General features: G+C 42.5%; 19 protein-coding genes across 38 annotated transcripts; 9 read left to right on the forward strand and 10 right to left on the reverse strand.

Annotated features, from left to right (window-relative positions):
* Nucleotides 1-737: 737 nt before the first annotated feature.
* SLC39A9 (solute carrier family 39 member 9) lies at nt 738-19,417 on the reverse strand. Its single transcript, XM_069858171.1, has 7 exons — nt 18,948-19,417; nt 14,578-14,686; nt 11,645-11,836; nt 9,758-9,826; nt 8,555-8,640; nt 6,527-6,661; nt 738-5,039 (listed from the first exon to the last, which is right to left on the reverse strand). The coding sequence occupies exons 1-7, from the start codon at nt 19,041-19,043 to the stop codon at nt 4,809-4,811; spliced, it is 918 nt and encodes a 305-aa protein (XP_069714272.1). The 5' UTR covers nt 19,044-19,417; the 3' UTR covers nt 738-4,808.
* A 243-nt stretch (nt 19,418-19,660) lies between these two features.
* Nucleotides 19,661-30,105, forward strand: ERH (ERH mRNA splicing and mitosis factor). Its single transcript, XM_069858172.1, has 4 exons — nt 19,661-19,794; nt 23,096-23,183; nt 24,238-24,358; nt 29,608-30,105. Exons 1-4 carry the CDS (start codon nt 19,792-19,794, stop codon nt 29,708-29,710), a joined length of 315 nt encoding a protein of 104 aa, XP_069714273.1. The 5' UTR covers nt 19,661-19,791; the 3' UTR covers nt 29,711-30,105.
* A 21,770-nt stretch (nt 30,106-51,875) lies between these two features.
* On the reverse strand, nt 51,876-129,553 carry GALNT16 (polypeptide N-acetylgalactosaminyltransferase 16). The gene is made up of 15 exons (XM_069858266.1): nt 129,380-129,553; nt 91,974-92,149; nt 88,861-88,959; nt 82,047-82,114; nt 79,560-79,625; nt 78,314-78,435; nt 75,688-75,775; nt 74,643-74,727; nt 73,498-73,601; nt 69,176-69,302; nt 68,139-68,231; nt 66,070-66,153; nt 64,923-65,064; nt 63,167-63,283; nt 51,876-55,628 (listed from the first exon to the last, which is right to left on the reverse strand). Exons 1-15 carry the CDS (start codon nt 129,551-129,553, stop codon nt 55,491-55,493), a joined length of 1,683 nt encoding a protein of 560 aa, XP_069714367.1. The 3' UTR covers nt 51,876-55,490.
* Nucleotides 129,554-151,343: 21,790 nt separating this feature from the next.
* Nucleotides 151,344-162,782, reverse strand: EXD2 (exonuclease 3'-5' domain containing 2). Of its 2 annotated transcripts, none has more exons than XM_069858264.1 (8): nt 162,293-162,782; nt 161,164-161,420; nt 159,993-160,119; nt 158,899-159,224; nt 156,902-157,008; nt 156,046-156,181; nt 155,090-155,296; nt 151,344-153,832 (listed from the first exon to the last, which is right to left on the reverse strand). In XM_069858264.1, exons 1-8 carry the CDS (start codon nt 162,632-162,634, stop codon nt 153,616-153,618), a joined length of 1,719 nt encoding a protein of 572 aa, XP_069714365.1. In that variant the 5' UTR covers nt 162,635-162,782; the 3' UTR covers nt 151,344-153,615. The 2 variants fall into 2 exon arrangements, with proteins under 2 accessions (XP_069714365.1, XP_069714364.1); XM_069858263.1 differs by having other exon boundaries at nt 154,940-155,296.
* Nucleotides 162,783-175,167: 12,385 nt separating this feature from the next.
* Nucleotides 175,168-243,178, forward strand: DCAF5 (DDB1 and CUL4 associated factor 5). Its single transcript, XM_069858173.1, has 9 exons — nt 175,168-175,392; nt 185,376-185,519; nt 189,794-189,830; nt 192,230-192,369; nt 195,680-195,809; nt 211,533-211,746; nt 224,867-224,933; nt 234,975-235,102; nt 241,118-243,178. Exons 1-9 carry the CDS (start codon nt 175,194-175,196, stop codon nt 242,924-242,926), a joined length of 2,868 nt encoding a protein of 955 aa, XP_069714274.1. The 5' UTR covers nt 175,168-175,193; the 3' UTR covers nt 242,927-243,178.
* A 34,310-nt stretch (nt 243,179-277,488) lies between these two features.
* On the forward strand, nt 277,489-370,938 carry ACTN1 (actinin alpha 1). 6 transcript variants are annotated; one of them, XM_069858229.1, is made up of 22 exons: nt 277,489-277,692; nt 323,501-323,615; nt 328,677-328,796; nt 335,856-335,942; nt 336,528-336,615; nt 337,512-337,590; nt 344,719-344,800; nt 347,856-347,941; nt 353,091-353,183; nt 353,852-354,082; nt 354,563-354,710; nt 355,306-355,456; nt 357,851-357,959; nt 358,444-358,584; nt 360,523-360,705; nt 361,413-361,547; nt 362,395-362,574; nt 363,492-363,638; nt 366,150-366,230; nt 366,768-366,833; nt 368,181-368,339; nt 370,164-370,938. In XM_069858229.1, the coding sequence occupies exons 1-22, from the start codon at nt 277,588-277,590 to the stop codon at nt 370,320-370,322; spliced, it is 2,745 nt and encodes a 914-aa protein (XP_069714330.1). In that variant the 5' UTR covers nt 277,489-277,587; the 3' UTR covers nt 370,323-370,938. The 6 variants fall into 6 exon arrangements, with proteins under 6 accessions (XP_069714330.1, XP_069714329.1, XP_069714331.1 ...); XM_069858228.1 differs by lacking the exon at nt 347,856-347,941 and adding an exon at nt 346,426-346,511 and having other exon boundaries at nt 277,490-277,692; XM_069858230.1 differs by lacking the exons at nt 347,856-347,941; nt 366,768-366,833 and adding an exon at nt 346,426-346,511 and having other exon boundaries at nt 277,490-277,692.
* Nucleotides 370,939-378,082: 7,144 nt separating this feature from the next.
* LOC138721270 (serine/arginine-rich splicing factor 5-like) lies at nt 378,083-395,216 on the forward strand. Of its 2 annotated transcripts, none has more exons than XM_069858174.1 (8): nt 378,083-378,217; nt 380,164-380,302; nt 384,693-384,763; nt 385,559-385,639; nt 387,717-387,789; nt 391,640-391,713; nt 392,625-392,735; nt 393,698-395,216. In XM_069858174.1, exons 2-8 carry the CDS (start codon nt 380,177-380,179, stop codon nt 393,987-393,989), a joined length of 828 nt encoding a protein of 275 aa, XP_069714275.1. In that variant the 5' UTR covers nt 378,083-378,217; nt 380,164-380,176; the 3' UTR covers nt 393,990-395,216. The 2 variants fall into 2 exon arrangements, with proteins under 2 accessions (XP_069714275.1, XP_069714276.1); XM_069858175.1 differs by having other exon boundaries at nt 387,720-387,789.
* A 28,638-nt stretch (nt 395,217-423,854) lies between these two features.
* On the forward strand, nt 423,855-426,791 carry ZFP36L1 (ZFP36 ring finger protein like 1). The gene is made up of 2 exons (XM_069858177.1): nt 423,855-423,974; nt 424,224-426,791. The coding sequence occupies exons 1-2, from the start codon at nt 423,918-423,920 to the stop codon at nt 425,172-425,174; spliced, it is 1,008 nt and encodes a 335-aa protein (XP_069714278.1). The 5' UTR covers nt 423,855-423,917; the 3' UTR covers nt 425,175-426,791.
* Nucleotides 426,792-451,740: 24,949 nt separating this feature from the next.
* Nucleotides 451,741-474,213, reverse strand: LOC138721361 (uncharacterized). The gene is made up of 6 exons (XM_069858396.1): nt 474,171-474,213; nt 472,190-472,218; nt 470,845-471,003; nt 453,469-453,590; nt 452,109-452,182; nt 451,741-451,940 (listed from the first exon to the last, which is right to left on the reverse strand). The coding sequence occupies exons 1-6, from the start codon at nt 474,211-474,213 to the stop codon at nt 451,741-451,743; spliced, it is 627 nt and encodes a 208-aa protein (XP_069714497.1).
* A 7,654-nt stretch (nt 474,214-481,867) lies between these two features.
* Nucleotides 481,868-929,654, reverse strand: RAD51B (RAD51 paralog B). Of its 6 annotated transcripts, none has more exons than XM_069858280.1 (12): nt 929,110-929,654; nt 919,728-919,897; nt 876,505-876,601; nt 875,600-875,713; nt 874,484-874,600; nt 868,455-868,591; nt 863,412-863,531; nt 862,530-862,713; nt 705,461-705,557; nt 641,470-641,582; nt 613,738-613,816; nt 481,868-482,712 (listed from the first exon to the last, which is right to left on the reverse strand). In XM_069858280.1, the coding sequence occupies exons 1-12, from the start codon at nt 929,143-929,145 to the stop codon at nt 482,561-482,563; spliced, it is 1,416 nt and encodes a 471-aa protein (XP_069714381.1). In that variant the 5' UTR covers nt 929,146-929,654; the 3' UTR covers nt 481,868-482,560. The 6 variants fall into 6 exon arrangements, with proteins under 6 accessions (XP_069714381.1, XP_069714380.1, XP_069714379.1 ...); XM_069858279.1 differs by lacking the exon at nt 929,110-929,654 and adding an exon at nt 925,034-925,486 and having other exon boundaries at nt 876,505-876,598; XM_069858278.1 differs by lacking the exon at nt 929,110-929,654 and adding an exon at nt 925,034-925,486.
* Nucleotides 897,723-919,864, reverse strand: TMEM229B (transmembrane protein 229B). The gene is made up of 2 exons (XM_069858325.1): nt 919,728-919,864; nt 897,723-900,615 (listed from the first exon to the last, which is right to left on the reverse strand). Exon 2 carries the CDS (start codon nt 900,586-900,588, stop codon nt 900,085-900,087), a length of 504 nt encoding a protein of 167 aa, XP_069714426.1. The 5' UTR covers nt 900,589-900,615; nt 919,728-919,864; the 3' UTR covers nt 897,723-900,084.
* Nucleotides 929,655-952,233: 22,579 nt separating the features above from the next.
* On the forward strand, nt 952,234-1,015,363 carry PLEKHH1 (pleckstrin homology, MyTH4 and FERM domain containing H1). 4 transcript variants are annotated; one of them, XR_011337532.1, is made up of 29 exons: nt 952,237-952,537; nt 962,044-962,219; nt 967,769-967,831; nt 972,454-972,603; nt 980,298-980,381; nt 981,918-981,999; nt 985,733-986,745; nt 989,502-989,580; nt 990,200-990,288; nt 990,826-990,976; nt 991,964-992,103; nt 992,868-992,978; nt 994,422-994,508; nt 995,938-996,099; nt 997,070-997,150; nt 998,134-998,313; nt 998,445-998,553; nt 999,482-999,594; nt 1,000,250-1,000,426; nt 1,001,240-1,001,337; nt 1,003,857-1,004,034; nt 1,004,431-1,004,586; nt 1,007,109-1,007,209; nt 1,009,003-1,009,144; nt 1,010,018-1,010,160; nt 1,011,194-1,011,323; nt 1,012,908-1,012,994; nt 1,013,041-1,013,194; nt 1,013,525-1,013,655. XR_011337532.1 is itself a non-coding variant. In XM_069858206.1 (29 exons), the coding sequence occupies exons 1-29, from the start codon at nt 952,384-952,386 to the stop codon at nt 1,014,165-1,014,167; spliced, it is 4,560 nt and encodes a 1,519-aa protein (XP_069714307.1). In that variant the 5' UTR covers nt 952,240-952,383; the 3' UTR covers nt 1,014,168-1,015,363. The 4 variants fall into 4 exon arrangements, 3 of the variants coding, with proteins under 3 accessions (XP_069714309.1, XP_069714308.1, XP_069714307.1); XM_069858206.1 differs by lacking the exon at nt 1,013,041-1,013,194 and adding an exon at nt 1,013,991-1,015,363 and having other exon boundaries at nt 952,240-952,537; nt 1,013,525-1,013,671; XM_069858207.1 differs by lacking the exon at nt 1,013,041-1,013,194 and having other exon boundaries at nt 1,013,490-1,013,665.
* A 1,516-nt stretch (nt 1,015,364-1,016,879) lies between these two features.
* PIGH (phosphatidylinositol glycan anchor biosynthesis class H) lies at nt 1,016,880-1,023,304 on the reverse strand. Its single transcript, XM_069858323.1, has 4 exons — nt 1,023,124-1,023,304; nt 1,022,259-1,022,468; nt 1,021,550-1,021,633; nt 1,016,880-1,019,551 (listed from the first exon to the last, which is right to left on the reverse strand). The coding sequence occupies exons 1-4, from the start codon at nt 1,023,298-1,023,300 to the stop codon at nt 1,019,450-1,019,452; spliced, it is 573 nt and encodes a 190-aa protein (XP_069714424.1). The 5' UTR covers nt 1,023,301-1,023,304; the 3' UTR covers nt 1,016,880-1,019,449.
* A 3,346-nt stretch (nt 1,023,305-1,026,650) lies between these two features.
* On the forward strand, nt 1,026,651-1,048,714 carry ARG2 (arginase 2). Its single transcript, XM_069858306.1, has 8 exons — nt 1,026,651-1,026,775; nt 1,026,876-1,026,948; nt 1,039,991-1,040,168; nt 1,041,012-1,041,171; nt 1,045,574-1,045,668; nt 1,045,798-1,045,902; nt 1,047,270-1,047,406; nt 1,048,327-1,048,714. The coding sequence occupies exons 1-8, from the start codon at nt 1,026,656-1,026,658 to the stop codon at nt 1,048,530-1,048,532; spliced, it is 1,074 nt and encodes a 357-aa protein (XP_069714407.1). The 5' UTR covers nt 1,026,651-1,026,655; the 3' UTR covers nt 1,048,533-1,048,714.
* A 41-nt stretch (nt 1,048,715-1,048,755) lies between these two features.
* Nucleotides 1,048,756-1,060,160, reverse strand: VTI1B (vesicle transport through interaction with t-SNAREs 1B). The gene is made up of 6 exons (XM_069858322.1): nt 1,060,014-1,060,160; nt 1,055,389-1,055,447; nt 1,053,543-1,053,734; nt 1,052,094-1,052,267; nt 1,050,113-1,050,174; nt 1,048,756-1,049,034 (listed from the first exon to the last, which is right to left on the reverse strand). The coding sequence occupies exons 1-6, from the start codon at nt 1,060,126-1,060,128 to the stop codon at nt 1,048,938-1,048,940; spliced, it is 699 nt and encodes a 232-aa protein (XP_069714423.1). The 5' UTR covers nt 1,060,129-1,060,160; the 3' UTR covers nt 1,048,756-1,048,937.
* Nucleotides 1,060,161-1,061,996: 1,836 nt separating this feature from the next.
* Nucleotides 1,061,997-1,067,317, forward strand: LOC138721328 (retinol dehydrogenase 12-like). The gene is made up of 7 exons (XM_069858334.1): nt 1,061,997-1,062,104; nt 1,062,195-1,062,313; nt 1,063,010-1,063,165; nt 1,063,332-1,063,436; nt 1,063,831-1,064,040; nt 1,064,871-1,065,060; nt 1,066,945-1,067,317. The coding sequence occupies exons 1-7, from the start codon at nt 1,062,007-1,062,009 to the stop codon at nt 1,067,045-1,067,047; spliced, it is 981 nt and encodes a 326-aa protein (XP_069714435.1). The 5' UTR covers nt 1,061,997-1,062,006; the 3' UTR covers nt 1,067,048-1,067,317.
* Nucleotides 1,067,318-1,071,092: 3,775 nt separating this feature from the next.
* On the reverse strand, nt 1,071,093-1,119,120 carry ZFYVE26 (zinc finger FYVE-type containing 26). Of its 4 annotated transcripts, none has more exons than XM_069858190.1 (42): nt 1,119,052-1,119,120; nt 1,118,736-1,118,942; nt 1,116,468-1,116,546; nt 1,115,655-1,115,744; nt 1,114,526-1,115,075; nt 1,114,044-1,114,174; nt 1,113,214-1,113,378; nt 1,110,665-1,110,753; nt 1,110,256-1,110,416; nt 1,106,941-1,107,123; nt 1,105,699-1,106,352; nt 1,104,208-1,104,297; nt 1,103,421-1,103,489; nt 1,102,717-1,102,868; nt 1,101,042-1,101,240; nt 1,100,452-1,100,715; nt 1,100,163-1,100,282; nt 1,097,798-1,097,962; nt 1,096,778-1,097,005; nt 1,095,259-1,095,364; nt 1,093,729-1,094,468; nt 1,092,980-1,093,176; nt 1,092,079-1,092,183; nt 1,091,432-1,091,554; nt 1,090,528-1,090,704; nt 1,089,124-1,089,370; nt 1,087,906-1,088,004; nt 1,086,369-1,086,526; nt 1,084,942-1,085,111; nt 1,083,568-1,083,593; nt 1,081,434-1,081,555; nt 1,081,124-1,081,344; nt 1,080,349-1,080,496; nt 1,079,075-1,079,284; nt 1,078,032-1,078,244; nt 1,077,227-1,077,424; nt 1,076,710-1,076,912; nt 1,075,732-1,075,873; nt 1,075,141-1,075,200; nt 1,074,205-1,074,387; nt 1,072,650-1,072,694; nt 1,071,093-1,071,648 (listed from the first exon to the last, which is right to left on the reverse strand). In XM_069858190.1, the coding sequence occupies exons 2-42, from the start codon at nt 1,118,918-1,118,920 to the stop codon at nt 1,071,439-1,071,441; spliced, it is 7,677 nt and encodes a 2,558-aa protein (XP_069714291.1). In that variant the 5' UTR covers nt 1,118,921-1,118,942; nt 1,119,052-1,119,120; the 3' UTR covers nt 1,071,093-1,071,438. The 4 variants fall into 4 exon arrangements, with proteins under 4 accessions (XP_069714291.1, XP_069714289.1, XP_069714292.1 ...); XM_069858188.1 differs by having other exon boundaries at nt 1,083,568-1,083,596; XM_069858191.1 differs by lacking the exon at nt 1,103,421-1,103,489 and having other exon boundaries at nt 1,083,568-1,083,596.
* A 1,584-nt stretch (nt 1,119,121-1,120,704) lies between these two features.
* On the forward strand, nt 1,120,705-1,125,777 carry LOC138721323 (galectin-related protein A-like). 2 transcript variants are annotated; one of them, XM_069858326.1, is made up of 5 exons: nt 1,120,705-1,120,844; nt 1,122,937-1,123,025; nt 1,123,770-1,123,944; nt 1,124,313-1,124,498; nt 1,125,021-1,125,777. In XM_069858326.1, exons 1-4 carry the CDS (start codon nt 1,120,821-1,120,823, stop codon nt 1,124,454-1,124,456), a joined length of 432 nt encoding a protein of 143 aa, XP_069714427.1. In that variant the 5' UTR covers nt 1,120,705-1,120,820; the 3' UTR covers nt 1,124,457-1,124,498; nt 1,125,021-1,125,777. The 2 variants fall into 2 exon arrangements, with proteins under 2 accessions (XP_069714427.1, XP_069714429.1); XM_069858328.1 differs by having other exon boundaries at nt 1,124,313-1,124,492.
* Nucleotides 1,125,778-1,126,280: 503 nt separating this feature from the next.
* Nucleotides 1,126,281-1,136,954, reverse strand: PLEK2 (pleckstrin 2). Its single transcript, XM_069858324.1, has 9 exons — nt 1,136,892-1,136,954; nt 1,134,112-1,134,276; nt 1,132,470-1,132,651; nt 1,131,641-1,131,732; nt 1,131,121-1,131,308; nt 1,130,510-1,130,611; nt 1,129,004-1,129,087; nt 1,127,858-1,127,936; nt 1,126,281-1,126,797 (listed from the first exon to the last, which is right to left on the reverse strand). Exons 1-9 carry the CDS (start codon nt 1,136,937-1,136,939, stop codon nt 1,126,670-1,126,672), a joined length of 1,068 nt encoding a protein of 355 aa, XP_069714425.1. The 5' UTR covers nt 1,136,940-1,136,954; the 3' UTR covers nt 1,126,281-1,126,669.
* Nucleotides 1,136,955-1,138,723: the final 1,769 nt, after the last annotated feature.

The raw sequence follows: 1,138,723 nt of genomic DNA on the forward strand, positions 1-1,138,723 counted from the left end.
AAGCCACAAGACAAGGGTAAGAGATTTCACCAGCAGTTTTCCCCCACAGTACAGGAACAAAAAGCAGGCTAGCATTTTCTTCACATCTTTTCAAGTACACTTAAAATTGATTGTAATCCAAATCACACAGTAGCATGTATCTACAGGAAAGGCTACTTTTGTCACAGTCTCCAAAAGAGAATGGAGGGACTTAGTGTTTACATGCTGGGCTTGGGGCTGACAGAATTGTTTTCACCCCATCCTGTACTCTCATTTTCCTTTATCCTCAACTGTCCTCCAGCCTTTTAACGGTGGCCTGAGGCAATCCTGAGCCAATTTTGTTCTTATGGCTCTTTAAAGCGGTCCCTGCCTTGTAAACTTCAGATATTTCACTGGGGCTAGAGGAAGAGATTTTATACCTTCAGGGCAATGTCAACCCCTAAACGCTCTTGTGGGAGACAGTAGTTGTCAAATGCCCCTCTAAAGCAGAGCTGTTAAATATTTTCTGTATTTATACCTCTAAACCCATTCATTCCCAAGTCCGAATCAACCTGCTAGACCGCCTCTTTCAGCCTGCTAGACTGCACTTTCACACTTCAGGTTTCCAGGAGGTGCTCAGACACCACAAAAAGCAGCAAACATCTATACAAAAATAAAATGTACTGTCTACGCCGCTTGCATCCCATTCAAGACTGTCATTTCTCTTTGTTAGAACCATCACAAAACCCCACCCAGTAAATGACAAGCCAACTCCAAAGCACTGCACCTAGTAAAAATTTAATATAATAAAACAAATTGAAAACATTATTTTAACCATTCACAATTAAAGTCGAAAAATTATAAGGCAGCCATTCATGGAATGATTTTGTGTACAAATGGTTTGGGAAGACAGACATTAAAATTATAGTTCCGTATATGGAGTCCGGTAAACAGCAATGACCATACAATGTTTTTCCCTGGAAAGCCAAGGCTGCTAAAGGATGTAATTAAAGGACAGTAAGAAAAAAAGATTTATTTAATTTTTAGAAGTGAGACGAACAGGAAATCTGAAATTCATCATAAACTTTCCCACTATACCTCAACCCCTCCTCCTCCTTCTGCCCCCAAAGAATACAAATACACTTCCCTCTTCTTCCCAAGTCCCAGCAGACAACAGGAAGGCAGCAGTAGTAACATTTGTTCCACAGCATCTCTCTTATTCTGTATAAGGCCGATACCACATGGACACATCTGCTGCTGCAAAAAGCTCCTTGAAGGCTCTGAAGCAGTTCCTGAATAAACACAGTAATTTTCCTGGGTCTCTGGGATAACATTAGGTTTTTACACAAACCACCTGGAAACGGTTCTTTGAAGTCAGCAGTGGGTGTCTGTGTTAATACCCAGCCATCTGATACACCATAACTTTCAAAAAGTTCCTATCTTGGTGGACAGCTCTGCCATCTTCACTTAAGTTAATATCAGTGCAGCTTCTGCAGCTGTCACGAAGTGCTGAAAAAGAAATATTTCCCTTTTTTATGTAAGTAACAATAAGAGAATTAGATCAGTACCTAAACACGCTGGGATCAATGGAAACAGCTTTAGTCTGATTCCTATAGTGATTAAGAAATCATTAACTGAAAAAACAGCTGATGAGAAGATTATATATTTCCTAGACAGATATACAGAAGAAATGGGGACATGCCTGTCACTTCGTTAAAGCATTACCTGCTAGACCTTCTCCTCACAGTAGAAAACACAGGCAGAGATTGCTATTACAGAGAGAGTACAAGGAATTTGTTTGCACCAGGGTCCCCTGAGGAGTAGAAAATGATACCAGATGGCCCTGACTTCACGCAGTGCTTGGATTTACTGTGACAGATGGGGAGAGAGGTAGAAAAAGGGGACATTATAAAATGGGCCATTTTATTTAATTCATTAAAACACTCTGCCTCAAGAAAATAATCCTCCATGTGGAACTAACAATTTGAAAATGTTTGATAATTTAAAATTTTATCCTCTCTTCATCACACAACCAAAACCTTCCTTATTTACTCTAGTTTCACCTACAGACTTGAAAATAATAGTTCAACACAGAAATAACAGAGGCAGCCAAAAGAAAATGCTGTTGCTACTTCTAAATGGGCAGGGAAAAATTAAATCACAGAAGTGCATCACTTAACCAAGCACTGAAATGAAAAGTATGTGTTATCAGAATTTTTGTGTTAATTTTAAGTTGCCAATGTTTCCATTTAAGCATTTGCTGCTATAACTTGGACGTTACAGTCCATGAAACATTAAACTGATTACAACCATTTCTGGTGGCTGCCCCTGAAACTAGAAACATGATCTGACGGACAGGAGAAAAAGACCACAAGACCTCTCAGCAGCAGCACCTCGCCAGAGGTTATGTCAGCAATGAAAAGACTGGCTGGCACATCTTCATCCATACACTCATCTATCTAAGAAGGTACTATCCACATGGATATCCAACACCGGCACAAAAAGGGTGAAACGGGCCCTTACCTAAATACCAATCTAGCCTTTTCCTCTTGTTATATACAAAACAAAGTTGAAGTGGAACACAGTCATGATGCCTGCTGAACCAGGGGTTTGGATGTACCTGCAAGTGACAGGTGACAGTTTAAAGCAAAAAAACCTTACTGTTCTCCAAAACATAAGCATCTGATGCTTCACTAAGCTACCTCCAGCTGTGGAAAACAGTTACGTCGAAAGATTAAGCAAGGTAAAATAATGAGATTATCAAGGAAGAAGGTAATTAAGAGAAATCAGAAAGAGCACTGGAGCTCTGGTATAAATATCCCTGTATACCGTTCACATGCACTGGTAACCTGTATCACTAAACTTTCTAAGCTGGGAACTTACTGGTTGCAGGTGTAAAAACAAAAGGCTTAAGAATGCGCTGGAGAAGATCTCATCCATGTCACTAATTTTGCAACGGCTTTTCAGAACAGAACTAGCTTCCTACGGCCTAATATAAAGCATGATTGTTTAGGCCTGATACACTAATTCTATCTGAAAATACTGTCTTGTAGGAAAAGATGACTTCTAATAATTTTGCACTGATTTTATATAGTAAAATACCATGAACAAGCACTCCTGGAAATAAACACAAGGTTCAATCCTGGGATACACCTGTATTGTTACAAAGCTAACAGACAAAGCAATCGCCAGCCCAAGAGCCAGGCCATACCCCTTATTGAACTAGTACACAAACAGGACAATAACAAAAATGTAAAGTTAAGAGGCACAATGGCCTGGTAGTGGAAGCAATAAATGTCATGAAAAACAGACAAGCTCATTCATGGAAAGAAGAAGCACTTCAGTTAAGATAGTTCAAGTCTGGAAAATCTATGTTGAACAAAAAAAAATAATCAAAATAGAACTATATTTGGCAATGCTATCTTCAAAAAGTGCAGACAGAGCACAGCTTGAAAAGGGTACGGCATAAAAGGTTTTCCCCTAAAGAAATAATTTGATGTTGAGTTTGCACATGTCAAGCATTCCTGACTTTTCAATGCACTAGTTAACAGTACAATTTGTTTTGCATAAAGGAAATGGTGCCTGACAAGAGAAGGCTGTGCCTTGGAAAGGGAGGGATCTTTCAGCACTCTTCTGCAGTGAGTGGCATCAGCAGTTGGCAGTAAGCCCTCCAGTAGATTCACAAAAACTAACATTTATCAGTAAGTGGTGAATGCACAATTCCCAGAGGAAAAGCAGAATGCCTAACAAGTCCACTGGGAACCCACCAGCTTGGTTTTTTGTTCAGAACTGCTTTAGAAACACTTTATAGTCTATCTGTAGTATAAATATTTAACTAAACAACTGTTTTGTTAATATTAATACCTTTTATTTAATAAAATCCCCACACCCGCCACTGATTTCAGCAGTTCACCTTTGAAAATGAGATGGTAAAGTTCTCTGGTCCTCAACAGCTTCTCCATCACATTTCTACTCCTCAGAGCCCAGAACAGCTCGATTTTAAAGGACACGGGATCTCTCTCAACAGTAGCAGTAGTATGACAGTACCAAATACCTAATTCCTGCTTACATTTTTGGTGCCTACACTTTGCTGACTTGGCAGAAGACCACCTCCTAAGAAGTACTGTCTTTTTAAAAAAATTATTAACAATTGCATAAACAATCAAAATAATATTCTCCTTATTTCCATTCTTTGTCTCAAATAATGGAAGACACTGCAAGATTCGTTTACACTTTCTTAACCAGCTGATTTCCTACCCTCATAGTACACTCTCTCTACATCATTCCTTTACTATCAGTGACACTTCTGTGCCAATAGCAGCACTGTCCAGAATTCCAAGTGTAGCCCATTTTTACAATACAATTAGTGACAAACATTACAAGGACCAGTCGCGTTGTCAGGACAACACAAAACCACTGGGGGAGAACCTCTTTCTTCATTAGTAAGACTTCAACCTCACACAAGGCACCCATACTTTGTTTTTGCTCTCAGCCGCGCAAGCTAAATTGCAGGATACTTTGGTGATTGCAATTTCATGATGAGTCGCTATGTTCTTCCCCTCTCACCTTCCTTAAACTCCAAATTCCATCTTCCCTGAGAATAGGGCCAGAAGAAAGAATTAAAATAGCAAATGTCTTCAGAAAAGGAAGTTACACAGAATTTATGTCCGGCTGCCAAAGTACATTTTGCTACACTAAAAACTTTCTCAGTATTCTTCATTTTGCAATCAAGGTTCCCTCTGAACTCCACAGAGAGGATGGGATGGATGATAGGTAAGAGACAACGATAAAAGGAGCAGCTGACATTTACTGCTCATGTCAGATCGAGGGGAACAGTGAAATTCATGTGTTTAATGATGGTGTCCAATAGACAAAACTAGAGGAATCAGGCATCCTAATACTAGGGCTGCCACCTCCAGACGACTGAGTCCTTTTCCTCCAGTTGACTCAGGTTTGTGGCTATGAGCAATTCCTCCTACTTCTGGGAGGACGTGAACTGTGGCAACATACAGAAAAGTCCCAGCAGAAAACAGCATAGCAACTCCGGTGGCATTGACTTCTGAAAGGGCTTCTTTGCTGCTCTGAAATGGAAAAATAAAATAAAGAACAAAAAAAATGAGGATAAGCAGTTGTTCTTCAATCAACAATAAAAAAATTCTGTAAGAGTCCAGGTGCATTAAGATTTCTACTAACTTATTCGCTCACAATAACAATAGTTCAATGTGTTGGTTTGTGTCTTGCACCTTATGTATAATAACTGACATGCAGAAGTTGACACTGGGGACAGAAAGACTTACTCATCCTATGTAGTTCACTTCAGATTTCTAGAATCCCTTACAGAAGAAAAAGAAGTCAGTCTGTCCAGAAGTACCTTGTTTGACCCAGTCAAATGAATATACAAAGTATCAAAATGACAAAATGTGCTTAAAAAAAATTCAGATGATATAGCCACGAATTTTAGGAAAGACACTCAAGGTTGACTTTTTTTTTTCTTTATTTCTAAACAGAGTTCATATAACATGCCAGCCTTTAAATACCCAGTCCCCTGCTGGTTAGAGCAAGATTTCCTAGATTCATGTCCCAAATGATCACTCTTTCAATTTCTCATTTGTTTATACAACTAAACACACAAGTTCTCCAGAACTTCCATGCAAACTTCATTAAGAAATGCAACTTCAGCATCAAAAATGAGCACATCTTCACATTCATACTAGAATTAAGATAATGCTATACATCATCAAATACAATTAAAGGCAAAACCACTCATATCAGCTACAAAATGCTTCTTGAACAATTTCCAACTCAAGTGTGATGTTAGTTCTCAGCTACACTCAGGTAAATTTTCCAACGAGCAGAGATACACCTTCTGCTCTGGAACTACATAATCACTGTGACAGCCCTGGTCTCCTAACAATTCTCTGTCCTTTCTGAAGTGCTAAGTGCAAAACCAATTCTTGGTGAGCCTACATCAAAAGAATGCTCAAACAGCATTCTTACTTCTATTTACATACCAAACTCTTTCCGTTGTCCCCAGTACTGCAATATCAAACATACTCCTTTCCAGCAGGTAAAGGGATTAGCCCAGATTATTTACTTCAATTTTCCTCTCCCACCTTGAGTTTCATGAACACATTGGATTCTTTACGACACAACACCATGGTGTGTCACCAGCACGGTCCACTGCAGTGAGAAATATAAGAGTGCCCTGGGAAATGCTATGAGAAGCAGAAGTGTTTAATCTGGACAGAGATGATAAACTCATGCTCAGTAGCCCACTTCACAGGCTATTTGTTGTATAAAGCCAGGACACTACTAGGGTTTCAGAAGCAAAAAAGGCAACATATAAGACCAGTTCTGGGATGGTGGGGGAAACTAGCAATTTTCTACCCACATATTAAAATAAGAATGCAAGCAGCAACACTCAAATTGCTACCTTTTAATTTTTTTTTTACTTCTTTCCAAGCAGCTTGGAATCACATTCTATGAAACTCATGATATTCCTTCCCCCAAACTCCACCACTAAGCCACATTCCAGGCAGGAAAAGAACCAAAAACACCACAGACCTACCTTGCTTAGCCCCAAGTATGTCACCATTGACATAACAGGCGCTGCTAATGCAAAGACTAGCAAGTGTTTTCTAATTCGATTCCGTTCCAGCCCAGCATGCATCAGAAAGGAAACCAGGCCAAAGGCAGCCGGTGCCTGCAAGAAACAATATTCACTAGTAACATTATCCCTTGTACAATCCCCTGAAATCTGAGATAAAGTTGAAATACAACGCACTACACTGAAATGCACTGAATCAGAAGAAATTCAGGGAAAGCACTAGCATGTTGCAGTTAACCCAAATCAACAGAATTCTGTAGACTTACCCCTACCTTAATAATAGTGCCTAATCAAAACTCACATTCTGGCTATCAGAGTACACATTTGTGTTGTCATTATAAAGTTCATTCTGACTTGAGTCATTGTTATAATCCCTAAGATTCCAGTAACTGATATAATTTCTTTTGCCATCTGACAGTACTCTACATCCTTAGAAGGACGGTTTCTTTACCTACAGCAGAAAAATTCTACAATTAACATAGCAGAAGAAAATAATCACAAAAATAGATAACTGTCAGCTTCCACATGAACAAAGACTTAAGATCTCTTTGATGACTTCATCATTCAGTTTCACTTCTGTTCCCACTGGAAAGCAAACAAATACAACTACATTTCCCTGTGCTGGCATCCAGCTTCATATCCACAAGGCTGTCCTGATACTCACAGAATTTGCTATATTTTTGCTCACACAAAGACAACAGCAGTCCACCCTGACATTTTTTGAGATAACACAAACAAAAATACATTGGGCATTTTTTAGACACAGATTCTTTTTTCTTTTTTAAAAACCTAGAAAGAAACCATGAGTGAAGGAAAAAACATGAGAGGCAAAAGCATCAATCAGGATCAGAAAACTAGAAAAATAAAAGACACCAGAGAAGAAATAAATTCCTTTTTCAATATCAAGTATTTATTGATAACCTTTCACAGGAGAAATTTTTCTCTTCTAAAGTTGTACAATTTCAGAAGTCAGTTCATTTGAACATTAAGAATAACAAAATCAAGTTTCACTTCGCAATAGCCATAAACTGAGCTTCACAGCCAAGATGTGACATTGATGTTGTCACCTTTGAAGACTTATGTAAACCACAGTTTATTGAACGAACAGTGAAGACAAGAAATAGCAGATGTGGATTTCTTAACATTTTGAACATGCAATTAGGCAAGCAAGAATTCACATGAAGATATGACCAATATGCATGTGCTACCGTAAATCAAATACACATCTGCACATATGTTTAGAACATATATAGCTGAGATCTTCCACAGTCATTGTTTGCTTGCTATCATCAAAAAAAAGTTGGGGTTTTTTTTATAGCAGAAATTGCACATGAGCAATATTGAAGCTACTATAATAACAGAGGCAACCAAAAGTTGTGATTTAGTACACCGATATTAAGTGTTTTCAAAAAATTAACACTTTAAACACTACATTTATTCCTAATAATTATCCTTCTCATTTGGATAAGAACATTACAGAACCAAAAAACTGCTGTAATTAGCATGAAACTGCTTTTCCTCCTTGAATACTCAAGTATATAGTTCTGTGCTTCACACTCTAGAACTTCTCTGAATAAATCTCAAAGCAGTAACAATCTTGGGGGGCACTGTTTGTTCTGCAGTTTGTGTGTTTTTTTTAAAAAAAAGACACCACCGCAGTAGCTTCAGAAAAAGTAAGTGTGAAGGTGCCACATTTCTCCATGAGCTTTTTTTCTCTCCCTACACTTTAGAGGCTTTTCCCAACCACTGCAACCGAGATAGGCGGTCAAAATTCTCTCTTACTGGTACCCCATTCAGACTTAGCATCCATCACCGGCTATTCTGTCATTCATCATATCAGCGCTTGAAGCTGTACTACTAACTTTCCCTTTCAATGGTATTACACATTTCCAGATTACATCATTTAGGAAACTTAACATCTTCAGTAATTTCTGTATGTTTTAATAGTCTTTTAAAGAACAAACAAGATTTTTTTGGATAATGACATACCTTGTGCAACATAATTGCAACAAACACTATCAACTGGACACTAGTCTGAGAAGTAGAAGCTGCTGCACCCAACGCAACACCATCAGCTGAAACAGGAATGCAAATTAATGGATTATTCCTCCACATCAGTTTCAGTTTTCCCACCCCATCAATGGCAGACCATACAAAACACATTGATTTGGAAGTCCTGTTAGTCAAAATGCCATAAACAACACCAATCGCTCCCCTTTGTTTCTTAAGCCACAATTTCAGACAACCCTCAACAAGAGCTGTCTCTATTTCCCAAGACCATACAAAACATACTGATAATCTATTCAGTATCGACAGATTCTGACTAACTAGACTAGGTAGCAGGTTTACTTATTTCAGTCTTCTGTAGTAGAAGTGGCTTCCTTTCAAAATTAAAAAATTCTTCTAAGCACTAGAAGAATTTTAATTATTTCCCTTTAAATGAATTTTCAAATATAAATACTATCTTAAATATTATTTCTTATCATTTAACATATATTGTCTAAATGAAATATGAAATAAAATATTCAACCTTTATCTATAGGATTCACTTAGCTTCATAAAAAAATATCTTTTTTATCAACATCTTATGACTTATCTAGACAATAACTTCCAGCAGGAGAGATTAAAAAGCATCATTGCTGTAATACACACATATAGTGAAGAATTACAACATGAAAATGGGTTCACTGCAATACGTATGTAACTTTTATAGTCTTTACAAGTCAGCCCAAATGTATTTCAGACAAATCTTTGTGCCCAGTCCTATAATGTCCTTTTTGCCACAAGACACATTTTAAAAAAAAAAATTTTTTAAACACAGGTCAACAGACAAGGGAACCTAAAGGTGTTTCATACTACTTATCAAATGTGTTAGCACATACTGAAATTTAGCAGCTGAAGCAGCCGAAGGAGTTGAAGAGACGGAGAACGGGCATCACATAACTTTTCAGGAAAAAAAAAAGGAGTGAAAGTACCATACCAAATAAAACTCCATGGAATATGCTGAGCACTAGAGTATGGTTTCCCAGTAAGTTTTGGGGAAAACCTTTAGCTCTGCCCACCCTGCCTTTTTATTTTTTTTAATAAAAAGCCACCTTCAAAATCAAAACCCAAGTGTTTCTACCACATCTAAAGATAAGACATGCCACAACAGAAGTCCTTGTCAAGTGCTAACAATAGGCCCCACATTACCTGCAGCGTGGACTACTAGTCCCAGTGTCGTGGTGATTTTGGAGTTGCCTGATCTTGCAGCTTCTGGATCTGAAAAAGCAATGAGGGTAGTTAGGATCAGAAGAACAAATAACATAATGCTGGAAGAAAAATTCTAAGTACTGCTGCACATATCTTTACCAGCTCTTTAGGCAGTTCAATTCAAAACTATCAGCTTTTATATTTCCTGATTAGATATACTATTAAATAGTCTGATACCAAACACCCTCAAAGCATCTGAAGTTCTGCTATCAAACACGTGACAGAATCATAAACAATTCTTTGCAATTTACAGGATCACTGATGTAGGCAGAAGTAGTTGTTTTTCTTAACCTCCTAAGAGGTCAGCTAGCTGACTGCAAGCACATTTACACAGCTACTTTAATAAGTCTGCGCAACTGCTATAACAGAGTCCAGTATTGTTCATTTCCTCCTGCCTGTCCTTCCGCCCTCCAGTCTCTCTCTTCATACCCAGGTGCCCACATAGTTGCCCAGTGAGTCAAATCAGGGAAGTGAGCTGGCTAAAAGCCCATGTATTCTCTTTGATCAGATTGATCTCCTGAATCAAGTGAGCCTATTTGAGCAAATTACAGTATGCTCATGGAGAGGCTCACAAAGAATATTTCCTTTAAATTTGTTTTGGATTGACCTCAAAGAGTGAGCCTACAATTGATTTCATACCTCCACACTGGCCTACAGAATTTTTCTAGTTTAGACAAAGTGGGAGATAAAAAAGTACCTGTGATGGGTACAGACTAGATAAAACCTTATAAACTACAAATAGCATAAGTATCTAACACAGATTGTAGTCAATTTCCTCCAGTATCTTCTCTGATGAGACACATACGAAAGGGTCATACACCTGTACAGACCAAGGATTCTCCCAGCAGTTGCTCACCTGCATCCCCTTAGTCATCCTCACTGCCATTGCTTCCTTTGAAAAACTCTGAAAATCAGCTAGCCATGGCTGTGGTTCCATTTATGCTTTATTCAGGAGCACAAAGGTGACACAGCCCCTGCACTGGCCTCCCATCTGTCCCACCACACTAACCCCACCCAAGCAATTGCGCAGGAGCATTGCAAATTGCCATGAATCCAACTAAAACATATTCCACCACCCCCTCACCCACCCCCCATGTGTGTGTTTTGTTTTTCCTTCAAGATCAATTCCTCAATTTTTGAGGGCCAAATTCCGCCATCAGAGGTACTTTTGTGGGAGATAAGCGAGCAGCCAAAGGCAATAAAATACCTTTTCAGATGACAAAACACCTTTGACAAACTTCAAGCTACAGTTTGAGCGTTAGGCCACAGGCAGGAAACAAAGGCAACCGTAGGCATTTTGAGAGTCTTGTAATGAAGTTGAGAAATCTTTGGACTAAGCAGGACGTATTTTGAAGTACGTGAGGTTCTAAACTACTGTGGGAGTCCAGTGCAGTTACACTAAAGGACCAGAGCTTTCATCTAGTCATTTCTGCAGACTTACTTAAGATAAATTTTTGGGGGTTTTGCGAATTTTACCTACATGTAAGACAGTTAAGCAGGAAAACCAAGTAAAGATAAGACTAACCTGAAGTTTTTTTTCTAAAGCCAAAGAAACCCCCTATAGGTGTTATTGTAAACAAATAATAACTCAAGTGTCAAGTCACTCTGCACCTCAACACCATGCGTGCTTGTACCGTTATTTCATGTTAGCAAAGCAAGCCCTCAAATTACATTGAATTTCAGGATAAAACTTTTCACACAGACCTTGCTTTCTACTTGAAAAGCACCTACTAGAATTCTGGCATGACTGGTCAAATTAAATCCCAGCAGCATTTAAAACAATTGCAACTAGCTAATTAAGACTAATTGAAGCGAATCTTTACTTACCATCTGTAGAGTGCACACGAGAGCTACCTATCTGGTCCACCAACAGCATGAAGACAAAGCCGAGGACAAGGGATACACCAATGTAGGCATGCAGCCTGGAATGGTCATGGCCGTACTCATGTACAACCGCAATTTCCGCTACCTTCTCAGACTCAATTACATGCTGCATCTCACTCGCTGGATGATGCTTCCCTGTGGCAGGCAAGCAAACAGATTAGGACACAGGGGACTAAACATGGCATGGACACTTCTCCTTTGCTGAAAGTGTTTCTCACTTGTTCTTGGACAATATATAAAAGTTCTCTTCTAAAATCAGTTTTAGGTCATTTACTTAGGGAAGCGCACATTTGTCTGTCTGGCCTCTCTTTGCACATCTTTAGCATGAGAAAAACAAAGAAAGCATTAATATTTGATAAGCCAGGCTACTTTGTTTAAACACTGCATTTTAAAAACAAATTTGATTTATAAAAATTGCTGATAATTGCTTTTTTAATTTAAGTTGCCACTTTTGTCACCTTCAGAGATACTGTCAAGGAGTTAAGTCATTATCTTCATTTAAGTGAGAAAAAAAAGGATGAGGAGATAAAATAAGTTCCATCCACTATGAGATCTAATGAAATCCAAGATTAACTTTGTATCTCAAAGTATCAGTCTCTAGTTCAACAAGTTAGCATCGCTATACTCCACTGACACAGACACACTGGAACAACATTGAAGTTATGCTGTCCTACAATATCAGTACCATCCTAGAAACTCAAACTCCAATTGGTGGTCGTTCCCCTCCCTTACACAAATTTTAATGCAATCCCCTCTCCCTCCCCAATAACTTTCACCTTGTCTCACTGAGCTACCCTGAAATTAGGTGAGCTCTGAACGACTCTAGAATCTAAGGAGAAAGACAAAAGCTGGACAGGTCTTTAGCTAAGTTTCTATGGTATCAAATGCTTTATTTGGTGCACAGGTCATAATTAAAAATATTTTCAGATACTTCATAGATAAGTGACAAACTTCTCTACCAACAATGACTATCAGAAAGGAGAGCCTTTATAGGCTGCCATTAAGCCAGCATGTGTGATCTTTATCACAAGCAAATACTCAACATACACATAATTCTCATCAATTTCAACAGAAATTATATCAGTCTCACTCTAAATGTACGCAGGCTTAAAGAGAAAGAAGGTGTTTTTTCCAGAACACGCACCTAACATTTCCAGTAGTCTTTGGCCTAGTGGCTCCCCAGACAGATCCATGAGATCCTCCAACCTTGCTCATGACCACAGGAAATTACTGCTTCTGCGATCACATCTAACACAGAGGGCAAATAATGTCCAGAAATATATAGCTTTTTCAGTACTAGGCACCATTGAGTTGCAAGAGTTGCTTTAATATGTTTATGTACTAAGGGCCTACAAGAAAGTTAGGGAGGGACTTTAAAGCATGGAGTGATAGGACAAGGGAGAATGACTATAAATTGGAGGGGGAAATATTTGGACTAGACACACATGAGGGTGGTGAGGCACTGACATGGGTTGCCTGGGGAAGCTGTGGCTGCCCCATCCCAGGAGGTGTTCAAGGCCAGGTTGGATGGGGCCTTGAGCAGCCTGATCTAGTGGGAGGTGCCTCTGTCTGTGGGAGGGGGGGTTGGAATTAGATGATCCTTAATGTCCCTTCCAACACCATTCTATCACTCTGTGTGAAAGACATTTAATAAAGGTATTTTTTAGCAAAATTCTTGGTGTGATTTTCAGCTGATAAGCAAAAGATCATGTCTAAGCCTTCTTCTACCAACAGTACACAGAGTTAGAAAGGTCCAAGCCAAGATCAGGAATAGGGAACTTTTAATTAGGTTCTCAACTACTATATAGAGCACAGTAAGCATTTGACCTCCTGGTTTCAGACTCTGTGTTCACCTAAATCATATATTCTTTATTTTTCTTTTTTTTTCCTTTGGTTTTTTTTTTTTTTTTTCTATATTTCCCTTTACAGCCTTTGGCAGAGACAAGACATCAGGCTAGAAAGCCCTTTGAGTGATGTGTAAGAGGCATTTAATGCTCCTTGGCATACATGTTATTATAAATAATTGTACTTCCACAGCAGATAAGGTGCTTTACGCACAGTATTATAATACTCATGTGTTTCCAATAAGAGAACAGGCATAGTTTTTTCCATATCTGCTACCTTTGGGTATAAAGCGTGCTTCACATTCACATCCCTACAAGACAACTAATGTTAGATTTGAGCTATTCATTACAGGATTTGAGGTTTTGAAGAGTGGCAACGGCAGACTAGAACTAAATGCTTGAACTTGGAACCACATGCAAATATCTGTGTAATGGACATCACCAACCAAGAAAGAAATGCCTCGAACTCTGTGAATTAGCTCTATATGAGCACAGTTTTCAGGCACATGTATTACAGTAAATTAATTCAAAGATGCTCTTCAGCTTCAAAGGAAGGAATTCTGATGAGGGTGTGGATCTCTGAAACACTTTCAGCATGTGCTGAGAAGCAAACTAAAAAAAAGCAACAGCAAGTAGCCCACAATTTTATTCTCTGCCAAAGGCATCCTTACACCTCCTTTTAAGTTTCAGTGAAAGTTAAACCCTTAACTCTCCCTAGAATAAGAAACACTACATATGACATAGCATAAAAGGCTCTGATTCCAAGAACAGTACAGTACCTGGACCTGCTAACTGTTGGATCTCTCAGCCAGAGTCATCCAATCCAAAGCCTGATGATATTTCTTTGTCAAATCACCATATACAAACAATATCATGCCTATGGCAGCTTTGTGGTAACATGCCAGCTTGTGTCACATTGCTCTGAAACCCCTCCCACCAATCTCATGTTAAAAGCCCAAGAAATGAGCCTTGGTGTATCATAACACCATGACCTTGAACAAGGCCATCTACAGACATGGGTTTGGTTCTCACCCTCCAAAATGTCTTCATAAAGTGCATGTACTCCTTCTGGCACAATGACAGCCAAGGCAGTTCCACACAGCAGCCCAGCACCCAGAACAGTCACCAACTTTAATCTCTCCTGCAAAGCAAGTACAAAACAAGTATCACCTTTATGATAGAAAATGCTTTCCTTACTCTCCTTCATTAACAGAGATTGGGGTAGAGAGGTGGGGGGGAGGAAAGTGATCTGCAAAACTTCTCACTGATTTTTATCCAGGAGCCTAAATTGGATAGTCTGACACCTGTAACTATTAGCTTTCTCAAAAATGAACATAGGCAGCGTCTGATGCAATCAACTGAAGAAGGAAATGAAAGTTAAAGATGACCCATTCGACTGTTAACATCAGACAAGAAATCAAACATAGCACACCTGAAAACAGCAAGAGTTGCTATATTTGGCACTGATTATTTCTGTTAAACTCACCCCCTAGGGTCACTAATTCTAAGGCCAGCAGAGACAAAGAAAGACTGAAAGACCCTGAATTTTGAAGCATGTTTCTCACTCTACATTTTATCTTCATTCTCAGTTTGCTTTCAAGTATGTATTTCTGACTAGAAATCATACATATACATGGAAATTCCCTAAAATCTCTACTAGGTTCGGCACAGTGCAAGATAGATTGGCTTTTTGGGGAACAGGCAATTTAAATAGTAAAAGAAAATTCAAGGAAGAAAACTAAACTACCAAAACAAAACCAGAAAGATAAGAGAACAAACCATGCATCTACAGATACAAATACGCTGGTGACACAGGAGTATAAAGCTCTAAGTCAGCTATATTTATATAACACAGAAAACGGATTAATAAAAGTTTTAGAACTACAGAAAGAGAGAAGGACAATTTCAGAGAAAAAAAATTGCAGCAGTAGCTCCACTTCCTCCTACAGGTTTAGAAACAGAAGAAATGAAGTTAAGCTACTATGAGATTGTTAGATGATAGATGAAATATATTTCAGCCCCTAAACCAGACAGCCACTCTTGTGCAGCAGCTTGTCCTTAAAAGTGCCATACTTTAATTGATTTCTATTTAAAAGGGTAAAGTTGAAGAATGGATTTTCTTTAAAAACATAAAATTGGGGATAAAAATTAATTTAAGAGAAAGATTTTTGTACTTGAGAGATCTGATGATGTGTTCCAGATATTAAAACAAATAAAGTGTCAGGTGAAGTTTTAGAACGACAGTACCGCAGTATTTGCAGGATGTCAGGTAGCTACAGAACACAGCAGAAAGGACTGAATCCCCAGAATGGGTCCAAAACCAGAATTATAAAAAACAATTTAAGAAGGCTTACTCAAATGAGTCTGAATGAGGAAACTGCACCAAGAAAACTGCTAATGGTGCTAATACACATTTCATAGCCATCTTTTTTTCTCTTTAATTTGATCAGGAGATGAATAAAAGCAGAACAGTGCTTATTGTTTTCACAATCATTTCTAAGCCTTCCAGGGGCATTTTAAAAGGAGCTAAAGACTGTACAGGCATTTAGGGCAATACTAAATTACATTCTCCTCTCCGCATAATTACAGACCATGGCAATCCCCTTTTTTTCCTCTCCACAAAGACAGGTTTTAAAACAGATTTTTTTTACATAATTATTGCAAATGTGCAATTAAACCCTAATGAAATTCACAAACTTAATGGGTTTATGGTATAGTAAAGAAAAATAGTTTAATTCATATTTCAGGAATAATTTCTACAAGATTAAAAGTCACACATGAAGGGTTTATGAGTACTTGCTACCAGTTATATTCTAATATGGGATAAAAAGCTTAGAACTCTATCACCCCTCCCAAACCAACTAAATTCTGTTTTAACAGTATAAGAACAGTTTATTATTACTTTTGCTTCCTTGTGACTACAACACTGACAGGCCAAAGTCAAAGCCGTGTTCTGAAAGTCCAATTATATAAGCATCTAATACAACAATGTGCAGAAGTTGTTTCTCAGTTTCTGTAACTGTTCTTATTATAACACCTGTAGCAAACATGGGAGTTTAGATCCTCATAACAACTGCGTAGCATACACTTTGTGGCAGAACCACCATCATCTTCCATGCACAATGAGATGATGTTTGGGAGCTACTGAAATACTACTGTTAGCCACTGAGGACCTGGAGACAGGTACAGTTACCACTGTAACTCTTTTTTTAACGTTTTGCATTTAGGCTGTAAATTGAGGAATAGCCTCAAGAATAGCACAGTGCTCTTTCCAGCCCAAAGTTAGCCCAACAGAGTACCAAAAATCACCACTAGCCTGGAAAGGTACATCTGCATACAGAAATAAATTGAAGCTCTGTTCACCCTGTAACATTTTACAACCAATCTTTAGTCATACCTGGCTTTGCTAGAGTTCCATACTTTCAAGAACATCCAGATCTAATTAAAAGAACCAGTATGAAATCAGAACACAACCAATAGGTTTCATGGCAAAAAAACTTATCTGAAGAAATGTATTAGCACTAATGAATAATTTTATCGTTTTCCATCATTTGGGGTTTATTATGTAAAGCATTCATTTTTGTTTTCTACTTCACCGTTATAAGTGGTCAGTGGGAGGAGGCATTTCTCCTCCTCAAGGCCACATGCAAAACTTCTGCAAACCACAGAAAGCATAGTCAAAACAGTAATTTCAGTTTGGAAGTGTTCACGTTGCACCGGCCTAAGCAATTATTTTAAAGAAAACAATTCTATACTCTAATGAGAAATCTTCAGGATTAGCTGCGTATAATTTGCAAAGATTTTGCTCCTCTTTTAAACAAGCATAGCATGTGGATCCTTAAGAGATTTAATTTAAAACAAGTGTAAAACCAAGCCAATAATTTCTGAAAGTTTACGGTATCAGATTGTGCATACGTGTACCGTCAGTAAAATACAGCACACACAAAAGTCTAGTAAGTATGTGATTACTGCTTATGCAGAGTGCTATGGATCCTCCACTCATCTGTATCCCTGCAGCTGCTGGGAGCCCACTGATTCAACTATATAAATATGAACAAGCCACAAACTCAGATCAAGGACTTCAAACACTGTCAAGTACAAAGTCAGAGATAGCAGATTACTATCAAGCACGTACATGAGGAACTGCAAAATTAAATTAAGAAAGAGACAATATTAGCATGCCAGGCAGAGTTCTCAGCAAGTTTGTGAGAAAATCCTTTGTAGGCTTCGAGGCTAAAATGATTTTTGAAGAACAGGACAGCGAAAGTAACAGCCTTGAAATCATATGAGGGAAGGTCCACCCAAAGTACTGGCAAAAAAGAACTGTGTTAATGTTTATGTAAAGACCTTGGAATACACGGCCACATTGCAATCTATTCGGCAAAAATGTACCGTTATCAAAATGAATGGTCTATCCTTCCACATTGTTCAGAGTCCAGTACTGCCAAAGCCTCCTTTGCACTAGTAACAACAAGACTGAAGGACAGGGGCAACCAGCACTGTGACCTGATGGAAGACCAAGTCACATCTCTCTTCCAGCACTTTGCTTTCCAAAAGTGACACTACTCCCACTAGAAACAGGAAACCTCTTGAAAGAGAGCCCCCACTACCTCAGAAAAAATAAAGTCTCAACACCAAACTTGTATACAACAATCATCATCTAGAAAGAAAAAAGAAACATGGGCATCAGAGGATATTAGGAGATCTCCAGGCACTGTAACAATCATTATTGCCTCAACAATCCTCTCCTAGAAGCACCCAAACACATTTACTCATGATCTCCTCTACTGTTTGGAAACTCATTCAATCCATAAAAAAATCACCCCCTCCTTTAATAACACCTTACATACTAAATATATTTTTCCAAAAGAATGCCTTAAGTTCCACAGGATAGGAGCACAATTTGAAGTTGTGTTGTAATCAAAGAGTTAAGGTTTAACTTTGCAGCAGCACAAGTTATGAACAAAACTGTGAACCAAACAAATTTTCTGAGAACATTCTCTGAATTGCTTACAGAAGCCCTAACTTGAGCAGCCCATAGACACATAATACTAACCTTTAACTTCCTAAGTCTATGACACAAGCTTCTAAAAATAACTATAACCAGCCACTACTGTGTCCTTCCACTACATGCTGAGTCTTTGCTTGATCTGCAGCTGAGATGTTTGGATCATGTTTGAGCCATTTAAATGGCTTTCATACACTCTGTAGAATAAGCACAGTTTTACATTGCAAGTTTGAATGAAAATTAATAACGCATTCAGAACTTCCTTAAAAAAGGCGTGTAAGGTTATCACACAATCCACAACAGCACTGCCACATTCAAAAGGCGAGAGCTCTAACTCTCTTCCTCTGGTTTCTCCCATTAGCAACCAACGAGAAGTTCAGCTAAGCCATCTTACCTCGGAAAAATTAACTGCCAAGGGTATAATCCCTGCCACATAGCAGGCGACCAGCATGGCCAGAGACAGGAGGCAGATGGAGCGGAAGTCATCCATTTCGCCGCTTTCTGTCCGGTCCTTTAAAGCGAAATTAATTCAACAGCAACTTTTCCACCTCGCCCCACGCGTCCTAACCCGTGCAGACACCGAGCTCCCAGCAGAGGCTTTCATCCATGTCCGTCTCCCCCGGTGGCGGCCCCTCCGGGCCCGGCGTGCGGCGGTCGCTATCCCGTCGGGGCAGGTAAGGAGACTCAGGGAATCGCAGGGCGGAGGGCGGCCAGTCCCTCACCTGAGGCAGCGATACCTCTCCCTACACCCCACTGCCCTAGGGAGAGTGGCGGGGGAAGCTCCGAGCGGAGGGGCGACCTATGGCCTCCACAGGGAGGCGGCGCGGGGGAACCTGCGGGACGAGGACGCGGCCCCCCCTCCCCACCTTCGCCACCGCCGCCGCCAAGTGGCACAGCCGCGACCCAGCGCTTCCTCTTCCGGGACACCACACGCACCCCACAATCCCTCGCGCCCATCACGGGATTCCCGGCTTCAAGATGGCGGTGCACCCGGCCCCACACCCCAGGTTCCCGGCACACCCCGCGCCGCGGCCAGAAGGAGCACGCTCCCTCATCAAAGATGGCGGCGGGCCCCCGTCTCCCCTCATCCAGGTTCCCGACACGCCCCGCGCCGCGCTCTGTGGCGCCCCGGCCCTACGCGGGCGGCCGTTGGCGCAGCGCTTCCGGCGGGCGCGGGGGATTGTGGGGGATTGGCGCGCGCCTCTTCTCCGCGGCGGTGCTGAGGAGTGGGAGCTGTGATGGTGAGCGCGGCCTGGGGCGGGCGCCGCGGCCTCTGGGGGCCGCGGACCGGAGTGGGGCTGGGCCCGCTTTCTTCTCTTTCCGCTGGGGCGGGGGCCGGGTGGGAAGGCGCGGCGGGGGGAGGCCGCGGGCCTGCCGGGCGGCAGCACGTGCTGCTGAGGCCGCCCCAGCACAAAGGCTTGTGGGGGGTGAGGTGCCAGGCCCCTTCCCGGGGCAGCCCCGGCAGCGCAGCGCGGCCTCGCCGGCCCCCGCGTCTCCCTGGTTCCTTGAAGGTGTTTCTGCCCGCGCCGCTTCCCGGTGCCCGCGCTGGGGCTCCTCGAACCGCGCGCTAAAGCACAAAGGCCAACGCGTCACGGAAATCTTTTTTGCGCTTTTCGCTGATAAATTAGACGGGGTTGCAGTGAGTTGCTGCCACGGCTGCTTCTGAGTCTGCAGCAAAGTTCTCTGTGTGCCTGGCGCTTGTTCAAAAGCAATCGGCTTTGCTCGAGGGAGCGGCTCTGTCCCTGTCGTCTCAAGTGAGAAACGACACTTTAACCGCACACTTTCTCTGCCCAGCAGGAGAAACAAAGACATCTAGGTGTGGGTGTGTGGTATGCTGCTTTTATCTTACTCTTTTTGGTTTGGATTTTTGATTTTTTTTTTCTTTATTGGGTAGACTCCCCAGTTGTGGTAGCCTCTTTGGGCAGATGCTGTCTCTCTCCTGTCTCTCTCCTGAGTCCTGCTGTTTTGGCTTTCTCAAATGCTCTTTAGAAGTTCAAAATTGGTGTAATATAATCTGTACGATATTTTGTTCAGCCAGTACAACTGTGCTTTTAAAGAAAAAGCAAGAATATCCAATATATGCCTCATAATAATAAAAATCCATATTGGACTCTACCAGTTAACTTAGTCCTAATGCCAAGGCTTGTGAGTCTTCCCTTATTTTGATTTTCTTTTTCCTAATAATAAGATTTATACCTATAGAAAAACATAGGTTATTAATTATATTGATTTTTTTTTTGTCTGGTCACCTAAGCATGTTTCCAGTAGTGCAAGCAATAGTTCGAGAAAAATTTTCTTGTGCTTCTGAACTTGTCACTTTTTTGCACTGCTATGGTAGGAGGGGAGGAGCAATTTTATCAAGTCATGCAATTTTTTTTTCCCTTAAGTAATTAAGTAATGTGAAGCTCCCAAGGGAATGTTTGAGATGTAACACATTAATTCTACAATAGATACGGTTTCAATGGCATTCGTTTTACTAAATTCCAGGCCAGTTTCTGCTGTGGGCATTTTAGAGCGTTTGAAGTGATAAATGCTTAAAGTCAGAAGCCCAAATAATTTCTTTCTCAAAGAACTGGTTTACGTGACTGATTCACTAACCTATTTTTCTGTAATGTGATTATTGGGGTAATTTCAGAATGTTTACGTTCATTTAACGCTCAAGGAATGGGAGGGATAGCTGGGATATTTATAGGCAAGAAAGCCTAAAGTGATTAGCCAGCAAGATTCTGGGAGACTGGATGCTGAATTCACTCCATTGTGATACAGTTGTGTAACTCCTGGCCAGTTCATCGATATCTCTGCTCTCTTAGGTTTTGTCTAAGAGACCAAACTTCCTTAAGACTGCATTTAGGGGGAAGAGACAAATACAGATATGTAGTCAGACAGTATAAATGTAGTTTGCAAAACATTCTGATGCTCATGTAACACAGCTTTTCATGGAACACGCTGACTGGACTGGCTGATGCACCTTGTCCATTGTTGTTAATATGCGATCCTTAGCCAAAGACTTCGGGGAAATTAGAGTTGCAAATCATGGAACCAAGCCTTGTAATTGGTGACCAGCAAATAAAAATGATAGTGCTGGGAAAAGTGCTTCATAATAGAGTTTGGCAGAGTCATTTGGACTCCCTGGTAAGACGTGCCTGTTGAAGCACAATGCACTTAAGAACAACCAGATACCAGCCCCATTTGGGGAATTAGTTTCAAACCCAGCATCCTCTGGCATACATGTAAGTGGACTTAAATGGTCTTGTCATCTTTATATGATTTTTGTTAGCGCGTAGCTCTGAATTCCCCTCTTTTTCCATTTCTGATTGGTAAATGTCTTGCTGCTTTTGTTTTCCAGTGCAACTTTTTTTCTGGACCTCTCTGAATCTCCTTCTGCTATGTTATTTGAGACAGATTTTAAAGAACTGAGAACTATCTCCCAGTCAGTGTCAGTCATGGTGTGAAAATTTGTACTGTTTTCTTGTATGTTCCTTGTAAATCCTAATATTTGCCGCTTTTCTGTCACTGCAGTTGAATACTGAACTGGTGTCTTCACTGTTATGGCCAAAGTGCGGGTCAGGATTTTTCTGTCAGCAGCTGATCAGTTTAAGCCAAATAATATGCTTTGGTATTTGTTTCCAATGTGACTTACTCTGCAGTCACCTCCATGAATATTACGTGTTGTGTGCTCACTTCATATATTAGCATTGAAAATATTGGATCTAGTTAGCAGCACTGGAAATGGTGTTTTGTACTGTGCTTGCAGACTTTCTGTGCATGTAACCTGTTAATTAGATCACAGATTGTGTACGCTTCAGAAATCTTGCTTGTTGATTGCTCAAACTACTTGCCAAGTGAAAAATATTAGAGAAATAGTGCAAGCCACAGACTGCACAATCATCCAAGTCTTCAAAACAGAAGAACAAGCTTAAGGACTCTTAACATTTGGAATAGTTATCTGTGCCATAATTACTGTTTCAGTAGATTCACTGAAGTATGAAAAATCAGTGCATCTGTTTTGCAGGAAATAATCTTGAATACGAAATGTGGATTTGTTTTATAATTTGTGTTTCCTTGAAGTTGAATAACTCAAAATAGCTGTTTGTGGTAAAATCTTTAAGGTGAGACTGACAGGGTGGTTAAGTTGGACTTCCTCCTTGCTCTTTAGTTGGAATACTTAAAATCATAGTAAGAGTTTGCATTTGGAATAAAAAAAGTAAATACACTAATGTGCATAGCTTTTATACATTGACTTTATTGCTTTGCTTTCCTGTTTAAATAGAAAATACTATTTGGGGGGAGGGGCATTCAACACAATAGCTGCTTTATTGGTGATTATACACATTTTAACTGTACATAAGTATTCATAGAACTGACTAGAAACAACAATTATTAATGAGGATTACATTAATAGAAAGTACTATTTGGAAAATATCTGTCTCCTTGATTGGTGGTTCAGTGTTTTAATATTATACTTCAGAGAAATAATTTGAACAAAATGTCATTCAAATTTTGCAAGTAATCCGTTTTCTTTGTGTTTGTTTTGTTTTTCAGTCGCATACAATTCTACTTGTCCAGCCTACGAAGAGGCCAGAAGGCAGAACATATGCCGATTATGAATCGGTAAATGAGTGCATGGAAGGTGGGTGCAGACACAGTAAACAAGAATTGTTAAACCCCCATTTTTGACATATTCCCAAACTTGGTAAGAAGATGAGTTGCTGTTCATGTTTTCCCAAGGTAATTCACAAAAAAAAAAAGCAAAAATCTGTCATGTTTATAGTTTACTAATGTTTTGGCAGACTAAAAATAGCTAGTCTTTGTTTCTAAAACTTCCTTTTTACATGAAATGTCTCTTTTATTTAACTAGATATAACCACATTCAGTTTTAAGAGCAGGCTGTATTCTTGGTGGGGCAATGTAGCAGACTTGCCTGAAGACATTTCATTGCAGGATCAGAGCCTATCTATCTCACCAGTTTTTGTGCTAGCCGTGTAAAGGGAAGATTGCTACAGGAAATAAATATATAAAGTATGTGTGTAATTGATACATAATTTGCAGCCTCATGGCATGTGTGCCAGAGAAAAAAATCTTGCATGACTCGGAAACACACAGTGAGCTTGGAAAGAAGATTGAGATTCTACCTCTAGCCTCTGTGCTTACTTTATTATATTCTTCTCAAATGTATCTGATTTATTTGTAGACTAACTTAAATAAAACCAATTTCAATTCCTGTACACATTTACCTTAGTAGCCCTGCTTCACTCTCATAAAGAATGAGCTCTTATGAGCCTTGAGGAACTTTATTTAACATTAGTTGTTATATTTCTCAGGTGCTTGTACAGTAGGAATATATGTCGCAATTTCTGTCTTAAAATTATTGGAAGAATTTTCTGGTTTCCATTGGAGTTTACTGCAAAGAAAGTTTTATCTTTGACAGAACTAAAATTTTTTTCTCTAGAAGATGATAATGCTTCTTTCTGTGCATCTTACCTGATTTTATAGTATTATATTTCAATGCAAATATGTAGAACAAAAGCATTTAAACTCTGCAAAATCTGAGTAATAAGTTTGTCTGTTTTCGTGGCAGTCATTTCTAAACTTTACTGAAATCTGTGATTGAGTATCTGAAGAATTTTCAGCAAATATAGTTGTTGGGTTTTCAATGTTGCGTTGTTAATCTTGTTTTTCTGCAGGAGTCTGTAAAATGTATGAAGAACATCTGAAGAGAATGAATCCCAACAGTCCATCCATTACATATGATATCAGCCAATTGTTTGACTTCATTGATGACTTGGCAGACCTCAGCTGTCTTGTGTAAGTTCAGTTGTACTTGTACATTTCAATGACCTGGAGAGGTCAGTAGTATCCCATGTGAAGTCTTACGTGTTTTGTGTGAAATATGTTAAAGTTCTGGGGTTTTTTTTCAATAATTGTGTTAGTAAGACAGCAGTATTGCAGGTGGCATGCCATGTTGTCCTTTTCAATTTAACTGCATTGGAAGAAAGTATATCTAAAAAAAGCTTAGAAACTGATTACTCCACCTGCATTTTAGTCATGTTGAAGCTCCTAGCATTTCAGATACTGAAGTCCAATAGTTTTATACAACTACATATTCTATTAATGCTAGAATCTGTTTAAATTGGGGCTGTATTGGGGCCTTTGTGTGGTTTGTCTGATTCTTAAGGAGGCAAAATGATTACGGAATTTTATTCAGCTGGGGGCTGTACTAGTGGTATGGTAGAAATACGTAAAAGTGCATTGCAGACAACTGTTTCTTTTTATCAAAGTACAGCCAGATGGAAGTTACTGTAAATCCTAATGAATTGATTGAGGAACAGATCAGTCCCCCAAAGAGCTTTGCTAATTGTTTAACTGTTCTTGTGAATACATGTCTGGTTCTCACCTGTGTGTTGAAGTGGTGGGCAAGCAAAAGTGGCCTTGTGTATTTCCATTTTGATTGCACTGTGAAATCAAATGTTAAATTTCACTATTCAGAATTATAGAATCATAGAATGGTTTGAGTTGGGGGGGACCTTAAAGATCATCTAATTTCATCCCCCCTGCCATGGTCAGGGGTATCTCCCACCAGACCAGGCTGCTCAGGGCCCCATCCAACTTGGCCATGAACCCCTCCAGGGATGGGGCATCAACACAACCTGTTCCAGTGCCTCACCACTCTCATTGTGAAGAATTTCCTCCTAATGTCTAGTCTAAATCTTCCCCTCTTCAATTTATAGTCATTGCCCCTCGTTCTATCAATACATGCCTTTGTAAAAAGTCCCTCCCAGCTATCTTATAGACCCCCTGCAGGTACCGGAAGGTCGCTATAAGGTCTCCTCAGAGCCTTCTCTTCTCCAGACTAAACAACCCCACCTCTTACAGCCTGTACTTGTATGGGAGGTGCTTCAGCTGTCTGATCATCTTCATGGCCCTCCTCTGGACCCATGCCAACAGTTCCATATCATTCTTAATGTTGAGGATTGCAGGACTGGACACAATACTCCAGGTGGGATCTCACAAGAGCGGAGTAGAGGGGCAGAATCACCTCCTTTGTCTTGCTGGCCACGATTCTTTCGATGCAACCCAGGATACGGTTGGCCTTCTGGGCTCTGAGCACGCAGTGCTGGCTCATTTTGAGCTTCTCATCAATCCCAAGTCCTTCTCTGCAGGGCTGCTCTCAGTCACATCATCCCCCACCCTGTATTGATACTGTGGATTGCCCCAAACCCAATGTAGGACCTTGCCCTTGTTGAACCTCATGAGATTCACACAGGCCCACTTCTCTAGCCCATCCAAGTCCCTCTGGATGATATCCTGTCCTTCCACTGTGGCAACTGCACCACTCAGCTTGGTGTCGTCTGCAAACTTGCTGATGGTGCACTTGATCTCACTGTCTATATCATTGATGAAGGTATTAAACAGCACTGGTACCAGTACGGACCTCTGAGGGACACCACTTGTGACAGATCTCCATCTGGACATTGAGCCATTGACCACAACTGTCTGAATACGACCATCCAACCAATTTCTTATCCACCAAACAGTCCACCTGTCAAATCCACGTGTCTCTGATTTGGAGAAGGATGTTGTGGGGACCATGTTAAAGGACTTACAGAAGTCCAGATAGATTAGTTACCTTGGTTTTCCCTGTGTCCACTGATGTGGTTACCCCATCGTAGAAAGCTACTAGGTTGGTCAGACAGGATTTGCCATTGGTGAAGTCATGCTGGCTGCCACTAATCATCTCCCCATTCTCTGTGTCCTTTAGCATGTCTTCTAGGAGGATCTGTTCCATGACCTTCTTGGGCACAGAAGTGAGGCTGACAGGTTGATAGTTCTGGGTCATCTTTTCTACCCTTTTTAAAAATGGGCACATTGTTACTGAATCGCTAGGTTGGAAAAGACCATTGAGTCCATTCATTCCTGTCAACCACTAAACCATATTCCTGAGCACCTCATCCACCTATCTTATAATACCTCCAGGGATGGGAACTCAACAACCTCTCTGAGCAGCCTGTTCCAGTGTGCAGTCACCCTTTCCATGAAAATTTTTTTCCTAATGTTCAGCCTAAACCTTGCCTGGCGGAGCTTGAGGCCATTCCCCCTTGTCCTGTCCCCTGTCACTTGGGAGAAGAGGCAAGCACCCTCCTCTCCACAACTTCCTCTTAGGTAGTTGTAGAGAGCAACTCTCAACCCTTCACCAACTTTGTTGCTCTTCTCTGGACTCGCTCCAGAGCCTCAACATCCTTCTTGTGGTGAGGGGCCCAGAACTGAACAAAGTATTCGAGGAGCGGTCTCACCAGTGCTGAGTACAGAGGGAGAATATCCTCCCTGGACCCGCTGGCCATGCCATTTCTGATACCAGCCAAGATGCCATTGGCCTTCTTGGCCACCTGGGCACACTGCTGGCTCATGTTCAGTCGGCTGTCAACCAACACCCCCAGGTCCCTCTCCTCCAGGCAGCTTTCTAGCCAGACTTCTCCTAGTCTGTAGCACTGCATAGGGTTGTTGTACCCCAAGTGCAGGACCCGGCATTTGGCCTTGTTAAACTTCATGCTATTGGTCTCAGCCCAGCAGTCCAGCCTGTTCAGATCCCTTTGCAGAGCCTCCGTGCCTTCTAGCAGATCAACACTTCCACCCAGCTTAGTATCATCTGCAAACTTACTTAGGGTCATTCGATCCCCTCATCCACGTCATTGATAAAGACATTGAACCAGGCTGGACCCAGCATTGAGCCCTGGGGAACACCCTTCTTCCAGTCACCAGGGACTTCTCTTGACTGCCTGACTTTTCAAATTTTGTGGAGAGTGGCTTGGCAAGCACATTGGCGAATTCCTTCAGGACTCTGGGATGCATCTTATCAGGTCCCATAGACTTAAATATGTTCAGGTTCCTCAGGTGATCACAAACCTGGTCCTCCCCTACAATGGGAGGGGCTTTATCCCCCTGGTCCCTGTGTTATTGTCCCATGACCCAGGAAGGTCGATGGAGGGTTGAGTGGAGCAGAGTGAAGACTGAGGTAAAAAAGTTAAGTACCTCAGCTTTCTCTGTCTGTTGATACGAGGTCACCAGTTTCAGCCGTCAGCGGGGTTACGCTTTCTTTAACCTTCCTTTTCTTACTGACATACCTGTAGAAGCCAATATAACTTTACATCTTAAGTGAGTCACTTAGTCCAGGTGATGAGTATTTTCCATACCATAAATTTCAAGGTAATGGTTTGATATGATTGGTATTGACTTTGCAGAAATTCTGTGGGAATTAAGATAAAAATCTCATTTTCAACAAATGACGTAGTGTCTGGCTTTCTAAGCTCAAAATTCCAGAAACTCTTTTTTAAGCCGGTGAATGTGTGGTGTTGACATCCCTGCAGCTAGCTGTACTGCCCGGTCTGAAATCCCAGTGCAAGTATTTGTGCAGATGCACAGTGAGCAACCTTTGCCATGTTATTTTGCCAGTTCATTCCAGTTTAAAATTAAAACCTGTTTTTAAGAACCTAAGCATCAGATTGCATTCCTTTGTGTTCTGGTGTACATACAGAACCTATGTCAACAATAGTGACTTATTAGAAATGGCATCTACTAATGTTTTCAGTAGAATAAGTAAAGCAGGGTTACACTTTCTGCAGAATTACCATGCTCCTAGACATTGTTCCACCTTTGGTCTTCAGGTGTTAGTACTGGGCTGGTGCAGTTTGAAAGATAAACTTTGTTTTAGTTTATCTAACAGACTGAAGCTAGTCACTTGATTTGGGAAATAGAAACTGTTTTCTACTACAGCCTTGTGTCTTTCTTAATTAGACTTACAAAGTCAGTGTCATGCCAAATTCTACTTCAGCTTACAGTTTTCCACCAGATGGCACACCTAGTGCATCAAACAAGTCATAGAGATTCCTAAAGTACTCGGCTATTTGGTCTCATGGTGTAACATTATGAATGGATTGGGGTGGAAATAAGTAACTTTTCCCAAAACTAATATTTCTTATGCTGTACTAGAACTGTTATGATATCAAGACATATTGTAAGTATTTCTATGGCCTTAAACCAGTTGTGTTGGGTTTTAAATAACAATAACTTAGAGTATGCTTAGGTGGTTTTGCTTAGTTATGAACTGTAAATTATTCTGGATTGAGTTAATGCTAAATTTTTACTTAGCTTCTTACCAATGACCATCCTGCCCTACCTATATGATTAGAAATATGTGTACCAGGTTTTAAAGACTGGGACTTCAGAAGTTCTTGAAGCATTCACTGGAAGTGCCATTGTCATCAAAAAAGCATTCAACTTTAATGACTAAGAGGAAGAAGAAGGCATGAACGTACACAGATAACTTTACAAAATTTGCTTTCATTTTTCAGTCTAATTCTGCTTCAATTCAACAATGTTTTGAGTAACTGAGTTCTCTGGCCCTGGCAAGAAGTCTTGCTAGTGGACTATTTTTATCAGCTGTCCCCAGGTAGTGAAGAAAATACATCTGTGGGTTCTTGATTTCAGTTTGCTTTTTATGAAGTGTCCTTGTTTGTTAGATGTAAGTTTTCCGTCGCTGCCTGCTGGCAGGAATCCTTTATCATCCATCTAAGAGTCTACCTTTGTCCTTGGAAAATTCTAAACAGCAGTGGAATACTTGAAAACTCACCTGAGCGCTTGTTTATTGTACTGTTGAAGAAGTGTTTGGCCCATTAAGACAAACTAGATTGTTTCTTGGTGTAACTGTTGTTCTTCATTCTGAGCTCCAGAATATTAAGATGCTGCATTTGTTGTCTCCCATAAGTAATTATATTCATGAATTAAAATGTGAACACACTGTGATCCAGTCACTCAGTAAATCTTGGAGCATCAATTTATATTTCAGTTTCTTATGGATCAGCTAGGTAATTGGTTTTCAGAGAATGGGATAGATCTCTTTGGTAAGTGGCAGTTCCCATCTACTTCTGATACTACTCGCGTTCTCTACACAACTTTCTGCCTCATACGTGTGAGGATGCTTAATTGTTTCTGAAGCTTTTCTGGTAGATGTACTATAGGACAGACTGATATTGCATCAATTCTTTTTTTGTTTTCTCTAGTTACCGTGCTGATACTCAGACATACCAACCATACAATAAAGACTGGATAAAGGAGAAGATCTACGTCCTCCTCCGCAGGCAGGCCCAGCAAGCAAGCAAATAATGGGGGCACCATCATTTACATGGGTTTGGGGGAGGGCTTGGACAACAGGTGTGTACAGAGTGTTGTAGTGAACGTTTTGTATTATAGTCATCCTGTTGCCATCTTGTTAAACTCTCTAGCCAGGATTGAATGTATTGTTAGAGATGCAAGGATTTTGTTGGATTTGTCTTTTTTTCAGTGTAAATGGAGAAGAAAGTGCAACATCTTCAACACAGTTTTAATTTGGGTTTTTTCCTCTGGTTAGCTAATGGTCTTGCCTTGTTTGAACCACTGGGGCTGTTCACATTGTACTTCACCACATTCACTGTATGTGCCCTTCTGTGGGGTTTCCAACACTTAGTTATGTCCTTGAGACGGTCTTAATGGGGGAATAAAAATACTAATCTTTAGTTAAACTTGAGTGTTGGGTTTTATGTTTTTTGCCAAACAATAAATTAAATCCTTCTTGCCTGTTTGCCAGAGAACAAGGTTTGAAAGGTTATGTGGACAGAACCAACAGCTGTTTACTGTATTACAGAATGGCTCAAATTCTGGCCTGCCAAGTTACTGCCAAGTTAACTTCTTTGGCCTAGTCTTGGCTACTGTCTTTCCTGGGGATCTTTGGAAAACACAGGAATCCTCTTCAAATCTAAACTCGATCTTTCTACTAGGCAGTTATATTCAGGTAAGTGTGTCTGCTCTGAACCAGGTGATGGGTAACAGCAGACTGAATGTATCCCATCACACACTCCACCAACCTTCCTCTGGTGAGGAAATAAGCAAAGCTACTTGTTCTGATGAGTACCTGCCCCAAACTGCATTTTCAGTTTACAAAGTGTAAGAATTCAACTGCTTGCACACACTGTAAAATTATGTGTGCCCCTGGATATCTTGAACACTGATGTCTCTGTAATTTTGCTGTACTGAAAAAGTTTGGATTGGGGGATGCATTAGACAAAAAAAATACAGCAAGTAGAAAAACCTAGTACTTTGTGCCTTTGCATTAGTCTAGAGTTTGTCTGCTATAGGTACAGATTTGAATCTTAGACTGTACAGGCATACTCAACTACTTCATACACTTCAGTCATTTCTGATAGACCTCACAGCAAATGGATTGGCTTAAAAGAATGTGAGGTCAAATTTTCTATAGTAAAGCTTTAATGAAAAGACCTTCACTGAGGTGACAAGTAATAGCTGCTGAAGACTAGGAATCAAAATACTGAAGAGACCAGAATTCTTGGAAAGGTATTGGAAGGGGCTGGTAAACACTTTTTCCCAACACAAATACAAATTGGAGATTAGATCTACTAGCTCTGCTGTTGTAGTGACCAGGAATTGATTCAATATGTTAATGTCTAAAGGTGCTTCCTTTATAGTAAATAGTGATTTTCAAAACATAATAGGTCAGAAGTACATTAATCCACCTAAGGTTACTTAAATCTGCAAGTACTTCTGTGTGGAAGTTTTATATTGAAATGTAGCTTGACACAGTAAGAAAACTTGCAAAATTCACTCTTGCACCACATAACAACATTCAGGCTTTATATAAGCGTAGTTACTTTAGCAGCTTGCATAGCTTAACTTCTGGTAAATGTTTACAAAGATTTTGTTAAAATTCCAGTATTCTCATGGTGGGTCATTCAAGATGCTAAGTGGGATGCAATTCTGCAGTCTTTAATTGAAGACAAATAAGAACCCCCTCAACCATTAAAAATATTGATATAATATTTACCTCATTCTGTGAGCTTGTTTTCAGTTTAAGGGAAAGCAGTCATGTAGGATCTTTCCTGATCATGAAAAGTGCAAGTACTAGAGATCTCTAGTAATCAGTAATTTGGAACGTAACACCACCAGTCGTTCAAAGATAACCTATAATTTGGTCTAATGAAAAAAATCTTCCTCTCCCTTGTTTTTTTGTTCTGGCATCATAACTGTACAGACTAAGGCCAGTAAACAAATACAATAAAACATGAATTTTTAATTTCTCATGTTAGAGCTGAAAGTAGGAAGAAGGTGCTTTAAAGGTACAGTAATAAATGTTTCTCTATGGAAAGGACTTTGTGAAGGTATGTTTTTTTGGAAAGTAAAAGATAAACAGGCTTTAACTTCAAGGTTAACTCAATTCTTTATACTTGAAGTTCTGGGTTTGTCTTGGTAACTGAAGTCTTCATGGAATTGGAAAATGTAAGTAAAAGTCCATTTTTATACCTCTGGAGCCAGGCTCTACCTTCTGCTGAGACAGGTATTGTCTGTAGACATAGGTATTGTCTGTGCATAGTCCTTGACCTGCTGTCCTCCACGTTCCTTTAGAGTTGCCTTTCACTTTACTTACTACTTGTGAAACAACAGGTTTGTTGCTTAGCAGAGCAGCTGACCAATTACACTGGAAGGAATAATGTGCTGCAGCATCTACCTGATGTACAGCTGATTAGCCAGAAGCATCAGGAAATCTGGCTCCGACTAGTCACTTCCTTAAGAAATATAGTAAAGAGGGTTATGAGCATTTGGAAGCATACAGCAGAATCACAGAATCAATAGGTTGGAAAAGACCCTGGGATCATCAAGTCCAACCATTCCTATCAACCACTAAACCATGTCCCTGAGCACCTCATCCACCCATCTTAACACCTCCAGGGAAGGTGATTCAACCACCTGCTGGGCAGCCTGTTCCAGTGCCCAATGACCCTTTCCGTGAAGAATTTTTTTCTGATGTCCAGCCTGAACCTCCCTTGGTGCAGCTTGAGGCCATTCCCCCTCATCCTGTCCCCTGTCACTTGGGAGAAGAGGCCAGCACCCTCCTCTCCACAACTTCCTCTTAGGTAGTTGTAGAGAGCAATGAGGTCTCCCCTCAGCATCCTATTCTCCAGGCTAAACAACCCCAGCTCTCTCAGCCACTCCTCATAAGACTCGTTCTCCAGCCCCTTCACTAGCTTCATTGCTCTTCTCTGGACTCGCTCCAGAGCTTCAACATCCTTCTTGTGGTGAGGGGCCCAGAACTGAACAAAGTATTTGAGGAGCGGTCTCACCAGTGCTGAGTACAGAGGGAGAATATCCTCCCTGGACCCGCTGATCATGCCATTTCTGATACAAACCAAGATGCCTTTGGCCTTCTTGGCTACCTGGGCACACTGCTTGCTCATGTTCAATCGGCTGTCAACCAACACCCCCAGGTCTTTCTCCTCCAGGCAGCTTTCTAGACAGACTTCTCGTAGTCTGTAGCACTGCACAGTGTTGTTGTGCCCCAAGTGCAGGACCCAGCCTTTGGCCTTGTTAAACCTCATGCCATTGGACTCAGCCCAGCGGTCCAGCCTGTTCAGATCCCTTTGCAGAGCCTCCCTACCCTCCAGCAGATCAACACTTCTACTGAGCCCTGGGGAACACCACTTGTAACTGGCCTCCAGCTGGAGTTAACTCCATTTACCACCCGTCTCTGGGCCCAGCCATCCAACCAGTTTTCCACACAGGAGAATGTTCTCCTGTCTAGTCCAGAGGCTGCCAACACGCCAGTAGACATGTTACTGGCACTTTAGTAATGTAGTCTGCTCTAGAAGGCTCAGTGAAAAGTTACTCTCCAGGTTGCTTCATGGCTCCTTTCCAGTAAAGGGTGGCAGCAGCGTGTTCAGGACTGTCTCCAGTTGCACTTGTCCTTATAGGCATAAGACAGCACTTCTACTAAGATATATCAAACACTTGCCTGAGTTCAGCTACTTTAAAAATGAGGTTTGTCGGCAGCATTTTGCAAGTAAAGCCATAAACAAATTTTATGACTACAGAAAGTGTATCAGAAAATAATGTTGTCATTCCATGTGTGCTTTGCCTGTGGCAAATCATCTGGTGCTTCCTGCATAAAAGATGGGCACAAGTACCTGTGTTGGTTATAACCTGCTACACTGTGGAGTAAGTGATATACTAAATTATAATGGCTGTTTCTGCAAGAGAGTGGTACAGTATTGTTAAACAGATGTAAAGAATGGAATTTAGACACCTAGTATTTCTGAGTGTGGAAATACTTAATTTTTTTTTCAAAGCAAGTCCATTAAGCAGGCCTAGCCTCAGCGCAACGAGACATATGAGCCCTTATCGATCACCGTGAGTACAGAGCAACTGAGGTCCTTGCCTGACTTCAGCTTTGCTTGTAGAGCCATGAAACATCCTGCGTCTTTTCTAATCATGGAATATATGAGTCCTTATGCAGTCTATAGACTGTCTGCTACTGATTTCAGGTTGAGGCATGACCAGAATGGTACAACTGATCTCTTGGCATGACTATTTGCCAAGTAAATAGTAAGGTTCTGTGAGAAGGCCAAGCTGATCTAATGGTTCATTGCTATTGAAAGGCATAATGCTGCTCCCATGCTACATACAGAAGAGGCATTGACAGTGGGACTGCGGCTACCTTCAGCAAGTATGATGATGATGGTGATGGATGAGAAGTTCAATGTGAGCCGGCAATGCATGCTTGCAACCGAGAAAGCCAATCCTATCCTGGGCTGCATCAAAAGAAGTGTGACCAGTAGACTGAGGGTGGTGATTCTTCACTCTGCTCTCATGAGACCTCACCTGGAGCACTGCATTCACTTCTGGAGTCCTCAGCACTAAAAGGACATGGATTTGTTGAAGTGAGTCCAGAGAGAGCCGCAAAGATGATCAGAGGGCTGGAGTACCTCCCCTAAAAGGAAAGGTTGAGAGAGTTGGGCTTGTTCAGCCTAGGAAAGAGAAGGCTCCAGGGAGACCTTATAGCAGCCTTCCAGTACTTAAAGGGGGCTACAGGACAGCTGTGGAGGGGCTCTTTATCAGGAAATGTAGTGACAGGACAAGGGTTTTAAGCTGAAAGATGGGAGATTTAGATTAGATATTAGGAAGAATTTTTTTTTTGTCCTGTGAGGGTAGTGAGGCACTGGAACAGGTTGCCCAGAGAAGTTATGAAGTCCCATCCTTGGAGGTGTTCAAGGTCGGGTTGGATGAGGCTTTGGGCGACCTGGTCTGGTTGAAGCAACCCCTCTCCTGGGCACCAGGGTTGGAACTGGATGATTTTTGAGCTCCCTTCCAACCCGCACCGCTGATTCTATGACTAGGTGTTGTGAAGAAGAGGAGAACAGGACTGCTGATCAGCATCAACAAGCATAGTAGCCAGTCACTTAAACAAAAACCAAAATCTCATCAAAGGCTTTGAGAACGAGGTCAAGCAGGGTAGATGCTGTTGCAGGAAATGGTAGATAAGTTGTCATGTATGTATAAAAAAACACCCCCAGTTTATCTCCCATTGCATGCTTCTCCCAATCAGTACTGCACTGGGGCAGGTGGAGGATGCCTGACACTATTCTAATGCTTTAATCAGCCCTTCAAGTACAGGCCAAGATCTTGCAGCCAGTTCAAGGACCTAGGTTGGATATAACCCCGCTACAGTTTGAGTTGTATTTGATACCACGATAACAACAAAACCACCCTTTTGCAGGAACTGCACTCTGTAGCCTCCTTCAGTATGCTGAAGGGATGGTTAAAAGAAAAATTGAGCTTGTGTCCCTACTTTGAGGGTGAAATAAGCTAGGCAGTTAAAATCCTTGTCTACGGTTTCTTCCATTGTCATGTTCTTTTAAAATAGACTGAAATCATGACATCCATCACAACACATCATAAACACAGCAAGAAAGTAGCATCCCTGTCATTACATCAGTCTGTCCTCATGCTTACCACCACTGTCACATACAGCATGAAAAAGAGTCAATAGTAGCCAAGATCAGCTTGTTATCTTTGTTAGTAACTAATATGTGTACTTTAGAAAAATCTGTTCACAACAAGACCACTTGTAATATTTTTATAGGCTGGAAGAACTGCCAGATTTTTCATTTGTATCAGAAAGAGGTAAGAAAGTTTTAAAGTTGCTGGTTGTGATCTCCTTACCGCTAGCCAATGAGCAGGTTCATGATGCACTGAAAGCAAGGATCCTTCTTAAGACAACTTACTCTCAGAGGTAGGGGTGTGCTCCAGCTACTTTGCTTTAAGAGTGCATAAACAGTTACGCATATTTGCAAGTCCCACCAAGTAACAGCTTAATGGTATTGCACTCCGCTACACTGGAAACTTAAAACCATCCATCAAGAAACCTAACAAACAGTGAAAAATCAAGGGTGGCTGGATGACAAGTACAAAGTAATTTTAAGCTCCTGGTTTTCACCTGCTATGAAACTGTTAAGTGTCTGCTAGACCCTGAAGAGTATTAAAGCAAACAAATTATAAATTCTCTGTCTTACCACCGTCATGCAGTGGGGAGTATTTGCATGGCCAGGGAACATAATTTGGCACTTCTCCAGCAGGAGATGGGGTACGGTTGACATTAGTAACCGAGTCCAAGATACTCAGCCTTGCTGAACATCTGAACCACTCACCTTAGGTACCCACTTCTCCTAGAGCACTCCTAGGAGTGCTTACTTCAGTATTCATCTCAAGATAAAATAATAAATAATTTGTACTAGCTATGCATAAACTGCAAGAGTAAATCTGTTGAAATAGAAAATTATTTTAAAGCTCTGCCATATTACTCAATTCTCTGAGGCTTTCTACACTCTCTCATCTGCTATAACGTTACTTAGCATTGGCTGAATATAGCATATTATTCACAGAAACAGCAGGGGAATGAATTTGCCACTGAATACGCTGAATGGAGGCATTTGGGTTTTTGTAGTACAAGGCAGCTCCCTATTCTGACCCATTAATATGTTGGAATATTAAAGGACTTTCTCATGGAAAACGGGCATGTGAACAATCCGGCCAATGAGTCGATAGACTAAAAGTTACAAACCAAGGACAACTGAAGAGTGATACCCGTGAGAAATAAGGGAGTACAAGAACGAGATAAACAACTCCCTGATGCTGCAAAGAGGAACTTTGGGCCTGTGTATACGTGGCATACGTGCAAAGCTGTTCAGCTAGCAATTATTCTTGCTGAGGATACTAACCAATCAGACAATCAGTGTATTCGCATGGACACCTTATATTAACCAATGACAAAGAAAAGATTTACATACTGGTCACGTGTAATATTGCCTTTTCTATAAAAGCTTCGTGCAGGCTGTAATAAATTGAACATTCGCTGATCATATTGATCTCTGCGTTTGATTCTGTGATGCTCCCGTCAACAGGTGGCGCCCGAACAAGGACCCTCGGATTACCTGCCGAAGTTGCTCAAAACGACTGAAGACGCAGTAGAGGGTGGAAAGACCTGCTGAAAATTCCAACGCTACCCCAGTGCTGAAGATTGAGGCAGATGAAAGGGCGTGCATCCAAGTAAGGAAGTTAGAAAACTCCGGAGTTAAGGATCCGCTACAGGCAAGTGTACACAGCTGTCGGGGAGGAATGGGGTCCACACTCTCTAAAGATGAAGAGGCAGAGGTCAAACTCCTCCAACATATCCTCTCCAAGAGAGAGATTAAGTATGACAAGAATTGTCTAATTGAACTACTGAAATGGAACAGAGATAGGGGATTTATTCCTATGATGTCGGTTTAGCGTTTCACCAAACTACTTGGAAAGACATAGGGGTTCAACTATGGGATAAAGCGACTCGGTCAGATAAAACAGCTACTAAGTTGCTTGGTCCCTGGCGGAAAGTTTTTGAAGTGTTAAAGGTGCATGTTGGCTCTAAAAAGCAGAGCGATAACTCCAAGCCTAGTGCATGATTGTCAACAACTGCACTAACCCTCCACCCCCCTAAACTGGCTGCACTTGCCTCTGCACCCCCCAACGGGGGGGCCGACAATCCCTTCGATCCGGGTCCGATAGACACCGACAAGGAGCCCGATCCACCTCCCCCCTGTCCCTCAGACCAAGGGGCACAAGCCAGGAGGGAGGCGCAGCGGCGCGGGGAGGTTGAAATATTGCAAGCTTTGATCTGTGCGCGGGACGGTGGTCCGCACTGTGAACTAATCAGTCACGAAGCGATAAAGGAGATTCCAAAAGCTGCAAAAGACAACGTACTAACTGCTCTGGAGCCAAGCTGCCTGGCCGAGGGGTTCCGCCCTCCCCCCAGCGATTTACAGTGCCCACAGGAGGGTTCTTTGGGACCGAAGGGCTGCAAGAATCAGAAAGTTTAACTGCCTTCTAAGAACAGAAATGCGTCACACTGCAGTTCAGCTCATCCTTACGGCAATTAAGGGCCCCTTAGGAAGCGGACTTAGAGCACTGTTAATTAGACTTTTTAGCTCAACTGACCAGTCCGTGATTCTATGAATGCAGAAACTATAAAAATCATGAACTTGCAAAGTACGGCACTCACAGAGCAAAGAAGAACAATGTATTACCATAAGTGAAATATTTGTTAGACAATCAATATAAGCCTTATTAGATAATGCATGTACATATTTTAAGCGTTGTTATGTTCCTGGTACCGTGTGTAGTTTAAATATCCATAGCATGGAAAAATTGTGGATCCAATAGTGATAACCAACATTGAATGCTAGCTTTGAAATGAGTGGTCGTTTGTCTGTGTGTGTGTGTGTTTGAAGAGCTTCAAACATTTGTAAGACTTACAAATTGGTTTTAATTAATCTTAAAAATATATCTCTGAGAATTTTCAGTCTCAAATGTCCACTAAGCCGGCAAACAGGTAGATTTACCTGGGGATCTTTGGAATGAAAAGCTTCAGAAGGAAAAAATTTAAAATACCTAGCAAAACAAAAAAAACCCAACCAACCAAACCAAAAAAGATAAAGCCCAGCCTTGCAGATGTATGTGTGTGAGTGCTCTCCCTTCTCCTTCCATTCTAAGTTGTTTTTTTTCTTTCAACTTTGAAGAAGTCCAGAGGAGTTAACGGTGTTATCTCTCTAGGGGAATGCCAATTTGTGAGAACACTCTGCATTCCAGTGTCACTCATCAGCAACTGCGGGGTCCTAGTGCAAACAACCTTTAGAGAGAATTGAGCCAATGATAGAGGAAAATTCAAAAGATTCATTACAAATTATTGAGTGGATATTTTACCACATAAACCTTAAAAACAAACAAAAAAACAGTCACTAGATTTGAAATGATTACAATGATAATCACCAAGAGAAAAAAAAAAGAAGTGTTCAGTTATTAGGCCAAGACTCGACAATCATTTATATCCCAATAACAAAAGAATATGCTAAGTGGTGCATGGCAAATATTTTGAATTTACAAGTAGATCTAACAGATTATCCAAGAAGTATTGATATCCATTTACCAAGTCACGTCATTATTGAACGTACCCATCAAGTAGTAAAAACGTTGTTAGCAAAACAAAAAAGGGGGGAATCAGGACTGACACCACAAAACAGATTGATGAAGGTGCAATATATAATGAATTTTTTGCAATTAGCAGAAGATGATCAAATTGTGCCAATGTTGAAGCATATACAAACCATGTCGTCAAAATTAGAGCAAGTACAAGACAATGTGAAAGTGCTATTGAAAAACAGAGAAGGGCAATGGACAGGTCTGTACAAGTTACTAACATGGGGACGAGGTTAGGCTTGTGTTTAACAGATACAGGACCAGTCTGGGCACCTGCGAGGTGTTGCTGTGTGACAACTGTTAAGCCCCAACCACGAAAGCAGTCAACAAGAATGAAGAGGATGTTAACATTATGGATACTCTTAATCCTATGGGTGATAGTTAAAGGAGGTCCCTGGGTGATCGATTCTCGAAAGAATGTGTGGATAACAAGATGGGTATGAGAACTGTTGGTCAAGGGAAGAATGTTATTTTTAACGGTGTTAATTGCTTTAACAATTATCCTGTGTGTTACAGTGTATACAACGTCAAGTCAATCATATGTTTCACCTGAACGCTTTAGTCAAAAAACAAAAAGGGGGAATTGTAGGAACATTTTACAGAGAAGAAGGCCTGGATGCTGTGAGGCTGATTGATACTGAGCAATTCTAATAAGGTCTTGAAACAGAGAACTGAAAGATAAACAAAGGCCAGCTGAAAGGAAGCCAAGAGCTAGTTCAGTGGGAACAAGTACCAACTGAAAGGAAAACAAAGGAAGAGAACTATCAACATAGTAAATTTTAGTGTAACTTGGTTTCTTAGCATGTGCAGTAGTGTAACCAATAATATGTTAGTAATAGCTTTATGGACAGCTACCTTTAGTCAATAATACACTGTAGATACCCTCGTGGGCACCCAGTTATGTAACCAAAAAGGATTTATAAAGAAACAGCTAAGCTCAATAAAATGAATTGTTCTACTATACAAGGGTTACAACCTTATAATGGCTCTGGAGCAATAACGTTTGGTGATACCTTTACCATAAGAAAAGAAAGAGAACACCCGGGTCATTACTATATTGGATGGCAAAATATTACAGGATTACCTCTGTGGCCAGACGATAGAGCGGTGGAGCTAGATGTACACACAAATGGAGGTTTAATGTTGCCTCCAGGTTTATTTCTAATTTGCGGTGACAGAGCTTGGAATGGTATCCCCTATAAACCAGTAAGTGAAACATGCTATATAGGCAAGCTCACAATGTTCACCCCATCTATGCGTCAACTCTACGCAGTAAACAATGCTACCTTACAACGCAGATGAAAAAGGGAGCTTAAAGAATTTGATGCTTCCTGCGTAGATGAAGTACAGTTTTGGTCTACTTCAGCTTTTACTGCTTTAGCTTTTTTTGTGCCTGGTAAGGCTGCAAGAATTAATTATGATAGACCAAAAAATTTTGCTTGCTGATTGTTGAAGCAATTTAACCTCACCTCGCTTATGATCTCTGAGTTACTAACTGATGTAAATAGTATTACACACTCATTATTACAAAATCGAGCTGCCATCGATTTCTTGTTGTTAGCTCAAGGGCATGGATGTGAAAAGTTTGAAGGAATGTGTTGTTTGTACCTTAGTAATCATTCCGAATCAATACATAAGCAGCTAGATGATCTAAGGAATAATATGAAGAAGGTTACATACAACAAGAATCATTTTCACAATTAGTTGCAATCCCTTAATTTACCTGCTTGGTTAAAAGGAATCCTTAAACAACTTATTTCAATGCTTATAGTATTATTGATTGTGATAATAGCTTTTGTTTGCTTTTGGAAATGTATAATGGCTACAATTTCTAAGATCTTTCAACAGGCCTGGATTGTTCAAAAACAAAAAGAGGGATCTGTTGGAATATTAAAGGACTTTCTCATGGAAAACGGGCATGTGAACAATCCGGCCTATGAGTCGATAGACTAAAAGTTACAAACCAAGGACAACTGAAGAGCGATACCCGTGAGAAATAAGGGAGTACAAGAACGAGATAAACAACTCCCTGATGCTGCAAAGAGGAACTTTGGGCTTGTGTATACGTGGCGTACGCGCAAAGCTGTTCAGCTAGCAATTATTCTTGCTGAGGATACTAGCCAATCAGACAATCAGTGTATTCGCATGGACACCTTATATTAACCAATGATAAAGAAAAGATTTACATACTGGTCACGTGTAATATTGCCTTTTCTATAAACGCTTCATGCAGGCTGTAATAAATTGAACATTCGCTGATCATATTGATCTCTGCGTTTGCTTCCATGATGCTCCTGTCAACATTAATAAATTCTCCATCCTCACTATGTCTGAAAAGGACTGAAGTAAAACCCATCTGGTTTGTTACAGGTAAACATCGTTTTCTAGCGATTAGTTTTTTCATTACTGTAATCTGAACTATGCCTGTATGAACATTTTATCTGGATGAGGTTTGAACACAGCTCCAATTTATAGGTATTACTCCTACTATTTGTGCTTAATTTCCACAGGACATGTAAGTAAAACTTTCATGCTGCACATCCCAGCTCGGCACTCTCCCTTGTTGAGCTTTAGCAAGGGTTTTATTAATTTTGTACACATCCTAGTCGACCTGCTGCTGCAGCCTCTGCAATATCTCCATAGTCTTTCTGACTAAAACTGTTGCTGTGCAGTTGTCCTTGCACCAGCCGTCAGTGACATGCACACAACTTCTGGAACTCTTTTGTAGCTGCTGAGTATGTCACAAAGCCCGGGAGAAGAGAAAAAATTGGGCTGTGTACTTAGAGGCTATGTTTCTGGATTCTGCCACTGGCTAATAAGACACTTGCATGGCCCAGATCTCTAATGCACTAGTTCTTCCATGTGGTGTATTTAATTCTTGTTTGGAGAGCTTCTGCATCATTCCATTGACTGTATAGGAAATGGGCTCCTCGGTTTAAACTGTCACCTTCTTAGTTACTGGAGGGTTGGGTTTCACACACTCCCAACACAAACCTGTCGCCCTGAGAGGTTGCAGAATATACATTCCTGGGGATGTTCAAGACCTGACTGGACACAGCACTGAGCAAACTGGTTTGCTTAGACCTGCTTTGAGCAAGATTTGACTAGAACACTTCCGGAGCTTTCTTCCAACCTAAATCAAAAACATCATTCTGTTGGAATCACTATTGGAACATCCCACATAATGAAAAATGGGAAACCTAAGCTTTGAATCCCTACTCTGACCAATCTCATGCAGGCATTTAACCTCAGCACTCCCCACACCACCTAGGACAGTGCTGCAAATGGCAGGCTACGAAGTAGTTGTGAATGGGTTTGTGTGACACATGGAAGTATCCACAGGGCTACAGAAAGTGCAGCTAATCCCCAATGACAAAGACAAGAAGAAGTGCAGTCAGATTTGATCTTGTTGTGATATTCTCTTTGATAGAAGGTTCACATGGGACACTAAAAATGCCTCGTTGTGGAGATTTAGTCCTGCAAAGTCATCAGACCTGCCACCCAGATGCAAGCCCCTGACCCCCCCCCCACACTCACACATCTCCACAAGCCTTTTCAGCCCTCAACAAATTAAAAAAAAAAAAATCCGTGTAAGAGATAGAAGGCCTCAAACCTGTGATCTACTGACAGGAAAAGCTCAAGGATGTTGCAAAATGTCAAGGGAAGGTATGAAACAGGCTATGCCTGACAATGGGGGAAAAAAGCAATCGATCACACTTGTGTCCCTGCCTCCTCTCCAACACCACTTGCTAATCTCATTGGGAGGCAGAAGTGTTCATATTCAGTAATTTACTTGAGTGGGGAGGAGGAAAGTCAACACTACTAGGACTAGAAATAAACCTTGGTCCACATTTCATTTTTAGCTATGCCTGCTCTCAGGTTCTGAGCAGGAAGGGAATGGTGGGGTGGAGGGAGAAGTCTCTCTCAATTCATGAGCTTGATGTTGAGGGGCATTCTTACCTTGTACATCTATTCCGCTGTAACACTGGAAAGAAGCAGAAGCACCAGGAGTATAGCAAGCAGAGTCAGCATTTAAGTCTTCTCTTTGAAGCAGCAGTGCATACCTCAAATCCAGAATTGTTTCCTTTCCATCCCCATCATCTCCAGATATTTAGCCAGTGCCAAACCAATGCAGCTTTCCTTGCCTGGCTTGTAATACTGTTCTGGAACTGGCTTTTCATGTCATTAGTTTCCTTCTAGGCTCTGGATCAAGGGAATTCAATTTCAATTTCTATCCAATTTGTGCTAGCAATATCTTTTCATCTTCTTTCTACAACCATTTCTCCCCTCAATTCCCAGGGAAAGAAATCATTCCCTTTCTCAATTCTGCTAAATTAGTAACCTGTGATTAGTAGTTTCTTCTCGTACAACAGGTTGCTTTGTCTTCTGCTCACCCTAGCAGTTTTCTGCATCTCTCCCTGTGTAAGTCTGTCTTAAATTGAACATAGTTATCATTCTGGGCACCTGCAGCTCTAAATGAAGTTTACCAGTCTTTCATACTGTGGTGATGATATCTTAGTCTTAACCAAGAATGAATTGTGCCTCCTAGAACTGCACATGTTGTTTCTGTGTTTACAACATGCTTAATTGCTCAGTGATCACTCAGTGCACCCTCCCTCCCTTTCCTCCATCACGTCTGAGTAAAAGCATTCATTTTTCATACAACGTGAAACAACTTCACCTAGAAAGTTTGAGAGAGAGAGGCGGGAGACTTTTAATGAGGACATGCACCTAGGATATTCCAGAGGACCCAAACCCCATCTGAAATGAGCAGAGCAGGGACTATGTTAACCACAGAGCAGTATTGTTCTGTTTCTTGGCAGTAAGGCACCCAAATCAGGTCAGCCATAGCTCCAGGAAGTATTTCCATTTCCCTTCTGAAAATACCAAGCAAAAAAAGGCACCCCTTTCTAGCTTAATTAATAGACTAATCTTCTTGCTAGCATATTGCATAATGTAGTCAGCTCTCTGCTCAGCACACTGGCTTCTGTCTGTCTCACTCCTCAGTCCCAATTCTCTATTCTCCTCAACTATGGGAAGCCCAGGCATCTCATTTAGAGCCCCGTATTCCTCCCACCGGTAACAGCAACCAGTAGAATTTTTACCAACCTCTCCCAAGACACCTCAGATAAAGCATTGTAAGTGCCAGAAATCCAAGTTCTCCATATAAACTGTTTCTGTAAAAAATTCATTACTACCTCCTGGCATGCTGTTGCCAGAAGTTAGACATTACTTAAATCTAGTTGCAGGGAGAATGGGGATCCAGCATCAAAGGTGTTTGACAAGAAATGCAGATTGAAAAACCTACCAGCGTGACTTGCCCAGGCTCCCTTCTAGCTCCTGGAGTAATATAACAGTAAAATGCAGGTCCTAGCCCAATACCAGCTAAGTCAGCTTCCAGCTGAGCAGCTGGAGTTCCCTTTCCCTCTTTCACACATACATTAACCTAAATGACATCTCTTGCCCTGCTTTCCATTAAATGCTGACACTCGCCTTAACTAGCAATAAGTAGTGCTAATTAGTTAATGCAGAAGAGAATCGAAACCCAGCCCTCTTTTTGCTTATTTAGACAAGCCCTATAAAGAGAAAGCCATCAATTGTTTTTAAATGCAAGGAGGCCAGCCTTGGCTCAGGATATCAATGCCTCAGAAGTTACTGAAAGCCCTGAGAGGGTTTTGGGAAAGTAGTACCATGTAATTGCCCTTGTTACATTTTTCCCCTAGACACTTGGTTTGGGTCACTGACAGAAACAGCCTAATGGATTAGGTGGCACTTTTATCTGACCAGATACACATAAGCATTCTATGTAAGGGTTATTTTGTTGGGTAGTTTGATTTTGGGTTCTTTTCCTACTTGACTAATGTTTTCTACAGATGTTTTTGCAGGGAAGTTTAAAGTGTCTATGCAGACCTAAAGTAGATAAGGAGGTGCAATAGGCAGCATCCTTCTTCACTGTACATTTTGTGCATTGTTTCCACTAGTCTGGTGTTTAGGGCACGGTGTCATGAGTCTGAGGGAACTGGAGATGATGTAACTTTAGCTGATATAGTTACTGTTTAAGAGCTGTTTACTCTTGGGCTTCATGGAGGCCCAGAAAATACTTGCCCCAGAATACATGTGGTACTACAAATTAGTTGAAATACCTGTTTTATGGTACTGAGTGGTTTTTAAAGTGACTCTTAACATGGCAGATAACTTTTTTTGCAAACTCAAATGCAATTAATAATACTGATTTAGCCACGTTCATGTTTCTTTGAAGTCTAATGCTTCAGCACTCTTGCAATTACTTCTCCATATGACTTCTGTGGGCCTTGCAATTGCTTTCTGCTGCTATTTTAATCCTATGCCCTAGGAATATAAACTCAGTTATAGAAACTCCATCTGCGTTCATTTAATGAACTACATGAGTCAGAGCCCTGCAATAAAGCCCAATTAGAAATGAGAGCACAGAAATTATTTATCTCCTTGAAACCTTTGTCAGGTCTCAGGATCTGCTTGGTCACTCATCGCTATAGGAGGCACCGAGCCTTTCCTGCCAGTTCCTTTTCAATAGCTTGCTGAGATTATGTTCAGATTAAGATGCGATTGAACAGATCAGCTGGTGTGGGCCCTGGGGTATGAGGGAGAGCCACCAAAAAACCCTCCTCACACATGCTCACAGTCCTCTGGGTCAGGTTTTATTACTATCTAATTCAAAGGAAATTTCTACAGCAGTGCTTGCTTCTCCTCTGAGCAACACCAAAAAACCTTTGGAGATTCTGTAATATTTTGCTAATGGATGTGGTGTCTGGAGGCTCAGAGTTCACATGGGTCACAGATGATAGCATCACCATACACAGCACCCCCATGCCATAGACTTCAACTCAAAACCTTCGGCCTCGTTCACAGTATATTACAGGATAAAGACCCCCTGTGGTAACGAAGCACATGTTGTTCAAATGAGACACTTGAATAAGAACCCTAAGTGTGCATCAAGAGGGATGTATGGCGTTCTAGCCGTACATAGGGCTCAAAGTCAGATGATTTCAGACTCTTTACACACTGTACCCCACATGTTGTATGGTGTCCAGAAACCTAGATCTTAATAGTTAGATCTTACACTGGAATCCAGAAAGTCTGTGTTTGGCTGTTGTTCAAAACTGGATTCACCTCAAACATGTACATCTCAGTCTTCACAATTCAGGATTTGCTCTGGAAGTGCTTAAGCCTCAGCTGTGTTCAGAACATCTCTGTAAGTAAGTGGCTAAGGGAACTCATAAACGAGGTGTTCCTCCATTTGCTTGGATTTGGTAAGCCCTCCCAGAGCACAGCCATTGTGAATAAACACAAAAGTAAAAGAATAGTTACTACTTCCTCTACTTCACCAGGTCATATAGAACTGTCTGTGGATGGCAGAAGGGATTAGAGGGCAAAACACTGAATATGTTACAGTGAGGCTTTTCTGAAATCCTTGATACGGAATATCTGAGGATGACCTGCACCAGAGATAAAATAATTGCAGTTTTCTAGCAGTGCCTAGGGCATTTGCATGGCAGGAAGATTCTGCATTCCAGGCACTGATCCAAAGCTGTTTATGAACTTGAAATTAAATGGTTACAGAATAAAAATGCAATGTAATTCCTGAAGCACTCTCAGGCTTGAAGCCTTGCTCCAGAGATGGAAAGCTCTTGAACTGCTGGGTTAGAATTATACATCCTTCATCAAAATTAAGCTTTATTATCATGTGAGGCGTAAAGTAGAGCAGCTTTAGCAGGCAGAGCTAAGAACAGCTCCACCTCGAGCAACCCCAGTTTTCCAGAGTCTGTTCCTTCATTAAAACATTGTCTTGTTACAAGTGTGGCAGTGATTCTGGACACCCATATGAGGTGCAGTGACCAGACCCATCCTATGGATTTCCCCTAGCAGGAGGCTCCATTTGCTATGAGAAAGCCATTATAGCAGCCCTGTGGCAGCCCCTTGGGCTTCATAGATCAGTGTGTGCAAAATATGCTCCTGCACAAAGGGGCTGCAGCCACGCTGGCAGTGCTGATAGTGGCAAGGGCTCTTGGACACTGGCCACCAGCGACCCAGATGTGTCCTATTCTGACCTGGGAAAGAGGTCAACCTCAACCTGGGAAAGAAACCTGCTGCAAAGACAGGTTCAAGCCAGCTTTTCAACCACCTTGCCCCTCACAAACTTGGTGCTAAGCTCATTTCTGATGTGGGGACCCAGCTCAGGCTGGTGCCATGTTACTGTCATTCACTGACACTATTTACTTTTAATAGAACCAAATTAAAACTGGGAGAAGGGAAAACCTGAGGAGTTTCACAGAAATCTAGAGCTCTTCCCTCTCAGGACTAAGGATTTGTCCTCAAGAAGCTTCCCCAAGCTCTTCAAGCACAGGCTCAGCACTTGAGACACCTGTCAAACTTCTGCACAAAAAGTTTAGAGTAAACAGAGATGACTTTGTTAATGAGCATCAGGTGTTTGCAGGGGAAAATGGCTCCTCACTTTAGATACAGTAATTATTTTAAAGATCTATTTAGCATTTAGATTGCTTAGGGGTAAAAGAGCTTGGAGCAGCTGATTGCCTTGAAAAATGCTCCAGTATTAAGTGGGTCTCTGAACATTGCTTTCATCCACTCACACAGAAAGCAGAGGTGACATTTCAGCTTGGGATAATTACAAGGACTTTGACATCATTTGGTTGTCCTTGTCAACAGCATTATAACACGTAGCCTTGTTAAAAAAAGCGCACACAACAAATCTCATACAATAGTGTTTAAGAGAGTTAAAATACAAATGATAAAACGTGCTGCACTGAAGCCTTGAGAGGAGCCCTGAAAGAACGAGCCTGAACAGTCGTACTCCATAATTTAACCCCCTTTGGAATGCTCTTAGACTTAGCTACATCTGTCGCATTCTTAATGCCCATTTTCCTCAACAGATATTTACAGATACAGCATCATCAGCTCTCACAGGCTGAGTGATTTAGACTGAACAAAACTCTTGAGGTGAGGCTCCCATGAAACCTCCAGATATGGCAGAAGGTAAAAGAATTGCTGAGTGAGGGACCCCTCTCTCTGCTGGCAGCTGAGTATCTCAGTACAGTCAGGCTGCACTGTGCTAGCTTGTGCCGGTGAGCACGGTCTTCGCGATGGTTCAAAACTATTCAGGACTGGACAAAAGGACAAAGCAGCCTGCAAGCCTAATATACCAGGCTGAGCAAATACAGACATTTGGAATCTCAAATGTCTGCTACTGGCAATTTGCTGCTTTTCCTCAAAAATCTGAGAAATGACCTAGAAAAAATTACTTCTGCCTCAAAGAGGTCCCTCCACGTCAAAGTTGCTGAAACACCATTTACTTGCTTCCTGCCCTGCAGCGCATGCACCAGCAGAGCAATCCAGATGATATTATAAAGTTCATAGTCAAGCCTTCATCTACACAGAAGCTGTCATTAAGCTGATATTAACAGGGAGAAGTATCAGTGTATTAAGCAGCATCAGAGATGAACAAACTGAGATAGGTAATGTGTTTCAAAGGGGAAGGAGAGGTGATGCCAGGCACCAAGGGAGGATCTGTACAGAGCATCCCCTGACCAGTGCCAATACAGAAAACAGGTCTGCTGCAGCCATTACCTGCATTTCTCTCCCTCCTTATAACCATTTCAAGATTTAAATGTTATATTACTGTGTCTGTTGCTGAAGAAAAAACAAGTAGGATAACCACCAAGCTTCCCCCTAACTCTCAGTCTCTCCTACCTGAGGCTGGTTCTCTACTGCTGCCTCCACCACAAAAGCAGTGACTGCTGACTGGCAGCATTCTCCCAGCCACTCACGTTATTTAAAGCCAACAGTATTAAAATTCACAATCAGAAATTTAATCCAAGTGGAAACAATTAATTAGATTTAGTCTGTTTCCCAAACCTGACAAGTGTGTGCACTAAGAAATAACAGCCCCACTGCCCCCACCCTGTAAAAAGAGGTGGAAAATGCAGCAGTAAGGAGAAAGCCCACCATCAATTCCTACTAAGAAAAAGGTTTCTGTCTTCTGTCTCATCATCCATAAAATCTGTTTTAAAACCAGTAAGGAGAAAAGCAGATGTAAGTGAAGATGATGGCAAACCTCACAAAAATTGAAGAGCAAGACTTTCACCATTGTCTTTCTGTCTGTCTGGGAAGGCAAGGTAGGACACGTAGGTGCACACACCAGCTGGAGGGTAGTGGCTGCTGCAGACAGACCAGCAAGGAGGTCACACGAGGGGAACAAAGTGTTGTGGTGGGTAAAGAAATTCACATAAACTCTGGTGAAACATAAAAAGATGTCACCTCTTCAAATAAGCAGTTTTCTGTACTTGGTATGCAGCCACCCCAATTCTTTGAAAGCTTTGTGTTCAATTCTGGGCCCCCCACCACAAGAAGGATGTTGAGGCTCTGGAGTGAGTCCAGAGAAGCTGGTGAGGGGGCTGGAGAACAGGCCTTATGAGGAACAGCTGAGAGAGCTGGGATTATTTAGCCTGGAGAAGAAGAGGCTGAGGGGAGACCTCATTGCTCTCTACAACTACCTGAAAGGAGGTTGTAGAGAGGAGGGTGCTGGCCTCTTCTCCCAGGTGACAGGGAACAGGACAAGAGGCAATGGCCTCAAGCTGCACCAGGGGAGGAAGGAAGGAATTAGGAAAAATTTTTTCACTGAAAGGGTCATTGGGCACTGGCAGAGACTGCCCAGGGAGGTGCCCAGCCTGCTAAACAGAAGCCAATATGGAGATTCACACATCAGCTGAGACCCAAGACAGGGAGAAAACAAAGAAGGCCTGGGCACTGACCACAAAATTCAGGAGAAGAGCCTTTGGGGAAAGAAATTGAGATGGATCAGAATGTGGGGAGGGCCCCATGGGTGGCTTCTCGGGTCAGTGACCCCATTTTGTTCAGTTCATGCTCACGAATTTGAGCAACCCTCTAGGCACCGGCCAGGTCATCACCCAGTGCACCACTGCTATGAACTGCTAAGCTCAGCCCCTCTGCGGTCAGTGGTAAGCAGCATTGCTGTACTAGTTTCCATGGAAATAAAACCCAGCAAAGCTGGTTTCCACCAAAATCACATTAAAACACAATTTTGTCCCAAGTGGATTTTTTTGTTATCTTTTTTTCTCATTCTTCCTTTCACACCATGCGGTACAGGCAAAGCTGGTTTTATTTTAATGACTCAGATTTGTAAAGCACAAGTTTCATTGATATATCAAGCAAAAGCTGCTATTTCCATTTGGATGGGACGTTCCCTCACTCAAAAACAGTCAGGTTACAGCACTTACCCAGTGCCATTTTCGTCACAGAAATACTACTTCTTTCTGGCCTGGTTTTATTATGGTCAGTCACTGATGAGATTTAAGCAATATTTCTCAGACTCAGGTCAGGTAAAAAAAGCAAAGATTGTTTTGAGAATGAAGAGACACTAATTTAAGGCCTCTGTAGCAATTAAAGCCCTTTTAATAGACAGCAGAAAGAAGAGAACTCCTAGTACCTAACTCTCTTACTGAACATAGGCTGCAGAACATCTTTGTTTCTAAAGAAATAATCTGCTTTGTGAGTTCTGAAACGAACTATTTAAGTATTTAAAAAAACCCAAACACAACAAATCTGAACAATACTTGATGTGCTTTTTGGAAGAAAGTACATACCAAATTTCTTTGACCCAACTACACAAGTGGTGCTTCTCTATTTAAGTATTTAAAAAACCCAAACACAACAAATCTGAACAACACTTGATGTGCTTTTTGGAAGAAAGTACATACCAAATTTCTTTGACCCAACTACACAAGTGGTGCTTCTCTTTCAAAAAAATTACTCCCTTATAGTTTTCCCCACATTTGGTTCTAGCCCCCTTTGATAAAATTGTTTCTACTCCAAACTCTTCTCTACCTCATTTATGTGCCAGATCACTGCCTATTTGACACTATCCTCCTCAGAGAGGAACCCATCCCTCGCTCATTTCTTCCCCTTACCCCCTCCCGTCATTGGGCTCTTTAGAAGATCAATATTTCATTTTCTCAGACAGGACTAAGTGTGCCCAGCCATCATTACAGAGAATCTCCTTGTTTCTAGGGCACTAGAGCTGTCAATACACAGGGTGTGCATGGCAGGACTCCAGGGACACAAACCAACTGATGTCCTGCTACAGAAACAGCACCAAGAAAGAAAGCCTCAACTCTTTTCCTTGTAATTAAGTTCTCACAGCACTCAAACACCAGACACGTTACTAAACAGGATGGAAAAACACTGATTCTCCTAACTTCCAGCACACCCTCACCCTCCTTTCAAGACAGAGGCTTCAGCACAGCTGCTTTCTGTAGAGGCAGACCCAGCTGACCATAGTTTGTAAAAGGCTCTGGGGTGAACTCACAGGCAGTTTGCCCTGATTTTAACCTCAATGCCTCCACGCTGTTGTTGCTGGGTGGGCTTTTTTCCTTCTTCCTATTTTTAAGGTGAGATTAGGAAAACTTACTAGCCTACTTTGGCAGACACAGTAGTTGAGGCTCAGCAAGGCACACTAGCTAGCAGGCATCTGTGGGTTGTGATGCTTCCCTGCCCTCAAGCTAGAGGCCAAATAAAGACCTCTGGTAGGCTTAGTAAGGAATAGGCAGCCTGATAGCCTAAGGAAAAGATTAAGGAGGGAGTTACAGGAAGAATTAGTTTCCCCCCACCCCCAGGTATTTCTTTCAGAATGTAAAAGCTAGCCCATTAACTGCTCTTCACTTATTCCAGAAAGGATACTTTCCTGTCCAGCCAGCAGAGGAGTGTTTCTTTAGTTGTTTTCAACTGATATGCTATTGTATCCCACAAATCTTTCTGCTAAGTCTGTCTGGGGATGCAAACCCTGTGAGAAACGGAGGCAGGGACCAGGCAAGAAAGGATGAAGGCCCTTTTCCAGTGGAGAAGTAAGGAATGAGAACAGGCTGTAACACTTGTTTCAAAGTGGATTTTATTCCAGGCATTAAACAGATTCTGGCACATGCTTTCTTCAAGAAAAGGGAAAACAAATCTGGGGTCCGCATAGATTACATCTGGCAAAGTGCAACTTACAACTGAGTGGGGAAAATAAACCTTTTGAAATAGATTTCTGTACAATAGTAGTTTCAGCTACTCTTAAATGAACCCCCATTGGTTCGCAGCACACAAAATTACATTGGATGATCTGATAAAATAACAGCTTCTCAAAGGGTATTACCAATGCAAATGCTCTGTCTTGATAGTCTAGAGGGCTGTTTAAAGTAAACAGGAAAACAAGGGTGAGCAGCTGCTTGTTTTGACTCTTAAAGAAACAAATCGCTGGACCAAATTTGAGGGCTCTAGCAGCTTGCTCAAAAACCCCACCGGAGTCCTGTTCCAAAATGTGGCACTGTGCGGACCCTGGGGACAAAAAGCACAGATAACAATGCTCATCTTCCCTTCAGTGCAAGGGAAATGGAAAGTATGCTAATGATGTGCTGGACAAGGTCTTTGTGTATTCTGAGGAGACGTTTAGTTTGCCCACACTGGAAAGCAGCCTCTTGTAATGCACCTCCTTTTCAGCAACTGAAAAAATCCATTGGAAACCAATGGCTCCCAGAAGGTAATGTGGGGGTTTCTCCGCATTAGGCCTACAGAAAGGTCCTGTGAGCAGTGCTTTAAGTGGTGGGGACGTGACCTCTGGAGAAAACATCCAAAATCAGGTAGAGTTAGGGCACTGATAGCTCCTAACTCCAGGGGCAATTTAAGTTATTGACATCTAGCGTACGTCTGTCTTTTCCCCTTTTCTCCTCCAGGCTGGGGCACCCGAAGGAGAGTGTCCAATGTTCAGCTGCCCCAGCTCCCAGCCCCAGATGGATGCCAGTTCACACTCTGCCAGGTGGTAACCCATAGGAAGAGAGGCACAAATCAACATGGCTAGTCCAGGTACCTCTGCTCTGGGAGCAGTCAGTAACCTTTAGCATTGCAGCCAAGTACAGTCAAAGGCAGTAGCCAGTGTGCTGACAAGAGCCCTTGGACGCAGGGCTGGCCCAGGGCTTGGAGACTATGTAAGCAGGGCTCCTGTGCTCAGCAGCAGTCAGGAGAATTGTTTGTAGAGGAGCTGGGTCCTAGTCCCAGTACAGTTATGAAGGAGGAACTGCAAGCAAGCTGCACACACACAGTGGAAGCACAAAGGAAGGAAGCAGTACTTGGTGGATCAGCGAACAGGCTGTTAGCTGCAGCCCTTAAGCTGCTGGAGAGTGAAATGAGGCAAGCTCGGATGGTCCACTTAGGATGCATTTTTTAATGAAAATACGTAATCCTTTACACCTCATTGTATACAGAGCTTATGTACAGTACGTGCTCAATGACCTTTTGTCTGTCTTTGCATCAGCTTTTTTCAAGCCAGATATGTGAGAACTTGATTGTTCCTGTCTCCTGCTGCCAAATGATGAGGTTCTGGAAGTAGCACCTCCTGCATATCCTCATTTAAAAAAGCGATTGCTCGTAGGATGGTGTATCTCTCCTCTGACGGGCCTGTCTGTCCTACCCTCTTTCTGTTCCTAGGTTATTTTCTTTTCTTATTTGCTCTTTCCTTTCCTCAGTGGTTCAGGACCAAAGAATCTCTACACAGGGAAAGAGAAATCACTATAGTTAGTGCCCCCATTCCCATACAGAAGTGTGGCTGCACCATGTTGTAAGCTCCGAACCAAAGGTAACTGCCTCCTGAGTTCTCACAGTGCAGGCTGGTCATTCATGAGCTGATGTCAAAGTGAAGGGGAAAACAGGAAAAGACCTCCTGCCACATGACTGATTTTATTTTTTAAATAAAAGAACCAAGAACAGAAAGCAAACAATCTAGTTCTCACACGAGCCTTCTGACCACATGCAACATATGAAGAACAGTATCTGTTCTTTTGTCAACTGTTTGGGTTAATACTAAGGTAAAAGAAAGAATTAAAGAGAGATAAACATGATCAAAAGCAGCCAGCTGTTCAGAATCCAAATGAACATCCTATTTCTTCTACACCAGATCAGAAAGGATCCAGGCAAGCGATTGCTTACTGAAGCTGGCCCCACTGTCCAGTTCCCCTGTAGGCTCTTGGAGAGGAGGGTTGGTTTACAAAACCTAGCTCCAAGAGAAAAATTTAACAGATCTATTAGGAAAGGGTAAGGTGTGGTTTTTCTCGGGTTTTTGTGTTGTTTATTTTTAAACAGCTAAGCTTCCCCTGTCAGGTCTGAAAACCCACACTCAGTGGATTGGTAGGTGGGAGCAGGACTGGGATGCTACCTAGGGACACTAGTTTTCTTCAGTATTTCCAGAACACAAAGGAGCAATCTCTTAAAGCAAGCCTGTACTGTGGCAGCATTTGTACAGAGGACAGTTCCAGCTTCACCAACTAACCTTCTCAAGGTGCCCACCAGGAGGGAAGCTGGGCATTACAAGTGGTGCAACCCAAGGCCTTTTCACCTCCTCTTTCTGAGAGAGGCAGAAAAGCAGCTAGACAGAGGGGTTGGGTGGCTTGTTAGGCTGGGCTGTGTCCATAAAAGCCCTGCAGAGCCAGAGAGCCAGTGAGAGGGCAGTGGTCCTGCCTAGCCAACAGCAGGAAGCCTGCTATGACCTAGGGGCTGCCCACTCTGCCTCTCGCAGCAGGGAATTGGCACTGTCCCCACAGCTCTGTGCATCACCTTCTGTGTGCGGTGCAGCAGGCGGTGTCTGGTAGTACTAGGCAGAGCTGTCAGAGAACGGTCCCGCCTTTCCTGGCATCCCAAACTGTCAGCACCTGTCTCTGACCAGCTCTGCAGGAGTGAGATACCCTGAACACGGTCCAGCTGGGCTGCCTGCAGGCTTGGATCACTCATGGAAGCAGGACTGGCCTTCCACCTGTAAAAAACTCGAAGCAGGAATTCAACAGGGAATAGACCCCAAAACAATCCCTGGTTGTACTGTCCCTTTTCCAGCTCTCTTGTCAGCACTGTGCCAACTTCAGCCCATTTGGCTGCAGGGCAGCTTCTGTGGTCAGAGGAAGGCCCACCACAAAGAGATTACACAGGTGCCCTGGGGTTCTGCTAGTTCTTTCCCAAGTCCTTGGACTCATCGCATGAGTCAGTCCTCACTGAGAGACACACATGCATGAGTGATGCATGATGTTAGATCGAAAAGCGAGGGAAGCCAAAGAGCTAACAATGTTTGTACAAGCATCGTCTAAGCTGTTGTACTGAAGGTCATGGACTCTGGATGCAGAGAAAGGAACAGACGGGGAGCACTGCAAGGAAGTTCTAGTCACTCCAAGTATTGGGCTGGGTCCTTCCTCCTCTCTGGGTGCAGCTGTGCACAGACATCATCTACAAAGGAGAACTTAAGACAACAGATGGGAAGATTTCAACGACTCCCCTCATCCCTCTCTTCACCCCCAGCTTCTTCTCTGAAAAGCTCAAAACCGCCAAGTGCTCCGCTGAAATGATGGTTTGCTGATGGGCACAATGAAAACATTTAGGGTCAGACATACAAAACCATACCTCCCTTCCCAATCTCCCACTGTTCCCAAAGTCTCATGCACAAAGAAACATGGAGATCTCTGTGCTACCATCATGTTGCTTGTAGCAGCTCCCACTGTTGGCCAGATACATCTGCTTGGCAAGGGTTGGTTACCACTCTCCCAGTCTGGTTTTCCAGGCAGAGACCGCTGACAAAGTGTTGAATGAAACTGCCTTTCATCTTCCACTTCTGTGAGAAGACAGGGAAGAAACATGCTTTTACTTCCATTACACCAGGGAACTATGCCTCCGAGCTGAAGGAGAAAAGTTGAGCATAAACCTCAGGTAAACCCCAGCAACTGAGGAGACTGAAAATCTGGGCATGAGCAGCATCTCCAAAGCACTGGTTTCCTGTTATAACAATACCCAGAGTTTGAGTTTAGCTGAATTATACGGCTAGATATTCAGAAGCATCTAGAAGGCAAACAACACAAAAATCAGCAAGTAGTGGCATTTTCAAAAACATATTATATACAAATTTTCCTTGCCATTCTTTGGCCTGCATCTATAGGCATCCAGATATTTGTCAAAACCTGAAACTCTTCTATGGTTTCCTTCCAATCCATAGAATGCAAAGCACTGAAAGCTGTCCTAGTGTGGAAAGCAATCCATCCACAGAAAGCAAAAATCACACTTCTCACTGCTTGACTAGATTGCATCCCTCGCTCTTCCACGTCCCCTCATCTCTCCTCTCATCAAATTCAAGATTTTTATCAGCACTACACTGAAAGCTCTTCATAGCTCTGCACTCTTCACAGCTAGCTCTTCATAATCTTATCTGCCCTGCCAACATTTTGGTTTCTAAGTGCCCGTTTGACAGCTTCTCAGGACAGACAGCAGTGCTGTCCTCTGCGTCTGCTCCCCTCAGAGCATACCCACAAGGTTCCACATGCAACCCCTTCCTGAAGGTCCGCTATGTTTGTTCTGCTTTCCAGGAAACAAAACATATGTCCTAACCTTGAACTGCAAATTCTGCTGGGAAAGGGCTGTACATTCCTTCCCTGCTAGAAAGAACTGGGACCATCGTGGCTGATAGTAAAGAGAAAAAAAGTAGAAATGAGACTGTGGACTAGGGATCCCTCTCTCCCAGGTGAGGCTGCACCATCGCCCTCCAGCAGGGCTAAGGTCAGCAGGTTATTGGATTGAGTGGTCCAGGCTCCTAGGACTTTCTCATCACAAGAATTAGAATCTGGGTACTGAGCCAGTAAACAGTTTAGGAATATTATGAAGATGTTTTGTCTAATCCATAAGCCTCATGAAGAAGAAAATGGCTTGACAGCACTGAGGGACCTCAAGGCTGTTGCAGAAACGATATGCAAAGGGAATAAAAAAATTCCTGCAATATCCAGACAATGTCAAAACCTACTAACATTTTAATTCTTGGATAACACAGCAAACAGATTGCCACATGCTGTGTGGTTTAAAACATCCAGTTATGTTCACATATTGCTGGCATTTCTCCTCCAAATCTGTGTCCTGGTTATGATTCCTTGCAGGGCAGGGCAGTGGCAAAGCCCAGGGTAATCTGTTGCTCCTGTATCACACATTCCTTCAAAACTAAATACCAGAGGGAAGATCACTTTGCCAGCAGTGCTAGCCCTGACTGACAGGATATCACTAAAAGAGTGCTGTTTGTGCCGCAGGAATAAGCTGGTTTTAATAGGCAAGGGAGCACAGGAATGTAGTTTTGCTGGAGAGGAAAATATAATGCAGTCTGTCCACCGCAATGCCCTCACCAGCTGCTGCAATCCTATGCCTGAAAAGGTGCCAGAACCATCTGGCTCTCATCTGTCAGAAGTCTTCCTGCAAACATCTGACAAAGAGTTAATATCATAAAGCAACAGCTGTAATGATGGAGTGGAAAGCAGCATGTCTTCACCCCTGGAAAGCAGCACGCTATGCCTAGCTGCCGTAGCCTTTGCACAATGGTCTCCCCACCACTGTTTCCCAGGGTCTCAGACACCTCAGTGAAGAGCCTCTTGACCCTCTCCAAAGTACATCTACTGTACAAGAGGAAACTCTTCCTTGCCCTCCACCCTCCCCCTGCTTCTCTGCAGTTGTGAATCCCCAGCCTCCTCCTTTGCCCTCCTCTGTGTATGTGCTACAGAATGCCCACCAGCTATCTGTCCCACACACCCCTTGGCTCACCAGAAGACTCTGCTATATAGAACTATGTTGTTATGAAATTTGAGATGGAGGACAAGTGCAATTGCCAAGAGACATTGGTTTTCTTCTTTCCTCCTAGCTGTTCAGGAGACGACTAGCACCACTGGGAGGCTCACTTGTTATTCCTCCAGATGAGAGACCCACAGTCACGTCATCTCTCCATGCCAAGCAGGTGCCCACTGTGATGTCTACAGGGAGAGTTTACAGCAACAGACACCAGCAAACAGCAGTACACCAGCAAACACTCACCAGAACACATTTTCTGCTGCTAACAAACTACACTGAATCAATTAGCTTCTCAGGGAAACCTAACACTACTGGAAAGCACAGCATTTCAAGTCACCCTGGATCTTTATGTTCAGAAGAAAATAGGGCAAGAATGGGGAAGAGAGAGGTAAAATGCTGAAAAGATGACAGAGAGTTGAATATAAGGCTCATCCGAGCAGCAGGGATGTGCCATGCATTGTTATAGTGTAGAGACATTAAAAGCCAAAGCAGCGCACCTCATGGAAGTGGTATTTTCAGAATGATGGATTCTACCCTTCTTGGTCAGAAGCTATGCTTTGTTGCCTGCTGTGAGATACCTGAATGACACACCTGACTTCAGTGAGCCTTTCACAAGACTCCCCTGCCTTACTACCAGAGCACAAGATTACCAAGGACAGACTTAACACCTAGTCTTGCAGGGACACGCCCAATTTCACACCTTTGAGGGGGGTGAGCATTAGGACTAGGTGGTAACAGGAGACAGGATGCTCATCTCCCACCATCAGCCACTTCAGAGCTGAGCAACTTAAGTCTAAACTAGTCCCCTTAGGGAGGGGTCCAAGGTACAAACACCTTCTGGGAGGGCCCAGTTTTCTTCACAGACCACAAGGGGAGCTCGGACAGCTATCTTTTAAATGACAGTGATGATTCCCATATTAAGAAAAAACAAACAAACAGAGCAGACATCTCCTGCACACAGCAAAACATTACAGGGAGTCAAATCCTCTCCTACACCCAGACATTATGACTGGCCTGTACTTGGAAGGAAAGCTTATGGAAGATAGAAGCATTGCACAACCTGAAAAATTTTGGATTGAAAATCTTCCTTGGTCTCCCTTTCTTCTGCAGATGGAAATAATATAGTTTACTAGTCACAGCAGGTTTGGAGTGGCGATGGAAAAATAAGAATCCATATTTTCCTTGAAATATTGTATCATGACCCTCTTCCCCAGGGCTGACAAATAATTTCCCCATTCCTTTCTAAAGCTCCATCTTTATCACCTATAATTGTAAAGCAAATAAGGTAGCTGGACAGAAGCACTCCATGTGCAATTACTATGACAAAAGTCAGAAATAGCCAGTCGTCAGCTGAAAGTGTTTACACTAGTGTAATTTTTCAGGGTAATGAAGAGTATCATTTTAACCCCCAGTAACCAGTGTAGGGTTTCTCTCAAGATCCTACCAGCAGCCTTGTAACCCTGAAAATACAGTGGAGTTGGCCAAGCTCAGGAAATACAGCTGAGAAGACCAGATTTTGTTGATTAGGACTGAAAGACTTTGGACAGAAATGTAAGGAGTGCTGATAACTGGAATAGCCAAGGATGTTGCAAGTTGTAACTGAATGTTTTATTCGCAGAGACATTGTCAACCTGAAGCTGGTGTTCAAGATGATGAACACTAAGTTTTAAATATACCAGCAGAGTATGATGCAAAAGCTCACACCACCATCCAGCAAGAACTGTCTCCCTTTGAGCACTTAAATTTGTAAAACTACGAATCAGAACTAAGAGAAACTCTTGTCTCCTAGAAATTGCTTTCAAGCTGTGGCATACTGCCAGTACTACTCTACCTGCTTATTATCACGGAGATGCTGAGTCAGGTGCTTCCAAAACAGGCAGGTTTTCACTCCTTCTCTTTTCTGATAGTCTATATAAAGTTGCTTTTCTCTGCACTTCAAGTAATATGACACACTGAAAAACAAGGTGGGAAAAATATTTCCCAATCACGTCCAAAGGCACACAAGACTTCAAATACTGTTTACTTCATAAGAAAACTTCATGTCCTCATTTTCAGACTGGGGCCACACTCCCTCATCACATTTTAATAAAATATGACTGTTTAATAGGATTTCTCAGCATGCTTCTTGTTCTGTTGAGAAATAATGTGCCAATGTTTCTCATTTTCATTTTCTTGTTTTAGTGTCTGACTCTCACTTTGCCTTCTATCTGTCCTCACTATAATACAAATTAAAATGCCACTCCCACCATCAGCTGGAGCCAAAACCAAAGCTAGAGGCAATAATTTACTGTGCATTCAACTAAAAAATGCTATTCTCCAAATAACATTATGGATAACATCCATCTGGTTTGAAATCTAGTTCCAATTATGCAGAATAGCTCTTGGCTGGTCTGCTGCTAGCCGTGCCAGCTGTTGCTGTTGAATGATCAATGGGATCATGGTGCCAAATAGAGTTTGATCCTGGTTCCTTTGAACCCAAGGGCTAATGGTCTGATAGAACCAAAAATCATCTAAATTTTGAGCATTGTCTCATATCCTCTTACTTGAAAGCTCTAGACTTATTTTGACATAATACTCTAGATACAGCTTATAATACTATAAAGCCTCTGCTACAGTGTTATATTTATGTTATATGGACTGTTGTTAGCCTTCAAAAATAACAACAAAATTATCTGCCCCATGGACAGACTTAATGCACAAAAGCTATGTATTATGGGTACAGATTCAGTATGTCCAAAAGCAAATTTAAGAGCTGTATGGTGCTGTTGTAAGGATCTAACCAATCTCTTTTGGTGACACTAAAAGCCAATGCCATTACATGCTCCATATTTTGTTAGAAATCTTACTTTTGCATCACTCCTCCATAGACACGAAGTCCAGATCCAGAAAAGTCCAAGTATCTTCCACCACAGACCTCTAACAACAGTGACACCAAAGATGTTCAAAGCTGGGCTTTCATCATGCCATCATCTCTTCTTATGATATTCTATGTCTGGTGCATCTGGCCCAGGCTCACCTCTTTCCACTCAGTCTACTCACTCGTAGCTCTCACTTGCCACCTCCACCTTTCTGAGGTAGCTCAGCTTCCCTTCCTCCACTCCCACTCAACTCCTCTGACTGTTAGAGAAGGCCACCTGAACTGAGGAGTGGCCACATCGATGTGTAGTTTGAAAACACCTCTCCCTAAGTACTCACATTTCAGGCTATGAATACCCATGAGGAGACAGGCAAGCTGTAGGGCAGTAGGGGATTTTGTTGCCTCTAGTTTTGCTCTTTCATTTTGCACTTTAAAGATCAGAAACAGCAGTGGATGACTCCTTGAAACTCAGCCTCCCAAATATCAGCAGCTAGGCTTGGGAGACATCTGAAGCAGGGGGTTCTGCAAGCTGCCAACATAGGAAGAAAGAGATTCCTCTCTGTCTTGGCTCTCTGTTGCCAGAAAAGCACCATGTCAGTCCAGACATATGCTCTCAGGTGACCCCCATAAAAGTTGTTAGCTTCACTTTCCATCCTAGCTAGGACCTGGCACAGAAAAAGTTTGTTCCCAAAATAAGCAGAAAGCATTGCATTAGATGCAGATGGTCCCTCTAGAAAAGAGATGGAGGAGAGAGAATGGGATAGTTTGCAAAGATGACTGACTTTGAGCTAATTAAAATCCAACGTCAGTATTAACAATTACTGTTGTGTTTATGGGTGGAACATAACAACATAACAACATTGCCCAAGAACATAGCACTTAGAACTTAAGCACTGCAAGCAGAACTGGCTTTTACAAGTAGAAGTCTGAAAAGGGAGTTTTGGACTTAAAGAGGAACCCCAGCATTTCAGAGCATTTCAACCCAAACTAGGTTAAAAATTCAAATGCATTTCTCCCAGCTCATACCCACCTCATCTGTTCAGCTGCAAGGTGGTTTGGAACAACAGCTGTGATTCACATCAGTTTCTAATTATTTGAAATGCTTAAACAAAATCCTTGCTTACAGTTAGTTTTCTAAATCATCTGCTAGGTTAAGTCCTTGATTTAAATGCAGTTTGTTCACATAAGGTAATGGAAAACAACAGCTCATATCCTTAATTGTGTGCATCTCTTTAAATTGAGCCTGTATATAATCAACACACCAAGGCTCAATAAATCCTGTTCCAGCAGCAGAATAAGCCTGCTTGTGTTAGCGTGGATTAATCTCTCTTCTGGCTAATAGGGCTTGCATCCACCCGCCCCTCCAGCCCCCGTCAGGGGACCCTTGTCTTTCCCATAACAAGGGAGGCGGGAAAAGACAGCTGATTTTGGCAGCTGCTAGAGTGCTCTCTGCTGCCAGGGAGGAAAATGCTGCAAGGCACCTAAAGGGAAACAAAGTGACCTAATTACACAGCAAGGGGGTGAGTGATTACCAACAAGAAAAAGGAGCAAGCAAGCACAGTCCACCTGGGATATCCTTGCAAGGCGAATCTGAACTCAAGAGTTTTCCAGTGTATTTATGGTGACAACTCTTCAAGACATTTCTGCATTAACCAGTCCTCCAGAGGAAAGTCTACACAGGCTTTCCATAAATGGGCAGAACTGGGTTTCAGTGCTTTCTTTCAGGAAGAACTAAATTCAGAGATTCATATAGCACCATAAAGTAGTGACAAAAGACAATACTGATGAAGACTGGTAGCAAGCTGAGCATCTCCTACCTCTGGGCTACCAAAACAATAAATGTGTCATAAAACACAGAGCCAGCATAGCCTTATATGACAGAAGATACATTCTCTCTCAGTGTAGATGGAAAAACAGGATCGAGGGGTGAAACAAGCCAATCCACTGTTTGCCAGTGCTGTATTGTCACCTGTTGTGTTTTGCCCAGTTGTGATAAAAAGGCACCCTGGCAATCACAGAGGCCATCTCCTACCTTGTGCTGTAAGGCAAAATAACTTATGTGTCCTGACAGACCAGGGATATACATCTTGGAAACAGCGTGAGAATAACAGCACTGCGTTTTGTTGGGAACATTGCTGCTGTGTATTTTTCCTCAGAGAGCAGCTTGGGTGGAACATAAGGTGCTTTATGTCAGTTGGTATTTCTCAAATACGTTGCATGCACTTAGTTTTACAGGTCTGTTCACAAGTTCAAAGACAGCACAAAGAACACAGTTCTCTCACTTTTAAATAAGTAAACAAATGATAGCACACACCACCCCTTCCTTGGGTATCTCAAAGTATTTGCTGCTTATCTGCCCCCCTCAGATGCCGTGCTCCATCCATGCACCAATCCAGCTGAACATAAATGTATGGAAGAAGCAAGGTTGGGATGATACTGAGCTGGAGCTAACCATGCTGCCGAGGGTCCAGGCAGAGTGGACACCCACACACTACTGTGCTTTGTGCTCCTTGCTTTGGTCGCAGGCAACGTCATACATCCGAGCTTATGAAAGACATCACAGAGGGAGATGCAGAAGACGGAAGGAACACTTATACACTTTGATAGTACTAGATTTGCCTCCGCAGGCTGCATTGATGCAGCAATTGCCACTGGTATGTGGCAATGGAATGGTTAAAAACAGGTGTGCAGTTACCTACCTGTCTGCCGTCTTTTTGATTGCAGGCTTCCAGTGTGATTTGAGAGCCAGTAATGAAGGAGGTAATGGAAAGACACTTTTCTTGCTGTCTAATTAAAGGGTCATTGAATACCCACTCCTTTAACATAAGAAAAAGAAAGGTTCTATTAGGATCATAACAGTGATCAGATGAGAGATAAAGAGCTTTTTCTATCAGATATTTCAAAAACTTCTGTCTTTGTTCAACTCTTACCAAAGGTTCCCTGGGAAGACTGTGGCAGTAGTCTTATCTGATCAGAAGTTTATGGTCAAGTTTGGTGCGTGATGACTATTTCAAAGCCTGCAGCTGGCTCCCCTCAACATCTGAGCTGTCTGAGTAACTTTGAATCCTCTGCAACACCCTGCTCTGCAGCTCTACAGAGTTAGGCCTACACAGCAGGGAGGAGCCTGACCCTGATTTACACGATATGCAACTGCTTCTGCATATTTTACATAGCAGACATGTTCTGTAACAGGTATCTGGGACCTATAAACTGTCAAGTGAGGCACAACATATGCAAGCGTATCCATGGGCTAACATGTATCACCAGCACATATGAAGCACAAGCCACTTCATTTTCCCTCCTCTCACTACATGGATAATCAATCCAATCAACTATTATTAGTATTATACTTTCCCCAAGGAAGAAATCCAAAATGCACTAAGTTTTAGAGATTTCCAACAGTAATGATATGGAACAGTGAGTAAGATTAAATGTCACATTGAACACTGGCTGCAGACTGGTTTCCAACATTTAACAGATGTGAATATGTATTTTCTGGCACAAAATATAGAATCATAGAATAACCAGGTTGGAAGAGACCCACAGCATCATCGAGTCCAACCGTTCCTATCAAACACTAAACCATGCCCCTTAGCACTTCGTCCACCCGTGCCTTAAACACCTCCAGGGAAGGTGAATCAACCACCTCCCTGGGCAGCCTGTTCCAGTGCCCAATGACCCTTTCTGTGAAGAATTTTTTCCTAATGTCCAGCCTAAATGTCCCCTGGTGGAGCTTGAGGCCATTCCCTCTTGTCCTGTCCCCCATCACTTGGGAGAAGAGGCCAGCACCCTCCTCTCTACAACCTCCTTTCAGGTTTCAAGCTGCTTCCCTGCTGTTTTCAGTCACCAAAGAGGCTGGGTGCAGATCCTCAGCTTATACAAGCCAGCACAGCTTCACTGCAGTTAGGAGAGCTGCACCCAATCACTCCAGTTGGGGTCCAGACTATTTAAACTATTTGGGCTTTATACTGAAATGCATTTGTAAAACAGCACAATTCAAGCCATCTGCAGCCACAGCTGAACTGGCAGACCAAGGAATGTTTCTGAACCTAGGAAAACCTCTTATCTACACATCAGGATACTAGCCAAGCACACCCCATGACCAGATCTCGTGTCTTGGATGATGAAACAAAGTACAGCCAAGCAATGGTCTGAGTGGGTCACTTGCCTACTGCACAGACTAGTCACAGCCTTGAGCGTTCAAGCGCTACCTGTTGCCTTTGAGTGATGAAAATTTTCCTACTCTATGCCTGACTTCTTGGTCTGTTGAGCCAACATAGCTGTAGGGGATGGGCATAGCTTCTTTTTCTGCTTACTACTAAAATCATTAACATGGCCAAATTCTTCCTTCATTCACCTCTGTACAAACCCACCAAGGTCAGAGATGCCTTTTCATTCACCAGTACTAGAAATGGCAGAAGCAGGAGCAAAGCACCAAACTGAAGCCTGCCTTACCTGCGTGACAGGTGGATTGTTCACTGTTCCTTTACATATTCCCATGCCAGCCAACGTATTCCCTGTAGTATCCTGTGCCCGAGACTCCAGGCAATTTCCTCCTTGTTTAATTATTCCTGGAATCAGCTCCTTTTCAGGAACCCTTGAAGTAAAATGACAGTCGCATGGCATTTCATACACAGAAATGTCCAAAGCAACTACACATTTATAAGGGAATAACTGGCCCTTACTGAAACACAGTCCCCTTTATTTGACAGAAAATGAGCAATATGCTAGCTATCCACTGCAAATACCTGTAGGAGGCAAAAATCAATTGAGAACTTGGTCAGAGAGCTGGTTCCCTTTTGTTTCAGAAGGCAGAAGGTGCTTTAGGTGCACCTCAAGCAGCTTAGTGCGACGTGTCTTCTGAAAGAAGCCATTACCAGTAAAAAGCCAGATCCACACTGATTTTTCCAGCTTCTGCCTCCCCCTTTTCCAAAGCTCTCCCACAGTGTTAGCACATATTCACTGTCTCATTAGTAGAAATACAGGAAAAATCTGTCAAGGCCAAACTACAGCTGGATGTTCTAGGCTTGACCCACGTTAGCTACAGACTTTGCTTGACTGAGATGTAAAGATGCATTGCAAGGTGTGTTAGCTAGCAAGTGCTAACAACACAGCTCTGCCCAGGCTGCCTCCCAGTACAGCAATGCCACAAGACTACTGCACCCTAACCCGGGCCAGAGGAAATCACAGGCATGGTTGGTATTCACTGGGGTTTTCTCTGAACCACCCCAGACCTCTGCACTGAGGCTGTCTTGGCTCAGCTACCTCCAGGCAGAGAGCAAGTCTTAACTGGGAAGGATGTAGTTCTCTGGCACTTCTCTACACCCCACAGCTTTGAAAACACCACTGTTGCACATTTCTGAGGGACAGCTACATGAGGCAAAGCAGAGGGCTCCCACAGGCAGAAGCAACAAACCTTTTGCAGAGTTGTTGTGATGATACAAGTCAGGAAATCACAGGAGGTTTTTCACAAAAAAAAGAACAGAGGAAAATCTTTTCCAAGCATAAGTCTTTTTTGCTCACTGCTGCCAAGGTGCAGCTTCATTTTGTGACCTGCCTCCCAGATCCTTCAGAGGTTTCTACAAGTGGAGAACTGACTCACTTGAGCTCAGGGTAGACGTTCTCCAGATACCACTGGAAGGATTTACAGTTCAATTTGCGTCGCTGCTCCACTCGATCTGCAACACTAGAAGCACAGGCAGGTTGTTGAAGATAAGGTAGTGAACAGGAAGGATTGGAACAATGAAGACAGGCCAGGAGGTTTGAGGGACAGTATATGACTTTTCCCCCTTACTCATTCTCCCACCTAGTTGATACTGGGTTCAGAGCATTAGCAGTGGCCGGAGGTGACAAGGAGAGAGGCAAGTAGCAGGAAATAGAAAATGAAGGCTTAAACACTTTTGGGGAGCAATTCTTGCACCTTCTTTGCCTCAGAATGGGGGCAGGGCCCAGGTCCTGCAGTATTAGATAGTACATTGCAGTAAAACTACTGTAGGACAATGAAAGTGTTTCTGCCTCTGAGTGGCCCTGTAGAGGTAAACTTATACAACCATCAATTCCTGAAAAGCCCTAGAAAGTGTTTTGCTCAGGTGCATACCAACAGTTAACTTGTGTGTGTTAGAGGTTAGGTAACATGGAGGTAGCTCTAGGCTCAGGTTGTTTTTCAGACTTAAAGAACGTAATTATTTGTTCTAAAGCAGTTTTGGGAAAGGGGAAGAGTATACTAGGAAATCAACTCAACCTCTCAGTAGCTGTCTGCTGCAGCAGTCTTCCCCCTGCTGACTTGCTTGGCTTTTGCCGGCTGAAGAGGACCTTCCCTCAAGCAATCCTACTGAGCAGTGACACTAGAGACTCTCCTCTTCAAGCTACACCATTATATTTTTGTGTGGGTAGGACTTCCAACCATGCTCCTTGTCATCCTCAGCCCATAGAAGCCACTGTAGTGTCCATAGCTCAGAATAATGTATGTAGATCCTGTATTCATGTCAAAATTTAGGGAAGAAGGGTCCATTTTAGGTCCATAATGTCAGAGGCATTTGTGTTCTAAAATCTAGATTTAATGTAGGTTCACAGGGCTGTTACTACAGGTGAAGAAATTGCCCGAAATCAAATCCTACAGCTCTGTTCCAGCTCCTATTCAGCAACACTGCCAGTAAAGCCATTAGGAAGCCTGTGTGAACAAGAACTTTAGGCTTTGGCCCTAAAACACATTAGCAATAAATCCATGTCCAATATGCAATAGTCCTGTTTCCTTCACAGGCATCAGGGCTACTTGCTATTTGGCCCCAGCTCAGATGCTGCAGCCAGCTCAAAGACAGATAATTAAGTAGGCAAAGCTATTTGCATAAATATATGTAATGCATCATAACAAAGCACGATGTACAGTGATGTACAACAAAAAAAAGGGGAGGGGGGGTGTCAGACCAAACCTGCTTGTTATTGGATAAGCAGAAGATGCATCATTACCAAGTGCACGTAGCTACACATTTTAGAGACAATCAGTCCTTCAGCTGATGCAAGGATAGTCACTTGTTCACAGGCAGATACAGCCCACAGATGTACACCACTCCTGGAATTTTTCAGATTTATTTAGGACTCATAGGGGTTTATTAGCACAGGGAGCAAGCTCTCCCCTCACCCTAGGTTTTTGTGTCCATCACTGATTTCTAGGTTACAAAGAACCCTTAAGCCCATAACTGTGAGTCTCATGTGGCCTGAAGATGGCTTTAGCAAAGGCTGTAACGAGCACAATTCCGCACAGGTGCAAGCTACCCCATGCCAGCTAGCTGTGCCTGCCCCAGATTCTGCATCCACACAGGAACTTTGGATCATGCTCTAGTAACTGTACAGCTTGTACTTCTAGAGCAGCTGCATGCTGCTTTAGAAATTATTCCTATCTATCAATTTTAAAAGTCTAGCCTTTTAATTTCATTACAGATCTCTTCAGCCTTCTGCTAACAAATGATTTACGCAGGGTTACTGGGGGAAAAAAAAAGCAAATTAGAAGCAAACCTCGTTAACCAGACACTTGATCTGCAACCCCTCTGGCAAGCCAGCCATTTGGAGCATCTTTATTTCTGTTTCCCACACTCAGCCCCAGAGAAGATCCAAAACCCCTTGCTAGCAAGGGGCTTTCCAGAGCCCTCCTGTCAAGGTCTGGGGGCATCTTACCTCCCAAATGACTTGCCAATGGCAGATGGCCGGGCCTCATAGTAGTACTGCTTGTATTCATCCATCCAAACTTCTGCTGTGCGCTTGGTGTTCCTGCATGGCAATGAGGAAATGCTTTGCAAGTGCTGCTGGAAAACCGTGCCTCCTAATGAGCAGGCAGTGGGTGGGGAGACCCAAGGCCTGTCTGCCAGGAGGGAGTGGAGGCCAGTCCCAAACATAAAACACAGTGAGCAATATGGATAGATATAGATTGAATGTGTAAAATCTACAAATCCTTGCAAGGACATTCCAGTTCAGAAGTTTTAACAACCACAGTTCACCACTATTTCTTTCACACATGCCCCCTCTGTAGAGATATCTAGACTGACTGACCCTGCTTTACAAGTACCCCTTTCCCCAGATTAGAATAACACCATGGAATAATTCAGTTTGGAAAGCACTTCTAGGTGCCACCTGGTCCAGCCTCCCGCCCAGAGCAGACTAGCTTCAGGTCAGGTAATGTTGTTCCTGGTCTTGCGTGGTTGAGTTTTGAAATCCCCACACGTGGAGATTTCACCACCTCTCTGGGACCCTGTGCCAGTGCTTAATGACTCTTACTGTGAAGCACTTTGTCTCATCTTTTTTCTTTTCCCATCTGTCCTGCAGTGGAAGTTGTCCTTAGGGCTCGTCTCAGAGCACCTATAGCTCAATAGGTTCTCTGGATCAAAAGCAGCTCAGAGACACTAGAGATGACTAAGGATTGCTGATATCCAAGCACATGTCACAGGGCAGCATCCACAAATGGCCTGGGGCTCTCTCTGGGGTACTGCTCCCACCTCCATTGCAGACTGAGGAAGAACAAGATGCAATAACACAAACAACAGAGAAGGGAACAGGTTTTGTTCATAGAAAACAGCAACTCATCCTTCCCTTGAGAACAGATGCTCGGCCACAAGCTGTTCTCTTCTGTCATAAGGCAGAAACACAACAATGAATTCAAGTTTATTTAGACATGCCCAAGGTGAACTGGCTGTTACCAGGAACTACCTCACACCTACTTGATATAAGTCAGCGCATTGCCCTCAGGGAAGTCATAGGGATGGCGCTTCCTGAACACGTGTCCCACTCGACTGCAGGGAACGATCTCCAAGCTGCCACCACACATCCACACCCGGAAAGAGAGCTCTGGAAGAGACCACAAGAGTAATACAGCTGCAGCCAGACTGGCAGCATTTCCAAGAGCAGCTTCAGCAGTGTGTCTGAAATCCTTGCCCCTCTGCACTAGATGTATTGCCTGTAACAGCAAAAACATAGTGAGAGCGAAAAAAATGTCCTGTCTCTTTTAAAATGGAAGCAACCTTAGTGGCTCAGAGATTTCCTAACCTTCTCCAGTTCTGTTCCTATCTTTGGTCCCCTAAGAATTATCAGTGAGACACCTTTCACTTCAACCAGGTCCTTGTGGTTGCTCTCAGGCCTTCAGGATAGCATTCGGCCACAGACCCATCTAGGTTTGGGCTGCTATAACTATGAGCCCTGCATATGGATGGAAGGAAAAAGAGAATTTCACATGTAAACCAAGTCATGTGAGGCAGAAAAGGAGTTTAGGAGACAAGGAGACAGAAGCGAACAAGATGAGGGCATAGGAAGTGAGCTGATGTCTAGAGCAGAGTCCTTTGTCCTCTCCCTTGTACCTCCATGTTATCCACCCTACAATCTTGTTGCTCCTGTTCTGCTTGGCTCTGTTAATAAAAAAAAAAGGTTGAGGACTGGGTTACAGTTTGCCACCAGTTGCCTCTGCTGCTGAGAGCAGAAACCAGTCTAATAGTGTGACTATAAAAATATGGAGAGAACCCTGCTACTTGAAGAAATCCAGCTGGTCCTGAACCTAAATTCAACACTTTGTTAAAGGATTAGAAGAAAATGAGGCTTTGATGTACAGGCACTTATTTGCATCACAGAAGATATGTGACCTCACTCAAGCTTACAGGGCTGTCCTCATGAATTTAATCACTACCACACTGGAGGGTTTTTCCACTTGCATTTCATGTCGTGGCAAGGAGAGACGAAGGGAAAACAAAAAAGAAAATTAGCTGGGTAGCTTGGTAGTCCTAACCAAAAAAGGCATCAGATTGTGTAGACTGATTACTTCAAAAACTTTACTCAGCTGGGATCTCCTTCCAGTAATGCCTGAATTATGGGGTTCTGATGTTTAGAAATTAAAAAGAAATTATGTATCCAGATCTAATGGCTGTTTCAAAGCATGTTAACCCACTAACATCTTCTCAAACTTTATCTTTCTCCACAGCTTTTCTCTCTCACTCCTGGAAAAGGTTGTTTAAACAGTGTGGGTTTGGGAGGGAAGATGGTGTATTTAATCTAGCTTCTAAGTAAAAAAAATATTTTACTAGACTCCATTTTGTGGCATTTCTTACTAGCTCTTTCCTCTCCCTGACTCCCTCCTAGAGCTTATTATTTTCAGTCACTTCAACAGAGTTCCAGCTTCGAAGAGAGGAAGGGCTCTAAAAACAATAAAAAAGGCCAAGACATAAGTTTCTGTCTGGCAGTGTGTCCAGCTGGCGTCTGCTTCCCTGAAATGAGGTTCTGACTCACTCTGGCCCATAATGAAAACAAAATTCTCAATCTAGCATGTTTAACTTAAAGCAATCTCCGTTTCCCAAGGAAGGGTTCCACATGTCACATTGGTATCTTAGGCACACAGACAGATGGCACATCCAGTTTTGTAAATGATGGAATTGTTTAAAGAAGGGGTGAAAGAATGCACATTTTGGGCAAAGATGAGAAAATGGAAATCAAACAGAACTTATTAACATTTTTCATCCATCCTCTTACGGAAAGCATAGGCGAACTTTTTGCTGTACGTTTTCCAGGACATGATCTAGTCCATTTGTGTTTGAAATGACATAACCACTGTGGCTTTTCCCCATCACAGTGGAAAAGAAGAGTTTACCAGCTCACACCCAGCTGGAAGGATATTTAGGCACCTGGTAATTGCTACCTGATCACTCCCAGGTACCTGCTATGTGTGTAGAGCTTGTCTGGTTCTGTGCCCTTCCCATACATCCCCTTATCCTGCTTTCTCACAAGAAAAAAGTTTCAAAGAAGTTGTTTATTAAAAACAGCTTTCATGGGCAGAGAAGGGCCCATTTTAGCCCCCCCAAATTAGTCAGAGCCAGTCTCCTACCTCATCTGCAAAGAATGACCTTATCTAGTTCCTTTCCATTCAACACTCTTAACTGTGGTAAAAGCAGTGTTTCAGTACATCACCAACACTTTTTCTTGATCATAAAATGTGATTTTCAATTAAGTATGGAAACCCATGTTTTTTAAGGCTGTAAATTAACCATTCTGAATACTACTTTAAGGAAAACCAACACTTTTTGTTGACAAATTCAGGTTGGTTTCTACCCCTCTGCCACGCAACAGCGACAGGCTCGATACAGAAGCCACTGGCTGATTTGTTGCCTCATATGTTGAAGAGCTAAACAAAAGTTAGCTTTAAAAAAAGAGAAGTAGTCTGTTTTGGCTTTACAGTAGCTTCCCATTGTCATCATGGCAGTAGTGGTATGGCCATGAGGCACAGGGACAGACCTCACTCCTCTAAAGTGAAGTGTGGAGGTGCAGGATAAGAGACAAGTGGTGGGAGACAAAAAATTTACAGGGAAATCACGTAACAAGGCAAAGCTAGCAAGCCATGTGCACATGGCCCAGTCCCACACAGCCTGGCCCAGCCACTGCCAAGCTCTACAAGAGCAATTTGACGGAGAATGAAACAATTATGCACATGGATCAGCTCTATGTGCAAGAAGGGCTGTGGGTGTGCAGGTAATTTACTGCCACTTATGGTAGAGCGCCCTGCTTAGCATCAAGCTACTGATATACACACCAAACAACAACACTGGGCTCCCAGGTGGGCAGAAGCAGAAAACCAAAAGCTTAAAGAAGTATTCTTTCTTCATCTTTGGGGTTTACAGTTGCAGGTCAGAGGCTGGTAGGTTGGACAAGTGGCTGGCTCCACAGCTGGAGCAGGACCAGCGACAGCAAGTAGCTGAGTTTGGCTGTGTAGAAGAGTCAGAGGGACAAAGGACAGGGGATCTTCATGCCTGGGTAAAGGCTGCCTGTTACTTGTGCTTAGCTGATGTTACTAGCACTGCTGAGATCCCATTGCAAGGCCTATTCAATAACTCTTTTTAGTATCATGAATATTGTAAAACTGAAGCAAGACCTTGGAAAACAGAGTACGAGCCCTCATTAGTAGGTATTTAATTTTAAAAAGTGGTACCTTGATATTCTGCTATCAGCCAAAAATATTATTTCCTGGTTTCAGAGAGCATTTCAGAAAGAGGCAACTCTCCCAGCTGTGTTCAGAGAAACAAAAGCCTCTTCCCAACTGTTTTTTTCTTTCTAATTAGTCCATGATGTGCTAGAAAACACCATATATGTTCTTTAAAGGGATTGATTTACAAATCTTTAACATTTATGGAAACTGCAGAATCAGAATATTTTCGGCAGCATTAGCCACAGAGAAGTCAATTTAAGTTGACTGCAAAACAGAGTAAGGCTTTTATCTCTTCAGCTCCACCTGCACCATATCTAAATGAATGCCCCAAATACTTGAGGTCTCTGTGAACCTCTTTTGAATACTCTTCTTCCTTTTGTCACTAACCCTTGCTGATGTTGTAGCATCCCTTCACATGACAATGTAGAGAGAGATGCCAGGAATATCTGTGCTATCAGTAAGTGCAAGGAGATGGGTTTAAACACCATCCCCTACTATGATAAAAGCACTTGAGTAGACAGACTACCCTGGGCACCTGAGTTCCTCAGATGATCATGATACCCAAGTTTGCTTCTAAATGTTTGCATTCTGAATCTATTTGTACCCAAATTCCACTTATAAAGAGGTTTGTTTTATTAGGAAGAATGTCCTTCTCACCTGTCAGTCTGGAAGAGCAACTCAGACTTATTTGGGAAATAGCAACAGGTATAAAAGAATGTAGGAGTGACAGTCTACTTCACAGCTGTGGCAACACGGACTGTCACGTGAAGGATGAGAGAGGTATTTTCCATATCCAAGAAACAATTTATATATCAGGAGGTTCCTTTCTCACTAGTACTGCGGAAGCATCTGTCTAATAGTGCCTGTAAGAGAGTGACAGCTCTGATCTCAAAAGATATCCATTTACTTTGCACAAATCTGACAGCAATTCAATTCTGATCAACATGGGGATTACCTGACTATGTCCATAGCCTTATATTAGCATGTAAATCAGATTCCTCAAACAAAGAGTTCTAGTAGGCAATGAAGATCGCAAAGTGATTATCTATTACTGCATCATTCCCCTGAAACACCTAAACTTACCAAAATTTTCTCCTCCCCAGATGTCCATTTGAGTATCATATTTTCCCAGGTGGTTAAACCAGGACTTGTTGATCACAAAGATGCCTCCTGCTATGACGGGGGTTCTGGAAAAGAAAACACAACCCCACAAACAAATCAAAAATAATCATATGTATATGTAGCACCACTACCTTCATTTTAGAAGGGAGACAACTTGTCCAGGCCTGACAAATTGTATTGAAAGAGCAAAATAGAAGATCCAGGACATGAACCTGTAGCAGGCTTCTGAGATCCCCCTCACTAGATCATCCTCCTGCCTTTGTTAGATGGTCTAGCTAGCATAAACATGACTAATGTTGTATCTTTGGCATTTATATAAATACAAACAACATGAAGGAATGACACTGAATGGCACTGTCTGATGACTGTGTTCACCAACTAGATGTGGTGTGAGAGACTTGGCTGCATGTACTGCTCTGCTGTTAGTAAGCGGATTGCTTCTCGAGTACAAAACAGGCTCACAAATCACACAGAGCAAGAACTGAACAATACTTTTGTGTTACAAACAGGAAGCTGTCTGTCTATACCAACAAGCGCTGTAACTTTTTGTACCAGGTTTTGTCACATTCTATATTCCTCAGAGCCAGCACACAGCTGTGAGTCTGGCAATAACTGCTCCAGATAACAGTCTCATTTTGTCCATGGACACACATCTTTAGGAGGGGAGGATAATTCTGTGCCCAAATTACTAAGCAAGATTCAGCTCCCAGGTCTTCCTTACACTTCCTAGGTGACTGTTTAGCTCCTTAATTCCTCACCTGGAAGATGAAGGAAATTAAAAAAAACCCAAAGGGATTTCTGAGGCATTGAGAGTGTTAAGTGAGACTACAAAAACAAACATATAGAAGAGGTGGCTTCTAGAGGTGGCAATGCCTACGAGCCTATAATAGCATATAATTACTATTCTTACAATATTCAAGGAGTAATAGTCTCAGAATTAGGGTACAGACCTCAATGCATTCAAGGAAATAACATGAGTTTGTCATCAAGTGAATACTGTGCCATTTTGCCCTCAGCAAGGCACTCCCTGTGTACTCCTTGCCATACAGGTGAAAGCTTAGTAAAGGTATTTGGAGAACTGTACATAGTCCATCAGAGACAGCTACCTTATAGATTGAGTTGGGTCTGTCCTGGACATCTTCTGCTCTATAGGAATCTGCTCCCACTTAAAGTGAAGGCTCCAGTCAAACCCTGAGAAGGAAAAAAAACCAAGTCAAGTAAGTTTCATTGTTATTTTTCTACTTGTTTCAGTGATAAGACTCCACCTTTACATCACAGGCTATCCCTGCTTTCTTTTCCAGACCTCCCTCATGGTCTGCTCAGTATAGCAAGAGTCTATCCTGATGTAGCTAAGAAGTCACCAGCTTCTGTCTTGCATTCCTCATCCCTTAGCATTACAGACCTCTGCTCAGTTCCACTCCATATCTTCAGGATACTGTTGCCAGCATGAGATGGAATTGGTTTTTTGGCCAGTCTGTCCTACGCTTCCCTGCCTGCCAAAGTTATAAGACTTTAATCAAAGGACTTTGTGGAATTTGATGTACTCTGGGAACAAAGTCCTGAAGATCATTGTAACCATCACCTCTTTCAAGATTACTGTTTGTTTACAGTTGACCTGTGGTGGATAGTTCAGCACAGCACACTCACCAACTTTGTGCCATTGTCAAGGGTAGCCACAGAACAAGTGGCAAGCAGCTCACCAGTGAACCCCAGACACAGAAGAAGGAAAAGAGCACCAGGCTCTGTGGGTGACCACAGGGAGAACTGCAAAGGAGTTCAGCTGACAGGAGTAAGGTGAAAAAGTTTTTTAGAAGATGCCATGAGATACCCTGGCAGATAGAAGCAGCAGCTGGAAGTGCCTGTCAGACTCCAGTGTACATGTAGCATAGGGTGGACATGGGCGTATGTTTAATCAGTTAAGTAAAGTAAGCCCTGAAATTGAAGAACATTGTGACAGTGATGCCAGCTCAAGAGGAAAACACTATTTGGGTTTTGGTTTAACTGTGCAAATGATCTGACTTTGCAAGTTGCAGGAAAATGAGGATAGATAGGACAGACCATCACACTATTTTATTGGAAAGTTGAAGAGAACATAATTTTTCATGCACTGTCCCTCAGACATGACTTATATAAGCCATTCATTATACCCACCTCCCCTCAGATCTGCTGATGCTGCCAGGTAGGCAAAATTATCCAGGCTGATAACATCAATAATAGGACTAACAACTCGGGTATAATCCTGAGAGAGAGAGAGAAAGGCAAAAAAAGGCTTTTACTGAGATCAGAAGACAGAAAGCTGCACATACAAATCTTTGCCTGGCTTCTCCAATACCATTCTGGTAGTTGAGCAAGCCATCCGTGGCTACTTAATCTAAACATAGAGATGATGGGTATTAGAAAACCACACATGGAAATGCAGAATGGAGCCTAGGACCTTAACACCCAGAATGGCTGCTAAGAAACAGCTCTTTATTTCCTGCTCAAGTCACAGGACATGAATCACTGTCCCAAACATTTTCGTTTCAATATTCACTGACAGCATACCTTTTGCTCAGCCATCCTTGAATTAACTCATTATCAACAGTGTAGAAATGATCAATCTACAAACAAGGCATCTTCTTAACAAGATGATAAATCAAGACCCCACACTTAAGAATCACAGTGAAAACCAAAAACCCCCATAATATTGTAATATTTAGATATTTGTGATACTTTATTGCCATTATGGGGTATAGAAATTTACAGTTTTCCTTTGCAATCCTTTTACTAAGTAAAAGTTCACATTATAACAATTTTCCAACATCATGAGACAGGGCATTAAAGACAGTCTTGTGCCAGCTGAAATACATGATAAAACTGAGAGAGCTGGCAGTACTACAAACAGCAGCTTGTTATCAGACAATTGCCAACCTTTGTGCCTTTCCTATCAAACCTCCATTCTGTGCCATGCCACAGGTTGTCCTGTTGTGGCCCAGCTGGCCAGGATGGCACATCCTAGGTGAGAGGAAATCACCCATGCATATTCCCCTGGGTGCTGCGGTGGCCGCACAGCCTGAGCGACCCCAGCACCCATCTGGCAGCCTGGTGCTCCAGCCACTACTCCAACCAGCCAGCACTAGGACTGGTAGGTGTTGGGAACTGAAGTAATCTTAAATAGGACTGTTTGAATCCTGTGCTTTGGTTAGCGTTAGTAACTGACTTACTCAGCCTGAGTGGCTGGATTGTTGAGCTTTACATGACTGATATATTGTGACTTAACTAACATAACGACACTGTATAAGTAATATTAATGAAGATTATATGCTTATCAACATGAAATTGGAGTGACCATTACAATTAAAACAAATGGAACCATAATTCTTGGAGATGATGGAAGAGACCATTCTACTTGGAGTCAGCAGAAGACTGATGGGATCCAGGTGTAGATAAAAAAAAAAAGGATTGTGAAGCTGTGTAGAAGCATCCGCACCAAAACCCAATCATCAAAGAGGACAAGGTGTTAAACAATTTGATTGCACAAAAGACACACATTTGCCATGTGAACAGGTGATGTAATAGACTGTGAGGCTTTACAAAGTATAAGAAAATTACTGGGGGAGTCCTTTGGAAGCACACAGCTTGACCTGTAGTAAACCAGCTCTGTGACAGAACTTAGGAGTTTAAACTTTCCTTTAACAGTAGGATAAGTTTGAAATCTGAACCAGGATGCACATCAGAAATACAGGAAATGGGTCTGAAACAGGCTGACTTGAAATCTGCTCAGTAAATAATACTGGAGTCAGCACCCAAGATTCTGCAACTTGGATTCTTCCCTAATGGAACTAGCAAGGCCCTTTCTGCTTAGGGACCCCTATGCCGCTGCTGCAGCTTGACTAAAAGAGTAGCAGTAAAGTAAACGTTTATGGGCTTCTGAGATGCAGGATTCATGGTGGAATAAAAAGCAGAAGCTTTTAAGTCATCAATCCTGAAGTTTCACCTTCTTCCACTCCTTCATATTGAGCCAAGTAGACATGAATATAAGGCAGAATTAGAGCTTCCACCTCTTCTCCTGGAGGCCATTTCTCCATGGGATCCTTTCTTTCAGAGGTGATCAATCCCAACCACTTGCAGGCACAGCTCTGACTCCTTTCATCAACTCTGCCCAGTTTGCTCTTACAGCAGAGCTCTCTCCAGCCCTACAGTGTAGACAGCTGCTAATATTCCAGTCTCTTTTTCACTCTTGCAGCCTTACGTCCATCCTTTCCCACATGAACCAGCAAAGGGACATCCCTGCACTCACAAGCAGCTCTTCTGTGCTAGGAAGCCATCTGCACGCAGGTGGTGTGTGTTGGCAGCTTGGCAGAAGCATTAATGGGAAGAAAATTTTGGCAGTGACAAGGCAGAGGGGAGGGTCCATCAGCAAGAGGGGCAAAGGCAACCATGGGAAAGTTGCCCCATGTGTGCTACTGAAGCAGCTATCCTATGTACACGCAGACAGGACTAGGAAGCACAGCATCTGCAGGAGACCTGACGTACAAGTTAGTGGTTCAAGCATTCACCACTGCATCCCATCACTGAACACCTCTTGCCCTGGCACACTAGCAGAAGCATGCAGAAGCCCATCAGGGAAGTCTTGACCATCTAGCTCAGGCTGTAATTTCCTCTGTGACAGCATGCTTGAGGAGTATCTGTGAATACTCTGTCTTCACATGCACTGCTGGTGGCATGCGAGGGCAAAGGATCCACCAGCACAAGACAGGTCAGGCCCATCCATTCCAGAGGGGGAGATGGTGCTCACCTCTTTCACTCTCTGAAGCATTGGCTGCAGCCACTCACTGTTGACTTCACAGTGACTGTCCAAGAAGGTGAGGACGTCAGCGGTAGCCACTTCAGCTCCTCGAACCCGAGAGCGAATCAGCCCTACAATGAGGAGGGGACAGCAGAGGAGCTTGAAGGTTAGGAAGAGAAACAGCTGAACCTCCTTCAGAAATAAAATTTGTGAAATGCCACAAATGTGAAATTTTGTGAAAATTTTGTGAAAGGCCACACTTCGTGTGTGGCCTTTACAGGGGAAGAGCAGGTGGTTCTCCTGTATCACACCTCCATCAGGAGCAGAGAACAGCTTCAGTAGTGCATCCACTAATGGACACACTGCCAGCTGGGCCCTCCCAGCACACAAAGAATAACCTCATCCGTCACTTTGTCCATGCTACTGAGCTTGCACCTGGTTCCTGCCTTTATGATGTCCAGCCTTCCCCACAGTTACTTTGCTGCTGCCTGCTCAGCGCCTCTCCCATCAGAGCACCCAGCTGCATTTCTCACTGCTTCGATGGGACCAAGCTCTACTCTCTGCTTGTTGCCTTTCTTACTACTCATCTGCTTTATTTCCATTTGTACTTTACTCTGCCCTGTAGTCAGAGATGTCAACCTGGCTCTCAGATGTATTCATACTTTCTTACAGACCATCCGATTACCTGGCATGCCCTTTGTGAACTGAGCAGTGACTTCCATCTCCCCTTTCAGATCCTTGCTCCAGGCCTGCTGTGTACTGACAGGTTTAGAGATAAGCCAGCCCACGTGAGTCAAACTGAGGAGCAGCTGGGAAAGTCAGCATTACCATTTATGCACATAGGAGATATATAAGAAATAACTTTCCTTAATTGTATCTATTTATGATAGATAGATGATTGTTTTCCCTTTCCCACATCTCCTAGATGGCTTGTTATCTTGCAGTCTGAGTTTAAAAAGACAAGACTTACATCCGCATCTATATTCATAAAGATCTTAAAATGCAGTCCTTGTTCTAGCCAAGGCCTCTGGACACCATTTCTCAGTATTTATAGCATTAAATGAGACCCCTGAAGCCTGAAAGTTGATGAACCATGTTCTCCCTCTGCAGAGCCTCCCAACTAGGACAGCAAACTCTTATACTGAAAAAACCAAACTGTAACCATAAGAAACAACACACAAGCAGCTGGCAAGCAAACAGGGCCATGTGGGAAAATCTGCAAAAATCTTTGTACCTACAAATTTTCCACACTCACCTTCTCGCCTGGTGTTTCGTAGACACTTGACCTTCTGGATCTTGGTAAGGAGCTGGCAGTCCTCAGCTTAAGGAAGGCAAAGAAACATTTAACATACATGCATGAATTACTTGGCTTCAGCAAAGAGCTCCAATTAACTGTCCTGCTTCTCCATGGGAGGGGAAATTCTGTTTTTACTTAACACATTAATCAGTCTGACGGTCTTCATGCTGTTGTTAAAGAGTACCCAAAAGAGCACTGCTTGTACGCTGTCCTCCTTGGACAGCTGACCCCATTTTCCTGATACTCTGAGTAGGAGGCCTTTGCCCTCCTGCACTCAGCATTTCACAAGAACAACAGGGCATGTGCTGGCAACATGGCACCAAGCACTGACGAGATGGAGGGACCGCAAGGAGCCAGGACTGTAAATCACCAAAGGGCCAAGAAAAAGAAAGTCCTGTCATACAAAGAGATCTCACTTTCTCTCTTTGCCTTCAGCAGCTCATCTGGGTATTTCCCACCATTTGTTCTCAGGTTAGTTTCTTCTTGGTTTTATTTAATAAAGGCCACAGGGATGTGACCTGCTTCCTTGGAGACACCATCACATTAACACATGGATGCCTAACTGAGGGCTTTGCTGGCAGATTGTCAGAAGCTTGTGCCATCTCTCACTTACTTTGTCCAGGAAAGATGAAAGGAACAGCTACTGGCTCCAGCCTATCTGTACCAATGAGCATTGGGTTTTTAGTTCTCTGTTATCCTCTGTCTATTCCTGCCCTAGCCGAAGCTACAGGAATAATTTCTAACTTTCTATTTTCTCTTGCTCCACCAAGTTCACTCCAGTCTCCATGTTTATTTCACATTCCTTCTCATGTCTCACACCTCCCTTTTACCACTGTCACCCTCCCGCAGACTCTGGGGACAAGGCAAAAGCCATTAGCCAAAATGCACCTCTTGGCAGGTTCCTGCAGGAGCATTTCCACCCTCAAAGATACAGGCCATCTGAAATAGCACTCGTGTGGCCACTTTGGCAGCTGCTGCATCATCCAAGTGAAGCGGCAGGTGCTCTTAATTACAAAGTACCAAGATTTTGCTGGACATCTGTAACAAGGGAAGGCAGCACTCTCATCTTGGCCAAGTCACAGCTTCAGGTGTAACAATCCCTATTAAGTCGTTCATTCTTCGAGAATGGAGCACATCATTCTGACTGTAACTACTTGCCAGAGCTGACAGACTCTTGGTATCTTTGGAGAAACCAAGGCAGATATTAAATCAAAGCATCAGATGTGTGCTAAAGTGCCTCCATGCAGCTGCCTCAGGCAAGTAGCTGCATCCACAAATATCCAGCTGCCAGTGGGAAAAAAGGAGAGCTGTCATAGGATGAGGCCTTTTAAAAATCTTGCCATTTACCTCAGAGTCTAAATGGGAGTTTTGGGCTGAGCCCTGTGCTGCTCAGGTCCCAGAGATTCACTAGTGTTGATCTGGTACACTTTGGCCATTGAGAACTGAATTTCTAGATGCCAAATATGGGATACTCAGGATACTTTGTTGGAGGTGCTCATGAACACCCAACTGCAACAGCCAGGAATAGTTCAGTCCTTATCCAAATCACACACTAAGGCCACCAGAAAGTTAAATCCCTAATCTAAGCATCCACCTTTAAAATTTTTTTAGTCAAAGCTGCATTAAGTATTTAGTTGCAAAATCAAAAGAGCAATACTTCCTTACCTCAGCAGGCCAAGGTGGGCATTCTCAGCTATCTGTAAATTGTTCTGAAGGAGTAATTATCAATTATTATAAGTGGCACACAACTAGATTGTCCTCGAATCTAGCACACAACACAGCAGAAGCAAGAAGTCTTCTGTCACCGCCACCTCACCACTACTACACAACAGTCAGAAGCAAGAGCAACTGTACAGATGGAAAGAGTCCATAGCCTCTTGTCTGCAGGTCTGGTGGGACTCATGCAAGAGATACTCTATCCCTGTGCCAAGTGGCAGAAGAAGATACTGCTGTGCAAAGTATTAACCCTTCTACAGCCTCCCACAGGGACACATGGGATCCCAAACACATGGAGGCAGGCAGACAGTCTCACCCCAGTCTGCTTGCAGGACCCCAGGGAACAATCTTCTGTTGCATCCACATGCTCTCTCTTAGTTTGTAATTACCCACTCTGCTCACGTGCACCCTTGCTACGTACACATCTGTGATAAACAGTTCACAAAATGGTTCATAATGAAACTAGACAGAGATCTCTGGCAACCTGGCCAAAACTGCCAAGCTGACAGAAAGGGAAGGCCCAATGGGAAAAAAAAAAAATCAGGAAGAAGTTCTGCCCTCTCCTATGCATGGACACAAACTAAACACAGAAAAATTTCCTCCCTTTCCTTTTTCTCTTGCACAAAGACAAAAGGGAATCTCTGTGAAGGACGGGACTGAACAGAGCAAACAAAAAAGAGAGAAAACAGAAGGAAGAAAGAAGTGCAAGGGAAATAGGTCCACACTTACGATCTGAGCTGAAGTCATCTACCAAAATGATCTCCTGGATGAGGCTGGGAGGGGTGCGGTTCAGGACGCTGCAGGGACCCAGGGAGGAAAAAGACAATCTCTGTGAGCTGCCATAATAAGGACAATGGTAGGACTGATACAAATTTGTTACGCTATGTGTTACAGCAGGAATACCAAACTCCAGCACTATGGAAGAGGTAACTTTGCACTTGTACCAGGGTTCATTGGCAGGAGCAAAACTGCAAGCAGGTAAACCCCAGAGAGTTATGGCATCCAATCAGATCTTACGGAGACCGACAGCCAGGAAGCTGATGGTGAGACTTCCCTGAAAGCAGCTAGCAAAGGATGCTGCGGCATGCTTTCTGCCTCTAAACACAGAGATGAAGAGGAGAGCACCCCTGGCACGAGGCAGCCAGGAGGCTGTTCTTAGCTGCTAGGCTCTGGGCAAAGCTCATCATTGCCAGGGAGCGGAAAGAGAGCTGACAATCACTCCAGCAAGCAGCTGTCTCAACACCACAGATGAGGTCTGCTTGGACTTTCTGACCAATTCCTTCTTTAAGAGGAATGCAGTTTATTTTGGCAATATTCTGGATTTGGGTTCTTTACCTCTTTTGCTTGTTACACGTCTTTCTGTCAAACCAGTCCTCACACTTGCTGAGAGCACCCCCATTTCCTTGGGCTGGTCACACCATATCCCATGTTACCCTCAAGACTGCACTAGGTTTGCATCCGCAGGACACAGGGGCTTTTACATGCAAGGAGGGGAGATAAAAGCTTCTGCCCACCTCAGAAGTACTGGAACCCTGGAGTCAGAGCAGTCTGATTCTGGACTAATTTGTCCCTCTCATTTAAGACACTTGAACTAATTTTCCATGACTGCTTCAAGTTCCTCCCCTGTGATGAGTGATGAGAACAGCAATGCAAACTCTAGTATTAAAAACCCCAATTCTTTTTTGTTATAGCAATGTCTCTTACTTCAGCAGCATCTGCTGTTCTGATTTTGATACGTTTTGCAGGAAGATTGGTGGCTTTTTTTTTGTTTCTGTTTGTTTGTTTGTTTTATACAGGAAACAGACCACAAGAGTAATCCCATACTCCCAGGAAAGGAGCTGTAGAGCAATAAATTACCATCTTGCTACATAGCATCACTGACGGCTTTGCATACAGAGCCAAAGTTTCCTCAGTTTGGGAGTTTTCTGCTGCCTTACACAGCAAAATCGTGACTGCTCTGCTACTCAGTATCACATCCCACTCTATTTATGCTACTTCGTATGTCTCAGAGTATTTGTATTTTGAGCTTACATGTCCCTAGATGACTGAGCTTGCAAATTTCAAAGCTGAATCTCATTTGCTTCTCTTGGTTCATACCTTTCTGGATCCTCTTGCATGGTGGGGTGGGAGGTGGAGGATGTTCCTCTCTGCATTTGTAAATGCAGCTTCTCCAATTATAGCCATCATCTGCATATTCTGCAGACAAGGTTGTCCTGTGCTGAAATTCTTGTCTGTGCAAACTCAATGCAAAACATAACCAATCCAGACAGGCTGCATCCTGCAGTATAATGGTTGTAAAATGCTGTTTTACACCTCCCAGTAGCCTGACTGTTAGCAATGCTCACATTTTCTCCACAGGTTTCAGGTCTTCCAACTCAACATAATTGAGGAGAAAAAAAAAGCAAACACTTTGTTGCTTCTTCCTCACCTGTCCGCTGATTCCCAGTGAGAAAACACTCCTCGAGGAGCTCACGGCTCATTGTTCAATGCCCAATTTTGCTCTCAGCTCTGCAATAATTTGCTGCAGATCCTTGGGAAAGGTACTTGATGTTTTTGCACTTTGTCTTCCGTGTCTTTTTAGCAAGGAACACAACAATACCAGTTTTTCCCTTCAGTGAGGTGCAAAGATTGGTATAAAAATCAATTAATTTTAGGCACAAAATGTATTATTAGGATCCCAAAAGGCAATTTACAATTGCTTTTTACAGCAGAAACACAGACTGTTCTCTCATCGCATGGGTTCCCTACCTCCTTTGTCTTTTCTCACAGGTTTCTTCTTTCAGTATCGGTGTCTTTACTCTGTTGCATGACACATCAGCATTGCTCTCATCTCTGCTGATTTGTCCATCCCTCATCAGTTCATGGATAATTTAATTTATTCCAGATGTTAGAAGAGTAGTATCTCTTTTTTTAGCCTTTGCTCTAAAATATTCTCCTCTTTTGCCATTACTTACATTGTCATTGTAATGAATTGTTATATCAAATACTCTAGCATTATGACAGCATCCTTTAAATCAGAATTTATACAGGCTCTCTGCATAGGCACCAAACTAGATAGCTATTCAAGTCCACTGACTTAAAGCCTGACTGTTCACATTTACATATCCACCAAAATCAAACAATACTTGCAATACTGACTGAAACCAGAAATAAAGAGAAAGAAAGGGACCAGTCAACAAAGTGACTGATTTTCCCTTCTGTAAGAATGGTAACCTCAGCAGAAGTAATGGTACTGCTTAATGACTAATCAGGCATAGCCATCAATCATACAAAATGCCTTTTGAATGACGGTTATTTCTGAAAGAGAAAGAGATGTGAAACAAGTAACTGGTTGGAGAGTGACAGCTATGTCCTGCCCAGGAAAAGCTGTCGTACAGGCAAGCAGCTCTTGACTGACGCACATCTCCTGCAGGACTAAGGATGCCAGCAACAAGCCATTTGAACTGGCATGTTCACAGGTTCTGGTGGATATTCGATTTCCTAACTCTTTTCTTCACTCCCCTTCTTAGTCTCTTGCTGGATATTTTTAACCACTTGTCCTCCTCTATGCCGAAAATGAATCAACAAAGTTCATCTGAAGGACTGGCCTGCATTGGACAGCCAGAAATTGGGTCAGCATTGCCTACTGATGTGCCAGCCTAGTTCCCCTAGCAGCTCACAGGCTGGGCAGCAGGTCCAGTTGCCTGCTGCCTTTACCTAGGGCAGAGGGGAAAAAAGAGCAGCGGGCAGCCTACATTGCCTCTGAGAACAGGGAGGGACAAGTGACAGGGTGCTGGAGGGAAAATATTAATTGTCCTCACAGTCATTCATTCCTCTATTTCCCCCTCTCCCTCATACAAAGACATTTCTCCCACCATGAAGTGGTAACAACAGCACATCACTCCTATTGCTTCCACCTGGCAGCAGAGGTGCTGGGTCAGCGGCAGCAGGGAGAGCTTGGCAGCTGCCAAGCTGCCAGAGATGCTTGTGTGAGTCCTCATGCACACACATTCAGATGTGGTTAGCAAGAATGGTCTACAGATCAGGATCCGGGCCCTGCAGTTACTATGCTTAGATCAGCCTGAAACCATACTGCAGGAGTCTCACCCATGAGTCATTTCCCAAAACCTTTTGGTACCAGCATTGCCACTTTTAACTTGCAGAGCTGTCAGAATAACACAATGAGATGGTGTCTGGCTCAGGGAAGCACAATTAGGCTCCCTCTAGTTTTAATTTAAGATTAGTCCAGCCCCAGTACCCTTTTCATATATTTCTTTCTAGAATTTCCCGAAGTTTTACAGCTGATTTTTGAGTGCTCAAATTCAGGCACTTACTAGCCAGGCTTACAAAGACCCCAGGTACAAAAACTTCAACTGGTAGTACATATTCTACTCACCTCTAAAGACTGGGCTTCTGAAAAAGTTTTCAGCCATAGAAAATGTTGCTCTTAGTGCTGCACATTTCCATTAGCTGTCATCTTCCACCTCCACTTCTCTTATAGCATCCCCACAGTGTAATTATGATAACTAAATTTGGGAAAAGGCCAATAATAACAGAGGAATCATATTCAACTTTCACCAGCTGCATCTCAAATGCTTACTTCTAATTATCTAAATAATTCTGCTCTACCTGGCTTAAGAAACGTCTTATGGATACAGAAATAATGAAAGGTTGGAAGCCTGACTAGTAAGCAGCTAAGCGGGCAGTGCAATTTCATGCCTCCTGTTGCTTAATATCACTGTGGTCCTCTGCAGACTCACAGCCAGATCATAAACCAAACAGAACAGAACAGTCTTGTCCCTTCTTACTTGACATCCCAAAGTGCTGCAAAGTAATTACATACTATTTGGTGCACTGACTGCATATGCGAACTGAGTGACAATTACACTCACAGCAGTAACTCAGCCTGGCATATTCAGATGTGTTTTGCTGAAAGACAGGACTCTCCATTTACAGAAAAGGCCTTGAAGAGCACCATGAAACCTTCAACTCCCTCTGTAACATCAGTATCAACCTGCAAGTGGGACTCAAGACCCATACCTCTTCTAACAGTGCAGCCATAACCAGAGCTTTCACCTCTGTGTATGGTTCTCAAACCTCTCATGCCTCAAAGACCAGGCTACCAGCCAAAGCTTGGTTGTGTGGCACTGAAAATACTATAGAGCCCAATAAGAATCCAGCTTTGGGGATCCCTCATCAGACAGAGATCAGTCATGGACACTTCTGACATTTGATGCAACATGTGTACTGGCTATAAACTATCTGGCAATGGTCTAGAGGTCTGGGACCAGCTAGAGGTCTGGGAAGCAATGCCATCCACCCCACCATTCACAGCAGAGTCCAGCCACACCATCACAAGAGCACTCCTCCAGTGGCAGCAGGACTGCAGGGCATACAAGAAAGCTGGAGTGGGACTTTTTACAAAGGCATGGGGTGATAGGACTAGGAGCAATGGCTACAAATTGGAGAGGAGAAGATTTAGACTAGATGTAAGGAGGAAATTCTTCACAACGAGGGTGGCAAGGCACTGGAGTAGGTTGGCCAGGGAAGCTGTGGCTGCCCCATCCCTGGAAGTGTTCAGGGGCAGGATAGACGGGGCCTTGAGCAGCCTGGTCTAGTGGGAAATGTCCCCGTCCATGGCAGGGGGGGTTGGAATTAGATGATCTTTAAGGTCCCTCCCAACTCAAACCATTCTATAATTCTATGAATTTGAACAGATGAGTCACTAGTTTTTCCAAGGTCTTTGTTGGGGGACCTGAGTTTCAGGAGACCATATCTGAGAGACTGGTAATACCACATCTTGAGTGCTGTGTCCAGTTCTGGGCTTCTCAGGACAAGAAAAAGAGGGACATGCTGAAGCAGGTCCAGTGAGGGGCCACTAAGATAATTATGGGGCTGGAGCATCAATTGTATGAGATGAGGTTGAAAGAGCTGGGATTGTTTAGCGCTGAGAGAGAAGGCTCAGAATGGCTGCAGAGTTTCCATCCTTGGAAATACTAAAATCTGACCAATAGCCCTGTCAGTTAACCTTGCTTTGAGTCAGCCTGGCCTGTTAATGCAGCACTCATCTGCTCATTAGTACATACCATCTCCATAGGATCTGGATATAAATTTCTCTTTCTATGTGTTACTGATGCTCTGTATGTCATCTTCTCTTCATTTGAATTATCACGGCATCTGGCTATTTGATTGGCTGTCTTGAGATTTTCTTAAGGATGGTTAAGAAACCATGGTTTCTGAGCACCTAACCATTTACTGTCTGACCTATGAAGTAATTGGCAGAAATCTCCCGTTGCTCTAGCAGCACCATAGCTCCAAACAAATAGGCTCATTTTCTGAACAGTGGCTCTGTAGAATTCATTTTATAGTCCTAATGAAAAGGAAATGATAAAGGTAAAGAGGCAAAATGTGTTAATGCTATATATACAGGTCTCTGGAAACACATGAGCACCAAACCTGGCAGACAGAACCCCAGCCTTCTAGCCATGAAGTCAATTTGAAAAAGCCTCTTATTTATTCACACACACATTTCTCTAAGCCCACAGGATCTGACAGGGGAAGTGGTAATGATGAATAATGCATTCCTGTTAGTGATACCATCAGCTCAACCTTCTACCCAGACCAGTCACTCTTTCCTCAGACTCCCGAGGCTGTTACCAGACCTGCTTGCAGGCTTCAGAAACACTTTGAGAAATGACTTGCTAAGTCAGAGAGGACAGAGGGCATTTTTTGAGCAAAACCTGAAAGGAAAAGAGTCTTATGGGTTCTCCGAGGGTGGCAGGGAAGGGAAGGAGCGGCTGGAACATTGGTTTGTGGTACAGTTAATTGCATGCTCCCATCTGCTTGGGGATGCTGGCAGGCCCTATGCCACCTATTTACTTGGTTAGATTTGGCCAATGCTGATAGTCATATTAAGGAGACACTGGTACAAGAGTGTCCTGCAGGTTCAGCAGGGTCTGTGCGCAAAGACCCAGGAACAATCTGGTGGGCCGTTAGGTTGACTAACTATTTACCAGCAAGTGACCCCAAGCACCTGCTCTGACTGCAAGGGCTTGGTCTCTGCAAGACTTCCAAGTTCATTGCTTTCTGCTTGATAGGCTTGCGAGCTGTGCACCCTGCCCTCCCTGAGCCAGCCTCAGCCCTTGTCACTTGCGTCCTAGCAGGAGGCTGTCTCCTTATTCCCATTTATGGAACACAGTCCCTCCCAAGCCCCTTCCCTCAGCTGCACCAAGCAACACACAGTGTCCCCTTTGGTCCTCCCTCACTCTTCCAAACCAAGCTCACACAGACTGTTCCCACATGTGGATGCAGGCTCAGCAGCCCCTTTTCTGTTGTTAATGATACAGGGGCTACATAGTGGCTCTGCATGTAGGCTCTGTCTTTGAAGATACACCCACACTGTCAATCCAAGACCCTGACCCATCCTAGTGGGCCAACTTGAGGGCAGATCACAAGCTCTTGGGGACTGCAGCTTGCCTATTTGCTGGAAAATGCCTTAACCCTCCACCAGTGCCCTTCCAGGCACCATCATGTAGGCAGGGCCGCCACCACTTGCTGAACTCACCTTTTCACTGTGCGCAGCAGGGTGGAGCGCGCTTCATTGTGGAAGGTGATGATGAGGCTGGTAGCTGGCAAATCTGCGTCATAGCGTACAGAAGTGCACCTGCAACACGGAAAAGCAGAAACATTGTCCAGCAGCAGCCACTGCAGCAACATACTTAACATTTCTAAAGTAAAAAGAGAATAACATGCTAAAATCACTTGAGCTGCAGCAAGACAGGCCTCAGAAGCCCCCGCATCAGAGCGGGACAGCAGAGCTTAAGAAGTTTTGAGCCTGTAATAGTTAAACTCATGATGCTGCATGCTGAGGAGAACATGTGGGTTTCATGGAGATCAGGAAATCAATATTGTGGACTCTAGTCCCTGGATTCACCTGTGACTCATGTAAAATATTGCTTACTCATGCATGGGAATCACAGAATCACTAGGTTGGAAAAGACACACTGGATCATCGAGTCCAATCATTCCTATCAATCACTAAACCATGCCCCTCAGCACCTCATCCACCTGTCCTTTAAACACCTCCAGGGAAGGTGAATCAACCACCTCCCTGGGCAGCCTCCGCCAGTGCCCAATGACCCCTTCTGTGAAAAATTTTTTCCTAATGTTCAGCCTGAACCTCCCCTGGTGGAGCTTGAGGCCATTCCCTCTTGTCCTGCCCCCTGTCACTTGGGAGAAGAGGCCAGCTCCCTCCCCTCTACAACCTCCTTTCAGGTAGTTGCAGAGAGCAATAAGGTCTCTCTCAGACTTCTCTTCTCCAGGCTAAACAACCCCGGCTCCCTCAGCCACTTCCCGTAAGACTCGTTCTCCAGCCCCTTCACCGGCTTCGTCGCCTTTCTCTGGACACGCTCCATAGCCTCAACATCCTTCTAGTGGCAAGGGGCCCAGGACCAAACACAGTATTCGAGGTGCAGGATGTGTACATGTTAAGAATGTGTGGAGCTAGTACATCCAGGCATCACTATGTAAAGCACTTCAAATTCTTTGGACAAAGAGCTTTACAGAAAGGGAAAAAACTATTCAGTACTGTGATCTGCATCAGGGAGTTGATGAGGTTCAACACTAATTCATCAGCTGGCAAAGGAAAGCAATTCTACCCATCTTCTCATCTGACTTTGTAATGTTACATGCATACATTCATTCTCATACTCAGAATTAAGATTTAACTCAGGGTCAGCTTGCACCAGGTCTGCTCATAACTTGTGGAGAACAAGGATCCTTGGAGAACAACTCACAGATGTGGATTCTGGATCCAGTTCTGGCAGACACTAGGAATAGCAGATTTGGGCTGACCTGCACTTGCAGAGCGTCCACTTTCTTAACTTCCAGACAGTGTCAAATAGCAGTCAGTCTGCACTGATTCCCTGGCCCATGAAGAGCTCACACCTGAAATTGTGGCCTAGTGTTTCTAACGACTCAAGGCCACATGTAGACTGAATCCATCCTGGCAGGGAATGCAACTCACTTCTTATAGCTGCTACTTGTACTACCACATTTACTTACTATTCTTTTATGGCTGTTACTAAACCGCTACTGTTTTTATCATCATATTCAATCCTAATGGTTTATGACTTTTTCATTTTGATATTTTATTAAGGGGGCAGTAGGTTCTTAGAGCAATTTTCAAACATATAAAGAAGCCTTGATAAAGACTGAAGTGGAAAACCCGAGACTAGACTGAAGACATACCACACTCATTATTGCTTCAAAATAACTCCACGATGTAATGCATATAGAATGTATTAAGGCATCAGGAGTGGAAAATCAGAAGAGATTGGTACATATGTTATTTAGAAAAGTCTTCTCAAGATCTCAGCATTATTACAGCAGAACCACAACAAGGATGAAGCTAGTGCTTGAAAGTTGGCCCTCTCTTGCTTTGGATCAAAAAACCAGCTACATGCTAGGTCAGAAGGAGCTTGTAGGATGTGGAGGCAAATATGCCCAAACTCTGCTTGAGTGCCTGAAGAAAAAGTGACATGTTAGCCGCTTTTGAATTGAGCAGTTTTTAGGCTAGAATATGACACCAGATTAACAGAAAATGGCAATTCTGCATGACAGGAAGACTCACCAGTAACACAGAGCACGGCATCGTTGCCTCTGAGTTACTAGGAAGTCAATCCTGAGTACTGTGCAGAGGAACAGTACTACAAGACTTTCACCTCACAGCCAAGGTCCCAACTGCTTGCATTCACAAAGCACCCTGACAGCTGTCATTGCTGGCAGGCTCACAAAGCTCCATGTCTTCTGACATCCCTTTCACAGTTTCAGTCAAGCTAGATGCCTCGTTTTCCATTCTCAGCAGCAGTGAAGTGTTGCTTTACAACCCTAGGTAGGGTCTAGGTCCCAGCCCAGAGAGATAAGCATTTCATACATGCTTAGTTTACTTCTATTTTTAATTCATTGAAGCAGGGGGGTTTACACTACACTATCACTATCAGACCTTCAGGTTTCAAGGTACAACTTCCATCTTTTTGTACTCCAGAAAATATAAAATAATCACCTGAGCACTACACACAATTTAAGGATGAGTTTAGTTAGTAGAATAAATTCAGCCCTACTGAAATAAGGATAGAAAGATGAGCATTTGCAATCCATTAAGTATTCACTGATTTCACTCATTAGTTTCATTACCACCCCAGCAGCATTCACCCAAACCCTAATGCTCGGGTGGGAAAGAAGCCACCAAACCAGCATCAGAGAGCCAGGGCATAGCAGGTAAGGAGCACCAGAGTAAAGCAAGGCTGCAACAAGAGCATACCTTGCAGCCAGGACAGAGGGTCATTCAGAGAAGCCATGAGTGTGAGGGGACTTGTGCAAAAAACAGCTGCCAGATTAGCAATTTGAGCTGCAGTGGAGGGCATGTGCTGAAACCCAAAAGAGAAGGTATGGACCTGGGAGAAGAGATGCTGAAAAAGCAACAAACTGGGGCCGAATTAGTTAGAGGTCTCTGTGCATTTGAGACCTTTCCAGATTAACCACGAAATACAGTGAAGTAACAGCCTAACCATGGTGAAATAAAAACATCCTTTGCCAGCACTGCAGAACAACTCAGGAGGGCAGTGGACCCCACACACCAAGAAGCAACTGAGGCTTGGAGGAAGAGCTGCACAGTACCTGTAGTGCCTGGTGTCCCGAATAGGCCGATCACTGCTGAGTTTGTCACTCTCTAGCTGATTAAAAGCATGCTGGCGATAGGGGTCTTCTCCAGCCTTCAGCAGCTTGGAGGACAAGTAAGCCTTTTCATCAAAACCCCTCCGGCTGTTCTTCTCTCCTTGGGGAGCCCTTGTCATCTAGAGCGGAGACAAGCATCACAGCATCAGGTAGAGCAGCTGGCTCATGTTTAGACAAAGGTAATAAGTTCAGACACGTCTACGCTAAAGCAGGCCATTTGCCACGTATCTGGAAGTGGCTCAGCTATGGTGGAAGATATGACAGTCAAGAGCTTTGAAAGGAAAGCAGAAAACACTCACAGATGTAGTGTTAAAAACTGCTTTCTCTGAGGAAAATCAAAGGCCTCGTTACCCTTACCAACTGAGCTTGGGATGAAAACTGCTTTCCTGATAGCACAGGCAGAGCCAAATTCCCATTAGCACTTGTTACACAGGACATGTGAGACTTCAGGCATTTGGAAACCCTTCTAGGCAACGCGGGTTTGCGAGCAGCCTCCAGCCAATGTGGCTGAAACACAGTATTTTGAGGAAGGACAGTTTCAGCTTTTTGTCAAACACTATTACATACAAACAAAGAGGTAGTTGATTTAACACGTTCCCTGTTGTGCTTGTCCAGCTTTGCCCAGTCTCACAGATGTCTGTGATAAAGCTGGAAACCGCATGTGAACTGTTCCCAGTCCCAGACCACAGCTAAAACACCTGGGCCATCCCTCTCCTCTCCTAATTTTCCTCTAGCTTTCTGAGGCAACGGTGTCAAAGCAATGACAGCATCTGAAGACCATTTACTAGAGCCAGTGAGAGGGAGAACAGGCACAGTCCTAGCCTGTGCTGAACTCCTGGAGCCTAGATTTCAGTTGGAAACAACATAGAAACTCTAATGTTGTATTTATAACACACTTGGGATTATTTATACAATAAAAGTAGTTCAACAAATTGTCTGTGGTAGATCAAATCATGAAGAATGCATAAAACACCCCCAGATTGGTACAAAGGAGTGCTAGAGCTCCCTAAAACTGTTGGAAAAGGCAGATTGTAGCACACTCACATCTTAACCGAAGTGCTGGACAGTCCCCAGATCTTGTGATCCTTCTGTGTTAAACAGTTTGTATATCTCCAATCCTAGGCTTGATTATGTTTCTCCCTTTGCTGTAAGGCTACCTCTAAGAGTTTTAGAGGGCAAAAGACCAGGGACTGGTCACCAGTATCACACAGCGTTTTGGTTGAGCCAGCTTAGCGGTTTGGGAAACAAGAGACCCAGCACCACACAAAATTCCTAAAGCAGCAGAACACTCAGAAGAACAAACATCTCTGCACCTTTCTCCAAGAAAGGCTACCCTGCAGTGCAGACAACCCTAAGAAAATCAGACAGTTAGGTAAGATGATGGCAAATTAAATTCAGTGTAGACAAGTACAAGATAATGAGCATTAGACGAAACAAATTGAACCACTCATGCAAACTGATGGATTTTAAATGAACCATGACCACCAAGGCTACAAATCTGAGCATCCCTGTGGACAGCTCAATGAAACCCCGCACTCAGTCCACGAAGATGGGAAATACAGCAAATCAAACGCACTGCAAATGGGACAGAGAAAACTGAAACCATCATGAATGCTATTATATAAAATCAGCTCAGCAGCCATGGCAAGAGTGCAAGTTTTGTCAAACTAGTCTCTGGAAGGGAGCTGCTGGGGAATGAAGAGAATTTAAAGGTTAAGACTATTTGATTCGGAGATAAGATGAATAAAGGGAGAAAAAAATTGAAGAACGCCCATAAAATCACGCCTAATAAAGCCAAGGTCAGCCTGACGTTCAGGTTTCCCTTTCTTACCATACAAGAAGCAGGCAAATGTCTTTTCATAGGGAAAAAAAAAGCACCACTATTTTCAACATGAAGAAAAGTATCCAACCACTGCCCAACCAAGCTGCTGCATATGGATTTACTTTAGTGCAGGGCTCACATAGGCACACTTTGGCAGACACTCTGCCCTCCTTTCCACCACTCCAGGCAGTGAGCACCTTGCCTGGTTGTCCCTCTGCAAAGGATGCCATCCTTCAGCCTCCACTCACAGTGCCCACCACCACAGCTCCGGCTGTGCACATTGCTGAGTTAGGGCAATGGCTCAGTAAACTGTATGGCTGGTTTCACAGGCTGCTGCCTAGACTCCCCCTTGAAATTATATTTTCAGTATGAGAAGGAAAGTAATTACTGTAGTACCTCTAGGAATTTAAATGTTTTCCTCCTTTAATTCATTCTAGGCATTTTGTCAAACTTAGCTTCCATTTTTTTTCTCCTCTTCCTAGAAAATGACACTGATTTGTAGCAAAATCCCAGCTTATCACATGCCTCTAAATATTTTGAGGTCACTTGCTTGCCCTTTACTATTTCCCTCTTCTCCCCAAGCTCTGGAAAAACAACAGCTGTTTTTGGTTTACATTTCCATGAACATTGTACAAAAAGCTGGGAGCAGCAACAAGTCTTCTGGGGGCATTTTGTCAGAGCACCACAAGGGCTGGGGTTCCTCATGGTAGGGCTCAGGGCAGGGTTTGGCAGCCAGGAGCAGGACAGACAGAGGCATTGGGGTGGCCCCAGCCCAGAGCACAGGGCATGTCTTTGGCAGAGCCCATGGTCAGGCAGAACAGGGCTGTGGGGAGCTGGAGATGCGTCCTGCTGCAGCATCACTGGGGCTGACAGCCCTGGGGTCCTGGGCCATGGGCAGGGTGTAGGGAGCTTAAGGGGCTGAAATGGGGTCCCAAGCCATGGGCAAGATCAGAGAGGACTGGAGGAGTTGGGAAGGAATAGAGAGGTTCATTAGCACACTCAGGACCAGGACACATTTAAAGTATTCCTCTAGATACTGTGGTTCACACATACACATCAAATTTAAGAAGTGGTAAAAGAGCACTGGGAATTAATTGTCGGTTAAGAACATTTCTCATTTCTACCTCAGCCAGTATCTCTTTGTCCTCTCTTCAAACAGGGAAAAGGGAGGACTGGGGGATGACAGCTCAGAGAGCCTAGCTTCAGCCTCAAGACAGACGGATAATCAAGAGGTAATCGACAAGTAATCAAACAACCCATCCATGAGTACCAAGAAGATAACAAGGTAATAAATAAGAGCCAATTGAGATTTGTCAAGACCACATCATGTCAGAACATCCTAATTTTCTCCTGTGATGGAGTAATCAGTCTTAAGGGTGTGGAGAAATAGATCAATACATCACTACTTTGGTAGGTCTTATAGGTTTGTTCTGGATCTAGTGCTATTCAGTATTTTCATAAGCAACTTGGATATTGAGTCAGGTATGTTTATCAAATCCATAAGAAATCCAGCAAAAATGTCAGACACATTGGGGAACAGGATTAGAATACAAAATTATCTCAACACTTGGAAAAAAAGTCTGAAAACAATAAATGAAGTTCAGTAAGGGCATCACAGACCTCTACAGCTCCTCAGGTCTGTTCTAATACAAAAGATGGCAGAAACAGGAAGGTAGCAGCTCCTCAGAAAAGCTTTAGACATTATAGCTTATTACAAACCACTCAACAGCAAAGCCAGATTAAGAGAGGAGAGCTAACACCACCCTGAGTGAAGCAAGAGAGCTACAAAAGGCACTGGCAAGGTAAATGGAAGGCTCATCTTTAAGCATTGACTTGCTTTATCACATCCTTTCCTTTAAAGATAGATGTTTGTCTACAGGACATTATCACTGTTAATTGAAAACATACTTGACAGGAGCAGCACAGGTTCTCTATGGAACAAGTAGTCAGTCCCTTGACAAACTCTCTTCTGCCTTCACATTAGCACCTCTCACTTCAGGAAGAAGTCAATAAATGCACATAGGATCTTCAGATATACTAAAGGAACAGTACGTACAGCTGAGTGCAGAGTCAAGACTTTCACCATGCCAACAGCACAGTTCATACCAATCAGTTCACTATGTAGTTACATACCTCGTATTCCCATGCTCAAAGCTAGAGGTACAAGTAGGATTTATAGGAGCAGAAGAGTCCAGTTCCTTCTGACTGATGGTCTGTGACAGACCACAAAAAATGTCCTAGATGAAATCAGAAATAAAGACGAATAGGCACTGAAAATCTGAGTATCTAGACTGGCGATTAGCAAAGTAGTTTGCACATACTAAGGAGGAGGTGGAGAGGAGACCTTATTACCCTCTATAACCACATAAATGAGGTTGTAGAGAGGTGGGTGTTGGTCTCTTCACCAAAGTGATACGTTATAGGACAAGAGGAAATGGCCTTAAGCTGCATCAGGGGAAGTTTAGATTGGACATTAGGAAAAATTTCTTCACTGAAAGGTCGCCCGGGGAAGTGGTTGAGTCACCATCCCTGGAGGTGTTTAAAACGTGGGTACATGAGTTGCACGGGGACATGATTTAGTAGTGGACAGGTCTTTTCCAACCTAGTGACTCTGTAATTCCACAAAAGCACATTCTTTGTGTTTTGACATGGTTCAAGAGACCGGAAACTGCTTAACTAGTGAAATTAACTTTGTAAGCAAGGAATAGAGGAAAAGGAATTAATGTCATGCACATCTATGAAAACTTGAGAGCCTTATTTCTCAAACAGCACAGTTATATTCCTCTAGGCCCAATCCCTTGTGAAATAGCAAGTGCCAGTCACCTCCATGCATTGTCACTGTCTGCCAGCTCCAACACCACGCAAACAGCCACTCATATTAGAGGAACTGAGGACTTCAGGGTCCCATGATATTTTTTTGCAACAGCAGCCTTGGCCAAATTCAAAAAGGATAACCATACTCCAGGGGTCATGAGGAATTATTACTTAACTAGAGTAAGGTATGCAAAACTCAAAGGTAAGTGCAACTGATCACTTTACAGTTACTGTGAAATTAGTCTAACAGCAGTTTTATATGACAGGACGTACGCTTTGCAGCTTTTGCATATCTTTTTTACAAGTGTTTAGCATTAGTTCAACAAATGGAGCAAGAGTCTACCATACTTTTCATTTGTTTCAAGCTCATTTTGATGAATGTTTCAACTCTGTCAAATCTCAGAACAGAAAAGCATCAAGCCAGCTCCACCAGTGTCTTTCCGTGGAAGAACTCGCTTACTAGGAAGGTCTAACTGATGAATATAGACACAAAGTAAGCCAGAGAGTAACAACCTCACCAAATCTACTTTCCTCCCTCTCAAGGCCGCTTCTTTGATTTATCACACACTGCCACTGCCATGACCCCCAGCCCTGACAGCATTCCCTCCCCAACAGCCATGCAGGTCCAACCCTCCCCTCAGCCCAGTCTTCCCCTCTGAACTGGTTTAATGACACCTTCAGTCCATTGGGTTGAGATACAGCCTTGCTTGCTGAGCCATTCCTCTTCCCTCAGAGGAGACCAGGAACAAGTCACCTCAGTAAACCACAGTGGAGCTACTGGGTCCCACATGGTGTGAAATTTTTCTCTGTGGGCTCCACTTGCTCCATATGTTCTCCCAGTGACCTGAAGCCAAGCACTAGAGAAGACAGGACAGCACAGCACCAGCAGCAGCACTCAGATGCTGGAGAGCACAGCAGTTCTTGGGGATGCTACAGAGAAAGGTGCTGCTCAGCTCTGTAACCCCTATGATGGCACAAGGACTGAGAGCTGCAACAACTCTCAAGAAATTTCCAGGGAGCAATCTACTCTTGATGGACTGAACCCGCAAGATAGCATCTCTTGAATGCTTGTTGCCAAGAGCATTTGTTTTAGAGGGATGTTGCACTTCCAGTTGAGTTTAGGAATCCCAGTGTGCACATGGCTCTTGTTATGTCTCATGAAATAAATTGTATACTTCTCTGAAAAACTGCTCAAATAGTTTAAGAAAAAAAGCTGCGCCTGACAGCACAGGGCCTATTTCATTAATGCTTTGTTCAACTGTGTAAAGCATTTTAAATGTGGTTTAGGAACCATGCTCTTATGGAACTTCTGTAATGAAATGTTAATAAAAATTACCACACTTAAATAGAATCAACTCTGTTCTTCCAGAAGCGCAAGTGCTGACAGAGGAATTCAACAGACTGATCTGAATGTTTTGTTTGTAACTTGCACAAACTGGAGTAATACAATGGAATCAGTAAAGCAACTGGAACTGATCAGCTCCCAGAGCAGCTAATTAGTCAGGAGATTTTCTACTGCCATCAACACTGGTCAATCTTGAGGCCTGCTGCCACTTCCAAACTGGGCTGGAGACACCAGTGGTGGATCTCCAGCAGAGGCTATTTTCAGTGCCCTCTGAGAAGAGGTCATGGTTGCCAGCTCACAGGGTTTCTCCAGGCCCTCTGCCAGAGCTGTAGTTGCCAAGGGATAGTGGGACTAAGAAGCAGGGAAAAGCTTCTGGGGCTTGCTTTCCAGCACTTCTGCTTGCCCAAAGTGCCTCTCCAGCTCCTATTATTTTTTGCTGTCTCCTGGTGTTTATTGCCTTCTGTGCATGCAGAGGGAATTCTCTGCCAGCTCTGCAAGATTGCATCTCTGCTCTATTCTGCTTTAGCCCTGAGAAACCTTTTGTCCCTCTCCCTGCTTCATGGCTAGGAAGTCATGGGATTCCACCAAACATTTATTTGTTGTTCTCTTCTTCACTCATAGTTTTGCCAGACATTGAGCTTTTGACAAGGAAAGTGTCTTCAAGAATCTGGCCTGAAAAGGTGGAAATCCTGTATAAGGCAATAAAGGGGACGCAATTATTTTTCTGTGCTTCGTTTCCACAGCAATGTTCTTCCCACACCCATCAATTTTTGGATGCTACTTTCAAAGCCTGCTCCAAGAGACACTGAAGATGGCATAGCATTTTCCACATTATTGCCTACAGCTTGGATGAGGTGAATATCTCCTATGGTGTCTGTCACAAGCAGTCATAGGTTGTTAGTGTGAAGAGTTTAGAAACAGGATATTCCTGACCTACAGGTCACAACAGTGTGTTGATACGACAAGGCCTGGCCACTACCGTTCAAGCAGATTTGATAGAGTTAAACAAGCTCGTCTTTTTGGGCAGCTTTAGGGAAGAAAGTAGGCAACACAAGAGAAGAAAACAGCATGGGGAAAATTTACAGGGGGAGCAGCAGAAAAACCCCAAGAGCAATTAAATTACTACTTCTGTCTCTTACAAGTGATGGTTCTCCGACAGGTTCAAACATCACTACCCTCACTCAACCTCTCAGCATATGGAAAGGTGCTGTTGTCTTACCACAGTCCCAAGTCCTTGATTTCATGTCTAAGAACTCATAACTTTGCTTCTGAGGCAGCCATGTAGCCTCCCCCTAACAATCCCATCTCTTAGTGACTCCAGGGAGAAGCAACCTTCTTGTGATATTTCATCCTGATCCTGCATGTCCTTGTCTACAGAAGGGAAGAAATGCTTTCAGGAAGCACATTTGGATTACTTTGACAAGGTCCCAAAGGTATACAAAGCAGCATGGGTCGACAACTGGAGGATAACAAAAGTAACACACAGTGCACAAATGCCAGCACTACAGCACACACCAGTCTCGTTCATATTGCAGACACCGCCCCTGAAGAGTACAGGGTACTCACTGACACTCACTGACACACTAGTTAAATAAACTCAGCATCATACTGCATGCAGACAAGTCACTTCCACATGCAGTGACTGGCGTCAGCACAAACTAACCTCTCTTCTCCCTCATGTAGATTAGAAATCTATGCATAAATCATGCCAACTTGGATTCCCCTCTGAATACAGCCCTGATATATATTCATTGTAGAACAGTAACCTGAGAAGCCGGAATTTATTATACATCCTCAGGTGTGACAGGTGCATGATACTATTGCTTATCATGCTCAACGCTGGCTAAGACAGATATGGCATATATAGAAATAACATATAACAGAAGATAGCTTCCATAAAGCATGACCATCTTTGACCCAGCTATGTAATTCTTAACAGATCTTGAGCAGTTATCAAGGGCTGGAACCTATAAAATTTTCTGTCCCAGCTGCCCAGAGGCAGGAAGGCCTGGAGGCATAACTGGAGGGGGAGGACACGATGCCCTGGGGCATCCTTCTAGTCTTTTGTTAGGAGTGTTGAATAAAGCAAAGCATTGGAAGTCAAAAGGGCTTCAAAGATAGATGCCGGAGGGCGCTCTCCTCCAAACAGCTCTGAGGAAATGAGGCTGCTCAAAACGGTGGAAATCCAGACCCCAGATGAGGTGAAGCAGTTGCCAAGGTCTATTTCTTCCCCCAGTTTGAAGTTTAATGTGCACAGATGTCCATTATGCAAAAGTGAAAAAAATTATACTGCGATTGTCTTTCTTAATATATTTATGACATTCACAGACATCAATTTTGTATAAACATCCACATGTCCAGACACACATATACCTGGCTTCTATGTTCATTTGATCTCCATCTCATTTCCAGCAGTAAAGCCATTTTGTCCCTGTTTGGCAAATTTGTTGCAACATGAACACTGCTATTTTTTTGCTGATAGAAGCCTTTATGCTCTTATATTTCTCTCCAGGAGGAAAAAAATGCGGAATAACCCCTGAAAAATAGTGAGGGGATGGTCTTAAAAATTGCTGAGTACCAGCATGAGAGAGGTGTGAAGTCTATGGAATTGTTCTTCCCTGAAACAGCACTTGTTTTCCAAGCACATCTCTCTCTATCCATAAATATCCACGAGGACGTCTGGTGTCACGGAGAAGACAGACATGACAGCACATTCTTTGAATACCTAAGGGACTAGGCAGCTTACACTGGCACCCTCACCAAAATGAGAGTGGACTAGGTCTTGATTAAATGTATTGGGCACATAAATTGTGCCTCTCTATGCCCACTCCCCCACCTATGCTGTCTGCACAGATGCAGCGCGTTTATGTGCCTGCTATGCTGATGTACTAATCTATTCCCTTTGAACTCAAGTGACCTACATTCAACTTCTCTTTCCAGTGAATCACAACTGTCTAGAGTGACAGATGTTGCCACAGATATTTTTGCAGAGAAGAAAAAAGCAACTTTAGAACTCATAAGCTGCTAACATAGACAGCAGCAAACTAGCTACCTAACAGACAAGCAGAAGTCAGCTAGCACCGAGGAGCCAGCACTGCTCATCGAAAGCATTAAAATATTTCATTATACTAAGCTTCAGGCTCATTTGCTTTGCCTTCAAGGTCACACTGCAAGGGGTTTTTGCTAAGGCAAGAGAAAAGAAGTTGAAGTACCTTCTTAATCATTCATCCTCAAGAGTCAGTGCTTTAAATGGAGATTAGATGATTAAGGATGAAATAGTGAGGTTTTGCAACTAGTCAACATTTGCACTAGGCAGAAATACTATATACACACACGGCTGAGTCAGGAAGACAAGGGGACATTTCACACCTCCACCAGGAACAATCCTAACTGTAGAGCAGGAGGTGGGAATTACTCCCCATCTTCCATCAAGGAAAGAACTTCCCCTAACACGTTTTTTAGCAGGTCTTGTTCATTCATGATTTTGAGTATTATCCAATTCCGCACCAATTCTCCCTTCCTCCCAGGTTAAATCAATCACCAGATAGATCCTGTTACAGGTTCTCATGCAGGTGGGAAGCATGCATGGCACATCCTGTAGACCAAGGCAGGTGATAGACTGGTCTCAGGGAGCCACAGTCCTGTCTCTGTGCTGTCCTAGAGGCTGGCCCACAGCTCCAGAGCCTGCACTGAGCTTGGCTTCCCAGGAAATAACACCTGGGTAAGACATGACCTTGATATGTCAAGTCATTCAGCACAATGCTCCACACAGCTCTTCCTTAGACTAGCATTTGAACATCACATAGAACAGGTTGTGGCAGGAACTGCTGGTTGGGAGCTAGCCAGGCACAATATTAAAATGCAGCTTGTCTGTAAACCAACATGAACGCTGGTGTTTAACAAAAAGACATAACATAGGTCCTTATGCCATCAATGAATCATGACGCGGTTTGTTAGAGGAGCTCAAGAATGACCTTCAGCTCACAAAGCAGACTTGTATTTCAGAGGTTCAAAGCCATAAGATCTATCCCCAGGGACTGTATTAGTACTTCTTCTATAGTGACAATGGTGATGGTGCACATACATCCACAATTTATTACAAAAAAAAGTCCCTTTGAACAAGATCCATTTCACCCAGCTATGTTCTCTGCTCTGTATTCAGCCTCTGCTCTGTATTCAGCCCTGCAGCATGCAACATTATCTTCTAATAGTGGAAAAACTCATTGTCTATTTGTCAGTAAAGATTTGAGAATATCGCCCTGTTGGCATTTTGTTTAGGAGCCAAATGATATTCCATTTTAATTGATTAATTTTTCAGTTACTGCATTGTTCCAATTCCAGGACTCAGCAATCAATTTGAACTGACAAGACCCTTAGAGCCATGCTCTGCTCCTGCTTGTGTCTCCATTTGCAAAGACATTAAATTCACCTCCCCAGTAGCAAATTTAATCAAAGATGGTGCACACCAATGAATAATCATGCAATGGGCTCATATTTGCCTGTCAAATATGAAAAACCTCTGTGTTACGCTATGCAGGCCTCTGTCGTTCTAGACTTCAATCACATTATTACTAGAAGCCTCTTCAACAGCCTCTCTGCTCTGCCATTTAATCACTGTCAACCAGGAAAGAGCCAGGCATATAAAAAAGAGTAAAATCATTGTAGTAGCAGGCATCACAAAAATACACTCAGGACAGGTAAGGCCAAAACCACTGCTCTTGGAAATACAGTTCTCCCCATGCACAGAACACTACAGTCCCTCACACAGCCACTTGTTTCATTCTGCAGGTGCAAACTGCAACAAAATAAAGTCAATGATTGTGATCACCAGGGAGGATCTTTAAAATCCATTACTCTGTCAGCCCCTACTCAATAGAGAGGGCACCCACTACCTGACCCACACAGCGCTCACAGTTTGTTGCGAGTCTCATCGTGTAAGATCATCTTGAAAAGTTGTGACTTCTAACTTGTGTTGTTAGAACTCTCAGCTTTTCTTTTGAAAGGATAATTTTTTGCCTTCATAGTTGCAGAAGAGATAAAAGCAATTCAAAATCCAGAAAGTAAAGATAAAAGACATAAAACTTGATTTTCAAATCAAGTAACGTTTGAATGTTTGTAGTCAGCAACAATACCACTACAGATCCCTTGGACTACAGCTGGCTTTTGGCCTGGCTAAACCATAGGTCTGATCAGGCAGATTTTGGGAGCTGCAGGTTCTGAGTTAATTTATCAAAAGAGATGTCTGGCATTTTTCTCCATAGATTCAACTAGTGAGTTTTTGCCCAAATCTCATTTTCAGAAAGCTCCCAAAGCCCTGCAGTCCAGTCCCGCTTTCCTCACACCAGGCAAAGATTGCACTCCTGATAGCCTACTCCCATCACAGCTGGCTGGCTCACAACCCAGCCACCAGCTCAGCAGTCTCCATTCTGCAAGCGAGTTTCCAAACTAAAAGGTCATGCATATGTCATAAGAAAAATATGGGTGCCTGTTTCTGATAACTAGAGCTGTGCCTCTAACCTTTTGCTTCCCAGAGGAGCGTTGTGTGAGTATAAATGATGCTGTCAAGGAAGACTGTTTTCCCTTCTCAATGTCTATTGGATAATAATAGATAATAGATTCTAAAAATTCTCTTCTTCTAAAGCACGACAGCAGAATATAAGCAGTAGAACCCTAATCACATCTCTGGGCAGCAGAATAGCCCGGCTACCTCCCACTGTCGAGGAGCACTGGAGAGGTATTTTTCACCATACGGATTTATTTCACCAATGAGAGAGCACAGCTCCAAAAAGCCACCAGTTCTGTAATGGCCAAAGAATCTTGCCTGGGCCTTCAGCAGCCCTCCTGACTATGAATTAAAAATAAAAGCTACTTACATCTAGTCCTGTCACAGCTCCATGCAAACCACAGGAATGGTCACAAGGATGAGCTCTGCTTGCTCCTCTCTGCAGAGATCAGCACGAAGCACGGAGGCGGTTTGCGTTCAGAAGAAAACAATATAAAAATCCAAGGGTGCTGTAAATTACTAGTGAAATCCTGTGGCAAAATTCCCAGTGACATCACCAGGACAGGATTTCAGCCACAACAAAAATATAAATAGAGAAACAAACATACACAGAGTACTCATGAAGACTTCAGTTTTCCACTATCTTTCAGTTGTTCACACTCATGGTTTTAGTACAATGTATGGAAACATGTAACTGTTTAACACACTGAAATTCCCCATCTTACAAATTGTTATTAGCCCTGGAAAACGGCTTTTGTTTAGAAACCATTCTAACAAATAAGTTGTAAATAGCCTTCATTACTCAGAAGACAAACAACATATAACTTTAGCTGGAGGTTGTGGTGGTGAGGTAAAGGTTAAATGCAATACAGATTGTTAGAGACACAGAGTCTGTAACACAATTCATTTTCTCCCAAATAGAAAAAGATGTTGAGAAATTTTTCACATTTCTGGCTCACTCTTGTTGGCTTTCAGCATTTCTGGCTCCAGAAGGAAATACAGAGATGAACAAAGATGAAGAAAGGAAATGTGCCGACAGGTTCATTCAAAGTAGGTTTCAAAAGATTCACAAAACCAAAAGCAAAGCTGTAGCAGCAAACACCAGAATGGACAGCACCAAAGATATCACAAAATAAACCTAAAAAAAAGAAACCCAACAAAAAACTAACCACCAAAACCCCAGTAAGAACTGTTAGAGAGGGAACAAGATGTGGGAGACCTGCTCTTAAATGACCAAAGGCGTATGTGAAAGAATTATTATAACTTGTAACTCTGCATTACACAGTCTGGAATAAGCATTTCTTAACTGTAGCTGGTTGGATGTAAAAGATATTCTGTAGTATGAGTCTGAACACGGCAGGCCTATGGAACAGCAGCACACAGGCAGGTTATTCACTTGTATGCCCTGTATAGTGGCAGCCCATCCCTGCCACTGCTGAAGGTGCTCTGACCAGCAATACCAGAGCAGCACCTCCTACTGAATAAAATGCAGTTTACAGTTTATATTTTATTTTTGATTATCACACAATCAGCTCCCACTGAGACCTCTGTGGCCACAGGCTGTGAGCCAGAGCACGCCCAGCAGCTCTCATGCCCACTGAGTAACGTTCACTGCTCAGGATCAAGCTAGTTGCCAGGAGGCATTTTTCAATCTTTCTCTGTAATTAACAAATGTTTAAGCAACATGAGTTGCTCTGGCTCCCTAAAACCAGTGATAACATGTGCTGAACTTCTACAGGAGCACATCCTTAAGGATTTTATCTACCTTAGTTGGAGGGTACTTCATTGTCTGTCAATGTGTATCTGTGCTGGTTTTGGCTGAGATAAGAGTTCATTTTCTTCGTAGTAGCTGGTACGGGGCTCTATGTTTTGGATTTGCGCTGGAAACTGTTGATAACACAGGAATGTTTTAGCTACTGCCGAGCAGTGCTCAGACCCAACTTTTCTACCTTTCCCGTCACCACACCAGTAAGTAGGTTGGGGGTGCACAAGGACCTGGGAGGTGAAGTAGCTGGGACAGCGGACCACAGCTGACCAGATGGGTATTCCACACCATATGATGTCAGGTTCAGCATAAAAAGCTGGAGAAAGAAGAAGGAAGGGGGATGTTTGGTGTTATGGTGTTTGTCTTCCCAAGCACTGATGGAGCCTTGCTTTCCTGGAGAAGCTGGAACACCTGCCTGCTGATGGGAAACAGTGAATAAATTCTTTGTTTTGCTTTGCTCGCATGCACAGCTTTTGCTTTACTTATGAAACTGTACTTATCTCAACCCATCAGTTTTTTTACTTTTACCCTTCTGATTCTCTCCCACCAGGGAGGACGTGAGTGAGCAGCTGTGCGGTGCTTGGTTGCTGACTAGGGTTAAACCATGACAACGTATAATATTACTTCATCCAGCTCTCCCCCTTGTCTCCTCCACTCCAAACCAATATTAAAAGGCATATTTAAGGTTATAGAAGTAAGCACTTAGCACAGAAGGCGATCCAAAATTACAAGTGTCAGTTCGAAGTCCTTCCCGTGCTTCCCTGCAATCATGTGCAAAGCAGAACAGAAACAAGTGGCATGCTAAAAGTGATCAAATCAAGTACTCAGTGATATCTCACACTCAATAGCTTCAACTAACGAAAAGCCAGAAATGGTATCCAGGAAGAAGCAACCTGTAACTTGGTCCCAAGGAGAACCAGAAGAGCAGCAAGCCAGAGAAATCCTTGCATTACAAAAGGCAGTTTCCTTTTCACTTCCCAAATATCTTTCAGGATCATCCCTCAAGGAGGGCTGCAGGGAAACAAGATCTCTTTTAGGAGGCAGCATTTTGAGGTCTTTCTTCCCTTCTTCAAAGCTAGGCCTTCTCCTAACAGCTTCATGATTAGAGAGGGGTCCCCTACACCTCTGTAATTGCCCTGATGGAACTTCTTTCCATTTTTCTGCTGCCCTATTACCCAGTCCCACTATATTTTTGGGGAGGCACTTTTGGAGGGCAAGACGGCTATCTGAGTAACAAGGACACCCCATGGTTTACTGATGCTTCGGAACAACCTGCTCCATCTCAGCCAGAAACCCAAAGTTCCCTGCTGCTGGCACCTCCTCTCCTTCTTCACTGATTTTAACATTGTCCATAACAGATTGAAAATGGAATACAAGAATGAAAACAAAGCAAAACTCAGAACTGCTGCACTCACAACTAAACACCGTGCCAAAGAAGAAGCTGAGCTCCCTTTGTCTTCTCTCAGGCCTGTCACTGAATGTGCTGGTGGAAGCTGCAAATGATAAACTACATGCAAAATCAATTAGTCTTTTCCAGCTAGTCAAGCCCCCACAAAATCTGATGAGGCCAATGTATTCTTAAACTCAAAATGCAGAATATTCAAATGCCAGTCTCCTAATCAGCCATTTCTGCTCAGCCATAATAACGCCGTGAAGTGCATTTGGCCCCTCATTTCCCATTGCCTGGATAGGCAGTGGGCAGACAATGACAGATGCATACAAACAGCCTGCAACAGCTCCTCTCTGCCTCAGAGAGAGCAGTAGGTCCATATTTGGAAAGATCTCAAGGTATCATAAACCTGCTGCTATTTTCCCTTTACAGAATCATTTTTGTCTCTGATTGTATATGTAACCACCAGGGCACAGGCTATAAAGCCCCAGCCTGCAGCTGATATACAGCTCTGTCTGCATTTCTAGATGTTTGTTACTATAGCAATACCATAGTAATTTTTAGTTTGTTTTGTTGCCTCTGTTTGGTTTTTTTTAAGCTAGCTTCTTATTCTGTGTAAACAGAGCCAGTTCCCAGTTATGTGAGAAGCAAATGAGTACTCACAGTGTGCTGCAGACACAGCAGGGCCTGCTACGTGGAAGCAGGGTGCTGAAATGAGATGCTCAGCACCTGCCTCACACTCCCACTGCAATTGCAGGGCTCTGCCCACTTCATTCACCAAAGCCATTACTGATGCCTTTACCCAGTACAGTGTTGCTACCTATCCATGCTGATGAGTATCAAGCTACTGTGCCTCCTTGCCTCCTCAGGAAGCTCTTGTGATTAACTTTTCTCAGAACAACTGTCAGATTGTTGTAAGCATCCACTTTCAGCTTCTCCCCTAATCAGCTCAGCCAAAAGCAGCTAACAAAACCAGCACAAATAATGCAGAGCCAACTTTAGACTCCTTTCCTAGACTCTACTTCCATAGTCTGATAATCACCCACAGAAGCCTTAATACAGCTATAATAGGGGTGTTTACTGCCATATCAACATACATTGGTCAAGAACCTGGTTTTTGACATGTCATTCATGAGATACTCCAAATGCTCTGCAAAAGATGAAACAAGTTGATTGCCAGACGTTCACTCTCCACAAGGAAGTATAAATAACTGTGCTTGTGTTCAAAGCTATGGATATCCAAGGGATAATCCTTACAGAAGCAAAAAAAAAAAAAAAAAATCCTTTTGCAAGAAGCTTAAAATACCCAAGCTCTTGGTACATTTGGGTAATTTGGGAAAGCTGACCCTTTAGAAACCAATGTCCCAACTAGGCAGAGCAGAAGAGCTTGGCACTCTTCATTAGAAATAAGCAGTTAAATTAAACAATAGAAAACTGTCTCTCAGCATCAAATCTTTGTAAAGGACATACATCATAAAATGGAGCAATTTTTGCAAACCTACCCTCCTGATTTGCTAGGACTGCACACCACCCATTTCTGTATGCTGGTTCATAGAGGATAACTGGCTGGTACTGTTCCTGCAAATAAATAATCAGTCTTTAAATGCAGGCAGCAGCAGTTTGCGCTGTGATGTTAAAGGTCTGTGATTGATATGTATTTGTCAGTCATACAGAACAACTGAACAAATAATTTTGCTAAAGGAAAGGAATCTTTTGAAAGTCCACTGATCTTTGATCATAGATTAGGGAAGAAAACCTGTTTCTTTTTGTAGAAATTAAGTGATCCTCCTCACCAGAAGTATAATGGCACTGTGATGGACTGCTTAAAAAATGAGTGCCTTGGAGAGAAACAATTGACACAGACCACACACTGTGACAAAGGCACTGACATAGCAATTTATATCTCTGCATTAGCCAGTGTCACACAGTTCAAATCCTACCGTGCCAGGTCTGAGACATGATGATAGGTTTCAAGAGAAAAGGAATACCTATCTCAAGGAGGCTCATTAACTTGGGAACACTGAAACATCAAACAAAATCTCGTGGGTTGTGGTACGACAACTTCACTTAGCCATCACAAGTGAATGCTCATTTATTGCTATTTTAATTAACGGAGTTGAAGGGGCTTCACTAGTTTTCGCTGCTGGAGACTTTGCTGCAAGGCTCAGACATCACCACCAGCTAAAGAGGGCTCTCCCTGCTCCAAGTCACTTCTGCTTTTGCAACCTCATCAGAGGATGCGTGCATGAGTCATCCAGTCTTGGGCAAGCCCACCCTCACACAGGAGCACAGGAGAGGAGTGTAACCTGGCTTGTCACCAGCTCTTGGATGCCTCAAGTCTTGCTTAGGGATGCCTCAGACAAAATAAACCCAAAAGGAAGGAATGAAGCTGCATCCTGGAGGTTCCTACTACCAGTCCTCTACGCAGGAAGGCTTTGGGGCTTTTAAATTAAGGGTGTGTAAGATGGATCTCTGCTTGGTGGGGACAGAAGCTGGTAGACAAACAGAGGCATCCCTCCAATGGTTTTCTCAGGAGATCAAATGGGTTGTTACTATTTCATTTGTACCACTCAGAGCAGTAGAAGAAACACTAAATCTGAATAACTACTTTAAATAAAGCGGGAAAATAAGTACAGAGATGGTGAAATTCCTCTGTACAGAAAAACAGTCTCCAGAAATTACCACCATTAAAATATCGTTACAATATGCATTTGTAGCTGGTTTGCCACATGAACCTCAAGGATGTCAATATACATCCACACAAATAACACTTACACATCTCCCAGAGACTGTGTACGTAGCCACACCTCGTATTTCCTACAAAAAAAAATATTGTGCCTTTATTTTCTCTTGTGGAAGTAAGGAAAGTCTACAGAGATGTTTAAATAGATGCTGTTCTCTGCAGTCCAGAGTGCAGAGAAAAAAGCACAAAACCAAAGTCGGTCCTGTCTTGCCACATGGCAATACACTTCTCCTCCAAATTAACTTTCTTTATCCATCCTGCCTGCCCCCCATAAGCTCTCCCCATTCCATATCACTTAAACACACTGAGTCAGAAGCTGTAAGACTTTTCTGTCTCTAGGTTCTTATTCACTCTCTGGGTTATGGAGCCAGCATTTAGGCTAGTGGCTCAAACTGCAATGATATTTTCCACAAGGCTGCTCCAGCAGCCCTTGGAGCTGAACTGTGGGTTGTAAGTACAAATGCCACCTTGCCTCCCAGATCCTCCACTCAGTGCTGAACTGGAGCTGGGCATACAGCAACCACCCCATCAAACAAGCATCTTTAACCTGGTACCATCTTAACAGATGACAGCTCATACAAGTACTCCAGCACCCATCAGATACACCTTTAACAGACTACTTCATTTATAACATGAAGACCAATATGCCAGAACCAATTCCCAAATTACTGATAAACTTTGGAGACAGGCAGCAAGTGGGAAAAGTACATACAGAGAATCTATTCCCATCCTCTGTTTTCCCACACACATTGACCCTTTTGATCCCTTCCCAGAGCACTATGTCGGCCTGTGTGAAGCAACAAGTTTTAAGCCAAGTGGGAAAGAAACTCTCTCCATTTCTTTTAGTTGATAATAACTTAATATCACCCTTCACTGCGCATTTCCATGATACCAGGCAAGTGACAGTAGTCATCCCTCTCACAGCCGCTGGTTAATACCAAGCTAAGAACAAGAATTCCCTTTGCAGTCACCCCATCTGAAGCAAAACGTTCTCAGACTGGTGTTTCACCTCCACTCAAGTGCTTTAACCTTGAGTATAAACACCAGTGACAACAGAGCAAAAATGCTTTTCCTCGGGGACCACAACCAGCATCTGGAGGAGATCAACTTGGCTTTCATTCTTCCTGTTTCCTCCCATATTCTGTCCAAATACACCTCACATCCCTCAGCATCTTTTTAGTCCAGTTATTGGAAGATGATTCCCCTGCCCCCAGGCCTCTCATGACCTAATAGAACCCCCATCCTGCTGGTATGGAGCCTCTGCTTCCTTCATGGCCCAAAAGGGAGGCACTACCCAGGGACAAGGAAAAACAAGCATTGTTTGCCAACAGAAGGATGTCTTGGTAAGACTAGTTCCTCTTGTGTCTCTTAACCTCACAAGCAGTCCCTTCTGTCTGTCAGCAAAATCTGGAGGAATAGCACAGTTTTTCATGGTAACCTGTAGAGAAAATATAAAATTAGCACTGTAACAGAACAAAAGGAACAGTAATAAGTGCTTACAGGCTCTTAAATAAAATATTCTTGCGTCTTTCAGCAAGCTACCACAGCTGTCTATCCCTTCTTCCAGCTGCATGGCCCCAGCAAGATCTTTTGGAGGACACAATCAATGATGTTCACAAGATAGTAGCAATGTCTCTCAGAGCCCTTGAGAAGTGATTAACACCTCCTTTCCATCTCAGCTCAAAGGGAGAACTGCAAAGCAGGAAGCAGCTTCATGGAACACCTCCTTTCAGGTCTACCCAAGTCCTTCATCTCAAAGACCTTGCAAATCTCAAACCCGAAGTGTTTATTTTAATTAACTGCTTCCATTCACCATAAGGATACAAAAGACTTGGATCCACTTCCCCCCGCCCCCAGGAAAATATTGTCCTATAATGAAAAGCAGACAACAATACACTCTGCCTGGCAACAGCCACTTTAAACTCCTAATTTTATGCTTTTTTGAGCCAGTAAGGCAATTTTACATTACTTACATCTTAGAATACAATTTCTTAGAGAAGCGTTTAATCAATTAATCCTCAGTGCTGTACATGAGATTTTACACGGAGGAATCCAATAATCTATGGATTGTCAGTAAATTCTTATCTATTTTTAACTGAATTCTTATCTGTTCTAAGGGTCTGTAACACTTGTCCCCAGACATGTGACAGATCACTCATGTCTGGGCCCCATCATGGTAATCTAGACATTTTTAGAACTGCACAGAAACTATTCCAGTAGGGTTTCTGGACAGAGAAAGCACCACAGCCCACAGGTCAGGGACTCTTCAAGCATCTTAATTCCACAACAGTCTGTTCTTCTTCCAAGAGTCACAGGCACTGTACACTTGAGAACAAGAACAGGCAGAAATGCTTGTTTCACATTCCTTCATTTCGCGATATTTCTTTGAAGTCCAACTTAATATCCAATTAAACTTGAAAAACCTCATACACAAACAAATAAATCTTCCAGGCAAGACCTGCCATCAGATTGCATTTGGCAGAGGAGGCACTTTAATCCCTAACTCATGACATGAGAATACAGAAGACAAGGGGATGAAGAAATTTCTTTACCAAAAAAGTAGTCAAACACTGGAACAAGCTGCCCAGGGAAGCAGTGACTCTCCTTGGTTGGAGGTGTTCAAAAAACATGTAGGCGTGGCACTTTGGGACATGGTTTAGTAGCTATGATGGTGTTGGGAGAATGGTTGGACTGAATGATCTTAGAGGTCTTTTCCAACCTTAATGATTCTATGATTCTATAAGAAAAGTTCTTATCACTTTAATCTCAAAAGAAAAATGCAAGTAGTGTACAGAGAGCACCTGCAATAAAGTACTCACTGAAGAGCAGATCTTAATTAAACACATGGACACTCATCTCCCCTCTAGTAATACCATGGATCTCCTCACTTTTGTGCTCAGAGGACAGAAGCAGCTGAAAATCACAAATTTTAACTAGTGTGAGAGTCAAAGTGGAATTTGGCCCAGCACACTGTGTACCCAACTGTTACAACACCGATCTCTTCAAAACACACTTCAAATGCTCTTTGTCCATTCCTCCTGTAAACTATCTACATGAGCTTCCCTTTCTGCCTCTGTCTGCCACACTGGCATTGTTTTCCTGGGGTGAGAGCAAAGTCTTTGCCAAGTTAAAAGAAGCCTCAAAACTCGTCTCCATGAAGCAGCTTCCATATGTTCACTTCATTTTTAGGCAGGGAAATGAAACATATCTCCTTAACAATCTGTTTATACCATGATTGCCATATAAGGAGGACAAAAGGAGAAAAACCAGCTAAAAGAAAGTATCCCTGAGGACAGGGATGGGGACTATTGGCCAAAACAACCCACCAAAACCAACTCTCCAGTGGTTTAATTGTTCCCACTAGTTTCAGAGAGCCCTGCTGCACCCCACGGGCAAGGATTTCAAATCATGCTTATGTGCTTTGGAGCCAGCAAGGCTTTCTTGCATGGACCCTTCAAAACCTGAATGTAAGCAGTTAATCCTTGGCACTGGAAGCTATGTGTTTCATATAGAAGAATAAGCAATTTTAATCTCTAGTTCTTGAGTTCTGCATAGCTAGTGGAGTTCACACGCATTCAAAATGGCATCCCTTGGACAGCTGAACTGGAGGAGGCAGGAAGATAGAGGGGAACAGAAAGAGAGGATGCACCAAACTAATAACTTTGAAATCATCATTGTATATTACCACCTTGCACTCTAGCAGTTCCTTTGCTAGTGGCAGTATGGGAGAGAAGAACACAGATATTTTAGAAGAGGGCTGCTATTAAAAATGTAAACATGCCATGATTTTCCCCTTTATCACTGCAGATCCAGAAATTTTTGAATATGTAAGTTCTAAGCACCTCCTAAGCATCAGCAGATAGCAAGCCTTGTGCAGCTAACTCAACTCAGAAGTCAGTAATGCATCAAATAATTAAAAGAATAGTGGCAACACAGCAATATCACGTAGAATCTCATGTCTGTCTGCACACACCAATAACTATCACATTTCATAGGAATAGCAAACAACAATAGATACATTTCTGTTGATGTAATTAATCTCTATCCATTGCCATATTAACAAGAGAAAGATGCCTGTGTTTATGATGAATTCTTCTAATTAAGAATCTAATGCAAATGGCATGTGTCTCACTCAAGGGATCTTATCTTAAACAGGAACACAGTTCAAGGATAAAATTCAGTGCACAGTTGTGTAAGCACAAATCACAGTGACATATTTCCTTCTTCTTGGCAGGAGCCAATGAGCCATCCTTGGGCAACTCATTAATGTGTGCTTCACTCAAGTTGTTCATTACAAGGGCCTTCACCTTACAGCACTGCAAGATATCATACTTGCAAACATGAGCACTCTTGATACCTTATCCCAAAAACACCCCGAGAGAAGAAGCATCATCATGCGCTAAGCATGCCAGCAGTCCATCAGCGGGGATATATTCACCTTCCTTTTCCTTGATCCACCTGCCCTCCCTGCAAAATAGCTGTGACCATTTGCTCACGCACTGAATCTCTAAGGAAAGGGATGTCAGTCAAATACACAGTGGAAAATGTATTCAAAGAGAAAGTCAATGGAGCCTGAACAATCACTGTAAATCAATACCTTATTTTTTCTGAACCTCCCTCAGACTCTCAATCTGTAAATGAAGACGCTTAAGCACTTTCTGCATTTCTGAAGAGTCAAGTGCACCAGATGTGTCAATGAAAGTACCAATTGACCAAGTTTCTCAATCTTACTGTCTCTAGACTGTTTCCCCTATAAAAATCATTAGGCAGAAGAGACACCACTACAAATCTGTTTAACACAGAAATACAGATTCACTTTCAGCCTGTAAGTCTTCAATAGCTAAGTCCTACCTAATCTGACACTAGAAACTAAGTAATAACTATAGCAGCCAGTACTCCAATTTCTGGTGCACCAAACAGCAGTTTCTGTTTATTGACCAGCAGAGAGAATTCTGGCTGCTGAGCAGCTGAATCAGATGGCAGCAGCCCCTTTCCCACACAGCAAAGAAAACGTTCAAGGAAAATCATCCTCTATCCACTGCTCTCTGCAGTAACACCATTAGGCCATGACATACAGCCAAGTTAGTCAACATACTAGGAAAAATTCCGCTGATAGCATTTCCCTTGCCTGAATGGGAGGCAGGCTCTTAAATTACCTCTGGAGGAGCAGACAGGCTTCTCTTAGAGCAGTCCTCTCCTCCCAGATCATCAAAGGAGAGGATGTGGCTGAGCTCCTTCTACACATGGAATATCCAGCTCCACCCCAGTAATATTGGATTCCTCCCTATAATCTCAGCATCCTTAGATAATATTTCCTTCTGGTTTCAGACCTTGAACATTTAGTCTAGCTCAGACTAAAACAACAGCATTGTGCATCCTGCATGTTATATTGTCAACCTATTTAATGGGATGGAGGGAAGGAAGAGCTACTGGATGGTTTCCGTACCTCCCCAAACAAGCAAGAGGCTCCAAGAGATAGAGTGGACCATTGCTACAGGAGGCAGTCAGCATTTGCAGGGAGGCTATCTGGATGATAGAGATATTTTAACATCTCCGCTTTCCATGACTGATGGAAACAACATCATTTGTGTAAAGAGGAAACGCACCACCCCCACACCCCACCTTTTTTCCTAACTGAAATGAACTGAAAATATTAAGATTCCACATTTCAGCAAACATTCAAATATTTTCAATACATTTGAATACTTCCACATCCACCCTACACTAGGAGCATATAATAAAGATAAAAGTTCTTGCACCCCAGCTTTCTTCATACATCTTTCTCATCCACATAGAGCATGAAGGAATCTTCTCCAAGTTCATGGAAACTGGTTCAGCAAACCAAGGAGCATATTGCTGTTCACCTTCATACACTCAGAAATTTATCAAATCAACTTAATTAAAAGATAAGAGATTTTTTTCAAAATAACAGGTTTTTGAGAAGTGCACAGTGACAAGTTCTTATAGGTCAACAATAAAGCACAATATAAATACCTTTCTTCCTTGATTCAGTGTCCGTCCACAGGACAGACAGTTGAGCTGCCCTCTGAATGACAGTGAAGACGTTCCCATGTAGTTGTTTTTCATACGTGCTTTGGTAATGCTGGAGATACTGAACTGGCAGGATTACAATTAGTTCTTTTGGAAGCACAACCTATAGGGAGCCTAAGTGGTTGTACCAAATAGGTGAGGTTTTTTCACTCACTCATCTCAGAAGCAAAGGTATTTCCTTTATATCATCATGGGTTTCAGGCTATTTTGGCCATTTTTCACCCTCAAGTACCTCCAAATAGCCCATTTCTGCTTACAGCACAGAGCCTCTCTGCAGATCCATTTCTGTCCCTGTCCCATAGCACCATATGGAGAGGTTCATGAAGTAATAGCAAGTACATGTCAAACAGGACAGACTTCCCTAGGGTCTGAGAGTTGCTTGCAGCTGTTAGGAGCCTCCTTGAGGTGGCATATTGCTGCTGCCCCAGAAACATCTTCAGTGTGCCTCACAGAATCGGTTATCCAGCTATACTCAAGGGCCCTCACACCTTAGACGGCTACGTTGCCTGTGCCCATATTACAGAATTACTAGTAACAAATGTTACCCAACATCACTTGCCAAAACAATGGGGGTAAAGGACTAGTCATCCATTTGTAACTTTTCATCATTCAATTGATGTTGTCCAGGCTGCTGGGGTCTGATCTAGCAACCTCCCCCTTCTTGCCATCCACAGCAGTAGATGTCCTATATTCAGACTCCTGTTTTGGGGAAAATGAGTGAAACAAGCTGAATTCATCCTTGTAAAATTCTGTTCCTACAAAAGTAGATGATGCTCCTCATGTTTGCATTTGACTATTAATTGCTTGTGGCAAAAAGGCCATATGCCCAGTCAGATAGTATTGCCCATTACAACTTGTGCTATGTTCCACTGGACAGGAATATAAACAATTCAGCATGCAGGCACTTATGTTGCTGTTAGCTTTCTGCTTTCAGAGTTTGGTAGCAAGATTAAAAATGAATATATACTACTAATGCCAGGATTGTATTCCCAGATGCAAACAGTCTTTATCTGTAGAGGGAATGATTAAAGTGCCTATAGCGTATTTTTTTCCCAACAAGAGCAGCTCGCACAGGCTACTGGTCTGAGCAGAGAACTAGAATCCACTGGTTGCGGATGTCACTGGGTATTAAAAACAATATCACATGGAAAACCTCTCTTTACCCTGATAAATTTGAGAATTTAACTCTCCAAAGACAGAGTTAAGACTGAAGCAGCAGCAGCCCCAGGGAGGCCCACTGCCACACAGGTTGCCATCAAAGCCCACTAAGGACTGTTTAAAGATCATTCAGTATAAGGGCTGAGGTGGGAGAGGCTGAAGTCCAGCTCCTAGAGTTCAACAAACACCATGACATTTATTCCTGTTCAGCCTGGAGGAGCAACTTATCATGACAAGAAGTCACGCTGTTAAGTGGGAACAGGTTTAATTATTTACATTTGCATATACAGGAATCATTTAGAAGCTTTTCCTAACCTGTCTCCCCATTCCCACTGCCAGTGGCTTATCCTCATATTCTGCTTCTTCCCCTACATTAATATGCAGAAAAAAATGCACACCAAAACCTAGGCAGGCACTCAGGGTAAACAAGGGGATGGAAAGTTCCTGACCTCCACAAATATGAGCCAAATTTATTCCCCCCAAGATATTCCAGCACCCTCAGGTTATGCAAAGCACCAAAGTGGGTTTTTAAGTGGCCACCCATCACTGACCACGTAGAAATTACAGAGGGTAGGGAAGTGATCCTAATTACCAAAGCAGGTGAAGTCCTCACAAGAATAAGGCACAGCCAGTTACAACAGTAGCTACCTCAGGACAAACTGAGTTGTCATTGCTTCTGGGTAGTAGCTTGAATCCAGTACCAAGTTCTTTGAATTCATGTTGGTACGCAGGTAATACTGGTATTTTAATCAGAGTTAATAATGAGAGGTTAGCAGACCTGAAAATAGAACATAAATTATTTTTTCTCGTTTTTCATTTCACAGAATCACAGAATAACCAGGTTGGAAGAGACCCACCGGATCATCGAGTCCAAGCATTCCTATCAAACACTAAACCATGCCCCTTAGCACCTCGTCCACCCGTGCCTTAAACACCTCCAGGGAAGGTGACTCAACCACCTCCCTGGGTAGCCTGTTTCAGTGCCCAATGACCCCTTCTGTGAAAAATTTTTTCCTAATGTCCAGCCTAAATCTCCCCTGGCGGAGCTTGAGGCCATTCCCTCTTGTCCTGTCCCCTGTCACTTGGGAGAAGAGGCCATCGCCCTCCTCTCTACAACCTCCTTTCAGGTAGTTATAGAGAGCAATAAGGTCTCCCCTCAATGAGGTCTCCCCTCATTGACCTCAATGAGGTCTCCTCTTCTCCAGGCTTAACAACCCCAGCTCTCTCAGCCGTTCCTCATAAGGCCTGTTCTCCAGCCCCTTCACCAGCTTCGTTGCTCTTCTCTGGACTTGCTCCAGAGCCTCAACATCCTTCTTGTGGTGAGGGGCCCAGAACTGAACACAGGATTCAAGGAGCGGTCTCACCAGTGCCAAGTACAGAGGGAGAATAACCTCCCTGGACCTGCTGGTCACACCGTTTCTGATACAAGCCAAGATGCCATTGGCCTTCTTTTCAGGAGAGACTGAGTCTTAATCTCAGCTCTACATCAGAGGGAAATGGGTAGGGAAGAATGTTTTCTCTCCCCAACCATTTATCTTACCCATCTGTGAAGGTTATAAACTCCCTGGGACAGAAACTGTCTTTTCAGTTCACATTTTACTTTGTACAGAAGAGCTCCCCATCTGGATATCCAAACACCTCTGTGAGGAGGGATCTGCAGACTATCAGACCCAGCAGCACAGTCTGCACATTGGGTAGAGGTTAGGAGCAAGACCTATGGGAGATCTCAGGCTGTGTAACTTTGATGTGCAAATCACTCAGAAAAGGATGGCAAGGAAACGGGTAACTCCAGGCAGGTTTGGGGCAGCCCCTAACAGTTTATTATTCAACAAGTCACCTGCCTCACTCTCCCATTCCAGAAGAGCCCCAAACCAAATCCCTCATGTACAAGAAGAGTCTGCTGCAGAAATACACATCCAGCTATGAGCCAGGCTATGCACTCCCCTGGCATACAGAGTTACAGCCAAGGCAGGGGAAAGGCTGGCAGCTGCTGGAGCCTGCTGAATTTTAACAAGGAACACCTTCTCTCCACGTCTCTACTTTTGCACCTGAGCCCTCAGCACACTGCCAGCAGTCACCTAGCTCTTGCCAAGCAGACCCAGATAAAGGCCGGAGCCACCTCAATGGAAACCAAATGCAGATCTGAAGCCTGCGTTGCACAGGTGCTGAGCCCACTCCATGCTAAGCAGCATCTGACACTCAAAAGGCCATTAACTGATAGGCAATGACTAAAATGCATCTGTATTTACCCACAACAGATATGAGCCAATGACAATGATATGGGAGTTTACCTTAGGCAGAACAATATTAGATTGATAACTTAAAGCAAATTCTGATCTAGACAGAATTATTTTCCATTCAGATTCCACTCACCTACTCAAGACTGAGAAGATATGCATTGCCTTTAATGATCCAAAATAACCTTCTGGCAACATGCTTCGCAGCTTTCCTTGCCACAGAGACTTAAAGCTTCACACTGGGCCAGAAAGTTAAATAAAGCAGGGAGAGGTTCCATTTCTAGTGGAATTCTAAAATTAACATCAAGTTAGATTGATTAACAACAAAATAGATAATGTAACACAGAACCTCAAAATGTACTTAGTCTTAATGAATCTGTCAGAAGATTCAGTTTAGCAAATTCCTAGACATCCAATAAATGTCATGCACTGCATTATTTCCTAATTTCTTAAATTTATTGCTACATAAACTAGGCAGTTCAAATGGTCACCATGCATTTCTGCTTTCTAACGCTTTGAAGTATTCTTCCATGGTGAACAGCACCATCCACTCACGTCTTCCAAAAGGTCAAAATATTTAATTTAAACTTTAGGTGCTAACAGCTTTGGATTCTGCTGAAGCCCCGGTGGAAGAACAGAGTGCATACTGGCCTTTCTGAACACGTAACTCACAGGCAGCAACAAGTTCTTTTGGCACGCTTGTGAGCTGGGGAATTAGAGTAACACCTTGCAGGGCACCTAAGCTACAGGAAGCACAGAAGAATAAGAAGAGGATTCCCTCATATAGCCAGTTCCCATCAGCATTCTCCCCTCCGGCAGCTGCTGCTCCTGCCCAGCTGACTGCCCTGAGTCCCTGCTCCTGCATCCCAGGCAATATGGGGATTGTGTCAGGGAGCTGCCACAGCTCAGGAGGTCACAGAGCATCCAGTGCAGACCCTGCAAAAAGGCAGATGCAAAAGGTTAGCAAGAATTCTCTCATCCCTTCTTCAGCACTTGCAGCAACGCTGTTTATCCATTCCTGACCCTTCTTTATGATGCCTCTTAGGAGATACTGGGAAAGGCAGAAGAAAGATACAGAGCATTCCAATCCCCTTTAAACTCAATGTGACAATTATAATCCTCTAGCTATTATAAAAAGAAAGAGCAGGAAAAATGAGATGGGCTGTGACAGGTTGGGAGGACTAAATCCCCATTAACTAGGGCACCAAGATTTAAAGGGCTCAGCTAGGCGCAAATCATATGCCTTTGAAGGTCCCCACAGTGCACTGTCCACACTAGTTCCTCAGTAAGTGCAAGTGAGAGCTGGTAAGACCCATTGCCCCAAGGACGAGAGCAGCTCACGAGAAGACTCTACTGCCAGAGCATTGCCATGCTGAGACTAATGTGTCCAAAACCAGCGGGGTGGTTGGAGAACACAGGTAGTTCCCTTGACTCATAGGTGCAAGCAGCAGCAAAGGTCAGAATAGTACTAAGCACACAGGGCTGAGCTGCACAATTCATGGCTGAAGAGCAGCAGAAAGGAGAAAATACCAAATTCATATTAGCTGAGCACAATCATTTATATCACCCTGCCATGCTTCCCTTCAACTTCAGCACATTTTTCCTGAAGGTGAGAATTTGGGCCTAAGAAAATCAGTGAGTAAGTAATTTACAGTTAATTATTTTTAATAATGCTGTAGGCTAAGTGATGAAAGAAAATCAGCAGATTTTTCCCTGCTGTCTGATGTGACTCAATCTATATCCTGTGCTCTAAGGACAATGTTGTTTACTTTCACTGTAAACCACCTCCTCCTGGCTCATCTAACATGTAGCATGAGGCCTGTGCCTGTTCAAGAACTAGACCCGAGCTGTCAATCCATCCACTGACTTAAAATTCTTTCACGCTTGACTCAAGGGGGCTTTTGATAGGCGCTTGTGCAACCTCTCCAAGGCCAGTTCTCATTTGACTGCACCTCATCACTGCCTGACCCGACAGACCCCCTGTGTCGACCACAGCTAGTTCTGAAGAAACACCAATTTCTCAGCCCTTCACAGAATTTCTTTGGGGAGTACCCAACCAATGGGGTCCAGTTTTGCCAGCAAAGACTGGAAATGCCCCACAGGGCTGCTCAGCTAGCAGGCATGGCACAGCAATGGCACATCCCAGGGCATGGCACAACCAGACTTAGACCACCCAAAAGCAGAGAGTGTGCAAACAGATGTAAGTTAGCTCAGATTTGCTGCAGCAGGTTTTTTGGAAGTGTTACATCATTGCAGAGCATCCATCCTTCTGCTGCCAATCCAAGTTCCGTATAAATATCACGCTGCACTCTGAGCAAGGGGAGTAACACAGCTATGTTCACTCCGGTCTGCACCTAGTGCTGCTGGGAGAGCTGGCTCTGCTGTTCCTCAACACAAAATCAAGAGCTTTAGCATCACAGAAGCAAATGTAGCACCAGTGAAGATGTGGCAACTCAGTGTCCCTATGCTGGGGACAGGGTTATGCCCTACCTGTTTGAAACTGCCCCATCCATAGATCGCTTTGAGGGGCTGTGCCCTATATTCTGGTGTAAACCAGGTACTTCAGCCAAACTGAGACATCTCAGGTTAGGAAATAAACACCAGCACCCTGGTGTAGCTGGTAACTCCTGCCACACAACTGGATCCAAAAAAATCTCCTAGAAAAGTATAAAGGGGGAAAAAAAAATCACATGCATATTATAGCACTTGGGAATTACAGCATAATCACATCACTGAGCACCCGAAATCTGCAGTGAGCACTTGTAGCATTCACATTTCCCTCTGATATTTTGCTATTCACTTTTATAATTTAATACTACTTTGGGGCAGGTCTCTGCAGTAGCCAAAAGAAAGCGGATCCTAAGGGAACATACCGCTGCCTATCAAAAAAAAAAAAAAAAATCCAGTTCTACCAACACTGAGAAATTACCTCCACACTCAAAGCACATCACAACATGGGTAATTTCTCTAGAAAGATAGGACCCAGGAGACCACTTTTTTTACCTTTTTTATTGTTTTTAAGTGTACTCCTATGTATCTCACTGTCTCTATGGCCACAAGCACAACTGGGACCTGGAAATCTGATGCGGACAGTGCACTTCCTGTCATTTATCACTTTTATTAGTTGCAAGAATATGTGCTTATAAAAATACATGAAAGATAAAAAAAGGTAGGACACAGCCTTTCCTCATAAATTCTGTTGTTCACTGCACAGAACTCACTGTGCTGTGCCTTTAACATATTCCACTTGCAGCAGATCATCCCTGACCTGCTGCATTTCTGCTAATCCCATTCTTGTTCAAAGGCATACAAAGGGGAAACTCAGCCAAATGTTTTGCTAAGGTTGTCTCATCTCCAGCCCTTTACAAAATTTGCAAGCTAAACCTCCCAAAAACCCTGTGAAGCAGATAACCCATTTCAGACTTTGGGGAAACTGAGGAACAGCACCCTGTCAGGAGGATGAGTTTGCAGTTTAGTCAGTAAGCCAGCTCGACTCCCCAGTCCATGGGTCTCACTTTAGTCATGTTTTTACCTTAATCTGATAGTGTGGGACGTGTTATGGATTGTGGCCTCTGCACTAGGCACTGTACAGACAGAAGAGCAGTGACAATTGACACCACGAGTCCCAAAGAGCTTACAGCCCTGCTATAGGAGCTGGCAAATAAAGCTAAAGGAGCACAAGGGTATGCCACCAAAACCAGAAAGAATGAGGTCCTGTGACTATAACTGCAATGCCATGGGACAGAACAACCAGCTGGCACCCTGAGAAGAGCCAAGGAAGAGCAGGAAATCTCGCCTGGCATTGCACTGCGCAAAGACCTTCCTTGCAGAAGGGAGTCAATGTATGGTACAGACGAGCCCGGGTCCCCTACTGACCCACATGCTTCATCCCCACCACGTTTACCTCTGTTTATTTCATTGCCTTTGGGCTATGCTGCATGCTTTTCTAACAGGAATAATTAAATCATTTCTCAGCGCTCCGACATGGGCAGTCCCACATTGGTGCCACTGAAAGAAAAACAGATCTTCTCCTCTTGCCTTTCAAGTGACTCCTGACCTACCAGCCTCAGGATGAAGCACCTGGGCCAAGTTTCACCACGGCAAAGAGCAACCTGAGATGTCTCTCAAAGCCTTCTGTTTCCAGCAAACACTGCTAAATATCTAGCTTTTAAATCTTAGGGCAGTTTTGTATATACAAAGACAAATCTAACTGGGGAAGCAGCTGCATACTGAAAGAATACTTCAGCTCACTAAAACTTGCAGCTGCTTCACATACTCATTTAATAGAAAGGTGCTGGTAAAAAAAATTCTCTCCAGGAGCACTGCACTTTTACCACCACATATGTCTACACACCCTCCCAGGCAGCCCAGACCACCACACTCTCAAAGGCGCAGACCACGCTGCAGATATCTTGTCACTTTGATTAACACCTAAGGCCAGCACCGCCAATTGGATTTTACTAATATTATTATTGTGAACCATTTATTGTATTTTTATTTTATTTTCATAGAAGCATAGAATAACCAGGTTGGAAGAGACCCACCGGATCATCGAGTCCAACCATTCCTATCAAAATTTTTTAATGTACCATAAGGGCCACTGGGACAAATCAAATATAGAATGGTTTTCTGCCGTTTAGGCAGATGGCATTCATTCCCACATTTTTAAAACATAAACATCATAAATAAAACCTCAAGCTGTCGAACTGTCATTGAGTCTTCCTCCTGCAGTAATAACCCTGGAGAGATAGTTACCAAGTCATCCTTTCCCAGGGAAATGGCACAGACCTCTCTCATCTGCCACAACAGAGATCCTACAGAGATCAAAAAAAAAATCAGTGTTGCAGGAGTCTAGCCACAGCAGGAACAGCTGTCACAGATCCCCAAGCATTAAGGGCTGTCCCCCTCCACCCTAAAATAAAATGGGAAGAGCAGCAGCCATGGAGGTGCAGGGAAGAGCTAGGCAGGTGCTGGATTTTGGCAAGGGAGCTGGACAGACTGAATGGCAGAAAAACCCAGTGTTTGGAGGGGCACCTTCTCCCTGCAAAAGCACTGGCACTATGACCCAGAGCTTCTTTTCCATCTTGTTTCCAGCACCCCAGACACCTGCGGAGCCACGGTGAATAGAGCTGCTGCGCAGGCTGGCAGGATGGAGAGCCCAAGCCTCCTTCACTTTAACTTGAAGGGAAGAAGATGCTTTTAGAAAACAAGAGCATTTCATAGACTGCTGAACATGGCGACTTCACCAGCTTGCTCACCATGCCTCCCCAGACTCAAGTTCCCAATGCCTGCATCGAAGGCGGTTTGGCTTACAGGCAGCACAGCAGCTTCGAGGAGACTGTACAGCCACCTGTGCTGTGCTCACACAGTGCAAACATGTGGTCAACCAGCCTAAGAGCAGAGAGAAACCTCTACAGCCACATTCCTGAACTTTGCTCCAAACAGCAGAAGACTCAAAGAGTGACAATGTAGTAAGAACATATGGTAAGGAGGCTGCTGAAACAAGCTGTGGCATCTCATTAAATATTAGGCCTTGTCTCTCCATGGCACAGCAGGACATGAAATCAAACCTGTACTTCACAAGCCTGACAACGTGCCAATGCAAGGAATTAGTGTTCTTCTGCCTCTTGTTGTTGGTTGTGGGGTTTTTTTCCTTTTATTTAGGATCCACCTTCACTCCTAGAGTTACATTCCTGAGGGTACAAGAACTGCCTCCAGGCAGGCATACATGCAGGAGCCCTGTGGGACACAAATCCCTGAAAAATGGTATCGCTTATTGATCCACAAATGCTGAAGCTTATCTCAGTTGTGAGGGAAATGGCATCCCCTGAAAGCTGCACACAGAGGGAATGTGATGAAGGGCTGGGAATAAAATCTTTCACGAATGAATGGTGAATATCAACTAGCAGCTGCTCCATGGGATTCAGATACCCACAGTGACAGGCAACAGAAAACAAAGGCAGCACGTTGTTTGGTCAAGTTCGTTAAGTCTACAAGGGTCTTCGAAGAGCATACATCAAGATGTACTTAAATGTTGGCAAATATATTTGGCTGAAGTCACCAATTTGGCTACTCAGAGAAGCAGGTAAACCCCTGCCAGCGCCTGGCTAAACGAGAGGGGGAAATCAAACAGTCAACATCTTCCCTCGCCAACTTGCTCGATGTCTACAGACACCTGTTCTCAGCAGCACATCCCAGAGGAGTCTCCTACTCCCTGTCTCACCACAGACTGGTGACACTCAGTTCATCAATGTTTGCACTTAGTAATCCTTTGCTACAAGGAAAAAGCATGCCTTGATCTCATCTCCCTGGTGCTCATTTTACATGGCTGAGCACAGAGGTAAGGAGCAGCCAGGAGAGCTGAGCCCAAGCAATGTGAGCCAGTATTAAAATACTGAGTCTCTTAGCCATCAAACTGCCTCAAGTGGGGTCACAGAAGAGCTACACAGCTCACAAAAGTTGGCACGACAAAGGTAAGAGACAATATATCAGCTCTAAAGAGCAATTGGGCACCAGCTTAACGTGACCCAAAGCATATAACTAACAATACTCTTCTGTCTCCATCTTCCAGACACATTGCTTCTTTCCTGCCACCCCAGAGAATTCAGCAAGGTGGAGAAGCCCACGGGCAGCCTCACATCCAGCTTTTGACTGGGAGAGGGGAGCAAATACTTCAATCTTCAGCTCACAGTCAACCAAAAGCAGAATTCCGCCTACGAGCCACCCCCCTGACTACCAAGTTTTGCCCACGCAACAGTGATGGCATTGCTCTCCTCAGTGGGACACGGGTACGCTGGGCAAGCTTCCCACACTGCAGCCTTCAGAGGCAGGAGGACAGAGTTCAGGACTCTGCCCATCAGCACCACGCTAATGCAGACAAACAGCACTCGGTGAATTATTAACCGCCTGTATGTAGGGTGGAATTGATGCCAAAGCCCCTCCAAAAGAAACATTGCACAGCTTCTGCCTCCAGGAAATTTCGAAGGAGTAGGAGGTAACATCCTGCCTGGGAGGGACAGAAAAGAGCCCAGAGAAGAAGTCCACCCTCCAAAAATAAACAGCGCACAAACCAACTGCCGGAGGTCCTAATTGGTATGAAACTATGCCATGCTCCAAAGAAAAATGCATTCCTAGGACTGTGATACTCATTCATGTTTCTGCCCTCTGTGGTGGGTAGAAGTGGAAGTATGCATGGGCTCTGCATGCCAGTGAGTGCGCCCTGCCCCTTTATCAATTTCTGCATTTATATTTCAAGCATCTGTAGGATCTATTTTGGGAAAAGCTGTTACAGAAAGCCTACATGTCCCTACATGTCAAAATTTCTGGCTATAAAGCAGAGTTCTGGAGGATCACCATTAATGCAGGAGCTACTTCTGAGGCACTGATCTCTGACAGCTTCCCCCAAGTTTAATATCCAAAGATTTCCCTTGCTGACCCTAAGAGTCAGACATCCACATTTTAAGTTTATACTTGTGCTAATAAGCATGACGTCAACAAATAACAAACCAGTTTCAAGCTGAGACTTGCAATCCATTACATTTTGTTCTTGAGGCGATTTTTAGTCTTCGCATTAGGAGAGAATAAAGAAGAAAATTACAAGCCCAGAAAGCACTTCAGTTTTAAAAACCCATGCAATTCACCTTAATTTGCCCAGGATTTGAAATGTCACAGCATAGACACAAGAGCAGAACCCTTGGACTCGCTCATCCAGAAGACTAGATTTCTTTATCCCAGACAGAAAAGCAGCCAATTTTAGAAAATTTCGCAAATATTTTCCAGAGGCCCATAAGTCACATGAATCACCCTTTTTTGCACATGAGCCCAAATCTGAACTCCAACGCCATCACTCAGACAGAGCAGAGGAAACCAACAGCTGGATCAAAATAGGCAGCTTGTCTCAGTGGCTCTGCAGAAGGCCAAGGGACACAGGAAGCATGCAGAGCAGAAGCACATCTTCATGCAAGACTGACATTATATATTAAGTCAAGTAATCGATCTTCATGGGGAATGAACTCAGGACTGAGGGCACTGCTCTGCAAAAAGACAGCTGTTTCTCTAAATTTGTCATTTCTCCAGCGGGGTGGTTGAAATGTGACTTTTTCCGCACTGGCTGTCTGGGAGAGGGCAGTGGGCAGTGCCACAGCCCACACATCATGCACCCAGGAGCCAGAGTAAGGATGTGCTGAGGACTACTTGCACAGCTATAGTCCCTGCATAAAAACCTTGCAGGCTCACATGGGGAACTCTGCTCATGACACCCCTGGCTCAAACCCCCAGCTAGATGCCACCTTCTGCAGGGGGATGCCGACCCCAGTCCCCCGATGACCTTCCTGCCTTGTGCTGGCCTGCAGTCACTTTCCTGCTTCCACCCCAGCAGCACAGGCAGAGGCTGTGGCTGGGTCAGCTCCATCGCAGCAAAGCCCGTTAGGCTCTCCCCTAGCCATGCCACTGCATAGTTACAGCAGTATATATATTGCATTTTACCAGCTCACCTCTTATGGCAGCCCATTGAACCCTTGGAAAACCGCTGTGCACACATGAGGCGAAGCCCAGACACCACAAAAATCTTCCAGTTTCCCAACTCTATGCAAACGGATCATGCCGCTGCCTGCCAGGTGGACCAGGACTTAACTCGCAGGGGCTGGCCCATCGTGGGACCCCAGTTACAGAGGGACAGGAGAGGCAAAGGATTATTATTTTCCTCCCTGCTAAGGGATTTCAGGTGTGGAGCAGAGCTGGGATGCTTTAAATCGTACTAAGAGCAGGACCAGACTTGGAGCGGCTGTTGCATGGTCCTATGGCTTGTAATGACAGGCTTTGTGGTTAGCCATGAGCATATACCACTTCCCCCCAAACAGGAGCAATGTAACAACATGTGGCACTGCCACAGCATCCTCCTCCTGAGAATTTTAAGGTGCTTGGCAGATGATACGGATTCACGTAACTTCACAAGTCCTCTGAGAGGGAGTAAAGTAAATGCAATAAAAACTGGAAGGGATAAGCGGGGGAATGGAGAAACAAAACTGCAAGGGCAGCATGTTCAAGCATGCGCAAAGAATCAGGGGCTCAGACGCAGCTCTCCCCACTGCTAAAGTGGAATCTGACAGCCAACAGTGCTCCAAATCCTGTTTGTTCAAGTCTGCCCTGGCCAGCCTGAGAGTGCTTCCCAGCAATAGCAGCACTCGCACAGAGCTTCTCGCCTCTGAGGCACTGTATTCATTTCCACAGTCAAGCTCCATAGAGGGTCACACAGTAAAGCAGCCTGAACTGCTGCCAGCTCCTGGCTCTAATGAGCAGTAAATAACGTCCTCACTCTGCCTGAGAGCCTCGGGTTTGACTTTTGAGTTTCAGCAGCTGCAAGCAATGGCTGAGGGGCTTGGCTGAAGGGTTTCCACCCTGCTGCCCGAGGGCTGGGGCTGCTCTGACAGCGTTTTCCAAAGACTCACCCTCTCACCTGCCACCCCCACTTCACCGGTGGGGAAAAAGAGAGACACAGGCCAAAAACCCCAGTGCTAGTGGAGGAGGGAGGCAGAGAGCCCCGGCTCTGACTCCAACCAGGCTTTTGTTTGCTTCCATGTGTGCGTAACCGGCTGATAAATGGATTTGCAACCTAAGAGTGACACATAGTGCAGTTCCCGAACTGCTTCGACTGGATCACTCCTGAAAGTGGTTATTGCTGGACGACTTTTGCGCCAGGTGCTGGTTTATCTTTTATGAAGCTACTGCCTAGAGTTGGGAGAGCTTTATTGATGCTATTATACAGGCTGAACGATGGCAAACCTCCTCCGTGGATGAAGCAGAAAGATCCTAATCATCTTTAAGTCAGGAGCTCGATTTTATCACCGTACCGAGCCCACAAGTACCCAAGACAAATTCGAAGTAACACATCAGACCACGGCTACCACCTCTTGGGTTCCCGAGGAGCCTGAAGGGCCGCCCCCATCTCCCACCCTGCCCAAACCCCAGCCCGAGCCTGACCTGCAGCCTCTGCCTGAAAACATCCAAAACTCGAGAGCCGAACCCAGGTTGCCCGTTTGGGAGGAAAGCGGAGGGAGCCGAGGCAGAGGCTGGTAGGAGCTTCACGGTCCCCATGGCTAGTGCCGCTCCCGGCCCCGGCCCGCGCCCGGCCGCCCCGGGGAAGGGCTCGGGAGAGCTCACGGCTCTCGTCTGGTCCTGGTGGGAGAACACTGCGATCGCCTACATACGTGCGCGTATATATGTACCTACGTGTACCTACGTATACAAGCGGCTCTCGAAGGCGAACCGAAAGCCTCCCAGCTGTTCACCCCGCCCGTTCCTCAGCCGAGGGCTGCCGCTCTCAGCCGGGGGAGCGGAGCCCGGGGGAACAACTCGCGGACACTTTCCCCACGGCATCGCTCCCTTCCCCCGGGGTCCGCCCGCCCCGCTCCCCGAGCCCGGCCGCTGCCATGGTGACAAGCGCGAATGCTAAAATAAATACAAAGCAACCCGAAGGCGAAGCGAAGCCCCGCGGCTCCCCCCGAGCATCCCCGGGTGGCTCACCAGGAGGGGGACGGTCCTCTCCTCCCGGCGCATCTCCAGCCTGCCGGCCGCCCTCTGCCCGCCGCTACCGCCGGCCGCCGAGCGGGGCTTGTTGTCCTGCCATAAGTAGTAGAAAGTGCCCAGGATCCAGGCGACGGTCAGGATGGCGATGGCATTGGCCCTGATCCTCCTCATGCTCCCCCGCTCCCCGCCGGCTCCCAGCGCCTCGCCGCCCCGCTCCGCCGCAGGGGGCGGAGGGCTCCGCACCGCCTCCTCCTCCTCCTTCTCCTCCTCCTCCTCGCCGAGGATGCTCCCGGCGCTCGGTGGCGGCTCCTGCCCTCCCGCCCCGCTAGCCCAGCTCCCTGCCCCCCTCCATCCTCGGGCAGCTCGCCCTGCAGCTGGGAGAGCTCCCCCGGGCGTTCCTACAGTCCAGCTCCACCGAGGGTCTCACGGCAAAGCACCTGAACCGCTGCCGGCTCCAAGAGGCAGCAAATAACCTTCCTCGCTCTGCCCTAGAGCCTCTGGTTTGACTTTTGAGTTTCAGCAGCTGCAAGCAGTGGCTGAGGGGCTTGGCCGAAGGGTTTCCACCCCGCTGCCCGAGGGCTGGAGCTGCTCTCACAGCATTTTCCAAACGTTCGTGAGGCTTCCCAAACACCCACTGGCACACCTGCCACCCCTGCTTCACAGGTGGAGAAGAGAGACACAGGACAAAAACTCCAGTGCCAGTGGAGGAGGGAGGCAGAGAGCCCCAGCATCTGGCCTCTGCTTCGACTCCAGCCAGGCTGCTGCTTTTGCTTCCATGTGCGCAGGGTCTCCTGCGCTGATGATGGAGCTTCCCTAGCACCTGCCGCTGTCACCGCTTCACAAACCCACCCACGGTCACACAAGAGCTGGGCACCTGGGCGAGCACTACAGCCACGAGGCCTTTTAAGAACTGCGGGAAGGGTAGCGCAGCAGCAGAGGGGCAGCAGTGGTACAATTCCGCGTTACAAGGCATCGCCAAAGATGTAGCAGTAAAAACCACACTGAATCCAGCCCTGTGGGCAGCTTAGACAAGGGCATCCAGCTTGATGAAACCAAGCTACGTTTTGGCACAGTGTAGCTGCTGGACAACTGGGGCCTAAGGGTTTGAGAGAGCAGGTGGAGGTACTGAGAAGACTCTACTAGTGAAGATGCATGCTTAGAGAATGTGGGTGCCTCCAAGGCACCTGACATGGGGATTAGAGGCAGCAGGGCTCCTGAATGACTTTTTGCCTACCTTGCTTCTGGACAAATCCTTCTAAATGTTATTACAACCTGCCCTGATAAATTGCCATTTCAGGTTTACCTGCAAATTACTTGTTTCCTGAAGCAGAGCACAGTCTGGAATTATCTGTCAGATTTCTACTGTGCTAGTACTTGAGGCAGAAAGCTCTTTGAAGGACCACAACCTCCCAGGGCTGCAGCATGGTTTCACACCAACCTCTCGGCAAAGCACACTGCACTCTGTTGAAAAATGTTAGAAAGCATCTTGCATCCTACTAGGTACCTTTCCCAGTAACCCATCAACCACCTGCAGTGTAGCCAGTGGCAAGGGAAAGTTCCAGACACTCAGGGCAAAAACAAAGTCCTCCAAGGGATCAGCAAAAACATAAGTAATCCAAGCTGCTCAGTCCACTTCTGTCCTAGTGGCACAAGTAACCTGTAGAAGGTGGGTTCTCATTGTTTTCAGTTTCTTTCTCTTTCACAGTCCTAAAAAAAAAAAAAAAAAAAAGAGCAGCTTCTCTCCTGTGTGAATTTGCATCCAGCAGCTGCCTGGGTCGCAGAGAGACATAAAGAGAAGCAGAGGAGCTGTATCCAGGATTCACAATAGGGAACTACATGGGAGAGATACGTGTTCATGTCCCTGTGATGGCAGAGCCAGCCCCATATGCTGTCTTCTCTTTCACAACTGTGCAGGTCATACCAGACCTTGCTCACTTCCTTCTTAGTCTTTTCGCACTGTCTTGTGAGATTCACTACAGAAAGGCAAGTTACTGAAACAATAATGGAGATACGTGTGTGAACAAGGGAGATACGTGTGTGAACAAGGAGAAAACAATCTGCCCCAACACTTGAACTAAATAGATCACCTCCTTCTGCCTTTCCAAGCAGGCAGCGTCCCCCTTTCACCACAGCCATTCATGTTCTTCCTCCATTGCCCTCCCTGCTTGTGCACCTTAATTGTCTCCATTGCCTTCCCACACTACGTTTCACCACTTCCAATTATTCTGACGGTGGTCCCCACCCCACAAACATCTCTGCCACCAACAGCTGAGAAGTACTCTGTAAGATCAGCCAAGCATCTCCTCTTTTCTGCTGAAGAGATATCCAGCTCCTTGAATTTTCAGCTTCTCCAGGGAGAATATAATTTTAAGCACTCTGTGCTTTCTAGAGCGGACACCACCTTTTGGGCAAAGACGCCTCATGCTTTATTCTCTAGCCAGGACAAGGGCCAGAAGAACCCTATATTTTCACAACATCATCACTTCACTTTTGCGGTCTTAACATTCGCCATCTGCCAATAAATCCCAGCACTTTATCCAGAGTACAGTACAAGTTCACACTCCTAATGTTGACCCCAAGCTTCTCCCTGCCTAGAGCAGCCATCAATCCCTATGCTAAGTGAGTGTAAAGCACTGCCAGATGAGCAAGGGAGCACAGTCCTTGCTGTTTCAGAGCTGCAGTGGCTGCCCAGGGAACATGTCAGCAGAGAGCTCTGACTGTGTTGGCACTTAAGCTCCATGCATGCATGCAGGGAGCCATGCAGAGCAGGGCAGTGCTGCCCAGGGCAGGGTTCAGCAGGCAGCTGGCCCTCATCTCTGGAGGCACCTTACACGCAAGCCTTGAAAGCTGACCCTGTGCCAGTGGGTGCTCAGTGTCATTAGTGAGCTCATGCTCTTGGAGAGGAGGCTCTCCAGCTCTCAGCAGTGCTTTCTTGTGCCTGTAAAACACACTGCCAAGCCCTCTTTGCTATTCTGTCCCCATTACATCCTGTTATTCCCAGAGCATTGCCAGCAGTTCAGAAAACAGCACAGAAAAAGCCCCAAAACTTTGAATTTATTTGTACTACCTTGGTAATGTGACCTGCTGGCAACTGACACAAGCAACAGTAACCCCCTTGTGCAGAATGACTACTTTCCTTCATTAAATCATTTCATTAACTATTAGAAAAACACAAGCCAGATAATTTAACCCTTTCATTTGAAGACCCCAAATTCCTTTCACTGGATGGCCTGTAGGTAAGTGTCAGAAACAAGCAGAGAGCTCTGCAGTCAAGCTTCAGCAGAGCCCGAAACAGAAGGTAGATCTGATATAGGAAGGACAAGCTGAGGTTCAAGGGGTCTTTCTCCTAGGAGAAAGCCATTTTTACTCTTCTCTCCCTCCAGGAGTCAGCCCTGGAATGCATGCGTTGTCACTGCAGAAATGCAGCCAAAGCGTGGGGTAGGAAAGCTCTGCTCTAGCCCACCACCCCAGCAAAAGTGCCAAGTTATCTACCCTCAGAGCTGTTGGCAGAAAAGCTCATGCTTGCCTACAGGTAGTCAATTCAGCACAGATAAGCCAGATTCATAGAGATGCATTATTTACATTTCTTATGCTTTGGGACCTGTTTGAGCTGGAAAGGGCTAGGGATCAGAGCTGGCTGATCTGAGAGGGACAGGACCTTCAGCACAGCTCTGTGTACTTTTGCAGCGCTCAGCTTCCACGTGCTTTAAAAGTGTCCTCACAGCCAAGTTTCATCTTCAGAGCCTAAATACCTCACTGCAGGATGACTAGCTCCCAGGTCCAAGCTATTGGTACCCTAAGTCCTGTGCTCCACAGCCAGAATTTGCAATGATTTCACACCTGACTGCAGAGTTTTGCTCCAGAACCTTATCTTTCTTTTAAAAGACAGTACATTTCTGGCCTTATGTATCTACAGGGATCTCTGACAATAAAAATTATTCAAGTATAGCTATACTGTAAGCTGCAATGTTGCATACAGATATTGGAACCAACCCCATCAGAGATAACAAGAGTACAAGCAGCGGTTTGGCACAGAGATCTCTACTAGACACAGCCTGCAATGTAGGCATACAATGAATATTAACAGTGATAATACTTCACTGCTGATCTTTGCAAAAAGCATCAGCTAATTCAATAAATACCTTAAGGGATGGGACCTGAGAAACATAATAAACTAATTGAAACAAGATTATACAAACCTCACAGCAGAATTATGGGGTCTTATGTCACACTTCTTCTTTTTCAGTTTCTTCTGTAGCTGTTAGTTCCAAGTTAGAGATACTAAGTCTTTTCTTACTTTGTGAAAAATTTCGTACAGTTTTGAACAGTGGAATAATATAAAGGACCCCTTGACAATCCAGGTGGCTGATTCTTTAACATAAGCATAGGCTAAGCATTTGGTGGGTAATCAGATACAGAAATGGGAGGGAGGAATATGACCAGTTACACGGAAGAATTTTGTGTAGGGGAATAAGAATATTATTTTCTTTATAATCAACAAGTCCTTAATCTGCATCATCCTTGATAGAATTAGATCTCCTAGAATGACGAATATTGAATGTGCATTCGAGAAACCAGGTTCGCATCTTGGCTGACAGTTTTGGTAACAACACCTAGGAGAACAGATCTGGTGTCCCAAATTGCCCAGGTAATATTAAGATGATGTTTATTGCAGAGGAAGCTAAGGCAAGCATTTTCCAGATTTGCTGTCCAAAAATTGAAGTGTGGCTATTTTATAGTTAGAGCAAGACAAAGTGTGTGCTTTTGCAATCATCTGACACAAAATGTAGCTGAGCTTTCAACTATAAAACATCTGGAGAATACAGAAAGGTTTATCTTAGTGCTACTCTAGTCTGAGAAATCAGGTCTGCTGTATTTGTGGCCTCCAGGCATAGAAGTGCATAGAAGTGCCATCTGAAACATGAACAGAAGGTCTGTCTAGACTCTGGAAACAGTTTGAAGAAAGTCATCCAGAGTTTAGCTAAGAACATTTAAAGAAAAATTGCATTAGGGTTCAGGGGCTGGAGCCATGCTCCAGAGAGAAAGGAGAGTGGCATATTATCCTGCTGGGACAAAAGGACTTGCTCTGCTCCGCTTGCCTTCAGCTGGTGGGAGCTGAGCTCCACCTTGCATGAAAGTCCTGCACATCTGGCTGGGCTCCTGTCTGCACACTGCATGTGCTGTGGACTGAAGATCCAGGATATTATGTATTTTAAAGCCATGAGGGACAAGGAAATAAGCATGGCTGAGCCCCCTGTAACAGCTAACAGGTCTTCTGTTATTTCTCACTCCAAAGCCCACCCATAAACACAGCTGAGACAGCTCTCGTACTTTGCTTAGCTAGACCTCTGTCATGACTCCTAGATAAGTTGTACAAGTGAAAGACTCCTCAGTTCAGGGATTTTTCACAAGTGACCACTCGTCAGAGAGCTCCTTCTGCACTGGCAGAACAGGATGGCTGGCAGAAGGTGAGGCATCTCAGGACGGTTTCCCCTGAACTTGCTGCCACCAGGTGGCTCCTTCCTCCTCCTCTGGCCCATCCCTGGGCTAGATACTCACCCTTCCTCTGCTTCCAGGACAGGAATAGGTGTGTAGGAGTAGGTGAAAGCACTTCGCCTCTTGAAAGGCAAGCTCATTCCTGGTTTCAGTGCAGAAAACTGTAGGAAAAGGATGGAGCAAGGGAAATGTTTGTCGCAATGGGCAGAAAGAGCTGAAGTCCTTTCTCCATAGTTGATGAAAGGCCCTCTGATGACCATAACATCTATCTCAACACGCTTTTCATTCAGATCCAAATCATACTCTTGTAAACCTCTGAGACACGTTCACCCATACTGTAATATCAAGATGGCAAAGTGTGTGCTACTGTCCTCCATGGTGTGGTAGTTGAAAAGAAAATGAAAAATATCTACATCACTCATCTATTTTGGCCAAATGCCTCAACTGCCTGAAATGCTCTCTTTGCCTGAAAAATCATCCTCATGCTGGTCAGAGGGTGAGGGTATGAGTGTGCGTTTCTAAAATATCCATGTCACTTTGCTTCAGGTCATATATCACCCTCCACATCCTTGGCCTTAGTCACCACTGGGAAACTCCAGCTGTCCAACAGCTTGTGTTGCTCATCCCCTGCCTAGAGCTAGTTACTGCTCGGGCAGCCTCCAGCCCTTCACCACCAACTGCATGTCCACAGGCACCACAGAAAGCCCAAACAGACAGATCACTCCCCTGGGAGTAGCTCCATCCCCGAAATATCCTGATGCCCAATTGGAATATGCACAGAGGGCAGATACTGATTATTTCTGCATTTAACAGAAGATAAGCTGCCTAGGGTGGCGTATGTGTTGACGAGGACAGAAACACCTTCTGGGTCATTGTTTCTAGTCCATGTCCAAACAACAGGTGGTGAAGGGGAGCAACTCAGGGACATATTAAGGCAAATAGCATATAGTTAACTGGAAACTAAGATTTCAGTTGCTTTAAATTTTACAGTTAAACATTGTCTTAAGTGCTATTTCAGGTCACTGTAAACGTAATGTTATTTTCATGAGCATGTTTCTTAATGGAAACGAGAGCAGAGAAGAATTCCCAATAAGCTGTAATTATGAGTTCCACAAGTTGCATTTATGCTTTTCAAATATGAAGAAAAAAACATCTCCTGAAAGGCAAAGAATGGCAAGATGAGTCTCCTTAACAGTAAAGAGGAGAATCAGTATGGGGCAGAATCAGGCAGGAGCTATCAACAGCACTGAAAAATGCTCTAAATTCATGTACCCATCATGCAATGTTTTAAAAATGTAGAAAAAAAGATTCTTGAGTAGTAATAATTACATATTAATACAACTTATGAACTAAAGATCGACTTATAATCAACCTGATTCACTTTATGAGCTTGATATAAATTTTTGCTCTCCCTCCTACCACTTTTCTTATCCCCTTTTCTTACCCCTAATAATTTATTTCTCTTCCTTGCTGCATCTTTTCTAGGACACAGATTTATTTCCCACATTTATGGTAAAGCACATAGCACTTTTTCTGGTGCTCAGAATTAATTAACAATAAAATCTTTTTATTATAACATGATGACAATTTGCTCTCTTTTATTGGCAGCCCATCACAGCATAGACTGTGACATGAACTGCAATTTAATTTTCTTAGAAATTCAATGTTATACAGCTCAAGGTGTCTATCAGGTTGGTGCTCGTAAAAATCTTCTTGGCTGCAAAGCAGAAGCAGCTTAAAATGCTCATCTGGCAAAATGATTAAACTCCTGTCTTCCACTACAGAGGAATTCCATATGAAAACATAACAATCTGGGAAATAACCTGTGAAAAATATCCTACCCAGTTTCTTATACATCCCATAAAAGGGCCTTGCACCCTGCACAGCAGTCTGGGCTTGAGTCAAATGCAACAAAAAATGTTTAACTTTACTAAAAGTTGTGGAAATGTATTTATTTTTGGAGTTCTATCACTCAAAATAGCCTAGAAAATTAATGGAAAACTTTCCAAAACATTTCAGCCCTGGCACTAAGTGTGAGAAACTCCAGGCTGAGGGGAGTGCAGAATTAGGAGCCGTGGATCTGTCAGCTCCAGAGGCACTGCAGGGCTCCTGCAGCGAGGCTGATCCCATAATCTCCGCCTGCTGGTATTGAGATTTGAGTCCAGGTGGCAACTGAAGAGTGTAAAGAAGCCAGGGAAGATATGGGAGTCCAGAAGATATCAGCCAACCCTGTAATGTCAGGAGCAAGACCCAGGCAGATCAAAACAATGCTAAAGATTTTTCAGGTTCTACCTCTTCCATCTGCATAACGCTGGAACATCTTTATTCTCAGGGAGGTGGGAGCAGGAGACTTCAAGGATGACAAGAATGTTTGTTGAAATGATAGCCCCAGTGGAACTCCAGCCAATAAAAGCTGCTGACCAGCTGCAGGTCAGCAAGCAGTTAAGTCAGTCTGGAAAACACCAGGGTGCTCTGTGGAGCAATGCACAAACAGCTCCATTATATGGCACCATTTCTGATTTAAGAATGAGGCGCACAGTCTGAGCCTGGCAGTGCCCCTTTCTGTTGCAATGGCTTTAAATAACGCTCCAGGTATTGCTAAGCTTCCACAAATGTGCTGCTAACTTCTTTTGTATCTCTTGCAGAAACGGAGCTGCCGTTCTCTCATGATTTTATTAAGTCATGCATCCTGGGAACCCCTTGCACTGCGATCATGCAGGTCCAGTTGTTTTGGATGAGGAACTCTCAGCAGTGACAGCTCTGCCTGGCAAGACTTGGTGACTAAACCCCTGCACAACTCCAGCCTCTGCCAGCAGTGGGATGGGTCATCAGCCTGTGCATGACATACCCACCCCTCCTCACTCAGCCCTCCTCACTCTTTTTAGGGGCTTTCAGTATTAGCATTCAGTGCATCTCTCCCAAGTTGGGGTTAAGCACCAAGGCAGTACAGGAGGCTGAGAAACCCAGGCTGACCTGTGCTGTATTGCAACACAGAATTAACGAAGCAAGAAAAGTACGGTAGCTGGGGTGGCAAGAGACGCATGGGCAGGAACCACTTCCCTAAGGCACCTGGGATCCCAGTGGAGGTTCGTATAAACTTCTTGGCAGCAGGCCTGGCTTTGATGTTGCTCAGTCCTGGATGCACTTGGCTCTGGCTGAAGGTGATGAGGGTATGTGTGTGTTGGTTTTAGGGAACTGAATTCACATCATCCCTGTTTGCTATCTCTACACTTGCTGGCCCTTTCCAGCCCTGAGTCCCGTAGCAGGCCCGTGGGCACCCTGATTTGCTGATCAGGTCCTACAGATTAAAAGGAGATTCGGAGGTATAAGCCTGAGGGCACATCTCCCCAGTGCTCATGCTTGCTCTGACAGCCTCACCATGAACGTACCTGACACCAACGACTATCTACTACAAACCATCCCAAAGCACTGCTAAAAAAATAGCATTTGGGACACAGCAAGAACATCAGCTAAGCTTTACTGAGTGAAACAAGTGGTTCTTTTTGCCCTATCATTCTATCCCCAGCAGCGGTCAGAAGAGATGCTGTCTAGAGAGAGCTCAGAAACTGGCACCTTCCTGCAGTCCACGCCTCAGGTATCCCTGGGATACCTGCCCCTCTTGTGCAGGATACTGGAGGGTACAGCCCTGCTGTTCACTCTGGGATCTGTAGACTTATGTAATTACCTTCTTAAGCCGTTAGCTGCATCTGTTTCCACCTTATCCTGTGACAGCAAGGTCCAATACTTCACTACTCACTGTGCAACGATGCTTTATCTTTTACCTGTTGGAAAAGAACCTGCTACATGCTCCACCAAGTGCCCCCTGGTCCTAGAGCAGTGGGACTTGATGCATGACAGTTCTTCATCCTCCCTATCCATTACCTCCACAATTTTTCCTCTCAGCCAGCCTTCCCCATCCCCAGATGGAGGAGTCCCAGAAATTTAAATTTTTCACAGAAAGGGTCATTGGACACTGAAACAGGCTGCCCAGGGAGGTGGTTGATTCACATTCCCTGGAGGTGTTTAAGGTGCGGGTGGATGAGGTACTGAGGGACGTGGGTTAGTGTTTGATAGGAATGGTTGGACTCAATGATCCGGTGGGTCTCTTCCAACCCGGTTATTCTATGATTCTGTGATTCTATGATTTTGTCTCTCCTTGAAACGCAGGGTGCTTCATCGTTAGGAAGCCATTTTTATAATGTGCATTGTATAATAAAGAAATGTAACAGAGATTACATTTGTACTAGTATTCGGGAAAGTCATATTTCTTAAATATTAACATTTTAGGACAAATATTTCCTCCCCTATAAGGGTGAATGCTTTAGAAGTGATGAACAAAATTACCTCCACCACTTTTGCATAAGAGAGGGGATAAGAATTATAACGTAAAAAATTCTATTATTTAAAAAATGACCCTTCATTTTTTGCTCACATTAACTCTAATACCTGAATGTAAGGCTTGGCAGTGAAGAGCTGTCACTGTGGGCACACAGCAGACAAAAAAAAAAAAATGGAGTGAGAAATGGGAGAAACTGCTTAACCCACTGTGAGCAGAAGTGGTACATTTTCATTTAAACACTTTCACGTCTGCAGAGATGCTTAGCACATCACTGTAGCATTTACAGATGCAGAGATACATCCTTGCATGCATATAAGTGTGTGAATGTGTTTCACACACTTAGATTACTTCCAAATCTAACTTGAGTTTACCGCAGGCACTACTTTCTCTGTTACTGGCTGAAGACCAGGAAAATATTCCCACAGGAGCTAAGAGCCATCGCAAGTCTGACCACTTCTGTTTGAAGGTCACAGCAAGATGAAAGAAGTGTGCCATCTTTAGCAAATACATGGCTACTTGTGCCTGTAATTCTTCTGCAAATGTGAATGCTGCAACTTATTTTTCTCTGCAGACAGGATGAAAAAGCCACTGTGCAACAATTATAGTCATATTGCTTAATGGCATATTGAAGAACACTTACAGGTTGTTTTAGCGTGGTAAAAATCTATATAGACAAAAATAGCTGTACCAATTGGCTGAAGTTTTAAAGCGCCATGTACAGCTGGGTGGAATCTCCGCCCACAGATGGTTAAAATACTGGCCTTTCATGCTCCGTAGTCTGGCTTTTTACTGCTCCAAGCATCCATCTCAGCCAGGCAGGTTCTGTCCCAGCTCCAGCGCAGGGCAAGCTCAGGTCACACCATTGCAGCACTTCAAACACACACTGGGCTCTCACACACCACGTTGCTGCCCCGGCTGGGCAGCAGCAGCCCCTGTTCCTGTATCTCTAGGGATGAGAGGCAGCTCTTCCCTACCTGGCAGCCCCAGGGGCAGCTGAGGGGAGCAGGCACAGAGCAAGGTGGGAAGGAAGCACTTAGGTTCCCTTCATCATCAGGTCCAGGGCAGAGCTTGCTGAGAAGACAGCTGTGTCTAGTAGCGTCATTCGGTCCCTGCCAGCTGCTGAAGGAGAGGTTTGCTTTGACAGATTTCCAGCCCTCAGTGACTTCTGCAATCCCTAAATATAATCCAGGATAAAGTACATTAAAATAGACTCTATTTTATTTTTTATTATCTCTTCTGGTCTCATCACATCCTCGCTCATCTCTGAAGGCTGTTGTACAAGCAGCCTCATTGTATTTGGGATTTACTCTGTCCAGTGATGAGTGGCTGCTCCAGCCTCAGTGGTGGTGGCTGTGCCCTCCAAGCTCTGGCCCACCCGAGGCCACTTTCATCATACCCTGGAAGTCAGCTTTGAAGCCTAACTTAAAAATCCAGCTCCTGTATCTAGGCTTTACAGTGTCTCCCAGGGTGTTTCTTTCTCTTGCAGTGTTTGCAGTGAGACCAAGATCCAGATTTAAGATGGCTTGTTGTTCAGGAGCAAAGATCCAATGTCACAGAATCACAGAATCACTAGGTTGGAAAAGACCCACAGGATCATTGAGTCCAACCATTCCAATTAATCACTAAATCATGCCCCTCAGCAACTCAATGTCACTAGACTCTGCTCTGAGCAGGGCTGCCAAGGAAAGGAGCCACATTCCATACCTCTCAGCTGGGGGAGAGCATGCTGCAGCTAATGATTTTCAAGAAATGCCTTGAGATTAAGCCCTTCTGGTATTTGCAAGGAGAAACCTGCTTCTCAATCTTGGAATGTATAAATAACAAAGTTTGTTGAGTAGGAAAAATAGGAAGAGATGGAATAAAAAATGAAATTTGGACATTTCCCGTGGATGGGAAAGGAAGTTTGTTCTGTTTCTCAGATGCCATCCTTGTAAATTGTCATTTTGGAGGTGCTTTACAGTAAAAGCATCTGTAAATCAAAGCCAGCTGCTCTCCTCTCCTTTGCCAGGTCTTCTTGCAGAGAAGCAAACACACTAAAGCTGGGTCTGCCAGGTATAAATTTATCAGGGCATCGTTGGGGTTTGGAACTGAAGAGGGTATGGTTTCGCTCAGTACAGAGGTAGGGGTCAGATATGAAGGTAGAACTGAGATTTCAAAGAGTCAAAGCTTTCCTTCATGTGAGGAATGTGGAGGGATGGTCAGGCCTGGGGTGTCAGCACCTGCGAGTCCCTCTGATTTGGGAGCATACCTGTACCTTTCCTGTGGACGTTACCTCACTGGAAAGGAGAAGCTCAGCCAGCTGTCCCCAGGGTGTTTCATAGACAGACCAGTTCCTGTATTTTAGTCCAGTCATCCCATCCCATACAAAAGTTTACCATGAACCCTCTCAGGCCTGGCTCTTTACACATCCAAAGGGATGGAAAATGCTTGCATAATGACAAAGAAGGACTGTGCATTACCACAACACAAAACACGGGAACCAGATTGAAATATTGGGCTTTGTCCCCAGCCAGCCTCAGCCTCCTCAGTCTCTCTTTTTGCAAAGATCAGCCTTCAAGCAGGCGAAAGTTCCCTTTGAAAACATGTAAATAAATAAAGGGATTTACGTGAAAGGATGCTCTCAGCCATGTACAGATGAAGGCTATCTCATTAATGCAGGCAGGACCTCGACCTCAGCCCAGACCCTCTGCGTGATCACTCTCCCCTCTGGCAGGAGAAGCCTATGTCCCCAGGGTGGGAAGGACAGCAGTTGTCAGCCTGGGCTAGGCCACGATACCTTCTCAGTAGCTCCTAGCCAGGTCCTCTGCAGGAGCATCCCAAAATGGTTTTTTTGCCTGTTCCTGTGGTGCTTCAGGATCTGGACCCTGCACTGTGCACCAAAAATTGCCCTGGCTTTCGCTGCCTGGCTTTAGCTGCAAATGGCTCACCAAGTGAGAAAACAGAGCTGGAGGGACAGGGTGAGCAGGCTGATGGTGGCTGCTGTTCAGCACAGCCAATGACCTGCTCTAGCGCAGCCGTGACAGTTTCTGTGCAGCTGCTCCTCCCGACCTGGGCTGAATGCCATTTTCCCCACAACAGCTTAAAGGAAAAATTAAGTTAATTCAAGCCTCTTACTTTGAGCTATGATTTAAAATTATTTGAAAGCATCAAACAAAACCAGCTTAAAATCTGCCCCATGACTCAAATGAGTTTGTGTGGCTGTGATATCACCACTGCCCTTGCAGCCTTAGCATTCACCTGAACCTGGAGGTGGCCTTCGTCGATCTGTGACCAGCTCACACAGTGATGAAGCACAAAATTATACAGGACAAATCTGTATTGTGCATCCCCCTGCAGAGTAGAGGTGGGATGCTGTCAGAAACACTCGGGTTTTCTTCAGCAGTTTGTCTGTACACCAGCATGGGAGAGCAGTGAGGAGGGAGCGAAACACACCAGGGGAAGATGGACTGAGTTAGAAAGAAACAGATGGAGAAGGACAGGGATTTGGAGAACAAGACAGGACAATCACCACACTCAGGAAAGAAAAAAAAACAACAATCCTTAATGGGCAAGGAAAAGAAAATACTCCACTTCTTCCCATCTCCCTCCTCCTGCCTTCTCCTCCTTCAGATTCTGCCTGGATCAAAAAAAAAAAAGAGCTCAGAATAAGCAATGTGAGTGTATAATCAGCAGTGAAGGAAGAGAAGTGTTTTCTGCTCACTAGTGGAAAGCCAGCCCTGTCATTAAGTAACACAGGTTGACAGTCTTATGTGGTGTGAGGAAGTGAGAAATGAAAGGTATGAGCCAGTAAAGCTGAGAATGACAAACAGGAATCACAATGAATAATGTCTGGTGGATCTGGAAATGAAAGTCCAACCTCCTGGAGCCTAAAAGGAGCCGCAGTGAAAGACAGCTCACCGGAGGAGCAATTTTGGGGAATGCTAGGGATTCCTCAGCTGGCTGCCTGATGCATCAAAAGAAAAAGCCAGGAAGCTGTTCCATTCATGGGCATGCTCAGCACTGCCCTGATCACTTTGGGACATGCCTGCTGGGAAAAAAAAGAACACAAATACCAAAATGAGAGAAAGTAGTTGCATGGTGAGGGAGAAGGTGGATTGCTCATACTGCAGAGGAGGCTGGTAAATCTGGGATGCCATGACAGAGGAATAAGGATGACAAAAGATCTGTCTGTTATCTGGGGTGCAACTAGCACTGTGTCCATCTAAATGTAAAGTTGTTTTAAATCATCTGCAACAGAAATTATTTGTGATGGCGTCAGACCATTAGGCCATTGCCCATTCATCATGGACAGGGACTCACCCAGATTTCCATGCATAGTTAGGCCATTGGCCACTACAGTATAAGTAACCAAAATTGCAGCTCATTTTTGGCTCAGATGCATTTCTTTCACTAATAAAACATTGTAACAAGCAACTTGGCACTGGTGTCCATGGACTGAATTGAGGCAGACTCTGCACATGCACCCAAGTGTCCATTTTTTGCCCCTAGACTCAATAAGAGTCAAAAAATGAGCTAGAGCCAGCATGTCGAGATTTAGAAGGTTTGCAGGTACTTTTGATTCTTGTGCCTCCACTGATTTTGTCATTTCTTGACCTCAGCCCGTGTGTCATGTTTTACTGTGGATTTATTGAAGTCAGGAGTTCACAGCTTCAAGCAAAATTCAGAAGATAGTTTACGGATGTCAGAGAGGTCAGAAATGAAGAACTGGGACAGACACACCTTAAGGAAAGCACTTTCCTCCCATTTCTGAAAGCTCATAGACTGCAGATCTGAAAATCTTGTTCAGCAGCTTGGCTTCCTTAAAATGCCCTGATCTCACCCTATTTTCGTGGGATTTCCCCCCCAGAAACTATTTTGCTGCATTTGGGAATGATTTTTTCCAGCATTGCTACACAATTCCCGGTTACACTGCACTTGCAGGGCAATGCCCTACCACCACCCTATCTGCCGAAACAGGAGTTCAGCGACTGGGGCACCAGCAGCCCTTTCTAGGGATTTGAGATTTTAGAAATGACAAGAGCAGACTTCCCCATGGGAGCTGTCTGAAGGAGCAGAGACGCATCTCCTACATTCGTCATGTGTGGTTTGCGTCTCCTTGGTGTGAAATTAACAGGGAACAGGAGCAAAAGGCAAAATCATGAGGTCCATAATGACTAATAGGAGAACTAGAGGAGCTTCATTCCTCAGGATTGCCTCTTACTCCTTTGCTCCTGAGGCAGGCTGAGCCCAGTGTTATAACAACCTTCCATCTCAGTTCAATGGCACTCCAGCATCCAATTCCTCAGCAGTTTCCTTTATATAAGCCTGCTGGGTTGCAACAGGAGTCCAAACCGCCAGCAGTGCTTATATGCACTCAGGAAGAGCCAACTCTCCACGGGGAGCCATTAGAGTTAGGCTTAGGCTTAGAGACATCCTGCGTAGAGTTGTACCCATGGAGAATTGTCCCTGTGGAGAGTTGTCAGACAGAGAGTTGACCTCAGAGAGTTGTCCTAGACCCAAACACACCTAGCCAGGACCCTGAGGTGAGGACACACAGATTTAACACCATTTATTCTCTGTCTTTGGAAAAAAATGTTTTCATAGTTAAAAGAAAGAAGAGCTCACCAATACACAAAAAATACTGCTTTCGTATACTGACAGCATTAAGCCAGTGCAGCTCCCTCAGGATGGACACAGCTGCTGGATTAGAGGTGTTTATAGCACTGCATTGCCCAGGAAATGAGCTATAACCACATAACAGACTTATAACACCCTCCTTGACAAAACCAGATCAAATTTTGGTCAGATAAACAAACAAAAAGAACATCCAAAAATCTACCTTGAATCAAAATAATAATTGACAGCTTGTAACTAAGATCTAAATTTCTGGCTACCACAGCAGAGAAAGACGCATTCATAGGGTCTTCCTCAGGCAATCTGTAGCTTAAGAGAATGAGTCACTTGATGCATCACAGTGGACATTGTTAGACATAGCTAGTAAGGACCATCAACATTTAAGAACTTCCCTGCTGAAGAGACAGCTATGGTGGCCCTCAAGCCTGAGCAGGGGGTATCTGCTCACCTGTCTCCTTGCCACTATAATCTGCGTCCCCAGCTCACTTTACAAGGGTTTTGTTTGCATGGTGCAGATGTTGATTGGCAAGCAGTTTCTAGAGAGACAATAAAGACAACAAAAGCAACTTGCATCCCTTCATTGCCCCCTCAACATCAAATCCACAGGGCAACAAGGCTAGCACATATGTGTAGAGGAAGTTTCTACTCCTCTGTAACAGATTTTAACTGGGAAGTCAGATTAAGTATCTCTGACAGAGTTCCCCAACATCCTTTTTATGTCACTATCACCACAATCCACTAGTAAATGGAAAAAGGGTGGAGAAGCCTTTTTTTTTTTTTTTTTTGCCTATCAAACCAGCACAGCTAGAACATTGAAGTCTTTAGGGTTAAAACATGCAAAATGTCTTGCGTAGCTTTACGACCAAATCTGCCTGAACACCAGCACTTCATTCCACAGATTCCTTTACTATGTTTACCATTAGTCCCTGCATCTCACAACCTTAAAAGAGAATAAAAGTCAGCTAGAGAACAGAGCACTTCAGAGATCAATCTTCATGAAGACTTTCAAGTTCTTCTTTGTAAAGTGCCCTGTTAACTAACTGACTGTCCTTCCACGCAGGAGCCTTTCTGCCAAGCAAATTGAAGCAGAGTTGTATCAATCGGGGTGTTTTTCCCCACTCTTCAAACCCTAAATACAGTTTGGGAACTCACATTGATAGAAACACATGCAGCCACATTAGCTGCCATTTTTCAGACAGCCGACTCCCTGAGAGTCTACTCATTGCCTGGTGTTTAGAGAAAGGTGAAATCAAACCCTGCTGACCATACACCTCGTCCCCAGCAAGGCAGGCACTGCCACACGTCTTGGTGACTGGAGACTTGCTAGAAAAATTCTGCCTAGCTTTCCTCAAACTACCACAAGAAACTTCAATCAGTTTTCACTCTGAAAAGAAGAAGCGTGAAAAACAAACCATCTAGGGAGAACCACACTGTCACAACTGACCACTAAGGTTGGAGAAGTTCTCTTGAACTAACTAGATTTTGGCTTCAGTCCAGCACAGAAAGTCCTACACCCCCATCCTTGACCTCATGGATCATTTTGGGGTATCCATTTGTAGTGTGCCTAGCACACAGCACCTCATGGCTTTTGGAATCCCCTTCAGCCTCCACGTGGTTGTGTTTTCCAGGCTTTCTCCTTCATCTTTGGTCAGGATACAAGTATGTCCATATAAGGATAGAAGTGAGAAAATCATGCTGGTTTTACTGGAGTACATTGCCCGCCTTGGCTCCAGAACAATTTGTTTCCTTGTCCAGCAGTTCCCTGTTGACTTCCCAGGAAAAAACCCAGCAACAACAAAACAGCAAAAACAAACCCCCAACAAACTCAGAGGGATTCATAAGGTTGGTGAGGATACCACTTTTATTATCTCCACTGAGTGAAGTTCTGAGATTTAAATAAATGAGTGTTCATTTAGCAAGAGAAGGATCATTTAGATGTGATGGTCTGTTTTTATATTTCTTCTCAAGGGAGCAGGATTTTTTTGGAAAGCTACAAATTTGCATTTTTAAAAAAAAAAATCCTTCATTTGGCTCATGTGTCTTTTTTTGAAGCATTTAACTGGAAGACAAAAGCATGATGCAGGGATTGAAAGGGAGGGAACACGTACCAAGGTCACCTCCTCAGCGGTAGCAAGGGCAAGCTTCACAGCAGTAATATAAAACCTCCCTCTGATACAAGATACCACTCACAGCTACTTTTTAAGAGCTATAAAAATCCAGAGCAGGCACACATTAACTAAAGCCGTTCAGAGAGAAGCGCTGCATGTCAGTCTTGGCAGCGGGTGGCTGAAGGGCACATAGCACGGACTGGAGCAGAATGCCCATGGACAGAGCTAGCTAAAGTATTTCAGTTTTTATCACCTCCAGGTTTGTCAGCAGGCAGCACAGATGGTTTGCAGCTGGAGAGCCAGTCATCACGCTTGTAAGAAAGCAATGTGACCTGTGTCATGAAGCGATGCATACCATAAGGAAGCTTTTCTTCTCAACTAACCCCAGTCTCCTTCATTGACATTTAGGTCCATAACCTCCTGTCCTAGGTAGACTAAAAAGCAGAGCATGAAAATCCACCCCCACCCCGCATCACACTATTTTTCTTATTTATCTCCTTGTCCCTCTGTTCTTTGTTTCCCCTAAGCTACACAAACTCAGTTCTTCTGGGCTTTGCTCATAAGCCACTGGTGTCCCTGCAGAGCACAGGACTTACCTTCCACAATGGCAGGTCCTGAACAAAAAAGACAGTGAGAGGACAAGGACCCATTCAGGCTTCCCTTAGCATCTTTCACTCCGAGCTTAGGGCAAGGCAGGCTAAGACAGCTGGGGTTGTTATCCAAGTGCAACCTGCTAGCAACTGCAATTTTCCCTTGTCTCCTACTGCAACCTGTTACGAAAAATCAGCTTTTGCTATGAAACCACTAATGAGTCACTGTTGGCAGTGAAATGCATTCAACCAAAGGATGCTGACTACCAGGAAGTCTTTCTATTTTTAATTGGTCATTATTCCAGTTGAGTAAAATAAAGATAACCTGGTTTTTTAGTTCTTTCATCTATCTACCTGTACTTACCCCTCCTCCTGGTTTCTTGTTCCAAAGTTGTAGCAGGGTTTCTACACTGCTAGTAGCAAAAGCACCCTCCAATATTTCACTACAAACTGGAAAACTTGATAGCAGTGGAGCAGAACTGGGGACGTGAAGCCAGTGGGGCCACAAGAGCTCAGTGGCATTAAGAGTTCAAATATCCATTTACCAGGTAGAGAAAAGAAAAGATACTTGGGTGTTTTGAGGGGTCTATTTACTCAACACCATCTCACGGTTGTCACCTTGGCTATCATGCACAGAACGTGCACTTGAAGGTCTGATGAATTTATGTTTTGTCCCCCGTAATCAATTTGTTAAGAGATGGGCAGTCAAATCTGATTTTTTTTAGGGCTCTGTAAGGGTTTTTTAAGTTCTAATTTTACTGCTTGGAGGGACTTCTTTCTAGTGTAGGGAAAATATCTGTAAATAAGAGCTGATCTTTCAGGCATCAGCACAGCACTTCAAGATGTGCAGCTGAATAAAGTCTAGTGTCACTACCCACATATCACAGGAGAACCAGGGAGGGAAAGACGAGGGTGCAACACTTTTAAAACATATGGAAAATGTTATCCTAATAGCAAAAATCGACACGAAACTAGGCACATATACTTACAGCACACTTTGGGGCTCTCCATAGCCCTTGCTAGACAGCTAAGGATAATGATTTTTTGTTTACAGTGCATTGAACGGAGGTCTCACTCTCATTTTCACTACTTGACACCAGCAGTAAGCCTCTATGCTTTTATTTATGGCTAAAAGTCCTGGACAGAGTCAGGGCACAGAGGAAAAAGGGAAGAGCAGTTGGCAGATCTCAGCTGATGTAAATTACTATATGGTATTTTTCAAAGGACAGTCAATTGGAAAGGACTTGCTGTTAATCAATGTGAAACAGATACACATCAGATCTTCACAGAGCACACCACAATGTGAAATAGCTTCTTAGAGCAGCAGTTTTTTGTGGAGAGGGTTTGGACAGGCAGTTGTTCTCTTAAGCCTGCATTTCTGACAGCTGCCTAGCATCTTTTCCCCAGACTTGTCACATTTGTGCTGAGATATTTTAAATGTCTCCTGTTTTTTGCTCCTTAACCGCTACGGGATCTTTCAATCTTTTAAGCATAGGAAGACAGAAGCCATATTTTATTTGATCTATAGCTGAAGCTAGAGATTTTCCTACAGAAGAAAACGGTTCCTTGCTTTCTGAAGATGACATCTCTATTTTACAATAAAAGCTTCCATCATTTTTTTTTTCCCAATTCTCTTTCCTCCTCTAATCTCAGAAACAGGACTTATCCAACAGCTTTGAATGAAAAACAATAACAGGAAGATGGGTTTTCTGTTTCCTGGTGACCAACACCACAGACACCCCAGGTAGTGTCACACTGGCTAATTCAAGACAGAAACAAGCACTGTGATAGTTAAGTGGGAGGAGAGGATGCAGAACTAACCTCAGTGCAGAAAATCCTTGCCACAGCTGTCTGCTGTTCATGATGGAATTTACAGCAACAATGGAACCTGTTTTGAATATGAGAAATTATGTGCCATGCACGTCTATCTGGCTTTTAGTTTTGTTTTGCTTTTTTCTCTTGCTGAGCTTAACCATCTTGTCTCTCTCGCATTACCCTCTCTACCTGTAAAAGCATTTAACAAAACTCTCTGGATGCAGGGCTAATACAAGAAGACACCTTGTGGCTCCTTTAATAATCCACAGGGAAAACTGAATGCGTCTTTGTTGCACTTATCTCAATCTGCCTCTCCCTTTCTCCAGAACAATATGCCTCTGAGAGCGGGGAAAAGCCCTGATGCTAGTCACACAGAACTACATAAAAATGAGAGAAAGGGATTTAAAATGGTCCTTATTCCCAAGAACATCAAGGGGATGACAGTTTGTCAGACTGTGGGAATGAAGAAGGTAGTATAGGCCTGGACTACTGCGGAGGCCTGAAGAGAGATATCAAGGAGCAGTGATGGGAACTGACTTACTGCTTCAGACTGGAGGTGCCTCTTAAATCAGTGGAGAGCCCTGTACGCTGGTGAGTGCTCCTGGTGTCTCCTTATTACAGAGGCTCTTTCTGCACATGCAAAAGGCCCCGTTCCTCAAAAGCATTTAGGCACAGGGGCAGGACAATGAGGTACTTCTCAAGTCTAACCACATTGCCATCACTGAAAAAAGAACATCAAAAAGATGTTACAAATAGTGTGGGAGCCAGAGCAATAGAGATGCAACAGGACAATAGCTTCTCATCCCTGCAATTACAGAATGACAGAATGGTCAGGGTTGGAAGGGACCTCTGGAGATCATCTAGTCCAACCCCCTTGCTAAAGCAGGTTCGCCTGCAGCAGATTGCACAGTCATGCATCCAGGTGGGGTCTGAATATCTCCGGAAAAGGAGACTCCACAACCTCTCTGGGAAGCCTGTTCCCATGCTCTGCCACCCTCATAGTAAAGAAGTTTTTCCTCATGCTCATTAGTGAATGTCAAAAAGCAAAAAATGCAAGAAGCCCACAGGGGTATGTTGTCTTCAGTCTTGTCAGTCATGGATGTGACAGCTGGGACCTTTAAGTCAAAGGAGGAAAACCAAGGCACTCCAAATGGCAAGCCTGTCAGCAGCATAATCAACATGTCACGCATGGTCTGCTCAGAAATGCAGCACTTACTGTATCTCCAACTGCCAGGCTATCAAAAATGCTGCTCGGCTCGTAATTCCTGCATTGCAATAACATCTAAGTTACTGCAAAGCCAAGGAAAAGGCAAATTGTAGTGTTTGGGAAGAAATCAGTTTGTACCCCATGGGGAAAGGCAAGCCAACCTACCCCAGGGGCCACCGGTACTACTACTCCAGAAGAGCGCCTCTGGAAACATGTATTCAGTCATATTCTTAGAAAAGCACATTGGTTTGTGTGGGCAAAAACACCTGAAGCAAAAAGGACAGAGGCAAGTTGTGCAGGGAAAGAAAAATCCCATACTGTGAAAGTCAGCTCACACAGAGAGGCAATTCTGCCCCTTCACAGAAAAAAACGATGTGCGTGGTTTAGTGCAGGAGGGTCCCAGTTTAGGCAAGATACTTGGGGCAACCTAGATGAATGCTCAGGCTGAGCAAAATCTAAGTTTTGATTCAAAAAAAGGTAGATCTGTAGTCATCATGACTGACCAACATGACCAGGCCAAGGACAGCAAAGCACCAGAACAACAATTCAAGTACAACCTGCACAAACTTGCTATGGCATTGCTTAGAAGTACAGTATCGCTGCAAGCACGTGCTCTTCCACGGCTGATCCCTGACAGACAGATTAGGGAAGGTACTGGGAGAGGGCAACTCAGAAGGCGAAGGCTGGGTGTTACTGTAAGGAACGAAGGACTCCAAGGGGCAGGGTGAGACACAAGGACAGAAGAGAAAGAGCAGGCATGCGGTAAAGGAAAAAAGACCTTCAATAACAGTAAGCCTGGTAAAAGAGCAACTTTTTACTGAATGTAACAATTAGCAATGAAGACATACACAGTAGTTTTATCTATAGACTGCCAGAAAATTTAAAATCATAACATATAAAAATAATCTATTTTTGCACAGTAAATATACCACTTCCCCTCCTCTCTCAGGTTGACTTAAAAGGATGCAAGTTAAGGATATCTTACAAACAAGAAAGAATTGTAATTAGAAAAATATTTATGAAGTCTTCCTTGCAAATTTCTACTTCTGAACAAGTGATTTGGAAAAAAACAAAACAAAAAAACCTCTTCAGTGATACCATTGACTCCCTAAATTTAGGACTTGTATCCAAATCTTGTCTCAACATCATTTTCCTGTCTCAACAAACTGAAAAAACAGAGTCCTGTGGTCAGCCCACCAGAACAAAGGGAGAAATACCAAAGCAGAATGAAGAAGTGAGATGGACGCCTTGTACTCCTGATCATTGAAGATGAGTTTCTGAGCCATGCAAAGTGCTCTGGCCCCCCTGATCAGATGATGCTAAAGATAGGACAGCAGTATCTGAACACACGCTCAAAATCCTATGGAGATAAATAGTTACATCCAAGCTGCTGCCCTAGACAGGAGGTTCTTGCTGAGATTACAATCAGCTCTGTGAATGAGCACAGAGACAGAACACATTTGGCTAGATCAGTTTTTGATTAAAATCTGTCAGTGGTACAGAAAAGGAATAAAATTGCCCTTATAATGAAAATGGTCTCATTTGCAGCTCTGTGATAAGTAAGATTTATCATGAATCTTTGATTCCTTGGGCTGCTACTACAGCTCCTCTGGGGTGGCATTAATGTATCATTTCTCCACTGCTCCTACTTATCTCAAACAGTGTCTGCTACAAACAGCTTTATCACCCCTGGCCTGTGAAATTTCTTGAATTATCTGATAAGGGAGAGTTTCAGCCACAATCACAGCAGGTCCACGATTTTGCCCAAATGTTATAATAAAATATGGGTCAGCTGCACTACAGTAGTGTGAAGTATGATTTGGGGGTTTTAGAGAGACCTATAAAAGTTAAGCACAGCTTCATCATTCTGGACAAGCACACTCATCTCATGCAATCAAAATCATCAAAAGCGATTTCACAGAAAGGCAGAGGTATTTTTTTAAAAGTTATATCTAACTAAGGTCTAGCAATAGGCAAAACCCATGAACATTTAAGAAAGTTAGCAGCACATTTTAAAAAACAACAATAATAATTAGCACACACTAGCTTGTATTTTCAACGCATTTTACAAAACACGTATTAATTAAGCCTCACAACAGCCTTGTGAGATAGGCAAGTATTATTAGTCTCATTTTAGAGACAGGAAAACAGGCATGGAGAGAGTATGACCTGCTCACCAGCACACATCAAATCTAGGAACAGAAGACCAAATTTTCCAGTTTTCTGCCGCACGTGGTCTGACCTCCTAAAAGATGCTGGTCTTTAAACAAAATTTGTTTCCTCTCATCCCTTTTAAGACATCTGACCCTATTTCAGTCCAATATAAAAAGGTACCCACCAAGAACTATTAATGATAAAGAAGTGGAAGTAGGCAATAACATCTCTTATAGACTGCGTGTTGCTGGAAACTGTTTACAAAAAGACTTTACATGGGTGTTTCCACACTGCCAGAGTCAAGGAGTGTCACTTCTCAACAGGCACCTGCCACCTGGAAGCTCAGAGGCCTATCTGCAATGCTCAGAATCTTCAAAAAACTCAGAATCTTCAAAAAAAAGGCAAGGTTTCTTTGCCACTTCCAAACAAAGAATCTCTCTCTGGCAGGGAGTCTTACCTGAGAAGAACTTGTATGAGTACAACTGCACTGAAAGCAAAAACTTTTAACAGGACACTCTCAAGGTGCAGCTAAGCATGCTGCATTTGTATTTGTTGGAAAAACTGGAAATGTTCATTTATTGTGCTCTGTGTTAAGAGAGATTATTTGGAGCCATCAGCCATCCTGGGGGCTAGAATATAACTCTCTATAGCCACTTTGAGAAGACATGTTCCCTTAGCACATAACTCTTGCCCTGAACTAGTCAGTGACAGACCAAGATTAAAAATTCCAAACGACCTGAAAATTCAAGTCAACAGATTTAACTCTATAAAATGCCAAATCTGGCAGATCCACTGCTACCTGTTTGCAAACCCAGGCCCAGATGTTAGTGGAGACATAGAAATAAAAGCAATCCTTCCACCTTCAGTTACGCATGTCCGTTAGGTGCTATCTAGAGTTCAGGAAGTTAGTTTCATGACAACTTGATCTGAAGATCCTCCCCATACTTTCGGATCAGCTTCATGTGGTTATGGTCCACCGACCATTGCTCTGGGAGGTGCTTGGGCTGCATGCTGTCCAAGAAATGCTGCCGCCAGCGTCTTTCCAACTGCATAAGGGAGCGCAGACCTCCTTTAGCAAAACACTGCACCACCTTGAGTCCATGTGGCATGTAGCTCTCATTGCAGATCCTGCCAGAACACAAGCAAGAGTTTATTTTCACCCAAGTCCACTGTGAGACACTAGACCTGTCTACAAGGAGCAGCAAGACACCAAAGATACTTTCAGCTGTAGAGTTTAATTACAGACACATGATAATCAAACCAAGAGGGAGAGTTTTAAAGCTTTGCTTCAACACTAGGCTGCTTTCTGGAACACAGTTACACTGGGAAGATGGTTTCTTTGAACTGAGAAAAAGTGTTCTTCTTTTGCAGCAATACTAAACAAAGCTTTCAAGGTCCATTACAAGCTCCTCAAGAGACAGACTGCAAACTTATGAAGGCAAAAAACCATATAATGCTCCAGAGACCTTATCCTGCCACCGAATTCCCTCTCTGGATAGGTTCAAAGTTATATATAACACTGTCACACTGCAAACAACTGTGCATGTAACAAGGAGAAAATACTGACTTCATGCAGACAGAGCCCAGATACTAGTTAAGAAAACTTGGGGAGGTTTAAGAAAGGGAGGAGAGAAGACTTCTAATATGATTGTTTTTCAGTCTTCCTCCTTGATTTGTCCTTCTTTTAAAAGAAGCATAAAATAGTGTAGGGGAAGATGGAGAGCAAGAACAGGAGATATCTGGAAGAAGAAAGGAAAAGAGAGGAAGAAACAAGAGCTACAGTTCATAGACTGCTGCTGGGTTGAGGGGAGAAGAGGGTAAATAAAAGCACAGTATGAATGCAGACTGTGATTGTCTGCTTAGAGCCTTAGGGTACAACACAAACAATTATCTTCTTCCTATCACTGCTTTTTAGTTCAATATATTAAACTACTATAAATCCAGATGCTGCAGATCAGCTCGTAGTAGTCTCAAATTCAGACACTCCTTAACTTGACACCATTATTTTAGGGAAGATACATCAATATCCCAAGGAGACTGGCAATGGGTTTTATTTTCCTTAAAAAGCTTTGAGGAGGAGAAAAGCCAGCATGTGTGATTCTCAACCCTGCAAACCCTGCTAGATTTTCTTTTATTTTGCTGCAGTAACACTTACCCAAGTGCACAATTTCTTCTTGAACTTATGTGCCAACATAAATGACTACAATATTACACCTATTGCCGGGCTTCTTATACCTGGTTTCCAGACTAGCTGCTTCCTGAAGCATCTCTGGGGTGACTGCCTCTGTGTTAAAGAAGTTCTTGATGATTTGCAGAAGTACTGCCCTTCGAGGGTCAGGCAGGCTGTCTGCATTCAGCAGGGCTCGGGCCCCCGAGCGCACTTGCCTGCGCAGAGGGTCCTCCAGGAGACGCACACCTTCCTCAGAGCCGATGGGGGCATGAAACTCCTCAGCCAGCTGCTGCTTCAGGTGATTGTCATAGTAATTGGAGATGGCATGGCAGGATGTGCAGAGTAGGAGGACATCATGGGAGTTGTGGTCCTTCATCTGGATAGGGAAGTGCCTTCGGTACTCATGAGGAACAATGTTCTTCCTAGGGAGACAAACCAGCCAGCTCATCACATTTGCCTGGAGCTGCTACTCCCTAGTTCCTCCTCTTCCTGGCCCACAAAGGGTCAACTAATACTAAAAGTCCGGGAAAACAATGATCACCAGGGTCAGGACCCTGCAGCAATAACCTCTTTTTATTTGTACTTCTCTCTACAGGTTTTCTGCATTTCTCCTTTTTAATCCCCTTCCAAAAATACATTGCTTTCAATTGAAAAAAAAAAAAAAAGATTTACACTGTAAAAGAAAAATAAAATACAGCAATGCTCTATGAGAGGTATACCTCTCAGCCCAACAATAGCAGCTGCAAAGGCAAAATTCCACCCCCTTTGCGACCTCATGGGCTTCAGGCCCACCTAAACTTTTCAAAAATGTAAGGATTAAGTAGTGGAAGGAATAGTACAGATATTTTCAGAAGGGGATGCCATCATAACAGTTTGTGCTGGCATATTGCTGCCCCCTGTCACCGAAATGCAGCACGTACATGTTCCATACACTGTGTTCTCTCCAAGGACTGATACCTCCTGCCTCTGTAAAAAGAGGGATAGCTGGCCTGTTCAGTGCCAAACTTACCGTGACACATACAACCGCAAATCCAATAGTGGTAGCCCATCCAGGATGTGAACAAGCACAATGTTTCAGGCCACTGTCCAAGCTTCTGGATGCCAAACTAGAGGCAGACCTCAGTCCTGTTTTAAAAGACACATTTTTCTCCTATCTCACTAAGTCACTCACCGGATATAGGACTCTCGTTTGCCACATACAACACACAGGTTCTCTTTGACTGTCAGATAATAATCAACTTGAGACTCGGGACGTCCTGAAGGCTCAAACCGCAGCTTCACAACAAATGGGTCTGTGCTAACTAGTTCTGAAAGGATAAAGGAAAACAGAAAATACTCAGGAGAAGTTTGTATTTGAAAGCTAAAATAACAATGCTAAACCACAGGAATCTTCCTAGTGAATCCCAAATAGTATTTCTAGTAAGAAAGGATACACTGCACTGGTGAGACTGCACCTCGAATACTGTGTTCAGTTCTGGACCCCTCACCACAAGAAGGATGTTGAGGCTCTGGAGTGAGTCCAGAGAAGAACAACAAAGCTGGTGAAGGGGCTGGAGAACAATTCTTACGAGGAGCGACTGAGGGAGCTGGGGTTGTTTAGCCTGGAGAAGAGAAGGCTGAGGGGAGACCTTATTGCTCTCTACAACTACCTGAAGGGACTACAGGTATTGCTCTCTACAACTACCAGGGGACAGGACAAGAGGGAATGGCCTCAAGCTCCACCAGGGGAGGTTCAGGCTCGACATAAGGAAAAAATTCTTCACAGAAAGGGTCATTAGGCAATGGAACAGTCTGCCCAGGGAGGTGGTTGATTCACCTTCCCTGGAGGTGTTTAAGGTGCGGGTGGATGAGGTACTGAGGGGCATGGTTTAGAGATTGGTGGGAATGGTTGGACTCGATGATCCGGTGGGTCTCTTCCAACCTGGTGATTCTATGAAAAAAATTTATGCCCAGTTATCAAGAAACAAGGCAAAAAAACCAGAAAAGCACTGTATTTCAAATACCAACAGGAAAATCAGTGTGCTCACCTCCAATCCCCTTGTCCAGATACCACTGAGCCTTTTTGCGATCACAAGTGCACAAGGGCTGTCCATCTGGTGCATGCAGGAAGCAGTTGTCATAGAGTGGTGATTTTCTAAGAAAGAAGAGCAGCATTACAGCAACCATAACAGCATACCAAAAAAACTGCACTTTCTATAGCCATGCATTCCACACTGCAATTCATGTAGCCTCCTCCAAATCACAGGAGTGTCTCTAAACACTCTTAAGGCTACTGAGCGCTGCACAGGCTGCTGCTAAGGGAAGCAGAACATCTGAAAACTAATCTGAGGTTCACTATAAGGTATCTTTACTCTCCTGCTGCCAATAGAATTGTAATTCTGAATCCCAGTTTTCAGGAGATGCCATTAATGATGACAGTGGGTTTCTTTAAAAAAAATACATTAGAAAACAAAAGAGAGTTGAAGACAAGGATGATGACCTGAGTAAGCTAAAAGAGAGTGTCAACTTACAGGCATGGCAATTTCAAAGATCAGCTGCCTAAGCCTATATTTTAATTTTATAATAAGGTAACTTTTGTAAAGCTTAGCATGAACAGCAATTCCTTCATTAATGCAGGAGAGAAATGCCACAAAAAAAGCTCATGGAGGACTAGGAACCCAGACACAGGGGCTCAGGGGAATAACGAAGCAGAGCTGATGCCCTCTGAAAGACAGGCACCCAACCTCAGTGAGTGGGGAAAAGTCCTGTCTTGAGTGGGCTCTGATGGCTTGTGGCAATGTGTCAAAGGGGTCTATTTTGCAGAAAAATGTTTCCTTACTCTGTCAACGTCCTTCAAAGAAAACTATTTTATTTAAATTTTAATCCTCCAATGTGGCGCAGCCTTCCTGTTTTGTATGACAGAGGCTCCAACTAAAAAAACCATAAAATCTGAAGGGACTTGCTGTGTACAACACAGAACTGTTAATGACTCCTAATGAAATCAATATTATTGACTACATTAAAATGTCTCCATTGCCAATCCAATAAACTTGAAAAGGAGCAAATAAATACTAAAATGCTTAATTTTCTTTCCAAATAGCAATAACAGGCAATTTTAGATCCTGGACAGCTGGACGAGGCGCTGAGGGGCATGGTTTAGTGTTTGACAGGAATGGTTTAACTCGATGATCCCATGGGTCTTTTCCAACCTGGTAATTCTATGATAATCACAGATATGATTAATTTTATTAGATTGTATACAAACAAAACCAAACACAGAAGATCTCTACATCTTCCACTGCATTGAGCTTAAAGAGACTTCTTCAACTTATTTTAATTTAAAACCAATTGAACTTTCACTAGCAAAAAACCATAAGCATTTAGGATTTGCTCCACAAAAATCACCTGCATGACAGGCACCCTGAATCCAGCCTCTGCAAGGCCAAAGTAGTGCCATTCCCTCCTCTTGCTCCCTGGCCAAGAGAGAAACACAGGGCTTTGATGCTTCCACAGACTGTTCCTTCCTGGGCTCCCTAGCACCTGACTTAAGGTGTCTCAGCCCTCCTAGCCTTAGCTTTCAGCTCTGCTCAGCACCCTGATATATCTGTGGCCATAGTGCCCTGGGACAGCATAGTACAAACAAGGCAGACCCTGCTTACAGGACAAGCTCTATGTAGTTGCCACCTTCTACATGGAGGACACAGGGCGCAGCTGTCTGGGCAGTAAATTCCATGGAGGCAGCCAACCACCTCCTGCTGGGACTCTGCTCTCCAGCTACTGCCTCCACAGAAGAAGGAAAGGCAAAACCCAAGCCAACCCCTCAACCTGTTCATGACCTAGTACAGATCCAAGTGCTGCCCTTAGTTTCAATACCACCTAGAGGAAAGTAAGGAAACCACAAACACGATTTGTCTCACACGACTGCTAGGACCTCTGTTTTCTTTCATAGCTCATGTATTCCACTTCGCTTAATGAACAGAGCAGGAGGCATTATTCAGAGTTTTCCATCTGCAGTGCAAGGAATAAAATGTACTCATAGATTTACCGTGCAGAATATCCCACGCCCAGAGGCTTTCGCTTCTGCCTCCGTGGATCTTTCACTTGCTGACTGCCAGAGGGCTGGCCATTCACCAAAGATCTCCGATTCCTTGTTTTCTGTGGTGAGCGACCCTCTCCACTCTTCTCCTCTCCTGTGCTGTCACTCTTTCTTCCTCTAAATGGGATGTCTACCAAGCCCCGGCATTTAGCCAGTGCTCTCTCCCAAGCAGTGGCAGAGTCTTCAATTTCAGATATATCAGGGAGGCTGGCAAAACCCAGCAAATGGCAGAACAGAGCCACTGAGACCTGGGCATCCCTAGCAGCATAGAGAACCTGCAAAAAAGCATAGACATCACAATATTGACAAATAGCAAACAATTCCAAATATTACCAGTCTTTTAACACTTGGTACATTAAAGCCAGAAGCTGGATTTATTTCCTTTTGAAGCTCATGCAAAGTTCTGGCATTGGAGCGACACTTTCATAACATCATCATCACCATCCCGCATTTTTAAGGCCAGTTCGACTTGAAATTCTCATGGATGCCCCCAAGAACCACACAGAACTGAAAAAAAAAAGTCATGTCAGCCAGGCCTTGAACATCTTTTGCCCCTCCAAATCCTCTCTAACTAATGAAAAGCTCTTTTTTGACACACTGTCTATAAATATTCAATGCGGTTATTTATCCTTTCACTCCCTCTATCGGCCACTGATTTTGTAGACATCCACAGCATGACTGTAAAGAAAGTGAGCAATCAAGGAATAATGTCCTAAAAGGTCTCTCTCCAATACTGCACTGAATGCTATAGATTGGGGGAAAGATAAATAAAAATGCAAAGACTTCTTCAAGGGATCTCACCTTATAGAACTTTCAGGGCTAAAGAAAAACAAGAGTCAAGAATCTAAGGAGAACAGCTGAAAATTATCTTCACAGAAAAGGAGGGAAATGCAGGCACAGACTGCGAAATTAATTTCTGACCACAGTTACACAATTTTGAGGCAGAACCTGAAGCAGGCTCAGACCTCGCTGTAGTAATGCCTCTTCCTCTACTAGAAGGTTGCTTTTCCTCTCAAAACACTAAGTTGAAAAGGAAGACACACCTGATCTTGTGTCAGTTCTTCTGCCTCCCAGTTGCTGCAACGCACATGAAGAGACTTGTCAAGTGGGCAGTTCAGGACTTTTTCAGCTAAAGACTTAAGGCTAAGGCAGTTGTCAAGTAGATCCTTCCTTCAGTTTAACAAAGAAAATAAAATAAACATATTAACAACAAATCTATACACCCCGCAAACATGGACAGCCTCACACACCCTGAACCTGCCAGAATACAATGCACATGATGTATGACTCCCACTCAAAGAGCAAACAGCTGCCCATCCTTTCCTTCCCTTCTGCTAAAATATCCATTCGAGATTTAATAATTACCAAGTGCTTGTGATATCCAAAACAGGCAATGATGGGAGCTGGTAACATTTAAGGCTGAAGTATTTAGCTCTGAACTACACTCTTTTGAAACAAAGGGGTCTATCACAGAGCGATGGACCGCCTGCCCCGGCGACCCATAAGGAACAAAAGAGCCAGGAACGACTCGGAGGAATCCTGCCAACTAGAGACAAGAAGTCAATCCTCAGTGCTAAAAAGTTCACACATCAGGTCAGCAAATCTGTGCCCCAGATCACTATAACAACACGCCCAGTCACACATACTCTGTACATGAAGAATATTCCCAAGTAAAACACTTCACTCTAGGAAGCATGAAGGATGAGAAAATGGCACCAATATTGTAGCGTTTTAATGGAAACATATGGAAATATTGTTATTAAAAGAGAAAATTTGAGCTGGTTTATCTTAGCTATTTTTTCAAATCATTCTGTAATGTTCTGCTTACAACAGTTCTGCTTACATGCCCCTGGCATGTTTACCCCATACTTCTAGGCAGTGTATTCAAACATCTGCTGACATGGTGATGACTCTCACTGTCTTGCATCACAATGCCTGGACTTCTTAAAAGCTGAAGCACGATACTCAGAAAATTCTCTGTAAGTATTGCATAAGAAGTCTAACAGACACAATTACCATGAAGATTTCCATTAAGACCATCAAATAGAAGCATGATGTTCTTAGGTTGCAGCTGTCCATGTCCCTACTCTAAAACCACCCTGAGAACTCCAGATCTACCTGCCTGGCATCATTCAGCATTTGCAAATTACTTTTAAAGTATTTCTAAATTGAATTATGCCTCCAACACAGCTGCTTCTGTCTTCAGACACTCACCGCTGTCTCATGGCTAAATACCGGAGATCCATGCTCCCTTTGACTGGAAGACTATAATCATGAAGTAACTTGCAAGCATCTTCCCAGCATCCTACCCCAACTTTCAATACGGCACTATCTGCCATGACGTCCAACAGGGTCTTTGGAATACTCTGTCCACTGGCAACAAGTTTGGGCAACCGAACAAGAATACAGAGGCCACTGCATGAAGCCATTTGTAGGAGGGATACAGGATTTGCTTTTCCCTCCACAGATACCTGAAATAAAGACAAAAATCAGAGTCTAGGTTACAGTACAATAAGTAATGCTGAAGCTGGAACAAATTGCAAAAGAGACCACTGAAAACAGGAATTACCTCTCAGTTTATACAGTCAAGTATTGTTACACGTCTCTCAAATTTTACTGCAAATGTCACCTCTTTCATAGGAATGCGGTCCCCCTGCTACTTATTGTCCCATTGCTACAAAGTAAACTTTCCCTCTTTCACCCTTCCCCCTCACAGTTGAACTGGTAGAAGAAATTAGACACTCAAAGCCACCCATTACATAAACGTTTACGGCAAAAACATTGCTTAACTGTGGCTAACCGTGAGGCGAATAAATTTCCAGTCAAAATACTGGCAAAGCCAGGCTCTATAAATTATTCAAAGCCTGTTTTGAGAGTTCACACAAGCAGAAGTTCTTTGCTCTCTGATAGTCACGGTGAATTCTATCTACATATCTGTATTATCCTCCTTTTTGGTTTTATTATTCTTAGGATTTTTTTCCTGGAATGTAGTTAGATTTAAACAGTGTAAATGCGAGCTACTTCCAGTAAATCACCTTTTAAGAGATTATACAAAACACATAATGCTATATTTAGCCATACAATTATCACTATGTTTAGTATAGTCAATTTATCACAGGAGTTCAGCAAATTAATACAACTAGTGGATTAAAAACTTAGAGAGCATACTTAAATGTGAGAACAATCAAAATTAGCAGTTACTTCACTGCTGTCATGACAGATAATCACCCAGGGAGTTTCAATAGTTAGTCCTATTGTATCCATTTAAACAACGGAATCACTCTGTTCCAAACGATTTCCCATTACAATTTGCAATCTAAAGGAGAGGTCTTCGATCACTCACCCACTCACAATCAATTCCAAGCACTGGCCGCTTCTCCAGCTCCTTCTTCAGCAAAGGTTCAACACGATGCCACTCCTCCTGCTTGGAAACTATCACTATGTCTGTACCAAGGGACCCTTCCCTTGGTAAGGAAAAGGTGGGAGATCTGAAGAAGGAAAGCACCTCTTCGTCTTCTGCCTTAATCAGTTTCTTATCTCCCGAGTCTACAACTGCCTCCTCCTGCTGACTACTACCACGTGATTTTCCTTTCCGACGCTGGCTTGCCTTCCACAAAGCCAGTCCCCCTACTGCAAGACCCAGCAGGGTCGCCAAAGTAATCGTCACTGCAGTTTGCTTGGGCATTTTTTTTTATCCCCGTTCTCCCCTCTTCACTTCACCCGATTAGAACGGCATTGTAGGATTTCACTATGGCCTGCAAAGAGAAAGGGGACAGGTGGAAATTAAAGATAACTTAATTAAACGTGTTTAGAGGTATTAAATATGCCCACTAGTATTATAAAAAGGTTCCAGCCACAATATCCTGACAGAAGGAGGATTGGGCCTCGCTTTGACAGCCTCGTGGTCAGGGAAAAGCTGCAGCGGTGGTTGCCTGGTTAGTAAGAAGAGACTGAATGCTGCTGTTGATCACCACCAGGAACTTTCATGGGAATCCATTGGTTTATACTTGTGCAACTAGATGCTTCCGATGATACTGAAAATGCCAGCAAATAAAACTCTCTAAGACTCGTTCTGGAGTTTTAGAAAGCAAGCAAGCTTTATCAGGCCTAGGCAAGGAGAGTACATAATTTCCATCAATCATATGCAATGAGAGAAGAGCTGGGGACAGAATGGATTTCCCACTTACATGCACATGGATAAATTTTTCCAGAAATCTTATGCATATTCTATTACTTTCCAAGGACTAATTTTAATACGAACTTCACAACCGTCAAATCTCTTGCTAATTTGGAGCTGGTTCCCGCTCTCTGCTTGACTTTGCACTTTAGAGCGAAAGACTGCAGAGGGGATCACAGAAGCAGACACATCTGCTCAGCACAGATCACACAGCACACAAGATGTTATCCTTTTCAAAGAATGGACAGTATCTGGAAAAAAACACCGTTTTAAAGAAAACACACTATCATAGGTACAGTCTGACTAACTTTCAAAGAACACAATTATTCAGATGAAAGTTAACTTCATCTTAAATAAGAAAATATTCCACTTGTTGTGGGATACTTCTTGTACCGCTATAGACTCTCCCATTTTCAAACAAACATCCAGGGCTATTAGCAATGCTTTGCCTGGAACCAGACCAGCAGAAACAAGGACAAGAGCAGAATAAACGCCTCCCTTGATGCGGTACCAAACAAAAGGCATTGTCTGCTACACCCACATCGGTTCCAAGCCGCAAAAAAACACCAATAAGGCAGTTTTCTCTCTGTCACAGCTCCAGAAACCTGGAATCATCCCCATCCCCCCCACCAGCCCGGTGCCCCGTCCCTGCCCGCTCTCACCCCGCGGGGCCCCGCGGGATGAGAGCGGGCAGGGACGGGGCACCGGGAGGATCTCGCTGCCCGCTTGAGGCCGGCCCGGAGCTTCAAGACGAGGAAAAACTCCCCGCGCCGCCATCCCGGCCCGCGGCCGCCCCGCGCCCGCTACCTGCGTCCCCGCGGAACGGCTGCGTCCGGCGGCGGGAACGCCCCGGTGGGGTTATTGCCGCGCACACCCGGGAGGCTTAGAGGGGAGGACGCTTCCTCCCTCTATATGAACAGAGGGGCGAGCGCGTGGCGGGCGCCGCCATGTCGTACGGCAGCTCCCGCAACCCGTGGCGGTAGCGAAAATGCCGGTGAATAAAGCTCTCGAAAGCTGGGTTTGGAGTTTTAGAAAGCAAGCAGCCGTTGTCAGGCCTGGGCAACGCGGCGGAGCGATTTCCATCAGTGGTGTGACAAGTGCTGGGGACAGGAGGGATTTCCCACTTAGAAATTTTCACAGAAATCTTACGCAGAGTCTGTTACTTTCCCGAGGACTAAATGTTGTTATGAACTTCACAACAGGCAGATCTCTTGCTGATTTGGAGCTGGCTGCTTGCTGCTTGACCTTGCAGTTGTGAGAAATACCTATTCACCAGTAAAGTACTGAAAAGGACAAAGTCTTCAAAGCAAAACGAATAATATTTTTATTTTACAATTCAGTGATGAATCCGATGCCCCAAAAGAGGCATCCCATCTTAAAAAAGAAGTAGAGCTATATACTAGTTTTAGCCAAACGTGTAAGTCCTCAAAAGGACATTTGTTTCATGTCTGAAGATTCCCTTCAAGTTATCTCCTGACTCAAGACAACTATATCTCACAAATCAATTAAGCACATCAATAAATTCTCACAGCCCTAAGACAGGTTATTTCTTGACCTAAATCAGCTACATCTTACGAGACAATTAAGCATATCAATGTATTCTTGCAACTCTAAGAGAGTGTTTGTTCTTTAAGATTATTTATCCATTTCTGGAGATTATCTGCATATTATCTCTTGATACAAGACAGATTTATATTACAAGATAAATAAACATACAAACCAGCTGTAGCAAAACTTACCAATTAATTCTCACACACCTGAGAGAGGGAAAGGCTGTAGAGGTGATCACAGAAGCAGACATATCTGTTCAGCACAGATCAGCCTGCACACAAGACATTATCATCTCCAAAAAATGGACTGTGCCTGGAAAAAAAACGCCATTTTAAAGAAAACATGCTATCAGAGGGACCGTCTGACTAACTTTCAAAAAAAAAATACAATTACTTAGATGAAACTTAACTCTACTTTAGCTTAAATAAAAAATATCCCACTTTTTATAATAGCAACTACTCCTCATATCAAGGGCTCACAGGAGTGGCCAGGCAGACTCTCGCAGTCCCATGTGGGAGCAGTGCAGGTCAGTGGGGCCAGGGTAACTGCAGCCAAGTGTGGGAGGAGCAGCTGGTGAGTGTGCAGGCACAAGTGTTGCCCCATAAACAATAGGAATAAAACCAGAGGAAAATGAGCTCTTCTCAGAAGTTTTTGAAGTGAGGAGATAAGCTTGTAGCTTGGAATTAGGAAGGGGTTAATAAGCCAAGAACGCAGGCAGACCGGAGTATAAAAAACAAATGTAGCTGTCTCCAAAGTGGCAAACTGGAAAAAAACAAAAAGGGGAAAATTGAGTGGAAAGGATTAAGTCTAACAGAGGTACAATTATGGCAAAGCTGGTATTTGGGGAAGAGCTAGGAAGGTTGGAACCATGACAGTACACCACGTGGACAATGACCAGCCAGCTGCCATGTTCAGGGCTGTTGTCACATCTTGAAGCCAAGATAGTCAAACCAAAACCAAGTTTCCAGCCCAAATTCCACTGCAACAGAAAGGAATCTGAACATCTAATTTCTTCCAATTCCTTTGCAATTCCCAATGTTTCCCAATGCTGTTGGAATCCAAGCTGGCTACATTTGTTCAAAGGAGATACTGAAACCACAGGAAATACTGCTTTAAAGTATTTTGGCAGCCAGTGTCAAACTTCATTTTGTTCTAACTTTGCCACTTGCAATGTCATAATCAGGGTAGGAGGTTCTCCCTAGCAGCGACTTGGCATTTAGCAGACAGATTGTTCAAGGGGTGCAACAAAGCAGCTAATGGCTGTCATCAGGCAAAATCTCTATGGAAGCAGTATTTTTTTCTGTCTATAGGTGCACACTCGCTTACAATACTCCACCACCCCTTTTCCTTTAACTGTGGAATGAGGTAAGGCCCAACGGGTAGCAAACAGTTGATTTCTAGGAGAACACTTCTCAGAGCAAATAAGGCCCTCTCCCTGTCAGAAATAAGATGAACAGGCAGTTCAAGCTTAAACAGCTGTTTGTTCTAAAGACCTGATCTAAGCCCAGGGTGGTGCACTTACGTGAGGTCTCACCAGTGGTGGGGTCACATCAGGAAACTGTTTTTTATTGATTAGTGTCCGTATTTTAATGTAAAAATGCTTTATACCTGAGGTTCACATCTCCTGTACAGCAAGTCTTTCTGCACAGCCCCTCAGTCTTGCTCTACAGTGAAGAAATGTTTTGTTTTTTTATATTTATCGACTGTGGGCTACGAAGCAGTGCACTCCGCCCCGCTGTAGTGACTCACATATCTTAGCTCTGGTTCATTCTCCTCTACAAGAAAAGGCTGCATCTCCCTTACAGCGACAACCTGGCCACAACTTCTCCATCCATCCCCTATGCTCCTGTGCACTTGACACAGCCGACCAGTTGAAATGGAGGTCACGGAGCAGGCACCAGTGCAATTCTGAAGCTCGTCATATGACTCATGCTTAGGGGAAAAGTGCATCAGTTCTTCAGGAGAAAAAGTCTGGATACAACAGAGTTCCAACAGTCAGATGGACATGTTCCCCCTCTCACCCTGCCATGTATAATGTTTTTGGTTTTTTTTTTCCCACAGGCACTGTAATCCAACATAAACCTGGTGTGCCACCTGGAAGGGCAGTCCCACCTTTCTTGTTCAACCTGATTGACTGCTCCCTCTCTGCTCCTTTACTCCAGCACCAGCATTTCTGTAATGACAGGGTCAGAGAACTGGGGAACTGATCCAGCTGTAAACTAGTTCAAGGAAAAAAGTTAACATCTGGGGACACAACAGACTTATTTCAAGGTCTGAGTGACTGGAAGGAGACTGAAGAAAGTGATATGCCTGGGCTCCTGCATCCAGCTGCCTTGGTATGGGGTAGGCAAGGCATTTGTAAGAGAATTCTATCAGAGCTCAAGGTGAACTCAGAATAGCAACAAAATCTGAACAAAACTGCAACATTTGTTCATAGTTGGACCCATTTGTAATAAACTGTCATCCACCCAGAAATCGGAAATAGGCCAGTTTTACAAATTGTTTATTTCAGTTTCTAAGGTAATAGGAGCTTAAGTGTAAAGTTACAAAAGAAAATAATAAAATAACACAGCATTTATTACACAGTGGAAGCCTCAAAGAAAAGATGCTATACAATAGAATCCCCAAGTCTAACTTTTCTCCAGTAACAGGACTGGATCCTTGGCTGCATCTAAAACCTTTATTTTTCATGGCATCACTGACAAAGAGTCCTGTAAACCATAAGTCTCTAACAGCTTGTCTTACTACCTACGTTGCCATTTATTCAAGTATAAAGGTTAAATTAAAAATAAATGAAAGCAACTGATGCATGAGTGCACTCTGTCAAAAAAAAAGCAAATTCCCAAAGCCTGATGGGGACATTGCTGAAGATAGAAAGGTAACCAAGTGAGTGGACATCAACTGCTGCTGGCTTACCCTTACTTAAGAGAAATCTGTTGCAGCAGGTAACTGGAAGCCTTTACATGGTAAAGAACAAGATTTACTTCTCTCTCTGGAGCCTGATCTGAAATCTCTGCAGAGGCCTCTGTCAAAAGGCTCCTTTTTAGCTTGATTTCCTAAGGAAAGAAGGCTTATGCAATTACACTGTTGATGTTTCTGCCTGTGGGCCTCCTCTCTTCCCCCCTTCCTTGCCTAGAAAGCTCGTTTAAGCCATTGTCCAATCTCATCTAAATTTGTACAGAGGTAGCTTCTGTGAAATGCAAACCAAACAGATGAAACAAATCCTAATAAATCCGTCACTCAAAAAATGGCAAGCGATGAGCAGACACTGCTTAATATACATACAGAACCCACACAGCAGCGCCACATCAGGTCAAGTCCATAGGAAACCAGGCTTCACTTCTGACGATCACAGAAAAAAAATTATTTTTCTATTAGATTAGCTCATCCTTTAACAGGGAGAAGACCAGTGTAAATGACTTGGCGTTCAAAGGAAAATCAATGACGATGGAATATCAAAGGAAAGTCTCCAGTCAGGACTCAAATTGCTGTTAGCAGACAATGAGCAGAGCACTGCATGTAGTCCCCACTAGCTCATTAATAACACTTCTTGAGCCCCCATCCCAAGCTGCAGAAGAAAGCCAAAACTCCCATTTCAACTCCTAATGTGATTTATCGTCCTCTGTCAATGCTAGTAACCCCATGACTACATATTAAAACAAGTAATTTTGAGCAGGGTTTGTTTTAACAGGGCTGATATCAGGGAGGCAGTAGAACAGCTTCTTTCATCAAAAAAGTCAGAATGAGATCAGTTTCAATCAACTGTGAAGGCACATCCTAGAGGTGGGGTTTCACACTGCAACAAGGTGGGTAGAAGGTTTAGCTCCTGTTGAAAACTGAAAAGGCTTCTCCCTTCTACTGAGGCACGTTTTTACCGCCTCACTTCTTCAAACACTGGTGCCAGTTTGATTCAAGGAATTAAGCGAGCAGAAAGCTAGCAAACAAAAAATTACAGTTTTCTTCTGTTTTAACACCTTGAACTAGCTTACCATAGAACCATATCTCAGTGAAACTCCATCCCAAGCCAAAAGATGAATCAGTGGTAACTCACCGCAGTAATCTGCTAGAGTCCGCAGGTTTTGCAAAGAATCTGAAAAAACTGCTCTCAGAGGTCTGAGCTGCCAGATTGATCCCATGAGGATGAGTTCACCATCAATGTATTTCTTCATTAATTGCCAACTTTTTCATTGCTTATGTAGAGAGAAATTTTACAATTCTGTTCCTTGAAGAGCTGCTTAACTCACCCCAGTGGTTCAGTTCCAGAAGACATGCTAAGTTGGCCTCACAGTTAACTGCTGCTGAGAAGGTGATACTCCCCATCTCCAGAACCTGCTCCGAACTTGGCACTCCTGACTAGCCTGTGCCGATTTTGGCACCCGATACAACACTTCCATGAGCCAAATTAACTCAGTAAAGTGGCAAACAGGTCCAATGAGTTGATGCATCAGTACACAGAAATGGACAGAACACGCCCATGAAGAATAAAGCCAACTTTCAGTGGCTACAAGTCATTAGATTGGCTCAACTGTGTGATAAAGCTACAGCTTTAGATTAAAAGCCCTGAGGGGCAACATTTGAGAGAACAACACTTGTTTTTTCTACCTTTCTGGTCTGTGAAATTAGTAAGCAAAAGAGGAAAAGCCCAGAAACCATCTGATTCTTACTAGAGGTAATAAACTCCACAAGCAAAAATATTAAGAAAAAGGGATATGGCTAAAATATGACATCATTTTCCTGCTTCAACCTCTGCTTCAATTTCCCCTCAAAAATAGAAAACAGTACAAATAAATAGAAGCCTTGACCTACTCCCACTTTCCTCTCTAATAACTGGCCTCTCTTATTTCACCCTTAGATTCACTCCCTACATATCTAACTATCAGAGCCCAAACTTCTCTGTTTCCACTCTGGATTAACTGAGCTAAAAAACCCTGTATTTAAACCTCATCCTCTGACCTGACACAATCAACCATGAATCACTTCCTATCTTTTCTTCTTACCTATTTAAGCCTTCCTTCCAAGTATTCCTTGACAGACTGACCTCATGTTTTCTCACAGAGTGGTCTTCTAAGACTAATCCTTGGTCTTCTCCTTTTATTCTCCCACATCATCTCCAAGTTCTCATCAGAAATACAACTGACATCTCCCTGCAGATGATTTGCAAATCTATTTCTTTCCCCAGATCTGTCTCCCTTTATCCAAACTCAAATCACAGCCTTTCCTCCTTTTCTTTGGATGATTAACAGGAAATTAAAGCTCAGCAGAGCTTTTTCTTTCTCTTCTCTGAAAGTCCTCTTACTTTCTTGCTTGTGCATATCTGTGGATACATCACTGCCCTACCTGCCACTCGATCTTGTATATCTATTGCCAGCTCTATCTGAAACCTCTTTGTAGATCCTAGCACCTGGGGTACATCTTAATTTTAGACTTCTTCTATATAGCATCTTTAAGACACGGTCATTTGATCCATCCATGCAACTAAGACCCCTGTTTAGGTTTCTTGCTTCCATGCCTAGACGGCCCCCTCAGTGCATCTCCCTTCAGCATTAACTAATATGGCTCGTAACACAACAGTCATTAACTGCTGCAAATGCCATGATCTGACAATCAAGTCAACTGTAGGCCTCCTATTAATGATCAAATACACCACAGGCATCAAATGCAAACCACTAATGCAACTTAACTCATTCTGTTGATTCAAATTTGTTCAGAAAAAATTGTTGGAAGGAGAACTTTGTACCAGCAGACATTAAAGCCAGATAAGTTATTGTCAGTTCTTCCAGAAGCAGATCAAAAACTCCGTAGCATGGGCAGAAGCTAATGCAAGAGCAGTGTGACACCATGGCCATACCTGATCCAGATCAATTTAGTACAGCTGGGAGACTGGGCTGTGCACAGCCCTGGAATTAGCAGGACTAAAACTACAACCCAAGATTGTTTACATAAATAGTTACTTCAACCACATCACTTCTCTCTTTGAAGCTTCATGCTAGTTCCCTCTTCTGTAGTGCAAACATTACTTACACATCTTCATTTCCAAAAGCCTCTAGCAAAAGTCACAGCCTTCTTCATTATTTCCTATTTCCTTTACAGTTGACTCCTCCCCTCCATTGCTGACTTGTTGAATTTCCAGTGAAAAGTTGTTGTGCTTTATTTCATGATTGTGAGGCATAGAGGAGACTATAAACACTCTACAGAATTAAGCTGCTCACGCAGTGCTTACAAAGAGACCCTGACTTACTCCACTCATTGAACCTGGCCAGGCTCAATCCAGTTTGCTTTGTGACGTTCAGTCTCAGTACAGCACCCTGTGTGCTAATGTGTCCAATGGAACAGAAACTTGATGAAGTCCATTATCACAGAATCATAGAATCATAGAATAACCAGGTTGGAAGAGACCCACCGGATCATCGAGTCCAACCATTCCTATCAAACACTAAACCCTGCCCCTTAGCACCTCGTCCACCCGTGCCTTAAACACTTCCAGGGAAGGTGACTCAACCACCTCCCTGGGCAGCCTGTTCCAGTGCCCAATGACCCTTCCTGTGAAAAATTTTTTCCTAATTTTTTCCTAATGTCCAGCCTAAACCTCCCCTGGTGGAGCTTGAGGCCATTCCCTCTTGTCCTGTCCGCTGTCACTTGGGAGAAGAGGCCAGCACCCTCCTCTCTACAACCTCCTTTCAGGTAGCTGTAGAGAGCAATGAGGTCTCCCCTCAGCCTTCTCTTCTCCAGGCTAAACAACCCCAGCTCTCTCAGCCGCTCCTCGTAAGACCTGTTCTCCAGCCCCTTCACCAGCTTTGTTGCTCTTCTCTGGACTCGCTCCAGAGCCTCAACATCCTTCTTGTGGTGAGGGGCCCAGAACTGAACACAGGATTCGAGGAGCGGTCTCACCAGTGCCGAGTACAGAGGGAGAATAACCTCCCTGGACCTGCTGGTCACACCGTTTCTGATACAAGCCAAGATGCCATTGGCCTTCTTGGCCACCTGGGCACACTGCTGGCTCATGTTCAGTTGGCTGTCAACCAACACCCCCAGGTCCCTCTCCTCCAGGCAGCTTTCTAGACAGACTTCTCCTAGTCTGTAGCACTGCATAGGGTTGTTGTGCCCCAAGTGCAGGACCCGGCATTTGGCCTTGTTAAACCTCATGCCGTTGGACTCTGCCCAGCGGTCCAGCCTGTTCAGATCCCTTTGCAGACCCTCCCTACCCTCCAGCAGATCGACACTTCTACCCAGCTTAGTGTCATCCACAAACTTGCTAAGGGTGCACTCGATGCCTTCATCCAGGTCATTGATAAAGACATTGAACAGGGCTGGACCCAGCACTGAGCCCTGGGGAACCCCACTTGTCACTGGCCTCCAGCTGCATTTTGCACCATTTACCACCACTCTCTGGGCCCGGCCATCCAACCAGTTTTCCACCCAGGAGAGTGTGCGCCTGTTTGACTAAGTGCCATCCATATTACAATTCCATTTGAAGCTGCAGAAATTTCCTGTTAAAGCAGAAAAGGATGCTCCGTGGATGCTACTCCAGCATGACTCAAGCCGATAGTGTATTTGTTTTGAAGAGATTACAGCACCCGGGTATTAACACAGCAGCACATTACTTTCAAAAGAAAATGTTACCAGCATAGGTCATGATCATTTTCCTAGGTGTTACATATTTTCAAAATTAATTCAAACAAAGGCACCAGAGAGCAAAAAGAATGCTTACCAACACTTTTTTTTTTAAATCTATACAGTCATATGAGAAAATACTGCCTTTAGCAGAAGAGATTGTTAGTCTTCTATAATTTTTCTTTCAAATTCTGACAACATAGTATCTTCTTTCTGACTGCTTACAAGCGCGCTTTAAAAGAACCTCATTTAAATCTTTCCTGAAAATCCTAGCACTGGAGGATTAGGAAATAATTTAATTTCTATTTATCTGTCCACAGACCTTTCCTAGAGACTGGATCTAGAACATGAAGAAAAAGCACTGGAGATTTTATTGTGTTGCATTTCAAATAGAAGGCTCCTACACTTATTCATCTCAATACAGAAAACAAAGATATCCAATCTGAGCAATACTTTAGGAAATAGGGAAAAAAATGAATCGTGATAAAATTGACAGCTGCAGTGTGCAAAGTAAGGCTGGATGAGGCTTTGAACAACCTGACCTAGTGGAAGGTCTCCCAGCCCATGGCAGCGGGGTTGGAACTGGATGATCATTAAGTTCCCTTCTAACTCAAACTATTCTATGATTTTGCAATTCCGTAACCTTTTTCTGGAAGGCTCTCAGGTCATATGGTGATGTGAACTGTATGAAAATTATAGAGGAGAAATGGAATACAAACTAACAGACTCAGTTTAGAGTCTATAGATAGAAAAATGTAATGCCATTTGCCTATGCTGGCAATTCAGAAGTGAGAAACGGTTTCTGATACAGTTGTAATAATGCAGAATTTCATGGCATGCAAGCAAAAAAGCTATAAAATATGATTTATAACAGTACAATTTACCTGTGTTTGAAGCTAAGGTAATAAACACAAATCATGATAAACAGGGTCTTCGCCTCTCTATGCTGAAGCTTGCTAGACATGTTACATCGCAATAGTTGGCCATCAACAACTGTAACTAGGAAAAAATCTGCATATAGCTCAGATGAAAAAGAGATTAAGTGTACTTCAACATTAACATTGTTAATTATCATTATAACAGCAAACAGTTCACAGACTGTGCCTGGATTTTCCTCTTAAATTATTATTATTATACCTTTAATTAAGTTCTGATACTTAACATCCATTGATAACCTGTGGAAAAAGGTTATATACAATGTTGAACTGTAAAAGTGTTATTACTTTCTTAGATTTTCTTACATTCTTTATATTCTGATTAGAAATGAACAGTTCATCATTTGCTTTCATTAAAAGTAAGGCTATAGTGTTGTCAACTAAAAAACGTGGTTTATAGGATTCCATGTTCTTTCTGTGATCTTAGACAAGAAGGATCCCGAAGCACTTAACATTATAATGAAAACACTTCAGTTTATACTGAAGAGCTGTCATTGGAGCATGGCAGCGATCTAAGGATACGCAGTAATGCTGCCACACCACAGTTTATACCAGAGGAGTTTATTTGTTTGTTTTAATGTTTGGAGACTCCTAATGCCTAGCAGGTGCAGTCCCGGACAATAAAGGCAAATACTGTCAGGTTAATTCCTCACCTTCTGAAAACTGTATCTTCCCTAGGTACCAGTGCCAGTTCACCTGCATCTGTGGAGAAATTCAGGCCTGAAAGTTTCAGGCTGTAGGTCTGGGACTACTCACCTTGTGCATAGGGAGTTCCTGGCCAGGCACAGGGACATGGAGCAACAGGCTGTGCCTTGTGGGTGTTGTCTTACATGGTATCAGGCATTACACACAAGGGACAGTGTCCTGTGAGAGACAAAAGACATTCTCCCCCCAAATACACATGTCACAGTGTCATAAAACAGTGAAGACCAACACAGATCAGTTCCACCGGCTTAGCCAGCTGCCTCGTGCGGGTTTATTGATAGCAAAAGGCAAGAAGAGAAGAAAATTCACCTGTATTTCTGACAGTCTCCTGGGGCCAAGCGCAAGAGGCATCAACTTATTGAAGTGACAACCCTCCCGTTTACAGCATTGCTCAAGCAGGAGATTGAGCAAGAAAATCTCAGAGAGCCCCACAGAAACTGTCATAAAGAAGAAACCAGGGCACAGTCTTTGGAGATGTCTCAGGGGACAAGCCCCAGGACAGAGGGCATGCAGTGGGGGCATCACTTTCCTAGAATCATAGATTAGAATCATAGAATAGTTTGAGTTGGAAGGGACCTTAAAGATCATCCAGTTCCAATCCCCCAAAAAAAGATCAAATAGTTCCACCCCCCAAAAAAATCTTCTAGTTCCAACCACCCAAAAAAGATCAAATAGTTCCAACCCCCCCCAAAACATCATCTAGTTCCAACACCCCCCAAAAAGATCATCTGTTTCCAACCCCTTCAAAAAGATAATCTAGCTCCAACCCCCCAAAAGAGATCATCTGGTTCCAACCCCTTAAAATAGATCAAATAGTTCCAACCCCCCAAAAAAGATCAAATAGTTCCAACCCCCCTAAAAAGATCAGCTGGTTCCAGCCTCTCTCTCCCCGCGGTGAAGGCAGGGGAGAGGTCCCTGTCCCCTCTCCTCCCCTCGCTCGCAGCCCGCTCGCGGCAGCACCTGCCCGGCCGCTCGGGTGGTTGCGGGCGGAGGGCAGCGAGCCCCCCGGGGGCGGCGGGAGCCCAGATTCACCCGTCGCCGCGGGGGCGAGTTGAAAAAGCGCCGCGGCGGCCGCTGTGTGGCCGGGGCGGGCGTCGCGGCCGGAGCCGCGGGAGGGGAGCGGGGCGGAGCCAGCGGGATCAGGAAGCGGCGGAGTGTCTAACACCTCTCTGCCATGGCTGGCTAAAGAAAAAGAATCTTCATAACCATAACAAGGAGGGGAGAGGGGGGGCGAGCGGGGGAGGGGAGGAAGGGGCGGCGGCGGCATGAAGCGTCGCGGCATGCGGTCCGTGGTGGGGTTCCTGTCCCGGCGGGGCGTGGAGGGGGACCCCCTGCTCACCCACGACTTCCAGCGGAGACGCCTGCGGGGATGCAGGAACCTCTACAAGAAGGACCTCCTGGGCCACTTCGGCTGTGTCAATGCCATTGAATTCTCCAACAATGGAGGGCAGTGGCTGGTCTCAGGTAAAAAAAAAGCGGGCGCTCCTTGTCCCTCGCCCCCCTCCACGGAAAGCATCTTCCTTCTCCTCCTCCTGGCGCGGGGGGAGGGCAGCCGCGGCGGCTCTCGGAGTCATTCCTCCACCCCGCCGGTGCCCGGGAATAACGTTTCCCAAGTACAGATCTAAAATGGTTGACAGGTTTTAAATTCTGCTGTTATTGGGGTGGGAGAGGAGAGGGAGCTCCGAACAAAGTTTGAACGGGAGCGTTTCCAGGGCGGGAGGTGGGAGCAGGGCTGACCCCTTATTTGCTGCTCGCCTGCTTTTCCCCCCACCTTAAAAAGGGATTTTAGTTCCCAGGGGGTAGTAGTAGGGGGGACTGTCCCCTTATTTGGTGCTCGCCTGTTTTTCCCCCACCTTGAAGGGGGATTTTAGTGCGTGGGGGTGGGTGGGAGCGGTGCTGCCCCCTTATTTGCTGCTGGCCTCTTTCCCCCCCACCTTAAAGGGGGGGTTTAGTGTCGGGAGGGGGCGGTGGGAGGCGGCCCCGAAGGTTGCATTGTGGTGACATTTCCCATCACGGGGTTCTTTTTTTGGGGGGAAGTGGTGTGTCGATTGAGGCTCCGGTCACTTCGGGGCCACCCCCCGTTCTCTCCTGGGGGAGGGTTTTGTTTTATTCCTCACTCTCGCGTTGCAGAGGGGGATACGTGTGTTTTGGTGTCGGTGTTTTGGGTTTTTTTTTTGGGGGGGGGGGGCTCCATCCCCCTCCCTGCTGTCAGGTGGGAGGCACGGGCTCGGCTGCGACAGCGGGGCTGCCTTCACACCCTTTCCCCCTCACCTCAGCGGGGAAGGGGCTGTGGCCGCCCTTGCTTCCCCCCGCCCTTCCCGGCGGCGCAGGTGCCTGTTTCCCTCCGGGCCCGGCGGTGGAAGGCGGCCACGCGAGGCCGGGGCCTGTCCGGGCGCTGCAGGCCGCGGGCGGAGGAACCGCGGGGCTCCGGCACCGCCGTGCCCGCCGCGGCTTTGTTGGGGGCCGGGTCCCTCCCGGGGCGGGGGAGAGGGTGGCCGAGAGGGGCAGGGGCAGCTCTGGCCCGCGGGGATGGGTTGTAGCTCGAGAAACGACGCGAGGGGTCGGTAAAAAAAGTTGTTAAGGCCGTTTGGTTACCTGTAAGAGAGGGCAGAATGGAAACGCCGCAGAAACGTAGAAGGGAGGTGGTGCACCGAGACCTTCCCAAATTTAACTTTCTTGCCTGAAGAAACTTGAAAGTCTGGTGATTGCTGGAATAAGCGTACATGGAGGATCTCGGTGTTATTGTCAGGCATTATTTCATCTTCTCTACACAACTTTTGAGATATGCATCCATTTATCCTGTGAATATACATATATTCATACACGCACATATATACATGTATATTTGTTTTGGAAGGGAATGCAGATTCATCTGTTCTGAAGACCTGAGACATGCTAGGGTTGGCATGCTGGTTTGTACTAGTCCTTTTCCGCTACTAAGTACAGCTTTCTATTTCTACTTACATAGTGCTAGAGAGGGCTGAAGCGCACCTATTGTTGATTTTTTTGTTTTCCGTAATAAGTGATGGAAACACCATCACTGCTTTCTGTTCGTGCTCAAGAAAGCCTCGGGAGACGCTTCAGGTCTTATCGTGTCATTGATGCACTTACCTATGCTGACGTCCTCTCTTCAGGTAGAAGCATAAAGTGTTGAGGGCTATTAGGGACATTTGAGAATTTCATCCAAACTGCCTAAGTCCAGGTAGCTGCAGTGAGTGAATGGAGGCAGATTTCCCATCAAGTGGACATGTAACAAAGCATATATAAAGGGAACACCTTCAAGCCATGTCCAGTTTTCAATTTGCTAACTTCTCATAAAGCTACAGAATGCTTAAAGGGGACAAGCTTTTCCTCTGTATGTAGCACACAAATGGTACTAGAGCTCTACTCTCCTAAATTTCATGTGATAATTAGGAAGCAAGTTAAAAAAAAAAAAAAAAGAGGCGGAGGTTGGGAGGGGATACTTAAGTTATGTGTATTAGCAGTGCACAAACTGCAGATAATTAAGAACAGACTGCCTTAAATCTGATCTTGTACTGATGACCTGAGAAAATAAAGAGCTCTAATTCTGATAACTGCTTTTAACAAAGTTTTATGTTGACTGTGAGAAAGACTAAGTGAAGACGATTTTTAAGAAGTTAAAATTGCTTAAACAGGGTTTATATTACAGTTCCAGACAGTTTTCCCATTAGGATTTTGGAGAGAACTTCAGTGTTGACCGCCCTCAGCAGGCTTTTTGAAAGCATGTTTGAAACTTTTTGGCATCTGAACTTCTTTAAATCTTGCTGTGGAGGTTACACATTTAATGCTGATTAGTTTTGTTACAAACCATATTTCCAAGTAAAAAAGTTGAGGTCAACAAGCTGGGCTGGGGGGCAATCCTGAGGCTTTTGCTGTACCTGTGTGGAACTCAATAGTGTCACTTTAGAGAGGGGGAGAAAGAGAGAGACACACACACTAATGTTTTGGGGCAGGAGTGCTACAAGAAGGGATGAGCATAAGGACAAGAATTAAAGAAAACTGAGAGAGATGGAAGGAAGAGTCTGATACTCAGGAGAAGATGGAATGTGACAGGTGGAAAAGACCTCTGTCTGCAGAATGACATGAGGGAAGCTTAACATATAAGAACTGTGTAAGCGGGCTAATATCAGTTAAAACTGGCTGCTGGATGGAGTTGAAAGATTTAGTTGAACAAAATGTATCTTTGCAACATTTTTTATACTAGGTAGGGTAGTCTTCTGTTAACAGTTTGAGAGACACAAGACTGTCCGTGCATGGAAATTAAATTCACCATGCAGTGATGTGCAGCTGACTTCTTCCCTCAGATATGCTAAGCATCTGTGTAATAGGCTTTCTTTCTCCCATCATCAAGTTTAGTGGACATGTTTTCCTGTTTATCTGACTGTCATTTTTCATGCCTGCTATCCCTTATAAACATGAGTATCGTTATCAGAACCTCCCTCTTTTTTTTTTTTTTTTTTTTTCCTACTTTAAACTGCACTTTTGAGATAACTTCTGGGGAGTACTGTAATCTGAAGTTTACTTAATCCATGCATATGTACTTTTTCTCATGGCTTCTTTTTTCCTCACCAGATAATGCAAAGCCTAATAGCTCTTCTGCGATCATAAATTTGTAGAGATTGAAGAAAGTACTGGAAATATATCTGTCATTTGGTTACCTTATAAATCTGAAGAAGCATGAGCCTAAAATAGGGCTGTGGGGTGACTTTAGCAAAGGTAGAAAAAATATTTCTTCTGATGTAAGTGGAGTATGTATCAAGTATGTTTATGTCTTGATCTTAGTCTGCTCATATCAAGCAGAGTTCTATGAGGAGGGATCTTGGGTCCAGTTACTACACGATGCTTTCATTAACATCTGAGAAATTATAAGATTTAAAGGTGGTACCAGAAAAGGCACCAATAATTTCAGAGGATAGGAGTTGAATTTTAAGTTAATTAAGAATCATTACCTGGAAAAGTGTCATGTGGTTTGATAGGGACAAGTGCAATCTACAGCATGTGAGTAAAAATGGTCACCTCTTCAAATACACTATAGAAACTAGACTGTAATCTGAATGTTATAATAGGTCACAAAATAAATATCATTAGACATGAAAAAGCATGTGACATAATCTTGCACCCCAATATAGTGCTGTTGGGGACTCAAATGGAGTGCAGTGCTCAATTTTCACCACTGCTTTGAGAAAGATTTGGCTGAACTAGAGAAAGTTCTGGAAAGGGGACAAAGAATGATCAGAGATCTAGAAAAGTAAAAGCCTGAAAGAAAGGGATCCATTTAGTCTGCAGAAAGAATAGCTGAGTAGAGATTCAAGTCTTAAGCTGCATAAAAGTGTTTTTAATTATTATTACATGAAGTTGTCAACTCTGTCCACTGGGAATAGGGCAAAGAAATGGTCTTAAATTATAGGAAGAAAGGTTTTGGGATGCTGTCGGATCTTACACTTCTGCTTCATCCTGTAGGTCATCCGCTTATTTCTTCTCTCTGTTTGTAGAGTGGCACTTCTATAGCTTGAAGTCATTGACTGGTATGAAGCATCTGAACAGGGGGAAGGAATAGGGAGGGAGATGTTGTTTTCCTGACAGTTGATTTTCTGTCAGGCCAATTTCTGTAACCTACTCACCCTCTGGCTGCATCACCACCAAAATGGGAGGGAAGAGAGTAGGAGCACATGGCAAGGGGGAGTGGGATTATATGAAAGGTCAAACTGCACCCTTAGGCTACATATTAGGATAATCTGCCTAATGGCAAGGATAATGAAGCACTGAAATAGGCTACCTAAGGAGGGTGTGAAATCTACCTCAGCGCTGTTTCTTTTAAGAACAAACTAGGGACACATATACTGGGAGTAATTCTGACACAGTCTGAATTACACAGGGTCAATTAAGTGATCAACTTTTTGGAATATCATCCGATCCCACACTCTGTGCTTCCTGCAACTCCTTGAGCAATTAATCTTGTTGACAAGAATAATCTTTTATGTTATGGTTTGGAAATGTTGCCCAATTGCCAAGTAGGTTCTTCAGTGACTAGTCCCAGTACCTGGGAGACAAAGAGGACTAGTGGTCTTTCTTGAGCTTTGTCCACAATCAGCAGGGTTGATGCACCTTAAAACTGCAGGTTGTAAGTCCCAACTGGTATAGTTTTGAAGTGCTTCTGTCAGCACACAAGAACTCAAGTGTGTTTCATGAGCTATGCAGATACTGTTTAGACTGGCTTTGGTTTTGGCAAGGGTATATTCTGGCCCTCTTTGAACCATCTTAGGACTAATAGGAACAGGCTTATACCACAGATAGACAGACCACTGTTAATACAAGATAGAGTCTTCTTCCAAATTTGATTGTATATAAATTTCGTGATTACCTATTTAGAAGGTAACCAAATCAGGAAACTTTTTTTTGGGAAGAACTAGTCCAAAAGGAGGGCAAAACTACAATGTTTTGATTCAGGAACTGTGGAGGCAGTGAGCTGTTTGTGCAGAAATGTGTGCCATGCTGAGTCATTTGGGACTTGCTCAGTTACCTATAATAGGCATATCATACCTATAGTGTTTGTCTGTGCTACTTGGGAAAAAAAAAAAGATAAAAAGAAAAACCCTAAGCCAAAACACAATAAAATAATTTCCTTCCTTCCCCCCCCTCCCCAGTTTTGGGGTATGTAGTATGCACAAACCATTCTGAAGCAGGCAAACTGCAAAGAAGAAAAGGCACTTTTAATTCTTCTGGGAGATCCACTTCGGGGGCAGAGGGACTAGAAGATTGTCAAGAGTGAAAACAAAGTGTTTGTGTACTCAAGAATATATTTCAGGATAACTACCCCAAGATTTGAAATTCAAGCTTTAATTTTAGGTGTGTTTTGTTATGTATCTTCTGGGTAGAATTCCTTAATCCTACCTGCGTTTCTTATCATCGTTAGTTGGAAGGCCCAAAACATTAACAAAGTATTCCAGTGACCTGGGGCAGAGAAGAAATGCATGTGTATGTATTTTATGTTCATATGTGCTTGTAAAAAACCCCAAACAACTGGATACTCTTTTTTTTTAAATTTTTTTTTATCAAGAGTAATATGGGAAGTTGATAAACTTCTCGCCTCTCTGATCACAAGTACTTCTGTGGTCTGACTTCTTTTCCTCTCTCACTTTGGTTTTGAATGTAGAAGCAGGTTTGACCCATAATGAACACTGAAGTATCTGACTCATTAAGTCTTTTAAAATGTGTTTCCTTTCTGAAGGGTATCTGTGGAATGGCATTGTACGATTCTTAGCTTGGTCATGCAAACTTTTGCTTTTGTAATTGTCAGTCATGCAGCCCTAAACAGAATCAGCAAAATAAGAAATAAGTGAAGATACTTTGCAGATGTCAGATTTATTACTTATGACACCATGAACTGAAAAATTCCAAGCTCAAAACTTTGTGAGGCTTCACTTTCTAGGAGATCCATGTGTGGAGCCTTGGCGTCTAAGGTATTTTTATATGAGGCCGTGTATCCAGGCTTCCTAGATACGTAGTAAACCTGTTGCTGTTGGTATGTACTCTATCATGTCAAGAACATACCCTTGCCATACATAGTTATTCTCTTTTGGGAAGTGTTGTGGAATTATCACATTTGTGCAGTGGGTACAGCGTCTTTTGAAAAGTTTTGAAGGCTTCACACATTGTAGAAGGTTGTACACGTTGTGTATGTGCACAAGTAAATCCACTGTAAATCAAAAGCATCTTAATCTGCATTCACTTGATGAACTGTATAGAATGAATGCTATAGGCCTGGAGATACCTCTCATTCTCAGGCCTGTAGCTTATGTTGCATAATGTGCATGCAGTTTGTGTCTGATGAATCGCAGTTCCTTTCTACAGAATGTAAAAGCTCTATGTGCTTGCCTTTTCTTTGCTGTCTACCTGTATACCTTCCCCTACCCGTGTGCCTCCCTCCGTTCTTCCCTCTTAGAATAAGAGTCAGATTTTGGTAGCAGAGATTGCATTTCCTGGTTTGTACTTCTCCTGGTTTCAATCACAAGATTTGCATTTTCTTGGGTATATTTGCCTGCGACTTAACACTTGTTGCTTTCTTGTATGAGGATGCAGAGACTGGTAAAGTGTTGTTCTGCCACATCCTCCCATGACTGGACACATTGGTAAGGGTTTTTCTTTCTGGTGGAAATGGCCTTAAGTCAGAAGTATTTCTGGAATAGTTGAGTTGGAGTTAGAAGGAAACGCGTTTCCAACCCAGTTAACATTTTTGTTTTGTTAAACTTGTCTGTTGCAGTGGCGCATAAGTGGAATAAAACTGAGGCATGAAACAAGGCTGTAGACATTCTCAAAGACAAGTATGTGCAAGACAATAGGTATATATAGATGTATAAATAGATCGCAGAATCACAGAATGGTTTGGGTTGGAAGGGACCTTAAAGATCATCCAATTCAACTCCCCTGCCATAGGCAGGGACACCTCCCACTGGATCAGATTGTTCAAAGCCCAATCCAATCTGACCTTGAACAACTCCAGGGATTGGGTATAACCTTATGTATAAAATATAAAATGTATGTAACACTGTATATGAGATGCATATGCATAGATATACAATAGTTGGAGAAGGGACAGAATTGCATGAGTGTAGGGAATCTTTAAAAGTTCCTAAGGTGAGGAACATGCCAACACGCAGGCAAACATAGTTCTCAGGCTGTTGTAGTGTTGGATACTCGATTGTGAGGCCTTTTGTACTAAAGTCCCACGGGGATCTAGATTTTGGGGGAGAGACAGACATTTGGGTTCAGGAGGAATAGTTGTTTCTAAGCTAGAGGAAGAGGAAACTGGCATTCAAGTATGGGAACTTAGAAAAAAGAAGGTAGTGGCAACTTCTAATGCTGTCGCAGGGTCTTCTGCACAAATTGCAGTCTGTCTCATTCCTACCATACTGTGTATGTGCTGGAAACCACAGTAATGTTTGTTGTCTTTGGATATCTTCATATTTTTGTTTGTATCTGGACTAGATGGGTAGGGGAAACTAGTGAGTTTCCTGTTAAAGTGAGACACCTGAATGGCTGTGCTCTCAGGTAGGAGGATGTGTAGACATTGCAGTGTTGTTGCAAATTGGTTTGCTATGGTAACAGTCGACAACAGTGTGTTATTATGTATTGCCCTGAAACATGTTTTACAGAAGTTTTGAAAGACAATAAATGTAGACTGATAGAAGCAGTGCTGGTGTTCACCAGCCTTAAATGTTGCTTAAATTGTTTGCCAGTTAGTGATGACGTTAAGACCTGGCTGTTGGCAGCTTTGGAAAATAACAACATTAAGTGTGACAATTACTTCTTGATTTTAGCATGACTAATGTCCTGTGTTTCAACGGTCATGTATTTCTATGTCTCCTTACCTGCAATCACTAGGGGGCAGATACAACTTTCTCTCCTGTTTCTGGACAGAAAGGAATCTTAGGTGCCCATCAGTTTAGCTGACTATAAATTACTCTGAGTTTTTTTGGACCCATCACATTTGACTCTTATTCCTAGTACTTATCAAATATATCACAGATCTTTTTATCATGTGTTCTTGTTTGCTCTGTGAAGTACAAAATCAGGAGGAGGAATACACAATTAATTTCATGGAGCATGGGTAAGCATAACATGCAGCCGTACTGTTTATCAAAGTGATTGCCATAAAATCTGTTAGGGGACTTAAAGGCTGAGGGACTGTTAACTTAAAGGATGTTTGGCATAACTCAGTTCCATGGGAAAACTTATTAATATGGTGTGAAAAGTTTTAAGAAATCTGATTAACAGTAGTCATGAATTCTATTTATGCATTTACCTCTTCTTGAAGCAAACGACAGACCACTTAATTTCAATTTCCTTTTTTCTCTGTTTCGTGCCTTTTTCCTTCTGGAAAGAAGGCACTTAGTTTATGCTTTTGATTGTGTGAAGAAGCAGTAAAATGTTTTAACTGAAATCAGCATGTTTCTAATGGCACTTTTGATTTGTGATGCCTTTCTCTTGCATTTGTTATTAAAGACAGATACCAAAACTATTTTGAGTCTGACTTGAAGCCTTTATTCAGATTTTTATAGGCATCCAAAATGGATGTTGAGAGTCCTGGTCCAATACAAACAGTATCTTGAATTTTTTCTTCTCTTCCTAATCAACAAGTCTAATGTAATTCAAGCATGAACAGAGTCTACTATTTACTTTATCTGACTGTTCACCAGTCAGGGAAGGAGGTGTAAAGCTCTAAACTGAGAACTGTGCTTTGTCAAGCAATTGGAAACACAGCAAGCTATAAAGCAAAAGTTGAACTTCTTTTCCCCAGTTCTATTTTTCAGTAGTTCACCTCAGAAATGTCAGTCTTAACCTTTACACATCTAGAAGCATGACGTAACTGTGCATGCTGAAGACTTCTGAATGTTTCAGTAACATCTTTTAATGGCCACGTGTCAGTCCTGTAGCCAACCTGCACTATGAAGACTTTGCGAAGACTGCTAGAGGAGATAAAGTTGTTGGTGAAAGGGGGAAAAAAAGTTCCTGTTTTGTAAATAACCTAAGTGATGCTGGTCACAAGGAGTTGGTGTAGAAGTGTTTTGCCAACATGCATATGTTAATTTGGCATATAATTCATCTGCAGCTTGCCACAGAATTTTATCTACTAGTAAAATTCTGAGTCTCCAGATTGCTATAGTTTGTCACTATGTAGAATCATAGAATCATAGAATAACCAGGTTGGAAGAGACCTACCAGATCATCGAGTCCAACCATTCCTATCAAACACTAAACCATGCCCCTTAGCACCTCGTCCACCCGTGCCTTAAACACTTCCAGGGAAGGTGAATCAACCACCTCCCTGGGCAGCCTGTTCCAGTGCCCAGTGACCCTTCCTGTGAAAAATTTTTTCCTAATGTCCAGCCTAAATCTCCCCTGGTGGAGCTTGAGGCCATTCCCTCTTGTCCTGTCCCTCGTCACTTGGGAGAAGAGGCCAGCACCCTCCTCTCTACAACCTCCTTTCAGGTAGTTGTAGAGAGCAATGAGGTCTCCCCTCAGCCTCCTCTTCTCCAGGCTAAACAACCCCAGCTCTCTCAGCCGCTCCTCGTAAGACCTGTTCTCCAGCCCCTTCACCAGCTTTGTTGCTCTTCTCTGGACTCACTCCAGAGCCTCAACATCCTTCTTGTGGTGAGGGGCCCAGAACTGAACACAGTATTCGAGGATGTGTTCACAGAATGGCAGCTGTTTAATCCAAACTTTTCCTGCTGATTCCTCTGTTTTTGTTAATATTGAGTACCTGACTGCATGGCATGTTAAGGTAAATATGTGTCCATATATCCAAACCCTTGCAAGGTATATACTTTTCTAATGTTGATTAGGGTTTCAGCAGAGCCTTGTATGAATAATTGCTGAGTTAAATAACTTGTCTGTCATCAGTTGACGCGTTTCCTTCTTTCTTCTAGGAGGGGATGACCGCCGGGTCTTACTTTGGCATATGGAAGAAGCCATCCATTCAAGAGTCAAACCAGTCCAGCTGAAAGGAGAGCATCACTCTAATATCTTCTGCCTGGCTTTCAACAGTGGCAATACTAAAGTGTTCTCTGGAGGTAAGGATGAAGAGTACCCTGATTTCACAGAAACATTGTGAATGTCTTAGAGTAGAAGCCATAAACAAAATCCTGCCCCACATGAAAAGTCTTTTCCATAGTCCCCTAAGGGTCTGGAAGATGTCCTTAATCAGCAGATGAAGGTTCTTCAGGAACAAGATGTTCTTTAGCTATCATAACGCTTCCAGTTTCGTCATGCTTCTCCTTTTCCCAAATGCTGGTGTCACCTCATTGTGTCTCGAGATGTCATGAGAATCCTGGATCCAGTCTGCCCCTGCTTGTGCTACAGCCTGTGGAACATGGTCTTTGTTATTCACTCTTAGCTCTACGGAGAGCAGACCCTCTATCCTCTCTGGCATTCAAGCACGATGCTTGAAAATCTCTGCTGCTACTCCCTGATTTTACTGCACCCTTAGATTGCTAATGAAGGACTATTTCCTTCTATTGGGGGATCGCTTTTTCTGACATCATTTTAGTCCTCACTAAATAAGTGCCTTTCTTTTAGAACTGTTGGTGCATTGGGCTCTAATTTGCCTTGCTATTATTCATTTTCCTTAATATAAATCCACTTTTAACAGAAAGTTTAATGCAGTCTTAAAATTAATATAAGGAAAGTGGACATGTACTTGTTCTGGGGTAATAATCCACAGAATTTTTTTTCCTTTCATTACTTAGTTTTTGAAGTGCTGAGGTACAGAGGAAAATTGAATTGAGAAGAAAAAGGCCTGAGACTGTCAAAATGCCATCAGTGCCATTTTCTGCTGTACTTTGTTTCCCCTATCTGACATGAGAATAGAATGGACAGGAATTTGTAACTTTCATCAGTATATCTGTTAACATACAACTAGATTTATTTTAGGATATTTTGAGACTACTTGATCAGAGCCTTTCACTACATTTGTGAACTGCAAATCAATGCTGTAAATTGATTCTCAGCATGTGAATGGTGGAAGCTTCCCGTCCTCAGTGCTGTGTTAAAACGACAACATTGCTTAGAAAAAAAAGACATGACAAATCTTAAGGTGGTTTCAGACTTTAAGGATGAAATTATTCAGATATACTTCTCAGGTGGAGAAAACCTGAAAAATTAAATTAGTGATTCCTATCTTCTGATTCAGGGCACTGCTGTTTTTTTATGAGAGACAGCTGTCCACACTGTCTTAAAATGAATATATCTGCATGACCGATTCCATTGAAAATTTGGGCTGGAGTCTGTTTTACTTTAGTTTGAATTCAGACAAATGGAACCTTACATGAATATTCAAGGAATGAACTGTGCCAAATCTTGCTGGAGGAGCTGTAACAGTATTTTCTCATTTCCAGCTCAGCCCTTTGTACATTGCACTCTCAGTGGCTACTGTTTTCACAGGAAGGGCAGCAGAGTGGTTTGCCTATACCTTGCCACTGCAGTTAACATAGAATTATAGAATGATTTGGGTTGGAAGGGACCTTAAAGATCATGCAGTTCCAACCCCTCCGCCGTAACATCTACAGTTAAAGATTTATATCGCCGATTATGGTGCATTTTTGCTAAGATGCCAGGTTAGATGAGCTGTGGCAGGCGATGCACAGACAAACTGGCCGTTCTCATCTTTTTCCTCCTCCAGGCTGCATAAACACACTGTGCTCTGCCAGAAATTATTTCCAACGGAGGAGTCAGGGACTTTTTCAGCTACTCCACCAAGATTCACAGAGCTCATCTGTAAGGGCTGTGAGTCTGACTCTTGAATTCTTTGTAAAGAGTCATTTTACTGCATGTCCTAGATGCACCATCTGTTTTATCTCTGTTCATAAAATTGGACTAACTATATTTATTCCCCCAGCAGTGTTCTGGGAGATTCTTTAAAGGTCTGAAAGAACTGTGGGTCCTAAGATCTATTGGTCATCATCTCCCCCTGTACTGATATTGGAGTTGTATTCAAATCACAGGAGTCAGAATCCTTAAAGAAAAAAAAAAAGAAAAAACCCCCACAAAACTCTAAAAAAAATACTGTATGGAAACCGGCAGAAGACACACAGAACTCAACTGGTTCTTTAAAAAAAGCTGGCAGTGACTGATGTCTTAAGATCTGATGTCCCTTCCCTAAAGCAGATTTTGATAGCAGAGGAGAAAGGGTTTTCCACTTCAGTACGAACTGAATTGCATCCAAGGACTTTCAAAGCTCTTTGCTTTGAAGGAGCACAGGTGTAACATGCACTACATGTAGCCATTATGAAAGTGGAAGGCAGGAACTGAGTGGGCAGTGTTTTGTATGTCACCTCTGGAGAAAAAACTGTCTCAAGATACTAAAAAGTTCCCATCCCTGGAGAATACTGTTGCCCTTCTCTGTCCACATGTGCTGAGAGCAGAGCTGCATTTGAAATGAAAGATCCCCTCTTAGTAAACTGCATGAAATTTATGTTTAATGTTAGGTATGTGAAAAACTGAAATAAACTTGCAAGGTACTGCATTTATTTCTGTAGGAGACTAATGTGACACACAGGCCACCCTAACTGTGCTCCTCTGTATGTGCTCTGTAGTATTTTGTCCTTGCAGGTATAATTGAAGGGAATTGCAGATACTTCTTGTATTTCTGATTGTTCTAACTGCAATTGTCAAAACAAGAGAGGTTATAAAAGGAGAGTTGCGTATACAAGTACAACCCAGTTATTCTCAATGAAGGATGAACTCTCCTATGTCAAAGTAAAACACTATAAGTGGGAACCCTACTGGGCTGAATAGCCGTGATGTTTTCTTCAAGGAAGAACCAAGCAGTTCATGTTTAGATTTTCATTACCACCTTCTCATCCCACACACAAAAGGGGTTTTTCCACGCGCACCCTCCTTTCATTCTTTCTTTCCCATTTTGGAGCTTGTGATGGAAGGTAAGGTTGATCCCATGATGACTAGAGGCCTGAATCCAGGCATCTAGGAATGATTCTTTTGTTCGCACTGTGTAGAGGGTGAGGAGCAGAAGTATTTGCTGGAAGAAATTTTGTCAGTGGAGAAAGTAGGATACATTTTTCACTACTGAAATATACAGGCACTAGAGGAGTTTTACTAGGTGTAAACTTTGCCTGTAATGTATAAGGGGCAGTTTCCATTGCAATTAATGATCAAAGGACACTTGCATGTAATTGTCTTGCTTATTGTACCATGGAAAAGATGAGCTACTGCAATAATCTGAGGCTGGCGCAATTTAAATAGGAGACTGTGCAGAGAGCAAGTGGATGTAGAAAAATCTCACACCTCGTTAGTCAAAGAGAAACTTTCTAATACTTCTTCTGTAGGGACAGAATACAAATTGAAATGTGCATGGGATAAATGAAAACTGAGTCAACTGAACAGTTGAGAATAATAACATGAAATCTTGCTCCTTCTGAACCCCTGGCTTTGATATACATTAGGAAAGCTTTACTACTTGATATCACAACTACAAAGACGTAATGAGCATAACATTATGACTTTGTGGGCTTTCTGTGCTTTTCTTCTGAATTAAATATAAATGTCTCTAAATATTTCTCAAGAGAAGGTGCCAAATTAGATAAATTAATATTCAGTGCAGAGACAAAAAAAAATAAATTCTGTTGTTACAGTTGAAAAACACTGCATGAGGCAGCGGAATTACTTTGTAGCTGTGACCCTCTTAGTCTGCCTGCATGTGGTTAGTTTCCATTGTATTCAATGGAAGTGATCAAAGAAAAGTGACATAATGATTGTTTGGTTACTTGGTTTGGTTTTTGTTAATACAAAAGAAATTACACTGGCTGTCGTGTTCATGCCTTCTCAGTGGTTAGAAAACCTTGAATGCTGACAGTGTGAACTGGTGGCTTTTGAACTGGGAGCCCAGTGCATTCTGCTTATGGCATCTCTTTTTACCTTCTATTGTCTTTTTATGGAGCATCCTCTGAGCAGGAAGAAAGTTGTATTTGCATGAAAGTCAAAAGTGTTCTGCTGCTTCGTGTAATGTTCTCTTTATTGCAGTTGTCTCGAAACTGAAGCTCAGTCTGAACAAAGAATGATCATTAACACAGTTGAATAGAATTATTTGTTGAGCAGTAGCAGATGGAATGGATTAGTGCATTTGATCATGACTGGAGATGTCACATGGAGCCTTTGACATAACTGAGCAGAGGGCTGACCACTTGGCAACTGAATTGGTCTTCTCTGCTTCAGTTTTGTTTTCAAAATAGAAAATTTTAAAAAATAGTAATTGTTTTGTGATTTTTTTTTTCAGTGTAATGCTTTTTAGCCACTGGAATATGATGTTAAGTGTTTATATTTTTCTTTATAGGAAATGATGAGCAAGTTATACTCCATGATGTTGAAAGGTAAATACACAGTTTGTTTCCACTGATTCAAGAGCCTCTTTAATGTTAAGTCACTGGAGACACTTTGTTTTACATTAATCGTCTGAGAGAAGAGCATAGTGTTTTAATCCTGAAACATGCTTTTTATTTAAATTGTACTCCCCATCACCCCAATTTTTAAGCACTTGTGTTCTGCATCATTTTGGCCTTGGGGAAGAGACTGGTTACTAGATGTATATGCCCTCCTGCCGCTAGCATAGTAGATTCTAAGTAAATTCAGAGACAGATTATTCTGGTACATATACAAGTATTGTGGCACATGCAGGCTTTTTTTTGTTCTGTTTTTCAAAACGCTCACCTGACTTGATTTAAAAGAGCTAGTGCTTGGCCTACCTGACTGCCTTTTAAAACTTAGGCTGCAGCTACCTGATTCTCCAAACTAGTGTAAAGTTTATTAATTTTGATACTTACTTTTTACCAAAACTGCAAAGCAGTTGGGAATTAGGCTTTGTTGTGCTACATCAGCATTAGACTGTTGGTGAAAAATATAATTAATACAGTAGTGGTAATTTATTAGATTGGGCTTCTCCTAGATAGCATGTAATTCTTTTGAGCTTACTGCTTTTGAAGTAGAAAAACTATAAAATTAAAATTTTGGTCTGTACTAATAACTTCTACAGATTTAAGCAATGACTGTTTATATAACATGAACTCAAAAAATCAAGTTTAAAGAAAATGCTGGAAGAAATATATGCAAGAATGGAGAAATATAAAACCTTAAATCTTTGAGTTGCCTGAATCCTGGGTAACATAATTGGGATATATTTCTTGCTAGGTTTTTCCAAAGCATTTTGCATTGAACCGATCCATGTACACTGCCTTCCAACATAGTTTATATCTACTTATTGTGTAAATCTTACATAGGAGCTGGGCAAGAGTAACTTCCCCTTAGTCCCCTAATGCTTTCTCAGGAATATTATGTTATTTTGTTGTGGGTTTTGTGGGTTTGTTATTTTGTTGTGGGTTTTGATTTGGCTTTTTGTTTCTTAATTTCTGGGGTGTGTGGGTTTTGTGCATTTTTTGTTTGGTTTGGGGCATGTTTGGTTTTGGGAGGGTTGTTTTTTGTTTGGTGTTTTGTTTTTTGTTGTTATTTTTTTAATTATCAGTGGACATGTCAAAATTTCAGATGCTGGTGTTTGTTGTGTTCTGACTTGCCAAGCTTCTACAAGATCTTTGTCCTTGACAATTTTCTGTAGAAAACACATTTTACTGCCATCTCTTGCTTGCGTATTCTAGCAATGTCTTTTTGATACGTATGTATTTTTAATATGCTTTTGTCATCAGGAGATTTTTGTAGCTATGCTAAGTCCAGTTGTAATGCATTCAGAATTCATTCCTTTAAGGATATTTGTGTGATCTTCTGAAAGAAACGTTACTAGTCTAACACAATGAATTCTGATTCATTTCTATAGAAAGTTACTCTGTTTTCTTGGATGATAACACTTAGCCTATCAACTGCTTTTTCATACTTTTAAATGGATTTTTCTGTTACTGTTTTCTTGGCCTTAATGAGACAGAACTAGTAGATCACAACCGCGATGTGTGCAAAACACTTAATTTTACATGGAATCTCTTTGTTGGAGCTTCTGTCAGGTATAGGGATTGTATGCAAACTATATTCTCTACAGAAATAATGGGGTTTTGCCAAAGAAATAAAATAATCGCAGCATTTTCTGTCTTAGTAGTTTAGCTTTTGGCCTCCCAGTGCCCTTATGTCCTAGTTTTTAAACGATCTAAAATATTGGAAAAAGAATCAAAGAATGGGCTTTTTTTTATATAACTGCAGAATGGCTGAAATCTAGGTACTTTTGGGGGAGTTATTTTTATTTTGTTCTTTTTTTCTGCTTTTCTCCATGGAAAAAAATACAGGTCTGGTCTGCTGCAGAGAACCAAGAAAACTTATTTTAAAATGACAGCTGGAATGTTGGTCTCTTGTTATTTTCGACTGAGCTTTTGGGCGATACAGAAACCTATATTAAAGAACATATTTCTATCTTGCTTTCCCTTTTACATTAAGTAGTGAAAATTCAGCCCACGCATCCCGATTCTTTTTTCCCTTTCCCATTACTTCCTCCCAAGTTTAATCTAATACAACATGATTTCCATAGTATCTTGCCGTTTCTGAAGTTTTTAATTTGTGGGGTTTGGTCTGAGGTTTTTTTCTTCTTCCTCATAGCATGACATCTTGGTCACTCTACATGGGCTTTTAGTCTGTTTTTTACTCTAATTAAAGAGAAGGGTAATTTTATGCAGTTACATAAACGTTGTCACAAAGTATTACTAGTTAAAGCTGTAAGTATTTTGCTTTTTAAAACAATAGCAAGAGAAGGAAGAATGATAGTACTGTGTGTCTTTTCCAGCACTGAGACCTTGGATGTGTTTGCCCATGAAGATGCAGTGTATGGCCTTTCAGTGAGCCCAGTAAATGACAACATCTTTGCCAGTTCATCAGACGATGGCCGTGTTCTTATTTGGGACATCCGAGAGTCTTCCCATGGAGGTGAGTTCTGTAGATGGAAAAGATCGTTAATTTAGGAAGAATTTGGGAAAGGCAGGGAAAGGAAAAGTTATGTTTATCTGGGATAATTTAAACAGGGGATGTTGGAAAAGAATGAAATTGAGGTGTAGTTCTTGTGGCCAGTGATAGGCAAGCCCTGATCTTTACAGTTCAGTGTTACTGTCTTAAATGGCTTCATAAAGTACCAGCATATCATTCAGGTTAGCATAGAACTTGGTATTAATAATTTTTAACTTGCCTAAAGCAGCAGTGGAGGACACATTTCTTTAATAAAAACATCTTGCTAAATTCAAAATCAGTTAGGAATGTGAAATTTTTTTTTTTGTCTGCAGCCTGGGTTAAAAAAAAAATTGGATGTTTAGGAAGCTGTTACTTTGACTTGAATAATTTTCCGGAGCTATTTACATACTTCTCTGTGACACTATAGTCTATATTATGCATAATGTTTTCTGATTACATGGAAACTTAGAGCTCCTCCGTGGTAGGAGAGAAGTTGAATTCTCACTGAATTCAATCTTTGTTTTCTAAACCAAACTGACTACCGTTGTTTTATGTAACAAACCTGCAGCTTCTCAAAACACTGCAATCCCTATTTTTGCGGCTGCCGCTTTAAGGCTGAGGAATCTCTATTTGGAACTGTGGTTACATAAATTAGGAGGGGAATGTTTCAATAATTGAATTTCTGTACATGAATACCTAAGTAATACTTCTAAATGAAGTTGTGAGTTTACCTCATGCTAAAGAACACAAGGCTGAGGCTTTTAAACTGAGCAGTCTGCAGTCTGCAAGGCTGAGAGATGACCTTATTGCTCTCTGCAACTACCTGAAAGGAGGTTGCGGAGAGGAGGGAGCTGGTCTCTTCTCCCAAGTGACGGGCAACAGGACAAGGGGGAATGGCCTCAAGCTGTACCAGGGGAGGTTCAGGCTGGATATCAGAAAGAAATTTTTCATGGAAAGGGTCACTGGGCACTGGAAGAGGCTGGCCAGGGGGGTGGTTGAGTCACCAGTGAAAACAGAGTGAAGTAGTATTAGCTGTGGTACATTTGGGGCTTTTTTGGAGCAGTCTTAGGTTCTCTGAATTTTAAGTAAAGGGCTTTTGCATGCTTAGGTAGGAGTCATGAGTCAGCATTTATATGTGAGCTCTGCTAATGTTTACTACAATATGATGCTTGTCATTGAGTAATCCTCTTTTCTGCAGTGGTATTGTTATAGGAATAGGCACTGTGCCTGCTCAGTGTTAAGCTTCCCTGAATGACCAGCACATTAAAATCCGGCAAATAACCTCCTAGTTTGAGATTAAGTGCATTAAAAGAAGCTAGGAAATGAGCTCTGTTCCCTTTCTGTTTCTCCCTGTCTTTCACTGCTGAGTGATTTATGTAGTAATTTTTATAAACTCACTTAATTTTTGTTCGGGACGGTGTTGAGTTTCTCACTTGAGAAACATTTTCATACTCCAGTGTATAAAAGCTACAGTTGTGAATGAGCATAAAGAGCAAGAAAAAAGAAATTTCCCTACTTTTCATTAAAGTGACTTAATGTCTCATTAGTTTAGCTCCTGTAATCTCTCTTTAATTTGACAGGCCTAAAGGCAATTTTTGATATCTTAGAAGATAACTGTGGTACCAGGCTAGGCTATTTATTATAAAGGGGTGAAGGAAAACACCAGTAATTGGTGACAATGAATGGGCTAAACAAATGTACACAAATTACATGTTTACTAAAAAAACCCAAACTCCTTTATTTGGCAATCTGATGTAGTTCTTCCTTCCGCTCAGCTAATGCTGGCCATTGCTTCTCAGTGGGGGCTGCCATTTTAGCAACACAGCCTTTTATGTCCCAGCAGCAATCCAATTGGGTGGTGCAGATGCAGAAGGTCAGCTCTTCTGTTAAACCTTATTTGGAACTGCCAGCAGACCCACAGCAGTCTCTAAAGCCTTGGGGCAGGCTGGCAGAACAAAGATTTGCTCCTGTTCTTCCCTTTACCTTTGCCTCCTGTGGCAGTTAATAGCACCAGGGAACTTCAGCCATGGTGAGAGACCTTTGGTTTGATCACTGCTAAACAAATGGTAGAAAGGGAGGACCCAGTCAAGCAGCTTGTAATGAATACAGATGGGGCAGGACAGCCAAAGGTTAACTCTGTCTCAATTGCTTGATGGGCAGTAGTATCAGAAGATATTGGGAATTGAGGAGGAATCTGTTTAGCCATGTTTCACGTGCCTTAATGAGGGATACGAGGAAAGAAAACAAAGTACCTTTGGAGGTGCTTGTGGGTCTAAAGGTGTTTGCACACAGTGGCTCAAATATGGACGGTAAGAGTCTTCCAAGCATTTGAGTAGCACAGTGGCTGCATCAAAGCAAACGGTGAGTGGAAAATTCTGATATAATCACTGGCTCAAAACAGCCATTGATTCTAGTTTATTAGTTGAGTGTAAGAGTGACAGCATGCTACAGAAGATACACACAACAAAGAGAATTAGACTGTGTCTAAAGCCTTAAGGCTAGCAGAAAGATGCAGAGGAGGATGACAGACTCGAGGCTTTTTCCCAGTCTTCATGAATGCAGCATTTTGATGGAATAAATAGGGCAGAGTAGCAGGCCACCATCTTGTTACACTAATCAAGATGAGAGGCAGAGTCTGGATGAGCATGTTTTTAACTGTGTGTGAACAGCAAAAGCTAACTGTGAACGTTTTTATGCAAGAGGAACACCCTTCTTGTCTACTTGTACAGCTGTTTGTATGGCACTTAAGAGGTGGCAGGCTTCTCTTTCCCAATGTTGGTGTAGCTTGCTTTGAGCAGTTCCATACAAAGTTATCTTGCTATTTGTTATATTATTCTCTCATATAAGCAATTGCTGCTATGTTTACAATTTGGGTGATCATCAATGGCTGTGGAAGCTTCCAGGTATGAATTGCTAGGAATCTTTTGGAAGCCCTGTGGTGTGTATTCCTTATTAGATAACAATTTTTTTAAAGAACCTTAAGAAGAATCAAATGCTTAAAGATCAAGTGGCTAGTTTTAAACTCTGGGAACCTTCCATAAGCAAAATGGTATGTTGAAATCCAGTTTGTGTCCTTTTCCATACTTTGGCAAAGTTAATGTGCACGTGGGTGGATTTTAAAACCTCAGTTTTTATATTGCTTTGGATGTGTCATCTTGAGAAATGGTTTGAACGTGTCTTCATATCTTCAGATCTTGTAATGCTGTTTCCATATTAAGCTTCCAAACCCACTTCGTTGAACAGTTGCATGCACTATTTGTTCTTATGTCTGAAATATCAACTTTTTTAACAGAGCCCTTCTGCCTGGCACACTACCCATCAGCCTTTCACAGTGTGATGTTTAATCCAGTAGAACCCAGATTACTGGCGACTGCCAACTCTAAGGAAGGTGTGGGACTCTGGGATATTCGTAAGCCTCAGAGGTAAGATCTAGCTGTCCTCGTCTTATGCTGTGCTGTTTCTTTCTCTTGAAAGGTGATGGCATAACATTCTTTTTTTAAAGCTGGGCTGTACAATGGTAAGAAAAGATGTGGAACAAAGTTCACAGCTATGTTAGTAATGCTGAATTAAGTTATTTTGCATAGTTAACATTCTTCATATGTGCAATCTGATTTGAAACGTGGCTAGTTCTTCAATGCTAAGTTAAGTGATTTCTTGGAAGCCTGCTTGGTTTCACCAGTCTAGATTAACTTGGATTGTTGTGTCAAGTTCATATCATTATATTTAGTACTGGCTTGCTAATACTGGAGGAAGCTGTGTTGGGCACTGGCTGGTTTACAGTTTGTTTTTTCTACCCAGCTCAGTTTTCAGTGGCTGACTAGAGACTGTGGTTAGGGTAGTTTTTTGCTTAACACTGAGGAGAGAGATTAAGTTTCTGTTGAGTTCTTTTTCAATCTTTCAGATTTTGAAAGTAATTTCCTTTTTTAATCATAATAAACAGAAAAAAAAATATTGAGCATTCAAGTAAATGTGTCTCCCTTCCCCCCAACTTTGATATTTCCATGTTTCCAGTTACAGGTATGAGTGCAGAAAGGAAAATTTTAAAAAAGTGAAGAGAGGGGAAAACAGGTGATACTTGTTTTACAGTGCGATAGTCCCAGCTGTTTAAAATCTTACATATCATACATTTGACTTTTCCCTTGCTGAATTTCTTTTAAGTATCTAGAAGTGCATCTCACTAAAAGTCTTCCTGGGTTTGTACTATACAGAGAGAAAAAGTGATTTATATGCAGTTAAATATAACTGGCTTAAAAGAAATTCTAAAATATTTACATATGCATTACAACAGCAAGAAAATTATGGTTTCAGGAGAGTTTATTATTCTTAAATTGCAAACATTAATGGTTTGAATTTCTTTTTATTTTTAAGCTTGAATCAGAATTTGCATGCTGGTGCTGGTGGCTCTAGAGCTCGTTCACGTTTATAGTTTGCCAGAGCCTTTATTGGCAGCTGTTGTACAGTCTGCTATGAAATCTAGGTTTGATAAAATTTAACTGAAAGGGAGTTAGGAAGTTCCCTAAACAATCTTCTCTTATCCTTGTCAAACTCTTTATGTCTAGGTCTTAGTATGTTACTTTCTAACATCAAACTAACTTCAACTGGATAGAGGGAGAAAAATACAAGTCCTTTTACAAGCAAAATACAAGTATTTTGCTCTTACCAAACATCAAGCCAGGTGGTCTCATACTGGTTTTGCAGGATTCTTTGATTTTCAGCTTCTACCTCATTTTGTGATTTTAAGAACTTCTGCAAGTTGAGTTCATCTTGGTTTTGTGTATGAGATAATAGTCACACATTTGAAGACACACATTTTTCACTGTCTTGTGTCATTGTTGTTTCTAATGACAAATATACAATAGCTACAACAGAATTTAATAAGTAGTGCTTTTTGGCAAGTAATTCTTTCTCCAGATATAGCAACAGTAGTTAATGACTTTTGACAAATCTGAATTTTGCAGTCTTTTTTTTTTTTTTTTTTTAATATGATGAAAGGTGAGGGGAAAGGGTGCCTTATGTTATAACCTCAGGGTCATCTTGTAATCTAAAAGTTAAATGTGGGATCTGAGCACACTGTTTAAACATCCCCAACTACAGTGCTGAAATCCCTAGGTGAATAGATCACGTCCTTTTTTTCCACGTGTAGGGGAATGTGTGTAACCCTTATTGTACAGCTGGACAAATACTGTGTATACCATGCAGCTGCTCCCTTGAGTACCGAAGTTAAAGTATTTACACCTACAAGGTGTGGTGTATTGTGTAAAATAGGCACATGCTTCCTGCCTCCAGCCTGCTTGTCCCAGAGGACACGAGAGTGAATAATAAGAGACTGCTCCTTGCAGAGTAAGTGCTGCTGACTGATATTTAGAGCCTCAGATTTGGGCTGAGCAAGCTGTAACTTAAATGAATGCAGATCATAAGTCTGCTTTCAGCTGCCATTTTTCTAGGACAGCCATCAGCTTTCATCCTTTACTTGATCAGAGATGTGCCCAAAACATGACGAGAGGGATACGCTTAGCTGAGGGAAAGCAAATGGCCGGAAGTACTCTGCTGACACTGGAGTTTGTTCCCAGGAAACTCTCAGGGAAGAGAGCTCTTCTGTGTGAGCTCTGTCCTGCTAGTGACCTGCCAAAGCTGGAGTCCCTCATATTTAAATAAACAAGGCTGGATTTTTAATCTTTATTAAAGTAACAGAGCATTTGCCAAAACTCCCACTGATCTCTGCAGGTCTAATTTGCAAATTTAGAGTCATGGAACTTGACTTTAGCGTATTTTATTAATTTGTAGATCAGTCAAGATATAATCCTCACTCCAGTGAGGAAGTGGATGCCAGAATTTAAATTTTTACCTGTGGGTTTTAGTTTGTTACAGTCTCTTTTGGGGGAAGATAGATGATGAACTTAATTATCAGGGGAAAAAAAAAGAAGTTTTTTGTTAAGGATAAAGTAATCCCCCTAATGCTGTAAGTACTTGTGATAGACTTTATACAGAACTGAAGTTGTTACGTGAACGAGTTTGTGGACATTTTCCATGTTCTTCATAGTAATAAAGGACACAAACTATGGTTTCAGGTAAGATGAGTGCCAAAAGTATGTTTGCTGATGAGTTTTTTAGGTGGAATGGGTTAAACAGCCCGGAAGATATCTATAATCTAGGGATAAACAAGAAGCTGCCTGTGTCATGTGCGTGCAAGTGTAGTAGCACAACAAAGAAGAGCTACTGCCTTGGCCGCTTTTCTCATTGTCGAAAACATATGCCAATGGTGGAAATCCTTGCTTCTCTACAGATTTGTAGTTCTCTTTTATACTGTTGTCGATATCCAAGATGTAGCATTGCCTGAAGTGTAGGAAGAATGAGGGAACAGAGGCTTTTGGGGGAAACGTAAGTATTAACTTTCTGAGGCTGTTGAATAGCACAATATATAACCATAGCATAAAATTGTTAGATCAGTCTATCCCTTCCCTAGCCTACCTTTATATTGTCATTGCTGCACATGAAGTTTACGTGTGAGGGACTTTATTTTATGCCATAAGCTCTCGAGGGAGAGCTTTCTTGCAGTGTAATCCTTTGTAATACTGTAGCCTTTGTGGGAATTTTGCAGTCCTATATCATGCAACCTGTGGTGCTAACAGAAATTACTAGATCAGGTAAACTTTAACTGTCTTGTCACAATGTGTGGTAGTGAGGTTTTGATTAGGGGTTGTGAATGGGTAGAAAGATGATGTCCAGATACTTTCTAGTTATTTGCTGTAAATTACCAAAATAATAACTTCTAGCGGGTTAAAGCAGGGTTGCACCACTCCTCCAGTACAGGAAAGGTGAAATGGTCAGATGTAGTTAGTAATTGGCAGCTAGCATAACACTTCATGTAAAATTAATTTTCCCCAACTATTGTCCTGTTCTCTATCAGTTCTCATGTGGAAGCAGAGTTACTGATGCAGCCACTGCTTGATTTGCTTCATAACTGGAGACTATTCCAGATAATCTTGCTGCTGCTCTCCTGCAGAATCCAGAAAGGTATTCAGCTGGCCTTCACTCATTTGAAGGGGATCAGGTTTAATGCTGAATTTCTGGTTTTAATCAGCAGAGGCTCCTCAGATGAGGTGTAGTTTTTTCTTTAACTTTGCTGAGCTTGATGGTGCACTGTCAGAAAAGGGGTGATTAGCTGTTAGCCCCAAAACTTGTATGGTAGTCAGTGCAATATGGTTAATCATACACTTTTAAACTCGTAGCTCTTAGTAAAATCTTTTAAATCTTTTAAACTCGTAGCTCATAGTAAAATCTTGAGTAGAATAGCAATATCCTAGTAGGTTAGAGAATTCAGATACAGATTCCAATGCTTGTCAGAAACAGGTGAGCTGCATCTTATTTATCCAGAAAATCTGAGGAGTTTTACACCAGAATGTTTTTCTCCCAAATAGACAGCTCTTCTCCAATTGGGTTATATGAGGGTTTGTGTTCTAGCTTGTTATTAAATGCCTCCAGTCACAGGAGTTTGTTTTACCCACTGCTTTAGTCAGGCAGCACAAAACAAATATACAAATTAAAAAGTAAAATATTTTTAGGATTAGGAAAAAAGTCCTGATTATGGGTGGATTTTATTCATATACTGTAAAATTGGTTAACTTTCTGGTGGGAACCTGGGAGTGCTTTATACTCTGCTGCTACAGCGAAGAAGATAATTAAAAAGCCAGTATTTCTTGGCACGCATGGGGAAATTTAGAGACAGTTGCGCAGCTCTGAATCGTGAAAGTTTAGCTCAATTCAGATAGTCATAATTTGATTAGTCTTGCTGACTGAGTCAGGAGGCAAATTCATTTTGCTTTTTCCCAAAGTTCATTCACAGCTTGTTATGTCATCTGTCTTAGATTTAGTACAGTAGTTGAGATTCCCTACTTCTCACTACACTAGTAAGATTTGAGTGTGGTGGGCTGGCTGCTCAAAAATAGCATATGAAGCACTGTTGAAATAGAACTTAAATTTAAGTCCAGCATGATTACAAGTTGACTGGTGATTCTGGAGATCTTCTTTTTCTATTTTCAGAACGTGTGAGTATTGCCGTTCTTTCAAGGTGGACGTTAAACTGAAACCAACTGTATTGTGTCTTTTTTTAAAGAGTGCATTGAAAAGCTTAAGTGTGGTCTTGATTAAAGACGCTGTTGTAAGGCACTCGCACCACTAGATGGGGTCTGGAAGCTGTGCCTTTTTTAAGAAAATCAAAAAAGGCAAGTCTGTGCATCTTAAACTGTTTACAACAAAATATATATTGCAAATATATATTGTTGAAGAATTCCTGGGGGCAGCTCAATAGGTCAGTTTACATATGTATTCCAATCAACGACTATGTAGCTCCAGCTAGTTTTAGGTACTCACGGTCTCCCTTCTTCCCGTTTTCCACACAGCCTCATGTCCATCTCCTTTTTACTGAAATCAAAAGGCTGTTGTTTTCACTATGAAAACAAGATAATTATCCCCTTAATTCTTTCTTTTCCTATGTTTCCCCCTGCCACCCCAACACTTACATCACCTAATCTGGAAGAATTTGAGATCAAAATGATTATTGGCTTGTTCTGTTAATGACCATCACATACTTTTAAAGTGGGTTTCATACTACAAAAAGGCTGTTGTCAGAAGTGTTTTCTGCTTGTAATGGGAGTGCTGACCCTGTGCTTTTTACACAGTGGGATCCATTTGCGTGTCCACTTCAAGGGTTAAAATGCTGCCTTGGGTTAATACTAGAAGTACGTAACTCAGGGCAATTTTGTGAGCTTGGGAGGGCTTATCTAAAAGTTCTCAGAACCTCATTCCTACTATGTCCATTGCACTAGTTCTGTGGTTGACCTGTTTTTCAAGCCAGCTCATCATGCTTAGAACTTAGAAAACTAATCTGGAAAAGCTGTGTAGCTTTCTTATGGCCTAGCAGGTTGAACTGGGTTCATGGAACACTGAATAGCATAGGTGATGGAGAAGAACAGGCTGAGGACAGGAGATAAGGAGGGAAACAAGACTTTCCTCAGTTGAGGAGCAGTAAACTATTAGAAATGTTCAGCTGTTTGTGGCATTACTGTTTTACTTGCTTCAGTTTCTTCTGCTACACTAACCTTCCCCTTTCTTGTCTCACCAGCATGTTCCTCACAAGCATTCCTAGTGGCTTTTTACAAACTAGAAGAGGTGAGACATAACTAAAGTTGGCGGTGATTGACCTTCCAAGGCTCCCTGTTTTGTGAGAATAAACTATAAGCAGAGAGTGGTCCCGCTTGACACTTGACTTTTTATGTTCCTGCAGTACAACATAGTGTTCCAGGACACCGGTCTTGAGTGTTGCGTTCTGGGAACTCATTTGTCCCCAGAACTCAAGTACTGGATTCAAGCTCTGAGTGAGGTAGAAGTGCTTACATGCAATAGACATTTTTAAGATTCTTCTGGAAGTTCCGGTGCTGTCTGTGTAGTTACAAGTCAGTGTACTCAAAAAACCCAAGCATGACTTAAAAAAAAATCCTTGAACACCAGAACAGTCCCCTGGTGCCTGTAAATATTGTAGCATATCTTAAAAGCTAACTTGATCATACAAGTCCTAATAAGCCTAAGTTAAAGGAGTGTCAGTTTCAGTGTTTTCCATCAATGCACAACAGACAAAGCTAAACAGGAACATTAATTCAGCTTTGATTTCTTTCTTTCTCTTGGCTGAGGAGTAACTGCAGTTCAGAGCCTTTTTAAGCAAACTTGTTAAACTCATGTTTTAAGTTAATATTCATGTCAAAGAAACCACCAATCAAGAAGGCTCTCTTAATGGAATTAAAACCCCTGCACTAAGTATTCAGAGGAAGCAAACTTCCAAGCTGAACACGAGGAATACCTGTTGTTAGGTATCAGTGAATCACCTAGTGATCAGCTTATTAAATAGTAAGCAAAATGTAGAGGTGGAAATTTCTTCCCTGGGATAGACTAATTAGATTCAGAGGGATCTTGAGGGAGGACTCTTCTTAGCATGTTTATTAATGTTGAGGTACATTGATTTTGCCGGTGTGTGGAGGACTTTGAAGGATGTGGCTGTGCTGCACTGCTGGTCTCCAACTGACAGTGTGTTCTCCCAAGTCTTTGTCTTGAATAGAGCTTTTTCTGCGAAGGGCTGTTTACTAGGTGTTCAGCTTAATCGTAGCAAGCACAGACCAACTTTTAAAGCAATGCACGGAGTGCATAACTTCTAGTCCAAATCTGTTGGAAATCACAGATACTCAGAACTTCTGAAAATCTAGTTCTTGACTTCTGTGTGCTTTGCCTTATAGTTTCGCTTGTTTCGTTTAGTTCACAGCCTATAAAAGAGCTGATGAGTATTAGCTTCTTGTTCGTGGATCAGTGTAGTGGTCTGTGATGACAAGAAGAAAACACTCTGTGTACTACATGACTTCTTTCTATGGAGGGATGTGGAATATCGCTATATGCTTATAATCTAAGGACATAGGGGTCTTACGGGTGGTTTGTGTTAGATTGACATGCTGAAAAGCTACGTTTTGGGTTCAGAAGTCCTTTTGTCAGTTTTGAAATAGAAGTGGTAGCTGCCAGAGCTGCAAGCAATTTGAGACCAGTTCTTCAGAGATTAGTTAGTTGCATGTCAAATAGACCATATTTGCAAGAGAGGGCTAAGTGTTACCTTTGAATAGAGGCATGGCTTACCTTCTTCAGGGTTTTTTGTTGGTGGTTGTGAGGGTAAGGAAGAGGGAGGAAAGGAAGATGATGAGAATTTGCAGTATTTGTACCACAGGTGATATTTATAGTCTGTTGCACAGAGAGGACTTGAGAAAACATCTGTATGGTGATGCAGAAGGTATTCTAAGGTCATAAAACCAGCATCATAACTGAGTCCAACTCCATAGATTTAAATCTCCAGTGGCTGGCAATTTTTATTTTGATGCTTATACCTCCAAGGTCTTTGATCCTTAAAGATCATACCAATCAGAGACAGCAGTTATTTTCTGAGAAATGTTCATCTGCGTGATGAGTTTTATCCTAGCTATTGCCTGGTTTTATCTGTGTGTAACCAAGATGTCTGTTATGTTGGCTGAAATACTGAGCTTCTGGAAGTGCAAGTGTGGGATCCGGTATTGTTGATGATCATGTAGCAGGGGATGTTATCAATCCAGGGGTAACCATAGGATTTGCTTCTGATAATGTTTAATGGGATTCCGGGCTCTTTAAAGGATAGAACTAGTGGATTGGTAATTTTCTCAAAGTAGCGTCTTTGGTTGTAATTGTTTATTAAGATGTTACTGATGCCCACAGGAGTCCATGGCAAGAATAGTGTGCGAACATCTAAGGTTTTCCTTTTGACTGTTTTACATTTTGACCCTGCACATAAAGGAAAGAAGCTTATGATTCTTATCATTTCTAGTGTGTGTGCGCTTTGGGATTGTCAAAGACCCTGCAGATGCCAGAGTCCTCTACATCATTGAATCGTTGGCAACTACTCATTTAAATTATTTCAGTGCAGTAAAAGTGTGCTGCATGTTTCTGTTCAGAGGCCTTTGTCAGTCGTACTCAGAACAAAGCACGGTATTAATGAGTGCAGGAAAAGTGTGTGTATCTTGGAAATGGCTTTTTCATTGTCAAGCTTATCAGTTCATTTCTTTCCCTTCCCAGCTGAACCATTTGTTGTCATTTTTTCTTATGCTGCCTAAAGTAATTAATTTAGCTAAGTTAAAATGTAAAGAGGTTTAAATGCCATTTAGGTACTCACCAGTGTGGACCAACCACGTCGCCTCAAATAGTTCAAGTAACTATTTGTCTTCCCCTCTAGTTTGGGAAATACAGTTCATCCCACAAATGTGCCATGTACCATCCTCATCTGTTTTGCTTCTGTGCTACTGAGGCAGCTCAACTGATCTGTGTGTCTCAACCTAGAATTTTAATCTCCCCTGACAAGGTCCAGCTGGGCGTATTTGCCCCAAATAACACAGAATCTAAACTTAGATATTTTTTTTTACCACTATTTGTTCTCCATTATTTTTTAAAAAATCCTTTAATGTCATAGAAAGTGAGCCGATTGTTGCCTAAGTTCATGTGGATTTAATTTTTATTGTCTGGAAATCTTCGGGTAATGTTAAAGGAACTTTTGAATGGTAATGGCATCTGGGTTGTGTGTGGTATGTTTGGGTTGTTTTTTCGGCTTTGTTTTCTCCATTATGTCCATAAATAAATCTCTAAGCTGTTTGTCTCGGGCTTAGCCAAAATTGAATGATTTCTTTAGTGATAGAAATATCTAAGGTGGTCTCTGCCTTTCTAGTAGGAGGCCACTGAAGAAAAAAGGGAGTAGTTGCAAATAAACCTTTTAGACTTAATGATTGTCACCTTCTCGCTTTGCTTTAAGGCTTTAGTCATGATAATGGATTAAATGGTATTTCTGCTGGGAAGAACACTTCCCTGCAGATGGGCTCCTTTTTTTGGATTGCCGCTTTCGGCAAGTTAGTTTCTTTCTTTATTTCCTTCTTTTCCTTTTCTCCTTTCAAGACAGAAGTGCTGTGCAAAAGTTGCAATGTAAATCACTGAATTTATTGCTAGGTATTTTTTAGTCTGAAACAAATGATCTTTTCTGTTGCTGGTATGAGCACCGAATAATAAGATAGTCTAGAAATACTTAGTAAGTGAGCAAGTCTGCTGAATACTGCCTGGTATTTAAATGTGTGAAGCAGATGCTGTAGTCTTTTTCCCATCTTTGCATTGTCCTTATTTATTACTTACATTACAGTAACACCTAGGTAATTCAAGCAGAATTTGAGAATAGGACACACTTGTGCCTGCTGAACTTCAGAGCTGTAGCGGGGGCAATCCTAGGATAGTGAGAATGTTTCGGAACAGGTTTGTAATAAGACCAAAACAAACCTTGAACATAGCTGGAGGAGGATAGGCATTTTTGTTGTTGTTTTAATTTGCTATTGTTTAATCACCATAATAACAGAGGTAAGCCCTTAAGTCCTAAAAGGATAAAAACAATACAGATAAGGGCAAGAGTGTAGTATACTTAATGCCTCTGCTTTTGCCATCTTCCTCAAAATACTGAAATTCTGTAGTTTTTCCCCTGTGAATGAAGGCAGAATGAAGGAAAATGATACTTTCTGGAGAACTGCCTCAGGTCGCTGATGTAGCAACATTAGCATTCAGTCATTCAATTAGATCTTAAGGGCCAAACCATGCAAGCCTTTCCTGTTACAAGGCCTGGCTGCTCTGGATACGTAAATCTGGTGATGTTTGACGTTCTTTAGATTCCAAATTCTGAACTCTGGATAAGAATCTCTCTTATTAAAAAAATTAATAAGTTATTGCTCTTTTGGTTTGGAGGGAAAGGTGAAGCTACTTTTCACCTTGAAGATTGCCATGCATGAGAGTTTGTTAATGAAGGATTCCGTTTTGTATGAGCTTACATGTTCCTGACCCTAACAGTAAACAGCAGAAGGAATAGCACATTCTTGAACACACAGAATCTTCACCCTAAATTCTTTGCTTTTCCAGTTTTGGTGGATGCAGCTGATTTTGTATATTTTTGAAAGAAAGCAAGGGCGTTCAGGTTGGCTAACAATACACAGCCTTCATTTTATTTGGTTATTCTTTAAAGTCCAAGCAAATACCTCTTGCTTCCTGTTACAGATTCTGGGGGGTGTAGTTCTTGAAGGGAATTCTTGTAAAGAATAATAGAATGAGATAATCAGAAGTAGCGATGCTGGAATTTAGGAAAATGAGCACGTTGCTGAAAAATAACTAAATCCTAGGTGTGACTTGTGTACCTTCTTCATCTTAAGACACTGATGGACTACCTTCACATTCATTGACACTTCTGAATACATATAGAGGAACTCCATACACTTTGACGTGACTTACCTGCTTTTCAAAAAAAAAGCCATCTTGAGGTTTCTGTGAGACTTGTAATCTACTTTAAAAACAAAAATGTATGCATGTTAATTGATCTTGTGCTTGCTTTTTCTGTTGTTGGTTGATTTGGCTCTTTCTAAGTATTTGCTTTGGACTAAATAAGAATTGTGTGTGTCTTTACACACACAGAGTAACCCTCCCAGATAAAATTCCAAACCTTTCTGTAGTTTTCCAGGCCAAGATTTCTCTTGCCAAGTTTCATTCCAGTTCCTTTTGCGCAGTTGGAAGTTCCTCAATTTTGTGATTACAGAAATGCTGACAAACACAGCTGTATGCAATGTTGTGTATTAGTTACGAGCATTCAATTATCTTTTTCCTTTTAAGGCCATTCTTTCATTAAGTTAGTTTCACACGCTGCTGTTTATGATATCAACACTTTCTCCCTTCCTTCCTTCCTTCTCCCTCTGGAATGACCTTCATTTCTGAAAGACAGTGTCTTTACTGTGATCATTGTCAGATTTGTAGTTTATCAAGAGAAGCTATACAGTGGTTTTATTTAATGGTTCTATTTAATCCTGTCATGCATGCTGCTTTTACTTTATTTCTACCGAGACACTGATCTACTCTCAGTTTTAATGGCCACTGTCTGTTACCAAGCTAACTTTTGAATAGCCTGAGTTAAGGTTATGTTACCACTCAGGCAATCAGTTTTTCAAAAAATAATGAAACAACTTCTTTGTTTAGAAAAGGGGCAAGAGGAGGAGAGAGAAACACTTGTTTCAGGTATAGCTTTTTTTCCTGCAGATTCTGAGTGCCATGAGACTGCTTCTTCTCTCACTCCACTAGCTGCCTGTAGAAATGGATTTATTTACATTACTGTTGCTACCCTTGGATTGAAAGCCTTCCATTGTTTGGCTGAGCTGGCATTTAGTTAACACTTGAGTGCTGCCTGTGTGTAGCATATCCAACTACGGAAATTACCATATTGCACATAACTGTCCACTCTCTCCCCCCCTCAACCGCCGTCCAGCTCCAGCATGTGTGTTTGGATTGTAATGTTCCGTCTGTGGAATAAATATTTCTCTTAATCATACAAGATGACTTTCTCAAAAACTCAGAAGTGCGTGTGTCTCTCTCTCTATTGCTTCCAGAGCTGGTAGGCAACGTCAGCATTCCACAGCTGGCTGGATGAGCCAAATTTGGAAGTAGACTAAATCCCCAGAGTAGTCTAGGTCTGGATTCATAAAGATAACGCCTCTGGCAGAATAAGCACCCATCTTATTTGTTCAGAGGTGCCCTTTTAGCACCTTCAGATATCTCACTAGCTGTCATGGTCTGTGTCTTTCAGATGGAGTATTGTTTTAGTCTGATACATCAGTAAACCTTTTAGTAACTGCAAGGTGTTGCCTCTGAAATTCCTTTGCTGGAGCACGCAATAAGAAGCAGGCAGAAGTGGCAGTTCAAACATGAGCAATGTATCCAAGCATGTCTGTGCTGCCCCACATAATCCTGTGTGAAAAAATTCCAGAGTGGCACTGACTAGAGGTATAGAGCAGCACTGTGATGCAACCAGGAGAGTGGAGGTGATCGTTTGAACACGAAACATGCTTAAACACAGGTTTCCCCTTGTCTCCTCCCCACCTCAAAAAAAAAAAAAAAAAAAAGAGTAAATGCTCTGGTCCTGATTAGTTTCAAGGTCTTTAGAGATTCTTGATTCAGACATCTTCTTTAGTACTAATGAGTATTAGTACTCATTTAATAATGTAAAAACTAACATAACTTTCCCCCAGCTTCTTTCTTGTAGATGGCTGGCTGTGCTTTTTTTTTCCTGCAGTTTTGGTGGAGGTGGAATACTTTGGACAGTTAATATTTTTTCCTAAAGCCAGCATGGTCATTCTGTAATCAACTAAATTTTATAATGGAAGATACTGAAGTCTTAGGATTCCTTAGTTCCACGTAATGCTGCCATAGGCCTGCCTGCGGCTGCAGACAAAGAAAGAGAGATTTCTCAAATTCTGTATGTCCTCAGTTTCTGAACTAGATTCCTAGCTTTTATGCCAAGATGGAGCCGTGAGTTGCACTCCCTCCATACCCCTCAACCATATTTCTGACCATAACATCTCTCAGACTTTATCTTGTAGGAATAGGAAGAAAACATATTTCTTCTCCATTTGGGTCAGGAAATGGATGTTTGGGAGGAGTTGGTGTCAGTTTGTCTCCCTTTGTCTCCACCTAACTACTGATGCCTCTTTTCATGGATTGTTAAATTAACTGCACGCTGTTTTCCTTTAACAAACCCTTTCAAAGAGACAGAGAGGAAGCAAGCGGGACACAGCAGGTGGAGGAGACAGAAAAACACTGTCTTGTGATGAGTGCAACAAAATGTTGTGCTTGGAACTATGGAGTGATTTTTGGGGATAGAATTGAGGCAAATGGGGAAAGTCATCAGTCTGTCACTCTTTAATATTAATGTGTGACGAATGGCTATTTTATCATTTCTTTCTCTACCATCCAAACTTAGCTCACGGCTTTTTTTAATAGTGTGGGAATTGGTTTTGTGGAGTTTTTCTTGTTTTCTTTTTTTTTTTTCGTTTGAGCGGAATGTTCAAGGAACTGCAGCACAAACTGTTTCTGTTACACCTGTGGCTGAATTGTATAGAGTGAGGTACTAGGTAAGCAAAACTGTGGATCTTCTGAGGGGCCTTAGCTGTGCAGCTCCTTAATTATAGACTTCTTATGTGTGTTTATGGTCATAATTTCTGAAGTTCTAGCCTTTCTTACTTCATCTAATTTCTGAAGTAAAATATTCTTTTAGTGATTGGTTACACTAAAGTTACTGAAACACAATACAAAATTCAGCTCCAAGAGGTGTTTTCATTGATAGCTTTGACTGCTATCGGAGCTTAATGAAAACATCTGTAAGCAGAATGGAAGCTAGTTTAATATTACACTAGTATTACTATAAAATATAATCTCAAAATATTTCAGGCCAGACATAATAATAGCAAGCGTGGAAATTTTGTTTGAAGATTTAAAAGATGGGGCATCTATTAGACAGGCTTGCTCACTTGCAGGTGGGAGAGAATTCCAGATGCAGTTTAGACTGAGAAGGATAACTAGTAATAGAAGTGGAAATGAGAAGAGGGGCTTAGTCTTTATGCAGTGGTGGCCTCACCTTAACATTGTGCAGTTGTTGCATATGTGTTATGGTGTTCTTATCTGAGGTAGATAACTCATCTATTTTTTTAGAAAAATTGACCTTTCTTAGCCAAAAATATCTGGATTTATTTCTTCTGTGGGTTTTTGGGGTTCAGGTTTTGGCTGGTTTTGTTCAGGTTTTTTTTTTGTTTTGTTTAATTTTTGTTGTGGTTTTGGTGTCTGGTTTGATTTTTGTATTTTTTTTTAAAGGAAGGAAAAAGTTCCGTAGAAAATTTTTTCCACTTCCATAAACCTATCAGGAGAGGGGGAGAAGGGAGGGGGGAAAATAGTAATGTGTGTGTGTTTTGATTTTTTGGGTGTTGTTTTTTTGGGGGTTTTTTTTTGATGCCTGACTGAGCATTTTGAGTTGGCCAAGTACTTTATTGATCTTGATGAACAGAAACTAGGACTGATAGAGGGGAAGCTAAATCTTTGTCTCTAAGGTTATGGTTTATAGCGTTAAATTTTCTCGTGTTTTTATTAAAAAACATTAACATTATTAAGAGAAGCTCAACAGCTTTGCCTGGGAGGAGAAGAATTGAACACACCTGTGAGAGAGCAGGATTTTCCATGCTCGTACAGGTGTACAGAATTTTTGGCGCCCAGCTTGAAGCTCTTACAAGTTGGTTGTAAAAATGTGACTTCTGTTTCCTTTGTGACACCATGGCCTTGACTATTCGGTTCACAAAGTGCGTATGGGCAGTAGCAGTGTATTTCTAGTGCATTCATTATGTGGAGTCTTCTATTTTGTTTTTGGTTTTGTTTAACTCTGGCTTAGGAACAATAGTTTTTTTAATTTTACAGTATCTCAAGTAGCGATACATGCTTCAGCCTGCATGGAGTGTGGCTTCCAGTCCATGGGGAGTGACTCATTTTTCACAAACGTTGGAGCAGAATGCTACATCAGAAAGTATAATGCATTAAAATCTATGAATAAACTTCCATCTGGTATTTGCAAATTCTGTGCTGGCATGTCTTGTCTGGCCCAGAAGGTGCATGAAAGTCCCAGGTCTTAATGAGATATGATAGGGATTGCTCAAAACCTGTTAGTGAAAGGCTGAGGTGTGGTACTACTGTTTTTAAGGAGTTTTCAGTGGTCACTGACAAAAAGGGATAAAATTTCTTCCTCCTTTGTCTCCCTTTCTATAAACACAGTCATTTCAAGTACAGGGATTGAATTAAGTTTTTTCTAAAAAACAGAGAACCCATACAATGCAAGCTGAATTTCAGGTATGCTTTGATTATCTTTAGGTTCCTAGATGGAACAAATTCCAAATTCTGTTATTGTTTTAAATAGAGAGCCTGGAAACTTGTGATACTTTCTTTTGTCTTGTGTATGTAAAAAAATACTGATATAAGTACTCTGCCTTTCATCATACAACCTTGTATGGTACAAGGAAACTGACTAATTCAACCATGTGAGAGTTTTAGGTAGTAGTGTCATATGGTAGCATTGTTGTCTTGCCTAATTGACAGTATTTTTAGATGAAGTAAGTTTGACATTAGCCAAGTGACTTATTTTAGCTTTTCTTACAATAATTTATTAGTTTATTAGGCCTTTGTTTAAGACAACTGGAATTGCTGACAGTAGGGCTTGGGCATCTGCTGATGCCCTGTAGAAATGTAAATAGAAACAGAAGTGAGATAAGGTCAGAGTATCTACAATTGGAGAAAATGTTGTCCAGTGCCAGAGCAGAGGAAAAAAAGTTTGGGCTGGCTGGATTCAGGCACCAGCTGAACAAAAAGAGCTGAGTACTGGTAGGGTCAGTCTAAAACGCAGACATCCCAGATGTACAAGAATAGCCTTTTAAGACTAAGGCTGCTCTGTGAGACTTTGCTTCTAGGCAGGAAATGCATTTGTTATTAATAAAGCTACTCACAGTCTTTAACATTACTCTTCTAAAGACTTTGTAGTCTTAATATTTTGATAGTTTGTAATTCAGGTTTTGAATCAAGTTTGTTCAGAAACTAAATAAGACTATAGTTTACTGGGCTTGTTTGAAATGATTCAAAGTTAGAGTGTTCCATCGTCAAGTAGTTCAGTTTATATGTGTGGCCAAACTCACTTAGCTTGCTCTGTCTTTTCTCAGTTCGCTGCTCCGCTATGGTGGAAACCTCTCCCTTCAGAGCGCCATGAGTGTCCGGTTCAACAGCAATGGAACCCAGCTGCTGGCACTGCGTCGGCGCCTTCCCCCAGTCCTCTATGACATCCACTGTCGGCTGCCTGTCTTCCAGTTTGACAACCAAGGATATTTCAACTCATGTACTATGAAGAGCTGCTGTTTTGCAGGTGATCGTGATCAGGTAATAAGCAAGCAGTGCTGTCCTGAGTCTCCCCGGTTTCCATGACTATTTGAAACTGCCTCTGTAAGGTTGGGTTTTTTTTTCTGATCCAGGAGGTAAAACAGGAGGCAGGACATGTGTAGGCTTACTTCAGAACTATTTTGCAATGTAGGCTCTGAAGAAAGTAAAACATATTCCAAAGCACATGATAAGTTTTACCTCTTGTTTGGTGTGATCTAATACTTACTTGGAAGGTGATATTCACAAGAAATATACTTGCAGAGGCTTTTTAGGTTTAATTATTATGATTTTAGAACCATGAGTAGACAATACTCCCTTCATATGATAAGGATGCACGTTCCTTTCATTTCAACGTTGTTACTGAGTGCAGCAGAGGCAATCCCACAAAACATAAATATTGTGAATTTATGGAGTTACTGATTCTTATTTCAAATTATAATGTTTTTACTTTAATACTGTACTACTGGATCAGATTATGGGTCTTTATAGTTCAGTGTTAGGTAGGTGGTGATGGCAGATTGTTAGGAAAGATTAGTTTTACTTAACTGATGCAGAACTCTGTCCCTACTACTAATCATGAAGAAACAGGTCACGCATAAAGTGACTAACATCAGTTTGCATGATTCTAGATCTGGATATTGTCTTTGGGCAGCTGTATTTAATAACCACTAGTACTGTTTTGGGGCAAAAAGCATATTTTCGAGCCATAATACTGTAGAACTAAGAGCTGAAAATTTCTTTGCTGTTATCAATAAAATTCTAGCAGTCACAACTTGGTCATTAATTCTGTTGCTGCTGCTGCAGGACGCAGAGTTGAGCTTCTTTAAGATTGCAAGTAGGAAATACCTGTACATCACTGAACTTGAGTGGTGTTTGCATTTTACATAGTTTTTGTCGGAAGAAGTGAGAAAATGCAATAATGAAACCATCTTTAAAAAAACAGAGCCGTTTATTATAAAGAATGGGCAAACACATGTATTTAAGAAGGAAACTGATGATGATTTGTGGTCCATTATTTAGTCAGCCTAAAGATGACATTCTTATCTGAAAGTAAGAACGGACTTGTGTACACTCTGACATATAGTCTAGCTTCTTTTCTATTACTGAAGATCTAGATAAAAACCTTAGCGTCTGTTTTGCTTTCTAAGCCATTTTCTTCTGGATAAGGTATTGTTTTAATGGGAAGAATTTGGCTATTCTGTATCAGGTTGATGCAATGCTTCAGAAGCCTGCATTTTTTAAAGAACTTCATATTCTTTTGACATTGAACCCAATTCCAGTTCCAGGGGTCTGAAGAATTTAGAAAAGGAGAATTTACAATGCTTTTTGAGTTTTACCCTTCTATACGACCAGTATGCTTTTGCGTTTTGGCGAATTTTGTGAGTATGAAGTAATGCATAAAAGACTCCCTTGCAAATCAGAATTCACCAAAAAAAGAAAGAAATCTGTTTCAAATTTAATCGCCTCAATAAAGAATGTCTTTCGTTCAAGATCCATACAAAGTGAGCTTCGCAGAATTCCTTGCTTGTATTTCCTTGTAGGATGAAAACTTTGTGTGGGCCAAGGCTTCCTTGAAAGTTTCTAAGGAAATTGTGTTCAAATTATGAGTGTCACTTGTGGTAGGAAGGCTTCTTCGGAATATTTCTCTCATCGCACCTCTGATTTTCTGTCTTCAATTTTCTCCACCTTTATTAAACTGATGAGACAACCTTTTTTCCTCTTTTATGCTGTCTTTAAATAGTTAAGGTTTAGTACTTCATACAGAGCCTAGCAATTTATAAATGTGACTTTCCTGTTTTAAACCTAACGAGAAAGGGATATCCATAACTCAGCAGTGCTTAGAATGCAATTGCATTGAAAAAGTGCACTACTGAAAGGGGACAGCCTTTCTTAGCCAGCAGAGATGAGGCAAGACCTTTCACTGAATCAACTTCCTAACCTGCTGGGAGCATTTACTTCTTTTTTTGGGTGGTTATTGACTTACATTGACACTCAGAGGTCTTCAGCAAGCATTTGAGTGCAGTATAAGGAGAGGATCAGAGGGTACATGAGAGATGGAGAGATGGCCTTTCAGCATTGTGAGGCTCATCTCTTCATAAAACTACAGCCTTTGCTAATCTTTCTGTGAAGTTTGTACATGGAAAATGGTTTACACACCAGAGAGTTTTCCTGTAAGTCATGACCCATCAGGATTTAAAAACCCACAAGTGTTAGTATCTTAATAGTTGCCTTTAGAAGTTTGCTGTAACACAGTGGTGAAAATATACTGAGTAGGAAAATATGGAGCTGTTGGATTCTATTATGGCAAAAATGAACAGAATCTGAGCTGCAGCCACAGAACTTATGAGTTCTTTTAGAGATCACCCTTGTATTTTATGAAATCAACTACTTAAATTCCCATAGTGATCAGATGTGTTATTCTTACTTTGATGAGGTATGTGTCTTAAAGTAAGATAACTTCTTTGCACAAATAAAACACAGACTACTGATTGGGGAACGGTTTGAGTGGTTTGTTGATGGCAGTTAGGCTCCCTATACTATTTTTTCTTGGTATTGTCTCTTTATGGCTCACAGATTGTGATATGTACTCAACAGGACTCGGATCCCAAACTCCTGCTTTATGGCTCTAGAGGGGAGCCTGCTGCCAGCAGGAGTACAGTGAACTGCATACCGCTTTGTTTTATTGGAGCATCTGTGATGCAAGTAGACTGAAACCTCTTAGCCAAGAATGAAATGCTATTAATGCTTGAAGAAGAAAATTCAGAAAGATTCACCTGTTAACCTGGTGATTTTTATTTTTTTTTAAAGTTTAAAAAGACCCACATTCTGTTGCAGGTATTTTGGGTGTGTGGGTGTTAGCACACACTAAGTGATGGGGATCTTGGAGGATGAAGAGCTTTTGCTTCTTTTTGTGTTATTGCAAACTGTTGTTTCCTTTGAAAGCATTATTGCCCTAGTCCTTGTGAACCTGACTGGAAAGTCAGCAACTGATACACTTAAGCATTTTTCCTAGAAATGTCAGTCAGACTTTCTTAAAACTACCAAAGCTTGAGAGGCAATGTTTAGCTGGTAATTTATTTGCACCCATTTATAAGTGCCTTCACTTACTCCTCTCAGAACTATGTCCATTTCATGAGTTTAATGACTTCATTCCTGTGACACCGATTTTTCTTTTCTTTGTAGGACAGCTCTGATGTTGGTAGATAAACACATTCCAGATTGTATGTCATTTGTGTTATCCAGGAGCTCACCTGAGTCACAGAGCTGTAGACAGAAGGAAGGATGAGATAGGCTAGACGAATCAAGCATGAGTCTCAGCTGCCTGCTACCTCAGTTGGCTGTAGAGATTTAAGTGAAAACAAAATCCATCCCTCTGTTACAGGCCTCCAGGCCCAGAATTTTAAAGGCAATTTATTTATGTACCAAACTCCCACTGACATTACCCTCCTGTGCACAAGTGTTTGTTTGCATACAGGTCATAAAATGTGTGAGAATCTCAAGTTGTGTCAGGGTATGGGTGAGTTTCTATTATTCTTGTCAGCACTAGAATTTGGGAGATGTTGTTTTAAATAATAAGGATTGTTTGTTGCTAGGCTAGTATGGGAAATCTTTTCTGGGATCTGAGGATACAGAGGAAGCATTGAAGGACTTCAGGTACCCAAGTGCATTTTTAAATGTAGGAGCCTCAGAGGCCATGGTGATGGGCAGCGGCTAAAAAAGACCCACAAAACCGTACAAAACACGTGCGCTCCCCCTCTGAAGTAAAAGAGACCAAAAGCTTTTCTTGCTTGAGCATTGTTGCCTGTGTCGGTGATGAATGCTATCAGCTCATTCTTTTTTTTTCCACTGTGCAGATAATATGAGGCTCTTGTTGAAGGCTTGTAGCTGTAAAACGAACTGCTTACTGCCCAATTTAAAAGGGGCGGGGGTGGGGGAAATAACTTGTACCCTGTGAATCAAACAAAAAGTGTCTTGACTCTGGCATGCCCTCAGACATTACATCACCACCCAGCCTTTTCTGTTGACATTACACTGGTATAGGAGAGTTTCAGGAATGCACCACTCTCCGTACTTCAGACTTCTCCCAACTCCCTATAAAGTTACAGCCTTCATTATGTTGAAGTCTGTGTGCTAAATAGCCCTGGTTAGGGACAACCCAGTTTTTAGCAAGACAGAATTATTACATGAATGTAACCATTCCAAGAACAGGATTAGCTGTATAGGTGCCAGGGGTCTTATATGGTGGTGTGTTGCCTTTGTAAAGAAATACAACTTTTCGTCTGCATTTTTTGTGTCATCTAACTAAAAGGCCATTTATCTCAGGAAGTAGTACTTACTAATGTCTAGCTTGAAAAATTAAAATGAATAAAGGGAATACATTGTGAGTTTCCTGTGCACTGAAGACTTCATAATGAACAATAGCTTATTGCAGTCAGCATTTCTTAATGTATGAGAAGTGTTCAGTGTGCAAATAATGTTGCTGTGCTTGGATGAAAAGAAAATTGATATCTTGCACTCTGCCTTTAATTGACTTATTCCAAGAATTACTGATGAAGTTGTGTTTTGTTCTTTAGTTTATATAAAGGGTACTTTAAACCCCAGCTATATGCATAATATCACATACATACAAAATACAGACATGAGTGAGTTATTTGGCTGTGAAATTATTTATTTCACCCCTAGGGGCAATAGGTATAAACTGGAGAGGGGCAGATTTAGACTAGATATAAGGAAGAATTTCTTCACCACGAGATGGGGCTGTGGCTGCCTCATCCCTGGAGGTGTTCAAGGCTGGGTTGGATGGGGCCTTGGGCAGCCTGATCTAGTGGGAGGTGTCCCTGCCTATGGCAGAGGGGTTGGAACTGGGTGATCTTTAAGGTCCCTTCCAACCCAAACTATTCTATGATTCGATGATCCCCGTCACTTTTGATATGGGAGGGTTATACTGAAAATGTCTCCTCGGAGTTAGCATCTTGACAGAAAGGAGTGGGAGTTCTCTTCCACCCTTCTTACTGGAATCAGTTCTTACCCCATTCCATGGGGCATCCCGCCAGCACCATTTCCTATGTCCCTTTTCTTCTGCATTCCTGTAAGCCCTTGGGGGAGGTATTTAGACCTCTGGGTCTAATGCAGTAGCCCAAAGGGACCCATACTGAAGCTAAATTCTAGTGGAGTTGAACCCTGACTTGGGAGACTGAGGTTTGCAGGCTTTGTGTTCCTCATAGTGCATCACAGGAGATCTGCAATGTAGTAGCATCCCTTGTGTGGGGGGGGAAAGGGAAGAGAACGAAGAGTGAGCAGGAATGCACTGCTAAAAATGGCATACAGTGGGTACTGCACCAACAGTGTTTCTTGTTGAACTGTGAGAACTATGCCTTGTCTAGGTGCTGAAAAAGTGACTGAATTCTGGAGGTTTTGACTAATAGAATATTTGATTTAATGTGTGTCTCTAAAGTAACAGATGGCTGACAATGAGAGCAGTTTGGGTATGTGCGGCTTTAGTCACGTATAGAAGAGTCCTCTTCATACACTCAGATAAACTTGTTGCTGTCTTTGGAACATAATAGGAATATTTTCCCTGCCACAGATATCCACAATGAGGGTTTCTAAGTTGCTTTTGTTCATGAATAAAATTATTGTTATGGCCTTTCTGCATGGCAAAAAGGCAGCTGTAAAACTGCCCCACACTGAGTTGGCTGCTTATAAGATTAGGGATTTAGGGAGTGAGAATACAAATGTTTGGTTTTGAATTTTATGTACTAGAAGCAATTTGTGTTTCTCCAGTCTGCTGTGTCACAGCTTTTCTTTTTCTGTTCATAAGGTAGGCATGCTTCTAACTGAGGAACAAAGTTTCTGTTGTAAAAAGCCTTTGGACTTACCTGCTTGATTCTCAGCCTGAAATGGAAAACTTTTAAGCTCTCTTTTGTGCCAGTTTCAACCTTCCTGAAAAACAGTCTCAAATGTTTGCAAGCTGCTCCCCTGGCTAGCATGAAGAAAGATGTGTTTCTTAATGCCAGAATTCTGTGAACCCCAGTCATAGATCACCCTTTAAATTTGTTAAGTACTGCACAAAATACATGATTTGCCCCTCGGAATTTGTTACAAAGAGGAAGATAAAAGAATATATAGCTGTCCTTTCTTGTAGCTAAATGATTTCTCTGACCAAGCTTTCCAAAACACATTACAGAAAAAGCTTTCCCAGTTATGTCTCCGCTTACTTTAGATTTCTTTTCACTGTGATACAACAGCAAGAGATAACAGACTGCACGGGTGACTGCTCTTTCAGACCCTACACCCTGGTTAACTGGCTTGGGGAGAGGAAATTCTTGGTAACAGTGAGATCTTCTAAAAGGAGAAGTGGCAGCCAGTCTGAGGTTGCAGTCCAAAGGTACAGACAAGGCAGGATGCTACTTAGAGGGTAGATCCTGTACTTGGCTTGGGCTGTACTGGCAGTCACCTGACCCCTACAGAAGCTGGTTGACATTCATAAATGAGAAGAAATATGCAGAAAGACTGACTGCAATTTGTATGGGATTTTACTTTTCTAGATACTGAACTAGACCATTACTGTGTCACTGGCGCTGATGGTGGCCCAAGGAATGTAGGTAGGAACATACCTCAGGAGGAGGTCGGCAGATGATCAGTAGAGCAACTTTTTGAGCTGTGCTTAGTGGGAACTCTATACTAAAATCCTAGAGTAATCAGCATAAAGGTAGTGGCCCACAGAAAGATCAGGAATCACAAAGAGATGGAAGTACTTGACCCAACTGACTGTTGTTTATTTTTTAATTGTTTAAGGAAAGGAGGCAGTGCACTGCTCCCTGGGAGATCCTGGTGGTTTTTTTGCTTTTGTTTCTCTGGTACTGCCCACCTTAAACAAGCTGTATTATCTTGCTTATTTCTTGTTTGTTTGCTTCTTGTTGCCTTTTGAATCAGAAAAAGTCTTTTCCTCCTCTATAGATATGTCCTTACCTTGTTTCCCCTCTGGTCAGAGGCTACTCTAAAAATAGAAAGATGATTTGGAAACAAACCTTTGGGGTTGCTACCTGCAGCAAATGCAGACTTAACACTAAATTCTGATCAAATGGTAAATTAAGTATCAGTCGCTTTTTTCAAATGGCAAAAAAAGACAAAGTCTCTCGTTTTTAAGGAAGATGTGTAGAGCAGTTTTGGCATCACAACAGGCCCAGGAGGAGCTATTAAAAAAAGAATTTTGGTTGTGTTCAAACATTTTTCATGTAAACTACATAATGTATAGCAAAACCTGTGTTCATGATTGCGATATTTTTTATAGATACATACATACAAGCACACGCAAATACATGCATGTGTACATGTGGTGACCTTTCTTACTTTTTGCTTTTGTTTATGGCTTGCTTTCTTACGCCCTTTAAAATAGTTCCATAGAAGCAGATTGTCGTGATATCATTGGGATTTTGTTGGGCTCAAGGATGAGTTCCCGTTCAGTTTCCTTATGGTTAGTACAGGGGTATAATTATGGTACTGCTTTGCTCTCAGTGGCTACTTACAGAGTCCCTCTGTCCTTTGTGTGGCTGCCTGTTTGTAAATGAATATTTCTAGGCAGCCCATAATTCTGGAACCATCTGGTCCTCTACCAAATTTGAAATTGGCCATTAGGCTTAAAAGCTCTTGGAGGTGGAGAGATGCCACAAAGAAAGAAATAGCATAAGCCCTGTTTCCTCAGGAAACCTTTCCTCCCTGGAAAGATACACAGTTTTTACATTCTTCATGTAAATGGATTCCTTCTCCAAAGTGCTGATTGCTATGATTTTCAGTCTCTTTTGGACAAATAATTGATGTCTTTCTGATTTCAGTGATGTTTCATGTCAAACAGTGGTTTCCTCAGTGCATATCGCACCACAGAGAGGATGTGCAAGGCAGCTCTTCTCACGTGTTCTAGTGGAGTTAAGACTTTGACTTATCAGACCGCCACAAATCCAGATTCTTAATCTGTTGTCATAGGAAAAAAAGCAAAGTCTACACCCAGCCCATGAGTTATATTATGTTACATGCAATACATAGAGGGACTATACATACTATCTCTCAATGAAGCTGTACAAAGCACCACCAGAACTGTTTCAAATTTGGATGCCTCTGTGCTCTTTCCCCTCTGTCTGGGTTTTGCATTACTTCAGGAAGCTCGAGGACAGCTCACTAAAAGCCCAAGGAAAAAAATCTGTCTACTCTGATCTTTTCTGCCCCAAGTTTCATTGGCCTCTCTGAAGAGAGGACAGATGTGCTTAAGTGAGTGGGAATTAACTGAGATTTAAGAAGTTCAGTCTCTTTCAAAACTGACTTGTTAGTAAAGCTGTAAGTAGTGGCATGGAATTTAAGTGTCTCTAACAAGCATTTTCCTGTTAGTAGCTTAGCAGCAGTCACTTTTCAGATGGTTATCCATGATCTCATTCATCCATTTAAAGTTATGCAGTGATAGTGCTTTTAGTTTTGTGTTTTTAAGACAAATTCTCTAACATTCTTCTTATTCTCCCCTCTGTTAGTAGGATCATTCAAAAGGCTTGCTGGTACTTTTTTGGAAAATTATCCACGTCTGCTGGTCCCTTGTCTGTAGAACCCAAAGCTTAAAAATGTCTCAGATATATGTCATAAGTAAGAGGATGTTCTATAGGAAAAGGAAATGTGGATGTTGGAAACTGCAAAATGATGTTTGAATTAGATACAATTCTGTTGAAGTACTCCATATTCAGTAGCACCTGAGGAAACGTAGCTTGTGGGATTTTGAAAGCTTTTAGAGTGGCAGTGGTAAGACCAAAAATAAATTCCCCGGAGTCGTAGTACTTTGTGAAATGCAATGCTAATGCTACTGTTACGAGGCTGTAGAAGAAGCAGATTAAATTTCTATTTATATCAGCTGCTGTAATTTCCTTGGGGAGAGAGAAAAGGAGAAGAATAACAGTGGATTGAGTGGAGGAGTGCTAGTCCAAAGTAATTCTGCCAGATTCCTGATGATAGTTCATTTTAAGAATTTTATGTCTACTTCAAGCTCAGACTGAATTTCTGTTTTCTCAGACTCAAACCGCGCCTGAGTTTTCTTCCATCTAAGGCAAACTTCTGAATCAGCAGCTTGTAGTCATCTGGAAGCCTTTTCCTGTCATTGTTTCTAACAGCTAGACATAGAAGCTGATTCTTCCCTTCTGAAAAAAATGCAGTATTAATTATTAGCAACTGTTTTTCTGTCTAATCTCATGTTCATGTGAATATTGTGAATGTTGATTTCCAACATCTTGGTCAGATACAGCAGCAAAAATACAGACAATGAAACAGGAGGTTTTAATATTGGTCTTTTCCCCCCAGACATCTGAGCTCCTTGCGCAGCGTCTGATCCCATTCAGTATTCGGCACTGCACTATTTTTTAGGTTATGTTCCACTTGGAGTCTTTTGGATGGGAGGGTAGAAGAGGGAGAGTGCACGCTGTCTCTGCCATTTACTTGTCTCTCTGTATACTCATATGCTTGCCCCTTAGCAGCTTGCCTCAGTGATTTGATTATCTGGGCTTTTGTTCTTAAAATGAGTAAGTAGAAGGTACTCTGCTAGGAATTATAATTTTGCACATCTTGGGACCAAAAATCCTTGGCCACAATTAAAATGGAGTCTAAACATATACAGCATGACATTCTCTCACCTACCCCACCTCGACTCTTTCTTTTTCTTTCCTTTCTATTCTCCCCTTTTAAAAATTCTACTCTATTCCTTCAGTATTTCAGCCTTATTAGCTAAAGCTCGGTGCACTTTGTAGCAATAATTTCTTAATTTTCTAGTAGTATGGACTGACTTTTGTGTTTTCTCAATACTTAGTCTCCAGCTTTCAACTAGTGTGGAAAACTATTGTCTTATTTTTATACTAATAATGAATGCATCAAAGAAAAATCCCAAATGATCATCTAAATGTCCTAGTAATGTCGGTCCAGCTATGCTCTTCAAAGGCCTTGAGTTCCTATTGTCTTGTGTAGAGAGTACTAATTGGAGTTTCCTTTTAAAATGTCATAGAAGAGACGTGTTTCTGTCTTTAGCAGCTTGGGTGCCTGCTCTTGGAGATTCATCTGGCATATCTTTCTTGCGATAGCTGCAGTCATGAAATTGTGTTTCTGGCAGTCTCTTGGTATCTGTCTGAAAAGCCATATTCTACTTCTCAGACCCCTGTCACTTGGTCTTACAGCAAAGGACCAAAGGAATGCACTGGGGAAATCAATTCTGTGTTGTCTGAACAGCAGGGAGACATGTACCCCAGAGATATCGTAACAAGGAAAGAGAGTGGAAGACAATGCTGGCTGCTACAATGGCAGCAGCGGAATTGCAGAGATACCAAGTGGTTGGATATTCTGTGGAATAAGATCCATTTCTGATAATTATTGGCAGAGCTAACTATTGGAATAATATCTAAACTTTTTATATAAGTTTGCAACTTGCAGCCTGTTGCTCACAACATCAAACTTGTGTAAATGAATTTATCATTTAATGCTTTTGGCACTAACTGATGGCAGTCTCAGTTGTAAGATTAAACCCATAAGTACTTCTTCAGAACAGCTCAGATCCTGAACTGAGCTTGACTAGAATCATAGAATTATAGAATCACCAGGTTGGAAAAGACTGCTTGGATCATCTGCTTCACAGAGCAGAGCATCTTCCAAGTTGGATGAGGTTTCTCAGGGCATTGTCCAGGTAAATTTTGGATTTGCAAGGGTGAAGATTCTACTACCTTTCTGGGGCCTGACCTACTGGTTACGCTCTTGGTAGTGCAGTCAAGTTGCCATTAGTCCGTATCACTCTACGGGCCTCTAAATTTTTCTGTCTCCGAAGTAAAAGTATCCTTGAATCGGTGGTCTTTGCAGGTAGTATGTTTGGTGGGAAATGATATACTGGATTTCCAAAACAATTGGTCATTCAGTCTTAGAAGATACGCAGTGTGTTCTGTAGTGTATCGCTTTGGAAGCCGCTTTAAAGAGTCTCACAGACACTTCATTGCCTGCACGTATGTAATGTGTTTTTTCTGTGTTGTGTGCAGGGTATCTGAAATCTTTCATTTTGGGACCTGTCATTGTTGGTTTGATTTGTTTGATTTATTATGGAAAGTGGTAGATGACTCTCATATTGAGGAGTTGTTAGAGCTTGTTTGCTTTAAAAGGAAAAGGGATGTTATAGTCATAAATTTAAGGTACTGAGCTTTCTAGCTGGTTTAGAAGTCTCCATTTTTTTCCATGTGTCCCAGGCAAAGCATTTGCTACTTCAACCATGCAGTTTGGTAGTAAATGCTAAAAATTTGCAACATCTTTATAACTTTAAATAAGACTTTTTTTTTTTCCATGTAGCATTTCTTTTGTAACAAAACATACCAAAAGTGCTTTCTTTCTGATTGCTAGGAGGCTTATACGAGCCCTAATTTGTGTAGTTTTGGTAGTGACTCAGCCTGCTGTGGGCTAACATTTATGAGCAGTCAAATGAAAGGGGAGTGCATGTTCCTGGCACCATCGGGTCAGTTTGGCAGAGGTAAGCTGCCTAAGTGCCTGAACATGTTGGTTTGTAGAAATAACTTTCTGGCTTGGAAAGAATGGGTCTGAGTGATGCAGAACTAGCGTGCACAAGTTTTTAAAGGAACTTTTGTTCTCTCAATGCTTCTTATCTGTCAGAAAATGAGTAGAATTGCATTCGTAAGTGCTTACTCACATCCTACATCCTTAAAAATAAGAAAAAAAAAGAAAGGTGGATCGTGATAGTAGGAAGCCAGGGAAGGAATTTTAGTGGTTGGTTATTGCATTTTTGTGGGTGGAAACATGCAAACGCTGCACAGACGTAATTAGCATTGCAAACAGAATGTATGCGAATTCATAACAGTTTTCTCTGTGTTAGTGTATGCTTTTTCTTTATTCGCTACTCAGTCCTGTGTTATTCCAGGACTTCTGTTCAGTGCTTGATATTACTTTGTCTGATGAGTTTATGTATCTCTGGAGAATGAAAGACGAAAATATTTGAGCCAAACAAAACAGAATTTGTCTCCTACCAAAGGTTAGAAAGGGGACAAACTTGCTAATTTTCTTTCTTTTTCTCCCTTCCCTCTGCCCTAGTAACAACAAAACAAAAGCCCCAATTTATTGACTGTATTGATTAAGCAGAAGCCTTAAGTCAGTTGAGGGCTAGAGATTTACACTGTCTGTGGCAGTATAACTGGAATTGGAATCTGCCCTTGGTTCCACTACTTGCCATCTCATCTCTAATTTGGGAAAGAAATAAATGACAGGGTGTACAGTTTATTGCAGAAGAGGTATTTAGAGACAAGGCACAGTTTGTGGCCTCTTATAACCAAGAGGCGTAAGCTTTTTACCGTATCAAATGTCACCTGTCATTTCAGTGCATGTTTGTAGCATATTAAGCTACTTCCAATTGCATATTGCCTAAACATCTGTACAATAAGGAGATTGCTTATCATTCATGCACTGTTGAAAAAGGGCAGCCTTCAATCTCTTCAGAGTAACTACAGTCAGGAAAAATTTGAACAGTATCATAAATGTGGGGGCTTTAAACTGCTTGAAGCTTGCTGACAGTGAACGTTTAACTATGTTGTTGTTCAGTGTTCAAAGATTATCTTCAGTGACTGACTTTTGATGGTCTTAGTTGACTGATAAGCCAGACATGTCGTGCTTGTGTGTAATGGACATGCCAGCTCTCTTCTTAGGAATGTGTTTGATGAAGCTTTCTGTGGTTCTGGAGATGAGAAAAAAGAATGAAATAACTTGACGTTAACAAAAGACCAGATTTGCAGGCTGTGGGATATGAGAATTTGATTTAGACGTGCTTGTATTAAAGCCAGCCAAAATCCATAGTCTTATTTAGCAAAGAATACGTACACTTTGGGCAGCAGGCATTAGATAAGTAAAGCATGGGTTTGAATTTTGGTGTGTTTTTATGTATGCAACACTTTTGTGCTGCTGTCTCACCCCCATTTAAGGATAAGTTTATCGGGGAGGTGCAAAGAATGATACAAATAATATCTTTTTCCTCACTTTTGGTTTGGAGAAACTAGATTAACAATAAAATACTTCAGGTGATACTTTTGTGGTAAACTGCTTTTATTTTTATTCCTAACAGTACATCCTTTCAGGCTCTGATGACTTCAATTTGTATATGTGGAGGATTCCTCCAGATCCAGAAGCAGGTAAGTTTTGTTGTTTTGGAATCTGGGGTGGCAGGGGCATTGTCTGAAAAACAGAAGTTTGATTTTTTTTATTTTTTTTTTTTTAATTGCAATTCCCACTCAGCTTCTGAATCTCGAGTTATTCTGGTGAAAGCTGGATGGGGAGAGTTTACAAATGCCTAATCCAGTCTCTGGATAACAGTGGACAATGCCATTTGAATATTTTATCATAATGATTTTAATTATCTTCTCATATAACATTCTCAGATAAATCTTCTAGATGAACTTATGAAGAGAAGGAGCTGGAGCAGGGTCTGTCGTTCCTTCCTCCTGTCTACCGGCTCCTCTATTTCTAAGCTGATCTGAGTTCACTGGAGAACTTGGGATCTGTTACTAAGAATTTCAGCTAATGAAGCTTACAGCATGAAGTAGGGCTGAGTTCACAGACTGCTCCTTACAGCTCCAGTGCATTGGCCTATCTTCCCCTCTTTCCTTCCTCTTACACCAAAACTCTCCCTGTGAATTCTAATACAAAGCAGTTATGCTCTTTTACTTTCTGGGGGAAGGAGCACTATCAGCTGCTGGAAATGACCACTTTTGACTAATTTCTGACCCTTTCCCATACTGGGGCAGACATGCTAAGCAAGTAGACTTAGCTCAACTCTGTGAAAGTGTAGGGGAAGGTGTTGGAGTAAAGAAAAGCAGCAATATGCATGGGATATAGTGGTAGTATTGTAGGTGCCACAGCTAGTCAGTGCCTCGTTTGATACTGTCTAGTGTTGTGTAAGGTTTGGCAATGTGACACTCTAAGGGATACAATGTCAGGATAGCTCTTCTGTTGAAACAAATCGCCATGGTCTTTTAGAAGGAAGTTGAATCTTGATTGAAAGACTCGAGACCTGAGGAAATGTATTACCTTTTCTGTTTTTAATGGCTCTGACAGTTTAAACTGTACATTTTAGTGGTATTAAGTACAACTCGGGTCTATCCTGTGGTCTCAGGTGCTTTAGCAATAGTGAGAGCAAATTGCAAGCTGTGTTGGAGGTAAAATGAAAATATCTTGTTTAATTTCAGAGGCTGTTAATTACATCTGTCTAATCCACAGGTGAGAGACTGGCTAGCCTCTAAAAGGTTTGGTTAATGGCAGAGGTTTGAGGAAAATGCCATTCTGATTTTGGACTGCTTGTTTAACCAATATTTGATGTTGCAGTCCAGAAGTCCTGAAGATGGCCCTGCTAAGTATACCAGTACTTTAGCCTTTTAGAGTTTATATTAGAGACGTCTGCTTTTCTTTTAATTTGTATTATTTCCATTTACATTCAGCGTTGTTTTACTACTACTTGTGGAATTTCCTCTTAGTTAAAACAAAGATTGCATGCATTTAAGTTAGTTATTTATATGTAAATTTTTATATGTGGATTGTAGAATTACATTTTAGTTTTGTTACTAAACTTGTTTTGACTCCATTTGTAAATTCTGGATTTGGGATTTTGTGTTTATCTGGCTCTGATGCTCTTGAAAACTTTTTTGCCAGGCAACTGCAGGTTAGAAATTTTGTATATGGGACCTTTGCACAAAGAGTTATCACTAGAACTACCACAAAACAGTGTCACATGTGTTTTGATCAGCTTTCTTGTTTCTGGTTCTTGCAACTTGAGGAAGGGTGGCAGTGAACTTATGACACTTCAGTTACAAAATAATTACTTAGTGTCACTTGCCCTCAGTAGTTGCTTAATAGGATCAGAAGCTCCTGTAGTAGGAATGTGTACGTCTTGGTCTCCTGTAACTTGAGCAGTCCTCTTATTGATACTTCCTAGTGAAACTCCTCAGCTTTGTTTTGTTAGACCTAAAGATCTGGCTTCTGTGGCAAATAACTCATTGGTCGTCCAGATCACCTGTGACAGGCTTATTGAAGCTCTTTTCTTCATTCACCTCTTCTTGAAGGGTTATGCCTGTTTTAAGTGTGATGAAACATGCTTTCTTAAATCTTATCCTGTGGTTCAGAATAATTGTTCGGCTAGAGGTGCGCATCCTTCTTGGAGAAAGTCTTGCTGTAGGAATGTGGAGGCCTTGGAAAGCTTCTGCTTCAGTGGACAACTTCTTGTTCTCATGTTCTAGCTTAAAATAGGAGTGTCTTTGGGTTTGTGATCTGAGGTAGTAAAATGTGGTTTTTATTTTTAGATATTGCACACACTGCACAGGATGATGTAATGTCCTGTACTGTGGCTTGGTATTTTAAATAAAAATATCTCTCTAACGGATTTCTACCTTCCGGTTGAATTCTGGCATTGTGTTGCTATAAATATTTATGATACAACTGCTTTAAATTATATGAGCTATTTGTAAATAGCAACTTCTTGCAAGCCTGAATATTTTAATAGAGCTACATCCTTAATAATAACTCTGAAATACAAGATCTTGCTCAAGTGCAGGTGCAGCAATTACTAACAACAGTACTACACAAAAGATGAAATGGGAAGGAACACCCCAGTCAGACAATTGCAAATATATTTCAAGTTGGAGGAATGTGGTTACCTGTGCTGGTATTTTGCCAGGAAAATAGAACAGATTCTGCTGTTTTTTGCAAAAAGTCATGTTGTAGAGGTGTCCTCCCAATAGGTTGCATTCAGTGATTCCCTCTCAGCTGGAAACTCTACCAGTAGTTTTGTTCGGTCCAGTTATTAGACAGGACTTATTTCAAGGCCAGGAGGTCTGTGAAAAAAGGTATTTCCTAAATAGCTTAGGAAGCTATTCTGTTGAGGAGTTTCATTGTCTATCTCCCTCCACAATCTTCGATTACTCCGAATAGGCCAGGATTTCCTATGCCAGAAGGTTGGTTGCTTTATAACTGCCTTTTTTCCTTTCTCAGAGATGGAATAGTTCGCTCATTTTTTCACTTTCTTCTCCATCCAAGTGCTACCCAGCTTTCCACTGTGCTTTAGTAGTAATTGCCGATTGTTTGGTGAATTTGTTAGCCAATTTCCTCTTTAAAGCAGAATTTCTAGAAAAATAAATAACTTAGCCTGGCAGAAGAAAAGCAGTCCTGAGCTTCCACTGTTTTTATTTGGCTCCAAGGCAAGCTAGAAGTGGGAGGAGTCACCAGCCCTACACGACCTGCCCAGCAAGACTGCACTTCTGGCAGTATTTAAACCTGACTACTATAAACGTGGTTTCTTAGCTGGTAAAGAATCCGTGTTCAAGACAGAACCTGACATGTCTTGTGGGGTAATAGAGGCTTTAGTAGACCAAATATTTTGCAAAATGGAATTTACATTCCTCACCCACTACTCTGAATCATCTTTGCAACTCGGAGCTTGTCTCTTGCTTTTGAATTATGGCTCCAAGATGCTATGTGAGGGATATGATATTTATTTGCGATTGAGAAGACAGTTTGGAATCCTTCAGTTTACGTGAGCAGGCTGTCACTGGACTTAGGAAAAGCTTCACTAAATCAGAGCAGCAGACTGCATTTCAAAACTTCTCTTTAATTCTGTCTTTTACTGTAACTGCTAACAAGAAAGAGCCTGTCATTGTGATCCAGTTACTAAAGTAATTGCACCAATTTTCAACAGAACTGGTGTAATTTTTCTTCCATTTTTTTTCTGCTCTTTGGTCATTGTAAATGCAGATGCCTCTTTAGGCTTGAAGAATTCAGCAACAGACCTTTTTACAACCTTTAGACAGTGTTATCTCATTGGAGACAGCTTGTGTTTTAAGTTCTCAAAGTTAGAGTCTGATAAGTGAAGATGAATAATAGATGATTAAGTGTTTCCTAATGTCTTTAGCTATTTTTGAGATTTCTATATATTTTATATATAAATTTATATATATTTATATATTTTTATATATGTGCAAGCATGCATATATACATACTGGTTGGATTGGGGCAGGGGAAGCCATCTGGCCCAACAGGGAACAAGCTCTGGAAGGTTTGTATTTTTAAAGAAAATATGCAGCTTTCTGCATGTTGTTTAGATGTCTAGATATTAATTTTTTCTTTGGCTTTTGGAACCTCTGCAGAGGTAGAAGACCACCACAGGTAAGCTAGGCAAAGTGGGTGATTGCCTGGAAGAGAGCAGATTGCCTGAGGCAGGTGTTGACCCCAGCCCTCTGCTCCCTGGGCTTACTAAAGCTCTGCCAGACCACACCAATCCTTTCACCTGGCCTGGGAGGTGGAGGGTGGGTTCAAAGGTGATGGAGGAAACAGTCTGCAGATGGAGTTGTAGGTGCTTTCTCATGGGGAGACACTCCTTTTTTCTTTCTCGTGTAGAGGCAGTTGTACAAAGCTGGAGTCCCCTGGTGCCTCTCCAAACTCTCTCCTCTTAACCATGCCAGGAAGAGAAAGGGTCTTGGCCAGCTGTTCTCACCCCATATTTAATGTGACCAAAGTCAGTTTTGCCTGTGCTGCTGAGAAATCTTGAAGTTGCTCTGGCTGGAATGAGATTCCTGGTCTCATTAGACGGAATGCTGCCGGGCTCTGTGCAACCAGGGAGAGTGTTAGTGTTTAAATCTAGCTTCACTCTAGCTGGGTGAAGGAGGAGCAAAGCCATCTGCTGGTATGCATTGTGCAAAACAAATACAGGTATGTGAGTGATCAGAGAGAGACATTTTAAGGACTCTAAATATAATCTGCTGCACTGAAAGCAGACACCCTGTGTGCTGCACGTATTTGCTTGCATTGTGTGCATTTGCTTTCCACACTATGGTATCTCTCTTCTGTTAGCACATCATGACCTCATAGAATTCAAATGCAAGATAGCATCCTGTGGTGTAAATGTGTCCTGGATTATTATTAATGAAAACTACATTAATTTAAAATGAGCTTTCTACTGTAGTGCCAAGTACTACAGTGGAATGGTATGCTATGGTACACTGGCAGCAGCTGCAAATTTCTGGTTCTTCTCAGGAGTTTTCAGCACTTCGAGTAATTCACAAGGCTAGTATGAAGTTATGCTAGTCTGTGGAACGTCTTTCTACCTTATATGAACATAGGACTTCTTTTTCAGTGTATAGATAGAAAGGACTTCTTAATGAGGTCATTTAATTCCTCTATTACAGAGCCAGTGGAGGATTGTTCCTTATCCCAGCAAGTTCTCTGGTACTTTGACGGTTTTTTCAAATGTTTGGAACAATGCAGCTTCCATTAGTTTAGAGACCGTTCTGCATTCTTACAGGATTTCTACACTAGCACACTTTTCCTAATAATCTGTCACTTTCCTTATCCTTCAAATAATTCATTCTTCTGTGGTTTTTTTTTAAATGCTGCTATGTGTTCTGGAACTTGTGCATAGGAGGCCAGATTGCTATCTCACTTTCTCATTATAATTTACTAGTGTTTTTTGAAATGGTATGTACCATCCAGCATGTTCTCAATATGTGAAATGTCAACTCATTTGCATAAATATTTACCAACCCACATGATTAACAAGGATTTCATTAGCATAATACTAAAACCAAAATAATAAAGCAAACCAAGAAGTAATCACTTTGGCAACTTATTAGACATCTACTACTTCAAAGCAAGTTATTCCTTCCTTCTGTCTTTTATACGTTATTTCTTCCAGCTGGTCGGATGTCATATTAAGATATTATTTAAAGGAATTTTTTTACTTTTTGTTGTTATTCTTTGCAGCGTTTATTTGCTGGGTGTTGAGGAAGAGGGATTTTCTTGACATTTCACTTTGTGTACCGAGAAAAAGCAGACCAAGAAAACATTGACCAGCACAGCTACAACACTCAACCAGACTCAGAACTGTTTTAAGCATAGCAATTTTTGGAAAGAATTGTAAACCAGCTAGTATATCTTCATCCCCTCCCTCTAGTAGTTAGAGGTTAGAAAGTTAGAAACCGCCTAAAATTGGCATAATTGGCCTCTGAAGACTTTAAGACTTTATTTATAAAACTTCTTTATAAGCAGCGCTTATACACATGGTAACCATCTAAGAATATAGAAGTTTCCATGTTAAACCAGTTGCAGGATCTGTGCACGCCATGAAATTCAAAAGCAAACAAACTACACCTCCATCCCCTAAATAGCAGAAGTGAATTCTGGTGAAACAATACCAGTAAAAACACCAGTTCAAGTGAAGGCAGCAAAAAGAAATTGGAATTATTACATGCAAAAAAAGGGAAGATGGCCTCAGGAATTTGAGCAGTTTATGACCACCACTTAACGTATAGAGGCACTTTATTTTTTTGGCCAGCAGACATGAGCAAACTTAACTCACACTGTGAGACAGCTACAAGCTGTATGGCTGCAGCTAAGCCTCTGCTGAGAGGCAGGGGGAGTCCAGACACGTCTGGACACAGGCATACGTCTGCCATGTAGATACTCATGTAACATGATACCAGCTTTGGGCTACTGTAAAATGATGGGACCACTATCAGGATAAGGATGTAGAAGGCTCTGCATTAAGGGCTGGCTTAATGATGTTGCTTAAGCACATAGGAGTTGGTAGACTAAAATTGCATTAGGTGAGGTTGTCCAAAAATTAAGTTCTGGGGCAGTTTATTACATTTGACGCAAAGATTATCAGAGTGTTGCTGGAGTCAATACTTTTTGTATTAAAGATTAAAACCTCTTGTACTGGAAGAAGCTGACTGCTAGGATTTGTGATGGTAGTAATCTGCTCCTAAGTGACTTTTCCTGTAGCTAGGCAGTTAGTTGTTTTAAGGGGCTTTGAAGGAAGGTTCATATTCGCTCTAAGAGGAGTGAAGATGTTCTAGTGCTATGCTTCCTCTGATTTTACTGTTAACAGCTTAAAAGGAATTTAGGGAACTTCAGTATTAAAGCAGAAAGCTTTGGAATTCCATCATGGAACCACAGAATGGTTTGATTTGGAAAGGACCATTAAAGGTCATCTAGTCCAACCCTCCTGCAATAAGCAATGATGTTTTCCACTAGGTCAGGTTGCTTAAAGCCCCATCCAACCTGACCTTAGGCATTTCCAGAGATGGGGTATCTACAGCTTCTCTCAGCAGCCTGTTCCAATGTCTCACCACCCTCATTGTAAAAAATGTCTCCCTTATATCCAATATAAATCTATGCTTTTTCAGCTTAAAACTGTTGCTTCTTCTCCTGTCACTACAGGCCTTAGTAAAAAGTCTCTCTCTGTCTTTCTTACAAGCCCCCTTTATTGAAAGATTACTATAAGGTCTCCTAGAGCCTTGTCTTCTCCAGGCGGAACACCCCCAACTCCCTAAGCCTTTCCTCATAGGAGAGGTGTTCCATCCCTCCTTATCCTTTTTGTGGCCTTCCTGGACCCACTCTAGCATGTCCATGCCTTTTGGTGTGCTGGGGACCCCAGAGCTGGACACAGTACTCACAGACAGATGGGGTCTATGCAGAATAAAGGGGCAGAATGCCTTTCCTTGACATGCTGACCACATATCGTTTGATGCAGCCTAGGTTTTGCCTTCTGGGCTTCAGACACTGCCCGAATTTGACTAGAGGCTGGGGACAGCTGTGTTCTAGACATGGCTTGCTGTGCACTTTTCATCATATGCTCTTAGTGTATTGATAGACCTTTATTAAAGTTTAATGCCAGAAGACTGTTCTGGCATTAAAAACCTGGTTTCACTGTTTTACTAGGAAAATAACCATGGGTTAATTCACACTGGTGACAGTACCACAAAAAGCCAATGACCGATTTGGAAATCCAGCCCAAGATATTGGTGCCCTAAATTTGTATTTAATCTCCACTACAATTCTTTCTTTGCTGATTGTATCTCTTAACTTCTGACTCTTTTGTAAGTGTTTCATAGGGCCTATTTCTTATTTTGCGCTGAATTCACGTAGCTTGAATGTGTGGGTAGTTAAAACGTGTTTGAGACATTACTTATAGAGTTGAAACACTTCTTAAACGAATTGTCACTTCATTCCTGAGGCCTTCTTTCCTGGAACATTTGTCTGCTAGGTCAAGATAACTGCGCTGAGAACTGATCTTGGTGTAACCATCTGCCATTAACTTGATAGATGCAGTTGGATTGACAACTGTAGTGTGGCTGGAAGGAATGCTGTAGGAGTAGGGCAACTTGCCATAAGCCATAAATGTGGTCATGGATGTCTAGCAGGGTAAGCAGAATGAAAGGATGTGAGGAATCTCATAAGATGTAGAAGAGAATCAAAAGACCCCGATTTGGCATTTAATGAGCCTGCTCTTCAGTCAGTTACTTCATCAGTCAACTTTTCTTACACGGGTGAAATGTTGCTAAAGGCAGAACTTATCTCTGAACTTATACAGAAAACACAAGTGTACCCAAATAAGAGAACCATGCCAGGTAGTTCAGTCTTAGTGCAGATTCGATGAACATACTTAGAAGTTAACTGGAGTGTCCATTTCAAGTTATCTTAATTTTAAATGAGTCTTCTTTCTATACAAATTCTTTAAAACGGGCGTGTCTTTTGGTCCATAAGTTACTGGCCATCTCTTTTCCTTTCTTCAGGCACATATCTTCTGTCCCAAAGTGCAATGAGACTGCAGTTTGGTCTGCAAAAATTGATTTGTGCGAACAGAACGCTTTCCAGAAGCAGTAAAAAGATCTGATCATGGATTTTTAGGAGTTGGATGACTCCTCTTTTCTAGGTCCTTGCCATGGTTTGTACACCATAAACACATCAATCTGGTCTTCTGAGTGTAATTAAAATGAGTGGAAGGAATAGAATACTTCCTCTGAGAGGGACTGAACACAAGCGCACTAGCTGTGGTTCTCTATCAAACCAAACAAATGGAAGGTGATACAGGAATACCTTTTTTCCTTTTTTTTTTTCCCCTTGGCCTTTCTATCTTGCTACTCTGTGGTGTTAATGCCAGTTTTTCTTTAGGAAATGTGTACTGCAGAGAGAACTCTGACTATGTTTTAGAAGACAAGTTGTACAACATTGGGCTTAGGGCTTTAACCCAGTAGCTGTTTCAGTTGAAAGAGCTCCTGTTGAGACCAAAGGAGGATAGCAAACAGGTTCAGCAAGGAGAACATAAAGTTTACTTGTTTGGTATTAAGATGGCACTATAAGTAGCACCAAAGCTAATGACTTTATTTTGGTTTTCTGTATGGTGCACTAACTGCTGCTGAAGTTGTGAATAGCAAGAATGTTTTCCTCCAGGGTGGTTTTCAGTTTTAACTTTGCCTCTTCTAAAAGCTTTGGTTTCTTTCATTGAAAATGTAACCATAGCATGTTGGTTGACACTTATTTATGCAGATACACAGGTACACTTTCTAACAAATTTATGGTTTTAATTCTGTGAATCTATGAATATAAAAAATGGCTATGTGACAGTTTCTTGCTTTGGTCTTAGTAAATATATATAGACTTAGTAAATAGTGACCAAGCAGAAAAGCTGTCTGGCTTCTGTTTTGAGTTTTACCACTAGCACAAAAGTATTTCACTTCACCCAATTCCCTGCCTTGTGACAAGGAATAATGTAACCCACTGATCAGATGTGTTATTTCAGGTCCCTTTTAAGATTGATTCACAGAAATACGAGTTATTTTAGATCTAGGGAAGGCTATACTAAATGCAGCTGTAATGTAGTAACACGGGTTAGTAGCCTTGACGATTGGCTCTGTTAGAGCTCCTGCCCATCAGACTAGAGTCAACAGTGACAGTAATGAATTGCTGATTTAAAAAAATATTTCTTTAATAAAAGAGTATAACTATTATAAAAGTCAACCTCTTTATTTGTCTCTGCTTCAAATTTGCGAACGGTGTGTAGTGTCATGCCTTAACAGTGTGGTTTCACTTGTGACTTCATTAAGTATGTATGTTGATCTTATTCACATACTTGTCATATTAGGGCAAAACCCTTCGTTGTTTATTTAGATAATTGAGCTAAAGCTAGCCTCCAAGTCTTAAGCTGCAGGAAGGATGCTTGTCATCAAACTTGCAGCTTTTCATAAGGGCATTGCTCATAATATTGGAATTCTACAGCCAACACAGGCCTTAAAATATTGCAAAATAAAGTTGAAGCTCGTTGTCATATATAATATGACTTTAAATTGTTATGAATTAAAGCAATAGGAAGATTTAATTATTCATTTAATGTGTGCTTCTTTTTCCTCTAGGTGGCATTGGCAGGGTCGTCAATGGTGCTTTTATGGTATTGAAAGGTCATCGGTCAATTGTAAACCAAGTCCGGTTTAATCCTCACACTTATATGATCTGTTCTTCTGGTGTTGAAAAGATTATAAAGGTAAGATTAATTATCAGAAAGTGTGTTCTTTTTCAGAAAGAAATGCTTTGTTTTGCTCAGCATCATTCTTTTCCACACCCATCCTATCTTCTCATCTTATTCTTTTGTAAAGTGGTACATCTCACTTGCTGGCTATAAAATTATGCAAATTTTAACTGGGCATTTCAACTTTAAGCTCTATTTCAATTTTAAAGGTTTTAGAGATGAGGGATAAGGTCAGAATTTCTGGGATTTGTACCACAAAGAAGGAATTCTGTTGCATTTTGATTCTGTACATAACTAAAATATCATGTCCTTCTTGGAAGAGTTTGGTCACAGCTGTAACATGATCTCCTAAGATTTCTGATACTTCAGGCTGAAATTTAATAAAAATGTTTCCAGAGAGTATTGTTGAGCCTTAATCTAGCTTGGCGTAGCTGAATTTGGCCCAAATAATGTCTCACGAGCCGTTCTATATTTTTTTTACACATTTCTGCATTGAATCAATTCAACACACCTCTCTGTGGCTTCTAGAGGAAACAGGACTCAATACCTTCTGCAATATGGGGGGGGGGGGAGTCTGAATCCTCTAACAATGTACAGTATTTTTCGGAAGTTTTGTGCCTTTTTTGTATGGAATGTAAAGAGATAACAGTCTCTGTCAGGTTCTGAAACTTTCTTTCCTTAAGGATAAGACTACCAATATTGTGGGAGCAAGGTAGAAACCTTTTTGGCATTTCTAATAGCAGAGGTTGAGGGTGGGGAGGCAGAGGATTATGCTATACTAATGCACTTGGCATTCTGCTGCCATAGAAATTTTGCTGTAATTTAGGTCCATCAACAAGATGAAAAAAACCAGAAAGATATAACTTTTAAGTAGGATAATGAGAATGGTTGCTGCTTCTAATTGCTTCGTGAGTGACTTCGTAAAAATCTTACCTGCATGAGGCTGTAAGTGAGGTTGGTTTGGGTATTAGTAAATGGTTTGGCAAACTAAAAGCTTATGGAATGAATTTGTACTGTAAGGGAATGTTTTAGTGGTCTGCAACTTATCGACCAGGACTAGCCCAAAAACCTGGTACCATGGTCCAATGCACAGCTGCCTCCTTTGCATTACAGCTATCAGCATTTGGGTTCTGGGTGTAATTCAGCTTTTCTTCTCTTCTGTCTTCCACTGGTAGTTTAATTTGCTTTCCTACTTCTTTCTTTATCTGTGTCCCTCTGACAGGTTTGATTGCAAATCTGTCCAATACAGGCTTTGAACAAAAGTGCATTGAACAGTCTTAGCAGCTCAGCAATTTTTCAATTTCCAGTCAAACTGCCACTGTTTAACAACAGTTTTGCCAGAGGCTTCCCCCCAGCCCCCCCACCCCCGCTTTGGAACTTGATTCACGCAGCCTGAATTCTCCCTTTTGGATTTTAGATCTGCTGACCCTTCACCCTGTGAATCCTTCCTGCATGAGTGTGCTTAAGCTGTTGGATTAGCATTGGTATAAACATCCCCTGCGTTGCTTTTGTGTACTTCTGCTAGGGTTTGGGGTTGGGGAGGCACCTAGTGATTAAAAGGTTAGTTTGATTAAGACCCCAGTCACAGGTTGTGTAACACTTTCAAAGACACCTCTGCTTGAATGCTCCCTTAGAAGAGAACGCCTGTTGTGTCCCAGTGTGTGCAAGGGAACTTGTGTAGCTTGCTTTGAAGGAACGGAATTCCCCAAACATTGCGAGCTGGAAACAAATTAAGAGAAAGATGTTTAAAGTTTATTAGCAAGCCAGAACTTCTTACCCTTTTGTTGTGTGTCTCAGCTTGTAATGTGCCTTGTGTGGAGATCAGGTTGTTTTAAGGCTTGTATCTTGTCTGATCTGCATGACTTCACCTTTAAAGGGCACTGTCTTAGTGAACAGTGGTTTGTGGGTGACCACACAATGGTGGTTTCTTTTTCATTCCAGCCACTTCTACAGGTAGGTTGCAGGCTATTAACTGCCACTAGCAGAAGGACAAAACAGGAAAAACACCACCAGCAGTTCTGAGGGGCTATTTACTGCATTAAAACCAGCTAAGAACACAAGTCCTTTCCCTTGCATGACTATCTATCTTTTCCCCATATAAACATTTTATGTACTTGCTCAAAGAAGTTGAGAGTACAAGAGGAAGAGCCATAAATGAGAATTATAGTTAGGGGTTTTCATGTTTTCTTGTTTTGTTGGGTTTTGTTTGTTTGTTTTAGTCAGTTCCTTAAGAAGTGTTCTTCCTTGTACTGTCCTTCTAGTGTCTTCTAAAAATCTTTCTGGAATTAAATCACAGGCAATAACTTCATTGCAGTTGGCTGGTATTCTGTTCCCTCAATTGCAGAAACTCTGTGATGAATTAAAAATGTAGGTGCAAGCAGTTATTTGTCTGAGCCTTTAATTTTTAGACTAGCGGGCCTAAATTTAGTACTTCTAGAAGTGAGGAACTGATCGCACCAGCATCAAGGCGTGATACAGACAAACCATTCAATAATTCCATGTGCTTCTGCCAACACATTTGCTATTTTAATGCTGATTGCAAATGAGATACAAATTCATCTCTGGCCTAGCCCTGCTGAAATGAATAGCTTTCACAAGAATGATTTTGACCTTTATGATTATGAGTTTTTTGCTTTAGTTTTATTTTGTTGTAAAGCACCTCTGAGAATGTAATCAGGAGCTCAGTGGTTTATGGTTTGATTTCTGCTAGGACTGAGAATATAAAGGGTAAGATGGGGAGTCGTGTAAATATTCGAGTAAGGAGGTTTCAGAAACCAAAAATAAGACTCAACAGGTTCTTTAATAAAGGATGCTAGAAGCCTTGACTCCAGACACTGTGTGCTGGACACACCAACCCAAGTGAAGTGCTCGTTGTCCTGCATTTCAGAAACCTGAACATGAGCGAAATCATATGGAAAAGCACAGCTGTTAACTAAAATTATCATTGTAGTAGGCATTCACCACAAGGGCTCAGGCAATGAAAAACAGAAAAATACCACTTTCTCCACAGTTAAGTGTGTGACTTTGGGATGTGCTAGCAGGCAAATGAATTGCATTGCAGGAGAAATAAATGAGGCATTCCCTCTGATGTGTGGGGCTTAGAGGAGTGCCACAGAGAATTATGCAATTAGAAGACAGTTCCAGAAAAGGTAAAATAAATAAATTGCATAAGGGTTTTTCAGAAAGAAATACTGTTTTGTACTGGAAACAGAATACTGTGTAACTGAGCACAACTGTTGTAGGGCCCATTTGCTGAAAAATCATCAGTATATCAAAGATAGCAAAGTCTGTTTGCCCGTGTTGCTATGGTGACAGATTAATGTCGTTGTGGCTAGCTGCCTCTGCCTAATCAGATAATCTAATATAGCTGATTTTAATTATTCTCACACTATGGGCATAACCACTTTTTTGTTTTCAAATTTGGGGTTTGCCCAAACCAGTTTCGTACTCTCCTTTTCTGTCATTGTTCCTATTTTTATATCTGCACTCGGGGCATCAGTGAGTAATACTCAACTCCTTAATCCTCTGACAGAGAAAGAACTTCTTGATATATTGTTGCTTCAGAGGAGTGATTTGCCAACTTTTTTTCTCCAATTTGCTCACATTCTTCCTCAGCATGGCATCAGTCAGAGGATGAGAAAAAGGCAGAGGCATTCCATTTACAAAGAAGGACATTTCGGGTGCCATGAAGAGCACCGGACCAGTTGTTGCCAGTTTAAAGACTTCCTGAGAGTTTTCCAATTCTCTTGCTTAAAAACCAAGTTTTATAAAACTTAGTGATCAATATAACACTGCTAAGACAATATGAGGAGGGGCATGCCAGACAGCTTGTCCAGGCATGAGGTATGAAGCTTTTACAAGAAGTTGTATGCTTCTTGAGTACAAAAAGATCTGGTCTACTTGCTGAAATGCTAAATAGTGTGGCAAAGAAGGGGAAAGATCTCATAAATTATGAGAGAAAGTACTGAACATGTGTTGGTTAAATCATCAAGAAGGCAGCAGCTCGGAAAAGTTCTGTGAGCAAGTAGAGTTCTATTTTGCTGTTCAAAAACTTGGTGGATCCTGAAACTCTCCTCTCATGCATGCAGTGAGAGAAAGCTCTTTCTACCTTGTCTTTAGGAAGTGGAGCATGGGAAATAATTAGAGGATGAAGAGCAATTCTTTCATTCTCTTGAATAATTCAAAAAGTTTCAGTATGGATGGTGGAAGTCATAATGGGCTTAGGTTGAGTTTTGTTATCTTTATCCAAACCTCATGCTTGTCCTTTGAGCTACATGTCTAGTAGGTTCAGTGCTTGAATTGAGGAATGGAGACGGCCTTCATTCTGTTTTCAAGTGTTTTATTAATGAACTGTACTGGAAGATAATTTAAGTACTACAAATAATAAAAATAGCAATTAAATACAAATAGCGGATACACCTTGATATTGAGACATGTTTCTAGGAACAGGCTAATATGCAATGTTTGGTTCCTTTACCCTTGCTGTGAAAGGCAGCTTGGTGATAGCCATACAGAAAGAGGTATATGTCCAGCCCAGCTCAATTTTAGAATAGAGTCTGTTTTATCTACATAGTCAGGTCATATGTGGAAGGTTTGTTAGCCATAACTTAGAGAGGATGCGAAATAAAGGCAAGTTGGGGAGAATTCCAGAATAGAGTTTACCTGTACATCTTCAATTTGGCTGTGCTGAGCAAGTAATAGCAATTGATTTTTTTTTCTCTACTTCTAATATTAAAAGTTTAAGGTCTTACTGTACACTGAAAATCTCTGTGAATACAGAATTGCTGTCATTCTCATGAGCTTTTTTTTGAAGTGATTGTTGTGGTAGTATCAGATTATGTTGCATGTGTCAAGTAAGCATCTGAGATGAGTGCTGATTATCCCATTAACACATGCAAAACACTTTGTTCGCAGTTTTCTCTGCTTGAAACAAAGCTTAACTAATTTCTCTGGGGAAAAGAGATGTTTTTGCCAAAGTCTATCCCAAAAGGCCAACCTGGTAAGACAGCTGACAGAATTCTTTTCCCCGAGGTTGTTAGCATGGTAAAACCAAAGCATGACTGAAATTAAGTGTTTTATAAGCAGAACGTTAAGGCAGCATTGTGGATAAGCCACATGCTGTCTCTGCTTACAGTGAATGCTGTGCAGCACGTTAATTATCAGTCTTGAACAAATTGATAGTGATTGTCCAGTGAGTGCCTCAGTCATATTGCCCCAAATCTGTGAGTAAAGCTGAGAAAGGTGAGGAGATCCAACTGTTATGTTTTCAGTGGATTACTGGGAGTTTGTTAGAGGTAGTGGTGGATCTTCTTTGAGGCTTTTATTTTTCCTCTTCCCCTCCACGCCAGGAAAACTGATGGACAGCACAGTCAAGGCTGTTGCTATTGGTTAAATCATTAAACTTTGTAACATCACGATCTCTCTACACTTCAAAAATAACCTTTAGCGAAAATCTTCACCTTTCCCTGCTATCTGCAAAACTGTTGCTGTGTCTTGAGAGAATGTTGGGTGCTTGCTTTCCTTTACAAGTGTTGCCTAAAGGGCGTAGTGTAGGTCTGCTATTCAGCTCCCTGCCTGCTGATCAGATATGACTGACTGTGCAGCTGGATGAAATATTACTCTGCATCACTGGCACAAGCAACTCTAGTTTCCTGGGAAACAAGTACCTTCATTAGTGCTAAGACTGTATGGTAGGCAACAAACTATTCTTACCATTAGTGAGTAAGCGTCCCCTTTTATGTAAAAATAGAGCCTTGCAATTTGGGAGAAATAATTGCACACTGAAATATTGAAATTACGGATAATCTGCAGCATGAGAGCTTTTAAGTTCTGGGTGGGTGAGGTTAGATGCAGGAAAAATACATTTGTAAAGTGGGAGAGAAAAACGCCACATCTCTGGAATCCTTGTAAGAAAGGATCTGAGGGGTAAAAATTAATAAAAGTGATGTGCAATTTGCAATTGTTCTGGATATTTTCACTACTGTTCTATGAATTCAAAGACATATGTATTTTTTTTGTTTGCTGTTACAGATCTGGAGTCCTTACAAACAGCCTGACTGCACAGGGGATCTGGATGGTAGAATTGAGGATGATTCACGTTGCCTCTACACTCATGAGGAGTACATCAGTCTTGTGTTGAACAGCGGTAGTGGCTTGTCCCATGATTACGCCAACCAGTCAGTCCAGGAAGATCCACGGATGATGGCCTTTTTTGACTCCCTGGTGCGCCGGGAAATCGAGGGCTGGAGTTCTGACTCAGACAGCGACCTCAGTGAGAGCACAATCCTGCAGCTCCATGCAGGAGTAAGTGAACGCTCTGCTTACAGCGAGTCGGAGTCCTCTGCCTCTTTGCATCACTCTCCACCACATGTGGCTGAAGAGTCTGATGAAACTGCCTATAACTTAAGGGCCTTAAGATCAACTGAATCCCCCTCAGCCAGAGAAGATGTGGCTTCCCGTCAGCAAAGGCTCTCTGCACTGAGAAAGTATCAAGATAAACGTCTCCTGGCCCTTTCCAATGAGTCCGATTCTGATGAGAATACCTGTGAGGCAGAACTAGATACAGACCTTTTCCCACGGCCACCGTCCCCAAGTCCTGAGGAGAACGAATCCAGCAGTTCCAGCAGCAGCAGCAGTACAGAAGAGGAAGAGGAACTGAATGAACGACGCACATCTATGAGGCAACGCAATGCACTGAGGTGCCGACAGAAGATGCAAAGGGAAGAAAGGACTAGTACTAACACAGAGAATGTGACTCCCTACATAGGTGAGGATATCTATGATTACCCCCAGATCAAGGTAGATGATCTGTCTTCTTCTCCAGCTTCTTCGCCAGAAAGGGGTTCGGCCAACAAAGAAGTTCTCAAAGAAAGGACTTCTTCTTGTTCAGACAGTGAATCAGTGGAGAGAAAGATTTACAAAGCTTACAAATGGCTTCATTATTCTTATATATCGTATTCAGCTAGTAAAGATGGTGAGTCCTCCATAGGAGATGGGGAGAATGACGAAGGAAAACCAGGAACGAGTGGGAGGCACAATACGGCACACTTGCTAAATAAAGAAGATACTAGGAATTTGAGTTCAGGAGTTCCTCAAGGTTCCCCAGCTCTTTCTACCGAAAGCCACAACAATGAAACTTTAAAAGAATGTGGCTTGATAGAAAATTCTAGTAATGGCCAAGCTCATGAATGTGACAATCAGCGACGAATGGATGGTCAAGAAAACAGATCTGAAGACACTAGCAGTGGAGGTATAGAGCATTCTTTTGAAACTAAAAAGCTCAATGGAAAGGCTAACTGCAAAGGGCTAAATAGTTGTACTGAAGATCCGTGCATTCAGACTGCCGGACTTGTGGAACAGAAGAATAGTCAGAACTGTCAACCAGCATCAAGCCATCACTCATTGGTCCCTCCGTTCTCCACTGTTGCCATCTGTAGCATGTCAGGTCACTGCTCCAGAAACCAGACTGATGACAGTGAGGAGAGAAGCCTTGACACCTCCTGTGTTAACCACAATAATGGCCACTTACATCTTCGCCCCTCATGCTTCAATAATGGACAGAGTTTTGGAGAGCAGGGGACCATGACACAAGGACTACAGATGCACTCAAATGCTGATAATGGCAACCTTGTACAGATGGGTGTGACCTTGCACAAAGACTGCTGCCTGTCTGAAATGGACTCAAACAGCTACAGTGTGGGCACAAGAGAGGATACCGCAGACTTGCATCCTACGGGCAGTGAGAGTACTCAGTCTCTTGGAGGACTGAAAAGACACAGAGTGGAGCTGGAAGATGCAGATTCAGAGAGTTCACCCTTAGAAAAGAAGTTAAAAACATGATAAACGCAAATGTCTGTTGTAGTGTGCACTCTCTCAGAAAAAAAAGGAAAAAGAAAGTATTAAAGGCACATAGAGCTTGGGTCTGAAACATTGCGTTTGATTCTCCATTCCATTCTTCAGTGGGTCTGTTTTAGATTGCCAGTGGTTCATGCTGTATAAAAATCCAACTTACTACTTAATGAGACTGAGTCTAGTGTACCCATACAAGGTTCTGTTTAAAGTAAATCCTTATTAAGATGGTTGACTGAATAATTCCTGTGTGAACATGTGTCGTTTGTTCAACCAGCCAACCAGGGTGGTTGCTTTAAGCCTTAATTGTTCATCTAAGAAGGAATCTTTGCATACTCACTTCTTACATGTTACGTGCTGAAGAATGATTGAGTTAGATCACACTGGTGGTAGATTGGAATGTGTTTCTTGTTGAGAAAAATGGGGAAGAAACCTTTCTGGTCCCTCTGTTCTGCTTCAGAAACTAAAGAAATGCAGCCATTAGGGTGGATATTTTCAGAATGGAATGGTATTGTTAGAGGTGATACTTCATAAAGCACTTGCTTCTGATACAGTTCAGTGACATTATTTTTATACCAACAGAAAAGCTATAGGCAATGAACCTCTTTCCAAAATCAACTTTAGACTGTTCCCATGGTGACATTCAATTTTGTGGGTTTTCTTAAAGAAAAGAACTGAATAACACAGTGTCATCACTGTACTAAAATGTGATTGTTTGGCAAGAGGAAGGTATTATGCTGTAGGCCTCCCTCTAACTAAGGGCTGTTAAAAATCAGGCATTGAAACATACCTTTCTGTAAGCTTAACACGTAGATATTCATTGTTATTGTTTTGTTATTAATTAAGAAAATGGCTCTGAGTGTTGGGACATATCTTGGCTCTGCCCTCCCCCATTTGCTTGCTTTTGGGATGCAGTTGGCCAAAGAGAAGATAGCGGAAAGATGGATAATGTAATTGATGCATGTTAACAGCAACACTTGGTAAAGTGTAAGAACTGCTTTTTTAGAAGTTTTTTTAGCCCGAAGCTCAAAATAGGTTCGTATAGGAGATCAGGGTTGGTTTCCTACCACTGCACTGCAAACATTTAAAACTGCAGATGGGTCAATGGATTCAACTGAGTTGTGTGTGTATGGGAGAGCTTCAGAGAAACATCCACATGTGTGAGGAAGCTGGGACTCCAAGTCTGGTAAAATAGAGCCTGAGCAAGAGCACAGCTCTGCCTGCCGGCTGTCGTGAACTGGCATACCATTCCGGTGGATGGAGTTTTTTTCTTGTCCGGGTTCTGTTTTTAATGGAGAGTCTAGTGAGTCCCCTCAGTCTAGCGTGCTGGAATTGGTGGGACTGCCCTTTGTTCCCTAGCAACAAGGTAAGAGGAGTCCATGTGTTGAAGGGAAAAGAAACCACCTATAAATGATATGAAAACTGTGTGCACCTTGCGGTGTTAACAGAAAAAGAGGCTTCTTTTGACTCCAGTAATGTCACAGGCTTTCAGGCTTGGACTGAGGAAGGGCAGGATTATTTTAAGGAATAGGAGATTTTTGCTTTTGATATGACTCTAGCGATACAGTGCTGTAGGGCACTGCTCTCAGGATCGTCACCTCGTACGCACAGCTGCCTGGCACCTGGGGAAAGAAGGAAGGTGCCCTGTTAAAACATGGAAGTGAAGGAGTGATTCAGAGCTGGGAAGGAAAGGTATGGGAGGGAGAGTGAAGAACGCGAGCTGAAAAATATTGTTACAACTGCCGTGTACCATAGGCTGTTTGCTTATGCTTGGTTAGCTTTGCTAAGTGAGAACTCGGGATGAGATATGATGTATTTAAGAAGTGTGTAAGAGGACTGAAAGGGAAAAGGATGTTTTCAAGCACTTGAAAGTGGCTATAAGAACAAGTGGATACATTGTTACCTTGTTGAAAAAAGAAAGTTCTGTGTTGAGTATATTTGAGATCAATGCAATCAAGATCACTATAGGAGTGTTTGTCTTGTTGTATAACCACCCTACTGTAAATGCTGGGGTTTAGCTTAAATCTTGAAGTTGCTTTTTATTAGTATTTTTTTTTAAAAAGTTCTTTCCATTGCAAAATATTCTCAGCTGTGACTTCTGCCCTCATCTGCAGAATGCCTAGATTGCTGGTCAATGAGCATCTCCACTCTCCTTTGAGATGGTCATCTTTTTTCTCTGTGTTATCGAACGCCTCGTGCTCTCACTTTCTGGTGCTTTTGTTTTCAAAAGCAATATAAAAGCTCCTGGGTTTGGTGTTAATGCTCCTCTGCAGACTCTGGTCATAGACATGTGCTGTGGTTTCCCCAAAGTCTGCCTCCCATGCTGTCTGCACACTTGTTATTCCTAGTTTCTGTCAAGCCAGAGGAGGAAGGTAGGCTGTGATCTTATCCTTTTGTTCACAGGAAATCTCGGTGTGCACAAGAACTGTAGCTTCGCAGTCAGTGGGTTCACCTTCTCACATAAATAAATGTTATCAGCACTAGGCAGCTGCATTATTTGTAAAAGACCAAAAAAAGCAAGCACACAGCAGCATGTCTGCGGCAGGGAGCAGCTCTTTGTAAGGCTGCTTTGCTCTGTCATTGATATGGTGCGTCTCCTCTCTCCCTGCTAGGCTGTGTTGGTAGTCGTGCTGGGTGTGAGTGTTGCTGCATGTTTGGGATTGTCACTTTCTCTTTCTGGGGAAAGACAGTAAGCTGTTCAGTGGGAAAACTTACAAGGTTATCTGAAGACATTTCACCTTTATTAATGATTTTTGCCGTGTACTTAGAAACAAAAAGGTTGTGTATACTGAACTGCTTCGGTAGTTGGCCACTGTTTGCTTATCATACAGCTTGTTAGGGCAGGAAATTTGCTGGGCCAGGTTTTATAGTTAATCTCCAGAAAACCTGGCTCAGTGGGAAAGAAAAACTCCCCCTTAGGTCTTTTTGTAACACTTTGGACAGAGAAAGATTGGTCTTTAAAGAATTTCTATTGGATATTCCTACAAGCTCACAAGCCATGTATTTGCTTCTTTCAGTTTTCTCTGTTCGAAGCATTAATGTCAAACCAGGCTGCTGGGGAGTGAGTTATGGGTGACTTCTCTGAAGCTTTTCTGGGCTGGGGTATTGGCTGCTTTCAGAGGTGCAGGAGTACATGAGATCTATTGGCCAAAGTTCTGCTGGGGTTTTTCCAGTTCTCAAGTGATTCTCTTACCAAAGCTGAAGAGTGTTCTCCAAGGTGAGCGTGTGCCTCAATGAAGATCACTGTCTTTCTGTGGAGCAGCCACTCTCTCGCAGATAAAGCACAGGCAGAAAAATCCAGCTGCCTCAAGAAGGTAAGAGCACAGGGTTTTGATCAAAGACTTAGCAGCTGATTGCAGGGCGTTCTGAAATCTAGCCTGTCTCAGCAGGAGTGATGATTGGGAAGAACAACTCATTTCAGAACCTTTTCTTCTCAAAAAATTGCAGTGGATTTTTTTTTTTCCTCCAAATGTTTTTGCCAACCCTGGGAAGCTCAGTGCTCTCTGCAGGGTCTGTGGAATGCCAGAGCCATGCAAATAGTGGCAGCAACGGAGTACTATGCGCATATGCACACAGTTCTTCAGGAATTCTTTAATAAGCTAATTGTAGCACATCCATAATTTATAAAACAGATCAGCACACTCCCCGCAGCCTTGTCGGGGTGCACTAATTGGCCTAGCTACTGCAATACTAGTATGAACAAGAACTCTTTTTCAAACACCTACTGAGAAAACCGATTCTTCGGGGGCAAAAAAACCCACCAAAACCCCCAATTGAAAAAACCCACTGGTTACAGCAGGCGCTGCATTTGCCAAATTTTTCTTTGGCAGTTGTGCAGGTCAAAAGTGGCAAAATCTCAAAGGAGTTGGCAGTGTGTGGTGGAAATAAGCAATTTGAATTATAGGAAAATTATAGGAAATAAGCAATCTGAATTTGACGTTTCTCTGCCTGTTTAAAGTCAAGGGACTTGAACTTGGGCCTTTCAGTTGAGTGTCCTGAGCATCATAAGCATCAGCCTATCATATTATTCAGGAGTGGGCTTTGTTCTTCTTTGAAATGCAAAGGGGAAAGGAAATGGGAAGGCTCTCACAAATACTGGAGAGGGCCTTGAGCCCAGCTCTGTCAGTTTATTGTTTACTGAGAAAATGCCAGAGGATTCTTTCTCCCTTTCCCACCTGCTGTGATCTTTGGTCCAGAGAGCAAGGGGGAGATGCTGACCCTGCCTTGTATGCATCCCATTTGTCTTAAACATGGGAGAATTGTCCTCTCCAAATTGGGCAGAGTGTGTATGATTTTTTTGTATAAATTATTTTCCTGTAGACGTTTAATACCAACCTCCTAAATGAGAGCCCAAGGCAGTGAGCTGTTTCTCAGGGGTATGGCTGGCAGGCTCAGCTTTCCTGTCTCATGAATATTTTTCTGCTCAATTCTAGTCTCGACGATGGGCCAGCACCTCTGGAGCACTGGAGCTGCTGCACAGGTGCCGGTTGGCATCGCTGCTGCTTTTGGAGCCGATCAGAATCGTCCCTTTGCTGGAAGCTGCTTTTTTGCAAGCTGGCTGTTTGGAAGTAGGTGGTATTCCTTGTAGATAGGCAAAACCTGCCTGAATTTGTACTTTTGATGGGACACCAGGTTGTTCACAGACAGGCAATGCCTCTGGCTATATACCCAGCACTTTGGTGATGAGATGCTACAGAGATGCTCGGTTCTAGGTAAAATCTACCCTGGGACCACATTTGTATGAGTGGTTTGCAGCATCGTACTTCACAAACCATGGGTGCTTATAGCAGCATTAACAGCTGAAACCACCAGTACTTACAGGTTTTGCATTCTGGTCACTTCAAAATGGTCAAACCATATGCTCTTTGGGAAAGTCTTGTGTCTAAGTGAACTCTTCCAGAACACAGACTAAAAGGATCAAGCCCTGCTTTTTCTGAAGCAAAACCTGCTTCAAAGAAATCCTGATGCATCTTTTAAAAGTGCTTTGGCTTTAGGGCAGTGTTTAAGGTTAAATACTTAAGAGGTACATTTTGAACTCTGAAATGTGGCTGTACAGCAGAAAGAGGAACAGCATGATCTTCACAGCTGAATTCTGTCAGAGAAGGAGAAAGGAGTTGAAATTTATTTAAAAACAAGCGAAAAACCAGAAAAAACCCAAAACCCACCTCCATACCCTAAAATACCAATTAGGCTCTGAATAAAAGTTCATCACCTGCTTCTAATTCTAGCTGCTAAAAGCCTAAGCAGTCTGTTAAGAGAAGTGACTTATCACATTTGAGCTTGGACAGTTGAAGGTCACTGATCAGTAGCAGCTGAGAAGCCACAGCTGTTCCTCTACACACTACGGATGTGTGTGTGTTATCTTGTAGGGATGGTTTCTTTAGTCAGCAGCCTCTGGAGAACGAAACAAATACTTTTTAGCAGCAGCGTTGCCCCAGATTCAGTCCAGATGATTCTGTTTTCTTTTTTTTTTTTGTACAGCTGTCTGGTTTAGCTTCATATTATGTGGGACTTGCTAAGAAAGATCCCTAGAGATGGAAAGCACTCTGGTTTTAGTTCATGTTTGCCTTTGAGTGTTGGAGGGAAGTTCTGGGGCTACGTTTCAGGGTGAACATTATGCAGCCTATTAAAATGAGGAAAGAAAATGAACGCAGCCTTGCAGGAGGGTCAGAGAGCTCCAAGGCAGGCACCTCGTCTAACTCGCTTTTCCTATTCCTGAGGTTTCTATGTCTTCTCGAGGAGCCCTGTACATATTTATTTCCTCTGGGATCTAGAGAGACTTGCAGTGTTGGGTGCCTAGAAAGTAAAAATGATACCGTCCCTGTTTCAGGATGCTGCAGAGCTCTTTGCTTCACTGATTTTTCCAGTACGCTATGGCCAGATCTGGCATTTCCTGGCCTGAATTATATACTCAAATACAATTTTCTCCAAAGCATGAGAAAAAGTCTGTTTCCCACCTATTAACCTGTGGAAGGAGAGAAAGGAAAGATTATATAGGCTTTTACGGTCTTGGAATGAAAGGAAAAGCAAAATTCAAGCTGTTTACAAGCCCTCTTTCAACTCCCACTTGCATTTCCAAGGTCTGCGTTTCACACATCCCAGTTGTGATGTGATGCACTTACCTGCACGCAGGGACGAGAGCAGCAGCGGTCCTGGCATGAGAAGTGAGAATTGATTCAGTGTGTCCTACAGGGCAGGTCTCTAGCCTTCCCATAAAGAAGATTTTTTTAGCTCGTACCTGTTTCTGATGATGTGGAAGACTTATTTTTAAGCTGGGAAAGTCTGTTGCAATATTTTGAATTCCTAAATGGCTGACCAACTAGGATAATCTGTCAGAGGAACAGTGGAAGCAATTACAGCCTTAGATGGAGATTTTTTTGTTTACTTACGCATACTTTTAAAGTCAAAACTTTTGCAGTTTGTCACCTGACACAAGGACTCCACCTTTCATCTTCCGTGCATTTGGCCAGGAAGAGCTGCTTTCTCATTCCCTTCACTAACGATGCAGATACAGGAGATGCAGATCTTTGTAGCCCAACTTCTCAGCAGTTAATGAACACTTTGAGACAGTAGATCATTCCTAGAGATGCACAAATTGCAGCAAACAGCAGGAGTAATGGCTCATTAATCACTTTGCTATGCTCTGAAGTTGAAAATCTGCACAAACATGGAAAGGTTTCAGTCTGAGTGACACATCTTGAGGTCTCCTGCTGCCAGGCCTGAAATACCTTTAATATTTCTACAATTTTATCCTGTGCTTTCCAGGATAGTGTTTGTTTTCAGCTGTAGGGTATGTCTGGTTTAGACTTACTCTTGCCAGGTGAAGATTATTACAGAAGTTAAAGCGAGCATATTGCTATGTTGATTTCATTTGTGAAGTTTAAACCATATGAAATCCTCAGCTGATCATACTGTACAACAATTATACTGCCTAAAAGGTAGGATTTCATCCGTGTACAGCTGGTGAAAAAAAACACATCAACATTTCAAGCTGCTAGCTCCCAGAAGGCTGATGCCTTCGTGAGCAGCTGAGATCTGCTAGCATGAAACTGCTGCAGAGGAGAAACCTCTTCCCCAGGATGGAGGCACATGCTGTGCAGTCCTGCGCTTTCCATGGGCTTCCAGCTCAGTTTCCAAAGCTGGTAGAGCTGATGGGTTTCTCCTGGGTTAGCATGCTTGTTTGCTTGCAAGGAAAAACCCAGGAGGAGCAGCAGGAGCTCTGCCTCCTGTCATCAGTGGGAAGTGGGGAGGCTCTTCCCCAAAAGCGATGCCCTGTGGAGGAGCGATTCACTGAGGGGGGAGAGCAGTCGCTAGGACTGCTTTTCCCTCCTTCACTGATACCACTTGGTGTGGCAGCCTTGCTTTTGGTTTCAGGACATGGAAACTCAGCTGCTGCCGGTAGCAGGACTAAACCCAGCTGCCAGGGTAGCTGTGGCTTCTGTCCCTCCAGCCCCAACTCAAAATGGTTTTTAGGACATTTTCCTACGAAGTCCAAAAGCCACACCAAGAGATCTGGATACTGGTGGTTTGCAAATAAGCTTGGGTTCAGGGGTTGTAAATGAAGTAATGAAATACATATTTATAACCAGCAAAGAGTGAAAAGGGGAAGTTCACTGCAAAAAATACAAATTAGAAATGCGGAAATGTGGGCAGCTAATGAGGGAAACAAAGGGGAAAGAAAGAATGAAATAAAGGGCAAGAAGGGAATGTTCGGTTTAACCCAGATCAGAGGGAACCTGTTGTTTGCTGAAGATCAACTGCAAATTCAGTTTGTCTGCAGTAAGGTGCAGTGTGTGGTGGCTGAGTGGGACCCCTAGCTCAGAAGCCACCAGCGGCTCCACTCCAGCAGGCAGGAAAGCCAGAATGCAGCTGCTGCTCTTGCTGGGTGTTTCCAAACCACCAGGAGAGGATGATAATTTGCACTCGGGAGTTGTCAGCTAACTACAGGGAGAGGTCTCTGAAACACTAATATAGCGGGGGCAGTTTATTAATAAGTCTAGGAGCTTAGGGGAGCTCTCGGGCACTGGGAAGCAGCCACAGAAATGAGATGACCTAATTCCAGTCCTGTCAGCTTCCGTTCAGGGCTAGGAGAACGATGAAAGGCTTGATATGGGACAAAAGCTAAAAAAGAAGCAAAAAAAATCATCATGGGTAATTAATAGTGTGAACTCATAGGGAAATGGAATAGAAAATGGACAGTGAGCAAAGCATATTTTATGAGCCTTCAGGTTCAGCTGATAAATGTAGAAGTTGCAATAATGCTTGGGCTCCTGGAGAGGTGTTTTCAGTGTTGAAGGGCCCAAGCATTGTCTATTAAACCAGAACAATGTGCATTAAATTGACTTAGGGACAGGTTTCTGATTTTAACCCCAAGCAGGGAATTATTAGAGACACTTCTAGTTGACGACAAATCATGAAATAGGTTCTGAAAGATGCGATATATGGTTATTTTGACTACAGAATCATTGAATCATAGAATGGTTCGGGTTGGAAGGGACCTTAAAGATCATGCAGTTCCAACCCCCCTGCCGTGGGCAGGGACACCTTTCACTAGATGAGGCTGCCCAAGGCCCCATCCAACCTGGCCTTGAACACCTCCAGGAAGGGGTCATCCACAATTTCCCTGGGCAACCTGTGCCAGTGCCTCACCACACTCATTGGGGAGAATTTCCTCCTAATGTCTAATCTAAATTTTCCCCTTTCCAACTTACAGTCATTCCCCCTTGTCATATCACTACATGCCCTTGTAAAAAGTCCTCCCAAGTTTTCTCGTAAACCCCCTGCAGGTACTGGACACTCATTATAAGATTTCCTCAGAACCTTCTCCAGGCTGAACAACCCCAACTCTCTCAGCCTGTCCTTGTATGGGAGGTGCTCCAGCCCTCTGAGCATCCTTGTAGCCCTCCTCTGGAACTGTTCTAATAGCTCCATGTCCTTCTTATGTCAAGGATTCCAGAGCTGGACATAATACTCCAGGTGGGATCTCACAAGAGCTGAATAGAGGGGCAGAATCCCCTCCCTCAACCTGCTGGCCACACTTCTTTTGATGCAGCCCAGGACACAGTTGGCCTTCTGGGCTGCGAGCACACATAGCTGGCTCGTATCAAGCTTCACATCAATCAGCACCCCCACGTCCTTCTCCACAGGGCTGCTCTCAATCACATCACCCCCCATCCTCTATTGAAACTGTGAATTGCCCTGACCCAGGTGTAGGACTTTGCACTTGGCCTTGTTAAACCTCATGAGGTTCTCACAGGCCAACTTCTACAGCTCGCCCAGGTCCCTCTGGGTGACATCCTGTCCTTCTGGTGTGGCAATTGTACCATTCAGCTTGGTGTCATCTGCAAACTCGCTGAGGGTGCACTCAATCTTTCCATCCGTATCATTGATGAAGATGTTAAGCAGCACTGGTCCCAGTACGGACCCCTGAGGGACACCACCTGTCATGGATCTCTGTCTGGACACGGAGTCGTTGACCACTACTCTCTGAATGCAACCATGCAACCCAATAACCAAATCCTTATCTGCTGAACAGTCCACTCATCAAATCCATCTCTCTCCAATTGAGAGAGAAGGATGTTTTGGTGGCCCATGGCAAAGGCTTTGCAGAAGTTCAGATAGATCACATCCGCTGGTTTTCCCGAGTCCACTGCTGTGGTCAGTCCATCGTGCAACTTGCACAGTAATAATCAAATCTTTGAAACATAGTAAACTAATTTGCTAAGCAGTCATGGTGATGCTCACTGAGTTTATTATACACTTTATGTCAGTTCTTTGAGAAGTAGAAGCTTAAGAATATTTTTCAAAAAATCTGGATTTTGTTTAGGGCAATACTTGACTACCTTCAGCAAACTGAACTGATTTAAGTTCTCTTCTCATGAGAAGTATGATGGGGAAGCTGATTTAATCAGTCGGAGAAGTCATCATTGCATAAACAGAGGAAGAGGCTGAAGTAGCATTAGTGAGAGATATATGAATGTTCCTGGAGAAATGTTATTACTTTAAACTCAAAGAGCTGATTGTGGGGCCTGGCTTAGCTCTGTAACATTTCCCAGTGGAGCGCTCCATGATGAATAACAACTCAGTTGTTGTTCTTTTCTTGAATAAATCTAATCTTTTTCCATGCAGGAAATGGAATCGAATTATAGGTATCACTCATTCCTCTTTTTATAATTCATGTAATATTAATAAGACAATGTCATGTTGGTGAAGAAAGCAGCATGCTTGGCCCTGGACAGTCAGTTAGAAGAACTGATCTGATCAAATTACTCAGCTTCCCAAAGGAATTATTTTTAGATAATGATGACAATTACCTACTACTTGCCCTATTCTGTCCAGGTCGTTCCTAGCCATGGAAGATCACAGTGCCAGAGGAGCTACGCGGAACGGGGGGGACATGGCTGGTGCTGAGCACAAGGATGCCACCGAGGCAGTGGGCTGGGATAACCTGTCAAAGTAAGTACTTGGTAATCTCATACATATCTCGAATTCTTCTATAGAGCTTAAAGCATGTCATCACATCCATCTTGAATTATGTATAAACAGCTGATTGGACATAGTGTATCTGTGTAACTACTGTGTTATCCATCTGCCTAAGAGCTGTCGGCTCCACCAGATGGGAAATGTCTGCTCCTGCACGGCCCATCTGGGGTCTGGGTCTTCCTGCTGCATCAGAGATCCCAATTGCTGCCAAACTGGAGTGACCTCTGTCCCAGCAGAGGAGCCATCCCTGTAGCAGGAGGAGGAAAACCTCAGGTATGAGCATCCCATGGGGGAGAAAGGGCTCTCATCCCTTCCTCCATCCCTGGCCAGCCTCCGCCAGTGTTTAATAACGTGCTGGCCCTGGGGGCAGGCGGCACCCCCAGAGCAGCAAGGAGCCACGGCACAGCGCATCTTGTACCACTGCGGTGACAGGTAGCTGCGAAGGATGGCTCCTGATTCTCTTTCACAGCAGGGTTCTGGCAGCTGCTTACACTTTTACGCAGCTCCAGTAGTTAAAGGAGGAAGAGATGCAAACACCAGTAGGGCTGCTGGTGGCAGGGTAGGTAGGGTCAGCCTGTGCCATTCCAGCCTGTGTGCAGTGCTGGGGTAGGTGGGCAATGGGTCATAGAATCATTGAATTGTTTGTGTTGGAAAGGACCTTAAAGATCATCTAGTTCCAACCCCCTTGCCATGGGCAGGGACACGTCCCACTAGAGGCAGATGAAGAGGCTCTTGTCCCTGACAGTTGTGTCAGGCAGGGCATGTCACCAGCACAGGGGCTCAGCACCTCCTTCCTGAAGCAGGGGGCTCTTCTTTTGTTGTCCCTGGCCCCAGGGAACTGACCCCGTCTGGCCCTAGCTTTCTGTTTATTTCAAGTTTTATAGCTTTAGAAAGATTCCTATCTGATGATCTAGACCTACTTACACCCCACTGTGGTATAGTAAAATTCCACCAGTGCTAAGCAATATTTCAAGCAGGGACCAAACTTCTTGTCCAAGTTCAGCAGCTCTTCACTGTCACAGAAGCAGATATCTTAAAACCTCTCTCAAATATTTGTCTTTCACATTGTGTCCAGCAAATTACATGATCTGGATTTTTTTGGATTAGAAAAGTGTGAAAGCCCCTGCCTCTTTCCCTGGCCATCTTCTCCATCTGGGGATAAACTCTCTACCAGTGTCCCTGGCAGCTCTGGAAAGACTTGGTGGTGGTGGTGATGGCAAAGTGTTGAGGGTTTGCAGCAGGGAAACCATTTGAAGGTAGCTCTGTGGATCTGCTAAGAAAAGGGAGGGAATGGGGCTCCTGGTCTTTTGGGAGCCAGCTCCGAGTTGTTCCCATCTCTAACTGCTTTTGCAGGTACTTTGGTGTCTCACCTCAGCCTCTGCTGGACAAATTTCTCCAGTTCTGGTATAAGAAGGATCTTCCTTGTTATATGGGGGGAAAGAACGAAAAATCTGAGATCGATAACCTTGGAAGAAGATTTAATACAACATAGGTCACGGTTGCTTGAGCTTCAGCATTTGAGATTCAGGAAACCTCACAAAAGGCCAAGACTGACTTAAAGTAAGTGACGGTCTCGTGTCTGCCTGACCAAAAGATTCTCCAGTTCCCTCTGAACCTCCTCACTGGGGCTGCTGGTGGGGAAGGTAGACCTCAGGCTTCAATCAACATGGCAATTCCCTTGTCCCTTCTGCTAATTGTTTCCCACAGCCCTCCCAGCTCCCCGGCTGTCAGCATTATTGAAGAGGACAGGCTGGACAGGCTTCAAGCGCAGAGCCTGGTTCCCTGGCTGCTGGTCCTCCCCCACCTCTGCCATCGTGGCTTCTCAGTGACGCGATGTGAATGAAGGCTGAACTCAGGCCCCTTCCTAGCTAAAGGGAAAATGTTTTTCTCCATAGCAAGCTCTGATGTCTCTTGTCAGCAGCAATTTCGAGTTCACCAGATAGCAACAAAAAAAACCCAAAGCCACACCTGAAGTGCAGCCCTGTTTCATGTGTTCTGGTGCAGGGTTGAGTCCCTGGGTTTGGCCCTGCAGCTGGAGGAGGGCGGCGCGTGTCCCTGTGGGGTGTATGTGGCTGCTGCCCCCCCAGCCTCGCTGCAGCCACGTCCCCCTGCACTGCTCTGCCCTGGCCCTGGGCGAGCTGCCACCTCATTCCTCAGTTTCCCACTGTGGGATGGGAGCGAGGGAACCACAGAGGCTTTCTGTGACGTGCGCCTGAAAGCTCTTTCCCTGTCTGATGTTGCTTCCTAATAGGACTTGGCTGGTTGACACCAACTGGCGTGCATGGGGTGAGAGCATTTTTAAATGGGTGTTGAAAACACTTTTGTGGAGAATTTCCAGCCTGCTCACTGCTCCAGGTGGGAGAGGCCTGGAAGAAAGCCACGTGTGTGCAACAGTCTAGACATGTTTGATTTCTTTTTGGAATTAAAGAACAGAAGTCCCATAATACCCTTTTTTTTCCAGGATTCATACAAGTAGCCAATATAAACAATTCTCTCACTGCCCTGAAATTTGGAGTTGCTCACAGGATGAAGCAGTGACCTACTGAACCTCTGGGAAGAGTAATATTAGCCTCTGTCTGGTCTGCTGCCTTCTTGGCTTGGGTCGAGCGACTGCAGTCCAGCTGCCCAAGGAGCAGCGCAGGCGCTGTGGTGCAGTGTGCAGCCAGGGTGCGTGTGGGGCTGCTGCTCCCATAAAAGGAGAAGAGATGCACAACGGAAGCACTGAAGCTGAGGATCCTCCCCTGCATTTAGACACCTAACAAACTGACTACTTCTCAGATGCAGCAGATTCCTGAGCTTCCTGCCAATCCACCTGAGGACTAATCATACAATTGTAGGATGATAGAATGGTTTGAGTTGGAAGGGACTTAAAGATCATCTAATTCCCAACCCCCTGCCACGGGCAGGGACACCTCCCTCTAGACCAGGCTGCCCAAGGCCCCATCCAACCTGACCTTGAACACCTCCAGGGATGGGGCAGCCACAGCTTCCCTGGGCAGCCTGTGCCAGTGCCTCACCACTCTCACTGTGAAGACTTTCCTCCTGATGTCTAGTCTAAATGTTCCCCTCTCCAATTTAAAGCCATCCCTCCCTCATCCTATCACTACACGCCCTTGTAAAAATTCCTCCCCAGCTTTCTTGTAGGCCCCCTTCAGCTACTGGAAGGTTGCTATAACATTTCTTCGGAGCCTTCTCTTCTCCAGGCTGAACAACCCCAAGTCTCTCAGCCTGTCCTCATAGCAGAGGTGCTCCAGCCCTCTGTTCATATTCATGTCCCGTCTCTGGACCCGTTCCAACAGTTCCATATCCACCCATTAAATCCATATCTCTCCAGTTTAGACAGAAGGATGTTGTGGGGGGCCATGTCAAAGGCTTTACAGAAGTTCAGATAGATCACATCCATTGGTTTACCCCCATCCACTGATGTGATTACCCCATCATAGAAAGCCATTAGTCCTGCAATCTGCAACCATCATTAAATCCCATGAAAGTGAACAGAGAACATTTTCCATCACACCCAAGAGCACAGGATGGGTTTCAAAGTGCCACCAGACACATGCTCATGACAGAAAACCTCCAGGCTGACTCACAGGCAGATGACTGCTACTTAATCAGAGATCGCTTCCAAGGTCACCAGCACCCTCAGTGCAGACTGGCTGTCATGCAGGAGTGATGGAGTTCCTTGTCACAAAATGAAATATTAGGCTAAGTGTCAAGGAGGCCAGATAAGTCATGCGCTTGCTCTCAAGTGAAGATGGGGGCTGCTGGTCCCTCTCATGTTAGTAGTGTTGCTCCATCAGTCTTCTCTAAACCTTCTTTCCAGTGTATTATTTGCCTGGGGTACTGCTGCTGTCACTTCCCCAGTTTGTTTTATGCAACTGGATTTTCTTTTCTGGGATTTCTACACCTTCAGCTTTGGTTCTGCCTGCACACTGAAAATGGCTGGAATTGCAATGAAGACACAACCAACAAAGAAGAATATGGAGCAGATGCTCATAGATCCTGCTTGGCTTTGAGTGCTGTAGAGGAGAGGATAGCTGCCCAGGTTGGACTCCTGAGCACGGAAATGGCCCATAAAAGGCCAAAAACATACTAAGCGAAAAGCTATCTGGTCAGAAGTCAGCCTCCCCAGCAGTGCAGGGAGGAAAGCTAGACGCCGGGAGATGTGTAATGGCTGTATAAGCCACCCTGTGCAATGACGAGACTTATTTTTGATGAACAATTGCAATAGAGAGATCGGAAGAGTCCTTAACTTCCCTATAGCAGTAGGGTGAGTTGGGGGAACCTGAAGAATTGTGAAATGGGGTGAAGGGATTGTTGCCTTTCAGCTAAGCTCTTGTCCTTGCCTCTTAGGACTTCAAGATAAAGACCAGGCCTTTGGATCTAATCAGGACTTACAGAAACAGCCAGGCTGATAACACATTTCAAGGCTTTCAAGACCTCTGGATTCATTTTGGTCTAATCTGTGTGTTGTTAATTTTACTTCCCAAAGCCATTTTACAGGCTCTATCACAGGTTCTGTTCTTACTTGTGTCCCACCTCAGGCATACGTGGTGCTGGTGGGTAACCTTGCAGAGGTGCTGCATCCCACCACAAGTGCCTAGATCCATCAACTCTCCTGTGTGTCATGGGCTCAGAGAGACAACTCGAGGGTCCCCTGGCTCAAAGGTGCAACCCCAATATGAGCAGTTGCTGCTGTTATCAGGGCTGAAAATTCCTTAGGTATCTCTCATAGAACTTTATTTCCTGCCTCACTCTGACAAAGCTTCCCGTTTCCATGGTGATGATTTATTCCTTTAAATAGTTCTCATTCAAGAACAATATCATGGGTCCTTCTCTGTTGTTGGTTTAATTAAAAATAAGTTACTCTTCTCCTGGCTTTGGTCTTGGCTGAAGCAGTTGGAGTTGGACACTAGCCACCAACCTCTCCGGTCTGCTCTCACTTCCACCCAGAGACAACTCTCCTGCCCCTCCACAGCTTGGTGTAACTTCTGAGGTCTGTCCTTGGCCCTTCCCGACTCTCCTACAGAGAAGCTTCACGCAGATGGGCCTGGAAGGAAAACACAGAGAGGAGAAAAAAAGGAGGAAACAGTTGAGCTCTCAAAGGACAGTGCTGCATAGTCCAATGTCCATCCAGGGCTGGCAGAGGAGCCTGATGCCCTCCACAGCTCTGCCCTTGAGCTTTCATTGCCATGAGCAGGGAGGCTTGTGAGAAACAGGAAGCCTTGTGTGAACAGAATGGCCTGTGATGAAACCGTCTGTAGTGCATCAGGCACCATTGCAGCCCAGATTTTGAAATAAGCTGCCAACAGGGTGCTTTTCCCATCTTCCCCTGTTCTTGGTTTCCAAACCAGATATTTTTTTTCTATGAGTGGAGCAAGGACTTCTAACCTGAAAACTAGAAACGAAACAAAAAAAAATAAATTGAAAGGCTGAACTGCATATTTAGTGTATTTTAAAATGTCTATTTTATTACATAGAAGTCTGAACAGACAGCCTGGTGTCCATACAACAGGATCCATTCAGTGTTTCTTGGGGCACTTACTTCTTGCTTTGAATAAAGAGGGAGAGAGAGCATCTGTTTTCTCTGCTCCGTTTTAAATGCCAGTGCTTATTTTGTTAATGCATTTACATTCCAATTTTCCTCACACATAGTAAAAAAGGAACGCCTTGGGGTTCTTCTAGATACAAGCACATTAGCTTGCTTGTTTTTCAAACAGCAGTAGCAAACATGTGCTGAGAGCCTGGAGTTCAACCAGCAGCGAGGAGAGTGGACTTTGGGGAAAGTGAATTCCCATCTATGAAACCAATTTCTGATTTGTTGCATAGTTTTCTGACTCACTGCATTAACTGCAGCCAGCACTGGTTTAGGCTGGGAGAAAAATAAAAGTGTATGATGTAGCCTCCCAAATGCTTTTTGCTAAAGCATGCAAAACAGCATCTCAGCAATGCTAGGATGCTAATCCAGAAGTGTGGGTACAGGGTACATTTCATTCTGCAACACTCGGGATGAGAAATCTTTTAAAGGAGTTTTAAAGCAGTTGCAGAATGAGCAGTGAAACTCGCCCTTATAAGGTGGAAAAGCTCCATGATCTGCTGTTAGAAGATTGGAATGCAAGCATGGCAAGGGTAGCTTTACGTGAGCCCCTTATCTGAAAGACGGGTGATAAAATTGAAGAAGTTCACGTGTCACAAGAAGAATTTCTTCCTTATCCGAAGGAAGCCGGAGATGTGCAAGTCAGAGGTACAACACACAGGATGAGTTATGAGGAGGAAATGATGTAAAGGGGCCAGACAGTTTGGAAATCTGCCTGCTTGCTCAAGTTTGTCCTATTTTCTGTTTCAGAGGATTGTATTGACATGAATACAACATCAGTTTTATGAACACTTGACTGGAAACTTGAATCTGCTGACTGTAGGGCAAAGTGGCAAAACCCAAAGTCTTTAGGGACCCTCAGATTGTGTCAGCCCTAGTTTTGACCTCTCTTTGATGTTTGGTTGGGAGAAAGTGAGGGAGGATTTTAACATAAGCCTTTCAATCTATCAGTTATTTGTCATTTCCCTCAGGCGATTTTTCCTGGAAGCAGCAACCTCAATGCCTCTCAAAATACAGTGGGGGAAGATGCTGTGATGTCAAAGCAATTCATTTGCCTCTTACCAGACACCCACAAAGTTTGCCCAGAAGAGATTTTTCTGTCATTTAAACCTTTGTTTTAAGACTACTTTTTTCCTTTACAATCAAAGAGGAAAATGCTACTTCTTGGTAAGAAACATAGGCACACCAAGTGTTAAATTCTAGGTATTTCCTCTATACCCTTTCCAAAGCCTGGCTAGAAACTTCTTGTGCAGTTGCAAGAAGTCTGTGTGGTCATCAGCTTCTCTCAACGCATCATAGACTCATAGAATCATAGAATAACCAGGTTGGAAGAGACCCACCGGATCATCGAGTCCAACCATTCCTATCAAACACTAAACCATGCCCCTTAGCACCTCGTCCATCCGTGCCTTAAACACCTCCAGGGAAGGCGAATGAACCACCTCCCTGGACAGCCTGTTCCAGTGCCCAATGACCCTTTCTGTGAAGAATTTTTTCCTAATGTCCAGCCTAAATCTCCCCTGGTGGAGCTTGAGGCCATTCCCTCTTGTCCTGTCCCTCATCACTTGGGAGAAGAGGCCAGCACTCTCCTCTCTACAACCTCCTTTCAGGTAGTTGTAGAGAGCAATGAGGTCTCCCCTCAACCTCTACTTCTCCAGGCTAAACAACCCCAGCATCACTTCAGACAGTGTCTCTCCGTGTGCTCCCAGGTTAATCTTCCCATTAAAACCCTCCTACTTCCATACCTTACACCACTGCTTCTGTGTATTTCCCATTTTACCTCTTTACTGTGGTGTGGGGCAAGGGCAGTGGGCAGCCCCATGTGCCACCAGATCCTTTCTTTGCCCAGTCTGCCACCAGTCTTGCAGTGGTGGGAGATATTGTCCAACTTTTGGGGCATTCAGGGGAAAGACCATGGTCCTACTCATGACATTGAGGGCAAGAAACTTCCTTTTGAGGAGAGCAGAGGTTTTCCACATAGTCGTAAGTTTCCATGGAGGAGGCAGGAGTAGATTTGTAATACCAGACAGACCCAAACACTGCTAAGTTTTCCATTTGGAGCATATGACCTGATGGCCCTGATATGTCCTTCCTCCATTCCTTTTTCTGGTTCTTTATAGCCCCTCCTTCTCCACATTTCCTTGTACCTTGTCTCAGTGCTTGGCTGAAATCCTGCTTCCCACACCCAGCACTGCATGACAGACAGACAGACATCACATCTTCCCTTGCCCAGTCCATGGACTTCAGCAAAAGTGGCTACAAGACACAGGACTCCTGGTGAAACCAGAGGGCTGCAAGGTTTTACCTGGTCTCTGAGCAGCACAGACCTATCACATTCTGTGGCCAGGAGATCTCCAAGGCAAAACCCCGGTACCACAAGGAGACATCACTAGCAGTATTTCAGCTGTGGTGCTATGAGGTCATGCTATGGGAGATACTGTCTTTCAGATGTGATTTTTATCAAAAGACCTTGTCCTTCATGAGGAGCCCAGAGCATTTTTTCTAAAGAATAACCCTGGGTTATTTTTATCAAAGACAATGTGGCCACTAGAAGTAGCATAATGGGGCTCAGCATGACTTGCTTTTTTTCCAGTACAATGGTGATTATTCTGGTGAAGCTGAGGACAGCTTGGGCTCTCACCAACTGCCATTTTTATATAAACCAGGAGAATAAAAAAAAAAATGGAACCTGGCTCCTTAGTTGGGCAGAGCTACAGTGGTTTCTGCATTGCTAGTGTGACTAAAATACAATAAAAACACCATCCAGTCTCTCCAGCCAGCATATAGAATGAGTAAGAAAGTGTTATTGGAATCATGCTTTTTTGGACTGAGTAACTGAAACAAAACTGACCCTACTCTTAGAAGGCAATTAGACCAGATGTCCTCTGGGGGTCTTTTCCAACCTGAATTATCCAAAGGTACTCAAAAATGAGAGAGTCCCACTGAAAAATTTGTCTTGAACTTTCACAGACGTTAAATCAGAATGAGATTCAAGCTCCCAATGTCTTTTTACGTTCTAAACCAGGACTTGATGTGGTTTTCTGGTTTTGTTTTTAAGCAAACCACGTGGAAGCACCGAGGGCCTCCCCTGCTGCAGAGCTCCCCACCAACCAGTCCTCCCCAACCCAGCCTTGCAGCTCAGCCGGTTCCTCCCGTCTGATGGCCCATGCATGTGCATGTCCTCCCCGAGGGCAACACCCCGCAGTGCTGGCTCTTTCCGAGCCTTCCCACTGGAGTTATAAGGGGCAAGAGACATGTCTGTAACGAGATATTAATATGCAAAACCTGTGTTTTCTTCTCAGCAGGACCGAGTGTAGAGTGAATGCTGCCTCTGCTCTTCCAGGTGAGGTGGAAGGCAGATACTGGTCCTGTTCCTTGTTTGGGGCATCCATCCCAGGCTTATCAGAAAACAGAGAGCTATGCTGGGACCAGGCTGATCTGAATGTCATTGTGTGCAAAGGGGGATGGTACAACTGTGAGGATGCTAGCACCTGCAGAGTGAGTCTGTGCTCAACAGACACCACATTCTTGCTTTCAAAAATCTGCATCAATGGTGTCCACGGAGTGCTGTGGGTCTCTGGACTGCTTGTGCAGGTAGAGACCAGAGGGAAACAGACCTGCTGTCAGGAGGGACAAGTTTGCTGCAAGGAGGCTGGCACTTCTGCTGAACAAAGCTGGAGAACAGTGGCAGGAATTTTTCAGCTGTTTGCACCCGTCTCTAATTTCTCCCACCAAAGCTCTGGCACAGCTGATGTCTATTGATGTTTAAGAAGCTCTTGGAACTGGTTTCTTCTCTCAGGGTGTTCTAGATATACGCAATACGCTGTGACTACGGTCCCAGAAACCTGTTGGATGGGCTGAATTTTGTAAATATAAATGTTAAGTCAAGATAAATGAACTAAGCAGATAAGCAGGTACAAGAGAAAATGCTACTGTAAATCCAAGGTGTGCCTCTTCTGTAGCTTTATTTGGGAATCAGGAAGACGCCAGCACTAGGTCCTATTCAAGGTAATGATAGTTTTGCTATTGGGCACACACAATTTGGACTGGGCCCAGACCTTTACTCACTCTCTCTTTTTTTAATTGCTCTTCCATAATAACCACTATTGTTGTGTGTAGGTGTTTTTTTTTCCCTTGTGAAAGTTTTCATTACTTGAGTGCAAAAGCTATGATGCAAATGGGAGTCACTCCCAGAGAGTGCCCAAGGGCTGAGCTGGAACTGCAGTGCTGAGACAGGTCGTGCTGCAAAATAAGAAGGGTCAGTGGACTTGTTCCAGACCAGCTGGCATCAGCAAAGATGTTGTGCCATCGCTGTGCTGCAAAAGAAGTGCAAGCGCTGCCAGCCTTGGTCATGCCCTAGAAAAACCTGCATAGCTGGGCTGGGACTCACCTCTCCTCTGTGATGCTCATACTGAAGGGGTTGGGCTTTCTCTCCTGGAGCTATTCAAAAGGTCTGGCAAACAAGAAAACTGGCCCTGGAGAGGAAACCCAGCAATTGCACAGTGCTGACAAATGTTCAGAGACAAACTACAGAAGTATGGAGAAAATGGGGAGCCTTGTGCCATCCTCTTTGTTTTCACTTGTAGGGATCTCTGGTGTCATGCAAAGAGGCATGACATCTACAAAGAGGCCAGACATCTGCAGACAACCCTGTGATATTTGCATTTTATTTTTAGCTAAAGCAATGTAACTTATGGCTAATTTGCTAGTTTATGAAAACAGAATTAGAGAGGAGTGAGGTTATTTATGTGTTTCTGCAATACCCGCACAGCCTGTTCCAGCAGCTCTACAGTCACAGACCAAGCTCCTGGGCAGAGGGGATGTGTGTGTAGATGCCACCAATGCTGGGAGCTGTGCTTAGCTCAGCTGTTAGCAGATGCCATTTAAGGATGTCATAAAGTCATATCCCAATAACCTTAAGCCCATATATACTCTGCTTTCCTCTCACTCAAGCAACAGTGCTAAACTGAACTCAGCATGAGGGAGATTCAGGTGCCTTTCAAAATCCAAAATGGAGCTTTACTTGAGTCAAGTGATACAGAAGTATTTACATTTCTTTTCTACCATGCTAATTGTGTAATTTTTTGCACTGCCTGTCATTCAAAGAATGACAATTTGGGAATCCAGGGACACGGAGGGGGTTGTTTGGTTACTTTTTTGCTTTAGGAGAAAATCATCCTTGAATAAAGAGCCTGGAAACTTGATTAATCCCACTGCAGAATGTTTCAGAAATTATGAGTATGTGGAAGAGAGTCTATGCACAGACCTATGATGGAACTTGTTCCACAATTTTGTCTGCTAAGAATCACAGGGTGCTGTCAGGATAGAACTTAGCCAGAACTTCCCAGCAAAAACTCTTCATCAACCAAGTTAGTCTTTGTGTAGTGCTAGGGCTAAATTTGGCACTGCCTTGGCAGCAGTTGCAAATGGATGATTTGCATGTAAGTTTCCTTAAGCTCTTAGTCAAATATTCACAAGTTTTTGGTTTTGATTTCTACTATTCTTCAAAGTACCAGTTACTTGAGGTATCTTAGGTGCACGTAGATACATTTGTATTGGAAAGAAACAGAGAGAGGGGTTAAAATATGCTTCATCACCTGTGGGTGAAGGTCTATCAGCAGAGAGCTAGAGTTGTTTCTTTGAGGGCATATTTCTGCCTTTGGACCCGAGATGGCCATGAGCATTAGGAAACACAGAACTGTGCCTACTAGTAGTTGTAATGATTTGCAGTAGAAATTAATATTTTCCCCTATATTTCACAAACAAATATCGTCAATTTATTTTACACAAGTGGCAGCCTTCTTAATATTTTCCACATTTTTCCCTCAAAAAACTACTTACTACTCAAAAAAGAATGATCCACCTTTATAAACAGACAGGCAGACAATGTCACAAGGGTTTTTCTTTTATGTGAGTGTTGCTATAGAGAAAGACAGACTATAATCTAGGGCGATAGCCCATGAGGTGTATCAAGAACCATTTAAGTTTATCTATAACAGCAGAGGATCTGGAACAAGACCTCATAAGAAATTGTCAGGATGTTTCACAAAATCTTAGTATCTTGGCATTTCCAATTCCTCTCTGACAGATTGCAGTGCTGTGAACAGCGTGCTCAAGAGACGTCTGGTGGCAGAGGGGAGTTCAGAAGAACAGAATAGTGTCATAAATCTACCTCAGCCCCAGAGGTCACTTTCTTTTTCTTCCCAGGATTCTGTTTTTATCACTACTTTGCAAAATCCTGTCTGATGCAGTACCTGAGAGATGGTCTTTTTAGCTCACCCTGACAAGGGAGGGTAGAGAGTGCTTGTGGCTCTTCACCACATCAGTACAGGGAACATTTCCAAGGCTTGTGCTTCATTAGCCCAGCTTCTCCAGCCATAACACTTTGTGTACAATGTACATAACCTGTGCAATGATTACTGCAAGAGAAGAGTCCTTAATGCCCTTTTCTGCTTCAGGGTCTGTGCTGCCATCAGCCATGAGAGACTTTCTGCTGGCCCCATCCATAACTCTGTTTCCAAATACCTGCAAGTTCAGTTATCACAGGAATTACTGCAGTAAAAATATCCTAAGTGATGATGTCATTTTTTTAAAAAAAGCTAGAGATGAGTGATTAGGAGAAAGAGGCCAGCACTCTGGCTTTGTGGCTCATTCTTTTAATCTTTCTTTTCCTCAGACAGGAATGTCCTCACTTCTTGTCCAACGACTTTGAGGCCGTGGTGTATGGTTGGGGTCAGCTTCTTACAGCTGTGAGTCGAAAACAAGAACTAGCAGGCTGCATACTGACAGAAGGCTAAGATGGAGGAGGAGACCACAGTAACAAGCATCTTGGATTGATAACTGACCTTGAATGAGTGGAAAAATGCTCCAGTCAGGTATCAGATAAGGTTGCAGATAAGGCTGGCTCTCTTCTTCCAAAGGACAGGCAGCAGCTGCCATCATCAGACTGAAGGAAAACAAGCCCTTTTGCTCTGCTGCTCTGCCCTTGTAAGGTTCATTCATCTGGATGGTATGACTCCCAGGAGGTAGCGCATTGCTGGCTGGGACTGGGGGGATTATGCGGGGTGTATGCTTTAGCGAGCCTGGGCCTTTTTCAGCCACTTTTCATGGAAATAGATTTCAGGTTGTCCCTGAAAATGGAAGAAAAGCAGATGTTCACCATCCTGTGTGCTTTGGGCCAAGGCTTGTGTAAGACAGATAAGATGGGGCTAGTGATTCAGTGACAGAGGAGCTGTGCTAGGCATGTGCCAAGGCTGCAACAACTGCTTCCTAAGGGCCTCCCTCACATAGAGCAAGGAAACAGTGGATTCCACTGCATCAGCCCCAAGGCCAGAACCCTTCTGCCTGTGATGGGGCTCCTACCACATCCCTAAAGCCGCCAAGCCTTCCTATAATACTGCTCTCACCAAATATATTCCTAAATATATAGGGTCAGAGACCTGCTGCCCTGGCCTCTAGTGCACAGGTGACAGAAACCTGAAGTGCAGCAGTTCTGATGCTTAAAAGCCACTATTTTGTATCTATAGCAGCATGAATGGCTATGAGTTTGCAGATGGCCATGACAGGGTTTTTCTCCCACTTGAATGCTCCTTTGCTCTGTGCTTCCAAGAGCCTGTTGCCCCATAAACTGCTTCCCAGTCAGCTGGAAGCGCAAGTGCTGAAACCCAATCCACTACTGCTCTGTGAAGAGGATGGAGTAGGGATTTTTTTTTGGCCAGGAATAGTGATAGTGAGTTTGCTGCTGTTCATTACACAAGAGAAAACTGCATCTTCCCTTATATTAACCTCTCCTTTTTCCCCTGGGAAGACCCGGGGAAGCTATAAGAGCATCTTTTGCTTTCCAGAAAGGAAAGCACCACTGCTTTCTGCCTATGTGCTGGAGGGCAATATAAAACAGCACATCTTTACCTAGGCAGTTATTTAAACAGCACAGACATTTGGAGCAATCAGACCACCCAACTCTCCACTCAGTATTTCTTCCTCTTGTCCCCAGCTTGAGTTACGTTCTCCATTTCTCAGCTTTAGCCCTAACAGCCTCCTGCTGTGGCTGGAGGGAGAGTGTGAGGGGACCATGGATGAGCTAGGCACTGCGGGAGGGAGGGAGGGCAAGAGGAGCTGCCCAGGGGAACCATCATCAAGCAGGCAGCACAGGCCTGGGACTCCCCAGCCAGCAGGATCGCAACTTCCCCGCTGCTACTTGGCTGCCGCTGCACTTCATAGAAAACTGGAAGGTTTCCACCTTTCCTTCCCTGTGGCTAGGCTGCAGGGGAGCGAGCTGACACGTGGGAGCCAGCCTTACCACAGATGGCTGGGAAAACCTTCAGGGTCCTGGCCAGGCACCTAGGGGCCAGGCACAGCCCAGGGTGCGGGGTAGAATGCCCCACTAGGATGATTGTGGGCATTCAGCTCTTGTTGTCATATCAGGTGCCAGCCACTGCTAGAGTCAGGGAGTGACAGAGTGGGTAATGGTGACTCCAGTCCATGCGTGCTGTGGTGACCCAGCCTGCGTACATTGCTTATCCAGGGGCAGGCATTCAGGCCACCGACTGTGGGGCTGGACTGCAATCACACTAACCCCCTGTTTAAAGCTTCAAATGCTGTCATGTAAAAGCCTATGGTTTGATTTCCAGGCATCCCTTGACACCCCTGTCCTCATGACAGGTACACAACTGCAGGGAAGGTGCTGCCAAAAAAAAAAAAAAATAAATAAACCCAAAGCAGCATTTTATAGATTTTTTTTCTGATCTCCTGAGGTCAGAAAAGAAACATGTAGCCACAGGGGTTAATTAGTTGGTCCAGTGAAAGACATGAGAGAGTGATGTCTTGACAGGTGGACTTAATGTGAGGTCTGCTCCACCACTTCACATTAATTATTCCTCAGTACCTTCATCTCCCTCTCTGCTATTGAGAAAATAGCTGAGGCTTTCTCAGAAAAGAAAAAATACAGTAAAATGCAGAATACATAAATGGAGACCCTGAGAGGAGCTGTTAGGGATGTGAGAGGACCTGGGTATGGGACAAAGTCTGTAAAGAGTCACAGAATCACAGAATCACAAGGTTGGAAAAGACCTCTTGGATCATCGAGTCCAACCATTCCTATCAACCACTAACCATGTTCCTCAGCACCTCATCTACCCATCTTTTAAATACCTCCACGGATGGTGACTCAACCACCTCCCCGGGCAGTTTGTTCCAGTGCCTGATGACCCCTTCCATGAAAAATTTCTTTCTGATATCTATTCTGAACCTCCCCTCATCAAGATGACTTCTGAGCCCCTGCCCTGACTGCTGGGCTACAGCCACAGAGAGCATGGTGGGGCATGCATACAGTCAGCAACCAAGACGGAATGTGGTGGTGGCTGGACTGCCTTGAGAGCCTTCTTTCTTTGGTCTGTCAGTGCTACTCTGAATTTCTCATATCCCTCTTTACTTGCTGTGTTTAAAAACTAGTTTTATCGTAGGCTTAGAGGGAAAGCACAATCTGGTTGTCATGGCTCAGAAGAAAACAGCAAAGGCAAAATACTGCAGGGGAGTCCAGGGCTTGCACTGCTGGTTTGGAATCTCTTTGTACAGGTGTAATCACAGGTGTTCTCTATGTGAGAAGAAGGGTAGGAGGGGGAAACCCTACTAGAGAAGAGATTAAAGGAAGCTGGGGAGAGCAGCTTACCTAGTTTGCTTGCTTAGTTACTTCCCTGCTTGTGCACTCTTGCCTACCAGTGCTTCCTCATTTGTGGTGTGTCTTCTCCAAACTCTATTTTACAGCACATTGCTCCAAAATTTTCACCTTCCTGACAGCGGAGCTACTGCAAACATAAGGCTATGAGATTTGCTGCTGCTTCCCAAATAAGAAGCTTCCTGTTGTAGGAAGTAATTTTGCACTGCCCAGTTTGATTGGAGGTAGCTGTTCCCATTTGTTCCCACTGTACAGATTAAAAACAGCAAGGCGAATGAGCCAGTTAGGAGAAAAGCATAATGAACACAAGACGATTTTCTGTGCAAAAGTATGCATAACCCATAGCTGCTGCACAAGTGTTTAACCTGCTCTGTGGAGGCAGGCAGGCTGCCGACCACCCAGGCATTCCCTGTACCAGCCAGAGAAGCGGGATGAAGGGGCTTTTTCAAGCAAAGCCCTTAGCTGTCCCTCCTTGTATGATGGACAACTTCAGGCTACAGCAAGTATGCTTCAGGAAGGCAAGTTAATGGAGTGGTGCTTTACGCTCAGCGTGTGGTCCTGCTCCTCTTCTGAGACAAGTCTGAATTTGGATCCCAGCCTCACTGGCCCAGCATTGTGTTCCCCACTCACTGCTGGGCCACTATGTGCTGAGGAAAAGCTGCATCCCTGGAAGGCTGTTCGTGTGCCAGCTGTACCAACTACTTTTCTGAAAGGAGTGAGCTCTTCCTCCACACCACACTGTACCAAGCTGGGCCACCTCTGCTCCTTGTGGAGGTGGGTGGCTTGGCAATGGTACAGAAGACACCAAAAATGTGCAGCTCAGCTGTTTCTCCCTGAACTCCAAGGGCAGTCTTTGGAGCGCGAGGTAGTATTACAGGGGCCTCAATTAGCATCCTGAAGATGACAGCTAACAGGAAAGAAATAACTCACTCCTTTCCCTCTAATTTTAAGAACGCCTCTGTCCTGTTGGTGCGGTAAAGATGAGGATGGGCCTCCATTCAGACACATGAATCCGCATTTTCTTAGCCCTTTATGAACTATCTGTTACCATGGCCTCATACAGAAACATGGATTGTGAATATTATTTGCAGTCTGATATTACTGTGACCTGTCTCGCCACTGAAATAAACAATCGATGCTAAAAGCATGAAGAGGTGGAGAGGCCATGAAAGTAACATTTAGAGGTCAAAACTGGGAGTAAAGCATTTGGAGTACTGATGGTGAATTTTGCTGGTAGCTGTAACAAAAGAGAACTGCCACTTCCTTTATGAGAGAGCTGCAAGTGGATTTAAAGCAGGTTTTGTCCATGTAAATGTGTGGTTATATCTTTTCCCACAGCCTCTTTCACCTTAGTCACCTCTCTCAGCTGAGTCAAGTTCCTGCCGCAGTCGTGCTGCGATATACTTTACACATGGGCATCTGATGGGACCGCCTAGGTCTGGTTCCATATGTCTGATTTTACGTTTTTACATGCCTGTTGCTGTAAATGCTTTTCTTCCATTGTCAGTCTCTTTACAACCATGTTATTTTGCTTCATGGTAGCGTCTTTTCCTCTGCAGCTGGTTGTATTGCAGGGCCATGAAACAGAACTGGAAGGGATCCCAAAAGATGACACAGGGTTCATTCTCCAGGCTTGTCATGGGATCAGTTTTTTCTTGAAGTTTAGCCTTTCTTGTAGCTGTCCTGCTTGTTCGCTGAAGCTTCCAGTAGTGGAGATTCAGCAGCTTCCTTTGGTGGCCTACTTGAGTGCTTTGGTATCCCGACTGCTCACAGATTCTCTGGAAGCTACAGCAAATGGTGTACTGTCTTCCACCTTGCAGTGAACTTCTACATATTTGAGGTCTGCTACTGTGTCTCACTTCAGTTTTTTCTTCTCTAGACTAAACAAGCCTGCTTCTTTCAGTCTTCCCTCAAAGGTCAGGTTTTCTAGACCTCTGAGCGTTTTTGTTACTTCTCCTCTGGACTCTCTCCAGCTGATGTGTGTCTTTCTTAAAAACTGGCACCCGAGCACGCCATCCACAGCCTTACGAATGCCAAGAGGAACAGAAGGTTTTGTTCTCATGTCCTACAAATGACACTGCCGTGTATGTGCACTTCTAGGGATGAATTTCATGGGGAAGGCTTGAGGGAGCTGCAGTTCTGGCATTACATTGGCCTGCACAGCATACATGCCTTGCCATGCTGCTGCAATTGCACAGCATTCCCTGGCTGCTTACAGTACAGCCTGCTATACGTCTGGTGATATCTGTGATTCTCTGTTTGCTCTGCATATATAACTAACATAGACTCAAAAGTAATGCAATGCAAAGTTACGCCATCTCACACCATGAACTCCTCCATCTAGAATCAAAAAGTGCAGTAGCCACCTGGCCTGTTTGTATCGGATTTTGCATTGTATCAGATTTCTACCATCCACCACCCTCCTTTGTTCCCCCTGTGGGATCATCCTGAGCCTGCATAGTGCACGGAGTAAAAATTGTGAGCAAATGGACTTCATGCATAATCAGGTCCTACACCAGCTCTCTGCAGCCACTGCATAAGCAGCCTGCGAGGGACAGAGTGGCCACATGACCAGAGCACCGAGCTCTATGGTAATCCATTTCTGAGCCATTATCCTTGGCAGGCCCCATGTACACTGCAGCAGAGCCATGGCTGCTTTGCATACCCTGCAGATGTCCCCAAGAATGGTTCCCTATTGCAAAACCGCACCATGGATGGAGCCTGGAGTCTCCAGCTGGTATCTCAGACCACTGAGACAGCTGTAAAAGCTCAAGCAAGATTCCCCAGGTTGCCTTGTTGTAAGCACACCTGAGCTCAGTAGTGGTTCAGCATGGATTGCTGACACACTACTGCAACAAGTGTAACCTGCTGTTGCATGCCTTAAGTGTGTGAGCCGTAATTGTAAAACTCCCATCATGTCCCAGAGCAGTGACAGATGGCACAGCAATGACTATTGCTGCTCTGGCCAACGTTAGGCTTGCAGGTTAGTGGCGTAGCCACTGCACGAAGGAAGCCAGTGCAGTACGCTGTCGCTGAAGTACAATGAGGAAGCTGCCCTGCTCAGAAGAAATGAAATGTTTGTTGGCTCGCTCTTGGGAACGTCATTCCAAGCTGTGGCCAGAAAGGGGTTTTGCTTGAAAACAGCCTGGGGATACCACTGTACCAGTGATACTTGGAGATGAGAGAGGACTGGATTTTTTAAAGCACTGTGCTAGAAAATCAGAGAGTTGCAATTATGGAAAACATCAAAGTGAAGGGAAGGGATTTTAAGTGAAGTTTTTAAGCTGGGGCTAAATAATGACAGGTCTGAAAGTTCAGTGACTCTCTCATAAGAAACGATTTTCTGTGCAGGCAAGGGTGGAGCTGAAAAGATACTAATCCCCGTGCCTGCCTTCCTGCTACCACCTTGCTGCTATTCCCTTTCCAGAAAGCCTTCACAACACTTACCTCCAAAGCTTGTCACACTTTCTCCATGACCAGTTTTGGTGCCTGGGAAGTGAGAGAGGCAACAAGTTCAGCCTCTTGCATCTGCATGCCATGAGTACATCATCTGGCAAACTCCACTCAGCCAGAGGGTGAGAACGAGAGACTCAAACTTGAGCCTCCCTCTTAGTGGCACAAGGAATGAGCCAGCTTGGATTTCATCTGCAGTTTTCAGAAGTAAACAGGCTTTTCTGCTTTCTTGCTACCTTGGCCGTGTGGAAGACATAGGTTGGATATGCCTTTCATGGCTCTGTTCGTGGAAGTGGGTGCCCGCTGCAGCCCCTGCTGCACCATGGCTTCCCCTGTGCCTTGGGGCTGCCTCTCCATCCTTCAGCTTCTTCCACCAGAAAGGACTGAACTGAGCATAGCCTGGATCAGGCATTTGGTTAGAGCATGGATATAACACCAGCTATCAGGAAGTTACGACCTTACGGTCTCCAGTTTGAAGAGTGCTCTCTTCTACACTTTCATGCATTCCATCTCTTGCAGGAACACGTAAAATGCTGTTGTCTTCAGCGTCTCTGGTCCCTGAGCCTCCTTATTGTTTGGACCAGGTGGAAGTACTGTACCAGGGTCAGGAATGGGATGCCTTTTAAAAACCAACACAGAAAACCAAAAGGGCTGATCAAACCAGCCCACAAAGACCTGCACCTCAGTACAGGACAACCCGCAGGTAAAACATGAAAATGAGAAGACCTCACCATCGGTGACTGAAGAACTCTGTGCCCATGCCATAGACTAAGGATGCTAACCCTATAGAGGTCGTTGTCTCACCGTACAGTGTCTTTCATGGGCATCTAACATGACTTTGTAGGCTGGCTACCATTGGATGATTTTATCCTCTACACCTCTCTGCAGAACCAGCCCAGCAACTACCCAAGTGGAGCCTGCTTCACTCACATGTAGTGTTCCTGTGCACTTCTGAGCTGCAAACACCTTTCTCTTCAGGGGTGAAAGGAGGGAGCAAAGGAAGGGATACGGGCAATGTTGGTCAAGTACTCAATTTGCCTTGCAGGATGAAAGTAGATCCAGTGGGTACGTGTTAACAGGGATACAAGACTGGTTGTGTAATTCTTGATCCTATGATTGTTGAAGTGACACTGTGTAAGCAAAGGGAGAAATATAGGGCATATTCTGCTAGAAAAGTAAAATCAATGTTTTTTACAGGAGGAAAAAATATCATTTTCCAAAATGACACACTTCAAACAATATTAGCAGATGCTTGCTTACTCTGTGAAGACAGCCCTATAAGTCACTTTGACCCTAAAGCTCGTGCTCTGCACAAGCATAGCTGACCCTTAGTCAGCAGGAGGAGATAACAACTTCTTTAGGTACTTGTGCAGTCCCAGAACTCGCATTAATTCCAGGGTACAGGGCTGGGGAGGCACCTTTGGAAGTTCAGGTAAATGGGAAGGAAAGTGAAGGGAAAGAGGACTTAGGATGGTGAGGGTAGGGTGGAAGAGGAATACAACCCAGGTGACGAGGGCCTGAAGGAGAGGGAAGATGTATTGTACCCGGGAGCTTTAGTCAGGCCCCTTCTTGCTTTGTTGCTTTGGGGTTTTTTGCCTCACTTCCAGTCTGGATGACCAAAGCACTTATTCTATGGCGCTTTTTAAAAGCATAAGTTGTACCCAGTTTCTGGGCACAGGACAGCCCACTCCTCAGTCTTCCATGAAGTATGGTATTCCTCACTGATCATCACCAAATTAATGTCTGCATTCCAGAGGTGCTGTGTTTTTACCAGTATTGTGTCCCAGACTGGGCAAGTGCAAATGATGAAAATGAGCATAACTTGGTGAATTTTTTACTATAAGAGCCCAACATGCCGCTCAAATTTAAGTGCTAAATCCCAAAGCTACAAAGTTTTTGTGTATCTGCAGAATATAAGCGCTGAAACTTGGCTGTGAGACTTCCCAAAACAAATGTCAAGGGCCACTTCAACACAGCCTCATTCATTGTTTTGCAATGACCAAGCTCACCTGCTGGGCCTCATTACAGAAGGTTATGGATGTTCTTGGCAAGAAAACAGATATCTCCCCAGGGAACCTCATGACCTGTAGCTAATATGCTAAGAACAAAGAGAAAGAGTAACAAACAGTAACTAGAAATACCCCAATGCCCTCAGGCTCCTTCCTCTTTTCATCTGCTGCAAGATGAAGAAGTAGGATGTATGTCCAACCATTGCTGTGGAGGCTCCGCCTGATGCCTGCAGAACAAAACAACACTCTCCATGGGATCAGAAAGACCTTGTTGGTCCAGCAAGGTCTGAATAATACCTGAGGAAATCAGCAGCAATCTTGTATGGAAAAGAATAGAACTCTAGGAGACTAAATAAGGAAAACCAGAGTACTGCTGTAGTTACAGGCATCTCTTTCATCACCAGCACTGGCTTCGGTAGCTCCTGTTGCTTCTGTGCTTCCCTCTCCTATTGTGAGCTCATTTCTTCCCCTTCATGGTGCTGGTACAAGTCTTCACAAGGGCAAGGGTCAAGTGGATCTGGAAACTATCCCAAATTTAGAAAAAAACATCTTTTTCCCTCCTGCACTGCTGCCTGTGTCATGAAACTCTGGCCAAGAACATTCACTTGCTTTTGTTATGGAACCCTGGGAATGCTAAGAATAGGTGTGAGGTTTAGGAGTGAAAAATTAAGGTATTTCCCAGAAACACAGGCAAGAATTTTAAGAAGTGAGGATCATGGAGTTAGAAACACAAATAGAAGGGACAGTTAGGAGAGAGGCTCTAATACACCAGCAACCTCACAGTTGTTGTTGATTTCATTACATTTTAATGCACTGATGTTGTACATAAATAATCTTATCCATCCTCTACCCTGTGCAAGAAGAGATAGGTAAATGAATGGGATTGCTTATACCAGCAGTTAATAACATTTTTCTGTTTACAGAATGACCAGCTTCTGTACGCCTAGGGATCACTAGGTGTATTCTATACAGGTAAGAAGAATAACAACCTATGATTATGGGGCTAGTTGCTTTGTAACTCAACTCCGAGGAACCAAAGAGACATCATCCAGAAGATTCAGCCTCACAGAAACCTATCACATCCTGGGACTTGGATCTCTGTGGGGAGGTATGAAAAATGGCTGTCAATAATAGGATCTTAAATTAAAAGGCTGGGGAAGTAATACAATAGGACCACTGCCTTAAAATACAAAGCCCAAGACTTCTCTCACGTCTTTCTTTCCCCAGATCTTGCCAATTCCCATATTCTTCCAGATTCCTCAGGCTGGAAGTGTCCTGAAAAATAAGAAAAACAAGAAGGTAGGGAAATTTTCAGACATGTTTGTTGCTTCTGAACTATCATGTGATCGGGCTGTTGGTTCATAACTTCTGTTGCTGAGTATTCATCAAATTGTTATAAGAATTAAAAATTGCGCTTTTGTTTTCAGACCCTGATGATTTACATATTTTTCCAAAGTAAATTCTTCCACTGTACTTTTCAAAAAACAGCCATCATCATCTGTACCTCTCTGCAGTACCGAACAGTGAAGTTTCCTTCAAGACCACTACCATCTCTACAGAGTGATAGGACTATTTTGCGCTCTCCAACATTTTTCATCATGAAGCACACCTAGGAGGATTTCCAAGGTACCTGGTAGACTTGGATTCCTCGGATCTGGCTCCCTTGAGCTGGGATTCTTTGGGCAACCTGGTTTCCTCAAATTATCTCAAAATGGAAACCTTCTGCATTGCTTTAGAAAATCATGCAAATTACTGTTTCTATACATTTCAATAATCTTTCTACCCTGAGCAAGTTGTGGCAGGGTAAATATAGCAGTCTGAACAGGGCAGAGCAACCTTGATGTTTATGAAGTCTGAAAGTGTACACAAGGAGCATTATGTACCCATGATGACAGAGAACCGTAAGGAACATCTGTCCATTATGTTTTATGCAGTTATTTATGCCAAGAAGTGGAAGAAGATATCCAATTTCACCTCCAGTGAAGAAGCAGAAAAAATTCTCTCTTTTGGAAGAGAAGCTCACAAGTGCAAATCAAGGCTAAATCCTTGATGCTGAGCATTTCTACTCAATTAATCCTGATGCTTTGCAGCATCCATCTGTCCATTCTCAGTATCCCTCTTTCCCACATTCCCAGGTCACAAACTTTCCTCAGATTCTGGACGAATTGGGACATGGGCTCACTCTACCCTGGATGGTGTTGTAGAGCGGCATGTCTTTGGGCTTCCTCTCACTTTTGTGAGAGATAGACACCATCCTGCTACTCAGTGAGACTACCAAGGGAAAAGAATAAAAGGAATAATGCTGTTGTCATTTTTTTCCCTCCATGTGTTTAACTGACAGAAACCCATGCTCAGCATTTGTATACCAGTACACTCCTTAATGTTTTGTGTTTCTCTCCCAGGAAGCTGTTAGAAGAGCCAAATGTACTTTAGTACGGTGTTTTCTTGTTGAACAGGATATCCGTGGGCAGAGCGCGGCCTATGTGTCTGGGAGGCCTGGCACAGCTCAGGGCATGCAGGGTCAGGCGGGGCGGCCATGTGGCTGCCGACTGCAGGCACCAAGACTCGGCTGCCACTGCTGGCAGCCCCAACCTTGACCAGCAGCTACCACGCCAGGAGCAAGAGAAAAGGGACGTGCTACGAGGGTGATCTGAGGGCTGGAGCAGCTCCCATACGAGGACAGGCTGAGAGAGCTGGGCTTGTTCATCTTGGAGAAGAGAAGGCTCCAGGAAGACCTTATAGCAACCTTCCAGTACCTGAAGGGGCTACAAGAAGGCTGGGGAAGGGTGTTTACAAAGGGTTGTAGTGATAGCACTAGGGGGAGATGGCTTTAAATTGGAGAGGGGCAGATTTAGACTAGGTGTAAGGAGAAAAGTCTTCACAGTAAGGGCGGTGAGGCACTAGTGCAGGTTGCCCAGGGAAGCTTTGGCTGCCCCATCCCTGGAGGTGTTCAAGGCCAGTTTGGATGGGGCTTTCAGCAGCCTGATCTAGCGGGAGATGTCCCTGCTCGTGGCACGGGGGTTGGAACGAGATGATCTTTAAGGTCCCTTCCAACCCAAATCATTGTATGATTCTGTGATTTAGTAGTGGGCAGGTATGGTTGGGCTCGATGATCTCAAAGGCCCTTTCCAGGCTCGGGATGCCATGGAAGCGGCCCTTCCGTGCCCCCGCAGGCGGCCCAGCAGCAGGGCGGCCGTCCCCGGCCCGCACGCAGACACCTTCCCGGCGGGGAGGGGAGCGCCCGGCACCGCCCCATCCCCGCAGCCACGGCGTGGGAGGTGGGGCGGGGCGGGGCGGGGGAGGAGGAAGAGAAGGAGGAGGAGGAGGAGCGGGTGCTGCTGCCGCCTGCTTGGGCGCCGGGCGAGCAGGCAGAGCCCAGCGGGGCCGGAGGGCTGCGGGGACGGGTGGCCGCGCAGCAGCAGCAGCAGTAGCCGCCGCCATGGATCACTACGACCCGCAGCAGAACAACGACTACATGCAGCCGGAGGAGGACTGGGATCGGGACCTGCTTCTCGACCCGGCGTGGGAGAAGCAGCAGCGGAAGGTGGGAGCTCCTCGCCGGGGAGGGGGGCGGGGGACGGTCCCCGCGGCCCCGGCTCGCAGGTGCCCCGGGGGCGGCTCTTTCCCCCGCCGCCCGTTCCCGGGACGGTGCCCGGGGCTGCGGTGTGCACGGTGCGGGTGAGGGCAGGGCTTGCGCCGAGCTCATGTCCAAAAATGGTAACATTCGGCCCTTTTTTTAAACCGAGAGGGTGGCGGTGGGGAGGGGAGCCCGGGAGGAGCTCCAGCCTCGCCGCGCTTTAGTCCCGTGTCCCGTCCTCCCCCCCTCTTTTCTCCTTTCAACCAAAAGCATCGTGCATTAGATCACTCTGGAATCCTAATCCCCCGAACGTTTCCGTTTTAGTCCCTCCGTCAGGCAGCGATAAAAGCAGGACTGGAAGCGGCGCTCGTGCTAACATGGCAGGGGCACCTCGGGGTGGCGCGGGCGTTTCCCAGCCTCGCCCCGCCCCGCCGGGAGCATCCCCGGACCCCCCGTGCCACGGGAGGCCGCCCCTTACCCAGTATCGCAGGGGGATTGGGACTGGATGATCTTTAAGGTCCCTTCCAACCCGAACTGTTCATAACGTAGGTGCGGGGCTTGTGGTAAGGAGCAACCGGGAGAAGACTCTTATTCCTCTTTAGCCCCCTCCTTCCCTCCTCCTCTGCTTCCAGATGAAGGTTTTTTTTCAGGTTCTCCTGTTCACAGCTGTCTGAAATGGTGCCGCTGAGCAGTCTTGCCCCTGGAGTCTGATGAGTTAATTGAAGGTGATACCTACAGAGCCGCTGTCAGCGGTTTCCTGGCTCGCTCGGGATTTGGCTGGTGAGAGGAGAGGGCAGGAGAAGTAAAGCACGCAGACCAGGGCGTTTAATGGAGATAAAGCTGATGGCTCTGAGTTTACACTTCTGAAAGGAGAAAGAGAGGAATGCGATCTCAATCTGGGGTGTGGTTGCTGGATGGCTTATCTGAAGACCGGGCTCTGCTCTCCTTGAGAAGGGAATTTTCTTCACTTTCAAAAGACCTGCCTGGCTGCGATCCAGTCACACAGCAGTCATACACCAGCATCTGGCCAATACAGCTAGGAACAATCACTGGGGAGAGGTGGGCAGTGTTGTTCATGGGCTGTGAGGGGCAATGATTGTCATACCGTGGGGGTTCTTGCCTTTCATAGTGAAAGGAAATATTTTGTGTAGTGGGGCACTGATTTGATTGTCAGAAGCAGGAGTTAAATCTTTGATTTAAAAAGAAGTCCCAAACCCCAAGCTGTGACACGTGCCCTGAAGGCCATCCTCTTTTGATATTACCTCCCTCGAGAAGCTTTTAAATCCTCTTGATCCTATCACAAGAGGGTGACAGAGAGCTACTCTGTTAACTTGGGTTACTTGTGCAGAGGAGAGGAGAAGCCAAGAGGGAGTTTCAAGGAATTAACACATCTGCTTCAAAATAATCCAAGCCTATTCCTTTTGATGGTGAACTCCTACCAGTTGAATTTGATGTGCTGGGTCTCGCTCTCTGAATGAGAGAGCTCTGTATAATCTTCTGTGCTTCTGTGTTGGTGGAGTCACTTTGTTGTTTCTCTTCCTGCTGATGGACAGCTGAAGCTGTTCCCTTCTGCAGTGGGTGAATGCTCATAGTTTTATCGTGGCCTACCCCTCTGATGTCTTTAGGTAGGAAGATCAGATCTGGGAGTGATGGCTGTTCCCAGCCTGAGCAGGCTGTGCAGATTCTGAGTGACAGTCTTGTTCCCCTCCCTGGGGTATGAATGTGACCAAAAGCCCTCTTGGGGTCTTGGGGCTTGCTTCCTTCAGAGATGGGGGGGATGATGGTATCCACCATCGTCTGGATGTATGCTGTGATAAAAATGTCACCCCTTCTTACCTGTGAAATGAAATCTTTGCAGTAATTACAGTTAAATCTTAATTACTGTACACATTAGTCAATAGCTTACGGAGTCGAACGGGAGAGATTCGGGCCTGCCAGATATTCCTGTAGGCTCTCTTCATGCTTAGTCTGGCCTGGTTGAGTCATGTGTTTTAGGCTTTCCTTCACTGAAGGAATAGCTGAAGAATTTCTGACAGAGATCTATCTCATTTAGTACTTCAGTTAGACAGTACTAAATCTGATTGAAGTATAGTGACAGTAATTCAGTAATATTTATAGCGCTGAGGCCAGCCAGTGAGGCAGACTTGAAACTTTCTGGGCCTTCTCTGGGAGGGGAGACAGCGTGTCTAAAGCGGTGATGTGGCCAATAATCGAGTGAACAAATGTCTGCAAAAGGTGGCCGTGTCTTGCAGGTTGTTTCCAACCCAGCCCCTCATGTCGTGGCTCAGTAAAAGGCCCTGCTGGCTGGGGATAGCTGTGCCACAGTACTGTCCTGCATGGCTTTGCACAGCTGGGACTAATTGAGGCTTGGGAAGCAAACAGTCTAGAGATGTTGCTCAAAGATTAATTGAATCCAGCTTCCCTTTTCCTGGCTGCATAGGCTCAGCAGAGCTCATGGCAGATGTTCAAGCAAGATGATCTGCTCATTTTTAGTAATGGCCTGAACAGTATGGGAAGTTTATTGAGTTTCTGGGAGCTGGTTCACAGGTTTCCCCTCTGTATTGAGGGATAGATAATGACAGCCTTCACTGTGTTCAGTGGTGCTTGAGATATGATCTCACAAGCCGCTTTGAGATTCGTAAGTAGGTGAGCTGCAGAGTGAATTTTGTATTTGGAAAGTGAAGCTTGGCCTCTTGAATGTGATGTGGAGGAGGCATTCTGGTCTCACAGCTCTTCCCACCTGCCCTTTTCTGGGGAGTTACTGTTTTACGATATAAGGATAAAGTGACAGTTCCTGGGAGGGAAGCAGCTTTCCACGCAAAGCCTGATTTTCATGTCTATCAGACTTTAAGAGGTTTTAAAGAGCTCATTGCAGCATTACTACTCATAAGCAGCAAAAAATACAACGTGCAGAACAAATCCAGGTACTTGTCACTTGATATAAGCCTCTGCTCTGCCTTTTCACGGAATCATAGAATCACTAGGTTGGAAAAGACCCACAGGATCATCAAGTCCAGCCATTCCTATCAATCACTAAACCATACCCCTCAGCACCTCATCCACTGTCTTTTAAACACCTCCAGGGAAGGTGACTCAACCACCTCCCTGGGCAGCCTGTGGCAGTGCCCAATGACCCTTTCCGTGAAAAAAAAATTTTGCTGATGTACAGCTTGAACCTCCCCTGGCAGAGCTTGAGGCCATTCCCTCTTGTCCTGTCCCCTGTCACTTGGGAGAAGAGGCCAGCACAAAAATGGCATGTCCAGCAGGTCCAGGGAGGTCTCTTCCACAGGTTAAAATAATTTCTCCTTTGCACTGTTGAACTCATCTTGGTAGCTTCTAATAGGCTTTTCTTTCCTCTCACTTCTCTCTTCTTTCCTATCTGGCGTCAGGCCTCGAAGTAGCACTAGCCAAGGCATAATAAGATTCGTCCTGCTATCTCCCAGTGTTGCAAAGCAAATCTTGCCGAAAGCCATTGCGATGATCTCGCCTAGCTGTCAAGATAATAAAGTTCGCTATCTAAAAAGTATATACACAGATATTTACTGGCCAAGGGATTGTCACTTGTGCCTACAAGGACGTTTATCCCTCTTGATGACAAATGGCCAGCTTTGGTGTTCAATTTTTTCCTTAGATGGGGAATTTGGTGAAAGAGCTGGAGTTGGCCTTGAGGAACTGAGCAAGCCACTTGGTGTTCAGCACGCCTGGTTTGACCTCTCAGGTGAGGCAAAGGGTAATAGTAAGAAGGGCAACCTTCTGCTACCTTCTCTTGAGAGTCCCAGGGAAGTCAGGAATGACACTGAGGTGAAGCTGGTGCTGCTGTGGGGTGCTGGTGTAGATCAGCCCTTGGGCCCTGCATGCCTTGGACTGTCGTGTTGGCCACCCTCATTTCATAAACTGGTTGCTCAAAGTGCACCTCATTTAGGGTTTATTTTAAAATCTGTCCTGAAGCAACTTGTCCAAACTATAGATCTGGGGAGAGACCTTGAAATGCTGAATTACCTTTCTGACCTGACAGCTGCTGTCTTGACAATATGAATAGGAAGCGGTGTGTAGAAGTGTGCAGCGTGTAGAAGACAGCCATATACAACTTAAATGCTGTAAATAACAATAGTAATGCTTTTCTTTAAAAAAAAAAAAAAAAGAATTAAATAAGTCTGCCTTGTCTTTATCTAGTGCTGTTCTGCTTCACCAGGTTGTAATTTCTGTGGCAACATGGCAGTAGATGATATCTCTGTCTGAGAAAGCTGCGCTGTTCAGATTTATGGTGCTGCTGAAGCAGTGATAGCACAGGCTTTGGGAGCACCTTTTCTGCCCTAAAGAGATACTTACTAAGTGTAGTTATTCATGAACTGACAGAAATTCCCTGTAGAAATGGCAGTCTCCCAGAACCTCTCTTGCCACTCTGTGACATGCACTGCATGTAAAAGATACACATAAATACAAGGGTGATCCCGTAACCTAAAAAGCCATGGCTCTTGTGGCCCTGCTGTGTCTGCATCCAACAGGTCTTACTGCTCTTGTTATGATTTCAATTTTGCTGTGCTAATCACCTCTCTGTTTGAGGTGGGGTTGTTAATGATAGAAAGTACCCATTAAACGGAGCTAAGTCCCTAATGGAAACACCCCACCTCCAAGCCTGCTGGTAGTGTGCTCAGATCAGGTGATACGAGTGTGACTAATCTCTAACAAAATGTAGAAGTCACAACCACAGCTTTCTTTTTGCTTTTATTGAGTATCCCCTTGTCCAGATAAGGTCTGTTTTGACCCAGACAGGGTGCCTAGATTTCTGGAAGGCTAAAGTTGTGGTAGTCGCTGTGGACCCACAAGGAGGTGCAGTACCACACTTAATCTGTAGTTTGCTAGAATTTCTTTCAGTACCATTCAGCCATTACCATGTTGTTGGTGCATGCATGGCATTGGTTCTCTTTGCTTCCACTGCGATACTGTGTTATACTCGATGGGGCATAGCAAGGGATGGTCTTTGCATGGTCTTTGTTCACACTGTCAGTGAGCTGTAGGAAGAGTGTCCCTGATGCACCCAAGGATCCTCTGTCCTTCATTTCGCACCAGACCAGTATCAGTACAGAAGCAGAATGGTGAAGTTTGTAAAGCTGCTTGCTAAGCTGCTCTTTTACAGTCAAACAGACAGGCAATATAGGTCACCAGATATCCCTTATCTTTCAGATCAAGGTTTTGTTGCTTAACACAAGTATCTTATTGCCGGATACTCACTCTTCAAAACATTAAATTCAAAAGTTGTTGTAGGGGGCTCTGGAAATATCTGGCTTTGTAGATCAGCTGTTTGTCCTTGAGTGTGGGAGCTGCTTCATACTTTCTCTGATCAGGTTTTGTCAGGATATGCGTTTGTGGGTTTTTTATTGAGAACATGATTATTCATTGTAACCTCTTGGTTCATGATGAATGAGGCATGTGCACTTTGTAGAGACTTACCTGCCTATTCAGCATCCTATTTAAAGGGAGAAACTGAGGAGAAGGTGGACATGGGTGAGAGTAGACTGCACATTCTTTGAGGGGCTCTATAACAATTCTCAAGGATCAACTAATGAGAACATCTTACTTGCCAGACTGGATTGAACTGTTCATTCTCTTAATCCTAGGGAAGGGTGAAACACCTCAAAGGCATCCAGCTACCAGCCCAGTGATGTAAAGTCTGTGTCTGTCTGGGGAATTTCTTGCTGACTGCTTCAGGCAACCCATTTTAATTCTTGTGCATGTGATTTGGAAATGACATATTTGCTGTGCATAAGTGCAAAGGCTAGAGAGGATAACTTTGTTTGCCTCCCTGACCACTGGCAGTGCTTGGTGGTATAGTTTGGGGCATCTAGTGTGGACGTAAGGGCATCTTTAAGCAGAAGCTGATTGGAAACTTCAGTTTTCTTGGCTGTCTGGTGAGAACCTGTCGCTTTGGAGGGAAGTGGGTGCATTTCTATTAGGTGATATTGTCTGGCTGTGAAATTGAAGTGTAAATGGATGGTAGTTGTGGGCCTGTAAACCTGCTCAGTAGAAGTGTTCAGGAACACTGGGATCACGGTTTTAGAAGCTCTGTGTGTTACAGTGGAGGCCCACAGAATGGTACCTGCTCTTCCCAGCACTGAGGTGACAACTGTGCATGGTAGTAACACGCTCCCCAGCAGCTCCTGCTGTAGCCCACCTTGCTTTTCTCATGTGTGCTGTGTGAGAGTTGCAGTTCTACAACCTGTCTCATGCATTTTTAACTGAAGGAGGAGCAGGGCTCAGTTGGCCTCTCAGCCAGGTCATGAGCCTGTGCACTCTCCTGTGCTGTCTCACTGGGATCCACTTCAGACTTTGGCCTGCAATTCTCAAGGGTGGCACAAGCAGCAGTGACAGAGATAGTGAAAACTTGCATGGCTGTGCTCAGAAAGGATTGAATGTTTTCCAGCTGCCTGTGGATTATTGCTGTTGTGCCTGACAGGCTGTTCTTTGGGATTCACTTTGGCTGGGAGAGGGTGGCTGTGCTGTTTCTGATGATGCGGTGCAGAAAGCTGTCACTGTAGAAAAGAGGCTGGAGAGCTGTCTGGGAAAATGCTGGGAAGCTGCTAAAATACGACACGTACAGTGGATTGGTCTCACTTTAATGTGTTGAGCCTGCCCCAAAGGCTTGCTGGATGTGTTGCTGTGATTTTTAAAGGTATTATTTTACAGTCTAAGCAGGTTTTTTTGAGGAGGATATGGGACAGTGCAACAGTTTATGCTCTTATACAAAAGAAGAGTAAAACTGAGTTCTTCCCATGTGAGACTGTTGGAAACATGATGGTTAGCATAAGGAATGTGCTTTGCATGACTTCTACAAATCTTGTGTAGCAATGTAAAACCCTCTCATCCCCTCAAAGATGTGCGTGAACTGTGTGTGTAGAGGGGAAACCTTGAGAGTATGCTTGGCAGCTGCTAGGCGGGAAAGTGCAAGAAAGACAGTCGTCTTTTCTTCATAGAGGTATAAGTTTTCCTCTGACTCTGGGATTTGAATGCTGAAGCATGTTATGTGGAACTTGGATCTGTTGGGATGAGTTGGTGCAGAGTGGCGAGATAGGCTTGTCAGCAGCAAGACCTTCTGTCTGATGCTAGCCATGCCAGGAAAGTTTATTTTATTGAAGGCTGTGGAGCCACCTGCCACTTTTTTTATCCCGGTGTGTGAGACTGACATACAGGCTCTCGAGAGTCACCCAGATTTGTGAGACAGAACTGGGGACTTCTTGGGCCAACCCAGCAGATGCATAAGTAAGCAAATCCGCTAGCGTTAATATGATTAGCAAATAAGGCTAACTTCCTGTTCCCCTCCTGCCGTTACCTCCCCTGTTTTCATTCTTTCACTGCATGAGACCAGAACTTGGTCATAGGATGTTTGTGGTGTGGCCTGGTGCCAGTTTAGCCTCTTGGCTCCCTATTAGGCAGTAAAGCAGAACCATTTTTTTCCCTATGTTGGTTTCCTGTCGTTGTGTCTTTCCTGCTCAGCTGGCAGTGTGTGTGTATCCTTTTGGTAAGGGCTGGGTCAGGCCTCTGCAAGCCACCCCTTGTACCAGTACTGCAGCTGGCTGACCTCGGGCTTTTACCTGCCATTGTCCCCTCTACCAAATCTGTTGCTGCTTTGAAGCACTACAACATGAACAAGTCTCTGCGGAGCCTTTCTCCACTGAAGCAGCTCCCATTTCAGGACTGGGATATGTGTGAATAAACAGAAGGGGTTTTGGTCTCTCATCCAGATGAATCTTCGATTTGTCTTTCTATCTACGTAGACTGAAAGCCTCCTGGAAATGTGTTCATCCCTGTGGTGTAGGAAATGACAGCAAAGCTGGCCTTTCCATGGTATTAGAGCCAAGATGGGATGTGCTGGCATGTGAAAAGGCCGTGTCTTTGCTATTAACACTCACTACAGTGGACACCGCTGACGTGAGTCTTCATTTTTAGGAAAAAATTCTTTACAGAAAGGGTCATTGGGCACTGGAACAGGCTGCCCAGGGAGGTGGTTGAGTCACCTTCCCTGGAGGTGTTTAAGGCACGGGTGGATGAGGTGCTGAGGGATATTGTTTAGTGTTTGATGGGAACGGTTGGACTCGATGATCCGGTGGGTCTCTTCCAACCTGGTTATTCTGTGATTCTGTGATATATCACCTATCTGTTGCTCAGATTGGAGTAGTTTCAAGTAGGTCTCTGCGTGCTAGCAATCCCGGGCTTCTGGGCAATCTTACAGAAACACACCAGTGTGGATAGGTCATAGGCAGATGAGGCTGCAGGGCAGAGTTCTTAAGAACTTGTTCTGCATCCTCTTAAATGGCTTACACGATCAATGGCAAGGCAGGAATGACTTGATGTATGAGATGGTTACTTCTTTGGCAGTCTGCTTCACTTTGCAGTGACCGTGCATTACAGCAGTGTGGGTCCTTGCTCCAGGGTAGTGTGTGTCCTGTGCGTGGCCCTCATTTTCAGAGGGACCCTTGTGAAATCTTGTATCTCTGTGCCACACAGCACAGTGTGGATAGGCAGTCTATTCACTCCACTCCTTCCATGAGCACAGTGCTGTATGGCTAGAGAAGTTTCGTGCAGAATACTCATGCTTCGTTCTTCAGTGCTGACAACTCTCCCGTCCTACAGAGGTGCTGCACCAAATCCACTTCGTGGCAGAGGAAAGGCTTCTGCTTTCTATGGTCTTTGGATCAGGGCATTTGCTGCTCCTTGCTGCAGCATATGATGCTAAGCGCTCAAACTTAACCACTGCTGTAAATGGAAGTTGGGCTGTTATATCTTCACCACAGGAGCCAGCCCATAAAGGCTGCAGAGAGATGAGGGAGACAACCATGTATGGTCTTTGCATCCCAGCGGAGTGCTATTTTCTTCATCATGGAAAGTGATGTGTATGTCCTAGAGCCCTGTTTCCTGGCCAGATTCCTTGGCTCTGTAGCGGCCAAGATTAAGTTTTTACTGCTACTCAGTGTATTTACCTGTGATCCCTCTCAGCTTATTTAATTCTACCCTTCAGCACATGAGTGAGTTCTGCTACCTAAATATATTATCCCCAAGAAAACTTTAAAATTTGGCTCCACAGGTAAAATAAGGCAAGTTAATTTAATTTCTTAACTGCCAAACAATGTCAAAGAAAGCACACTGTTTTAAACTGTTTAGACCTTGTCTATGCCAGGGTTTGTCACGATGGAAAGTACTTCATTTCCTAAGGAAAACTTTGGTTGCAGCCAAAAGCAGTTTCAGCTTTTTAAGCCTTCAAGTGAGTTTCCTACACGTCTTATCTGGTTTGGGAGATGTGGAGATCTCCCTTCTTTGAGGAGCAGAGAGTAGTTCACATACAAGGGTGTGGTGGGAAGAGGAGTGTCAGGGTACGATTGTTCAAGCCTTTGCTTTCTTTCTAGCTCTGCTCATTGTGTTACTATGTAGGAGGAGCATCTCCAGAGGAAGCATCTGTCTTGGCCACACCTGGCTCCACAGACAAAGTGGGACCTTGTGCTTTGTCAGTGCTTGCTCATCAAGCGCCTTTTGGCACTGGCACTTGTAGGCGGCTGTGCTGTACAGAGAAGGCTGCACGGGGACACTGTGGGGTATGTTCTTGAACACAAACCAGTCTGTTTCAAAATGGCTAACTCCTGGAAACTTGCTGTTTCTCAAGGGTTTTGTTGGGCCGTTGGGGAACTCTGGCCAGGGAAGAGACTATTTCCAGCTGTAGTGAGCCAAGTGTGAACTCACTCTTGGCAAGATGCCCAGTTCCACTGGTTTTCTCCTGCCAGAAATCCTTACCCTCCAGCCAGTGATACCAAACCCAATTTCTGCCAGTCTTCAGCTGAAGACCTCTGAAAGGAGATGAGAACAAGGAGACCAAGCAGAACAATGTAATGCTGAGGAGGGGTTGAGGGGAGATGCTGAAGAGATTGTGCAGAGGGCGCAAGGGTGGAGTGTCATCACCGAGGGGTGGCAGTTGTGGGTGGGTTCTGATGAGGGATGTAGGAACCTGCTTTTCCTAGGGCAAGTGGAGAGAGGAAAAAGTGGATGGTGGAGGTTGGCTTTCTTTGGTTAGGCAGAGCTTTCCAACCCGCAGGGATGTACTGCTGTCAGGACCACCAGGGTAGTCATCTGGGAATGAGTATTATTCCTTTCATCGTGGTTTCAGTACACAATTTCTGTAAAAGAGGAAAGGAATATCTTGTGAAAGAGAGTCTACCTACTGCAGGGTAGAAAGTGCCCTTCAAGAGGGAGGCTGTGAATCTGGGACCTCTGGCCCTCCACAGAAAAGTCACGACCATGAATGACTTCATCTTCTAGAGGTGGTAGTCCTTGTTGAAGTCTCTGTGCATTGGAATAGGACTTCTTGCAGGGACCCATTGGTCCAGCTGCTGTTCTGAGAACAGCTGTGCAGTCAGATGCTGCAGAAGAACAAGGAGAGGTGTGAGAATCAGGTGTGCAGGGAGCCTCCCTGCATGTTTCTTTCTAGCAGCTGGAGGGACTAGGGGATTAATGCCTGATACTGTGATCCTTCCAGTGCTGGCAACAATTGCTAGTGAAAGGAAATTTCTAGCTGCTCTTTCTGGTGAGTGCCTTTGCCTTCTGATGCTGTGGGTGTTTGCATTTGACTGGTTGATTTGAGCTAGCATGACTCTTGTAGAGTTTCCAAGAAGCCTGTAGTCACAACTCCTTGCATGCTGAAACACAGCATCATGAGCCTGATACTGTGTCAGAAACTTAGCATGCACACACCTGCCTGCAGCATGTCTTCTGGGTCCAGTCATGCAGAGGTGTTGGAGCTGACGGGGCCAGTGTGAACAGGAGACCTTATGTTCTTGCAAGCGCACCTACTCCAACACTGATAATTTTCATGTGCCAGTGTATCTTTTAGTGATGTATTACACTGCTCCTTGCTGTTGCAGCCTGTTGCAAATGGTCTGATCCAGTCAGTTACAGACAGCCTCTAAGAAACTGCTGAAAGCTGTTTCCGTGCTAGGGAGTATTTCCCTCCCCCTCCTTTAATGGCTTGTTTCTTTAAAGCTGTTAACTGGTCTTAATCCAATCATTACTACTGTAATTAGTGAACTGCTTGCAGTAACTAAAACATTTGAAGCGTAGTGTCCTCTGTGTCCATAGAACTTGGAGAAACTCTTTCATGTGGTCCTGTGAGAGGCAATTGCTGATGATGATCCAGGGGTGGGTGCAGGGGATACAGGGCAAGCCTGGCACAGGTCATGCTGCCTCTTGCACTAAGCCCTGTATGGTGCCATGTGAGTTTCCTGCAGCAGGAAGAAGCTCAGGAACCCCATGGAGGTGAGCCAGTATGCCAAGTTCACGGTGATCTCCCGCTGTCCCTTTGTCTGAAAGGAGCCCTCTCTTTACAAGCTGTGTCAAAGGATGCTGGTGTTGAGTGGAACTTGCAGGGCAGCTGGTGGCATTGGAGGTGTGATGTAGTAGTACTTAACATTTAGTACTTGGCAGAAAATCACAGAATCACTAGGTTGGAAAAGACCCACAGGATCATCAAATCCAACCATTCCTATCAACCATTAAATCATGCTCCTCAGTACCTCATCCACTCATCTTTTAAACACCTCCAGGAGGGGTGACTCAACCACTTCCCTGGGCAGCCTGTTCCGGTGCCCAATGACCCTTTCCATGAAAAAATTTTTCCTGATGTCCAGCTTGAATCTCCCCTGGTGGAGCTTGAGGCCGTTCCCTCTTGTCCTGTCCCCTGACACTTGGGAGAAGAGGCCAGCTCCCTCCTCTCCACAACCTCCTTTCAGGTAGTTGTAGAGAGCAATGAGGTCTCCCCTCAGCCTCCTCTTCTCCAGGCTAAACAATCCCAGCTCTCTCAGCCGTTCCTCGTAAGGCCTGTTCTCCAGCCCCTTCACCAGCTTTGTCGCTCTTCTCTGGACACGCTCCAGAGCCTCAACATCCTTCTTGTGGTGAGGGGCCCAGAACTGAACACAGGATTCGAGGAGCGGTCTCACCAGTGCCGAGTACAGAGGGAGAATAACCTCCCTGGACCTCCTGGTCACGCTGTTTCTGATACAAGCCAAGATGCCGTTGGCCTTCTTGGCCACCTGGGCACACTGCTGGCTCATGTTCAGTTGGCTGTCAACCAACACCCCCAGGTCCCTCTCCTCCAGGCAGCTTTCTAGACAGACTTCTCCTAGTCTGTAGCACTGCACAGGGTTGTTGTGCCCCAAGTGCAGGACCCGGCATTTGGCCTTGTTAAACCTCATGCCACTGGTCTCAGCCAAGCAGTCCAGCCTGTTCAGGTCCCTTTGCAGAGCCTCCCTACCCTCCAGCAGATCAACACTTCCACCCAGCTTAGTATCATCCTCAAACTTGCTAAGGGTGCACTCAATGCCTTCATCCAGGTCATTGATAAAGACATTGAACAGGGCTGGACCCAGCACTGAGCCCTGGGGAACCCCACTTGTCACTGGCATCCAGCTGGATTTAATGCCATTTCCCACCACTCTCTGGGCCCGGCCATCCAACCAGTTTTCCACCCAGGAGAGTGTGCGCCTGTCCAGGCCAGAGGCTGACAGTTTCTCAAGCAGAATGCTGTGAGAAACTGTGTCAAAGGCTTTACTGAAGTCCAAGAAGATACATCCACAGCCTTTCCCTCATCCAGCAGGTGTGTCACTTTATCACAGAAGGTGATCAGGTTAGTCTGGCAAGACCTGCCTTTTGTGAACCCATGTTGACTGGGCCTGATCACCTGGTTCTCTTGCATGTGCTTCATGATAGCACTCAAGATCACCTGTACCATGACTTTCCCTGGCACTGAGGTCAGACTGACAGGCCTGTAGTTCCCTGGGTCCTCCCTCTGATCCTTCCTGTAGATGGGCACAACATCAGCCAGCGTTCAGTCCAGTGGAACTTCCCCAGTCAGCCAGCACTGCTGGAAGATGATGGAAAGGGGTTTGGCAAGGACATCTGCCAGCTCCTTCAGTACTCTTGGACGGATCCCATCCGGCCCCATAGACTTGTGGGTGTCTACCTGGGCAAGCAAGCCTCTGACTGCCTCCTGTTGGATCATGGGAGCTTTCTTCTGCTCCTCTAACTCTGGGGATGTACACAGACGGAACAACTTTCCTTACTGTTAAAGACTGAGGCAAAGAAGGCATTAAGTACCTCGGCCTTGTCCTCATCCTTTGCCACAGTTGTTCCATTTGCATCCAGTAGGGACTGAATGTTCTCCCTGGTCCTCCTTTTAATGTTAATGTATTTATAGAAAGATTTTTTGTTATCTTTCACCGACTTGGCCAGTCTGAGCTCTAGTTGGGCTTTAACCCTCCTGATTTTTTCTCTGCACAATCTCACTTCTTCCCTATAGTCTACCCAAGAAGCCTGTCCCTTCTTCCAAAGTTCATAGATATTCCTCTTTTTTTTGATGTCCCTCAAGATCTCCCTGCTCAGCCAAGATGTCTTTTTTCCCCAGCGGATTTCCTTTTTGAAGAGCACCCAGCCCTCATGGGCTCCCTTGCCCTTAAGGACTGTCTCCCATGGGACTTGGCCAACCAGCCTTCTGAACAGTTCGGAGTCTGCCCTCTGGAAGTTTAATGTGGCTGTTCTGCTAATCCCCCTCCTCACTTCACTTTAGAACTGAAAATTCTGCAATCTCATGATCGCTTTGTCCCAGGCATGCTCCAACCATCACGTTTCCTGCAAGGCCTTCTCTGTTCACAAACAGCAGGTCCAGGAGGGCGCCTTCCCTTGTCAGTTCACTCACCAGTTGCGTGAGGAAGTTGTCTTCCACGCACTCCAGGAATCTCCTAGACTGCTTCCTTTCTGCTGTGTTGTACTTCCAGCAGATATCCGGTGGATTGAAGTCTCCCACAAGGACAAGAGCTAGCAATCTTGAGACTACTCCCAGTTGTTTATAGAAGAGCTCTTCTTCAGCTTCTTCTTCTTGGCTGGGTGGTCTATAACAGACTCCCATCACAATATCTGCCTTCTTGTGGGCTCCTCTGATTTTAACCCACAGGTCTGTCATCACCATAATCGAGCTTGACAGTATCAAAGCATTCTCTAACACAGAGGGCTACCCCACCTCCTCTCCTACCCTTCCTGTCTCACCTGAAGAGTTTATACCCCACCGTAGCTGCACTCCAGTTAAACGAGTCGTCCCACCATGTTTCCGTGATGGCAGCTATGTTGTAGTCTCCTTGCCCTACAATAACTTCCAATTCCTTCTGCTTATTGCCCATGCTATGTCTACATATGTCTATGAACGTCTACATTGCAGCAGGCTCAATGTCTCCTGCAGTTAGAATGCTCTCTTGTCCCTGTGCTCTCTCCCCACACACCAAACTGCTAACTTTGTAGGCAAAGCCAAGAGACTTCAGCTTCTGGCTCTGCAGATTCATTTTGCAGGGCTTGGGATTTCCAAGCAGACACATCTCTGCTGCGTTCTTCAGTCACTTCTCCTTTCGGAAGCAGTGAGATGACTATCCTGAAGGCTTCTCCTGTGCTCCTCTTCATGCCCTGACAGGAGGGCAGTACCAACATACTTGTTTCCAGCCTTTGTTCTGCTTCCTCATTTTTACCTCCTGAGATGAAGCTCATTGTAACTCAGGCTCTTCCTTCTTGGGAAGGAGGACCATAGTGAGGCAGCTATTAAAGTGGAGAGCCCTGCTGGGTGAGAATGAGCAAGGGTAACTGAGTACACTCTAATGGAGCAAGCAAAGGTCCTCCAGTAGTGAAATACCCAGTTGCCCATCTGGCAGACACACTGTACCCAGCAGCAGAGTAGGGTGTTCATTTGCAGTATTTGGCCTGTGATGGAAAACCCCAAACAATAAACTGAACAACAAAACAGACTCCACTGCCTCAAAACCCACTCCCACCTCAAAATCCACTCCCTTCACAGGGTTTTTATTTTTCTTTTCAACAATTACTGTGCTGCTTTTCCAGGCTCCGTTCTTGTTCAGTGCTGGGCATTGGAGGCACTATAAGGTGCACAGTCTGCATCATGGTCCCCAGCAGGTGAAATGGAGAAACAACCTCTGAGAATGTATTTGTATCATGTGCTCTGGATGTAGCTCAGGAGGGGAGAGATGTTTTCACCCCTCTGGATGTTGGGTGTGCCATCAACATCTGCCACTGCTGTCTAAAAACTTATTACCCTGAAATGTGCTGTTGTCACTCAGTTGTGTGAAAGATTGAAAATATACTTGTTGCCAAATAGGTCGGAGCAGTCAGTAGGATGAGGAGCATGTCCTAGAGTGCCCAGGGCCAGAGATCCATGTGGTGGGCCCCATGATGTGCTGAGATCTTTTCCTGCTGGACTGGGCAGTGTCAGCTTCTTGCCATGCACTCCGCCTTTGTGTCTGTCTGCATCTTTGTGTAGTCTCTTGCTGTGCTCGTGGCCTGCAGGGTACTTGGGACAAGGGTCAGTGTTTCTGCCTTGTGTTTGTACAATGTCCTTCACAGCCCAGCTCTGGTCTATGGGCGTGGTTCCCAGATGCTGTAAGGTCCTGAGCACTGAAACAATGGTAACTGATTTTAAATCGACTTTTTTTTTTTTTTTCGGCATTATCTTAATTCTACTTGTGTTGATTACAGTGCATAAAAGTTGCTCCCCTGTTTGTGGTACTCACTCACAATCTGCTTGATGCAAAGAAATTCAATTCCATGTTCTTCTGTACTAGCATCATGCATTTGGCTTGCTCTTGGTTTTAGGTGCTGGTGCGCCGCTATCAGCACATCCTCCCTGGATGTTTCCTGGTCTCTCTTCAGGATGACATCTAGTCATAGACCACTTGAAAGCGGTACTCATGTAAATGGAAAACTAATTAAATAATGTTTAATTTTTGCTTTGACTTTAAAGCCTCTGGTACTCCTTTATATCTTCCTACCTATATTTCCTTATCCTAAATTCTCCCTCCTTCTCTTCTCCCTTTCCTTCCTTGCCCCTTATTCATTAAGAGGAGCTAGGAAGGGAAGTCTGTGTTCCCCTCTTACTCTGAATTTTGTTCAGCAATCTCATATGCTTTGGATTGAAGATTACTGTTCTACTTAGGTGGGTGGCTGGCTCACGTGGCCTGATACATTAGCAAAATTATGTGATGCTAGAAGGAGCTTCTGAAACTTGTTATTGATGTTTTTTTAATAATTATCTTCTTCTCTCTCACATAGAGAGTATTTTGTTGGTGTTGCCTTCCTTTAGAGCTTACTTGGAGGTCCTCTGCTGGCGGTGGGCTCCAGCAGCCCCTAACTGAGTAAGGCCTGCTCTGCTTCCGAGCAGGGCAGCAGCGAGCAGGCTTGGGGTAGGGGAGTGCTTGTGCTGGGCACAGTCAGGCTGTGAGAATTGAAGGTGTGCATTTGGTCTGCCCAGGCTGTCCAAAGGAACAGATCTCCAGGCAAAATGCAAAGCTCTTCATCAGTGAAGGGGTGCAGTAGGAGATGTCCTTTGGATAAAAGCATGCCTTTGGGTGTGTTGTCCTGATGCTGTAGCAGAGTGAGGCATTAGCAAAACTTGTTTAGATTTCTGTTCACCTCTGACCTTCCTGTGTGGTGGATTGGTAAGTTACATTCTCCTATGACTTTTTCTCATGTGAACCCGTAACAAAGATTTTTGTAAGGGTGCTTGTTTGTAATGAAATTACAGTGCACCGGCACAACCACCACTCTTCTGATCTAAGTAGAAGAGGATAGGAATATTGACTAGATGTGGCTGTTTCTATCAAACTAACTGGGGCTTAATTTACCCCGCAACTGCTGCTTGCTTTGTATTCACAAGAAGATATGAATGGGCAGTATATTTTACATCTGTATATTGGGGATAGCATACTCCAGAGCTCTTAATGTAGTTTATGTAGTTCTCTGCGTTTTGGCTAGTGAACTCTGGTACTTCTGCAGCCTCACAAAAGGGGTGAATAAATGTATTGTGTAATTGCGTTCTGTAAAGTTTGTTCTAGACAGCTGGCCAGAGGGTGACATAAGGTATATTCTAATTGGCAGTCCCTGATGATTCCAGAGACCTGCCAAGAACTTATGTTTTGCACCTAATTTATTTAGCTTTTGCCTATGTGAGTGCTGGGTGTTCCCTTTTCATCCATTTACTCGGGCAAGACTCACTCCAGATTCAGTTTCACAGTCTTCACTCTAGCCTGACTATCTGTCACGTTCTCACTTGGATGCGTCCATGATCACTACTATGTTTGCTATGGAAAAGTGAGTTTTCAGCCAGATAGAGTTGATCCTGGTGAGGTGACAGGGTGGGGAAAGTGAAGGGTGAGCGTAGAGTGGGATTGTCCGCTTTAATGGTGACTTGTCAATGAAGTGGTCAACACCAGCCATGAAACCCATCCTTCAGCAATATGGTATTTGGAACCGAAGCAGAGGGAATCTTGTTCCAGCAGTCAGAGGAGCTTGAGGTTTGTGCTCTGTTCCAGGCTTCTGAATACCTTTTACTAGGTTGGAAGCAAAGCAATGCTTTCTCATGTTTTTTAAGCCCTGCCCAAATTCCTTGAATTTTTGAAGCTTGGACCAGGTGATAGTTCTAGTCTGCATGTGAAAAGAATAAACTGTCTTCCAACTCTCCATAGGTAGGAATGCACCTTAAAACCACCTCTAGCTATGTGAGATATCTGAGATTATGGGGGAAGGGTTTTGGAGTGGAGAAATGGAAATCTGCCTGTTGGAAGCAGTGAGACTATGGTTGTGGCTTGATAGGGTAGGGGGACTGCACTAACAATAGCTGCCCCGGGGAAAATGTGTCCCTGGCTGTTCCTTGCCCTCCTTGCTAGCCACAGCGTTTATTTGCATTACTCCAGCATAACTGCTTGTGAACATGAACTGTGAGCCAGATGAAAGAACTTAATCAATGTTAAAATTAATTTACCAAAACTATAAGAGGGAAAAGAGTTAAGTCTAGATAACTCCCCACAGTCAGGGAGCAGCGAGAGAATGGGTAAGAGCTGGGGAGAGTCTAAGGAGAAAAAAAAGGCTTCTAGCTGGTTTTGCTGTGGCAATTAGTATCGGTGAAATCATATTCTGAACATCACATTGCCTGGGTCCCCAGGGGCTGGCCCTGGACTGGGATTTGACATCTGTATGATTTTCAAATCCAGTGCAATCTCCCACTTTCTGGAAGCGAGTGCTTAATAGCTGGTCAGAGAACTGCTTCACGGCAGCTGCTGAGCTGGGAAAGGAGCTGCTCCCGTTGCCTGTGCAGGAACGTTAGCTGCCTCCTCTTAGGCCCTGTAAAGTTGCCAGAGCTCAAAGCAGTTCACATGGACCCAGTTGCTGAAGCTTTGAGGAAATAAAGCTGCTCAGCAAGTGCAGTCTGTAGTCAAGTCTGAAACCTCAAAATCTGAAGACTTTGCCATGCTGCTTCACAGAACACCAGACGTCTTCCACAAACAGGTGCCAGTAGTCTGATCGCCATCCTTGCAGAGCAGCAAAGCCGCTGTAGGGACTTTGGGGAGCAAAGGGCTCTGTTGTGGGTTGGTTTCTCATGCCTGAGAGCTGGTGCTTCCCTCATGGAATAATCGGACAGGGGTGGGTGGTGCTAAACAGTGAGCTGAGCCATAATCCCCTATCATCAGGGAGATGCTCTGTTGCAGCTTGCTCCACTGACAGGTGCCTGGCTCTTTATTCGCTAGCAAATGCTTAGTGCTCTGATCTGCCTTTGCTACCTGGTTGCTGTTCATGTGGACCTATGTTGGTCTGCCAGTTGTTGCTTCAAATGTAGTTCCAAGTCTGCAGCATGAACGTGTGGGGGCTCTGTGCTGAGTCTTCCTAGATAGAGCTCAGTCTTCAGCCAACCTAGAGAGAAACCGCCCAGAGAGCTGGAGACCAGCTCTGCATTATGGAGTTGGGTTCTTAAGGAAGTCGGAGAAAAAAGCGCCTGGGAGTAGCGTGCTAAGCAGTGCAAGAGGCTTAGCTGTTTTGACATCTGAGAAGGGAAGAAATAAATTCTGATTCGCTTAACAATACCTTACCTGCATGCAGAAATGGTCTGGCTGGCTGGTGGTATGGGAGACGGTCTAATGTGGAAATGACTAACTTCCTCTGGCAGTTGCTAGCACAGTGTATAGGATGTGAGGAGGCCCTGGGCCACTAGTAAGTGTAGCTAGGCTTGCTAAGTACCGAGTTGAACTTAATGCTGTGTAAACTCCACTTTGAGTTGGATTGCCTGATTTGTGCAGGAAGAAAATACTTCCCTTACAAGCACAATGCTCTGTGGCCATCTGACTGGATAAGAGGAAGGAAGAGTCTTGTAAAGGTTAGATACTACGTGCCTTGATGATAGGCTATGTGATTCCATGGGAGGGAGGAGGATCCCATTGGAGAGAGAGGTTGAAATTCATTACTTACTGGGCTTCCAGTCTGTTACTTCAGTCACCTTCTCTTCCCAAGCTGTGGTGGGTGTGGGTATAGGGCTGCGTGGTCATAACTGCACAACATGTGTGGTGGCAGTTGGAGTGGGAGCACAGCGTGCGATGCGCTGCACCGGATGCTTGTGCAGCAGCCATGATGCCCCTGGGCACTGGTCAGTATTTAATGTAGCATGTAACAATTGTATGATTGCTTGCTGAGGAAAGGGTTGTGACAACTGTGCCCTTGCTCTTAAAGGCCACCTGCTGGTTATTCAGCATGTTGGGAGTGGGATTATTTCTTCCTGGCCTGCAGTCAAGATCAGCTTGAGCCTCCTGCTGCGGGATCTTAATTACCCATACCCTTTTCCCTGTGAAGCTGCACGTAGACTGGTGTTGTTGTTGGACATGGCTGTGGCTGGTGCCCAGCCATATGCTTGGGTCAGAGCAGGGTAGATCACCAAATAAAGCAGAATTCCAGGGAACTGGTTATGGTGGAAATCACATTCATCCTTCTGCAGTTTTCCATTGTGTGCATGTGGTTTTCCAGAGAAGACAGCAGCAAGCACCAAGTGGAAGACAAAAGCCCAATCAGTCCACAGAGACACTGTTTTGCTGTTCACACTACAACTTTGTGCTGATGTGCAGCTGCCAGCAGGAAGAGGGTTAAGCTCACTTGTCACATGGCACAGTTCTGTTTACTGCATACTTCTCATAATTGGGGCTGACATCCAAATCGGAAGAAGATTAGCACTTAACCAGAGACCCTGAAACAATGTGTTTCATGTTGGTATTCCTGTGAAGCTATGCGGTCTGCCATCAGCTCTCTTGCAGAGACCTGCTCATCCCTGCAAGCCTCAGAGACCTATGGGGAGAGCAGAAAATACACAGCTTTAGGGAAAAAGATAGGATTGGGCTGACCAGCATTTATCATTGGCATAAGCTTGAAGTCAGGGGAGTTTTGCCTGGAATCAATGTATTCCATGATAACTTCATCTCTTCCAAAGGAGACTCTGGCTGGACCCTGGTCTGAAATCAATGTGTGAAGCTATCCAGGCTCAACAGTGACCAGCGTGGGAAATAGGAGCATGCCCCTTGGCATAAGGGTTTGGATGGGTCTCACTCAGTGATGTGGCTAGTGCTGAATACATGCCGTTATAGTGGTGGAGAACCAAGTATAAAATTCAAACTAGTTTTTGACGTGGTTTTGGACAGGAAGGAAGGTGTAAGTTTTGCAGTATGGTCTACAGCTTACCCTTGGTATCTGCATGGGCGTAATTGTTGCAGATTTATGCCTTGCCTTGGGCCCCATCAAATTTACCTTCCTACTCCTGTACAGGGCTCCCTCTTGCCTTTCCCTCTCCAAACAAACTCATTTCTGCCCCTACACATACACAGCATGGGGCTTTTCCCTTCTTCAGTTTAGTACTGGTTCACTTGGGAACACCTGACGTGCACCTTAGAGATTCAACATGACAGCAGTCTGCATTGCTGTTGATTTCCAAAGCTGTTCATGAAGAATCCTATCTCTTAGGAACTGCTGAAGTCTGTTTTCCCCCATGCTTCCAAAGGTCTTTTGCCATCACTATCTCTCCGTCTTGCCTAAAAAGTCTGATCATTATCTATGGATTAAGTTTATATGAGTTAGATATGGAAGATGAAGGATAGAGAGGTGTAGTTCGTCCCCGATGTGTATGATGAAGCCAAAGCTAATGGAAAAAGATCTTGTTTGTTATTGGGAATTACCTGCTTAGGAAGCTATTGGGCTGAAGGGGAGTAGGAGATGTTTCCTGGTCTAAGCACAAGCTGGAAATTAACCTATCCATATGTATCAGTAATGTCACAAGGACCCTCCTTTTTTTCTCAAAAAAGTTGACATTGTTTACTTGTGTGCTTCAGCAGGAAAGGAGATGAGTTCTGCTTCCTGTTCTCTTGAGTGCTGTGACTGGTAACCTATGGTACAGTTTCTTAGCCACAAATATAAAAAATATACCAGTTTGAGTCTAGTCTTGAATTAATTTTTCTGTATTGCTCTTGGATTGAGATGCATTATTGCCGGAGAAACAGAAAAGTACTTGAAAATCCAGAAATAATCCCAAATTCCTCTTAATTAGAAGACTTGTGGTAGACATCTTAAGGTGCTAGCAAGGTATTTGTTTTCGGTAGATATTGACAGACCTTCTGTGGATATTGCTGAAGTGAGGTTTTTGCTTCTTCTGAAACAAGTGGCAATAAATGTTCCCTGGCTGTTTGTATCAGGGGTAATATAATTTACACATGTAATTCCCACTTCCGTCTGTCATCTGCATGTACCTTGCCTTGCTTAAATGATTCCTTGGTTGAGAAAACAGATGACAAGCATGACAATGATGGCTCATAGATAGCACAGAAACCGCATGTTCTGCCCTTTTGGTTATCTGATCCTTATCAGCATTGTGGTTTGGTTCCCCTCCCTGGAATGATACGATACAGGATCTATAATCTGGTAGTTTATTCCTACTATATCCGTGCACATGTATATGACAGTAGAAATTATTTAGGTGTTCCTTAGGTAAAGAATAAAACATCTGAGTGTCACAGATCTGGAAGAAAACAGGAGAGGTAGAAAAACCATACAAGACTCAACAGCCACGTGTTTTACTGTGTAGCTGTTAGGAATAATCACTGTGTATCAGTTGTGACAGTGAGCTGAATTACAAATGTTTTGCTTAGCAACTGTTGCAAGGGAAAGTTGTCAGGCAACAGCAAAATTAGGAATGGTGAGTACAGAAGGCACTCTTTTAAAAAGAGATGAGCTGTACTCTCATGTATTCTGTGACTAAATGATTTGACATTTTCTTAAACATGTATGAATATGAGCATTTATGAATATGCATCAAAACAAGTTTGATCTAATCCCCTAGCTTCATATATGCTCTTGCTGGCTTTCTCTCTATAGTGGGTGTCTCTAGGCATCTTCCCAACACCAGTCAGCAACGTCAAAGAGCTTGATGTGGTAGTAATCACTAGGTTGGAAAAGGCCTCTGGATAAGAGTCCAACAGTACCTGCCCACTACTAGACCATCCTAGAGTGTTTCATCTACCTGCCTTTTAAATACCTCCAAAGATGGTGACTCAACCGCCTTCCTGGGCAGCCTGTTCCAGTGCTTGATCACCCTCTCAGTGAAGAAGTTTTTCTTAATGTCTAATCTGAACCTCCCCTGGCACAACTTGAGGCCATTCCCTCTCATCCGCTGACCTTTCACTTTCATGAAGAGACCAACTCCTACCTTACTACAATCTCCTTTCAGGTAGTTGTAGAGAGTGTTAAGGTCTCCCTTCAGCCTCCTCTTCTCCAGACCAAACAACCCCAATTCCCTCAGCCGCTCCTTGTAACACTTGTGCTCTAAATGAGGGTTCCCACTCTGTGCCGATGGCTCTGCTATCTCTCATGTAGGTCTGCATTGGTGGCTCATCTCTGCTAGCCTCCTCAGGATGGTGTGTACTGCCTGTCCATCTTGGTCCCACCACCCTGGTGGGGCAGCACTGTGTGCTGGTCTGTCTGGAAGCCAAGGGGGTTGCTACCCTGCTGCCTTACCTGTCAGTGAGAGCATGCTCCTGTGAGCAAGCTGGCCATCTGAATTTACAGGCTTCCTCAGTCTAGCTTTGTCCTTGTTCACCCAGTGGAGAGGTTGGCAGGTTTTTCTGCTAATGTAAGGAATCAGCTGACTTGTGTCAGGAAGCAAAGGTAAGAGTTGAGAGACCAGCTCTAGTAACTGCTGCTGCTGAGCTGACGCCCATTGTGCATGCTTCAATGCTGCATTGAGGGGGCGCAGCTGAAAGACCCTGCTTGGAAACAGAGAAAACATCAGACGAGAGTACGGATATGGAAAGCACAACTTTATCGTGCTTGCACATTGTACCACACCAGCAAATTACACTCTGAGGATCTTCAAAGTGGTTTTTTTCCAGGATCGAAAAAAATCCCATGTAGCCTAAATTAGGATAACAGACTGAAAAGGTTGTGAGAACCCAGGATGGTGCTCTGGAGCTGTGGGAGCTCTTTTCCTATTGCTGGTCATGGGGAGCATCTCAATGAGTTCAGATTCAGACTACTGCCAGCACTGCCACCTACTGCTTAGGTTCATAGGGTTTTCCAAAATTCCCCACAGAAAGCTTAAAACTCTGTAATTACATTATGCCTCTGAGTTGAATAAATCCCATGCCACTTGCCAAAGAAAAGGAGGTTTCTTCTTTTTTTTTTTTTTTCAGAAATGCCATTCAGGAATGATATGGTATTAGAGCTTTCTCTTGTCCCTTGGCAAAAAGACCCCATTCTGCTGTGCCAGGGCCGTGGCGTGACAGTCTTCTGTGGCAGTTTGGGACAACTGTGACAAAGCACCTCTGCATTTCTTAACAAGTGCCCCCTGTTTTGAAAACCATGAAGTGCACAGGTTTACTGTCTGTTAATATGCACAGCAGTGTTTCATGTAGCACCTGCAAGTGTTTCGTGCTTCGCCAGAAACATGATGCGCCTTTGTCCTAGAGAGTTTCTGGGTAGAATTAGTGGCTTTAGCTACCCTTGTGCAAGTATAAAGCAGCAGGTATCCTTGTGCATTGTTCTGCCTGACAGGCTAGACCACAGGTAGTTTCCTGTGGTCAGGAGCCACATCTAAAGTGTTTTGAGAGCAACGTATGCAACTTGGGGACCTTGTAGCACACATTTCAGATGAGATCAGAGCTTACTAGAAAGAAAAAAAAAGTTAGGAATATGAGTATAGTCAGCTTAGACAAATAATGTGTTGTGATGGTTCACAGTGTTTCTGAAGCCTTGTTTTAAGGGGTCCTGAAGCTCAGTTATGTTATCCACCCAAAATGTCTTTGTAAGACTATTTCAAAACTTGCACAACACAAGGTAAAAATCATCCCATCCTTTGAATGCTTTCACTTTTACATATAAGAAAAGGGCACCTCCCCATGCTATCATTGGAGCTGCTGTTGTTGGTAGCATTTTGCACTGGCAGTTAATATGCAACCACAGTGTCTACAGAAAGTCTAGATATCAACTCTTGTTTCTGTACTTTGACAATGTCTTTTTCAAGAGTGGCAAGGGAGGGGCAGGAAAGGGGAGATTTACTTTGTATTGCCTTAAAAAAAAAAAAGCTAAACAAACCAACTGGAAGCCACATGGTATTGATCTGACCTTCACCTAAGTCAAACTCTACATAAAATCTGCTGTAGATGTATGGAACAATTGCTGGGTAATTATATTCTGCTCTTTCCTACTGAACTGTAAAGTAGAAGTAAATTGAACATCTCAGATGATTTAAGGACTTTGCTTACCAAAAACTTTTTGTTCCTGCTCTCTTACTGTGCAGGTTCGGGACCTCACTGTGCTCTGTGTGTAAACACAGCATGCAGTGCTGTGCTGTTATGGTAATGTCTGTAACACTGAGTTACAGACAGGTCCTACACCTGGTTTGGGGCAATCCCCAATTTCAGTGCAGGATGGGGCGTGATGTGATTGAGAGCAGCCCTGCAAAGAAGGACTTGGGAATGCTGATTGATAAGAATCAGCTCAATATGAGCCAGAAATGTGTGCTCACAGCCCAGAAGGCCAACCGTATCCTGGGCTGCATCAAAAGACGTGTGGCCAGCAGGTTGGGGGAGTTGATTCTGCCCCTCTGTTCCTCTCTTGTGAGACCTCATCTGGAGTATTGTGCCTAGTTCTGGGATCCTCAAAATAAGAAGGATATGGAGCTGTTGGAATGGGTCCAGAGGAGAGCTACAAGGATGATCAGAGGACTGGAGCACCTCCAATACAAAGACAGGCTGAGAGAGCTGGACTTTTTCAGCCTGGAGAAGAGAAGTCTCTGAGGAGATCTTATAGTGACCTTCCAGTAGCTGAAGGGGGCTACAGGAAAGCTTGGGAGGGACTGTTCACAAAGGCTTGTACTGACAGGGCGAGGGGCAATGGGTATGAACCGGAGAGGGGCAGATTTAGACTAGACATTAGGGGGAGTTTCTTCACCGTAAGAGCGGTGAGGCACTGGCACAGATTGCCCATCGAAGTTGTGGCTGCCCCATCTCTGGAGGTGTTCTAGGCCATGTGAGGTGGGGCCTTGGGCAGCCTGGTCTAGTGGGATGTGTCCCTGCCCATGGCAGGGGGTTGGAACTAGGTGTTCTTTCAGGTCCCTTCCAACCCAAACTATTCTATGGTTCTATGAATGGGTGGCACTACATTAAGCCATTAGCATTTATGTGGCCAAAGCAACAAGCAGTGCTTTCATGCCATCACTTCACGTGCCAAATTCCCTTCATGCCCAGATGTATGGGCAGAGGAGCTGTGAGGGCTCCTGGTGCAGTAGTTAGAAAGCTAGGTTTGTGTTCAAGACTTCATAAAGAACATGCGCTTCCTAGGGTGGTCACAGCATATGGAGGGCTGCTGAGTTCTCTGTTAAATTTGGATGAGTGGGATAGATATGAAGAGCGGTACAAAGGCCCTTTAAGAATGAATTGGCAAAAGAAGAGCTCGGTATTTAAATTTAGTGCAGACGAAGAGGGAAAAAATTCCCTACAGCATCTGGTTTATATTACTGCTCTCTGCTTCAGTAGAGGGTGTGTTTATAGTGAAGCTCTCCAGCGCGTAGTGAGGGGGTTACCCAAGCTGTTCTTTTCTGGGGGACTCTGAGCTCACAGTATGCCTTGCAGCTACCCCTATGTCCTTCCTTTGGCCTCCATAGCTAATGCCATCTCAGCTGTTGCGTAGAGCGGAAGGGTGCTCTCTTGGGTCCAAGGTGTCTGAGCACAGCTCTTCCAGGGCTCTCCAACAATGCTTGGTGTCCTGGCTGTTTCACATTTTGCTTGGCCTAGAAATGGAGACAAATAGTCCCCTGATTATGAGTTTACGGGGACATATAACCAGTGGCTGCCTACAACACTGCTGATGCATTTGTGTCCTGGCTGCTTTAATGCTTCGAACAGAGCTGATCACTTCTGACTTGTTCTAATGCAAGGTTGAAGCTCAGCATGGGAGGTGTTGAGAATAGAAGGGTGGGTAGGTTTCAGTTGTGGTGGAATTTCTCTTCTCTGTGTCTGAGGTTTCTTTATTAAAGCATGGTCTGTGGTTTCTGAGCAGTTTCAGCAGAGTTGAGAGCCAAAACGAAACCTGAATATAGTAGCGTTAGTGGAGTGAGCTACTCATCAGAAAGTGGTAGAGCTTTGCAGAGTTCTGTGGTAACCCGTGCAAATGCTCCCATTCACCGGTAGCTTGTGCATCCTGTTGTGTATCTACTTGAGGACTGACTGCACCTCCGGTCACGTATGCTGTAAAAGTACACTTGTCGGAGTCAGTAGCAAGCAGGCAGAGAGGTTAAAAATTCTCTCAAGTTCAGCAGTAATATAGTTTTATTGCAAATTTCATCATGTCCAAGGATAAAGCACAAAATTTTTAAACCTAGAGCTGTGAAAAAATAATTCCTAGCCACAGGTCTAGTGACCATTTCAGTGTCTGCTACTTGAAACTTTTGGGAATAGATGCTGTATGCTTCCAAGAAGAAGAGTGAAAAACTCTGGATTTGTATTCATATATAATACAGACTTCTCATATAGTCATTTTCTCCAGCTGCTGCTGGATCAAAGCCTATTGTCACCACCACCACCAGACTGAGATTAAACCTCGTAACACAAATAAACTCTCCCCCCAGCTATTTTTGCAATTTTCCTCATCTAGTAAGAGAGAAAACTAGCCCCCATGTCTCCTTTTTTCTCCTCCTGTTCCAGAATGAGTCAGAAGCATTTCTCATCTTGCAGTTTTCATCATCCCTTCTCTTTAAACAGCAGCAAAGGCAAATAATTAATCTTTGCCTAACCCCATTCAAATCGGTTCCTCTCTGCTACCAGTCATCCTTTATAACTGAATGCATCTCCTTACAGATGAATCAGAAGTTAAATCCTACCCATGCCTCTCTGCTGTCCTCTTCCAACCAATCGTGTTTTTTGAACTGCTGTGTTCATTACCCAGTGACTGTCCTCCTTGTGGCAGCCTGCAAGCAGCGGGGAGAAAATGCCTTTCTGTGCTTAGGAGCTGCAAGGTTGATGGCAAAACTGGCAGCCCTCTGTGTGCCCTGTTCTCTTGCTGACCCTTTGGGAAACACATAGTAGCCAGGGTGATGTTCAGCAATTACTGTGAATGGCCAGTCCTTCTCGAACTGTTAAAGAAGGTCTTTGACCAAAAAATGAGTGTACTTTTAACTATAGTATTACAGTATTTCTTATGGTTTTTTTTAAATGAAAAGTATATGTTTTCCATGGGAATAAAGTAATATTGGGATGATCTTGGGTTTGGTGGGTTTTTTTCCAGCAAAAAAAGCCAGATACTGGAAGTCTCCAAATCCCAGTATGTTGTCCAGTTTCCTTTCCCTTCTGCAAAATACATTTTGGTGTGTAATAGTTCAGTTGTATCTAGGGTGGTTTCCAGAGGAAATTGCAACTCCCAGGGTTTGTGCCTATCAGATGCCTGTAAAGTACCATCCTACTTGGTAGCTTGTTGTGGAAGCTGCCTTTAAATGAAATGAGTTCCTGCACAGCAGAAGAAAATGGGAGCATGAGGCAGCTGAACTACAGCTCCTGAGAGACATCATAACTCAATCACTGAAGCAAAATCCTGCAATTCATGGCAAAGTATTTCTTAGATGCATGCTTGCTGCAAACACACCCTTTGCTGTAGAGCAGGGAAAGATATCCGTCATTCATTCTAGCCAATATTTCAAATTGTCAAAGCTATCCTGAAACTCGCTGACTTTTCTGAAAGGGTGAAATTGCAGCTGTGAATTGGGAGCAGTCACTGTTTAGTAAAAGTATAGCTAGGAGTATGGTTAGCATTGAAATAGACCTACAGAAAGGAAGGGAAAATCCTAACAACTTAAATTGTTAAGTAACCTAGAAGTGTCTAAAAAAAAAATAATTTTAACTTTGTTTCCAATGGGATTTTACCCTTCTTCTATCTTTTCTTTCCTTTCCCAACATAATATTTGCATTTAATGCACAGCATCTTGGGACATTTAGCGTGGGAAGTAAGAACTGTCCTGTCATAAAGCTGGTCAAAAAAAAGGGTATCTAGCACTTTTTATTGAAAATAAGTAAGACATCATTAACTCAGTGGTGTATTCATTTTACTTGATGAAAATACCTGATTTTTCTCCTTGACTTTCTCTTCTTGTCCTCTGCCCACCTGAAAGACCCTCCTTAGAGAGGGAAAACATTGGGGTTTTTTTCCTCTCATCCCTTAACTGGGATTGTTGAGCACTGGAAACAGTGCTAACATTTTTACACTCAGTATGATGCCTCTTCCTTTATCCCACTGAAGAATGTACCTTTTATACCAATGGCCTTTCCTATAAATGGAAAGGATCTGGGTATGTGCAGAGCACAGTAAAAAAAAACGGTAGTGCTGGCACACAGTATCCAGTTTACGTCATCCGTCCTCTCTTGTGGTGAGCTCTTTGACCTCATCTCCTAGAAATGAACAGATGCAAGAATGTGAACGTGTTTGTGGCTAGGGCTTAAATCCCACTCTGTCCTCAGCCACTGGTGTTGCTACAGTTCTTGCTTCTGTCTTCAGATTATTGACCATGCCATGTATGATAGAGGACTCCTCATCCTCTCTCCAATTAGCTGAGAAGAGAAGTTTAGGAGATTGGCAGCAGGTTTGTGCCTGGTGCATCAGGCATGTCTCCCCTGTGCCAGCCTTGGCCTCCCAAGTTACCTGGCAGAGTAGATACAAACCTCTGCAAGTGGAACCAAACCTCAATGAGGATGATTGATCTCACAGCCTAGAAATGTTCCGTGGGCTAAGACGCCCTAAGCCATCCATCAAAACGACCTTTGTTAAGAAGAAAAGATGGCTTATTGTCATAGGGTGAAACATAGGGGAGGTTCAGACTGGATATCAGGGAAAAAACTTTCACAGAAAGGGTCATTGGGCACTGGTACAGGCTGCCCAGGGAGGTGGTTGAGTCACCATGCCTGGAGATATTTAAAAGACTGGTAGATGAGGTGCTCAGAGGCATGGTTTAGTGGCAGATAGGAATGGTTTGACTTGATGATCCAAGAGGTCTTTTCCAACCTAGTGATTCTGTGATTCGATGATCTGCCATCCTCCAGTCAAGTGGAACTTCCCCAGTCATCAAGGATTGCTGTAGATGACTGAAAGGGGTCTAGCAAGCACTTTTGCCAGCTTCCTTAAATACCCTTGGATGGATCCCATCTGGCCCCATAGACTTGTATTCACATTGATCTAATTGGCCAAGCAGGTCTTTAACCATTTCCTCATGGATGATGGGAGCTTTGTTCTTCTCTCCCTTCTTATCTTCTGGCTTATGAGGCTGAGTACCCAGAGAACATTATTTTCCTAGGTTCCCTTCTGAAGGGAACAGAATGCCTGATGTGCAGATAGGACCCATTGCACAGGGAAGTCTGCTGCCCACCTTGGGCCTTGGTTAAAGATGTGTCACCCTCGGTTAAAGATGTCTTGTCATTTACAAAAAGGACTGGAGGGAGTATCTGGAGAACTACAGGCCTGTCAGTCTGACCTCGATGCTGGGCAAGGTCAAGGAACAGCTCTTCTTGAGTGCTGTCACACAGCACACACAGGGTAGCCAGGTGATCAGGCCCAGTCAGCGTGGGTTTATGGAAAGCAAGTCCTGCCAAACTAACCCGATCTCCTTCTATGATAAGGCCAGCCTTTTAGCGGATGACAGAAAACATGCGGATGTAGCATTAGCATACTTGGTCTTCACTAAAGCCTTTGACACTGTTTCTCACAGCATTCTGATGGAGGAACTGGCTGCCACTGGCCTGGACAGGTGTACGCTCTGCTGGGTAAAAACTGGCTGGATGGCCGGGCCCAGAGAGTGGTGGGAAATGGAGTTAAATCCAGCTGGAGGCTGGTCACAAGTGGTTTTCCCCAGGGCTCGGTGCTGGCTCCAGTCCTGTTCGATATCTTTATCGATGACCTGGATGCAGGGATTGAATGTATCCTTAGTAAGTTTGTGGATGACACTAAACTGGGGGGAAGTGTAGGGTAGGGAGGCTCTACGGAGGTATCTGAACAGGCTGGATCGATGGTCTGAGGTCAGCAGGATGAGGTTTAATAAGGCCAAGTGCTGAGTCCTGCACTTGAGACACAACCACTCTGTGCAGTGCTACAGACCAAGGGAAGAGTGGCTGTAAAGCTACCTGGAGGATAAGGACCTGGGGGGTGTTGGTTGACAGCCGACTGAATGTGAGCCAGAAGTGTGCCCAGGTGGCCAAGAAGGCCAATGGCATCTTGGCTTGTATCAGAAACGGTGTGGCCAGCAGGACCAGGGAGACGCTTCTGCCCCTGTACGCAGCACTGGTGAGGTCGCACCTTGGGCACTGTGTTCAGTTTTGGGCCCCTCGCTACAACAAAGACGTTGAGGTCCTGGAGCACGTCCAGAGAAGAGCAACGAAGCTGATGAAGGGGCTGGAGAATGAGTCTTGTGAGGAGCAGCTGAGGGAACTGGGGTTGTTTAGCCTAGAGAAGAGGATGCTGAGGGGGGAGACCTTATCACTACCTGAAAGGGGGTTGTAAAGAGGTGAGTGTTGGTCTCTTTGTGCAAGTGATACATCAGAGGATGAGAGGAAATGACCTCAAGCTGCACCAGGGGAGGTTCAGATTGGAATTAGGAAAAACTTCTTCACCAAAAGGGTTGTCATGCACTGGAGCAGGCTGCCCAGGGAGGTGGTTGAGTCACCATCCCTGGAGGTATTTAAAAGATGGGTAGATGAAGTGCTCAGGGATATGGTTTAATAGTGGACAGGTATGGTTGGACTTCATGATCTCCAAGGTCTTTTCCAACCTAGCGATTCTACGTTTCCCTTGTGCTCTCCCTCTCAGAGAATGTTGTTTGAAGCTTCCAGCTCTTCGAAGTGGAAAAGTAGAAACAGCAAATGTTTCCCCATGGGCTGAACTGGCTAGTAGCATTGTTTTCTTCCCAGTTCTTTCTGCAGTGTGTTTCCCCTTATGTTCCCATAGGTCTTCCTGTCATCAGGACAGTGAAAAATCTTGCTGCTAGGTTTAAAAAGAGATCAAATATTTCTCATTAGTATTTGGCAAAGTATTCTGTGTGTCTGGTTTTAGGTAACGCAGCAGCTCTGTATGGCTCCTTTGGACTTGGTTGGAATCACCAGACTTTTTCTGTCTTTCTGCCACTGTCCCCTGCAGCGCAGGGCCTGATCCCAACCCCCTGCAGTCAGTGGAAACATTTTCCATTGTAGCCTTTGGGTCAAGTCCAGTAAGTTTGCTGACTGTGTTTCCCAGGCTTTACCTAGGGCATCTAACAGACTCAACACTCTCCCTAAGTACTGCAGATTCCTGGACACGTCTTTAAGCCTCGCTTCCTTTTTTCCTTTTCATGAAAGTTCTGGAACATTAGACTGTAAAACCATAGCACAAGCTTTTTAAAGAATAAATGATACTGATAGATACTAGCTCAGAGCTACTATGCCACCTAGAACTGAGACTTCCTTTGCTAATAGTTCAGATTGAATCAAAGACAAAAAAAACTTGAATGTTTCTTTCCCTTTTAATCTTTACTATCAGTCCCACATCTAACTTCTTTTAGAGGGAGTTCCTTGTTTTAATAAACAATTTGGACAAACAATAGTTAAGGTTAAATTAGGTGAAATATGAGATAAATATGAGATTTTTGTCATGAGATCAATAAAGTCTTTTAAGACTACATCCCCTTAAATTTGCATCATATTCTGCTTAGATTCCAAGTCTGGAGTTTCAGTGCCCATGGGCAGGTCGAAGGAAGCACGAGGTTGGAGCAAAGGCAGTAAGTTGGAAGAAGCAGTGGAGAATTGCTGTGCTTTCCTCATCCAGGTGTTATTTGCGCAAGCCACCATTGCTTCCATATCTCTTAATGCCATTGCTGCTCTCTTGAGGTGTCTAAAACACTGAACCACTGCAGTCTGGAACAAAGCTCCTACTGTAATTATCCCCTATCATAATTTTTAATCTTCCACTGCCTTTTTTTCTTACTTTGCTTTAAGATCTCCATCCTGCTCTGAACATACATGCAGAGAGTACCTGGCCCTTCCTTGCTTCTTGGCTCTGCTACAGTATTGAGCCTCAGTTCCTATGCTTGCTATGTAGGGTTGTGCCCTGGACCCGTGGTGTGGCTCCCACGTCATATTGCCCTTGCCAAGTTGTGTTTTCCTGTCACTGTTGTTTCTGGTACCTTGGCTGAGATCATATAATCATAGAATCACTTGGTTGGAAAAGACCTTTGAGGTCATCAACTCCAACTGTACCTGTCCACTGCTAAACTATATCCCTGAACACTTCATCTATCCATCTTTTGAACATCTCCAGCGATGGTGACTCAATGACCTTCCTGGGCAGCCTGTTCCAGTGCCCAATAATCCTTAAGGTGAAGAAATAAGGATGCTTGTTAAATGGATCACTCCTTGTGCTATGATGCACACTGAGAAATAGCTTGCTATTCCATGCTAGTGTAGATGGTTGAAATCCTGTATTATCCTAGGTCTTAGATGACACATTCATGCCTCAGCAAGGAACATGTCTTAAGATCCTAGAAAAGACCATCTTCATAATCTCACCACCCACAGTAGCTTCAGCACTTTCGGTATCCAATTAAAAATAAGTCACGATGCAATTAAATTTTAAATATGACTGTTAATAAATACCCTTTTCCACAACCACAGGACACACAAACACTGATATATATGAATCTGTGTTGTTCGTAGCTGTTCCATGTGCTGGGTGTTTAAACTATAAGTGAAAACACTGTTGAACTTACAGCTGTGCAAACATTTGCGCCCACCTAAGAGTGATGGCCTGGAAGGAGAGATGCCTGTGGTCAACTCCCAGTAATTCGCTGAGAGGCTCATCATCCTGACACTGCTTGTCTGTGTACTGCTGGAGTCCTGCAGGTTCATTGAGACTCACAATGGACACACTGGCAAGCTTGTACCACAGTAAAGACCTATTTTTCTTCGTAAAGGAGAATGTACAGATCTCAGCACCATTCCAATTGTCTGTGCTGACTTCATGGAGGTGACAGCAGTAACAAGTGACAACTTCTGCTTCTCTGTGTGTGTGAATGAAAGGGGCACATCTACTTAGGGGTAAATAGAGGAGCAGCCCCACCTCTTCACGGCCTTTCTGTTGGTCTGTGTTGCAGAGAGGGAGAGGGGGCATTGGGATGAATCTTGTTCAGAATTCCTGAGGTTCAGTTCCATATTTTGCCTTTGTAAGACATTTACTGCTGACGTGGGTTAGCAGTGGGACTTAGTTTTGCAGTGCCTTTATGTAAACATTCAATATCTTGCCCACACCTTAATCAGTTAAATACTTTCATCCAACAATATATGTGACATTCTGTCTTCTGACCTGACATTTCATTTCCCTCCAGAGTGGCTGATGGATCTCCCATACAGCTGCCACATGGCCTTTCAGTTATCTTACATCTAAGTAACTGCAACATCCTTTTTTTCTGACTTCCATGAAGCAATCCAATCACACTCACCCAAACAATGGCAGCAATAATTTTTGTCAGACATCACTTGGAAATATGCCTTTCAGCTCATGTCCCTCCACCAGCACCCCTTTCTTCACCATGTTAAATATGAAGTAGCTGTGTTTGTTTTCGAGGCACCATGTTGCCTCTCCTGTTCTTATATCTCTGCTTTGAGATGTCAGGTCTCACTTCTGTCAGCCCCTGATGCCAAGTGTCTGCTCATTACCTTTGCAAACAAAAGCTTTCTTGGTCTTTTTTTGTGCTGCCTGTCTTGCTTAGGAGCAATCTGCTATAGACAAGCACGGTTTTGTTGCGTTTTTCTCTCCAATTAGGCTACCAGAACCAACTGTAAGGATCAAGCTGTAGCACACTGCACTGTGGCAGCATGATGTAGCTTTTGAGAACAAGATGGTGGCACCAAAACATATCGTGATGGCAGCAAACATTGTAGAGTGTGAGGGAATCAGTCCTGTAGTCTTGCATAGGAGGCTGCTGTTCTGATGCAGTTACATACCTTGTAGGGATTGTGAACTGTTTGTAGCTTTTTTTCCAGATAGGGTCAGTGTTTTTTGGATTAAATCTCTTTTTGGCTTACTATGATCTTGGTAAAGAATGTGACAAGAGGCTGAGACCACTGCCAAACACCCTGACTAATGCTGTCTTGTTGTTCTGAGATGCACTTGTCTCCACCTTCAGTTCCGAGTCTCATTGAAAGTGTTTTGGAACACATAGCAGCCTTTCACTCTGTGTCTGTGTAGTCCCTAGCACAGTAAGGTCCTTGCCAATCTTCACAGCCCTTACTTCTTTGACACTTCATATATGTCACAGTCGTCCCTTCCCAGAAACTGTCTTAATTTTGGAAAATCCCATATCAAGTGAATGATCTTAACAGTTGCAGACCATATTCAAAAGGAGAATCCTCCTGACCCGAGTGTGATGCATTTCACAGCTGCAAATGAGCATGAGAACTTGGAGCGTTGACAGCAAATAAGTCAGGGACAGTGGGAGGAGTGTATCCAAAAGTCTGCTTTATTCCTGTAAAGAGTTTGTCACCGGTGATGGGACTGAAGCCCAAATCCATAGTACAGTCATGCCAAATAGCCTCCAGAAACTCAGCTGGATACAGGTGTACTTGCTCTTTGCCAGGCCCACTGCTAAACAGTGCTTTGGAGTCCCTTTCTCAGTAGAAATGCAGCTATAGGTTCTTTTAGCTAGGACACTTGCCATCATCCCTTAGAACACCAGATTGTTTCAAGTGTTTTTCTGTCTGCCAGAGTCACTAAAATTCTGTAGCCTGAAAAGCCCAGAGCAACAGTTTGAGCTAATTCTGCAGCATTTGGAGTAGTGGGCAAATACATTAAGTTGTTTCCATTTTTCAACCTGTTTACTTAGCCCTGTATTTAGAAAGTCTGGATAAATGAAGCTGTAACTTCCTCTTCCTCCCTTCCCCTTAATCATCAAAGTATACAGCTAAAACAGAACCACAGAAAAAGCAACACCTGTGAATCCTCCCAGGAAGCAGTCCTTAAGGCTGCAGCACGCGAGATGGACACGAGAACTCTGGGTAGTTCTAAGTGTCTCTGAACCTAAACTTCAGAAGGGCTTTGAGCCAGGTCAGCTCCTGCCTGCTGGATTTGTGTGTTTAGTATAAACTGATAGCCCCCCCTGCCCTATGAGAGCGGAAGCACAAGACAAATCTTTAGCACAGCAGTTATATTTACATCTGCCTATGGGGCACCGTGAATCCACCACTTCCCTGTCCTGATTCCAGTTGGAAGGAGTCCCCTGCCTTTGTGATGTACTCAGACAAGCCATGGCTGGAGTGAATCCAGATGTCCTGATTTGTTATGAATTCATGCCAGGTGTTTGTTGACTTCCTCCCTAGCCTTTTCCTGGGACCAAGTGGGTGACATCTTGCCACAAAATCAGTACTGGGACTGGATAAAAGCTCTGAGAGAGTTCAGCCTCCATGAATTGGTTAAATAGTTTTGCTTTCGGTGGTTTATTGCCACTTTGGAGTCTATGAATAGTTGCATCTTAGTGCTCAGTAAAAATCTATCTTACAGTGTATCTTCAAGTGCTGTAAAGCATTGGGAAGCTCAGCACATGAAGTGCAGAGACAAGCTCTGTTTAATTTCTGTTGTGAGAGAGCTTGAAGCAAGTTGACATTTATGAGCCGATTCCAGAGGAGAGAGGAGAGCATAAGGAAGAGTTTTGCTAATCTGAGCTTCACAATAAACTCTGAAAGACATTACTTCTAGCCAGCTGATCTCCTTGCATTGTTTTTTTGCATGCTTTTTGCATGTCTGAAGACCTCTTATAAGTTCCTAGCTATTGGAACTGCTTGGCAACTCTGGGATAAAGATAGCTTATGCTTTATGAATCTGAAATGCTAGCTGACTCGTTGATATAATGGTCAGTAGCTTTCAAGTGCCAGAAGCAGATTCTTCCTGAAATGGTGTGGCTCCGTAGCAGAAATGGAGTTAAAGGCTCCAGAGGCACAAATGCAAAGAAGAACAAATATTTACTCTGTGTTGGACAGAAGCGCGCTGGATTGAGATTTCTGCCCTTGCCAGAAAATTAGCGAACTTTAGCCCATTGTTAGCTAGTAAAAGGGATCATTCTGACTCCAAAGCAGTTAATACCACACCGGTGAAAAGCCAAGATGGAAGAGACTCTGGTGTCTGGCTTTGGTTTTATCCTGTCTTCCAGGATAGGAGAATTAAAAATTGTGCCAAACATTGAGAACTGTATTCCACTTAGTAAAAAGGAAAACTACACTGAATTTACTTTCACTTCTTGCAGGTGATATGCTTATTCATTGCCATCTTTCAAAAGGATAGATTGATTTTCAGCAGAGTTTATTTTCCCTATGCGGTGGTTCCTAACTCCTCTGGACAAGGAGGGGCTTTGGTGGTAAACTTCACATTCCCAGTGGAATCCAGCATGGCTTATGCAGTTTTAGTTAGGGCTGAGGCTCTTACTGCTTTAGTGTTGTTCTCATGATGTTTGGGGAGGACTATGAAACAGTGACTGAGCAATGTATTTCCAGGTTGCAGGGATTGTGCCCTGGAGTTGTGAAATGCAAGTAAACTTAGTTTTCCTTTTCTCTCTCAGTAATTCCTTACATAGCCAACAAATGGTTCCTTAGCTAGATGCTGGTACCACACAGTACAAAGTAATGATTACCTTCTGTTTTCAGGGCATAGTACTTCAGAAGCAATGTGGGCTGTATTTTGTCTTTCATGCGTCGAACTCAATGGTTGCAATTAAGCCAGAACAGGACATTACCACTGATGCCAGTGGTGCTAAATTCCTTTAGTGGAGGTGGCAAAATAGTGCTGTGAGACTGTAATGATTCCTTCTGAATATCTATTTAATTCCTTTGGCTCTCCTAAGAAAACTGGCCAACTCCATTGGAAAACAAAGTTCTTCATTGTTCAGTGTTGGTCTCATTGACTATCAGACCTGTAATTCTTTAGAGGTCAGCTGCTGATATTGTAACTCTTCAAGCCAAGCTCTTTGAACCACCCCATGTCCTGGAAAATGAGCTGGAGAGTAAACACTGAAAGAGTTTATTAAATGTCTTTCTTCTGTTCAAAACTGTTACGTGGCATCAAATGCAAAGCAACATGCAGTGGAAGTATTTCAGGTCAGAAGATGAAATTGGAGGATATGGCAAATGGTGGCTCATCTCATAATTCAAATTCGAACAAAAGATACTTTGGGTGACTGTGGATTGATGATGAAGTTTGTGAAAAGGATTTTCAATCTCTAGAGCTCCTCTGTGTGGAGAGAGCAGCCATTTGAGTACTTTGGGACATGGTAGCTGACATCCAAGTACACCAAGCTGTAAACTAAGAGGTAGAGTATACAGGGCTGAGGGTTGTAAGACTGCACTTCCTCCATCACAGCTGAAAACCACTAATATCTATATGTGTAAAGCTTCTGTCACTTGCAGCCTGTGGACACAGAAACTATTCAGTGGGCCAGGAAACTGTTTTGGCTTATCTGATCATAGCTGTACTTCATGAAGGGCCCTTTCAACACACAGCTTTCTTTACTAGGTTTGTTGGTGTGATGTGTCTCATCCAGCCATGGCCTTTCTTGTGCCAGGGTGTTGACAGAATCACTTCATAATTACTCCGTAATTAACTGAGTACCTCCTTGTAAATTTACCATAGCCTTGTGCAGAAAAAGAAGCTGCAGCCAGGCCTGTCTTTTGAGCTGTACACGGGCCTGTGTTGAGTATGGGGAGAGTGACAAGCAACCATCCGTGAAACCCCAGTAGTTCTTCCAAGTATGTTAAAGGTGTGAATGGAGGATTTGGAGAATGGGATGCCGCAGAAACTGTCAGAGAGCAATAGCACCAGGAAGGGGAAAATCACAGGAGGCCCTGGCAGTCAATGCTAGCAATGAATTAGTGCTGAGTGCAAGAAAACTTGAACTAGATGGTTGAGATTTGTCTCGTGGCCTGCCCAGCCTTTCCATCCAAAATCTTCCAGTTAATAAGATAATGTTGGCTTAGTCTGTCTGCTCAAGGGACAAGAGAGATTGATTTGTTGGGATTGTGGGTTAGCATCCTCTTTACTTGATACTGTATATTCAGCTCTCAGACTACCAAGAATCTCATTTTGGGGCAGCTGGCACTGTTTGATTAGTAATTCTATTGCTTAAAAATGCCGTAGGTGCAGCAGTTTTCTGTCTGCTCTTAAGAAACTATTAGTTGTTATTAGGTGAATGCTTCGGTTGTTGCTCCAGATAATGTTATTTAAATAAAATTCCTTGCAGCGTGAAATCGACTGTAGAGTTTGTTGCAAGAATTAGCAGATCTATCTCAGCAGCCCTGTATTATATGGTCTTGTCATAAGCAGGCTCCACAAAGAGTTTGCTTTCCGGCTAGGTGGGGAATGCAGCCTGACTGTGCAGTCAGACGCCCAGGTGCATTCCTCTGAACACACGACTAGCAGAAGAGCACCACTTGCAGCTGGGTAAATTGATTTTGTTTTCCAGATGTGCACGATATATTGTTTGAATATTCTGCTTTCTTTTCTGGTGACTGGAAAGGATTTCTTCCTGTTGTATCCCCTACAACACTAAAATAAAGCCTGAACTAGCACCCATAGCTTTCAGCCTGTTCAAGACCTCAGTTTGCAGAGCGTATATGCAGACACAGCAGAAAACTGTGCTACTAGGCTGAGATTTGTGTGCTTGCAGTTCCATCCCTTTGTCAACAGGAGCCAAGTGTTTGTGAATACATCTCGACACCAGAGCTGTGTTCTTGCTTAAAAATACTTGCTTAAAATTCTTCCCCCAGCATAAACGCAAGGAAAGAGGGTGCCGTGGTGGCCGTGAACACTGCCTTCCTTTAAGCACGGTGGTGGTGCTATGAAGTGAATTCTTTCTTTAGTTGCTTAAGCCAGACCTTTCTCCTGTCAGAAAGGAGGCAAGAAGCACTGCTGGCTCAGTTACAGCTTCTCTAGGGCTGTTACACAAATACGGCAAGTCTCTTGACTGTGTCAGAAAGTTTACAGTCACCCACGGAAAGCAGGGCTGCATGGAAGAGTGATTTAGCAAGGAGAGAAGTAAAGAGCATCTGGAAAGGTCAGATAAAGCTGGAATGTCACTGTCACAGCCACAAAGAGATAAAGCTGTCCATTTATTTTTTAAATATCTGTCATTTATGCGGTTGTAGCTTCGACATTTACATTGCTAAAATTGCTCGGTGGCTGAAGTGCCTTATGACTGTTTTCTTACAGTAAAGAGCTTTCTAGATCCACTTTCAGTGGTGTCATGGCACTGCTGCTTTCCCAGCAGAAGCATTCTTTAAACTTAAAAATACTGACTTGCTGTCCTGCTTCCCCAGTTTTCAGGAATGTTACCTGAGCCACTTTGGTACCAGGACGGTACTGAATTTGGAAAGGACTGTGTGAAAAGGAAAGTTATTGGCTTTTAGGAGGAAGAGCAGAAGTTTAGGAAGTGCAATAAGTACCTGAGAGTGTGTGCATCCATGCACCTGTAATACAGGGAGAATCAAAGGTAGGTTTGCAGTTGGCAGGAATAGGAGAATACCTGAAAGGAGCTGAAGGTGGTTTCTCAGAGCTTTGGCTGCAGGACCTCCAGCAATCACTTGGCTGTTCTTTTTAGTCAACTTATGCCCTGGCAAGGGTTAATACAGTGAACTCTGAAAAAGCAGGGACTTTTCTTCGAGTCATGTCAGAAAAAGAGTGTGCGTGCCTGTTAAAATAGGTATGCAGGTGGGCTTGTAGATGTTACCCTAGCAGTAAACCCGCCTCATACACTGAGGCAATAGAACATGTTTGCTGCTTTTAGTAATATTTGTTATTCTTTTTATTATCTGACAGGTTATATTGTAGTAGAATATGAAGCTTTGTATAGCACTCGGTACAGCAACAGCAAGAGTTGATCTCAGTGCCAGGCATCTTGGCGAGGAAGGTGGAATATAAAAAAAGGAAGCTACAAATCATAACTAGATGGAAGTAGGGGATGCAGAGAGCAATGATGAGAAGTGCATGCGTGTATATGCAAACTCAGGCACGCTCCTTCATCAGGCATCCTCCATTGTGAATACTGAACAAGATGCAAGGGTGGTCCTGGCGATTTTTCGTGTCCAGAAGTGAAATTAAGAGTACAATGTATGAGAAGATCCAAAGGCCAAGAAACAGAGCTCTGTTTCTTGTGCAGTTACCATTGAAAATTTATAGTGTGAGATTTGTATGAAGAAAATCCAATTGATGGTATGTTTTCATGCAATGTCATTTAACAGTAAGTAGTTTTACAGCTCTGTGAAATTTCCATAAGCCTTAACTCAAAGAGTATTTGATTCCTCGTCTTTGGGACAGGGAGGTAGAGATAAATGATGGAATAATCTCCAGGTTTCTACATCTGCAGGTAATAAGGAAGCACATCTGCTGCCTCAGAGCAGTGGTTTGAGCTCAGGACTGAGGAGACGGTGCTGCACTCATCTGGCAGTGCATTGCTGCCCTCCAGACTGGAGTGTGCCTCACCCTATGTCAGCACACACAGGTGTGGTTTTTTCTTTTATCTGGCTGCTCCCAGTCCCAGGCCTCTGCCAGAAAGATGATGCTCTTTCCATTTCCAAAAGCTTGTTTGCTAGTGACAGACAGCACAGCAGGGCTTAATGGGTGCCCCAGGACGATGGCCACCAATAACTGTGGCTTGGTGCATGGTGGGGAGTGGCTGCATTGCCCAGTAGGTGGAGCGAGCAAGTAGGTGGTTTCAGTAAGTTTCCCAGAATAACGAAAAGGATCCTGTGCAGAGGTGTGAAGCCAAGTTAGTGAGATTGGCTCCAAACAAAACTGCCAAGACTGCAAAACCCAGCAGACAGGAAGAAGTTTCAGATGTCCCTTCTTCTCTTGCTCCTCACGACTTTTCTGCCACATTTCTCTAGCTTTCTCCTGTTTCTCAAATCTCTTTCTAATTTACTACTTTGAAGTAAAAAGCTATTTTACTCCTATGCAGTATATGTAGAAATGCAACATAAAGCTGTTTCCTGGTTATTATGTTTTGATAGATGTTGCTCTGAGTTGGTCTGTGAAGAATATGGTTTGTGAATCCCATTTCAATAAGTGTTCACTGTTATTGAAAGCATTCATAATCCTGCTGGCTTGTGAAATGGCCAGGTACATCTGTGCTGGGCTGCTGGGTTCCTGCTGTTCCCATATGCTGTACGCTGCTTAAGGGGTTTTGGAATTCATGTAGGGCATGAAGGGTGCCTTGAGAAAATGATGGCACATGGCACATCTGGGAGTTGTCATTTGGGAACTGTTTTCACTGTCTATTAAGCGTTTGTGGTCCATATTCTTGAGGAGCTGAGGTGTCAGCTCTCCCGCGGGTGGGTAATAGTAATGTTTTGGAGTCATCTCGCGTCAGCATGGTCGAGGCCGTAACATGGTGGAGATGGCTCTAGCAGAGAAGTTGGAGTGCTGGCTCTGGGACTTACCATTCCACCAAGCCCTAGGTGATTCTTGCAGCAATGAAAATGCTCTCAGTGATCTGGTTATCCTACCAGGCTCTATAGTAATGCAAAGTTTAGAAGATCTGTGGTTTGTTTTTAATTTCATCTGGATGTCTTAGCAGTATAGACCCTGTTATCCTTTTCCATCCTCAAAACATGTAGAGATGCCCTGTTTGGCTGTACTGTATTTATCCATGACTTAAAGCAGAACTTTCTCATCTGCTTTGGGCTGATGGAAAACAAAAATGAAATGGCTTCAAAGAAGTCATACAAGAAATAAAAGTGCAGTCTGGTGGCCTGAGTTAGAGTTCAGGCTTCCTTCTCAATTCAAGATCCAAATTGCCAGTGACAAGTGGGGTTCCCCAGGGCTCAGTGCTGGGTCCAGCCCTGTTCAATGTCTTCATCAATGATCTGGATGAAGGCATCGAGTGCACCCTTAGCAAGTTTGCGGACGACACTAAGCTGGGTGGAAGTGTCGATCTGCTGGAGGGTCGGGAGGCTCTGCAAAGGGATCTGAACAGGCTGGACCGCTGGGCAGAGTCCAATGGCATGAGGTTTAACAAGGCCAAATGCCGGGTCCTGCACTTGGGGCACAACAACCCTATGCAGTGCTACAGACTGGGAGAAGTCTGTCTAGAAAGCTGCCTGGAGGAGAGGGACCTGGGGGTGTTGGTTGACAGCCGACTGAACATGAGCCAGCAGTGTGCCCAGGTGGCCAAGAAGGCCAGTGGCATCTTGGCTTGTATCAGAAACGGTGTGACCAGCAGGTCCAGGGAGGTTATCCTCCCTCTGTACTCGGCACTGGTGAGACGGCTCCTCGAATCCTGTGTTCAGTTCTGGGCCCCTCACCACAAGAAGGATGTTGAGGCTCTGGAACGAGTCCAGAGAAGAGCAACAAAGCTGGTGAAAGGGCTGGAGAACAGGCCTTATGAGGAGCGGCTGAGAGAGCTGGGGTTGTTTAGCCTGGAGAAGAGGAGGCTGAGGGGAGACCTCATTGCTCTCTACAACTACCTGAAAGGAGGTTGTAGAGAGGAGGGTGCTGGCCTCTTCTCCCAAGTGACAGGGGACAGGACAAGAGGGAATGGCCTCAAGCTCCGCCAGGGGAGGTTTAGGCTAGACGTTAGGAAAAAATTCTTCACAGAAAGGGTCATTGGGCACTGGAACAGGCTGCCCAGGGAGGTGGTTGATTCGCCTTCCCTGGAGGTGTTTAAGGCACGGGTGGATGAGGTGCTGAGGGATATGGTTTAGTGTTTGGTAGGAACGGTTGGACTCGGTGATCCGGTGGGTCTCTTCCAACCTGGTTATTCTGTGATTCTGTGATTCTGTGAAGATGGATTTTGTAACTTGACCCAGGGTCAGTTACTAGCTCTAGGTATATTGCTTTGGCTGCTTTCAAAAAATGAAGAAGATCATGGGCATCCACAACCTTTCTGACACAACTTGCTGTGATACTTTGGTATGTGACGATGATTTGAAAGCATCTCTGCTTTGCCCTACTGGAGGAGTGAAACAGCCTGGCTGCAGAAGGGTGCCAAATAAATGGATGTCTTCACACATAATACAGCGCAGACAGTGGAATGAAGAAAGTAATACCAAAACGAAGTACTTCAGGATACAGAGCCCGTTTTCAAATAAAACCGCTCTTATTTGAAAAACACCACATTTTTATGTCTCGAGGGACTAACAATAAAAAGCAATAAAAGGTGCTTAATGACTCTACTTTTTTTTTAAAAAAAAAACTTCCAAATCTGGAAGGAAACCAGACCATCTTGAAAAAAAAGATCCCAGACTTCCACAATACATGCATCTGTCCAAAGGGCCATTGCCATGAAAGTATTTACAGCTGCACTGTTACTGTGTTCAATCCCACAGCCCCAGTGAAGAGCAAGGCTGAAGCACAGCAGTGGGAAGCTCAGCAGCTGTTGAGCAGTGCTTTTTCCAAGGAAAGATTTTGCTTGCACTATTTTGAGTCATGTAAGCAGGAATGTGAGTAGGTTAGTAGAGGAAGCCTAGCTTCCAGACAGATGAGAGCAAGCCCTGATGCTCTTTGCCATTTGGGGTAATCTTTCTTTTGAAATCCTGTGCATGGTGTAAGCAGTGGTGAAACATTTCTAAATTTTTGGCATGCTATGCTTCAGGATCAGCTGAGTCCTTTTTGCTGCGGCTCCCCAACAGCCTAAGATGGCATCACTGCTGTGGTCCACTCCACCCTCCTGCTTGGCCCACATACACCCACTTTTCTCTTGCAGAGGCTTGATAGGCTCTGTTGAACTGCCTTCATGCACTAATTGAGCAGAAGACTAGCCTTACTGAAGAAAGTAAACAATTCTTTGTTGGATCAGTGAGTTGAATTGCCTCTGGCAGCACATCTTGGAGAGGGAGGGAAGAAAGACCTCCTTTCCTTGTGGTAGCACTAAGCTTTTGGAGCTGCTCATTTTTTTTAGTAACCTCACCCTTCTATTTAGAGAGCGATTGAGGGGTTATCAGTTTGTACAAAGAAAAGGCTTTACTTGGTGTCCTGTTCAAACACTGTGAAACACATACATTAGCACTTGGACAAACTTGTCTACCTTAAAAGAACTAGCTGCTACCATTTCCTTTTCAAACAGTACTTTTGTGGCAAACAGCTTCTGCATCTCCAGGTTGGGCTCTTTGATTCACCTATTTAAGACCATGCCACACTGTGAGATGTTTTATTTTTGCTTCTTGTGTTTTGACTGTCAAATGGCACCATTTGCTTTTCTCTTTCAGACCCATTCACATGGTGTTCTTTTGAGATAATCCCTACCAGCACATCTCTTGGATGAGATGGTCTCTTCCTTGTCAGTGCCCCACATGCCCGTTGTTCAGGACATGGGCTGACAGATTGCCACATAAAATGTGGCTTGTCATCAGTTGCGGTGAAATTAATTTCTTTCATATCTCTTCATATCCTGACCACTTGAGGTCAGAAGGCATTTCCAAAAAGAGTTTTGTTTAGCATGAATGCCAATGGCTGTGTTGTAGTTTGGACCTCAGTCCCTCCTGCACTTCAAACTCATATTATTACTCCAGTGGTGGTGCATAATATTACTAATACAGAGTGGCTGTGATTTCTGTTGCTGAGGTGGCTGCAATGATGCTTCTGGCAGAGGCTGTCAAATAGTGGGAGTTTGGGACTATGCTAGACAGCAGTGTCGCTCAGTAAAGCTTACTTTTACTCTTTCTGGGACCTGCACTTCAAGTGTGATAGCTTTGTTATTCAGAAAGCGTTTCTGAATGGAGGAGAGAGGGAAGGTGGGACAGTAAGTCAGGGGAGGGAGGTCTGTGAAAATGAAGGCAACAGGACAGACATTACTGGGATATGATTTTTGTGGCTGAGGAGCTCAGCACACCGTCCCTTAATGTCTAAAGGTTGCGTTATTTGCTGGGGATGGAGTAGACCAAAGGCAATTTGCTGCAGAAGAATAGTCCTTTTTTTATCAAGCACCCATCTACCGTCAAGAAGATCTGGAATGGTGTTTTCTGTTCTCCTCATATTATCTTAAGATGTGTCATCTAAGACCACTAGAGTCCTTAGCAATCTGAGCGCTTAGCATGCCTTAAAATCTGTTTCAAGGTATTCTAAACCAAACACAATGTGTAGATGCCTCTCTAGAAAATCAGACATGCTGGAGTCATGAAGTGACTGTCTCTCAGACTCCCTCTGTCATGGGAACACACTGCAACTTCTTGGGACATTTGGGTAGTAATGCTTGTACACCACAAGGACAGCAGGTGGAAAGATGGTAACCTAACCAGCATTTAAATCTGTGTCATGATACCTAGCAGTAATGTGTCGGTTCTGTGGTTCTGAACTGTTGTTTGGCTTCTGGGAAGATAACTGACTGGTTGTTTTTTTTCTTTCTTTCTGTCCTGTGTTTTAGACGTTTACAGCATGGTGTAATTCTCACCTCCGCAAGGCTGGGACACAGATTGAGAACATAGAGGAAGATTTCAGGGATGGTCTTAAACTCATGTTACTTCTGGAAGTCATTTCAGGTGAGAGAGGTTCTGTGTGGTGCTTTCAAATGTCCTGAGCATCTATGCTCTGAAATCTGTCCTCCCCTGTCCTCACAGACTAGCGACAGCAAGAGCTATAATGCTGCAGATTTTGCTGGAATATGCAAACAGCTGCTTTCTGATTCAGAACAAATTTCTCATTAATGAATATCTTGTCTCCAGCAGTGACCGTTAATGTGCTTTTAGAATGTACTCCAAGCCTCTTGGCCTGTGCAGGCTGCCCGTTGCATTCCTGCTCCTGCCTCTTGGCTTTCCTCTGTCCGTCAGGAATGCACGGCCTCCTGTGAAGGCTCAGGCAACAGTGCTTACTGCTTGGCAGGGCTGAAGAAGCAGCTCTGGGAAGAGTGTGGGAATGCTGCACTGGCAAATCATACCAAAGCCATGTGATAGTGGGAACAGGATAGAAGTTTTTGAGAGGAGTCAAACCAGTAAATCTTCTGTGTCAGTTTCAGCTGTGACCGAAGTTTTTCCATTCTAGTTTCAATCTCAGCTCAGTGCTCAAGCCTTCAGGGAAAAAAAATCCCAAAGAAAAGCAAAGTCTCAGAAAACCCAATCTGAACATGAACAAGTTAGTTCAGATTTGTTTTCACTCCCTATATCAAGTGTCCGACTACTTGACAGCTATCTCCAAGGTTTTTTTTTCAGGTAAGCAGTGAAAGAAGTACCTTAGTAAAACATTGAGGGAGGCAAGGAGAGGTGATAAGACTGTGTGTAAAAAACCAGGGTTGTACACTCACAGACTTCCTTTTGATGGCGTTTGAACCAGTGATAACAACCTAGTGACTCGCAGTCCTGACCTTCTTGGTACATATTCCAATAAAATTGCCTAGCATTCAGACTGCCTTCCCTTTGCCCCTCCCTTCCTTTCCTTCACCTTTGCTAGCTCCTGCAAAGATGCTATCAGTATGTGTGTTTTTTAGAACTTATGAATATAGGATAAAACCTCCGGGGTTTTGCCCACGCTGGTGGCTTGGAGGGATTAGAGTTCAAAATATTATCAGAGCTTCTCAGCATGCACATTGCTTTTGCAGTGCCTGTAAGAAATGAGGTAGAAGAGTCCTATTAGTTTATTTTCTTTATTTATGCTCCCTGCAGAGGAGGGGCTGCAGCCTGGAAGTTTAGTTTCTGATTGCTGAGCTGGAAGAGAGGGGAGTTGCCTCATTTCACATTCTTCCTATCCTGTTGTCCCTTTGGTACCCTGCTGGCAGGCCCTGTCGGAGCCCCTTCAGTTCAAGAAGAAAGTAATGGCTTCCGAAGGCACTGGTGGTATAGGAATGGCATTTGTCAATCTGCAGCAGAGCAGCTCTGTGCCAGCAGCCTGCCACTAAATGACCAGTGTGCAAAGGCATAGGGAGCAGCTTTGGGCTGCATCCCACCAGAGGCCGTGGTCCTTCACATGCTAAGGACTGAGCATCTTTTCCCTACAGCCAGCAGAAACTTGAACTGCAGTTCTCCTAGGTAAAGTGGCAAAAGAGGAGAAATTTAGCACAGCTTTTTTTTTCCCCCATTCCATTTCCATCATTGGCAGTTCTGTTTCCAGTTGTGAGCCCCACTGCTCTTACGAAGCTTCCTTCCAGCTACTAGCCCCACTAGTAGCCCCTTTGGCCTATAGCTGGGGAAGCAGCAGACCAGCCTACGAGCAGCATGAGAATAGAGTTTCCTGCTGGTTGGCAAGGACTTACCTCTATGTTCCTGCCACAGTTCTTACTGATCACCTGCCAAAAGGATGAGTCTCCAAATGGCTCCTAGCCCTCCAGTTCCAGCTTCTGGCCTTTCTTTTCAGCTCTTGGCTCACTCCACACCTTTCTCTTTCCGTATTTTGGGGATTGCAGAGCTGCTGACAGGAATTTGGTGTGGGCAGAGTTGCTCTCCATGGAGCCTGATCTTTTCCTCTACCTGGAGGGTGATGGGCATAAGAGCCTTCAGCGTGAGAGGGCTCGGCTGGCTGAGAGCTGTGTGAAGTCGAGTGCCTTGTCCACCTGGACCTCAGGCAGTGTGTGTGCAAGTGAGAGAACACTATCCCCTGCTGTAGTGGTCACTGCCATGGGAGGAAGGATGAAGCCTGCATCAAGAAAGCTGCTGGCAGTCCTAGGATGTGAGAGGGACTGTGCCAGTGAGGGTGTGGGAGATCTGTTTCAGGGCAGACCCTTCCACGTGTCCTTGGTGACATGTCACTGCTGGGCAGGTAGGAAGCAGTTTTCCCATCCAATGTGACTTCCTGAAGTATGAGAAGCAGTGATGTTCTGCAGGAAGAGAGCACCTCAGTCTTATTCAGCCTGGTACCTTGTGGTGATGAGCTGTGCTGTTGACAGATCCCCTTCCAGCCCAGCCAGAACCCATCGGTCTCCCCAGGCCACTGTGCGCTGGGGGAATCTTCACTTACAGTCTGGGTCTTCCTCCTCATTGGGAGTCCTCTTCATGTGCCTTTGTAGGAGGAAGTAAGTTGGGCTCCCCCTAGAAACTGTCGCAAAAGATGCACTTTGAGTTTTCACTGCATATGCTTCCATCCCCTGACAAAGCCATTTTAAAAATAATACTACAGGACTGAAAAAGGTTAAGCTCACATTAGTACTTCTAAAATACAGCTGTAAGGCTTTTTTTTTCCCCAAACAGAAGGAACAATTAACTGAAACTTTTCCTAAACAAATTTGCTTTGAACAACTTCTGTGCCAATGCTTCCTTGTATTGTTTGGCTTTTAAAATACAGCCTTGGGCCAGTACATGAGAATCAGAGAATGGAAGCGAGTAGACCATTTTCGTTGTCTCAGATGGGAAAAGTACTGAGCAATAAAGCAATGATGCAAATCGTGGAAAGTGGAACATATTTCTAGCTGGCTTCCCTTTTAACTATCTACTTCATTAATAATGTAGGACGTGGAACCAGATGAAGCTTTTATCTGGAAATCTAAATTTGTAATAATGTCCAGGTCTGAAAGAAATGGCGATCAGGTCTTGGGACTTCTGAAGTACACCCAAAAATTATTCTAAAACAAATAGCAATTGTGGTATTTGGGAGATTGCAGTTTTGCCATCACCAACAACTGATCAAGGATCTCATTGTTGTCAGAGGGAACGATCCTGCTTTCTTCAGCCCTAGGCACAGCAGTTCTGATGGTTTCCCTTGTGTTGGCTATGCATGTCATGCGGCCACAAGGTGAATTGGATCAGTTTGCTGTTCCAGCTGAAACCTAATCTCTTGTCTTTATTTGTCTTTCTGCAAGGCTAGTTTACAGTCACATCAGCTGAATAAAGTGGTCATTTTTTAGCTGGCTCAACCCATTTGTTGGCATTCTATTTCTATTCTGAAACTACATGTAAAAATGTCATTGGGAAACTGTCACAAAAAATGCTTCCACTTTTATTTAGAATGACTAGCATTATCCAAATGGAAAAAGAAAGCAACATACCATGACGTGTACTTGAGGCTCCATTAAAGCAAAAGAGTTGGGTTTTTTTTTAGGGGTGGAGGTAGTACCATAAATAGATCCTTTTACTTAAATTGTCAGACGTCAGTGTTTCATTTTGAAAGTGAATCTGGTTTTATACTTGAGCTTGAGGCCTAATGAAACCAGCCTACTGAAACGCTTCTGAAGTATTTTTATTTCCAGACTTCTTTTGTTTGTAGGGTATGGCTATGGAGGTAATCTATTTTTCTCCCTTGTAGCATTTCCTCACTCCTTTGTTAGGAAACAAGCCACCCAGTTTGAGTATGAAAAAGAGTTCTTTTAAAAGTACTTTTCTTTCTCACCCTTAAGCCTCAAATAAAGGTTTTGCGTCAGCTCGCATTGACTTAAGTATTTGGGTTCAAGATATAGCAGGAACTTGGAACTGAATTGATTAAGTGAGTAATTACTCACCTAAACTTGCCTATTTGATGTCTTTTTAATTATCTCTTTTTTTTTCCAAAGTCTAAAATCTACTTGCATTTTGTTTAGATCTTTTTTGTATCCTTGTGATCTGTGATCTGAAAGCAACTGTTCTGCTCATTTTTTTGATGTTATGTGTCACATACAGGTGGTTCCTGATACCCCATCTAATTATATTTCTTGCAGAGGTTCCTTTGAAAAGTCCAATTGTCTGTCCAAGCTTTAATTTACTTACTCTGCGTGTTGGGTTGGCATTAGTAGAAGCGAGCTGTGAGCATAGTGACAGGCAGCCTATCAACAAGGGCATGACTGTGCTTAATGCAACTCTTTCAAATAAATAAGATCAAGAAAGTGCTTTTCCAAATCTTCCAGCTTTATTCCAGTCAGGAGCTGCCATTTGCCCTAAGACTCATTTCTATTAGAGATTTACCTGTAGCTAGACCGCTTCCCTCTTTCTGCCTCACTGTAGATGTTAAAAGTGCATACTATTATGTAAGAGACTGTTGCATAGATTTAGAAATACATCAGATGTAATGGAAAGGAGTTGACATTACAGTCTTTAGAGTTATGAAGTCACTTGCCAAACAAGTGATTTTATTTCCCTATACAGGCAGTTGGGGCTGTACAGTGCAAGGACTAGAGAGGTAGGAGGTTTGTTTCCTGACTGGGGAAAAGAAAGACAAGGTATAAGATCACCCTCATATTTGACTGTAGGGATTTCTAAGAAGCTACTTGCATTGTAAATAGGGCGGTGTTAATGCTGGAGGGGAAGGTCCTTACCTGTCTTTGTCGGAGAGGGAAGTTTGTGCCATTTGTGCTGTTTCCAGACGTTGTTATCTGTGGTTAATGGTAGGGAGGTTGGTTCCATTACCACAGTGTGGCTTCAAAGGACCTCTTTACCTCTGATACTAACCTGCTGCGGAAAGGACTCAGTGTAGACAGTTCCTCTGTTATTAAGTTATATGGGATGCAACAAAAAGATACTTTTCTGTCTGATTCTTTCTGGGGTACTTAATGGTGAATGTGGCTTTCCTGCATTCATTCTTGAGGAAGGATGCAGGGAGATCTCTACCCTCTGCCTGGCTGTGGGGGCCACCAGCATGGGGAAATGCCCAGCAGGGAGGAAAGGATTCTGAATTGTTTTCTAATATTTGTTTTTCTCTTTTCTTATTAGGTGAACGTTTGGCTAAGCCTGAAAGAGGCAAAATGAGAGTGCACAAAATATCCAACGTGAACAAGGCCTTGGATTTCATTGCCAGCAAAGGAGTCAAACTAGTATCTATTGGAGCTGAAGGTAAAGAAACCGGCTGATATGTCTGGGACCAACCTGTACTTAGCCATTGTCTTTCTCTCATGGCTGCATGTTATTTCCCTTTATGCCTACGTAGCCCTGCCGTGTCCTTGTAGAATAAGCCATGGAAGAAAAATGGGAATATATATTAGGTCTTTACTCTGGGCTTAAATCCCACCTTCACACCAAGCTGCCAATTCTGATTCCCACTTGGGCTTTATTGGTCAGATCCTCCTGCTTTTCTCCTGGTTCTCATGAGTTCAGGAAAACATCAAGCAGTGACAGAAACAAATTAATAGAGGTGTTTCTTTCTCAAATGAAAAAAAGTCTCAGTTCAAGCATAGCTGCTGCTTCTATTTAACTTGTTGCAGAGCTGCTGAGAAAGATTCCTTAGTGCTTTAGGACAAATGGGTCAGAGCCAAGTGCAGAGGTCAGCAGAGGTCAAGGACCCCAACGATCCAATTTTCAGGGCTTCCAGGCTTCTTGTTGTGCAACCCCAGAAAGTGGAGTGCTCATTGTGAGCAGCACCAGGGGTGGTCTCAAGATGAACTTGTGGATCGTGCAGACAGCAGGGAGTTGTGTTGGATTTTTGTCTTTTAGCAAAAAAACCCATAGGTGGGTGTTCTGCAGATATGTTGCCCAAGACCCAGGTGGGATTGCAATTTAGTAAGGCAGTTTGGTCTTTTAGAAACCTTAACAACTTGTCACCCTGTTTGTGCCTTCATGATACTTGTTTTCCAACTGTTCTGGACCAGTGTGTTAGTCCTGCCTAAGGACTCATGTTTGTCACTGTTGCTGTGGAGACACTCTGCTTCTGTGGTGTTTCTAGGTTTGTCTTTACAGTGACAGTGGAACATGAAGAAGGTTTGTTATCTCCGTCTTACACATGTAAATGTGTTGTTTCCCCAGGGAAATGCATGACAGAGTCAGGAAATAAGCCCTTGATATGATTCTGGATGAGCATTCCTCCATGGGGATGCAGAGCTGAGCCCTGCCTGTTCTCAGCCCAGGAGGTCAGAGCAGTGTCGGCACACTGTCCCCAGTTTTGGCCTTTCAGACGTGCTCTGGGGGACACCTCCGAGATATTGTGCCTGTCCTATGGCCTTCTTGTTCTCTGTCAGATCAGGCAGAATACCTCATCTGCTGCAGGTGCTCGTGTTTGGGGTACTGAGACCTTTACCTCAACGTACTGCTTTAACTTTATAGAGGCTTTGGAACAATTTGAAACTAGTCTCCAGGGCCGTTGCAGACACTTCTTTACTGCATTTGGTGTTTAAGAGCAAAATAAATTAGGTGAATGGCTCAATGATGTCAGTACATGCAAAACTTTTCTTCAGTTTTCTCAGCCTTTCCCCCAGGCGCAACGTGTGGGAGTTGATGGTTCTGAGTGTGGTCTGTGTAGCACAAATGCATATCTAAGGTAATTTTGTGCTCTTGCAAAATAGACTAATGAATCCAGTATCTGTTACAGTAATCCATATCTATATGGGACCCTCTTCAAACTGGAATTTGGGCATGGAGCAGAGGTACTCTGCCTTAAGACAGTTCTTGCTCTCCTTTGGGTGTCAGACAGACATTTGCATCCTTCTAGGAGTCTGGAGCATGTATAAGACTTATCTTCCCTGCTTTATTCCTTTTTTTTCTTTTTTTTTCCTGATTCTCCTCTCCTTGGCATTAATTTACCTTTTCTTCTCCTTCCACTGTTTTTTTTCTTTTTTGATCTCTGTTCCTGAATCAGCTGTGACCATACCCTCACAGCACTTAGAAATCTTTTGCAAGTAAAATGGTCTATGACCAAAGATCTCCAGGGCCCAGTTACTCAGTATAGGTTCATAGCAGCTACCCTGTTCATAAATAGGCCGCGAGGGGCCATTTTGTGACGGGAGCCATGATTTATATCAGTCTGAAATGTGATCCTGACCTCCCCTGCCTCTTCTTTGTCCTGGTGCCCATGCAGCTACATGATGAACCAATATGGGTTTCTTTATACTACAAAAGGTAACATGGCTCTGAAGTGTAGAGCAAGGTTAGCTTTTATTTTTGTATGGAGTTCTTGGGCCACCCCACCCTGTCACCTGCCCATGCACCCAGACCGAGTCCAGGCCACTCTGGTTGTCACCGGGAAACATAACCTGCTGCAGGGGCTTCTGCCTCGTCCATCTAGGTGCTTGGTATACAGTAAATTATACATCAGCTATGAAAATGGACTTTCACTTTGAACAGCCCTGCAGTAACTCTGTCTGTGGAAGGAATGTAAACCTTCCTGGAAACCTGAAAAGGGCTTACTTTCAGACTTTAAAAAGGTGTCATGCAGCAGCAGAGTAGAAGATAAAAGCCAATGAGACAGTCATAACACTGCACGAAGAAAGTGACCTGTAAGTGCCTCAGTCCAGTTGGACTGTTCTAGGAAGTTTTCTAGGTGACTTTTCTCCACAAATAGTAAGTTGTCATCCAGCAGCAACGTGGTGGTACTGACTAGGGCAGCACACTCCTCACTTCGGAGTGCGTTTTTCTGTCGTTAAAAAATAAGCTTCAGAAAGAATCCCAAGGAAACTGAAGCCTTACGTTTAATCAGATTTAAAGTCACCAAAAATGTTTTCATGGCATTTGTCTCACATTTCATCAAATAAGAGTCCTTTCTGCTGTTTACAAGCCAAGCTCTGCAGCTGTGTCCCAGTGAACAAGAACCAGAATGGAAGAGGACTCCTATGCCCAGCATGAGCACAGGACATACTCCAAGTCCATGTTAAATGGGGGATGAACTTAAGCAAACAGAACAAGCAATGAGGGTTAAGAGCTACTTTTTACAACCATCTTTGACTGTTAACAATTCAAGATGATTCTACACATCTTTGTTAAGCCAGAGCCCGTTAGATCAAAGCAGTTGTGGCGCACAGCATATCTGTGTAAATCTGCATCAAGGAAAGCTCTGGCCTGGTGCAGCTTCTAAATGGTTTTTCATTTGCTTTTAAGTCTCGATGTCATTTGGCACCTCAGGACCCTTCTTTTGCTGTAATAGATTCCATACTGGTGTCAAATGCTCCTGGGATTTAACAGATTGAATAGGTCAAGTATGCGACCCTAAGACTGTTTTATTTGCACCTCAAATCTACATAGAAAGTTGCTGCTTTCTTAGACAGGTATGGCTCAGTTTGGCGTAAAGATAACTGAGTGAACTGATCCCTATTCTCGCTTGCACAGGTGAAAGGAGAAATAAAGCTCAGAGATTCCAGCAATTGCAGAAGTCCCATCTGAGCAGAACACCTATTGAAACAGTAGGCAGAACAAGCACACATTTGACAGTGGAAAGAGGGGGAAAATAAGGTGTCTCCACATCAGTAAGTGAAACAGCATTAAATTTGTCTCCTGCCTGCTCACAATTAGGGAGCTGAGATGTACATCCCCCTCATCAATGCCAGCCATCTGTCCTAAATCTGGCTGGGCTATCATTAGCAATGTGCTTTCTGAAGACAGGGACATGGATGCTTGTACTGCTTTGTTTGGCTTTTGTTAGGCTAAACAAAATGCAGAGCAGCCTTTATTTTATGTCACCATTGTTGCTCTGTGTCTCTGAATTCCCAGATTACTCTCCTGCCAGTTGTTCATCCCCTGCAACTCCTTCTCTTTCATTCATTTTAAAAAGGCAGTGGCATTTTAAAAGCCACATCTGTGTAGCCAGCCAGTCTTGCTCTTAAGAACTGAATATGTGTCAGGCCCTTAACTGGCTGTTAAATAAATGAATGAGAGTACTGTAGATTTAGTCTGGGTTTTTTTTGTGATACTTGGAACAATAATAGGAGCTGGGTGGAAGCATATTCATTGGTGCAAAAAATTTCTTTCCAGTGGATGCAGATGCCTCATCAGCTTTAGCCAGCAATTGATCCAACCCCAAGCTGAATGTAAATCACATTAATAACATGTACTTGCTGCTGCTGTTCAGCCAGCAGCTGCTGGTGGTAAAAGTGTAGACAATGCTTGAAGAGGTCCTGCCTAGGAAGAGCACTTGGAAAGCACAGTCAGGGAGAAGATACTGTCTTGATTATTAGCCTTTTAATATGTGAACTGCTCTCACATTCCTGAACCTTACTTATATCAGCGGGGAACAAATGCAGTATCTTTAATTAAGCATTAGATTGTTCTAGCTTTGTAGTGTTGTGTTCAGCTTTTAAACAATTCCTGTGGAGTTTCTCTCTTCATCACCAGGAAGCAGAAGGCTTCATGCAAACTTGTTCTACAACCATGTTTTTCCCTTTTGTTGCATGGCCATATTCCACTACATTAGAAAGAGACTAGCAGCGTTCACAGGGTGCTTAAGGGATCCTGAAGGAAAAGGAGGTTGGCATTGAGGAATAGAGGGGTGGAAAACCGAGTGAGGGCCAAAGTGCGTGTGACCTTTCTGATCAGTCTGGCTGACTTTGTAACCAGGTTGCCAGGAGAAGTTTTTAGCTCTAGAAATGAAAAACGCTTGCCCACTGCTAACAAATAACATCTTTTTCAACTACTTTGAAGAAAAAAAAAGAAGAAAAGGATTTGGGATGGTGTGGTTGATTAAGTCTGTATCCCAAGATGGATCACTCACTAATGTCACTGACATCGGTATCAGTGTCTTCTTGGTAGGTGGTGGGTTTTCTCTGTATCAAGAAAGAGTAAGATGATATGTAGAGATGAAGTGGAGGAAATATTCTGGGCTTTTTCCAGGGCAGCTTTGCTTCAGTGCATTGCTAAGGAAGAATCAGACATGGGATCAGGGAGCGCACATCTTCCTTTTAAAATGAGTGATGCAATAAAGACAGCTGGGGGAGAAGAGGTGCTTTCTGCCTTAACTCTGCCAGCTAACTTTACAGAACTGGAATTTGAGAATGTGACTAGAGCATAGTTTTGAGTTGTAATGCCACATTAGCAACTTAACACCATCTGGTTTTATGTAAGTATCTTGACCTTTATTTCCAATTAAAATCCATGGAACAAAAATATTAATTACCTGTTTCAGCTCACTGATTGATTTATTAGTGTTCGTAAAGCATTTTCACCATTAAAGTATTGCCATCAGATTTTAGTCTAGTCCATTAAAATAAAGAGCTCAATTTAGTTTCAGAGCTTAAATATCCCCTGGGGTCCTCCTGCCAGCTGCTGTGGTTTTTACAATCATTGGGGATTTTTGCTTTTTGAAAATCCCCACAAATATCTATCACACAATCACAGCAATTTTATAGTTTGTATCTCAGTTATTTGTAACAAGAATTCTCCTTTAAGTTGATTGCAGTGCTTTACTGGAGGGGTGGAGATTGCAAGAAGTGCAGACTGAGTGTAGTTGCCATCACGTGACATTTTCTACATCTACCTAGTGAATAACCCCAACTCCAAAATACCTGTAAAAAAATTCATTTGTGAGAGAACTGTCAACAGGCAAACACAGTTATTTTCATACCAGCAACGATAACTGCAGTTCTTTTGTCCTGCAGTGAAAAGTTGTTAGCTATTTAAATCTGGACAAACTAATGCCCCACCAAGATAACTGTGTGTACTCCTAAGTGCAGGAAGAAGTGGATCCAGGGGTAGAACAGAGTGATGTGTCTTGTTTTCTGTCTTCTACATTTGTAAATCCCTAATAGAGACACATGTCAAAGCACAGTGGAGATTTTCCTTCCAATTTACTCTGGAAGTTGCACCACATGTATTGCTAAATCACAAGCTTTGGGGAATTTGGACCAGATGGAAACGGTTTCTGAAACAATGTTACTTTTAATACTGGATCTAGACAGGTGGCAGTTGCCTGCACTGCAAATTCCTACTTGCCCCAGAGCATGGTGTGTTCCTGCTGGGCAGCTTTATGGGAGCGGTGCCACAAAAGTGTCTATAGTAGTACAAAAATGGTTTATGGCAGCCTTGTTGGGACTCGAATCATTCTACCCCCAAACAGTAGGTTAATTCTAACCCTTTTCTCACTGAAAATACTCTTGTAACTTCTCAGTTGTTTGTGAAAGATCCTTCTGCCACGTAGGAACGTGCCAGAGAATGAGTAGGAGAAGGCAGCTCAGCTAGTTTCAGTATCCAAAAAAGTGAAGGCTGTAAATTTTATGATGTGTATATATAGTCTGTGTGGAATTTTTGTAGATGCTGAGGATCAGCATTTGAGACCCAGCTGTTCACAGTTTAGACTGTTGGGTGCTAATCTATACATGGTGGAAGCCGCTTTCTGGGCCAGCCTACCCTCCCCAGCACCTCCCCCCAAAACCTTGATCTGCCATCCTAAACATATCATACCTCACACAAGCAAGCAGTTGCTTTCTGAAACCTCCAAGTTGTTGACCCATTGCTGATTTATGTTGCAGGGTCCAGTGAGCAATAAATCCCAATCTCCTTAACATCTTAGTTTATGTTATGGTCTGCTCAGGTCAGTCAGCATGAGTCTTTGCTTCCTCTTCAAGCAGGATGTACGTACTTTGAGGGATGCTCTGTTTTGTCTTTTCCAATTATAGGACTGAAAGAAGTCCTGTACAGGCAGTGTCATACATTTAGGCTTGTTTGAAATTAAAATATTGATGTTTCTTGGTTTTCCTGGTACCGTCTTGTTCACGCAACAAAACCAGCTGTCAGACCTCGCCTGCACTGGGAAGTCTCTCTGGTTCTTCTTCTGGTGTAATTACTCTGGGGCAGTTATATAGGTGACTTGGAGTAGACATACCAGAATGAGAGAGGAAGGCTTTTATTTTTCCCAGTTTGGCTGATGCAGCTTCTAAGTGGTAGGAATTATACCTGAACAAGATGGTTTTAAGCCCCTGTGGAGAATTACACTGATCTGAATTGGTCCTTATTCCTGGTGTTTCAGATCATCAGTGGCTGTTGTATGCTCAGTGTTATACTGCAGGAGAACCAGTCTGATGACTGGGTACTACTGGGCAAGACTGTGTCGTTACCAGAAGAAAATCTGGGGAGGCTGGAATTCCATTTCTCTCATCTGCAAAAGGGAATGCTCCCCAGTGCTTCTCTTTTACTAGAATTTGCACTTTCAACTTGGTGCATCTTATTTCTTCTCTTTCTGCCTTTTTTTTTTTCCCATAGAAATTGTGGATGGCAATGTTAAAATGACTCTTGGAATGATCTGGACCATCATCCTTCGTTTTGCCATTCAAGATATCTCAGTTGAAGGTAAATCTTAATTGTTCCCAGCCACTGTTTAACAATGAACAACTAGGGCAACTAAATGACTTTGCCACTTGAAAGGCCCAGAATGTGCTCTTAGGTGAGTCACTGGAAGATCCGAGGGAGCTGCCCTTCCCAAGCTGCCCTGTCATCACACTGACATTTCTGGCCAGGTTCAGGTATACTGAGAAGAGTTTTTCACATCTTTTTGTAAGAGATTTTAAGAGCAACTCCAAAGGATGACAAGGCTGAAAGCCAACTTTGGTGTTGGAATCTATTGCATTTCTTGCTGGCTGACTGAGGAGTTAGCACTGAAAATGGACTTGTCTCTTACAAGTGCTACAAAGCTCTCCTCTTTAATCCCAAAAAGCTATCTCCTATTACTGAACCTCATTAAGAAAATCATAGTAACAAAACTATTCCAGTAGAATCTTCCAAACAAGGAATTTTCTGACGAGTGAGATCAAATAAAGCAGTTTTCAGTGCAGTTTCTATCAAAGAGGAGCTGATCATGTTTTGCTAGGATATCCTCTGGAGACTCCTAGTTTCTAAGAAAATGAGTTAATTGGTGTACTTGCTTTCTTTCTCTAGAGACATCTGCTAAAGAAGGGCTTTTGTTATGGTGTCAGAGGAAGACAGCCCCCTACAAAAATGTAAACATCCAGAACTTCCATATCAGGTGAGTTATAGGAAAGAACTTTGCTTTAGAATCTGTGTTCTTTATTTATGTCTCTTGGTATATGCAGCAGACCTCCCAAGGTAATGCCGATGCATGTTACACAGTAGCAGTGTAGTCCAGAGGGACATATGGGAAATTGAAGGCAGAGATTGTAAGAGCATCCAAATACCTACACCCCAGTTCTTCACTCGAGTCACAACTGTTGCTTTTGTGGAGCTCTTCAGAGCATTAAGTCTCCTGAGAGCAGCATGTGTGTCATGGGCTGAGCAAGACAGCTTTTGCTCTGTGAAAACTCAGAACACTGTAGGAGCCATGAAATCATGGCTGCACCAGAAACTTTGGAGTATGGCAGAGTTGGGAAGGGATGAAGGGTTTTCTTGCTCTGCTCTTTAATATTTCCAAACTGGCAAATAGTCCAGTGAAGATTGTGCATAATAGTGCTTTATCCAGCATATCTTGAAGAGCTGTATGAACCATGTAAAAATATAAAGCACTTCTTTGAGAGTTTAAGTGCCATCCACACTAGCCAGTACTGTAGTGGAGCTAGTTATAAGCATCTGCCTTGTTCCTTCTTTAGGACTTGTATCTACACATTTTTCAACACAAAGCACTATACCTGTCCTTGCGTGCTCCACAGGACATGCACAAAGAGTTCAGCACAGAGAACTGGCAAAAAGGAGGTGACAATGCAAAGGGCAAGTCCTAATCATTGTGGATTTATTGTATTTTCATGCAGGTACAAGACTTGCCTTCTTCCCAGCACTTACAGAAGCTCTGCTAGCTAGAAACTGAACCAGAATTAGTCATCCTGCTGTCTTCCCTCATGCTTATGCTTATCACTGTATTTCTCCCTGGCTGGGCGCTGTTCATCGTGCTCTTTTCTGTCTCTCTTGTAGTTGGAAGGATGGCCTTGGTTTTTGCGCTTTGATTCATAGACACCGTCCAGAGCTCATTGACTACGGGAAGCTACGAAAGGTACAACTCAAATTCCTCTGTCATACCAGATGCACGGCTGCTTGGAAGTAAAGAGGGAGAAGAATTAGCTTGATGAGCGTAATCGGAGAACTTCAGCACAAGTTGGCAGTTGCAGGATTGAGGGGAAGGAAGGAGGGATGAATCAGTACATTCAGGCTTCTTAGTGAAGCGTGAACTTAATGAGCTTCCTGCTTGACTTTCCCTGCTTTCAGACTGCCTTAAATGAGACACACGTGCTGCAATCCCAGCTGATGAGCAAAAGGTGGCAAATTCAGTAACAGCAAATGTGAGACTAGTTCTGTGCTAATGTCACAGACTAGTGAGTCAAATCAGACTTAACATTTCTGGGAAGAGTTGGATAGAGGCCAGTTACTTAGTGTTCAAGTGCAAAAGCTCATTGAGGGGTCTGTGTGCTCTCACTGGACAGTTGTAATATACTTCCACCTTAGCATTGAGCCATCTGAAGTCCTGGGCTTCTCCTAGCATGTGCAGGGATCAGGTGCCCGAAAAGCATTTGCAGTAACACTCAGTTTTATTTTAAAAATTGCCACTGGTAACATGATACCCGGCTGCTCCAAAGTTTGCTTCCTTTGTGTCTTGGAGACAAGATTGCTAAGTGAATGATGAGAATAAGCATTCAGTGGTTTGTTCTGCCAGCAGTGTTGTGACCAAGCAGGGCAATGGAAGACCAGACTGGGTTCTCATCCTACTGGCATTCCGGCAGTCTGCTGAGGCCCAGTTTCACTATATCTGTGCACATGTGGAGTGAAATGTTACCAGGAGTATAATTCATGTGTCATTACTGGGGCTAATACACAAAGTTTGACCATCTGATCTCATGGGCTGAGTGTTACAAAGCACATACACAGTCAACATTAGCTAGAGAGATAAACATAGAAGCCCATCAGTAATAGACGTGGGCTCTTGGATTACTGTGCAAATAGACAATATATAAATGAGGCTATTAAATTAGCTGTATCCTTAGGGCATTGAATTGCACAATGCCTGATCTGCTTCTTAGTAACCTTTTAGATCTTTGCTGTGTTGCGGAGCAGTTAATTATATTATCAGATCAGTTTTAGTGTATTGAGTCAGCACATGTTGAATTAACACTGGGGAGAGACTGCGCCTGTTTACATAAACAGCAGCAATGAAAAAAGGAATTATTAAAGCTACATTTTCAGTGCTTGATGTTGGGAAAATAAAAGCAGCTAAGCAATGTATATCTGACAAACCCATCTGGGTAAATGCTACAGTGCTCTCAGTTATAAACAAAACCCTAAGCCAAACCCAAGCGAAGTGAGAAACAGTTAGGTGGGTCAAACAGTGGACGTTATCTGTCTGGATTTCTCCAGATACAGTTCCCCATAGCCTCTTCGTAGAGAAAGTGATGGGTTACGGTCTAGACAAGTGGTCTATGTGGTGGGTGGGGAATTGGCTTACAGGCTGCACCCAAAGAGTGATGGTAAGTAGCTTTCCAAGTGGCAGGCTGTCGCAGGTAAGCTCCCCTGGGGATCAACATTAGGCTCAACATTGTTTAATATCTTCATAAGTGATCTGGATGGTGGGATCAAGCGTACCCTGATGAAGCTTGCTGATGTTACCAAATTGAGTGGAGAGTGGGCACTTCAGAAGGATAGAGCCACCCTGAAGAAGACCTAGATAGGCTGGAAGAGTAGGTTAACAGGAACCTTATGAAGTTCGACAAGGACAAGTGTAAGGTCTTGCACCTGGCAAAACATAATCCAGAAGTGTAGTACAGGCTGGGATCTATCCCCTTGGCAAACAGCTCTGTGGAAAGGGACCTGGGGGTCCTGGTGAACAACAAACTGAATCTAAGCAAACAGCATGCTGCTACAGCAAAGAAAGCCAACAGGAAGCAGTCATTATCCCACTTTACTCAATGCTTGTCAAACCACACCTGAAATACTGCATTCAGTTTTGGTTCCTGCTATACAAGAAAAGTTGTGGACAGGCTGAAGAGCATCCAGAGAAGGGCCACAAAGATGACTAAAGGACTGGGAAGCCTGCCATGTGATGAAAGGCTGAGAGAACTGGGTTTCTCCAGGACTGAGAAAAGAAGGCTTGGGGGGGAGACTGTATCACCATGTTCCAGTATTTAAATGCTGGCTACAAAGAAGATGGAGGCTCCCTTTGTACAAGGAGTCACACGGAAAGATGACGGCTAATAGGTATAAGTTACGTCTGGGGAGATTCCAATTGAACATGAAAGGAATACTTTTCACAGTGGTAACAATGGGCCATTGGAATAATCTCTCCAGCAAAGTGGTGGATTTCCCAACATTGTACACTTTTAAGATTCAGTTGGACAAGGTACTGGTCCATCTAGTCTATAGACTGTGCTTTTGCCAAGAAAGGTTGGACCAGATGATCCTTGAAGTCCCTTCCAGTCTGATATTCTGTGATTTTGTGATGAGAGTGAGGGAAAGGAAGTTATTTGGTCATATTGCCTTTCACTTTAGTGAAGGAAAAGGTGATTGTTTCAGGCAAAATCACTGTAGATGGGAAGGCATTTGTCCTCCTTGGAGTGAGGTTAAAGGGAATTGGCATCTTTTGTTCTCCAGTTGCCTTTAATTGCATCCTTCATCAGGTTCATTCTGCCCTCCTGCATATTTCTGACTCTTTCTGTATAATTGTTGCTCTGCCTCAATTACTCTTAAGGCAAGAGATTAAGTGCATGTTTGAGAACTCTGCCTCATCTGAAAACTTGAGCAAATAGCTGAGAAGAACTTAGCTCGAAGCATAGCCTTTAGCTCTGGCAGTTGGTGTGTGCTGAAGGAAAGTTGCATTTTTTATGCTAGATCTTTGAAACCCAGATGAGAAGCACCCGAAACAGTGGATAGTATGTTGGAGGTCCACCTCCATGTAGGTCTCTTCCAACTCTAGTGAGTGCTTAATGACATCTCAGTTGCATGAGCCTTTGGCAATGTTTTGGTGTGTTTCTGTGTACATACACACACACAAATGTATAAAATAGAGAGATGACCATCAGTTCAAGCTTCCAAGAGATCTGTGTTGTACATACTGTTTGGGCAGCATTCTTGTGCAGTTTTACTTTTTTCTGCTCCTTCACAAGGGCTGCGTATCTAAGCTACAGGTCCTGTATTGGCAATGTATGCGACCAAAATGTAGCCAGTGTAGCTACATGTGTTCTTCCCAAAAGTCAGCAACTTGTTTTGTCAACACAGTTTTGTCCTGAGTTTATGTTCCTAGCTATTTTTTCTAGACTAGCTCTATTAGTGGAGCACAGTTATTTTCTGCATACATGCACTGCCTAGCTGAAGTTGCGTGTATAGTCCAAGCCCCAAAATAAAAGGTGCAAGCCCTGCCCCGAGCTTGGTGTCAGTGATTCCCTGACACCACAGTTACTTATTTAGTTACCTGGTTTCTCTTAAGCGCAGGTCTGCCTGTCCTTGTTCAGCTCACTGTAGATAAGATCTTGAGATTCGCGGTCTGCATGTGAGGGATATGCAGAAGACAGGGTTTCCCTTCTCTTTTACCCCCAACTGTAGCTCAACTCTGAGCCACATCTGAGATCTTTTTATCGAGTACAATGGCTGACTGATGGCTCAGACACTCCCTTGTATACCACAATCCATATAGAAAAATGGTCTGTGCACTGCCAAGTTGGATGTGTTTATTACAGATATTCCCGAAAACATGAGTTATACCACTTGGATTCCTTTCCTACTGTCTTCAACTCTGGCAGATACAGTAAGTGTTTGTGCTCTCTCGATTTTCCTCCCCCTCTATCTCCTTTCCTGATAGCTAACTAATAGATTTTTTTTATGTCACACTGCAATAATTGTCATGGCAACCTTGTGTGCTGCAAGGAATTGGAAATAGCTGGAGGAAGAGAGAATACTCCCTGTGTAAGTTAGGGTTGTGATGAAAGAGAAGGAGCCATGGTAGTCTTCAGTCTGCAAAAGCAGAGAATATACCAGGTGGGCATCTGTTTAGGGCAGATTTGCTTCTGCCACCATTACAACTTCATTCCTCCATGACAGAACTATAGCTTCCCTTGCATTTGGCCCAGCTGGAGGCTAGCGCATTACTGCTCCTCTTCATGTCTCTGCTATTCCTGTGTTTGTGGAAGCAGAATGGGAACTGAGGCACCTTTGCAGATCCTCATCTGGGTCAGTGCTCTCCAGGGAGTGTGTTTCAAATATGGATGGAATCCAGGGACAAGTGATTTGGCTTTTGTTTGCTCTGCTGCCTTTGGATCCCTAAAGCGAACCTGCAGCTGTGGTGCTGCTGTACTGCACTGCAAGACTTGGGGCTGCCAGGCCCGTCCCTACTACTTTATCCCTTTCCATGGAACTCAACTGAAACAGGTGATTTGAAATAATGATTAGCTGATATACGATGAGATGGAACTGAAAACAGTGGAGTTCGGAGGAATTTTATAGGGCTCAAGACTGTTGTAGTCTTGGACAAGTCCCCCAGGGAAGTCCTATCTCTTGTATGAAGAAGCATCACCTTTGTGGTGAGCAGCTCCACTGTTCATGAGAGGTGAAGCTTTTCTTATGAGGAACAGGACCTTATGCAGGTTTAGCTCTCTGCTCATCTCGGAGCTAGTCGTAGACTTAGTACTACTGAAAGCAAGCTACCTATCTCTAGCTTATTCCCCAAGAGTATGTGATCTCACTTCTTTCGTAAATATGAAGCAGAAGTCTACTGACTTCATCTAGGTGAGTCTCCACTTTCTCACTTGTTAAGACTTCCAGACCTTCCTTTGGGAGTGCTCAGGCCTAGTAAGTTTTCCCATCAGGAAACCTCTCCCAACTTCCAGCTTGAAATTTCTTGGCAAACGTTCATTGCTCCTGGTGTTGTTACTTGCACACTGATAGGAAACGTATCTGCAGTGAGTTTTTGCTCCTCCCTTTCCTCCAGGAGAGCCTGACAGATCGTCAGGCAGCTCATTTAGATGGGTCTGTGCTAAGGAATAATCAGTGTTAATACCAAACACTCTTGTCAGGGTGCTAGCAATGGTCATGGTCAGCATAGGATGAAATTTGGTAAACGATGGTGACACTTCTGTAGAAATAGAATATGGCACATGGGCTGGGGGAAAACTGGCAAGGGAGCTGCCACTCGGCATTTCTGGGTGCTCCTGCACTTGAGTGGAAGAAAGGCTGGTTTTTTTCCTTCCTAAAGGGAGCTAAGGCCCTGTCTGCACATAGCAAACAAGGTATGTTATATATCGGCTAGTCTCACTTCCTAGGGTAAGACTTTTGGTTAGTTTGGGTCCATAGAGGTTCCTCCACAGCAGGCACAGGAGAAAAGTAGGCTGAAGCTGCAATGGTACCAGCCTCTAATTCCATGGCAAAGGGGATTCCTTGTGGCTGGAGGATAGTAAAACTCCCCTGCCTGCACCGCTGCTAAACTCTGAAGATGTGGATATAGGTACATCTCATGTAGTTACCAGTGCAAGTGTATTATATAGGGATAAAGTATTATTTGACACTGATATGAGGGCCTGTTACCATGTGTGACAGCTTCTGGTTTCATCACAGTGTGCCTGTGCAGCATTTCCTTGCTTAGTATTGACTTGTCCCAGTGAACTAAATACAGATCACTGGTCATACTGGTCATATCTGTTTTGCTGGCCCCTCTGTGTCTGTTGCTAGTGAAACATTGGTGTCTGTCATTCACCCAAAGGAATATGATGCTGGTAAGTGATGCCACCTAATACGTGCATTAATTCCTCAGCACTGCTGCAGGAAACTGCTTTCTAGAATAGCTCAGTTTCCTAGTTTCATGAAGGCTGTAATCAGAGGGCTACATACTGGCCAGTGCCATGAAGGAACTTTTCTGCACACACATACCCTGCCTAGCTTCACCTTTTGTGCTGGGTGGGTTCAAAGGAAACTGCCTGTTGATTAGAGTTCAGACACAGCTTAATCTTCCAAGTCAATGCAGTAAGCAAAAGCACATGATTTTAAATAGGAAAAAAAAAAAGCCCAAACAGAACATGGATGCCACTCTGGAAAGAAGGTGAAATAATTATACTCCTTATTTCCTAATTTTTAAGGTGGGTCTCGATGTGAGTGGCACAAATGACAGTATGGAGAGTACCACCTCATCCTTCCTCTTTCTTGAAAGATGCTTAGCAAACATGGTGACTAAATGCTTGCAGTTTATAAGCAACTCTTCCTTCAGCAGTAGAAACTAATAGTGCAGATGTCATTTGTCATCCGTGAAGAGGATTGATCGTCAGAATAACTAAGTTTCATGGATATAGAGAAATGCAGGAATCAGGCTTGTATGACGGTCTTGCTGCTGAGCATTATGTTTGAATGTTAGAAATAGTTTGCAGGGGTCTTTCATTTCCAGTGACATTTGTGTTTCATATTCTCTTATGAGGCTCTTTAAATCTCGTTACCTTTGTGATGTAACTCATGATATGGTAAGTCACATATAACTTTGTCTAGGATTTGATTACTGCATATTGATGTCTGTATCTGAAGTGCATCCTGCCACAGCAGAAAGTTTATATATAGAGGCATAGAAATGTACTAAGGAAATGACAAGTCCTGTGCAGTGCCTAGGAGAAAAAGCAATACTCAGACAAAATGGGTACTTTTATATATATTTATTTTGTAGGGATTTGTTAAAACATTTCTCTTCCTCCCACTCAACTGGTGTTCAGCAAACTGTACACGAGCTAAGGACAGCACCCATTGCAGATGTTGTTACTATTTTAGTATTGCTTAGATGTTCTAGCAGATACACTGCTCTGCAGTTCTTTAAAATGAAAATTGCAAACCTAATATAAGCATGACATGTAAATGTGAGATATGGCTGTTTACTATCAGTACGATGTGAAGCTAATTTTACTTTAAACTAGGTTTAAGACAAAATGTATTATCCTTTCTTGTTGCAAGTGCTTAGATTATGTGTTAATTACCATATCATGAGTCTCCAGGCTCTGCTTTCAAAAGGAAGCTAATTATTTCACCGTGCTATGTGAGGATTCACACATCTTTTTTTGTGTGGACAGCACAATTACCTGAACCAAACCAAGCACAATACCTTGTTTTGAGAGAAGTGCTGTGTACCTTGTTACAGGTTGATACTGATGTTCTGGCTCTGTTTCTTTCTCAGGATGATCCTCTCACTAATCTAAACACAGCCTTTGATGTGGCTGAGAAATATCTGGATATTCCCAAGATGCTGGATGCAGAAGGTAAAGTAGAACCCAGTGGCTTCTAACTTGCTTTTTCTCAAGAAATTTCCCAATTCTTCTAGGTGGATTTGTATTGTACAAGAATTGAGTAACCTCTGAATGCTCCCTCCATCACCATATGATAAATGTATAGGGAAGAAGTTACAGTGGAATAATGAATCACATGTCCTGCTTCCCTCTTCATCCTGTGTCTGAGTCTAGTGTGGAGATATTAGTCTGGGGTTGACACACTAGGCAGAGATCAGTAAAACCTGGCTATGTCCGCTGCTGACTAAAGTGTTCCCTTTCTAGAGTCAGGCTTAATACTCAGTTAACATATAGTGGAGGACTGAGTTCCTTTTGCTCCAGGATTTTATTCTTTTTTCTGGTTTCTTTCTGACATTGCTGGCAATCTTCCTTTTGAGGGCATGTTATTAGTATTAGAAACTGCTGGTTCTTGACTGGTCAGAAGTGTTGGGCATGAAGTTCCCTCACTGACCAGGTCTGTAGACCAAGGCAGAGATCCATGTTGCTCAGAGATGCTTTTGTTACCGATTGTGACTGCGTCCCTGAGGCCACTGGGGCAGCAAGGATTAGTTTTCAGAGCCTTGCCAGGACCAGCTTGGCAATAGACTTTGAAGACTGTAACTCTGGAGTACAAATAACAAACAGCCTGAAATAGTTCACTGGTGGTTGGCTGTTTGCCTGAAGCCAGTTGGTTTCAGTGGTAGAAGTTCTGTTTCAGGCTTGGTTTGAACAGGAGAATCAGTTAGAGGCTTTTGTTAAATAAGGGAGTTAGAGGAACAAGGGGGAAGGGTGAGGAAAGGACAGCTGAACCCAGTGAACCTCTGTTTGGGTAACTAGGATGTTCATGTACTTAGGTGGTATTTCTGATCCCTGTGAATGAGTCTTGCACTCCCTGCATTTATCATACTGAGGTCACAAAAAATCATGAAGTTTATGGGGTAGATTCAAGTGTTTCCTGCCATTCTGTAGGAAATAAAGCCTCCAAAATAAGTGGATCTAGCTTCAGATCTCAGCAAAGCTAGCAGTGATAAAGAGGGCCCCTTGCAGGACCACCCGTTGCTCTTTCTTGATCACTCTCCTTCCTCATGGAGGGCGCTAATGTGCATTCCTCCACACCATTAATTCTAATTTCTGGAGCTGTTGAGTTTCTCCTGAAACTAATGAAAGGGCCCTTTGAAATTCAAGCCATTATTGTGTTGAAATAGATGATGGGGGCATAGAAAGGAAGGGAGAAAGGATTTTTTTTCCTGAAGAACTGCATGGAAGAATTGCAGTATAATTCATCTATAAAAACCATGTAAACCTGCTGCCAGTTTGGAACAGCCCACCATTCACAGTAATGTTTTCAGGATGGAGAAGTGCTGTAACACAAGACATGCCAACATATGGCTGCATTAGCCTGGCCAGACCCTGGAAGCAATTTTATCATGCGGGAGGTAACCAGGAGGGTGATCCTGGCTGCTGAAAGACGCATCTTGTGGGGGATGCTGGGAAACCCTGTGAAGTTGCTATGACAAGCATATACCCCAGCAGGCCTCCTGGACAGTTGTGGTCCTCCCTTTCCTTTGTTTTACTCCCATCAGCTGATTATGCTCTTAACATGAGGTTTTTTTTGACAGACATTGTTGGAACTGCCCGTCCTGACGAGAAAGCCATCATGACCTATGTTTCTAGCTTCTACCACGCCTTCTCAGGAGCCCAGAAGGTATCACAGGATCCCAAGCTCCCTCTGCAGAGCACACCTGGTGCCGTTGCTAATGTCCAAACCTTTTTTTCTTTCTCTCTCTCCTCTCTAGCTACGGGCATCTTTATTATTATGTTCTTGGTAGAGTTGGCTGTTGGTTCAAAGTGGTGCCCCAGACATAATACATGGGGCAAGGGAGCCAAGAGTCTCATTTCCTTATAGTCAGTGGAACTTCCAGTGGCACTTGTGTATGCCAGCACTTTGGCATGCATACAAATCCAAGGGAGTGGAGAGCTCTGCCTTCTCTGTTTTCTTTCCAAACTGCTGTCCTGACAGCTGAGGACCTGCACCCCTTGTTCCTGGGAAATCTGAGCTAGGATGCTTGGTCTCAAAAATCTGGAGACTACCACAGAGATGCTCTGCTCAGCAGGACACTGCAGCCTGCCCCAACTGGAAACAATGCTGGTATCTCTCCCCCTTCTTCTCTTTTTCAAAGATAGAGAAACAGAGCTGACCTAGTGGTTTTGTGAACCTAGGGTTCAATGAATACTTAGAGCTTTATGTATGCTGTAGGTTCTCACACCCTTGCTTCAAGGCCTGAACCTGCCGCTTTCTCATATTGTACCACAAATTCAGTCCCAGTTCACCAAGGAATTACAAAGCATGTATAATGAGCATGTCTGTGGTAATTTTGCAAACAGAGCATTACTTATCATGACAGAGATACCTATTTTTGTTCATGTATTTCTTTTATCCCTCTTTTCTCACCCACCATGATAGAAATCGGGCAGTTGAGTCCTTGCTGTGTCTGGCTTAGCCACTTTCCTGTTGGTAATGGAGTCGCTTAAGGAAAACATGTTGTGGGTGAAACCTTGTAAACATCTCTCACCAAAACCAAGCAGCTGCCTGTACTTCAGTGCCATAGGAACAGGCAGTGCATGTTGCAGCAGAGCAGATAACTGTGTAGGAAGTGTACTGCGTAGGAAGGCTCTGATCTCTAGCTTCTAGGCATACAGAAAGGCCTTGAGCGTGGGCATTCAAACCTCCAAATAGGCTAGTGGCACCTTTGGGCGAAGCCCCTGCACCGCAGCTATGATGGTACAGAGCCCAGATCCTCAGCTTGGGATCCCCCTGGATTTGGGGGGGAGTAGGAGGGAGGGGTGCCGCTTTGAGCCACAAGCCAACACTGCTAGCCACCTTCTGATCCGAATTCCCAGCTCTCCGCATGGAAATCTGTTTGGCCTGTCCTGCAGTGCATGATGGGAAGTTTTTTTCCCCTCTCTTACACCACCCATGACTATTTTGTTTTATTCTATGTGCTGCTTCTTACTTTATCCTTTCAACCTCTTTTCCTTCTCTGCACAGATATTATAGGCACGCTAAGGCCGGATGAGAAGGCCATAATGACCTATGTCTCATGTTACTACCACGCCTTCTCAGGGGCGCAGAAGGTGAGACTTTACCATTAACAACCTGCCATTAACCCTACTCCCTACTCTGTCAACTGTTCCTCTCCACTGAGGAACATGCCAGACCCCTGACCACTCCAGGACATTTGCAGGGAAGCCTAAAGCATCCAGAGATGTGCTAAGATGTGCCATCTGTAATCTTGCTGGAGAAGTGATGTAAATGTCCTTTCAAACAGACTTAAGCTGCTCCTTCCATCCAGTTTCACTCCCCAGTGGTGGAGAAAGCATTTGATAAAGTTGGCATCGAAAGATGAATGTCTGCTCTGACAGAGTCTGATATCCTTTCAGTGACTAGTAGGCATCATCCTGGCCAGGTGATGTGCCTCCAGAAGTACCACAATCAAATCATCCTACTCCAGGAAATCACAGCCTGTCCCCCTTGAGCTGCCATCCTGCCTTCCGCACTCAGCCCCCACTAGGTCAGTGGTCTTTTCCTAGGCTGAATCATCTGTGAGCTGGTTACATAGCACTTTTGTGCTCCAGTCCATTCCTACCGGGCCTTGAGCTTTCCCAAACTCACATGCTTCTCCATTCCTTGCTTCTCCCTGGTCATTCTCCTCTGTTTCCCAAACCACCTATATGTTGTGGGGTTTTTTTATTTCCTCTGCTTTGCCCATTTCCATAACTCAGTCCTTCTTCCTCTGCTTCCTCTTTACTCCCAAGTCTTTTTGCCTGGCATTGGGACATTTGTCCTCAGAGGAACCACAGTTCACCTTTGGGCAAACTTCCTCCTAAACAGCAATTTCCCTGCAATCCTTTGAACGGAAGAAAAAGGTCCATCCTTTCCTCTCATGCTGTAGCCTAGTGGGGCTGCAGCCTTTCCACAACACCACTGCTAATTTCGGATTGTAGGCTTTGGAACAATAAAATCTGAAGTTCAAGGCTGCATTGTTTATGTTACAAGCAAATGTAAAATCCCTGTTTCCCCCAGCCACAACTTCTCTCACTAGGCCTTTTCTGTTTGAGACCATCCATGTGTTGCCCAGCTTGATGGCTAGCTTGACTCCAGGAAGAATCCATCTCTTTTGTGCAAAGGAGTGGTGATGATCTCAGCATTGATGCAGATACCATGCTGATGCTGGCTTTCAGAGGGCAAATGTAGGCAGTAGCTTCCAGGGTGCTGCTCTTTAGCTCAAGCTATTTGTTCTTTGCCCTGTTTCATGTAAATTACATACGTGATGCTGTCTTGTTTGCAAGGAACCGGAAATATGTCCCACAGCCATGGAGTAGACTTGCCTGTTTGGCATAATTTGCCATGACTTTTCTGCTAGGATCCAGCTTTGTGAATAATTCAAAACCCTTAAGACCAAGCTGCAAGCTCTGGCCAGATGATACCTGCCCAGGAGGTCTGTGGCCTCAGAACTCATACCAGCCCAATGATAAGGCCTGCTGTTTGCCAGATGCCCCTGAGGCACTGCTCCATGCTGTCTGCCTAACTCAAAGAACTCCAGATTGAGGAAACAGCAAACCACAATATGAGGAGGATTGTGGTGTGCTGCAGGAGCCACCATGCCTCTTGTCAATCCCTTTGTCTTCTTTCTGTGCCCATTCCCCACGATTTGGAAACGTGCTCAGCAGCTCCCATGCTCTCATCAGCAATTCAGGTGGATGATAGGTCTCCTGGGATAACTGAAAATAACCTTTTACTGCCTCAGGACTTGAACTAAGGAGCTAGAGATGGAGCTTCTTAGTTATTAAGGACTTAATTTCATGTAGTCTAACTGGCTTATAGGAAAGATTAAAGATGTAATCATTTATTTATTTTTCAACAGTCCTAACGGACCAGCAACTCCACTGTGCCCTGGCAGGAGTGGCACAGCTCCTTTGTGGAGCTGCTGTAGCTGTAGATTAGCCAGTTGCTGAGTGACATAGATTCAAACCCCCAGGCAAAAACAAAGTGATTACTGAGTGCAAGCCCTGGCCTGGAATGTAATGTGTTGCCCCCTCATGCACGGTTAGGTGACTTACTGTGATATCGCTCCATTTTTCATTCAGATTTTTCATTACTGCCACCAGTCCTGAAGGGGGAGTCCCATGAGCTGCTTTCTGCTTCTTTCACTCTCTTATACTGAGCCTTTGAAGGTACAGGGTCCCAGCCTGATATGTGTGTGTAGATGGCTGCTTTTTCTTTATGCCATTTTTATATATATTTGTAGGTATACTTGCTTTGGTTGGTTTGCTTGTTTTCTAACTGCTTCTGACTTTCACGCTAAATGCATGCAACTACTGGTTGGCTTAATATTTTGTAAACTTGATTACTGGGGTGAAAATTTCTAACTAACACTTTACCATTTTGTTAAGAGATTGTGTTTGGCATACAGTATTCTAGGGTGGTCCTCTGAGGCCAGAGGACGGCAACAGGCAGGCATCTTACCTACATAGTGCATTGTGGGAATGCCTTCCTTTATCATCCTCCTCAGTGAAGACGCCTGGATCCATGAGCTAGAGAGAGACAACAAGCTTCATTTCCATCCTAAGCAGTCCAAGTCAGAATTGAGAAGTACAGAAAAGACAAAAGACAGTGAAGTTACTGCTACTTTGTCTATTCAGTTTTTTATTTTGAGTCCACCAAACAGCACGTGCATATCACACAGCAGCACAGTATCGAACAGAATGTCTTTGGCTTGCCCTCCCCACAGTCTCTGAGTGCAGTTAGTATAAAGTTTCAGTATACAGTTAGCTGATAAGTTCACACAGGTTCTCAGAGAATACGGATATGCAGCTTCCAGACCCCAGAATGATGCATCTTCTCCGTGCTATTCCATGCCTTGTGAATGTCCTGGCTCGTTTGGAGTCAGCATGAACAGGCTAAATGCATCATTGCCTTCAGCAGTGTGGGGAAGCCAAAATGGCTTTTTCCACTCTGCTAATGAAGGTGTAAGGGGAGCTGCCTTGTCCTCATGTGAACATCTTAGTGTGACACTCTTCTTTTACCTGAAGGTGTTTCATTGAGGTTGCAATCACCACAGATCAGCTCATTAGTAGCAGTGTGGGAAGGTATTTGTGCAGGTTACCTGAAAGCACTGGGATCCTGTGGTCCTACCTTGCATTACATTACAAACCAATGTAGTACATTGCTTGTGACATTAATGGTGATAGAATGCACAGTGATAATGTGATAGAACTCCTGCTGCTGCATCAGCATGCTGTTGCAGAGAGCAGTCTGGACTAGGCAAGAACCCTAGGGAACCAAGTACCAGTAGGGGAGGGAAAGCCTCTATGCTTCAGCCATTCAAATAATACAAATAATGTCATAATTGCTTACATTCAGAGGGATTTTGTTTTGGACAGACTTTCAGCACACATAAATACATACACACATATTTAAAAAACTTGGGCAGCTAGAGGAAATCTATGATTGGATACATGTAAATATACCTACACAAAATGAGATCCTTCCCTGCACAGCTGGCTGCTGCTGCAGTAAGCTCCTGGGTTAAGAAGAGAGCTAAGAGTGCACAGGGAGCTCCTTTCCTGGGATGACTGAAAGAAGCATTTGGCAACATTGGTTCACTACAGTCACTAGGCACAGCACAACAGAGCTCTGGCAATGTCTTTTCGCCGTACTACTTGGTCCCATGTCTATAAAGTTTTCTTTGTATATCAAAGAACACTCCACTAAAATACAGGGAAACAGAACGAAGTACAAGCTTTCTGAAATTAAATCATAATTTGCACTTTTTACAGATTATTTTAAAGTAAAATTGCTCCATCTCCTGTACAGGTCCGTCTGTGTTTTAAATTAGTTAATATCAGTGTATGTGCTACCTGACCCACTTTAGTGGAAGGATGGATGACTAAATATATGTTTTTACAGCTTCTTGCAAATGAATGATTGCTGCATCCACTGGGACCTTAGGAACCCATACGTTGCTGTGTAGCCGATGACAGGCAATAGGAAGACAAGAGGAAATGGCCTCAAGTTGTGCCAGAGGAGGTTCGGATTAGACATTAGGAAAAATTTCTTCACCTAAAGGGTTATTGGGCACTGGAGGAGGGAGGTGGTTGAGTTCACCATCCCTGCAAGTGTTCAGAAGATGCGTAGATGAAGTGCTTAGGGATATGGTTTAATAGTGGACAGGCATGGTTGGACTTGACAGTCTAAAAGGTTTTTTCTAACCAAGCGATTCTATGAATAATGATAAAGAGAGCTGATATATACAGATATGTGCTGTACAAGGATGAGCCTGCTTTGTGTTCCCCATGCCGGACACATGCATGGCACTCCAGGGCAGACTGACTGCTCCTGGGTTCATAGCTGGGATTTTTCTGATCCTTACTTTGTTCCAAATTCATGTTTTGACATGTTCAGCTCCCTGCAGAGAGCAAGGTTTTGGTCCCACAACAGGAAAAAAAAACAATCTCTATATAGTAGCAACAGGGGTTTTTTTTTAGCTACACTTGTTTTGTGAGAGCAAGCAGACAGATTTCCCAGAAAGGGAAAAAAAATCCGCTTCTCAGCTGGATCATGAGACCCTGAATAAATTGTAGGTGTCATGTGGCAAGATGCTGGAGGAGGTGGCCCTGTAATGAATGCCAGAAATACAGGGAGAGCTGAAAGACAGCTCTGCTGGGTAGAATTTAAGGTTAAAAGGAGTATCTAACACTTTATCTTCAAACAGCATTCCAAAGCCTAGTCTATGGATTAACTCTGTTTAGGTTTGTTCCTGAAGTAAAAGTGTGCAGTCTCATCAGCTTGTAACCACTCAGTTACTGGTTTTGCAGGTCTGAACGCTGGTGAGGGAGTGGAGGTGGTGGCGGCAGAAACATGCTGTCTTTGTAAAGAGGCAGCCAGGGTTCCTCTGGTAGGAAGGAAACAACTGGACCCTCTAGTAGGAGTAGGATCAGAAAAGGCATAGAAATGTGGTTGTCCACAACGCATAGAGCAGGATCAGTAGAGCTGAGAATCTCTGAAAGAATGTATTCACCTGAGAAGGGAAAAATAAATTATTATAAAAGGTCAGATGGAAAGCAAAAAGGGCAGGACAGATGTTTCAAGGCACATGCAGGTTGGTAGAGCCAATGGCAGGAGACTTTACCTGCAGGTATGTAGCAGGAAGTTAAGCTGCAAGCTTTTGTTTGTTTGTTTGTTTTTCACACTTTTCCTTTCTGTTTTTCTTCTCTTCATCAGGCGGAGACAGCAGCAAATCGTATCTGCAAGGTGCTGGCAGTCAACCAAGAAAATGAACAGCTCATGGAAGACTATGAAAAACTGGCCAGTGATGTAGGTGTCCATGGGCTGTTGGTTTCTGAGTGTTTGTACGTGGAAAGGAATTGCACTTAATGCTGATAGCTAATCTTGGGGAATGCTGTTGTCCTATGTTTCTTTGGAAAAATATTTTTTTCCCATTCTAGTTTGAGAAAAATTAAAGATCAATTTACCTTAAAGGCAAGAGCAATCTACTTTAAAACAGAAAGCTTCCACAGAGTAGTGTTGAGTTTCTCAGTTTATTAAAAGCAGCTGCAGAAATGTTAAAATTAAAGGAAAAATCAAGCTGGTTAGACTTGGATTCTTTGAGAATATGCGGCTTCATGGTATCATTTGATAGGACTGACAGCATCCTTTAGTTATGCCACAGCATAACTCTAAGGCTTTAGCATAATCTGAGGACATTGTTTGGTCCTTTTTGTGTAAAAGCTATGCCTTAAGCATCTTGGATTGGCAGTGCAGCAACAAGCAGTGCTACTTAGTGTGGTAGGAAATGGGCTGCTCATTTAAAAAAAAAAAATACTTGCAAAATAAGCTGGCAAACTTTTCTTTAAAAGGCCTGCTGGTGGCAGAATCTTTCTGACAGCAAACATAAAAGTAAACAGTCCCTAATGAGATCAGAGCAACACCTGTAGTTTTAACACAATTTTCAGTTTGAGGCTTCTTGTTATTCCTCTTTCCAGCTGCTGGAGTGGATCCGTCGCACCATTCCTTGGCTGGAAAACCGGGCCCCAGAGAACACCATGCAAGCCATGCAGCAGAAACTGGAGGACTTTCGGGACTACCGTCGCCTGCACAAGCCCCCCAAGGTCCAAGAGAAGTGCCAACTTGAGATCAATTTCAACACCTTGCAGACCAAGCTGCGGCTCAGCAACAGGCCAGCCTTTATGCCCTCAGAAGGGAAAATGGTCTCGGTGAGTGGAGTAACTGCTTGTATGTACCCTAACTATTCCTAAAAAATAGGACATGAGCGTGCCTACCTTCAGAGTGAGCTACTTCGTGGTAGGAAACCTAGAGAATATAATTCACTGAGCCCATAACAGGAGAAGATCAAATGATCATTGCTTTCCTATATCTAAACTAGACCCTGAGGCTCTTCACAAGTTGTATGGCTTTATGAGGAGACGTCTAGGTACCTCTCATTTTTTCAAATTTAAAATTAAGGTGAAGTTTCGTGTGGGGTAATGTTTCGCAAAGGACTCTAATGCAGACAAGTCCTGCTTAAGTTTGACGCTTAATCTCCATGGCCTGTCTGCACAACCCTGGGAGATTAAAAGCCGACACCACTCTCTCCAACTGATTGGAGACATGTAGCTCGTGGAGACTCATGCTGACATAAATATTTCCCCCCCTATCTTTTAACCTGCCTATTCTTCTTCTGATCCTCTCTCTAGGATATAAACAATGCCTGGGGTGGCCTAGAGCAGGCTGAGAAGGGCTATGAGGAGTGGTTGTTAAATGAGATCCGGAGGCTAGAGAGGCTGGATCACCTGGCAGAGAAGTTTCGGCAGAAGGCATCCATTCATGAGTCCTGGACAGATGGTAATGCTATCCTACATGTTTCCTGTTGCCTGATATATAGTACTTATGCAGGGAGGAAGAGTTGGATCCTACATAGGTCCTTCCATGAAGATTTCCTCTCAAGAATGCTAGGTTCATTTCATATTTTGTTAGAAAATAATGCATGAAAATCAGCTTGATCTCTCCTTTGTTATATTATGTGGCCACATCAACATTCCCTGTTTCAAAATGAGACCTTTGGAGACAAAAGAGCTGCAGAGCAGAGGAAAAGTTACCATGCAGTAAATGCTACAGTTGGCATTTACAGGACCAGCATAGTCCGGTTTGCACATAGTGAGTCTAGTATAAACTGTGACGGCACTGGCTTGAGCTGCACTATGTTTCCTTCTGTGTTTTTAGTGGCAAACTCTCACTCTGTGGTTTGAAACTGAGGATTGTGTATCTCTAGGCCAGCACGGGTGAGAGCAAGCCTCGGACGGGGTGTCTGGAGTGGGACAGATGTCCTCCTCAGCGCCCCCCTGGGGCTATCTTGCTGGCAGAGAGCTGGTTTTAGGGGCTGGCTTTGGGGACATAGGGTCCCGTCCTTCATTCTCCTGTCCTTTGGCTCCCTCCCCAGGTAAGGAAGCAATGCTGCAGCAGAAGGATTACGAAATTGCTACCCTCTCGGAGATAAAGGCCCTGCTGAAGAAACACGAGGCCTTTGAGAGCGACCTGGCTGCACACCAGGACCGCGTGGAACAGATTGCTGCTATTGCACAAGAGCTGAAGTATGGCAACCCAGCGCATGTCCCATCCATGTGGCCAGAGAGGCTTAATCAGCTTTGCCCTCTGCCCTCCGGAGAACCATAAATCAATCCCCATACAAAAATGCTGGGAAGTCACAGTGTTTCCAAACGGTATCTAGGATACTGCTCTTCAGTATCTAGATGCACCAGAAGAGCCAGCCAGAAAATGAATGAGTCATGGGTGCTGATGAAGGGGTGGCAGAATTATATCCCCAAGCCAAGTTTCCGTCCCCTTCCAGCTCATTCTGCTGTTGTGAACCCTTCCCTAAAGAGTCTGACCTGTTGCTGGTGCCTGCTAGGTTTCAGAGTTCTAACGCTGTCATATTTTTCCAGGAACAGAAGAGGACAGCAACTATCAGTTTGCTCTCTTTTATCAAAAAGATCCTTCTTATTCTGTCAGGAAGAAAATCTGTTGATGTTTGAGCCAGTTGTGGCCTCTGCTGCCACCATGGGCCCTTTGCCTCAGGGGTGCTGCACTCTGTCAGCACTTGCTCTAGAGCATTCTCACAGCAGCTCAGCTCCCTCCTTGCTGGCTCCAGCTTGGAAACCTTCATCTCCACTTCTTTTCCTGGAGTGATGAGTGATGCAAGTTACCAAGAGACAGTTTCCTCAGGGCATGGGGTTGATTGGAAGGGAGAGCAGGCAGGTAAAGAGCTGGCCTCCACAGCACAGGAAGAGAGATTTTGAAACCCTGCATGTTTCTTGGCAAAAACAGTCTGAACAACTTGGCTTTGACGTTGTTTCCTATTTTAAAAATATTAATATATCACACTGGCCTATCTCAAATTAGTGTCTGGGCTAAGGTCAGTACTCTTGGACTGAAGGACTGTTTTTCTCTAAAAATGCAGAATTATTGGATCAAGATCATTATCTCTTTTAACAACACAGATTTACAGAATTGTTCCTTTGTCCCCTGGAGGGTTGACCTTGGACCAGGAGGAGGGTTCAAGGCAATCCTCCGTGTTGGTAAGATTAAAACCAAGGCTGGCTGTTCAGCAGGCATTAGCTGACCTGCCACTTCCAAAGCACATACTGCATGCCGGCCAAAGCAGCTGAAGCTCTTAAGAGTAACAGGGAAGGCTTGGCCCTAAGCTCGGGGAGAGGTGATTTCTTTCAAAGTGTGAGAACAGCGGGCTCTGCCATCCTCCCAAAAATCATCTTCCATCTCAGCAAAGAGGCTGTGCCCTGAAAATCCATGGCTGAGGTCTTTTCTCCCCCACAGATATACTGCCAGGGAGGTGAAGAGGGTCTGGAGGAAGCTGCTGTGGCTGCCCATGTGTTTGGAGCATGGCATGTTCCACTCAGCAGCTTTAGGGGTCCAGCACAAGTGCGTTACAGGCCAAGCTTTCAGGAGCAGTTCTTTCATCTGCATCGCTGGCTCTGCAGCAAAGTAGATCAAGGAACTGATCTGGATTAAACACCCAGCAAAGAAAAAGTTATTTTTAGCCCAGATCAGTTTCCTGAATAGTTTACTGCAAGACTCTATCAACAATTGTGCCCACACACCTCAGGAGGGCAATAGAATGGTGGGAAGCAACAAGTCTAGGGGAGGCAAAAGGAAGCTGTTTAAAGCTGCATTACTGCTCAGATGGCCCAGGGTAACTCAGTAGCACAGTGAGTTACTCTGCTTTCTCTTCTGAGGCTGACAATTCCCAGCTTGGCTGGTCCCTCTCTGCCTGCAGGTTCCTCCCTCTTTGACCATATGCACAAAACAAGACCAAAAGCTTCATCTTATCCCAATGTTCTCCTTTCCGCAGCCATACTCTTACCAGCCCATCTTCCATGAGTGCCATTCTACAGATGTCTCAGCAAACCACTCCCTGTCAGGTGTACAGGAGAGAAATCTACACCATAGTTCTGGGGTTGTCCTAAATAAATGAATGGATTGTATAATTTAACTATTCTTTGCCACCCGTACTATGCAACTCGTACAAGGATCTTAAGCAGTTTCTTTGCATTCATGATAAAATCTTTGCTGATATACATGGTGCAGGCAGTCGCCTGCATGATGTTCTTCAACAGAATACGGGGGCATATTGCTCTGCTCATAATCTGCTTATTCCCTGTTTTAGCATAAGTCTATACTCCCTCCTCCCTATGCCAGCCTAGTCCCATCAGACAGACAGTACCGATGTTTGTTGAGGCTTTGGGTGGTGGTTGTTTTTCTTCCTGTTCTGTGCTCTTTAATGTACCGTAACGTACAGTGTCTCCAAAACTAGGTATTGCTATCTTCCTGGCTCGCTTTACTTGCAGAGACCATGAGCTCTTTGTCTAAATCTGTCCTCAAGGCTGACAAAGATTTATAATGGGTTTCTCTTTCTTCTCCAAAAGATCTTTATTTGACTTCATGTCCTCTTTATTCTCCACCCCTTATAGTGAGCTGGACTATTACGACTCTCCCAGCGTCAATGCCAGGTGCCAGAAGATCTGTGATCAGTGGGATAATCTGGGTGCTCTAACCCAGAAACGTAGAGAAGCCTTGGAGGTGAGACACATTACAAGTGGAACCTTTGGGATTATGTGGGTAGGTCATTTGTGGGAAGCAGTGGGCACAAGCAACCAATTTCAGCTCTTCTGTGCACTCTAGATAGAACATCCCAGAGTGTAAACAAGGGCTACATTTCAGTATATTTAGCCTCCTTTTCCCCTCCCAGCCTGGTTATGGTGCTATTTGTTTCCTCAGGCTATTGATTTATTTATATTTTTCTGGATTTTGTAATTTCATTCAGCTTGAAAAGACTGCTCTTGTTTTGTTTTATTTCAAAGGACCTCAGATTTTTCCTTCAAAGGGAAAAATATATCCTGTGTGTAATCTCTTAACAGCAGAGAGGCTTTTAGTGTGATGCCATCCTGGGAGCACCAAAGAGGTTGGAAAGGAAGGAGTAACTCAGGTAACCAACATACCTGCGTGATTATTCTTCTCTAACCATATTTTCCGATTTTCTTTGGTATTTTTTGTGCATGTGCAGAGGACGGAAAAGCTACTGGAAACAATTGACCAGTTGTACTTGGAATATGCCAAACGAGCTGCCCCTTTCAATAACTGGATGGAAGGGGCCATGGAGGACCTGCAGGACACATTCATTGTTCACACCATTGAGGAGATCCAGGTACAGAGCAGTCATCTGCACCAGTCAGGCTGGGATAGAGAGAAGTTGAGGGTCCCCTGGAATTTGTCGAATTTGTAGGTTATATTTTGGTGTTTTTCCTCTTGTGAGTGGGCCTTAACAGGGGAAAGGAAAAGGAGTATGTTTTTCCTTGACTTCCCTCCAAAAACATGGATCAGAATAGGTATGAAACATGCTCACACCTTTCTAGCTGGACACAAAGAAATGAAAGTGGATTTTTCAGTGTAACTCTGGAGTCTTATTAATGAAAGCCTGAAAATTGAGAGAATCTTTTAGATAGAGTCTTGTGAGTTTTTTTTAACCCACACAAATAAACCTTAGTGCTGCTCACAGGTTCTGCATGTCAGTTGTCCCGTGTAATGTCACATCCTGGTCATTTGGTCCTATGTGATAGGATGTGCCATGAGGGTAGTTGTTGAGCTGCCAGCTGGGTTTCATTGCAGAGCACAAGAAAAATCAGAATTGTCCACTTTGGTGGTGGATTTCCATTTGAAGCAAAAGTCGTCTTGTCTCCTGCAAGACAACAGAGGCAGTATCTCAGTTTTTTTCCTTCTGAAAGGGTGTTATGAAAAAGCAGCTTGTGTCTCTACAAGTAATTTTCAAACCTTTGAGAGCAGGAATTACCCTTCCCTGGGTTGCAGTGGTGACTTATATTTCTCCTGCTTGCTGGGCTCATGAAAAGAATCCAAGGCAGCTTTTTGCAGAAGTGACTGACTGACACGTGGCTGTCAGTGAGGCAGGATACGGAAGACCAACAGGGGGCTCTGTGCAGTGAGGAGGACAGAGGAGTAGTGAAATAGCCCTAGCCTGGTATCAGCACTGTTACTGAGCTTCTGCTTGTTTCTGCCACCCTTCCCTCCTGAACAAAGGGGTTCGTTCAGTCTTCTATAATGCAGAACAAATCTAAACAGCATTTAGACACTTCCACCATCTCTTTGTGACTGTTTGTAGTATCTTTCCCAGCCCCCCCGGCTTGCATCACATCTATAATGAGGCACAATGTAAGAAAGCAGTTTTACAAAAAGTAGTTAGAGTTTGAGCATTGTAAGAGAGTGGTCAATCATGCAGTTTACTTTCATTCTCTCTTCTGTCCACACTGTCCCCTTGATTATCCCTGCACATGTGTCTCTGTCCCCCATTTGTTTTGCTGCCTCTTTCCCTGCATTTTCTTCCCTAGTCTTGATCTTCCAGGCTTCTAAGATGAAGTACCTTAAAGTCCTGTAGCAGCAGTGGGAGATGAGCCAGGACCAACTGGCATGTCAGCTGTCCTCAAACTACCGTCAAGCATGCCCCCATCGGTCCTTGGAGCACAGTCTGGGCACCACAGCAAGACGAGGAAGAGAAGGGGCCTGTTATGTTCAGGGAGAAGGAGCTGTTTTTCAGCAGCTGAAGAATATGTTGCCTGTGCAAGTTTGCTGTTGGCCGGAAGACCCCCACATAGGCCTAACTGACTCTGATCAGACCGAATCTGACCCTTATTATTTCTCTGGGGTTACCTTAGCTACAGAACCAGTATATACATAGTAGGAGAAGAAAAGCTTGGCACACTTACACCAGCTCTAAAGCAGTACTAGCGATCAGATCTTCTTCCCAGAGGGGCTCACAGGCAGTCACTGAGCAGTGTTGGAGAAAGTGTCCCCTAAATTATAAGTCAGAATTATTCCACCATTTTTTGTGATGTGATTGCTATCACTGGTCAACATGGGACAGAAACTGAGGGAAAACGAGACTTCACATCATCTAACTACTTAAACCAGCCTGCTTAGTGATGGTGAGAGAACCTGAAAAGTGTATTAGGGTAGCCTGCTTTGTATCCTGTGAGTATGTAAGCCAGTCACTTCTGCAGGCATATGTTTGCTGAAGAGGCTATTAAGTGACTAGTGCTCTTACCCTTCTTTTGCTGCTGCCTTCCTTCTGCAGGGATTGACCACAGCGCACGAACAGTTCAAAGCCACTTTGCCAGATGCCGACAAGGAGCGACAGGCCATCCTGGGAATCCACAATGAAGTCTCAAAGATTGTCCAGACATACCATGTCAACATGGCAGGAACAAATCCTTACACTACAATCACCCCACATGAGATCAATGGCAAATGGGAACATGTGAGTTCTTTCCAGCCTTGCAAGTTAGTGTGGGAGGATGCCGCTGCTCGGTCACTTGGACCACAGGAAGTGGAGTGTTTATTTACTCTTCAGTTACCTTCTCGTGCTTACCGCTGAGTGCTTTTTTTTTTCTTTTCATCATTTGTTTTTGGCTCCATTGCCATTTATGTCTAAGTGGTATCAGATGACTTTTACCTGATATTTTATAATGAAAGGTGCTAAATTAAAAGCCTTCAGGTTTTCAGTCCTCAGTTGACATGACAAGCAAGTAAGTACGGCATGTGAGTCAGTATCCTTTTTCATTGTTCAACCCATCAGGTGTTTTGTCTCTGCAGCCAAGTAGTCTTTGCTTGCTGTAATCCTAAAAGAGCAGCTACTCTCCACACCAGCTGTGAGATGATTCTTACTACCAAAAAAGATCGCCAAGTGACATCTGAACACAATCCTGCAATTCAGTTAACATGAGCCACCAAAAACCCAAGTAGTGAATGGAACCTTCTTTTGGTCTTCCATGGCCTGTGATGAGTTTGCAGTGGGCATCCTACAGCAGATAGGATTCACATTCCATGAGCCTTCCCACTGTGTCCTGAAACATGTGACTGCTTGTTTTCCATGCAAACACCCACGCATCCCTCTCTTGTGGCAATTTCTACATTTACTATACAAGTGTCTTTGTATGTATGTTACTGTGTTACTCTTTGTTGTAGGTAAGGCAACTGGTTCCCAGAAGGGATCAAGCCCTGATGGAGGAACATGCTCGCCAGCAGCAAAATGAGCGACTTCGTAAACAGTTTGGTGCACAAGCCAATGTCATTGGACCTTGGATCCAGACCAAGATGGAGGTAGTGCTTTGCTCATTTTGAAACAATCTGTTCTCCTCTGTGATCTTCACTGGTAGTCTTATCCTTGGTCTTTCTTGACCACTGTCACATTTGTTCTTCCTTCAGGTTACAGCAATAGAAACTTTCATAGAAAATATGGAAAATTCCAAGATTGACATCAGTTACTGCAGTGCTTGTTCTTTCTTCTTCTAACTCTTCAGTACAGAGATAAAAAACATGACTTTATGTGGGGAACACTGGTATTGTGTTTATATGCATATTGTGTTTATATGCAGCAAGTTAAAGACCCTATGTCAAAAGCATATTTTGTGTAACTGCTTTTGCAGCAATGATCTTGATACACATGACAAAATAAATATAATTAGCATATCAAACAGCAGTAGAGGAGATATATTTTTAAGGGAGATCTCTCTTCAAGTAAGATTTGAGTTGCAGGAATTGGCGTTGATGAAATGTTAAAATTTGAAGCTGCTGCTGATGGCAGGAGCTGTAAAAAAGAAAGCAATTGCAGAAATATGTCCGTATGAAGGCACTAAGTTAGCAGCAGACAGTACATCAGAAAAGGATCTGGCTTGGTACATTACTAGCTTATGGACTGCAGTTATGGGGGTTTTTGTGCATGTGCTTTTATTGGACACATCTCGTGACTCAACTCACTTGGAAAATGTTCAGGGCGCTGCTAAAATTTTTGCTGACACTGTCTGAGCTCATTTAACGTATCTGCTCCATGAGATATTTTTTTTTGAATCATCATCCTGTATAAGCGTTAAATAGCTGCAATAAATGTCAGGCATGTTGAGGCTTGTTCTTCCACTTTGGTCTAACTCCTTTCGTTATTCTAATGCAGGAGATTGGCCGCATTTCAATAGAGATGCATGGGACCTTGGAGGACCAGCTCAACCACTTGCGGCAGTATGAGAAAAGCATTGTGAATTACAAACCAAAGATTGACCAGTTGGAAGGAGATCACCAACAGATCCAAGAAGCACTTATCTTTGACAACAAGCACACCAACTACACCATGGAGGTAAAAATTTTGGCAGCAAATCAGACAACCTCATCTGCTATGGCCAGTTAGCATCAGCCACGTCTAACTCCGGCAACATGTGGTGGTTCTCAGGAAAATTGAGAGTTTGACATTGTGGCCAAGCATGCAACAACATGTCACAGAATATTTTTTCTGCCTTGCTGTATTTCATGCCATCCTATTAAATGTACTTCCAAATACAGACAGTAGAAATAACCTGAATGAGGTCAACAGTATAGCTTGAAAAATTGACTGGTCTCATTTCTCCTGCCACACAGTTGTGGCAGCCTATTAGCTGGGGTTAGAAAGACTAGTGGAGTGATGGTGATTTTGAGCTGCCACAGCCTGGCAAAAGGAAAAAGTTCCAACAAAAGCTCTTTAAAATCGGAGTCTGGCTTTCTGTTGACAACATGAGGTTTCTTGGAAGCAATCTGAGTTCAACATGAGTCCAGCAGAACACAGACGGGCTTTGAAACTTGTCTTTTGGTTTCTGGCCAGCTCTCCATTAAGCAACAGCAGAAGCAGTGGAGCACCAGTGTCTTCCAAGGACCATGGTTTGTTTATTTTCTTGGTAAGGAGACTTTTCTGCCCAACTAAGTCCTAGAAGCACTGCGTTCGATTCTCATTTGTGTTAAAGGCCCCCAGTATATTGCTCTGACAAGGCAAAGGAACTTTGCAATAGAACCAAAGCTTTCTTAAGATCAGGAATGGGCTTCCTCAATATTATTTTCAGACGAAATTCACATTTTAAGCATCTGGTTGGCTCACACAGCAGGTAAGAAACAAGCTTCTCTGAGCAAATGGACTTCTACTGCTTTGGCCACCGGGATCATTTAATTTCTAACAAGTAGCACATTCAATCTACTGGCAGGAGAGCCACTTTTTAATTTAAAAATTGTCCTGTCCTCTTTTTCCAGCATATCCGAGTGGGCTGGGAGCAGTTATTAACAACAATTGCTAGAACCATCAACGAAGTGGAAAACCAGATTCTGACCCGTGATGCCAAAGGAATCAGCCAGGAACAAATGAACGAGTTCAGGGCTTCTTTCAACCATTTTGACAGGGTAAGTCAGTGCTGACTGCAGCTTGGTAAGCTACAAGCTTCCATATAGACTGCACAGTGCAATGAAAAAAAAGAAGCAGTCACCATGATAAAACTAGATCAATGGAAGATGTTTCATTCTTTAAAAAGCCACTCCTGTGGAGGAGTCATTCCTATGAGGAATGTAAAGTGATCATTAGGCTGTGAGGAGAAGTATATCTTCACAGGAAACTGCTACGTTTCCTGATAGAGCTAAAGTATGGAGAAGTTTGAAGGCTTATTTAGGGAAGAAGATTTTTATCCCATCTTCTCCAGAGAGCAGATTATTATCTTGATTTATGAAATTCTTTAAAGCAGCTGTCCTTCACTCTGATCTTCCATAAACCTGTATTGAAGAAACAGTCTCACTCTTGTATGGAGCAGACAGGAGGATTTATATACGCCATGGCACTGCATGATACAGATAAATCCTGATCTTAGAATCATAGAATAGTTAGGGTTGGAAGGGACCTCAAAGATTACCCAGTCACAACCCCCCTACCATGGGCAGGGACACTTCCCACCAGACCAGGCTACCCAAGGCCCCATCCAACCTGGCCCTAAACGCCTCCAGGGATGGGGCAGCCACAGCTTCCCTGGGCAACCTGCTCCAGTGTCCCACCACTCCCACGGCGAAGAAATTCCTCCCAATGTCTAGTCCAAATCTGCCCTCTCCAGTTCACACCTATTCCCCACTGTCCCATCACCACAAGTCCCTTTTCAGCTTTCTTGTAGGCCCCTTTCAGTTACTGGAAGGTAACTATAAGATCTCCTCGGACCCTTCTCTTCTCCAGGCTGAACAAGCCCAACTCCCTCAGCCTGCCCTCATAGGGAAGGTGTTCCAGCCCCCGGACCATCCCCGCAGCCCTCCTCTGGACCTGCTCCAACAGCTCCACAACCCTCCTACGTTGAGGACTCCAGAACTGGACACAGCACTCCAGACGAGGTCCCATCCTTGTAAAGCCCACCTTGCCCTACTGTGGAAATACATGCCGAGGCACTAATGAGTGTAATAAGAAAGGAATTCCTTAAAGGAAATTCTCCTCCCCTCAATTTGCCAGCCTGTCTGTAGCTCTTCCTTCTACAACCTGAATCACGAAGGTGTCATGCAGGGAAGTGGAGACAGCAACCCAGGCCTCAAAATGGCTCCATTATCTTTCCTCTTCAGTGTTGTCTGGAAATCCATGAGCAGGCTGCAGCCATACTAAGTCAGTGATGCAAATACAGGTTGGTGTCCACCAGCCACCACTTGCTGCACCAGCCAGACTGTTTGAGAGATCTCCAGAGAATAGGGCTGCAGCTTGCACTCGGAGATTGGTAGCACTTTCAGATTGCTGAACACTGGCTGTTTCAGGCCTTCTCTAGCTGCCTTGAAGAAAAAAAACACAGCTTCTTTTCTTAGTAGAGAGACCCATAAACCCTGTAAATTTTACAGTTTGACCTTCATATCCTTTGCCCCTTCCTCCACAACAGTCTGAATGATAATGCAGAGAGAATGTGAGTTTCCCATCTTCAACTGTGCATTTGATTTATGAAGACTTAACACTGACTTTAAAAGCTGATTTTTTTTTAAAGAAAGTTGCTTGGAATTGGCCTCAGCATTCTGTCTGTAGCATCCTTGATCTGGCCAGGAATGGTTGCAACAGGCAGGGGCTCTTCAGTGCTTGGGGACTGTCCTGAGCAAAAATTGTGCAGGGTGGATGGGGATTCTCAGTTCCTGTGGTAGCTTATGTGTAGTTTGATGGGTACATCCACAATGGGGGAGCGGGGAATGAGTGAAGGAAAGAGCAGCTGCCAAGCTGTGTTGTGCTGCGCTGTACAGCAGTGCTGTTTGCAGAGCTGAGCACTTGAAATAGCTTTACCAGTCAAAGCTCCACCTCACATGCAGGTCTCATAAATGCAGCCATAACGTTGCTCCCCTGAGCTTTCAGCTGTTTTGACTTGTCTGTTCTTGAGATGCCCTGGCAGCTAAGCTTCCTTGGGTATGTTGCCAAATGTACTTGCCCTCACCTACTCCTTTAGTGGGACTTTTGACTAGAAGATTAAGGCAATGCTTCCCACTGCCTCTGTCTGCTTACCTGCACTCTGAGTTTCTAGTGAAACACAGGGCTTCTGGCACTATGGATAACAACCAGTGAAGAAAACAATTCACTTAGGAGATGGAGATCTTGAGGCTTCTGAGCATCAACTGTTTTTGTCATTCAAACGCTCTCAAGATGTGACAAGTTCTCTGAGAAGGAGCTGTTCCAAGAGCATTTTTAGCACATCCTGAAATGTCATTGTGATATCTAATGTTGTGCACTTTTTATTTTTCTTCTCTCTCTTTCTGTCTGCATGTCATTCTTCCTCTCCCTCTCTCCTCACCCACTGCATGGTGCACCTGTTTGTTGTCCTTCCACCTCCTTTTGATCTCCTATGTGTCCCCCTTCTTTCTGCCCACACCACCACCCCACTGGCACTGCATGTCCTGCTGCCTGGCACACCGCATAACCAGGACCACTCCGGCACACTTGGCCCTGAGGAATTCAAAGCCTGTCTCATCAGCTTGGGTTACGATATTGGAAACGATGCACAGGTACTGAATGCTAGTGGTGAACACAACCAGATGTTAAACTGTGAAAAAATAACAGTTTTTTCCTTTCTTTTCTTGTTTGTTGTAATCCATCTGTCATTACTGTTCTTTTGTTTGACTACGTATACATCACTTTTATATACGTCTTCCTCTCTAAATGTACTTTGGTATCTATTCCTTCTTAATTCCCTAATTGATTGTCTTGAGAAAATTCCTTTTGTGTCTCCAAACTATTCCATTTACTTCTGTGTCACTTAACACTCCTTTTCATGTCCACCTCTCTATCTGTCTTGCTTGGTGTCTTCATTCCTTTTATTCCATTATCAATATGTTCCTTGTGTGTAAACTATTCTATGTCCAAAACCACCTTTGCCGCTTCATGGTGTCACAAACTAACTTTCCTCTATTGTTTTCCATTGTTCTGTAAATCCTTCCTCCCTGAAACTCATTCTTTGTAATGTCTGTTGTGGGTTCATTTCTTCCTGGACTGTTCTCCCTATTCTCTCTTGGCTTTTTCCATCTTTGCATCATTTCCTGTAGAAGAAGACTGGTATGATGGATTGTGAAGATTTCCGAGCCTGCCTTATCTCCATGGGTTACAATATGGTAATGTAGAGCCCTCTGTCACTCCTGTTCAAAGTGATTCTTGTAGGCACCTTCGAAAATAAAGGGAGAATGTGTAGTGAATCAAGGTAAACATAGCCTTATTTACCAGAGTTACAATCAATGGATGTTAAATCTAGTATTAATTGTACATGTAAAATCCTTGTCTCGCAGTGGTAGTTGAAGGTAAAAAAATGGAAATCATTGCCGAATTTCTGCATTTTTCAAAAAAGAATCACATTTATCAAACTGCATAGCTACAAGTGGAAGAAACAGTAAACTTCCTCGTATCGGTACCTGCACTCTGCACGCACACAACCTCTCCAGCCCTAGGTGTCAGTTAAACTCACCTGGAAGCATAAACGACCTGATTTTTGAATACACTTGAATGCTGCTCCTCACATTCCTACCATTTATTTCACATCTCTTTTCCTGTACATGTAAGTTCAAGTTCCAGTCGTCCTCCCCATAGCACATTCAGAACAGTAACAGTAACTTGAGAGGCACAATAACTAGTAGGAAGAGCTTCACTGAAGACTGATGCTCATCAAAGAGCATGAGAAGAGTGTGGTGCAAAAATACTCAGTTGTGCTTTTGGTATCTTTGTTCCTGATGTCAGGCAAAGCAGTATTTATTCATCACATTCATCAGCTCAGCATAAATACAGACTCCTTAGCATAGTTTGCCAAGCCACAGTAACACTTGATTAGATACCTTAATTATTCTGAAAGGTATACTCTTCTAGATGTGTCAGAAGAGCCTGTTCCCAGAAGAAGACTCAGCTCTACTCTGTCCTCCTCCTTGCCTGGGGACGTATGCAAGTCCTTCTTCCAAAAGCCTGTCTAGTTAACACGAACCAGCAACTATTAAAGACCCCAGAGACATTTCTTCTGGTGCTTCCTGTTCTGGCAGCTGAAGAGAGCTGTAAAAGTTCTCTTCTAGTAAATGAAAATTAAAGGATTCAAGGAATCCTTTGACTTTATTAATATCTTCAAATATTGCTAGAGACATTTAGCAGAACGTGTATTACAGAGAAATGTGTGTCTTCCCCTGGTGTAAGTCTGTGTGATATTATTCCCTGATATTGAGCATTGTCCCAGAGCTAGATGGAGCTAGATATTATCCTAGGGCACCGCTGCGAATATTTTATTCCAAACAACAAATGAGCGGGAAGCATTTGTACACAACAGCAAACTGAAAAAGAATATCCTGATTAAAAAAAACCACCATAAGTGGTTTCTGTTTGGCTTTGTTTTTCTAGCTGTGAGATGTGCTGCTGAACAGTTTCTCCCCACTTTCGCAGCACTGCTGCCCAAATGTCCAGGCTTACACGACTCTCTTGTTCTCCAGGGAGAGGCAGAGTTCACCCGCATCATGAGCATCGTCGACCCTAACCGTTTGGGTGTAGTGACGTTCCAGGCCTTCATTGACTTCATGTCCCGGGAAACAGCAGATACAGATACTGCTGACCAGGTTATGGCTTCCTTCAAGATCCTGGCTGGAGATAAGGTCAGGTTCCACACTTCCCCTTCCTGTGTCTGCATTGCTCCTGCCTTCCTTTTTCTCTCGTCTCTGATAGAAAGTGTTGAGGGAAGCACTCTTGAGCGTGGAGGGTATTTTCACAGGAACGTTGTGCAGTGCTGGAGGAGTGCAAGGCTAATGTGTGGGTTAATTAGCAGCCTGCTAAGGTGCTTGAAAGTCCTGTTCAGCTGTCAGTCAGAACTGTGCTGCCCACTCTTGCTTTAAAAATTTAATTAAGAGCTTGGTTGTGATTTGTTATTTTAAAATATATTAACAACTTCAACAGATGGTTCTTGATTAGTCTCGAAAAACTATTAATTACTGACAGCTGTAAACTTGAGGTGATCTTTGTCATATATATGTGTGTGTCTATCAGTCACTACACAATCAATAGATTTTCATTGAGGGTATGCTGTATCTGCAAGAGGAGCATCTTTTAATCATAGAAATTGGTTGTAAGTAGGAAAATGCACAGGGTGATACTAAAAGTATTCCTAAATTTGCATCATCTGTGAAACCAGCTGATAAAAAAATATGTAATCTTATTTTTCTTATTTAACAATCCCTACTAATCTTTTATGTAATTGAACAAATAACATGTACATGTAATAGTAACATATCTCTACATTTGCTAATGATTTTATTTGTCTCATTTGAAATATGAGATAACATTTCTCAGATTGTAATTAGTTACCCTTAAATCCAGTACTGGTTTCCACGCTTCACTAATAATTTTTCATGATCTGTAATGTAGAAACACGATACCTGTCCTTCAGGAATCTCCCTGGCTGAAGCCAGTCCTGTTGTCTTTCAATGCCTGAAAATTCCACGTTATTCAGATAAGCTAATCACTGAATCAATAGGCACTTTTGGATACAAAATTACTTATTAACTGGTTTACTCTGTACAGTACATTAAATATACTTGTCCATGCTTAATATGCCCTAGTGACTATAATGTGAATCAGACAGTATTTCATGATGAAGAAAAGTACCTCTTACTCACTTCATCATTAAACTGAAAGGCAGAGGAAGAAAAAAAGAATGAAAAGTCACAGGAGAGAGAGAGATGGCGTGAAACCTGAATCATCATTCAGGCAACTGCAAATGCCCATGAGTCAGTTAGGTAAAGACAACATATTGGATGGCAAGCAGGCAGCTACTGTTACCTGCAGCATGGAGAAAAGCCGAGCCGCCTCACCTCGGCTCCTTGAGTCTCCAGAAGCCAAATTTATATAAGAAGTTTTGCTTGCTTATTAAAAATGTCCACTGTGAAAAACAAGGATTGCTTGGGTAACTGTGGAAGCAATACAAATTATTTGCTTGTCTGCTGTCCGCATTGGTGTCACCAGCCAGAGTTAGTGGGGATGGCTCCTTTCCTTGCTCTGAAGAGAGGGAGCAGTAACTCCCAAGCAGCACAAGCAGCCGTTATCTCCTGCCAGTGAGAGAGGGGATCCAAATGAAATTTTTCACATTTGCTTTCAGCAGGACCTCCACTGTGAATGGGAAGACACAGTGTTACACTAACACCTTACATATCTCCAGGTCTTTTCTTTAGGTGTGCCAGCACCTCTCCTGCAAAAAGTCTTTCTTTCCATTGTAAAAACAGTTTCTTGGACAAATGGTAGTGAGTGACTGCATTTTCTCCCACGGTACACATGCAGAAAGCTTGCTGTGTGGGTGCACAGCACTAGTCTGGTTGCTGGGGACCTGACTGTTGTCTGCTGCCATGTGGGGGCAGGGGGTGGCTGTTCCTCTGAGGAAGGTCAGTTTTCTGAAAGTAATGATCACCTCTTGTTTGTTGTCATTGCAGAACTACATCACTGTGGATGAATTAAGGCGTGAACTGCCTCCTGATCAGGCTGAATATTGCATTGCTAGAATGGCACCCTACAGTGGCCGTGATGCTGTACCCGGTGCCCTGGACTACATGTCCTTCTCCACAGCGCTCTATGGCGAAAGTGACCTTTAACTTTTTTTCTGTCCCACCACACGCTCCCTTCCCTCTCCCTAGTCCGACACACCTTTCTTTCTCTTTGCAAAGCAGCCTCTGCTCCGCTCTCTTTTGTGTTTCCCTGTTTTGCTTCAGATAACAGATCACATTTTTAAGTGGGGGGGAGGACATTGACATGGCACCACCTACCTTGCCCTTGAAATGACAGTTTACAAAATTATTTTGTGAAAAAAAAAGTTAACGTTTTAAGAAAAACAGACATATTTTATTATAGAAAAAGGTATTTTTCTCCACCAGATTGAAACTTAAAATGAAAATGTTAAAAATATTGCACCAAATATTTTTTGTTGTGACATAGGAAGTCAAGCATAATGTTACATTCCATCCTTTCCAAAAAGAACCAAACAACAACTACAAAACACCACTTGTTCTGTTAACTTTTACATTTGCGTATGTCTCTCTTATGTTTATCTTGGGAGGGGGGGAAAGCACACAAGTGCATGTGTTTGCTGGTTCACTCATTTCATGAAAATATTTTATGATAAACTTTTGAAATTGCTGTGTTTTCTAGGGAAAAAATAATGTACACAGCTCATGTTTTCATATTTAATTAAAAAATACAGTATGCCTCCTATGTTTATCAGTGCACAACTTTTTTGTTGCTGAGAGCTGTCTGGTTTCAGAACATGAAGCTTGAGAGTTGATAACTTTGATATTGCTTGTCACAAACCATATTAAAAATTTCTTGTGATAACAACTCTAGACTTTATTCATTTGTATAGCAATACTGTTCAATTCTATTTAGTTAAAACAACAAACACAACAAAGAGAAACCAAAATTAATTGGGTTTTTTTAATTGAAATTACAATACTTTAAAGGTAATCTTGCTTCCGCCTTAACCTTTTCATTGCTGTTGAATGATGCTAGAACTTTCACAGCTTTCTGACCACTTTAAATTAATGACTTACATAATTTTTAACCATCCATGATACACTCACATCTCTAGGAACAATATTCTTGTTATTGCTTTAAAACAGCACAAAATTAGTTACTAGAGCTATGGAAACAACCACTGTATTTTGAACCATCTAGGAAAAATTCCTTCACTGTTCTCATGCTCAGAACTGAATATCTGACTGCTTTTGGTATCACATCTTGTGACGTCATAAATTTTTCCAGAGACCTCAAGATCATCTTTGTATTGGACAGTCAAAAGAAACCAGCCTACAGAACAACTCCTTTGGGACCTTTAATGAATCATAAAGCATACAAACACATGCACGTGCCTGAAAATTGGTGAAGGGAAGCAGCTAATCCATTCCCAGCCATCTCATATTACAGGTGCATTTCCTGCCTACCCACAACTTTTTAGGGAACACAGAGTTAGAAAGAAAAATATTCATTAGTGCTTTGTGATTTGTTTCAAGTGAGTGGTTTTTAGGTATAACTGTATACTCTCCAGACCCAAAGGCTTTTTTTATTTTGAAGCTATGACTGCAGAAGTGGAGAATTCACGCACAGATTCCCAGGGAGCTCGTGCAGCTCTCGACAGCATTGTCCTCTGTCCTCCAGAGCAGGGCTAAGTCCTGAGGAAGATTGTACATGGTGGGTTGGGGCTCAGCACAGCTTTTGGGTTTATTCCTAACTGGGAGTAGAACACAATAAAAATTACAGCAGTGTGTTCTGGTGTATCCCAACCTGACAGTATCCACATACTCTATTTGGGAGAGGGGGTGCTCATGTCTGCTACCATACTTCCTCCGCCAAGACCTGTGTTCTCTTGTAAGCTGGATGATGTGTTTGTAGAGGGTATGCAAATGAGCACCACTTAGCTTCATCCACGGACACGGCTAGATGGAACTCGCCATAGTTTGTCTTAAACGATTGAAGCAGAGGCAGTTTATTTACCTGTAGCTGTGTTGTTAATAAGTGCTGGAGTTAAGGTGAAGCCAAGTTTCCTATGTTGCAACCTGTGATACTGAGAAGCCTGGAGAGGTCAAAATGAACTGTCAGTAATGTAGGACTTGGAGCCATGTCAGTATTTGATCTACTTGCAAACTTCTCAGTAGGCCTATTTTCAGCTACATCACTACTGTGTTGCTACAAATGGGGCTGTCCTCCTTGAGGACAGGGAGTGCTGATTCCATTACCATGTTTTAATGTACATAACACGGGCTATCTGTTTGAAAACTAAAACAGCAGAGGATGACTGCAGGCATGAATAGATAAGTGTGCTGAAGCTTGCCTCAGATCACCCTTTGCCCTTGCTTCGATAACTCTCCTCTTCCACAGTAGCTGCCCTGTCATTGGTTTGCTGCACCTGGAAAAGGACATTTGCATTGTCAAACAAGCTGAGGTTTTCTGTAGGTTCTACCTACAGAATATGTAATGACACCTTTTTTTTATGTATGCTTTTTTAAAAATTATTTAAACAATTATACCAGGAGCTGGGAGAAATATCTGCTGGAGTATTAAATGACCACTGTCTGCAGAACAAGCCCATGTAATTTTGATATAGGGCTGAAAAAAGGACCGAGGTGCGCTTTGGGCCATCACCGTGGGCCCAGGTCTCCTGCCCCTCTGAGAATGGAGCCAAATTATTTGGAATTATCTTGGTGACAGCACTCTGTAAGTCCATGCTTGAGGATTCCAGAAGTCTCTACAAAAGCCCTTTACTGAGCTGTGACAGCGTTGCACTCTAGTCAGGTCAGCAGGGTGTAAGTATTCATGGTTTTATGAGACAAAGAAAACAGTGCCCCTACTCACACCACAAATAGTTGGCCGTGTGTGGGCTCCAGCCTTGCTAACATTGCTCCATTGGCACCACAGCACTGCATCCTTTGGTAAAGTTGAGTGTTAACAGCACCAAAAAGGCCTCACCTGTGCTTCTGAGTAGTTTAAAATAGAGTTTGAAATATTTGCAATAGGTGTTTCTAAAATTTTAGGGACATGGACTGGTATTTCTTCTCATCAGGCGGCACAGCCTTTGACAAACTGGCTAGAGCTTATGCAACCTGGTCTTTTCCCTTAAGCCTCCCCATTCCCACCCCACCGCAGGAGGAGCACTAGGATGCTGCAACATGCTCACCTTATGTGCAGCACAAGACATATCTTGCAATCCTATGGCCTACCAGTCTCTGGCAGTATGCTGAAATTTGAAAAGTTTTCTGTATTAGGCTCGTGGTTTTCAAGCTAACATGCCATTCTCTAGCCAATTCCTGACATCAACCTTGATGAAATTTGTCTCTGGAAGCAGCTGTTCGCAGCTCAGAAACTGCCCCTTCCCCTGCCAAGAACAGAAGTGGACAATCCGCTTCAAGCTCACATCTCCGGTTCAGGGATTAAGTGGTTTTGTCAGGCTGCCATACTCAATATTATCAGGCACAGAAATTGAAATAATGCTTTCTCAAGAAATTAACCATTTTCCTTTCATGACTGTTGACAACTTTGGCCCCTGAGATCTTGGTACCTGCCCCTGCATGACTGTGGTGACAGTATGGGGCAAAAAGCACATCAGTGTTCAGACAACATGGGGTTGTCTTGCCTGCCAGAATGTCAACCACATTTCCAACAGCCTCTCAAATCGATCTTGTGACTGTTGCAGGTCTTCAATGCTGCCAGCGCCTGGTTTTGTAGCAGAGGAGCAGAGACAGGAGTCTCAGAAGACAATGAAAGGAAACTGGTCCACAACCTTGAATGAACTTGATTTCAAAGAAGTATTAATATATCCACTGAGGATCCAGCCAGCCAAATCAGACTGACTGGTTTTATCAGGGAAATTATGGAGAGGCTGAGGAATAAAGAGAGGGTGACTGTTTGTAATGGCTGGGAAAAGGAACAGCTCGTACTAAAATGACTTGTTAAGGAACCAGAACGCAGGTATAATTTTCAGACCACAATAAGAAAATCAATTGTATAGCATTATTTGCACTACAGGTGCTGGGGTAGGACAGACTCTCCCCCACCCCAAAGTAGCCAAGAACTAAGAATGCTTAAGCCTGTTGAATTAATTAAAGTGCCAAGGCAACTGGCTGCTGAAAGCGTTGCTACTGTGTAAACCCTTAAAATCCATTGCATTAGCTCTAAGCTGCTGGGAAAGTCTTAGCGTAATAAACCTAGATTAACAAGTCTAGGGCACATCCTGAGCCAAGCAGGTAATCAGAACATTCCCCAGCATGCACTGAGAAAATGCGTTCAGTGCTGCAGTCAGTAAGAAAAGTCAGCTATTGCGATGAATAAGGCTGAATGATTAGCTCTTGTACAGGGAAGGATGCTCTATAAGGCTAGTTTAGGCAGATGTAAATCTCAATAATTCAAACTCACTTAAAATGCAAGAAGAAAGTTAATCTTTTTATAGTCTGAGGACTTAAAGCCACTACAGACTATACATCTCACCAATAAAATATTAAAATGGAATCTTGCCTTGTCATCTTTGGACACCACGCAACAGCCAGGAAATAGTTTCTCAGTTACGTTTGCTGCTGTGATTTCTGGGACACAGATGCATGAAAATCTGCTAGTAGAAACTGCACTACAACCCATCCCTGTCTTACCTCTTCTCAGAAAGGTTGTTTACACCTTTTTGCTATTTGTCAGTAGTTCCCATCCTAGAGACCTAGCAAACATACGAGCAAAATATCAAGAAGGGCCATTAGCTATCCCAACACTTCAGTGACCCAAATCCTCATACGATCTGGGAAGATATAATCTCTCACTACTGCTGAGCGAAACATCTATTAATAGTACTATTCCCACTGTGCAGATGATGAAGGCACAAGGGGAAAAGGGGCTAGATCTCACTAGAAGGCAGAAATGTGAAGCCTGTATTTACAATTGCAATCCAAACGGTCTCTGGTCAGCTGCTGCCCAAATCTGGAGGTCCTGCTCACTAAGATTTTCCCTGTTGCACCTAAGACTTCTCTGCACAGCTACATTTCTGCTTCAGGGCAGGCCTGGAACAATTGAAACAAGTGGATTCCCGGTTCCTTGTGGCAGTCAGTCCCCATCAGGGCCCGAGCATTCCCCTTGCAACCACCCCACGTTACCAGGGGGGCTACAAACCTCACCCCATGTATGAAGAGCAGTACAAAGCAGCAAGATAAGCTGCTTGCTTTTCAAAGCCTCCAGGTGAGTTTGCCGCCCACTTGCTCCATGAGAGCCTAATTGCCTAAAATATTTTCTCAAGGAGAATAACACAAGTTCAATGCTTCATCTCTCCTCAGGGGATCCCTGCCTCCCAGCACTACATCCTAACCAGCAGGAAACCTAATTAATAGGCTGAGCCAGCGAACATCTTCCCAGCATCACTCCATCCATCTCTGTGAAATAAAGAATAAGCACCCAAGCAATAGGAAAAAAGCATGAACCTCTATCCTCGTGGTTTAGGCAATCAGTTAGCAAAAGGAAGGCCCAGAGGGAGGCATATTTTAGGCATTTGCTGTTAAATAGACAAATGGTAAAACACAGAACAAACCCTCAGGGTGGAAAACAAGCTCCAGGATGCCTCTCCCAGCACTCCAACCCCTAGGTCTGCCCTTATGCCTGCTCTCCCTCGGTTACCTGCTCGGTATTGGCACAGCTTGAAGGAGAGGAGCCTCCCTCCTCCATGACCAGGGGCTCAGGCTGTGGTTAGGGCACTCCGTGGCAGGTGGGAGCCTGAGTCTTCAGTCTAAGGAAGACGGCAGAGCCAAACCTCTGGAGTGATTGTATTTTAAACAATAGGCCATTTTACAAAACGTAGCCATTGGTCTCGATATGTTTTTTGGAAGCTAAAGAAAAGATCAACTCCTAGTTAGTCCTTGCTAGTAACAGATGCTGGCACTTTTCTTTGAGACAACTCTGCATCCCAGTGGAACAAGGCTCTGGTTTCCCAGCTGCAGGCAGGTGCGTATGTAGTGAGCAGGCACAGGAGGTTAAGACCTGCACCACTGCTTCCTAGCAGCTCCTCACTCTCTTGCTAGCACACAGGCATTTTTGGTCCAGAGTCTGCCTCCCCCTGCATCCTATGCAAGACCTAACTCTGGGTCTTAGGTTCCTCTCAGTTAGGTGCTGCAACAAAGGCAAGAGAGAAATTATTGCCTCCAGCCAGAAGCAATCTGGACCACAGATCCCTGGCAGAGCAGAGACCTGAGCCCAGCTCTGTCACATTCCAGCCTAAGTGCTGCAGTCATCCTACAGCTATTTCAGGCTTTTTTTTCCAGGCCGTTCCCCCAAGTTCTTTAATTGCTGTCTGTCTTTTCTAGGAACCCTGTGGCTTTCTTTGTAGAGATTTGCCTCTGACCAAGGACGACTTTAAACTGCAGAGTTAAGAAAACATTTTATACCTTCTTTATTACTAAGTACACCACCGTCACTTCAATGAATAATTTCTCTACTTCTTGCTTGAATAGGGCATAATATCTGATCTGTGGCACTGAACCACAGCATCTTGCTTTCTGCCACAGAGAAAATAAAATGTCTTCTTCAGGGAAGCAAGAAAGCAGTTCATTTACCTCAGCAATAAACAGATTGTGCTTTTTAAGTATCCCAATTCCAGCTGAGTATTTGTTTACATTTGTAGGTGTGCAGTCAGGATGCTAATAGTTCCCAATGGGCTTCCAAATGGTCTTCTGAGAGACCAATCTTTGTGCGCAACCAAAATGACGAGCAAACTAAAATACAGCTCTACTAGGAAAGCTGATTTTGCACATGATAGCTTCCAGAAATGCTACCCACACACTAAAGGCAATGTTGCAGATTCTTCTAATGATATACTTCATTCCTTTTACCACCTGTGCAGAAGGTCTGCAATCAAGAACAGGTAAGTGGGACTCCAGCTCAGCTCAAGCACAACCAGAGCTGTGTTTCAGACACATAGCCACATTCCTTCTCACTGACACGACCCCAGAGGCTGCAGAGATGGAGGATAAAACTGAAAAAGCTTTAACCGGGCTTCCAGCATGACTTATCTTCATTATTGCCAGTAACTCAAATCCCTGATACTCCCATACCATTCCAAGACTGCCACCTAAGGAGCTTTTTTCTGCTTCTGAGCTTCTTATGCAGCAATTCAAGCACACAGGTACACAGAGACTCTGGTGCTACTCCCTTAACAGTTCAGCTCTTCTGCCTAGACAGAATTTGCATAGAAAGAGTCACAGAGCTGCCATTTTGAGTGTCCTGGACAGTCTTATCAAATAAAGAAAACTTAGGGGATTGGACCAGAAGATCTCAAGGCGCCTCTTCCAATCTAAATGAATCTGCTTTGGATATTGAACGTATAGGTTATCTTCATCCTAAACACTAATTACAGGGCAAGAAATCTGAATGACATCTGAATCTAACACGATGTCACACGTCCTTCCCAGGCGGACCTAGCGCTGCCTCGGGACCCCCATCCTCCCCGGACGGTCCCAGCACTGCCCCGGGACCCCCATCTCTTGAGCGCTCCCAGTGCTGTCCAGTCCGGTGCCCCGGGACCCCCATTCCCCCCGGGCGACCCCACCACTGCCCCGGGATCCCCATCCCCCCAGGCGGTCTCTGCGGTGCCCCAGGGCAGTCCTAGCGCTGCTCCCGGGACCCCCTGCCCTCGGGTCGTCCCAGCGGTGCCCCGGGACCCCCATTCCCCAGGACTCCCATTCCCAGCGCTGCCCAGTCCGGTAACCCGGGACCCCTCGCGCGGTCCTAGCGCCGCTCCCCCTCCCCGGACACGCCCCGCAAGGTCTGTCCCAGCGCCGCGCGGGCCGGGCCGGGCCGGTTTGGAGGTGGGGGAGGGGGGCGGCGCTAGGACCCAGCGGCGGTGCGCGCGGTGCATGCCGGGAGGCGGGTGCGCGCGCGGCGTTGCGGTCTCGCGCAGCAGCCTGGCAGCCATTGCCGCCGCGGCGGGGACAGAGCGGATCGACTCGCGGCCTGCAGCTCCCGGAGCTCCGTGACGGTGAGCGGCCGCCTTTCCCCCGGGGAGGATTTCTCGGCGCCGGGGGGGTCGGGGCTGGGGGGGAAGGGGCGAGTTGCGAGCGGGGTTGTGGCAGCCGGCGGTGGCGGGGTGGGGGCGGGCCGGGCCGCGGCGCGGGGTGGGGGTTGGGATCCGCCATGGCCTGAGGGCCGCGACCGAGGAGAGGCGCCTCCTGCCCGCGGGCGGCCCGCCTCCTGCGAGCGGGGAGCGATCAGGCGGCCTGGCGCCGGGGCCTTGTGTGAGGCCAGCGGCCCGGGCGGCCCCGGGCGGCGGCGCCAGCGGCGCGTCTGACGCTGTGACAGTTCCTCCGGCGGCCAGTCCCGCCCGCCCCGCGTTCGTTTCCTTCCGCGATTCTTCTCCCCATCTTGTTTTTCTAGAAGGAAAGCTGTCCGACAGCCGCGACGCCGTGTTTTAGTCTGTCGGATCTGCGTTGTTCCCGACCCGAACGCCGTTGCCCGAGTGACTGTTTTTACTGTGTTTTAAAGCACGTGCTTACGTAAGGCCGCCCTTCCCCTGCAGAGGCCCTTAATAGCCCGGCCGCTGGCTGCTCCGAGAGGGCGCTGAATCGGCCCTCCGAGCTGCGCTGCCGTGCGGGCATAAAAACGCAGGCGTGAGCACAAAGGACGGAGTGGTTACAAAGGGCAGCGTAGGCCCTTGTAGGAGAAACACAAAATCTTTCACGTGAGAGTGACTAAATAGCTATCACCTCAGGTCGTGGTTCACGGGCAGTTTAGGCTAGTCTAAGGAAGTGCTCTTGCACTTTACCCCCGCCCCATAAGAAGCCCTGTGCCCTGTCAAGGTTGGATGGGGCCTTGGGCAACCTGATCCTGTGGGAGGTGTCCCTGTCCATCACGGGAGGGTTGGAACTGGGTGATCTTCAAGGTCCCTTCCAACCCAAACTATTCTATGATTTTTCCAAACTTCTGGCACTTCTCTAATGGAGAGTGAGCCCGAGTAGAGAAGCTAATCAATAGAAACCTAATGGATGTTAAGACAGATGGCAAATCACACTAATTCAAAAAACTGCATCCAGGTTGTCTTGATCTACTTTCACAGCTGTTTATTTACTCTGTCTGCTTTACAGCTCAGTGTTGTAATATAACATCACATTGTACTTTCACTCCTTAGAGCCTTGATCCCTTGGGGGTTTTTTGTATGGCAGCAAGCTCACCAAGTGAGCCAAATAATTAATATTTTCCAGGTGCAAGAACTTAAAAAATTTTTTAATTACATAAGCTTGAAAAAGTGACATACTCAACATAGACAATGGAGTTCCATTAAATATCTCAAATTGTGTGTCCTGGACAAATAGATAATTTTAAAAATCTGAATATCTGAAATAGCCTTTGGTTTTGCCGTTGTTGAAATCTCATAATAACATCATGTTTCTTCTTCTTAACTTGATAGGCTGTTAGAATAAGGTATTTTATGGTTAGTGCAAATAAAAATAATTTGCTGATTGCTGTTTATCTTTTGAATGCTAATGTTCCTTTTATTGCAGCAGTTCGTTCAGGTGAAAGCAAAAGTCTGAGTGGTTTGTGTTGTTATTCCAATTATTAGCATAACAGTTATGTACTTCTTTTTAACTGTAGTTAGCCCAGTGAATTAATCTTGGAGTTTATAGAGTAGGGTTTTTAGTGTTTTGTGATACAAAAGCCTTATGAGTCTACAAAAACATTATTTTGAATACAAGAAATCTTTAAGTTGTATGACTGAAAAGGACAAAACTGGGAGTTATGTGGCTGGGAATCAGTAAGGCAGGATTTTCTCACTTCTCTGGCTGTAGAGAATTGTGGTTTTAACATGTATACCTGGAGGACAATAAAATCAAATCCTATTTAACCAGGGTTTTATGAGATGTAAATGTGATCTTAGTCACCTAATTTTAAGTTTGTTTATCTGATAAACAGTGCTGTTTTCTTTCTTAGCATCAACCTTAAGATGAGTGGCTGCCGTGTCTTCGTTGGACACTTGAGCTCACGTGCTCGGGAACGGGATGTGGAGAAGTTCTTCAAAGGATATGGACGCATACGAGAAATCCATCTAAAAAATGGATTCGGATTTGTGGTAAGTAATACTTCTTTTACCTTTCTTTTGCTTGCAGGTGTTAGGCATGCTAGGCTGATGGCAAGGAAGGGAAGATGCTTAACAAAATAATAGTTCCAGTGGGAGCAGAAAATATTAATAACAGAATCATAGAAACATTTGGATTGGGAGGGACCTTAAAGATCATCCAGTTCCAACCCCCCTGCCATGGGCAGGGACACCTCCCACTAGACCAGGCTGCCCAAGGCCCATCTAACCTGGCCTTGAACACCTCCAGGGATGGGGCAGCCACACCTTCCCTGGGCAACCTGTTCCAGTGCCTCACCACCCTCATCAGGAATAATTTCTTCCAAATGTCTAAACTAAATCTTCCCCCTTTCAATTTATAGCCATTCCCCATCACCCTATCACTACACGCCCTTGTAAAAAGTCCCTCCCCAGCTTTCTTGTAGGCCCCCTTCAGGTGCTGGAAAGTTGCTATAAGGTTTCCTCGGAGCCTTCTCTTCTTCAGGCAGAACAAGCCCAACTCTCTCAGCCTGTCCTAATATGGGAGATGCTCCAGCCCTCTGATTACCTTTGTAGCCCTCCTCTGGGCCCATTCCAACAGCTCCATATCCTCCTTATGTTGAGGATTCCAGAACTGGACACAGTACTCCAGGTGGGGTCTCACAAGAGTGGAGTAGAGTCAGAGAATCGCCTCCCTCGACTTGCTGGCCACTCTACTTTTGACACAGCCCAGGACGTGGTTGGCCTGGGCTGCGAACGCACATTGCCGGCTCATGTCAAGCTTCTCATCAATCAGCATCCCCAAGTCCTTCTCCACAGGGCTGCTTTCAGTCACATCATTCCCCATCCTGTACTGAAACCGAGGATTGCCCCGACCCAGGTGTAGGACCTTGCATTTGGCCTTGTTGAACCTCGTGAGGTTTGCACAGGCCCACTTCTACAGCTTGTCCAGATCCTTCTGGGTGACATCCTGTCCTTCTGGTATGATAACTGCACCACTCAGGTTGGTGTCATCTGCAAACTTGCAATCCCACTGTCTATATCATTGATAAAGATATTAAACAGCTCTGGGATTACAGTTTTGCCAGGTTGTGCTCAAAATCTAGGTAATACTCTAGCTACATTAAATGCCTTGTCTGATCATAGGCTTCCATAGATTTTTTTTTTTCCCTTATTTCTGAGGACAGTACAAATATCCTATTGTGGCATTGCAGAACTTGACAAAGTCTTGACCTGGAGAAAAGTGTATATATAGAACCGCTTAAATTCCTCTCTCAGTCCTAGTCTTTTCAGTCATATCTCTAGATAATGGCCTGGTTTAAAAGCAAAGTAGTTGGCTAAGGCAGCAGGTGTAATAGGTGCTTGCTGTTGGATTTGAGCAGCACAGCTTTTAATTCTTGTGCAGCTAAGGTTGGGCATAGTCACCATCAATATATTTTCATGGAGCGTATGTGTCTGTCAGACCATTAAATGAAATATACCATTAATCTCACCTTAGCTTCCTACCACAGCTTTTATAGCTCTGTGGTCCTGAACTGTTGTCCAGATTTTTATGGCTTCATTTTCCCAAGTTGACTCAGGATCAGCCTTTTTCTTACACTGTTGTCTCCCGAGAACTGAGAATTAGCTGTTCTACCACACTTAGCTGAAACTAGAAAGGTTGATACTGCCCTCGCATTATGCCCTTTGTTCCTCCAAGATCAGTCCCTTGGGGGAAGCTATGGGAAAGGAACAAAAAAACAGGCTTCACTTACTTCAGTTTCATACGAGTATTACTCCTTGTCTCCTACACATGCCGGTTCCTTGTTGCACTGCAGTATGAGCTACTTCTTGTTGACTGCCAGTAGGTAAATACCTGCCTCTTAAAGTCTGGAGGTAAATGGCCAATCTAGACATGAACCTGCCTTTATTTAGTGTGTGTTTTCCAATCGCTGCTATTTCTCAATCACCTTTCCCTGAGCATTCCTCTTTTTTCCTGGGCAGGGCTGTTGACTCATTCAGGAACAACTTCTGTTCAACTCCAGTACGTGAGTCAGCCAGCCCTCCTTCCTCTTTTCTCCAATTCCTAGGCAGAAGCATTTTCTTTTCAAAGCTAACTAATAAGCTTGAATAATTGTCCCATAACTGTCTAAAAAATTTAATTGTTGTTATGATGAATTTTTTCCTTACATCTGAACATAATTCCTCCCCTCCCTTTACCTGTCATGCCGTCACTGCACCCTCATGAAGGAACCACTTCTTTCATCTCTCTAACTGCGTTTTAGGTTTTGGAAGACTGGCTGGCTCCCCTCTGAGCTCCTTCTTCAGCCTAAACAAACACTGCACTCTCAACCTTTCTTTGTTATCCAACCTTCTGATCAGTTTTGGTGGCCCTCTGCTGGTCCTGCTTCCGTTCTTCGTTGTGTTTCTTGAGCTGGAAGGACTAAAACTAGACACTGTTCCAGGTGTGGCCTAACAAATGCCAAGCAGGGTGGAATAATCACATCCCCTGTTCTACTGGCTGTACTCTTACTTATGTAGCCAGGGAAACGGTTTGCTTTGATTGCAGCAAGGTCAAACTGCTGACTCACACTTATCTGACTTTCTTACAAGGATTTCCATGTCCTTTTCAGCAGAGTCACACTCCAGCTGCTCAGATCCCTGCCTATTCTGCTTAGAATTATTCTAGCTCAGATGCAGGACTTCATGTTTGTCTTCTGTTAAAACTTGAGATTGTTGTTGGCCTAATCTTGTCAGCCCATCAGGGTCTCTGTGTGGAGTTTTTTTCCTTCTGGTATATCTATTTCTCCTCCTACTTTGGTTTCAGCCACAAAACTGTTGAGGGTGTGCTCTGTCCTGTCATCTAGATTATCTGTAAGTAGATTGGATAGCATTACCCTTTGAGGTACCTCAGCTGTCCTGGACTGCCAGTTCATCTTTGGTTTTGTTTATTTAAAATACATATTTATAAAACCTCATAAAACCCCAAGTGGTTTAGATGGAACATTGTAGTGTTAAAAGCATTTTTCATTGCATTTGATCCGAGTAATGGTTTGATCTTTGAAACTAATTATATTTACTTAAATTTTGTAGATTTCAGTGCAAAATGTTTTTAAACTTCAGACCATAAAGCTAGTATGTAGAGCTAGGTAGACTTGCAGATATTCAGTTTGTTAGAAACTAGCTGAAATCATGGGAATTGTAGGTGATAACTATTGATACTCTTAAATGCTAGGCCTAAATGAATTTTGTCAAGATAATCTTTGCATCATTGTGCAAGGATGTGATGTTTCACTTTGTAGTGAAACGGATTTCAGTGCAGAAGGGGGAAGATTGCTTAAGCCAGTATTGCTTCTGAAAAGCTGTTTATAGTTATGCAAACACTTTCTTCAATTTGAGAAGCTTCTTCTCTGTTGTTTCTTGCTCTCAAGCTACAGTTCCACAATTTTTTTTCCCCATCCACATTATTGGTTCAAGCAGTCCCTGCCCAGCTCCTTGTTCTCACTGCTTCATTTCTTTTCTCTTTTCCTTTGCTTCACACAGTGTTACCACAGTTGTTCAGCCACATAATGAACATACTTGGGAAGCTTATCTAGTTGAAAAATTAACTTTGTGGGTTTTGCCCCACCTCCTGCTCAAAGTGTGCTCTTTTCATCTGGATTGGTTTCTTGACCTAGTTACCTGCGGAGCTGTACAAACAGCTTTGGCAAAAAAACAGTGAGCTGGATAGTGGGCAGAGGCTACTCGGACTGACTGAAGCAGCATTGCGGTCAAAAGCGAAGCAACAGATTCTGCTGCAAAAGTATATGGAGTTGCGTGTTACAACTGAGCCAGACCCACAGGGGGCCTGTGCTGAAGAGGGACTTGTGTTTCTTAATTTTCTTAGATGGGCACCTTTTCGCCAGACTAGCAAGCCGAGTTCATTCAGAAAAATTTCAGAAAGGCTTTTTTTTCTGGTTTATTCTTCTTTTGCCAATTCAGTAAGAATTGAATCGACCCTGGAACTCTTAAGAGGATCTGGGGAGTGCATAGCTTTCCTGTCTGTTTGCAGCTGATCAGCTTGTGCTTTTATATAGGGTTTCCCTGTATGCAGGGCTGTGTTTTAAACCGTGTGCTTTGAGGTACACCCCCCCCCCCAAGAAGATATTTCTGTAATTTAATTAATTAATTTTATATTGGTCCTGCAAATAGTTACACTGAAACAACTGAGGTTGGCAAAACAGTTTGCAGGGTGGAGAGAGGAGAAGTGGTTTTAATGGGAACATCTTGGCTTTTCAGTTGTAAGTGTACTAGAAATCTGCTTCCTTGTTCAAAATTCTGGCTGATACTTGCTGCAGAAATGTAAAATTTGTAAAGAAAAACAAGTTTCCTAGCATTTGAATAGACTATGATGGAAAATACCTTTTTATTCCTGTTTTCTTTCTAGGAATTTGAAGACCACAGGGATGCTGATGATGCGATTTATGAATTAAATGGTAAAGAGTTGTGTGATGAAAGGTGAGCATGGTACCATCATTTCCCTTAAGAACAGCAGAAGTACTTTGTATGTAAATACAGTGCATTAGCTTGGTCTCTGTCACCCGTTTCTTGTGGCTCTATGATGGGACACACCTTCCATAACTTTATCTGAAGAGGTTTGTTGGGATCCTGGCTACAGTCTTATATAAGGCAAAGAAAGTTTGGGACTGGAGGAGGGATGGTTTGGAGCAAGGCTGACTGTTTTCTTCACTTGCAGTTGTTTTTCCTTCAAAGCTAACTCAAGGTCTTGTCATTAGAAATGTTAGTAAAAGCCAAGTGAACTTATTTATTTGTTATTTATCTGTCTGTTGACTTCAGAAAATAACCTGATGATAGCCTTTTGTCATTTGCAGTGTTGCCCTTTGGTTTGCACCAGTGTGGACTATAGTCATTGTATGTTAATGTAATTTTTATTTTGATTGTGGAATCTGTGCTTATATCATTAGGTTATTGTTACTTATTTTGGTGCTCTCTTCCCTCTCTGTGATTACTCCTAGGCTCTGGTTGAATAAATGTAATTGCTTCAGTCTGAATAACAGACCGGTCACAATTTCCATGAAAGTCTGAGGGAGATGAGTGAGCCAAGAGAATGCCACTCTTCTGGCTCTTTAAGAAATGCTGGGGACTGTGTTTATAAATCCTTGCTTACAAGGGCAAGATAATTCTTGTTTGAGCACATGTGCTTTGAGCTGTGAAAAATTTAAGTCAGTGTCCAATACTTAAAGTTTGTGTTCTATTTTTTGCTTGCTTGTTTTGTTTTGTTCCTGTCATAAGGGTTACAATTGAGCCTGCTCGAGCCCGAAGAGGAAGGGGCAGATTTGCACAACGGTTCAGTTATTACCAGAGTGGATCTAGGTGGGTGATTTGTACTCGTTTCCTACAAACACAGTTAACTGAAGAACTGTATTGAAATATTGTTTTCCTCCTGTGGCTGGAGTGAGGAATCTACCTCTGTTTACTTGTGCAGCTTCACAGAAGAAATTTTATGTTCTCAAACGTTGGAGGTCCATTGCTATTATTTACCTCTTCTGGCTGAGAACGTGGATTTCAAAGCAGTTTAACTGACTCTCAGAGATTCACAAACCTATGTTCCCTCTCCATGTTGTAGGCGCTACATTGATCTTGCTGCCTGCTGTTGTGTAAATGACGTGAAGGAGTAATGCTGCATTTGGATTCACTATTTTTAGCACTAAATCAAGAAAAGTAGAGCTTCTCTATTGCGGCTTGTGTCATTAAACTGAGCTTACAGACTATGTAGAAGTATTGTAGAGCGCTACTTTGAGGTATTTACCATCTAACCAGGCTTTCATATTTCCAATTTTATCCTTATCAAAATGCTTACTTCAGCACAGCATACAAAAGGAACTGTATGTTAGACACAGTGCTAGGGCACTAGAAACAAGCACATGCAGAAGTGTTTAAATGCCATTTGACTAAGCTTCCTGATCGATCAGGTGCCTTGCAGAATGAGAGCCTCTGTCTGACAGTGGAATCTGAAAGATCGGATGTACCTCATATCTAGAATGCCTGTAGGGGACATACAGTATTTGTGGAATTGTTCACTCTCAGTGGTTTACACTAGTGGAAAACCTTGCACCAGTTTGCAGTGGATTTTGTGAAAATTCTGTAGGTTTGCATGCATTCCATCAAACAACTACACATTGCATCTTTGTACTTTGTATCTACCTGTGTTACGTAAATACGTAAGGACTAATTTACTCTGTAGAAACATTTATAGCTGTGGCCTTGGCAGAGTAGAGTTTGGAAGAAAGACAAAGGCTTGACTGACATAAACGTTGGTGTTTATTTCAAAGTCAGAATTGCTGCCAGTTACAAACCAGTGTCTGGAACATTAATTTGCATATGCAAGTATGATAATTGGATTATTTTTTCTTTAGTGGCAGTAACCTTGATGCGCTATAATTGGTCCGAGGTCCAGGCTAAAAGTGGACTTTTAAAGTAGGAAGTGTGATTGAAGGTCGTGGGCATCTGACGTTGTAGTCATGTTCATAACGTCAGACTGCCAGTGCCAGACAGGAAGAGACTGCGGTTTTCAGTAATGGAAAAATGAGACTCAGCCTGCCAGTTTGGGGACTCTGGGACCTCTGTTTAAATGCCTGGAAGATCTGGATGTTCTGAAAAAAATTGGGACACTTTGAGGTATGCACTGAAATGAAATTGCCTGTGCTTCAGTGTACAAATCAATGCGCACAATTTAGGATTATGTTTCTATGGGACAAGAAGATGAGAGTAATTTTGTCAAAGGTCAGTGTTCTTGAATCTTATAGTAATACAATGTAGTACTGTTTTTTAGAATCCTGCATTACTTACCAAAAGGCTGGTATACCTTTTTTTCATAGTTCTCAGATCCCTTTGGATTCAGAATGACTAGGATTGGGAATAGGAATGATCTGTAAGGCCAGGATTTTTTTCCAGATGTCTTACTTTTCCTTTCTGTATGAAAATTTTCAAGCCACATGTTCACTTTTGATGGGGTCTTTAATTTTTGATTAAATGAAAGCCACCAGCTTGCATTCAGGACCTGTCAACTGCCACACTTATTTCAGGGGAACCAGTTACCTTAGCTTTCATTTTGCTAAAATAAGAATATTTCTATCCACAAAAATATCTACTATAGGTCATGATGGCATTTATAAATATTAAGAAGTGGTTTAGAAGCATGGACTAAGATTCCTGTAAATTGTACCTTCTGTCTACCAGACACGAAGTAGAATTTATCCCACCAACTAAAAAAAAATTTTTTTTAATTGCCTGAATATCCTCCAGAACCAGGTGTGTGAACCAAGCCTGTCAAATGCCAAAATTAAACTAATTCTCTTCACCTTATTTTCATTCTTCTAGGCACTTCTAAAGTTCTAAATTCCTTATACTGTAGACTTTTTCCTTTTTTTTTCCCTCTGAACTCTTATAGCAGGTATGGACCTCCTATCCGTACTGAACACAGGATCATAGTTGAAAACCTTTCATCCCGTATCAGCTGGCAGGTGAGTTAACATCTTATCTTCTTTTTTTACACCTTATTTTCCTGCCCTGTAAGTAACATCGCTCTCAGCCTGGTTTCTTAATAAAACCATCATACTTAACCTGAATAAAAATATAAGCACAGAAGCTTCAATGATTGCTAAAAAATTTGTATTCAATGACTTACAGAAGTCTTTTGTTTCACAGCTGTGCAAATAGTTCTATAACTAGATTTTGTAGTTGGGAACTGATTCTTGCTTACTTGTGTTTATCAGCTGGTAAAACTTGTGAAGACTCTAATTATTGAAGCATAGCATCCATTGAAACTGTGTCATCCTTTTGTATTGTTACACCTGGAAGCGCATGCCTTTGTTTTGAGTGAAATTTGTGGTCTTTTCTTGTGTTTTGCTAAATATGTTTGTGACATGATGCATGATTGAGCAATCTTGTAGTACGTCACTCATAAAGGGAATCTTAAGAAAACTACTGCGTAACGGATGCTTACTGCAGGTATTTTTTAAAACCCCCAAACTGCTAGTAATCTGTCTTCTGAAGCTTTCTTGTCACCTTCCCCATTCTTTTCATCCCTTGCTAATGTTTTGCTAATTTTTGCCTGGCTTTTCACAGAATTAACTGTGTAATCAATTAATTTAGTTGTTTTCTATGGACTGTGGTGTACAGTCGATAGAAAGTTTACTTTTTAAAAGCATAGCAACAGATGTGCTTTACAAAAGGTGAGTGAATAGTGGAGTTTAGTCTTATTCATTAATCTCTATAGTCTTGGAATAAAGAGACTGTAATTAGTGTACTGCGAGATGCCGTAGAACGTGTTGAATGTTCAAAGCCTTGGTCTTGCAGCTAAATCCACATGAGGAGGCTGTTTGGCTTGCCTGGAGCTCCACTGATGGGTTTCGTAAGAGCTTGGGTACAGTCCACGTAGATAAACGGTTGAACTAGGTTTGTTTATCTTCTGCATGACAGGTTCAGTTGTAATTGTACAATTGTGTTAATTATTGAATAACTAAAAAAACAACTTCTGAATTGATGTGATGAGCAAGTGGATTTCATCTGAACATCTTCTGGGTGTGCTATGCAATTATGTATATGAAGAAATTGTTATAAAACACAGCGCTTGGAAATGGCAGTAGGGACCAAAGAAGTAAGCTAGAAGGAGTGTTAAAGATAGTAAATCCTATAATGCTGTTTAGCATTAAATTCTTAACTTGGGAAAAAGAAATCGGCATTTCTGTAACTTTCTTTTATTTGGGAATATTTATAATGGCCTTTTGTGTACTTACCATTCTAGGCTGAAGCCTGCCCAGCTCAGACTTCATACTGATTAATCTTTAGAATTCTAATTAAGCATTTTAATGATTCTCTTAAATATACGTTTAGTGCACTTAAGAGACTTCTTGATACCTGCATCAGCAGAAATTTGAAGCTAACATTCATATGCAAGCCTTACTTAGTTTTGAAGCTGTACTGCTTTGATACTGACTGTAGTGTTTTTACTATGCTATTTACACAACAGATTAAAATAGCTGATGCATTAACAGTAGTGGCACTATTTTTGCTTTGTAATTTCTGAGCTTCTAGTAAGCACAATCAATATGGACCCTTACTTTAAAACTTAGTCACATAATATTGTCTTTGGTGTGCACTTTGAGAACTTCTGTCTTCTTTAAAAGGTATTATGTTGGGATATTTAAAAAACAACCACAAATGAAATTAGTATTCAGATCAGTTTACTCAAATTGTTGACGATGTTGCTAATAGATAATCTCATATCTAAGCAGTAGGCAAGCTGTCAGAATTCTCATTTTAGGAAACATTTCTGCATGTTCAGAGCTTTTCAGCCACCTTCATTAGTTCTTCAGTATCATTGAGTTTTCAAGCAGTTGGGAAAAGTAGATCTGTGTTACATCAAGATTTAATTTTTGGTATGAGCTTTTCCTATTTACGGTTGTCCTACACCTTTTTTTTCCTTTGCTGCCAAGGACAGCAGGATATTCTTGTGCTCTTTAAGGTGAAACAGAACAGTAAACGTAGGATGAAATTTGACTGTTCCACTGGTTAAGTAAAAGCAGATAACTTCAAAACGTTGCCCTAATAACAGCAAATACTCCGTTGAGCTTTTATATTTTATAACACATGCACACTTACTGTCATTTGAGCAATAATGTTGGCAGCATAATAATGTTATTATTTCTTTTATTTTATTAGTGTTATTTATTGTTTATTGTTTATTATTTTATTTCTAACTATTATGAATGATATCTCATTATGGGGATCCTTAGGATTCAGCAAATAGTTCAGCAAGTCTGTGGGGCCCTCAGTTTTAGAGCTTGAAGTTACCGAATTAGAAAATAATTATGTAGAGTAACGTTTTCTAACTTCTTTCTGACTTACCAGTCCTGATCTGGTTAAGCTGTCATTGAATTTAGCACAGTCAAAATTTTGTTCTTTGTCTGTAAATAGGGACAAACATACTGAGGTTGAAATATTGTTTTTAATCGTGCTTTAGGACCCATTTTTCAGTTATTAAGGTTGCTTTGTGTTAAGCACATATGAAACAAAAAAAAATCTACTAGTTGGAATACACCATTTTTTAAAATAAAACTATTGAATTTTAATTAAAAGATTATATAAAACTAAGCCTTATATTCTGTGGCAAATGTTTAAAATTTTTCTTGGCTTTTTGTTTTGTGATCTTTTCTTCCTTAAGCATATTTCTAACCAAGTGCATTTTGAACCTCTTCTAACAACCCTGATTTGGTTAACCCTCATTTTTCTTATGTGGAGGAAAAAGAACCAAAGATTTGGGGGTTTTCTAGTGGCTGAAATTCTAGGGTTTGGCCTGTTCTGAATTTTCCTTTTGGTTCCTATGACACTCCTGTTTTTTGGAAATCTAGATCTTGGTTTGCCTGGGTTTGATCTCGATTGGCTAGCACAGATCATCCTCGGGTTCTTTAGCCACTTCTGGAGACTATGTCCAGTGCTTTCAGGGCCTCTGGTACCTCCGTGAAGCTTATTGCTATGAGCCATCACTCTGCCTTTCTCATGTAAGAGAGTTCCTCTTGGCCAGCTAGGTATTGGAGAAGCAACTCTTTGCTTAAGGTACCTTCTTGTATCGTCTGCCACTTGTGGCATGTCGCGGTAAGTAGTCTGGGTTTATAAAATAACCAGATACTCTTTGGTAAAAGTACTACTTTAACTTATACAAATGTTTAGCTTTTTAGTGACCTTTTACATTATTTGTTTGTACTTTATCCTATTGCTGAGCAAGTAATTTTACAGTGTCAACATGTTTAGCCTCTATTAAGTTAAATACCAAGGTGTCTATTGACAGGGCACTATAGTGGCACAGATATTCACTTGAAATATAAGAAATTTTTCCCTTTGTAAAATTATTAATTAGGTATTAATTACACCTTTTTGCTTTTAATTTTGCTGTTAAGCTGGGGGAGGTGAGCATATAGAGAGAATTTGTCTACATATATTGGATTGTCATTCAACTGGGGTGTTAGTCATGAAAATTTGTATTTAATATGATGTTGCTTTTCATCTGTTGTATTTCTGATTGCAGTTGGTATTTTAAGTGTTGCATTGTGTTTTCATAACAGCTAGTTTGGGGATTCAGGAATATTTTAAAACCAGTATTTTCTTTACTGTAGTTGTAAAAATTTCTATATGCAGCTGCAATTCCATAGGCTGTTTCAGATTTTTTTTTTTCTAAATTATACATATTTATAGATTAGAAAAATATAAAAACATTAAGATGTCTTAACAGAGAAAGTTTCAGAAGAACATTACTTACTACTAGGTGACTTATCTGTGTCCTGTTTAAGGTTAAAATGTTAACTTTTGCTGCAGGACTTGAAAGATGTCATGAGAAAGGCAGGGGAGGTCACCTTTGTGGATGCACACAGAAACAACAGGAATGAAGGGTAAGTTCATCTTGTATCTAGATCTTTATGGTAACTGAAACTGGTAAGGGTTAGGATTATCCCTGTAATATAAAAAAAAATGAAATTTAAATCTATGGTGTGGCTTAGACATGAAAATTTCTCCAATTAAAGAAAAACAACCCACAAACAAACTCAGTAAGTAGGAGTTCAGAAGTGTTATTAAACTCAGTCTGTGCTCTTTACCATGAAAACAGTGTATCAAAGCAGAAAGGGAAGGGAGAATACCTTTCAACAATTGAGTTCTGCTGTCTTTAAGTTAGAGTTATTTATGTATAATCATTTATGATCTGACTCCTGAAGCTAAAATACCTTGTCTGTGGCTGCTTTGCACTGGTTCAATAAAAGTTATGTGAAGTTAACGTAACCAGTCTCCATAGGAAATAACTAGCTACCTGCTCTCCATTCTTAATTCTGCTGCAGACTACGAAGCAGGAGAGTGGGAAGGTTGTATAGAGTGTCTGTGCTGGAAAAACAGTCCTCTAGGGCAACTGCAAGCAAATGCAACTTGGATTTTTTTTGAGGGGAAAACAAAGAAGGGATTTTTCTATTCACTGTTAAAAATCTAAATAGGGTGGGTGAGTCTGCAAGTTTATTTTGTTTCTCAGACAGCTTTAGTGTGCAGTTTTGTGGAGGACTGAAATATGTTTCCTCAGCTGGTGTAGCTTCCTGGATTTCCTCCATCTCATTGCATATGAGAGTTCTGCTAGTGTTTAAGATGATGTGAAAGCTATGGATGTCAAGGACTGTCATCTTTTCCTGTTAGCCAAGTTAAAGATTAGCTTTCAGAAAGTAAAACATCAAACTGTGAATCAACAGATTGAAAAAGATCCAAGCTTGTTCTCGCTTTTTCAGTTCCTCTGAAACTTTTTTTTTTTCCTGATGGTCTGCAGGGTGGTGGAATTTGCATCTTACAGTGATATGAAGAGTGCGCTGGAAAAACTGGATGGCACTGAGCTGAATGGACGCAGAATTAAACTGACTGAAGATCACAGAAGGCATAGGTATGTCACCTGACCTGATAAATTTCTGCTGAGGGCATGGATTTTGGGTAGCATTGATGCCAAAGTTTTATTACCTAATTCTTTGGCCTCAAGCTAAATATCACTGCACAGAACCACTTTCTAGCAACGTAAACAGATTTAGGTAAGAACTGACTTGCTGAAAACAGGGTAAATGGAATGCTTTTGAATTAGAGCAACAAGATTCTTTTTTTAAAGATAAAAATCGATGTTTAAATTAAAAGACTTCTAAAAATATATGAATTTTGGTATTAAAAGCCTTTTAATTTAATGGAAAGCTGCTTCACAGTCCTGTGAAATGTCTCTTAAATTGTGAAAGCCAACTTTTTCATGAGAATAAAAGAAAAACAGTTAGCTTGCTTGCATAATAAAAAGCAGTTCTGCCATTTGGTCATTAGAAAAACATGTTAGCTGCAGCTTTTTCATTGTCTCTCTTAAAAATAAATCAATTTCTCTTCATGAAAAAAGGGACACGCAACTAGAGGTGTTAAACTCCCAGGCCTTAGCGTGCTAGTATTCCATGCCTTTAGAGACTTTCAGTGTCTCGCAAGAAGCTCTTAACTAATTTACATGGGTGTTTCTAGAGAGAAGAAATAGCACAGGTACAAATTTTCTTTTGTGTGCTTTTCTTGATAACGGGCTAAAAATTTACTTGTCTCTTCCTGGCAGGGGTGGAGGGGAGATATCTTTTATTAGGCAGTTCATATTTTGCCAAGTTAGCAGAAAATGTCAAGGCTAGCAGTTCCTGCTAGACTTGGCCTAAGAAGATATTCTTGCAACAGAACATAACAAAAATCTAGCTCTGAAATAACTGAATGGTGTGCATAGCACATTCAGATGTTCACATGGATGTGATGTGCATATGAAGCAACTGAGAATTTAAATTGCATGTTTTAAATTTAGTTGGAGACGTGAGACTACAGCTTTTAATTATGTTTCTCTAGAAGCAGATCTCGATCAAGGAGTTATTCAAGGTCTCGCAGCAGGTCCAGGTCTACAGGATCTTCCAGATCGGACAGCCGGTCCAGGTCCAAGTCAAGATCAAGGTCCAGGTCCCGGTCCCGATCTCGATCCCGGTCCCGATCTCGATCCCGGTCCCGTTCTCGCAGTCGTACACCTAAAAAGAGTTACTCCCAGAAAAGGCACCGCTCCAGCTTGCCAGCTTCATCCCCATCTCCCTCTTCTTCTAAAAGAAAATCTCGTTCTAGGTCAAGCTCTGCTCATAGCCGTAGTTAACTTGCTTTTAGAGATGTATTAATGCATTTAATTTGATTCGAGTTTCTTGAAGACTTGAGACAAATTACACATGAGAGCTGAGAGGGGAAGAGTTAACATGATGAAAGGGTAACCTCCTCTTACATTGCCAAAGTGCCTGTCATCTAATAGGCCATCTCTGTGAGGAGGGCTGTCAGCTTTCTCCTTTCAGTGAAGTCTGGAGTGGGAAGTCTTTTTATTTTTTTTTCCCCTGCTATTAGTAAACATTTCTATCATAGATATATTATGTACACATAATGCTGAGGTAATGGGATGAGACAATACGCTGCTTTCCCCCCCTCTCTTGTCTCCCACTTTCCCCTCCACCTCCAAGGCCTTTGACTTCCAAAATACTACATTAGCTTTTGTCCTTGGTATTAATTCCGAGAACAGGAAGCATAGATTCTATTCCTTTAAGGTTACGTGGCTACTTTTCTGTGTGAGAATGAATGGACCAGCTGAATTTAGTTTAGAGTTCACTTTTTTCCCTGTTGCTTGGCTTAACAGGCTGTTTTAAGTTCCAGCTTTAAATGACCTTGATAATATGCTTAATTTGCAACAGACTTTCAGGAATACACATTGGTCAGTTAAATATTGCTCATTTGGATAGTGAATCAATACATTGTTAAGCAGTAATGAAACTTGGAATTTCCTGTTAAAATGAGATGTACCATCCAGATGTCAGGATTATTGGGAATTCATTATAATAATTTTCCAGTAACTCACTAGTATGTGGTATTGTATGTAGAGGCCTTATTTGACAGGTGACTCCATAAAACTGCACAGAAATGTCAATATGCATGTCCATGTTTTTGATGTTTATAAAAGTGACATAGCTTTCATACCCAAAAGTATGATACCGAATAATGTGTGTATGACTAGCAATAGTCTTGGTGGAAAGGAAGGTTATTTTAGTAATGGCAGCAGCGAAAAAATATCAGGAAAATTGTAGTCAGTTGTGACAGGAAAAGTTAATGGTGTTTTAAGTGTAAAGGGGATAATGTCTTTAAATCTCCTGAATGCACAACTGTTTTGACTAATAGAAATTTCCACTGCAAATACTGTTCATTCTTATAATTTGCAATTAGATTTTTTTAACTTCTGTATTGTTAAAGAAGGGAAACATTTTTTGAGAAATATGTAAATTAACCCCAAAGTCTTACATGTGTTTTAAATGTACCATTCCTAATAAAACCTTTTTCTGGCTTATCTTGCAGTTTTGTTTAGTAATGTTACTTTTGCTGTTGTTCATACAATCTTACAAACACGATCACAAGAAGTTTATTTGAAGGTATATCCTTATGAAAGCAGAAGCAAGCAAAATATAAACTAGAAACCAATTATGACACCTAAATAACCAGATGGTGACTAACAGGAGGGCAGGACAGGATTTTACTGTCATGGCCATCAGTGCGTTTTTGAGTGGATGGTAAATAGAAGTCTTTCTGCAGTACTAGCAGAAAGATTTGTGTGATACCTTCTTGCCCACCAGTTCAACAGCAGAACTAGCAACCGAGTGGACATAAGGACTGGAATCTTTTTATAGGTAAAATCATTTGTCGCTTTTGCAATATGGCTCCAAAGATTTATTATATTGCCCACACTACTTCTCTGGTGCTTCAAGGCTGACGCCCTTTCTAGAGCAACTTCTTGTGAATCATGTTCTTTGCATGTTTGGCTTGGTGATACCTGAATATATTCAGAAAGAACACAAGGAACAAACAGAAATCACTTCACCAAAGAATCCCAGGTATGACTGTTGGGTAAGCTAGGGTATGTTCAGCTGTGTTAATTGTCAGCATTGCCTGCATTGGTGATTTATGCTACCAAAAAGCTCCCCAAAACGTCCACTCCCTGTCCTAGTACCTTTGAAATAGGCATGTGCAATTCCAGAGATCTTGAGCGCTTCTGACCACAGCATGGTGACCCTGCGAATATAGAACTAATGTAGATTTTGTGAATGTTATTAATTCTTGATTCTTTATTGTAAAACAGCATTCCCCTTCCATGATTTTCAGTTAGCAGTGGCAATGGGTTAATACAGACCAAAGAACCAGCCTCCCCTTCACCCCTCCAACACCTCAAGGTTAGAAGCAAGTTTATAATCATGGCTGTGATGGCAACCATAAATACATACAGCATATTTCTGGACCTAAAACCTGGTCTATCCATAGATTTGTGTTGCTCTTAATACTGGTTAAAAATGAATTTCTGTAACTTACTTTTATTTGTATGATTGAGCTGATAGTGTTCTACACTAAACGTGTAGAAATATCTCTGACAGTGTTTCTTCTCTGTGCTGGCATAGTAGCAGTTTAAACATCTTTGCTAGCACAGCTGCAACCGAGTTAACTGTAATACTGGTTTCTAAATGTAGAAACAGGTAACTAAGGACTGCAGATTGCAGGCTGGTGGTACAAATGCAATGTGAAGCAATGGAAATGGACCTTTTACAAATTTGTTTTCATGTTTTTCAAGGTGGCAAGCAGTGGCTCTTTGTTCCTCTAGGACACACAGAAGTGTTTAGGTGAGAAAAAGGTGAGCTTTTCATGTACTACAAATATTAAATCTGAGATTTCTCTGGGGAAAGATTTATGGTACATGTGAATTTGTCGGCTTTTGGCAAGGGTAGGAATCTTCAGCATCTCAAAAGAGTTTTCTTAAAGGAGAGGCTGAGTCCTTGGTTACTCAGCTCCTACTTGTTTCTTTTGGTATATTGATTTTGGTGCCTGGAGAAATAATTGATTTTTGAAGTCCAAATTTTTGTTTCTTGTGCACGTGACTTTTTTCCATGTCAAAAATGTTTACACCCCTAAAAAACCACATGTAGGGGATAGGCAGAAGGGTGGTCTGATTTTGTCCCCCTCTCCCATTTCTTGCATGTCACCACGCTTTTCTTTTTTTGCTTCAAGAGGACAGACTTTGAATAGCAGATTGTATCAGGAAGCACTAACACGCTTTGAGCAGGTTTGAGAGCAGCGCAGCTCTGTTTGGCACATGGTAGAGTTGGAAATAAAAAATATATTTTTCATTGCAATTTGAAGTTTTGACCTTACCTGACACATAAAATGAGCTACAACTGTGTGCATGTAATCTGTTACTTTGATCAAGAATAACTCATTGTGCCACTTCTAAGTTGGTCATATCTGACCTCAACTTGGAGCAAACCCAATCTGAAATTTGTAGTTTTAGGGCACATGAGTTGGTGTAGAGGGGTTAAAAGGACAGTTCAACAGCCTGAGTAAAATACTTGCTTGGGGGCCAATGAGTGTCTTGAGAGGGTAGAATAGGGACTGGGGTAGGTAGAAGCCATGAAGTGGGGTGGGGGGAAGGACAACGGGGAGTTTGAGTCTTGACAGGTGCCAGTTTCAGTCTGGTCAGAGACTGGTATAGATAGACCACAGAAGGGAGTACAACCTTTATACTTATGACGACAGTTCAGATTCAGAGGTTTCCTCCAACACGTGATCTTGAGATAAACAAATTGGGAAATATGTGTTCTTGTTTTCCTTAAAAGTATTTGGTGTTTTGCTGAAGATTTTCCTTAAAAGTATTTGGTGTTTTGCTGAAGAGCAAAAGGTCTAAAAAAGCGTAAGATCTTATCTGTTCCTATGCAAAGACAGGTAGACTCTTTATGGAGAACATTAGTTCGGACAAGTTTCAGACTATATTAATGTATTTCTAAAACTAGATTATTTTTAAATAGAACCTTTTTAGACTGCATTGGAACAAATTATTTATCCATATCAGGTGCTTTAGTTCCAAATTTACAGAGCACAGAACATAAGCTCCACTTTAACATAACTGTGAATAGACTTCTTTAAAGTATTAAAGTCATACCTTTTAAAGGCAGCATGTTCCAGTATCTGATACTTCCCATGAGACAGCTGGGAATCATCCCTTCCAACTGGTAGAAAGCTGCTGCTTACAGACCTGCAAGGCTGAAAGGAACAAAGCACTGAAGTCTTGCTGCACCTGCAAGTAATTGTAGTCATTGCGCCTACCCTTAATTTTGCTAACCTGATCCTTGAAAAGCAGTTTTCACAAATTTCTTCTCAGCAAATGGAGGTGATGCAAGACAATTCAAATGTTGAATTTATATTAGATTCAAAGGTTCCACTTGTACCTTGGGGGTGCAGTTGGGCAATATGTCTAGACTGATCTAGCAGCTCCCTGCTGGCACAACAAGCTACCATCTCTCTGTCTGCTCCTTGTCTTGTGCTGGCTCTGATGCTCATCTGATCCTCTAAAAGCCAATTAAATTACATCACAAAAAGAGGGTACTTTGGATCTCCTGCAATGCTGCTTTTTCCAGTCCTCTCTGAGAGGGAGGAAGTGGAATTTTCAATCCCTTATGATCCTTATGTTTTCCTCCCTCACGAACACAGGTATCCTATTTTTCTGAGCTATGTGCTCCCATTCTGTTCTCCAGTCAGTCTCCAAACAGAACACCATCACTCCTTCGACCCAGGTTTTCTTGTGCTTCTCTTATCACAGGCCTTTTTAGTCCCAGCGGAAGCCTTGTGCTATAGCACGCAACTGCTTGCAGCACAGGGTACTGCAAAGCAGAGCACTGCAATTAGTTGCATTTCAGCAGCAGGCTACATCCCACTCCAACAATAAGAGTGTATACTCCGTGATATTCATGGCACTTCTTTATTAGTAATTACATTTTTGTCAATTTAACACAGGGCTTTTCATCCAAGGGTATCCCAGCTGTGTGAAAATTTTTATAGGTGGCCACATCACATCAGGGAATCATTAAAGTTTGAAAGGACCTCTAAGATCACCCAGTCCAACCGTCAGCCCAACACTAACACACTTACTAAAACGTGTCATCTCTACTTTACAGATGAAAAAAGGAAAGCAAATGGTGAGGGTGCTCACCTGCAGTTGCAAAACAAGAGAGGTCAGGAGGAGGAATGTGCCCGCAGCAAGGGCCAGGATTCCTCCCTGACCAGGTTCAGCTCTGATTCCTCACATTTTATGGCAGCACTTGCTGCTGCTGCCTGTGAAGCTGTAAAACTGGATGGCAAGGGTTTTGGTTCCTCTCAGGAGAGAAACAGTTTCTCTTTCAAAAAATGAGATGAAGTAGCGGCATACTTCTGAGTAGGAAGAAATGCCCTGGGATCTGTACCTGCAGTGCTCTGCCACTGCTCTAGCACAGGGTCAAGGACAATGAGTTCTGAGATGGGAAGTTCTCTGCTCTGCCTGCTCCTCCTGCTGCACCCTGATCTTAAGAGTCGACGCTTGTACGGTGTCTAAGTGGCTTTAGTTTTCTTACAAGGGTTTTGGAAGCATGTAATTTCCAGTCTGGTTCCTTCATGCCCCCTCCTTAGCCATTGTTTACTAGAAGACTACTCTCTGTATGGTACCTGAGAGCATGTTTCCCATTTCATCAGCCCTGCAGTCAGTTACCCCTCCACCCCTTTTTTGCAAATCTGCAAGGAAGTCGTTAGCCATTCACCCTGGGGGTGATTTACTAGGCCGGTAACTGACTGGCTAACAGCCCTGCCAGGCAGAGGGCTAGAGCTGCGGAAGCAGCACCAGTAGAGTGCTCTGTGCGTGTCTGCTTAAAGGAGGGGACACAGCAGAAACACGGGCTTCACATAAGGAAGCCATTCAGGGCTTGGATAGAGTCAGCACCAAGAAGAAAGTGCAAGGGTTAATGGGCTGGGGGCCTGGGTTAGAAACAAAGCTAAATTATATGCTGTAGTGAAATACTAGCTAATGGCAACCCTGTATGTCTGGGTAGTCTCAAGATGTTCAAAGGACAATCACTGCTATTGATTTGCTGGGTCTAGGACCATGAGGGAGTGATGAGGGAGAGCAGGAGAGTGTAGGGTAAAACCTGCTCTTCAAGATTAACAAAGGGCTTAAAATAAAAAGAGGAGAGTTTCACTGGTAATGAATGATACTTTTGTGTTGTGTGATGACTTCTTCCTGTAACCAGGAATTAATGTTTTATTTCCCTGTTCTCTCCTTTTCCTGTCTAGAAAACCATTGCACTGTGTGGGCATTTAGCAGTGGCAGGTTGAACTGCAAAGATCCAGATCAATACGCTTAAGAGCGTGTGTTTCTGTTCACACCAAGAACTGCTCAGTGTGTGTATATGTAGGTGTGATACATCACTGGAGACCCTGTGATCAGGTGCAGCAGGATCCTACATGCACACTGGATTTGTTTGGCCGAACAGCCTGCTCTGTGGCATTCTCAGCGACTGATTTCTCCATGCCTAGCAGAGACCTGCGGATATTACTTTATGCTTCATAGAGATGAGGCATAGCAGGACGTTCTTTTAAAGGAAGTGAACTATACCAAGTGGTACAGCTGAAGTTATTAAAATCTGAAAATGCTCCCACAGCAGAGCCTTGAAAGCAGAGGTACCCCAAATTATTGTTAAAATTTGGGCCAGCTTTTAGCTAGGGAGTAGGGTGGCAGTGCTGGAGTGTGTGCTGGCACTGCAATTACAGGGAAGAGATAGAAGGAAAAAATACACAGGGAAAGAAAGCAAACTGAACAAAATCTTTGCATTTCACAACTAGAGCTGAAAGAATGATTCCTCAAACTCAGTAAATGGGATTGTGGGTCTAGGCTGCACTCACCACTGTGACTTTTGGTTGGGATTTTCATAAGTGCCTCAGGTTGTCAGGAGGCCAAGCCAGCGGCATTCCAGCTACCAGCCAGAGCTCTCCAAAACAGACTGTGCCTGCCCAGGTGATGGGTCATTTGTCTTTCTGCTGGTACTGACCACCAGAGAATCAGTATCTGGCCTCTCTGGACAGCATCGCCCTTCCATGCCTCTGGCCAAAGATGGGATTTAATAGAGCTGGAGTTTAACACAACATCTAGTGCTTCAGCCTGAAGTGGGTTGGGGTTTTTTGTTGTTTGTTTTTGGGGTTTTGTTTGTTTGGTTTTTTTAATTGCGCTAGGCTTTGTTCCTTCTATGTCTTTTTCCCAATAAAGCTTCAAATCACACTGGCTGTTTCACAAACACTGCATGCAGGCAGCTCTGCTCTCTCTTACACACATGGCCATTGCTGTGTTCTCTGCAGCCCTAACAGCTGTGGATGGAAAAAAGCGTGGCGAGAGCAGTTCACGCTTGTATTTATGGTGAAGTCTTTATGGCCCCGGTGAGCCGGCGGGTGCCCGGCCCCCCAGCAGATGGTGCTGTGACACTGCCTCAGGGACACACAGACCTCTTGCAAAATCCCTCTTACAACAGGCCAGGCCGCAGCCCCGGGGATCCTCTGGAGCTTCCCCGGGAGCCCAGGCTGCCTCTGCGGCCGCGGGCAAGGCGGGAATGTTAATTAAGATCTAGATACTAAATTGCAGCGGTAAAAAAAAAAACACAAACCAACCACCCAGGAAACCTTCGCAGGCTAGTCCTGACAGTGGTTAGCATGGCTTAGAAGTTGCTAGAACTTAGGAACGCTTCTCTTCTGCACTAGACTGAGAAATAGCAAGCTCTCTGCTGAGGAACCAGCCACGGGTACCCACAGGAGCCACCCAGAGCTGGGGCTGCACTCTCGTCCTGCCATGGCCCTGCTCCCAGCCACAAGCAGGTATCAGATGTCACCGCTGCTCCAAAGAAGGCTCGTGACCAAGAGGCTTCAGGAAATGGCTTTTGGCTTGGTCTGGAGAAAATCTCTTCTGTCTGGGTGTGGCTTATCAGCAGATTGCCTTTCTGCTGTTTTACCACTCCGTGCCCTGAAGCAGCCCCCTCCTAACAGGGCTGTTACACCCCGGAGGCTGCTGGCTGGGGGCACTTTCCCAGGTGTGCCTTTCCCTGGTCCACTCCAGGGACCTCTGGCACTTAGCAAGCCAGCTCCTCCACTCTCCAGTCGTCTGCCAAGGTCATGGCTCCACAGAGGCCGCCTGGAGAGGGCATCCCCCACCCTCAGAGAAGAGGCACAGCTCTCCCTCGTCATCTGTGCTTTACAGCAAGGAGACCCAACTGAAATTCCTGATTCACCCCTGGAACCAGGGAGCAGAATCGGGGGCTGTTAAATGTGTTTTTCTTCCAAGACCAGAAAGCTTGAGGCCGGAACAGCCAGAATCCAAACTCCTAGAAGAGGAGATCAGCTCCCAGGCTGCCTGCCCCCCTGCTGCTGCAGCATGGCAACAAGGCAGTAGGTTGCTTAATCATTTTGTGGTCCAGAGAAGGCAACAAAGCCCTGGTCTTAGATTTCTCTGATCCTGTTTGTTTTTACCAGGAGTCCAGCATGTGCTGCCCTGCCCTTCCTGGTACCTGCTGGACTGAAAAGAAGGGAAGACAGAAAGGCTGATGAGCTCCCAATCAGCCCAGCTTCCCATGGGCATTACTTTCCCAAGATTTGGAAAACCCTGGACAAACAGCACAGGACATTTCTAACAGTCTCCGTTTTATCTTGGCTAACACATTTAATTGCTTTCTCCTTTGCTTGGCAGCGATGGCCATCCGCTCTGAGCTCTGTTCTCCCGAACAGTACTGGCAGAACTGGTAATGCTCTTGCTCTTCCTATAAGTACAGTGCTAATGCACCCTCATCGTCCGTGAGCCATCATCTGACATCTGCACGGTATCACTGGCCTACTAACAGCCGTCTCCCCCGCTCTAGGTGCAAGAACATCTCAGCCCTGAGCCTCAGAGCACGCACAAGAGCATTCACATCTCCTCCTCTACATCCTGGGTTCACTTGTTTTGCTTTTTTACTTAAAGAAGCTGGTTTGGGGAATTTTCAGCTATGAGATCTCCAAGAATAAGCACCAAAAACGAAAGGCAGTGCTATCCCAGGATATTCAAACACCTTCCATCAGTTCATTTACTGACAAAACACTTCTCTGTGAAGAACTTTTCTGATCTTTGGTATCTCGGACTTTTACTGTCTTCTTAGGGCAAGACCATCACTGGGGACTCACCCAACTTCTCATTTGCAACTGAAGTACAGCCAAGAGGGCAGGGGAAGCGGCCACCAGAGTGGGAGGGAGCTGCCTACATTTCAAAGCTCCTGAGGTTGTCCGCAGGCAGGAAGGGCTGCTCTGTGACACCGAAGCATGAAGCAAGCCCATGACAAGGAAACAGTGAGGCTGATGGGATGTGAAAGCTGCGAGTGTGTCAAAGGCAGGACGGAAGTGTTGTAGGGGACAACCCTATTTTTAGCCACCACTTGCAGAACTTTGCTAGTGCTTGCTGGAGTCAACGGCTGCTTCCACTTTCCTTGATGTAAGCAGCGCCGACTGGGTTCAGATCTGTTTTTATTCAGTTGCTCATGCAATAGTATTAACTGAAAAGTCCTTCCAACCCTTTGGAATCAAACCCACCCATGGTCAGAGAATCCTAGGTAAGGAGAACAGAAAGTGCCTGACACTTCCCTGTCTCCATTTCAGGGCTGTGAGAGGTAGAAACCAAAGCTGAGGCTGCAGAGCGTGACTGTTAGTCACATCAGCAGGGGATTTTGCAATACAGCGGGTGCAGGGCACAGGGCGGGCAGTATGCAGGCAAAGCTGAAGTGCTTTGCAAGGGCATTTGATTGGGGATTCTCAAACTGCATGGCCAGAATGTATTTGCTGTGCAGCCCTCACTTTCCAGCTGCACTTCTACCTTCTTGGTAGGCCGCTTGAGGTGTGTGGGAGGTGGAAAGGTTTAACATACCTTACATTAGCATGGAATATTCTGGAGAGCAACAGGGTGCTGTGAGTGTCCTCTGCCTGGTTCCTTTTAACATTTGTCAATATTAAACGGTTCCTATGCCTGCTGTAGGGAAGCACGTGGGGAGAGGCCACTCCTAAGCCAGACTAGAGATAAGATTAGGCAGCAAGGCAGACAGGCAGCTGTGGGCAAGGTGCATGAGTTGAAATGTGACTTTTCTATACAAGCTGTAACCACTAAGACAAGTTCCAGTTTCCAGGAGTTTGGATCAGTTTGACTTGCAGTATTCAGCTCAGGGACAGATTGGGAAGGATGGTACCCAGGCAGCCAGAGATTTCTGCTGGTCTCAGCGGACCTGGTGCACTTGTGAGTAATAAGACTGCAGTAGGGATGGGAGAAAAGCACATTCAGACCCAAAGCAGACACAGTTCTGGGGAATTTCCAGAGTAACCTCTTCCCAAGCCTGGCGGTAGTGAGGAGTAGCAACAGGATGAGAAGATTAAAATGATGCTCACTCTGCAGCTATAGAGAGCTTGATGTGACTAAGAAGGCAACACAAAGCTCTATCCCATACTCAAGTCTCCCTGCTATAACTCTTCCAAACCCACTCATTTAATAGCACTTCCAGAAGTCTTGAGCCCCCCCCAGAGCCTCTCAAATATCTCTGCATGGCTCTATATCTTACATTCCATATTGTCCTTCATCCCTGTGACGGATACATTAATTATCTGTATAGCCCATTCTTAAGCTGGATCGACTAAGGCAGGATATGCAATTCTTGAATGAGAGCTGTCAATTCAGAAGGCTTTTGTACTACAGCAATTTTATTTAGAAATGAGAAATCCATTATAAGGAGGTAGCAAGAGGAGCAGATTCCTGCCGGCACCATTGCTGTCTGAGAGAATGTGCTGGAAAGTCCCTTTGGCCTCTAGATGGCAACCCTATTGCTCACATATCAAAACGCTGAAAAACACAGAAATGCCTTCCTTTCTAAAAAGGGGCATAAGGACAGACGTCACACTTCGGTAGTTCAAACCAAAACCTATGGGCAGTCAAGACTGCCTTGAAAACAAACTGGATTTGTTTTCTCCTCTCTTCTTGTTTAAAATGAGGTTTATGGATTTGCCTCACTCTGGAGCACTTGCCTGTCAGGGACCAGGAATTGTCACCTGGGAACTGACCCTGACATTTCTAAAGCTGCATGTAAACCAAAGCAGAGGTGTGGTAGCTTCTTTGGGCCTCACACTTGCACACATTTGGTGTGCGTGCTTTGCCTGGTGAACCAGCGATGCTCCTGGAGTGAGAGCCAGGGCTGCCTGAGGGCTCGGAAGGGCCACAGAATGATAGAATAGTTTGGATTGGAAGGGGCCTTAAATATCACCCGGTTCCAACCCCCATGGCATGAGCAGGGACATTTCCCACTAGACCAGGCTGCCCAAGACCCCATCCAACCTGGCCTTGAACACCTCCAGGGATGGGGCATCCACAGCTTCCCTGGACAACCTGAGCCAGTGCCTCACCACTCTCACTGTGAAGACTTTCCTCCTAAAGTCCAGTCTAAATCTGCCCCTCTCCAATTGCCCCTGGTCCTATCACTACATGCCCTTGTAAACAGTCCCTCTCTAGCTTTGTTGTAGCCCCTTCAGGTACTGTAAGGTCACTGTAAGGTCACTATAAGGTCTCCTCGTAGCCTTCTCTTCTCCAGGCTGAACAAGCCCAACTCTCTCAGCCTGTCCTTGCATGGGAGGTGCTCCAGCCCTCTGATCATCCTTGCAGCCCTCCTCTGGACCCATTCCAACAGCTCCATATCCTTTTTATGTTGAAGATTCCAGAACTGGACACAAGAGAGGAATAGAGGGGCAGAATCATCTCCCTTGACTTAGTGGCCACTCTTCTTTTGATGCAGCCCAGGACACGGTTGTCCTTCTGGGCTGCGAGTGCGCATTGCTGGCTCATGTCAAGCTTCTCGTCAGTCAACACCCCCAAGTCCTTCTCCACAGGGCTGTTCTCAATCACATCATCCCCCATCCTGTACTGAAACTGAGGATTGCCCCGAGTCAGGGGCAGGACCTTGCACTTGGCCTTGTTGAACCTCATGAGGTTCTCACAGGCCAACTTCTCCAGCTTGTCCAGGTCCCTCTGGGTCAAAGTCTTTGCTGCTGCGCTTGATCTTTAGGGATATAGGGCTGTGAACTTCATTTGATAGAACCTAAACCTCTGTTTGGCAAAGCTATTTGTACAATAAATTGCTTTATTGTTTCAATAAAAAAAATGCAGCCAGGCATTTAACAGCTCCCATCCACAGCTACTTCATGTGATTCACTTTCCACTTTAATGTTAGAGTGCTTGTTTTCATTTTTGAACATGGAAACAAAAGGGACAATTAATGTCCCTACAGTTGATAGATGTATCTTCATTCTCTCTCTGTTTTAAATGAGATAAACTAGACTTTTGATGCAGAATGGTCATAAATATTTCCTTGTGTGAATGGAGATGCTGACAGCGGGAATCATGGGAATCTGTCAAAGCTGGATATTAGCAGAAAGTGTTAAAAACCTATGACTATATATATATATATAACTATGACTCATAGTCATTACATAGTCATTGTTGGGGTTGTTCAGCATGAAGAATACAAGGCTGGGAAGAGACCTTACAGTGACCTTCCAGTACCTGAAAGGGGCTACAAGAAAGCTGGGGAGGGACTGTTTGCAAAGGCTTGTAGTGATAGGACTTGGAGGGGATGGCTTTAAATTGGAGAGGGGGCAGATTTAGACTAGACATAAGGAGGAAAATCTTTACAGTGAGGGTGGTGAGGAACTGGCCCAAGTTGCCCAGGGAAGTTGTGGATGCCCCGTCCCTGGAGGTGTTCAAGGCCACGTTGGATGGGCCTTGGGCAGCCTGGTCTGGTGGGAGGTGTCCCTGCCCATGGCAGGGGGGTTGGAGCTGAATGATCTTTAAGGTCCCTCCCAACTCAAACTATTCTATGATTCTACGATTCTGGCTTCCATTCTCACAGCACCCTGAAAGCTAAGTGCTATAGTCTAGGAGTGAACTGAGGCTGTCAAGCAGACCTTAAAGGTGTTTGGTACCTAGGGACAGGAACTGGGGTTTATGTATCCAACCTGCATTGAAATCAAAAGGCACCAGGAGCAATGCCCTTTTAAAATCCAACTAGGCCCTCTGCTAGCATCTTCAAGTGCCTCGATACCTGTAATACGCCTCCTTAGATGACTTGTGGGAAGCATGTGTCACAACTCTGCGTGAACAAAGTGCGTAAATAAGGCAGATGACATCCACAGGGTACAGAAATGTGACATGTTTTAGTTGATAGTTTGAGGCGGTAATAATAAGATCAGAAGAAAGTCCTCTCAGTGTGCAATTCTGTCATGCTGGTGGCTGATATGAGTAACAAATCTTGAATTGGAGCAGAGATAATTTGGTTGTTCTACATCCAGCAAAGTTGGGAGACTCAGAAATGCACTTCTCACATTATGGGCAATTATCAGATCATGGTCTTGGCAGACATGGGATATAATCTTCACAGTGCCAGGAAGAATAAATGTATAAGAAAAAGGGGAAACAACTTTTACAATATTTTTGTTTAGTTTGTTTGTGGTTTTTTCTGCTTTAATAAAGCAGAAGAAAATTTGCAAGAAATTTATAGTCTGATTTGAGTCCTGCTAATGCTTACGGAATCCTAGTGAATTCAGTGAATGCTGAACTAGGTCCAAGAAAAGCAGGTTATTATTCCCCTAACTTCTATCCAGCCATAACCGTGCCCTTCTGCATGCAATCCTGTTAGACCTTGCCAGTAGATTTAATGTGAACCTCATCAGGAGTGGACCTGGATAAGACACTGGGATCAACTGCCCCTTAATTCTAAGCCAGTCTTCCCAGAACAGTGGTGGTAAAGGAGGATGCCTTGACTACACAGTGGGCAGCTGTAGCCTTCATCGGAGCATCCTGGTAGGATCTACTATGGTAAGACCCAGCTGAGAGGTATGTGACTTCTCTCAATCTTGCACTGAATGGCTCTGCCAGCTGGGTGATTTTAGCACACTAAAACCAGAAGAGCTCAATAAAATGGTTTCTGTGTGCACAGCTCAGTGAAAATATCTGTTTGGCTGTGGTTAAAAATGCAAATTAAAACCTCTTTGGGATAGACAGAGAAAGAACCAGAAAATGGCCTTTTGTTGTCAGGACCAGAACAAAGCCATGAAGATTTTGTTAAACAGTTTTATATTTCTAATCATTAACAGCTATGTTGAAAGCTTCTCAATACCTGCCTTGAGTGGCTCATCTGAGCTATTCCTCCTGTGCTAACTCCTGTGATCTGTGGCATGCATACAGCATGGATGGGAACACGACCTTCCCTATGCTGCATCATTTTTGCCAGAACAGGCATAACTCAAGATAATCGTATCTGAAACAATCAAAGCAGGAAGCAGTGATAACTGCCCTGGAGGGAAGGCAGGGAGTTGCCCATAGGCAATTTTCAAGGGGGATGCCCAGTTAGCGATATCTGATCTCTTTCCAGGCTCCTTACACACAAAGGCAGGATGTAAAGCTTACAGGATCATCCCTCAGCTCCCTGGCTTGAATGCTTGTGTTTAGATCCATACCATCTTCTTTCTAGTTGCAGTGTTTAGTGTGTGATAACTTGTGTATTGACCTATGTGCATACATGATGAAGACCTCCAGAGCTGCATCTGGTTCATCACCACTGATGCTACTTTGTGAGGATGGACAAGGTGGTAGACGTTCATGTTATTTTCTTTCTGGAGCACACGGACATGAAGGCTGGCTTTAGCACAGCTGATCCTTCCCATGACTCATATCCCACAGCTTGTATATATTGCACAGGCCAGCCGTCTGCCCAGCTAGGACTTTCATATTGTGGAGGTCAGGAGAGGTCGAGGTAGGCCTGCAAGCACCCTCACTGACGAGCTGACAGATTAGTCACCGGGGCTCTCCATAGTGCCATGTAAACACTACCCAGAGTTCCCTGAGTCAGCTCTTGCACCAATCTCTGGTGGAGCCCTGTCCTTCTGCTCCCTGTGCCAAGGGTCATAAGCTGGGACCAGCAACCAGGTGCCAAATATGGACTGTAGCTTTGTGCAGCCGGTCTGCTAGAGGTCGTCACACGCCTCCTTAAGCAAACAGGGATCCACGCCAGTTGATAAATCATTTATGAAGAGAAGTAAGAAGCAAAGAACTAGATTAACCAGGTCACTGGGTGTCCTGAGGGAATGACGTGTCAGTGGAGCTGAAACAGCAGATCCCACAGTTGCAATCTGTTGCCTTCCTCTGTCCTGAGAGCAATTCATGGAAATCCCTGGAACTAGACACCAGAGATGGAAAAACCCGTTAGCTCATCCCAGTCAGCTCACTAGTTAAAGCAGACACTCCCATTGTATGTTTTCTGGCAAAGCTAAAAATGTCTCAAGAGAGGGGATTTCCACCAGTTTCTTCTCAAGGGGAAACTATTCCACCTATCAGGAAGGCTGCCTGGAGCAGTGCTATTTTTGCAAACTAGAAGTAACTCCAGAACCCAAGAGAGAACAACAAAAATTATTCTGCCTCAGGAATTAGAGCAGTGATGTTTGTCTGCCTGAACAGACATGTGCCATGCAAGGCATATCTCCAAATGGAAGCTCCATGTGGACACATATGTGTTTATACACAGCCGCTGAGGTGTGTTCGTGTGTGTGTGTGCATGTGTCCTCCCTCTCTTTCCCACAGGTGGGACAACCTTGTGCCTTCAGCAGAATCAAATGTTGTTGTGAGAGCTCACACCTAGCTGACACTTGTGTAACTCCACTGACATCAAGGTGAAGCATGTTGCTCTGCGGAGAGAAGACATGTATGGAAAACAGGAGGCATCAGCAAATGTTGGTGCTCCAGTGTCCACTTTCCCTGTGAGTAGGGAGAAGTCATTTCTCCTTGCTGGGCCTCAGGTCTCCTTGGCTAAGTCACGGGGAGAACAGCCCCACCATGACTGCTGGGGGCTCTGAGGCTATGTTAATGCTTGAAGGTGGTTGGGGCCTGCACGACTAAGAAAGATGATGCAATGCAGAGCTGTGTCACTGAGGTTGTCAGCAGCAGCTATGGAGATTTTAGCAGCTAAGCTTTGCAGCACCTGCGAAATACTTTGGAACAGTGGGGAAATAAATTAGCTGTGTGATGGCATTTAAAGCCTTATCATTAGTTTCAGAGCTAATTCTGCATTTAGATGAATGGGTGTAGCACACATCGCCGAGCTGGAACCTGTAGAGATAGCAAGGATTGCTCCCTGTTCCCACTTAAAAGCTTTTGGCCAGCAAAACCTTAACTTGCAGTCTTGGTGGCTCAGGTCTGGAAGCAGAGACCTGTGGCCAGGGTGGGCACAGCGGCAATGCCAGCAGCAAACAAGCCCCGTGCTACTCAGGACCCTGATTATTAGTGCCATGGGGTGTTGGCTTTATGCCTCTTACGAGAAGACAGAGAACTACCTAGGTGTTTGCCCTGCATTTGTGACTCCTTCTCAACTAGTAATTTCATTAGTCTCTTACGGTTGGCACAGCTATCTTCCCCATAAGGAACTCCTGAAATTATGCACTACATTTTGCACTGTTCTAAGGACTCAACCTTCATTTAGCAGCCAGTGATGCCAAGGCTGCTCTCACGAGCACCCTGTGTACCCTTGGGTTACTGCAGGACAGCTGATGAAGCCTGCACTGAACATACCTAGCTTTGACTGGGCTCTCTTCTCTGCAGGGTTTTTGCTTTGTTCTGTTTAGCACAAAACACACCGAAGCATGAACAAGAATGACATGAACTGTGGAAGAGGATCTAAACCAAGGAGGCACAGGTAACATTCTGGGCCTCGACCAGGTTCCTTTAATTGCTGTCAGATACTAGCCAGTTGACCTACTAAGCCCCTTGCCCCTTGCACTGTGGAAGGATAAGAGCAGCTAGAGCCCAGTAATATTTTAACTATGAGATTAACTCTATGCCAGTTCAACAACAGAGGGTGTTCTGTTTCTGTGGATGAAAGGTGCTGGCTTGAGGTTCTTCCACACTCTCTTGCCATTGATCACAGCCCTTGCCATGCTGCCTTCCTCCACATCCTGAAAACTCTCATTTAACCCTCAATAAGGAAAGGAAAATTCAACTCCAGCGATAACTGCTGGAAAGGTGGTGTTGTGACTCTCTACAACCCAGGTTGCTGGCACAGTTTGGGTGGCACTTACAGTTCCTAAAAGAGGGCCAGAGGAAGAAGAGCAAGTCCTCTTCCTCCTAGATGCTCAAGACTTTCGCTTCTCCTACAACTGTAAAGTCTCAGCATGCCCCAAAACCACACACCATGGTAGGAAGAGATCTAGGGAGATCTTTGAACAGGCCAGGCACTCAAATGCATTCCCTTCCCACTCCCAAGCGCTCCTGAGACCCTAATCTCTCACACCTTGAAATTAGTGGGTGTTTTGCTGTTGCTCTCAACAGGTATGGTAACTGACTCTAAAGCCCATCGAGATCATCCAGGACCCTTCTGCAAACTTCATCAGAGCAATGGAAACAGGTTTTGCACATGGCAGCTCAAAAAGCAACACCAGCTTCATTGGAGTGACCTGTTACAAAATTATATTCAAAAGAAGAAAAGATCAAGTGTTTTATCTAAAAATGAAAATTATGGTCCATACAGGGAAAGCTAACCTCCCCTCCAGTACTGTGAGGCTGGTTGCAGCAGCATCCTGCGGAGCCTGAGCAGCAGCCAGCCAGACCAACCCGTCTCAGAAAGTGGAACTGACTAATCTGTCTTGTCTGAAATGAGTTGGACATGAGTGAAATCATGCCTCGTGTAAACAGCACGAAAAGCAAACTAAGATGATAAGGGGGGTGTGGGGGTGGTGCTGTTGTTGCTGTTCTTGATTCTGTGTGGAAGAGGATAACAATAACAGCAAAGATTTGAAGTAGCAAAGCAGAACCAAGCAGTGGCAACATGTGGCCCTGGATGCTCAGCTGTGATTAGACACCCGAGTGCTTGTATGGAACCACCTTTAGAAGCCTTGGTTTCCAGCCAGTGCTCAGTACTCAAAACAAACCAGCCTCATAGGAAAACTGGGGCCACGATCTTTATCTACTGACCATGTGCTTTAAGAGCCATTTCCGCTGGAGAAGAAAACATTTTCCTTCCACTGCCTCACGGTGTCATCTTTCCTACCTCGCTTATTTGCACAAGGACTGTACAGGGCAGAAGTGAATGCAGGCCCCAACAGAAAATGGGGGGACCCTGCCCAGCACACAGGGTCCTTGCAGTGTGGTAGGATCAAACAACACCTCGGTACAGGGGGTGTGTGTGGTTGTGGTTGGGGAGCATGTGGTTGCTCATTTTCAAGTGCCTTCCTCTGTTCTGTGCTTGGCCCTGCGTTAGTTTCAGGCATAAAAACATCACAATATCCTACTAATGTATTGCACTCTGATGACACCATCGCATGGAGTAAGCCACAGCAATCTGATCTCATTCTGCAAATGTGGAAATGAGCATTACTGCTTCACTGGGCAAGTGGGTGGCAAGTAGATGGAACAGGTAGTACCTATATTGTCAGCCCTGGGTGGGAACGTGACCTGCTGGGTTAGATTAGGTGGCTGGGAGCTTAACAACTCAGCTCTAGATCTGCCTCAGCGGCTGCGGGTGACTCACCAAACCTATCTGCATTCACTTCTTCCATCTGTGAAATGGTGACAATAATATTTCCTCACCTGTTGGGGGGAGGGAAGGCATTATATGTGCAAGAATGAATAAATGTTTACAAAGCACCTTGTGAGCAGTGCACAGGTCTGCTCTGGCTGTGCTTAGGAGGAACCTGTGTTGTTCTCTCCGCTCTGAGTTGCACCATACTGTGAACACGCCATGAGGTGTAAACACTCCGCTCAGAGTCAACAGTTTCAAATGAAAGCAAATGAGATAATTCATCAGGAGAGAAACGGAGAGTGAAGACTTAATGTGTTATCAGCAATATCAATAAATTCCATACAAGGAAAAGCAAAGTAACTTTTTAAAAGAAAAGAGAGAATAAAGTAGAAAAACAAACAAGCCGTGACCAATTTTTTTTTAATGGTACCATGATCTTAGGTTTCACTTCCCAAATAGGAAACAGAACAGAGAAGTGAGTACCCTTGAAATAAAAGTGAAGTTAATAACGGGACGCCTTTAGCTGCTTGCCACATCCTGTGTATGCTGATCGCTCTGTTTATAGCTGGCAAGAGCCCTTCTAGACTCTTCTTCCCCGTGTTAACTCTTTGTTGAGCCAAACTGTGTTGTATAAACAGTCGGGAAAAAGCATTCCTGCAGCTCTCTTCCAGCACCACAGTGCATCGTGTGCTGTCCTGTATTGGTGCTCTGCCCTCCTGCAGACACAGTCCCACACTCCCCATGGCTTGCGTAAGTGAGCAGTGGTGCAGCCCTACCAGCTCTTGCATAATCCATACTCCGTCTCAACACACGTCATTTCTTCTGCAGTCCAGGATGCTCACACGCAGCTGTATGATGTCCACTCAACGTCTTGTTCACGTGTTCACTAGCACTTGTTCTCATGCACATACACAATTCCTTAAGCCAGCACAAACACACACATGCACAACCATGCACACCCTTCCTAGTCTAGTACATGTACTCCCCAGTGCTCACATGCATAGAAACACCTGGTTTTTGCTTTTTCTGGTACGAAAGAGAGATGCAAAAGCATGCACTTCACAAGTGCAAATCCACCATAACTGTATACAGCTCAGCTATGAGGCAGAGCCATCCCCCTCCATTGCATCATCATTGCAACAGCCCTTCTGCCTGGGACAAGCTTTGTGAGTTCAACTGCCTCAGGAAATGGGGCTTAGATTGGCATATTCATTCAGGAGCACCACTATTTATATTGATCTGATTTAGCCTGGACACTTAGCTTCTAGTGCATTGCTGGCTTTTGCTGCTGCTGCTTTCGAGTGTGCTTATACTGTTGGAGGTGTACATGGGACCTTCCCTTCATCAACAGACTTGCTCTTTAGAACAGTTTCGCCAAAGGAGATTTTGCCATCCACCATCCGCATACCTGCTCCTCAGTGGGTCTTCACCATTTCAGTAGCACTTAGAGATTCTGGTTTGCATTTTGGAACAGCGGTATTTACAACAGATACTGTCATACCCACCACAGGTTGAATCTGTGGGGGTTTGATCCATCAATGATAGTGACCAGTGACAGACTGGTCATCTTTGAGCCACATATCTTGAACACATCTGAACTTGGGAGGAGTTGCACAACTCCACACAGTACCCTATCGCTGTACTGGTGGGTCAACCAACTGCAAAGTTCAGTAACAATTAGCGGGTACAATTCCTCAGTTGTAAGGGCTAGGTGTGCACAAACTGAAGGGCCATTAATTTTGGAGTTAGAAGACATTTTTCATTAAAGATATTCACCCTGAAGGCCTGGGGATAGCAAATGCATATCCACAGACAGGCTACACCAAGAAATAAAGAAACATGGGTTGTGCATGTGCTGTTACTGCAGAGCAGTGCAAATTCTCAGTTGGAGGGACGCTGATGGAAAAATTTAATTCCAGGTAATTTCAATCCTCTCTGCTGGGCTGGCAGGGATGATGGTGATGGCAGACAAGAAGACACCAGTTACTGCATAAATTATGATGTATGGATACTTGTCCAATAAGAAATGCCTGTACCATTGACTGAACTCTCATTTCACATAGGACACCAGGTAGCCATTGAAGGGAGGGTTTCCTGTTGCTAGAAGTTACTGCTGGAACTATTAACTAGCTGGACTGGCCACACTCAGGAAAGCTGAAAGAGAAAAACTGATCTGCTTTTCTCTCTGCTCCACTCTGAAGGTGGTCCCAAACTTCCGATTAAACTCTAGGTACTTGCCACGTAACACCTCCCCTTGCAGAGCTGTGGACTGGGATCTTGGCTTTTCCCAAGTGGCGCTAGAGGGTTGACATCCTCTCCTTTGCAGGAGACCTAATAGAAAACATTTGAGAGTCAGATTCCAAAATACTGTCAGTCACCTAAAACCCCACAATTTAAAAAATTAAAAAGAATAATGGTGAATTCTGTATATTCACCTTTAACTCTCCAGTCTTTGGCTCACAGTCTCTCATTTTCATGTTTTTCTCTGCGCTACCTAGAAGGAAAAGCACGCTTTTCTTGAGTGAAAAAATGAGATTCTCTTCTAACCACACAATATATGGAGCAAAGTCTTAAAAAAAAAAAAGTAGAAACAAGTTAGAGCAATAGCCTTTCTCTTCTCACAACTCCAGTAGCCAGCAATCAATGTCATGCATGTGCAAAACCTCTCATTCCCTTACAGAAAGCAAAGGATTTGTAAGGAGGCAGCTCCCTGGTGTTGATGTCCAAGACCGCCTGAGCTTGGCAACACTGAGGAAACTGTGCTGTGGAGCAGGGCACCACAGCATCCCATCAGCACTAATTACCTGCACTGTAAGGCAGCCCAGGCACCAGGCCCAACGTCTCTGCTTTCATGAGAAGCATGATTAGCTCTTCTTTGATGCCAATTAGCCCAGGCTTTGCTTTTCTTTCTCAGCCAAAAGCCTACCTCTCCATGGACCTAGAGCCCTAGTGCAGCACCAGTGGCTGGGGGTAGTAAGAAACACTGCTTGACATGCATGCCAGGCATCAACCAGCTAACAATCTCCCCTGCCTGGTCCCTCCACGGAGCATGTGGTGAAACTCCCACCTCTCTGGGTGGTGGATATGTGCCATTTCTCCCTCTTGTTTCTCTGCAAAATTTTCTGTATGAAGGAGAAACTGGAAACTTGGAAGACAGCCGTCTGGTCCCATCCCAGCTGCCTTCCCACATGGAAGGATTGGATGCCTTTACTTTGTGCCACCACTCAGCCTCTGGTCCCCAAACTCCAGCCTCAGGATCTGCATGGTTCTTTACTGCCTTCAGAAAAATAAACAAAGGCCTGGTAGCATTTAGGTCATACTAGTAAACTATTTACACACACACACACACACACACACACACACACCCCTTCCATTTCTTATTGCATGGGTCTTGGTGTCACCACACCCTGCCAGGGACCATGTTTGTCCCCACTGTGTGGTTTCCACTCCATGACAGCTGGATGCTGACTGAGCGGGTTTTCATTGCACAGGCTGGGTTTCTCCAGTTGCTGCCAAGCGCTGGACATTGCCCACAAGGCAGTTGCATGCAGCCTCTGCAAAAGTGGGTCTTGGCAGTCCAGACAGAGCAGGTACACTGCTACGGGTGGCTTGGCACACAGAGCCGAGTTCAGGCCAGGTACGAGCTTATCAGCAGATCGCATCCAGCGGGGAGCAGTACTACGAGGCAGACCGGTGGCAAAGCACAAACTTCCCTTGCAACTATTTTTAAAAACACCTTTGCATCTTTCTTTTCAACTTGCATAGCACAAATAAACCGGAAGCATTAACCAGTTGTTACTAAATGGAACTATTGTTTTGTAGCCTTCTGCTTCCCTGATGCAAATGAAATAATATTATACTCCTCAATCTCCCTGCACAAAAAAAGTCCTCCACCCAGCTCTGCCTTTGATCCTGTTTCTGTTTTTCCATGCTGGCTTTGGTGGACTTTTGATCTTGACTCAGCATGGTATGCCTTACAATGTTTCTTTAGGTCCTGCTTCAAAGTGGGCAAGCGGACATGGACTGTGATGTGCGACTAGGTTATACGATGACATATTTTTCATGCTGACCCATGATGCAGGTCTTTTATGTGCAGTACTCGAACACTATGCCCACTGCTAACCCCTGCAAGCCAGCTTCTAATTCAGAACAAGAGGCTTGCCTAATTTCATCTGAAATGGCTTGCTTTGGTATTTGTGTGTGCTGAACTCTCTCCGTCATTGTGGTTTGGAATTCCTCCTAGCCCTGCTGAGCTTTGCTTGTAGTTCATGGTTCTCTTTTGGCAGCAAATGCTATTGCCATGTTATCCCTCTTCCCCTATTTCTGTTTCTTTTTTGAAACAGTACTTGGTGGGCACTGCTGGGCCTTCCTGTCCTCCAGCTTTTGCCACTTCCCCCTGAAATAACGTTAGAATAAGGTGTGTAAAGAGACACATCCAGAAGCAAGGCATGGACCAGGAGACTCAAAAGTTGAGGATGGGATTGAGGGCAGCTGATGGGGTGGGTGCAATCACCTGACCCAACTGCCAGGTCCACCACATTTGGATCCAGGTCTTGGCCTAGCAGTAGTTTAGTTTCCCAGTTTACCCTGTGAAGTGCATCAAAGGGTGCCAAGAGAGTCTGTAAAGGGCAGCAGCACCCAATTAAGCTGGCAGGGAGATTCCTGTGCTGCTGCAGCAGGCTGCAGTGAGAATTTTAACACTGGCTCCCACAAGAATAGAACTAGGCGAGCACACAAAGCCTTCCCAATTCAAGTTCAAATGTATGAATTTACCATATCCAACGCCTCCCTGAAGTCCAAACAGACTGAGTTACATTCTCTCTCTGTAATGAATCAGTAATTATATTGAAGAACACTATTATTTGTTTGGCATGACCTATATAAACCCGACTTGGGGAGTGCATATTTGGTGTGGTGCCAGCGCTCTGTGCCCTGTGTATTATTGCCTTATAAACACAACCATTGTTTGAATTTCAGATCAAAACAAACCGAGCCACGTCGCTTGTCAGTTATTAGGTATCTTTTTCCCAAAAGCTCACCCAGACCATATTACAATAACAATAATTATTATTACATACTTCCTTATTACATGTTTGTGCCGAGGTAGCACATTTGCCTTTTTCCCACACATTAGTAGCTTCTCCTGACTCTTATGACTCACTCCTGCTTATTTCCCAATGTCCATGAGCTCTTTTTGCTTCCCTGGCTGCATTTCGTCAGGACTGGCAGACTCGCACAGGGACCCACGGTGCCGTATTGTACCAGTCTGCAAAGGGTTGCAACCGGCATGGGGGCTTCAGTCCTCAAGGGAATATACAAACATGTGAAAGACATGGACCCTGCCCCCAGGTGCTTTATAAATATTTAACTTGGTCTCATAATGTGATAAGGACTGATAACGTGATTTGAACAGCCTAAAACCCACCCTTGTTTGGGGAGGGCTGGAAAGGGACCCTCTGAGGGAAATTGCAGGGGGCGCAAGCCTGAGTATAGTCATGATACTTCCCATAGCCACTGCCTCAGCTGGAGGTAGGACTCACCTCGCCGAACTTTAGTTTAAATCCAAAACTTAGTTGTCAAATTCTCAGCAAGTTGCCAATCTGCCTTTTGAGTTACAGAAGAGAAGCAGGCGCTTGGCTGCTGAGTGAGTCAGCCCTTCTCCAGATAAACGTTCAAGATAGGTGAGATGAGTCACACACTAGAGGTGCCTATTTGTCTCCATTGACTATGCAGGAAGCCTGTCCAACTTAATTAGGTGTAGACACCTAACTTTTAGGCACCTAAAATCAGATGAGAGGAATCCCATGCCCATCTAAGTCTTTCATTCCTGGCTTGATAAGGAAGGCAATGTGAGAGGCTTCCTGGAAATGCCCTCCCAGATTTGGAGCTGACCAAACCCTTCCATCCTCTATGCATGGCAATCTGCAAAGCCTCGCTCCGTGTCCTCCATGTGCAGCTGCTGCAGGCATGGGGCGCTCCAGCCATGCCCAGCTAGCAGAGATGAAAGTGTGTTTCCTGCTGTAGTCTGAATGAGCAACGGTCTTGTGGGAAAAGTTATAATAGTGGAACTGTAGTCTGTATCATAATATATTCAGAGCAGGCAGAGGAACAAAAAAGAAAAGGAGACTTGACCTTGGCTTCCTGCCTAGTGCTAAAAGTGTGTTTTGATGGAACGGGATAGGCAGGAAAGCAAGCTGCCTCCCTGATGTAAATATCTCATGGAGCCGTAAGATGTGTGGAGTGCAACCCATGTGTTTGGAAGCAAGGTTATGACAAGTTCCACCGTGAAGGGCCAAAAAGCTGTTTCAGAGGGTTATAGCTGGGTCTATTGCAAGTGAGCTGCCACCAGCACAGCAAGCAGCACCTTCACACACCAGCACTGCATGTCAGACAAATGTCACAATCTGGGAGGCTCTCGAGTAGCTTTAGTCTTTCTCCTTGAAAAAGGAAAGGTGAAAGCATTTAGTCCTAGCACATTCTTTCAGAGGGAAAAATCATGGAAACATGCCATTAGTTGACATCTGTTGAATAAATCAGCAGCCAGGGCTGCTCTGGCTAGAAACGGGCAGAGGCCAACAGTAAATCGCTGTGCTGTTTATTGCTCTGCTGTGTATGAGCTTGGGAGCACAGAAGCAGGATTTGAAAAAAAATATGGAATTTATGCTGGTTTCTGAGATCTATGCCTTTCCACATCCCTGATCACTTCTGTTTCATGCACTAACCACCCTATTAATACAAGGGCAATTGCTGTTATGATGTGCAGCAGGTGTCACTTGCTTTTTTTCTTGGAAAATGCTAACAGCCTCTTTAAATCTTCTGGGACTTCCCTTAACCTGAACGACAATTTTTTTTGGCGAGAGATACTTGACTTCTCTCTGCCCTAGCAGGCACAGAACCCTGGGCAGACTAGGCCAGGTTAAATGTACCTATTTGAAGCTGTGCCCTTGCTGTACAACATAATCATCTCCTGAGTTTGGGCCCAGCAGGGATGCTGGGGAACCTGGGACCACCACGTGCCTGGCTGTGACCTGGAAGAAAAATGTTACCGGCAACCAGCTGCACAAGCTGTCCTGCACAGGCAGTCTTCCCATAGAGACAGGGGCAGGGTGCTGCTCCAGGGACCTGCAGTGGGATGGCACACCAGTCTTCCTGACAGCTGCTTCACAGCTCTCCTCTGTCAGCAGTGCAAAACGTATCTTGTTCCATCCCTCACCTTGCTGTAACCAGGCTGGGGTGGCTTCTCAGCTCCTGTTACCACACTGGCAGGACAGAAATCCCTTCCCCAGATTCATGCAGTTGTGGTGCGCTCAGGTAGGAGCGATCAGATGAGACTTGCTCCTTGCAAACCAAAGGGTTTGCAACTTCACTGAGAAGAGGCAAACCCTGGTAAGAAAAGAGAGTTTTCTCTGCAGGAGGCAGTGGGTGCCAGCAGTGAGTGGGTGGCAGGGAGGCCTGGGGTGCTGTGGAGGGATCTCCTGGGCTTTCCAGCCCTGTGTCCCACATCCGGACAGGGTGTGTGGACCCCAGGCAGGCTGGTGGGTGCCCTGCCGGGAAGCCAGTGTGCAGTGACTGCCCCACACCCAGGCCAGAGGCAGAGGGTATAGGTTCCCTTTCAGGCACTTTGACGTTCCACAACCATGCAGCAGCCAGTCCTGGTGATGCTCTTTTCCTCCAGCCCCTCAAACCTATTATTTTCCACGCTGGTTTGTGCCTCAGCCCTGCTCCCACCCCCAGCACAGGCTGCCTGTGTCTGGGTGCAGCTGGACGGACCCCAGGATGTGGCTGGGACAGCCGCTTGAGCACTTGTGACCAACAGCTAAACACTAGCACGGGCTTGCTGTTCTTCTATGTGGAAATATTAATTGCATTAGTATTTCCACTGGAAATTATAACTTAGATCCATTAAGTTCAGCCAGTTTCCTTACCCTGTGTCTGCTAAAATGATACCTCTGCTTTTTCCACTGCAGTACCTTGTCAGTGGCACCAGTGCTAGACTTGTGGCAGGCTGGTCACATCCATGTGAGACTTTCAGAAGAAGGCTATAACACACCTCCACTTTCAGTCTCCCCCTCTCTTCACTTCCCCCAGAGGCAGTCCAGCATCTGAGCCACTGAGAAATAGAAAATCCTCTTTACAAACAGCCAAATCAGATCCCAAACCCCATTACTAATAAGTAAAGATGTCCCATAATTTAGCTCACCCTGGATGGTCTTTAGGTCATTCACAGGTGTAAAGCCAGGAGGATTAAGGGCTTATAGTATTTGTCTGGCACTGTTGCTACCAGTTCCAGCAAAAATAATGGAGCTAGCTTCTTGGGTTTTCTGCCACCACAAAGTACACACATGCACACACTCTCTATTTTATGAATGTTTACATACCCGAGCTCCCAGGAATCTCACTCCCATTGCTTCTCACCGCCTTAACACACTTTCCTGTATCTCTGTGAATTTGTTTTCTCACCGAGCAGCTGGTAATATCCCTTTCGCTTGGGAGCAGGAGGAGGCTGGGCTTCCTTGGGTGCCAGAAAAGCCTGGCAGAGGGCGCACCTACAAGCTGTGGTTTCCATCTCGAGCCATTCACACCTCCCAGTGGCTACCCAGAGATGTTCCATGGAAAGAGTGCAAGGCCAGAATAAAAGGAAGGATTAAAAAGTTAGGGACAGGCAGGGAATGGCCACGCTGACATCCGCCTACTCCCCTGAAAGGCCACGGTGCCCGAGGAGGTGCCTGGAAAGTGGAAACATCTTGTGGAGAGCGGCAAAACGGCGCTTCCACACGTCCACCTCCAGGGGCATGGCCAACAAAAACAGCACTGGGCCCAAAAGATATGAATAGAAGAGCGACTGCAAAAAGCTTCGATTCATTTTACACCCCCAGCCGAAATAAAGGCAGGAGGTTTGTCCTTCCTCCATCTCCAGCCTCCGTACATTGGAGCACCACTGCAGAAAAGACACTTTTATTTACCTGAAGATTCCCATGGAAGCAGGGGAGTGAAATGCCTAACTCGCACAGGAGAACCTTGCTTGTGACGAAAGCGCTTCCCTTTCCTAGCTTGAAAATTTGGGAACTGGACAGCAGAAGGAGGGACGGAGGAGGGGAGCAAACCAAACACACACACACACCCCCACCCCCCCTTATTTTCAACAATTCAGGATTTTCTGCACCCGGGTTCTTGCTTAGTAACTGAGCAACTGACGCAAGCAGACCTGCAGGCTTCCAATTGCCAAACAGCTCCTGGTGAAGAAAAGTGTCCGTGTCTTAACATAGCAATCTTTTTTTTGTTGCTATGGGAGCTGTAACATCACCAAATATATTTGTGGCAAAGCTGGCACTTGGATTCAGTTTAGACTCAGTGCTTGAAGTAACCTCTTATTACATCGATGAGGAGTTAAACTGGACAAGGCGTGCAGCCCCCTCATCAGACTGTTCTCCAGCCCTTAGTGGAACCCAGCAGCTCAGGGAAGAGATAGCGATGACTTGTACTTCCCAGTGATGACCTCCTCCTGCCCGGCCCAAACAATCTGATATTGCACAGCTAATCCCAAATTTTTGAGGTGCACCTCCAAGCCCATCAGGGTTAGAGAGTATAAAGCATAAAACTAGACCCTAACTATGTAAAAATAATGAAACAGAGTCAGGTCAAAGGTCTGGTGTGGCCTTCCTCTTACCTCCAGGAGCAGACTGTGCTTAAAAGGAAAAATGGGGGAATGAGAGAGTGATACTTTTGCTGTGCATTGTTCCACAACATGCTGTGGAGGTCTGCCTTTGCCTTCAGTGAAACTCCAGGGACTTTTCCTCCATAAATTTCTCCACTAGCTTTTTTGACCCTGATTACATGTTTGACCTCCACAGCATCATGTGCCAACGAGGCCAGTTTTACACACACAAATGACTGGAAAAAGTACTCCCTTAAACCTCCTCTATAATTTCATTTGTTGCCTCCTGCTCCTTCCCCGTTTTCTGGCCTGTTTCAGTGCTTATTCAGGAAAGTGTTTCTTAATTCCTCCACTAAATGTGTGAACAGGTTTAATGAAGAGTCTTATCCCTCTGTATTCTGAGACAAGCTTAGCAACTCCTTGCATTGGAACTAGGGAACAAGAATACTCCAGAGGCTGCTCCTGCGCTGAGGACGGATTTGGGAAGGGCTTAGGAAGTCCTGGACATTTATTCTTGCTTCCCGGGCCAAGCTGTAGTATCCCACCTGAATGGATTGACTTGCACGAGAATGCTAGTGAGCAGGGCACTGCATTCATTCACTTTTTTTCCAGTAATCTTCTTTAATAATTGACTTTAATTTATTCATTTACCTATCTCTATTCATTTGCATCTATCAAAGTCCTGGCACGGCTCCGGCAGGAGGCTCAGATTTTTTCATTCTTTCACTCGGCGTGAATTCTCGCCCACGCAAGTTCCCGTTCTGGCCCAGCCTCAAGCCGCGAGGTGGGGTTTGCTGCTAAATCCCCCCCAGTCTGAGCCTGCGCGCAGCCAAGGCCAAGCAGAGCATCGAGGGGCCTGGGTTTGCCGAGCTAGATCACCAGGAAAAAGTTACTACTTCTCGGCTCCGGGCTTCGCCGCTCCAAACAGGCAACCTTAAACCCCGAGTTTCCAAAACAAAGGCACACAGGACGAGCAAACAAAGCAAAAAAAGCTCCCAGTTTTCACCCGGGTGAAAACCAAGCTCGGAGCGACCCAGCAGCGAAAGAGTTCTTGCGGCTTTCTCGGTAACTCTTGGAAAGTCCCCGAAATGACGTTTCTAACCTAACAATTAAACTGGGTTTAATTTTAGAGAGGCTCAGAGCCCTGGGAACAGGCACCACCTACAGAACGAGTAAACAACTGCAGAAAGAACAGGCTGGTCTCTGCCCTGGTTACTGCTGGCCAACGCCGGGGTTGGGGGGGAAAGAAACTAGAAAGAGAAGGAAATTCGAGGAACCTGATCGTTCTCCTTAAATAAATAATGCATCTATATCTATATAAAAATCTGGAATAGCCGGACCCTGCGGGGGCGCGCGGAGCCTCGGGAATCTGTGTGAATCACGCTCTGCCGAGCGAAATCTGCAACAGATTACTGGCCCGGCGACGGCATTTTGTTTCTTTTTGTTGTTTTCGGAGGAGGGCTCGGCGGGTAGCGAAGCAGGAGCCACCACCGACCGCGCTTTCAAAGGGCAAACCCGCACTTCCACCATTTCAACGAAGGCGGCAGAGCCGGCCCGGCTTCGATACAAACCGGGGCGCGGGGGGATTTGGGAGTGGAAAGATGGGAAGAAGAACGCGGCTCGGGGTTGGTGGGGGTACTCGAACCAGCGCCCCCCGAGGCGGGTCCCGGCGGGCTCGCGGCTCCGCGCGCATAACCGCCCCTCCCGCCTCGCGAAAGTTTTCCCGGGCCACCCCGCCCTTCGGGGTGATTCAGCGCCCGTGTCAATCACCCCGCTCCTCCTCCTCCTTCTCCTCCTCCCCTTCCTCCCGCCGCCGGCTCCTCCCCGCCGGGGGGTAACTCCGAAACTTTATAAGTTGCGGGTTCCGCCGAGCGCGTCCGGGAGCGGCGGGAGCGGGCGGGGCGGGGAGGCTGCGGAGCCGGGAGAGGCTGAGCCCGACCCACGCCCGACCATGTCCGCGGCCCTGGTGTCGCCCAGCATCTTCGACCTCAGCGAAGTTTTATGCAAGGTAAGGGCTTGGCGGGAGCGTTTTGGTGTTTTTTAGGGAGGGCAGGGGGGCTTTTTTTCCCCGAATCGGAGCGCGGGGGGGGGGTTGGAGGGCGAAGGCTGCGCAGCCCAGGGCGCACTGAGCAGCCCGGTTTTCGCTCTCCGTCCTGCCGCCCCGCCCTGCATTTTCGCCTCGGGAGGTCGGTTCGCTTCGTTGTCGCTGACCGGCTCCTGGCATTTCTTCCCTTCCCCCCCCTCCCCCCCTTCACAGGGCAACAAGATGCTGAATTACGGCCCCTCGGGCGTGAGCGGGTGCCTGCTGGACAGGAAGGCGGTGGGCACGCCGGCCGGCGGGGGCTTCCCCAGGCGGCACTCCGTCACCCTGCCCAACTCCAAGTTCCACCAGAACCAGCTGCTGGGAGCTCTCAAAGGGGAGCCGGCTCCCGCGCTGGGCCCCCGGGAGAGCCGTTTTCGGGATCGCTCCTTCTCGGAGGGCGGCGAGCGCCTGCTGCCGCAGAAGCAACCCGGGGGACAGGTCAACTCCAGCCGCTACAAGACGGAGCTGTGCCGCCCCTTCGAGGAGAACGGCGCCTGCAAGTACGGCGATAAGTGCCAGTTCGCCCACGGCATCCACGAGCTGCGGAGCCTCACGCGCCACCCCAAGTACAAGACCGAGCTCTGCCGCACTTTCCACACCATCGGCTTCTGCCCCTACGGGCCCCGCTGCCACTTCATCCACAACGCGGAGGAGCGCCGAGCCGTGGCGGGGAGCCGCGAGCCCGCCGCCGCCGACAGACCCCGCCTGCAGCACAGCTTCAGCTTCGCCGGCTTCCCCAGCGCTGCTGCCAGCGGGCTGCTGGACAGCCCCACCTCCATCACCCCGCCGCCCATGCTGAGTGCCGACGACCTGCTGGGCTCCCCCACCTTGCCTGACTGCGCCAGCAACCCCTTCACCTTCTCCAGCCAGGAGCTGGTCAGTCTCTTCGCCCCCGGCATGGGGGTGCAGGTGCCCAGCGGGAATTCCCCCACCGCCTTCTTGTTCAGGCCCATGTCCGAGTCCCCCAACATGTTTGACTCGCCGCCCAGTCCTCAGGACTCCCTCTCTGACCAGGAGGGCTATCTGAGCAGCTCCAGCAGCAGCCACAGCGGCTCAGATTCCCCTATCCTGGACACCTCAAGACGTCTTCCCATCTTCAGCAGACTCTCCATCTCTGATGACTAATCTGGGTTTCCTCTCGCTCCCCCCCGCACCTCTATTACGATGTTAAGCTGAGTTCCCCCCACCCTGTCCCCAGAAGTCCAAGCTGGATGTTAACGTGTCCACCTGCCCGCCGTAGACCCGCTGGCTTAAACCTTAAGTGCCAAATTACGATGAAAAGCAATAACGTTTACAAAATTTTAGTGCCTTTTAACACTTTTCACTGTGACTGTATTACCTCTCCAGCTGCAGAGGGCACCAGCAGCTCTGTGCGCTTCCAGGTGTGCAGGAATGTCCAGATCCAGCTCCCTCCCCTGGCCATGTACTGCATCGCCCTCTCCCAGTTCTTTCCCGACTGGCCAGTTACTGCTAGGCTGCAGGCGTGTGGGCAAGCGTTAACATCCAGCCCTCTTTCTCCCCTCCCCTTAAAAGACTAATCTTGCCTGGATCCACTCAGGTCTGCAGGAAGAAAAAAGCTGAGAACAGACAAAGATTGTAAACGTTGAGTGGGACTTCGACTGGGAGGAAGAAAACAAACAAAAAACCCAACAAAAACCAGATGGACTATGAGAGACTTGATTTTGGTGCTAAAAGTTCCCCATGTATTGATGTGATATCTTAAAACAAAGAAATAGAGGGGGTGGGGCTGACGGAAATCATTCCACACATACACACACACATACACACACACAAGTTCGTGTAAACAAAGTTCCAGTAGACATAGCTTTAATGGTTTTGCTCTAGAGTACTTTAGACCTATCTTAGAGCACTCACGCCAAGCTTTTTATTATTTTTTTCCTGGGTTTTTAATTTTGTATAACTTCAGAAATTGGAGAGCAAATTTTGCTTGTCACTGCACAACAATATAAAAAAGCTTATTTAACTTATCAAAACGTATTTATTGCCGAAACCTATGCTTTTTTTGTTAATTTTGTTCATATTTATCGGGATGATGAATCCATAGAATATATTCTTTTATGTTTAAATTATGATCTTCCATATTAATCTTAAGATTGTGAAGTGTCTTTTTTTCCTTTTTTTCCCCCCACAGTTTAATATATTATACTACAATGACATTTTTTGTAACTTTACACTTTTTTGGTTATTTTATTTTAAAAAATGAAAAATTAATTTAAAAAATGCAAAAACTGTGTTTGGATTATTTATTTTAGAATTCCCTCCTTTTTTTTTTTTTTTTTTTTGTGTTGGACTGCAAATTGAGTTAATATGCTTCTTCGCCTTTCCTCTTCTCCTCCTCTTCCCCTCCCCTGGGTCTTGCCTACCTGGGCTTTAGAATGTACGTACCTGAGCTCTGTTGCGAGGCAGTGTGGAAGGAAGATGTTTTTCTTCCTTTTTTTTTGTATAGCTTCTTCAAGGAGAAAAGCCTTCGGCTCAAAGTGCCTATCTGAAGACATTCCAAATACAGTTTGTCTTTGCGTTTCTGTATTCCAAGTTCAGAGTTTTCCTTGCCAAGGTGAATGGGACTGGCACAAAGAGAATAATGAATGTAATTTTCCCCTTCCCGTTACTGTTCACTACATTGCTTTTTCTTACTCTTTGTGTGAGTTTATTTAAAAGAGAATCTCTTTTGTAACGACTGTTTGCAGTTTAAATCAATAAACCCCAATTTTTTTCAAGAAACTGACAGTGGAGCTGGTTTTACTTGCAAGAATCAGGGGGCTGGTTTTAGACAACCACTCAAAAGTGGCTACTTCACTCCTCTTGACCCTTGAGGTGCATGCACACTGCGCTCAGGCATCCCTCCATCATTCCTCACTGTTTCCAGTGTCAGCCCTGCAAGCATGTGGGTGCACAGATCAATGGCAGCAAATACCTGATGTGACCTTCCCTGGTCTATGAAATCTTCCTCCCATCTTGAGGTGCTTGGTTTGTTCCTGCAAATCTCTTTCTGCTCAGTGTAGCTTAAATTTTGGATTGGCTTTAGTTCCTCATGTACTCTGTGTTCCTGCACAACTCTTCCCCCACCTGGCTCAAGGAGACCCTGTGCATGTTTTGAGTGAAGTGTGATGTTGGAAGTGGTACAGATTTCCAAAATCTCAGGCCTGGTTGGTTAGTGGTACTGCTCCACTTTGGCGGAGTGGCTGTTTGGTGGTGTGTGTAGGAGAGGCACATGGACCCCTCAGCAAAGTTTCTGTGTACACTCAGATTGCCCTGCTATCGTATTCAAGCCCTTGTATCTCTTAAAAGAATCAGTCAGCAATCCCAGAAACTTAAGAAGCCAGTACTTTTGTTTTGGAACACTTCTCTGCCAGTGCTGCTCATGGTGTCCTGTGTTTTTACCTTTGAGCTCTCCTCTGGAGCAAGCTTGGTGCTGCTCTTATCTGAAACTGTTCCAGCGCTCTTCCAAATCAGGGGTGGAATATTGTTGCTGAGCCACTGATCCATCAGCTGTCTTGACATGCCTCAGTGTTCAGGAAAGACATTTCCTAATTCACATTGAAAAAGTTCCTGCCAAAGAAAAGCTGCAGGATGCCTCCAGGCTTGCATCAACGTACCTTCCCTACTGTTGACTTTATGCAACACGCTTTCTTGTGTGGTCTGGCAATAAAGGTGAGCTAGGTGGAGGAAAGGCAGTGGAAGAGGAGTGTGGCTGGTAGAACTTGGTTCCCATGAACACTCCAAAAACTGGATAAGGAGTTTGCTCAGCAGATGCTGATGTAACTAGCACACAGTGTAGTCTGCGTGCTGATCCCTGAGAGAAGAAACTCCAGCACTGCCCCAGTACTGCTTGACATCTTTCAGATACCTTCTGCTGACTGCAGCCTTGCCTATGGGCACAAAGGTGATATGGCCCACATGAGAGGTTGGCTTTTGCCTGAAAGACCTTTGCCTGGCTGCAGCAAGCCCCCAGTCCTACTTCCCTTCCCGCTGCTGGAAGCTGAGCCATCAGCCCCTGATGAGCAAGGCGTATCTGGTCTGGAGAACATCCCAAGGCTATCGCAGAGCATGCACTTGGAGCTTGGAGCTCCTCACTTCCTCTGTGGACATTTCCGTGCAGCTCTCCAAACACATAGTCTTTGCTCAGTTATAATTTATGAAGAAAACAGCTGTATTAGTTGCACAGTGCTACTGATACGACAACCTGGGAAGCAGAGCTAAAGCTATGTCTTCACTCATAGTACTTGTGTACCTACCCTGTCCTTCTAGTGCACCAGTTCTGGAAAGCCAGCAACATTTTTCTTCTCTAAGTTTATTATTGACAAATGCTCTGTCACTCAATGTTTTGCTTTTTGAAACTAACCTTGAGCTAGGTCACAGGGGATAGAGAAAAGCAGAACAGGCAACATCAAAAGTTTACTTTCTGTAATCATTTGTAAGAGAGAGAGACAGAGAACGTGCATGTAAGAGCCTCCAGCAATGCAGGCTTTTGCCTGATCTGGTACCTCTGGCATTCATTGTGGCTCAGGTATATAGCTCGGGCTAGTCTGGAGGGACTTCTTCTTCCTTGGATTTACCAATGGTGAGTGGTCCACGCTGTTTCTCATAGTGTTAGCATTGGTGTCCCCTAGCAGTTTACCGTGTCTGGTAATAACATAGCCAAGGCTCAGAAAGCTAAGTAGCCTTTCCTGGCACGATGGTTTTGAGACATAACATTATACTGACTTGAGGGCTCCTTTGTGCTCTGGCTCATGGATTTAGTACACAAGACTCTCAGGATGGCCAGGAAGAAAGGGCACTGGCACAGTTGCTCCTGACGTGCCTAACATGCCAGGGCAGAGAGAAGCACCCTCAAGGACAAGATACTTGTCATCCCATGTAAGGTGGCACAGCAGTGTGTGCCTTGTTGCACTTTACAGGTTGTGCTTATAGCTCTTATTGTGGGGCGGGGAACACCTATGGTGGCTCTTGCTGCTCTTCACATACTTTTTGTTGTAGTCATGGATGGTTGCTGTGGGTTCCTTGTAAGAAGACTGGGTCCATGTCTCTGGCCTGCAGGCATTAACTGTCACATTTTTTGGCTTCTAAGTCAGGTGAATCTAGTGTTATCCACCTTCAACAGGTTTAGCTGTTTTTAGAAATTACAGCCAGTGTGTATGGCTGGCTGTGTCAGTTCCTCTTGGTAAGGAGTAATGTGATGACATTGATCTGCAGAGCTCAGGGTGGTTCAGGTCCCACTCCAGGACCTCCCTTCCTCCTTCCTAATTCCTACAACAGCTGTAGATGTCCCATCAGCTGTACTGGCTATTCCCTTGCTATGGGCTGGATGTGGATTTTGTAACAAAACATCTTCAGTTGTGCAATTGGGGGCTGTAGAAACAGAAGCTGCCTCATTTCCCAGACTTCTCTGTAGGTGAGGGCTGCAAAGTCAAATAGGGTTTCTCTGTTGTTGTTACTCTTGTTGTTTTTAAAGGCAGTTGGGAACTTTAGTGTCCAGTTTTGGCCAACCTTTGTTTAGCATCGCTTGTACGTAGGCATGGTGTGTCAGAAGGCAAGTAACAAAAAATACCTTTTAAAAAGGACTCTGAAATGCTCCAAGTTCCTAGTCCTGGCAGAATTTGCCTCATCAGCATAGTCATTAAACTGGGAGGCAGAGAAGGAAGGAACTTGGAGAAGCAGAGAACAGTAGAAATACGCCTGGAGGATTATTACAAGCTGACTCGAGTTTTCAGTCTGTATGGTTCCTGCACAGGGAGGGCAATGGGGCTTGGAACCACTGTTGCAAATCACATAGGGAATATTAGGTTCTCTCTGACCTTGCACAGCAGCAGGGAGGTGGTGGTGGGGCAGGAAATGATGGAGTCACCATTAGAGATTGGGAGCAAAACAGAGCTCCAGATCAAGACCACATAGCATGGGGATAGCAGGAGTGAGAAAGAAGCCATGCCGTCTTGAGTCTGAAGACTTCTTAACTAATGGTGTTTGGATGCATGAAGGCTAATGAACTGTGTCTCTTCAGTAGGGCTCAGGAGCAGCAGCATTGAGGGGAAAATCTGGATAACGTAGCCTGCTGGTTACTATCTGATGACTAGGCCCAAGCATATGAATGAGTATTAAGATGCAGTAATACATGTGAAAACCACAGCATGCCCTTTGCACTTGTTAATTGCTGCAATTTGTGTGGCCTGTGTTGGGGAAAGCTAGCATGTGCCTGAATCCTGAGTAAAAGGCTCTGGGAGAAGGTCCAGCGGTTACTGTGAGCAAAGCAGTTCCTGGCTCCAGTGCTCAAGGTGTTGGAGGGGCAGGAGGCCACAGACCTGTCCAGGTGTGGCACTGACACAAAAGCACAGCTCCAATACCTGCCTGGGAAGGAGAGAGGGGCTTGTGCTTGAGGGAGGCTCCTCATACCCTACAAAATATCAAGACCTGTGGTCTCGTATCCCGCAGTGGGGCCAGGGAGGTGCTCTGGTGACAGGCAAAAGTTCGATGAGTGAAGTGAAAAAAAGTTAAGAGCAAAGAATGGTGCCTTCCTTACTAAGGCCACAGAGAAGAGGGAAGCCATAGCAGGAGGAGCCATAGCAGAAGCGGTTAGAGGGGTATGAGCCAGCTACAAACAGGACGAAAACAGCAAAACTGAGTTCAGCTGCAGGAAGGGGTGACGCCCATTGCAGAGGGTCTCTCTGGGGCTGGGAACACTGGGAGGGACGGCGAGACTGGCTCTGCAGGGATGCTGCAAGTGTCTGCTGGGAACTCATGGAACAGCCCTTGTGCTCCAGGCAGAGTTCAGCCCAAAATGTCAGATGATGTTTCTGCCTGGTGATGTAAAATGTCCTTTGTTTGAAGACATTCTGGCCCATTAAGCAACGCCTGTTCCTCACAAAGATGATTCTTATTCCATAGAATACTTTCATCGAAAATTAAAAAAAAAACAAACCTCCTCTAAGACACCCTAAACCATTACCTGCTGTGACTAAGCCCTGTGGGCAGCTTCGCAGCTGATTTATATCCTCCCCCTCCAAAGCGAAGGGGTTAGAGTGGAAACAGACGGCGTTAAACATAGCCGAGGGCAGCGGGCGAGACAGCGCTGCAGCGGGAGGAAGCGGCTGTGGGGCGGCTGCTGCCAGGCGGGACGTCGCTTCGGGTTTCCTCGTAGGAAGAACAGAGCTCCTTTTGGCTGGTGCTGCTTTATGGGCTCTCCTGGGTTTATTATACTGCAAATGTTTTGCATTCCACATCTTAATTTCCAGGGAGGCTGCTTTTTCCCCCTGGTTTTGATTTTTTTTTTTTTTTACTGCCGCTGCGTTAACCTTTTCTTTTTTGACTGAGTTTTGGTCAAAGCTGCCGTTTTCTGAGCAGAGGCCTGGAGTTCTCTCTGCCTGGGCTCCAGCTGCAAATTAATCTCTTTTCATAGTTTCATTTTATGTCTGCCCACTATCCCCACCACATTAACTTAGTCATCACATGGAAGTGAAATTTTTCCATGCAGGATCCTGCGGGTTGTAACTCTGTGTGGAGCACGTGACTGCCAGCTCCAGAGTTTTCTTGCACCTCTGGGTGGAAGGAAGTTTCCTCATCCCCCACATATGGGAGCAGTTGTTGGTGTGATGTGAAAAGTTTTAACAACTGGAGTTGGTGGAAACATTTCAGAGTTCAGCATTTCTCCGTGTTTTTAAAGTCCTACCACACTGGCCAGGCGGAGACAAAGTTGTAGGTATGGTATGTTTGCAGTACCTCTGGTGCTACTGGACAACTGGATGGTAAATGAGCCAGTTGAACATTTTTCAGTCTTTGTGGGTCTCATCTCCCTCCTAGAGAGCACAGAAAGTGCGAGCAATGACAACGATGACGAAGATAGATGAAGATTGCTTGGCCTTCACGGTAGATGTACTCTGTAATTCCACATGATGCCCTTCACACGTGAGCCTGGGCAGACTTTACAGGTATTTCAGGCACTTGGCAAATATAACTGTGACTATTCCACAGATTTTAAAGTCCCGTTAGATATACAACTGCTAAGTGAATCATGGAATCACAGAATCACCAGCTTGGAAAAGATCTGTTGGATCACCAAGTCCAACCATTCCTATCTGCCACTAAACCATATCCCTGAGCACCTTGTCTAACTGTCTTTTAAATACCTCCTTGGATGGTGACTCAACCACCTCCCTTCAGCCCAGAATTGAACACAGTATTTGAGGAGCGGTCTCACCAGTGCCGAGTACAGGGGAAGAATAACCTCCCTGGACCTGCTGGTCACGCTGTTTCTGACACAAGCCAAGACGCCATTGGCCTTCTTGGCCACCTGGGCACACTGCTGGCTCATGTTCAGTTGCTGTCAACCAACACCCCCCAGGTCCTTCTCCTCCAGGCAGCTTTCCAGCCAGACTTCTCCTAGTCTGTAGCACTGCATAGGGTTGTTGTGCCCCAAGTGCAGGATCCAGCATTTGGCCTTGTTAAACCTCATGCCATTGGTCTCAGCCCAATGGTTCAGCCTGTTGAGATCCCTGATCAGGGAAGAGGATTGTCCAGCAGTGGCACAGTATTAGAGAAAGAGCTGCAAAAATAATTTAGGACTCCTGATACTTTTTCTCTTGTCTTAGTCTCCAGGCAACAGCAAATATTTCTCTTGAATACTCTGGATGAGCAGATGCCAATGTTGATTCACAGGAAAAGGATGTAGCCACACAAGCCATAGAAATGTTGTTTGGGATGGTAGCCATGGCCCCTAAGGAGACATTAAGCAATATGGAACAAACGCCAATTAAGTTATTTCTTGAAACTCTTGCGGTGTTTGCTATAAAGAGATTTCTTGAGCTGTCTTACATGGGAGCCATCATGATTTACTTTGATTACAGTTATATGGAGAGAATACACTCTGTTTCCCAGCTCTGGAGATGCTGCAAGGCTTTGGGGCACTAGCAAAGTCCTGGTTTACTAAGAAGTTACAGTCAAAAGAAATGAAGGAAGGTTTTGTCCAAGGCCAACATCAGAGTGTAAAAGGTGCACTTTTGCTAGGAAAAGTGACAGTGCTGAACATGTGTGAGGAGGCTCCCTGTTTATTTTCTCACAGTCTCAGATCTTCTGTGCCGTGTTTACAAATAAACACATTTTTCCCATGATTAGACTTAAAAATTTATCATGGGATTGAAAAGCTAAGAACAAACCTAATTCACCCCCTCTTGAGGGTGCCCAGCCAAAAGAGCTAGGGGAGCTGCAGAAAATAATTTTCCTCTAAGTTTAGGTAATGTGGCTTTGGATTCATAGACTGAATCTGCTGACCAAGATATTTTCCTTCTTCCGGTGCTTTTCTGACCAGAAAAAACACTTCCAACGTGGATGAAAACAGAACTGGAGATGTTTTCAAAACAGTTGAGAGTTTGTTTGAAAAGTGAGCAGTTTGTAAGACTTGAAGGCAGGCAGCTGGGGGAGGCCAGCGGTCTTGTGATGGATGCCAGAGACAACCGTCCCGTGGGGTTATCAGTGTATCATCCAGGTTGGAAGGGACTTCTAGTGAGTCATCCAGACCTTCACTCTTAACTATGACAGGACTGATTTCATTATCCCGAAACCACCTCTCAGGCCAGAGAGTTGTCTAGTGACAACTTTGGACGCCTCCAGTGCCGACGTGGCCATGGCATTCCCTTGTCAGGGAGTTTCTATGCTCAGACTATTTTAACCTCTCTATACGTAGCTAATGCTTGAACTGAATGTCTCCTACAGAGATTTGTGGTCATTAACTTTGTGTCCCATCCCCTTTGGTTAGCAAGACTGGAGCCTGACTTCCAGCTGAAGTCCCTGCAGAACGACACGTGTGGTTCCACTTTTCCTGCCAGCTGCACCCTTCCCTAGCCTGTTCCCAGGGGATCTGTTTTCCAAACCTTTCCACTCCTCTCTTCCCATGCCTGCTCAAAAAATAGGATCTCCTAAACTCACCCTGGACTCCCATTTTCAGCCTGGTTCTGCTCTGCTGTCCTGCATCCGGTTCTTGAAGAGACAAATTCAGACTTCCTGTCCTAATCTGTGATGAGGTCAGGAGAAAAGCACTATCTCAAATTACCTTGGTTCTGTTAGGAATATGACGGGATACACAGTTTTACCTCTTTTGACAGCACTGTGCTGCCAACCAGGGCCCTGCCTTGTTATTGTGAGGTGTCCTGGCTCCCCTCACACGGCCTGAGAGTGGTGGGTGCCTGTTTCTTGGGAATTTATCCCCACTGCGTTGCATGTATGAATATCCACCATGTATGAATATTCCACCTCAAATACTGTGCGCAGTTTTGGGCCCCTCACCACAAGAAGGATGTTGAGGCTCTGAAGCATGTCCAGAGAAGAGCAACAAAGCTGGTGGTGGGGCTGGAGAACAAGTCTTACGAGGAGCCACAGAGGGAACTGGGGTTGTTTAGCCTGGAGAAGAGAAGGCTGAGGGGAGACCTTATTGCTCTCTACAACTACCTGAAAGGAGGTTGTAGAGAGGAGGGTGCTGGCCTCTTCTCCCAAGTGACAGGGGGCAAGAGGAAATGGCTTCAAGCTCCGCCAGGGGAGGTTCAGGTTGGACATCAGGAAAAAATTTTTCATGAGAAGGGTCATTGGGCACTGGAACAGGCTGCCCAGGGAGGTGGTTGAGTCACCTTCCCTGGAGGCATTTAGAAGACAGGTGGATGAGGTGTTGAGGGGCATGGTTTAGTGATTGATAGGAATGGTTGGACTCCATGATCCTGTGGGTCTTTTCCAACCTAGTGATTCTGTGATTCTGTGATGCATGCATGCCTAATATCTAGCTCTGATATTAGCACTGTGCTCCATGGCACCCAGGATCCTTGGGCAGTCACCCCACTGTCAGGCTGGAGCAGACCGGAGCCCCTGCCAGTGCACTCAGAAGAAGCTGTGCTCCTTCGTTTTCCTTCCTGAAGGAGTGACACTCATCCCTGTCCCTAGGGAACATAAGTTTTGAAACATGAGTTGATTTGTTTTCACTTATCATTATCTTGGTTTACATAAATTACAGTGCTTTACAGCAGTCATAAAACTATCTGGCCTTAAAAAAAAATTCAGCTGTGGAGTTCGGCCCTGTGACCTCCTGATCATCTCATTGCCAATGGGCAAACATACAGTGGGAAAAGAAATGGCCCCTTCTTGTTTGTTGCAAATGTTCATCTCCCTTTTGTATCAGTGGCCGGCTTGCTTGGTTTCCTAGTGTTGGTCATAATAGCAAAGTACAGCAAGCCTTTCACCGTGTGCTGCTTCCCTGTTTGCATAATTCTGTCAAGTTATTTATGTCAACTAAATCATCCGGCAACCCTCACCAGCAGCCACATCAGTAATATTTTAGAGTCAAGTTCTGCCCTGAAAAGGAGGCTCCTTGACAAAGCAGTGATGATCCTCTTTCACGGATGTTGGATCACTGCAAGTGGTACTGCAAGTAAAATGTTGTTTCTAACATCTGCCTCATCTGGAAGCTGAAAGGCAGACTGGCTGGTTTTATGAATTGCTCTTGACCTGTGTTAGGATTTCAGGAATAAGAATCTGGTTTCCAATTGTGGTAAAGAAAGAGGACAGATAAGATCCCTAATGTACCCAAAGGAAAAAAAAAACCCCAATAATATCTTATTTGAGTTGCTGAACCCAGAAACTATGAATCTAAGTAATATAAGGAGTAGATGAGCTGCACAACCAGCAATATCAGACAGACACTTTTCCGGTAATGTTAGCTGCACTTTATTTCTGAGAGGGAGTTGGACGGCATGGTACAGATTCTTGGGTCCTTCTTACTCCTGACTCTGAGAGGGAGGAGTAACCTGCAATGCTGTTTCCTATCATGTCACTGGTTTATTGTCCAAAAAAACTTTGCCCTTTGGGCCATGCTATTTATATCCTCCAAGAATCTTTATAAGAGACCTTATCAAAATTGGTGTAAGAAGGTGGTTGACCCACGGCATGATTAGGTCACCTTTATCTGCTATTCCACTATTTTTTCCTTATTTAGTTTATGACTATGTCATCATGAGCAACATGATTAGCAGTGAAAAACACTTGGGCTGATAAGACCATAAATAACCCTGTGTCCCACAAAAAATTAAGTCTTGAGCACCCCATGAAAGTGAGCAGACGAGGGTGTCAGGCATAGGTGGGCAAAGTCAGAGGGCATGAGATGCGGTTTTTGGTTCAGTTCAGGTAGAAAGTGCACTCGATGCCTTCTCTGTAGCACTGCGGGCAATGGGGAACATGAGATGGGATTCAAAAGGTGTGGCAGGCAGCAACCTGCCTGGAGCCGGCAGTGCTGCTGCAGGCAGAAGAGGGCTGGGTGCAGCCTCTGCATGGGGACAGCCCTTGGTGGGAGGCTGCTGGCTTCACATGGGAGGGAAAAGGCCCTTTGCCCCCATCACACTTGTTGCTTGCTCCAGCACAGGAGAGCAGGCAGCTTGCCATGGTCACCATGCCACCAGGGCTCTGGAAGTGGAGGTGGTGGGGAACAGAGCAAACACTGCCCGTTATAGTCTAAACAGCAGGCAGTGGGAGTGGGCTGCTGGCAAGCAAGGATCAAATGCTTGTTTCCCTTCCTAGTTGTTCTTCCTCCTCCTGCCTGCAGCTCTGCTCTCCACTCACCGTGCTTAGCACTCACTGCCTGGTCTAAGGGCTGTAACCCATTGCTCACTGTCTGGGGTCACCTCTGCTTGCACCTTACCCCGGGGAGAGATGGAGCAGCAAGATGCGTGCTGTCTCTCCCACTGGCTAGACTGAAGGATTTACATTTCCTCCAAAATGTAGACAAGCCACTTGTGTCCTGCCCCTGTTGATCATCAGCTCTACTGAGAGTTGGGGACCTGTGACACCATGCCAGGAGACAAGCTGGAAGCCTACCAAGCTTCTCCAGCTTGCTGACTTGAGGAGCTCTGCTCCTGCAAGGTGCCCTCCTCTGGCTTTGTCTCCCTTGTCCTTTGCAGGGCTAGGACCTCATATCCTTCATGTGCTAAAACCCTCAAAATAAGTTACTTTCTAAAAGGCCTGAAGAAGTTCAAAGGATATGCTGAGTTCATCTCCTTTGTGGGATGGAAAATAAACTAATGCCCTTGCTGTAAGTACCTTCCTACCTGACCTCTCCTCCTTGCTTCTGAGACTGCGGGATTGCATGGCTCTCACACACAGAGCAGATCATGCTTTTGCCAGGCCAGGATTTTGCTGCCATGTTAACACACAAGCACTGTACTTCCCCGCTGGGTCCTAGAGGATGTACTTAGTACAACAGACTCTTTCTTCAGTAAAAACTGGCAGACAGTGTGGTTCTAGATGATAACTTGTATAATTAGGATTCTGAACAAATACGTTATCCCCCTTTTCTTTTGGTACATAGAGATTAACCGTGAAAAGACCAGAGCTGGCACAAGGGTGGATTACTTCAATTTTTGCACGCCTATTCTTTGTGGTCCCACTGGTGGGATTAGGACAGCCATGACTCTTCCCATGGCTGGCAGTGAAGGATGACTGGAGATCCAAGCTGTTCCTCTTCTCAGTGTAAGTGAAATACAAAATGTAAACAAGAAACATGAAGGCTAAATAAAGTAAAAAGCAAAATCCAGTCCTGCTTCAGGTAAAGGCAATGTACGAACTCCTTTTCGGTGCTACCTGACACACAGAACAGGTATTGAACTGTTACCATTTGGTCTGCTAGTAGAACAAACCGTAACATTCAATATAAAGTAAACCAGGAAGGGAGGAAGAAACCGCAGTTCAGGCATCTGAGCAGTGTGGAAACAAGTGCTGGTGGGAGCTGGAGCCTTCAAATCCAACCAAGTGGCCCTAGCTTACAGGCGGTGCTAGATTTCAGGTGCTTCACAAATGCAGTGGGGCATTACTAGATGAGGGACCAGGAAAAAAAACTGTTTCAGAAACTATCTTTACTTTGTCCAGCTCTGAACAGCTGTTCTGGGTCCTGCTTTTACCCACTTTGTAAAAGGTTAAATAAAATATCTCAAAAAAAAAATTAATTTGAGATCAGGAAAAGAAACAAAAAGTCCCAAACAAGCCTCTTTTTGAAAGAGGAATTAATATTTTGAACTCTGGTGCTGTTTGTCCTTTTGGGTTGTCAGCAATGTCTTGCGTGCTGAACACAGGGGACAGTGTGGTGGAAATACCTATGAAGCAGCAAGAGCCTTATCACGGCACTGTACCAGGAAATGCCCCGCTTTCTTGGCTACTTCATGCACGATACTATGGTTTAACCCAACAGCATGCCTCATCATAACATGTGCCTTATCGACCTCTCTATCTGATGACAACAGCAGCCCTCAGGAGACCAGATTGACATCATCCAAAACCTCAGTAGTTCAGAGCAAAGGCTGAAGTATGTAGCTAGGCTACAAGCTGTGCTTGACTGTGTTGATCTTTTTGTACTGAACTTGCAGGCGCTTTGCTAGAGGAAGAGAAACAGAAAAATGAAGCCCAAGCAATTTTTTCAGAGCTTTTCTCACAGGCTTTCGTGCTATTTAGCAAATGAACGCAGCAAGCAGAGGAGATTTTTGTCCTTTGCACATGGAAAAAATCTGTTCCACAGCTTTCTGTAGCCTTGAGGGAGGGTGGGGAGGGCAAGCCCAGACCAAAACATTGTCATTGCCTGGAGGAGACCAGTGGTGCCACCGGCATTTTGGTATGGAGCCCCATTCCCAGCTGACCCAGATATAGTTGTATGTGGCTGTGAGGTTTGGGTTCGTCCCTTATCAGAGGGAGGGGCCAGCTGTTGATCCTGCTGGAGCTCTGACTCTTCAGTTGCTACGCTTTGGGATGGCTGGTTCACAGTCACATTGCCAATCTCCTTGTTTGGTTACTGCCAGTTCACCATGGCAAAGCATGCTGGCTCTGGCCTCCTGGCCTTCTTTCCCTCGTTTAAGATGAGGGGAATTTCTGCAGTCACAAAACTAAGAAATAGAAAACAGAGTAAGCTTTTCTTGTGTAATATTCACCAGACTGCTCTGGTTTTAATTTGCTCTCTCTCTCCTGGGTTCTTCAAAACACCTTCTCTCATTTACGTCAGCATAGATTTACCACACCCCACTTATTTCAGACGTGGATAGCACCATGGAAAAAGATTACCAGCCTTTCGGAGCTGCCACTTTATGTCTTGGACAAAAGACAATAATATGGGACCATATTCATTTGGGAACTGCCTTTGTATTTGCACAGCACCTAAGCCTACTCCTGCTTGAAGTTTGCTGTGCTACAGAATTGTTCTTTAAAATCTCTACTTTTAGTGTTTTGTTGTTTTTCTTTAACTGCAATGCAAGCTTTCAGAGGTAAATGAAGCTGGATTTAAATGCTGAATGCATGCATAGCAACGAGAGGAGGGCCATCCAGCACATGGATGCTAAGTGTCCTTTTACAGCCCCTATTCAGACTCGCACCCACCTCCCTGGAGCAATGCATGGCATGGTGGGCCATGCTGCCGGTGTTGTGACCCTGAGTGTGGGGAGCAGCCTTCCCTGCCTCCCCAACTCCCCACAGTGCTCTGGAAAGTTTTGAGGTGTCTGCATCTGTTGCATGGATTTGGGGAACTGGAGGGGGTAGACTGTGGAGTTCTAGTGGGAGTTGGGAGCTACCATGAAGACCAAGCTGTCTGCCAATGCCACAACCCTTCTGCCCACATGGGAAAGAGAGGTGGCACAGGGACTCTGGCCACCAGGACCTGCGCTCTCTCACAAACAAAGTGAATCCCCTAAGAGAATAGCTGAAATGACTGTTTCAAGCTGATGTTTCTGGTGTACGTTTGTTTGATATCCTCTAGCCCTGCCCCAGATGTTCAGGACAGGCAGTGCAGGAGGCAGGACTAGTGCTGGTCTGAAGGGCTGCAGGCAGGTCACCACCTGGGACCCCAATGGGAGCTGGCTTGTAAAAGAGGCCTCTGCCTTCCAGGACAATAATTGCATCCTCATGGTGCTCTTACTGCACTCGAAAACTGTTGGTTTCTTACCCTCCCTTCAGCCCTGCCTATCTGGAAAATACGTCTGGTGGAAATAAGACTTGCCTTTCAGATTGAGCGTTAGATAAATCCAGCTGTGTCATGAGACTGTGGGAAGCCTCTCAAAACAAGTGTAGGGAGCTTAAAGCGTTTTTTTTTTTTTCAGGCATACTGTTATTCTTTATTTTATTGAACTTATTTCTTGGTCTTTATGAACTTGAAGGCGCACTTAGAACACCATGTGCAGTAGGGGAAAGGCTTACAGAAAGACTTGATTAGAAGGTGGAATAATTTTAATATGTCTTCTCCTACAATACTCTCGAAGCACACTTGGTCTTTCTCTGCCTGGTGTATACATCCCTGACACTTACCTGGCCCTGCAATATTACTCAGTTAGTGGTTTGGTTGATTTACTGTTATATTATAGCTAAAAATATTATTTGAAAATACTTTTTAACTAAATGGCAGAGTGGAAGGTGGTTGAGATAGGGGTTTGATAAGAAATACAGGTGGAATTTTTCAGGTTTAGAGACAGTTTCTGGTTCTGCTTTCTTGAAGAGGAAGGGCCTTTGAATGGCTCTTGTGAAATATGCTGATGGCCTGAGCATCCACATCACCAGCTTCCCATGACAATTGTCAGCGATTGCCTACTTGCTGGCTGTCTCCACAGCAGCCCAGGAATGGATGAGTCATGGAAACTGAATTCCCCTTCACCCCGGCTGCCTTGCCAGGCCCTCCAAAGGAGCTGAAGTGACAAAAGAGACTGAAAGTTAGCTCTGCTTTTTTTCATGCTGTGAAGCATTGATCAAACAAAGCTCTTCTGCATCCACTGACGTCAAGGCATCATTTTTCAGGAGTGTTACCTGAATAATGTCTACTAAGAGAAAGATCTCAAGTAGTGCCGGGCACATTAGTTTGTGTAGATAATTGATTCTGTACTACTTCAGGCCAGCTAAAATGGGTTGTATTTGCAAATAGCTTTGGCAGAAAATGCTCAAAATCACTGTTGTGCTTAGGTGCAGCAGTATCTGAATGCTGATTTTAACTTTAGAATGATTTTTTGAAATCGAGTTTGGTTACAATTTAATCATTTTTAAATGAAACAGCCCTCAGGTGTGGGGAGGGAAGGAGAAAATAAAAGAGAGAGAAATGAACAGATTAAGCACCGGGTGCTTTCCTGAACAGAGAATAACTATTTGGGAGAGGAAAAGCAGGTTCCATTCGATGAGGAAACTCAATTATTTTTATTTGAGGTCTTCCTGGAATATTAATCAATTATTCAAACAGCACTGCTACTGCAGCTCGGATCCAAATACCAACAATCCCAAACAGAGAGGCATTCAGAATTTCCCTTGGCCCTTGAGGTATTCTCAAGTGAAAAAAAAAAGGGAAAAGGTATTAGAAAGTGTGAGTTTAAAAGTTTAAAGGAATTTCTCTTTTTTTTTTTACAGCAGTTGCATACTGGGAGACAGAAGTGTGAGTCCTGCCTGAACTCCAGCCCTTTCGATTGAAAGGAGCTTTTCTGCTTTTGTTAGCCCTGTAGACAGCATCCTCAGCAGTCACACAGCCCTCCTGGGGCAGGTGGCCAGGGAGCTCTGTGGGATCTGTGCAGGTGGGTCACGGCCACCCACCTGCCTCCCTCCCTCCCTGTCCTTCCCTGCCCACACCATCCACACTCCCCTGGGATCGCCTTCCCCCTGCCGAGGTGCTCACCAGGGCATTTCCTGCACAATTTCCATGGCACTCAGAGTTGCGTTGCAGTGGGTGGACATGGCTCCAAGGACTGTGTGCAATATTCAGTGCTGGAATTTGTGCTGCCTGTTGTGCCCTGACAGGATCAGACGGTGCCAGGAGCCAAAGTGCTGAGTTACTGCTGAGCTGCAGTCTATGACTCAGCATCAATTAGAGGTTTGCATCTCACATGCCTGTGATGTGAGGTTGCATTGATGCACTGAAATTAAACAAAGGGGCGTAGAAATGAGAGCTGTAATAGGAATTGTGGCTCGTGTCTGACAGCAAAACAATAAACGGAGATTACTGGAAGCCCTCAGTGCAGGTACCTCTGCGTCATCTTGATCTGGTCCTCGCTTCTGCTTTTAAAACGGGGGGAGAATGTCATGTCCCCTGCCAGTTTTCTCTTGTGGGAAATGCATTCCTGACATGAACGCTGGAGATCATTTTAGCTGCGGGTTCTGGGCGGGGGACTGGTGATGCCTCAGTCGTCACTCCCAACTCTGCCTGTGTCAGGGTTTTGGGAGATGTGCCGTCCCATGGCCTGGGGCACAAAGAGACCAGCTCACCTGGTGGAGACGTGGCCGATGACTGGGCGCCACCCTGGGTGTTGACAGCCCTGGGGACACCCCAAAGAGAAGCAGGAACGGAGAGGGGCATACTGGCCATGGGTCCCCAATCAGCAGGATGGCCCAGAGGGGCTGGTTGCATCTGGCAGGGACTCTGCTCTTTGCATCAGTGCCAGGTGGGGTCTGGCAGCGGGACACCCACTGGGGCAGCACGCCCCCTTCCCACAGGCTGCTCTCAGCATCCTTCCCTTACGCCAGCTGGGCCACTGGGAACAGGACGTCCTAGGTGTTTGTAACCACACTTCCTCTCACCGCCTATTTTTGTTCCTCTGCCACATCAGAGGCTTTGGCTGGCAGGACAGGGAGGTGTTGTAGCACTACCGGGGATGCTATCTTTCGGCAGGGTGAGTGGGCTGTGCTGCCTCAGCAGTTGTGCACACTCTGCCTCTCTTTTCCATTTCAAGCTGACAGTGTTTGAGAGGAAAACAAGGCTTCTGCCCCAGACTGAGCCAAGGATGCACCGGATTAAACCAACAGGCTGTCTACTCTGGGAATCCTCATCTGTCACTGGTGAAGCCGGATTGCTTCTCAAGAACACTTTAAGCCTCCCTGGCATTGTGCAATGTTATCCCATGAAGAGTGCTGGGAAAACAGTGACTAAACCTGGGAAAGCGCAAGGAAAAGTGATGTAAAACGCTAGCTAATGGCGCTCTGGGAACCTCTCTGGTGGAAAGGGCCATGTGATGCCACAGTTTTGCAATGCTGCCCTTCAACAGGGCATTATCCACATTTCCTGAACTAGCAGATTTAGGCTGCTGCAGTGTTCCTTCCTGAGGCCACATCTTAAATCCTCTTGGAGGTGTTAGCTACTGCAGAAGCACAGTGATGCATTTGATCAGGGGTCACCTCCTTGGGAGCACATGATGTCCCTATTCCCCTGCCCCAACACATATTCTGATGGCTTATGAGTTCCTGGGTGGAGTTTTGGGTGTTGGTTTTGGTTCCTTCCTATAAAAAATGGAAGAGCCCGCAATCGGCTTTAGTAAGTGTCTGCCTCTCCCGTTCCATACTGTCACAGCACTTTGTTGCAGTAGTTTCTATGCTGCAGCCCCCTTGCGAGAAAAGAGAAGGTTTCTGTATGGGCACTGGGACACCCTGGAATGCTGGAAAACTCTGGCTCTGCCAAGACAGGTCTGAATTTGCTGGGTTTCCTGAAGCTACTCCTAAAGTCAAATTTTGGAGAGACAAGTTTTGCAGGGAAATTAAGCATTCTCCTCAGGACCCATGAAGCGCTGAAAGGGATTTCTGGCAGTACCACCTCACTGGTGTCCTACTGAACCCAGTACTTCCTTATTGCAGAAACTGAATGGATTTCTTAATTGCATTTTGGGTTATTCAGAGCCTTGGATAGGTTTTTCTTTACTCAAGAAAAAGTAAATAAATGCAGTTCCTCTGCACCACTGAGTAGCTAAACTGAGCTGAGAGAAGCACCTATGAATGGTGCTGTGGGCTGGTGGTTACTGTAAGGGAGACAGGGCTAGACCCAGGGTCTGCTCTACGTAGCAGCGGGGAGCAGTCTGAAAATGCATCAAATAATACCCAGTTCTCTAAGGCACTTTGGAAGCATGTTGTGGTTTTGAATGGGTTTGTAAATCCCTGTGTAAGCCAAGCTTACAGATAAACTTTAGAAACTGAGGGAATATCTTTGAGTGCTAAAAGAAAACATTTTAGCATAAACAGGTACTCAAATTCAATTTGGATCAATTCTTGTTTCTTTCTGGGAATCACTGAAATTGTGGGAAAAAAAACCAACAAAGGAAAAAAACTCTGCAACAGAACTTACAAAATCCCACAAGTAACAGAAAATACTTAGTAATATGTTATGAAAACACTCAGTTTTATTTCTAGATAACTAAATAAGAAGATCTGAACACAGCTATTAACTCATGAGTAGATCTGTAATGCTCTGCTAACATTAATCACATTAATCACACTTAGAGTAACTGCAGAGCAAAGACCAGAGGTGATGTGCCACTTAAGCCCTATCTACCCTTTATTTCAAGGGCAAGTGGTGCTTGACTGCTGGGTTGGCCTGCCTGGGCAGCTCAACAGCAGAGGTATAAATCTGCTTGCTGCACTGCTTTGCATTTAGCACTTTGGAAGGCACTGAAGCTCATTACAACTGTCTGTCCTGTATGTGTGTAAGCTGCGTTTTTGATGCAAGTACATATCTTGTTAAGATAGGCTAAAACTGAAAGCATGCGGGGAAAATGAACTCAAGCGGGTTCCTGGCAGTGGTTCTGCTGGAACTTGTCTGTTTGAATCAGCAGCTTGTGATGCTTAACGTAAATTAATTGCAAAATGGTTTTGAGAAACGTCACTGCTTTAAGGATTGAACTGGATACCTCAGGTAGGAAGAAATGCCCAACCCAAGAACCTCTGATGTTGCACCATTTTTCAGAAGTAGTAGGGCCATGCCTGCTTGTTGTAGACTGACTGAGGTGGCTGAGACAAAACAGGATTGAGCCTCTACTGCTGGTGCAGCTGGCTTGTGTAGAGCATGTGCTTCATGTGGCACCTTCCGTGACTATGTGGCTGCACGCCCTCATCTGGACCCACAGCATCTCTGTCCATGAGTCCACACCTTGAGAGGTCTCCTTCGCTTGCGGTGCCCTCCTCTGCTTGAGGCCCCAAAGCAGCACTGTAGGTGGTGGAATTCAAACTCGACGTTCTGGGCCAGAGTGTTCCTGTCCAGCTACACATCCATTCAGAAACTGTTAATCGTTCTGAACTACTTACTGGTTTTGTGATCTTAAACAGGGCTTGAACTCAGCTTTCTAGAGGTGAAAGCACAATGTCTTACTGTAACTCATTTTACCAACCAATCCTATCCTGAACCTAACAATATTTTAATCACAAAATCCAACCTCAAAACCCACAGCATTTTCAGTTACTGTATTTCATCACCACACAGCTGAAAACAAGGGTTTTTTTTTCAACCACCCTTGTTTTTCTAAAGTGAATCACAAACCATGGAACTTAACAGACAGAAAAAAGCTAGAGACAAATTGTCTCTTCCTAACTCTCGTGTGTAAAGAATAATGTAATTAAGAGTAAAGAGCATTTCTCTATAGTTACATAGGTATAACAAAGCTGTAGAAGTCAGCCTCCCCTACATTCAGCCAGACAGTCCATCTTAAACAAGTGAAAAAAGATTGTGCCTACAAAATATTGTTGATGGTGCCTATCAGTCAGTCCTTTTTTACTTACCCCAAGAATTAGAGCCCTTACCTTTTCCCCAGAAGGCAATTTGAAACCTAAATACATTTTACCTTGATATTTTATGTCCCAGTAAGTGGTCTGCTGCTGACTTTGCTGCTCTTCTTGGCTATGCCCCCTTGAATCACACCAAGGAATAATTAACAATGAAGTAATTCTGGGTCTCAATGGATGAGAACCAGAAATGTGCCCACCACAAATGTGTTCACCATCAAGAGTGCTCTCTATGGCACCCAGGAATAGTGTTCAGGTCTTCCCTGGATGACCAGTTTGTTTTAATCACTCTGGTTAATCAGCAAGAAAACTGGGACATCTGAATTTTAACTCCCATAGAAAGGCTGCAGGATAGCCAAGGGAAGAAGCCTGAACTTCAGGCTGTCACTTCCAAGCCATAGCCACCTCTCCTCCCATGGTGTTTACATTCTGGGAGAATCAAGGGGCGTTTCACAACCTGAGAAGGTGTTTACAGTTCCCAGCTTCTGCCTACAGATGTGCTGGGATAATGTTCTGGTATGTATTTGGTAGTTACACGGATGGAGGGGCTGGAAGAAAACTCTCAGCCCCGGGGGCCTGGTCTCATTGACCAGGCCTACTTGCGTAGGCGTTGCCCAGTGCTGGTACCATTGATGATGGTGGCTGTGCCTGGGGCTACCTTGATGGGGGCAATGCAGAACTTTCCCACTGTCCCTCTCTGCTCCCTGGAGTTTAGGACAGATCCAGGACAGGGCTGGTGGTGCAATCAAGCTCTCAGCTGGTGTTGATTACCTTCCATCATGTCTGGAAGGGAGGGAGGGACTTTGTGTCTTGATCAACTTCATGCATCTTCCTATTTGGGAGTTTGCAAAATTAGAGTTCATCACACCTCCCCAGGCCCCTTCACTGAAAGCTACACCCACATTTTTCTCATGGATGACTCACTGTTAAAACAAAATGTTTCTCCAGCTAGAGTTTTTCTATGCTATGTATTAGAAACAGCTGAACAACTATGAACTACGCTAGTGTCAGGCTTCTTGGGTGATGGTGAGAACATGCCTGAGTATGTTGCTGTACAAGAACATGCACACGTGTATATATGCTTCATCTATTTTTAATCTGAGTTTCTCTTTTGCCCTTTCCACTCCTTTTCCTTTCTGTTCCTTGTACTTGTTTTTCATTTGTCCCTCTCCTCTTCTGAATGTGTAAGATGTAGATCCACAAACATATGGATTCGTATTTCAAAACAATGGGATGAAGACTAATATAAAATAACCTCATCTATTCCTTCATGGATAAATAGAGAAAGACAATGGGGTTCTTTAATATGATACAAGAAAAGAGAGTTAAACCAGACCAGTTTAAATCAAACAAAGGAAAATATTAGATGAAATAACAGGAAAAGCATCCTCAGCCTGTCAGATTGAGGAATAATTCGGTTCTCAAGGGCAGTGGCTGAACCAAGCAGTTTGCACATGATTTTTTGGGAGTGACAATGCTGCTTGGTCCCCAGAGTGAGGTGTGTCTTCATCACTTTGATGTGTGCAACTCTGAAATCAGCAACACGGGAAGCCACAGGGGCAGAGATGTCAGAAATAGTAAGAGGTTTCCTGAGGTGATAAAAAGGCCACCTGTGAGATTATTGTGAAGGAAAATTCCAATGACTACGTGCAATATTTGGAAGAAACAAACCAAAGAGCTGAGGTGAAGACACGTTCATGTGTGAAGGTTGCTTGCCTTTAGGTTATTATCCACCAGAGGATCCCTTGTAGATGAGACACTTGGCCCCTTTTCAAATATTACACTTGGGGTGTTAAAATGAAGGATATAGAAGTGGAAAAAAAATGCATATGTTTAGGCAAGTGTCCTGCAAGGAAAGCCGGACAGGCTGGGGAAGTTGTATAGGTATGGAGATCTGCTCTGGGAAACAAACCCACAGTGCGGCAGCTGTTTAGCCTGACCAAGCACGGCACTGGCCTTGCAGCGGGATGCTGAGGTGGTGCATGTCTCCATCCAACCCCTGCCTCTGCTTTCCCCTGGATCTCTTGGGAGCTGCGGGCTCTCCTGGTGATGGGAGGCTTGGCAGACGCAGGGCGGGGTGTACCTGCTGCTGCGTCATGACCCGTGCTGGCGAGGCTGCCAGGGCTGCCCACGGTGCCCAGCCACCCCATACCCACTCTCATGTATGCACCAGGCTGGGTGAACAGACTTAATCAGCTTGCCGTGCCGGAAGCGCTTTGGCTGTGGGCTGTGCAGGGCAGGAGCAGCCCTTCTCTGCCTCCTGTTCAGCTGTGAGCAGTCGCTGAGGGTGATTAACAGCTCAACAGGCTGAACAGGTAGGGTGAGTGTGGCAGCAGAGCAAGTTCCCCTCACACTCCACCACCCACAGCACCAGGGCTGAAGTCTTTACTTGAATGAAGGGGTAAGTGTTAGGTGTGGTATGAGTTGTGTATGAAAAGTTTAATGTGTTCAAGGGTACAGCCTCAACTAGCAGCTACCAGCACTGAATGAGCCTTGGGGTGAGGCCAAGCCAGCTTCCACTCAAGTCGATAGAGGTATGTTTTTTTGGCTTCGGTGGGAACAGGATGAGGCCCTTCATGGCCAGCCAAGGAGAGATTAGTCTAATGATGTAATGGTGCTTGTAACTGCCTGTTCAGCCTTAATTCAGCTCTTTTGTGGGCATGCATTATGGCACAGTCTGTAATTACACGATCACATACTACTTGCTCTGCAAGACGTCTGCCTCATTTGAAGCACAGGAAAGGTGAGGGCAGAAGGGCTCTCTCCAGCCCCCGTGGCTTTGTCCTGCACCCTGGGGCTCCACTCTGCAACAGGCTTCCTGCGGCGGGGTCTTGGGCAAGAAAGCACCGTAACGTGTGCATGGCAGGAACTAAGTCAAGGTTTCACCAGAAACATGAGCCTAGCTTTTTCTAAATATAGGAGCTTGGTTTTGAAATCTTACTGAGCTCTGAGCATAGCTTTATGTCAGGGGCAGTCAACAGCAATGATGGCTTTAGATTTAAACTGCCTATACAGCCTACCCGGATTCTCACTGCAGGAAGTATGAAAACCCCTTGGCTTGCCTGCCAAGGCATGGTGGCACACCTATCTGCGGGCAGCAGCAGACCAGATTGCTGTTGGGAGCAGTGTCAGTTAAAACAAAAGGTTTTATCTTCTTGATCTGACACCACAGGCTCACTCTGCTTCTGGCCATCTTTCCAGTCTCACCTTCTGTTTCATTTAATGTGCTCCAGAGCCTCTGCCAGCCTGGCTTCCAGCGTCCCCTAAACTGATAGCCAAAAGGCTGGCTGGAGATCCTTATGCCCACTGACAAATGGGAGACTTGAATGGAGGAAGACTGTGGAAGGAAATTCTGAAGTAGTGAAAAATGGAAGACATGCAAACAGGGTGAGCTTAGAAGTCTCCTAGGAGCTACACTCTCCTCTATCCTTCAGAGGGTTACCCCTGACTAGCCTTGGCATTGCCCTGTGGGGACTGACCAGAAAGGGGCAAGGTGTAATCGCTACACAGTGCTGCAGCCGAGCCACTGACCCGGGGCCCTACAGGGCTCCCCGGCCTCTCCAGCAGCCCCTTCTCACCCCAGCAGTCTTTAATCGACTGAACTTGCACTGGTGTTCGGGTCACTTGGGTACACCTGTCATTGCAACTCAGTCACTTATTGACCGGGATCTCTTAATAGAAGAGGCTGAAAGGTAGCATCTTGGCTTGGTGCCAGGTGCTCCAAAAAGACAAATACTTCGGTGTATAAAAGGAACAAACGTAGCAAAAAATGAGTCTGGTCTCCTGTAAGGGTGACTGGGTTAGGAAATATGTCAAAAGAGCATCTTCCTCCTCAGTGGATCTTCTTTGGGCTCAAGTTTTTTCTAATGCAGGGATGGAGTAATCTCACTGAGGTCACTGGGCTGACGTCAGTGTAGAATTGGGGTGAGTGGCTGGTGAAATAGGTCAGAGCTGTGTACTTGGAGGCACAGCTACTGAGTTCAGTGACAAAAAGGAGCTTTTGCAGCTACTTCATTTCATGGGGCCTGCAGAGCTTCCCAGGGAGCTGTGCTCTGCTCCAGGCATGTCTCTGGACTGGTTGGGTTTTCTTTCATACCTCTCTCCTCCTGGGCAAGCAGTTTCCACACTATGTATGTTCCCAGTGTTGTAGGGCCTGCATCAAAATACTTTAGTTTGTTAAATGTAATGAAGCAGCTTAGGACCCGGTGTGATAATAGTTGTGACCACTGATCCTATTTTTAATACTGAAGTGCAAGATGATATTATTATTATTATTGTTATCCCACGTGGGTACTTGACTTTTTACAAAAGCTTTCTATCAGAGACACTAAATGAAGTGTTGTCCTTGGTTAATGCCCGAAGCTGGGTCTGCTCTGCCATTCCCTGGAGGGTAATTCTGTACAGTCATTGTGCTGCTGGTGTCCAGCACAATGCTTTGGGACGTCTGCAGTCACACAAGCTGCTAATAAACGACCCACATCTTTCCTATGGATGGATTCCTTTCCTTCACGCATCGGTGCTGGTGCAATCCACCCCACACCCATCACACCTAATTCCTTCTTGGAAGCAAACATTGAAAGAGAAAAAAAAAGCCCACCTCACAACACATGAAGTGAGGGAGAAAGGAAAGTAACACTCCAGGAGCTTGGCAGCACCTCGCATCCCCCACGTGAGGAACTGGGCAGCTGACTTCCAGCATCCCAGGTGATGTAATGTTGGTTTAGCGGCTGAACACACCTCGTGCACTGCTGAGCAGAGCAGGCAGAGGCAAGTAGTGGCATGGGCGCTCTGGAAGCCACTAGCAAGAGCTGCACCTTAGTGTGTGTATGAAGCACTCTCTGTGCCCCTTTGATGCTGGGAAAGAATGCTCTGCTTTCAGAACCAAAGGCACTCAGGTTTGCCTGTGGGCTATGCGGAAATACGAGAAGGTGGAAGCAAGAAGCAACATGTTCTGTCAGGGAGGAAAGATCGTCTGAAGTTTGTAGCTATCATACTGCATGGAATAGATTTTAAACGAGGTGACCCGACTGCTTGCAGTGGTTAAAACCTGACTTTCTCTCCACAGGGCTGTTTGTTGCCCTGGTATGCTGGCCGTTAGCAGTTAGCTTTTGCCCCTGTCTGTTGCAGCAGACTGATAAGAGATCATTGGGTTCTTTTCTGAAATCCCAGTGCGGTTTTTTTTCAGTCTTTCGAGATGCTGTACGTCTCTCCAGCAGCCTCTCCGAGACGCGACCAGGGAAAGGGTTCTGTTTGTGTGCCTGCGGCAGACACAGCAGCCACTTTTACTGCACGTGAGGTGTAGGGGGTTTTTTTTGTTCCTTCTTTCTCCAACACTTTCTGAGTAATGTTTTCCTCATTCGGTCTCAGCCCACAGGCCTTTTCTCAGAAAAAAACCCAGAGTCACCCCGGCTCTATTTCCGTGGGTGGATGTGTTTATACACACACATGTGTTAAAAATATCCTGCTTAATTCAGGTACTACTAGAATATTCCATTACCAGGGTACTAGTTTTGTTAGACTTAGTAGCAGTTTAAAATGGGTCTTAACCATCTACTCCGTATGCTGTCTGGAAGGGGTTTACTACTTTTTCCCAGCCCTGGCTGGCAGGTCCTGGTGGTTTGAGGGGAACTAACTCAGAGTTCCCTGCAGAAGCACCTGATGACTATCCCTGAGACAGAGAGGACATTGACTATCGATTACTGCTCCTGCAGACAAATTTACATATAAAAGCCGAGCATGAGAGATAACCAACAGATAAGCCTGCCCATTTTCCAGGTGTTGGAAAGTCTGACTGCCGGCTTTATACAAACACAGGTTTAAATACTATTCACCCTGGGGGTGTGGATGAGTTTATCTTGGATGGAATCCATGGAAATGACTTTTAACCCGTAGCATTGTAATAGGTTGCCCAATGCATCTATATAAACATGGTGCATATTTATAGTGTAATGATCCCTGGGGTTCACTAAATACCATAACAAGAACTTTCTGAAAGCAGTCAGATAGCCTGTTCCTCCAAGCTATATTAAGAAAGTCCAAATTGCTACAACAAAATATTTTAAAGTTGTTTGGGTTTTTTGTTGTTTTTTTTTTGTTGTTGTTTGGTTGGTTTTTTAACTAGCCTTGAATTATTTAGCCTGTTCTCCAAGGGGTTGTTGTCTTATGTCTATTCTCAGCATTTGGGATCTAAAGAGTTGGGGCTCCCATGAAATAGTCTCTGCAGACAGCAGCCAGTTAACCCCGATGTGTTTCCACTGGGGACTCCAGAGGACTTCCTTCCTTCCCAGGCACCGGAGCACTGCAGGCAGTAGCAAATTTCAAGCACAGGTCTGCACTGAAAACCAGTTCTGTACAAATACACATGGCAAGGTCCTGCAGCATTTTAGAGAATGAAGTCAATAGCAGGCCACACAAATTTAATTAAAATCCATAGTGATTAACCCTGGAAAGCAGTACACCTGAATAAAAAAAAAAATGGCAAGTTTTATGAAGCTACAGAATGCTGATACAGTATACAGTAAAACAAACAAAAAAACGTACCCTCACTTCTGGTACTCAAGAAAGAAAGGATTCTGCAGTTCATTATGTGGCTTGTCTCTGTTGGTGCTGCAGGGCTAAAAGAAATAAAAGTAATAAAATCCGACTTTGTCTCTAATACCAGCAGATCCAAAGCTAAATATGCAAAGGTGCATTCTGTTTGGTAAGGTAGTACCATTTTTCCACAGCCTTTTCTCAAAGAAAAAAAACCCCACACTTTCAGACTGAGGCGCATGATTTTACAGTTCCCATTTCAGTGGCATTTTATGTCAGAAATGTTTTTGGTGGCTCCTGTATTGCTAACAGCGGAGGTGGAAAACAGCTCAACAGTCACCTAAACTTTCCCCAGGCCAGTAGCACGCTGCACTCTGTGTTGCCTCTCCTGGTGCTTGAAATGGGATGTGTGATGTCCCAGAGTGCAGCAGGGACCACAAATCTGCCTGCCCCATCCTCCTGAAAATCACCGGCTCCATACCCACGCCACCTGCTTCAGGCAGCCTGTGCTGCCAGGAGGTAAAACAGCAGTGCCTCCAGCCCTATGGGGATTGGCAAGGTCAGTGTGAGATAGAACCATAGAATCATAGAACCACTTGGTTGGAAAGGACCCACAGGATCATCGAGTCCAACCATTCCCATCAAACACTAAACCATGCCCCTCAGCACCTCATCCGCCCAGCTTTTAAACACCTTCAGGGAAGGTGACTCAACCACCTCCCTGGGCAGCCTGTGCCAGTGCCCAATGACCCTTTCTGTGAAATATTTTTTCCTGGTGTCAAGCCTGAACCTCCCCTGGTGGTTCTTGAGGCCATTCCCTCTTGTCCTGTCCCCTGTCACGTGGGAGAAGAGGACAGCACCCTCCTCTCCACAACCTCCTTTCAGGTAGTCGTAGAGAGCAATAAGGTCTACCCTCAGCCTCCTCCAGGCTAAACAACCCCAGCTCTCTCAGTTTTCTCAGGATGGGGATCCCAAGTGGTGGACTGGCGTTTCTTGTATCTGACTGGGAAACAAAGCTCCTGGGCTCCAGGTCTGCCTGCCGTGGGGGAGTCTTGGCTGATTTTGGGGGAGGTGGTCACTGCAGCAGAGTATGGGGGATTTCCTGAGTGAAACGGGGAATGGACCAGTGCTGGAGGCTGCCTGAGCAGCCGTGCCATAGCTGGGCATCCCTGGAAGCCAGGCTTCCCCTTTCCGACCTGCCTGGTCACAGTGTAGGATGTGAGCGGGCCCCCATCCCAGACACCTTCCTGAAGCACATGCAAGGAGACATCGGTTCAATTTGGATAAACCACCAAGCTGCGAAGATTTTTAAAAACTTATCCAATTTGGCTAAGCCTATATGGATTTGTGAGAGGGGATGGAGAATTACCAGAAGTTGATGATCGTCAACACTTGTGGTGCTTCCTGCTGGGTCCAGGAACACCAGCTGCCCTGCCCTGCTCTGGGGAATTTCAGCAGTTTCACTTCCACATCTAGCCCAGGGCAAAACGCCTGTAAGCAGCCAGAACAAAAAGTAACACGTCACAAGGATTTCATAATTCAGAAAAGATTTACCAGCAGAAGTTAAGACTGACTGAAAATGGACAGGGTCTGTGCGGGATTTAGTGTGAAAGGAGTCTTTTAGCCTGTCGTTGTTCCTGGACATGGTCAGTAAAGGTGGCCTCCAGGAGGATGCCATGGTTTTCACTTGGACAGAACTGCTCATGTTTCATTACAAACTCCTGGAAGGTCAGTTCAGCCTCTTTCGTCACATGGGACCCCGCCTCTGTGGCAGATTTGCGGCCCTGCCTGACCTCCCTTGATGAGCCTCCCTCTCTCGCAGCCCTGCCTCGCACTCTCCTGAGGGTCACAGCTTTGAGCCCACTGCTGCTGCCCTCCCACGAGCCCCGTTCTATCCAGGAGAGCTGTGCCACATGCCTGTGGACCTGCCTCTCTGGAGCTGATGTGCAGGCCCCAGCTGTGTAAGGCAGCCAGACACAAGGCAGCAGAATCCGTGGTTTGACCTCAGTCCCACATGTGTTTTTCTGTACCAAGCTTGACTGCCCTTTCCCATCCATACAAACTCCATACACACACAGTCTTACTAAAAAAGGACCGGTCTGAATGTTGACAGTGTTTTGGGGGAGGGAAAACTTTTAGCTGAACTCCTTCCTCCACCTCTAGTGCCTTCCCTGCCCCAAAGAAAGGGCCATTCTCATTCACTTCTTTCACTGCAGTTAATTAGTAAGTCCAAGCCAGCCTGTCTTTGGGAGCTGGCAGTTCCCTTAATCTCTCTGTTGCTAGGGCATGCTGACATGCTCCACTGGTACCAGTTCCAGCATGATGTGGGGGATCGTGGAAAGAAAGGGGGAAGGGCTGATCAAACAGAGTCCAATTTAAAAAAAAAAAAAAAAGAAAGAAAAAGAAAAGAAGAGGCTGGGAAGTTCACAATGTGGGAAAGCACAGGGCGAATGATAAGGCTTGAAGGAACTCATTAAATTAAGGCAAGCTGAGCAGAGTTATCTTATTTCACTCCCTTTCTCCTGACATGTCCTTGATGGAGAATTCTTTTATCAAGGAAGGGGCAAGGTCAATTCCTCACTAAAGTTTGATAGAAATAAATGTATAATTGTTTTCCTAAGAGTTTTAGTAAATGAAGCTTTTAAACATTTGTAAAGCAAGCTGGAGCATCAGCAAAGGGTGTGACTTGACAGAATTGTAGGCTGCTGGTGAGAAAGGTCCCATAGCCCATTACTGTATCCTCCTCTTGGCTTGTCCAGCATCCTGAGAAAGAGAGATATAAGAAGTTAATTAAGTAGGACATGTGAACCTCAGGGATGGTAGAGGGCAAATGTGAATACTAATGTGAAACATTTGCCTTGGAAGCAGTGTGTCTTACTTTATTTGATCTGCACTAGGCATTGCAGAACTAGAGCGAACATATGATTCAAAAAGATTGAATCATTGAAACAAAGTGCTGCCGAGTAAAATCTCACACAGTTCTTTCCTTAGGATGCCTGGCAAGTACTGTTCCTGTGATTGTGGCCAGTGTGCGCTGCCTCAGGAGAAAAGGAATCCCACCAGTGAGTGAAGAAGAGTTGTGCAAGAATGAAGAGTAGTGCAGGAAGTTGCAGGTTGATAGGGAAGCTTCTTAGAAGGTCTGGTTCAGCAGAAGAGACCGAGGTAGGGCTTTATCTCCTGATGGTAACAAGGACAGTTACAGAGTGTGGCCTCAAGCTCCGCCAGGGGAGATTTAGGCTGGACATTAGGAAAAAATATTTCACAGAAAGGGTCATTGGGCACTGGAACAGGCTACCCAAGGAGGTGGTTGAGTCACCTTCCCTGAAGGTGTTTAAGGCACGGGTGGACGAGCTGCTGAGGGATATGGTTTAGTGTTTGATAGGAACGGTTGGACTCGATGATCCGGTGGGTCTCTTCCAACCTGGTTATTCTGTGATTCTGTGATTCTGTGATAATTGACAGTGCATTCTTTCCTTTAATCTGAAAATTAGCCAGATTGCTTATCAGAGCTGTATTTTGAGAGTCTGCATGAACAACGGATCACAAATCAGAACCAAGCACCTGTCCCATGCATCCTCTTGCTCATAAGAGTCATGAGATGAGCACCCACTCTGACATGATTCTTCTCTTCTTGCAGAGACAGAAGAGGGTGGCATGATTGTGGTCCTACCAGCCATTGCAGCTCTGGGCTCTGGGGAGAGGGCAGTGGTCACAAACAGTAAGTTTTCTGTGCCATGTTCTGTCAGACTTAGTTATAAAATTTCCACAGGTTCTTGCTGATTTCACTTGATCCTTTCCTCCATGGGCCCTCGTATTTCTTAATAAAAAGCAAGCCATTATTCTGAATAATTATGTAAACCTCCTTTGCCTGGAGGTCCTTCTCCCCACCTCAGCACCTCCCTCTGGCCAAGAATTCCCCTCTTGCTCTGCGGGTGAGGCACATGGACTGCCACTTCTACTGCAAGGGATGAAGTTAGCTATTTCCAAAGATAAGCTCAGCCTTTAAATGCGCAAATACTTTTCTATTAATCTCTTTCCCTGCTTCTAGTAGTTTCTCCTCCCCTCCAGCTATAGGAGCACACAGGAACCCTTGCTGCATGGAAAGCACTGGATTTTCCACATGGCAGCTCAGCTTGAGTATAGCTTTAGTGTTTTAATCTTTCAGGTATCAGCCCATCTTCTGCAGGCTGTTGTAAGACAATCCACCCCCCCCCCCCCCCCCCCCCCCCCCCCCCCGCTCCCCGAAGGATCAGGTGTTTGGCATCTAGCACATCCCCCACTCCCAGTTCTCTCTCCTTCAGGCTTTCTATCACAGCTTTTGACAGCAGGACTGTAGCCAAAGGTACAATGAGACATGGTAGGGTGGGGGGATGTCAGAGTTGCCCCTTACTTTGCCTGGAACAGCCACGCTAGCAAACAAGCTGGTTTTGCTAACACAATCTGAATCAGTAAACACATTCCTTACATAAACATAGCTTTAGGTAGCAGGATCTACTGGTGGAGAGAAATGTTATTTGCTAGGGACCTTTCATTAATGTTAGTCCTCATATATTCATGTGTGCAAAACTTGTCTCTTGTTTAACGTCCACTTCTATCTCTTTGCCACCTTGACAGCACACCTCTCTCCCTTCTTTCAAATCATGTGTATTTTTTCCTTGTTTCTTGACAGGCGGACTCTGGTGAGTCCTTATAAAAACTGGAAATTTCTCTGCCTTGCTTTTTAGATGTGACACTTAATGTGCCTTTGTGCATCAGTCTCTTTACATGTGGATCACTCATGTCTTATGCATATTGACATGGGGAAGAAGTAAGACAAGACAAAACAAGAACCAGTGGCTGAGAACACAACAAATTCAGACCAGAAAGCACTTCAAGAGTGGTTAAACAGGGAATACTTTGCTGTAGGTGCAATTTTCCCAGGCTGAGAAGGACAGTTAATTTTTCTGTTACAAAAAATTGTCATGCTAAGGCTGGATAACAACTCTGTTAGAGGAGACCAACACAGCCATTGTGGTTTGCTCTTTCTAGTGTTAACCTCTAACAATCCATAAATATTGTGTAAGTTTCCGTATAGCACATTTATCAGCAGATGTTCTGTTACTTGCTTTATGATCTAGATCACTGCTTTGGTTTAACAGCAGTTAGCAGCAGTGAACGTGGTCTAGAGTCCAGGAGGTGCCTGGGGTCTCAGCCTTAACTAAAATCCATGCAAAGCTGTCCTCTCCTCTCTGACAACTGGCTGACACTGCAAAATGCACAGGAACCCTAAAAACAAAAGCAGCAGAATGGGAAGGAAGGCAATTCACAGCTAGGCAAGGAGCCAGCTTTCACTGTGTTTTCCTTTGAGTTTCCACTTCTGGAAGTCCCTCCTTGCATGGCCTTGCTATCAACCGATGCTTTAGCTGTTCATTTATGGTGAAACATAACTAAAGGGAACCAAAGCGCTATCTGAAATTCACTTCCTCTTGGGAAACAGAAGGACTGTCTGAACTCCTTCCTCTTCTGGCTGTTTATGCTGCTCATTTGAAAGAGCACCATTATAGCTGTATAACACTGCTGTATTTACAGCGTTGCTCTTACAGCTATGGCTTCGTCAGGCAGTGAGCTTTTGAGTATCTTTGACGATGAGAAGAATATGTGATGACAGAAGGTCAGCTAGAGTTCCTGTGCAGGCAGGAGTTCAGCATGATTACGTTAGTAGTGAATTTTGCACTTTTAATACATATGAAGACAAAAACATATTCCCCACTTCATCAGCCCAGTCTGTTCTGCCTTCAGGCCAACTGAGAGGGAAGCCACTGAAGTACCCAAATGAGAAAAGATGTTTTCATAATGAGCAGTTGAGATGAACTTGAAAAATAACTCTGGGTGTAAACATTTCTAGCATTTGGGACTACCTAAAATTCAGATCTGGATTAGAAGATTTTGTGATTTGCACCCACTATTTCCATTAAGGACAGGAGGTTAAACAAAAACCGACCAGCAGATACTAAATGTTCCCAGGTGAATCTTTAAGGTGGAAGAGGTGGTAACAAAGGTCAGACTTCTGATCTTTGTTAAACCAAGATAAGCCAATGATGATTAAAGCTACTTACTCAATAATTAAATTAATCTTATTTAGGACCTTGAGGAAGTAAGAAGTTTTAATTATGTAGAAAGCACATTGGCGAGAACAGCAACAAGCATCAGCTATCCAAAAACCAGAGTTCATAGGAGGTATAACAGTAGATCAGCCTGGAGAAATCAGCAGCTCTTCTTTCAGACTCAGGGAAGAAAGCATGCAGAAGCTGGGCTAGATATGTGAGGACAAAATCACAAACATCAACCAGCAAAATGGGATCCAATTAGCAAGAGACTTTAAAGTAGCAAGTTTCTATCACAGCTTTAGCAGCAAGAGGAAGACTCAGGTGACTGAAAACATGCTCTCCAGTGAGGAAGAAAGGCTATGGACAATTCATGGCTAGAGAGCCAGAGTGTTCTGCACCTGTTTTGCATTTATTATTGCTTCAGGCATATGTTTCAATCAACGTCAATGACAGAGGAAGACGAGATCACAAAACTAGAACACAGACTAGATCAGGTGATCTTTCAGACAGTGTTCAAGTCAGTTGGACCAGATGAACTTCATCCTAGGGCAATTGCTCCAGCCAGCTACTTAACTGCAAGAGCTATAGGCGTAACCTCACATAGCTCCTTGGATATTATGGAGCCCGGAGAGTGTATTTGGAAGCCTGGAAAAGTGCAGACGTAGTTCCTGTCTTTAAAAGGGGAAAAAAAGGAGGAGCCAGGCATTGCAGATTGTTCAGTTTAACTTCAATTCCCGGAAAAATACTGGAGCAAACAATCAAACTTTTGTAAGCACCTAAAACAAAACAGAGATGAATAACGGCCAGCATAGATTTCTTAAAAACAAATTGTGTAAAACAGGTCAAATTTCCTTTCATGACAGAGTGAAAAAAACATGTTGATAAGGGAGAAGCAATATTAGTCCTATATTTTAATGGTCATGAGGCTTTCATCACAGTGTAAAATGATACTCCTAAGCAAATGAAGGGAATTGGTGGTAGATGGAGCTGGTCTGGGATGATACAATATTGATTGGAAAACTACACAGAGAGAATAGGTATTAATTATACTTTAAAAAAGGAAAGGTGGATCAAGAAGAGTTGCTTGGGAGTCTGTTCTGGGTCAGGCTGATTTAAGAGGATTATGAACAGCTTGGACAATGGAATAGAGAACATAATATTCTTGGCTACTACAAAGGTGGAAGTGGACTATGGGGATACCAAAATAAAAAGCTACAATTAAAAAGCATTTAGACAAATTATCTTAAAACTAGGATTCAGTTCAGTAATAATAGTTCTCACTTTCTATACACAGGCATCTTCAGGAATAATTGAGTCTATTTATATCGAGTGGTGAATTTTTTCCCCAGTAGCAACTCTGCTTAACAACATCTGAGAGATATTCCAGATCACAATCCAACTATGAGTTAATTGCTCATGCAAAAAGGGTAAATGCCCTACCAGGATTTGTGCGTAGGCATGTACCCTATGAATAATCCTTCTACTAGTTCCTTGTGAGGCTGCCATTGGTGTGATGTCCAACCATAGGTGCTGTGCTCAAGACCAGGTCCAGACAGCAGCTGGGGAATAATCAGAGGTCTTGAAAACAAGAGGCAGGAAGGAAGAATGAACAAACTGACATTCTTTAGCCTAGAGAAGACTGAAGGAGATAGGGTTGCCACTGTCAAATGTGTGAAAGGTGACTGTGAAGAAAAGGGGAATAAATTGTTCTCTGTATGCAGGATAGGACAAGTATTGAGCTTCAATAACAGAAAAGGAGACTGAGGTTGGATGTTAGAAGATGGCAAGCAGTAAGGATAATGACACCAAGAAGTATCTGAGAAGATTGTGGAATCACTGCCTTGCTTGTAGGAAGAGGATAGGCAAGCATGAGTGATGTTAAGTATAATGATCCGGACCTGGGACATCAGTCTGGACTAAGTGATATTCTGAGATGCCTTCTGACCATATAGATCTCTGATTCTTTCCTGGCTGTTGGAAGAAGTAAGGCTGACATGGAGCATTGCAAGTACTCCATGTCTGTGGTTTGTAATGCTCTTATTTTTGCATGAGAGCCAGGAAGAACAGTCCTGCAGGAGCTGTATATGCCACTTTCTGCTTTGGAGGAAAATAGGTTTAGTGGCAGGTAAAGTCACCGAAGGCTAAGATGTCCTTGGATTATAAGAATATTGTCCTACCTGTCTTATCTCACATTTAAATGTCTCTGGTCCTTATGTGGTAATGAGATGTGACACCAGTCTTGTAAGCATTGATCTGTATTAAACAGTGTCTTGTGCTACAAAACTCTGACTATTTCTTGGATACTGCACTAATCACAGCCTCCAACAATGCCTAGCAGAGCTAGCAGTCCTGCTCCATGTAATTCAAGACTGCTTGCTTCCATTTGGTGGGAGCCAGAGGCCAGTTCAGCCCACAGCCCTGCCACCCATGACGCAGGCTGGCATTAGCAGTCCTAAAGCTGCTGCAGTCTCCATCAGATGCCAGGGAATGAAACTGTGAGCAATTGTTTTTCATCTAGAGTCCCCTTGAGCCATTAGGGACAGAACTTGCTAAAGATTATTTTCTGCAAGCACTTCCAGGACCTAATGTTTCTCTAGGAATTCAAAGGAAGATAAGTGGAAAAGGTTACAAGCAGGAAGGACAGAAATATTCTCTTTTTTTTCAGTTTCTAAAGACAGCTTTTAGAAACATCAGTATATAAAAGAAAAAAAAAAAAAGGGAGGCTCATTTTAAACAGGTGGGTAACCTAATGTTCCTTGAAAAAAATAGCAGAGAGCAAACACTGAAGTCCTTTAACTCCATGTCATAATTCATAGCAGGTTTGCAATTGTGAAATCTCTCAGTGATGTGGGACAACTGTTATGGTGAGGAAAATAAAACAAACAGACAATGGGATGGGAAATGTGGAGAAGATGAAATGACACCATGCTGTAATCCTTTTGGGAAATCTCTGTATGGCTTTCCAAAATACTGTGCTGGTGAGCAATTAGGAAACTAGAGAAGCTATATAAACAGAGCCACTAGAGGTCTGTAATTGTTCCCATGCAGTTTCTGCCGAAAGTGTGAGTCTGAATGGCAACTTTGGGGAGGGGGCTATTTCTGCCCACCATCTTCTAAATGATCTCTTTAATATTCTGTCCAGAGCTATTCATGTAAGAAATGCACACAAGTGGAGGTTTTCCAGTGCTTGTTCCTGTTCCTATGGCAGTAGATCAAAGGCAATAACAATACAGAGTTAATTAATTCAGGAGAAGGAATTCCCACTTGCAGTGGTCTTAATCACCAGGGAAGGTGTCAAGCATAAAGGCAAATGTGCCAAAACTGGCATGGATTTGTGGGTTGTCGGGTTTTTTTCCCCCCATTAAGGAGTTCAGGACCTGAGCTTCAGAAAAAGTAAGGTTTTGTATATAACCAACAATTCATACGTGTGCATGAACCATCCAGCTGCAAGAAACCTGGACAAAAACTGGGCCTACAGTCTTGTAAAAAAAAAACCAACCAAACTCTCCAAGGGAATTGATTTCCCCTGTCCAGGTCAAGTTTGGAAGACATCCCTCTCAGCCTTACTCCAAGCACCCATGCCCACGTCAAAGACCGAAGACATCCTCAAAGCCAGAAAAACCTGCTATGGGGAAAGTTGAGGAGAATCTCATCTGCACCTACAGCCTTCCACCTTTGTACATCACAGGAGCAGAGGGGGCAAAATGATTGGGAAGAACCAAGAATTATCCACCAGTACACAGAGGAGTGTGGGCACAAATCCTTGGACAGAGTTAACAACAAATAAATGAAGAAAGGCCTTTTGGGTAGAGCAAAGGGTTGGCCACCAGCACACCTGGGTTTTCTAGAATGCCTTAAAGACCAGAAGAAGAGAAAAGAGAGGAAGCTGATATCACTGAAGCTAGAAACTACCATGATAGCAATCTAGAATGGGAGATTTTAAAGAGGCCAGCAGAGAATGAAAAAGTGAAAAGAATGACTACTTGCCCATCAAAAATATATCCTTCCTGGTGGGAATGGAACAGGAGAAAGAATCACACATGAAGTATAATATTATGAAATTCTGCTGATGTTGAGTGAACTAATTTCTTCCAGTGTCTTCAAAATGATATATTTTCTCAAACAAACATTCTAAAGTAATGTTTTGCTTTGCTCAGAGGCAATGCTTTTATTGACCTCTCCTTTAACAACTGCAGAATATTAAAGGTGAAGTCAGTTTAGGAATGTTATCCTTTTGCCCTGTATGCCCATAGTTTCCTTTTCCTATGCAGCTCACCTTACCTGGCCTGCATTTCTTTCTTAACATGGGGGGAAGTGACCTACATACTTTGTGTGATTTCTGCAATTGTAGTCCCAACAGACAGCAATGAGAGAACAGAGCTCTGCTGAAGGTGATTTTATAACAAAACTTGTTAAACTCTGTGGCCAGTACGCAGTTTGGTATAAGGAGGTAAATACTTACAGAGCTGAATCTGCTTACCTGAAATTGGAATTAAGACATTTTTGCCTTGTGCGAAACAGGGACATGGGGCTCATACCCAACTAAGACAAGCTGCTAATTTGCCTACCACTCTGTAAAACAGGCATTAATTAGAAAAATCAGATAAAAAAGGACTCAGACCTGATGGTCTTGTCTGCTGCAGGCATCTTAATCATATTTGCAGAAATCCACTGCACACATTGATTTAGAAGTTGTTTCCTATCTGCAGCCTATCTCACCTTTGAACTCCAGCTGACACTATCCCTGTGTCCCAAAACTTCAAGGCTCTGACAGCCAGTCTTGTGGATTTTAGCTGGAATCATGCATGCACTTCCCAGCACCACACGTGGTAAACATTCTTACACAGAGACCTCTGTGTGTCCATTCATTCAGATACACCATCTGTGCCCACACTGGGGCTTGTGCCAACCCACGTGCATGTGCATGTGGTTTCTCATCATATATGTTTTCACTGAAAGAGGAAGGTAAAGAAGAATGGGTCTTTTCATTTCTAGGAAGGCCCTGGACTGTTATGTTGCCTATAGATATGGAAAAAAGGAAGTGCTACTATTGGAGGAGAGTTTAGGGGCTCTGAAGGGGATGGTCCCTTCCCGCTAGCATAATTTAATTTCTCTGTTTACTGGATTTTGCCCCATTAAAACACTTGCAGCATGGCCAAGGACAGGCTATATAAGACCTAATTACACTCCCTTATGAAACCTGACACAAAAAAGCCTTAACTCCTTCAGACTTGTTTTTTTGGGGTTTATCATCTATCATGTGTTCTTGTTTCCTTAGGAGTTAGATTTCTCATGGTCTTTTGCAAGAGTTCAGTCCCTTTCCTAAGACATTCTAAGAGCTTTCTCATCCCATACTGAGTTAGGCCACGGAACTGGTCAGTCTGGTGTTCCATTAAGCACTACCTTGGGCTGCAGGGGCTGGCAGAAGACTTGCCAAAGGTCAAGCTCATACTAGAGCTATCGTGGCACATCGAGCCAATGTGCATGAGAGGACAGCAAAAAAGCTGTGATCGGGTAGCACCCGTATGCTGTAACGGAGGGGATGGGGTAAGTCTCAGCCTCAAGGCACTTCCAGAAGCAGATGAGGAGATGCCTGCTGTTGACATTGCTTTTGAGATAGGAGATCTTAAAATTCACTATTAAAAAGCATTATTTTTGGTATCTTATAACCATCAGGTTCTTTTGGCACAGATGCCTCTCACCATTGCACTTCAGACGTTATCTGAATTTGCCAGTACAGTTCTAGGGAGAGTCTTTGGGATATTTTCTTCATAGTTGGAGCTTACAGCCAAACTACTTACAGTAACCTGAGCTTTAGAGGTTTTGCATGTTATTAAGAAAGCAAGCTGCAGCCTGCCTTCTCCCCCCTCCTTCCTTGAGGCTGGCTAAAGTACTGGAAACAGCACAGGCAGTGTGCATATGTGCTGGCTTCACAAAAACATATCTACAATGGTGTAATTTTTATGTTAGTAACACACGTGAGAAGAATGTGTGAGGCCTAGGAAACTGTGTAGACTCATGCCAGTCTGTGTTTAACGATACTAAGATATGAGGCTGGCATGACACACTGTAGTGTGCAAGTTTCTGGCTTTCCAAGCCAGCCTTTAACAAGGCTGAAGAGCATTTGCCTCCTGTGTGCCATTTGTCTTGTCAGGAATGTGCTAAAAACAAATCCCCCTCTACTTGTTTTGACTGCCAGAGTTGGCCCAGTCCCTGTATGAGTGAGACTAAGTCATTCTGTTTTTTGTGGTCCCTGATAAGGTGGAACTGTCTGTTGTGGATGGCTAGATTTTTCTCAGGGGCATCATTGGGTAGGGCAGGCTGGACCTACACTGTAAACTTCCATGCTTTAAAGCATCTGGAATACTTTTGGTTTACCTTAAATTTGAGTTTTATAGGGTGGAAAAGGGTCCTGACATTATTTTATTTTTGAGTATTTATAAGTGCAGTGCTCCAGGAAGTATTTTTACCTGCAAGATAGCGAATGACACTACCAGGTAGATCTTCAACTTAGAATTTTTTCTGGAAATCAGCGCTTTTCCTCTAACTGCACCATCCTCCTCTGCAACCCCAGAAAATGTGGCGGCACATTTCTGAAGGCTGCTCTAAAACAATCACACAGCAATGGCCAACTTCTTACCTCAGCTGCATTAATGAACCCCTTTAAACACCCAGTGCAATGCAATAAGTACCTATGTGAGTGATACACAGCCACGTGTCTGTGCTCCAGATACTGGGTTGGTTGTGAAGCAGACAAATCTCCAAAGCCGGGATAGCATTCCTGTTACCACTTTCCCACACCAGCTGCCTCAAGGAGATGTTACAAGAGGTGGTAATCAGGTGCCTGGGAAAGCTTTTGCTCCCTACGTCCTCTTGCCATGCTCTGGACACCTCTCCCAGTGAGGAAAATACTATTAGAGCATTAGGTAATGTCAGTGCTTCCTTAAACTCCACTTGCCTGACAGATTCTCCTATGGCTTGTTGGCTGATCCCCAGGTCCCTGTATATGGCAGTTATGCCCAAGTATACAAAATTAAGGTGGAGAAATGAGTGGCTACATCACAGAAGCATATTCTGTTGACTGGACATTTTGTTTCGCAAGGCTGATGAGACAATCTGAATCATACTGTTCCTCCCATGCAGAAATCCCCTTCTGCTATAGTTATGCCTTGCATTCCTAATAGATTAGTAATCGTCATAAAGCAACTTCTCTGCAAAGCTGGGAAAAACCATCTATCCCAAGTGGCATCCTCTTCAGCTTGGCCCAATATTGACATCTTGGATATTGACACTGTGATAATCATTATGAGAAGTGCCAGTAGAAAATGATTGCATGCACAAAAGTGCACTTACTTCTCCCTTAGACAGCCAAGAATAACTGGAATGCCCTGTTAATATTTTGGTTACTCCCCACACTTTCTCATGAACCTTGCTGGCAAAGAGGAGACAGCAAGGGGGAGACTGGCAAGGGGGACAGCTGAGAAGAAGTCAGCGAGATCCGAATGGGTAGGTGGCCACAAGCTGCCAGCCATTTTATCTGGCGAGGTGCATGCATGTGTTGCAGTCTGCAGCAGAGTTTTCAGGTACTGATCGGCAGTGCAACACAAGATAAAGAAGAACATTTTGGCACACATGACAGAAATTCAGGCTGTGAGGAGGTGAAAAGATCTGTCATAGGAAGAGCTTTTCTGTGCAAGCTTCTACAATGGGAAACTGCCCCCCTTTCTCTTGGGTGCCTGGGAATACAGGGGCTGCGAACGGCTGTAGTTCAAGCTTACTACATTAAATCACTGAATTCAGTGCATTTTTATAGGGCAAGTCTAGCCCAGTAACTCCCGAGATGGTTTAACTGTGCCCAAAACATTCCTGCAGAACAGGACGAGTATTTCCAATAGCTCCTTGAAGGCAGGTAAAGAGTGAGGTTGGTGTGGCCACCGCCTGTGCTGGGGCTGCATGGGGACTGGTGGGAAAGGTGGCTGGTGGATCTGGGCTCTGAAAATCTGCTTTCCTTCACCCTGGGTACTGGCTTTGCTCCACCATTGTCACCCCAGCCTGCTGTCCCCCGTCTCCTGGGCTGCCAGCCTGTCCTCATCCCACCATAAGAGCATCCGCCCAGCACCCGCCTCCGCCGTGCCCTCCACACCCAGCAGTGTCTGCCAGCAGCATGGTTTATTTTGGAGGCCTGTGCTAATCCCATCCATCCTCATGGCCCTCAGTTTAAAGCATCGCATCGGCTTCCAGCTTGCGATAGAAGAGTGACCACCCTGTGACCCTGGCTTACTATAAATATTTTGCTTTTGCTGGAAGGAAATGTGACATACATTTAGGGTGGAAGTAATCCAGAAGCTGCAGCCTTCAGGAGCCAAACCACTGGGAAGTCCTCGCTGTGGTGGTCTCAAGGTACCTGTGCTGTCAAACACATTGGATTTACCCCCCACTGCGCCCTAGAAGGGGGGTCAAACTGATTTGCCTGTTGGTGACAAGAGTGAGTGCAGCTGGGGTGCCCCACGCACATCCCAGCAGTGAGGAGCAAGGATGCTCCTGTTCCCTGGGTTGGGCACAGCTCACCTACCCTGGCACACCTCTCCGTGGGCAGCTGAGCACTACCAAGAAAGCAAGTCACAGTGAGAGGGCCAGTTCTCTGTGGCCAGCTCTCCACAGCAGACAACTCTCCACAGGGACAGCTTTACATGGGGAGGGTTAGGGCTAAATTAGGGTTAGGGTCTGGGGCTCCTCACATAAAGTTGTCCCTGCAGAGAACTGGTTGTGTAGAGTTGTCCTGCAGAGAGTTGGCCACGGAGAGTTGTCTTAGACCTGGTCATGGTGGAGAGGGATGAGCACAGGGGCTTTCCAAATTCCCGTGTGAGTTAGGAGGAAAGAAGGCATCAATAAAAAATCACTATGTGATTACTTTTGGTTCTTAAATCACGTGATTGTGTAAACAGCCGTGTCTGTGGCCGCCTGCTAACAGGCCTTGCCTTGCACCATGGACAGGCAAGTTTAAAGCTTGGATGGACTTTAAAAGTTAGCCTTCGTCTGAGGTGTGTTTGCTGTTGGTGACACTTGCAATCACCTGCCTCAGCCTGTCTAGCTGTAGCGTGTGCTTAAAAAGGAATAGCAATACAATGCTTAAAGGCACACAATACAAAGTATGTAGTGATGCCTTTTACATCTGGTAAATATTAATTAACGATATTTCAAAGTACAAAAGCTGCTGGGACATTCTGCATTGGCTGGAGATAAATATACCTCCCAGATTTAATCATAATCTTGCTGAATTATGCATTTGACTTGGTGTGACTGGTTACTCCAGAGTGGTGTCTGCTTGTCCACCATTCCTCCCTCATGTACTGAGGTACCAACTTCCTGCAGCTTACCAAGGAATCAAAGAGCCAGCTTATCCAGAGCAGGCAAGCTATACCAAGTCAAAGTTTTGGTTTTGGTAAATATCCAGAAATCAAGGCCATGCCTAGCCCCCATCCTGATACACTGCTGTGAGCTTAGTTATCAACCTTTGTTTCTCCAGAAAGTAAAATTTGTTTTGGAGAAAATGCATGTGTGTTGGATTCACTTGTGAAAGGCTCAACAGTAGATAAATTAAAAATCAAATGACAGTGACACAGTCTGCCATTAGACCAAAACCAGAAGGTTTCCTTTCACAGCGCGATGCTCTTCATGCACTAAAATAAAAGCTGAATCAACTGCCTGGTAATGCTCAGCCAGTCCACAAAACATAGGGAGGCACATTGACTTTTTAGGAAGATCCTAGCAAATGTTAAACAAACCCTGACGTTCCTAGCACCACTGCCCGGAATCAGCACTTCACTCCGTGGTATGTGTGGAGACATTTAAACAGCTCTTGCAGCGCTGACACCAGCATACTGAATCCTGCCTGGGAGACCTTAGAAATGAGTCATGGAGAGGGGAATTAACTCATTACTTGGAGCATGCTGCCTAAGCTGAAAAGTAGTGGAGAAGGAAGGCAATGAAATAAAAATTTACATAACTGGAAATCTTCATTGGGTGAAGATACATTTTTTTTAAAAATTATGAATATACACATACTTATACGCATATATATACCCTCTAGAGCCAAAGAAAGAAACAGTAAGTGGTTGTAATCAAAACAAGTGTCACACAATTTTGAAGAGGATGTTACATTCAAAGTAGAATGTAATGTAGAAAAAAAAATATTAGGTGGGAGACTTTAAAAAAAACAACCCCCTTGAACATGCTAAAGTGCTCTGGTGGCTGCAGTTCCTCCCTGCTAGTATTAATGTCTACAGCTGATTCAGAGAAGGGAGGAATGGCTCTGACAGGAGTTTTCACGTTGAGCCTGTCCGAGGACCTCACAATTCATGATCTTGCAGATCGCCTTATCTTTTTGCTTTGTTCAAACTTGCATAACAACATTTTGCTAATTTAAGCCACTCCTACATCTTCTAGAATCTATAGACTTATTTTTACTGTTAACCTCTCGACCTGTTGTAGGTACTTCTGATGTGGTATCTTGGCTAGCACGCCTATGGGCTACTCACCCTTTCTGCTTGATATTCAGAGTTGTGCTGTCACACTGAGCAGTGCGGGCGTGGAAAGCTTGTCTGTGGGAAGTCACCAGGGCTCCACACCTTAGCTTGCACCAGGCTGCTCTTCTATGCCTACATTCAGAGTTATAACCCTGAAGGTCTTGCTCAGCTGACTTCCTAACTCTGGCAGCAGCAGGATGGCCACTGCCAGTGTCCTGTGAGGCACTTCCATGCTTCTTGTCTGAAGTACCTCACACCAGACAGTTTATGGAGGGAGATTTCTGGCTGTGGCAGTGTTCAGGTGTGTTGTGCTAAGGCAGTGCCTGTGCCACATGCTGCCACCCTTCTGGAAAGCATCCAGAGGGAAGGAGTCCTGAGCATCCATAGAGCCCAGAGACCGCCAGCACTGGATCAGCAAGGTGTGAACTCACTGCTGGTGTGGATGTGAAACGCTGGGAAAGGGTGAAGGGGTGCGCAGCCATTACAGGCAGGCTCAGTTCCCGCCCAGCTGATGACAGACCTGGCTCCCATCACAGACTCTCTGTTTAACAACAGATTAACCGAATTCTTTAGAGCTTTTCTTGTGCTGAAAGGACATTGCCCAAAACAGCTGAAAGGACAACCCTTGTATCCAATACTGGCAGCTTTTTTTGATCTGCTTTTCCTTTGACATTGTCTGGGATACCTCCCCCCCTCTCAATGTAAATTCATTCCTTTTTAATGCAGTTGGTTTGGATGTAGGAGAAGGGTACAGTGCCAGCCATCTAAAAGGCCATCAGGAAGACCTTCCATCTAAAAGACCAGCCGGAGGAGAGGCGATTTTAACTGACAAAAATGGTGTTGAGAGTAGTTTGATTATTTTTGGGGTGGGGGTGGTGTTGGCGCAAACAAAGAGCTCTGGGCTTAGTAGAAACAGCTAGTTCAGCCAAGTACCAGAACCGGTGCCAGCTCTAGATAAACTTTGCTGCTCTTCTTGCAGTTTTCATCCAGACTTGTCCCAGTCAGCACCAGGAACTGCCATCGGGTGCACTTCGTAAATAAAATCAGGCTAGGAGAGACTATGCGTTTGCTTCAAACAAGGACGTATCTCACAGCTGGAGCCCAGCTTCACTGTGCCACTTCAAAAATGTCAGCTTGATGTTTACGCTGTCCTAAATGACAGCCGGGGCAGCCATCAACCTGAGCAGAGGAGGAAACCTCCCCGCCTTGGTCAGAAGTATTTATGTCTGGGGTTTTGTCTCTAAAAATTAGAGATGAGGGGGTGGGGGCTGGTGGTGTCTGCAAATTGCAGCTCAGGACACAGCTTTCAGTGGTTAGAGCCATCTCTATGTAAATACCTGTGATGAAGCACATGCTTAACTTTCTAAGCACAAAGCTCTCCCATACTAAGATATGTAGTTCAAGAGGAGAAGAGAGAGATACATGTGGCATGTGTTTCTGAGCTAGAAAACACAAAAAGCTGTGCACAACAAGAAAGGACAGCACATTTGCTGAGAGGTACCTGGGAGGGCTCCCTCCTTTCAATCTCTGTCTATCAACAGAATAGATACTTGAAGATTGTGCCCATCCTGAAACCCTCATTTTCTTTTGCAGAATAATAAGCTAATAGGTTTTAGCCTGTTGCCTGCAGGGAAATGGTTTTGTAATGGAAGGAGCACCCCGCACTAAATCAACAAACAAGAGAATGGCTGTGTTTGTTTTTCATGTACTGGAGGTGAAGGTGCAACCACACTGGGGTTTCTTTCACATCCTCTCCACTTGACACAGGGCAGGGGACAGGCACAGACACATGCAGAGCCGCACATGTCCATGGAGGGAGTGTGCAACTGGAACAACAAAAGCCTTAGTTTCTGCCTTTGCCCCACACGCCTGCTGTGCTCTCCCTGTTCGGGGAGTGGGAGATGTGGGACTCCGGGCATGCATGTGCTCTCACCCCAGGCTGTGCTTTCATGAATGTGCCAGCACTTGCCACCAAAGGGAGTTGCCTTGCCCCCAGCTACTTGCTTCTACCCCTGAGCTCTTGTGCAATCACACCAAAGTGCACACACAGCTGCACTGCAACCAACCAACCACTACAAAAACGAAGGGTTTTGGTTTTTCTTTAACCCAGTTCTGTTCCCCACTCCAGCTCACCCTCTTGCACTGGGAGTGATCTTCACGTGCTTCTTTTGGCAGTGATGCCTGTCTTATGCAGACACGGTGCTCTGAGCCCTCTGGCTTGGGGCAAGGGCTGACCTGGAGGTGTGTGTGTGGGCACGCTGGTCCCAGGGCATCACCGCCTCCCTGTGTGGGCTGCAGGAGAGGAGAGCAGAAAGCATGGATGAATTTTCAGCCAGGAGCAGTCATCCTGGTGGCAGTATCTAGTTTACATGCATTTATATACTCATAGAAACGCACTTCAATGCAGCCAGTTTCACATAGGGTGAGGTTTTTTTCTTATCGATTACAAATACAGAACTACCAGTATAATTTTTGTCTGTGCTACGTGTGCTTTGTTGATACATCTGAAAGAGTGTGTCTGGCACAGACACAGACTCAGTGCTGATTTGGAAAAAGAGAGCTATTTAGCCAGGCAGAGGTATTTTCCCCTCCCTTCAGCTGCATTCCAGAGACAGTCAATTATTTGGACGTATCTTTTGTGCTTAGTCAGTGCACAGGGAGCACTTGCAAAGGCAAAGGCAGGAATGAGTTTTAATCCTGTCTTCTACAGAAGTATTCCCCTTATCCATGTATTCCTAGCATTTGAACCATTAGCTCAAGAACAGGCTTACGGCAGGAATGAATATGTTAAGAGAGCACACACTACAGACAGATAGTGCTCTCCGTGTCTAGGACACCTCATGCACAGTTGCATGCCCATATGGGCTTGTGTTTTTGATATATATTTCCCGTTAGCCTTCCTTGCTCTGAGCAGATAGAGAGGTATTCGTGTGGTGTGTGCATCTGTGTGTTCATGCATGTATTACGAGAGGTGCTCCTGTGCACACACAAGCACTTGTGGACACATGCAGATACGTATGTGCCCATACAGACCTACATTACTAGTCACGTTTACATCTGTCTACATACATGCCTATCCTGCCATGCCATCAACATACACACAACTTTGCTGCATCAAGCCAATTGCTTTTTTCTCTCCTGAGTTGCCAAATGCTCGAAGCTGTGGGCTAGCTATTGTGGTTACCCTGATTCCCAGGTTTCTTCTGCAGCTGACAAGTAAGCTGCACTGCGAGTTTCCTAACAACTGGGATGAAGTTTTGTGTAAATCACCTTCTAGGCATTAGACTTTTCCCAGCAAAAGAGGGGGCGGGTGTTTAGAGGAGGGAGACTTGCTCTCTTTGATGTGGGGATTAGTTCACATGTCAGTGTTATCCCCCTTTTTTTAATATGCTGTGATTTATAGAAGGGCGGCTATGAGAGATAGCCAAGGGGACACCCACGTGGGACTGACAGACACCACCTCCCAGAAGATACGTACCATTAAAGCAGCTGGCATCAACAGAAAGTCTGCAATTGCAAAAGAAAGAAAGCATCATAAAAAATAACCTGTTTTGTCTAACAAATACTTTATAAAAATTACGATGTTTTAATGCTTATAGAGCTGGAACTGGTTTTCCCAGCAGCAGAGGGGGTCTTTTGCACATCTATAATAAAGAAATTATAAATGCTTTTTCCCTTTGAAACGAAGTTTGGTTTGTACTTTCCCCTTAGAGCACAAATCACTAGTGAGAATGAGTGTGGCTCAAAAAATCATTATGCTCACTTGAAACATATTTAGCAATGTGGCTGCTCCAGTCAGAGTTTCCATGCTCTCCTGCATGAATTTTTTATCAGTGCTTTAGGAAAACTTCACTTTTCGGTCAAAAGTTACGTGGTTGTTCTGCAATCCAACCTTATGTCTATTAGTGTTAAAGCAAACTTTCCTGATGCTTTTCATGGGAACTGGATAAGGCTCTGACTTATTAGGCTAGAAGCCATATTCAGAGTAGCTTTGCTTAGCATATCTGAATTGTTTAGGCTTACAGCTTTGTGGAGGGTATGGCTGAGGGGCTGGCAAAGGAGACAGTGATTAAGGAAGATTTAATTAACTTTTATTTAAAAATAGTCTGTGTTGGTTGTTGTTTTTTTTTCAAAGTTTGATCTGTCTTGGCCCACCTAAATTCCTAATTTTTTCATTTGTCCAGTTCTCTTAGTATGAAACTTTGAGACATTCTAGTATAGCAAATGTTTTTCTTCCTTTAAAAAAGAAAAAAAAAAAAAGCAGTGTAATTTCTAGCCAGATCAGCATTTTGAACGGATTCCTGGTGTGGCTGCACTGGTGTTGGAGGCAGTGGGGAGGCAAGACTGTGACAGCAGAGGCTTCAGAGTGAGCTGCTGTAAAACTCTACCCTAAATAAGCAGTTTTATCATATTGTTACAGTAGAGGCAACATGGGGTCTTCCTCAGGTCTTTCCACTAACTCCTCTCTCATCCAGATACCTGAAGTTCTGCACTCACCTTGGGTGCTGTTTTACATGCAGTCTCCTCCCAGTGCATCAGAGGCAGCTCAGCAACCGCATGGGCACGTTACCTTGAGGGACAGACAAAAGCCAAACCTCTTCTTCACTGCTATGTTTCCAGCGGCCTCCCGCAATTCCTTCGCTATTCTCTTAAGCATAAAGAGTTTATTGTGTCACCCCCCCAGGAAGCCATGACTGTTGCTGACAACCAAAGCGTGACGCACGATGGGATGTACCCCACACAAGCAGGCTTTGTACAGTAAAGTGGCCACGTTCAAGTGTGGCCTCGCAGTGTGACTTCTCCCACCCCAGCTGCTTCGTGTGCTCTGACCCAAATGCTAATTGCTCTCTTAAAACCGCAGTGAAAGCACAGACAAAAGCTCCTCTGGCATCTCCTCAAGCCGTGTGGTGCCCTGGTCCAAGACACCTCCAAATATATGTTGGGGTAGCATGGTAGCACAAAAGAGCATGGCTCTGCGAAGCATGGCAGAAAGTGCCTGTGTGTGCACTGCCTCAGCTTGCTACTCCTCTTTTGTCCCACTATAAAGTGACAGTAAATACAATACTTGTCAGAAATGTGCACAAAATAATCACAGAATCATAGAATCACCAGGTTGGAAAAGACCCACCGGATCATCGATTCCAATCATTCCTATTAATCACTAAACCATGCCCCTCAGCACCTCATCCACCCATGCCTTAAACACCTCCAGGGAAGGTGACTCAACCACCTCCCTGGGCATCTGTCCCCCCAGACAGGTATCAGTATTGTCTTCCAGAGTGATGTTTGCCACCACTTCAGCCCAGTGCAGGGTTGGGGATAGTGAGGGGTGTGTGGAGAGGGAAGGGTGACTTGGTGGACTTGGAACTATAACACTTTTCACAGCCTGGGAAACATGCCACTGATGTTTCAGGCAAGGAAGGATATTTAAGAGACATGGCACGTGCCACTCCACTTACTCTTCTTCAGAGATGGTCCATTGGGACCAAAAGTCAAAACCATTTTCATAGAATCATAGAATGGTTTGGGTTGGAAAAGACCTTAAAGATCATCCAGTTCCAACCCCCTGCCATGGGCAGGGGCACCTCCCACTAGAACAGGTTGCTCAAAGCCTCATCCAACCTGGTCCTGACCACCTCCCGGGATGGAGCATCCATGACTTCTCTGGGAAACCTCTTCCAGTGCCTCACCATCCTCACAGGAAAATATTTCTTCCTAATATCTCATCTAAATCTCCCCTCTTTCAGCTTAAAACCATTACCCCTCATCCTATCACTACAATCCCCGATAAAGAGCCCCTCTCCATCTTTCCTGTAGGCCCCCTTAAGTAGTGAAAGGCTGCTGTTAGGTCTCCCTGGGCTAAACAAGCCAAAGTCTCTCAGTCTGTCCTCATAGGGGAGGTGCTTCATCCTTCTGATCATCTTTGTGTCCCTCCTCTGGACTCACTTTAACAGATCCATGTACTTCCTGTGCTGAGGACTCCAGAACTGAACGCAGAACTCCAGATGGCGTCTCATGAGAGCAGAGTAGAGGGACAGAATCACCTCCCTCAACCTGCTGGCCTCACTTCTTTTGATGCAGTCCAGGATACAGTTGGCTTTCTGAGCTGCAAGTGCACATTGCTGGCTCATATAGAGCTTATCCATTGCATCCCCAACTTCTTCTCTTCAGGGCTACTCTAAATGCATTCTCTGCCCAGCCTGTATTTGTGCTTGGGATTGCCTCAACCGAGGTGTAGGACCAATCATAGAATGGTTTGTGTTGGAATGGACCCTTAGAGATCATTTAGTCCAAAACATCTGCGGTGAGCAGGGACACCTTGCACTAGATCAGGTTGCTCAGAGCCCTGTTCAGCCTGACCTTGAATGTTTCCATGGATGGACCATCTGCCACCTCTCTGGGCATCCAGAGTTTCACCACCCTCACCATAAAAATGCCTTCCTTCTTGTTTTCTGCTTGTTTGTTCAAATTGTCAAAATATTTCACCAAATTAATGTCAAGCAGTATCTTGAAGACAATACTTCATAGAAAGAAAGACAATTCGTTTTTCACCAGGTTCCCCCATTTCACTGTACGTTCTAGAAATGTAAAATTGTCCTCGCTGGTCTCCTGGTCATCATGTGGCAGGATGGGCAGTGCCAGCAGATCACAGGCACAGATATCACCAACTCGTGTTTTTTTCTACAAACATGTTACCATTTGAGTGCTCAGACCTATCTCCATTGTCACTGTTAATTTGAATTCCTCCAAAAGGGTTAAGTGGGTTTTTCCTTTAAATAAACAAGCAGCACCGGTTGGTTAAACCCAGAATTTCTGCATGTACCTTATTAATGCTTTTCAGTGAGAAAAGTCATTCCTATATTATTCAGGTATGCGCTCATCTGGGAGAAGCAGGATTTCTCAAGTCTTCCGTTTGGATTGAGTTGGAAATACCCAGTTTAAGCAAAGTATGTTAAACGCCATATATACTGAAGAGTTAGACAAGTCACTTTTCAGTAGTTTCACTTGAGCATGGAGACTGAGACTAGAACTCAGATTTTGTGATTTCAGAGGCTTACAATCAAGAATTACTGCAATAAAATATAAAGCAACAATCAGACTGCCACCCAGTCAAGCAGGACAGGTTTATACTTTTGAATGCAAGAGAAAAGCAGAGAATATTGTAAATTCTTTCAATTTTTTTCATTTGTTTGTTTTTGAAAGTTATGTTGGTCATGATGGAGCTTAAACCAGAACAATATAAACAGATGGTAATGTAAGACTTTGCCATGGTCTTTTCACTTAAACCCAGAAAAATGCATGTACAGTTTGGAGTTCCTTACCGGCCTATCCCCTCCCTCCAAAAAAAGAGCCAAAACTTAAACCAAATGCTCAGTTTGATTATCCAATTGTTTGGCTCTAAGGTGCAGCTGGCACGTCTTTCTGTGGGCCATGTGAAACTCAGCCGAAAGCCAGGCCCTAACAGCCAGACACAATTCCCATGCTTCCCAAAGCGGAGCTGCAGGACATAAATCAGACACTGCCACATGCGTGAACTCCTGTGTGGAAGCATCAGATGGAGAACAACAACTCTTTCTGCAGGAAATACCTGCACTCCTTAAGGTTACACTGACAGCAAGGAAACAACTCTCACTGCCTATATATCAGAAACAGCTTTTGAACATTTCTGGTTTTCACCTTTTTTTTTTTAATAAAAAATCACTTCTATTTGATATTCTCCAAAAGCCTGTGTTTTCTCTGATGTCTCAGGTAAGGAGGGATGTGAAAGAAAATATTTTGCCAACTTTACAGGTTGTGTGAAATATTAAATACCTGCACCATTGTTTAGAATCTGGTAATGGAAGGCTTTAGGGGAAGACTGTATTTTTATCATTTTTTTTTTATTCCCTAAGTTACAAACATATTGTCAATGTCCAGTGAAGGCTAAAATGATACTGTATCATAGGTCTGTACCCTGCAAACAGGCTTTAAGAAGCGATCTCCATACCCTGCTGAAGCAATTAACCATTAGCACGGCAGCTGGGCTACAGAAAGTGGGGTGACAGCAACATGTGTTCGGTTGGAAAGCAGCAGTTCTTTTTTTCCTTCAGTTCTAGAGGGCAGCCTTGTCAGACATTCACCTGGCTCCACAACTTGCACTATATTTATGGCCTAGAAGAGAGCTCAAAGACTCTGGAAATGCTGGAGCTAAATAGCTACCTTCTTAGCACCCTGCCCAGTGCAAAGCTTCTCTGGCACCTCATTAGGAAAACACTGCAAGGGATTCAGGGAGCAGGGACTGGGGTCAGGAGAAAGCATTAAACCTTTGCACGTAACTTTTCATGTGACCGGGCTGGCGGTCCAGTGACTGTGGGCTCCATTGGCAGGCAGTGGCTTGCGGAGACCTGGGAATTATTATATGGGATTGGGAGAGAATGCCAGCAATGCACACGGGGCTCGGGGGGAGAGGATGAAAGGCAAACGCCACTCAATGAATGAATTCAGAAATATGCATGCAATTTGTGAATGACTTTTTTCCCCTTCACTGAACCTGCACATGAGTTTCTACAGCCACCAGCGAAAGCCTCATGACACTGTCACACGGTTGAGAAGGTCTGTGCCGAACCCCTTGGCTCTTCCAGCCCACCCTCTACTCCCCAGCATCTGCCACTGCACGGGCACAGGTCACACAGCTGTTCTGGATGAACAGTGCCTGAAGGTTCTTGCCAAGGCACCAGAGAACCTCCTGAACCAAGCCGCCCTTGGGAGTTCTTCTGGGAGCAGCAACTGGTGGTGGCAACACTGTGGGTCTGCGGACACCCAGGGCTGAGTGAGGTGAGGGGGGAAGGTTAAGACAACCTGGACAAGCCAGCGCCAGAGCAGCCCGTCGGCTGGGGGCCAAAGCTCGGGCAGTGCCACCTCCATCATTAACATCGTGGTTGGGGCCTCACCTGCCTGGTGGGCAGCTTCCTAAGGTGGCTGCTGCAGTCGGAGAGGGTGCGTGGGCATGTGCTTCGAAAGTGCAAATAGGAGGAGTAACTTGCTGCCTTCCCACACTGTGTAATTGTGGAAAGACGGGAGCAGAGCATTTGCCATCTAGAAACTGTGTCCCTGCAGCTCCTCACTTGGCATGGTAGAACCAACTTTTATTATCCTTCGGGGCTATGGCTGCAAACAAAAGATGCTTTTATTTCACTTTGGCGGCAGCTCAGGTTGTGTGTGCTCTGGCTGCTTCCTTAATTACAGTGGTTGTTGACAACTTCTGAGAGAGACCCTCTCTTTGAGCAGTCCTCCCATTCCCCAACTTTTTTTTTGCAGTCTGAACACATGACAAACCAGAACGTCATTCTGTAAAAATAAGCTCACTGTAATGCAGTGATTCCCGCACTACAGTTGTGCTGTGTTCCTCTCTTGTGTCCTCTCAGTTTGTGCCGCTGCTGTTAATTTCCTCTTTCTGGCTATAAGAACATTTTATTTATTAGTGCTGGATTTCCTGTTGCCTGCAGCTGCCTGTACTTTACCCTCTCCAGCTCAGTTTGCTGTTCGAGTCAGCCTGTAGGTTTGTTATCCCACTGACTGAGAGGTACTCTCAGCAAGTTTGGTCAGTGGTTGTATTAAGCAACACCTGACAGAGCGGGGCTTGCATGGCATACAAAAACGCCAAAGAAAACAAAAGCTGATATGGGGAGCCCTCACAGGCATAGGAAGAGACCCTTTTTAATGACCTGCTGATGCAGAGGTTGTGCTTTCTCAGATGGCAGGAACTCCTTGGTTTGCTTGCACACACCACAAGGAGGAAACCAGCTCTTTGAACTGTACATGGTCTGATGGACAAGGACTTAGAAGTTAGCAACTATTTATATTTGAGATTGTGGGGCACACCATGGTTGAAACATCGTGCAGACTTTCCACACGTGAGATTCATGAACAACTTCCTTGACCTTTTGTGAACATTTAGCATTGTCGTAGTAAATGCAAAGGTTGCTTATATGGAAAGTGAGATCATAAAGGGAAATGTTTTGCTGCTTTGAACACGAGTTCTCTGCTGGAAAGAAGAAGGCATGAGTTCTTAATGCTCTGTGCATTATTGGCAAGGCCAGTTGGAAAAGCTCACTCATCTGCACTGGAGAGAAGCAGTTCATGTAATTCTTTATTGTCTGATAGGTACTATTTCAAGTGGCAGAGAAGGAGGTTGAAGCAGCAGAGGGTAATATTCCCTCTCTTGTGTTTTACGTGTTTTAAAGGGGTCGCACTAATTTTATCATCTTTTCCCTCTGTTTGATAGGGATTTGGGGCCTGAAAACTGAGCAATGAAAGTTAAGGGTGAAGCAAAGCCCAGGGCATGGAGGCAGCAGTGGCACGTCTTACTGCGATGGGGCCGCAGCCCTGTCAGGATGTGATCCTTTCCACTGCTGTTCTCAGTGGGCAGTTGCTGGCAGAGAAGCACTGCAGGTGCAGCACCATTAGACACTTTTTCCTTTGTGTCAGATGTTTGAGAGCTGCCCAGGAACATTAAATAGGGAAGAATCTTCTGACATCTTCCAGGTAAGACAGAAACAGGGGATCCTGAGCACTTCAATTATGAAAGATCCCAGTGTGTTACCTGCAAGCCAGCATTTTAACCCCGGTGCCCTGGCCAAATTCCAGCTCTGCAAATTACATCCTGCCTATGTGAAAATTCCCCTGCATTTGTACGCCACTTTCTTCCTTGCTTGTTTTCAGCAGCTGTGTGGTGTTGCCAGGCACAGTGAAGTGCTTGCCATGTTCCACCTCAGGCCTGGCTGCCTTTCAGCAGGGAATGAAATGAGCACTGTGCACAGCATTTGCAGCCAGCCTGGATATTCTGCAGGGAAGGGAGCTTCAGAAGAAGTGGTACCCAAGGACCAGCACTGGAGCCTTGTCACAGAAGGTAACAGCATGCAGAGGCCAAAGGCACCAGTGCAGGGGCAAAGGAGAGACAGGAGGCGGCTTCTGCACTGTGACCTGATTTTTATCCCAGTGTCTCTCATCTACAAGGGCTGGAATAGCTGGTACACACTGATCTGGTTTTGGGGCCTCACTGATTTAAGTTCTGTTTGCACAGTGGGAAAGGTCTCAGTCTTGCCTACGCCAGCCACTGTCAATACATTTCCACTTTTTGCATATCTCATTATTGATCAGTATGGACAAAGGAAGCTAAGGGAAAAGAAATAATCCAAAAACTTTAAATCTATTTATTTGTTTCCTCTTCTTGACTTCACGATTCATGTGCACATTGCTTTTTGCTCAGCCCTGTTGGGAACAAGTCTCTTCAACTGCCCATTAATCCCCCTGGCAAAAACCCGACTCACACCACTGGAGCTGATGGATTATCCCTCTCATCTGAAGAGGGGAAAGAGATTACTGCAGCTGTAGTTAGAGGACTCTGATAATAAGAAGCAGTAAGAAATGCAGGTCACATAGAGAAAGATAATGAAATCACATATATTCAGTATAGGAGTAACTTATTGGCTCCTTGTCCTATCTTGTCAGTCAAGTTCTCTCTTTGATTATAGCATTTTTACTACAGTCCTGCCTGAATATTATATGGAAGCAAATACAAAAATGTTTGAGGTTGCTCGGGATAGTACACCAGCTTCAATGGCAGCAGTGGAATCAGAACATGCCCAAGGTGTACAGAGTAGTGACTTGCTCTGCTTCCTCCCCACCCCCTCTCCTCCCCTGGAACTTTTCTTCATGTTAATCCTACAGGACAGCGGCTCTGAGTAGTCTCTCTGTTCCAAGGGGAAAAAACAAGGTTATCTCAAGGTGTGATGCCAGCATGTTTTCAGTCTATCCCAGAAAGGGAAGTACAGCACGCCTTGGAAAGGGAGGGAATGTGTGTTGTCTGTGTTGTGAAGTGGAAAGCTGGCATTCAAAGACCTTAGTCCTCTTGCCATGCTGCCCATGTGACTTCATGCAAGGCACAACTTTTTTAGTCTCATTAGCCCTGTCTTTAAACTGTATTTAGTACTTGCTTCACAGGACTGAGAAGAAGAGGATTAAGCTTTGATTCATTAATGTTTGTAAAACGCTTTAGAACTTGAATGGAAATTTCTCAGGTAGTGCAGAGAGCATTAAAAAGCTTGTCTCCCTCTCAAACTGCATATGGTCTGGTAATACGAGAGAAATGAGTGAAACAGTGCTTGCATTTTGGTGTTTATAATAATAAAAAAACCCACCCTCCAGCTTCCCCTCTGTATCCTTCCATGTTTTGTAAAAATAGAGGCAGCAATGAGAAATTTTAGTCTAGAGTGCAGTTGCTCCCTGGAGACTTGAATAAATCTCAGTGGAATTTTCCCTGCCTTCAGCCTTTTGTGCTTCTGAAAGGTCCTGGAACCAGCCATGTGACCGTAAGAGCAAAAAACACTTCTGTGTCTGAGTGCTTTACCAAATATTTACAAGATACCCTGGTAAAATGGCTGCAAGCAAGTTCAGCAGGGCTTGACTGAAGGGCCAGTAATGCAGCACTGTCAAGAAGAAAAACCTAATCCTCAGTTAAAACAAAATTAAAATTAAATTTTATAATTGCTTAATTTCAAAGCACAAAACTGGCAACACTGATGCTGAATTGCTCTTCCCCAAGGTGAAACGTATTAGCTTTTAGAAGTAGCTTATTGAAATGGAGTAGCTTCCTTGTTGTGATGGAAACTTCCTTGCTGAAGTTGAGAGCCCAGAGCTTTGTGAGCAGGCACGCAAGTAGATAGCTGCAGAGTAGCCTTATCCATGCCACCCCCTTTGGTGACTGGGAGTGACACAACATCAGCTTCCACATCCTATCAGCTCCTCAATCTCTTGCAGTGCTACAGTAAGGGAGTGCAGTACTTCTTAACAGAGTTCATGTGCTCCCTAGGAATTCTCTCACCACTCAAAAACTGTCTAGCAAACAGCTGATGGCAACCAGCTGGCCTCACTACCACAGGTGGCCCCACTGCGGCTGATTTCCTTGCTGCCCCTTGGGCAGTACCTCCTGTATTTCTGTACAGGCTACTCTGCTTTTCAAGAGATTGCTCAGAGAGGCCTTCCTGGATACTGCAGAGGACAAAACCAGCCCCTTGGGCCAATGGCAACTGCATCAAAAGTCAGCACTGTCTGAACTCATGGCTTTCCCTTAGGGATGTGAGGCTTGAGAGCTGGGGGCAACCTGATCCTGATCACAATCAAGCCAGTGATGTTTTCAGCGGCCTTGAGCAAGTCATACATTCCCTAAGTTTGTCAGGTGAGTAAATAGTTCTGTGGTTTGCAGTCACATTGTGAATATTTTAGAAGTGCTTTGAAGACCGAGGAAGCTAAGCAGCTGTAATACTTGCCGATCTTCCCACCTTTGGGATTGCTACCTGTTCTTCCATTCTGAACTGTCAGAGCCCAGCTATTAGCAACTCTGTTATATCATTGCTGATGATTTTCAACTGAGCTACAGGAATAAGAGCTCACTGAACTATTGCTTCTTAATCAAGCTAATGAGTGGGTTTATAATTTATCTGAAAAAGCAGAAGCAACCATTTGACTCTGTTATGGTCTGTGGACACCAAGTGTGTCTGACTGTCAGTTCCTCCAGACTGGTGAGGTGATGGGGTGAATTAGAAAGGCATGTACGGTCTATGCTTCTTCAGTAGCATGTGTATTGTTCAGAAGTTTTATTATTATGTCACTCAAATTAACTTGAACAAAATACAGGATATTCATAAGTTCACAATTAAGTATGGTCCCACATACAACAAACAGCACCTGGTTTTAAAGTCAGTCTTTAGAGAGACAAAAGAAGAATAGTGAAGCTATCTGCTTCACTGAATTTTAGAAAACCAGAGTCGTCATTCATTCTTTTCTTAATGGAGGCTTCATTTGTCCTTTTCTATAGATTGGATGTATTGCTCAGAGTGCCATCATTAGTGCTGGGTAAAGCTGCATCAAATAAAGTGTCTTTCAAAGCAGTGTTCCTCACCCGTATGTTCTGTAGGGCAGGATTGGTTCCTTCCAAGGTTAAATTTGCTTGATCCTTTCCATCTGAAACACACAGTAAAGACAGACATCTCAAGGTCAGTGTGTCAGAACAAGATCCCAAAGTTACCATTTCCTCCAGCAAACGACAACTTCAAAATCTGTTCAATTCACAAAACGAATCAAGGTAATTAGTTCAGTGCAAACTAATTTCACAGACTTGCTGAAAATGGATTGATTTATATGTAATGATCCTCTTTCTGCTGCCTGGCTAGCTGTCATTCTCGTTATCAGTGTCCAGACTTTCATTCTCATTTTGGCTGGCAAAGTTTCTGAAGCTACTCTTGTGCCCTGGAGCCAGACTTCAGAGCAGTCCAGCCCTCTCTACCATCCTTTGGCAGTGCTCCCCGAACATGACTGTCTACTTGCTGAGGACCTTTGCATTACATTATTTTTCCAGTAAAACTGTTTTTTTTGGTAGACACTGCCTGTGCACAGAGAATGGTATGTGTAAGAGGACTGACACTCTCTACTACAGTTTATTTTCTACAGTTCAAATACATTTCCTAGAGTTAAATAGAGCACAGCTTATATCAATATATTACACCTATTAGCAAATTGGCTTAGATTCAGAGAAAATATTACAGCTCCATCCTATATGCTTTCCTAATGCCTAGGTTGAGAGCAAAGCCTGCTTCCTAACCAGTACAAGCTGGTCCTCTTCTCTTAGTCTCATGTTAGTGCCAGGCTGTGAAGTGCTTTGAGATGAAGTTTACTATGTAAATACAGGATATTATATTACTGTGATCAGACACCTTATGTAGAAAATGGATGGTTGTTTGTGAGCAGAGATATATAAAAAAAGAAAGCCTTCATGATCAGCCTGCAAGCTCATGAAAAGAACAGAAACTGAAGAAACACACACAGTTACCAGGACCAAAATATCCAAGGTACTAACAAATCATCAGTCAGATCATGTCAAGTCCTTGTGTTTGCTGCTGCTAATTGTGTTACATGGTGTGAGGCCTATTCAACACATACTTCAGTTTCTACAGCCTGTCCATTGAGACAAGCTCCACCGTAGCACAGCAAGACCTCAGCTGCCTGAAGGACGCTGTAGAACAGCCAGTTCATACCTGGGCCTATTCCTATTGTTCTGTATCAAAGCTTTGAAGAAAGCCAATAACACTGAAAGGAGGAGGATGACAGACAAGGTATTCCACTGCAACCGGACCATGACATTATCAATATTATCAGAGGTGATAGTGTAGAAGAAATACGAGGCTTACACAGGTTGTCAACTGAAGCTGTGTCTCAGTTTTTCTCCTCCTTTCTAGCACTGTTAACTATATGAAAAGCAACTACATTAGAAGGGTTTCTCATATAGTTGTCCTGGTATAACTATACTGACAAGGATGATAACCCTAATGCAGGTAGAACAAACCCCAGGGAATATGCTATACTGACAAAAGCACCTCTAATACTATTTAAAACAGTTTTGGTATTTACTGCAAGGCATCTACTGCATTATTTAAAATTATATCCCTACCCACCTATACTTAATTTTAATGCAGAGCTGGCTTGACAACCCAGAAAATGTACAGAAAATCCTTCTGTGAATTTACCGGTAGAGGCTAAAGAATGAGTGCAGATGTCTATACTCGGTCTAGCTTTGGGAGAGGGCTGGCAGGAACACACCTGAGAACTTGTTTCAGTAGAAAGCTAGGGAAGGCAGTAGGTGAGCAAGCTCCTTCCAAAGAAACAGGTCATAGTGAGCCTTTAGGAACTTTGTATTCTTATCCTATTACAACAAACAAACAAACAACCCCCACAAAAGCCCATTGTCTCAGCAAGGGAACAGAAAATATTGTCTGTCTTCAAGAATAATTCAGGCATTCCATAGTTATGACGTACTAGGCTTATGAACACTGTCATTTTTCGTGCATCAAAGATAATGTAAAAGATTTTCGTAGGTCATATTAACCAATTACATTTACAACCCAGTAAATACGCATTTTCAATACGCTATCTCTTTTCTGCTCACTTGTATGTTTCTGTTAAACCGTGACATTTAAACAAATCACAGGAATTCTTGAAGTCTGTTTAACACCACTGCTTTTTGAACAACATCACTCAGGAATTCCAGGCCTAATGAGTCTCAGATTTTGTAAAGCAGCTGGCTATAGGTTTCAGCTAAAGGATCCTACAGCATTTTTCTGGTTTTGAGTAAGGCCTATTTTCCACCAAAAAGAGTTTGCATAAGAAGCTTAGTTGCAAGTTTAGCTGAAGAATGATGCCACCCATCCATAATCACAAATTATAAATCTTAACATAGATTATTAGCACTGTTTTTCTAGAATAACTGCTAGTTACTAATAGGTATTGAACAGATCAGGGCAGCCTGATCTAGTGGGATGTCTCCCTGCCTCTCACGGGGGATGGGTGGTGGTGGTGGTGGTGTTGAAACTGGATGATCTTTAAGGTCCCTTCCAACCCAAACTATTCTATGATTTTATTTCCCATTGATTTTTTGTGGAATAGCATTACCCAGTTGTATCTCTACCTGAAGTAGGTTGATGTTACATAAAACTGCTTAGATTTCTATACAGGCTTTTTTTTTATTTTCTCTGAGTGAAACTGGTGGAACCGGCCTAAATGATTACAGGCAAACCCGTGTAACCCTTTCATGGGACTAGAAGCCATTGCAAAGCTATTTGTAGTGCATGCATGCAAATCAACTTCAGTTTGAGATAGTCTGGGAGACCTTTGAGGGGGATTTCCCTGCTTTATGTAATCTATTGTTGCTTCTTAGCTTCCTCTATCCACATGGCCAGGAGGCATGGCACCACTGGTTATTTCTCAAACTTAACCTGAAAGTAAAGACAATGTGCCCAGTGACCTGCAGCAGTCTTGCAGCTTTTGGTAAATCCTCAGATGAAGGCTCAATGATATCTGGAATAAAGAAAGCCTGAAGGAGCAGTGGGGGAAATAACCAAGATGGTAGGGGCTTTGCTTACTGGCATACTTCGGAAGTGGTCAGCAGCCAGGAAGATCTGTGTGCTATCCCTCAGATATAACTTGGACCTACACAGAGCTCTGATTTTACATTTCTTGGTCCATATAGAGCGCTACACTTTCCACATGACAGTTGATGTCAGTTCAGTGTCTGATCAGTGTGGGGCAGTTACAAGGTCCTGGCAGATCAGACTGTGATCACACAGCTGTGGCTGCCTTTCCCAGCCATTCCCATGGGAAGATGAGGAGCAAAACTTGTCTTACCATGTACTCAGGCAGAACTACTCCCAGTAAAGATATTCGCTGAAATGACAGGCTGGACAGGCATAACTTTAAGGCAAGCAGGAGAAGCACTCCGCTGTGGCCCATGGAGAGCTCCGTGCTGCTAAAGCCAGAGTGCTTCTGATACTTGGGTGAGCCTGTTCAGTGCTAGGCTGTGTATTGCTCTACCCAGTGCACCGCACTGTTCACATTGCGGTGTTATTGTTCCAAACTGGAAGATTTATAATTCAGCAACTCTCCAGATTCTGAGAAACATGAGTACCAAAATCTGCCTGTAAGGGAAATACAACAGGTGAAGTAAGCACGGTGGCACTGAGGAGGAAGGAAATCTCCCTGCAGTACGCTGATAAGAATGTGCTTGATATATACGGTGTTCAATCGGGACAATCTGCAACCGGGAAAACAGAGGCTAGCTGAAGGAAATTCAGCTCAGAGGCCCTAGGGACCGAATCAGTCTGTTAAAAACTCTTTGTTGTTTTTTTTAAATCACTACTTAATTAGGATGCTTAACCAACACATTGGAAACACAGCAACTGTTAAATATTCAACAAGCTGACCTTTCAGTTACAGTATGACAATTCTGAAAAAGTTCATGGAAAGCTTGTCCTTCCCTAGGTTATCCAACAAAGCCACAGGGAACTGGACTGGGAAGGAGAAGGGTAAAAAAAAAAAAAAGTAGGACACTATTGTGGAGACCTGGTTAAATACCCCAGTCTTGCCATGGGCTCATTAAATGATCAAATTGTTTCCTGCCCTGTGTTTCAGTTTTTCCCATCTGTAAAAAGAGTACAACGATGTTGACCTTCCTTGTAAATCACTGAGATGAACAGCTAGAAAAGGAGTGATGTATTATTAATTATTTATTATTATTTCTGAGGAAGAAAGAGCAAAGAGAAGAAGCCATCAATCTTTCATAGTTTTCTTGATACTCATAAGAAATAAAAAGCGCCACGTAACTTGAATTTCACACAACAGAAACTTTTGGTGAGCCACCTTGAAGAAGAGAAAGTGAAAAGTGCACAGACACTAAGGAAAATGCTCCAGGTACTGAAACAAGTTAGGTTGCAGAGCAGGCTCCATCACGAAGGGGTGAACCCACCCCATTGTTTAAGACATTGTTTTAAGACATTTGAAACTGAATTCCTCAAACTGCTGGTGTATATAATACAAGAAATTGTTTTGCACTGCCTTGAAAGGTAGCTGGGACAACCTGCAAGAACTACACTGACCATTCCTACACTCTGAAGAGGATTCTTGCCACTCTGACTACAAGGAGCAAAGGACTCTCTTTGTATCAATGTAGTATCTGAAGAACATCTTCCAGGGAGTAACTACATTGTGGTTTTGCAGGAACAACCCTTAACAGATCTTTCATGTTCCTGCTTCTCAGATCTGCACTTTGCATGCCCAAGAGCACAAAAGAAGCCCCCAACTCTCCATTTGGGAATTACAGTGCGCATCCTACAGATGATTTCCTGTTTTAGTCTAACGAAAAACCGGGTGGCTCGATTTTTACAAGCAGTGGTTTGCAGAAGAAATGCCATGATTTTAATGGGAACCAAATGAGTGATTATTACGTAAACAGCATTGTGAGACACAGAACTAATGTCGAAATGTTAAATGCTCTGGATGAAGCTCACCAAAATGGGAACTGGCAGCAGTGTGCTGGAACATTGGGGTTTCTCTAATATTGCAAACATTTCCCACTGCTGCTAACGCTGGTTCAGCTCCTCCGGAGGTAGCTTTGGAGGGAGTCTGACTGCTTCTGTTGTTACTGGCACTTAAAATCTTAAGAGCTTCTCTGAAATCCAAATTCAGAGCTTTGGGCCAATTTTATTGACACAACTTGGTTTACTGGTTGGAGCAGGTAGAGAAAGAAGTTCTTTAAAAAGCAGCTTAGAATTAGAGTTTTAATACCACCATTTCCTTTGGGTTTCATACCTGCTAGTATAAGAAAAAAGAGGCAAATTGATTCAGATAGCATATGTGTACTAGTGACCATGTCTTCCTTTGTTCACCTGGGCTCTGTACAGTCTTCTCTCACAGGCTGTCTGCCTTCAATACCATTATCTTCATGGTAATGAGCAATCACAGGGCCCAAACCCATCAATTATTGGTATTTCTTTCCTCAAGGTGGGCAAGGATAATGGAAGGGAGCTGAAGTGATGGCCACGGAGTGTTCCCAATCCCTTTCAGCCCTTCTGGAAGGAGCGCCGGGGCCCGGAGTGGCAGGGCTGTGCACCCCAGCCAGCGTTGCTTGCTGCTTCTGCACAGGAGGGCTGGCACTGCCTGCACACTGCCCAACCCCTGGCCAGAGATGCAGCAATTTCCTCAGGAATGAATCACGAACAAAAACCAAACAGGAGCTATTTAAGAAGTTTTCTCCTCCCCCTCAACAACTGTCCTGTCTAATATCATATTCCTGACAGTTTATTCTTCAAGAATTTAGTCATCTAAGGTTTCAGTGACTCATGGGATGAGCCTTCTACCCATTTCCTGGAAAGAGACCTGCATGGTCCTCTACACTTCCCGGCCGTTTTCCCCGAGGGGCTCATTCTTGCTACGTTTTCATATAGTTCAGCTTTCCTCCATTTTTGGGGTGGAGGAGGGAGGCAAAAATATCTCAAGTGGATCCAAATTTGCAGTGTAACGGGAAAGCAGCGTTGTGAAAGAAACATCTGGAAAACAGACGGGCACTGAACCAGAGACTCTTTTGGAATTAGCTGCCCCTTGGATTGAAAGCTGGTTAGAAAAAAAGGAGTTGCTGCAGGAAGAGCTGTGTGGTACAATACAGTCATGAATTTACCAGGGCTATACCCTATAAAATGAAGACGAAAAAGATTTGAAGGCTCTCTCAGATCATTGCCTGGGTGTGTGTGACTCACTCTGGGCAAATGCCACTGATGACAATACCCTAACACAAATTATTGAATGAATTGTGCTGGATGAGAACCAAAGTAACTATTTTAAATACTTAAGCCAATCTGAAAGACACTTCTGTGCAGAAAAAAATGCTTCCTTTTCCTTATTAAAAAAAATTCAAAAGCTTCTAACAGACACCTTGAAGGATACTTCAGCAAATTCTGATCTAAGCAGGGTTGTGCTATGCCGGCAGGAGATAGCTGCCTGGACATCAGTGAAGCCTAAACTATACCTCCTAGCTCATACAGAAGTGCTACCTCTGCAGATTTATGTTATGGTTAAAATAAGAGGTTTAGTATTCTTGAAATATTCAGCAATTTGTGTGAGTGTGAGCTCATCAACACAATTATGGAAGTGTGAAACAGCTCAGCAACAGTGCTGGTGTGTGTTTATGGACTTACGCCTTCTACATCTATGTCAGCACACTAAGCATCCAGGCTGACACTAACTTGCAGTAAGGCTACTTAAGGAATTTGCAGATGTGTCCAGCATTCTTAAAGGATGATTTCAGTGCTCAGTTATACCAGTGTATCTGGCTTAATACTGGTTTGTGTATATATACATGTACACTCATACACATGCATATATACATCTCAGTATATAGACTGACATGCATTGTAAGCCTGTTACCTTTAAAAGAATATGGTGTCAGGTCAAAGTTGGCCCAACATTCTTCTTATTAAAAAAAACAAACTTCTACAAGCCCTGCTTCCAACAGAAATGTTTCCATGATTTATTTTAAGAAGGGAACATTCTCCTTCAGTGCTCACCGCAACCCAAACATTGCAGCGCTGTGCAAGAGCATGAGAATTAGAGAGGAAACTGAAGAAACTATTTTCACTGCTCCAGAAGAGAAATACAAAAAGTAAACAAACAGCAAAAGTAATGATAAATAAATTTGATTTTAGTGGTAGCTGCAGCATTATCTATAGTAGAGCTAAAGACAGTGGACTTAAAAGTATGCATGCTTTTCTGGTGATTTCTACAATGTGTCTGACTAAGTGTGAAATGGGGACTCGTGGGAGCCAACTAAACTGTAAGAAAGATTTATTTTAGTTTGGTTGATCTTTCCTGCTCCTCACACCTCGCCTTTCACATTTGAGAAACTTAACAGCAGACTAGGAGAAATTACCGACCTGTTTTCAAAACTAGAAAATAATCTGAAGGCTTGGGTGAGCTATCCAGAGAACAATTCTCTTGTTTGTGGGAGAACTCCCAGACACTTGAAAGTAATGGGAAGAGTCTTTCCCTTAAGCATCTTTAGTCCTTTGTTCTAAAGAAAGGGGGACGTTGGTACTACTGCTTATTTCTTTGCTCAAGTTCGAAAAAAGCAGCACACACTAGGATGTAGGGGTAGAAAAAGGGGTATATGGAGGCAGAAAGAACTACTGAGTACATACTTTCCTGACGTACCTTCTGACTGCGTGCACACACACAGGCATACAGACATGCACACACAGCACACAACTCCTCCATCTGAAAGGTCTATGTACCAAGGAGAGACAAAAAAATAGTGAAGCCTGCCCAAAAGGGACTGTAAAGACAGATCTAGTGACAGATCAGTGATTTCATGAGACAGCTTTTGGAAGCCGTAAACAGGAAATGGGTAAGTAAAAGCAGGTGGAGCATGTTGACTGCAGGAACAAAGAAGGAAATAGCTGAGCATCCATTCTGAGCATCTGAATGGATGCAAGAAAACGTTCTCCTGCTCAGTCCTTGGCAGTTGCAATACGCCTGCTCCTACTTGTCCTGGTCCTTCTTCACTACCCTTATCCCCTCAAGATGCAAAGTCTTCCAGTCTGCAAACACACTTTGCTTGAATGATCTGTCCTCCTTGAATTTCAGAACCAGTGGGGTAGAGTTGGGAGGTTCTGCCTGGAAGGCAAAAGACAAGAGGGACTCATTTACTGTGAAAAGGATGAATTGGAAGTACCCAGCAGTACCCAATGCCTGCCAGGGAATTCAGTTCTGAATAGTCGAACAGCATCTCTGCCTACTGCCTCAGGTGGTGTGGTCCCAAGTGTATTTAGCATAATAGTCCATCAGAAAAACATTATTCCTATCACCCCTTTCATTCTAGGGGGCTCCCAAAGCGCTTAGCTGTAGGAATCATTCTCCATCTCTACTGAAACACAGTCCCTTCTGGGGCAGAGAACTGCAGCTGCTTAATAGCTCACAGCAAATCACACAAGCAGATGGAAAAGAAAGCGAAATGTGTAAGAAGCATTCTTTCCACTTTCCTTCCAACCCTTCCTTTCTCTCCTCTTTGTCCACAGCAATCTGTGCCAATTCCAGACAACTCCAGATGTGTGTCTTTCCCACCAGTATCTGCAGAGACTTGGCTCTGGAGACAAGGGATCTGCTTGCCGACTTAACTGCCTCCTGGTGCTTCCAGCCTCAAGGGTCAAATTCTTGCTGCCACACTTTCATCCCTGGCTGTGCTGCCAGGCATGCTGTGGAACTGAGGGCAGACATGCTGGTTAGGAGCAATTCTGCTTTCTTCTAGATGAGTACAGTGTTGATGTAAAACATAGACAAGACTCTTTTGCATCCAAAGTATACTGAACAGTCATATTAAAACCCTGAGGACAGTTAAGAAAGTAGCACATAGATTAGTTTGAATCATTTTGGCCTTGTCAACATTTAAAGTATTAGATGGTAAAGCTATGTTGGCAAACTCTACTCTTAGATATTTCTCCTTCTCTGAGTGAGCCTCTGGATTTAAATTGAAAAAAAATCTGTTTCTTCTTATTTTCCAAGCAAAGAAACACTAATGGCAAAGGAGCTTCTATGGAGTTACATCTGCACAAACAAAAGGTTATTTTCTAGTAGAGAAATCTTGCTCTTTTTTTGACATTGTTACTTGCACAAAAATTCCAAGTATTATTGGGAGTTCAAATGCTGCTTTTTCTATGTCTTTTAAAACAGAGAGTTATTAAATAGAATCTAATGCTTTTTAAGTTTGAACTCTTAAATCCTAGTCTAGACAGGGCCTTTGGGAGTAGAGTTCAAACTCACACTGCCCATTGTCCAATATCCTACACTTCTGCCCAGGCCATAGCTGCCCAGCGGTGTCCTGAGAAACGTCATGATCAAAGTCTGGCACCTGGCACTGCTGCTCCCGTGGGAGGAAAGAGAGGGCACTGCCAGGGGAGAGGCTGTTATGGCACTTTCTGCAAGCACCACCACACTCATCTAAGATGCCATGAAGTGTAAATGCATAGATGTGTCCTTTCAGGTGGGTGGCAGGACAGCTTCAGGGAGTTAAACCTTGCCACTGACTTTTGGGAAAAAATAGCCCGTGAATCATATAAATCTAAGAAACAGAAAGAAAATAATTGGAATGAGCTGAACAAAAATAAACAGGTGTCTCTTTCCTGCTCCTTTCACAGTTTCTGCTTCCCTGCAACCTCACCCACATTTCTTTTGCACTTAAGTTGTTGAGAAAAACGGTAGGAATGAGGGTCCTCTTATAATTACAGTTTGCTGAGAAAATTGCAGCCTGCAGCAGTAATTTCTTTAGTGCTAGAGACAGATGCTGCTGAGGTCTAATCACAGGCTTCCCACTAACCAGGCCTTGAGTCTAATCTGTCATCAGCGGAGAGGCTGCTGGCTCCCACTGTGTGTGTAAACCCGAGCTGCTTGGCTTCCTCTCCCCTCATCCAGAGCCAGGCAGTGCCAGAGGGAGGGTATGTTTCCATTCACTCCTTGCCCTCAGCTACAGTGATACTAGGACTTCAATGTGCTGCTTATCTCTCCTTCATGCCTAGTATCAGGGCCACTCAAAGCCTCACTGGAAAGGGCTCAAGTGGTTGTTTTCAACTTACAATGCCACATAGTGACTGCAGTTCAAAAATAACAACTTAAGCTGAGATAAGTTGAAGGAGGGGCTTAATAAGAACGGCCTGTAGCTAAGTCCTCCTTCCAAAATGTGTGGTATTTCTGCCTATTAAGAGGACAGGGCTGCACTCAGTGATGGATCGTATAACCTCCATATGTTAACAACAACAACAAAACCCAAAAGAATACGCATGCTGATGAGCACAGCAGTAGGAGGAAGAGAGAAAAGCAGAACTGGGTATATTGTAAAAAGAACTAGGAGAGAGCATATGTATAAGGAGAAACTGAATAAATCTCTCCTACATGTTACATGCGCAGCTGCCATTGCCATCATACGCTTTGTATCTGACACTCGAAGAGTCATGTATCTGTCATTCAAAGGGCCACATCTTTGAACTTCTCTGTGCTGGTGAAAGAGATTTTCTGAATCTGCACATGGTAGCTGGGCACATGTGATAATATTCACCCCATCTCCGCAGTAAAGGCGTGCACTGCAGTTTCTAAGCCACTGGCAGAGCGAGGGGAACAGGAAGCACAGCACGATGTCTCAGAGAGGGGGAAGGAGTGACTCATGCAGGAAGGAAAACAAAGCAAAGATGAACTTAGAGCGTAAGAGAAGAGGCAGACTGTTGGCTGTAAATCAGTTTTCTCGCACTCAGAAGGGTGGGTACTACAGTGAGAAAAGTTGTACTTGACAGTAATGGAAGTCCAAGGAAGTTTGATTAAGATTAAATGGCAGTTACAGAACAACATAGAAAAGAGCCTTTAAGGCTAAAATCAAAGACAGGAAGTGACTAAGTAGGTCAGAAGCTGTGGTAGTGAGCTGGGTAGATTAGGCAGAACTTGGAGCAACTAAGTTAGCTCTGCTAATGACAAGTGATAACACTTACAATGTCACCAAGTCTAACAAATCTGATTCTGAAATCACCTTCAAGGCCCTGACAGCAAATCAGAGATTGACGAGTTCTAATAGTATCTACATCAGAGCAGATACTGTACGTGTTTTAACAGGAGATCAGTTTTACAGTCACTTTTTGACTCTGCCAGTCTTCCTGTAAACAGTGTGCTGTTTTGTCTGAACAGGATTTCTTGTTAGGAAGAATGAAATGACGAATAGAAACTGTGAGACTCTGAGAAGGACTGCCACTGCAGGTTGAAAAGACAGATGCAATGGAGCTTCTTTCCAGCCCTAAATTCAATAAGTCTTTGATTCAACAGCTTTGTTCACATCCAGAGCAGCCGGAAGAGAACAGTCACCTTGTATTTTTGTACCTGATGAGAAAACCCCAGATTGTATGTGTGCACTGGGACAGTTCAATGTGTGTCTATTCCAACTTCAAAGAGGTTTTCAGTGCTCTTTCAGATGCAGGGTGTGAGGAAGGGTGAGAACTGCTAAAGCTAGCCCCGTCCTCATTAAATCTTTGCCCTCTCTGGACCAAGCATGCAAGTGGAGAGAATAGAAGATATGCATGAGCAACTGAGCATCTGTGATCTCATGACCTTTGACTGTTGTATTATGGGACATGTATTCTCTGGTTGCTATGCTTTTCTGATTCATTTATATTTTCCTTCAGTGATTCCCTTGTATTTTCTTTGGTGCTCCTGTGTAATGGTTTCAGGGAACCACAGATATCTCCAAGTTAAGCATGCATACAATAGCTTTAATTAAATATTTCCAAGTATCCCACAGTAATGCAAGGGAAAGGGAAAGCAAACAGTTCTGTACTCACTGGTACCTATCCCTTCTGAGCACTGGCTTGGGTAGAGGCACCTGCACCACTGCCCTTTAAATCCATTTCTAACCTATTGTGAAATGAAGGCCATTAGGTCCTGCTGCTCTGCATATAAGCACTTCAGGCACTTTGCTCCCATTGAAAAAGTTACAGATCACCTGTGAAAGGTACAATACTGTAACCTGTTAGGCTATGCTAGAAGAAATAAAAAATAAATTAGGATAGATGTTCTTTACTCCAGATACAAAAATAGGAGAGTAAGGTTAAAAACATATGCAACCATCTCTTAAAATACATTAAGATGCTACAGGGAGAGTAGCATAAAAGCAAAGGTTTTGATCTCCTTTAATATTTTGAAATTAATCTTTTCTGTTCTTTGGGCCATCAGCACAATCTCAGTCTTGGTGCCATTCTCTGCAATGAGTTACCTACTTATCATTCTTTTAAATGGGGATCTTTGCTTCTTTTACAAGCAATTAACTACATCATTTTCTATGTACAGAAGAAAGCTGCCAAGGATTTTTGTTTTCATTTCGGGTATTTAAAGTAAATATAGATCAGGAAAATGGAATTTGGAAGGAGAACTTTCATCATGCAAAGATGGAGGAATAAGAAACAGGATGCAAATGTTTTCAGTCAGTTCTTAAAGTCAAATACAAGACAATTTTACAGCACAGAAAGCAGTGAGTTTGGTTAAAGGAAGAATACATGCTCTTGTATGACATGGAAGAGTTAACGGTATCTGCAAGGATAACCCTGAGGCTTAACACTAGTGATTATTGATAAATATTTAGTACTAGTATAAAGTACTTGTCTTGAGTTTTTCAATAAATGACATCACTATTATTTCAAAGTTGAGACAAGTTAATTTGAAAACACTTTGACCTGGCTGTACATATTTTATTGAAAATCCACCCACTACTTCTCAGTGACTCTGAGAGATAACATACATCAGAAAAGATAAGAATAACTCTATGACTGGAAAGAAAAAATAAAGGCCAGTTTGTTGAGAATAAAAACCCCATGCTTTGATCTCGGCTATTTCCCTGCACTGAGACCAGAGGCACTGCCAGTTTTTGCAATTTCACACGCTGCATTTGGGCAGGGGTTGCACTGAGCAGAGGCTGCCCTAGCGTTGCTGAAGCCTGAGCCACGGTGACTTTTCTGGAGGGAACAGAAAGCATGGGTTGTTTCCCTCACGTAGCAAGGCACAAACGACAGCAGGGCTGTCTGAGAAGATTGAGAACTGCTGACACTAGTAACAGGAACTGGCAGCTGCAAAGGAGAGTACGAGTGGGATGAAAGGAGTCTCACGAAGTGAGGACGAAAGCAGGCGGCCAAGGAAGATTACATGGGGAGCAGCTAGCAAATGCTGACAGAGACTTCTGCTTGATTTTCCTCAAGGGCCACAATCAGGCCAACATAAAGATTCCTGCAAGGATTTTTCAGATGCTCTTAATGAAGGTTTCTACTCTTTGTTCCACTGCATCTTCCGAAGATGCTTCTTAAAAATACATCTGGTTTTGATGATGGCTGGGAGTTAAGAATGGTTATTCTCAGAGGTGTGTGAAGAAGCCTGATCTACACTTCACCCTCCTCCATCTCCACCACATCTGCCTGATGCCTGTATCACAGCCCATCAGTTCAGGTGGCCCCGTCCAGTGACTGTAACAAGGACACAGTGCAGTGGTGTATAGCGGGCACACAGACTGGGCTTGTTTGGGTTTCCTGCTATGATTATGGAGGGTTTTGATTTTTGCTCTTCAGTGTTTTGGATAATTTACTTAAGCTGCCCTGATTCCTCTGCTCCATGCAAACAAGGGGTGGCATGTATTTATGTTTGTAAGCTCAACAGCTACATCAGTTTCATTTTTATTCATTGCCTTAGAATTTTCTGTATGTCATGTATGGTTTTTGCTAAGTACTGCTCGTATCTCACCTGTTAGTCTTCTAAATTAAATGACTGGCAGATTGAGCATCTCCACTGTCACTCCACTGTCTCCACACTGTTGTGAAATTCTTGCATCAAAATCCAACAGTTCCTCTTTTGCTTCACATCCTATCAGGTACTCCACGGACTACTTCTGTCCTTCTCCTCTAGTAGTGACAGCTGATTTCATAGAATCACAGTATCATAGAATAACCAGGTTGGAAGAGACCCACGGATCATTGAGTCCAACCATTCCTAAATTTATACCAGCAAGGCGAAGGCCAGGAAAATTGATGCCTTTCTCCCAGAGGGTTAAGTTTTTATGGACAGCAGTTAGTTAACTATTTTCACTATACAGGTACCGAAAATGCACAGCCCATGTCTACAATACTAATTAAGGCCCATGGGGATGACAATGCAGTAATCTTAGGCCCTAGGCCACCTTAAGTACATTCAGATTTCTCTGTTTCTTCATGTTCCACTCCCCTTTAGTAAGTAATAACTACTTCTATTCTCCAAATGTTTGAGGAGCTTGAAGCTAAAGCTCAAAGCTAAGAGCAATCTTTTAACTCTTAATCTTTTAAATAGGTTTGGGTGAACCAAACCCAGTGTGATTTACTGAAAAGTGCTCTCCGAAATTTTCTGCTTCCTCGGGGCAAGGAGGGGATAGGGAAGAGGTGAAAACAGTGATTAATAGTTTGGTTACAACTTCTTTTTACTAGCTAGTTCTGGAGTAGGTTTTTCCTACTCCAGGTGACAGAAAAGCAGCTGCAAGTATGGTGTAGCTATCTGTGCGCTGACTGCAGTGTTCATGTTGCCTGTCACCGTGTTGAGTCCCCAAACAGATAGGAAGCAAGAAGATGGAAAGGCTGAAAAATGAGAGTATAAATCCTCCGCAGCAAGCCGGTAAGATGGCAAAGTCACAATGATGGAAAGGAGAATGTCAAAAGTTAATCCCAGGTGTAATACCTCGGAGGCCAAATGCATGTTGTGAGAGGTGTCCTTCATCTAATATTTATTTTTTGCTCTCCCCTTGTGAACTTTAATGTAGATCTCAGTTGCTGGATGCTGCATTCTCTGCATATGCCTTGCATGGCCCATTGTTGCCTTTCCAAACTTCTTATTCCATAGCACATTTTTAACTTTTTTTTTCAACGCTTGCCAGAGTCTTAAGAGGAGGAGTTTTTAACCTAACAGTAAAACACCTGCATTTTATTAAGACTCAGGACTTAAGTTCCACCTCCCTCAATTTTACTGAAATGTTGCCATTGTTGGGTTAACCCTTTAATAGCCAGTTTTACTCTGAAAGTGAACTTATATGTCTGCTATATGTAGCCCAATTTGACAGTCCTACACTGTATTTGGAAGAGGGGAAACCCAGCTCTGAGACAGACCCAGAGGGCTTCATCCAGTGCTGACTGGCGAGGGGTGCAGAACCCCAAAATCAGAGCTGCAAAGCCTGCACCCTTTCTAGCACAACAGCCCTCCACGAACATGTCTGCTGGCAAGGTAAAACTTAAAACTAAAATGTTCTTACCAGTTTTCACTCTTGTTTCAAGAGTGAGATTTATGAATTGTATCATAGAAAGTTCATTCAACTAGATGTGAAAATTTATTATTCTCCCCGTTTCTTCCCTTTTCTCTCTCGTTCCACTGTTTTAAATAAGAAGAGGAGCAGCATTATGTAGTAATTTTTGTGCCTGGACCTCCAACTCTTGTTACTATTTCTATATTAACTTAGAAAATTGACAGCATGTGGATGTGAAGTGATTTCCCAAATTCATGCACCAGTTTAGTAGAAAGGCTGGTAAGTTCAGTTGTCAATGTACTAAGAAACTGTCCTGTTCCCCACTTAATTTAGCTTTTTGATAAACAATTACTTACTAAGCTCCCTTCACATGCATCACAGAAGCAGTGCACTGCAAAGAGCAACAACTGCTAGCTATTTAACCAAATATGATCAGTTCAGTAAAGAAAGAAGAGAGAGTAAATCAATGCACCCAGTCAGGGACTAAGGATCTGTACACCATGCATTCTAATTGCATCTCTGTTGCCTATGGGCACGTAACTTCGGTTCTTTATGACTCAGCTTCCCATCTATGCAAGGAGAGTAATTCTTCACAGCCAGCACGTGAATCAGGAGGTCATAGACTTCAGAGCTTATTCTACGTTAGTCATTCACCTTCAGACTTCAGTGGAACACCTATACAGGGATAATTGTACTAATATGCATCAGATCTGAGTGGAGAGAACAAGCACATCAAAGGTTCAGAGGTTGGAGATACTCAGAACGATATAAATTCTTAAGATAACCAGACAGGTAAACAGAAATATCAGTTGCTACCCAAATACTGCTCAGGTATAATTCATTCTGTAGGTGGTTATTATTTATTACACAGTCTGACTTATTAGATACTGGGGCAATTTATATTAATACATCCCTACAGTGCTAGTATAGGTTATATATACAGGGGTACTTATAAAAAGAAATGCACAAGGTTTAGTTGCTTTTGTAAACAAATAATTTCTATCCATTCATGCATACCAGTATATGATTTCAAAACCACGTAGATACCAATAATCATTGAAAATGGCTTTTACAAACCCACATCACAACAGAGCTAGTTTTAGCGACATAAAATTATTGCTGTTGTATAGAATGTCAAACAACATGGAGATCCAGTAGACTGGGACATGTAGTGAAAGTCTTCTGGTGTGAGAGTAGCAGACAGCCCCTAGGACCTCATGCTAGCTCTGACCACAAACCAGGGAGCGTACACTTGTATGTCCATTGAGAAGCATTGACTCGCCTGCCATTTGGAAAGACAAAGGAGGAACATAATTTATAAAGATAATCCGGAGTGGATTTTTTCATATTTGAGTAACGACTCACAAGATTCTTACTTTTCCATTCTGTGTAAATATGCATAAACACTCATTCTGAATTGCTTTTAAAAAATATATGTAAACAGCTTTTCAAAATCTTTCTTAAACCAAATTGGGGTAAACTGCGCTTTTGTTTGAGTTTAAACCCTTTAACTAGCTTTGGAAAGCTGTGATTTACATGGCTGTGTAAATCACATCTGCTCATGAACTGTGGTTTGGAAACACTGTACATCTGTGGTATCAAATGTGTGCAAATTAGAGAATTATATGACATTGCCAGTCACTTACATGCAAATGTAAGCTTCATTTTTTAAGCACTATTTGAAGTCATGTTATTATGTAGCACGAACCACAAACACCTACTCTCTACTTAAACAGCAATCCAAACAGGGATTTGTAATCCCTTTGCAATCATTTTCACACAGGCATATAGTCAGGTACCCCAACCAGGAATGTAAGTTACAAACTGTTATGTGCCCTGAAGCATGCTTATAGCCATTCTTTATAGGTGGCCTGGTCACCATACTCACTACTTCTAAGTAAATAAAAGTGTGGGTTTGTACTTTTGAGTTGTGTTTGTTCATAAAAGAGGTATTTTCTTTGCAGCAATCAGGAAAAACAGAGGGTTTTGAGTTTTACTTTCTATGGCTTCTTTTTGAAGCTGGCACCAGAACAACCAGAGCCAGCATCTTGTATCTTAGATCTAGAAGCAGGGAGGTGGTACACTTAATCAGTCATACGGTCTCTTTCAACAAGAAGGGGGTTGTTCCCTATGACAGGTTTTCTGTACTTCCCTGCCTCTAAGTGTCTCAAGAGAGAGTGTCAGCAAGATTTTCCTTCTCCTATTTCATAGCCTCACTCCTATTTTCATCTCTTTTTATCTAAGTCCTTTTAAAAGCTATTCCTAAGAATGTTTTGTTTTAAATGACAAGTTTGTTTCTTCTCATTCTTGACTGTATTTTTCTTTAGACAAATCCTTCTACAAAGCTTTCATCAGAAGACCCAATATTACTTATAAGCACCATTAATGAAGCCTAACAAAACAATTATGCTGAAGCCATTATCCTCTACTTTTCACAAAAAAATTACAGGTAAATTAATACATGACTCAATCAAGGTTATACAGTGAATTAATGTTAGCAGCTGGAAGTGTAGCGTAGGAACTTGGACACCCATACTCCTGCTGAAATAACATGCCCTAAAACACTGAGACTACCTCAGACCCACTCTGCACTACCAACATTCCTCTCATATGACTGAAGTGGTTTTAGGCTATGAAAATTAAAGAAAAGGAAAAATAATGTTAATCAATGCCTGATTCTACATTGTTTTTCCCTCTGAGGCTAGAAGACTTTTTCTTGGTTTAATTCTTTTCTTACAGTAGATATTGGCAGGCCGAAAGTTGAAATAAAATAGGAAAAAATAACAAGCATATTTTGAGTGATTACTCAACTGGGGTCCTTTGTGACAGGAAATGCAGCTGCGTGACTAATGGGCCTGACTTTCTCTTGGCTTCCTTCCCCCTTCAAAGATCTTGTTTACTGCCCCAGCCAAATTCTTTTTTTTTTAAATTGCTAGAAGCTAGCAATTTTCCAGGAACAAAAAAAAGATCTTTGCAAGAGGCAAAGGCAGTAAATCTCACAAAGATCAAGGGCTGCAGAGCTCTCCCCCATCTACTCCTCTCAGCCTTCCAGGCTCTTCAGTCACGTCATATCTTCCCGTGCTTCGCTCTGCACATGTGTCTAGCAGATCTTTTTGCTTTGGTGAGGGGAGGGAGTACGCGAATCACGTTTACAGCATCTAACCCTGGAATTCATAAAGCAAGGACTAATTCCATTAGGGAAACCAGGGGCCTCTTAAGCCCCTTGCTTTTTGTCTATTTTATTATTTTTCCTCACTCTTGCTCTTTTTAACAGCAGTTGTGTGCCTGCACTCCATAATGACATGGATGTTAAGTGTGAGTTATTGAGATTTGACACAGCAAGTAAGGGGGCACAAAGCTTTAAATGGTGTTTGCATTTGTAAGTCTTCTTTGTTGAGCTTCCGAGGTAAGGGCAGATAGACCAGGACCTGAACCTCCCCTGAACTGGAAGGGAAGAGGAACCATGCATTCAAGCTCCCTGGCAGGCCCAAATCCCTGTGACTCAGTGCAATGAAACCCCGAGTTCCCTCTTAGTAACAGGAGGTATTGGGCATATGGTTGGATAGAGTATCTAAACAAGCAGGGTCTTGTCATCCTTTGGAGACTGTTAACATGAAATGCTTACCCTGAAGGGCTGGGCACAGAGGGGTGAGGTGTCTGAACTGCAAAGGGCTCCCAGGACTATGTGCTGGATAAAGCAAACAGGACACGTACCAGTCTGAAGCTGGGCACTGGCACAGGGGCCCATGTGCTGCCAGCAGCAGTGCAAGCACCAGCTGTGTCACAGAGAAAACAGGCAAAACTCCAGAGTAATTGTGGTGGTTTTATTCCTGCAAGAGGGTTAGAAATTCAGCCAGACAGGTAAACAATAGCCTCAAAAGTCATAATCTCAGAGAAGTGGGAGTCAGTCTTCAGCCTTCTCAAGAGGCCCTTCTTGTTGGAAAACTGGGGGATCAAGTAATTGAAAAAGAGTTTGAAGGCTGCTCCACAATCTACAAAGCTGGCATGGTTCCCTGTGCCCTGCAGCAGAGGCTAAAAAAGGAGGCGAATATATTCATTACCATAAACTGCACAGAGGAACCATCAGAATGGGCATGCTAAAAAAAGAGATGAAACCTTTGCTTATGAATAGACCTTAAAAGAATTGAATACATGTGTACAGAGGGATCATTTTCCACTACCTACAAGAGGAAAAATCTCTGGGGAAGTGGCTGGTGCCAAATATTTTCTTATGCTTCATGTGTCAGCAGGGTCTGGCAGAAGCCCTTAAAAAACAGAGCACACATTTTGTGCAAATTGAGAATCACAATTTCTGGTGATCTGGATTGCTTCATCAAACTTGAGACATTTCTCCAAAAATACAGCAGATGTTTGATGATGTACCAAGTTTTCAGCATTTACACAGATCAGATGATGTTAAGATCAGCAGAAAAAAAAAAACAACCCAAAACAACCCACCCAAACTAATCAACAGAATAACACAGTAAAAGATTTCAGAGCTGTCCTGAAAAAAACCCTAAGCTGGGCTAGACAGACAAAAATGTTAATTTCTCACAGCAGCTATAAAATGTTGGGGAAAGATATTATCATAGTAAGCCATACAGCAAGGTTACATAGGATCTGGACTGAGTGCAGAAGTGGTGAGCACAAGGACTCAATGGAATGGGAGCTCTGTGCGCATAACCTGGCTGCATGACCCAGGGCACCGCTATAAAACGACAGGTAGTAGACTTTGACTACAAAGCTTAACAATTTCAAAGACTAAAGGAGGTTGTTAAAGATGATGCAGCCCTGAGGTATCCTAACACAACACATGAGGCAGAGTTGTCCCCAGAAGAGAATTGGCTGAATCCTTTTGCGGCTGTATGGTCAAAACTGGAGGTCAGTAGTTCCTGTGCAATGAATGCTGACAAAAGCTGAGTGCCAGTGAGTTCAGATTGAGGAGAAGGATTTGTACTTGTATGTGAATGTAAAAGGTTTCCTATCTTTTTTTTTAATATGAGAAGTTTGTGTTAAAAAACTGATTATGACCTACTTAACTGTGATTGCCAAAATGGCCTGGCAAAGCCCTCTCTCCTAATGAATACCTCATAATTTTCAGTTATGAATTTATGATTCGCAGATTGGGAAGGATTTGGTGAGTTCAAACTTAATCCCTAGAGCATCTGATAAAAAAGCAATGATGCAAGGTCCAGAGCAAGATTTTGTGATGATTTCCTTAAAAATTTTGCTCATGATGGGGATAAGACCCAGTGGAAAGTATATAAGCCTATCACTGAGAGTACCCTCAGCCTTGTTGCTGACCTCAGATGAAGTATGAATCCTGGCTAGGAAAAATGTTAAAACCTCTCTTGATTGTTATTTCTACTTCCCTGATATAAGTTGACTATAAAGTACTACAAATAAACAGCTGGCAGGGTGTATCAAGCTTATAATTACTACACACCCTATACTTGCTAAGGTAAACAAGGCCTGACAATGTAGCAGGAATGTGTAACACATCTTCAGTAAAATATAGATTTAACTCTACCACGCTCATTCCATTATTCCTAATCAATGAATTGGTAGGAAATAGTGCCCAAACAAATTGCTAACTAGTCAGAAAAAGTGTGGAACTTAGGCAGTGAGTTGGTTATAGGTCTGTTACAACAAGGTGGAACCCACGAAGGAAGTAAGACAGTTACTGACATTTTGCTTGACAAAAAAATAAAATTATATTATTTTTTATCTTGGAGTCTTTTAATTTCCCGCCATCTTCAAGATGCCATCAGAGTCATAGGGGTCTTGAAGAAGAGTAAAGAAACAAGAGTCAAGACACACAAAACTCAGAACAACCTGTCATCCCAACAATGTGGCTGTGCTGTTTAAGTTCCAAAGACATAAGCAACGCTGCCTGGTCCTCAGGATTCACTGGGCACAGTTCATGGGATATTGTTTGTAACTATTTGCTGTTGCATATTAGCACAACTTCTCTAAATTTTGTCTTTTTTGTCTTTGGAAATTCAGTGACTTTAGGACCCCTGGCATTAACAACCACCCTTACCTGTCTGAGAATCTAAACAAGGTGCTGCAGAGTTCTCAGTTTATTATGAAGAGCTGGATAAAACTAGACACATAATAAAGAAAATCTTTCACAAGCAGCCTGAACACTGGATGTGCAATGAAGACAACTGCCTTTCAGCCCAGAGGTGGCTGCATTTGAGCCACAGGGAAGTAATCCATTTATAAACAAACTTCTCAAGCATTTTGGGATGAAAACACTATATAGAATCAGCTTAATTCACTCTACTTATATGACAAGTTCCTATATCATGTTACTGTTTTCCTGGTTTTGCTACACCAACCACACTGTGATTCCAAATGTCTTGATTCTGTGCTGCAAGTGCAGGCCACTACGTTCACAAAAGTCGACAGAAGAAAAAAAACTTGTGATGGAAATTGTTCCTGTGTGTGCAGCCTGTTCGTACTCAGAAACTGTTCCTGTTGCATTTCTCTATGTCTGGTTAACAAGTGGCTACTAGTAATTTGATGGTATTAATATGGTTTTGAATTCTGTGTGTACTTTATCCATTAACAGCATGTCCTAGGCACTCTGTTCTGCTGCATGACAGTTGTCTTGCATTCATGCTCCTGGCCGCCTTTACTTTCTGCTTTATCCTCTCCTGATTCTGGAATATCTCACTTCATCAGCAAAAACAACCAACCTGTATATCAACAGTTTCACTTTCTGCTTTATCCTCTCCTGATTCTGGAATATCTCACTTCATCAGCAAAAACAACCAACCTGTATATCAACAGTTTCAGATTCTGGGAAAATTTAGTGATTTGCTCTCCCCTTTTGCTGAACCCTGTGAAAGGGACTATAAGGAGTGTGTTACCTCGTAGTCCAAGAATGAGATCAGAATCCCTGGACTGCCTTTGGCCTGGGCAATATTACTGAAAGTAGATGTCAAATGAGGTCTAAACTAGGCATCTGATGACTGCATGAGGTAGCTTCACCCAAAATCTAATACCACTGTGCTACACAACAGCTGCACAGCCTCCTGTGCCTTTGTTTTGTGTGTTGAGAGATCATTGGCGTTTCTGAAGTCTTTAGAGAGTCTTGCATGAACAGTGTAGTATGAACAGAAAGTATCTGATACAATCTCTTTTTATTTAGTGACATCCCTCTGCTGTTGGAATTGTGCTCTCACATTCCTAAATTAAGCCTGCTTGAGGGATTTGATTTCATCTGGGCTTAAAAATCTTTGTTTCCTTCCTCAGAGAGGATGCTGGAATACACCTTTAAGTACAACAAATTTCACATGTCCAGAAACTTTGCACTCAAGGCCCCAGCAAACTGCTTCCATCTGACCTTCCTAATCTTTCTTAACATACTCAAACAAGGAAGGCAAGAACACTTCAATACATGCATATTTTGCACACCCTGCAGTGAATTTTGAAGGCCAGACAAAGCATTCTCTGCCACAGCAAATTATTTTGTGCAGATGAGAAGCTTTGGTTTATATTAATAGAAAAAAACCCTTTTACTAGATGCCCACATGACTGCAGTTTTACAAGAAAAAGCTGAATTTCTGAGCTCTTGATAGTTAGGTATAGTCCCAAGTCTGGATACAGATTTCCACTGCAGGAACTGAGGTCTATGTCTACCTGTCTTCTACAAGCCTCGTGAATACAACGTCATCTTTGTTTCCCCAACTGTAATTATAATATTATAATATTATAATATTACCCTATAACAGAGGGGCTTGGAAAAGTTCATTTCTAGAAGTTATAAATGTTAAACACTGTTTCAGTCTTGTTCCTTTACGAAGAAGTCCTACAATTCTTCCACCCTCTGCTATTAAAAAGAGCTCTTCTTTTGCAGTCTTTATATTACTTAATTAAATTGTACCTGGTAGTTTCATGAGCACTTGCAGTAAGATGGCACGTGTCAGGTCTAGTCAGTGGTTTTTCATAAGGATCTCTGTGTTGGAGCAATCTCCTGTGCAGGGCAAAGACCTTGAGATAGGAAGATGGGAATAGTCCTTGGAGAGTGGAGACTCAGGATGAGGGCAATGCACATCAGACAGTGCTCTGGATCCAGGAGAGCTGTGGGCAGCTGGAGAGCCCCACTGGCTGCTGTAGCCAGAACGGGGGTCTGAGCTTGGCTGGAGGCATGGGCTTTTCATGCCAGCTCTGCCCTTCATCTGTCCCCTCGTAAGTCACACTTGGCCTACATTTTATAGCTTCTCAGAAAGACAGCGGTTGCCTTCAACACACATGCTCACGTGTAGCTAACAGAACTGGGATTATTGCAATTACTTGGAAAAGAAGGTAAATATGTATTGAGAGGCTGGATAAAAGATTATGGCACTGTTGGCTTGATGTGGTCAGAGCTCTTGCCAGATGAAGCATTTGCACCTGGAAATCCACAGGGCAGTGCTGGAGCACTTCTGTTGCCATCAGCAGGGCAACAGCTTGCCCGCACGTACTCAGACTCCCAGGAGGCCAGGGCTCAGGGCTCCTCAAGAAGGTCAGTTTTTATATAGTAAAGCAAACAGTTTAGCTAATCAAGAACTTTTTTTCCTTTTCTTTTCTGAGGTTCTTGGCACCCAGCCCTGTTACTTGCAGTCTTTAATTTGTACTATGGCTTCCTTTTCCCTGCTGCCTTCTCACTCACTCCAATTTTCCCACACACTTATTTCCTAACTCTACCTCTTACAGAGTTCTTCATTTATTTTGGATCCAAATTTATCTCAGTCCTATACAAAGCTGCTGTTACCTCACCTTTTATTCCTGTAAGTGACTGTCATCAGAAATTCATGAGCTTGAAAAGTTTATGAAAAAAATAAAGCCTTTTTTTGTGTTGCATAAAATAGTTGATGATAACTCAGGTACATATAAAGTAACTTTATTCATATGTGCTTATAGAAATTGACTGTGGATCAACTTGGACATTCTTTTTTGTTATACAGCTGCCAGAGTCTCAAAATTGGGGTTTTAAAAGGATCTGTGTATGTCCATGGCAGGGACACTACGCACACTACTCACAAGCTGGCCATGAAAAAGCCTGTTGTCATACAGCTTCCGCTATAGGGGAGCAGATTCTGATGAAACAAAGCCACATTTTTTGGCAAATTCCCTCTCCCACTTCCATGCTGCTAAGAAAAGAAATGGAAGAGATAAAGGCATATTTTTCTGGTTAGCACAGCTACACAGTCCATCGAACTTACTCTTTGTAATTTGTTTAAGAAAAACTGATGCAAATAAACATCTCAACTAAAACCACGGCAAAATCCCAGTAGAAATGAACAGCTATCTAGTCCTCACTTGTCAACACGGCAGAGGCAGGCTTGCTCAAGGGCTGATAATAAGAGGCATAGGAACATGGCTGGGAAGTGACCCACCTGGTCATTAGCTTCTGCCTCATGAAATCACAAAATCTGCACAGAACCCAAAGTGTTCTTTCAGTCTGCATGCAATCAAGGAGCTGCAGAACATGACCATCCTGCAACATATGCACAGGTATCCTCCCTCCACTGCACAGGTAGACCCACCTGATGTCATCTCCTTCAAGGTACACACTCTTCTCTGCCTTCCCTCTGGTTATTTCCAAACCTGTTTTTACCAAACTCCTCTGCCTCTGAATGGAGCACAAGTTGGCCAGGCAGCACCTCCCAACAGCAAATAGCTAATGAAGCAGGACACACATTCCACATATTTTCACTATATCTGTTCCCCACAGCCACTTAGGTGCAGGCACAGAAGGGTTTTAATGAATTGCAGTGAGGCAGAGGCTGTGGGCAGGGTTTCTGCAGGGTGGCAGATCACAGCCCAGGTCCAGCAGACAGGACACGACAGCCGGTTGTTCTTTGGCAGCCCCTGCAAAGCAGTCCCTCAGACTGAGCAGAGCCTCACCTTGGGAAGTGGATCCTGCCAAGATGTGCACTGCACGTGCTCTGTGAGGGGGTTGGTCCAATACTTCTCATTAATTTCAGAATCCACCACTGAAGGAAACACAGCTCTTTATAAGGTGGGACATGTTTTAAAAGAACAGTTGGTGCAGGTTCAACTGGTATAAAGCTGCATAGCTCCATTAAATACCAGGGGGTGTTGCTGATTTATACTAGCTGAGAAGCTGGCTAATACTCTTCTGGAGTGATCACCTCTCTCATTTGTGAAAATGCTGGGAAATGCAAGAAGAAATGAAAAATGGAGCACATTTATGTTAAAAAGCTTCAATGCAAAACAAATGTCTGCTCACTGCACAAAAGCTGAAATAATACAGCCGTTATTGGAACTGTGTTACAATAAAACAAGCTGGATGAGTCAACCAGCAGTGCATCTAATCTCCACTGGCTGCCTTTCCAGTCCCTAAGCTCCCCATCTATTTTTATCTCTTCTTTCTTTAATATACTTTTTGGTTTACAAGCAATAAATCTACAGATCTTGGGTCCCCTGTGTGCACTCTGGCTGGCAGGCCCCTCAGCATTTAGGATGTTACCCAGACCATTTCGGCTACTAGACCACAGAACACAGAGGCCAGGTTTCAATAAACTCTGTCTCAGAGAGCACAGCAGAGGCTACTAATAACATGGGATATGGCAAAGTTTTCTACGCTGATGGCAAGTAGGCACCACAAAGGAACAGTGTGGTACATTCTTCAAAGTGGCCAGAGACTTAGCATGGAAGTCAGCAGCAACTTGCTCCTGGCATGCAAAGTGGGACAAGGGCTGCAATTGCAAGACTGTGGGATAACCGAGAGAGCCCAGCTGTGCCATTGCTGTTTGTGGGAATACAGTAAAATATGCTTGACTGATAGATGTATATCAGTGAAGATCCCAGAGGAGCTTTGTGATGGGCTTGCTTCCAAACTTGCAGAAACACAGTTTTGGGCCAGTGCTCTACCCAAGCTCCATGATGCAGCGTAGGGCACACACCAAGAGAATACCGTGTGATGTGCTCAGTGGTCACGCAATGACCAGTGGAAGAGCTAACACTTAGATGGCAGTGGCAGTCAGGAGACTGCTGCTGTGCCTATGCAAAACCAATGCCATTCCCTTTTCTCCACATGTGGAGAGATTTTCAGTTAAGCTAAGCACATGTGGTCCACCTTAGGACCTTATATGTTACCCATTACAGAGTGTAATATCTGGAAGTTGAGAAAAAGACAATCCTGATTTCAGATTCACTGGGCAGGTGACAGGAACTCATTTCATGATGTGAGGTTTCACTGTTGTTTGATGGCTTGGTGTGGTAGCACTCTCTTGAGAAAAGTGTGAGTGAAGTTTTGGAATTACAATACTCCTGCTTCATTTTTCTCTGCTAACCAAATTAGGATCCTAGCAACAGAGCCATTATTTTTCTGATTTTTCTCTATTCTCTTCAATGGCTTCATTACAAACACATACAAGTAGTCACCTTGAGCTCATACATGCTAGGAAACATCTGTTAATTGAATATAAAGCTATCCAGAGTATTATAATGGACAGAAACTACTGGGATATGATGCTAGCACACAGCCTTCCCTTTCGTTCCAAGAGTACGTGCTTCAGGGAGCAAGGGAGAAGAATATATGAATTTAATTTCAGACATTCACTTTTTAGGTGCCCCTGAGGGACATACACATTTCCTATATAAGGCTTGGTCTGTTTGCAATTAAGTTCTCTTCTTTGCATATTTCCGGATAGATTAAAAATAGCAAAATCAGCTTATTCTTGGACTTCTGGAGATAAACAAAGCTGTTGCTTCCAGGGTTTTTTAAGCACTGATCAGGCTTATAGATCTTGGAAGGCAGAATTTGTCCATGAATTTTTTATGCTGGATAAACAAGAATTTCCAAAGATAGGAGAAAAGGTAGGAGCACATTTCTAGAACTAAAGACCTTTCAAAGCAATTCACTTTTAGAGCCTTCATTTTTTACGAAAACTAAATGTTGATAAAAAGTTAAGTTGAATACACTTTATATAGAAAGCTCAAGACTGGTTCAAACCTCTCTCACCATTCTCACAACCAATGGATCAATTCCAGAGCTGAGAGGCTTGTGAGCTCCCATTACAGTTCTCCTCTTATTCTTTGTCTGTTGGGATTACCATCATCAATCCATTTAATCCAAAATGTAAAGCTGTTTTTTGTGATGCAGCCATCCATTCTTAAGGACTTTGACAGAAACAACTCATTTATAATGGTGTCTAAATTGCTATCAGATGGGAATGATTCCCATAAGTCCCTAATAGCCTGAGGTTGGACACGTGATAGTGATCTGCACCTGATCACTTCTTCCTTGCTGTTCAGGTCTCTACTCATTTGCAGAAATTACCCAGAACGGAGACCATTTTCCAAAGGAGAACGTGACCACTGTGTTGTGAACTGAAGTTTCCTGACAGTGTTAGTGCTGTTTTCATTTACCTTTTGCAGACTCTTCAGGAAGTCAGTGGACCCGGATGGATCCATGGACAATGAGATGAAAACCACAGGTATAGTGGGGTTAATGTTAGTAAGTCACACTCTCCTATGCTGAAAACAGAACAGGGGTTTAACCAAATATGGCCAAAGTTATTTGTTAGCTTTCCTAAAGTCCAGGAAACCCTTAGGAATACATTCAGTACAGAAGTGGAAATAACTCCCATTGGCTCCCCAGGAATTATGCTAATTTATTCTGGATTTTAGTTTTACTTGTAGGCTGGACAGAAGACTTGAATCAGCATTGAACTCTTAATCTTGAAAAATCAATCATGGCATACGTGCACCTCATAAGTATAATTTCTAATTCTGGTTGTGTTTGAGTTTCCTTATCCAAAAATCAAATAATCTGATTACTTCTCTACAACTGAATCTTGATGTACATTTAGTGCCTCTTACATTGAGAACAGACACAGGTGAAAAACAGTTAGAAAGGCTGTGATTCCATGACAGTATAATTTGACTTAAACTTTGGCTGCACCAGCTCTGTGTTCTACAGCCCCAATCACAATCCCCCATCTCTGTCCTTGTACCTGCACTGGTGCTCATCTGGCCCTGCAATAAATTGGTCCAGCATAGAGGAAATTAATTTTTTGTTTAGATCCCTGAACTGTGCTATTCCAGGGTCAGCTATACACTGTTTCTTGTGTTGAGGAAATGGGAGCATGGTTGGGCGATAGCAGCCCTGATGTAAGCTGCTTTGAATGGATGTGGAGCCATACTCTATCTGTGGGTAATGTTTGTTAAAAACCTGTGGGGATGGCTTACAAAAAGCTGGTTTCAGCTTCAGTTCTTTAAACATTCAATTTCCAAAGCAGAACTTCCAGACCAGTAGTAAGTACAAGTCATTGAGAAATTCACAGGATATTTTCAGAGCCTCAAGTAAGGAATTGACTGACGAAAGATTTGAGTCTAGCAGAGTAAACCACATGCAGATTCTGGCAGATTTTCAGGACTAGGAACAAGAACTAGGCACCAGTAGATTCAGGAGAGAGTGGTACCAGTGGTACTGGGTACCAGCTTGGTAGAGCACAAGGAATAACAGCAGAAAATCTCAGGCTATAAGAGCTAGACTAGCTAGGTCTGAGATGAACTGGTGGAATTACACCATGGCTGTGGCACAGAGCCGTTCCACACAGTGCCTGGCTCTCACACACCTGATAGGCCCCTGCTTTCAGAGTGCTGCATCACTCCATCAAAAATTAGAATCATACTAACTGGTGTCTGAGGTGGAAGAGAAGATTATACCACCATGATATCCATGCAAACAAGCAGTCATATTTACTGTTGAGTAGTATGTTGCCCGGAAAATTTAAAGGGCCATTAGTAAGGGGCAGTACGAATGCAGTTAAGCAAGACACAAATGAAGCGACCTACACCACCAGACTGTGCTTTGTTCCTTTGCTGAGCAAAAACATAAAACAACACAGGAAAGATTGGTAGCCCATTCCACACCTCCTATGATGGCAGGAGGATTCTTCCCCACCACAGCTGGTTCCTAGGCTTGTACAAGGAGCAGAACTCAATGCCATAAACTTTAAGGAGATAAGCAGCTTTGAAGTGCTGAGGGGCATTGCTTAGTGATTGATAGGAATGCTTGGACTCGATGATCCAGTGGGTCCTTTCCAACCTAGTGATTCTATGATTCTATGAAGAAGTCAATAGGACTGTTCAGTAGAACTACTAATAAAAGATCATGTTGCAAAACCAGCCCCTTACTTTGGAAGAGAGAAGCATAGAAACAAGTCCTGGTGTTCTAGCAATACGGACAACACTCCTGAGGACCTAATAAACTCTCTGCTGTGTAACAAGAGTTATAAACAGACCTCACAAAAAAATAAGGACTTTTGTAAAAGCAGGACAAAATGTGTTAAGGTTTTTTAAAAATAATTTTCGAAATGGAAGTGCTCTTGATCCTCTTTGGCTATCAGCAACGTAAAGGACACAGGGATCTTTCTGGCACCACGGCCTCCAAAAAGTCAACTCTCTGAGCACCAAAATGTGCTCCTGCATATTTCCAGGACATTCGTTAAAAAAAAAAATAATCCCAAACAACAGAATAACCTCCTGTTCATCAAGCAAGATTTCACAACAATAACAGTACCAGGCACAGAGAACTCTGCCTGCCTGGCCCACAGCCACACAACGGGTTGCAAACTTTCTAGCTCTCTCAAACTAAGTAGGTTCAGGTCAGGTATGTGACTGAGAGAACTCCAGGGAGGGTGGAGGGTGAAGCAGGAAGTGGGGCTGATGATTCAACCAGGGATCATCTTGAAAACATTTCTTAAGTTGTTTCTTCAGAAATAAGTTTTGGACGTGAAAGGAAAGCGATCCTATTTCTAAGAGTACAGAAAGGGAAAACTTTCTGGTAGAAAAGGGAAAGTGGGAAAGGTGATTTATTTAGGAAGCAGAGAGGCAACTGATTCATTCATGATAAATTTTATGACAACAGTTTATAGTGTCTAGCAGTGGAGTGGGACAAATGACAAGAAGGCAAAAAACCTTCCCATTGCTATTATGAGCTCTCAAGATAATCTTTCTTTCTACTAAGGAACCAGAGCTGCAAGGGAAATAATTTTGAAATCTCAGCGCAGCTCCCTGCACACCAAAAGACAGCATAGGAGTGACTTTAACCTATGTCTGCACATGCAATCAGAGGAATGAAAAAGACTCATTGCTAGGTTTCATATTGGATACTACAAAACTTTAGTAGCATACCCCTAGGGCTACGCAGTGCTTCTTTGTGCCACTCGGTAGCTTGAGGAGTGGTTGAAATTTAACACCCTTCCCCCAAGCCATAAAACTACAAACTAAGGTTCACAGCAGCCAAAAGCAATCTCCGTTCTCTCCCATTCTAACACTGCATCTGGCTCCCCAGAAAGGCTGCTGCCAAGTTAAAGTAATGCAATGGGAAAGTACTTTCATATTCTCCATTTCTTGACATCTTCAAATCACAGCTTTGTGTGAATTCCCTTGGTCAAGTATAGGGCATTATGCTTAAGGCAGAGTAACCGGAAAAGAGCCTGTGGTCTGTGTTACACAGGCCATCCTTGATACTGCAGTGGGTCTTTCAGATAACGTTGCTCTACAATCAGTAGATGCAAAAAAAGACCAAGTGAACAAGCTGCTGTCTGGATAGTGCTCATCAGCTTTCAGCTCCAGCTTTTAGTAGCCTGTAACTCAGCTCTGTTTGCTAAGTGACACGTAGCTATAATGACTGGTAGAAGCAAACAGAAGCAGGAAGGCAGAGTTGTGATGGTGAGAGGTGCATGTGAACTTCAGAGGATCAGGTGTCTCATTTCACCTCTGGATTCTTAAGATACACCAGTATAAGCTTATAGGATCTCCTGTTAAGGGTTGCACTGAACATCAGAAAAAACTTTTCTGTGGAAAAGTAATAGAACGGGTTACCCAGGGAGGTTGCACCAATCTCCATCCTTGGATGTTTTCATGACTTGGCTAGACAGAGTCACAGCTGATCTGTTAGGTGCTGGTAACAGTTCTGTTTTGAGCAGGATGTTGGACTAGAGACCTCCAGAGGTCCCTTCTACCAACATTTCTATGATGCCACGTATCTCTTAGATCCCAGAGCTGAGCTGACAAACTGCGTTTTGGAAGGACTCTGTAGGATGAAAGGCCATAGCCAGTAATATCTACCAAGCTTGGAATGGTAGGAATGTTTTTGGTGGAGCAAACCAACTGCCTGAGTGGAGGACTCCCATACGTACATGTAATATCTCATCTTGAATGGAGCCTGAATGGCAGAGATACTGTGAAACACTGCTTATGAGGTAGCAGTACTTATGGGACAGTGATGCTGCTCAATTCCCTGAAGCAACCAAGGCTTCAGCAAAGAAAATGTGTTAGCCTTCTGCAGTATTTTTGTGACACTCTTTTGCAGCAGCAGTGAAAGCAACAGTGCTAGCATTTTACTAGCTTGCTGAGGTGTTGCTCAAAGAAGACAGGCTTATGGCTGAGCTATAGGCTAACGTATACCTTAACTTTTTGTTTCCTCGTTTTAAGACAATTCTATCTAGCTGGTTCCCACATTTAAGGGACCAGAGAGACTGCATTTTGCCACCATATAGAGAGACAGATTCCGCACTGGGCTGGACTCGCTGCAGAAACATCCTGGAGTCATGCAAAAGCTGATAGTTCAGTGGGAACGCTTCTATTCAGGCTGACAAGACATAGCAGAAATATGCACAGAGAGAAAAAGTCCTTTCCACACAAACACCCTCTGTGCAGTTCTGCTACACTTTATTCATCCATTGCTCTTTGCTGGTTTGTTCCTGGCACATCCGTCCACCTCCCCAACCTCCATCCCCTTCAGAGCCAGCTTGCGCACTGCTGCAACACTCTCATCTCTGCCATTCCTTTAATACCTCTCATAACCCAAATACATTCTCCTCTTTCAGCACAGAGAGGTCAAGTAGAGATGACAGGACCCGAGAAGTGCGTATACTCATTAGACACAAGGAGAGCTAGGAGAGCACTGGCCCCAGGTGAGAACTCCTTCATTAGCAAATGCAAGATGAGATGTGAACATGTCTATGAACAAATCATGCTCTCTAAAACCTTTCAGGAGTATGGCTCAATTCACAGTGAACAAGTGAAGCTCAATCTAATGACCATGGCATATCACTTGTAGATACCAATGTTCTACAGAAAATCTGTTTGAACAGAGCCCTAACCACAGTGTACATCAGTGTGACATGTACTGATATGGACTTCCAAATGACTACAAATAACACTTCAGAGATTATTTTCTCTTGTTTATTAGCTTGAATAAATACTGAGCTGCTGAGAATGCATTGGTGAGAGTCTTGAGTCTTAACGTGAGACCTTACATAGGCACAGAAAAATATTTAAAGAATGAGATAATTTTGGAAAATGCTGTGATGTTTTTAATGGGAGCTGTTTCTCAGGAACTTTTAGCTGACACAGCCCTGGTAACAGAACTAATAATGCTTCCTGGGACCCTCACGAAGCATGAACCAACTTCATCATGCTCTAAGCTGGCAAGGACATTTGAGAGTATTTAGGACAATAGATCTTTTGCTTTGCTATATACAAGCGTTATATTTATCTCCAACACAACGTATGTTTTATAGCCATAAATATAAATATATTCATCTCTATTTTCTCCATAGGGAAGCCTAATATATTTAATGAATCCCTAAACAATGAAACTATGATGGCAGTTAAATTATAACCACACAAACCAGCAGGATATGTGCTTGAAAGGATTCTTCATGTCAACTCCATAGTGAGCAAAAGCTTCTCACACCCTACAAATACAAATAAAGATCTTTATCTACTTCCTATAATGAGAGAAGGATAAACTCTGTCCAGTCTTGGATACATGTGTGTAAGAAACCTCCTTACGATACAGTTCCTATGCAAGGGACTAGTTTTAACTACAGTCTTAACGTACTTCTGCTTCCTCCAAACTTGTCCATTCCATATTAATGCCTGGCTGTCAAATCACATTAATTCCATAGTTGTATCCCTGTCATAAGCCATTAGTTCCACACTCTTACTACACATAATATATACACTCCACATTCTTTTCCTTAATATGCAAATCTTCCCAGCCATGGTCCCCTTTGTTTTGGTGCCTCTCAACCCATCAGTATATGCAGGAAGGCTCACAAACGGATCCCCTGGGATATACTCGAAGTCGACCAATACGTTCTTTGTGATTCATTTGTGACCATAGGAAAGATTTTGAGGTTCCCTCCCAAGCCTCAAATTGCTTAAGTATTGCCCAGATTCCTGACGCCTTTCATCTGCAGCAGGTGGTTTACACTGGTCATTATGAATTTCCTTTCAAGGCTCCTAAGCAAGAACTGAGTTTGTTTACTGTAAAAACTTTTTGACTGGTCCAAAGCAGTACTCTGAGATAACAGAGAGGGTAGGTGAACAACCACATCATTGCTACCATATCCTGCTGTCAGAATCTCATCAAGCGTTTACTGGACTCATGGCTATGCCCTGCATTCAATCAGCAGGAACAGTTAGAAATACTTGTTTTAGGAAAAGCACCTCTTTTTCACTTACAAGTGTCAGTCCCAAAAGTTTCTGCTTTCCTTTCCTCCAAATCGTTTCCCTTCAAAATCAGCACCACCAACCTACTTCACTGGACATTTTCTTGGTCATTATGCTATGTTTTATAGCATAATGGACAAAGTGTCACTGTGCCCCAACAAAATTCAGGTAGTTTCACTTGCTCCAGCAAATTCTCATCACCATGAGGTTGTAGTACTCAAGACCTATGTTCCGATTTATTGGCACAACTGAAGCCAACAGACACTTGGAGTTGGCAAAGCCCATGATAAAACTCTTAAGTTCTAGACACAACCAACAGTTCAACTCCAGCCCTGGGGAGTGAAGCCAGGTTTTGCCATCAGGATGGAATAGCATACAACACAATTCTTCCCACAATTCCTCCTATTCTCCCAATTGCAAAAGCTGGCACCAACTCTCTTTGAGCAGGGAGATGGCTGAAGAACAGCTGAGGACTTGCTCTTACCAGCCAGATTTGTCACTATTATTAATTTGCACACATGCTATGGTGACATGTGCATTACATATGCTTTGCGCGCATGGCTGAATGCTCATGTTATATCAAGCTGTGGATGATTTTACAGTTGGCTCTGCTCCTTGAGCGGTGGGAGCAGCTCTTCTGCGTTTCTGAAAGGCAGACTACAGCTGAGCGGCTGGAGTTGTAATTCTCCAGCCCAGTCTCTCCCCTGTCCCAGCCATCCTGCCTCCCCCATACCCCGACATTCTTTGCTGCTTTGTTTATGCTGTAGAAAACATCTGTGAGAGTACATGGCCAAGGTGAAAGATTTTGGCAAACAGTTATTTTTCATAGCTCAGCCTAAAGGGAAAATATGAAGACTGCCCCTCCTCCTCAGAGAAAGGGAAGGGTGGGGTTGAGAAAAAAGATCCAACTGCAGCCAGGCCAAACAGCAGACTGGCTGTCCCAGTAGTCACTTTAAAGGAAAAGGGAATTGTTTTTTTCAGTAGAATGAACCATGTTGCAGAAGAGGAGAAGTTTAACTGAGAGAAGCTAAATCAATTTTTAGAGGAACCATCTAGATAATTGTAACAGAAAAATCTTCAAGATGTTGGGATGTGTCAGGCTGAGCATAATATTTCAAGACAACGTGTAATCATGCTGCAAAGATAATTTTAAACCAATCTGACATAACAATAACAATATGTAATAGAGAACAACCCCACAGTACTAGGAGATGGACTCAATTACACTGCAGGTCTTTTTCAATGTTTAATTCTATGACTCCTTATAGAATTGGGGCCCTGTAAGGGGAAAGAGAAAAAAGTTGGCTTATTACCTTTGTTGATTAAGAGACCAACTTTCTCAGGCATTAAAGTACTTTATAGGCCTACAACGTATTGGCAGTAGGTAAGGAACTGCAGATTTCCCTGACAAGCTGTACTTTATTACTGACATTCTGCAGTGGAGCAGAGAAGCTGATGGCAGCACATGCCACTCGCAGCTGCCTTTTTCAGATCAGCTCTGGAAGGAGGAGATACAAAAATTCCTGCTGGGAAGTAAAGGACTTGGGATGACAAGGAGATGCCAGATTTGCTTTAAGGACCTGCAAACAGGTAGGTACCACTTCATTCCTCCCTGAATTGCAACCACTGCTAGATGAAACAGCAAATCCATTTACAAAATACAGGAAAGCTTCAGATAGGAGGTGAGGAATGGCGTGTTATTGTTTAACAGGAAATTGGAACAAAAAAGTCAGGAATCACTCAGAAGCACTGTGCTGCAAAGATAAAAGAAAAGGTTCACCTCGAATTGAAGTCCAGCTCAGTCCCCTTAGGACAACTCAGGACATTCCCCTCTCTTGTCATGTAGCTAGTCACTGCTCACATAGAAGGAAGCTGAGCTACTGCCAGATACACCCCACTGGGATGTAGCTGCTACATGACTCCCAGGTTGGAGACAAACAAAGGGATCTTAAAGCTCTGAGTACTCGGATCCATCCATGCTCTGTCAAGAGCAGCTGCACAGCTGACCAGTTAGAGAGGGCACTGCTGGCGGGGGGCATGCAGTCATGCAAGCACCCACTGCCTATTTCATCCTCCTTCCCCTCTGTTTGCCCTTCACCAAGATCTAGATAGGCTCCAAATTAGTTTTACAATCTGGAACGCCACTAACACAATGAGATTATGAAAGAAAAGCTCATCTTGAGGGAAGGCAAAAATGAGCTCCTTTCTCTATCTCACAGCTGTTCCCTCCTCCTCACCATGTGCTCCTGAAACCTGGGGCTGTTCCAAGCACTAAATGCACTGGAAAGTGTATCCTTGGGCCAGCTGTGATCTGATCATGGTGTGCTGTCTCCGGGTGAATCAGAAACCAACTGATAGGCCCAGGAACAATGTGAGCCCTTGTTAAGCTTTGAGAACGGTCATCACCTTCAGCCTCCCCCTTCCCTCCTCAACCTGCCTTCAGGAGAGCGGGCTATCAGGAGGGCTTCTGTAACCTGCCCTCGGTGATCCTTTCTCTCCAACCCTATGCTGAACGACAGCTGAATGACATGCTCCTTGTGTTGTGAGTGTCTGGGTGGGGGCTGCTGCAGCATCTTTTGAAGTGGATGCACAGCAAGCCACAGGTTGATATTGATATTCAAGTGCAAGTTGCTATGGGCAGCCCCAGCAGCAGCACCCGGGACTACAGTTCTGGAATCCCAAGGGCTGGAAACCTCCCAGGAAGTTGCCTCTCATCAGCCCCACAGAGCACCCTGTGCATTGCACAGATCTGTCCCAGGAACCAGATTTTATCCAGCTCCACATCTTCGTCGACGTTTCGTAGGCTTTGTAAGTTTATGACATTAAGTAAGCATTATGGAAATTACACAATGGCACAGAGCCAGGGTCCTCCATTTTCTCAGCTCATGTCACAGCTAGCTAGGCTGTTGCAATTCTCAGGGGCAGATGCTCCAGGAAGGCGGGTTAGTGATGGGACAGGGCTCAGTCTTCTCCCAGGCAAAATTCTGAGGGGGAACTCTCTGCAGGGAGAAGAGGCCACGGCTAATACGGATTTGAGGCAGTTTACCAAAGACTGCAGAGAAACTCAGTCCTGGTGCATTAACCAAGTCTCGAAACTAACAGTTCTCTGCATTTGAATTAAAGTAGCATGCCAAAGCCCCAGTCAGGATTACCCACTGTGTTTGGCGGTACAGCCCCACCTTCAGGGTAAATATGTTCTGCCAATCAACTCCCACCGCAATTTTGATTAGACACAACATTTTCCTTGTTTCCTGCCCTAAACTGCTGCCATGTAGCACCACAGCTGCATTTCAATAGTGGATAAAGGATCCAAATACATCAGTTAGTTTAGCACATTTCAGTGCTGGGATTCTTCCAGTTAAAAAAATACTGCACTGGTGTGAGGCACTGCACTACTGATGAAATCAAAACTACAGATTTGTTCTGTGCTTTTTTCTAATCCAAATTGCTTTATAAGATAGGAATATTACATACGCTGTATAGGAACTACTAGATTACTAAAACAGTCAATTGCTTGGTGGGCAGCTCTTATGTGGATACCAGTACCAGATCACAAAATAAATGAGCAGAAAGTTAATTTTCCTGAAAATTAGTGTTGCTTTGGATAGCTGTAGTAAGTTTCTAATCACATTCAACCTGACTCAGCTGTGGCTCAAATGTGTGCATACTTTTCCACTCTACTGACTTCCGCTGTGAACATTTCACATTTTGAGCTGAAACATCCCTGAAGCTGGCCCTGATATTCCAGTATGCTCCATTTGCACCTGAAGTGAAATTTGCCTGGCTAGATCAGACTGTAAAACTTGAGACCTAAATAATTAAAATGCACAGTAAGATGTGTGCAGAGATGAAATCTTTTTTGAAATATGTAAGTCAGCAAGAACCATATATTTGCTCATCACAACAATTAATACAGGGTACAGTAATTGAGTACAAAGCTGGCAAAAATTTAACACGGGTATGTTTTACTAAAACTTAGTCTCCATTCAACAAAAAGAACTATCAAGGTTTTCTTGATGCCTCGAACTCAGTAAGTTTGATTTGAATAGTTGTGTTTGACAGAGAGAGAGAGAGAGAGAGAATTAGGCTGGAATGTTGTAAGGATGCAAGCCAAGCTCTCAGCATCTGGAAAGCAGAAAGCAGAACTATATTTAGTGCACAATGACTTGCAATAATTTGTTAGGAGGGGAAAAGAAAGGAACAAAAAAGAGCAAGAGAAAAGAACAAAACTTAAGTTGCCAGTGTTAAGCAATTAAATGAATTATAAAGAAAAAAGAACAATCAAGCTGCAAGAAGGATAAATGAAACCATGGGGTATATGTTATTATAAAAGTTTCTATAAGCAGAAAGGCTGTATAGAGTTAGTAGACATATTTATAAACATGCTACAGATAATGCATACTTCAGTACAAATACAACCTCAAAGAATTTCTAGCACAGAACAGTTAGGGCATTGACCTCTGCTGTACATTCATTACTTTTATGTGGCTGAAATGGCCTAAATATGTTCCTTAGTTAGGCACAGGAAACTTTTTCCATAAGGTAACTGCATCTGCAAGGGTACTTCACCGTGTAACTGCACTCTGTTGTGAACGTGTTACAAACTTTTTGCAAAGCACATGAAGGTTACTGTCTATTCTCCTACATCTCCTTGTAAACAGAACAAGCACTAAGCAAAAGGCTATATTTTACAGATGCAGTACGTTCAAAATGAAAATGGTGTAATGCATTCTAAATTCCTTACTGCCGCAATAAAAACAAGGTATTGAACAATCCAGCTTCCCTTCCGTTGCTTCTACAGTTTTTGCTCTGCCCTTCACTTGATTTAAACATTTCACTAGCTCTTCAGTGTCATTCTTTTAAACACTTCCAGGGAACCCTCAGCCGTTCCTCATAAGGCTCTTCACCAGCTTTGTTGCCCTTCTCTGGACATGCTGCAGCATCTTGATGCCCTTCTTGCAGCAAGGTGCCCAAAACTGAACACCGTATTTGAGGTGTGGCCTCACCAAGTCCACAAGTACAGGAGAAGGATCACTTCTGTAGTCCTATTTCATATTGCTTGGAAGCCTATTCCAAGACCAGAAAAACAAAAGATTCATGAAGTCAGTGCTGTTCAGCATGAATCACAGAATCACCGAATCACCAGGTTGGAAGAGACCCACCGGATCATGGAGTCCAACCATTCCTATCAATCACTAAACCATGCCCCTTAGCACCTTGTTCACCCGTGCCTTAAACACCTCCAGGGAAGGTGACTCAACCACCTCCCTGGGCAGCCTGTTCCAGTGTCCAATGACCCTTTCTGTGAAAAACTTTTTCCTGATGTTTCCAGGCAGTTTCTCAGACCCGAGATCCAAGGATTCCAGAGCTTCCATCTTCAGCACGTGAAAGGACATCTCAAATAACAAATAAAGCTTATTTTCATTAAAGCTGAAGCACTGATCTCAGGCACACTGATGCTGTTTAAAGGACAACTAAGATGAAAGTAAACAGTATTAATGACAAAACAGTAGAAAGACAGTCATATCCATAAAAGCCAAAGTATTTTCTGGTGTTCATATTAATCCAGCTTTCAGCTTCTAGGCAGCAGCATGCTGCCAAGAGATTTAAAAAAGCGAGCAGAAAGTGTTACCTCTGCACAGGCACCAAGTCCCTAAACTTGGTGAAAGACAGCAGAGACCTGGGGCCTGTGAGCTGGGAGGAGAGGCTGGGTCTTGCCTGCAGTGTCCGGTGATGAGCAGCCTGTAGCCTTTGAAGCACAGATCAGAGCAACAACGACTCTGACAAGCAGGCAGTGCTCGTAAGATCTGGCTGTGTTAGCTACCAGTCTTGACTTTGCTCACATTTACAAGCAACAGGCAAAAAAGAAAAAAAAAAAAAAAAGAGAGGTCTTTCTGAAACAAGCAATCTGGGAAGAAGTGAAAAACAAGCAGCCATTTCCCATCTAGCTTCAAGATCTGCTGACATCTGTAGGGACCTGTATATTCTCCTGTTTGTAAACTACAAGTTGTGGCGCTCCATAGAGTTCGTGTGCCTCATGTATAGGTAAAGGCTGCTTTTGTGATGCAATCTTGCTGGCTCTCTATTATTGGCTGTATTACTCAGATGTCCTACAAGGCTGTCCCTAAGGGTGAAAGGACAGATCTTGTTCCTCATTGCATTAAATGCATAGTTTCTAGGCTAGACTCTGCCAACCAGCATTTGTGAAATACATGTATATGAACCAGAGCAAGACCAAACCTACCCACAGAAGCTACAGAGCTGTTACTGAGGTACCTGTTTTGCAGAGTGGTCACATGCTTTTCACCAGTAATACAAAACCCACGTAATTTAAAACAATGAACATTTTTTCCATGCCAAACAAAGAGTGACAGAAGCATTGTCTTTTTAGAGCCATACCTGTCCAGCAACAGAAAGAATGGGGAGTAAGTGCCTTTGCTACATTGGGAGCAGAGGGGAAACAGGGCAATATACAGGATTCACAGAACCAGGGGCATGGATGCCAAATAAAATGAGGCAGAGATTGAGGTAACAGCTACAGAGATTTAATGAACAATGGCAGAAACTGTAGCAAGGCCTGTGATGCACTGTGCAAGGGCAATGTTAGAAACAGGCATGAAAATCACTACCTCAGTGATCAAGTTGATAAAAGCAATGAAGAAATAATGACACAACTGTTTTAAGTACAGTGACTGGGGAAGAGCTCTGCAGTGGGATTTGACTTGAGCTAGTAAGCAAGATTACAGTGTCTAGGACAAAAGACAAGGAGATGCTGCTGCTCTTATTAGAGGTGACATGGAGCTTTTTCTCCCTCATACTCTTCTCAAGCAAAGCACTCATACATATTGTGTTTTCAAGGTAAAACATATCAGTTTGAGGTATTATGAATGAAAACTGCTGAAGAAAATTGCTATTATGACCAAGTAGATTTTGATACCTATTTTACATTCTTTGGACTCCAAGGTGCCATTTGAATCAGAACTGCTGTCTGCAAATACCCCGCTGAAGTCAGCATTTATTGTAATCACTACAGCACTGGGCAGTGAGCTAGTCTCGTTCCTGAACTGTTTCCTAAGAGATGCTAACAGCCTCAGCTGGGTGCTCTTTGTAGTTCTGGCAGAGGTCAGCTCTGTCTCCAAGCACAAATCAGAAAAGTAAATCTAGCCTAAACAATTCTCTGTACTGTTCCAGGAGCAATTAAAGGCACTTTGCTTTGTGTATTTCCCCCAGGTGTGAACAGACGCTTCCCACAGACACCACGCAGCAAGGGCTCAACAAGCACAAACTCTTTGCAGAGGAAAAGGCAAAATAACTGTTGCTTTTAAGAATCAACTAGTAAAAACATTGCAGGATCAGCTTATCCAGGCACTGACAACAACCTGTACTTAAAGAAACCTGAGGAACCTGAGGAACCTGAACATATATAAGTCTATGGGACTTGATGAGATACACCCCAGTGTCATGAGGGAACTGCCAAGCCACTCTCCATGATATTTGAAAAGTCATGGCAGTCCCTGGTGATTGGAAGAAGGGTAATATTGTGCCCATTTTTAAAAAGGGTAGGAAAGACAACCCTGGAAACTACTGACCTGTCAGCCTCACCTCTGTACCTGGGAAGATCATGGAACAGATCCTCCTAGAAGCTATGCTAACGCACATGGAAGACAGGCAGGTGATTAGTGGCAGCCAGCATGACTTTACCAAGGGTAAGTCCTGCCTGACCAACCTGGTGACTTTCTATGATGGGGTAACCACATAAGAGGACATGGGAAAAGCAATGGATGTCATCTATCTGGACTTCTGTAAAGCCCTTGGCACCATTTCCCTCAACGTCCTTCTCTCTAAATTGGAGAGAAATGGATTTGATGGGCAGACTGTTTGGTGGATAAGAAATTGGTTGGATGGTTGCATTCAGAGACTAGTGGTCAATGGCTCAAAGTCCAGATGGAGATCTGTGGCAAGTGGTGTCCTCCAAAGGTCTGTACCAGGACCAGAGCTGTTTAGTATCTTCATCAATGATACAGACAGAAAGATTGAGTGCACCTTCAGCGAGTTTGCAGGTGACACCAAGCTGAGTGGTGCCGTTACCACACCAGAAGAACGAGATGCCATCCAGGAGGACCTGGACAAGCTGGAGAAGTGGGCCTGTGTGAACCTCATGAAGTTCAACAAGGCCAAGTGCGAGGTCCTATACCTGGGTTGGGGCAATCTGTGGTTTCAATACAGGATGGGGGATGATGGGATTGAGTGTGGCCCTGCAGAGAAGGACTTGGGGGTGATGGCTGATGAGAAGCTCGACGTGAGCTGGCAATGTGCGCTCGCAGCCCAGAAGGACAACTGTGTCCTGGGCTGCATCAAAAGAAGTGTGGCCTGTCATTCTGCTCCTCTATTCTGCTCTTGTGAGATCCTACCTGGAGTACTGTGTCCAGTTCTGGAATCCTCAGCATAAGAAGGATATGGAACTGTTGGAATGGGTCCAGAGGAGGGCTACAAGGATGATCAGAGGGCTGGTGCACCTCTGCTATAAGGACAGGCTGAGAGAATTGGGATTGTTCAGCTTGGAGAAGAAAAGGTTCTGAGGAGACCTTCTAGTACCTGAAGGATGCCTACAAGAAAGCTGGGGAGGGACTGTTTACAAATGCATGTAGCAATAGGACGAGAGGGAATGGGTATAAATTGGATGGGGGCAGATTTAGACTAGACATAAGGAGGAAATTCTTTAGCATGAGGGTGCTGGGGCACTGGAACAGGTCGCCCAGGGAAACTGTGGCTGCCCCATGCCTGGAGGTGTTCTAGGCCAGGTTGGATGGGGCCTTGAGCAGCCTGGTCTAGTGGGAGATGTCCCTGCCCACGGCAGGGGAGTTGGAACCAGGTGATCTTTAAGGCCCCTTCCAACGCAACCCATTCTATCATTCTATGATTCGATGAAAAATCGAGGTAAAACATTTCCAGCCCAACTCATCTATCTCTGTCAGGTTCTTTATTAGTGAAGTAATACCAATAGATTAGATTTTTAGATTTGGAATTATTTAGCTAGGAATAAAAATGTAATTTGCTCCATTAACATGTCACTTAAAATCATGACAGAGATACTGGCACGCAGGAAGCTAGAAGCATCCATCATCCACAATCAGTGCCTTTCTAAACCAACAATGATGTGAAAAGGATAGAAAGGAGTGAGTACAAAGTGAACCCTCATATATTTTAAGGTAATTATCCTGGGTGAAGTGCATTTGGTTGTTTCCTTGGCTATGATTCTCCAAAAATGGAATAATAAATACAGTTGCTTGTAAGTATTCCTATAATATTAGATACTCCTGCTATACTTAAAAGCTCCCACCGGTTTTGCTAAAAGCTAGCACCAGCAGCCCTAGGAATCCAACACATTGTCCATGAATCTCCACTATACTAGCACTGGCATGCTCTTAATTTTCCAAATCAGAAATCTGCCTTTGCAGCTAGTGCTCATAATAGAGGGGATGAAACATGAGTAGCTCAGGGAGTCAAGATTTTTTACATTCATTCTTTTACATGCTTTTTTTTTTTAATCAAAATGGACACATTTGTGTGTGGTGTACCTCCCCAGCCTTGGTGCAGCACAACTCCCTACACAGCTATGGAATGAGTTGGGTAAAAGAAACGAATGAACTGATTCAGGGATAGTTTGATTAGAATAAAAACCAACACATCCAAAACCCTAATGTTCCCTGATGTGGCTCACATAATGATCACACAAATGTATGGTCACAGCTAACACAGCAACCTGCCCAGGCAAAGGAGTAGGTAGACCAGCTGTAACATTCCACTGATGAAAGTATATCCCAAAATCTTTGCCTCAGTCTGTGGCTACAAACTTTAATCCCTGGTTTTATTAATGTGGCACCTTCTAACTGCAAAATATTCCTACAAACAAACACCCAAAGCATCGATTCATAGCATTCATAGTGACTGGCAAAAAAGCAGGACTGGCGAATGCTTGCTTTGGTATAGTGGAGACCTTCTGCACGCTAGGAAGCATATCTGCTATTGTTGTGGGATGCCAATAGCAAGTGCTGGCACCAGACCCGATTTTGCTGCAGCTTTGCAGATTTCTGCATCTGGTTTCTGAGTAGGGCTGAGCACTGCTTATCCCAGTCTGCCCTTGAATGGAAACCCTTTTCACCACTGGCTCATCTACACCTATTACTACACTCCACCAGCAGCAGCCAACACTTTTCCTAATATGGAGGAGGTGTGGATGCATAAAAAGGACGGGTTTTTTATCCTTGCACAGATAAGACCTCTTTTCCTGTACTGCAACTCCACTGGTCACTACCAGCCCCAGAGAGTCCTGTTTCTTGGAGGGGAACATCACAACTAACAGCAGAAAGAAGAAACACATTTACATATGTTGTTGCACCGAGCAGTTTGCACGAATCACTCCAGCTTCTCAGAAAATTCCCAAATGAAAATCTATCACAGTGGTTTTGCAAAGGAAGAAGCAAGGCATAATTAGGGTCCTGCTCTTAGTAAGGCTGCAGAGGAGCCTCTGACTGCTGGAGATACCAATCTAGAGTGTTTCTAAAAAGCAAAACAAAACTTTCTTCCTCTGTCTGTGTGTCCTATGCAAACACCAGATAATCCCCAGGTCCATTTACCATTAGATCACCTTTATTTAGCATGGGAAACTGAGTGCACACATTTGACTCTATGCAAACAACTTGCTCTGGGCAGTCTGAAATCTAGAAGAAAGGAGTCACCCTGAGTGCTGTAAGAGGAATTTTTGGCACATGAATCCAGACAGCGATCAGATTCTCTAAAACATAATCTGTGCTACAGTGCAAATTTGTCCCTGTGGATTACACCAGCAAAGAAGGGGGTCCCAAGGCTTCCGAGAGCATAACATCAGCTTCTGGATGTTGGTGGAATTGTCAGGAATTCTGTACTAACAGAAATTATTCAAATGGTTTCAATACAGTAAAAAATTGTTTCTCCACTCCCTCTGCCAGTAGCTTGGAAGAGAAGTTAGGGCTCAGGGAGAGAAGCTAGCTGGAGGTATTTGGCCCTGAGGTGCTATGCTCTCATTCGTAACAGGGCTACCCTAAAGAATTAATCCAGCAGAAAACAAAGTACACCCAGATTTATTTCAGATTGTTTTCTTATACATTTTTACAGGGGAGGGAACGAGCTACTGTTTTTTCTCATGAATAAAACCTTAAGCAGCAGGAATTCTCTACCGGGTAGCTGACTGCTCTAAGGCCATTTTCTACTTTCACATGGCTTAACAGACCAGAGAATCAGAATTGTTGGGATTTATTCAGCTAACAAATATAAAGTATTCTGGTTTCATTAATAGTATCATTTTGAAGCTACGAAGAGTCATTTAATGAGTGAGACTCCATTTATGTATTGACTTCTGTCCAAGATCCCAGCTGAAATGAAAGTCAAAAGGATCATGCCAGCCTTCATCTGCTATCATAGGATCATTACAAAACATTGTTTAATTAAGCCCTATTTGCAGTTTCATTTTAAAACACATCCTGGCTTGGCTGCTCTTGACTAAACTTGAGATGATTTGGCAGTGTTATGTGGGATTACATGCTGAAATTAGCTGAACATGTGGAGGCCAGGCTGGAGGTGCTTCGGTTGTGAGATTCAGGACCAAATGTGCAGGCAGGAGCTACAGCTTCGTTGTGAAATGGCAGGAACAGAGCTGTGAGGAGGAAGTCTGTGGAGTACCTAGGAGTGCTGCGGCTGCCTAGAGCTGGCACTCCCAGTCTTATACTTTCCTGCCCATTAGACATGTCTAAATATCTTGAGAAAAGCAAGAAGGAAAACAATAGGTGACTGTAGTGTGAATAATAAAACGTTGCCCTCCCTCTTGGAACCTGACTGTTGCTCTTAAACTGCCCCAGCTGCGCTCTCACGGTCCAGGATGTCAGCACAACTGCTCCAGTGAATTAATGCCTTGTGTTCACTCTGAGGCTCTCTATAGCACCCTTCTGTAGACTGTTTTGTAAGACTGGGGTGGATTTCTGGGTTAGAAGGTCAGCGCTACCTCTCTACTCCAGAAAGCTAGGTTCTGTATGATGCTATTTCAGCAATAGCAAAAAAAAAAAAAAAAAGATTGAAAATAATACTGCGGATGGGATGTACTGAGCTGCCAGCAGTATAGTACTTTGTTCCAAGTAGGAACAGGTAGAGCAGATATTAGAAATACTGACAGATCCTGAAGGATCTCTGATAGACCAAAAAGTTTTCTTAATATATAATAAACTTTGCGACTGTACAAGTTGGCTCTAAGGCAAATTAGTCCTGACTCAAATTCCATGGATTTCAGGCAGCTCCCTACAATGAATTTGTCCCAACAAGAGAGTGCAGGTATTCTTTCAATACCAGAAACACTCACATGTCCAAATCACTCCAAGCCAATATCAGACCTGACTTACTGTGTGTTTTGATTCTTTAGCATTACTGAGAGAAAGTGAAAAAAGACACCATACAACCATCTTATGTAGTTCTTTTTTATAACTGCAGTCAGTTCTCCAAAGGCAGGTGTGCTATCTTGCTGCCAAGTACAACAGCACAGTCCTTCCCTCCTTCCTCTAGTTCCCAGTGACAGAAAAGCAAATCATAAGCCAGGTCTGCTCCAGTCCACGTCTCAGTGGGTACCAGCCATCTGAAAAGACACGTCCTTCCAACCATGTTACTGCAATCTGCATTCCCATAGTTTCTACTCATCTTGGTTTCAGAATAGAATAGTGAAATCACCAGGGCTGTCACTCCAGTACTTTCCATCAGGTTCAAATCTACTTAAAAATAGGCACAAAAGGGAAAAGAAAATATATACTCCTTGCTGATTTACCTATTAATACTGGAGAGTAGTTGTATCACTGATGATTTGGATTAGGATCAGACACCTTTGCAGTCAAACAGCACCATCCAACATATGGCAGCAGATGAAGGCTGCCTTTTGCCTCTCACATTCACTCTGAGTCCTTCTAAATCATCCCTGCCAATGTGATACGATTCTGGAGGATCATTAACATTTGTCAGAAGAGCAAATCTCTCACTTATGTAATAGGCTAGGTTGCACCAAACAGCAGGTATGAAAAATTGCCTGGGGGAAGACACCTGCAGAGTCTGTTCCTCGACCTTCAACTCTGCTGCTCCTACAGATGCTATTTGACTCAGCACTGCATGAGCAGTACACATTCAGAGTATGTCTCAGGAACAAAATTGAAAAAGAGCAGCCTTATAGATTAGTTTGTTGAGTGATGCTTCCTTCCAATTTTCATCAAATGAAATGCATACCTGTTATACAATTGAACGCATTCCTCTACTCACTCTTTTTGTGAATATGCACACCTCAGAGGGCAAAGCATTTAAATGGAGATTGTTGTTGGAAGTGTTATTCTGTAAAAGCCTCTCAAAACACTAAAACCACATTAAAAATATTTGACTAATGAGCTGAGGTCCCCTCAGTGCCATGTGGAGCACATGGTAACTCACATGTCAATGGTATAGGTAAACCTCTATTTCTTCTGACTGCAGTAGGCAATCTAATAGAATGTATTTCGGTTAAGTGTAAACAGCATCAATGTAAAACTTCCACCAATGCTCTTACGCCTGAATTTCTCTGTGATTTCCCAAGCAAACACAGATGGGACTTCCCAAGGAAACATACACAAATGGACTTCTCCATAAGCATGTATAGATTGGAGGATTTAGATGTTCTTTAAAGCCAAGTAAAAAAGAAAGAAGCAGATGAAGAAGTTCTAGTATTTATCAGGTCAAATGTCTACATGCTACAGAAGGAAAAAGTATGCTATTGATCCCAGTATAGTAGCTTTCCTCACATCCTTCAAGACTCATCTGCTCAGTGTATCAGGCACTCCTGTTATCTTGGGAGACAGAATGGCTGACTTGCCAACAAAGTGGAGAAAGGCCACTTGAAATCTTTTTTCTTCCTCAGGGCAGTGTGGTCATACTCTCAAAGAAAACAAATCTTCACACAGTGCATCTCCCCAACACCATCCACATATTAGCAAACATGCAATTTACACTGAAAAGAAGGGAGGGATCTTGCCACTTCAAATAGTCTAGTGATTTTTTTTTTTTTGGGTGGTGAGCTGGGGCTTTTTATTGGGATTGCACCAAAGTGCCTTTCCATTACATGTACATACTGGGAATTTTTTATTAATTTGCTCTTCTTCCAATCCACAGTTCAACTTCTACCAGTTTATGAAAGATCTGCACTGAGATGCTGTTTGGAGAAAAGGCCATCGTGGCTGTGTCCTTGCTATGCAATGACTAACTGAGTTAGTCACAAAACTGACTCTAATTTAGCTCAAACCACAACACTGACTTATGTGGGAGCTCACGGGACTAAAGGATTGGGCCCAAAGATTGGGTAGCTCACAGGAAAGCAAAGAAGGTAGGTGCCAGAAAGTTTTGAAGCTGAGATATGTAGCCACATGAGCATCTGCCACTGTGACAGGTGATAACTGAAAGCAAAGAGGGAGGTTCTGATTTGGAAGAAAGTAGATGACACTGTATTGTCAGTATGGCAGCAGGACAGATACAGCTGGTTTTCATCAGGATTGCATCTTTCTCTGAATGGCAACAAGAATCTGTTTGCAGACACATCCAAATCAGAAAGGGAAGCAAACCCCACAATCTGTGTGCCTGACTGAAAATGGGACCTGCACGCTTGCTCTGAGACACAGGAGCACACACTCCTCACTAACAGCAAAAAGAGAACTTCTGTGTGAAGTGATCACTCCTTGCTTATCTTGAATCATCTTGAATCACAAATCCCTCTTGATCTTACTGGTTGCTCTGGCTCTGCGTTCACTGCTGAACTTCTTACTCGTGAGTTAAGGCCCTAGCATATTTTGGGAGTGAGTAAATCTATTTAATTTCTCCCAAATGCCCCATGTCAAAGACATGGCATAATACCTGGCTCATACTTTCAGCTCCACCAAACGATGACTGTCAGGAAAAAGTTTACTTCAATCATTCCTAACAAAATACATTTACCTCTTTAACACATAGCCTTCTTTTTAATTATTCTAACTGCTTCTTTTCTGGTGCAGAACTTCGGTAGATTCCTTATGCCAGCTGCAGTCCTCCCCCAGAAAGCAACTTGCTTCTTACAAGAAACAAATTATTTTACATTTGGAGCATTTTACAGTTGGAGGATTTCCCAAGTCCTTCCAGTTCTGACTTTACATTTTTTCCTGGTAGCCTGCAAAGCAAGGTACTGGTCTTAGTTTTGTCTCTCAAAAACCTGACTTTCTGTAATCTCTCCCAGTGAATGACAAATCTGGAAGAGCAAGATAAATATTTCACTGTGCTAAGATAGTCAAGATTGCCATGTAAATACACAGACAATGGACTTAAAAATCCAAACAACAGTAAATGAGAGAGTTCTTACCTCCCTGCCAGACATGTGTCCCCCTCTGCTAGAGCATGGCTATGCAAACAGCTAGGGCATTAAGTACTGCAAGGGCTTTGAAACAGAAGGCTGAGAGGAAGCACGTAGTGACATGGAAAGAGGGGCAAAGGAGGAAGAAAAGGTTTGGAAGACCCTGAAAAAAAAAAGAATATGGTGCACAAAGGAAACTATTTCTCTGGGGTCAATCTCTTTTGGAGCTCTTGCTCATTAATGTGTGATGAACTAACCAAGACCAACTGGATGGCCACACTCTGCCCAAGGACTGTCTCTGTTCGATGACAGCAAAGGGGCAGAGGCAAGGAAAGGATGCAGGAATCTCTTGGAAGTATCATAAAAAAGCTAACTGATTCTCCTTTGGGAAAATACTAGTCACCAAACTGGCTTCCATCAAACTCTGGGAGAACACTAAAAATACCCCATGGTATTTTCTTCTTAATCAGAAGGGACCTGTACGCTCTTCATAGTCCCTGCCATGATGTTAAAAAGTGAAATGCTTACTGGCTGATCACTCTCTGCCTAATGGGATATGGTCTTGTTTGCAATCTTTCCTGGGCGTCTGTATGTGATGGGAGGTACTAAACAAAATGAGAGCAAGTAGTTTAACGAACAAGGCATCAGACTGGTTCATTCAGATTCAATTTCCGACTCTGGTACTGACTTCTGTGTATCACTAATAGAGTCCCTTCAACTCTTTCACTAAATCCCTTCTGAGTAAAATGACAGTAACACCTCCTCACCACATATTAATACTTTACCATAAAGAACTTGATTCCTATTTGTACTCAGTCCTGTACTAGGAAAGCAAACGGGCCAAAGACAAGAGTGCCTGCGCTCACATGGTCTAAGCAGCCATTGCAAGTTCCCTGAAGGATTCTGATACACAATCAATTATACACTGTGCACTGAATGGAATTATTTAAGCTTCTGCAATGCTGTAAAACTTGCTTTGAATGATTTTACTTTTCATGGATTTTAAATGATTAAACAAAAGTGTTACAATGCACCTTCAAGTGGCACTTAATAAATACCTTATACTTTAGAAAGGGTTTCGTAGGGAATCTACCAAGAAATATTTGCATGTGAAATGAAGAAATTTGAATGAAAACAGGTTTGTTTATTTTAGAAGGCACTACAGCCACCCACTGCATGTTTGAATTTCCAGCCCACCAGTACTGGATGCCAAGGAGCTTCAGGAAGGGAAACAAGAAACAGAATGGGAAACTGAGCAGCTTAGCTTCTTTTCACGTTAAATGCCAAAAGTGGGCAGCACCACTGAAATAATATTGTATAAAATCTTCTCTTAATTCAGAGAACTCAAAACACTGTAGGAAACATTAACTCTATGTTTATCCAGAAAAACAGAAGTATTCTTCATGAACAGAATTAGTAGTTTTAAGACCGAAAAGAAGATGCCATGTTATTATTGCACGTCTTCCTGTACTCAAGCAATGTTTTTTTTCCTGGAATGAAAAAAAACCATTTCTTGCACAGAATAAGCACCAATGTAGAAGGCAATCTCATATAAGTACCTTGTACAGAAAGCTAGACTATCACCTTTTTGATTAAAATCTAGGTAGAAGTAATCTGAAAAAGCATCCTTAACAAGCATGAGGACACAAGACCTTGGTTTAACATCTCATCTGACAGAGGCTTAGACGCACGCTGCCTTGTTAATATCCTTCCAGGGAAGTACTTTAATTCCAAATCAAGAAGGAACATCATCACCTCCTGAGTCATCAGCATTGCTTCCTGCCTTTTTGTGTGTATGTTCATAGGAAATCTTTCATCTAATTATTTTTCAAAGCCCAATCCCATTTGGCTAGCAAGCTCAGGCAAGATCCAGCCAACAACAGTAGAGGCGCAACAAGTTTCAACAAAAATATTTGTTGCAAGAACACTCTTTGATTCATATGCCCTTCTCTGGCTGAACCTCGACTACACCCATCCTGATGTACACTTGCAGATTGCTGTTGCCATGTCAGGATCCAACTTCAATTTCTGCACTCCCAAGTTACTCCTTCTGGCTTTGAAAATTATCCAGGTGGCTACACAAGGGGCTACAGAAATTACAGGGAGATGGCAGAGCTGGTGAGAGGACCTGCCTGAGAAGCAACAAAAGGGGAGATACCCACACTATGAGCCCATCCCCATCCAACCTGCCCACAATGTGCTGCTGTTAAGAGTTCGCAATGAAGCTGGGGATTTGGCACTGACATGGTGTGGAATAGTCATCAGATATTTAAAACAGAGCTGAGAGAACAAAGAAGGTCTTTGTAGCTCAAGGCAGCTCTGAAAACCCTGAGCCTCCGCCTGCCTGCCAGCTTGCATGGAGTGTTTGCTAACGTACACAGTGGAGTGCATTCCTCTCATTTGATTACATGACAGTTTTATATAGCAGGTATATGTAGAGGGTTTTTCTTAACCCTTTCAGTCCTCCACCGTTCATAAATCTTAAAGAGACACACAGTGATTTCATTTCTGCCATCTTGAACATGCATGCAACTTCAGTCACAAAAGGCTGAACATGTGCTGTTGGTAACCGGATTTGGATGTATGTGTTAAAAGTACTCTTATCTATGTTGCTAGAAACAGCACCTGTAATTAAGTATAAAAGAATTAGAAAACTTACTAACTGCTTACTCATGCTATAGTTTTCTGCATCTCCTTTGATTTAAGCAGCAAGTATAGATGCTTTGGCCACTATCATTCTTCCTTCATATTTTAAAATGAAGGATGCAGAGATGGCTGCTACAGCCCACACTTGTTAGGACAGTGAGAAGGAAGCCAGGATCCTGATGATGGCTAATGCCACATTCTAACTTGTATGGTATTACACAGTTTCTACTGTGAACTGAGGATAATCATACGTGCCTTCTTGGTGAAGTTGAGATCTATGGTAAAAATGTATTGTCTACAACCAGGCAATGCTTGATGCATCCAGGCAAAAGGACCTCATGGTCACAATGGGAAGCATACAGATGGAGAGCAGGACCAAGGCCCAAATTGCAGGGGTTTGGGTGCTTTAGTGCCAAGTAGCTGAGAAGAGCAAAGTGTTCTTACTTTCCTGTTCTCCTAATGCACAAAGTAAATTTCTTAGCCATAACTACATTTTCAGAAGATCTGCTGTGGTGCCTTTCATAAACTCTAACCTGTAATCTATTAAATTATAAAGTTAAAAGATTAACTTCTATTAATTAAGTTAAAAGAACAAGACAGACACCGAAAGAGATGTTTATGGCTAAAATGCTCAGCACCCATACTATTGCCTGTATTTTTAATGTTGGTAGCACAGAGACCAACATCTAATTAAGCCCATAGAACCTCTGCAAAGGATTTAACTAGGAATTATTTTCTTGCTTAGCAACCCAGGAGAACAATCAGGACATGAAAGTTAAAACATCCAGTATTTGTGTGTCAGAGCTAACATTAGAAGTCATGAGGTTCCTACTCCCATACTCCAAGTACATAACAAAGCAGGGGTTGCCTTGTAGGTAGAGTGGAAATGTTTGAGGCTGATGTCTGGAATCAGATGGACAGAGAGAAAGGAAGGTGAAGTACAGGGAAGGTTATTGCAGTGGTGGTAAAGAGTACAAGTGGGCAAAGAAGGCTGGTGCAAGATGAGTAAGGAGTGGATCAGAGCAAAGGCAAACCAAGCCACTGACCTAAGCCTACATAAGCTGTTCAGAGGTTCTTAGCATAGTGAGAATGATTTCAAAATAGGTCCCAAAATGGATGGATGTACATAAAAGACTAAAGACAACAGCTGTGGGAGTAGGTCTGCATCACGAGGAGGCAGATTCTTGCTGGAACATTTGTGTGTGCTTCAGTTTGGAAAGAAGAATCATTTCCCAAACCAGATTCATGGTTAGATACTACAAGCAGGTTAACCAAAAGACAATAAGCAGCAGATAGGATCCTGCTTCCAAACTAACAGCATTTTCAGTAAAGAATGACAGAATACTTGACATATTGGCAGAACTAACTAACAAAAAGAAAACACTTTTTGAAATTTACACTTAAACATTGATAGCTATTTAAAACTCGTATTAGCTGCAAGATCCTTCTTTGGATGTCAGAAGAAAATGTTGCATTTCTGATGGTATAAAGCAACTAGAAGCATCACAGAGGTTCTTAAGGGAAAGCTAGATGCTTCATAAAGGATACTGCAGATTATACATTCAGACAAGTATCTGCATCCTGTTTCTGGAGCTGCGTATTATTCTTAATGACTTTTTCCTACTGTTAGATTGTGTAACTTGGAAATAATGTGACACTTCTGACTTCTGAAAGAGAAATATTTTCTATTATCAAAATTTATTTTGTATTATAAGGAAGGGGGCAGGAAGTACTCAGATGATAGCATTTTGCAGCAGTCTTTAGCTCTAATGATCATAAAATGCTGCTGCCTCAGTTTAACACCCTGTTGCATGTGAACATAAAAGACCAAGACTCTTCTCACATTCCTTCTCCTCCCAAAGGGTCATGATACATAGAGACACTTCTGCAACCCAGAAGGGGCCCACATTGCTCAGTTATCTTCCCCGTATCACTAGATGTATAAATGTGTGAGACACAGCACCTTTGGATGCCAAAAGAGCATTTATGATGCCTAACTATATAATGCCTTCACTTCACAAACTGATAGCACTGTTTCCCAGCCATGTGAATTCCTCAGCTCAAATAAAGCCAAAGAAAAACCCGGCTGCTTAGTCAAACACAAAAAAAATAGAGGTGATGCTGGCAGAAGAGGCAAAATTTTTGACATGCTAGCAAATATCATGCTGTATCAAAAGAACAGACTGTTGTCTCAGTGGCACAGAGTGTCAAGGTCTGTCTGCATGCGTCCCTGATGGAGGAGAAGCAAACAACTATGACAGCCAAAAAAGTGCTGATCTAGATGGCTTCATTCTGCTGTCTGAGGCCACGGAAACAAGTGTCCAACTCTGAGGACTGGGACTACCATGTGATCTGCCTCAAGCTTTACTTTTGGTAGTTGCTGCATTTGGGATGATGTAAAGAGGTTTGAGTGCACTTTCCATGCAGTGTCTTGCTTACTAAATAACAAGCCACTTACCCCAGCACAAGTGACTGCAAAGATTACCTGGGTCAGTTGAAGGCTTTCAGATATTTTCGAGGAGATAAATGTAAGAAATTTAACCAGTGGCAGGGACAAATCTTCAGAACACTCCCTAGGAAAAGGGTTAACAGTGGCCATAAATTTCAATGTCTTCAGGAAACTCCTTTGCAGTCCCATACAGTGCTTTTTAAACAATAACTAACATGTGAGAAATCAAGGCAGTTATTAAAACAGTGTGCTTTATACTGAGGCCAGGAAGTTAGACAAAATAGAGAAAAATGACCCTTGTTTAACACATTATTACTTTATCAAGTAATGAATGCGCAGATCTGGGAATGGTGTAGGTCAAGCTCTACATGGGAAGCAACAGAAGGAACAAGTAACACTATGGCTTTTTGAGTTCTATGAAATAATGGAAATGGCATAGAATCATAGAGTGGTTTGGGTTGGAAGGGACCTTAAAGATCATCTAGTTCCAACCTCCCTGCTGTGGGCAGGGACACCTCTCACTAGACCAGGCTGCTCAAGGCCCCATCCAACTTGACCTTCAACACTTCCAGGGAGGGAACATCCACAACTTCCCCAGGCAACCTGTTCCAGTGCCTCAGCACCCTCATCGTGAAGAATTTCTTCCCAATGTCTAAACTAAATCTTCCCTCTTCCAATTTAAAGCCATTCCCCCTTGTCCTACCACCACATGCCCTTATAAAAGGTCCCTCCCCAGCTTTCTTGTAGGCCCCCTTCAGGTACTAAAAGGCCACTGTAACGTCTCATCAGAACCTTCTTTTCTCCAGTCTGAACAACCCCAACCCTCTCAGCCTGTCCTCATAGCAGAGGTGCTCCAGCCCTCTGAGCACCCTCGTAGTCCTCTGGACCTGTTCCAACAGCTCCATATCCTTCTTATGCTGGGGATCCAGAACTGGACACAATACTCCAGGTGGGGGTCTCATGAGAGTGAGGTAGGTGGGGAGAATCACCTTCCTCCCTTGACCAGCTGGCCACACTTCTTTTTATGCAGCCCAGGATACAGCTGGCTTTCTGGGCCGCAAGTGCATCTTTTTTCCCCTCTCAGTGGAGGAATGGAACAGCATATGAACTGTTCAAAACCACGGCTAAATATTTAGACCCCACAAGGAAAATGTCCTTTGAACAAATCACACTATTTCACTTATAGGCTGGGAACAAAGAGAGAGACAGAGGGTTTGTTATTGTTATTTCTATTTTTAAATACATACGAGATGCTCAGATACTATCCTGATAGGGTCTGCATAAGCACCAAAAGAAAGACAAGTAGGAGTTTTTTCCATGAGATTCTTATACCTTTATAGTGGTCATCAGGGCTTCAACCTTTAGCAGCACCTTCTTCAATCAATACATCTGGAAATGTCTCAAAACTATATCAAAACCCAATGGAAATACTGCAATATAAAAAATGGCCTTCAGGCCATCTGGAGATATGGGTATTTGGAATTCCCAAGGATTTCCTCTAAAATGACTATGTTCCCTATCTGCTCCTTGCCTACCATCGCATAGTTAATGTTTCTCATTAAAGAAGCTCAAATAAGTTTCTCTGATAGTAAAGCACAAAATATAGGTTAACAAGGAAAGTTATTTAAAAGTTCTGAAATACTTTTTAATTCATTAAGTAATCATATCACATAGTACTCAGTAGCTCAGTTTTCCCACCTATAAAGATTTTATTGTTAAAAGACAATTACTTACCTAGAAAGACTACTATGAGGCTAATGAATATTTTTAAAATATTTAAAGAAGGCTAAAGAAAAGCATGGGAAAATTGTGATTTTAAAAACAAATTAAAATAAATGGGAAACACATAGGGCAGGAATTGAAGGTTATTTCCACATAAGAGACAGAGACTGACAATATAGGACATACACAAATCTTGGATTCCCAAACTTCTCCTATTATTTATTCTGCTCTTCAGTAAAATCCCCGCAGAGAGAATGCACTTATGCTGAGAATGAGGGCTTTGGTTTTCCTGTTGATTTCATATTGATCAAATCAATTCTGTAAGAAATTGTACACCCATCTCTCAAGAAAAGAGAAAACATGCTTCTCAAAGTTCCCAGGAGTTAATACAATGATCCAAATCACAAAAAAATATGGAAAAAAAGCTCTGAGAAAGAAGAAAGATAAGTCAACTCAGACATAATCCAAGACAAACCTTCCTAGCTCAGAGACTGTGAGGACTTTACAGCGTGTCCCCATGCCTCAATAACTACAGTCTGTTAACCATTCAACATATATTGGGGCTTGCAGCTGAAATACATTCTCCGCAACAGCTTGCATTGTTGACTCCCTCCAGTTATACTTCACTACTAATGCCTCAGTGATGAGGCAAGGTACTTTAAACTAGAAGTCCTCTTCAGTTTTGGATCCAACCTACTGCCTAGAACATATGATAAATTTCTGCAAAAGATGAGGAACAGGAATCCAAATAAAACAAGCACATTTTCGAGGTACCTGCTGCTGCACCTGAAAGCAGCTTTCCTCATAAATCAAGCCTGAGGAAGTCCCACCACTTTATGTTTCAGTACCTTTCACTGAAAAATCTTTTTTCTCACATAAGCTAACTGAGCTTTTAAACAACGTTTGGGTTTGTATCACTTATCCTCTTTTATGGCCAGATACACTTACTGAGACAGAACGCACAGTGAGTTAAGTGATTTTTTGAGTTTGTTATAAAATGCCCCAGAGCAAAGCTGGGGTGAGGATTCAGGAGCTCTGCATCCCACCCTGGTGTGGCTTTGCGCGCAGCTCGACAGCCGCCATTCAGTGCTCCAGTGCTAGCTTAGCTTGTCTGGCCCAGTAATAATGAAAGGCAGAAATGACTTTTCAGTAGGAATTTGGAGTATTTTCTCATTATAACCAACTAGCATGACCAAAAAAAAGAGCCTTGATGCAGTCTGTGAGCCTAGCTTCTCACTCCCCCACTGGCAGGGCCTGAAAAGGCTGCCGGGGCTGCAAGCCCCCCTGCTCCAGGAGGAGGAGGAAGAATGTGCAGAACCAGATTCTCCCTTGTTCATTCCTGGTATCCTGTCCTCAGTACTGCCCAGAGCTTCATGGTTCAGGGAAAAGCAAACAAACAAAAATCCCCCTCTGCTTCCCCCTTCCAGTGCCCCTGGCCTGTGGTGCAGTAAGCACGGAAGGGGCTCTCCCCATTACTTGCAGCCAGCCTTTCAAGCAGATGAGGATAGGGCAGGGATAAACTCCAGCAAAAATCTCACCTCTGACCTTGCTCCACAGGCCAAAACTAGAAAATAGGGCAGGACGATTTGCTAACAGCAATAGGGCAGCATGATTTGCTATCTTAAGGACAGAGAAGGGTCCTCCTTGCTGAGCGTGCTGTGCGGGGAAGGTGGCAGCCTGGGAGAGGTTAGCGCATGGAGGGCAAACGTGCTTCCCCCACCCCTCACCGCCCCCCCGCCCCCCCCCCCCCCCCGCTTCAACTGGGTGCCCTGGTATTGATTACTGCCCTACACAAAAGCCAGTCATCCAACAGAGATTTTCGTCTTTCCTCTCACAGCCACTTTCAACACTAAAGCAGCAGCCGAGGGGTCCTTTGCCTGGAGAAGGCACAGCAGGAATAATCCTGCAAGGTCGGGAGGGAAGGGCAGAGGCTGAAGGGCAGGAAAGGTCAACGCTAGGCATGCACAACGTGAAGCTGCCAGAGCAGGCAGAAGGTCTGTTTCTGGGTTCCCCAAGTCCTCCTGGTAGAAATTTAAGATGCACTTTGGGAGACCCAGGGATGAGGCTCATGGTAACCTGGAGTAATGGACAGCTGACAGCGTCTGTCCTGGGAGCAGGGGGGACAGAAGGGGGAGGAGAGGGCTCTGCGCTTCGTACCCACTGATGTGACCACACAGCCTCCATGTGTTCATGGTTTCTTGTGCAAGGAGAAGCTGAGCTCAGACAAATGCAGAGGAGATGCCAGATGAAGCAGTGCAAGGGAAGTGAAAACACTATTGAGTTATTGCTTGCTGCACTGGATGTGTGCACCTTTTCCAATACAGATGAAAGAAACAATGCAAAGCCACAACACAAAGTTGTGCCCAGCCATCACAAGTCCTCAGCTGTGTGCTCCGCTCTGCTGTGGACTTACTCAGCCTAATTCCTCTTTCACACATGGTCACAGCTTAAGAGCAGATCTTCTACAGTTAACAGAGTTGCGCTCCTGTACAAGAGTCACAAGAGACAACTAGATCTACTGAGTGACTCCAGGTCTCAGTCTTGCTGCTCCTGTAATGGGGATAAAGACCACCAAGTATGTTCACTTGGGCAGAAGGTGCACTCCTGCACTCCTTCAGGCTTGCTGTGACCCCAAGAAGGTGCTGGGAGAACCTGGGGGGACAGAGCAGTGCATAACATCCCATACACATACCATAGTCTCAGAGAGGAATCGCCTACGTATTCAAGTCCAGTCTGACACACGGTACTTTCCCCCCTCTGCTACTGGATTTTCTCTCTCTGTTTTTTTTCACTTAATCACAAATAACTCTAAAATTTAACATTCCCAGCTGTCATTATATGAGCTCGCGCAGACCAAGTACATAGTAGATTCGTTCTCCCTCTCCCCTGCCTTTTTATGCCTTCCATCAGGCCTGCTCCTTGCCCTTGTTGTCATACAGTCTACTTTCCACAACTGTGAGAGACTTTGGTCATGGTGAGACTCAAGCCCTTCCTAACATTTCCTACACAAGCTCAAGCAACTGCTAGTAGCTGAGACCAAGACACAGAACGCAGGCAGCATTTTTCCTGACAACCATGTTTGAATTGTTCAGTAGCAGAGGCCAGGCAGATGGGAACATAGGTTTCTCATACCAGATCTTGCCAGCACTCTGCTTCCAGCAAAAGTCAACTCATTCAAAGGAAATTTAAAAAAGTGAAGTGAAAGTAGAAGAAATATTTCTCTCTTTCCTTCCTTGACAGGGCAGTCAAAGATACACTGTTACATTGAGAACTTTTCTGCCATAAATTTGAGCCTCCTTTTCCCCCCCATCTGATCTCACTTATCTCACCATGGTTTCTGGATAGTAGCAGGGAAAGAAGAATTTAATTCAGATATGATGTCTGAATCTGGAACCAAACTTTCTTAGAACGCAGAGATGTTTGGGTTTGTGTGCATTTTGATTTCAACCATTATTATGCTACATGAATTAAATTAAAAATCTGAATACACCTCTACCAAAAGTTAGGGCTCTGCATCTATTGTTTCATCTTCAGCAGGAAGAAAGACAGAAATCAAATGAAAATAAGGAGAGGAGGATTAAAAAGGAAATTTACAGAACACCTTCCTGAAGGCAGCTGCTAAATCTCACAAGAATGTGCTATATGCAGCTTTGGAATATCATCTCTAAACTCAAGATACTACAGGTCCTGGTTATGAAAGTGCCAGTTTCCAGCATGTGAAGGTGGGGCACAACAACTTCATTCCCAATATAGCCAAGCACACTGTGATTTTTCCTTATCATTTTTATTATCCAGAGAAAGAAAACTTCCTTTTTTTTTCCTCTGAAATTAACCCTTTACCTCTGACAAGGAAGCACAAAGAAGCAAGTTGGCTGCACAGCACTCAGGCTGCATGAGCTGACAGAGGAAAACATGAAGCACTACCTTTTCCTCTGAATGTGCACAGGCACTGCTTATTTTGGGCATGAGTGACTTAGGATTTGAAGACACTTGCTGGCATGTATTTAATCACCATGCCTTTTAATTACACCTCTGTGTGATGGATGAGGTTTTTTTGTTGAAATGAGGTCACAGTGTTTTACTTTTTCCTCCCATACTGGGATTATTTGCTGTGTCAATTTGTGTAGCTTAGAAAAATATATGCGCATCCTCTGACACTGGGTCTGGAACCAAAAAGCAAGGCCAATTTTGGCTTCATCCACTTGGCAGTTAGTGAAAGCTGGCAGCCTTTGGGTGCGGACTGTGAGGGTGCACAGAGTGCTCTCCGCCATGCCAGGAGAAATCACTGCAGACACCTCCCCCTGGCCAGAGGGGACATAGGGCAACTTTGGCCTCAAAAGTATAGGGTAATGATGTGCTCCACTGGGACCCACCCCTCCATTCTCACACAGACATCCTACACTGGAGGGAGGATAAGGGGGATCCTGGGCTCTTCACTCCTATGCAATTGCAGGGAAAGGCAAGGGCTCTCTACCCCTTGGCAGCATCAGGAGTGAAGTCCTCCACCCTTGTCATTTCTGTCATTCCAGCCACCCTCTGTGGAGTAGCTCTGGATGTGTGCTCAAAGCTGCACTTCTTGACCTCCTCTTTTTTTTTCAATTCTCCTCATCCTCTGCACATATAACTCCACTTGTTCAAAAGCAGTTCAAGCAAAACTAAGAATTTCAAGAGAGGGAGGATGCTGCTATATACCCAGCCCAAAACATTCCTGGCCAAGCTCTAGAGCCTTGAGCCAGCTGGCCTGGGCAGGGTGGAGAGGGAAGGATTCCTATGCCAATGCACTGCTCAAATTTGATCTGAGAGAAAAGAAGCCTTGAATGTGACAACACACACAGGGCACCACCTCACATTTCCACACAACCAATGCCTCTGGCCAGCTTTCATCAGTACTCTGGCTGGAATGTGCAAGGGTCAGTGTTTGGTCAGACTTCAGTTGCTCAGCCTCCCAGGTGAGTCCTGGAAGAACAAAAAAAACCAAGACTCATCCATTTGCTGCTTTGCCCAACCTGAACTTGACAACCATTTACGGCCTCCCCCAACAGGTGGGCTGCTCTCTTGTCCCTGACCTTGGCTGTAAACTCTAGCATCATTGCTACCTCCATTAGAGCCTCCTGAGCGTGGTCTATTATTCTCTGAGCCAGGCACTGGCTAAGGATGCACCAAACAGCACTGAGTGAGGGGCTCTGGATACACGCCAGAGACCAAACATCTCATCAAGCCCCTTAAAGCCAGCCAGGAGAAGATACAGGAAGCAAGCAGGACTGCTGCAGTAACAACAGCTTTTGTTCAGACCATTAACCTCTCTGGCTCTGTAATATCAACACGGTGAAGATATCTGACAAGAAAAAATGTGTGACCGGTAAAATAACCCAGTCCTTGCCAGCCATTAATCTCTGTCCATTTGGAGGGCTCTCCCTGGATTCCATGGTCATACCCTGATGTGTAGGGTGTTCCACAGCTACGGGTGCTTTACTGTGTCTCTGCCCCAGTCCCTTGCTTTTTGGGAATTAGATCCTGGAGAGGTTATAAGCTCCAATAACACCAAATGAAGCTGTGGCAGACAGGCCTAAATTATTAATGTCTTTAAATACTAAGTGCACTCAGGAACCAATTCAGCCTGCAGCACACAGGCTGTGCATCAACAGGGTCCCAAAGGAGTTGCAGAAAAAAAAAATGTCTCTAAGGGCAGTGAAGCAGCAATTCTGTTTGCACTGACACATTTGTCTCTCCATGAACAAAGGATACCCATGGTCACAAATCACTGCATTTGTAAGCATATCCACTCTTCTCTTGCTGCTTCAGTCACATCTCATCCCTGGGAGAGACATAGCTGTCCTAACCAAAAGCTCCATTTTATTCACATCCCAGAAGCTAGTCTTGCAACCCAGGAGAAAGCTGACAATTTTCAGTTATATGGCAAGACCATCATAGCTCCACATCTACCATCTGACTTGAATAAGGACTCCAATTCTATCACCTGAGAGAATGTAATTCATTAACATAGCTCTGCTATGCACACTTTGATATTTATCTTTAACCACATCGTTTTAAAACTAACCTTACGACAGTTTACTTCTGTAAGGTTCCATTTTGCTATTCATTTAGTTTTATTCCCCTGTGATTGCGGTGCCTCCTACCTCTGACTCCACTGGCTACAGACCACTGGCACAACTGGCCTGCAGATAGCAACTCTGACTTGGATATTGTGTTAACAGTTTGCTGCTTTTATGTAGTTTTAATTTCGTTTCAAGAAGAACTGATGCTTATTTTTGCTCCTGTTTCAACATTTGGCAAAGGCATGAAATTCTGCATGTTGTAGGAAACAGGAAGAAAGCTTTAACTTCAGCTGCTTCAGATGTACATGCACAAGCAACACGGTCATAGAGCATGCTCCTCCTGTTTATCTCCTCCTCACCTCAGTTTTGCTGTTCTCTCTCTCGGCTCTTCTGGGAGCGTATCGCTTTCACTTCTGCTCATCTCTCTCCCACACCCATAGGCATGCACTGATTATTGCTAGGTCACTTGTGATTACAGGTCTGCATACACTGGTTTATTGCAGGGTTGCCCCTGACTTGATACACTGTTTGCCGCTTTGTTATTACAGTGCTTAAGCCTCATTCTTCCAGTTTTCCCACTTACACACACACAAACCACCACAACATATTTCCTCTGAAATGGCAACACAAAAATTGGCTTCGGCTCTACAAACAATCTGAAAGGGAATGAGGGAAAATGGGTTACAGGCCCTGGAAATGTAAGCCTCCCTGCCCTGCCTAACTTCTCTGAGTGTTTGCCATTTTTTTCTGTGGTACTGGAGTATAAAACCTCAAGTGCTGCAAAAGCTGCATGTCTGTTTGCTTTGCTTGGCTGCAGAAGCCCAGGCACAGCATATTCATCTGGGAAGCTGCTAGCTGTGGTTGGGGAAAACCACTGGTCCCTTTTGGCTGTACAGACATTAGCAACTGCTGTTACAAGTTAGATTTAGCTTCCCAGAGCAACAGACAGCAAACATGAAGAATTGACAACCTCTCAAAATTATTATTGATGCATTTACACTTATCAAATATAACAACACCTTGAACCCCATAAATGTCTTTTGGGCCCCTTCCAAAAAGACGGGGATTTCAAAAGCAAACCTATACCTATGCTTGCAACAGACAGATTTTCTGTTCTATTTTGAAAAGTCCTGTGTATACCCCCACTGCATTCCTCCTCTTCCCCCTCCACCAAAAAAAAAAAAAAGTAAGGCAAACTTCTGGACATAGCTTAAAAGCCACAAAACTTCCTCCATGTTTGTATTCTCCAGCTCCATTGCAGATATTTGGAGTTACATAAAATTGGGCAGTTAGTGATTCTGACAGCTTGAAAACTACAAAGTTCAGGAGCTGAGGAGGGCGTGGGCCAAGCTGAAGTTTTCCAGAGCTCTGTACCAGATGGAGTGGAGGAAAAACACTTCTCTCTTGAGGCTCAGGAAGGTGGAGTTAGAAGCCTCTGAACCTGAAACAGATTCCAGGCAATGTTCTCCATTCTCTGTTCCTTGTGAACACTGGGATCAGCAGTGCTGGTTGTCATTGATGGTTTGGACCTTCAAAAGTAAAGAATGTGCTTTTCTGCATGTGGCGATGCAATGCTTTTACAATGACACAGTGGAGACTGACATGTTCCAGTTACATCCCATCAGCCAGAGCTGTGCAAGCCTTCTCCCTTATAAACCAGCACCATGCCCCCATTTCCATCTGGATGGTTTATGTGTAAGGATGAGATCAAGTGCATCATGTAATGAACTGCACTAGCTACCAAACATTCTTCAAGTCAGCACATTTACACCATAAGATGGTTTGGTGTTTGAACATCTGTTTATTAGGATGATGCTAAATTTAACTGTTATATTTATAATTATGTCTGAACATAGCTAACTCCTAAGATCCTCACTTAAAACTATCCAGGTAGGAACAGTCAGCCTTCTTATCTAACCTGAATGCCAAATGGTGTGTAAGTCAACACAGGTGGTAAGAAGTTGGAATTTTTCAGTGTAAGTAGTCCCAACTGGGTTTTATAACGTCCCTGCTATTCAGGCTTAGTTTTCTAGCTCTGGACAGGGTTTTCAATTGTGACTAGCTGTGGTCACATTGAGGGCAAACCAGCCTTTAACCATGTGTTAGTTAACAAATACTGGAATATTGTGTCCAGTCTTAAGGCATACAGTGCAAGAAAGACATTGGCAAGCTGAAGTGAAGTCCAGTGGAAGGACCTTAATGTGGTGAGGGGCTGAAGCAGGTTACACATGAAGAGAGGCTGGGAGAACTCGAATTCTTCAGCCTAAAGAAGGCTAAGGCAGTAGTTTTTGTATAAGAAGACAGAATATTTGAACTTGATTATTTTAATGAAAATGCTGGTAAAAAAGCCAAATTTAGAGGTCTAACAGAAGAAAATCTCTCCACCAGGATCTTGAATAACTCACTTAACGTGAGTGAAAACCAGCCATTTGATTTTGCTTCTCATCACTATTTGAAATGGAAACTGGCCCCAACAGCCTAGAGAGGAGACACTGTAACACAGTACCAAATGCTACAAGCAACTGATTCACTTAGTATTAAGGATGAAAATTTCTTTTAAAGATTGTCTTTTCTGCATGTTGTCATCATTTCTCAGTAAGATAGGAATAGCAAAGTCCACTTTGTTTACTTGTTCACTTTGAATGCATGAAAGACAAACATCTATAATTCAGTATGGAATCAGTCATCTAACTAAATAAAGTAACTGCTTATGGGCTATGTGGTCTTGGTCAAGTCACTCAAAAGCTTACCACTGGAGATTATGGTTCTGCAACAGTCTAAATTAAACTAACAGTTGGCTGATGTGGTCCAGCTCTGGCTATGCATTCCCATTCCTCCCTTACACCCAACACACTTGCTCATTACACAATTCACCAAGCTGTTTCTCTGATCCAGGTCAACAAAATGCTCACCTAAAAAGAAGTAAGATATCCTTTTGTACAAACAAGGATCACAATAAAGCTATAGGTAAGAAGTAACATTTAACTCCACTTTTCCATTTTGTTTTAGATACCTGCAATTTTCCTCAGGTGTAGGGTTGCTTTTTTTTTTTCTTTTGAGAGAGGAAAGACAGGTTTTTAGACAAGTCAATAAACTGCTCATTCTAATATGCAAAACATAATGTCAGCATGATTTTCTTTGTTACTGTCAGTTCACATTCCTTAGGAAAAAGTTGAAGTGAAAAATCAATCAAATTCAGTGAATGCTTGCTGGAAAATGTTTGCTTTGTAATGAAAATGTGGCATGCCATGACAATACTTACAATGGGAGGCAAAAAGCATTTTGCATAATCTTAGAGAACATTATGTAAGTTGTTACTTAGCCGTCATTAAGCCACATTTTATAAAAGAAGACCAGACATACCAAATAAAAATTGTGAATATGCCCTTCTTTTCCCCCCATATTAGAGCCTGTAGGATCCAGAGTTCTGACCTGGGAAAGACCCTCAATCTGGCAAGAAACCATGGGACTGAAGTTCCAAGCTCCTCCTGCACCAAAACTCTCTCCCTTTGTGCTGGAGCCCCCTTGCAGACTACAGTGATCTGCACAAGCCAGATTTTTTCTCTCTGTCTGGGATCTGGCATTGACCTCCTGCAACTGAACTGCTCTCCCAAACAGCCTTTTCTCCAGGCTCTGTGTTGACCTGGCAAATGCTTCTAGCTGTAAGGAGATGAAAAGAAGGCAAGGAAAAAATCGGCAGGGAGGGTGGAAAGGGGGGAAGAAGCAGGCTCTGCAGATGAAAGTCTGAGGCAGTGTTTTGCTTTCCAAATTGCTGCTACATTCCCATAAGCTTGTGGTTTCCTGCATTCTGCTGGAGGGCTTCTTTTCTTTTTTTTTTTTAAAAAATCCTTCTGGTGATATCTGAAGAGGGAGAATGTCCAGCACTAACAGGAGGCCTTTTGTTCTATTCGTTTCTAAGAGGACTTTAACCCAGTTACTACAGACTGAGTCACTGCAGAAACAAATAAAATAAAAGCTCTCTGTTTTGTCCCTCTGGACAGGTCAGGGACATGTTAAGTTCTGTTCTCCCTCTCCTGCTTTCTGGAAGCAGTACTAGACCTGGCATTACACTGCAATAATAATGAAAATAGTTTATGGCTGTCCTTTTTTCCTATGTCCTGGCAACTCCTACAGAGTTGATATTCCAATAGAGCCAGCATTTCATTAACAAAATAAATGCACCATGGGCCTATCTTTGGGTAATAAGACAAAATTAAACTGGAGAAAGGCTGGCTATCAGGGACCATTAAAATGTGGGTAAGTGTAACACATATAGGTACATGTCTGAGCTATTTTGGTACCTTCTCGCATCTCTAATATTTTAATGACTCACATCAAACACCTGCTTGTCTCTGAATATGACTGTAAGGCCGAATTTTAGACTGAATCTGAGGGTTGAATTTCGGTCATGCTTTGCAGTTCTGTTTGCTATGACAAGTTATATCTTGTCACCATGCATCAGTTTTAGGGTAAATCATTATCTATTTAGATCCAAAACATGTAAATTAAAACAGATCTTGGAAAAAAAAAAAAAGCATCCTGTGCACAGGCCTGTGGTTTCCTGGGGCTTACTGATCTCTGGAGGCTCTGGAAAGTCTGTGAGCAAGAAGAAAGCTCCTCCTCTTTTGCCCCCTCGCTCACCAGCTGCCTTCCCTGAAAAACTTTTTAACTCTTTAGCGTTCCTTTATCTCTAAGCTCTCAGCACTGGCAAACAGCTGTCTGTTGTGGCTGGCGAGCACAGAAGCAGGTTATAGCCTTGATTTTGTCCACACTTTGTGCCCTCTCCTAGAGCCAGTCACTACATTGCTTATCTAAAGCAACTGTGTTGTTTTCCCACAGGTCTAGGGTATTCCAAGCTGGTTTTAGAGTGGGGAAGTTTTATACTGGGAAGAAGTTATTTGCAGGTGGGCCAGAAATAATTTTTTTCAGCTGGGGAATGGGCAGCCATGCAAAGCTAGGAAAGCATTAGACAGCATCACATAACAGGGAGGATTTTGTACAAGAACATGATCACAGTGTGTTGCATGGAGAACTAAACACAGGCAAAGCCAAGACCATTCCAGGCCATGGGTGTGAGTCAGCAGAAGTTTTCACATGTGGCTGGTATTGTGCTGGGCATGGGAGGGCAGAGAGCACAGAGCCAGGACTATACCAATGCCAGAGCTGGTGTGCAGAGTCAGGACTGAGCTCAGCAGCATGCCAGACCTCTTGCTGCTCCCCTTTCTCTCTCTCATTTCCCAGCAAACCTGTCATCGTACAGCTATGGTACTCCAGGATTGTGTGCCCGGCACAAATAACTCACATTCCCATACCTGCTCTGAGCTGTGTTGAAAGACTGTCCTAGTTGCTGAGGCTTCCTGGAGTACAAAAGTACTTCGTCTGTGCCTCCTTCTCCAGTTCTCAAATTTTTGCGCCAGTCTTGGGATTCTTCAACCCTGAAATCATCCAGAAATCATTGGTCGACCCCTTTTGCTCTGCCAGAACAGCTACGAGTAAAGGGTTTGCATAACACATGAAAAGTGAATATGCACTGCTACCCTACTGACTTCTTAGCACTCTGTATTCTGTCTGCAGGAGGTTATCAGCCTACACAAGTTGCAGCATGAGTTAGAAAACAACACAAGTCAACTGGTCAGCAAAGGCTCCATGATTTTAGTGCTACATAGCATCATTACTCTTACCTAAATTTTCCTTTGGTTTACTCTGCAACACTCACAGGAGATCAAAATATGGTCCAGATGTAGAATAAATGACATGGGGAGTGATTGTGCCCCTGTACTCAGCACTGTTGAGGCCGCACCTCAAATACTGTGTTCAGTTTCAGGCTCCTCATTTAAAGAAAGACACTGAGGTCCTGAAGCATGTCTAGAGAAGAGCAACAAAGCTGGTGAAAGGCCTGGAGAACAAGTCTTATGAGGAGTGGCTGAGGGAGCTGGGGTCATTTAGCCTGGGAAAAGGAAGCTAAGGAGAGACCTTATTGCTCTCTGCAACTACTTGAAAGGAGGTTGTAGCGAGGTAGGTGCTGGTCTCTTCTCCCAAGAGACAGGCAATAGGACGAGAGGGAATGGCTTCAAGTTGTGTGAGAAGAGGTTCAGATCGGACATCAGGAAAAATTTCTTCACCAAAAGCATTATCGGGCATTGGAACAGGCTGCCCAGGGAGGTGGTTAAGTCACTATCCCTGGAGGTGTTTAAAAGATGGGAAGATTAAGTGCTTAGGGAAATAGTTTAGTAGTGGACAGGTACAGTCAGACTTGATGATCTCAAAGGTCAACCTAGCAATTCTGTGATTCTATGATTCTATAATCTGGTAGTATAGATGGCTGCTTTGCTCTTTCGTTATTACAGTAGCAACACAGGACACAGCAAGCGCCTCTTCCCTTACCTTGTTCCTTGATACTACAGTATCAGGGTTTCACTGGGATGGTCCTCACATTGCTTGGGCCAATAGAAAAGATGCAAAAGAAACTCCATCCCAACTAGAGATCTGGATGGGTTTCAGAGCCTGCCAAGAGCAAGTAAAACAGCAAAGCATTCTGAAGCTCAGATGGCAGATTCTTTGGGACAGTTTCCAAACAAATTTATGTTAATTTCTTGGCTGAATCCAACTTTAAACAGAAATTAGAACAATGAACGTGGGGGAAATTTGTGACCAGCAGAAGCAAAACATCTGTTTTTTTACCAGAGACAACTGAACTCCAGATGTTGTCAACATCACATAATTCTACAAGTGCCAATCTCTTTGCGGGTTGCCCTGAGAAAGGTCATGTCACCGAACTCTTGGTGACTGAATGGCTTTTGTAGTGGAAAATCCACTCCCAGATGTGCAGTGCATGCTGGAGTTTGATGCAATTTGCTTTGCTATCAGAGATCATGAGATATCCTTCTTTACGACAGCAAGCTGGTCTCATAGATCCCACACGAGTTGTGCTTGTGCTCATTCCTCCTGAAACCTGTTGAACACGTTTGCTGCTACAGGATGCTGCCTCAAGCTGTCAGTAAAGATACCCACACCTCAGTCTGGCTGGTCTACAGGAATGGCACTCATCAATGTAGATACAGCTTACAAATCAGAATCAATGCTGACACTGACTTTATGTTCCTCTGAAGGACATCATGCTACTGACAGAAGTACTAATCTAAGTTTGTGCTAAAGTATTCCAAAGAGCATAGAAAGAAAGAAAACATTTGAATCTCCTTTCAGTACAGACTTCTCATTTTTGGGCAGTTGACAACCAGGCTCCTTAGTTTCAATAATAATTATTTTGCCTCTTAATCTTCGAGTCCTTGACCCCAACAAAATGCTGACCATCAATTTTAGAAGCCCTATAACCCTCGCATCATGTGTCATGAATTTCCCTTCTCTGTTTCGCACATAGAGCCTGTAGGCCATGTTTGTGCATGTGACAGAGGGAGGTGAAATAGATGATGTGAGCTGAGGGTTACAGTGGTACTATGTGCATCTGCTTTGGGATGCAATGGTATGGCACAAGCAAATGCAGTGTATTTGTATAGCACAGAGGCACATGACTATGCATACCACTGAGCAGCTCTGCAAAGATGTCAGTGGAACTAATTTTTTTTTGTAAAAGTTGCTCACTCTGCCAGATATTTTTTTTTGTGACAACTTTACTATTACTTTGCAACACAAAAAGATTCCCAGGGAAATCTGTTTTTTTGACACTGTAGATAGTAGGAAAGCTTAAGAATTTTCTGTGCACCACCTGATGCACAGTCAAAATGTGCAGCAGTGATATGTAGTACAAATGATATACTAAACCGATTATAAAATGCCTTTAAGCAATAGAATAATGTAACTTGCATCCATTTGCCATTCAACAAGGGATGCACAAAAGAGTCTGTCACTTAATTCATTAGGGTGATCAGTGGGTCTGCCTGGGAAGTACTTATTTACAAAAGAGCACATTATGGCTTTAGAGCTTGTTAGAATGAAGCAGGCTTAAATACCAGCACACATATGAATTATTCTATTTTATAACTTGTAAATTGCTCTTTCTGATACACTCTCCTCTCCAGTGACCTTTTGCTGAAAAAATTAACCTAATCCACAAACTAACAGCTTCCCTGTTTCACCACTATCACCAACAGCTGTTTTCTGCCTATTTGTACCTAATGCAAAACTTCAGCTACCTTTTTATTTTTATAACTACTTAAGTCAGTTTATAACAAGTTCTACCAGTTGCTTACCCCAGGCTGCACTGCCTACATTTAGTACGTGGTATGGTCAGGTATGAAGTTTCAAAAGATTTTGCATCAACAAACAAAAGATAAAAAACTCCAGAAAGCGATTTGAACAGAGGACTGAATTTCTGCCAAGACCTTTGACAGCAGATTCATTGGCTTCCAGCTGATCAGACAGACTTCCAGCTCCTTGCTGGCTTTATTCTCCTGTGATCTGAAGGCATTTGGATAGTGCATTTTAAACCAATTGGTTGTTTTCTCAGAGTCTACATAGGGGTGGGGAGAGAAAGGGGAGTATCTTTCTTGCTAATGTTAGCCAGACAATGTCAGCTTAACTGTAAAGCCCCCTAAAAGAGAATAAGCCTTTTGTGTCCCCAGTGTGTTTCCCACATTTCAAAGGCCACTAAGTAGCACCAGCATCTTTGCCTCTGGGTTACTGAGAAGACAGACTCTTATGCTTATTAAACGATGGCTTTCCCTAATGATTTGAAACAAAAAAGGCACACACATACAAAGCCAGAGATGTGCACATTTAAGGCTTCTCCTGCCACAAGGTCAAACACATGAAAAGACACAACAAAAAGTTTGGCCCTGAGATAGCAGAGTGGACCCACTTGCCCATCTCTCCCACACTGGCCCTTACTCTCTTTTCTACTGCAAAAGCCTCCGATTCCTGCACAATTAACAGCGTCACCAATGGCATTTTTGCTCCCTCTCCTTCCACTTGGCTTCACTGCTGAGAAAGGAGCTTGTTCGATGGGGAGACGGACACTGCTGCCTGAATAGTCTCTGAAGCATTCATTATCTCCTGCCTAATTACATGGCCCGCATAGTGTCGTTGTGGGAACATTGCATCACATTAATCAGCAAGGGGATGTGCCAAGATGAAAGGCTCCCCTTGTGGGAGCCTTCCACTCTCTGCTGTGGAAAATGGGGAGGGGGGTGCGGGAAGGAGCAGGGTATTTATCAAGTGGCAAGGGAGGGAAAGCGCAGCGGGTGCACCTTAGCTCAGCCCAGCCTTGTCACCATCTTCCCAGGCCAGTGCTCTTGCAGCAAATACACTTCTTGTGTTCGTGCACAGTGATGGGCTGATAGCTCCAGAGTCCAAAACCCTTTATCATGGCACAGGCATGAGCAAAGGTGGTGAGGTGGCATGCCACACAGTTGTTCCAAAAGGTAGTGGGAGATGCTTCTCTGTAGACTATCCTGCCCTCACGCCCTCTCTGATAAGAAACAGGACCACATAGTTGAACAAGCTGGGATTTGGCCACAGGGCTTCACAGAAGGTCACTGTCCCTTGACACACCCTCCAAACACAGTCTCTTCCAACAGGCTCAGAGTCAGATGTTAAATGGTAGCTGTGATGGGCCTCCTGGATCAAAGTCAAGCTAGTATCCAGAACTGAAAGTCTCATTTTCCAAAGCCCACTGGTGAGAACCTCAGTTCACCCACACACTGTAATTTTTAAATGGACTCTTGAAATCTGAGAAGAGATCTCATTTCCTCCTATCTTTGTCCCAGTTGCAGGGCATTGAAAGGCTTTGTAAGGCTCTGCATAGATGCTTCTCTGTGTGCTGGGGGGATGGTTGAGGCATCTACACTGTGGCTGTTTGGCATCCTGCAAAACACTGGGTCAGACAGGAATACCAAATGACAGTCCTTGGCTGAGCTGCTTATTACTGTGAGAGAATTCTCTAGAGAGCAAAAGGGAAGGTAACAGAAAAATGAAGACATTACAGATGTCATTCTTTGCATCATCAGTTAGCTTCTCACATTCACTTTTGATTCAGTCAGTTGGGATCAGTCCGCTTGAAACTTCTCTGAGGTCTGGCAGTGGGCTCATGCTCAACTCTCTTCCCAATTCACTTCCTGCAGGCCTTCTGTCCATCCCAGCTTTTCTGCACTTGAGCGCTGCAGGTTGACTTCAATTGCTTTGAATTAAAGTGTCTTGCCTCCAAACTCCATTGTTTTTGCAATGCGCCCAGCTTATTAGTCCAGGCTATTAAAGCAACTTTGGAAGCAGATTTACTGAGATGTAGATAGGTTTATCTGTCACAAAGTAGGTGTGAATGTCAGTTCCTCCTGCAGTGACCATTGCCAAGCCCTCCCACTGGTACCCCATGCTGTTTAGCAGCCAGTTGGGGCAGCCTGCTTATCTGTGTGCCACCTGTTGTGCTGGAGTCACCCTGACCCAGTGCCACCTTTCTATACAAACACTTGCCAAGTCAGGCGGTGTTCTTTGGGTTTCAGCACACAAGGAGCATCACTTCTTGGATATTGGATGGTCCTATACTAAGATACTTGACTTCATTGCCCTCTGGTGAGATGAGTATCTACAACAGGGACCATCAATAACATTTTTTGGAGGGAGACCAAATGCGATCTGCCTAGGTTACAAATGGCAACTCTGTAACCTGTAACTGAGGAAGGGCAAAATTATAGTTAATCTTGTGGTAGATAACATAAACTGAGTGCAAGAAGCAGGAGGGAGCATTTAACATAGCTCAACTCCAGATACCATCTCTTCATCCTGACCTTTTAATGGCTACATTGTTGCTCTGGTTTACCTCCACTTCTTGACCTTTGAGCACAAGAAGAAAGAATGTCCACTGTGACACACAGAATGATTAAATAAAGCATAGGAATAGCACGGCAAAACAGCTGTCTTAGTCCCAACCACCACAATTCCAGGTTCGTTTTCACTCTTGTTCCAGTGCTAGAGATCCACACTAACAAAGTGCACCTCAGGTTAGTTTCCACATCTGCCAGGTTTGAACAGAATCCTTCCTCTGTCTTTTGGGCACAGATACCCTTTAACTAAACTAAGATTGAGAGCTGTGTATGCACTTCCTAGCTCCTCTCTCCTGCTCAGTCTTTGGTTTACTATCCCGCCTTGAACACAGGCCCCTTAGTACTTGATTCTTCTTTCCCTCGAGCCATCAGGACACCAGTCCTTTTGCCATCTCTTTCCCAACAGAGGCCCAGGAATTCCACAAGATGGAGAGCATTTTGCCATGCTCATGCTTATTAAAGACTGGGAAATGCCTATAGGACTGGAAACCCAAACCAAAGACAAAGTAGAGTTTTAACCCCAGTGGCATTAAGGTTACTATGTGAACAATAACTACTTGTCCTTTTCATTTCACATTTGCCAGACAAAAATGAGATACTGAACTGCGATCACTGCAATGGATCCTGTGCTAAAACTGGACTGTTTACATTGGAGGAAAAAAAAGCCGGAGAGATAACATAGTGAAAAAAACTCTGGTCTCTAATCTACCAGAAAGATAAAAAGACAGAAGCACTAGGAAGACTTCCTACAGCACTATGCAGGAGAGATAATGTCAGAGAAATGTGTCAGACTTTATAATTACTGCTAATGAGGTTAATCTAAGGACAACTAATCCTGTGAGAGAACATGATGGCTCTGTGACCAGGGTCTGCTCTGAAATACAGGAACCTTCTGCAGGCCTCAGCCCCTAATGCCTCTCCCCTTCTGGGCCATCCACTGTCCCCCCCCCCACCCCGCGCAGGAATGTCTCCTCTCTCACTGAGCCATCCCAGTACTGTGCAATTGGACATTCCTACCCCTACAAAGGCAGTGGCTTATCCGCTGGCAAACTGCATCCCAAAGCAAAGAGCAGGTTTGCCTCCTGCTTGCACTAGCTCCTGACTGCAGAAGCACAAAATTGCACGTGCACTGTGGCTTGTTTAGTTAAGTGCCTTCTGACTTGTGTTTACCACAAATGATAGTTATTCCAGGACTCGAGCTTTGGTTTGACCCCTGAGTCAAGGCACTGGGAGGACCAAACACTGATGTGGCTAATTAAGAGCTCTAGGAAGAGGCCTAGAGTAAAAGCCTGGTCAGTTTCCATGTCCTCCTCTTTTTATGTGCCCCTCTCACTGCCACACTCATGGTGGCTATGCAAGAGACTCCTGTAGAAACCTCCGTGCAGTAAACACTGTGCAAATTATAGTGCCTTTTCCAGTTTTGGTGACATAACTTTGGAATGAGTCTTTTTCCACAGAAGAAAGATGATAGCACAAAACAATCACAGAAATTTCTTGTTCTGGCACAAAATGGCATTGCTTCTAAAGAGGAAAACCAACATCACAGCCACTCCTCCTCCCAGGAGAGGAAAGGAGAATAGGGCAAGTGATTGCTGCACCCAGAGCTTTTCAGATCTGGAAATACCTCCAAAGGTCTATGGGAAGGCCCTGCTGAGGCACATCTGCAAAACACACAACAAATCCCAAGCAGAGATAAATTCTGTTTCACAGTTTCAACCCCACTCTTTATGTGACAGCATTCTTTAAAATCCCACAGTACCACTTTCTCACCTGGAAACATCATCTCCGCTTTTCTTTCTCCTTGTCTTGTTCTCTGGTTTCCAAAGGACTGTTAACTGAGAACCTCTTTTCTCCCTTGCCTCTACACTTCTGTTAACCCTGCTTTACATATTCTATTACTAAAAAAAAACTTCAACCGCATGAAAAAAAGGACTTGAGTCCTTTGACAGTAACTGCAGCTTTAGTGCCTATCTCTCACTGGTGCCAAAGGTGAGAAGAATTTTAGTAATTCATTAGATAGATATGGTGGGAAAGGTTATTTGATTAAGTATTTGTTTGTACCATGTTTCTGAAATACTGTGCAGCTAAAAAAATGCTAAAGGTCACATGACATGTTTACTTAGGTAAATGAAATAACTTTTTCTAAAGGAATATGCTCACTCCAGGTGCAATTATTTTTAACACTTTACTGCAAGTCACACTTTACTGAAAGACATGCTTTAAAGGAAACTCTTATCCTTCAGCTCAGTGGCAAGTTTTAATTATTTTCCTTCCCTCCACATGCCCACACTAACCACAACAGGGCACACAAGGAAATCCCAATAGGCAGACTGTTATTCAGTCCATTTCTGCATTTCTAAGGCTCATCGACCTTTCTTTTGTCAGATAAAAGCTTCCCATCTCTTTAAGCCCTTCATTCTTGCAAGAGTCCCACAGAAAAGTTGATATCCTTGGCAAGGAGAGTGAAAAGCAGCTTGTCTGCCTTGCCTTTCCCAATAGGCCAGGCTGGGGTTGTTTTAGCCTGTTTAAATCTCTCCCCTATTTATATGCTAATGTTCTGGTATCAGCAGAAAGTATAAACAGTGTTGTTTATAGCTCCTGATAGTCTGTGAGCACCAACCAGCCAGGAGAATACTATGTACTGGGCAAAGAGATATATTCATTGACAATGAAAATGCCCACTTCTGAGACTATGCGAAAAAAAACCTGAAGTGCAAAAAAAAGAGTTTCAGCCAAAAGTATAGCCATACGAAAAAGGACTGGCAAAAAGCCCTTAGCCAGTGGGTCAGTCATGGGCCCTGGGGAACTATGAGATTTCACATTTAACAGGGAGAGATCTGGGGAGACATTCAGCACAGCGACCTCTGAGAAAAAAGAGCATCGGGTTCCTTGGCAAGGCAGCTTACAAGCTTCATTTGCTATTATTGCCAATTTTTGTTCATGGATAATGGCTCATAGCTTGGCTCACAGCTCTCCTGAATCCTAGGAGAGTATGGTATGGTCTAAAGGAGCAAGCACAGGACTTCTTGAGTTCAGAACTTGTCTATCCATTTTGCTCTTCACAAGCAGAGCGCTAAATCTTAAAAATAGCAGTAACAGCAAAACCAGGCAGCAGTAAGGATGTACATCAAAGATAACTGTGCAATGTCAAGCTCTCTGAAGACATTAGGACACAAAGCTTGTCTCTTCTGTACGTCAGCTGAAAAAATGTTGGCAACTGCAATGGCACTCCCTGTTCAAAACAGGGGAAATACGTGCTCACATCAGCAATGCCTTATCTCCCAGTAAAAAGAAACTAAAAATAGCCTTAAAAAATCCCTGTCTACCATAGTGCCTACCGTACGCAGTTGTCTCACAAATGCAACTACTGACAAAAGGTGCTAGACTGGCTGGCCTGGCAGTCCTTACAATATGGTTTTCTGCTGAAAGACAGAAAAAGGCTGGGACAAAAAGTTTAACTCTCATTCTCCTACCATATATATGTTTCAACTCTCACCAGAAGAGATTCACCTCTCTAATTTCAGGAGGGAACGCACAAGGGATTTCAGTGGGGGCTGAACCCTTTTAGGAGTTCAGGCCACCCAGGCCAGCTGAGCTGCATCCAATGCCTGCACTGGCAATACTATACCACACTCTGCTCTCTTTGGAGAGATATTCCAGTGACCAAATCACCAGTCCAACTTGTCTCCTCAGTGATCCAAAGCTACATCACCCACTGGTACCACTGCCTCTCTTGCTAGGCAGTTCTGGACAAGGTGCCAATAAAGGACTGAGTTTTTCTGCAGCCCTCACAGTCTTCAAAACCAGTGCAGAAGAACCTGGGTAGGATAATGTGAACTTGCTTGCCTGTTAGTGGAGAACTATACATATATTCTAAATAAAAGGAAGTAATCTACTCAGCAACTCTGTAACGGCACCAAACTCATGAAAGGGTAAAATGCTAAGAGGACCACTTGAAATGACATTGTGCCTTGTCAGAGCAGCACAGTCACAAAAAGAGTTTGAGGTGGTGAACAATGAGAGTATTATATTGGCAAAGATGCGCTTTTCTTCCAGTGGGAATTCAGTTGCTAAGTGCATCAAGAGGATTTACAGCAACCCTTTGCTGTAATAACTAGACAAAGGCCGGCAAGAAAATCCCACATTTGGCTGTGGCATACAGGCTAAGACTGCTTTCTCTCCTTCTAGTAGTGTGTTCCCAAAGAAGGAAACAGCTTATTTCTGCTACTACAGTATGTCTGAAATCAAGTAGTAGCCTAGTGGTGCCACGCCAAATTTTCCAGTGCAGAAAGTGTCTCACTCTACCGAGCTAAAGTAATCTGTATGTGATCTTGCACATATAACTTACATCATCTTTTTAAGAAACTTAATCCAAGCAGTTTTGATGTTTGAAGTTTTGCTGTACAATGTAAAAGCATCAGGTGCCCCGCACGCATTACACTGCATATTTTGTGGGATTACAAGGGCTTATCAACAGTGCAAATAAACCAGCCCAGTGCATTTATTCCACTTGAGATTGTCCAAAACTTGTTCACTTCTAATAACTGTCAGCTAAACCGACAGGCTAGGTGGGGATGATGCTTGTTGGAGCCATTTTGAGCTCTACCATCAGTTTTTAAATCTCCTTCCATTACTTATTATTAATTATTTTTTGTTAAGCACCAGCACTAAGAGACAAATAAAGACAGCCCATAGCAAGGAGGGAGCTCCTACTTAATCAATAAGCACAAAGCATATTAAGACCACAGTATGAACAGAATCTGAAGCTAGGAGCTAGGATTCTAGCATTTGTATTTTTGGCATCTGTATCTGTAAGAGTATGAAAAGACAGATAACTGCATTTAAGGGTAGGTAGGTATTTGGTCAAAGAGAAAGCCAACACAGCTAAAACTATCAGGGAGAACTGTAGATGTACTTCGTAGAGATGCATCTACAGAAATATTAATAAAAAAAAGGCTAGAATGTAGGCTTACATAATTCATTGCTGCTGAGACATGGGTCAGGAGAGAAGAATGGAAAAAACAGTCTATAAAGATGCCAAAAGTTTCTAAGCAGAAACATCTGTTGAAGTCTTAAAAACAGTCAGGCCTGCAGCAAGCTCAGCAACAGGAAAGCCTGCAGTTGATCACTCCTACCCTCATCAGCCCCAAGAGCTCCTACCCCTGGGATCACAGTGGAGCTTGGAAGATAACTGACACCATGAATCAAACATGGTTCTTTTCTTAAAGGGGAAAAGGGGAGGAAGAGAGAGCCAGGACGGGCGTCCGGGGAAGACAAATTATTACTTGGAATAGAGGTATTCAGGAAGAGTTACAAAAGAGTAAGGGAACGTGCAAAGGGAGACTCAGTGGTTTATCCACTCTGTCCCAAGGGGGGCTGTACGCTGAATTTCCATTGACTTGTCCAGTCTAATTTTAAATGTCTCAAGCAAAAGGCCTTGCTCCCCTCAGGAGGCAATTGCAAAATCTCACAAATAATCTTTGCTTTTTACATGACTACCTCTTCCTTTATGATAGTTCATTTCATTTGCTTTGTTTTCTTTTGATACTCAGCAGTGCCCTTAGAAATATCAGATCCAAACAGCATTTTCTTATTCCTGAAAGCATTTGTTCCTATTTGTTGTCTTCTGTCAAAAATGAAACTATCTTAAAAATACCTGTGGAAGCTGTATTTTGTTCATGTCTGCAAGATCTGCATCTGCCAGCAGGAAGGGAGCACAGTTCTGCTAGATCTTAACACAATCAATGAAAAGGCGGACCTCAGCTTCTATAGTACAAGAGAAGTACAAATTGGAAAAAGTTCTTACAAAGCAGGACTTAAAACCTTCCCTTCTCCATCTCCAATGTTTTCAGATGCCAATTTTGACTAATTGCTCATGTTAAAGCTTCTTAAAGCATATAAACCTTTACCCACCAAAAGCCAAACGTCAATCAATGACAATGAAAAATTTAACTGCTAGTCCTTGGGTGGGGATTCCATTTTAATTTCAAATCCAAAACTCCAGCAGCATGCATTATCCATGGCAGTGGGCAGGAACCTAGCAGTGAATTTCTGAGTTTAGAAAGGATTCTATATTACAGTCAGTGGTGACTGAAATACCATAACTGTATTTCATTTCTCAAAAGAGGGTAATATTTGAGTGCTTGGGATTTCAAAGCTATTTACCCTGCACTTCTGAAAATCTAAGCAAAATCCTCCCCCTCCCTTAAACTAATCACTAACATTTTCCTAGCACTAGCTTTTCTATATAAAGTTAGACTGAAGGGTCAACATATGGCTTAGATTGGAACTCTTGCTGTGAAATTATCCATGCAGTCCACAACCAGCCCCTCCATAACAATAACAGAATTGAGCAGAGCAGTGGTTGAAGTGATCAGATGTTCAAAAACAAACTCTGCAGTTTTCAGTATTCATCATTTTTCAGATTTTGACCTGCTCTAGGTCTGCACTCCAAAATGGCACGTGGTGATTTGCTTCCTGGCCCAAATGCTTCCAGTCCTCAGTGTTGTACATCAAAGAAAGCTTGCGGCTCAGGTGGCTCTCTTCCAGCTTGCCTGACTCAGTGCTCTTCTTCCTTCCCTTTTGCTTTTTTTTTTATTAGATTAGCAGCTTTGAACAAGAAATTATGGCACCATCTGATACTCCAAGGATTCATTTATTAATCTTTCTAAGATCTTCACCTTTATACTTGCTTTCTGGCTTTCTCTATAAACACTGTACCAGGGAGGACTTCTTGCTATTGAACTTTTTCATGTTTCCATTAACAGCTGGGGACCCAGTTATCCTTACTTAATGACAGTGGTGCCAACAACATTACCAGAAGCAGTGGTATTAGACGCAGCTTCTCCATGTCATGCAGCTCAAAATGACTGACCAAAAGGCCTTATCAGTAGCTTGGTTTTCCTTTCAGGTGTAGAGCAAAGTTTTCACACTGCATGTGAGGTATCAGATGACTTCAAAGACTGAGAAACACGAAAAGGTTTAGGAAGCTTCTTGCCTCCTGCTAGTCCTCCTGCAGATTTCTAACCAATCTCAACCAACTGCCTATATCCAGTCTGGGCTCATGAAGCCCCAATTCCCTGCAGGTCCTTTGGCAAAACACAACAAGGGAATGGTCTCCAACATCGCAGGAGTAAAGGGAACTTTTAACTCAGTTTTAAGCCTCTTAAGAAAAAATAAGCTGAGGTTCCTCTGAGATTTTATTAAATCTGCCAGCCTGTGAAATACTGCCCAGTGGATCAAAGACACAATGCACCCTTTCTTAGCTTGTGTTGAGCTCTTCATGGATCTCCAAAGGGCAGTAGGCTGTAATGTCTTCTTAGGTCAGTCATTAAATACAGGGAACCCAAAAATTCACCAGAGCCTAAGAGCCAGGATGGGACTCTGCCATCCCTTCAAGAGCATGACATCTGATCCTTTTAATACATCTTTACTCCCTTCTCCCCCACTACACTGAAAACAACTCACTGTTGCTGATGTATAAAACCCTGCGACGAAAACTACTAAAAAGGGCAGCTCCATGCTGGCATTGATCCTCCCTTTATCTCACTGCATTCATTGTCTAAGAGAACAGAGGCAGGATTAGACAGGGGTTTAGAGTGCAACCAGGCAGTAAGATTAATAACTGCTCTTAGTTTCACTCACAATCAATTGAGTGTGTGTGAATCTGCAGAGGACCTTACTCAAACAATCAGTAGGGACGGTAGTGGCCGTTGTGGAACCAGAAATCCATCAAAGCAAACTTCAGTTGCACAGCATTTCTTATAGGAAACAATTAAACATTTCACAATCTCTTGATCAGCAAATACCTCTCTGCTTGTGAAGATCTCTAGCACTTACCCCCAAATCTGTTATGCACCCCATCTTACTCCTTTATAAATAAGTCCATTGACTCTGCTCGGCATGCAGACAGGCCTTATATTAAGGAAAGTTTGCTATCAGAAATGCTTTCAGTTGCACATTTGAAATGTGTCAGCTACTTTTTAATCAAATCAAACACGTTGAAACCTAGAGTATAGTATGTTTCACCAGATTTATCCCAACTTTATCTCCCACAAGCTAATACAGATAAATCACATGGTCTGGCTGCTTTTTCCTGGAGGGGTTAGCACTGCCATTATGAATTCTTGTATATATGGATATAAGATACAGCACGCACAGAGGTCACAGAGGTGACTATCAAATGGGTTTCCTGTGAACCGTCACATTGGTAAAACATGACTGCTCAGAATCCAGTAGCTGCTAGTGTACAAGTGAAAAATCCAGTGGCCTGTGAATGAAAACTAGCCACGTTTTATATCCATCACCTAATTCGGAAAACGGCACAAACCAAAGTATTTCTGTATCATTTTGACCCGTTGCTTGCAAAGGCATATACAGCACAAGGAGCAAACCAAGTGCACATGTGTATGCAAAGCTTTTGGGACACCACTCTGGCGGGAGAAAAGCCATGTGGGAAAGGCACATACTAGGTTTTGATTTCAGAATGTAGAACATCAGATAATGTTAATTTCCAGTGATGCCCATATTCTGCATTTGTCCATCACTTTTTATTCTAGAAACTATCAAAGTAAAGAAGACCAAGCTACACAAAGGAATGCCTGTATCCATGACTGAAATGGAGCTGGGGGCAGCAGTTGGCCACCCCAGATAGTACTACACAGAAGCTTGGGACAAAGTTGAAAAATAAGTTTCCCTTTATAATGGCAAACAATACCTTGCAGGCATGTCTGTGCAGCCTTGGAATGCCTGGAACCAGGCTTCAGAAACACAGAGCCCTCCAGGCATTCTGCTTGGCCTGACAAAGGACGGGAGGGAGGGCACATGGTTGCTTTGCCCTTACCACATTCCCTAACATGTCCTCTAACGTGTTCTGCAGGACCAAAATTCTTGCTTCAAATAATGGAGCATTACCTGAATGTCCATCCCACGGTCTGTGCGCAGCAGCTGGCTGTATTCCCAAGCATTTAGGAATTGGCCATCTCTATTTAATTGAAACAGCAGGAGAATTTATGAAAGCAGAATTGAATTCTCCTAACTGATAATTGAAAGATTAACTTCTGGAGGGAATGCCTTGAGATTTTTAATGACCATGCATGATCAGGATCTTGGTTTAATATCTCATCTAGCCACGTGCTACTGACTAGAGCAGTGCTGATCATAGAAAAAAGGAGAAAAGGAAATAAAAAAACTGAACATATAGACGTCTGTCATTTGAATTATGGTGTAAAGAGGTAAGAGCAGCAGCTTCAAAAAACCTGGCCGCCCAAGGAATTTCTTATTGATTAACAATTCATAGTGGTATCAACGAGAACGAGTCCAGGAAAAACAGAGCTGCTCCAGCATGTTTTAAAACAAAACAAAACAAAGCAAAACAAAACAAAACAAAACAGAACATCTCACAAAAGCTCCCACAGGCTCTTGATTTCATTAAGTGCCAGTGGCTCCTGCAGACTCCAACCAAGGCTGTTAATGGTGGTACTTGGACTACCTTTATGGCGCCACCATACAAGGCTCATATTCACTCTTCACGATAATTTAAATTGTTTCCAATTCATGCTAACCTCTTGTCACCCAAAAGCATTCATGAAAAATACACACTGGCATTAAAGAGAGACTACAGCCCTTCATATCCAACGTGATAATAGTGGGGCAGGGGATGGGTGAAACCTGAAATGGGCAGTGCAGTGAGGCACTGCTTCTGCAGGTTCCCATGCACAACCCAGAGGTCCCAAGGTAGCTCAGCAACTTCAAAGTGTTTCTTATTCATGACAGGGCAATATGACTAGATTGGATTATTTTGAACTAGACCTTGTAAAATGCTGCCTCTTAAGCAGTTTCAGCAAAGAACAGATCATAGAAATAACCTTTTTTTTTCTGATATGATACTCTGTTTTAAATTTGAGGCACACTAACCAGAGCAATAAGGAGGATATGAGCAAGCAGCAAACATCAGTCTTCAAGTCTGTCACACCAACATTAAATTCACTTAAAACAAACAATTGAAAGAGTCAGATGGTGAGATATCTAAGAATGCTGGTATTTCTGAGAACGGGAGTGAGGCATGGCACGTTTGTAAAAATAGCAGAAACCCTGTCTACACCTTCAGAAACATTCAAATTTTCTATTTAAAAGGGTCCTCCGAGGCTGGAGCTTTCACACAGTTACCCCAGCTTTCACAGGGAGCATGGGAAAGTAAGCTCATTGAATAAGAAGGCCTTGAAAGGGAAAGGAGCCTTGCAGCAGGATGGGAGGAGGGGAAGAGCTAAAGCCCAGCTTGAAAACACATGGAGTGAAATCGAAAACAAACACGTACCTACCCCCAACATGCACATGCACACAAATGCAAGCCCCAAACTGTGACTGAACTCTGAAATTGGAGACCCAGCTGGTTTGGGAATCACTGCTCACTTCTCCTTCTCCTTTTTTAATTTTTTTTTTTTTTAAGTTTATTGTTTTGCTTTCAATTACCACTTCCTTTAAAAGGAGAAAAAGAAAATCAGCGAAGTTGTGTGTCTCTGTGTGGGTGTGAGTGTGTGTGTGTGTGCACATGTGAGTGTGCATGCACGTGTGCATGCCTGCGTGTGTGTGTCTCCCAGGCTGCTCAGGAAAACCGTGCTGTCAAAAGCCCAGCCTAGTGTCTGGCTTTCTTGTTCCTGATGAGGATTTTATAAATATTTGGGAGGCTGCATGGGGCGGGGCAGGGGGTTCTGCAGGAGGGAGGCTAGATAACTTTTGGGCCCACACAGCACAGAAGTTTTGAAAGCCTGCTTTTCATTAGCATTGCCTAGCAACCAACTCATCTGCTGCAAATCTCATCACGCCCCAGCAAAGCATCCACGGCATGCTAATCTTTTCATTTAATAGAAAAGCTGCTGTAATCTTTCTTCCTTTTCCTTTCTAAAAGAGCAGACAATAATAATAATAATGATAAAAAAAGAATCCAGCCCTGCTCCGCCTGCTGCCCTGCACCCTCACCAGTGCTCTCGTTGATCCAACACTTTGACGAGTTCCCATGGATGACCTACATGTGTGTGTTCTGGCTGATAAGTCCCAGCTGCAGAGGCGAGCTTGGGTTGGTTTTTGCTTTTTGTGTTCTGCATGCTGGAAAGGGAGGGAGGTGAGGGGGAGGATTTTTCTGGCTAGGTGATGAGAGAGGAAGGAGGCAGGCAGGGGTACAGCACTCAGAGTCTGAATGGCTTAAATGAAATCTCTGGCTTCAGACACTGTAACTGAAGCTTTCTCAGCAGAGAAGAGAGAACTGGTTTGTTCTGGTGCGTGTGCGTGCATGCGTGTGCATGCTTCTGTGTGCGCGCACAAGTCCAAGCTCTTGCTATGTCTGCAGGAAAAAAGCAAGTCTTGCTCTGACACTGATGAATTCCATGTCCAGCCAGCTGCAAAACAAGCTGTGCTCTGGAATCTCCCTGGGCTTTGCCCATCCTTTCACTCTGAAAATATCACGCCTAAAGGTAGGGGAAGTGGTTTGGACAAAATAAGCCTTGACCTGAGCATCTGCCCAGAACTGAAACCAAAACTGTGTCTCCCTGAATTTTTGGCGTTTGATAAAGCTCAGATAATTTTTCTCGCCACCTGGCTTTGTTCAAGCATGTCTGTGCTTTACGGCTCCACGTGGAAACACTAATCTATCATGAAACAGGCCACGTATACCGCTCCTAAGCAAGTGAGGACTGGGAACCTGAAAAGCTGCAGAAACCCAGATTTTCAGATATCCAGCCTCATTTTCACAGATACACATCCCAATGAGCAAGATGTGCACTACCTTTCCCTATGCTCTCTCCTCAGCCTCCCCCCAGTTCATAGTCTCCATATTTCTTTTACCTTTCTCATACTTGTCCTCAGGATGTCTTCTCCCCACTTAAAAAGAAGTGAACTCCTCCGAAGTGCAGTCCTAGGGGCTGTTTCACATTCTGTTTAACACCTTATCCTATTTCCTGATCCTTGAACCTGTGAACCTTGAACATAATACACCTCCTCACTCCTCTTCCCTTCTCCAGTAAATGCTGGAAGCATTCCCATTAATGAGGTGCTATAAAGATGACTGCAAGATCACAAGGCCCTACAGCAAAGATTAAGTCACTCTGGACAATAATGTTGTTATCATACCTAAGGAAATGACAATGGGGCCATTATGTAGCAGATCAGGTAGAGATACTATTAATTTCCTAAGAAAACCAGATCAAAACCAGAGCAATATGATTCCCGGGAAGCAGTAAATGTCATGTAAAGTTGGAAAGGATGCTGAGATTGTGGAAGATATTTCAATGTTACAGTGCTTTGCATTCTTAAGCAATATCAGGATGCACAATTAATTTTCAGGCCTACTCCTACTAAGTCCTAATGGACAGCCCCAGCAACAAAACTTTTGATAGCCCAGGTGAAAGAATGCTGTAGGGCCGGGGAAAAGGACTCCGAGGAAGTTCAACCAATCTCAGTATATTCTCTGGCAAACACTTCAAAAGGTTTCATGGAGCAGAGTGCCCACGGGCAGATGAAATGAGACCCTTCATGCACCATTTACTGCACTTGACAGGGAAGAATTGCCAGGTTTTGAAAAACACATCCAGCTCCTGTCTCTTCTCTTCTAAACAACTTCAGTGCTACCAGCTTCAGTACTCAGCACTGCAAACCCTTTCAGAGTCATCAATCAGGTGAAAACCCTTTTTCCTATGCACACACTGGGCTTGAAACCATTATGGGCTGGCTCTGCTCCTGTAGCCAGCTGGAGACAGAGGTGCTTCAAATGCATTCTACAGGATAGCAAATACAAACCCCGCCTTTTCTGGTTTTTAATTAAAAAAAGAATCTCAGGCCTCATTGGTTCTCAGGAAAACATAGTGTTGGCTCATGTTTAAAGTGACAGTGTGGAAATATAATCAGTATTTTAACAAATTCCCTTCCCTATGTTACTAAGAGCTCTTACAAAAAGGCCGTTCACCGTAAAAATAAGACTTTCTGGTCACTGGAAGGCAGGTATGCTGGATTCAAAAGAAGACTGAATTCAGCTATGAATCTCCTCCTCTTGCTTGGAACTTCCATCTGTCTTTTCACAGGCCTGCATTTCTTTGAAATCAATTCTAAGTCATTCCAGGGACAGTTAGTTCTGTTAGGCTGGACAAGAAGTAATGGATAGCAAAGCAATTGAGCCAGATGGCAGAGAGCAGCAAGTGAGGAACTGAATGCCACTTACCCACATGGCAGATCATTTGCTGTGAACTACCATCACCGTAGAGATAGAAATGGATATATTCTTGTGAATGGAAAATAAACTGGAATGGAGACAAGATTCCTTGTTTGGGGTGCAAGCTGTGATTATCATGTTTTCGGTAGTGTCTCAGTGAACAGAAATTAAATATGTGCCAAGTCTCAGTGCTCTTGTAGTCCCTGGTGAACTTACATGCAGGTTCCAAATACAGCCTAACTGGCATTCTCATTAGCAGACTGAGCTGAGAAGCCAGGGGAAAATGGAAAAGGACTCATCGTTCTAAGACATACTATTTTTAACTTTTGTCAGCATAAAGGTGAGGAAACATAATTGCAAGCTCCTCTTCTTAATACTAAATTGAAGTCTATGCATATACATACCTCACAGCCTCTACTGGATGAAAAATTCTTAATCAAAGAGTGGAAGCAAATTATCTGTAATGATCCATGCCTGGGAAAGGCTCAAGGCAAAGCAAACAACAGATCCTTATATGCACCGCCTTTTTTTTTTTTTTTTTTAGCAAGTTGTAACAGCTTCCCTGTAAGATTTATTCTTTTTTTTGCTAGTACTCATGTTCTTACAGTATTAGCAAAATGACAGCTCGCAATGAACAGCACATAGAAGACAATCACATTATTGGACAAGGCTAAGAAATGCCAGCTTTCATGGCGTTCTGCAGTTCAAAGACAGGAAAGTTTGTCACAGTGGCAGAATATTAGTTGAGGGAATGAAAATGTGTGAAGGCAGTTAAATAAGGTTACACAGGTCCTGCTACTTCAGACTGTGGAAAAAAAATAAATTATAATACATGTGAAAGAAAATAATCCCTCTAACGTTTGAGTCTTCTTACTGCAGGGATAAAACCACAAGCCTGCTTTAGGAGTGCTGCCCTCCTTTAACCAGCTAAACATCATACTGACATTCTTTAGTGACTTGTGGTTTGGAGAGACAGCCATATGCAAAATTGAGGTCTGTACACTTCTTAGAACTAGAAACTATTTGTGTATGTTCTGGTAAAGTTTGAGATGCAATCAAGCCAAAGAAAATTTTACATGCTAATAGATCTCTGTCTCATGATAAATGTTATAGTCTCTTAAGACGATATTATCATTTCAGGCCACTCCTTACCCCTCACAAATCAAGACACAGTTTTCAGATTTAGGGGAAAGATGAGAAGGGTTTAAACACTGCCAATATCAAACCAGAGCATTTCAGAATAGCCAGACTCTGAAGCAAGTCCTGTGATTGCTAGAAATAGGTCAAACTCAAATTACTTACATGAGTACTCCAAAAGTTTAAAGAAATCTAGGGGAAGAACCAAATGAAGTTATTACCAAAGTAAGAAAATGCCTTACTGTGAACTCATTTGTACTGAAGAAGTAGGTACAATTTTACTGAAAGGATTTTTTAAATTTAGATAGTTATTTAGATAGAATTCTTGCCTCATAGTTCATCATAAATCCCCCTTGCTTGGGACTGAACTACTGAACTGCTTATTTCAGAGGATTCATAAATGAGATGCCCTTAATGTTTCCACAGAACAGACCCACCACTGAAAAGATATCAGGATTTGTACTTGTTGTCATACATGGAATTTTTTGCAAAATTTACTCAGTTCCAGCTGTATTAGATGGAAAATTCTAGAGCCAAAATACCAGGTTTTGGTTTACTGTTGTCAAACCCTTACTAATTTAAAATGTGAAATTGCATTACCCACAAACATTCTATCACAGAAAAATGCTGTTATTTTTAGGGTTCAGATAGCTTTAGAACTAACATGTATACTTCTAACTGCTTACATAAATAGGAGCAGCACTGTTCTTTCTAAAGGCAAGAGTGGAATAAAGCAAATATCAACCAATTGCTATATAACAGTACAACAGTGAGATTCAAAAACCTCAGTGTACATTTAAGGTCTGGAGATCAGTCCCTTTAAGCTACACCGCCTTATGTGGATCTACTCTTACCCCACCCCAATCTTAATCCTCTTTAAGGCTGTCACTCCCACGCTCCTCTGCTTCAACAATTTCCCAGCCCATCACTGCCATGGTTCCACTCCTCAGTGCTTCTCATTTTGTTCCTTCAAGATGCCATGGGGGAGTACTGTGAAGCAGGGTAATACAGCTTAACTTCTCATTCCCTAGTACTGCCTTCCAGTGATGCAACTGTTCCTAAAAGTCAGAAAAAGGAATTCCAGAAGAAAATGGACTCAAGTTTGTCCTGGAGCATGCTTAGAGTACCACCAGCCGTATAATATGAAAATAAAAATAATTTCCCTTTTTTTTTCCTAACATCCCATTCATACACCAATAATGTACAATCTGTACTCAAAAATGACGACCACAGACTTTCTTAAAAAAAGAAGAGTTGCTTTCAATCACTTATAAGACAACCACTTTTTGCCTAACTCAAGGAAGATCTTTTTCAATAAACTTTCCATCAAATCTATCCAGAAACAAGTCCCTTATATAAACATCTTTTGGCTCAAAGGCTATGGTAAATTATCATTAGATAAAAAGAAGATCTTGTAATGTAAAACTTAAGACAATTGCATCAATCATTGTTCCTGTCCATCAACAATAAGATGACAGCAATTCAAATATCTAAATGACCAAACATGTCCAAAAGAACCTTAAACTCTTTAACAGATCATAGAATCGTAAAATCATAGAATGGTTTGAGTTGAAAGGGACCTTAAAGATCATCTAATTCCACCACTCCTGCCATGGGCAGGGACACCTCCCATTAGACCAGGCTGCCCAAGGCCCCATCTAACTTGGCCTTGAACAGTTCCAGGGACGGAGCATCCACAACTTTCCCAGGCCTCACCACTCTCATTATGAAGAAATTTCTCCTAATGTCCAGTCTAAATCTGCCACTCTCCATTTTATAGCCATTGTTCTAGGTCCCATCCTGGATGTGTACGCTGCTCCTGCAGTCCTGTGTGCCAACACAGATTGAGGATCCCTTATGGAGAAGCAATCAAGGCGACCAACAGCTCTGCTGGGAGGGAGAAGAAACGGGCTACAGCAAAAAGCAAAGTTTAACCCCTGCTCCTACTACAGATTTCTGAAAAGCAAATGCCTTCAAACTGTTAATTTACTGTTAGTAATTGTTAGACACAAAGTAAGCCAAGTTTTACAGTGCAAAATGCCAAAGTCTGCAGACTTGTACTATCCCACTGAACTGAACCCTTCACGATGTTCAACAAGCTCATACAGCAATTAACTTAGGACATTTTTTAAAGTGCTTTTAAGAATGCTTGTCTCTATGGAACTGCATTTAGAACTGCATTTCTAAGTCAGCTATGAAACACAGGCCACCAAACTGTCCTGGAAACAGCACCAGCCAGCACTCCCTTATGTAACGGGTAAGCTTAGAGGAACTGATGAATGATTATCTAAAGATGCAGTTCCATGGCACCTTCAACCAGTCTCAGCTGAGTGGCCTAAAAAAAATTCTCCGGGATTGTTTCTCAGCCAGTTTAAGCCAGTTCATGCAGCTATTCAGGTCAGGAAAGCGCTAGTGCCAGTGCAAAAGAGGAGGGAAACGCACAGCTGGGAGCTGAATAAGTAGGAGCACAGTAGACTAAGCAGTTTAAACAGCTATGTAGTTGAACCCTGGGGAAATGCAGAAATACACTATTTGATCCACTTTTCAGTTGCTTTTGAATGTAGCCCATGAGCTTCTGCATGTTCGCTCCTTAATGCTAAAGTGTTTTTAAAGATATTTAGAAAAGATCTTCTGTGGTTATGACAGAGGCAGCTGGACCCCACCCCACTTACTTCCACTGAAGAGCTGCTTTGGGCAGCAATGGCAAACAAAGCAAAATCAAACAAAGTGTGAAACTGAGAAGTAGCTGTGCAAAGATATTCCAGAGTTAGAATTACAGACAATAAACTACTGTGAAGAGAAATGGCAAGTAGAGTCCTTTTGGATTTTGAACTGAAACCTGGTCCCTTGAATATTCTGGACTAGCTGGGAAATGGAAATAATTTACAGTAGATTTACAGTTCCAGTGCATGACAGTTAGAACACTGGCACAGTAGTGGATAGAAGTTGCCATTCCTTGACTTGTAAATTAAATCAACTTTGAATTCTTCAGCAAGGGGTAAAATGTGAATAAGCTTGGTGAAAGCAACCTAGTTCGTGCGCAAGTTAGGCGACGGGCACTCACTCTGCAAAGAGCTGTCCTAGTCTGAGATATTGCTGCCCTCCAGCTGCCTTGAACTGCCACCCTGCTCAGGGCTGCCGTCTCCCCAGCAGCTGGCAGAGCCACCAGTGTGAACACTCCCTAATGCACTTCAGGCAGGATTTGTCACATCAGTTTAAACAAGTGGTTTGAGCTAATTCACTTTCACGCTCCACCCCAAAACATGTTGGGGAGTGTATACACAAACTCCATCCATGACCGAGCAGTTGGAGGTGGCCGACAGAGGACCGTGGTAAGTAACTGGGCTCACTGATACCTTCCAGCTGGGTCTGGAGGAAGGGGGTTGTCCGTAGGTTTACTTTATTCTTGTTTATGTAGGAAAATCATACCGCTTTAAGTAAATGTGCAGTTTATATCCAATTTACTTGAACTATTGCAAACCCTTGTGTAAGCACTTACTGAAATGTAGCTTAAACAGCTGAGGAACGTGGGTGTGGCATAAGTTTCAGTAAATCTGTTCAACTGATTTAAATTAAACTGGCGGGATTTCTGTGTGTGTTTACAAATCCTTTGCAACTACACAAGGTCAAATTCTTCCATCATGTCCATACCCTCGCAGGAGTAAACATGCATGCAGCAGAATGAAATCACTTCAGAATTTGGCTCTGCGCTAAGCCCAGACCAAGTTTTAAATTGTAATTGACCCCAAGCACCAAATCACAGCAAATCTCATATTGGTATAGTATTACTATTACTCCCAGGGCAAGCACACTACCTGAAATGTGGGGAATACAAAGTTTTCCATCCTTATGATCCCTGTGCTTATTTTGGTCAGGCTCAGGTTTTGCAAAGAAATGTGAAAGAACGGTTGTCTCCAAGTACCTCAAAGAGTAGAAGTCTTGTAAATCTCAATATCCTGCCTGCCACAAAGAATGGAGCAGAGCTGGCTTTGGGTATGGGGGAGGAGAAAGGAAATGCTCGTAGGCCTGAATACAACCAGCACATATAGTAGGTCTAATTCTTGTCCTATCAGCCTTGACGCAATGTGTCCTTTTCCTTCAGCTACTTTAGATAAACAGGAAAGGAAAAGAAACAAAATCAGTGCTGGAAAAAATACCAGCCAGTTTGGAATGAAAACGTTATTGTCAAGTGTTCTAATGGCAATTTCAAACAATAGTGAGTACAGTATGTCATATGAAAACAGGGCTACTGCTATGACAGCCAATCACACCAAGACGACCAAAAAAAAAAATTTAAATAAATCATACTTCAATAAGAATAGTTAGCAATTCAGAGCATTAAGTCTCTGCAAACAGTTTAGGAGCAGCAAAGCCTGCTAAGTGGTTATATTCTTTCACCCATTTTTCTGACAGGGAGGTGCTACACAGATAGTTAACGTGGTTTGCAAACAATCCCTGAGTGTACTTAAGCTACTGCCTAGCATAGTCCTGAATTGCACTACCTTCCTCTAACCATTAAACTATTCCAATAAGTATTCTTTCATTAATGCCTTTGTACACAAAAACAGGTGACAACTGGTTACACAGTAGGAGTAATCAGTGTAGGCACTCAATACTATTTCCAGAAGCCAAGTCAGCTTTCTGGTGTGAATGTGGGAGAGCTTGTACCACTGAAAGGGCTCATTCTGCAGCTGAAGGCTATAAAACTTACACTTCCACAATGATTGTTGTACCTCTGGTGCAGAAAACCCTAATGAAAATAGATACAGGTTACAACATCAGACCTTCTCATTCGATAAACTTGGTATTTATAGATTTTGCTTATAAATACATTGGACTCAGTAAGCCCTAACATTAATGAAGGGAATAGCTTCATATAAATTGTTGCAACTCAAGTGATGTGATGAGAAAATTTGACTCAATCAGTTTTATTTTTTATCGGTGGGCTCTCATCACTTGTAGCATGGACACAAGGGGATCTGAAGAGATACATTCGTTTAGTTAATTTAACAGTTTTCTTTCACACCACACAGTATGATGCACTGTCACAAATAATTAGCACAAATATGGAAATTTATATCCTCCCAAGGTTTTGCAAATGGTAACTAAATATCCCACACATTTGCACAAATTAGTTCAGTATTATTAACTACTAGATGGAAGTGTTTACCCATGTTATCTATTGTAACTAAAAAAGTCCAGAGCTGAGCAGATGTTAGAACTAAGGAGCTCCTTGTTTCCACCAACATCTTCTACCCTTAAGACTGTGCTGCTTATTCTCATTTTGAAGGAGTTAACTCTGATTAAGAATAGATGACTATTTTTATCTGTGTTACTCATTAAAACTCCCTTTATTCAGTGAACTGTATGGAATAGGCTTCCATTCCAATTCCTAGAGAATGTCTTCATATTGCAAAAGAAAAAACCCACTCTAACTAAAACTGCCATTAAAAAATGCCAATGAGCCTCTAGAAGTGTAATGGGTGAACTGGACCATACTGACAATACTCTCCTTTGACCCCATTCAATTTCTTCTTCAGAAAGGACTGTAACACATTATTAAAGCAAAGATAATAAAGATGCTCTGGGAGACAACTTTGAGGATGCAGAGTATGCCCTGGTCAGGTGATGTGGTGCCAGTTCTCCACTCATGCAGTCCCTCCGCTCCCAGTGTCACTGCACTGCCCCAAGCATGCTCTTCCACTGCCTGGGATTGCTTGCTCACCCATCTGTTCAAAAGTCAACAGTCAATTAACACTTACACTTTCCTCATTCTCCACAGACAGTAGGACTTCTGCTGGACTTCTTGGTTCTCCCCATATAGCAGGGTGTTACAGCTGAATTTCTCTACTTTCTACCTCATGATGGCATTTTTCTTGTACCTCTTACCCTGCTCCTGCTTTCCTTCTTTTCTTTCATTGTATCCAGTGGACAGCATTACCTTTCTGGGCTGTGCCCTTTGGCTGCAGAAGTAGTGAACCCTGTTCCCAAGAGGAAGACTCATGCCCTAAAAAGCAGGCCAAATAAGTTAGCACTTCTGTGAACTAAGTAGTCTCTTTTAAAAATATTTTTAAAAGAGAACTTATTCACAAAAGAATAAAAGATCAGAAAGGTTTGTAACTCCTAACAGAAACCATCTGCTTAAACATAAGGCTGGGAATATACCAGTACTTTGAATTCAGGCTCAGGAGAGCCAGAAGCAAGAATACCAGCCTGCAGGCTCTTGCTCAGACTTATCTTTCTGTTGATGAAACAGTTTCTGCAAAAGAAGTGCTAACACGCCAATAAAAAACCCAAAAAAATATTTCCAGAAAACCCAGAGCTGATCCTGTAGCTGTTCTTTATTAATCATTTTAAGTTAAAGTTATATATTAAAATATCCACCAATGGTTTTCTGAAATAAACCCAACCCACCAAAATCCAAACCTGTGAATTTTGACCGTTACGGGAATTTTTACTTCTCCTCTCTTGAAAATAACATGACCCATAGCCCATTTTTCAATCCAGGTTTCAATCCTTCCAGCTAGCTGTCAGGAAACTACAGAAGGTGCTTGAAAGAGGACAACAAATGGCTGGTTCTAATCTGAAGTAAAAAAAAAGAGTTAAGGAACAAGGCAGCTACTTGTGACAGAATGTTATTTTTTCTTCAGTCTCTGCCTGCATATTTTCACAACATGTGTACTGTGTTACCTTGCCACTTCCCTCTTTTCCTTGGGTAAACATCTCTGCTTTGGAATAAAAGAAGGCCCAGGGGTGCTACTTGTAAGGACTGCACTCGCCTTGATATGTTGTTTTTGAACTGAACACATACAATGGACACATTTCAAACTTGGACCTTTGCCATCATAGATGTTGCTTTTAGTTTAAGCTTCTCAGATGATGGGCGGGGAGGGCTGGAGGTAAAGAAGTGGCTGGGAGTGGGGTCATACACTCTATCCTATTTACCAGATGTGGGATCTTGTGGGAACCAAGAGTGATAGCCCACACAAAACCCTCTAAGCACACAATATAATGGAGAGAGAGGGAAATGCAAACTGACCCTTCTCCAAGCACTGAGTGTTTGCAAAATCAAACACAAACCACAGGGAGAACCAGATGACTAGGCCATACCTTTGCCATCAAGCTGCTTAGATTAAAATAAGGTAGCATGATTAATACATTATTTTTTAAATAAATAATTTGTTTACAAGTTATTTGTGAGGAAGGCTATGAGTTCAAAGGAGATTTTTTCCCCCATCTTCTCCCTGTAAACTGCATGCCCTGTGAAATGCACTCTGTTTCATGTATGCTATTTAACCTGCCATTTGCAACCCACCAGATGGATGGGACTAGATCAGACATCTGTTTTGCAGAAGAATTAGATACAAAATTGGGACCTAGGAAATTCTGGATTAAACTGGTTCAAATACTAACCCATGCTCAAATACTAACCTAGTTAAGGGTTAGTAAGGTATATCTGGGCCAGATATTTTTCAACATCATTATCATGCCTTATTCTCATACCATTAAACGGCAATGCAGCAACAGGTAGAGGAAGGAACCCCCAAAAGTTGCCATGTGTACTAATCAACTTGGAGCTGGGAAGAGCTGCCAGTGAAGCTGAGGTTTAGCACTCAAGCAAAATGAATTTGGGAACAAAACAAAGTATTGAGCGGCTTCTGAAAGGTGCTAGGGAGGTCAGAAAGAGTTGAGAATTTTCTGCTCCACACACCATTCAGTCCAGCTCTGCAAAGTATTTTTGAAAGCGTATTTTACACACAAGTGCCCACTTAAATTGATAATATGTCGAACAAGAGATCACCTGAAAAGTCATGCTTCAATACTTTGCACTTACCAACCAACTCTTCCAACCTGATCTTTCTGATTATCCTAACCCGTTCCTTTCTCCTTCTTCCAAAAATAATACAGATACTAAGGGCCTATCTGCCCTATCATTACATTGCAATTTATTTCCTGGAACGTCTCCTTTTTATTCCTTCACTAACCTTAGACATCTTTACCCTCCATACTTATTTACTTAACATGGGGCTATTCTGCCCTCAGTTCTACAACTCTGAGGAGTAACCACTTGCACAGAGCACAGATAAATTACAAGCCTTATGGCTGCACACTTGGGTACACGTCCCTTTCTCTTGGCAAATCCCACCCAAAGGACCATTTCTCCCTCAAAACCAGCAAGTAATTTGCCTGCATGTAATAGAAAAGATTGGGCAGATGATATTTAATCATCTATTTACATCTTATGGGTACGATTCTGTAACCAAAATATTGGATAGCCATGCCTTCGATAACCACTAAAGTTCCTTGAAAACTATGTTGGCACAATGTGATTCTCACGCTACACAATATACTCCCTTTCCCAACAGTGCACCTCATCCAGAGCACAAGCAGTGGCTGACAGTCAAGGGAGAAGGTGCTGTTAGAGAACTGCTATAAATGGGCATATACTAGAGCAAACACTAGCTTGTCTTATGTGTACAGAGATTGAACCAGTGCCTTGGGTAATACTGAGACAAGGGGAATTAAAATAATATTTATCATCTACTTTTTGCAGTGTAGAGAGATTTAGTGGACAAATTCTAAATCGAGTTTTTGAGTATAAAAACATATGTAAAAATAGAAAACTCTGTCACTATTTAGTTGTTTAAGAAATCAACATTTTTCTTGCTGCTCTCTCAGAAAAGATACAGTAATGAAAATAGTCTGCAGCTGGGAACCTACCAAGCTCTAGGGCATTTTGCAGCCCAGAACCATGGAAGTCCAAAATAGCTCCACAATGGACCATATTTTTCAGAAGCTGTGGATTTATTTATACACATAGACCTTTCTGTGAAAGCTCCAAGGGAAGTTAATAATACAATAAACTTAAAATTTCTATAGCTCCTTTATTAACCAAAAAAACGAACAACAGTATTTAAGTTGATGACAGGTTTTTATCCACTACTAAGATACAAACAGCTCTGGAATAAAACATAGCAGTACTCTGTAGGAGCCAAGCAGAATTATGCAGTGGCAAAAATCATATTAAGAAATCTAATAACACAACAGGAGGAGAATTTAGGTTCCACGTAAGGTATATGAATTTCAAATGCATTTTGGGATGGAAGGGCTTACAGTGTTTTCACCCATAGTATATATGCTCTGTGCTGTGACAAATGGCTCTTTTTCTTGTCTGAGAGCAGGAGAAGTCCTCTGTCCCACCAGGTACTCCTAGGAAAAGAAAAGTTACTATGGAAAGGCACAGAAAGCCGCCCAGAGCTTTGGCAATTCAATCAGCACTCGCAGCACAGTTGCCATCATCCTGCACGTGCTTATCAGGTGAAGTGACAGTAGGACTAAGGCTCCATTTCAGATGCTGCCCCCACTCATCCCAGAAGCTGTGTAGCAAACTCCACCAAGCTGACTCTCCAGTGGGAGACCTAACCCAAGGAATGATATGTAGGACGTAAACAGGCGTGACACCTGCCAAATCATAAAAACTTGTATCATGATACTAGCAATGGTGCATGTGCAAGAAAACAGAGCAACACCAAAGGCAGCTAAGAAATGATGCTGTCATGACCAGATCACTTCAGAGAAAATAATACAGGCGCTGCTGCTGCACTCCCCATGAAGGAAAAGGGGACTCATACACAACTCTTCACCAGCTCCATTCTCTCTTTTACATTGTCTTGGTTTTGACTTGAGTAACATCATCCTGTGAAGTAGCAGAACTCCAGAGTCATTCTATGAACTTTTGCAATCCACTGCTCTTCACCAAGGGGCCAAGATTTCAAGACATTAAAGGCAAAATAATTCCAAGGAGGTCTTCTACAAACATCTTAATGTGTCTGTACCGAGCAGTACTTTCACACCGTTCAATTCTCTCTCTCTCCTTTGACTGGATAAAGAGCTATGAGGGGAAAAAAAGTACCTATGAACACCAATGTGCAGGGAACCCTCATAAATTCACTTCCCGTCAGTTCAACAAATGAGCCCCCGCCAGAAAGCCAGGAAAGAGAGCCTTCTCACAACAGCCTGATTATCAAGTCAGTTCTTTCTTGGAATACTCTCACCTCACAGGGACAAGTATCATAATAATATGAAAGCATCATAATAGCTTGAGCACTGTAAATTACTTCTGTAACTTGGAACATGTGGGACACATTTCCGGCAGGTTAGTTCCCAGTGATGCTATTTGCATCTCTATATCAATTAAGAATTACCCCAAGCCTGAAAGATTCATGTGCTGCACAAATGCAATTTCAGAGCAGAAACACGATACTCCAGACATCAGATTTCAGGCAGTCACTGCATACATCATAATTTTAGCAAGCTGGCTTTAACACTGCCCTATTCTCTTCAGAAATATAACGCCTGTTATCTGTTACAGTCCTGCCTAGTATTTCCAAAATTTTCTAGAAATAAGCTGCTCATTGATTTCTTTCTTCGGGGATTGCTATAAGTCTATAGTACTTCAGTATAGATGGCATTTCTGTCCAATTCCAGCTTGGCCTTTCACAGTTCTCTGTCTTGGACCTTTTCAATTTTTTTCAGTTTTCAGATCTATCCACATTTTACAGCTATCCGTGTGTGAAGGCATCCTATATAATAATCTAAGGAGGCACCTCCTGCTCATGTTTTATTTCTTTTCAGTCTCCCTAGAGTTTCTGGGGCAGGATTTTTGCATGTCAGTACACAAAGCTAAACTCTCGTTTTTCCCTCTCCTAACCCTAAAGAAAAAAATCTGTCCTTAAAACCATGTTTCACTTCAGCTGTACCCTTAAATCCTAAACTCTGTGGAACTCAAACAAACTAGTGTAAATCAAACAGTGCTCTTACCACTTAGACCCACCCTGCAACCCTTTCCAATCAGGGAATCTAAAATTACCATATTTACAGCATCTGCAGCAGAGCCAAGTACAAAACAAGATGAATAGCTGTGACGCACAAGGCAGAGTGTGGAAGTATGCAGCTGGGCCTGCAAACAATATAGGCACTTGGCGCTGAAGTCCATCTAATGCTTTTCACAGACCAGAGTGACTAAAAGGGGAAGGGGGGGAAGGAGGAGAAGAGAAATTCCAGGAAGATGAGTGAAAACACAGCAGAAATCCCAGGCTGCTTCACTAATGGGTAATTGAAATGACTCACAAAAGGTCTAGTAGGGAATTCAATTAATTAGGGACTGTGACTGCAGAGGGGAGGAGGGAAAGGAAAGAATGTGGGCAATACAAGAAAATCAGTCCTCTCCATTCACTTAAAAAAGGGACTGGAAGAAAACGTCAGGGGAAGAAAAGCCAAGTATTTCAAGGCAGACCCTCTACCTCTTCTTATGCACAGAAAAAAGGCCACAGTTGAAGCAACTTGTCTTCATGGGAGGAGAAAAGGACAAATAAGCACATCCCTACTGCCTTCCCTCCTTCTAGACTTCTAATGCAAAGGAAGGAAAATAATAAGATTTGATATATTAACTACACAACAAGTATAACAAGTAACATGGTATAACTTGGTAACAAGTATGAGGACAAGACAGAGGAATGACGCAGGTTAGATTAGCAGAATGTTGCTAATAGCATCCTGCTCTTCATAACACTGCTGCTTATTCCATCTGACAATGAGGAGAAGGCAATAGGAAGCAGTAGGAAGATGAATAAATGAAAGAAAAAGCCATAGGGACAGATGAAGGAAAAAAATGTAATGCAAGAAAGGAAGAGCTGCAGGAATGGGGACATGCAGGCAGAGACAAGAACAGGCAGAAAAAGTGGAAAAAGATTGGATGGAGAGAAGGTGAAGGAAAATGTGGAAGAGCATAGATGAGAGAAATAAGAGGGGGAAAAGCTGAAAAAGAAGAAGAGCAGGTGTGGGAAGGGTCAGGGAAAGAATTAGAAGTTTCACAATCAGTCAGCAGTTATGACTTGCTGTGATGGGTACACGGGAGCAACACTGTTAATTCAGCAACCACCTATTGACAAATACAGACCAAGCCTCAGAGACTAAATTTACAGTGGTGCTAGTTTAGAAATCTCTAAAAATGTGCAACCTAAACTTGCAGGCCCACAATAGGTCATTCCTGATAGTGGAACATCAGGGAGAGATAAAGTGACTAGGGGCAAGTGCTTATTCGTGGGATGGGAAGTAGGATCTGTAACCTTTCAAGATAAAGTTATCGTAGCTCTTGTTAATTCTATCTTTTGTTAATTCTGACTTGGAGCTGTTACTACCAGGCTGGCTTTTCAATTGCTTTAAACAAAAGAAACTCACCTTATTTACCTTGGTGAATCATGAAGAGATCTAACAAAAGTACTTCTTAGGCCCTACTGGATTCAGCGCTGAATGCCCTCTGAAGGCTTAGATATGCTCTCACACGCTCAAGGATCAAGATACTATCACTGTGAAAGGTTGGCAAAGTTTGCAATATACTGCATGTTTGGGCAATTAGCTGAGTATTTCTGTTCCCAGGGCTGTCAACCTGACATCTCTGCAAGAAAACATATAAATCAAACCATTTTCCTCTGCTGGCAAACTGACCATTAATGTCAGCTCCACTGTCAAATGACTTTGAGAAGACGAAAGGAATTTTTGTAAGCTTTATATTTACTGCAATAGCGTGAAGATTATGACACTGCCCAAGAAAACATTTCTTAGGTAGTTGAGACATACTGGACCAAAAGGAAAAATACAGTATTTAGGTAACAAGAATTAGTATGATACAAATATCTTTTTACTAGTGTAAACACACTGGTGTTTAGACATAGGGATTGCACTACTGAAACTACATATAGGCTTTCACGATATTTTAAGATTCATGCAAAAATGAGTGTTCAGAAATCCCATCTGATTCTGAATTGAACTTTCAATGTGACATTAAGGAGTGCTATGCTGCTGCAAGAATCGTCTTTCAGAAGAGGTATACAGTTGAGAACCAAATTCCTATGGACTGGTTTAAGAAAATAGTCCCTAGAAATTTTGCACATGTTATTGATAGTGCTTTGCACAAATGTAAATATCTTCTAGTTTTAACCAGCTGGACTGGTAGTTTCTATGGAAAAGGACCACAGACCCTGAGTGTTCAGTGCCTAGGTGCCTACACAACAATGTGATTGTCATACAAGAATTACAATAGAGCTATAAAACGTCCCTTAATTCAGGCAGCCCCAATAGCAAATTCAAGCTGGGCAGCCAAAGCATCACTTTAGTGATGCTTCAGTACTTTATTTGGCTTCAAAGCTCCATTCTTTTCAAATTCTCTCTCTAACATATCTAATGAAAGAGACTGTGCAATGTGCTCAGAGGTCACCAGTTTCTAACCAAGAGTGCCTCCCTAACCAGAGTGCCTCCGAAATGTAACGGGGCATTGATTCCATTGCCAATATAATTTTGTCATTTTTACTGGTTCTCACCAAGTTATACTCGGGAGAACTGCAGGTTAGGTCAATACGTACCTCAAGGCTATGTGGATTCTGTTAAGCCAGGCTCACGCTTTTTGCCCAGACCCTCTTCTCCCCTACATATGAAACACTCAAAAGAAAATAAAAAAAAACTACAAAACTAAAATAATTAAAATAAAGTAATTTTATCTCTCTAATTAAGTACCATCCTGTATTTAGTAAGTTGATAACACCAAAGAATGATTTTTCTGTATTCAACAATGTCATCCCTCCTCTCTGGATCTATTCAAAGCCTCTTGTACATATTTAATCACTCCTAGCCAGGCCTGGCTAATGAAATGCAGGGCCCTGCCCTGCCCTGACCTTACTATTTCTATTTTGGCTCAGCACATCCTCTGCTAGTTGGTTAAAAAAAAAAAAAAAAGAAAGAAGAAAAAGTTTATTCTCTCTCGGACTTAAAGGTTCTGTTACTGGCAGGGGGTATGGTCAAGGACACTGCTGAAAACAGAATGAATGACTGTGAACACAGCTTTGCAAAACTACTGCAAGTCCAAAAAGGAGCACAGCAACTTCAGTGCAAAGCTTTTTTTCCCTTTTCTCTTTGGCTGGCAAAGACTGGTGGGCAGTGTTCATCTATGGAGAATGGCTATGGGCTAGATAATTCTGTAAGAAAAATGGACTGCTCAAATTATTTGCAGCGCTCTTTTATAAAGCACTGGTATTCATTCTCTGGTTTTGGGCACTTACTGCAATTAACTATGTTGTTCTTGGTTTTCCTCATCTGCCCTTCCTATTTGCTAATACAGCAATTTAAAAATGTATTTTCCCTTTCTGAGAGCTCGTAAAGAAGTGTGATCCCATTTGTGACCACTTAGGAAACACTGGATGTTGGGTTAGCCCCTTTGTCACATGATGTTGGTTGCAGGAATTCATCAACATGCCAATCAGCAGTCAGAAATGTTTCCAGCGTACAACAGGACAACATTTACATGGTGAATCATGCAGTCTTTTTAAGCTGAGTTTGTTTATGATTTTCTTGGCCATGAGTTTTGGTGTTCATTTTGGCTGAGTTGCTGCACGAACCAAAAACCACACCTGAAGTGAGCAAGGGCAAGGGCCATCTTTTTATTCTTCGTGTGTACACAGTGACTTAGATTGTGGAGCTCTAGATACTAATAGGGGTCTCACAGATACTATTGGAAAGCAACCAGTAACAGCGTAAGGATCTCTAGGTACTCAGACTACCAGAAAAATCAGGCCGAGTGGCTCAATTCACCATTATTCCTCCAATTCCTCCAATCTCTCAATGGAGGCACACCAGAGAAAATGGTGCTGAATAAGATGAAAATGCCTTTAGCTAGCTGCCCAAAACTAATGCCTTACATCCCATGGAGCACTGTAAACCATATTTCTAAGCCAGAATCAGTTTAACAGGTCCTTATTAGTTCTTCTGCATGCACTGGAACTCACATAAAAAGTGTTAGATTAGTATTTACAAGTCCAGACTTTTCTCAGCTCAACTAAAACAAACAGGTTCAACTTGCAACATTCTGTTGCAAGAAGCAATACATTCTGTTGCAAGAAGCAATAGGACATTAGACATAGCTTGAAGGAAGAAATGCTGAAATCTTGCTTGTAGTCACTGAAGTAAAACAATACAGTTGTGTCATTTTCCTCCTACTACTGTTTATCGGGTTCTTTTTTTGGTGTGGTTTTCTATGCAGAGAAATTGCTTTTGCAATTACATTTTGTATCCCTATGTATAACATTTTCAACCACTGATTGCTTTCAACCAAGTTTGACAAAGCACAGGGGTTCTCAAACATATGTGAGGTTACAGAAATTCAGTGAAAATAGATGACTGAGTAGAGGGGAGTGTTCTTGTAAATGTCCCTGGTTGGCTTACTAAGCTACCCATTATTAGAGTCCATGAAATCCACAAAGAGGACTTCTACATATGCCAGCTGCAGGAAAAACTTGTAGATTCGGTCAACCAACCACAAGGTACAGATCCATACCAAGCCACAAAATCTGTCCGTTTCATAGGAAAAATTCGGAACATAGAACTTGCATTGGGATTGTGCTACTGGTCTTTTCCAGCACTACACCACCTGCAGCTGAGGGTATGCGATCCTGAAACAATGTCCCACATGGTTTGACATTGGAGTCAAATGACTGAAACTGAATGGCTAGTAAAAAAAAAAAATGGTTCCATGCTGTCTTCTGTCTCTCTTTCATACAGCCTTGCTGCTTCCCATGCACTAGTGCTTATGTTTCTCTGCAAGAAGGTGGCTCAGGGAGCAAAAGCGTCAAAAGGCTAACCCAGAAGTAAAAAGTGAAAAGATTTCTTAGCTCCCTTAAACAACTCACTGCAGAGTTTGATGAACACCAGAACGGGTGCAGAAGTTGACCATGAGTTGGCCACTTGCTAGTGACCATGAATTGAGAGATCAGCACTACTACAACCTGAAACCTGGCTACGGTCTTAGTGGCCACAGTCAAATGTCTACACATGGTGATCCTCCCCTCAGCAGAATGACTCCTTGGGAATACACACCAGGCAGGCCACTTACACCACTTCCAAGTGAATAACAAACCTTCACTAAACGAGACAAAGGCAAAGGCAATATTCAGCCACTTTTCGCCCCATCTTCAAGCAGATGTCTGATCTACCTCAGGCCCCAACCATGCCGCAGTTGTAAAACACGGAGCCAAACACAGGCAAGCTGTTGTAGAATATGCACGCTCACACTAATTGTTTGCATCCTCGTTTTCTTTGTGTTAGTCTGCTGCAGGCATTTTTTTCAGTGATTTCACACTACAGACATTAAGACCACTAATTGCTAAATCTCCCCTGCTTGAACTGTTCCTGCTGTTTGGCAGAGCTGGAGAATGCTACCTTGGGGTGCTCCTTCCCTGAGAGCTCTGGCAGGACGTTGCAGTTAAGCCACATCCACACAGCTAAAACCACACAGTTTAAAAACAGCTATGAAATCCAACTGTGTCTGACCTGCCTCGGTGTTCGGCCAGCCTCTGTGGGGCCAGATTTGCTTGACCAAAGTAAAAATATGATTTAGCACAATTCGCTAGACTAGGCAAAAACATTTTTGAAAGGTTTTTTTCAACCTACTTGTAACAAACAAATTTGGGCCATCACCTATACATGCCAGAAAAAATGTTTATCTAGCTTAGCCAAAATTGAGCAAAATAGATTTATTGGCAGCATGGACAAAGCTTTAGGCTTGACTTTTTTTCAGGTCCTGTCCTAACTCCAGTTTTCCATGCTTCACCCTTTGGAGTTTCTCAAATGTCTCTATCTCTCAAGAGATCTCTAATGTCTCTATCTCTCAAGGCAACTATTAGAAAAAAAAATAAGGGATTTTTTCCTTACATTTGTCTTACTAATACAGATACACACATATATATAGGTTGATACACATATTTTAATATTATTGCCACTTCCTCAAAAAACTAGCACAGATAAGTTACATTTAAGGAAAAAAGGACTAAAGTGGGACTTCTGAGAAAGACAACTTCAGAAAGACAGGAAAACAGACAAATTCAATAGCTTAATAAGGAAAACTGAAGTCTATGATTTCCAGACATACTGGACTTACTTCTGACACCACAGACTTTATGCTTCCCATGCAATGGACCTCAAAATCCTATTTGTTTACCACTAACAGCACGAACCATTTGTAAGATGGCTCACACTCCGAAAAGTCAACAAGGAAAGTTTCACCATTCCAGCTAGAACTTTCTGAAATTTTATTTGGATTTTCTAAATTCAAAGTCAGGTTGAGTCACGCACTGTTCACAGCAAGCACCGTAGAGTTTGTATGCATTCCCAAGGCTAATCAGACTAACTTACGTAAAGGCTTGAGTACTATTTATTTTCTGCTGGATATATTTCCTAAAAGTTGCCTCACTATCTCCATAGATTTTAAATCGTAGTGGTAACCACTTGTCTTGGGGATGACAAGAAGCAGTTCTGCACAAGCAGTTGTTCAAAAGAGATTCCCCAGTGAATTCTTCTAAAAGTTTGCATCTGCATGTTTTAGTAAGCCATTGCCCCAGACTCACTTTTTGGAATATACGAGCACTTGAAATTAGTTCATGACAAATTTGTCAAAGGCTCATTTTATCACTTTTTAATTGAAAGCAGGTTGCTAAAATAAATGTTGATAATGCAAAAACATTTGGGAGGAATATGACAAGTCATTCAAACAACACTGAGTGGTCAAATGATGCTTAAAAGCTCAATACATAATCCTGCCCAGAAGAGAAATTCTGCTTAGGAAATCACTATGCATACTTCACAGTCACATCAGGATTGGCTGCCAAATACAAAATATGTGCATATAACATGCAAGTAACTGATCAGTGGCTATTGTTAATCATCATAGGCTTAGAAAATACCATGAAAAGCTAAATCACATCTAAAATATGTTAACTCTTGTGGTCAGCTTATCAACAGTTGAAGAAAATGCTTTTGTTTTGCATTTCAGGAGTCCCATTGGAAACACTGATGGCATCTTGAGCAACTGCATCACTATCACTCTGGTGTGTTTCCGCAGTGGGTCTTGGTAGGTTCAGTCAAGAAATGGGAAGGCCTTTCTTGCTGTGTATGTTACTGTGAGACCTAAGCCCTTGCTGGGTCAGAAATCATATGGTATCTTAAGGGCTTAAGATTAATTTTGGAGATTTAAACTCCTGGTTTGACCATAGGCCATGAATGAAAATGGGCTACAGAAAAGATGAGGTTGATGAATCTGGATCATGGACTAACAGCAGTTCTTAATCAAGAAAAAAAGAGTGACTTAATTTAAGTGATAGATGTGCTTTTAGCATCTGTTAAGTAGATCACACCATTACCTTGTTTTGGGAATCCAATGAGAAATTACTTTATTATGAATTTTATTTTAGAGGAGAGTCTTTGCAGGGGTCCATGTAATTCCAATCATGTCAGCATTTTCTACATTAGAAGGCTGGGAATAATCTGCTCCATTAAAGAATGGAAAAAAATCCATTCTCTTCAGGCTGTTTAGCAGAGTCCCTTTTTCTTCTTTCTGAAATAGCTCAGATTTAAATAGAAACCAACTGTTAGGTGAGAACTGTGTTGTTCATTACCAATTCCTGAAAACTCCAACAAATTTTCATTTTTTTATAGCCAATACCAACAATTTTTTCAACTGCGAAAAAAGAAAAGGTTGTAAAAGCAAAAGTAATATCCAAGCCAGTCCCCAGCCTTCAGAGGACTCTACACAACATGCAGATGACATCCAATACTCAGGTAATATATTTCACTAGATGACAGATGAAGAGAAATATCATACAGTATGTAGGGATGTAATATTAACATTAAATACATTCCAACTCCCTTATTTAACCTAACGAGTCATTTAACAGTAGATTTACCAGGCCAAGTCTTTGAATCAGTTTCATGCCACAGGAGTAAAAGATGTCTAATACTTAAATAATCATCCTTTTGACAAAGGTGAACTTAATCAGTAATAAAGATTATTTCCAATCATTGATATTCAAAAGGTCTCTTCTGTTTCTTTCCAGACAACTATACAAAACATCACAGTACATAAAATAGCTTGGTCTAATCCACTGCCACTTGTTTTCCTCTTTGCCTTTTATTTCTTAAGCTTTATGAAGTACTTTTGTAACTGGTTTGGGCTGAGAGAAGGCATGCTCTTGCTTTGATATGGAAACTGTAAGCACTTTCAACCATCCACTGCCAGAACACACAGCCGCACACAAGATGGCACATTCTTCTAATCACAAAAGTTAAAAAAAAAACTAAGCAAGAAACAACAGCTGCAATATTAATAGCAAATATATTCTGGCTCATGTCTGGTTACACTCAGGTGAACGCTGATAAGTCATGTGTGAGGTTCTCATACACAGCTCTGCCACTGCAACACCGATCCTAACATGCCTCAGCCTCTTTGTAACACTGTTGTAGAGCTCAGTCCTTAGCAGCTTCCTACTGATCCACTACCCTCTGGTATTAATAACATACATAACTTATTATAGTTGGCTATAGTTGGTAGTTGCTTTTTACAGAAAAATAAATATACGCACCTTCATCTCCCCCCAGAATCTGAGATTTCAGTAAAGATAGGCAAGTATGCCAAATTCTGCAGCAATGCGTCCTCCAGGTAACTTTCAGCCATCTTTCCTGAATATTTGCAAAATATATGATGAAAAAAATCTATCCTAGTTACGCTGCTTTGTGTGTCCTTCTAAATGTTGCACAAATGGTTCAGCAATACATATAAAAAAATCAAATTAAAGTATCACATTAAACAAAACTGCCTGTATTGTGTGGCTGTGTCCCAAATTGAAGTAGTAAGTTCTAAAAGAACCGTCTTGGCCATCTTAAGAGGTATGTAACCTGCCCGAATTTTTCCTGATCTGTATGCATTTACAGCATGGGGAAATTGCTATGGCAGCAATCTTAGCACCATTTTCGAAGAGCAGAGCAGGCAAATCACAGAATCTTCACAGTAAAGTAGCTCTACATAACATGCTACGCTCAGGCACTGCTTATGGAAAGTCACTCAGTACCCTGGAGAAGCAACTGTCTGACCTACCCATAGCACTTGCCTCCAAGTGAACAGTTTTCCAAGGACGAAACTAAACACTGGAGACTAGCATGCCATGTAATTCACAGCAGAGCTTCACAGCACACTCAGTTACAGTATGTTCAGCACAACAATACAGCAAGAACAAAACACTGAAGAACACTGAATGAATGGCATGGTCTCTTTGGACTAAAGGTCTGTACGAGGTAATATGCAAAATCAGAGCTTAACATAAGAAGGAATGAGAAAGCACTGCCAGACTTTAAAGAAATGCTAACTTTCCTAGCTACAAAACCATTACTTTGCAGCTTGATTTAACAGCACAGAAAGATGCCTAAAAATTTCTTTATAGATTGCAAGAATTTTATAGGTTCTTTATAAAAGATAAGTATTTTTTAAACATATCACGCTCTTATCTAATGTGCAGTCCTATGAATGTCTAATCAGTTTTACTTTCTTACTCTTCTCACTTAGAAATTCTGGTCTCCTGGACAACCACATAGGAGCAGAAGAAATGTCCAGTAGTTCAGGACATATTTGCAATTACTAAACCTGGTTTAAATGACCTTATGAGAGCAGGCATTATGATGTGTAATAATCAGGTACAGGGAAAAGCTTTGGCCTAAATGATCAATATTCTTTCAAAAAGAACAATGAAGATTGCTGCCTCAAAATGCCATCACTTTACAGACCTGTTTTAACCTTCCCCTCCACAGCATGGAATGGAATATCTGAGGTAAAGTAACATGGCACAGTGGAGCTGGGCACCGAGATCTCATTCTTAGGTTGCTGTAAATAGGCTGCATCATGGCCTGTAACTCAGTTTCTGGACTCATAACTTACAAGACAATATGCTCAAAAAGCAAGCAACAGGCAGCAGTGGGAATGCTATGCTATGCAGCTCCTGATTGGTAAGTCAGATTGAATTATATAGATGGAATTGCAAACACGCCAGGGTCCCCCTAACCCAGCGTGCACTCTTCTTGCAGTACCACACTAACGTCTTTAAAGAAAGCAGCTGCCTTTCCACTTGCCACTGTGGGCCAAAATAAGCTGTCTGTCCCAATGTGAGTGACCAGACTGAAGCACTTTGCCTCTGCTCCGGGCCCCTGTAACAAGAGCAAGTTACAGGGGGATGGGGCACCATGCGGGATGTTGCACTCAAAATGTGTGTCCACTTCTTCTGGCACAGAGAGCACCACTGTTCCTTTTTAAAAATCCCTTGCTCTTAGCAAGATTTGTTTTTCTAACTGGTTCCCAGAAACCTCTCGGGGGTTCCAAGCCCAGAAAAGTAATTACTGCACTACTTTGGCCACAGACACAATATCAACCTTGTTAGACTCGGCCTGCGGAGACAGCCAAACACCTGCTGCTGCAGCATTTATTTGATAAGCCTCATGATTTGCTAACATAAACCTGATCCTGCTGACCTGCAGGAGGATGAAAAGGAGCCGTGAAGGGAGGGGGGAGAAAGGGTGGAGCAGGTAGGCGATCTCACAGCCCTCCAGCCCAGCGAGGTCCCATTTCTCTTTGCTTTCTTGTTCCCTGGTGAGAGCTTCAGAGAATTGGTTTTCCCCCTGCAGTCATGCAGGCAGATGTGGAAGGGGCTAGGATTCCCATGCCTTATGACGGATTAACTGACAAGTGCAGGATCAATACAGGAATTGTTCTAGCTCTGGCTGCATCTGTAGCCTTCCAAAGCAGACAGAATAGCTGCACACACTCTCGTTGCATGGTGGTGTGTGCACTGAAAGGCTGGCTTAATACCAAAGTCCATTAGTTAACAGCAGGGGGGGAAGGAAGGGCTGCAAATCAGTCAAATCAACAGATGAAAGGTTGGGGAGAAAAGCAGATGTAGAAAAAGAAACTTGATTTTTATTCCTCCAATGATGCAGTTTTCCTGTCTAATTAAAAAAAGAATGAAAGTGGGGGTAGGGGGAGATAAACAAATTTTTGTCCCTAACAGGACCATCTCTTCCAGTGGATACTGCGAATTAATATTTGAGGAAAAAGCAGAAGTGCCAAAGGACTTAGCAGGAAGGAGAAAACAATCTTCACAGCTATGGTACTTGATAGCGGGAGAGAAACTTATACTTTTGATAGGCAAGCCTGCCTCCTTCTCAGCCTCACCTTTTTCTAGACAGAGGAAATCAAAAGTGGACAACCTAGAAAACCAGGAAAGGACCTTTCCATCTATCTACTAGTTGTCACCTCCATGGAAAGGGTTTGACCTCTGTACAGTATGTTTTCTAGTGCATCTCAATCTCTCTGTATGTTGATAGTGCATCTTAGAACACAGCGTGATTCACTCACCTGGGAGACGGTGAGAAGCAGATTAATCACTTTGGATGACATCAGAGCCAGACCAAACTTATAAACAAAACTTAGAAAAATCTAAGAACTAAACACCTGAACATGCATGAAATTGCCTAAATGAGCCTCTTCTATCTTATTTCACCTTCTGCTGCTGTCTTAGAGATTCAGGAATTTTATTTCCTGATGGAGAAAAACCTGCAAAAATTCAAATATTATACCACAAGACATTTTCTGGATAGATCCAACCAAAATCAAAGCAGAAACCTCAAAAGAAAACTTCTGTTGTGGAACCTTGAGCCCATTTTCGCAGGTATGTGAAATTCAGATAACAAATGCTAAACATCTGAAGTTTTGGACTAGTACCAACATTCTACTTTTGTATTCACCCTTCACTGTATAGAACTCACAGCATCAAAGAGAAATGCTAAGTACACTCAGAAAACCAGCATGACTGGATTCTCAGAGCTCTACTAATCCAGCCAACTGTTCTTCAATTTCTGCCTTTACTGACTAAGTAAGTCAGTAAGAGACAGGTTTTTTATAACTAGCAATTAAGGAAGGGAAACAAATAACCTGATACTATTAAGACAATGCTGTGGAAAACACTGCAAACACTGCAAGCAAGAAGACAGAGAGTGTAAGTGAATTTGACTGACATCGGGAAGCTTACAGAATCATAGAATCATAGAATGGTTTTGGTTGGAAAAGACCTTTAAGATCAAGGTCCATCCAACCATCGATCCAGCCCTGCTAAGTCCGTCACTAGACCATGTCCCAAAGTACGACATCCACTCATCTTTTAACAACTCCAGGGATAGTGACTCAGCCACCTCCCTGGGCAGCCTGTTCCAATGCCTGGTAAGACTTTCAGTAAAGAAATTCTTCCTAAGATCCACCTAAATCTCCCCTGGGGCATCTTGAGGCCATTTTCCCCTGTCCTGTTCACTAGCTACTAGGGAGAAGAGACCAACTCTCACCTCTCTGCAACCTCCTTTCAGGTAGTTGTAGAGAGCGATAAAGTCTCCCCTCAGCCTCTTTTTTTTTCCAGACTAAACAACACCAGCTCCCTCAGCAGTTCCTCATAAGGCTCATGCTCTTCACCAGCTTTGTTGCCCTTCTCTGAACATCCTGCAGCATCTTGATGTCCTTCTTGCAGCAAGGTGCCCAAAACTGAACATAGTATTTGAGGTGTTGCCTCACAATCACCAAGTCCACAAGTACAGGGTCACTAGATGCACTAGATCGCTTCCGTAGTCCTATTTCATATTGCTTGGAAGCCTATTCCAGGACCAGAAAAACAAAAGATTCATGAAGTCAGTGCTGTTCAGCATGAAAATCTTGAAAGCAATGCACAGTATATCCAACTCCTAGAAAATGCACCAGGCTAAGCCATCTTAGTTTCCTTGAAAATCACTGATGACTTAAGTAAAAAACTTCATTTTTCCTCTACCATTTTGCTTCAGGCTTTATGTCAATATTCACCATCAGGCTAAAAGCAAACCAAAATAACTCCAAATGTATTGTCTACCTACCAGGCACTGGTGATAAGGAAGAACTCATGTCCTATTCCCCACCTGCTAGAAAGACCAGCAGCAAAACTGCCAGGCTAAGGACACTTCTACTGCTCAGAGCCTTCTAAATAATAAACCCATCTCATTTCAGAAAGTATTAAGAAGCATCAGAGGTAAAGTATTGCAATGACTATAAAGATCCTCCTAGTGGTATTTCTGAAATATATTACAGGATGATCTATATTATTCTACCTTTTGTTTTTAAACCTACTTTCAGACTGTGAGTAAATGTACATTTTGTACAGCAGCTTCTAGCTGTACTACCCTCAGAGCATGGTACATGCAGAAGTTCCCTGAAGGCTGTATGTATCACAGGAATATGCTGGTAGACTACTACACTTTTAGTTTTAAAGAAAGTTGATCAAGTTTCGGAGAAGCCAGGGTGAACTACTGCTGGTTACCATCTGAGAAGTGGCATCCAAGGAGCTTGACCTGACAGATCAGCAGAGCACCCGGAGATCACACTAAGTCTGGAGGACAGCAAGGCAAATGAGAAACAATGACAGACTTACAGCTCACTCAGAGCATCCTCAAGAGAGCAGCCACATGCTGACAACAAACACTGCAGCCAAAAGGAACCAAAATTGTACAACAGCTTCTTAAAATAAATCCTCCCAACAGGCCCTGCTTCCTGTTCTGTTAACAGCCACCAGACCAGAGGAGTGGAACTTACTCTGAGTCACGTAAATGCATGTGTGCTCAAGAGCACTAAGCTCTGGGTTCCTAGGCACGTGTGGCTGCACACGATCTGGTGTGGCCAGCTAAAGGACCACCACAAGAAGAACATGAAAGCAGGATGTCTCTATTTTCTTTCTCTCTGCAGAGAACTTTATGTAGTTGAAAATGGAAAAATTGTGAGCTTTCTTCTCTCTACAGGTAAAATGTGAGCAAGTGTTGCAGGCCCTTAGCGCCCAGGCTGGTACAGGTACTCAGAGGTAACACAGCACCCTGGGAATCTTCAGGATCAAGACCTTACTACTACACCATTTTGTATGACAGGGAAGGATCAAACTGGACAGGGTCCAAGTAGAATATCAAGATAAAACTTTTTTCATGGTAAAACTTTTCTTCCCTTTCCAAAAGCATATTTCTAGTTTTATGGTTGCGAAGGCAACTTTCACATTGTGAACTGAGAGTAAGTAATATAGTAAGTTGACCAGGTCTGCAAACACACTGAAATGAGTTTCTTGAAAATAACTTCCACATCATAGCTTGATGCCTTGAAATGACTGTCTGAACCCCAGCCTTCTCCCCATTTTTTTTTTTAATATATCTGGTTTCTTCAGGTTTGAATCAATGGAAGAAAAAGACTGTGACTTTTTGTTATGTCTTGGGTTACCTATTGAAATTGGTAAATTTAGAACTACATTTCCTTTCAAGTTAAATAAGGCTACAGTTAAATACCTATTTGTTTAGTAATTGCTGAAACCAAAAGACTGAAAAAAACACAGATTGTGCAGGGTCTGGACCTCACAAGACAAAGGGAATCACAGGAACCCATTCCCCAAATGTGAAGGTCACTACAAGGAGTAATGCAGCTATGCTACTAAAAGTTGTGAGGGTGACTATGGTATCTTTGTTGACATAAGAAGCAGATCCTAACATGTAAGGCTTACTGTAAGCCAATATTAAGTATGTAACTTTACTATATCAAACTCCTGTAATTATTTGGTAAATCTTTGGTATTTTGTTAACTGTCGCTCAAAGCATATGGAATTGTAAAAGCATAAACCTGTCTATTTCTTAGAGGGGGTAAAGAACATCAAGAATAGGATTCTTCTTATAGAAAGCCTTCCAAAGCCATCCAAAATGAGTTTCCTCTCTTAGCATAGTGATGAGTTACTTTGAGACTTAAAATTAATCTTGGAAACCCATTAAGCAGGTGAAAAGGACTTCAATTTCATCCTTTAATCACACCTTATCCTTGACCAAGTCCTTCATGACTAATCAGTTCCAGTTATTTCTGAACAAAGTTTTAACCACCCCTGTTTTAACAACATATGCTGGGAAGAGGGGAGGAAGTGATCTGCCTGAGAATTAGACAAGTAAATAGACTTACTGACAGAATAAAAGCAAAATAACAAAACAAAGTAACTGAAAAAGACAGTAGAACAATTAGCTTATAGTATAATTTGAGGAAGGCCTAGAAGAAAGTGGGACACCTAATAAAATCCAAAAGCCTTTGAGTCACTTTATTTCAGTTGTATCGTGTCCTAAATTTTGGCAAGAAGAAATATGGGAAGGAAAAGCCAAGAAGATTTCCAGTTCTTCTCCTTCATATTCAAATAGTCATTCTCCCAACACTAGTATATCAAATCAAACTTGGTTTATCCTTAAAAATACAGTCTAATTCCCAAAAGTTCTGCAGCATCTCTGGCCTGTTTTCAGGTCACTGTGGCACACAGAAGGTGGCCTGGGTGCTGAGGGCACAGCATGTGTTCAGGAGAATGGAGGACTACCTGAGAATCCCATGGAAAAAAAAAACCTGTCATGTTCAACCTAGTCTCCAGATTACCCGTTAAAAGTGTCAGAAATTATTTAAGTCAAAGAAAGTATAAAGGAAATGTGTGCATTTACACTTTTGCCTAAATTGACTCAGAAAGTGAGAAAGTCATGAGTATGCAAAATTCACTTTGGAAAACTATGCCCAGATAAGGATATACAAGGCTTTCTGGATAATATGCAATACCTGGATTATCTTTGTGTGTATGCATATATGGCCTTTAACACTGTAGAAATGTTGCATCCCACATACAATGCTGAATGTTTCAGTATGTCTGTAAATTAGAAAAGAAGATGGAAAACAGGACACAGAAATTCCTTGGTCCCCTATTACACAAAACTGGCAAGAATTAGCAGCTGGAGCCACATAGCTTCAGATCTCAATCTTAAAACTGTATTTCCTTTGATATTACTCATTCCTAGGGCACATTTAAAAGAGTAGTGAACAACTGATGCGGATTGTTGTGGCTTATTAACCAGTCAGCAACAGATATGAGCCCTACATATACTCATTTACTGTAACAAATACTTGCACATGGGATGGACGCAATAGGAAACCATACACCCACAGATACTGGCTCATTCAGCCTTTCCTTTCAAGGCCCGGTTCGACTTCCTCCTCCATCTTAGTCCCTCCATTAATCCCCCATTTGCCTTTTAGTTTTGCTTAGGTTACAAGTTATCATTGCTAAATACATGAAAACTGTAACCAAAGACAGTCTGTGCCTAACATAATCACTCAAATAATTTCCAGCAAATGATTTACTGTTTGTTTTACTTCCCTACCCACTGTCTGGCTTTTTTAGGGCAAAGACACTATTTCTTGCATCTTGCTAGAGGACTACACACACCAATGGGCCTAAGAATGGAATAAAAAAGATTTAACGACAAAGGGATGAATAGAAAATTCGAGTATTTTCCCTTCAACTGAAACCAGTATGTTGCTGCTTTGGTGACAAAGGCTTCTATGCCCAGAAGAAGCTAAGAACTGCCTTCTCAGACTGCCATGCCAGTAGAAGTACTTTTGGCTCAACATGCTCTTGTGTCTGCTGACCTGATTCTTCAATGAGACAATTCACTGTCTGTTTCTGGGGAGAGAATGAATGGAGGAGTTAGATCAGTTATCCAAGAGTCATCAGGATACAGTCTGACAGCTTATGAAAGGATGCTAATATGTAATTGAAATACCCTGTACCAAAATACACTCAACCTCAGCTGATTACACACAGGTCTGAGCTATCTCAGACCTCCAGAACAGGAATTGAGTTGTTTATCAGTGAAAGCCAAACTTCTAAAAAGCTGGCTGCCCACTACAGAGCCTTTGTGTTGGGTAAATTAGCTTCAGAAAGAAAATCAAAATTAATTAAAACCACATGGAGATCCTGTCCCTTTACCCCCCTTTCCACTTTCCTTTTGCTATATGAATCCCCTCACTAGGAGACAGAGGCCAGTTCAGTCTAATTTAGTCCACTGTTTTTGTTTCCTAAAGTCTCAGTCTTGGGCTATGTCCATTAATAAGCTGCAGCTGATTTTAATCTAGATGAACTCAAGACTTCTCTCTTCTTTAGTTTTAAAAAGATTACAAATTGTGTGTTATACAAATAGAGGGAAAACGGAAAAAGAGAACCAGAATGAGTAAAAAAATCTGCTCTCCATTAGCTGACCTGCTCAACAAGCCTATGATTCAAATAAAGTCGAGAAATGAGACTTATGGGGGGAAAAACATAAACTAAAAGCTCTAGTGATTACTGCACCCAGACACACTGGAAAGAGGAAATGCAGTGATGTCTGATAGCTACCACCACCATTGTAACAACTCAGAAAAGATATTAATGAGATTCCAGAAGTGGCAAACCAGATGCCACAAGACTGCCCTGGTAGTTTTTAGCACTCCGTCCCAGTTAAAATCACTTTGATTAGCAACTATGATGTCTTTGTACCTCGTATCTCCCTGGTAGCTAAGGTAGAATAAACTAGTCTTAGACTGGCTCTTTGTAGATATCTGTAAGTATAAAATGCAATGATACCCACATGGACTGATTCAAATAGGACTTTTAAAAACGGGTGCTGAACCTAGAGAGAGTTGTATCAGATGAGTGCTGAAGTGTAATACCTTGTGAGTATAAAGGAGATAAAGAAGGTGTATGGGTATGTTGTCGTCTAAATAGCGTTGGGCTCCTCAGGGCAAGGGAATGAAAAAACAAAGTCTAGGCCAATATAATGCACAATTATTTCTCCTTTTGTCCAGAAAAATCTACTCTAGATGAGCTCTGACAAGTATGGGAAAGAAAAGGTAAACTAGTCTGCTGTAAAAGGTAAATGGGAGAATTATTTTTGCTTTGATACAACAGCTCAGGCTTTAACACAACAGTCTTCTCACCATATTAATCTCATAGGCAGCTCGTACAGAACTGCTGTATTTAAAAATGGCCTCTGCTGTCAGGCAGCAAAGCCAAACATGAAGGGACTATGAACAGCAAGTGAGTAAAGCAGAACTACTCACAGCACCCTGCAGTCACAAGACAAGATGGCAGCTATTTGGAAGGAAAGCTTTTTATACAGTTATCTGTAACAGATTTTTATTCTTTAACTCTAGCTGAAAAATATAGGTAAAAAGCTGCTTTAAATCCACAAGAAAAAAAAGTTTTTAATAACCTATGAGCAAGACTTTAGTGAGCTGTTCTTGCAAACAATAGACCCCAAGAAGCTGGAGTCTTTATATGGTTATGATAACTCAAAAATCTCAAAATAGCATTTGATTCCTCGAAGAATCTGCTTCAGAAGTCCAGATTTTTTTTCTCTGTTTGCTAATGCTGTCAGCTTGGGAACTGCACACATTCATTTCACACAAACTGAGTATACACCTGTGTGAAGTAAAAAGTACAGCTTTGCCATAAGAAGGAAATAAAACAGACGTAGTAGAAGTGCTAGTAAACAGTAATAAACAGTAGATATACCAAGAAACAGACAGACAGACATGAGTAAGAGGAATTATACAATCATATTCACTTTACCTGAATACAACTTCTTGTAATAGGCCTCGACTGCAATGATAAACGTACCTGGATTAAACCCAGCAATTTTTCATTCCTTGCTAACGGGGCAAATGTGACTTGGAAGTGGTCTGCATGCAATCATTGGTTTTATTTGTATAACTTTTCTGGTGTTTGACTATATTTGATGGCTGTGGGACAGCAGACAGCTGGGTGAAAAACTATGACAAAAGGAATCTTGTCCCATTTCCTGCCTGTGCTTCATTCACTAATGAGCACTGGTCTGGGTCATTCTCAAGATTTCTTCATCTGTTGTTGTCTCATCTGCAAAAGGGGCAACCCAGCAGTGGAGCTGTTGTCAGCTTGTCTTGGGAGTTTTTTCTGCTGCCTCTCACCCCTGCAGCTGTGTGGGATTGTGAGTGCCTGGCTGAAAACAACGCTGTATTTCGTGCTTCTTTTTGGGTGACTTGAAGGCCAGTCTGAGGCCAGATGTGCTTGCTGTTGTAATCTGTTTCCCATTTCTTGTAATAAACACATATCTCAACAACTAATAATAACGTGGAATTGGGATTTATCTGTTGTCTTCTTCAGTGTGATTTGTGTTGGAAAGAGAATGTTAATATAGTGAGGTCTTGTCTCCCCTTTCTTCCTGGAGTGCTTGAAACATTCAGTGAATGTATCCCTACAAGTAAACATCTAGACTGCTTAATCTGATGCCATTAGACTCCTGCTGTAGCAACCAACATTCCTCTCACTAGCTGGTGGAAAAAAAGCCATTTTGCTGCTTTAAGAAACACTGTTTTGCAGCAACACTGCCTTGTTTATTCTTCTTTCTTTCGTCAGATCAGTTCACTCGAAAAAGTTTCCTCCTGGTGATCCTTTTCTCTAGGATTCTTTTACAAAAGGCTTCTATCAGTCTGCAGGCAGGTTTCACAGCCAGCTCCCACAGCAAACGATTCTGTTACCAAGTCCAGTCCCCTGCCTCTCTCTCCCTGTGTCCAGAGTAGATCCCTGTGAGGCTCAATAAGCCTCTATCCAGGGAAAAGGAGTAAATGACGCCCAATTTCATTATATCAAAGAGATGTCTTCTGATTTGTATTGTAAAATGATATTAAAATAGCTCTACCTTTCCAAGCAGGTGGAAAGGTGGGGCCGTGGGAAGAAGAATGCTACAAGGACTTTGCCTACCCCCATCAACTAACAACCACAGGACGTGTGCTGTCACAGCACAACATACAGCTGTGCTCCCAGTGATTCTCCCTCTCTTCTTTCCAGTTAGGCCGTGGTCATATCCACCCCCACTCCTCATACATATTACAGTGTGAGCCTCACTCTCAATTAAAACTTCTGCTCAAGTCTGTCACAGATACTCCACCAATAAGAATCAGTTCCATTAGGCATGGTTTTAATATCAGCCTTCCAGTCCTCTGGGATCTGTTACATGGTCTTTAATGTAAGTTGAACTAATTATAGATAGATAGATAGATAGATAGACAGACAGACAGACAGATAAAAAGACAGAGATGGTCATAAAAACAGTTTCTTTACAGGAAGTCATAGGGTTGTCATTTCTCCAAGAAGCATTTCAGGGAAATGCTCTTAAGTTTCATCCTAAAGTAAGTTTTGCCAAACCCTCTACCCCTGGGAGAGAAAGGAAATTCCTTCCTCAATGCTAGGCACCTCTAATTACAGATGCATCAAACCAGCACCTACCTTTACTCAAGATTACTGTTCCCTGACAGTATCCAGAAGCTCATCTGTTGTCTTCAATTGCACTAATATATGTTAGCCTTGCTAGTTCTGTTAAGCAAATGGGCCACCAGAAACCTAAGTAAATTCTATTTCTTCTGTGCTTGTTCATTTTTATTTTAACATCCAAGTACAAAAACTGTAACTGCTTATGTAAACTTCCACAACTTGCACAACTCACACAATTTTAGCTGGTGCAGAAGAGACAGTTTCATAGCATCATAGAACGGTTTGGGTTGGAAGGAACCTTAAAGATCACTCAGTCACAACCCCCCTTGCCATGGGCAGTGACACCTCCCACTAGACCAGGCTGCTCAAGGCCCTCAGTTTATTCCATTAAAACCACTCATGATGATTCGTTAGCAAGAAAGAACTCATTTTAGCTTTTAGGAACAAATAATTTCTAGAGTTAGCAATTAAGAAAACAAAACAACCCCAAAGCATTTGTATTTGTAAACAGAGTATACAAGCTGTGTCTTGACTTAAGATGGGCTAAACATAATCTTGGATTTTTTTCTTCAAAGAAATATCACACTTAAAGATGCTAGAAACATTAAAAAAAAAAGCATGGCCAGAGTCCTTCCCCCACTTGCTCCATCTGGGTTTTCAGCATTTTTCTGTGCTTTCACATGTACTATGTGAAGTAAAGATCAATTTGTTTCCAGAAGGCTAATTTGATGGGTGGTCTGAGTTCATTCTGTTTCTTAAGTTCATTTTCCAGGACATTCAGAGTTTTCTTTCCATTTTCTGAGTTGAACTTAGTGGTTTTATAGAACCACAATGCCAATAAATTAATATAGGGTATTTGTTTTATTTCTTTCTGCATCCAGCATGGTTTTATATACAAGCTGATCACCTCCAGAACCATGCTGGCCATACAAGAAGCATATGTAATTAGAGCTTGACCTTAATTGTCCTGTCTTAGTCAGTTTTGTATATAGTTGATGCACTATGACCCCTTGAAGAATATTCCTAACACTTGACCCTGTCAGTCGTTTCACGGGATTCTCTCCATTCTCTTTATTCTTATCAAATGCTTTCACTCTGCTAAATGAACATGCCCTCGGAAACCCTACATTAAAAAAAAAACAAAGCTATTTTCTTAAATTAAAGTTCTTGCTCTGTCTACAGTGAAGTTGGTAGAGCCTTCACAAAACATATAATTTTACGAAGCCACTGGATTATAAAAAGTTTGCAAGCAGCCTCTGACACTTAGGTTTTACAGGCTGAAAAAAGCAAATCCCTTACCAGGAGAGCAGAGTTGTGAGCACAATTAGGTTCTGGAATTATGGAAACAGACTCTCATAAATGTGTGGAAGTATCATTTTGTACATCATGCACCACAGTACCCTGTGAAATGACAAGAAATCAGTGCAGGGGTGCATCTTGAATGTGAAGACAAAGCCAGTAAGAATAATATACGTGGGCTATTTCTTTTTGTGTCCGGGAATTTCAGAACATAATAAACAAGAAATGAACTCTTTATAGAATCAAAATATACACCCACTTTTTCAAACACTCCAAAACCACTGTACTGGCTCTAATGGGGTATAAATCTGTTTCTCTGCTGTCTCTTGATACATAGAGATGGTACCTGGACTAGGCAAAGCCAGACTAAAATTAACGAACAGGCAGGGTAAGCAGACTTTCATGACTGCAAGGAATAACTTTAAATCACAACCTGAGTTTAGTTGATGACACAATCATTGCCTGAGTCATCTGAAAATCCAAAACAATGTCTTTGAGCACGGTAAAATTTGTTATTAATCTGACAATGTGTCAGCCTCATGACTTGAAGGAGGGGGAGAGGGATGACAGGGATTCTGCCATGTCAGCAGACAACCTTATGGGTGGAACAGGCACAGAAAAGTACAGTAAGCCTGACTCAGTCTCCAGCAGATACATTCCCGGTGCTTCAACAACATGACTGAATTTTACACTCAGGACACCTGGCACTTGTCACACTCAATAAGGAAATGGTATCTCTTACTGTTCCTGATGGTAAGCAACAATACAGAGGAAGAATCAAATGGCAGAGCTGCAGCAAAGCAGAGGAACCAGGGCTTTTAAACCTCACATGATCTAAAGGAATACTAGCGCTGACATACCTGATTTGAGGTTGTCATGTAAGGGAAGCCTAGTCTTCAGATAAACACAGTGTCTGTCCTTAACCTCCTGAACTATCAGTTTTTCCCATCTAATACCGCAGAAAGGTTATGCTGCAGCACCCTGTGCTTCCTCACATTTAAAGTTAGGGTAGCCAAGAGCAACAAAGACTCCTTCCTCTCTAGCCTGATAGCAGAGTTCTTCCTTCCTTTTGTTCACATGAAGAACAAACACTGAACTGAACAATAACAGTGGATGCCTCATTATAATGCTCTCCTGGGCACTCAGCCCTGGTTAGCATTATCTTTCCACTTGGTTTTGTTTTGAAGGAAACTATGAACAGTCCTTTCAACTGCTGGTGTTTCAAAATCAACATTACCTTTACTTCCTCCATTTTCAAGTCTCCTTATTTTACCAACAATGCATGGCATGATGAAAAATAAAAGACACAGAACCAATGAACTGAGAAGACTGCCAGTCAATGAGGCAAGCAGTAACAGAAGGACATTTAAAGTAGCTTTTGCTGAACCAGTTAAGCTACTGATTTTGAGCATTAGCAAAAAACCAAAAACCAAAACAAAAACCAAGCAAACAAACAAAAAATAAAAAAAAAAGCCAAAACAACTTCATACTTGGTAACTGTTAAAGGAAGTGCACATAAGGAACACAGTTTATGCTTGGAATATACTTTATTTGAGAACATCAAGGCATCTGATCACACTTCCTGGAATTAACACCAGCAGCAGACCCCTCCCTGTCTCATGTTCTACTTTAAGGACAAAAAAGTCATTCAACAGAATCCGTATCCTCTGATCTATAAACTTGATTTAACACAGACTTAGCACTTGTGCATTCCTGCAGACTTTAACTCTTCTTGGACAAGTAATTGTTTTGGAAAAGTTACTAAATTATTCCTCACTTTTTACATTATGGGAAGGACAGGTGAACAAATTTAATGATAATTGTGCAATCCTCTCTGCACCGTGAAAAAGCACATAGTCAAGAAGTTACACTGAAAACAGGTGTTGGTGGATGCAGTTGTTCTGGTGGTGACTGGGAAGTGAAGCAAAGGGAGGCAGACAGCTTCATCCTCAGCCAAGGCCCTTCTTTCTGCAAAGATCTGTCCACAAAAGACACACTCTTGAGTGTGAGGCAAGCTGGCCTCAACTAGCATCATGCTGTAAGCTGCAGTCCTCAGGCAGGCCAACTTATTTACACCCTCTGCCAGAAGAGGATTCAAAGTTTGCACATTCAGTTTGTGTGCTGAAGTTTCCTGGGCCCTTGAGTGACACAGGAGTAAGTGGTGTCCTTCTTGACCCTAGGCAGTTGGGACCAGCTGGAGGAATGTCTTTCTCTTCTCGTGTTCAGACATAAGAGTGGAATTTTGTTCATTTTATACTGCAGAAATCTGGATTTGCTCTGACTTCTGTCCACTGCTTAGGAACCTTTCCTAGGGCACAACAAACCTTCCAAATGAAAATCAAATAGTGCCTTGGCTGGCTGCTCAACCTCACTGCTGCCACAGTAGGTGGGAGGCTATGAGTCAGTCAGTGGTAGACCACTCATTCCCCAGTTCAGCCTAATGCACATTTGAGAGAGCAACCCTATTTCTCAAGGAAAAGAAAGTATTCTGGATGAATAAAAGTTAGCTCTTTTAAACTCCAGTAAAATCATATTCAGTATTACTCATCTGTAGTGATAAAGCAAGGCCACAAAGTTGTAGGGAAAGGAGGGCTGAATGGCAGAGAAAAAACAACAAACCTTTGAGCTCTGGTGTGCACAGCATGAGGCCCTGCGTCTGTATCAAATATAAAGGTGGCTGGGATCACATTACAGAACTATCAGAGTTATGCTTTAACCACCCTAATTTAGCGGTTTTGGCCTTTGCTATCATGTAAGTATACTTTGGCTTGATTTTCAAAGGTAACAAGCACCTACAGCTCCCACTGATTTCAGTGACAGCTGCAGCTCTAAAAATCAATTTAAGATAGAGTGTATATTGAGAAGAACTGAAGGAAAATAAAAGGCCTATTGTGTGGATACTAAGAGTTTAAACACTGCTGATGGGTGGTATGAGTCCCTTCCATTTTCAAATGAATTTCACTTCATGTTTTGTTTGGTTTTCCTGTTGATGCATCCTGCACCCTCCAGTGCTAAGCTGGTGGGATCCCACATACTTTTCCTGGCATGTGGAGTTTAAAATAAGAGACCTCAGCAATCGGATATCCTCAGCATTTCCAGCTATTGAACACAATCATGACTACTGTGATCCAATTTCAGAGCAGAAAAGAAAAGACATATAGGAATATTCTCCCTGTGCTGGTACAGGGTAGACAAAAGAAAACCAAGCAAACAGGATGTTCTGCTCCTCTGTGAACTTCAGCAAATGGCCAAGGCAAACAGGATACTGCATACAAACACACAGCTGCAATGTATGTGCCTGGCTGCCCAATACCTTGTTCTGGGTCATTCACTTGCAGCTCAAATATGGCATGAAAAAAGTAAAAGTTGTCGCATCAATTCCCACCTGACATGCCTCAAGACTAAGTCCTTTATCAAACACATGCAGACTGAAGGAGGAATGTGATGTTTCTGAGATGCTATTAAGCAAAAGAGTCTCATCCCTAAACTCCCTCAGAACATCTTCAAGGAGTGCAATGCTTTGTGTCCATGGCTCAGGACATCACTCTGCTTATTCCAACCTTGTTTACTCAGTAGTAAGGCACATTCCGTCTGATGTCTCACAACAGCACACAGGACTCTGAGAAATCACCCTATTGCAGACAGCTTGATAGCACTCTTCATAGTCCCACAACACTTTCTAGAAACATCACCCTTCACATCTCTGCTGCTGCTTCTGAGGAGAACATCACAGGGCATTGGGACTACATGGGAGATTATTTCTGTAATGGAAAAGCTAGGATGTTTAAATGAAAATGAGATTCAGTGGACAACAAAGTAAAATCTTTTTGGCAACAACATCTCTTGTTGAACTGTTAATTGTAACATCATCTGCCTGTGCTTGTCCTTCACCCATGCAGTCATGTGTGCACTGCCTCACCTCAGGTGAGCCCTTATTGCAGACCCTCTAGGGTTATTCAGGTGGCAAACCAAGGAACCGCTGGGGCTGACACACTGCTTTACCAAACTGCTGACTAAATCTATTGCCTCTCTCATCTCTGTAATCCTTGGTTAACTGAATCCAGCTCTGAAATTTTATCTTGCAATTATTTCAGGGGTCTTTACACAACTGAGTGACAAAGGGCCAGATTCTGGTTTCCTCACAACATAAACAATCAGGACAAGAGCTACAACAGTCATTAACCCTACGTTAAGAGTTAAAATGAACATTATTAAAAATACTTTACAGTAACAGCCCAAAATTATTAATTTTGGGGAATGACTGTAATGAGAAAAAACATTTGAAATAAAAACCTGCTTGTCGGGAGGGTTTATCACATTTGCGTCTGTTTCTTTGAATGTGCTATATATTCCTGTTTCACCCCTAACAAGGCAGATTTAAGCTTATATAATAAGATCATCTAAATTTGTGGTTAATCCAGTTTTAAAGACAGGGTAAGTCTACACATCAGATGTAGAGATATCTGAAGCTGTTCTAGGTGTGTTAATTCCGGAAGCATCAAGAAAGTTTCACAGAAAAACAGCACTGAGGTCAAACCAATGGGAACTCTATTTCCAAACCTTTATCCCTGTGCTAATAAGCCCTCCCCTCCTCCTCCCCTCGCCTCAGGCAAAGTTTTCTACTTTAGATGAAGTGCTATTCAAATGTGCCTGTCTACACAGCATTGCACTCTGGAGACTTTCAGGTTTAGACCATAGGTAACTGCGGGATCTCCACATCACTCTCCCCTCCCCAGCACAAGCAACAATAAAGCAAACAGCATTTCCCTTTGGCAGCCAGGCTGTGCGGTCAGTGATTTCACAACATTTTAACACAGAGAATACATGAATTCCCACAGCTTAAGAAAAGTTGTATGCACTAAGTCATTAAGTCATTTGTGTCATAGTCCCCTACTGCTAACTACTGTGTTACAAGATAGAGTGACAGTAGTGATGGCTTCACAAAACATGCTAGCGGTGAAGCCAGAACAGACATAACTTTTGAGGACAGCAAAAGAAATCTAGTTGTGCTTACACGAGGAAGGGATAAATTACAGAAACATCTCCTACGTTAAATCCAGGCAATTACCAGCAGAGTCTCAGTTTTCCATGAACATGTTCAGTTCCCAGAACAACACGCTGTCACAAATCACAGATACTACCTCTAATCAACAGACAACTTCACTCCTTATGTTAAAAGCCTTTTGGAAATAAGACCATTTGCTTTAGCACTGTGATGAAAACACAGGGGAGCACCTCTCTTTGATCAGGAATTCATTACAGAGAGACTGGTAAAGAGAAGATTTCTCTGAAGTGAGACCATTTTGTTCCAGTAAGCCTATCCCTGCCTTGAAAAGAGGCGAATGTCTTTGCATATAGACTTCTACTTTTCAGCTCATTGTTTCAACAACACTGGATTAAAGAAACATTAGTTTTGAGTCACACTTGTGTAAATGAGAACAGATTCGGCACATTGCTTGCACTAATTTATTTTTGTATTACACTTAGTAAAATTTAAGCAAAATTAAATGCTGGCACTCCAGTTGCAATCTAGCAAAGCATTTAGGGACTGTTTGTCTTTTTGTGCAAGAAAGTAGTTCTGTATCTTCAGTGCCTTTCCATTTGTGTTAAGAAATCAGCAGGTAATTCAATACTTCATGCGAAACTGGATTTATCCAGCATAATACCCTCCCACAAATTAAGCTCACAGCAAAAAGTATGGCCAGAAACTTTACCAATCTGTTGTCTATATGCTATATCATTAGAAAGATCATGTTCGCAGAAGGAAACATTTAATTTTACTGACATGACAGAGTTGATTATGTTTCTACTGGATCTAAACCAAAGAAGACTCTAATCTTCCTTCACAATTAAAACATTTTCCTTCTACTTCTCTTCATTATAATTTTTAGTTGGTTTTGCATCTGTGCTTCGTTCTTCTGGGCTCCTTTGTTTGACAGCCTGGAGTTCGGCCACGCCAGTGAGGCTTTGCCAATGCTGCTGCAGAGCAGTAGAGCGATTCCCCAAAAGCCACCTAGTGAGAACGCCCTCACCAAAGCAAATGCCATTCCTGGGTTAGGTTTAGTAACCCACTCCCCAAGATCTCATGAACTGGCTACACAAAAGGACGTTTTCACTAACGCTAGCTACATCTGTACAGGTGATTTTGCTGGCACTGGGATGGCAGGAGTCATATTCTTTTTCACATTCCTTACACCAGGATACACTTAGCCTACAAACCCATTGTGCTGCTGTGCTTTTATTATTATAAACCCATTAGAAATGGCATGAGGTTTTCAGAGTCCTGTGGGGAATACAGCAAAAACGGTTCCACCCCACAGAGATCCTAACAATGATCAGTTCATCTTTATCCCTCCAATAGGGCCGGAAATCACCAGTGGCACTGCAAATCTGTTACCATCTCAATAGTAATGCACAACTTTATTCCCATTAATCTGTCTTCCATCCATTCACACATCAAGTAAAACCCTGCTTCATTTTACAGATTATATCCATGTTGCTTCAGACAAAGATCACTTTATAGTTACAGTTCCTGAATTGAATAAAAGCTTTTGATGCAGTAAATCATTGTCTCTCACTGTTCAAACTCACACAATACAATACAAATAATGCTGCTGTTTCTTTCAGAATTCCCTTTCTACCTCACTACTCATTACCAAAGCATTTCTTTACAAAATAGAACGAGGCACTTTTCAATTGCTTCAACCATATAAATTAGTTATAGCACTTCGGAGACAGTTTACTGTGCTGCACTACAAACCCAGACCCTATACTATTTTGAGATCCAAATGAGCCTCTTTAATTAGATTAGTGAGAAATGAAACATAATGTACCAAGGTTTCTCTAGATTTAGTTGATCTAGATCTTTCCCCTCTTAATAATGTGAACTTAAAACCTAAGATGCTCTGGAATACCACATATCTTTTGTTTCTACTTATCAGAAGTTACCTGCCTCAATAAGATACTACAGGCAAGGTAAGCATGGTTGTCCATACACAGACATTTGAGCAGTGGAACCAGAAGCAGGAAAAACAAACTAATCATCCAGTCCTGCTGGCACAGAAATCAAACTCTTCCCTTTAGCAATACAAGGCATTCCATTCTTTCTCTGGGCAGTGAGGGGAGCCAGTCAGCATGAGACACAAAAGGTTTGAGGTTAAATTTTCAGATACTTCTAACTCTCTTTCAAAAGGAAGAATAAAATATAGCAGGATAAAGCTCAATGTCAAGTACACTCATGCAAAATGGCAACCATTTAATGGAAACAGTGCTTTATTTAGCACTGAAGGTGATAACAAGAACTGAGGCCAAAAGCTGAAGGCAGACAAATTGTAATCTGAAATACAGAACAAGTATTTAGCAGCATGGTAGCTAAAACTTGAAAACACTGTCAAGGCAAAACAGAAACTCAAATTTCTTGATGTACCTGAATGAAACATGTATGATATATGAGAAGTCAATCTGGATGAACTGCCGACTCCATCCATGTTTAAACTGACAAAAAAAATCATTACTCAAAAGCAAGTCCTAGCTCACTATCATTATTTGTCTTATCTTCTCAGTGCTTTGGAGCTCTTTTAGTAAAGAGCACTGTTAATCACTTGGTTAAAGCATTCAGCAGAAAGTCCCAATAGATTCTCCAGTTGCCAACCAGCCACCATGTTCCCTGCCTTCTTTTACAGTACCATGTTCTTTGTAACAGAGGGCATTTACTTAGGTGAGATGGAGTGAGATTTACTTCCACAGTCAAGCTACCAATTGCTAAGAGCTAGGCTCTGTTGCTAGCTTGTATTTATGCCCCACAATGCTGCTTCTTCTAAAGCTAGACTTGGACAAACACCCACAGAATACAGCTTAAAACTGACATCAGCTTATTCAGCCTGTCTTCTCTTTGCATATACGTGTGCATGGCTAAGTGGCACCTTCTAGTTCCACTGTCCTAAACCAGTAAGTGCTACATTCAGCTTCCATGAAACTACAACTGGGGAAGAAGAGTCCAGAGTATGTTTTGACTGATACACTAAGAACAGAATTACTGGCTAATAATTTCCAAACTAAACCAAAAGTTATATCACTGCCAATAACAAAAATAATCTTCTGAGTCGCACCTTTAATCAAGCAGATCTGGAGCTTTTTGACTATTATTCTTCTTTTTAACAGTACCACTTCATTCATGTTAACCAGTATATTGAGCTAAAGAAGCGACAGCAAGTCCTTAAACCAAACGTACAAGTGGACAGTAAAACTTCAGTATTTTGTGGTGCTTAGACCCACACTTTTGCCTCTCTGTTTAAGATCTCCACGAAACAGAGAACTGCTGTCAGACTGGATTTTGCCATCACAATTTAGGTCCATCAGAGTCACACTGTACAGGACAGCAGTACATTATGTGAGATTTTATTGCAATGTAAAGGCAGCTGAGGCTTTTTTGGGGTTTGCACTCCATCCCCTCCACAGTACACAGCATATTGAAGGAATGAATGGAGGAGATGGAGGCTGACTTTCCTTGCTAAATTGTCTGGCCAATCTTGCTTTTCAGTGATCAAATTTCATTCCTCTAGTCTGCAAGTGGAAATAAAAGGATGAGTGAAAAACTGGATTCTTTTCATCCCTGAATACTTCAAGTTTATAAAAGCAAAGAATTTTTCTCCATGGCACCTTCGGGCAGCCTGGAGCTCTCCTTTAATAATACAGCAGAAGCAGTTCTGCCTTCACTACGGTCTCCTCTGAACACTTCTGTGCTCGCACTAAGGCCATGAGATGCAAAGATACCAGGGAAACAGAGCGGCGATTTACATTGACAAAGAGGATTTTGATACACTCCTCCAAATGGAGCATCATTACCATCTTAATAGCCTTTTGCTCTCAGCCTTCTTCCTGAGGACACTGGAGATTTTTGCGAATGGAGAACAGTTCCGCTTCCCATTTTAACTGCAACAATAGCAGAAGGGCTCCTTAAACTGCACCAAATAGCAGCTTGTGAAATCCCTAACTAGCAGCACTGCCTCTCCTGCCGTTTTATTATCCTCTGGCCCACAGAACAAAAGAAGGGGGAGCTACTTCTTATTTTTAGCCTATTCCACACAACTTAATCCCTCAGAGGTGGCAATGGAAATTGCTTGTGGAACTGTTAAATCACACTTTCAGTTTGTCTTTCATTCTCCATTCACCCTCACTAATCAAGGAGTTTCCAGACACATTTTCTGATATCAATTTGTTTATGGCCTATTGGTTAATGGTCCTGGGATGGGACCCCCTGAGTAAGAAGAAAGAATCCTGGGCATTTCAGCCAGCTGCTGCTTCTCCAGTTCCCACACCCATCCACTTGTTCCCATCAGCAGCCCTGAATGTGCTCACCTCCTGACATCAACTGAATTAAACATCAAAGCCTGAACGGGAAAACTGCCTTTGCAATCAGGCTGTGGGACAGATTCCACTCCTTAGAACTACGTGATGTCCCTGAAGCAGCAACACAGGGATACTCCCTCACCGGATGACCCATAACCAGTTGCCTTACTGACATCTTACCTTGGTCTAGCTTCCCTTCAGGAAGAAGCACCAGTTTGAACTCATAAAAACTCTAGTCTCTCTTGCATGAGGCAGCCTGGTGCCACTTTCTGCATCTTATCCGAAACAGCCATTTCCACGTGATATGCTCACTTCCTATTCCCATAGAAATAATGTTCATTGAAATGTGGGATGAGAACATGCAATGTTTACTTTGTTCAACTCAGTGAGATGGCTTTGCATGTAAGTTCTCACAAGTCTCTGTAAAATAGTCTGGGGCACATTACTGGGGGAACCATGCCCTCGGTTACTACGAATCTTGGAGAAAACCACCTAAAATGGAAACATAACAGTGTATTCAGAAAGTAAGAAATGGCTCACACAAAGAGAGATTCAAGCTGTTTTCCAAAATGTACAAAGAATGCCTGCAACCAAGACAGCATTCACTCAGAGAAATCCAAACTGGTATCTTACCTGTTTTTCAGAAAAATCTTATATGTTTTAATAACGAACCCCAGAAACATGGATACAGGGAAAAGAGCACTTGCCGTCCCCTTAATATGGTGCTACCCTATCACAGTCCTGCTCCATCATCATTACGTGTTACCAGAAACATTTGCTCTTCAAAGGTTGTGTTCAGTCCTTGGGAAGCTGTATTCCTGGCTCACAGAAAAGAACTGAAACAAGTAAAGATCCCCTCTGAACAAATGCCTCCATTTCTGAAATTGGAAATCTTTCTTTCCTGAAGTTTCACTACATTAGTGCCTGAGGACAGAGCAGGAAATTGTCTGCCCTTTTTTAATAATAACCAGAAACATCTCTGCAACTCAGAAGATACTCGAAATGATAGAAAAGTAGCTTGGCTTCTCCTCTACCCTGAATCAAAACATGTTTAGGCCAACTTCTGCAAGCCATTTCAGTTTAAACTAATAGAAATTGTTTCTAGTTCCTGTAGCTCATTTAAAATGCTGGTACCAAATAAAACATGAATTCCCAGAATCCAGGAATACACTGGGCATAGTATCCAAAGGCTTAGGAAACTACATTATCATTATGGACTCCTATATTATCATTATGTAGATGTATGAAATTAAAATAAAAATACAACAAAACCATTTTTTTTGTTCATTTTGTTTTTGTACATTATATATAACCAGAGACGTAAGTGTATTTAGTCATTAGTAAACGTTAAAATGCCGTTGGTCTGGTACAGCCTGTTTGAAGATGAGAAATGGGCCATCACATACCTTAAAATGTTTGTAGTGCTTTATGCGATCAGTGATTCTCAATCACTGGAACCTGAGAAACAGCAATACTCGCTTCACCATGGTTGCATATCAAAGTGTATCCTCTGAACATAAAGTGACAGACATTGACTAGTTTTATTTAGTCTGCAATCAGCAGCCAGGCTGCATACTGACAGACAGCAACTCAACAAAAGTGGTCTATGAATGTTTGTCAAAAAGTAAGGACATTACAGGAAGATTTATTGGGATAAATGTGGAAATGAAGGGAAGAGCTGAACTTCCCTTTATGCTGTGGTCTGAAAGCATGTGATTTAGGACATGGCCACAAGGAACCCTAGTTCCCTGCTATCATGGTAATAATATCCAGCCTTTCAGTACACTATGTCTGTCCCAGAGAATCTGAGGATTATTTAAGACTATGGGGCATTAGCATTAAAATGGTCACAAAAATAAAGAACAGATATTAATTTCCTGTATTTTTATTGATGCCAAGCTATTTGCTAAAAAGAGCTATTTGTTATAGCATATTACTAATGACAGATAGGCATGTTTGTCCTGGAGAAACCTACGGTGTAGGAGCAGTGTTGCCAGAAGCACTCTACTTCAACACGAAGGAAAACAGGGAGCCTTGATCAATCATTTTAGGGATCATTCTTAGATCCATGGCAATATGTACCAACTAATTCAGTGTAATCCAAGACAAAACAGTGAATACAGAAGGCTGCCCTTGTCAACCAGACTGTTTAAATGTGTGGGATTTAAATGAAGTATAAACAGCACCATTTGCGACAATAGTCACTGTTATCTATGTTCAGCCTGCTTAAAATACTAATTGTATTACAATCAATACCTTGGTCTTACCTTGAAGAACCAAGCCTGATTTCTCAATGGTGTAGAAAAAAGTGGAGAATGGAGCAACAGGGGATTTAGCAACCAGGAGCTGCAAAACAAACAAGTAACATATCAGTACATGTATTTATAACATACTGATCAGAGATCAAATCCATAGAATAATTTCACTGGATTTAACTTCCAGAAGTAGTAAAGCATACTGCAGAAATAACAAGGCAGTTATTGATCTCGCCCCGTCACTTCTATGTAGTTGAGGTCTTCTCATACACATGTATAGAATGTGCTGCAATTTTAGAAGGATCCACAGGTCATAAAAAAACTACCAGCATGAAAGCGGCAAATTTTGCTCGTCTTACTGGCATCCTGTTAAGCCTAATCCCTTCCATTGGTTCAGGCATCTGCTCTAAAATAGGCGATGATTTTGAGCAAAATTACAACTGCCACTGTGTAATGCAATTTTAATCACCACTAGCTGTTCCACTGATGCACCTCCTCAGCTTCTCCAAGAACTCCGCTCTCCATCCTTCTCCTGCCCTTGGAAGCAGTGTGGGCCACCCATGGGTCACCACATCAGGACAGTAACACGCCACTGCAATCATCTGGACGTCCTCTTCTGCAAAAGGGGTAATGATTGAGTTCAGTTTTTTTCATGGATCCTGTTCTTGGAGTTTCAAAATAGGAACAGGAATTCCCTCAGGGTGTATAGCCCAACTGAATTTAGCTCGGCATTTGCGTGTGCTGGTCCTCCATGGTCAGGCCAGAAATATCCCAAGCTCTCTGGCTCCTCTATGGAGGAACTGTGCTCTGTGGAAGATGAGCTGTAGCAGGGCGCAGGAGACAAAGAAATGGGCTTGCTGGCAGGGCAGGGAACGTGGGGCCCACAGCACAAACTCACATAAACGTGCCAAGCTTTATTGTTTGTCTGCTTGAGTTTTGCTGATTGCTGAGGATGGCTCCCTCACAGCTTGCCTGGAAATAACCCTTGTTCTGTCACCCATATGAAAGAGACGTTTTAATGATAAATTTAATAAGCTGTGTCCAGAGTGCAATCAGCACAAACAGTGATCTAATGATCCCTGTGTGGGCCCTCCTGAAGACACTGACAGCAGTGGCTCACGTGGAGAGCGTGCTGCTGCTCTGCCTCCAGCACAGAGCGGCAGAACAAAGCTGAAGCACGTTTCTCTGCTCACTTCTTAAACAGCTAGAAAAGGCCGGGAACTGGAAACCAGCCTGCCCAGAAGTGGCCATGCATCCTGGAAGGGTCTCAGCATGCCTTGACCCTCCACGCAGAGAAATATCATAGAGCCCAAGCCATGGCTGCTCAGGACATGGAGCAGCCTACCAGCTTCCTTCCTTCAATGCACTGATTTCATCTAACCCATCGCAAGGCCTGCCTAGTAGCGTGCTGCAGAACCATCACGCATCTCGGTGCCTAAATTTCTAATGCCCTGTCAGATACTACACCCTCTCAGCCCAAGATAGGCAGCCCTGTCAAGATATGTCCAAATATAGATTTCTTAGAACTACCAACAGTAACCAACAGATCCTGCTGATTTCAAACAGAGTGAAAAAACACAAACCACTATTTCCAAAGGTCATGCCCTACTTCTGCCAAACATTCAAGTACTTGCAATGGTCACTGCATATGAATTTCAGTCTGTGGTGCCTAATGATCAGCAGGGAAACAGGGAGCAAGTTTATAAAAGCCAAGAGAGACTACAGAGTTCACGCTCATCAAAACTGTTCACATTTCACTGAAAAGTCAGACAGTATTGAATCGCTTCATAGATACACTGGCCTGTGACATTTATTCCTAAGTGTCAGATTAACAATATCAAGCACAAGAAGTTTGAACTCTGCAGTACCCTTATGAAATCAGAGGATTTGGCAGCGAATTCTGCTGTGTGACTTTCCTGTAGTACTTTAAATGCTCAGAGTGTCTGTATAGTAGGTAGGTTTCTTATGTTTTTCTATGTGGTCTGCAGACAGGTTTGTGCTTGGATGTCTTGCAACTCTTTCTCATCTGATTCTGATACAGGCTGAAGAAACAAAATCTTCATGTCTGGTTCTTCAAACATAACTGTTATTACAGACAGTTAGCTAACATTTTTATGGTTTTCAGAACTTAAACCAAATATGGTCTCCCTTCTTCTTCAGACAGTAAAAAAAAGGTAGGCACATGAAGTCCACAAATACAGCCAGAGAACATCAGCCCAGTCCAAATGTCAGTCTTTTCCTTTCAGTTGCATGAAGCTGGCAAAACTACCTCAGGATGTGATGCAACCTTTGTGAGCTACTGCAAGTAGGAAAACTGTTGTGCTAACACTTTCCCCTCTTCCATATTAATTACTGTTCTCTCTGGAATTACCTTCTGGAGAAAGGAGGGACATGTCACATCCCATACCCATGATGCACCTTGACAAAACCCCAATTCCCTTGCCCAGCACTTCCCACCGGCACAGCAGGAGGGGGACTCTTCCAGGAGAAAAGCAAAGTTTCTCTTGGTGCTTTGCACACTTGCTTAGCTCTGAGAACACAAAGATGGGGTGGAAAGAAGGTGTAAACATCCAGTTGCAGAGTCTCCTACGACAGCTGGGTGCTTATTCGCAAAGGCCCAAAGTGAAACAGTTACAAATCTGATGTCTAAGGATAAATTTTTGGCATTCTGTGCAGTGTTAAGCACATGAATACTAACCTATATATGCATGTGAACTAGGCACAGTCGTACGTGCAGATGGATAGATGTTCAAATAACCCTATGTGCATTTGGTTACTGCATTTTTATGCAGTTAGAATATGTGTATAACTAAGTATAGCTTGTACAATAAATCTCATCCTTTCATCAGCACATCACAGGGCCCCTCTGAAAGGCTGGTGCTGCACAGTTACATCTGAGGTTCAGATCTGGCTTCCTTTTTAGTGAAACGGGGACAGCCCAGAATATTCAAAGGCATTGATTTATTTTGAATGTTTGCTTACTGAGAAAAATAACCCTTAAAGTATAATTGCATATTTCACAATCAGATACAGTACATAGAATTCTTCTTTATAACTCTACATTAACATAACTTGAAAAAAAAAAGTACATACATATTTGTAAATACCTATTTGGGTTTCAACCGAAGAGGAAAAAACTGTAAAACCATCCTCTGATTGGAACACCAGGTAGGTTCTTACATATACACAAGGAACTTACAAAACATAGAGGGAAATACATATCAAAAAAAGAGAAAATTATGTTATGGAGGGCAAGAGATGGAAGTACAAATCAAGGATTACCAAAACTCAAGGAAATGTAGGCCTTGAAAGATTATTAACAATATCAAATAGGAAATAGAAATTGGAGTTATAATGAAATGACATTGGGATAGCGATTAAACATATTCTAAATGTGAGTGAAGAAATAATCAGTTTTCAATAAGCAGGACAATGCTGAAAAAGCAGATAATGGTATTTATCTATATATCATACAGCTATAGAAGAAATGACTGAGTGGATAGAAAACTCCAGGAGTTTGGCGCACTCAGTAGAAAAGACAGAAACACTATTGAAAAAACATTGTAAGAATTAGCATGCAAATTTAGGTATAGCTACTATTTGTCATACATCTATGAAATTGATTGAAGATGATGCAACACAACTGAGAGCAGAAAGCACAGTCCTCAAAGGGAAGAGAAAACAAACGTAAACTGGTGCATTGAGGCCTGGAATCTGATTTTCAGTATCATGCAGGGCTTTGGAAGAAATTTTGAAGGAAAGAATAACTAAAGACTTGGAAAATGGGATAAAATGGATATCATGCCAGACACACCTGACATCCTCCTTTGAATTTTTTAGAAATCCGAAATAAATCGGACCACATCTACCTGGATATCTGTGAAGCTTTTAATACTGCTAAATGGGAACTCCTAACAAAGAAAACAGGAATAAGCCCAGAAGCTGTAAAACAGAAGGGGAAACAGTTATTGAAAAGAAAATACCTCCTGGATATATTAGTAACTCACAAGATTACTGACACACAAGCTGATATAATCAGGACAATGGCAGATTCAATTGCACAGTGCACCAACACATACACCTGGTAAAACGAGGGATACGTTGGTGTTAATTTGCCTCTAGTAAGCTTTAATCTGGAATACTGTGTAGAGTACAGGTCACTCATGAGCTCAAATTGCAAGAGATGGGCTATATGCTAGTGAGGAGAATGGAGCACTCATCTTAGAGGCCACCAGAAAAAACCAGCTCAATGTATCTAGCACAAGTAATCTAGGAAAAATGAGGGCTGACTGTTGTCTGTGTGTGTAAGTGAATGGGGAGATAAAAAGAAGAGAATGCAGCAGGAAGAAAGAGAAGAGCTTCTCAAACTGATGGACAACGCTGGCAACAGAACAAAGGTGCAGCCACAAAGACATTTTGGCTGGAAATGTTGAAGTTTATAACCATAAGTAAAGTGAGATTCTGGAAGAGTTTTCAACTCAAAGGGGCAAGGCTAAAAAAAATCTTTGTTCTTAGGATTCAGATTAAAATATTTATGAAAGGGATAAGAAGCAGCACCTGCAATGCACTCCATGACCTATGAAGTCTTTTCAATTTCTATGTGCATCCTGAGAAGCACTGAGGCTTTGCCAACTCACCTTTTATGCTTATAGAACTGATAGAGTTGGAACAATACATACCAGCAATGTCCCGTTATGGTCCATATGCAGTTAAGGATCTTTGTGGTTAACAAAATTTCAAAACCAGAAATTTTAATTTAAAGTCTTCCCATCTCCATCTCCTGGTGAGCATCTGCCCATCTCGCTAAAATTCCAAGCAGCCATCTGAGGACGTGGAGAACATAAAGGGTCTTCCAGGATAACTCAGAAGAAGACAGCTCAGGCAGAACAGGCATTTCTAAAACTCACATATATTTAACTATATGCCTTGTTCCAATTCCAAATCAGTCCTGTCCAAACTCTGGAGAGAGTACAGAAAAGTTTATTATCTGAACTTGGATCTGAATCAGAATTCTTTAGAAGGAGGCTAGCTGTATAAAAAGCTGAAACAGAAACCACTTTCCATAATCTTCCTTTCCCAAACTTAAGAATCTAAATTTTCAGTCCAACATAAAGGAAATATTTCCTCGATTCCTTTTTCACTTCAAGAAAAGAAGGAAATATACAACTTCACTAATGTTCCTGACATATGTAAATGAATTTATTGCTTTGTTACCAACCCGGATAAGCAAAAGACACACCTTTGTGATAACTGCAATTTAATCAAAGAATCAATGATGAAATCCTGGCCTCGCCATATTTTTTTTCCTATTGTCACTTCACTGCAGTAAAAATTGCACCGAAAGGAGTACACATTTTGACGTAAGTGGTAATAGTAAATATGAGTCTAAAGAAGTTAAATGGCATCTAGGTCACGAAAAAGACTTTTAAAATGGTGAAATGAATAGAAAGTAGACATAGAAAAATGACAAAATGACTCTTTCTAATCCACCCAATCCACGATGCTTCTGCAATGCTATCTACAAGCTATCCATGAGCTTCTGGAATGGAATATAAAATCCATGCAGTTATTCCCACGCTGCTGTCTTGCTAAAGTGTGAGTGATAAAGATGGACGAGAGAAATAAAAATCAAAGCTATTTTAAGTTTTGCAAAGTCTTAAATTTACAGAATGGTCAAATCTTAGTCTTCATGTTTCCCTCCCTAACATCACATTTCCCTGTCAGGAAGTTTGTAATAATTATCTATTATTTGACAACAATGTAGAATAAACATTAAACAACTGAAAAATTATTTCTGCCATGAGGCATGTTAAGAACAAAAAGGTACTATGGAAGAGGAAATATATCACCTTGATGAAAAGAGAATAGAAACTGGATAGATGACATTAGATTAGATAAAGGAAGATAAATGGGAGACAGAGCAGTTGAAAAACAAAAGGCTGAGAGAGAATTGATGATGACAGCAGAAAAACTGCACATTAAAGTTTGTTTTTTAATTAGGGAAAGCATTTTTATTAATACAGTTTATTGTTTTTAAGCTTTATGGAGGAGATGAATCACAGAAATTGATTGCAGAAGCCCAGCAGAAAATACTAATTATTGGGACAACATCTCCTGTCAATAGCAAGGAAAATAATAAATTAGAAAATGCATTGGATGGACTTTCTGAAGTAGTCTGATAACCAGGAATCAGGCCAGCGTCTTGCCAAAAAAATGTAAAGAAGATGAAGGGGACACAGTCTTATATCAAATTAGTTATCAAAATGCCAGGATGATAAACTACCAAAGAGTGAAATAACAGCATGATTTTGACTGAGCTATGAGCTCTAACATGGTAAAAAAAAATGATTTCATAATGGAAAACTAATAATTTCAAAAAAAGTAATGGACTACGATATTTCAATGAAATATTTGAGAAAGTTATCTGTATCAACATTTAATACATCGTTTCCATTTAGACTGGAAAGACATTCAGTTTCTTCCCCATTTATTTACTGAGACTATTGTAAGAGATGTGGTTCTTAACTATGACTGAGGAACATGGGTAAAACCACACAAACCTTCTTTTGAAGTATGTCAGCTTCTTCTTACCAGTGAACAGATTCTTGTCTTTTTATTTCATTTTGTGTTGATCTTTTCCTTAGATTTCCTTTTCTGCTAGATTTACCTTATTTCATCTTTTGTACTGACAAAGTATGCATATGTGCACTACAGACCAAAAGAAAAAAACCCCTACATTTACAGCCAATACATATTTTGGAATTCAGATCTACTGACACATTACCAAATACGTGAGAACTGTGAAAGGAGGCTGGCTCTTACTACACTGCCCCTACAGAAACAAAGCTGGCTTGCTGGGAGTTCTTGCTAATTCACATTGTTGTCTTATTCTAGTAAATAATCATTGCTAATAGTTGATGCATCTCAGGAGAACCCTTCAGTTACACCACGTTAGCTTGGAAGAGCATAGCTAAGAATTGAGAAGGAAACCTACGCTATCGACACTGTCATTCAACAGGGATGAGGCTATCTCTCAAGGTTCAGTTAGATTCAGGTACTAATAAAATCAGTGCTAAGCTAAACAAATCTTTCCCCTAATGATGCCAAATGTCTGGGTGGACAATCTTCATGCCAGCATTTCCCTTCTTATTGTAGATTAGAAGGGCTGTTTTCTCAGCTGCAACAGAGCCCAGGAAAAACTCAGCAAGGAAAACAACAAAGTTGATTTTGCATTAGATATCCCAACAGACCTCATAACTGCTTTTTCTGCCCTCCCTTCTGGTTCTCCTTGGGCCCTATGCGCAGGAATTTGATATATACTAGAAATGAAAGCAGCAGTCCTTCTTCTGCAGATCATTCATGTTTGATCATGTTTGATCATGTTTGATCCCAGCTTCCAGGATCAGCTTTCCCAATCCCACGGATCATGCTGCCTCCAACCCACCAGAAAAATAATTCAGGAGAGAACTAGGAATTCCCTAACAGGCACTAACACTGCAGTGACATCAAGGCTCACACAGTGGTAAGCCAGTTGTCTCCTGCTCCCTCTTCATGTAGAAGTATCCTTCAGTGCAATGGGGTGGCCTTTTACAAGGTAAAAGAAAAAATGGTTGTGTTTTCTGCCAAGCCTCAGCAAACACTAGTGGTTGTTAGACTCTGGAGCTCTCTGAGGCTTCAGTCTCACAATGGGTTCTGATTTAGCTTGGGAGAAAACTGCTCCTTGATTCAGAAACAAAAAGAGACCTTACTACAATTTCCAGTGTTTTGGTGAAAAAAAAAGAGTAGGTTAGGCATACTTATCCTGCACTCACTCACTTAGCTCACAGGATATCCCCATAAACAGTTTAGTGATCTCCCACTGCAAATGACTCTTAGGATAACAACATTTTGCTCATATATGATACTTAACCTGTAGGTTTTAAAAAGGTTTTACAAGAATGGCAAAAAAAATATCCCCATTATGCATTTGGGTAAATTGAAGTTCAGAAATTAATTACATTCCTAAAGATTGTATAGCTATATTGGTAACAAAATCCAAAAAAGATGTTACGAATTAAAAGCAAATCACTGTTGAGTTTGTTTGACTTTATCAGGGACTTGTGTTTTCTTATGGAAATTATTACCCCCTGCTTTGGATCTTCCTCCAAATCCCACTGCAAGGAAAAGCTCTCTATGCACAGATCTGCCTGTTTCAAGCAGAAGAAATCTCAGAAACTCCAGCGGTACTACCAGCATCTGTATTCTTGTGGTCAATAGAAAAGGCTACAGGCTGGGCAGGCTGGGCAATGACTGGGAGTAAAGGGGAACAGTGAACAAGTTGACAGAAAAGTGATATACAGAGCCATGTTTCAGCCTTCCTAATTATCTAGACACCACACATATATCCTCCCTGGTAAAACAAACTTGGTGGATTGAAACAGGGAAAGCTTAAGATGTCTTGAGCACTAGAAAGTAAACAATGAAAGGTGGGGCTACAAACATGCCCCATTACCAGGAGCAGATGTGGACTCCCCCACCACTTTTTGTACATGTTAAAAAAAAACATAATCACAATTTGGATTAACATAATTTCTTAGCAAACTATCATTTGTGCCATGGCCAGCACCTGACAGATGCCGTTCCCTGAAGTCCAGTTGTTTAAAAAGGTTTTCATCAGGGCCAGGTTAATGGGCCACAACTCACTAAAACTCTTTATAGAGCAATTTAAATGGATGGTTTCTTTCCTTCTCCCACAAGAAAATCCTGTCCAGATGAAACTGTTTAGGAATGAGTTTCCTTTCTACTGCTTTATAGAAAAGCAACAACAGCAGCTAGACACTGTATGAGAGGCATTTGGTAAATCCAAACCAATTAGTGCAGAAAAGTAGGCAAGCAGAGTTTTGTGCACATCCTAAAAATGTCCATTAGCACACATCTGGAAACAACAGTAAAATGAACAGACTCAAAAGGCAGCTGACCATCCTGCTGTTGTCTCACCCCCGAAAGTGTAGCAGCACATCTGTTTATTTTCTTTTAGTGCAATGCATACAAATTCCACATATAAAAACATTGCTAAGTGTGCAAAGCCAAGAAGTCACTGCCTTCCATTTTAAGAAAAAGGGAGGAAGAAATGCAGATGCATTTATGGCAGTTTTGCAGGGGAAACAGCAACAGTGGATACTGATTTCAATAAGGAAATTAATGAAGGGAAAGTCTTTAAAAGCCCTAGGGAAAACATGAGATGGATTCAGCATGGAATAAAGAATTGAAGGAAATCTCAATCCTGAAATATAGGCATGACATTTATATTAACAAATGCAAATGAGCATCAAAGAGACCAAACATTTTCAGCCAAATTCTGACAGATTGCCTTTGATTTTAAGAGTCAGTGCTAGTGGGAAGCAGAGATTCTGACATATTTAAAATACATCTCTAGAAATCATGAACCTACGTGATGCTACCCAAATTTCAGATGAATCACTTCTTGCTTGTTTTATCCTAGTACTAACTTTTAGGGTAAGGTCCTGTGTTCTTATGGGTAAGTCTGAGCAGGTCATTCACCTTTCAGACCTCACTCTGCCCTCCAAAGTGGTTAATTAATATTCATTGACTTTACTTTGCTATATTTCTTATGTGAAATTATTTAGGCTGTTTACTTCTCCAACTTATATTCTCTTACTTCCCTGACTTACATTTAGGCTAAGCACATGCTCCTAACTTAATTACCAATAGTTCTATTCTCATACTACAGATTACCCTTAAAGAAGTACCAGGAGTTCCTTACACTATTTTAAAGATGGAAGATGATGGTCTTGCCAACAGTGACACAGAAATGTGTGATAACTTGAGAATAAAGGTAAGGGAAAAGGGCTGCTGATTACTTATCCAGTGTCAAGACTAGAAGTGCAAGTGAGATAAAGCATTTTATACTACTTTTGACTTGCCTTTTCTGAATCAGCTTTTTCATCCAAGGGAGGCCTTGTTTGGTGGTTTTCTGGCTGTATCTTTTATTATCATAAGAGGCCACAACATAGTCAGTGACTGCACTAGCTTTGTGTAACCGCAAATTCTTCCAAAAAGCAGCCAACTGAGTTACTTAGGTAGCTGAGACAGAGGTGGACAGATGGTTGAAAAGCTGACCTAAAGAGACTACATGCAATGAAGCTGAGATTTTGCTTTGCAACACCAGACACAACAGGACACTCAGGAGGCAGAAGCAGTGTACAAACTGAAACTCTGAATGTCTTAATGATGGCAGTAAATACTGCTAATGGCTATGGACAAAACAGGACTTTTTACAACAGAAGGGGAAAAAAAGAGCTCTTGGAGCAGTTTGTTAGTGCAGTTCCTCCTAAAGTAATGAATAACAGTCACAGGCAATGACTCCAATAAAAATAAACCATCACTGCACGCACATGTGGGTAGGCTTACTCCCAGAAGAGACATTCAATACTTGCAAAGGAAAGAAATGGAAGGAAAACAAACAAAAGGAGGAGATAGAAATGAAAACCAAAAATCTTTTAAGAATAGAGGAGAAACAGGGGAGTGGACAAGTCCAGGAAAGAGGACACTCTGCAAAGAGGACTCTTCTCTCCAAATCTCAAGTTCTGCTAAACCTGATTGGCTTCTCACTTCTAAAGAGCAATACATATATAAAGGACTTTTTTATCGTGCATAATGCCAGGACCTAGGAATCAGGACTTATGAGTTTTATTCCTAACTTTGACATCATTTTATTAAAGCAATTATATGAAAATCATGTAGCACTCTTGTGCTTCAGTCCACAATTAGTCACATAAAATCAAAGAATCATAGAATCAATAGGTTGGAAAAGACCTTAGAGATCAACAAGTCCAACTGTACCTGACCACTACTAAACCATATCCCTGAGCACTTAATCTACCTGCTTTTTAAATACCTCCAGGGATGGTGACTCAACCACTTCCCTGGGCAGCCTGTTCCAGTGCCTGATAACCCTTTCAGTGAAGAAATTTTTCCTGATGTCTAATCTGAACCTCCCCTGGCACAACTTGAGGCCATTTCCTCTCATCCTATTGCCTGTCACTTGGGAGAAGAGACCAACATGCCCCTCACTACAACCTCCTCTCAGGTAGTTGTAGACAATGATAAGGTCTTCTCTCAGTCTCCTTTTCTCTAGGCTAAACAACCCCAGTTCCCTCAGCCGCTCCTCATAAGACTCATTCTTCAGCCCCTTTACCAGCTTTGTCGCTCTTCTCTGGACGCACTCCAGGACCTTAAAGTATTTCTTGTAGCAAGGGACCCAAAACTGAACACAGCACCCAAGGTGCAGCCTCACCAGTGCTGAGTACAGGGGGAGAATCACTTCCCTGCGCCATTGGACTCAGCCCAGCAGTCCAGCCTGTTCAGATCCTTTTGCAGAGCCTCCCTACCCTCCAGCAGATCGACACTTCCACCCAGCTTAGTGTCATCCGCAAACTTGCTAAGGGTGGACTCAATGCCTTCATCCAGGTCATCGATAAAGATATTGAACAGGACTGGACCTAGCACGGAGCCCTAGGGGACACCACTTGTGACGGGCCTCCAGCTGGAGTTAACTCCATTTGCCACCACTCTCTGGTCCCAGCCATCCAGCCAGTTTTTTACCCAGCAGAGTGTGCGCTTGTCCAGGCCAGTGGCAGCCAGTTTCTCAAGCAGAATTCTGTGTGAGAAACTGTATCAAAGGCTTTACTGAAGGCCAGGTACACTACATCCACAGCCTTTCCCTCATCCATCAAGGTTGTCCTGTGTGTGCTGTATGATAGCACTTGAGATGACTGCTCCATGATCTTCCTGGCACTGAGGTCAGACTTACAGGCCTGTGGTTCCCCGGATCCTCCCTGCAACCCTTCTTGTAAATGGGTGTAACATTTGCCAACCTGCAGTCAAGTGGAACTTCCTCAGTCAGCCAGGACTGCTGGCAGATGATGAAGAGGGGTTTGTTGAGCACCTCTACCAGCTCCCTTAATACCCTCGGGTGGATCCCATCCGGCCCCATAGACTTGCGAATGTCTAGTTGGCCAAGCATGTCTCTACTCATTTCCTCTTGGATCATGGGAGCTTTGTTCTGCTCTTCCTCCTTGTCTTCTGGCTCAGGAGGCTGAGTACCCAGAGAACATCCTACCTTACTAGTAAAGACTGAGGCACAGAGGGCATTAAGTATCTCAGCCATATCCTCGTCATTTTCCACTACTGTTCCCCCTGTGTCCAGTAAAGGATGGAGATTCTCCTTGTCTCTCCATTTGTTATTAATTTATTTGTAGAAACATTTTTACTATCTTTCACAGATTTGGTCATTTTAGGTTCTAGTTGCTCTTTAGCCCTTCTGATTTACTCTCTCCATGTTTTAACTTCATCTTTGGAGTCCTCCTGAGATGCCTGTGCCTTCTTCCAAAGCCCACAGACTTTCCTCTTTATTCTCAGATCCACCCGCATCAGCCAAGCTGATTTTCTTCCCCAATGGCTCATTTTTTGGCACATGTGGATGGCCTGCTCTTGTGCTGCCAAGAATTCCTTCTTAAAGACCATCCCGCTCTTATTGCTCCTTTGCCCTTTAGGATTGCCTCCCAAGGAACTTTATCAACCAGCCAGCCTTCCGAACAGTCCAAAGTCTGCCCTCCTAAAGTCCAAGGTGGCCATTCAGCTGACCCCCTCCTTACTTCTAGAACTGAGAAAACTGTTGTCTCATGATTGCTGTGCCCCAGGCATCCTCTAACAGTCACATCTCCCACAAGGCCTTCTCTGTTCACAAACAGCAGGTCCAGCAGGGCACCTTCCCTTGTTGGCCCACTCACCAGCTGTGTCAGGAAGTTGTCTTCCATGCACTCCAGGAATCTCCTAAACTGTTTCCTCTCTTCTGTATTATACTTCCAGCAGACATCTGGTGAGTTGAAGTCTCCCACAAGGACATGGGGTAGCAATTGTGAGACTTCTCCAAGTTGCTCGTAGAATACTTCGACTCCTCTCCCAGGCTGGGTGGTCTATAGCAGACTCCAAACAAGATATCTGCCTTATTGGGCATTCCACTGATTTTTACCCATAGCCATTCAACCCTACCACTACCATCACTGAACTCAAGGCAATCAAAACACCCTCTAACACAGAGAGCTACTCCACCACATCTCCTTTCTTGCCTATCCTGCCTGAAGAGTTTATAGCAAACTATGGCAGCACTCCAGTTATGCAAATCGTCCCACCACGTTTCCGTGATGGCAGTTATATCATAGTGTTCTTGTCATACAATTACTTCTGGTTCCTGTTTGTTGCCCACACTGCATGCATTGGTGTAGATCCACTTCAGCTGGGCTGTTGATCCTGCTACACTCCTGAGGGGAACAACCTTAATTTCTAAGCGACTACTTGCTGTAGTTTCTAACCCATCAATAACCTTGGCATCTTTGCTGCCATTTGAAGTGCTATCCTCCACTTCCTCTGAGGTGGCAGACCAAAGGGCCTCATTAGCACACCATCCTCAGACACTGGAGTGCTGTTCCCAGGCTTTTTTCTATCAAGTCTGGTTTTGATCCTCTCTTCCTTCATATCTCGTTTAACGCTCTACTGATGAGCCCTGATAGCTTTTTGGTAAGCATCCTTTTGCCCCTTGGGGACAAATGCACCCCATCCTTTGTCAGCAAGCCTAGTGTTGTGCAGGCCAACCCATGAGCAAAAATACCAAAGTTTTGCTCCTCAAACCAGGTTCAAAGCCAGGTATTTATTTCCTGGCTCTTCCTACTCCTTCCCTCATCATTCCCTGTAGTAGGAATGACAGAGGAGAACACTACCTGGGCACTCGATCCCTTCACCATTCCTCCCAAGGCCCTGGAGTCTCTTTTTTAATTGTCCTCAGGTTTCTTGTTGGGATTTTGTCACTGCCTACTTGAAATATCCATAGCGGATAGTAATCCGTGGCCCTGACCAGATTAAGAAGTTTTCTTTCCACATCTCTGACTGAGAACCCAGGTAGGCAGCAGACATCCCTATGTCATGGGTCCAGTCTGCAGATCGGGCCTTCTGTTCCCTTCAGAAGGGAGTTCCTATGACAATAAGCTGTCTTTTCTTCTTTAGAGAAGCCTTTTTGATGGATGGCTTAGGGTGTCTTAACCTAGGGAACATTTCTAGGCTGTGAGATCCATCCTCTACATTAAGGCTTGGCTCCACTTGCAGAGCTTTATATCTATTGTGCAAGGGAACCTGGGAGGCTGAGACTGACACAGGGAAGTGACGCCTGCTGCAATGGGCAGGAAACAGATGCCATTCCTTTCCATCACCTAAATTTCTCCCTTCAGCTGATCGGAGAGAGAATAGGGAGTCCTCTGTCACACGAGGCATGTCCACCTGTTGGGATTGAGACAGGGAGCGCAAGGTGTTGTTCCAGGGGTAAATCTCCCTCCCACTTCCTGATGGTCTTGTGCCTGCTGACCTCCTCCCTGAGTTCTATCATGAAAGAAAGGAATTCCTCCAACCGAGCACACCTCCCACAGGTCAATTCCCCACTGGTATCTGACACCAGTGCAAGAGCAGGGAATATACAGATGCAGACACCTGAAGCAACCTCGATGTACTAATTTTCCGCCAGGCAGGCACTGCTGCAGAGATATTTTGCCTTCCACTACTCAGAGAGTACATCAGAAAGGTCAATAAGCAACAGCTCAGCTATCTGTTTTCTCAAATATTCAGTGGGATCAATTCCTTCTCCTCTCATAAAAGCAGAACAAAGGCACATGTTCTAGCTGTGCCTGTCCATGCAGTTACTAGCAATAGATGAGCAGTCTGCAAATTGTTGCAATCCTTGCTGTGTGCCAAAAACTGGATTTCAAGTGAGAGAGCTCAGCATGTAATATGTACTGCCATTCGGACATAGTTTTCGCTTCAGGTGCTATACGGAGGAGCTCTGAATATCTTTAGACTGAATTAACAAAACTTCATGGAAGGAAACCATCAAAATCTCGAGTGAGTATCAAACACAATCACAGATAACAAAAGTAATACTTTCCAAGGTGAACTCTCTTGATGTGCTGCAGAGTAATGACTGTCCTAATTGCAGTAGACCAAACGCAATAATGTGTTGCTTTTTGCCTAAGCTGCCCTCCCCTAGACTTCGAGCAGATCCCTGCACCCTCTAACCCAGAGTGCCTTTTCCTGCCTGATTATATGTATCTTAACAATAACTTCAGTGACAGGGAACCGCACTGCCCAGGCAAACAGTGGGTGACTTCAAGTTTTAATTAGAAAAGGAAATGCAATCCCAGACTTTCATCCAAACTGTATTTGGACTGCAGCAACCTGGCCAGGGAACTGCACAAAAACAGGCTGCCTCCAGTACACTTCCACTTAAGCCAGACTGGTGCAAGTTCCCCAGTGTGAAATAAAAGGTATGTACAGCCAGTTCCCTCCCTTCTGTTCATGAAACACCAGATCCTGTGAAATTCCTCTTCCCAGAAGCGCTTTCTGTCTCCCTGCCATGTGTCTTTTTCCCTACTTTGTAAAAATAATTTTGCCGTGTTTTCTGTTTCTGAGTCTCTCCTAGAAGCCAGGAAACTGCACAAGAGCTTGGCCACGATGACTTCCTATGCTACAATCCTTCTGAGGCCCAAAGCCTTGGTAATTGTTCAGTGTGAAGGGTAATTCAGGAGAAAATGCTTGTAGCTTTTACTAAGCAGGAAAGCGGCCAGCCAGCCAGCATGTCCTAGTTACCAAAACGAAACAGTACCGAGAAAAGGGATCTGAGGATGGTGCTATGGCTGTGGTAGCATAAACTCAGCCTGCTAAGGGAATTCTCCTATGCGGCAGCTTGTGATTATTCATCAGACTGGCAGGGAGAAGAACAGCAAGTAAAGTTTATGTAGCTTTTCAGAGCCTTCCATATTGTTGTGTTTGACTTTGGTTCTGGATATAAGAAAACGCTGAAGGATACAATTCTTATTTACAACACGTATTGCAACACTGCCTTGTCCCTGGGATCACGTGTCCGGAACCGGGAAGGACTTCTAGGGGAGTAACAGTACAATAGCACCAGAGCAGTTCTTCTCAGAACACATGGCTGCTTCCACCCAGCCTGGCAGACTTGCCCGGAAGAGACATGACCAGCAGGGAGGACAGAACAGAAGCCCAGAAGCTGTGCACTTTCTCCTCCACAGAACCACATGCTCAGAGATGCCACTGGCTCCTCTGCCCATGTGGCTGCAGAGGTAGGGATCCAAACAGCACCCAGTCCTCGGTCGCTGCATGGAGCAGATTAGCTTGGTGTGATTAACCAGCACAACATAAGGATTATACATTCTTAAGTATGTAATTAGCATATGCAAAGCCAACCTGATTTATTACTTTTCCTATTCTTCAAATCTCTATGAAACTTCTTCATGATAGTTTTAGCAACATATTTGTCTTCTACAGTTAAAAATGCATCCACTCCAAATTCAACCCTGATGCCTGCTTCTAATGTGTCTTAAATCTTTATCCAGGCAATACTCATTCTTTCACTCATTCTTTCACTCATCCTTCTTTCACTTTCTTTTGGCTTTCTAAATGACAGAAAAGCTCAACATTGTTCTCCATAAATTGAAATAAGATTAATCCATTGTAAAAGAGCACCACAAAGTGTGCTCTTCCCATCCTGCATTCATTGGTTTTGGACATTAGTTCAAACAGTGCCCTACATACTTCCTTGATGTAGAGGCATAATCCTGAATCCCCAGACTTGGACCAAAAAGAATGGGATCCAACCAAGTCCTAGACCACTGTATAAATATTTTTCACCCCCACAAGTGGCTGCAAAATGGTTTTTGACGTGAAACAAACAAAACTCCTTTCCAGCTCTTTTTGTGTGTTCACTTTGTTTTGTTCCTAAAAGTCAAGTCTCTGGAGACGAGCTAACACAACACTGCTAAATTCACATGCAAGAGACAACAATATTATCTTATGTAAAGCCTCAGTAGAGTATATTTTAGAGTCCACTGGCATCACATAACAAGAACAAGAAAAAAAGTGCTAATAGAACTGTGAGCTAACACATACAGATGCAATGTTTGAGCTCCTGGAGTACTGTCATGTGTTACAGGCTTTGAGAAAAGGTTATAGATTTAATTTAAAATTTAATTTCAGTCTTTCTACAAGACTCAGATTTTCTTTAGGAAGCACATTATTAGGAGAGATTTTATCAAAGAAGTGGAAAACAATGTGTTCAAAGAAAGCTTCATGGCCCCATAAAAATCGTCTGTATTGCTGAATGTACAACCCTTGAATAACAGAGTCCTAGAAAAACATTTCCCTAACAAACATGAAAATGAATGCTTCATTTACATTTGTAGAGGGTAGTGGATACCCACCAATCCCCACCAGGTAAAGACAAATAAGCTCATTCCAGTGAGTGACATAAATGCACTAAAGGCTGGACAGCCCAACCAAACCTGAAACACTGCTTTATAAGCCATCAGATATGATTTTTTTTGATGACAACATGACCCAAACATCAATAAGCGCATTTACAAACCTCTTTATGTTGGAGAAGAAAGAGAAGAAAGGATCAGACACCTCCCTGGAGGTGTTCAAGGCCAGGCCGGATGGGGCTTTGAGCAGTCTGACCTATAGGAAGGTGTCCCTGCTCATGGCAGTGGGGTTGGAACTGGATGATCTTTAAGGTCCCTTCCAACCCAAACCACTCCATGAATCTATGATTTTATAATGGCCATTCTTTCCACAAAATTACTGTAAGTAGCATTTACGGCTCTTTGATATTCTCTTGCATGGGATTATGCTTAAAAAATTCAGATTGGTCTATGTGCATTAGGGATCTTAATTACATGCGAACTTTTGAAAACTTATTTTGTTATGTTCAAAGGACAAAACCATAGCCAGAGCAAAGAATATGCAAAACTGTAGGAAAAAACATTCATGAAAATATTTCCCAATCTCTTTTTTTCCTATAACAGCACCCAAATGGCAACCTTTATTAAGTTTCATACAAGAAGTTGCTTGGCCTTAATTTTTTTTTTCTGTATTTAGTACCAATTAATTTAGACAAGTAAGAAGCTCCTTAATTTTTTTTCAAATGAATTTACATTTTTATTTTCTCTTTTCAGCCTGCTCAGTTATTTCAAATAAAGACTGAGATAGCTTTGATAAGATCACAAGTGAGAAGTGACACAAAATGTATGAAAAAAAAAGAGGAAAAAAGGAGTTTCCTCCTGGTTTTGATACAAGGTGTACAGCATCCAGCTGGAAACATCAAAACAAGCTAACAGGGGATTAGGTGACTTCTTATCTGCAGCTCGAGATGAATATGGGTACAGAGTTTTGTACTATTATTAGACATATAAATAAAAGTGACAGTAAGAAAAACATACCATGAAGAACAAACACACAATCTGGATGAGAATACCTCTCCCTACTAAAGGTACAGCACAAGTACTACACGTGAGAGCTGAAAGCAGGATGTCTCATGTAGCTATTTATATTGCCTTGTACCTTTTAGTCACAACTATCTTCCAATCTCTCCACAATGTGGAAATACACTATCATCTCCTACATCCTTTCTGTTCAAATCAGTCAGGGGAAGGTAATATTGTGAAAATAATGGATTTTATCATCTTCTTGATGCAGTATGATGGGTAGATGGGATAAAAGTTGGCCACGCAGCTCCCAACAGGTCACCAACACTGGAGATCATCAATACCCTCTCTGTTTTAAGGTGCAGTCCATCTCAGGCAGTGGTATGTCAAAATTGTGTTTATTCCTTAAAGCGGGTCAGTAGTCTGTGTCCAGTTTCTAGGCAGCTAAGAGGGTTTCTTCTTTTCAGCCTGTTTTTAGACCACAGCTAAGGGCACTGATACTGTAGGCAATAATTACAGAGATCAAAGATCAAAAAGTCTATGTAGAGCAAACACTTCTAGATTAATTGATCCTACCCATTCTGTCATTCTCCTATGTTGTGAATCTAGAAAATTTCAATTACGTTACATTCATAAAACAAGCTGAAATTCAATTTCAAAGTAAAACATCCTAGATACACAAACTCCTGTGATAATTCTTCCTTAATATGTCTGGAGCACCACAGAAGTTGGAATGCATGAACATGGGGATCATGTCTGATCTCTCCCTTTTCACAGAAGATGCGATGCATTTTGCCCACTGAAGTCAGTGTGTTGAAGTTTGTCTGGTTTGAAAACTTAATCTGAGGCTTGTTCTTTTACCAGTGACAGCTCAAACTTGTTGCTATGTCAATAAATATATTCTATCTAGTACAAACCTCACCTGGGAAGAAAGTAAGTAAAAAGAAAAGAAAGAAGCAGAAAGCAGCTTGAACGCAAATGTCTGGGAGTATTCCAGAGCCGTCCCTGGTGTCTTTCCACAGTGGTGCAAACACTTTTCTCTTTCCTTTAAAAATAACTTGTCTGTTCTAACACAGCATAGAACCTTTTTGTGACTGCATTACACTGCTGAATTAGTTTTTTTCAGTGATAAACTTAACCATTCAAGTATTAGCTTCACTTTGAGCTTGTATGCTCATTATGTAAAGCAGAAAATCATTTGTAATGCTCAATATTATTTTACAGTTTATTTCTATTACCAGTCTTATATTTCACTATATTTTCACTACTTAAGGTTATTCATTTCCTCTATAATGATATTCTGATCTCTTCCCCATTAAGAATGCATCCAAGCTTTAAGTATGCTATATTCCAAGAGAGACTTGGCAGAACTTTTCTGAATAATAAACATTTAAATTTGAGTTAGATATTTTAGTTTGCTTGTTTTTGATTAAAAAAAAAAAGGAAAACAAAAAAGGAGGATCTAGTAGAAGACAGGAGGCAGGGGAATTTACCAAGCCATTCCAAGGATAAACAACTGTGGTAACTGTGGTTATCGCCACTCGGATATTAGGAGCAATGACACTTCAGATACTGATGAGAGAATCTGCCCTAGGTTAATTCCACTCTGTTCTGAGGGGGAAACTCACACTGAAGTAAAGTCAAAATCAGAGAACCGATTCAGTATAAATAGGATGGGAATTTGTGTTCACTCCCTCTTTGCAATGGGCCTTAAGCTTACCAACAGCACATTCTTCAGACAACTCATACCAGAGCCTAAAAGCCTTATCTCTCTTCCATTTTTATGCTGTTTTAGTGAACTGTAAATACAGTGTTTGTAAAGGGTGCTGGATGAACGGCCTCAAAGACTGAAGTTCTCTGTTTATATTCAGAACAGATTTTGTTACAGCAATCTGACCACTCCCATCCTGACCTTTAAGTGGCTCCTAACAGAGAATAGGATACATAGCCATGATTTCTGAGAAGTCGCTATCTGATTAACACGAAGATGCACAATTATCAATTAGACAAAGGCAAAAGGCCATTTTCTCAGTTAAGGAACTGAGAAAACATGTAAAAATCAAAACAATAATGTCACTGTAACTAAACAGGTCTCACCAAGGTAACAATTTTATTTTCTGTGGTATGTTTGGACAAGGGAAAAAAATGGGGTTAATGAAATATTCCATTAACCAATATGGAAGATAAGAGTCTGGACAACCATTTTAGTAATCTAAAATTTTAAGTGCTAGCTACTTGTTTTGCTGGGAACTTGCAACTTGGAACAGTTTTGATGTCTGTAAAGAGGAGAGACATAGGAATGCAAGGTGACTTCTAGAGCTGAGGCTTAGAAAAATCATCTATGATATAAACAGAAACTGGAAACAAAGAAACAGAGAGAGTTTTTGCCATAAAGCTCAAGCCACAAGTCTCAGTTTCATTCACCCTGTATTAACAGTGAACATGGATGAAGAAAAGTTTATATGATGCTAAGGAGAGACGATCAGGAGAGAAGTCAGTAACCACAGTTAAAACCAGTTCACTGATTTAATCTACAGAGAAAACAGGAGAGCGAAGCAGACGGAGCACCTTCACAGTTGAGGAACTTTGCACAAGGAGGTACAAAGACTGCTTAAATGCCTGAAACAGAGGCACTAAAGGCTGAGCAAGATCAGCCTTAGTGGCGTATAAGTAGCAGTGAAGAGATTCCAGCTCTGCTCCCAGATACAAAGGATTTACTCAGGACAGTTATTTGTTTATGACTCAGTTTTCTCAGTTCTGAGCACCTGGCATGGGTGTTGCAGAGACTGGTCAGCAAAAGCTTGCATAGTGATTTGAAAATATACAGGTTACCAGCAACCAAAGAGGAGTCTCCTCTGAGGGTAGACTGGCCAGTCAGTCAAAGGTATACAACAGAAAGTACCCACCTCTGCCACCCGCCTTGGTAGGAAGATACACTATAACTTAACGACCAGGTTTGCCTCCCTGCCTCAGAGATGTTCCTGCTTCTCTGTTTAGGGTGCTTTGAACTACAACTGTATGAGTTTGGTGTTTGCACAGCTGCTGCTATATTTTGTCAATCTGACATCAGAATAATCTTCATAAAGAAAACCTGCAATGCTTATTAAAAAAAAGGACAGAGAAAAAGATGAACTATTTAAAGGTTTTCTTCTATTCTTTTCCATTTTATCTAGGGTGCATTCATTTCTATTCAGAGTCTTAGATAACAAATTAATTAGTGTTACATAAACACCTGAATAAATGAATTCTTATTCAAGAAAAATGGAAACATTTTTCTCTATATAAAACTGTACTGTTAAGAGGAAAGGGCTATAAATCCAGTCCCATTTAATGTAGACAGGGCTGCAGTGATGTTTATATTGTATGAACCCCCCACCCTCGAGTCCATTAAGAAGGAAGCTTACTGCAAATAGAGACATGAACAAACAGACAAGTCAGGAAAATAAGTAGTCTAGTGATGACTGAGCTCCAAATACTTGTTAATGTTCTTCTCCATTTTTATGGCATCCTTTCATTTTGCACTTTCACTCAATTAAGTCAGTATCATACTGTGTCGATAATCATCTGCTTATGCTACGGTTGTGTATTGTGTCCAGTTTCATCCTGTTCACATGCAACTCAAGTTCATATAGCTGCTTATGCTTGTATATGATCTACAGATAACCAAAAGATCTCTCTCATAAGGATCATCAGTCTACTTGTGTTTTTAATCAGAAAAAAACCCCATAAGCTTCTTATTTATGTATTTTAGAGGATGTGATGTGTACATATGTGTGGATATTTGAGGCCATAACAACTTTTCATTGTGTCTTGATTGAAAATATTGAAATAACTGTAGAGGTGAGGCAGTAACCTCTGAATTAAACTGTGTATCCTAAAAAAACACACGATTTCTGTAAATGGAAGCATTTGCAGAATTCAAATACATGCTCCTGCAGTCTTTCCACAGCTATTTCTTCAAAAGTAACATATTCCATAATGGAGAACCAGAAATATTAATCTCACCTCAAAAAAATCTACTTTCCTGCAAAATTTCTTATCCCTTGCATGACTCCATGTCATAGTTCTTTTTAGAAAAAAAAACCCCACCAAACTCTCTTCATGTTTCACAGAGCTGATTTTCCATGTGATAAGCACATTATACAATAAGATGTATTAGTGGTAAAGATACACACTTTAAACCACTTCCATTTTAAAACAACCCAATAGCCACAATGCTTTTCTATCACTGTTTACTGGAGCTCATTATCCACTGACATCTGCAAATTTTCTCACATCTGAACACTTGAAAAAAAAGTATTTTACTATGTACATGATCTGCATTACTCTACTATGACTCATGTAGCATATAGAGACAGGATTCCCTGACAGAGATCGCAGCTGCTGAATGGCACTTCATTTGTATTAATACTTCTGCTAAATAACTCCACACAGATTTCCTCTGTTCTTTTTTAGGGTATGAGGACTTCCTTTTCTGAGTGTCTCCAAATCCAAGCTCAGCAGAAGACAATGTAAAGTGCGATAAAGAAAATACACCAATGCTGTTTGCATTTTATTTGTGTTATTCCCCGTATTGCCTCCACCTCAGAATTATTTCAGCACATATTCGGTCTGATTACATTTCATTGCCTCTTCTTTCTCCCCAGAAAATATTACCATGTCACCAAAGTAATCAGAACCCTTTCTACTACAAGGCTACAATATTCCATTACGTTTCAACACATAAAAGTTGGATGCCATTTCCAAACTTCGTTACTATATTGACTATTCTCCTGACCACGGGCAAAATTTTGAAAGTGTTTACCTCAGATGTTAGTAGTTTGTATATATTTATTCCACAGCCTCCTTGCTTTGCTTGTAATTCTTTTATTTTCTGTGGTTTATTTTTTTCCCTTTTTAGCAGATGAAAACCTCACCAGGTGTTATCTTTAAAACTGGACAGGTACCCCACAGCTAGAGCCCACATAACAACCACCTACAAGTTTTACAGGGAGAGATAAATCTGGTCTCACTTATGCTCTGAAACCATCATGAGTGCAAAAAGCTACATTATTTCTATTTTTTAAATATACTTTCTTAATGACTGGTAAAGTTACAGCCAAAGGTCTGTACAATTTGAAAGAACTGCTTCACTAAAACTACGATAAGGTAAAGAATCATAGTGGCTGGCCTTAGCAAGTTACATGAATGTAAAACTTCATCCCCATTCTCTTCAGCTCTCTCCTAGCCCTTCCCCATGACAGTGAGTACCATGGTTACTTCAGCCTCACAATTTTGGAATGCTTATTCAGGGCTTATTCGTATGATACTAAGCAGAGCAAGACAAAACAGCTGGTCTGTAACCAAGGACACACCAAAAGTTATGTCTGGCATTAGAGTACATAAGAGAAGGGGATTTTGTTTTTTAAGAATTAATCACCTTATACTTGTGCATTTGAAACACTTTACCTGAAGCAGGAAAACTGCTGCTCAACAACTCACCTGGCATGGTGTGAAAGCTCCAGCCCATATCTCAATTCTAAATGCTCTTTCTGGAGATTAACACAAGTAAACATGGATTTGCTATAAAATAACACTTCTATGTACACTTCTCATTTGAGAAATTCAAAACACATTATAGACATTAACAAAATACTATGAATCTCACAAATCCCTTGAAAACTAGAAAATAAACCAGCACCATAGAAGTTGCCGTTATCTGACCTGGCGAGTGTCTCACTTAACCCAGTATCCTGTCTCCAACAGACAAGAATAAAACATTAAATATAGGATGTCAACATATTAAACCCTACCATGCTGTCTCCCAAAGACAGCTGAGCACACATGCAAACAGTAACCTTGGAGCCTATTGACTCCAGTTCAGGAAAGAAGGATAATTATACACATAGGGGCAACTGAGCAGTCTGACTGTTTCTAGCACAGCCCCATTGGTTTTGGCCCAAACTCAAAAAGTCTGCATGTTTATATATGGATGTCAGGAAAATAGGTGTCATGGTCGACTACTTCCAAAAGTGCTTAAGAAGCACCAAGTATCAGTATCCATAAAGTAACAGCAAATCCTCTTCATGAACTCATTTGTGCAAAACAATTAACTTTTCCCATGTTCTCCCAAGCTCTTACCCCGCTGTGCCACTGTGGAAGTCATGCAGCTTAGTCCCACCTCAACACTTAAAAGACTCCTACACTGTAGTCCATGCTTCTGTGTTTAACTGGCATAATGATTTTAAATGCAGACCAAAAACCTCCTTCTGCCCTTGCTCAGTGGCTTTACTTCTGTCTTGGAGGAAACCAAAACCAGTACACTGGCTTCTAGAAGGGGCCAAAAGAGGAAAGTTCATCTGTTTGTTCAGAAAACTGTTGCAATAAAGCAAAATCAATTGATTTTAAGGCAGGCTGGATGTCCCAGAAGTGTCATTACTTTGCTGAATTGGTCACTGTCTTATTAACATTCACAAAACATACAGAGCATGGGGTGGAAAAAGGGATGGTTGGCTGAAAAAAATCTGCTGGACAAGCAAAATAAAGGAATCTTTTAGTTATTATATAAAATAAGCTCCTGTGTAGGAATACTATGCTTAATTTCCCGGGGTTTGTTGCACTCTCGTTCTGCTACCTGCTGCCCTGGCATTCCCCAAAGTTTCAGGAACAGCGACTACATCCCTGAACTCCCCCAGAAATGAATACTGCACGACTAAGAACAAGCATCTAGCAGCATAGTGGCCTGTCTTGCCAGGAGATAGTATGGTTCTGGAAAACTGCTTGCTTGAATCCTCAACAATTGCATTATCACTTCACATTCTGAAGAATACAGTGTATCTCAGGAAGTGCTTTCCCTCATGATGGGCAGCATTTTCCAGTGAGAAATTAGCATGCTGGCTCTACTACTATGGAATTCAGATGTAACAGAAGATCCCTCACTGTCCCAGCTCCTCCAGGAAAAGAAGAGAAAGCAAGAGAGCGGAGTCAGGAAGAGCATCTCCAGGAGGCCAAGTGATCAAAGAAAGAATAAATTCTACATTTTCAAGAAAAAATTGTCTCTGCTGTGCAAGTCAGAACAAAATACAGTTTATTCCTTCAACAGTATTGACTCTGCAGGTTTACAAATAGTGAAAAGCAGGGAAAACTTTGTTTTGCACTATTCACCCAAATCTACAGAACAACTGTGTGCTTCCAGTAATTTCTCTTTAAAACCAAGACTACACAGATAATCACAAGTTTCTTTTTCTTTTTTTAATACAGTAATATAAGCATTTATTAAAGCAATTACTGACTTGGAAATTTTTGGACCTCCAAGTCCTTAAAAAGTCCTTAAAAAGTGCTGATTTTCAAAGTGCTGATAACTAACACCTCCTGGCAGAACCTCCTGATGATGACTGAAATAGCATCTCAAGAACTAAGGCACTGATATTCACAATTCTTTTCTGAAAGTGGATATAAAGCAATTATGCAAGAACATATGTGTGTAAAACTACAGTAATTTAATTAATACATTGCTGCCATAGGCAGGGTAATTCTAGATGTTTTTCTCTCACTGGAAACTGCATGTCTATCTAAAAGATTTCTATGACTTTAAGAAAACAGAATTGATGTAGAAAAGGACACATAACAGCAAAAGGAAAATACAGGACATCAAGGACATATCCTATTTCATTCATGAGCTTCACAGACATATCCCTACTTACATCACACTTCTGTTTCAAATAACTTTGCTTTTAGTAATATATACTAACATTTACTTTAAGGTTGTTTTTCCTCACTGTAGATTTATCTCTCCATAACTAAAACAGAATGAGCCCATGGTTTCACATGCGAACGAGGCACGGCACCTGATAAATCCAGTTAGGAACAGAGTAAAACTCTGGGGTTTTTTATATGGATCATATCATATTTTTCTATAATGGGATTTTAAAGGCTTGAAAACAACATCTCATGCACTTGTGATCTACTACTTCTCAAGCAAAATAAGGAAAAACTACATGTAATAACCTACCACTCTTTAGGAAAACTGTTCCCTCTTTCCACCACCAGAGGAATGTTCTTAATCCTTTCTAGTTGACTTTGTGCACCATGAAGTAGCACAGAGCACAGCTTCTGCTCTTTTGCTTTTGCCAACTCTACCTCTCATGCACCTCTAAGAGATCCAGGAAACTTATGAACAGCTTTGTTTTGCACACACATCATTACACATCGTAATAAGAAGCAGAACATAGAGAAGTTAGAAGAGCAGAAGCAGTAAGAGTATGTTTCTATACAACTGTGCACGGTCTTTAGAAGTAAATCCATAAGACGCCTTTTCTAACTGCATTTGACACACTTAAGCTGCTATGTGAGAGTCTGGAGGACTACTGCCCCTTCACAGTGTCCGCTACGTAGAGGAACAGAAGTGCCATCATTGTGATTTTACTACTAATAAGTAGAATAAAATACTCTCCTCCGGCTCTAAAGGCAACAATCGAAAAGAGAGAAACCTTGTGTTGTGGCAGTAAAACCAGGAGCACCAACTTAAATGCATACAGGTAGCAATGATACAGGAATAAGATGGTACAAATGTCACAGAGCAGTTTTTCTGACAGCTCTGCAACAGGCAGAAAATGAATAATATTGGGACTGAGGGTCAGCCTTTGGAAAGAATTGCATCAATGCAAAACCAGAATAGACAAAGCCAAAAGAGATCATAAGCTCAGATATCCCAAGGGACAGATGAAATAATGGGTTATGATGTTTTTAAAATCAAAAAAAGTTATTCCCTCAATCAAACCCCAAATGTCTTGCATCCTAGTTTTTCACAGATTTTTTTTTAAATTAAGAGGTGAAGATTGCACTCAAAAATGCTGTTATATTTTATTCAGAAGTGTGAAGTCTCTTGGTGAAAAGGGTAAGCATTGTCCTTTTCACAGACGTACTTCTGGTAAATCGGTACCATACCTACTGCTCAAAGTTAAACTTGCTGGTGCAGGCAAATAAACAGTAGCTACAGAAGACAGAGTGCTCCCTGTCCTAACAGCCACGGCTGAAATTTGGCACAATGACTGAAAAGGATAACAGCAAAACAATCATGGCAGTAAAAGAACTAACCTCGTACCCCTGCCCAAAAATCCCTGTGCAGGAAAGCATTTAAGGATTACTTTTTGTGTCCATAACATGAAATGCACTCAAGGAACTCGCATGTCTGTGCCAACAGGCCAACACTAGGTCCTGAGGCTCAAAGCCCTTTCCAACACAGGGAGGCACTGGAGGACTGGCCACCTCTGAAAAGCGAAGTATACCGACTGCCCCTCAACCCCAAAAAAGCAATTGGCTGTAGTGCCAGGTTCCTAACATAAGTGACATAACCACATGGGCCGAAAGACACAGTTAGCCCTTTTGACCAAGCATCACAGGTGTGGCTTTATTTAAACACTCTTCATTGTTAAGTTCTCACCTGTCTTGTCGGAAAGTTGTGATACTGTAGTATGAGCCTGGTGTTGACGCTGTGACTCCATGTGTTGCCAAGGGCTGCTGTCACACAACCAGCTTTCCCACTTCTAGAAGCTCCTGAAGATAAATAAGAAAGAAACTACATCAGGACTGTGCCACGGAGAAAGGGTCAACACGGAAACTCTAATCAGCAGTCTCAGATCCTTCCCTAAGCTAGGCAATCACAATTGGTGCTTAATAGATGGCACTAGCACATGAATTTCCTACTTTTCTGATTTATTTATACAACTGCAGCACGAGTTCTCCGTTTCACCCTCTGATATCTAGACAAAGTGCCAAGAATGAAGGATACATTGCTAAGTAGTACCTGCCTCCTTGGAGAGACCAGGTACAACTTCTAAATATCTGGAGGTCCACCATGCATGGTGCCTTTTCCTCTTTAGATATACTATCACCAAGCAAAACAGCTTTCTATGGGCACAGAGGAGAGGGAAGCTGGCCAGCAGAGTGACACCGTACTAAGTAAAACAGAAACTAAATGACCAGAATATGGTACCACAATACCCCAATCTAAAAATCTGAATGCTGCTTCATCAGGCATCTCATTAATTTTCTAAGATTTGCAAAGAAGGGACCCCTTAGCTGTAAATACCATTCTGGAGTCTCTGAAAACATATGAAATTTATATAACCCTGAAGGAAAATTCACTTTGCTGCTATCAGCAATAACAACACAAAGAGCGTTTCTAATAGTGACACATGATCCAGCTTGCTGAACTGCCATTCCATCCGAGTTTTCTCATACTGAAATCAGATACCCATATATACACACATATACATATGCAGGTAGGTCAGTGCCCGAGACCTTCATCTTTGCTTACCAGAATTTCTGCATAAGATTAATAGATAGATGGGTGACTTGTTTGTACTTCAAATGACACTTCAAAAACAGAGAAAGCCAGACAAACCAAAGAAATTCAGAAACAAAATCCCAGCTGTTATGATCATAAGCAAGGTGAAAATTGAAATGTTTGAGACAAACAGGCCATACTGTTAAAAAGCTGTGAGTTCTGGTCTGAAGCTGAAGGAGAGAAAGTCGGATTTAAAGGCGGGGAAATTCCTGTCATCTATCAGAAAACAAACAAAATTGCTTCCCTGGGACAGTCATGACATCATTAAGTCAATTAAAATTAGAGCAGAAACTTACTACTCTGTTTCTGTCAAAATGATCAATAAAGCAGCAGTTGATGTTGAAATTAAATTCTAAGTACTAGGTTTTGGAAGTAATACTGTACTGAGATGACAAAGTCAGCTTATGGCCCAGTGGAGCTGGAGATTCAGGTTTAAAACCCTTCATTGCTTTTACATTTGCAAATTTGTGGGGTTTGTTACTTTTCCCCCAACTACTCAGAGCAGAAACATGATTTCTTCACTCACTAAAGCTTTTATTTTGGAAAAATATCCAGTAAAGTGTAAGAACAAAGATGTTGGCATGCGTTAATAATCATTATTTGTACAGCTACTGCTGTAGCTTGTAAGCAATGAGAAGGACGCTGTATTAGGCTGAATTAGGCTGAATTAGGCAGGAGGCTGAAGAGAAGAGCCTGGAATGATTGTGGTGTGCTACAGGACTCAGTTGAGGATGTCAAACCTCCCCTCTCAAATAATATGAGATTAAATGTTTAAGATCTACAAAAGAAATGAGTAAAGTACCTAGTTCAAGCCAATAGTTTGACAGCAGTCTGGACTCTGTACTGGCCTGAACAACTTCCCACATCACGGGAACTCACTGCAAGATGCACAATACTTGCTTCTCTAGAACAACATCTGCTATAGTCTGAAAATATGCTACAGTTGTGCCATCTGCCAAGGATGGCTGCTTTTCTTTCCTCAAAATAAAGGTATTAATATCTTGACAAGTATCAAGCGTCCAGCTGAATAACTCTCCGCAGGAGCACCTAGCTGAAGTTTCAGTAGTACGAATGCTATTCTGTTAATTAGTATAACCCACCTCTGTTGGGATGGTGGATTTGCTGACAATAATAACTTCTCTTAAATCTACATCTTGGATTGAATTTGCAAGCTGGAGGAAAGAACAGGTTCAAATGTAAAAGCAAGGTGCTGGGAGGTCTGTAATCCATTCCGTTAAAATGACTTAAACCAAGTTACTTAAATTAAGTTCATTAAGTTCTACAAAATTTTGGTTTTCTGCTAACACCACAAAAGTAAAATGCTGTGACTGTATAAACAGGCTGAAGGAGAATAAAAGACACCAAAGCACCTTTAAAGTTTTGCAATCCTTTCTTTGTCATGTGAAATAAGCTGCAATTTCCTCCTGTAGTCAACGCTGTCCTTCATTCCCACCTACTAGAAATGGCCAGGCATCACAATATTCAAGTGAGGTGGCTAATTATGCATTCTGGTGGTTATAGAGGTGTTCTCACAACTGGTGTAACTGCACCCCTGGATGTAGCTGGAAACCACTGCTCCACACCACCGAGAAGCAATTCACCCACTGCGGCTTAGGGATCTCTGACTACAAAGAAAAGGCCCAGACATTCCACAAGTAGCTACTCTTGGCATAAAACAGCTGCAGAATTCACATCCAAACTTCCGCCAAATTATGTGTCTCTGCTATTAGCTAACAGAAAGAGTAACATCTTGATGTTGCAATTCTGAGCTGGGCATTTAAGCAGTTAAAGGACTGGAGCCAGCTGATATTATGGATATATCACTCCATAGAAATTCCAAATTCTGCATTCCTTCCAGGCCTAAAACCTGTCCCAAAGTGAGCAGAAGTGTCAGAGATATAAGGCTTGCGGCAGAACAAGCAAGCTAATTACTGTCATTTATTTTATTTTATTATACAGGAGAAAGCCTGCTGTACCACACTGTGTCAGCCCCTGCCTGAAGAGGGCTGCTTGTGTGACCCACTTTCAGACAAATCCTCTTCTGTGAAGTTATTCAAATTTATGACTCTGGTGCAAAGTGGTTAGCAAGCCTGAAGAAAATTTACAGCAAAGAGTTTTCACATGGTGGAAAGGAATGCCTAACAGGAAAGGTTTCAGTTTTATAAGGGATCCTCCTGCAATCTGATGCATTAGGCATTCAGAGGCCAACCAACAAGAAGTGAAGCAAACCATGAAGGAAGCAGTGCCAGCTTTGCAAAGAAGTTCAAGGGCAGTGACAGCATATGCTTCCTCCTTGCTCTAAACTCAAAAAGATAGCAAATGTCTCTGAGGAAGGAAAGAGGATATGTTAAGAAAACAGATTTTTATTCAAGCATGGCCTTAAAAAAACCCCGGGCTTCTCTTTTCTGTTATTTCAACCACTACTTAGTCATTAATGAACTGGATGAAGGAAGTGGATAAATAATACTGTTCAAACAGACAGTGATAATTTTCAACACACATTGCCTCATTTTTCCAAACCCTGATATCTTCTTGCTTAGAGATGGTATATCAGACCAGGTTTGGCCCAAGAAGAAAACAGGCTCATAAGAGACTTCGGTCTCTGCCCAGAGGTCCCCACACTGTCCAACGTGAACCCCTTCAGAGTGGCATGGAGTAACAGCTCTGAGCTGTGACATGAAGGTGCTTATCCATGCTGTGGGGTGGATGCTTCCACAGAGTCAGCGATGTGCAATCAGCTGACAAGCAGCAGTTCCTGATTCTCCAGACTGCTTAGACTACAGCTGGTATGATGGTTCCTGCCCAGGACATGGATAATACAGGGAGCATGGAGACCAGGAAGAGTAAGAAAATAGGGGTGACAGACAGATGAGAGACAGGTGGCAGATCTCAGTTTATGGATGCAGTATGTGGGAAAAGGGAGTGAGTGTCCAGAAGCACAGAGATGGGATCCTGGCACTGGGAGGTGAAGGTGGGAGAATGCTAGAAGGGTGGGAAAAGACCTCTAAACAGTTCCTTGCTCTATGTATTCATATCCAATTCAGGTAAAATAAAGCAGTGACTTCAATTTCTGTAAATGCTCCTTCCTTCCACACACAAAAAGAATAAGCATTAAATTGACCTTCAAGGGCACGTCAGCAGACAGGCTGAGGTCTGTATGAAGTGCCTGTTCTATCATCTCCTGTGAAACTGAGCTCTTCAGGGGACTGGCAGAGACACCGGCAGAGACCATATCTGTTCTGGATCACAAGCATAAAGGAGGAACCGGCTGCTTCGCTCTTGCTGAACAGCTGTCACTAGTGAAAATAAAGCTTCCTGTGGTAAAATGCAAAGTAAATGCCTCTACACAACCAGGGGAAAAAAAAACAAAGAAGAAAGGATGATTCTTCAACAGAGGCCTGCAGTACTGCTTCCAAGCAGAAGTCATTCACACTGGGCTTCACTGCCCTGGAAAGAGTTGTTGGTTGAACTGGGCAACAACACTTGGCCCTACTTATACACAAGGACTAGGTTAATTTTGTTTGTTTCCCTCTATCAATGCAATTGAAACAAACCTTCTTGTAAGTACCTTTCTTAACACTGAGATGAATGCCACAGATAGGCAGGATGGGGAAAGTGGGTTTATTTCCCCTTGCATTTTTCACTGGAGGAAGCAGAAGGATTAAAGCTATTCACTCAACACTGATTCTGGGGTTATTCTGTTATGTCCAAGCAGAGAATCACAAACACAGACATAGTCTCTGAGACTTTCTCATTCGCTGCATTGAAGGAGGTACCATTTTAAGGACTAAGTCCTCATGCAACCAGGTCCCAATTGTTGCAAATATGGTTGAAGGGGACTTAATCATAAAGGAACTTTCACTAGTGTCTCATCCTATGCAAATTAGGATAACTAGACCTAGTGTCTTGAATCAAATAAAACAGGCTTTTTAAAACAAGATTTTTAAACGTAAGGAGTCCTTGCAGGCAGAATTTGATTATACTTTTGATTAAAAAAACCTAAGCTGTTCCTTGTCAGTGTAACTGCACGGAGCAATGAATTCCACCCTTTCCACACTCTCAGATAAATTTCTGTCTTTCCAGATGAAAGTCATTGCCTGGCAGGTTCACTCCTAGCACTGGGCCCCTTTGCAATCTCTATCAGTTTGGTAATTCAAAAATCTTTTCTCATCAAATGCAAAAAAGGTACCAATGCACAATACAACAGTGAAATAACAAAACAGAGAAGCAACCAGTCCTCAAATCTTCCAAATCTTAACATGAAATTATCTTGATAAAAGCCTGATCTATCAAAGTGGAGGAAAAAACTCTCCAGAAGTACACACAAAATATTTATAAAGCATTAAACTACCGAGCTCAAAAAAACCGACACATCATATAATAAGAATGAACGTACTTTCCCTCCTGCTCACGCTATGCAGCTTTCCGGTTCATTGGCAGAGCTCATAAAGATCACTGCTTTTCACCTGCATCACATTTTGTCTGTATTTTTGCTGCAGATCTCTAACAATGACACCAGGAGGGGGAGAGGGAAAAAAAAAAAAAAAAGAGAGAGAGAGAGAAGAAAAGAACAAAAACCCTCAACACCCAATCTAATTTTCCATCTTCACCTACTCAGAAAGTACAAGTATAAAAATATTCAGTGGTGGAAAAACCCATCACACAGTAAAAAACAACACACAAGACAAACTCATCTGTGAAGTAACTAACCACAGTGCCCTTCAAGCTGACTTCTGCCATTTTCAGCCCTTCTCTACAGCCTCTTCCTTAGTGAAAAGTTGTTGCCGATTCTCCTACCCTGCAGAGGTGACTATGTCTGTCTCTGCACCGGTCAGCCAAGGCACATCCCAAACTCCTCCTGTCCTATACCTTCACAAAACTAACAGGAAATGAGTGAGTAAATAAAAACCAGGATCCTTTACACTAAAGCCATGGCCCAAGCAGTAGGCAGCTAGTTAGACCCCATTTGATACCACTGCTTGAAACAAACCACAGACCAAACCACATATATACATACACCTAGGTAATTAACTAACACAAATTACTGATTCATGCAAATGGAAATGTTGCTCCCTGTTCCAACTGTACAGATCTGTTTTGGTTAAGGTGTTACGCAGGCATGTCAACAGCAGAGTCTGGTTCATCTTAGGAGAAAAATCAAAACTTACTTCCTAGAGCACAGTATTGCATTCATACATCCTTGTATTATTTGGGACGTATGGCAGGAAAATCAGTTGCTCCTCTAAGAGATCAAGGTCTGCCATGAAACTATCCCTGTAAAAATTCTGACTTTTAAAATGCTTATTCTCCTCCTTTTATTAAGAGAGGGAATCTGGCAATTTTACTCCCCAAAACCACCTAGTTCTAAATCTGTGCACACACCCCCTTCCCCTGGTTATTCTAGCTTTCTTCAAATCTTAATTAAGTAAAAATATTTTAGCTGGAAGCTGGAATTGTTTAGCAATCAATTATGCATAGTTTAGTTTTTCAGTGGTATAGTCATAAAAATATACTTAGCAAACAACACAATTAAGTGTAAACCCTTACTAATCCCCAGTTAAAAAACCAGTTTCAATGGGAATTTTTTTGAGCACCCCTAGTTCATAGCTATGCTACTGCTGCTGCCCTGAAGTGCCTACTAGAGACTGCACTGAAAAGACTCTTCTCATTCAATTGTCATCACCAAGAGACCAAAAATTGCCACTTCTAGATTCCACCTACAAAGTTCTGATTGAGACAGCTGTGAATGTGACACAAAGGGAATGAACTTACTTCTCATTTTGGACAACATGGTTTATTTATCACATATGCCCCAAAGAGGTGAGTTTTCACAGTTTTTTATTATTATGTTTATGTGTATCTGTGTACACATTAAGACTGATTTTTACAGTGTTAATCTGACACTAGATCCAGAATAAGGTCCTTTCTACCGACCTTTTTCCAGCCATTCATTATTTCTATCAGACAATCCTAGAGCTCTCATCTGCAATATGCAAACCACTATACAAACAGAGAACAAAAAGATAGTTCCTGACCTAAAGACCTTCTTTTCATGTGAACTGCAGTTTAAAAGTCTCCTAGCTGCTGATGATTATTCCCCACTTACAAGGAATCTTCCCTAAGGGATGAAGGAAAATAAACCAAAATATCTGGCAGGCCAGCAAAACTGGACATAAATAAAGACTTTCAATATTCTCCATGAAACATTAAAAACTTCTTCAAATAAGTAATATTAACCATTATGCTACCCCCTAAGTCTGAGCTATGACCTCTATTCAGGTCAAGACGTAGGAAAGGTGCTCCAGAGGCTGGTTTGTTTTTGATCTCACACCAGCATGCCCACTGTTACCAACGTGTTCTTCCCCAGTTGATCTCATTCCCTGACATCGTTGAGTTCATGTCAATTCTGTTTTGAGTTCTGAAAGAGAGACCGGCAGAGAGAAACACACACATGCCAGTACTGGAATTTGTGACTGCTGACCTAAAAAGGGCATTGATATTAAGAAATGAGAAAATCCAGCTGGTCTGATTTCTTGCCAGACAATCTACCAGCCGTGACCAAAATGGTCAGCTCTCAGGAGATCTGTGGAGGTGAGAAGACAGCTGGTAGTTTACAGCACCTGAAACAGGGCCCAAACCAGGGAATTGTGCAGTTGAGATGCTTGGGAACAGATAGTTTCTTTTTACTGGTGTAAACTTCCTGCTTCTGTGGCCTGACAACACACCACAAAGCAATGAGCTTCCGGCACTTCTGCTAGTGCGAATGATCGAATGAGTAGTGCTTGGCGGGAGGGATGGTGAAGACCAAGTCAAAGACAGCAGTTAAGTCAATTCCTTTCTGTAACCAGGAATAAATTCTTTACCCCTCAGCTCAACCTCCTTCCCTTTCTAATGATGTTTTTTGAGAAATCCCCTCTTTTCATAAAAACTCAATTGTATTAATTTACAGCACTCTCCAGTACCCAGAGTTCTTTCTCACATTGCTCACCACTAAAACTTAAAGCAGCTTCCTCCATCTAACCTCTCCTGTGCAGTCACTTCTTCCTGCCTCTCCAAGACTAGAAAATAAAATCCCAAACCTTTGACTGAAGTCAGGAGGAGCGGGGGAGGGGGAATTCCAAACAACCCCTGGAATTTTGCCTGCCTGTACATATAAAGGATGCATAGGTTGAAAAACAAAGCTTGCCCAGTAATGGCATATGGCAATGCTAGGGCCCTCTGAACCAGAAAATGCTTTTAATTATCACCTCACCAATCATGCTAGAAGTTATTGCTGTATTTTCTGGGTTAAGTTCCTCCAGGGAATTAAACAGATCATGATATTAATCAGAAGGCATGTAGGAGGGAGGGGGCAGAATGCTAGAATTACACGTGTGTATGTCCCTTAAGGCTTGAATAAAGAACTGAGATTTTGAATCCCACTGTCAGAGCAACTGAAGCCTTGCATGCCGCAAGCCTTGGCCCTCTGACCTACACAGCCATGGCATTATCATATCTGATTTTCCCAGGGTGGTTAATCTCAGCTGCTGAACTTCATCAGTCTCTGATAGTGTTTACCCATCATCAGGATTTGCCACTTCCTAACTTTCCAGGCTAGAATCAAATGAGCCAGCTGTCACACTCCTCCTTGACAGGGACAAAAAAAAAAAAGAAAAAGCAGCCCAACATAACAGTCTGAAGTTTGGATGCCTAAATGGCTAAATCCAAAACGCAGAACAAAAGCTAATACATCTTAGGGGAGGAGAGGAAGATGTAGCTCTGAAACTGCAGTGAGTTTCAGAATACAGCTCCAAGCAGCATGGTCACACTAGGATGCTGTGGTCCGAGACACAGACTGTATTCTCATGGTCTACATTTTTTCCCATAAAATATGTACTGGCAAAGAAAGGGTGTCCTGACAGCACAGGCTCTCATACCCACAAAACGGACACAGTGCAGGCGAAAGGAGCAGTAATCCAAGCAAGGTAGGAGCCAGTCTGCAAATGAACCTTAAATTACATTTGAGAGTCATGACGAAGAAGGGTGAAGGGGGTAGGAGGTGAGTTTCTGTCCTACATTGAGCTCTCCATCAAAGTGGCCAATAAAGCACCAATTAGTGCCAACATACTGAGTGTGTTTCTGACACGGCTGAGCAGGCTCATGGTGTGCCTACATGTCACATGCAAAAGGACAGTAGTTGTATGCAAGCTAGTTTTAAGTAAGCAGTAGGGTCTGCCTCGGTAAATACATTCTGCTAAGAAGCCGCAGAGAGTTTTGTGTAGTTACAGCCATTTCACTGCCAGCACCTGAGTTTGCTCAATTATCACTAGCACTGACATGCAGCCTCCACCACAGTGGACTGTTTTCAATATATACAGCATTAAAATCTCTAGCAAATAACAAGTTCTGATCAGAGCCATGTGATCCATGGATTGGAACTATTAAGTTATCCATCCTTTTCACTCCTGAGCAGTGGTCCTTTTTCCGGATCATTTTCAAATTCAGTGAGTGACGATTTCTTGATGTAAGGTGTTGAAACATGCAATAGTTAAAAACGAGTCCAGGGTGGGGCTAACCACAAGGACTATGCTTGATAACCAACATTAAATTGTACTTTAAGTTGAGATTATTTTTTTTTTTTGCACGCAAAAACTACTGGTCCCATAGTTATCAGTTACAATTCCCTGTAGGTGTAAATAAATGAAACAATTCTCTTTCAGCCTGCAACATGAACAGAGGTCAGCCAAACATTTGGGGGCTAGAGCTGACTGTTTGCAAGTTACAGCTGTTCACATCTGGAGTTCAGATTTGGCCAGCCTCTTAATATTATCCATCACAAGAACTACACTGAAAGAATGTTTTGGTTGTATGATTAGGAACATAAAATTTAGGAAACTTTAAATGTAAGAACTGCTATGTGCAACTTCAACTCTGCCTATCAAACACAGAAGAAGGGACTCGATTATCTCACAAAAAATATCATCAGGGTCAATTGTGTCAATTCTTAACTGGTCTTTAACCACAAGTCTGCATCTGCCAGTACAGGCCTCACTGGCTGCATCTATCTCCCAGTGCAGAGAGGCCTATGATACAAGCTGAAGGTTGTGATGGTGGCCCACCCACTTCTCTTCTCTGAAAAATGCCTGTGGGGCTGGCCTGGAGAACCCTCCACACACACCTCACAGATGTATCTAAGTGCCTGGAGTACCTTCACAACATGTATTCATCGAGCATTTCCATGTTTTTTTTTTGCAATTGCACAGCCAATATAACCATGTATATAAGACATCTTCCCTCTCATTGTAAGAAGAATGACAAAATATTTTAGTACATGTGGAGACCACAGTGGCTCACTGTTCAGAACATACATCTTTATGTACTTAGACGCACACACACAGAGGCAGTTTATAACATGCAGGATATTAAAATGACTGGGGGTCTGGCTTCAGTCCCTGACCGACACAGACCTTCCAGGAAGTGCTCAGCAAGTCAGTCCTTCTCTTCATGGTGCAGTCCCCCATCCCATAGCGGAGGAGGTATATGCTTTTTTTCTTCATTTCATTCTTAAAAAGGAATGACTCACTTTATCTCAAACTAAGCAAATACATTCAATTTTGGACAACAACCAAGACTGGAAGATTTCTTCCTGATAATCTTTTCTGACTGAAGACAGAGGGTTAGAAGCGAAACAGTTATACAACCTTAACTATAGGAGGTTCCTTCTGTTCCTGCTATAATGCAAAATACTCCAAGATGTGCCAAGTTTTCACTAGAGTCTACATCAGGCAGTGACAGGATGCTGGAGTGCTCTGTGGAGAGTAATGCATAAATCCAAAATGATCTTTGGACTGCACTGACTCTTCTCTCTTGAGATGTATTATATTTTTAAAGCCAGTGAAAAGTAAAAAATTGCAAAATATCACTTCTAATCCTTGGACTACAAAATGGTTGAATTCGCTAGAGGCCAGTCAGGGCCAGAAACAACTTCTTTCCCCTTTTTCCCAGATTTGGGGGAGAAGGGGGAGGCCAAGGGAAAAGGGAGAGAGCAAAGAGTGGTTGGTTTCAAATAGCAACATTGTCCAAAAGGGTGAAAGGGAACAGATGGCCGTGGAGAATGCAGCCTCAAAGCCCTAAAGAAAAGGGTTATTTTGACAGATCTTGCTGTTTCCTATTCAAGCATGAACACTCTGGCATGGAGAGTTAAGACGATACAAGGAACAACCTCTGTTCCCAGCAACTGACTACAGGCAACTGGCCTCTGAGCTCTCTGAGAAAAACAACATGAGACAGACAGACAAACAGATATGGCAGCAAGCCCAGATCTCAGCCACCAGGAAAGAGGAGGGGGGCTGGGGGGCGACACCCAGAAAGGTTAGAAACAGCTGCCTTTTCCTGGCTCCAGCGCAGGAAAGAAAGAGCCTGTCCAGCCTTTCTCATCTTCCTTTTCAGCGAAACTTCTTGAAGGGGTCACCCTCAAGCTGTTGGTCTTTGCCCTGAGGGGAGGTGAAAAAGAGGACAGAGCAGAGCTCGTCTGGCTCAACGAAACCTGCTTCCTTTAATCACAAAGACCTCCCTCCAGCTAATGAAGAGAAACTCTAAATGTAAAAAAAAGCATAATTAATGCTGGATTTTTTGCATGCAAAAAGGTTGAGAAATTGAAAGTTGTGGCTCCCACAGTACATGCAATTTGTTTGCATAGTATACAGCATCAAGCCATTATATCCGAGAGCAGGGAGAATTCTACCCGCTGTGGGAAATGCTGCTGATGTGTGTTCTGGCTTTTTCTATCACTCCTAATCAAGACAGTGCATCAACAGCTGTTTCATTCACTAACCCTGGGCATGTATTATCAGACAGCGATTTCAATTTTGTAGGGCAGCTTCACAGCCATACCCAAAATTTAGAGACCAAAGCCATTCAGTGAAATCAGACTTCACTGTTTCCAAAGTCCATAGAGGGAGGGATGAATCTGAGTTTGTGAATTTCTTTCTGATTTATGTACCATTTTCATTTATTAGTGCAGAGCCTGGAGTATTGTTTCCCAGTCCACACTTGCCTATAGGCAGAAACACTGAGCAATGCTTTCCCTTCGTGCTCTAACCTGGACCAGAGCAATGGTAGTTTCATGCAAGAGCTGAAGGGAGGAAAATAGGAGGCAAATGGTGTAAACATTAACTATCCTCACAATCCTTCCCCGAGGCGGGGAAGTAGCCATCATCCTAATTTTAATATTCTCCTTTTTAAAAATCATTGAAGGAAGAAGATAATAAAGGATTGTGGGTGTTCACAGGCCAGAACTCCAAATGAAGAAATGCAAATGCTACATACTGATCCTATCAGCGCCTTTGTTCCCTCATCTGTGAAACACCATTTGTTAACTTCAGTCAATAAATAGTACATGTGCAAAAAAAAAAAAAAAGACAACAATAACAAATCACCTTGAAATCCTCAGGCTCTGAAGGAATCCAAATTATTATCAAAACCTTGGGTTTCTACAATAGGTGAAGGATTTGGATGGGTTTTTTTTCTGTTTTCACAAAAGACAGACAATGTAGTCATTACTAGTTGTAAATGTTAATTTGTAACTAAATAGATAGGATCTGACTAGTGGAAGTAGTCAAACAATAAATAAAATATCTTATTTAGACTAAATCAGATAAAATCTGTTTATTTTCTTCTTAACTATGAGCTTCCTGAAACTAACTGCTCCCGGCTATACTTATTAAGGGAATCTGAAATGTGGATTATTAGCTCAGCATTGAACTTGTTTATTCATCTTTCTTCTCTATGTTTTCTTGAGTAAAGTCAACCCAGTATAGTTACTCTGTGGTTTTCATTCTGCTCTACTTTTAGTGTACAACTCCCTCTGTTCACTGTCAGCGTAACAAAGAGCTCTCAAACCAATTCTGTCCGTTGTGTTGCAGAACAGGTGGTCCCTCAGCATATTCCCACATATTCCAGATATTTTAAGTGTTCCACATCTGTTGTCTAAAACATTTTTAGTTCCCTGCAAGAACAGTAGGAGATGAAAACAAAATGTTATATATAACGTAGTAACTGACCTCTTATGCCACATGAGCTTCCTGTCATTTCAACAAGATGATAAATTTCCAAAAAGAGCTCAATCTTCATTCGTTATACCGTATAGCTATTAAAAACTCTTGCAGAGAAGATAACTTGAGAATTAACTTAGGACAGCTGTATTAGCCCCAATGATAAACATGAGTGTGGATGTTCTTTTTTTTTTTCTTCAGTATCCGCTGATGTATGGAAGATTTTAAAAATTATAGAATGAAGGTGATTTACACATTTTCTCACCATACAAACCACTCTATTTGCTTAAATAAAACATCAAAACCATTGCCCATTTATGTAAAAACAACTTGGGTGGGATTTATAGAAGTGCTCACTCATTGTTGGCTGACAGCAGGTAGGGAAACACTCAATGCTTTTGATTTTTTCTTTTTTTTTTTTTTTTCACAACAAGAATGAACCTGATCAGATTTCCTTTAAAAACCCATGACTGCAAGTAATTCTCAGTGATGTAGCAGAGCCACTGCTCAAGATCTGAAACCAAGAAATTAAAAGCACTAATTGCATCTCAGCTACTAAGCTACTATTGGGAGGCTGAAAATGACTGCCCAGGCTGTAATTGTGGTAGGTGGTGAGTGTTAGCATTTCTGGTTTTGATTAAAGTGTTGTGAGATAGCAGCAACTACCAGCAGTTGGGAATCTGGTCTGCATCTCAGTGCAGGAGGTGGCACGTCTCTCTTTACCAGCACTGCAGCACCACTGGGTACTGGCTGGTGAGGGACTGTGACAGGAGGCTGTCCCCTGCTGCTTGACCAATGTTATTTACAACAACATAATGGAATTCCTTCAAGCACTTTGCCAGCGTGAGGACACACTTCAGCTAGGAGAGCCAAAGGCTCATCATATGAGACATTATCAGGACGAATAAGATCTCCATAGCTATGCAAGATAAAAAAATGTTCTCTTTTGTTGGTTTGTTTGTTTTTTTTTTTTAAATGAAAGAGCAACCTTCTGTTCTGAACTACAGAGAGATATTATAGGGGATCTCTATCCAGCAGACCCAAGACCATGCCTCAAGTAAAATGATGCCACTGTGTGACCATGTCCAAACAAAGCACTAGTAGAAAACACAGCAAATGCCCTGGTACTTCCTGTGAGGCCAGGACTGAAACTTAGGCATTTAAGCAAACTTGCCTCAATTTATTTTTGGAAGACACCTACCCGTGTCCAGCCCCAAACTGATGCTGACTGCAAGGCACAGTATCTCATTAGGGCATAATGGCAATATGGTGCTGGGTGTGAACGAGGATGTAGACATCTTCACCAAAATACAAATTTATTTATAGTAAATTGAACTGGTCCATGGAGGAGGAGGATTTTAGCTTTCTTTTTAATAGCACAGAACTCTGTCCCACTCACCCTAAACTCCAAGAGGCCTCTGACATCCTGGCACCACAGCGATAAGTGGAAAAACAAGAGACAGAAAGATGGACACACATGCTGAGGTGCATCAGTGGGTGCCAGAGCAGGAGCCTGAGAAGTGAGGGAGTTTCACTACTCCTGCAAATCCTGCTTTTCTAAAACCAACTCTGAAGCGCAGAGTTTAGTACGCTTATCTCTGCAAAGCAGAGAGGCTGCCAAAGACTGAAAGACCACTGAGGAGTTAGAATAAAAATTACCTGCAATTATAAACAAAGATTTTTTTTTATTTTTGTTGTGGAAAGTATTTCAACAGCCAAAAGGATAATTTCAGAAGAAAACTCAGTATGTCCAAAAGAACTCATACAGTGGATTTCAATAAAATGCCAGCTAACAAGACCTAAATGCCGGCTAACAAGACCTTGTACTTGTGAATATACTTTCTAACGGAATTTTTAAACTATGTGGAATACTTCTGAAGAGAAAAACAGTCAAGTAAAGCTTAATATGAACTTGTGCTCTCCAGGATCCAGAAAGGCCTGGACTACATTCCAGTATGTCAGATGATGACTTTACACAAACAGAAAAGCTTCAGAGGCATATGCTAGCCCCTCAAATTGCTCTATTCTCTCTGCAGTCCATACAAAAACCTAATATGGGGGATTTCTCTAGACTGTGAGTGCCTCAGGCAGCCTAATGAATACCCGGGCAGAAAGCACTTGTACACAATTACGTGATTACTGTAAACCCAGGATACTCTGTAATGAACAGCACAGTGCTCACAGGTAAGCTCAAGCTGGCTTCAGAGTGAGGGGAATTTGCCTGGCACTGATAAACCATTTCTGATACCTGAAAGACCAGCTAGGTTCTCTCACAAATTTTTGGATGGCATCACCTTCTGGCTAGGGTTTCATTAGCTCTTCCTTGCTCGATCAGTTTTAACTTCAATGGCAAACTGCTGAAAAGCCCAGTGGTGCAGAGAGCCGTGGCGGTTACTATGCATGGGACAGCCTTTCCTCCAAAAATTAGGTTCAATCCTGTTTCTTTGCATGACACTGCCACGATGATGTATTTCATAACAGATAGAAGAAAATATTTTAAGTTAATGATGACCCCACAGCAACATCAAGAGGGTTAAACTGGAATCTGAACAATGCAGGGAGATGGAGAAGGAATTGGGCAGGGTCTGCCTCTCAGATTTGCTCTGCAGTCCCGGCAATCTCCAAAACTTGCCAGAGAAACTACAGGAGAAAATATCCAAGCTGTACAAATATACCTTAAAACATCACACATTGTCATTACTCAACCACACCTTGCAATATTTAGTGCAATTTCTGGAGTCAAGTGATTATGGAAAAAAAACATCGTTCCCTATGTAGCCTTTTCCCCTCTTCTGCACCCAGCATATGCCCATTTCTCTGCCACGAGAAGTGTGAGAGTGGCTAGAAAACAGTTGTGATTGCATAACCAAAGTTTAAGAGTCAAAGGGTAAATAAAAAGATCTCCCAAATATATAACTCTTAAAACTCAATTTTCTGAGCCTGATGTGGAATATTCTAGTCTAGCAACAGTAATGTAGCAACTTTATTAAGTGCTTTCCTAATATAATCAATGGAAAGACAAATAGCATCTACAAATATTAGGGATTATTTCTCCCATTTTTTTAGTGTACAAGCAGATTATTATTCAAATAAGATAGCTTGGTCTAGGGTCTATGGTTACCTTTAAATAACTTAGTCTGCCACTGTCACTTCACTCAGGTCTTTAAGGAAACATTAAACAGCACTGGCCCTAGCAGCGACCATCAAGGAAGGCCAGGTGGAATTTAAATGACTGATGCCTACTCTCTGAGCTCAGAGGTCCTGATGATTTTCCACTACCTTGTAGTTCATCCCTCTCCTACTTCTTTTTAATTTTGCTACAAGGACTCTACAGCAGACCATGTTAAAAAGACTTGCTAAATGGAAGATTAAACCACATCAGCTGCTCTGCCCACACCCACTAGGCCAGTCATCCCATTGTACAAGACAATCAGACTGGTGAGGTGCAATTCATCTTTGGTAAATCCAGGCTGGCTGTTTCAAATCGCCACCTCACCTTCATGTGCCTGGAAATCTTAGATGAGATTACCTATCCTAGTATTAATTCCAAAAGAATTCAGAATTCTGTGGTTTTGGTGTCTTATCACAGAATGAAAGAAAAACACACACCTATGCCCCTATTATATGTCTGTTTAAAATGCTGATAGGCTTGATAGATACTTAACTAAACCAAGTCAATCTCCTATCTTTCAAGCAGAAACTTGCAACACTTGTAAGTAAAATAGCAAGCTGCAAACATAGGATTGTTTTTGTTTTTGTTTTTTAAAAAAGAAGAAAATTTAAAAGCTTGTTATGAATAAGTTTACTGCAAAACCGAGAACATCATGAGGGTGTTTAGAATGACTGGGTAGATAAAGATTAGTGGATCCAACTGAATGTCCATACAGTCACAGAGAAAACCACACACTTATTCTCCTTCAGCAGTCCTCTTGATGTATTCATGGATTTGCCATGGTAACTAACTGCATAACCTTATTCATCCCTTTCTCTGTGAATAGTGTACTTTAAAAAATAAATAAATTGGGAAGCATAGCAAGATGGAGAGTGATGATCAGGTGTGTGAGTTTCTGCACTCTCATGTGCCAGAAAATTGGCTCTGCATTGAGATATTAAGGGCTTTTTTTATACACAGGTCCAGATGTTAAGCAGACAACTCTGATGCAGGTTTCATTCTGCTCATCCTGCCAAGGATTTTGTAGCCTCTGAAGACATTCAGGAGCTGTGATGGGATTGAGTTCTCATGCTTAGGTCAGTTCCTGGAACCAGCAGATGCAACAAATGAAGTGACAGACTGCATATGATGCTTTGGTGAGGATTTAGACTTTCAGCTTATACCTAATAATATAGTCTGCAATGCTCAGAATCTCTTATATTTCACTAGAGGCCTTTCTCTTTAAAAAAAGAGCATGGAGACAAGAGTCACAGAAGCCCAAAGCTATGACAATTATTTCGAATTCTCAAACCCCACATTGAAATTGGACAATGTAGACAGTGAGCAAAAAGGATTAAGTCTTCACACCATCACTCATAATAACGCTGAGGAGTTACTTTTCATAGTAAAAGGATAGTGCTCTCAGTCTAAAATGTTATTTTAAGGACTTGCATAATGTCCTCTGGAGTTTCAAAGGGATTCTTATCATCTGCCTCTAGTGACAGCATCTACAGGGCAGAAGCAGGGACCTTGACTCCAGATAGGAAGGGACAGAAGTCATCAAAAGTCCTGCCACTAATAGAGCATGTTCCCCAATATGGATATTATTACCAGTGCTCAACTAAAGTGAATATCGGTGTTGAAATCCCACCTCCACAAACATGGCTGTTTGCCCCTCCAGTTCTTTGCAGACTGAGAAAGACTTTGCTAAATTAATTATATAACAGAAGTTCAAAGGATCACACAATTCTGAGCTGGAGGCATAGGTGGCTCTTCCGTCTACAGAGTTTCTATCCTAACTCTACCAAGCAGAATTTATTCCTTCCTTTGTGCTATCCACAGGTTAGGAATGCATTTAGATTTCACTGATGCTTAGCCTCCAAGAGCAGTCTCCACATATATTGGTTTCACAATTTTTGCTGAGCTCAGTTCCCCAGGAGGTTGCAATACTTTTCTTTGCCACTTTCTGCCCAGCTGGCAGCAATTCAGTATAGCCGGGTGTCAACTCATTGGACACACACAGCCCGGCTACACTTCTCCCCAGCAGCACAGACTACTGACAGCTCACCCACTCACTGCACTAACTTCCCAGTGAACAGATACTTTCTTGTCCTTATTTTCCAAGGAGGCCAATATCCATAATCCAGTGTTTCTGAAACACCTTCTGAGATCCAGAACGAAGACACCGGGTAACAGCCCCACTCCACAGGTAAACTATAGCCTCCTACACTAAAGTTCATCTGTCCAACTTCATCCTTCGTGTACCATGAAACCTTGAAAAGTGGCCACTTGGGTTTAAGAGTAGCTGTGTTCATGTAAATGAAAAGACAGTGAAAAAGATTTGCAGAAAGTACATGTCATACCATCCTAACTCGGTAATAAATAGTACTATCAGACACATTAAAATAGTACTATGTGACATATGAAAGAAATAATATACCATTTTACTTTTATTTTCAGTAGAGGAATGGCTACTTGGCTGATGACTGTGCTGGCAGTACCCTGTATGAACTGTTCCCTATATCAGGACATTTCTCTATCACTTCTATATCACTGTTGCACTGGAACTTTGGAAGATTCAATAACAGAAACAGAGATGACTTACTAAGCTGCACATCCAGTGGTGTGAAACACACCATAGTTTTACAGCATAATGTAATAATCAGAAAGTAAAGCAAGTTTAGTCATTAACCAATGATGTAATCCTAGGCATTCCTACTTGAGATATATATATATATATATTTAACTCATCCTCTCCAAAAAGCAGCACTGTGACTTTGATATCTATCTTGGCATTGATGAAGCCAACCAACTTCTGCTTCTGGAAAGCAACATCATGGCCAAGTTCATTCTGCCTGATGTGAAAAAAGAGGAATACAATGGGAAGACCATCTATCTCACATAGCAAAAACCAAGGAACTGCTGTTTTTCCACCTCTTCTGGAGCTACCTATCCTCCCTTAGGCATAAACTCTTAAGATTTGATTACATTATGCTTTGAAATAACTCAATTTTCTTTGCTGTCAGGTTAGGAGTATGTAAAACTTGAGTGCTATGACAGTGTACAGTCCCTGGGGAATTCCATGTATGCTTCTCAAGGGGAACCTGTACCATGTTTCTGAGCCCTTGACTTTAAAAAACAAATGAACAAGTACACTGATTAAAAAGTAGAACAATTATGATACTATCTTTGTTACCAAATAACAGTATGAATAAAGATAATATCAACTTTACATGGACAAGAAAGGACTAAGTATGGGCTAAGAAGAATCTTAGTGAATGTGGCTAATGAACTTTATTTTCTTCCTTCTGAAACCAACTTCAAATTTTGCCCTTCCATAAGCTTTCAGAAAAGCTCTACACTGGTAGAAAGTTTCTGTAACTTAAAGGCTGACAGGTGGCCTAAGGGAACTGAGTGTGAGATTCAGAGCTAATCTACAATAGCACAGCCATTTCACAGAAGCTTACATCCAATCTCTTGCATGAAGTAAAGCGTCAACAAAAAGCTGAAGGCCCAAATACTGTGAAAAGATTTATTTCCCATGTAAAACTGGGTCTGGGGAAGTGGAAAGGTATAATTTATTATCTGCACACTTTCCACGTGGGAGAAAAATGAAAAAGCATACGTAGAATTGCTCTTTGAGGATGCTGTGTGAAGAAAAACAACTAACCTGTCACCAAGCCACAGGACAAATGGAAAGCACAGAGTCTAGTAGCAGGGACACTGTGTGGAGTGGCTGAAATAAAAACACCAAAGAAAACAAGCATTTTTCCCAATAGCGCTGCCTGTGAACATTTTATAGATGCTGGATCTTTGATTAGTGACATTTTAAGGAGGCTGGTTTGATTCATTAGGATTGAACGTAAATATGCTCTACATAAATAAATATGTTCTAGACATATAAGTCTTCCATAATTCTAAATTAAACAACATTTGTCATTTAATTATCATGCTAGAAACACAACAAAAAGAAAACTGTTTACAAAGTAGTAGTGAGGAAAGTGCCTCCTGAATATCAATCACTACAACATTCTATAATCTCCATCACTGTCACTGCAGGTGCAAATGACGAGAACCTTTTTGCATATTAGTATCTATTTAGACCATCAAAGCCTCCAGTGAGAAATGAGGAATGTCCAGATATCCAGCACCTACTGCAGACCAATGAGTCTTCAAAGTCTTCTATGTTGGTTCTAATGGATGTGTTTCAACTCCCCTCAGGCAAAAAAATTACTAGAAGAAATGTATAATGGCTCCAACCCAACTACATAACCAGAATGGACTATTCTAACATTTTTTTTTTTTTTAAGAAGACGACTAATCCTCAACACCATTTGTAAGAAACATTAAATGAAAATGAATCATATGAAATTAAATAACTGGTTCTGTAAATGAATAACAGGATTTCCATAATTTACTTTGAAACCTTTGACTTTGCTAGTATCATCAATATAGGTAAAATAAAGTTCATAATATGTGGTCAGCTCAAAAATGAGGCCATGTAACTATTTCACCATGCACTTGCCAAGTCACACAGTCGAAAATATCAAGCTACTATGGAAACACACAGCAGAAATTGTTAAGAGCTCAAGAAATTCACCATTCTAACATAATTAAACAGAATTTGTCATTAAAGCAACACCTCATCCACTGAAAGCCAGAAAATGGAAGCACTATTTGTACTTGCTCACTTAACAGAAGTGGGATATTTGGATTCAAAGCTTTGCTGCTAACTACAGGCTGGTATTGCAGTTTTCTAATTTCCACCAGTGGGGACAGCTTTAGTGGCAGATTTGGATGTAGTCACTTAAAAAGTTTTACATCTGTACTTTCCAGCTGTTTCTAGTGAACAGAAGCACATCAACAGCTCACAGTCAGGGCTAACCTACAGCTGTACCCACTGAATCAATGAACAACTTGTATTCTCTACATTCCAACACCATCTACCCTGATAATATTTCCAAACCAAAACTAGTAAAAAAAAAGAAAAGAGAAAATACGTGATTTTAAAAATAAGTAAATAAATCTTCTAAAGACTCAGCGTTTTGTGAAAACATGTACATGCCAGTAAATCTTATGAGAGCCACAGGCCATGCTGATACCTGCCAAGCAGATTCCCTGCAGAACTTTGCTGTTTTCCAGCGCACCCTTTGGCAGCCCGCCCAAAGGACGGCTTTGGAATGAGGATCCAGCACCTCCAAGAGAACAGCTTAGGAGACTTAAGAAAGGGGGAGGGCATCACATTCACATTTTTTCAAAAAATATGTTGCAACTCTGAGCAGACGCTTAAATTTTTGTCTTTCCAATTAGAAAGATTTTCTGAAAACTCAGGAATTATTGCACAACAGAAATATAATTTATCAGACACTCCCATTACAAAGAACCACAGAATTAATCTTTATTTCTGGAAAGCTGATCAGCTGCCTCTCAGTTGCGCTCTCCTTTTCCCTCCCTCCTTGTCCCTGCAAAATTTTCATTTTCACCTGGAGTCATGCCATAACTTTTGGTTTGGAAAACTACAACAGAACTGTCTTCCAGGTCATCTAATCAGTCTCCCTACCTTAATATCTGATCACTGTTGATTGGGACAGTGCACAATGGCCTGTAATAGCCTTACCTTTCAACCCTCACCTTTGTTGAGACACAACATACCTCTAGAGTACCTTAGAAAGAACTGGCACATATCAAAACGCCCATGGTACTCGACTCTAAATGTGGACATGTCTTGTACATGCAACACAGGGACAGGTATGGGTCAAACACTATAGTGTCCATTCAAAGGTTATGGTGGCAAAGACAACTTAAAGCCTAGGAAGAGCTGCTCAGATCCTCTAGGGATACCAACAAACTTGACCGCATCTAGAACTTTTCTTGGGATCTTGCCAGGCAAGGTTAATATAATCCTTACTTTAAAGAAAAGCACTGCCAAAATAAAATAGACTACTTGACCTACGCTAAAATAAAGGCCAGGCTGGTGTAATCAGGTTCTTGAATTTAGCCAAGACGTGTTATACCCTATCTCTTGTGAGAAGTGCCACAAGAATTTCAATGAGTTCAAATAGGAAAAATAATAGACTCATGCCTTGTGTGAAAGACAGCATTTAAACAAAACCAGCGTCTCTTTATGTCACCCCTAGCAACTGTCTCAATGCTAACCTAGCAGGAAATAAGATGTTTACTGAACAGCCAATGCTATTCTGCACCTGACAAAAGTTTATCATGCTAGTTTCAGCCAAATTCTACCTTATTTATAAGATGTGGCAAGATTAGAGCCAATACACCATTGTTGTTTGTCAGTTAGCACTCACAGCTAACCATAGCAAGAAGACACTCATGAAACACTGAAATTAGTCTTTCTCCATTGGCTTCTCTAGATTTTCTCTTCAGATGCAGTGACTTCCTTAAGTAATAACCACTGCAACTTTGATGAAATTACAGAAGTTACAGAAACAGTTTTCAACTTACAGTAATACGTTTGATTGTATTAGGATGGTATCCAAAGGCATTACTGTCGGGTGAAACCTACAATAATACAACATATTTTTCTTTGGGTTTATAAGTGCACAGTCACTGTAGACTGTTGTTTACAGAATGGAGACTTGTATGAAAGCCATAGTCAGTGCTCATCTGCATCTCGTACATCCTCATGTAAAAGCAGGCAGCTCACATAGCCTTACACCAGCTTTAGTTTTCCCCTGGGCAACAAACAGCAATAGAGCTGAGTTTGGTTAACATAGCACCATGGTATTTTCTCAGTTCAAACAGAGAGGGAAGAGTAAATAAGGCACTGTAAAGAACTTTGTCAGACAGCAAGTGTGTTGTCATATCCGAAACAAAATAGAAGCAGTGTATGAATCAATGAGGAATATGTTAGAGATGACGGTATGTATGGCCTGCAACTGCAAAAGAATCAAATTGTTCTTCTTGTAGCCATGATACTGTCTCATTGGTATTCCTCAGAGAAAAAAAATACATGGAAAAAAAGAAAGAAAACAAACAGCCAGAATATTTCTAGCAGAACTCTAGTGTGTTCAGGCCGTTGTTTTATTGTCCACAATTGCAAGCTCACCACCTTCAGGAACATGTAAGGAAAAATTTACTGCACAGATTTCTGCAGTGAGATATATACAGAAACTTCTCATTCTCTTCTAAAAATGAGTGCTTTCTAGGCCAAACACAGCAATATGTCAATCTCAAAACACATCAAATGGCTAGCGATAACATCTATATCAATGCGGATAATGACTTCAGATTGGAACAATCAGTTCCTTTCCACCTTAAATTTGGTGTCAGCTTCAACACCGTATACGTTAATGGGCACAGTCAGCAAGGCTTCACAAAAGGGAAGACCTGTTTAACTGATTTGATATCCTTCTGTGATAAGAACATCCACCCAGCAGATGAAGGGAAGGCGGTGGATGCAGTTTTTCTGGATTTTTTAGGGCTTTTGATACTGTCCCTCACAGCATCCTTCCAGGGAAGTTGTTTAAGGTGCGCTGGGTGAAAAACTGGCTGAACGGCAAGGCTCAAGGGGTTGTAGTGAAGGGGGCTACATCTGGCTGGTGACCAGTCACCAGTGGTGCATCTCGGGGTTTAATTCTAGGGCCACTGCTGTTCAATACATTTATCAATGGTCTGGATGCAGGAGTTGAATGTACCATTAGCAATTTTATAATATATAAACTTAAATATATATTATCAGTTTGCTGATAATATCAAACCGTGAGGTGCTGTTGACTCTCTTGAGGGACAAGAGGCCTTGCTGAGGGAGCTAAATAAACTGGAGCACCAGGCAGTGATTAACGGGATGAAATTTAACAAGGCCAAGTACCAGATCCTGCACTTGGGATGGAGTAAGGCTGGGCAGAAGTATAAACTGGGAGAAGAGTGGAGAGCAGCCCTGCAGAAAGGAATCTGTGGGTGCTGGCTGGCAACAGGCTCAGCATCAGTCAGCGGTGAGCCCTGGTTGCCAAGAGGGCAAACCGCATCCCGGGGTGCAAACACGGCTTAACCAGCCAGTCAGGAGAAGTCAATGTCCCGTTGTATTCAGTGTTGGTACAGCCTCACGTTGAACTGCGTGCAGTTCTGGCCCTGCAGGTTAAGAAGGATGTGAAGGTCCTTGAATGCATCCAGAGGAAGGGAACAAAGGAGGTGGAAGGGCTGGAAGGAATGCTCTATGAGGAGAGGCCAAGGACTTTGGGCTTGCCTAGCTTGGAGGTTAGGGGTGACTTCATTGCTCTCTACTGTCTCCTGAGGAGGGGAAGCGGAGAGGGAGATGCTGAGCTCTTCTCCGTGGTCTCCAGTGACAGGATGCATGGGAATGGTTCAAAGCTGTGCCAGGGGAGGTTTAGACTGGATGTTAGGAAGCATTTCTTTACTGAGAGGGCAATCAAACACTGGGACAGGCTTTCTAGAGAGGTGGTTGATGCTCCAAGCCTATCAGTGTTTAAAAGGCTTCTGGACAATGTCGTTAAGAACATGCTTTAACTTGGTCAGCCCTGAGGTGGTCAGGCAGTTGGACTCAAATCGTTGTAGGTCCCTTCTGACTGAAATAGTCTATTCTACACTACATAAATAGGATACATTAATGCAAAATACTGAATCTAGTTTTCTCCCACAGCATAGCACTGGTATTTGTATCAGTGTTGAATCTTAGTAATTATTTTCTAAAAACAACCAGCTAATAACTATGATTCTCTGTAACTGTTAGGGCTTTACTGCTTTAACTCTTATGATTTTTTTTTTCAAATCAATTTCTTTCACAGTTCTTTAATCTTATCTGTAAGGAGACAAATACTTCATATTTTATGTATTCTGACCCAAAGTTTATTTGGAAACAAGAATGATGAACACAAAGCAAAACCTACCATATCTAAGAGCTCATGCATAAAGTTCCTTTATACACTCTATAGCACACAACGCACTTTCTTTGATTGCTATATCTTGAGGGTGGAATGAAATACCCACTCAGCAGCTCTACAGCTGTACTGTTTAGTAGTGCAGGATAGGAAGTGAATGAAACTGTATTCAGTGGCTCTTATCTACCCAGCAAAGTATATGGATGTATAACAATCCAGTGGACTCTGCCCCAAGGGTGACTTGTAACATTTAGTACCTATCCTAAAAATCAGCAAAAACTTGGTTACAGCAAGACATTTACAACAATATAGTGTGATTATTAGCCATCTGTTATAACAGTCAGAAGCCTGGAGGGTTTGGGGCATGGCTTAGGTTTGGTTTGGGTTTTTTTTGTTTTTTAAAGCGTGTAACAAGAAGGCAGGCCCTTGCGCTATGTTGCTGCTGTTTCTGGATTTGTCTTTCAAAGTAATTGAAGCAAAGACATCCTGGAAAGCCTAAACTAAATTTCTTCTGAAAAATATGAAGATTCATCCAAGTAGAATCACAACCAAATAAAGCCATACAAGAAGAGACTGCTCTAAGTAGACCGTAATGAGCTCTCAGATTAACTGAACTCTAACACAAAAATTCTGTGTACCTTTTGGGTTTTCTGGCAAATGCATTGCACAGTCTTGGTTATTACCCATATGGGAGTTTTGCCACACTAATGGAATTAACATGCTGCATTTCTTTTGCTAGATGAGTTCTTAAATGATTTTAAAGGTCCTTGTATCTCAGTTCTGCTTCCCACGTGAAAGCTGGCATAGCGAGCAGCAGTGGCTCGCTGTGGAGGACATGCTCCATTTCAGCATTGGCTCAGAACAATATGTTGCTTGGAACGCACATGTTCTCCATTTGAGCAAACCATTCAAATAAATATCACTTAAATAATCAGGACATGCTGAGAGAGTTGGGGTTGTTCAGCCTGAAGAAGACAAGGCTCCAGGGAGACATTATAGTAACCTTCCAGTATCTGAAGAGGCTACAAGAAAGCTGGGGAGGGACTGTTTACAAAGGCTTGTGGTGATAGGACTAGGGGCAATGGATATAAGCTGGAGAGAGGCAGATTTAGATTAGACATAAGGAGGTATTTCTTTCCAATGAGGGTGCTGAGGCACTGGCACAGGTTGTCCAGGGAAGTTGTGGCTGCCCCATCCCTGGCGGTGTTCAAGGCCAGGTTGGATGGGGCCTTGAGCAGCCTGGTCTGGTGGGAGGTGTCCTTGCCCATGGCAGGAGGGTTGGAACTAGATAATCTTTAAGGTCTCTTCCAACCCAAAGCTTTCTAAGAGTCTACGAAATATTTATCAGCTCAGTTATAACTATTTCCCTTTCATACTGGACAGTGCTGGACAACAGGCAGGAATGTTAATGACTTGACTTTTCATTCTTTTTATATGCCCCATTTAATTGATTAATGTCACATCAAATATACATGTGTGGGACTTGTAAGTCCCACCTGCTCCAGTACAGCAGGGAGATCTGTTGCACATGTTAGTTTTCCCACCAGGAAATGACATCCCATTCTCTCTCTATGCAAGGTAAAGAGCTATGTTTCTTTCAAAAATGACAATCTGGATTCTTCTTTCATAGCTAGTTCCCAGAGGTAAAGAAACTGCAGCCTGAAGGGATCTGAACTGTGACCCTGACTTTTGGACACTTGTAGTAGTACCTTGACTTTTCTTCTCCAGCCTTCGCATTTCCACACAGGACAAGATTACTTTTTATTAGTGTCAGTGAGGTTCCACACCAAACTAATGCTTCCTGGTGTTTATTATGCCTGCTGTCTTTACAAAAGAGCTTTTAATAAATTGACTTCACAATTACCTAACAGCAAAAATCTTCTATTACTTTCCTTCCCACAACATGGTGGATGTTCCCCTTAAAAGATTGTATCAGTGATGTAATTTCCTAGTACAAAACTGCTTCATGCATTCAAGGGTGGGGGGGCAAGGAGGAGATTAATTGTCTGAGATCAGCACCAAACCTTGCTTCATCTCCCAGGGGTGATGAATCATGCACTCTGCTCAGAATAACACATCCTCACTGAAGGGGACTGTTGGATGGATTAGATGGAAAACACCCTAATGGGAGGATTTTGTTCATTTGCAGATGCCAGCCTGATGAATAAAGAGAAAAAAGAAATTAAATCACTGCTCTGTGATTAAGTTGTTGCCCTAAGTATATCTCAAGTCCTCTCACTAAAAACAAGTTCATTCTTTTCCCCTTTGCAATCCAGTTTTTAAAGTTTTCAGATTACCATTTATCTTTGCACTCTGAACATCTCATTGCTTTCCACGGTATAGCTAATAGTTACCACTTAGGAATAAGTGTTTTGCACAAACATGCACTTACTTTATTTTTGGATGACTTAAGGAAGAAGATACGCCAATGGCAAGGGAGGGGAGCAAAGAGAAAAATTGGAGAGGGGAGTCAAGGCTGAAATGGGGTCAGTGGCAGGAAGCAGAGCAGGGTAGGGAGAGCTGAGCTCTTTGACAGCAGGGACTGGCAAACTGACTGAAGCTGGTAAAGCGTCATGAGGAGACAGAACAGCATAAAGCACTGAACACACTGCACTCTGGGCCATGTGAGGAAGCCACGAGAAAGACTTCATAGCACCACTATAACAGCATATTTTAAATATTTGAAAATTGGGCTGGGATAGAAGAATAATACTGCAAATAAGAAGCGAGTACCAATCCACAAGGCATCACATCTCTTACCTCTCATCTGCTCAAATAAAGTCCAAAGGTCTCTCAGGTGAGACTGCATAATTTACAGACAGCTCTAAGCAACTCTAAGGTTTTCTTCTGGGGAAAAGATGCTAACATGCCAGCTAAAAAGCACAACAGGTAAAGACCGCTTGGAGCTTCACATAACAAAGAACAGTTACATGTCTATTTACTGCATCTGTACTTGGTAAACATTTATTTTGTAACTGTCTGATAATGTTTTATTACATTGTGTTTATCAGGTTCTGGAAAATCCTCTATGGAGGTTTTTGTAGTCCTCATTTATCAGGTCTGAATGCTAGAGAGGGATCTTTTTGCACTTTAACAGGGCTGAAGAGATCAATTGGAAGTCCTAGCACACTGTCACTAAATACTTCTCTGCAAAGACAGATGTCCTCACAGGAGATCCTCCAGTTTGAAGACTACTTCCTCACTTCACCTAAAAAGCAAATAATAACCTATCTTCTCAGATGGAAAGCTTGTTTTCATGCTGAAACGATTAAAAGCTTTTCCAGGGGCCTAGCTTACCTATCAGAATTTGGGAAAAAAAAAAACAATTAACCTTTCTGCACTTCTGGATGTTCTGGCCTGCTGGTTCACAGAAGCACCTCACACTTTCACTATATAGACTTCACCCACACATGCAGGGACCCTGCTTGGACACAAGAGAAGGCCAACAAATCCAGCATACAGCTTTCTATACGTGCCCATAAGAGCCCTCAAGCACTCAGAACAATCATGGTTTTTTGTCCCAATGCTCCTGTAGGTAAAATGTTACAGTTGGAGGCTGCCTGAGGTCTGCTTACATTCCAATTTTATTAATCGTCTTCTTCCATACTTGTAATAAGCCACTTAGTAGTTAAAATGGTGATTTAATTACACAGCTTTGAGAACTGCCCTTTCAAACAGGTTCATGGCCATAAAATGCTGTTCTACCAACGAGTCCGTATCATGGAACGAAGGCAGTGGAAGCAGTCCGTATCTGACCAAACCAAGAGGAGACCCATTTAGAGTCTTACTTAATGGAGGTAACATTAGAAACTTCTGAAAACCCAGGCAGGGTCTGAGGCAACAAATTACTTACTTTTTACTGATTTACTGACTCTAAAACTCATTATTACTATTTAAGTATAATTTCACATTTTAGTGATCATATTAAATCTAGTTAACTACTCTTTGTGTTTTGCAAACATACAGACAAACGTCAGGCTGACATGCCAATGAATGATGGAGAAGTAGTCCGTGCTGAGTCTTCTACAGTGGAAGAAAGATGGTATAGCCACAGCAATTTAAAATCGCCATAAGCTGAGCTCTGCAACCCCAGCTATCAATAGATTTGAAAGTTGCCCAAACAAGTGAAAAAATTGATATTCTTTCCCTTGCTGAACTAATACTGTGTATGAAAGGAACTGGATACAGCAATGAGGGAGAATGACACAAAGCCTTAGTGAACCTGGACTGCCAAAGTAATTTCATAAGATTAGCCTGCAGTGAGCATGAAGGGGGCTTCACAGAAAGACACTCAAATCAACTATAGCAAGAGGCAATTTAGGCTAAACACAGGCTCTGAAAGGGGGCAGAGAGTAGAAAAATCTTCATGATCAGCATCAACCTATATTCTTACTCTGAGCCTACCAAGACAGGAGAGATTCTATCTTGGAGCATAAACTCACTGCTGCACAGAAGGCAGCCAAAAATTTCCCATTTCTTGTAGAATGGAAAGGTCTCCAGACTCAAATGGGGGGAAGGAAAGGTCTCCAGACTTAGATGGGGGCCCAAGGAGTGGCATTTCAAAGCATCAGACAGAAGACACTGGTAAAAATAGTATCCCTAACAGACTAGACTGACCACTGCGCTGACTTCCTGCACCGTAAAATTTCATCATACTCTTCATTTCCTTTCCTGCTCATTACAGCACACCAATGGAGAAATAAAAGTTTTCGAATTGCACCTCTGCTTGCAAAATCTGTGATAGGAGAGTTCGTTGCTTTGCCAGGGTGTTTTTTCTCACAGAGCTCTCCTGACATGCTGCGTGAGCAAACATGCCCAAGCAGAGCAGCAGGCAGACTCTGTGCTTGGCAGAGGGGAGGTAACAATAGTTACTTGCTTTCCGAGTTCAGTCTTTCTGCTGACCGATGTTGACCAGATGGGCCCTAGATATTAATAGCTATATGAAAAGGAGAAAGGATGTCTCCCAATGTGCTTGCACTGAACAGAAAACCCACCTCAGGCTGGAACAAGCCAAGAGTTGCCCATTTGAAAAATAAAACAAAATACTGGATGCTTTACATCAATGGAAGCTGTGGAGTGGTTCACATTGGAACTGTGCAAGCACACATTCACAACAGGCTTCACAGTGCAAGTGACGGGACTTATTAGAGATGAAAGAAGGCCTCATATCACCCCTTGTAAGGGACCATTGTCTCCCTTTCTGCTACAGTGTTCTGTGAAGCTGTGGGAAACAAATGACCTTGGAGCCACAGCGCTGTGTGCAACTGCAAAAGAAAAGGAAGGGGGAGGGAGAAGTGGTTCTGTGGGAGGGTCAGCGTCCTGTCATCCAGCGACATCCCCACTGTGCCATCCATCCACACAGCACGGAGGTGTTTCTCATGCCTCCAGCCCTTGCTGCAGCCCAGCAGCAACAAAACTGGAATCTCATCAGAGAGAGCAAGACACACTCCCCATCAGCATAAGGGGTTTCCCATCTGGCAGCCCCGCTGGTTACTCAAGGTTAATGGTTGAAGGTGTGCACCAGACCTCCTGCTTTTGATTTGTACTTTAATAAAGAACAAAAAAGTCCTGCTTCACTTCAAAAAAGAATAGACAGGGTTCAAACAACAGAGAAACCAACAAGAAGTAAAGGAAGCACTGAGGAAAAGCAAGAGAAAGAAGGATGAGTGCAATACACAAAAGAAAAAGTATCTATAGCTGATGTTTATCCCATATCCACTACTGAGTTTCTGGTTATGAGATGCTGGGAGGAGCAAAAGCGAGTTAAACAGTATCCAGACACATGTACTCCCAAAGTAGCTGCTGAGCCACTTTGACTGCAAAACACTCTTATTTTTTTCTGGTCTTACCTTCCTTTTTCCTTGCTCCTCATAACCTTCCTTCCAGTCGTTTGATCATTCTTTAGTCTTTTTCACTTAAATAGAAGACTGTCCTGTATTATATTCAAAACTCCCCTGAAGAGCAAGACTGGTATTCATAACCACCAAGTTAAATTACCTATTCTACCAAGAAGCGCAGTCTGTCATTTTCGTAAAGTCCATTGGTTCAGGAATAAAAATTTCTCAACTCATTAACAAAAAACTCCATTTTCCACTCATGATCTGGTTCAATATTTCTGCCTTGCTATCTGGATACCAGTCAACACTATGTGAGTAATCACCCCTCTGCAGTGCCTACAGTCAGACCAGACTGCCAGAGGTACAGAGGATGCTCCTGGATGCATGAGGAAGGAAAGAACTCTCTCCTGAACCAAAAGAGAATAGTGGCAGGTATAACTACATTCAAAACTATAGCGGACATTCAACTTAGCTTTCCCTGTATTTCTTCAAACCCTCTATAACCATGACACCAGAAAGTTCATGCAGTAAACAACCTTTGAACTATCAATCCTCTTTACAGGCTGAAAAAGAAGACAGTACTATCACTATTACTATTTTGGTACTGAAATAGTTAGGAGATGCTCAGACACTTGGTAGTGCATGAAGATAACTGCATATGCAGAGTAAGGTTTTTTAGATGACTCTAAGATAAATATTTTAATTAAAAAGTAAACAGATGTGTTAGTAACAGCAACACTAATTGTAAAATGAATATTTTTAAATGTTAATATATCTTTCCATGATAAACTCTCTTTGGTTATTTTGTTTAATACATCTCAAGCTGGAGACAGGCTTTTAAATGCAGCAGTACACTGTCTGACTTGCAAATGCATTCAGGAAATACCCAGAGCTAAACAAAAACTGTTCTCAATTATTTAAGTTCATAAAAACAGCTCAGTATAAGGCTCTGAATCCCTTTTTAGTTAACAGAAATACCCTTGGAACAGCTGGAACCCAGACTACAGCTCCAGCCACCTCTCTTTCCAATGTCAACAAAATTTTCTGCTTCTGTCACAAGATTTTGACAGGTCTTACAACATCAATGAATCAAGTCTTGTGGTCTCTCTGGAAAAGCTGCATTACCCCCAGTACACATAAAGGGGAATCAGCAGAAAAACAGCTTTGCGGTAGTTCTAACCCACAGGTTACACTGTAAAGTGAAAAATGGAGATGGGGAAAGAAGCACTCCTTACAGCTGGTCAAGGCCTAAACTCATTCAAGTCAACAAAACTTGGATTAAAAGTCGTAAAATGCTTCCCAGGACACAGAGTCAAGTAATGAGGAAGGTAAAAAGCTAGAAGAGCCTTCTATAACCCTAACTCTCACAATCCATTAGGGAGATCAGAATTCACAATGCGGCACAGGTTTGTAACATTTGTTATTCCCCAGAATACTGTCCAAGAAAATTGTGTAAAAAAACTCTCAAATTTTGCTTAAGTCCTTCAGGAATTTGATGGTAAAGCCATGTACAGAAGCCAGGTCTCCAGATACCTAGTCCTGTAACTTCAGAACCCTTCTGAAAAGGACTTGTGTATATATGTAAGCAATATCTCTGTATAATATGTGTGTCACCACATACACGGACTCTATCTGAAAGCCTGGGAACACAATCATGGTGAAGAGGTCTGGGTTAGCGTCTGAGAAATGGGAAGTTAAACTTCAGTAATGAAACTTGGCTTTAGGTACTGCTTTTCATGTTCCCTGTTCTTGGCAAACAATAATAACACAACTGGTTTTCACTCTCCATTCTGAACGAAATGAAAACAAACCACATGAACAGAAAGTACTAAACTAGTTAACAGGATTGTTGACAACCTTCTGGTTTTAGTAGTCTAAGGTAGGGAATTGTCTAATTTTCTTGCTGATGATCTTTCAGTAAGCACCTACACATGACAAAGTTAATTAAAATGACTGCACAATCTGTGAAACAATATTTGCTAAGGACAGTACCTAGGCAGTGGCATGAGAAAGGCAGTCCACAGCCTTCAGAATACCCAATTGCAAAGAACAATACAACAGATTAAACATAGACATTGAAACCCAGGAGACCACATTCCTGAGCACAGTTATAGGCTGCTTGTTTACTCTGAGGGTAGAAAAGTATACAAAGTATATAAAAATCAATAAAACCAGTCTAAGGAGAATAACTTCTAGTGCAGTAAGCCCAGCATAGTGTCCCCAACATCAGTCCTTCTCTCCTTGCCTGGATAAATGCAAACAAGGTCACTGCTGAACATAAAATAGGCAACATTGAACGATTTCATAAGGTTTTTCTTTTGGTTGTATTTTCAAGTCCCTGTAAACATCACTCTCTGAAGCAAGCTAAGTTGCTTTTGTTCTGCTCTAAGACTGAAGGATCAGCCTGCACCAAAAATAATCAAGGCAGAGCAAAGGTGAGCCAAATATACAGACATTTTATTCTGCTTTTCTTAACATCCATCTCAATAATTTTCCCAAAGAAAATACTCCCAGACAGCTAGTGAGTTGTTTAAACCTCTGTCCTGCAGCAGTAGTACCAATCTGGCTCTCATTTTTGTGTGGTTTCAGAAAGCAGCTGTTTGTGTTTACAGTCACCAGCAAACAATTCAGCTTTTTAATCAAACAAGAGCCGCTTGGGTGCCTTTGCCCATGGCCATGGGAATCAAATCACTCTGGAAAACAGACCTTTTATAACAATGCTAAGAGGCTCTCAGCGGATGCAGGGGATTAGAGAAGCACGCTTTGTGAGAAACCAGGTTTATAGTATGTAGCTCTCTCCATCCTGGGTCAGTATACTGGGCTCAGCAGCAAACTTTCAACTTTAAAGGGGCCCAGATCAGTTTTCTTCCCTCTTCTCTCTCCTGTTCTTTTTGCCTCATGTGCCTATGTCCTCTTCCTTTTTTTCCTCACTGCACATGCAGAAACACAATAAAATGTTAGTTCAGATCAACTATAAAGCAAAGTTAGGCAATCTAAAAGAGCACAACAAATTTTTCCTAATAATAGAGTATCTTATGAATAGAGGGGCATTTGCCAGTATGAAAACTTCTATGATAGCACTTGCTTAGACGTTAAACAGATTGTGTGAGCTTCTCCCCATATTTCACTTTAGCTTTGTAGAGGCCCTTCCCTACTGCTGGCCTCCTTGGAGCCACTGCTTGCAATTACAAGGTGTGTAAGACACAATAACACAAACAAATGTTAGTTTGTTGTAAGAACAAGACCAGTTGCTCATTTCTCTAGAAGTGAATTAAACACTGAAATATCAGTGGTGTGCCTCATAAGGAGTCCAACTGAAACATATAGTGGCCAAGTTTTCTGTGTTCTTGCACTGGTATGTGGATTAGCTAGCGAAGGAGGAGCAGGTGAGCTTTAACACTGCAGCTCAGGAACTGAAAAGGCAAAACATTGTATCATAGTGAGAAGCAACTGTCTATTTGTTCTTCCTCCTGATCACAGCCCAGTAATGAGAGTATACTTACCTGCTGTATTTTGAAACATGGACTTCTGAGCCATTCCTTTGCCTTCTTTCCTTTCTGGAAATATTTACAATACACTTTGCAATCTTTGCCATTCCTGCTCACAAAGCTTCTACAAGAAAATACCTATATAAGCTATGAAAACATGATTCTACCAGGATGTTTTCTCTCTTCTAGAAAAGAAACACAGCTTAAAAGAGCTAATAAATAAACTAGAAAAAATCCACCAGCATCAAGCATGGGAGGCTTTAACTTGACTTGAAAGGAGCACAGTCTCTTTTCTTGCAGCCAGGTAAAACAAGCTGGTTTAATTAATGGTGTCTTCCTGATTCCAACAGGAATTCCAGGGCAAATCTGAAGACTTACGTCTTCAAAACAATTTTAGATAGTCTCACAGATGCTTCACTGAAGTAAGAAGAAGTTGATGAAGGCCACAAAGGGAATGTAAACACTCACTTGAGCTGATTTACAGACTGATGGAAGACATGAATCCAGCCAATAAAAGATAAAAAATGGCATCGCCATCACCAGCTGGGTGCCAGACTCAGAGATTCATTATGATTGTTCCACTGAAAGGAACACAGACTCTCTATGCTTTGACATTGTGACTGGTGCTGCAAACATTAAGAACCACTAAAGATGTGCTTTTCCACAACGTTACTTGAAGTAGATCACTGCTAAAAGACTCAGTGAGTAGCAACGGAGAGACACTGTTTTGATTTGATATGGTGTCTGTTTCCTCTGGGATTCCCTAGCCAAGGTAGCACATAATCCTTTTCAATAAAGCAACACTGTTCAGGCAATTCCCAAGCCAGCCGCTAAAGAAAAAATAATAACCCTTAGCAAAGAATACACAAACAACTATCTACAATCTAAAATAAAATCCACTTAAATGCAAACTAAACAGGAAACTGCAGTGTCTTGAGTTTAAAGGAGGGGAAGCTGCAGATGAGTTTTGCCTCTCTAGAGAATAAAAGCATTTCAGCCTTATGGCCATTGGCAGTGAAGATCGTTTTTATTCTGTCTCCTCAAAACCTGGTCTGTGATCTCTATCCAGTGAGTATGAGGGAAGATTAATTCCCTCTTCATTACGTTCTTGAGTGTTTTACCTTGAACAAAAGCTCAAAATTGTACACAGCATCCTTATACAAAAAGCAGTCCCTGCGTTTCACAACCTACATTATCCTTCCTCTGCAAATGCAGTTTATTACACGGAGGAACAGCAAAAGTTAAGTGTGTAAGTTTATACAGACATACTATACTATTTGTATTGGAGTGATTAAAACAAGCAGCAAAAGAAAACAGTGACTCTGAAGAAAAGAATCTAAGAACAGAGCGTTCTTCATATATTTGTAATTTTAGTTCCTAAAAAGACACATTTTTCAAGAGTTGAATATGTAATTGTTTTCAAAACTTACAAATGTCCAGTAATGAGTAAGGCAATTGGCCTGAATTCCTTCGCAGCTGAACTTCATGTACAACTTCCATTTAATTTTAAATCCCTACCTTTGCTCAGTTTTTTTAATTTCTTTTATAGGAAAACATCACAGGCTTTTACATTTCATATAATCCAAGTCAAAAAGGTTTAGTATTGTTCTGGTTTGAACTGAAGTAGAATCAGTTTTCTAACTTCAGCTCAGCCTCGTCTAAGTAACTTCATTTTCCCAAAGTTAGCTGCATGTTTCTCAGACAGTGTTTCTCTCTATCAGTGATAACACAGGCACTGGTATGCAGAAAGGCCAATGCTTATACTTGCTGCCATCATGGATCTGGTGGAGTGCCACAAGTCAAAGACAAAGAAGGGTTGCACCTGCAGAGAGGGGCACACAGGACAGATGACCTCAAACTGACCAACAGAGTATTCCACTCCATATACATCATACTTGGTATAAAACTGAGAGATCACGATGATCTCACCCTCTTCTGTGATGGCCGACATCCACAGAGGACTTTGTCTGTCTGTTTTCCCCTGATCCTGTATCCATGTGTTCCTGAATCTAGTTCCTGTGTCCAGCTCTCTTCTGCTGCTGACCCCTTCCCTGCCTTGCTCTGCAGCAAGATTGGAAATCAGTAGATTTATTTTTCCCCACCACTATGACAAAAAACTTGTTCTGCATATGAAACTAGTACTCCCTTCTTTCACCCTGCTGTATTTCACATTCAGGATGTTTCTGGAATAACAAAACCAAAGACCAGATTTTACATGCTTTACTCACAGGTAATCTCTGTGAATGAGTCAAGCAAATTCTGACTTCTATTTTGATAAGCTAAAATAAGAACACCTTAAAAAGAACGCAAGCTTCTAAAACTCCCATAAATACCCGTGGCAAAAGCTATTTCATTTCTTTTTAGTCCTGGTTATTCATAATGAGCTACAATTTCCAAGGCATCTTAAGACAGTCAGGAATACAGTGGATGCAAAACTGTTGCTTTAAGAAAATCAGGGCATGAGTGTAGTGGGGAAATTTTAAGCAACGCAGATTTTACACTGCCTGTGAATTATAACTTTGTTCTGCTCTTTCTCACCTTTTATGCATCTGTGCAACTGGAGTCATCTGGGACATACCAAAGGAGTGGTTTGGTTTTCCATCTCTCAGTCAAAGAAAGCAAAAAGAAACACTGAAGGCTTTCTCCAGAAAACAAGTTCTTATGGTGCCTGCAGCCTAATATTTTATATACAAGATTAAGACAAGCTTCTACATACATAAGCATTCATCTTCAAAAAACCTACAAATCTTCTGAGTGTACCCTATCACTATAAACAACAGATAATTGGTATCTAAACTCATCAGTCTCGGTAAGAATAATGGTACAAGTGGCAAGGATTACATACTTGCAGACAGGAACTAGTGTCTTTCAAGCAGGGTACCAGCAGGCTGCTGCATGTTGGATCCCAGCATAAGCATGGTCAATCAGGTTTACCACTATGATAGAAGTAATCAGTCAGAAAGTGAATGAGGAACAGGCAAATATGAATGAGGAACAGGTAAAGATGAATGGGTTGATTCTTGGCTCCAAGCCATACAATTCATTAAGCTATTGTTTGAAGCTATAAAAGAACAGTAATTCATAGCTAAAATAAGCCACTGTTACATTGTTACATGATCATTCTCTTGGCAAAGCATATTAGAAGTAAAACTTCAGCTTAGGGATGTGCCTCTAACTTCTAGCGCTAGCTGTGGCTATTTTGCAGCACAGCTTACAACTTGTTCCTGTTTATGGCTGCGCTTGAACTCATTACGCAAAATTTGATGATGCTAGATCTAGAATTACAAAACCCCCAATCCACATTTCCTCAAAGGCTGTCCAGCAAGAGCTCATTACCTAGAAACCTAAAATTACACTAGCTATCATCAGACTTCACTTTAGGAAGGCCAAGTTTTTAAAGGTTAATTCAGATGCACATCTGTGATTATGAGCACAACCTTGATGTTGACTATGCTATAAAATGATCCCAGTGCTGACTACGACGTGAAACTGCCCATGGTTCCTGATGCTGGCAATATCAGCATGCAATTTGTTGGATGGATTCTATAACCCACAGATGAAGGTAGTTGTAGGTTTTGAGTTAATCCAGCATTAACGGCCCCTAATAGCCTAGTTCAGCACAGACATAACAAATGGAAATGGCTTTAAATTATCCTTCCCCTGAGACGTAATTTCATAAGAGAACAAACGCTATATGTACAAAGAGAGATTTCCAATATAAACATGTGGTGGAAGCTAAAAGCTGCAGTCAGATTTAGGGCAAAGCAAAGGATACAATTTCAAAGGCACCAATTTCTTTCCAGTCCACTATATATAAGCGTGTGTGTGTGTATGTGTATATATATATTCTTTTCTGCTGACTTGTCTGCCCTTTGTGCTCGGAAGACCACATATATTAAAGAAGTCACTTTTAAACTTTTTGAAACCTTAATGGTCTCATTTTTCCTCTCACACAACTCTGGCTGGGATGCAGAATCTATAGTCATCATGATGTGTTAATTGCAAGCAGCACCAGAATCATTACTAGTATCTGACTGTATTTTAAATTATCCTTTATATTTTCAGAAGATGGATTCTAGAATTTTGGCAAACTTATTAGATAATTTGAAATTCTTAAACTACAAGGAAAAAAGAAATACATAATGTGTTATAATTCTAGTATGGAGGGTTCTTTGGTTTTTTTTTTTTCCTCTTTCAGGATTAATGTAATATCAGGCCTCATTTTGTATTTCATGAGATAGCAAGCAGTCAGATATAAACGTGTTTTTCGGAGACAAATCCAACACTAATAGAAGCAAAACCTGTGATTATGAATTCTACTACTTTCATCATCTGACTTTCTAGTACTCTGACAAATATAAGACATTATATTGCAACCATTATTATTTGTAAGTTTGACTACAGCAGCTCTCATAAAAACACATTACCAGATCTAAGTTCAACAGAAAACTTCCAGCCATTTTGCACAACACGATATTGACTTATTGCAAAACTGAAGTTTAGATCCCTGAAGGGTAGCAACTTTTGTCGGTTTGTCTTTTCAGCAGAGGGACTGTTTTTAAACATTGCTAACATTCAGTGCTGAGTCAGCACCCTAAAAGAATACATGGATTATCTATTTGAAGATGATATCGTGGGTTTTGTGGCTGCACAAAACTCTGTTATTGACTCTGTTACACCAGTAGAGAACAAAAATGTTCTCCATCATCTAAGGTCTACAGTTTCAGATCACTGTGATCTGTATTTATATAGTCTCTGTAACAAACAAATTTAAGGATACAAAATTAAAGAAAACAAAATTAAAGAAAACCTAGTCAGAAAAAAAAGATGAAAATGGCAAATGTGGGTTGAAAAGAGGGATGCTTATACAATCTAACTTCTGTATGCAAATATTGTGCACTGTAAAGTAGCAGAAAGGCTAGTAGTACCAACATTTATAATCCAACAAAGCAAAACAATAGCCTTCATGTATAAAAGATTAATTCTGTTACAGTGGTAAATGTTTGTATGTGACGCCGTTTTGTATCTCATACTCCAAAAGTTGCATGCTGATGTTATACTAGCTTTGTCACTAATCCTGACACAATATGGAATAGTAAAGCCATACCTAATCACACCAGAAACTTCCTTTAGGAGGGTTACTTTAGTTTGTCTTCTAATATCATTTCTCTTCTAAAGGTCATCCCTCGCGCCAGCCTTATACAACAAGGAAAATCATTAATTTATCTCATATTTAGTAACATTTCCCACATATAATTTACCAGCAACCCCAACCCTGATCTCTTACTGCGTTGTGTTTTATAAGGATGCAGTTTCTAACACTTAATACATAAAAAGAAATTTCAAAGTCATCACGCTTTTTGAGACATCATGACACAGGACTCACTGTCCTAGGAAATTTTTTTTACTACCTCATTAAAAAGCTTTATGTTTTAATGCTAGGACTGCAAATATCAGAAGAGCTAAGATGTGAACTAGCTGATGTGTTCACCTAAAGAACATGTTAGCAACTGATATTGGTAATTTCCATGCTGTCAGCATTTACACATCCAATGTTTTGTACCCATATTTTCTCAGAACCATGACTAGTGTCACCACTTCAAATTCTGCCCTGGTGAAATGCACCTAAAGCTACCTGTACCCAGCTTTTAGCCTTAAAGATCAGGGTTTTTGCTTTAATCAGTTTTTTAATGAATGGTTGACTGGAGACTAGTCTGCAACTTCCAGAAGCAAAGTACATCATTATTACATGGAAAAAGATCTGACAATCATAACAACTACAAGGAAAAACACAAAGGGAATGACCATTCATCTGAGTTGCCCTGATAGATCAATTATAAAACACTTCTGAGTATGTGGTTATCAACGAATCCATCTACACATATACACAGACATACAGATAAATATCTCTTTTATTGTTTACTGAATCATCTTTGTGATTATTTAGAAGAGAGCAGTGGAATGTGAAAGTTAACACCTGTCTCATACATTCACCTCCTGGAGAATATGTTTTCTGAAAGGAAACTCTGCAATAGAGTTTGATACTCCTGGTTTTTTTTGAAGAAATCTAGCTTAAACACTTAAGTACAGAAATGGGATTTAAAATGAGTTTAGATTAGCTGCAGCAGCCAAGTAAAAGGGCTTTACAAATGTAAGCCTGGAGTTTGCTTTAATTTTACTAAATAACTTCCTTGATTTTTATTTTAATTCCTCAACAGCCCAGGACACACACCAAAAAATCATATTTGTACCAACTGCAAACATACTAAGTATGTTCTCTGACATACATAGAGCATTCCACATGGTATGTGGCTTTGTCCTCTGCAACTTCACCTGCTTGGCTTCCTGAGAAGATCCCTCAGGACAAGGATGATGATGTGCTTCTGTATGAAATTCTTTTATAGCACTATTAGTTATGAACAATGATGAAATAATCACAGAACTGCACAAAACGCAGTCTGTAATACAGCTAGCAATTGAACATTTGAAACTGTACTTCCTGAGAAGGAGGAGACCATCGCATGCACTGGGAAACAAATTCACTCTCTGCAATTTCAGTAATAAAAGATTACGAAGATGAACAGGGAGAGCAGCAACCAAAGAAAACAGAAAGATCCATTATCCTTTAAGTTGGAACTCAGTCAAAAGGAAGCTGAAACCAGCACTTCACCATGATATTCTCAAGAGCGGCAGTTATTTCTGGAGGAACTGAAGTTACACAAGAGAGTTTTGACAGATAACAGGAAATCAAATCAAAAAATGAGATGCTAATTCGCAGTAAGACACAGTGACAGCCACTGTTTGCTGTCTCTCCTGTGCTCTTGCCAGATGTATCAAGAACATGCCATTTGCAAGACAGACAAATTCTTCCTTCTGAAAGCACAAAAATCATAGGGAAAATTCACTTTTAATCTGAATGCCATTTCCAAATATAGCAGGGCAGCAAGACGCATGTTGAGGAAGACATGTTGTGAAAGGAGTACCCAGGTCCTCTTGAATAGATAGAGGAGAATCCCTTAATCTCTTCTCACTTGTCATCTTTCACTTCCTCCTGCTGAATAAACCTGATCTGTCTTTTATTATGAGGTACTTATTGAATAAAGACCATTTTACAAGTGTTTGGTGAATAAGAACCTTGCACAAAAACACACTAAAAAATCTTCATTCTTAGAACAGGTTAACAACATTGTAACTGGCATTTAATTTTGATTCAGAAAGTAAAAAAATACTCAAGTGGAAAGCTGTTCTTACACAAGTCAGAAGGTCTAAACGCTGGTGCAGAGACCATAAAGGACTGCACCATGCTTTCTTGAAGTGAACCAGGTGAAATTACTTCAAAAATTTCCTCTCTCTTTTAGTACCTACCCCTAGGCTTCATCTCATTAATCCAAAACACAAAAAATTTGGTTTCCCAACAGTCAGACAAATCCAGGTCTCTCCTGTGTCATTTTTTGAATGAATGACTTCAGTGCTTCATTTGAAAAGGTTCCACTTCCATAAATAATCCTACCAAAATTCTCTGTGAGCCATAGACCTCCAACTGAGATCCCGAGTATTTCTTCAGGTGGCAAGCAGGATTCAAGGTTCATTTTTGCTGCATTAAATTCTAGTTCCATGGTAAAAAAAAAATCCCTTGTCTTAACATGACATGACATAACATGGGAGAAGACACAGATTTCTATTATTCCCCTCCAGTTCCTGTCACATGTCTCTATCCTGAAACCAACCTAAAGTTCTACTTTCAAATAAGCAGAGTCAACTCCTAAGTGGAGATTTCAAGGAATACGCTGATTTGTGAATTATATCCCATCTAGAGCTGTAAAAGAATCCTTCTTTTTCCCTGAATCCAGGCTGCCAGCCAACCATACCATGGCACTGGGGACCAACACATTGGTAAATACGTCAAGATCCATGGTTACAGCAGCAGTTTTCATCCCTGCTGTTATTGTCAAGCTATTCACAATAGCCACCACTTCTACAAAGGAGAAAAATCAGAAGCCTTCTACAGGGAAACTGAGACTACCCATTCTTTGTCCTCTTCCTTCTGTAACTGATTACACTTTTAAGACTGATGTGAGATGCTGACCCATGCTCATTATTCAAGTAATATTCACTGATTTATTAGACTGTACGTAACAGCATCCTGCTTGTGATGCTGATGGATGTCAGTCTCTTCAGTCAGTCAGTCAGTAGCATAAACTTTCTGGTTTCACTCCTCTACCTGACTAGGTCCTTCTATTCACTGAACATGCTGTACTATTGTCATGCCCTTCAAAACCCCTGAACTTACAACAGGCTTGCAGCAGTCTGGAATGCCACCTCTGTGTGCCATTCAGAGACCTCCACATTCTTACATTATCAAAAATCCCAAGTCTGAAAATAAAACCATAATGCATGAGGCTTAAGAGGCTTTGCTTGTATCTCAGCACTTCCCCAGCATCAAGTAATTTATATCTACTATAATACTATGACAACTACTCTTCCCCACATTCTCTCCTCACCAGGATATTGGAAGGCAGTCACATAGAATCAATTTACAGTGGCAGCACGTAATGATTTTGGAGACAGTACCATCCTACTTTCAAATTTCAAAAATCTATTCAATCACAAATCTGTCTCTGCTAAAACATAACCAAACTTAGCCCTCACAAAAGGTGACTTTTTATAAACCACTGACAGTTAAATAACCAGAGAGGAATGAGATCCCAGTTTATGTATGTGAATAATCTCTTCAGGAGTTTGTTCTGTACTGGATCAGCACTTTTCACACCAACGATCTAAATCCACTAAATACTGAGCTAGAGAGCAACGGTTAATATGCTTACTGATTGCTGTGGAAGTCATCGATGGCCTCAGTACAATTTAGAAATCCCACCTGGTTGGATTGCAATCAGCAATTTGAATAGTTCCCATAGGAACAGGGCAGCAGGCACACACCTTACCCCACATCTTTCAAATCTGACCTGCACTCTTCATCTGAGCCCTCCTCATCCAGCACACTGGCAAGCACACAGAGCTCCCTGAGCCATCCAACAGCTCAGTGAATGATTGCTTTTTTTTGGTAAATATTACTGGCCATAGCTCAAAGGAGCTTTTGTGTGCTTTTGATCTCCACTACAAACGCAAAGGACTGAGCAACATGTGGCCAGGAAAACCTGCATCCAGCAAAAGGCTATGAAAACTTCTGCTTGTATAATCACTGAAAAAGGCAAGCTCTTCCACAACACCGCAAAAAACTACTTCTATGATAATTCTAGAAACTGTGATTTGTATCCATATATACCTATTCTCAAAATCCCAAAAATTCCTTGAGGGGGTATGTTTCAAATAAAAACATAGATACACGAGGCTGGTTTGTGCACCTCACTGAGCTTACATGTCACTGCATGCACAAACTAACAGTATATGCACACACTATGAGTGAGCACGAATAAGTTATTCCTTAGGCACAATGCCTAGAAAAATGAAAGAAGAGTTTTCCAAGAAAAATTCTAGAAAAACTCATATAAATATTGTTAGTGAAGCACAAAGTTCCAAGTATGCACTTTCTCTCATGCCTTAGGATGACTTCAGATCTTAATTTCTTCCACAGATGCATATTTTTGCCAGGTTCTGATAAGACTGTTCAGAAACCAAATGATAACAGTGCAAAAAAAGTTTTAAGCCTGCACCTATAAAACATACCAAATGGACTGCATTTAGCTAGCCTTTCATTTTCCAGCCTCATTTTTCCTTACAGTAAAGTCATGGCAGTACACACAGTCACAGGGTCTCCTGTGAGCATCTGCCATGGTGTGTTTCTGTAAAACGATTGTTTATATACAGAGCTTTCATGTGTTCTCAAATCTCTCCATAGCTAATGTACCTGCTTCACAGATGAACTACCCTAAAGTTGTCACCCACAGCTAGCAAGCTATACTGTCTAAGGCTGAATCTTATCCCTTGGTCTTCCAGCCATTGCACACTCTTACACATTTGCCCATAAAACTGAGAAGACTGAATTGCCAAATGGCAATTCCAAGTATAAAGAGCTCTGCGGTCCCACATTCTCAAACTCCCGAAGCACTGCACCAAAAAGTCTTTCTACAACACAGGTTGGTTTTTGTGGTCCTTTTCTGAACTTTCTGCCAGTATTTCCATATCCTCCCTAAAGTCTGAGAATCAGAACTGGACACAAATTCCAGCAGAAGTTTACTGGTCCTGGGTATGGTAATCAACAGCTTTCCTCTTTTCTACTTGGCAATCCTGCTAAAGCGTAACAAGATCACATCAAGGGGCTCTTTGCCAGAGCTGATTAGCAAGACAGCTTCTGCTGAGAAAGTTTCAACTACTTTCCCACCCCAGGATAATCTCTGGATCACTGTTTGAGTCTGTTTCTTATGCTGTATGCAGAAACTTGCATTCTTTCCTCTCATTTACATTGCCTTTATTTGGCTGCAGTAGAACTACACAGAAGTATCGCTAATCTTTGAAAAGGAGCTAAAAACCAGACAAGGAGATAAATATGATAACCTATTAAACCATGAAGATGTCCCATAAAAGTTGTGTACAAATATGCTGTTGAGTCAAAAAGGGGGAAAACCTTCCATCCCACTATCTTGGGAATTTCCTGGGAAAACGTCACAGCAATGGAATGGATCTGCCACCATTCCACAGCATTAAATTCACAAGTGAAAATCAATCTTCAAAAAAGTTACTAGTTGATACTGGTATTTAGAAGGAAAGTGTCCCAGCATTCTTGTGTGCACTAATAGATTAACTAATTCGGACATTTTGGGGAATAAATACACCCACTTAATTAATTGCTTATAGTCACAAGAATTTACAGTCATCTTCAGTACAGATTGGAACTTCCGCTTTAGGGGAATAGATTGAATCTTGGAAATGGAAACAGTCAGGAGGAGTGTAACACATGGATTACCCTGTCCACCTATGTTCCAATACATATTTATATGTAAGGGCCAGGGCCAAAGGACAAATATAATTAAAAGCTAAGTCTTTTATCTGTTTCCTTTTGCAACATCAGTTGCACAAGCATGAAGTGTGACCAGCATGATTCTTCCTTATCAGTGACCTGTCTCTGATTTATTCAGAGGCCAGACATGAGTTCCCCAGCATCACCACTGACTAACTTCACAGACTAAATTACCCTATCAGTAGGGCTGTTGGGAGAACAGTCTGGACAGTGAGCAAAAGCCTTTGTTTACATACACATTCCTTCTTCATTAACGAGGAAATAACTCAAACTAATATAAGTAAGAAAAAGGCTTGGTATAAACACACACATGCACATATATATATAGACATTACCATACACAGGGCCTTAAGTCTAGAACCAGGGGGAACATGCAGGTAGGAACTGTTAATGAGGGATGGTCAGAAAATCAAGCCTATCTGCCAGCTTTTGGCTGCAACTTCTTCAAGCATTTTCTGACCATGCACATTAAAGCTCAAAAAACTGAGGTCTATTGACCTCAGTAACTTGGGGTCTCTGACTCAATTCAATTCAAGAAACTGACTGACTCCAGGAGAAATTATATTTCACCTTTAGGTCACTAGTTTGGACGGAGACCAGATCATAATAACTGAATGTCATCACCATCAGATAGTTGCTTATAGTCTAATGCAAAATTAATCTGCCAACTTACCAGTTTCACTACTTACTGTAGTACCTACATCACTGATGACCTTCACAACAGCTTTAGAAACTCAGCAAAGGACTAAATGGGAGCCAGAGCTTCCACGCTGACTGATCAGATGTGGAGTCTTCATATCAAAGCTAAAATACAATGATAAGCCAGTTGAACAGCTTGTGTCACTACCATTTGTGTTTGATGGTCCAAAGACAAGAGGAAAGAGGCTACGGTTTCCAGAGCTCTCAGCTTGGTGTCTTACAGAAACACTAAAATCTATTAAAAAGTACAGTCTGGTTTAAGCAAATATTTTCCTAACTACAGATGCAAGCAGAAAGCACAGTTGTCTATGTCAATACCCTGAAAGCATCAAAATTCTTTTAATCTAGCCTATATTAGGTGTTAGGAAAACGTTAATGTTGACTATGAGGTGGGATTTAAAACACTCTCTTTAAACACAGCTTGGTTACATCTGTTTAGTTACAGTAAGTTCATCACTGATGTTACACCCAGTTACTTTTTTAAGGAATGTCAACATTTGAGGGCTATGACTTACTGGTAGTTTAATGTTATCCTGGGATTAATATGAGAGGAGAGAAGTGGGCTGTGAGTTATGAGAGGATGTGTACTGCAAGAGATTTGGCAGGCCAGAGACCTCACTAGGCCAAAACTTGGGATGTCCTACGTCTGTGTGCATGTTATTAATCGCTAGCTCAGGCATCCTCAAAAATGTAATTTTTCCGTTAAAAAATTCATTGCTCATTTCAAGAGGAACAGAATTATCCTATCTACCGAGTTCAGGTTTTGGGAAAAAGCCGACTTTCTTCAAGTTCTGGTCAAAACAATCTAAAATCAGCCAGAGTGCTCCAGAAGAGAAAATCATAGAATCATAGAATCATAGAATAACCAGGTTGGAAGAGACCCACTGGATCATCGAGTCCAACCATTCCCATCACACACCAAACCATGCCCCCCAGCACCTCATCCACCCGTGCCTTAAACACCTCCAGGGAAGGTGACTCAACCACCTCCCTGGGCAGCCTGTTCCAGGGCCCAATGACCCTTTATTTTTCTCCTCCTGCCTTCAGGAAGGACTATTCCATCTCAAAATTTATTAAGTACTCACTAACCTGAGCTGGCAGAAAATATAATCTTCAAAACCAAGGGACATTTAATAGCAAAGTAACTAGATTTACAATTAAGGAATTACCTATTACGAGAATAAGATCCCTGTCTTTTGAAAGAGCCTCCAGTTAATAGATTAAGTACATATCATAGATTCATCAAGATGTGTAACCTTGTGTATAGAGAAATGAATAGGTATAACAAAAATGGCATAACAAAGAAAACAGAACACACGGAAAATAGTATACATAGAAAATCACAGCAAGAAAGAAAAAGTACAAAACAGACAAAAAAGTAACATTTTAGGCTAAGAGGATATTTCAATCTGGAAGGGACCTAAGGAGGTCTCTAATCCTATCTTCTGCCCAAAGCTGGGACAGCTGTAATGTCAGACCAGGTTAACCAGGTCTTTATGCAGCTAGGTTTTGAAAACCACCAATGATAACAAACAGCACTACTCAGGGCAACCCATAGTGTTCTGACCATGGAGGAAAAGAAACAAACAGGCAGACAGAAAAATGCAGAAGGAAACATAAAGGAACCTGGAAGTGATATTAATGATGTTGATAGAAAGAAAAAGAAAGTATAAGGGAAGAAAGCACTTTTTAAAAGGAGAAAAACAGTACAGGAAAACATTTTTTAGTACTTCAGTTCATCCAGAAGCTTAAGTGAAGGGTCCAATTCCTAAAGTCCTGATTTTGTAAAATAAAAATAAACAACCCAACCCCCAAAATAACAGAAAACCTTTATGGCCTTTAAGCCACCTCAATCCAGGCTCCAGAACCTGAGGTAACCAAAATCATCAGCTACTTTGAGACTGCAGCTGAGCCTGTGGAGCAGTGTTTGATACATTTCTGTTAAAATTTTGAGGATAAACAATGAATGACACTATTTTGTATGCTGAACTCTGCAGTGCCAGCAGATAAGAAGCTGACTGAAAACTCTCCACCTAAACACATCTAGCATATGGCTGCTTTAGTCCTTTCCTTTGGAAGGATTTGGGAAATGGCAAGAAAGCTTGGCAGGGGCATTTTTAGTGGCTGGTGGATTACGAGATTTGGATAAACGTTTTAAGTTTTAGTTCCTGGCATATTTGTTTCGTTATGACAATTCTGATCCTTTTGAGAACAGGACATCCCTAACATCATCAGAGATAGGGCAGTGGAAGGATATTATATTAATATCCACTCTTGCCACTTCATGGTCAAGCAAGAGAAAAGAACACAAAAATAAATGAATAAAATTATCATCATTTGGTTTATTATAATAGCTAATAGCAACAGGACACTCAGGGCTGTAACAGCTGAGAAAGTGAAGGCATAAATCCTTGCGCTGAAGAGTTTACACTGACCACCGACAGTCTGTGTGTCACATGATTCTACGAAACTAAGGAGTACAAGAAATTTTTCCTTTTGGGCCCTCTTGCCTTTTTTTCGCTGACATGGCTTGGTAACAGCTAGTCCTTGACTTAATGTTTGAAAGGCCTATGTGTCAATAAAAACATGACTGTTCTGATAACTCAGTCAGTGCAAAATTGTGGCCCAAGTGATGTAGAGAAGACTGGAGGGGCCGCAGATGCAGTGACAGAGACAAAGAAGAGGCATTCCTCTGAGTTTAGCTGTGAGGGAGTATACCATGTAATATTTTGATCATCACTGTCTCCACAACAGGCAGAACACACACACAACATTAAAATCTATGCCTGTCTTCCTCTTAGGTTTAAGACAACAATACCAAAGTCAGCAAGATCATTTTAGCACTCAAAGTAAGTAATCAGGTGATGACAGGAAGCCACATCTGAGCATCTGAACTAAGAAAACCCCTGAGCTTCGCGTGCCCGTGACGCAGTCTTTTCCAGTTGAGTGTAAATAGGACATGTCACCTCACCCAACACCCTAGACCACAATGTTTTGAAGGTACCAAAGGAGGAAACCACACTGCAAAGAGGAAGCAACAAATTCAGTTTTAAAAAGCTTGCAGGTTTAACCCAGCTTTATTGTAACCAGAAACAGCTATTAAATTCCGAAGCAATAACACATCATTAGTAATTAAACTGCTGGAATCGGGCAGCAAGCTCTCAAACATTTTCAATGGCACCATTGAGTGTAAGGACTGCTCACCACTACGTGCAAGGTGACCACTGGCAGGCAGTTGTTTATTGGAGAAACTAGAATATGGCACGCCATTACCACAAGTACCTGTACAAAATGGAAGACAAACACCACGTAATTTCATATGGAGCTAAGAAGTAGGGTCAATTGGTAAACAGATTTATTTTTGTTTTATTCTTCGCTGGTTCAGCAAAAGCAAGACCTTGCAAAACAACATTTTTGGGGTGGGTGTATGCAAGAATGGTGAGAGAGGGGGGAAAAAAAAGGAAATACATAGGCAATAACCCAGATGTTATTTTGTATAGCATGTCTCTAGTCCTGATCAAGAATCTCAGCCTCATCTCCTCTCCTGTCTTCAAAACTTTTATCAGCACAAACACACCTCCACAGAATGCGCCATTTCTGATATAACACTTTTTTTTCATTGAAACCTCACTTGTGACAAAAATTTGCACAACAAAGTAAGAAATATTTTATCGTGTTGAAAATCCACTGTTTTACATACAAAGCAAGTTGTATGTATTTATTTGTCTGTTTGTTTGAAATGCATATGGTTGTAGAGAGGAGGGTGCTGGCCTCTTCTCCCAAGTGACAGGGGACAGGACAAGAGGGAATGGCCTCAAGCTCCGACAGGGGAGATTTAGGCTGGACATTAGGAAAAAATATTTCACAGAAAGGGTCATTGGGCACTGGAACAGGCTACCCAGGGAGGTGGTTGAGTCACGTTCCCTGGAGGTGTTTAAGGCATGGGTGGATGAGGTGCTGAGGGGCATGGTTTAGTGTTTGATAGGAATGGTTGGACTCGATGATCCAGTGGGTCTCTTCCAACCTGGTTATTCTATGATTCTATGATTCTATGAAACCCATGCTACCACATTCAATACTAATACAAAAGACCAACAACCAGATCTTGGGCTGAAGCTGTAACAAGTTCAAAATTGCCCTAAATCACATGGGCTGAGCTGCCCTATTATGGGCCATCTAACTTGCTCACAAGCCTGCTGAACACAAGTATCTTGTAATAAGAAGCGAGGAAAGCGAGGTATCCCCACATAAGGGAAACCCACAACTCATTAAAACTAGTTTTCCAAGTCCTTTACAGAGTCAGAGTGGTATGAAGGTAACACAGCCTCCTCTCACCCATAGGATCTTCCCATCCAGATGAAAGACATTTCATTTCAGTGAAAGGAGTTCATCTCAGGATCTACACTGTGCACAGTAAATACTAGAGATTAGCCTCTGCTGACCTCTCTGCCTCTGTGACTCATCTGCTACTGGAACCCTCTGGATCCCAACAGTTCATTTCACGCTAGCTCACACGATCATCACAGTGGTGACTAAGAGGCAGATGCACCCTCAGAAAAAGGAGAACTGGGCAGCTGTTGATCATAAGCCAAGACAGTGATCTCTAGGGACATATAGCACTTGATATGTTGATCCCATGCTGTTAGGAGTTACCTCATGCTAACCTAGAGGAAAATGTTGATCAGTCTTTGCTAGTTTGCATTATTCTGGTTGAAAAGAACAAACTAAAGGCTCCAAGGATGATGAGGTTTTTGGCATTTAACCTGAACTCATCATGAACTTTTCCTCTTGAGATTCAGATTGGGCCACTGACAGGCACTACATTAGCTTGAAGGCACTGAATTTTATCCTAAACTTCATTCGTACTGAACTGTAAAAGGAACAGGTTTACGAACTTCTAGAGTTTAAAAATAACACAGGTATGTCTTCCTAGCTGCGTACTGTTCAGTGGGTAGAAATCTAACATTAACTAACTCTCAAACACAACAGCCACTGTTTCAACTTTTAAAACAGAACATCAACACTATCAGTTTAAAGTTAAAAATAACGGGAACAGCAAGAAAAAAGGGAGTTTGATGGGACTGAGGATGATTGGACCCAGGAGTTTAGTAGCCAGGGCATTTGGTACTCAGATGTCGATCCTCCTATGGCTACCGTCTGTGCCTGGGAAGATCATGGAACAGATCTTCCTAGAAGCTATGCTAAAGCACATGGAAGACAGGCAGGTGATTAGTGGCAGCCAGAATGGCTTCACCAAGGGCAAGTCCTGCCTGACCAACCAAGTGGCTTTCTATGATGGGGTGCCCACATCAGTGGACATGGGTAAACCAACAAATGTCATCTATCTGGACTTCTGTAAAGCCTTTGACATGGTCCTCCACAACATCTTTCTCTCTAAATCGGAGTGAAATGGATTTGATGAGTGGGCTGTTCAGTGGATAAGAAATTGGTGGGATGGTTGCATTCAGTGAGTAGTGGTCAATGGCTCCATGTCCAGATGTAGATCCATGACAAGTGATGTCCCCCAGGGGTCCATATTGGGACCAATACTGTTTAATATCTTCATCAATGATATTGACAGTGAGATCGAGTGCACCCTCAGCAAGTCTGCAGATGACACCAGGCTCAGTGGTGCAGCTGTCATGCAGAGGGACCTGGACAAGTTGGAGAAGGGGGCCCATGTGAACCTCATGAGGTTCAACAAGGCTAAGTGCAAGGTCCTACACCTGGGTCAGGGCAACACGCAGTTTCAATACAGGCTGGAGGACGACATGATTGAGAGAAGCCCTGTGGAGAAGGACTTGGGGATGCTCATTAATGAGAATCTCGACATGAGCCGGCAATGCGCACTCGCAGCCCAGAAGGCCAACTGTGTCCTGGGCTGCATCAAAAGCATCATGGCCATCAAGTCAAGGGAGGTGATTCTGCTCCTCTATTCCTCTCTTGTGAGACTCCACCTAGAGTACTGTGTCCAGTTCTGGAACCCTCAGCATAAGAAGGATATGGAGCTGTTGGAACAGGGCCAGAGGAGGGCTACAAGGATGATCAGAGGGCTGGAGCACCCCCAATACGAGGACAGGCTGAAGAGAGTTGGGCTCGTTCAGTCTGGAGAAGACAAGGCTCCAAGGAGACTTTATAGCAACCTCCCAGTACCTGAAGGAGGCCAGAAGAAAGCTTGGGAGGGAATGTTTACAAGGGCATGTAGTGATAAAATTAAAGGATAAATTGGAAGGGGGAAGATTTAGACTAGATATTAGGATGAAGTTCTTCCCGATGAGGGTGGTGAGACACTGGCACAGGTTGCTCAGGGAAGTTGTGGCTGCCCCATCCCTGGAAGCGTTCAAGACCAGACTGGATGGGGCCTTGAGCAGCCTGGTCTGGTGGAAGGTGCCCCCTGCCCATGGCAGGGGGCTTGGAACTTGATGATCTTTAAGCTCCCTTCCAACCCAAAGCATTCTATGATTCTACCCTGTATGTGCATCATTGTTCTGGGTCAGACTCGCCTGCTCTGGTTCCCTGGTGAGAATGTCTCTGCTTGGGCTGTGTCTTCAGAACCAGCCATTGGTTTAGATCGCTCTGCCTCCAAGATGGTTTTGAGCACACCTGCCTAACATGGAGGGGAACTTCTGGTTTAATTTCCAAAAAAAGTTCTCTAGTCGGTGCACATCAAACTCACTCTACACAATGAACAAACATGCAGCAAATGAAGATCATACAAGACTTGCTTCAAAACCACGTTTCTGATCTCAATGAAAGCACCACTGCAGATGCAGGCTAAGAGATATTTGAGGCACAGGATTAATTTTACTGGAGGAATCTGGTAAAACATGAGAATGTATGTACCTCTACTCTCAATGTACTTGAAAAACCAGCTGTCAACTCCTGTACAGTATAGATTTCTGGAATGTCCCAGAGCCAAAAGTTTCAGCCATTTAAAAATACAATTCTGGATTTGGATTGATTATCAGTAATTAAGAATCACTCTATATCATTTAAAGTCCTTCCTTAGACCCAGATGACAAAATTCAGCCCACTGGTTTGCTAAGCAAAACCAACAAACAATGAAATTTGATACAAAGTTGAAAATCTACCATGTGAAAAAAAAAGAATCATAAAGATAAGCAAGGGAAGCAAAACCCTGGATGGAATTAGATATTCTATTTTGTGTGTAAAACATAAAGATATTTTTTCCCCTTCCTTCAAAGCTGCAGGGGCATAGCTGTTGAAGCCTGAAATTCTAGTTCCATACCCTTTTTCTTTTAAATTAAACAAATGATCCCAGTTTTTGGAGCAGTTTTTGACTCCAGGGAAACTATGCCATTAAGAGAGGGCCAGAAACATACTTAATTAATGCATGTCCCAAGAACAGCTCAGAAGAGTGCAGACATACCACATATAGATTTCAAGGAAACTATTGAAAAACCACAGAGCTTCAACAGAACGTGATATGTGAAACACAGCACATGAAAGACTCAGTATTAAAAGGAAAAATTCAGTTCAGGAGATATTAATCTGTTCACCTAAGAGGTACTATGAATTGGCTATGCTCCTTTGTGCACCGTATCCAACCTGGACAGATGGCAGAGACTTTATGCTCCGTTTTCTGACATGTAATTAGTTTTTAAGGGATGATCAAGTTACAGATACAAAGTCAAGTAATTTTTTTCTTTTAGGAGTGGTGTGTAAGGTAACCAGCTTATAAAATAAGATTTTCTGACTTTGTTTCCTTTTGTTACTTACATGCTCCACAACTTTACTTCCTTGTTCTCATTCTCTGCCTTCCCGTCTGACAGAAAACCAGTCCAGGAACATCTCTAAACAAGACTTGCTCAGACTGAATTCAGGCTAATTCTATGCAATACAGTTTTTATCCAAATGATAAGCAATTGTCACATTTTTCTGCTCCACCTACTCCTTTCTGCTGCCATAGGCAATTTTCAGGATCTATTGACAAAAAATAAGTAAAAATAAATTGTCTGTTGCAGGCTCCTCCCCTTGTTGAATTAATGCAGTGATGTCTCAGCTGAACTTTTGACAGTAAATCATGAAGTCTTGGACTATCAAGTCAGCTAATAAAATGTTACTATTTTACATTATGCTAATGAGTGTTTTCAAAAACAAATTTTAAACAACCATTGTTGCTTACAAACTCTATTTAAAATTGTGGCAGAACAAGGCTTAAAAATCTGGACATGGATAACTTGGCACTTTAAATTAAAAAGGCAGTCTGCATGGCTTATCAAATACGGTAAGCTTTGCAGACCACAGCAGCAACCACAAGGCCACCTTCTGTTTATTTCTCCATCAGCACCCCACATTTGTAAGGTGGTGCTCGTACCTACAGGTATATGAGTAACAGAGTTAGTTTCACAAAATACAGGGGAATACTTGGCCCACCTCCACGAGCACAGCCCTAGATGGCTTTTAATTACTTCAAACATAACTTTTAATAATTTCAGCAGAGAGAGGCAGTCACCAATCCCTGCATTAAGGCAAGAAGTATTCATCGGGGAGAACTGTTTCAGAAAGGGTGGCTTGGGAAAAGCGGCAAGACGGGGAGGTGGTGGGGCAGAAGCCGCAGCTGGTACATATCCAGCAGTTGTGGCTGAATCAGCCGCACTGTGAGGGAGCTGGGGCTCGCTGCCAGCCAACTGAAGGGGAAGTAAGACGAAGAGGCGAGTCCATGAAGAAAGGCTGCGGCAGCGTGGGAGGACTATGACCTTTTGATCTCCGAGATGTTCCTGATGTACCAAAGTGACATGTCAGCTCTAATAGGGTGCACTCTCCAACCGGTGGCAGGGGCCTACAAATTACTGTGAGATCTGAAGGCATTTGTTGTGATGATCCTGGCCTGGATGGAGCATATCAGCGCTTCCCCAGCAGGACTATCTGACAGTCTATCCCAACGATTCCCAAACCAGGGGTCGTAACCTCTACTGGGGTCACAGCCGCACAGAGTGGGGTTGCGAGCCTGACAGAGATGCAATTGTTTATGTTAGTATTTAGGGTCGCAAGCTCGGCTGGGGTGAGTTCACCACCAAAAACAGACGCACAAACAGAAACCATTTGGGAACAGCTGCTCTAACAGATTTCACGCTTAGGAACAACTTCTTGATATTCAGTTAAGATGTGTCCAAACTACTCCCTTACATATCTGTGTGCCAGCTTGAAACAACAGCTCCCCTGCCAGGTATCAAACTGGCTCAAATTACTCCCAAAGAATCGTAGCTACTCACACAGTGGCAGCATCTGCTTTGGGGTTTGCTTATTCCTGACAAATTTTCCATTGTTAACAGTGGAGCTACTCATACTTCAGCCACTGTCTTTTCTACCCCTTAGGAGAGAGACATACCCGGTTAAGCACCAGTTTAGGTAGGAATTTTACATAGGCTGCAGCTTGCCCAGGGGACTATAGCAACAGCAACAGCAGAGAGCAGAAATTAGTATAAACAAAGCCTTCCTCTAGTTAAGCTCCAGACATTTCCTCCTTCTAGCTTTTCTTCACTCATCTTTCTGTACAGCACTGTGATCACTTCGCTTGCTCTTCTCTGAATGCTCTTTTATTTTTAGTTTTTAGTATAACTGATATTATGAGAAGACAAGCAGAATACAGATTAGACATATTTTGCCCATGTGGAGCATGCAAAATCTGCTCATACTCAAGCTGCTGATTTTCATTACGTAAAGAGATAACAGAACAACCATATACTATCTTTTTATGATCACGTTATGTTTGGGTTTGATGCGTTTTAGGAGGAGATCATCACTGAGAAGCAGTTCATTCACATGCCAGAGCACCCAGCTCCAACTTCCAAAAAAGGCTAATACGTTATAAAACTTCCATCATTTAAGACAATAAATCATTATTATAATAATAAAGCAGGAAATAATGCGCTCTTTTTACGATCAAGGGGAATCATCAATCATAGGGGCTGCCTGAGATTAACAAGGAACCACTTTTCCAAACATCCTGGAGTAAACCCAGAGGAAACCCAGCTGGAACTGCAACTAGAACATAGGCATCAGATTCTGAAATCAACCTCTGTCCTATTTCCTCGCCTTCCCTTTTGGTATAATGCCTCCACCTGGGGTCACTGCTAACTGGTTCAAGTTCTGCAGGTGAGCCATACGCTTCATGTAATGCCACAAGCCAAATATAATGCCCACAGTGATGTTTTTCCATGTATAGAAATCCTTCTGATCCTCCCCCATGCCACCAGAAGAGAGATCCACTGCTTGTACTACAAAACTCAACAAGAAATGGGACTGAATGCTATTGAATGATGAAGATTCAAGTAATAATTTTTTCCTCAACCTTTGTTTGTACAGACATAAGGATTACCAACAGTAAGTTAAGACAGAACATAATTGGTCATTGTGCATGGGGACAAATGGTGTTTAGATCTTTCCTACCCTTGAATTCATTTTTCACTATGTAATCTGGAAGGTAAGTTAGTTTGGAACAGTTCCACCAATGCTGTTACAATGTAGTACTGCAGAAGGAATTTATAGCCAAACCATGTCTTATGTTTCTGATTTAAACCACTGATTTGCAGGGCCACAGCAAAAATGCACATCGATCTTATCTGTTCTGCACAGGATAGGAAGAAAGGGCAAAGGAGAAGGAATCACTACCATTAGATAACCAGGTCTCTTAATACTACTTTTATGATACAAACAAATGTCTAAATTCCAATGTATAGAGAACATATAGTTTCTATGTTCACCACATTGAAATATGAGTTAATCTTATTTTTAAACATTTTTAGGGCATAAGGAGATGACCTACTGCAATCTTATAACAGAGCTTTACAGCTATATGCCAGCAACTGAAACTCGTTGGCTGACCCATGCTGGCTCTCAGCTTACTGCAGTTAAGGAAAAACAGGAATAAACTAGCATGGGCAGGAGAATTCATGCAAACCCATTTTACTTTGCATTGGAAGGTGACGTACTCGGTCACACTTTGTCTCAGCTGAGGTAATTTACTTAGCAGCTGAGAGGTGATAACTCCTAACCACTCAACTATGACTGTAAGCACTTCTGTTATCATGCCTCTGATTATATAGACGAGTGATTCCCCACAAACGTACCTGAAGGGTTTTTGGATTACAAATTGTTGATTAATGACTGTAAGTCATATCACATCTTCAGAAAGAAACCACAACAAAGCAGCAAAACTTTGTATTCTATCATCACTGCCAGTAGGAAATGAGGAATGGAGATTCTCTGATACATAGAGGCCTCTGACTGCTCCTACTGACAGTTGTCAAACCTTTCGTAGTCTAGATCAAGTGATTATGCATATATTATTCAGTTAGAAACTTCCACAGATATGTACAGTCTCTGTAACACTGTTTTACTGAGAGATTTATCTACTGATTAAAAAGCCGTTAAAATTTGACTGGATGTTATTATGCCACTGCTTCCTGCTTGTTGAAATATAGCATCAAAATTAGTACAGGCTGACATGACCACTGTTATCATGAAATCTAACTGCTCCATATACCACCACAGCCCTGCACCATGCAGAAACAATCACAATATCATTTCCTCTAATGGTTAATATCGTTTGTTGCAGGCCCTGTAATGACAGTGCACTTCCTCCAGGCATTCTCAACAGCCAAAAGGGCTTTTTTCCTTCCACTAGAGCACTGGGGTGCTGAGTCCACTACTGCAAGAAGCACAGAGTTACCAGAAACACAAACACAGTGCAAGCACAAGAATGAAATTCTGCTTCAAGTAAGCTCATTTTTCCTTCCAACATATATTATTGAGTTTTATGTAAGTCACTCCTAGTTTTAGTGCCCACTGCTTACCAATCCTGAAGCACACATACTACATACTATCCTAACTTCCAGCAGGTTAAAAAAGAAGATGAGATCCTTTCTCAGCTTTCAGTGTATGTGGGCCTAACAATCTTTTTCATGAAGGGTCTGAAACTGTAGAAGTAACTCAAGGACAGATCAGACTGAAAGAACAAAAGGCTTCCCACAGCACTGTTGGCTGGGGAAGGGGATTAAAGGGTCTATGCTGGGGTAGTTTCTTAAAATAACAGCTGAGACAGGAAGTCCAGCAGCAAAATAAAGAATTAGAAAGAAACAACTCCAGCTGCTCCATTACAGCTCACATCAACCAGGGAGTCAGGAGACTCTACCAGCTCCTGCACTAAAGTCAGAGACAGTCAGGCCTCGGACTTGGCGGTAGAATCCTGTGGCTGATGGACTCACTGAGCTCTCCTGTCCCATCATGGGCAAGTAGTCAGCCTTGGGCATTAGTGGCACAACCAAACCATCAAGTGAGAAGTGGCAATTCATATAAAAACAAAAACAGAGGCAAACCTTACCACAATTCCTTGTATCCTCATGACTGTAGAGGGTAAAAGATACAGTGCAGCACTTCACTGTCTTGATAAGCCATAAAACAAGAAGAGAAATCCATTACCTTCTCAGGGATATGTCTTTGCCTTCAGAGTTCACAGCTGCACACCAGTCTCAGCTGGGAAAAGTACTCTTGAGCATGCACAGACACGAACTAATTATTGGAATTCAACTTCTAAACCTGGCTCATTGCCTTCTTGAACATCTAAAATCCACCAGCCTTCATAGGTCTACATAAGGTGTCACTCAAAAGATCCTTCTTACACCATGCAATATGGATCTTAGTTTTCATAAACCAGTCTAGTAATCTCCATGCAGATTATTCCATAACAGTATTAAAAAAAAAAAGTTTTAGTAACTATTCCCAAATATTTGGGTCTCAGAAAGTCAGAGTGGATTGATAAAAAAATATGATGGGATATTAATTTAGGAACTGTGCTATTTAAACAACTGTTGTAATTAACCACTGTTTTAGTGATCCACGACAAACCACCTCCTCTTTCAAACATAACTGTGTAAACCAGCCTGTAATAGGTTTACAGAGCGTTCAGCTAAAATACTAAAGGCCTAAAACACACCAAAGTATTACGATACTTCCTAAACTATTTAAATTCATATAATGCCGGAGCATTTCACTAGGACAAGCATTATTCTGCATGAGCTTTAAAATAACACAGAAGAAGTATTTTTAAAACTTAGTTTAACAGCTGCTTCATTCATAAGTTCAGCATCTGCAAAACAGGTATGTTTGTGTTCTCATAGAATTCTTTACTTTTACTGTCACCTGCAGATCCAACCTTAAGCACAAGTGTATATATATACATAAATCAAACAAACAAACCAAACCCAACCTCTGATGTCAGGGCTCCCCTCAGTTCTTGCGTTAATTCCTTCAGGGTTCTCTCTATTCTGCACCAGGGCTGAAAACTGGAATTTGAAGGGAGGGAGGTAATAAACTACAGAACTAGTCTTACTCTGGGGTGAGCAGCAGGTCAACTCATTATTTTGCCCACCGGGCTATTAAGAAAGAAAAAAAAGTTGCAAAATAAAACTGAGGCCTGAAGAATAAAATAATTTAACCATAGATAAAGGGCAAAGCAAATAAGAGAAGCCAAATATTCCAGCTTTATCTTCTACTCCTAAAGTAAAGTAGGAAAATCCTGTGGGTGGAGATATTATGGTAGCTTAGTTTTCTCCAGTCTCCACAACACGAAAGCCTACTTCTTCTCAACAGCTTAAAAGAATTCAAGATCATGGCAACAAAGATGAAAAGGTCAGACTAAACTCATTGCTCACAGTGTGCACTAAAAATATATAATGCCATGACAAACTGCTTGATGGACACAAATGGCAGAACACTGAACGCTGGCCTCCGAAGAGCTAGTACAAGTTTATAGACTATTTTAAACACAAAATAATTCTGACTTTTCCAAACAAATATTTTAAAGTGCTAGCTGAGACTGAAGATGCTTAAGACAGCGTTCCTTTTTTTCCCTGATGCTTTGTGCACACTTGAAGGCGGATGATGTTCTTGTTCATAGCAACACAACCCTGAGCTTCTTCCAAGAAAGACGGAGTTTTGCTTTGACGTCTTTGAGAGGAAGTTAGAGCTGCAACTGGCAGATATATTAATAGGACAGGCAGTGGTAGACTAGCAGGGACCTTAAGTAAGGCATGCTGCCCAACCTCTCTGCAGCACAGTATGATTTGCTTAAGAGTGCTTAACACAAGTTTTCCAAAACTAACACTTGTGAAACACACAGATTTCACCTTCCACTCAGCGCCCAGACACACAGGCCTGGAATTAATTCTCAACAATCTCCTATTTTAGGTAAAATCCTATCATATGAACTTTGCAAAAGTAACAAAAAGAGTAGAGTCACAGCCACAGATAGCTTTTTTAAAGACATCCATTAACAGTCACACAAAATATTTTCTTGTGGACATTTGCACTCAATTTCTACTGTTCACTCAGCCTAATGCAGCTTAAATCCTTTTCTTTTTATTAATGAGATTATTTTAATTGGGGTAAGGCGTACTTTTTACACATTTAAATAACAAAATATTAATTCTTCAGAACACATTTTGAAGCCTGGGGATAGTCCTGGGTTCGTCTGACCATCTCTGCAATCTGAAATAAACTTAAGGCTTCTCAAAGTTGTCTTTGACCGGAACAGTTAAACAGAGGCTATTCCATAAAGTGAGGATGAAACTGAAACCTATTCACAACATGCTTCGGTCTACCCACTACAGTGATAGGGTTTGCAAGAAAACCATATAAGAACAGTATGGCTACAAATAAAACTGGAGTTTGCTTGCTAGGGAAGAAGTGACAGCCTTTATGTGCCTGAGAATCTTAGAGCTGTAGAAAAGTATCAGTAGTCTTATTGAACTCCTTCAGATGATAATCTGGCAAATATGTAAAGGCCAAATGAATGCAAGGACTAAGCCAGAGGCACAGACATTTTTGTATTTTATTCATTACCTTAATTTGTAGCAAACTAAGTGTTTTGCTTTCTGTCTTGAAGCAGAAGCACGCAATGTCTAGCAATTTAGTTGGACATAAACCATTTCCTACAAGAACTACCAATACACACAGTTCAATGGTTCTTACTGTGCTACCTAAGTAGTGGGATTTTACAGTCAGCGCTGTTTTCATAAAGCCTTTAAAGTATTCATAGAAATCTAACATTGTAGGACACAAGTTTTCATGCACTAGTGTACAATTTTGGGGATGACAAGCTCTAAGCCCAAACCAGCTTGACAATGTCCTTTTAGCTTGTTCATCAGATTAACTTTGTCACACATCAGATGAACAGCTTCTTTGGTTTCTTGCCTAATCTAACACATAACCCAAGTGATTCCCTTCTAAAGCACAATCAAAAGCAAAAGCCATTGTAACATTAAAGTTCTTTCTAATAACATATTCAGTTTAAAATTGTTATTCTTTTATCAAACTATTTATAGCGATGGGACTCTGATTTCAGATACAATTAAAACAACACACTAGATATATATGAACCAAGGGGTCCGAGTTCATTACAGGATTAATAATGTGTTATGAATCCTTTCACATCTGGGTCATCGGTTCAAACTCAGCTTTAGCTGGTGATGAATGAAAAGGGAGAAAGAGGTAAAAATCCAGTCATAGATCTGGCCTCTATTCCTGCCTCTGCACCACACCCATTTTGTTTCCTTGGGCTACTCATTTAACTACTCTGTCCTGCAAGTTCCACAGTTGTACAGTAGGAATAAGTATTATGACTATCACACAAATCCTGGAAGACCAATTCATTAAGGATTCCTAAGTATCCAAGATTTTCAGAAGATTAAAGTATCGGTACTTTCGGGTTGTTCAAGAGATAATATGCAATAAAATAGAAGGGACTTTCTCAGGACAAGTCAAAATGTCAATGTTAAACAAGAAAAACACTAGCCACAGTAGTCTATTTTTATAGCAACATAAGCATGGAAATCAAATTCTGAGTGGGTCAGAAATTTCACTTTTTCTCACAGGTAGGCAGCACAGTTTAAAATTGAAGCAAACTGGAAATTCAGCAGCAGACATACAATGGATCAGAAAAGCAGGTGACAACCAGGTAGCGTGGTGATGCCTTGTGCTCTCCCATTATACAACACAGGATGTAAATGCCACATCTGTCAATGCTGGTTTACAGAAGAGGGAAGGAAGGGAGAGAGGGAAAGTCTATCACTCCTGCATCCCTTGACAGAACTTTAATTACTGAAGCTGCTTGCACTGCTACAGTCTCTGCTGCTGTCATTCCAAAGCTAAACAAAGGTTTCCATTTTCAGCAAGTGTCACATTGGCACATTTTACCATTTCAGATCCTTAATTAAATAAAATGAATGAGAGAAAAAAGGGAAAACAACACACACACAGAGCACCAAGACATTTTAACTCATTCTTGAGATAAAAGGTGAAAAAAAAATAGCGGTAGACAGTTTAGACACAAGACGATAGCTTCATTAATAAGCTGTAACTGCTACAAAAATCATCACACCATTTCTTATGTGGTCCCGATTTCAGAATACTATTGAACTATACACAGCACTGAGAATATTTCATATTAGCAGGAAAATTTTGAAAGATTACAACTATTCCATGCTTTTTCCAAAGATGCGTCAAATATTTTAACCACAAGAGCAAAATATGTGTGAGAATATATTTTGTTATTACTTCCACGTCAGCATCAGCTATGTCTTTCTTTCCAGAGGAAGCTCACACACAATCATTCTAAAGGACAAGAAAAAGCACAAGTACTGCAATCAAGAGCATTCAATGAGACAACATGCAACAACTTTGTGCCAAGAAGGAAATCATAAAGATGAAAAATTATGCCTTCCTCTTCCAAATCTAGTTACCAAATCTCAACTCTTTCTAACAGAGGTAGGGAGCAACATTCAAGCAATGAACTTCAGAGATACTTTGGCAAAGGATGGAGCCAACATAAGCCACAAGTGCAATTCCAAAATTATTTAATGGGCTGTGCTTTGCCCAAGCTCTTATTGACAAAATTATGAAGTAAACACATCACTCAGTGCCAAGTCATTACACCGAAGTTATCTGCTATCATTGACAATCTGTGTTTAGTATTTTTTCAGCCTCTTCCTCTCGTTCACTGAAATAAGCTGCAGAAATAATGTCAATGTTAACCACTGCTTTGTCCATTTGGCCAGCAAGCTGTTCTTGTGCTAAGTCAGAGAAGCTTGAGAGGACTGCTTTTTCATCAGCCAGAACAAAGATAAGCTGACCAGAACCACCAGAAAGTGCAACAAGGCGAGAAAGAGGGGAAACACCCGTATTATACAAAGTAGGAAGTCTACATACAACTATCATGCCTTTGCAGGAAACATGAGAACTGCTTATTATCATACATTTGGGTCTATGCATTAACTGAACTCTCAGTTGAAACGCCTCTGCATCTGCCCCTGATTGAGGGTACTCTGAATATTCCTTGCAAGTGGGGAAAGCTGAAATTATTATATTACTTTGAAACTTTCATTCAGAATTATCTTTTCTTCTTGGCACAATAAGTACTCCTTATTACACCTGAAATGTGTGCTTGTCTCTAATTTTGTGCAGTAAAAAGAAACATGAAGATGTACAATAGTATAGGACATCACACAAAACCTCATATTCCCTTCACACAATATTGAGAGCACAGTTTAAGGCAACGTACTTGAAAACCAGACAAGCATTAATGCAAGGAACAGAACTGAGTAGTTGCTCTCCTTCATTTGTAACTGGCTGCTTGTCTTCAGAATCGCAGATAATCTTTAGATAAGTCAGATGTGTAGCCTAGCCTGTGTATTGACTGTAGCAACAGCTTCAGAAGACTGAGAAAACAATGCTCTAAATGCATATGAAAATACAATGCCAAGAAACATGTTATAGAACTGAACATGGCTTCAATATTCATTCCCAGCCCTTAGAAGGTGTCAAATAGTTTTAGTTAATAAATTTACTTTCTATTTTTTTATAAATGGACTTTCAAAGCAAACTGAAAAATAGTTTTTTCCCCTGTTTTATGTTAGGCTTGATAACCCATCTCTCACAGACCTCTTATATCACGAGAAGACTGCAAGTTACAGTGTGGATTTGTGTCAGCGTAGAGTTTCGGTTTTGATAGAAGGGCTCTCTTACCTTCAGACAGGGACAAATCATCAGCTGGAGACACCAGGTCTGCCTGGATGGAAATGCGATTGCTCAACGATGTGGTAATCTGATTCGTCACGATAACCTGCAAACAGACAGGGAGAGGGGGAAGGGAGATGAATTTTTATAGCTACTGGAAGGCAGAGAGCAGCCCAGGCAAGGACTTGAATTCTTCAAGCATAACATCCAAGCAACTCTCTATTCTGCCCTTCTGCAAATTCAACACACAGCAAATTTTGAACTACCTGCAGAAAATGAAAGAGGTAATTGCAAGAAGTGCAGGGAAAAGGATATTGTTAAAAAGATGAAATACTAAACTACAGTATGTTCATACATACAGTCACCTAAAATTAAACCACAGTTCTGAAGAGCTTAGTTCTTCAATGAACAACTTGATGCTCCTTACAAAAAGCATCATTTTCTTCACAGGCAAATAGCAAAATATGTTTTCCTAGTAATTTCCATACAACTTATAGCCTTTCTTGCTTGGGTCAAAAGAGTGCAACGGAGAAAGGTGCAGTAAGGATACACCCCTACTGATCTGAAGCAGAAGAGTACCAGATTTCACAGAGCCATCTCTACACAAGAGGATTTTTCAGGATCACAAGATTCTAATAAACAACAGACTTGTGGTATCCACACAATGTTCCTCCCTGACAGTATGAGCTGGGCTGGCTTGCAAGAGATGAACGGTTTCTTGCACCTTTGAAAACATTCATTTTCTAATAACAAGAAAGCATTAGGGCAAACACTGCAACCACCATCAAATGAAGAGCATAGTTATAAACACCATTATCTCCTAATGCTTTGGAACTCTAAGCAGCCACAGTTCCCACAAATACAACTGGTCTCCATTTTGCAGACTGACAAAAACTTAAGAAATTACTTTTTAAAAAAAAAAAGAAACAGAATGATCCTGTTACTTGCACTGAGCACAGTCTCCATTCCAAACAAACTCTCTTTGAAACTAGTGATCTGTCTTCAGCTGTATTTGACACAGGGAGAAGGAGAAAGAAAGCCTACACAGTACTCTCTGGATACAGTTTCATGATGCTACTGGAGTAAATTAACAGCTTGCCATTGCTAAAAGGAAGAGGAGTTTTTCGGCTCTTCCCTCCACTGCTCTTCCCTCCCTTTGATCATGACTTCCTCCTGCTTTCTAACAGTTTCAGTAAGACGAGATGACAAACTCTCCATTTTCTTTTTTTCTATTTCAAGATCCCACATAAGCTGTACCAGATCACAGAGTCGTAACCGCAGTGGTGGTGCTGCAGGACATTGCATCTTCTTCAGGCAGCATGACATGAGCTACCAACAATGTGATGGAGTCTGTGACCTTTACGAAGACCACAACTCTTCCTCCCTGCTCACATCAGCCTACCCACCTCTGTGCTTGTAAACAGGCACAGTGGTGCCTGAGCGTTTTACAGACTGTACCAACAGGACTAAATTGAAAAGTTTGTAAGCCAAATCTTCACCTACTCAACAGGAAACCTTCCGAGCCCCATAGTGATATCCCTCATGCTTTTCTGCTACTGACTGCACACTCTGGACAAACTTCAGGTGGCTCCTGCTGCCCTGCCCAGCTTAACCGTAAGTTGCACATTTTGAGACTAGACATTTATGACGACTGCAGTGAACACAGACATGGTAGATTGTATTGGTCTTACACCTAGGTTAAGGTTCTTAAGGTACAACCTACAATACTGCCAACAGCAACCACACAAGAACCATATCACAGCGCTCTGTTACTGCCTCCAGAGCTCCTGCTTACCCCTATAAGCACCCAGAGCAGACAGGAAAGCATCTGGCACAAAAAACACCTTGCAGCCGCTGCTGGCCATCCTGTTCATCAGATTACAAGGTAGGATTCAATCTAATAACAAAGAACAAAAGAAGTCACTTTTTGCCTTCCTTCTTTCCAGGGTACTTATCTTCCATTTTAGGGGGCCAATTCGTCCTTGTGATAGAGTGAACATCAAAACTGGTTCAAGGCAAACAAAAGCAGACAGCAGCCAAGAGCCAGGAGGGATAAGGAATAGGATGTGAGACCTTTCCTTCTTAACACTGTTTTCACTTAGTTTTCACAGTGTCACAAACCCCACAGCCTCATTCATCCACTGAGGCTCTTCTGGCAATTAGGCATAAGACACACCAACAATATGGCACAACACTAAAGCTTCTCCTCAGTCCAGTACTAGAAAATGTTCCAAAACAGAACACACTAACAAACTTCTCCACACACACATACTGGTGGGGTATGAAGTTTTCATTGGCACACTTCTGCAATGATCACATTCACAAGTGTCAAAAGCCCTGTAAGCAATGCAGTCATCCCAGACTTGTGCCAAGGTACTCTTTATACAATGCCATCACATATTTTATTATTTATACACCACATTTTAAAGTAAAGCTACCATGTTTAAGGATCTTCTTAAAATTGAAACAAAGACCTAAGCATACCATATTTCATACTGCTCTCCTTCAAAGGAAACTAACTTTAAAGGCTTCAAAAATCAAAAGAAAAATTAACATCAAGAATAATGCAACTGCGTTTTTTTAATCTTTCAGCTTTCTTTGCCACCTTTTTAACCAGGAACTTCACAGATTGTTCACTGTAGGACTGTAATTCTTCATCTTATGCTTTACTCAAGCTATGCCTCTCAAAGTTTGCTTTACTCTCAAAGCTATGCCTTCCATTTCTAATGTGTCCTTCAATAACTACTCAATACTAATATCCTAGACACCCTATTATACTGTTTAAAAAGTCAGTTTATAAAGACAGAGTCTTACCCACATAAATGTTCCTCTCTACCTTGCTGAGGATGGGAATTAGGTGCTTTCTTAATTCCATGAATTCACTGATAGCTAAACATTTGCTTGAATACATGTTTAAATACTATCTTGAATAAGCACACTCCTCTGAGACAAGCCATGTGCATATACAGAATGCTTATTTTGGAATTAACTAAAAATTACCATTCATTTCTGCAGGCCTGCAGAGCCTACACAGAGATTTGGTTCTCCCGTAAGTACAAGCCATGAGGCTGTTAGCTAAACGCTGGATTTGACATCGAATTCCCTGTCACACTTCTGCAGCTTCACTTACTGCAAAATTCTTCTATTGGGTACAGGTACTCCTACTATCAAACAACTAACATTGATCTTTGTGCACCTGCTATTATACAGCTTGAACCTTAGTCTGCCAGTGTGCAGAGTGCTCCACGCTCTCAGTGCCTCAAACAAGCTACAGGTTGCTAAAAAAAGGAAAAAAGCTAGCCCTTACTCAGCTCCAGTTCTGAAGAAAAATGTTAAGGTGCTCAGGTTTAGAGAACTCCTCTGAGTACATACACCTACCTTCAAAACTCCCCTTAGTGGGGAATACTAAGATTTCTTTTGTTTTTTTCCTAAAGTAAAATTATGGTAACAAATACATCAACAGCTAATGGTGCCACTGAAACAAGATCCTACTTTTTCACCAGTTCCCAGTCCTCCACGTTCAACGTGAAGCCCTGAATGGTGAAACTACTCGAAACCAGTGTCATTTCTAAAGAATAGATTAACTTCTCCTCAAAGTCTCCCTTACCAACCTGACTGACAGACTTAGGCATCGTTCTGCTATCCTTTGAAATGGTTCAGCATATTCAGAAAGTTGCAACGATGTGTCTGAGAGAACAGCTAAGCCTGAGTGTAATTTGGAGACAGCATACAGGTAGACAAAGAAGGGATAGAGTGAAACAACTGCATGAATTCCTGATGAGTAATCACATTGGTGCATGGACAGAATCAGCTGAATCATGCATTCATTCATACAAGTGGGCACAAATTATAGTCCTTGTTGTGATCTTAATCATCTCATATGTTACAAATCATCAACGTTATGAAGAAGCTTAAAAGTACTTCCTTTTGGTCTGCTAGGCGCCACACCAGAAAGAAACCACCTCTCACTGCTGGACAGTGCCTGGAAACAGGCTGGGGTCACAAGTCTAAGCAGACTTGTTAGAAAGAGTGCCTTGCACTGGATTAGCAATAGCAGTTCCTCAGCTTTTCACTGGAGTTTTGCCATTAAAGTACAGATTAGATTTAGTCTGTTTAGTACAGGAGACCTGCCAAGTCCTCAGTCTAAGTAGGTATGGAAAAGTTGCCTCTGTTGTGGTTCCTTTTGTCAGATAGTGGACATCACTGCCAGCCAAGAATAGCTTCCATTTAAGAGCAGAACCCTCAACAATGAGAATGTTGCTAAGTGATATTTTAATGTTATAATATCAAAATACATACTATTTTAAAATACGGTGTATTTTATACATTACCCAATATTTGCAGAGGAGCTCTTACTTCCACCATCAACAAATATAAAAAAGCTATTTCCTTACTAGAGGTACTTTCATTGCCACTAAGGCAGGAAGAGTCACAAAACACATTATAGCTCTCCACACACAACCATGTCCTGACACGTGCAGCAGGTAAGGATGTTATGTTATTGTTTTCTGTTTCTACCTTGTGATGACTGAAGAGTATAGGGCTTCTTCAGCCGGTGACTATGCATGAATGAAAAACATCCTCCACTGTTAAAGGAAAAGGGGAAAAAAAAAATGAAAAGAATCAGCTAGACAGCTAAGTTACATTGGAAACTTGCCCCACACAGTCTCCTAGGGAGTTCAGTGAACCACTGCCTTTAAACTTTCAGCTTATTCAGTCGCAACTGGTTAAGTTAGCTATTTAACAAGTGAAAATTTACAGTCCTCAGCTTTCCAATTCTGACAGAATTACAAACACCGTAGAAACTCACTCAGATTCAAATTTAAAAAACATTTCTGGGAAAAAGTCTGCTATTTAAAATACCACACAACTGACTGACCACGCAATTTCCCAATCTAATGAAGATTTTTACTTCAGCATAGCAAATTTAGATTATAAAATAGCTCCTTCTAATCATTAAAAGCGTTATGACAGCAAGAAGAATCCTTTTCCTTACAGGTCAAAAATCTGGAGATAAAAGCAAGGAGACAGTGGGAACACATTTTCGAGTTCCTCATTTTAGACACCTTAAAAAAACCACCTACTGTTCTGACCACTTCCTCAATTTTTATACATGTTGATACCTGGGAAAAAAAATGGAAACAAGAAATTGCCAATGAAAATAGTGTTAAAGTTCTGGACAGGTCATTGCTACTTCCAAGATTAATCCAGAAGTCAACCCCACTGTTTATATTCTCTCAAAATCTTTACATGTTTTTATGAAAATAGAATTTTCTTCCACTGAAATTACTTCAGCAGATGCCAGTTTTCTGGAAGCACATTAGGAAAGTAAAAATACTTATTTAAGGTGCCTGAACTCCAAGCACCCTCACTTGCTGGGAACAGCACAGTTCCTGCAGATGAAAAGCCCCTGCAGGTCCTGGGAGACAGTTGGCCTAAGAACTGAAGTACGACTGCTTTACAAGGAAGAAAAAGCAAACTAGTTTTTGTTTGGTTATTTATACAGTACAACTTTTCAAATAGTCTCTGGCCCTTCCTAGGACCGCACTGAAACTACTAAATCTGACTTTGTCATCCTTGTAAATCCAATTGAGTAAATAAGTCATTTTCTGTAAACTTGTGGTCTCAGCCTCCTTGTTAGTTTATTGCAAAATTAAAGGGAGCTCAGCACAGAACTATTAATCAGTAACCAGCAAAGGTATAAAGTCTTCTGAAATGTACCAAGAAGAACGTGCCCCCATGCTGTCATGAAATGGCTGTTTGTTAAAAGAACAGAGCAGAAATCCCCATTTCTCATGCAACACTATTTAGGAAAACTCTTATTAAAAGCTTCCTATTGAGCAGAGAGAGCAAGCACAAGGACATTTGCAAGAATCCCAAATTATTCCACCCTTATTAGTCCATGTATTTTGTGGTTTTCACTGGATTCAAGCAATGTTGCTGGAGAGCACCAAGTCCAAATGACTGTCAGCAGGGCCGGGATGCTGACTCAGGGTGCCAGAGGAGAAGGAAAAGTAATTTTACTGATGCCCAGCCACTTGTCATGCTGGGCGCTGAGAAGGCATCTCTGCCCTTCCCTGAAGCCAGAGCTTTTAATGAAGCATTCAAGCAGTCAGTAACAGGTCGAAACAATGGTGACTATTGTCAAGGCACTTGCAATAGGGAAGCTCACGAAGCAATACCAAAGCCAGATGGGGAAGGCAGAAATCCTGGAAAAAGAAAAAGGGAACAGTGAAAAAAAATGGGGAGAAGCAGCATGCTTCAAACAGCTGCAGGAACCGCAACCTTCTCTTTGGAAACCATTACAGCTCCTAGAGGAGCTGAAGGAAGAACTCTAAATTATCACAGTCTGTCATAGTAGCAGCGTATTTGTGATCTTCACCTAAGCTATGCACTGAATTAGGTTTTCTTCAACTCCTGCTTCTTCAGGGAGAGTTTCTGCAGCACCAGTAGCCATTTGCCATAAAAGCTGTTAAAAGATGTCAAAGACCCCAGCAGAACTTGTACCTAATATTCACAAAGAAGAAAAAATCCTTAAAACTGAGCCCCTTCACTAAAATCAGGGAGTTACAGGCAGAAAGTGGAAAAGTCTGAACTGCAATACTGAGAGCTCTTAAACAACATAAGAGTTCCAAAGAGAGAATTTCAAGTGCCCACAGCTACTGAGCACTGGAAGCTGGCTACTGCAGCAACGCTCCACAGGGGCTCACCTTGCAGGACAGCGAGTTTCTCTGGTGAAAAGCCTCTGCACACTCAAAACAGTTCTGGGCTCCAGGACCAAACCAAACATGTTTATATCACAACTATTACTATGATAGGAGATTAAATAAATACACATATCTTCATTCTTAGAAAATGCAAACTATTTTGACTCATGCAAACCAAATACAGAAGAGAAAACCCAACAGTTTATTATCTCCGATCCAAGCAAGTCACCACACCCACCCAGTACTTGTTCCAGTAGGTGTCTCATCCTCCCAAGCTGAGTGGCCGTCAGCCCCAGCAGCTCAAGTTTCTGCAAGGAGGAATGAAAATAATTTCAAGTACTCTACAGAGCCCAGCCATTACAGGCAAAAATCCTTATAATAAAATGAACTCCCATGTTCAAAGTCAAACACCACTTCTAATGTTTAATCAAGGCCTAACTAACAAAGATAATTAAAAGCAATTTTCCATGTTGTACTAAAATTGTTGTAGCTAACAAAGAAAACACACAGCTCGTTCACAGCAAGCATAAGCAATAGACAGGTGCCCACTTTTAACAACTGTTGCTAGTCTAAATCAGTTGAAAGTAAAACTTAGCTGTTACAGTCATCTTTTTTATATATGACAGGCACAGGCTGCAACAGTGATGCTCATTTTAAGAGGGAAGCGGATGGATGTTTTCAGAAGAAACGGCACAGCAGCTAGACTGACTTATAGGTAAAGAAGAGGCCTCTTGGTGAAGCACTGCAAGAATTCACATTCTCAACCAATGTCACCAAAATTTGGCACAATTCCCTAAAAACCAGATATATACACAGAAAAACCACCGGAAACCTATTAAGAAACATTTCCAAATCCGATGAGCAATCTAGCAACAAGTGTTGGCCCTACTTCAGAGGAATTTTATCCATGCCTGTTTTCAGCTGTACCTATTTTCATCACATCCAGGATAAAAAAAGGGGGAAATTAAACAGTCTAATAGTATAGAAACAAGAAAGTAATGATTCTCTGGAAGGCTCACATATTACCAATACAGATTGCCACTAAAAGTGCCTCTTTGGTGCCTTTTCAGTACATAGAAGGGAAAAAAGTTTGAAGGTAGCAAGGACACATTGCTGCTAGCTGCAACCTTATTAGAGCTCCTAGGACAGGACTTGAGCCCCTGCTTTGCCACAGTAACTCTACCCAAGCATCTCCTTTTTTATTCCCTCAGTGAGGCAATTCATAGCAGCAGAGGTCATTTTACAGTCACTGGATTTCACTGGGTATAAATAGGAGCTGGAAGAAACCAAGGGATCTTTCAGAGACTGGCCACTGTACTTGCATCCAATTTATTCTACTTTGCATAGGAAAAGTACAAAGTTATGCAATTCCATTCCATAAGTCTTCTGGAGAAGTAAAGCATCTATTCACATCTCTGCCAACTGCTTTAAAAATAATCACAATGAATTAATAAAACTTCAACCAGAGGAAATAAAGAAACAAAACAAAAGCATGCTGTTCTCAGGCAGCTACATGACTTCAAGTTGAAATAGCTACCACCCAGCAACAGCCTGAGGTCTTGAGTCTCTCCTCCTCTGCGAACAAGGAATGCAGCCAACACAAACGTAACCTTCAAAATCCATGCTGCAGCACCCTTGCGCAGCTCCTCAAGAAAGGTTTGTGCGCCTGGAAGGCCTTCACATCCAGCAGCCTGCACAGACCTTTTGCAGACACCTGTGTAAGACATCCCACAGAGGGGTTGCCACCCACACTCGGACCCTGCTAGGTGCCCAGAGCTCCACGTTAGTTTCCAGTCAACCTTCTCTCTCCTCCACCCTCCCCTCCAGCCTCTGCACAATGACAGCTTTCTGAATTGGGCGTACTCCCGTGTGGAGCTAGTGATGCACCGCAGTGTGAGGCTGGTCAGATACCAGCTGAGCCCATGCAGAGTACCTTGCAGGAAATTACACTGCAATCCACAAGCAACTTTTACAGCCAAGATCTGCTACAGCCTCAAAGCAGGAAAACTACCTCTTAAAACGGAGTTTTCAAATAGAAGTCAAATAGTCCTGTGAAAGAAGAAATAAAATAAAATTATGAATTCACAGTTCACACTTAGACTGCATGCTGCTCTCAGCAACAGGGCCTTGGGTTGGTATAATTTGCTTGGTTTTGAAGGAAGACACTGGGTTGTCTGGAAAACCAACGAAGTAGTGCAGGACGGTTCTTCTCCAGCATGTTCCAGGCTGAGAGAAGAGCTGAGTACACCTCCTAGTCTTTAACAGGATTGCAAGGCTGTCAAATTTTTTGCTTACTTTTTTCCTCAATGAAAAACCTAGTTTAGTTTATTTGCACTCGTTAGCTTTCATTAGCAGATCAGCAAGCAGACTGAAGGCTCCTTCCTTTCACTTGCTGAGTTCAGACCTTCTGCCATGCACCTACCCAGCTATGTCCAGCACTTCAAATTTACCCAGACCTACAAGAAATCCGTGACATCAAATCTTACTGCCGTCTGATGGAATAAAAGTATTGCTACCTCTGTTGTAGAAACAGACACTCAGACACTAAGCAAACTGACCAACAGTACCACAAATCTTTACTACCATTCCTAAGTGCTGACTTCAAGGACAGAGTTGGAAGGGATCATACTCACCTAAGCAGTCTAAGAGATGTCAGGATAATCTAATTTCTATCCAGCAAATTACATATTCATAATTGTTTCTGCATTTGGAGCTGATTTTATTCAGTTTTTCTACACCTGTCTAGACTTGGGTTTTTTTCTTAACAACTAATATAAATAGGAATATAAATTAAACTAATGAAATATTCCCAAAAAAGGCCTGTTTAGGGCTCATGGCCTATTTCAAGCTGATAATTAGTGTACCAGCATTTTATTTGATTTTGATGTTCTGACAAGCCCAATAGAAAGACTACAAATAGTAATATACACATGCAGCTCTGGAGAGGTAGAGTATATAAGACACAACTCAGTGTCAATGTCATTAATTCCATTAATTCTTCAGATTCCTTCCAATTAATTCCTTCAAGCCTTCGAGGCAGTGGGTCACAGGAGACTTGCTGGCTCTTGGATGCAAACTGGAACCGCTCAATGGGGTACTGTAATGTAGAGCTTTGCCGAACAGTTTTTCAAACACTCCCCCAGCTCCCTCTCACCCCACATCGTGACCCTATGCCAACATTTTTAGAGGGAGGACAGTGTTAGTTCAGACTGCTCCTCAGTGCCTCATGGAAACAGCAGAAAGCAGTTTTAGGATGCGCTAGAAATCCCATCAATGCTTTGCTGTTCGGATCCCCTAAAAAACCTGCCTTCCTTGCCTAGCCTGCAGCACTGGAGCCTTTCTGTTTACCTTTAGGCAGGCAAGAGAGGACTATGGGAATATCTGTTCCCCCTTGTCTATTCATTTCACCTTTACAGGCAGGTAGCTACTAACACTGCCACCAGACAGCATCACATAGTTTACATTGGTTTATATTCAACATACTCTATCGGTATCACAGAAGCAGAGCAAATCTTTTCTAGCCTACAAAGTTGGAGATCACAGCATGCTTTGCACAATGCTCGTCAGGGACGTTTTCTTTTCTTGCTGTGTTATGGTAGCTGCTGCCTTTCTCTGAATATACTTCAGATGCATACAGGATTTTTATATTGACCTATAATGGCTATCCTTAGATAATCACATAGCTTTACTTCAGTGTATAGAACAGTCAGTAGATTTTGAGTACAGGAAAACAGGGAATTTAGATACCTATCTCCATCCCCCAATTTGCCAACACAATTTAACTTTTCTGTAGAGTATTAGGGTTGTAACGGACATTGCACAGAGCCCGACAATCAAACCATCATACCAATATTTTTTATAAAATGAGGAAAAGGTTATTAAGAAAGCAGGAACAAACTAGGCACCGATAGTATTATTTAATGCAACTAAGGCCCATTTAGAGAACACCATACCCTTGGTGATTGCTCCCAGTGTTTTCAAAATGTTCTTATGAACAAAATTTGGCCATCACCCTCTACTGCTGCAACACTGGTAAAAAAAAAAAGAGTAGAAATTATCCAGAAAACAAAACATGCAGCTGCTCAAACAAACAGCCTCTCAAGTCGCTATCAGTTGCACTTTCCTGTAACCCAGGGCTCAGAAATGTATGAAAGAGCAAGTGAGAATATACTACTGCAAATTATACATACTACAAGCTGCAGGTATATATTCAAGTTATAGTTTAGACATTTTCATACACTGAATTGCATCTGCACCATTTTCAGCCTAACCTGCAATTTAGCAAGTAATCTATCTGCGACCAGAAATACTTACAGTATTCCAAAATCATCAGTAGTTTCAGCCCCTCTTAAAATGCAACAAACAAAATGAACCAGGTACAGCTAAGAACACCCCTCTGATTGCTGGGCAATATCTTTCTGCTATACCAGTGACTATTTTAATTTTTTTAGTTTGAGCAGATTGGAAGTGGAAGTTTGACCATCCAGCTTTTGAGATTTGTAATACATTAACATATCTCAGATACAGCACAATATTTTTATGCCAAGGAAAATTGCTTGGATATATTTAATCTGTCTCCTAAACCTGCAAAGTTATATGGCGAGAGTTTTAAACTGTAACATCCTTCCACTTACAGTCTACAACACAATTTATACACTGAGATATTGTGAAGCAACTTTTCCTAAAAAAAGCAAATTTAACCTATACAGAATAGATGATGATGGATTGTGTTATGAAGCTATTTTAGGAAGTCTTAGTAGTTAGATTATCCTAAGTGCTTCTTTCACAATAGCACATGAAAAAACATTGTCCACAATTTACAGATAAATAGCCCATAATAAAACAGAGAAAAAAAAAAAAAAAGAGTGTGCACATGATTGTTTTCCAAACATGTCTGATCTGATAATACCCAGAGGAGAGAAGAGGGGAGGGGACATAAATCAACCAAGCTTCTTCTCTTCAATATTTGGGGGGAAAAAAGCCTGATCTTGTGGCTCAAGGTATTCTGGAATTTCAGTGGCATTGTCTTGGCCTCTGTATCCTACTTTTTCTACATCCTTTCACTATGAAATACAGTTAGTCAGTATTTCCCCAATAAAATCAGTGTTTATGTCACATTTTAAAATGAAAAATTTCTATTTTCCTACCTAACTTGCTTAAATTGGAGTGTACTTCCCTTGGAAATATGAATCATTAGAAACCTCTTTGAAAGATAAGACTCAAGATGGGAAATGAACTCAGAAAAATGCAAGGAGTCATTTTTGTGCTGAGACTGCACCATGACACCCCCTCCTTTGGCTTTGCCTAATACAGTAAATTAGTATTTGAGATTGTCCAAACAAAATCACGGACCCATAAAATAATACTCAAGCTAACTTCTCACCTCTTGGGATAAGAACACAGTCTTCGAGGTCAGTGCTTAAATACATGCACAAGGCAGCACTGTTGAAGTATATTCTCTCTTCTGTGCTGCAGGGAGGATCAGTCCTGCACGGTTGCTTTGGCAAACCTTTCCCTAGTACTAAGGAAAACCCAACTAAGAGACTGATAACAGTGAAACTCTTGCAAAAGTAAATCAATTCAAACCCAAAGGTGTTCCTTTTCTTTTGAAAATTTGGTATTGATTTGTTTGGGAAGCTGGTGATCACTGAGAATAGCTCTAGTGGTTCCACTGGAAATGACACTGGGTCTTACCAGCATTACTGTTCTTTGTTGCTGGTACCTCAGTTTTTATGTAAATATTTGCAAACATTTTTTTAAAAAATGTTATTTATACAGCTGTCCGGGCTGACCACTATATTTACAGCTACAGAAACGTGAAAGAGTTGATGTTAGGTGAATAAAAACATGCTGTGGCACCTGGCTAAATAATTTTTGCACCTTCTTCAAATTAACCTCAAGTGAACACAGTTGGGTCAAATCTTCTGAGATTTGCTGAGCATCCTACAAACTACATACACAGGCATCAGAGAAAAGCAGCTAATGTCTTCTGGACAACCAACTGAACTTTTGCAGCAGCTCCAGATTAATAATTGACTGCAGCTAGCATTTTTTTATATTATTTTCTAGACTTGCTATTAAAATTCACAGGATTGTGCATCTTCCTTGAACTCCATTATAACTGCTTCGTCCAAAGTCTCTCTCAAGAAACCACAACCAAATCTTCACTGTGGAGTTTGGAAAGAAATTGCAAAGACAGTAACATTAGGAATTAATTTCATTAATTTAATTTAGAGAAAATTTGAAAAGGAGTAGATTATGCTTTAGTCAAGAGAACGTATGTGTGGCAGTAGGCTTTCTGCAGCCCCATGACCGGAATAGCTTCTTCCAGTGAGAAGTGATGCTGGAAGCGCATCTTCAGATCTAGACATAGAGCAGGAGGGTAGGAGGTATTGGATGCTCACATAGGATTGACGTGCTGCAGCTGGAACAGTGGCCAGGCAGAGACTTCCTCAGGGAAGAATGGGATGTATTTGTAGAGTTCCTAACCAAAGCTAAAAGTAATTCAGAGCAAGATGCTTGGGCTTCAGAGCAAGGTAGCAGAATGCTCAGCAGTACAGCAGAGTGTGAAGATACAACAATTGCTTGATTATACCCAAATTTCAGTAAATATTCTTCCATGTTTAGGCAGGTGCTAACTGTGGTGTGCAGATGTACAGCTTCTGTAGGCAGAATGCCAGTCATGGCAAGTACCCCTTTAGTTATATTTACTGATTTCCTGCCACCAACAAAACATGTATCAACAAGAAAGCGTTTTCAGCAGTAGCAGTAGTAATTCAACAACATTCTTTTGTCACGGGTACTCTGGGTCTAATTAAGGATAACTGACTTTTTTATAAAAAATTGCTTCTCAAAAATGTTACTTTTTTTTCTTAAATAACCTGTATCTGCTACACCAAGCCTTAAAATTCCATGTAGGAAATTAGTATTACATAATGGATTGCTTGTACTGCAGCTGCTTCTTAGACTTGTCTCTTTCTTCTCCTCCAGAACACTAGATACCCACTTCAGTGTAGAAACTAGCCTGACAAGGTAAGTTCTCATATAAATTTTATTAATATTACTCAGTTTTTATTCCAAACTGAGTGAGATTCAATGCAGGTCTCGTTTTATTGACCCTTAAGGAATTACACCAAAGTGAAACATGATCATGAACGTGTCCCTTTCCACCTTCATCCTTCTGTCCCTAAATACATTTGCAGAGAAGCAAAGGGTTCAGACTTTTTACTTTACCACTAACTCCTCACCTCAGTTCATCCTCAAGAGGGAACAGGAGGGGGCAGAAGTCCAGCCGCATGTTTTCTAATCCCAGTTCTGACGCTAAGTAGCTGTGACTGCTTACTTATACAATAAATTCTTTGTGCCTCGTTTTCAAAGTAGCCATAATGCCTACCCCTTAAAAGTGTTGTGGGATTCAGTATTTTGCTTTCCTAATGCTTTGAACTCACCGCATTAAGAGTGATTAAAACCACCAAGTGTTCTCAGAGTCTTCCAGTGGCACAGCTAGGCAATGTCAATTCAGCAGTAATAGTTGACCACTATACATTCTATACATATAGGGTTAGAGGTCTTACAACAAAACCTCTGAATGTCCCCGCCAAAAACCCAATGGCCTTTTTCTTTTCTTTTTGCAATTTATTTTAAATCCTTCTCCTTTGCTTAAGTCAGGTAATGGACTCAAAGTATTACTGGTTCGCACCAAAAATGGGATCAGTAAACTTCAAAAATTACTTGTGGCTCAACTTTTGCTATACTGTACATAGGTGTATTTAAAACAGAAGGAAAGAAGCAAACAGGTGTCAGCTTATTATTTCAATGCTGGCTGAGACTGTGTCCTGGTGAACAACTTTTGGTTTCTTGTGAGCTCAGTGAGGGTGTTTTAAAGAACTTTTATAGAGTAGGAAGCATCGAACAGTTCCAGAGCAGCAAAGACAAGAAAATAACAGGAAGGAAGCACACCATCAAATCAGGCCTGTACGAATTTATTTTCTAGACTAGATATCTCAGATCTTCATTGTGCCAGTAAAAGGCAAATAATAGCTATTCTTCAGAGTGTTGCAAGACTTACAGATGCAAATATCACACTATTTTTAAAATACAAAGCTCAATAAGGAGCCAGGCACATTGGTGTATGTAGCAAGGAAAAATATTCCACTCCACGCTGTAAAAGCACGGGGGGGAGGGCGGGGAGAGAGAGACATAGACATACACACACACACGTGAGCAGGAGAGTACTGAAACAAGAAACTCCATCTCAGATGTAAAAAGCTGACCTCTTTAAGAGATTGGAGCAAACCTCAGAGATTACCCAGATTTCAGTTCAGACTCCATCTCAATTGCCCTTTTGGCTTTAGAGCAAGAAAGGAATTGTTACTGAGGGGAACCTGCAATGGCTGCACCAAGAGCTGACCCTGGAGTTTCAAAAAGAAAGGGGAAAGAGGCACAAATAACCAGGGAGAAGGTCTGATTTACGAATAATAAATACAAAACGTCCTGCAGAAATGCAACATGCTTTGAATACTAACAGCAAATATAAATGGGAGCAATACAATTGGCATGTCTGGATCATGACAGGGCCCAGAGCCTTGAAAACTATCGCTTTGGAGGCAAAGAAAGTTTCATTATACTTCAAGGAACAAGGCTGTAAATAGAAAGAGTTGTTCTCACTATGCAAGTTTCTTGGCAGTACAAACTGTTAAGTATATCTGCAATGACCACTACCAGAAAGATCCACCACTGTTTTGTCACAATTTCTATTCTGATTATAAGCAGCAAGAACCAGCCTCAAGAAAAATTGAGACCCACTGCAAACTCAGAGATCTAAACACTCCTCATTTTGGGAAAAGGCTGAATATGTACTTTACAATCCAAGCCTGCCTACTCAATGTAGTCACCTGAAGAGGTCACAGTACCACAAATTCTACAGAGAGTACTAAGTTACAAGCTTTTTTCTGATGTTCTGTGTGAATGTCACTGGATTTGGAATTGTGATTATAAGATAATCTAGATACAGGTAGCTTTCAATTCCACGTTGCTGGTGTGCAGCATTATGTTCTGGGGACCAGAAAACCAGAAACATGTTTAAAGCGAATGAGCAAAGCCAAACAACGTACATTCTTCATTCTTTTTAGGACCCAAGAGCACTTTGAGGATATAAAGTAAAAGTTAAAAAGACATTATATAAGACTACATTCTTCTTCGCTTTCTGATGTGTGTCATAAGCAATCAGGTTCTTGTCAAACTTGAAGATTACATTTTCTTCTTAAGCTACTGTAACAATGAAATAACTCCACTCATGAGAAGATACCAACTACCTCAAACAGCCACCACTATGAGATTCATAATGAAATCCTGAGAACTTGTAACACGAAGTAGGAAAACATTTACTAATGATGATGGGTCTGTTTGCGCTACAAATCCAATTTACCAAGAAGTCTAGCCACCAGACAGTTCAGTTTAGAGGTTTATGACTATAATTTTATATATGCATACATACCTGCAGTATGCATGGGCCAGTGCTCCTTGCTCCAGATCTGGATCACGTCAGAAGGCTTGTCCAAGAATGCTACTTCAGATTGCTCCTTCCCCACCTCCTCTGTCCCAGGCCAAGCCAGAACTCAAAAGACCTGCTTTGCAGTGTACAGTTTAGCCTGGAGAAGGGCAATGCAACTAAGCTTCATGCTAGCACAACTGTTCCTTCCATCTCACCCCTCGAGCCATGGGTACGACATTCAGACACAGGCAGAAGGATGCAGCAAAGTTATGCTCATCCTTTATGGGAATTGTTTTGCTAATGCTGCCGCTCTGCCTTCTGGACAATTGCTTTCTTTGCCTGCATCCAAAACTGCCTGTGCAAAAAATTGAGGAAGTATTAATTGAAACACAAAATACCTTCAGACTGAGTAAGTCAATAATACTAACATCGTAACACCCTTGAAAAATGCAGGATGGTAACAATCAGATGTAATACATATGCTCATGCAAGCAATTGTTCAAGTCATACATATATATACATCTATCTAAATGAGACACATGCAAACACACACACAAGACATATACAGCAGCTTTAAAAAAAAATAACATGATGAAAACACAATGAAAAAGTGCCCTTGTATGGTATTTTTCAAAAGATGCTCTCAAAACACTACGAACACTCAGTTCCTAAATCTCAGAAAAAGATAGACAGGATCTATTCTATGCATTTTACAGCCCAGAAAACAGACAGAAGTTTGGGAGAACCTGCAAGTATTAAAGCACAAGAATATCTGACAGGTCTCTGTAAATGGCATGGAAAAGGCAGCAAATCTGACAAACTGAAGAATGATTAAAGGGAACAACAACTGCAGGAATACACTGTCTGACACTGATAGGGAATTTTGCAGGGAATTGAAGGGGCTACATCTTTTCCCAACGTCCACGCACACATACCTTTTTCCTCGAAATACCTCAGAAGATGGAAGGCTTTCCATTAAGCTTTCTAATTTTATTTGAATGTGGAACTCAAATTAGATCCAGAAGATGCAGGGCAATAAGGACTGAAACCAAAGGTTTTTACAAGGTGCCCAATGCTGATCTAAAATAACTGAGTTTTATAAAACATGAAGCTCAGGTTTGCCATTACTTTCTCTTTTCTATAAATAAAACAGGAAACTACACAACAGCCTGTTGTGTAGAAAGTGGGAAACATGCTGAAGGAAAGCAATTTAGCTGATGGCTTAAAAATTCAAAGAATGAGAATTTTCAGATGAAAGAGTTCAAAGCCAGACTGACCTAAATCTGGCAAAGGCTACTTTTCTTCAGAAACATCAAATTTTTCAGTTTTGAAAACTAAAATCAGCAATGGACTGTAAAGAAAATATCTAATAACAAACTCCTCTAAAGCTTAGTCTTGGTTGGAGATGGTAAAAAATGTCAGGCTCAGAAAGAGTTAATAGTACAGCATTTACACATACTTGGGGAAAACAAAACATCAGAAGTAAGAGACACAAAACCAAAGAACAATCTGAAAAAATATTCCTACTCAAGGCAGCACTTAAGCATGTACTTGATATTAAGTATACACTTAAAACGCTAATTAAAATATGTTTAAGTGCTTTCCTGAGCTGAGGCCAAAGAATTCAAACAGATGTTAATGGAAATAATTTGGCAGTATTCATAGCATTCTACTTACTATCGCAATGCAAAAGGGTTATTAAAAGACAAAATGCTGCATAAGGCAGAGACTGCATGTTCTTGTAAGTGTCAGTTGCCACTAGCCTGGCTACCAAATTGCACACAGTCATAAAAATTAGCACTGCAAGGGGAAATAGAAATTATGGCTGAACTAAAATACGGACAAGATGTTTTCAAGCAAGTAAATATTTCAAATATGCACATTTTCAAAAATAAATATAAATGTCCCATACAGATACCAAGACCTTAAAGGAAATGGTGTCAAACTAGAGGATGGAGCAACAGAACAGGATTTAGGTCAACTAAATATGCTAAAAAAACATTATTGAACAAAAATCAGTATCTGGCCACAGAGGAAGATCGCAGTTTCGGGTAGATCAAAGTAATGTTATACTGAAAGAATAGCAGAAAATGTACTATATTGTTGAATCTTCATGAATACAAACCCAAGTCGTTAGAATGTCATGAGGTTACAAGTAAAGCTATATTTCTCTTCCACACTTCAGGAAAAGGACACTGAGTATACAAAGCTGAGACTGATACTACTACTACTACTACTAATAATAATAAAGGTAATTAAGTCTGCTAAGATTATTATTTTTAATTCCTTCATTTGCGAGCTGTAATCAAGGGTCAGCATTGAGCTTTCTAGAGATACCTGGCATATCCAGGAAATATCACAAGTACATAACTGTCTGACACTACTGCCCACATTTTGAAAACTTCAGAAGCTCGTCTAATGAAGTTAATTCAGAAAATGCAGAGAAGTTAAGAGCATTTCAGCTAAAAAGTAAATTTAAAAGCCTGTAGTTTTTACAGAAGGCCTACATCTCAGAAAACACTGACAGCCTTAATAATAAATAGAGTGAAAGATTTAAACATGATTTGCAATAAAAACTAGACCTTAGAAAATGAACATTCAGACTCACACACCTGGTGGAGAGGAAAATAAGCTACATCAGTCAATATGTAAGAGTAAAATCTAGAGAGCTATGATGGAATTGGAAAACCAAATAAACAAAGACATAAAATTAGACAAATTCCTGAAGCACATTTAAAGCAAGTAAACATAGAATCTGAAGGGAAGGAAAAACAGAAAGGGGATAAAGACCACTCAGAGAAGCAACATGATTGTGTTGCATACGCATACTTGTCCTGATCCCACAGTTATTTTGAAATAACAGAGATGAGGCATTGCCAGGAAGGGGATCAAAACGATACTGAAGTGGCAAGTTAAAGATAATTGCATCAACAGGATTGCCAAGGACACATCTAAGATTTCTGCTCACATTCATGTGGATGAGCCCCTTGAAAATCCCCTGTAAAACAGCTGTATCACAACACACACAAACACACACAAGTTCCTCATCTCATTCTGTACAGGCACCATATTTTTGCCCATCTGTACACTAACTCTCCGTACCATTACAGTTTTCACAGCACCAAAGAAAATTCCTTCATATGCATTGGCATAAAACACCCACCTGCAGCTCCCCTGTTCTCAGGCCTTGCTCGAACCCCATAAACTCACCACCTGATGCACCAATAATGTGATGATATTCAGGCCCAGGTTCTTCTCCTTCAGAAAATCCATTTGTATAATGCTTTATTACATGTGAACATCTTACTTTTAAATAAGTGCACTGAATTACAAAGAACACTTGTGTAAGTTTGAGACAGCTGTATTAACCTTTGAGGCACTGCCATTTGTGTATGTAGGCCATTTCTAGACATGGCAGATAATATCAAATGCAATCTGAATAAGAAGCCATTTTTCTGTTAAACCATCTGAGATACATTTCAAAAATAAGAATACACACTGTTGGCACAACTGCTGTTCCTATGTTTCCTTCTGGACATCTTTATAGGTATCCATCATGGAAAAAAAACCCTACAACTCTAATCTTTATGATTTCTAGTGTATTTTCTACACAGAACAATCATTATATGAGACTGTAGTTTAAAATACATTTTTAAATGGTGTTAGACAACACTGCAACAAGAAGAAGCCACCCTGCCTTCTCCCATCTCTCATTGTCACCACTAAATTGCTGCCTGATCCATGCAGGAAAATGTTAGTGTGGTTATAAACCGAGCTGGACTAAAGAACTGATGCAGTTCCCCAGTCTGGATCGAGGGAGGACAGGATGACTCTTTTCTGCACACGGGCAGCAAGGTGGCTACTAAGTCAGCAGAACTAAAGGACAGAAGAGAACGCCCTAATGTAGAGGCCAAGTCAGAATCAAAGCTAAGAATAAAATGTCCCACTACTATGATCTCAGACCTTTAAAGGAGAACCAAAATTCTAATTACCCTCATGTTAGGTTAATTTCCATTGCTACAGTGAGGGGAAAATACCATTAAATTACATCCTTGTTTCTAGTCCCAGCAGTTCTCAAAATTCTAGAGCAGCCAGTCATGACTGAAAAACTGGCTACATCCCAGTACATACCTCAAACCATCATACTTTCTGAGAAAGGTGAAGGAAGCTGTTACCTACGTTGTCTATTTTCCCTATACATTTCAAATGTTATTGTTTGGAGGTGTTCATGATTTTGAACACTAGGACTTTTCACAGAGGGATGCAGAGAAGAAAGTCAAGATGTTGCTAAACGGACCATGAGACATCCAATGCAATTCACAGCTCCCTCCCCATTCCCCAACCCGCAAGATGCATCTTCAACTGTCGAAGAACTGCAGTCATGATTTACTAGTAATTTCCAAGGGAGCTTATTACTTCATCAAAGATGACAGCAAAATGCTCTGCAGAACAATGCATTTCATGGCAATATGTTTACATAGATGTTCTTCTCTAAAAGGAAAGGATTATATATATGTAGTATTTACACAGATCCACTTCCTCTAAAAATATCATTTGCTACACTTCAGCTGGTGACTCACGTGCCTGTGCTGCAACAGCACCACGTACAAGTTCTTCAGAAGCCTTTCTAACGAGTATTTAACTATTCCACAGAAGTAAAAAGCACAGCAATCACATTAAAAACTGAAGAAAACCTTGTTGCATGTGTTTGGGAACTTCCTGTTACAACCTCCATTAACACAACTATTTAGGGTAGCAACTGGTCCCATCTCACATAGATGCATGTTTTTCCCTCCAAGTTCATTGAAATAAGTTGAGCATACTAAGAAACCAACTTCCAGTGAAGTTATTCTGCCACCTGCTGTTGCTTTCAAGGACATACTAGAGATTTCAATGCAAATATTTTCTTTAAAAAAAAAGTCCTTAAAGGGACCTACTTCCTTAGTGGAGGAAAAAAAATCTGATTATTAACTATAAACCACTAATATATTATGATCTTTTTGTCTTTTTGACTTCTCAAGGGTGTGACCCAAAAGAAGGAGATTAGGGGTGAGAAGGGAAGACTGATGCAAGAGGAAAGCTTGGTGGTTTACAAAATGTTATAAACCAAAGTATTTTCATTAATCTTCTAAAATTCACAGCAAAAACTGTCAAAAAGCCCTTAGCCTGAAAAATGTGATCCCAAACACTGCTGGCTTACAGTATCAAAACAATTAAGAAAAAAGCACAGTTTAAAAGAAATACTGGAACTCCCCAGTCTACATTCACTGCCTGAGCATGGGAAAGGAAAATATAACAAGTGATATTGAGAAATCAACTCCTTTCACATCTTCAGTTCTAGCAGTAACACAGCTGAAGATGCAGCAAATTTAACAAGCCCTTTAGCAAAAAAAACCCACCAACAACAAGATGGAAATCCCAGCCTTGTTGCTGCACTGTATGTCAGCTGGCAGCACACACCACTTATTTTCAGGCCAGGAATGACAAGGGCCATCCCCTCAGCTCAGGCCACGCACAGTATCTTCTCACAGAACCGCAGCTGGCGTAGTTACAGCATGAGTTGTCCTTACATTGCTCATGGCTTTGTACGTTCTTCAGTGTTTGCCTCCAGCACAGGAAGACAGCAGTAATGTCAGAAGAGTTTATGAAAAGACTGGTAAAGAATGGGATGCTCCCAAAAAATGCAGAGGGAAGTTGGGGGCAGGAGCGTTATTTGCTGAAAGATTATACACACTCACTGTACAAATGCCTGCAGATTTTTAATTAGTGTAATTAATGAGAAATACAGTTCTAAATGCTACCCAGACTATGGGACAGAAAAAGCTCTTCCAGGAGAAGGAAATTCTGACTCCACAAAACGAACATGCATGCAGCAGCCTGCTCCACACCCTACCCTGTCCTACAAATGTTTCCTCATATTAAGGGGCCAAGAGAGCCTCAGGTGGCCTCCCATCCAAACAGTTTTGGATTAAACTTGCTTAGCTCACAAGACCGGAGGGGGATCTCAAGACAAGACAGCATGGTTAACCACTCTTCGTATTAAACAGACATACTCAGTCTAGTCTTCATTTAGAGCACTACTAGAAGCTTGTTCCACCTTGCAAAGTCTGGCAGCTGCCTGTTGCCATTTAGAATAAACAGTCATTCCTTCAGGCTCTTCAGCCCTTTGATAACCCATTGCCTGTTACACATTAGAGACACACACCTTTTTACCAAGCAGCACGTTCAGCAGCCTCGCACTCTTTCAAAGGAGGCTTCCTGGCAAGTTTTGTTATTTTCATGGTGAAGTGTAGAGATTAGTTCTCAAGACAACAGGTCTGCACCCCACCAGCAGCTTCCCAAAAGACAGAGCATCTCACCCGCTGCAGGGACCCCCACAGAGCTGTGCTCCGTCTGCTGTGGCGGGAGGCAGGGAAGGACACGTTGGCCAAGTTAGATGAGCTTGGCAGCGTATTTGCCTCTTGCTTCTTTGATTTCTAGTAGATTTGTCCCATTGCTGAGCCCAGTGAACAGATCTGCAAGAATAATTACCACTTTTCATTTAAAAATTAAATTAGATCTATAATTTACATACCATGGCAAGGAGATTTTCACTAGATCTTGAGCCATTTATATGTACCCATCAACCTTTGACTTCCATCCATATCAGATAATATATATGTGCTAAGTATTATTAGCCCTATATTTTGAAGCAGAAGAGCAAGAGCTATTAAAGGACAGGCGAAGAAAATTTTTAGCAAAGCAGATCCTAATACAGATGTTGATATCAACATTAAATAAACCTGCCAAAACCCCCACATACATGCATAAAACTGATTTTTTTACAAAAGGTGTTTTTTCTATATCTGATTTCAGTGTTTTGTTTTCTGTACTAAAATGGAAGGTCATCATGTACAGACTCAATATTTTTTCTGCTCCTGAATCTTGTTATCCTCTGCTGCACTTGCATATGCAGTTGTTATATTAAGAATTTATACAGATGTTTGAGTTTTTGCAGTAAGCAAATTTCCTTGTCTATGTAATACATGTCAGCCAACTAGCATTTCTTCCCTGTCTTTTTGCATTCCAGGATGATGAATTTGGGCTTTTTTAACCCCCCCATAGGAATGCCCATGAGGAACGTTATTCCTTGCAGTGCCCTGTTCGTGTAATTCTAGCCCCTTTCTACAAGGCAGATAATGGGATGCTTTTCCCCTGAAGCCAGATCATCTACGGATAAAACAAGATGTATTACCAAGGCCACACCCTATGATTTGATTAATTTGTTCTCTGACCTGTTTTTAATCACACTTGGGACTTCAGTTTTGAAAGGAAACACACCTGGACAGGGCATAAATGAGAGGTCAGACAGATGACATCTCAGAGTTGTATCGTGGCTGGATACCCCCATCCCTACTCCAATGATTTAAAATGTTAATTATCTTGCATTTGACAGTGACAGAAGTTACACAGACAGACTGTTATAGGAGCAAAGGCACTTCTGACACAGTCCTCATTTCAACTGAGTGGTAACAAAAGAACACCAGAAGCAAAATAAAAGGAAATCCAATCCAATTGTCCATTCCTGAGTCCAGTAAAATAATCCTAACACAGCCTCATTGGGCAGAAAATCATGATTCCCCCAACTTCCCTTTGATTTGGCCTTGCTGGAGCTACCAGCTTCTAAGACCAGAAAAACCACTTCTCTTAAGACACCTTACCTATTAGTTCACTCATTTTTTTTAATATATACACTAAGATACCTTAATGAAGATAGAGTAGCAGAAATGCTAATGCCCAGTGCATTCAGGAGTATCCAAAGACTGTATCAAATCTGTTGGATAATTTCTCATATACTGACAAATTGAATTATGCTTTATCAACTACTGTATATGGTCAAGAAATTATTTATACCACCACTGAACTGTATGCATTGCTGTGACCATGAATGAGCTGTTACACTACAACACAGCGCAAAAGACATGAAGGGGAAAGCAAAAATCCCTCAGTCAAGTCAAACCTGAAGACTGTTTCAGGGAAGTAAACAGAGATGCTCTTTCAGAATTTACCTTGGAACAACTAGATCTCCGTGCAAAAAAACAGAGTGCTTTGGTTAGCACAAGATGTTGAAACCATCTCACTGATCACACACCCTTTCCATCTTTTATTCCAGGACACGGGCTCAGACCTGACTTGGAGGGAAGAATGTGCCTGTAACTAAACTGCCAACAACAGCTCTGGGAGCACAGGTTTGTTACCCACACACCCACTCTCTGCAGGGTTGCCATCCATTTACAAACCAGACTCAAACTTACTTAATTTGCAAAATGTGACAAAAATCACAGCCTGAGGTGGTACAACTATGTAACTTGCACTTGTATAAATGCAGTAACCTATCAATACATCTTGCAGGTCCTGAAAAATGTGAAAACAAACAAACATTTCATAATACATATAAAAAAGCTTTTCAATTAACATACTTTTTTGAATATATGACTGATCCACAGCAGCCCCTGGCAACAGTCAGCCAACATCTCAACCCAGCACACTTAGGCACTTGTGGCAGTGCTTCCATTCCTCTACACATCAACAACAAGCCTATTTATTATCCAGCCTGCCTGATCCATAGTGCAATGTGGCCAGCACCTGAAGCTGTTTCCTTAAGACTGAATGAGTCAAGACATGAAAATGATTAATCAAAGAGATTTGAAAGCTGCGAGAAAACTGCTCTAAGTCTCTGTAAAGCAAAGATAGCAGCATTCAGAAAGTTTGGGCTTACCAGAGGCTGACAGTACCGGGATGCTTTGCTATTTCTTTCTCAACATTGTGATAAAAGCGATAGGACAGATAGACAATGGTTATTTGTCTCTGATGCTACATTCAGTCTGAGAGATCTACAAGGTACAGTTTTACGACCTTTTGAAGGCAAATACAATCTTGCTGTGTCTGTGGGCTAAGCAGAATGGAAAACAATGCCAAGACCCAGCTAAGAACCACTGCATCTTGTCAGGGTTCAAAGCATCAACAAACTCAACTCACAAACACCTGCAAGACACTGTTGATACTGACATAGCATGTAGGAAAACAGCATGTAAATGCAGTAAATGAGGAAGATTTACTTTTGCCACAATAAAGCAATACCTTGCACCAGCCTCACTGCCCAGCTGAGAAGAAACACAAGTTAGAGACGGTGCTGGTACTTGACTTAGATCCCTTCCAGAGCCTCAAGGTAATTAAAGCATAGATTTAGCTAAAATCTGGAAAAAAAGGATGCTGGACATCATTCTGTACTCATCCATGCAAATCATATGGCATTATTACAAGCTTTAAAGCTCTAAGAGAGGCCTGACACTGAAATGATGGTAGATGTTACAGTTAGGTTCTGTATCTTAAATTGCAAGAGTACTATGGTGCATTGCATTATTTTAAAGGGAAGAGAAAGATGCAAAGTCAATAGTTTTGAGGGCTGGCATTCAGCTACTCTACTGTGAAAACATGGATGCAACTAAGTAACACATTTAGGCATAAGTAAATGGAACTCAAAAGTGTTTGCTGCCGTTCAATTAAAAAACATTTTCTTTGCTACAACAACGTTTGCAGTGATGACAGCTTTTACTTAATTTTCCCCTCATTTTATCTGTTGCATATTTATTTATTTTGTAATATGCACATTAATGTTAAAAATATTTATATTTGCATATACACATACAAACTTTATATAAGGAATTCCTCCCAGTTTTTAAGGAAATGCAGTTTTCCCAAATGCTGCCATTGTTCCAGGCTTAGACAACGAGAGCTTCACCGCAAAGATTAATTGCAGCAGACACTGGGCAAAACAATCTTTTCCATGCTACCTTTTACAGAGCTGCTAAATTACCTCTGGCCGAGTTCCTTGTCTGTAAGCCTTAAATCTTTAAGTACTGAATAAATTATATCATTTGTAACTTTTGCCAAGCTAATAAGGTCTGAGATCTCCAAAACATTTCACATGTATAGGAAAGAACAACTGGATGACAGTACTTTGTGGGCACCTCCTTGCTTCCTTCATATTAGCTAAATCGAGTTACAGTAGTTCTCTTCACTGAGCAAATCTCTTTACAATTACATTTGAAATGGCCAGGGATCACCTTAAACAGATTCCAAATAGTACTTCTTACAGACTTTGCGGTGTCTCTCTTTGAAGCCCATAAAAGATTGAGAAACTCAGGCTCAAAAATAGATTGGGAATATCGGTATGTGTTTTGGAGTACAGAACCCATCATCCATAACACTGGTCCATGTGATCATTCGTAAAGAAAGGGATACTCAGTGCTCATGACTTTATCAAGTCACCTACTATTGAGAAAAAAATCAGTAAGAAACGTGACAATTTCACTTAAACTGGACCTACATCCTTCTCTTTAACAGCCAACCTTGACGAAAAAGCCTCCTTGGGGATTTTAAGAAAAGCTGAATTTATCATGTAAATGCTCCTGACAGTTTGCATCACCTCAAATCACAGTGATTTCAATCAGTCCAGAGGACCTAGAAGGATGAATTAGAATCACAGAATCACTAGGTTGGAAAAGACCTCTTGGATCATGCCCTGCTTTATTGGCTCCCACTTCCCTTACGAGCTGCTCACACGGAATCACAGTGGGAAAGTTCTCTTCTTCCAAGACAACTTTAAATTCAGCAAAGCACAATCCCATCTCCTCTCTCCATTAGTGCCTGGATACAAGTGCACACGTACATGACTTATATCCTTATCTCCTGTGTTGGGAGAGTAGGGCGATACAAACTCCCTGTGGTCCCTTCCAGACATACTCTACAAACACACACACACAAGACCCACAGGAGAAGTTGCAAGCTGCCTGTGTGCCTTCCACCTTCTGTTTAGTGTCATGCAGTCCTCCCAGACATAAATGAAGGCCAGGTTTAGGTCAGGATAGGTGACCTTAACAAAGGCACATTTAGAAACAGATAGCCAAAAAGCTGATTTTGCTTTTTATTGGGGGGTTCCCGCTCTAAAATCAGTGTAGAGGATTGCTTCCAAGCTTGGCTGGATTCAACACCAATTCCAGTTTACCAGATGCAACGGAATCCTCAACTTATGAAAAACAATTTTTACTGTAGCCATTTCTATCAAGCAGAGATGTTCAAATTTTTATCTGCATTTTAAACAGCTCCAGGGGACAACACTCAAGTTCCTTCTATTTAGAAGCAAGGTGAGTCTCATACAGCTACTATTAATTATGAAAAGGCCTGTTGGTAAGGTAAGCAAGGCAAGCAAAAACTCACCACATGAATGTGCCACTTCCTCTTCTGAGGAGCATTTCAAAGCTTTGCCTTCCAGTCCATAATACTCTACCTGATTGCTTGGACACAGGTGCTCCCAGAACATTAGGAAATATGGAGCTGCAATATAGGTAAGGAAAAAGGACAGGCTACACTTTGCAGAGGGCCTCTGGACACAAATTTCAGGTCGGTGTGATCTTATCACAGACACTGCTCTCTTCTTCATTCTTCCAACAAATTAAAATCCTTCATTTACAATAGTTAAGGCAAAAGAGCAAAAAAAAGTCTTTTTTAAAAAATAATTTTAAAATTTCCCTTTTTTTTCTTTTTTATATATTTTTGGTAAATATAAGGAGACTAGAAAAACATACTAAGTTCTTCCCTAACAAAAGTGAACTGCAAAACTTAGGGTGTTTGAAACATATAAAGTTTATGAAGTACCAGTTTTGTGTTAACTCTGCTTCTCTGTTTTCTAGATGTGAAGAAAATATACTAACGTCTTGCCAGAGAGTATGATTTTAGAAAGACCCAAAGCATAGACTTTGACCATAAGTTAGGGCTGACTGAATTCAAAGTGTGTCTTCCTGCATTAGCACTGTAGTCTACTGAAAAGATCTTATGGAGATGATTAAAGTTTCCTTTCTAACTTTGATTTCAGCCTTACTTCAGGCATTTCATTCAGCTTGGACAGAAGCAGAGTGGACAGCTGCATTTTGATGAATTTGTATGCATTTCTAGTCAGTTCACCTTCATACTTTATCACTAATAATGCAACATTTGTGTGGTAAACATTCAAGGTGCATTACTCAAAACTACTTTTTGCAATAGTGTTTTTATATAGCAATAGAAATACTTCTTTTCACGTGAGGCCTGTAAAGGTTTTTTTGGAGGGGTTCTTGGGGAATTTTATTTGCTAGACCTCAGCTTGGGAGAAAATTATAATGCCACATCCCTTTAGGGGACAGTTGATTAACTGTAACCAAAACCAACCCCGCATTTATGCAAACTCAGATAAGGAAAATGAAATCTTATTCCTCAGAACATAAACAGTTGCCACAGTTGTCACAGGATTATTTCTGAACTCCTAGCTCCACTGCAAGGACAGCATGAGTAAGGCAGGAGAGGAGGTGGCACCTTATTCAGAGCTAAACAGAATGCAGGAGACAGACAGACAGACTGATCGGCTGTAGTACATCTTACGTTCCTTACTATTTGCCATCTGGCAAGTGATCCGTGGCTTATGTGAAATGAGTGGGTGGTCATGGTCCGGTTTGTACTAGACATTTTTCAGGATCAGAGAAAAACCAAAACAAAACATTGCAATTGGCACCAACCGCTGCTCTTGTTAGCAGCTCTCGTCAGGCGAAGGACCAAACAAAACTGAAGACTAAACCTCTCCCTCCCACAGACCTGGTCACAATTTCAGAAGGAGATGAAAGCAAACTTCTGTAAAAGAGGGGAAGTTTGCAGCATCTCTGGCTCTGTCATTCTCTTTGGGGTAAAGAAAACAGATTCCAGCCCTTAGGACAACTGGTGACTTTATCTTCCTCGCTGTGATAACTCATCCTTCCATAAATATCAACTTTGGAGCCATGAAAGGCACATGAAATTTACAGCTCTGATCTTTTTTTCTGAGTAGATCTGATCCTAAAATCTTAATCTGGCTTTATGTAAGGTTACTATCTGGAAAAAAAAAAGTTTGAATTTGTTTGAATTTGTTTTCATAACAGCTGTGGAAAGTGAAAGCTCTTTTATAAAACTTTATTTATAGATGAACAACAATGCTTAACAGCAGGTTTTCTACATTACAGAATTATGTTTCAAAGGTTATCCTGCTGAAAAAGAGCCAAATACTACAGCATTTACGTTGTTTCAAATTTAATACAATGCAGACTTTTCAAGCACAATTACCTTTAAAGGAAACCATATGGTAATAGCAGACTTGCTTTTCCTTAACAACCTGGAATGCTTTCATTTTGAACTTCCAAGTTAAAAAGGGTTCAGGACTGGCTATGTACAACATTCCTTTTATTTCAAAGAATACCACTCATTTAGCACATGGTGATAGTGTGAAATGGCACCATAGCTATTTTTAAATTCCATATAGCAACTCACTGAGCAGCTTTAAATCGTACTTCAGCTGTGGTTGAAAAACAAAAGCAAATCCTAACTCCTATTTGCTCAAATAGCATAAAGGAGCTACAAAAAGGCAAGCTTGATGTTTCCATCAAGCTGTTCCCAGCATTAGGGAGTGAATATTGAAGTAATATTTATTTATTTTTAAGGATTTGCTTAGTAGCTTATAATTTTGAAATAAAGGATTTAAACACATAATCTTGTGAGCTCTCAACAGCTTTCCTTTCACAAACCAAAACTTACATGGGAACGCTAAGTATCCAGACAAAAATACTAATCTGACTAAATCTGTAAGATTAATAAAAGAAAGAAAAACATTTTTTCTATAATCTCTTTAACATTTTAATCATAGCTATTATTTGCAATGACTGTGGAATAAACATTTACAGACCAAAGCTGTGATTTTGTTTTTGATACACCTGGCTTCTCAGAATCCCAAGGGGAGCTTGTAATACCAGCAGGAAAAAAAAGGGCATTGTCAGACTTGCTGACTACACTTATTTGACATAGAAGGTCATGTGTACGGGAGATCATGATTTTTTGTGATTGGTTTTCAGTATACAACCACAAATTTAAAATCATCAGTAAATGTCTACCGAAGAACTCTAGATGTTGTGAGAAAGAAAAGTTACTAGCACAGCAGAACACTTAAGTCTTCACAGAAATGCAATGTACCAATACACACTCGGCAGTAACCTTTAATGAAGAATTAGCTAAGGCAAGGAAGTATTAAGGTAAAACTACTGTCATTTGCTTAGCTATGCTTTCTTTTGTTTTGGCACAGCAGTGTACAGTCTTGAATCAACAGGAAAACTCTTTCATCCATCTGATGATACATATCAATGAAAAAGCCTTTCAGAGGACATGCCATGCTTCTAGGTGCTTAAAATACATTGACATTTTAACAATACATATTCTTAACCTATTTTGGTCAAGGAATAGGAATCAACTAGAAGTCCTGGCAAAGCTGGTCAAAAACTGGTTAGGCCTGGCCCGCAGCAAGATGACCCTAACTTACTTACATTTCCCCCCAAGTCCTTTTTAGAAATTAACTTCCCCCACAAAAACAAGGAATAGCAAACGCAACAAGTATACAACATTAAACAAATTCTAAAGGTGTAACTTCACTGCAACTGGACTGCCACGCACACAGGCTTGCTGGCGCTAGCTCTACTCCTGCAACAGCAGAGAAATGCGAGCAGCAAATGATGGAGGGAACTGCTCAGGCTTGCTGGGAACACTAGGTACTTGCGCAGGCTGCTGGTTCAGGTGTGCCTAAGCATGCTGCAACTCTGCCTGCAGCGGTGTTATAGACATACCATAAATGTCCCAATCAGGAAATCAATCTGTTAGGGTCACATATTTCAAAAGCACCATTTTTTCCCTTTGAAGCTATTAATGCAGAAGGAGAGATGAAAAATACATTGCTGAAGTCCTGCAAGATAACGTATTTATCTGAATTCAACAAAGAAAAAACAGCATTCACATTTGCCCAATGTGTTTCCTACTTACAAAATTACTTTATCCAAATCTCATTGGCCAGATCAGAAGATTTCCTGACTGACTGATCAGCCATGCGTCAAAACACTTTTTAAAATACACACTGAATTTTTTAATGAAATACCACAGGACTTAATTTGTTACGGCACACACAACTTTTCTGAAGTCTTAGCAGCTATACAATTTTTAGCCAGTGGGCAAAGCAGGAGCACCACATAATCATCATAAAACTGGATAAGGTTCTGAAAAACCAAAAAAACCCCACCAACCCAAAAAACCCAAACCCAAAATCCCAACAAGATCCAGCTGCTGAATATTTTGCCAATATACACAGCCAGTGGTGCTCAGAAGGTTAAAGGACAGTCATTGAACTGTTCTCTGCTGTTTACCCTATTCTGTACGGCCTGTTCTTCCTGTAAGGCACATGTGCAAAAATTAAGGGTGGGTATTTCTCGACTTTAACAAACCACTCATAATATCTGTGGTCATTCCAAACAGGGTAAGTCTGGGGCAATCATTGTCAGCAGATGGAGAGAAAGCACTTTCAGAAACTTTTTTAGTAACAAAAATTGCTCATATAGTAGTTAAGGAAACAGCTTTGGATTAAAACACACAGCATGACAAGAGCTGTTATACTGATATATAAATTTCTGCAGGTCTTTCATCCCCCCAAAGGAAACTATACAGATCTAGTTCCATAGGCTTCCTGTAGGCTGGGTATCCACTAACATTTCACATGAGTGCAATGTGATGCTGATGCCAAATGTAAGATTCCCATTTTAATGTGTATTAGATCAACAACACAATTCCCTTGAAGGCAGAGAGAGACACAGAGGACAGAGGCAGCTTGTGGAAAGAGAGGATGGCATGGTTTTTCCAGTAAGGCTGTTCACTTTAAGACATTATGGAGCTACAGCCCCAAAAAACTGTGCAAAATAAATAGACATTTTATAATTTTAAACACTTGGATGTTATAGGATGATTCCTGTGCATTAACACAAGTTCTCTAATGTCACGGATATGTAACAACACCTGGGGTTGAACAAAAGTTGCATTTCAACAGCATAAATGTTACCTAACTGTTCATCACAAAAAGCCAAAAGCCATAATTTTTATGGCAAGAATAAAGGAAGGAAAGGAAAGGAAGGAAGGAAAACTCAGCAACTTAACTATAGCATCAATTTAGCAGTAACAATTTGTGTAGACATGCAGACTTTAATACATAGTGTACTATTTCCATATCAGTGAACCCAGACTTATGGACACCATACTACAAGGGTCTGTAGTCCCATCACTCATCCTGCCGAATCCATGGCTCAAATGCATGTTTCCTATGCTCAGCTAATATATGTTCATATTTTTGTACATCTGTCTTTTCAGGCCCGTTATCAATCAGCCTTAGGCACGCACATACAGTGTTAAAGAAGAACTATATCAATGCCAGCCAGCTTAAGTAATTGACCATTCATTCCTATATAAGTCATAAAACATTATTATTCTTATAAATAGGGACCAAAATACAGGGAGGGTAAGGTTCAGATTCACTTCACCTAAGTAATTATGTAAATGGCATAGGTTTGATATCCTTCCCTTCTTAAGATTCCTTCAGAGTTATGGGGAAACAGACACAAGGGAAAGTTACTTCTTGCAGGGAACAGAGACATCAGGGCTAATGTGTATGTATGTGCTGTGCAGCGCTTGTAAAGTTTGACATAAAAAGGATGTGCCACATAGACCTCAAGCTTGCAGGTAAATCAGCCACAGATGTGAGAGACTGTACATGTGATGTCATGGTCTGTAGATGCAGATTCAGTGTCCAGCTCTAACTTTTAATCAGATAAAAGAAGGGGCTCACAGCTTAATGTTACTCTAAGACTCACAGAGTTTCTCTAAAGCTTTGCATGAAGTCAAACATTTACATTTATATTATCTACTACACAAAACTGCCATCACTTGGTGAAGTATTCCAGTCACTACAGCAAACTATAGGTGAAGACTGCACAGTCCCAAATGTAACATCCTCATCCATCCACTCTTTCTCCCTTGGTCTTGACAAACACTTCAGAGACTACAACAGAGAGGTTCTGGTTAATGTTTACACTGCTCAAAACCTCCATGACTGCTCATTTGCTCAGGCTCACCCACACAAACAGTAAATATTGGTTTCATGGAAAAGGAAAGTACCACAAAAGAAATAATTAAAAACAACTAGAAGATGATTACTACTTTGTGACTCCAACCCAGAAGCCTGAAACTTGAGTAGAATTCATTTTACTTTCTTTAATGAATTCCTTTGCTTCTGTCATGCAGCTCATTTAACACATTTCCTCCTGCTTCAATTATTAAAAAGGAAAAGCAGCCAGTATAAACATCAAACAGCAGCATTATTGCCTTCTGTGACACCAGGATATTTTCCAAAGCTACAGGTAAGAAAAGACCAATGAACTTTCTGATCTTTTGGCAGGATGGGCATACAAGACTTGACATAATGTAATCACTTCTCAAAAGGCACTAGTTACATGCAGTGAGGTCGGCAGAACTGGGGCTTAGTGAGACAGCACTGCAAGAACAGCAGGAGAGAAGTAAACTGGATCCAGACCATGCTTTATGGGGGCACAGCTCTGCCCCTGCCTCAGTGCTGAAAACATCAACTCATAATACCTTTTCCTTTAAATTCTAGACCTTTGCAACCATACCTACATAGGAACATGTATTATAAATTCACTTCACTTAACTAAATTTTCACTCATGCTACTTTTAACTCATGCTACCTTTGTTTCTGCTACAGCATAGACTGCAGCGAGATCTACAGTCTCCCAACTACTCCAAATATCACCAAGAAACGGTCAAGAAAAAAGCTGTGAACTATTCTGCTATTCAATTTACTTGTCTGCTTCCTTGCAGGTCAAAATAAGTATTAGTAATATAAACTGACCCTGTATTACATGAATTTAAAAGAAGTAGAAACACTTTTTTGAACATCTATTCTTACATAAGCCCCATAAAAATACAAAACTAGACTGAGACTTAAAAACTCCACTATTGTATTGGAAAAGTTTCCCTAGGCCAGCACAACAGAAAACCTAAATGGTCAAGAGATCAGACCTTAAATTCCGTTCCTTCCAAAGCAATTAATTTCATGCTATCAAGCAAAACAAAGCAGCTTTAACCACAGGATAAACTTCCTAGGAGATTTAATTGGATTAAATCAATTTCTACATCATCAAAGCCTCAAGACCTGCATCTGCTTTTTCTAAGGGTGTGGGACTGCAAATGGAAGAAAAACCTCTCCAGCTTCAGTCAAACAAAACCACAGGCTCCAAACACCTCACTGCAAGCACCACATCTGTACACACAAACCTAGGGAGCTGGCCCCTCAGCATACTCTCAGATGAAGGGTGTTAAAACACCAATATCCTTATATTTCAGATATCACCCCGATGTAAGCGCAATTATGTCCATCTGCACCCATATGCTTGATCGTTTTCATGGATCTGACCCAGATCCACTGATAGGCTTTCTGCAGCCTAGGTCAGGCTCTCAGTTCCCCTGGTTCCTAGATGCCACCTCAGCCACAACTGCTGCAGGAGAACATTCCAGAAACTCAAGCTGGAGAGGAGCAAGTTACAAATCTGCAGCTAAATTAAAGTAAGTGCCAGAACTCCACAGCGTAGTATTTCAAAATGATTCTGTTGTACACTGCTGCTGACGCTGCTGACCGGGGCAAGGAGCACAGCTTTGCCCCACTGACAGCTGACCTGAGCAGAAGGCATTTCAGTTGAAATTTAACTTCTGTACACAAGACATGTCATACTGCTAGAAAACCAGTAATGTTGAAAGTGTGGGAAAACCCCATACCATTGGCTTGTGTGAAAGTCAGTCTACAATCCATAGCCTAGAAACAACAACATTATCTAGCCAACGGCAAACGGCAGTCATCTATTGCTCAAGAGTTCTCAGGGCTACAGAGCCAAAGACTGGGTTACACAATCAAGATAACTTCCACTCCACCCTACTGGGCAAATGCCTGCAAGTTTTCACCTCGAGCCTTCCCCCTCCCCAACACACACACAAGAAAAAAAAAACCACAACCCCAACAACCCTCAATATTTTCTTAGCTACACCCTTGAAATTTTGCTCTGCACTTAATATGAGAAACTAAACAAGGAAATGTCGATGGCCGTTTTCACTGGCATGAGACTGAGGGCTTCAGACATGCTGCAGGCCACATCCAGCAAAACAAGGAAAACATTGGCAAATTAAAATAACTATCATTTACAACTTCATCAGCTGTACACAGAGAGCCTGCAGGAATACCCAGCCTGATTTCCTACTAATAAAGCACTGTCTTCTCTGCAGTATATCAACCTAGAATGGTTTTAAAAGTTCCAAATATGGGAACCTTTTCTAGCTCCAAGGAAAATTTACCACATCCTTTCACTGGTACTTGGATCTTCTGCCAGTTACAGTCACATGTACAGAACTAAGCCAAAACTTTCTATGCTATGTATGCATTATCCAATACAAATTATTTCTAGATCTAATGCCATAAAGCTATTTGCAAAGTGTAAGTTAGAAGAGAACGTTCAAAGAAAATTATTTCCATGTACAAACGTCTTTCTAAGGATGGTCTTTACTGATTTAAAATAAAAATGGAAATCAGGAGATACTAAGGTAGCTGTGTGTCTTGTTTCAGAAATTAGGCAGCCTGCGGGCAGAATGACCACTCTCATTACTTAAGACCATACATAAAACATTAAGCAAATCTTGGAACAGAGCCAAACCTGCACAGTATCCTAATCTACAGATTAGACTGTGGGTTTTCAAGCTCAAAGGTGGCAAACAGACACACCTCACACCCCCCCCACACACACACTCCCCTGCCAAAAAAAGGAGGAAAAAGAAAAAGGAACACCATATGGAAAAATCTGAGAGAACTGTTTTATTAATTTTATTAAAACATATCTGGAGGAAGTGGTAAATAACTTGGAAGACATCTCAGATGAAGATCGAGTGAATCATTGTCAATTTAAGCAAAATTGTTCTACAAAAGCATCACACTGGGCATTGTTTTCATGCTGGAAAACGCTTCCCTGAAAAGGAGGTTTTGTCACTGGCCTTTTTTCCTTCTTACAGAGGAAAAAAGAAAGAAGACATGAAAGTGCACATGGAAGTGTGGAAGTGAAATGTCTGTCCCTCTCTCTGTTGTCACCAGTTTAGAGAAATGTAAGAAAAGGGCAGCTTTCTCTAAGTCCCTTCTGTGAAACACTTCAAAGTCAACACAAATGTACAACTCTGCAGAATGAACTAGGTTTTAAGGAGTCTACCAATAAAATGTATTGTGAATCACGTCTGAAGTCCCAGTTGAGCCAATATTCTGCTTTTTGTCCACACTTAAACAGTAGTTTAAATAAAGAAGTTTTAAATAAAGAAGTTTTACTTCTTTCTTTAAAGGTTTGCTGACTTTCCCCGCCTCTGAGAGGGCAGATGTATAACTAGGATGATCCTCCTTTCCACCCAGTAACCAGGGATGCGATAGGACTCAGAACATGTCTGCAAGCACAGAATTTGATTTCAAAGTTCTCAGTCTTTACCACAAGTCTTCTACTTGTGGTAAAGCCACAAGTGTTTTACCAGATCTAGCTACATTGAAAACAACTCAATGGATATAAATATCATCACACATTTGCAGACACTGGGCAGAACCCACAAATCTTTCTTTCTGGACAGCAGCCAGTGGGAGATTCAGAGCCTGTAAGGTTTTGCGAAAGGAAACAATTCAGCCTTCTGTAACAAATTTGCTGTCCCTAAAGAATAGTGTCATGGAAATCAGAGCACGTAGGAAGAGGATTTAAAAAAAAATTATATGCTGCACTGCTAACCAGCTTTCCAAACAACCCCTTAAAAGTAACTTTATACTGGGCAGTTACATTAAATGCATAAAACTATAATAAACCCTCTCTTCACATCTTTAAGTAAAGTAGGTCCGCTTCTCAGAATTTAAAAGCTACTTCTTGGGAAAGATGACTAATTCCTCCCCTCTTGAATCTAGCTGTACCTTAAAACTGCTGTTTCTACTGGAAAACCAAGTGGATAAGTGACATGAGGAAGCTCCATGGCTGTTCTTTAACTTGGTGATTCCTGCCTAACATAACTGCCTACTCAGTTTACAAATGGGTCAAGTGGCCTTTCTAAATACTACCAGGTTGTAAATTCTACATGGAGTCACTTCTCTGACATCACACTAGTACTGAAACAATTTTCCACTTGAACCCTAATATATTTATTCATGAAAGAGAATACAGTCTGACTTCATTGTTTTCTTAAGGTTGTACACGTCCTCCCACATCCCATGCATGTTGTAACTGCACATATCAGTTAAAATTTTACTCATTTATTTTCCATATCATCATTAGCATCTTTCTAGCTGAAGAGGTTTGCTCTGGCACATATGTTCACTAAACAAGCTGAAGGAGCATTACAGACAACAAGGAAGAAATCAAAATTCCACCCGCCCTGTGTATTTCCATACAGGCCAGTTAGCACAGGACAAGCGAAGACATCAAATCCATTTACCTGATAGACATTCTCATCCATTGCTAACATTTACAGGCAGAAGTCTGTGATCTCTTTTACAACACCAAGAGACTCAATTGCACAGTCCTAAGGAGTATTCTGCATGCTGAAGAGTTCTTCTACTCGTCATCTTATAGAGAACACCCACACATAGATTTAACACTTGAATATGGGACTACGGAAGGGACTGAATCACCCTCCAAATAAACTGAAAATTTCTATAATAGGTGAGGAAGAAACAATTCATCTCCTATGAACATTATTTAATTGTGCAGGTTTGCAGCAGGGTTAAGACCAGTCCTTTAGATAAACCTAGACTTTATTGTTTTTTACTTCAACTTCTGTCTTATGCAACAATTTCAAATAACTTCAGTAATAAATTAATAGCCTATAAATATTGTATTATTAGCCTATAAATAATATAATAAATAGCCTAAAATGTTGTACCATTCCCCTCTGTAACACAAACAGCTGCTTTTGGTCCCATTTACATCTCCATTCATGCACTGTCTATACAAAGAGGGTGCTTGTGTCATGGAGTGAATCAGAGCACTGAAAGCAAACAAAATAGTAACACCCCAAAGCAACAGAGGTTTCAGTTCCTTGTGTAAGGAGTCCTTTCTAGCTACCTCTACGTGCACATCTTAGCACTGAATTGCAAAAGAGTTGCTATTTGCAAATTATAACCTCCTCCAATATAAAAACTCTACCACCCTAGGGCAAGCAATGCTGAACACATGGACGGCATTAGAGAGATCTGCTATTTGAGAAGGAAAACAGACAGAATTCTACCTATTGGCCTGCTCCAGCCCCTCTGTTCCCAGTGCTCTCTTATTTAACAGACTAAGTGTACCGTACAATGTTCTTAAATGTTAATCATAATGATTACCTTCCAAAAAAACCACAAGACAAAGCCAGATCTTTTATTTATACAAATAAAGCTTCTGTCTCTGACACGGAATGCCATGTTTGATTTGCTTTAGGAACACTCAATGAAAACTTCTTAGAATCCACATTACTGCACTTTAATGCAGATTTCATTCCCAGAAACACCCACTCCACACTTGAAATACTTTACCAGACTGTGTCAGAGGGCATCAGGAGCTTCTGTGCCAGCACTGTACCACAGCCATTTGGCTGGCCAGCCCTATGGTCTCTCGGGCGCCACTGGGCAAAAAAGTCTGCATATACACTGATACCTTCTATCCTGATGTGCCCCTATTTCTCTCTCATTTTTCCTTACTCTCCATTTTATTGCAGAAGGGACAGGGATATGAGACATGACAGCCACAGTATGGTTACAGCTCTCACAGAAATTTCTTCTACAATTTCAGGCTAAGGAATGTCTTACACTTAAATGTGCATAAGGAGTATCTCCCAGACATCAGCTAAAACACTGCTATTACATTACTTCCAAATAGATTATGCCTATTAGAAAAAAAAATACACTGGAAAACACATTTTTGTGCATGACATATGGAAGAGAATGAGTCACATGAAACAGGTGTTAGTGACAGCATTTTAATAGATTACTGACATGAATATCATTTAATGCACTGATATCACACGGATAAAAAAGGACAAGGACCTATCTAAAGTACAAGAGCATAATAAGGTAGCTGTTCCACACGACAGAAGCAGCTTATGGATGCAGCTCCAATGTCAACCGCTACTTTATTTGATCTCAGTGATATTTTCTGAATTGAAGACTTATTGTTCATTCATCTTAACTACATGCACAGTATAACTATAGTTTTATTACAGAATCACAGAATCACAGAATCACAGAATAACCAGGTTGGAAGAGACCCACCGGATCATCAAGTCCAACCGTTCCTATCAAACACTAAACCATATCCCTCAGCACCTCATCCACCCGTGCCTTAAACACCTCCAGGGAACGTGACTCAACCACCTCCCTGGGCAGCCTGTTCCAGTGCCCAATGACCCTTTCTGTAAAGAATTTTTTCCTAACGTCTAGCCTAAACCTCCCCTGGCGGAGCTTGAGGCCATTCCCTCTTGTCCTGTCCCCTGTCACTTGGAAGAAGAGGCCAGCACCCTCCTCTTTACAACCTCCTTTCAGGTAGTTGTAGAGAGCAATGAGGTCTCCCCTCAGCCTCCTCTTCTCCAGGCTAAACAACCCCAGCTCTCTCAGCCACTCCTCATAAGGCCTGTTCTCCAGCCCCTTCACCAGCTTTGTTGCTCTTCTCTGGACACACTCCAGAGCCTCAACATCCTTCTTGTGGTGAGGGGCCCAGAACTGAACACAGGATTCGAGGAGCGGTCTCACCAGGGCCGAGTACAGAGGGAGGATAACCTCCCTGGACCTGCTGGTCACGCCGTTTCTGATACAAGCCAAGATGCCATTGGCCTTCTTGGCCACCTGGGCACACTGCTGGCTCATATTCAGTCGGTTGTCAACCAACACACCCAGGTCCCTCTCCTCCAGGCAGCTTTCTAGACAGACTTCTCCTAGTCTGTAGCACTGCATAGGGTTGTTGTGCCCCAAGTGCAGGACCCGGCATTTGGCCTTGTTAAACCTCATCCCATTGGTCTCAGCCCAGCAGTCCAGCCTGTCCAGATCCCTTTGCAGAGCCTCCCTACCCTCCAGCAGATCGACACTTCTGCCCAGCTTAGTGTCGTCCGCAAACTTGCTAAGGGTGCAAGGGTTAACATGGTATAGAGATATTCAGTTAATATAGTCATGTTATACTAGAACATACGCCTTCACCAGACCTTAGCACTGCTGGCTAGACTATATCTTTAGAGCTGCTGAACATATTTTGGACTGAAGTCACAAAGTGCGTGGAAGTACTAAGTGAGGAAAAGTAAGGAACAGTCAGGACAGTCCCATTACAAGAAACCATAAGCTCAGGAGAGCTATCTAAAGAAAATAAAGCTGTTCAAGTAACTTTTCTTCCCTTTCAGTGATAAGGAAATATAAGTCAAGAGTATCATAAACTTCTAGAAGATGATGAAAAGCTGAAAGCTGCTAAGAAGGTACAAATGAATTTTTCTCTTTTGCTGCCAGAACAGAAAACAAAACCAGTAAAACCCCAAATATACATACTACACAAAGTCGAAACAGTCAACTAGAATTACTGCAATTCACAGAGACCAGCTTTCCTTTAGCTTCAAAAAGAAAGCAAGTTCTCATTCATATCCTAATGGGCTACAGTAAGGAAAGGCGTTAACAGCTTTTTCACCAGTAAGTTTTGTTAACTGTTCAACTTATGGTTTTGATCATAAATGCAAGAATACAGCAGCCAGGAAAGAATTTCTTTGCTTTGAGTATCTCTTCTCCCTCTGACATATTAACTACTGCCAGAAACTGCGTGCTGGTTTTGTCAGACTGACTACTTCATGGCTTACGTTAATTTGAGTTCACAGAATATGGGTAAGTATGAAAAGCACTGCTCCCAGACATTTCTTGAGGGATCACTTTAATAACTTTCTTTAATTCAAAAATACTGTTTGAAGGTTATTGCACAAATGCAGCCTAACCTCCTCAACATAACACTGTATGCAATACTTAACTCCTTGAATTTTTTTTTTTTTTTTTATGTGTGCACTTACCACTGTAAAAACAGTTTCAGGATTAAAAACACGGCCAACCTCTGCCTACGTGCCTCAAGAGGAAAGCAACATGGCCACCTGATCAAGATTAGAAAGATTACACACATGAAAGCAGTAAGAGTGGTTAATCTGCTACTACACCTACAGTAACAGGGTGTAGCTGCGCCCTTTCTAACAATGTCAAGGTTGTAATCATTCAGCCATCCACGACATGTGAAAAGACAAACAGTTTCCAGCACTGAAATCTGCCTTGGTCTATTTAGAGCACGTGGGCATCTCAACAAATGATTCAGAGCAGGAGAAGGTTGAGGTCACTCCTCGGCCAGACGTGACGACTTAGGATTAAAATACTTTATCTCCCTGTGGGTTGTTTTGGCTTTGTTTTGAAGCTGTGCCCCTGGCAAGCAGAACGCAGCAATTCATTTGGTGTAGTAGAAAAGAAATTGATTTCTAACCTTAATAAACCTACCTCTAGAAGGGACAAATGCACAGCACAGCTGATTCAGTTGGACCTGGAATAATAATAACAAAGGTCCTCTCAAAAATGCTCTGGTGGCTTAAAGTATTTTTAATTACTACTTCAATTAAAGGACACAAATTTCCATTTACTTATTCACAGATGTGTCTAAAAATTAATCTGGATAAAAGCAGTTATGGTTTCTAGATTTACTCATGAAGAGGCACGCAAGATAGCAACTGCAAAAGAAGCTCCTACATTCCCCATCCCACTATGTGCTTATCTAACCTAGATGCAGAAGGAACTGTCGCAAAAGCGAAAAGCAAATGGAAAAAGCAACATTTGTAATTACTATAAAATCAACATTTCCACTTTATGCATCCTACATGCATCAACTGGATACTGCACCCCAGAACATATAAATGAAGTATAAAGTATAGGTATTTGGTGACATACACTGACTCAAGAATCAGACACATACAAAATGTTAATAATTATTGCATGGAAAATATTAAAAAACAGCAACACTGGCAGGTTATGAGCACTTCACAAAATTGTGATGCACACCTTTATCTCATTCTAATACTATTAACGTTTACTAAAAACTGTATTTAGAGATGCAAATAGCTCTTGTTCTATTAAAAAGGAAAAATGAAGCTTTCTTTAATATTGCATTTCTCCTGTACTGCTTGTTTTTATCCGGTACTGCTAGCAAATGTTACATGCAGTGCTTAACAGCTGTATTTTGTATGTCAGCAACCCCAAGACAAAAAAGTAGGTACTCTTAAAGCATACTTTGGTTTCTTCATGATGTAATGGCCTACAGACAAACCGTTAATAACATTCAGAGTATATGTTGAGTCAAGCTTTATTATTTTAAACCAACATAAATCTACAGAAACAGTCATGAAACAAAGCTGAAGCTGATGCACTGCTTAGTGAAAGTCACAAACAGTGCCGTGCAGCTTGGGGCAGAAATTCAGAATGCTACGAACACATTAAACTCTGAGAAAATGCAGCAGGCAATGCACACTCAGCCCTGGAGAGTTTCCACTTTCATGGGAAATGCTACTTTTGCTAAGTGCAGCACTTAAGGAAAAATGATTTTTAACTGAAAAAAAATAACTAGAAATCATTACTTTTCAGATGTGAAAGAGGAGTTTCAACTAAAAAAATTTGGGTTTCCACCCTAACAATAGAAACTGGACTCTTTACTACACGTGTATTGGCCATCTTTTCATTTCTGACGTGTAACTACTGTGCAGTACCCATGAAGTCTGAAGTCAAGTGAGTGTCCATATTGAATGGGGTGTGAAACAGCCTGAGCTGCACATAACACATTAAGAGGTGGTTTGCTGGTGGTTTGCATCATGCTTAAACATTCTTCAACAAAGAGCTTTTGCTAGACTTCATACTCTTAAGTAAAGGTGAGTGTACAGCATTTTCACTTCCAGAAAATCTTCTTTAATGTATTATATGTAGTAAATAGCAGAAATATAGTCAAATATGCCATTTTTACATGTATACTTTTAATAATTGAAAGTTAACATATGCTTTCAGCAATTTAGGACCTTCTTATTTATCAAACACCCCTGCCAGCTCAGGCAGTGCTCCCACAGATATTTCCCTGTGCAGCACTGACAACCTGAGCAGCTCACATCAGTACTATTTCTGCAGCATCTCATGTCAAGCTGAGGAACTGGTCAAAAAGTTAACCTAACCCCACCATTTTGCCTTTTCATACAGTGTTAATTCTTTTATGTTTCTTGAACCAGTTCACAAGTGGCCCCCAAAAGAGTCGTACCAACCCAACTGAACGGAGAAGGGGAGAAGTGACCTTTGAGAGGGTGGGAACAATCACTGTGGGGGCAGTTACATGGTGCTTCTATTTCAGCAGCAAAGCAGGCTTTAGAAAGTACCAGCCTTGCTTACCTTCAGTTACTCATTATCATCTCATGCCACATTTTTTCAGGTTATTTTTAGCCTGGATCATTTCAGTAAACTATTTCACTGCATGACACCATAAACCCTTAGGCTAGCACTGATGGGGTTGTGAAGCACAGCACAGAGAAGAGAGCTAATATACACCTTTTTAATTGGCTCCAGAACAAATACCGGAACCACCTATAGGTACATCTCATGACTGCAGTTTAGCAAGAAGTTTAAATAGATACAAAGTCAGTAGATTCAAGTTCAAAGTTCGATTGCATTTTGAGGCAGTTTGCTTTTTTTGATTTATTTTTAAACCCTGAATCAAAAGCTATATTCACCTCTAAGCACCCGTTAAATCAAATGCATGAATAAAAGCAAGCATACACCTTTCACCACTACTTTAAGCAACAAATGTTTGTAGAAAGCAGCAACTCTGGTATCATTAGACCAGCTAGTGTAGTTACTACAAAACCAGAAAGCCTTTCTGGCAAGTCCTTCCTCATTTCACTCAAATTTACATTCCTGTTAAAAGCAGCATTTTCTCTTCAGAGGTACAGAATGAGGATAAAGGAAGACAACAAATTTTGAAAAAAAAAAATCTGTCTTCTGTAACAAAAAACAAACTCAAAAATCACTTTTCCTGTGAAAATGTCAACAAGGAAAAAAAATCACAGAAAACATAAACCTAAACAAACAGTATACACTAACAAGAGAGGAGACACAAGTGCGAAGTAATACTAAGACAAGTACAGAGACAAAAAAGATAACTAGGTGGATTAAAATCACATCAATATTATCTCTTCTTCAGTAGAATAAGTTAGGTAGATTTATTCATCTTGAAGGTTACTTCTACAAGTCATCCAAATTCTCCAAGTGTCTGAAAAATGTCAGCAATACTGAAATCAAATTAGTATCATGCCTGGCATCACTAAGATACCCTCTGGAGTAACAGGCATTTCAAAGCAGGACAGAACTGCTGATGTGCAGTTTCAGTAAGTCCATTCACTTCACACAGGAAAATGAAATCTCAAAATAAAATCTTCGATAGCAGCATCAACAAGCACAATGAGAATAATTTTCAACTTCCAGGGTACTATAAATGCTGGACATCATCCCATGATCCCCACTCAAGTGTTTCCACTTGCTCATGTTAACTTCTCTGTTCACTGAACCCTGCACCAAGACATATCAGCATGCCAACCCTACAGAAAGTTAACCACTTGTTTTGTTGCATAGACCTTCTCCTGCGTTAAATGCATATAATGGTTCAGCATAAGACCAGACAAGCACTGAAACCAGTGCAAAGAGAGAAAATGAGAAAACTGTCCAAGGATTTATTGTTATCATTATTTGCTGGGTACAGTGAACACAGAAAATAGAATCATAGAATCATAGAATAACTAGGTTGGAAGAGACCCACCAGATCATCAAGTCCAACCATTCCTATCAAACACTAAACCATGCCCTGTAGCACCTCGTCCACCCCTGCCTTAAACACCTCCAGGGAAGGTGAATCAACCACATCCCTGGGCAGCCTGTTCCAGTGCCCAATGACCCTCTCCGTGAAAAATTTTTTCCTAATATCCAGCCTGAATCTGCCCTGGCGGAGCTTGAGGCCATTTCCTCTTGTCCTGTCCCCTGTCACTTGGGAGAAGAGGCCAGCTCCCTCCTCTCTACAACCTCCTTTCAGGTAGTTGTAGAGAGCAATGAAGTCTCCCCTCAGCCTCCTCTTCTCCAGGCTAAACAACCCCAGCTCTCTCAGCTGTTCCTCATAAGGCCTGTTCTCCAGCCCCTTCACCAGCTTTGTTGCTCTTCTCTGGACTCTCTCCAGAGCCTCAACATCCTTCTTGTGGTGAGGGGCCCAGAAGTGAACACAGGATTCGAGGTGCGGTCTCACCAGTGCTGAGTGCAGAGGGAGAATAACCTCCCTGGACACGCTGGTCATGCCGTTTCTGATACAAGCCAAGATGCCATTGGCCTTCTTGGCCACCTGGGCACATTGCTGGCTCATGTTCAGTCAGCTGTCAACAAAACAGAGTAAATAGAGTAAAGAACATCAAAGAAGTAAAGCGCTGGGTGAAAGAACTAGTACACAGGCTCACTTTGCTCTGTGAAACTGCAGCCTAAGTGCCATCTGAGTTCTCTTGAAATGTTTTTATGGAAAATAACAGAGAAGCAACTCAACGCTGCACATGCGGCAGTAGATAAGGAAAACTTGATTGTATAGGAAAGTCAATTCGGAATGCCTCAACACAGACCCAAGTCTGGCTTCTCCTACAGTTCTCAAGGCAAAATACACAAAAAAGTATTCTTGTGTACTCAAAAGACCCAGACAGGTAGGACAGTCCACTTAAAAATAAATATTTTAATTTTAAAATCAGAAAGATTAAGCTTCACTCCCACACATTTAAGTAAGTACCCTTCAACAGCTGTGAAGTGCTCCTTTTTATTAGCTAGCAAGCAACAGAACATGAATGTTCTGCGAAACACTGTGTCCACAGCATGGACATACAAAGCAGAAGGCCTCAGTTAAAAAGTCACCTTAGAAAAGGCATTCTTTTTAACAAGGATTAAAATAATTGAGAGCATTTGCACACTGAAGGTGATGGCTTTCACGATCTTCTGTCAGGGAGTACAGTAGTTAAATAGCCAGGCTCCTCGTCTTGTCGTTATCTGCCCTGACATGTCAGCACTGGCAAGGGGAGATTCAAGTTAGCTTTTTGCAGGGCTCAGAACAGTTTACACAAAAAGCAGAGCAATTCACCCAATCCTCCTTACTCTGCCGAGGACAAGAAGGTTATCGGTCTGGAAAACACGATTAGGGGTTTCTCAGGGAGGCTCTTAGCAAGAAACACTACATGAAACCTGCTTATTATGTTTCCAACTGCTGTCATTACTGAAGAGTTCCACCCATCCCCGCTACATGTTTATACAGGTGAATTGCCAAGGAAAGAAAGAAAAAGAAACCTTTCCTCTGCACCTGAGCCTCACAGTTTATTCTTCACTTGCTCAGACTCACAAACATCTGATAAAATGCCAAAAATAATTTCCTTAGAAGTGAGCAAACAAAGGACAATAAACACATGACAGAGGTAGTGAATGAGGCTATAGGAGTTAATTATTGCCAAGGTTAAGTGTCTAATTTCTCTTTCACAATACAGGTCTGGTTGCCTGTGAACACACCCAAGTGAGCATGAAGGACCACAAGCTGCTGAAAGGAAATGACACAGTGGGAAAGGAATCCAGGAGGCATCCACAAAGTTTCAAACCTATCAAGCCCTTTGTCTTAGCCTAAGGCCAGCTCTACAAAAGGTACATATGAACACGTGTAATTTTGCTCACCCTCTTTCCTTCTCAACCACCTTTTTGAAAGTACGTAACTAGGAGTAGGAAGGTTTGAGGTACAAAGTCAAGCCATCCTGCAAAGCGCCAGGCATTCCCTAGAAGAGGCTGAGAGAGAAGCAGCAGGGCAAGAGGGAGGAAAAAGCTTCTTGTATCAGATCCTGAAATCACATCCTGCAGAAAAAAAGCTCCCAGGAGCATTCACCAATGGCAATATAGGAGGTGACCATCTTTGACACTTCCACTGGGTTCCTGCCAAAGGATTCAACTTCACTCCAAAACAGAACAAATGCAGTGGGTATTTCAGAGCTCTCCTGGGGCTTGAGGAAACAGATCTGCTCACTTGCATACAGGGAAGTTGCTAATGATGTAGTATAGTCTTATAGCTGTCAACTTTGCCAAGATGGGGGCAGCACCCAGGTCAGCAGAGCAGCTGGGGTCTGATGCATCTGGCCATCTCATAACACCTACGATCTTCAAGGACACATAATCCCTCTCTAGGTTAAATGCCCCAAGGACTGTATTTGTTTTCTTTTTTCCATACTACAGACTTGGGCTCACTATCTCTCTACCATTTTTCCAATCACTCTCTGTAATGCTGATTCCCAAACCATGGTCTGGAAATTGGCAGCACTTTGCAACCAGTGCCAAGAACCACCATTAAGAGAAGAAGCCACATTCGTTTCTTTTTGTGTCCTGTAAATAAGTTTGAGAGTTCACCGTGTTCTTGTGGTGGAAACCACTGCTTTTGATATTAAACATAAACTATCACTGGAAGCGATTGACGACCGGCACACAGTATCTGCAGATAATCTGTGAACATCAGCTGTAACACAAGCTGCCTGACTACAATGCAGATTTTCTTTCCTTTACATACTTTATTGCAATTACATTGCCTGTACTGACTGCTAACAACATTGCAGATGGAGTCGCCAGTCCAGCTGGTGAATAATCACTCTTCACATGTAAACCAAATATTCTTTTAAGTTATTCTTTCCCAACTGCCCACGAATCATGCCTGCAATCTGTCTGCAATAAAGGAGCAAATCTCCGGCAGATAGTTCCAGTTGGCCTAAACACAAGGGCTGAAATACTGCACACTGTATCAACTTTGCCCACCTACTGAAAGGTACTGGAGAAGGAAGTTTACAGCTCAAAACAAAAGCCCATATCTTTCACTAGTGACAGATTCGCTAGTCAGGGAGGGGGAGAGAGCACTGTTACTTTAAGTAACATCCATGTACTTTTGCCTTCATTTCCACAGAAGCAGCTTCTTGGACTGCAAGAGTTTTCCTTCGGGTATAGTTTCTAAGCTGGCCTAAACTGGTTAGACCACAGCATGGCCAAAAGGAACAGCCTCTTCTTTCCCCTGCCATTTTTATTACCAGGTCCTCCTTTGTGTCAGCTGTCAGGTAGCTGACCAGTGATACGGATGACAAATAACACTACTACAAAGACATTTACAGCAAATGGCAGACCAAAAAATCCTCTCCAGTAGAAGGCTTCAATTCCAAAGATCTGTAACCTGATGGCCACAGACCTTGCCTAAGTCTGCATATAAGCCAACAGTGAAGTGCCTAAAACATCACTACTCTGCAGAAAATGATGCATATACTCAACTGGGCAGACTACAGTTTCCCAGGACTGATACTGAGACTTTTAAATCCACAAGCAAGGAGTCTGCACAGAGAAATGGGTGCTGGAAACATCAATATTAATATGAAACTTATATCCAAGTTACTACACTGAAACATGTTTTGGACCAGTACGGTATGAGGAAGGTATTTAATAAAGCAGAAATAAACTGAGGCTCTTTGACAGAACAAAGAACCCAGAACTGAAACACGAGGGGGTTTTGCACATGTAAACTCTGATATGCTCTCACAATTTAGCAGGAAAAACTGGCCTTGTGAACATAAATTCCCTGTGCAAAACTGCCTTTTTTTTTTTTTAAATCAATCTAAGTAAATTTGGGAAAGTACAACAAATAAGACTACTCAAATAGCTGTGACTCACCTCAAAAATTGATTTCCAAAAACTCTTATGATGATTACAGTTACAGTTTCTTTTACTGTGTGCCTGTTGAAAAGCCTGGTGTAAAGGCTGGGTAACAGAAAAGCATGCAGCACTGACTGATAGCAGCCTTGGCCCACATCAGTCTATTTATAGCTTAATGTCTGGATGATGCAGTAAGTTTGGGTTAGACTAGATGATCTTGAGCAGTCCTTCCCAACCTAAACAATTCTGTGTGAAGAGTTTGAAAATGAATGTTGTTTAATGTGAAATCCTCTGGTGGTATGTAGTAATGTTCCATTCAGTCCCAGCAAACAACCTAGGAAAGGGAATCTAGACTTGAAATATGCCTGTTCTGTGTTTTAAAAAGAAGCAAAAAACATAAGAAATTAAAACTTGCTGCCTTGCATCACCTAACTTCCAGTATCCAAACTGCATACTGAAGACAGCATGGATACTAAGAAATCAAACAAAACCAGATGCATACCAAAATCTGACCTTTAAAGCAGTGACAATTTCTGGCTTTCTTGACTAAGTAGTATTTCTTCATGACCCTCATGCCCACAGAAACAGGATAACCTAGGCCATCAACCACCTAATCTGTGATCTTGCTTCTAGTGATGATCAAAAAACCTGAACCTTCACAGAAAGCACGGAAAGTTCAAAGTGAACTATCACCTCTTATGCAGTGTTGTATGCGCAGACATTGAGTTTGGCAGCCCTGTGCTCGGTACTTTGCAACCTGCTGGATGATGAGAGTTGTCACACAGTTAGCTTCATTCTTTTTTTTAGGATACATAGCAGTAAAACAACGAACTAGTCCATCTGCTCAAATTTTCCCCAATAAACACAAACAACATTTTCATTTAAACTACTCTTCTACAGGAAGGCAATGTAAACCAGGCATTTTGACCAGCAACTGTCTCCTCCAATTTCTTTGTTGCAAGATTTTACACAGTTTTGATAATAACCTTTCAGGAGATACTGGCACACATTTTAAGCACTGGACTTCTCTCCAATTAAGATGTGAAACGTAATTCCCTTCAATCACCATGTTACAGATGCAGTGATATTTCTAGGTGTGTTCCTAGAACTACACCATATTTGTCATACAAAATCTCATCAGGTATTTAAGCCAGATAGGAGAATATTCATTCATTCATTCTAAACTGAGAAAACATTATTTGGAGAACTTATGGTGTTGGAAGTCTAGAGCAATCTCATGTCAGCTACTCAGTTTTATGAGGCACTGAAGCAGTGGTCCTGCCTGTAGTCACATTCATTACTGTCCTTAATAATATCCTGACTGCCAGTAAGCAAAACATATGAATAACCCCTATAATAGGGAAGAACGACACATCTACTCAGAACTATTGTGCACAGGAGTTAATCCATGTGACAAAACAAGTATGCATTTCAGTCTTATCTGGCCTACCACACAATGCTGCAAGAGCAAACCGTCACATGACAATGCCCTTATATTGAACTGCCAGAGGTGTGTAACCAGGTTTTCAGACAGGGCACTTTGACCTCTGTCTGACCGAACATAAATTTAAAAGAAACATCCTAGTGATAAACATCAAAGACTTTACAGGAGTTATGTGGAAGGCACTCGCATGAGTCAGGAAAACTTGAGTAGAATGGGGTGGGGTATTATCTTTATTTGCAGTGTGCTCTACAGCAGCCCCCTAACAACACACACAGTCACGCTCGTCTCGAGGATGCTGGGGCAGAATATGGGCAGTACAGCCAGCTAAAGCATCAGCTTCCTATGTGCTTTGGATTACAGCAGATCTGCTTGATAATAGTTGACTTCTATTTAGCAGTGTACAGAGGACATATAATGCTTGATTTGAAGAGCAAGTGAGGTGTTCCAGATATGTTCTGGGAAGCAGTAGAAAGCAGAAGACAACTTTGGAAGCTGTAGTTTCTCTGAGCTTTTAACATTTATTTTAGAATTACATATAGAATCTTGTGAGTTGCAATACCCCTCAAATCCTCAGTTAGAAATAACATTCAGAGCCTCACTTAAAACAGATGATGTGTAAGAGGACTTGTTTAACTTTAAAAAAGGCAAGGTTTCTACAGATGTCTATATCCTATTCTATATTAAGTTCTTCCCCAAATAGCTTGAGAAACTGAATAAGAACACTAAAAGGGTGACATGCAAATTCTTACTTCAGTTACAGACACTAACTTGGAGGATTCACAACCTTAAACACATATTAGAAGATCATTTTAACAGAAGTCACCAGCTGTTCAGGAATTTGGAACCATCATCAGTGGAAATAAAGACTAAGTACCATTTCTCTTTTGTACCAATCACTGTCATCTTTTTGTTTTCAAAATCAGCTTTGGCTTTCAACTTGCAGCAGACTTGAAAGTATGGTTTAGATCCAACCCACCCTGAAAACCACTGACTGCTCTTCTCCCTGGTGCTGGTGTACCAAGTCATTTCTTCCTGTTGTAAGATATGAATTACTTCCACAAAATTCACTGTAGAATGTTTGTGACCAGAAACAATTTCAGTCTGACCAGTCTTTTTCGTAAGTTGCTACAGGTTATATACCTGATATATAAAGGCTATTTTCTACAAAGTAAGAGGAGTATGTATTCTCAGTCTTGACAAAAGCTGATAACTGCAACAACAGCCTCACAACTTTTTTACCCGGAGCTGCTCCCCACAGCATTAACCAAGGTAGAAGCTGCAAGATGAAAGCATTCCCCACCATTTTAAAATCTCTCAGCTCATGTATACACACACTGTGCCCAAATGCTAGTGGTACTTTTCCAAGAATTAAAACTGCTGGGAGAGCTCAAGAAGCATCCTAAACCAACAAATAAAAAGTTTAACTTACAGAAATTGTTTAACATGACATGTAATCCACTCAGTTTTTGCAGTACTAATCCAACACTTAACCACAGTGTTTATGAAGTTGATCTACCAGTTTTGTTTACTTCTGATTTACCTAAGACAACTGTATTAGCTGTCTGAAATATTGTATCTTGCCCAGGGCAAGGAAATCTAAAGGAGCATTGTATTTTATTTATTGGTAACACAGAAACAGCCATAATTTTGACAAATGACCATGGGACTTTTGGTCACTGTTCGTCAGTAACAGAATTACTCTGCCTGGAAAGTACTTAACAGATCTGCAGAGAATTCAACTACCACATCCAAAACCTGTTCTTAAAAGTACTACTGCAAATCCATCTCCAATCAATACTGTCAACTTCAGATTGTCCTCAGGATGCAATCAGGATGGTAAAACATACATCCAAAGGTGTATTCAGCCTGAAATGACAGTATCATAAGCTCACTGACTCTTGGGGTGGTTGAAATTTGGATCTTATTCAGATTATGACTTATCTCTCATTTTATACTTACTGTTTTAGAGATGCCATATGGTCCCACTTTCTTCTGTGCTAAAAGGACACTATGTGAGAAGAATGTTCGTATCAGTCACTACAGATAAAGTCAGCATCACCACTGCAAGAGCTAATACCAGTTGTGTCCTCTACTTAGGTACCGTTTATCCATTACCCATCTACTGTTTGTTAAGTTATTCATAGTTTTAATGGGTATTTCACTTACTCTATTATTTTTATCACCACAATAACAAGAACTCCTATTCATGGTCCAGGATATCACAATGTTAAGCACTACAAAAATACACAGCAAAGCCAGAGCTCCAACCCAAGTGCTTCAATTCCTAAGCAGGCAGCCACAAAGCAAGCTGCAGAGACATAGTGAAAACATAACCTGTCTACACTTGGACTGTACTATGCAATTAACAGGTGTCATGGCAAAGAAGCTATTTAGGCAAGAGGGCTTTTCCTTGGCAGCATTTATTATTAACTGTGTGTAAGATAATGAGGATTTGTGAAAAAGTCTCTGACAAAGGTGCAGCTAGGCCCAATCAATAAGAACAATGATTCTGTCCATAGCAGCTAAAGGTGGATGGATGACTGAAGCTGGAGCAGACAAGGAGTCTTTTGAACTTTCAAACCCAGAGATTAGCCTGCAAAATATCAGCAAGAAAGGTTCAGACTTCATTCTGAACAAAGTCAGTGGGTCTTAGGAAAACTGGAAGATCTTGCTGTTGTCTGTATAGAAACAGAAACTGAAGAAAGATTATCCAGGGAAGGGAAAGGGATCAAGGATCAGGCTATCAGGACTTCTCGCAAAATGCTAGAGAGAGTAAGGACAAAAACACTCCAAGTGACATGCTACAAGAAAAAAGATGAAGAGGCAAAAGGACAACTACAAGAGGCTAGAAATACAGAAGCCCAGAAAGGACAAGTTTTCAAAAGGTTCTCCATCACTTCTGTTGTAAGCAACTAACATTTCAGAAAACGGAGATGAAGCGCTGAGATTTTGGCAACTACATTTACAGGTAAGAATAGGGCAAAAATGGAAGGGATCTACCTTGGAATAATAAAAGAAACAGTTCAGGCAGCAATAGGAAAACTACTGGCTATGTATTCACTGGCAGAAATCCAAACTCAAGAATGAACCCACAATCATGAGAGAATAAACTGACTTTTCTTCTACTTCCCACTTCTCCCATAAGACCTCTTAGCTAAACACCAATTTTAAGAGCTATGCTGTTTCTGAAGGAGATGCGAGGCTGTCAATTCCTTGAGGAGGTTTGGGGTTTTTTTTTTTGCACTGGGTGTTAATTAAAAAAATATTTTGAGTACTATATACTTGTATTTTATTCAAAATCCACCATAACAAATACGTATGATCTTATTTTCTGTATTTTGTGGGCCTACCATTTTCTAAAAGAATGCTCATTTCAATTAATATTTAGGAATCAGAGAGCAATTCTGTGTAAAGAGAAGTAGGAGGAAAATTCTGGATAATTACTGTTCGTCCTAGTCCCAAATACATTAGCTCGCTGGGCAGTAAGACTCTGAAAATCTCAAATTAGAGAATTATATGCTTTAATTGCTGGTCTCCCATGATTTAAACATTCTATTAATACCTTTTTTAAAGTGCTACTAGAGAAGATAAAGCCAGTATAACTGGCTAGTGTCTAGGCAGCAAGGCCACAGAGGACAAAGCAATAACCAGCAGAATTCAAACAGAAATTTTTTGTTCAATGAGTAGTAAAACACTAAGTCGGGGAAAAGAAAGAGTGAAAGATTTCTGAAAAGAACGGTGAAAAATTATGCTGGAACTAGAGAGAATAGATATGCTAAACTTTTTTTAGAAGATGTTAACAAAGTATGGTGATATATAAACATCTGTAAGCAAATGGAACATGGTGTCATTAAGGAAAGAAATCACTTAGCTTATAAATCACCCTGCCAGTTCTCATCTAATCTTGAACCTTTGATGCTTGGAAATTTTATTGATATTTGAATCCTGTTTGGATCATAACACTAATAACACAAGGACTGTAATTTTTTTTTAACCCAAATTGCACAAGATGGAAAATATGAATACCTAAAAACCCACAAAAAGGTGGCAGTATATAAACCCTGAGACTAAAATACAGGTTTTGAAATTGTTTTTAAAGCAGTGATTACTTTTTAAGATTTCTGCCTCAGCTTCTGAATGTTTAAGGCTTGCAATATTGTACTACTTAGAAATACAATAAAGACTTAAGAGATTATTCACAGAGAAGAGCAATGTAAACATATTGCCAAATCCCCACCCCAACCATTACTCTATTAGTCCACAACCATTAAGTCCATTATTTGGCTTAGTTAATACTGGCAAAAGCAATTGGCAGTCACAGGCAGCGCTGTACCATCCTTCCAAGGACTGATTTAGCAGAGCTTTTAAATATCATATTTTGGCAATTCTCTTGTCAGAACCTCTGTAAACTGGTTAAATAAGAGGATTTTTCACAAGTGTGTGAAAAACAGGATTTGGAGTTTTCTAAGCTATTTTATCTGGGATACAACAGTTTAATTTCCATAAAGCACAGGATACTGCTCTGGGCATAGTGATAACTAGCTCACAATTTTGAGAACACATTAGATCTACAGGAAGCAACTAACATAATTTTTAATAAAACTGGTAGTTATTCTCACTACTGAGGACAGATCAGTTTCCAAAGCCCACAGCAATTTACTGTCTTTAAGGAGTAGACTTTATTGAGCAAGTAAAAAAAAAATCCCAGTTCCACATCCTTCTTATACCAGGGGTTCCAGAACTGGACACAATACCCCAGGTGGGATCTCACGAGAGAGGAATAGAGGGGCAGAATCACCTCCCTTGCCCTGCTGGCCACACTTCTTTTGATGCAGGCCTTCTGGGCCGCAAGTGCACATTGCCAGCTCACATCGAGCTTCTCATCAGTCATCACCCCCAAGTCCTTCTCTGCAGGGCAGCTCTCAATCACATCATCCCCCATCATGTACTGAAATTGGGAGTTGCCCTGACCCAGGTGTAGGATCTTGTACTTGGCCATGTTGAACCTCGTGAGGTTCTCACAGCCCCACTTCTCCAGCTTGTCCAGGTCCCTCTGGATGACATCCCATCCTTCCAGTGTGGCAACTGCACCACCCAGCTTGGTGTCACCTGCAAACTTGCTGAGGGTGCACGCAATCCCATGTCTATGTCATCGATTAAGATATTAAACAGTACTGGTCCCAATACGGACCCCTGAGGGATACCGCTTGTCATGGATCTCCATCTGGACACTGAGCCATTGACCACTACTCTCTGAATGCAACCATCCCAACAACATCTTATCCACCAAACAGCCCACCTGTCAAATCCATACCTCTCCAGTTTAGAGAGAAGGACGTTGCGGGGACTGTGTCAAAGGCTTTACAGAAGTCCAGGCAGATCGCATCCATTGGTTCTCCCATGTCCACTGATGTGGTTACCCCACTATAGAAAGCCAGTAGGTTGGTCAGACAGGACTTGCCCTTGGTGAAGCCAGACTGGCTGCCACTAATCACCTCCCCGTCTTCCATGTGCTTTAGCATAGTTTCTAGAAGGATCCATTCCATGATCTTCTCAGGCACAGAGGTGAGGCTGACAGGTCAGTAGTTCCCAGGGACATATTTTCTACCCTTTTTAAAAATGGACACAATGTTACCCTTCTTCCAGTCACCAGGGACTTCTCCTGACTGCTGTGACTTTTCAGATGTCATGGAGAGTGGCTTGGCAACCAGATCAGCCAATTTCCTCAGGACTCTGGGATGCATCCCATCAGGTCCCATAGACTTACATGTGTTCAGGTTCCTCAGGTGGTCATGAACCTGACCCTCCCATACAGTGGGAGGGGCTTTACCCCCCTGGTCACCATCTTGTTGTCCATTGACCCAGGAGGGGTGAGGAGAGCAGTTACCAGTGAAGACTGAGGCAAAAAAGTTGTTAAGTACCTCAGCCTTCTCCTCATCTGTTGATACGAGGTCATCATTTTCACCCATCAGTGGGAGTATGTTCTCTTTAACCTTCCTCTTCTGATTGACGTACCTGTAGAAGCCCTTCTCATTGGTCTTCACTTCCCTTGCCAAGTTCAGCTCCAGTCTCAAAAAACCAATGTGTTGCTGGTTGTTAGGCTGTTCAACCTTCTCCCCAAATTACTGTCTGCTTACAAAGGAAAATAAAGCTTTATATTGGAAAGTCAAAGTGGTGGGCCTTTCACAGGTTTATCTGCATTTCTATCGAGCGAGAAAAAAAAATGAAACCATACAAACGACATAAAGGAATGAATGCCCCTTGGATGACAAACCTCTAAATTGTCTTGGAAGTCATAAGTAACACTACGAAACCAAAACAATATGTACAGCTTGAAGCTGAGAAAGGGCTTTTGAAAACCTGCAAAAAAAACTATCAAAAAACTGAATTGTGTATTTCTATACCTCTGCACAACTCTACAAGAAAAAAAAAAATCCCCTCACTCATGTAATTAGAGGGAAAATATACCCTGGAAAGAAACTTTGTTTTGCAAATCATGAAAATTACAGTTCTATTTCCCTTGTAACCAACATACTATCACTGATTTCTACTGTGAAAGACCATAAAGCTGTTAGGTGGTGGAAATAACAGTAAATTCTGGGTATATGAAGATTTACACAGAACTATTTCTGGGTTTATTAGGCATATCAAAATCATGGTTAAACCCCAGCAGCAGGCTGGTGCTTTTAGGAAAACTGTAGTTAAATAAGTAGAAGTTTATATTTCTTGGCACACAGGCACCAGCCTAACAAGTCTCTTTAAAATCTAGTATCTCAATGGAGGTAACATTTACTGTTTGCTATACTTCTGGTTGTTAGGGGTTACCACGAAGGTCCTGTTTTTCCATGACATCAGCTGCATTCCAACAGAAATGTGTGCCCAGAAGTTTTAGTAATGACTGTAGTCTCCAAGTACTGAAACCTTGGCCAAAATCCTCTACACCTGCAGACCAGCTGTGTAAAACAAAAAACAAAGAAGAATTTAACTGGAATTTCAGACTTAGTTCCTAGTAAAAGAGAAATTACTATTTTTGTTCCTAAAACCTTTTGTTGAAAGTTGTTTGGACCAAACTTCGAGTATCTGCTAATCGTGGCGCCTCAATGAATTAACTGCACGACTCGAGACCACATGGTTCCGCCTGTCAGAAGTGCAGCACACTCCACATCAAATCAAATCAAACAGATCAAAGATGTTTCAAAATAGGCCGCAAAAATTTTCCAAAATTAGTATGTCTTACCTGTCTTACATGTCTCTCATCTGTTTCTTTTTCTAAAATGCTGATCAAAATATCGCATTCCCATTGAGATACCATGAAAAACCAACTATTTGTGAAACAGAGATCCTATTGCCTTCAGTAAAATCCCCTGAAGACATAAACAATCTTCTGAGCAGGCATTGCACTGTTTGCAGGAAATAAAGTATGGAGCTACATCTTAAAAACTAAGGAAAAACCAGAACACTATAGTAGCAGTAGATTTAGTAGTAGTAGATTTAGTAGTAGTTAACCCGTATGCAGACAGCATTGAAGTGTATAAATGGCACCGATTGAACCATTTAGTGAAGTGTACCTACCAACAGCAACGTAAAAGTGTTTTGGACACTCTTTCAAGTTCCATGTATGCCATTATCTTGTTAATTATCTGTCTGACACATGGGTGGCTCCTGATCTCTACTCAGAGAGGCTACCCCTGCAGTCCACCCCAGCTACCAAAACCTTGCCACATAAACCAAACACCCCCAGGCAACTCTGTTACACAGCCAGCAGTAGCCAAGTGGGTTCATTGGTACCTGAGGCCTGAAATGAAAAACATCACAGTAATAACAGACTGAAGACTACAAAACCAGAAAGGGTTCCAACTCAATATACAGAAGAAATGAAACAACTTTCCTTTTTTCTTTATTAATGCTATATATCCCGTTTTCATTAGCACCATGTTATCACACAACTAGGGCATGTAATTCCTAGTGCAAAGAAAAAAGACAGTATTACATAAAAAGTGTGAGAATGTCTGTAAGGTAATGCACACCACTTCCTAGCACTACTTCATATAGGGCTACTTCAAGTTCTTATTAAGAAGCACCGCAAAGGAGAAAATTTTCTTAAATGATAACTCAATTGAGATTACTGTTCTGTCATCAATGAGGGAATCATTTTAAATCAACCAGCTCAGTTCCATATACACAAGAACAACCATACAGAGAGGATTGCTATGCCAACAAATTCAACCATCTACCTTTATTGAGTTCTTTTCTTCACTGGTAGAAGCCTACTACAGCTAGTAACATGCAAAGCACGGAAAGAAAATCTTGAAGACCTATGCTGTATTCTCTGTAGAGAAGAAGGTTAATTTGGTGGGAAAAGCCTTTATTAACAAAATGATTTATTAACAGATACTCTTGGGTTAAAGAATTGTGCCAACAACTGCTATGTACTTATTCACGTAAATCATTATTCTCCAGTCAAAGAATTCTCTGGATGGTAACCTCTTGTTATGTTTCTCTGATTTTGGCTTCTAGTCAGCATATGCTGTAAACAGACTGTTCTGTCCATCTTTGTTTCCTTAACTCTTAAAATGAGTCAAGGACGGAGTAAGCACATCATTTGTAATGGTTATCAAACAGCTGAGTTTATGCATTCTCTTCCTGTGTGACCAGGACATGGTAGTTCTGTAACATTACAATTCTTAGAAGGCAAGCAAAAAGGGAGTACTTGGCCATAAGTACTGAGAACAGATATTGTTGTATGGAAAACTAGCAAATGTTTACATACAAATCACTAATTTCCTCCCTATTCCCAAAAGTCTGCTGGATCTTTGTCAATGTCCTTCACTTTGCAGGGTTTTGGAGAGTCATCAGCTTCCCTTTTGATGTGATTTCCTGTTTTCTTTTGGACTGTCTTCTTTTTAATGCCAGGTATCTTTACCTTAATAATGTTATGGTCCCTCACCCCTTAGGTAAGATAGCTCAGCACTAGCTTCGCCCAACTCAGCCAAAAGAGCACCTAAGCCACAGGTCCTACACCTGTATTATGGACTCTTGCAGCACCTGCCTGAAAGGACAGAGTATGATGACAATCTTTGAACACTACTAAGATCCAGAAAGCAATATTGTTACAGCCAGATAACTGTCAGCAAGGAAAAGCTCAGACAGGGCTATAAACTGCATCTCTGAGCTGTTTAGAGGAATGTAGTTAAGTGTGGGATAAATTCTGACTCACAGACATGAACCGGCAAATATCTCCAACAGAACTGGAAGGAATGCAAACCAGTTGTGCGAAGGAAGGGAGCAGGATGCCAAGACAGTGCAGATTCCAGTTCATGCTACGGAATAGTCAGAAACCTAGTGACAAATCCCAACCACACTCTCTGCTTCCAATCCAGGGGCCTTGCTCCATGGTAATATGGAGAACCTCTACAAAGATGGAGGAACAATATTTGCATCCATCACTCCACTTTTTACAAAATGAAAATGCCAGAAATGTGCAAAGTACCAAATCAGTATCTTCAGAGCAGGCCTGAACAATTCCTCCCTTCCAATAAAGAATTTGACATAAACTGCAGTTATATAGTCCAAATACTTGGGGAAGATCTTAACCCTTAAATTCAGAGGCACATATGTTGCAATACATATCTTCTAAGTACTACCATCATTACTCTTACAATCGTGCATCTGCCACATGATTGAAACTTCAGTGATTTTGGTTTCTTAATACTCTCTTGCTATTAAAAAAAAGCTTTGAAAGTCCATGAAGACTAAAAAACTTTAGCTGCATGTTATATGTTCTTAATAGAACTTACATTACAAAATCAGGTAGAGATACTTTTGTTGCTGCTGTTTTAAAAGTCCAGTCTTTATTACTAAAATTTGCCATTATCTTCATTTTACATTCTTGTATATAGTTGTGTCTCCAGAACCTTAGGTGGAGTAACACTTATTTCCTAAAGGAAGTCCGCTCACTCCAACCAAAATACTGTGAACGTGGAAATTGTAAATGGTTCCAATTTTGCGCGTTAGCACATCAGACTGAAGAACAATTACATTTAAGAGCTATCATTTTGCATTATGAGCTTAAGATCTGCCAGACTTGTGGTAACAGAAAACAAGTTGTACTCAAGCAGCTCAGAAAGGCATTTGTTACAAATCTTAGGGAACCAGGTGTTTTTTTACTTCACCTTAATTACTTTAATGACTAAGGGTAAGAGCTGCCTCACCTACACAAACCAGAGGGCTTAGAGGTGTCAGCAATCCATTACCTTCTGGACAGTTCCACTGTTGCACTCCTTTGTGCTGCTCAAACTAAATTTAATTGAACTTTGCAAGCCAGGTACCCCTACATGAACTAAAGGTCACAAACCACCCTCCACAAAGGTAGGCTCCAGGTTCCCATAGCATTACGCACAGAGCTTTGTATTGCAGCCACCAGGGATGACGAAAGTAGTCAGCGGCCACGAATTTCCAGCAAATTTAGGTTTGTGATGCTGAAGGAAGTAGCACTGGCAACGAAGTACACAAGCTTTTGCAAGCCAGTGTATGGGAGACAAATTAAAAGAAGTGTATACTCTGCACAAAGACTTCCATGAAATTCTGGCACAAACAAAAGTGTTGTCACACACTCTCTGTGTTACATTCCAGGGATATTTGACAGCGGCTTATCTCAAACTCTTGTAAAGCTTTATCTGCACTGGGGATATTTGATGTTAGACATCCCACAGGCTTATGCAGTGCTACTCTGCTCTCTCAAATGGCAGCTTTACTGCCTCCAGCAATGGGCTGCACAACAGCAGCAAACAAAATTGACTTTGCTGCTGCATTTGCCGTGACAAGAACATTCCAGTCCTTTACACCGTAATGCATATTTCTAACTATCAACCTGAGTAACATTAGTAAAGTCCAGAACATCTGTATAATTCCTTATAGAATGCAAGCCTAACAGGGCATTTACAAACACTAATCACTATCAAATCACTCATGTTAGAATCATAGAATCATAGAATAACCAGGTTGGAAGAGACCCACCGGATCGTCGAGTCCAACCATTCCTATCAAACACTAACCCATGCCCCTCAGCACCTCATCCACCCGTGCCTTAAACACCTCCAGGGAAGGTGAATCAACCACCTCCCTGGGCAGCCTGTTCCAGTGCCCAATGACCCTTTCTGTGAAGAATTTTTTCCTAATGTCCAGCCTAAATCTCCCCTGGCAGAGTTTGAGGCCATTCCCTCTTGTCCTGTCCCCTGTCACTTGGGAGAAAAGGCCAGCACCCTCCTCTCTACAACCTCCTTTCAGGTAGTTATAGAGAGCAATGACTTAAGATTCCTGGTCAATATTAAATTTGATACCTTTAGTGCTTTTTTTTAATATTGTTTTATTGCATTGAATGGCACTTCAATAACAAAAAACATAAATCCATTTAAAGTCCTGTTGAGTTACTAGTATTTTTTTCACATACTGTAACTTATACACAAGTCAGTTTTCACAGCCATCCAAATGAGTTCACTAGAGCACTGACGGATAAATCTCTGACATTGGAAAACAATAGGAAACTGAACTAGTCTTGTGACTATGCCTTTCTGCTTTCAGTTTCCCCTATCCAGAATAATATTTGGCTGTACAACATGTAACTGAAGTCAGGGAATTGGCAGTAGCTTATTTGTAAATGGATTTTTATTTATTTCAGTTTATAAAAGGTGTCATCCCAAGGCACTGTTTACTTGTTTTAAAACACAATCATCATCACTGTCACCACATAAGCATGCGGAAAAGTCAGTACTTTCCATGCTAGGTACCTAAGCATATGCAATCCTGTTAAATATATTAGTCCTGGTACTTTACCACACTTACTTATTTTCTCCCCTTCAGATCATGCTGGAATTGCTCCTTGGCACTTTCTTTAAAAAAAAACCCACACAAAGATTTTTCTACAAACATAAGGTTCAGAACATAAACTTCATCAACTCCAACTCATTCATCAAAATACAACCCTACCCAAGAAACCCATCCTCTAAGGAAACTAATGTACACATTATAACATGAAGGCATTACTACTCTTCTGTTGTTCCTAATACTGCCAAATTATCTAGTTTGATAAAAGATGTACATTTATCAGAAGCATAAATCTTTAGGTCTGGAAAACAAACATGCCCGTGATCACCTCATGAAAGCCTAGCAACGATGAGATTCTCATACATTACTTTCTTCAGAAACATATCTCAACGCAGTACCCAAGACCATCTGATAATGAGACACTTGCATTGTAACAGTTCTTTAAATAGAATTTTGATAAGCTGGTCGCCTTCTCTGCCTTGTGTTCAGAAAGCAACAATTCACATTGTATCTGCTTTATTTTGTTTACACTGGGTATTTAGAGCATTACAAATTTATCCTTAACTGGAATTAGAACTAATTTGTGTATACTTCATACTTTCTCCATCGTTCCACTAGATGACTTATTCACCATATACAGTCACTAAAGAATCCTATCCCTTGTCTGAAATGAGACAAGAGCAACAGGAAACTTACAGGCTGAATGCCTAAGGCCCTATCTACAGCATCATTTGTTACTGTATTTGATGCCTCAGCTACCAGAGCACTCAAACCAAAAATACTTACCTAAAAAACAATTAACACTGTGCAACCTTTTAAACATCGTTGTACCCAATCAGAAGTCTGTTGCATTGTCTAGATAATGGAAATGAAAACATCATCTGTGTCTAAGCTTCAAGAAGGACACACTGATGAGATAGGATAAGAGATCTATCACCTAATTGGAAATTTCCACAAAGGTTGTCCATTCCTTTACAAATAGCAATGATTACCCAAGAAAACAAGGACAATAATTCCTCTCCAGATTCCATCCTCGCTGGCTCCAACCCAGCAACTTCTTTGACAACTGGGCTAAACAGTCAGAAATTCAGAAGAACTTTCTAGATCACAATAAATCATTTCTTTAACAGCCATGGAGAATAAACGTCAATTCATTTTATACATAACTTTAGTACTTACAGACATCCTTCATCATACATTACAGTTCTGAAGATCAGAAAGAAAATAAGCACACTAATGCAAGGGGAAAAAAGAGGAAGGTAACCTAAGCAAAACTAAGCTGAGCTAGTGCCTCTCAGCGCTGTTAAGAAAGAAGCTGTTGAGTCCAGCTGAACAAACAACTAACAGACAGGAATTCTGAATAGCAGCAGCAGTTAAAAAGCTTATTTTAAAATATAACTCATTCATCTCAATCCCCATGGAAAAGGTAATCACCAATTTGCTTGGAATAGCAACAGGACTAGTTCAGGAGAACCATTTCCTTCAATAAACACATGGCTTGCTCTCAAGCAGAGGAGGACAGAATGGCACACAGTTCATTTTCTATTGCTCTGCTCCCTCCACCCTGAAATATTTGTGGCTGGGTTAATGCTGACCAGTGGGACTTATATTCCTGTGCCTCAATTCTGTTGAGGTCAAACTATATTCTTATCTTACTCTACTTCCCAAAAGAGAAATTAATTATACAGAGGGTGAAATTAATAATAGCATCTTTCGTTTCAATCATGCCTTTGATGTCCAGTGATCTGAAAACAGATCTAAGTACCTCTGGAGTCGAACATGAGAGCTCTTCTGCAGCTCACAGTAACAGCACGAGTTTGGGTAAAAAGTGAAAAGAACATAGCTGTGTGCAACTTACTGCTGCAATTATTCAAGGTTTAGCCTCTGGCTGTTTTTCCCCGTATATTTCTGCGCTCCCTGACAAAAACCTTAGGAAAATCCAATTCTTAAATCCTGCCAGAATTCATAAACTTCAGGGGTGGAGTAATACAGACTTTGCAGTGGTTTAGAATGATACTACAGTAAGCAGAAATGGTTTACAAATAAAGCACAAATAAGCAAAATAAAGGGAAAAAAGTGAATTCAGAACAGTCCTAGGAAAACATGAATTTCTGATGTATGCACATAAAACATCTACTTGAAAGTACTTCTAAAGTGGACATGCATGGAAGTAGAAGAGGAACGTACAAAATAGTAACAGAATCTCAGATATAAAATTACTGAGAGCTAAGATCACACACTCAGCTACAATAAGGGCCCAAAAAATTCACCAAAACCTGTCATGTCCATGTATCCCATACTATAAACAACCATATCACTTGACAGAAAAATACTGTTATAATGCTCTGTTATTAAAAGCCAAAACTATAATATAATACTCCCAAGGGAAGGCTCCTGGAAAAAAGAGTACATGAAGCCTAGACACGGCCAGCAGGTAATTATTTACTATGTCAATTTTCCCCTGAGTCTTGCAAGGAAAGAAACAAAGAAAAGATTTTTTTGAAGGTTCCCTGACAGAAAAAAGCTCACAAATCACTTTCTGAAACAGAAGTGTTGCAGTCAAAACGAACAACCACATGGGCCTTTTTAGGAGCACACATAATTGTAAGTATGGGTCTGAACTATATAGTAGCATGTCTTTCAGAAAAATAAGTTTATGGTTGGGAGTAAACCTGTAGGAGTGAAATATATGTTGGATCTCGTACAGGAAGAAGTAGCTAAATGGAACCAAGAGCAACATCATATTCAAGAGCGAGGGGTTCTCCAGATGTACTTGTTAGAGCAGCTCTGCAACCTTGGACGTCTAATAAAAAAAAGACAAAGCTTAACTATTTTGTAGCTACTAATATTTGCTTTCCCAGATTCATTCAGGTCTCCTTGAGATGTCACATCGGCACAGATGTAATGCTGAGGAGGAGCCAGGTAAAGATTCTCAAGGATTTCAACACTGCACTAAGTCTGTGCTGTGGTACAAGGTCCACGTACAGTTTCAGATTCAAGATAAAATAGCACGTAACAGATAAAAAAGCTGTCAGTCTTGAGACAGCAGTTAAATTCAAAGGTGAAGATATCATAGGATCACAAAATGGACAGTGGAGAGGGTCGAGCATTGAAGGTCAGGAGCACATAATACAAGAGGGTAGAACTAAAGATAACACCACAAGGAAAAAGTACAAAAAATACAGAATGAGAACCCTTCAATCCCATTGCTACAAATCACAGCAATCTAAATGTGAAAGATCATTTTTAACAGGTACTACAGAGGGAGGATGGAGAAAAGTTGTTTGAAGAGCTGTGCAGCAGCTCTCATGTGGATGGACTGTGCTGCCTGTAACAGTAACATTCAAACCAAGTGACTTTTCAATATATTGAAGGAAGCATTTTTGCAAGTTAACACATAGATAAGACTGAGTGCTCAAAATTTCTCAAATTTTCCTCAAAGGAAAAAAACTTGCTTCCAAATTACACAGTAACATATAGACACATCATTAATTTGAGAAAACAAATTGTACCATACAATGTATGATCAAAGCAAGTGGCAATAAAAAACAAAACCAAGCTTTTATTTTTCTACAGGTTGTCAAATCAGCCTTTTAAATGGTATGGAAGACTGTGTGTGAATACACCAAACAAAAACAGCAATAGCTCTGTGAAGAGCAATCACTGACATGACCTGGCACAGTAACACTTGTACCAAGCCACAGTCTGAGGTCATCCCTGTCTCTTCTCACAAAATCCCTTGAAATCTTTGATTTGTACCCAAATCCTCCCCAGGGCAGATCAGCTGCACAAGCAGCTGATTTCTTCCAGAAGCTTTCTTCCAGATAACCTAAAACCCAACGAACTGTGCTTTTTAAATACTAGTGATCCAAAAAATACTGTCTGTAATTAAAAATATATCATGTTTTTCATCACTCAGGATAAACTACCTGGGAATTACTTCTACGATATTTTAATGTATAAAAGTTGTCCAACAACTCAGAGGAAAAAAAATCTTCCCTTACACAAGATGAGTGCACTCCACCAGGGTACAGAGAAATTAATGACAGATTTTACTGTGTTCTACGCTGTGCTCACAAGTCAGAAAGCTGAGGAAGCACAGGTCAGTGTTAGATTAGGACAAAGGCAAATCCTCTCTTGGAAAAAGGAAAGCAGTTTAACCTCTGTCAGTGGCTGTTACACACCTACAGCTGATTTAACAGATCAGGTGAGGTAAGCGCTTTGCATCTGCTTCAGTGCAAACTGACACATTTTAGCCATTTAAGCCAACCCAGATGACTTTCTGATGGATGGTCGAAAGGGTATTTATGCAATCTGTTTACCAGCTTGGTGATAATAAGCAATACTGGCGGTAATGTCTTGTGCTGCTCCAGCTAAATATGCATCAACAGTCTGTCCATGCCATCAGGTTGTCACAGACACAAATAGAATATAAGGGAAACACAGCAACTGAGGAAAGCCACAATGCTTCATAGAATGAGATCTGGGTAACAGCAGCTTACATCCAAATCTTTGAAACAATACTTTCAAAAAGCACAAAACCAAGAAGACTAGAGTCCCTTCCAATTCAACACCTCATCAAAGCAGGCAAGTGGAGAGCTATTCATGGACCACATAAAGGAGAAGCAGCCAAGGGGATTCTGCTGCTCTGAACCAGCTCAACAAAGCACTGCTGGACCACTGCCCCGATCATGCAGAAATCCAGTCTGCTTCTATGAGGTGGTTTTGGTATTCAGTTCACCATACTTCATTATCTACTGTTTTACAGTGTCCTGAGAGCCTTAAAGGAAAAATGTGACCTAAGATTTCTACTGCATGCACTCTGTTTTCCCTCCTCAGTACTTTTCACTAGGGCAAAAAGTTGTGTCGATATTGTGCAATGTTTGCAACATGTGCAAACTGAACGCTACGTGATAAACCCACCTTTTTCCCCACCGGGGGGGCAAATGGTGCATATCAGGTTCCTTTCCCACAAGTGCAGTATTATTAACAGATTAGGCTAAGCAACACTCTCAGAATGTTTAAGCTGCTCTTCCATAGTCATGTATCCACTGCTCTCATAATTCTTCAAGATTTAATAAAGCTTTATAGGAAATTTACAAAGCAACTCATTTTATTTTATCTGTTTCCCAAAGCACTCAAAACTCTAAACTCCTGTGATAATGGAGACTCTCACATTTTAAGTCGATGTTAAGAAAGCCAATAAAATGGAAGACATTACCTTGACTGAAATCGTCTTGATTCTCTGCTAGCTATTTGACTTACTGCAGCTTAAAGCAGGTTTTTTGAAAATAATCTTTCCTTTTAATTATGATGATTCATTTGCACCTGAAGAAAAATCACTGCTGTCTTTAGCATACTATGACATCTAGCTTGTGAATATTGGAAGGAAAAAGCCCTCCGTGAACAATCTAGGGGTGTCTTTGATGTTTGTAAACAGTAAAGGAAGAATGCTCACCACAGCCCTTGCCATCATCTACCACCGGTCCTGGCTGACTGGGGAAGTTCCATTTGACTGCAGATTTCATCCATTTACAAGGACTGGAGGGAGCATCTGGAGAACTACAGGCCTGTCAGTTGACCTCAATGCTGGGCATGGTCATGGAACAGGTCATCTTGAGTGCTGTCACACAGCATACACAGGAAAACTGGGAGATCAGGCCCAGTCAACATGGGTTTAAGAAAGGCAGGTCCTGCCAAACTTGCCTGATTGCCTTCTATGACAAGGTCAGCCTCTTAGTGGATGAGGGAAAGGCTGTGGATGTAGTGTACCTGGCCTTCAGTAAAGCCTTCCAGACCATTACTAACAGAATTCTGCTTGAGAAACTGGCTGCTGCTGGCCTGGACAGATACACCCTCTGCTGGGTAAAAACTGGTTGGATGGCCGGGCCCAGAGAGTGGTGGGAAATGGTGTTAACTCCAGCTGGAGGCCAGTTACAAGTGGGGTTCCCCAGGGCTCAGTGCTGGGTCCAGCCCTGTTCAATGTCTTTATCAATGACCTGGATGAGGGAATTGAGTGCACCCTTATTAAGTTCGCAAATGGCACTAAGCTGGGTTGAAGTGTTGATCTGCTGGAGGGTAGGGAGGCTCTACAGAGGGATCTGAACAGGCTGGATCGAGACTGAGGCCAGCAGGATGAGGTTTAACAAGACCAAGTGCTGAGTCCTGCACTTGGGACACAAAAGCCCTGTGCAGTGCACCAGGCTTGGGAAAGAGTGGCTGGAAAGCTGCCTGGAAGAGAAGGACCTGGGGGTGTTGGTCAACAGCTGACTGAACATGAGCCAGCAGCGTGCCCAGGTGGCCAAGAAGGCCAATGGCATCTTGGCTTGTATCAGAAACAGTGTGGCCAGCAAGTCCAGGGAAGTGATTCTGCCCTTGCACTCAGCATTCGTGAGGCTGCAACTCAAACACTGTTTTCAGTTCCGGGCCACTCATCACCAGGAGGATGTTGAGGCTCTGGAGCATGTCCAGAGAAGAGCAACGAAGCTGGTGAAGGGGCTGGAGAATAAGTCTTACCAGAGCAGCAGAGGAAACTGGGGTTGTTTAGCCTGGAGGAGGCTGAGGGGAGACTTTACCACTGTCTACAACTACCTGAAAGGAGGCTGTAGCGAGGTGGGTGTTGGTCTCTTCTCCCAAGTGACAGGCAATAGGATGAGAGGAAATGGCCCCAAGTTGTGCCAGGAGAGGTTCAGATCAGATATCAGGAAAAATTTCTTCACTGAAAGGGTTGTCAGGCACTGGAAAAGGCTGCCCAGGGAGGTGGTTGAGTCACCATCCCTGGAGGTATTTAAAAGATGGGTAGATAAAGTGCTCAGGGATATGGTGTAGTGGTGGACAGGCAAGGTTGGACTCAATGATCCCAAAGCTCTTTTCCAACCAAACCATTCTATGACTCCATGAATGGAATACATAAGGTATTAAAAAGACAGAAGAAGTATCTGTATGCATTTCTCTTCTGAACCTTTTTCTTCCTAGCTGTGTCAAACTGGATTCAAGAATCCCTTTTCCTAAATTAATGTCCTGAAAAAATACGCTAGTGCTGATCTATATCCTAGCTTGCTCCTTAATATTTGGGCTTCAAACACTTGCTGAGCCCATCTCTGCTTTTAAACCATGTCATGGATCATCTCATACTGTTAAGCCCTATGCTCACATATGCTTCTGTTTCTACAGAACAGCATCTGACATGCCAGTTCTGCACCGAAGGCTGAAATATTCCTTAGTTCTCGTCTCAGTTCTCACAGTACTGTTGAAATCACTCCTGCTCTCCACAAATCTCTTTGGCAACTTTGGAAGTTAGGCCATATCGACTTGAAAAATTGTTTGACGTTGCCAACACTAAATAATGTCCGCTAGCTATCAACGTCCACTTACCTACACATAAATATTTTAATTTGCTTTTAAACTGAATCGGTAACTGAACCAAAGAATTAAGCTCTGCAAACAAACAGCTTAGATGTCATCTTACTTCTTCAACAACAGCATCAACGTCAGCTATATCCTGGTAAAAATTCCAAAGTGACAAGGCTTTTTGTGAGCAAAAGCAGCTTCTTTAGTTATAATATATTAGGCTTTTTTTTTCACCCTTTCTATCTTAAACTGCACATTCTTTTTGAGGAGAGTGCTCATTCATTTCAAATGCAAAAATACTGCAAATAGTCAGGTATGCATACACCTTCATATAACAAACAGCAGCAGCATGTAGTTATGTTAAGAAGGAACAATCTTTTAAGAACTAGCTTCCTGGCTGACCTTTTGACTTTTGAGGGTAGAACCTTACACTCCATCTGTTACACACGTGCTGTTATCAAAGAACAGTTTTGGAGGCCTCAGTCTAAGTGCAGACAAAACCGAAAACTATTGGAACTTAGGTGATGTGAAAAACCAGAACACAGTGTCTGTATTGCACACGAGTAAAAGAAGTCTATAAAGAACACCACCTTATGCTGTTATCTAAACATCTATATAAACAAGGAGTCATCCACATTGAGTTTACAGTCTACAAATTAAAGACAATAAATAAGCTAACAGACAACAAGCAGCGAGACAAAAAAAGTAGGATTAAGTGTGTTGACAAGACTATAGGGTTAATTCCTTAGACTGTGCATCAAAGATTTTACCCACAGACGATCTGCGGTATCAAATAAGCAGAAAAAAACACTGCGAACACTTGTATTGACTAAGTTCATCACCACATGCTTTCCCCAAAGTTGCAATGAAATCACGACAAATTTCAAGAAAGTCCTAAGAAACTGTATCCTTCTACTTCACAAAAATTATCCTGTCACATCAGATCTAAACAAATTTACAGAATTTTTCACCTTCCGATTGCAAATTTGTCACATTGCAACTGTTTCTATTAAGCTTCAAACACAGGCTGTTTACTTCTCCTGCTTAGTATCAGGGCACTGTGGTTGGTGGTTTAGAAAATAATCCCGTCTTCTGAACAGGTCCTGATAGTTCTCTCAAGTGCAACAGCTGGAGAGTGTTCTGTAACATATTAATCAAAATCCCAACACAACGAGATGTGTTCTTTCAGCCTAGACAGGCTGCTCCTGCTTCTCAGCTAACCTACCATGAAATATGCATAAGCCTTCAAAAGGACAAAATGCCAGAGATGACGAAGGGTTCAAAGTAATATAGCATTCATCAACTATGTGCTTCAGTCTGGAGTTCGAGCACTGCAGAGCTCCAGCATTAGTTTGTCACTAATGGACTGTCATAAGACTGAATTCTATACTTGATAGACTTAGCCTAAGTTGCCAGGCTTTTCAGTACAGACTTCCTTGAGGTTACGAGACACTGCTCCGATCAGCAACACAAGGCCATAAATGGCTGAAGAATTCACCTCTCTTGAAAAGTGCTTGAGGTATTTGTTTTGCAACATCTCACTGACTTAAAACATGAGGGGGTTTGGACCTAAAACATTTCTGAAAATTATATCTAGGCCATGCCGTCAAAAAAGAGAGCATCCAGATACCTTAAGAAATCTGCAGCTCTCCTTTTTGTATTTTTCCACAGCATACAGGGAGTCTCCCACCTAAGCGTGTGTTCTGCCTCCACCCAAAAGACAGTTTATAGAGAAGAACATTACTCCCAGACACAAACCAATGCTATTCTCTGGCAGTAAAACAACTGTTACTACAGTATATATAAAGCAAAAAATCCCCCAGTAAAATATTTGCCAACACAGAGCTAAACCTCAGTTTTTGCTGAAACAAAGTGATTGGAATTCAGCAGTCTGTTGCGTTAATAAGTTAATTAGCCTTTTAGGCAGAAAATAATGAGCATGAGGAAGATTTGTGATTGACCTATTTTTCTAACTCAGAAGACAGGATCACCTCAATGCTTCTCTTGCTTGAAACTAGAGATGTTGATTACAAAAATAGTTACAACCTATTAAATATGAAACATGTATTATGGAAGAGCCCTAGGATTTACATAGGAAAAAAAAGCCAATTCTGAGTCCCTTAAGATTGACCGCAGCAATTCAAGTGACAAATTACGGAAAAAATACAACAATTTATTGAAAAAAGATGCATCAATTCTCAAAAAAAGGAGCTTCATGTACTGTGGAACCAGTCACTTTAAATTCTGTGAAAAGTGTCTTTGGTTTAATAAATTCTTTTGTTATTAAGCCACGCAAGTTTAAAAACTGTCATTTTTTTCTGTGTTAACAGGCATGAGCTAGGAGTGCTTAACAAGGAAATTAAAGGGGTAACTTAAGCTATACCACCTTTTTTTTCCACCCACTAGCATCACTGCAGACACATCTTGCCACCTCCAGCAAAGAAAGATGCAGAGGCAGCCATTCAGCTGCCAAGAATCCCAGTCATGCTATTAACGTACAGGCTATGAGTGGTCATTATTCATCAATCTGACTCATAGTTCAAAGTCGCTCAAACGCCAACCATATCTTTCCGTCAAAGTGGTTCACTTGTTGCCTAACCCCAAAGCACTCGCCTATGTCATTACTCCTGGATTTCAACAGGCAGCATTTCTTTTAAAGTCCTGTGTGCAAATAATGCAGCAGTACATCAGTTAAAGGTGGTACTAGAAGATGACTAAAAGAACTTGTATCTTTAATTGATTCAAGCCTCAATATTCTGCAGTTTTGATGATAAATTTCAGGGCATCAGGAATTAAAATGAGATGCATAATCATTCAATCCAGAGCCAAAACCTGACGTTTTCTTCTTCTTCTGGATTGCTCGCTCTCCCCGAGAGCAGCCCAGAGGAACACCATCTTTATTTTCTCTAGAAAACAGACTCTCTTGCATTGGAGAGACTGGAGAGAAAACTGAAAAACAGCAGTTCTGTGGCATCAGTTCACAAGTAGTCTAACTCATAACTCTGAAAACAAACATCTGATGCTTCTTCCTGAAAGACCCGATCCACAAACTCTTTGTCAAGTTATCAAAGGAACAGAGATTTCAACTGCACCATGTGCATGAATTCAGATTTGAGTGGTGGATTGAGAGGGCATTTTTTGACTCAGTTAAAACACAAATATATCTGTTTCTCTCAAGATTCTGCAGTAAGGGCATGTAAACATGCATTTATGTGTCTCAAACATTAAAGAACTTCCTCCATCCATGCCTACAGGAATGGGCTTTATGACTTAACTGATGCTGTCCTTTTAGAAATACCACAGCTAGTAAAAGTTTTAAATCTGTTTTCGATATACCATGTGTATGACAGTTTCTAACAAGACATGACAAGGAAGTCAATGACTGTATCCTGAACTTGGTTTAAGGAAATTAAACTCTCTAGTAACCTCTGATTCACCCTACTCAAAAGGTTAGCAGGAATTATGTATTCAGAAGAGCCAAATGCACATATATGTGTTTGCATGATCAGTCTACTACTTATAATTTTCCCATCTATTTACTGAATCTTCTTCTCCTGTTTTATTTATTTAGGCTCCAGAGACACATAACAAATATTTCATTGGGCAACCAGATAAGGCAGCTTCACCAAGCTCAGCAATGATGGAAAAAATTGCAAAACTGCTGCTGCTTCTCCAGTCCATTTTTTTTAATGGAGTGTAGCTGAAATGCAGCTGGAATACAGCTGTCAGCTTTTATTTCCCAAATCTACACTAGAATAATAACTACAGCTTGATCATACGATAATTACCTCTGAATCAGAGCCCTGGTTTTGAGACATTACACACAATTAGAAATTAGCCAAGAGCCTGAGGATGACAATAAACATAAGGCTGAAAAGCTTGGGGGTTTGGACATATTCCTCTTCAACATTTGTTAGTTCAGTACATTATTCCATGAGGTAAACATCACAAGAACAACATTAATGCTTTGCTCTTCCTCAATGCTTTCCAAATACTGTCCTCATAAAAAAACTTTGCAAATACCAGAACACTTCAATATGAAGTAGACATGTACAGGAAAAGTGATCATCTGAAGCTCAAGGGAGCCTTAGGCTTAATTTTGGAAGGCAGAGAAATTCAGTTTCCAGTCGCTAGTTGTTCTACCTTCAGAAACTACAGGTTTTTCAAGTAACTGAAGAACAGAAAGCAGCTAGCACTCCCCCTCCCTTTGCTACCTAATAAACACACTGCCTTAATGCAAAACACAGAAAATATGTTGAGATGGAGACATATAAAGGTTTACTTTAAAATACTTTTTTTAAAAAAATGAACAGTTCGATAATTTTATGCGATCTTTCTGCTTAGAGATATGCATTTATCAACTAGGCTCAGAAGACCAAACTAGTTTTTTTATAACCCAAACTTGTTTTAGTGAACTTTTTCACATGAAATAAACTTGGTCAATACATACAAGCTGACGACTGCAAAAGCGTATCTGCACCCATCTCAAAAGGAAGAAGTGAGATCTGTAACTCATTCTGTGATCTGTACATTTCTTCACATTCTTCATAATCTTTTCCTGTAACCATATCTCATCTAGCATTACCTACTACAACTTTACAACCCATAAATATGAATCTAACTCCAGGAATCGGAAGCAAGAAAAATAAATTACACCCTCCCACCCCTCTTTGCTGACCCACTCTCACTCTGACCAAGCAATACATTAAAGATACTCAGTAAGTAATTTTTAAACACAGCAGAAATGAGGTGACAATGACAAATTCTACATATGTTAATATAAACCACCACTTCACAGAAGAAAATCATTTAGAAAAAAATACTTTCAGATTAAACACATTTTTGGCAGATTTAAGATCTGCACGCCACACTGATACATAAAAGAGCAAGAAAAGTTTGATGACTTCATAGCAAATGCACTAATGCATTGCAGAGGACATTTAGCTAAAAGCTATTCAATAGCATAGCTTTTTAAAAGGGGTGACATCCCATTTTACCCACGACAAAAATGAGCCTCAGAACTACTGTTTCACTCTTGGTCCCTGAGCCTGCAAACAAAACTTCTGAGGAAAAATTTAAGCTTAAAGATCTAAGGTACTATAATTTTCATTTAAAAGTCAGTCAGTAATCAAACAAGCAATATGCTGAAATCCCTTTGTTAAGCATCAGAATATTTAAAAGTTCACTATATTAATAGTGAATATTCATCCTTTTAAAATAAGTGTGGTTATAAAGCCAGAGGAGAAATCCTTTTTAAGAGTTTGGGGAGAGCAGTGGGATGTTTACAAAAAAGGGGTTTTTTTTCACAGAAGAAACTCAAATATAGTAGGATTCTTTTAGTTTCAACATCTGTGAAGTTTGAATTTGCTATTGGAAAAAAACTTATTTCAAGACTTAATTTTGACAATTTCTCTTTTAAAATTTATATCCATTGATGTTATTCCACAGTGTCAAAAGAGACTTCTTGATTAAGCATCACACTTGGTCCCACCCAGCACAGCATCTGAATCACTAATGCCAGTGCCCAGGCCAACACGCTTCCAATAGCTGCACTGTGCTTCATTGTTATGTAACTCTCAAAATCACTTCAAGTTCTCCCTGTGAGAATGACTGTGAATAATTTTCCCCGGCTTTAGAGATATAGTCAAGATTTAATACAAGCATACCAAGCTTTATTCTGAAGCTGTTTGCTTTTTTCACACCAATCTCTCAAGTGAAAAATAAAAAAGCAAAACACTAGTTTAAGACAGAGGTATTTTACAGTACCAGTGTGAACTGACAGTGAAGAACAGACAAAGGCCAGAGAAGAAATGTAAGAACACAAGGCAAAAGGATTTTTTTTTCCACAATACAGAAAGTGCCTAGAAGCAATCAGTACAATAATAAACAAAATTATTAACCTAACACCTTTTGTATATTTTCCAAGAAATACAGAAGCAGAGCCCCTTAATAAACATGCACCTGGACTGCAAGGCCCTGGCACAAGAAAAACAGGATTCTGTGCGGGGTTTCTCCATGCAGATATGTGACAAAACTCTTCAGTGAACCATTTTTTTAACTTGGAAATTTTGTAATCTAGTATTATCTCCAGCAAAATTCTGAAACACACTGAAAAAGCAGTATGAGCAAAAGTACACTGAAATCCAAATAAGATTATAAGACTCCTTGAATTTGTTTCCTGAGCTTAAACATAAAAGAACTCCAAGCTGCAAAACCATACTCTATTAAAAGAAGCATGGTATAAGAGGAAGTTTGCCTGAGTTGATGAAGAATCCAGCAATTCAGATGATCAAACAGTGTATCTTACGCAGAATATTAAAAAAACCCCACACATTTATATAGTTTGTTAATAGCGTGAAAGACTGGAAAACGTCAGAAACTAAGCTACTGACCCAACATACTCCAAGGTGTCTGCTTCTGTGCTCATGGGACCCAGCAGTTTAGATAGCAACAAGCAAGGTCTGCTGAAATAAGTCTCCCTCACTCCCCAGTTCGGAACAGGGGCAGCCGGAGAGCTAGAATGGATGGTGCAAGTATACCAAACCAGCTGCATTCCCTCCAACATCCCAAGTTCATGAGTAAAATTAGTACTCAGAAGAGGAAATGCAGATGTAAAGTGTGAATGTGAGACAATGTGAACAGGAGTTGTCACCTGTGATCTGTCCAGGCTCAGTACTGAGACAAGTGTATTCAGGCACAGTTAAGAATCAAGTGCAGGAAAAGTCAAGCCACAGTCCTTTCTTCTGTGTATGAACTCGTAAGTTTTGATCATAAAGCAGTAAACGTTTCTTCTTTGAAGGAGAACATAAGTGATATATATATATATAACGCTGCAATAATTCAGTACAAAACAAAAACAGTGCTGGGTACAGCCCTACAAAGTTCCTCTCACATGAGTAATCCCAAACTAGTTACAAAAGATGAGATTAGTGGGCCTTAATTCATTTACTTGTTTCCATGCACTCTCTCTCATTTTGTATATATAAGTATAAAAACCAACTATTTATTAAGCAGGAAGTTAAAAAGCAAACAGTTTAATGATCCTTAACAATCACCAGAGACAGCAAAATAATGCTGCAGGAACAGCTCTACTTTACTCTTTCTGAAGGCACACCTTATACCTTTTTTCCTGAGCCTTTGGATATATTCTCACGATACACAGGTTTCATGTAACAGCAAGCCTCAAAACGATGCACTGAGTCTGAACTTCACAGTGCTGGAGTGTCTTGATACCTTTGGTGGCAGCTCTTCCATGTCCGATAAACATCATGGGACTCTGTTTCTTATCATCATAAAAATGGCAGTTTCCCACATTTACACAGCTGTTCAATTCATAGTGCAGATCTTGAAATTCTTTTGAACACTACCCTGAAGTTCCCTTACCTTCTGTGTTCCAATTAAATATTTTTTTCTGCAGGCATCAAAAACCACAGCTAAAAGTCCCAGCAATTTTCTTAGCAAACATGCTCAAGAGCTATTGCTCCCCGCTGCACAAGGCCAAGGGCCAGACGTGCGGTTCCATTACAAGCACCCTACAGAAACATATAAAAACACTCATAAAAATGCATTTGTTTATATGGCAGAGATATTAATGAATTAATACTCTACACAGAAACTAACACAATATTATTACAGTTTATTCAACCTGCAAGAATTTTATCGAATCTTAAATCAAGTCCCCTTCCTTCTTTCCTCCCCACACGCATCAATAGACTCTTGTGTTTTGGTTTGCAGATATTTAAAGTGGTGTGTCGAGTCGTGCTGCAGAAGCCTGATGGTCATGCCATGCTATGAATAACAGACTGAAAGCAGAGAAAACAGTTCCTAAATCAAATTACAACTCCTGGGGATAAACACATTTCCAAATGATGTAATTATAACAATATGTCACACTCTGCTGAAGACCTCATATAACTTTAAAATAAAGAATGAGTGGGTAGGAAATATAAGCAAAGGATGACATAACATTGTTCTGTGCCAGTTTCTGCCTGTTTTCAATCAGGCCAGATGTCAGAAAAGTGACTTGGGAGGAAAAAAAATCTCACTAACAATCAAGGGAATTTCTGTTTAAGTCGGAGGCCTGTGCACCAAGATCACATTTGACCTTGTAATATAAATAAAGTAATCCTAATGAAGTGTGTACAGAGCCTGGGAAAGACAAGCCTCCCTGCCTGCCCCCTCATACTGAATCCCAAATAAACACAGCAATATGACTTAAGACAGGCTTGTAGAAAAGTTTATTGGTTTATATATTTCATGCCAGTAAAAACTGCTGCATCACAAGCTCTTAATTTACTCCCTTTTGGACACAAGAGTACCTTGGGTGGCTGATCATCCTAAACATGCCTGCACTAAATGACTCCTAAATGAGCTGACAAAAAGCACCTATCTCAAACTCAGTCAAATGTTTTGTATGCACAAGTGAAACAGGTTCTATCTGGTTCAGACCTGAATCCTTGGTATGGTAGTAAACTGCATTACGAGCCTACAAAGTGAAGTCACTTGATTCTATCAAAACTGAATAAACTCCATTGTGGCTTTGCTACAATCCCTTTATGAGAACTGTGTGCATCATTATTTACCCAACTGTTACGTGGGTGGAAACAGGAGATGTTCACCCCTGGCAAATGTGTGTGCAACTTCTCTCAAGTCAAGACAGTTGCACCTGCTTATACCAGCAACAAGGTTTGCCTCTGATGTCAACAGTGAGATATCTAGAGATAAAACAGATCCTGTTTTGTCTGAAAAATATAATATTTCAAAATATGTGAAGTCACTTGCAAATCCTGCCCGTGAAGGAAAGAGGAAAAGCTTTAGAAGAATTACTTCCATAAACAAGTAGCTTCTGGAGCCAGAAATCTTGAAGATATGCACACACACCCTGTACTCTCCCCTCCTGCTAGGAATCTTCTATGACAGCTCTGGAGCCTGCCAAGCTCCAGAGCTGCTGGAGCTTGCTGCCAAGCAAGCTGGTTCTTGCTTGGACAACAACAGCGTCCTTATTGGGAGCCCAGGAAAGGTCAGTACTAAAGACAACTCCAGGCAAAAAGTAGGCAGCTTTCTGCCCTATTTACCGGCATCTTTCCAGGTGCTGTGAGTGATCAACAAGGCTGAAGGGAAATCACTGCTGACTAGAAAAGGAAGAGGAAAAGAGAGGAAAGTGATGTCAAACAAACCAAGGACATTCCCTCTGCCAGTCCTCCTTAGAGAACCAGCCATTCACACAGTCCTCTTCCCTCAAACTCCCTTCTTCATCTCTATCATTCATTTAAAACTCCTTTTTTTTTCATCAGCATGCCTGAAGTTTTTGCTCAACCTGGCCATCCTCATATACAAAAAAACCAAAACAGTCAAAAACTAAGAAAACCATAAAACCCACTTTACCTCACGTATTACCAGCTTACCAAGTGTGTTTGTTTGGTTTTTTTTAAACTATCATCATACTGGCTGGATATTTCTATTTCCTCTGAGTTATTTTCCATAGATAGGACTTCAAAACACTTAGTACATTTTGGGCACCACAACTATATAACTACCCGTTTTAAAGATGACTACAGTTAAGATTATGAAGGTACCATAAAACCAAGCTTCCCTTGGATGAAATACCCTCCTTCCAACCAGTTTATCAAAGGAACACAGTTTGCGCAAAGCTCCCCCTGCCTGCTACTAAAGACAGCTGATCTACTAGAACTTTCATTCATACAGAAAGAGAAGCTGCCCTTCAAAAGGAGACCTGGCAAGAAATTCTGGAACTTCTACACATCTTGACCTTAAATACCAACTAAAACTTGTGTGGACTCACTTAGCCAATGTCATTGACTTGTGCTTCTGGGATCTGCCTCAGTTTTAACGGAATACTTGTCCCAGTTTTAATGAAGTAGTTGTCTAATGAGTGTATGAACAAGCTAGACTGGAAATTTTGCTCTACCCATTCTGATTTGAGACAGGCTGGGTGAGGAAACTGTTCTGTACTGCTGGCAGTAAAGAAAGGGCACACAGTAAAACCTGCAGTTAGTATTTCTGGAAATAGATGGTGATTTTTTCTTATTATTTTTATGTGATAAATTACATTAGCCATAAGCAGGAACCACCTTCCTTATGTGAGACAGAGCACTGGCAGAGAAAAACAGCCATACCACAATATGCAATGCATGGCTACTATAGTAGAAAGGTATGCAGCAGAGTTTGTTTAATTAGTTGCAGATATCACAGCACACATATTTGAAGATAATCACTGACATTACTGAAACCTTGCCAAGATTTTGTTCATCCTTCCTCCCTCTACGCAGAATACAAATTTACTGAATCCTATGAAATTGAGCGTAAGCACTGAAACCAACTCCCTGACTACAGTACTGACTAGGAGGAGCCCATTAACTCCATCTAGTCCTTAATCCTCAGGAAATTTGCTACAGTCAAGTGAATGCTGTTACAAAATTAATAATCAATTTAGATTGTAAAATGTACGTTTGTTTTGTAGCACTATGTCTAGTCAGCATGCACGGAAAGTATTGAAACTTACTTTTAGCTGTATTCAACATCAGCCAAGCACTTGTTTCTTAACCATCTAAACCAAAGAATGTTACCTCTAATTCCATATTTTTCATGCCAATGCATCCCAAAGCTCTTTGTTTACAAAAAGTTCTACCCCATACTTTAGGATCAGAGTTTCATATTGCACCTAATTAAGCTGAACAAGAAATCTGAAGAGCAGAAACCTGTACGAAGTATCAAGATTTTAAACACTGCTGGTTTTACATAAATATTCCCAGGTTCCTCACTTACATTTAAATGGTAAATATCTGACACCTGCCATAAAACGGAACAGCAACACATCTAAAAATTGTGCTAGTATGACTTAAACAGAAGGTATCTAAAGCTTCCCAACTGCAGTGAATCTTCAAAATCTACAGACTGTTCTATGTGAACTGATACCTTTTATATTTAAGTGCCGAATCCCTCTCCCAGTTTTCACTGACACCATTTCCCTTTTTGTTTTGCTTTAAATCCCTGGCCCAAAATTAAAATCACTTAAAGTAACTGAATGACACAAGTAAAGCTAACAGTTCTAAGAAACCCAAATTTTAAAAAGCAGTTCATCACCAAGGTATTTTGTTATTGAAGTCATCTGAAGTTGACAATTTTTCTGATTTTGTGAGTGAATTAAGCCATATACTACCTACCCAGCATATGTGTGAGTAAAAGACCAGGTAAAAGGAACAGCAAGAAGTTCCTGAAACAGAAAAAAAATTATTTTGAATTCCGTGAAATGTAGTTGACCTAAACTAACCACTCTTCCTCTCTCTTAATACTCTAATTAAACTTTGTATTGCCTCATTCTACATTAATATAATCATCTTTGAAAAGATATAGGATTGTGTCCATGTACGTAACATCTACCGGTTCAAAACCAGTGCTTCCCATTCACGATTTGCATTCCGGAAACCTCCCCTGCAAAGGACAATTCATTTACATTTCACTCCTTCAGATCTTTGTTGAGTAAGCTGTCATACTTGGATTAAATCAGTTCTTATTCCCTTGGCAGCTAGCGATGCAAGAAACCAAAACCTCTTCCAGTTGATTGAGTTCCCTCAATAGGAGAGCTGGAATTTCCTCACACAACTCCATTTAAGTGGAACAATAACAATATCAGGTTCCCCTCTAACAATACCTCCAGTGTTATTTGGCATTGTTGTCAAATGTCTCAAGATAAAGACAAACTTGAGAGAGAATTCATGGAGATCTCCCAAGAATGTTTTCTTATTCAGAAAAAGAAAAAATCCAAGAATAATAACAACACCGTGCTTTTTAAAAATTATTTGTATTCCTAAGAAACAAAGGATCCTTACAAACACTCCTATCTTTAGCATTACTACCTTTCAAATACCACACACTTAAGAATTCAGTCAGTGTTATCAACATAAGAATTTCATAGCGGAGGATGCTGAAACTAATATTTCAGTCAGGTATGAAAAATTACCAAACTACAAGCATAACATTGAATTTAAGAATCTTAGTTTCCAAATCCTTGCTACTGCACAGACTATACTAAAAGTTAATCCCAGCTTAATCCAAGAACTTGGTCTGGTTTCAACCACTGGATTGAAAACACGACAGTGTTTGAGCAATGCCTGAATCTTTATTGACCACAGTATGTACTCATGTACCTGTTACAGGGGAAATTATGAAAAAAAGCAGCCTCATGGTCAGTAACAGCAAACAGTTGTACTGGGTCCGGCTGGGATGGAGTTTGTTTTCTTCATAGCAGCCCATACGGTGCTGCATTTTAAACTGGTGACCAAAACACTGTTTCTACACACCGGTGTTTCAGTCATTGCTGAGCACTGCTTATGCAGCATCAAGACTTTCTTTGTCTTCTGCTCTGCCACCCTTGTTAGACTGGGAGGGAACACAACTGGGACAGTTGATTTGTATCAACCAAAGAGCTATTCCACATCACCTAAGGTCATGCTCAGCCATCAAATGGGGTGTGGGTTGATGGGGAGTGCAGGGGGCAAGTTTTTCCAAAGGAGACATTGCTCAGATACTACCTGGGCATCTGTCTGCTGGTAGTGACCGCCCTTGCATCATTTTGGGGGGCAGGAAGTGAGGTGGATATGTTGTGGTGTCCCCCTCTTCACTCAACTGTCTTTATCTTGACCCACAACTTTTTCCTTGCTTTTGCCCTTCCAATTCCCTCCCCAATTCCTCTGCAGAGGAAGTGAGTGAGCTGCCTGCTGCGGTCAATCCAGCATAACAGCAGAAGTGTACAATTAGCCTTCAAAGGTACTTTCTCTCCTGAAAAGAATACACAAAGGCTACTACTTATATCTCGGGTGTCTGGCACACAAGTATCTTTATGATTAACAAAGCACAACTGCAGCTTTCCAAGTTCCACTTTTGACCAAGACAGCACCACACACAATCTTAACTCACAGCTGAGCCTACACACCCTCCCTGCAAGAAGCTTCAATCTCAATACATTCCCAGCCTCCCACTGAACAGTCTGACCACAGAGACCTCCTCTAGGCTTGTCAGTAAGTAACAGAGTGGCTACTAGGGGAACAACCTTACTGGGAAGGAAAGGAAAACTAGAATACTGAGCACAGAAGTTGATAAGATGACAGACAGTGTTGCTGGTGCATGTTACAGCTTGGCAGCTTTACATTGCACACAAACTGGCAGAAAGGAAATAGTGCTGCCTACATGATTTGGTAAGTGGCACTACTATTTACACGATCTATCACATAATACTGAGGAGGATACAAGAGTCCAAATGTAGTAAAATTATATCAGCTAGTTTTGCAAAAAATATTCCTCTGTCATTGAACGTGTTGTTACACACAGCAAGTACAAATGAGATTATCTAAAAAATACACACTTCTGGGTTATGCACAGCACTGTATATCAAAGCAGTGCAAGAGATGTCCAATACAGGGCTTCTGATAGCAACTTTGTAAAGCATAACTTGATAAGAGTTGCAGTGGACCAAGCATTTCTCTTTTTACCAGTTCCCCTGGTGAGCCCAAACACATTTCGGTTTACGCGAGACGAAGAATCCCTACAAACTGAAGCCTCTTAACAACCAGGGAAAAAAGATTCTCAGGGCTCTGTGGGAAAATCTTGGGGGAGGAAAAAATTCTTGCCAAGCTTACTAAACCTGTTACTCTCATGCACTTTGTTCTCAATGAAAATCAAAATATTTCTCCAAGGACAGTTGACAGCAAACATTGCCACAGGCCTCTCAAAGCTACAGATTCTGCCACCCTACCAGCTAAGGAGCTTAGTGGCCAACTGAGAGGCAAACATTCCAAGTGCCGAAATAATCATTATATGTTGTAGACAAAAGAGAGAGGTGACACCCTATGAAAATGAACCTGCATTAACAGTCCTGTAGATTAATCTACTAATATTTAGCATTATTAGAATTAGCCAGTTAATGAAAGTAATGCCAGTGCCTCCAGAGATGTCAGGACAATGGCTGAATATTCATATATACAGAATGACAGAATTCATTTCAGTCCCTTGTTCTTCCCTCTCAGACACAAAGTAGCTGAGAAGAAACAGAAGGCACAGGCTCAAGGGACAAGGGTGAATTATAACTGGCAAATTCACCAAAGCACCAATCACCTAGAAAGATCCTGCTGTACAGAAAAATAGTGGCAATCTGGCTGCAAGACACTTCACCATCAAGGTGCTACTGCCTTCTGATCCTCAAGGGGAAGCTGAAGAGAGATGAAGTGTATTGTCAGTGAAGCAGAAAGAAGATCTCTGAGCATCACAATCACTTTTTGGGCAGAGGACACAGATTGCTGCAACATCACACACCAAGAAAACAAAAGAAAACAAAAAATGCCTAGCCCCTGCCAACATAAAGGCAGCTGAAAAACATCCTCCCCATGAATCTTTCTCCTCCTCTGAATTCTGCTCATTCAGATTGTAGGATCTGAACTTAGATAGAAAACTGAGATATTGCTTTTTGTTAAACTATGATGAATACTTACATTTCTGTGGTTCTTCAAAACTACTTAAAGAGGCAAACAAAAGACTGTACTATTCCATTTTATCCCATTGATACATACAAAGATCCTCACAAGCACAAACTCTTACATTTGTCTCTTCACAACTAAAACCTTTGTGAAAATGTGTTAGACTTTTCACTCCATAACAGTTCAATTAGTACAATTACATAAAATGGAATCTCAACAGAGTACAGCTCACCACTTGCTACATCAACCTTCTAAACATTGGATCTACTGTTGAGGTTGGCTATCACAGTAAGACAAAAAAGACTGTTTCTGTTTCTACACGTTGTTATTCCTTTCCTTTTAAAGGCTAAACTAGATGTTTAAATATTACTTCTCTTCCACAATGAGATCTTTTGTTGTCTAAAACAAACACATTAGAACATCAGAAGAAAAACAAGGTCCCAAACCTTAGCAGCTGTTACTCAGGATTGCTTAATTTCTTTCAAGTTATCGAGATTTATACTAATATACGAACAGAAACTGTATTAAAAAAGAAGCATTAGCAAAGGTGTTAGAAACCAGATCAAAATCTGTATTTAACTCGTGCTGACCCCCAATTCTAAAGGCGGCAAGAGTCAAGATCCACGAGTGCTTTGTAAGATCAATAGCAACAAGCTTATCTCAAAAATGACTGAACACTACAACATGCTGCTTATGCCACATACCTATATGCTTCACAAATGCTGAAGAATAAAATACCTCCTTTAGCCAAATTACACAATTTGAGGTTGAGGAACATCAGCCAAAAACCTAGTTTTTGAACAAGGATTAGCATCATAGCTCGTTGTAAAGAAAATTAACACACACTGGCACAGATACAACTCTCCAGACATGTGACTTCTAATAAAGTATGTTATCCACGCGCTGCTAGACAGCAGATGTTTCAGTTGCCATTTGAACCAAGAAAACAACATTGATGGATGTTTGTTATTTTAAACTCCTACCAGGCACCCCAAGCTACAAAAAAGGAGCACCGTGGTATTCTTCAGATTTATGTAATTCGTTAATCTGTCTGTTACTCCAGTAACAGGTAACTTGCCAAGACAGTCCACAGAAAGCAGAAAAAAAAAAAGCATAAAAAGCAAACTTCCCGCAACAGACATCCTTTACACTGTTAAGATGCCCAAACAGATTTGTTCCATCAAGAGGCTATTTGAAGCCTTGTTAATTGCTTTATTTCTTAATCTCAGAATGTGAAGGTTTAAGTCTTCACTGCAAGGAAGAACACTTGGTAAAAATAGGTAGTGGCACCCATAGGAAGGTGTGAGTCTTCAAGTCAGGCCATTATAAATACAGAGGACTAAAACAAAACACATGAAAAGGCTGAAGAGGGATCCTGCTCCACCCTCCCCTTAGTCTAGCAGGAACGACCTTTTCCAAAAAGGTACTAATGAGTCGTTAAGAGATGACCTGTACCTATGGTACATGTTCCAACAGGTATCAGACATAAACCAAACACTTCCATGTTGAGTAGTGGATCAAGTGCTTCCTCAGTAAGTTTGTAGATGACACCAAACTGGGCAGGAGTGCTGATCCGACTGAGGAATGAAAGCACTACAATGGGATCTGGATAGGGTTGCACTCAGTTGTATGGGGTTGAACAAGTGCCAGGTCCTACACTTTGGTCACAACAATCCCATGCAATGATATGGGCTTGGAGAGGAGTGGTTGGAAAGCTGCCTGATAGAAAAGGACCCCAGAGTGTTGATTGGTAGCTGGCTGAACATGAGCCAGCAGTGTGCCCAGGTGGCCAAGATGGCCAATAGCATCCTGGCTTGTATCAGAAATAGTGTGGCCAGCAGTACTGGGAAAGTGATCATTCTCCTGTGCTCAGCACTGGGGAGGACACACCTCAAATGCTGTGTTCAGTTTTGGGCCCCTCACTACAAGAAAGACCTTAAGGTGCAGCCTGACAAACTTAATTTCCTTCTATGACAAGGTCACCCACCTAACTGACCAAGGGAAACCAGCTGACAATATACTTCCGGATTTTCAGCAAGGCCTGTGACAGAGTCTCTCACAGCATCCTCCTAAACAAAATGTCCAGCATTCAGCTGGATAAACACAGAATGCAGTGGGTGAGCAACTGGCTGATGAGCTGGGCTCAAGGGGTCATAGTGAATGGGGTTACATCGGGCTTGTGACCAGTCACTAGCAGGGTTCCACAGGGATTCATCTTAAGGCCAGTACTCTTCAATAAAATCGTCATGAATGACCTTGATGCAGGACTCAAAGTTTTACTAACCAAGTTGACTGATGACACAAAACTAGAAGGGAGGCTGTTGACACTCTTGAGGGCAAGGAGGCCTTGCAGAGGGAAATAGACAAATTGGAGAGCTGGGCAATCACCAGTCACATGAAGTTTAAGAATAGCAAGTGTTGGGTTTTGCACCTGGGACTCAGCAACCCCAGATATACATACAGACTGTGAAGGCTGGAGAGCAGCCCTGTGGAAAGAGATCATAGACTCATAGAATGGTTTGAGTTGGAAGGGACTTTAAAGGTTATCCAGTTCCAACCCCCTGCCATAGGCAGGGACATGTCCCACCAGCCCAGGCTGCCCAAGGCCCTATCCAACCTGGCCTTGAACATCTCCAGGGATGGGGCAGCCGCATCTTCCCTGGACAACCTGTGCCAGTGCCTCACCACCCTCATCACGAAAAATTTCCTCCTAATATCTAGTCTAAACCTGGCCCTCATCCTATCACTGCATGCCTTTCTAAAAAGATCTGGGAGTTCTGATCAACAGCAAGTTGAACATGAGCCAACAGTGTGCCCTGGCAGCCACGAAGACCAATCATGCCCTGGGGTGCATCAAGCACAGCCTTGTTAGCCAGTAGGAGGAGGCAATTGACCTGCTCTACTCGAGACTGCTGTGGCTCCACCCTGAGTATTGTGTGCAGTTTTGAGTGCTGCAGTATAAAAAGGATATCAAGATACTGAAGAGTGTCCAGAGGAAGACCACAAAATTCGTGAAGGGTTTAGAGGGGATGTCATCTGAGGAGTGGCTGGAGTCACTTGGTTTGTTTAGCCCGGAGGAGACTGAGGGGGGACCTCACAGCAGTTTACTGCTTCCTCACAAGGGGAGGAGGAAGAGGAGCTGATCTCTTTTCTCTGGTGCCCAATGACAGGACCAGAAGGAATGGTAGGAAGATGTGCCAGGGGAGGTTTAGGTTGAATATCAGGAAAAGGTTCTTCACGCAGATTGTGGTAGAGCACTGGAATAAGCTCCCCAGGGAAGCAGTTATGGAGTCAAACCTGACAATATTCAAGAAGCACTGGGACAATGTACTCAGATACATGGGGTAAATTTTGGAGTTGTCCTACATAGGGATAGGAGTTGGACTCAATGATCCTTGTGGGTCCCTTCCAACTCCAGTCATCCTGTGACTCTGCAATTCTGCGTGCTGGACTATGTCCAGAGAAGGACAATAAAGCTGGTGAAGGTTCTGGAGCGCAAGTCTTATGAGGAGTGGCTCAGGGAACTGGGGCTGTTTGGTCTGGGCAAGAGGAGTCTGAGGAGAGACTTTATTGCTTTTTACAACTACTTGTAACAAGGCTGTAGTGAGGTGGATGTTGGTCTTTTTTTCCTCCCAAGAAAAAAGTGATAGATAAGAGGAAATGGCCTCAAATTGCACCAGGGGAGGTTCAGATTGGATATTATGCACTGAAAGGGTAGTCAAGTTTTGAAATAGGCTGCCCAGATTGGTGGTTGAGTCACCATCCCTGGAGGTATTTAAAAGATGTGTAGATGTGGTACTTAGAGAAATGGTTTAGTGGTGGACTGGGTAGTGCTAGGTTAAGGGACAGACTCAATGATCTTAAAGGTCTTTTCCTATCTTAACAATTCAATATTTTGAACAATATTTTACTTGTTGTCTTCATCTCCTAACTGAAACAAAGAGAAAAGCAAAGCAGCACTAAAACACTGAATAACAACAGAGGTTGGGTGGGAAAGTTTGTAAAAGCCAAACTAATCAATATTTTAATAAAAAATAATATCTGCTTCAAAATCTCTACACCAATATAAAAAACGGTGTAAAGCAACAAAAAAACATTTTAATCTGTAGAGTCAAAGGTAACCATTGAGCACAAATACAATAAGAAAAGTGACACTAATGTGCCATTAATTAGTCACATTGTTCACGGTTTTAGTTGACTCCCTGGCTTCTACTGGCAAGGCTCAGCCCTGAAGAAATTAAATCCTATCAGAAACCAAAAGAAATTTATATCAGAGAAAAATTCAAAAGTGCCATCAAGCAAACAGTTTATTGGCATAACTGACAGACTGGCACAGCAACATGAGAACACTTTCAAAACATGTGAGGAAGCAAAGAAACTGGAACTTTGAGTGAGAAAAAAAAGGTCTTTTTCCAGCTGCAGTACTTTGTATTCAAAGGGGTCTGAGACAATAAAACAAATACTCATTTTCCTTCACCCTGGAAATCCAGAGTTCAAATGAAACACAAACAGAGTTGAAAGGGCACTTTGCATTTCTTCTACAATGCTCTTTCTTTAGAGAGGGGAGCAAATTTATGCTGTTGTTAAGTAGGCAGGCCTAATCCCTATTTCACAGCAGAGACATGCTGTGACTTGTCTATATAAAGAACTAAGTCTAAGACAAAAAGGCAGGAACAGATTTCGGACCTCGTGATTTCTTCTCTTAGACTGTCACAACAGGGATAGTTCTATTGCCTGTAAATATAGCTATTACCTGTAGAATCCCCCCAAAGTAAGTGAGTTTGTGGATGACACTAAGCTGGGAGGTAGTGTCAATCTGCTGGAGGGTAGGGATGCTCTGCAAAGGGATCTGAACAGGCTGGACCAATGGGCTGAGACCAATGGCATGAGGTTTAACAAGGCCAAATGCCTGGAGGAGAAGGACCTGGGGGTGTTGGTCGACAGCCTACCGAACATGAGCCAGCAGTGTGCCCAGGTGGCCAAGAAGGCCAATGGCATTTTGGCTTGTATCAGAAACAGCGTGACCAGCAGGTCCAGGGAGGTTATTCTCCCTGTGTGCTCGGCACTGGGGAGACTTGCACCTCGAATCCTGTGTTCAGTTCTGGGCCCCTCACCACAAGAAGGATGTTGAGGCTCTGGAGCGAGTCCAGAGAAGAGCAACAAAGCTGGTGAAGGGGCTGGAGAACAGGCCTTATGAGGAACGGCTGAGGGAACTGGAGTTGTTGAACCTAGAGAAGAGGAGGCTAAGGGGAGACCTCATTGCTCTCTATAACTACCTGAAAGGAAGTTGTGGAGAGGAGGGAGCTGGCCTCTTCTCCCAAGTGACAGGGGATAGGACGAGAGGGAATGGCCTCAGGCTGTGCCAGGGGAGGTTCAGGCTGGACATCAGGAAAACATTTTTCACAGAAGGGGTCATTAGACACTGCAGCAGACTGCCCAGGGAGGTGGTTGAGTCACTATCCCTGGAGGTGTTTAAAAGATGGGTGGATGGGGTGCTCAGGGACATGGTTTGGTGGTTGATAGGAATGGTTGGACTCGATGATCCTGGAGGTCTTTTCCACTGGTGATTCTGTGAAAACTTGTTGTTCTGAGACGATACCTAGATATGATTAGTCAAAGATTCAATGAACTGAGAGAGACTTCACAGGGTGTTTGTTTGCAAGACATGTATAGGCAGGAAATATGAATAGTCTTATAGAAAAGATTTAGCAAACTACAATCCACAGTTTCTGCAACAAAAAGCAGGGAAGAACCATCAACAAGACAGCCACCGCCGGAAAAGGTACCACTGCACTGTTGACATGCACAACTAACACTACATGGCTCATTCTTGATCCTGTTCTGTGGTACTTTAACAAGCCTGGGACTTGTTTAGGCCTTTTCAATGAATTTTTTAATATGTCATACATAAAGGCTAATTTTCATATGCTTACATTTATAATCATACACATGAACCTGTTCAAGTTCAAATACCCACCCCAAAAAATTATTTATCACACTTTCTCACTTGTGTAAATCCTTACTGAGAAGCACATAACTGGAGTACAGAAGTCCTCTGTTCTTGGACATACAAGAAAACCAGTAACGTGGTAATGAAAAGAAACAGCAACAAGGCTACAATGCAGCATCACCTACGCATGGTGCTGGAACTATAAAAGCAGAAGAGTATGTTAAAATCCTGGCTTAAGATAGACAACAAGGCCATTTTTGCAACCTTCAATGGGAAATATGCAACTTCTTGCCTGTCCACAAACAAGAAAGGCAGACTTTCTTGATCCTTTTGTATGCTACCTTGTAATAAAAAGAAAAAACTAAGCCTGGCAGCATGGGCTCAGATACTCTTCTGGCACACTGCAAAGGCGATCAATAGCACTGAGAACACCTGTTATTCAGATGCACTGAAGAACAGCAAACTTCTGAGGCTCTCTGCACTTTTTACTTCAAGCCCAAGAACTTTAGAATAAATACAACAGTATATTTAAAATTATTTTAAGCATATGTGTTTTCCCTGAAAGCATAAAATGGCTGTGCCTGTAGATGGTAACAGAATTCTGGATCACCTAAGGAGACCCACATTGCCTGTTTCTTTGGTACAGTTACAGCACACATAGCAGAACTTTGCTGTTTATCCCCGTCCAGGAAGCACTGCAGCATGAATGACTCTGCCAGGGCCAGCAACCCAGCATATATACTGGTTTTGTGCTGCAACATGATATCCACAATATCACTGACTGAAACAACTGAATTAATGTTATAGAATGGCAGAATACCAGCAAATGAGAAATATAAGATTTTCAAAGTAATGGGTTTCTCCTTATAAACAAGACTTCTTTCAAAAAGTCAAATTCAATTACCATACCAGCAGAAGGTTCATTACTCCCAGTTGATAGAGTAATTCATTGTTGGTAGGACTTACTTTCTAGTCATTACTTTTCTCCGTTAGCCCCACCCCTCTGAATATACAGAGTATTTTACAGATTGACATTTTGAAAATTAGACCAATTTAAAGGAGTCAGATGCTAAGGTACAATAAGAAGAACTTGGCTGCACTGATGTAACAGATCAATCACTGACAAAAACAGGTCCCATACTTCCTCATCCTCTTAGCATTCCCCCTTCCAGATACACATCCCAGATGCTTTCGTTCTATCAGCTCTGATATTCATGTGATCCTTCCATGAATCAATTCACTGGCAGAAAGCTCATCTATCCAGAACCAGCCTTCTGCAAGTTGGTAACCTCAATCACCCTACCAAGGAATCAGATCAACACCAGAACAAGCAAGGGAGGAAAAAGAAGCAGGACTACTCCCATCAGCAACACAATGCTAATCTGGCTTGTCTGTCTCTTCAAATCTGATCTCCAATCTGTCATGAACATCAGAGGGCAGAATGCAACTTTCGTAATGAGTTATTAAGTTATTAATGTATTTTGTTACCTAAAAGGTTTCCATCCTATATCTGAACTCAACTAGAGAGCTTTACAAAGTCTTAGTTTTTCTGCAGCTGTATTCATTCTGTCAGTGTAAGAAGAACACCATATACTGACTGTCTGCAATCCATACTTTTTTCCTGTAAGTAGCATCAGTGAACATGGTATCAGCTTATGGAAAGGCATTAGAATCTGGTCTCACTATAAAATGCAGATTCAACTATCACTTCTCTCTAATATAGAAGGCAGAGCTGCTCGGTAATATGCAGCTGCTTTGAGTGCCACTTTTCTCACAGTGTAACTTAATTATAATGAATTTGTCTTCAGGATAAACTAATTTATCATTGTTCATCATGGTTCATGTTGCTGTGTCACTCAGTTTGGTTAACAATACATTTAAATTAATACCCTGATTTGCTGCATACTTTTATCAAAATCACTTTTCCCATGAGAAATTATTTTGCCTTTCTATTTGTACCTTAAGAACGATGTGGTAAGAAGCAATTCTTGCCAAGTAACATTTATACTTATATTTGCAAACAACTCCTGTTAACTAAAAAGGTATCAATGCTGCAGTGTGATTTGAAAAATCTTTTTCGTGTTATTATTTAATTTCAGGAAAAGGATACAAAAATACACGAAAAATGTTTATTGTTACTCAGAATCTGTGTAGTTATTCTTTGTATAATGAGATCAGACTATGCCAAAATACTATCCTCACAAACATCAACATAATGAAATTCTTACTTTTGTTATATTAAAAATGACAACTTTTTTTGTGATCCCTGTAACATGAAAACATGAAATTCTGTCCTTTCGTAATGACCTGAACTCCCTGCTTGCTTAACAGAAGTGGACTCAATTTCCTGAACCTTTCCCCTAAAACTTCAAAGAAACTGGATAGAATTTCACAAGCTTGAGGTCTCCTCCTGAACTCCAAACACCTCCGGTTTCCAGGGGGGCTCGATGTCAGCCCTGCTCACTCTATGTCGGTACCACCAGAGGGTCCCACAAGCATGTGCATCAAAGTTGCGCAAAATACTTCCATTTTATGCCTTTAAGACGTCCTTTTCAAATATAAGTAAAGATACTGATGGTCATACCTACAGCTTTTGAATGTTACTACACACTCTGGTATACTATTGAGTTTTGTATGGTCAGTAGCATGCTTTTCATATTAGAAACTCTGAGGAAAATGCTATTGGCATCCTAATTCGTGACACATGATGCTCTCATTAGTTCACAAATTACATGCATACAGTTCCAGGTACATCATTCATCTCTAGAGAAAGCATAAACAGAAGGCTATCAATATCATCAGCACGCCAAGCATAATAGTTTAGACCTGAGTTCATAAGAGGACATTCAGAGCAACCAAAAGGGGCTAATCTACTGGCAAAATACCAGTCCGTTCTTTTACCAAGATAAAGAAATCATGTTCCAAACACTGGCAGGGAAAAGAAATACTAAAATTTCAGGCTTAAAATGATCTTCAGTTTTAGTGAAAAACAACAACCAACTAACAAACTAACAAAAAACACTCAAGAACATGCAGTGCCTCAAAGAAAGCAATCATATGCACTAGGGGAGCATCAAAATATTTTTTATTTAACCTACTGACTGTTCCCAAAGCAGGACTCAATTTAACAAATCCAAAGCTTCCACCTTGTCACAGGACACACTGGCATTCCCCACACTTTCACCATAGCCTGTCTTTTTAAATAAACATTACTTCATTCAGCAAAGAAGGAGCTCTTCTCTCCTTCTGCAACAACCCTGTAAAATACTGTTCAATGAAGTACAAGCTGCAGCAGACAGCTGAGAATCCAAGCTCACAGCTTTTCATGGTCTTGTGCAAATACATCTTGCTGAGATGCAACACTGGGAGCTACGAACTGACTGTGTGCTGATGGCAGGAAATTTGAAGCCAGGTCTCCCAGGTTTCATTTTAGGCTGGTTTTGATTTGTTACGTGATACTACACCAGTCACTTCCCATAATTTATTTATAATTTATATCTAATTATCTAGAAGGCCTAATCAGCTCATCTGTAAAGTGATTTGAAATGCACAGAAGAAAGATAGCATATATTTTTCAACTCTTGTCATCTGTGCCATAAAAAACTTATTTCACAACAATTAGATCTAATTGTATTTTTGATAGCTGCTGCCTCATCCCCAGAAATCGCAGCTCTGGAAGTCACAAATTGAAACACTCGTTGGGATGCAATGTTAATGAAGTGGTATGTGAAATATCTACAGATAAGGTTAATATTGTAAAGGCCTTTTTGTAGTCACTCAGCGTGTAGTGAAACTTCTTTCATAGCTGTGTTTCCACTCAAATGGAAACTTGGAAGATTTATTTTTAAACTGTCTCCTATCCCTATCACAGAATAAGCATTTCCAGAACTGGTTTAGGTTTGTCTAAAAAAAAGATTGGCCTAAGAAATCTAAATCTAATCTTGACTAAAATAGTCCAGAAAGCTTTAGCAATTCTGTGTTACTATTTCACGTAGAAGCTTTACATTCACTTTCTGAATACTTGTAAAACATTAATAGGCCTCTCAGACCAGACAGAAAGCTTGACTCTGGGACAGGGACTGAGCGAGATGGGCTGAAGTGACATGGAGACTTGGAGTTGGCAGTCTGAAGTGCTATTGGGGTTACACATCCCATGTTGTAAGTCATGAGCTGCTCAGAGGAGGGACTCCGACAGACCACAAACAGATCAACTACTCCATCCAACTGAGTTGTGTCCTGTCTTAACAATGACTGGTACAGGATGTTTCATCCAAAACCATAAAAAATTATGCAGGAAATAGCTATGGAAGAATCAATTCAACATGCGAATCTCTTTTAGGGAGATCAAAGTTAAGAGCCCAGGTCCTGAAACAACCACACACACACACACACTGTTAAGGTTTTCTACATTCTAATCCTGGTTATTTTTAATCATGTATTTTTTCCTTCTCTGTATGAACTAGGATTTCAAACAAGCCCAAATTTCAATGTTCATTTTGACTGTAAGCATTCTACAGCCCGAACTATGTGCATACATACTGCATACATGTTAAGCCTAATGGGCTCCCAGCCTTAGTCACATTTCACCATCCTACATACTCCTGGAGTAAAGAAGCTTAAATATAAAACTAAGTACAATCAGCCTACTTGGCATGATTTGTTTTTGTAAAGCCACATTATTTTCAAACACACATGTAATTCTAAATAACACAAAGCATTCTTTTAAATAAGAAAACAGCACAACTTTCAAAACAGCAAGAGCAAGACAAAGTCATATGGTTTACAATTTCTTCTGGATGAGGAACACTTCATCTCAAAGTCTGTGAAAGATAACAAAAAATCTTTCTATAAATATAGAAATAATAAAAGGAGGACTAGGGAGACCATACAGTCCCTATTGGAAGCAGAAGGAACAACAGTGACAGGGGATGAGGAAAAGGCTGAGGTACTTAATGCCTTCTTTGCCTCAGTCTTTAGTTGTAAAGCAAGTTGTTCCATCTGTGTACAAACCCAGGAGCTAGAGGAGCAAAATGAGGCTCCCATGATCCAAGAGGAGGTGGTCAGAGACTTGCTTGCCCAGGTAGACACCCACAAGTCTATGGGGCTGGATGGGATTGATCCAAGGGTATTGAAGGAGCTGGCAGATGTGCTGGCCAAACCCCTTTCCATCATCTTCCAACAGTCCTGGAAGACTGGGGAAGTCTCACTGGACTGGAGGCTGGCCGATGTTGTGCCCATCTACAAGAAGGGTCGCAGGGAGGACCCAGAAGACTACAGGCCTGTCAGTCTGACCTCAGTGCCAGGGAAAGTCATGGAGCAGGTGATCTTGAGTGCTATCATGAAGCACATGCAAGAGAACCAGGTGATCAGGCCCAGTCAACACAGGTTCACAAAAGGCAGGTCTTGCCAAACTAACCTGATCGCCTTCTATGACAAAGTGACTCAGCTGCTGGATGAGGGAAAGGCTGTGGATGTATATTCCTGGACTTCAGTAAAGCCTTTGACACAGTTTCTCACAGCATTCTGCTTGAGAAACTGTCAGCCTCTGGCCTGGACAGGCGCACACTCTCCTGGGTGGAAAACTGGTTGGATGGCCGGGCCCAGAGAGTGGTGGGAAATGGTGTGAAATCCAGCTGGAGGCCAGTGACAAGTGGGGTTCCCCAGGGCTCAGTGCTGGGTCCAGCCCTGTTCAATGTCTTTATCAATGACCTGGATGAAGGCATCGAGTGCACCCTTAGCAAGTCTGCAGACAACACTAAGCTGGGTGGAAGTGTCGATCTGCTGGAGGGTAGGGAGGCTCTGCAAAGGGATCTGAACAGGCTGGACCCCTGGGCAGAGTCCAATGGCATGAGGTTTAACAAGGCCAAATGCCGGGTCCTGCACTTGGGACACGAACAACCCTGTGCAGTGCTACAGACTAGGAGAAGTCTGTCTCGAAAGCTGCCTGGAGGAGAGGGACCTGTGGGTGTTGGTTGACAGCCGACTGAACATGAGCCAGCAGTGTGCCCAGGTGGCCAAGAAGGCCAATGGCATCTTGGCTTGTATCAGAAACAGCGTGACCAGCAGGTCCAGGGAGGTTATTCTCCCTCTGTACTCGGCACTGGGGAGACTTGCACCTCGAATCCTGTGTTCATTTCTGGGCCCCTCACCACAAGAAGGATGTTGAGGCTCTGGAGAGAGTCCAGAGAAGAGCAACAAAGCTGGTGAAGGGGCTGGAGAACAGGCTTTATGAGGAACGGCTGAGAGAGCTGGGGTTGTTTAGCCTGGAGAAGAGGAGGCTGAGGGGAGACTTCATTGCTCTCTATAACTACCTGAAAGGAGGTTGTAGAGAGGAGGGTGCTGGCCTCTTCTTCCAAGTGACAGGGGACAAGACAAGAGGCAATGGCCTCAAGCTCCACCAGGGGAGATTCAGGCTGGACATTAGGAAAAAATTTTTCACAGAAAGGGTCATTGGGCACTGGAATAGGCTGCCCAGGGAGGTGGTTGAGTCACCTTCCCTGGAGGTGTTTAAGGCACGGGTGGATGAGGTGCTACAGGGCATGGTTTAGTGTTTGATAGGAATGGTTGCACTCGATGATCCGGTGGGTCTCTTCCATCCTGGCTATTCTATGGTTCTATGATTCAACACTTCATTCACTCACTCAGACAAGTGAAGGAAAAAAAAATTAAATTGTGATTCCGTTTACTCTGTCCCCCAGTTGCTGCTGGTAAAGAGCTCTGCTGTCAGCTGCCTGGAAGATGATCTCCCAGGGAATGAGGGACGTGCTGCTGTTGAACAGGGAGGTGGCTGCTGCTGCTGCAAACATAACTCCAGCAGAGAAATCTTTCCCCCATCAGCAAGTGATGACTGGAACAAAGGAGGGGTGAGGGAGGGGAACCCATGACTGACGTGATTGCACAAATGACTGCAGACACAGTCAAACCAGCTAACCATCTTTGTACCTTCCTTCTCTATACTTGTCCATACGCCTTTTGCTTATGCTTCACATCATGTTACCCCAGAGGAAAAAAAAAAAGGAAATTAGATTTTTGGTGGTGGTGGTTACAACCCAAGTGAAAAACATACAATTTTTCGCTTCCCCTGTTAGACTCTGTAGTCTCTCAGTCCCTCATTTCAACTACATCCATGTTTTCTTACCCAAGTCACATGGCTGGGTGAATGCTGCTGCTATTCAAATTGTTAGCCCTATTACAGCCAAGTAAAGTCAATTTTGTCTCAGAAGACAGGTTTGGCAAGATTGCCCTCATTATTGTTCCTTTTTTTTTACAGAAAAAAACTAATAACTTTTACAAAAAACACTGCATGCATACCTGCCCTCTACAACATAACTATGTGTAATATTTCTCATTAGCGATGACTGATCAATATTTCTTTCAAACATAGGTATTAGGGAGACACTACTTTATTCTCTGAATATCTCAGATATAGCAGGAACCAGTGATATCCAAATAAAATTAAAATAAAATGTGAGAATCTGCATGAAATCTTCTGTACAGAAGGGACACAGTGCAGGAACAGGGGTGTTAAAGTGAATTTGAGAAGTTTGGTGCACCTCTTGGGCCCTACATGGTATGCCTGCATGCTACTCCATCAGCTACACCCTGGCTGTCCTGTCAAACCTCAAGATTCAACTTCTGTTCCCAGCTCATCACAAATATCAGAACTACATCCCCAGATTTACTGAAGTGATGAAAATTATATAGCCTGTCGCTTTTAAACTGACAATATAACAAATACAAGAGAGAAGTTGTTGAAAATACAGCTGGCATTGACCAGTGACTATACCTGAGTATTTGAAGTTATGTGCATGAATAAATTATGCATAACTCATAGAGCAGAAGAGACAAAAGGAGAAGGAAGTGTCTTCAAAACATTCGGTGCCTCTTAACTGCAGGACCCAGGAACACAGTCTGTAACACAGAGCACATGCTTATGTCTTCACTGCTTAATGCTAATATGATACTCAGCCACCTAACCAGCCAGGGAAATAACGAGGCAATCGGACCATTCCCTGTCCCTTGCTGCCACACAACCCTGCCAGAAGCAGAGGTATCTCATTTCTTCTTCCACTTTCATGCTGCAGAGTATGCCCAAAGTTTACGAACTAATACAGATATACAACCAAATCTGAATGCTTTTATATGTGGTACCTTAGCAACACCAACCAGAGTATTTTCACAGAAAAAAAATCTGCCTTTGCCATCTTATCAGGCGTTTGAGATCCTAGCCAAAAGGCAAAACTACAATAGGATACGATGCTTCTTTGTGACGTGCATGATGTGTGCACTATGAGCAATTCAATCCGTGGGTATTACTGCTACTGAAAAATTTTCTCATATCAGGAGGGTCATGTATAACAGAAGCCTCTTGCCTGCTCCTTGACCATCACATTTCTACACAGCAACACAGAATGGCAAAGCCAGTTGTTAAAAATAAACCCACAGAGCAAATGGAAGCTTGTTCAAACAGCCCTCCTGTGGCTCTGAAACACACCAGGCAGCAGCCCAGGGAGGATTGAGGAAGCACAGGAATGGACAACAGCCACTTTTGCTGCTAAAAACCATGCTGCTAGCGCTTCTCAAGTATCTGAAAACATACGTTAAGACTACTGAGAGAAGGTGAACACATGCCAGAAATTAAATAGACTGAAGAAGCAGTATTTAAATAAAAAAGCAGCGATGTACCAGAACTTAACCCTATGATGCTATATTGTTCCCAAATTTTCTTGAGTATTTATGGAAAATTCATATTATATTTATAAAATTAATACACAAGAAGGAGGCTTCTCAAGACATCAAGTCCAATCTCCTGATATCAGAGCTGCAAAAAAACATAGTAATTTCCTCAAGCTGACCAGAGCCCATTTATAAGTCACCATCGTGGGCAGATTTACAATTACACTGCTAACTGATGAAATAACCAGTTCTAATTTTTGCCATATATATATATCTTAATTTTCATCTTAGCTGGTATTATTTTGTACCCTCAGAGTTCAGCTTATACTTCACCTCACCTGCACAGGAAAAATGCCTGCGTTTCTATCCCTTTGTATCTTTACCTTGATACAGTAACCAAGCAAGGGTCTTTCAGTCTCCTCTCAGAAGAGAGGCCTGGTGCTCCTGGCAATAGTTGCAGCTCTTCTTTAAACTAATTTCTTCTTTCTATCTTTTTAAATCACTGTTGATTTCTCACCAAATTCTACCCAAAGTCTCAAGACTGCCTTGTGAGATGGCATTCGGCCTTCCCTTTACCTGGAAGATGCACCTCTTGTAAAATCACATTATCTTTTTACCCCTGGATGTCTGAGTCCTCTCCAAGAGACTGACCTTGCATGACCTCGCACAACGTACAACACTGGTCAATGACATTTTCCATTAAGCCAATCTTCCAGGGCATTCAATTCAATTACTGCACTTCATAGAATCATCAGGTTGGAAGAGACCCACTGGATCATCAAGTCCAACCATTCCTATCAAACACTAAACCATGCCCCTCAGCGCCTTGTCCACCCGTGCCTTAAACACCTCCAGGGAAGGTGACTCAATCACCTCCCTGGCCAGCCTGTTCCAGTGCCCAATGACCCTTTCTGTGAAAAACTTTTTCCTAATGTTCAGTCTCTTCTGTTCGCTCCTCTTTTGTATGGATGTCTATCAATTCAAAAGGAACAATTTTCACACTACAGAATCCTTAAGCCACTCCAAGTCCAACTTGCATAGAACTGCATTTTTACGATATACTTAAAATTTCTGCATTTTAGTTTGCAGGAAGTAAAAAAATGACTATTTTTAAAAAATTAAACAATAATCTATCTAGCATACTGTCCCACAGAATTATTTATTATATTTTAGAATACAAATCCCAAGACCACCTTGAAATACGCTTGGCATTTTACTTTCTCAGATTAGAAAAGGCAAGATTCCTAATTGTTACGTCCCCATTCCTAAAAATATTTATTCAGGTATTTAACTTTAAGCATGCAAACAGTGCAGGGATTAAAACACCTGCATAAGTGTTTGCTGGATCTAAGCCTAAAGCAGAAAACTGTGATTTAAGATTCCTGGGGTTTTATTCCTGTTTCTTATTGAGAGCTCCCTCTGCAATGCTTTGTACTGCACTTTGTTATCTTTCTCCCATCTGTAAACAAGGAATATAATCAATCTGTAACAGAGGGGCATTTTAAAGCTTGATTAAATGGCATTAAAGTGCTTTGAAGTTTTTAGATGAAAGGTGAGAGTGAAATATATGACTGAAATAGCAATACTGCTATTTTCATTCTCTAGCAGATTTTAATAGTAAATATTTCTTTCACGCTCATGCCTTGTATATAGTAGAGATCTGTCTCAGCAAGAACCATATATAGCTAAAGGCTGGGCTCAGGAGATGCTAGAATACTTAGCCAGTGCAGACAGACTTGACTGGACTTGTTCTCCAGCCCCTTCAAGAACTTCGTTGCTCTTCTCTGGACTCGCTCCAGAGCCTCAATATCCTTCTTGTGGTGAGGGGCCCAGAAATGAACACAGGATTCCAGATGCGGTCTCCCCAGTGCTGAGTACAGAGGGAGAATAACCTCCCTGGACCTGCTGGTCACGCTGTTTCTGATACAAGCCAAGATGCCATTGGCCTTCTTAGCCACCCGGGCACACTGCTGGCTCATGTTCAGTCGGCTGTCAACCAACACCCACAGGTCCCTCTCCTCCAGGCAGCTTTTGAGACAGACTTCTCCTAGTCTGTAGCACTGCACAGGGTTGTTCGTGTCCCAGGTACAGGACCTGGCATTTGGCCTTGTTAAACCTCATGCCATTGGTCTCGGCCCATTGGTCCAGCCTGTTCAGATCCCTTTGCAGAGCCTCCCTACCCTCCAGCAGATTGACACTTCCACCCAGCTTAGTGTCGTCCGCAAACTTGCTAAGGGTGCACTCAGAGCCTTCATCCAGGTCATTGATAAAGACATTGAACAGGGCTGGACCCAGCACTGAGCCCTGGGGAACCCCACTTGTCACTGGCATCCAGCTGGAGTTAACTCCATTTCCCACCACTCTCTGGGCCCGGCCATCCAACCAGTTTTCCACCCAGGAGAGTGTGCGCCTGTCCAGGCCAGAGGCTGACAGTTTCTCAAGCAGAATGCTGTGAGAAACTGTGTCAAAGGCTTTACTGAAGTCCAGGAATATACATCCACAGCCTTTCCCTCATCCAGCAGCCGAGTCACTTTGTCATAGAAGGCGATCAGGTTAGTTTGGCAAGACCTGCCTTTTGTGAACCTGTGTTGACTGGGCCTGATCACCCAGTTCTCTTGCATGTGCTGTATGATAGCCCTCAAGATCACCTTTCCCTGGCACTGAGGTCAGACTGACAGGCCTGTAGTTCCCTGGATCCTCCCTGCGACCCTTCTTGTAGATGGGCACAACATCAGCCAGCCTCCAGTCAAGCAGAACTTCCCCAGAAAACAACTCTTTCTCTAGTTAAGCTTCCCCAACGTTGCAGCAGAAGCAGGCAGCTGAGAGAGCAAAGCCAAATAAATGCTTTACCAGGAGGGTTCATCTCTACCTTATTCTTATACACTGGCACACACATGACTCAGGTCACAACTCCTGCCCACACGCAGGAATCAGCATGGGTTGCAAAGAAAGCCTTCATGTCATCTACTCTTCCTCAAGGAAGAGACAGCAGGATACAGTGCGTCCTATGGATCTAGCTCATGAACTACCACCGGGAACATAGAAATGCACATAAACAAAAAGCCCTCACCCCTCAAGAAGAAAAAAGTTGACAAGGGAAAAAAAAAGTAAGGCACTGTACTCAAACCAAAGAACAGCTTGCATCAAATCTTGATTTCATCACAACAAACCTACAGCAAAAAACGTGACTGATTTTTAAACACTGAATAAAAACAAGATGCAACAATTTTCCAGACTCACTAACATAAAAAAAGATTCTTTTATGGTCTCCTTCTATATTTGATCAATATTCCTACACTAATTGGAAAGGCTCCAGTTATTACAGATTCTTTTTCCTGGAGCATAAAATCAGTTCTTCAAACAGAACTCATCGTCATTCTTCCAAAGGTTTTAAAGCCAGAACAGGCTATGCTACACTTAGAATGTTTTGCTTATTTGATTGCAATAGGTTAAGAACTTAGAGGACCTGGTGAATCTTCTCTCACTGTTAGGGGCATTTATAATTTTTCTTCACTTTCTTAAGCTGGTCATCTACTCTGACCACATTTATAGGAACTTTTTTTTGTTTTTAATAATCTTCTTTCAAATCTGGCTGAAACTGGCCAGAAGTCCAACAGCAGTTTTGCATGCATATTCACAAGTACATGCAGACACATGCGTGTGATCCTGTGTCTTTGGTTACAGGAACATGAGTTCAAACTCTTAAGTTGAAGTTTGGGGAACGTAGCTCTTGGAAAACAAAAAGGTATCAAAAATAGTGAAAAACCTACATCTATCCCAATGCTTACCTTATTTTTCATACATACGTGATATACAAATTTCACTTTATTTACCATCATCATACAACAAAATTACACAGCACCAGTAAGCAGACTAGAGCAATCATCTGAATAACCTCCAGAGCCAGGGATCAGCAAGCTAGTGATAAAATCAAACCAATTTTGCAAACAGACCTCTGCCTACACGTGTGTGTCTCACACAGTTGGGTTCCCTCATTTTTCATTCTCGTTTTCTGGTTAGCTTTCAGTACCGGCAGAAAGAGAAACCATCCATTCCGGATTTCAAAATCTTGCACTCACTGCTAAGTGGGGTTATTCAAAATGCTTTGAAAACACCTGCAAGTCCAAAGAGATTAAATGCATGTTTCAAAGATTATATGCATATTTCAAAGTATTATTGACTGATTAATCTACAGAAGTATATTTACAGACACTACAGAAAATTTATTCCAAGCTTTCTGTCATAGGAAACGTGCCAAAATACCAGTACCTCCCAAAGCACAGGTCCTCATCAGCTGAAGGGTGTGATTAAGCATTTAGAAAACACTGCCTGCCATTCAGAACACACCTCCATGACCATTTTTCACATTCATAGATATGAAAGCAGTGCTGCACACTGAGAATTTGGCTTTTGTCAGAGTCTGGAAAAAAAAATAAAATAACCCCCCCCCCCAGTCAAAATACTGGAGCAGTTAATCCCTGGAAGGCCTTGTGATCACATTCCTTGACATGTTTGATAAATACAGAAAAAGTGAAAACGTTCTGACTTGTTAAACCTGCAGTCTCTTTAATGTATTCCTTGGCCCCAGCATGCACAGACTGCTGACTTGGCACACCCAGAGGACCTTTGCCCACCTTCCTCAATAGACCTATGCTGATAAGTCTGAGTTTCTCCAAGAGCAGAACAAAGTCATGCTTATTAAAATGTTTACTCAATTCATAAAGTAGAGCAGCGCTCTCATGAAAATATATGTCAGATCAAGAGGAAAACCTGCACAGGCACATGTACACAACCACAGACAATAAAAGAAACTAAACTCAAATTGGAATGACTCTCATTTCTTTAAAAACAGACCAGACTAAAAAGTCTTTAGGTTTTATGGAATACTGAACTCTGAAGAATATCACCTCCTTATGCAAGCTGATAAAGATTGTGTTAACATAATGAAGCCAGCTGTATAAAATTTAACTCACTCTTCCCAATTTTACCCTACTGTATAATTCACTGGCCATGGGTACATACGATAATGCATTTGTCCAGGTACTTTAACATATCCTTGACCTTGCATAAATATACATCAATACATTTATCAGTTTTTAGAACATTACAGCATGCCCAAGTTCTACAGTATCATCCAAATAGACCACTGTTTCTGGAAAAAAGAACCAATTAAAATTAAAACCAATGTATGTCTTATTTTCATGAAAACAGTCAAACAGAAATATATACCTATGGGTACCTTAAGATCTTCCTTTCTGTACATTCAACTATGAACAAATTCCCACTCTAACTCTATGACAGGCTGAAAGGGTCCAAGCAGGTAAGCAGGAGCATAAATCAAAATAACTTTTCTCTCATTTCAGCCTGTTGCTCACTTCCACCAACATCTTGCAACAGGAGCAGCATGCATCAAGTTCTCGCCCTTTCTGAGCACTGTTCTATTGCAGTAAGACTGTTTTACACTGTAAATCCATTATGGACAAAGTCTCTGATAGTTCATTAGTGGTGACTGACTGTGATCACAATGTTACACAGAGTCGTAACTTCTAAAACTTGTTTTATATTCTGTCAAGATCAAATGCCTATTTCAAAAGACAGAAACTGCATCTGCTCTCCTCCTTTATCTGCGATTTGCATGATTTATTAAAAAAAATACTAAATTTAATTAAAAATTTTTTTAAAAGAGACCTAAAGGAGATTTGCTTTACATTACTCCCACATTTTCCTTAGGTATTTTTATATTCTTTTACATCACACTTTTACCACCCTTACAGTATGTCAGATCCAGTACTACTACTGCATTAAAAAGATCACACAAGGTTTTCACTTGAACCTTTTTTTTTTTTTGCAAGAGACGATTCAGTTGTCTGGCATTTCTGGAGAGGAATTATGTACAAAGGATCTGGTACAACAGAGGCAATTTTAATTAAAACTATTCCACCTTGCCGTTCCTGTCTCCACATTGCACAAGAGAACGATCTTTACAGAGTAAAAGCAACAAAAGTGGTGAGAGTATGGTTACCGTTATACTGCTAAGAGAAGAGTATTTTAGATATGGAACCAGATTCCAGTGAAATTGATTATACTATTAACTTAAATACTAACAAAAAGATACGTGAACAAATACTCAGCAGTGCCCACCGTATGATTCGAAGGTATTCATACACCATCCAGAAGGGCATAAGAAAATGCAAACAGAAACAAAAGCCTCAGAGAGAAAAAAACTTGCAAAACAGCGTAATTAAGTGAAAAACAAACAAACAAAAAAACCCACACAACATGGAGGGCATAAATACAAAGGGAATAAAGAGGTAAAGTTTAAAAACCAGAGACACAGAAGTCCCCACCAAGACCCATACTCCATGACATGACACTTAGATAAATATAGAAAACATCCAGAACTCAAAAAAAGACCCAAGTATTCTACATTTATATTGCAAAAAGCAGAATACATTATAAATGCAGATACACATTTCATTTACAAAGCAGCAAAGAGAAACCATTTCCAAGCATGCATTGAAAGATGCTACCCTTAAGTCATTAATTCACTGAGTATGAAGTACTTCAGAATGGCCTACACACAAATACAAAATAAACCTATATCTAAGTGAAAAAGACAACTAAAAGACAAAAAGGTAGAAGGAAAATACAGAGCATGGAAAAGCAAGGATGAGATCAAAAGCCTCCAGATAAATGATTTTTGAGACTGAGCTATACAGACCTCCCAAGAAAGAACAGCTTTTCCTATAAGGAAAGTGAAAGCTGCAGCCTGCAATTCACACATACTAGAATCCTTGTCACAAGCAAGGAGATGCAACTGATTCTTCACTTGTTTTTTCAGAGATGATGATGATGAAGTTGTTTCTTGAGGGCAGAGACAAAGTGACTACAAAAGGACACACTCCCCACAAGGCCTACCTAAATTGGCCTAGACCACCTGGAAGAACTGAGCAAAACCAAATATACTACTATTTCAGAGCCTCCACATGTAAAAATCTCTGCTTTACCTTCTTCTCAAAAGTCTTTCTACAACTAGAGAGCCAATTCTGCAAGAGAAACACTGCACCAGAGCAAAACTTTCTGAAGGATGAAGAAGAGCATGGAGGACAAAAGACAGAAGCTGAAAGATTTGAAGCCAGTACTGACATCAAGAGTATGAACATCTCCCCAGCAAAGGAGGCTACGTTTTCTATACAGGCTTCAAAAGAAGCACTGAAAGCTGTTAAGATACTAAGTTCAGAAGACTTAGAAGTTGCAATCCTAAATGTTTCCTTTAAGAGCTCTTAGACTCTTTGAAAAAGCCTACTTAACTAAAAATATAGTAGCCTAAATGAGGCTAAATACGCCAGTACTTTTTTCTTAGTTTTCTCTATGAGTGCAACTTCAAAGCATAAATTGAACATAAAGACTATCAGCAATGTCAAGAACACAGCCTACAACACTGTCACCATTAAAACATGTAGCTCTTAGTTCTATCAAGAAGAACACCTAGTCAAGCAAAGCCATTCCCTTTGGTGGATGACACAGTGTACAACTGCACAATTCACATTTGTAACAGAGATATTGGTTGGGTTGGAAAGGGTAGGAGTTCAGAAGAAATATTATGTTATCTATTATTATCAGGTTATAGCAGTTCCATGGGCGCCAGCAGGATTAAGATCAACGTGAAAAGTAATAGCAGAACTCATGAATAGTATTTGAAATTAACTGGCATTAAGGTCATAGTTTAGTTTAAAAAAAAAGAGAAAACCTAAAAGCTGCGAACTTTGGCAAAGTGTCCACTGCAGAGCAAATTGCACATAACTATAAAAAATGGCATCTAATTTGTAGTCTTGTATTCCAAATTATCAAAGGGAGACACAGTTCAGTAATTAGCTGTAGTATCTTGATAAGATATTGGAGAAAATGTCTAAGACTAGAAAGAAGCATCTAGGCAGAAAAAAAAAAAAACCAAACAAAAACCGTAACAGAAACACACCCACCCACCCCTGCTGATAAAATAAAACTAAATTTTGTCACCAAGTTAATGTTTCCCTAGCTAGCAGAAATTCACACCTTAATTTTGTTAACAAGTTAGTCACAAGTAGAGAGGCCTTTTGCCAGAGAACTAATCCAATCTCTTCCAGTTTGGAAAGTTAGGCACACTGAAATCTTAAAAGGCCCTGACCCTAAAACAACAAGAAGATAATCAAAACAAAAAGTTCCACCAATCACATCCTAATCACCCAAACCCTATAACCCTGAGGATCTTAACAATAGTAAACACAGTAATTATAATGTTATAACCAAAGTAATTAGAACTCCCTTCGAAGGCCTGGCAATTTCAGAATCAGTTAGACAGACAACATAAAGTCAAAACACAGATGTGCACAGAGGAAAAATACACAACTTTTGCATCTGCTGTGATATAGAACATACAGTTTTTCTTCCTCTGGAGCAAATCATGATCTTGCATTGCTTGACATTTCTTCTCTGGAACAACAAGACAGGGAAGAGGTCAAGGCTTGCTAGTGAAAACATAAAAAGCCTTTGAGTATAAGTCACATCCTGATGTATTAATGCAGAATGGGAAAGAAGAGAAAAAAATGAAGAGTGGATGAATTACTGAGTTTTCTTCAGGCCAGACTGACTGAGATCAACAGGATCAAAAACAACTGTTCCAGCAGATACTTAAGACCAATGGACACAAGGCAGAACATCCTAGCTCCTGTAGTCTCAGGGACTCTCTATATTTCAATTTTCTCCTTTAAAAATCTGCCAATCAACAAATACGGTTTGCATCAGTTAGATTATTCTCCACTATAAAAAAATAAAAGGCTTTTTGCTATCTAAAGTTACTGTCTTGGACAAAAAAAAAAGTATAAATATCTGCTGCAAGACAAAGACACAAGCAGAAAACAAAATTATGTGTTCCTTATGCAGCACACTTCTGCAATACTGAAGTGTATTGCTTTTTGACACACTAAACAGAAATTCCATCTGTAATTCACAATGATGAATATTCATGCAAGAACAACACATCTACGACATTTGACTCAAAATTGTAATTGTATTACCTTGTCTCCAATATAGCCTTGTTCTTCATATGTATGGACACAATTACTTTAATTAGTACCAAATACATCAGTAGATACTTAAGAGTACAGATTCTTTTTGAGCTTCTACATATATATCATAACACCTGGAGAATTAGAAACTTCAATACATAAAAAGTTTTGTTTCCATTTGTACTACTGTACTTCAGTAGAGATTTCCCCTGCAGGATAATTTAAGAGCCCAAAGCAGCAAATGCAGCAGTTGAATTAATTCATTTATATGCACTTGCAAATACACTTTAGGCTCCTAGCAGCAATTCAAGAAGGTTTTATGCACGTCTTTAAACTAAAAAACAAACAATAACAGTTGAGTATGGACATCTATGCACAAGTGAAAAAGTTGGTCTCATTTTGAACACTATCATATTTGACACTATCACTTCATATTGCATTTAGTCTCACTGTTAACCTGACATTCCTGACTATTTCATTAATGTTGTGCCTGAATCTGTGACCCAACCTGATGCATCTTTGAAGGAGTCACGTACACTCTTCACGCTCTAGTTACCTGACTCTAGATTGACTTCTTTTACATCAAACAGACTTTCAGAAAAATGTTTATTTGCAGTCTCCTTTGAAACTGCAAGATAAAATATCTTAGGTTTTCAGAACGTTAGTCTTGCTTCACAAGGTCAGGACTCATAATCTTCCTGTGCAAGTGCCTTGCAAGTATTATCATCCTTAAACTTCACAAAACTCTGTAAGGAACAAAAATTAGGCCACAATATTTCAGCATATGATGCACACCGTGGCCACACAACAAGCTGAAAGCTTGCTTGAGAAGAATGTGGTCTTCAAGGGCTAGGATTTCCATGCGTCTGCACAGATACATTATGTTTGTTTACTGAGATTCAAGAAAACTCAAAATTACTGATAAAAGGTTTAGCATTTAGAACTTCCAGTGTCAATACTTGCAAGAAACCTTGTAATATTCTGGCAAGAAACTGTGGAAACTGGTAAGAAAATAGTCAGGATACCTTTGTATGCCAGTGAACTGGAATTTTTCACAGAACAGTTTCTCTTGTAAATTTGTCTGCACCTAGTTTAATCAACAAAATTTGCAGCTGTTAACAGGTTATGCTTCCATAGGCTACCCCATATAAATACATTTCTTAAGATGTAAACTGGTTCCAATTGTTTTATTTGGACTTGGTATAAGTAAAGCACAAGTAATTACATTAACCATCATAAGAAGCACAATCAAGTGTAGGTTACAGGAAAACTGCTTTCCTCTGACAACACTGTGTAAGCACAAGAGCAGACAAGATTGCTCAGCTTTGCTCACATTCACAGCATACACAGCAGCTACACTTTAGGCTTCCTGATTTCAGGAGAAATATACTTCCTCTCATTTAAAGCAACTAATAGGGCTCATGGTGAGTGGAGCACATTTAAGATCCTTTCAGCAAAATTTGAGGGAATGACGGTAAGCTTACTAGATGCACTGCACAGTCATAGTACACAGTATTTTTTATAAAGGATGTTATTTCAGCAAGTTGCTTTGGATTATTTTAGATACTTCATTTTCTGTTATTCACGTTTCTCATTGCTTGCAACTTCCACCCCACCCTTCAAAAAAAAGGGGAGGGGAACAAACTTGCCTGTAAGTACTCCTTAACTTTTTTTGGAAGGTACTTTTGCTTGAGGCCTCCATCATTTGTCCAGTTAGTTCCACTCAGTTGTTTCAGACTAATTAGATACAGGGTGGGTGCACAGGAGTCTAGTTTAGGTTGTTGTTTGTTTTCTACATTGCATTTATTATTTCACTTCAACTAAAATGAGGAACAAGCTGGTGCAAAACCACTGAAATATCTGGAATTATCAGGGTCAGGGACTAAAAATGGAATTTTACATGACCTGTAGAGAAAAATGCTTTCAAGACTCTTTCCTTCAAGTCTCTGAATAAACACATATGAAAAGGTGTCCTCTGATTGGCAAGAACTTTAACATTTTTAACATTGACTTTAGAAGGTTTCTGATGGTGGCAACATCAAGCTCTTTGCTGGCACAAACTATATTGCTGAAAACTGACCTCATCTGTGAGACCATCAGTCCCCGAGAAATACCCAAAGGTTGTAAACACAGGATATTCTTAGCAACAAGAAGCTTCAACTCTGTGGAAAAAAATTGTTTTAACTATTCTACTTAAAAAAACCCTAACAACTAACAGAGTGCATTTTAGTTCTACATAGAAGCAAAAGAGAGCCATGTGCCTACTATATTCTTCATCAGCACCTAGCAAAGTAAAAACATTAGCCCTCCTGCTAACCCAAATGCTGAAATCAAACAAACAGAATAGGTAAGGGATAGGGCTGTACCAATGTCAAGTATGTGGAAGTTTAATTGGGACTAAGATAAAACATGAAGCTAGTACCAAGCACATTAAAAATAAGCATTAAAAACACCAAGTGTTCTGAGCTCGACACACAGGATGATAAGGTCAGGCTGGGAAAAACTGCCTGGGAGTAAGTGAACTGGAGATAAGGCTGAAAACAGTCAAGAGTGTTCAATAGATAAAAACAAAAAACATCCTCTTTGTCCAAAGGCTGGAAAACCAAGGAACTGTATAAAGATCTGCATGAGAGAAACCGGTACTAAGTACAAAGTACTAAGACAAATAGTAGTAGTAGTTCTTAATTGCTGTGCTGATTAAAAACAAAATGCTTAAAGAAATTTGTGAGGTCCGTATCTCCTTCATCGCTGCAGAACTGTGCCCCGCCTGAGCCTCTTCTGGGTGAATGCGTAATCAGACCAGTGAGTAGTCTGTTAATTTTTTTTTTTTTTCTCAAGATTTTTGTAGCCACAGCCCTTAAGAAAGGGCACTATAGCACCTGTTCAATGGAAAAGCTACAGGATCCTATTGCAATGGGACAAACACTTTCACAAGAGCACAGGCTATATTTGAAAAAACTGCAACAAGTGTTGTATACTGCTGGGTACAGAGAATCTGAAAAACATTTAAGACAATTATTACTACTGGTAAACGAGCATTGTGACTGGTTTCCAGCAGACAGTTCTTTTGATAGTGCTGTTTGGGAGCGAGTAGGGGAATGCTTACAGGCACATAAATCATCAGGTGCTTATACCCTTCTGCTTTGTTGAAAACCTCACCTCCACCGGTGTTAACTCCTACACTGCTCACGGCTCCTACTAATCCCTTTAAGGAGCAGTCGACAGAGGTAAAATCAGTAATGCAAAAGTGTAAAGAAGAAGCTATGAAACAGGGTGGTATTAGTTTTGTCTTCCCTGTTATACATGATCCAAACTGGCCTTCAATTTGTGAAACTTTGCCCTACCAACTTTTCAAAGAGCTTAAAAAGTCCATTATGGACAATGGAGTACAAAATGCATTCACTGTAGGAATAATAGAGGCAGTAGCTATGTTACATATAATGACACCATGGGATTGGAAAATATGAATGAAAATAGTATTATCCTCAGCGCAGTATGTCATTTTGCAATTCAAATATCATGATTTAGTAACAAAGCAAGTGATGGACAATTTGATTGCAGGAATACCAATTCATCAGGATATGCTAACAGGTACAGGAGAATATATAACTATTCAAGCACAAAAAGCCCTTGACAGGTAAGTTTTTGAACAAGTCTCCCGTATCGCTGTAGCTGCATGGAAACGAGTGCCTGACTCTCAACAACCTACGGGATCTTTTACAACAATAAGACAAGGTTCTCAGGAGCCCTATATGACCTTTATAGATAGATTGCAACAGGCAATTACAAGGCAAGTAGGCAACCCTGAAACTGCTAAAATCTTGTTATTCAATTAGCTTTTGAAAATGCAAACACTGACTGTCAAACAGCACTAAAATCATTGAAAGAAAAAGCAACTGACCTTGGAGAATATATTAAAGTATGCCAAAATGTTGGAACCATAACTCACAATGCATTAGTTCTCGCTGCTGCATTAGCCCAATTACAAATTAATCGGGAGACTATTAAATGTTTTAATTGTGGAACACAAGGACACATAAGCCGAAACTGTCCTTACAAGCGGCAGATGCCTAAATACAAAAAAGCAAAAGGGCTATGTCCCCAGTGTCAGAAAGGGTATCATTGGGCTAATCAATGCAGATCTAAATTTGACAAAAATGGGCAACCTCTCTCAGGAAACAGGCAGAGGGGCGTACAGCCCAGTCCCCCTCAAACTAACAGGGTTTGAATGCTCCTGTCCACTATACCCACGCTCCACCTCTGATAAATGCTTAATCTCTGACTACAACAGGCAATGCCGGATTGGATCTGGCAACTGTCTCAGAAGTAATTCTTTTGTAACCATATAAATTTCAAACCATAGGAACTAATACGCGTGGACCTTTACCAACAGGATATGTAGGACTGATTGTAGGGTGTTTGAGTATTTTAAAAGAAACTTTATATGTATTACCAAGAATAACTGACTCATGCTATATAGGTCAGATTCAGCTAATGCCAGCTGCCTTTCAAACCCCGTGCTGCATACCAATAAATCAGAAGGTAGCACGAATTATTTTGTTTCCCTCTTCTGTTCCTCAAAGCTCCCCTCCGACTCAAGAGCAGGGATGATTTGACAGTACTAATTCTGCCCAGGTATCTTGGGCTCAGCAACTCACAGCAAAACAACCTACACTTACAATTAACATATGGGGGAAAACATTTACAGGACTATTCAATAGCAGAGCTGATGTTTCTATAATTTCTCAAAGTGAATGGCCTCCTCAGTGGCCTCATGATGTAGCTTTCGCTACTGTTACAGGCACAGGTGGGATACAAATTCCTATGAAGAGTGCCAAACTATTACTGGTGATGGGACCAAAAAAATTTACGAGCATGGATTCAACCATATGTAATGCCAACACCAATAAATTTACGGGGAAGAGATTTATAAAAGCAACAGAATGTATCTATCCCTACTACAGAAACAAGTTTATCTTAAAGGTCACTGATCTAAAGCCTCTGCTCAAACTCTCTTGGTTAACAGAGAAACCTGTTTGGGTTGACCAGTGGCCTCTTAAAGGGGAAAAACTTGTTCAACTGCAACGTTTAGTAGCAGAACAATTAGAAGCTGGATGTATTGTTCAGTCTAATAGTCCATGGAATACTACCATATTCATCATTCCTAAAACGTCTGGGAAACAGCGATTACTGTATGACTGAAGAGCTATAAATGCATTAATGCAGCTGCAGATTCCTTCACAGCAGCTGTTTTAGCCCTTGATGATGCAAGAGCCTCACATTCCTTTTTTTTCACAGAAATGCTGCATGTCTAAGCAAACAATTTAAAATTATTCTTTCCCAAGCAAAAGACATAATTCAGGCATGTCCCGAGCGCCAGCATGTGACTCCTTTCCCTGAACATGAAAGAGTTAACTCCCCTGGCCTTCAATCAAGTAAAATTTGGCAAATAGATGTAACACATCATGCACCTTTTGGCCACTTACACTATGTTAACATATCCATAGATACCTTTTAAGGTGCTATGTGTGCCTCTGCTCATGCGAGTAAAAAGGGGTGGGATGTCTGTTAACATTGAACTCAGTGCTTTGCAACACTTGGAATTCCTAAACTAATAAAGACAGATAATGCCCCCAGATATATATCTCAATCTACTTCTCTCTCTCTCTTCTTTCTTTTTTTTTTTTTTTTTGCAGCAATGGGGTACTGAACATGTTACAGGTATACCCCACAACCCTACTGGTCAAACCATCATTGAGTGTAGCCATTCAACTTTGAAAAATGTTATTAAAACAAAAAGGGGGAATATGCCTCCCCAGGAATAAGTAAACAATGCTATCAATTTTTCAAATGCCTATTTGGATTCTGGTAGAAATATGACCATTGTAGAAAGACATTTTTCAATTTTTGAGAAATTAACACATCATCCAAAAGTTACGTAGAGGGACCCTATGACAATCATTGGAATGGACCTGCTGAACTAATAACGTGGGGGAGAGGGTATGCTTGTGTTCTTCTTCCCTCAGGACCTCGATGGCTTCTGGCACAAGATATTAAGCCTTACCATGAGATGGAAGAAGATAACCCAGAATCAGATGCCTCAGATGGAGAAGTTGAACCTGAATGAAGATAAAAGACCACAGAAACAAAAGAAAACACCACAAAATGGTCCTATCACCTGGGGAAAACTGAAACCACTACAACGAAGTGCAAGTACCATGATGATAGCTGTGGGTGCATCACCTACCCCAGCAAACACCTTCCTGGCATACTTAGCGATAATTGTCAACAACAGTACAGTAAGAATGTTAAAATGCTAAGGCAGAAGCTAAAAAGATCTTAATAACTGGACATTATGATGGAAAAGTTATAAAACGGGTAATGGAATGAATTGAGATTGGGAGAACATCATTGATGGGAAACTTTCTTTAGTTGGTCCCCCACAGACACTGGCATCTTCAATGTGTTTCTGCACCCTGTGGTAGTTGTTCTGTTATTGCTAACCTGCTTGTGCTTTGCTATGGTAGCAATTTGTTACAGGATGAGGCAGGTGAAATGTTGCATTGACAACCAGGTGGAAGAACTGGGGCTGGCCAAGCACCTCCTACAATAGTCAAGGGCAAGACTGGGTTGGCTGCTGTGTTTGCCACCAAGAACTTTTAGCTCTGCTGCTGGCTGCAACCCAGTAGGTGTTGAGCCATGGAGGCACATGCCATACCAGACCTTGATGTGAGGAACGATCTTCTCTGTTGTGAGAGGGTCATCCAGGAGGGAAGGGCAGGCCAAGCAGCCCGTGGTTCACAAAAAGAGCAAGAGTTAGCATAAATAACCTGTGTTTGAACCTCCCATCCCCAAATGCTATGAGAAAAAAAATGATTTTGTATGATTTAAACTTCCTTAAGCAGAAGAGAACAGGACAAAGAAAGCCAAGGCCAGAGTCTTTGAAGAAACAAGATGGGAACACAGTGCCTGAGTGTTGAAAAGCATCCACTGAGTATTGCAGAGATGTTACCAGCCTCAAAGACTTTGGAAAGATTTTGGATAAAAGATGAACATTGCAAGGACAATTAGCAGCGCTATAAAAAAAATTTAAAAAATCTTGTAAACCAGATTAAATTTACAAATTTGGACATTTGATAGTCTTGGTTGTGCCCTGTATTGTTTTTATATTTGCAGTGCTCAGAACTGTCTGGGAAATGAAACAAGACTTCAAAGGAACAGAACTCAAGGCCCTCAATACCCTTGTTGTGAATGTTATCTTCTAAAACCAAAACAGGGGAGATGCAGCAATGCCAAGTATGTGGAAGTTTAATTGGGACTAAGATAAAGCATGAAGCTGGTACCAAGCATATTAAAATAAACATTATTAAAAGCATCAGGTGTTCCAAGCTTGACACACAGGATGATAAGGCCAGGCTGGGAAAAAAACGCCTGGGAGTAAATGAATATGGCTGAAAACAGTCAAGAGTATCAAACAGACAAAACCAAAAAATATCCTGTTTGTCTGAAGGTTGGAAAACTGAGGAACTGTATAAAGATTTGCCTGAACGAGAGAAGCTGGTACTAAGTACTAAATACAGTAGTAGTACTATATTAATTTGACTCCTGTATACCATGCTGATTAAAAAGAATATGCTTGAAGAAATCTGCAAGGTCTGCGTCTCCTTCATCGCCGCACAGGGCTGGCGCAAGAGGCACACCTCTGCATTTGCAGGTCATCTGCTATGAACTCTGAAGTCACACCAGACCTGTGGCAGAAGTACAAATGTATTCCAGCTCCCATCCAACAGCCTGATCCATTTAATGTGCATTCTCAATAATTATTAGCAATTATAAATAAGTACTACTGGTTGGACAATAAAAGTAACTTCTTTAAAAATTCTGCAGGTGTTTGTTCACAGTTTTCCTTGTAAAGATAGATTAAAGGGATATGAAGTACTGAGTGTCCTGCAGAATACTCTTGTAGACCATTTTTACTGTTCAGCTGTCTTCAATGGTGCATCCTTTTCAAATCTGCTTTTCTGATACTGGCTTTAGCTTCCTCACCAAACTTCTCTGTAAAGCATATGAATGCGGCTACCCATCATACCTCAAACCGAGCTTTCCTAATTTCTAGTAAGCATTTATGACTAGATTTTATGCTGTCCCTAACTCACATTCTTCCAAGTATTCCTGAAGCGACTTACCCATTTCATTGCAGAAGGCGCTCCTGTACTCTATTTCAACAAGAGACAAATCTTCCTTCCAGAACACATTTATGATGCACTCAGAAATTAAGAAAATATATCGAATGACAAATGGAATCAACTCAGCAGGGTCCAAGTTCCTTGAAATGTGACTGACAGTGAATCATAATAGTCATTAACAGCCACAAGACAAAGACTCTGAGGAACACGCAGTTTAAAAATACATGAGGTTGGGATCTACAGAACAAAGTTCTCTTTTGTACTTCTAGTTTTGAGAATGCTCTAAAATCTCAAATTTTGCAAAAAACAAATGCGCAACTCTTTTGCTCTTAGACAGCTGCAAGGATATTCTGTCTTTAAAGTTGTCACGTTGCCTTTCCCTTACAAGTCATGCTTGCTCTTCAGTGCCAGGTCAGCCCACATTTATATAGATCAGAAGAAAAAGTACACATCCCAGTGAGATTCCTGATGAGTTCTTCCCACCATATATGACATGCCAGTTTACAGAGCCAGTCTAAGATCATTGTAAGGAGGCAACTCCCTCATTGTTTTCTGCTCCAAAGCTGGAGTTAGTGTCCAAGGTTTTTAGTGACAGAACTTACACAACTTCCCAAAGCAGCAAAGGAGACATCCATCACTGACACTGGAACAAGGTAACTATGTTAAGCAAAATAAAAAACATCTAGTACAACTTAAAGGAGAAATCTGGAGCAGGCTTCTGAGGTCCTCTGCAAGTTAAAATACCTTTGACATGCATCCAAACCTTGAATATAGAATCACTGTGCCTACAACTGTATCTCATCTTTAAAAGCTAATCTTTGATTTAACATAAAAATAGTCATTTCCCCTTTTACTTATTTGAACAAGCTATAAAGATAAGTATGATGGTGAAAACACAGCCAAGCCACAGGTTGGCTGGTCTACAGTCAAACTGCAAAAATAATCATTACTTCAAGCACATTTCCTCTAACTCCAACTCCGATCACCTCAGTTTTTATTGCAGATCATCTGTTAGTAGGTACAAGGTCCATTATACACAACTGGTACTTTCATGCGAGCAGGCATAGGCCTTGAATGGCTAGATCCTGCTTCCGAGGGGGAGGAAGTATTTTATATAATAAATAATAATACCATATTTTACTCTTTCATATTACTTGCATACACTGGGCAAGTGCTGTTGACCTCAACAATTAAATCTACTGTCCCTTGTCTTTATTTTAAAACAAAAGCGAGTTGTTCATCAAACATATTCAGACTTCAAATGCTCTACACCTAATGATTTTCCACACTGGCTATACCTTTTCCTCAGTCATGCTTTATTTGAGCTTACTGACAATTCTGTAACTTTGTTTCTGTGATGACCCACAATTTCCTTAGAGTTAAGCCCAAACCTGCATCCAAAGGTTGGCTGTTATCATCAGAGTTGTAATATTCTAATATTCTCTAGTTCAGATTTCATAGTATGTCTTGTGCCTACTACGACAAAAGAAAAAGTGCAAAGCGGTAAAGATGTGGGTTTGCCTCTACAATTACCAAAAATACCAGCCATTCCTCTTCAGGAACTCAGCGATTTGCAAATACAACATATCCCAGCAATGTAAGATTCCCAGGAGAAGTATCGCCAGATGTTTTACCAATGCTTGATTGGCATAGCTCATAACAGGAGGGACAAACCTTGATATAGAGTGCCAAAGGCCTGAAAATGAAGCCTCAGTTGGCTTAATTAGTCATGTAGCTCAAGACAAGGAAATCTCAAGACTGCCTATGACACAACCCAAACTGACCCTCAAGAAGATAAGTATGTTTGAATTAAGAAACAACTAGAGAGTTTAAAAACCAAGGTGGGGGAAGAACAGTACGTTTTAGATTGTTAGTGACTGTTAACCAAACAAACCAGAGCAGACTGCAGAAACTCTTTAATTAAAATTTGTATCTTGAATTAAGGAAGCTAAGATGAACTGGGGAGTGTGAAGTACTGGCTGCCCTTAGGTCACCCATGCAAATCAAAAGAGATAAGGAACATGAACACCGTCTAGGTGAGAAAAGTCTTCAAGGCTAAACTGTTGATGGACAGGTTTACTCAAAACCAGACAATCCATACATATAACCAGTTCCATAATTCAGAATTTAATTTACAAAAGAGCCTCAATGCTATCATCACCACACTCTATTATCAATGGGGCCAGGAAAGGAAGTAGTAGTTAAAAGGCTAAGTGTAAGGTCTTCCTTTAAATACAGCCAATGTTTACAGAGTATTTTCATCACCAAGTCACTTCGACATATTTTTTTCAGAAAAGCTTATCAGCAGAAATCTAGAGGAATTTATTTAAATTGCTTATGTTACATTGGTGGCATTTTATCTTTAAATATGTGTTAAAGAACTGCCAGGACGCTTAAGACAGAATGATCTGTCAGCTGAACTTGTGCAGATAAAGTTAAAATAGTTTTCATCAGAAAATACCAATTTCTCTCATGTATCATTTCTCTTCTTCCAACTGTTCTCAAGAAACAAAAATTATTGAGGCTTCTCTGCTAAAAACGTTACTAGCCAAATGCCCATCCCTACCCCCGATTTCAAAATTACCCTCTTATACTGGCACACACATAGCAATATTCAGTAGCAGTCATATCAATACCACCATGAAAGTGTGAAGCTCATAACTCTGATATGAGCATTCAGGTAAGCATGCTAATCTTTAGGGCTTCTACTCAGACCAGGGAGAATTCCTTATGCACAGAACTCCTGACAATGCATTAATTTTAGCACCATGGAACTGCTCTTCTAGAAGCAACCATGTTTGAAAACTCTGAAGATAATATTTGCTATATGTTCAGCGTTATCAGACTGGTTACCAGAGCAAATCCACATATAAGTGCCCCCTCTCTTCTCAAGTGTCATCTTTACAGAGAAGTGTTGCTTTTCACACCCTTCCTTACATTTTGCTTTTTCTCCTCTCATCCTTTCTGCACAGAACCCCACTGAGCAGCACTTGCAGTCATTCATTTACATGGAAATTAGAAGCGTTTTCCTCATTCTTTCTGACTCTTTATTCGTGAAAAAGCAGAGCTGCTTCATAGTGTTGGGGAGAAGGGAAGGCCTTTTGATAGCAGTCTGACATTTAACAAATGCTCCACAGAATTAATTCTCCTCTACAGCCTTGCAAATGCTCCTTTAAGAAAAAAAAATAATTTAATATTAATTCCCTGGAAGAAGAAACAAGTCTATGTACCTGAGAAAACAAGCTCCTAGTGTCCTTTCTGAGTCACTTTAAGATAACTGAGGCATCTCGAGAGTACGCTAACAGGATGTAATGCAATTTGTGCTTTATGATGCACCTACAAGTAAGTGCTAAAGTCTCCCAAAACACCTGCACCTCTCCAAACTCTAGACACCCTGGGGCTCAGCACAGTGTCACCAACAAAAGACCTTCCCACAAGAACCTCTGATGGATTACAGCAGCTATCCAAATCTCTGATGCTTATTTTACATGTTTTTAGCACACAGGAAGAACAATTGCAGCAACAGATATTTGTCTCCCACTTACAGCTTTAAAGGACATCACAGACCTGCCGAGTTTACTCAACGATAAAGAATCAGCAGTTCTGAAACAATGCTGCAACTACCAGATGAAAATAGCCACATCACTAGGCAGTGGGACAGAAAAAAGAGATGTTAAACAAAACCAAATAGGAAGGGTCTTCATGTTAGTTGAAGTTCAACAGTGATGGAGTACAGTGTTTTAAAAAAGAACAAGCAATCACAAACTTGTCAATACAAAGATGTTAACAGCTGAGTCGGTGACAGCTTAACAGTAAAACGCAGGCTTCTCTGACACCATTCACTCAATTATTTTCTTTATTGTAAATCTTTAAAACAGCTTGAACTTGGGGAGCTCCTGTTTTCTGTCATTTGGCAACTCATAACCTGCTGGGCTGTTTCATTTAGAATAAAATGTTAGAAAAGCGATCAACAGTAAATCACTGCTCTGTGCACTTAGTCTTGTAAAGTGAAGAGTTGGAAAGCAGAGACAATTTGTGTAAAATCAGAGGGGAGGAGATGATTTGCTGCTTATGGCACATGACTAAGTTAATACATTTAGGTTCCATTCAATACTTTAAATGGGAATGTCACCATTTGCTTCACAGAAGTGGAAGAAGCTTTTAGTCATCAGCATTTGTAAAACACTGAGATCCTAAGAGAAAATATTTTAGCAAAGTAGAAAATACTGTTAGGGTGTTACTTTACTTTGCAAGCAAAAGAACAGTTTAATAAAAATAAAGCACCTTACTCCCTTGAAGTTTCTGTGAAAACTGGGTAGTCAGGTTACCAAAGAAACAGAAGATATATAAATACCAACATAAATACCAGCATCTTGATTTTCTGAGCAGGAAACACAGAAACTTCAAGTCATGCACTCAGCAGCTTAATTCAACAACTGAACTTAAATATTTAGATTTGAAAATGCAAGTTTTAAACTGCTTACAAATTCAAGACTGACATACCCAAATAATGTTTCACAAACCCAAAAACACATACTTCAGATCTGTGTCCCACTAACACCCTCAGACAAAATCCAAAAATGCCCAAAGGAAGTCAACATTACTTCAGCTAATCGACAAATTTTCCTCTTGATCTAAGCTGAAAAACTTCTGTGGTGTGAATGCTAACCACAAAGAAACTAGTCTGAAACTTACTGATAATACTGTAATGACTCCATAATCAAATAGCAAAACACATTCATCTTTCTACCTACCACACTATCACACCTTTTTTTTTTCCCCCAAACACATCTTCCTACCTGTCACACCTCTTTTTAAATTAATGGCCTAAAACTCAATCCCTCTCCGTGTCACTCTTTCAGCTTTAGCAGAGTCATGTCCCGATACTCTTCCTCCGAAGCCCAACACAGATAAAAAAATAAAGCTTAACAGTACAGTAATAATACTCAAACATCAACCTGCCTCAAACACCACATTGCAGCCTAAGTGATCCTAGCTCTCATTGTTAGCACACACTACTATCAAGAGAAGCGAGCTATCCTTCCCTAACATCCCATTAAGGTCATTCGGAACTTTGGTATGTGTACTGGGTTTGGCTGTAGCTTGAATGCTGGCTGGGCAGTAGTTTGCTGATGAGAGGTGGTCAGTGACTGCCCTCGCATCAGTTTTTTTTCTCCTCCCTTCATTGATTTAACTGTCTTCATCTCAACCCATAAGTTATCATTTTTGCTTTTCCAGTTCGCTCCTCTATACCACTGAGGGGAAAGAAGCGAGCAGCTGGTGGTTGCTTAGCTGCTGGGTGCTCAGGTGCTCACCACAGTATATCATTGTCAAAAGGCACAAAAGACATTTTACTTACACATCAGTCTGAGAAACACATCTTCTTGCTAATTACAAAGACACTGAATAGTTACTCACATACAAAGACAGCATACTGCCCTCACTGCATCGCTTCCAAGTTTGACCCAAAGCTGGTTCAGCTAAATGGAAATGTTAACAGATTATACACCTGGTCCTCTACAATCTGAAGGTCACAGAGCAGAAGCCCATGTGCAAAGAGAACTTTTGGCCTGTATTGCATACTCACATCCAAAAAAAGTAATAATTTCATGCAGAGCTTAATTTCCTTACATTTTCTAAGCAAATTTTTACAATGCTTTTCCTGTTTTCCCAGAGAACTATCAAAGCAGAATGTAAATTCTGAACGTTACAGATGTCAAAAGGGGGCCTACTAATAGGGTTATTTCAACTGTAAAGTCTTCCTAAATCTATTTATTTTTGTAACTGTTCAAGGTAAGGAAAAACCCGTTTCACACCTGATATTTTTAGTAAAATGATGAAGATCTCTTAATTTTTTCCTGCAAAGAATTCTGTTACAAAGGTATTCTTTTCAAACACTGCAGATGCAGTCAGTTGGTTTTGGGAAAGTAGCACGGACACTATTCTAGTTTGCGTATCAACATGCGAGTCCCTCAATCTGCTTTCTGAAGGCAGGCTGCTGCCAGCTAGGTGAGAAGAAATGAAAGGTAGTTGTCTATTCAGAGTATACAGGACAACATTGAGGGAAAATTTGTTAATGCTAAATATTTAGTTATTCTGGATACAGTTTGCAAAACATCACATTTTAGAAGTGTTATTGTTAATAAAGTACAGTTTTGAAATAAAAAATAAGCCTATTATACTACCTTGGGGTTTGTGTATCTGAATTACTTTTATACTAAGATTTTTCTATAGTCCAAAACCTAATGATGAATTCAAGATACATTTTCTATCCAGACTGATGTAGGTAAACCTACTAAAACTCAAATCCTCGTATTAACAAGTGCACCAAGTCCATCCATAACTTCTTTCCTGATTTTAGCAGAGTAAAGGTCCTTTCTTCTCTTTCTAGAACATATTAAGACTTTAGTTCTACACTAAGCACTAACTTTCCAACATTCCCAGGTCACCACTAGTAACTCCCTAATAATCTCCCTTCCTTCTATCATTTACTCCTATCTATTTAGGATCACTCCAGGATTTCTTCAATCTTACACATGACTAATTGAAGCCATCTTCCCCTCCTGACTTCACATGGTTTTCTTATGGAATGCTTAGGGATATAGACAGAAGGCAGGATTTCAAGAGAGAAGTTATGAGCACAATTCAGGAACCACAGAACAATGTAACAGACCAAGACCTGACCTTTTATGACAGTGCCCCTAACAAGCTTTCAGATACACTACAACAGACCAGCACCCAAGGTGTTGAGATACACACAGATTAACCAGTTTCTTGAGGATTGAATAATTTCTTTCCAAGTCCTTTCCAACTGTCTGGTAAATGGCAGCTACTATTTTTTGTTACATAAATGGCCAAATATTATATTTAATTAAGAAGTCAAAACACTCCATTTCCTGAATACAAGGTAGCATTTCAAAGACTTATCAGATCTTCTCTGCCCCCCCTCCCTTTTTATTATAAAAATACAACCTAAATATCAAACAAGCTATATTTAATTGACGTTAAGGCTGTGAAACAAACTGAAAACTGTCCAGGAAATCCACAGACCTAAAGAAGCTTTATCCAAATCACTGGTTTTAGGAGAATTTAATTATATTTTCCAGTCACGGGAATTAGGAGAAGCCGGTGATTCCAACTTGGTCTACATACATTAAAAAACAGTAGCAAAACCCCATGCACTTAAGAGCATCAGAGCACACAACACTAAACAGTACAAAAAAAACCAGGAAGTGGCCCAAAAAAGAGAGGGGAATATTACAGCAAACTGCACCGTGTCATTCCAAAGAGCAAGACCAGAGCTCAACTCAGCCCGTTACAGACATGTTAATAGATACTGAATGCTGAGTCTGACCATGCCATGACATTACATTAGGTACTTCCAGCTAAATTTACTGTTGATTAAAAAGATCTTCTCAGTGCTATTTTGACCAAGAAGAAACTCATTCACAAACAGGCAATTTGTTCAAGGGAGTGTGAGGATTTGGTTTTGGTATCCACATTATATGCACACGCCTTGTCTGTTTTTATGATGGCAGACAGGACATAGGCTCCCGCTCAGCTATCACCCTATATACACAGCTAGGCAGAAAAGGGAACTTACACTCAGGACTGGGTACATGGCACTACAACTTAAAGAACTCCAGCGACTGAGATGCATGTCATTTTCTTCTCCAACTTATCATCTGTGTCACACATGTCCCTGTGAGAAGCTCAAAGCTAACCACCACTTAATTTGGAATTAGGCAGAAAAGGTCTCAGAAGGATAAACTGAAAGAATTCTCTGGAGGCCCAGAAGTTGCATAATGTCACCCTAGGAGCATGGAAGAAGTTCCAGACAGTCTCATTACAGTTATTGCCACTGTTTGAACTTATGTGTGGGCAAGGGAAGGGGGCAGAGGGAGAAGCACTCTAAAAGGAACAGAAACCTGTAACATGGGAGTAAAACATAGCTATGTCTTAATTCACACTCATGCCATCACAGGCTAGTTCAGAAAGCATTTGGTGAGAGATTACCAGAGCCTTCTCTCCACTCACTGTACCTGTGAGAAGCCAAGATAATGAAGTTAACTATTCAGCCATTTATAAGAAAAAGAACAGAACATGCCTTCAGCAAGGACACATGAAACCCCAGGTGCATTAAGTTTTGCTTAAGAATGAAGAGAACTGCTCCTTGGAAGTTCTATTTCTGCATTGGAGACACCTGGAGCTTTTCATTAAGGGTATATTCTCAAGGTGGAAAACATCTAAGTGATGTCTGCCTTAAGAGCTGGCACCTTTCCCACCCTCTTTACCTGAGGTGACAGTAATGAAGCGCATGATCACTGATGACCGCAGAAGGCAACAAGCAGTGATACCAACTTAAGAAGTTAACCATGAGTTACAAGGCAGTAAGACCCCAGACAGATATCCCATTTTATACCAGGATAAATATATTTTAATTGCATTAATTCCTCAAAGCCATAAAGATCAGAGGGGCAAGATAACACAGATGTTACAGAGGACCTCCTTAAAAGGAAGCCTTTCACCTAAACTGTCTCCTGGCTCCTACTGTGAACAGCATTTTATTCCATGATTTTGTTGGCACTAAAAATCTGAGAGAATGAGCTCATCTCCTTTGGCGAAATTAAGAGATGCATTAAGCACGGTTCTTTACACATTTCATGGATTAAGGTCTTGCAAACATCTTCCTCGGACGTTAGGTTATTCAATGCGGTAAGGGATCCAACAGCCTCATCCATTTCCTGAAACAGTCTTAGCACTTGTGAGGTAATACTAGAATCCCAGTGAACTTGAAGCACTATTTTAGTATTATGAATATCTTTCTGGCAGGCTGCTAGCATGAAACAGAATAAGCAAGCTGTACTGGACCAAAACAATATATGTCTACGTAGCCTTCTGCAGGCAGGTGACAAGGCTGTGCTCTTAACAGGCATGAGACTTTTTATCCACAACCCAAGCTGATCAAAACATGGCACCAAGACCAAGCTAACAGAAGTTACCTAAACACCAGAAGCATCAGATTCAACTTTCTTGCTCCTCTAGCATGCTGCATTTTTGCAAGAATCTTTTCCAAGAATCAAACCATTTCCCTTAAGGAAGTGCAACAAACATATTTAATACATTTAACCATCGTCTTTGATTTAGGTGTAAATAAATGAAACCAGTATAGTATTTAACTTCAGAATCACATGAGAATAACCATACCCTGCTTGAGACAGCGGATGGGGAAAAGAACATCTACAAATAGGAGGTTTTTATTAACTCATTTGTTAAAGCTGTTCATTATTTTTTCTCCTCATTAGACCCTCACTGGTCTCTAAAAAGTGAAATTCTTTTGGAGCTGCTTCTACATCCTCTAAATGGGGCACATCCCTATCTGACAGATGTATTTTCTTTTTAGTAGCTTCAAGAACAGGAATCTTCTATGTCAAGCCTACATTGTAAACACCAAGCATTTTTTCTGAATCTATGGGCAGATGTCCAGTTCTGCATCTTTCTCGTGACCTTTCTGATTTATATTTAAATAAAATATAGCAGCTGAGATGAAAGTAATTTTTGAAAAGAATCTCTCATTACAGAGATACCTGATATTACAAAAAGATATGACAACCAGGGCCATCCCAGCTCCAAAACTTAACAGATATATTGATGCTTCTACAAACCAGGAAGTCTGAAAAGTTTGGATGTGTTTTCTGTTACTAATTTGGCACTGCACTTAGGTTAGTACATCCGCTGGCATAGCACCACCACAAGAACTTTCAAACCGACATAAATCTTGAGTAAATTCCTGAAAAACTGCTTAATATCATACGCAGGTCGAGAATATAAAACTACCTAACTTTTAAATGTTACATCAAAACTGTAAGCAATGAGAACCTTAAACTGGAATGTATTTCCCCGTGTTCATTTGTGAAATGACAGTTAATTAAAACAGTTTCTCATTTACACATACTAAGATGTTGAACCATGCAAAGATGAGAGGCTGGTTAAACTTATATATACAGACATATATTCCATACCCTTCTACTTTTACCAAACTGGCTACAACAGAACTCTGCAGCACTCTGGGATCACACCACATGAACTGCTCATTAGGTAATACCTGCACTCTGACATTTTCTGCTTTCTGAGTTACAGGCTTAGAGCCAGTCCTGCAAACTTGTTGAGGGAGGATATTTCTGGAATAAATAATTTCACTTACTCCTCACTGAGAAAACAGAATACAGCTCCCAGATTTCCTCTGTGAACTAAGTTCAGCCTTATTTATAATCATGGAGAAAGTGCCCATCTGTATGAGTTTAGTATTACATACACTTCATTCACCTAAAGGCTTTTTTAACATCTACTAGTCTGTAATATTTTCCTTCTACCAGGTCATTATCATCTACTTATCTACTCAAGTGATTGAGTAACTACAGAAAGGTGCATTTCTAGCCTGTGAGAGGTGGTATAACAATGAAAGGGACAATAGTAACTTCTGAACCATTAGTTTGACGTAATGTACTTAGGGTCATCAAGGCCAAAAACCAAACGTATTTAAGCTCCTGCACCAGCTGAGACAAACAGAAACATCCGTTATTATACTTCTTAGCAAAGAAGCCAGAAGTCCACTTTGTTATACATACTTGTTTTATAAAAACAGAGCATTCAGCATGCCTGTGATCTACCAAATCAAAATACAGTAAGTTTTTTCCAGAAACCACAAAATGGGTAAGCACTCTGCCAAAACAGAGAGTGTTTAGAAATATCACCCTCTCAATGGACATGAGGCTGGTAACAATGGGGGGAAAAAAGCACCCAAATGCATTTACACCTCAATCAGAACAGGCTGAATCACAGTGCAGCAGCAGGTCAAGGTGCAGCTCTTTGGTCAGTATAATACTTGATAAAAGCAAGTCTTCAACCATACACAGATTTCAGCTGGTTATTAATTGATTTCATGGGAGAAGTTTCTATAAAGCTTAGGATTTAGGCTTCAGAACTGGAAACACACTTCCATTGTATTTATCATGACTGGTTGCCAATGGCATCATGCACATTGCAACTCCATCCACACTAAACACACTTCCCCTCCCGCCATCCAGGGAGAGGCTTATGCCAGTCTTCTAGACAAAGGGTAACTGTTGCAAAAGATACTGCTTCTGGTGCTTTCTTAAAAGTGTTTGCTCAACATTCCTGCTATGGAATAGAGCTTAAAACAAACAAATTAAGAAGATAATTTTAAAAAATCTAAGCAGGAAAGCAAACACCAACATCATATTCCAAAACACGCACAAATGGGCAATACTTTCATTAGAACCATCAGTAAAAATCTAACAAGCTTATTTTTAGATATATATATAATACAGAATATTAAGCTGGTTAGTTCTTAAGATATTAATAGCAAACTCCAAATCCTGTCTTGAACATGCTTATCCAAATCATATTCTTATTTACATATTCTGTATTTAGCATGCAGATGCCAGAACAGCAGTGTAACTAATGCCACACTGCAATGTAACTAACATCAGTTTCCATGGCACTCCGTTCACCTGCCTTATGTATTCTGAAATAGATAAAACTACTTGTTGGTTTAAATGGGCCACAAATAGTTTCATCCATACACTAGAAGAGGGTTACCTTGCATCTATTTCTACATATTAACCCATTACAGAGTGGTAAAGAAATAGTTCCTGGCAGGGGGTAGGTTTGGGAGATGCAAGAAACTCCAGCAAAGGCTACAACAGGATCGGCAGGGCGAAGGGCAGGAGAGAAATTAAAAAAGACTAAAAGATTTCTGACAGTGTAGAGTGAAAAAACATCAGCCTGTCAAGTTCCCCTAACACTATCAAAACATTTGTTACCTGAACTTTAATCTTCTTTCTGTGAAAACAAATCCAATAAAAGAAAAGCTAAATGCAAACAAATGATGCTGAAAGCCTCCAGACAAAAATGAAATGGTTTTATATAATAATAAAACTTGAAAAAGAAAATTTAACAATGGTGAGTGAAAGCAAGTCAGTCAGGGTGACCTTGTTTTTGCAGCAAACAAGTATAAATTCTTGTAGTAGCTCCTAACTTCATAGTACTGAATAATAAAGGACAGAGGCATAATCGTTAAGTAAACCTGAAGGAGTAAATTGGAACAACAAAAAATCTGCACAGGAATAGTTATTCTTCAGAAGTTCCACTAACAGATACTGACTCGGTGTAAGATAATGACAGAAAAGCCCCTTTACCACTGCTAAATTCAAGAAACTAGATTCTGCCCTCTTCAGAAGGCATGTGTCTTGCTCCTTTGTTATAATTTCTTATACAGAAGTAGTTTATACAAAAGTGCTGCTAAGTTGGTGATCTACTATTAATGTTTGAAAAATTAAGTAACTTCTCAAACTACATCACAGTTTCCAGCTATGTTAATGATCTCATTCTGACAAATAAAACTACTACTATCTTGTGTACCATTTCAGACTTTCCTATAGGAAAACACATTTTCAATGTAAAAGAATGCATAACAAAGAAGTAAAGACAGCGTCTTGACAGCAAATAACATTACCAGAAGTGAAAAGATTTTTCTCATCTAACGGGAACTTAGAGAACAGCATACAGAAGTCAGAGTCCTTAACCGCCAGGTGGGCCTGTTGCCACCCATTTGTGTTACTCCAGCACTACCTGACAATAAAACAGCTTTCCAGTTCTGTGTATTTCTCTACTGCAAACAAACTGAAGAACTGTTGCTGCTCAACATCTTAATTATAACTGGGACCGCTGCTGCTGCTAGCCCCATCTATCAAAATATGCTTGTGGATGCATTTACTGCGAATCATTAGAATCATAGAATCACTAGGTTGGAAAAGACCCACTGGATCATAGAGTCCAACCATTCCTATCAAACACTAAACGATGCCCCTCAGCACCTCATCCACCCCGCTTTTAAATACCTCCAGGGAAAGGGACTCAACCACCTCCCTGGGCAGCCTGTTCCAATGTCAAATGGCCCTTTCCGTGAAAAATTTTTTCCTAATGTCCAGCCTGAACCTCCCCTGGCAGAGCTTGAGGCCATTCCCTCTTGTCCTGTCCCCTGTCACTTGGGAGAAGAGGTCAGCACCCTCCTCTCTACAACCTCCTTTCAGGTAGTTGTAGAGAGCAATACCGTCTCCCCTCAGCCTCCTCTTCTCCAGGCTAAACAACCCCAGCTCTCTCAGCCACTCCTGCTAGTTTTCATCCGGCTAATTTAATCCCAGGCATTCACCAATTTACTTCAGTCTTCACGTCTACAGGTACTGAGCACAGACTAATCAATAGCACAGGGATTTCCTGGTCAACCAACTTATCTACAAATCCTCTGAAACATACTTAACATTGTATGCAGTTTTCACCTGTATGAAATGGGATGATAGTAGTCTGCTGAGGTAGGAGCTAGAAGACAAATTCAGGCTTTGCAAAGACAGTTCAGGTTCTGTGATAACTGCAGTAATTTGTTTGCATATTTACAGTACTTTGCATGGAAAAGTCATGAGAACAACCTGAGCACCACAGTGAGGCAGAGTGCACTGTACAGATCTGCTTATCCCCAGCTAGAGAAGGCTAAGGTACAGATCCTATTAACACTGATACACCTGTGTCACTAACAACCAGCATCTCAAGCCAATGGCATCTCGAAATAAAAATCAGACAGACTTCGGAACTGAGGAAATGTCTTTCTTTCAGTAAAGATACTTAAAACTATCAGTACATATCGCGTATCACATCCTGCATAGAAATGTACACACAAAAAACGCCCAAGGGATAACAGTGCTGCACACACCACAATCATTTTGTTGCTTCAAGTACTAAACAAGCCCAGCAGGTTCATGTTTCTAATTTTCCACCAGGTACATTATTCTAATTTGAAATTTCACCAGTCCCACAGAGTCCCTGACATGAACAAACCCTCTCAGTCTCTTTCATACACTACACGCAATGCATACAGTCACAGAAGGATGAAAGGAGATAGCCACTCATCGTAGCTGTGCTTCAATGGAGATTAAAACAAAGAATGGTATCCAGGCTGGCAAAACTCAGCACAGCCTGAGTCAACCAAAGCCTTATTAGAACAGAAGGGTTCTCTACAACACTGTTATTCCACCTGACAGACTGACTTATTTTTCTTTTTAAAAAACAAGGGAAGAGAAACATTTTTAAAAAATATTCATAAGCGTAATTAGAACATTTTCACTGATGGATCAGAAGTAATCAGCATTTAGAGCTTACTCATGATGCTGTCAGGACTTGACTCTAAGGCGCTGAGGGGTCAACAATACATATGTTACTTTAATAATCTCAAAACTCAACTACCCACATTAGATTTATGAGTTTAAAAAAAGTCTCTTTTTACATCAGCATTCATAAAATTTAACAATGGTAGTTGAATATATGCTTGTTGCAATAAATAAAAGCCTCAAATGAATTATGATCAAACAAGTATTTAAATGCAAAGCACAATCACTACAGCCTAATCTTAAGGGTCAAGTTATCAGCTGAGGCTACTTTAGCAAAGGATAAGAAATAATTTTCAAGAATCAAATAATAAGCTAAAGGATCTGGTACCACCTAAGGCAAAACCTTAATATTCCTCTTGTTTCACTCCATTGCCAAGAGATTCAAATTGTACTCAGATTTGAAGCGAAATTACATCCCTGTAACTTCAGAACAAGTCACAATACTTAAGACCTTCCTCTATTCCAAACTCCATTCAATGGTAACATTATTTCTGAATAATCTACCCTTATATAAACTAAAGGCCTCACATTTGTCCTGTATATACTTTCTTTCTCCCCATTCCTACAATCTCCAAATTATTTCATACTTTAGAAAATAAAAAATAGCTACCAGTCCTCAAACAGAACAATATTTTTAAGAGATGAGGCACTGATGCTAAACATCCAAACACATTTTAAGTATTAGAGAGACTTGATTTTCTTGCATGATGAGCACTTACTTACAATCTTTTCGTAACTTACATGGCTGAGATAAAGTTACACTAAAAGTAACCTCACTGGACACATCACTGTTTCAGTGTTATTTGCGATGAAATCCATTCTGCTACATGAAATTCTCAAGAGTCGCAATACTTATTAGTCAAACATAGCGAAGCACCACTTAAACATTCAGGAAACCAGTGATGTTTACTTTGAGGTTCACCTTCAAATGAATAACAAATCCCTATACCATTCATCCTGGTTATCTTTGTTATGAAACATTTTCAGGGTTTAGCCCACTGGGCATGCTGAAATCATAAATCATCTTCAGCTATACAAAACCAAACCTCACTCAGATTCAGTGCCCAAAGGGAAAATATCATCTACCCAAAGCAGCACAACTTTTTGTACATTCCTTCAGATTTTAATCCTTGGCAAATTCTGCTTTTATATGTGTAAATTCAACATCTTTGACAGGTAAGTACACACATTCCCTTTGTTTTCCACCTCTTAACCCATCCTCCCCAGACCTTCCAGTCAGCTAGTCTTTACTGCTTGAATAAGAAAGGCTCAGGGCATCTGACAAAATACTAAAAGATCTGCTTTTTAGTTGAAAAAGTGGCAGGGGGAAGGGGAAAACATAGTGCCTTTTTGGTTCTGTTCTTAAATCTCCCTTCAGTATTTGCATTTCAAAACAAGAAAAGTACATGATACTGCAAAATGAAAACAGCTTTTCCATTGTTTTTCATTCCTTCTCCATTTACTAGCTGATAACTAACTACATTTACAGGCAAAACGTTGTCATTCCATTAAAAACTACTTCAAATGATCTGCATTTCTCTGCCTCAGATTTCAAATACTTAGACTTTCCGGAACCAAGGCTTCAATCTTCGGCAAGATGCAGATAAAAGCAAGTAGAGTTTACCAACTGAAGATATTTCATTCTGCTGTCTGGACAACAATCTCATGGCATTTCCAGTGAAACCAATAGATGTGGCCAAATCATTGGTCATATTTTTGTGCACATTATTTGACTGCTGTCTCATATTAGAGACGATTGCACTTCTGTAACTGGACAGTATGTACAAAACAAAATAACACTAACTGTTCCTCATTCTTGCTTTTTCAAAACCTAGAATGAAATCTACTAACATGGTGTTGCAGTACTATGAACTTTTATTAAAAGTTATTTTCTTATTTTCTCTTGCTTTCTCCATTTCCAAAGTGCTGGAATAATTCATTTTATTTACAGGATTGTGGGGTTTTGTTTCACCTGTAATGCTTAAAATATGAAGCTGTGCATGTAATAAAGACCTCACATAAGCCAAGTCAAAATGAATTTTGTGTTTGTAACTTTGCAAAACTAATTAATTTTTATTTTTGAAATTTTTAAAATATTTTTTAAATTTTATTTTTTAAGCCATTTTTATTTCTGCCAGAAATGGAAGCCTTTGGTGAAGTTCCTTTTTAAGTCCTTGCATCCTGCTTGCAAGTCTCTATACTAATGCTTTCTTCTCGAAAGCCTGTAAGACAGTCAAAACCTTAATCAAATAAACTGTAGTATTTGAAGCTAAACCTATGGCAGACTGCAAGATCAAAAGAGAAACAGAATTTAATTCTTATAGACTACAAAGTTCTGTAGTAACATGCCTATACATTACTACAGCAATGGGTGACTGTGATAATCAAAAGCAGAGTCAACAGATCGGTGTCTTAAGTCTTATCCTACTCAGTTCTCGGACACCATCACATATGACCAGCTATTCACTACTCATTCTGTCTTCTGTATTTCACAGTACCAGAAATAATGGCAAAGCCTCAGCAGAACAAAACTGAGTTACCTCCATCCAAGTTCTCCAACAACCTGTAGGACTGAAATTCTTAAAAAGCAGCAGCAAAGTGTCACTTGCATTACTAGGTACAGATTATGAGATTCCTTGAGCAAGCAACAGCCTGAAACTTTCTATGATAAACCAACAGTTATTTCCACGCACAAGATGTGGAAAGATGCAATTTTATGCTTACCTTAGAGCTTTTCAAATATGATTTTATTTGATTTGGAACCACATTTTACCTCAGTGTCAACTGTTAGGAGCCACTACCATAAGAATAGCGTCAATGTGAATGACAAATCCCAGCTTAGGCAGGTAAGGGTAATCATCAGAGCTGTTAAAATAAATACGTATGTACTGTTTAGCAGGCATGACCATTAACAGTTTAATGGAACACCCGATGTGGCCCAGCATTTGTGTAAAACGCAACAGGGCATGAAATCAAAAAATGTCAAGCCAGTATTCTTGATAATTGGCACCTATTTCATTGCTTGCTCTTCAAAATCTCAAGAAAGATCAGTTTCACTACTGGAAATCCTGTCCTAACTACAACAACAGAAAAACTCTTTCAAAAAAACCAAAACAACCCAATCCTAATCAAAGACAAAGCTTAGAAAGGTTTTACTTACACTACTGAAGGGGCATATTCATTTTTTAAATATTGGATACTTGATTCTCCCCACTTGCTTATTATGTACACCTTTATTAGGTTTAGTTTGCTTGCTTAAGTGCTATAAAAAAACCTGAAACTTCACCATCTGAAGGAGAAAAACACACCTGCTGTATTTCAACTTAATGTTCTGCTATACCATGAAATCATGTAAGACTAGAACTGATGAGGCTTTTCACTGTAATTGTCAAAGCTGGGATGCTGATCAGACAGTAAAACACCAGTAATGGAAGTTAAGATTCCACTATATTTGAGAAGAATTCCTACATGACTGCTTCCTGTTTTGTTAATTCAAAATGGAACAGATGCAACTAGATAACCAAATCACTTTACAGAAACCCATAAAACTAATTTTAAACTTGTAACACTGCTATTAAGTAAACAGCAACTAGTGAAAATGTACAAATCAGAGCACTAGACAAGGTATCCTGTCCACCTACTAGCAGGGTGGCTGCATTGTTGATTCTCAGAGACTGCAACAAAAAAAAGAAATACAAAACAGGGGAATATTTTAAAGGTAGCAGGAATATTTAAACTGCAGTAGGAAGAAACAAAATTAAGAAGCTGTATTATTGTTCAGGCAAGTTATCATGGAAAAAAATCAGTAGCACAATCTCCTTCACTTGCAGTTAAAAAAAAAAAAAAGAGACTGGTTGCCAAAAAGAAATCAAAGCCAAACCATGTATCCATAAGCATTTTTTGTGCTCTGAACTGTATCAGAAGCTCCAAACATTTTCTGCTTATTTATAAAATACAAAAGGGCACTTCTTGTCTATTCAGAGATAACAAAAGTTTAATAGTAACATAGCTTAGATTAATTCCGAAATATCCAACTCCTAGAAGCAAAGTTCAAATCTTGGTAATGTCAATATAAAGTTTTATTTTTCCAAAACAGATAGACTGGGTTCCTATGCCATTTACCATATTTGCCCAGAAGCGTTTTGGCAGGAAAAAATTTTTGGAGAAGACTTAAAAAACTAAAGTCTTATTTGGTTTATGTTGACACTAATGTTTTTGTGACTTTTCTTCAGGAAATCATGGTCGGCCTGATGCCTTTGACTTAAACTGCCATCCTCTTTCTAAAGCGGGTAGTTTCTTTCTATAAAAGAGGACCCGTACAACAAGCATAGACTGTAGTTATCAAAATCTGCTACAAAAACAAAGAATATTCACCATTAATGCGATCACAGCAGACTTAAACATCCAAATTGAGATACAGTGTATGTGAAAATACCCTTGTGCTGTATCACAAAAACAACACTGTGATAAACAGAGACATAGAAAATATTAACATAGGAAAGGGGAATTCAGATGCTAAGACAGAAATAAAAAAGATTTTTCAAATAAGAGCTAAAATTAGCACACTCATACAGCAAGACTGAGAAGAGCAGGAAGCCTATTCCAGCTGGCAACAGCGATGAAGACAATAAATGAGAAGCCACACAGAAAGAGTGAGAATGATCCATAGTAAAGGAGATAATACTACAAAGATGCCTGAGACAGACTTCTAAAAGTTACAGTTCTCAACTACATCCTAAAGTGAATGGAAAGCTAGTGAAGACATTCGAGGATAAAGAAAGCAGATTGGGAGGGGAGGGGGAAGAATGGAGGAAAAGAGAGGATGAGAGGTGGAAAAAATCCCAGTAAGAAATAGGAAGCAGGAGTGACAGCCAAAACCTTCAAAACACAAAACAAAGCACAAACAATATTCTACATCTCCTCTACAGGCTGAGAAGGAGTTAAGCAATATACCATGGCAGGCTGTTGATTCAAATCTTTAAATTTAAATTGAGAGACTCGATCAAAGGGAGACTAATTAAAGCAAAAATCAAGTACAGGGTGTGCAATTTCTCTCCTTAATTACTCCAACTGTAAGCCTCAGGGCTTTACTGAGTACTTTACTTTCAAATTTCCAGATTAGCTCACTTCTTCCACAGCTGAGCTGTTCCAAAGTTAGCAGTAAAGGCATAGTTGCCTGGAATTAAATTGAAATGCCTGTGCGTTCCAGCATAGTCTTTGGAAGTTGATGTGGGCTTTCTCCAACTGGCAAACCAAAAAGGTACCTCCTGCTGGGGAGTCTCAATCAAAGGGGAAAAAGCTGGCTTTTTGGAAGGAAAAAAATTATTTGCAAAACTGACTGGCTGCTAAAAGGATTGAATTACTCTCTAACCTGAGTGGAGAATCCTGAATGAAGGACAGATGCAGCTACAAAATCAGAGAACTTGTCCTAATCATGAGATGAAGAGTCCATGCAGGCAGCTATAATAATTTATGCCCTCAAACAAAGTTCCCTACACTCTTTTCTTAGTTTTTTTTATGTTTCTGTCCAGTAAACATCTGTGTAACAGTTAGAAAGAGCTGTTCTGAGAGGTGAGACTCAGCAACAAATAGTCAAAATAAAACAAACCAAGGGGTAAGCTCCCTGCAAAGTCACACTGGTCAAACCCAGTGCCCAGTAACACCTACCAACATGCAGCGCTTTTTCCAAATATATCAATCACATGAAGATTAATAAAGCATACATGAATATCTCTACCTATTTTACAAACACTGGTTAAACAACATGAAAGATACAGTTAGAACTCTGTTCTCTAGTAAATAAACATCCTTTTTTAGCCTTCAGACATTTGCATGAACTCTAAAACCTGAAACTGGCAGACTAATAGAACAAAATGGGAAGAAGAACATAAAGAGAACTAGTTCCTGGGTTCAAGTTTGGTAGCATCCTCATTAAAATAAGTATTATAAGAGCATCAGCTGAAAGGCCACAGAATGAATCATGAACTAAGTCTGACAACACCTTCTTAACTCACCAATAAACATTAATGCTGAATCATAGTGACAGGATATTATTGGGGAAGTCTGTATTACCACTTCAGCTTTCAGGATTGTCAGTATGCAACCTAATGCGAGTATTGAAAATGTTAAAAATGAACAAATGACCAAACAGTACTGCCCAAGGGTACAGCACTGAACGTGGCATCAGTTCACCACTTTGGAATACCCTAAGTCACAGGTTGACATTTTGATTAGCAAAACTACCAACATACTCTTAGCCTTGGTTGTCAGGCTTCACCACAGTAAGGAACATAGCATTCAAGTTGTTCTGATAAGACGACGATACTGTTAGAAATCCACTTTGTTAGCAGATTTTTATCCTTCACCTGCTGTCAGAGGTTACATCACAAATGGTCCAATAAAGTGAGCAAGACTGGAAAAAATAAATTATGAAGCGATATTAGAGAATACACTGTAAACAACAGATTACAAAACCAAACAGTGACAATGTATTTAAAGGGAATGCAACACTACATATTTATGATTCAGGCTGATCATGTTCTATCCATTTGTCTTTTTAAAAATTCAACAAACTCAAGGACTTGGAAAGTGGCTGTACAGTGAAAGAATTTGCACATGTTTTAGTTTCTTCTAGGAATATTTAAATGTAAGCAAAATCTATGAAGCTGCTCTTTCAGTAAAACGTGTCTATTGCTACAAACAGCAAACTCCATAATCGAGTTTGCCTTTCTTTCCTACATCGTAAAATTAATGACTCAAGTGCCATCTACTGTGTCTGCACTCAAGTGCAGTGTTTCGACAGACAACAAACGGAAGGCAGTGCCAAAAACATAATACAGAAATAACTCATCTATTTTAGACCAAATTTGATACCGTACCTTCAAGTATTGTCCTCCATGTAGATTAACAGACACACTATGCTCCAAAGATAGACAATCACCTCTGAGATATGAAATCCAAGTCAATACAATGATCTACAGCAGATCTTAAGATTATCAATTAAATTTAAAACAAAAACAGCAAAGAATTTGCCTGTTTTTCCTCTCATCTTGATTATGGTCTTACAACATCCCGTTTTCTTTCACGGGATCAAGGAAATCAGATATGGAAAAACCTTACAGCAAACACCAGAGAAACAGCACTTGCCAAGAGCCACCAGGTAACTCTCATGGAAATAACACTGCATTTTGCTATGCGTTTGGAACAGAAAATACCTGATATCTCAAAAATACCTGGATTATCAAATTTTCTCTTTTAAATGCGTTGCTTTATTAGGACAGAGTTCCAGCAGTTTTCTTGAAGGAAATCTTCTTATAGAAGGAAAAAACAAGTTGAATGTTACAGGAAAAATACAGCTTAGAGTTATTCACACAACACGCAGCTTTAACTACCTCATACAACACCCACTATGTGATAACATACAGAACTTTGCATCAAAATTGCTTTGCTTCAGCAGTCAAAATACTGAAGATGGGTGCCCTGGCAATGCCACATTAAAGTTTGCCGGTGGATTCCTTCCAGCTTTCTGTTGCATCCTTTTATGTCACATTCTAAAAAGCACTCATGGAAACTCACTCCCTTTATCTTCCCAAGTCCCTCAGCACTTAGAGAAAGATAAGATTTGGGGTCCAAATCACCACCACACGCATTATTAACCACAGACCATGGGAGCACTTTTGCTGGGATGTTAGGGGTAGGGAGCATTTTGTGGGGAGTAAAAAAAAAATAAATCAGCTTCTAACACTTATTCTGCTGTAAATGCACACGTGGGAAGCAAACAAAACAAGGCCAGGGCCACAGAGCTGTAAACTCCCTCTGCAAACACAGCTCCCTTCACTTGCAATAGAGGGAAGAAACAAACAGAAAAAGCCTCTCCTCTAACATGAATGTTGCTTTTTACAAAACAGCTCCCTCTCCAGCTCCACTGGCACATGAAAAGGAATGATACACAGTCCTTCAAAAACAAAATAACCACTTTATCACTATCAACCACAGTTAACCTCAAACACCCAAAGAGTTCAGGTGTCCAACAGAATCCAAGCCCAGAGTGGATGAGAGGCTGAATTCAAGTGCCATCCGTGTATCAGCATTCCTTTGAATATTTTTTTAGTTTCAACTCAAAGTAACAGGGAGAATTCATCCAGGCTAATAAAATATAAAAAGTTGCCTCCTACTTATTGGTTCCAAAATAAACACCACAATCAGCATGTGTGATTAAATGAAACTTCGTTTCCAAACTAAACACTGTGTCATGCACACAATGCGGGGTTTAAAATACCACAAATATTCTGAAGGGGTCACAAGGTACATAAAGGCAAACATAAGAACAATTTACAGCAGGAAATTTGGCAGCGATATAAGAGAGGGAGGTCGGGTGTTCAAGGCTTACTATTCTGGAGGAAAACTAGTACAATATGGTGCACATCTGGTTCTCCTTCAGCTCTGATTGCCACTATATCTGAAAATGCACACAGCTAGGAGGAGGTTCCTGCAAAGATGTCAAAACCAAATTATTCCTATGCTCCTATGCTCTATACAAACTCTAATGTCTGTTTGTAAAAGCACCATGCTATGAATATGCAAGCATTTGGTCTGAGCTGACAACAGCCCTTCCCCTTGTCAGCTGTGTTTTGGATTTCATGCTCACTGCCAGAGGGTTCAGGGCTGGGAATTACACACATGTGAAAAACACTTTCTTTATCATACTTCTGAACTCAGGCCTTATTCTGCAATAGACGATAACATTTCAAAACATTTCCCAACTGCCCCTACTTCAACTGAATTTACCTTACAAAAATCAGCTATGATGTAACTAAAGAAGAACCACCAATACTATGCCAGTTCCCCTTCACCCACTCCCCAAACTGCACATTGCCTGCCTATAGCACTTCCACTTTCAGGTTTCTGTGTAGTTCCATGAAGGTGGGCTGAGCTTGACATGTAGAAGTTGTGAAGTCAGACCTAGAACTACGACAAGATGCTCTGGCAGTACCTGACACCCTCCCAGGCCTGCACAGCTTCAGTATTCCGGGGTCAATCTTTCCATGAATCTGCCAACACAGCTCAATTCTGAGTTTTCCAAACCATTACCTGTCTCTTCTAGTTCTGAACTTCTGAGCACCACAGTCAAACACTTTCCAACCACAAAGGCTGGAGAGAACAGAGAATGATTGCATTCACTCTAATTCAGAGAGAACAGAATACTCTCGCCTCCATATCTGAGCTTCACATTCCTGTTAAGCAATAGGCCAAAAGACAACATGAACTTTGTAAGACAGTTTTTCCCTTTAAGGTGATGAAAAGGCACCACCTTGTGGATGTTGCACTGAGAGAAACGCTTCACTAACCGGCAGAAAAAAATCCATCACATCAAATTCCCAGTTCCATCAATGGAAGCATCAAAGGTTTGCATAATGAAAAAAATGCCACTAAATAACAAATATCAGAGCACGTTTCAGCTAACAAAGCATTCTGCCTAACCCTGAAGCGGATAATTACAGCTATCTTATATTTAATCTCAAAGTCAATACAGAAGTTCTTAAAACTAAACCAACTATGCAAAAACTTAACAAGGGAAAGAATTTAACCTGTAACATGGCACCATAAGCTTCTTCACTATCCCACCTATGTTTATTATTTCTCCAGCAAGCACTGATAAGACACTTACTTGCAAAGACCTAAATTAACATAATTGATTTGTGCATAGAAATAATATTATTTTTCCATCAGGAACAGCCAAATAGCAGTCACAGTCAAAAGCAAATTTAATCAGGCTCTGTGCAAAATACACAGAAGAGCCACTACCTTTAACCGAAATAAAATACCTAAAATTGGTATAGCACAGTATGCTGTAAATTAGAAGGAGAATATTCTACTTACTTCCATTGGTAAGCAAACAATATTTGCAACAAATAAAATTTGTCATCCATAGGCCTTTTCATTAAAGCTTCTTTTTCCTTTCCATGTTAAACTTGGGCCAGAGCTGATACCGCATAACACAGCTAAGAACATAATCCAAACAACTTCTAGCTCTATGTTTATCTACCAGAAAGTAGTTCCTCCTATCAAGACTTTAAACACATTCTGAAAAACGACAGAACAAAAAAATTAATGACAATGGGCTGATGGAATACAAAATTAACAATAGAATACACTTCAGACTATCTGTATGCTCAGTATTCAGTAGGCCTGGAATGCAGAAAATACTGGTGATTCCTCTTTTAAAAGGTAGTCAACTTCTTAACAAATCATTCCCACATTCCATCAACATTGCCGGAGTGTTTATGCGATTTACACAGAACGAGCAACCAAAAACCCCACAAAGAATATAAGATCCATTTGCAGTTCTTCAAAATGTTCTATAGTTAAAATTTTTTACGTAAATACTAATATTTCAACATCTAAAATTACAAATAAAAAATGGACTGCAGTGACTTATAGCACAGGGAATTAACTCTACCTTCAAGTTCTGAGGGCTCAAAAGTCAGTGCCTGTAGTTTCAGTATAATTAGAGACTCTGGAGGAAATTATTTGCTTGCAAATTACCTGCCATCCCTAAGTTTCATTGTATTAATACAGAAAATAAATCTGAGAAAAATTAATACATTTAAGGCTAGTCTTAAGTAGAAAAACACATCGCTTGTCCAATCAGCACATTCTAGTGAGAGGAACAGATAAACCACAGCACAATGTTTAGTAGCAGCACTAGAGCCCCCTGCACTGTTCCAGCAAAATGCTTGTGCACAGCACCATAAACAGAAGGAATCAACTATGGCAGGTCAGGATCAGCCCTAAGAAGGTCTCAAAAGACTGCAAAATAAAAAAACAGGGGATAGGCGGCCATGAAATTCAAGAAAGCACAAGCACCAGATGCTACAAGCATAACAGTTTAAAAATAAAGACTGGTAAGCCATACGGATGTTCTTTACAAAAGGGTGTAGGGACTACAGTGGAATAAAAGTGAATAAGTCAAGATATGAGGATATTGCATTCGAGTAAAAAGTTATTCAGGAAAAAAACCTGAAAGACCACTTTTCAGCTGGAACAGTTCCCCACTCCAACTCACTGTATGGCTGCACAAATGCTCCTGTAAGAACAAAGAAGGTAACATAAGGTATATATTTATGTGTGTATAAACACACAGAGGTATATATAGAAAAGCCCACAGCTTATGTCAAAATTTTAACAATGAAATTTCACTTTCAATTGCAAATATAAAATGCTAGTGGTTCTAAATCTGATGTGCACAGTCTGAACTTATCAGCCTCACTTTTTCATCTCAACCAACCAAGACAAAGTGATTGTTTCAGAAAATGTACACAATCAAAAAAATTCAACAGTGACTAAATACGCACTGGAAATTGACTGCTGTTTTAAAGAATGTGGATAGCACCTCTTCAGCCTTGAACAGACAACATAAAGAACATAAGAGGGGAGTGGAAAAAAAGAGACTAGTGAGAAATAAACACAAAGAAGTGTAAAATTAATTATGCTACTTTAATTATGCTGCCACTTTCACCACCATTTCCAAGGGAAACTCACTTCTGATACTGAAATTTGATTCAGTATTGTGACTGGGATAACAAGAGGGTAGATTTAAAGGTGTCTTTAAACTGGATTCTTATGCCCTCTTTAGGGGATAAGAGAAAGAAACAAATGAAAGATAATCATCCGAAAAATACGACTCCATTGGATATCTCTCTGAAGTACCTACTTAAGTAGAGGAAAATCAAAACATTTAGGAGCAAGACAGATGTTCTGGGCTGCTACAGACAACAAAGATCCATATTAACCATGATGATAGTAAACTTAGGGGAGGTTTGAACAGTGCCAGTTTTCACTTCCAATTGCTTTACAATTTGATGCAGGAAGGGGGAAGGAGTGTCAGCTTTCTGCTTCCATTTCAGTATCATCAACACAAGCTATAAGCTGTCTGCTCTCCAGAATGTAGCATTACAAGTATTCCTATTTAATAAGAAACTGTCGTCTCTATTCTTCTATTAGCACTCCCACATGTCTCCACTAGGAGAGCGGATGCCCAAATAAAATTCATTAATGCCCAATGGCTAAGTATCTCAATAATGTGCACTTTGCTAGAGCACTCACATACAAAGGGATGCAAAGATCTACAAGCATTTGGTGTCTTACAGTATACTATAAACCAGTAATTCAAACATAAAAGACATTTCCAGCTTAAGTGACACTTTCGGAGAAACTAGGAAAGCTTAATGTCCCTACTCACTAGTAACTCTAAGCTAGAGGAGGGAAAGTTTACAGGCAGAAATATTCTCATTTGTTGTACCAACTGACAAGCAGGTTTTCCCAAGCCCCTCTTCAGATTTTCAGTGAAAAGCTCTCCCTTTTCCTGACTCTATCAATTGAGCTAATAAACTTTCACACTGCTTCCTATCAATTTTTCTTCACCTTATCTTTACCTCATCAGTTACAACTCTAAACTAGGAAGCATATGTACTGAAGGTGAGAAAAAAGCTGTAGTAATTAAAATATTCTGAGGTAATCAACTGTGACAGTACAGATTATCAAAAAATTTTGGCATTGATAAAAAACATAATACTGCAATTCCATCTATAGTTTACGGAAGAAGCAAGTGATAGTAACTGCCACGCTAATTGCTTGCCTATTTTTAGAGCCCAGGAACAGAACGTATATGACTGATTACTGACACTGCAGGCTCATGAACCAGGCATCTTTGCACAGTACCACAGAAATGTTGTGTTACTTGATCTTTTTTCTCTTCACATACAGCAAAATTTACAGACCCAATCTAAATCAGAGTTTGCCTAAAACACGTCAATTACTTATAAGATTTCTTAAACTACAGAATATAAATTGCCATGTATTCAACTAACAGAAAAGAAGGCACTTTGCTGTGCCAAGAGAATCAATGCTGTCTGTCCTTCAGATGGACTAGGGTAACATGACTGTTCTTAATTTCCCAGTATTTCTTTGGATATTCTCAGTATCTGAGTAATATTACAGCTAAAAAACTCCAATCTTGCATAAATGCTAAATTTACAGTCAACAGAATCAACTGCAGTATCTGTGTAACACATTTATGCTTTGGACCTGGCAACAAATTCTCACATTTTCTGCTCAAGACTCCAGAACGCTCCACAACTGCACTAGGGCCAGGTTCCTGTTTTTAAGCAGCACCTAGTATTCAGGCTGAATTCGTTAACTCCAAACAACTCTGTGACATTTACAGATCCAGTAGCTGACTGTACTCCAGATCTCAGATTCACAGATCTGTTTAAGTATCTCCTTGCATTTGGGAGGCCCTATGAAAAAAAGCTAGGTCACTGTATCAACAATTCCTGACATATTCATCACCAGTATGCAAATCTTATCTCTAGCATCCAGACAAAGGATTCAATTGCAGTGACCAGAAGAAATAGTACAGGCTTCTGCACAGATTATTTGTCCTTGAGAGGAGAAACACATCACTACTATTGCTAGCCAATTATTCCTTCAGAAGGAACTGCAAATTCAGCTTCAAACAATATTAAAAATAGAAGTGTTTAAGGGCAAACAGAGCTCCTGAAGTAAAAATGACTATTAAAATAACCAAACAGAAGATAGATACTCTTTCAAACTAATCCCACTGCAGAATATTCCAACATCAGAAAAAGCAAGCAAACAAGACATTAAGGCAATTAAAATACAAGGCTACTAACAGGCTAGTCTACTATCACGCTATAATAATGTTTAATAGCTGGCTCTTGGGATGAAAATGATAAGTTTAAGTCTTCCGAAATCAACTGAAACAGAACTTTGTGGTATACATTTCAGCAGCCAGTGTATTAAACAGGTGAGAGGTTTGACATATTAGTGGTCTAGTTAGAAGTGAATGACTGGACTGAAGGCAAATGGGACGGTCAAGTATGCAAAGTGCAATTTATTTATTCTCCAGCACTGGGTTTTACAAGATGGCAAAGATTTCATTACACCCTACAAGCATAAAGAAAGTCATTCTAGGAGACAGAACCTTGTATGTATCCACAAATATTAGTTTATCATTTAGAAGTTTCCTATTTCTGTTAACAATTTGTTCTGGCACCAAAAAATGGGAGAGAAAGCAGGTATCTATTGTGATTTAAACAGTGGTGTTTGGAAATTGAGAGCACTGGAATTAAAAAAGCACACACAAACACACAGGTACCGGATCACATAAATGCTTCATGAAGCATTACATCTCCAAGTAACTTGTATGAAAGTACTTTAATCTAGCAATAGTCCCAGTTGTTATTCTCCAACAACTGCCCAGTATCATGCACAAAGCAGTTTAGCATTCTACATACATACTACTTTCTACATCGATAGCTAGCTTTGCTGCAACTAATATTCATCTTCATTCACATTTTAATGGAGGGAATAAAAAAAGCCCACGTGTACTGCTTGCAGATCCATTCATGTTCAAACAGACTTCTCTAGGGGGTCTACATTCAGATCAAATCGGCAACTATAATTCGCATAAAACATTCTTAAAAATAGAACTAGAAAAATGCAGGACTACAACCCCTATGAGCAGATCCTCTAATGAGATTAAGCAAACCACTATTACTTGAAACCTCTGTGACCAATGTAGTTCGAATAAAAAGTAACAGGAAGAGTACCACAGGTCAAGTAAGTTAAATCAAGATCACAGACTTTCACCTAGAACTGAAGTTCGTCTTGGACCATTTACTAACTTCTTGGCAAAATTTCCTCTTACTGGCAAAGAAAAAACAGGAGCTGGAGATAACTATATTCTACAGACCTGCAAAGCAGCAGCTGCAAAACTTGGCTAATGGTTTAGCATACTGACAGATAGATATGAAACCATTAATAATGAAGGAATGCAAGCATGTTATGAACTGTACCAGCTATTTTATGGATTGTTATATATTTCATTCCAAATTTAAGCACAGGAAGAAATACTATGGTTTGAAAATATACTATTCAGCATAATTTCTGACCTTACCTATAATTTATTATGCATGAATACATTACAGCTCCAAATACAGCATATTAAGGTGCATTTTAAAACTAGAATATACAGACCAAAATCAGGACACTGACCTAACGATGCATGAAAGCCCTATGCAAAGTAAGAATAAGCTACGTGAGGCCAGACATTTCCGTACCTTTAGTCAAAGAACAAAGCATCACAACAATGGTATGTAACAGAATCCTTCCTAGAGCTGTCAAAAGTTTAAAGGATATTCCAAGCATTTAACACACTTTTTAATTTGCTTGTTCTGAGTAATAACCTAGTTAGCATTTTTACTCATATTTACCCTTTTTCCTTAAGATGCAGTTTTACATTGAAAAATCTGTGCTACTGCCAGAAACCACGCATTCCTGCCCCTCCTTTCTGCCTACATCAGTGCCTGTTCAGCTGCATAGCAACTGCCTACTACATTTTTTTTCTGGGTTGCTTTTCAGCTGGTTTACATCCTTGTTTGGGTTTATCAGCAGGTATGAACCAGTTGCAAACTCTATACTGAAATGAATTACAATGTATGTAAGAAGGAAAAAAGCAGGTACTGTCCTCTCGTTGCTGTTTAATCCTTGATGTCAGTTGACCACACCTTGATTTTAGACTACTCAAACTTTATGTAATGTAGGCTTCAAGTAACTTGTTGCACACGTGCCACTTGTGATTTGCACAGCTAATTTATTCTGCTTGCAGCTTGTATTGGGTGGCCTTCTTAAGCCAACTGAAAAACAAGGCACAGCAGGCACTCTTTTGCTATTGCCAATCTGCTCCTTGAAATAATGACACGCAGGAGCAGGCTTCACAAATTGTTTCAGCAGCATCTGTCTGCTTCTAACACTTCCATTTTAGGGGCATCACAGAAGCAGAGTACAACATATCTGTTCTAATACATAGCATACTAGTTCTGCGTATATACTCTGCATGGAGGCCACCTGGAAAACTTTGCGCTCTCTACCCAGGAGTGACTATTTACATTACAATGCCAGGAAGGGCCTTGACATGGAGCTCTTCCATGCAACCAGATAAAGTTATACAAATCCAATGCAAGTCAGCCTTAGCATGCCACACATGCCAGTGTTTGGTTCATGTATTAGAGGTGATTTTGCTAACCAGCACATCACAGAAAATATAATACCACAGTCTGCCAAAAATCCAGTCACAATCAAAAATGAGATATCATTGAAGAGAAAAGTACTCTCTGCCCCAGGTGAGAAGTCCGAGATAAGACAGATACAAAAGTAAAATGTGGAAAATACTGGACTCTAAAGACAAAGAAAGTGATTTGTGTTCTGGACTAGGCAATGCAACTTATCCAAATTGGAGTATCAAAAATGTTAGCAGAGTAATGGGGGGAGGATAGATACTCTCATACTGAAACTCAGATGTAGTCTTACCAACAAAAAACAGCACCTCATTCATTCCTGTCTACTTAAATGTCTGCAGATGATTGCTCAGCCTTATTTAATAAACCTCTAAACCTAATTGTGTTTACCTAGAATTTTTTAACTTTACTATATTCTCAAATGAGATATAGCTATGCATTTTAGTGAAGGCAACATGACAGTTTTGAGGAGATTACTGAAATCACGTAGATTATCAGTGGAATCTATATTTGGAAAGAGTCTGCACCAGTTTGAATATTCAGAACTTCTGCCAAATTAATTAAAATGTTAAAGTCATGTGCTTCCTTCTTTAAATAGAAAATTGGGATGAATAAATCAACTGCAACTTCAGCGCACAATGATACAAAACCTATTCTCAGTAAAGACGATGGAGTTTTCCTGTAGAAAAATCAGTACGAAGACGCTTAGGAGACGCTACGTCACAGCTCACAGATTCTAATTCCAAGCAAAACAGAGCAGGGAAACCAGAGCAAAACCCACAACTCTAATGCACAAACACCTCAACAAGAGAAGAAAACAGTGCAGACCGAAAAGCTTATCCTGTAAACCTAGATACTCCTGTTTTCAAGGCAGCATAGGATCATCAGCCCTCTAGCTGCAACAGTTTGGTCCGGTTGTCTGTTACTACCATCCAACCACGTGTGGAAGAAGAGGAAATATTACACTGAAAATGGCAGGTTCTTCAGTTAAGAGCAGCAAACAGATTGCATCAATAAGTTTCCAGATCATACTTCATGAAAGAGCAGCCCCAGCAGCACACCCAGTTCCACACAATGCAATATTCTCACAAAGCCATCCTGTAGACACAAAGAGGGAAGCGATACAATCATATCTACTACTACAAGTTTCCAAGCGAAGAAGATTTTACTTTTGATCTCTGGGCACATTTGTATGGTAACAGACACATGCACTGCCCAATCTTAATTTCCTCTTATCACCCCTTTACACCTCAGGGGGCTAGTACAATATTATCTAGGAATAACAATCACAGTGCAGGTCCTCTTTATTCTCAGGAGCCCTGGGACTGAGCAACCACAAAGCAAATAAACTCTAGAGAATCTGGAAATCAAACCACTAATTAGTCTATACTGAGCTCATACAGGTAAGTTCTTTCCTACAGTATGTAACATGGTCAAATATCGTATTGCTGTCCTTTTAGAGACTGGAGTCACTTTAAGTTACATATTATGCAAATACAGAAATATTCCTAGAGAACCTACAGTTTAAATAAAATCAAAGGACAAGAGGGTGACACAAGAAAACATGCATAAAGAATGGACTACTCAAAACTTAAGTATTTCTCTGCAGTCTCCAATTGATTACTGGCCTAAAGGTTCAGGCAATTTTTCACACAGTAAAAACAATACATCTTGCCAAAACCTGAACTCCCAAAAAAGGCATAAAAGCTCTTTAGTACCATTACTGTTATTTCTACAGCATATACAGAATAACAGGGCTAGGGGCAGGGGGAATAACCACTTGTATTTCTATTTTAGCAGCAGAACTTCTTAAATAGGTATGTTACTTAAACTAGAGAAATATATCCTAGAAGAATCTATTGCAGGGTAGATGCAAAGTTTATTGAAAAATGACATCTAGCCGTTGCCAGTGTTTAAGGTCTCTTATTGAACAAAATGGTATAGTCTCCTTGAAGTCTGGTTCTACCCAATAGTTACACAAAGAATTTGCAATAGAAAGAATGACCATTTTCTTTGCAAAAACAGGAAAGCAGGGAGGGAACTACAAGTACACTAGAATATAAGGTTAGAATTCAAAATCAACTTGACAAGTCAGGAAAAACTACACATTAGAAGGAGAAGCAACTAGCTAAGTAATTGAGTCAGCAGATGCAGACCCAGGGTTGTAATGAATGGTAAGCCAACAACAACGGGCTGTTGCAAAGAAAGCAAACCGTGTACTGTGAGCATAAAGAAGAGGATGTCCTGCAAGGCATGAGAAGAAATCCAAGCATTGCCCGTGATCCTGTAGCAGATCAAAACCAAATCTGGTAATAAAATCTCATTGCTCTTAACTCCCTCTCCTGTACCTTAATACTGTTACCTACCTTCTACATAATTTCATATGTGCAGTTGTGCAAAATGATAGCTTTTGGCAGTCACTTGCACTGTAAAATGGAAAAAGCAATGGAAGGAATACTTCAAAAGAAAAAGAAAACTGAATTCCAGTATCATATAACTTTAAACTACCTCCTTTTCTATACTTCACCACCACATGAAAACAGGAAACTCTGCTCTACCATTTCTTATTCCTTTCCCTCAGCAGTATTAAAAATTTTATGAGCACAGACAGTCCAAAAGGAACACTGTGCTGGGCCATAAACTGCAGAAACATATATTCTCCAGACACATATAAAGAAAGTACACAGATGGCAGCAGTACTGAAGATAGTTATAATTGCATTTTAACCAGTCATTTTAAACTAAAACAAAGTTGTGCCTTCCAAGGAAAATTTTTAACAGCCACACAAGAAGACAAAACCATCTAACTTTGCCACTGTAACAACACTTAGCAGTAGGATTAACTCCCTTTTATCAAAACTATTTTTTGCTCAGTACTGTGGAGCAGAGGGATAATTGAAACAAAAAAATCTGCCGACAAAAACTGGGTTTATGAAGTTCTAGTGAGGGCAAAGAAAGAACTCTTGTTAGTAAGTCCCCTTTAAACATTTTGTTTTCCTAATTAAATGATAACACAAAAGCCATTCTCAACCACATCTTACAACTAAGAGTGTTCACATACATGTGAAATTCTGACACTAAGCAGGTTTTTCTAAGAAAGGAAAGGGTAACACTAGAATACTTAAGTAAAAACCACAAAAGTATAGACTCAGCTTTGGGCACGAAAATATTACACAGTATAGCATGGGAGGAAATTTAACATAAAATGTTTTGTTTGTTTCGCAAACTGTTACTTAAAATTATGAAGTTCACTGAACAAGGTTAGGCATTCCTCTTTGCAGCAAAAGAGAATATTTTGTACTCAAAAGTTCTGATATAGCTGGCTCAGACACAATTTTCTAATGCTGTTCAGCTTACCATACAATGAGGACATTAACACCAATTTGAATTTTGGTATAGGGAGGAGTGAAGCATCTTGAAGAGAACAAGAACTGTCCTTCACTAGAAGAAAGTTAAGTTTTGGAAGTAATCTTCCTGATTTAGGAGACAAATTAACTACTGATATCCATGTCTCAAAACAAAGTTAGGGCTATTCAATATTTCTCTAATTCACACAGAGTAATAGAAGTCAACAAATTCCGCAATATCTACATTATTCTAAATACTTATCTTTCTGTGGATAATGTTCATAATTTGATTAGCAGAAGACACCAGTATCTTTCCATCCTACTGGGTTCATAGAAGGACAATTCAGTTTGTCCAAGAGGCTGGTGAATTATCTTAAAATCCTGCAGGTTCAGAAGATTATTCTAAGTCTTCTAAACAGTCACAAATATTTTTAACTTTCATGCTGCTCCCTAGAGAAACAGACAGACTCCATTAAAAAAAAAGCACAAAAGCTACTCATATGGAAGTTAAAAGGCAGGGAGGGGAGAAACAAAACCAGTAGCAGTCCCACAGAGAAAGGTAAACCTCTGCCTTTCTCAGCAAGCAGATGGCCAGGACTTCAGTGTGATTATGCAGAATGTATATAAGGATCCTTCTATTAGCAGTTGGGAAGGCTGTTCCAAGTTCACATACACAAACAAAAAAATACGCTTGAAACTTGAGTGACAAGACACTTTACATAAATATTAGCATGTCAAGAGAAAAGGACCCATACTTTCCGTTGGATTCTCATCACTAGAAACTGTTTGAACCACATCTGGCCTGAATATGGCTAATAAAATTCTGGTAACTCTGTTTCAAAACTTTTTCTTCTGATAAGGTTAGCTCCTCATTAAAGAAACACATTTTGATGTGGTATAACATACAAGATACTTCTCTTTTTAGTAAACTTAAAAATGAAACCGGTTCTCTAAGTTTTGGAAGTAGGGAGAAGATTTTCTTATTTGGGGATTAAACAACTTGCAAAGACTGTTTCTGTAACACTGGAATTAAAAATACTTTTTAACATCAAAGTATAAAAACAAAGTTAGCATTTTAGCACCTTACAGTCCAGAGACGACATCAAACTTCCAGGTGAATTTGTATCTCCATAGTTTTGAAAAAGTCAGCAGTGTTGTTACATGCTGTAACAAGAGATCAGCTATCCATTTTTCCAAACTCTCTATATACTTATTACCAGTTCAAAGGGAACTGGCATTTAACCAACTTTTCTTCAGAAATCTCCCATTTTGGAGTTTGTTTAGCTCTCCATAAACGAATATTGTCAAATACCAGAACAGCAACAGTGAAGGTGGAGGAACTGACAAGCAACAAAATAAACAGAAGTAAGGAGCCCAAATGGAAATCCTTGCTTACAAAGGAAGAGAAAATTAACAGTTTGAATATTCTTTCTTTGCCAACAGAAGATCTTCAATCTTGAGACGCTTTACTGCAGGAAGCTGCAATGATACAATTAAACACACTCAACTAAAGACAGGAGGAAAAGGCACCGCAGCTGTCAAGTAATTTGAACAAACAAACTGATTTTGAGAAGAAAAAAAAGCTTACACAACCTAAACCAAACAAATTTAGCTGAACATTAGGCTTTTCAAAGCAAATTCAAATATTTGGTATAAAGTTTACACAGCAGAATGCATAAGTGAGTGTGAAGCACTGAGACAAAAAATGTGAGAATTGAGTGTGAAAATAAAATTGACTATGACTGTTTTGATTGCTTTCATATTATCAGTACTGATAAAGTGAATTTTTAGTGTTTAAATGGAGCACATGGCAGTTAAAGAGGAAAAAATATTACCTGTGGAAATCACAAGCTTCTTGACTACTGTTGACCTATTTAGCATAGCAAATAAAAGCCTTAGAGAATAGATACATAAGCCTTGTCTTTCATTTATACTATAAATCACAAGTGACAGATGAATGTCTTTCCTCCTAGAACTATCTCTTAGTCTCAGAAAAAATAAATACCCAAAGATACTATTACGCATTTGCTGCTATTAATGATAACCAACACTCTTATCGTGACAAAGGTTCGCTTCACAGATCTAAGAACATAACCTAGACAAAAGTACGAAGGACAGCAAGTGTTGTAATTTGATTATTGTAATTTGTAATTAGGAATTTACAAAGTAAGTTTCATATTCAGTCCCAATTTGACACTTAAAATAATACTTAGAACAGTTTGGTTTTGCAGCTGCCACTTCTAGAATACTTTTCCGTGGAAACGTCTGGCCAGCTTCACACATTTTCTTAAGTACTAACAACTAGAAGATCAGGTTCTGCAAATAACAAGCTTTATAAACTAAACAGTTAAATCTCAAGAACTATTCTAGTCACACTGGGTCTTAGTTTTAACTCTTCACTGAAATGGAAGTATCATTTCTCTCTCCAAAAGCATGCACACTAAACTACTTTTACTGAACACCACTTACTAATAATAGTTTCCTGTGAACATGGAAGAAGAGAAGAAAGAAAATCCAAAGTGTATTTTGTTTCCTATTCTTTTTAAGGAGGCTAAGGAAGTCAAGAAACTAGACAGGAAACATGCAGGACTGATTATTGGTGCTCAAATACGTAATCAGGTAGACAGTATCAACACACACCCTAACAGAAAACATTCAGATTGAAATGCTGTCAAGTACAGCATGTTCTAAAACAGACAAACGTCATGCAAATTTTTCATATAGCTTTACACGTTCAATGGAGTTCAGAAATAAAACGGGGGTAGTTTGATTTATAGTAAAATTGTCCTTTTCAGTTTCTAGAATTTGCCTTTGATCCAACTGGCTAGTTTCAACCAAACCTGGCAGAAAAAAAGAAGGCTTTGGTCACAGCTGGGCGCAGGGTAGGGGAAAAAGCAGCACTGCTACACAGAGCTTCAGTGACTGTTCAGTCACCAGTCTGTCTGCCAGGTGGCCCATCAACAGACCAGAAGCAATCCAAACCAACATTTAAAGAGCCCAGGATGGAACTGGTCTTACTGTGAAGTTAGGTGGAAGAAAGGACCAAAAAGGAAATCAAAGATGACATTTCTCTTTGAGAGACAATGTTTTACTAATGTTGATACATAGCCTAAAAAACAGCTTTGTTTCTCTGTACTTTACAAACCTAAAAATTCAAAAACCATTCAGTCAAGCAAAAATTCACTATCACACAACTCTCTCACTTGCTTCATTCAGTGGCTAAGATAGTGCCATTCAAAGAACGTTTAATATTTTTTTCTCATCTCAAAAGGTGAACTAAGGTTTCATTCGCTACATAATTACATAGATTTTATTCTGAGGATTGCAAGTGTTACTTTCCAATGAACAACTAAACATTGTTCACAGACATAGTACGAGTACTTTCTCAACAGCAATGACCCTGTCCTCACAGCATCTTCACAACTAACAGCCTGGTTATTCCCATTTTACAAACTGAAAATAGAGGTGCAGACAGGTTACTGAAGAATGACCATCAGTTTTAAGGCAGATATGGTCAGCTCTTTTCTGAATCCTTCATACTAAGTAGAGCTACTGTGGTTAGAAACAGCTCCCCTTGAGTTCCGTAAAAGCTATGAATGCTAGACACTTTTGCACATCAAACTCAACATCCTGACATCATGAATGTGCAATTATAAATAGCTAGAGAGCTGACTACACCAAGAGAAGGAACTGAATTAAACTCGTTTAAGCTCCAGCATAACAAGGTAGTACAGGGTTTCCCCAAATTTGTTTTTAGACAATGGAAAAATAAAAGTCCATTTGAAAACACTCAGTGAGGGGTAGCTATTTATGTTTAATAACGCATTCCAGTGATTAATTAGTCCAGTAAGAACACACATCTTATTTGAAGTTTGAGCCTGCTTAATTCAGCTTCCAACCACACAACTGTGGTATATCTGTGTCAGCTGAAGAGAAGGTTGGTTTTATCAAACTCCTCTTCCTCAAGCAGGTACATAGTGACTAACGCAGAAACCCTTAGTGTTACCTTAGCTAAGCTAAAAAAAATAAACACCTTACGCCTTAATTACTGAGATTGTTCTCCCTTTCTCTCAGTCATTTTTAAGGCTATTCTCTAGAACATGATTTTTCAACATCCTTCCTGGACTGTTAACATCAGATGTACTGCTCCAGTAACAGTTACAGCTAAATAGATAATACACAACCTCCTTATGTCCAATTCCCTTGCTCAACTATTCAGTTTTTCACTAGACCTTTCAACTACAGTCAAAAGGATTGACTTCAAGTTCAATTCCTATCAGTCATCAACTCCAAATCTTTTTCAGAGTCTCAGACTGAGTCCTTCTACTTGTTGCCCAACTCAGTATTTAGTTGCACTGATACCACCTTAAGTGTTACATATTGCTTCAGGTGTACAATTTATGCTCTTTTAGTCCCAAATTAATATTTATGTTTTTCTAGGTTAGTAAAAACATCTGAAATAAGACAGGCACACACTCTCCTGGGTGGAAAACTGGTTGGATGGCCGGGCCCAGAGAGTGGTGGTAAATGGTGTGAAATCCAGCTGGAGGCCAGTGACAAGTGGGGTTCCCCAGGGCTCAGTGCTGGGTCCAGCCCTGTTCAATGTCTTTATCAATGATCTGGATGAAGGCATCGAGTGCACCCTTAGCAAGTTTGCGGACGACACTAAGCTGGGTGGAAGTGTCGATCTGCTGGAGGGTCGGGAGGCTCTGCAAAGGGATCTGAACAGGCTGGACCGCTGGGCAGAGTCCAACGGCATGAGGTTTAACAAGGCCAAATGCCGGGTCCTGCACTTGGGGCACAACAACCCTATGCAGTGCTACAGACTGGGAGAAGTCTGTCTAGAAAGCTGCCTGGAGGAGAGGGACCTGGGGGTGTTGGTTGACAGCCGACTGAATATGAGCCAGCAGTGTGCCCAGGTGGCCAAGAAGGCCAATGGCATCTTGGCTTGTATCAGAAACGGCGTGACCAGCAGGTCCAGGGAGGTTATCCTCCCTCTGTACTCGGCACTGGTGAGACCGCTCCTCGAATACTGTGTTCAGTTCTGGGCCCCTCACCACAAGAAGGATGTTGAGGCTCTGGAGAGAGTCCAGAGAAGAGCAACAAAGCTGGTGAAAGGGCTGGAGAACAGGCCTTATGAGGAGCGGCTGAGAGAGCTGGGGTTGTTTAGCCTGGAGAAGAGGAGGCTGAGGGGTGACCTCATTGCTCTCTACAACTACCTGAAAGGACGTTGTAGAGAGGAGGGTGCTGGCCTCTTCTCCCAAGTGACAGGGGACAGGACAAGAGGGAATGGCTTCAAGCTCCGCCAGGGGAGGTTTAGGCTAGACGTTAGGAAAAAATTCTTTACAGAAAGGGTCATTGGGCACTGGAACAGGCTGCCCAGGGAGGTGGTTGAGTCACCTTCCCTGGAGGCGTTTAAGGCACGGGTGGACGAGGTGCTGAGGGATATGGTTTAGTGTTTGGTAGGAACGGTTGGACTCGGTGATCCGGTGGGTCTCTTCCAACCTGGTTATTCTGTGATTCTGTGATTTAGAGTAAGAACCTTGGATACGCTATAACCTCAAGCAGCAGAGGTTAATGTAATGCATGCAACAGCAGACTTCTCTAGTATGCACCTACACTTCCACATGCATAACAAATTCTGATGGTGGATTTTCATGTTACTTATACACAGCCTTGCATGGGTTCTTGCAAACACGGATCCCCAAGTCTCTAGTCAAGGACCTTCTAGAATTCTTAACTAATAGGAATTATTACAGTTTATTTTGTAACACAAAATTAACAACTCTTTAAAATATTCCAGAAGCAATCAACAAGCAACGTGTGTTAAAGATGACAATACATGAAAATACACTTGGATTTCTAGTGAATAAATTGATAAACCCAATCAACAGGTAGGTGCTTTAAAAATACACAAGTTTTCAGTCTTATGTATTTACATGTAATTCCATGGATCTTTAAAGATTTTCTTTAAAATGTAAGATATCTCATGGACTGAATCAAAAAGACACAGCTTTTACCAGAGCACAAGTTCCTGTCCAAAATCCCAGAACTCCTTACCAAAGGGCACATAGTGAGAAACAAGGACAGACCAGCACACCAGGTATCACAAATGCCTCAAAGCTAACATTAGCTTTAACGTTTAAAGGTTTCCATTATGTTTGTACTTTATTTTCACAGGATGAGTTAGGATCACAACCTTAGGCTACCTCATGTTGTCCAATTCTAAGACTTTTGTGATATAACACTGTCCCTCTGACTGTATGCAGGGCTGCAGCCTGAACTCTCAGAGGTTCCAATCCATTTGACATTTTAACAAAGGTGGAGGGGAGAAAGAGGGTGTCTAAAGGAGAAGAAAATAGAGAAACAGAAAAAAATAGTACCTTCCCATAAAGCTTCTCCCCTTTTTCAAAGGGCTGCATAATATTTTCCCAGAATATGAAAGCGTACATACTTAGACACAATTCTTCCCTGGATTGTCAAAGCACTATGAAAATTACTGGGTGCATTAACTTGGACGCCATTTTTTCTGCCTGAATGTTAAAACCCTCAGTTACACAGGGTTTATCTTCTCCATAAAAATTCTTCAGACGTTACACAGCAGAAGGAAATGCATTCCTCCTAAGTCAGCTAGTTCCACACCTCTGACATGTATATTTCTAGTATGATAACTGCTGTGACTTCAGGAGCATCAGAGAGAAAAGGCCTCATCAGTCTTACTCAAGCTCTTGCCACAGTTTGTCTCTTATTAGAGTTGAGTCTCACTGATACCTTTTGAGTTTATATGATCCTCCGTAGATCGTATAGTGAAGGAACACACAGTCATGCAGGTTAAAACTTCTAAAGCACTTTTCCATCAGTCCCACACAGTCCCTGCACTGAATGTCCATGTCTTCCTTGATATTTCATCAGCAAGTCCATAGAAAAGGATTTGCTGATCTGTTACCTTCCTTTCTGCATTAATTAGCATACATTATCAGTCACAAAAGGAATTTACACTGCTCCAGAGCATAAGGCCTTTTGAGACTCTATAAACTCAAGCAGAAAGGACAGAGGCAGAAAAAAATCAACATGTAGTCAGAGTATGTACTAGTTAGAGTGAGCATTGCCTTAGAGGGGAACGATCAGGGTAAGCATTATTTAATGGCAGCAATATAAAATATTTAGGAAAAAAAGTAGAAAACAAAGCACTGAAACACAGATGGAGATCCTGTAAAGCCATACTGGAGTCCAAAATAAAAAAAAAAAAACCACTAAAGAAACCCCAACAAAACCCACTAAGCAGAACAGTTACTGTTCCCCCATTCCCCAACTATTTTCCAGCTGGTACCTGCTTGAAGATTCCTGCTAGAAGCTTCTTCTGGTTTTCATCTTCCTGTTATTTTTATTCTTCTCAGGTTTTATTACTTGATACTGTAAGGCAAAAACTTAAGAAAGTAGGAACAACTTACTGGTATCGAGAACTCCTCTGCCAAATACTTCAACACTGACGCTCCTCTAGCCAAAAAGTTACTTCTTTCTGCTAGGTTGCCCTGGAGTTTTGTGTCAAACTCCTTTCTGACAACTGAAGCAACAGAGTCAATTATTATGAGTTTAACTTTCTTTGAAATAATTTCTTCTTCCAAAGACATAATCCTAAGAAAGAAAAAACAACATAAACATCATCAAAAACATTATTTATACTATATAACCATTTTATAACTTGAATTGTTTAAATAAAAGGTTTACTTTAATAACTTGAAAGTCAGTCCCTCTTTTTCCCCCTTACACATGACCTCCACTAACATCTGTATATATCAAAGAGATTTGGAAGCTAATCTGAGGCTTCAGAGGGGCACATAACCCAAAGCAGAACTTCTCCAAAAAAGAGGTTTGGAAGAACCTCTAGTTAGCAACACTATGCGATACAACCCCTGAGTAGCAGACAGTAAGTTGACATTGAAACTTTGCCTTTTTGCTCCAGTAGCAGCATCTCATTGTGAGCACCAGAATCCTTGATGTCTACACATGCAGAAGGTCAAAACCATTTCTGTATACCTCCAAAGGCAGTATGCCAAACCTATTCCATTAAGAATATGCTACTAGCAGTCCTCTGATACAGCTGCACTAGAAGAATAAAATATTCTTAGAATAATCTTCTCACTAATATAAAATACACAGGATGATGCCAAAATACAACTGCATTCATTTTCATTGTGAAATATGCTCACAAATTAACATAAGTAATAATACAACACTGCTAACAACAGCTTTCAGGCTGACAAATGTTAAATCATTCTATAGACAATCCAATCAAAACAGTCTTTTATTATTTAAACTCTGGAAAAGAATACCTCTTCAGTACACTGCCACAGGTCAGCTCTTGATACAGGTGAATGCTACGGGTCATGCAGAACAGCTTTTCATCTGAGTCAAAGTAAGTAGAGAATCTGTTTCCTGCTATCTCAATCAACCTATCAAAAAAACAGAAGGCATAACACTGCAGAAGGAATAACACAGGATAATAAGGCATCAAGTATTCACAAAGCAAACAAAATAAAACCTATAAATGATAAGCACATACCAATACTAGAAATTTTTTCAAAGAAGAAGCACACTTTAGCAGTCAGACTGAAATACTGGACGTCAGAATAGCTGGGCTCTCTTCTCAGTGATGCTACAGTCAGTGGCACACAAGCTAAAGATAGTGTGTCTGTACACAAAGAAACAGCTCATCTCCTGTAAAAGAAGCTGCAAAGATCTTCGAGTTCTGTAAACAGGTTCCATTTAATGGCCAACCATACATCTATTCAAATTATTCTATCTAAAATATTATTTTCATTTAAACAGCTGTACTCTCCAACACAAACCATTCTCCCTTCCACCTTTATCTTGCCGTGAAATCAAATCTCTGTGGTGACACAAGGTCTGCTTTAATAAGCTGATAACAAACAGAATATCCAGTACAAGATCCAGCCAACACAGGAGGATTGCAAAGGACAGAGCCTGGTTCAACTGCAAATACTTGCACAAGTAGTACATGTAGAGAAAATATCCTGCCAAAGTGCAAATCTTTTCACAGATAATCTCTCCTTAGAAACAAGTTCATTTGGATGGGAGACTTTTTCACTGAAACTATTTCCATTGTGTCAGTTGCCTCTTTGTAAAAAAGGCTTACAAAATCTTGAGAAAATATACTTTTCAGAACACAGCAAAAGAAAAAATAATCAGCATTTAGTTATAAAGTGACTGAGACTCCAGCAGCCAGGTGGTGGCAACTGAACCTCAATCCATTCAGACAGCACAGGTACAACTGGCATGACTTGATATAATGAAGTGACTAAACAGTTTAAGTGGCTGCTTCACTGATAGACCTGAATCTGGGATTCCATGATTAAATGTTCTCTATTACCTTATTAGAAAATTCATGACCCTTCAAAACCTTGAATTACAATTGTTAAGCGTAAAACTGTTTATTATCAGAGCAGACTAAAGAAGTGTAACAGATAACCGGTGATAACACCAAAAGAAGTCATTTATTGTTGTCAAAATACTTTTATATTCAGAAAACATGCTTTGAAAAAACACCTTGCATATATCTAAAACTAAACTATTTACTGATGAGAGGTCAACATTTTCAGTTAAATGAGAGTTTACACATAAAATCATTGAGGAGACTATATGTTTTAGAATATATATTGTATATATTTATTTTATATATTTTATATATATATATATATATATTTTATATATATTGTATATGTTTTAGAAACGCTCACTGCCTGCAAACTCTTCAGAAGTCAGTGGAAAGTTCTACCCATCTGAACACAAGGCAATTTCTTCTAGGTCCTCAAATAAATGATCCAAGAATTTAACCTGGAAACTCATCATTAGAATCTGAGCACTGTGAATTCGTTGCTGTAATGAAGATTTTCTTTTTTAGTTATAGAAAATACTTCATTGTATTTTACACAGACATATCCCACTACCGATAGCTTAAGAGTGGCATCTAGTGGATCTTATTAGAAGTGGAACAACTTCCTGGTTATCTTGATGGTTTTTGTAATATTTAGGCTCCTTTCATTAAAACCAAAAATGTTAAAGTTATTTTCAAAAAATTCTTTTAAATCATTTTTACTTGGTTTAAAAATAGCAACACTAAGCATGAATGTTTATATACCTCTCCTGAGCATGAAATTCATTACAACAGCCAGAATCACATTCATTATATACATTAATTATTACATAGAATCTATGCTTTTCCTGCAAAACTTCCAGGGACAGAATCCAGTCTTTCCATTTGCACAATTAATGATGCAGACTTTTTGGGCAACAGTGATCTGTATGAAGTGAGATGTCAGTACATTCTCTAATGAACACACATATTGCAGAAAACATCATTACACAAACCAACTCAAAACTACACTCCAAAATCTAGCCGAGATCGCAGTGCTATTCACAGTGCTCCCTGAAGGTTCAAAGTTCTTTAAGATCTAAAACCTCTTTGCCGTATTGAGGTCTAAAACTGCACAGAATATGTTCTCTGCAATCAGGGCAGAGACCCATGGGGTGAAAAATCCATTTATTCTCAGCTTTGGTTCACAGAGATTTAGTGTTTTTCACAAGCAATAAGTATGGTTAGAGAGAAAAGCAAACCAAACAAATTATTTTCAGACTTTCTAAATAAGTCTGGTGTGTTTGCAGTTAATGGCTGACTAGAGCTGAATTGAACTGCTACCAAACTGATGAAAACAATTTTGATTATAAGGCCACTTCGTTTACCTGTCCTAGTGTCCATATTTTAACAAAGCTAAACGATGGACACCATCCACACTATTATGGCTTTCCCTTATGCAAGAGAAAAACACACAGATCACAGAAACCAGTAGCATGAGACAACCAGCCTCAATTCTGATCACCATTCTCAGTATTGTTATTAGATGGAACTCAACTGTCATGTTAGAGAATAAGTAACAAGACTATGAAAGCTTGTGGAAGCAAAGAGCTCTCTGCCCCGAGGTGAGATCTGCCAGGCAGAACAATAAGACAGGCATGCTTTCCAGAAAAAAAAAAAAAAAATTAACCAGCTTTATGTAGTATCCTTCTAGAAGCAGCACAGAGTTACAGCCAGTATGACAGCCACAACTTAGCAACTCTCAGCCCTAAAAAGCAGCAGGATACAAAACAAAACTCTCCTCAGGCTTTCTGCAGAGGCTTTTGAGTTTTAAATAAAAATAGTGCCTGCTAAATGTCTCCATTAACCCCTTTAAGATAAACTTCTGTTGAATTAATATTTGCCCTTGTCTGAAATGTTTAGGTCAACAATAAAACCAAAATCTCTTCTACTTGTCATCTATTAATAATACACTACTATAGATTGTAAGAAAATTCAGGTTAGAAAGAGAACTTAGGAGATCTCCCGGCCAACATCCTGCTCAAAGCAGTGCCAGCTTTCAAGTCAGAACAAGTTACTTGAGGCTTTCTCTGGTTCTATGTTGGAAGCCCCCAAGGATGGAGGTAGCACAACCTTTCTGGGCAACCTTTTCCAATTCCTAACTTTCCTTGCGGTGAAAATACATTCTCAATATATATTCTCAATATATTAGCACAGAAAAGGATTTCTATGTATGCCTGTTGTGTCCCTGCCATGCACCACTGTACCATCTTCCTGATGGCCTCCTAATTGGTACGAGAAGGCTGCTATTAGACCCCCCTAAAGCCTTCTCTCCCCTATACTGAGCAAACCTTCAGTCTCTCCACAAGAAGTGCGTGCTCCAATCCCTAGGCATCTTAGTAGTCCCCTGCTGAACTCCCTGCAGTTTGTCATGTCTTTCTCACAGAAAGGACCCAAAACTGGACGCAGGATCTAGATGTAGTCTAACTGTTATCAAGTAGAATGGAATAAGCATTTCCCTTACTCTGCTGGTGCTGCTCCTTAGAGGCTGCAACGCAGAAATTATAAGATATAGTCTGCCTGATGAAACTGGCTTTAGTAATCCTTTCCAACTGAGCAATAATAGACATGGTTTAATACATAAACATTCTTATCCTTAGCAATAATGAATACTATTTTTACCACATTTCCTTTCTACACCTTAATCTATTTTCAGCAGTTTCATTTTCAAGTCTACCTGTTTTCTTTTCTTTAGCATTCACTTCTAAGCAACAAGACTTAACTCGTTTGTAAATAGTAAAAAAAATTTAGGATCTCACATTTCAGAGTCATGAAATAAAAATTAAGCGCTGTGTAAGAAGGTAGCACCACACTTTGTGGAGCCATTGATTGAAGTTTTTTTTCTCTGATGTATTACACTTCCAGTTTAAAGCAATTCAAACTTCTGTGAAATTAATTTGACAAAAAGAGGGTCATAAACCCCACCTTTTCATCCATGACAATTTCAAATGATTAATTAACGCAAATACATTTGCTTTGATACCCCAGATTCAGGCCATGGGTATAACCACTAAGTCATCCAAATATGTAAATTATTTCCACGAACCTTTTTCGGCCCATTTTTCTACACAAACAAGGATGAGACCACTGTACTTGTTCTAGCCCAGACCATTAATAACTTTGGAACTCACTAGTTCCAAACAACAGTGACAAAGAAACAGACATCTCAAAAACATTAAATCCTCCTGGTCTGGAAAAGTTAGTAGCTAAGTAAAGTAAATTAGAGCTACCTTTAAATGCCCTACTGCTAATCAGCCTGCTAACATGGAACGAGTGGTAACTAACACATGCATGCATCCATAAATGTCAAGCAGGTAAAGCCTACAGTGTCTCCTGTCCATTCGTCAGAAGAAACTGGAGTGCACAGCTTTTTGTCACATGGGCAAAACAGGAAATATTTTAGAAGAACCAGAGATGTTAGAGGTAAGGGAAAGCAAGTACTGCATGGTCACTAAGGACACTGGAGATGTGAGGCTACTGCAGAAGGAAATAAGAGCAGAAGGGGCTGGGACTCTACTCTGCAGGAGGCAGACACAAATCTGAAGGAAAACTGGCTATGTCTGCCCTACTGTTCATAGAAAAACCTCCATTTCCTTTGTACTCAAAACACTGGGCCTTTACATTCTCAAAACCTTCCTGCTAACTCCACAAACTAAACTGCAAAGAAAGGACTGTTAAGACCATTTAAAAACTAGAGAGTGTGCCATCCACCCTGTCATACCCCAACTAGAATCTGCAACATTATGCAAATTAGGAAGGTGAGCAAACCATTACTAAATTAATTCCAACATATATGGAATAACTGCAAATACCAGATGAGCGCTTAATACCTACCATAGATATTTACTTTATAAATGCTTAATTATTGCTCAGAAAATAATTGAGGGCTCCAAGATAAAATGTGGTAAAGAAGTTGCGTGTGGTTCAGAATCTTGCATCTTACCTTTCAGCACTGAATGCAGATTCTGTGTCAATGTATATAACAGCCCCATCCAGTCCTCCCATGCTTACAGGCAGTGTAGTCAGAACACTCATCATCATACAAAACTGTGTTTTGCCACAACCTGGTGGGCTAGTTATCTGCAAGAAAACCATTGGTAACATAAACAAGAGATGTCGCATTCATCCCAGTTCTATTTTTAACTAAGACCCATCAGTCAGAACTCCTCAAATTCTGCTCTTACAGTTACCCTAGCAGAAGAGAGCCACAACAAGATACAATGCAGCCCATAAAGAACACCTTGCAGTTACTCTTGGATCTATGCCTTGCAGTCAAGCTCATCCACTGAAGAATAAACATTTCTCCTTCGGACACAGCACTGTGCTTGTACTTTATTTCTTTGAAATCCTCTTTTACTTCTCCTATTTGAGGTCCCCTACTCTCCTCTCGTTTATCAACATCTTCCCTAGAGCCATACCTAGTACTCTTCCATCTCCCTCTCTGTGCTGTCTTAAAATAGACCAGAACTAGAAGAGTCACAGTTGACATTCACATGTCATCGACAGCTTTTAGAACTGAAAACAAAACCCAAAGCTAATGAGTTCACAGATGTAAATGAGTGCTGAGGAATCATCATTACAAACTTCATTACAACCAGGTCCCCCTTGGAAATAAAAAGAATAATTGCTTATATCCTGTAAAGACTGAATGTTCAATATGAAACACAAATGCATAAGACAGTTTTTATCTGCCCAACACTACACTCTGCTACACAGTATGTGTTCTGTCATTGATGTTAACTCCCTATTACCGTATTTCAACACAAACACCATTTAATGATCCAGACCTGCTTGCCAATTTTAAGCTTTCACCTGCACTGACTGAAATCCTACTGTGGCTAAGCAGTATTCAAGAGGAGCACGCTCAACTTGCATGAAATAGTTCCTGCATGATTTTGACCCAAGAGAAAAGCCACAAGGACCAAAAGAACACATTGTTTGACGATATCCACAGTTTCTGAGAGCAAGATTTTTCTACTAGAGATGAGAGTATGGTGTTCTTCATCCACTGCAGATGTTTCAGAGATTGTAAATGAATGCTGGGCTCTGTGTTCAGACAATCATATGTTCATTACTACTACAGTGTGTCTTTCAATACAATATCACATTGTCACTGTTTCTGGAAGGGGAGATGATGGCGTCTGAAATACTAAGAGGGCTGAGAAACAGCAAAAATAGCAAATACAAAGTTGCGGTGTCTGTAAGCACTAAAAACAGAGTGATGGGTTCATTCTGATGCTAGCAGAGATTAAAAAATGACGCAAGATAGAAGCCAGCCTCTCCAGGGAAGTTAAACTGGAAAACGAGGCATACCTCCTCAAAACACCTACTATTATTAAACAAAGGCTTAAAAACAGAGCTGCTGGCTTAAATTAAAAAAGAAACCTTACAACAGACAGACATGCAAAACCAAACTGACTTTTGAGCTTAAATGCACAATTGTTTGTTTTTAAGTACAAACACCCTACTACGGTATTGGCGCAGCTTCACTTCAAGCAGCAGGAGCATGACCAGAAGCACAGAAAACACACAAGGCAACACTGAGGGACTGTATCAGCTACAGTTACACATAAGCTATTGTCAGCAGTTGGTTAAAATCCCTTTTATCACTTTTGTCTTCAAGAAGGCCTCAAAAACAAGCCATATCAATCTAGTTGAAGCTTTAATGCAAGGGAAGCACTAGATAAAGCACACAATGCATTTAGTGAACTACAACTCAGGAATCAGTCATATTTACGCAATTATTTGTCCTTCATCCACTGTACTTAAATTACAAAATAACATCTCAACAATAGCTGCCACATTTTAATATGAACCCAAAGCACATACAAAAATTGCAGAGGCAATACACATTCCTCAGACTGTGATAGCCAAAGAATCTCAACAGCTGTTTCTAGTTAAAAAGAAGACTTGAAATGAAAGAGAGGAGGGCATCAATCCAGTTGTTAAATTAAAACGTTTGGACAACAGTGAGGAGATCTCATAAAAACACTTGTAGTTTCAGCCTTGCCTAGGATGTACATTGGAATCAACATTTATTTCAGTGGTCGATGCAGGAGCTAATTAAGCAGGGATGCTGTAAAAACATCTGAGGATATGAGCATCATGTCAGAGAAAGATAGGGAATCTTGCAGTACCAGCGTGTACAAGGAAGCAAGCCAATGAAGCAAGAGATAATTTTCACTCCCAAAGATAACAGTACTTCATCTTTTACCACCATTACTTCAAAGGACATTAAAACAGGATTTTAAATGATCCAAAATGAACAATTTCAATCAACTACCACATTTTATTGTAGTTACCACTGGTTCAGTGAGTATTCTGAACAATAAAATCTTAGATTAAAAAAGACCCTAAAATTCCTCAGATATAATTTAAAGCAAATGTCTGCAAAAAGTTTGCTTAGTTTGTTTTACTCTAAATTTGCTCTGAAAAAAAAAATCAAGTCCATCCAGATAGAAATGCCAAGACTACAGCAGTTTTTAATTTATCTCTGCCTAATAAAATACACTTTTATTTTTCAATAAGCTATATATTATTTTCTCGGACACATCTGTAGGGTTTGGATCAAGTCACAGGGAGCTAATTCTTCTTCAGCTACCAGGGGATTAAAGTCTTCAATATTCACAAAGCCAATACTTCTAATTTTTCGTCAGAGGAGTTGGCCAAAAAGTCTGACATCTGACCACAAAATTTCAGCTACAATTTAATTTCCAACGTAAAATTAATAATGGCCTGGAGAAAAATGGTTTGAGACAGCGTAACACAAATCAAATCCTCCAAGAAGCAAGCAGCTTTGGCTGTAGAAGATACAGCCACAAGTCTCAGACCTCTGGCTCATGCACACAAATTCCAAGTTTCCAGCCACCCTCACTGCTGGGTAAAGTAATAGGAAGACGACAATTTAGCCACACCAGTCAGGAAGCAAATGCTACACACAACATATTTTTGAAGAGAACTAATCTCAGACTTAGAATATCTACCTAATATCGAAAATACTGAAGGGTAACCTGCTGATCAGCTTTGCTCCAATAAGTTGCAAAAGAGCAAATTAAAATTATGAAGTTCTAAATTCACTTGAATCCAAAAAGAACACAACTGAAAGTGTCTGCGAGCTGCAGCAGAGCAAAGCAGCAGCAACAGAAACTTAATAGCTTTCTATTAAAATTTCATCTAACAATCATGCTGAAGAAAACTTGCAGTGCTGCCAACCTTCGAAACTACTTCAGATCTCATGACTCTTACAAAAATGCTCTTAAAAATCTCCAAAAGCAGACTTTAAATAAGAAACTCAGTTTCTGCACACTTAATTGTTCACTGCCTTTATGTTTGCTGAGAAACGCCTAATACATGCCCTAATCGCTCTCCACATTTAGTACCTAAAAAGAGTAAAAAGCAGTATTTTTTTTTCCTACAAAACTCTCAGAGCTCTTAAGTTAGTCATCTAACATCTGGAGTCTATCTAGCTCTCTCTATAATGTTTCTGAGTAAGTAGTTGTTATGCATCAGTATTGCCAATCTGGCATGAGGGTGCAAGCAAGACCAAGCTACTGGTGGAAGGACCTAGTGCTTGCAGTTCTGATCTTATCACAGTCACTCAGCAAAATCACCTATTGAAACTAACTGCATTAGGCAGGTGTCTATTTTTAACCAGAATATGTTAGAACAAGAGAAAAATAACATCCAAGGATTTTTCAGAAGGAAATTTTTCAGAAGGAAAGTGCAACACGTTTCCTGGTGCAGTGCTTTTCATTTACAAGCAGACAGAAGTTCAGCCTATCTTTTAATATATTTATTTCCCCTCAAATACCTTGAAATACATTGCCACATATAGAGTACGAACATTCTTAAAACAGAGTTTACTGACATTTTCCCAGATTTTCTTATTTCTAAAGAGATAAATGTTTTAAGGAAACACTGAAAAAAAAACACCCACACCTAAAAGACAACATAGTCATTGGTTCCAGCCAACACTAGTTCACAAGGGGAAGGTCCCGCTTGAGAGATTTAATTTCCTTCTACGACTAGGTCAACCACCTAGCTGACCAAGGGAAACCAGCTGACAAAATATTTCTGGATTTCAGCAAGGCCTTTGACAGTGTCTCTCACAGCATCCTCCTAAACAGAATGTCCAGCATTCAGCTGGATAAACACAGAATGCAGTGGGTGAGCAATTGGCTGATGAGCTGGGCTCAAGGGGTCATAGTGAATGGGGTTGCGTCGGGCTCGTGACCAGTCACTAGCAGGGTTCCACAGGGATTCGTCTTAGGGCCAGTACTCTTGAAGGTTTAATAACTAAGTTTGCAGATGACAACACTGAGGAGAGCAGTTGACACTTTTGAGGGCAAAGAGGTCCTGCAGAAGGACCTGGACAAATTGGAGAGCTGGGCAATCACCAACCGCATGAAGTTTAACAAGGGCAAGTGTTAGGTTTTGCACCTGGGATATGACAACCCTTGATGTCCATACAGACTGGTGAGCGAGAGGCTGGAGAGCAGCCCTGGGGAAAGGGATCTGGGGGTTCAGATCAACAGCAAGTTGAACATGAGCCAACAGTGTGCCCTGGCAGCCAAGAGGGCCAACCATGTCCTGGAGTGCATCCTGAGAGAGGTGATTGTCCCGCTTTACTCTGCACTGGTGTGGTCCCACCTGGAGTACTGTGTGCAGTTTCAGGCACCACAGTATAAAAATGATACAAAAAAAGTATCACAAAGCCACAAAGTTGGTGAAGGGTTTAGGGAAGCTGTATCAGGAGCAGCTAAAGTCACTTGGTCTGCTCAGCCTGGAGAAGAGGAAGACTGAAGGGAGATCTCATCACAGTTCACGGCTTCCTCACCAGGGAAGGAGGAGAAGCAGGTGTTGATCTCTCCTCTCTGACAACCAATGACAGGACCAGAGGGAATGGCAGGAAGATGTGCCAGGGGAGCTTCAAGTTAGATTTTAGGAAAAGGTTCTTCACACATGGGGTGGTGGAGTACTGGAATAGGCTCCACAGGGAAGCAGTCATGGCACCAAGCCTGACAATATTCACAAAGCATTTGGACAATGCATTCAGACACACAGTATGAAAGCTGGCATTGTCCTACACAGGGACAAGAGTTGGACTCGATCCTTGTGGGTCCCTTCCATCTGAATACATTCTATGATTTCTCAATCTCCACTTGTAGAGCAGCAAATTCCTAAACCAGAGACTGCATCTTCGCATTTTTATAATACTTGATGACTACTATAAGCATCTAAGCAAATTCTGTCTTTCCAGATTACAGAAACTATGCAAGATACTATCACCTTCTCCAGGTCCGCAGAGAAATACAGGTACTAGAAGATGAAGTGCCCCCTCATCCTTAAGAGGAAACCTTAAGCAAAAAGTAGCATTGCAGCCAAAGTCCAGAGACTGACATGAGTTGTAGATAGATCAATAGATAGCTATGCAATTTATAGTGTTGCAGTGTATATACATAAAATGCAGGCCTTAATTACAGCTTTTTAAAACAAATGCATTATGTATTTATTGCATAAATAACATTTATATATAAAAGCTCTGTAAAGTCATTCTCATGTCTATATGCTTCACACTTTTATTCTAATTCCTTCTTGTACCTTCATAAAATCTAATGACTTGGTGAAGTCAGCGTGAGTCAGTATTAAAAGGACAGACTCCTGATTCAGCACCTTGAGCTCTGACCACAAAACCACACTGCAACTTTCCCACTGTAAAATCCAGCCAACAATTTGCCCAAATTTTCTGGGAAATTTTTCACTTTTTTAAAGGAAAAAAAAAAAAAATTTTCACCAAATTTTTTAATGCCTTCATTTTCTTACTTATCTGACATGCCAAGAAAAAAAAATCATTTAAAAAAAAAAGGTACAAGCTCTACCAATTATAAAAAGCCATTATCCAAAAATTGTGTATTTTGTGTTTAAAACACCTGACAAAACAGTTCAACCTATCCGTGACTTTAAACAAGTTACCTCTGTGAGGGATCCACAGGGCACTCCACCTTGCAAGACTTGATCCAAACCACGCAGCGTGGTGGATAAAAAGGCTGAAGAAGGACTGACAGAATTCCTCATTTTCATTTCATAAGCCTATAAAAGGAAGGAAGGAAGCAAAAGAAAACAAACCCACAAATAAGAAAATACTTTATTTTTTTAATGGGAACAGCAATCTTCTTGCATTTGCTTTCATCAACCTGGAATGACTTATTGCCAATGAGCGAACTATTCCTATTTTCAGCTATAGTCCTCTCTTAGCTCATCACCCTTCCTCACATTTATATCCCACTTATAGCTCACAGAGCCTCCTTCACCACAATATTAAATAGTACAGCTCTGTAAGATATGCACTTACATAGCTGGTCATCTGTCAGCTGGCCCTGTATTAACGGCTCTTGACAACTGCTGTCTGACAAGCTTCAGTATCTGCCAAGTTTCTCAGCAAAAGAAATACAACTGAATAGCGATGTGTGGATGACAGGCAAAAGCAAATGCTAGAACTCCACTTAAAACTTCCACCTGTCTTCAATTAACTGATTATTAACAGTCACAGGTCAGAGCTGTCCATGTCCTTCCTCATCTAAAAAGAACCCATTTTTGACATCTTTACACCTGAATTCAAAAAAATCCAACAAATTCCAGCCACCGCATGGCAGGTAACAATTGTTTCCTTCTTGCACTCTCTCCAGTTAGGTTACCTGTAGTCTAACCCACACTACAGTTCATTTACATGAGTCGAAAAAATCCTCAAGAAGTTATTTTCAGTATCCTTTTTCGGCACCAATTTTATGTCTAAAGCCAATTTATACTGAAATTCTAATTCTTTGCTTGCATTAAATAATGCTGTAATTACCTACTGCACTCAGAACCAACTCTGCAAGCCTGAACAATCTCTTGAGGCTGTAATGCCTAGTAAAAGTCACTGCATCAAACTAAAGTGCCTCACAGACCTAAATTTTATATTTAAAGTATTATCTTGTTATGCAATCAACCTGAGACGTCACAAACCTGCCAGGTAAAAAGATGAGTGACGCTGTTTAGCTTTTTTCCATATATTGTATCCACATCCAGGATCAATACAAGCATACTTACTGTCTGCATTTTGGGAGCACAAGCTCGGCTGACTTTACGAAGAAGCTTCTGCACATCATAGTAGCTCTGTCCCGTCACTTTCATTAGCTCCAAGAGGGAAAGACATAAAACATCCTGAAAGGTGACAAAACAGTTCAGAGATCAACCTAGAAATCCAAACTGGTGACTAAACTGATGCAATTATACACAACCAGTATACTGTGCGATGTTACTTACTATTATGCTATACCTCTCCTACCTTTGCTGGTACCAGTATATTAAAAGAAATCATATTCATATTTTAAAGGACATGGAGTCAAACGACCAAACATTCAAGAACTGTGTAATGGAATTACAACAACACTTTTTTACCCACAGAAGTCCCTATCTACCTGAAAAAGCTTCAAAATACATCATGTCTTACAGACTGAGCTATACCATGCATTCCTGATGTATACTATTGAAACATATTTGGCCTCTTGTCTCTCTTCATGCAAGCATTTGTTAGAACAACTTCAGAACATATTACTGAATCAGTCCATAACCAACAGCGTAAGATCACAGCACCTTCACAAACTAGGTTATGTAGTACACGTGTATTTTTGTGAAGCGTTCACAAAGGGATGTCTTACTTCGTACAAGTAGTAGCTGCACACTCCTGCTAAAATAAAGCATCTTCATGTTCTTTAGAAGCTAAAGTCCTAAGTATATAGAAGTTTAAATGTTTTAGTTAAGTATCCATCATTTAAAAGCCGTATTTTTACAAGGCAACAGGCCAGATGGAGCCTGAAATGCCGCCTACTTTACAGAAAATAAAGCTCCCTGCATATTAAACTACAGAAAAGTAAACAGAATATGCATTAAAACACACACACACACAAATCCCAAACCAACCACCCTCCACAAACATAAAATAACCCTTCCACCTGACAGGTAGTGATCTGATGGCGACTTAGCCTTTCACACAGCTCCTGAGACAACCTCGCTCTTCTTAGTTTCTTAGCGGCCATACTCCCCAACCTACTGGACAAATAAAATAAAATTTCTGAGACAAGCTTGGAATATGGTCATGCAGACAATTATGCTTACTCCTTGCTAAAAAGAACAGGGAAGCATGCATTAAATATTGAAGTTAATGTGATATAGACTTCCCATATAAGTCTACGTCTAATTAAATTATCAGTCTGGAAGCAGTTATGTTAAATTACAGCTCCTCAAATCTGACCATGTAGAAGATCATGCTAGTATGAACAGAAGAGTCAGCAATGTTTATAGGATAGATATTTCTGGAATGTAAGAAAGCTAAAAATTGGTGGTGAATTGAACAAGTACTCCTTGTGATATACTGCATTGGAAAGAAATAAGGTTATCTTTGGATGCTTAAACATGAGTAGTTGAATAATCACAGTTAAGTATTTAGCCCTAGAACATATATTGCCAGAACAATTCTCAGTTCTGGTGATCTAGGAGTTGTGAAAGAACAGAAAGGACCCAGAACAGAGATACCAGAAAGACTGAAGGGCTGGAAAAATAGTTTAGTATCTAAGACTCAAGATGGTCAAACTCATAACAAACATGACTAATAAAGAGTTGCTTAATTTAGCCAACAGCATAAAAGAAATCAGAGCCCACAGCTAAGCATATGAAAATGAGAACTAAAACGTATTATTTTACCCTAAGAGTGAACAACAAACACCCCTGGACTAAAGCAGCAACAACTGATCACATGAGAGGGAATGGCTTTAAATTGGAAGAGGGAGGTAGACTTAGATTGACCATTAGGAAGAAGTTCTTCACGATGAGGGTGGTGAGATACTGGAACAGGTTGCCCAAGGAGATCATGGCTGCCCCATCCCTGAAGGTGTTCAAGGCTAGGTGGGATGGGGGCCTTGGGTAGTCTGACCTAGAGGAAGGTGTCCCTGCCCATGGTAAGAAGGGGGGAACTGGATGTGCTTTAAGGTCCCTTCCAACCCAAACCATACTATGATTCTATGATTTTTATTGAGATTCTCACTTAAAAGAGTATCTGACTAATCCAAGTAAGTCTTGCAAGAAATACTTATTCACTGGCAAAATACTGAAAAGGAGAAAGCCTTTGAAGCAAAGGCAATAATGTTTTTATTTTAAAATTCACTGTTGAATCAGATGCCCTTCTAAATAAAACATCCCATCTTACAAAAACAGTAGGGCTTTATTCAAGCTTTGGACAAAGAACTATGTTAGTTCTCAGAAAACGTTTATTCTTTTAGGTTATCCAACCACGGCTGGAGACTCCCTTCAGGTTCTCTCCTGGCCTAAGACAACTACATCTCACAAGACAACTAGGCACATCAACATATTCTTGCAACTCTAAGAGAACGGTTTGTGCTTTCAGCCTGTTTATCTCCACGTCTGGAGACTGCCTGCACATTACCCCTTGATGCAAGGGAGATTTACATTACGAGCCTATTAAACATGCAAACCAGCTGCAGCAAAACTTATCAATTTAATATCACGTTTCCACACACAACCACCCCCCCACCCCCCCCGCGTCCCTTCTCCTCCCTCTCCCCCCAGCTCTGACCCAGCAGCCTCGATATGGCGGCAGCGCGAGCGCGCGCTAGGGGGACCTGGCGGGAGGGGGGCCCAGTGAAAAAGCTCCCCCCTCCCCCCGCCAAGCGCGCCACGCGGGAGGGGGCGTGGCAAACGCGCTAAGCCGACGCTCGCGATTGGCTGCGCTCCCAGCAATCCCGCCCCCCCGATTCCCGCGGAGGAGCGCAGGGCATGCTGGGAGCGGGGGGGGAAGAGGCAGTGGCGCAGGTTGTCCGTTGAAAGTGTTGCTGCCCCTTCTTTGGAGGTGCTCAAGGCAGGCAGGATGGGTCCTTGGGCAGCCTGATCTAGTGGGATGTCCCTGCCCTATATATACAATCATAGAATAACCAGGTTGGAAGAGACCCACCGGATCATCGAGTCCAACCATTCCTGTCAAACACTAAAGCATGCCCCTTAGCACCTCGTCCACCCGTCCCTTAAACACCTCCAGGGAAGGTGAATCAACCATCTCCCTGAGCAGCCTGTGACCCTTTCTGTGAAAAACTTTTTCCTAATGTCCAGCCTAAGTCTCCCCTGGCGGAGCTTGAGGCCGTTCCCTCTTGTCCTGTCCCCTGTCACCGGGGAGAAGAGGCCAGCACCCTCCTCTCTACAACCTCCTTTCAGGTAGTTGTAGAGAGCAATGAGGTCTCCCCTCAGCCTCCTCTTCTCCAGGCTAAACAACCCCAGCTCTCTCAGCCGCTCCTCATAAGGTCTGTTCTCCAGCCCCGTCACCAGCTTTGTTGCTCTTCTCTGGACTCGCTCCAGAGCCTCAACATCCTTCTTGTGGTGAGGGGCCCAGAACTGAACACAGGATTCGAGGAGCGGTCTCCCCAGTGCCGAGTACAGAGGGAGAACAACCTCCCTGGACCTGCTGGTCATGCTGTTTCTGGTACAAGCCAAGGTGCCACTGGCCTTCTTGGCCACCTGGGCACACTGCTGGCTCATATTCAGTCGGCTGTCAACCAGCACCCCCAGGTCCCTCTCCTCCAGGCAGCTTTCTAGACAGACTTCTCCTAGTCTGTAGCGCTGCACGGAGTTGTTGTGCCCCAAGCGCAGGACCCGGCACTTGGTCTTGTTAAACCTCATCCCATTGGTCTCAGCCCAGCAGTCCAGCCTGTTCAGATCCCTTTGCAGAGCCTCCCTACCCTCCAGTAGATCAACACTTCCACCCAGCTTAGTGTCATCTGCAAACTTGCTAAGGGTGCACTCAGTGCCTTCATCCAGGTCATTGATAAAGACATTGAACAGGGCTGGACCCAGCACTGAGCCCTGGGGAACCCCACTTGTCACTGGCCTCCAGCTGGAGTTAACTCCATTTCCCACCACTCTCTGGGCCCGGCCATCCAACCAGTTTTCCACCCAGGAGAGTGTGCGCCTGTCCAGCCCAGAGGCTGACAGTTTCCCAAGCAGAATGCTGTGAGAAACTGTGTCAAAGGCTTTGCTGAAGTCCAGGAAGATACATCCACAGTCTTTCTCTCATCCAGCAGCCGAGTCACTTTGTCATAGAAGGCGATCAGGTTAGTTTGGCAAGACCTGCCTTTTGTGAACCCGTGTTGACTGACATATGTTGTATGCATAATCGTTACAGTTCTAGAAAAGAACCTAACTGAAGGAAAAAACAGACCAACGTTACCTGGGAAATTTACTGAAGGTCTGTGCACCAGAAATCGTGTGGCTGAGGTTCTGTCTATACTGAAAAAGAAATGCTATAGTGAAGCTGCAAAACACAGAACACTTTTCCAAACTAACAAACAGGGGTAACAGCAAGAATATGATTATCATGAAAAGCCCACCAACTGCAGTGGCAAAACAGGTCAGTAGAATTACTGTTCTATTCATACCCTAAGAGAACTTAGATGCACAATAAAGTACTGAGGTTTTAAGAAGCTGGACAGGTTGTAAGCAGCCCAGGCAAAAACAACTCGTCTTTAGTGAATAGCTAGCTGAACAGGGAGAGAAGAGATGAAATGGAGGAAGAGCTCCTCCTAGTGTAGCTAACCTTTGTAAATTGACTTGAAAAATCTAAATCGCAATTGAGGAAAAACTGCCTAGGGGAAAGGAAAGGATGTCTGTTGCTGCGGTTTAGTTTCAGTGGAAACAGGAGGGCATGACCATAGCGTAACTCTGCCACAGACTACCATTTCCTGCTTAGTCTAGGGTTAGCAGGACCCCTGCCTTCCTGCCAGAGGAGCAAGAAAAAGTAACATTGCCTTGATGACTTTCCCCTCCACAAATGCAGCGAGGCTTCCCCTTCATCTCCAGGCCAACAAGCTCTCATCCCATCTTTTACAAAAGCAGAGTATCTGTACTAGAACAGAGAACTATTTGGGGATGTTGAGCAAAGCAAGCAAATCTTACCAGCCAGGGAGTTCAGAACACTTGTGTGCAAAACTAATGTACTCTGGTGTCTCTCCTGCAAGTTCTTGGCATCTTATTTCGCAGTGGTGTTATGACTGCTCCACTCTTTACTCAGGTACACAGATACACCTTTAAATCCTCTAGCAAATAATCATGCATCATCTTATCCATGCAGCCTGAGGAAGTTAATGTATATTCAGAGGATAATCAGACAAATGTTCACACATACAAAGTCACCATCAATGTTTTCAAGCAGTGGCATGGCAGGCAGCTCCACAGCTTCCATATGTTTAACTAGGACAGTTGTCACTTAGGGAACCAGGGCACTCTGCAAACTGCTCTGCTCTGTGACCTCGGTCAAGCTCCTTAATGACAGGGTATCTGTTTTCCTCTCAGTTTTGTTTTTACCTATTTAGACTGTAAACCGAGTAAATAGTGCTGGCCCAGTAGACTTCTGATACAGCAAAGAACTGCTTTAGTCTAAGCCTTCAGCTGTCCCTGGAACTCATAATAAGAAGGGATTAATAAAACTAAGACACAATTATTTTATAAGAACTGAGCTTCACTACGTTAATTTAAGAAGGTCTTTTAAACTGGCAACATTGGAGCAAGACTTACAGGAAGGCAAAGTATAACAGCAATTACAAATTAAGTCTCATAGAAGTAGAGTGCTCTAACATCAAACACACCAATTACTATAAAAAAGGGAATGGTGATTAGTTTTACTAAGGGGCAAGCAAGTAGGGACAGAGTCTGATTTGAAGGGCACAGGATAAAATACTTATCAGTTCTTATCCAAATAAATACTTAGCAGTTTAGTAAGTCTGCAAGCCTCCAGAATTTAAAAGATAATGGCAATTTTTTTCCTTGGTGAAAAACAGAATCCACAGAACAGTTTCTTCCTCAAACCCAAAAGAGCCTTTTGTGAGCATCTTCAGATAACAGTTCCACATTCTGGAACTTTCCAAATCATTCACTCAGTTACTAACACTGATACTGACTACTGTCCTCAATTTTATTTCTATTTTCCAACTAGCAATTCTTGCCTTAAGATTACCAGTGTTCCCCTACCCCTATGAAAAGAACGTTTCTCCCCAAAAGAGTTAACTCTGTGAGAACAAAAGAGTTAACTCTGTGAGAACACAGTGACAACTCTGACTCACAAGGGTAATACAGATATTCAGAGTAATTCTCCACCTTATGCTTGCTGACTAGTGTCTAATTAAGCTAATATATTCTTATTCCTTGGTGTTATCTACTTGATGCCTACCACATTCTTTAAAAAAAGCACCCATGTGCTCCTGACACTGGAAACAATTATAGGCCAGCCCATGCTTTCGTGGGGTTAAGGTCCCAAGTGGTTGCTCAATAACAGTACACAAAGGAACCTCCAATGAAATATTTTCTCCACTGCTGTCTCCCCAGGGGAGATGGAGATTTGCTTCCAAGCCTTTGAGGTTCCCTCATCTCAATAAATGGGAATTTAAAGTATCTCACAAGGAGTCCTGCACCCTGGTTAAAAATGCTTTATTTTCCATGCTCTCCATACCAGCACAGCTTTGGCAAAGCTACTACACTTAAGACTCTCCCAGCAGCATCTGCTCCAGGGATGGAGTAGAGAGAAAGGAAACCATCTTTCTGTCATTTCTACAAACTGCTCAGCACAACCTCACTGCTGTCATTGGCTCTAATAAACAGATGAAGAACAACAGACCCATGAAAAATTAGCCCATCTTCTTCTGACTGATTCTCCCCCTCCCCCAGTCTTCTGAACAGTCTGTGGACCAGATAAATGCTTCTCCCCAGGCAATTGACCTTTTTCCTCCTGCTCAGGATTAAACCCAATTATAATGAATCCTCCTGAGGTATTAGTGAGGACCTGTCTGACCACACACATTTACACCTAGGAAAAAGAAGCTTTTTTCTCAGACCAGGTAGAAGGCATTTCTCTATTTTCTACCTCTTTACACAAGCTGATGTGGATTCGGAATTATCCATCACCACCAAAACTGTTTTCAGAAATATTCAGCAGCAATTTACAGTTTTTGAAAGACAGCATGTGTGCCTCCTACCCTTTTTACAGAAAAGCAGACTGGCCACCTTCACTGCTGTTGCAGGCAGAAGGACAGACCCACTAGCACATTACAGTTATGGAAAATTCAGCTGCATCTGCTTTCTGCCCAAACTACAGCAAACAAAATGAGAGACCTCAGGGATTATTCCACTTTTAGCCTGTACTCATCTAAGCAGATTGCCCTCCAAGATCAGCTTCCTACTTCATTTAGCTTTTTCTGGTTAAAGGGGCAGCAGGAGTCATTCAAGTCTTTGGGCTTTTTATATTTCCCTGTTAAGTTTCTGCTAGATGAGGTGTCCATGAACTGGTAGAGTGGCAGTGTAATAATCAATGTGGAGTTCTTGTTAATAGAGTGGATCTTTACCTGTATATGCTAAATCAAAGTTGCCCTACATAAAACAAACCTGATCTTCTCCTCCCCTTAGCCTATGCCTTACCTGTACCCCTTTTTTCTGCCTTGTCTTGAGTTTCTGTTTACTGAGTTGCCATGGTTCTCCCAGTAGTGATGTCTGCCATCACCAGACCTTGCCACTATCACCACAAAATTTCCTGCAGCATTCCCTAGAATGCTGAGGTAGACAAAGAAATGACAAGCCTTTAGGAGCATTGCACAAAGCAGATAGTATCTGACTGAGGTAATCCTTAGGTCCTCACTGCAGCTTTTTGCTGCTAAAGCATGGAAAAACTGCAACATACCCTCTTACCACAAAGCTTGAGCTATATTTAGACTTTTGTCCTATGAAGCAGATCTGTTTGACTGTGACCAGCTATAGAAGCAAACTCAGTAGTTCAGTGGCTCCTCTTTGATCAGCCTAGTTTTCTGGAGACAAGAGCATTCATCATGTCACCTTGTGATCCTTCACAGCACCCAGCCTCTATTGAGAAACCACAATTAGACTAGAAAAACCCAAGCACCTTGCAGCAACGATTAGAGAAAGTGCACTGTGTCTGCCTTGTCATCACACAGAGTCAGACACCATGAAAATAGTACTGACGGTTCCTGGTTTTAGCAGTTGCAGTAGGCCATCTGTTGCTTTCAGGTACAGTCCTTGCTCCATCTGCGGAGTTCTAAAGTGGAGAAAAGGAAAAATGGGAGCCACTGGACTTTACTGAGAGATAAGGGGTTTTTTTGCTTGGACAACATCAGTAGAGAAGAGTAGATCACAGACACTTATCTCTATGCAGTTGCCAGTAATGGGGGTGCCCCTAAATAAAGGACAGACCCATTCACAAATAATGTCAAAAAAAACCCCTGGACTATCGTTGTTCAGCTCATCACCCAAGGAGAATGTTCCAAATCACTAATGGCAGTGAAAGTACCTTGGGTTTTGGAAAGGAAGTCTTCACTTTGTGATGTTACAGATTAATCACTCTGATAACCCAGCAGCTGAACTGAGCCCAGTAGCTCTTATTTCTAATAACAAATATACAAAGCAGCAAGCAAACAAAGCTTGGAACATTTCATTCCATGAATCATTTCAGTCTGGGGCCTTTGGCTCTTGCATGCTTTTCATTCTACTTCTTTTTAAAGCAATGAGATCCCTATGGCTGGGACTACAAAGGAAACTGTTCGAGATGTCCTCACCAGTCTCCCCAGAAGATGCTGCTGAACTGTTTCTAAATGTGGCTGAGTGGCATGAAAGGGAGAAGAAACTACCAAACATGAGCAGAGAATGCAGAGGAAGGTCTCCACTCCCATGGTGTTTATGCCCCACAGTTTTCTGCCTGGCCCTGAAAGACTGAGACATCTTCATGCCCTGCAACCCATTCTCACACACAACCTACAAGGAGTTCAGCAGTCTCAAACAAGATCAAACCAGTAACCTAGTGTCCTGCGTCTTCGTAGTGTTGGCAAACAGATGCAAGAGGTCTCTTAGTGGATAATTATAGAATAATTTGCCCACAAGAGTAAAGAAAACATCAAATTAATTCTTTGGCATTTATTTTTTACTTTAAAGCATGGTGCTTCTTATCCATTTCACAGGGCTGAACACATGGTGGTAATATATTCCAGTATCACCGCAGGAGTCCTCTGCCACAAACCCACTAACTATAGAGAGAATGTTTGCCATACACTGTTTGGGCATGATGCCATGCCTATGATCACGTTATACTCACCCTGCGTTGGCTACCCCTGACAAATTGATTTTACAGAGTCATAGCTATTTTTTAAATCACTACGGCAAATTATATTAAATGAATTGAATTATATTAAATGAACTATGCAGCAAATTAAGCTTACACTTAATTGAAGTAAAATTGAAGGACATTTGTACAGCAAGAAGCTGACTGCACAAAGCTGTTTTGCTGAACCAGGGTCCTGTTAATTGTCTGATAACTGAACTTGTCTTTCAGTGGTCTTTAGGATATAGGCTTACAAATTTGCATGAAGCATCACAGTCCAATCCAGTCCACTCCAGTCACTGAAGGCATATTTTTTCAAGCCTCAGGAGCTTTCACACCCAAGAGGGAAAGGGCATGAAATGAGAACATTCCCCACTTTGCACCATAAGGAAAGGTGCCTCTGAGGTGACAAAAGATGGAGCCATCCTGCATTCATCCCTGACTTTCATCATAGATGTGCTGTTATGGCCTCAGTGGGGAGAGGTGTATCCTGGGCCATGTGACTCAAAAGCTTTATGCTTCTCAAGGTTTCATTCATCCGGCTTTCACTCAGCTTCCACTAGGAGCTGTCTGTTTCCTTCACCTCTCAGTGGGGACTCACCTGTTCACAAAGGCCAAATGATTTTTAAAAGCCTCTGATTTGAGCTGGCTTGATTTTGGGGCTTCCAGCTCAAAATATTTTGAGCCCCAGGGGTGCTCAGCTGCTATACAGTTAACTGGAGCCATCAGAAGAAAATCAGGATAGAGATATCCCAGATTGGTAAAACCCAAGTCACTGTAAATCTGTGCTCACTTTTCAAATATCTGTGTTTGAATTATAAGATCAGGAATGCAGACAAGTCATCAGGCCTGAAAAATGGGCAGATGAGCATGAGACTTGTTTGTCTCAACTCTCAATGTTAGGCTTAAACCAAATATTCTTTAAATATATCATACAATTTCTTTCTTACGTTTGTGAGGATACAGAGTAGGGCCAGTCAAATGAGTAGAGTTCCACAAAACGAGACTAAGAGGAGAATCAGGTTTGGGGGTATTAAAATTTGGATCGTAACACACAGTTTTGGCTGTTTCTTTCTCTCTCCCTTTAATCTGACAGGGAAAAGAAGAAGCTGGGAGGATGAATGAATATCAGATGTGAAGAAAATTTTTGGGCTTTCAATTTCCTATTAGAAACCAGGACCAGAATAGTAAAAAAGCAGCAGAGGTCAGGAGTGAGATAGTGAAAAAAAGCAGCATGCACACTCTTATTCCAGGGATAATGGTTTCAATCTGCCGTGTATGAAAAGAGATGCTGGGAGAGAAAGGCCAGAAATAGCAGAAGGTTTTACAGAGCAAGGGAGGGATACTTTTATTTTTACTAGATCTACATATGGTTCAATCTGAGGTTTTGTAGCTGTAATTCTGAGAACCTGGCATCTGCCACCCCATGCCACAGCCTCTTGCCTAAGCCACAGAGCAAGTGCACATGCCCTGCTTTGCCATCTGGGAGAAGTCAGAAGATGAGGAACAGGAGCCACCCCAGAAGCCAATAAGTCTTGACTCCATCCCAGAGTGCTCAAGGAGGGCAGATGTTTGGTTTCTGTTGTATTAAGCTTTTGGCTGGAGATTAAGCTTTGTTATGGGTTAGCTGCTAATCTTAACTAGATAGCTTTCCTACATAGATGCCAAAAATGCCTAGAGTAAATTGGCTCTTTTCATGCAGTCTGTCAACAACCAAAGTCCACATATGACATCAAAACTATGTATTTTTAAATAAATGGAAAAAATAGGTTGGGATGGACCCAGGTTCCCTCAGTCCTTCCTCCCCACTGCTAACTTCCCCAGCTTACCAGTGCCACTGTTCCTCCTCCTGCCTCTTCAAAATGTGGAGAAAAAAGGAAATTGCTGCCACCACTTCAACCACAAAGCTGTGGATATTGAGGGAATCCAAGAAGAGCAAGACATTGCTCATATACGCCATGGCGGAAGGATTGATGACTTAACTAAAAAGAAATTTATTACCATATTGCTTCTAAATAACTGTGCTCCAGGCATACGCCTTAGGAACTTGTTTGCTCCCAAGCCTGAAGAAGGTTAGATTTAGATCCAAACGTCACAGCCAAATGTGGTGGTTTTGTCTTGTTTGCTGACTGGGGGAGCTCAGAGAAGTACCGCAGGCTCCGTGTTGCTCTAGGAGATGTCACAGGGATGCCCTGACTCCCCAGTCCCTCAAGGCTGGCCCCTGCAGCACTGCTGATCCCTAGCAAGGGGATAGGCTTGGTGCCAGGAAATCCCATGCTGACAGGCGTCCTGAACCATCTTTTTTTCGTTGCTAAATTGAGTCTGTTTGCAAGGTAAAGAGATAAACCAGGGCTATTTATGACACCTTTTTAAGGGCTCTTCAGCAGATATGCAGCCTCTCATGTGGTCACTGCTTTATCTAACCATAGTTTATACGTTCCACCGCACAAAGGCTTCCTGACATTTACAATTTCTGGCACCATTAAACTTGGTGCATGAGAACAGGGAGAACATGGTGAGGCGGTTCGTATTTGAAGGCCAGCTGCAGTGCAAAGCCAAACGGATACCTTGTTTGGTTCTACAGGCTTTGGAGGGCACCTGCTAAAACCAGCTCTTTTCTCTTATGCAGATTTCAGCACTTGAGCTAAATCCTAAGTTTTCTTGGTTAATGTTTGCTCCTTCCTTAGGCAAATACACATGGAAATTAGAAGCAGCTCTGTCTGAGGTAGGATTTAGGAATAACTGAGATCCATGTTCCCTTTGGTTCTTATCCAGTGCTTTTACATATTTCAGTGCCCAGCAAACGAAACATTCCCTTTATGATTTAGTAGCATTTTACACTGAGCCTGTGAGCTCTGAGTGACTGCATGAGACACAGAACAAAGGAGAAATTAGTCTGGACTAAGGACACTACATTTTCCCTTTTTTTTCCAGGCACTGGTGTGGGAAGGCCTGTGTCTGTGCCGGTGTGTGCTTTTGGCACCTTGTAGTACCTGGAGCTGTACTTGAATTTTACTGATAGTTATGGATACTCTCAGGACTGGGTTTTAGAGGGGCTGGGCTCAACATTTGGATTCCTAAGTCTTGTGGAATCAGAAATTCCCATCTTGGCAGGGCTTACTCAGTCTAAATCATTCAATATCCAAAGCAGATAAATTAATGGTTGTACAGAATTGGGGTAGGAGGAGGCAACTTCTTTGTAAAACCTCTTTAAAATTTAGATAATCTCTGGCTTCTCAATGTGTACAGTGAGGACCCCATGAGGGCTTTTGTTGCATCTTTGGACTTAATTCTCTCCCTTGCAAGATCTTCCATTCTGGCCAGCTGATGATGGCCTCAGCCAGGACAGCTACATTTCAAAAACACCCCACTGTTACGAAGTGCCCGTTTCTGCCTGCCTTTCCAGATGCAGGCAGTACTCCCCCACATGAATAACCTTTTAGTGGTCCAACGAGTGAGCACTGCTCCTCTGCTCAGGCTGAGCCCCAATACCCAAGCTGCAAAGTGTTGCAGCAACTGAGGGCCATTCGATCAACTGCTATTATTATAAGAAGAACTATCCCTGACAGAGCCGTAGGTAAAACCTCTCTTGGGAGCAGCGTTTCTCGCTGACTCCATATAGAAGGCTTGGCAGAACACCCTGTGCTTTACAGATATTTTTTGCTGGAAACAGAAAAATCCTCCTGCAGGGCTGTAAAGCCAGGCCCCGAAAGCCCTTGACCCCAAATGTGTAATCTCCCTGGAGACCCAATGTACATGAAGAAATATAATCTTCTTGAAGCATCTGCTGTCTGCATTGTGTTAAAATATGACTGGGCCGCAACTGTCAAATCTCCAGGTCACTCACTGCAGAATCCTTTAAAGGACAATGAAAAACCACAACCCTGTCTGAAAGGAGCTTTTAAACACAGAAGGTTCTCTCTGTATTGCTTTAAGAAGGTTTATTTTACTGTGGCTGCAGCCTGAGAGGTTTCTTTGGCATCCAACAGATATTTCACCTGCTTTTGTGTCCTGGGAAAGTAATAGCACACAACAGATGGGAAATGGAGCTGAGTTTCAGAAGGTCACTGTAACGGCATCACATGCAAATCCTCTGCCCACTGGGACCTGCACGGCATGTGAGCAGTGCTAGGGAAGCCAGAAAGAGCTTTCCTGCTTGTACAGGGGTTGGAGATCAGATGGAGCATTCAGTGAGGAGACCTGGTAGGGCTGCCTTCGCAAATGGATCAGTCTGACAGATCAGCTTTCCCTCTGGGGTGAAAGGGAAGGAGAGGTGTCTGTTATCACAGGAAACACAGAGAAGAGGCATGCCTGCTGTTTCTTTAAATTCTTTATTCATTTTTTTGAGCTGGTTGGAGAACTTGGTCTCTGCTCTAAATACATAGATGCAGGGAGAGGAAAAAAGTGTGAGCTTAAACACAGAACTAGCAAAGAAAGAGCATCAATGTGGCTTGTCAGTGATACTTTGATGTGCCATTGTTTCAGTTTTCTGCATTCGACACTGTAAACTCGCCTCCTTGACATCTGCCCTGCCCTTGTGCTCTATATCTCCTTCCCCCACCTCTCCCTTTAATGCTGGTATCCTCATTTCCCCTTTTGTACATATGACCCTTTCACTATGCAGGGATTAGTGTCTCACTCATAAATATGTGAAACAGATACACGATTTAATTTGCTGGGCTTTTTAGGGCTGGCGAGATAGACTGGCATGGGGAGAAAGATATCTTCTAGCAGGCCAGCTGAAGAAAACATCTTGTACATGGGATGAGTAATGGGAAACAACATATGGGACACTACTACCAGCCCAGGAGGAAGACCTATAGGGATGGGGACAAGGTGCTAAGATGTGAAGGCCGGGCAATAGGGAAGAGCAGAAGAGAAGGTCCAAGATATATCTTCCTCCCCCAAGAGGGAGAAAGGACAAGGAGATGTGGAACATGAGAAGCAAAGGGGGAGCAGAAGTCTGCTCTGGCTACAGCTGGTTTGAGTTGCTGGGAAGTCATTTGGGAAGAGATGCCAGAGGAGCAAAAAATATGCAGGTTTGGAGAGATTGTGGCAAGCTAGGAGGGAGGCAGAGGTCTGAGACGCAAGGAGGAGATGGCAGTAAAAGCTGTGTAACTGGGTGGGGGCACCCAGACAGGGAGAACAGCTGAGCAGGGATTCCCAAGGAGGAGAAGCAACAATAGAGAAGCTGTGAGAAGGTGATAACAGAGAGCTGGGGATGACGGTGCTGTAGAGCCTCAGCCAAGGAAAAGTTGTCAGGGGGCAAGGATTAGGTCACCAGATCCAAACCAGGAAGCTGAGACAAACACCAAAGCCCTAACATGCAACAAGGCTTTACCAGGAGGCAATTGGTAAGGCAGAGAGGAAGGACAGGACAGAGGCAATGGAAGGTAAAACAGAGAAATAGAGTTTAATGGACCATACATGGCGGCAGCCAACGCCCGGCTTCCAGCTGGCTTTGTGGGCAGCTGTAAGGTCACAGGGATACAATGTAATGCCAACACCATTTCAACCACCAGCATCATGCTGGTGCATACCTGGGTCTTGCCCAGAAACCAGTTGCCAGGACAACCATAGCCTAAGCTGAGCCTTTAGAGATGTTTGTGCTGGTTTCAGCAGTCACACAGAATAAAGCCCCACCGTAAGCACGCTGCCTTTCTGTGAGATCAAAGGGCAGCTGTGCTTTGTCAGCACACTTGTCAGCCAAAATATAACTACCATGTTAACCCAAATCAGCCTCTGCTGAAGAGCCAGGTGACTGTCCAATAGCATTAAAAATCTGTTTTCCTAGAGCATCCGGCTCTAGGACAGCAGCATCCAGCTAACATAGACACCTGTGTGTCATCTGCAGAGAAGTCCCAGTGAGGACGCTTCTAGTGTACCAGCAGCTGTGCTCCCCTCTGCTGCACCACTAGCATGCTCTGATCATCACCAAGGATTTTCCTGCCTGGCAGACAAGGCTGGATTGAAAGGGACAACAGAGATGCCTTGTGGACATTTTGGTCAAGCTGTTTTATTAGTGGAACAGAGCTGTGATGTTTACTCTTACCCTTAAAGACTTCAAGAGACTTCTTTTTAAATATTTACTGTGGTATCACAGCAGTTACTGCTCCTGCTGGGGAAAGGCTCGCATCAGTGTTACAACAAACAGACAAGTCCTGGCCTGGAAAATTTGCAGCGTGACTGAGATTAGTGATGGCAGGTAGGTATCAGTGGCCAACAGATGGAGCAGCAGAAGAACAGAAGGATGCATAGAATCAGCACAGCAGCCCCAATAGGAAGGAGGACTTCTGGTCAGATGCCTTAGCTAAGGAAGAGGAGTGGATGGGTCTGACTCAGGCTGGGCATGCACACCTCTCCTTAGCAATGAGAGTGCAGACAGAGGGGAAGACAAACCCTAGCAAAGACAGCAAAATGTTCCAAATGTGATAACTCTTTTTGTAAAAAAGATGGTGCAGAATAGGATTGCATTTTTGCCTTAGACATTAATCTGATTTTAAAACCTTGTGTAAAACATGTTTGAAAAATATGGGCCTAACTCCCCGTCTCTGAGCCGAGCACTCATTGATGAGAGGCTTTAACCCTGCCCAGTCAAACTGAGGCCTTCCCATGTACCAAAGCAAGCAGACACACAGCCTGCAAGGTCAAGACCTGTCCACTCAGATCTTAACCTGCCTCATGTGTATGCAGAGCTTCATTTTTGATCCTTGCAGAATCTCATATGTTCAAGAAAGTGGCAGTGAGTGCACTGGCCCAGACTGCTGTTGGCAGAGAAGCAGGAGACGGCTCTTCTTTGCCAGTAGAAGTTACAATGCAGTCAGTGGTGCAGTGTGGAGGCCATCAGCTCTGTTTATGCATCTGAACACACTCATTATGTTAATACGCACTTATACAAAGGATCAGTTGAAATTATGTATTTTTCCACATATATTGAAACTCAAAGAGATTGACCAGAGAAGCTTTTTTGCTGAATTTGGCCCTGAAAAGCCTATTATGTACCATTGTGTGGATATTACCACAAAGGCACCGAACAATAATTGCAAACTTGATACTAGACTTGTGCCAGAAGGCGAGTGTGTAAAATGTTTTCTGCCCTGAGCTTCCAAAGCACTGACAACTGCAGCTGTTGTGGGCTTTAACAGAAACTACAGCCTGTTTGTGTGAAATTGCCAAAGGTGGGCTTCGGACAGGAGGCTCAGGGTACCAGTGACTGCAGGACAGACTAGCAGTGGAGGTAAGGCATGGAAAGGGACAGATTGCCAAAGAAACTGATGGAGAAACAGGAGCAAAAGGAGGAGCCATGACATCAAATGAGTGGCCTGACAACAGAAGCAGCAATGTAGATAAGCTCTGCAGCAACTGCAACAACACGAGCTGACAGAGCAGATGGTCACCTCAGTTTAGCCTCTAATGTGGCTTGTTGCCCCTAGCAGTATTTACCCAAAAGTATTCTACTGATGGATATGGGATTACGTAGCGAACAGAGGGAATTCAGTCCTAGTTTGTACTAGACAGAACTGTGCTGTCTATCAGCTCTGACAGTCCCTTCATGTGCTTGAGGCAGGCGGAGCAATGTGTATGTGCAAAACCATTTCAAGGACAGCTTGAGATGATGGAAACCAGGTAGAACTTTCCCAGTTCCCTAACTTCCTTGGAACTGTATCAAACCACTCCTCAAGTATGGACATTCATTGAACGGGTAGAATGTTAAACTCCCTTTCCCAGGTCTGAATAGGCCTTCTGGGAGCTGTCAGGACATTTCCATCAGCTCCTGATCAGTACTATTTGGAGTTAATCCTGACCTACTTCAAGGCCTGAAATGAGAATTATTTAACTGGTTTGTGAAAAGCACTTAGAGATCCTTTAGTGAAAAGCAAAAAAGAAAGGCAGATACTGTTAGTCTCATACCCAAAACACCAGGAAAAGAATCACACTTAAGTAGCAATACAGATAACCACCAAGGAGAGAGAATTTCTGCACTGGGAAGTTCCCATGTTTGAAAAGCCAGAGATCTACAAGCACTGTGTGTATCTCAACTCATATTTTTAATAAATATTGTCTGAACTGCATATGTTTACTTATCTTTATTAAAGAGAAAATTGCTTCTATTTCTTTCTATTTCTTCTTCATTAAAACATCAAAGCAGGACAGCATGCCACACAACAGCATAAACAAACAGCATCACCAGATACTTAAAGGTCCTTAGCTCCTAAATTGACTAAAGCATAAATACAAATTGACGTCAAGCATTTGGGATTACCATTTAAAAATCACTGTTTTCTGAAGCTAATGAAGGCTATTTACGTCAGAAAAACCAGTCTAAAAAAGGAGAGAGCAGCCCAGGCTCCAGAGTAAGGAGACAAGGAAATGGTCTGCTTCTCTCAGAATAAAAAATACACCAGTTTGCTTTAGACTGGTGAGAGTCCCAAACATGAGAACATGTAAGAGCTGCTTCCAAACTATCCAGCTCTCGAAGATTTGGGAACGTAGAAGTCACCACCAGTCCTTGCTCTGCCAACGTTACCAGCAGTGCCTCGTATCACCCCCTCTACTCATCACAGTCCTTGTGTGGTGGAAGCTCATCCCGGCTGCTCACTGGAGTTGCACAGCACGCCATGTGCAATGCAGTCTGCAGCTATGTGATGCTAGTGACCTGCTTCAAGGCTGTGACAAGTCACTGTCCACATTTGGGCTCTAGGATTTCTGTTAAATAGCTGAAACTTTAAATAAGATGCTCTCAAGTAAGATCATAAGCGATGATGAAGCTTATATAGGATCTCAGTCTTTTTCCCTCTAAAGTAGGACAAAATTTCCACTGGAACCCTTGGAATTAAGAATACATTTTATAAGGCAAAATGCGTTCCTGAGTAGGTGTTTGTACTAATTCAGGTGCTGAAGTGGCTTAGCCACATGGCAGCATGCTCTGAGCTAAGGTATTCTGCTTCTCTGCGTTATTAACTTAGCAGGATGGAGCACAGCACTGTATGGCTTTTAGTACCTATACTGACTTAATGAGCACTAGCTTGCGTATCTCTAGGTGATGTATTTTTCCACAAAGATGTAAGTTGAGAATCTCCTACAGAAAAAAAAAAGACTAGAGATATAGAAGATCACTTCTAGGTCAGGGTATGTTCAGGCAATCATATACTTGGGGGCAAGCAGACCATTTTCACATTGCTGCAGGTAGTAAAAATCTCAGTGGGGGAGCCCAGCTTTGTATTTGAAGAAGTGATGCCTTTGGACACAAACTAACCACTGCAACCCCAGCCTCTCCTTAAGAAATCTGTCAAGACAGCACCCTTTCCTTTGGCATCTGTGCTAGCTGCCCACGGGCCAAAAGCAAAGCAGGTTCTTGGGGCACCACCTGTTTCTGTAATTTCCCTCTTGTTCACAAAGCACTGAACCAACTGGCCAAACCCTTGATGGAGCAAACCCTTGCCATCCTAGAAGAAATAAGCCATTCCACATGGTACAAACTGACCACCGTGCCTGTGGATAACTTGAAGCCCAGACCCTTACAGCTCTTAAAGCCCCCCTGCCCGAGTACAAAACAACCTTCATTACCATAAAACCTTGAGTGGCCCCAAGACCACCCTACAGCAGCAGAGTTTGCTCCATCCCCTGGAGCCAGAGGTAGGAGGAAGGGAAGATCCCTTCCCCAGAGCCTGGCTCAGGACACTCCCAGGGGGGTGAGGGAAAACAGGTGCAAGTGGAGCCCATTTGCAAACAAGAAAAAAACGCTTCTGAGGTCTCACCAGCTCTGTGACCCGACCTGGTCACTAGGTGTCAAAGCAGCTCAGCAAGGGGATGCACAGGTGGAACAGCTTCTGGTTTAGCAGCAGCTGCACCAGAAGAGAGATTTCCTTCTACAACAGTGGCTGGATTGCAGAGGGATTTGGTAGCTGCTGATGTGAAGGGAGGAAGGGGAAGAGAGTGTTTTCCTTCTCAGATGGTTCAGCTACTGTTTGCAGGCAGAACTGAAGTAGAGAACTCAGGCCTTGAATACAAGGCATGTAGCAAGTACTCAGAGCCCAGGATAAACAAAAATAGAAAAACATTTGGTTTCAGTTCACATCTTAGTGGTAGCTCATGTTTTATTCATAGAACAGAAAGGGAAGAAGTTCCCATGAATGAAGAAGTCTCCTTTCTCTCTGTGCAGGTTTCAGAAAACCAGTCAGCACCAGAGCAGAGCTACTGAACTTGGGAAGACTTCAGTCACCCGCTTCCTAATTCTCATAGCAGTTAGAGCTCTATAGTCTGTTTTTAAATTTTATAGTCACAAGACTAGTCGAGCAAAACCTCGGCTGGCTTATTCCGCTTTAATTACAAAATACACTCAGCCCAAAGATGCAGTAGTACCCCATACACACGTACACATATTTCTCAATTCAACACCAAACACCAAAAGGCAGCCTGGTAAATGTGCTGGGTAGTCATGGAGCAGGTGATCTTGAGTGGTATCACGAAGCACATGAAGAGAACCGGGTGATCAGGCCCAGTCAACACGGGTTCACAAAAGGCAGGTCTTGCCAAACTAACCTGATCGCCTTCTATGACAAAGTGACTCGGCTGCTGGATGAGGGAAAGGCTGTGGATGTATCTTCCTGGACTTCAGCAAAGCCTTTGACACAGTTTCTCACAGCATTCTGCTTGAGAAACTGTCAGCCTCTGGGCTGGACAGGCACACACTCTCCTGGGTGGAAAACTGGTTGGATGGCCGGGCCCAGAGAGTGGTGGGAAATGAAGTTAACTCCAGCTGGAGGCCAGTGACAAGTGGGGTTCCCCAGGGCTCAGTGCTGGGTCCAGCCCTGTTCAATGTCTTTATCAATGACCTGGATGAAGGCACTGAGTGCACCCTTAGCAAGTTTGCGGACGACACTAAGCTGGGTGGAAGTGTCGATCTGCTGGAGGGTAGGGAGGCTCTGCAAAGGGATCTGAACAGGCTGGACTGCTGGGCTGAGACCAATGGGATGAGGTTTAACAAGGCCAAATGCCAGGTCCTGCACTTGGGGCACAACAATTCTGTGCAGGGCTACAGACTAGGAGAAGCCTGGCTGGAAAGCTGCCTGGAGGAGAAGGACCTGGGGGGTTATTCTTCCTCTTTACTCGGCACAGGTGAGACCGATGTATGGCACTCCCTGGCTGGAACTGCATGATCTTTAAAGTCCTTGCTGACCCAAACCATTCTATTATTCTAGGACTCTTTAAATCTATTTTCTTACTCGTCTTCCTCCAGCAATTTTTTTTTAAACTGAAGAGATCTTTCTGGGTAGAAAAAGCCACTTCTCCCAGGGATTACGTTTCACTATTTTTTAACAGTGAAGTTGCAAATATTTCCTCAGAGAGCAGCGTTTGATTTCTGGCACTGCAGGGATGTCCAGATCCAACGACAGGGGTTGCATCCCTCAGCCACTTGGTATTTTTTCTTGAAATACAGGTTTCTTTAGGAGAATAGGTGGCAAGAACCCACAGTGGGCAGGCAGCGCTGTCACAGCCCAGAGAGAGACAACCCTCGACTACTCGAATATTGTGTTCAGTTCTGGGCCCCTCACCACAAGAAGGATGTTGAGGCTCTGGAGCAAGTCCAGAGCAGAGCAACAAAGCTGGTGAAGGGGCTGGAGAACAAGTCTTACAAGGAGCAGCTGAGAGAGCTGGGGTTGTTTAGCCTGGAGAAGAGGAGGCTGAGGGGAGACCTTATTGCTCCCTACAACTACTTGAAAGGAGGTTGTAGAGAGGAGGGTGCTGGCCTCTTCTCTCAAGTGACAGAGGACAGGACAAGAGAGCTGTCCTCAAGCTCCGCCTGGGAGGTTCAGGCTGGATATCAGAAATTTTTTTTTCCACAGAAAGGGACATCGGGCACTGGCAGAGGCTGCCTAGGGAGGTGGTTGAGTCACCATCCCTGGAGGTGTTTAAAAGACGGGTGGATGAGGTGCTGAGGGACATGATTTAGTGATTGATAGGAATGGTTGGACTCGATGATCCTGTGGGTCTTTTCCAACCTAGTGATTCTGTGAAATCAACCACTTCCTTCTGGCAAGATCTCTGGAGCATGAACAGAGATCATACACGAACTGCCTCTACTGCACAAGGCACCAGACTCTGTATTTCATCCTGTACTTGGAGATCCTTTAGAAAGCGTCGTACAAGAGATAAGCAAGAGAAGGGAAGTAAAACTGGAACCTCGGGGTAGTCGGAGTCCATATCCCACCACCCCCAGAAAAGAGCAGCAATGCGCCACTTTGTCCTTTGCTGCAGTTAGGACAAAGGAGATAAATCATAAGAGGTTTTTTTATTGCTGGTGAACTCAAAACAGGCAACTTTAATCTACTGAGGAAGATACATGTACAAACAAACGTTAGGCCTTGTGCGTTTTTTTTTTCTTCTTAATGTAAATGTCTCTTACAGCTTCAGTCCAGCTCCCGCGCTCCTGCTGAGCTGCCACTGAGATCCCGGTGACATGCTCTGGGCACTTCTGTAAGACGTTATAAGAAGCATCACATGTATTAAAAAGGGAGATTTTGCAGAATAGACAAAGCTCTGACTGCAGCCATGTTGCTCAGAAAGCAGAAGTCTGGCTAATACTGCTGCATTAGGTACATCGTATTATGTATTATTTTAATTGATTTAGGAATTTGCCAGATCCCTTTCTGTTTCTGGTGTGCAAGCCGCAAGTAAAGTGCACTTCTGGATGTAAATTACCCCTCTAAGAGGATGCAATAGCTGTGTGGTACACGTCAGACATCACTGGAAAGCAGACAATAACCTTACAATGGCACAGGCAATAAGGATAATGGAATTAGATAATAGATGTTGCTGGGAAACCCCTCTACAGCTTGAGCATCCAAATATGACATCACTGAGCAAAACCAGCATCATTTAGTGGGAAGCTTCTAAAGTCAAAACACACGAGACTGTGCACTAGGTTAGCTCTGTGAACAGCCACTCTTTCCCGAGTTCCAGCTGCAGCTAGGAGTTACCAAACCATGTTGCTAATGACTTTTAACCTTTTTACAGAGTTTTGTAACAGCAAAGGAGAAAACAGGGATGTTTCTCCAAAGCAGAGGTTTCAGATGATGCAGGGGAGTGGTGTATGAGGCAGCACGACACCATGCTTTAGCTAAGCTTTGAGAGGACAACCCAGCTTCAGACACAGCATTTAATGTCCCTGACAGAACTAGGGCCAAAATAGGGAGATCCCAACTCTCACCTGCACCTTGAAATTCTTGTTCTGGTCCCGCAGAGCCTGTCTATATTATCCCACATATAAATCTCATCTCTTTCCCCACCCCCCCTCCATGTACAGTGTCAGGTGACTATTTTGCCTGGGTCTACATGCCCGAGACCATCAAGGCTGATAAACTACACACTGTTCTTCTGATTTCATAAATACTGCCATCACAGCATGGAAAAAAAATAAATCTGTTCAGTGTTTGTTCTCTTTTAATTTAATGAACTATAAAAAGGGAACTCTAAATACCCACCTAAGTATTCTGGGTGCATTAGGAGACACTGAATCTCCCATGGCAACTTTGATTAACTCTTTGTCGTCAGCATTTTCCTGTGTCCATTGCCAGCAACAGATGCCATGTGAGAAGGAAGAGGGGGGAATAAAATAATTGCACTATGTGTGATACAAAAAGGATTAACACTCCTCACCAGGGCCAGGAGTGCTTTTCCCCTTAGGAATGGATGCCCCAGGGCAAGGATCAGGTTCACAGCTGAGCACTCCCTACCAGAGTCAGGGAACCTATAGCTTGGCCATTTCCAATACAAGAGTGGAATCCACCAACCACACCCACACATTTGCATTTCAAGCCAAAATGATCTCTGGTGCAGCTCTGTTGACTATGGTGGAAAAACACCTAGACCTAAAACACTAATCTGGCCCTACAGGGCAACTACAGCAAAGCTCCCCCCATAAACCAGTTAGGACCGAGATACATCTGACAGCTGGAAGCTCGGTGGCTGTGGCTAACATCAAAAGCCAAGACTTGCCAGAGCAAATTATGAACCTGTGGCTGCCACTATCAAGCATTTTCCCTGCAATACAATCTCTCTTTACTCTGCAAATGTCTCTAACATGTTAAATTTCAAACTGTCTCTAGCGCAGGCAGTTCTACAACGAACTTCCTCCTACTTCCTCTCTCTGCTGCTCTTGAAGCCTCACTCAGGCAGAGCATGAAGTGCTCTGTAGAGAGGAATCTTTTCCTTGTTTGGTCTTTTTTTTCCTTCTGCCTCCAATTCTTGTCATGACAATATGGCTGTGTTTTTTTTAAAGCAATATTTGGGAAGAAAAAGCAAATCTTCTTGATATACTGAGAACACCAGGCAGACCTGACCCAGTGCTGAAGGTGCCAGAGGATTCAATCTTGGATAACACGAGCCACATGAAGGTTTTGACCTTCACAGTACAATGGGCTGCTGGCAGACTAAGTCATCAACATCACCAGAAACAGAAAAATCCCTGGGAAGGAAGGAATAATACCCTTGTGGCCTGTACAGTCTCTGCAAGGTTTGCACAACTGAGGTGGGAGCTGGAATCTGCAGCAGACCGTCAGGCAAAGTCTGCTTTAGGGGGACAGAGGAGACGGGAAGACTTAAGCTATTTCTTGTGCCTTTTGCCAAGATTCAGATTGTACAGATTATGGTAAAATTAATTTGGCAAAAAAGGCCTTTATTAAAAAAAAAAAAGAAAGAAAAAAAAAAGAAGAAAAAAATTTCTATTGAGTATCAGGACAGATTTCAAAAAGTACAAGATCTGTATAAATTCAGCAAGATGTCCAGCACCAGATTATTTCATGGTGCAACAAAGAACCTGGGGAGAGGCCAACGGGACCTCACAAGGGAAACACCATCTACCTCCCCAGCAGACGGCCAGTCTAAGGTTCTTCTCAACAGCAGATGGATTTTCCTTGTTCCTGCAGCATCTCAGGTCCCACGGGAGGTATTGGTTGCAAGCAAGCACCTGAATATTGCCTAATGGAGTAAGCCAATCACTAACTTAGCTGGTGTGTCCATGCCCATCCGCTAATTAGGTTTTTTTCTTTTTGCACGTATTTCCACCGTAGCATTTTTTTCTTCTTTCTCCACATAGAAGTGTAAGCAAAAGGACTGCTTTCATCTGTAATAAGTTAAAATCAGAAATGACCTAACTAATAAGTAACTGATATTGGTCCTTGGAGCCCAAAGACTAAAATCCATAGAAAATCCATTGGTTCCATTTTTTTCTGATATATCCCATGCACAGCCCCATTAGAAAAATGGGGTTTATGAATCTTATCATACAGCAAGGAGCAGTACCTTAGAGCCAGAGCTGACAGTCAGTGGTAGAGGTCTGGGCTCTCTCAGATTGCTAAGTGTGGTTCTGAGCCACTGCTCAATCAGTCTTCACGTGACCATTGGCCAAGGCCACAGGGACAGTGGGGGCCCCTGGCTCAGCAGTCTCATCAAATCGTAAGCGCAGCGTGTTTCTGATCACCAGCTGCTCCATGATGAAAGAAGCACAAAACCATGGGATGGCATACTCCAGGGTGATCAGGCCCATGAAGTCAAAATCAAACTGGGAATAGTCCCATGGGCAGGCATTGAACTGGCGTAGGATGAGGCCAGTAGTGAACTCCCAGAGATATGTCCAAAGTGTGTAAATGAAACAGCGCACTAAAATGTGGCACTTGTCTTTGAGATATAGATACATCTTCTCCACAATGAGGATGGAGGTGCCGTAGATGAAGAGTGCCCACACACTGGTAACACCTGGAAACTTCCAGTTAAAGTTGACCACAAACTCCCAGGCAGCTGTGAACATCACCTCACAGAAATAGCCGTGAATGGCGTAGAGGTACCATCGGGAGAAAGCGGTCAGAGGTTCTGCTGCAGCCATTCTTCTGCACACACTCCAGCAGGCACTCTGAAACGAAGACACAGAGAGAGAGAGAGAGGGAGAGAGGGAGAGAAAGACAGCAAGGAGTCAATGAGAGTGCCACAAGTCCTTGTCCCTCAGATGGCAACACACACTTTGTTCATCCTCAAAGAACAAATCTGAGAAAGAAGCAAATTTTAATTCATCTCATTTTTACCACAGCAAATTTTAAGTCCTGGGGACTTACCAGGCTCTGAGTCTCAGAATGGGCCTGGACAACACATACTGCTCTGCCTGAGAAGCAGGATGAAGCCAGCATTGCATTAGTTAAAAGGAGGGTGCTGACAGGTACAAGGGCTTTGCCAGGGATGAGGCTGCCAAAGAACTTACTGGTTAAAAGTCAGAAAAATACAGTCATCTCACAAGGAGCACATACCTCTTTTCAAGAAATTGTACTGTCCCCTACTTTTCTAATATGGAATCCCACCTGCAGTCCCTCTACTCAAAACATACACTGCAGTGAAAAACTGAGCTTCCATTGGAGCAACAGAAAGGGAACCGGAGGAGGAAGTTCCAGAGGTTTTACACTTTCAGACACCACAACTCACACTCAGTATTTAGCTGAACTGTTATTTTTTTCTGTTAAAGAACTCATGCACTGTATGGCTAGGATATGGAAAATAATTTTCTTATGCCATCAGACTGCCTGGTTCCAAGTCAAAAAACACAAGAAAGCCATTGAAATCCACTTAGATTTGGCTTCAGGACAACAAAACACAGAGGAGGAGAATAAAAATGAACAGCTGAGCATAGAGAAGTGGTTAGCCATGATAAATAGGAAATGAGAACAAACTCTAATTGTGTCTACAGGAAGAAACTTGGTGAAGAGGTTTTAAAAGGGCACAATTTGCTTATCACTGAACTGTACCAGCACTATTGGTTTCTACACTTTTTGCAGAGCTTTACAAGGTCCTAAGCACTGTTCTGCCATGCTACAGTCACTAGCCCAATCTGATTTTAAGCATAATTTTACTTCACAGATTCATTCCATAGGGTGAATTTGATCTCTTTCCTTCTTCAAAACTTACTTATAAAAAGTAAGGGAAAGCAGTAAGAAGGAAATGGACCTCAGGTATCTTTTGTCAGAATGGGGATATAGGGCTGCAGCAGGAAGGGAAGAGTTTTGTATATCTGAGGAGACATATAAAAGATGCAGAGGTCTTTGAAGTCGTAGCTCTTGCTAAGTAAGACACTAAGGATATATGGAATGTCATTCTCCAGGGAAGAAAATTACTGCAAAGTTTTTGCTAAGCTGTCAATGGATTGTACAGTTTTCCTCTGTTTTAAATAAGCCCTTCTAAGTTGTGGTCCTCAGTCTACTTCCCTCTACAGCTTCACATTAAATGTATTTGAACTGTTAGCTGGGAGCATTCACAGGATGCAGCACCACTTGTAAGGGTTTTGTGTAATTTTGAAAATCTCTTCACAAAGTTGGATCAAATGCACAGAAGGTCCTTCCCTCTCAGTCCCTCCCTTCTTATTCCAAGGATCCCCTCACCAATTATTTAGTGCCCTACACCTGCCCACCAAAGCCAAAGACTCACACAAATATATTCAACAAGCCACATCCTGTTTTATCCCACACTATTTCCTCTGCGTGATGAAGATTTCTTTCCTGGTTCTGTACCACATACTTGAAAATTATCTATTTATTCTTTCTTTTTACACTTCACAAAATATCTAGTCATTACACTGGAAGTCTAATAACTAAACAGCCCAGTCCTGGTGTAGGACAATATCTACAATACAAGTTAACCTACTGCAAAGACCACTGGTGACACAACTGCAAAGAGACAAGCACCAATGCACTGACAGTGTCTCAATATTTACTTTCTACTGTCATCTGCCCAGTAAGCCCAGCCTTGATAGGAACTCCCTTCCTTCTTACAATGTGTTTGAGAGTCCTCATGGGCTGCCTGCTGATTAAGAGCATCCCAAGGCAGGGCAGATGCTGAACTGTGGTAGCTCAAACATAAACTAGTTTCATAGTGCTAGGCACTAAGCAAATCCATAAATCACAGCTCCTCCTGTAAAACATTTCTTTCAAATTAAAACAAAAAGTACAGAGTAAGACAGAAGGGAATGGAGGATATGGAGGAAGATTACAAGCTACAGCGTATCATTGCACCAGTGGGGGACTGCACTATGTAACGGTTACAAGTCACTTGAGCATTTACAAAACAACTAAAGTTGCAGCTGTTCCCAAGCATCTTATTTCCCAGCCATATCAAGCTGTCTGGTGCCTGGTAGGCAATACAGCACAAGGTCTCAAGAGGGAAATGAAGCAGAAAAGCATCGTTTTATTGGGCAGCAATTCATAATAAAAGGATCAAGCTAAAAAGCAGTTACAGGACATTAGTGCAAGGAGCATCCAAACAGAAGGTCAAGTCTGGATTCAGTCAGAGATCTGTGAAAAGCCTCAAGTAGATAATTGAACTTGGTGATGCAAGACTTTTTATGGAGTGACAGTAATACAGACCAAAAAGCTCTGAACTTATGATAGCTATTCAGTCTTCTGAGGAAAACAAATGGCATTAATCACTGAGGTAATTACAGTGGGATGGGCAGTGGCTTACTGAAAACCAGAAACCTACGCAATCGTCTCAGCTAAGAGCAAATAAGTCCTTGAGGCTGCAGGTGGATGGCCATGCTGGTACTGCAGCTGCTTACGTTGTTGTTTTGTGGAAAACTGGGACCTTCTAAATTCAAAGCTAGGAAAATGCTTTCCATCATTACCAAATTATATTTCAAGCATCTAGAGCAGAAATATTTCCTCTAATACAATGTTATTAGCCTAAGCTAAGCCAGGACAGAAGTTTTCCCTGTTTCTCCAGCTCGCTGATAGAAAAATAAAGGCAAGTCTATGGAAACCATATGTGGGCCTCAGAGGAACATGCAGCTCTTTTCCTGACTGCAAAGCCTGTGGGGATAACTGCTAACAATGCAGGGGTCAAGAGACCCTCTATCTACAGTGAACAAGCATAGGCATAACAGGGGGAAGAGCATGATGGGCTGTGTTCCCCTACAGAAATCTGGTTCAGAGGATCAGGGCAGGACTCTGGCTTAAGGCTGCAAGAAAATAATACTGTAACAATATAAAGAGTATATATTTGTATTTTAGAATATCAACTCTGAAATGGATATTAATCATCCCCTAGGTTGAGATAAGATACAGATAAAGCTTACACTTAGGCAAAGTAAGGAGAAAAACTGCCCTGCGTCACGTGTGCAAGACCAGCACTTTCATATTCACACTTGGTTTTGCAGGTGATGCAGCCAGGGCAAGCAAGAGGCAAGCGACTGGAAAATGGGTCGATGAGAGACCAAGAAATAATAGCAGATTTGTCACACACAAGCTCTGCAGGGGAGACATCAGTGCATGTCATAGTCGTGTCTGATGAAGTTCTTGAGCATTGTCTGGTTCATTTTCTTCTCAAAGCTCTCCTTTGCAGTGGATTTCTGTCTTTTTCCGTGCTACCAAGCCAAACTGTACTTCCAAAAGCCTCTTCCAGATTATCTCTGTTCTCTCTACTCCAGCAGAATTAGTTACACTTACAGCCTCCAGACAGGTATGACACCTCATCAAGATACTCCGAATTAACTCTGAACTGCTAATAAAGGGAAAACACAAACAAAGCACCTCCATGAGACAATTCCCCTGATGAGCGATGGCCTGAGGCTATAAAGTCTGTCAGCTACTTGATTCACCGCAGGTGAACTTGAAATACTGCAGGAAGTTCCTTATTATTAGTGCCTGGCTGTTTCTGCCAGTTAAAAAAATAGGGCACAACTAAAAGTACACTAGATACAAGGATGTATTGATGAAAATTGGCATGCATTTTTGGGCAATACTTTTTAAAATTCTTTCTCTTGTATTTTCCATTTTCCCAGTGAGTAAACACCAAACAAGCAATGCCTTTGCAGCCACGGATGACATTCAACAACTGTACTGCAAACCTGGCTTCAACATTTTCATGGAAATCTCACATAAACCATTATGGATAAAGTTTTACAGAACATTGGTGCCAGATTTGGCCCCAAGACATTAGTTCATCAGTGTTTAAAGATTTATGCAGTAAAGTCTTAGCAGTACTTATGTGTTGAAGTCATAACTCTGAGGAGACGTTCATCCTTCAGGTGAACTGAAAGCCTCAATTAACTCTGGCTCAGAAAATAGAATTTTGACTGTACTCAAGTGTGGAATAATTCCAGCAGATCGATTAATCAAGCCCTGCAATGAAGCTAAAAGCATGCCACAGACAGACGTCTCCAAATACAGATTTAATGTACGTTCCTTAATCTTAGCACTTTCAGGATGGATCTGGAGCCCTGGGAGTTTGTTCAGTTCTGAATGAATTAATTATCTCCTTCTCTTCATTTTTGCTGCTTCTCTCTCTAGACTCCACCTCCATCGGGACACACATTGTCTCCCTTCCTCTGAGTTCTAGCCACATCACCATGTATTGCGAATAGGAAAGCACAGTCCATTTCAAATCTGCAATTTCCCCTCATTTTCACCTCTAGCTCCTTTCCCCAGAACGTGCATCGCTTCCCGGCCACTTCTCATTCCCTTGCCTCCTTCACTCTGTACCTGCTGGCAGCCTCTGATGCTTGCCTAGCTTTCAAATCTGTTCCAAAGAGAACTGGGATACAGTAAAAAAGAATGACGACAAAAGGAGATTAAATGAATCCAATCACCAGACTAAAGCCAAAGCGATGGGGAAGTGTAGTACTTATCAGTAATGCCTGGGGGGGGGCTGCCCAGAAGGCATCATTTCACAATGGGAAGGAGAAAGGTAGGGCTTTATAGAAAGGCAGAGTAGATTCAGAGAACAAAAAGAAAATGTGAAGACGTTGTCAGTTTAAAGAATAGTTTTCTGACTAATGTGACTGAAGTTAAATCCCCATGCCCTGCCTCAGGCATAGCACCATGTTACTGAAACACACCTCAGCCCAGTGACGGCTCCAAACTGGGAACAAATTAAGGCAGCAGCTGTTTACTAAGTGACCAAGAGGGATGCTTCCCATGTTCCTGACAGAAGCTAAGACCACCTCAAGAGTCAAGCAAGCAACAGACTTGCAAGACAAATCTGTGAAAAACAGTCGACTGAGTCCAAACTCAGTAATTAGAAGTATTATCCCTGAATCACAGAATCACAGAATAACCAGGTTGGAAGAGACCCACCGGATCATCGAGTCCAACCGTTCCTATCAAACACTAAACCATATCCCTCAGCACCTCATCCACCCGTGCCTTAAACACCTCCAGGGAAGGTGACTCAACCACCTCCCTGGGCAGCCTGTTCCAGTGCCCAATGACCCTTTCTGTAAAGAATTTTTTCCTAACGTCTAGCCTAAACCTCCCCTGGTGGAGCTTGAGGCCATTCCCTCTTGTCCTGTCCCCTGTCACTTGGAAAAAGAGGCCAGCACCCTCCTCTCTACAACCTCCTTTCAGGTAGTTGTAGAGAGCAATGAGGTCACCCCTCAGCCTCCTCTTCTCCAGGCTAAACAACCCCAGCTCTCTCAGCCGCTCCTCATAAGGCCTGTTCTCCAGCCCCTTCACCAGCTTTGTTGCTCTTCTCTGGACTCGCTCCAGAGCCTCAACATCCTTCTTGTGGTGAGGGGCCCAGAACTGAACACAGTATTCGAGGAGCGGTCTCACCAGTGCCGAGTACAGAGGGAGGATAACCTCCCTGGACCTGCTGGTCACGCCGTTTCTGATACAAGCCAAGATGCCATTGGCCTTCTTGGCCACCTGGGCACACTGCTGGCTCATATTCAGTCGGCTGTCAACCAACACCCCCAGGTCCCTCTCCTCCAGGCAGCTTTCTAGACAGACTTCTCCTAGTCTGCACTGCATAGGGTTGTTGTGCCCCAAGTGCAGGACCCGGCATTTGGCCTTGTTAAACCTCATGCCATTGGACTCTGCCCAGCGGTCCAGCCTGTTCAGATCCCTTTGCAGAGCCTCCCTACCCTCCAGCAGATCGACACTTCCACCCAGCTTAGTGTCGTCCGCAAACTTGCTAAGGGTGCACTCAGTGCCTTCATCCAGATCATTGATGAAGACATTGAACAGGGCTGGACCCAGCACCGAGCCCTGGGGAACCCCACTTGTCACTGGCCTCCAGCTGGATTTCACATCATTTCCCACCACTCTCTGGGCCCGGCCATCCAACCAGTTTTCCACCCACGAGAGTGTGATCTCCCCAGCACCACTCTCAGTAAGGTCATGTCCTTCTCTGGGACTATTGCTAGACATTTCCTGTGCCTTACCAGCTGCCCCCACCAAGACCCCAACATTAGCTAACACAATAGGTCTCAAACAAGCAGGCAGAGACTCTGAAGCCCGGATTCCACCACAGGACCAAGGCAAAGCTTTCCACTAGAACTGTGGAAGAGCGGGGCCAGCACTATGGAAGGTGATCTTCCTCAAGGAGATCCTTCCTCAAGGAGATGGCGGAGGGGAGGCTGTGCAGGAGGGATCAATCTGCCCTGAGAACTTGTATCAGCTCTCCTCCAGTTTTGGGTGTTCAGTTGCTGGATCCACCATTATCTTAACCTGGACACTAACTCCAGGTTGACTTTATTCCCTGCAGTAAGAGCAGAATTGAGTTCTTAGAACCAATTTTTCAAAACCTGCTGCAGGTTTACAGCCTTCAGACCTAGGTCTGAGCGCTCACAGTTCCCTGATGGGCAACTGGCTGACACTTAGGCTCCTGGGGGCTGGGCCCCTTCATTTCAGAACATGCATTCGAGTACAGTGGCGATGAAAACTCATAACTATTTTCAAAAGCTCAAGCTTAACATGTTGTATTAGCTGATTGAAGCAAATCTGACATTCAGAGAGACAAATGCACATCACAGCTTACCATGAAAAAGTAACCCAGAAGAGAGTGGTGAATGAAGAAAGAAAATTTATCCTGAGAACATGCTGAAAGTTTACATGATTTTGCCATGACCAATATCCTTTCCACTGTCACTACAGAGCCAGTAGATGTAAAGAAGAAATAACATTAAAGTCAAGACATTGTGTGTCACCCATCTTACATAGTTTCTTAAAGCTGTTTGGAAATTTCAACAGTTCTTTTTTGAAAAGTTTTTTTTTTTCTTCTTCTTAGCAAATGTCACCACCTTCTTTCCAAAGCAAAATGAAAAGCAAACATACCAGTCCACTCCAACTCTACAATAATAAATTGATCTGGACAACTTGAATCCCTGGAGGTGTTCAAGGCCAGGCTGGATGGGGCCTTGGGCAGCCTGATCTAGTGGGAGGTGTCCCTGCCCATGACAGGGGGGTGGAATTAGATGACCTTTAAGTTCCCTTCCAACCCATTCTATGATTCTATGATCTCACAGAGGTCTGTGTCATTAACAAAAATAAAAGTATGAGATATGCCTAGCAATCAGCAGTAACAAGCCTGAATTAGCATGCAGCGGAGAAAAGCCAGGTTTGGCAAAAAAAATTGACAAAAAATCCCAACACATTTCATAACGAAAATTAAGCTTGGCAGAGAAGAATATGATGATCAAGGCCGTGAAATAAGAGCATCAAAAATCCTAGCCTGCTAATGCCTTGACACAATCCTCACTTAAATCTGTTAAGAACAGCAGTTTGTGTAAAAAGACAGGAAGAAACTAGAACTGTTGATAGATCCAAGACAGTCTCTCCTGGTTTGCTGTAGGTGAAGACCAAAGCAGCATTTCAGAAAGTTAGCGGCTTCTTTTAGTGGGAATTCTTGTTGCATATGGTCTGTAAAGAACTATTTCCCTCTACTTGTGTTACTCTTTAACAGCGCATAAGCTTTCATAAACCCCCAGCGTTCAACTAATAGTAGGCAACTGGATAGGGTAAACACCTGCAGCCTCTCTTCATCTAGGAGAAAAAGAACTGCTGCAGACTATAAAGAAACCTAGCGTCTTGGTCTAAGATGAATTAGGTTTAAATCTTGCAAGCAGAAGACACAGCATAAAGACAGATGAAATAGAAGAGAGCACACTTTTAAGCACCTTCAGAAATACAGCCTGAGACCATCACAAGAAGTTTTCTTCTCTTTCCCCTTTTGGAAGTCTCTTGATGGCAATTCTACAGAAAATAATTTTTCCTTCTCAACATATTTTTTCCTTCCTAACATTAAACTACTGCTGAGATGTGAAAGAACCAGGTTTCCAAGCGCTATCTGCTATTTGCCAGGCTGTGATTCCTCAAGTTTTCTGCTAACATCCCTAGAGGAGAACACTTGAGCAGTCTTAGATTGCTACATTATTCTTTTTCCTCAAAGGAATCCTTGTGGAGCCTCCAAAACAGTGGCTACCTCATCATTTTAATTTCAAGTTCACACAGGTCCTCAGAAGTAGAAAAATCCTGGAAAGGAAGGGTAGAAGAGTATAAATCCCAGAATCTTACTGACCATCTCACCATGTCTGACAAGATCCCCAAGTAGGCAACCATGCCTACAGCTGGGAAAGGCAGCTCCTCTGAGCAGTTTCCCATCACAGGCGTGCAAAGCATGTAATCAGCATTGGAAATATATTGTGTGGGGAAATAAATCAGTGGTGAGTTTTGTACTCTGTTGTTCAGACTTATTTCAATTCAGAAAACACAACAAGCAGCCCTTAAATGCAATCGCTCAGGTAAATCTGTCTTTGTAGACCAGTGAAATTTCTCTGTCTTGAATAGTAAGTTAACAAAACGTCAGGTTTTAGGGCCTAGTGCTTACACAGCAGACATACCCTTCCACTGCGTCAGGTACTTTCTTGCTACTTGTATATTTGCAAAAGAAGGTGTACATTTTTAGTGCTGTTATTTCCTCAAGGTATCAAGAAGCTTAGCATTTGGGTAACAACTACAAACACACCATCTTCATGTTTTATGCACGCTTGCCGTTTTTCTCTTTTGTAAATCTGAAATCTCAGATCCACTATAAACCTACAATGTTTAACAGTTTATGACTCCCCTCAAACCAGACTCATTCATCTGATTACCAGAGCTTTCCCACAGGAAAACATGACTGGAACTCTCAGCCTTCTGAAAGGTGGTGAGCTGAACATTCACGAGTTCTTTTAAATGAAGCAGTAACTCAGCTTTTGTGCCCCATGCAAAACTGGTGTCTTATCTCTTCAGATATCAATTTCTTAACTCAGCATTGGCCCGTAAGCTTGTGCTGCTGCATCCTACAGCTCCCTCCTTTACCAATCAGTCAAGTTATAAAGGTACAGTCCCAGAGGTGTTTGCCAGTGCCATTCTTCCAACTGAAACATGTGCTCCCAGCTACAGCTTCCCACGCTCAACGTCATGAGCCAGGGAGCTGGGCTGTAAGGATGCCCTGTGTCTCCTCTGAATACAGCTGATGTTACCCTGATTCTCTTCCAGCTCTTTCTGAGCTTCCTACTGCCTCTCTCCCAGATTACAGAACTGGACAGTTCTCTCACCCTCTAATTTGGATTGGACCACAGATATGTCCTATAACAAAGGCAAATCAACCCACTATGCCTACAGAAATTTTAATTCTATCTATAGATACACAGATATATAAAGATAGGCACGTACATATGTTGTCCTTATTGTTTTGCCTTTTTGCCCTCTCTTTCCCCCTTCCTGAAGGCAATGGAATCTTTTTCCTATAATTGCTTCTTTTGACCACGTTCTTCTTTATGCTGAGGTGACTGGTTATTATACAAACACTACTATTGGATTCAGGATTCCTACTTGCAGCTTGCCAATCACTTATCATAACTCCAGAGGGCATGCTCAATTCCAGCCTTTACACAGGCCTTCTGAAAGCAGACCCATTTAATATTACGTCTATACCTGTCCATATTTACTTTTGTGACTGTGGCACACCCAAATGACCATGCTCTACTGAACAGTCTCCTCAATAAAACCAATGAACAGATACTGCTCCAAAACAAGCATTTCAAAGTGTGCCTCTATTTATTAGTCAACATAAGTGTAAGACTTGAGGTTCATTAAGAAAGAAAAGTCAGTATGTATGTGCACAGGGATGCTTCAGATGCTTCTGAATACCTGAGTCCAGGAATTCATTTTTCATAGCACAGGGTAGACCAGATCATGAAGTCAAGCAATACCAGAGCTTTAGACTGCTTTGCAGATCTAGGAGTTTATGGCTGAGGTAGGTGCTGAGACCCTACTCAAATTGATCCCTTTTCTTAGAACCAATGTACTCATTCAGCCTTCTGAAAAATTCTAAACCATCTCTTCTGAATAGCAGCTAACATGCATCTGCTTCAAGACTCATGGAATTTAACTGCATCATGTTAATACCACCTACTTGCTAAACACCTGAGAAAGGAATTAAGCTTCCATCTTAGAAAAGAAAATCCTTAAGAACTGCTAACTCTAATCCTAAACTCAGTAAGGAGGTAAAAATACTACTCACCTCTTCACTCCTGTCAGCTGTCAATCTGCACAGAAAATATTTTCTACTCTCACGGAGAAAGATGGCACAGTCACAAAAGGTCAAAGAGCAATGATAAAAGGAGACTTGAATCCGAGTCCACACATACAGCTGCCCTAGCAGAAGGCAGAGCAATTTTCTTGTTTGTTTTATAAAATTACTACCATATTTCTTTTGGCTCCTCTAGGACTAAAGCACAGAAAGAGAAGAAAAGCTAGTAAGAATTAATTTAGGCAAAGCCTTACAAGAAACTGGCTTTGAGAACAGGAGATGGATCTAAAAGAATTATGACGGAAAGACTCTGAATTATTTACAGAATAAAGGGAAACAACAAAGAGCGCACAAGTAACATTTTAAGTGCATGAGTAGCTGAAGTCTTGTAGGGGGCAGATGTCAGGGAAGTAAATTCATCACTGTTTCCTAATCATTAACTTAACCTGAGTAGATAATAACAAAGATCTAGATTTACACAGCTACTACAATGACAAGATAAAATTTGGAAATACTTTGCATCCTTCTGGCTACCAGCCCCAAGTTAACAGAATCCTTCAAGCCAGCCTGGCTGGGAACCTTAATGGGGCTAGAAAACGGTCTAAAAATGCGAGGCTATATTCCTGTCATTGTTGAGCTGCTGAGCAATCACTGAGAAGAGGCAGCATGCAGGTGTGGACAAGATGTCTAAGTCAGAAGAGATAGGGAAGACATATAAAAAGTCCCTCAGTGGCCAAACAGAGCAACAGACAGAAGACTTATGAAAGCTACATCAGAGCAGTTTAGCCACATCAGCTTACTGCACTAGTACACATAGTATCAGTGCAGCTGGAACAAAGAACTGGAGTTTTCCTCAGTGGGAAAATTAACCTGGTAGTACAGATCCATGCTTGGCTAAGGAGATATGTGCTCTTTGCAACCCTTGCTTGGAAGTTGAGTTCTGGGAATACAGAGAATGGGGAGAAGAAGAGGAAGATGGTGGGATATGGTCCAAAAGGCTGCTCTGAGATGAAAAATAGTCTTGAAAGCACCAGGAGAAAAGTTAAGATTATGATTCTTGACTGTACACACTGTCAGACAGCTGACAAAACACCAAAAATAAAAAGTGCCAAGGTAAGAGACTGGTAGAAAAGCAGTCTTGAATTGTCTCAGATAACTTTGTTTAGAAGGCTACATTAGTAACAGCTTCTCCTGTCATAGAGAATTTTACTTTTACTAAATGTAAACTGCTCTGCAGGCAGGAGTTCACTGTGCTTCTCTAGTTCAGCACTCCCTCCTGTTCGAAGACAACATGACAACATGCTGCATGCAAAAAGAAAATGACTGAATACAGCTAGACTGTCTGCACTTGTGTGTTTTGCCCTTAAGAAAGGGGAAGACAACTATTTCAGAACCAGTCTCCACTAACCTGGCGCTGTAGTAGTGGGACATGGCTATCGTTTGACTAGCATCCCAACAGAATTACCTGCAGCAGGAACTTGCTCTTGTGTACCACCTCCAGCAGTTTCAGCTCTGGGCTAGCAGCACACATCACCGGCTGAAGGCTCCAAATGCATGCATCTGTCTCAAATGGTAACACTGACATTGAACATCCCATCTTTCTAAAGCAGAAGTTCAAGACAGCTGAATTCCTTGCATCTTCATCTTTGTAAGAAGACTTCACAGAGACACGTGTATTCCCTTAATATTTCTATGAGAACAAGTGGCCATGTGTCAGTACATCAAGGTACCATAGGTCTGTACAAACACACATGGAAAGACAGCCAGTGCCTCAAAGAGTAAGTTACACCACGTTCTCTTTCTTATTCACTGCTGCTGCAGAGGATCTAAAGACTAGAATCCTATTTGTTTTGTTTTTCAGGCTTCAAAAAGAACTCGTTCTGAAACACACACATCACTTGTTTTTTCTCATATATATTCACTTAGTTCCTGATAATTGATAAAACATCCCCATAATCCAAGCACAGCCACTAACAGGCCCACACCACTAGACATCTCAGAAGAGAGACCAGACACCATCTGACTTTGGATTCCTTTACTTGCCTCTGGAAGCTGCTTATTCCAGAACAGATAACTCACGCTGATGCACAACACAGAAAGCTTATGTTCTCTGTCAGAGCTTCTTCATCTACAAAAATGCAGATGTCCTTCTGGACTGTCCAGACAGTACCTTCCAACAACTCTGAATTGCCCTTAGAGAAGTGTTTGTGATGGTCATACAGGGACCTCAGGGACAAGTGGGGACACAAGTGCAAAGGCGGAGGAACTAGTGGCCTGTCCAGGTGAGGTTGTGATGTGCACACTCATTCCCTACTTCTGGGCTCCACAAACAAAATGCTCATTCCAGGGAGGATTAGCTACTACTAGTAACTTTGATCTTACTACTTTGGTCAGATCAGAGATAGAAATGTGATATTCAACTTCAAACACCTTCAAGCCCAATTTCAGGTCTTATCAAACAAGGTATTTCTTGCTTTCCATCTGAGCACTGATAGGTATCTTATGCGTCTGGACAAAGAGCCAGGTGAATAAAGATGCCAGTTCCTCATCTGAGTGTTGGGAACTGTCTTGGTGAGAACACTAGAAAGAATTCTTAGAATTTAAGTAAAATGGTTTGATATTGCTCACACTGGCCACCAAAAAAAAAACAACCCCCCCCAAAAAAAAACACAAGCAAAACCCCAGCCCTATCCAAAAACCCCAAATCCTAAACTTTTTTTAAACCATCTGCTCAACAAACAGAATATCAGGTGACCCATAGCAAATGGAACCAGAGAGGGACCATATGTTATCTTGTCTCTGCTTATGTAAAATGCTTAAGAGCTGTCACTTTTGTGCCTGAATCATGCATCTACTATTGACAGTCCTAGAGACATACATTCTGGTCAGCTTGTCCATTGCTTTCTACAGGTACACAAACCAGCGCCATGTAAGGACTTCTATGACAACCACTAGGTATAAAGCCAATACACTGTTGCTAGGATGAGTAAGAATTTAAGTTTTTGCCTCCCACAACGACAAAAACAGCCTAAATACGCTTCCATTATATAATTGGTTTTGATAAATGCAACATCAAGCCTGCCACATCACACATACGCTGAACAGCACTATTTCCACTACTCTGCACAACAGTTCATAGTAATGCCAAGGTGTTCAAAATAGATACCTTGACATTTTCCAGGTGTGCTCTTTAGAACTTAGAGCCTATATGCACGCTGCAGCTAACAAGCTTGCTTTGCTATATCTTCATTGTCTCCCAGAGTTCCCACAGCTTTAAAGATATGCAAAGTTCACTTAAATGCTACACACGCAAAATTAACTTTTAAATTAACATGCCTCAGCCAAGGCAGTTCTGCATGTGTGGAACACACACGCAAGTTGTTCTAGCAATGCACATCTGTTCCTGAATGAACTGGAGGGTAACTTTTGCTATCTCATGCTGACAACAGTTTTCTTGGGTATTTCTTACTCCTAGGTCACTCTTCAGAGTAACTTGCATTTGGATACTTTGACAGCTCAGTACAACATGTGAAGTTTTGCCCTATCGATGTTGTGGATGCAGATCTTCATTCCTTCTCCAACTGGGTGGACAGTGATCAGTGTATAAGCATAGGGAGCACCTTCTGATGCAGCCTGGATGCAGACCCCATTCAGCAACCTTCCCTCACTATCTTCCCTGGCAGAGCTATGGTGTGTAAAGAATTCCAAGAGTCTGGGCTAAGAGCAGACTCAGGACTTGGACTGGACATCAGTAGATGCTGCCAAAAAAGTGAAGCTCTCTTGAAGAGCTGCATGAAAGCTCGGGACTCAAAAAGCAGGGAATGCTGAAGACCCACCGCAACATCTCTCATCCTGGCAGTAATAAAACTAAAATATCATATAGAATACAGTAGCTCTCTCAGAGCAATAACAAAAGGCATTGAGATTTCTACAACAAAGGATAAAAAAAGCAGAAAAGCAAGTAGCAGCCAGGACTCAGACGAAGAAGCGAAAGGACCTTCCTAAGTCAGTGCCAAGGTGGATACATGAATGGGGTTGCTGAGCAGCTGTGCTGCCTCACGAAGCGATATGTGAACTGATGCAAGTCTTGTAGTGAACGATGCTGGCCCCAAGAGAGGCATAAGTGGCCAAATAGTGCAACACACTAACGCAAAACTGATGAAACCTCTGCTTTATTACCAGGTTTGCCAGGATCTGTAACATGACCTTGGATGAGCCACCCCTCCTCTCCGTGCCTTTGGCTGCCATCTAGCTAATTAGGCCAAACTATTTGGTGTGAGGTCTGCATCCTACTACAGATTGGTTTGGCAGGTAGCACATTTAGTTACAGATACTGCCAAAAGCAACCAAGCAAAACTGGAATAGAGAGCAACTATGGCCAGTCGCTTGCAGAGGCACCAAACACACGGAGTCAAAAAGGCTGCGTGATTAGGCGGTTCTTAGCACCAACCTCATTTGCTCAGTCATATGTGCCACATGGATTCCCAAGGTTACCAAAGCATTTCTTTCAGAGAGACTAAAGGGGTATCTCTGAGCTAGATACACGCATTTGTATTTAACAGCATATTCAGTAAGCTTCTCTGTACGGCACTTAAGAGTGAATAATTAAAGGAAATATTACTGCAGTTGAGCCTCTCATTAGCAACCCAATTAGCCCTCTGAAAATAATTAACATTCTCTTCTATAAAAGGAACAGATGACCCATTACATCCATCAGACAAGCAAAACAAATGCCAAAGGTAAGGGATATTTGTTCAGGGAGACAGCAAGAGAAGCGTTCAGCAGCAGTATGAGTAAAAAGGACAAATGACTATGACTCATGAAGACTTCACTATGCAAGGACTGGTACATTCCTGTTTGATATGCGCATCCAGCATTCGCATTGAGCACTTTTGTTTCTCTACCTCTATGACCCACTGACAACCTATCAACTGATATGCTCCACCTTACATTGCAAGCCAGATTTAAAGGCTCTCAAATTCAACCATTCACAGTTACAAACACCACTCTCCCAATGCAAAAATTCCCTAAAGGTCATATGTCTTGACTATAAAAACACTCTCAAAACACCCATTAAAATAAGCCATGATTTAATGTCACATGCAGCCCATTTCTGTGGCCCACAGGAACAACTGAGGTGATGGATACAGATAGCATGAAGTTTCCTCTCCAAGTTTCACAGCGTGGTGCTCTGATCCATTAGCAGGCCCTGAAAAAGTCAGGCCAAGGTTTCTTGATCACTGCATGTTTGAAATCAGTGTAGGTGAGCAGAGAGTCATAGGCACCAGTGTTGTGGGACGTGTGTGTATGTACAGATGACAGTGAGCAGAGAATACAGGTCAACATATCACTGCCTGGGGCGGCAAGAAATGTGGTATTAAGACAGTCTGATGCACAGTTTCAGTGCAGGACAACAGATAAAGGAGAAATAAGCCATGATGGAGCTGAGCTTCCCAACATCCCCATGTTCAGGTAACAAAGCAAACATAATGAATCATGAATACACAGTTGCATTTTCTGTGTTTGATGTATATTTACATTTTCCTGGTAGGAAAGCGGAATACTCATAGCCTTCAAGGGTGACTGCAGTGACAGCGAAGCTCAGCTGTACTAATGCTTCCACAACTACATCACTATGGAAACCACAAATCCACTGCCTGCTCCGTTTGTCGTCTTCTTTCACTGATTAAAAAAAAAAAAAAAAAAAGGTGAAGTATCCTTCCATTTTATCATCTTCTCACTTCTGTCAAGATCGCAGGAAAAGCTTCACCTGTGTCAGGGCCAAACTTTTCTTCCTTGAGAGCCCTCTTTGTGAAACCTATCCCACCTCTCAACTCAGCTGGGCAATCTTCCCTACAGGATGCTTCCACCACTTCTCTCAGTGATGACTCTTCAAACACAGTCTGGGATTTTATCTTAGCCTCTGCAGCTCCCCTCAGCTTTTGGACTAGGACAACTCCAAAGGTAGCTCAAACCAGGGCAAATCCAGCTAGCCAGCATAATAAAAAGCTGAGTAGTGTTCTGGACACAAGTTGGGTCTTGTCTTGACTGAAATACAATTTCTTTAAGAACATTTGAGGAGCTCTTAAAATGGGGTAGGGCACATTACAAGACAGCTGTACATGCAAGGGTTAAACTTTGGCTTTAGGAAGCCCATCTTCTCTACAGCAGTTGCTAGTTACAGGCAGCCTTCCCTGCACTAAAAATCTCAATATTTCTCAGCTAAAGCCTAAGAGCCAAGAGCAACTCTGGAAGATGCAGAAAGAAAGTGGGGAAAGAATGCTCAAAAGTCTTCAATATGGCATGCACGGTGCAGCCTGGATGTGTGAAATGGCTGAAGAATTCTTCATACTAACCAGCAGGAGGGAAAGGTGAAAACAAAGGAGTAAAAACCCCTCCGCACCAAAGTGTGTGCATTTTATGCTGAGGAACAGCCTCTGAACAAACCTTCAGCAATGCCTTCTCTCATGCTGGGCACCTATTACCTAAACTCAGAGCAGTTCATGGAATAATCGGAATAGAATTTAGTCTCTGTAGCTCAGCAAGTCCTTCAAGCATTTCAACTTCAACTGCCAATTGACAACCATTACACAGACAAATTCCCACTAGTAAATGAGTTGAAAAAAAAGTACATTTTTCACAGATGTTTCCAAACAGACATTTAAATACACTCCTCTCTACTAAAACACTCTGCATACAGAAAAATCCTGCCTGTGCTCAGGGAACACTGTGGCTTCTCAGCAAGACAGAGCAAGGAACAAATTGACATAGCATAAGTTCTCTTACAAAAACCAAAACAATACTACTACACAAAAGGTTAAGCCCCCTACCTCCTTTTTGCAAAATGGGCCAGAGCAGTCAGTGTTTCTGTCTTAGTCCTAACTCGCTGCCTTCATCTCGCCACCAGTGCCAGGGTGGCACTGCCAGGTGCATCCCAGTTTCATTGGTGTTACAAGATTTTCTACCAAGAGTCCATAAGATGATCAAAGGTGACTTCTGTGTCCTTAAGGATGTCACAACAACGCACAAACCAGTTTCAGAGAGGACAAGCTAAGAGAAGCGGTGATCACAGTCTGCAGGGTGGTGTCCCCATGGCTTTGGAAGCAGTTCTGTCTGCATCTACAGCAGTCAGCATCCTGAACAGCCTGAGTGGATGGAACATAACAGGAGGCATTGGAGGAATGAATAATTCATAGTCTTGTTCTGCTGCCAATGGATCTATGTTTTCTTGTGCTCGTATGGCATTAACAGTAACAGGAGATGTCTGCGCTTCCTTTGGTGGTTCTTGAGGGCAGGCAATAAGCAGCATTTGCTCTACTCACAGCAATAGTGCCATACACCAGAGCACTTGCCAGACACAGCGTTCTTCAGAAACACTCATGGCTACATCATTGACAAAATGACTGGACTCATTCCAAGGTTCAGTCCATCGCCAGCAGCCTTCCTAGGAAGTTGCGGACACTTGCTTTGTCATAACCTTGCAGCACTGGTCTGGATTTTACTGCTCAGTAGATGACACTTTTTGACCAACTGAAGCCCTGTATTCAGCTACACAATGGGCAGCCGAGTTGGAGCTTGAGGCAGCAGCTGACCCTTCTTATCTGCACTGTCAGCATGGCCACAACTGAGTCTACTGCCTTCCTTCAGCAGCTGACTGGGTCTTCTTCCCAGCCTCAGAGAGGGACTGGGGTCTATCAGAGCAAGAACACCTACAAGAGGAGGACAACAGAATGCCCTAACATAGAATTTCTTGGGCACTACCCCTCAGAGAGGGTAATGAGACTCCTGAGACAGGATAGACTGAAGGAGGAAGGTGCAACATGAATCTACATATTTAGAGTTCGTTCCCAGTTAAAGTACTGTGCATGACCTACCCTTGAAACCCTATGGACAACGGAGAAAACAACACTGTAGCCTGAACTGCTGCAAGCTGTATCAGAGCACCTGTGTTTAACCTCCTGTTAAGGCATCACTCTGCATATTCAGACACACAGAGCACTCTGAGAATGCTGCAGAGTCAGGAGAATGTCATTCTGGTCCCACAATGTCCACTTCATCTACCAGGGTCAATGTAAAGTTTTGCTACAATATATAGCTAAACTTTCCAATTTGATGGCATTTTACATCCACTCTGAGCGAGTGTAACAGACTGCCACAGCTACAACAGAGTAGCAAGATGAGCCTAAAAAGATTATCAGAGTAACACGCTGGTGATTCAGGTGCAGAGACTGCATTGCACGTGAGGGCCAGGAATAGATTCCTCATTATCTCACACCTGTGCTTTTACTACTGGAGAGAGCAACCCTCCACTCTTTACCTACTGCTCTGGTTTAGCTTGGAGATACTGCTACACTGTCCTGATTGTTTTAACTGCCTAAGGCTATCTGAGTGTGAGGTTTTAAAGAGACAATAACACTGGAATAAGTTTGGCAATATGAATTATCAGCAATCAGAATGCTGTGACTAAAAGCAGACAGAAATCAAGGGCAACGTGCGAGAATGGTGATCTTACAATTCCAGAAAGCAACTTGCATTCTGAACCAGTGGAAATACCTTCATGTCTTCACCATCCTTTATGCACTCTATATATTTAAATTTCAAAGGTCGCATCTACAACTCACTCAGCTCTGTACTCGGAGAGCTGCTCCGGTTTTCCAAAGTGCGGTCCCACCAGTTTTACCCTCCAGCCCTTACCTTTTCTGGGGAGGAATCCTGGAGCTCTTCTGCTTCTTGGTCAGCTCCTGATTCACAGCATCTGCAGGTCGACCAAATTGCCTCCAGCAAGTCCAAGCCGTTTCAGATGCCAGCCGATTTTGGACCAGGTGTGTGCGACCAACAGCTAGTACACCAACCAGACAGCCTTCCTAAACCAAAGAAGTACAGTTTAATCTTAATGAAGCACAGGGCAAGAGATGCTTTAAACACTGAAAGAGCTGTGCATCTGGATAGGTTAGCTCAGGTACCTTATGCACTGGAAGACCTGACTTCTTCAGAGCCACAGGTGGAAACCTGTACCTGCCCCTCACCCAGGGCAGCTCCTAGCAGCTGCCTGTCATCTGGTGAGGGTCAGCCTTTTGACCCTCCAGTGTCCTTCCAGAACTCAGCCACTGCAAACACACCAAGCAACTTCACTGGAGACAGTGAGCAAAGGTTCCTCACTGCTACTATCTCAGGCACAGCCTCTGTTAACCCTTGACAGGTCTACCAGAAAGTGCTTTATCTCTAGTTTCATGGTGCCAGTTTTTGAAGTAAGCCTCGCTGCTGACTCTTTTCAATCCCCATTCTCCCTCAAACTAACATTGCCACCCTATTTTCCTGAACTTCTCCTCATTTCTCCAATCAGTGTTTTTTCATCTCCCTTCCCCAGTCCGGGACAAAGTGTGGCCTTCACGTAGGCAGGCCCTCGCCTCTGCCACTGACCTGTCACCTGAGCCCATCCTGGGGGCACCAGCACTGCCTCTTCCCCTGCTCTAGTGACCTGACTGTTTTCACCTCCATGTCAGACTCTAGCAGCACAGAAGCAGGACCCAAGCAAGCCGAGCCTGTGAGCATGGGATACACTTCTCTTCAAGCACTGACATTTAGGACGCCAGACTCCTGATTTTCACAGAAGTCACGCCTCAAGGTGTCAGCTCCAACACAGTAGTATCTAACATCGTACTCACAGATCTTGCTCTCCAAGAGTTTGCCTAAACATAGCTTTTTTTTTTTTTTATTAACTGCATGCAAAAAATTTATTTACGGAGCAAGAACATCTATTTGTCAGACTGTAGCAAATGGGGATCTTCACATTATCCTATTGAATCTCAGGTTTTGAGCACCAAAGCTCAACAGGAATTCAGGAGAAAAGTTTCCTTAAAAAGAAAAAAAAAAAACCCCACACTGTTTTTATTTAGATAACACTGAACTACAAAAACACTCCCAATTAAAAACAAAACCACTCCAATTAAAAGTGCAAATTAAATAACTAATCCTCCTCCAATAAAACCTTCCCACCAAGATTAACAGAGCAATGAACAGCATAAAACTACTAATTATATCAATGTAACATGGGTATTATAGAGACACATTTAGTACCTCCTGCCTATGCACTGAGGCTTGCATCTACTTTGGAGTCTCTTATCATGAGAAATAGTTGCAATTTTAGCAGCTAGATATTTGTACACTAAATTGGGAAATAACTTTGTTGTTAGCTAGCTCTGGTTTAATTATTCTAAAAGTGATGTTCCTAAAAAATTGTGCATGTATTCTATTTTCATTATACACATTTAATCACAGCTGGATATAGGTTTCTTCTGAACTATTTATCAGACACATGCAAACAAAATTTTTAAAAGCATTTCCCTGGGATCACAAGAACACTGAGAATGCTTTGTACATCATCAGACGTATTTGGCTGTAATTTGATTTGTGAAGGAGTGAGGAACAAAAGCATACAAAACAAGCAACTGCAATGCACTCCTGGCTCCTTCGATGCACAAACATGAACATTATAAAAGGATTTAGGCCAATCCTGCTTAATTCAGCCCCTTCACTGGCATCAGCACCAAGGCCGCTCATGGGGCGAGGTGGCGAACCAAACCAAGGAACAAACTCATCAACCATTTGAATGTAACTCCCCAAAAGCCTGTTCATTCTCAGCCATATCACCTCCCCGATCTGGCTCATCAGCCACCACCTAGTAGGAAGATGCAAGTTCCTTTTTCACAAAGAACTTCATTACTATGAATTCAAAGCACTAGAGAAACCATTTATTCACTTACACATGTATCTATACTTAGAAGAAGAATAATCATCGAAGAAACTTCTCATTAGCAAATACAACACTGTAACACACGTGAGTAGAGGGCTATAACTGAAGATAAAGGTTTGACCTTAAGGCTCACAATTAATATAACACTTAAGCTGTTCAGAAACAGGCTTTTGTTTTTCCTTTTGTAGCTAAATGAACTTTCTGTGTTTAAATACTAATGATTCAAAAGGTGTAAAGTTTGTAGAAAGGGAGAAAAGCCACCAAGCTAACAAAATAAAACACCGCAACAGTAGTGTGATCATTCAATTCCATATACAGAAACAGTTAAAATCTAAAATCCACTACAAGGCCACTCAGGTTTCCCTCTCAGTTCAGTGAAACAGCATTTGCTTTGCCCATGGGCTGACTGTTCCTCTAGCACAGACACCAGCATTCCTGGTGTCAGCAGGTTGAGGACCGTACGTTAGCATAATTTAGCTGTAGCACTCATCAAACGAGAATACAAAGAGCAAGCAAACAAAAAGGATAGCAAATTCCTGACCGGGAAATGGTCACTTGTGCATTCCTTCAACTGCAGAGTTCAACAGTTATACTTCTTCACAATTTTTCACAGTGCTCCAAAACAGAAAGCTCGTTCATGCAACTACCTGGTGGTAAACTGTCCTACCAACTGAGTCACGATGCTGCTCCATGACTTATTTGGAATTCTCCTGAGAAGAAAGTGCCAAATTTGGAAATAGAAAGCAAGCATCTGTCTTCTCAGAAACTCACCCTGTTCTGGCAGCACTTAAGACGGAGGATGATGCAGATTTCATTTGCAACTGAGGACCCAACACGCCTTGCCCTGCTGCCTTTTGATGAGAGCTTTGGAAGCTGTGCACAGACCAGCTGGGATGTGGGTACCTCTGAACCTAGACTGGCAGACAGAGCAAAAAATGTGGTAGGAGTGTCCTTACGAAAAAAATTATCTCACAATGATACCTAGGGCATGTACTGCTATGCAATCCCCACCTCCTGAAAATGAAATGCCTCTCTTTGGGAACAATAACAACAAAATCGCAAAAGCAATTCTGTAAGGTAACAACCTGCAGCTACCTGAGGAAAACAAACTATCTCCAAGGTTAGCTGCATCCTTCCCTAGATATCTCTAGGTTGGTCCCCTGCCTCTACTGAAAGTGTCCGGCAAAGCCTCAAGAAGCACATTAGATCTTTAAAGTTTCAGATTTCTTTTAAAAGCCACACCACCACCCAATAGCTGAAGAGGCTTGGGCAGATGCCCAAACCCCACACGACTACAGTACCTCCAAATGCTTTTGTGGCCATTTATTGCCAGGAGCAGAAACGTGTTGAGAATAACTGCCAAGAGTCTTTGTTTTCTGTTGTTGTTATCGCACAATGTCTTTAAAAAGAAGATACTCAGGTTTCAAACAAACACACAATCAAATTCCCTCATGCTGCTAGTCCTGTCTCACATTATTAGACTCTCACTTTTTCTTCCATGTACACTCATCCCTGGTTATGTTCCTTCCATTCTGTTCCTGCTAAGGCAATGAAAATTTACCAGCTTGGTTTGCATTCAGTTTTTCATGCATTACCACAGCTCTCAATATTTTTGGGCCATGGGGCCATTATGAGTGTTTTAAGACTTCTCACAGCTTACCATCTACCTTTTAACATAAATTGCTCACCCCTTTTCTTGTTTTTCATGGCTTGAGGACAACCTACAGAATACTTTCCATAAGCTCTTAAACCATCAAAGGCCCACAGACACATAGGAGGCAATAGTTATTCACTTACACATGCTTCATTATCTTTAAGAGCTCATCTAACATTTTTTATGTTGATTTCACGTTCTGTGAATACTTTTCTCTAAAACTAGGGCCAAATCTGACCTCACAATATGGCAGGTTAAGCAGGAGGCGAGTTAAAAAGGAGCAACTCTTACAGATCTCCACCTACACTTGCTTTATGAAGAAGTACAGAACACATGTTACATCATGAAAGCAAATTCACTAGTTTTTTTGTAATTGAAGGCAGGGTACTGTTGCCTAGCAACTTATCTGATTAGCATTTTTTCAAGTATCACATGTACACTTAGAAATGTTGCATAATAATGTCTCACTTCTATGCTGCTTAACCCAAATGGGGGATGGGGGAGGGGGAGAAAAGCTACCAAAATTAATAGCTTTATTCTCTTTACTGGTAATAGCTAAAGTACAAGACAGTAGCTCAAGAGCAGGTTGAAACATTAGTATTCCTGAATATTATTCCTGCCTTTTTCTGGCTTGCTGAATGTGCTTATACAAGCATTTTATTTTGTCTACTTGTCTGAAAAATGACACTAATAATACCAGCCTCACAGAGACACACTGAAAATTCATTAAGAATGGAGAAATTCTCAGATGAAAGATGCAGTGGAAGTGCTGGTGTTAGCACTTACAGCTGTTTAGTACTCCAAATGCTGCTAAGCTCTGGTCCAAAGTACAGCAAATTTAAATCATTGTCATGACATTGCCCAGTCCTTTTTTCTCAAATACAAATCTCAAACCACAAAAACTACATTTCTACCATCAGAATGTGACATTTTGCTGCCTCCTATGTTCGGTATGTAGCTGGGAAAAGAAAGAAGAAAACCAAAAAAAAACCCCCACTCAACCCACACACAAGGTCACATACACCCACATAAAACTGGAGCACAAAGCGTTACTGCAGCTCTTGAAACTTGTACCATGAAAAGCAGAGGTGAATCAGAACATGTGCACAGAATCAGAACACAAGACATTTTTAGAAATAAACACGCTCTACTTATTGATCTGATCTCTGAAAAACTAATTACACTCTAGCTAATCTACGAAAGAATTAAGCATTTAGTTGCCTTTATGGTGAGCAGTAATACTTCATAATACAAACACCAAACTAAGGCACTGTTTCCAAAAGGATATAATTACCTAACTGTAGGACGTGGGTTCTAGAAGTTAACTTTTTGCACCTCCACACGTTAGATGCCACCATTATATCATATCCTGCCTCTTTTATACCTGCACCCAAGTTTTCCATTGCACAGAATCAGAAAGGGTCAGTTGCCCAGGGTACTTCCAATACCATGCCAGCCTCTGTCCCCCGAAAGTGAATGAAGATAATGCTTTGGAAACTAAGCATCTCATCTCCTTGATAAAGTATTAACCAGCAAAGAAAAAACAAAAGCAACAACAACTAAGCTCTATACCGTAAGGAATTATGACATTACCTTCACAGCAGCTACTCTCTTCCTGGTAAACATTCGAGCATTTTTACAAACTGTGCCCTGCATCCTGTGGCTCTTGTACAAGTCCACTTCCAATTAAAAGCTTAATTGTGAGATGTGCCTTGTAAAGAACTGCTGGATCAAAATAAACCAAATCACACGGTATCTATCATGCCACTAGGGGAAACTATATACACATCTTGCAAACAGCAGAAATCATAAAAAAACGTAGCCCTTCCCCTAGAACTTACTAGAAGCATCCTTTCCATAAACCTCTGCTGATACAAAACACAAAGAAAATACGTGGGCCAGAGTACCTCGTGGATTAATCGAGCCCAGCTTTACTAGCTTGGTTAGCAGGAGAGGAAACAGCCACATACGCGACTACCATCAGGCACTCTCTGCCGTAAGCAGCAACAAAACACCCTGTCTAAAGCTCTGTATAGACAAAGCCCAGCCAAGATTTCTCAGCCCAGATTAGTCTGGGGGAGCTGAGTGACTTTAACTGTCTTCAGGGTGAAAAAACCACAAAACGACATAGAACCCCACTCCCCAGAAGGCACTTAGCAGTCACACAGCACTATGCCACAGCTACCCATGCTAAAGAGATTTTCCTCCTTCAGAAATACTTCGTCACCTCCTTCATGCTCCCAACACAGTCAAGGAGAACAGGACAGAAAGGTGCTTTGCAGAAGTCCTTCACGCAGGCTACCTGTAATATATGGCGCACCTAAGAGCAAAGATCCAGCAAGGAAGGGGTCAAACAGCAGCTTCGCTACTCTATGCTATCAACACTATCTAATGCTTGGATCTTATGCAATGAAAGCAAGACAGCCTGGCATTTGTGGTAGGGAAGATTCCCTCTGTCATCTAATCCAGCTTTGACAGAAGCCTGGAAAGGCGGGGGAGTTTGGAGATAAGATTGTAGTGAACTCTTGTGCACTGACACTAATAAAAATATAGAACAAAAGAAAGGGTAACATAAAACACATCTCTCTTTTATACAATGATTAGACACCTTTGAACACGTAACCAATAGGTATTTTCATTCAGATATGCCTACAGACAAATCTCTAAAGCACTCTAGCTTTTATTTAGCCTCCAAGGGCATGTTAAAGAAGAGCGTGCACCTGCAAATACAGATCCTTTACACTTGTTTCAGCTGGACTGCGAGGTGCAGAGGCTCTGGCTCACACTAGACATTATTGGGTGTATCATTTACAACCAGGAATGTAGCACTCTAACTAACTAGAAAGAGCACGTTGTTCCCAGTTGGCACAGCTGTTGGTAATCTGTTCCTGCAGAGCCAAAGCCTTTGCCCAGTCTGGCTTTCTTTCAGGACTTTCTGGTCGCCTGCACAACCACCTTACCTAGGAGGTCAGAAACAATCTGGATACTCCTGCCTCACGCACTGTCACAGAAATGCAACGGGACCAATTTACCTCTGATGCACAAGGCTAACCAGCCCCCCCGACTCACCCACCCTACCCCTGCCAGCCTCTACTGAGCCAGTAGAGCTAAAAGCAAGCAACAGAGTCAGGCAGCAGTCACCAGAGAATGCTAAAACACACACAGGAAGCAGATCTAAGGAGTAAAAAGGGACCATTTCACAAATCCATACCAACAGAGCCACAAGCAGATAATACCTTTTATGCTGGCAAACATTAGCTACCTAGATGATCCAGAAGTAAGGAAAAATCTCGTACTTCACATTTCACAAAGAGCAGATTTTATTTTGAAAGAGAACTTCCACTTCTATTGTTTAACTTCATGTCTTCCACTCCAGATCCTACCCATGAAAACCTTTGTTGGGCACTGTTTCATTTGCAGCTGTACAGGAACATACAGGACAGAAAGGACCCCATACACATCGGCTCAGGTGCCGTATCCCCATCCGCAGGACACACCTCTGGCACCTGAAAGCTTACCAAGGTACTGCAACTGCCTATGGAGGTAGCCAGCGTTCCCCACAAAAGGGAGGTGAGGAGTGGGAACAAGGCTTTTCCTGCCTCCTGCTGGCAATCAATTTCTCTAAGTAACTGACCCATTTTATACAGAATAATTAGCCCTAGGGAACGAAGGCTGCTGCCCTTTAATTAGTCATGTTGCTACCTCTCTCGTCTTACCACTCAACAGCAGGCGGCCTGAGCTGAAAAAAAGAAACAAAACAAAACAACACAACAACTTAATTTCATTTTCTTAATTATGGCACTTACTAAAGGCAATCCAGAAACAGAGAATCCTAAGGTACTATCAGCAACAATAAGATTTCCCATTACTTCTGTGGTTTCTTCATCAGAACAAGCAGGTCTCCTTCATGCCACTACCCCTTAAGCCTTCTCAAAACACTAGGCTTCTCTTTTTTTAGAAGCTTTTTTAGGATATTTCCCCTTCATCTTCCACGAGGAAAAACTTCTTTCCTACTGTCAGAAAGTTTTAAGAACAGAAAGGACTTCACCTAAAATCTAGTCAAACCTCCTGCATATCACAGTTTATTAAAATTTCATGCAGTTTCTTGCAAGAAAGCTCAGTAACTTAGATAAAGACAGAAGTCCTTTACTCTAAGAAGATTAGATTTGCATACTATGAACAAAGAGCACAAGAAACCATGGCACAGCCAGTGTGGCAGCTCCAAATCTGGCAAAGGACTGTTCAAATGAGTCTCACACAGATGACCCTTAGCAAGAGAAAACCTACAAAGTCTGGCCCCAGACTCTGTGGTAAGTACAAACAAGACTTGCCATCAAAGCATGCGATGACAGCAAAAAGATTTTTTTTTTTCCTCTGGGAAGGGTGCACAGCCTCCTCTCCCCTCTCCTCTCAGACCTCCTCCTTCCTGACATGCTCAGTCCTTGATTGTGGCTCACTTCTAATGCTTCACAGGAAGGCCAGAACTAAATTAATCTGGCTAATTACGCCATGAGAGGAAATACCTTTCCTGGACACAATGCTGTGACTGCCGGCAGCCCTGAAGCATGTGAGCTGAGTTCAGTTACTGTCTTAACCAAATGGACAGGTATTGCAAGCACATTTAGAACACCACAAAACAACTCCTCCTCTGCAGAGCTCTTGATGTGTAGGAATAAGTAGATCCACAAATCACAAGGCCAAAAGGATCTCTACATCTTCACTCCTTAGTACTTCTCCAAGATGCTGAATTGAAGCACAGATTGTAAAAAGATACTTCAATTTTAAGACTCCAAATGCTGCAGAGTACACCTTATCCAAAAAAATCTTTCTGTCCTAACACTCAAAGTCAGGATCCTGCATCTCCCTTCAAGGTTAAACTTGCCTTTCGCTGCTTAGCATCACATCACATTATGACATGGTTGGCAAAACTGTGGGGTCCCCACTATCGGGAATCATACAGAGATCTATGTTACTCTCAACCCACATGTCAATAAGCTATCCACAACTCTTGTTTTAGCCTCCCCCCTGCTGCCCCCTTGACCATCTCTGTAAACTGTTATGGGCTGTTCCCATAAGCATGCCAAGGTTTGAACTCTCCTAACAAAGCGGCTCATTTTCTGCCTCCACTGTCACCCACGGTGGAATGGGAACAGCAATACTGACCAAGGCTATAGACGTGCTGCCAGAGCCCCAGCAAGGAGATGTTATGCAGTCACAAGCAGTACTACCTCCACACCCACTTGCCGCTCCATGTGCCTTCAATCAGATTATGCTGCTTCCCTTCTCAATATGCCTGCAAACAAACAGGAGATCTCAAAATGTGTCACAGACATCAAATAAGTTGCTTGCAATGCTTCCACTGGCCTTTGTTTAGGAAGCTGATATACCTACTAGTTAAAACAAACGATTTCAAGTTAAGTCTTGTGTTTCGATTTCACAGCTACCTGTGAAATGCCACCCCTCTGTGCCTCAGTTTCCCTTCTACAAACAGGGGGCACCAGTGGGAATCTTAACTGCCTACGTCTGAAATTTGCAGACATAAACAAAAAGCTACTCAGGGAGAAGACACCTACTTTCAGCTTAAATGAAAAATCTTAATTTATCCACAGCAGGGAGCCATTGTCACCATAGACAGCAAAACTGACACCCCTGTGTGGAAGAAGCCATACCTTCTCACGGGGACCTTCAGGACGTGCCACGGGCATCAGGGTGACTTAGAGACAAAACTCCTACGGGCTTTCCTCAGTGCTGGCCAAAAGTGGCCATAGGCATCAGGGGTTCCATGTCAATAAGTCTTCCTTGTCTGTTTTCTAACAATTCTGTGGCAATTTTTCTTTTCAGCACTTCCTCTTTAGCACCAAGCAGTAGCCAGCCCCATCCCTAACTGACACTATACAAGTAATAACGTATTTGTGTTCCTGGAAATGGCAGAACAGAGCTCTTTGGGCAACCTCTTCTTCCAAATCCCCAACGCGCACAGCTCTGGCAGTCGTGGAGCTGTTCCCACCTCACCTGCAAAAAATTTCAACTCCTGCAGGGACCGCTTTTCCCTCAGAATTAAGAGGGAAGCAGGACAAACCTGCCAAACAAATTATGTCAGAGAACAACGCAAAACATCTCATCTGACAGAGTTTCAGTGCTTCTGCCGTGTAACTGGGAGCATTAACCGGACAATTTTTAAGGTCCCTCCCAACCCAAACTATTCTATGACTCTGTGATTAATGAGTTCATAGTCCCCCCGTAGTTTTGGACCAGCAAAGTCAGAAGGTCTCTAGGAAGGCACGGCGTAAGCTCCAGTTCCACCCCGGGATGCCGGCCAGCCCCCAAGCATCCCAGAGATCCCCTTCAAGACCCTGCGCCAAGGATGGGAGACACAAGGAATCATTTTTTTTTTCCCATTTCGCCGGAATTCAGCTAGTCTGAACGTTTTCCCCTAACCGAAAACGGAGCGAGCACAAACGTCACGAGGCTAATTTAAACCGGGGGAAATAAAAAGAAAGGGGAAAACTGTCATTTTGAGGCCCGGGACCCTCGGGGCTGCGCACACGAGCAATCCAGCCGCACAACAGCATCCACCGCCCCCCACCCTTTCCCAGTCCCGCTCGGCGAACGCGCTGCTCCTCCTCCGGGATAAAGTTTTGCTGATCTCAGGAGGAGAAAAGACGGCGCCGAGCGCCGCCGTTCCGCCCGCTCCCCACGGCCAAGCGCCCCCCGCCCCCCCCAGCGGAGCCCCCGGCACCGCCGCCCGCCTTTGTCTCGCCGCGGCCCCTCCCGCCGCCGCCACCCGAAAGCGCCGCCGCGGGCAGCGCATCCTCCTCCTCCTCCTCCTGCTGCTGCTGCTGCTGCTGTTGCTGCTGCTTGGCGGGGGAGGCGGCGGGGGACATGGCCTCACCGGGGTCCATGGGTGTCCGTGCGGCGGGGGGCGAGGCGCGGCGGTGCCAGCCGCCCGCGGCGGGGATGCGGCGGCGATCTGCACATGCTCCCGGCAGCGGCCCCGCCGCCTCCCCTTAACCCCTTCCCTGCTGCCCCGCCGCGCCTCGCCCCGCACCACCCCCTCCCCCCCCCGCCCAAAGCCGGCGGGTTTAGAATCGTAGGATCAACGGGCTGGGAAAGACCTCCAGGATCATCGAGTCCAACTGTTCCTATCAATCACTAAACCATGACCCTCAGCACCTCATCCACCCGTCTTTTAAACACCTCCATGGATGGTAACTCAACCACCTCCCTGGGCAGCCTCTGCCAGTGCCCGATGACCCTTTCCGTGAAAAATTTCTTTCTGATGTCTAGTCTGAACCTCCCCAGGCGGAGCTTGAGGCCATTCCCTCTTGTCCTGTCCCCTGTCACCGGGGAGAAGAAGCCAGCTCCCTGCTCTCCACAACCTCCTTTCAGGTAGTTGTAGAGAGCAATAAGGTCTCCCCTCAGCCTCCTCTTCTCCAGGCTAAACAACCCCAGCTCTCTTAGACGCTCCTCTTCTCCAGCCCCTTCACCAGCTTTGTTGCTCTTCTCTGGACTCGCTCCAGAGCCTCAACATCCTTCTTGTGGTGAGGGGCCCAGAACTGAACACAGTAGTCGAGGTGCAATTCTAGGGTTCTCTCTGTCTGGGCTGTGACAGCGCTGCCTGCCCACTGTGGGTTCTTGCCACCCAGTCTCCTAAAGAAACCTGTATTTCAAGGAAAAATACCGAGTGGCTGAGGGATGCAATCCCTGTCGTTGGATCTGGACATCCCTGCAGTGCCAGAAATCAAATGCTGCTCTCCGAGGAAATATTTGCAGCTTCACTGTTAAAAAATAGTGAAATGTAATACCTGGGAGAAGTGGGGTTTTTTCTACCCAGAAAGATCTCTTCAGTTTAAAAAAAATTGCTGGAGGAAGAGGAGTAAGAAAATAGACTTAAAGAGTCCTAGAATAATAGAATGGTTTGGGTCAGCAAGGACTTCAAAGATCATGCAGTTCCACCCAGGGAGTGCCAGCTGGCAGCACCCCATTGCCATACACCTCTGTATGTAAATAGATACAAAGAATATATATATATGTATAATATATATGTATAATATATCCATATGTATAATACATATATGTAGGGTATATATTCTTTATGTATATATATTCTTTATGTACGTATATATGAGGCTTTATGCAGCATCTCCATTCCTTTGGAGACATCCATGTCTAATTTCCACCACCCTGGGAATGTCACTGTACTGTCTCTGTCACCCTAGAGATGTTTATTCCTGATCCTCATCATTCCACAGGGATTCACACAACATCTCCTTCACTTTGGAAATGTCCATGCCTGATATTCATTACCTTATATATATATGTGTGTGTGTGTATATATATGTATAGAAAAGATTATATATATATATAAAAAAAGAATAAGTAGTGAAAATAAACTCCAATAGTTTCTCTTTCTGTATTAACTCTTCAGCAGCATGAGAACAGAGGGAAAAAACAATGCCTTTCTGTAGGATTAGGAACTGGGAGGTCGCGGTTGTGGACCAGAGTTCCAATGACCCCTCTGCACCTCTGACTTCCCCCGCGAGATGGAAGCCACAGCAGCTCCGCAGCACGGATCAGCCAGTCAATGCCTCTGAAGTGCCTTACAGTCCAGACACAAGTGAGGGAGATCTGTAGTTTCGTTCCATTACAGAGAGAAATCAAAGTATTGTAGGGCAAAATGGCAGCTTCAAGTGACATAAACTTGGAAGTGGCAACTGATCCCAAGCACAGGAACCTGTGTTTCAGCAGCACCCTGCCTTTCCTAATGAGCTACTGACTCTGGGCTCTGCTCTTCCCAAGCCTCCGATGCAGTCCATATTTTCTTTCTCACAGGCACCAGGTTTCCTGGTCTCTCCTGCCTTCTGTAGTACCAGAAATGATGAGCTAATGTTTTTAGCAGAATAAGGATGTTTTTATGACCTCTGTTTCGTGACTCAGCATTTCAGATACCAATAATAAATGGTCCCAATGATGAGGCGGCATTGGAGCTGTGTAGGCCCTTAGGCAGCTGTAAGGAAGGAATCTCAAGATGTCTGGCACAGCGGCTCTCTCAGAGGCAGGTGTTCTCCTGACAGGCTGCTCCCTCAGCCCCGAATCAAGGCCAGCAGATGCTGCGCACTCAGAAAACGCCGCGGCTTAGCACAGCTCAGTGTAACCCGGGAGTGACTGGCTGGCGTTCCATCAGTGTTCGCTCGGGGAGCTCTGTGTACAGACTGCTGTGGCTGCTCTGAGGATGCCACAATGCAGCAAACCAGCCTGTCACAGAGTCACCTGATTGCACAATTTCACTGCCAGGGCTGGAGTAGCAGAAAGATGGAGCATTTTAAAGGGGAAATGGAGAATAACACACAGCTATCCCTACCTCAGCAACCAAGCTGTGCAAGCTAGGACAGCATCGCACGTGCTGGTGACCTCAAGCTGGATGAAAAAAAGACACGATTGTTTTATATATATTTTAACACAGCCGAGAAGGAAAACGCTCAAACAGCTAAGGTGTCTTTGATGTTCCAAGGTGCACCTTTAAAATACCATATCCAGCCAGGCAGCTACAGAGGACAGCAGCCTAATGCAGTGCTTATGTATTTATAGTGAAATAAAATCTTTTAGAAAGTACTGAGGACTATGCTCGAGACATAGTCGAAAGGGAGCGTGAGAGAGATCATTTCACAGTATGAGACAGCATGAACATTTCACAGCATGAGAGGAGAGAATGCCTTACAAGGAGCAGAGGAAAGGTCAAAGAGAAAGGAAGAAGACAGCTAAGAGATACTCACCTATGAGAAGGATAAATCAACAGCCAGAGATGGACCAGAAAAAACGAGAAGCACATGTAGGGAATATATAAATCTCTATTTTCCTGAAGCAGAGAGAGGGAGGAGGAGGAGAGAGAGGAAAGGAGAGGGCTCTCAGAATGAGAAGGGAGGAAGGAGGAGGCAGTGAAGCAGGGGTGAGGGGGATGAAGACAAACGCTGTACTGAACTGAGGGGACAGGCAGGAGGGAGAAATGTCAGGGCGAGCACCTGGTGGTGGTGCTGTACACCTCAGAGCTTGTTCAGCTCTCCACAGCTGCATTAGCTGGTCCAGAAAAGCTGTTATTTTTCTATCCAGCCTTACTATTTTCAGCCCAAGCTAGTAATGAAAGAGAAAAGAAAGCCAATGGGATTGAGATTATAATGTGGTGGAAGTGGAAGTAGGATGAATCTCAAGGACAAAGGAAAGGATTTCTAGAACTGCCCTTTTGTCTGGCATTCGCTAGGAGGCTTGAGTTCTCTGAGGCCTGGTGACAAGGAGCAAGCACAGTTCTTTGCAGAGCATCCAGGCTTGTACACAGGAAGAGAGTTTGCAGTGACCTAAGCATGCTCTAGCCCCTCTGCAGCCACATGCAAATAGGCACAGGAGATGATGCTGATCTTATTAATGGCCTTGTAGCCCTGTCATGCATGTGCTGCCTTTGTCTGGAATAACACAGATCACATTTAACACCTGATCTAGTTCCTCTATATGTGTGCCTAAAGACAGCTTAGATATCTCTGCACTATCCTAACTGGCTCTGGAAGGAATTCTTCCTTTGGTTACAGCATCGTACCTGACTGTATGGAAACATCTTGGAAAGCAGCATAATCATATTTGCTTGCTGCTATACTTTTGTATCTGGGCACACTAAGGAGTGCAGTGCAGCAATACCCAAGCTGGATCCTCACTCAACCATTTTGTGTCGGACAGAACTTATTCCCTCCCCATAAATTGTGTTTTATTTATGGCACAATTATAATACTGAAAAAAGAATGACTTATTTCTTCAGGAACTCTTTAATATGGTCATTGCACTGTCATCTGAGTGTATCACAAATATTACTGCCAGTGTAGTCATTCCCAGTGAGGTAAGATCTCATTCTGTAGGCTGGGGTTTGAAGATGTTACACTTAAAAGGAATAATAAATCTGAGATTCATGGCATCTCTCTTTCCCCAGATAATTTAGTTTTATATGGCTCCTTGTATTTACATTCCAGTTGTGGATGTTTATCCCTCTGTAAGTCCATCCCCAGTCTAGAAAAGAAGGAGCACCTGGAAAATCAGGAACCTCCATTAGTCTTACCAGTTTAGTCCAAGTGACTTGTCTGACATTGCTTAAGAACTAATGGGGAATGGGAACCAGCTTTGCAGAACAGGATCTAACCACCTGACTCATTAAAAAAAAACCTTTACCCTAATTTCCCCCCTCACTGTCTACACACTAAGGGGTTCTGCAAGAGATGAAATGGGAATCTCACCTTATAACACTCCTTTTTTTTTTCCCAGCCCTGGTTCAATCTGACTCCAGCCAGCCACTACACTGAAGGAGATGCCTATCATGGAAAACTTCATCACATTTTTTTAAAAAACCTCCCAAGCTGAAATCAGGGTTTTCCACTGTTAGGCAGGTTCGGCTTCTTCTCTCCTGTTAGCTTGAGCGGGTCCTGTGACTGGGAATTTGGAGCTGCATTTCCCTGGGTTCATAGAATAGAGAGGAGGTGCTCTGTGTTTGTTTAATAAACTCCTCACAGATGTACATCCAATACACAGGCTTCTCTATCAGGAAATTGAGGAACAAAGAACAATCCTGAGTCTTGCAAAGAAGTTAAAGAAGGAACTAATTTCTTCTTTATTTGAGGAGGCCCTCAGTCACTGTGATGACAGGTGTTCTTCAAAGCCCTGAAGCAGGAAGTGCATTTTGAAGAATAGCACCAATCACATGCTTTCTCAGGTCAGCTTGCATTGATCTTCATGCAATAACATGGAAATTGCTTCCTTTTCTTCTTTTCGTTTTGGTGAGGATAGAAAAAACACAAGCCATGGATTTTCACTGCCTTCACTTGTTCAGTGAGATTATTGAGGAAAATATGAAGGAAAATTACAAAAATATTTCCTTCAAGTTGAAGGAGCCTGGTTTGACAGGTTCCTTATTTCTCTCTTTTACTTGTAGCAGGGGCTTTTTTCCCCCTGTAGGCTCTATCATTTAGGTTGTTTTTGTGGCTTCACAGTAATGCTATACTTATCACTCCTGACAAAGTGCTTGATTCACAAAAGGACTGAGGCAGGAGTAAGGTCTATGCAGGTTCTTAGCGCATATCTGCTTGAAGTTGAAGCCCTCTAAACATTTGTTGATTTAACTGTGCATGTGCCAGTCTCTGCCAGTAAGGTGCTGTTCTTTTGATCACCCTCAAACATTAAAGGCAGGGCAGCAATCCCCAAGGAAGCTAGAACTGTTTTTGAAAACTCAGGCCTTTCTCTCTCGAATTGTTGAAATAATTTCCGTATTCCCTGAGAGCATATTCTTTCCTCTAGATATAAATTGTAATAGTTCAGTTTGCATGAGAATTTAGCTTTACAGTATCTGCTTTCCTTTAGGATGTTTTTGTGTAATATGTACCAGCCATAACTTACAGGTCGCTGAGAGCTTGGCTCTGAAATCAGGCATGGCAGAGAGGAAACTTTCACTCCTGAGAGATGCTACCGAAGTACCATGCAACAAAGCATTTCCTACTGTCAGAGTAGCTTGTTTAGGAAAGTCCTGTCCAGGGGTGTTCCCATTTGAGGTGTTCATGGGAATGAATGTTAGCAAGACATTTTCACAGAGGCTGTCAAAGCTTTTGAGTTACCTTTCGGATGTTGTTCAGGGATCATCTCCGATAAACTCAGCAGAGCGCTAGTATCCTCCACTACCTCCTGCCACCTTTGCTTTCCTGTGGATTAGAAACCAGATGGGTCCTTCAGAACAGACTGCTGAAGCAAACAAGATTTGTGACTGAGGTCTGACTAAGTAAGCCTGTATTTGCTCAAGTTTTTAATAAAAATAAATAAAGGAATCTCTCAAGGTTTGTATTCTGGATTCACAGGCAGAAGAAAAGCAAATAGTATATTAGTGGAAGTTACACATACTGAACGGTTTGAAGGCAACTCTGTTTTCAGGAAGGGAGGGGGTTACCAGGTTTAACAAAACACAGAAGTTGGTTTGGGGAGGGACAAGTGGCTATGTGGACACGTGCAGTCCAACTCGATCCAATAGTATATTTTTTGGAGAAGTGTTGCCCATTAAAAATGCCCAGCGACTGGATCCCTGGGAACTCAGGTTGTGTTCACAGACATGCTTCAGACCTTCTCAATGCCCTCAAATTCACTTCTCTGTTTCTCTGTTTCCTCAGCTGTAAAAGAGGCAACACATTTCCTTTGCTAAAGGCTTTGAGACACGTCAGGAGAAAGGAGTATAAGCAGAGAGGTGTTACATTTGAATGGTTTCTAGCATGCCAAACAACCCAATGCTAGCACTTCACTGACACATCTTGTAATTCTGAGCTAGCAAAGAAACTGTGACCGAGAAGGCACATGATCTATCTAAAATGCATTTGAATGTCAGTACCAGAGCTGGGATAATTATAATAAATAACTATATTTCATACAGTGTCATACATATTATGCTGCAAAATATAATTGAAAGATTATTTCTGGAGATGTAGTTTTTATTTATACAAGACTACATGTGTGCAAAGTGCTCTGCACAACAGTAAAATGACAAGTGTCTGCTCGAGGTCACTTACAATACAACTTTCAAGTATTAGGCAAGTAGTGATAATAAACCAGGGAGAGGAGAGGAATAGATGAGGGGAACTGATGGAAAAGACAAAGATTACCATATCAAAAAACATAAATTAAGAATGTTCAGAGCAGTTAAAGAGCATGAATGAAGTTGAAAAAGTGTTCATCTGAGAACTTAAATTACATAGAAAGTAGGTGAGTCAAAGGAATATATAAAAGCAATTCAGAGTGAAAAATCATGGTTTGACTCTCTACTTCCATGTGTCAATTATTGCCAATGAGCTGCTCAAGAACATTCCACAGGCCAAGAGCTTTTTGAATAACAAAAATATCTGAGGTGAACAAAAACTGTTCACAAACATTGCTGAAGCATCAAGAGAAGTGACGAAATCTGTCATATAAACTGTCTACTATAAATACAAGTTATAAACTCTGCCCTTCTCCATTCTTCATTCCCTGAATTTCCCCTGAAGTTGTATTAGTGATGAGATTCTTCAGTTTCTTTCTTAAACCTTTGTTTTGAAAAGCTGTGCACTTTCAGCGACACCCATGCTTTGTCTTAAAGCTGTGGAGTCTCCAAAGTGCTTTAGGATTATACAGGAAGAAAGTTCTCACAGCTCAATTCTTAAAATCATTTAGGCACCCAGATATGCAGGTTGCTTCTACAGGGATTCTCAAGATCATATTAGCAGCAGTTCATGCCTATTAATTTTGGTGAGCCAAATATCAAATATCATTTTGGCAAAGGAGTTTCCCATATTCTGGCGTCAAAATAATGTTAAAAATATTGCCTCCTGTGACAATATTGTAGGGTTGGTTTACTTACTTACTTACCATAGCTACATGTCACAGCCAGAGAAAGAAGTTTCTAGAAAGAGGAACAAAGCAGGGGAAAAGAAGTCACTCAGTAACTTATATTTCCCATGTATTAAGGCAGACTACCTGGTAAAGTGACCATCTCCTGGAATATCTAAAGACAGAAAATCAATCATGGACTTTTACAGTCCTCAAGTTTCTTTCATTATTATCTTGACAACTTTAATTCATCTTATTATCATTAAATGGCAGCACTTAAAGGGGAGAACAGAGGGAAAGTTGCATGTTTATCTACCACTTATTGACATAACCATAATAATAAATATATTTCTCTTATAGCATAATGGATCTCAGAGATCACTATCACCTAGAATGACCTCTTAGATATCATAGACCATTAATTTTCGTGGATATATTCCACTATTAAATGCTGTAACTCATGCTTGACAATTTGTAGTTAGCTGTAGGCTGATAAGAAAAACGTCTAATCTTGATATGAAGACATAAGAAGATGAAGAATTCACCACATTATCTTGTTCTAGTGGTTATTCATTTTCTGTGCCTCATTCTTCACATGAATTTGTCTGGCTTTATAATTTTTGCACTCAGTCCTCAGTACAACTTAGCCTGCTCAGAGCCCTTTTCTGCTAGTGTTTTATGCCTCCAACAGTATCAATTCATTAATCAAGCCATAAATCAAGTCATCTCCTTTTCAGTGAGTCAGAAAGGTTGAGCATTGTAAGTCTTCTACAATAAGGCATTTTCTTTAGAGCTTGAATAATTACTAAGCTTCTTTTGCACCTTCCCCAGCTTCTCAACAGCCTTTGAAAATAAATATTCTGCATATGATTAGTCTCATGAGTACCACTAAGGAAAGAAAAGCAACCTGGTACTTCTACTCAGTATTCCCTTGGTTACGCCATCAAGGATTGATTTCACCCTTTCTGCCACAGTATCTCCCTGGTGTGAAACTGCTCCATACTCAGACGACCCTGATCCATTTCAGAGCAGTTTTCCAGGGCAGAGTTTCTGATTACATATCTCCTAATCTCCTATCTGGTTCCCACATGCATAACTTTGCATTTGGCTGTAGTAAAACACTTTTTACTTGAATGTGTCTGATCTGCTAGGTGATCCAACCTGCTCTATGTAAGTGCTTTCCCCTCATCATCACCATTCCACCAGGCTTCCTAGTACCAACATATTTCAATTAGTAATGAGTTTCTACTTATTTCTAGGGCAATGATGAAAAGGTTGAATAGCACTAAATTTAAAATTCAATACAGTCCTACTTCCATGGCTTTTGCAAGTCACTGGCAACATGACTTTATTCTTTTTGCTTTATGTCCAGCAGACAAACTTGGTTGAATTGTATTTCTTAGGCTTCAACCATGCTCTTGTCTTATGTTTCTCTCAGTGAATGGAAGTTACCAGGTACAAAGACCTGACACTGCCCTGACCTGGATGCTATTCACAAAGAAACATCCATTTAGAAAACAGTTTAAGAAATGAAGTCAAGCAGAAATTCACACCCCATACATATATTCACTCCTGTCCAGTGAGGACTATGTATTGGTAAACATGTTATCTCTTTACAGAACCACAGAAGTTAAGAGCATCTCTAGTCATCTTCCTGCTCATGGCAACCATGCTTAAATTATTCTTGACAGGTTGTGGGTTTTTTTGTCAAGATTATTTTGATTCTAGAAAATAAATCCCTACATTTTCTTATTGTTTGTCAGAGAATTCTCTATCAGTTAATATTTTTTTTAGCCTTGCTGGTGTACATCTATTGGGACTATTGACTTTGCCATTTATAATATTGGCATAGGACACTCCTCTAGTATTCTGATATTGCCTCACTATTACAGGATTTATTAAATATCAGTATCAGCAGGCCAGAGATCAGTTAAATAAGCTCTATTAGTATTCCCATGTAAGCTATCCAGACATGCTGATTTGAAGATATTTACCCACAGTACGTACTTTACATTCATCCTGGTCACTAATGGAGTGGAAAATTTTTCATCAGCCCATGTGATATAAATGCATCACCTTTCTCCTTTCCAAATGCAGAACAGAAATACTTATTGAATATTTGTCTTTTCTGCAACATTATCATTTTATAAGCTGCATCAAGCAGCAGTATGTACTCTTGTAAAACTTCTGTTGTTCTTAATATACTCTCAACTCATTTTATTGTCTTAAGCCCTGCCAGCCAATGATTTTCCTCTATTGTCTTTTGTTTGGTCTATTTTTACATTATACAGCTTCTAATTTATATTGATTTTTTTTTTTTTTATCCCTTTTTATCCATTTGCTGGGTAGGCTTTTTATTTTCTAACTATGCCTTCACTTCATACATTGACTCAGGATGGCATTTTAAGCAACATTGTTTCCTGTTATGCTTATGAAATAGGGATATTTTTTTTAATCCAAAGACTCTTAAACAGCTTCCAGTTACCTTTCATATTTTTCTGTCTGAGCTTCTCTTACTCAGCCTTGCTGTGTTTTGTCCTGTTCTGTGGTCTCTGAGAGATGTTTCTTATGCTTTATTATTACCTAGTACATTAAGCCATTATGCATTAAAGCACCTGTGGATCTGAGTTAATAATTCCAAAATACTTAGTAGTTGTCCTTAACAAAGAGCATATCCGGCTTACACCACCTCCTTATTGTAGTCCTCTTTTTCTCTCTTTTACTGTACAAATTATTCCAGCAGGTTTCAGAATGCTGGTTAGATGAATTTTCTTCTTAACAATAAATATCTTTAGGTTTGTGCTGCTACCTCTGCTCTTAGCAGCCATGTATAAAGAGCTGAAGAATGCCTCTTTTCTTTGATCTCTGTAACGTTGGCTCAGTTTGTCCATAAGGCTGAATTATACAACAGTTCCACTAGAAACAGGAGTCTTTTGCATTGTTTGCTGAGTATCTTCAATGATATTTCACTGTTAATTTATTTTTGTTATATCACTTTCAGAATGCATTACACATGAATATTTCCCCTATTTAAGCAGAGAGCCTCAGGCACAGGGAAGTTTGTCTGCAGGTTGTCATACGGGATTGAAGTTAATACCCAGAAGCCTGGACAAGCAACACCAAACGTCATCTGTTTCAGCTGCCATGTACATGAATGTAATGAAGAACACATCAAAGTGATAAACAAGGAGATTGCTACATTCTTTTTTAAAAGTAGCTTTTTTTCTTTCCTTCTTTTTCTTGCAGATCTTGTCACTGTCCCTGTAGCAGTCACACAACAAACACATGGTCCCAACAAACATCAGTGGGTCAGATAGGGTAGGAGCCAAATGGCTCCAAATCTTTTTGATGACTAAAAAGAGCCACGTAAAAGAGACTATCTGTCTCTACAGATACACTAAATAAATAACTACTTCATCAAATATTCATCTGTATCTTACACAGCAAAACTCTGTGTCATTAGGCATAGTCCCAGCATAGTCTGACATGATATTGTCTAAAGAGCAAGTTTTCATTTTAGAAAGTGTTTAAAGAGACTTTTTGTGAAGAATTTCATGGGATCCAGTACATTAGAATGTTTAGTGCATGACGTGTCCAAAAGAAATGAGACTTCCTGTCATAATCTATAATTATCAGATATTTTTACACTGACTACAAATGTCAAATTAACAATATCCACCCCAGTGAACTTTAAAACCATAATTTATAGGACTTTTAATTCTAGAAGAGACCAGCAATGATGATTCGGATACCAAATAATCCTAGTCATCGTACAAAGCTTTCAGTTACAACTAGTGTAACTGACGCTGGTAATGAGAAATCAACCTCAGAGATATAAGTACAAAAATAGATCAAGTGATCTACAACTTGAACAAAGGATCTGATGCACCTCTCGGGTCCCCAGCTACGCAAGTTATCTGCACAGTTACTTGTGGCTCTTCATGTATGGACTGATGCAGTTCTTAACAGTGCTGCAAACAAGGAGGGTTGTCCCAGTTTCTTAATATGATATACTCACATCGACAACCCAGTAACTTCATTCAGTATTGGCTATTCTCTGCCTACCGTAACAGCATGATTCTTTGCTTTCTGTCTGCTGTAATTCCCTATTTGCTCAGCTGTGACAGGTGAGCACGTCTGGATGGTGATTCACTCCACCCTAAGGAGATGGAACAAGTTCCCCTGTCTCCATTAAGATGGAGACAAATGAGTTGTTTAGACTTATTTCTTGACTTCTGGATAGCTGAAGTCAGGCAAAATAATCCCAGACTGATGGTCAAACTAGGCACTTTCTGTTTCATAAGACCCTGACTAGCTACATGACTAGCTACCTAAACTGGTCAAATGAGAGTCCAAAAGAAGCCTAAATTAGGCTCTGATTCATAAGTAAATCTCACTTCTTTCACCATTTGATCTCTATCACACCTATGCCATCAAATGCTTTCAGAAGCTTTTTCCATAGCTGCCTTTGCAAATGCAAGCTAAATCCCTCTTTTATACCCTTCCAGGAGAAAAATACAAATTAATTGAAGGGGAATTTGAGATTGAAAGTGCCTGTACCAAATTTTGCTATGGTTGCTTTTTGATTCAAAGCAATTTTAATTTTTATTGTAACTTAGGGAGAAATGTTCTATCATAGTTTAATACAGTCAAAGATCGCATCAACATATAATATCCTTTTGGAGTCAGCTACATTTTCAGTAGGCTTTTTTCTTAAGGGATAGCTATACTAACACAAGCAATTAAGGGTTCTGTACTAGTCAGACTTAGAGGTACAGACTTAACCATCAACTGATGTTCTTCTCAACCCCCTAATAAGACCAGAGGACAAAGAAATAGTACATCTTCCCAAATAAGCTGTTTCACTAACATATTCCGAGGCATGAACCACCACTAATAACTGTATTGCAGTGACTATAAAATATTTGTGTGCTCAGAATTCTGCAAACCTTTAGCTGTTACTTACATGCAAACATCACCGTGGCAAATAAAACTAGAAATTCACAAGCCTTGCTTCCATAGTCAAACTATGTTGTCCCTCACTTCTACCTTATACTACAACAGGTCTGTTAGCTTTCTCTCTCTCCCAATTTTAACATTTCCTGGATTCTCAGTGCCCTTGCCCCATGATCAGGGTAAAGAAAAATGACCAAAGTTCATTACCAGGTGGGCAGCTGAGCAGTCAAGTTGACACTTTCTGGCAGAGCAAATTCACTAGACTTACGCTAATAATCTTTTTTCTAGGGCATTTTTGGCACATCAGAACAACTTCTTCTGGATGTCCCAGGAAGTTATGTTTACAGAGGTAACTCGAAATGCTAAAACTGATGGGAAAACAACTAGCGAAAAGATGCAGGTAGGTGACTCGATGTCCACACAGTTCCCCCGCTGCTGACAGCAGTCCCTTAACACCAACAGGCAATTCCTAGGTGCAGACATTGTTCGGCAGTTCTTGTGTCCCTTTGTTGTCATCCATGAATATTGACACTGCGACACCCAACTCCTTTCTTTCCAAGAGAGAAAAACTGCTGCTGTCATGTTCCCTGACACCAACAGATAGTTGTATGAAAATGAGGGCAATCGGATATGTCCTGAGGAGTTGTGCACAAGCAAATCAGGCATCCCTGGGGAGCAATCCACTCAGTAGCCTTATGTTTCACTGTTTGTGTTGATCTCCCCCCACCTGCTGGATGACAGAGGGAGAGAAAATAATCTGCAGTAAATTCTCATAGCACCAGAAGAGCTCAGCTGTGACTTTTGTCCATGCTGGTATCTGGGTATCCAAAGGTAATAATTTCAAAAAAAGTACGTTACCAAGCTGAGTAACAAATACAAACTCTGTCATTGACAGGAGCTCTTTGACATTGGGTAATTTCCAACAATTTCATGTGGAAGCAGCCTCCACCAATTAGCCCCTGTTCAGCCCCCAGAGCTGGCTGAGCACATGCTCTCTTTTACCTCTGCCATTTATAGCAAATGGAACAGCTACACAGCACTGCCTGTCATCCACACAGAGCAGGAGGTCAAGGGGTATACTTGTGAGCTTCATACTTGCACTTTGCATGCCATTGAGTTTGAAAGACCAAAACATATTGGAATTATCTCAACAAATTTCAATTGCTGCCTCCAGGGCTTTATGGGCACAGAGAACTGAAAAATAAAGCTTAGCTGATTAATACATTTCAGGACCAAGACCAATCCAATTTACAGTGGCTCCGATATCCACTTGACTTTGCAGTCTTTGGTTTGCCTCAGCAAACCGTTTTGAGCAAAGGTTTTTTTCAGGTTGCTTTATTCTTACCTACAGTCATTGGAATGTGTCATATGATAGTGGAGCTTTCCCTTCAAAATAGGCACCAAAACCAATTCAAGAAGGGGTTCTTTTGTTCACTTTAGAAGATATAAAGACTTTTTGTAAAGAATGTGAGCATGTTGTTTGTACAACTTTACAATGTACAGAAAATGATGGAATTCTATATAGCCATAAAGCACTAGAATTCAAAGCAAATGAACCTACTTGGAGTCATCATACTGTCTTCATTGTTATGAATAAAGTTCTTGGGGATTAGATTTATGAGATGGAAATTAGATCAAAATTTCAAGGCTAGTAAGTGAAATATATTGTAAAAAGGCCTCATCACTCTACATATCTTCAGATGGCTCCAGAAAAGAGACTTTCCCTCAATTCAGGGACTGTCCTGTAAGAGGAGGAAAATATTTATGGCAGCATAAATAAAGGACCGAATGCAAAACTTACATGTGTGACTGACAATCATTAGACACTGGCATTTATGGTGGGCAGATCCACATGTGTCATCTTGTTTATTTTTTATTGTAGGGAAGTGCATGGCTCTTGACGCTTTCTGCAAGTGATTCTCCAGGCCTGCATTACAAAAAAAGAAAAAAAACAAAACAAAAACCAGGCCTGTATATTAAGATGGTCATACTGTTAGGTCAACATTTTGAAGATTTCAGTGTAAGGTCTCTTATTACTTACTCTTCAATATTTGTATGTCTGTCTGTATGTTCATGAAAAGTTCCTAACAACAGATCAAATAAGCAGTCCTATAACCAAAGGTGGAATTTTTATCATCAGAAAACACACTACTGTTGCCATGAGACATGAAACCGCAGCTATTAGAGAGAGATGGTCACGTATGTCAAGATTTTACTTCTTTTTGAAGAGCTGTATAGTCTTAGATAGAGCTACATTTGGTACTGAAAGTCTTAGGTGATTTTAAAAGTGTTGATGCAAATGCAGAAGATGGCTTATTTGTGTGTATGAGAATTGTTCTATTTCATACGTGCTCACTGACACCCCGGTGAGTAAATGATACTCATTTTTCTCTCCAGCTGCGTGTCAGATTGGAATGAATTATACCATCTAACCACTTACACACAAGTTTTATGTCCAGCATGTGCCATTTATGTTGAATTAATGACACTGCTGAATTTTCTGGAACTTCTTACAGCAGTTTTGTGTGCTTATACACAGCTACATTTGGTTAAGTCTTTAATTTTTTGAGTGTGACTTTTACTCACACAGAGTGGCTCACATTTAACACACAGGACTACTTTACAGTTAAAAAAAAATACAATCACATTTCACAGACAGAGTCTTGAACTGCATTGAGCTTGATATGAAATGTTCCCCTCCTCTGTAGCCCTAGAATAGGAGCCTGGCATTATGAAAGTGGTGCAAAGTGGTATTGTTCAACACAAGCTAATTAGGATGGGATTTCATGTTGCTAAGAGCTAAGTCTTCAGCATGCAACAGAGCCAAACAGCAAGGGCAAAGTGTAACTATTTAAGGCTGAAGTTTGCTATTTAAAGGAAAATGTTCATCCTCGCCCAAATGTTAGCTGCAGTCAGGAAAGTGTTTCTGTACCAATGACAAGATGACAGGCTGTCACGATTCCACCCAGTCAGTCCAGATCAAATGTGCTTATGATATAAACCAAGAGATTTTTTTTCCAACCTGCTAGCATCAGAGGCACCATCTGTGATTGATTTTGTGATAATGGAGTAAATAGCTACTGGAAATTCAGGACAGTACTCAGAGATTTTGGTCTCTGGGAGGGGTGAATATGAGCTTGAGGAGTAGCACAGCTGCTGGTGTCTAAAACCTGCTATCTCTTCTGCAGAAGTCGAAAGACATGACCCAATCACAAACCCATGAGAGCATAACCTCCTGCAAGTAGGGGGATTTTGCCCAGTCCTGTGCAAGAAAGTTTACTCTAATGTTAATTTGTCCTTATGAGAAAAAAAATCAAGGCTGAGAGGAGACAAGCACCTTTTACAGAAACATCAGGCTTGAATTCAACGTGTTGTAAGGGTGGGAGTGGGTTCAGCTTCAACAAAAAATTAGAAAAAAAAAGTCTTAAGGTGCTTAGTGGAGTTGCACCAAAAAGAAAACTGTTTCTTTGAACTAATGCCTGAACTGAATACAGCTAAGGTATGCAACCACTGCCCTAAGAACACCATTTGCTATTCCACTACACATGTGTTTTTCTGGTAAAACAACCCAGTGTTTATATCTTTGTTTTAAGGAATAATTGTCCAAGCTCACCCTGTCTCAGGATTATATGAAAGCATGCACAGCCAGTGTCTCAGAGACATGATTTGGGGCTAAGTCTTAGCACCCCTCCAACAGAGAGCCCATAACAAGTCTATGGCCATGTGTAGTCCCTTTCTCCTCTGACTTCTTAGAGGTGCATCACCATGATGCTTCCTAGGAACAGCTCAGGTGCCGCTCACATTTTTCGGATCCAAGGTTTCTGTTTATTTCAGCTGAAGAAAAATCTCTATTAGCTCTAATTAGCAGAGGGCCTAACCCATGCAGGTGCACAGTTGTGTTTATGTCAGAACTTGCTAAACTGTAAAGAGACAAATTGAGAGTCACTGCATGTTTGGGCCAGGGGCTGAATGCAATGCCAAGGAAGCACAAAGGCTTACCGTGTGCATGCTTCCCTTTGTAAGCCAGCTCAGGTTTCATGGCTTATGAGGACACTTTGTTGGATGTAATTAAGTGTTGTGTGGTGGAAATTCTCAGTTTAAAATGAAGCTTCCATAGAGCTTTATGCTGTGAAATCTTTCAAAAAATACTACCAGATAAATCTTTCATGGTTGTAGGAATTTGCAGACCAGTTTCAAAGAGTGCAAGTTAGTTTTGTTTTAGAAGAATCACAGAGAGCTTTAGGGGTGCGGCTGAGCCTGGCAACCACCGTAACAGAAGATGTGTGCAACTGACTTTCAACCCAACTATCCCTATATTGAGAACAGCCCTGTGGAGAAGGACTTGGGGGTGTTGGTTGATGAGAAGCTCAATATAAGCCAGCAGGTGTGCGCTCGCAGCCCAGAAGGCCAACCGTGTCCTCAGCTGCATCGAAAGAAGCATGGCCAGCAGGGTGAGGGAGGGGATTCTGCTCCTCTGTTCTGCTCTTGTGAGACCCTACCTGGACTACTGTGTCCACTTCTGGAATCCTCAAAATAAGTATATGGAACAGTTGTAACAGGTCCAGAGGAGGGCTACAAAGATGGACAGAAGGCTGGAGCACCTCCCATACGAGGACAGGCAGAGAGTTGGGCTTGTTCAGACTGGAGAAGAGAAGGCTGCAGGGAGACCTTACAGCCACCTTCCAGCACCTTGAAGAGGCTACAAGAAAGCTGGGGAGGGGCTGTTTACAAGGGCTTGTGGCGACAGGACGAGGTGGAATGGGTACAAACTGGATAGGGGCAGATTTAGACCGGACATTAGGAGGAATCTCTTCACCATGAGGGTGACGGGGACACCCTCCCACCGGCAGGTGGCGACAGAGCACGGAGCCGAGTCCCCCCCGAGTCTCCCCCAGGTCCTCCGGTGATACAAGAATGAGTTGGGGTCGTCTTTATTATTATAACACGTTAGACGCTATGCAGTGATGCAGACAACACTCTGTCTGGGGTGGGGGGGGTACTTTATGACATACACACATAGAATATTACCCCTATGCTTGAAGATAACACGTCTGACTGAAAGAAAACCCCAGAGGGAAAGGCTGCATTTAATCCCCTAAGTTTAAATATCCAGAGGAAGGACTTGGCAGTGGGACAGCCTTGCCCACAGCTGCCTGGGGAGAAATCCCTGCTGAAACCGCCTCAGTGCACCCTGCACAGCCGCCCAGTGGCTCCCTGACTGAGCTTCTTGCACTCCTTGTCCTCCTCGTTCTGTCCCAGAAAACAATAAAACACCTGGCGTTTCAATCACCTGTTGTCCCCACCGCTGTGACATCAAGTGCAAATCCCCTTCTGTCCTGCACCAGCCGGGGTTTCCAGAATGGTCAGAGAACTCCTGCTTCCTGGCTGACTGAGCATTTACAGGCTGAATTCTGACCTCCTACTGTGTGCAATTAATACTAATTAAACAATTAATTAAAAATCACCCTATGACATGCTTTGCAGAAGGTCCTAACTTGGTCTTCTGTTGGAACCATTCTCACCTTTTTAATTAGCGGGTTGCCTAGAGCTGCTCTGCATCCTGGCATGGGTTTCTGAGGACACAAGGAGACTCGGCACCTCTGGACACCGGGACTGAGGTTACAGGGCTGCCCTAGAGCAGGGGAAGCAATAGCTGATGGTGGAAGAGGGCAGGCGGTGATCTCAACTCCAGAAGCTACTTCGTGGGCTCACGCAACACTGGGCGAGGGAGCAGTGTGAGGAAATGGGTGGGAGTCTCTCCTGTGGCAGCAGTCAGTGCAAACCAGGTGCTGTTGAAATCCACAGCCAAGGTGACATATTTCTCTTAGAAGGATTTTTGCCTCAGGCAGTGCATAGGGTGAAAGATGAGTTCTGGATGAATCCCTGAGCTCCCTAGGGAGTGCTCATTGATAGGGAATAACAAAATAATAATAAAAAAAAATTAAGATGATGTTTTCAAAATGGACACCTTTTTCTGGTCACATTGCTGCAGGCACCCTGAGACCAGTTTTCAGAGATACCCAACCATGAATTTCCCTGCACCTTTGAAACCGAGCCAAGAACATTTTGCCCAGAGGTGGAGGCACACAAAGTTAGGTTTCCTTTTTAAGATGCTTGTTGGCTGTATTTGAAAACCATCTTATCCTTTATCAATTTTACCCTTTCCCGCCTCAAGAATTTTCTGGAAATCTTAAACTGCATCGCAAAAATTATGCAGATCTGAAAAGCTAGCCTTCTACCCATTCCCTCCGTGTCCTTTCATCCTGGCAGCTGTGCTGTTCGGCAATTGTTGCTGCATGCAAGGGAATGGGTGGATATCGGGCAGGCAGGCACCTCCGAACCACGTAGGGAAGAGCGTGCTGAATAACGCTCGCTGCTTTGGTAATGGAGAAGAGGGCAGGGTGAGACCTTCAGGGCAGTGGCTGAACTCTCGGGAAAATGAAACTCTGATGGAAAGACTGTGAATTTGTTCCTTCCACATGGGTAATTCTCCTCTATCATCAAGATGAAAAGCTTGAGGTTTTGTCCATGTGCTTTCAAGCGTGACAGAAGAAAAGGCAGTGTGCTCGTTTTCTCTATACGTCACATCTTTCTGTGTGTGCCTGCATGCCGGGCCAGTGGTGGCGCATCCTGGGCTCCACATCAGTGCTTCCCAGTAACCTCATCCAGCTGAACTACTATCAGACAGTGCTTGCTTAGGATGCCCGCTGAATTCGTTTGCCAATGCTGTCCATTAAACCTAATCTGCACTATTGTTTGAACCTTCCTATGGCAGCTTGTTACATCCACAGGTGGGACTTACTGCTTTGAGCTGCTACCAGCCCTTTGGGAATGGTACAGCAACACATTCCTTGCCAACTCAGGATGGGGAGGCAAGCCCCCAGAATTCAGTTAACTGTATAAAAGCGTGTTTGCCCCCTCTTTCCTGCCACAGGCACTATCACATCCTATTATCTGCCTTCCAAAAGAGATTTGTGCTTTTCTGCTGTTTCTGTGGATCACCATGGAAACTGGCAGGAACAGAGCCGTGCCAGGAAGGCTCATCAACTGCTGCTTGAGAAGCTCTTTGTCTGAGGATCTTGTCTGCGGAGAAATGGAGCCCTCTCAAAGGCTGCTCACCTGCATGTGACCCCTCCTGGGAGAAGCAGGCAAAGAGATCTCCATGGGGGCTCTCGACATTTTCACCCCATCATGTGGGAGTGAAATAATTCCTTCCTTTACACGATGCCTTGACAAGCCTGAAAGATCCCAGAGTAGAAACCACAAATGTCTGGGAGCTGTGTGCCTGGCTCCGGTATGAGACAAGGAAACAAGCCAAAAAACCTCTCGAGCTAACATAGCACTCCCATGGAGGACAGCCCACCTGCTGGTTCCAGAAATGAAGGCTCTGCAAGTAGAAGTCCTACAACAGGGAACCGTGTTCTTTTCCACACCTCATCCTGTTATCTGACAGCTGTAGTCCTGGCTCCAGTGCAAGGCTGGGAAGGTAGCCAAAACGCTTCCCATAGACTGACCCCATCTCTTATTAGTGTCTTCTCCTGATTCCCAGCCAGTACAGGCCACCCTACTGGTTGTGGAGGGGCAGGGACCCTCCATCAGAGCACACTGTTTTGTGCAGCCTCTCCTGTTCTGACCACAGAGATGGCCCAGGTGCCTGTGCTGAAGTTCTCGGATCAGCGCCCAAACAGAGGCCAAACAGGAATCTACTTTAATGAAAGTATTGATTTAACAACCTGCCTCCAGCTCTGCAGGGACAAGGACAACCTCTTCTCATGGCCTACCCAAACCCCTCCTATCAAACAACTCTTTTCACAGCTTTAGAGGGGTCAAACATGAGTTCATTCTCCATGATACCTTGTGGTCTGATATTTTTGATGAGAAACTGCAGTGATGGGTGGATGCAGAACTATAGTCAATGGCAGCAGTAACAGAGATCTATGCTATATCGTTGAGCCCCTCTGGTGACCTGCAGCACACACGTGCCTCCTCACTGCTCACTCCTAGTGAACACACCGCTCAAGACAGCTATTGTTTAAGAATTGGGATGAGATGACCAGTCTGCCCATAGACCTGTCACTGCTACTGCTTGTCAGAGGGTAGCAGGCTTTTATTTCTATTACTTGGCCTGAATTCAGACCAGTAATCCATAACCTGTTCCTTTCTCTCTCTCCCTGGTGCAGTTTTTTGCACAGTGTTTCCAGAACCAGCTCTGTAAACGGGTATTTGCCTGGCATGTCACAGGACACCTGAGGAAGCAAAATTACCATAGGCTGCTGCCTGTTTTGCCTGTGCTACATTCCTGGAGGCCAGGCCTGCTGCTGCCATTCAAGGAGGGGTTGAAGGGTACAGACTCTCCCTTGCCGCAGCAAAACTGTGGCTATCCCTCACACGACTGGGGCTACATGAGCAGCCGGTCCAGCTCTCCAGTGCTCACCTTGGTTCCTTTTGGCACCTTGTCCCAGATCCACCCTCCCCTTTTTATACACCTCCTTCTCCTTGACAGGAGAAGCCAAGCCCCTTATATTCATTCAAGCCCCTTATAATCATTTTTGCATATGCAGTTGAGCCAGCTCTGTCTGCATAGTTGCAGTGTCTGGGCTTGACACAGTTTTCTTGTGAGATGCATCCTATATAGCATCACTTGCACAGCAGTTAACGCTGGAGCCTATGGACTCAACAAGGGATTTGAAATGTGCTGTGATATGTGGGAACCTTAGGGGTTGCATACCAGCCAATGTCAAGCACAGAAAGACCACACAAAACAAATACACTTGGAGGGAATCTTTTCCTCAGCCTGAAGAATCCCACATGCTATCATTCTTTCTTCTCCCTTCTGGACAAGAGTTAGAGACACACACAAGGATGCTGATAACAATTCCAAATTTACTTTTTAAGCTCATAGATTGTCTGATCTATGACCTAGATAAACCTATGAGGATGCATGCTGTAGAAAACATTAACTGTGAGAGATGTTAAATCTCTTCTATTTTACAGCAGAGAACAAAGTTAAGCTTTTAGTCACAGACTAATGATAGTTGATGGGTTCTTAATCTAGGAAAAAAGATCTAGTGCAGTCTGGTACTTGGAGACTGTAACTGGAGAAACCCACAGATGAAACAAGGCATGAGCTATTAATGCTGAGAATTACACTGGAGTTCCCACTGGGATGACTCCCTAGGGAAAATGGGAATTCTTCATTGCTCTGCTCTGTGCCAGTCAAGACTATATACAAAACATACGCTCTTGCTCAAATTCTGGCTTGAATAATACACATGAGTGTCTTTATATCCTTTATGTGAAGTGTAATGAGATGACCATAACACGATCAAAACCAGACAACAAAGTGCCAGAAGGCGATGGTTTCCTGGCCCTCCCACCGGGTCCTCCCACAAGCAATTGGTTTATGTGGTGAGGTGATCCACAGCTGCCAGTCTCTTATTTTCTGCTCCATGAACTTGTCACTGCTGACTAGAAGAGAAGCAAGGCAGAGGTTTTTAGGTCTGTGTTGTGTTTGTCAGCACACTGCAAGCACAGGAGAAATATAATAATGGAACTAGGCACAAAGGCCATTTTCAACATCTTTAAGCCTCTAATGTCGGTGGAATTTGGAGACCTGTGATATGAAGCCTAAGTTCTCTGTAGAGAGAGAGACAACTACCCAAACAGGTGTTTCAAGGCACTGTCTTGTATTTGTGCAAGGCTTTCCCCACATAGGACTGAGCCTTCTGGGGGCTCTGACATGGACTGGGTCTGTCTGGTGTCCCTGCCCCTTCGGTAAGTTTTCAGCAGCACAGCATCTGGAACATAATGCTTTCTGCCATCTCCAGAACTATCACAACTTTGCTTATTTGAGAAAGAGTTTCTTCTGCTCTCATCTACTGACACCTTGTTCTCACATATGTTTTTGTTCTTCAAGTATCTTTGATATGGTGCTCTTAACAAAGCAGTCTGTGCTTGTCTTCCGATAACGATAGTCTAACAGTGCCAAACTAGTTCTCCTGGATCTTCCAGAGAGTTTGTTTTGTCAATGAGATATTTGCTGTTTATAGTAAATTTTATTTTTTTGCTGAATGATTTGTCTGCAAATTGTAAAGACCTGATACAGAGGGCTTGAGCAGACATATTAAAGATAACTGCCAAGGGAAATCACTTGGGAACTGTGAGTTACTACTGGCTGTTCTTACAACATACTCCCTCTGAAGTCAAAACTATGTTTCTATTTGCATTATTTAATAGAAGCCACTTTTTTAATTAAAAAATTTTAAATAAAATTTCTGTAAAACAATTTAACAGAAGCAATAGAAGTGACAAGAAGGCACAGCATTGTAGAATACCTGCATTAAAGAAATGGCAGCACATAGTTGTGCGAGTGTTGATGCGGTTCTGGGCTTCCAGGGGTTAAAGCAAGGTGTGTGCCAGCAGTTCTTGTGAAGGTACTTTGTACAAAGTTCAGTGGCTGAGGAATGTCCTGGCAGTCAAGCTTCATTGCCTGGGAAAAGCACAAGGCCAGATTGACATTTCAGTTAGTGATACAATCCTGCTGCCTTTGCTGGTGCAAATGAGAGAACTTGGCCGGTGCTTTAAAGGAAGAATAAAAATACCTCATAAAATGTAGGTTAATTGTGGTTGCATGCTGTGGCTGAAAGGAGTCAGCAGCAGGATGAAGAGAGTGAAGGAAATAGTTCCTTCTCCCATTTTGTCTTTTTTTACATGCCTCAGTTCGGGAGGCAACTGTAAAGCATGAAGCTACCTTTTGCCCTCTGAAATACCTATAGGGAGACATAAATCATGTTGGTTCTGGTTATTTGTTACTGTTCCTTGACTACTGGAAGTAACGATTAATACAGACTCACACATAACATACAGATTTTAAACAACTGCGATCCCTTCCACTGGGAATTGCTCGAGAAATCTCTTCGGGTAATACTGTTCCAACAGGCAGCTCCATCTCTGCCTGCATTCCTGCCTGTCCCTGCTGGGCTGGCTGAATGGGAAAGCACCTCACTAGGTGACTGTTTCTTTTCAGTTCTCTGCCTGTCTTCACTTGGCACTCTGGCCAAGTAGTGCCATCCTGATCTCTGCCTGAAGCAGCTCTCTAATGCATGATCTGTCTTTTAGCTAGAAAGAAACATGCAGCTTTGTTCAGCCAAATTCCCATGAAACTGGAAATGGATGAGAAATCTAAAGTGAAACAATCTTTAGGAACTACAAGGTCCATGGAGCCTTTGGAAATCAGACTGCTTATTTGGAAAATGAGGTATAGATTTCAGAGCTTACCTTTATTCACTTCAGTGCCCACAATTTTAGTTATTTTTCAATATTTTAGTCACTTCAGCCTCTTTATTTGTGTGTAGTAAGTAATTTGGTACCCATTGTTTCTCTGTTGAGACATCAGTGCAAGCACACTATCAGTGTGAGGAAAGAGTTGACAACCAAAGTTTAATAAACAGCAAATCTCAGACCAGGCAGTATCTGTGACCCAGATAACCACACGAGATCATGTTCAGCCATACCTAGAGAACAACATTGCTTACAGTACTAGGAGATAAATTTGTTCAGTTCTTTTGCCCGCATCCTCCATAGATTGTTTTCAGCCTGTTTACAAACTAAAACAACTACTCTGTCTTACGTGGGTAGTCTCAACAAAAGCCGAAGCACAGTTTCAGAGCATTCATGGATTGTTCATAATCACTCAGTGTTTTTGGTGCAGCCCTTACCCAACAAGCCACACTCACTTTCTAGAGAAGAGATCATTTTTCATGGTGGCAAAGCAGGTCATGTCAAAAGCACATACAGACTGGCTGGAGAGATACATGTCAGCACTACTGTCATGATCATGACTGAGGAGACCTTCATAGAGAAAATTTTAAAGTATTTGTGATAGAAGTAATGTGCCTAGTGATGGAATAAGTAATAAGTAGTTCCTAAACCTGGACTAGAATAAATGATCATTCACTTTAGAACGTGCTGGTCTAAGGTCCAAAGACCTGGAGGCAGTTGGTCCTGCAGCTCCTCTGTGTGTGTGTGTGTGCACACTCGCTCCCAGCAGCTGGCTGCTCCTCAGCAGCTGGACTGCTGACAGAGAGTGAATTTGGATTAGATATTAGGAAAAAATTTTTTACTGTGAGGGTGGTGAGGCACTGGAACAGGTTGTCCAGATAAGTTGTGGATGTCCCACCCCTAGAGGTGTTCAAGGCCAGGTTGGCTGGGGCTTTGAGCAGCCTGATCTAGGGGGACATGTCCCTGCCCATTGCAGGGGGGTTGGAACTAGATTTAGGGTCCCTTTAAGGTCCCTTCCAACTCAAACCATTCTATGATTGCCAGCTCTGTTTCAGTAACATGGGTAATATATATCCATGTAAGTCAACATATTTTTGTATAAAGGAATGCTGCATGTAAAGTAGCTCAGCAAGTGGTGGCCCTATCCCCGAACAAAATATTTCATGTGCTGGCAGCTATCATTAGAAATGCTTGAACCCTCAAATCTGTTTGTTCAAGCCATTTTGTGTGAGAGATGGCCCATATACGTACACAGGGCAGGAGGGTATTTTCTGCTCAGGAAAGCCATTATTACACTAATTTTATTTTGAGCCATTATTACACTGATTTGGTTTTCATCTCCATGGTAGAAACCCCATCACTGAAAATGTTCAAGGTCAGGTTGGTCGGGGCTCTGATCAACTTGATCTAGTTGAAGATGTCTCCACTCACTGCAAGGTGGGTGCAGACCAGACGATCTAAGGGGAGGGAGGGAGAGAGGGAGATCAGACGATCTAAGGGTAGGGAGGCTCTGCAAAGGGATCTGAACAGGCTGGACCAATGGGCTGAGACCAATGGGATGAGGTTTAACAAGGCCAAATGCCGGGTCCTGCACTTGGGGCACAACCCTGTGCAGTGCTACAGACTAGGAGAAGTCTGGCTGGAAAGCTGCCTGGAGGAGAAAGACCTGGGGGTGTTGGTTGACAGCCGACTGAACATTAGCCAGCAGTGTGCCCAGGTGGCCAAGAAGAAAAATGGCATCTTGGCTTGTGTCAGAAACGGTGTGACCAGCAGGTCCAGGGAGGTTATCCTCCCTCTGTACTCGGCACTGGTGAGACCGCTCCTCGACTACTGTGTTCAGTTCTGGGCCCCTCACCACAAGAAGGATGTTGAGGCTCTGGAGCGAGTCCATAGAAGAGCAACAAAGCTGGTGAAGGGGCTGGAGAACAGGCCTTATGAGGAACGGCTGAGAGAGCTGGGGTTGTTTAGCCTGGAGGAGGCTGAGGGGAGACCTCATTGATCTCTATAACTACCTGAAAGGAGGTTGTGGAGAGGAGGGTGCTGGCCTCTTCTCCCCGGTGACAGGGGACAGGACAAGAGGGAATGGCCTCAAGCTCCACCAGGGGAGATTCAGACTGGACATCAGAAAAAAAATTTCACAGAAAGGGTCATTGGGCACTGGCAGAGGCTGCCCAGGGAGGTGGTTGAGTCACCTTCCCTGGAGGTGTTTAAGGCACGGGTGGATGAGGTGCTGACGGGCATGGTTTAGTGTTTGATAGGAACGGTTGGACTCGATGATCCCGTGAGTCCTTTCCAACCTAGTGATTCTGTGATTCTGCCTTCCTCCCACCCCAAACCATCCCACCCCAGGGAAGCCCTGGCAGCCCCGCAGCCGCCCCGCCTGCCCGGGGGCGGGTGATGTCAGTTCCTGCGCTGCTCGGGAGGGCGGTTCGGCTCTGCCCCCGAGCCGGGCTGTCCCGCCCGGAGCAGGGAGGACGGGGCGGCGCTGGATGGTTCGGGAGCCGAGTCGGGCACCTGCCGCCGCCGCCGCCGCCGCCGCCCGGGCGCCTCTCGCTCCGCCGCCCCGCGACCGCCGAGGAGGTGCCGGGGGAAGGGGGCTCCGTGCGGGTCTGCCTGTCCTAGCCTTTCTCGCCCCTCTTTTCTCCCTTCGAGGTGATGGAAGGGGGCTGAAGGAAGCGTTCTTGTGTGTGTGTGTGTGTGCGCGCGCGCTGCGTTATCTCTGTTAATTTTAAGGTTTGCCGCTTAAAAGACGCGGGTCGCCTTATGTCCCCGAGGCTGCAGGGAGGGAGGTGGGGGGAGGAACGAGGGGGAAATGCAGCTAACTGTTAATAAGTGTAAGTCCTGCCGCCCGTTGTCTCCCCGGTGAGCCCAGGGCTGCGGGGCAAAACCTGTGGGGGCAGAACGGGAAAATCGGGAGCCCTTTTCCTGCCTCCTGGCACTCTCGGTGGTCAAGGCACCTGCGCTGATGTAGAGGGAAAAACTATTAATTTTGTTCCACCTGGGCCTCCTCAAACTTTGCCCTTCCTGCGGCTTGTCACACTATTTCCCCCTCCATGCTCTGCCCATCCTAGGCTGTGCTCGGCAACGGGAAAAGACCGTGGGGCCGAACAATTCCAGTGGCCTCGGGTTAAAAAGCTTGGGGGTGAAACTGGTTATGAAATGCAAAATGAAGTAACTGGGTACGGAGGGTTAGGATCGTAGAATCAGAGAATAGTTTGGGTTGGAAGGGACCTTAAAGATCATCTAGTTCTATCCCCTGCCCCAGGGAAGGAACACCTCCCACTGGATCAGGCTGCCCAAGGCCCCATCCAACCTGGCCTTGAAAATCTCCAGGGATGGGGCAGCCACAACTTCCCTGGGCAACCTGTGCCAGTGCCTCACCACTCTCAGAGTGAAGAAATTCCTCCTCATGTCTAGTGTAAATCCGCCCCTCTCCAGTTTGTAACCATTCCCCCTCATCCTATCACTACAAGACTTTGTGAACAGCCCCTCCTCAGCTTTCTTGTAGCCCCTTCAGGTACTGGAAGGTCACTATGAGGTCTCCCTGCAGCCTTCTCTTCTCCAGGCTGAACAAGCCCAACTCTCTCAGCCTGTCCTCTCAGCCTTCTGATCTTCTTTGTGGCCCTCCTCTGGACCTGTTCAACAGCTCCATATCCTTCTTAAGTTGAGGATTCCAGAACTGGACACGCTACTCCAGGTGGGGTCTCACTAAAGAGGAATAGAGGGGCAGAATCCCCTCTCTCACCTCACTGGACAAGTTGATTAATAGTGTGGGGTTTCCACACTGAGTGTTGCCCATCGCCAGTACCAACCTGGTGATGATGCAGTGACATGGGAGGATGTCTCTCTCGTTTCATATATTATGTTGCATTTCCACTTATTTCTTTTGTGGTAAGATGGTAGCTGCAAGGCAGAGAAATATTTAGCTCTGGTGTGCAGGCAGGGTCTGGTGGATTCTACTGGCAGGTGCTAAGAACTGCTCTCTTCCTGTGCTGACTGAATCCCATGTAGCAGCCTGGGTAAAGTGATTTGGGATCTGAGGAGACGTTCTCATTTGAAATACAGATACACTGTTTTACTTGTCTGCAGCATTTGTTACAGAATGAACAAAGCTGCAGGCACTTGACTTGCATTTATATCTGCACCTGAAAGTTTTCATGTTGATCAACTGGTTTTTTGTTCTCAGAAAGCTTTTCAGGGGGAAATACACAAACTCTTTGAAGTGTTTTGAATTCGAGTCTGGATCCATTAACATCTGGGACATCTGCTGATTCTGGTCTAAAAAACAACAAAAAACAACAGTGACATTCTGGTATAAATTTTAGCTTCGTCAGATGCATACGAGCACTCCAACTAAATATATTGATATTTATATTGGATGTAGCATTTAATGTCAGAACTGTCTCAACATTGTTCAGAACTTGCAGATATAGTCAAAACTAGAAGTCCCATGTCTGCATTTAGCAATTGGTTTAGTCATTTTTCCCCCACTAAGTTCCAAGAACTTTGTAGCGCCCCTTATCTTCGCTGGGAGTTGTTTGATACTCAACACTTAAAATTGAGCTACTCTTTAAAACATGTCTATACATTTAAGAATGAAGTTTTAAAAGTCTTATCTTGTCTGAAGAAAGTGGCTGTCTCCTATTTTCCAGGTTCCTAAAGTAAGAATACTGCACCTGAAAGTATCTGATTCCCAACTTCCCAATATGCCAAAGGGGAAGAAAGAACCAGTTTTATATAACCATGGAAGTTCTTTATCTGTTATGAAAAGTACCAATATCTGGGACAGGGGAATTAAAGAACTTAGTGCATTAAGATGGTTAATTACAAAAAAAAGGCACATGAAATTGCAGATCTGGTAGCAAGGATTTAATCAGTCTGTCAAAATAAAGTTGATATCCTAATTCATAAAGTATAGATGAACTGCTTACGTTTAGAAGAATGGGGGAGAAGGAATGGTGCATTTAAGAGTAAATGAGAATTCAGAATAAACTGGAAGTTGTAAATAAAGTGCAGTTTGGGGGTATATGTGCCACCCTGTGATATGATCAATACATTTCCCTGAAAATGAGTAAGGTTTTTTGCTAGAGAGAGGAAAAGCTATAATTCTAATCTCTGACCTTCAGAAATCATTTAATATGATGACACATGGGGAATTTATTAGCTTAAGTGGAAGAGATGAGGATTAATAGAAGAATGACAAGATAGGCAAAGAAATGACGGAATGTGACAATGCTTTGCTTTATTAATCTGTTCCATTAATGGCACCCCTGCACTCCCATGTCTGGCCTTTGTACAGGCGAAGACTGCAGAGATTCCGCTGCTCCAGTTGTGTTGGCTTTTCTGTGAAGGTCGACCACTGGTGCAATGTGGTTGTAAAAAAAGGCAAATGAAGTAAGGTGGGGTATTCTCCAGGAGAATGGAAAATGCTAAATGCCTTTACATGAGGTTTTGATGAGACTGCACATTGCCTTCCAGGTGCAGTTGTAGTTGCCCATGTCTGTGAAGGGGAGTGAGAAATATAAAACCCAACTCTTTTATGTGATGTGCTCTAAAGCTGGAACAGATGCAGAGGGAGAGTGGTGAGCTTTGCTTATGAGACTAAAAGAGCTCCTTACCTCTAGCCTTGCGAAATGAGATCTTTAAGGAGAAGCTTTTGATATCTATAAATATACTAAGGGGTAGATAAGAAGGAGGAAAGTAAGTCGCTAAGCTGCAAGTCAATAGTCTACAAGAATGAACACATACAAGCTGGTTATGATTACATTTACACTAGTAATTAGAAGGCAGCTCATTGCAGGGGTGAGGTTCTAGAACAGGACTACTTAGAGCAGAATTGCCTATATGGTTCTAGGGAAGGGCTGTGTTCATTTACAAAAGGGTTTATATGATGCAGCGCTCTACAGTGAGAAGGGATGAGATGTAATGATTCAGGACATCTATACCAGTCTTAGACTTCCTATTCAGGAGGGGCTATTTTAGTTCAGCCAGAAGTTATGGACTATCTGAGGAAATTACTTTTGCTCTGGCGTAAGCTGTGTGGTTAATCAGATTCTTTTCATTTTATGCTGTTAGAGTTTATCTCATTCATTCATATGTCCTGTTTGGACTTAAACTCTATGAATAAAGACTAAAATCTTTTTATACCTGTATGAAAGAGAACAGTTTAATTTGAGAGCTGAATTATTATTCTGTCCAGAAGTGTTAGCTGTGAACAAACTTAAGGTGTTATGGGATCCTTCCATGACTTGGTGCACTCTTGGCTTGAGAGGAACTGGTAGCACTGCCTAAGAGAGTCACCATCCCTGGAAGTATTTAAAAGACGGGTGGATGAGGTGCTGAGGGGCATGGTTTAGTGGTTGATAGGAATGGCTGGACTCAATGATTCTGTGGGTCTTTTCCAACCTAGTAATTCTGTGAGAGACAATCTACAACGTTACAAAGTGTGCTGAAAGTAGTGTGGTTAAATGCCTGGCAAGGAGCAAGGCTAGAGATGGGATCAATGTGCTGTGGGACAGGATGGCCTCTGTATTTCTGTAAAGCTGGAGGTGTGCTGCTTGTGGAATACTAGACTTCTTTCCTATCACAGAGTGTTTTCAGTAATGGAGTATCAAACATGAGGTGCTTTTTCTTTGTTTTACTTAAAACCTACTTTCTGACCTGGAATAGGATTTCACAAATCATTGGAAAGGCAGGAAACCCACTGCCTGGAAACTTATTGTTATTGAACAAAGCAACCTGTATATAATATAACTTGCAGGTAATATTTGTATCTATAGGGTGTAAAATATGTCTTCCTTAACTGAGAACAACAGGGATATGTCGAGTGTTATATATACTTAAGGTAACTTGAATGTCAGGTCTCTTGCATACAAAATATGAGCCAGGTGTCCCAGCAAGTGAGTACAACTAGAGGGACATTTTAAGCTGTCCCACTCTGCAAAAGCAGATGTAAAGGTAATAAGGCTGAGGGAGTTCACTGCTCTCTCTCCCAAGTCTTAGTCTGTTTCTTTGGTCCCAGTTCAGGATAGCACCAGATTTGCCTGCAAGCAGGTGAAAAGTTCCTTTAATAAGCATAGACTTTAGTGTTTTGATGAAGCTGGTGAGCTAATAAATGTTCTGGCTTTGTAAACATTTGTTATTGTAGGGTAATACAGCTGGCTGCTGGACTGTGCACACTGAGTTGTCATTATAAACCTTCTTGTGAGTGCTCACAAATGCCTGAATTTGATTAAGGACACTTATGACCTACATTTTACACACTTTATGCTCTTTTCAAAAGATATCTGAAGCATCTAAATGGTTTTGAAGTTGTTTTATTTTCGTACTCAGTAACTAACAGCTTTTTCCACTGTGGAGTTGTGTGTATCTCTGGTTGTCTACAAGGACTTCAGTAGACCTGCAATGTTTTGTCTTCAGTCCTAGGTTGCTCCTGGCTAGGATCTCTTTGTTTTAACAAAGTGATTGTTTAGATACTGTGGTGCAGCTACTCTTCCACTCTTGTTGTGGACTGTCTGTATCTGGTAGTTAGGGACTGGGAACGCTGTCGCATCCCCTTAACACAGTCTGTACGAGGTTGGTGCCCCAAGTTAGTAACGAGTATGTGACCTGAGTTACATTTAGGAGGTTTTAGTGACTTGAGAGGTTTCAGCCATACTGGTAGGAAGAAAGCAGGAGTAAAACTACTCCTAGTCTGTAGGTAAAGGCTGAGTAAGCCTGTAAGAATGGCAGCAAGGCTTTGTGGAATATACAGTATGATGCACGAGTAAATTATTTACTCACTGAAGGTAAAAGTTTATTTGAATATTTATCTGTTATCCATTAAAAGTGACCTCTGGCAGAGGGCAATATCAATAACTTTGGATGGTACCATTTAATTTTCTGCTTGTGGAAGAAATGGCCTTTGTTACCAGTCCTGTAAGATGGATAAAGGAAGACTAGGCACAAGGAGTGAAAAGTTTGCCGATCTAAAATATGTGTTTTTCCTTTCTATTCTGTAGAACTTTTAAAGCACCTCAGACGACGTCCCAAGTGGATGATTAACTTCACAATGGCAGAACTCGCAGTGGAGAATAAGAGCTGTATGGACTGGCAAAAGCGATGCCTTGCGTTGGAGTCACAGCTCTTCAAATTCCGCTTGCAGGCAAGCAAGATCCGAGAGCTGTTAGCTGAGAAGGTGAGCTGTGGTGGCTTCTACTTTGCAGTGAATTATGGCATAAAATCAAAAAGTCCCTAGACACTGAGGCATCCAATAAAACAATTTCACACCTTATGCAGTAGGGATTTCTTCCCTAATTACAGTACATCATTGCACTCTGCTTGTCACTTGAGATGGAGATGTATATGTCAGAGTGGGGTAAAGTGGTATTAATGCAAGCGTGAATTTGGCCTTATTTACTGGAAAATCACCAGGTGGTCAGATTCTACTGGAAAAGACTGTACCAAGATTTGGGATATCTAAACTGACTGGAGCAGCTGCAGAGCACAGATGGATATTTTGGATAAGCACAGCAGGATCAGAACTTGGCTGGCAATCAAAAAGCTCACAGGAGTGCAAATTATGCTGTAATGTTAAAAGACTGGACAGGGGTAGTGTTAGAATAATATTACATATCCAGTCAAAACATTGTGAGGATACTGAAGAGTATGACTGAGATACTTTGAAATTTGGATGTTAGAAACTTGAATGGCATCTGTCTGGTTTGGGAGGCATCTCCTACTAATAGCTTTCAAGTGTGCTAAATGGACTTGTTTGCAGTCCTAGGAGGCAGGACTGGGGAAGATCAAGGGCTTTGTTGATGTTTTGTTTGTTTCTCTCATGATGTGGATTTTTGGTGTGTTTTCTTTACTTTAAATTGGGTTATTTTCATTTTGGATTAAAGCTTTTTCACTAACCTCTAATTTGCATAAATTCCAAGCATGTGGGTTGCTGCACAGTTCCTTCTTGGTTTCAAAATGTGGCTTACATTATCACAGTCCAATCCAAGATTGCTCAGAAATGCAATTGCTATTGGAAAGTGAGAACAGTTTCAGTCACAGTTTGCTAATGTAGTTGAAATCTGTACAACTGACTGTGGCTTGGTCCATATGCTTTCAAACTGTACCTGATGACAAATATGTTCTACACTGACTTTTGCTCCATTTTCTATTATGTAACTTTTATGTGTATATTCTTGTTTGTTGGTTTTGTATGTAAAACCATCCAAATGACATCTAATTCAGAGTGGAGCAATTTTCTCCTTGCTTTCACTGTAATTACGTTTCCACTAATGCCATACACTGCATGAGACATTCATTCCACCCTCCATATTTTAAGAAATTATGCAATTCTAAGCATCCTCTTCATCTTTTCAAGGTAACTTCTGAGATGGAGATTAGTGATTACCTGCCTTGGAAAACGCTGAAAGTGATTCTAAAGTCCATTTAGATAAAGGTGTATTTAAAAAAAATAAGTTCTTTATGGATGAGATGCAGGTCTGGTAAAGACAACCAGTGTTCATGTAGAGTACTTTACATTTGGTGCATTATGGAGTCAGTGGCCTCAGGTTTAATTAATTCCTTCTTTGAGAAACTTCCTGACTACCCCCTGCTCCTCCTGCCCCAAAACAAAGAAATCCACCTAACAAACTTTCTTTTTGGAGAACAGACTTGCCAGAGATCTTTTGACTGTGTCTTTAGGGAGGTTTGTGATCCATGGCAAGAGAATGAAATTATCTGCTTCAGGGGACTCCTCAAGGAGGAGGCTTGACTGCTGTTAGTCCAGCCTTTCAGTCAAAGTGGTGTTCCATTTATTAAGACTAAGGAGCAGCCTGGTTCAGTGAACAGGTTACTCTGGAACTACTTGCAGAACACCGTTGTAGGCTTACTTGAAGGGTCAAAGAGCTAGCAGGTTTGCAATTCTCCACTCTGAATGTCATGTGGGAAGGAGAGAGCCTTGGGGACTGTGGGGCAGCTCTGGCAGGCTCTCCTGGTGCAAGTGGACTGGAGGCACCAGAGCAGGTTCTCAGTACATAATGCTTATGCTGAACACTGCTGTTGGGAAGTGTCCCGTTCCTCAGGTTCCTGACTGCTCTGCAGCAACTTGCTTGGAGACCCTCCTTCCCTCCTTCTCAGTCACCACTGGGCTTCCCAGCAGTCTTGGCCACTGGGGCTCCTGTCCATGCTGTGTCCATCCTTCTCCTTTTTAGACGCTCAGTGATGCAGAACTGAAGGAGACAGTTCTCTCTGTGAGAATGAAGAGATTCAGGCTTATTTGAAAGAATACTGCATTTTCAAAAAGGTTTTTTGGGGGGTGGGGAGAAGACCTTGAATAGTGTGACATGGTCACAGTTTGACGCTGTGTTGTCAGCCTGTGGTGAGTGCTGTCCCTGAGATCCTCTTATAAGGTTTGAAGCAACAAGAAAATTCATTAAAAAAAAAAAGTGGTTTTGCTAGTCAAAGTAAAGAGCAATGATAACAGCAGTGTGATGCTTGCTCACCAGCAAGGTTGTCTTAGGAATCTGGAAGCAACTGATAGAAAGGCTTGGAAACCTAATCCTCTGCATTTTAAATCAGTTGTTATAACCAACTTTATGATTTCAAGGCAGATTTTACTATTTCAGCTCACAAAAAAACTCCAACCGTTCATGCCTGGCATTGGTAGTACAATGTGGGCTAATAGTTTAAATACTTCAGATTTTTAAAATCCGCTTAGATTGAATAATCTAGATCGTTGTTCAGAACATGAGGAATTTAAACCCCAATGGTTTAACTGCCAGTGCCCTAGTTCACATGGTGTGAACTCCCACACTGGTAGCCCAATCTCGACTATCAAGCAGTGCTGCCCAAGCTGCACAGAGCAAGGCTGTGGGTCAGTGTGGCAGAGGGACCCCAGCCCCTGGTCTCCAAGATAAAGCTCTACTGTCCTGATGGAAGCCTGCAGGGCACAAGAACTCTGGGTCCTTCTTTGTTGTAGACATCAGCAGGGATTTAGTCTCTTTGGAAACAGGCAGTTGTTTCCACTCTGACTTTCTTGTACACACACAAAGAAGGAGAGCTTCTCTGTTGGTGGGCAGTGTAGCAGGCTGTTGCCTTGGCAACAAGATGACCTGGTTCGGAGTGAGCTTTGGGGGAGAACAGGAGGAAAATGAGGCTGAGACATGCAGAAACTTTTTTTCACTCAATTCTATTTAGCATGTTGTGAGCCGTCAGGAGAGGGAAAACCTATTTGAATGGTTGCAACTTTTAGAAGGGCCATCTCAGTAGCTTTTAACCTGCATCTGTCTTACTTCAGTAGAACATTCGGGAAGAGCCTCTTTTGTCTCATGCAAGAATAGTCATACAACCATGCCTGGTTTTCTCCATACAAGCTGTTTGGGCTAATGTTTGTGAGAAGAGTTACTTGATCTTGGCTTGGTCACTAAGTTTTTCTATGAGACTTGGGTCAAGTTACTTAGTAGCATTTGTCAAATTATAAAGCATTTTGAATGAAAGGACCCATGTAAATACCAAGCATTATTATTCATTCATTGAGGGATTTGAAAGAGCCTTACAAGCATGGATCTATTAAATCTGAATATGTTCCAGTAAGATGACTGACATGTGGGATAGGTGAGGTAATCATTTTGTGTGTGGGAAATGGCGCTTATTTAACAGTTCATAGTAGGACAACCCAACAATGTAGTACAGAGAGGTGAGAAAAGTACAAGTTCATTTAAGGCTGTGGAGGGATTTAGGGTGACAAAAGTAATTGATTTGACTGGAACTTGGCCAGGTCACCCCACTTGCACAAGAAGTTTCGTAACTTTTTAGTGATCAGGAATGGTCCCAACATACATTCTGTGTCCTGATCAGGAACCAGGACTGCTGGTGATGCAAAGCAGACTGTCATGAGGCTAGGGCAACAAGGAGTTTTTCAGTCAGAACAATGATGTCTTCTTAAAATAACCCTAGTCTTTCATGAAGATAGTCCATCTTGTGGAGGATCGAATTATTAGTCTAAGAGGCTAGCCTTTGGGAAAAGGCCTAGAGATTCATATGAATCCTGTGCTGTGAATGTAGACCCTGTCATTTCATCAGAAAACTAGTGGAGGACGTTGACTCTGAATCTACTGTCATAAACGGTCTGTTTTCCGCAAGGTGTATTACGGTTCCAATTAGCATATGTCTTTCACAATATGTTTTGCTGCTACGTGTCTGTGGTGATGACTATCCAGAGACTAATAGATAAATGCATGCGTAGATCTCTGTTCCTAGTGGACACAGACTCATGTTGTAACCCAGGCCACTGCTGTTGGTGTTAGATTGCCTTGAGCACAGTCTCTGCCAATACTCTCAGACTGGGTCTTTGGTCAGAGCAGCTTTGGCTGTCTGCGCAATCTTCTGTGGCATCTCTGTTCCCTGGCTGAAGAAATGTCCTTGGTTTGGATAGTGAGTTCCATGAACTGTGATGAGCGTGATTGCCCCACTGAAAAAGCAAACTTGAGAGGTATCATGCTAAATATGGCATTACCGGATCTTTGTGGTATGAATTTGTTGTGGCATGGACCTTTTAGTTATATGACCATTGAGGTGTCTACCTATGTGTACATTTATGATGCCTGTCAATAGGTATCTGTTTGCTCTTATGATCATGTACATGCATGAAAAGGAGAATTGCCTTGTTGCCATCTAACAAAGGGAAACAGAAACACCGGACTGCTGACATGTCTATTCTGGGGATCAGCCCAAGATAAGTCCCAGGGGTCATAGTGACCAACCTGAATTCTTGGCTGCAATGCTTTATCAAGAATCATAGAATGTGTTGGAGGGAAAAGGAGATCAGTTCCCCCTATAGTAAAGCACAAGTAAATGCTGGAAACCCTGTGAAGTATTCCTCACATTTTGCAGTTAGTGGATGAAACTTAATGTCACTGGCTTTATTACTAGGTTTAAAATCCAAGACCCATTGAAAGGCAGCAGGTTGTGAAAGATGACCTTACAAGCACCGAATGAGATCCTAAATTGCTATTAAAAAAAAAAAGACTGGGCTCTAGTAGTAAGTTGTCAGAGGAACCCTGGGTACATCTGCATTTCACTGAGAAGAAAGTGATATATATAATTTTAGAATGAAGTTCTATTCATTGTCTTTTGACTTCAATAGCAGCAATGGTCAGATAAAGAATTCTGGAACTGTCACTTTGCAAAGCTCTTGAAAATTAAAAGAAGCATAGGAAAATTAAGATCATTGTTAATCTTGTCAGTTACGAGCCTGTGATGCTTTCAAATCCAAAACAAAGTATTCATTGGATATAATGTGTCAACATAGAGAACCTGCTGTGAGTTTTCCAAGATGTAATAATTTTTATTTACCATTATGAATGAGTCCCAGCTGAAGTAAAAGCAAGAAAGAATGGTGTGCTGCAGACAGGCTTCTTGCGAGGACAGCCAGGGGTGTGTAAATTGTAGAGATGGGGTCAAGACTTTGGGACTATTCCCCTGACCTGTGTAATGAATGATGAAGCTCGGTAATGAGAAAACAGTTCCGGTAAATTCAAAGTAGGTCAGAAGACTGGAAAAGGTCAAAGGCATTTTTTTTTCCTAGTTAAAGCTGTCCAGTTAACCCCAAAGTTGCCAAAGATCTGTAGATCTGCACAAGAGTCCTGCATAAAACATGGAAGATTCCTGCATAAAACAGGTGAATTCCCAGGTGATGTTAATTTCTTTCCTTTGTTTCCCCTATCCCATCCTTGTCTTCTGGCTCTGAAGATGCAGGAACTGGAACAGAGAGTCATAGAAGCAGAGCAAAGAGCTGAGGATGCAGAGAAACAGGTAAGAGATTCTCTTGCAATTGCTCTGGTATAAGCCCAGCAGTAACTTACTCTACGTTCCCTCCAGTCTAGCATGCTGTCAGCACTCTGCAGTGTTGTGCTCTACTAGGGAAGAATTGATTTACAGTTGTGAATGGATTTTCTCATCTACTTCCCAGTCTTTGAGCCCAAGCTGTGAAGCTAGGTGAAAACCAGCACCTTATGTCTGCCTGCCAGCTTCACAGCCTTTACCTCGCATTCGTGATAGGCGTGCTTGGTTATGCAAAAGGAAGGAGATGTTGTACCTCAGGATGGAAGTGCAGAGATGAAGCTGCCTGGGAGGTCCTCAGAGAACAAACACTTAAGAGTACTGGTAGGGACTTATCTGTAAGTAGAGAAGGTTCTGAGAAAGAGCTAAGAGTGTCTTCAAAACCTATCAGTTGTTTTGGACTTTCTTGTTTTAGTAATTACTGCTTTGGCTTGGGAGCGCATGGAAAAAAGCAATGAGAGCTGGATTTGTTGCATATTACTGTAACCATCTAAAAATTAGGCATATTGTCAAAGCCAGTCCTTCTGGGCTGTGAGCAAACATTGCTGGCTGATGTCAAGCTTCTCATCAACCATCACTCCCAAGTGCTTCTCCGCAGGGCGGCTCTCAATCACATCATCCTCCATCCTGTATTGAAAATGCAGATTGCCCTGACTCAAGTGAAGGACCTTGGCACATTGCACTTGGCCTTGTTGAACCTCATGAGGTTTGCACAGGCCCGCTTCTCCAGCTTGTCCAAATCCCCCTGGAAGGCATCCCGTCCTTCTGGTATGAAAGCTGCACCACTCAGCTTGGTGTCATCTGCAGACTTGCTGAGGATGCTCTCGATCTCACTGTCAATATCATTGATGAAGATATTAAACAGCACTGGTCCCAGTACAGGCCCCTGAAGGACGTAAGTTGTCACGGATCTCCATCTAGACACTGAGCCGTTGACCACTACTCTCTGGATGTGACCATCCAACCAGTTTCTTATCCACCGAACAGTCTACCCATCAAATCTGTATCTCTCCAACTTGGAGAGAAGGGTGTTGTGTCAAAGGCTTTACAGAAGTCCAGATAGATGACATCCATTGCTTTTCCTATGTCCACTGATGTGGTCACCCCATCATAGAAAGCCAGTAGGTTGTTCAGGCAGGACTTGCCCCTGGTGAAGCCAGGCTGGCTGTCTTGAATCACCTCCCTGTCTTCCATATGCTTTAGCATAGCTTCTAGGAGGATCTGTTCCATGATCTTCCCAGGCACAGAGGTGAAGCTGACAGGTCAGTAGTTTCCACGGTCATCTTTTCTACCCTTTTTAAAAACGGACACAATGTTACCTTTCTTCCAGTCACCAGGGACTTATCCTGACTGCTGTGACTTTTCAAAGATCACGGAGAGTGGCTTGGTAACCACATCAGCCAATTGCCTCATCACTCTGGGATGCATCTCATCAGGTCCCATAGACTTATATTTTAAGGTTCCTCATGTGGTTACAAACCTGATCTTCCCCTACAGTGGGAGGGGCTATGTACCCCCAGTCCCCTTCTTATTGTCCATTGACCCAGAAGGGATGAGGAGAGCAGTTGCCAGTGAAGTCTGAGGCAAAATCTTGGGCTCAATGCTCGGTTGTCTTTTGCTTGTCCAGCTGGAAGGAGCTGGTTCAGTTCAAACCTTCCTTTCAGCTTGGTCTGCAGTGATACAGGAGCTCAGATCATCTGGCCCTTTCTGACTCTTTCATTATTATAATACTCCTTAAGGTGCAGACTGTACAACACTCTGCTGCCCAAAGGTCCCTTATTCTTTATAGCCTATTCACAAGCTGAAGTCTGTCTCTTCCCTCACACCTTCTCCATTATCCTGGGCTGCATCAAAAGAAGTGTGGCCAGCAGGGTGAGAGAGGTGATTGTGCCCCTCTGTTCCTCTCTAGTGAGATCCCACCTGGAGTATGTGCCCAGTTCTGGAACCCCCAGCATAAGAAGGATATGGAACAGTTGGAACAGGTCCAGAGGAGGGCCACGAAGATGACAGAGGGCTGTCCCCATAGGGGGACAGACTGAGAGAGTTGGAGTTGTTCAGCCTGGAGAAGAGAAGGCTCCAGGGAGACCTTAGAGTAGCCTTCAAGTACCTGAAGGGGGCCTACAGGAAAGCTGGAGGGGAGCTCTTTCTCAGGGATTGCAGTGACAGGATGAGGGATAATGGTTTTAAGATGAAAGAGGGAAGATTTAGGTAACATATTAAGAAGATGTTTTTTTCTGTGAGGGTGCTGAGGCACAGGCTGCCCAGAAAAGTCATGGAAGCACCCTCCCTGAAAGTGTTCAAGGCCAGGTTGGATGGGACTTTGAGCAATCTGATCTAGTGGAATGTGTCCCTGCCCATGGCAGAGGCGTTGGGACTGGATGGGATTTATGGTCCCTTCCAACCCAAACCATTCTATGATTAAAATACAGAACTGAAAGCTGTGCAAGGTAGCCAAGAATGGCTGTCAAAGACTACTTTGGTAGGGAAGGACTTAAGAGGCAGTGTTATAAACAGAGAAACATATTACCTAGGAATCAAGAACTTGAAGTACCTGGTAAGGTATTCTGTCTACAGAATGTACTATTCCATGTCAGTTTGATATTGATACCAAGACTTTTTCTGAACGGCTTCAATACAGAAAAGATGGTATGTCTAGTCACCAAGCTGTTGACCTCTATGCTAGATCAGCAACTGCCAACCAAGGACAAGCATTGTTTGTGAGGGTGGCATTAGTAAGTCCACACCCAACAAGACAGGCAAGGGTAACACTGTCACTGTGACAGCACCAGCTGGAAGTATAGTTACTGCTACACACCAGTGAAGGAACACCTCAGTGACAGGAGTAGAGTGTCCATAATATAGTAAGGTGCAATGACAGCAAGGGAGCAGGTGGAGAGCAAGTTGGATCCGGGTCAGAGAATAGGCATAAAAAGGAGAACTTGGCTGGGAAGGTGTAGCTGAGTTGTTGCCTCAGCTCACCTGCCACCAGCAGTTCTGCAGCCACGTGTTAGCAGGTCCTAAAGAGTAGTAACCCTCAAAGCTGTAAGGTCTGCCTTTCCAGCAGCCTTATCTGAGAGAAATGTTCTTAGAGAAATGTTTCATTGCTGCCTGACAGCTTGAAGAAGTGACTACATAAAGGGTAGGACCATTCCCCTCCACTAACAAGTGTTTTCACTGTGAATGAGAAGCAGCTGACAAACGAGAGGGCTCCACATCAAGTGTAAAATCCCTTGTTATCCTTCTCTCCAGGAGTCTGGGGGGTTGGATTTGTTAATTCAATGGGTTCCCTGTAGCTGCCAACCTCAATTAAGGAAATCGTGTGTTTGCAATCCCATCTCTGAGCCTCTAGTACAGAGTCAGCATTTGGGCATCAGACAGAAAGGAGGGGCCATTTCTTTTTTACTCTAATCACTCTAAACTCTAATGAAAACACATCCAACTCAGCAGGCTTAGTTTCCTGGCTTGGATGTTGGGCGCCTACCTTTCTGATTCACTATGAGGAGGAGGCAGTTTGCTTCTCTGCCTAATGCAAGCAGACAAGAGGACAAAGCACAGCTTCTGCAAGTATGAAGTGCAGGCTGCTCAGCAGAGCGTGAGTAACTCTCTTGCACAGACTCTGTGAAGTGCTCAGATCATTGCCTGCATTCTACCTTCCTGGATCCAAACTCATGCCAAATGAATGGTATCTGGAGTTGGTTTCTTTGCCCATTTAAGTCTCTCTGGATGTGTGGGAATCCATCGTGGAAATGCTGCAATTAGCAGGTTTAAGTGAAGTTGGTGGAATTCCATTCACCTTTAGAAATGAAGTCTCATAATCCATTGCAATGGGATGAGGTAATAATAAAACAGACTGGCATAGCAAGAGACATAGCTTTTGAAGACAGCAAAGAGGATCTAAAAATTTGCTTAGAAATGTGAAAGGCTTCAGCAGCAGCAAGATTTTAGTGCATTGAAACTTTATATGTCGTGAAGGAGCATTACAGTGGTGCTTCTCCTGCTGAGGTGAACAAGCGTTGGCACTGACAGGAGCTTGAAGATGGGCAAAGCTTGTGCAATATCTACTGTGATAACACCTTAGCAAGTCTGGAGAAAACACTTGTCAGAAAGCCACAAGTTGCCAAACTATTGTCTAAGCTGGACAGAGGAGGAGGAAGGAATTCTGTAGTACATTTTCTCTACAGAAATCTTGATCTGAAGCAAATGGCTATTTTTTGTGGTGTATACCTTTATCATGAATGGTTAAAAGGCTGACCACGGTATTGCACAGGAGGAAGATGCCCATGTGTCTGTAGTCTATGGTGCGTGTATGGTCTTTTGACTAATAGGTTGTAAGCATTTCACAGTCCATGATGTGTTTATCTGTTTGCGGTTCAGTTTGCATCTGTTACTGCTTCACCATTACAAATGAACAGATAATGTTCTTTTCATATATATGGATATACACTAAGTATGAGTTGAAGGATTTTTTTTTTCATTTCCTGACTTCAAAAATATAAAACCCATAAATACTCTCAGTTAGGATCTTGCCTCTAAGTAAAGAGCACCCTTATTTGTATTGTTTTGAGTTTTTTATCTCCCTCTGATTATCACTATAGGTCAGAGTTATGGAGGAGAAGATAAAACTAGCCAATGTGACGACTGGTGACTCAGACAGCACTCTGCACAGGAAATATCAGGAGCTGATGGGCACGGTGCAAGGGAAGGAAGATCTGATCAACAGATTGCAGACACAGCTAGCAAAACAGGTAAAGATATTTTCTACAAGGAGGCTTGAAACTTTCATGAGTTGGAGGGACTCTGTAATATATCTTTCAAAGGTATGGATTATGTCTCTCGTATATTAGCCTCTCAGTTGCCTTCAGATCTGCTGTAAAGCGATGCGCTGCTCAGTCTGAGATCCTCTCCTTCCTTTCTTTTTTTCAGAAAAAAACTCATCCATTCATTCAGCCTCAGTAGCCCTTTTCTCTTCATTATAGGATATTGGTCAGTGTCCTTGAAGGACTTCCTTATGTTAGTGCTGACTCAGTGTTGAGACGCTTAACTGTAATGCTAGAGTCTAGTCACGGTATTTCTCTGACTTCCTAGCATATAGATTGCCCTGGAAAGTCATGATGTAGTCCATCTCTGACTCAGTTTATGCTGCTTCTTGCAAAGGAACTTTCCCTAGTCTTCAGCAATCCTTTAGCATAATCTGTCTCTCGTGAGATGTCTCATCTTATGAAAGAGCAGCCATTTCCCCGCGTGGGTAGTCCTTGCTCTCTTCCTTTCTTGGTTGGTGGAAGGAAGGAAGGAGCTACATCTACAGCAGGGCTTGTATTTTAGTAAAGGCCTTGTCCTGTGGTATTTATGACATGAAGAATGATGTATTCTTTTATGTTGCTAAATTACTTTTAAATGGAAATAGATCATTAGATTTTACACAAAAAATTACTTTGACATTTGAGTTACATTTTAACTAATTGTCACCTGTTTCAAGGGCAAAGTAGATTGGTAAGCTGACTGAACTTACTCAGATCAAGTGTAGTGTGGAGGTCAGGCACCAGGTCTTTAATACTCTGGGATTCAGGTCAGTTACCCAGCTTGCTCAGGTAGAACGTAGATCAAGTTTCTGCATTGTGGAAGAGAAAGAAGATGTTCAGAAGGAGCTACAGTACTGATCAAAGTCTAGAAGCAGCTCTTGCAATCAAAGGTGGAAGAAATTCTGATTTACCCAAAAATATGAGGTGTGATTTGATTAAAATCAACAAATTCTGATTTACCCAAAAATACAAGGTGTGATTTGATTAAAATCAACAAACACAGGTGGCAAAAATGTTCTGTTGGTAGAAACCTTTTTATTTTAGCAACAAGAGGCAAAATGAGATTCAAATAAATGAAAGCTGAAGCCTGAGAGTTTCAGACAAGAAACACTCATTATCATTGTCACTGGTTTAGTTTCAGAATGGGATGGGACAGTGGCAGTGCTGGAAGGATACTAAGGGTCCCTGTAAGGCATCTTATTTGTTTTCACTGCGATGGGGAGAGCTATAGAGTTCAGGGTGTTAATAAGAGAACACTGAGATCATGTCTGCACCACAAGAGCATGGGATGCAAAGAATCTGTAACTGCTTCTGGATCTTAAAGCACAGTAGCTGCGTCTAGCAGTGCTGTGCCTGGGTGAATTGGCTCTGCTTAGAGGCATGGCTTACTAAGCTCTGTGGCAATGCTGTCGTCATGTCACTATTCTACTTTAGGACCCTAAATAAATTCTTGGTATTGCACTTCACCATGTAGCACAGCAGTGTTCTGAAGCTTTTACCTCTTGGTCCCTGATCTAAGGCGAGCCTAGGTCATTAGAGATTCAAAGGCATTTCCCCTGTGATGGATATTCTGAGGACTAGGGTCGATCCAGTATATGTGCCAGATCATTTCAGACCAATAGGCACGTATACTGTTCTGAGTCCAGCACACACAGCCATAATCAGGAAGAAAAGCTAAATAGATCATCTTCTTGAAGCATCAGATTTGTTTACTTTTATTTCACTATGCTCAACTACAAATGTTGCTGCTGTTCATACAGTTGTTGAGGTCTATTTTAAAGTCAGCAAACCTATATGAATAATAGTTTTTAAATGTGTAGTTGTGGTGATGAATGTGATGAATAAAAGTGATGTGAAGATGTAGAGAATTTCCTGCAGTCTGCTGTGTATTTACGTGGTATCCATTAAGTCCATTCTTCGGACATTCTTCTTAATATCCATTAAGTCCGTTCTTCGGCAGCACCTGGCAGCAGGACGGTGAGTTCTGTGGTGGGGTGGACTTTTTGAGGTGGTGGGAGCTTCCCGGAGCCGGGAAAATCCCAGAAAAAACCCAGGCGGGGGTCCTGACAGCCCCCACACGCTGGTCCCGCGCGGTGCCTGACGGGAGGGGGCGGTCCCGGCGGCCACCGCGGGAGATTTAAACTGCGCCCCTGGGAGCACCGCGAAGAGGAGCGTGGCAAAGAGGTGCGGGGGCAGTTCGAGTGGGCAGGGCGAGAAGGCAGGGTGCAGAGAGGACCTAGGGACTAGGCAAAAGACACCGAAGACCATGGTAGCCACCCGGCAGAAGGTTAAAGCTGCTCCGTGTGCTGCAGCAGGCAGGGTGGATGCTGCCACCCAGACGGAGCCACAGTGGGTGCATGCAGCTACCCAGACCCTGGGCTGCAGGCAGTGCCCCCCTCCCACACCGACTCGTGCCTCTGGTACTGGCCCCACTTGTGAAAGCTGCACTCGAGTGGGGGAACTCCTTCACATGGTGAAGGAGCTAAGAGAGGAGGTGAGGAGGCTGAGGACCATCAGGGAGTGTGAGAGGGAGATTGACCAGTTGAGCAGGGCCCTCTCACTAACCCAGCAGCCTGCTGGGGCTGGTGTGTCTGAACATCATCCATCACCTGCAAACTGCATGGCTGGGGGAACAAGAGATGGGGAGTGGCAGCAAGTTCCTGCTAGAGGAAGGAAAGCTGCTCCCCTCACCCAGACAGCAAAGCCCCAGATCCCCCTGGCGAACAAGTATCAGGTGCTGCAGGTGGAATCCAGCCCTGAGGATGAGGATGATGGCTCCCACGGCCTAGAATCCTTCCCTAGGCTGCACCATTCTCAGAGAAAGATAAAAACATCCTCCATCAAGAAGAAGAGGAGGGTGATTGTTGTAGGGGACTCCCTCCTAAAAGGGACGGAGGGACCCATTTGCAGACCGGACCCGCTCCACAGAGAGGTCTGCTGCTTACCGGGGGCATCAGGGAAGGAGGTAGCTAGAAAACTTCCTTCCCTGTTCCACGAGACAGACTACTATCCTCTGATAGTAGTCCAAACTGGTAATGACGGCCTAGCAAACAAAAAGGCCAAAACCATCAAGAATGGCTTCAGGGCCATTGGGAGAATGATGGAGGGCTCTGGGGCACAAGTAGTATTCTGTTCCATCCCAATGCTAAATAGAGAGGAGGGGGAAGCCAGGATGAAGAATTCGATTAATACCTGGCTCCGAGCCTGGTGCGAGGAGAGGGGCTTTGGCTTTTTTGATCATGGGGTGGCTCACGCACCCCCAGGCTTTGTCGCTAAGGGCGGGACACATGGGTCTCCTAGGGGGGCTAAAGCCCTTGCTAGAAACCTAGCCAAGCTCATAAATCGAGCTTTAAACTAGATGGGAAGGGGGAGGGGATTGAGACCAGGCTAGACATCAACGAGCCTGGATGTGGGGAATTGGTGACTGGGAGAGGGTGCGCGGGTGAGGACCACCAGTACCTCACCACACAGAAAGTGGGGGAGAACACACCTCGGGGTGCTAAGGGAGATGCAGGCACTCTGGTGTTAGCTACTCCAGTTACCAGGCAGTTGGGAACGAACCCTGTTCCCTCTAGGAGGGCTGAAGGCTCGGCTGCTCAGCTGAAGTGCATTTACACCAAAGCACGCAGCATGGGAAATAAGAAGGAAGAGCTGGAAGCTGTCGTAGGGCAAGGAGCCTATGATGTCGTTGCCATCAAGGAAACGTGGTGGGACGACTCATATAACTGGAGTACAGCTATGGTGGGGTATAAGCTTTTCAGGCGGGACAGGAAGGGTAGGAGAGGAGGCGGGGTAGCCCTCTTTGTAAGGGAGGACTTGGACTCCATTGAGATGGATTGTGGCCATCAGGAGGTTGAGTGCCTGTGGGTCAAAATCAGAGGAGCCCACCAGAAGGTAGATTTTGTGATGGGAGTCTGTTACAGACCACCCAGCCAAGGAGAAGCAGCTGATGAGCTCTTCTATGAACAGCTGTGGTCAATCTCTAGATCAATGCCTCTCGTTCTTGTGGGAGACTTCAATCTGCCTGATATCTGCTGGAAGTACAATACAGCAGAAAGGAAGCAGTCTAGGAGGTTCCTGGAGTGCGTGGAAGACAACTTCCTTGCACAGTTGGTGAATGAACCAACAAGGGAGGGTGCCCTCCTGGTCCTGCTGTTTGTGAACAGAGAAGGCCTTGTGGGGGATGTGGCAGTAGGTGGACGCCTAGGACTAAGCGACCATGAGATGATAGGGTTTTCTGTTCTAGGTGAAGTGAAGAGGGTAGTTAGCAAGACGATAGCATTAAATTTCCAGAGGGCAGACTTTGATTTCTTCAGAAGGCTGGTTGGCAAAGTCTCATGGGAGACAGTACTCAAGGGCAAGGGAGCCCAGGAGGGCTAGGAGCTCTTCAAAAGGGTGGTCCTAGCAGCTCAGGAGAAAGCCATCCCCATGTTCCGGAAAAAAAGCCGGCAGGGGAGAAAGCCAGCTTGGTTGAATAGAGAGATCTTGAGGGATATCAAGAGGAAGAGAAATGTTTATGGGCTCTGGAAGAAGGGACAGGCCTCTTGGGTGGACTACAGGAGGGAAGTGAGATTGTGTAGGGAAAAAATCAGAAGGGCTAAGGCTCAGCTAGAAATTGGATTGGCCAAGTCTGTGAAAGATAATAAAAAATCTTTCTACAAATATATAAATAATAAAAGGAGGACTAGGGAGACCATGCAGTCCCTATTGGACACAGTAGGAACAACAGTGACAGGGGATGAGGAAAAGGCTGAGGTACTTAATGCCTTCTTTGCCTCAGTCTTTAGTTGTAAGGAGGGTCGTTCTGTCTGTGTACAAACCCAGGAGCTAGAGGAGCATAATGAGGCTCCCGTGATCCAAGAGGAGGTGGTCAGAGCCTTGCTAGCCCAACTAGACAGCCACAAGTCTATGGGGCCGGACGGGAGTCACCCTAGGGTACTGAAGGAGCTGGCGGATGTGCTGGCCAAGCCCCTTTCCATCATCTTCCAACAGTCCTGGAGGACTGGGGAAGTCCCACTGGACTGGAGGCTGGCTGATGTCGTGCCCATCTACAAGAAGGGTTGCAGGGAGGATCCAGGAAACTACAGGCCTGTCAGTCTGACCTCAGTGCCAGGGAAAGTCATGGAGCAGGTGATCTTGAGCGCTATCATGAAGCACATGCAAGAGAACCGGGTGATCAGGCCCAGTCAACATGGGTTCACAAAAGGCAGGTCTTGCCAGACTAACCTGATCGCCTTCTATGACAAAGTGACTCGGCTGCTGGATGAGGGAAAGGCTGTGGATGTGGTCTTCCTGGACTTCAGTAAAGCCTTTGACACAGTTTCTCACAGCATTCTGCTTGAGAAGCTGTCAGCCTCTGGCCTGGACAAGCGCACACTCTCCTGGGTGGAAAACTGGTTGGATGGCCGGGCCCAGAGAGTGGTGGGAAATGGTGCAAAATCCAGCTGGAGGCCAGTGACAAGTGGGGTTCCCCAGGGCTCAGTGCTGGGTCCAGCCCTGTTCAATGTCTTTATCAATGACCTGGATGAAGGCATCGAGTGCACCCTTAGCAAGTTTGCGGACGACACTAAGCTGGGTGGAAGTGTCGATCTGCTGGAGGGTAGGGAGGCTCTGCAAAGGGATCTGGACAGGCTGGACCGCTGGGCTGAGACCAATGGCATGAGGTTTAACAAGGCCAAATGCCGGGTCCTGCACTTGGGGCACAACAACCCTATGCAGTGCTACAGACTAGGAGAAGTCTGTCTCGAAAGCTGCCTGGAGGAGAGGGACCTGGGTGTGTTGGTTGACAACCGACTGAATATGAGCCAGCAGTGTGCCCAGGTGGCCAAGAAGGCCAATGGCATCTTGGCTTGTATCAGAAATGGTGTGACCAGCAGGTCCAGGGAGGTTATCCTCCCTCTGTACTCGGCACTGGTGAGACTGCTCCTCGAATACTGTGTTCAGTTCTGGGCCCCTCACCACAAGAAGGATGTTGAGGCTCTGGAGCGAGTCCAGAGAAGGGCAACAAAGCTGGTGAAGGGGCTGGAGAACAGGCCTTGTGAGGAACGGCTGAGAGAGCTGGGGTTGTTTAGCCTGGAGAAGAGGAGGCTGAGGGGTGACCTCATTGCTCTCTACAACTCCCTGAAAGGAGGTTGTGGAGAGGAGGGTGCTGGCCTCTTCTCCCAAGTGACAGGGGACAGGACAAGAGGGAATGGCCTCAAGCTCCGCCAGGGGAGATTTAGGCTGCACATTAGGAAAAAATTCTTCACAGAAAGGGTCATTGGGCACTGGAAAAGGCTGCCCAGGGAGGTGGTTGATTCACCTTCCCTGGAGGTGTTTAAGGCACGGGTGGACGATTTGCTGAGGGATATGGTTTAGTGTTTGATAGGAACGGTTGGACTCGATGATCCGGTGGGTCTCTTCCGACCTGGTTATTCTGTGATTCTGTGAAGTGGGCTCACACACTTTAGTGTGAAAAATTTAAAAAGGGAGGTGGAAGGGAAGCACTGACACTTTTATTGTCATAATCACTGGTATTTGTTCATGTCAGTGGGAAAAAAAATAATCTAGCAGGGAAACTGTCAGCTGCTACCAGAATGTATTACCTTGGTCTATTTATTCAGAGAAACCTGGGCTGAATGTGCCATACAGAGTTATATTCCACCTCCCTCCTTCCCTTACTCCTGAAACTGGTTTCTCCTTGTAGTGGTTGAAATCACTATGTAGACTGGAAACCTTTCAGTGACGTTGTTTCTAATGAAAACACACAGGAGATGAACAGAAGACTTCAGGTGATGATAGTATCAATCCAGAATCTTTCAAAGGAAATTCCCAGAAAAGGAAAAAATGCGGCTGAGAAAACACAGGTGCAAAAATGATATTGTGGCAATGTTGCCTGAGCAAAAACTTGGGGAAAAATGTTCATTGTGCAAATCAACAGTATTCCCATCAAACCTTTGTGTAGACTGGAACCCATTTTAATGGATATGTAAACATGCAACCACTTACACCTTCTCAAAACCTCCTAGCAGGTCTTAGTGTTTCAAGGTCAGCTTTTGGAGCTTATTTTATCCTGAGTCTGCTATCTTCTTATATTTACTTTCTCAGTGAGAATGCTATGTCTGTGTGCATTAAATACATTGATGGTATTTGTTTCTGTCCCATCCACCTTTAAAGTATCTAGTCTACCCCTGTGCTTGCAGCAATTGAATCCAGTTTCCTTGGCAGAATTATAGTGTTTTATAAATCACTTACAGGCATTGCATAATTCTTATTCACTTCAGCCAACAATATGTGTGTAGGCTGGGGGAACACTACAGATGCTCAGTAGCAAACAGCAACATTGCAAAACTATACAAAACAAGAAAAGTTGCAAATGGTGCTCAAAAGAAACTATGGTAGGTAAGCAATCATCACCTAAGCTGGCTTTTGCTGTTCTACAATGAACTTTTGAAACAATCCTCTGAATTTGACTCCAGGGACTACAAATACACTTACAGCTTGATTTTTTCAGAGGCCGGCTAAATAATGATATTCAAATGGCAGTCTTAAACACTGAAACTCCCCTTCCATACATATAATTTAAGTCACTTTTGAAGCAGTAACTTACTGAGAACAGTTAATTGTACTCTCCTAATGCATGTAATCTTTTTTTGGCACAGAAACAGTTGAGGACTGAAGAAGCCAAAATTGTTCAAGAAAAAGCTGCTAGGATCAAAGAGTGGGTAACATTTAAGCTGAGAGAGGTGAGTCTTCAGCTTGCAGCCAGAATTCAAGGCCTATGAGTGGGTACAGTGGCTGTACTGCCAGTGGGCTTCCATGTAGGACAACAGTCTGAGGACAGTCCGTCTGTCACAGGGGCTTTCTGCTTGTTTGGCCCTACACACACACAATTGCAGAGCTTGGGTTGTACCTCTTATTAAGGGCTATTTACTGCTTTGGGCAGACTATAAATGACTGTGGAATCGCTAATGCCAAAAAGCAGTCTCTGAAGAAGATTTGCTAGCTTTTGTCTGCCTCGCCTTTTTTTCTCTGGGGGCAGTTTCTGTCTTTTTCTCTGGCAAGGCAGTTGTGACATGAATGCATGTCCTTTGCTCTTAGTTTGCCACCTCTGACTAATGCTATTTTCCTACTGCCCAGCATAGTCTAATGTCTCCCTTTTAACCACACTGTGGACTTATGCCTCTATCTGGGCCTAATTCAATACCTTCTAGGAAAACTGAGGGACAGCAATGGGTCAGCATGTAGTTTTAAAGATGCAGTAATAATTTACAGCTAGGAGTGGGGCTATCTGGTCTTTCCCTTTTATTCCAAGTTAAAGCCATAGATTTCCCAGTTTATGCCAGAAAGGGAATTTGTGGGAGTTGGAAGAAGCAGTATTTGGGGGCACTAATCATGTTATGATGTGACTTTGTAATCTTGTTAAGTTGCCTAGATAATTCACCAAGCTTCTGTGCCTCTTCTGTTTCATTTTCCTGCATGCAATGACTCAGCGTGCATCTGCATTACTGCTTGGTGCAGCACAAAGGGGGAAGCACAGGGGCTGACTTGGTGTGACCTGCTGTGAATGTAGGACCATAGGTTCACATTGTGTCTTTACTAGCAATGAAGTTTGTGCCAGATGCTGATTCTAGGTGCATGCCATGCACAAGTGAACCAGTGCCAGTTGAAGGACTTTGCATCTGTGTTGCAAATGAGTTGCTTTAGAGAGCACCACGGGTGCAATTTCAACTTTGATTCTGTCAAGGGGGAAGCCTCTTTGGGTGCTGCATTTAAGAATGTGTGCTGGGACACTTTAAGCAAAGACGTAAGGCAAATTTACAAAGAATCATTCGTGCACTAATTGCAAATGTAAACACAACCTTAATATTTTGGTGTTTTTTTCCTTTGGTTCCCTGGATTCAGGGGATCTCCTTTTACCACACACAGGGTAAGAGGGGGAAAATGCTCCTTCTGGGGAACAGTTTTTGGATTGTATCTTTCATGACAGTTATTTCTGGAACTGGAGTAGATGATAAGCAGGGAAGGAAATGAAAAGACCTGTTTGAGAAGTGCAAATATTGTATACAGAGGCTATTTGAGAAAACACAGCAAAGTGTTTAAGTGGGTTGTCCAGTGGAGCTGCTGAGGAGAAGGATTGTAAGGTAGACTTGCCCATCCTTTTTCCCTCTTCCTCTTCAGACACTTGAATGTAATAAAGATGAAGACATGTTCTACATAGTGGAATACATGCACGCACTGTTCTGCATTACTTTTCTTATTTTATTGTTGTTGTTTTATAGCTTGAGCTAGAAAATTACCACCTGAAAAACTGTAATCAGAGGCTGATGGAGCAAATTGAAGCCCTTCAGGATACATTGCAAGGTAAATGTGTTCATCTGGCATTGTAGCCTAGTAACCACCACAATAGTCAAGTCAGTGTTCCTGGGATGTATTCTTAACTTTGTCGGAAATTAGCACTTGTGGCAAGTGAGCAAGCAGTAGAATTACTCTGTTCCTTAGTGGGTCCATTTTAAAGATGAGAATAACATTTCTCACCTGCCTTAAGCTCTTAATTGGCTTCCCAACAGTGACTGAACACAGATTCCTTTTTTCGGAGTCTGCTTTTGCCATTAAAATGGGCCACTGAGCTACGGAATCAGAAGCACTCATTGAAATATGTAGCAAAACTCTCCAATCACTTCAGTGGCGCAGGATAGAAGTCCGTAAGGTATTTCACTTTACCTCCACATGCAAACTATCCTCATCCCCACAGGACCTCTGCTGGAATGTGAGCTGAGTAACTGAGGACTGAATGAGCCAAGGCAGCAACCATCTGGTCTGCCTTCAGAAGCCGAGTTCCTTTGTTCTCCCAGGCTGGGTTGGAGAAAGCTGTTTATGGTGCTTGTGATTTTGCCATTCTTGTTTGGTAGATAGACGGAGAGCTTTGGTCTCCGTGTCTTGAAATCAACACTTTTCATCTCTACACATTTCTTAATTGTTTTCTTCCTGTTTTGTTTAATGAGCTTGGTTTGATCACAGTAAGACGAGCTGATTTTCAGAGCTTCACTAGACATGCATGCAGGGGGCATTTCTTTCTTGCAGGAGACTTTCTGGCATTCCTGTCTCTTCATAGCAAGGGAATAGGCAAAATACCTTCCAAATCCCACCACATTTCTAGCTAAATGCTTTATGACTGAAATTTTCTCATCCCCTCTGGCTTTGGCTGCTTACAAAAAGAGAATGGCTGGTAAGCTGCGTTAATAATCTGGTATTAAGTGTTCCCTGGATCCCAACTCTCTGGGCAGTAAACAGCTCTGTCCTCTTCTCTTATCCACCACTAGTCTCACTGTGTCAGGCTGAATTCAGAGGCTTCTGCAGATAGACAAATATCTTCTTGCTTGCCATGTTACTAGTAACAGCTTCCTCTGCTTCATCTGCTGTCAGTATCTAGGAAGGTGCAAAAAAACCCCAATAATATTTAAAATGAATGGTGTCTTTTCAGTCTACACTAATGATTTACCTTGTGAGCAGGGAAAAATGTGTGCCAGGGTTTGTGTGCGCCAGCATTATGCATTAGGAATGGCTTTGTTAGTATTCAGTTCCTTGTGACTCAGGTGCCAAGGTCAGGCTCTCATGGTTGTGCTTGTAAGCTGTTCTTCCAAGAGTGGGTTTCATCCTCTCCACAGTCAACAGTGACTATTGTGGTGTTTGCCCTTCCCTCTGTTACTTTGTGTCTTGAGTTTGTTTCTAGTTTCTTATAAATCCCCTTAGTGGTTAAGCAGTGCCTGTAGACCTTCATGTTCAGGCAGCATTTTCAGCAGTAGCTGTGCAGAGTCACATTCACCCATATTTATTGAACTTCCAAAGCATCTTATCACTTGTTTCTTTTCGGTCAGACCATATATAAACGTCAAGGTCACAGAATCACAGAATCACTACATTGGAAAAGACCCACAGGATCATCAAGTCCAACCATTTCCATCAATCACTAAGCCATGCCCCTCAGCACCTCATCCACCAGTGTTTTAAACACCTGCTGGGATGATGATTCAACCACCTCCCTGGGCAGCCTCTGCCAGTGCCTAATGGCCCTTTCTGTGAATTTTTTTTTTCTGATGTCCAGCCTGAACCTCCCCAGGCAGAGCTTGAGGCCATTCCCTCTTGTCCTGTCCCTGTCACTTGAGAGAAGAAGCCAGCTCCCTCCTCTCCACAACCTTCTTTCAGGCAGTTGTAGAGAGCAATGAGGTCTCCCCTCAGCCTCCTCTTCTCCAGGCTAAACAACCCCAGGTCCCTCAGCCATTCGTTGTAAGGCCTGTTCTCCAGCCCCTTCACCAGCTTTGTTGCTCTTCTCTGGACTCGCTCCAAAGCCTCAACATCCTTCCTGTGGTGAAGGGCCCAGAACTGAACACAGGATTCAAGGTGAGGTCTCACCAGTGCCGAGTACAGAGGGAGGATAACCTCCCTGGACCTGCTGGTCACACCGTTTCTGACACAAGCCAAGATGCCATTTTTCTTCTTGGCCACCTGGGCACACTGCTGGCTAATGTTCAGTTGCTGTCAACCAACACCCCCAGGTCCTTCTTCTCCAGGCAGCTTTCCAGCCAGTTTTCTCCTAGTCTGTAGTACTGCACAGGGTTGTTGTGCCCCAAGCGCAGGACCTGGCACTTGGTCTTGTTAAACCTCATGCCATTTGACTCAGCCCAGCAGTCCAGCCTGTCCAGATCCCTTTGCAGAGCCTCCCTACCCTCCAGCAGATCAACGCTTCCACCCAGCTTAGTGTCGTCCGCAAACTTGCTAAGGGTGCACTCGATGACTTCATCCAGGTCATTGATAAAGACATTGAACAGGGCTGGACCCAGCACTGAGCCCTGGGGAACCCCACTTGTCACTGGCCTCCAGCTGGAGTTAACTTCATTTCCCACCACTCTCTGGGCCCGGCCATCCAACCAGTTTTCCACCCAGGAGAGTGTGCGCCTGTCCAGGCCAGAGGCTGACAGTTTCCTAAGCAGAATGCTGTGAGAAACTGTGTCAAAGGCCAATCAAAGTCATGAAGTGAAGGAGCATCTTCTGCCTTGCCAAGCTCTATCCACGCTTTCTCACGCCCCAAAGATGCTATTCAGCAGAACCTATAGAACTGAGGTGGTCTTTAAATGTAGTAACTATGGAAAGGAAGAAAGTAGAATTATAAGGTATATGTACTAAATAAACAAAGAACAATGGAGGCAATCTAGGATCTATCTCTCATATCTTCTAATACAGCACTTGAAGGAGCAGAAGAACATGGAAGTTTTTACAGCAAAAATATGTAAGTAACTTATAAAACTTGTTGACAAAAAGCACTGTTTGGATCATATAGCACAAAAGGGTAGCACAAAGCTTGAGGGAAATTCTTGGAAAGAAAGTAACCGCACTTATCAGTACAATGGTTAAGAAGGTCTCCATATGTATGCTGGAAGCCTCATCTAGCCCCTAGAAGTCAGAGAAACCATACCAGCTTATTTGATGGCCTCAATCACTGTAGGGCCATTGAAGTTAAAAACCATGCTAAGCAGCATCCTGGCCACCTAGTTGTTTTTTGACGAAGCATCATGTGCACTTCATTCTCCTGCTGTTTTAAGAGAAGAGACATCATTGTGGAGTAAGAGTAAAACCTAGTAAGTTGTGTGAGACTGAAAGCTTACCTAGGTCCGTATCCTGTCCTCTGGTTGGCTGTGGATGTTTCAGAAAAGAGCGTAGTGGATATTGCAGTTAGGACAATAAAAAGTGAATGATGTCTTCTCTCCTTGTACCTTTCCAGCTTCTGCTGTCAGTGTTTTAGGAAGTTCCTAGGTCAGAATTTCTGTATATGTTGTTTGTACCACTGATACATTAATTTTTCTGGGCTATCTTTTGGATACTCTGTTTACTTTTTTGTTTGGAAAAAAACACCTATTCATCTCTTCTGTACTATTCCCAAACATAAATTTATAATTCTGTTAGAGCTGTGCCCAGCCTTTTCCTTTCTGTTCTGTATAGTCTTAACCAGGCTAGGGTGCTATTGAAATATGACTGGCGTAAACAACTTTCATTGGCAAGGAACGTTTTAGACAGTAAGGCATGTTCTTCTCTATTGTAGATATGACCAGCATTCCTCCTTTTGAATCTGTTTGGAGCTGTAATTCTCTGAAGCCCAGAGCATCACAGGCCTCTTCTGCTGAGAAGAAAAAACAGAAATCTGTGCTTCTTGCACCTGATTTCAGACAGATGATGTGCCAGACAGGACCTACCAAACGTATCCTCTCTACTGCAAACGTAGTCCTTGCCAATGACACCTTTACTGAGGATGGAGAGGATGAATCTCTGCTTTCCCAGAGCACGCTGAATCTCGTGTCTGACCCATCCAGCTGGAGTCTCTCCGCAGGGAAAGATGTATTCCCAGCCATAAGTTCTGAACGCAAGTTAGGGTGCTCTGATCCTGCAACACTAGACCCTCCAGCTGAGGCCACAAGAGTCCTCGAGGCTTTGACTTTCCAGACATCTTTGGAAGGAAACCGTAGCACTGTGAGCACCTTGCAACAAGTGGCTTTGGACAGCACCCGCTTCTCTGATGATCTGAGTGCCAGGTTCTGCTCCCACCAACTGGTCTCCTCTTCCTCAGGAGAAATAATGAGCATGCTTGAGGGCCATCTCCAAACTGCTGAGCCACCCCTGGTTGTGTCAACATCAACTGTTACAGCACATTCATTCTGTCCAGGGAAGGAATATGGCCTGGGCAGTAGTATGACCTTCCCGAAAATACGAACTCCCAATACACCAAGAGACAGTATCCAGCTAGCCAAGAGACATCACAGCCAACCACAGCCAGGGACTAATTCTTTCCACCGTGTAATAAGTTTAGAGACTAGCACCTTCCAGCCCATAGCAGACTCTCCAGTCTGTCATGGGCAAGTGAAAGAGACAGACATTGATGATGATGAGGTACTAGAGAAGATGGAGACGGAACGTGGCCTAGTGAGGGAAGAAACTGGAGCGTGTGAGGAAATCAACCACTCACCTGCAGGGCAAAGAGAAGCTGCAAGTCCTGAAGCTGCCATACTTGACCCAGGAGGTAAACCTCCCACACCACCGCTGCACAGATTCCCATCGTGGGTAAGGAATATAAGGACAGCAGTCTGGGAATTGCTGTTGATCTTTGAGTAGTGCTCTGTAGTTAGACTACAACCACTCTTGGTCTCAAGCAGTTGTTTCCTGTGGACATCACTCACTTTTCAGAACCACCTAGTCTAACAGTTCCAGGTCATGGGGCTTATGGGTCCCTCTGACAATTTTTTTTTTTCTTTTCTCTTTATAAGGGAAAAAAAATTGAAGCAAATAATACTCAAGAAACATAGGAATAAAAATGAAAGTCAACAGCTGCTGCATTGTGGTTTGTCATTATGGGTCTTCAGAAGTTAATCCTTAGTTCTGTTGTCACGTGTTTAAGATAAAAAAGCTGAGTCATAAATGCAAGTGAATGAACCAGGCCAGATGATTTCAGGGTCAGAAAAGGCTATGAATTCTAGGATAGATGCATGGACTAGATCTCAGCATTCCTATCTCATGGTATACTTCTGCTGTACTTTGTGAAAACCATTGGTCCTATCACTTATTTCACGTGAGAGAGAAGTCTATTATTATCACTTTCAGTTACTTACTAGTTCAGATGGCTGGATTATTTGCCGATGTGTCAATCTAACTGATAAACTTAGTGGAAAATAATGTAGCATCAAAAAAGATAATTCCATTATTTTCAACTTGCCTTTTTAAATGTGTAGGTAAACAACTTTTTTATTGAAGGTGCAAAGTTAAGCCCTCATTGTTAAGCTTCATGTTGTATAGGGTTTTTTTTTTCTATAAAAACTTAACGTTATTTGTCATCTTTAACTAAGTCCTTTGATATCAAGCTGCTTAGATGCTTTTCCAAAGGAATGTCTTTTCATTAAGTCTGTAATATAGAACTGTGCTGGGGAGAAAGCTATATAACGTAGTAAAAGGAAACTGCAGTTTTCAAGATGTCTGTTTTGTTTGCTGCAGAAATCAGGAAGGTGTCACGAACAGTGTACACATTTGGAAGAAGAAAAATATATCTCAGATGTTGGCTACTATTCCTTTCTGTGATCTAGATTTCCCATATAAAGTTCTTCTAGTCCCTTAAGCTAAATTTTTCACAGGTGATCATCAGCTCTACACACCCCATCTGAATGTCTGACTTGAATTTGGCAAGTAAATTTGATTAAAGAAGCACTGAGGACTTCTCTGCTGCAACTGTATTCAGTTCTTTTCATTACAAACAGTGTTACATGGTGCTGAATTCTCAAAAACTTGGGTCTTGCACATCTTGAAATGGGTATTCCAAAGATACTGGATACTTCAAAGAACATATGTGTGAGTTCCTCTTCTGGAAAACAGCAATAGCACCCATGAATATCTCCCTCAGGGTTTTTGTAAAATTTTTAATTAATGTTTATAAAGCGTTGCAGTATTATAGTCAGGGACGCCACAGGAAAAATCCATCATTTTGTCTTCAGACCAGAATCAAGTAAGTGTATCCACGTAGGGCAAATTTAAGTATGTTAAACACTAAAGCATGAATAGAATATTAAATAGCAGTGTAATCAGCAAGAAATGCCCATTATCTGCCCTGAATAGGAATTGTCTAGGGAAAAAAAATGCACATAATATTCCATTAGAGACTAAATTGCAGTGCGTATACATGCAGAAAATACTAATCATTTCTTTTTTTGGTGTACTCGACTTTGCAGTCTTGGGTATAGAATCATAGAATCATAGAATAACCAGGTTGGAAGAGACCCACCGGATCATCAAGTCCAACCATTCCTATCAAACACTAAACCGTGCCCCTTAGCACCTCGTCCACCCGTGCCTTAAACGCCTCCAGGGAAGGTGACTCAACCACCTCCCTGGGCAGCCTGTTCCAGTGCCCAATGACCCTTTCTGTGAAAAATTTTTTCCTAATGTGCAGCCTAAACCTCCCCTGGCGGAGCTTGAGGCCATTCCCTCTTGTCCTGTCCCCTGTCACTTGGGAGAAGAGGCCAGCACCCTCCTCTCTACAACCTCCTTTCAGGTAGTTGTAGAGAGCAATGAGGTCTCCCCTCAGCCTCCTCTTCTCCAGGCTAAACACCCCCAGCTCTCTCAGCCGCTCCTCGTAAGACCTGCTCTCCAGCCTCCTCACCAGTATTTTCATGTATGTTTATTATGTGTGTTATCTGACAGTGCTTTAAAGAACAGCGGGAGGATTCCTAGCTTTGGTTTTTATCCATTGCTGACTGGTAGATGCCTTAGTCATAACATGGCATTTAGTTACAGGTTTGGGTTTCCCCCTTGGAATTTGTATCATTTTGCGAAGCACTTGGAGATCCTTTGAACTGAAAGCTCCATATGTTGTTATAAATGAGAGATGGGCTTATTGAGATCATTCCAGGCATTTCTTTCATTCCTTTATCAGAGAAAGGGAATCCTTTGCAGGTGGTGACTTAATAAATTGTCTTGTTTTAGAACTGTTCTTGATTCATGTTAGTGCACTGTTCATAAAGAGGAAAAAACGGCTTTTCCCAGGCTGTGATATAGTCACTTGTTGATAATTGAATGCCAGTATACCAGTCTGGATATCATATCTGTAGCTTTTATAAGCCAAGTTTGTTGTGATTTGGAGAAGTGCACACAGATGCACATTTCTACTAATGGTCATTCACCTGATGCCTGAGGGAACAAAGCAATATTCCTTAGTGGGCCCCTCTTTCCTGCCCAGAGGTGTGATTGTGGTGTCATTCCATGACATGAGCATTTCTTCCAGTGGGAATCATGCTTTTGTCTGACCATTGCCATTCATGGTGTTATCGTTTCAGGAGAGTCGCATCTATGCCGTGGCCAAGGCTGGCATGAGGTTGTCTGAAGTGGCCTCAGTGAATGATACTTCTAGCTGCTGTAAGTTCTAGACAAGATCCTTCCTTGAGGGAGTTTACAGTGAACTGGGCTTCTAACTGTTCACGTTTATTAATTTCCTTGCCTGTTTTCAAAGTAAATTTGATTTCATGATAGCCATGATGAGGGAAGGGAGGAGGACACATCTGATCGCAGGAATTACTAGTACTGGGCTGTTTGAGGCCCTACATTCAGTGACATCTTCAGGGACTTCATTGTCTCCTTCATCACTTTCACTCACGCTGTTCTGCCTCGGCGTGTCTGTGACCTGCTTTTAGTCTTTTGAGTCACCGTCACCTTCACTTGTTATGTCTTTTACCTCCTAGGATGTGGTGCACTGGATTACTCTTGTACTTTGAGGAGCACAGGGCGGGTAAAATGTCTTACAGGCTTCAGGAGGCTTACAGGCTTACAGGAGGGAGCATTTCAGCTGTCTCTGGGAGTTGTATGCTATTAGTAACACATTCCTTGGCCCTTCTGAAGCCAGACTGTCCACCATTGTTTGATGTTCTAAGAGGCTACACAGCTTCTCACACACATACATGTGTCTCTCTGTTAAAACCTCCTCCTTTTCACCGGTTTGTATTGTTTGCTCTCTTGCTCTCTCTCTGAATTTTCCCAGTTACCAATTTCTCATGTTCAACTTCTGGACCGTTTACCTCTCTCATCTATGGAAACGTCACAGTGCCAGTCTACACTACGCTGAAGGGGGTAAGGAGTTACCTCACTTTTCCTCTTATGAAAAGCATTGTCCACGGCTGCCGGTAACTTGAGAGAGAAGGTAATGAACAGTGAAGGAAAGAAAACTAGTGAATACCAGGAAGTACCATACACCAAAAGAATGCTGCAGGAGTAACAGATGATAAATGTATTTAGGAATACAGAACATCGCAGCAAGCTTTGGTCCAGGAAGCTGCAGTGTGCACTATAAGGCTGTAGCAATGCTGGCTTGATAGTGGGTGTAGCCTAGTGAATAAAATGCAAGACAGCTCTTCAGAGTTTATGGGGAAGCATGGGCCTTGTGGAACAGTAGGAGGGAGTGACCAGAGGAGATCCAAACAGATCAGACTAGAGAGTTCAGCTTGGAAGTTCTTGGGCTAGAAAGGGTGGAAATGAGGAGCCCTGGGACAGCAGTGGACAAGGCAGCGTGAAAATGAAGTGCCTGCATTGGTTGTTCTGCTTATTAAGCAGGGATTGTCCTAGGGAAACTCCTTCCTCATACACTGACCGTACAGGTCTGTTTTCCAGAGGGCCACACAGATCAGCAATGTGCCTTTCCTAGATGAGTCTTCAGGCTCCGATGATGACTGTGGCTCCCATGCCAGCTTCAGGACTTCTACTGCTGGATCTGAGAACAGGAAAGCTAGCATGCCAGGCAGCCCTCGAGCAGTGAAGAGAGGTAAAGTGGGAGTATGGGTACTGAGCAGTGTGAACTCTGTCCTCACAGGTAAGACCAGATGTCCTGAACAACATCATCAGTGACAGGCAAATGCTCAGCCTTGGTGATGCTAATAAGGAGTTCTCCCAGAATGTGTGCAGATATCAGCAGCTACTCAAGAGAAACCTGTGTTCATAGATGGGTTTTTATCACTGGTAGACTTCCATTCAGGAAATTGTGAAGCTGAGATTGTGGGAAGGATTGATCTCCTGTATTCATCAGAAATCCACTGAAGCCATCCATACCTTTTCTGTGACTTTTCCTTGTAAGCAAGCTAGTATTGGCACATTAAAGTAAACGGGTTTTGTCTGTCACTGGCTGATAATTTCCTCACCGCTAAGTAAATCTTTCCTATATCTGAGAGGCATCATAATTTGGGTCCTAGGACAATTTTTCTTGACTGCTGAGAAGGTTAAACTGGATCATTGAGTGAAATTTTCATTACAGCTGGTTGCCAATAAAATAGAATTCCATTTCATGTAGTCTTAATTTCTGTTGTGATGCTTTGGCTGATGTTTCTCTGCATTGCCACAGAGCAGTGGTGGAAGGTAGAAGGCAAATCCCGTTGGTGGCAAGGCACCCTTTTCTTTAGTTTGAAAGAGAGGGCTTAAGGCTTAATAATGGATGTTTCCAAGCTGAAAACAGCAGGCCTGTGCTTCAAATAACAGGCCTGTTTATTTATTTATTTATTTATGACGTCTCTGTTTGTTCAGCAACAAATATATTTCACTGTCAGTATCCAAAACTCTCTCTCACTATTTGTCTTCCTAGGGGAATAAAAAGTCTCAGAAGCTTGGTTAGTGGGGTATGAGTTTCCGAAGTCTGATCTGATTTGTTCTTTTTGAACAAAAACCTTTAATGGTGAACTGAAAATTTTTCAGAGTGTGCAGTATTCAGTGCTTTCTTCTGTCTAGTTGTGATTGTCATTCTTTCCTTTGTTTTGAACAGGTGTATCTATGTCCTCACTGAGCTCTGAGAGTGACTACGCCATTCCTCCTGATGCCTACTCCTTGGATGGTGACTATTCAGAACCAGAACATAAGCTACAGAGAACATCTTCCTATTCCACTGACGGTGGAATCTGCACTGTAAGTTTTGCTGCCTCACAGATATGAGGGGATGCAAACAGACCTTTGACCCTGAAAGAGAAAAAGCATAGCTATAATATATTAAGTTATCACCTGCAAAGTGGTGCTCTAACAGACTGCGCTCTTGGTCCAGTGGGTTTGTATCGAAAGACACTTTCTGATGCTTCAGAAGAACATGCAGTTTCTGTTACATGGTTAGATAAAAGTGTAAGCATGAAGGGCTGTATTATTTCCTGATGACCTGTATTGGTTTCCTGTAGTTGTATTATACTTTAATGATGGCCTTATGCTTTTGTGGCAAAGCAAGTTTGGAAATTCAGAGGAAGGAGGGAGAAAGAATAGAACATTTGGGCCTAGAAAAAGAACTCAAATACCAGCAGCATTAGTTTCTGTACTCTTGAATGTAAGAGATCAAGCAGACAAGGAACAGGAATCATGGCTTAGTGCCAGCCCTCATTTTTCTTTGGAAAATCAGTATGGTAGGAAGACAAATAAGTTTTCAGTGCATCAAACAATCAGTAAAGTGATCTTCAGATGCTTTCTTTACTAAAACACCACAATGTGGTGTTCGCAGCTACACAGATAGTCTAGGACTCTCTCCAAGTTGAGCAGAGAGCACTGACCTTGAATGGTTGCAACTCTCATCTGGCAGAGTAAAGCAGAAAATGAAGGAGGTGAAGTCTGAGCTTGACTTCAGCATTCTTCAATTTACATTCTAAGAGGTGCAAGATAATCTCCTCTCCCCCTTGCTCTGTGCACTCCAGGAACCCATGGAGAAATCGGGTTATTTGCTGAAAATGGGCAGCCAGGTGAAGATGTGGAAGAGACGATGGTTTGTTCTAAGAAACAGACAAATTATGTACTACAAGTCTCCGGTGAGTCACTGGGATACATTTACTTCTGTGTGGAGGCACTGGGGAAGGCTTCTGCAGAACTGACTCCAACACTTCCTCCAAAATATCCTGCCAAAGAGCTTTGGCTGACCCACAGGTTCAACCATGGGTCTCTGCTTAGGCAGAGAAGCTTCTTGTGGTGACACTTTTCAGGAGATGAAACTTTTTTCACTAAGACAGAAGCTTGACACCTACTGGTTAGCTTTGTACAGATGATGAAAAGCAGAAGGCATACCATGGCCCAGCTTTGATCACATTTAGGATGAAAATAAAGAAAAAATAAATTACAGTGCCAGGAGGGCGCATATACGTACTCATCACTCAGTATATGGGACTCTGAGGAAAACTACAACTTTCAGAGGGAAGAAAGCTGGATTCTATCGTTTTTTACTCTCCCATGTGGACATAGAAGTATTAGAAAACTAAGATAAAATTGAAAATAATCTTTCACGCAAAATGCTGTCTTACGATGATTAATGAAACAATACTGAGAGAGCACATTTGTGCATTCAAACCTTTCCAAATACTTTTTATAACTCACAACTGTTGCAAACAAAATTGCATTTTTTCTAGCGGTGTGCACTCAAAATTTTTATATGCAATAGAACACATTTACTGTTGGCCTTCACTATTCTGCTGTACTTACCTGTATTACAGATTTATATTTAGGGGTATTCACCTTCCTTACTTTTTTTCTTCTGGACATAGCAATTTCCTCTATATCTGCATAATCACACAGTATTTCTGTGTATATACACATCTTTGCTTACAAGTCAGAAATATTGAGAAGATTTATTTTCAATTTTTATATATTTTCAGTTTCCATATTATGACAAGACAAAAATACACCTTAGGGCACAATGTGTCTTTATTTCTGATACTAGTTTTGTTCATCAGAATTCACAAGTAAATTATATGTATATATTACATAGCAAAAAAAAAAATCATAAACATGCAGAATGTAGACTGTTGGTTAGAAGGGACTTCCTGAAGACCCTAGTCCAACTGACAAGTTGAAAAGGGTCTGTCACCAGCTGTAGATCGTACCGCCCAGTGGCTTTGTCTAGCTGGATTGGTGGAAATTCAGCCACTATCTGGGTGCCTTGTTCGTTGTCAGATTGCCTTCCCAGTGAGAAAAGGTGGGTTGTTTTTTTTCCTAATGTCCAATCTGAGCTTTGCAAAACAGTATTTGTCGCCATTACCCTTGTTATATTCTCTGCCACTACTGAGGAGACCTTTGTTGCATTAGTGCTGTGGGATCACACTGTCTTATATTCAACCTAGCATCCTTCAGCTGTCCTTTCTAGCTCATTAATGCAGACTCCAACCTGCACATGCATATTGTGCTATATTTAAGTACTCTTAAGACCCATCTGGGGTTTTTTCCCCACTAAAAAAGTTGTTTGCTTTTCTTCCTTTCCTCAGAGTGATGTTATCCGCAAACCACAAGGGCAAATGGAGCTGAATTCCTCGTGCCAAATTGTCAGAGGTGAAGGATCCCAAACATTCCAGGTAAGCAGTGCTTTTTCATCCCGCAGATAACCACACACTCAGTGGCTGTATGAGAGAGCACTTATTTCTGGCTGAACAGTACTGTATGTTTCGATTGATATGAGCCAACTTTGTCTGGCCCTGTGTTTCCTGGCATAAGCCAGGCAGTCAGTTTAATAAATAATGCGAAAAGAGCTAAATTGTAACGCAAATACAGCTTTCTGAAATTGAAATAAAATCTGTTATTTTGGGGTTTTTTTATACTGTAGCACTTTTTTGCAGCTGGGATCAAAAGGTTGAAATGGGGGGGAAGGGGAAATGTGATTCTTATAACAATTAAAACCAGATCATAGAATCATAGAATTGTAGAATCACCAGGTTGGAAGAGACCCACCAGATCATCGAGTCCAACCATTCCTATCAAACACTAAACCGTGCCCCTTAGCACCTCGTCCACCCGTGCCTTAAACACCTCCAGGGAAGGTGACTCAACCACCTCCCTGGGCAGCCTGTTCCAGTGCCCAATGACCCTTTCTGTGAAAAATTTTTTCCTAATGTGCAGCCTAAATCTCCCCTGGCGGAGCTTGAGGCCATTCCCTCTTGTCCTGTCCCCCGTCACTTGGGAGAAGAGGCCAGCACCCTCCTCTCTACAACCTCCTTTCAGGTAGTTGTAGAGAGCAATGAGGTCTCCCCTCAGCCTCCTCTTCTCCAGGCTAAACAACCCCAGCTCTCTCAGCCGCTTCTTATAAGACTTGTTCTCCAGCCCCTTCACCAGCTTTGAATAGCACTTTGGATCTCCTCATTCTGAAAGACCTCTCACAAGATCTCCAGCCTGACTTGAAGTGTCTCGAGGATCTGAAGTAATATCTGAAGTGTTGGGCCCCTAGTAGAATTCTACATCCAAAGTGTTAGAAGTTAGCCCATCACTAGGTTCATTTTTAAGCTGTTATCGTTACACGACTTCATTATAAAGGCAGCATTAAAGTTTATTTCACTGACTAAAAGGCAAACAGCCTGACCTGTGAGGTACCTTCTGCCCTTACGGAACTGAAGTTGTTAAGACTTAATACTATTAAATTCATAGCATCTTTCTTCCCAGAATCACAAGCTATTGAAGGCAGAATGCAATACAAAGTGAAGGCAGCGAAGGACCCCACATTTAGTTAGTTAGCTTTAAAATGAAAAATCAGCAGCAGCACTGAGAAACAAGAAGGGATGAGAGAGGAGACAAAGTTACAATATCCAACAGAAACAACAAGAGGGCTTATGAGACTTTCATTCATCTGAGTTTCAATTCTTTCACTTGGGCTTTGAGGAATAGCATCTTTTTTCTTGCCCTCCAAAAATCCCTCCTGAACCACCAAAAAAATCTATATAGGATAATGAAACTCGGCAGCTGAAGAAAAGATTTGTAGATGTGCAGATTTATACTTACTCCTTTTCCTTCTAGCTCATGACAGAAAAGAGAACCTACTTTCTGACAGCAGATTCTCCCAATATCCTGGAGGAATGGATTCATGTCCTACAGAGTATCTTGAAAGTGCAAGTGACCAGTCCTGTTGGTGTTCCCCATAATGATGCTAAGCCTACTGTGAAAGGTTGGCTCACCAAGGTAAGACGCTATTTCTTGCTTTATTCAGGTTAGCTCAGCACTGACACTGTAACAGCTGCTTGGTTTGCACAGTAAGTGTCAGCAAAAAATTAGTATTTTGGTACTCCCTAGAACAGTAAGGAAAAAAAGAAAAGTGGCAATAGATTTCTATATTTCAGAGAGAAAAGCATTTGTATGGATGATAAGGAATGGGACAAACAAGGCTGCTGAGGGATACTGACTTTGTCAAATAGTAAGCAATAACAACTGTCTAGCTTATGCATGCTTTTCTTCAATAGAATTTGCAGCACGTTATAATAAAAGAAAAAAATCAGTAAACACTGTTAAAATTCACATTTAATTAATTTTTAACTGGTGATAGAGGAGAGTTTCAAAGAAATGGCTTGTATTGTTCTAGGTTAGCATTTATTTCCATCTTAACAGCCTGCACACACGTTTGTACAAAGTACAATGGCTGAAAATTTTTATGCTTTGTCGTTTCCATAGATAAGTTTTGCATACAAAGCTACTATGAATCTTTTAATATAATTCTGGTCAGCATCTAAAGGTGACTAAAGAAAACCTGCATCTGAAACTTGTTCACCTGCAACAGGAAACAGCTCCGTAGACTACATGTTGACTGGTCTTTTCTTGCTGAGATTAAATGATTCCTGTTTATAATCTTAAAAATGTTATTATTAATATTGTATTTCAGGATACAAAAATGATAGTTTGTTATGAATGAGTAAAATGTTTCACAAAAACCTTGGATCCATTTCCATAAGCACCTCTGTCCCATCTTCTCAGGTGAGATGTACTTATCTGCTTCTGGAGGTGGTGCCCTGTATGTTTTGAGGAGCTCATATCAGCATAGAACAAAAAACATATGCAAGGTTTTAAGAAGGAGTTGAAATGAAAGTTGAAATCCTAGAAAATCATTCCAACAATACTGCTGATATTAAAAACATGTATTTATTTGTCCTTCTTACAGGTCAAGCATGGTCACTCTAAGCTAGTCTGGTGTGCACTGATTGGAAAAACATTCTACTACTATCGAAATCATGAAGATAAGGTAATTACTTTTCCCCTTTTGTTCCCGAGTGCTCTTTTCCCATTTCTCATGACACTTTCTGAACTTTTACTACTCTGTGTCTCATACTTCAAGCTCTTCCTCAGTTTTACTTTTAACAGCATCTGCTCCACAGGGAGGGTCAATATTTTATCTGATTATTTCTTTTTTAAGCTAAAATGACAAAAGCCTTAAGATGAGTGACTGCTTTTTTTTAGATCACTGTATACCTTGCCTCTTGCTTTTTCCATTCGGTCTTGTAAAGTCTTTAGAGCAGACCTCTATAAAACAGCTGATATATTCTGCCTGTGGTCATGAAAATAAGTAGCAACAACTATATGGGAAGAGGGAGGTCATTTAATCAGTGTAATGTGCTTCCATTTCTGGAACCTTGGCCCAGTGGTCCATTACTTTGTCTTGGCGATGTTGAAACCCAAGATTTAGAATGTCAAGGAATACTGTGACTCATACTTGGATTGACCTCCAGACTTAGTACAGCAGATGTCCTCTGTCTGTCTGAATCTACCTGTTTATGTAATTTTAAAAGTACTTATTTTCCAGTAGCAAACAAATTCTGACCAGGGTTGAAAAACAGCAGCTCAGGATACTGAGTAACTGACCAGAAAACACATCCTGCCCTGCAGACCCAGTGATGTAAACACAACCAACAAGTGTAATGGGAAGAAAACAGTGCCTTATGGGAAAGACCATCTGTTTATTTGCATGTTCTCATTCTGACCTGTAGATGCTCTTGCAAGAAAAATGATAGTAGGAGTAACACAGTTTGCAAGTTCTCCAGTTGATGAGAGAAAAGATTCTATAGAAATGCAAGATTATACAATTACATTAGCAAAGCACTGAGTTATTGTTTATTCCTTACATTTTACAGGACTGTTAACATTTTGACCTGGTTTTTCTTTCCTGGTGTTTGCTGTCCATAGTGGGATATTAATTATTCTTGTCTAACTTGCTTCTCCTCCTTACAGTGTCCCCTGGGGCATCTGCCTATGCGTGAGTCCAAAGTGGAAGAAGTAGACCGTTCCTGTGACTCTGATGAAGATTATGAAGCCACTGGTGGAGGGCTTCTCTCATCCCACTGTACACTGGTGATTCACCCACAGGACCAGAGTCCAACGTACTTGCTCATTCGCACCAAACAGGAAAAGGTACAAAAGGCAGTTTTTGTTGAGAGCGAGCGTCTTTTTGGTACTGGTGAACAAATGGGGCATATGGCCTGAACCTCTTTGTAGAAAACAACGTCTGAATTGACCCATGCTGTTCTCATCCTTATTCCTAGAATACCTGGCTGTACCATCTGACTGTAGCAGCTGGTAGCAGTAATGCCACAGTTGGCACACCGTATGAACAACTCATTGGAAAACTCTTGGATGCAGAGGGAGACCCTAGTGAGTAGAAACACAAACTCTTTTCCATGGCAGCAAAGAATAAGGAAGAGTAATTTCAATTCCTAGTTTAAATCTAGGAATTGCCCAAAGGCAAAGGAAGGGGATACTCAGCAGAACAGCATATGATATAGTGTCCTTTTCCTTAGTTCCACAGTAACATCTCCAAAGAGGATACAGACACTGTAGTGAAACTGGACAAGTCCATCATGTTGTCACATCATTTATCAAAGCATCTAAAACTCCTGTTACATTAATTCAAATTAATGGAGCTTTAATTTTTCCTGTTATTGTTGGTCCTGATTTTCCTTTCCTGGGAATCTTGACCATACAAACACATGCTTTCTCCTTGTAATACTCACATGCACTTGCCTTCACATCTGTTCCTCTGTCTGCATGTATAAACCCTTACATGTACGTCCTTGCTCATCTGTTCGTCCTCACCTTTGATACTTGCCCATTCACGTACGTTTATGCACCGTGTTCTCTAATGTGTATTGACATATGCGTTCGTACGTAACATTCTCTTCCTGCGCACTCGTGTATTCCTAGGCCTAAATGTGAACAGTCCTTACTGTTGAATAGTGACTTGCACTAACAGAAGATGCCCGTTGCAGGCAGCTGCTCTGGCAGAGTTTGTCTTTTGTTTGAACACACAGCTGAGCAGTTTCTCACTCAGAATGCAGCTGATGACAAGCTCTGACATGGCAGGACTGAGGATGACAATACTACTTTCTGGGGATGGCTTATGCTGCTAGTGACTCCTTGTTCATGGCAGGCTTTGCAGAAATCAGTGGAGTGGCACCAGAGATAAATGTGGCCTAGTGCAGTGTTGCTTCCTTAGGTGCTCTGTCATTTCAGTGGCAATGTGGACATTGTTATCTTTCTTCTCTTTCCGACACTGCATGTTTTTGTCCATCTGCTACCTCAGATTCCCCTCTGTGGAAACATCCTGTGTTGTGCTACAGTAAAGATGGTTTGCACACATCACTCACAACTCTGCCATCAGAGGCTCTACAGACTGAAGCTGTGAAACTTTTTAAGGTATTTAAAGGGACATTGCATGCATTTTGGTTATTTTGTTCTGTCCTGTTGTTTGTAATGACATTGACTGTCACTGCTGGTTGCTTTAGACAGGCCTGCTGGTTCATTTAATTACAATAGGACAGTTGGATATCAAGTGTCATTCATTCTCCGGAAGTTTAATTTTTTCTTGTAGGGAATCTGTGTTTAGGAGCAATGTCCCCCCATCAGGGTTTACACTGCCAAGTTAGCCTTATCTGTTTCCTCTTAGCTGGATGGAAGGAAATGGAAACATTTTACTGACAAACTCATTTGTGTCAGTAAGACCAGTGGTGAAGCCCCTGGAGGTTTAATTACTGCACTCTGCAAGTGTAAGATCAGCAGTGGACTATCTTAGCAAGCCAAAGTGCAGGCATGGAAGGCAGAAAGCACATTTTCCCCTCAATTCTCTGGCTGACTTATGAGCTTCTCAGGCTGGAGGAGGCTGAGTGAATTTTCTAGTTGTCATAACTGAAGGGAGAGTGATAGGAACGAAGTATTTATTCTCCTCCCTCCTCTCAGGGTTGTCTAGAAGAATTCATTAATTGTCTGTAACACATCTGGGGAACCTGGCCTGGAAGGCACCAGAGAAGTGTTGCTGTATTCTTGGCATTGACTAACTTCCACCGTTTTACAGTCCTGTCAGCTGTTCATCAATGTCCCTGTGGAGGCACCTTCTATCGATTACCATGTGTCACTTGCCCAAACAGCACTGCAGGTCTGCTTGACACATACTGAGCTGCAGAATGAAATCTACTGTCAGCTCGTTAAACAGACTAACTGCCGACAACCACAGAACCACTCAGTCATTCAGGTCAGTTCCTTCTTTTTCACTTTCCCTCTGAAAATACTTTCTATTTACCGTAGTTTTAATAATGAGCAATGGGAGTGGTTCCTATAAAATTGTGTAAATGCTTAAGTTGTGCCGGAGGAAAGAGAATCTTGGCATTGATGTGCAAAGAAACATTGAGAATGCAACCATTTGCAAACAGATTTTAGTTTTAATTTAACCACTTACTAGTTGCATATGGTCTATTTAGACCATCTTCGGAATCAAACTTAAGAGCTCGTGTCAGCTAGCTATAATGGTCACGTGGTATTAATTTTGTTTTCCATTTTAGTTAATCAACAGCATGCAAATCATGAATGTTACTATTAAGCATGAAATCTGATCATTCCACTATAGTTATTGGGTAAATCAAATTAATAAGTGATAGCATAGATGTAGATATTTCATTATAATATTCCCAACTCAAATGAGAAAATAGAAGCTGGTTGAAGAATAATGGGTCTAATTTGAAACAAAATTTGCCAGTGTATCATTTTATATGATTTGCAGTTGCATATAGAGAAAAAAGTATTAAGTCTTAAATAGTTCACTCGGCTCAATCGAAATTTTCAAATGTGACCAATCATTTAGAATGCATCTTCTTAGAGCCCAGGTTGAGATCTTGAAGAGCAGTCTGTCCTCTGACAATCACTTCCCCTTGAAGCATCTTGAATTACACATCTAAAAATAGTCCTTCCCAAAACCTTGGGTCACTATCCAACATTTTGGTTCCAATATTCCATGAAAGACAAGACAAGAAGTACAGAACAAGAATGACGTCCAGTTTTATGTTCACAGTGCTGGCAGCTCCTGGCTTTGTGTGCTCCTCTATTCCTGCCTCAACATCACTTCCTCTGGTACATCAAACAGCACTTGCAGCGACATGCAGACCCCAGGTAAAGACTGCAACAGCATTTTCTTCTGCTAAGCTGATTGCCTTTTGCATCCACTACAGATAAAATTGGAAGCAATTTTGTAGCTCTCACCTGCAAAAATAAGTTGAAGGAGGTGACAGAAGGTTCCCAATGGTACCCAGCTGTTTCACTTAAGCCATTCACATTAATTTGTTGCTTATGTTAAGCTAAAAATTCACAAAACTGAGTGACTAACACTAGCAAACAAACAGATAGCATTGGAGCTACTCAGGGACTTTTTTGATGATACAGCTACTTTTTTTTAATTGATAGAAAGACAGACCAAAGTAATTAATTAGAAGGAATTATTAGAGTTTTAGGTGCTGTCAGGTTAGCAGGCACACTGACAGAACAAAAGTGAGGCAGAGGACATATCAGGGAACCACAAAAAGTTAGGAAAAAACAGCAAACCTGAAATGTATGCTAGTACTGCTTTCTCTTACCTCTTTAGTGTGTAACTTGCCCCTATAAGAAAAGAGTGCAAAACTACTGTAATGGCAATAAGTTGTTCTCCACTGTTCATGCTGTGCTCTTTGTTGGTTTCCATGGTGATCTGGGCTTCAGCATATCTCGCTCTGGCCTTGGGGGAGGTCACAGCTAGAGCTGTCTAGTTCTCTGTTGTAACAATATACTGTTGCTTAGAGGTAGGGAAAAGAGCGGTTTTGTTTCAAACTAATATTCCTATTCAAATACTCAACCTAACTCTGCCTTGGAACTCAAGCTACAAGTCTGCTGGGATCACAAAGGAAATCTGTGTACTCCTCCTATTGAGGTTTTTTTAAGTTTTCTTACATGCTGGCTCACATTTGCTATTTCTTTTCAGAAGCAAAAAATGGAGATATCAGGTGCTTCTCAATGTTCACACTCTCTCTCCTTTGGCTAAGGCAACCTGTTAGGGAGCTTCTGGCTGGTGCTAGAAGTCGTCTCTTCAAACCTTTGCATTACCAGCTCCCAAACCAGCCCATTCAACGAGGTAGTGGAGCTGCTGTACTGTTGGGGACTATTGAATTGGATGAGGTTGTGCTGGGCTCTGTGAAACTGATATAATGCAGCAGTTTCAAGCGTTACTGTGCTGATGGTCTGCCAGGTTCTTAGCCCAGAAGTGCCTTTATCAACAAAGCAGAAGCAAAGAGGAAATGTATTTATACAATCTGGCTATGGAATAATTATTAGGGCTAAGAAAAAAACATACAGGAATTACAGCAAAATGTGCTCACATTCACCTGTAGTTTAGATTACATTTAGATTAGATTTATTTGCTAAATGGAACTTAGCTTAACTCCTTTTGCCTAGCTTTAAGAGTACTTTTGTCTCTTTGGGTGGACTGCGTATGGCTGTTTCTTTTACCAGTTAAATAGATATGCTTCCCTATTTCATACAGCAAACAAGACACTAGAATATTTACACCACGTCATGCTTATCATCTAGATTTATACTAGATTTTCATTGTACTGTTTTTATGAAAGATAACCCTAGAGTATATATCCAGTCTCTAAGAGAAGAAAAGTGCAGTGCAGTTCTGGGTTAGAAGACACAGGACTCAGAAGCGTTTGGGAGCCACACAACAGCTTCTCATTGAAGCAAGATTCTCCATTTGAAAATTGTTAAAATGCATTGCTGGGGAGGTGAGCAATATATTGCTACAGTGAAAAGTCAGAGCTCCAGACTTCCATGTTGCTTCCGGGGATTTAATTAGAGAATTGATCATATACCAAGCTCCTGAGAGTATCTTGAATGAAATTTATTTCCCCTGCGAAGTGATAGCATGGTTATAAATCCATATAAATCCTTCAATTTCAGAACATGTTCAGTATATATGATTCCTAACATTTTTGCAAAAGGCATAATTGACTGCTCCTGTCGGACTTCAGAGGCAGACTTACACCCTCTTGGTGCTGTTCAGTGGAGTCATCTCTTCAGCAGACAGGAAACCAACCGTATTAGTAACTGTCCTTGTACTGACCTAGCAACAAATCTGAGTCTACTTTGAATCTCTAGGTCTCTTGATTGGCTGACAGGGTTAATAGATGGAAACTAACAATTTGTATAACCATGTAAATGGATAACGTTATTTATATAATACTGTGAGACCAGTGCATTACCAGTTATTATTAATACTTATCAGGATTTGACATGATACTAACTAAATTCTGCTGGCATGACAGCGAGTTTGAGGGTGAACTGGTCTTGGTTTAATGGATGCTATGATGGCAACAGGGTACAGAAGAGGATATTCCTATACTACATCCAGGAACATGGAATGCTCTTGCACTTCCTAGAGTCCATTGTCTGCCTTAATGTTACAGATCCTTGGAGCTCAGGCTTATGTTATAGCTTTTCGCTGGAGCTGTTAGTCTGTTGACATGAATTAGGATATCTGCACAGAGGTGTGTCTGCTTGAGCAAAAGCCTGAGGGAGGAATGCTTTGTCATGACATGGGAAATGAAAGAGGACATGATATTTAAAGCATGTTTGTGGCTTAACTCCACCTCTTCACCTAGGACTGAAATAGGCAAGTATGCCATCTACTGCCAGAGATCAGTAGACCGCACTGTGCAGACTGGTGAGCGGGAAGCCAAGCCCTCCCGGATGGAGATTGTGTCCATACTGCTGAGAAATCCCTACCACCACTCACTCCCCTTCAGCATCCCAGTGCACTTCATGAATGGAACCTACCAGGTGAGCCACCACAGCTGCCTTTCTTCTGGACACTAGAGGACTACACCATAACCTGCCTCCTTCATGTGGGTGGGTGGCACCATGGTGTTTATATGTATCAGATATTGGGAGACAGACACTATTTGTCCTCCTAACCATTTTAGCCGTATTTCCTGATAAAATAAAAGGAATTTGGCCTCAGCTCTACAGGTCTTGGGAAGAAAAGGTAGCTAAGGAAAAGAGAGAGATGTTGTGTCTCAGTATGGGAAAGAATGCAATGTGAAAGGAGACAAAATGCAAGTACAGTCACTGGAGCTGGCAGTCAATCATGAGACGTGAATCTGCAGGGAACCAGGCTTCACTAGCTGTGATATCCATCAATGTCATGTGTATTAATTAGCTTCTCTCTCATTGCAGGTTGTAGGTTTTGATGGTTCCTCAACAGTTGATGAATTCATCCAGCAGCTGAACCAGGAGACAGGAATGAGGAAGCCATCCCACATGGGATTTTCTCTGTTCACAGATGATCCTTCTGGCAGGAATTTGGAACATTGTCTGCAGGGCAACATGAAGGTATTTCTCTTTCCCCTCTGCTACATTCAGCATACATCTTTGAAGAACTGCTAAATAGCTAATAAATTTTTCTTAATGCACCAAGATCATAAACACTTGAGTATTTTGTCTCTAGATTAGTAGAGCTATTAATTCTTGCACTTGTGCCACAACAACCACATGCAACACTACAGGCTTGGGAAAGAGTTGCTGGAAAACTGCCTGGTGGAAAAGGACCTGCTGAATATGAGTCAGCAGTGTGCCCAGGAAAACCAGAACACCAGTAGCATCCTGGCTTGTATCAGAAATGGTGTGGCCAGCAGGACTAGGGAAGTGATCATCCCCCTGTATTTGGCACTGGTGAGGCCACACCTTGAATACTGTGTTCAGTTGTGGCCCCCTCACTACAAGAAGGACATTGAGATCCTAGAGTGTGTCTAGAGAAGAGCAACAAAGCTGGTGAAGAGTCTGGAGCCCAAGTCTCATGAGGAGCAGCTGAGGGAACTGGGGTTGTTTAGTCTGGAGAAAAAGAGGCTGACCTTATCGCTCTCTACAACTACCAGAAAGGAGGTTGTAGTGAGGTGGATGTTGGTCTTTTCTAAGTAACAAGTGACAGAAGGAGAGGAAAAGGCCTCAAGTTGCACCAGGAGAGATTTAGACTGGCTGTTTGGGAAAATTTCTTCACCAAAAGGGTTGTCAAGCACTGGAACAGGTTACCCAGGGAAGTGGTTGAGTCACCATCCCTGGAGATGTTTAAAAGATGAGTAGATACGGTGCTTAGGGACATGGTTTAGTGATGAACTTAACAGTTTTTGGTTTACAGTTGGACTTGATCTTAAAGGTCTTCTATGGTTCTATAATTAGCACAGTCTGGTCTGAGATATGATTTAAGACAGATATGATTTAAGAAAGAGATTTAATTTAAGAGTTTTAGTAGGCGATAAATTTGTCAATTTTTAAAAAGTCTTCAGCGCAGATTTTAGCACGTATTAAAGTTTAATTTGTCTTGACTGCAAAATTAAAACATGACTGAGCTAGCTAGCGTGATCATATATCACAACTAACATCAAATATGACACTCCTAATTGAGACAAAGTTTTTGTTAGGCTGTAAGTCTCTTGGCATGTCGATATAAATCTCATCTATTGGATTATGAAGTATCTCCTTGCTGTCTCCAGATAACTCAAGCTTTCATTGTTGATGAGCGTACTTAGGGGAGAAAGCTCTGAGTATGCTTTAAAAAAGAGAGGAGTGCCTCAGGTTGACTGAAGAGAGGGAAGCAGGTAAAGTCTTAACATCTGTGTCTTTCATTTGTAGATTTTAACCTATGCTGCAGCTGGATGGTTGCCTTAAGTAAGCAGGCTGGCAGCAATGAATGAGACACATAAGATTTTGGTACAAATCTGGAAGAATAATTTGTTAAACAGCATTGATGGAGGAATAGTGGTAGTGGCAATTTTGAAGAGGCCCTGATTCCTGTAAGGAACATAAACATTACGCAGTTTTACACTGCGTAAAATTCCACATTGGGCAACGGAGGGAAAAGGTGCCAATTACTTTAAATTAGATGGTTTAAAGAGGGAACTCATACAGACAGTGCCAAATTATACACTTTGCTTCCATGGCCTGTTATAGATTAGATAATCTATGGCTTTGCTGGTAATTGAACCACTATTTGGAGAGATGGGATATTAGAGTAAATGAAGGAGCTAGAGACAATCATATGCATCAGTTGTTATTAACTGGTTATTATTTACTTGCCAAGACAACCTCAATAGCTTGAGAGAGGATTAGGATGTTTATTTATTTAATGTGGCTTCTTATGTTCACATTCCTTTTATTAAGATGCCATTGAAAGAGAAGTAGGGGCCTTTATTAGACCAGTTTTAAAAGAGTGGAATAACCACAAGAAGCTGAATGGAATCGAAGAGATTAACCATACTATTACTAAAAATATGTCTTTAGTTACAAAGTTGGAATCTAGGACCAAGTGTTCCCAAAGTTTGGGCATTCACATCCAAGGATTTGGGTTGGCCAAGCGCGTAGACAGCTGCTATTCAGAGGATATGTTAGTGCTTTAGTTTGGCTCAGGAGGGCACTTCATTCCTATTATCCATGCTTTGATTCACGTTAAGAAGCGGTCTTAGAGAGCATGAAATGGGTTCTTTTTACGTGAAACATGAGCTGGAAGATATGATCCAACATAGTAGTGGGCTTTCAGGCCATTTGACCAGACTGAAGCTAGTCCAAAGGAAAACCATTTGAAACTCAAGAAGTGTGGGCACAGGGTCTTAGGAGCAGCTGTGTTGCTGTGCGGATTGGCTCCTCCTGGGCTTTGCTACTTGCGAACATAGACATAGCCATGGAGATGTCCCCTTGCAGATTAGAGCTAGAGCTTTTAGTGGAACGCTTCGATTTTTACACACTGGATAATACAAAAAGGAATTGTTTTGCCACAACACTTTTTTCACTTACTTTCCCCTCAAGCCTTGGCTAGGTATTTCACGTCAGTGTCTCTCCTCTCTCCATGATGTTTTTTAAAGATCTGTGATGTCATTTCTAAATGGGAACAAGCCTTAAAAGAATTGCATCCTGGGAAATATGAAGGTGGCACGAGAATTGTGAAGTTGACCTATAAGAACAGGTACTGTGCTTCATTGGTTGGCCTCACTAGTGCTGTTTATTAAACATTTCTAGACTGCATATATCTCTATAGATAGCAACTAATTTATAGTACTGTCACTGCCAAAACTATTTTAGCTAAGATGCATTCAAATCCTATATGAGATGTGATGACTTTTGTGTGTGGCACATGTGTAAAAGAAGTAAAAACTCTTTTAGAGGTAAAACCCAAACCAATTTGCTGTAGCAGAGTAGACTTTAAATTGAGTTAAGAACTAACTGTAGCAGAATAGGACATACTTGGCACAATTTCATTCACCTAGATCCTAAAACATAATTAAATAATGTGTGTTAGGTGAGAGGAAGAGAGACCTGGGGGAGAAATCACCAATGAAAATACACTGAAACTTGCAATTTAAGTGAAGAATCGTAAAGTTGACAAAGATACAAGATGTTTTAAATGGCACGAGCTGTAAAGGAGACATTTAATAGCAGTGCCCAGACTTTATAAAGAAATAAAAGTTAGATGACAAGAGACAGCAGAGAAGGAAAGTATAAGAAAAAGATCTACAGCAAAAACTGGAACAAGTTAATCATTTATAATACAGACAGGAATGCTGAATGATAGTGAATGGAGAGCTGTATGTGAGAACAAGGCTTGACTTTCTGCATGTGAACTCTGTTTGCAAGCAAACCAAAAGCTCACCCCAAAACCAAAAAGAGACAAAGTTCTGTACTGAATGTATGAAGATTTTGTTGTCTGTAAGAGAAAACAAATCTCTATGAACTTTTTTTAGCTGGTATAACAGATATAGAAGCAGAGTTATTGATTTTGACCCAAAAGGCAGTATTTGTTTCAGGAGTGAAAGTTTGCACTATTATTTCGTTGGACTGGAATGTGCCTAGACTGGACAGCAAGGATGTTTTAATAAGGTTTTTCCAAGGCTGGAGTGTTCTAACACCAAGGACTCTGATAAGACATGTGTAAGGTCACCATGGTCCTAATAGTGCTGTTAATCTTAAATTGACATAAAAACAAACTGTTCCACCGGAATGAATATCTTGTGTGGAATTGTGGAATATATAGTCATAGACACAGCTGTAAATATTTGAATTGGATGATGAGGGCTATGCATGCATGAGGAATGGTTCTGGGAAGTATTCTCAAGTTGGTGTTTTCAACCTCCAGCTATACCAGGTCAAAGAAATTGCAAGTGTGAAGCGAATAAAATATAGTAGGAAGCTTTGATTTACAAGAATTCTTCTTCAATTTTTAAAGTAAAGCCTGCTGATTGGGCCTTTTATTTCTTGCTGAAGCAAGCTGAAGACTTTTTTTTTTTTTTTAAATAAAAATAGCAGTGTACGTGGTAAAAACAAAGCAAGCAAAAATACCAAGTCTACAAGGCTGTCATATGGAAGTTTATACAGGTAGAGCAGAGGCAGTTCTGCATTCTGTGATAAGCAGAGAAGCCCATCTTAAACGTTGCCTGTCTGTGCTTGATAGGGATGGACAGTCACTGATTTACCTGCGTTTAATAAGGCTTCGCTGCTTTGAAGTGGTTAGTGCTCAGAATTCAAATGGCTTCCAAAACTAGAAAGCATGTTTTGAACATCTTTGAACAAATCTTGTTCATAAGGGAAGCACCTCGGCTTCCACATCTCTCTCCACTACTCCCTGCAATACACAAAGTTCACTTTGAAGAAGGAGGGGAAAGAAACAAACCACTTTTCTTTTTACTTGCCTTGATTAAAGTTTCCATCTTTACTCTGGGTTCACAATACATTTTTATCCTCCCAATCCTCTCTGCGTTTCAGGCTGTATTTTCGGAGCCAGGCCAAAGGTGAGACAGACCGGGAGCGGTTGTTACTGGCCTTCCAAGTCAGCAATGAAATCGCCAATGGAAGGTTTCCTGTTAATAAGGAATTAGCTCTGGAAATGGCAGCTCTGATGGCTCAGGCGAGTATGGCTGTGGGCAGAAATACTCCCTATTATCACCCAGGGACTTCAGCTGTTTACTGAGTGTCTTTTACTAAGCAGCTACCCTTTACATTAAAAGTGATTTCTTATCAGACATGCAGTCTGAGATGTACCACGTGAAACATATTATACCAGCATACATATGTTGTTAGAGCAGCTTATGCTGTAGGGAAATTTGCTATAAGAGTGCCTCTCCTTTCCTTCTGAAGGAAAACATTGGAAAAAACAGTGAGGCTGGACTGTCCCCACAGCTGCTCCAAGCAGTGCCTTAGCACAGTAGTATCACTTACTGGAATTCCATTTCATAGTCAAAACTTTCCCTGCTGCATCGTCAACAGCCTCTTACTCGGGAAGAGCATCTCTGTTAGACCTCCAGGCTTGCATTTAGCATTTTACCAGACAAAACACACGCTTGTGGGCATGATAAGCAGAATAAGTTTCTTACTGAGCTGAAACAGATTGTTTTATTTGTTAATGCAAAGTAAACCAAAATGGAGACACTGGGAACATTCTCCAAACTATTTACAGATAGGCTCTTGTTTTCATTGGCCAATGGACATTAAACCACAAAAACTCAGCAGTTATACAGAAGTGTCTCCCTACACTTCTGTATAGGGAGTGAAGAGATCTTGTTTCCCTTTCTTAACTGAGTAAAGAATTCCTTGGGCAGTTGTGTCCTCACTAGTTGCTCTGTTGTATACATTTAGTACGGTAAATGCTGTATACAAAATTCCCTTGCCTAATAATGCCTTTTTGCATGACTAATAAACACAGTAGTTATCAGTGTGGGAATTCACGGAATGTTACACTGCACTAGAAAAAACTATACTATAAACTATAATGTTGTCTTAGGTGGAATATGGAGATTTGGATCGATCAGGATCTTCAAGTCCTGGGGGAACATCTCAATTGAAAATGCAGCACCTTCTCCACCAGGTTTTAGATAAATTCTACCCCAAACGTTACAAGCAAAACATTACTCCTGACCAGCTCAGGTAAATTGATTGTTCTTCTATACTTTGCACCGAAAACAAATTTTACTTCACAAATACTGTCTTTATATTTAAGATGTTTCAAGGAACCCTATCAAGGTTATTTGATGTAGAAACTTAAAAGTGTCAGGAAAAGATTCCTTTAAAAGAAAATAGCAGTTAACAGCCAAATCACCAACTAATTTTCCCCTAGACAAGAAGTTTAAGCTTTTCACTTCCAAATAGGGCATCTCGGTTCCAACAAACTCTAACCAAAGCCTACAATGAATTCTGTTTCTGATTTCTTGTTTTACCCTTCCCCCAAGTGTCAATTGAATCCAGATGCCCAACGCTTGCAATGAACCATAAAGCCAGCACATATGGGCTGGTGTAGGCCATGCAGTAATTCCAGCAGGACTTTTTGATGTGACTTAGAAATTCACACACGCAATTCTCAAGCACAGAATTCAGATGCTGCCATGGATCTTGGCTCTTTTAAAGACAGGGAGCGGTAATCTTCCAGATCTAAAGCTGCTTAGGGATGCAGTGGTGGAACTAACACAATTGTCTCCTTTTGGAAGCAAATTCCATCTGCATATGTAGCAAGATAGCTGCCAAGACATCCCTAGTGAGCCAAATAAAGAGTGAGTTTATATATACTGCCACTCCATAGAAAGTATACTATAGACAAGTTAAGATCAAGGTGAAAGTATAATTGAATGTGAAGACAAGCTGGGCAAGATTTTATTGCAACAGCTACCTGAGTGCTTGTAGTTGGAGTTGTTTAATATATACACCAGTGAGCAACCCATATGTGATTGGGATTCCTGGGCATTACAGCAGAACTAGTAGTAAAATAACTGTGTAGAGAAAAATGCTAAAGTAAACTCCGGCTGTACAACACTCATAAGTGACAGTGCTAACAGCCGTGTCCACAGTGCTGTGTAGAACAGCCCTTTGGGAATATGAGGTACGTTTATTAACTGTTATAATTTTACTCGCCTTTCCTTGGAAAGCATTAGTAAATAATGCTGTCTTGTGTCTTGGATTCTGAAAGGCAACTGTCTGACAGGCTGGCAACAAAATGGATGATACTGCAGGGATGCTCTCCACCAGAATGCATTCGAATTTATTTGACGGTGGCCCGGAAATGGCCTCATTTTGGAGCAAAAATATTTGCTGCTAAGGTAACTGGAGCACACTTCTTTTCTGTTCCTAAGAGTGAAGTGTCTCAGCAGAGAAATACCTGTGATCTCCAGTAACACGGGTTGAAAATGCTTCTACTTCAGGAAGGGGGAAAACTGTAACTATACTGTGTTCTAAATGAACAGCTCTGTTTGGTACCACATAGGTTTAGAAAGAAGGAAGAGAAACATGTTCTGAACACTAGGGGTTGCTAGCGTTTAGTAAAATAAATACTGGAGGTTCCTTGGCTGCATCAGTTGATCATAATACCGGGTACTAACTCTCCTTACAAACCTTGCCAAAGCTTTCTCAGGCAGGATTTTCCCTAGTCATCAAGGCTGCAATGATAGTTAAAAACCCACTATTTACATACCATCGTGGGAGGTGGAAGGATAGAGTCCCCCATAAATCACACCTGGTAGCCGATGCTAGCTAAAAGTCCTGTTCTTTGCTCAACACAGCTGCCTGCTTTCCTTGCCACATGAGAGAGGCATGCACTGCTTATGTCCTGTTACTGAAATGGAACAACTAAGCACATATTGGGTAAGCAGCCAGCCCACAGGCATCAGTAGGAGAGCAAAGAACAGCTGAAGGGAGTGCTTCTTCAAGTACCTTGTACCATCTCTCAGCCGATACCAGGCAAGAGCGCTGTACCTATCACTGTTGACCAAACTAATGTCTTAGCACATAGTGGCTATCTGAGAAATCTTGTTTTGGCATTAACCATCTTCCCCAACCCAGCAGAAACCACCTCTGTTGAATGCTTGAGATGGGTCTTGTTCATGGTTACATCTCTTGGTTTAAAGTCAAAGCTGCTGTAGTTATAGAATAAAGTCTAAGGATGAAAGAGACCTCAAACAAATACACAGGAAGTTTTAGAAAAGACAGTTATTTCTGCTGCCAGGAGTACAAGCAGAAGAAGTTACTGGTATTTGACCTTATTGACACTGAAGAATCAGAAAAGTTCCACTTTGTGGAATTAAATAATGTTGCTATTTCTGATGATTAGCCTTTTTTCTAACTTTTCAATATTCAAACAGCAAAGCCTGTGGCATTAGCCATGTAATAGCAGATTCGCTGGAAAGATTCACGTCATTAGCCATAACAAAATATAACTCATCTTTAACAGATAATGAAGGCGCATTTGTCAAAATTTGTAAGAATGAAAATTGCATTGACATGATCATACTGGGTGCACTAGTATTATAGAAACCAAGAGACTTCACTGCCTGTCCAGTGACTGGGGGGGTGGGGGGGTGGGTGGTACTAGAAGAACCAGAGAGGAGCAGAACTTCTGTTTTGTTGCTTTGTACAAACATTTTCTTCCATTTTAACTACACCGATGGACTTAAATTAATGCAAAGCCTTCGTTAGCATGCAGCTCTTGTGCTGCTAGTCCCAAAATTCTGTGTAAATCTGAAAATGTTATTCCAGATTTTGAGAAAAGTCCTCTTAAAATTCAACCAGGTCAGACCAATAAGCCTATAGGATTCTCTCATCTTCAATTTATCCTTAAACTCTAGGATTTATGTCAAACATCTTTGTGTGGTAGTCAAGAAATATCTGTTGACTTTCTTTTTCTCTAGCCTATTTCGCCTTCCTCTTTGGAAGACTGTCCAGTCTGGATAGCTGTGAATGAAGATGGTATCAGCATACTGGATTATAACACTATGGTACGGTGGGGAACACTGTTCAAGAAAAATAACTTACCTCCCACAGAAAGACATTTCCCCGAGGCCACTTAATGTCACTAAAAGTTTGTCTTTAACTTCAAATGGATCCAGAAGTTAATTTGTAGGTGTCAGAGATGAGGGAAGTCAGTGCTATGTTTGAGTGCTACATAAACAAAGGAAAATTACAGCTACAGTGTGAGGTAAGGTTTCATGAAACAGCCAACTGCATCTTTGATGGTCAACAAACATGCTCATGCATCTTGCAAAATCTCTCCGGTATGTGCTTTCCTACCACCATCTGGGATATTACAAAGTTTGGACTATTGCTCTGAGGCAGTGAGGCATCAAGCAAGCTAGGAGAAAACTTGAAATGCATTTCTCATTTGAGTTTTCTCTGCCAGCTGTTACCTGTATGCCTGTTACTGCTGGAGATCTGGTGTTCTTGCAGTAAGCAGCAAATGCATTAGTTTAAGGTGCCTGTTTTTTCTTTTACAGAATTATGACTCTTTCAAATTCTTTGTTGTCTGCAGCACTTGAAGGTCTCTTATTCATACTCTTCTGTGCTGACCTTTGGAGGCTGTCGAGATGACTTCATGGTTGTAGTCAGTCAAATGAAAGAAAGGAGTTCTGGAAAAAACAGCACTGAAAAACTCCTTTTCACAATGGCAATTCCAAAGGTAATTACAAAATTAACAGGGAGTTTCTTTCCAGATGGCAGCATCGCAGCTGGGCATTTTGTACAAGTCCTGGGAACCGGTGCTTGTGGCCGCTGCACTAGCTATATACATTCAATAAATCCCTTGTAAGCTGGAACCTTTAATCAAGAGACCTTGTTTTATAATACCTAACTCTTAAAGACAAACCTTCATATGAAAACTGAACAACTCCATGTGAGACAGACATTTGCAAAAGTTAGGCAGTCAAATAGGTTTGAAAAATCAAAGGGCACTCTTACCTCTAATTGACTTACAGTTAATCATTTTCTTTTTTCCCTAGATTGTTGAAGCAACACTTCTTATTGCCAGCTATATTAACTACCGTTCAACACCTTCACTCCTGTCTTCTACACAGCCCTCCCAAAGCAAAACACCCGCTAACAAGCTCTGGGAGATGGAAAATCGGTGCTTTTTCCCTTCTGTGCCCCGAAGCACTAAGGGGCCCACCCTGCTCTGAGGGCTCATTCCAAAAGATTTCAAAGATTTGAGGTTTTTTGTTGTGGTGGTTTTGTTTCGTTTTTTTTGCACTGCTCTGTACTGAATTGCAGACTGCTAGCATTTTGCTGGTTACACACCTTACTTTAATACAGGTTCTGATTCTTTTTCCATAATGATAGACAAAGTTCCTTAGCATGGGTAAAGACTGTGTCCCTTCTCTTAAAATACGTTGATTTTGGGCACTGTGCAGGAGTTTCCTTTTCCATGCCACACTCCATCCAAAATACCATGCCTCAGGTCACTTCCCTGCATGCTGCTTCAGTCACATGACATCTCTCTTTCCTTGCACCCATTCTTCTTTTGTCTCCTGATCTTCCTGCGCTGGTTTCAAGCACAAATGCTTTCTTTGATCTCTCTCATTTTCATCTTTGCACCTGCCTTTGGATCACTGCACACCCTGTGTCTGGGAACTCAGTCCAGCACTTCACGTTTCCTCATCATAACCTCTTTCAGTTGTTATTATTATTTCCAATAATCTGTTTGCATCAGTCCCCAACAAGCTCACTTTTTATCTGAATTAGACCGCAACCCCTGCAAGGCAGATTTGAGTGGTATATAGGCTTTAATCTTACTGCAGTGGGCTGAGCACAATAAAAACAGGTGGTAATAGATACTAAGGCATGAACCCTGTACAAGGATGCATCCTGTTGAATACTGCCTGGATAGGACCTGCATATCGCTGCATCATAAACTAGATATATACTGAAAAGGCTTTTACCAGAGTGTAAAGACAAACATGACAGAGTTTGATCAGGTAGTTCAGACATAACTTCAACTCTATGCTCTGGTTATGAATAGCCATCATATTTAAGTTTTTACCACCATTCAAATTCAATGTTTCCACTCCTAGAACAACCACTGACACAGTCTTTTGGCAGAGGCTATAATAGTTTTTATGCAACTGCTTAACACAGCCAAGATGACAATTTAATTTTCCTCAGAGCTGTAACGGCTCCTCCCTGAAAATGAGGCTGAAACTGAAAGACAAACTTTCCAAGCCCTTGCTCCAGATATAAAAGAAAGATGACACTTTTAAGAAGAAAGAACAACTAGACTGACAAGAATAATTCTGATGCAAGTTGAGGGTAATTTCAGACCTGAAACAGGGAGTATAGAATAAGAGTTCAGTGGTACTCAAGAATATTTTCAACTTAATAGAGGTAGAAACCTAGTCTTTTTGCCTGTTGAGGACTCGGAACAACTGTTCCGTTCCCAGTGTCAGATGATGCCCTAGCACCTACAGGACTGATGCATTGTGGGAATCAATGCTGTTCTATGCAATGGATAAACATTAGGTTTCTGCTGCAGGGCTGAACCTGTCACGTGCTCCACTGTCAGATTAGCACTTTCAAATATTCTTTCTGTTAATTGCTGCTGTACACGTTTCAGAATGTGTTTGAAACTGCATATAATCTCACAAAAGAAGACAAGACAAGCAAATTTTGTACTTTTTCCATCTTTCATCAACTGGAACAGGTCTTCCCAAACCAGCTCTGCCATTCTGACTTGACAGAAGCTGCTCCTTTCAGACTCCTGCTTCCTTCATGCTACCAGAGCAAGGAGGAGGTAGATTGAGAAAGTCAATGGATTTTGAACAAGTAAAAGAAAAATAGCAGTGCTCCTTGAAAAATCTAGATCTACCTGGCTTGAGTTCAGCTATTTTGATAAGCATTGTAAAAAAGCTAGGGGTGAATAACCGCACTTTCGTAAGTACCACATGCAACTTCATAGTAATTATGTATTCATGGGCAACTTTCCCAAATTAAAACAGTGTGAATCCAACCATTAGAAAGAATTCAGCAATAGCAAACCAAAGCTATTTGCAAATGAACAAACCAACCATACCAGTGTTACTCCCTAGTACCTGCTGCCAACATGATACATCCAACTGATGCACCCAGCAGAGTTGATACTTCTAGAAGTTTTTTGTTTGTGCTTGTGGTGGAAAGCCACACATTAAGAGAGGAGAGCACGGGACAGACAAAAATCCTTTATCAGCATCTTTGTAATATAAAAAAAAAGTCAAAACACCACCCACCCCAAACAAACCCATGGTGGGCTGTGGAAACAATTTGGCAGACATAAGGCGGGAAAGATTGTACCGATACAAACTTGATTTGCACATATGGTAAAGTATCCACTTGCTATGAATTTAAGGACCATCCCTGGAAGTTACAGAAAAGGGTGGAAGCTTTCTGAGCCAAAAACAATTTTGAGAAGGTATTTAGTGTTTTGGGGTTTTTTCTTAGATACTTTCAAGTGACTGTATATCCTGATAGAGAGGTCAGTATTTCCTCTCTCTCACGTACTCACACAGTGATCTTCTTATAGATAGATCAGTTTGAATATAGAAAGCATTATTCCTCCTCATTCAGTCACCTGTGCGTTAACAATCCCTCCTGTGTCTGAAGGTCTGTTTACACCCTGCTTCTCGTATCTGGTAACAAAGCTGCTTCGGAATAAGCTGAGCTGTCATCGGTGCTAGGTGTTCTCCAGGCATAGAAGGCGCAGTTCAGAGGCTGTACTTGCCTTACAGTGCTAACACTCATGTCCTTAGAGATTTGTGCCAGAGCAAACAAAAAGCAGAGATGTTGAATAAGCAACAGCTGTCCTGAAGCTTATTATTTTTTGCATAACTGCATATTAAATTGAGAAGCATGGTGGACAGACCTTTTTCTTCCTCATTTCCTAAAAATATTCACTAATACTTGAGTATTTCAGGGACCACCCCACTCTGATGGATGCACATATACCTCCTATTTATAGCTTACCTGACTTCAAACAAACAAAACCCCCTATGCAGGTATCTATTTCGTATGAGTCTTTGGTAGAGAAAATTTTTATTTTAATCAATGATTTTGGCAATGACTGTTGCTGTGGCATAGAATGAGATGACAAAAGCCTTTGTTTTTCTAACTGCTCTGTGTATGTAAAAGGCTTGTCTGGGAGATACTGTGAGATTTCTGTTTGTTCTCAATAAAATGCAGTCATGAATTAAACTGTAGTATTCTCAGAGAGAAACTGTTTTAAAAGCCAAAAATAGTCTCGATGTAAGCAACGATGGACAAAGATTGTGTTTGGTACCCAGGCACATACCTAGTGCAAACCTGCCCTAGTCTCTTTGTTTCCTTCTGCTGCTCTTATCTCAGGGTTATTGGATGACTAAAGAGCACTCCCATGGGCACGGGATGTTCGCTCCTTCAAAAGACGGCTAAAACAATCTTCCAGACTGTGACACTTGGTCATTTCTTCAGTGCACGTTCTCAGGACTTTCTTACAGCATAGTCAGTGTTCCCACTACGCCTCTTAAGCCCAAGACTGTGTTCAGTCTGCTGAGATGTAATTTATTTTCTGACATGATGTCCCCCTGCTCAGCAAATCTTCCTGTCACTACAGTGCTCCTCATGAGTCTCAGCCATTTCTCCGCCCTGTGAAGAAACACAACCCAGCCAAGCCACAGGCCAAGCCATGGCTCTTAGTGAAAGGACCTTGCACTCCAGGACCTGCCACCATTGTTAATGGCCAATTTCTGCCCCAGTGTCCACCCTCCTCAGCTCTGCCTGGATTTGCAACCAAACACAGTTTGCATCAGAATGCAGCTTCACCAACTTCAGACTCCCACCAGCTTATACATTAGGGTAGCACTGGACTCAACAATCTGGCCAACCGCAACATTTAAAGCATTTATGAGAAATAAACCCATAAAAAAGGAAGCAACCTAGACAATGTTACCCCGAAGCCAGTGGCACATCCCCAAGCTGCTGCTTTTCACTTGGACAAGAACAATACTTCCTGTGACATGAGCTAATCTGTGTCCTTCAAACTTCATGGCAACATGAAAAGGAAAACAAAACAATCCCCTTATCTCTACCATATTATATCATGGTGTATTGCCACACATTTTAATTCTAGTGGTGTAGACTACCATAACACGGCATTGTATGCAAATTAATATTGAACCCTAGGCTCCCGCCAGCTTGCTGGGTTAGCTCTTGTTTCGACATTTCAGTCAGCTCAGTTACATTACTAAGGAGTCATGGGGGAAAAAAAAAAATCACTTAAAGGTTTCAGCAACTTTTAGCTCAGCAATAAAGAATTTCCCAACTTTAAGTTACTCCTTAGAGCATGGATTAATAAAACTTTGTTCACATAATCATTACCATCATTTTCAACAACACATTTTCCTCATATTCTCAGAGCAATTAATACGGCCCTTTTAATGCCATGTCTTTTCTATGTCCTGTGTCACCATGCCCCTGCCCTATTCATCAACCGGTCCACATTTTCCATGTCTTCCTTTTGCTATTTATGTACTTCTAGAAGCCCTTCTTGTTGCATCTGACATCCCTCAACAGATTCATCTCCCAGTGGGCTTTGGCTTTCCTCACCACACCCCAGACAGTGTCATTATATTCTTCCCAGGTTACCTGTTCCACCTTCTGTATGCCTGCTTTCTCTGTTTGAGTTTTACCAGGAGCAACTTATTCATCCATGCAGGCTTCCTGGCATTTTTGCTTGACTTTCAGCTCACTGGGATGAACTGTTCTTGAGCTTGGAGGAGGTGATCCTTGAACATCAATCAGCTTTCTTGGAACCCTCTCCCCTCTAGGGTCCCATCCCAAAGGACTCTTTCAAGCAGATCTCTGAAGAGCCATAGGTCTGCTCTCCTATGTTTATTTCATTAAATGTAAGTGAATGCAACAGTATATTTTAATTTTCTACTATTTTCATTCTGAAGTTCTCCAGTGGATTAGGAAGCTACCATCCCAGCCCACCCATTGGAATTTTGAGCTTTTTTCCAAACAAAGGGCTGAATACAAAAAGAAAGGAGGGGAGGAAAAAGCACATTTTTGGCAGTTCAGCCAAGGTTAGACTGTGAGTTTATCAGAATTTTCAGATCCACAAAAAAGTAAACATTTGTTGCATGTTCTTGCCTCCCTTTGCTCTATTTCCTCATAATTCTTTTCTGAAGAAGTAAAGAAAAACCGTTTCTGTCTGACTTGGAAAAGTTTTGCTCACCTGTCTTCCTAGCACAGGATTTCAAGTTTCACTTGTGTGCTTGAGCTGACATTTTCTGTAACAACTCTGTGAGTCTGTGTAGGCCTTTAGCCCTAACATCACTGCACTGCTGCACGACTTTCTACCCATCTCGCTGTAAAAAAAAAAAAAAAAGCCATGGGGCAGTTTTGCTCGCTTTTTCCACATGTCTCTGCAAGTTTGTTGCCTGGATTTTTTTCTTCACTATTTTATACCACTTGATTGTGGAGCTGTCCTCCTCTGCTCCAGGATTTCTTGACAACTTTTGTACACTTCTATCAAGCAGTCCAGACGTGGCTTGGAGCTCTAGAATTCAAGTGAACAACAGAGAATGAGGCTCTGAACTGGCTGTAAAAGAGCTGGAAAGCTTTAACTTCCCACTAGTGAGAGTTGTCAGGCAGAGAAAGGAATGTGGAGACAGCTAACACAAAGCTGACTATCGGAAGCAGACACACAGAAGGAATGAAACAGCAAGATACCTGAAGTTTATTAGCTTTCTCACATTAAGTCAGTGGCCAACAGATTTCCCTTTTATGTGTTCATTGAAAAATAATTAATGAAACTTCAGGAGGTGTTTGATGTAAGCTGGTGGTGTGAGAATGCAAAGCCATGCCATGAGCCAAACCTGCTCTGTGATGGAAAATGCCAGCCCCTGAAGCTGTCAGGTCAAAACATGCAGCACCATTCTGCAGTAAGCCTGAGTCTCTCATCAGATCAGAAATCCTCCTCTTTCCCTACTCACAGTGCACAGTTACAGCATGGAAGAAAATCCATACCTTCCAACCATTAACCTATCTATTAGGCCTTAGTCACTCTAGAGGCCTACAGATTTCCATACGCTGATCCACCACCCTAGATGACCTCTACCCTGAAAAATCTACCCTCAAAACAGGGAATTTAGACACCTGGCCCTGGGCTTCTGCTAGTAGTGTCAACAAAAGGACAACGGAAGGTTAACTGAAAACATCAATTCATTTAATGCAAACAGCGAACAATGGTCAAAGTATAATGATTTTCCATCACTTCTAACCTGGACCAGATTAAAAGCAGCAAGTGGGTGAATGTTTCCCAGTCCCACAGTCCCTGTGGTCCCATGACTTATGAGCTCCCAAAACAGCATTACTGTGTAAAGTCCATCAAATGGCTCTCCTTGCAAGTGTTGCTTAAGAGAACAATAGGTCACTTCAGTGCAGAAGTGCTCCTGGGCTCAGTGACACGGTAAACTGTATTTTTGAAGGCTGAGATAACGTCGAAGAACCCAATGAAGGAGATGCAATAGTTACTAATTACTGCTCCTTCAAAACTAAGTAACATACTAACTTGCACATTAAAGTGTGAATTACTGACAGGCAATGAATTGCAAACTGACACTCTTTCTGCACCTCCTTTGCTGGTGGAAACAACTCTACCTATACTGAGATATTTCCATGGAAATAACATTCTTTGGAGTTGAGCTAGGAAAAAAAACCTACACAAATGCCAGGCAGTCTCTTTGAAGCTGGAAAGAAACACGTATAACTAAATATCAAGTGCCCAAGTGTAGCTGGAATTGAGCAGTTGTTGGCTTCTGGCAAATCCATTTTTCCCCCTTGCCTGTGTGAGACACTTCATTTATATTATTGTTAGCAAATGCCTTTAAAATTGTGGGACTGAGCTAGCAGCAAGTATCAATGGAATAGTCTATTTGCACTCTATCCAGCCATAAAATGGATGTGTACTACAAGGCAGAAATAAAATCCATCCCCAAAATGGGACTATAAGCAGGCTAGCAAAAGAAAAGAAAGGGGAGACAAGGTAACAGTAAAGCAAACAAGTTATTACACATTAAGCAAATCGCTCACAGCTTGTACTGTGATCTTTGCCAATGGGTGAGACAGTGGAAGTCATTCTAATGCCAAGGAGGTTTTTATGAGCACTTTTGGCACTCAAAGCTGAGAGAAAAATCAACTACAACACATAGCTACAGTAATACTGAACAGGAGGCTACAGAGAAAGCTGTGTGAATCCTCAGTACCCTACATGAGCCAAAGACTTCTTGTTCATGCTAACTCCCGGCTGGGTTCAGATTTACACGGCTCCCTGTTCATTGAATGGAGGACAAATAAAAAACCATCCCTGATACCTAGTTCTGTGAGACTTCCAATACCACCCATTCCACAGTGCTGTTAAGACCCAACCTGAAGGTCCAGTCAGGGAAAGGCAACTGTAATCAGTTACCTGTAGTGGAATAAAGATACACTTAGACAAGTAGCGCGCACACACAGACCACAGATCTGGATTTCTCTACCTTTCAGTCAAACCCACCTGAAAGAGTGGCACAACCTCAGACACTCCCTGAGGATTCCCAGGGTCCTGGAGAAGGATGCACAGGTAGTAGATAACTTTTTGCTACAAGACAAACAGACAAAATTAGTGGAGTTTGAAAATGCTATCAAAGTGCCTGGAGTTATAACAGGAGGATCTGTTCCAACTCAGTGGGCTGAAGGCAAATCACCCCAGGCCACAGTCAAGTCTACAAACCTCTATCTATAGCTTTCCTCCCTTCACACAACAAAAAACTAAATTTGACCTGTGTTTTTTTCTATTAAATTTTTAACCTGAAAAGAACACACCTGTGCCAGACGGGTAAGATCTGCTTTTCTACAGGAGCTCTGCAGAAAACCCCAGAAATAGGAAAAAATCATCTTGTGTCGTCTATCTTGTTATCTCTATCTTGATTGCTTGCAGTCTGGCATTGGGATTTGTAAGAACACTGCAACACAAAGAACTAAAGCCACTAGCTCAGTGTCACCGGTATTATCTAAGGGATGGATTTGGTTTTCTGAGGTTATTTGTTTGGTTTAAGTTCTCTTTTAAAAGCGAGAGAACAGATAAGAGGATAGAGACATCCGAAACACAGCTCCTGAAGTCAGTAAAGCTGTGGAGGTGTTTCATTGCTCTGGTAATTCATGCTCATGAAAATACACTGGATGTGAATCACAGATACACGAGAAGAAAGACTCTGTACGATTACCATATGGATGGCTTCATTGATAACCACATCCTTCACTCGGCTCATCTCAATGAAGGTCGTGCTCTCCTTCCCTGAAGCATAGGATGAAGTCACCTGAATGCCAAGTGAGCCGATGACCAATAGGGATTCCTGGTCAATTTTCACGAAGTGCAGGTATATGATCAGGCCAATCAGCGTGATGAAGATAGCAGCAGAAAGCACCATACTATTCTGTAAAACAAGTCAAGCAAAGACAGAGCTCTGGTCCTACAATTGGCTGAACGGGGCTTTAGACAAACTGATATTGCACAGTAAATTATAATATTAAAGCTACAGTTACAAGGCAGTTTTACGTAGGGGGAACCCTTTTATTAACCTCGCTGGTTAATAAATGTGTAATGATCTTTAAATCAATCTTCACGATATGGCCTCAAAAAACTGGGAGCTGAAAAACTGCAAGAAATTTGCTTGTAAATTTAGTGCAGAAACCTCAACCAAAACCAGCCACTTACAGCAATGTCATTATTTGTCATAATACAAATGTCTACAAAGATGATGTCACTGACAGAGAAGTGTTGTGCCATGTTTACTAGAACCGAAGGTGGACTCTCAGAGGGAAAGAAAAATCTTTTAGGAAAAAATGCTGCATGGCCCTACCAGCTTCTTCGGTCACACTACTGCCTTTAAGCTGGCGATGGCTTATCAGAGAATCACCGGGTTAGAAAAGACCTCTGAGATCACCCAGTCTATGGGATTCAAGCAGCCTCTTCTGCCAGGAGAAGGCGCCTAAGCTCCGCCCCCCCCCCCCCCCCCCCCCCCGCGAACTCGTGGCCGCGCGCTGCGTCCTCGCGGGGCGGGGCGCGGTTCGCGCCGTGGGGCCTCGTACCTCGCTGAGCACGAAGAGCCCGTAGGCCGCCAGCCAGGCGGCGGAGGTGGCGGCGCTGAGGGAGCGGAGGCGCAGGCGGGGCGCGCGCACGGCCAGCTCCCGGCAGGAGGCGCTGTGGCGGAGGCGCCTCAGCGCCAGGGGGGCCCCTGAGGCGGAGCGGTAGCGCAGCTCCGCCATGGCGGAGAGACGGGGGAGAGCGCCGCCCCGCCCCCCGCGCCCCGCCCCACCCCGAGCTGGGGCCGCCTCCCAACCGGCAGCGTTGGCTCTTGGGGAGTTTCATAACGTTCAAATTAGACCTTGGAAATAAAGTGTCATAGAATCGCAGAATCATCGAACAGTTGGGGTTGGAAGGGGCCTGAAAGATCATCCAGTTCCAACCCCCCTGCCGTGGACACCTCCCACCAGACCAGGCTGCCCAAGGCCACGTCCAATCTGGCCTTGAACACCTCTAGGGATGGAGTATACACAACTTCACTGGACAACCTGTTCCTCACCGTGAAGAATTTTTCACGGAAAGGGTCATTGGGCCCTGGAACAGGCTGCCCAGGGAGGTGGTTGAGTCACCTTCCCTGTAGGTGTTTAAGAGACAGATGGATGACGTACTGAGGGGCAGGGTTTAGTGGTTGATAGGAATGGTTGGACTCTATGACCCAGTGGATCCTTATCAGCCTAGTGATTCTATGATTCTAAATTCCTCATTTCTAGTCTAAATCTGCCCTTCTCCTGTTTACACCCATTCCCCCTCATCCTATCACTACAAGCCTTTGAAACAGTCCCTCCCCAGCTTTTCTGTAGCCCCTTCAAGCACTGGAAAGTTGCTATAAGGTCTCCTTGGAGCCTTCTCTTCTCCAGATTGAACAACCCCAAATCTCTCAGCCTGTCCTTGTATGGGAAGTGCTCCACATGCATAAGATTTCTGGGAGAATTTATACATACGCATGCAAGTGGGAAAGATATTCTGTAACAGCCTTTATCTCGCTGCACACGCTTGATAGAGATCACTCCCGCACGTTGCCCAAGCCTGAAAAAGGGTGCTTGCTTTCTAAAACTCAAAAACAAGTCTTTGAGAGTTTTGTTTGCCAACATTTTCAGTACCTCCACCTCTACGGCAGCATCAGGAGCCTCTGTGGGCTCCACATGTTCAGCGCCCTGCTTCCTCTGGTCTTTAGCAACGTGTTTGAACACCCCAGGTTCCAGTGCCTTCGAGCGTCTCTGCCATGATGGGAGAGACAGGGGTTTCAGGCTTGCTTTCACCAATCCCTACTACACAAACATATCTTCTTGTCCCTTCCATCCTTCACTATGTGCTTTTTGGGGTGGGTTGGGTTTTTTTCTTTCTGTAATGGTTCTTTCACACTTCAAAACCATATTTTCTAGTTCCTGGCTGGCTGAGTACGTAATGAATAGCAGAAAAAGAGACTTTAATGAGCCTTTTTATTGAATTCACTTCATGAGAAACACTCACTGGTAAAATATCAAAAAGGAGAAAGTCTTCAAAGCAAAGGCAATAATATTTTTCATAGAATCATAGAATCACCAGGCTAGAAAGGACCCACTGGATCATTGAGTCCAACCATTCATAAAACTAGCCACTTACAGCAATGTCATTATTTGTCATTATACAAATATTTACAGAGATGATGTCACTAACAGAAGTGTTGTGCCATGTGTTGTGAGAGGGGTGGAGAACAGGCCTTATGAGGAACAGCTGAGTGAGCTGGGGTTGTTTAGCCTGGAGAAGAGGAGGCTGAGGGGAGACCTTATTGCTCTTTACAACTACCTGAAAGGAAGTTGTGGAGAGGAGGGTGCTGGCCTCTTCTCCCAAGTGACAGGGTACAGGATGAGAGGGAATGGCCTCAAGCTCCACCAGGAGAGGTTTAGGCTAGACATTAGGAAAAAAGTTTTCACGGAAAGGGTTACTGGGCATTGGCAGAGGCTGCCCAGGAAGGTGGCTGAATCGCCTTCCCTGGAGGTGTTTAGAAGATGAGCGGATGAGGCGCTGAGGGGCAGGGTTTAGTGATTGATAGGAATGGTTGGACTTGATGATCTGGTGGGTCTTTTCCAACCTGGTGATTCTATGATTCTATGTGTACTAGAACCGAAGGTGGAGCCTCAGAGGAAAAGAAAAAACTTTAGGAAAAAAAACACTGGCCTAGTGGTTTTCGTCTTACAAAGTGCAAGCCTAAATGCGTTCAAAACTCGTCTCTTTTCCTGCCTTAAATACCAATCTAGAGAACCTCTGCTTCCTCCTGTGCTTTGTCTGAGGATTAAGGTCTGTTGGACACTGCAATCTTTTATGCTGTTACATAAAATAAAACATAACTGATGAAACTATAGGCAAAAGTGAAGTCATCTAAAGACCTGGTAATATATTCTAAAGGTCCACAACCTATTTCTGGGACGTGTTTTAGAGAGCTCCAGGCTGCATAACCATGAATCAAAGTTAAAACTGGCATTTCCTTAAGGACTGCATGGCCCTACCACTCAAGCTGGGTGTGTACAGCTATGTGAGGTAAAGAAGCTACAGCCACACTCAGACAGAAAGGACATAGGATTTCTATTACCACAGAAAAGCACCAAGCCATCAATTACAGACACTGAAATCCACACAGAGATGTTCAGATCTGGTTTTGTGGCACAAAGGATTACAGTCACTTGCACACAAGCTGCGTGATCATCTAAAACCAAGCAGGAAGGCAGTGGGTGGCAAACATTGGCCAGGGCATACGCTTTTCATAGAATCATAGAATCACCAGGCTGGAAAGGACCCACAGGATCACTGAGTCCAACCATTCCTATCAATCACTAAACCATGTCTCTCAGCGCCTCATCCACCCGTCCTTTAAACACCTCCAGGGAATGTGACTCAACCACCTTCCTGGGCAGCCTCTGCCAGTGCCCAATGACCCATTCTGTGAAATTTTTTTCCTAATGTCAAGCCTGAATCTCCCCTGGTGGAGCTTGAAGCTGTTCCCTCTTGTCCTGTCCGCTGTCACTTGGGAGAAAAGGCCAGCACCCTCCTCTCCACAATGTCCTTTCAGGTAGTTGCAGAAAGCAGTAAGGTCTCCCCTCAGTCTCCTCTTCTCCAGGCTAAGCAACCCCAGCTCTCTCAGCCGTTCCTCATAAGGCCTGTTCTCCAGCCCATTTACCAGCTTCGTCGCTCTTCTTTGGACTCAATCCAGAGCCTCAACCTCCTTCTTGTGGTGAGGGGCCCAGAACTGAACACAGGATTCGAGGTGCGGTCTCCCCAGTGCCGAGTACAGAGGGAGAAGAACCTCCCTGGACCCGCTAGCCACGCCATTTGTGATCCAAGCCAAGATGCCTTTGGCCTTCTTGGCCACCTGGGCACACTGCTGGCTCACTGCACTGATCGCAGAGACCAGGGGAGGTTGGACATAGCGAGAGCGGGTTGAGCGGCCGCGCCCCGCCCCTCCCCGCCCGGCCAACGGCGGCGGACGCCGCCGTTGGCCGGGCGGGGAGGGGCGGAGCGCGTTGAAAAGCGGCGGCGGCGGCGGCGTCGGGCTGGTCGGCGATGTCCCTGCGCGGTAGTGTCGCTCGGCTCCTCCGCCGGTCGCTGGCGGGCGCGGGGCTGCCCCCCGCCAAGCGCGGCCGCTCCGTGGCGGTGGTGGGAGCGCCGCTCGCCCGGGGACAGGTGGGTGCGGGGGTGGAGGAGGCGGAGAGGATCTCGGCATCATCATCATCCCTCCCCGCTTCACCCGGTAACGCTGCCCGTTTTTCTCTTTGTCTCGCAGAAGCGGCGGGGAGTGGATCACGGCCCCGCCGCCCTCCGCGCCGCGGGGCTGGTGGAGCGGCTCTCCGGGCTCGGTGAGGCACTTTTTTCCTTAAAACGCCGTATTTCGGGTGCTGTCCCCGCTTGTGCTCGGTGTGATCTGCCTTAAACGGACGTGTCCTCTTCGGGGGGCGCCTCTGTTTGGAATCCTTACTGATCAAGGTCAAGCGGGGAGCTGGAGCCGGCTCCAAATCAGCGTGGGTTTTGATTCTTGTGAAGTTTCATAACGTTAAAATTAGACCTTGGAAAGTAGTAGCGCATCATAGAATGGCTTGGGTTGGAAAGGACCTTAAAGAGCAAGAGCCTTCTCTTCTCTGACCAACCCCAACTCCCTCCGCCTGTCCTCCTATGGGAGGTGCTCCATATGCGTAAGATTTCTGGCAAAAATGATCCATATGCATGTAGGTGGGAAATATACTGTGTAACAGCCTGTCTCGTTGCACAGGATTGATGGAGATAATTCCCGCACGTTGCCTGGGCCTGATAAAGGATGCTTCCTTTCTAGAACTCCAAAACCAGGCTTAAGAGAGTTTTTATTTCCCGGCGGTTTCGGTCTGAGAACAAAGAGAGGCACCGGCAGGGCGGGATGCGCCGCGGGGCTCCCCGCATCCCGGCCCTGCCCTCACCGCGCTCCTCCGTTCCTCACATCGTATGTTTTCTTTTTCCAGATTCATTACTGGCTTAGCTTGCTCCTAAAATGCTTTCGAGCGATGGGATTCAGAACTTTCTGGAGAAACCCGCAGATTTGTGTAGGAGGTCTTGCCTGCGGCTTTGCTTTGAAAGCACTTGCAGATAGCACTGCGTGAATGGAAAGTTTCTGGTCTTCTCGGTGTCACCGCTTCTGTGACTTAGGCAAATCCCTGCACTTACTTATATTTCGTCTTCTCAGATCTATTGCTTCTTCAGGCTAAGAGCTGCGGGAAACTGTATCGCAGTGGACCACGCAGAGAACTGTGCAGTCTGTTCTATGTGTGGTTAGTGTTAGTGGAGCTTAGATGCCTGCAGAGGAAAAATAATTGCATAATCACTATAGCAAATGTATTCTAAATTACACGACTTCTTTAATACAGAAGCTATTGTTCCGTGCAGCCCTGCAGGCTTATCCTCTGCATCTTGTGATTCACAGCCTGAAAAGTCCCACTTCGCAATCGAATGAGTAGACATTGTTTTCCTGTTTTGCTTTTGTGAAGCTGAGATGTATGCCATCCTTGGCAATATTTGAGTTCTAGAGAGTGTGATCTACAACCTCTACATATGTAGAAGATGGTGTCGAAAAGAGGTCTTATATACTGGAATAAAAGCCGGTCTGGATGCTTAGAGTTTATTTTAAACTAACGAGCCACCAGATTTGAAAGGAGCATATATTCTAGGCAAGGTTGTAGGCATCAGTTTGTTTTTATATCGATGACAATTCTGTACTGGAAGGATCAGGATTCTCTTTCAAGTAGTTCAGATTAAATACTTCCATTTTGTAAGAATTCTTTTGGAAAAAAAAACCCCAACCAAACCCTCTGGAAAAAAACCCTCATTTGCATGACACAAGCTCACTCCAATAGGAGATTGGAGAAGGTAAGAAAGGAGGATGCAAGCCTTGCCTGGATTCTAGTAACAAAAAGCTGTGGGAACAGAAATGGACTAAAAACTAACTGGACTAACTAACTGAAGTAACTAAAAAAAAAAAAGTGGAATGTGGAAGATGAAGCATACTGTCACTGTTCAGTTGCTTGTGAATTGTTTAATTAGTAATGCACCGCAGCTAGTTTCTTGCTCTTCCCTACAATTTTCAAAGACTGGGACTACTTCCTCCTGCAGTTGCAGTTTCCTATTGCTGACATATTCTTCTGCTGGTGTAGGGTTTTTTCAGTCCGTGTTGATGTTTTATTGCTGCTTAAATCTCTACAGCTTTCTTAGGAACAGGTTCAGGAGGCCCATGGATTGTAGCAGGTTCTGATCCTGAAACAATGGTCACCAGCATCCACAGAGGAATTGTTTATCTTGCTAAGTCAATCTGCTTTGAGGGTAGGGTAGTAGATGGAGGAGGGTGCTCCCATGTAGTCTTTTGTATTGCACACATCTGTTGTTCATGGAAACTTAAAAAATTACTGGTTTGGGAGGGGGATGCTGGGAGCTATTTTATTTTTCTTCCCTGGGCTAGCAGGATAGCTTTACCTGTAGTACTGTGATAATATTGCTATTGCTTTGACTCCTATGGTATAGTGAACTGGCAGTAAAACTTTAGCTGTTTCCTTCTTTGTCTTTCTAACTTCTCGTACGCTGAAGAAGGCAATAGACCACTGGCTTTATTATCAACTTTGGGCATTCACATGTTACATTATAAGAATTATTAATTTTCATGGGTCCTTGTTGCTTGTTTTTCAGGAGCAGGTAAATAATATTGCAGCAGATCAGGTTTCGCTAGAAAAGTAATGTTCAGCTAAGATAGAAGGCTTCTGTTCTCCAGCCTGCCTTGATGACTTCTGAAGCTTTTGTGTCCATGGGGTCCAGAGTTGAGGGAGTGGTTGTTGCATGACCCCATTCCCCACTGAGATGCATGGAAGCGCTATAAACATTATTTTGCTTGTCATTACAAGCTTGGAACCAGGCATGAGGCCAGCTGTGGAATGATGCTTCCCAGTAAAAGAGTGAGGGTGGCTTCTGGGCAGTCTAAATAAGTATCTGGGAGTGGGGGGAAAGAGCCAGTGTTCCTGTAATGAAAACTATGTTAACAGCAACTTTCAAATAAAATTGACCTCACGTGTCAATGGAGGATATTTCTGCTGATCAGATTCTTCTGTTTGCCTGAAATTGAAATTGATTTATTAATTTTCCATTTGTATATTCAAATTCAGTTCAACCTGCATAAAATGAAGATGCTCTGAAGTCTCCTCTAAAATGTAGCATTCGGGTACTAAGATGCATGCACCACATTTGCTTGTTTTGTTCTTATGTGTTATATGCTTTGTTACTTCAAATATCAAGCAACCACATGGCTTTTCATATGTTTGTATGTCTGATTTAATTATTTCTGTTGATAGTGCTCAAGCCACATCAGAGAGTGAGAACACTGGAACTTTGTTTCTTCCTTTTAGCATGATTTTGCTTTCACTGGCTGGTAACTTTGAGTGAGAATTCTTTTGTTCCTTTCCCCCATTCTGATTTCTGTTCTTCCGTAGCCCTATTGCAGTATCCCAAGCTGCTAATCCATTTTCTCTTTTTTGGGGTGGGGGATTCCTTCCTTGAAAAAGACTATGACTATACGTACATGGTATGATAAATTCTTGGCTGCCTGAGATGACGACTGCCTATGAACAGCTTGTTCATGCTTAGGCAGAAATATGAGGAGGGAGCCCGGGGGCAGATGGTATCACTAGTCTGAACAAGACTGTCAAAGATTAATCTGAGCCACTAACTTGACTTGTATCCCCTTGTTAGAAGCAGAGAAAACACTGATAGGTGTTGGTAGTAGCTCAGGGTGTACCTGGGAGAAGAGTTAATGTAGCAAGAGTCCAGCTCCCAGGCCAAAACCAGTGGGTGTCTTGGTGATGCTTTTACTTTGGCTCTGCCTCTTCTCCTGAGGGAAATGAAAATATTAAAGGGCTTCTGTCTTGCCAAAGAAATAAAAGTGCTATATGAAAATAGAGACAAATAACTTGTGGCATGGAGGCGAAAGGTGTATAAAGCTTGCAGGATGGTGTATTGTTCTGGCAGTAAAGAGAAATGAGTGCAATATATGGAGGCTCTTGGACTTATGGTGGGAAGGAGTGGGGAAGCTAGGTGACGGGTGCACTTGACCTAAGCTATAGAAGATGCAAAATATGAAGTCCTTTAAAGTGAGAATTTTTTAGATCCCTGTTTGCTGCAGACTAAGCAGAGAATCCAATCAAACTTAAATCCAGAGTATTGCCTAGTCCTCATACTTGAAGGACAGAAGAACTATTCTCATATTTTTGTAAGTAATATATACATCCTGTGTTACTATTGCACTTGGAGCACCTCAGCTCTTGCTAATGTGGGAACTTTTCTTCCCAAGTAGTCATTCTTATATGTTGACTGTTGATTTTTTTTTTCTTTCTGTTTTTACCTCCCCTCTTTTCTTTGTTTAGAGCTGGATATAGCTGGATTGCTGAATTTAGTCAGACTTGGGTTTGGATTATTCAAGAATTCATTAACAAAGTTTAGATCCAAGTTGTTTGACGGGTTAGTGGGCTGCAGAGCTATGTGGCTTACAGAGAAAGGTGGAGCTAGACTTCTCAAAGAGAGTGAACATCATATTACTAGTCATTTGTTTGACTGGAACAAAGCTCTTCAGTAATAGGATTCAGGAAGTCAGAGTAGTGACTCAGAAAGGCATAACCTCTAGAAGAGGAGTGGAGCTGCTAATCCCAACGTGATTGGAGATACACTGCTGCTTTGCCTAAAACCATTGGGTTCCTATTGACATCTGCGAAAAATAGCAGTTCAACTTAGCTGTCTCACCAACGTTGCTCATATATGGTTAGTTTCAGTCTTAATAAATCATGAAGCAGCTTCTTCTACATATATCTCCCTTCCACCCCTCCCAACTAAATCTTCTCGGTTGAAGAGAAAGATAAATAGTTTTTCAATTATGCACTAGGGTTGAATAATGAAGTATTGGTGCTGGGGGTCAGCAGAAGTGGACTGGCAAGAGTTCAGTGGTGGGAAAATAATTTTCATCAGCCAATCCAGTAAATATGTGTTTAAAGAGTTGCCTCTGTTCCTGAAGACTTTGATAAACTGTACTACTTTGCCTACCCTATATTGGAATTAAAATTGTACTTGCAGACTGTAGTTTGACAAAGATCCATTCGCATTAGAAACAAAATCTGTCAGGAATTCAGTATTCTTGGGTTAGAATCAAGTTTAGCCTGGCATTAACTCTTCTCTCAATTGTTTAAAATACTGAGCTTTGAGGATGAACTCTTAGAACTTTCTAGTTTAGTAGAGCCAGTAAGGTCTCTCTCATCTGTAGAATTACAGTAAAGTCTAAATTTACTGTACAGCTAACATCAAGAGCTGTCTAACTTTTTTTTTTTTTCGGTTCTTTCCTCACATTTTCTGCTATTGATAAAGTTGAAATGAGATACAGAAAAAACTAACTGCTGGCATCTTAAGCATCACATAGTTTAATGAAATCTCTGCATTGCTGAGCTGAGAAATGCTACAGCTTATGTGTTCTTTCTGATCACATCTGCTGTTAGTACTGTCAAAGCTAATTCTATTAATTTGCTAGGAACATTCTCAGGGGAAAAATGGTTAGGATATTGCATAAAGATGTTAGACTAACAGCTAAATCTTCTGCCCTACAAAGCAGAAATGGGGATGCCCTTTTCTTCCCCAGGCGCATCCTTCTTCCCCCCACCCCTCTCTCTTTCCCCTGAAACAGAACAGGTAACTTGCAATGCTTTTCTTTTTCCTTTCTTTCCCTTACACACAAACACTTCTGTTTAATAATATCGGTGAAACATGCTTATGTAGTACTGCAGCTGATTACTGGAACTAGAATAAATGGCATCTTTTTATTTATGCAGAGATAGAGATCCGAGAGACTCTATTGATCTTGTTTGCCTTTCAAATGTCAATTAGTCATGATTGGTTAGCTTTAAAGAGCAGTGGTTGGACAAAAATCAAAGCACGGCTAAATGGACTAGTTGCTACTGACATTTGCAATGAGTCTTTGAAATTATTCCAGTTGTCAAAATGCATCAAGGCTGGGTGCTACTCTGCTTTGTGAAGGAAAGGCAGCCAGGAGCTGACTCTGATAACTAGGCAGGGAGAAGGAGCCCTGCTGAGGTTTTGGAGGAGAGCTGCTCTGGGGAGGCTTCCAGTGAGGCTGTTTTTAGGTTGCATCATCACAGCAGACCTCATTGGCTAACTTGCCAGCAGCATAGGAAGCTAAGCTCCTAGAAGTGGGGGAGTGTGCTCTGACAGCAGTTACGGTTTATCCTTTTGAATGCTGTACCCTTTGCATGATTGCAGCTAGCCTTAGAAATTACTAGAAAAATGCCAACAGAGAGAGTATGGAGTCGGAGCCTTCCTTGCAGTAGGTCAATTCTGATTCTGTTGCCTTCCTCATGCTGATGGAGGATACTGTGTGCTTGTTTTTGCTATGGAATGAAAAGCTTTGTGTCAGTCATTGGTTTGATTTTTGTTTGGTTTTTTCCTCTCACATTTGGCTGGTGTGTATTCTAAGTTGTGCATTATCCATGAAGTTGGCTTTAAAAGAAACTTTGTTAATTTGGGGTAAAGTTCATTGGGTGCTTTAATTGTAATTGTTCCTTATATCAGCTTTTAGTTTAAATACATCTAAGAAAAATAAGCTATGCTGATGCAGATCAGGAAACCTGTATTGATTATTTCTTCCTAATCTTTCAATAAGGGGAGATTAAAGGACCAAAGAAGAGAGCTTTGGGTTTTTTTGTATTTCTTTTGGTTTTATGGTGATACCCTTCATCCTTGATATTTTTATATTATAAAATTAGTTTTAATATGTAACTTAGCAGAATTTCTGCACGCACAATATCTCTGGATTGGAATAAGTTCGATCATATGCTGTTTTAATTTTTTTACCATGAATGGTGTTGAAGGAGAGGAATTTCTGAGGATGGGCACAGAGGGAAAATCTAAGTAATGAGTTGGGGTTTGATCTGCTTTATGGTGCACAGATTCTGTTATTACCTTATTATTTGAAACTTTGATCCTGACTCTTACTGGGAATCATAAGACCAAGATACCTGTGGCAGGTATGTTTATGTGAATGTGGTACAAAGGATTATTTTTTGATGGAAAGTAGAAATTTCTGTTGTAAAACCACTTGGTGAAAAGCAGGGAATAAGTAACTCAAGTAAGATTGAAAAAAAAAAAAAAAAAGACAAAACCAAAACTATTTGGATCTTCCATTGGAATCTGAAGAAGTGAGCTGGCCTGATGTTAATTTCTTGCATCTAGTAAGGGAACTTTACTAGTCCAATTGTGCTCTCCCCTCCTCTCAAGTGTTACTTGACTGGGTTAACTAATATAATAAGGATTTCTGTAACAATCTAAAACACAAGGTATTTGTTGAGGAGAGCTGGTTTGGTATTCTGACTTTCTATGGCTCTAAGTGCCTACTTGTGTCCTTCCTATCAAGAACTGTTTCTGGATTAAGCTTATTTTAAGGGAATTAGAATTTCTGCAGGGTTTGGATTTGCAATAGCAGCCTTGTCTCCTCTCTGATGCAAGCCATGGTACAGATGTTTCCCAACACCTGATACTGACGTTTTTGGAGACCTTTTCAGGTCAAGCACACTGGATTTCACAAGACATTGTTGTTATAAATGGCTGTCAAAGCGAAATGAGGTGGCTGCTTGATTTGGGGTTGGAAAAAATTTCTTGGCTCACTTTATACAAGGGACGACTTGAGACTATACGCTTGGAATAGCAGTTGGAGTTGGGTTTGGTTGTTGCTGTTGTATGAGCTGAAGCCTTTCAAATAGGTACAGATACAGAAACCTTGTCTTAAAACACACCTTTCAAAATTCCAAAAGGCAGGATGGAAATTAAGACATGAACTGGCCTTCTAGGAAGTGAAATTCTACAGCTGGCAGAAATGTATTGGGACACCAAGTGTCTGTATCTAATAGATTTCTTCTAGCAGATACAAAATCATTTTAAAGAGGGTTATGATTAAACAAGGCTGCTAAAGTCTGTCTCTTGTAGTGGGCGCGCACGCACGCACACACACACGCGCGCGCACACACACACATTAATTCTGGAGGGCTAATACTGCCTTAAAATAGGCTTCAGAATGCAGTGGTTGTGGAGAATTGAGTCATTTGTTTGCTGTTGTGCAGCTTTTTGACAGTCTGAGAAAGGATTACAAAGTCCATAGCTATCATAAGGCAGTGAGCTAACACTGAAAAGAAGGATGGTAACAGCTTGTAGCCCTTTGTTTTATTCACAGGAAGGAAAATATTAAGTTTGTCTGTATACGTTGTTCATAATACTCATTGCTTCCTGCAAAGCCTTTCTGTATCTGGTGATTTGTGAGTAATCTGAGAAAGCTTGCAGGATTGATGCTGTCATGTGAGCAGTTTTATGCAACACATAGTATGAAGTAAGATCTAATAACTGGGATTTCCAGGTTCTTTTTGAATTAGTTCAGCAGGGTGTAGAAACCCAGAAGAGGAAAGATTTTATTTTGTCATCAATTCAGGAATTTTTTTGTCAAATTTGCACACACACAGTGTGAACAAGCAGAGTCAGGAGATCATTTCTGTCTCATGGTCCACATGCTTCTGTTCCAATTCTTCTTTGCTGCCTTAGGAGAGCTGCTGTAAATTTTACAGTAATGTGCAGTTGTGCAGTGTCAGCAGGCAGCCTGGATTTTGAATGCTGAATCTGCTATTATCAGATTGTTGCTGTTCTGGCTCTGGTGCAGTGTCCTAGTAGAGGAGGATGGGAGGGAGGCTTTCTCTGCTGCTACACCGGCGTTTTCCCGTTAAATGCCACCTGCTCTTACAGAAGAGAATTTTCTGTAGAACTGTGCAGGGAAGTGACTTACTGTAGTAACTGCTGCTTACGGTGGGTACTGAATAAACGAACTGTATTTTGCTTAAGTTGAAAGGAGTTAACATCGCCATTTTTATAGGGTTTGCTAGAGGGCATCTTACAACTTGGACGTAAGCATCACTGGTTGAGCCTGAGTGCTACATTGATAGCTTATTTAAGAAGTGATGCAGGAAACTATTCTTTTAAGTATGTTCTTAATTTGTATTTCTGACTTGTTCCCCTAAGTGTAAATTAGGCTCCTAATTATGAAAAATGTTAATTTCTTTTACCAGATATGAGTAAAGTTTTGGTTTTGACTGTGTAGGCTGAAGAAGCGACTACCCTCCATCTCTCAGTCTGCTGTTTAAATGCCTGTGCCCTTTCCCTAACCTGTTCTGGTCAAAAGAAGTTGACATAGGGAAGATCTACCGTACAAACTATTTTAATTTTTGGCTGAATTGTGCCCCTAAGCAGCTCTGATGATGAAGCCTTGTCAGAGAGGGGCATTCAGCCACTAAGGATTGTACTCCTCTAAGATGTAGAAGAGATGTGTGCTGCCTTTACACACTAATCATTCAAACTAACAAGAGCATCGTTTTGCATATGTGCATCTTATGTTAACTATACTGTGTTTGTATTCAGATTGATAGCTTTATCTCCCCCCTATCTCTTTGAAGCTTCTGTAGCAGAAATAATTGAGGCAAGCTTGGTTTTGTTTTCCTCACTACAAAAAGTGATCTTTTCTTGAGCCACAGTGGTGATGGAGCTGACTTGTATGGACTTGGTGGTTATAAATTCTCTGCGCTTTTGATAATTGATTAAACAGAATGTATTTTTCCTCTGAATCTAATCTGTTAAGAGTTTGAAAATGGAACAAAAAGACTTATTTTGACCATATTTAGTTTAATATTATTTAGTGACTAGAAAAATGTCTGTGGTGCTGAGTCTGCAAGTACAGTATGGTATTGTCTCATTTAAAAAAAACTTCATCCTGACTAAACCTAATCTGCTGCGTTGACAAATGATGTGGATGCTGTCATTTCTAATGAATGTAAGGAATCTGGCTTTCCTATCTGCCCACATCTTTTTTCTAGTTTTCAGAACTTGGATCTGCCTTTTAAAAGGCCCATATATAATCTTCATGTTAACTTTCTGTGCTGATTTAAAAAGCTGTTTGTTATCAGTATCTTCAAACAGTGTCCCAGCTACCAGAGAAAGTAAGTGCATATTGTTTGGTGTGGTGGGTTATGTAAATCTTCAGTAATGGCCAAACAACAGAAAAATCCACCAGACTGCAGAGCATGACCAGCATGTCTATCCATTGGGCAATTAATTTTTGTGTTGGGCAAAATAATATAGTTGAGAAAAATCTAGGTTTTTTAATTGCTTTAAATCAAAACTATGTGCAGGCAGAAAAAAAGGAAAACAATTTGAGTCTTTAAGAATTGGACTAATATTTGAGACACTGCAAATACAAGTTAAGAAAGTACATCAGTGCATCAGTTACGTCAGTTTGACAAATTCTTTTTCTTTGCTGGTCAATAAGCATTAAGACAAATGTATGTGTTGATTTAATCTCTAATATCTGGTAAATCCTAGTGTATGCACACACTTCTAATACACCTGCATATACATGCAGTTATAATCACTTCAGGATATGTGGTTTGTCTATGTACTGTGAATGTGTGTGTGTGTACTAGCCATTCACCTTTTGCCCTAAGGTCATTTAATCATAGCTTTTAAAACTCAATTAAGAAAATAGCAGGAAGAAAATTTGATATTAGTGTATTGTATTAATGCATACTTCTGAGATTTAACTGTATCTTAATCAGAGAGCCATAGTTGGCTGAAAACATTCACATCACCCTGGGAAACTTGAACTATCCCCTGCAAGCACCTAAAAAGTGGGCCTCCATCAGAGGGGAGCACAAAGCTGGGAAAAGAAGCTGATACAGGTTTTATGAATTCTATCTGAACAACAATAAATTTCTGAAGATGTTAACAGAACCTGAAGGCATCTATTGTCTTTAACAGTCATTAAGTTTTTTAAAATAAAAATGAAAAAGGATGCAAGAATACAATTTGTCCAAACAGTAGACAAGATCCCAGAATTCTGGGCCCCAAAGGTGTTTATCTATCCATCTCTACCATATCTACACTGTAAGTTGTATGAACTTTCTTTAAACACACTTAGAATCTGCCATGCTTGACCTGCCTTGAGCATAACCTGAAGAATATTAGCCGATTTGTTAATGTGCTATGAAAGATGGCATGGTTGGTTCTTTGTTTTACAATGATCTAAAGATGGTGCTTCATGATCGAATTCCCTTTCATTCTTTTTCATCCTTTGATGGGTAAAAATACTGTGATACTTCTACGTAGTGTAGAGAGAGAACAAAACATAAGTGGCAGTTCTTTCTTCCATGCATTCTGTAATGTGTGGTACTGCAGTGTGTGAGTTGCTGAACACAGCTCCCAGCTGCAGATTTACTTCCCACAGATATCAGTGGTATTAGATCAAAGGTATTATTAACTTGTACAGTGTCTCCAAAACCTCTTGATGCCTATTGAGTGATGCAATGTTTTCAAGTCTTACTAAAACTTGTCTCCCAGGCACGCTTGTGTACTTCAGCAAACCTTGAAATGCTGAAATGTGTAGGAGTACGCACATGCATGAGAACTGGCCTTCCAGGAAGACACCAAGAAAAAAGCATTAATTGAACATCTCTCAGAACTTGCAACCCTCTTCTGAGTCTGCACAGCAGCAGAATGAAACAGGGCAAAAAAAAAAAAAAAAAAAGTACTGGTCATACAGGGATCAGGTAACATATTCAGAGTTGAACAAAATGGCTCAAAATTCCAGAGCCAGCATCCTGTTGGCTAATTGGGTATTGCCTAAGGGAGGAGAAAAATGCTGTTGTATGCCTGTGTTGCCTTTTGAAAAGCAGGGAGTGTTATGTTGTCATCCTGCTTACTGCTTTAAGTCTCAGCAGATAATCTATTTCCTCAGAGTTGCTGAGACTACTTTTATTTAATCCTTAGTCAAGTAGCTGTGCTCAGATGACCTGTCTTCTCCTAGCAAACACCCTGACATACGTCTGTGTATGTCCCCACTATAAAAAGGATGCTTTCCTAGTTCCCAGCCACCTCATTCTCACAAGTGCCTCAACCATTTTCCTTCATTCTTTCTACCAGTCAGAATTCCTTTTGAAATCATAAGTAATGTTTTTCTCAATGCTACTTCTATGTTATTTCCACCAAGCAGATTTAGAGAGCTTGTTTCCTAGACATTAAACTAATGGCTTGATGGAAATTAAGCAGGAAACCTAGAGCCCCATGTGGGCTGTTTCTTCATATTGATTTCCTCGCCTTAGTTTTTTGAAAAAGTGCCCTGTTAGGCATAGAATGGCTGAAGACAAAATGTCAGGCTCCAGCCTGGATGCTTTGAAGCCTGGATGCTTCTGAAGAACAAATGGGGCAGGTATGATTGGTATCGAGGGTGGTCTTGACTTAGAATGCCAGTGTTGGTGTAGCTGTAAATATCTTGGAGCCTTTACAATACTCATCGGTGCCTGCAGCAACAGGCCTGCCTGGAACTGAGAGGCTCTGGTCTGCGAAACACTGTTAGAGATCTTGGTACCTAAATGACCGCTAATGAAGCACATGGTAGTGGACAGCGGAGTGTCATAGGACATGCTCTATAATGTGCATGCAAGAGAATTAAACTTTAAATGCAGCCAGCTAATTAATATGCTCCCTGTAGGGTGGAGGAGGGGAAATAGCACTCAAAAATGTTCCCTTGTTTCCTAATTTGTGAAGTGACTCCTTTTCAGGGTAAGCAGGCAGAAATACATTTTAGGAAAAGCTGTCTTAGTCGCAGGATATTGTCAGGCTTCCACAGCCATTTAAGTAGTAACTGGTAATGAGAATCTCAGAGGGCTGGGATCAAAGCCCTAGAATTAAAATGCCTTCTAGAGCATCTTACATTGAGAAAATGGACAGTCTCTGTTACAAAGCACTAGTGCATCCTCCATGGAGTTGCCTGGAAGTACTATAAGAAAATTTCCAGTCTTAGCAATCACTTTTGTGCCTGGGTTCTTGTGAGGTTTGAAAATGGCAAGTAACTGTTAGGACTTGGGTAGTTAGTGAAATGGGTGGTCCTAGATGTCTTTGAGAAACAAAGCTTGTTTAAGGCTGCGTACAGTCTGTCTCATTGGGAAGGAAGGTGGCAATACAAACAATTTTTCATGTTAAAATTGCCAAGAAATAATAATAAAGAAACCCAACCCCAGACCTAAACGGTTTTTCTAGGTGACTGTCTATGATTGTTTTATCTCATTGTGAAATTAAAGTGCCAATACTATCTTATGCTTTCTAATCTTTGAAGTTGTGTCACGGTTGTTTGCAAGGGCATGCAGATAGTCATGGGAATCCATTCTCCTTGTTAACTTTCATACTTATGAACGTACTTTGAAAGCATCTTTGGCACTTGTTTAGTAACACACTTTCTCCTTCTGCTGCTGTTTCCAGGCTGCCAAGTGTACGACTTTGGAGATCTGAATTTCACTCAAGTCCCTAATGATGAACTGTACAACAACCTCATTCTATATCCACGGTCTGTGGGTTTAGCCAGCCAGGTATTGGCTGATGCTGTCAGCAGAGCAGTAACCGCAGGACACAGCTGTGTGACCATAGGGGGTGACCACAGGTGAGCTGAACTAGAAGTGACTGCTGGTGAATGCTGCAGTTTGACACTAGGAGAGTAAGAGTTTGATTAAAAAATAAGGGGACAGTGGGAACAACTTGGGATGATTTCCTGGCAATGCTGCATAGGGCAGCATCATTTTTATTTTATTGCTGGGGCTTTTAGGGTGGAGTGTAGAAGACAATTGCAACAATCTGACCTTCTAAGACAGTACTGTGTTTTTGCAGACTATTCTGTGATCTGAGGTTTTCCTGTTTGGCAAAGTTTGTGTGATGAGGTCCACTTAGAAATCGTTGCAGTTTCTGTTTGGGGGAATGTTTAGTGATCTGTCTCTGGCCCCTCTTGGGTGTCTGTAATGCCTGCACAGACACCTTTCTGTAATAGGTCTCATAACATACGAATCTCTTTGTCCTCTTTTTCACTAACCTTTGGTCTGAGAAATGGCTGAAAAAGGTAGGGCATGTCAGGATGAATTAGGGAGGAGGGCTGTCGTGGCTGGAATAAGAAATGGATAAAGAACAGAACCTGATGAGTGAGCAGACTAGATTTTCTAAGAGATAGAGCTAGAACGGGTGAAGATTAAGAGTGTCAGGAGAGTGATAGTGCAGAGAGAAAAGAGCTCTTTTTCCTCTGTCCATACTAGTACTGTCCTGTAGTTATTTGGAGTCTCATGGAAGCATGGTAGTGGCATGCCATGCAGTATGGGATGCACCCTTTATTATCACTGATAACTGATGTCTAGAAACATGGAAACATTGCTGACTGAAGTTGCAGGAACTTCCTGTTGTCATTGTATTTGCTTTGAAGGAGAAATTGTGACTAAAGCCTTTGCTACTTTACTTCCAGCTTGGCACTCGGTTCTGTCAGTGGCCACGCACAGCAGTGCCCACACCTTGGTGTGATCTGGGTGGATGCACACGCTGATATCAACACCCCCCTTACAACTCAGTCTGGAAGCCTCCATGGACAACCTCTCTCATTTCTCTTGAGAGAGCTTCAAAATAAAGTAAGTATCTATCTCACTTGTTAGTCTACCTTGAAATCCTCAGAGCATTTAACTTTTTCTGGCGTGAGGTGCTTTTCTGCTGTAAGTGCAGACCTTTTTTATTGGATTACAGTAGAAGTGTTATTTGTATGTGTGCACATGTACATATATACGCACCCCCACACAAATGCACATAAATACATGTAAATATAGACATGCACACACACACACACACTCTCAGAAACCAGGATGAGAAAAGCTTTTCTTCGTGTTAGCACCCCTGTGGGTTGTCCACAAAGCGAGGGTTCAGGCAAGCTCTGTGTAGCAGCTGAGCACGGTGCTGTTCCTTCTTAACCAATGGAGTTGGTGCTCAGGTTCAATGGCCGCTACTCCAACTAAGCAAAAGAGGGAGAGTCCCCCAGCTGAGCCGGTGGGAGCTGTGCTGAGCTCACCTGCAGTGGTAGCTGGTTCCTGGGTACCTTGCACACTGCGTCTCCTTAGTTTGGCTCTTCCATGCTTCAACAATGCTGGGGCCTCACTGGCAGGTCATGCATGAGCTCTCCTAACTGGCTGCTTTGGTGTTGGCTCCACTACCCAAATATTACAAATCAGAACAGCTGTAGCTGCTTACAGAGTGCTTTTAAAAAGAGTTTCTGTCTTGAAGAGGTCAAATTATCAAAAAGAGCTGTTTCTGAAGAGCATGGAATAGGCATGGCCAGCTTTTGCTACTGTCCAAGATGCTTAACAGTAGGTCGACCTAAGGCCTACACATCGTTTTTGGCTTCGCTACATACTGTTCTCTCCCTCTACTGGAGACGCTACAGTGGCAGCCTGCGCACTTTGCAGTGGGAACTTAAGATATGCCAGTCTCCCCCTGCTGAAGTTTAGGCTGGAGGGTGGGAGCAGGATTAGGAGCTGCAGGTTGAGAATGGATGTTTGAGCTGCAGAAAACCAGACTCTTTTATTCTGGTGCTTTGCACTGCTAGTCTTTTCTCTTGGGTTCCTTTTTCCTCTCTGAATTCTGAGGGTGCTGTGTTGATGGAAGGATGCCTCTTCTGTGTAAGATCAAACACGTTTAACGTCTTTATGACTAGTGAAGTTACTACTGTGTTAGTACCAGTTTAGCATAGCGAGATTGCTAGCGTCTGCTAAAGCTCTTCTCGCCTGTGAATTCTTTTGAATTAATTCTATCCACAAGTCTGTGGTGTCACTTGGTGCTTTTACATACTTTTCTCTTTCTAATAATTCTTGTATGTTCTCTACAAACATCCTAGGATTCCCAGAGTAATGCAAAATTAATGGAGCTTCTTGAAATGCCCCCCAGGACATGAGAAGGTTAATAGAAAATATTACTGTATTTCTAGTTTCTGGCCCCTAAGTTAAAGGGGGTGATATTTTTTTGTTCCTTTTGACAACTGCATGCACTTCTGCGGGAGAGAAAGGAAGAACAAGAGAAAACTGTGAATTCTAGAGTTCACCTAAGGTTACTACATGATGAGAACAGAACAAAGCCAAGTTTTTCAATAGCTGAGGAGGGAGGAGAAAGGTAGAATAAGACAGGCTGCTTTCGTCTTTTGCCAGTCTGTCAAAAGTATTTAATGGCTTCCTGGGTGTATGTTATTTTCTGTTCTGCTGGGCTCTGGTTCTTCAGAGGCAAAAAAATATTTTTCAGAGCTACTGAAAAGACGCTGTGAGCTTTCTGGGGCTGCTGGGGAGCTGGCCTCTTACCAGCAGCAGCAGTGAAGAACGAGTAAGAGTAGGCTACACTCAGAGGGGAGTTAGGTGTGGTGCTGGTTATGAGGTCTCGTCACAAGTGCAGCTAAATTCTAGCTGCCAGGAAGCCTGTGCAGAAACAGCTGATGCAAGACCCTGAACCAGTGTGAGCAGCTACGCAAACAGGCGGGTACTTAGGGTACTGATTTAGAAGCTTTTCTTCACATATTGTATTCCTGCCTAGAGGGAGGAAAAACATCTGTCCTGCTGGTACAGGAAGGTTTCTACAGCAGTATAAATGTTAAACAACAGTTTAGCAATAGTAGAATGCGCCTTCAACAATAGCTCCAGTTGTACTTTGCTCCTCAGGGAGGTTTCTATCCTGTCAACAGGTGCATAGCATAGCGGTATGACAGGACAAGAGATTTTGTGGCAAGCCCCGGATCTCCTTCCTTGCTTTCACTCATGCTGTGAAGGGCTGTGTTGTTTTGTTTTGAAGCAACCCTTCCTCACCATGACACATCATCTTTGGGGGGACTCCCTAATCCCACCAAACTGTCTCTTGGGGTCACAAGATTTCATCATCAACCTCAGTCTCAGGAGGGCTAGTTAGCACTTGGCTCCCTGTCTAGATTGTTTTGTAGATCCACAGAGAAACCAACGGCTCCTTTCAGGATATATAAGAGAACAAAACAGCCTGCATGATTACGTGTTATCTTCCTGATCTATTGACCATCTCTGCTAACTAGCACTGCTCTTCCAGCATCCCCAGGCTCCTTGTTCTTCACTCCCTAACATACCTCTTGGTTGCACCATCTGTTTAGATTGTTCTGACCCCATGCCAGCAACTCAGTTCAGCTGCTCTAACCGTCTGTGGGTCACATGCAGGAGAGCTCAGTTGGGGAAACTGTCTCATTGCTTGGTTTGCTTTTGAGACCCATCAGGCTCTGGCCTCACTCACTGTGGGATCCTTCAAAAGCTGTCCTGGCGCAACTGCCAACAACTCCCCAGGGCTGTTTCAGGTGTCATCATGTCTGTTTTCAGAATCCCTCATCTATACAGGCCAATGAGCTTGGTCAGTGCTCTACTGAACTAAAAGTCCCGAAGTAGTGGACAATGTGAAGAATAGAAGCGATGCATCTGGCTCTGAAATAAGTGCAGCATTTGGCCAGGTCACTGTAACCCTGGTGTGGCTTGCACAGACCAGTCACAGGATGCAGCTGCTACTTCTTTGTCCGGGCAGCTCCCCAGGAGCACGGCCTGGGACTCCTCAAGACAAGGTGGCACACTGGGGTTTCTAAAACACGTTTAATAATTTTGCTGTTTTAAGATAACCCTTTTGACTGGCATTCCTTTAACCCACAGCATTAGTGTCAGGGCTCCTGGAACCAGTCAAACTAAACTAATAAACTACAATTAATAACTTACCACGAAAATGCCTGCACCTTTTTCTGATGCCCATTTGGCTTTATGATCAGCAACTCTTCTGTTGTAACAAAGTAAAACCAGAGCCTACCAAAGGAAGTTTAGGCATTCCATTACCTTTATTTAAAGAGGTATAATTGAAAATGGCAGCATCAAATCTATTAAATCATCGATACTAGAGCCTACCTGACAGTATTATCAATACCTTGCTTGGCGTATGATATCGTGATGGGTTTTGCAGAGACAGCCTCATTTCTGAGACCAGAATTATTTTCCCTAGTAGGCTCCAATTGATTTATCCTTCTTCTGAATCCAAGACTGCAGAAAAGTTTTCAGGTCATTGCCCCAGAGTAACAAATATTTTTATTCTATGTGCTTATTTAATCCCAACATAATTAAATATAATAGCTATGGAGTGTGTGTCAGCCTTTAAAAACAAATCCAAACGTTGCAGCTAGTATATAATTAGTAATTGGGAAGTGTAAGAGAGAAACAAAGTCTTCTTGCTACTTGACAGCTGTGTTGGCTGTAGCCATTTTCAGAGCTGGGAGAGGAAGAGGAGACATTTGAGTTAATTTAAGCTCTCCTAAAATTAGTAGATATTGCTAATGGAAGGATTTTTATAATTACATACCATGACTACTGAATTACTAAAGCTGAAAAATTATGACCTTTCCTCTTTCATTTGCTGTCCTACACCTGTTACCTTCAGTTCTGTGTTAACACACAGGATGTAGCCCAATGCCGAGGCCCAAATCCTTGTCATGCTCTTTGTTCGGGTTTGGTGTATTTGGGGTTTTTTTGTTTGTTTCCCACCTCAATGTTGTTTTTCCGAGGAGGTTTGTGCGACTTTGGCAATTCTCCTAAGAAGACAGAAGTGCCTTGATTTTTATTCTTCCACTTAAGAATGACGCACTGGCTAAGCTACACAGCATTACCATTAAATGCACTGTATAAGTGATTACATCTAGTTTTTGTAATCCCCCCCCCCTACATTCACTGATGCTAATGGCATATTGCTTGCGGATTTAGATTTTTATTCCTCCTTTTCAAACTGGAAAATGTAGAAGAGTTTAAAAAAATTCATCCATTAACACTCAGGTTGGGTAAAATGGTCTAACAAAGGCAATGACTGATTAAATCACAAAGCCAGACTCTGAAGTGATGAAATCTCTCTGTTTAGACAGAGAGTATGTTACAAATACAAACAAAACTGTATTTAATACTTCCCTCAAATCTTTGCAATCTATGTCAAACTGACCTCATGCCACACCTTTGCTTGCAGGTACCACAACTTCCTGGCTTTTCCTGGCTAAAACCCTGCCTTTCAGCATCTGATATTGTGTACATTGGTTTGAGGGATGTGGATCCTGCTGAATAGTAAGTTGATTTACATTAAAGGATTTTTGTAAAGGCTGAAATCATGAGGTGCTGTCTACATCTGGCTGTTGACAAAGGTGGTTGGATTTGAGCTTAGGCCAGTAATGTTTTTTTAAAAATATTTCCCAGCTTTATCTTGAAGAACTATGACATCCCCTATTTTTCCATGAGGGACATTGATCGCCTTGGAATTCAGAAAGTTATGGAAAGAACATTTGAACAACTGATGGGCAGGTAACAAACTATCTGATTTAAACTCTTCTTATCTACTAGTTGAATATCTATGATGCTTACGATGCCAGGCAGCCTAACAGAACTGTGACTGTGAAGCCTTAGCCCTGACTTTAGTCCTGAAGGCCCACATCTTGAACTGGAACCATTTCACAGTGTTTTGCAAAAAGCTACAGGTTACATCAGCCTCTACAATTGTAGCTGTTTTGTACAGCGTGTTCTCTTTCCTGAGGAATTCTGCATTGCTGCAGTTTGACAAAAAGTTTCAATAAACTCTGAGTCTAGAGCATAACATATGGAGCAACTGACAGGAACTTGAATTCAGCTGCTAGTACATGAGGTAGAAGCATTTGATGGTTCCCTCCTTAGACCGTGCTCACGTCTGCTGTCCTGCTGGCAACTGCCACTTACAGCTCAGCTAGTGCAGTTCACTGTGACCACCTCCTCACTTAAGTTCAATACTGAAGTCTTTGCCAACTATGTTGAAGTTTGCTGAATGGTATTGGGAGCAGATCATGCAAGTTCTAGGGACACCTGAAGAGGATCAGAGTTAAAAGAGTAGCCTCTCACCACAGGGCAGAATAGAGTCCTGTAAGCAGAACAAGGTCCATGTTTCTATGCTGCGTGCTGTTCTACCTAAAGGTGTGCTCATCTCTCCTACCTGCAGCTGCGCCCAGTAAAGAAGTTGCTTCTCCTCACTGAGCATCTGCAGTAATTTGGAAGTACAGTCTGCCACTTACAGAGCCCTTGTGAATGACAAGCAGTGTCCAATTTCAACTGTCATGAGTTTCCAGACTTCATATAGTAACTAAGTAACATTTTAGATTCCAGATTATCCTTCATTTTTTCATCAAGGAGGCTTACATGGCAGCCTTCAGCTGCAGAATGCACCCTTCATCTTGATGAGCTGCCTATGAAATCCTCAAGCTTGGTGCTTCCTCCATCCTAGGTGCCATGCAAATCAATGTTTTCAGCCTTTCACCCTGGCTTTCTGCACAAAAGGAGAAAAGGCTGGATTATATCATACATTTCTCTATGCTGTTCCAACTAAAGAGACAAATACCAGATAAGATAGTTAGAAGGAAAGTACTTATCTGCAGCTCTATCACACCTGAGCAAATGCTCAGTGAACCTAGAAAGACAAACCTGTTTTCCCAGTGCTTACTGAGGGGAGTTCTAAGTGAAGACAGGTTTGAGTGCAAGGATGTTTAAAAACAGAAAAGAAAAATCCTTTCCAAATGTGGATTGGACTTAGGACCTTTTGCATCATGGAGCATGATGCTACTTTGCTGATCAGCCTGACAGTAAGAAATACATGTAGAAATAGTTTGAGGTTCTGAGATTGCTTTTCTTGTTTTGTTTTGTCTCAGGAGACAGAGACCAATTCACCTGAGTTTTGACATTGATGCTTTTGATCCCTCACTGGCTCCAGCAACAGGGACTCCTGTTCTAGGTGGCTTAACTTACAGAGAAGGCATGTACATCACAGAGGAAATTCACAACACAGGTAGGAGCTCACCAGCAGTATCTAAGCCAGGACAGGACAAACTACACAGAGGTCACATGGGTTATGTCTTCCCTGTTTAACTAGCTAATAAGGTAAATGTAGTCAAAGCTAAGGTGCCTAAAAAGTCAATTCAACCTTGAGTTACGGAAAAAGAAGGCCTATCATTGGGCAATACCTCAGGTGTTGGAAGCAGCTTAACCACCAAGTTCAACTTACCAAAAGTAAAAAAACCCCACATTATTTATTAATCTATTATGCCAACAATTAATTACTTGGTCATTTTTTGTAATACTGCCCTGTATTCCTAAATGCATGAGGTCAGATGTAATAATGTGCACCTGGCATAAAAAAAATGGATACAAACAATTTTAAACAGTTTGAAGCTCCATTCTAGGATTCAAGGCTAGCAAATCAAGCTTCTACCAAGTATATTACGGTTGATTCAATATGAGGAATTTCTTCCTTATGCCGTGGAGTTTTATTTATTTAAAGAGTAAGTTATTTGCAGTGAGAGTTGGTATGGGAAGAAGAAAACAAGACCAAACAAAAGAACCAGCCAACAAATTCAATAGAATCGTGAACAAGGTGGCAAAAAACAGTAGGTGTGACTGTTTTATAAGCCCCGAACTTCTGGACAGGGCAAAAACAAGATAAAGAAACCCCGTTCCTTTTGTAAACGTATGTCAAACTTACTCTTCCTGGATACTAAAGCATAGACAAGTGAAGTAGTGACACGCTAAGAAGAAAGCAAATTAAAACCATGAACTTGCACCTAAGAATGATAACCTCATCCCTCAAGAGCAAATTTAACTTGTTTAAGGGGTAAAGTAGGTCAAAAGCTTAAGCACCAGACTGCAATAAAAACCTGTAAGAGCTTATACCCTGTTTCATAATAACCAACCCGTAAATCACTTTCACAGGAATGCTTTCAGCTGTGGACATGGTTGAAGTTAATCCGCTGCTTGGAGCTTCTCAAGAAGAAGTGAATGCAACTGCTAGTCTTGCAGTTGATGTGATAGCGACGTGCTTTGGGCAGACAAGGGAAGGAGCGCACACTGCTTTTGATGAACTCCCAACACCCAGTTCTCCAGATGAATCTGACAGTGAAGAGCAAGTGAGGATTTAAGAACCGAAAGCACTGGGCACATGGGACATTACAGAGCTCTGCTGAGGCATCCAAGTGGCTAGATTGTCAACCCTTGGCAAATACTGTTAACTTCACAATTTTTAAATAAACTAGCTTTTCCACTGATCAGTGGCTACTTTATTACATAACATGATTTATTCATTTAGTTCAGTATATACAAATTGAGACAATAAAATATTTATTACCTTCTTAGTAATCTTACCAGCAGCTCAAGTCTGTCTTTGCATTTTCCTTTTACTCCAATTCTCTGTCTTTCTAGCGTCAGTACAGTTTCAGATGAACACGCTGTCCCGTGAGACAGTGCCGTCCTCAGCCATTCAAAGGGAACAGACAGTCCACCTGGTTCCTCAGTCGTGGGAAAAGCTTCTCTTCAGGCATGAAGATTCATCTACTGCGAAAAAACTTGTAGTAGACCACACCTCCTAGGATGGCTAGTTCCAGGATGATGATCATTGACAGCAACAGCTTATTTGTGATTACTCTAGAGGTAAAAAATAACAAAAAAATAAATCCTAGATAGCTTTTTTTTCCCCTCAATTCAAGGTAATGTGATCCCCACCTTCCCTTCACTCAGTATCCTCCCTGTTTCAGTTAGGCCACAAAGTGCTACTGAGCTCCTAACAACCAGAAAGGGATAAACTTGGTCATTTCCTACTCAAGTTTTTCTGAAAATCCTGCTTGAATCTTCACTCCAACAGCAGCAGTTCTGTTCCTGCTTCCCCCCCCCGCCCCATAAGGTAGATCGTTCTGCTCTATACGTGCCTATTCATTCACTTAAGAAAAGAGAAAACTGTCAGTTTAACTCCTCCCGTGCTAAAACCCACATTGTGGAGCTTTTACTTGGAAATCAGTAAAACTGTAAAATCCTGAAATAATAATACACTCTCCCTATTGAAAGTTATAAAGTTACTGCAACTTCCTTTAGTGACAGGTGTAGGGGGAAGTCTGTGAGGCCAGAAGTAATTACTGGAAATATCACACTCCATGAACTGTTTTGTAAGGATAACTGAACTATGTTGTTAAGAAACTGTAAATACACTTAAGCAGCCAAGGCTTTAGTCATAAAAACAGTATATGGTCAGGCCCAGTTTCTCATAGGACAGCCTAGCTTCTCTAGGACACTGCTACGGGCTAAAGAAACAGGTTTGCCTGTGCCATTGGACATCTAACTCACTTCATGCTGCAGTGATTTATGACACAGTGTTTTCCAACCTGAATAGCAAAGAGCTGCATCTAAAGTTACCATTAGCAGCTCACTGTAATGTGCTTATGTCCAAATCCCTCCCCGCAATTTATCATGCAAGATGGTTCAAGACCCCAAATTATAATAAACAAGCGGCACAAATTTAGGGGCGTTCAACTACCTCCACTCCATTAAGTAACTACCAGAGAGGAGAAAACACAAATTAACTCCTGCACATGGGCCAGCATTCTGTTTACACATTCCCTAAAACCTCCCTGCAGTTCCAGCTGATGCTTCCGTCTTTATTTTTCACCTCAGACTAGCAGGGGACAATGCAACCTGTCAAGCGTGGCCCTAAGTTGGTTGTGTTACTCACCTCCTGGACATGGAACGCAGAATCTTGCGACTCTTGCTCAAATTTTCACTTGTATTCACCAACTTAAAAAAAAAACACCACAACCCAGAAGTTATTTGCCAGAGGAACAAACACAGGGCAACTTTGTAAATAGGCACCAGAAGTAGCTGGTGTCAAAATGTTACAGTTAAGAGCGGGATCAAAGCTAACCAGGTATTCTCAAAATTCAGAGACAACATTGTTCTCTATTCACACTACAAACTGGAAACATTATCTCCCTTCTAGGGAGGAAATAAAGACTTCCATATATGCTTCCCTTAGATACATACAAAAATATGCAATTTAGGATCTCCTTCTGCCCTACAGATAATAAACAAATATCAGAAAGTTGGTAGTAGCTCCTTTCATTACATTTCATTTCATTACTCTAGTTGTTGACACCAGAAGACAATGATATTGACTGTTCTCCCCAGCGCATTTCTGGAACTGTCTGAAACTTCAGTTTCTAGCACAGAACCATGCTGTGCTGACAGGTCTAGGTGACCCAGTGGGTCCCAGCTGATAATAGATAATCCATTTCAGCTTTGCAGCGCTCAGAAATGAACTGTCAAGTGTTTCTCAGTAGCTATTAAGCAGCATGTAAGTAAGTAAGGTTACAGACAACTGAAAAAGCTGTTGTCTCACAAACAGAATCAGGATTCATGATGTGTGGCCACTGGACTGTATGTGCTGGACCAAGCTGGGAAGGAAACAACCAAGTCCATTCAAAGCACACTAGATTCCCAATCTTTCCTCTTGAAGACCAAGCAAGAAGAAAGTCTGCTTCTAGTTGGAATGTGTGCTTAATACAATTCAGCCCTACAATACCTGAAAGGCTCACAGTAAGAGCCACAGCTTCATGAACAACTGCTGATAGACTGACACGCTTGAAGGACTATGATATTTTTAACGAGAAAAAGAACAGACAAAAACTATACCTACAAATCTTAAGATTGCATTTGCTTTCCTGATCTCCAACCCCAATGTGGGAAATTGTTGAAAGGATTAAAGAGAGCTTCCAATAAAAGAGGGATGCTTTTTGTTTTGGCTGAGCATGTTTATGTGCCAAACACGTCCCCCTGCAAGTCACCTGCCTAAAAGTTTTATACTCAGGATCCCTTGTACACGCAGAAAATACCATCACTTTGTTAGTTCAAGAATCAAATTCTCAGTTTTGCATATATGTGAACACAAAACAAATTCAAGCTTCCACAGTAGAAGCAGCTTCTTGACCCGATGATGAGGAACAGGCATCTTGTCTGACACTGTGTTCCCCCTCCTTAGCAAGCCTACAAATATTGGAAAGTTAGTATTTAGAGTAACTTCTGTTAAATTTCATTTCATTAGAACTGCCTCCCAAGTCTAAACCTTTACTAGTAATTTAGTAGTGGGCAACTCCTTAGCATTTTGAGGAATGGCTTTAAATTGGAAGGGGGAAGATTGAGATTGGCCATTAGGAAGAAATTCTTCACAATGAGGGTGGCAAGGCAGGTTGCCCAGGGAAGTTGTGGATGCCACCTCCCTGGAGGTGTTCAAGGCCAGGTTGGATGGGGCCTTGGGCAGCCTGGTCTAATGGAGGTGTCCCGGCCCACGGCAGAGCTTCAAACTGGATGTCTTTAAGGTCCCTTCCACCCCTAAACCATTCTACAATTCTATGTTTGTTTTTTTAAATTTGCAATTTCTCCAGTAAAGCTCTTTTTCTTTAGCAGGTTTCTAGGTCTAATATCCAATCTTGCACAGACAGAGCGATAAACATTTGGCCATCATACTTTGGGCCCTTTTACCATAAATATTTTCCTTTTATGAGCACAGTGTAGAAAGGTGGCAGCCTAGATTTAGTCTGCAGAAGCATCAATTGGATTGCCATGTCTAGGGAGGGTTCAGAGAGTGATCACTGGCACACAGTTTCCACTAAGACAGCATCAGGTAGTTTCAGTACAATACCCACAGCTGCTCTACTTACTCTGCTCTTGGTGCGTTCCAGTTGCTCCCGTTGCTCCCCAAGTTCTTCAATTATATCAGTGCCAATCTGGTCCGTTTCAGCAGCAATTCGGTGCGAGCGCTCAATGCTCTGACTGGCTCTGTTCAGGCTGTCTGTTCCCTGGAGAAGCAGCACCCTCTGTGACTGCAGATTGGTCTGAAAAAATAACATAAGCTTAGCACAAAGAGAGAGGATTTAGGTTTCTGACATATTAAAAAGTCTGGACATGAATCCATAGGCCACCCACTTGTATGAGCTGTCTGTACTGCTTGTGTTAACTGATCTAGTCCCAGAGTTCGTGCTCATATTTTAAGATTATGGCCAAATGTAGTTAAACCTTGAAAAAGGAAGACACACTTTTCCATCAAAGGACATTAACATGAAAATAATCACCTTTGCTTTCCAGACACTAACTTTTCTTCTTACTGATTTCTAAATTCAGTCTTATTGGTGAATTCTTGGTTGGTTGCCAGGGAGACCATTAAGAGTTTACACAGTCAAAAGAATTAGGAACAAATAGCACTAACAGATGGACTGCTAAGTAACAAAGATCCTCTTTTCATGCAGCCTCAGCTACAGGATAAGAAATGTTTGCTGACCTTGGGGTCAAAAGGTAGCTCAAAATAAAGTGTGTTCTTAAGCTTCAGAAAGTCTAATCTACTGCCCTGCTCTCAGCCTTTAGAGGAACCAATCACGAGAAATCAAATATAAAAATTTGCCAGGCTACGGCAGAACGAGATACTAAGGAAAAGAGCCTCTCTCAATCCTTTCTTATCTAAGGCAGACAAGCAGAAAGCCCAGCTCCGTGAACTTTCTATACAGAAGATACCACTTCAAAGATAATGAGCAGATTCAGTTTCACTAGCTCAGATATACTGAAGCATATCTGGGAAACAAAGAAACTGGTGTATTTCTTGCACTGCAGCAGCACATCCAGAGAGAACAAAGTGCCAGAGGATGACTTCTTACATTTTCTTACATTTTCTTTATTTGGACTGATTGCTTAAAAGAAATTTCTATCAAAGAATTGTGCACACAGTGCATAATTCACACATTTTGCTATTTTTGGAGACTTAAAAATAGATCAGTTAACCTTTCTTCTCAGTCAGTAGCATCACTTGTGGTGTTTTACTGCGGTAGGGGAAATGATGAACTAAAGCATTTCAGTACAGAATGTTGTGTAAGTTACTGATCGCGTGGTATTCAAGGACTTAATTTTATCATACTCATATCTTTGTTTTAGAACAGAAAAGCTCTCCTTTAAGGTCTAGATGTTCCTTCTCCCCAAGATATTCATGTTACATGCAGAGAGATACACAGAGAGTTACACAAGCACAGAAGCTCAGTAGATTAAAGTAGAAACTGTAAACAATATATCTGTAATTTAAACAATCACAGCACCCCTAAATAAAATTCATATCTAATTCTCACACTCTGTTCATTTTCTGTGGAGAAGATTCCATATTTTATGTCGCCTTGACTTCCAGGGCCCAATCCCAAATCTGTGCTTCTCATCTCTCTCTGGAACATGGAGAGGTCTCTTCTGTAGGCCCGGATTTTGCTCATCATTTGGTTGCGGAAAGGCAGAGGAGCATATTTCAGTTCTTCCTCCATTTCCCGCAGCTTTAACAAAAGAAAAATTTTTATTTTTCAAAGCATCGAAACTATTTTCATCGGCAGCTATACTCAAAACTCACTACCAGAAGGGATTCACATGTTTTTATGTATCCAGTACACCAGTCTGCCTAACGCTGTTCAGCCTGCATGGATTCTCAGATACATAAGGCCTCAAAAAAAAAAAAATGTAAACACCTGACTTTTTTCTGAAGCATCACTAACTTCAAAATGTGCAATTCTCACTTTCATATTGTTTAAGCATTTATAGGACGGGTATCACCTTCTCATCATACTTGTGCAATAAACAGTGATCTATTGTACAGGTGGGCAAGCCACTAAACTCATAGTCTGGACATCTGGGCCTGGTAACTGGAGTTGGGATTTGTAAAACCTGAGATTCTGGATGTGGGAGTTTTCACACCAACATTTAGTGATGCTTAAAGCTGGCCACCAATATAAGTTCTCTCACAGTATGAGCTCTACACTTGATATATCACCACAACCTACATAGATCCACCTCAATAAAACCCAGTCAGAGGAACGAAGCACCTCTCTGAACACTGTGACTTAAACCCATCCTAACAAATAGGAATATGATAGGAATGGTTGGACTTGATGATCCAAAAGGTCTTTTCCAACCTGGTGATTCTATGATTCTATGAAATAACACATTAACAAGAAAAGAAAGCTTACTCCATAACGTCTTGCTTAAAAGGACAAGGCAATCCAGGGGCTTGTGTAGTTCCATGGCACCTGCTGTCCAGGAACCCTACACAACAGAGGTTTCAAACATTTGAAGTCCCTGATGCTTAACTATCAGACTAAAATAGAAAGATCACATGGGTTAAGACTTACATGAAAAAGAGACAATAGGAAAAAAAAAAGCAAAAAGAAAAAGCAGATTCTCCATGTGCCCTCCCTACAAGCTCTATCAATTGTAATTGCACCTCTATCGCTCTCCTTTATTCAACAAATCGAAGTTTATATTAAAACCAAACATAAGAAAGAAAGAATACAGAATCACTATGTTGGAAAAGACCTGCAGGATCATCGAGTCCAACCGTTCCTATCAAACACTAAACCGTGCCCCTCAGCACCTCATCCACCTGTCCCTTAAACACCTCCAGGGAAGGTGAATTAACCACCTCCCTGGGCAGACTCTGCCAGTGCCCAATGACCCTTTCCATGAAAAATTTTTTTCTGATGTCCAGCCTGAACCTCCCTTGGCGGAGCTTGAGGCCATTGCCTCTTGTCCTGTCCCCTGTCACTTGGAAGAAGAGGCCAGCTCCCTCCTCTCCACAACCTCCTTTCAGGTAGTTGTAGCGAGCAATAAGGTCTCCCCTCAGCCTCCTCTTCTCCAGGCTAAACAACCCCAGTTCCCTCAGCTGCTCCCCATAAGACTTGTTCTCCAGCCCCTTCACCAGCTTGTATGAATACCCATGTATATTTGTCTATATCTATATGTGGATATAGATAGATACGATTGCTCTTGGCAAACCCAGACACACCATCAGATCAATGAATCAAACAGATTAAAAAAATACAACATTTGCTTGACAGCATAAGAACCATAAAGAAAGTGAAATTTGGAGGTGTTGCCCTTTTTAAAGCATCAATGTTTCAACCAGTCAGAAAGGCCAGAAGTCTGGATTATCTTTACCGTTTCATTTGCTTCACGCTGTTTCTCATCAAATTCTCGAAGTAGTTTTTTCTTCTCCTCTGTGGAAGAGAAAGTAGTATGTCAAGTAATCTACAGAAAATGACAACAACTCAATCCATTATAGACAAGGAAGCTGCCACAGACGGCTGATTACAGAGAGGTCACGTCAAAACTTACCTCAAACAGGAACATCCTGTTCTTAGAATAGCTTTCAAAAGGCCAGGGCGAGGGGGCATGCAGAAACCACCCTTCAAAAAGCTGGCCACTACCTCTGGTAGACAGAAGTCATTTTTCAAATCCAAAATATTTTTTTGACCTATTATTATCCTCCATTCTCCACTGACAGAATTGTCTTGAAAAACTTCTAACATGAAAGGATAAGAAAGAGGACATCTTGGTAAACAGCTCAAAAATATTCCTTAGTTTTTGCACACGCTTGGCAAGGTTACTGAAGGCTGAAACTACAGCTGGGATTTGAATCGAACATCAAGTCAATCTGCATTTCCAAGTGATCCCTGAAGTTCCTGACAGATAGGACACTGCATTCTTGTGGTCACTACCACTAGGTAAACGGGATAAGCACTCCAGAGCACTCGGAGATTAAAGATGCCATCAAGGTATCAACTTAAATTAATGGATTAATGCCCCAAAACTTCCCTCTTCTGGAACAACATCAGTTGTTTGAATCAGTCAACAAAAATATACATCTCAGTTGTTTGAGACAGACACTTGCTAAGAATCCTGTATCTGGGTCTTCGGAGGCCAAAGAGTGGTTTTCACCACTGTTACTATATTTTTAAACAAAACCTTAAGAGATGTATTTTGCATGTGCTAAAAAACCATCACACCTCTCTAATATCCATGATCAATGAAAGTACAATTCTGAAACTCCTCTTTATCGCAACACAGTAAAAATACGTTTTACAAGCTTTTGCAGAAGCACTGAAGGTGACCAGCAGAGGACTCTTGTAGAGCACTGCGAATGAAACTAAATGCTATCAGAAATCTTATAAATGTGCAATAGTCTAATTCACAGAATCACAGACAAGCTTGGGTTGGAAGGCACCTTAAAGATCACCCAGTTCCAACCCCCCTGCCATGCGCAGGGACACATCCCACTAGATCAGGCTGCCCATCTCTCAGGAGAGAATGATTCAGTCTTAAACAAAATTTTGGGTAGCAAAAAATGCAGAAAATCACCTTGGTAAAATGTCTCTAATTCAATTAAACTTAAAAGACAAAATTAAAGACAGCATTATGAAAACATCATTGTGGTAAAATAACAACTTCATAATAGCTTTTGGTAAATATGGTCCTCTGCAAAAGAAGCCGTTTTTAAACCACAAAGCTCTCAACAGAGAATAAAAATTTGAAAAAATCAAAACATTTTTCTCTAAGTCCTCACATACACAGGACATGCCTAAGCTGTAGGCTTTCCTTTTCAGAACCCCAGAATCTGAGCTGTAGGAGAACTGAAAACAGAATTGAAACCCATCATCTAACAAGAAGCTGTGCTCTCAAGTACCATACACAATTATTACAGACTAAGCTACATGACAACTGTTATCATACTACATGCTAGTTGGTATCAGGAAATGTGGTTTCACATCCCCGTTTATTCAGGAGGAAATGCTGACTTAAGATTAAGATTCTAAACACGCTCTCCTCAACTTCTTCCATGATTTACTGCTGTGTAAGTTTGTGCCAATGCAATTTTTGTGTAGCTGGGTTGCAAGAGAAATCATGGACAAGAGCTACAGGAAAGCAGCCTTCGGAAGTCAATATTTTCTTTCATACAAGTAATTTCACTAATCTGATTTACATAGCGCCTTCTTAAAACAACTGCTCTCTCAATCTAACCAAAACCTACTGCCTCAACAAAAAAAAAGCAGCCCTTCACCTCTTTTGTGTCCCCCAAGCACATGAAGATGACAGTGCACTTATAAATCAACAGCCAAAGCAATGCTAGTTTCCAAAAGTCAAACTGCAATGACTTGAGACTTTTCTTTGTCTATACACCACCAAGGACTCAGGTAAAGTGGCCTGAAAGCATTATAATGGATTTGGCTTAACAGAAATGCCAGAATATTTTGAGCAGTTTAAGTCATAGCACTCTGGACTGAACTGTGACTCAAAAGTACATTGTGGCAACTTTTTTAAGGCAGTAAAAGTCAAAAGTACTTAAGCCACAGTAACATTACCCACATGCTCATCAACATTTAGCTGATTTATTTCCAATCAGTTAGAAATAGATTCAGCTGAAAAGCATGACTAACTTAATTCATTTAGAGGAAAGCATCTGTATTTGAAACAGATCCAAGCTACTTAAAACTCCTTCTTACTTATTGGGAAGGAAAAAAACCAACAAAAAAACCTTGTTTCTAGAGCTAGGGATTTGTTATCTTATTATATAAAGTCAATCAGCATTTCCAAACTTCTGACCACCAAAACGTGTCAAGGATTATAGGTTCTGTCTTTCTTCCAGTTTAGGAGTGTGTCAATCATCTCAAAAGAGTATGTGAGATATCTCTTATCACTTCCTGAAGTAATCAAGAGCAAATAACTCAAAAAATAAAGATACCACCCCCGATAAGGACAAGAAGCAAACAAAGCGCAGTAGTAGAGTGGAACACCTTCACCAAATAGACAAACTCCTGACTTATATTAAAGTCTGTCAGAAATACTTCCCACAAATACTACCAGGCTTGGGTTTTTTTTCAGAAACAAATTTCAACAATAGAACAGTCACTGAAATTTCATAGCATGTCTGAAAAGTCTATCTGTAATTATTGGTAATGTGTTGAAAAAAAAAATCCACAAGCATTGCACAAGCCGCTGCCTGTAAACACTTCACTTAAGACCATCACTCAGCAGTTATTGCTCAAAACTACCCCTGTTCCACAGAGACCTGACAAAGCTTCACCTCAGCAAACTGACCACTTGCCTCTCTATAAGGAAATAAGAATTTCCTACAGGCAAGGGTATTTCTTCTCTTACACTTCTTAGTCTTGTCAACCACTGGTAAAATTAAATCAGCTTTGAAAGTTGTCATTTGGAGGTTTGAATACCTTCCTGTTCCTAGACTTTCTGGAAAGAGTAATGATGAGAACAGCAGCCCAAAATTCAATTCACTATGAAGTGGAAAGCCAGGTAAGAAATGGAACAATGAGCTTTTCACAGCCTCTGTTATATAGAACAGAGTGGTATGCTCTGAACAAACCATTTCTGTGATTTTACACCTAAATGTGTGAAACGAATCAGTTCTGGGAGCACAACAAGACTATTGCAGACCACGGCTGACAGCCTCTACACTTTCTTGTGGGACAAAACACAAGCTGAGCTACAGCAGCTCACAACAACTGTGTGTCACATTTCTCAGATGAAGGATTTAATCAGAGTTCTGGTGACACTGGTAAAATTCTCCTTGTCAGATGACTTCCCTTTCCGGTTTGCAAAATATTGCCAAGTATCAAGAAATGAGTCAGAAGTACAATGCCAAGCCCTTAGAGACAAGTGTTCCGTCAGTGTTTTATCACTACCTAATAAAGAATTCCCGTAAAACCAAGTTTTGCTTCTAATACAACTCTGTGTATGACAGATTTTGTCTTGTGTGTGGGCAGGTAGTGCACAAACCAGACTTTTAAGACAGTCATTTGGAATACAATTCTTCTCCGGTAAGTCTGGAAATGGTTGCAGAAAGTTGCGATAAAAAAACCGCTTTTAGTTCTGCTGATGAGATTTTAAACAAGAGTCCAACTGATATAATAAGTGGAATATTTCAAAGTGGAATCATAGAATAACCAGCTTGGAAAAGACCCACTGGATCATCGAGTCCAACCATTCCTATCAAACACCAAACCATGCCCCTCAGCACCTCATCCACCCGTCCCTTAAACACCTCCCGGGAAGGTGACCTAACCACCACCCTGGGCAGCCTCTGCCAGGGACCAATGACCCTTTCCATGAAATTTTTTTTCCTAATGTTCAGCCTGAACCTCCCTTGGTGGAGCTTGAGGCCATTGCCTCTTGTCCTGTCCCCTGTCACTTGGGAGAAGAGGCCAGCTCCCTCCTCTCCACAACTTCCTTTTAGGAATATTTTGATTTAAGCTAAAGTACAGTTAAGTTTCGTCTAAGCAGTTGTGGGTTTTGAAAGTTAGACGGAATGTCCCTCTGATAGCATGATTTCTTTACAATGGTGTTTTCTAGATACTGTTTGTTCCCTGAAGATGGTAACGCCTTGTGTTCAGTATGATCTGCGCGGAACAGATGTCTCTTCTGTAATCACCTCTGTTTGGAGTTTTCATCTATCTTAAAGCCAAGGCCAAGCAGAGAGCTGTAGCCAGCTCCAAGTTAGCCAACTCCAAGTTAGTTCTGACTGTCGCTAAGGTTCACAACATTAAAATCAGACCTTGGAAAGTAATAGAATATGCGTAAGATTTCTGGGAAAATTTATACGTGCGCATGTAAGTGGGAAATATATTCTGTAACAGCCTGTCTCGTTGCACACGACTGACAGAGATCACTTCCAAGCGTCGCCCAGGCCTGACAAAGGCCCCCGCCCCGGGCCTGCCCGCCCGGCCGTAACACAGGCTTCACCCCCGGAGCAGCCCCCGGCCCCGCCTCACCGGCCGCGCCGCCCCGCAGCCGCTCGGGGCCGCCCCGCAGCTCTCCGTGCAGCACGCGGAAGATCTCGTGCAGCCGCTCCAGGTGCTCGGAGGAGCCGGAACCACCGCCCGCCATGGCGGGGACCCGCCTCCCTCCGCCCGCTTCCACCGCCCAGGGGCCCTTCGCTTGCGCGCCCGTGGGCGTCCGCGGCGCCGCCTGATCGAAAAGCCCCCGCCCAGCACCGCCCCCCAACCCGCCGCGTCAGGCGCTGCCCAGGCCGCCGCGGGAGGGTGGGGGGCCTCGCGGGGCGCAGCGCCCGCTGGGAGTTGTAGTTCCCTCCCGAGTCAGAGATTCAGGGGTGTTGTGAGTCGGAAGGGACCCGCAAAGATCGTCGAGTCCAGCTCCATCCCCGCAGGGACACCCCGGCATCCACACAGCGTGCCTGCCCAAGGGCTTTCTGAGAATTGTCGGGCTTGGCTGATTGATGAGAATCACGCAGAATCACAGAATCACTATGTTGGAAAAGACCCACGGGATCATTGAGTCCAACGAGAAGCTCGACATGAGCCGGCAGTGTGAGCTCGCAGCCCGAAGGCCAAACGCAGAGTGAGGGAGGGGATTCTGCCCCTCTGTTCCTCTCTTGTGAGACTCCACCTGGAGTATTGTGTCCAGTTCTGGAATCCTCAACATAAGAAGGATATGGAGCTGTTGAAACGGGTACAGAGGGGGCTACAAAGATGATCAGAGGGCTGGAGCACCTCCCATACGAGGACAGGCTGAGACAGTTGGGGTTGTTCAGCCTGGAGAAGAGAAGGCTCCGAGGAGAACTTATAGTGACCTTCCAGCACCTGAAGGGGCTACAGGGAAGTCGGGGAGGGGCTGTTCACAAAGTCCTGTAGTGACAGGATGAGGGTTAAGGGCTATGAACTGCAGAGGGGCAGATTTAGACTGGACTTAAAGAGGAATTTCTTCCCAGTGTGGGTGCTGAGGCACTGGCACAGGCTGCCCACGGAAGCTGTGGCTGCCCCATCCCTGGAGATGTTCAAGGGCAGGTTGGATGGGCCTTGGGCAGCCTGGTCTGGTGGGAGGCATCCCTGCCTATGGCAGGGAATGGAACTAGATGATTTTTAAGGTCCCTTCCAACCCAAACCATTCTATGATTCTACGACTAGTCTCCTGGGGAGCTGTTCCAGTGCGCCACCGCCCTCTCACTGAAGAACCTTCCCCACTATCCACCCTAGCCCGCCCCTGACACATCCTCCTGCCATTCATCGATCGCCAGAGAGAGAGATCAGCTGCTCCTCCTCCCCTGTGAGGGAGCAGCGAACACGATGAGGTCCCCGCTTCGTCTCCTCCGGGCTGAAGGCTCCTCCGCCGCCCCTCCCGCGCTCCGAGGAGGCAGCGCCACCCGCGCCTGGGCCCCCGGTGTCGCACGGGGGCTGCGAGGGACGGCGGCTGAACGCCCCGGGGCAGGGCCGGGGCCGAGGGGCCGAGGGGATGAGCAGGGGGCGTGGCCAGAGTGGAGGGGGAGTGACCAGTGGGTGCGCGGCGTGGTGAAGGGCGTGGTCTGCGCGTAGAAGTGGGCGCTGTCTGCGCGGAGGGGGCGGGGCCTGTTTCGAGTGGTGGGCGCTGTCTGGTCGGAGGGGGCGCGGCCGGGCGATGGTGTGAGACGAAGGGGGCGTGGCCTGTACAAAGGGGCGTGGCCCATGGCGATACAGCGTAGAAGGGGGCGCGGTCTGCGTGGAGGAGGGGCGGTGCCAGAACGGAAGAGGGCGTAGTCTGCGCGAAAGAGGCGCGGCCTGCGTGGAGGAGCAGGCGGGACCTAGGCCGGGGGCGGGACCAGCGCTGAGGGGGCGCGGCCTGCGCGGTGCGGTGGGCGGTGTCTGGGGCGGGAGCGGGCGTGTCCGGGCGATGGGGTGAGGCTGAGGGGGCGCGGCCCGCGCGGAGGGGGCGCGGCCAGGGGCGGGGCCGGTGTCGGGGCCGGAGCCGGTGCGGGTGCCCGGTGGCGGCGGGATGGATCGGGCGGCGGCGATGCTGAGCTGCTGGGGAGCCGCGCTGGGCGCCGCCGTGTCCGTGCCGGTGCTGCTGCTGGTGACGGCGCCCTACATCAGGTGGGTCCGACCCGCGTCCCTCCCATCCCGCGGCGGGGGTGGGGGGGGGTTCGCGGTGCTGGGCAGTGACCGGCGTCGCCTCTCCCGCAGGAGGTACGTGGCGGGGAGCCGGTGCCGGTCCGCGGCCAGGCTGGACGGGAAGGTGGCCGTCATCACCGGAGCCAACACGGGCATCGGGAAGGAGACCGCCCGGGACCTGGCGCGGAGAGGCAAGTCCCGAGGAGCGGCGGGTCCCGCCGGCGGTCGGGGCGGTCGGGGGCCGCAACCCCGGCAGCTCCGCTGGTTTCGTTGCTTGGACTCCCAACAATGCGCCTCGTGGCCTGAAAAATGCGCTGCAACTGTTTGGAGGGTTCCTGGTGTTGCTGGGAAGCTGGACGTGCCGTAGGTCCCCTGCCATACGGTTTAGTTATTCGTGTTTTGAGACAATTTGGTTTAAATGCTTTTTGGGTAACAGGTAAGGAGATTAAACTACCTGTTCAGATCCATTTAGAAATTACCCGGGCTGGAATCCAAATACCTTCACGTGCTCCTGGCTTGACGCCCCCATTATAGGAATGATTGGACTCGATGATCCAAGAGGTTTCTTCCAACCTGGTGATTCTGTGATTCTATGGACAGATATAACCCTGTCTTACTAGCGTTGTGGGACACCCTTCTGACCTGGGAGAACATTCAGATCATCGCTTCAGATGTGTATTGTCCTGGTGTGAAAACAGCTTTGGGCTGGACTGGAGTTAAGAATATAGAATGAAAGGCTTTGTTCCTCTCGGGCACTCTGATGCCGGGTCCCTAGAGGAACAACTCGTCGTTTGTAAGCACTGTGCGTGGTCAGCCTGCGTGTCGTAGCCTTGGTCATCCAGCATGCCCCAAGGATCTCAGCTCTGTTTCTGGTTCCCCCCCTACAGGTGCGAGGGTGATTGTCGCTTGCAGAGACACAGCGAAGGCAGAAGCTGCAGCCAGTGAAATCCGAGCAGAGACAGGGAATGAGCAAGTCATCGTGAGAAAACTGGACTTGGCTAATACAAATTCCATCCGGGAGTTTGCTGAGAAATTTCTAGCAGGTACAGTCTCTAGATCCATCTTTTCAGTGAGAATATTTTACCAAGGACTGCTGTCAGCTCTTTTATTTTACTGAAGCGATGTGGCTGCAACTCAGGCTGACTTGTGTCACCTTGCTTGCCTTTTGTCTCTGTTTCCCTGTTTGAGGGTATCTGTTGCTTCTTGCAGAGGAGAAGGAACTTCATATTCTCATTAATAATGCTGGGGTGATGTTGTGCCCTTACTCCAAGACTGCTGATGGCTTTGAGATGCACCTGGGAGTTAATCATCTTGGTAAGGCCAGTCAAGTCATGTTTGTGTTCAACAGCTGTAGCAAAATGCCAGAGAGGAATCCTGCTTTCAGATTTCCTCTTCCTTGTCCTTCGTTTCTGGGGCAGAGTCAGAGTTCTGGAGATGCAGTGTAACGTATTTGCTTATCAAGGGCTCAGTTTAACTATCTGTACCTGTTACCTGCAACATTCAAAATGTATGAAAGCACCAGCTTTTTTTAAGCTAAGAACTTAATGATCTAAAAGAAATGTAGCTATTGATTTAGGGGCATGTTCTTTTCCTTGGACTTGAAATGAGAGCACCCTTAAGATATAATGAGTAAGTAATACATTGTAAGTACTTTGAATTCCACCAGGAGAACTCTTTGGAGAAGGGTGACATTTCCTCTCACCCCTAGGTCATTTCCTCTTGACCTTCCTGTTGCTGGAGCGCCTGAAGCAGTCTGCCCCAGCCCGCATCGTGAATGTGTCCTCACTGGCTCATCACGGAGGCCGAATCCGCTTCCATGATCTCCACGGTGAGAAGAGCTACAACCGCGGCCTCGCCTACTGTCACAGCAAATTGGCCAATGTGCTCTTCACCCGGGAGCTGGCAAGGCGGCTGCAAGGCAAGTCCCAGAGGAGAGCAGGGTGTCTTTCTGCTTGACTTTTGAGCACTGTGGATGAGGGGGGATTGAAGAAAGGTCTGGAGATGGGCTATGCAGAAATAAAATTATTTGAGGCAAGGGTCAGTGACAGCTTTTTTTTGCAGGAAAACATCTCTTGTCTGTGGAACCAGGAGACTGAAAACACCAATTTTCATTAAAACAACAGGGCAGAGTTTAGTAGCTTGTCACAGTTGAATGTATTTCATTTTTCTTTGGTGCCCGTCAAAAAACTAGCTGCATCCACACAGACCATTGTGGCATGTGGCTGGAGGCTGAAAAAACAGAGTGCGCTGAATGACAGTTGCAGTCTCCAATGGCAAAGGTAGCACGTACTCAGCTGCCTTAAATGTTGGTGGCCTGTACAACGGAAGCACAGGGACTAGACAGTATCTCTCAAGTCACAACATCTGTCACAGCCACGGCACTCAGTCCTTCTCATAAACTTACATAGTATTTATTTTACTAAATCAGAAACAGTGTCTTCTCTAGGAAATACAGTAAATCAAAAGAAGCTGGTATGCTCAAAAGCCTGGTGGAAACTGCTGCTGTTTTAGCACCCAGGCCCCCAAGCATTCTGTTTTGCATGTAGTGACTGCAGTGTTTGGAAGGGAGCAGGGCATGCTCCAGCAAGCAGTAACTACAGAGAACTTATTTACTCTTCCTTTATCCCTGCCTGGAGTCATCCTTTAAGGGCAGAATATCTGCAGGTAGAATTGAGGGGTATATTACCCTTTCTTAAAGGCAGCCTTACGCATGCTGATTTGTCCTGGACTGCTTTCTTTTTGCCATAGGTACTAAAGTCACAGCAAATGCTCTCCATCCTGGTTCTGTCCACTCGGAGCTGGTCCGGCACTCATTTGTAATGACATGGCTGTGGAAAATATTCTCATTCTTCTTGAAGACACCTTGGGAAGGAGCTCAGACCAGTATCTACTGCGCAGTAGCAGAGGAGCTAGACTCTGTGACAGGACAGTATTTCAGGTGTGTGTGAATTGATGGAAAGCAACCTTGTCAGCTGAGGAAAATGAGACCTACTGTGTCATTCTCCATTAAGGAGGGATTGGGTAAGAGGCTGGCTGGTAAGACTGAGGGTGACAAATACTGGAGCATTACCCCTTCCAGATCTACTGCAGTGGATATTGTGTTAGAAGAAATTCCGGACCTGTGCAACGCTTCATGCAATAGCAGGTCCTGTACATCTTTGAATATCCCTGTATTTAAAGTGCAGGAATACCTGTCACATGCTCAGAGCTCTAATCCTGATCTGAGACTTGGACAAATCACTCCTCAGTAGAGCTGTTCAGTTAATGAGGTCACTTGAGTCAATCTTGGCAAGACCTCTGATTCTCTGTGTAGCTTTACCCTACTGGAGCTGACGGGGCCTGTGCTCCCAGGGAGCCAGGAGGGCCCATGGTGCTGCAGAGCTAGGAGATGAGATTTTTCAGGACTGGCGCGTGACAAAATAACTTGATTCTGCAGCACGGCAATCCCACGAGCTGGGAGGGACTCCTGCTGGGACGATTACTGCTCTGTCCTGCAGCCTGTCTTATGTAGCTCCTATGACAAACCCCGTTCTTTCTTAACTTCTTTGACTCACTCTAGGACCCTGCACAGTCCTGCCTTTTCGCCTCACCAAAACTACAGCCCAGAGCAGCTCCACCATGTTATCAAGCCTAGATTCATGCAGATTCATGTCTGTCGGCTTCCTACTCGGTGCAGAGCGATGTAACAATAATGAAAATTGTGATTTTTTTTTTTTTTTTCCATGTAGATACTGCTGGAGCTTTTGCATCTTTGCAGAGCTTTCCACTTGTGATATGTGACCAGATTAGTCTCTGTAATGACTTTGATCTTCACTTGGGAGTTTGTACCATCTTAATCAGACTTGAATATATAAATAGATGTCTTAATCTTCCCTGGATGACTGTCTGACCCAGGATATAAATGGAGCATTTATATGCTGGAGTACAGGAAACTGACAGATTTTAAACTCATAAAAAAAAGGAGTTCTGGACTTGGGAAATGAGCAGCTTCAGCCATAACTCACAATTTACACTGGACTAGCCCCAAATCCTTTTCACTTTCCAGGCAACAGAATATAAAACACAAGTATAGATGTTAAGAAAAGAATTTGCATGCCACAGCAAGACAGGTGGAATCCCCAGCAGAGTCATTTCAGGAACACCAGAGACAGAGCTACAAGGGCACAAAAAGCACTAGGCTGGATAGTAATCTTACGAGATGAAATAACCTCTGTTCTTTTAAAGTCCCATGTTATTGCACCATCTAGCATTACAGAGGAGAAGATGTGATCTCTGTTCCAGACAGACCACTGTCTGATTGCCCAAGCTGAGAAGAAAGGAGCCACAGTTCAGAGGATAATGGAAAAGGGGATAACTGTACACTGTTATTACAGTATTATTGTTCTGGGGCAGCTTTGCCTTTCATGCAACAAGCAATATAGTGGAAGGAATAGGATGGGATAAATAGAATGAAGGGCTATTTGAGTGGCTTTTAGGGGGTTTGCTAGAAAAGGTGCTCTTGAAGAAGCTTGGTTAGCATTTATAAATCATTTCAGTGACACTCTTCGGTGTACATTATCATTATAGCACATATAGGTTTCTTCAGAGTTGAGACAAAGGATAGAGCTAGACTTGCTTGCCAGTTCTTGGTGCCATTGGCAGAGACTTGCCCTAGTCAGCCAGAGAGAAAGCTTGCTCAGGGTGGCTGAGCACCAGCCCTGGCTTGTTGCTGGATAGCCTCCCACCCTCCTTCAATTGAAGTTAAGATGACAGAAAGCAACTCCCTTATCTTAATACAAATCTTAGACTTAAGAAGTAAAAATGAAAAATGTTGTTCTTACAGTGATTGCCAGCCAGCATACGTATCTCCACGGGGTCGGGATGATGAGACAGCAAAGAAGCTCTGGAGTGTGAGCTGTGAACTCCTCGGCATCCAGTGGGACTGAGCAGCACAGGCCTCGAGTATGTACCTGGCTGAGCCCAGTGATGCTGCTCCTCGGAGAAGTGCTGCTGAGAGACCTCAAGACTAGGGCAGCCAAAGTATCGATGTTCTAAGGATGGCTCTGTGGACTGAATCTAATGCGAATTTCTGAAATAATACACTTAAGATTTATAAAGCAACCCGTCCCCCTTCCTAGCTGAAGAACTAGAGCACGGATGCAGGGAGCAACCTTTGCTTGCTGTCTCACTCAACAGCCATAGGCTGACTTTAGAATAGAAACGGGGGTTGCAATGTTAGTTTTAGATCATGAAGTAACAAGAAATTATTACCTTTATTTAAAGCTTTTTTTTCCCTTAACAGCAATAGTAAAAATGTAGGACTCTCAACTTAGGTTCTAGGAGGTTATTTTCAGTTCCTTACTATTTAACCCAGCAGAGTGAAAGTACTTTAGGGTATTAAGTTTTCTGGCAGTTACATGCAGTACACATGCTCTCAAACACACAGAAACTGGCACTGGCTTTTCTGTGCCAGCTAGGTGAAGTCTGGAACTGGAATTAATTGTTTTTCTCTAGCTGCTTAGAGAAACTTCTTCTAGAGAAGCTGGACTCTAACCACAGAAGTATCTTGGCCCCAAATGTCCACTGACTGCAGTCAGTTACAGATGAGGGTTGATGTATCTTGAGAACCCTGGCCTGGGTGCAGGTGTCTGGGAGGTTAAAAGCTGCAGCACTGCCATGACTGTGCATAGGCAAGTTATCTTATTTAAAAAAAAAAAAATTAACATCTTTCCTGTGAAGCACTAAGCAAAGATTGTGACAACTTTTACACCATAAACCCCCCCATCTGCACTTTAAATGACTTTAGAACCTAGAAAAGAAAGCAGAATGAGTAACGAATATCTCAACTACGTCAAACATAAAACAATTTCAGCTGAGATTTCAGCTTTGACAGCAAACTACCTGGAGCTGAACAGCTGAAGCAGAGGTTAGGACTATCTTGCTATTATGGTCAAGTTAGAACAGGAAGGCAAGACTAGAACAGAAATCCTCACGTTTGTCTGCTCAGCAGCCACTGGCCTTGCAGTAAGATACAGCTTGTGCTTCCAAAAGGCACATGTAGTAATGGGACCACTCTCTTGGAAATCTAGTGCTGTATTGGTGCAAATAGCAAGAGCGTGATCCATAATCAGAGATTATTTCTGAAAGAGTTAAGCAGTTTGAAATCAAGTGCCACAGCTCATAGGATTACCTTCTGGTTCTGAAAAAATCTGGAAGGTTTTGGACTTGCATATGAGCATGCCACTGTGACCAGCTGCTAGTTTTGAGAAACAAATGCTATTTTTATGTTAATTTTTTTCTGCCTGGATGCTATCTATGCATATCAGTCCTGTGCTACCTCTGAGTGACACTAAATAAAGACGTTTTCCTTTAACAAGTGGAGATTTTATCTTCTTTCAGAACTGCTGAATGAGTTTACTTGGTATTCTTGTTATCTGCACCTGCTTTACTGAAGCAGGTAACTCAGTCTGGGTAACATTTTGAAGTCCCTTTGTGATTCTCCCTGTCATTCTACCTTTTCCTCTCTCTTTATGCTTCATTTTGGATAGGAAACTAAATCCACAACTACAATGTAGCAGCAGAATTGCCACCTAGCATTGCAGGCTTGGCTTACTTTCTCTGTGTGATTGTCTGAATTTGAAAGTAGCTTTCAGGAACAAAAGAAACTATTAAGAAGAAAGTGTCTCTAGGCCAAAACATTGTGCCCTTGTAGGTCAATGCTATTCTCAAAGAAATCTGATTGTAGATGTAAGGTAAGACATTCAACTACACATTTGCATAGACAGATCCAGCCTTTTTGACCTTGGGTAAGTCATTTGTACCTTCTAGGCTGATCTGTGAAATGAGGGAACTAAAGCTCATTTAGCTGTCTCAAAGGGAGGTATGTAACAGAGAGTTAGATTAACTTGCAAAGCTTTCTAAAGAGGATTACTGGTTTGTGAGACTACATGTATGAGGCTGAGCTAGCTACTGGGTGAACTTCTAAAGATGTGATGTTTCAAAACGATTTAAGTGTTGAGGACATTGTACAAGAGAGAAAACAATTGCCCCACTTCTAATGACTGCTAAGCACAGTCAAAAGCAAAATAAAGACCTGGAAAGGCATCCCCAGCTATGCCAAAATAAAAAGCAAACAGAAGATATGTTAACAGTCATAATAGTTTATTCTCTTTTTTTCATTGTAAACAAACCTTGGTCATTAATAGATAAGTTCTTTTAAACTGGCAGTATTCAATCCCTTTTTGATGCTCAAAAATTCAAAGCCCCTTGATAATTGCACTATTTGTGACACAAAGCAGTTAGTCAGCATAAAAATTCCAGTTCTGCTGGTAAGAGAAAGATCCCTACGATTTCAGGTTAAGAACATTAGATTACAACAAATACTATATAAAGTGCATCAGGTACAGTGCAAAGAGGTCACGAAGAAAGGCAGGTACAGAACTGACTGCTCTGCATGACAAACTCCACTCTGAGATCTACACAGCTGCAGGAGGTATTGCAGCAATGCAGATCTGGATACCCACTAACAGGAAAACCTCCTCTGAGGAATCAGAGATTTGGAAATGACTGAAGGCATGGATAGTGTCACATTTCAGGATTAGCCCAGCAGCTGTAATCTGATGGAAAGCTAGGTCAGTCTGGCCAAGAAAACAAAAACAGCTTTCATTAGTACTGTTCACTAATGAGATAATGCAAATCTGCAGTCAGGAAATTCTGAAAGCTACATGTGGTCATTTCTGATCACTTCACTCCAAGACATTTTTAGCTCTGTGCTCTAGTGAGCTGAGCTCCTCCAAGAGAGGAGTTTGTGTCAGTGGGAAACTGCTCATGAAACACTAAAGGAGATGGACCAAGTCCTTTCCAATACCATGGAAGTCTGCTTTGTCACTATGCTACGGTGAACTTGGGGATAGTGCAAAACTCTTAACCAACAGTGTCAATTATCTGATGTACTAAGACTATTTACAGTTACATTACACTTCAGAAAACCTGTTGTTTCCTTTGAGGTAAATAACTAAACTTTTAAACAAAGAAGTGAACTAAATTTTCCTACCCTCTTGTGCCCAAATACACGTAAACAGCAAGCAAACTCTTACGGAGCATCATGGTTTGTTCTGTTTCTTTCTGAAGGTCCTACTACTGCCTACCATTCCTTTGCCTATTTCTCATGTCCCAATCAGTCATGGTTGCAGAGATGCAGTCACTATTTTCAGCATCCCTGAACACAGCCATCACGTAATATTCCCACTTCTTTCTTACAACTGAGTTAACCTACCACTTCCAGAGCAAAGCCTGTCAATATAGCCTCTGTAACATATCCGATTAATACAAATTTAGTCTGGTGTTCTACTGTACCTGACAGTGGCAGATTATTCTGGTAAGAAACAAACAAATCCCTGTTACAGGGATACAGGCCACCTGTTGAATTTACCACAGCTTGCTCTGTCTGTATTTTCTGCTATACCTGATGAAAAGCTGTGGCAGTTCACTAGCAACTGTTCAGTGATAAAGCTGCATCACAACAACTTCCTAGATATTACCATAGCAAAGAGAGGTATATGATTTTTTGCTTGTTTTAAATAATTATTTTCCCTTCGTACTCCATCTACTTCATCCATTGAGTAAAGGCTCAAGTGCCATGTATATGGCACACAGACAGCATGACCAGTAAGCAGAAACCTACCATGAACAATCTGCTCAAACCAGCTCAAGAAATTGGGCACATTGTACTTGTGGTGGGGGAAAAGTAGCAATTGTTTGTACAGAGGTGTAAAAACATCTTCAAATTTCAGTTTTTGTAAAAGATCTCTCCGATCTTGAAGTTTACAGGAAAGCCATAATCACAGAGAGTTTCACACTCTAAGCTACATGGAGTCGAGATTTTTGTCCTCTCTATATAGGTTGTTTGGAGTAAAATAAAACACAAAATTCAGTGCCTTTAAAGGAAAAAAAAAAAATAAAATCAACCAACCAATCTGCCTCCACCCCCCCGCCCCAATAAAGCCTCAGCAACACCACCACGTAACCCCAAATGAGAAACAGAGGTGCTCTCCTTCAAACACCTAAATTCTTGCTTGTTCAGTTTGAAACTGCCCCCCCACCCCAGCCACCCAGTCAAAGAGAGCCAAAACCCACCCTGAGGTAGTGACCGTTGGTCAAAATACAGGACTGGCACTTGTAATATAGTTCCCTTCCTTTCACCAGAGACACATTAGCAGCATCCATTTGCCACCAACATCAGTCAAGAGAATTCCATTTCACCAAGAGATTGCTGAATGACACACCTTTCAACTGTCTTGAAACCCTTCTCTTCTGTATAATGTTGATTATCAATTAATTACTTCCTAGTGCCCTGGGGAAGCCGATTTCTCATTTTTGGCTGGTGCACTGAGAGCCACTGGGCACAGATGGCCTTCACCACGTCATCTCCGCTGACCTCAGCCAGCTGTCGCACATGCTGGACTAGCTGCACTGCTCTGGTCTTCTCTTGTCTCACTGAGACTAGATAGGCAGAACGCAACTTGTTGCACATCACGTAGGCCTGGATCTGAAGCAGAAGAGGCAGTCAGAAAGCTGTAGGAGACTAGCAGGCAAGTCTTAAGCAAGGATTCTTAAAAATACCTATTTCAGAAGTATCTGCATAAAGTATTAGCAGAATATTATGAAGTACAGTATGGCATGGAGCAGATCCCAATCTAAAAGATGGACAACTGTATTTTATTAAGTTTGTCTCTTGCAGAAACTCCTTCACTGTTATCACCATGAAATCAGCATCAGCAATCCTATTTGTGCATTAATTTGCCATATTCTCATAGCAAAGAATCTAAATCAGTCATCATCTTATGTCAATATTCTAGCACCAGCAGCTCACATCACTCACTGACAGATCCTACATAAAGGCAGAAAAAACCACCCATTTTTCAATCTACACAGAGTTTGTCAGGTGGAGCGGGACAGTGGCAGTCACAAATCTTGAGAGTTTTTTCCCAGCTATGGTACTCAAGATCCAACAATCCATGAACACCAAGCCACAGCCCCTTTGTCTATAAACATACATTTGCAGTTCACATATGTATCTGTACATCATAACTGAAGGTGATCCACTATTTAACTCTTGATCAAAATAGAAGCAGTATAATCCTGAAACAATAAGCTGAAATGGCCATCTTCTAAGTGTGTTAATCTTCATTAGCTGTCTACTATCAATAGAATCTTCTATGCACCCATGTAAAAACCTGGGTAACAGAACCAATAAAGCCATTAATGCACCTCTCTGAAATACTTTTCCACCCACCGTAACAAATGCTTAGCCCTCACTCAGGACTGTCAAAAACCTAATGGGAGTAACATCAATTGGTAGCTTCATGTCACAGCTCTACAGTCACAAACACCATAGCCTTGAGGAATCACTGACTTCTACAGTCTAGAAGTGGCCTTCAAAACTTTGGCTCGAGTGAGAAGATGGTGAAAGAGAGCATGTAGCCTGCAGACCGAGGCTGGTCTGTTTAACTCTTGCTAAAGCAGTTCCTCTACCATACTTCTACTTACCTTGTTTTCATCACTGTCCATATCCTGAATCAGATTATCAAGATCCTGTATCCAAAGAAGGGAAAAGGTGTTCACATTTAGAGTGACAATAGCATGTAAAGCTTTAACCCATCAGGGACCAAACCCACATCACTGCTTAGATGGTCACATTGTCCCAACTGCAAGTACTGCAGATGTAGAAAATAAAGTCCAATTCTTCCTTTTACTACAGGTTCTCCTGCCTGCATGACTCTGAGGTACCCCTAGAGAATGGTGTGAGCCTGGGAGTCCTCCATGGACATGGCTCACATTGCATGAATTTCTGGGTTCTTTGGATTCCAGCACGGAGTTGGCCCCCATTGCCCACCCTGACCCAAGCGGTAAATTGCATCCCCTAGATTGATTAGAACTTCATAGAGGGCATCTCCCCTCCTTAACTAGGATGGAAAAGACTGCGGGAAGCAAACGGAATCTTAAAATTGTTTCCTGTGGAAGCAGGAGGTTTCTGCCTCCACACATCCTCTATTAGACAGGAAAGCCTCACTGCACCCCAAATAAGGAGCATTTAGCAGAATCCTGTGAAGCTGTTCTGGTTTGAGGTAAATCAGAATCAGTTTTCTAGCTTCAGCTCAGTCTCATCTAAGTAACTTCATTTTCTCAAACTGCATGTTTTACAAACAGTGCTTCTCTCTAAAACTGATTACACAGGGCATTGGTACGCAGAAAGGCCAAAGCTTATACTTGTTCCTACAGAAACCAAGGTCATCCTTGAGCTAGTGGATGCTGTAAGTCTAAAAGACAAAAGAAGATCACACCTGCACCAAGGAGACGACAGGACAGGTGACCTCAAACTGACCAGAGTATTCTATCCCATATACATCATACTCAGTATAAAACAGAGATCATGAGGGTCTTGCTCTTCTTTGATGACTGACTTCCAGTGAGGACCTTGTCTATCTGTCTGCCCCTCATCCCAGATCTGAGTTCACAAATACAGTCCCTGAGTCCAGCCTCCCTTCTGCCACTCACCTTTTCCCCCAAGCTTGCTCTGCAGCATGTGTGGTGACTTACAGTCATTGAGGGGCAAGGATGCAATTTCATTTTTTGGTACGTGTTTTGTTGTTTTCTTATTAATAGTATTTTCTTTGTTAGTAGTAGTATTCTTTTCATTAAAGCTGTTTTAGCTACCAAGCCACAAGTCTTCTCCTTTCATTTCCCTTTCCCTTAGGGTGAAGAAGAAGGAAATAAAAGATTCCAACTGCTCGATTTTAGCTTCTGATATTGGCCAGGCTGGGTCTAAACTGCGACAAAAGCAAATATTTTCTCCCAAGCATAAGTACTCATTTGGGAAGTGCAGGGCAGAAGCATGCTACAGCTACTTATTGTTTCCCCTTGAAAGACCTGCATAAGGCAAACCACACACTCCTACCTTTAAACAATGCCTGTAGTACAGAGCCAGAAGACACAAAAGACTGGATAAAAGAGCAGTACAGGCATCATAAGATGGTTTCCCTGCAGCCCATATTGTATATAAACCATTTTACTTTAAAAGGAACACAATACAGGGTATAATTACCTCAGCAGGAATGCTCTTGAACTCATTTAGGCAGTTCAGGATAATGTTATCTCCATCATTTTTTGTTGCGACCCCAGACTCACTGACACACTTGAGGAGCTGTCGGATCTCATTGTACTTCTGCTGCTTCACCAGCTGCTTGGCCACTTTGCTGTACACTTCTGTAGCCTCCAGCTGGAAGTCCTAGAGGTAGTTGGAAGATCACAGCAACATGTTAAAACATTCTCAGCAAGTTTTCTCAGGCAGTCCGTACAACTGAAAATGTCTCCTAAGGACAAAATATCACATCATGCTCCAGAAAGTCAAAGCTGCTCTGGGGGCCTGTAGTTTTCCAGTCACCACTGCTCAGGGCTCACTTACACGTTTTCTATAATCAGACTGATAAAACTCAATTTTGCTCAAGAACAAGAGCACTTGTTACTGTCTCCTTTTCAGGGGTGGCAAAAAATCAGTTTTATTTCTCCTAGCTAAAGATCTTATCTTATGTCCCTACCCACCTCTCCTTTACTTGGCATATTTCTCCAGCCACCACACCAGCAGCCACCCTTTGTGCATCCCAAGAAACAGGAGACAACTGACCATCATACACCTCCCATACAAAGGAATAGATGATAAAAGTTGCAGACTGATTCCACCAGCAATAAGGCAAGAAAAGAAAAAATAAAAAGGAAACAGAAGCAATGTCAGGCAGCTGGACTCACTGCTCAAGTTTTGCAGGGGGGCAATGACTGCTGTTGCTACTAAGAAGTGCTGCTTTTCTAAGGCACTCTATCTCACTACAAACAGGTGTTCTGCTTTGTACATCCTGACCTGAAAGAAGCAGGGCCTATCATACCCACAAATACTCTTTCAGTGTGCCACCTCTGTCCAGGTGCTTGCTGCTTGCAGGAGTTACTTTTGTAATAATAGTGCCTGCTATATCAAGTTTTTCCATACCTGAAGAACTCTAAACGCAATTCCAAACCCCTCCTCAACATTTTTGCCTTCCAACATGACCTAAAAAGAGAGGCACAGACAAGTTTAGGAATGCACATTCTGTTTTCATTATGTACAGTTAAATAATAATGCATTTCCATATTTTGCCCAGAGGTCAGAAGACAACATGTTACTTCAAGAAGCAACACCACCCCAACAAGTGAAGAAAGTAACAGGCACACTGATTCCCTGTGGAACACTGGGCAAGTTACAGATTGAGCTGAGCTCAAGTTAAGGGTTAGAATAACAGCAGTATTTGCCTTGCTTTAAAACACAACAGGCTGTGTAGGCAAAAGGCACATTAGTAGTTGTATTTGGGATCCTCTGCCTCTGGAAGTTTGAACTTTGAGGAGAGGAGCTTTAAGTTCTCACATGTTCTCTGCTACTTTGAGGCAAAACAGATTTTACATAACTAGTGGGCTGCATACACGCACAAGTAACCTGCACGCGAAAAATGCAAGAGGCTGCTCCAACCATCAAGTGTTCAAATCTGTAAATCAAGTTCGCGTTGCTGATAGAAAACAGAGTCGTATTTGAAATAGCAATAAGTACCTTGCAAGCAACATCCATTTTCATGTTATTATTTCCAAAGAGTGTGGGCAAGGAAGAACCTGTCACATGAGAGGTTCCTGAGCTCTCACATTGATGCAGGAACTTTGTTACTTCCATCTGTAGATCAACTGTATTGATATGCCTAGATAGAGGAAAAGTTCTGACATTATTTTGAAGTAGAAAAAGCGTCAATTACCATTTGGGTGAACTTAATTTCTCAAATGCATTTTAAAATAAGACATTTCCAAACAATAATTATTTCAGTTACTTTTTGATTTTTTTTTTTTGTGTATGTTGCCAAGTCTGCAGCAGTGAGGTACTTTTCAGATCTGCGCATGCATCACAAGCTGTAGGTGAGCACTTGTTCACATTATTTCAGAACTGAGCTAGAGAATCTGGATCTCAAATATCTGCTCCCTCTTTTCCACCTCCACATACACTCCTTCCATCTTTAAGTTAGAGTCTAGCCAAAAAAAAAGAAAGCTCCCAAGAAAACCAAGATATAAAAGCCCAAGAGAGATCTCTAAATTTGCACTTCAACTTCTGAATAAAGCGATTCAGTTATGTCTGGCACCTATAACTTGCATATAGTTGAATATTGTGAGTTAACCCCAGTTAAGCAGCTAAGCATCACAAAGCTGCTTGCTTTGTGGAGAGGAAAGGAGTGAAAGCAAGAAAACTTGTGGATCGATATATAGCTGTAGGGGTTTTATTTATTTTTTTTAATTAAAAGAAGACAGATGATACACAGACTGATATTTTTAGTAGAAGAAAATTGCTCACCTGCTGGTTTGGGTAGTAGGGGGAAAAGGTAATGGGAACCCTATACTTGTAGCTACATATAAGTCACATTTTGGTCAGACACAGCTAGCACATGTTACATAAAGCAAAATTAAATACAGCCACTGAAAACCACCAAAAGATGACAAAAGCCGGAATTTCCCCTTTCCTATAACTTAGCTTCTTATTTATAGGTACCTTGACACATCTGTAGCAGGCATTTTCTTCCTAAAAGTGCATGCCATTTTCTTCCTTCCTGAACTTCTTGAGACCTCCTGCAGATAGACTTTGAGATGGTCCTTGATCTTCAGGAGCCATGTCTGTCTGCCTCCCAGTTCAGTATAAGACTTTGCTCCGTGAGTGAAAAATCTAATGCAGGTCATGGCAGCACGAACGTGATCCTAGAAGAAATATAACGAACACTAAGATGGACCAAAGGACACCACCCTTACTAATTGTTTATACCGACAGTGCTCTCACAAAGCAGCCAATGCTCATTTTTCATTAAAACGGTAGCTAAGCAATGTGCCAGATCCACGACAAACTCATAGCAGGTCAGCTTCAGTCAGGCTCAGGCCTTCCTACCTGGTTTTTTTTTAGGATTGGAAAGAAACAAAGATTTGTCCATCATGCAGATGTACACCAAAGCAATTAACCAGAAGTCTGACAGTATCCAACCTATCACTGGAAAAGATGGCACTGACTCTCATTGTACCTTCATGAACTGTTGCAGTTCATACAGAATATGATAGTAGCTCTTCCTCTGCAAGTATTTGCAGGCTGCAATCAAGTACACTCCCCAGCTCTCCAATCCTGGATCAATGGTCTCCAGCAGGTTCTCCAACATATGCAGTTTACCACTTTCATAGCTTGGAACGAAGACTCCTTCAATGAACACTTCTGATGGGGATTCCTACACAAATGTCAGAAAGGTAGCTTTAAGCAAAGCCACTGTGGCTTGTTCATTTTTCTTATATAACATAAAGTAGCATTATATAACAGATCATAAAATTAATAGCTAATTTAGGTTGGAAGGGACCACTGCAGGTTGTTTGGTTCAAATCCCTACTCAAAGAACAGCTTGCAAGTTAGGTCACACTGCTCTGGGTCTGTCCAGTCAAGTTCTGAGGATGATGAAGTAGGGAAATTCAGCAGCCTCTCTGGGGTCCAGTTCCCATATCCTCACTGCAAAAAACCCTTTTCCTTTTATCCAACTGGAATTTCCCTTGCTCCAGATTTTGTCTTTTACTTATCCCTTTTTCTGTGCACATTTGAGGTAAGTCTGGCTCTATCTTCCCTAAAATCACCCATTTGGTAGCTGAGACCAGCACACAGATCTCCTTTTGCCTTCTCTTCTTCAAGCTGGAAATCTTGCTCCACTTCGTGCGTTTTGTACTAGGAAACCCCAAAGTGATCACAGTAGTTCAGAACGCTGCATGATACTCATTACCATCCAGACCGGCCTTGAAATCCTTTTAGTCCTTTTCAAATTTCAATGTATGTGACGGTAAATTACTCACCTTATTTAACAAGTGAAGCAGTGCTTCTCTCATACAGTCATGCCTCATGTAAAAGCTTATTATAGCTAGATTAGTGCCATAACTATGCAAATAGAACAAGCACTCTTGATAGTAGCTATTGTGTTGAAACTTTCCCTCACACATTTCCAGAGACAGACTTCTTGTTCTCAGTGTTGCTTCAAGTTCCCTCAATGTGGCAAAGTAATCATCATCCTGCCATTAAAACAGAATCAATGATAGGTGATGAGCAAGAGCAAAACTCTTTTCAGTTAGATCTCCTCACTCAACTCAGCCCTGAAGTGTATCTGGTATCATTGTTTTTTAAAGATATCACTTTAGAGGGATGAGAATCCAGTCATGTTTTTTATAAAAACTAGATTGGAATCCTGCTATCAACAGAGGTGCTGAATTCTGTTGTAGTTATAGCTGTTTCCAGGGACAGACAGGATGCTTATTTAAACACAACTCCACTGTCAACAGCTACTTCAGCAACCTATTTCAAAACCAGGCTTTTTTATTCTCCTAAAATAGGTACAACTAAGATGTCTTTAATCGTTATGATTCTGCAGTTACTTTGTAATAAAATTCATTTTTTGGTAGCTAATCAGAACTTCCAGAGCTAACCCCAAACCACATAATAGTGCTTTTTGACAAGGAAAGAAGAGTAGGATAGCATTTGTAAAATATCCTTTGAATTCCTGCAAAGGTAAGAGTTTCAGTAGAAAAATGGCATCACCACAGCATCAGAACATAATGTTGCGACTGAGTTTAGTTCTCTCAGACTGTAGTAATAACATTAACCAGTACAGCTTCATTCCCCTCCACTTAGTACACCCCAAATTACCATAAAATCATATGATCTAGATATCAGCCAACTCCCCGCGATGAAATAGCTCAGCGATATTTACTTTGCAACATGCAATCATCACAAAAGGAAAAAAAACTAACACCCAATATTGCAACATGCATTCTTCCAAGATGTGTATTAAAACATCATTACTTTGCTATAGCCCTTCAGAGCAGACACGACAGAAGACTCCTACCGCAATGAGTATAGGCTTCACTGTTGACTCCAGGTACTGCATCACATCCTGAACCAGCCTTGAACCATGATTCAGCTGGTTCAGATCCATAGGTGGCTTTAAACATCGGCTAAACTTCTCTCTAGCAGAACTTAAATTTCCAGCTTTAAGGCAAGCCATGCCCCAGGCATGCCATGCTCCACCTGGATCCAAGCCAGATTTTGTAGAAACCTAAATTAAAAATAATTTGTTAATATTGCAACACACAGTTCCAGTACAGAAAACAGGAAAACTGGCTTATGCAGTCTGATTGTGACTTTTCCCTTCCTAGAGCACATTTCCCATTTAAAAACAAAACAAACCTTTGTGCTAATTATTTCTATTACTGGCACAAAACACTAATTACATAAAACACTCATGATCTCCAGATGTGTAAGTATTTTTTATTTTACAAGGTTATGCAACTTTTTATCTTGGAAATTTCAGTTCAATGGTTTTAAAACCCAGGACATTTTCACATCCACTTTTCTAAAGCAGATGATTTTTACAGACCAGAAGTCATCAGGTTTGTGGTTTTAAAAAAAAGCAACAGAAGACGCTTCACAGACCATTAGGAAATTTTTCACTTCACATAACTTTGCTGATGAAATTTACTCCTGATCTTTAGCAGACCAGGTGCCTTTAAACATGATCCATTTTTATGCATAGAAGTCATCTGCTCCTGCTGTTTATTGCCCCTTAAAAATCCTAATCCTGTTCTTAAACTTCAATGCCCTAGAACAGATGCTTATGAAATCCTGGGAGCAGGAGGAAGATGGAAGATTATAAACCACATTAGCTGAAATCTGACAGAAAGATTTGCCACCATTACTGATTTCTGAATAAATGCTTGGGAAAGGTACCTTACTAATGTCTGCTGTGGGATTACAGACAATCAAAATCAAACACAAGCTTCAGATGAAGCCCTGCCACAAAGGATGTCTCAGCCCTACTAGACAATGTAAGATTCCTCCATTTAATGACTTTCTTGCATTTAAGCCCATTCCAATTTTAATTGTATCAGGAAGCAAGACCTCTACCCTCCCTTCAGCAGCCCACACCAGCGGGACTTGTCCTACTCAGAATTTTATTTTTTTTTACCCAGTGTTTAGAAAATGATTTCTTCCTTGTTTAAAGCTTAATCCCAGTTTTTAACTGTTTAAATATTGCCCATTGCACACATCACATCCATCTGAACTCAGGAGGGAGAAAACCAAAAGCCATCGTTAATGCTGACATCCCTCCATTGTCATTACCTCTATAGCTAGTTGATAGTACTCTGCTTCCAGAAGCTGATTTCTTAATCTTGTTACTGCTGCAGGGAGAAGAATCTGATCCAAAGATGGTATTGGATGGTAGGCAGCAGCAACCAAAATGCTCAACACATCCACTTTGCTGATGTAGCTAGGAGATAAACAAAGAGGTTAAACAAGAACATACACTTCCACCACCATCCACTTAAAGAACTTCATGCCAAAGACAACTCTTATAATAGTGGTTCCTAACAACCAGTATATGAGGTTTCTCTATCCATCAAACTCTTCTATCCAGACTATTTTTTTATTGGGTTTTTTTTTGCCCTATTCAGTGGAACACTGGCACATACCAAATGCAGACTCCATCTATGTTACCAAATCAAAACAGTACGTATGAAATTTTTACATTACGCCTGCCACTTAAAGCTCTGCACGACAAAACTTGAGAAAAGTGTAAAATGCTCGTTCTCATGAAGTGCAGGTTGAAAATCCTATACTGAAACATAGATCGAAAGCAGATACACAATATCAGAAGTAAAATATTCACACCAGTCTTGGTGACTAATTTCCTCCTTAGTCTAAGAATTGTCTCAGTAATTATTACATAGTCATTACTTGAATTTCCATTACTTGAACTCTTATATAATTCTTGCATTATGAACTTCACTTGTTTAACATGTCCACAGTACAATCACAAAACAACTCTCCTACCTTCCACTCCTGAGTACAAAAAAAGATAATACCTCAATACATCCTAGTGAACATATCAAATCACCTGTCACAGAGAGCTAGATCCTGACTCCTTCCAGCTTTTACAAACATCATTTTGGCACTGAAGAGCAATTGTTTCATGATGTCCATAAGGAGACCAGCATCTGCCTCAGGATTGGTGAGCCCTTGGGACAGCTTGCAGCAGTGCTCTATCAGTTGGTGGCCACACACTATGTTGTCACTGTGCAGGCTAAGGATGGCAATACACAAGGAGGAGCTGGGAGCCTGACAATTTGAGGAAAGACAGACAAACGTGGGTATCAAGGTAGTTCTCCAGGGAACTGCTTATACTGGACTCTTTCTCCAGCTCTCACCTGTTCATAATAAAATTCACTGCGCACAATTTCATTCTCCTCTTCACTCAGGGAAAAAGTCCATTCAAACTCAGTTGCCTTGGGTATTCGCACCACTGTGGAATATTCATTATTGGAAGTTTCTGTAGCCAAAAAGAAAACACCAGGCAGATTCATTGTATAAGAAGCAACAAACATGGCTAAGGACACATAAGGTAGAGTATTCCCATACTCTCATAAAATAGCCATCTGCAATCCTCTCATGCTGCCACTTCCTGCCAGTTTCACATGTCCAGCACACAGATTACAGAAACATTTCTATTTCTCAGCAGGCTGCCAAACAGTACCTAAACTTACTCTCACTGTTACCAACACCATAAACAAAAACTGGCTCGAGTAATACATCTTCAAAGGACTATCTGACTCTCATCCTACTGGACATCAAAGCACATTGACCTCCCTTTTAGCCTTCGCCCAGGTAAGTCAAGTATTTCTAAGTGGGAAGGAAGTGGAAAGATGAGAGTTGTGGGTTACAGCTACAAAGCTAAACTGAAGAACCAGTTGTGAAAGAAAGGGTAAATTGACTTAATTGCCCGTATCTTCTTTTTAGAATTCAGGTTATTTGAACATCTAGTCCAACAGCCTTAAGACAAAAGATTGCGAGAAGATGAGCTAGCACCTTACGTTAAGTTCTTAAATATGATAGTATTGCATAAAATTAGAGTTTTGATTAAATGAGTCAAAAAGTTTCATTGCTGTGAAAAGTTTCTTTCTTCCAGACTAAGGAAATTTGTTTGAAATTAGTAACCTAGAATTGAACTGGAGACTGGAATAACTACAATAAGCCAGGCCTGAAAATATTTGATAATCCACCTTCAGTCTCAGGCAAGTTAGAAAAGCAGAATAAAACTTTTTCCCTCTTAAATCTGAGGATTTCCATACTGTTCTTATTCACTCCTATTGAATGACTCATAAAGTTTCATTGCTGTGAAAAGTTTCTTTCTTCCAGACTAAGGAAATTTGTTTGAAATTAGTAACCTAGAATTGAACTGGAGACTGGAATAACTACAATAAGCCAGGCCTGAAAATATTTGATAATCCACCTTCAGTCTCAGGCAAGTTAGAAAAGCAGAATAAAACTTTTTCCCTCTTAAATCTGAGGATTTCCATACTGTTCTTATTCACTCCTATTGAATGACTCATAGGGGCCCAGTGATATGTAGCAAGGCTGCAGGCAAAGGCAGATCTAACCGGAATCAGCAGCTCAGAAACCCCATTTCAGCTGTTTCAGTCTTGCAACAAAAGTAATGAAAACCTCTGTCAACAGCCAAAACACACCTAAACCAACCAATTAACCTCAAATATCCCAGGAAATTTAAAAAGGGACAAGTAAGAAAAGATATTCCCATTTGTTTTGTCTCACATTACTGCTGTAAACACTTCAACTAACCATGTTTTGGTCTGCCAGAATTTCACAGTGGAGGAAAATTTTGCAAAGTCACCTGAGAAACCAGACTAAGCAATGAACAGTAAATATGTTCTGAGGAAAAATGCCAGAGAAAAAGTCAACTAACATTTCAGGAAAAGTAACAAAATTTATTATATTAGATGTGGAAACAGAGGCACTGAAGAGAAATTACTAGACCATATTCACTCAACCAGCAAAGGAGACAACTCGGGACACAATCACACCCATAAGAGGTGTCTTCATGCTGTGCTACCTTCAGCCAATGTGGAATATCAACAACCACAGCATTCTGCAGTGGTGTTCAGAGCTGTGCCATCATGGTTTGTAAAAAGAGAATCACTCAGCACACCTCCATAGCAGGCTAATTAACTCCTACTCATACTATAGCCTCCCACTGTTTCTAGTCTACGAAGTGTGTTCTCCAACTGCTGTTTTTCAATTCCTTCCTTTAATCTCTATTCAGCATGTTCAATATTGGCTCAGACAGCCCTCCTAAATCTCCATTTCACAGAAGTTTGAAATGCTCAGTTTCAGCCTGCACATGCAAAAGCCATCAGTGATATTTTCCAACTGAAATTTTGATCACCTTTCAGTTGCAAACAGATGTATTGGCTTCCCATCTCTAACTCTACTAACAAATTGGGCACTTAAAAAAAAAAGGAAATTTAACATTACTCCCTTCTTTACCTTTACCTTGGTCTTGATCTTCTTTTCTGCTGTAATAAAAGGACAGAAAGAAACATCATGCCTGCTCCAGCACAACATGGAAAACAGTTTTAAAAGTGAGATCAATATGGCTTGTCTTTCCAGAACACTGTCCTGTAAAAATCTAGCATCCCTTCCTCCCTGCCCTCTCTGTCCCATTGCCCTGCCCCTACCCCTTGCTGCCTGGAAATCTAAGATCCTGCCTCTGCATAGTTGTATTTCAACTACACTAAGTAATCGGCTTTTATAACTTTCTGCAAGAATAGTACTGTTGGACACATCATAAAAAAAGCATACACTGAGAACAAGAACTGTCCAGTATCAGAATACATCAGAGCTATTATGAAGTTTTTGCCACGCAGGTCTCTGTCTCTGCCCTTAAGATTTAAATGGTTTTGACATACAAATAGGGCAAGTATAAAAAAAAAACATCACGACACTTAAGCAATTACAACATGACAGGTGGCTTTCAAGCTCATTGCTAGGCTCTGCTGACCTAATCTAGCAGTGATGACGCACATTGGTTTAGCTAGAGGTGACTGCTTGTTTTTTCAGAGGTTCCTTTTCAGATCTGTGCAGTACTCTCTCTTGCTAGCAAGCCTGCCAATATTGCTGTAGCTGATACTGCTGTCTGCAGTATACTAGGAAAGAGGAAATGCAGCTGAAAGCGAAGTTGAAAAGAGCTAATTTGAGTCTCTGTGACCCTGCCAAGCCTGCTGGTAGCAGTATCAGCTATGGCAATACCAGCAGGCTTGACAGGGTCACAGAGATTAAAACTCACACTTCTGTTCTTTTCACCAGCTGGCCTAACAGGCACACAATGAATTTTGGTCCAATTCTCAGTTTAAAGCAACTACATCATGAAAATCTGTCACAGCTGTCCCTTTAATTAAGGGCAGTTTCAAAGCTTATTTAATCATGAACTTGCTTTAGAATTCCCAAGGGTTCAAGCAGTCGTAATCACGGGGTTATGGAATAATATCAGAACTTAGTTCAGCAGAGCTAATCAACATGCAATGTTAGTCCAGTTGACAAGTAAACCACAAAGAAACTTTGTCTGCAGCAGTTTGTGCTGAATATGTTTTGCAAAGCATTCAATTCTTAGGTTTAACGATCAGTTGATGCTCAAAGAATTAAAGACTTTGTTGCTTGTCTCTTCAGTGGTCTAATACAAAAAGTAACCTGAGGTGTAAGGACCATTCCCACACTCAAACCTGAAAATGCCAACCCCTGGAGGCCAGAAAGCTGACACTTATATTATCCAAATAAACCTGACTCCTTATATTTCCCCCTCATTCCTTTCATGCACTCTGCCATGTACATGAAATTGAGGAGAACTAGAACAGAAGGACTCACCTGCTCGTATCTTGTACCGAGCCAGGCAGATGTTCTCTATTGTAGTAGCTATAGCATTGATCACATACACGAGACAGATTATCTCTGCCAGCTTCTACTGCCATTTTCTTGGTGGAACAAGAGCTGCACACCAACCTGCCGCAGCGCCTGCAGTGATGGCGCCTGTTAAACTAAGCAAGAGGTCATGGATGAGCAAAGAATATTCTGAAGTCCCCTCCTATCATCTGCTTCCATTCATGAGTAAACTTACTCCATTTGAAGACAAAACACCATGTACTATACAGCTTTTCAGAATGATATAATGATTGATTCCCCACTAATACAATTCCTTTCTGCAGAGGGCATGGCAAAGAAAAAAATACCCAAACCCAGAGGCAGGTATTTAAAACACGTTTGCTGCAGTCTTGGGCTTTCCACTATTTAAATTGTCCCAGTTTTGGTCACAGCACTAATTAGATCATCTCCTGGAAAAGTTAGAAGCTGTAGACTGTCTTTCTGACACCATCTTTTAATTTTCAAATTCGAAAGCAAGGGATACTTTGAGAAAACCCTACTGTTTCAAAGGAACAGAAGATTGCTTCCGGTACTTAAAGGGGGCCTACAGGAAAGATGGGCAGGGGCTTTTTATTTGGAGAGAGTAGTGAAAGGACACATGGTAATGTTCTATAAGCTGAAAGAGGGAAGAGTTAGATTAGACACGAGGAAGACTTTTCACTGTGAGGGTGGTGAGGCACTGGCACAGGTTGCCCAGAGAAGCTGTGGATGCCTCATCCCTGAAGGTGTTCAAGGCCAGGTTGGATGGGGCCTTGAGCAACCTGAGCCAGTGGAAGGTGTCCCTGCCCATGGCAGGGGGATTGTAACTGGATGATCTTTCAGGTCCCTTCCAACCCAAGAAATTCTATGGTTCTATTAAAATAACAGACTGCCAGCACACCTGCAAAACTCAAAATTAATCTTCTTCCTTAGGGCACCAATGCAATTGCTCAAGTGCCCTAGGAAACCACAAGTTTTAGAAAAGTGTAACCAAGAGTAAAGATTATATTTTCTACATTTGTAATCTGGATTATATGATGCTCATGTTATTTCTGGCCAACACAGTCAACAAGACTGATTTTTTTAAATATTAATACTGAAATGAAATACAAAACATTTGAGATCTTGATTGCCTCCTCTCTGATAAGCAGATTTCCTCTTTGGGTTCTGTCACTTCACAGAACTCTGCAAGGAGCTAACTGTTGCCATTCTCCTCAACTACATTAAACAGAAACCGATGACTGAACATTAAAGGACTGGCAATCTTGTCAGGCCTACACTGATGCATACAAACTTGCCAAGTAGCTATTGTCTCTTAGGAAACAGACTATGAACAGGTGTTCATGTTAAGGTCACAATTCTAGTAATGTCCGTACTTCATTTCTGCTGCTTACCATAGTAAAACGTTCAGTTTTGCAAACCATACATATCGTTTCAGTATCATCAGGTATCCACTGCTGCTTTGGTGGTGGCTTCTCAGGAGGCACAAATTCTTGAGGAAACAAGTTCTGCTGCAGGCTTCTGTCTCTGGGACTTGCAGATACAGCGACACCTTAAGAAGAGCGAGGCCAAGAAATGGAATGGGATTTAAGCTGTTTAATGTAGTCTTGAATAACAAAACACTACAGACTTCTGAGACTGCAAGATCTTTTTGCCTCACAAGACTACTACCATAATCTTTCAACCAAGCATGGCAGAACAACATCGTGTAAGGAATTTGCTTTAAGGTAAAACTATAAGATTGTAAACTTACAGTACTTCAGTACTGATAAGTTAGAGTACACATTTTATTCATAGACCTTTACCAAAACAATTAGAGAAGTGTAAGACAACTTATCAACATCTTGTTGATAAATTCGAGTTTTGTAAAAATACAGATATTAAGCTGATCATTACAAGGAAATGCAAAGAGCTACACTGTCCAGTCCAAGACATTGCTGTAACTTCATGTAGGCAGAGCAAGAAGAGGTTTCAGTTCAGGACACAGAACTAGAGAACAGTTCGGACACCCTAAACTACAGATTAGGATATCACTGTGCCGCTCCAGTTCAGGCTTATCACTTGCTGAGAATCATCAGCCTTGGAGGTCTGAGGATATCCTTTGCTAGTCACTCCCTGAAAGCATGGGCTGTCCATCATTCACAATCTATATCCCCTGAATCGCTTGCATTAGATGGAACCAATAAGATGGATGTGTAGTTGTTTTTAAGTCAAAAATATTCTGCACTTGTTTGGGATTAAATTGATTTGCTTCTATTCTATTTGTGTTTGAGGACTCTGAGTGGACCTTCTCAGACAATACAAGCTGTGCTATTTCCCTCAGGTCACAAGACTGATCCTAGAAAACCAAAAAAAATTCAGGGACCAAAAGAGTGGCAGACAAAAAAAATGCAACACAAATGCAGTTTCTACTGTAAAACCAAAGTTAAGATCCAGAAAGAAAAAAGCTATTCAGTAAAGAATAGGAAGATGGGAAGTACCACCACAATGATGGGCTTCCAGAGAAGCTCTGCCTATAAACCCAGAGAATATACAGAAATAGAAACAAAGATCAGTCTGCAGCACCATTAACCCACTAGCAATCTGGCTGTGGCACAGTGAATTTCCCCCCCTCAACCTGCAGCTGTAGTCCCATTTCCTACCATCTGTTCAGGCTTGTTTTTTTCTATAAAGTCTGGAATGTAAAGGTTGTGTGCTAATTTTTCAGTCATTTTGTAGATACCTACCAAAAATCAAGACAAAGCCATACACTTCTTGTTCCCCTTTAAGTTTTCTTTTACTTGGGCCCAAAACACTCAACTGTAGAGACCTACTGATGTGCATTAAATACAACCCAACTTATTATTAAGCAGTATGACACACATACATAGAGGATAAAACAAATAAGAACAGTTCAAAAGAACATTGCAACAAAGTGCCAGTTAACTTTACCAGTAAAGCTGACAGGAGATAGATCTGATGATCCCGATTTAGACAGTGCTTCACACTCCAATACCTGATTGAGACTTTCTTGGACACGCATCAGAGAATCTAGGACAAAGATAAGAACAAAAATAAAAATCAGAGAACAATACTGGCCAAATATCTACCTGGTTTTATGAAGATTAGAGGAATCCATTCACAGGAGTATGTAAGAACATCAGTACAAACTGGGACTGGCTATGTAATTACAAATTACTACATTTACATGAAAATCAGCTCACAGCAATTTATATAAAACTACATAAAATTCAGTGACCTGAAATACAGAGAAAAGGATCCTTACCAAGGCAATGGACCAATCATAGGCACAAGGGTAATACAGCAGAGAAAGAGCATCAGATGTGAAAACAATGTTGGCACAAAATGCTCATGGCAAATGTTAAACGTTTCACATCACAGTGGAAGGAACATATTTGCAGTTACGATCTTTTCCTGACAAATTACCTGTAAGTCCAATCCTTTTTTAACAAGAGCTGCATTTTTAAATCATGAAATGAAGTCAACATTTTGAAACTGGCATAGAGCAAGTCAGTACCATATACACAGCTATAAATAGATACAGATAGGTACGCGTACCACATGCTTTTAATACACTGAAACACAGCCACTGGACTTGATCTGCAGCACCCTCTGCTGTTCCAGTAGTAAAACCCCAAAGAAAGAGCACCAAATGCAAGAGAATTGAAGATCACATGTATGAGAATGGATTGGCAAGCCACAAAGGAGAACTGTGCTGAGGATGTTAAATATAACTACAAGTTTAAGTCTCTTATACGAAGAAAGGAACAGGACTAGGGTAGGAGGAAAGACTATCAAAGATTAAATCCCCATTCTACTTGGGGAAGATGCAGTTGACTGCAGGTTTTAGAACTGCTTGATTCAAAAGTGACTTTGTATTAAAGAGGAATTAAATAAATTTAAACAATACCATGTAAGAAAAGAGACCCCAAAAAGGAGCAACAGAGGAGAGCCCCACAAACTTTTGAAGCAGTTGGTCCTCGACAACAGGTATTTACAAGAAAGGCAAAGACTTCAAGAACATGTTCTGGACTAGAGGGAGACTGCAGACACTCATCTAAAAATGTTGTAGCACAACTGATGAAGTGATTCTGGGGGAAGTTGACCCTTCTTTCCCAAGTGAAAACCAGCATTTCCACAGACAGGTACCTGATCTCTTGTCTTTTAATGCGAAAGGGAAGTTGAGAGCTTTTTCTGCATACTTGGAGAGCAAATTGTCAATGTCTTCTACGGTAAAACCACTCTCCTGTCCAGCTAAGAGCTGGTGCAGTGTCTGTACAGCAACAGCTACCCAGTCCACCCTCATATTCATGAGGAGCTGCTCCAGCACAAGCAGTGGCCTGGAGGAGAGGTGGAAGTAGTTAACACGAGAATGCTCAGGCAGAGTCAGCAGCACCTAAGGCACAAGCGAAAAAAGCATATGTTAAAATTATACACCTTCAAATCTGTGTTTCTGTGAGACTGAAGACAAGAAACTAACACAGTAGCTTACGCTGAGAAAAGAAGATATAGGTAAGAAAATAGGCGGGATTTCTCAGACCTATTCCTACTTCTGGTACAGGATTTCTGGGTGGATTTGCAGACATTACTTCGCTGCTTCTTTCTATTCCATAAAAAACTACCTCACTTCAGATGCAGCTGAAGAGTAGAAAGCATTTTGTGACCCTGTGACAAATACATTGTAACAGAGTAGAGCACATTGTCTTATTAAAATAAGCTTAGGAAAAGAATATTAGCCCAATCTGAATCCTTCCATCATTTGGGGAAACGTTGGTATGAGAAAATAAGGGCAATTCTCCTAAAGACAGTTAATATGGACATTTTCCGAATTAAATCATGTCTTCAAAAGGGACAAGTAAGGAAATGGGAAGCCCAGCAAAATACTGTTGTGGCATATACTGGAACAAGCTGCTATGTGCAGTCCTACAACAAACTACACAAAACCAAAAGCTCTGCATTTTCTTTGACTGAAGTATTTGACTGAAGTAATCTACTGGTTGATGCATCTATTCCCATGCTGAGCACAGAACCTGTATGACTTCTGTAAAGGCAACATCCATCCAAAAAGAGGAGCGACACTGTGTGCCATTGGAAGGCACCTGTGAGAGAGACACCATGCTAGTGGCAGACCACCACACAGGTGGGCGTATGTAGGACACCTGGTGTTACTGACAGACAGCAAGCTGAAGATACTTTCTTTTTCACCTGGGACAAAGATAGCAACTTTCCTGATAAACATCACAATTTTATTTTCTTTCAACCCTACCCTCTCGTAGCCTGTTTGTTCCTCTACTCCCTACAAATTAAACACAAGATTGCTCTGTTCACACTGGGAGCTGCAACCACTTCATAATGCGGAAATTGCAAACACAGAGAAACAGAAGAGAAGTTTTAAGCCACCTCTGCTTTTCCTTTGGATCCTGAGACTCAGGATCCTACACTTGATATAATGAGAATGCTCTGGTAATATCTATGGACTTCACATATTGTGCATTGTGAAATCACTTAATTATATTTTGCTATTAAATCTCATAACGCAGGAGTTTTACTCACTTTTGATCCCATATAGAGTGCCTGGATTTCATTACGGCGTGCTGTTGTCAGATTCTTGTAGAAGTGAGCTGTGAGATAATCAGCCAAGAAGTGAGAGGCTGCCAAGTTTGGATGCTGGTCAAGGGACTGCTCACTGATAGCAAGGCAAATACCAGAGTCTTCTATTCCTTGTAAAAGCTACAAATAAGAAAATTCAGTGAATCCCTACCACATTCCTGAAAAGTAGCCTTTATAAAAGGCTACTTTATGACAGATTGCCTTCTGATGGTCCAGCAAGCAAATTAACTTGCCCAAGTGTCTTACACATGTAAGGATGATTTAGATAATCAATTTATAGGCTACTCATTGCTTATTTGCTCCATTTACTTATAAAAATATTTTTAAAATTAAAGTAAGCAAAAAATTAAGCGAGGAATGGGACAGAAGGCATAGCGATCAGAAGTTTCCACTTTGCTTCCAGAACATTTTCAAAGCTATGTAGTCTCAAAGAGCCTTCACTTTGTTTTACACTCCATTATTAGCAACAGCTCCATAATAATTAAAACCAGAATAATTCAGACTTCACTAATTCAGGCACTGAAGCACAACCGACCAATTCCCATTATTAGTTTAAATTCTGGCTCTTCTGCTTAAGCAGCACAGAAATGCTTCCTCATGATTTTTCAGATTAAAAGGGCCTTGTATTTCCACGTGACATTTACGCTATTGAGTCCAACAACTAGATTACACAGTTCAATTTTCACTCAAGTGGAACATGGAGAGCCAAGATCCTGAAAGCACATCTAAGCAAACAGCATCTCTTAAGGGAGGAAGCATTAAGGCTATGAAAACACATAAGAAAGCAAAGAAAACAGTTCTCAACTTATTTGACCTATAGATGTAAGGCTGAGAGTATTGCTATTACCTGCAATGCTTTTTCCATGTCTCCCATCTCCAGTAAGTGGAGAAGGTGTTCACGGTGAAGGTTGATCAAGTCTTCCCTTGGGACAGGATACAAGTGCCTCCATTCCTCACACAACTCGTAATCCTAAAGAACAGTGTTTTAAAAAAAAAATTAAAAATACAATCTCTACTCTCTGATACAGCTGCTTTGTCCAAAGCTCTGATCAACTTCAAGGAACTAGCTTAGATTCCTCTCTCACACGCAAACAGCAAATTACATTGACACAGGGAAGATGACAGTTGGTCAATTCTGACAGAATCACAGCCTGCATTGAGAATACCCTCTCATCTCACAGTAAGCAAGTTGACTTTTTAGAGATACTTTTAAAGCCAGCCAGATCTACAATATTAGTATTATATAATAAAACCTTGTATTATGCCAAAAGCCATGGTATTCAAGTCTTCAAAATTCTAAGAGAACTAAGTATTATTAGCTACCTGTAAATCTTGACTTAAACACGTGTTTCTGTAGCACAGAAATGAGTAAAGGAATCCTTCAGCCCAAGGAAATCTTCATTGATTGGTGTCTTAAGACACTATTTCAACAAATTTATCTATTCAAAGTTTAATGTATTCTAATTCAACAAAATTCACATGATCATATCTAACCTTTGCTTTCAGAATAATGTTCATGATGGTCTGGGGGTCATCAGTGCAGACTTTTTTCACATCCTGCCAGTCATTCCACAATGGTTCGTTTTGTACATTTAAGATCTGAAAATGTTAATATTAGGGTAGCACAAATTTTAAAAGCTTTATTGGCAACAATCATTAAGTCTAAGAAACAGCTGAGCTGATCACATCAAGAGCTGCTTTGTATAAAGAAAGTCAAGGAGACTCACATTTATCCCTACCCCTTTTCTGAGATGTTGTAATGCATTTGCACTACAAAAAAAAAAAAAGGCAATAATTACGGATGCAAAAGTACATTTACACTGCAGACATTGCAGGCACTAACAGAAAGACAACTGAGGTAACTGTCAGTTAGGAGAATCACTGCCAGATAGAGCTCAGCAGGGATTTATGACTCCTTTTTTTGCTCTGTTTGGCTTTTCACTCTGTGCTGAACTCTAGGCCAGCTAGTCTGACTTGGGTATCAGCACCAGCCTACAGTTAGAACTGACTGCAATACAAATGCGCTGTATTGGTACAGCTGCACCTCTCAACTTCACAAAATGAGGAATTGCCAGGAAAAGCTTTCAGAGGCTCTAGCATTTTTATAGAATAGAAAACTAAATACTTGGAGAAAAAAATGCAGCCTCAGACAAATATTTGTTTAACCACGTTTGCAGACCTTAATGCTAATAGGAGAGTGGGAAAACTATGGAGAATGGAAGCAGAGTATTAATTGGATACTACAGCACTGAAAACACACGAACTGTTTTGGACTGAAGACTTGGAAAAGCTATTAAGATCAAAAAATAACCAAGGGCTAAAACTTTTTCAATGGGTAAGCACATTTGCTCTCTGCTGCCTATTTCATGTCACAGGTTTAAAAATCACTTTGTACCTTTTGATAAACCTGAAGTTCTTTCTTCCTGCTCTGCAGACTGGCTTTTAGTTCATCGGTTATGCTTGAATCAGAAATGCAATAAGCTAGGATTTCCAAAGAGGCATCAAGAGGCCATTTGTCCAGATAGCGGAGAGCCAGCCTACTTCTCAATGTGGCGTTTTTTACCGGGAACAAGTACTGCCAACCATCCTTATCTGTGGAGGAAAAAACACTACTTTGAAACTGAAGTTTGGATGATTTGAAAATTTAAAAAATCCTCCTCCTCACTGGATCACATCACCAAAAGATACAGTACAGTGCTGAAAAAGCTATGCAAGACTCATCCCAAGCATCAGATTCTTGGTAAGTAACAAAAGCAAGCAGGGGATACTTACTGCCTTTAGACTCCAAAAGGCATCTCCTTTTACAGGTTACATTGTCAATGTATGACAATGACATTGTAGCAGGCGTTCCATTAACTGCTATGATTAATGCCTCCTGATGTATTTGGCTCTTCATATAGAAATAACACCACAGATGCATTTCAGTTCTCTTGTATTAAGTTGGTCAGGATTTGCATATTTTGCAAACAAACACCACCACCAGAGAAAGAAAACTTAAGATGAAGGAAGAGAGGGGATCCGTTTACATCTTTGGGTTCACCCAAGGACCACTACTTTAGTTCCCACCTCCTGATCCACACTGTATATTTCATTAACAAAAAGAAAAACCATGAAGGGAAAGACGACTGACTTAATCATTCTTACCTTCAGCAGTTGCACAGCTCAGCACAGCATCCTTCACACTAACTAGGTCTTCCAAATCTTGACTATAGAGATCCAAGACTTTCAGAGCTCTGTCCCAATCCTTTGCAGCAAGTGCTTGTTCAAAGACTCCCATTAATACCTTAACAGCTGTGGTGGAATGCAGCCCTAGGAGAACTAGAGGTATGTATGTCTTGCCAGAGAAGACAACAGCCAAACTGCCACCTTCCTCTTGCTGATTCTGAAGTGGCTCAAACATAGCAAGAAGAAACCGTTCCAATATTGGGAACTCCTTCAACAATGCCTCACATTCCCTGGAAATCTGTTCCAAACCTAAGGGCACCTCACGTTTGCCCCGAAATTCCATCCAAGATAAACTTGATTTAGAAGTTTTCTGTATATTTGATGCACTTAAACACGCCACCGTAGCCATTAGCTTTGACTGGGACTTGAGGAAGTCCAGGGAGGAGGCAGTGAGTGTGTGCTGCCTCAAGTTATTCACAGAGGATGAGGCCTGAGCGGAGGTATCCTCAGAGGCTTCTGTAGGATTGTGCATAGGTACTTCAACATCTGGCAGGCAGTGGTAGGCACACTGGTGTGCTAAGCTGCCGATGTTTGTCAGAAGAGACTTTGCCTGGCTATTCTGCCTTGCACTGCATAAGGACAATGGTTCACAGCAGCAGTTAACAATGACTTCCTGCACATTCAAGTTTAGCTCTTCTTTAGCCAAGAGAGAAGAAAGCCTGCAAGATTGGAAACAGAACCAGCTTACCCAGCATATATTAAATAGTCTTTACAACTATGTATTTTCATAAATACTCCAAATGTTTTCTGAACATAAGCTCCCTAAATTCTTCCAAGAAACACATGGCAGCAGAGTACATATCCTATGTTTACTCAGTATGGAAAAACAACGTATACAGCACACCAACAACTTGGAGCTTATGCTGCCATTCCTTTAAGGAAAAGGAACATACTCCTTGAAAACTGACTTTTACCTTGATGTGATACACTAGAATGGTTCACTATTAGTTCTCATCTTTAAGAGCTACATTGTCAAATCAGACACTTCCCATGCCAGTCCAATTCAGCAATTTAGTATGGAAGGAACTTACCTTATGCAGTTTGCCTACTGACCAGGGCAAGAGCCATGCCTACCAGTATTCTTAAGGAGCCCTACTAGTCTATTTTATTTTATTACATTCCTAAGCTGCAAGTCCACTGCTCTGAACGGTCACACACTCAGTTAAAAGAATGCCACAAAAACACACTCTCTTCCCAACAGACAGCAATTGTTTAGAATATACAGCCACAGTCTCCCCTTTCAAACAATCTTCAGGTTGGTAGAGAAGCCACTGACTAAGCTCTTCCCTGCACAAGAATTCTTGCAGTATTAAGCGACTGGCTGGAATAACACAGCAGGCTGTACTTACTACCTGTGCTAAGCAGCCAGAGGAGAATTTAACCCTGTCCGAGGCCCAAAGTCACCAACACCAAAATAATCTAGGGAAGTATAGGCTGAAAAATACCAACCTGTCAGGATGAACCTGTCTCTCAAACACAAGCTGTGAGAGCAGCTGAGATGGACTCTGCTGCAACAGTATGAAAGGGTTTCCCACTTTCACTTCTGCAGATATATCTTAAAAGAAAAAAATGAGAATGCTTATTATAATATAAATATATTAGTTGAATACAACAATCGGGTCTTATTTTAGGAATACAAACTTCATGAGCCTGACTCTGAAACCTCTAACTAAATTCAGAGGGGTCCACTTTCACATTATTGCGGTAAAATGTGTGAGCAAATTGCAAGGCATTTGGAACAATTCTGTGCCTCTGGAATATGGCGCCACCATATGGCTCACACTTTACCGGACCTATTACCAAAACAGGTAGAGAGGAAAGTCGTTGGCCTTTACATGAGATCTAGGTTCAAACAGTTTAGGAACTCCTAAACTTACACTAAAACAAGCATTTGTGGTGAAAGATATAAAATGTGTACTATAGGTTTCTGAGGAGTCTCCAGACATAGATTAGTGAGCCCATGCTCTACTCACGTCAAAGAAGGCAAAGGCAGAAAGAACTCACAGATGTACAGCTTATTTTACAGACTGAGTAAAACCCTGGCCAGTATTGCTGAAAAGCAATTTGTATCCACTACTGAGTTACATCAAAAAACTCTGACTAGATTCTCAGAAGTTTACTGTATCCTTTTATCTTCCAATATAACAGAATTTCCCCCAAACTCATTCAGCCCTTAAATATCGTGCTTTTTTTTTTTTTTGCTTTGGCAGTTAGTCAATGAGGACCAAATTACATCCATTCAGAAGTTGCAGTTGCCATCACAGTGACCTGAGCTGACCCAGCATGTCTGAAAACAGATTGTTACCCTTTTCTCTTATCCCCTTGGGAAGGTATTATCTGAAATCAGTACTGTGGTATTTTACATTAGTGCAACTTGATTAGTGGAAAACAGATAAGTCTTTTTCTCCTAGCACAGCAAACGCCCTGTTCCAACAGCTTTATGTGCTGATGGTGCATTTCTTTTCACAGACCAACATCACATAATCTGCTGATTCTATAAAAAAAATCAGTCTTGCAGAGCCTTCTACATGGCTTCCCCTTATCCCTGTGGAGCAGCAAGGCACTGGTTGCTTCTACAGAAGCTGAAAAGCGCAGAGCATGCTGATCCACTGGATGCAAATAAAAATAAAATCAATCTGGACTTAAAGGGTAGCAATGAGAATTTCTGGAGGTCAGAGTTGTTTGCTTTGTCTAAATGAAGTGCAGAATTTGGGTCAGTAATTAACATTTCTGTTCTCATTTTCCTACTGCCATCAGCTATTTTTTTTTTAGCTGTGAGTGGCCTACGTGTTAAGAAATAAAATTAAAAAAGCAGGGCAATAATTGGCTGAAGTCAAACAATCTGACTACGCACAGGTAATAAGCACATTTGGCGAGAAGACATGTTGCATGTTTACTTTCCAGATTTAAGGCAGATTGCACAGTCTATATTCACCTAGGCTTAGACTTTCCAGCAGAAACCCCTTACCTAGCTCTGCATTCAGGCTTCGTAACACAACAGCAGCTAGTGTAGTGATGTAGTCAAAGAAGGCCTTCACAAAGGTCGTCTGCATGTTGCTCTCTGGCATGGTTTGGATATGTCGATCAAGAGTTCTGAGCAGAAGCTGTGTTTGATTCCAAACTAGGTGCTTCTCCAGCTCTGTTGGTTTGAGAGAGGCCTGCTCCACCAAGGTGCCAAGCAGGCTCCCTTTAGACTCTGGTTTAAGAGAACAGACAATGCTTACTTGAATCTTGGATGTATAAGTGCCACAAAGGTAGCACAGTCATCTAAACTGTAACCATGCTTCTACCAAGTTAAAAATATATTAAGGCAGGCTTGAAATACACCTATTGGCATGTCATTAATACAAACTTACTCTAAAACAGAGGTGTCTTCGTCCTTGTCCTCAATAACATTTAGCCTTTAGAGCTATCCTACATTTTTTCTCATTAAACACACAAATGCCTTGTAATATTTTACAAACATCTACACGCCATTTAGAAATTTGGTGGATGGAGAAAAAAAAACGTAAGAAAACGCCTCACTGCTGTATAATGGAGAGCTCTGAGAAGACAACTGTGGAAGACTTCTTCAGAAAAGGAAGAGACATTTTGATACCCAAATGAAAATTGGGAAATATTAAGTTTATCTGTTTTAAAAAAAAAGGGAAAAGGAAGGATACATAAAAAGGAAGGATACATAAAATTATCTACAAGCTGTCAGGTTAAAATACACTTAAAGAATTCCTTATTAGGACCGAAACAAAATAGGACAAAACCTCAACAGTACTCATTGATCTAAATGTCTGTTTTGACCTGTCCAGACAACTCTTAAGTCTAGTAATAATGCTCTTTGTATGTGTAAATAAGTATTTTAAACTGTAAGTGCAAAGTGTAAAACTAATCTGCAATTCTTACATTCTGAGTGCTTGTTTTCAGAGCTGAAATTGTGAACTTGGCAGAGAAGAAAGAAGAATATCGATATGTCAGTATCACAAAAGTAACTCACCTACAGAACATTCTATGCATGTCAATGATTTTAGGATTTCATCCAGATTTTGTGATAAAACAATTTCATTAGTAATACTTTCTTCAGTCAAGGCAGGATAGCAAGCTTGCAGAAGGTCTACAATACTGCATCGAAAATGACTCCCTATTTTCTCATCCGAGACTTCTAAAAAGAGGGAGAGAGAAACAGCAACTATAACAAAGATTGAAATATTTTTACACAGAAATAGGCCCCAAATTGTATTATAATACAACTAGTTAGCCCAATTCATAGAACCGTAGAATGGTTTGGGTCAGAAGGGACCTTGGAGATCATCCAGTTCCAACTACCCTGCCAGGGGCAGGGACACCTCCCACTGAATAAAGTACCTGAAAGCCCCATACAACCTGGTCTCGAACACCTCCACGAACGGCGTATCCATGACTTTTCTGGGCAACATATGCCAGTGCCTCACTACTCCCACAGTAAAAAATGTCTTCCTACTATCTAATCTAAATCTTCTCTCTTTCAGCTTAAACCTGTTACCCTTCATCCTGTTACTGTAATGCCCTTGTAAAAAGTCCCTCCACAACTTTTCCGTAGGCCCCCTTTAAGTACTGAAAAGCTGCTATAAGATCTCCCTGGAGCTTTCTGTTCTCCAGTCCTCTGATCACCTCCACAGCCTTCCTCTGGACTCATTCCAACAGGTCCACAAACTTCTCATGTTACAGGCTCCATCGCAGGATGTAATGCTGCAGGTTGGGTCTCATGAGAGCGAAGAAGAGGGTGAGAATTATCTCCCCTGCCCTGTGGGTCACGCTTCTTTTGACACAGCCCAGGATACAGCTGGCTTTCTGGGCTGCAAGCCCATACTGCCAGGTCACATTGAGCTTCTCATCAACCAACACCCTCAACTTGTTCTCCTCTGGGCTGCTCCTAATCCATTCTCTGCCCTGCCTGTGTTTGTGCTTCAGATTGCCCCAACCCAGGTCTTGTTGAACTTCACAAAGTTTGCACAGGCCCACCTCTCAAGGTGCCCCTGGATGACATCTCTTCTCTCCAGCATGTCAACTGCATTACTCAGCTTGGTGCCACTGGCAAACCTCCTGAGGGTGTGCTCAATCCCACTGTGCATGAAGATATTAAACAGCACCAGTTGCAATACCAGCCCCTAAAGAAAACATCACTTATCACTGGTCTCCACTTTGATATCAAACCACTGACTGAAACTGTCCAAGTGCAACAATCTAGGCAATGCCTCATCCACCAAGTGGTCCACTCACTGGTGAGAATAAGGTGCAGCATAGCACTTCTCCTTGTTGGCTCCTCCGTTACATGGAGCAGGATGTTATCATCAATGCGCTCCATTAACCTCCTGTATTGCTTATGCCCTGCTGTGTTGTCCCTCCAACAGATATTGGAGTAGGTGAAGTCCCCCCATGAGGACAAGCGGTTATGAATGCAAGGCTGCTCCTAGCTGTTTATAAAGAATCTAGTCAAGTGGCCTGTAGCAGATCCCCACTATAACCCCACCTGTCCCTGTCCTCCCTTTAATCCTGACCCATAAACTCTCAGCTGGCTCATCCTTCCCCAGAGCTCCATTCTCTCCAGCTGGCCACTGAGAGAGCAACATCCCATCCTCAACTCCCCTGCCTGTCCCTTAAAGGGCCTGTATCCAACACTATAGTCATAGAAGCTATCCCACTACTTCTCCACAATGCCAATGAGATCACAGGCCTGCAGACATGGGCATGCCTAACTCCTCTTGTTCATTCCCCACGCTACATGCATTGCCTAGAGGCACAGAAGTTGAGCCCTCAATGAAGCCAACTTGCTGGCTGGAATTCCTTTGCCTGCTCTTCAGGTGCCCTCCTGCTGACCTGTGGTCCTTCTCCAGACTCTGGGCATCTATTGCTGGCACTGGAATCAAACTGGTAGGAGTGGGACGGATTGAGATTCTCCTCCCCTGGCAACTTTAGTTCAAAACCCTCTTCATCAGCTTGGCAAGCCCATGCACCAAAGATGCTCTTCCCCTTTTCCAACAGGTGGGCCCCATCAGCCCAGGTTTCTCAAAGTGAATCCCAATTCCTAAGTAGCCAAACCACTGGCTGTGGCACCAGTCCTGCAGCTATTAGTTGACATGCAAGACTCTACTGGCCCTTTCAAACTCCTTCACTTCGACCAGGAGGGCTGATGAAAAAAATAAACCTACCTGCCCTGGAGAGTCCAGTGTTTTAGTTTATTCAGAATTGAGCTCAGGTGCCCCTATGCCTTTTTTGTTTCAAATACTAAGCTAAAAAATGGAAGGTTCAAATTTCCACTGCAACAGAAGGCAGGAATTTGAGAAACATTTCAACAGAAAAATCTTATCAGCAAAGCATACTACCTGGCTTGGATTGCCCTTGTGGTGTGCAGGAATAGTTGAGAATTTTACTTATTTGATGGATAACTGTGGGAAAACCCTTTACACCTTCAGAGTGCAGAAAAACAAATTCAGGTCGGTGGCCTGGAAAAGTCATTGCGCAAAAAGAGACAAAAATAAAAGTTAAGAGTAGAAAAAAAAGGAGAAGCTAACATGAAAGTACAAAATGAGATGTAAGCACAAACAATACAGAATAGAAAGGCATTTTCTGCTCCCAGGCTTATGCTGATCAACACAAAAATTAAGAGCCTACCCCGAGTTTCAAGGCTGCTATACAGTCGTCTTTCTGCTGTTTCCAAAAGCTGTTTGCAAGTCTTCCAAAGATGGCACTGAGTACAAGCCAGGTCAAATGCTGCCATTGCCGAGGGACTGAGGTCCTCAAGGACTTCCCACAGAGGATCAGTATGCTCTAGCTGGATGTTGCTGATCCAGAAGTTTTCTTGGAGAGTTGGGGGAAGATTTCCAGAAGTTGCAAGCAATTTATCAGTAACATCCGAGATGGAATAAAATACCATACCTATGAGCATCAGCAAAAACACAATCATCAGTTAAACAGCATATTTATCTCAGATTCTGTCATGCATGATTTTTCTCTAATCCTTTAGGAAAATAATTCAATAGATGGCCTGCTTCATGGACCAACAATTACTGCAGAATGGATAAACCTAACTGGGCATCAACAGCAAATTTCATCATTCTTAGTCTCCTTTTAAGTCAAGAACCCCCACTACTTACTAACTTCTGAGCAATTGCTGCACTCATTGTGGCAGTATTCAAAGTGCTTTTTCCTATTTTCCACTTCTCCCTGGCCTTTCTTGAGAACTCAAACAACCCAGTTCTTACCAGCTGCTGCTGCATTCCCAATAGCTTGTAGTGTTGAACAGCCACTGCCAGACCTCCTGATGCCTCCAGTGCCATCTGATGCTTGACTCTCAATATTGTGCTCCACTCTTGTCATTTCTTGCACTGCCTCTTGGTAGCGCTCCATGAAAACCAATTCACCATAGCAGGGTGAAGTATCCAGATTAAACATCAAAGCCACCTTTCAAAAATAACAGATATAATTAGAGCATGTTGAAAGAAGTTTTCAGAGGTCAAAAGAACTTTGAGGGGTTTCAGAGGAGATGAGGGAATAAAATAAAACATATTAACTGAAAAACACCCCTACATACACAGCAGGCTGAAATGGTGTTGTTTTTTTTTCTAGAGCATTTTATGTGCTTAGAAACCAGGACCTCAGATACATTTTTCAACTATTTTTATAAAGCTCAAGTATCATTTGCTGCAAGGCTAGACTTGAATTAATTTTTGTAAACCATACCTTTCTGAATGACCCTTCCTGACTTCAATAGACTGTTATGAGAGAAATCAATCAAACTGGGCCTCCAAAGTAAACTATTTTAAACAACTTATTCAGCAAGGAAAAACTTCTGGAAATTTAAACAGAGTAGATAAGCAGAGCTGTGCAAGTTCGTATTATCAAACCAACAACAGAACACAAATCAAGCTTGAATTTATCATCAGTAATATTGAAACTCAAAGTAACAAAGCAAAACCAAAATGCTTCATGCTTCACACTAGGACATTACGAAAAAATTCTTCACAGAAAGGGTCATTGGGCACTGGAAGAGGCTGCCCAGGGAGGTGGTTGAGTCACCTTCCCTGGAGGTGTTTAAGGCACAGGTGGATGAGGTGCGAAGGGGCATGGTTTAGTGTTCGATAGGAATGGTTGGACTCAATGATCCAGTGGGTCTCTTCTAACCTGGTGATTCTATGATTCATGCCAAACAGAACTAATAATTTGAGAAGTAACCAGCTGCTAATGCAATGCTTAAATTATATTAACTGCTCCACTATCAAAAACTCAGCCAAGTCATGGCTTTCTGCAGAGCATCCAATCACTGATGGACCTCAAGATATTTTTTCAAAGCATCAGCCACATAGAGATATGCATGCACAGCTGTCAGGAAGCAAAGAACTACAAATGCATAGAACATCAATTTTGTCTTTCTGCCCGTTTTCAGTATGCAAATTTAGCCTCAAAAATACCTTCTTCAAACAAAGGTAATCACTACTTTGGCTCTGTCTTGGCTAAGAAGCATATTTACGTGTTCTTGCAGAGCTTACAAGTGGCAGTGTCATGGTTTTACCTCACTGACTAAAGTAGTTCAGATGTTGCTTCCTCACAAGTCTTCACATGAGCTTTGCTTCTTCCTTAAGCCGAAACACAAAGCTTGGCCAGCTCTCATTAAATGTTTTCATGCTTTGAGAACCCAGGTTTAGAGAAAGCATTTTTTAGATAAGGAAAAAAACCCAGCAGCCCTGGGGTGTTGGTTTGGAATCTTTTTTCCTTTCACTTGCTTCTGCTTCTGAACTGACCCATTCACTTGGACTACAGCTGCTTCAAGCCCTGTGCTTGCTAATGGAGCAGAAGCAGGAATTGCCTCAGCTATCACAACCACAAACATCAATACCAAATCACACTTTCAAATGCACAAAACACATGCATCTCATTTACCTGATGGGCTTCTACAAAGTTTCCTCTCAAAACACAAGAAACCAACAAAGATTCTGGTGGGGAAAGCATCATAGGAATGAGGGGATTTTGCTGATGTGGTCTCACACTGCTTTCCAAAGCACTCGAGACAGATACATTACTGGTACTTCCCTCTGCAAGACAACAGAATCCATCAGGATACCATTACAGAAAAACATTTCACCAGATAACAGCCAACAGATAACAGTACTTCACATGTTTAACACAAAAAGATAAGAGCAGAGTTGCAAAGAAGCTTTAGGGTAAAGAGGTCAACACGATTGACCTCTTAAAAATTTTCATAACATTCCACTACTTGATCAGAACCTTCAGTTTCAATCTCATCCAAACAGAACACTGCTTAGCAGCTAAATAATGTGGACATAATGCTAGGGCCTAGTAAAACAATGTTTTAGGTTATGTGAATACCAGTCTATGAACTTCAACTGTTTGCACATTGCTACATTGCATACCATTTCCTGCAAGCCAAAATAAAGAAAAATATAATTTTCTTATTCCAGAAGACATATACTATTCTAATTAGGAAAAAAGCCAGCTAAAAGTGGGAGTTCTGAGAACTGAAAAGTTCCAGTTCTGTCCTGCACGGAAAAATAATTCACTGTAACTAGTCAAGTAAATATCATGCACATTAAGAAGACAGACATATTACTTTTGTGGCTTAATACCTGAGGTACTGGTGCTTAGCTCGCTACTTGTACTTTCTAATGATGGACTGGAAGTTCCCTCTTTCCCATCTAAAATGGAAAGAAATCAAACCCAGAATATTAAATGCACTTTTTCTAAACAAGGCTATTAAAATTTGCTGCAAATAAATCAGGCAATCGCAAGAGATCTTCAAGAGTATCTCACAAATGAGCCATCACTGATGTCTCTAATAAATACAAAATACGCTGCTTTGGAGAAAAAGCTAGGCAAGAGACTATGTTGGGAGGGCCCATCAGTAACTTATGTCAGATACTTTAAAGCTCCTTGTTTTGGAACAACCCATTCCAAAAACAAACATACCTTTTAAAGGCCAAATTGAAAAAGGTGAGGAACCCAACTTTCTCCTAAGGCTGCCAATATAAACCACAAATTCCTGTAAATGCACATCATACACACTACTGTGATAGGAATCAAAAATATATCAAACCATCATTGGATAGAGTGTAGAAAGGGAAGAAATGATACTGTAGCTGCAAAGTTCTCTCCCTGCCCCAAATCAGACTACAGATGAAAAGTTACTTTCTTAGCAACATTTTAAATTAATTACCGTTTAGTTGTGCAGTTGAGCTTTTGGAAAATAACCTCAATTCAAGTGGAACTAGACTAAGATGCTTCAGTTAGAAAACTGAAGGAAATAGATCTGTTTCTCTCATCCTAGTCCATTAAATCTAAGAGCATTCAGCTTTGAGCTCAGCAAATTTAAGCACATTCCAGAGGTGTCTTCTCCAAGTCACTTTTTCAACCCACCTGTCTTGTACCTTTGAGATCTACTTCGTTTCTTAGAGCTGGAGCTCCTGATTAAAGAGCAGTATCTCCTGGAAGCTGCAAGCTGATGTTCTGTGAAACAGTTAAGTAAAACATTACCAAATACCTGGACAGGCCATAAACAGTTATTTGTCTCCCTTAAGCAATCTATCAACACATCTGCATAAGCAGAGCTACAATGGCAAATCTCCAAAGGAAACAGTGAATTTTAACTAAGAGCCCTTCTGCAGTGAAGTTTAAACCAGCACCTCGAAGTACTTTTGATGCAATTCAACTAATGTGGTGTTTTTCACATCCACACACGTTGGTTTTCACATCCAACACATGTTGGTTGGAATGTACTACACCTTCTACGCATCCCTGATTAAGTACCAAGAGTCCTCTCCAATATGAATGATTCTATTATTCTAACTATGCAGAAAAATAAGCATAGTTCAAGTGCATAAACAGCTAGAAAGAAGGCAAAAAGAAAAAGAATCAAAACAGTAAAAGAAAGTTTGATTTGTTACTACAGTTTTGCTGAAACAATTAGGTTCTTCAGTAATGCAGGGTCATACAAACCTTGACTTGGTCAACAATTCTGTAATTAAGCAAGTAATGGGGATGTCAGGCCAAGACTAAAAAATAAAAACCTGAGAGACATGCAGTGTCAAGAAAAGCCTTTCCCTGAAAGATGTTCCCCAAATAGCTGTCATCATTTGTCAGAAGTCAGGACTCGGAAAGAGAACCACACAGTAAGCTGCTGCCTATCCTAAAGAAACACAGGGCTGCCTACTTCAACACAAGCTCCATCACATCCCCTCTTTGATAGGGACAAACCTGAGAAATAGCTGAACACAAGTTTGGAAGCTTGGAACATTTAAGGTCCATACTCCCCAGGTCTCTCTTGGGACATTGGCTTTGCGTGGACCAAGAAACACAATAATCCACAATATGACAGTAGCAAGGTTAACAAGTTATAGGACATCGAGAAGGGTGGGAAAATAGGTTCCAGGTGTGGTGTTCCAACTACTCCTGAGGAGTAGTATTCTGCAACCCAGAATAATCCAACTTCCTCTGATGTGTTCTTGTTTCCAGATTAGGCTAAATCAACATTCTGCCCGTGAGTAAGATGAGTCTATCTGGTTTGCACTGGATCACACACCACCACGACCCTTCATATCACTGCACTTTCAACCTAACTTGTGATGAAGGGGCAGGAGAAAGACAGGTGAACTGAAGCAGTGTGTCCAAAAAGGGGAGGGGGAATAAAGAAAGAAAGCCTATACTTTGATTAGAACATAAATCACTCCTATTGGAGAATGGTGCAAGAACTAGGTGATGTCCTACTAGGCCATTCTCCCAATATCTGCTAAAATGTATTCCCTCAGTAAGATGCTTATGGAATTAAGAATTGAGATCCCTCTATTACAGCCTGGACAGCTGTAACAGAGCAGTGTTGATGTATCAGGAAGTGCCAAATACAAAGTCTACCTGCATTTCTGTTACTCATCACCACCCTGTAACGCCAGTGAGCTTCAGAGAGGTATTTGGAAAACTGTAACACGCGACTTCCAAAGGCATCTCCACTTGTGGAAAGATTCAAGCACTCAACAAGGTCCAGCTCTTCACAAGGCACGTTACTGGAGTCCCATGGGATAGAACTCTGAATTTCTTCCAGATGGTTGAGAAGCAATGTGAGGAAGGCATCCATGGCTACATCATCCACTAAAAATCCAGTAACGCCACTGGTGAAGTGTTTCAGGTCTAGGTAACTCAGCTTAGAAGTTTCATAGCTTTTGCCATGTGACATTGAGTCATGAAGATCCTGGGTATCTATGTGAACCGTCTGAGCAGCCAGCGGATGCCTCTCTAATTTCTTTTCAGCATCTGTTAGACGCTGTGGACTTCCTGAGGTAGAAGACCGCCGACTGACACTGCCTTCTACATTCACAGTAGTACTCTTCTTGTCAAGATCATCATCCTCTGCATAGTCCTCAGGCAGAAGAGTCTTAGTATGGAAGTCACTGTAGGAAACAAAAAGCAAGGAGAAGATGTTCTCCAAAACTTCAAGGCGCAGAGGAGCAGGAAGACTCCTTAAGAACTGCTGACACTTCACAAGGTACTGAGGAAACACTGAAGAGCAATCTGTATAATAAAAATGAAAATAAAGTAAGATTTACAACATTTTCCAGAAGCAAGTTCCTCCAATGTTTGCCCTTCAAGAAAATCCTAGAAGGGGGAACTGTTCCAGGTGCTCAGAGCCAATCATTCCTCCACAAATCAAGTAAACATAAACCTAACATTTTACACTTTAAAAGTCACTGTGCCTGCCCCCTCAGTAACAAATTATCACCTCATGCAATGATGCACAAACTCAGATTATACCCATTTTAGCCATTAAATCACTTCTGGCTCAGGGAAATCACAAGCTCTTACAAAAGCAACACTGCCATTACTATCCTATACCTAATATCACCTTTTTGCACTGTGTTTTTATACAATTACTTTAAATGTTTTAGAATGAGGCAGACAGCATTTCTTTGAGGTGTCGTTACCTTTAGTAATAATACACATAAATAAGCTATTATACTTGTTTGCAAAGCATTCATAGCCCAGTGAATAAAAATGTCCTGTGTACAGAGGGTGCAATATTATCCCCATACTAAGTGATAATTCAGAGCTCAGCAAATGGAGAAGCACAAGCTCCTGAACCTGAGAAAGGACACCAATCACCTGCTGGTTCTCCAAAAGTTGCATCTTCAGGAACATCACCAAGAAGGCTGTGTACACAATCTTTGCACTTGGAATACTTATGTGAATTCACACAGAGAGCATAGATAGCATACTTCATGGCACAAAATGCTCGAAAGAGTGCCAGATTTCGTTGCTGACTCAAGGTGTTAGGGAGTGTTGCAGCTGTGGAGGGAAATCATAGGGATGAGGAAGATGGAAGGTAGACGAGAAACAAACTTTCTCCTGCAGCTCCCACATAGCAGTATTTCACCCGTCTTTCCTCCCCAGCATCACCTCCATCTCAGCTTTGCTGTATTACTTCACCACATTTGAAAAAAGAAACCCCAAATAATCCCACAACAGATAAATATGCAAAAGGCAGGTCTAGATCTTCTTCTGAAAAGGAAACTTTCTGTGAATGTCTGTTACAGGACCTCACTACAGCACAAAATGATCAAAACGAGTTCATGACAAGTCTAATTACAGGTACACAGTTAAACTACACACCGCTGCATTTACAACATAGGGACAGATCCTGCCTTGCTCCAGCATCTTAGAATTTTGTGTTCTATCGTACAGCAGATAAATATAGAGATCCATAGATTGGCTATGACTGTAGTGAGAACAGAGTACCGCTACCTCTACAGATTTGTATTAAATAAATATCACAGTTCATTCTATTTACAATGGCTGGCCAAACAGATCATATACAATCTGCACTCCATTACAGTACATTATCAGTTTCCTTCGCTTCCCCTTTCGCCTTTTTTTTTTTTTTTTTTTTGAGAAACAAGTGTCACACGCCAGAGACATGGTTCCTTCTCAGTACAAGAGAGCATGAGAGCAGGAAGCTATGTTAAAGTTGCATCAACATCATACCCTTCATCCAGGAACAGAATAGTGTCACCTATTCTCTTATACTGGATTTAGATGCATTATCCAACTACAGGACAGAGGTTAAAACAACAAAAAACCCAAACCCCAGTATTAAACTAGTGCTTGAATCCACTATCCTATATTCTTATAGAAGGGGTAGATGGTCTCTCTTCCTACTCTCACACAGAGGAAGCACGACCAAAGCTTTTTTTGACACAAAGCACTAGTTTGATGTACTGATAGTCACCATCCAAACTCTGGGACTGAACAGCATTACCTAGAAAGTGTTTCACCACTGCCCTCCACAAGGCTGGAGCAGGAAAGCATCAGCCTGAACTATTCTGAAAACTACAGAGCAGTCAAGACAAAAGCCCTGAGTGCACAAACAGCTTGAAAACAGTTACTCCCCATCAATGTAATTCTAAACATCAACAATGGCAACAACTAATGTCAACAGCAGACAGAGCTGAGGAAGCATGTGAATATGAATCATTTGCAGAACCCATGTGGCCACAAAAGTGCTGCTAATTCACCAACAGTTCTACACTAATACATATCATCTGAAGGCTTCAATACCATTGCCTGAAGAGGACTTCAGGCAGGTGAAGCCATTGATCTGATAAATACAGACCTCTTAGAGAAACAGCTAGCTGGAGATGCTACAAGTTGGAAACTGATTATCAAATTCAAGTTTAATACACTTTTTCCTCCCACGTGGAAAGACTTGGATGTGGTGAATCTGTGTCAGTATACACATCTAAACCAACCGTCTTCCTTGTATCAATACCAAAGAAGTATCCTTTAATTATCCCTTGTTTTTCTCCACATCAAAAATATGAACACCTTATCCTTGAATTCGGTAATTCATGAGGAAGTTTCTGCCCATCAATTCTTTGGTTGGTGTGACTGATCTAAGCTAGTGCTACACACTGATTCATAGGGTGCCTGAACACAACTGTCAACCAGTACTAATATTACAGTTTCACTACTGCAGCTGACCGATGTGTCAGAAAGAAGGGGAAGAAGGGGAAATATGTGGGTGAGGACAGAAAAAGGCCTGTTAGCACTAAGTCATACAAACCAAAACTTCACAACTCCTCCCTTCCCTTTAAGTCTCAAAATAGAAGATCATTTTAAGGGAGATTCTATTAAACTGTGTTTATAGAATTAATTTAATTTAATAATAAACACTGGGCTAAAAAAGCTGGAGGACCTGTCTTCCATTAACTTGTTCTGTAAATTAAGGTCATCTGAAAAAAAAAAGAACAGAAACCACAGCTAGAATTCTTTTGCTGCAGTCATGCAGCTTTCAGAAGATGTGACTGCCTCTTCCTGTTTTTGAAAGGTTTTGGCAGAACTTAAGCAGAAAAGAATTAAAACATATGAACCGATTAAAAAAAAATAACAAAAATTAATTTTGAAAAGCAGGGCACAAACTAGAAGTTATCTATAGAGTCTCAATCATGATGTCTTTTAAGACTATTCAAGACAACTGTCAATAATTTTAACAACAAAACTTGTAAAAATAGGATGGGAAACCAACATCTCAATGATACAACCTGGAAAATTTGTGCAAGATCCATCATTAACAGCTCTCCACACAACTCAGGCTGAAACTATACATACACAAATTCCCATCCATAGAAGGGAAGGCACAAAAAATTGCAGCTTCTTAGGTCCTAGTATACTCAGGAACACCGAGCTTCTGTATCATTAAGAAGCCCTATTGAAAAACAGCACTAAAAGAGCAGTAGTTGAACCTGGACACAGGCTGCAATCAAAAGCGTGCGGAAGGAGAATCACTTCTAAGGGAACTCATGTTGAGTAATTTCAGCTATTTTAGGCACCAAACTGGAAGACAGGAATATCAGAGAAGTGAGGCAAGACAGATGTAAATACAGCCTGTAGGTAAGACTTACTGATTTTAGTATTAAAGCAGATTGGGTTAGACTTAATACTAGAAGGAAACCAACAAACATTTTATATCTTTCAAAAATCAAGATGTTACACTATGAGATACTGACATTTTCATCTGACTTTGTCCTTTGATGTTAAACTAAAGTGAAGAGATGGCTGAAATCAAAAAAGACACACTTTTCAAGCTAAAGGTATTACACAGTACACAAGTTACAACAAGTAGCACATTATGAACATATGCAACATCTTGTTACCACTTCGAAAAAGCTCCTTTGGAGATCCGTCCTTCTGAGATCAAAGGGACCTCAACTCCTTCTTGGGAGGCAGTTTACTCCCCAAAAGGATTCTAAGATCATTTCCACGTGCTCCCTAGCTAGCTTCCACAAAACACCTGATAATTCTCTAAATAAGGAAGATACTGCTTAGGTCGAAAGAAGAGATTCTTCCTGGCAGTAATACTGAGCAGCACATACTTGATGGATGGTTTTTTTAATCTGTGTTCTTATGACCTTGCGCATTTACCCTGCATCTGGTGGTCTCTAGCAGGAACTTTCAGAAGAAGCTCAATAACATCGTCTTCATTCAGAGCCAGAAGATTGGTGAGATGATGAAGAGCGTATACTGCAGTGTGGCAATCCAGACTGTGCAAGTGTTGCAGAAGAATCTTCCTTGAGATAGTCATACTGCAAAGGAGAACAAACAGAGGTGGCACAAATGGATTTAGACCTCTCAGCAATGTTTAAGGTAGTATCTCCCACTCTGATTCAACCAAACTACCGCAGTGAAAAAGAAAAACAAATCGCATAACTAATGCTATTTCGAGAGCTTGTGCTATACAGTCACTAGGAGATGATTAGGGAACATTCACATAAATTGACTAATAGGCAGACTTGGCAAGACAGTTTGGAAAAAGTCCTTCCAACCATTTTACCTGTTTTGCTGTATGCACCATTCAAGAACTTCCACCTGAGCCCACAGCCCATCACAGAAATCTTTCAGTACTGAATCATTGCACAGATCCTAAATGAAGAGACAGAACAAGCCTTTTACAACAAAGCCCCTAGGTTAAGAAGAAAAGCAAGCCTATGTCACATATGGGATGTTCATAAGGCCTCTTTACCCAGATGGTAACTTTCAAGACAGAAAATTGCCAGTTTCACTGCAAAGCCAGCAAGGAAGGGCTACTATGAAGGAGAATCAAAATCAGACAGCCTCCACTTGATGCACCTACAGACCATGGAAGACAGCTACATCTCTCTTCACATGCAGGAAAATGGGGTGATCAGGCCCAGTCAACATGGGTTCACAAAAGGCAGGTCTTGCCAAACTAACCTGATCGCCTTCTACGACAAAGTGACTCGGCTGCTGGATGAGGGAAAGGCTGTGGATGTATCTTCCTGGACTTCAGTAAAGCCTTTGACACAGTTTCTCACAGCATTCTGCTTGAGAAACTGTCAGCCTCTGGCCTGGACAGGCGCACACTCTCCTGGGTGGAAAACTGGTTGGATGGCCGGGCCCAGAGAGTGGTGGGAAATGACATTAAATCCAGCTGGAGGCCAGTGACAAGTGGTGTCCCCCAGGGCTCAGTGTTGGGTCCAGCCCTGTTCAATGTCTTTATCAATGACCTGGATGAAGGCATTGAGTGCACCCTTAGCAAGTTTGAGGATGACACTAAGCTGGGTGGAAGTGTTGATCTGCTGGAGGGTAGGGAGGCTCTGCAAAGGGATCTGAACAGGCTGGACCAATGGGCTGAGACCAATGGCATGAGGTTTAACAAACCCAAACGCCGGGTCCTGCACTTGGGGCACAACAACCCTATGCAGTGCTACAGACTAGGAGAAGTCTGGCTGGAAAGTTGCCCGGAGGAGAAGGACCTGGGGGTGTTGGTCGACAGCCGACTGAATATGAGCCAGCAGTGTGCCCAGGTGGCCAAGAAGGCCAATGGCATTTTGGCTTGTATCAGAAACGGTGTGACCAGCGGGTCCAGGGAGGTTATCCTCCCTCTGTACTCGACATTGGTGAGACCGCTCCTTGAATCCTGTGTTCCGTTCTGGGCCCCTCACCACAAGAAGGATGTTGAGGCTCTGGAGCGTGTCCAGAGAAGAGCAACGAAGCTGGTGAAGGGGCTGGAGAACAGGCCTTATGAGGAACGGCTGAGGGAGCTGGGGGTGTTTAGCCTGGAGGAGGCTGAGGGGAGACCTTACTGCTCTCTACAACTACCTAAAAGGAAGTTGTGGAGAGGAGGGAGCTGGCCTCTTCATCCAGGTGTCAGCGGACAGGACAAGAGGAAATGGCCTCTAGCTACACTACGGGAGGTTTAGGCTGGACATTAGGAAAAAATTTTTCACAGAAAGGGTTATTGGGCACTGGAACAGGCTGCCCAGGAAGGTGGTTGAGTCACCTTCCCTGGAGGTGTTTAAGGCACCACAGGAACGGTTGGACTCAATGATCTTGTGGGTCTCTTTCAACCTGGTGATTCTATGATTCTATGAAGGTTAGCTTTCAAAATGCAAGTTAATGCTTCCTAATAACAGTTCAAAACACTGACCTCTAGAACTAATCACAGCCCACAACATATGATAAGCTGGGTAGCAGACAGTTATTCTCCCTTTCCATGTGCTTTTCTACTACAGAAGCCTGCCTGTTAAAATATTATTTAAGACTTACACTTTAAAGAGGCTACTAAACAGACCTTCAGTCTATTACCAATAGACAATAATTCCCTCAAGGCAGCACCAGCCCAATCATCCAGCAGTTCAAGACTCCCTCTGTTTTCCCCCTGCTGCTATCCAAGCCATTCACCTGCAGGCAGACACCATTTGAACTGCAGCTACACCTCTGAGTTAGAGCCCTCTTCCCTCCTTCAAAGGTAGACTCCCCCAAACAAGTTGAATCTTTCAGTCACAGCTCATCATTTATAATTTCATTTTGAGAATCACTACGGGAAATTTCCATGCTACCCTGTTGCTGAACTCAGGTTAGTGGTGACCAGAATTAGTCACTATCTAGGGATGACTCGCTGGACAAAATGACATGGATCAAACATTCTCCAGCTCCTTTGAGAGTCAACAATCTCTACAGTCTCTCTCTTACAATAACAGCAAAGGGTGAAGACGCTCATGCAAGACACTGAGAATCTCCTGAGCAACCATACTCCCTTCACAGGTGAGGAATAGAAGAAGAAAAGTAAGTGTCCAATAATGTTATCTACCTACAACCTTAACATCTTAGCTTTTCTGATTTCATTTTGAGAAAGATTAATATTCTGACTGGGAACTTCCCATTTTATTTCTTTATTGGAAGAAAATTCACAGATCAGATTATCACCATTTAAGGTTTTAAATTGTTTGGGTTTTCTTAAAACCTTTTTATGCAAAACAGGAAAAAAATCCAACCAGAAACGCAATCCACAACTTAAGTAAACAAATTGCACTATCTGGACTCAGACTAGGATACTACCACCTGCTTTCTGTAATTTACCTGAGTTTTGTGAAGAGTCCATAGCAATGCTTTTGCTGATTCCAAGCTTTGACAATGAGTCCACCCTAGCAATACCAAGAGGCGGCTAAGGGGCCTGAATTCTCTCCTCAGTAAGCTGTGCAGGCCTGAGTAGTCTTCTCGTTTCAGTAAAGTTAATGCGGTCACCTAGAAAACAAGGGGAAGAAGTATTTCCTTCTGAAATGCAGAGACCCATAATACCTGGCAGGTTATGTAAGCAAGTGAGCAGCCTTCTCAGTATTTGCTTCACTAAAATAGCAAAGTTCTGCAACTGGAACTTTCCTAAAGATATTTTCCAAGCCATCAAGTTACTCTTCAGTAAAATTATCATGAGGAAAAAAACAATTCCAAATGTTTACTAGAAAGCCAACTCACACTCCCTCACTACATTATCTCTGGATTCTTTCGATTGATTATCTGTGTCAAGCACATTATGTAAGAAATCTGAATCGGCACATTGTCTAGGAACGGAAATATGTTCAACCTTTAAAATTCATACCTCACGAGTGACTACCTGCCTATGTTCTGCTTCTTCTACCCAAAAAATTACAATTTGAAAACAGAACTCCTTAAATCCTGAAGATCTAATCTTCAGTCTGCATGCAGATGAGCTTTTAGAAGTCTCACCTAATGTTCTGAGCTCATCACACAGCTGAAAATGGGGGAGCTATCAGCTACCTCTTCATTCCAGCATGTTATAGCCCCTAGTAAGCACAATATGAATACAAAACGCTTCTGAGCACACCAAGACATGCTTGGAAGAAGGACTTTAGCCACCATTTGTGTTTCTCCCAATGATATTATGGCCATACCAGAATCTGTTCCAGAAAGTGCTTGCTGTTGCTCAAGCAGTAGAAACAGGCGGTTTTCCAGGAAGCAGCCTCTTTGGGATCTGAGAACAAATTCATCATAGTTTGCTCTGTATCCAATTGCTCAGACGAACCTAAAAAACATTACAATATTAGCTTCCAGTACAAAGGGGTACTTTTGAAACAAGCATATTTTCTGTTAATTCAGACAGAGAAACGAGACTCAACATATCCTCAAATACTATCCCACTACTACGTGTTAGCAGTTAAGACTCGGATATTGTTACTGGGTATCAAGAAAGCAAAGCAGAGAAATTTGATAGAAAATAAGACAGGTCACATAGGAAACGAGGGAACTGTCTTGGACAGTTGTTAATACAGCAAGAGCCTGTTCAGTACAGAGATCACTTGCATTAGGTCACACTGCCCTTCCTCAATGCCTTTGTTAAACAAGGTATGAAAAAACAGCAAGAAGTGAAACAAACCTTTTAGCATCGATTTTGACACCAGACATTTTTCTCTTGTTTTTTCTACAAGAACACTGCTATAAAGTCTTAACAGGCTGTGGCCCCGTTTCCTCAGCATACAGCTTAGTAGCTTCTCCTCCCTCAGTGGGCTGCCCTCAGCCCAGCACACATCCAAAAGCTCCTTGAATAGTTGCCGTATTTCATCTGCCTGATGCTCCATCTCAAAGGTCACTATATTGAGAGCAGCATAAATCATATCTACTAGTTCTTCTTGATCTAGTTCTGCTGAAGTCTCAGAACTACACAGAAGCCGTTGAAGAGATTTCAAGGAGTCACGAAGAAATTCAACAAATACGTTTTGTAGAGAACAATATTGCTGGAGCGAGGAGCTGTGTGCGCCTTGGTCCACCTGGAAGAATTCCAGCAGGGCTTTTGCCCTCTCAGGAGCCCGCAGCAAGAGCTTCCGGAGAGCTGAAGCAACATCCAAACTGAATCTGTGACAACAGCCATCTCTTTTCCCACCTGTGACGTGCTTGTTCTGTGTAGACTCAAATGCTTCAAAGAGCTCCTGGTGGGAAAACAGTAGTAAGCCCTTCAGAGTCCATTAAAAATATGAAATGAATTATTTAACAAAATAGGGTAAACTTGAAAGCAAAAAGATAAATCAGTTTGGAAACATTGTATTACCTAGGAATTAACAATGCCCCACCTTGTCCAGTAGCCTTCCTAGAAGAGTGGATGCACCTAACTATGTAACAAAACATAAGGGATCCTATAATGCACAACACCACCACATGGGCCATGTGCTCCTAAGAAAATTACCCTAACTTATAAGCAGCTCCTTTGGGATGGCTGAAGCACTAGCGTGCTCTACATCTTAGCAATACATTGATGCACTTGTACCATCATGAATCAGTAAGAGACTACAGCCTCCTCTCTAGCCAGAGAAATCGCTTTCAGGCGCAATGGATTAACTTCAAAAAGGGATCTGAATTACAGCCTCTTTCAGTTGCCTATAAGGCTAATAACACATGAGTATCTCAGGCATTTGAGTTAGCAGAAAACATTAACTTTAGAACTAAAACCTGATAAAGTTGGACATCCTGCATAACTAATAAGAGTACGCAGGGCACACTAAGTAACTCACCTTTAGGACTTCCTCAGAGACATCTTTCTGTAGTTCTTCCAGGAACAGTAAAAATTCAGTTTCTCTCTGAAGAGCAACTGGAAGAGTTTTCTTAAAGAAAATAAGAGAATGGGAAAGACAATAGCCAATAAAACTTTTATTTATTCACACTATCATGTAAACCTAGTCTTAGCCATTTCATTAACATTTTGAGGCAGACTGAAATAACTCTCTGAAGGTACCTAATTCTCAGTCAAAGGCAATTAGGTTCTGCTCCTGTACCACTGGATTCCATTTATCTGTACATTTGAAAACACAGACAAATGTCACTTTGTCAACAATTACAACCCCATTGATTAGAGACAGCTTTCCTCAGAGGGTGAAGAAAAAAGTTTAAGTCTAAGCAGTGACAAGGACAAATTAATTTTTTAGAGAAGTATGATCACACATTCCAGTGTGCCAGTTTAAAAAAACTCCAACACTAAAGCATGTAAGGAACTGTCTGGTGCCTAAGCTATTTCATCTTAAGGGTAATTAAGGTGCTACACAAATGCAGAAGCTGATATGTTTGCTTTCTGTTCACAGAAATGCTCAATGCTATAAAGCCAGCTACTACCACATGAACAAACAAACAAAAAAATAATCCCAGAACATTAGCAGCTATTTTCTGACAAGTTTGTTAAAAGCAATGCACCTTTCCAGCTACCTCGAGAATTTAATTCCATGAAACGTGGGAAATCTAAACAAGCAAGTAGGCAGACATTTTGCACTTGGAAGTCAGCTAGAAGTCAGTGCTAAAAGTGGCACCTGGAAGTCAGCTAAATGTTTCTGTACCTGATTACTGGTAAGCCATTTTTCCAGCACAAGAAGCCAAAGCCATGCAGTTCTCCATGGGCTAGAATTCGGTCCACATCTACAAAAGCAATAAGCACATATAGTGGATTATACAAGGTCGTTCCCATCTCCAAAATCCTGGAAAAGAGCATCAGAGGTAATTTTGATTTTTACATATCTTTAGTCATCTTTGGTTTTAACTTACACAAATAGCTAAAGGCTAGTCTGACAGGAAAAGAATGCAGAGAAACCCGAATATTGGTACTAGTTACACATTACGTAAATGACTTCTACTGCGAAAATGATTGCTTTTGCATTTACCAAATACCAACGCTACTGCCATAGTTCTTTGCTTCAAAACAAAGAAATTTCTTTCTGGTCTAAAGTTCAGTCTGTATAACCCTATCTGAACACTTCAGCAGATTTCTTTAAAATCTGACCACTTGCCAAACGCTAACACTGCTATTTCCTGTTCTATCTAGTTCTAGAAAAAAACCAAAACACACAAAAAAACTAAGGTTTAGGTCACAGCAGCACAAGTGCAGCTCTATATCCAAACTAGAAGTGACAGAGTAACTAAACAAAGAATACTTCTAACCTTCATCAGCTACTTACATGCTCCAGTACTTATACACACATTCCAAACTTCTACAGCTAGACAACATGTTCAGTACTGTCAAACAGACTAGGAAAAGGAAAACACACAAGATAGCAGTGCAGAGATTTTTAAAGACTGATAAACTAAGTAAAGCCTTTAGATGCAATAACCCAACAATAAAAAGTACAAAAATGCTTAAGTTTCACACGGCCATTAGTAATATTCACCTAAGCATGTACACACCTTCCTCCAGACTCCTTTAACTGCTATTGGTTAGAACCCTTACAAAAGGTTACACAAATTTTATCATGAAGTATGATCATCTGCTTGGAGAGGAGGAATATGTCCCCTGTAGTGCTCAAAAGTCACTCTCCATAAAAACCTCGAAAAGCAGAGATCAAAAATAAATGGGATTGACTAAAACCAATGCTATTTCAAAATCCAGTGTGAGAGAAATAAGAAATCAATAGTATGATTTCAACTTTTTTACAGTTTCAGCTTTTAGAAACTGGAAAGTCTTTCAAGAACTGGAAACAAGAAAACAACAGTGCTGATCTTAGCAGTTCAACGTCTAAATTAACTGAAGTTCAGCGTCAAACGAATGTAATTTCAGATGTTCCCTATCCTTCAGTAAAATCTAACTAACACATTTCTGTAGGAGTATTTAAAATTATGTGCTTGTACGCCTAGCATATTGTTCTTTGTATCTGTAATACATATAATCAGCATTATTTATTTTGATACTATTTCTGTCCTCTCTCAGAGTAAATATACACAGAACATATATCCCTAGATAGGCCTGTATCTATATAGACATACACATAAGGTTATTCAGGGTGTGTGTGCGTGCCACTTACATATACTACTCTCTCTTCATGCGAGTATACTGTAGAACCATAGAGTGCTTTAGATTGGAAGGGACGTAAGAGATCATTCAGTTCCAATCCCATTGCCATGAGCAGGGACACCTCTCAAAAGAGCAGGCTGCTCAAGGCCCCATCCAGCCTGGCCTTGAACACCTCCAGGGATGGGGCAGCCACAACTTCCCTGGGCAACCTGTGCCAGAGCCTCACCACCCTTATCGGGAAAAATTGCTTCCTAACGTCTAATCTAAAAGTTCCTCCTTCCAGTTTATAGCCACTCCTCTGGTTCCATCACTACGTGCCCTTGTAAACAGTCCCTCCACAGCTTTCTTGTAGCCCCTTCAGGTACTGGAATGTCACTCTGAAGTCTCCTCGGAGCCTTCTCTTCTCCAAGCTGAAGAAGCCCAACTCTCTCAGCCTGCATGGGAGGTGCTCCAGCCTTCTAAGCATCCTTGTAGCCCTCCTCCGGACCCATGCCAACAGTTCCATATCCCTCTTACGTTGATGATTCCAGAACTGGACACAATACTCCAGGTGAGGTCTCATAAGAGCAGAGGGACAGAACCACCTCCCTCGCCATGCTGGCCACGCTCATACTGACGAAATTCTTCCTTACGTCTAGTCTAAATCTGCCCCTCTCCAGTTTATACCCAGTGCCCGCAGTCCTACCCCCACAGGCTTTGCAAGCAGTCCCTCCTCAGCTCTGCCGTAGCCCTTCAGGGTCCCCCAGGCAGCGCTCAGGCTGCCTCCATCCCCACGTTCCAGACGCCTCAGCACGGCGACCGGCGCTGCCCGTCCGCCCCTCACCTGGCGGCGGCGGGACAGGCCACCAGCGCCTGCAGGACGGCTTCCACCGTGTCGGGACCGCGGCCCTGGCCCAGGCGGGGCACGCAGGCCTGCGCCAGCTCCCAGTCCCCGTGCCGCAAGCACTCGCAGAAAAAACCCAACAGCCGCTCCAGCGAGGCCGCTTCTTCGCTTCCGAAGGCGTGCATCCTCCCGGGACGGGCGGGCGACCTGGGCGGCGGGGGGGGCGCGGAGGGCAGGAGTCGTGAGGGGGAGCCGGGCGAGGTCCTGCCCCGCCGCCCCCGCCTCGCCCTCGTCCCCCCCCCCCGGCCCGCGCTACCTGCCGGCGGGGCCGGGCCCTACCGGGCCGCCCCAGCAGCACCACCCCGCCTCGCCGCCATCTTGGTCCCCGCCCCGCCGGGCGTGCGCGCGAGCCAGGCGCGCGCCCATTGGCCGAGCCGCGGCGTCAGTTAAACACGCCGCCATTTTGACTCGGGGCGCGCGGCCCCGCCTCGGCGCGAGACACGCCCTCCTCGCCCCCCCCAGCCCGGGCCTCTCGCTGCTCTGATTGGCTCCCGCACGAAGCCCCGCCCCCTCTCGGGCGCCGCTTGCACGTGTTCGATGCGCACGTGGGGAGGGAGGAGGGAGGAGGGAGGAGGGAGGAGGGAGGAGGGAGGAGGGAGGAGGGAGGAGGGAGGAGGGAGGAGGGAGGAGGGAGGAGGGAGGAGGGAGGAGGGAGGAGGGAGGAGGGAGGAGGGAGGAGGGAGGAGGGAGGAGGGAGGAGGGAGGAGGGAGGAGGGAGGAGGGAGGAGGGAGGAGGGAGGAGGGAGGAGGGAGGAGGGAGGAGGGAGGAGGGAGGAGGGAGGAGGGAGGAGGGAGGAGGCTCTGCCCCTCTGTTCCTGCATTGTGAGACCATGGAGTACTGTGGCCAGTTCTGGAATCCTCAGCATAAGGAGGATATGGAGCCGTTGGAACAGGTCCAGAGGAGGGCTGCAAGGATGCTCAAAGGGCTGGAGCACCTCCCATACGAGGACAGGCTGAGAGAGTTGGGGTTGTTCAGCCTGGAGAAGAGAAGACTACAAGGAGACCTTAGAGTGACCTTCCAGTACCTGAAGGGGCTCCACAAAAGCTGGGGAGGGATTGTCTACAAAGACTTGTAGTGATAGGATTAGGGACAATGGGTATAAACTGGAGAGGGGCAGATTTAGACTAGACACAAGGAAGAATTCCTTCACTATGAGGATGGTGAGGCACTGGCACAGGTTGCCCAGGGAAGTTGTGGCTGCCCCATCCCTGGAGGTGTTCAAGGCCAGGTTGGATGTGGCCTTTGGCAGCCTGGTGTATTGGGAAGTGTCCCTGGAGGTGTTCAAGATGAGGTTGGATGAGGTTTTGAGCAACCTGATCTAGTGGGAGGTGTCCGTGCTCATGGCAGGGGCATAGGGACTGAATATCGGTTAAGGTCCCTTCCAACCCAAACCACCCTATGGTTCAACGATATACTCACATGCAGAGAGAGTAGTATACATAAAGGGGTATATATATGCGTGTGTGTGTGCTGCTTCTATAACTGCATAACCCTATGTGTATGTCTCTATAGATATAGGTCTGTATAGGGATATATGTTCTGTATACATTTACCTCTTTGACAGAGGACAGAAATAGTATCAAAATAAATAAATGATGTTGTTTATGTATATTACAGATACAAAGAACAATATGCTGTGCATACAAGGACAGAATTTAAAATTCTCTACACAAATGTGTAGGCACCGGTAGAGATACAGGTACAGACATAGGCTTGCCAGGCCACCCTCTGCAGGGCAGCGGGGACTGCTGACCTCACTGTCCCACTGCCCTCCTGCCCACACTGATGCGTTATTTGTGAGCTTCTGTTGTTGGGACAACGCATGGAGGGCTGTGACTCAGCTCCTCGGCTGGGTGGTGTCCAGCTGGTGTTCAGCAGAGATAAGCTTACCCACCCCCACCACCCCCAACATCCTCCCTTTATTTTAGCCTCTTTGTTTGTTTTTGTCCTGACACACAAAATAAAAAGTCAAAGCTCCTCCAGGGACTGCTGCAGCGGAGGCGAGTGTGAGAGGCAGAGCGGTGATGACAGAGGAGAGGTATCCCAAAGTAAGTGACTGAGGGAGTCCCCAGGGCTCCTGAACAGAAAATACAGGAAGGGGGCTATATACATGTGCCTAATCTGGAACCTACCAATAAACCACATAAGCTGCAGCAGGAGCTTTTACTGTTACCTGCTACAGCATCCTGATGTTTTTCACTTGTACTGTCAGCTCAGTGTTGGCAGAGAAATGCCACGTGGGTAGTGATGCCTCTGAACTTACTTCAGTCCTGCTGGAAGGGCTCTGAGTCTTGAAGCCATGTGGTTGTAGTTCCACTAGTTCTGTTTTGATTTCTTGTGCATTTAATGATGGTGCTTGCTGTGGTGCAGTGTGGCACAAATGATTTCTTGACCTGCACTTACAATTCAGGGTATTATTTTGTATAGGTAAAGAAAGAGCTTTAGTGGGACACGGGATCTGTAGGAGGGTGAAGCTCATCTAGCATGGGACCTTTCATGCCTATTACCCACTCTCTAATTGCTTGACTCAATTTATAGTATCAATCCTTAACTTCAGGTACGTACTTGAGGAGCTGCTCCTTCATGTAAGACATCTCAGGTGGTTGACGCTTTTCTTTTGTTAAGAAGTTCAAAACATACCTGTTGGAGTCACCTGCCCACTTCTGGAAGGCTAAATGTACATTATTAACAACCAGCAGTAGTGTTGTCATTTTCAGAAGGTTTTTGAATTATTTTCTTCCTAGATAGCCATTCTCATGAATTACAGGTTTATTAACATATCTGTGAAGCTGTAAAGGTAGCTGCGTGTAAATAACAAGTGGGAAAATAAATTGTTTAAAGTCATCTTCACAGAAGATATAACTAGTATAGTGAAATTAGAAAACAGAGCATAGGCAAATTATTTTTCATCTTGAATTTATGTTTCTGTTAAACAAGCTGGCATTCAATAGTTTAAAAACCTAACATTAGTGATATATTTAAAAATACCTATGAAAGACCTGTAGCAATGTACATTTGAATGGAAGCCCATTTGCCCTGAACAGAAGTCTATGGGTTTTCATGCTGTGGTAGTGCTAGTCAGAGTCAAAATACTAAACCATGCATATATTGTGCAGGTCTTCTAGCAAAAACTGTATGAATTTTTACTTTGGAACAGTGGAGTGATAAATAACTTTTTATCTAAAACACGGTCTGCTGCTGTGCACTGCCTTGGAATATTATCAGTGTTACACAAATTGCTAATAGCGCTTGGTGTTTCGTAGCAGCTTCTTTCTAAGAGAATCTGCGTAGGGAGCGATTACGTGCTACAGGGTAGTGCTATGGTACTTACATTTTAAAGCCATTTCTGAAATTGAAATCTCACAACATCCTTTTCACTTGTTTCCAAGCTCTCTTTTTATTTTTCCGTCAGCCACCACCTGTATTAGTTTCTCCACTGGTTGTCAAAACTGTTTGAGAATTATTTGGAGCAGGTAAATGTAGCTCTTATCTTTGGGTGGAGTTTGCACCTGTAGGCCTCTGTGAATGGGACAAAAGTAGATCCCTCAGGAAGCCATTTTCTGGCTTTGAAAAAGTGGTGGGGATGAGTGAGACTGGGATAAACTGTTTCCATCCAAACGCAGAGGTGGTGCAGCGCTTATGGTGGCTTTGTGCTCCTGTGGTGGAGGACAGAGGCCACCTGGCCCAGTGAAAAGCCTGCTGGTGTCAAGTGAGCCTACCAAAACCTCTTTCTGCGTTTGAGCTGGTAGAGTAAGTTTGCAGAGAGTTTTGAGCTCCTGTGTCATCCTGTCACAAAGCCTTTGATCTGCTGCAACCAGATTTATTGTGTTGTTAGACCGCAGCAGCCATCATTGACTCATTCCAATGTGTCAGTTACCTGGGTCCTGTCACTTGTGAGACGTGTGGGTTACCACAGCCTCAGCACTGGCAGTACCTGCTCTAGGCTTGGGGAGTGGTGTCAGTCTCGTAAAGTCAGTGGTGGCTGTTCTCAGGGCCACCTGAGGCATGCTGTCAGGGTCATCAGTTACACATGTCAGTCAGCTAGAGCACGAATTGCAGCCACTCACCTTAGTGATGGCACTTTTGATCAGAAACTGCCCACGGCATGACTTACCAGCAAGTTTTTCCTGTTTCCCGCAGGTGGAGCAGTATGTTGGTGAAATTAAAGGTGGCCTGAGACCAGCCATGAAACTCACAGTCATAGGGGTGGTACACTCCAACCCCAAGAGGTAGGTAAACGGGTTGAGGAAGGCTTCATCCCTGTCATAGTACTCCTACTGGTCTTCTAAATTCAAACAATTTCTTGAGAGTCTGTGCTCCTTGGGAGGAAGAAAGTAATACAGATTCATAATTCATAGCTCTATTTAATTCTCCTGTTCTTAGTTTGAGATTAAAAGTATGCAAAAAAAAATTGACCATTTGGACCTTCTGACTGCCCTGCCAGTATTATCTACTACTTGCCCTTATCTAATACAAAGCTGAGGGGGCGCACAAAGGGCATTTCTACTCCAGGAAGAAGTGTAATCTGAATCCACCCGTTTGCTGGGCACTGGAATCAACACTTTAAAAAACAGTGGTTTTGGCACATGAGGTGCAGGTTTATCATGGTGTTTAATCTGAATGATAGCAACTATGGTTATCATTACACTTCCTTGCATCTACAGCGACCAACTCCAGTGCTTCCACTGGTGAAGAGTTTGCCATAAGCTCTTTTAGGATACAAATTGGAATTGGCTCATGCGCAAATGTTGCTTTAAATTCAGTCAGCAGAGGGGGAAAGCGACATCAGCAGTCACTAGCATCCTACCAGAAACTGGATGAGAAACGAAGACCGGCTTGTTCTCATCCCCTTCTGCAGCTTCTAAGCCTGTAGACAAGAAATCAGTGTCTGTCTCTGGTTTTATAGGCATCTGCCATGTTCACCATATCCTTTCACATTTCTGAAAGTCCCAGTCATGTAATCGTTTTTTCAGCTTTTCAGTGACTCTACTGTGTGATCCAGTGGATGTAAACAAGGATGTTGGACTGTTGTTTACAGTTAACTTTAGTGACAAATCCATCACCCGAAATGCACGAATTGCTGGGAAATGGGGAAGAGAAGAGAAGACTATTCCCTACTTTCCATTTACAGCAGGCGACACATTTAAGGTAATTTTTGGGGTGATATGAAGAGGATGGAGAAAAGGAGGGAAGAAAGGCTACAGGCTACATATATGGCCACAAATAGCTAACTATGACATTGCCAGGTTGACTAGTGTAGTGTGGCACAGAGAACAACAGTTCAAGCCCCCATGGGAGACATCCATTTTTTTTCTAGTCTTAGTGAGAAAACTTAACATGAGGAGCTTTACAATGCCATCACAGCAGAGGGTGGGTTATTTATTAGGGGCATTTCAGAAGAAAAGGTGGACTTTGTGCTTCACTTTCCCCATCACATGGGGTTCTAAGTCCATGCTAGCGAAATCAACTCTACTGCTAATCTCTAACACCCCCCCCTCCTTTACTTTCTGTTGCAGATGGAGCTCTTATGTGAACACCAGCAAATACGAGTCTTGCTTGATGGACGGCAGCTCTGTGACTTCACTCACCGCATTCAGCCCCTCAACTTGGTGAAAGCTTTGCAGATCTCAGGGGACATCAGGCTTACCAAAGTGGCTTGAAAAAAAAGGAGACCACGATATCACCAGGGGATAGAGGCAAATGTACTTTCTCCTATCTGAGAAATGTTATAACTTTTTCACTTGACTTATTCCGGAGAGTGGGAATCGCATAATTTTAATTTGCTGATTTGTTTGAAATGTACACTTTTTTTTCTTATACACTTAGCAACTGCAGAGCTAGGGGCCATTCAGATAAATCAGAGAGCCTTTGCTGAGGTATTCTTTTGGCCTCCCAAACTGCACGATTTATGATACTATGCAGTATCTCACATCCTCATGGTCCCCTAAGCTCCTGCGCATGCCAACTGGCAGAGCTCAGTCTTCTGTAGTGGGGTAGCTTTTAGCCTTGTCCCTAGAACCAGGCAGTATGCAGGTGGTGGGAATGAGAAAAGAGAAGCAGGAAATTTTCTTGTAAGTGAATAAGGGAGTCTGCTGGGCCCTAGCAAGGCCTATGTTATCAACAGAGACATGCTTTCCTGGAAGCTCTGCTTAGTCATCATGGAGCCATTTGTGCTTCCCCGTACTGAGCAATAAAAGCCTTACTAGCATCCTTCTCTGTTGCAGGTAGCATTCTCAGGAACTGAGAGGTTTCAACAGCTGTGGATTTCACAGTCTTCTCTGGACCAGCACTAGGAAATGGTATATGTAGCTAAACTGCATTGCCCATCCTTGTATCTAATTAAAACTGCATCTTTGCTGGAAAACTTCTTTACCAGCTCTGTTAAATATTTGAATGCACATTGAGTGCTGTGCTGTTATTTCATTGCTGTAGATTTAGAAAAAAGTCCTAAAGACATGGCTATTCTAGAGCACATAAAAGTATATATCATTAGTGTTGCCTTTGCCTCTGTTATGATTACCTGGTTATAACACAGGGTGAAGAGAAAGCTCTGTAGATGAAGGAACATTTTTTCCAGTACATAACTTGTAGAACAGAGCCTGCAAAGAGGTGGTTCTGGGGATGAGTGCACTACCAAATTCCTCTGTGGTTTCAGGGAAGATATATAGTGTGCTGTCTTCAGAGGGCTTTCGGAGACTTTGCCGAGTCTGACTGTCAGATACAGGTACTCAGATAACACAAGGAATTTTATGAAAATAGTACATCAGCAGGCTGGTTGGGTGTTTTAATCATCTCATACATTCCATTCTACCCTCTTGTGTTTGGGGGAACATCTACATTTCTATATAAATCAAAATTTACGGTGTATGAAACCTTTATTTTCGTATACTCAAATGGCCATCTGAGAAAAATCATGTCTGAAGAGCACAGGAGATTCAAGTGTACTGAACTTTATTAAAATATACTTATATATGTATCAAAGTCAAGTTTACTAGACAAATAATGGAAGTTTTAATGGCTTAACATAGAAAAAGCAATATTCAAAACTATTAGAATTTTCAGTCCCAATAGTGTTTCACATAAATGGGCTTATGATGATGACCAGAAGGAAAGATCTGGCTTTTATGGCTGAGATGTTTCTTCTAATCTATCTAGCATCAGCAATTGTCTGGAATTTCTGCCACTGGTCTGATTTGATGCTCAGGATCCCATACCGTTATGGACCATTACCAGCACAAGAATAATCTATATACTGGACAGGAGGATCCTTTGATCTTTTACAGCCTAACAGAAAAACAAATGGTAGAGCAGACAGATGGACAGATGGACCCCTGTTTTGTTTTGCAATAGTGATTATCTTGGCAGCTGGATTGTGGCTTAGCACAAGACTCCTGTGATATACCAAGAAAAGCAACCTCAGTCACCAGGACCTTTCATGACTTTGATTCAGTCAGTCTTAACTAATTAAGTTCACGAGCCCCTTTATAAAGGGGAAAGGACCAAAGCATTTCTTCTTTAGGATAAAACACAATCTGGATCCATCAGATACAGACTAAATACTAGTACAAAAAAAAATTCTTTTCTTCCATCTTGGAATATTATATGTTACTGATTTCTTGTAAAGCTTTGTTTGCCTCTATCCACCTGTTGTCTTTTGCCTCTTGGTTAGATGATGAGTTCTTGGTGGGGAATTATTCTGGATCTACAGGACTCCTAGTCATCTAGGATACTGATCTGCCAGGAGCTGCTAGGTGCTATGGTGATACAAATAACGAAAATAGGCTGTTTAAGGAAAAAACAACACTCCCATGAAGTGAGAGCATGAAACATGGTCACAAATGTGACTTGTCATTTGGCATGGAGTCCACCTTACTCATGTCAGTGGTTTGATTGCCTCGATCCACTGTGCTCGCTCTGCCTTGGAGCTGGCCTGAATATAATAATGAATGTCATTTTTGGTGATGATTTTGAAGAGGTTGCCTTGCACATTGCCCTTCACTCCTGCGGAGAAAAAAATTATGACAGATCAGGAACATACACATAGAAATGCTTTGTGGCAGATAGGAAGCTGGGGAAGAATTTTAATTTAGTGAATTAGAGTATTAGACCTTTCCATTTCTTTATGGATGAGACGTCTAAAGCTCTTATGTCTGTTCTGCAAAATAAAGATACAGTACAGATACCCCTCACATAGACTGAATGAACTACTGTGTAATATGCATCATATATAAGACATCCACTGTTTAGATGGAGAATCTTGAGTTAGAAGATGGAGGGATGAACTCCCTACCTTTTCATGCAGTAGATCACATTTGCCCCTGCCCATCTTTGGGTTCATCTCCACGAAGAGCTCTATTGTTCATTGTATCCCCAACCCTGGATTATATCTTTTTCAGACCCAGACTTTTGTCTTTAGGAAGATGCTCGCTATTTGAGATCCACACATCGTGCTTACCGTCATAAAATAAACTAAGCTATTTATTTTATTTATTTATTAACAGCAGAAACACTTATCTGTGAGGTTGAGGTTCTAGCCAAATACTTAAGCTAAGTATATTCATTAGCAGAACTAGTTTTTGTATTGCTGTCTTCATGTCTTCTCTTCATTTGTGTTCTAGCAGATCAAAACTCCAAAATAGCGTAAATAGAAAGGACACACAGAAAAGGGCTGGCATCAAGGCATGCCTCAAGACTTTGCGTTAAACAGTATCAAAATAGAAAGCAAAAAATACAAAAAAACCCCAACAAAATAGTTGTCTGTTAACTCTGGGATGTTAGTTAGTGTCTTAGGACTATCTCAGAGTTTGTATGACTAAGAAAAGCCCATAAAAAGGGGAACACCTAAGATACGTGGAAATAACATTCAAAAAAAATCTCCTCTGGTACGGCCAGCCCAACACCATGGGGATTTTTATGATGCACTTCTTCCTTTGCTTGCAAGGGGAGAGGGAATGCCAGCTCACTTGTGCATACCAGCAGCCACATACACAAACCCACATCCACAGGCTGATTTGTTACAGCATAAATATGCAAGTATGAAAGTTGAGAGGCTCATGCGTACCTGCTGGGACTCCGTTGTCCTCCAGAGCTGAGATGAGACAGCCACGAAGAGAAAATCCACCTACTGGCCTGTTTTCTTCCTGTAAAGAAAAAGGAAATGAGGCTTAATTGGAAAGTATCTTCATTAGAAAAATTCCCCCAAGCATATCAATTATTTTTATGAAGGTGGTGATGTAATGTCAGTCTTGCCAGATATAAAACATCCATGTCACAAGAGAAGTTTATTAGGACATGTAATTAAACACACGGCTATATAGTTTCAGTCGCAGTTCTCTGATGTCGTTGGGAATCTGAGAGTGGTGGAAATACAAATTAAAAGCTCAAGGATAGGCTAATACTTCAAACTTAGGTATAGTCTTCTCAATAACAACCCATATTAAAAAAATCCTGTATTTCTGCAAGTTTTTAGCTTGCTGCCTCTCACTGAGACTGTATGAGGAAAATTTGACTGTTTTCACTAGTAGGCTGGCTCTCTTGTCTGATCTGCAGGTTTGAATTTGAATTCAATTTGCAATTTTGAATTTATGGCATGGCAAGGGTGAGTTGCAGTGCAGAAAAAAACCCACAAAGAAATGGACAACAAAAAATGAACTAGCTCCATAAGCCCTTTTCACTGTTAAGGTGTTTGTGTTTTCCTTAAAAGTCACATAAAGCATTTCTATACATGTTCTTTTAGAAACCTATTGGTCTTTGGGGTACCCAATGCATCTGGGGCTGATGGATCCACACGCCCTTCTGAGTTGTCCATGCTGATTATTATATTCATGAAGATAAATTCTACTATTCCTGAGCAAGTTTAAAACTGAGTAGCACAAATTCCTATAAATATGTTGGAATGGAGAAGACCCTGTTCAGTGTCTGAATAAGAACATAGAAAATCCCAGTAGCAGTATGACCCTCAAGTGGTGGGCTGTCAGCCCAGAAAGATCACAGCCCAGGAAAAATCTCTGCAGGAGCGTGGTCCCAAAGTGTGTAGGTACAGCAAGAGAGCAATCCCAAGAAAACTGCTGCCCCTCGGCTATGGGAAAGGAATCTTACTGGGGAAAAGACAGGAGGGAAGATGCAGAGATAGAAAACCCTGCAAGGATGACTCCCTAGGCTAAGGTCAGAAGGGATTTCTAGGGGTAGTAACTCCCCACTCACATACCTTCGTGGGGTCATAGTAGTGCAAAAAAGCAGGATCAGCTCTCAAAACAAACCTCCTCACCTTCCAGTTTTTCCTCTTGTGCCCCTGCAAAACAGAAGAATTAAAGTTGCCACCAGTAAATACCTCCTGCAATAGCCATTTTCCTGCAGGCTGTAGGGGAGACCTAAATAGATATGGAAAAAAAGATGTTTTGAAGCCAATAGAGAAAAATATTTTCTGACATCTTTGTAACTCCCAGGATTTCTAGCTTAACATCCTTGTTCATGCATTGATAATTCCTTCCTCTCTGCCTTCCTTGTGCTGAGAACCAAGAAAGCAGAGTGATAGGACCAAGTGATTATATACCCGATTCCATAATTTCAGATTAAATACAGGTCTTAGATTAAAAATACATGCTATGCGTACTCTGAGGGGATAATGTCAGGTCCTTTTGCAGCTCTTCACTCTTTCTCCTCAGCCCTCTCAGCTGCTGACAGTGCAGGGCAGCACTGCAAGCCTGTGCCAGGCCCTATGAGCATTCCCTCTCGCAGAGGTTTGGTGCTGGGGATTGGGGCCAGCCTTGGGCTGGGGCTGCCCCTTATTGCTGCTGATCATGAGGAGAGGCTCCTGAGCAGCGCTCATGTCCTGCAGTGATGGAGGGGGCTGGCCTTCTCACTGTGCAGGGATCCTCATGCAGCTCCAGGTATCTGGACCTCACCAGCCCTGGCTGCACCCTGGAAGCTGGAGGAGAGAAGGTTGGGGAGTATCTGATGATACAGTTTGCATAACACTAAACTTGCATCTCAGGGTACTAAGGTCCAGAGCAGAAGTGTGGCCATGCGATGCAGGTAGGGTTGCCTCTGCAGGTGGCTGCATTATGCATTGAAACAGCGTGATTGATCCTCATCTTGATCATAGCAAGGGTCAGAAACTAAGTTTTGTCAGACTAAAGGTTGCATCCTGTAAACAATTACTGACAACAGGTAGCTGTGCCCAAAGAAGACAGCTCTGACCACCACCAGAGCATCCACGTGTACATGTGTGACTGTCCACAGGTAAATGTCCACTTCATGCAAAAGTCAATCTTATTCAGCTTTGAAATTTGTCCGCGGCCAGCAGAACAGCATAGCTGCTCACACGACTTGGATGGGATAGATTAAACTAGAGGAACCATGGATCTGCTTGGAAGTAACTGTAACACCTCTGGTGGGACTTGGAGTTTGTGTGGGACTTTCACTTTTGATACTATTCTATCTATCTATCTATCTGTCTATCTGTCTATCTATCTTCCAGTATGCACTCTATATATACAAAATATCCAGTCAATTTTGCAAGTACCATAGCTCACTTATTTATAACCAGATACTCTTCACCCCATGATCTCTGACAGTAGTACTGACAGGCAGGTGAGCTCAGTGGGCCACAACTCTCCAGCCATGTTTGGATCAATCACATTTATTCTTTAGGAGGTCCTAAGAGCTGTGATTTTTTTTTGTTTCCCAGTGAAGGTTCAAAGACTGTATTTACCTGTTTCACTAAGAATCCTTGTTTCACAATTGTGCCGCTTAATTCAGAGATGTTAAATTGTAGCTCTTCCTTGGGAATGATATTTTTCTTACTGCTTTCAGCCTGCAAATAGGTCAGAGATAGTTCCATTTTTCTTTTTAATCTAAACACACTTTTAAGTACAAAAGTTCTGCATTTTATTTTACTTGAGCTGTGTTAAACTTATATTTCCCAAGAAAATTCTACTCTGTAGCCCTGCTGCTCTGATTTGTATGTCTGAGCTTTACAAGCAACAAATTACAGCTGGAAAGCCTATTCACACGGTGTGATCTTGAGTTTTAGCATAACCACAGCATGGCCTTCGTTCAATATAGACAGAGAACTGTACTTGAGGGACCCCTTTAGTGCCCAATTATGTAATTTGTAGAGCACTCCATATCCATGTAACTATTTGTCTCCAGCAAACATGCAAGTGTTAGTAGCACTAAAAGCCTAGAGCTGCTCTTTCTGTATTTACTTTCGTAGCCTGTGTATTTTGCCTTTGGTTACATGCTGTGTGCGTCCCCTTTACCACTGCTCCAAATCAAGGGAGGGGCAGAGGAGGTGCCTCTGTTGGTGGCTGCATCACTTACAAACATGTACAGTGCAGTGGAGTCATCGAGGAACTGCTCGGAGGGGTCGCTGTAGCGTGTGGCCTCAGTGCTGCGGGCTCCCACAGGCTTGAGAAAGTTCTCCTCCATCAGCATGGATGACAAGGTGATGGCCTCGAATCGTGACACAGCAAAGCTATTGGAGATGAGCCAGTCTACAAGGGCAGAACCTGCAAGGAGAAAGGCAGCTCTAATACCAAGACAATGTGCTCTTCCAAGGCAAGACAGATGGTCTCCTGCCACACAGCTCTTCATTTGCTACAACATTTTAACACCATCACAAAGGCTGTAAATCAAGTGAGAGTTGACCAAAAGTGCGGGGTCCTCTGTGTGCTTCCATATACCCAAAGAGCAAGAGAGAAAACCGTCGGAGAGCTTGGCTACACCACTACTTTCTACCAGGCCACAAATGATCCCATCGTGAAGGCAGTACGGTAGGTTCCTTGTCTCTGCAACACGCCACGTCAGATGTGAGGAAGCTCTTTTCCTGCTGCAGGTGTACCTGTGAAGGTTTCTTTGTATCTGTTGCCTTGCCCCAGGTTGCGGGTCAGCTTAATTCCAGTACTGCTGTCACACATTCTCTCCACTATGTGGCTGTAAACGAGAACACAGGAACATGTTAGTAGAATAGCAAGACAGGCAGAAATTGCCATATGCTTCTCTTAGTGCCTGGGGTGTCCTAGTGGTTACCAACATGAAGATAGGAAACAGCCTAGATACTCCCACAGAAGTTTTGTTCGAAGTATGGCATAGGAAAACTTCATTCTCACAATAGCAGCTTTAAAAATGATGCCTCACAAAGTGTCTTTTGACGCAAAGCACTTCAAACTGAGCTATAGTCAGCCCCTGTTTACCTTCTCAACACACATCAAATTAGTGTTATTTTTCTGTTCCTTAATCAGTTCTCTGTTTCCTCTTGTTTAACGTGATGCACCCTAGAAGTCCTAGTCTGGATTCCAGCTATCAGCTCTGAAAGCTCCCCAGCATGGCATGAACAATGTCATTGCTCAGCCTTTCCCTGACATTACGTCTCCTGAGATAATACATCTCCTTGATGAGTACCTTTGCAACTGAGCAGGCAGGTCTTCAAGCCAGCAATGAGGTGCCCATGCAGAACCCACGGACTCCCAAAACACGATGGGTCAGGAAGAAGTGCATTCCCGTGCCCTGGCAAAAGTATATGGAAACCTAGGGCAGAGCAGCCAGTCTAGAGGCTCCTGGGATGGGAGCAGATCTGTGCAGAGAGAATCTTCCCTTGACCCTCCCCATTCATCAGCTCAGGCATTTTGCAGACTACAGCAACAGCAGAAGAAGAAACCATATACGCTTACTGGAGGCTGATATTCTCTAGCAGTCTGAAAGAGTTCTTCATTCTGTGAAGCTCTTGCACCTGTACTGGGTGACCGGCATGAATAGCTCCAGTGATGTCCAAAGCCCAAGAGTCTCGCTCCTCCCTGGAGCAACATTCAAGGAAATAATCTGTGTTTGTTTTTGTCTTTAATTTGATGAGCAGCTGTAGAGAATGAAGTGCAAAGAAGTATTATCATTTAGCTATTGTCCTCTCGAGGTATTTTAATTCTAGAGGACTTCTGGGGCTGGAGAACAGGCCTCATTAGGAACAGCTGAGAGAGCTGGGGGTGTTTAGCCTGGAGAAGAGGAGGCTGAGGGGAGACCTCATTGCTTTCTACAACTACCTGAAAGCAAGTTGTGGAGAGGAGGGTGCCGGCCTCTTCTCCCAAGGGGCAGGAGACAGGACAAGAGGGAATGGCCTCAAGCTCCACCAGGGGAGGTTTAGGCTGGACATTAGGAAAAAGTTTTTCATGGAAAGGGTCGTTGGACACTGGAAGAGTCTGCCCAGGGAGGTGGTTGAGTCACCTTCCCTGGAGGTGTTTAAGGCACGGGTGGATGGGGTGCTGAGGGGCACGGTTTAGTGTTTCACAGAATCACAGAATCAACAGGTTGGAAGAGGCTCACCGGATCGTCGAGTCCAACCATTCCTATCAATCACTAGGAATGTTTGGACTCAATGATCCTGTGGGTCTTTTCCAACCTGGTGATTCTATGATTCTTTTGGAACTGGCCCAAATAAGGCTGATATGGTATCCTGCCTGAGCAGGACAGAGCACTTCCTGACTAGAAGGATGGTGGGCACAGCTCTGGGGTGTTTTTGGCTTTCTTCCCGCCCCAGTCCCTGATTTTCAGTTCCAAGCATAGTTTGCATGCATAGGGCCTGTGATACTTAAAAGAGACCAGATCACCCAGATACTGGATTACATGGGAATGAACTACTGGCTATGGAGCTTTTCACATCCAGATCTCTAGTTTCTCAACAACTGCAAACTCTCACTAGGCTCTTTCTGGCATGGAAAGTACTGAAATAGCCAGCAATTGGCAGAGTCATTTCCCTTCTGGTTCCACTCAGAGGAAGTCTGCATCGATGCTACCCTTGGGTGAGCAGAGAAAGGCAGGAGGCACAATTTCACTTCCCAAACCCTCTTGCTGGAACTTTCTACAGCAGTGAAGTCATGTAGACAGCAGAAAAGAGAGTCTGACCAGGCTGCCCAGGAACATCCCATGAACATAGCTAGGGTTTAGGGCAACTAGCAGACATGATAAGTTGTCCTCAGATTTTATTGAGCTATTCCTGTCTTCCCTCCCGACACTGTTGGACTGATACATTTACATTTATTCTTCCCACTGTGCCTGTGTGGGGTGGCTTGGTTTTTTTTTCTTGTTATTAATGGCTGTGACTCATATTTGGGCACAGGGAACAGTAAAGACACAATCAGGGAGTTCATTGCTTGTCCTGCTTACGCAGCTAGTGGCAGCTTGATTTTTGCTGAGCCTAATTCTGGAAACACATACCCCAGTTATATGTTTGTAGAAATCAAAGAAGTCAGGAGGAGAGGAAAAGACTAGGGAGAATTTAGAAAGTGAACATCATTGAGAAGTGATACATTTTTCCAGTCATACCGGTCTATTCTCATATTCCAGGCATGGACAAGTAATAGTGCAGCCATCCAAAAGGATCCTGCCCTTTGGAGAAGGCTCCTTCTTGCCTCCTTCAATTTTGTAATACAGCAGCTTATCCTGAAGGAGAACAAACCATCTCACCTTCCAGTTACGAACAATATGGCCCTAGAGGGGAAGAAATCCACGTAGTTAACTTCAATACAAACACTGAGAAATGATTGCATTTTCTTACTTTTTCTTTTTCTATTTTCTAGACAAAAATATCAAAAACTAATAGGAAAATGTATGAAGAGAAACTCAAGAAGTCTAGATGAGTCCTGTTCTCCCTAAAACTTACATTTTTTTGTAACAAAATAACACAGCTCCATCACTATGAAATCACGGAGCAATGGAAACGTGCTTTGCTTTTTCCCCAGCAAGGACATCTTCATCTCTCCGATAATCCTGGGTGGTGTTTAATGTTTCGTTCTTTGTAATTTTGATATGGTTTTAGGTGCCAAGTAGATTTGAGAGCCTTTTGGTGGACAAATTGGCTTTTCCTGACATTCCCTCTTACTGCTGATGGGAGGTTTTTTCCTACCCTACCTGCCTCCATTCAGAATACAGAAAAATACTCTTGTTCCACCTCTGTAAACAGCCTCTGACTTTCTTTATGTTGGCCGTACAGGAGAGCAAACCCAGTGAGGGCTGGCACTGGCAGGCTCAATCCTGTCTGATGGTGTCAGGTCCAGCTTCGTGGTGCGGGGAGCTGACTTGTATTTCTACAGGCAATGGAGCATCGCAGCCAGCAGGTGAAGCACTGAGCAGAAGAAGCTCTGACACCTGGGAGAGGGTGGGCGGAGCTAGAAGAAAGGAACATGCAGGGTCCAGTTGTGGCAGGAATCAAAGCTCATTAATTTGCTATGAGTAAAGGGGAAAACCAGCAATTTCCAAGGAAAGATGGGGTGATGAGTATCTAAAATCCAGAGGATCTCATGTATTCTAGACTATACTAAATACAATTTATATAACTTAGGCTTCTTTTCTCCTTCCTTTTGCCTTCTTCAGTGTTTTTTTCACCTGTTGTAAACTCCCTTGGTTATTTTTTCTGAGAGTACGTTCTTTGCTATGGCTATTTTCTTTCCTTCTTAAAGATTGTCCCTTTTACAGTAGGTTACCTTGCCTTTTTTCCTATATCTTCACCTGACTTCCATACATTTACAATACATTACAATACATAATTCAGTCATTTATAATGCATTTAGATCATCTCCTCTCTTCTCTCTTCTTCTTAAGGAAATCTATTTCCTCTACCTGATGACATCCCTTCCTTATTTTTTTCTCTGGGTCCCTTGTTCCCATCACCTTCTGTTTCCTTTAATCTTCTTCTTTGTGGTCTCCTTCCTATCAAACTGTGTGTCTTGGTGACGTTGAACATCCTACAGCCTAGAGAGGAGAGCAGAAGCTGGGACTTCTCTGCCCTTGCTGTGGAAGGGAGGATGGGGCACAGCTTGGGATTCACGTGGCCAGCAGCCGGCTGGCCAGGAGCCCTGCCAGGAGATCGCCTCACCAGGATTACCTTCATGTTAGCACCAGGAGCAGTGCTACGTACTGCAGAAAAGCATGTCCCAAGGTGTGGCACAGCTTTGAACAAAACTTTGAATCACGTTTTTATGTGCAATCAAGGATGACATTAGTGATTGAGAAAGGGTCTTGGTACTAAAAGCAGCTTATGCCCCTTGCAAATCGCCCTCTTGTGTCCCAGTTATGACTGAGTTGGTGCTACAGGGAGAAGTGTTGGAAAGGATGAAATCTGTGACACCATCTTTCAGCTCTTTTCTCCACATTTTCACTAAACTTTCATTACAGTGCAGCTTGAGAGATGTGGAAGAAAAGAACGCATCAGCTTGTTTTGTTGTGAACCCCTTCATAAAGAGAGTCTATTCTCTATTCTGAGCGGGCTGGAGAACAGGCCTCATTAGGAACGGTTGAGAGAGCTGGGGTTGTTTAGCCTGGAGGAGGCTGAGGGGAGACCTCATTGCTCTCTACAACTCCCTGAAAGGAGGTTGTGGAGAGGAGGGTGCTGGCCTCTTCTCCCAAGTGACGGGGGACAGGACAAGAGGGAATGGCCTCAAGCTCCACCAGGAGAGGTTTAGGCTGGACATTAGGAAAAAATTTTCACTGAAAGAGTCTGCCCAGGGAGGTGGTTGAGTCACCTTCCCTGGAGGTGTTTAAGGCACGGGTGGACAAGGCCCTGAGGGGCATGGTTTAGTGTTTGATAGGAATGGTTGGACTCGATGATCTGGTGCGTCTCTTCCAACCTGGTGATTCTATGATTCTATATGAAATGGAAAACCTTGCTCAGCTGGGCTGCTAACAAAGGCACAGACAGACTGTCTTAAGAGACTGTCAAAACATCTTCCTTCTCTCAATCCTTCCACGGTCGCTTCCACTGCTGCCATGTAGCTATTTGCCAGGTATGTTTTGTAAGCAGAGGTGTGCCCTAAGAGCAGACATACTGGCCTTCTGATACCTGAGTAATCCTGATAGCTAATTCACTTTCCCCTGGCTAAACACTAATACAGGGATACCCAAGAAAGGCCAGTGAGCACCCACAATTCATGTAGCTTCCCTGGCAGGAGTCTGCATAGACCTGGAGATCCTTTCCCAGGAGCAGGCAGGAGCCCCACAAACCCAGTGCCCAGTACCACCTTGCTATGAGCCCTGGCCTGATCTGGTGCCTGCTCAGGGGCTGCTTCACTTTTGAGCAGAACCGCACAGAGAAGAACCGGAGCACTTACCCGTTTGACGAGGAAGCCCTCCTTCAGGACTCCAGCTGCCTCCTGCATCGTGGTCAGCAGGAAAGAGAACCGAGCCCCCACCGAGAAGCGCCCAGGCCTTGGCACCCTGTCCTTCTGCACACGATTTGTTTAAGAAAGCTCATTTTTCTTTGTTACCCTCCTCCTTCAACGTGACGCACTCTCCCTTCCTCGTTTTTTTTCTCCCTCTCTTCCTACCTATGAGACATTAGTTAAACATTGAGCTGGCCCTGACACATTACCTGCCCTGCAGGAAGTAAAACAAAGGGAAGTCTAAAAAAGGATCTCAAAAGAATTTCACAGATTTTAGTACAGCAAAATACCACCCCTGAGCAAGCTGGCCAAGATAAGCACCCACATGATGACAAATCAGTTATTACATGAGAGGGAGAAGCAGAATTATCAAAAGGCATCCCTCAAAACTTCAGACTAATCAACTCCACTGCTTAAAATTTCTCATCTAAAAAACACGTCTCATAGGGGTTTTACAGAACACCTTAAGCATAACATATAGACTATGATGATTACAAGGAGGCTTTTATAAACTTTAAAATAATTTATTTTGCTAGAAATTTAATTTACCTAAGAAGCTCCAAAGCACCTAAAAGCCCACTCTACTTTAAGTGACCTTTGGGCATATAAACCGAGATTCTTAATATCCTAAATCCCTACACAAGCAATTCTTTGGACTTTCAGTAAAGCAGTCAAATCAATGAACAACATGCAATCACCTCTTGTAACTCCTAAGCACTTCTGACTTTCTTGTTTCTATATATGAAGTCAGATGTTTATTCCTTTTTTTAAGACTTTGGCAGTGATAAATCCATTTCTTAGATTAATCAAATCTTGTCCTGATTAAATAAACCAGTATCAGTATCTCATATAGCTCTGCTGTTCAGAATGAATAGTCTCTGTTGTACAGTTAGCATTCCCTGACTTGTACCAAAATTAAGGTGACATATGTGGGCAGAGCTAGGGGCTGTGATAAGAAACATAATGTACAGTATAACAAATAAACAAAACCACTCGTTGCTATGTAAAAACAGAGTCCAGAGTTCAATAAGACAAAGTGACTCAAATATCTCTCAGTCTTTACACACCAGATTGGATTACAGCTCATGTTCTGAGGAAAAGGAACAAACAAATAATTTCTTTATCTATATACTATTTTATATACCTTTTAGTGAGGAAGAACAAAAGACCAAAGAATTCAAACTCAACAAGGTACTTGAGGTGACCCATAGAACAGTACCACAGAGATTATGAGAAATACAATGGGTGACTGAAGTTAGAAAAATCAATTGTTATATAAAGAGAAGGCAGGCTAGCTGAGATCTCCAAAGCAGCCGGCCCAGCTGGAAGTTACATATGCAGCTCCTGCTATATCCCCTTTTGCCACTTCGGAAAAGGCAGGCAGCCACAAGCTAACCAGTTATCTAACTCATGTCCCAGCAATGTTTTTAATTCAGTCCAATTGAAATGAGTGCAATAAGTTTAACAGAACACCTAGAGCAGTATTTTTGCTGTAGGTATGTAGTATTTTCAAATATATCAATGGAAATTTTTGTAATTGTTTTATATTATTGTGGCCTTAAAATAAATCAGAAATTAATGGAGTTTGTGTCATTTAATAAAAAAAAAAATCACCATCTCTGCGTATATACATTATATATATAAATAAAAGCTGTACTCAGGAGCAGAATCTTGGAAAAAGAAAACCTGATGCAATCAGCAGGAAAAAGAAAACAGATTTCAGCTCACAGCGTCCTGTACATCAGAATTAAATTTGGAAAACAAAGAAGAAAACTCGAGTC

This window comes from Phaenicophaeus curvirostris, chromosome 5 (genome assembly GCF_032191515.1).
Source record: "Phaenicophaeus curvirostris isolate KB17595 chromosome 5, BPBGC_Pcur_1.0, whole genome shotgun sequence".
NCBI classification, from domain to species: domain Eukaryota; kingdom Metazoa; phylum Chordata; class Aves; order Cuculiformes; family Cuculidae; genus Phaenicophaeus; species Phaenicophaeus curvirostris.

Coding starts and splice junctions, on each gene's coding strand:
- SLC39A9 (XM_069858171.1), bottom strand. CDS start 19,043: ATGGATGACTTCCGCTCCATCTGCCTCCTGTCTCTGGCCATGCTGGTC. Junction 8,641..9,757: donor ACTAGTAGTCCACGCTGCAG/GTAATGTGGGGC, acceptor TTCCTGTTTCAG/CTGATGGTGTTGCGTTGGGT. Junction 6,662..8,554: donor TTGCAATTATGTTGCACAAG/GTATGTCATTAT, acceptor TGTTTCTTGCAG/GCACCGGCTGCCTTTGGCCT.
- ERH (XM_069858172.1), top strand. Junction 23,184..24,237: donor GGTAAATGAGTGCATGGAAG/GTGGGTGCAGAC, acceptor GTTTTTCTGCAG/GAGTCTGTAAAATGTATGAA. Junction 24,359..29,607: donor GCAGACCTCAGCTGTCTTGT/GTAAGTTCAGTT, acceptor TGTTTTCTCTAG/TTACCGTGCTGATACTCAGA.
- GALNT16 (XM_069858266.1), bottom strand. CDS start 129,553: ATGAGGAGGATCAGGGCCAATGCCATCGCCATCCTGACCGTCGCCTGG. Junction 88,960..91,973: donor CGGGACACCAGGCACTACAG/GTACTGTGCAGC, acceptor TCCGTGTTGCAG/GTGCACTTCTGTACGCTATG. Junction 55,629..63,166: donor ATCAAAAAGACGGCAGACAG/GTAGGTAACTGC, acceptor GTCTTCTCACAG/AAGTGGAAGATGAAAGGCAG.
- EXD2 (XM_069858263.1), bottom strand. CDS start 162,634: ATGCCCAAGCAAACTGCAGTGACGATTACTTTGGCGACCCTGCTGGGT. Junction 159,225..159,992: donor AAGAACTGACACAAGATCAG/GTGTGTCTTCCT, acceptor GCTTTTTTGCAG/GTTCTCTATGCTGCTAGGGA. Junction 155,297..156,045: donor AAACGAGAGTCCTATATCCG/GTGAGTGACTTA, acceptor TTGTCTCCCTAG/GAAGAACATTGTTCCTCATG.
- DCAF5 (XM_069858173.1), top strand. CDS start 175,194: ATGAAGCGTCGCGGCATGCGGTCCGTGGTGGGGTTCCTGTCCCGGCGG. Junction 175,393..185,375: donor AGGGCAGTGGCTGGTCTCAG/GTAAAAAAAAAG, acceptor TCTTTCTTCTAG/GAGGGGATGACCGCCGGGTC. Junction 185,520..189,793: donor TACTAAAGTGTTCTCTGGAG/GTAAGGATGAAG, acceptor TTTTCTTTATAG/GAAATGATGAGCAAGTTATA.
- ACTN1 (XM_069858229.1), top strand. CDS start 277,588: ATGGATCACTACGACCCGCAGCAGAACAACGACTACATGCAGCCGGAG. Junction 357,960..358,443: donor AACGTAGAGAAGCCTTGGAG/GTGAGACACATT, acceptor GTGCATGTGCAG/AGGACGGAAAAGCTACTGGA. Junction 361,548..362,394: donor GGATCCAGACCAAGATGGAG/GTAGTGCTTTGC, acceptor ATTCTAATGCAG/GAGATTGGCCGCATTTCAAT.
- LOC138721270 (XM_069858174.1), top strand. CDS start 380,177: ATGAGTGGCTGCCGTGTCTTCGTTGGACACTTGAGCTCACGTGCTCGG. Junction 387,790..391,639: donor CATCCCGTATCAGCTGGCAG/GTGAGTTAACAT, acceptor CTTTTGCTGCAG/GACTTGAAAGATGTCATGAG. Junction 392,736..393,697: donor GAAGATCACAGAAGGCATAG/GTATGTCACCTG, acceptor ATGTTTCTCTAG/AAGCAGATCTCGATCAAGGA.
- ZFP36L1 (XM_069858177.1), top strand. CDS start 423,918: ATGTCCGCGGCCCTGGTGTCGCCCAGCATCTTCGACCTCAGCGAAGTT. Junction 423,975..424,223: donor TCAGCGAAGTTTTATGCAAG/GTAAGGGCTTGG, acceptor CCCCCTTCACAG/GGCAACAAGATGCTGAATTA.
- LOC138721361 (XM_069858396.1), bottom strand. CDS start 474,213: ATGGTTTTGACTTTTGGTCCCAATGGACCATCTCTGAAGAAGA. Junction 472,219..474,170: donor TGGACCATCTCTGAAGAAGA/GTAAGTGGAGTG, acceptor TTGCAATTGCAG/ACTTTCTGTTGATGCCAGCT. Junction 453,591..470,844: donor ATCACTCCCAGTGCAAGAGG/GTGAGCTGGAGT, acceptor GGCTGCTTACAG/GCGTTTTGCCCTGGGCTAGA.
- TMEM229B (XM_069858325.1), bottom strand. CDS start 900,588: ATGGCTGCAGCAGAACCTCTGACCGCTTTCTCCCGATGGTACCTCTAC.
- RAD51B (XM_069858278.1), bottom strand. CDS start 925,096: ATGCAGGGCACAGTTTGTAAAAATGCTCGAATGTTTACCAGGAAGAGA. Junction 874,601..875,599: donor GTGCTCCCAAAATGCAGACA/GTAAGTATGCTT, acceptor TTCCTTTTATAG/GCTTATGAAATGAAAATGAG. Junction 868,592..874,483: donor CCTGTGGATCCCTCACAGAG/GTAACTTGTTTA, acceptor GTTTTCTTGCAG/ATAACTAGCCCACCAGGTTG.
- PLEKHH1 (XM_069858206.1), top strand. CDS start 952,384: ATGAAGCCTAAGTTCTCTGTAGAGAGAGAGACAACTACCCAAACAGGT. Junction 982,000..985,732: donor CCTTCAGGATACATTGCAAG/GTAAATGTGTTC, acceptor TCTCTATTGTAG/ATATGACCAGCATTCCTCCT. Junction 1,004,035..1,004,430: donor TCATGAATGGAACCTACCAG/GTGAGCCACCAC, acceptor CTCTCATTGCAG/GTTGTAGGTTTTGATGGTTC.
- PIGH (XM_069858323.1), bottom strand. CDS start 1,023,300: ATGGCGGAGCTGCGCTACCGCTCCGCCTCAGGGGCCCCCCTGGCGCTG. Junction 1,022,469..1,023,123: donor GGCTCTTCGTGCTCAGCGAG/GTACGAGGCCCC, acceptor CTTGTTTTACAG/AATAGTATGGTGCTTTCTGC. Junction 1,019,552..1,021,549: donor AGGTTGTGCCACTCTTTCAG/GTGGGTTTGACT, acceptor CTTGAATTCTAG/AGCTCCAAGCCACGTCTGGA.
- ARG2 (XM_069858306.1), top strand. CDS start 1,026,656: ATGTCCCTGCGCGGTAGTGTCGCTCGGCTCCTCCGCCGGTCGCTGGCG. Junction 1,026,949..1,039,990: donor GGAGCGGCTCTCCGGGCTCG/GTGAGGCACTTT, acceptor TGCTGTTTCCAG/GCTGCCAAGTGTACGACTTT. Junction 1,041,172..1,045,573: donor TGAGAGAGCTTCAAAATAAA/GTAAGTATCTAT, acceptor CTTTGCTTGCAG/GTACCACAACTTCCTGGCTT.
- VTI1B (XM_069858322.1), bottom strand. CDS start 1,060,128: ATGGCGGGCGGTGGTTCCGGCTCCTCCGAGCACCTGGAGCGGCTGCAC. Junction 1,052,268..1,053,542: donor CCACAGAAAATGAACAGAGT/GTGAGAATTAGA, acceptor TTATTTTTTCAG/ACCAATCTGCAGTCACAGAG. Junction 1,050,175..1,052,093: donor TGGAACGCACCAAGAGCAGA/GTAAGTAGAGCA, acceptor TTTTTTTTTAAG/TTGGTGAATACAAGTGAAAA.
- LOC138721328 (XM_069858334.1), top strand. CDS start 1,062,007: ATGGATCGGGCGGCGGCGATGCTGAGCTGCTGGGGAGCCGCGCTGGGC. Junction 1,063,166..1,063,331: donor TGCTGAGAAATTTCTAGCAG/GTACAGTCTCTA, acceptor TGCTTCTTGCAG/AGGAGAAGGAACTTCATATT. Junction 1,065,061..1,066,944: donor GTGACAGGACAGTATTTCAG/GTGTGTGTGAAT, acceptor TTGTTCTTACAG/TGATTGCCAGCCAGCATACG.
- ZFYVE26 (XM_069858188.1), bottom strand. CDS start 1,118,920: ATGCACGCCTTCGGAAGCGAAGAAGCGGCCTCGCTGGAGCGGCTGTTG. Junction 1,110,417..1,110,664: donor TGGTGCATACAGCAAAACAG/GTAAAATGGTTG, acceptor TCTCCTTTGCAG/TATGACTATCTCAAGGAAGA. Junction 1,081,345..1,081,433: donor GTGAATTTTATTATGAACAG/GTGAGAGCTGGA, acceptor TCAAATTGTCAG/GCTCCCAGCTCCTCCTTGTG.
- LOC138721323 (XM_069858326.1), top strand. CDS start 1,120,821: ATGACAGAGGAGAGGTATCCCAAA. Junction 1,120,845..1,122,936: donor CAGAGGAGAGGTATCCCAAA/GTAAGTGACTGA, acceptor TGTTTCCCGCAG/GTGGAGCAGTATGTTGGTGA. Junction 1,123,945..1,124,312: donor CAGCAGGCGACACATTTAAG/GTAATTTTTGGG, acceptor TTTCTGTTGCAG/ATGGAGCTCTTATGTGAACA.
- PLEK2 (XM_069858324.1), bottom strand. CDS start 1,136,939: ATGCAGGAGGCAGCTGGAGTCCTGAAGGAGGGCTTCCTCGTCAAACGG. Junction 1,132,652..1,134,111: donor TGGAATATGAGAATAGACCG/GTATGACTGGAA, acceptor CATTCTCTACAG/CTGCTCATCAAATTAAAGAC. Junction 1,130,612..1,131,120: donor CCACTGCACTGTACATGTTT/GTAAGTGATGCA, acceptor ACCTATTTGCAG/GCTGAAAGCAGTAAGAAAAA.